At 40.0% G+C, this 971,712-nt stretch overlaps 9 protein-coding genes and 1 long non-coding RNA gene across 44 annotated transcripts; 5 read left to right on the forward strand and 5 right to left on the reverse strand.

Annotated features, from left to right (window-relative positions):
* Window positions 1-231: 231 nt before the first annotated feature.
* ACTR3 (actin related protein 3) lies at window positions 232-30,027 on the reverse strand. Its single transcript, XM_040562268.1, has 12 exons — window positions 29,846-30,027; window positions 15,026-15,081; window positions 10,947-11,071; window positions 10,292-10,402; window positions 8,725-8,820; window positions 7,046-7,153; window positions 5,274-5,417; window positions 4,422-4,595; window positions 3,790-3,882; window positions 3,195-3,320; window positions 1,478-1,561; window positions 232-1,109 (listed from the first exon to the last, which is right to left on the reverse strand). The coding sequence occupies exons 1-12, from the start codon at window positions 29,887-29,889 to the stop codon at window positions 1,014-1,016; spliced, it is 1,257 nt and encodes a 418-aa protein (XP_040418202.1). The 5' UTR covers window positions 29,890-30,027; the 3' UTR covers window positions 232-1,013.
* A 12,237-nt stretch (window positions 30,028-42,264) lies between these two features.
* On the forward strand, window positions 42,265-73,409 carry SLC35F5 (solute carrier family 35 member F5). 2 transcript variants are annotated; one of them, XM_040562269.1, is made up of 17 exons: window positions 42,265-43,266; window positions 45,736-45,806; window positions 47,943-48,019; window positions 51,858-51,999; window positions 53,151-53,294; window positions 55,457-55,519; window positions 57,058-57,139; window positions 58,458-58,648; window positions 60,100-60,181; window positions 60,955-61,042; window positions 61,319-61,383; window positions 61,719-61,823; window positions 62,237-62,396; window positions 64,850-64,940; window positions 69,279-69,433; window positions 69,883-69,971; window positions 70,677-73,409. In XM_040562269.1, the coding sequence occupies exons 4-16, from the start codon at window positions 51,865-51,867 to the stop codon at window positions 69,962-69,964; spliced, it is 1,443 nt and encodes a 480-aa protein (XP_040418203.1). In that variant the 5' UTR covers window positions 42,265-43,266; window positions 45,736-45,806; window positions 47,943-48,019; window positions 51,858-51,864; the 3' UTR covers window positions 69,965-69,971; window positions 70,677-73,409. The 2 variants fall into 2 exon arrangements, with proteins under 2 accessions (XP_040418203.1, XP_040418204.1); XM_040562270.1 differs by lacking the exons at window positions 42,265-43,266; window positions 45,736-45,806; window positions 47,943-48,019 and adding an exon at window positions 48,091-48,162.
* Window positions 73,410-104,450: 31,041 nt separating this feature from the next.
* On the forward strand, window positions 104,451-177,829 carry GPR39 (G protein-coupled receptor 39). Its single transcript, XM_040561582.1, has 4 exons — window positions 104,451-105,315; window positions 105,528-105,532; window positions 112,454-112,598; window positions 177,315-177,829. Exons 1-4 carry the CDS (start codon window positions 104,451-104,453, stop codon window positions 177,827-177,829), a joined length of 1,530 nt encoding a protein of 509 aa, XP_040417516.1.
* On the reverse strand, window positions 175,555-195,842 carry LYPD1 (LY6/PLAUR domain containing 1). Of its 2 annotated transcripts, XR_005821318.1 has the most exons (4): window positions 195,178-195,842; window positions 194,421-194,558; window positions 176,182-178,412; window positions 175,555-176,078 (listed from the first exon to the last, which is right to left on the reverse strand). XR_005821318.1 is itself a non-coding variant. In XM_040562271.1 (3 exons), the coding sequence occupies exons 1-3, from the start codon at window positions 195,227-195,229 to the stop codon at window positions 178,177-178,179; spliced, it is 426 nt and encodes a 141-aa protein (XP_040418205.1). In that variant the 5' UTR covers window positions 195,230-195,842; the 3' UTR covers window positions 175,555-178,176. The 2 variants fall into 2 exon arrangements, 1 of the variants encoding a protein (XP_040418205.1); XM_040562271.1 differs by having other exon boundaries at window positions 175,555-178,412.
* Window positions 195,843-196,045: 203 nt separating this feature from the next.
* Window positions 196,046-632,673, reverse strand: NCKAP5 (NCK associated protein 5). Of its 15 annotated transcripts, XM_040560984.1 has the most exons (21): window positions 632,546-632,673; window positions 632,357-632,447; window positions 543,154-543,282; window positions 442,774-442,847; window positions 406,683-406,746; window positions 382,015-382,148; window positions 332,092-332,182; window positions 316,568-316,717; window positions 293,748-293,816; window positions 289,036-289,074; window positions 282,707-282,826; window positions 262,420-262,524; window positions 259,107-259,298; window positions 254,796-258,628; window positions 253,936-254,113; window positions 249,583-249,661; window positions 228,771-229,085; window positions 226,440-226,576; window positions 224,696-224,825; window positions 221,801-221,988; window positions 196,046-197,824 (listed from the first exon to the last, which is right to left on the reverse strand). In XM_040560984.1, exons 3-21 carry the CDS (start codon window positions 543,220-543,222, stop codon window positions 197,543-197,545), a joined length of 6,249 nt encoding a protein of 2,082 aa, XP_040416918.1. In that variant the 5' UTR covers window positions 543,223-543,282; window positions 632,357-632,447; window positions 632,546-632,673; the 3' UTR covers window positions 196,046-197,542. The 15 variants fall into 15 exon arrangements, with proteins under 15 accessions (XP_040416918.1, XP_040416920.1, XP_040416919.1 ...); XM_040560986.1 differs by lacking the exon at window positions 632,546-632,673 and having other exon boundaries at window positions 632,357-632,493; XM_040560985.1 differs by lacking the exons at window positions 632,357-632,447; window positions 632,546-632,673 and adding an exon at window positions 591,339-591,487.
* Window positions 632,674-672,943: 40,270 nt separating this feature from the next.
* On the forward strand, window positions 672,944-792,321 carry MGAT5 (alpha-1,6-mannosylglycoprotein 6-beta-N-acetylglucosaminyltransferase). 4 transcript variants are annotated; one of them, XM_040562511.1, is made up of 17 exons: window positions 672,944-673,218; window positions 715,751-716,141; window positions 720,868-721,038; window positions 734,287-734,363; window positions 735,992-736,081; window positions 747,939-748,010; window positions 749,423-749,584; window positions 751,324-751,493; window positions 752,389-752,523; window positions 758,582-758,715; window positions 762,203-762,336; window positions 769,991-770,140; window positions 776,491-776,637; window positions 779,832-779,948; window positions 780,779-780,853; window positions 784,301-784,458; window positions 785,075-792,321. In XM_040562511.1, exons 2-17 carry the CDS (start codon window positions 715,904-715,906, stop codon window positions 785,271-785,273), a joined length of 2,229 nt encoding a protein of 742 aa, XP_040418445.1. In that variant the 5' UTR covers window positions 672,944-673,218; window positions 715,751-715,903; the 3' UTR covers window positions 785,274-792,321. The 4 variants fall into 4 exon arrangements, with proteins under 4 accessions (XP_040418445.1, XP_040418448.1, XP_040418446.1 ...); XM_040562514.1 differs by lacking the exon at window positions 672,944-673,218 and adding an exon at window positions 705,115-705,133; XM_040562512.1 differs by lacking the exon at window positions 672,944-673,218 and adding an exon at window positions 712,830-712,931.
* Window positions 792,322-796,002: 3,681 nt separating this feature from the next.
* On the reverse strand, window positions 796,003-895,920 carry TMEM163 (transmembrane protein 163). 4 transcript variants are annotated; one of them, XR_005821356.1, is made up of 10 exons: window positions 895,553-895,906; window positions 890,623-890,742; window positions 836,943-836,986; window positions 836,150-836,241; window positions 819,093-819,189; window positions 804,302-804,413; window positions 800,861-801,002; window positions 799,292-799,406; window positions 798,145-798,244; window positions 796,003-797,220 (listed from the first exon to the last, which is right to left on the reverse strand). XR_005821356.1 is itself a non-coding variant. In XM_040562525.1 (8 exons), exons 1-8 carry the CDS (start codon window positions 895,719-895,721, stop codon window positions 799,346-799,348), a joined length of 837 nt encoding a protein of 278 aa, XP_040418459.1. In that variant the 5' UTR covers window positions 895,722-895,920; the 3' UTR covers window positions 798,262-799,345. The 4 variants fall into 4 exon arrangements, 2 of the variants coding, with proteins under 2 accessions (XP_040418459.1, XP_040418460.1); XR_005821355.1 differs by having other exon boundaries at window positions 796,003-798,244; XM_040562525.1 differs by lacking the exons at window positions 796,003-797,220; window positions 798,145-798,244 and having other exon boundaries at window positions 798,262-799,406; window positions 895,553-895,920.
* ACMSD (aminocarboxymuconate semialdehyde decarboxylase) lies at window positions 894,969-943,491 on the forward strand. Of its 9 annotated transcripts, XM_040562519.1 has the most exons (15): window positions 894,969-895,093; window positions 896,933-896,979; window positions 898,143-898,234; window positions 900,417-900,587; window positions 901,321-901,377; window positions 907,472-907,579; window positions 918,665-918,709; window positions 923,721-923,817; window positions 926,773-926,822; window positions 928,141-928,377; window positions 931,001-931,094; window positions 932,425-932,520; window positions 932,990-933,162; window positions 941,565-941,663; window positions 942,377-943,461. In XM_040562519.1, the coding sequence occupies exons 6-15, from the start codon at window positions 907,541-907,543 to the stop codon at window positions 942,491-942,493; spliced, it is 1,047 nt and encodes a 348-aa protein (XP_040418453.1). In that variant the 5' UTR covers window positions 894,969-895,093; window positions 896,933-896,979; window positions 898,143-898,234; window positions 900,417-900,587; window positions 901,321-901,377; window positions 907,472-907,540; the 3' UTR covers window positions 942,494-943,461. The 9 variants fall into 9 exon arrangements, with proteins under 9 accessions (XP_040418453.1, XP_040418457.1, XP_040418452.1 ...); XM_040562523.1 differs by lacking the exon at window positions 894,969-895,093 and having other exon boundaries at window positions 895,923-896,979; window positions 941,962-943,491; XM_040562518.1 differs by lacking the exon at window positions 894,969-895,093 and having other exon boundaries at window positions 895,923-896,983.
* Window positions 943,492-945,199: 1,708 nt separating this feature from the next.
* Window positions 945,200-945,590, reverse strand: LOC121072187. Its single transcript, XR_005821051.1, has 2 exons — window positions 945,424-945,590; window positions 945,200-945,325 (listed from the first exon to the last, which is right to left on the reverse strand). It is a non-coding gene; the product is annotated as an uncharacterized LOC121072187 (long non-coding RNA).
* A 14-nt stretch (window positions 945,591-945,604) lies between these two features.
* CCNT2 (cyclin T2) lies at window positions 945,605-971,002 on the forward strand. 5 transcript variants are annotated; one of them, XM_040561568.1, is made up of 10 exons: window positions 945,607-945,860; window positions 946,371-946,452; window positions 953,890-954,018; window positions 955,101-955,161; window positions 956,289-956,351; window positions 962,558-962,603; window positions 963,941-964,104; window positions 966,029-966,099; window positions 966,324-967,473; window positions 967,572-971,002. In XM_040561568.1, exons 1-10 carry the CDS (start codon window positions 945,637-945,639, stop codon window positions 967,634-967,636), a joined length of 2,055 nt encoding a protein of 684 aa, XP_040417502.1. In that variant the 5' UTR covers window positions 945,607-945,636; the 3' UTR covers window positions 967,637-971,002. The 5 variants fall into 5 exon arrangements, with proteins under 5 accessions (XP_040417506.1, XP_040417502.1, XP_040417501.1 ...); XM_040561572.1 differs by having other exon boundaries at window positions 945,605-945,860; window positions 966,324-971,002; XM_040561567.1 differs by lacking the exon at window positions 945,607-945,860 and adding an exon at window positions 945,891-946,217 and having other exon boundaries at window positions 966,324-968,562.
* Window positions 971,003-971,712: the final 710 nt, after the last annotated feature.

Raw genomic sequence — 971,712 nt, forward strand, 5'->3', positions numbered from 1 at the left:
ATGAACAAACCTAACAACGCAGATGATGTTAGGTTTATATAGATAAGTGCTATCTAGATGAACATATAAACTGTAGTTCTAAGAAGCTCACACTTCAGCTTATACAATGCACATAATGATCTCTATCTTACAAGCCAATCTTACTCATTAGAAACAACAGCGGATATGTAGGAATAGGAACCCATGCTCACAACTTCCCATGTAATGATATGAACAAGTCTGACACAAACATAAAAAGAAATTTTGTGCCTTTATTGGAATGGTGTTAGGCTTTAAATACACCAATTTTGATAACCTGATTATTTGGTTTTAATTAGAAATGACACTACAGAACTGCAATACTGGTCCAACAGTCTTGTCTTTTTTTTTTTTTCAAAGCAAGAGATAGAATGAAAATGCACCGAGTAATCAGAAAGCACTAGCAGGCATCAGTTAATCCAAGATACTAGCTTCTTAGTTCCAAAAGCACTCGCATCGTGTGGAACAGGATTTAGACTGGTCATGATTTTCAAGAATTAGTTGCATGAGTCTCCATGACTTCTCTTTAACTTACTTTAAAGATGGTCACTGGTAATTTTTCTCTCAAATATTACAGTTTCTTTAATTCATATTTTTCCTCAAAGTATAAAAAAAGTAAGAAATATAAACAAGCTCCTGCATTGTACCCATTAAAGGGTACAACTGAAGCATTAGAGAGCTGACTATCTACACACCGTCAAATCCCATCAAATCTTGGATAATTCTTTAATATACAAAATATCAGGGCACAGAAAGAACTAAAACCCACTTTGTTTGTTACGCACAAGTTCAAATAATCTAAAGAAAAAACGTGATCATTTTGGCTTTCCACTACATCCGCATGTTCAGACACTTAAAGTAATCCTGTTTAATTGTGTTTGGTCTTTTTCTTATTGTCAAGGCATGTTTGTTATCTTAATACCAGCCATCAGACAAACGAGTGATCAGAAAAACTCCTCCCCACCTCCCTATCCCTGACCCCTGCAAGGTCAGCTTTAAGACATGACTCCAAACACTGGGTTGTGACGACAGATGCTAGGACCAATTTCTTCATAATCTTTTTTGGTATGGCATACTTGGTAGAATTCAGGCTGTAAAGAGGAAGAGAAAAAGAAATAGTCAACAATACTGCAATTTACATAGCAAATGGGAAAAAGCACATACAGATGATTTGGAAGACCTAAAAGAAACACTATTTGTCACACAGTGAAACACCAGTGGCAAACAACATGTTCTACCACCAAACCAAAATGTACTATTTAAAATACAGTAATTCAGCTTTCATTTGCTCTTTTAGATTTTCCAAATCTAATACAAAAGCTTTGAAGGAGAGAGTAGCGTTTCTTACCCAAAAGCTATCAGAAATCCCCCAACTGCATTTGATATGAACTAAAGGGGCGATGAGAAATCCAAGAACATACCCAGGCCTAAAATATGTTTAGCTTTATAGCTAACTTACTGTGGAAGCCAGCATTGATCCTCCAAACCAAACAGCGTATCTTTGCATATGGTGTGTAATGACTTGTACATCAATGGGCTTAGGCTATAAAATAATAATAAAAAAGAATATATTAAAGTTTGCTTCTGTTAGTTAAAAAAATCATTTAAAGGACTATATTCCAAGCTTACTAATCACAGATTAGTTTTTCTTAAACGCTTGATATGTAAACACACAATTATACTATCAGATTTTCATTTGTACAACCCAGACTAACAAATAAGTGGTAATTTATTAGTAAGAGCTATCTACTTTTCAGATATTTAAAGATATTTGCATTCATGCCACTTTTCTCAACAGCTCCACTACCCTCGTTCCTCTCAGATTATCCACCTTCAATTTTCTGAATAATTTCCTTCAGGGAATAGCTATGCAATCGCAAGAATAGATCCGTACTACTTACCCCTTTCCAAAAAAGGCTTCAGAAACTTAATTTTTAAATTTCATGTAATTATTTTAACAAAGCATTAGTTGCAGATCAATCAAAATTTAGCTATGATCAATACACAGCTCTGCTTTTCTAACCTATAACGTAAAAGTGTATCTCACAGAGAACTGAAAATAAGTTAAGTTACTTGAGCTAAGGAACTGTTTATAACATACTTCAGAGTTGCCTCCACGACATATGAAGATGCACTTTTTTTTTTTTAAGTATTGTTTGAGCTTGTCTAGCTACATTACTACTTAAAAATAAGTGAGAAAATAATTTAATTCTCACCTTAAAAGAAAAAAAATTAACCTGCTAATGTCTTATGTATTCAGAGTCAACAAAAAAATGCAAAAATTAGATCAGAGGTCAAAGTAGAATGCAGGTAAATTAAGAATCATGCAGTTCGGTGCAAATGAAGTCATTTCACAGTACCATAGGATAATTTAGATGGGAACAGAACTCAATGCCTCTAGTTCAATCTCCTGGAGGTCTGAGGAAATTATTCAGAATTTTATCCAACCAAATCTTGAAAGGATGATGACTGCACAACCTCTCTGCTCAGCTTGTTCCAATACCTGATCATCCCCATGGAGATTTTTCTTACATCCAAGCTCAGACGCTGCTGTCCTTCACGTGGTCACCATGCAGCACTATCAAGGGCCTGGTTCCACCTTGATAACGTCTCCACAGAAACCAAGGGGGCTGCTGTTAGGACCCCACAAGGATTCGACTTCTCCAAATAAGCCAGTTCTTTTTAGCTTTTCTTCACAGGGCAAATGCTCTAGTCCTTTTGCTACCACTGCTACTAATGGCTTTGCACTGAGCCTGCACCACACCATTCAGTGTCTTTATGAAATACAAACCACTGAAGACAATTATTTGCATCTAATCAGTAACCACTACGCACAGAAAACAAATTGAAGAGTGGTCAACCGTTTTTACATAACAGGTTTAAGTCCCATCCTTTTATTAGGTGAGACCGATTCATATCGGTAACAGTGGATGGGCAGCACAAGTTCACACCTGTAGAAACAGTACTGTAGCTTCCTACAGTGTTATACAAACGGCCTCCAGTAACTGTCTGTAACTCTCTACAATATATCAATCTCTGAAAAGCCTGTAGGAGAACCTTAAATGAAGATGAGGAAATTTCAAACAAGACTGTCATTTCAGTATGTTATTTTCGCGTTTTCCAGGTAACAAGGGATAAGAAGATGCTAGTTAAATGCATTGGCAACAACAACTAACCTTCAGTCTGCCACCACTAAGTTCTTCACTAAGTTTCAGTCTTGCATCAACTGTCCTCTTCAAGTCTCGCTGCAAACGGCGACCAAAGTCCCTGAACATGGTTGAACCTCCAGAGAGGACAATATTCTGTTTAAGGAAATAAAAAAAAAATAGAGTAATTAAAAAATTAACTGTAGGTCTCCACCTTTATCTACTCCATTTTTTTCTATTTTTTAACACAGTTAACTTAAAACAGGGTAAAAGCATACCTGTTAATACTTAAACATGACAGAATATGAATTCAAAGAGGCTGTGACATTAAAATTGACTACGCTTTAAAATCCATTTATATCTTAGCGTGTCTCACTTCTTTCACTTAGATTTGCACTTCCCTTTTTTCTTTCCTTTGCATATAACTTGAGTAATGAAACATCCCATTCTGAAAAAAGTAAATATAAAGCCTTCTGCGTGTTGGACTCGCTTCCAGAAAAAGTTTCTGCTTTTGAAATTGCTGTTTTTTTGTTTTTTTTTTTTTTAAACTGAGTTTCCAGTACATATTTCAATATAAACCACAATCCTTCTAAAACAAGTATTAAAAAACATTTTAGCTTCATACCTTATAGAGAGGACGTCTAACATCAATGGGACAATTCTGAATAACTTCATCTACTACTTCTGAGATTGGTTGTGTAAAGTCAGGATTAGCAAACTACAAGCAAAAAAAAAACAGTAAGTCAACATGCAGGACCATATACTGCAAAGAAAAAGGGGCTAAAAATAAAAAGGGGAAAGAAAGAACCATCCCATTATACTAGGGATACAGTGAAAGTGAAAAAGCTAATGGAATATATTCATTAGCTATATTTACTGCCATTTAGAAAAGTTTTGAAAGAACAATAAACCTAAACTATCTATTTTGCTAGCTATTCTCCTATACAGCTTTTGTTAACCACAACGGGTCAAAGAATACATGCCCTTCTCAGATGCCGAGCACTGAAGCAAAACACCCTAACATGACACAAAAGGTTTCACAGGAGAACACAGAGGAATCCAAGGAAAACAAAAACAAAGATTTATTCCCAGTTAATTTTTACCTACACTGGAAAAAGAACTTACAATAACTGGTATCTATTTACCAACACAAATTTAGTTAGAATTACCACTTCAACAATTTACAAATACTATTTGTAGGATACCATCTAAAAACGCACCTAAAACAAAAGGTGAAGACAATTCAAATCAACTTACCTCAGGATGGAAGAAAATCTCTGGCCCCAGGAATCTCTCATAACCAACATCTATGGTAAATTCTTTCTTTGAGATAGCATTAATTCCAGTATATTGTTTAATCCACTTTGTACCATCTGTGTCATACTTGTTAAACTCTTTTACTAAGTCAGGGCAAACATAACTAAAACGTTCCTGAAAATTAAATATATCCAGTTATAAGTTTCTTTTTAAGTAGAGCGGAAAACATGGTATTAACTTTTTAAAGGTGTAGTGATTTGAACCTTTAAGAATAAGGCTTTGAAATTGGCAAATAATCTTCCTCAAAAACAGCTGAACTGACATTTACTGCATATAGTAATGGCTCTGCTACTAGAAATCATTTCTGTGCAGTACTGAAAGCAGCACATCTTGCTGGGTTAAATCACTTTTCTTCTATTTTTTCCTCTAAACTTCTATCACAATGAGAAATGAGGTCTAAATTATACTGAAGAATTGCCATAGAAACAATGTTAAAGCATACTTTAAGCTGAGTGTCTTTCAAAATAGCTTTGTACTGTAAAAAAACATATCAACATTCAGAAAGAATGAAAGAGTGATTACAGCTCTATACATTACACATCCCACCAAGAACATTTTCTACTAAGTATCACAATAATAAAGGGGAGGGACAAGTGAAGATTGAAATTCTAGGCCACAGTGCGTACAACCCAACAATACATCTTAAACGCAATATATTTAATGTTTAGACATTTTAATATTTAGAAACAGAGCAACGTTACTTGGAAGGCAACGATTGAGAGAATTTATTTTTTAAAATGGGTATCAAACTCTACTCTCTAACAACCTGAACATTTACAATGTTCAAATTACCTTCACTGCTTTAGCTGTTTCCAAGGATTGTTCAGGAGGAATTCCTACTTCTCGTTCTCTCAGCAGCTGCTGAATGAAGTATGTTATATCTCGCCCTGCAATTGGAATGTGTTTGATACAGCTGCCAATCACGTATCCTTCAGCCTATAAATAAAAATGAAAGAAAGACATTGACAAGAATTCAACAAAGCTTAAAATGGTGGAAGAAAGAGTCTAAACACCAATTCACTACATGTGATTGCAAAACTGAAGCATTTTAAGACCAGCTCTTAATTAGCGGAAGTGCACTTCTTCAGTTGCCTGATTTTACAGTGTTTTGCTTTGTGTTTGATTCCCAATTATTACAAGGTTAGGAGAAACAGAAAGGCCACTAGCATGTAAGGCAAACAGTAGCTATACTCGCTATTCCTTGGCCTCCATTCTTTAAAACGAGGTTACTCTTACCAAAAAGATTAAAAGGTACCTTGTACTGTACAACATTTTAGAATAAATGATTTAACTCTACAGTCACAGCCATGTTACAATCCACAAGAAACAAAATTAATTTTCTGAAAGCAGAGAGAAAATGGATCATTTCAGCACATTAACTGAGATGGCTTAGAAAGTAAGGTTGGCACACGCTCATCCATCAGTCTACCCTTACAAGTCATACTCATACTGGGGGACAGTATCGGGGCATTTAAAATATCTGTTCTAAATGCAGAAACCAAAAATGTTAAAAAAAACAAGACATGAAACTGTTTTAAACTGCAATTTGCACTACTAAGTTCACTTAAAAATAGCTTAGCTAAACAAGGTTTGAAATCCCAACTGTTTTGTCAAGCCTTATTAAAAATATGCCATCTCAGCTGAACAGTCTGAACAAATAATTGTCGCTATATTCCACCATGGTTAATAAGAAAATTCTACAATACAGCATGGTTTTGCTCACAACCAATGCTACTGTCTGGCATAACCAATAAAATAACACCTGAGGTTAGTGTGGCAGGATAAAGCTTTATATAGATTTTAGTCTGTAAAAATTGTAATCTAAATTCTTTTTTAAAAAAAATGTTTATGATGCCTAGACATACATTTATCTCCTCAGTGAAAGAGGGGCAGAGGCATGTTAGCTGCCATTTGAAATAAAGAACGTTATTGAATGCTCCAATTTTAAGTATGTAGTTTTGTAAAACTAGATACATGCCCACTGTGAGAACAGCAATTTGACAGTTAAGAAACTGTAATTTTAAGTGTTAACTATTTAATAAAATATATGACCATACCAGTTTTTGCTTTTAAAAACAATATAAGGGAACAGATATTCAACATCAACTAACCTTAGATTTTTAGTCAGGTTGGAACTTCTGTTTTTGCTTGTATCACTGACGCACTAGTATACTACTAAACATTAAGCACAGATTGAGAAAAAACTGTAAACAATGCTACATCTGCCTTTAAATATTTTGCATCATTTTCTAGCAAGACAAACCGGAAATACGATAACGCAGTAAAATTTCACTGATCACTTAGCACGACCTTGCAAATCTTCATTTAGGAGAAATCACTGAAAGCCAATATGCCCTGACAAACTCAGGGTGCAGAAAAGTTCTTCCAAAAGTTTCTGCACTACCAAATAAACAAAAAGCCCCACACCGACCACCCTGGCAATTATCTGACATTTTTGAAGAATCCTAGCTATACTTCGGTCTGCATGAATGAAGACTTCAGAGAAGCTGCAGGACAAACTGTTCTCCAGTTAAGTTGTTTCTATAGCTTTGATGTACACTTACCACAGGAATGACATGAGTGACACCATCGCCACTGTCTATGACTGTGCCGGTCAGCGTCCGTTCTCCTACTTGTCTTGACGTCCAAGATGCAGCTAAGGCAAGGACAGCCTTGTAAAAGAATACACATGAAAGATTCATCTTACTAAATGCATTGCAAATCCCACCTTCCACTACTGCTTCCAGCAATACCTGACCTGACATCGCTTTACAGACAACTAAGTTCAAATATAATTGCAAAATCTGGATTTTTAAAGTTGTATACACAGAAAATAACATACAATTTCCTTAACTAGGAAAGCAAGAAAATCTGAGTGTAAGAAGAAAACAGTACCATGCACAATACATTCCATTTATTATACAAACGTACTGGCAACAGAAAGGAAGATTTCCTGTGCTGTAAGCAAAGATAATAAGACCATTGGAGCTTACTAGCATTCAGTCTACTTCTACAGACAAGCACCAGTTTTACAGGCTAAGGAGAGCATCACAACGTGACAGGGCCATAAAATCCATTATTTCCATTAGATGAGCATACAACTACTGCAATTTTTACCCAATCCAAATCTTCTTTGGCGTCTAAGCATTCTCTCAACAGTAGAAATAAAACTGAATTGCAAGCTGAATACGATAATTTGAGAGCAACATATTACAGAAGACCAACACAAAGTTTTATGAAGGAACTGGAGTTAAAAATTCCATGCTGAAGGTGAAACAGTATTTGTCTTTTTCCACAAAACAGGAGGCAAAAAAGGACATTGTCAAAAGTGAGGTATTTCTTGCAGTTACTTTAGTATTATAGCTTGGTAAACAGAATGGGGAAAAGCAAATTCACAAGCCATCTTGCAAAGTAATCAGAGATCCTTCCCTGAAGGAATCAGGAAAGAACGATGGGTCTGAGTTTGCAGAGGGAAGAACCAAATAAAAACTTGAAGAATTGAGGGCATCTTCTAGTGGGCTCCTGCTAATCGGCATTCTAGGTATTTTTAAATGTTTTATTTTATTAAGTAATACTTTCACCTTATCTCCAAGTTACAAATTTCCAGTGGAAATGTGATTCTGTGCTATTTCAGAAGTTATGAACAGAAGTCATCAAGAAGTATGTAATGCTCTTAAAACCGAAGTCCAGTTGAACAAAATTAAGTGTCTCCTTATGCTAAAATACTTTAGTCTACCTACATGTAAACAAGAAAAACCTTTGTCTTAAATCCTGCTTACAAAAAAAGTTTCATTAGTCTGCTTCAGTATTTTTCTCCCCTATTGACAGAAATATCCTCTTAGAAGTTGCTAATGAAAAGAAGCTTGTGGTCATTTATGGCACAGAAACTGATTTAATAACGTGTACCCAAGAGTTTACAAACAAAAAAGGCTGCATAAATGAGTTTTTGCCTTCTGATGCTTTCTAAGCACGTTCAAATAAACATCCTTTTTGCTACCTCATATTAAGATAGATATAGTTCTTGGCCCACTACCATAATTATCATGATTTTCGTTTATGATGCAGCAAGATTTTATACTGTCTAGAGCCCTTCTATACCCAGGCAGGAGGAACATATCTAGACAGACATCTAGCGGTGGAACTGGTGACCTAGACTACATAGAAGTATTCCAAGCATCACTCATACAATTTTCTCAGTGAATTAGAGAACCGTAGCCCTAACATTCAATAGCCCTGCTCTTACCTGAACAGCAATATATAGCCCTGGAACATTGAAAGATTCAAACATGATTTCAGCAGTATATTCTCTATTTTCTGGAGTATTTAATGGAGGCTCAGTCTGTGGGACAAAAAAGAAAATTTTACTTACTTTGAAATCAAACACTTCTTTCAAAAATCACCTGTAACTAAATTTTGAGAGATGAGCCATTCAACAACAATACCATGTAAAAATAGTAATGTGCAAATGGTCCTATTAAATGCCAATGGTGTAATGAAGAAAATCTAGAAACTCCCTTGACAATAATAGAATTTTTGCAAATCACACTGCAAAAGTACGATCTGAGTGAAAACAGATAAAACCTATGTGAGATACAAACATTAGGCTAATTACTGTTTAAGCATTCACATCAACAGTCCCTTCTGTGGCTTGGTCGGCTCATTTTAACTTCTCTTTCAAAAAGAAAGAAGGACTATCAACCTAAACATGTCAATAGCTACATTTTACCACATGAAGTACAGCAATTAAGAGAAAACAATTCGTTGAACAAATTTTTCTTCAAGAAGCAATCATTATAAAAGAAGAGTTTATACGATCAGCTGTAGAAACACACTTAACAGAGGAACTAGCAACAGTGTAAACCGCTATGAAAGCATACTGTAAGCTTCATAAAAGTACTATGCATACAATTAAGTCTCTCCTCTAAGAGAGCATTTTGAATAGTGGCACAGGGTGTTTCAGAAGAAGTATCTATCTTTTATTACATTAACCATGTAAGGGTAAAGACACCAAGGAGTTTGACTTAATGAATGTGATATAAGATGTCATAGAGACCAACAGCAACACGGGAAAGCCTAATTATTTATTCAGAGGAAAAAAAGAGTAGCATGAGGGTTGGTAAAATAGTGGAAGAGGTGTCCAATTAGCACCGCAACCTTTGGAGATATTCAAAGTTTGGCTGGACAGTCCTAAGCAACCAGACCCAATTACACCTGCTTCAAGGACACAGTTGTATTAGATGTCCTTTAACAAGGATGGCCAACGCATCCAATTCCCAATTGCTCTATAAAATCCACGCAAACATATTGCTCATTTTGATGGCTTTAAAGGAAATGCTAAGGAATAGCACAGTCTTCAGAATAACATTTGATCCCAATTCAAATTTGATACACCCAAATGTGACAATCAATCCTTCTGAATTCTACAAAGAAAGGAGACAAAATTTTACTCTAGACACACCATACAGATGACATTTCTGTAAAAACAAAACTGTTGCAATTTCACCAAGTCGAAACACACAGGTACTTTTTTGCCTCAAATTTAAACATCATTATTGAACTTGGTAGATAAGTAATAAAAGAGGGAGGAGGCAGAGGTGTGTTGGGTAGAATCAAGAAGGGAAAAAATTTTGTACTTCAGACAATGGCTTTTAACATCTTTAGAACTTGGATGTGATAAACCAAGCCAGGAAAGCGTCACAGAAATTGTATTCACTTTAGTTTTCAAGGTAAGCATATTCATATTTAAGAATTATTCCATGAATCAGCATAGAATTATTATTAGTCGTATACTACTTCATAGTTTTACTTACCAAAAGAAAATAATGATCCTCAGGTTCTGCCCTTAGATACTTAAAGATTACTTGCTCCATAAACCTCTCCATCAGGTCCCAGTCTTCAACTATACCATGGCGGATGGGCCACTGTTATAGAATAATACCAAAATTAAAAATAATAATAATAATAATAATAATAATCTGTTTTCAATTGTGTTAGAAGCACATGATCTACATCTGAAAACCCTGCATAAGGTTTTCCTTGTCCCAACCTGACACCTATTCGAAATTCTGACCTTGAACAGTAAATACAACATATTAAGCATTTCTTATTAGCAGAGAACAATGGTACTAGGATGGTACAGAGGTTCCCACAGGCCAGTATCCTGACTCTGATGTGGCTTATAGAAGATACCAAGGAACAAGAAAGAATGTCCTGTCTCCCCTTACCACTCTCCCAGCTCCCCTTCACTTCAAAATAAACATGTATTCACTTTATTTTATTTTTTTCCAAAATTCCCAAAATCTCCCGAAGATCGGCAAAACTGATATAATACCAAACCTTATCTTCCATTAAAATAGTTAATAAGAAAATAAGATTAGCCATCCAAGAAACATTCATAAGCTATTTACCGTGTACATGATTTTCTTCTAAAGAACATTAGAAAATTAGTTTAAATGTCTCTAATACCTTGGTTGCATAAGTTGGTTTTTCTATTGCTTCATCCCCGATAAAGAAGTCTAAATCATCAACACCTTTCAAGACCCTCCTCTGTGCTTGATCCACCACTTTTGCTGATTCTTTGATAGCAATACCTTTAACAAAGAACATAAACAATGCTGTTGATTATACATCCCACACTTTGAAAGAAACGAGAGGAAACTCGACATTCAGAAATAGGAAAACACCAATTGCATTCATCCTTCAGTTCAGGCATAAACACAGAAAAATAAAACAAATAATTTGAATTCCTGTGACAGACAGAACTAGGTTTTATACAGTAACACAATACAGATCTAAATCAGATTTAATTGTTGGGCACTCAACATGCAATCAGGGAGATAAAATACAAAAAGAATCAGTCAGGGTAACCCTAAAGATCTCATTTTATTCAACAAGTGGGCTAGTTTTCTCCACAGTCAGCTGTTAACACCCAAAAGAAAGGAATGCAGTGGTAGGAGTTGTGCAAAGAGCAAGACAGAAGACACATTACTATTATATAAATCAATATCCCATTTCACTTGCTCCAATTTGATTTCTGGACATATTATGAAAATGAGATACAGTACACACAAAAGGAACTGAAAAGCAACTTAAAAACACAAATGCAGAAATGCACAAAAAGGAAGGACAGGACATAAGACAGGAAAAAAAAGTTGGAAGGAAATAAAAGAAATATTTTGAAAAGAAAAGAATAGGAATTTATATGGCTGTATCATGCATCTTTAGACACTTTAAAACAGATTTTCGAAGCCTTTAATTTCTTCCTTTTAATCCTACTCCTATCTTATCATTAAGAACAGGATGGAGAGTTTCACTTAAGACTATAAATCTCTCCCTTGCTTCAAGGAATAATTGGCAGAAGTTAAGAGCTTTTATCTTGGTAATTTATTCCTTCCAGGATAATTACTCATCATAAATAAAGAAAAAAATTAGAGAAATACCGGCTAAGGCTAAACACAGGATCCAGGAAAGATGGATCAGTGATGAGATATCACAGGAACACAGATGTTCCCTCCCCTCCTCTTTTGCATCAGCCCCCAGGCTACCAGGGTTACAGTGCCAGCAAAAAAACTTTTGTATTTTTTCAAGTCTTCCTGACTGCCTTTAAACACTAGCCTTTACACAAGTGAAAAAATTCATAGAAAAAAAACTAAGTATTAATACCAAGCTCTGTTATTCAAAGGCTGTGAACCAAACGCTTGCTCAAATACAGAATTATTTCGCTAATCCTCACCTTCAGCCAGGAAGTGCTGTTTGCTCAGAACCAAGAGAAATGTCATGAAAATAGCTGCTGCAGCCTCAAGGCCGCAGGGTAAGGGGCTGCACAGCCTCAGGGCTGGGAAAGGTACAGCACCCTAGGCTAAAGCACCGCCAGCTCAGCAGTGGCCCCATCCTTCTCCCTTCTCTTCCCACAAACAGCAACAGAAGAGCTGCGCAGCCACAGAAACTAAGAAGTGTTGTGAAAGACCGAACAGAGTAAGGCAGAAGATATTTTGAGCTCTTCAAGAGGAAAACCGAATCATACCACAACTTCTGTAGCGGCTTACAGGAGGGGAGAGGAAGCAAAAGGCTGGAAGCCAAAAAGCAGAGAGGTAGGTAAGAAGCAGAAGCTGAAGTTGGGCGGAAGGAGATGTTGCAAGGCCAGCGCTTGCTGCAAGTGAAGAGAAGCATCTTGCCAAATACTTTTCAGGTCAGCAACACAGCTTGCAGACTTTGGGGAAGTTTTGCTGTCCAGATGCGTGTTATCAGCACAACGTTTCAAGTGAGACGCCAGCACTTGCCACAGCAGTCAGAAGCTTTCGAGTCCGAGTGACTGAACCCTGCTACAAGCCGCCAGCGAGACGAGAGCTCTCCACACACTGCTGGCGGTCGGTGTCAGAAACGGGGAGAAGGAAACAAGCAGAATCAAGAACTGCAGCCCGAACACACAAACGGGAACATTCATCTTGCTAAAACCAGAGCTCGGCTACCACGGCGCTGAAGATGGGCAGCGCTCCAGCAGTATCACAGGGCTTTGGCTTTGGTTTGCTTGGCACAAGAATAAGAGCTTTTAGGAAAAAAAAAAAAATCAATTTTTCTGCTTAACCACTCCCATGGCCTTTTTTTTTTTCCTTTTAAATGCAAGTAAAAGGTCATCTAATATGTAAATTATTATAGATATTTTGAAACAAATCTGGAGAACTCCTGGGTTACAGAAATAAATTGACTCCTATCTTAATACACAGTACGAAAACAGGATTGAGTGAATGAAAAAAAATCAAGCAATGATCAGCTGTATTTTAAAAGCAGACAGGGATGAGAACAGCAAACAAGTCTCTTCAAAGAATTAACCCAACATAATTTCATTTCACTTTTCGCGCAAGCATTTGTCATCTCTACACAAGCAGAAGCCAGAATTAAGCCAAGACAACAATATAAAAGAGTGAGAAATAAAAATTTGTTAATCCTAGGAGTGAGTAAGATAAGCAGAAAGTGAACAAGGGAGAAGGAATGCTGCTCCAACCTGTTCCTCAGCAAGCTTTTTTTTTTTTTTTTAAGAAACTTCGAATTGATAAAATGCAACAACAATTCCTGGAAATCAAAAGTAGAAACCAAAATATTTCTTAACTGTGAATATTATGAATAAATAAAGATACCAAAGTACCTTGAAAAGACCCACAGGTTTTTTTTAGTAAGATTTTACTTTGAAACTAACTGCTACCATAATCTGTTTTCAGTTTCAGCTGTAGGAGAATTTAGACTCAAGTGCCTTTTTTTAAATACATCCTATATAAAAAGCTATCAGGAAATCTCATATTCCTCTTCTCTTCTATTTTAAAAACTTCCCTGTTGTATAAATTTCTCTGCTGAATGATCTGACAGCTGACTTCGTTTCAAGCGTCAGAATACCTCTTTGCTTTTGTAACAAGAAAGTAATTTTCAACTGAAATAAACCAAGTCTGAATATGCAGAAAAAAGTATGCAAACCCTGATTATATGAAATTAATAATTTGTCTATTTTTAAAATTAAACTTGGCTAGGAAGCAGAAAGAGCAATGTGAGGTTTTTTCATATAGATCAGTAAATCTAATGTTAAGATAAAGTTTGCATGTGAAAGATTAAATTAAAGTTATATTTTATATGCCAGAGTTAACCACATGATATTTGGAAAAACAAATGAATTGAGAAGTACCTATTAGAAGTCAATCTAGAAGAGATTGCAAGGATTCTCTCATGTATAAAAACAGGAGAACGCATTAAGCGATTTAACGCTAGCTTCCCATGAAAATGGCTTTCTGACGCACATTTTGTACCCCGAAAAAACAAACAAACAACAAAAAAACAGAGCCTGAACTACCAGAAGTTCTTTTCTACAGCGACTAAGCATTGTTACTTCCAGCTCTTTTCCTGTTGTATTTACAAGGAAAACTGGGTGTACTAATTACTCCTTTCTACCAGGATGCAATAGTTGATTACTTTGGCCCCGGTGCACATGAACACTGACAAAACACCAAGTGGTGCAGAAGGTGAAGTATTTTGAAGGGAAGCTGACTGAGCTCCACTCTCCAGACGAAAGCCACATCCCTTCATGCGGCAGAAACATTTCAGAAGGCAAGGAGTGAATAAATAAGCAGTTTTACATTTGAAAGCATGTGTTTCTTAATTTAATGTTTTGCAAGTAAAATAAGTAGCACAAGCTGTAATACCGAAAAATACCTGGGAAGGGTAATATTTATTGGTTTTTTATTATTTTTTTCTATTTACAATCACCTGAAGTTTTACCTAATCTATTAACTAACAGAAGAAGAACCTCCTAAAAAGCAAACATAGCCATGCTATTATTTAATATTTGAAGTTAATTTCTTGGAAATTGAAGCCATCATAGTATGCTATTTTAATGAATTTATCTTTCTGAACTGAGCATCCAGAGCAAAAAAAAGTCATGCAACCACTCTGTCATCAGGCACATGTCTTTTCTATTTGCTTGGTTTTAACTGCCCTTTTACATAGCACATGCCCAGAACTTCAATGGATCATAGCAACTCTTACATCTAACAAATACTTACATGAGGGAATAATGAACTGTGGTTCAGTGTTACCGGCATATCCGAGCTTCGTATACCTATTAAAGCAAAAAAAAAAAAAAAAAAAGCTTAGGTTATAGTATTTCTTGTAATAAATATTAAAGATGTATTAAAGATTTTTTTTTTTTAAAAGAGGGGAAAATTAGTCTTTTTTGATGTGGGAGGAGAGGTGTGTCCATTAAAAAATACTAAGCCCTTTTAAAAGAGATGAACCTATGCCTCCTGCTACAAAGGAAGTATTGTTGCTCATTTATACTCAAGTGAAATGGCACTACCAAGCACTAAGTAATTCAGTTTATCAATATTTAGGAGTAAAATTCAGAGTTGCGGCAGTTGTTCTTCCCCGCTCAGCAATCAGCAGGAATCCTATAGTGTATTTTCCATAATAAATGTTAGTGGTGGAAGTATTTTTGCAACTGCTAACCATAGAGGAAAAAATTCCCTTGGCCATGGGCTGCCAGCCAGACTTGAGGCAGGACTGACAACCACAAGCCTCTCCTGCCACTCCTGCCATAGGTGCTACCAGTGACAGTGGTTTAACAAAAGTTAATGAATGGAAAATATTCTTAAGGTGTTTAATAAGACTAAGGAGAACAAGAGGAAGAGAACTACACACCTATGCCCACCTGATTTCCAGAACATGCTACGGATATCACTCACCGTGATGAAATAAGAAATCTGACAAAGTTACCAAGGCGTTCATGGAAAAAAGTCAATGAAATCCACAGCAGCAAATCTATGCTGCTGCGAGAAGCGTTATGAAAGAACAGCACAGGCAAATCCTAATGTGTGTGAACCAACACACACACTGCATTTTGGGTTACAGCCTACAGCCCAGGTTAACACACACAGATCTAACAGAGACTGCATTTTCTCCATGCAGCCCCACAGCTGCCCCAAGTGCCCTAGCACCAGCAGCAGGAGCTGGAGGCCCTGCAGCAGCACCGCCACAACTTTCAGCGGTGCCATACAAACCTGGCACACCTTAGGCACCACGAGGCAGCGCTAACTTTAATAACCCATAAATCCGTGTCAACAACACAGCAAAATGCCAGGCAACGCATACAGTAACAGGCTAGAGGAGTGTTTTGCTGCGATGCTGATGACACAGTGGCTCCCGGGCTGCTCACGTGTTCACCACCACCTACACAACTCCTGCTGCTGACATCAACTGGGCACGTTAGCACTGGGCCAGAAGTGTTATCCTAATGAAAAGGAAGATAAGTTTCCCTTTAACTAAGAGCTTAGCACAGGACCTCATCTAAAACCAAAAATGCTTTGCAAGAGCGTTTTAAAAGCTATAAAGCCCATCCTGTCTATAACCCACTGCAACAGAGGTAACCGTGCAGAAATCTTGACTTCATATTGACCAGCTGCAATGTTTACTGAAGAAAAAAGGCTAAATAAAATACTTAACAGAAGAGAAAAGAAGTTAAACACCAGAAAGAAATGTACACTTCACGCAGAGACCAGCATTACATACTGTAACTCAGGACAGGCAACTCAGATTTTGCAGACTCAAGTTATGTGAAAAGTTTTGCTTTTTTCCCTTAGATATCTACTTCCTAAGAAATCTCAAGTAAGAATCCCACAAGTTGATGCCTCTATAACCAGCTAATGCAGAACACAGCTTTCAGTTCCAAATGAAAATTAATTATAAACCTAGCAAATATTGACTCACTCTCTCCACCTTCCCATGCAAATCAGAAGCTGTGGCACGTAGGATTTTAAAGCCGAACCTACAGAGGAACTTTGGACCCTGACAGCTACATAAGCCACTAGATCAGAAGTGCCTTCTCAAGCAATAGTCCAGCTTAGCTTTCTCTAAGTGACACATTTGAAAGAAAACAGAAGTTAAACTGTTGCAGGTAACATGCTGTTTAGTTGCTTGTGGTGTTGGAAACTGCCTGGTATGCAGGCATCCAGCGGACAGGAAGAAAACCAGCCAAATGAAAGACGTGAAAGACGTATTTTAAATAAAAAGACTGTATTCAGACATAAAAGCAGCATATCTAAAAATACTATGGCCTACTCAGCAGAGAAAAGTCTCCTGACTCATGGAAAAAAAGCCCAGTTTTTAGGTTTCTGAAAGAGGACAAAGAAAAATCCACGTGGCTTCTGGTGTCGGAACATTAAAGCCTTAAAGCAGCTCTCCAACGTGGTATGCGATGCAATGCTTCGTATTTCTAGTATATCCAAGCTTCCCAGCCAGGCTCTGCTCCGCATGGGGAGTACCACCATGCCCAGCTGTGGGGCGGGGAAATAACCCACCCTCCTCACCTCCTGCAGCTTCCCCTGGCACCATCCCACAGCCTGCGCCTGGGGCTGCTGGGGACTGAGTGGCGGACTTCCTTTTCCTAGCCAAGAGGCAAAAGACGCTCTTGAATGAAAACAGAGTGTGAAACTGGTTAAGTTAAAACTATAAAAGTTAATACAAAACTGCAGTTCTCCAAGCGTACAGTCTAATAAAAGCTTTTTTAATGACTGACTTTTGCAAAGAGTACTGTTCAGATTGGTGAGTTCTGTTCTACCAGCCACTTGAAGTAAATTGCTCAAATCTTCTGAAAAAAACGATACCTTGGGCAAGCTGGATTTTCCAAGTCTCTGATTTCCACAGAGCAATTCACACAGAGCAGAGCGTGCCTGACTAATGGATGATTCATGGGGGAATGAGGCACGCCCTGCCTTATTCAGGGTAGCAATCCAGTGTCTTCTGGCACTCCTGAAAAACCTCCTGACATTAAGATATCACAAGGCAGCACCAACGCTGGATCGCACTTCCCCTGTAAACCATGGCTTCGTTTGCTTGCTGCACGCACTGAGAGGTGACAGGAATGACATCCGTGGAAAAGGCAGGCACACATCACTTGACGAGACACGAACTCAGCTTTCCCACACCGAATTTGAGGCACTTGGCAGTAAAAGAGCAAAGCGCGGTACAGACAAGGACGAACATTAGCTACACGGACTTCTATTGAAAGCTGCAAGACAGAACTGATTTACAAGACCCCAAAGGTGGAAACCTGCACTCAGCCTCCATCCCGCAGATGACCTTCAGCTACCTGAGGTGTTTCTGCTGCCCTATTAGCTCGCTTAAGGAAAAAGGAGAAAAAAAGATTAAAAGATGTTGGATAATGACATTCAGGCTGCCTTTAGAAGATGAACTACAAAATACCCAACCCCAGTCCACAAAGCCATGTGGACACGTGCGCATACAGACACCACCCCCCCATACAGCCCATCCACGTGCACGTACGCTGCTCTGACATTCCCCGGGGACTTCCCTGCTACTCCTCCAGAAGCCCGGCGGGGCCTCACGCAGCACCCGCTGGCCTGGGTGGATGCTGTGACAACACGAGCGTGCCATTGGGGGGGACATTCAGAAGCTACTGGCAGTTCCTTCTCACTTGACCCTACTCATCTACACCTTAACCATCAAAGCAGGAGCATCGCTTGGGTCCCACCCACCTCGAACTCACACCCTGAAATTAAGAAGTAGTTCTGCGCTACTCCGCATGAGAGATTTCCGCAAGGACAGCCGAAAGGCTCTTCACAAAGCTCTCAACTGCACTAATGGGATTTCTTCTGTGTACTCTCTCACCTAGAATGGATGTTTCTAAGGCTAGGACATGAAAGCAGTAAGTTCACTGGAAGGTTACTTGCATATCAGTCACGCAGACGATTTTAGAGCTAAGAGGAAACAGCACTTAGAGCAAGAACTTCTAATGAGCACGTCATTAAAAACCTCCATCTGCAAACCACAAACCCTGACCACGTGCCTTTCCTCCATTTCTCTTCTGTCCACAATGAGTGTCATTCTGCTTATATTCACCCAAATTACACACCCAAATTCTAACCCAACTGCAATTTTAGCAGAAGCCTGAGGAATAGGGGGACAGCTGTTTCTCGGATAACACCTTTAACTACCGAGAAACAGATGAGAAATGGGGTGGCCCCATACAAGCTGAACCCTACACCTTCCGCTGCCAGTGCTGTGCAAAGACACAAGGAGTTTGCCAAGTGCGAGCAGAGCGGAGGCACGGGTAGAGTTCCGATCCCTGCTGCAAAGGCTGCTGAAGTATTTTATTCTGTGACAGTAGAGATATGGATACCTCAAAGACATCACACATTGCTTCCTGCAAGAAACTGAATTTTGCAAGTTACACTGCCAATGGGAGTCAAAACGATCACGTGCTCCCAAGTGCACTTTCTCAATTAAAATCCGACCTAACAAACTTCTCCCAGGACCCCACAGAAGTAAACTCTCCATGCATGCTACCTGAACACCAGCAAGGAGCATTTTAATATCTGCACACCAATCTGCTGGCTGAAATAAGCTTTGTTTATGCAGATATCCTCCATCGTAGCTTGACACACTTCGCTGCGTAACTAATTTTTACAGAAAAATAGATAAAACAACTGCACAAAACAGTGCTTTCCTTTCATATTCTAACTTATTAGGTTCCAGGCATTACTGATTTTCACACTTACATTAGCATTATTAAGTAAGTGGCACCATTATGAATGGCTCAAGATGTAAAAAAAGGGTTATGTTGTGATTTCATAGTTTCACAGCAGGCCTCTGTTGAAGTATGCAGGATAGCACAGATGCCACTTCAGGTCCCCGAAGTGCGTAAATCCTTTCTTGCAGGTGTGCACACAACAGCAAAATTCTCTTCTGGCAAAATTACCCTCATTCTAGGAAAAGAGTAATTACATGAGCAGGTTGAAGAAGGCACTACAGAAAAGCTGAGAACGTGACCCAGTTCTATGGGACATACAGGCAGGCATGTGCTAAAATATTCCAAAGGGCATGAAATACATCAAGTGACAAAAACGGCAATTTTTTTTTAACCAGAAAGGAAAGGGATCCCACCCATCAGCCTCCAACTCCTTACAGACAGTCTGTCCATGCCACCAGATAAGCTGCTGTTGGAGAAAAACACAAGGGGTCCCACTTCACTTGAGCGGAGAGACTGCACAACCTCAAAAAATAGAGTAAAAAAAACTAGAGAAGTAACAAACTTCAAAGGGAATGATATCCTTTCCTGTTTTAACTGGTGAATTCTGCACTGACATAATTTATAAGACAGATATGGAGGTTTTACTGTCTCATCTTTTGATAACAAAACTGCCTTAAAAAGAAGTGGAAAACTTTTCCAACATGGATAAACCCATAGCTTTTAGATGTGGAGCCTCACCTGACTGAAAAGCCTGAACAAGCCGGTACATTTTTATTTGCTGTTTTTCTTCATTCAGACTTCTCAAAAAAACAGATGAGACTGGGGAGAGAAAAAAAACACCTAGGGAACATTTGCTTCTTAAATTTCCCATAAAGAGAAATAATGGGAAATTGATGGTGAAACAGAGGAAATCCATCCCGCCCCCTTAAAAAGAGGTCCCATGCTCCAGCAGGTGTAAATTGCTTAAGCAGCAGCAGATCATCAGAAGCCCCTGAAGGAACTGATTATATTAGGAAAATGGGGCTTCCTTTAATGAATTAGTTTACTAACTCTTTTCAGATGTCCTTGATAAAACACAAGATAACAGAAGACTTTGGAATGAGTCATGCCCTTCATATTATTTTATATCTTTAGCTAATACGGATCATCTTTCACACATCATTAGTTTTTTTGTTTTGTTTTGTTTTTTTAAATAGCAGCTGCTTAGATGAAAAGTTTTTAAAACACCCGTTGATCAAAAACGTTTCAAGCACTCAACATTGAAAGCCAAAGAGTTAGCTCTACAAATGGAAAAAGCACACAGGATTAGAAATGCTCTTAGATCCTGGTTAGTACATAAAGGAGACGCATCAAGTGATGGTAAAAGTACTCTCAAGTACGTACGGGACCCCTGGGCACCAGAGACGGATTTGGCAGTTTGCAACCTTGGCCTTGGAATTAACAGCATTAGCACGTATTTGAAGCCATTTCCTTACTTCTCAGGTGGAATATTTCATCAAGGCACTTGAAGAAAAAAAGTCACCTTGACAACTGATACTTCTTTGCCATATGCTGTAACCGACACAGTAAAACAGAACAGAAGCAGATTGAAGTGGTATGCAATTTGAAAGGTAATGTCAAAAATTAAAGAAGCGCAATGTCAAAAGCAGCTTGAAATAAATGTTTGTTAGAAGCATTTCTGTTTCCTGAAAAGGAAAAAAAAAACTAAGAAAGGTTTACATCTTTTAAAGTATCTGAATAAAGAATCTTCGACAAAAACACAGCTCTGCTTTTTCTTAGCAGCTACACCTGCAACTCAAAGTACACATACCATTGCAACGCTCACCAGTAAAATCTAGCTTAAAGCACGATAAAAACTGCCAAGTCATGGCCACAAATGGACACAAGCCTGCAGGTGTGTAAGAGGAGCGCAGGCAGCAGCAGGCACTACAGAATACTCACAATAAGGTCAGCTGCATTTGAAAACTGGCACCTGGAGAATCTTATTAACAGCGGCCTGGGGAGAAGACAAAAGCTCAAGAAGCTCAAAGCTACCACATTGCACAGCTCCTATTTTCCTAACGTTTGGGCAGAATTTTCCTAATGCTTGGGCAGAGCAGAAGAGAATCTACATTCAAGATTGCTCTATGTTTACTTGCATCTTCAATTTAAATTAAAAAACCCAACAGCACTGAGAGCTCGACTCTAAAAGTTCTCCCCTCCTGAAGTCAGCAGGAAGATAAGGCGCATTTATTAGCGAGAGACCTTAGGTTACGAGTGAGTCACGAGCAGCATACCTGAAAGCCATCCCTGTTTAAATGTCTAAGGCTAACAAAATCCAAGGTCAGGCACTCCGATGTTAATAACATCTAAACTTGTAGTCCTAGTCAATTTTATTTCTATTTGTAAAATCCCTTTCAGATATTTAATGCTGACATGTCCTTTAGCACAGAACGGAGTTAGCTTTGCTTTGAATACATTTTCCTCAAAGTCAGAGAGGCAAATGGCCTTGGATATTATCTTTGCATAATGAAAGCAGTTTGTGTTGGCAAAAGCAGAATGCTCTCTTTTTCCTCGCTGCTTCCTTCGAGACTTTTATATTAAATCATTTTAACAAGCATTTTAACAGTGCCTCTGTGTTACACCACACCCCCACAATACTAACCTATACAGATTTCTTTTTAATTTATATTTAATTTGCTCTCTGAGCACTTGCTATAGAGTCTGACTCCTCCATGTAGGATGTCCAAGTAAGAGGAAACAATACCCCAAGTCCGGAAGTCATCACGACTGATTCCTTACACTGTAAATTACTTTTTATGAGAGGGAGATTAACTTGGCAACTTTCTACACCCTTTGTCCAAAATAAGCTGAACACCACGCAGACGTACTGAAAGAATAGAATAGATTAGTATACCTAATATTTGACAGCTGAAACAAAAGGGGACCAATTTGATCAACAAAGACACGATTTCCCAGCAAACAAAACCTCACGCTGGGGATGCTGGTGACCAACACACCACAGCAGCAGGCTCATGGATATGGAACTGGCAAAACCTTCGAGCCGTGATCCAGATGGAGCCACAGCTTGCATAAACCTGAGTGAACTTGATGTTTTTTTCCCAAGCAAACGCAATGCATTGGCTAAGTGTAGAGAGTTACTCCAAATTAAAAGAGAGAAGATCACTTCTGCTTGCTATTGGCACTACAGCTGTACCTGAGAGCTGCAGCCCTGAACGGACAGCTGCGTGCTGTCACCCCAGCTGCAGCGGTGATATCTCAGCAGAGGGCAAGATGAGCCCAAAAGGACTGGCAAACCATGGAGAGGAGACAAGGAGCCCTGCTGGCAGCCCACGCTTCCCACCTGCCCAGTACTGGCCACCTCTTCAGCAGGTGGATGAGCGCTTTCTGAAAAGGATACGCTTGTATAAAATTACCAGTTTACATACTTACCTTGTCACACCACACATATTAAAAGATGACTTCAAATTAGAAAGAGTTGCTTGTAGAAAAATGTGCCCTACTAAGCTGGGGCTGAAAATCTATCACTGAATTTTGGTGTAATAAAAGAAGATCTCATTTAGCAAGTCATATTGTGAGAGTTCTTGCAGACGATAAACAGCACGAGAAATCTAAGGCAAGTCATGACAGAAAAGCGGATTTTGAAAAATTGATGAGATACTGCATCAACTAAATTACTACAACTTGGATTCATTCACTGACAGCAGGGCACCATCAAAACAGAGCGGACAGCCTCCTGCCTGCATCTTGTTCTCTACAGACTGATCACAACATAACACATCCAGCGCACAGCTGCGGACACTGGCAGCGACCACAAGAGAATTATGCAGAGAAAAACGATATCTAGATTTACCTAGTTTTTCCACATCTAGGCTTAAACAAGCAAAGTCACGCTCAGGTCAAAAAGAAGAGGGAGGGAAAAAAAAGACTGACATTGTGACCTACAGAAAGCCAGTGGATGAAACGATGAACTTGTTCAACTTGGATATAATCCTCCTTGGCAACTCATTCCTTTGCAGAAAGTTAAGGCGACATCAGCAGTAGCACTTGGAAAGGACAGATGCTTCATTTTGATGGTTAAAATAACCCTGATATGGGCACTTCTAAGTCTGCATTCAAAGTGGTATTTTTAAGGACCTACCCAAGGATCTATTAGGTCTGCACACCTACATATATTTTAGTTCAACGATTAAAAAAATGAAGTTGTAAAGATTCCTTTTTCTAAGCAAAGCAGGAAGGAGGTCAAGATTTCATTGGGAACCAACTATGACCTTAGTTATTTTACCTGTAGATTTATGATTTTCTCCTTAAAGTCTTTAAATGAAGAACGCCCAAAATTAAAAAGAAGTTTTGTTGGAAATCAAAGCCTTTTTGCATTTTTTTCCAAAGAAAGTCAGCAACGATGAAACATTGAAACTTTTACACTGCATGAACTAAACGAGAAACTTTGCAGCTGGTCTTGTGCCTATGAAATAATACAGAAGATGCATTGCTGCTCAGGAACTAGTACAGCATTTCTGAATTCACTGAATCTGTATTTTCAACTAATTTAGATGCTCAAACATGCATCACAGAAACGCAATCAACATCCTTTCTGGGCAAAGCATTCACACCAGGTAATAATAAGCAACCAAGAAGGGAGCAGAGAGCCTTCCCACACCTTCCCCAAAGCCGCCGCCACCCCCAGGGCCGTGCTCTGCTCTCAATTGCTGCGCGAGCTTCCCACGCACGCCCGACCAGGAGCTGTGCTGTACATAAAAGGGGGCTCATTTATCAGCAGCTTCACAGATCTGGCCCATGGATGCAAGCAGTTTTGTCCTCTGCTCAGAAACGTATTCCTTCCCCCCTCCCTTTTTTTTTTTTTTAAATATCAAGCTTAAGTGGGAAGCAGGGCAAGGAAAGCAAAAAGAAGGACCAAAAGGTGTCACGAATCTTGAATGGCTTCTGATATGCCTTCAAATAACATGTAAACTGACTCCTATAATGGCATTCCTACAGAGAGAGAGGAATATACAGCCATCTGTGTGTGTAAAGACATACAGATGTAATGGACGTAACGTGTGTTTATAGCGTTACAACATGGACTGTGATGTACTAGAATTACTTAAGAAACCTGGCCAATCATAGGTCCACAGGACCTTTTCTCAATTATTGAAGATATATATTTTTAAGCCACAAAACTCAATCTAGCACAACACCTTTTTTCATGTTAAGGATGAAGCATTTCCTCCTCTGTCCCTGACCACTCATTTACTGGCAAGCAAAAGATATTCTGAAAATCCTGGAAGAATGTTTTTCCATATTCCATTAAGGAATGATTTCATTCATGCTTTCCGTTCTGAAAAATTTCTTCTTGGATAACAAAATAGAGAAAATTCATCCCAATACCAACAGTTTTCACGAAGACTAGAACCCATGAACAATCACAACAAGACATCTGATGGAAACGTTAACTGTTATAAAATCACAGTGCTGAAACAATTCATACTCTGTAGAAGCTAGGATTTGAAAATCTGTGGAAATAGCCCACACCCGGAACGTTAGGAAAGAAAAATCTTCTCAAGGCGCAGCATAAAATAAACTTTAAAGAAATTTATGTTAAGTAACTAAGAGTAGAACTACAAAAGTTGCAAATCAAACAAAACACAGGCTGTTACTTCCCCTTACATTGGTTTTCTAGCACTTGATTCCTTGTCTCATGTATGTTTGCTGTCTACTGAAGATTAGATTCTCATGGACCTCATACTCCTTTACACCACCAGGTCAAAACCCAGAAGAGAAACAGAACAACACAATCCTGTTGTAACTTTTCACACTCAACCTATAAATACTTTTGTCTACTTAAGACCATGAAGGTTTACAAGTGTTGCACGAAGATTAACTAGAAGTAAGATTCGTTGAGAAGTTCCCCCCAAAGCTTGCTCTGCTGCACGCACCAGACAAGCCCCAGCCCCAGCATCTCTGAGGTTTCATACACTGAAGCCTTCCTCCATTTTTGGCAAAACTGGTTATAGAAACTCCCCAGGAAACTCTCAGGGAGACAACTGATTCCAAAGAAAAGTTTGCAGCTTTAAAACAAGACTTGGAAATCCTGAGCAGCCTCAACTTTCCCAGCTCTCAGCTGAGAGGCTCTAGGGACACTCGCGCTCCCACCGCGAACAGCACAGCTTTCTCAAGTCTGATCCAAAACCTTTAATTCTCCCCTAGTATTCAGGAAAAAAAAATAAATGAAGAAAAAAACACGCACCTATTTTTGTAACCTGTATAAGGGAAATAAAAAAGGTGCCTAGCTTGGCATGTAAAAGGAGATACCAAAAAATCGACAAGGGAGACCAACCTTTTTTCCTTCACAATCATGTAAGCCAATTTACCCAGAGGGATCACAATCATCCGTGACCCTACTGATGCAAAAGAATTTGGGGTACACTAGAACAAAGCTTCTCACTGATGACAGTCAAGTATTGGTTAGCAACAGATCCACCTGGGAGCCACAGAAAACTGCATGAAAGCCTATAACAATGTAAAGTTGAAGTATGGAAAACACAAACACTTTCCTTCAAATCATTTTCCTTGCTAAAATTAAGTTCTCGTTGTGGAACTGCAGTAGGTTACACAGCCACTTACTTCAGCTCACCTGAAGAGCCATTAATTTGAACACTTGCAATTATCTGCCATCCCGAATGAGCTAATTCAGTGTTGTGCAAGTTCATACTAAGAAAAAAAACACGTTCACAACGATTACAGAAATACAGCTAACATCTAGATGTCAACCTAATCAAGCTAAATTCTGAAGTGGCGTAGGAAGAGCTTTTAATCGTGACTTTCAGGCTGTTCTATGTTCACCCATAGAAGAGAACAGCAAGAACTATTCAAATGCCCAAAAGACACGCAGTAAGAGACTCCAGCCTACTGAGATTAAAAAATGACTAAGAAGCTTTTTCTTTCTTTGGTGTGTCGTTCATATACCTGAAATAAATAATACGGACTTATTTCCTTTTTGTATTTTAAAATGCACATAGTCCCTATACGCCCCTCAATATGAAGTATCATTCACAGAATGCATACAGAGTCAGTGAACATCATAAAAATCTACCAGTGTTTGAAGGATGTGAAAAGAACAGCACGCAGGTACTACCTCACGGCTCCGAAGAGAAGAGAAAGGGGTTCACATTAGCCAAGTTAAATCCCATTCAACATTACCATGGACAACTACTTCCTGACACTAGCACCCACAATATTGTTCTACAGATTTCCCAACGAAGCAGCAATATACTTAAAACTAAGCCAGACAACACTATCGATTACAGAAAGAAAGAATCCTGGTTTTAACAGCTGTGCTAAACTGACTGAGCTCTTCAGATATTTCATTTCCGCATCTGTAACCTTATTACGTAATAAAGAAGAAACTGCTTCAAATAAGTAGGTTTTTTTAACTGCAATTAGGTATTTTACCTGCTCTTACTAGGCCCTCATTACCCTATTTTCTAGATAGCAGGTTTGGTCAAGCAAAGAACGCACGAGAACTTCTGAGGAATGCATCACTCAAAATAAGAAGTGTAATTCTGGAAGAATTTTTGCTGCGCCCATAATCTGATTGCCATGTCACTGACTTCACCCATTTGCCAGCTCCTGCTATACGACATATACTTGGACTATCCGTAAAGCATTTGACTAACTGTTAAAACATCAAATGACAGGTATTACATGATCTTCCTAACCTCCTCTGTGCTTTGTTCCCTTTATGCTTTAAAAGCGGTTCTTAAAATGCGCCTAAGCTGTGCAGGAGGGTGCTGAAAAGCACAACTCAGCCATCTCACCCATCTCTCCCTCCCCATCCTTCTCCTTCCCCTTGATGCGAGCTGGCCAAAATACACACGTACACCACTCAGGTCAACAAACTGAACCCAGCTGAATCCGTAGCTACATGCATAAAACATGGAGGAAGACACCCTTGATATCTCTTCTACATCTGCCCTTTTGCTGATTAAGGTTATTAATTTACAATCCAAGGACTGTCTCTTCCCTGTAAAAAAAACTTGGATAACTTGTGCACTTTTCAAGTCTTGCCTATTCTAAACAAGAGAGCTTCTTTCAACCTTACTGTATTGGTTATGCTTTCTAAACCTCTTTTCCTGCTTTCAGTGGCTCTAACTTGTCTCGTTCACCAAAATTAAAGCAAGCACACAGTAACGTAGCTGAAACCTCAGCTGGTCTGCACAGAGCACAAGACTTACATCATTTGTGTGCAGTGATCTTGCTCATACACAGAAAACGTGATGGGGTTTGCACTGAAAAAAAAAAGGTGTGATTATGCTACCACATCCCATCCCACTACAGCACCTGTTTCCTAATTGTCTCAGGCATCAGATTTTTCCTTTATTAATTCACTACTTCACGCCTTTATCTACTTAAATCAATGAAATCCAACAAGCCGAACTCTCTGGTGTGCTTTCAACACTAAACATCTTTGCCCACAATTTTATGGAGCAGAACGTCAGGGAAGAAAGAAGAACCTCACTCTATCAAGTGCTTAAGAAACAGAAGTGAGAGCAGAACTGTTTGGGTTGTTTTCAAATAAACATGGACTGACAATAAAACACTACCTTAGAGAGATCTACAATGACTGGAAAAAAGGATAAGTAAATAAAACAGGCAGAAGATTTGGTCAGCATCATATAAAAGAATGCTAGAGTATGCCCTGTGCAATTAAGTTGATTAATGGTGTACTTATGTACCGATCCTCTCCAGGAAGATTTGTTTTTAACTCTAAGGTCCCTCGGTATACCTCTCCCATTAAAAAGACAACACGGTTTCTTACACAGCTATATTCTAGCATGCTGTTTCTGCTTGGCATCACTGAAAGCTCTGAGCGAATCTCTAGACTCCAGTGCTCACGACCTGTATTTTGCAAGCCCAGAAAGACAGAATTACTAAAATGGGACTACCTGTAATGCACAAACACGCAAGATGGAAAGAAGCTTCTACTGGCACGTGGCAGAGTGCATTACAAATCTTGGCTCTGGAAGATAAATAGTGCATACAGACATCATATTACACTCTTGTATATTTCTATTACTTGCAACTACACACTCTCAGTCCTGCTGCGCTCACCGTCCTTCCATCCCACTGAATTCAAGGTTTTAATTCCTGCTCTAACTACAGGTATGACTTGAACATCTGTACATTTAACATTTGTATGGAACAGACATATATGCCTGCTCTTCTTAAACACCGATTTGTTAACATCCTACACCAAATGGATTAGCTTGAAGGGAAGACAGGGATGTGCTTTCAAAAAGCAAGTGCCTGGATTTCAAATGAACACGCCCTTTCAGAAGGGTAGTGTAAATATGCATACCTACACTGCATTCACTAAGAAACTTCTTCCATTATTTTCAGGAAGACGGATGAGAAGTGAAACAGAAAGATAAGCCTAGAAACTCGCAGTGGTAGCTGAAGAGCAAGAGCTTTGAAAAGACACTACTGTTTCTCATCACAGTAAAACCCCAATGCATAGCAGCTAAAATAAAACACTCCATCTTTAAAACCATATGCAGGGAGCAGCTCGCAGAGCGGTTTTCACTTCCTGAGTGCTCTGCTGTAAGCGGCACGGCGTGACCCTTCCCACAGACACCTCCGAGGCTTTGCTACCGAGGTCTCCAGAGACACCAAAAGCCGTGCCACGGCGGAAAAGGAGGCTGAATCCCAAGGGCTTCCTCCCGAAAACAGGTTTTAGTCTATATATCACTGACAATTCATCCTCTTCACCTCCTGGCTGCTGCTAGATAAAAAGAAGAGTTTCTAAAACGGATTTGGTTCAGGTTTGACACTGAAAACTGCCTTATAAGGTATAAAAGCCTGAAAGCAGGAAGAGGCTTTGACAAAACTAAGGAAGTTCCTCTGCGCTTGCTCACTAGCGGGGGAGGCTTTTTTTTTTTTTATCCCCTTCCACAGAGAGAAGTAACAGAGAATAAATGACCCAGACAGCGGCGACAATAACGGGGGGGCCCCCGAGTTAAAGCTACCGAGGGGGGACGGCTGCAGGCAGGCCCCTGAGCCCAGGTTGCCCCTCCAGGAGGGCTTGGGGCTGCTGCCCGGCTCCTGCCCGGCTCCTGCCGGCACAGCGCGGCCAGGCAGGGCCGGCGGAGGCCTCCCCGCTGCCGGGCACCGTGAGGGAACCGCGGGTGGACGTGCTCCCCAGCCCGGCCCGGCTCAGCCCGGCTCAGCCCAGCCCAGCCCAGCCCGGCCCGGCCCGGCCCCGCATCCCCGGCGCCCCCCGCGGCAGCACGGGGGGAACGCGCCCGCCTCTCCCCCGAGCTGTCAGCAGCCGCCCGCTCACCCCGTGCCGCAGTCCACCACGCAGGCGGGAAGCCGCCCGGCCATGCTCCTCGGTAGCGGCGGTGCTGGGGACGGCGGGCAGCCCTGGGCGCGCTCCGGCTCGGCTCGGCTCGGCTCCGGGGGGCGAGGGCACTTCCGCAGGGCGGCCGCGCCTCCTCCTCCTCCCCCTCCTCCTCCTCCCCCTCCCCGCCCGGCCCGGCGAGCCCAAGATGGCCGACCCGCCCCTCCCTCCTCCCGCGGCGGCAGCGGCGGGCGCGACAACCCCAGCCCTCCCGCTCTGACGTCTGATCTCGCGGCCTCGCCGTTGCGCGGCGAGGAGAAGTGGAGCGGGCGGGAGGTGTTTTGTTTGTTTGTTTGTTTTTTTTTTCATTCTATCTCTCTTTTTTAAAATATATATTTTTTTAATTTATTTTTTTTGTACAGTCACCCACCCCCCGGCCGTCTGAAGGTTCTCCTCAAAGGACAGCATAAGGCCTCCTGTTGAGTCCCCAGCGGAAATAGTATTTTAACACCGAAACCCTGACAAAAGGCAGCATGGTGTTAAAAATGATGAGGGGATGGCTTCCTGCAGGCACTGCTACTGAGGGCCATGGGTGGCTGTCCCTGCAGCAGCACTGACAGACTTCTCCAGGAAAACCGCCACCAAAGGGCAAATACAGAAGTCGATGCTACTTGTTCTGCTTTTTGGTGTTTCCAGAGGCACCACAGAAGATACTAGGTGGCTGCCTGCAGCCCTGTTAGCACGCAAACCTCTCCCTTGGGAAGGTACCAGATGCCTCTCACCCTGCAGCCTGTTTCCCCTCCGCCATCTTGAAGCCCTCGAGCGTCTTCTCAGCCACAGACGTCCATGGGAGTGTTGACCTGAGGTCTCATTCCTGCTCTGCTGCCCACCTTTAAGACCTCTGTGCTACAATCTCACGTAATCAGAGCCAGAAGCATAGATTCTGCCGCAGATATTTGTCCCAGAAAAAAATCCAATGGGATCAATGGTGTCCATTGCTTCTTGGGTTTGACCATAACCCCTTTGCCTGGGACACTGTAGCTTTGAACAGGCCAGGAGGCCATTTCTGATTTAGGATAATAAATTGCTCACAGTTCCTTATATGAGAGGCACCATGCTGCTATTTTCTGCTGAGCATAACTATAGTACGTGGCTTATTAGCATTACCCCTCCCAGCCTTTCATACACAGCAACGTGGGAAGCCATGCTCTTCCCACTTCTGTTACCCTCTCTTTCCTGTAGCAAAAGCACGTAAACCTTCAAATAAGAACAGGTCATACCCTTGCCCACAACAGAGCAAATGAGATGACAGAAAAGAGATGAATAGGTAAATCAAATCAATGTACACTCGAACTACAAGACTAAAAATTAGCTGTCAGCTGGAAATGACGATAAATAATGAGGGTTGGCTGTGCAGTTGACCCTACTCCCACACTCCTTTTGAAGAATTTTTAATCCCAAAAGGGGCAAGGATGCACCCTGTTGGGGTTTTGGTTTCAGATGGAAAAAAATAAAAACTGTTCAAGGGGTCACTATTTTCCTTCTCTTCCCACCTTTCACAGTCCTTCAGGCTTTGAAGAAGACTGCTGTGTCTACCAGATCTGGCCCAATTCTTGCCCCATGGTATACTGTAGCCACACATTTTTTGTTTGCTGTCAAAGTATTTTAATATTTTTGCTATTCTTGTATTGTGGCTTTCAGGTATTTTTAGCTTGCTGCTACAGCCGTGGCAATGTGGAGATGTGGGTTTGATGTTGTAATCTGATGTCACAACCAAGACATATTTGGTTGCCCATCCAGAGGAGTAGTGTCAGGGCTCAGAGTGCACTAATTGGCCTTAATGGCATTAATCTGCCTCACCTGGGGTTTCTACTCCACACTCCCTGCCCTGAGCACAGGAGCCACATTGAAGCCCTGGGCTCTTAGCCCTTGTTTGAGTTATGGTGCAATGTGTGTGGTTCCAGTCTGACTTCCTGGCCCAGTCTTGGGCCTACTTCATCCCTACAGACCTCCCTGTTGGTCACCGGGCTGTGTCTGATGTTGTTTTCCGTTATTGTCACCGTTTCCTGGTTTGCAGTCTGATCTTCTGGATTGACTTTGGACCTGTTTCACCCTGTCTCGTGAACTTGTCTGATGATGTGGACTCTTGTTTCAACCTGGTCACTATCTTTGGTTCTGCCCAACTCGCCTCACTTAGGTGCTGCAGGACGTGCTCTAGCTGTTACTGCACCTGGCTCCATGTCCCTCAGGGAAATCACCAACCCTCAGTGCATTCTTTTAGTGGTCTTGCTTCCTTGTTCAAGCATTGGTACTTCTCACTTTGATGAGTTATCTTTGAATAAGGACAGCCTTGTTTCTTGAGTTGGCTCTGTTGTAGGGTTAGACAAAGGTCAGGGCCAGTGCAAAGGGAAGGGCTAAGTACATGCCCTTCAGGTTGAGATTGGAGGGCACAAAAACATCCCTTCATGTAGCAGCTAGACCAGTTCAGTTGTGAAGTCAAGCTACCATCTGGCTTCTGTGGGCTGCTAGAGTTTCCTGAGGAACACAGGCAAGGAATGGAGATACTCAGAACATTAACATTTTTATTTTAATATCAAAGTAAATTATGAATAGAACATAATGAGTCAGTTTGCAGATAATGAAAGGGATTTCTGAAGAATATTCTGTGGGCTGTGAGCTATCCTCTGCTAGAATGTGAAAGATGAATATCTGACAGATTTTCAGAGAAAGTGCAAATAGTCCCTTTCTAATGCATATGCCCATGTATGTGTACATAAGTACATATTTATCTAAAATAAATACAGCTAGTATATAAAGTACCATGTGGACTTTTCACTTTCTTCTTGGTTTTATCACCTGGTATTCAGGGTTATACATGCACTAATACAACTGCTACATCTGACAGCTGGAGCCCTGGAGTGAGAGAGCAGCTGAGTGCTCCAGTTGCAGGAGTTCACGTAACCCCAAAAAGGAGAATGAGACAGGGGCCAAAAAGATGTGACATGTAGAAAGCATAGAGATGGCAGTTCTTGTCTTTGTTGTACAGCTTGAGACCAAGGCACAGAAGGGCTGAGCACTGCCTAGTTAGCATGCCTAGCTGTAGTTTTGGTTTTGGACTGTGTAATTGTTAGTGTGCCATGGCTGACTATAATTTATTACCTAATATTTCCAAATGATACTCTAGCTAAACTTTGATAGTAAAGTCAGAAGACAGAGGTAGTAGAACTGCTCTAAAAGTATGCTGATGACTTTTTGCTGACAGAAGAACCTATATTCATACTATATCTATATTCGTCACTATAAAACTTTAAATCAAACACACAAGCACTCACTGTAATGCACTTTACCAAAAATATCCCATGGCTGGATTTTTTTTCACCTTGTCAATATGAGCATTTTCTCTGAACTTGCAGGACACAGGGTGAAAAAAAAAAATACTACAGTTCATACAGAAAGTGAAACAAATCTGGTAGCTCCATTAGTGATCTCTTGTTATCAGTTGTGCTCTTCCTGAGTCTGTTTTAAGAATGATATTGAAAAAGAGCATGGCTGTTGCTTTTTTTTTTTTTTTTTTTTTTTTTTTTTTTTTTTTTTACTAAATTACTGTGGCATTTACAATTGAGAAAACAAAGACTAGGACTTTTTTCAATATTGAGGTGCCAAGCCAATCGATGTTTTGCAAGGGAAGGAGTTGAAAGACTAAAGTCTCTGGCCATGAGCTCTCAAGTTTCATTTTATTAGTCTTTCCAGATGTGGCTCTTCAGGTGGCTGTGGACCAAGACCCCAGTCCAATAAACTAAAGGTGCAAGATTTCTCTCTAAGTAATATTATCCCACCTCATTGTACCACAAACATTTTTGCTGTACCGCTCATCAAAATTCAAATACATCAATTTAAATTTCAATACTGATTCCTTTACAGACCCTTTGTAGTTTCATGCATTGGTACCTCAATTATCTTTGTAGATATTTTTACTGTAGGAGTCTTGTGCTCAAATTACAAAACTGAGCCTATAAAGCTAAAACTCAGCTAGACCCAGCAGGATTGCAGTGATGAATAATATACTTCAAAACTTTCTTGCATTTAAATGTTTTCCAGCCCTTATTTATTTCTTCAGTACAGGAGCAGTAGGAAAGGACATTTTGTCTCTTTGCATGCTATAATTTTCTGAATCTTTTCATCCTATTTTGGCCAAAAGTCCGTTCCAAACATATGCAAAGCTTTTAGCTGTTTCAGGGTGTACCACAAATAGATTTTTTTAATGTGTAGAGGCAATGTCTTAGTATGTTCTCAATCTCTCCAAAGGAATTGGAGTAAAACCCCAAATTGTTTTTATCTGGCACTGTCCTGTATAGCAGCCTTAATTCAGCAGTATCATCATCCTATGATGCACAATTGTTCAGCTTTTATAAGCACGGTTGGATTGCATGTGACCTTTTCTTGAATATCCATGATAAGAGAAATAATTATAATTGGAGAGCATACTCCTTGTGTTGCTTTTAGGCAGTTTACAATGTAAATAGAGAACAAGAGAATGCAGATGAATACAAATGCATAAGGAATGAAAAGAGAAAAGTTGAGAAGTAAATTGTTCCTATTAGTCAACAAGTAAACACAGGAACAATCTAACAGTTTGACTCGGAGGTAATTTTCAGACAACCTTCTGCAATTTTATATTACACACACAAAAAAAAAAAAAGTCTTTGGACCCCAATCTTTTGCATGAAGTGGGTACGACTTAGTAGCTCTGGCAGCATTAGATATTGAAATTTTGCAAGTCCTTCAGCTTGGAGAAATGCAGACCTAGACAAAAGCAGTACAGATCACGTACTGAACTTAGTGGGAAGCTTTTCAGCATCCTGCTCATTCTGGATCATTTTCATGCAGGTAATGGCCTGCCCTTGTGCATGCAGAAAGAGCAACTCTGTGATTTCACATATAGATTAAGGCCCAGGAAGCACACTGAAGTGCAAGGAACAAGAAGAAACAAAAGGAACTAAAGTCGCAGGGGTGCAGCAATTTTGGAAATGCCCAGGAGAGTATGATTAAAACAAGCTGAGAATCTGAGCTTGCCCAGGTCAGCGTGTTGCCACTTAAACTGGTATAAATTGAACTTAAAAGGTGGGTTAATTTCCAGTACATCACACTGAACATACCTTAAGGCCAGGAATGACTGACAATAAAAGCTAGAGAAACAACCAAGGTAAATCAGGTCTCAGTTGTCCATTAGACAATATTCACTTTATTGCATGCATTTCTTATGAAGTACATTGCTTAATAATTTATCCATCATGTTCTGAATATTTTAATATACGTAAGTTTTAGCAATTGTTGGTGGACTAATACAGAGAGCTAAACAAGAAAACTCTTTACCGTGATATTTGACATATGTAGATCTCTTCCAGGAAGGGCCACAAGCAAAATTACAATGTTACTGGTTGATTTTGGCATAGCTATAGTAGCAGCCATATGGGAGACATGTAATTTCATGGAGCTGCACATGGTGAAGTCATGGCAAATTATCAGGATCTCATTTGGTGTGGCTGCTCTCCAAGATTTCTGACTTAGATGAACTAAAAACATTAACTTTCAAAATATATTTAGTCCAATGATATTTTTTCAAAATAATGAACAGGAAAAAAAGCCTATGGTCCTTTATACACTGAAACAAGTAAGGAGTGAGAGAAACTTACAAACAGGAGCCTGTTTATACCCCTTGATTATTATGGTGATGACACCACTACTGCCTATTGTATTTGCTAGGAATAGCAACAAAATGTGCATCAAAAAATAAACCAGAAAATACAAAGGAAGAAGTAGACTGAAAATGTGATGACTTAAATAGAAACTCAGTTTTCTGGACAGAGCCAAAATCTGCAAAAGTCACGCTATCTGGAGAAACACTGAATTCCTGTTAAACCTTGCTTTTGCATTCAGAAATACTTGTCTGTATGCTACTATTCTGTGATTTCTCGTAACAAGTATGTCTTGTTCCTTTACAAAAGTTTGTGTGAGGGCATTAGCGGAGTGATGCAGCAGTATTCCCAGCCCAGCCAAATGCCATCTGATTCTCTGTCTTTGTATTGTACCCGTACTGCACAGACTCCACACGCTCACACCTGGGAGATGAGGAATAAAAGCACATAGCTTGGCCATGGTCAGGAAATCTGTGCTTTCTTATGTAATAGAGCTGTTCTTACATGTTCCGAGTTGTATCTACTTTCTTGGCTGGAACAAATTTGCATTACTACCTTCTTCATAAGACTTCTAGATAGTACACACTTAAGAGAAAACTTCAAGCAATCACAGTTGAAGAATCCACTTGCCTTAGTGGATGTATGGAAGGCATCAACTTCCATGTTCACCATGTCATGAAAAATTGATTCAACTAAAACTCATAACTTGCAAACATGTAAAACACCGTTTTTAACTTAGTGTTTTTTCTTATTATTTAAAAATGTCAGTCATGCTAAATCACACCAGTAAGTCTGAAGTTTAGCAGGCACTGCAGGTATCTGTAACCACTGAGATTTCCAGCAAAGCAAAGAAGCTCACTGGAGTAAAACCAAGCCTTGAAGAAGTGACAAGTACAATTGCAAGAGAAGTGCCAGATCACAGATTCTTAGAACACAGGAAATAAATATCCAAGAGAACCACCTCAGAAATGCAGGAGCATGATGATTCATAGAGCATGCAATGATGCCATGGCTTTTTGAGCAAAAGCCCTGCTGTGACAAGCCTTTAGAGTTACTCAAACATTTGAAGCTGCAAGCAATTGAATCTATGATAGGTAAACAAGTTAGTCTCTGTTCTGAAACACTTGTTCAGACTTTAAGAGATGTTCACCAACTTTTGAGAAGGTTTTGCTGCCAATATTTGACCTCCCATTCTAAATTGCTTTTCATAAGAGGATGCTTTAGAAACACTCACATTGTACCTTTTGGGCATTTTTCCTTGTTTTGTGGCTTTTGAAAAAAAATATGCTCTTCAGTTGATCCAAACTACTGACCCGTCAGATTAGCTTTTAGAAGAAAAAAAAATTAAAGACCACAAATATCCTTGTAGTGTCATGTTATTCATTTTGTATTTAGTTCAAGAAACTAGGGGAGGAGACTTTGGAGCTCACATAGACAGATGCCCTTCTCTGGATCAAGCAGAGTGCTAGTGAAAAATGGTACCAGCCTTTCCAATCGGCTGGATATTATAGCATCCACAGTTCTATTGGCTAAGCCATGAATAAGTACTCCCTAATTTGCTTCAGACAAAATGAGACGTAACTAAAAATATCCTCTCTGATGGGTTAAATAATGTGTCTGCTTCCTCTCTAGCAGAATAGGGAATGCTCTCTCCAACAGAGCTGGGGGCATGCAGCATCTTTTTCAATTATCACAACTATGTGGAGCCCAAGTTTGACTATTAGTCAAGTAGGTCAACAGTGGAAACCTTTCAAAAACACTGTGTTCCTTACAAAATAAATCTATTTCTAGTGACAATGCTGCATGCGTAAAAGTGGAAAAAATTTCAAGGCACTATTTCTGAATGCTCAGTACCTCTACAATAGGTTTATTCAGTCTATTTGGTAATACATAGAGAAAGAAACTCTTAACACACTTCTGTGAACTTGACATTTCTTGCTTGTCCTGCTGAAAGACTGCAGGAAATTTTCCAAAAATAATACTTTAATCAAACATAAAAAATAATAAAAGTTGATTTGCAGTTCTACAATGTTGTGTTAGATATCATCAGGATTTTAAGGATGTCTTTGAAGAAGACCACAGAAAATTTGTGAGAATGTGCTCGTGTGTAGTATCTTAAACATAACAAAACCAACAAGCATTTTATCCAAGTGTTTCACTCACTCTGCTGCTTTTGAAAAACTGTATTAAGCAAATACTGTGGCAAATGTTATTAATGAATGTGTTAAGTGAATGTGAAATTATAATGAATGTGTTAAGTTGGGCAACATTTTATAGACAAACAGGTAACATGAATTGTGTTAGCCCTTACTGCAAGAACGAGGACATTAGAATGGTTATTTGGAGCACTGCATGCTTTTTCAAGTTGGTGTGCTAGCTTGAAAGCCTGACAACTTGAAAGCCAGCTAGCTTAACCTTTAATGACAAAATGTTTTGAAACCTTACTATCTGAAGACAATGCACTGGCAAAGCCCAAAATCCATAGCACTGTCAGTGCAGTTTTTCATCTGATAAACTTTTGGTTTTGGTGTAACTTAAGAGTCTGCACTGAAAAGACTATAGCTACTTTTTACTTTATAGGATGTGAAAAACAGAAACTTTCCTGGATTTCCCTGTGGAATAACTTCCAGTTTAATCCCTTTGCATGTTCTACATACAGAACCTACATACACAGTATGCCTCCCATGGCAATACTGCGAGAATCAGTACAGAACATTTGTTCCTTTGCTTTAGGCCCTTTTTATGAGAATGCCTGACTTATCTTGAATATCATGCATGCCCAGCAAGGGATCAGTTAACTATTAGCATATTGGGCAATACTTCAATTCACTTTCAATCGTACCTTATGTTGCAATTAGCCTCAGTGAATCACTGTGATTATTCATACAGGAATGTACAAAAACACAAATATCAAAATCTGTTCTATGTTCTCTTCAACATACAGGGTTAGATTATATGCAAACCACATAGCATTGTGCTAAGGAAACGGCCTGGCTTGACTTTTAGAAAGTTGCTTTTCTGGGAATATTCAGTGTAAGAAAAAATCACATTCAACTCCCCATCAAGAAACACTTTTTTTTTCTGTTTGAATCTCCAGACAGAGCAGGTACCCACACATGCACTTCAGCTCGCTTTTGGTATTCTTGCCAACACGTGTGAAGGTTACGCATGCAGTCCCTTCCTACGCTTTTTTATTTTTCTCAATAGCATGGTGAATGTGGGATTCAGAGCACTTCTGAAGGCTTACTTTCCATTTACTTTTTGTTTTGCTTGGATAGGCTTCCAAATGGTCTTTTAAATTGCCTTTTCTAACAAATTAATTATGATCACAATTTATCAACTGAAAATAATTGAGTAATAGCAATTTAGTAGTATTTCCAGTTTGGGAAATCCCATTACCAAAAATAATAACAATAATAATAAGCCTGTAAGAGTAAAGAGACTCAAGTAAGTGACAACAACTATGCCAGGCAAGTTGTTTTACTAGTCTGTAATCTCATTAGTAGATAATATTTGCAAGTGATGTTCAGTAGGAAGCAGAAAAGGCTCTGGAGTCCAGTTCATTTTCTAAAGCTATTAAAAGCAATACCTGATAAAAAGCTACATTGCAAAAATATTTGTGGGTTTTGCTTCCAAGACATCTGCAGCATAACATTTTTCCTTTAAGTACTGGTAGTTTTCATACTAATGAGCATACATTTTATTGCAAATAATACATTTCTAAGCACTGAAGTCTTACAGCTTTGTCATATGATGGAACAGGTAATAGTAACCATATAACAGCTCAGCAAGGGTCAAAAATATGAAACGTTAGTAAATATATAAAAGAAGACTGAGAGCAAAGTGGAAATCATAATTATCATAGTCTAACACAAAATATGCCCTGAATTTGATGTTTTAATTTCAGTATCTCAGAAATTGGATCAGAAGTCTGGGAAGGCAGCAAAGGTAGTTGAGCAATAGAACCATTGCCTCAAGCAGTGGTGGTTTCATGCAAAGCGAGACTTGGGATGTGAGGACACATCAAGGACAGCTGAGGATGACTATGATGACTTTAAAACACAAATGGTGCAAAGAAGGTGAAGTGGAACAACTAGTAGAAGCTATGCAATAAGATTATTAACCAGTGGGCTAAGAAAGCAAAACAAAGCGTTTTCTTTTACACTGAGAAACTACCTAAATAAATCCTTAGCAGTTAATGTTTTACAGTACAACTGGGTTTAACAAAGGAATTAGACAAGTTCATAGGTCCATCAGGGGCTATTAAATATGTTGGCTGAATTACAGACTTCCAGATAAGGATGCTGTAAACCATTTATTTCTAAAACCCACAAGGATGTTCCATAGAAACAACAACTGTGTAATTGCCCCATTTCCAATACCCTTTTCCCAGGTATCCATTACCAGTTGTCATAGAGACCTGATTCTGAGGTAGATGGATTTTTGGTCTAACCCAATAGAATAGTGCAAACACTCTGCTGTGTTCTCTACCAAGTCTAGCCCTGCACACCTGGACTGCGTCCTTCCCCCAGGGAGAAAAGAAATTGATCGAAACTAAGTTTTTCAGTTTAAATTTTAATATAATTTCTTCTGCTGCTTAGTCCTTTACATCTTATTCATCAAAGATCTGATCCAAATCCTTCTGAAGAAAGCATTTATCTAAAATAAACAGATAAAATTTCTTTTGTAAAGTTCTAATGTGAGACTTACTGAAGTATTTTATTTCCTTTTTGGGATCTGATCAATTTCATCCAAATCAGCTATTACGTTCTTGTAAGTAGAACATGCAAGAGCAGAAACTAAATTCTAATTCTCTTTATAAATGCAATTTAGCAGGTCTGTAAAATAAAATCGAAGATATTTTCTCTTATGAAAATATTACAGTGCAGCTGGGAAGTAGATATAATTTTGCCTTGCCTATAAATGTGCTATTTATGTAACTGTAAAATATTCACCACAACAGATATAAATATGCAATATATGTATACTGGCAATATACTTAGAGTTTTATTACATGGGATTACTCAAACTAATTCTAAAAGGAACAGTAAAAAAAGGGGAAATCATAGTAGTTTCTTTCGGAGAAGACACAAGATCATCATGTGTACTTGTACAATAGGAAGCAAATTACTTAGTCAAGAGCTAAAAATATGAGTCCTGTGATATTTCTAAGTGTAAAAAATGCACGCCTGTGGGTTTCTTACAATGTTGACCCATTTTTATTCAAATGCCTCAAGAACCACAGCCTAAGTGCCTCATCATGTGATGAAGAAATGTCTGGCACTCCACCTTAAGATCTGCAGTTTGCTTGCCTCAGTCAAAATGTTTAAAACCAAAACAATACCAGCTTGGATTTAGCTGTGTTGCTGCCCTGAGGTGCGAACTCCATAGCCTCATAAAGAAGAAAACTAGCATACAAGGGAGGACATATGAAGCTACGCTCAGAAAGACAGTTTCAATTCATCATTGGGATTTCATATCCTTTCCACTAAGAGACTGAGAAGAAAATACATAAAATTGGTGCATCTCCAGATATTTTGCCGTCCCTTGCACCAGTCCCTCCACTTTCCAGGTACAACAAACTGAGCTGAGCTTTATTATGCTAGGCCTTCCTTCAAAGGTGAGGTCACTTTTTCCAGAGTTTTTCTTCCACTGCATGATCAGGTAGGACAGAAAACATTGGGAATCTGCACTTTTTGTGTTGCTGTGGGTGCTCTCTCTGTTCACATCAACGTATGCAGCTTGATTTTAGTAAATTATAGAACAATTAGTTCATTTTAATATGTTGTGCATAAAAATTTCAAATTTTTTTTTAGTGAAAGCACCATTAGTTATAAAAAGTTGTTATGTGTAGTCTCTCTGTCAGTGCTGTAGTCATAACTTCTTGGCTGTCTTCTCAGGTTTTGCCACATATTAACTAGGTGACCTTGGATAAGCCATGGAAGTTTACCAAGTTCCAGTATAAATACTTAGAGGAAGGATGTGCAAGATCAAAATAAAATTAGATGCTGTGAGATGCGTACACACTTTCATAATTACATTTTATATTATTTTCAGCTCCTCCAAATTCCACAGAAAGCACTATTTCTAGAGAACTGTTTTTTTTTTTTTTCCCTACAGCTTTAACTAATTAATTTTATCTATAATCTCTTTTGAAAGTTGTGAAGTCAAAATTTAATAATGAAAGCACCATTCTGCATATTTTGTCTTGAAGGCAGAAGACAGTAAGGACTGAAGCACAACATATCAATACAGTATCAGTTATATATTCAATATTTTTTTTTTGAAATAAAAAGTTTAAACCAAGAGCATAATTCACTGCATTCCCTGTATTGTTTAAGCTATAAATGCTTCAAGGCAGGTACTGTTTACCATACTACTTCTAACAGTTTTATGTGGCATCAAACTTGTTGGATGTCTCTTAGTGCTACCACATGCAAATAAAAATACAGCTATATTAAGAAATGAAGACTCACTAAAAGAAAAAAAAGTTTAATTAGGACTATAATTTCTTAGTTCTTTTCCTATTAAGAAGCAGCTTTTCTTTGCATCATCAACAGCTTATGCATCTCAAATGTAACGTAACACTTTGTCTATCCAGTTTCACTTTTTTATTCTGTTAAAACTGTGTTGATAGCAAAGTAGCAATCTATTTTGAGAATTTAATTAGTTGCCGCTACTTCCTTGTCCTCTGAGATTTTGTATCGCAGGCTGCAGAGATCTATGTCTTCATGAAACAAAGCTTCTGCCACCTCAGTGTATTTCAGGACATTTCTCAAGGGCCTCGCTCACTGTTTTTTTTTTTCTTTCTTTCTTTCCTCTTTTTGACGTACTAGTTTCAAGCTCCCTCCCACTTCTCCAATCTAGTTCTTTAGCTTGTGCTGTTCCTGCGTGCGTTGCTTTGGTTTTGACCTGCTTATCTCCCTCCGGTACCTCACTGTTTGGAAGAGACCGCATAAATGCTGGACGATGACTTCTAACCGAAGGAAATTCTCTTCCATCGAGGCTGTTCTGTCCCATTTTTGTTCTGGGAGCAGGCTGTATGGTTCTGCTGAAGCCCGCAGCCGCCGTGCTCTGCACAACCTGGCACGGCGCTTCCCAGCCACAGGGGGGTGACCGATGCTTCTGAAGAAACAACTAAAACCCCCGTTCTACCACCCCTCCTCCCAAGCCCAAGAAATCTGGGTGTAGCGAAACGGCAAGGTTTCAAAGCTGTTTATTTATAATTATTTAGCATGCTAATGGAGCTAGCCCGGCCGGCGAGGCAGGGCTCTGCTGAGCACCTCGCAGCCCCTTCCTCCTCCAGACGCCTGCTGAAGGCCTAATGCAGCCCTAGGGCGGCAGTGGGGAGAAAAGGCCCGCAGAGGGCCGCATCGAGAAGCGACAAACCCCCTCGGGCTGCGGGGTGCGAGGGGGAGCCCCGGCGCCGCCATTTCGGGCTGAAGGGCGCTGCTCCCGCCGAGGGGCGCCCGGGCAGGGCTGGCGGGCGGCTGGACGGGGCCGGGAGGCTCGATGGGGTCGGGTAGCTGGACGGGGCCGGGCGGCTGGACGCGGCTGAGAGGCTCGATGCGACCGGGAAGCTCGATGGGGCGGGACGGGGCGGTCGCTCCCGTGCTCGGGGCTGGGCTCGCTCCGCGCCTCCATCTTGAGAGGGAGGGCAGGGGGAGGGCAGCGGGCGGCGCCGCCGCCGCCGGTCGTAGCTGCGGGCCCCCCGGCGGCGCTCAGGTACCTCCGCCGAGGCGGGCAGGGGGCTGCGGCGAGCCCCCCCGAGCGGCTGCGGGCGGTGGGTGGTGAGGGGAGGCGGGCAGCGGAGCCCCCCCGCCCGCTCGGCCCCGCCGCCGGGGGGGTGCCGCGGGCCGGAGGCCTCGCCCGCCCCGTGCCCGAGCCGAGGGGGCCGAGCGGGCGGTGCGCGGCCGTGCCCCGCCGGGAGCCGCCGTTCGTCGCCCCGGGGCTGCTAGGGGCGTCCGGCGGGGGTCGGCCCGGCGGGAGAGGCCCCCTCGGTGGGCTGTAGGGCCGCCTCCGTCCCCGGGTCGTGCGGCCCCTGCTCGGCCCGGCCCGGCCCGGCCGCTGCTGCCGGTGTCCCCGCGGTCTGCGGTGTTTGCTTTGGGAGGGCAGGAAGAGCCCGTCCTTCCTCCTCCGTGAGCCCCAGGCTGTGTTTCTCCCCCCTCGGCTTGCTCAGGGGCTGACTCGCTTCCCGCTCCTCGTTCCTGCGGCTTTCCCGAGAGATAAGCGGGAAGGAAGGGAGGAGAAGCCCCCGTCCGGGCTGTGCACGCCTGTGTCTGGTTTTGGTGGTTTTCCCCGCTTGCCTGGAAGGCTCAGCTTTCAGGTGGCGGTGACATGCGATTCTGAAGGCTGCTGTGCTTGTTCTTATCAGAGGTCTGCGGCTGTTTATCCCGTGACAAAGTGCGATATGTTTAGATCTGGCAGGATTACACGGGTAACCTGTGAAGTAGATGTCACTTGTAATTCTTTGCTGATACTAAATGTATAACTACAGGTGTTTAACAGATGTGTGCTGCTCTGTACATGATAACAGTTAAAGAGCTCTGGCAGCTTGACATTATTTTTTTCATCTCTTTTTATTGGAAGGAAGGAAGAAGCAAGGCAATGTCAGTTTCACTTGTCAGCTTTCACTGCCAACCTGAAGCTACTCGGTAATTCCTGTGGTACTAGCTGCGTGTCCAACAGGGTACAGTCATGCTGGGATGCTGGCAGACTGGACCTGGAGCTCTGTGGTTACGTGCTGGAACAGCTGATAGACACTGCTACGTAGGCAATAGATTAGTATAACGCATTATTCAAAATTCGTGAAAAAAGTTTGCATAAGCTTAGTTTTCATATATAGAAATAGTAAGTACAGAATTAGGAAACATTTTGAAGTGTTCACATTATACCTTAGGTACCAGGATCCAGCTGTACCATAACAGTTTGAAATATTACGTATATTTTCCAGTATGGTCCACTAGCAGATTCCCAAAGTATCTCTTTATGTGAAGTTAAACTCTTTTTTTTTTTTTTTTGGTAGCAAACTTGGTGTGTTCTCTGTGCCTATTTTGGGCTTGTATAACTTTTCATTTAGCTAAGAATGGTGATCTTTACCTGCAGTACCCGATACTGGCATGAAAAACTTGGTTCAGTTTCCTGTTTTTCAGTACTTTGCTTCATTATATTCTGCAGGAAGCTTGCCCTGTGTGAAGATTACAGGGCTTTAAGGGAGCACGATTGTCGTGTTGCATAAGTCTCACCTTACCATCTCTTTTGAAGATTTTTGCTTTTACTATCATCCAGTAATACCTCTTGAAAGTTCAGCGGAGGTCAAACTTGTGTTAGTTGAACATTGCTTTAATGTATATTTCCAGATTTAGAAGGAGGGAATGTCAGCCACTTTACCTTCAGTTTTTTTTTTTTCTGATTAGTCAAAGCAGTGTCTCTGTCTTATCTTGAAAGTAATCAAACACAAAGTGAGAATCACCTGACGGTGACAGTACACATTCAAGGAGGGGGTTGTATCCCAGAACATGTATGATTGGAGCAGCCAGTATAACTGGAAAAACTAAAACTGTTTCTTCTGTGTGCAAGCCCTATCTTGGTATGTTGTCTCTTATATTGTATGTGAAATAATCTTGAGTAAATACAAGGAGGAATTTCAAGTTGACTTGCCCGCACTATAGCTTGTGACTGAGCTTCTCTTCTGGGTCTCTTGTTATTCTTGTTATCAAGTACTTCTTCAGAGGTTTTGTTTTCTTTGTAAAACAGCTTGGGGCAATAATCTTGTGCTGCAATGATTTTTTCAGTTCTTGTAATGATCTCTTCCCTAACCATCAGTAAATCAAGAGTGATTTCATACTTTGTGAACTTCATGTAGTTTTCCTTTTTAGGGTTGAACTTTTGATGTGGAAAAAACGTGATAGTGTGCTCAAGGAAATATTTAGTGCTATAGAAACAAGATTGCACATTAAGTACCAGTAGTGGAGTTATACGTGCTGTCCTAGACATCGCTACTTGCATTTTCAACGTACTAAGAGTTGGACAGGCCTGTTGTGGATTATGTTTGAGAGACCGTTTAAAAACTTTCTTTTTGAGCATCATAAATTAAAGTGGTGGTGACTCAAGTGATCTAGGATACGGTATGTTAAAAAACAAAATACAGCGACGTGACAAGGAATGTTAAGTACTTTCTTTTTTCTTCTGCAGAAGACCTTCATGTAACTGGCTGAAAAATGGTTCTACAAGATGACAACCCCAACTCTAACACTATTGAAATGGTAAATAAAATTAAAAAGACTTTAAAAGATAGCCGTGCTGTTTGCTGAAAATTGTAATGGTATCAAGAAATGCATTTGAAATGAATATTCCCTCAAATGTCTCATTTCAACCAGTATCTTTAAAATTATACCGTGTGGAAACGACATTTTCCTATAACGGAAACAGAAGGTAAACGTAGACTAAAGTGTCTACTAGATTTAATAGGGTGGAATATTTTATTTACTTCTAAACCATCATTTCTATTTCATCCTATATGTCATCTGGTAGCTTAAATTTATCATGGGTTTATGCACTTCATGAATTTAAGTGTTTCATAATGGGGAAGCCATGTTCTTCAAGAGAAAGACCCTTCTCTTGCATGGTTCTCAGTTTAGGTCTCAGATGTAATATTAGTATGCTAAACTATTATCCTGAAATGAACTTATTCTTGCTAATAATCATTGAAAGAAGTTCTGTGCGACCAGCTTCACAAGGTCTACAGCCCACAGCATATCTTGAGGACTGGTAGGGGGTAACATACAGTTCTTGCATGATAACTAAATTTGGGCGTAAATTCTGAACATGGTTACTTGAGTATAGCTAATATGGATTAAGTAGGGATGGAAAATATGCAGCTGAATGGTATCCTTAGCTTAGTGATATTTCGTTTAGTGTGCATGGAGAAAAGAATTTTTAAGCAGCGTTTTTTTCTTTCTGTTTATTTCTGTTAATGTTATATACAATTACTTCTTTTGGGACATAAATTAGGCCTGAACAAACTGCTTGAACTTTTTCTGGATAAATATTTTCTGGTTTAAGTCCTGATTATCTGAGATGCTGATTGTAATCTCCAGTTACATTGATAGCATAAGGAAAATATGACCAGCAGCTGTTTGCATGTGAGGGCACTGAACTAGACAGGCATCAGAATGTACAGTGTGCACATTGTGTATGTGGTATATGAAACAGATAAGCACGTGCCTGTGTCTTCAAAGTGCATCTTCAAAACTGTTTTGACTTGTTTTAGTCATTCAGAAGACTGTATGGTGAAGGGATTGAATTTGCTGGATGCTAAGCAGTGTGTAAATCTTGATGAGTTCAGTGGGGGCTGAATTATAAACTTACGTGATCTATCTTTATAGTCTCCCTCTTAATCTAATTTAAAATAAATGAGAAGCATCAGTTAAACTCTTGTAGGAGGTAAAAGTTAATAAACTTAAGCTTGGCAAGCTTGAGAGGTAATCAAAGGCAAAATTTCAGCTAAACATTTAGTGCTGCCCTTACTGCTACCTCTTCTTATACACAGTAATTTGTTACTTACTAATATGGGGTGTACATATATATATATATAGGGTATATGATACCGAGCATCCCTATATAATGATGAGCAACATATAAAATTATGTTTCCGTGAATAAGAAAAGAAAAAACTTTCCAGCACTTCCGAGCAATAAAACTTGCAGCTTTATTATTCTTGTTTGTCAGTTCCAGTTTGGTTGTGCATCCTTTTGTTGCGCATCATATATTTGCTAATGTCTGGATTTGCATATGGTTAGATATTAGATGGGCTCCTGGTTTGTATAGTATAACGCTTTCCCTCAATCCCTAACATATTATGGTTCTTTTTCTATATAACAATTAAAAAAAAAAGTGTTAATAATAATACTGTATCAAAGCAAGGAAAGATGATGCACTTACACCAGAAATAATGTGGAAGTGTGCCATCTGTCTAGGTTTTTTAAAAGGCTGAAAAGCCTATATGCTCTTCCACTGCTTTCCTAATTCTAACACTTCAATTTTTGCTTAGGAACGTAGGCTTGAGAAACAAGATCTTTCACTGCCTTGCTTATAAAATTAGAACTAAATATTGTCATCTTCTTCCTTCTCATGTGAGCCTCTTGCATTCAGTTAATAAGGAAGGGACAATGTTCTTTGAAATAAAGATGGTAAATGATCCTGTTTTCATGCAATTCAGTGTTGTCCTCCCAGCATTTTTTATGCGGACCAATTGTTGAGGTTCTATATTTGTATATCTCTAATATCTAGGACTTGAGCTGCAGTAGATGCTTGTTGAACTTGCAATTTTAGAAAATATTTTGTGAAGCTAATTGTATAATATATGCACACATTTTTCAAAATTTTGTCTTTCTTTTTAGGAGACTATCTTCACTGTGACGTGATGTGTGAAGTTTGTTAGCATTTTTTTGTTTGTTTTTTACACTTATTGTGGAAGGTATGTATGCGAAAAGTAAAGCTTATTCTTTCTATGTTCTTTTTTTATTGTAGTTTATTGCTCTCAATGTGCAGAAGCCAAATATAAAGAAATGTGTGGAATTGTTATTTCATTGCAAGTTTGGAAATACCAGTGATTTGTCAGTAAGTTGGATAATGTGGCTGTCTAAAAATTCCCAAAATACTAGTTTCTATCTGTCTTTGCATTCTGTGTGACGTTTTGCAGGTTTTAATTCTATCCTAAAACTTTTTATGTAACATTCAGTAGGGTTCTGCTGTTCTTTTTTATTTGTCTTTTGATAAATTGTGGGTGAGGTATGAAAAATCAGGTACTAAAAAGGACATTGTCCTAATGAAAGAAATGCAAATTATAAAACAATGTTATAGACACTTTAGTACTGTCACTTAACCATTTTTTAGTCATCTAGTAGCTTGAAGATGCATCTTGCTACATGATCAAGAGTTGGTAGTCACCTTTTCTTGTTAAGCTTTTTTTTCTTGTTATGGGAGAATGATGCAGAGTGATTTATTAGGCACCCAAAAATGTTAAACAGATACCTTGCAAATCAGATGAGCAGGCAGTAGCTGCTATTGCTTAACATATTAAACCCCTCAATTTTGAGGTGTAAATATGTGCTTTTTAATTTGAATTTTAAAATCTACGTATAGGTAGAAAAGAAATGGTGTAACATGTACTTATGCTCCGAATAGCTTCATATGTAACCTCTAATCTGCAGAGTACAAGGAATTTTATTGTCCTTTACTTCACTCCCACTGAAGGATCCTCATGCTAGGAATTTGTAGGAGTCTAACGCAGCCAGGTTGGATACGATGTTCAGCAGCTACAGAATACACAGTCTCTGCACAGACTATACGTGCTGTATGCTTTGATGCAGTTTGTGGTGCAAACAGAAGAGCTAGTTGTGCAAGCACGTCATGTAGAGATTTCAAGTCCACTAGGCAACTGTTGTTCCTTCCTGTTTCCAGCTACCTCTCCCCTTCCTACCCACAGCACATAAGCGGTGAAGGGCTGGAGTAGTTTCCACTTCTGCTATACCTTACCACTGTTATTTTGTCACCTGGTAGCCTGACAAGGAATGAGACTTTTCTTCTAGCTCCTTTGGAACTTCTTTATGCTCAGCTTCCATTTTGGCTGCATGTTATGAAAACGTGGGTGATCTGTAGGCTGCATATAATAAAATGTAATACAATGCCTTGTAGGCTATTAGTCATAATAAAATGGAGGCAAAGTTGGTAGAGCTTAGTACATAGTATCTATTAAACTAATTCTTAACTCAAAAAACTCACAAGCTTTCAGGTACCAAAATGTTTCTGTTCAGTTACTTGGGTTTAAAATAATATACCTATTTATTTTCTCTCTGAAAACAAATGTTTTCTTCTTTATTCTGTATTGCATAAAAACTGCAGTTCCTTGCTGAATCTTTCATAATGTTGCTCCTATCTACTTACAGACTTTTGCTTTCTTTTGTCAACCCCACCATTTTATCAGAAAAGCAGAATAATTATCCAGAAGTAATGCCCACACATGGAATATATGAGCATAGAACTAGTGGTGTAATTATACTTCAGGAACTCTGATGATTTTTTTTTTCTTTGGAAAGAAGCCGTTTGAGAAATGGAGAAAGAAAAAGTGTCTAGATTTGAATGTGGCAGAGAGTATGTAGCAAAGGAGAGGCATGAGGCAAACAAAGGTGAGAAACAGTGCAGCGGTCTGAAAAGCACTTGTGCACATGTAAACATGTAAATAATTAATCTGAAGAATAGGCTAGTCTGAAGGAAAAACCCTGTAGCTTCCTTGCTGAAGATATTGTGGCACTGTCTCCTTCATAAAAAAATGTTCAAGTAATGAAAAGGCAGTGAGTGAGGATATGTTGACATGTGGAATAAACAAAGTGTAGTGTAGTTTAAAGTCATATAACTTTATTAGCAAAGCAGTTCACCTCTCTTTATTGGAAGAGTCAGGATTTGCTCCATAAAGGTGAATTAGTTCTCAGTTCCTTGAGTTCTTTCAAAGATAGTGAGTTAGGTTTTTATGTTGATAAATAGCAGGGTATGCTATATATTCTGTAGCAAATCAACTCTTAATGCATTTTCTTAAAATAGACCTAAAATAAGATAATGTTAATCATAGGACTACCATGTGCGTATCTCACAGAGTTTCATTAGGAAGTATTTGAAAGAGTCTACTATAAGTGGACAGAGGTATGGGATGTCCATCTCTGACACATACCTGAACTTGTGTTTGAAGCTTTTAATCATAAAGTTGAAGGTTTTCCGAAGTTTGGGTCTTATAATCAGCAGTCATTAAGCTGTATCTCAAATCTGAATCTTCTACTAGCATTAGTGAACATAAGAGTGCATGTAGGTCTGGCGTGTTCATGATTAGCACTTGAGTTACAACACAACCATTGTTTTTAAAAGCTCCTCTGTCTTTGTTTTTATTTTTTATTTTTATTATTTTTTTGGAAGTACTTTATTGATCTCCTAATGTTTACTGAAAATACTGAAATTAATACTTAATTTAATGCAAGTTGTACAAAGTCAAGCCTTCTAAAGTCAGGATGTGCCACTTCTTTGGCCAACCCAAACAAAAGCACTTCTGTTCTCATGTTTATTCTGTGATTTGAATAAAACAGAAGTACTCTGCCTACTGAGAGAAAAGGAGAGCAGGTTGGTCTACGCACTGCTATAGTGCTCATCTCCTGCATACATTTTCTCTTCAGAATTTTCTGTTGAGCAGGAGTAGGAGTATACTCCTAATCTTTCAGTACAAAAAAAAAAAAAAAAAAAAAAAGCAGTTGAGTAAAACATTTAAACTGAGCTGGGCTTTTCTGGTAACTCACTAGAATTGCTTTAATTGAGACCTTTCTATTAATACCTTGGACAAAGATTTCTAAGGTCCATGAAAAGGCTAATAGGCTTGTGTCTGTCAAAATCTGAACTTTTTATGTTGTGATTTCTGGGAAGTCTGTATGGCTTTCATAAAGCTGTACTAGATGACAAGCCTAAACTTTGTGGCTGTAGTTTTGACTTCTCAGCATATGAAGTGTTTATAAGTGATTATTCCTATGTGTAACATAGCAGGGGCACGGTCAAAATCATAATCAAAATGTTTGTGCTTTTTTATCTTAACCAGGCAAATCTTTCTGTTGTGTATATGCTTACTGTTAGTTTGAAAGTTTTTCACTAGAATTGGTGCATGCCTGTACCTCATGAATTATGTATATATATATTAAAAACAAGTTATAAAATAATATATAAAAACAGTTCAAGTACATGTGTAATCTGTTTTTTTAAGCTTAAAAGTAGGTATTTTTTTCACATTTTACATGTGGAGGGATCATAATTTACTAAAATGTGTTGCCATATCTTCAGAAATGTTTGAAGAATCCTAAAGTTTCTGACTACTGTTAGTTGAATTGTATTTGACATAACATGCCAAACTAATTCCTACTGTAAGCTTAGAGTATCTGAATTTACAGAAGTGCAGTGGTTTGAAATTTTGCAGATCTCTCAGCATAAAAATTCCAGACATTTTATGCTTTATCTACTTTTACTTGTTTCAGTGGTAGAATGGTAAATAAATTCTTGAAAAGCCTAGACTGACATTTTAATTGTCTCTTTCACTGAAAGTCTCACGCCGGATATGTCAAGGATACCCTTTCTAACAAGCATACGCATCTGCTTCCTGGCATATTGGATCTATTTTATATATGCAGCATTTGGTCTTTCCTACCCTCACTGTGATTTGTTTTTGTATGTTTTTACATTCTTGCTTGTAATATTTTGGGTTTTATTTCTTTATTAATACTGAACAGGTTACAAATGGTGTGGGTTTTTATCATGAATCGAATGAGCTCCCAGAGCAGTTCATCCTCTCAGCGCAGGCGAATGGCTCTAGGAATTGTCATTCTTCTCCTTGTTGATGTGATATGGGTTGCCTCTTCGGAACTCACTTCTGTAAGTATTGTTCTGTGAACCTTAAAAGAAAATAAAATAAAAGCCTATTTAAGAGAAAAATCCAGGGGGAACATGGTCACTCACGCTCAGTAGGCATTCTAGTGTAAGGTCTGACATTGTTTTCAGTACGGGAAGACAGTGTCCTCCTTTACTGAATTACTTTTACTGGAATTACTTTACTGGATTACTGAAATAACCTGTATACATTAAATGTTATGAGCACGCACAGCTCAGTGACTACTGCTTTCAGTATAGAAGGTATTGGCAATTTTAAAATGAAATAACATAAATTCATAAATGTGTACAGTAACTTGGGAATTCATTTTGTTTATTGCCATATTGATTAAAATAATGCCTCAACTTTTCCTGAGAAGTAGTAAGCGAGTTGTAGCATTACAAGTTAGGTAGTATGGTAGATTTTGGTATGGACCATCTAGAAGCCTTGGATTAAAGGACTCATGGGTCATGGAGTTGAGCCCTGTAATTGCAGACAAGCTTGTTGTAATCTAGTTGATATATTCACCATCTTAAAACTGGTCTGGTATTTACTTCATGTTAAGTTTTAGGACCTAAAGCAGAGCTTTAGCAATGGAAATTGAATTTTTAATAAATTCTTCTTAAATTCAGGTTTCTGAATAGTTATATTTTGTGACAGTCTGAAACTAAGCATTTACAAATATTTGTGCTTTAACGTGCTATTATTAATGTAACTTTTTTTCCAATGACCTGGTGGAAACACTATTGATTCTGAAATATTACTTAGAATAATGTTCTCTAGTTTGTGAATACTATGTTATTGGTTATAAAAGTCATTTTTCGTTTAGGAAATGTTTGTATATGAGTGTATCTTTGGTCCTATTTGAGTTGTATAGCATATATCACTATGTTGCTTGATAAGTAAAAAAAGTAAAAAGTAGCTTTCCTCTGCTGGCACAGTGTCTTAAAAGATGGCATTTAAGATGCTTTGAGAGAGGATATCTCCAGAATAGGTGGGACCACTTGTCTTTTGGTTATAGTTGCCAATACTTGCAACGTTATGACCTTGGAAACCAGACTATCCTGGACTATATATACCTGAAACTGTTCATTCATTTTTATGAATTCGTACCTAACTGGTAATTTTGGATACTGCAATTATTTTCTTTCCACAGTATGTTTTTACAAAGTACAACAAACCTTTTTTCAGTACGTTTGCAAAAACATCTATGTTTGTTCTATATCTCTTGGGATTTATTGTTTGGAAACCGTGGAGGCAACAGTGTACTCGTGGGTTTCGTGGAAGGCATGCAGCTTTTGTAAGTACTTTAACTTATATAACCGTTTCGATGTCTGTAGAAATTTGTACAGAATTATTTAAAATAAGGAATAAAAAAAGGTGGAATTTATATACTTGCTAAATAGTGCTTTAACAAAAGCAGTTATAAACTGAATCACGGCACAGGCTGAGGTGGCAATCATTACAGTAATAGTCTTGTGAGGAAAAGAAAATGAAGGAAAAAGCAGTATGAAATATGTGAGGAATCATAAGAAATCCTCTACTAAGCCAGGCCATGTGCCCATTTATCCTGGAGTTTTACCTTGGGCAGTTGCAGAGGATGATTCTTTTCAAGAAGAGCTTACCTGTTTCACTGTTGTTGGTTTCCTTTTACTTCCCCAGCATTTATAACCAATAGAATTAGTATTTGAACGTAGTAGTTGATTTTTAGACTTTTTCAAAGAGGTTTTGAGGTTTTTGGCATCATATTTAGGAAAGGTAGTAGAATTGTGACTTTTTTGCTGTTAATGCTCACCAAAAGTAAGTATTGGCAACCTTTTATGCATGTGAATGGCCTTCTGTTGTCCATCTTAGAACTGGGCACAGTTTGTTCTAGAGTCTAAAATTATGACAGAAATAGAGGCATTTTCCAAGGAATTGAGAGATGTTGGGAAGAGGTCTTGTTCTGTGCCAGTGTTTCAGAATGCTGAACAGCAGGACTCAGGAAGCAGTAAGACATATAGCCTTATACTAATCTCACATTAAAATAACAGAAAAGGTGATCCAAGAACATGCTGTTAATCAACATGTCTCGATAGAAAAGAGCTTGTATGAAAGGAATATATTGGATATATATGGATATATTGGGTGTCACTGATAGTGATATTTTAGGTGTAACATACTTAAAAGTCACTGGGCTTAATGTCATGTAAAACATTGCAGTTAAAACAAACTTGTTTTTAAAAACTGTGTTAAACAAATGGAAATCATTTAGAGTTGGATGATATCTTGAAATATTTTTTGGTAGGCCTTATGCTGTTTAGAATCTTCACAAGGTAACTGGGAAATAAACAGAATTTACAGGTTCTTTACTGGCAGAAATGACAAGGATGTGATGAGAGCACTGAAGGATGATTAGTTGTACAGAGCAGTTGAACTGATCAAGTTTACTAATCTGAGCAGATGAGTAGAATGAGTGTCTCTCTCCTATAATGAATAGTAGTGGTTATATTGACCACCTGAAGCCAGTGCAGTGCTATGTCAAAGAAAGAGATAGTACTTAATTCTCATATGAACTGGGCAGCAACGAGTAAGATTGCTGATTCTGTCCCGTTTTGTGTGTGGCACTCATGGGACTGCTTCTGGAATCCTGTAATTTTCCTTTTATTTTACCTTATAATGTTAATTTTTAATAACTTGTAGGAAATAACCATTGCTTTTGATGTTTAGATACTTTGAAAGAACAACACAAAGGACTGTAGAGTGCAGTTAGAAGTAAGATTTTTTTTTCAGAGACTTTTGAAGAAATTAGTTAGATATTCAACTGCGTAATTACTATAAGTGCCTTTAAAATGCCTTGTGTTTATCAGCCTGGAACAAAAACAATGTATTTATGAATTTTTATTTCAACAGTGATTGTTTAGGCAAACACGCTTTACTTTAAGCCCTCTTGCACATTAGAGGCTTTGTAGATTTATTACCAAAGTGGTAGAACAGCTCAGCTGCAAGTCAGGGAACAGGGGGTAGCCGTGCTTGTAAGGATGTAGAAAGGAAGAGGAAAAAGGATAGCTGACCTTATCCTGACTTAAGTCTTGTTAAAACTGAGGCAGAGTTCTCTGTTTTTACACAGAGGAACTTTGCCCAAATAAAATGGCGAAACAAGAGGATTATTGTAATGTCTGCACAATAACTTAGTGCAACATCTCACACTGACTGAACTTTGTAGGTTTTGGCTTTCTAACAGCTTGATCTTGCAGTGACACATGGGTAGTTGAATTCAGTGGGATTCTCCAAGAGGTAAAGGGAATTACCAAAATGGAGTTCCTTACTCAACTTCTAAGCCCTCTTGGTTTTGGGGTGAGGGTGTGTGTGTGGGGAGAAATGTGACAGAAATATGGAAAAAGGCATTAAAAAACGTGTTCTCAAAAAAACCACCCACAGATTGTCTTCATAAATTGTTACATTTAAGGTTCTTTTAATTAGTTTGCAGATGCTGAAGGTTACTTTGCTGCTTGCACAACAGATAATGCTGTAAACAGTTCTCTGGTAAGTTCCTTAATTTTTGAAGCTCAATGCTTTGTAGTAACATGACACCATTATCCTGACTTCTTGCCTTTAAAATATCTATGTACACGTAATAGTTCTTGGCAAAGGGGCTTGGTAACTCAAGTATTTCTTAACAGCATTATTTGCAGTGCTTACTTATTATGAGAAATAGAGGTTCTCAACTTGATAAAACATTTACTTAAATGTTTCTGTAGTAGTTTGTGAAAGAAGTATTTGTCATAAAAAGGAAACCTTACTGTATTCAGCTCAGTAGCTACCAAAGCAAAATGTGGAGAGCTAGTGGTAAAACCGATCATCTTCCAAGACAAACACACAAGAGCATCATTCAGTTGGTTGAGTATCTTGTGTGCTGTGATCCTGCATTGAAGTTTGGAAGAGAAATGGACTGCCTTCTTCCATCCAGTGGATGAAGTGATTACAGTTTACTAAATCAAATGTCATTGCTGATAATTCTGCTGATAAGCCAGATGTTATTTTTGCAATGATTTTCATCATCAACAAATGATGTTTTTTTTATGCTCCCGATGCTCACAGACTGCTGGGTAATCTGCATGTTTAAATTGGAGACAACATCCAGAAATGGATCCAAAACATAGAACATTATTAAAGCTTGCACTGCTTCTGTAATAAAGTAGGGGAAGACAATTGAGTGTTGACAAACTATGATACGTAACTTATATTTTCTACTGAATGAGAAGTTGGGGAGTTTTTTTTTTTCAGAAGTATTCTTCAATATTTCTTTTTCAACTTAATTTATCTCATTTAAAAATAATCATGTTAGTCTACTTGGTGCGTAAAGATCATCTGACCTTAGAAGAAAGATTCACTGTCAACCTTGAACAATTTTTGCATTAATATAAACACCCACAAAAATTCTAGTCCTAAGGAAGGAGCCTAATAAAAATGCAGCTACCAGATTTTCTTTTTTTTATTATTTCACTCTTACAGCTTATTAATTTAATTTAAATAAGCAGCTTAACTCTTGCCTTGTTGGAAATATTTTAAACAATTAAAACTTCTGCAAAGTGTCTTGTATACTGGAAGTCTTTTCCCATTTTTTTTTGACGTTTAGTTCTAGTTCATCAGTTTTTGGGAAATGAGTATGTATTCAATTTTTTATGGGTATTCTGTATTTTATGTTTCTAGTTTAGCATTTGGACAGAGGCTATAGATCTACTGACACTTATGTGATTTTTTTATGATTTTTTTAAAATTTTTAATTAGTAGGTTTGAATTGTGGGGGGACGACCTTGGTGACCTTTGTGTTCATGAGGATTTACACAAACGCACACAGTTATTTGCATGCTGCATTTTACCAGTATGTTTAATGTAAAATACAGAAAACGTATGAGCATTCTTGACAAGCCTATCTGCTCCATGTAAAAACATTCAATTAAATTTGATTCTCAATATTCACCAAACTTTTATTTTGTATTTATTTTCTAATAAATTAATTCTATTGCTTATAATTTAAATATCCTGCTTAACTTTATTTTACATATACTGATTCATTTCAGAGTGAACCTTTATATGTTCCTGTAAAGTTTCATGATTTGCCAACTGAAAAAAGTGGCAGTAATAATAGTGATGCAGAGAAAAGTGAGTAAAGATTCTTTGGAATGCTGAAATGCTAGTTCCTTTTTTTTTTTTTTTTTTTTTTTTTCCCCGTTTGTTGGTAAAACTGCTGTCGTGTTGCAGGACTGACTTTTTTTTTCCTCCCCATCCCCTCCCCTTAAATCTCATGTTGCATGAATTGCAGTCTCATATTTGCTTTCAGGTAGAGAAAACATAGGCCTATCGTTCAGTTTACCTTTCTTGGTCACTACAGATCCAGCCTATGTTTATCTCAAGGGACCAGCTGGGTTCAGTACTTGTGATTCTTTCCTTCTGGGCTTGTATGACCAGCAGCAATGAGTCAGCCTCTGGAAAAACAAGCTATTGTCCTTTTTAGAGCAGGAGCAAAGCAGTCAAAGTAAGAATTTTAAGTCTATGTGCGTTCTAATTTTATTTAAGCCTCACTATCTTGTGATAGTAGCTGAAATGGGCCTAACTCGCCCAGATAATTAAAGAAAGGTTGGCTGTTGAGAGTCCAGTTACCTGATCCTCAGCAAAAGTCCCTGCTTATAAAGGGGAAAGTCTCTCTTAATTTCTAGATGAGAGATGTTTGGAACCACTTTAGTAGGTTCTACTGTCCTGTGACAACAGGCACCAATCATGTGGTAATTGAGCTAGAGCTTTTACCCCCCCTTTTTTTTTTCTAATTTAGGAAATGAGGTATTGTTTCATATCAAATCAAGTTAATATTTGTATGTAGCACGTACTGTTTTCTTTCCATAGGAAAATAATACTACAATAATCTTACAAGTAAAATCTGAAACTGTCTAGTCTTGATACTCGGATTAGTTAGGGGGTGAATTTCAAATGAGAAAGTGACCTTATGATCTCTGCTAAACTTTGAGGTCTGCTGGATGCTGTCATCCTCTGAATAGAACACTGTCCTTGCAGTTAGGTGTAGATGTGTGTAGAGTTTTTGGTTAATTTTCTTTAGCTGATTAATAGTCAATCTTATATGTAATATTTACCAATACAGAATAGTTCCTACCCAAAAATTCATTGTTGCCTTCTGGGATTTTTTTTTTTTTTTGAAAGGGAGAAGGGATGATTTTTTTTTTTGTGAATGGATGGACAACTGTACTGATTTAAAACAAAAAATGTGCTTTGTCTTGGTAGCAGCCTGCCAAATAGCAAAAAACTGCTGTAAGAAATGAAAACGGTGGCAAGTCTTCTATTTGGATAAAAAATTGTTATTATTTATGAATTATTTAGAATCATAATTTTTATTGCTTGTTGTGTTTTTTTTTTTTTTTTTTGAACGGTTAAATGATCATGTACAACTTTTTTTCTTTTTGTCCTTAAGCTCCCAAAAAGCCTCGTGTAAGGTTCAGTAATATTATGGAGATTCGACAACTCCCATCAAGCCATGCACTGGAAGCAAAGTTATCTCGCATGTCATATCCAACGGTTAAGGAGCAGGAATCAATATTAAAAACTGTAGGAAAGCTCACTGCAACTCAAGTAGCAAAAATTAGCTTTTTCTTTTGCTTCGTGGTACGTGCTCCATTGTTTTTAGAAAACTACGGATGTAATTAAAGCTTATATAATAATAGTGAAAATTATCTGTACGGTATCGAGATGACTTGTATTCTTTCTGCCTTTTTTTGTAAAAATACTGTAACTAGTAAAACCTGTCTTGTGCTAGACATAAAGGTGGAACTTCTTAAAGGATGGGTAACAAAAAGAGATCTAGGGTGTGTAGTTAACTGTAAGGTCGGTTGTAAGATACACCATGCTTTCATGCCCTGTTGTCCAACGCTGGACACGTTTGATACAGCAAAATCTGGGGCTACGTGTATAAGGGTTGGTCGTACCTCCAGTGAGACTGCATGAAATGGTTAAATGTTACTGTGGCTTCTTTCTGTGGACCATCGCAGAAAGAGTGCCATCTTATGTGGCATTGTGCTCTTTGATAGCATGAAGAGAAGATGGTTAACTGTACTTCAGCTCCACTGAGGGCTGCAGGTTTTTCTTAGGAGTCTGTTGGTCATTGGTGTCTCTGCATCATGCCTCAGTGCCAGAGGGAGAGAGCTAACGGTGGCAGGATTTTTAAGAGACAGTAAAAATGTATAGAGCAGAGCAGTGAGCTTTTCTAGGAGTGAGTAGCTTCACTGAAGGTTACACATAGCGTGGACCTGCCAGAGCTTTTCTTCAGCGAGTGGTACTAAGTAAACATTAAAAACCAGTAATTAGTACTGTTGATGCATGGGCCAGAAAACAGTGATAAAACTTGCTGTGTATACATAAAGAATGTGCTTACAGCAGCAAGAGAAAAATTAGCCTCTTGTGAATGATTTTTTGGATGGTTGAAATACTTTTTCTTAGAAGTTATTTAGAATTGTGTGTCTGAATAAATTTCCATATATACACACATGCAAAATTTTCTAGAGTAAAGTCATTATGTTCAAAACAATCTTTTTATGCCATTCATGGCTGCTGTTATTACTAGAATATGTATGTATTTATTGGACAGTATAAATATTCCTCTCCAAGATTTTAGAGAGTGGTAACTTCTCTGAGAATATACCTGAAATTTTCTTAATAAGATATTAATCAAGAATTTTATTTTTTAAACAAGCAAACTTGCTGCTACTTATATTTATGAAGGAATTGACAGACATGAATCTTTCCAAAATGTTTTTGTATTAAATGTGATGCTTGTTTTTTATACTGGAGATTAGGCTGACTAAAGTCCCATGCATCACCAGAAATTTCTTCACAGCCCTTGTGTGCTAATCATCTCGAAGCACTTACAAAACATGATAAATGTAGCTTTAGATACCACAGAATAACTGTTATCATTTCATTTGAATTATTCAATTATGCTTAATTTTTGAAGTATGTTATTTCAGTGTCACGCACATGTTGAATGTGGTCAGTTTATTTTTGTTCTACTCTTGCCTGCCATTTAATGTAATCACTGAACTATTTTTCTCATCCTCCAGTGGTTCTTGGCAAATTTCTCTTACCAAGAAGCCCTATCAGATACTCAAGTTGCTATAGTTAATATCTTGTCTTCAACCTCTGGTAGGTTTTATTTATAAGATCATACTTGTGTTATAAGGCTGTTTAAAATTCTTTTTGGTTACAGTATGCTCGTGTAATGTTTTAGCTGTGGTTTTGGGGGATTTAAACCATTGAATGCATGTATTTAAAAATGTCACTATGTAATTGCAAGGTTTTAGGCTTTCTTTATGATTCCCTTGCTTTTTGCATTTCAAGGTGTGTGTGTAAATATAAAGTCTATATATTAAATAACTATGCTTAGTTAGTATGCTTAAATAACTAGTGGAATAGGTTTGAAGGAAGGGTGGTATAACTTTTTGTCAAAACAGGTACAATTCAGAGTAAAGTCCTCTTGCTAATTATTAGTTTAAAAAAATGGGGTTTGAGTGTATAGAACTTAAACCGCCTAGATATTGTACATATCACTTGTTTCTTTGAAAGGCTCAAATATGAGCTTTAAAACCAGCAAATTATGTTCATGTTTTGAGGTGTAACTTTTGCTTTATGAAATCAGTTTTAAAGGCACAATTACGCATTTTTGACTGACTTTTTAAGCTTACTGCAGTTTTTGTTAGTAATTCAGCCCTTCTCAGAGTTGAGTGTGTATTTGTTCATCTGAGGATTCAGACCATGATGTTTTAGTTTTATAACAGTTCTGTTTTAAAAGTATGGATGCTAAAATCCCATAGTTAACACAAGTGTGTGAAATGCAAAGAATAAAATGTCAATGCAGCTTTCTGAGCAAACTAGTAGCAAAACTTAATTGTATAAACTGTTCTTATTTTCTCTTGCAGGGCTTTTTACTTTAATCTTAGCTGCGGTCTTTCCCAGTAACAGTGGAGATAGATTTACTCTTTCCAAATTATTAGCTGTTATTTTAAGGTAAGATAATGGAATGGAACATTTGATCAAAAACTCCCTGATGCAGTGTGAGGACAAATACAATTACGGTATCTGTGATGATATAATGATATGCTTCTAAATCCTTGCTTCATGAATAAATTGAGGAAACAAATTAAGAAGTCTTTTTACCAAATCTCATGCTCATATAGAAAATAAGATTAATCCAATTTCAGTTGGAAATACGTGGGTTTATTTTCTTTTTGTTTAACGTTTTTGTGTTTTAAGCAGCATTTTGTATTTCTTCTTTTTTCTTAGCATTGGTGGTGTGGTACTCGTTAACCTTTCTGGATCTGAAAAATCTCCTGGAAGAGATACAATAGGTATTCATTTACTTTTTTTTAACCCTAGAATATGCAGTGATGAGTACCATCTTTTGTCAATTATCAGTACATTGTACGGCAAGTTATGTTTCTTTGTGTAACACAACTAAAAGCCTGGCTTTGTAGTTTCAACTTCTGAAACTAGTTTATAGCTTAATTGAGTCAGTATTTACATTATTGAGCTTTCTACATTTTCCCTACTTTTCACGTACTAATGGATTCCTTAATAAACAATTTCTATCTCTGTTTGACAGCTTTATAATAGGTGTGTGTTTTGAAGAGCTGATCCTAGCAACACTTGGCATGACTTAAATCAGTGTTTTTCATCTTTACAGGCTCCCTTTGGTCTCTTGTAGGAGCAATGCTGTATGCTGTGTACATAGTGATGATCAAAAGGAAAGTAGATAGGGAAGATAAACTCGATATACCAATGTTCTTTGGTAAGAATAAAAACAATGCTATTGAAAGTTTTAATTCAATGTGTGACTCAGTTGTTTGCTTTCATGCACTTAACTGTATGTGAGTGGTTAAGGGGCTTAGAAGAGCCAAAGAAAGAGCTTATTGTTCCCGTAATTATCAGTACTTCAGAGACTAGTTGTACGAGATGTTTCTTGTTTATAGTCTCAACAAGGAAGGATTGTTGTCCTACTACCTGAAGGAATGTGGACAGCCCCTTTTGATTCAGTGGATTTTTTTTTTCCATTTCTAAACCTGTAAATATATGACGTAACTGTTTGTCAGTGTCCTTTCCTATGTGTATGCATATTGTCAGAATAGCAGAGTTTGAGATTTTAATTATGTTGAAGCTGAAGAACATTTATTGTGATTTACTTAATATTGTTTTTATACTCAGGTTTTGTAGGGCTGTTCAATCTGTTGCTGCTTTGGCCAGGGTTTTTCCTGCTTCACTATACTGGCTTTGAAGCATTTGAGTTTCCCAGCAAACTGATATGGATGTGCATTGTCATTAATGGCCTTATTGGAACAGTTCTGTCAGAGTTCCTCTGGTTGTGGTATGTACTACTTGCTTCACGTATATTTCACAGTATAAACTGTCTTATATGGGTTACCAAATGTTGAAAATGGTAGAAATGGTAGAAATTGTGGAAATAAGGGGAGTCAGAATCCAGCAAAAAATATTCTACAGTTTATGTTCAAGTCTTCAGAGACATACTTCACTGTATCTCATTAGAATGTGTTAATCACCAAGGTATGGCAATTCATACATTAGCCTAACTTTTGTTAATTTAATGGTGTGATAGTCTGGATAGGTTGGCAACAGAGGATCAAACAGGAGATTACTAGCAGAACAGCTCAAAAGCTGTAGCAGGGTTGAAAACTTGTGTATAACTGTTAAAAGGACAGTGTTCATAGAGCAGTGGTTAATAAGGTGGAGCTTCCAGCCTGCAAGAATTCAGGCAGCCAAGGTTTCTTATGGACTAGCATTAGGTTAAAATAGACAATTCTGCAAGTTGGAAAGTCATATTTTATTCTGGAAACACTAAGAAAGAGTTTCCAAAAAGAGAGATGTGCCCTATGCCATACAGTTGCTCAGTGAGCTAGAAGTCTGTTTCAATGCTATGTTTGCAATATGTATGGCAGTTTCTGTTGCGTGACAACCCTTGGCTTTCAGTCTCTTCTTTGTGGTAGAGAGGGTGGAAGAACTCATGGGTTAGATAGGATCAGAAATATGTCAGTATAAGACCTAGGATCCTGAGTTCTTGGACAGTCCTACAACAAAAAAACTCAACAGAACCCCCCTTTTTGTGAGTGTATGTTCAGGTGAAGTTTAACTTTTAGGAAATTTAATCATGATTTTTTTTTTTTGTTTATTGGCAAACTTTTAGCTAGTCCTGGGCATAAATCTATTTCAAAATGTGCTTTTGTAATTTAATTTAGTTTATATATTCATTGAATACTTTTGTTATGCTAATGGCATTCTGTAAGAATAGTTCAGTGTTGGTGGGTAAAAAGGTTAAATGCAATTTCAACATAGACAAAATAAAAACAAACAAACAACAACAAAAAAAATAAACTCAGCCGTTGTCCCAAAATCAAGAACCAGCTTAGAAGTAAGTACCTGGGTGGGCACAGACGATTCTTTGGACTTTTGGACTAGGACTAACCTCAGTTCATGCTGACTTCATTTTTTACATGTATAGTGTGGAGCTAGTACGGCCCTTTATTCTTTCTTTGGATGTAAATAATACCATTTAATGCACTTCTTCACTCTACCCAACCACATGCTGCCAAGTAAATAATGTTGTGATAGATGTGACCCTTTCGTTTTTTTTTTTTTTTAACCTGCTGATAAATTTGGATTGGATTCTATGCTGTTTATTCATTTATGATGTTGTAGTGGTAAGGTTCGTTCTAATTCAGTAACAGCAGTCAGTGTTGCATTAAAGAAGTACTCTGTAATGATGCAGAAGGGGATTTAGAATATTGGGATGGAAATTTGCAAAAGTTCAGAGCATGCAAAATGCTTTGTTTCAGTTCTGTTTCTTTCTCATCTGCATACATTTTTCTTTCTTTTAAAGACACAGAACAAACCAAAGTGATTACAAATATTAAAACTGGTCACTTTTGTTTGTTTAAAAGTCAGTCTTATGGAAGGACCTAATGGCTTGGTATAGGAGTAGTCGTTTAGTTTAATTGGAGAAACGTGTGCATGAAATTATATTCTGGAAAATGTTTTCCAAATACTTGTTCAGTTCTTTGTGTTTAAAAGCTGTTAATAAATTCAACTGCTTCTGTGAGGTGAAAATAGTATTTTCTTTAGTGAATCACATTTAACGATTATAGTTTCAGTGGTGATGCATCTGTTTAATATTACAGAAGCCAGAGTAAAGATTGTGTAAGTTTTAAAAAAAAATAAAAATTACAACTAAAGATTTTTCTTTAAAATTAGTTATTGGCAGAACAGATAGCAGTTCCCCCCAAAAAAAAGCACAGCTAGCACTGTTTTCAGTACTTCTTAAAGATGAGGAAAAATGGCTTTATTTAAAAAAAAAATAATTAAAAAATCCAGATGTCTTTGAAATAAGAGATAACAACTCACTAATAAACATTATTGATTTGGATTGGGTAAATACCATTTTGTTGTTACTTTCTTCATATGGTAGAATAGACCATTTCATTGCTAACGAGACTCACTTTATGCTTGGGAATTTTTGACTTGGTCAATCATAATATGGTAGTTGCAGTTTTTATTTTGGATTTTATGATGTTCACTTTATCAAAATGGCTCAGACTAGTCAAATTTTATTTATAGAGCCTTTGGTTTGTATCAAAGTGCAGAAGATCTCAGGAGCTGTTTTACAAATGAGTGACTGTGGATATTACATTTTATTAAAGATGACTGAAAGTTGAGCTTAATCATATGCCTCCTGCAGTTTGATGTATTACTTTAGTTGTCTCTAAACTTTTATATAAGACTTCTTTTTTAATTATTATTATTTTTTAGGGGCTGCTTTCTTACCTCATCACTGATAGGCACACTTGCGCTAAGCCTTACAATACCTCTGTCCATAATAGCTGACATGTGCATGCAAAAGGTAATGTACTACTAAGGTTTGAGCATTGTTAACAGACTGGAGCTGATGGTTCCTTTTTTTTTTTTTTTCCTTCCCCACCTCAAATCAGTGGCAGTGTTATTTTTCACAATGTATACATTGAATAGTATTCACTTATTTTAATTATTGAACTGCATTGTAATTAATCCTCTCTTTATATTGACAGTTATAGTAATTTTGTACTTGCAGGTGATCACTTGTGTACTTTAATTTAGATCTGATTGAGATGCTGCTTGGATGAAAAGTACCCCAAGTCATCAATAACGCCTGTCAAATGCTTTACCTTAACAGGCACTTTTCAGAATTAAAGAACAGCTGCAAGTGCAGCCCATCTTAAGTTACAACCTTTACGATTACAGAATTGCTGTAGATTGCCTATCTTCCAAATGCCCAATTAGTAACGAAATGAAAATTGTATGGGTTTATGACATAGGCATGTAGAAGCTACAAGGCTTAATTACACATTGTGAGGTTAATGTGGATATTAGCCTTCCATTTAACTGTCCTGCTATAAGTTAGAATAGTTTCATTGTTACTGAGCTAATAACTGTGGGAAAAACCCTGCATATAAGGAAAAAAAAAAGAAACAGGCAATCAGTTTAGAACAGAAACTATATGAAGTTAGTTTGTATTACTTGTCAAGCTGTATAGCTACTTCTCTTCTCATGCTGATCGGGTAGAACTTCCAGATTTTACTTATGCATGAATTTCAACTCTGCCTTTGAATATTTATTTGAATTTAATATTTAATCAGTGGCAAGGAATATCAAATTCTTAATTTAATGTGAATTACGATTATTTAGCATATTCCGCAAGCATACAGTTACTGTCTTTTTTGTTTAAGTTGAGGTCATGCAACTGTTTCTGTTTTCTGAAGGCAAGATCACTTTTTTCCTGATCTTTATTTTGGATTTAAGTAATCCCTAGTGTTAAAATTTTTATTTGAGAAGTTAAGTTTTAATTTGAAAGTTAAACCACCTGTTTAACTTTTTTTTTTTTCTGAGCGACTTTAGGCCCGATTTTCTCATGCATCTGTGTGAGTTTAATCTTTCTTACAGTGATAATGCCTTTTTCTGGGGACAGGACATCCCCTACCTAGTCCAGTATGGCTATAACTTTTGGTGTTTCTCATTATAGACACAAGCGTATCTGTAACATGGCTAAACTGTAAGCATTTGCCATCACATGCTTGTTTGCTTTCTGACCATTGGTAACCTGCGTTACGCCGATGTTAGATGCTCGTATAGTTGAGTGGTATGGAGAGGCTGCAGGAGTTGGTGCCTAGTATGTGCTTTCTGGGATGAAAAGGGTGAATTGGTCAGCCTTTGAGCAACTTGGCCTAGCTACAATTTATAATTGAAATGCATGGAGTTAAAGAACTGGGATGCTAAATTTTGTGAATTAGGAAGCAGATTAGTCATGGAATAGCTTAGCTGAAGGTGATAGAAATTAAAATGGCAAAACTGTCCGAACTTAGAACGGTTTAGTGGGTGACATTGGTAGTAGGGGGATGGTTGGACCAGGTGATCTTGAAGGTCTTTTCCAACCTTAATGATTCAGTAATTCTAACCACAGAATACTGCCACTGAAAGTTCAGAGTAGACTGGTGGTCACACTCTGCCAACTACTGCTTGCTTACACTGCTTTGATGCTCTCTTGAGTTCTTTAGCAAATACAGCTCTGTTGAGTTTGTAAGCTCTGTACACATAGAAATGTGGAAGAACTTCTTTACTGAAGGGGTTGTTAGGCATCGGAATGGGCTGCCCAGGGAAGTGGTTGAGTCACCATCCCTGGAGGTCTTTAAAAGACGTTGAGATGTAGAGCTTAGTGATATGGTTTAGTGGAGGACTTGTTAGTGTTAGGTCAGAGGTTGGACTAGGTGATCTTGGAGGTCTCTTCCAACCTAGATGATTCTGTGATTCTATTTCTAAAAAAAATCTGACTATGCCTGGAATGTAACTTAAACTGAGCATTTTCTGAGTAGTGTCTTCCTTGAAGCAGATGTGGTTCATGCAGTATCTGTGGTGGTACAATCTGTGACTTGTATTCAGTCGCTACATTTGAATTTTCTTCTGTTTCTTTTGAGGTTTGTGTTTGTTTGTACAAGACTTACTTACAAGAAATGAGGCGATAAGTCTTGCACTTAGAATGGTTCCTGCCAAAAAGAAGCTATACTGAGAAATGTTTCTACAAGCAAAGTGTCAATTCTAATGAAAACTTTCTGACTTCAGAAATTTTCTGGCAGACATGTAAATTGTGGGGGAGGACCACCACAGAACTTGTATTTCACCCTTGCTTAATGTCAGGGGGGATTTGGGGGAAATAAAGCAGAAAAATAAAAGGATAAAAATGAAGGGAAATTCAAACTGGAAAATAAAAGGGGAGACAGGTCCGGAATAAATAGGCTTGTAACAAATGTGAGATAAAGTATGTTTCATATTAGTATTACCTGAGTCTTTCAACATGGAAATACAGCAAAACCTTATAGCGATTCCACCTATAATAAAGCAGTCACTGGTAAGATAACTGCATTCCTTTTGCGGTTCAAGTGTCTGCAATATACACTCGGGACATAAAATGTAGCAAGAATGTAAATACTTCATGGTAGGTATTAAGGAAACAAGGAGAAAAAAACAATACATTTCTTACAAAAAAAATCACTTCAGTGAGGTGGAATTAGGTTTATATGTGAACTAGTTTTAATAGCAAATTTTTTTTTGAAAAGTGTTCATTGTTACTTATTTTTTATCTAGCTGTGTGTGCAGATAAATTTTTAGATCATATATATATAGTTACATATTGATATATGAAAAGCTTAGGCTGTCTTCTGAAGTGATTCATCTAAACTTTCTTCTGGAGTACAGTGAAAACTGGAATGTGGTTTTTCTAACTCTTTGTAAATAATTTCTTCTCTAAGCTATTTAATCTGAGTAAACACAGAGTCCGGATCTTTAAAACAAATTTCTTCGTCGTGTACACATGCAATATTGAGTTAGCTGAAGTAGCAGAATCATCTTTAAAGCTCTGTTGGATGTCTTTCAGTTGATATTGGTAGCACAGGGGCAACTCAATTTTTTTAGCTCATTTTTATAGTTATCACTGTTTTCACTGCTAGAGTTGCTCCATGTGATATGTATTTGGTATTTATTTTAAAAAAAAAAAAATAGTTAACTCTTAATCTGACTTCTGGTACACCTTGTTCTCATTTGCTCTTTTCACATTCCTTATCTTAAATCTTCACCTTCCTGTATTGTCTCAGCTTATGTGCTGGCGACATCTTTCATAATCTGAATATTCATGCCTTTTTCATTCCCTCCACCATTGTTTTCATTTGCCTACACCTGGTTCTTTCTGGAGGTTCTGATTCAGATATTTGCTACCTTCCGTTTTTCTTAATTTTACTTGCCTTGTGTAAAAAGGCTGCTTTGTCTTCCTTGGGGTAGATACAAAACCTGATTATTTTTAGGCATTTGTCCATCCGGTGATGCCTCTTTCTTCATCTAACAATTGCAATTTGTTAGATTTTGAGAGTGAGCGTCAGTACTTGGTATCAAAACTGTACCTTTTATTTTCTTCCTCTGAAATCTTCAATTTTGGACTTTTTTTTCCACAAGGGGGAGCTGTGCTTATGTTTCATTGCTCTGTAATCCTTAAAGATGTTTCAAACAAGATTATAATTCTTACACCCTTGATTTATGTAACTTTCTACAATTTTAAGTTTAAAACCGTTTCAGATGATCAATTCTGAGTACTAATAGAAGTATAGGTACAAGTAGAATTTAGTTTAAATTGGGCAAGTATTGTGCCATGCTATTTTTTTTTTTAATGAAAAAAATTACTGTAAGTTTCCAGTGGGGTAGTCTTATCTCTGCACATTGATTTCATCAGTGACTGCTCAGTGACAGGATGTTCAGAGTAAATAATCAGGTGTACAAATCTTTCAGGTGAGGTTTTTTTTGTCCAATGTTTTGGAAGTGTTATGAGGACTTCCTCATTTATAACCAACAGATGACTACAACCTAAAAATGAGAGCATCTGTAAATAGCCGATTTCATCTACACCACAGCACAAACAAAATGCTTTGTTGTACAGAACAGAAGTGTTGTTCACTTACTAGAAGTAGTGGCGACTGTAGAAATTATACCAAATCACTTGCAGAAATATTTGTAATATTTCACCCCATTCAAAAGAATCGTGCATCTTAAAATTGTAAATAGTTTTATAATAACTACTTCTAATATACAGTATATTTAAAAAAAAACAAACACAAAAAAAAACACACCACGTTTTGAGTGATTGATGTCTGTGTTTTAATTCCAGGTGCAGTTTTCGTGGTTATTTTTTGCAGGGGCAATCCCTGTATTTTTTTCTTTTTTCATTGCAACTCTTTTATGTCACTATAACAACTGGGATCCAGTGATGGTGGGAATCAGAAGAGTTTTTGCCTTTATTTGTAGAAAACATCGAATTCAGAGGTAGGGCAGTCACAAAATATAATCTTATGTTTCCTTTCTGGTATCCTGTAATCTTTTGTAAGCCATAGTACACATGCTGTATTAATTTTCATCTAATTTTGTATCAAGATCACCTCCATGGTTGACTTTTTAATTGTAGTAGTTGGCAATCCATTTATTAACCTATGTAATGTTCAGAAAAGGGAAAGATTTTAAGTCTGTTTATTTTTTTTAAATAAGTTTCCTACTGGCTATCACACTTGTTTATTTTTTTCTTAATGCTATTATAATAGTTACTGTATCCAAAGCATGCAGTGAAAAAGTGCTAACTTTTTGAAGTGAGGGAGGTTTTGTATATTTTTGATGGTGTAGTTCAAACCTCTATAGCACATTTAGTACTTACGAAATGAGTTGCTTTGATGCCAACATATTACTGTGTAATTTAAATAAATAAATCTCTTTCTTTTAAGAATGCCGGAAGAAAGCGAGCAGTGTGAAAGTCTCATTCCTATGCATAGTGTTTCACAAGATGGAGATAGTTGCTGTTCATAGACAAAAGGTATGCTAATAAACAGACTTGAAACAATACAGTGAAAGGTGAGGATTCTGTTTCATGATGGCATTTGTTACATAAGTACACATTTTTAGAGAGCATATAGTTAATCTTGTTTTGAGTTAATGGATAGAGTTTTAAAGAATATCTTCAAAATCCGTATTATTCTATACCAAACATTATTCTTACCTTAATGTACTTCTTGGCCAATGGTTTTGAAATGGAAAGTAGATTTTACTTTAATGTTTACATTTTCTTAACATGGGTTTGGGGTGGGGGGTAAGACAGACACAGTGGGGACAGGAGCAGGAAGAGGTGGGAGGACTTAGGTAATGTAAAAAGAAAGCACCTGTACCTTTGAAAAGTCTCATAGAAACTTAATTACTCAGTAGACGATAATTGTCTGCCCAGTACTGTAACCTTAATGAATAAATTTTACTTGAAACTTTAAATTAAAAAAAAAAAGTAATATTCATAATGATGGGGAAAAAAGAAAACTGCCTTCAGCGGGCACAGATGCAGTATATTACAACGAGGAATAACTATGGAGTTTGCAAAATAACCCTCTAAGAACGGGTTACACAAATCTCTAACAGGATTATTACAGATGGTTTGCTGATACTGTCTTGGAGCATGGAGATGGACTTAGTTTTGGACTTTGGATCTTTAATTATGTAGCACTAGTAACGTTTTTTTTCTTTTCCTTCTTAGTTTAAAAACGGAATGATGCCTAGCGAAGAGACAATCTCTGGAAAAGTCCCTAAGGAATCATGTTTCAGTGCCTATTCTGAATTTTTAGTAAAAATAAGAAGTTTTGGTTCTTGTGAAACGTTAATGTTTTCCTCTTTCTTGCTTTCATCTGGTTTTATAAATGAACAAATTTACTACATGCATATCACTGTAGGGAGTCTTAGTCCATCTGAGCAACCAAACCTGCCTTACAACACTGAGCTGGTGAAGTTACTTGACAAAATCAAGAAAATGAATGCTGTTAAGTGATTTCTTTCTCTTTTTAACTCACAGTTTTGTTAAATGCTGGACAACATTGTTTTTAAAAATACTTTCAAATGCGTTATGTAAATAAGTTTGCAGGTTATCACGTCTTACAGGCTTTTTGATGAAAAGCTAAATAGATATGTTACCTGTAGTAGGTACAAATTAACTTTTTTATGTTGTATAGACTATTTGCATATTAATAGAAGAAAATAGTAAAGTAATTTATTAAGTGAATTCTTGTAATTATTGAGGCAGGATCTTTGTACGGTCCTGGAACACTACATATATATTGTCTTACCCCATTTTGAGAAGCCTTGTAATGGCAACGGGTGCCGATGTTTAAAAATCTTGTATTACCTAATGTTCTGGAATGTTTACAATTTTAGTGAATGATAAAATATTTCTAATGACAGTACATTTGGGAGTACATTCTCAAAATCAATGTTTGTTTTAAACAGACCGATTCTGTAACCCGTCATTCCGAATGATCTCATAGAGAAAACTGAATTTGAAAATTTTCGTTAGTACAGCTGCCAGCTAAGAAACAGATCAAATTAATTGTTAAAGTTTTCAGTCAGTGGGTTGCACTATGAAAGATAAAGATAATTATATTGATTTCTTTTTTTTTCCGATTGCATTAATAAATTTATTCTAAAATTGATCGTTTTCCTTATAACCTGTATCTTCCTTCTACTGCGGCATTTTTCCTATTTGATTCTGAGAAGTTAGGAATAATTAAGTTCAGGGATATTTGACAAAAATCAGTAACTTTTTCCAACTTCTGGTTATAAGACACTTATATTTTAAAAAATAATAATAATTTTGGCTTTTGTATGATTTTATTTTCTTATAATGAATATAGGACAGATTTTTAGCCGATAGTACTGTTTTCCACATAAGAAGTCTGTTAATAACATAGGGTATTCCCATGATCCTTCCAAGAGCAGTTTTGGTGATTTGGTGACACAACTACTAGACTAGAGGGAATGCAAGAAAGCGACACGTTTAGTGATACAGTTAGAAGGATTGACTCAACCAGCAGCTAGAATGTAGAATTCTTTATGTAGAGAATGGAAAAGATACTGAGGAGAAATAAGTGAATCTGGGGACTGATCTTGTTGAGTATTGCACCTTAATAAAATTTTCCCTTCTGGTTCTTAATAGTGGATGTCATTAAAAGTTGCAATTATCTGAGGCATCTCTTTAAGATGATGTAATAAGTCTTTGGATACCTGAGATGGGATTTTTTTTTTATTTTAATAAGTTAATAAGATTATTAAATTTTCCGTGGCATTTTCAGAAACTTTCTATTTCAATTCCAAAGCCCAGTAGTAGAGGGGTTGAAAATACAGTATGTAAAACTAATTTTATATTTTACTTAGTTAGAATTTTCAGAGATTTCTTTGGTAAGAGGAGTTTACAGTAGGATTTTTTTTCCTAAATTAGGACAAATTAGAGAATGTTACTTTCAGCTTTTTCAATAAGTGTTGTTAAGGCTTAGTGGCAATAAAAAGCTAATGTCCGTTTTCTTCTGATTTTAACGTTTCAATGAGATCATGCCATACACTCAATACCAGCCATTAACTACAAATTTAGGTCTGTTCCTTTACAACATCTAATCAGTTACAGCTTCAGCAAACTAACCTTAGGAAAACTGAGTTTGCTTTCAAATGGGCAATTACAGTATTTTTAGCAGGGTATTTTAATAATGTCTTCTGAAATTGGTCACTGATAGGATTGGAGTGATAACACATGGTGGGCAATTGCTATTCGTATTTGTTCATGACTTAAAAGTGAAAGATCGTCATGGTCTCATATGTATATGACTTTTGTGAAGTGGCATTATTATGTTAGAGAGGTTTAGAAACTAAGTACTAGGAGAGTGTTCTTCTATCTCTGACCCAGTCATCTTTCTGTTCAGCAGACTCAATGTTAGGGCCTTCCCACTGCTTCTGTTTTTAACAAGAGATGTATTAATCTTTTTTTAAAGATACTTAATATTTTAATCTTATGTCACTAAGTAGCTTGAGCAGTCTTTTTGCATTAAATTACAGTTCTTTACAGAAGAAAAAAAGCAAACTATCCTTCCTGAAATGCCATGGATTTTTAAACAGTGGTGCCCCTGTGGTTACAAGAAATATACTGCAGTTTTATTTACTGAAGTTATGACATGTAACATTGTTCCTGCATTTAATAGAATGTGATGAGATTTTTCTATAAAATCTTGTGATTTTTAGTACAATAATATTTTATAAATATATCGTCTTATTTGAAATGTAAATTGCATAGTTCTCTAATGGGTGCTTGGTAAATGCACAAGAGATTTAGCTTTGATTCTCAGGTACCTCTGATGTAATGGTGACATGCTGTTTTTTTTTTTCCTCATGACACAACTGGAATGTGAAGGCGCTCCCGTAAATGCTTTAACACTGTGTGCTAGCATAAATTGTCATTGTTCCTACTGTTTCATTTGGGAATGTCTTTATTCTGACTTATTTCTCATAGGAAGTACATACTTCAGATGCTTAAAGAATGATGATTTCCCATGCCTACAAAACGGAAAATGGGTACTGCGTGTATTGTTCTGTCAGACAGTTTAAGTAATTCCTACAGTCCTATGAGATAACCAAGAATTTCTTCCGTGTGTGATTTGAGCTTTTGAGTTGTTCAGTTTTTATATCTGGTGGAGGAAATGACGATAATTTGCCAAATGCCATGTAGCATGTCTTAGCTTTTAGGGTTCTGGTGAGTCTTGCATAGTTCAGTGTACTGTGTACTGCAACCCAGAAAAAAGGAGAAAAACATTATATAGAGATCACTTTTTTTTCTAGCTGCTTTCGCTTAGGTTTCGGTCATGCCGAAAATGTCCTGACTAAGAGGGGCTGCTGTAGATGGAATACTAATTCAGCAAAGGTGTGAAATACATGTGACATCACTACTCAGCAGTTAATTAGAAAGCATGGGGCACAAGAATGCCACTGAAGTCACCAGAGGCCCCATATTCCTGTTGTCAAGCGTGCGCTGCATCTAGCTTAGGCATTGCCTTTTTGCCCATGGAAAATCGCTGTGGGGGATGTGACTGATTCAGCTGAGAAGCTGCAAGGCTAAGGCACAGCCTGGTTATCTTACTGGGGGGGAGCAAAGGCTGAAGTATTTTGCCACAGTAGGGAGTTAAGCAGTGGTATTCTTGAACTGAGAAACCATGGTGCTGCATGTGAGAGCTGAGCCAGTATGCTGCTCTACGCATTGCGTACTGCCATGTATCATAAAAGAGCCTGTGAGTTGCTTTTCTTGCTGTGTGCCGTTGGAATTATTCTCTTTCACTATCCCCATTGTGCCTAGGTACTCCTATTTACTAATACAATTGCCTTAAATAAGGTGGTGACTTTGTTGTTGTTGTAAATTTTAGTACCGTCTCTCCTTTTGGGGTGAAAGTCATTCCTATTCCCTACTAAAAGATCCTTCTATTTTAAGGAAACTAACTTACCGAACTTAAACTAAGGCAATCAGAGGAGGGGAAAAGTAGTTAAACTCAGTGTCTGAAATTTATGGTCATACTTTCAAATTTCACATGAAGATAGGCCTCATTAAGGCAGATTGTTTGTGTGTTTGTAAATGAAGTTGTAGGAAGTGGTGTGCTCAAAATTCAAGAAACGAACTAGTGTTTAAAAGCAATGTTGAATTATATGGCTAACTATAGGGTAGTGATTTTTAATCAGTTTTCTGTATCTGGTCTAAGTTTTTAGTTAGTTACAGTATCTGTTAGGATTGTCATATGTAGTGTCTGCAATTTAATAGCTATCTGCAATAGCATGGAAGTGTTGATGGCTCACTGACAGTTGCTATGCATGATTTTTTTTTTCTTTTGAATCTAGGATTGCATTAATGGTGTGTTTTGTTTTATATGGTTATTGCATGGCATGATTTCTCAGGGAAATATGGATGATACCATGCATCGTATGAGCTGATAACTAATTCCTGCTTTTAAAATTGTTCCAAATTTTCAGATTTCACTCAGACATTTCACATCACATGACTTTCATGTTGAATTTCCTCTTGTTTGTTAGGTGAATCACGATGAGGGTGTTAATAGCATCTAAAGGTGTCTGTAAAATGCACAGTGCACAATACTTCGTTAGCTTTTGGACACACATCCATTCTAAATTGATTTTGCATTTTTTTTTTCCTATTTTATTGCACCATGTAAGATTTGCACTGTGGATTTCAGCGCTGCACCTGAGGCATTAGAGTGACATTAACTTTCAGGGTTAGACAATGCTGTAGTACTGTTAGACAATGCTTGTACTACAAGGTCTGATTATGGGGTAGAGTACCAGTATAAGTCTTCTAACGTAAATATATTTATCATTAATTTTTTACAAAGTGTGTTCACTTTGGGGATTTTTTGTTTGCTTTTCCAGTAAAGTTACTTTGGCTAGGCTGGGATTTGATCCAAAGCCCACCAGTATCATAGGCAGCATTAATAAACTAAAACTTTATTGAAATACTCTGCAGTCAGGTTGACCTTTTATGCCTTTGCAGTATTTCTGTCTGCAGCATACATCTTAAGTAGTTTGCTCTAGGACTTCAGTAATATAAAATTGAGGGATTTTGTGCTGGGAAAAATGGTAAACATACTGTAACTGATCACAGACTATATTTCTCTATGGCTGGCATGCAGCTTAATTATTTAGAAGGTGAATTTGTCTTGCTATCTGATTTTTCTTTAAAATCATCAGTATAAGAGATGTTAACCACTTCACTTAGTCGTATACTTCCAGGAGAATATTTTTTGTCGATAGTGAGAATGTGAGCATAGTGATCGTAGCCTTGAGGATCAGCTTCCCCTTGATGATTTCTGATTTGACATTTCCATTTACTTTGCAAAGAATATAACAGGACATTTCCCAGCTAGTTGAAACTTCTGTAATTATATTTTGATTATCCTGATTCTCTCTACTGCTATAAACCTAACATAAAACACATAATTCTAACAGAAATGTAACTGGTCAGCTTTCTGTCTTCTCGCTCCCTCCCAGTTGAGGTATTGCATCATTACATCTGGTGTTTGCAGGTAACTGGACTTTTTCAGGAATGCCTGCCATGATGAGGAGTACATCCAGGCTTTTATCTAGTTGTCACTTCCTACTTTTAAAAGCGTAAAAGGCTTTTCTCTGAGGATTCGGTAGAAAGCAGCTCTTTAGTTGAGCTACAGTTAATAGTTAAAAAAGTTGCATCCAGTTTTCTTTTTTTTAATGAACTTTTGCCTGTTTTGTCAGGAAAGGTGCATGATTTTTTCACATGTTCCACAAAAGATATATCGGAATGGCCTCAGAAATAATAGTGTGGGGATATTTGTATGGTTCTTGACATATGGTTCTGAAGTTTTTCCATAGTTTATTTTAGGAAAAAAAAAATCAAGCTGAGGGGAAAGTAGCCATATAGCAAAGAGCTAAATTTATGATATGCAAATTACCGTGCTTTCATTAAATATCCTTCAGTGTATTACTGATGTTGTCAGCCCACAAGTCTGCTCTTCCTTGTCTGTTACAGATGATGCTTCTCTTCTATATAAATCTGACCTTTTGCAAGTCAATTAAACTAGATCCCTTATCACAATGAGTGATTTCTAAAATATTTTAGAATCTCCCCCTTTTAGCCTTTAGCTAGAAGAACAACAGGGGATTTCCAGTATCCCCTTCCTACGGGAGAAGGAAAAGAAAAAAAGAGTAAAAATAATAATTTTCATTGAAAAGAAATAAAACTTACTGGGCAGCATATGGGATCAGCTGTAAAACCATCGAGGTAATCGCTTACATAGCACAACTAAGTACAGGATGTGTTTAGGCAATAATTGTGCATTAGATTGATCTCTCTGATCTTGATTTACTATAGAATGTACATATTTTAAGTTTATTAATTTTGTATTGAAGCTGAATGTTTAAGCCCTGTGACTGTAAGAATCATGGAAAAAATATTTAGAGAGGTAGTGTAAATGATAAGGATTTTCTTGATTGCATTTTGGGGTTCTTAAGGTTTTTTTTGTGTGTGTGTGAGGTGTTAAAAGTCTCACGATCCAGTTACAAATGAATGATCTGCCTATTAATCAAAAATCTTGAAACTGTTCACACAAAGCTATTGTGAATGCTTATCCCCTTGTTCAAGTTGATGTTATCTCAATGGAATTAGAGTAGTGCAAGAGATGTGCACTATGGACTTCAGCATTGTACAATCGATCGAATCCTTGTAATGATTTAACTTACTCAGGTTGTCTAGGAATGAATATCAGTAAAACAAAACTGTACCTGAAACTTTTTGTTTAGATGTTTATACTGACTGATTTGTTAAACATCTAAAACTTCTGTATTAAAAGATGCACAAACCCAATAGTTAGTAGCTTTGGTCTTTTTGGCATTAAATTCTGTACTAAATTTCAGCTCTCTGTAATTTGAAGAGAATTCTGAATATTGTTAAAGCAGAAGCTGCTTTAACTGAAGAACTTTAAACTGACAAAAACTTCTTTTTGCGTGAAGTTTGTACAGTTTGCTGATAATTCAGATGTTCTGAGAGCACAGATACTTCCAGGTATACTTCCTTTGTGAAATACCTTATGCATAACAGTTTAACCATTTTCCTTAGTGAGATCAGAACATGAATTGCTGATGAGTATTGCATTTGCACTTAAATACCTGATTTCAGAGTGTGTTAAACCTTGTCTATTTCTGACAAAAAACACAGCATTTTCATCTTATTTCCATTTAATGATAAGTATATTCATGCAGAGAAAAACATATAATCATGGCTTGATGCAGTGATTTATGCCAAGAAAACAGCAGGATAGCAGTAGTAACTCTGAAATGAAGATGCACATCTCTTAAGAAACTCTAGCTTCTTGTTCTTTGCTTCCCTCTGTTCTAAACAGGTGTCTCCATTATTCCCGATTTGTACAGCTGAAGCAAGGACCAGAACTTTTACCCTTTGTTTTTTAAAAGTGAACGTTGACTTTTGCCTGGAGTGTCTTTGTCCAATCACTTCATTTTCTGAGGGGATTCAGTTAAATGAGAAGTATAAAATAAGTATTTTTTATTAAAATCAGATTTAAGCTATTAATTATTTTGAAATTCTCAATATGAATAGAGATCTAATGAATGGAAATTATAGGCCTATACTGCAAATACCAAATACTGCTTATATATTTTTAACAAAATCAATATATATGTGATTATTTGAAACATGTATAAAGGTGAAAATGGGAAAATCATTCTTGTGTTGATAGATTTATAAATTGAAATTCTTAATATCCAATACCAAAACCCTATGAAAGGGCTAGTGAAAAGAAAATGTAATGTATTCTGATAAACAGCCTGTGTAATACAATCGATGGGTGTGATGTTTTTGTTCTGTATTATATTTATTATATGTAAGTAAACAATAAAGATTGTAAATCATATTTTCTTAACAGGAGTTAGTATTTGGTTGGGGTTAATGCTTAATGTACTTTATAACATCAGTTAAAGCCTGAATGACCGCTAAGGGTTGCTACCTTGAGAGAGAAACATAGTGGTGAAAAGGTCTTGAATTGGCCCCCTTAATTCCCCTCTTCCACTGCTAGAGGTGAGTCTCAGGATGTCTCATCTTACCTGAAGTCAGCTAGGATGCCAAAAGGTTACAGTTTGGTCTCAGATCGGTCTGGTAATTAAGCAGTGAAATATCCATTTTTAATCCATTTTCATGACTGTAGGTGGTTTTGCGTGCTAATATATGAATTATAAAATACTCTGGAAGACTGTGTTTCATCAGCAGGGGGAGCTACTGTAGTAGCTATCCATCGCGTTCCTGAACTCCAGTGACAGAAATGCCATAAACAGTAAAATATACTTAACATAGCTGTTTGTCATCCTTGATCCTTAACCGGTTAGAGTTAACCAGGACTAGATACCGGCCTTCTTTCACACAGTTGAACTTTCAGTGTCTTTAATTATTACAAAACTCTTGGGGATCATAGACACCTAAATACTCACTAGAAAAATTAGAGAAAATATTTTGCTACTATAAGCTTTTCTGAGTTTTCTGGAATTTAGCTGAATTCTGTGCACTGATACAATCCGTGTTGCTGCACAGGTGTAGCAAGAAGCAGGTTTTGACATTAAAACAAGAGGATACTTACTGTGCCATATCAAAATCTGCAAAAATTTAATATGACGCTACTGACAATGCAGATACCAAATAAATGGCTCCAAGTTTTATACCAGGGTTTCTTAGAAAAATGGTAAATGTAGGTACAAACACACGCCAAATACAACTCCCGATGTGGAGAAGGAAAAGAGTGTCACTGCTGTGTACTGATTTCTAAAATCTAATTACCTGTAATAAGCAAGCATGATGTAATCAAAACAATTATTTTATGGAAGCTGCAATTACAGTGACTGCACTGTCTTGTGAGTGTTTCAATACCAGGAAGAACTATTAACGTTTAAGAATAGTTGGCCTTTTTTTCCTTTCTTTTCTTTCTTTTTTTTTTTTTAATAGACTAATGAATTGTGGTGAGAAACATCTCCAAGTTAAAAAGGGCTTATAAAAATCGATTGGCATTTTCACTTATGCAACAATTTATCCTTGATATCAAAAGGACCAGTATAATATGTCTTTTTTTTTGGGGGGGGGGGGGCGGGGGGGGTGGGAAGTCTTGTGTCTTTCAGCATTTGGCAAACAACTTTGAGAGAGAGCAAATGTAGCAAAATTTCTTAGTCGGGACTTAGTGCACTTCAGTACTTCAGGTTGGTGGTGTTTTTTTTTTGTTTTGTTTTGTTTTTAAAGCTAATTAATGTAGTTCATCTGATTGATGCCTGGCAAACAACAGGAATTCTGGAGCTCAGGTTAAGAACCTGAAGCGAATTTGTATTAAAATTTTCTATATACTTGCAAGGGGAACTTGGCGATTATATGCCTTGTTCTTACTAGTATCCTAACTGATGAATCAATGTATTTTTATCCCACTAGGCTAGCAAGATCTAAACTGTTTTCTGTGGTGTCTTGGCACCTCATACTTTTCTGTGGACAGTGGGATAAGCTAGCACAGGCTCACTGGGTTGCTTTTCACTCTCTGGGACATAACCTGTGGGCATATTCTCTTAATCTACTCTATATTCTCTTCAGTTTTAGGAGATGCATTTCATGAAGCAGCCTTTTGCCAGAAGCTTAATGTCACTGCTAGGGGAGGTTTAAAGCTTCTGAGATGTTTTATACCTTACTTCAAAGTTTTTTTCTTTTACTATCAGTAGTATGTATGTGGGAGACATTTTTCTTGGTTTTTATTTATGTCTGCAAACCAAGTATATCACATTTATATTGATTTAAAAAAAAAAAAAAGAAAAGAAAAGAAAAAAGGCCAGAATGTAAGTTTTCCAAAGAACCCATGGTTTATGATTTCAATGTGAACTCTCCTTCCTTTCTGCTCCTCCTTCACCCTCCTTCCTGTCCCTAGTGCAAGCTTATGCAGAAGAAAATCCATTTCTAGTTCGTGGAATTGCAAGCTCTCAGGACTTATTTTTTGGTAGGGTTATCCACTGTTTTAGAATTCACTGCAACATGAAGGCGTTCATATCATAAAGATTCCTTAATTACCGAAATTGGCTATTCTTTGTGGGAACCTTACAGTGCTGTATCATTTACTAGGCTTTGATTTAACTACTAGGATCGTGCTGCCAATAATGATAACCCCATGCTTCCCCTACAAGTGGGTGTTTACACAAGGCAAGGTAAAGACGTATTCTGTCTGTAACAGTGTTCACATTCAGAAAGTATTCCCAGAAGCTCACATGCCAGTAGATTTTTTTTTTTATTTCTTAATCCAGTTTGGAAACGAAAGACTTCAAATTATGTGCAGATAGCTTCTGTAGCTGTGAACGTCAGTTTGTGGTGGTACAGGCAAGCTGTGGTGGTGCCCCAGGGCAGGTTTCTGGCCACGGGACTTGTGGTGGCCTGAGAGGAACGGAAGATGAGGAGGAGGTTTGATGCGAGAACCACTGAAAAATGGAGTTTTCTTATGCACACCTTTCCCTAAGTCCTTCTTGCCTTTTTATGCATTTCCTTACTCACAAAGTAATGTATGGAACACGCTTTTCACCAACTGAGATGACATCATTAGTTTATAACATACATATAAAATATTATGACGGTGTATTGGTAATTTAACAAATGTATTTTGTTAAAAACATTTTGACACAAGTGCTGACTTTGCCTCCCTTCATTGTTGGGTAAAAGCTGATACGTCTGTCACTCTTCTGCATATGACTTTTTCCCAGTATTTGCATATAATCAACCACCCGTGAATGGAAATGTGCCTCAACTTCCATAGGTAGTCCTATTTAATTGCAAGTGGCTCATTCTTGTATGCAAAACTGCTTAAAAATGAGGCTGGAATCATTCTTCCTCATACAGGAGTGTGTCACCCACAGTGAATTTCACGTGTAGGAAAAGAACTTTCTGAATAATGTGTTCATAGAAGAAGGTAAAAGAAAAAGTCTCAAAGTATTTTTTGTGAGGAAGTGGTCATGGACTAAGCCAGGCTCCAGTCTGAGTTACTAGTGTGCTGTTGGGACCAGCCTAAGATGGAGAAGAAAAAGAATAAAAGCAATGATCTACCACGAGCTGATGGAGAGACGTGGGAAGGGAAAAAAGACTCCTTTAGAACCAAGAAGAGTTCCAGTATGTGGGGTACAGCTGAGCTCTCGCAGAAGGAGACAGCCTGAGATGAAGTTATTTCTAGCCTTATCCATTCCTCTTGTACTTGAGGGTAGGCTAAGGATTGGAGCTCACGGTAAAGCTCTAAGACAACACAATTTTGTGAGAATCTCGGCTGTTACATGAATAGCGGATAAATAAGCTTCAAATTCTTATGCATGAAAAATTTCAAACCACCAAAAAACTTAAATGGCAGAAATAATTCATATTGAAACTAAAAATTTTTTTTAATCGCTTTGAGCGGTCTAACTGCTACAGAGGTTTGATGACACGGATTCAGTCAGGAAATAATGCTAATATTGTATTGGTTCTTTGCCAAAGTAATTCCTCAAAATGCCTCGTCAATGCTTTTAATGATGTGTCTGTGCTTTCTGGTTCTGGTCTGCCAATCCATATCCTCCCTTTGCAGATGATTTTTAAAATTGCCACATTTATGTCTCCCTTTATAAATTCTTCGTTTTTCCTTTTTTTTTTTTCCCCTCATAGCTTAAAAAAAAAAAAATGCTAAATTGTTTGCAAGATTGGCACCAGAGGCATGCTAGCAGCATAATACAGAAGCACAAGTACAGAGGATTTGAGAATACTAGCTTTGACTATTTCTCCTGACAACATAACCGTACAAGGCATACGTTAGCCTTGAACTGTATCTTCAGGAAAGCTCTGAACAAAGCCTCTTGTTTTCACATAATAGTTGGAGCTCGTTGTTTTACGTTTAAAGAACGTTTTGCATAGCTTTGTTTTCAGGGGGTAATAGTTTTGACGTAGAGGTTCTGTGTAAATGCAACACAAAATGGACTCCAAGGAAACTTTATAATCTTAAAGTAAACTTCTTGGCGTTCCCTCTGATTTGGCATGTACCAAAGGCTGGATCTTACATTGGGATGCTTTGAATATTGAGGGTGGACACGGTACTACTTCTTCCCCTTCCTCATCATTGCGGGTCATACTTGGGAAAGTCCCTTTGCTTTTCTGTGGTTTCAGTTTCTTCAGTTTCCCTTCCCTTAGATGTTGGTGATTATAGTTTTTTCTCTGTGAGGTGAGAACACGGTAACAGGGTGTTATCATGAGGCGTTCTTAAGGAAGTAAGAACTACAGCTTTCAGCCCAAGCCCAGCAGCAGCATTGCTATGCTCACTCTCATATTCCCTTAAATCTCCTCAATTCCTCTTGCCTTGCCTTACCTCGGCTACTTGGGCAATCAGTCCACTTCCAAAAGTCCTTAATCAGCCCTGCTGATTGTGTACCTGTACCATGCAATGTTGTACCTGTACCATGCAACGCCGTTGCTGCAATGGTGTTGCTGTACCAATGGCCTTATCCTAGTAGGAGTCCACCTACTTAGGTATTTTCATAATCAGGAGAGAACTCACAAAGAACATGACAAAACTGGGCCTATACATAATTATACTGTGAGCTATTTTTTTTTAAAGTACTGAAATAATTTTTATGTTCACTGTCCCTTAGTCCAGACACAACTTGCAGCAGCAAAACACTCAACAATGTCTGCGTATTTTTCTGTTCTAGAAAAATCTGCATATAATAATAATTAAAAAAAATCCTGATAGCAATATTATTTCATCATTCTACACCCACAATCTACTGAGATGAGATTTTTGCTTCCTCTGAGCCACCTCACTGCCTCTAAACCCATTCATGTGCCTCTAAAAATGCTTCTGCTGCACTCTGCAAATCAGCAAGCTCAGGTTAGGTAGGAGAAATTCCTCCGCTGGTAAATGGACTGATTATAGTAGTACCCTGGTGTGGTTTTTGTCTGTTTTTTAATCACGTGTTAGTCCCACAAACCTACTGCATTTTTCTTCTCCTCATCTTTGTATGCACAAACATAGCCCTTGGAGATGGTCTAGCTTCCAGAAGTCTGAAATGTGTGCCTGTTACAGAAGGGATAATTGCCAACATGTAAATTGTGGTTCTCTGAAGATACATCTCAAAAATAAACCCTTGCCCATGTACTCACCTTCCCACTGAGCTGAGATTTCTCTGCACTTTATGGACTTTAAAAATAGGGTGTTCTTCCTTCTGTTTTTAATTTGCTGCTGTATTGGGAGATATTTTAAAATTTTTGTAAAAAACTTTCTTTTGCAGACAAAGTGGGCTTTTGGAGAATTCAGGATAGCTGAAATATCTCAGCAGGTGCAGTTTGAAACTATGCTTGCTGTGAACATTGACTTACAACTTTGAGCTCAGCAGCATCCCCCTGAGTCTCTGTTCAGGTGAACAAAATCCCACTTTTTCCAAGAATGTTATGGGTTAGATCATCAGCTGGGACAAAAAAAGCATTGCCCCATTTTTTTGAATGGAGCTGTGCTAATTTACATCAAATAAAAACCTGATTTTGAAGGATAACCTGCAGCTGAGTCCCACAGTGGGTAAGTATCTGTCTAACAGGAGCTGCACCTGGGCTTCATGATGCTGGGAGGGTCGGGCAGGCTCTGAGGGCTCCTGTCACAGACCCACACGTGTGGGTAAGGGGCTGTTACAGTGCCATGACGAATGAACTGGTAAAGCTGCCCAACAGGAGGCTGCCTTTGAGAGTTTATTCTTTCCCCGTGAGGAAATGGCCTTCCCCATGCCGCTCCACAAGGGTGTCCTTCTCTGGCCTTGTCGTCGCAGCTGTATGCCCACGGGCTCTTGCAGACGACGTGTTTTGCTTGTTGACATTAAAGTGGTTCTCAAGGACTGGTCAAAACATGACCTTGAAATTGTAATCTTATTAACAGAAGCTTGTATTGGTGGTGTTTCATTTGATCTACTTACACGTCTCTACAGACTTGCTTCGACATTGCCTTTGTCTCATCTGGACGTTACAGCATGGCCTGCATAATGCCTACTAAATTTATTTTACCACTGGCTTTAGCATAATACCATCCCACAGAGCAGACATGCTGTGATCATCAACGTGACTGTGGAAATAAGCAGACATGATTGGAAAAACCTTTCTGAAATGGCTAGCTCATATCCAGTGCATGTGCACTCTCACAGGCCTGTGGCCTGTGGCTTGGCTCGGCCTTGTGCCCTCATGGCTGCAGGTACATGCCCTCCTTGCAAGGTCTGCACCCACTGCCAGGTCTGGGGCACCACGTCTTTGCTCGGGTGCTCAGCTGGCTGAGAGATGTTCCCCGAGTCCAGCTTGGCTCCGTGCTGAAGGATTTTAAAGCTCAGGCTGACAGCTGAAGGTAGAGAGGCTGCCGCTGTGCCCAAACCTGTGAGTCTGAACCTGGGTTCAGTCACGTCATCTGTTGTGTTCTCTGGTGTGAAATTTAATTTATAAATGTATATTCAATTTTAAAATTCAAAACCTCTTTCTGCAGGATGTGATGTTGTTTTGCAAGCCAGACCTGAGGTGACTGAACCTGACTGCATTTTGTAAATTTTGATCAAATAAGTAGACTCTGAAAGAAAGCTAATGGCTCCAATTAAATATGGATCATATTTTTTTTTTCTGAGGAGAGACCTTGACTTCCTTGTCCAAAAGCAACAACAGCTACTTTAGTAAAAGGTTTTAAAGTTATAAAAGGAGGAGCTAAAGGATCACAGATATAAAGTATTATATACAAAATAATCTAGCAATAGCATACATTTTTTTTTCTTTATTTCTGTAGTCCTTTTTCCAAAGAAAGAATGTGTCCGTCACATATGGTAGTATTAGCATTGGTGTAAACAGTATAAAATGTTCTGCATAAAAAGTGGAAGTGAATTCAAATGGGCCAAACCTGCTGTTGCTCCAGAAATGATCTTTCTTCAAAGCTAAATAAAACAGACATACAGAATGGAACAGCAAAATAGAAATATCTTGTCTAGAGTTAATTCTTGCTTGCAATCTCACAGCTGGAGAATTACAGGGCAGCATACAGCTTTACCAGCCTCTCAGAGACTGCAAGTTTGTGAGAGAGCCAGGCTACCTTAAACAGCTGCTTTTTAAAGCTTCTCTCCTGGCCCACAGCTGCCAAAGGCACCGGCTTAGCAGCTTAAGCTGGACTCTCATTAGAGAAAAGGGATAACAGTAAGAGGAGTAGTCTCCAGAAAGAGAAGGATACACATCAGGGACAGGACAATACTAGAAATTCAAAGTCCACCTTCCTGGTTGTTTGTGGGTTGCTCAGGCTGCTGGAGGTAATATTTCTGATGGTTTCATCTTTCCTTCCATGCCTGGTCCGGGCTTCTTCAAATACCAGGGCTGTGACATGGCGTCATACCATCTGAGGAGCTCTTCAGGTTGGGAAGTCAGGAGAAGGAGCAAAATTTTTTTGAGTTCATCTTTACAGGTGTGCCCAATAGAAATCTTGCATAGCTGCTCCAAAAGGACTAGCAAATGACTACCACTGCTGCATTTTTTGAAGAATTTATCTTTAACCTTGGCACATCACCTTTGTTCCACTGATTTTCATTATTCTTTTGCTTTCTACTTATAATCACAGCACAGTTCTTGGTATTTCTTTGGACAAATTTAGTTGTAGTAATCTTTCTGTACTAAATGTTTTGACAACATTCATCATGACTGGTAACTGGTGCTTCATAGGCCTTTATCTGTGAACCAGATAAAGCTTAGGACCCCATAGGCCCCAGCTGTGAAAGTGTACAAAGAAAGGAATTATAACCTGATTGAAGCTACTGAGAAAACACCTTATTCAAAGGCAGGGATAAAAGAACAGTATTTTGGGAAATGCTGGACATCCATAAATATAAGTGTATATATTAAGTCTTTTTATACATCACCTTCAGAACTAAGATGTTATCTATTAAACGAGGCTACCGTACCTGTTAAGTCCTCATGGGATTTATCCCCTCTTAGCTCCCATTACAGTGCCTATTAGAAAATTTTGGAATCTGGGTAAATTTCTTATTCCTAGAAACTGTAATGCGTTCTGCAAAGGAACCTTATTCAGCTGGCCTCTGTGGTAATGTTACTCCAGGTAAATGTGTGAGCCAAATGAATTGTCAGGCATCAAGTAATGGGCATAAGCATGTTCATTCTCATACAGTGTGAACATAGCTTTTCTGTATTTTTAAGATTTTGTACTAAATATCATGATGGTCTTAATTGTTCAGTAGCTATTACGAGCCATCAAGATGAACGAGAAGTACATTTCCTACAAATGACACATGCAAGGATTCTCTAGGCTATTTTAATGCTAATTCTTTACACTTCTTCGGAGCTTGAGCTTTAGGCACCACAACCGTGAAAAGATTGGACCAAATTGAGAAATGCATTTGGGCCATCGAAATGAAATTGTGAATTGGCATTTAATTGTGGAAAGTGATTCTGTAACAGGTCGTTTCAGATTTTTCAATTGGTGTGAGTCAGTGAGCTTTTATGGTAACAAAATTGCACAGTAGGCTTTAATTGTGCATAATTATTGCACTGCATGGTGCATAGTGCTATATTCCAGGCATTCAACTGCATTCTGTTAATTTTTTTATTGAACTCTGTGAAGAAGTATACCTGATGGTATTTGATACACCCTTGTTTAATCTGCTCATGTTTTTGTCTTAGGAAAATGAAAATAGTTATAATAGATATATTTTTTCCCCAGTTTTCAGATGACTAATTATACTGCATGGGCTACCTGTGAGCTTCTGCTAAAGTTAACTGGAGTTTTATTTCTGATTTCAGCTGCAAGAATCTTATAAGAGGTCTTTGGGGTTTAGGAGCATAACTTTAAATAATACAATGTTTGGGGGGTGGGGAGGGAAGGGCTGTTTTTGTTTTGTTTTACATTCATCTGTGCATTCTTCAGGCTGAGTGATACTTGGTGGACTTTCAGCTTGTTACTTCAGTAATCTGTAGCTTTTTTCAATTCAATTGTTTTTCATTCCTGATCCATTTGCTGGATCTGACCAGTACATCCAGCTAGAACACAGCCTGTGGTTCAGAATTAGGAAAATTTTATTACCTCCTCTATAAGTAAAACATTTTCATCGCTGTGGACCCAGTGATTACAAAATCCTGTTGTACTGTTTTTTTTCTTCTTCCTGCTAAGCTTTCAGTCATGGGGACTGATCTGTTTTTTCCCCATCTTTTCACTAAAAACAGAGCCCAGACCAGTACTCTGTTGTTGTCATGAATTTAGTATTACAGCTCTCATTCATCAAGAGGCCTAATTATGATGCTTGTGGGATGTGACATTTCTGTGGCAAAACAGCTTTGGATTTGGGGCTTGAGTTTTTTGGGGGGATGAAAAAATAGTCTGACATTTATTGTAATTACTCAACCAAAAGATTCTGTAGTTCTCTTTCCCTGCCAGGGATGAAAGTACTGTATAACAAACAGCAGCTCTTGCAGATCTTTTTCCTATCTGTATTGATGAAGGAGCTGTTGTTATAATGTAGATAACAAATCTTACAATAGTCCTCTTTCTTGTTAGCATCATCCAGCATGGCAACTTCTGTAGCTGGTCTCAAAGAACAAGCCACAGGAAGAATGAATTTTGATTGCACTGCTGCAAAGCCTTTTTTGTTCTTCTTGTAAAAATGAAGAAGCAGGAAGAGGCTTTTTTTTTTTTTAATCATCTATTTTGTATTCCTCCAAGACATTCAGAAAAATATCGTTACAGATGGGGGTAAGCCAGGCAGGACTTTTTTTTTTTTTTCCCCTTCCAGCCTAGTTACACATTATACCTGGTGGTTCCTGTAATTCAAAGGGAACAAGTGAAAAATTTTCTAATTACTTTACCGTTCTTTCCCTAAGAATGCATGCATTCAGGAACAATGCAGGATTGTTGGCACCCCACCCTACTCCAAATTGTTGAATTTTACCAGGGAGATGAGCTGTGCTCCTAGCTTTTATTATTTCTGCTTCACTGCTTATATCAATGGGAAGTAACTGTGCAAACACCAAGTCCTGTCTGACGCCTGCCTTCTGTGGTGCTCTCAGGCAGGAGCGCAGAGAGAACAGACACCTCTGTGGGAGGGTGAGGAGGGATAGCTGCTCACAGGAACTGTGAAAGGAAACATTTAAACACTTTTTAAGACCCTTCTTTTTTTATAGGCACTAACTGTTAAGTGGGGTATGATCCGCAGTTAAATAAGGTCATTTTACAATATGGCAGGTTTAAATATTTATTTACTTCAAAAGCCATTGCACTTCAATCAAGTGCAATTATAATCTAGTCGAGATGATCAAGTCTTTGACAATGTGCCATAGAACTGCATCAATTGTAATGCTTCACTCAAATCTTTTTTTTTTTTTTTAATAGGTTCTTGTTTTACTTTTATTTTTCTTGCTTTAGTTTTTAGTGGCAGGAGGAGGAATGAGCAAGAAAAGAAAAGGAAGAAAATCTTACTGATTATCTTATTGCCTTAGAAGAGAATCTGGATGCAGTCCCAGATTATACATCTGCCCCTCTAATGTACATCTCAAATAATATTAATATCAAATGAGACATCTGTGCACTAGATGTGTTCAGCTGCTTCCATGTGTGGTGGTGCTGCTGCATCTGCAGAGAACAGCCTGAGCTTCCTCCGGTGCTTAGCAAGGAATGGCGAGAGGAAAGAGCAGCTTCCATGCTCGGGCTCGCCGCCTGATTCAGAAAGGTCTGTTTGGCATTTCACTCTTCGTTTTTCATCCTTCTTGCTCTGACAGACATAATATTCTGTAGTTCACGTCTGCAGTCAGGTTATGCTTCAGAATTACAAAAGCAATTAAAATAAAATGGGTTTCTCAGCATATCGCTAACTGGACAGAAGCCGGCACCAAGGTGATAGGTGATCAGGGCAGTCTTTCCATACTGAATTGAAGCTTGAAACGGAGAAAATAGCAATTGTCTGGCATGCACCAGCTACTCAGGCTTACTCCTCTAAACGTTCTTAGCCAGTTCTGATAAATTAATTAAATTTACTTACACATTTGCAGCCTTTGAAAGAGAAGTGAAACTTTTTTGTAGTTCGGCTGAAGGGGCAGGCAGGGGCAGGATAGTGAAACCATCCTTATTTATTCATATAAATATATTTATATTTTTGTATTTTTCTAATATTTCTAACTATAAACTAGTTACAGAGTGGAAAGATCTTTTGTGAAATAGCTGCATTTACAATGTAGAAAGAACACTGATATTCAACAAGTCCCTCCTTTCAGGTTCCTTTTCCAAAAGACTTCATTTACAGGTTGCCAGGTAACCAGAAGTCTTTGACTTTTAAATAATACTTTATACAGGTACAAAAAGTGAGATTTTTCCAGAGCTGAAATGGCAAGGGCTATCTGAAATGAGCAGTAGTCTAAGCAAATGCCTACAGAGCTGACCACTGCTATGCGCGCACACAAAAGTAAAAGAAGCAATTTGCTAAACTCTTCAGTGGCTGCATGGATCCAATTTCAAGTACAGACAGCATGTATTTTCCTAGTTGATTATTAAATTCAATTTGTGTATTCTTACTTAAAGTCACATTGCTGTTCAACATGTAAATCATATTCTTCATCTCCTCCAGGAAACCAGGTGTGTGCTGCTCCCAGTCCACTTTTGCTTCTCCACCAAGTTGGTTGGGGTTTCTGCAGTGTGGAAGAGAGGGATCAAAAAGATAAGGTAAATAAAATTGTCTGTGTTATCACGACCAGCCAAATGTCCACAGAGGACAAGGGCAGCTCTTCTTCTGCCTTCATCTTAGAAGAAGGAGCCCACTGCTGTGGATGATGCAGATTCACCCACTGGGCTGAAAGGAACGCAGAGTGCCCCAAACAGAGCTTGGCCAGGAGTCTGCCAGTGTCTCAGCCATCTGCAAGACTGTGGCTCAGTTACCTCTTAGTTAGCTCCCTTCTTTTATGGATCTAATCCAATATAAGACAAACATGCTTAATTACTGTCCTATAAAGGCATCACTGAGAGGATGCAGTTAATTTTAGCTGTAATTCCATGTAACTAAAGCCCCCCAGCCCTGACTGTGGGCAGGGGCAGAAGAGGCCAGGCTGGGACTACAGTTTGGGGAGCAGGATCATTATGGGTCTCAAAAGTTGTTGATGCAGCCCAAGAGAGAGAAGTTTTTGGTCTGCATCTTGCTGTGGTGAGTCCAAAAGGCAGATCACCTGCCTCGGAGCGATCTCTAATGACTGCCTCTCTCTGATGCTTAGCACCAGGGCAGCAGTTGTGCAGCCCTGCCAGCGGGGAGCTCCCTGAGACCACCACCTTGTTTCACACCCTGAGAGTCCCAGAGTGGCAGTGAGTTTCTGTTCTTTGACCAGCTTTGAGTTTAAGCTCTCCCCACTACAACGTCCCCTTTCCCTTTAAAGTCTGCGTTTTGAAAGTCATCGTCATGTACCAGCATTTTTACTGTGGATATATAGTGGAGGTCATTGTGAGATATCTTGAACGTTCAAGCCAAATCAATTATACTTCCAGAGCTTTGTCATGGCAGCAATGAGCAATGTAGTGGAGCAACTTAATGAAATGTTTATGGCAATGATTGAAGTTCACGGTAATCTGAGAGTGTGCAAAGACAGCTGTAGGATAAGTTATACAGCTCAGCATTGAAACATGACCATGGTACAAAGTATATTGTTTGGAAATCTATTGTAGGACATGAAATCTACTTCTGCAATTTTTGCTTGAGAATGTACACTGACAACTTCTTTATCGTAGATGAGACACTTAAAGCCATCCTTTGGGCATTCTGGTCCAATCTGAGTACTTCAGGATCAAAACTGGTGCAGAAAACACAGCCTGTGTATCATTAAAAACAGACAGACTTTTTCTAGCAGAGTGTTTGTGTTGGCTATTCAGACAAGGTAAAACTGGTAACACATTTATTGTGTGTTTTGCTACATCTGTGCTCTGGAATTACAGCGTGAAGACTGCAGGTTTATTTCAGCTGAATCCCAAAGGCTTAATTCTTTCCTGTTGCAAAAGCAGACAACTGTACTTATAAGCAGCCTAAAACAGGACAACGCAGAGAAGAGTCCTTCCACACAGTCACTGCAGTTCTTGGGTGGTAAGTTACCTATTTGTAACTCAAAATACAATTATTTAGTTATGTCAAATTACAAGATGTTCAGCAACATAAAGTAGAAATCCAGCCTCCTCAGCCTGCCTTTCTCTTCATTTCTACAAAAAAAAAAAAAAAAAACAAAAAAAAACAAAAAAAAAGAAAAAAAAAAACACACATACCTCCCAAAAGTACAAAAAAGCCTACATCAAACCTGATACATCAATTTGCTAAAATTGCAAATGGAAGTGATTCATCTCTTTCAGATACTGACTACCTCCTATTAATTCAGAAACAGTGAAGAGGTGTGGGGGAGCTGGAAAAGCTCATTACAGTGGCTTTTTTCATTCATAATTCAGTTGGGGTTGGACCCAAACCTGTCAAAGAATTATTGCAGTTGATTGCAATAGGATTGTACTATCCATCCCTGTACTACACATGCAGAGAAAAGAAGAGCATAGAAACGATATACAGCCACTCAGTGCAATAGCATATCCCAGTCAAATTATAGCCAAATCCTTCAGAGACTGCTCAAGCAAAATTTTTTGTAGTTATCCAGAAATATTCAATGCAGTTTCTTGTTTGATACCACAGAAGGATGACTAAAACAAGTTTAAATTGGCAGATTTGGATGTCTTGCGCTCCACAAAACTGTTTAGAAGTTTTTTTAAATGTCATCTTGTGATGCTGTTTTTTTTTTCCCATTTATTTGTTTGTTTTTTTTGTTTGTTTTGTTCTGTTTTGATTGGTTGATTGTTTTGTTTTGTTTTAAACCATGAAGCGTGGGGTAGAGTAGCTAATGTAATAGCATATTTCAAAAGCTTAAAAAAACTGACATGGGTAAAGAACCATACTCTTAGCCTTATGTCATTCCTGGGCAAAATAATGGGAAAGTTAATAAGGGATTAAAATGAGAGAGATTCAAAGGACAGAAATATAACAAATGCTAATCAGCATAGTTTTTCTGAAAAATACAGCTTATCGAGCAAACCTGATTTCAAGTGAGATTATAAATGTGTTGATAATAGTGGCTGTGTAATGTTGATAATATTTTCTTCATATCCTGATGAAAAATTGTACATTCTACAGCTTCAGTGAAACGTGCATTAAAAGTAAGCTAATGGATCAAAAATGAGATATCAATGGCAATTATTACAGAACTCTTACAGTGCTCTAGGGAGGTTGGTTCAGGAAATCATACAAAATGTGGCAGACAGACTGAGCAGCTAGGGCTAATCAAAGGTCTGGAGTCAGGCATCCCAGATGGGAATCAGAAAAGCTTGGATGTATTTCAAACAACATCCGAAACTACTGGACGTTTTCATCACTAATCCAGCTGCAAATACATGAAATAAAGGCAGGGGCATGATGTAGGATTGGGGTGGGGTACCCCAGTTTGCTGTATAGGTCATTTAATAATCTGGGCCCACTCACAAACGCAACCAATGCAAAAAGACAAGGCGTAAAGTCCACATCTGCAGCAGAAATAATTTTCTGGAAAACTCTAAAGATGTTTTAGGAGGTCAAATGAAATTCAAGGCAACTTGTTGACAGGATGCTGCAGCAGAAAAGAGGAGGAAGAAAGGCACACGAACTGAGGAACAGCTGACAGGACTAAGAAGGTGAGGCCCTGACTTAAAAGATGTAAAAAGTTGAACACCATGAAACAAGCAAACAAACAAACAAGCAAATAAATGTGACTAGAGGGATGGAGGTAGCACCTTGATATAAATGGAAAAAATAATCAGAAAGACCACACACAGATGATTGATTTATATAGGTGACTGGAATAGATGATAGGTAGTTTTTTTTTGTGTGCTGTTTAACTTGAATTAGAGTCACAACAAGAACTAGTGTCTGGAGGCAAAATCAAACAAGTTCAAATGTGAAACCGGACTTCCATTTTTAAGAAACTACAAAGAGAAATGTTGGTGTCTTCATCTCTTGAGGTCTGCAGGTTAAGATGGGAATATATATTTTAGCCAAAGAGAAGCTAATGTACTTACTGCAGGGGAACTGGTGATTGTCATGGGATCCAACTAACCTGTTCACTTCTGACCTTAAATTTAATGAACCTATGAATGAAAAAGCAGAACTTTCATTGAAGACGGTTAAATTTTGCCTACAGAAGTAGTGCAGCGTAATTCCCATTTTTGGAAAATTGAACAAAGTTCTTGGTTCTGAATACAAATCCTGCCTTACAGTCTTGCTGTTCACACACATCACAAATTCTAGAGTTATTTAATCCTCATTAGCACGGCATTATTAATTCACAGCACTAAAGGACAGGAGGTGTAATTTAGAGAAATCCTTACGGGAAGGATCTCACAGGAGATAAAAAGGAATTGCAGTCTTTTGGTAGACTAGTAAGACAAATCATGGCATTCTAACGCAGTTATTTTTTTTAATGTTGCAGATACAAAACTCTGCAGGAGAGTTTCGATTTCCAATGGGTGCTGTAGGGTTAGGGAGTAATTTTGATTTTTAACTTGTATGATATCTAACCTGGTCTATGCGATTTTTGTCTTTTCCGTTCCGTAAGTCTTTGTAATACTGTAACATGTTAGAGAATCACTGAACTGTTCAGCTCACTGTCTTGGGATTCTTTTCTTTTATGCTTACTAGCAGTTTAACCTGTCAAAAACAATTATTAAGCAATTTGTAATATAGTAGACACATAAATGGTCTCAAAAAGCTTATGACAGAAGAAAGAAGAATGACAACAACAACAAAAAATAGCAACAACTTGCTAGAATTCCCATATTTGTAAAAATCCGTAATAATTTGTTTCCCAAAGGTTAGAATTAATGAAAAATATTTGGAAGGCTAGAATATTTTGAAATTATCCATCTGGATTTTTGAGGATCTCTCTGCTGAGATAAATGTTGCCGTCTCGTGCAATGGCCCGCTCTTCGCTGTAGAGCAGGAGCAGCCTTGCTCAGACAGCAGTCCTTGCAAAGAGCAGCACCTTCAGCTGTGCGAACTGGGATCAAGTGGGGTTGTTGCTCCTGGTCAGCTCGTGGCCGTATCAGACAGGAGTGCTCTTAACAAAAACCCTCAATTTTGTAGTGACTGAGCCAGACTCACCGCGGAGAAGTACAGGGCCACACCAGTATGGTGCTGATGTTGCAGAGGCAGGGCTTTCTTCCCCACTTCTCAGCATTTAAAAACTGAGCCAACCCTGCTGTCCACCCCATAGCATGTACCAGGAGAAAGACAAAGAGCTTTATGGCTCAGGGAGAGAGGGAAATCCCTCTGCCCATATGAGTCATTTTCTACATTTCTGGTAGGGATTGTGGAGAGCGCATTTCTCAAGGATGCATCCCAAGTCCCCAGGGAAGGACGTGCCTCCCCTCCATTTGAGAAGCTGGATCTGTCATCTCTCACAGCTTAGAAGGAAGAGATGTAATGCCTTGGAAACAGCAGCCTCCATGAGCGATGCTGCAGTCAAAGTGGAAATGAAACAATGGTGCTTTACACAGCACAATCAGAAAAAGGGTACAGGCGTGATACTATACTCCAAAATGTTTCAGTGTGGGAGGCAAATTATCTCAGTCAGTAACAGCAAAGTGAACAAATAAAAGAGCTTGTATTTTCACTTAACAAAAGGAAATGGTTGTTTTGACCACATTTAGCACTTCCTCAGCTCCTTCTCACTGGGTTCATCCCATAGTGGTGCTAAAGACAAAATACTTACATTTAATGCACTTGCAGAGCAGCAGCATTCAGTCTGGGGCTTCCTACAACCCCTGCCATCAGCCCAAAGCAGGAGAGAAACCTCAGCATTGCCTGCCAAGGGTGCCAGGCCTACAGCCAGAGAGGTAAGGGCCATGTTTAGGAGTCTCTTACTGCAAGTCTGTTGAGCATGGTCTAAAATGGAAGATACCAATTATTCTCTGACACCCACCAGAGAACCCTGTTTCTTTCTTGTTTTGCTTATTTCTTTTTGAGATTGTATGTACACCTCACCCAGGAGAGGAGAAGGTTCATGAAATGCAGCATCCTTCCCACTGACGGAACCATGGAGTTGTACAATGGTTTGGGTTGGAAGGGACCTTAAAGACCATCTAGTTCCAACCCGCCTCCGCGGGCAGGGATCCTTCAGGTTTTCCGTGTGAAAAAGCAGTCTTTGGCTCTGCCTCTCTAAGCAGTCTTGTGTACAGATCCTCTACCAAGCATTTCTCCTGGAGAAAATTGGAGTGCAGTTTGTTCTAAATCCTGCATGGCCTCCAGAGCTGCACTGCAGCTGCAAAATTCCCGAGTCAACCATTCATTTGGAGACTCCTGTACAAGTTTCACGCAGATTTTGCAAATGCATTTTTAAATATAACTTACACATAGACAAAACCCTAGACAGACTCTAAAACTTGCAACCACCTACATATAAAACACTTCCTAGGAGACCTTCCTGACTTAGCACCCTTTTAGGATTTTGATTCATGTTTTGCAGCCCCAGGAATCTCTCTTCCTAGACTGTCTTTTCTTCCTCTAGGTGGCACAGAAATCTGAGTAAAGACTTTGTATTTTTACAAACTCCAGTTCCTTCTATCTAGGTACTATCTGGAGCTAACATCTGGAGAGACTGTTTCTAGGCTAGTGTCTTCTGATAATTTCTGCTCCTTATCAAATGTTTATTTAGGACCAAACCAGGCAAAGTCCACCCTGGAAGAATTATTTCCTTTGGTCTGGAGCCAAATCTTTTATCTGTTTGAATGGATGTCCTGTAAAACTAATGACTCTTAAGCAGTCTGTATTGCTAGCTCTTTTCTGCATTCAATGATTCTTCCTGATAGCTCTTAGGTCAAATTGAAGTTGAGACCGCATGCCACAATTACAAATAAATGTCACCCAACAGTTGGGCAATCGAAGTAATGTTCACAAAGTGTGGAATTTATCAGCTGATGTATACACAAAGATTGTATTTGTCTCACTTCCCTTCACACGCTCTCTCTACAGAGGGCTGTGGATATTGCAGCTGTTATTTGTGTTGTAGCATCACAGCATGGTTTTGGTTAGAAGGGACCTTGAAGATCATGTAGTCCCAACCCCCTGCCATGGACAGGGACTCACAGGGAGCCCTTTTGTTGACAGAGGGAAATAGGTACTCATAGGGCTGCAGGAATATTTTGCACATCTTCCTAAGGATGGCATTAATCAGGTTGTGGTTCCTCTGAGGAAGATCTTCATTGAAACGAGGCAATCCTGGGGTGACAGTGTTGGATGTCAGAGTGGGCCTTGTGGCAGCAGGTTGGCATTTACAGCTGTTGGAAGCACGTATTTCCCTAGTAGGTATAGTACATCAAAGAACAAGAATAAAATATATTGCCGAGAGGGGAGGAAATGAGGGGGAGAGAATTACAGATCCAGAAAGCAAAGAGAAAAAAGTGATAACTAAAATATTTTCACATTAACTTTATATAATTCATGCTTCAAAAACTGCATAATAGCAGTTGGTTTGCTCCAGACAAAGGAGTTTCTGTATTTTTCCAAAATAGAAGATCTCTGCTTACCCAGTATGGGAAGTCACCACAATTTATTGATCATATATTTGTACTGCGAGTTAGTTCTGGTTGTACCTGGACAACCACTTGGACAGAATATGGTACCACATAAACACAGGTGAAAACACCATTAAAAAAAAACACTTTGGGATCCCATTTCCTATTTATTTCCATGTTCAGTTTCAGGATTTAGGTCTGTAGGACAGTGACAAGCCACTTCCAGTGTCAATCTTTAGTAGAAGAATTTCAGAAGTCAAGGAAGTTACACAGATGAAATAACACTGCCAACATGTCCAAAGCAAGTGAGGAACACCCCCCACAGCCACTGTGCAGGGATACAGTAAATAAGCATGGCAAGCATCACAAATGCCTACTCCTATGTAAAGTCTGTGCTCTAAATTTAGAACAGCTCACTTTCACATTTGTTTTAGATCTTTGCTTGACTTAGAGCTACCAATATAGTGCTAAATTGCCAAACAGTCCCGTTACACTGTTTATATTTGCTTCTGCATCTCAATGACAGCTAAAACGCAGTGAAGAAAAAGTGCAATCCTCCCATGAGTCAATACCGGGCGGGTGTGGAAGTGCGTCGCTGCCACGGAGCTAATTTGGGACACTGCTCAGTGCTGGTGGAGGGTGGCAGCAGCGCTGAGCTGCTGGGGACCAACGGGGAGCAGGGCACTGTGCCAACAGCCCCGACATGAGGCGGTGAGCCTCGATGAGCCTTCACTGCCTGTTGCTCCTGGGCCAGTGCCTCCACATTCAAGCACATGCTGTCCTCCAAAGCTTTCTCACATTTTCCTGGCTGCTGTGAGCCCGGTGGAGGAGCAGTCCGGCATGCAGCAGCACAGATCTCCTGCCCCAGGAAGCCCCGGTGATACACACCAGCATGCGGAGGGCACAGATGAGAGCAGAAGCAACTGGAGTCTGGCATTTCGGCCGGATAAATGGGGGCTCAGTGCTTCACAGACTCTGCAGTGATGGCATATCAGGGAGCTAAAACTCCTGAAATTCGCTTAGTGCTTTCTCTGAGAACAAAAACTGAAGCCCATGTTCTGGCCAAATTGCAGCTCTGATGGATTCTGCGTGTTTTACTTAGAAGCCCAGATGAGGCATCCCCTAAACCTACAAATTGCTATGTAATGTTAATTGCCTGCTCTACCCAGAGGTAGCTGCATCATTTCAGCAATAGGTGAAGCAGTCCACTTTTTCTTACAAGCTATTTAGAATTGATTTGGTTGAAATTCCTGCAAGAGAAGGAGCTATATAATGATAAAACACAATTTCCTTAAAGCGAAGTGTTGGTTATTTTGAGCTTTGGCATCACGTATGTGTTGTTAATGAGAAAGAACAAGGTGACAGAAGTACTCTTGCCATGGTGACATGCTGCTAGGATTCTTTAGATGCAGGTCAAAAAGCCGTCATTAGCTTGCTTCAGGCTAAACCCCATCAGCTGAGTTTTGAAGAGAGGCAAAATGGTTCTGTAATAGCTCGGCTGGGCATAGGAGTGCAAGTGCTGATGATGACAAGGTGGCAAGCACAAGAAGGGAGAAAGAAACCATTTCTTTTGCTTCTCCTTGCAATAGTAGAGCTTAATATGGTTATAAAGAGAATTTTCAGGAGACCAAGAGTGAACCATCAGCATTTTTTAGAAGATTCCTAGTTGGTTTGTTAGCAAACAAAGAAGAGAGTGTACTCTGAGTTGCAGAGGTTTTTTATTTGCATGTGATGGCCATCTCCATAGATTATTGACCTTGCAGATTCATAACAAAAGTTACGGTGAATTCAGGTTATCAGAAGGTGCATTTCTGCAGAAGTCCTTTCTATCTGGTACATTTAGGCAACAAGCTACATTCAGAGAGGTCTGAAGTTTTTCCTAGTGCAATGGCACAAGATCCAAAAGGATGAGCCTCTATTAAAAGATGGGTTGGAAGAATGCACTGTGCATAAGAATTTTTATTTGTCAGCTTAAAAATATGGCATGAAGAACTAAGTACACTCTTAAAAAGGAGCTTTGACATGTATTTGGAAGTCATTGCCACCTATTTGGACAAGGCATTTCAGAAGTTACACAGAGAAAAATGAGATTTCATTCAGCATGCTGGGGATTGTACCCCAAGGCTCACAGCGGTAATTTCTTGAACCAGATGTTGTGTTGTGGTGCCACTGTGCTGCAGACAAAGGGGAGTCCAAATGGGTTATTTCAGGAAATGTGTTCAATATGGTCGATTCATGATTGTTGAGACCTGGGCTTAGTCTATACGTGTAGTTTATTTTTAAGTTACAGCTCTTTTGTCAATCCTGGGATATAAATAAACTCAGTTCCTCTGGTGCCTCACTCCCAAAGGATGCAAAAAGGACCATCTAACTCCAGTAGGAAACTTGCTTTTCCCAGCCCTTCTAATCAGCTTCTCTCCATATGGGGCCACAGCTGCTGGCCTTTTTTTTTTTTTTTTCCTTCTAACAGCTACAGCAGTGTCAAGGGAGGGAGAGGAGCATACCTCTTACCTTACTCCAAAAGTGAAAAATTAACCCTTTCACTTTCTTGCCAGAGAAATGCACTTCCACCTAATCACAGCAATCCACAGACATCCTAGTGCATTTGGTTTACTTCAGACAGTGACATATTTGAGGGAAGGCTTTGAACATCTTGAATGTCTTTGATTTACCAAGGTGATTGGAAAGCAGGTGGTGTATTGTTCAACAATTTCAGATATGACTAAGTACAATAATTACGTGTTTTGGTGCTGTAAATGTATTTTAATTATTTTGAATTAACATCAGTTAAAACCACGAGGGCAACTAGTTAAGAGCTGTGTTGATAGATTTATTGCTTTGTAGACTGTTAGCTGCAGGTCAGGTGAGAAATTTAGCTGAAATCCAGGTATCGGTGAGGAGGCTCAGGCATTGCACAGATTTTCTGTGTCTTGCATAAACCATTTAGTCTCACTGTCACCACTTTCTTTTCTTGTTGCTTGCCAATTTGTAAAATACACCATAAGAAGTGAAGTGCTTTGATCTATTTATTTATATAGAGTGATTTGGAGCAGAGATCACTTTTACAGTGTATCCTGGAAGCGTATTTGCAAACCCATTCTCTCCTCCAGATGAGCAAACACTCACAATATGATCTTCCAAGAGGATGGCACTGCAGCAGATAACTCTGTACATAGCTAAATAAAAGATGGCAGCTTTCCATATGTCACCTTTCTAGAGGTAATCTAATTAGACTAGAATTAATTATGGATATGCAGGTTACACAGCGCATCCATTGCCCTGATTGCATAACCCAGTCTCTAAAGTTGTCAGAAGAAAAGGAGCCGAGCAGTTAACAGCATGGCAATTGTTAAGACCGTGTTGCCCAAGAATGAACTCTTAAGGAAATTAAAAAGTAATGCATTTCACAAATGACTTGTACTTACTTATATTAGTAAGTACATCATAGATTTCCAAAGAAGGAGAATAGCATTCAAGAATAACTTACCAGAAGCATACAAAGGGATCTTAACAGTAAAGAAGAAGTTTGTTAGATCTTGAGAAAACAGCAAGAAACCTTGAGTTAGTTGAATGCAGTCTTTAATTATTTATATTTTTAATGAAATATAATTTAAAACCAGACCTGTCTCTGGCAAATTGATTTTTTAAAACATTTAATATCATTCGGGCTCCTCACTTTTGTCTGTGTTATTTCTTCCTTTTATTGCTGCAACACTTTCCCCTCTGTCTGTGCAGATCAGAGTAGCTGTCTTCTGCAGAACAGCAATCTCATTTTGTTTACCTTGTGTTTCCAAGAGAATTGAACAAGCCCAGGATTCACCTCCTCTAAACAAATACTTGCAAGACAAAGGTATCTCAGCTATTCTAAGGACAAGAGGTTTGTTGAGATGGAGAACAGTAAAGACTGGCAAGGAAAAAAAGTCAATGTGTTTTTATCTGAAAAAAAAGTTAATCCTTTGAGCAGCCTCATTTTCTTTGCTTTTGAGATAGCTCTCCTTTTTCATTTAAGTTTTAGAGTTTTTCATCCAAAGGACGCAAGAAGCCGAGGTATTTTCTTTGTTGCTGTCAAGTAGCTCGAACAGTTTGAGAACAGATACCAGTCAGAGCACTGTGATTAGCGTAGCCAATTAGGGTGGATTTGCATATTCACAACATGGCTATCGAGAAATAATTCTGCAGAGATAATGCAAGCGTGGCAGCGCCTGTCTGCCAATCAGAGCACCCTGGCTCCCGTGCTGTATGGTAATTGAGAAATAACCATGGAGCGATCCTGCAGATTGGGCACCCCGCGCCAATCCACATGCTGGCACTGCGCAGCTGAGGAAGAAAGTGCATTTGCAAGGCAGTCGCTGTACGATACCCCTGCATGCTGGAAAAGGTTAATCTACACTCCATTTGCATAAAATGCAATGGCATCGGTCAAATGAGTTGGCTCTTCTAAGATTATTTCCAGCTACAACTTATGCTAGCTGCCACTTTTGGGGGCCAAACCTCACCAGGAGTCTGGGGGATGTGGCTTTTAATGAGGTGGCAGGTGTCCGAGCCCTGAGTGTCCCGTGGCTCCTCCATCCCTCAGCTCAGCCAGGCACAGGGTACGAGGTGTAGGTGAGCTTTGCCCAGTGGCCTAAAGGGCAGGCCATAAAACCCTGCTTGTTTTTGCCCCATCATCGGGGTGTTATCCAACAAGCAGGCAAGAAAGCAAACAGGCCTTCAGGAAACCTCATAGGCTCTGCTGGAAAACAGACTGGGGTGGCTGATCACAGCAGCTTTATTATCTCTGAACGTGAAAAATCACCTTATATACTATAGTGACAACGATCTCTGCTCCCTCTCTGCATTCCTCTCGCTCCCGCTGCTCTTCATCTCATACCAGCAAACACGTTGCTGCAGGCATGTGGGCGAGCACAGGGCAGAGCCCCCTGCTGCCCCGTGCCCACATAATCTGCATTTTTAGGACACCGTTTGCTTATCCAGGGGCTGACAAGTCACTCCCTGCAGTGTGCAGCATCCATGTGTGCTGATTTTAGAAAGACTGATGGTGATGTCTGTCCGCAGTACTCCTGACTTCTCTGGTGCAGGGGCTGAGGCCCTGGTGTCCAGTCATGGCGGATCAGGTCAGGAGGGGCACTGCGGGGCCTTTGCTCAGGTACAGCTCCACAGGCCACGGGCACTTTCAGAGCTGCTAAGGGAGAGACAACACCACAAAAAATGAGCTTGTGGGTACTCAGGACTATGAGATATCAAGGAAAACTTAAAAAAATCCCTAAAATTAGGCCACTGCACAAATCATAAGATTATAACCTGGTATCATATCTACCAGGATGAAGACTATGAGCTCTCAACCTCTGTGCCACTAAGAGACATTAGGCACATTTAGTTGGGTAGAAATGTCTCCCTCAAGGAAGATATATATTTCATAATAACCCATGATAGGGATTTTATACCCATCTCTAGAATACTCACCACTGGTTTATCTACTCCACTAACTTAAGTAAGTTTTTTTTTTTTTTGTAATGGCCTCCCTTTATGAATAACCACAATCATCTCTTTCCTTCCTATCCCCTTTGTGGCACAAGCTTTTTATTAGAAAGTTAATAAACTTTGTGTATGTTCTAAAGATAATATTGAAAACTGCAAAACTGTGTTCTGCATTTTATAATTGGTGTGGAAAAAAGGGGGAGATCTAATCCAATTGGGTCTTCTTTGCTCTCTTTTGCTCTCTCTCTCCCTTTTTCCCCTTTGATGGTAAGCAGCAAATTTTAATTAGCTTCATTTCCACAATTCAGTCATGCATATGTAATCTTTGTTCACACTTTTATAAAGTAAAATTAAGTGAAAAAAATTGGGTAATAATAGAAAGCTTGTCTGAGCAGAACAAATGTGAATTATCAAACATAAGGAAAGATGACTGGGACTACAGGGCTTGAAGTTGTGCAAGGTTTGAGGTGGTTTTTCTGAAATACGACTGCATAAATAATGCATAGGAACAGGTGCTGATTATCCTGTTTTGGGCATCTTTTGTTCATTATGTACTTGGGCTGCTGAGGTACAGTGATAACCAGTGAATGTGAGCAGACTGCTTAATAACAGCTTTCTAATGTTTCTCTTTTATCACAAGCTGAAAGTGTCACATGAGCTTGTCTAGTTAATAAAAATCATTTTGCGAACCCACTGTTCTTAGATTTGGTATTAGAACAGATCACTGTATTGGGCCTCTCTCTTGATTATAGCTGCAAAAGCTGTTCTGCCATTTTGCATTGTAATTTAAAGGTTTCCTAATCCATATACGCACCCTCTAATTAAATGTTTCCAGGGGTTACCTTGGGAGCCTTCAGTGCTATGGTTTGAAACTAAAACTAAAGAATGCATTAAATTCATTCTCCCTGGGGTGAGACACAGGAGAGGGAAGTACATTTTCATCCCCTGCTACTCCTGATTATTAGAAAGCACGAGCATGATTGGGACTGCTAACTTCACTATTTTTGTTATCTAACATGAGAAGATGGAAATCTAAAGGGAGACAATCAATATGTTTATATCTTGTTCAGCTTATCACTTCTGAAGAGATTCATGAAAAAACAGAACCTCCTGTTGACGTAAATGGGTCCATGGCCACGGAAGCTGCACAACAAACACCGCTGCACCAGATGCTGAGATCTTCACTAAAGGAAATGTAAAGTAGTGAAGCATGTTGGTGTCACCACATAGAGAAGTAAAGTATGAACCCTGGTTAATGTTAAACTCATGAGCAGATACTTTCTCTTCAGCGCCTGTGCACACACTCAGCCTCACCCCACCAACCTAACAGGTCTCGGGGAAACACCTCTTTTTGTCCCTGAGAAGGAGCTCTTATTACAGGAAGTGTTTCAGACTTGGGAGTTTCTTTTTTCTTTTCTCTCTAAACGTGCTTTGCTATCAGTACATAGGGATAACCAAGATTTAGGTTAATGGTTAACAGACCAGTGATAACCACATAGAAACTCTGACTTCCTCCTGCTGTGGTCAGGACAGAAAACTGCCTTCACACACAGAAGAGGCAAGAGCTGAAAGGAGTGCAGTTCACAGCACAAAGGACTGGAGTACGGCAGCTTTGCTACAGATTGGTAAGAGCTAAGACTTTCTCTCCCACTCAGATTACTGACTCAGCTGCTGTTGCTTACAAAACCCACAGGTGTGTCTAGTTCAGACACTTTCGTTGTACCTGACTGCTCTGACCTCTGCGTCTTGGTGAAGGGGGCAAAGCGAGAAAGGATCTATTTTCTGTGATTTTGGACATCAGAGAGGCTCTTCTTCCCTCTTCCTCCTCCCAGGGGCTGCTCATGGAAGGACAGACATCCTCTTCAGACTGTTTTCATCTCATTAACCACACTCATATCCCAGAGTTTGAGGTGTCTCATTGGATCAAGATCACTTTGGCCTCTCTCGACATCTGCATCTTTGTAGCAGGCATCTTGGGCAACAGCATCACCATCAAGGCCACCAAGATCCTGCAGAAGAAAGGCTACCTGCAGAAGGAGGTCACGAACCACATGGTGAGCTTGGCCTGCTCAGACCTGCTGGTCATCCTGCTTGGCATGCCTGTGGAGTTCTTCAGCGCCATCTGGAGTCCTTTTGCCACCCCAAATGGCAATGTGGCTTGCAAGCTCTACTGTTTTCTTTTTGAAGCCTGCAGTTACGCCACCGTGCTGCATGTGGCCACCCTTAGCTTTGAGAGGTACGTGGCTATCTGCCACCCCTTCAAGTTCAAGGCACTCTCCGGACCCCGCACGGTGAAGCTGCTCATCGCCTTTGTTTGGGTGACATCTGTCATCGTGGCTCTGCCCCTGCTCTTTGCCATGGGCACAGAATATCCCCTGGAAATCATCGAGGGCTACCAAAGTACGATGGGCTGCGTGAAGCCGACTCCCAGGCACCTATTACCCCCTATGGACAACATGACCATCTGTACCAGCCTCTCCTCCAAGTGGCCTGTTTTTCAGGCCAGCATCTTCACTGCCTTTGCTGTGTACATCATAGTGCTGGGGTCTGTCACCTTCATGTGCCGCAGCATGATGAAGACCCTGAAGATCCACAAGAAAGGAACTGTGGCGGTGAAGGGTGAACTAGGACACCAGGAGCAGTACCTAAGGAAAAGTGAGAGCTCAGAGGGCAAGAGCTCCAGGAGACAGATCACTCTATTCCTGGGTAAGAGCCCTGTTCTACTCTGCCTCTCCTCCCCTGCCCCCTTCCCACAAAGGTAGGAAAACCAGAGGCCTGTGTCTTGCCTCACCAAGTTCCCCCAAATGGGGGACGTGTGGTTTGAAACTGGTCCGAGATGGAGAGGCATACTTCTGGTTGCAATGACATATTTAAGAAACCTGATTTCTCTGCATGTTTCTGTCTATTTTTGTTGTTAGAACAGGTGGGAGGGAAGAGAGAAGAAAAAATCCATTTACTGTCTAATATTTATGTTGCCTGATTATACTGCATGTCTACATGCAGCAATAGTGGTAACAGGATGTTACTGCTTGACCTTTGTGGTAGCAATAGCCACAGCTGCCTGGATATAAAGTAGCTCTACTTGCATGTCTTCCCATTAAATACGTGCATATTTAGTAAGGCACTTAATAAGAGGGCACACTGTCTTGCAAGATCTAAAGCTTGTCCCACTCTGAAGGCATGTCCCTGTCAACTCGGGATGCTCCCTGAAGTGCACTGATTTAGCTTTGCCGTGGCTGTATTGCATCCGAGCATTAAGGAAGCTGGGCTGGGCAGCTGATCTGGTCTTGCAAATTGCTGTTGCCCTTTTTGATTTTTTTCCTGGTTTTATTTGAAGGCCTATAACCTTGGAATTATGTTTGATTCTGATCTCTCTCGCCACATTTGTCAGACAAAAACTAATCAAGCTGTCATTTTACCAACTTGGACTCTTTCCAGGCAGTGATCCATGCGGTCTCCACATTTGTTGATGCTCTTAGAGGTACCCTTAATCATGTCCTGGCTGAATTACAGCTAGTTCTTGTTTTGTTGGGTTGCTTGATACGATACTGGGTATAATAAATGAACCATCTTGTGTAGGAATGAACAACAGACCTAGGATTCCTGTGTTGATTTTTGATGCTCTGCTTGATACTGCAGAGGGGGAGCTGAAACTCGTGGATCTGCCCACTTCTAGAGCTTTATGTAGATGGTGGTGACTTGAGAATCCCTTGCTTCCTAAGCTAGTCCTGCTTCTGCCCTGGTCTGGGGCTGGGAAGGGTGCAGGGCAAGGAGTCCAAGGGTGCAACCAGCACCTTTTCTGCTGCAGGCGTGGTGGAAACCTGTCAGACGAGGCCTGTGACTCAGGCGTGGGGACAGGCTGGAGCCGTGAGCTGTGCCCGCCGTCACCCTCCAGATGGGAGACGTGACGCTGCAGGCTGCGCACGGCTCTTCCACATGCCCAGGGTGCACATCTGAAGAAGAAATTGTCTCCTCGCACAAGGCATCTATTAGTCAGGGATGAGAGCCCCCGTATCAGGATGATTAAAAGGGCTCTTGATACCTGAGTTCACCAAAAGTACTGACTTCTGGGCTGGAAGCTTAACAGCTGAAGCTAAATGCAGCATGTTGCACAGAGCTGAAAAAGGGATAAGGCTTTGCTCTTTAAGTTAAGTGCTACTGTGGGATCCTTAAATGTCTGTGGATCTCGCTCTCCTTGTAAATTATCACCCACAGCTACATTAAAGTCCAGTCTAAGATCCAAATCCTGTAGCAAGTTCTAGTCAGGTTGAGAGGTGAAGGTAAATTACTGCGGCTTTTCTTCCCCTCCTTGATTATTTTTCTTGTTTGCTGATAGTCTATTGTGGAATAGGGTAGACCCGTTGCTGCTTGCAGAAGTGTTAAAAAATAAATAAATGAACGGACAAGCGAGTTGCTTTATCTTACGGGAATTTGCCACCGGTATCTGACGCTTTCTCTGCTCTCAGCTTTCTGGAGCCCGTAGACGCTTCTGTGAATCCCCTGAAATGATTTCCGTGGCATATTTTAAATGGCTCTTAATATGAGTCTTGCTAATTAACTTGGGTTGGGAAATAAATTAATAAACTGAAGAGGAAGAAACGGTGGCTTGCATCCCTGAGAACAATGCAAAGCAATTTAATTTGGAGGTTTCATAAGAGTGATGCTTTAGGGCAGTTTTAACCCAGAAGAAATGAACATATAAATTGTTTACAAATTGCTGAATTTAAATATAGTGATTTAGAAGTCCTCTTTGTTTTTCGTTTAACAGATGGGTCAAATTAAAACAAATATTTGCTCATTTACAACATATTTCACTTTTAATGTGAAATGTAAATGACAGCATATAGCAAGATGTCTTCAAACATCTAACAGCAATAAAAACAATTTAGCATTTTCTTCTTCTTCTAGTTGTTAAAAGTGATAAGTTCTCCAAAACGGAGATTAAATTCATAAATCTCTTGACGATGAGGAAAAGCTAAGTGGAAAGAGACACAAGAAGGAACTGGTGCTTTTTTAGTGTCACGTTATTGTGAGGCACTCGAGAAAATTCATGAAAACAAATTGTAAATGCTGAAAGCGAAAGACTGTGTGCTGTGGGAGGCACTGGTGCTTGCAGGGTGAGCCCTGGCCAGGCTTACACCACAGCTGGGGTGGAGGAGGAGGGGGACGAGGGGCTAAAAGAGGGGAGCACCATGGTGCTGGGCAGGCTGAGCTCACGAGGGGAAGGGCTTTCTTCCAAGGGGGTGGCTGCAAGGGTCCAGTCCTTTGGTTTAAAGCCTAGAGAGGCTGGCTGGGGGTTTGAGGTCTGTGGTCTGCTCCTCCTGTCTCTGCTGCCCTCACCATGCCCATGGTGGAGAGGAGGGGCTGGTGCAGCAGTCGCTGTAATTCTGCACCTGGTGATGGAGAGGGAGCACTTCCAGGGGCTGTTCGGCTCAAATTTTGGTAGATTTGCCCCAGTGGGGGAATGCAGATTTGTCCCAGTGTTTTGGAGAAAATCAGTTCTGTTTTTTAAACTAGGCTGCGCAGTGCTGCTCTTTCCAGCTTCTTTCCCATTATTGCTGTTGGTTTCAAGGAAGATATGATAGTACATGTAAGGCTTTGCTTAATGCTCCTGCTCCTGAAATTGGGCATTTGGGGCTTCGGGTAGCCTGGGGCATGCTTCCTGCAATCTCTGTGCATGTGATTTGTTTGATCATCTTCTGAGTGAGGTGGTAAAACTCCAGTGCCTCCAGTGGATCGGCCCATCCACACGAGCAGGGCAGATGAGGCTGGGTGACACTGTGTGGGTTTTCCATAGCTGTTAAAGCAGCTTTGCTCATGTTGGGACAGCAGATCTTTCTTCTAGTGAAGGGCAACATGGGTCTGGTTGAGTATGGGCTCTCCTCAACAGCAAGGAAAATATAGCTGAACTTAATTTTTGAGTGGCTCATGGCAGCACTTGATTATAGAAGTTTCTCCACCCCCAGCAGCAGAAACTGAATAGTTACTGTGCTTATGAAAACACTGGGTGGATGGCACTTTGATGAAATGCAACCTTTTAATAGTATTTAAAGCCTCCTAATCCTCAGCCCACCATGACGCTTTTGTCTTTCTGCTGGGACTGTGAAGGGCTAGACGGTGATGAGAGAGATACCTAAATGGTCACGGGGTGCTACTGGGGCCCTCTGGCTGCTCTGGCACCCGAGCTGAGGCACCTGCCACCCCATCAGGGAGCTCTTGACAAAGGGTGGGTTCGGGGACTTCGGCTGGGTCATGGCAAAGAAAGGGAGGGAATATAACAGAAGGGTCCTGCAAAAGGGAGAGCCAGCTAGTGCAGTAGTACACTAGTGCTGAAACTATGTAGTTAAAAATCTTCAGGAATCATTAACTTCATCGTTAATCTCCAGCAGCCATTAAGGGGAGCGGTGCGGGACAAGGCCCTGTGCAAGCCGCTGGCGGGGCGCACCTCAGCGGCAGCAGGCCCGGGCCAGCCATGTGGGCCTCGGCTACTTCCCTCCTAGTCTGGTCACTAATATAAGACTGCTTTTATGCAAAAGCACCTGCATGGTTTGTCATCAGGCTAGATCTGACTGGCCTGAACTTGTACTCAAAGACGAAGTGAGTTTTGACTGTCCCAGATGGAAAATTTATCACTTCTGAAGCTTCTGTGGTATTTCCCTTGCCAGCTTCAGTTTTGTGCTTCTGCTGAAGGCTTTAATTATTTTGTATAAAGCAGCCTCAGGACTACCACAGTAAATACATTGAGCTTGAAAAGTCCTTTTGTGTTAATATATGAACTGCTTTTCTTTGTTATGTGTTTCCAGCCTGCCCTTTTGGAGCAGCAGATGGGTCTGCAGCGTGGGGCTGCAAGGCACTGCAGGTGCTTTGTCACCTGCCTGCCGGCATCCAGGCACGCTCTTCTGTCTCCTGACCACCACGAGATGTCCAGCCATCCCACCTCTCTCTTTCATAAGAGGGAAGTATCAGAGTAATCCAGCTGCTATGAAACTGTTGCACAGATCATAACCTGTGGCAGTGCCTCCATCTGAGAAAGGCAGTGTGGTGGCTTTATTTAAATTTTCCTTTTATCTAATGCTTTAGTATGTTTGTCAGGTACACAGAGTATCAGCTTGAAGATGGTAGCAGTGTTGGTTTCATGTGTTGTGGTATGGTACAGGTAGTTTCTGGTCTGTTTTATGGAGTAAGAGAAATTAGAGGCTTTGCTGAGACTCTGGTGAGTGCCATTGAAGGAAAGGCAGTCCCTCCCTCTAAATCCAAACAAAATGAGCAAAAGGGAAGGGCTGGAAAAGCAGAGGTGGTGGCTGTTAAAATGATGGTAGGCTATTCTATAACAACCCCAAATGCCACTATAAACACCATGGACACAACTGAACCTGGCCATAAGCTAAAGGTAGATAAAACATTGAGTCAGAAATTAAAAAGATCTCTTGGAACTTGAGCTGGAGCACTGTTTTCTCCCCCCGATATACTACTGCTGGCAGATTAATATTTTGCTCAGAATAAAGGTATTGTGTGTAGAAATAGCCTTTCCAAAGATCACTAAGGAAATGTATTTCGCAAGGCGCTTGGCAATCGGATTTTCAGGAGGACAAATTACTTCAAGTACTCTGCAAAAAATACATGGTTGTCATCTAGAGATGACTCAGGCACTGCATAGCTTGACAGTGGTAGGACTTCTGTTACAGGAAAATTAGATGCTTCTTCGTAGGCTAGAAATTGGCTTGGTTTTTTTCCTTACTGAAAAAGGTAAAACTTGGTAGAACAAAAATTGAAAGAATAACCTAATTGATTGGATTCCAGAAGAACACAGCTCCAGCCCGTGTTCTTTAAACTCAGCTTCATCGACTCCTCTCAGTTCATTTCTTTAATCATTCCACTCAGCTGCCTTTCTTCAGAGACTTTGTTGGAGAGGTGCCTGAAGATAAATATATTGTAGGCTGGATATGATTTTCATCTATGTGTTTTATATGGTGTCTTCATCTATATATTTCCCTGAGCAGGGCTTCGAAGTACACAAGACAAGCAGGAGACTGCATGCTCTGAAATGAGTAGCAGGGGCTGAGCAGGGGGCATCAAACACCTGGACCCAGAGACCAGGGGCTGACTATTCAGCCGAATGAGACACCCACCCCTGCCACCAGTAAGATTTTTCCTTTAGGTGTTGCTTTCTGGAAAAGAGATCAAAGCAAGGGATTTACTTGGTGGTGTTCAGGAAATTTTGCTTTCCTCTTTTCTGCAGAAGTATTAACCTGGTGTCAACAGCAAAACTAATCAATGCTAGCAAACACTGGTAGCACAAAACCGAAGCTCAGCAATTCAGCAGGTGACAATGGAAAGACTGCATTCAGGGATCTCAGCTTCTCGGGGCAATTGTGTACAGCCAGCCTCCTCTGATGAGCTATGGGACTTTTGTTGTTGTTGTTGTTGTTGTTGTTTTTTTTTTTTTTTAAACAACAACAACAAAACATAGCCACAGTAAAATACACTCAAGGCAAACTTCCAAAGTCCAGCTATCTAGGTATTTTCTGTTTTTCCACAATGCAATTTAAAAATGAACATGAGCAAAAACAGCATAATTTTCCTCCCTATTGTAGAGAAAGCAATTTATCTACTGCTGCTTTTAACTGGACTCATGTACTAGGAGATTGTGCTTTTGGCTTAAATAGACGGTCTTCCTTTCCTCCTACTCAGAGGGATGGCAAAATGGTGCAGAGAGAAAAAGAATGTAAGAATAGGGACTAACTGAGGCCAGTACCCCCAGGGTATTTAAGACTTTTGTAGTTTTAATGGAAAAATCAATGTGTGATTACACTTTGCATTAGAGTACTCAAAAATTGCTTGAAAGTGAAGTCTGCAGCTTTAAAAACAACCTAACCCTGAAAATACTATATTTGGAGAACCAAATTCACTACCGGTGTAATCCACATCATTCTTCATGTGTGCTGTCCTCGCAGATGCGGTCTCTGTGCACACACAGCTACTGTCTTTGCTTCTGTGCACAAGTAGCGGTGAGGACGATGAATGCTTCACTGGTGCTTAGTGAAAATCGCAGCCATGCTTCTGACTCCCAGCTGATCCTTGCAAGGAAACGGGTATTTCACCTGGTCTGATGGTGAGCTAGGTGTTGGCATGTTGCTTCAGCCTAGCTCATCCCGTGGCGCACACAGCACGAGCATCTTTCCGCCTCTTTATACTTTATTTCCATCAAAGTGGAGAAATATAGATGTTGCTCCAGGTATGAAATGAATTGAGGGAGATTGTTCTCAGCTAAAAATCAGCACCCGTACTTTGGGAAACCCTGTCCTATTGATTCTGGTTGACTGCCCTCATTCTTTGGTCAAGAGACTATTTTCTTAAGCATTAATTTTCCACTTTCTGTTTTCTTGCTATCTCTTCTGAGCCAGACACCATCTCAAACACAGATTGCTCTTCAAACTTCCCAGTTTCAGTAAATGAGACTCATTTGTGGCAAGTTCACACATGATTTGTTGAAGTCTTCACCTGTGAAAATTAAATGCATTATCTATTCCTCTATTGTTTCATATTCCAATTATACCACATTTCGCAAAATTAAATCTTTTGTTTTCCTAGCTGATGTTAAGACCATTATCTTTAAACAATGATTGCTAGCCTGTGAATTTTAATAGAAGACAACTTTAATATCTGAGCATTTATTAGTAATGTGAAGCTTTCAATTTTATCCTACATAACTTCTTGATTTCCTAAAGGCAAAACTTGTATTAGAAACTGAGAACCAACGAACTGCCATCCAACAGGTTAAAGATTATTTTTGTCTCTTTCATTGTTATAAGTGAGTTCCTAAGCCTATAATTTCACTGGATAGGTAGAACAGTTGAAAAACGAATACGATGGAATTTCCACAGCAGATAAACAGTTAAGATTTCGACTGATGATTGGCACACGTTGTAGCACCTTCTTCACCTTTTTTGAGGGCATTGTAAGCAAGTTTGTGCTGCTAGATGTCAGATGTAAGTGAGAAAGCAGTTATCTTCTGAACTCCGTTGCAGATGTATGAGTAATATCAACGTCAAACCATTATGGATTAAATGAGTTTGCCAAAAGCCTCTTAATTGTATAAATACTAACTTGTAAGGAATGGTGAAACTGAGAAAGAGGTCCAGTATTGTTATGAGCTAACTTTCCCTTGCTTCTCCTTAAGCTGTTTCCATGCCCGTGGTTGTTATGTTTAATTGTCTCTTAAAAGCACTTAGCATATTTGTTTCTATGAATTTTTAAAGAAGGTATTCAGGTTGGAAGTGCAGTTTATGGGGTTAGAGTTGAGGGTCTCTCTGAAACCAGCTGTCTGCTTGTTAGGGAGACGTACAGAGGGAGAGAGAGTTGTATGAGCACTCAAAAAACACTTGACATCCACCTGCAAACAGGTGCACATACATAATAATTACCAGGAAACTCAATTATACTCATGTGTGTAAAGAACCCCAGACACAGAGGTGTATTAGAGAAGACAAAATTGCTTAGCTATCTATACTGGTCCTCACCCAGCGTAAATGGCTTTCTCTCCTCGTGTTTTATTAGGTAGCATCTGCACAGGTATTCAGGCAGCCCTTCTGCTCCAATCTCTCGTTGAACCCCGCAAAAGAGCTTCTCAGATATAGCCCTTTTCAGAGGAGAGACTAAATATTTTGTCCCTATTCATATAATATTTCTGCAAGGCTGCTTTGTTTTTACTCTTCCATATAATATTGCCAGGTTGCTTTTTGTTGAATGCAATGATTGTCTTGCGTAGCTCAAGGACGGGCTGCCTTCGGCTCACTCTTGTTTTGGTGCTATATCTAACAGGGTGCTGCTGAAGGTGATTTTGATTTGAAGGAATGTTAGGAGACTCTCCTGATTGCTCCTTCCTAGAAAAATCCATGGAGTTCAGTATATGTGTACCCCTTAAAGTACAGCAACTACAATTATTCTAGCACTTCGTCCATGAAGGGTAAAATCTGAATTGTGGAATTAACTGTCGTGGAGACCAAATGTAAAAGTGGGCTCCAAAATGGATTAAATATAACCTTGAAGGATAGTGCTGTCAAGAACAAGATACAGTCTCTACTTTGGAAGGTCCTCGTGGTGGTGAGTGCCAGAAACTTGGTGTGAATAGTACAGGAAAATCCCTCTTGCTTGTTCCTTCTCCCACAGGTGCCAATGTGGGATTATCACAAAGAGAAAGGAGTTGCCAGATGACTGCTAGGTCTGTCCAAGTATGACTGCTCTGAACTTTCTGTGTATGTCAAAATAGGCAATTAATCAGGGGCTGCCTTCAGACAGGAAGAAGAACATACGCTTTTTAAGATGGTGGAAAAAGGTGTTTGGTTGAACAAGAAAAAATTAAAACGCTCTCTCTAAAACTTTGGTTATTGAAAGGTCATTTTCCCTATACACTCCTAAACCATAAACCTGTAAAGAAAAAAATTTATACATTACTGGGGTGCATTTATTTTTAATCTAGAGGAGTCAAAATGTGTCTCTTTTGATCAGCTCCAGTATTTGATGAATTTTTTCTTCCTGTGCCTCACATTATGTCTCTGCAGTAAAGAAAACTTTTGGGCTCTCCTGATTTCGAAAAGAAAATGAACTTAAATTTTTCCCTTAAAGGCATTAAGAATGAAGGTGTTCAAGAACCAAATCTCAAGGGAATGCTTAAGATATAGCTATAGAAGAAAAGCTCTTGAAGCTGCTATAACTGGGCCAACGATCAGAATTAAGCCTTTAAGGTAACGAAAGATTGCAGTACCTCAGCAATAACGTACAGAGAGATTCAAACAGTGTTTGTTGTGGGTGCAGCTTCAACATGCCACATTTCTGACCATTAGATAAGAACTAACGTCGTATGGTGAAGGACAAAGTCAAAAGAGAGCCTGCTGGTCAAGTGGAATTGTTTGCCCTTGCCCTGTCGATAGTGACAGCCTTCTGACTCCCTGTCACGAGCTCATTCAACAGGTCAGAAACTCAGGTCTGAAATGGCTGGATTGGGTTGTGTCAGAGGTGTTCAAAAGATGGTATCTGAGTAATCTTTTTGTCATGAAAGCCTGAATACTTAAATTCTAGTGGTAATAACAATGATACCAACTCCTGCCTAGATTTGTAAAGGCTTCTGTTGGTATTTGCAGGCCTACACATACCTTTGAAAACTCGGACATTGATTCTAGGGCAGGAACTTTGCTACTGAGGTGTAATGGGTTAAAATATATTCTTGTTTAAACTTGAACTTTTGACAAAACGTGATGTCTAACTACCCGCATCGAGGCTGGAGAATAGGGCTACTAAGGTGACTGGGGAATGTGGAGATGAACCTTAATGGAAGCTAAAATTAGGTTATCTTGTTTAATGTAGCAAAACTAAGAATATGTCTGGCTTTGAGTTGTCTGTAAGAACATTGGGGCAGTGAGTACTGAGGAAAGAGGAAAATCTGTTTTGTACCCTGATCTGAAAATCTTGCAAAACTGACTCAGGAACAGCCATCAGTGGAGTTACTCCAGGACAATCAGTCTGATCTCATGGTGCAACCAGTTAAGCGTAGCAGTCTTGCTGTGCACCTTCAGAAACAGCTCAGGGCTGCCCGGCCTGTTAAAGTTAGACCTTATGTCAAGGAGTTTGCAGTCACCCTTGTCTCAGCTGTGGAGCCAGGGACCTTCCCTCCAGCATGCACGAGTCTTCCCCTCCAGCTTAGAGACTGTCTCAAAGTCATAGTACCCTTGATTAACTTTGAATTTATAGAGCTTTAAAGCCATGCTGAGTATGGATTTGCTAATTTGGTCTATAAGGAGAATAACCTGCAATAGAACGGCTGGAAGAGAGAGTTCTGAAACTGCAGTCTGCTCGTCTGGTGAGTACGAGGGACCATTGGAGCTGCCTCTGAGCAAAGCCAGAGCAGATCTCACCTCTCTGTCCCTGTGGAGGTTTGGGACTGTGTACCTCGTCTCTCTTTCAATGCTTCTCTTGTGCCCTTTCTTAAAGGACTTTCCCCACCTAGTGTACTTGGAGGCAGCCGTGGGAGTTCACTGTTAAAAGTGAATGTCTGGAGACAGGAACTTTCCATTGTTGTGATTCCCTTCACTTTTCCTATTCCCACTTATATGCACGTCTGCTGAATTCTAAGAAGCTTTTTGATAGCAACTTGAAATTCAAATGTCCCTTTTCTTTTTGTCTTCTGGTCCAAGCCAACATTTAAATGCATTCCTTTCTATTATAAAGAGCATATTGACAATTTAGGAAACATTGTCCTGCAGTACAAATGCTCTGATATTACAAAATATTACCATGTTCTCTGCATTGATCTAAATGATGGCGTTGGCACAAGAACTAATAGGTCTACAGGGGCCATGAATGAGTACAGACAGAAATGAGAAAATTTCTAATCATGAGAAGGACATGTTCAGGGACAACCTTCCAACTGGAGAGCTGGACCAAACTAGTTCAGTTTCTGGGGCAGAGAACGTGCTGATTTCTGCAAGTCTGTGGTTTGGATGCCCATGCCAGGAGTTAAGGGATGTCTGGTCGTGAAGCCCAGGCCTCCGGTGGGTTGGAAGGAGGAGGTTATGTTTGTCACTCCTTGGTGTGGCACTGCGTGACTCAGCATCCTGCTTTAGGAGGGTGCTGAACTTGGAAAGGTGCAGCAAGCAAATGTTCATAAGGTAAACATTTTCTTGGCAAATACCTGCTGGCAAAAGCAGACTTTCAGAAATCTGGCCTGGGACCACACAGCCTGGTGCACACACGGGTTTCTGTTGTAAATGAAGGATCCATTTCCTGCGTGTTGGGGTTTCTGAGTATCAGGACATCACCTTTGCTTTCCTTCCCTGGCTGCCCGCAGGCCCTCTGTACCAGCCTGCCTCAATACCCTCCTCCACCACCAGCGTGCCCATTAGTCCCTGTGTGCCTGATGACTGGCATTCGAAAACCTGCCTCTGAGTGCCTTTCTCTGAGAGAGAATTGCTTTAACCTTATCAAATGGAAGTGAAATTTAAAATGACTTCACGTTTATTTACTGACAGGCAGGAATGTCCTCTAAATTGACTGTCACAGCACGAACGCAGTGCTGCAGGACCGAATCATAACCTCTTGTTGGCCTTCAATCAGTGTTAAATTTGGGGAGTGGGGATATTATTTCGGCCTCCCTGGATGTATGGATAGCATTCTCATTTTGAAGTTTTATACAACGAAGTTATATTTGATATTTGCATAATTCAGATAGATGAAATCCTCAAACAGGCACAGAAGACTTGATTTCATTAACTTGGGATGCAGCCATTCCCATCTCTCATGCATATGGCAAATACCTTTCCTGTAAGTATACTTTAAAGATTCATTTCTTTCTCTAATCAAGTGGTGAAATCCTACCCACGGGAACCAGAATTGATTTCTTTTCCCTTCAGACTGAATGGCACAGACCTTATTTGGGTTAACTTCTGTCGTGAAAGGTAAGGTTAACCCTTCTGTGTGCCGAGAATCAGCCAATTGAGTTCCCGTTTGCTGCTCCAACACCCTGCAAATGTACACGGTGCAGTTGTCCTGCAAATGTAGCTGTCAGCTCTGCTAAGCTCAGAGATGCTCTGCCTATTCTCGGCAAGGGCCTATTTTCACTGAAAGCCTGGCCATGTAAGCTGGTTTTTAAATTTCCTCCTGGGCTTCGAATGCTGTAATTGATCACGTTTATTTTGGTTTTAGCCTTTAACGATCAAGGTGAGGAATTGCTCCCAAATCAGCTAAGATGTTAGGAGGAAGGCAGCTTCTCCGTGCCACATGGATGGTGCCAAGGAATCACAACAGGCTCTTGCAAGCCTTCCTCAAAGCATGATGTTTTCTGGTAGGAAATGGAAATCGGGCAGAAATGCTCCTTTCTTGGAGCTGGCACCTGTGCCTTGCTGTCTGTGGGGGACCTGCTGGGGCATGGGAGAGCTCCACCGCATTAATGCAATTTAATAGACGTCGGTGGAGAATTAAAGCAATTTCACTTTAGGTATCTGATGTTGCTCCAAGTAGTCTTGAGGAATGGTCCTGCACGCTGTGTAGTCTGAGCACATGGCTGGGACTCCTATTCGTAGCAGCACCGAGGTGAATTTCCCTTCTCTTTACTACTGAGTTGCCCAAATACATTTGTATGCTGTTTTCTTGTTCACCTTCTTGGTAATGGAGTTCTGCATTTTGTCTTCTATCTTTCAGATACATCACTTTTCACTTCAATTGTCTTATATTAGTTGAAACTGATAACCTGACCCTTTGGCTGCTCTGCTTCTCTGAAACATTTCCCAGTGCTTTCACTGAAATGGGGATGCTCTGCTACACTCTTACAGGGAGCTGCTTAAAAAAAAATAGGGGGAGGGGGAGATGAGGAAAAATATATTCTTTCTTGGTAATTTGGGAGGCTTAATTTTCTACTTCTCGTCTTAGAAAACAAAGTAGTCACTGGGGAGGGTTTTCTTTCCTGTGTTATTAGTGAATTTATTGTGTGCTTTCTGCCTCTCCTGCCTGCCAGCCTGCCATGTAAAAGACAGCAGTAGGTCAGCTGCATTGAACACCTCAAGAAAAGCCAGGATGCCCTGGGTTTCCCTCCTGTATTAAAGGAAGAATTTATGCTGTAATTGATAGTAATCGGTAAACTCTCCATCAAATGTATACACACTTTGGTATTTGAGCTCTAAAATTCCTGTTGTGGGGATGCAGAGTGGTCAGGAAGCACTGACCCTGCTCTGGTGTTTCAGTTCCCACATCAGGTGTCAGCTGCCTTTCACAAACAAGTTTATAAGCTCAGCACTGTTGTTCCTGAGCAGTTTTGATCGGTCTGGCTTTACTGCTTTACTGCTTTGTTCAGTGAAACTTTGCACTGCTGGGCACACAAGGGCCAACGTGCAGAGATTTGCAGCTCAGCCTAAGGAAGCAGTGCCCTGTTTCTGCTTTTCTGGGGGTTCCTGTGGCACCGAAAGTGGGCCTTTTTGACAGCAGGGAATGCTGAAATGGTCTAACCATTCTCACCAAAAGATTCATCCTGTCTCAAGGCATGTTCCTCATGCCGGGCACTTAGGAGGTAGCAGCCCAGAGCCCCTCGGTTGGCACCATGTTGCATTTTGCAAGAAAAGCAGCCCGAAATAACAGGGCCTGACACAATGTCTTCCCCTTCTTGTATCTGGAATTTCTGGTAGTTTTGTTTGATTTTTGTGGGGCTCTTTTTGGATTGTTGGTTTGTTTGTTGTAATCTTTGAGCAGGCTGAGCTCAAGGGGACCCAGCTCCCACCCTGAGTAGCCACATTTTGGAAAAAGCCTCATTCAGCAGAAGCCCCAGGAGCCTAGACAGGCACATGTCGTGTGTTGGGGTGCACAGGAGATCAATGCACTGAATTCAGGAGGACCTAGAAGCACTTTCGACCTTTGGTATCAAAAATCTTGTTGACGAGCCCCTGAACTCTGACTTTAAAATCATTTCAGATCAGGAATCATTGCCACTTTACACCACAGTTTTCAAATCCTTTGTCTTTTGAAGTAACACTGAGAAAGTCAGTGTCCCCAAGGTTCAAACCTTATTTATTTAATTTTCCTATTATTTCAGTACATCAACGGTTAAGATTTTTGCTCAATATGTTTTTGGGGAGAATATTTAGAAGCCTAAAAAAATATATTTAAAGCGAAACATAATGCTTTTGATCCAAGGACTGGTGTTCTGTAGGAGAAATTAAAAAAAAAAATATCTCATGATAACCCCTCTGCTTTCCTAAAATAGAAAACCTGCATAGTTAATGAATATAAATGAATGTACATTCACTTCCTTTTTTTTGAGGTTACTAAAGCTGATTAACATTAGGTACCACAATTTATTTAAAGCAGTTGAGTAATTATTCTGCTTCCTATCCCATGAACACGCAACTTATTTATTACTGAGGTTGTTTTTTTTTCTTTAAGTGTATCCTTGAAATCACATTGGGGACATATCTTTGTCATCATCAGAGTTTTAAAATAAGTATTCTACAGTAAGTAATTTTTGGTACACAAGCAAAGAAGAAAAATTGGGCAATGCATTGAAATTCAATGAACTGTGATGAATTGTCTTACAGGAAAGGACCTGAAAGGCTTAGGAATGAAATAATATATTGACAATTTGGGGTTACACAAGTAGAATTCAATATTCATCATAATTAAATTAGAAATTGATAGCTTCAGCAAAACAAAGCAGTTCTTCATATAGAATCCAAAAGAGGTGAAGCATCTCTGCTTTATTGCTACACTGTGTGGGTCAAGGTGCTTTGGCTGAGAGCTGTTTTCCAGCAGATCATTGTGAAGCGACTTCTATGTGTTGGCCCTTCCTGTTATCTCAGCCAAATGTCGATTTCTTCTCTGCTTTCTAGAATGCCATAGGTTCTCCTGTGTTGCTAGTTATGCCAAGCAGGTTAAGTCCCTCTGTCTAGGTCGATCTTTCCTAAAACTGCATGCATCCATCCTTGGGACCAAGAAAGAGAGAGAAGCGAGCAGATGCCAGATGCATTTGGAGGTGGCCAGGAGCTGTGCAGTTGTGGAGATTTTGCAGGTTTTTTCCTTGTTGCCCCTTTTGTTAACTTTTAGAAGTTGGCCGTTGAACAAAAATGCCTTTAACCTGGTTAAAAGTTGCTCTCTAATTTGCCACGCTTGGTAATTGTCTGTAAGAACATATAAAATTGTGCACGAAGGAAAAGAAATACCAAGATTCTTAAATACAATATTACTGTTTTAAACATAATAACAGCACTTCATAGTAACTATCACTTCAGTATGAAAACTGAAAGTATTTGAGGTTTAATGACTAATCACAGACACCTCTAGCCAAAATAAAATCAATGTGAGCACTGTAACAGAACGGAGAGTTTCAGTATTAGGTCTGGGTCCCGCAGGAACACATGCATAGCTCTCTTAATATTTGCAAGTTCTGTGCATGCGCCTGTGGAGGAGCATACACCACGCTAAAACAAGCTGGGGAAAAATCAAAAATAATCTGCTCTGGAAGTCTCCCCACCAAAGCACTTGAACCTCATCTAAGGAGAATTAGGGGACAGAGATAAGTTCTGCAGCTGGTGAACTTTATGGCAAAGTTGCATTTCATCCTCAGATCAGTTGTAAAAAAACAATTTAAAATAAATCTTCCACGTTCTGCAGATGTACAGTCAATTCATGAATAAAACGTAATTCTGCGAGTAACCTATTTATGGCCATAATACAAGTTTTAAAAATCCAGAGCAACTGGATGCTGCTCACTTAAAGTCACCAGCTTATGCTGAAAGCAATGATATCGAGTAACCTATCGTGGCTTAGCAGAGGCAGTACTGATCTATACAAACGCAGGCACTTCAGTGACATATCTTGTAATTTCTCTCTTACATGGTAGTATTTTGGAGCCCGATGTGAGACCAGGGGCCCATTGTATTATGCAGTGTACAGATAAGAATGCTTATATATATATAAGGATGCTTTCGCAAGCATCCCTGCCTATGAAAACATATAAAATCTATGTACTTAAAACTGGAAAGAATGGTGAAAAGGAAACTGCACGTCCAGTTGATCTGCTCTAACTTTTAACAATACAATTATTGTATTAAGGGCATGTATTAAATATTTTGAAACTAAATGATAAATGTTTATTTACTGAAGAAACGTGGCCCAGCTTCTTCTGAGAAGTAGAGATGATGTGCTACAACTGTGTAGCATGTTCAGTTTTTGTTCTGTATTGCATTTTCTGTGGCTGCAGATGCAAGAACCTGTTTTAAAAACAATTATTTTTCTTTGGAGAGTTCACCATTATCAGGTGCTCTGACAAGTATTGCATTTTTCAGGATATTCATCAGTAGATGCAAATAGGCTTTGTTTCCATGAAGAAACCTCCTTAATTTGCAGTGAGGCTCTGAAATGCAGCCTGGTTGTATTTCTCTCATGGCAGTGTTTGAAAAGCTCATCTCTCCCTGGGCTGCATTTGAACCCTCTTTGTTTTGCCCTCCCAGAAAACCTGCTTTCAACAATTCCTCTCTCTCCCTCTCATTTGAGCATGGAGATGTTGGGAGGGTTTTTATTAATTCATTTTGAGCCAGGTCCAACGCAATGGCTTTATAGTGTCTCTGGTTTGTCCTTGATAGGCAGCTGTATTTCCAAATGGACTGACTGCAGCTCTCGTGGGTGTCTCTTTTGTCTGACGGCATCTTGGGGTAACCCTGGGAGAAGCCTGGGGGCTTGTTTGTTCCTAGCCCTGGGCACTCAGACACGTTGGAGCATTAAATGTCTGTGCTTTATGCGTTTAGGATGGCAGGCTTCCCATGATGCGTAGGGGGTAGGCTTATAATTTCTAATAAATTTCCAGTTTGATGTGCAAAAGAATTATATGGAGTGTAGAAAAATTAAGAGAGCAGTGAAACCGTACAGTTTAATTCCGGCGAACATCACTCCGCGGGAACAGCCATTTGTGTGAGTGATGCGGGTGTCACCGTAACGCTCGCTGTGCAACCAGATATTTTGGACTTTTCAGAAGAGCAGCATTTGATGGTAATAGTGCAGGTTTTCCAGGCCAGTAATATCAAGATGTGAAGAAATGAAGCTGAAACCTCTCCTTCCTTTCCCCTTCTGCCCTCCACCACTATGCCTGCTGTTGGTCAATCAGCAATGAACAAACGTGCAGGATCTCTGAAATGGAGAAATGTGTGCAGTTTACTACCAGCACTTGATTTGAGACCGCATGTGAGTAATTAACCAGTTTTTTGGAGACTGATCTTCCTTTTGCCCTACCAGCAATCCCTTTCTCCTCAGCTGGCTCAACAGCAGCTTGTGAAGAAATTGCTTTGAAGCCTTCTTTCCCCGAGTCTCTCTCCCGCCTTTAATTTGGTAGTTTATATGTGGAAAATATGATTATATAGGCTGTGATTTGACAGAGGATGTTTTCCCCTTGAATGCCCGTAAGACCAGAAGTGATTGTGAAGTGACTACTGCTTTATGCTTCGAAGACAACTTCCTCTTTGTAGCTTATAAAATCCTATAAGCCAGGAATGTCTTATGTTCATAAAATCTATAGCTCCCTCTTGCATCCTAGCCATAATAGGTTTTTTACGGCTCTTGTGCTCTTCCTCAAGTGGACAGGACAGTCGCCCAAAAACAAGCACCGAATCTGCATAGCCTGATTGAGGAAGAACTAATAATTGTCTTGTTCTGGAACCTGGCCTAGTAGGGCTTTTTAATTCTCTGGTTGGAGAAGGCAGTGGCAGCTTCATAAAGCCATATTACTTGCTAACTGTTACAGATGAAGATAATCTAAAACACAGGAACTATTAATAACGGAAAGCACTGGGCAGAAGAAGTTTTTCTATATGGGAAATTGCTCATCTGCAGCATACTAAGGATTTTATTCCTTCCATAAGTCAGGATTCTGACTTCACCCAAAAGCTTTTATGACTTTAAGCTTTTCTTTTTTTTTTTTCCTACTGTCCAGCTGCTTGTTCTTTTATTTTGGGGAACCACTTAAAGCTTTTCTTTTTAAAACACCAGTTCCTGGCCTCAACACCTGATACTTTGCCTACAGCCTGGCCAGGGTTATTTATTATTTAACCTGCTTGCAATTAGGGTTCTCAAAATGAAACTAGTTAACCCCCTCAGAGAGCAAACAGCAATTTCCTCAGTGCTCAGTTGTAGCAGTCTCTCTCCCTCCACTCCGTTTCCCAAATCAAAAGTAAATAGGTCTTAATTTCATTCCCCCAGCCCCTGCCTTAAATTGTTCTGGCTCAACGGTGCCATCACTGTGACTTTATTTAACAAGCTTTTGTATTTACACCTTTAGAAATAAACATGTTTACTGACAATAGCTTTGCTAAATTTGTAACCCTTGCACTCAGGGGCTTTGCCCTTGGGTCCTCTGTGGTTTTGCTGTGGAAAAATTGGACAAGGACTTCCAATGTTGTAGCTATTTTACAACCTTCCCAGTCAGTATCTTTTGCTTTTCTTTTAAAAAGCAGCACAAATTATTTCAACGATGAACAAAGATTTGTGTTGCAGAATAGCTGGAAAGAGGGTTTCCCTCTGTTTGTATTCATGACAGCTTCTACATATCCAACTATCAAAACCTATTATGAAGAGTCGTACTGTGGTGCAGATAGATTTGTATGCTTGTCATAATACAGATCTATAGGTAAACTTGTCAGTGATGAATCCACTGTCATATTGCTGTATTTCTTATGGAAAATACTCCTAGTGATGAATACCCAGTTGAATATCCTTACTGTGTAGGTCTGTCTGACTTAATTTGGTTGCTTGGTTTTAGGAAGAATGTATTAAATTATCTTTTTTTTTTTTTTCAGTTTGGAGCAAATTTAGAAATCCAATATTTAAACCAAAAGTAATTTACTGAGCTAGTTACTTTCTACATCCTGTTTTGTAATAAGGTATGCACGGTCCAACAAACCTCTTTCTACGACTTGCAGTGAGGTTTTTCCTTCTCCCCAGTTAGATGTGACTTGTCCAGCCCTTGTTAACAGCTTACTCTAGAATAAATTTTGACAGGTTGATGAAAAATCAGCCCTCCTTGATTCCCATTTTGAAGCTAGGGATTCTTTGAGCTCTAGGGCTGTGTTTAAAACGTAAAAAAGACGAATTCTCTGTGTGATTTTGTTACAAAATCTCCCAATGAAAAGACTAATGTCCTCTTTCTCTCCAATGTGTTAGTTCTTGTCCTGTCCTCCCTCTTGTTTCTCCGTTCCCTGTTTTCAGCTGAACTGTGGGTGACAGTGGAGTGACCATGCGGTTCTGAAACGTGGGGAAAAAAGATCACCCACTTGTTCCAGAACTGAAACTCTGTTTTTTTTTTTCTTTTCCTCAGGAAGCTGGAGATATTTAGAGTGAAAATTTATTGTGAACGAATCTCTTTTTTCTCATAAAAAAAAAAGTTGTTGACATCTTTAGCTTGGCTTTTATGAATATGAAGGCCCTGATAGACCAAGATTTTATATCGAAAGGTATTGCCTTGATGGTTTGGTCTGATCTGCAAAATCAAGAGTTGAAGCATCGCCAGTTCCTCCCACCCCCCTGACAGCAAACTCATCTGGGGCAGGGGAAGTGGAAGAACTGAGGGCAGAGCCTGGTTTTGGTGGCTCTCCAGACTGTGTTGCATGCATGGCGACACTTCCCAATTCCTTCTCATGCACACTGACATTGCTTCTCGTGTGTGCAAGCCCAGAGGTGCGTGCCTGCTGGGACCAGCGATTGCTGTTATCCTTGAGCTATGACTAATTCCCTTTGCAAATGTAAAAATATCATCAGCCATGGACTGAATGATAAACTAGGTGGTGCCAAGAGGAAAAAGACATCAGAGCTAAAAGATGCTGGGAGCAGTGCTGGGGTCAGCAGCGCCACGAAAGCTCGGGACATGAACTTGGGACAGCTCTGCCAGCACAGTCCATCTCTGCATGTTGACGGGAGCCACCCAAAGGTGCCTTTGTGTGAGGTGTGAGACAAAGGACAGCTGCTGGTCCCTCCCCATGGTGGAGTCAGGAGCTGGACGGCGTGACCTTCCACCACAGTGATTTTCCAAGGCCTGGTTTTCCAGTCCATGCCTATTTGCTACAAAGCCAGGTTTATGTACGGGCATCGCACAGCGTTTGTACAGGCAGCGAGGTTCCTACTCAAAATGCTTTGGCAGCACTGAGTTGGATACGCCTGCTGCTTGTGAGATTTCTCTGAGATCTCTGCATCTGTTTCTGGGTTCGTTCGTCTTCCCCAAACACTCCCTGTCTTTGCAGGCTCTGTCTTTGCTTCTGGTTTGGGTTGTGAGTGCATGCAAAAACATGCAAATTAGCTAATTTCCAAAACACAACGTGTGGTTTCCCTAATGGGGGGCTTGCACTCTGAGAAACAGGTATACATCCAGTCACAGGAGCCTTTCTGCCTCCATTTTACTGAGATTCTTAAGTGTTTTCTTTTTTTTTCTTTTTTTTTTTTTTCCTTCCCAAATTGCCCCGCAGGTTAAACTGCCAGTCCATATTCCCTATCATTCAGCCCAAAATAGAGTACATACCACAGCAATAGCATTCAAGCTTTTAAAGGAGAATAACGATGAACCCAAATTAGGTCTGTGTCTGTGAGGGAGACAAAATAAAAGCACAAACTAGTTTAACTACTCCCCATTCAGATGTAATTCAGTTGTATTACACTAAGAAAAATAAATGCTGCTGGGATGTTATGAGACAATTAGTAAGATAATGGAAAATAGTTAATGCCCCTCGTGCCTGTGGAAAGAAGCTCTCCCCACTGCTTCAACGTAGTCTTGAAAGGGTTTTCTGAATTGTATTTCCAAGCAAGAATATCTTTTCCCTTTAGAAATATAACAAAATCCTCTCAGTCTGAAATGGTTATTTAAAGTTCGGAAATGGTGTGGTTCAAAGAAATCACCTTGGTCCTGATCCAGCCCCAGGGCACAGGTCCAGGCGCTGTGTGGATGCTCGTGCTTGGGGAAGGAGCGACAGAAGTGGTTCTGACTGTGCCGTGCTCCTCGCAGGCACATCTAAGTGCGTCGTGGGCCTTTCCTGGTAGTCATCCCAAACATTTCACCAATATCTCAGGCACTCAAAATGCATCCCAAGTATCTTCATTTGTTATATTCAAGGTGGAGGACTTCTTCCTCTTGCAGAGTAACAAAATTAGCACAGCAAACTTGCCTGCTGCTTCTCAGCTCATCTTCCCAGTGCCTGTAGGCCCTAAAAACTGTGCACTAAAAGTCTCTTGGCTGTGGGTCCGAGACCCAGCCCCTTGTCCCTGCTTCTCTGTAGTTCTGCTGGGTGACCTTGTTCAAGCTGTACAGTCTTGCTGTACCTCGGACACTTATGTGCCACAAGGATAATGGTTTCTGACCCATTTCTGTTGCGTGTTTTATTTACTAGAGTAGAGTCCAATTATCCTGGCTGTTGTCACTGCATGAATTACTGGCTTCCAGCACCCATGGGCACAGCAGGGTCAACTTGAGCACGTGTGGCATTGACACAGGTTTCCTCAATTCTCCTGTTTTGAAGTTGTTTCTTCGGGGTAAAGAGTTTCTGATTTTTTTTTTCCTGTGTGTTAGTCCCTCAGCTGCACAACTCCCATTAAAAGTCAACCTCTCCGTGCAACTTGATCAAAAAACAAAAATCCTGTTTAATGTGAGATTAGTTTAGGCTTTTGTACTTGGTTTCCTTGGGACTCTAATGGCAGTCTGAAAAAGAAAATCACCCTGAGAATGTCTAGCACTTTGGGTTTCACATAAATGTAATCCAATTACCCCAGTCTAGGCCATGCAGAACTATTTGGTCTGAGGTATACATCAATCTAGGGGAAGTACAATATACTGCGCTGAAAAGAAGGCAGATTGGGCATATTTCTTAATAGCATAACACAATGCAATTGCCAAAGGAAAGGCATATGCTTCGGTCCTGCATTAGTCAGTGTCTGAACTGAGTAATTTGGGGGGGAGAGGGAGCGAAGTCCTCGCAGGGAGGGATTTTAGAGGTATCTTCCCTGGAGGCCAGTTTTGTAAAGGCACACCATCTGGTGCATTCAAAATGCAAAAAGATTTGTTCTTCAGAAGTCTGAGCCAGGGATAAAAGTCCATCCCTGCCAGGGATGGCTTAGCAGTATCCAGAGAGAGGGATGAGTTTTATCACAAACAGCGAAACTCTCCTTTCCCTCCGCCCTTCACCTCAAATTCAGACATCAAATAAGCTGATCGTACTGTGGCTGCTGCTTTCTGTAATGGAGGTTTCTGTGAACTGAGCAACGAACTCTTTCAGTGCTGTTTCTGCTTTGCTTCCAGGCACCTTCTTTATTCAGAGAGGTCAGAAGGGGGTTAAACACAAACGCTGATTGTACCCCAAGCAAAGCCTCCGCTGGGACTCGATCTGTCTGCTCCTCTCGTGCCTGCCTTGCGCGGTAGTCAGAGGCCTCAATATCGGTGTCTTTTAGGCCCGAGCTGTAATGATTGCGTCTTTTTGCAGAATTAAGCATTTATTTTACCCTGTACCTTGAAGGGTAGATTTCAAATTGCATTTTAAAAGAACACTTGGATGTTTAGCTTGCCCCAGAGACACCGCGGGCTCTGGTGGTGGAAGTCCTCAATGCATCACTGCCCCAACTGAAGCTCTCTGCAGAGGCTGGAGGCCTGCGGGAGGTGGCTCCTTGTTTATGCTGCCTCCGATTTGGGGCCTACCATGTGCTTAATACTTTTATCAGGTGGGCTCAGGCTATTCACAAACTGGCCAACAGGACATGGTATCAAAGCACAAGTTAAGATTTTACAACAAAAGTTGGTAAAAACACTAGGTGAAAAAAGGGAGGTAAAAACACATTGCTGCATCGTGCCTGAATGCTGAGTGTGATCAGAGCCTTGTGGCATTGCTCATGACTACAAGGTGAGCTTCCCTCTGAAAGCTGGCCACAGACTGCTCTGCCATAGACTGGTAGCCCTGGTAGCCCTGATCCTCACTGTTCACATCCACAGAGCTTCAGTCTTGTCCTTATCTTGTTAATTTAAACTTCTTAACGTGCAGCAATTGATGCACTAGTGAGGTATGAGTGCTGTAAAACCTCTTTTGGATGCGTCTTTCCTGGTCTAAGCAGTTAGAAAAGAAAATGTAACCTTAATAAATTACTTTACGTAAAAACAAATCTTACACTGCCTTTTCTCATACTAGGAAAAAAATGTCTGTGTGTGAAGTAGAAGCCTGTGTCACCTCATCTTCCACAGGTATTTCTGCAAGTAAGAAACTTGTAGAAAATAACTTCTGCTTCACTCCTTTTAATTTCTGCTGCTCTTCTTCCAGATTTGTGGATAGATTTTCATGTGTCTTTGGAGCCTCGTAGCCTTAATCTCATTCCAGCCTGTCCTCAGTCTGGACACATAATGTGTAACACTGAGGACCTCAGAGGGTAATAACTCACTGAAGTGTCAGGCATCTTCCTGGCACCCTGTAAGTAAAGGATGCTCCAGTCCTGAAGAAGCAAGCTGGGTCCTGGTGGTGGTGCTTTGCTTTGTGATCCCTTTGTCTGTTCCTTATTCATCTTTGAAATCTATTTGATGCAATATTATTGAGTTCTAACAACTCCCACATGAAATCTTTGTCACTAATTTTGTGACATTTGTTCAATGAAGTGCTTACCTGGGTGTAACTAAACCTGTGAACATCAGCCACAGCTTCTGTCCTGCCCATCTTATTCCTGGCAATTGAAGGAGAAGAGGAATGCAAGAGAAAAATCTGTTTCCCTATTACGATAAATCATGTCATCAGGCAAATTCATGCAAAATAATTGTGTTGTGGAGGAACAATGCTAACAGAGCCCTTGCATTTTCCTTTGTGTGGCTCTTCTAGGGCTGGCTATTAGAAACAAATCAAATTATTTAAACTGTGCCTTTTTTCTGGTAAGTCATGTTTTCTTACCTGCTCTGTCTGGCCTTTTTTTTTTTTTTAGGAGGATTGTTGTGGATTGACAGAGCTCAAGAGAGCTGAGGAAAGCTTATTCAAATGTAATCTGTATGGGATGGTTAAACACTGCTCTTTGCTTTGCTCATGCATATGTCCCCCTCCATGCCTACCTCAAGTCTCACAGCACCACATCAGTGGGGCCAAAGGAGCATAGTCATTGTCAAACTTGGGAGAATGCATTAAAGCCCTCCGAAAACCTGTGGAAGGTGAAGTAAGAAGCAGTGTTATTCTTCATTCACCTGTCCCTTTTAAGCTCTTTCCTATCATCCATGTGGTAAATATCTCTGACCCAGAAGAGCAAGCATTTTAGGGTGGAAGCCACAGCAAAACAAAAAGTGTGGCTTAATTTAAGTCTCCCTGAGGAAAAATGTGTTGGCCATTACAGCAAAATGCCAGAGTCATTAAGTGCTGTAAATACCCTATTAATACAACACAGTTATTTAGGGTGGTTAGCCCTAATTTGCCAAACTGCACAAAGGATGTGTGATTCAGAACTTCTTTCCCCTGTCATCTTGAGGAGGGAGGATCTTGCTGATTAATGGTGAGATGGTGAAGGGGAGAAGTGGTGAGAGAGGCTGTTGTTAGCATAAATTACCCTGAACTTTCCACTTTAAAAGTCAGTACTGCTGCTCTTCCCTTTTCTCTTGCGGCACCTTTTCTCCCCAGCACTAAGAAACCCTCCAGAGGCTCGCGAGGGCTCAACCAGAAGGGTTGCTTTTTGCTGCTTTTTGTTCTTCATGTGCCTGGGCTCCTTTTGCACGATATGTGGGCCTTGAGTCATTTCAGCTGTGAGGGTCAAGTTTCCCTTTTGTCTCCGGGCATATAACACTTCTAGAAGTCACTGAACTGTTGTTGGCAATGAGCAGGAAAGGTGTGTGATGTTGACAGGAGTAAATGCCAAGGCTATAATGATACAGCTTTCCGTCTGTCTCGTTCCTCCCTGGAAATGCTCAAGACAAGCAAGACATTTCAAGCGTCTGTAATTGAAGGCATTAAGGTTTTCCTCGACTCTGCTTAAATCGGTGGTCTCAAGCATACAGTCCGCTGCAATTATATATTGCTCCATGCTTGGTTTTTATGGATCTGCACACAAACTTCTGCTGGAGCTTTTTCAGGCATAAGTAAATCTGAAACGTACAGATCATTAGAGGAAGTATTGAACCATTTATTTGTAGAATAGACATAGATTAACTGGGAATGGATCAGCGCACTTTTATCACATAGCATCAATAGTAAGACTGAAAATCTCTTTGGGATAAAACCAGAATTGTTGGCAGTTACAAGGAGATGAGCGACAGCTTGAGAGAGCACGGTGTGAGATGCTCTGCAGCTTGCGGCCTCTAAATGGAAATAAATATTTGTAAAGCAGACCTCAGTCCTAGTTTAAGTGAAATCTAAGAAGTGAAAACAAACCACTGAGGGGATACAGAGGGAGACGAGGCTGGCACCGAGCCACACATTCTCCTGCCACCCACCTGGGCACTGGTGACTCTCCTGTGTCTCAGCCTGGCACCGCGGTGCGGGAAGGCGTTGCTCTCCCCTCCCTCCTCCGTGCTGCTGCTGCAGCGGGGATCGATTTGGCAGCAAGGTCCTATGGCCCGCGTTATTGAGCGGGTCGGACTAGGAGATTATGGTGGTTCATTCTGCCTTTCTAATCTAATAACCTGCTTTTATCCGGTTACCCTCTGGACTTTAATTTGAGATACTATTCCATCAGAGCAGAAGCAAATGATAGAAACCTTCAATGACAGCATGCCAGAGGAAATGCTACAAAAACAGAATTAATTGAAAATATATATTCCGAGAGTGAGATATGGACCCTTTTTCTAATAGACTTAGACTTGGATATTATTACTGAAATACTGGCAAATTCACACATCAATGTAAATTGTCTTGCAGCATCTGTCAACAGGCACCTAAAGCAGTAATAAAGGCAGAATAGCACCTCATAAATATCCAATATCCTAATTATCAGAGCTTGACTTAACCAATGGCAGGATAATAAAAAGTGAGCTTTTTTTGATCTTTTGCCATGAAAAATGCATACTTTATTCTTTGAAGACTGACTGCAGTGTCACAACTTTTGTGGCAAATAGAGCGTGAAGCATATTGTCAAAAATATGGTTAGGGAATATGAAGCCACTAAATATTTTATCTTCCTGGCAATGTACTAGGAGAAAAGTATAAACCTTAAATCTATCAGGTCCTTCCTCCCACCTCCCAAACTGTTTTAATAATATAGAAATTCAAGTTCCTGAGAGAAAAGCAAGGCATCCATTTTCCACCGTGCCTTGATATAGTGAATATCATGAATTATGTAGTGTTTGCATTGGGGTTTAAAATGTCATCAGTGTATATCTCTAAGAATTGTTTAGCAGTTGTGTGTTATGAACTTCCTTTTTTTTTTTTTTTTTAAACTGATGACTGATGAATCAAGATGCACTGGTTGGATGCAAACTTCTTCTGACAGGGCACCTCGAGGGTGGTGGGAGACCAGGGGACAGGAGGGACACCAAGGAGGGACAGGAGGTCACGTACGCTGTCAGAAAGCCTCATCCCTCCTGGCAGAGTGATTCCTCTGCGTGCCATCCCTCTCACAGAGCCTCTTCCACCTGCTTTGTCACTGAATCCTGCTGCTGAGAACCCGGCAGGATGTGCTGCCTGCCTGGGCGCTGGCTGTGGGTCAGGTAAGCTGATGGCACAACACAGGCCTGCGGTGCTCCTCCTGGGGTTTGGCATGGAGCCTGCTTGTGCTCCAAGCTGAATTTCAACTGAGAAGTTATCTCTGTGGCATAAACAAGCCACATTCCTCTCTGTAACTTGCATCCCACAAAAATTACGTGTGGCTAAATTAACCTTCCTCCTCTCTCATCACCCTCTTGTGAAAATCAAGCGTCTACAATGTATTACTGCTGTCGGTTTTGGGATATGGTGCAAGAATTTTCTTTTAGAGACCCTGTCTTTGATTGCCAACATGGCCTTCGACTTCTCAGGAACAAGGAGATGATCTGTTCTGCCTCATTCCTCATTAGTAACACTGTCTTATCTTGGGCTGACACATGATTTTGTCATTAATGAGTATTTGTCTCCAGGTGCTGGTAGGGAGGGGGTAGGAACTGTGACACCAGTGGAAGCAGCAGTCCTCCGGCTTTCTGCTCAAAGATCCTTCCAGCAAAACAGCTGGGTAAATAGAATTATGCTTTGAAGGGAGAAGTATGCAGAGGAGCAATGGGATCCATCCCATTTTTTTCCTCCCTGTGGCCATTTCTGCAGTTGGGAACACATGGCTTGCTCAGTGAATTGGTAAAAAGCAGTACTGAAAACATGAAGTTCATACCAAGCACCCGGATAGATGCAGTAGTTCACGTTTTAATTTATTAAATCAGAGCAGCTTTTCCCAGTGTACGAGGACGTATTACCTTTGTGGCAAGGATATACAGGGGCCCTGACTGACTGCTGACATTCACCTGACCCTCGTGAAAAAGGTACGTGGATGCAGAAAGTTTGTGCCTCATAGAAGAGGAAAGTTAAATTGGGAGGGACTTTCAAAGATCCTTGAGTCCACCTGCGTGACCACGTCAGGGCTAACCAGAACTTAAAGCATGTTGCTGAGGGCATTGTCTGAATGCTTCTTGACCACTGATAGACACAGGGTATCAACCACCTCGCTAGGAAGCCTGGGCCAGTGTTTGCCCACCCTCATGGTAAAAATTTTTTTCCTTGTGTCCAGTCTGAACCTAGTCTGCTGCTCATCGCTATGTGAAGTAAAAGAGCATGTGTGTGCAGAGTTGGGTGACGTGAGGACTTTGGTTACGCAGCCAAATAACTCAGCTTTCGGCTGTCCAAGAGGTTGGCTTTTCTGTTATATCACTGATAGGGGGCCAAATGATTTCAGAGTGAGCAATCAATTCCTGCTTTATAAGTAGGAGTCTATAGATGTAAAGGCTGTCTTTTTTCTCCTTGGATTCCTTGAAAGCACCAAGCGGTGGTTTCCCATCGGCGAGCTGGCTCGCACCCCCATTGCCAGCTGGGTGGAGATGCTGGCGTTAGTGCTCAGTGCCAAGATCCCACACATCAAATTATTTGTTGAGGCACATTTGGTACAGGTCTTGGGGAACTCTGCTCTTCTGGTGTAGGAATTTCGGCGCTCTGTACAGTGGCACCGGCATAAAAATACTGCATTCACTACATGCCACAGTGTTTGAGATAAAAAGGACTTTGAGCATGTAGTAATGTTTTGACAACAGTGCTTTTTGGGAAGCTTTATAACAGGGACTGTTGCTTTTTCGGTGACAAAAGCTTACAGATGAATGTGCATAAAGCAGAGGACTCCAATTTTTCACAACCTGGGAGGAAAATAAAAGCTCTTTTTCGTGACACACCGCTCATGCTACAAGTGTGTTTGCCTCTCTATTTTAAAGCATGAGAATGCTTAACAGCCAGGACGGCGCTGAGTACATCCTTTAGAAAGGATAGTCTATCATCTCGTCTCTGGCTTTATATTCCCTGTTGAACAAATCTGCCAACATGACACTGGATACTGATGAGCAATTTGTATGGTTATAAAAATATTGGCAGAACTCCATTGTTTTGCTACTTAATTCTTAATTTACATTTTTAATGTGCTGTGTCCTCATTCATATTACAGGTTTTACTCTTCTGTGTACATCTATAATAGAATGACTTTTTTTTTCTAAAAAATAATTATGAATACTAAAGAGCTGTTACAATTGCACTGTGTTTAAATTAAGAACTGTGCCTGTCTTTTAAGATACGCTTCCTTAGGAAGGGAGTATGTTTGCAGGGGACAGGGGAAAATAGAGCAAGTATTTGATTAAGGTTAAAAATCCTGAAGTGTTCTGCTTAAACTACGGATTGCCTTCAGTAATCAGGCTGGCGAAAAAAAAAAAAAATCAGGCTGACGCAGTAAACGATGGGCTCTGGAGACCCAGCCTCTGGAAGGCCAGTCTCAATGTGTTTATTAGTCTTTCCTCTCTCTCTCTCTCTCTTTCCTGTCAGTATTTTTTGTAGAAAAAGATGACGGCCCAAGGAAATAAGGGCTTAGCAACAGTACCCTCGCTCTCTGCATCCAAAGCTGTGTTTTTGAATTGCCGTGTCCAGTAAAACTTTTTTCAACCAGGCTGTGATTTGCACAAGAACTAAACTGCTGGCAGTCGCCTTGTTTCTTACAGCCGGCTTTCTGCTGGCCTGCAGGGTGCTGGCCGTGGCTGAGCGGCAAGGGGAAGGGGCTAGGGAAGGGGCCGAGCAGTAGGAGCGAGCTGCGGCTGCCCAGGTCCTGCTCGGTCCCACCTGGGGAGCTGGAGGCGAGCAGCCCTGCCCCGGGCTGGCTGCAGCTGGCACCACCTCCTGCATGGAGAAACCAGAGGCACCAGGTGCTGTGGAGAGCGCTGTCTGCAAGCATTTCATTGTCTGTCCGTCCCAGTGATTATGACTTGGGGAACAGCAAGGCGGTGAAAGCACTGGTGGTGGGTTTAAAGCATGACTTTAGGACTCTGAACCCAGAGAACTAACAGTGCTTTGCACAGCGCAGGCTTGTGAATTTTCTGCTGTGAGAAACTCGTGCAGGACATGAGAAACTCGTGCAGGACAAAAGAAAAGAAAACGTGTGTTTTCCTGAGAGGGGCATGTCCGCAGGACACCACAGTGCCACTGGAGCAGGGCTGCAGCTCCTGCGCCCTGCAAGTACACTGAGGAGGGCTTCTCGTTTACAAGGCTTTGCTCCAGCAGAGAGCTTTGAAGTTGCCATGAAAGTTGCAACTTTGGGGCTCCTTTCCCTAGTGCAGGCTTTCCCCCAGCTGGGACCACGTGTGTGCCCATGCCGAGAGCGGGCGGCAGCACGGGAGGGTGCAGCAGGAGCAATTTCTGCTGCGTGGTCACGGAGGGACTTGCGGGAAGACTCGAAGCAATTCACCGAGCGGAGGAATTAGACTGGAAACAAGTTTTTACATACGCATGCAGACCCATGCATTTTTATGAGGACTCGTTAAGTCGTGGTGGAGATAAAAGGGCTTTGGGGAATGGGAACCTGGTTGTTCAATGGAAGAAATAGGATATCGATTTGATCTGGGATGTATAATGAACAGTGTTGAACCGACCAACTCCTCTTCGGGAGCTGCTCCTGGGAGAGCTTTCTTGAGGTTTTAAAGCTCGGATTGTGTTCAGGGAACCTGGAAAATATGGAAATAGTTTTAGCGAGCTCCTCACTGTGCTGCAGAGGAGCTGGAGCCCACGGGGCACCAGCAGAGGAAGAAGAGGGGAGCAGAGGGGGATTTTGGAGAGAGTGGCCCAGAGCCAGATGCAGGAGACTGCGGGGCTTTGTTCTTGCTGCTGTCAAAGCGCAGCTCCTGGGGCAGGCTGAGCGCTCCCAAGTACCTGGGGGGGGAGAAATGCCCAGTAGGGCTTGGTCATCTTGGAACCAAATCTGATTGACCTCTTGTCTGGCACTTACTCTCTAAAGTCAGACCAAGCCGTGCAAGGCCGGAGGGATGCCCAGATGTGCTTCGAGGAAGTACGGGCGTTAAGGAGAGCTCCGTTGTGAACACGGTGAGTAATCTGTGCAGTCAACGAAGCACACCTGCACCCAGTACATTAACTTACCTCGCACTGAGCTTTCAAGGGAGAAGAATGGCTGCAGAAACATGTATGACCCCTGGCTTATTCTGTATTTTAACGTAATATGTTATCATCACAAAAGTCTGCGATGAGCTAGTGCACTCCGTGGGCTTGTTTCACAGGCCTTTTTCTCAAACAAGCTGGAGTTTGGAAGGAAGCGTTGCTGTCTCATTCGGGGGCTTTTTGCTGCTGAATGTTGTGTATGTGGGAATTGTAAAGTAAAGCTCTTGTTAAGTCCCCTGTTCTGAAAAAAATACTAAAAGCTGAAGTGCGATTTAGGAGCCCAGGCAACTGGTTTCTGTTGCTGAAAGATGCCGATGCTGGGTATCTGCAAACTGGAACAATGCTTCCTCTTCAGAATAGTCCCACCGGTTGCTTAACCGGAGGCTCTCTGTGGGGCACTGAGCGTTTTCTGGGATGGAGATCTCACCAAGCAGCTCTTTGAAATGAGACTGCTGTCTTTACATCTGTCTCTTGGTTACCCATGCTGTTCTTAAGCTCATGTGTTTACCTGAGAGACATGTTAAAGTGAAAAAACCACACTAATTAATCTACTCAGTTTTGAATTCATAAGACCCTGTGCATCCTAGACTATTTTGCTTGGATCATTGGAGATCTGTGATGTATATCTTGGACTCTAAGTGCTCATTATATGGATTTGTATTTTTAACTAATAATTTAATGCATTACTTTCCTTTACAATGAGCAGCCACAATGCTGCTAAAAATACATTTTTTTACTTTTTACCTCCAGATTTGGATTTCTCTTGTATCTAGCAGCTTTTCAGAGGCATTGGTGAGGAAGGAACTGGGGCATCCTCTAACTTGCAAGTGAGAGGAGTTTGCCATCTTGGTGGCACTTGAAAAATTTTTTTTACTTTGCTCTAACACTTTTGAAATGATTATCAAAAGAAAAATCATTACTCAAGAGAAATTATACAAGCTCTGGTGAGCATCTCTTCTCCCTTACGTGATTTCAAATAGTCACGGTTTCTTCAGAAAAATTGTTGGGTAATTAAAAAAACAGAAGTCTCTTGCAATGGCTTTACCCTTAACAGCAGAGTAAGAGCCGGAGGCACTGCCTGCCAGGATTTCAGGTGCGATGCTGGAGAAGAGCTCCCCGAAGACCTGCTGCTTTGCAGCATCCCCGGCTTTATTAGCTGGGGTCTTCAAGTGGGTTTGACACATCCACCTAATGGCCCTGGCACAGCTTTATTAGCACGGCTCCTTCCAGCTTGCTGCACCTCGCTTTTCCTGCTGCAGATTTTCTAAAGCGTCGGGCAGGTAACAAAGCACATCCCCTGCAAAAGCAGGGCCTCTGTTAGCTGAGGAACAGGAAAGGGTGGCCCTCTGCGCCACGGGGCCAGGCGTCACCAGCAGCCGTGCACAGGGGCCTCAGGAGCTCGTGTGCCACTCATCAGCTGGGACGGTGGCCAGGGAGGGAGGGAGGATGCTCAGGGAAGGGTTTATACCTGCTGCTGGTCCCTTCTCCGAGGAAATATATTGGAAATGCCACCCTCGGCTCCCTGGACAAACATTCTTTGCTTCCTCAGAAGCTGCATAGGGTGTAATAAACTGTTACTGCAGGGAGTCTACTGAGCGCTTTAGTTTTAATTCAAAAGATGTCTTTAATCTTCCTGTTGCTTTGTGTAAGTTGTAAATTACACAACCCTGCAGAAAATTATATGTAAAGTAGGATTATGATCCTTATTTTTATTATGGAACTGGCTCTGCATGGTAAAAACCGATTCTCATGATCACTTAATTTTTCATTTGCACTCTGATTTACTTTTCACATATTGAATTCCTTAAAATCTGGGTGGATTATTGTAATTGGGATATTCCAAAGGTATTTATAAACAAACTAGCCAAGAAGATGCTGTAGAGATGTCAGGCCTCCTGTAAACGACCCCAGACATCCCAAAAGCCCTATAGTTGGGGCTGATGTGTCCAAGCAGCAGCCTCAGCTGCTCAGGTACTGCAGCCGGAGAATGGGGCTCAGGGGAGGTTACAGGTCCAGCCTTGAAGCAGCTCTGAAGGCTTTTTTGGGATATATTGAGTGAAGAGGCACAGCGTTGGAGAGAGCACCTGAGAAGCTTGAGGTAACGCCTGCTGGTGGTGACAATTCTGGTGTAGGGACAGCGGTGTGTAAACATTTACACTAAATTATTTCTTAGAGTTTTGCATCTCTCTGCACTTATTGCTTTGGGGATTGTGGTGGCTCCAACAGGGTGAGGAGGGCACAATGGGGCAAAGGGCTTTCCTGGGGGAGAAAACAAAGCTGGGGGCGAAAACAAAGCTGGGGGCAGTAACAAAGCAACCTGATGGTCCAGATCACTGCAGGTGGTTCGGGTAGCACAGACAGTGCACCTGCAGGCACGTCCCTCTGGGAAGCCCACCCTCTCCCTGCTGCGGATTTCCAGCTAGCATTGGAGTTGTGGCACTATTTGGACTTCTGGTTTTAAATGAGAGTAAGGAAAACACCTCCAAGTACTGCACGGTGCTGGTGGCTTGCCAGCTTCATGGGACTACAAACAGTGCCGTGGTGCTGCAGAAAAGAGCGAGGAGGCTCAGTAGGACGGGAGAGAAAGGGGGGGAGATGAGGAGGAAAGAATGAAATGCAAGAATTGGAGATGATTTAGTATAGCACATTAGGCACTAGCTCAAGTAATGTGAAGATTCCCAATGAGTTTCTTAGATTTTAGTCCTAAAATAAAATGATATAAAGTGGTGCATTATTTCACTGCTGATGTTGAGTGCTCCTTGAATGTTTCCTGACTGGTAGGGAATTCTTTTTTTTTTTTTTTTTTCCCCCCTACAGGTTAAAGTTTTTGTACTTAGTCTTTCCCTTCTTTCCTCTCCTTTTCTTCCTTCTTTCCTCACTTCTTTCCTTTCTCTCTCTCTCTTTCTCTCATTTACGCAAAATTGGTTCAGCTGGTTTTAATTTATGCAAGCACGGGGAAAATGTGTTTTTCCCATATCTTCAGAATAAAATATGTGCAAACTCATAAGTCTAAGCTGGCTGGAAATAGCGATGTCAAATTAGCTTGTTTATAGCCCTCACTGGGGAGTTCCAAGTTCTGGAGAAAATTGGTTCCATGTTTTTAAGTTCTGAATGCGCTGGAAGTCAGCGTTTTTATGTACACACATTAGGTGGGGTTTGTTTTTTGTTTTTGTTTTTTTCTCCCTCCCCTAATGCTTTTAACCTGAATCAGCTTTGAGCATTTAAGGATGCATTGCTAGGAGACTTTTACATGCAGTTCAAGTTGTCTTGCTAAAGCACTTTGGTCACACATGGGTGCAGAGAGTAGCACACTTTCCTTCCTTTTACATAAATGCGTACGAGAACCAAAATGCAATGGGGAATCTTGAATAATGCAAGCCTAGTGCTCCTAATGCAATGTTAACCATGGGAAATACTGACTTTTCAGAATGATCGGATTGTTTCAAAGACCTCTACCACAATGTTTATGGCAGCTGCTGAACGACACGCTCTGTAGCCCATGGCACCAGGCAGGTGTACAGTCATCTAGAAGTGCTTTAAATGCACCGGTGCGTACCACCCTGTCGTGCCTGGGTGTTCTTGGTGAACCCCCAAGGTGCCAGCCCTGTACCTCTGTCTGGGGCTGAATTTGTCTGTTCGGTCCCAGCCGTGGCCTCAGCAGCCGGCCAGAGCTCAGACCCCAGCTCAGGAGCTGGCCTCACTGTTAGTACGGATCCTGTTTTAGACAAGTATTGGCTGGTGTTAACTCTGGAAATAGAGTGCCGAGAGGCAAGGACTAAAGATAACGGGTGAATTAATCTAGCTACAAGGTCTGTACCTGCCTTTTGGCAGCTGCTGGCCTTCCTTGCTCGGAAAGATGCCCCAGCTCCCTTCTGCGGCCCAGGCGCTAACGCTGCTGCCCCTCGCAGCAGTGGGGCCTGGGCCTTCGGGCCACAACACTTTGAATGTGAGCACTTCCTCAGTCTTGTCTGTATACCTTTTTTTTCCCTTTTTTCCCCTCCTGTTTATGCTGCTCCCCAGCTGCCTTTGAGTGCCAGCAGGTGGTAGTGCAAAATTAACAGGGATCCCTGTTTGCACCAAGTAATTCACACCTCAGAGCTGTTCTTGTTGGGGAGAAGGAAAAAAAAAGGAGTCGGAGGCCCTCTCTCTCTTCCCCACCTCATTACTCTTCTGTAACCAGTGTGTGGAGTTCCTGGTGCCTCCCCTGTCCCCGTCCCTCCACTGGCAGAGAAAAGCAGGGGGGAACCTGGTGAACCTTCTTTAAGGCACTTCTTTAAGTCCTGGTGGATGTATTTGACTATTAGACATTACAGGGCTTATTGGTAGCCTTTCAGCATAACCTGCTTCTGTGCTAATGTATCCGAAATCCCTCTCTATCATCGTTAACATTTATCATTGTTAATGAAATTACTTACTTAATCATCTTAACCTTGATGCTACCCTGGATAAAAGACCTATGATATATCTTGTAAAGGAATAACTACACATTTGATACAGATGAAAAGATAGCAGTAATTTATTTTAGCCTGATTTATGATTAGTGCTGCACAGCATGAAGCACTCAGTGCTGCTCTGTACATCACTTAGGGTCCATAGGGTAAATAATTGCTGTACTCACCGTCCCAGAAGCTGTGTGTGTGGAGCTGTTTTTAGGAGGGTTGGTGACACCAGGCCCACTGCCAGGCATCGGGGCGGCGTTCCTCGGTTATTAGCTCTGGAAAGCTTCATGATTTTAGTTTCCAAAAATATATGTATGTGTTTCAGCAACAAAAAGGCAGCTACGTTTGCAGCAGTAGGTGTTTGAGTTATTGCCCCGGCTGCATGTGCACACATCAGTAATACCTGCTGTGGGTGGCAGTGTCAAAGCCCAGGGCACCCAGGGTGCCCACCACGGGGAGATGCCAAGCCAAGAGCAGGGCAGGAGGAACACCAAGGGGCTTCCAGAGCTCCAGGAATCGACTCCATTGGCACCACGGAAAAGACTTTTGTGGGGTCGTACACGCTCCTTTTAAAGAAGTCACCTCCAAAGTCTTTCCCATTTAGCCAACAGGCTGGCTGTGGAGGGACCAGCTTTTCCAAGTAAAGATGCCCAGATCTACAAGCCACCCTTGTAGTTGTGCCAGGCAGTCTGACAGTGAAGCTTATTATTTTTGGTTCTTAATTTTAATGTAAGATGACTTTTTTAGCCATACCTTAATCACGTAGTACATCTCCAATCTACAGAGAGGACTGGAACATTAGGATAATTAGAAGCCATTAAGTGTATCGGATAATATCACTACAAAGCTGTACAGATGTTCTGCATTCTTCAGGTCTCTGTCAATGGAGGAAATTTAACATATGTCAAGTCCTGTCGATGATGTCTACTTTATTCCTGTAGCGTATAGGAGGCTTGGAGGCATTCATCATGCCAGACTCAGAATATTTTTTCCTTCCTTGTTTTCCAATAAAAAAGTGCTTTCTTCTTAAAATCAGCAAAGATACTTTTCTGTTGCTCCATTACCCCTCCCAGTAGTTGGATTCAGAGGTATAAAACCAGGAGCTCCTGCCAGTTATTTCTCTCTGAATTCCAGCTTGCTTTTTTGTCTCTTACATTTATTCAGTCAGTAATCATCAGTTCTGCATTACATGAACCTGTCTAACCTGTCACATTTTACTACAGTAAATGGAAGGGGTGGCTCCATCCCATCTGTGATGGCACTGGGATTGGATCTCGTACATCCACACATCCAGGCTTGAACAACTGACCCCACAATATGGCCACACTTTGACTTAGACTGATACCTGGGTGGCCACTGATTTTTCTGTGGATAAATCCAGGTCTTGGAGTTTTTATATTCTGTTTTAAAATGTGTAATTGCTTCTTTGTTGTTGTTGTTGTTGTTGTTGTTGTTTTTAATAAACAGCGGTTGCTTTCTCATTTCCCCCATACCTAACTGGAGACTGCACTATTTAGATTTTTGCCTCCCTCTCTCAAATGCATATTTTGAGGTTGTTGTCATTTTAGATAGCATCTCTGAAATAGATTTCCAGATTATTTGAATGGATACCAAAAGGTATTTTAAGTCTTAATGTTAGACATATTTCATGTCTTTTACGTGGTCTCTCTTGGTTGAAAGAAGCTTTCAAAATGCTGAGCTCTCGTCCTATATCTGAATGATTGGCACAAAGATTTAATAATCTCTTTTGTCTTTATGGCAGTTCCATTTGTAGCAATTTAAGCATCCATCTCCAGCGAGCCTGAGTCAAAAACTTTATTTAATATGAGCCAGCTAAATATCATTTCCCATTTCTTTGATCTCCTCTATTTTAATTTGCTTCTTATCAGGTACCTGTAGGGCTAACAAATACAGTTTATGGTTTGCTGCTTATGGAAAGATCTAGTTTAAGCTGCATGGATTATTGTTGGTGAGATATTGCCACATTCTTCTCATTAGGGATATGGTAGAATAGGTTATAGATGTTATTGCTGACAAACACCCTGCGGCTGTTGTGGGTAAGGGCTTTGCTTCCTGAATCTCTTACCAGAAACTTCAGCAAAATGTCAGGAAGGGATCTGAAGAGCAGCAGCTGAAGTAAGTTTGCTGCGTTAGGATCAGGATCAGGTCGCCCCAGCTCCCATGTCCCTGCCAGGCCCGGGGTGCATGAACTGATGTTTGCGGTCCGTGGCCTTAGCTGTGAGGTTGCAGAGCGAGCACCTCTTCTTGAGTAGCTTCCAGTTCAGGTTTAAGCAAGGCAAGGGTAAAAGAAATGCAAACAAGAGCTGAGCATGGCCATCCTGGCTGCTTGTACTCACCAGCGTGTCCCCTCAGCCCAGGCCACCCTGTGCAAGCAGATTGCATGCTGAAATGCCTGTCATGGAGGCAGCAGAGAGGAACATCCAAGCTCTCAATATTTCTTTGGCTGCATCACTCGTTGCTTGGTACAGCAAGAGGCAAACTGCTCCAAAATCCCTGGAGGAAAGCATCTCGGGAACAAGTGTGAAATGCAGGGAGGAAGAGCCAGGCTCGAGTGATGCTTTGTGCTACTGCCTCCACCCACTGGAGATTTAACCTGCTGTTTGCATCTCTCCTGGCCTGAAGATGCGTGTTGAAAATTGGTGAGGGTAGGTAGCTCAGTCCCTGCGTCCTCCTCACCTGTGGAGATCACCTGAGCACGTATTTCTAGGAGAAAAAGGCAGCCCGCCTTTTATATGGGTTGTGGCACTTCTGTTCAGCAGTCCGATAGGGACCTCGGTGCTTGTGAAGCAGAGATCAGGTGTGCGCATGCACACACAGGCACAGTCTCCTAATTAGAGGCAATTTGAAAACCAAACTCTTCTGCACTATTTAAAACACAATAAACAGCTTTGCTCCCTAAGTGTTAATCATCTCCTGCTGTTCACTCTCTGAAGCTAAAACCCTCTCCTCACTTCAAAACACTCTCTCAGTAACCAAGTGTGACATCGCAAAAAGGATTTTGAGGACTTCAGTCTGGGAAAAAGCAGATGTGTTCAGGAGAATAAAATCACCAAGGTCTTTGGATCTACAAAGAAACTCCAGGCAAGGGAAGGAGAAGAAAGGAGAAAAAACAACCCAGTCAGCACAAGTGGAAATGCTTTAAAATTCGGTCTCTCGAGCCTCCCTGGAAGGTAGCACGGGTGCCGTGTGATGCCCACGTGGCAGAGCAGGGAGAGGAGCCATCGGTCTGCGTGCTCCTCGGGGAGCCCCAGCCACCTGTGTGGGGTCACACCCCACAAGGGCACGGCTGTTGCTTTTCCTCCAAGTCCTGACATCGCGTTGTGGGCCAATTTGGTGACAGCAGCACGCAGCCAGCACCCTTTGCTGTTAGGAGGCAGTGAGTTGCCGGCCCTGAGGAAATCTGGCCCCACCGGCGCCTGCTTCTCAGCTCCTGGCAGATGAGATGAGATCCTGCCACGCCATCACCGCTGCGAGACGGAGTGTGTTATTAAGCTGAGCCTAGAAATAAAGAAAGGGTTGAGAAATTGCTACAATCACTGATCCATGCATTTATTATAATTGAGTCCATTAGCCTTAATTTTATAATTTCTAAATTAACTTTGCACATTTACAAATGGCCTTAATTGCTTGATGGAGGGAGTTAGGCTTTAACAATGCTAAATGCATAAAAACTGTATCAGTTACATCAGTATGAGTGGATTCATTTGTAATATAATGCTGCCAATTAGATCAAGCAAATTGTTTAGAAAACACATTGTTGAAACATCAAAATTACTTTAAGTCATTGAAGCTGGTAAGAGAAAAACAACCCTCAACTCGATGTTTCCACATGCAGGTTCCTCCCTATGCTGAAGCCCTTGTACATATTAAGCACTTAAAAACAGTGCAGCTATGAAAGGTGTTTGCATGCAAACATCAAACCTGAAATTATGTTCCTTGACTGGCTATTGCCACTCCATATCAAAGTCCTCATCCAGAATTTGAGGTCATCACCTGGCATGCTGACAGCAGTCTGTGAAGGAAGTTCAGCTTTTATTTTATGATCTGAAATGTGGCTTTCCTTTGGACCTTCTCGAAGGACACTCCAGTTTCTAGTCCTACAGCCTGCTGGGGGAAAGACTTCTAGACAGGAACTGTTTAATCTACAGATGCATATCTGCAGATGCATATCTGCATATCCACAGACGCATATCTACAGATGCAATCTGTAGATGCATCTACACATGCAAGAAACAAAGTCCTTAGGGGACACTCTTGGAGAGTAATCAAATCCCCAATCTTTATTTATCGGTAACAAATCTAGTGATTAGAAGAAGGTTCCTCCAGTCTATTAAGAGATGTGAAGCGATGAGTGGTTTCAGAGGGCTTACAAGCTCTGCCTGATGGAGACAAGCTGTAAGGAAGTTGATGATAAGAAATCTGTTGCCTTTCAACTTTTTTTTTTCCCCCTAAAATTCACATAATTGAAAAAAAAAATTAAAACCTGACTTCTGTTTTGAGTATGATGCTGAGACTTGAATTCAGACCAACTGGCATGTTACCCCAAACTGCTGTTCCCGATGTGAAGCTTTTCAGATTGTTTTCCTCACTACTGAGAAATGCCAGACTCTAACACTGAAATGTCTTTGTTGTCATTGACTGCAAGGTGAATATTTTAGTGGTTTTCTGGAACTTTGATGTTTGGCCCTCTTCACAGGTAGCATTTCCTGAAGGCACTGTGAAGTGTAACCAACTATTTGAAGGATCAGTCTATGCAGTATGGCCACAAAATTGCTGCTGTACTAAACTTTTTATAGCAAGATGTTAAGGCTGAAATTTTCCTTTTGAATTCTTTTACTCAAAGCCAGAAGGGGTATGAATTAGAAGTTGTAGTTCTCTGATCTTTATCTAGAGGGAGTGAATAGGGGGGAGCAGAAAAACAAGGGCTGGAAAGTAATTTGTTCAAGAGGAAAGAGAATTTTATATATTTGGGATTATTAATATGCAGCAGTGACATCTGTGCTGGAGAAGAAAGTGAACATAGAGGCTTCAGCAGACAGCCCTGGTACAACATGTGACATTATGGTATGTTTGATTGTCAGTAGTGTTGCATGACTGACAGCGAGTTGGGGTGTGCAAGACCAATTTACCCATGTTTGTATTTGAAGATGGGAGATGTTTCTTTGCGGATGCGGATGCTTTGATTGAAGCTCAGAAATCGAAGACTCTTAATAAAGTAGGGAGCAACAAGAGTTATAGCTAGATTAAATACTTTACTTCCTTCTATCTTCCATTTCAAAATATCAGGGCATTTCTTTTCTGCACAGGGATGAACTGCTTCTATCTTTTTTCCCCCTTACTTCTTCAAAAGAAAACCCTCTCTTCCAGTAATTTGATGGTAGGGGCATTCTTGAAGGTAAACAGCAGATCCAGGGTGATGACCTAGTCTGAACATCCAGGTTATTGGCTATTTTGATGTTGAGTCTCTGTTATTACATAAGCTGTTTCCCCTATGACTGGAGGCTCTTTTCCTGGGGAAATTTTTGTTTAAAACTTTACATATATTCCTATAAAAATGTAGGTTTAATAACTATTTTTTTCCAGGATTGGGAGTGGAAAATAAACCCCTGACAGAGAATCATCTGGAATTCTGGTCCCAGTGGGGCCTGAGTTATTTTCTGAAAAGATGGACCTGTTCAACGTCATTTTTATTATTTCATTTTAAACAACTTATTTTGTTGCTTGTTTAATTGGTTATGAATCTGAAGTACCCCTGAGAAAAAGGGAAAAATTAAAAAAAAAAAACAAACACAACTGAAAGAACCTATGTTTGGGAACGGCTGTTATTTCAGATGGTAGTGATTTTAAAGACATCACCCATGAATTGTAGCATTCAGGTGTAGGTTAGCTCTGGTGCCCTTCACATTTATGGTGCTACGTTACTAATAACAGGAGTCAGAGAGGCAGCTGAAGAAATCTTTACAGAAGTAGCTCGCTCTTCTGTCACTGTACCAATTTTCCCTGTCTAATCTTTCACCTCCAAGGCCTCCACTAAATGCTGTGGTCCTCTTAAGTGCAGAATAGCAAATATTTCCCAGCGTGCAAGGATGTATCCCAAACCCATTAAATCTTTCTGCTCGATTCTTTTGTTGGAGTGCTTGGCCTGGAGGTTATAGTGTGAATTCTTTCTGGGGCCACTGAAGGCCTCTTCAGTTCCCCGGATGGGAAGGAGTCTAAGAGTGCATTTGAACTGTGCACGACCCTTTTGTCTTGACCGCTGTCTGGCTCGATTTGACCTGTTTTTTGTGCTATTATCGTTAAAGGTTGCAATGTTAAAGGCTACATATGTTAAAAGTTCAGAGAAAAGGGAAAGTGACAGGATGCAAAGAGATGTTGATGATCTATATAATCCAGAAAGGCAGTTTATTCCTATTTTTTTTCTTTCTCAGTAGTAAGTGAACAATAAGAGAGAAATCAGATGGACTCCTTAAAGCTTTATCGTACTCATCCACTGAGCAAAAAGCACGTGCAGAGTTATAGGAGTCCAGGTGCTTTGAACAAGACCTATTGAGGGTATGAAGATGGTATAGAAATAAATAAAGGTACAGTCATGACCTAACTGAAAGCTACCTTTTTGATTTGCAGGAGGTTGCAGTACGGATTATAATGTTCAGATTGGAGGCTTTAATGGGATGATTTGTACTGCATCCTTTGATGTTTGATAACAATCAACATCCTTTAATGTTTAATAGTACAGAAACAGCAGCCACGAGCTGTGCTTGAAGCCCTGGTGAGGCCTGAGCCAGAGGCCTGGGCCTCCTCCTCCCTGGCACTGGTGTCAGCTGGAAACCCCACAAGTAAATGAGGTAGTTTTGTACCCCAGCCAGGCCTCTACACACACTGTGCAGAGAAGAAATGCCTTTCTCTTCTGTGAGGCTTGGAAAAAGCTGGCACTATGTTTTGTGGGGCACAGGAGGTGAGCTGCTCTCTGGAACTGACCTCCGTAGGGAAAAGGAAAGGCCCTCTTGGATGCCCATGGGACTGAATCTAGGGGTATGACCCCAGTTCCTTTCAGACAGGGGGTCTGTGGAGCCCCATGGAGCCCCAGGTTCTCCCATGGCCATGACACCCCCTGGCCCACCACGCTAGGGTTGGGCCCGTGAGCTTGGAGGGGCTTTGCAGCTCCCATGTGACACTGGCATGGAGTGTCCCAGGTGGGAGAGGCCTCCACAACTTTCACCCATCCCAGGTCTTTTCATATGTGTCTGTCCACCATCATTGTTGAGATTTATAATTTTGGATTTACGTAGAGCTAAGGCACTTGGTTCTCATACCGAGAAAACAGTGAGGACCATGACAAGTACACCTGCTGTAACCTCATCACTTGCAAAGCAGAACTACTTAATCTGTAGGGTTTCCTCAGGCTTTGTAGCAGTGAGGCAAGTGTGATCCAAGACCAGCATTCTTGTGAAGCTGGGGAAAATGGATGCTTCTGGCAGTGGGGTTTCCTCTGGAATACCTTGGAATACATTCAAGAAAGAGACTGCAATGGAAAGGATGTCAGGATGAACACAAGGATGGCGTCATTTGGTTGCACGAAGATGTCAGAATAGGCTCCTATTTATCCCAGCATAATGAGATTGGAGAGGGGATGTGAATTGCTGTCTATAAATACATCAGAGTAGTAAACACCAGGGAGAGAAAGGAGCTAGTTCAGCTAAAGGACAGTGCTGGCACAGGAGCAAATTGATAATAAACTGTCTGTGAATAAATTTCAGATGGAAATTAGCAGAAGCTTTTTAATCAGTAAAAAGGTGAGGTTCTGGAACAGCCTTTCTCTGGGATTTTGGGGGCAAAACCCTAACTAGTTTGCAGATGGATCTTAATCAGTTTATTAAAGGGATTCTGTGTTGTGGTTGTCTCCAATATCTGGACTCCGTGGCCTGTATGTCCTTTTAGTGCTGTGTTCCTACATATTTAGCTAGTAATACTCTCTGAATTGCAGTGGGGACAAAGACATGCTGTATTCTTCTGACACAATTTATTTTTTTCCAAAAAGCATACGAAACCACAAATGCACAGGATGTGGATAGTGCTGGGGCACCTTTTTATTTAACCTACTTTAAAATGAAACCTGTGGACTAAATGGCTTTAGTGACTAAGAGGACATTGGCCATATCTCTCCCCCCTCCATAAGTAATTTCATTTCTGAAACTTGTACTTCCAAAAATATTGGCTGCTTGGAATTGGAAGCGTTGGAGGATATATAGTATTCAAGGTTACTGTGTGATTAAGGACAGCAAGCTGCCATCACATGCACTAGGTGTTAGCATAGCCTTGTCCACAAAAAGACCAGAAACTAATCATTACTGCTTGCAACTTCCCATAGTGGTAGACACTTCAAGCAACAGAGAAAGCAATTTCTTACTTAGAAATTGTTTTACCCTTTTTCCTTTGAACATCTAGAACCATCACTCTCAGGTCCCTCCCTTCTGATCGATTGATTGACAGTTTCAATAGAAAAAGCAGTTGGCTGCTAAAAAAAAAAACACCGAAACCCTCTCTCTAGTTTTATACATGGGTATGTGAGCTTTGAAATGAATCCTGTGAGACTAATTGAATGTGATTGGCATCTGCCACTGGTACAGCGAGGAGAGGAAAGACCTAAATTCCTGACAGGGAGAAAACAGGCACCTTGCAAAAAGCTATTCTTTTTCCTTCATTCATCATCTCTCAGGGTTCACAACAATAGCTAAATAGCACAAAAACAAATTCTAGATTCTGAGTCTGCTGTTTGAAATGCTAAAAAGCAAATCAACAGCCTGGTTCTTCCTGGGCTAAGAGGTCTCAGAAATTAAGTCAAACTATGATGAATGTACCATAATGCTGAGTTTCCAGCGATGATTACTGTGTAAACATTATAAACAGCTAGTCTGAGGGAATAATTTATTTTACATTGAACAGAGTGCACTACTTGTGACTGTCAGCAGAATCTAATACTGGTCCCAAAACTCATTTTTATTTTAAAAAAGGTGTAATAAGTGGATCAAAGAAAGTATGAGAAGAAAGAAATCTAAATATGACATACAAATTTAGAAAATATCCTCTGCACAGAGGATGTGCGTTCATAACATGCAATTTGTTTATGTAGGTTTTAGGAGATTTTGTGCACTTTGCTGACTGTTTGTTGTGTGTAACAAAGCTTTTTGCATTTGGGCACTGAATTCTGCTTTGCACCCTGCTGCCGGGGGGAAGCACGATGTGGTGCAGAGCTGCTTGTGTTGGCAGGTGTAAAAGCGGAGGGTCCTGCTCATGAGCATCAGATCTACTTTATTTCCCCGGTCGATAATTGCCTCAAATTTGGACAGAGCTCTGATACATCAGATTTGTGACATGTGCAGGCTGCCTCTGCAACACGTACATGCGAGTGCCCTGCGCCTGCAGACAGGTTGTTGGTGCGGGGCTGCAGTTGAGGCTTGCTCAGGGCTCTCTGAATTAGCTGTTCAATTACAGGGAAGAAAACAGGAATCTACTGTCAAAGTACATCACACTGGCAGCTCTCCTGCAATGACTGGAGAACAGCCCCACTTTTCCTAAATGTTGTCGTCCTTTTAACCGAATTATTATTTATTATTACTTGAGGCTGTTTTCCTGCTAGCTGAGGGGAAGTGTTAGGAGGGGACTTGACCTTTGGAGTGCTTTTCTATCTGATCCTCTGTTGTCTTAACTGGATGGCCAAATTCTCCTCCAAGTTTATTTTGTTGAGCATGAAATGCAAATAAAGAATAAAGTACTTATTTTTAATAGCCATGTTTCCAGGGGAAGAAAGTAAATATGGCCCAGTGCTCCTTAGGACTCAAACAGGAAAGTAATATCTCAAATGGTAAACATTTTTTTAATGTAGATACAACTCATTTTCATCACCTAGTGGAGGAAGCTCACGCATATTGAGCATTTCTGTTTGGTGATGCTACCTACCCTGTATCCTTTCCAGCCTGACCATTCAGTAACAGTAAACTGTACATGTATAAGAGTCCAGCTGAGGGTTTTTGACATGAGAAATTATTTCTGAAAAACATGATATTGGACTAGTCTACCATGGAACTATCTCCTGCTGCAGTGGATTTACCCTGTCCTCTGGCAGAGGCTTGTTAGGAAGCGGGACTGAGTGGGTTTCAAAGGGTTGCTTTCAGGGCTCTGGGGAAGAGGCACTGCTCTGGGAGGGATGGAGAGAGGGCAGGGAGAGACCACGGCTCCCACTACGTCAACTGCTCTGCTCCCAAATCACGAGTTAATCCTGGAAAACCATGAATGATGATTGAGGCTTTATGGCCCTTTCAATTTTTGGAGTGAAAATCAAGGGACAAAGGCCCCTGGAAATGAATGCTCGAGGAAGGGCAGCACATGCTGTGAAGCTCACTGCCCTTGGAGGCTCTGGGTCCCTGTTGCTCCAGTTAAACCCCACCTTCTTGAAATAAGTTTATTCTGTTTTCATTTCAGTGGGAAAGAGGGGCGGTATTACTAACATGCAGCATTGAGCCTTGCTGCAGCCCTCATCAGGTAACCAGGTGCCACATTGTAGGTACAACAATGAATATTAAAAAGGCATGTAAGAAAAAATTACTATAGGGATCTGAAAGGAGGAGGCTGAGATCAGTTTTGCAGGTGTTCACTGTGTGGGGATACACCTGGGACAGAGCGCAAGCTGCTAATTAAAACCAAGGAGCAGATAAGAAGGCTTGGTGCCACGGGCAGAGGAGACATGGACACCAGTGTTTTATCTGCAGCTGGGGAGTCAACGTTGAGTAGAAACATCTAGTAGAATCTCTTCTTTTGTTTGAGGCAAGGGAGAAGCAGAAGGGAGAGGGGTGTGGTGTCCCCATCAGCCACCGGGGATAAAAGGCCTCTCAAGCACTTTGAATGGATGCGAATGAAGCAGAGCAACATTGCTAAGGCTGAAGAAGAAATGAGTGCAGCGTGGGTCCAATGTGATTGTTCAGGTCCATCCCAGGCACTTGGAGAGGACAAAACCCAGGCTGGCCATCTCTGCCAGAGGCAGGACAGGATCTGCAGCTATGGGATGACATGATGGGCCTGGAGAAGATCTGTGAAAGAGGTTGTGGTGGTGGGGATTCAATCCTTGCTTGAGCCAGACCGATGGCGAGCGGACAGCTGAACATCCAGGGGTATGCCAGGGAGACAGGCTGAGCCCCTCGCTGGGACACATCGAGACAGGCCTTTTGGGGAGAGGTAGATCAGAGTTGGCAGCATGGAAATGGCAGCAGAATCAGTGCTGGCAGCAGAGACCCAGGACTGATCTGTGTGGTCCTGCAGGAAGGAGAATCAGGAATTAATTGTTCTGTGGAATATTTTCCATCTTGCAAAACTCTCTAAGATTAAAAATACAAATTTTGCATTTTTAGAAGTTAATTGGGAAACAGACGTCCCGGATAACCTACAGCCTCACGCTTGCTAGAAGGACATAGCATGCAAAGGAGCACCGTGACCTGAAAATCCATGCTGTGACGGAAGAGCTCTTTCCTCTCATATTGGCAGTAAAACCAAAATGGCACAGCTAGAAGTGCTTTGGACAAAACTTGAGAACACAACTGCAAAACGAATGCCTTTGACAAGCCGAGTTGTTGGGACCAGCTCTGATGCAGTGAGCTGGGGGGGGCTGCTGATGCCCTTGCAGTAGCGGCGATTTCCTTTTCATACAGAGGGAGCTAGAAAGATGGAAAAGAGAAAAATAGCATGATTGGTACAACAAACAGCTGTCGCTCACCTGTGAGCGCTGAAGTCAAACATCAAAGCCTGTGGACGCATTAATGGGTAGGCAAAGATCAAGGAGCGCCGGCGGAACAAACAGCGCAGTGGCAGCTCTGCGCGGGCAGGCAGGCTGCTCCTCCCAGAGCAGTAATCTAAAGCCACCAGAGAAGTGCCCCTGCCTTGGCAGGAGGTGTATTTGTCGCTGTTCAGCAGCGGGACGTGGCTTTTAGCAGCGGCATGCTGTGCTCACAGCTCTTGGAAATCCCATGCCTCGTCTTGTCTGAGGCTGTCCCTCCCCGTGCCGGTGCCCGCAGAGCCCTGCCACATCTGGCAGGTGGAACGATGGCCTCACTGATCCACGTGCGTCTTGTGCCTCCCTGTGCCACTTTGCTTTGGATTTTTTTTAACTTTTTGAGTAAGTTACAATAGCTGTGTAAATAATTGAAGCTGATTTATGTGGAGGGCTTGCTGGCAAGGAGGTAGCCTGGTGCTCTGTGGCAGCAGCGGTGTAGTAAGAGGTGAGATGCTTGCTGTGTCCCCCTCTTTCTGGCACTAAGAGCTGTCTTTGGCTTCTGTCTTGTGAAACGAACCACGGAGGAGGGGATAACTGAGCAGAGAGCAATCTGTCCCCTAAACCTGCCGGGTTGGAAACTCCATCAAAGGTGGAGCAGCTGAGACTGAGAGCAGGCATGGAAAGCCAATGAGTTTTGGGGACAAATCCTACGACTTTGGAAGGTTCACTATCTTTTCAAATCTATTTCTTGGAAGAAGCAATTCACAGAAACCCAGATGTTCACATGCAAATCAGTCTGTCAGAGGAAATCAACAGGAAATAAAATACTTGTTTAGCATTTTCCCCTCTGATCCTCTTCTTCCCTCCTGACGTGGTCGCTCGGAAGGGCTGTGGGGCGCTGAGGTCTTCCTTGCCCCACAACCCTGCACAGTTGCCATACAGTCAAACAGAAGTGCAGCAAAAGTCTTGCCAAACTAACTTGTGATCTTTTGGTTGACTGAGCGGAGAACAGAGAAAAACCTGCAAAAAGTAGTGACTTCATCACTGGCAAGAACTGTGCACACAGAAAAGGGATGAAACTGTGATTATTAACCTAATGGTTGCATTGCTGGAAGATTGCAGGGCTTTTTTTTTCTGTAGCAGTGCCAACTGCTGTTTTTATTTACACTGTCTTATTTTTTCCTGTACCTCTTGTAATGTTCTCTTTCATAAAGACACATATGAGGCTCCCAGCAGCATTATCTCAGGGACTGTCTTTTCATATTTCCCATGTGCAGCTGCAAACTGCCATGGAAACAATTCCTGGTCCAATTGGAAGACTTTTCTTCTTTTTCTTTTTCTTTTTTTTAAATAAAAAAAAAAACTTTCTCCTGGGTCTTCAGTTATTTTTATTTTTAAATATTTTGATGTGTGGGAGAAGTTTTTATAAAAAGAGGCAGCAATTGATTTCTGGAATGTAGTTTTAATTAAATTGCAGAAACAATATCTGCTGCAGTACTAACAAACTATGTTATTAAAGTAATAAAAGTGAAAGAAACAATTTATTGAGGACAAAGTAGAGGAAAGCAAGAGGAGAGAGAGCTGATGAAAGGCAAGTAAGGGTTTGGCAGCCCTCTACAGGGCAGAGTGGAGCTGGCAAAGGTCCAGCTGGAATATGTTTCCTAATTAACTTTAATTCTCCACTTTTGCATTCAGAATAGATTGCAATATTGTCATTTCTCTGTCACGTGCGCTTCTCTTGCCGAATTTTCCTTCTGAGCAGGAATTGTACACTGAATGGCGAACGAGTAAATAAATAAATAAAGTCAATTGCCACGAACCATTCCAGTTTTGAAGACTACAGGATATGCTTTTAATGCTCCTCTCGGAGCTCCACGTTCGACTGCGGGAACTTCATTAACACGCTCATTAGTGCTATCTGATTCACTGCTGCAGCCTCTCACTGGGAGCTGCGAGCAGCAGCTGGGAGAGCGGATCAGCTCGAGCTAATGCATATGTTAATAACACTAATGTTGTAGCATTTGGTGTTGCTGGAAGAGAGAGACAGTAAAATATCTGCGCTGCCTCCTGCAACACTTAAAAAGAAGAAAAAAAAAAAAAGACCAGCGCAACGTAAAATAAAGCTATCTGCTAGGAATGTTTATAGTCAGTATTTAGAGATTAGTGCGCTATGCTGGAAAGTCACACAGCACAATGCACACACGGAGACCCATTCAATGAATTATTCAGGGAGATCTATTGTAAAGTGCTCCGCTGACAGGGAAAGCAAACTAATGTTTGGGTGAGAACTGAACCCAACACCCCTGACCCGCCACCTCGCCCAGCAGGAGAGCTCCGCGGGCGTAAATTCGGCTTTCCACCGGCTCTCCACACATTGCTGGTGGTGGCGTGATGGAGGTGCCGCTGCACTCGGGGTCGTGCTGGAGGTCCTGCCAGGATCCAGGGAAACCAGCAACATCTCCACGGCCAGCAAGATGTGATGTGGGTTGCTCCGCTCCAGAACACACCGTGTGGTCCTGTAGTTGTCAATTTGAGAATTGTTTGGACCCACAATGTGTGTGCGCTCTGCTTGCTGAAGTGATCGAAGTAGGCAGAAAAAGCAACTGTGGCATTGAAGGCTTTGCAGGTCTGTGGAGGCGTGTTGGCCTGTTTGCATCCCGTTTGCTCTGAATTTCAGTGTATCCACCATGAAAGGTGAAGGTGGGAGCCAAGGTGATGAGTTTTTTTTTGATTTACACCTTCTGGGCTTCTTGACTTGTGTCCTTTTCTTGTGTCCTTGGAAGGTCGACACATGGGTCAAGGACCGGTGTCTGCTGCCAGGAGAGTTCTCTGCTCCTGTTTCCCCCTCCCTAAAATCACATCCATGTTGTGTTAGCAAAGTGTGCCTTTGGACAGTGTGGGAGAGCTCTGCCGATAGTGAACACTTATGAACACGGACAGAGATGGGATTAACCACAATGAATAGTTTAAAAAGGTGCAATGACTTTTTAATAAAAAGATCCTCTACATGCTTCCTTGCAAAAGCATCTTAATTCTGGTGTGAAAGGTGGTCTGAGTGCCCCTGGACACTCCACAGGGCTGAGATACTGTGTAACGTGCACCTCTCAACTCAGAAATAAGTGAAATATTAATTTTGCATGAACTGCTTACAGCTAAAACAGATTTTCAAGCTTCCTTGCCTGGTTGCAGGATTGCAACCTGGTTCCTCTTATTCACATGGGGTAAATCTTCACTTCTGGTGTTGAGTGTGTGCTTAAACTTGTGCATTTGTCACACTATTTGCTGTGGTTTTGTTTTCCTGTACATAGTCTCTGTTAAATACTGATACATTCTCAATTATTTTTTTTTAATCTGATAAAGCTTTCAGCTAATTTTATTTCAGTTAATAAGCAATTCACCCTTCCAAACTGTGTTTTCAGATCTTTTATCTGAAATCCCAATCTCCGTTGCAGGCGCTGCTTTCTGCTCACCCGCTGAGGCTTTGCACACCAAAATGATGTGCAGCACACTTCAGCAACTCCCTATGAGTAGACTTGAAAAGTATTTGGTCCACCACTGGGTGTTTTTTTCCCCTCCATATCTTCATATTCCACATTTGAATGTATCATAGTGCTGCATTGATGTTACAGTGAGAATGCCTTCATGTCCCACAAAGTCTTTTATTGCTGCGAACAAAGCGTGCTGTCCAAGTTGTGGTGTGGTGACAAGATCGCGATAATCTGTAGAGCTGCGGTGTGTGAAGGGATGTGGAGAGCCTCAGCTCCTTCCCTGCAGCGAGTGCACGCCTGGTCTGGGTATCACTGTGTTGTAACCTGCCGGGAGAAGGCCTAGCCAGCAGCAATGCTGTCGGAGTCAACAGCAAATTCCCCAGGGGCCTGGATATGTTTTTACTGGTATTGGGGGAATGAGTTGAGCTTAGTGGTAATTATGAAGGCCTTCCTATTTACTTTATGAGGTAAAGTTCTCTGATCTTCCTCATCGGTCTCATGCGTCCCACTTGCCTCGTGCGGGCCCAGTTTGTGTGCCAGATGGATGTCCCTGATGTACCAGGATCTCCCCAACACACTGGGATGTCCCCAACACACCGGGATGTCCCTGATATGCTGGGATGTCACCACCACGGCAAACCCCATGACCGAAGCACTGAGCTGGGCTTTGTTCTCTGTGCTTTTTCTTGTGCCCCCATGCTGCACGTACAGTGCCGCTATCAAAGCGGCGTGACTGTGGTGTGCTATGAATCACCTCCTGTTTCTGACATGTATGGGGACCTTGCATACAAAGTATCATCGTGGAGCCAATTTTTACTGTTGAATCAAATCCCATAGAAACTACTTTCTAATGGAAATGATAATGAAACTTTAATTATAACTGTGCTACTTGGTTCCCTGAGCATACACATCCCATTAGATGGTTTCTGCTAAGATAGTGACATCTTTCAAGCTCATTTCTATGCATATTAAAAAAGAAAAAAAAAAAAAAAGAGGATGATATTTTACCTGTGATGTGTTATAACTGTTGGTATTTTTTCTGGGTTCATCAAAATCTCGTTAGCATTAATCAAAGACATGACCAGAGAATAATATAGTTCCTTGGGTTGTAGACTGAACAGAAATATTTGCACAAGCCAGAAACAGAATTTTTGATCAAGTTTTAGATTTTTAATTTTTTTTTTTTGCTCACAGAAATTAGCAGCATGCCATAAGGGCTTGTAGAGATAGACGCACACAGTCAGGTCTTGCAGAGGATTCGTCTCCTCAGCCTCAGTGCCCTGGGGTAAAACCATCGCCACTGGCAGCAGTAAGTGGTTTTGGGGCAGGCACCCCTACGTCGTGGTGCCAAGGTGACCCAAGGCACAGCCTGCTCCCTGGCACTATGTGACTGAACTCCCCCGTCCAGGATAGCAGATTTTGGGTTTTAGAACCAATGTTTTTGTCCTTTTCTATGAGCACCTGAAAAAAGAAGAAGAAAAAAAGGTAGTGTAGTCTCCCTGATACTGCTGGCTAATGGGGACATGAGGGCCTTTGCAGCATTACAGCACTGGAAAGTTAGCAGAGATTTTTCACAGCTGATTTTGAAGAAGGGGAAGAAAAGAGGCAGCTGCTCCAGTGCAGAAAAGTGTAAGGAAGGCCAATGTTCTTAGTTTAAAATAGCCCCAGAAAGCAATTACTTTTCTTGTGGGAAGTGCAGGATTTCTGGGCACTTCTTAAGCCTTTCCTGCAGGTACAAATGTGCCTTTTAAAGTTTAACCTGCTCTGTGATTCCTGCTGGGAGCTCTGTTTTCTCTCCCAGGCTTTGTGCTGTATCTCCAGCTTGTCTGTGCGAGCAACGCCAGATTGCAGTAAAGAAAAGTTGACATTACAACTTGGAATAAAGCCTTCTTCCCTCTGCGACACGAGGGGCTTGCTTTTTACAGATAAGGTTAACACCTTTGGCTCCAGCAGTACCCTCGAGATAATGATTATCATATCCCAGGCGCAGAACTGAGGGGGTGATGATGGTGCCCGCAAAGGGAAAGCCACTGAGGGGATGCGCTGCCTTTGACGTGACAGCATATATCAGTGGTGAGCTGTGGGCCTGATCTCTCCTTTAGTGCCTACAGAAACCTGGCTGTTACTTGAGTTCTTTCCCTCAGCCTTCGGTTCGGCTTTGTATTCCTGCTATTAATTTTTCAAAGATGCCAGGATCAGGAGGAGCGAGGGAAAATGGTTCATCCCAAGTACCTTGCTGCAGAGCCAGACCTTTGCACCTTGCTGCTAACAGAGTGACTGAGGAGCTTGGGCGTGAGCTGCAGGGCCGGGCTGCTGCAGTGTTTCCAGGTGGGTGCTACCAGCAGTACATGGACCAAAGCCAGGCAGTGAACGGTCCTGGCCTTCCATCTTTGTAAAAAAAGAAAACAGAGAGGAAAAAAAAATGTGTTTGCTGCTCAGGAGAATATTTTTCACATCTGGAATAACCGACCTGTGTAGATCCAGTTCATCATCTCCCTGACGGGCACTTCCCTTAATGAGCCGACTGCTTGTGACACAAACTGCTGCACAGTGGCTGTGTGAGCACCATTTAAACTGTCATGTGGGCTGGGTGCAGATTTTGAGAGTTTTGGGGCCCCATCTGCTCCCCCTGGCCCCAAGGGTCACGGGGTGTCCCACAGCAGGGCAGGAGAAGTGCAGAGCAGATCTGCACCCAGCGGCTGCCTTCCTGCATGGCTTGCACAGAGCCAAACCCTGCGCACTGCAGCACAGGAACAGGGACTGAGCTGGATGGAAGTGCTTTGATATTTTATATATACTGGAGGATTTCTCATTTAATAAGTTGGTCCTTAACGTGGTACCATTCTTCTCTACCTCATGATCTCCTGATTTCGAACAAACACACCGTACGGAGCACCAGTTTGCATGGAAATCTTTACAAATGTGGGGAAGTGCTCTTCGTGTCAGCAGTTTGACTTTCTACTCTGGAAACTTCTTTCAAATGTAAATCAGTACAACTCCATTAAAAAAAATAAAATACAGCTACTACAACATGTGGATTTTGTTTTAAATTAGACTCTAAGGTCCAATCTTTAGAACTGAGTCTGGCCAAGACCTGTAGGATCTCTACCTGATGTTACAAGCCTAAATCCATATTGACAAATGTAACGCTGCAAACTGCCCCCCGTGTCTCTCGCTGTCCCACACACCAGCACCAGCCGCCTCCCTCGTCCTCGGGGATACAGAAGCCTGGGATACAGAAAACCTCTGCAAAGCAAAGAGTGCACTTTATCATACAACATCTAGATTAGAAAACAAAATGAAGGCCAGCTTTCTTTTTTTTTTTTTCTTTTCCTCCCTCCCTAAGGCTATTGTGAAGAGAGATATAATTTATTTTACCAAAATATCTAATCTTATCCGCAACATCCCTCTGTTTTTAATTGCTGTGATCGTATGGGAATAAGGGAGAAGAAGAGCGATCTGGAGGTAGGCAGGAGCCAGGACGAACCCACCCAGCTTCCCAGGCAGGCTCCCTGGGGGCTGCAGAAGCAGTTTTCAGAAGTGCTGTGAAAGTGAAACCTGATTAGGGAAGGACAAACAGATTACAGCGCAGGCAGCACCAGGAGTTTGAATGAGGAGAGAAGTGTGTACTGGTGTACAAGCAGATACAAACAATCAAAGCCTTTTCATTTGAGAGCTTGCAGAGGAATACCTTGCTAAGGTACACTTTTGTAAGCATGAAACAATTTTTGGCACTCGTGATAATCACAAGGTCCAAAAAAAACGAAGGTAGAAAATTGCCTTTTTCTGGGAAAGCGCACAATTAATATTGAAATCATTAAAGCAGCCAAACTGTGTGAAGGGCATCTTTATTCCCCTTTGGCACATCATGACTACGCCTCGATCAATGCAAGATACATCCCCACAGTTTTCTTTGTCTAAACCCGCTTTGATCAACTCAATTGCACAAATTTCTTCAGGCTGCATCTGTAGTAAGGATGTGCGCACCAGGCTGGTTGCAGGCGACCTGTCCTTATCCATGTGACCCTTCTGATGAAGAAACAAGATTTAGAAATCAGATTTTTAGATGAAGAAATAACATTGAGGGCTCAGCAGATTCAGCAAAAGGACACAGCTGCGCATTGCTGCTTCACTGGAGCCGCTGGGATTTATTCCAGCCAGCGGCATGGGGCGCCCGCTCCTTCGTGTTTTGACAAAATATGAAAACGCCATCCCTTTTCAGGAGGAGAGCCATAAACGAAAGGCTGATGGCTAAAAGCAGTCCCTCCTGCAGTTGTGGGCTGTGCAGGTGGTGTCCGGCCAGGTCTGGCAGCCGGGGGCAGGAGGGGAGGCTTTGGGGCTGCAGCTCTGGCAGGAGCAGCATGAAAGGGGCATAAGGGGGGACTCAACAGGCAGAAAACAACACCTGGTTTTAACGATGGGTAGAGGGGAGGTTCTGCTGATGAAATGCTTTTGGTGTTAATCTCCCGCCTGAACTGACGGCTCCTCTTTTCTTGCCATCTGTTGCTCTCCTGGCAGGAGCAGGGGGCCTCGCGGCTGGGATGCCGCCCAGGCAGAGCAGAGAAGAAGCAGGGAAGGACACGGGGGACACGCAACACTCCGGCATGCACGGAGAGTAGATCGGGGTGTTAAACAAAACCTCTGCTCTCAGCTGGCTAATGTTTCAAAGGAAAACATTTCAAACGCTGAGAGAGATTGTGCAGTTAGCCGGTGATGCAATTACACGGCTGTAAGCTGTAGAAACTCTTTCAATGTGGCACATATTAAACCTTTCAGAGGTAGTGCTTTGATTTTTAATTTTACGCTGTTGGCAGGCAATCAGGGTCTTTAATAGTATGGGGGCCAGAGGGAAAATGTTTCAAAACAGCAAGGATCTTATCATAGTGTGCAATTAATGAATAATTATTAAAAACCAGAAATAGCTGGAAGAGCAGGCAAGAGCTGGCAGTGCAGTTCTCTGGTTTCAGGCCTATAATGAAATCTCAAGAGAGGGAAGTATGATATGCAGCTCCGTGCAATTAAAGCTGGGATTTTTTCCCCCTAGTTGAAAGATCAGTGATCTTGAAAAAATATACCTGTCACTTGGTTTAGTTTTCAAGTCATTTAATTGTCATGGTAAAGCATTTAATGTTTAACAAGAGTGGAGACATTCTTCTGTGAATTAGGGAGTTTTGGGGTTATTTTGTATTAAATGGTGAGGTTTGTTTTTTGTTTGTAAGATGAGACTTTGTAAGATAAACTCCTCAATGGGGGAGGCCTTCATCAGGAGTGGTGGGTAACATCACATTTAAGGCTTTATGTTATCTTTCTTTCTTTCTTTCTTTCTTTCTTTCTTTCTTTCTTTCTTTCTTTCTTTCTTTCTTTCTTTCTTTCTTTCTTTTCTTTCTTAAAATGCAGCTAGATACAACATGGCTGTGTGTTACCTCTGGTCTCATTTTCCTAATCCGAAGTGAACTTACGTTTTGCATTTCCACTTGGCGAGGATAGGAACTTCCTGCCTGGAGGTGTGATCAGCCTCCTTTTTTGCTTTTAGAGCTGCATAACAAATCTGATAATTAGAGTTGTAACATGTGTTTTGTCACTGAAATGCATTCGTCTGTGTCACAGTGAGTGTCTCTGGCATGTGAACTTTGAAAACGCATTTGCTTGAGCATCCTCTTCCTTTGAGTACCGAACTGCATTTGCTCACAGCCTTTTCATTATATATGAGCTAAACACAGAAAAAGTTATTTACAACTATCAGGCATTTTGACGTGCAATATTAAGAGAGGTTTTCCATTAGCTTCAAGAGAGTACAGCTTAAATTGTGTGTGTATGTTTTCGTGTCCCTGGTGCTAATCCTGTCGCATTTGCATGCAGCAGTAGTGTAACACCTTGCACCCCCTGTGCCTGCAGTGGGCTCTGGTTCATGACTGGCATTGACAGAAGAAATTGTGAACTACTTGGATCTGCACTGAATGGGGAAGAAAAGTCTATTGGTTTCTTAGAAGGTTTTCTGGCTTGAGTGCACTTCTGTGTATTTATTTAGACACTTTGATTGCCACGGAGCACAGCAGCTTTAAAGAATTTCACGAGCGAGAAAGTGCTTCAAGAAACAATTAGACTTCCCAGACACATTACATTGAAACCCAACAGCACGCTATCGGGGAGGAGGCCAAATTGCCTGGCAGGGGCACGCAAAACCCAGATTGGATCAGCATAAGCGAGCTACAGCGGTTTCTGGAAGCTGTTTCTAGGAGACAGACACAACCTTCGCCACCGCGCCTGGGCTCTCTGTGCCGCTGTTCTGCTTTCTGGCCTCGGGGTCTTTTCTGTCTTCCCTTGCTCCCGGCTCCTCTGCCCCCTTGCTCTGAGGCTCTGGGGACGAGTAGGCCTGTGCTGGGGCCTGTGCTGGGGCCTGGGCTTCCCAAGGAGATGTGGTAGCGCAGAGCCTCCCCTCACATGGAAGCTGCCCCTCTGCACGGATGACGGCACAGGCCGTACAAATCTCACGTCCCATTTCAGAAGGGTTTTGCTGCTCTGGCCCTGTTCCCATCGCTGTCACACACCTGTGGGTGCTGTGGTAGTGAATAGGTGTGGGGTGCTCCCGTCTGCCCATCTCACTTGCTTCAGGAAATTCGGCTGCTGTTTCTTCGGCAGCTGGAAGGTCAGCCCGCGCTGGTGTGGCAACATGGGGCACTTCTGCCTTTGGCACAGCATTCGGGGACATGCCGAGCCATGCTGGCTGGCGTTAGCACCGTGGACGTGCCGTGAGATGTTTTCAGTTCTTGCCAAGCAGTGGGGATGGGGGCCATTGCTCTTCTCTGGGGATTTCTCCACATACCTGAGAGGTACCTGCGGCTCTTGGGCTCACAAGGGACCTTCACTGCGAGGTGTGCTCAGTGCTCCTGGAAAACAGGTCGCTAACGCACATTTGTTCCTGAAGCAAGGCAGTGCCTTTTTTCTCTCTTCTCCCTTCAAAACGTAGCACGCACACCGGTGAAGTTCATTACAGGGTGGTAGCTGGCCTCAGCCCCTGCCATTAATTCATAATCTTACCGCGTCTGCTGTAAGGCAGTGCCAGCTCAGCAAGCTCCGAGGAACTCTTGGGTAAAGTGCTCTCCATTTTGAGACCGTCGTCGGCAGCTTATCATTTGATTTATCTCTGATTTCCAGGTGTGGAACTAGAAGTAAACTGACATTGTAAATCACTAATTCAAGCAGAGTGCGAGAACAGCGCACAGTCTGCATATTTCAATACTGCTTAATTAGAAAAGAAAAAAAAAAAAAACTTGTTCCATAGACACGTGCAGTGCAAATTCTTTTTCTTAAAGCTTTGGGTGGGTTAGATGTCCTTTTGAGTCCCACATGTCTAATGCTGCTGCTTATCTTGTTACATCAGTCTTTCAGTTTTGCCCCCAGGCCCTGGTGGAGAGCAGCCTGCTGAAACACCCAAACCCACCCAGTAAGTGTCTCGGTTGGGGAGCAGCCCCTGCCTGCTGCTGCCACGTACACCAGCACCAACGCCAGCCTCTCATCCCAGCCCTGAGCCTGCTGACCTTTTTCTTCTTAATTAAAAAAATCCTTTTCTGCTTGCTAATTGCGTAACTGCCATTTTGTGTCCTAGCAGTCCTGGACGAGGTTGAGCTCTGCGCCCTCCCTAAAGGTGTTCTCATCTGACTCTTGTTCACAATCAGCTTCCAGTTGCAATTGTGCTTTCGCATGACCGGAGCTTCTTCTCTCCCAGCCCCTCATTTCCTTGAAACCACCGCCACGGAAAACAGAATCATTTGCTGGATCAGTGGGAATAACATGCTCCTGTGGCACGCCGCTTCAGAAAAAGAAGTGATTCTTGATACGATCACTGCCTTCGACTCTCCCTTCATGCTGTCCCCCTCTTCCATTACCCTTTACACTCCTGCTGCACTGCTGGATGACTGCACCTGCAGCATTTGCATCTTGTCACTCCTGCTCTTCCTCTTGGTGGTGTAAATTGCTCCAGCAGCCTCGTCATTTTGATCTGTGGCCATTTTGCTCCACTAGTTACACTGCTCACTTCTACACCAGGGTGGCTGCTGCATTCTGGTCCCAGTGTCTGCGGAGCTGAGACGTTCGTGAGGTGCCACGTGCACCAAGAGGTGGAGTAAAAGTAAAGCAAGGAGAAAGAGCTCCCCTTTTAATAAAACATCCCACTTTTTGGTTCCTGCTTTTTTCCTTTCTGCTCTTACCCACCGTCCCATTATAAAGTTAAATATGCTGCTTTAGAAAAATGAACAAACAATAACACCATCTTCTGATTTATTGGCATTTTTTTTTCCAAAGGTGATCTCTAACAGGCTTTTCTATTGTTGCTAAAAACGTAGCATTGTACATAAGATTTTCTTGTTGAGATCAATTTGCTAAATTTTCATTTAGTTTCAAAGTGGTTCATTTTGTTGAGGCTTCATTTTGTTCAGGCTAGCAACTCAAGAGGTTTCCTGTAGCTTAGAGAGATTGCTTTTGAATTGGCACATTATTTAGTCATGAATTGTTTCTTTAGTATATGAACAGCTGAGTGGGGTTTTTATTACAAATATGAGTTTGAGTGCAGAACTACAACTATTTTGGCCAAATAAAGAACGTAAAATTAAGCGTGAGTCTTCGTAGTATACTGTGATGCTTTTCTATACTGGGCCTGTATTTTTTTTTTTTTCCAAGTACTTAGTGAAACCCTCCTGTAGGGCACAGTAATATGATCGACTGCACATAGAATTAAAAGAAATAATACAGGATTTTGTAGAAATGTGGCTGTGCTAGTAAGAAATGAAATCATTTTCCTATTATTGAAAGCTAAAAATGAGTAATTTTAGTCTTTCTGATCAGCTGCTAATTAAATACATCTTGAGCTGTGTTCAGCATCTGATCCTATTGTGCTGCTCCAGGTGGGGGCAGCAGGATTGCTGCAGTCCCGGAGGTAATGAGGTGTCACAGGGCAGCAGCACAAGTGCAATTCCAGTGTTATGCAGCAGCCTTTTTAAATATGGTTTTCCTCTGTGCTGTTTCTTGTTGTTTACCTGCGTACGTGATTGCTCCTACCTAACTTGAATTAGTTTCCACCTCCGCAGGTTTTTTTTTTTTTTTTTGTCCAGTAAAGTTAACTTGGGTAAATGGAAAGCAGTAGGAGAGAAATATCTGTTTCCTGAAGATGCTGGCTCCGGGCTGCAGGTGGACGATTCTTGTAGCAGATCAGCTGGCATTTTTTGCCAGGTGCGTGGAACTGAATTAAAGGACCGTGTGTACGCCAGCTGCCTGAAGTGATCGAGGATCCTGCCTGTGCCCCAGAGCAGATCTCCTGCCTTGTTTTGCTGCCATAGGCTTTACCACCAAAAATCAGGTTCCCCGATTTCCTTTAGGAGGAAGGCTGTGCGTAAGGGCAGCTGCCCAGGGTCTCTGCAGCACCAAGTCTCAGCCCTTTGCTCTCTTCCTTCAAGAAGTAAGAGGTGATTTTTGCTCAGAGATCCTGGGAGAGAGCCGCTTGTCCTTTGCTCTGTGACTTAGCAGTTGAAGAAGTTTATTGCCAGAGGAGAAGAGAATTTAGACTTTTTATTTTAATCTCATAATCTTGACTATTTTAAGATTTTTTTTTCTATTAGCTCTTGGGAGTAAGCATTTCATTCTTTAGTAGGTGAAAACCCTACAAAGCTCAAGAAGAAGGACTCTAAGAATCTTTCTTACCAAGATGGCTTAGTTGATAGGTCTGATAGAAGTTATTTCAGAATAAGATATCACAGGAAAGGGGATGAGCAATGAAAGTCTAGTGGCTCTAGCTATGTTAATGGGGGCAGAGCAGCTACTGCATTATGTGGCAATGTCAGAAGCAGTAGGAGTATTTATTTCTGTCATGGAACGGGTCAAACTAAAGACCAGCAGTTGAATATAAGGTGCATAGGGAAGTCCTTCAATGCTTATGATTGCTGTGAATGCTGATATTTAGTCATCTTTCTTTCTTTCATATTCATATATTTATTATATGTGGGAGGGTAATTGGAAAAGTCTTCATCACCGTGGTCCTGTGTGCCCAAAGCTGGAGCCAGCTGCATGAGGCTAGAAGAGGAAAAGTGCTTGGTAACTCACAGTCAGGTAGATTTGGTCCTCGTTAAAATCCCCTGCATCTGCACTGTGCTCCAGAAATCATCACATTTATCGCCAGATTCCAGAATTTCCATTAAAAACGGCATAATTGAATCACACGCATTGTCACATTGTGGTTCCTATTTCTTATTTACAGGATTTCCTCCAAAACACATGCTCTCGTCCCTGTAGTTTTTAGGAGAAAGGGAGAGAGCAAGCTGTCGGGTAGTCGGAGCTCCGGTTTAATTAGTTTTCTCAGGTCTGCAGTAAATATCTGCTAGTTCGTAGTGTTTCTTGGAAAGGTGCTACAAAAGATAGAGAAAGCTGCGTGCTCCAATTCCACCTGGAATACTCTGGTTAGCTCTGGGTTCTCCTCAAGGAAATAAAAGAGAGCTAAATGGACAGCAAAAACATACCCTGTAAGGCTTGGGTAAAGAAAGGAACATCACTGTTTGTTTTTTTCTATAGTTAAAAATGATTATAAGGGGGTTTACTTCCTGTACGTTATAGGAAAATGAGCTGCATCTTTCGGTAATACAAGACGGAGCGTGCACCTGGGAGGGAGGACGAACGGCAGCCTCACGTGTGCTGTGAGCTCTCGCTGCGTGCCGGCTGGCTGAGGCGCTCTGCGAGCCCCCAACAGCTCCCAAAGCAAAGAGCAAATATCACAGCACAAGCACAGGGCTCCCAAACCAAACGGTGCTCGCATTCGATGAGCGCATTCGCCTCCTCACCCGACACGGGGAGGCTTTAGTCTCATGGGCTTTGAATTAGGCTGCCTGCAAGGTGGTGCCGGGGGGAGGAATGCTCTTTGTCTTGTACACATACTCCTCGAAAAGGATTGAGAAAGGTGGTTTTGACATGTTTGCACTCATTATGATTCTCTGGACAGCTCTGAAATGTGAATAAAGGGAGATACAGGTGTTGGCAGAGGGGAAGCTTTGCTGAATGGAAATGGCTCTGTGCCCTGGAGAAGGCTCCAGGAGGGGAGCCGGGGACCGGGGGCATCTTCCTTGGTGTGAGCGCGGAGCTTCACTGCTACCCAAGGCTTTGATCTGAGTTATCAAAGCGTGGGCTAGTTTAAAGACTAAAACTGCCTTGCCGTGCCACGGTTACTTCATGTTTCCTCCATTAACACACCTGCCAGGGCACGCTTCGAGGACTCGGACTGGAATTCAGTCTCTGTGCACCTGTGGCTTTGAAATCGCCCCTGTAACTGTACTGGGGGTGCCTGAAGCAGATGTTCCCCTTCTCCCCACTCGTTCCAAAAGACAGTGGTCTTTCACCCCAAAATATCTTTCATTTCTCACGACACACTTTCCAGGCAAGAAAGTCTTCGTAGCTCTCCTGCTGATTATGGTCTTCCTTAAGCCTTAAAGCAAATTGGTTCTGAGGACACGCGAAACTTTGGCTGTCGTTCTGACCGCGTTTGTTTATTGTTTCCCATCTGAAAAAAAGAGGAATCCATTCACAGCAGAAAAATACTCTCCATTGTCAGAAAGGGAAGCTTGTCGGCATGCTTAGAAGAATGTGGGGTCCTTCGGGCTGCCCCTCACCTGCCCACGTCAGGCCTTTAGTGGGCAAAAAGAATGATGTGGCTCACCGGGCACCCCTCCCACAGCCAGGGGTACCTCTGGGCGATGCAGGCGGCCTCGGCAGGAGGAATAAGCCTGTACAGTGTGCTGCTATACACGAGCAGCAAAGGCAAGCCATGTGCAGCAGGGGTTAGCTCCAGAAAGGATCTGGGATGCCCACGTAAGCATTGTGGCCAGATTGTGAACCAGAGGTGGGGAAAGAAACAGGAGGACCAGTCCGATGCAGCCCTGGAACTCTTCCTCCCACCAAGGGTGATGGAGGTACCGGCGTCTCACAGGGCTGTCTCAGCCGCCTTCCTCAGGGACAGAAGAGGACAAACATGTTGCCCTTGATCCCAAGGTGCAGCCCCCGAGCTGCCAGCCTCTGTGCCACTGCCACCACCTCTGCCTCCGTGTGTTCCCGCTCGTCTGCCCCCAGGATGCTGCTTCCTATCTCGGGTTTTGCTGTAGAATTTGAGTAGCTGCACGTAATTTCTATGGCGATTTGCTTTGGTTTCTTCTCTCAGTTAGGCTGCTGAGCATAAGCTCCAATTGTGTTTGTTTTTTAAAGCAGCTGGCAGTCCTGATCTCACTACCATTTGTGCATCAATAATGCCATTTTCATCTTGCTAGCTACGAAGCCTTCAAGTTTTCTTCATTTGAGGGGTTTTGGTACAACGATCTGACTCGGAGATTGGTTATACCTCTCTCATTTAGGAAGAACTTTAGTGATTCCCCCTAAGACGATTGGTTCCATATAGCATGTAGCTCAAGCTTGTCTTTCTGGCAAAGCTCACGGGCATCTCATGTGTCTGCTGAGCTAATATTTTGTTTGTCTGTATTTGTATTCTGCAGTTGATTGTTCAATGATTTCTCCTGCTGAATTGCAATAGATGAGCTGTTTAATGTTGCAATGGCTGATTTTGTAATGTAAAAACAAAAAACCTCTCCATTCCAAATTGTGTTTGCTAGTTAGAACACTGAATTTAAATGAGATTTGTATGGAAAATGTATTTTTCCATTGTTTTGCCAATGCAGAAAGAAAACGAGACTTCAGTCTTTCTAAAAGGAAATCAAAGCAACCATGGCAAAAATTTGTTTTGCAAGGAAGAAGCATCAATTAAAAACTAAACTTGTTCCCTTCTACACATTTGTGTCCATACTGGCATTTTAAAAAAATATTTTCTCGATGCAGAAATAACCATTTCCAATAAGCATGTCTTTTCTGACAACTGGAATATTAAAATTTCTGAAGAAGAGTTTAAAATATATTTATTATACCACAGTACATCTTCAGGTGGTGATTCTGTCTATTTCCACAATATTCTTCATCTTCTTTCCCCCTGAAGTAGCCCTGATTTAAAATGTCATGTTTTTACTGGAGAATTGCTGCCACGAATGGAAATGAATGACCCGAAAGCTGATGCTGGATTCTGTAGCTCTTATCGATAAACCACATGAGATGGGCACCTGAACGACACGGAGCAGTCGATCACTGCTTCAAATGCCACGTTGGTATTTACCGTCAGGCGTAACGATCGCATGACTCTTTACCCGCCCACACGAAGGAAAGTGACAAAGTGGAGAAGGGACTCTCCGAAATCCTCCTGTCAGCTCCTGCCCTTCCTGGTCTCTGGCTGTGCAGGGGGAACAAACATCTGGCTTTGGCCACAGCACTGCGGCGCCTCGTCGGAGCGAGCCGGGAGCTCGAGGCGCTGCGGGATGCGCGTGCTGCTCCATTCGGGAGGATGCTGCTGGGTACAGCAGCATAGACAGAATCATCCTTGGTGCATAAAGCTGTGCGCATTTAAGGCTGAATTGTAGCTGATGACAAGCTCTAAGATGAAATTTTCAATTGAAAGACTGAAGCCAAGGAGCGAGATAAACTCATATTTGAAGTACAGGTCTTAATATAAAGAACGGAAGAAATAACTCCATTAAAGGCAGGAACTCATGTGGGGAAGATTTTCAGAGGTGCTTTTGTCGCTGCGTAATGGTGGCTGTGAATGTGCTACCGTCTCCATCATCATTTTTAAGTATTAACGCTAACATGATTTCCTCTCGTAATGTATGAGCATGTATGTCTTGTAAAAGCACATCGTGACTTTAATCGCCGCTTTGCAGAAAGGATGCTCGTGTTCAGTAACGATAATTTGCTCATGAAACTTCCTGGAGTATTTGCACTTTTTACTGGTGTTTGCACTGCGAAATGACAGTATTTAAAAATATTTGAGAAGCAAAACTTGACCTTGCTAAGAACTGAAGATAATTGTCAGATATTTTAAATTGCAAAGAAGCAAAACCGTTAACACTTGTGTCCTGACTAATTATATTCTGTATAGCTGCGTTCCCCTGACAACTTCAGATGCACCCAGTATCACTCCACCTAACTGCTGGGGGCTGGTAAGTGACAGTGCAACGCAAAATCAGCTTATTGCTCTGAACACTGCTGGTTGCCATTGCTTGCGGAGTGCGTGCGAAGGGATCCCCAGAAGCTCTCGTGTTTTAACATTGCAGTCAGAAAAGGTTTTACCATTGTGCTCTGCAAGTCCCAGATGTGGGGACTGACAAATGCACATACTGGAAACGGACTTGAAGCTTGGGTTTGGCTCCGTGGAAGCCTCTCGTTATGTTATCCTTGTTTAACGGGGACATCGGTGTTTCTCAACCAATGTGCAGTTTGTCAGCTCTAAAGAATGAAGTCCAACAGATGCGTCTCTGCTCCAAAGCGCAGATGTTCTGGGCAGGTTCCTTTGGGGTTAACTCCCTTTGGAGGGGATCCTGGTAGCACACATCAGAGCCTGTCCCGTGGCTGCAGAGCTGCCAACGTGCTGTCCATGGTGCTCCTTCGTCGCCAGGCTCAGGTGGAACAGGACCCCAGTGGGCACATGGCTGGGTGGCCAGGGCTTCAGCTGCAGCAAGGCCTCGTGGGCCTTTTATTTCATTTATTGTACCAAGAGACTGCTTGCTGCTTCTCAGTGCCTTCCGTTTATTGCACCATTTTGTGGGGTTGCACTGTCCTGACCAGCAAACAGAGCTCGCTAATGGGACATATCGTTGTCGTAGGCCACCCGTGAGGCTGGGAGGAGCACAGTGAGCACGAGGTGGACCAGATCCCTCTGAAAGCTACGGGAATTCCTGGCCCATTGTTTTTTTGCTGCCAGCTGTTAGTAGGACATGGTTTTTGACTGTTTGGCCCAGGCCATATACTCAATTATTCCAGCAGCATTTATAAAGATTAGTTGGTTGCTGACTTCTGTTCAGTTTAAACCCATTCTGAGAAGGGCAGAGTTTTCTTTGCCAGAGCTGCTCCTTGAGTGCTTGAGATTTGTCTGCTTGTGCTGGCAACAAAAATGTCTTGCTAACTCTGTTGTCCTTGTTATCCTTGCATTCCCAGCACAGGCGGAGAAGGGGCTGGATTTTATCACTGTGAGCTACCCACTGGCCATACCTTCTCAAAGCTACCCTGTAGTTACTGCTTGGATAGGGATAGTTTACATATTACCTCCTTCACTTGCAGGGAAGCATTTTTGAAAGACAAATCCATGATTCTGAAAGTTGAGGATAAAAGGAGCAGAGTTACTGAATAATTTGAGCTCATAAAAAATGTATGTAGCAATGCATGTATTGACTTGTTTCAGTGAATATCAAAATTTATTGTCACTTGAACTAAATATTGACACAGACAAAGCAGCGTCAATATTTATCTCTCAGGTTAATACATTTTTATATTCACCTCAGCATACATCAATATGTGGTTATTATTATGATGATGTTTGTCCTTCAGCAGAGGGAAGTTGCATGTGGGTGATCAAGGGAAAAAGGAGTTTTATATTAAAATTCTTTTCCTGTTTCAATCTTCATGAGATGCTTTGTCCTGTACACGGAGCACACTGCAGGCCTCATTCAAACAAAACTCTTATTGATGGTTGTGACACTGCACTGAGTACAGGATCGAGCCATTGATTTTTAGGAAATGTGAAGCTAGCTGTCACTAGCAGAGGGGGCAGCAGAACCATCATTTTTGTTTTTACAGTGTTTTTTTTGGTGGTGCTTCCCCTAGTGACTCTGTAACTAAGTGAGATCTGCTTTACAGAAAGCGAGAGGTAGAGCCGAGCGCGGGGCACAACCTGACAAGAGTCTGGGAGCCACATGGGAACCGCCACCTACGAAATGATGCTCTTAAAGCATAACGGGGACATCTGCAAGTCTGTTAGGACCCTTGTGTTAAGTTTATCTCATGCCTGTGCTACGTGTGGCACTCTGAGTGCCAGCTGAAATGTTATTTCTGGGCATTCGTTAATACCGTGGAGAATAGTGGCATATTTGGGCCACCTGCATCTCTTCCAAGAAGAAAGTGTGTGTGGGCAAGAAGACATTTAAAGTGCCTGAGGGCTTATCCTTCCCATCTGCCCCGTCTCTCCTTTTTGGTCCCAATTCTGGGGCTTCGAGAACAAGAGGACGGAGGTTTCCTGGGTAGAAGACGAGGGTGAGCAGCACAAAAAGGATGCGAGCGTGGTGGCACTGAGTGTCAGTTCAGGGCTCGGCCTCAGGGACACAAAGGCCGTCAGCACATGCTTCAGGCTGTAGCGACACATTTATCAAGTAGTGCCTCTGTTCCTCTCCGGACTGTGCTTTTAAACCTCCTGACCTCAAACAGAGGGGAGATGGAGAGGTGGGAAATAAACAGAGTGGGTGTCGCAGGCAAGGCGCCTTCCTCTCTGCCAGCCCACACAGGGTGGAGAGGGGCTTGCTTCACACATCGGGCTGAGCGTCAGCTGCTCGCCAGAGGCTGCTCAAAGCTGCAAGTTTGGGTCTGGCGCTCAGCCCAGCTGCCGGCAGAGCCCAGACCTTCCCCAAACACCTGCCTGCCGGGAGCAGCAATGCCAGGAAGGCACCGAGGCGAAGGCCGCCCGGACAGGCCCCGCTCCTGCTGCCCGCAGCACTGCCAGGCCGCACCTGCCACCGCTCGCTGCCGTGCCGGCTGGTTTCCTTGCTGTGCTGGCAATTCAGAGCTGCAGCAGCGAAAGCAACAGCAGTTTGTAAACTGGCAATTGTCAGTAGACAGTCGGCATACGGCAGGCGACTTGTCACAGGCAGACTACTGCAGCAGCAGGGGTGCACAGCAGCGGCAGGCGCTGGAAGACGGCGCTGCGTTGAGCTGCGTCTGGAAGGTCACCTCAGCACCCAAAACCACGGTGCGTTTTGTGGCTTTTTGTTTTCTTCATGAAAGCTAGAAAGACAACAGACTGATGACTTATGACCGTATTTGTAATGGAAAACAATGGTTTTGAGTCCTGGTTAAAATAATGCACATGACATGCCCCAAACCCACCTCCTGAGAGCAACATCCTTAATTAGTGCTAGAGTTTTTTTCTTCTTCTCCAGAGTTTAGCAGTGATGGCGCTTACAACCCTCAAGAACCTGATTAGAGAGGTGTGTTTGCTCCTATTTTCAAAGCCACGGTTGGCAGAGTCAAACAGGGGCCAAGTGCTTTCCTCCTGACTAAAATTTTGCTTGGTGATGGCAAACTTAATGGTAAGGGATGCTCTCAGTATCTTCATCTTTTAGAAGTTGATAACTCTGTGGTAGGAAGACTTTGTGGCTAAGGCATGGGGCAAATGTCACGCTATACCTTTGAGTATAAAGCTGGGCCAAGTACGCACGTGCAAAATGAGTGCTCAAACAGAAAACCTCCCCCTGAACCAGCGGCACCGCAGCCTGCACTCGAGTCATAACTCAGTAACCATATGCTTATATTCCACTGGCAATTGCCATTTAAATGTCAGTTTACAAGCAGATGTTGAGAAGCCTCCTTTGTGCCATTACTCACAGAAAAACAAAGTTTGAGGCTTAACCCTGTTTGAGCTCGCTGTGATTAGGGTAGCAGCGGTCCTGCAGACCTTGACTCACCAGGCCTCAGTTACAACAGCCTTGGTTAATGGCGATGGCAGCCAGATACAGGATTGTGTTGGCATTTCCTAAGGACGATTACAATTTTGTAGATGATTCCAAGTTTTGTGGTTGGTTGGCAGTGGCCAAGATAGAGGGGAAATGTGGGAATACAGACAGGGAAAGATTTAAGTGCCCAGGTCCAGAAAAAAAAAAAAAAAAAAAAAAAAAAAAGAATCTGTTAACAGAAGAACAATCAAAACCTGGGAAGGCAGTGAAGGAAGCCCTCTCTGCTCTACCAGACATTTGCATGTATTTAAAATCCTTCCCAATAAAGTTCATAATGAATTTAATTCAGTCCCCTATGGCCCAGAGGAATGTTCTGAGTAATAAAAAGTATTGCTAAGGGAGAGATGACTGCCAAACTCGTATTCCGTGCCAGCGACGCATATTTATATTATTGGCACTTAAACGCTAGGTTTATTTTACTACTTAAATGATCCTTTGTCACGTATTAAGAATTAATACTATAAGATCTACTTTTGGGAAGTTACAATAACAATTGCCAAATTTAAATTATTGTTAAATTTGTATGCTTTACTTTTTAAGAGGCTTAGTGTTTGTTTGTTGTTGGTTTATTTTTTTTTTTTTCAGACTAAAATAGTAATTGAACGTGGCAGTTCTTATTTATGGCTTAGCTTTTTAAAATGGTTTTAGTCAAGGATCTTTTCATGTCTGCTTTTTGTTGTTGTTACATTGAAATATGCACATCAATGTTAAACGAATTATAGGCTCAAACACTTACTTAAAAGGTGGTGTATTCACTTACACATAGTCAATTAGGTAACACAAGGTCTCCTGGCTTCTGGTGGCACAGTCTGATGCACTTCTGAAGATTAAACCCAGTGATTCAAACCTGTGTGGGAAATGTCAGGCACCAGGGGTGGAGGTCACTGGACCACAGCATCACTCTGTTTATAAACGTCGTTATTCCATGGGAGATAAATCTCTGCTCTCACCTAGCATGTCACTTCAGTGCAGTAGGCAGGAAAACAGAAAAATAAAATAAAATAAAATAAAATAAAATAAAATAAAATAAAATAAAATAAAATAAATGGAGCTACTAATTGTTTTCACTTTAATAAGAAGGATTGGAAAGGGAAGCTCAATATGAGATGAAATGTGAAGGAGTTTAATTCCTAGCAGGCAGCAAGTGCTAGGGAAAAAGTGCATGAGTACTGATATAAGATGCAGTTTGTTTTACATTTGAGTTGATATTAAGTTATTTAAGCACCTTCTGCACATTACGTTACAAGATTAAAATCTATATAGCCTGTGTACACGTTCAAATTGCAGCAATAATTCAGTCAAAATATTTAATCTGTTAAGGTCTGAACATAAAGCTTTTTCTTTTGATGCACTTAGGCTTACTTCATACTTTTAAGTGTGAACAGTTGGAAAAAATACTGTGAATTTGTCAGGATGCTTATTTCTATGGTGCAGCTCCTTTGAACCAATATGCCTTTTTTTTTTTTTTTTTTTTTTTTGTCCAAGTGTAAAAATTCAGTTACTTATCAGTGGCAAATGAGGAAGTTTTACAGACATTTCCTCCCAACCCAAAAAAGTCTAACCTCCTCCATACTATGCAAGGGCACGAGCAGCTCATTTTTCACTGGCTGTACAGACAACGAAATATTCAATTGCCCAGAACAAAAGTCTCTGAAGGATATAAGGGGGAATCTCAAGCATTTGGCAGTTTGGCCTTAAAAGAAAGGTCAATGGCAAAGAATTCAGATACAAGTGAAAAATTAGACTTCTCAGTGCACTGCATATGAGCTTTAAAACTGAATGCACGCAGTGTTTGCCCAGTTTTTCACAGCATCATTCATAATTTAGGAAACTATTAATCAGGATGATGAAATATCCTTTTTGTAACTAATAACACAAATTTTACACAATAGAGCTTATTTTCTTTCCCCTTGAAAGAGATCATATGGTAAAATTTGGCAAGAACTTTGCAGGCTCTGGTTTGTGGGCTTTGTGTTTAAGCTGCACAGGAGAAGAAATCACCACAGAAGAGCGGCAGCATCCCACTGCGATCTTTTTATAAGGCTCAGCAAAAGTCACTGCTTGGGGCTCCTTGTTTTCTGTCAGTTCGTGCCAGGACCACTATCCCTGTATTTGTTATGCTGACAGCAGATAAAAAATACATAAATTTGCAGGACTAATAAAAAAATGCAGATCAGTTTATGCCAGAGACACTCCAGGAACTGAAACAAATGAGGCAAGAAGTCGGGGAAAGAGTCGGGCAGCCAAGCAGGGGCACGGGACTGTGTAAGAACAGGGATGAGAATAAAGAGCCTGTCACTAATGGAAGTAAGGGGAGTTAAAAACAGAAAATGGCAAAGACGTCCGCTTTTATCACTTGCCTACTAAAAATAGGCTTCCTAGTCGTCCTTCCCCCCAACCCTGTTAATCTATTGCTGTATTTTTCAGCTAGGCTACTTCCCCATCCTTCCAAAATTACCATGACATTAAGTGACTACTTTTGCTGTGACATTATGTGATTAGGGAAGCACATGAGCAAAAAGACGACTTTTATTTGGTATCTGTCATTCAGTGAGATCATAATTATGGCTTTCATTAAGAAAATCAACTTCTTTAAGAAAACGTGACGTTTCATGCCTTTTCTTTGATGGAGATGGTGGTGGAGGGAATGGGGAAATACCCTGTTTAAGTTCTGGCAGTTTCAAAGTAAAAAAACTTTATTTTCTTCCACCCTTCCCCTTACATTCATGTCTTCTCACTAGTAAAATACCACTTTTCTGGCTTGAAAACAGTGGGAATGTACTGTTTCAGAATTGCATTCCTACAGTGATCTGTTTAATGGGGGCATCTGCCATTCTAGACAGGTAAGAATTAAAACCTTTCTGTGCTTCTGCTGGGAAAGGAGGCACGGCATTGCAGGAAATAAAAACCACAAGTGTCTCTGGAAAGGCAAACCACGCACCAGCAAGATACTCTCTACTACTTTGTGCACTTGCAGCAGGGAAGGCAGCCTGCAGCTTGCACTCCCTCTGAAGCATTCACATAAGGCACGCTTCCTGCAAAGAGAAAAACGAAGTGGAAACAGTAAACTTGTGGCTCTATTTCGTTTCAGAAGTAAAGCTTTGAGGGGGAGCACTGAGGAGGAATTATCTCCTGTACCTCACAGCTCATGTAAGATGCCAGCACATCCAGCGCCTGTGCGTGCTGGAAGCGGTGGGTGCCAGTGAGGACTGGGGTGCCCTTCGTGGGGTGCCCGTCCTGGGTGCCCTTCCCCTGCTCCATCTCCTGGTGGGAGCAGAGCTCGCCCGTCACCGATACGTTTCTCCAGGACTGCACTTCTGAGGACGGCATCGCTGCTGCAGCTCCGCTGAATGCCAGTCCACAGAGGCAGCACTTTCAGACATCCACCACTTAAGCCACCCCCTTTTTAATGCCATTAGTGATGCAGCAACGTGTATTTATACCTACATATAAATACAGAATGGTCGGATACCACATTTTTAAACATAATTTATAATCTGAAACTGTTTACACTTTCATGATTAGGCTCGGGTTTTTCTCATTTACATTCATAATTTAATTCCACTGGAATTCGATTTTAAGAAAGCCCAACAAATCTTAATTACCATAAAAAGATCCATACATATTTTACTTAAAAATATCTTCTGTAAGAGGAAATTTACCAAAAATAACACCAAATATATTATTATGCATACAGTTTCTTCTTTTTTTGTAAAGTACAAACAAGAATCTGATCTCTTTTGGGTATTGCCTGATCTTATATGGCTATAGGTTCTATTTATTTTGTTCATTTGTTTTTCAAAATAAAGGGAAAAACATAAAAAGTGTAAGAACACAGACCAAAACAAAGATCCATTCTTTCCAAAGATATAGGCATCGATGGAAGAACACCTCGAAAACTAATAAATGGCAATAGGTACAAAGAAACACTATCCAAGCACTGTGCGATCTTTTGTCCGTAGCGTATGCTGCAATGACCTCGTAACAGTTATTAAAACAAACAAACAAACAAAAAATGCTACTGGCAGAAAAAGCTGTTAAGCAAAACACTGAAAAACTGGTACTATTTCCTAACCAGTAAGTGCAGAACTGATACTAGGTCCTTTCTGTTTTTTGTTTTCCCACATACGCACACTTCTCCCTCTGAGACAACGCTCTCAGACACATGGTCTGATTTTTGGGTGGTCCTTTGGGGATCCAGGCGTTGATCCTCATGGATCCCTTCCAGCTCGGGATATTCTGTGACTCTATGCTTCTCTTTTTGTTCACAGGGCTGATTGTTGCAACTCTGGCAATATGCTGGATGCCAAACCAGGTTAGAAGGATCATGGCTGCTGCGAAACCAAAGCAGGACTGGACTGTCCCCTACTTCAGAGCGTACATCACTCTTCTTCCCATTGCGGACATCTTCTTCTACCTCAGCTCCGTGGTGAACCCCCTGCTGTACAACATCTCCTCTCAGCAGTTCCGCAGCGTGTTTCTGCAGGTCCTCCGCTGCCACCTGACCATACAGCACGCCAACAAAGAGAAGTTCCTCAGAGCCAACCTGAGCTCCAGAGCAAGGAGCAGACGGTCCCTGCGCCCACTGTTCTTTTCTTCTGTGCGTAATTCTTCTACAAAGAGCAGCAAGAAAGTTTTTTTAAGTACTTTTCAGAATGAGACCAACTGCAGTCCACAGAAACCAGGTCCTGAATCGCTGGAGCCCTGCTCGGAAGTAGTGCCACTGGAGATGAGCTCAGAGCCCACTCCAGACACACAAACCAGCCTTTGTGAAAATGAAGTATGACTTTATAAGGCAAAGTTAATGATCAGCAATGAACTTAAAAACATGTGAGTTAAAGTGGCTGAGGAACTGACTACATCTTAAATGCAATAACACAGATGGATTTGTTTCCAGTTATGCAAAAAGAGCAGGATTTTTGGATCCTGCTGTTTAGATTTTTAACTGCACACTGGAAATTCAATCTGCTAACTGAGTTCATTAGCTGCCAAAAATGTCAGCCTCTTCCTCCCCACAGCCACTGAACTTTCCTCACTGTTGATAGGGATTTGGAAACAAATAGAAAATAATTGCTGTGTCTTTGAAGAAAGGAGACAGGACAAACTGTGCAGAGCAAAAAACTTGCTCGAAGTTTAGCAATACAAAGACAAGAGAGACAATTTAAGGAGCAGAGCAGTGGTTATCACGTGTGCCCTCGGCACCACACCAGAATTCCCTCTTTTCTTCGGCCGGGGTCCATTGCAGAGCGGAGTGTTGCAGCAGCTGATACAAACAGAGTTCACTTTCCCAGGAGAGCAAAAAGACTGATATCCGGCAGAGGCTATCAGACAGGCTGCTGAAGATGCGCAGGATTTGCGATACATGATTCCTGTGACACAGAACAAAGGTTACTCAGCTTGGCATGAACCTAGTTTTCCTTTATAACATGATTCACGCTTGAAAACCGTTGCAAAACCAGTTAAATCTCCAAAGCAATGCTGGTGATTAAGCCACAAACCTGAGCTGGGACATGACTACCAGCTCCGCACTGCAAGAAAATCACAGCCACCCTTTCTGGGATTTTTTGTTTTATTTAATTCTGGTTGGACCCAACAATACCACAAACTTGATTCACCTAATGTACAGCAAAACGTATTTTATAACCAGAATGTTCCATGTTTTCTAATGCATTGTTTGAATAGCTACAACTGGAACGCAGTTTGAAAATTACTTTTGATGCTGAACGTGTCTGAATTAAGGTGTCTACATAGCTACTGTTTTATATGCTGTTAATATGGCTCTTAATGTTTTTTTTTTTCCCTTTCTTGTTGCTTTGTCACACAGACACAAGTAACCAAGAGTAAAAGGAGAATGACTATCAGCAAAACTTTTTCTTCCCTTCCCCCACCTTTTTATTTTAAAGAAAAACTAGAAGTACTTTTCCAAGTAATCGCAGTTCTTGGTCTCTTTGAAGTTTAACACTTCAACAAATAATTTCCATTTGGACAGAAATGGGTTTTCTGAAAGTCTTTTATTTATAAATACAGGTAAATTTAATCTATTTTAATTAGTTAATTTAATTAAATTTATGATTTCTTAAATTCTTCGTATCTGAAAAAAACATGTACATTCTGATGCACATAGTTGTTATTTTAAAATGTTCCATAAAGGCTATAAAATAAAAAGTTGTATTCCCCCTCCCATCCACTCCCAAACACAGCAGGAACCAGTTGTGGCACTTCTACCTCTCACTGCTCTAAAATTTTCCCACAAGTGATACAGTAGAAATTGTGCTGGAGAAAAGCGTGCAACATCTACATACTGGGGGGTTTGCTTGTATTGTCTTGCAGTTGCAGAAAGAGGTGAACATTTCTAAGGCTAACAAAATCATGATTCCTTCAGAATATGGGATTGTCAAAAGGATTTTTCTTTTCCCCCTCTGAAGGACGTGGGACCAGGATTCCCTCAAACAGTGCCTCCAAACCCCAAAGCACTGTTCCATAAAGTTTTCCAAATACACGTTGATTAAGATTTTTTTTTTTTAAAGACATTTGGCAGGAAAATAACCTGTAGGTTTTGAACTTACAGCACCTGCAGGTACTTGTTAAATCCCCAGGAGCTTCAGAAACAAGCATTGCAGCACCCACACAGTTCAGTGATACTTCTGCAGTAGCAACTGGCACCACGCTACTAAGTGCTGTGTACAGCAGCAAAATACTGTTTATTTGGGCTATGTTCAGAAAGAAGGATTTCCTGCCTTCAGAGGATCTTAATTAAAGCAATTCTTTAGATGTAGAGCTTAGCGATATGGTTTAGTGGAGTGCTTAGTGTTAGGTCGAAGGTTGGACTCGATGATCTTGAGGTCTCTTCCAACCTAGAAATCTGTGTCTGTGTCTGTCACTACCTCGCTGCCATTCAAACAACGTGGGGACTTCTCTGGTTTGTGTTGTCCCTCCCACTCCAAATCTAAACTCTGAGATGTGTTTTAAGGCTGTCAGGTTAAACTTATGAAGAGAAGCCCTCAAGACAGTGTTAAATCTTCCTCTGTCTCCAGTGAGCTTCAATCAATCAACACAGCAGGTAGAGTCTTTTCTCAAGAAGGAAGAGGAGCTACAGACGGCTCTAACCATAACAGCAAAGGCACACTGATCAAGAGGCACAGTATTAATATAGTTCACAAAAAGAAGACCTCTGTCCCTGCTGACAAACCATTGCCAAGGGGCCTCAACTATGCTGCCACTGATAGGCTTGTGATACTGAAATTTCAGTAGACGTCTCCCACAAAGATCTGGTATTTTGTCTGAAGTCTTCCTACAGCTGAGGCAGACGTGACCCTTCCCATACCTGCAGTTAACTTTTTTCCTTCCCTTTCTCTCCTGAAAAAAGAAGTCTTGCATTCAGTGGAACTAAGCACAGTGATTGCTTCCCCCTCTAATCCAGCACCTCTTCATCATCTATTCCTTCCCTACAGCTACAGCCACCTACCTAACTCGGCCATTCCTCAGTCTTCATACACACAGCGGCAAATCTCAGTTTTCTCCTCAAAGCCCATGCCTGCCAAAAGCTTTTGACATTGGCAGATTTGCTACTCCCATTGTTTTATAGATCACTGTCAGTCTGCCATTTCTTTTTCACAGGATTCCTGCAAGGCCCTGTTCGCAACAGTAAATGACTTAGGAAAGTCCCTGAAAATATCCTATACCTTGCAATATTCCTGTAGACTAGGAGACGAGAGCTGTACAGTGCTATGAACAATTAGGTAATGTGCTCTGATGCATGTTTTTCACCTGACAACTCTAGGAGACCTCTCCTGCAGAAATCGAAGTCCTGCAGCGTAACTCCAGGCATTTACAATTCCACAGAATAATCCTGAACTCTTTTTGAAGTCAAACCCCAATATTCCTGCACAGACCAGAATTTTACAACTTCAGCATTGGAGTTTCACACACAGATGGACCATGTTCATGCATAAACAGAGAGAATAATCTCGCAAGTAATAAAATCCCATTGCAGTGCTTCTCCTGTGTCTTTTCTGTAAGTATTTTTTTCTAGTTGGGAATTCCACTCCCAAATGATTGTTTACTCCTATTTCCAGCTATAATCTGAATTGTAACAAGATTCTTGACATAATTAAAAAAAAGTCATCACTTCCATCAGTTTTTCAATAGATACTTAGCTAAGACGTGTCCTCCATGTCCAACCTTTTTTTTTCTTTAAGTACTTATGGATCCTTTTCAGCTCACAAATTAGATGTTATTTACACTAATTAAGCTTCCAAGAATTTATGAAGCATCAAGCGTGAACTAAACTTGATCAGGATAAAATGGCTGTCCCTTTTCTGTAGTTCTGTAGTATAAGATACGGCAAGATATAATGAAAACAGGTATAGAAGATTAATGGAAAAAGAAAGAACATTGCTACTACAAGAGTGGCATTTTTAGAACATTTCAGCCACGAATTCACTTTTTTTTTTTTTTTTTTTTAACCTTGAGTGTCAAAGAGGAATGACACTTTTAACTATATGATTTAAAGGCGGGAAAATACTCTTAAACATTCTTCACACCGTATTGTGATTCCAGTGAAATAAATTGTGGTAGAAAATAAATTAGCACAACTGACTTCCATGATTCAATGCCAGAAACACAACTCCCCTTGCTCCAGCAACAGCTTAATATACCACAGCTACTGCAGTTCACCACTGGCTTAGAAAGCCTAAAGGCCCAGGAGCAGGCTGTCCCCACATGCCGAAAGACAAGTCAGTGCAGAAGAGACCAGCCTGGTTGACCAGAGAGCTGTGGCTAGAGCTCAGGGAGAGAAAGAGGGTTTATGGCCTTTGGAAGAAGAGGCAGGCCACTCAGGAGGACTACAAAGACGTCGTGAGTCTGTGCATGGAGAAAATTAGAAGGGCCAAAGCCCAGCTGGAGCTCAATCTGGCTATTACTGTCAAAGACAATAAAAAATGTTTTATAAACACATAAAGAAAAAAAGGAGGACTAAAGAGAATCTCCATCCTTTACTGGATGTTGGGGAGGCAGTGACAAGGGATGAGGAAAAGGCTGAGGTACTTAATGCCTTTTTTTCCTCAGTCTTTAGCAGCTAGACCAGTTGTTGCCCCCTGAGCTGGTAGATGGGGACAGGGAGCAGAATGCAGACCTCATAATCCACAAGGAAATGTTTAGCGACCTGCTATCCACTTAAATGTGCGCAAGTCTATAGGGTCAGGTGGGATCCACCTGAGGGTACTGAGGGAGCTGAGGGAAGTGCTTCCCAGGCCGATTCCCATCATTTATCAGCAGCCCTGGCTGTCAGGGGAGGGCCCAGTCAACTGGTGGCTAGCAAATGTGACGCCCATCTACAAGAAGGGCTGGAAGGAGGATCCAGGAAACTACAGGCCTGTCAGTCTGACCTCAGAGCTGGGGAAGCCCCTGGAGCAGATATCTTGAGTGCCATCACACAGCACTTACAGGGCAACCAGGTGATCAGGCCCAGTCAGCATGGGTTTATGAAAGGCAGGTCCTGCTTGACGAACGTGATCTCCTTCTACAACAAGGTGACGCACTCAGTGGACGAGGGAAAGGCTGTGGACGTGATCTACCCAGACTTCAGTAAGGCTTTTGACACCATTTCCTATCGCATTCTCCTGAAAAAACAGGCTGCTCATGGCTTGGATGGGTGTATGCTTCGTTGGGTAAAAAACCAGCTGGGAGGCCGGGCCCAAAGAGTTGTGGTGAATGGAGCTAAATCCAGCTGGAGGCCGGTCACTGGTGGTGTCTCCCAGGGCTCAGTACTGAGGCCAGTTCTCTTCAGTATCTTGATCGATGATCTGGATGAGGGGATCGAGCGCATCCTCACTAAATTTGCTGGTGACACCAAGTAGGCCAGGAGTCTGCTCAAGGGTAGAGGGGCACTGCAGAGGGATCTGGATAGGCTGGACCGATGGGCCGAGGCCAACTGTACGAAGTTCAGCAAGGCCAAGTGCTGGGTCCTGCACCTGGGGCACAACAACCTGTGAAGCACCTCTCCTGTGAAGACAGGCTGAGGGCGTTGGGGTTGTTCAGCCCGGAGAAGAGAAGGCTTTGGGGAGACCTTGTAGTAGCCTTTCAGTACCTAAAGGAGGCCTACAGGAAAGCTGGGGAGGGACTCGTTGTCAGGGGGTGTAGTGATAGGACAAGGGGTAATGGCTTTAATCTGAAAGAGGGTCGATGTAGATCAGACATTAGGAAGAAGTTCTTTACTCAGAGAGTGGTGAGGCCCTGGCACAGGCTGCCCAGAGAAGCTGTGGCTGTCCCATCCCTGGCAGTGATCAAGGCCAGGCTGGATGGGGCTTTGGGCAGCCTGGGCTGGTGGGAGGTGTCCTTGTTTATGGCAGGGGGGCCGGAATTATATATTTAAGGTCCTTTCCAACCCAAACTATTCTGTGATTCTGTGAAACGCTACTCTCCTTGCTCCAGCTAATATACCACAGATACTGCTATTCACCCACTGAGCTCAGGTAGGACAGCAGCATCCTTTCCGCATTATCTGTAGAAGATGAATTGCTTTTTTATCTCAAGGATGTCCTTCCTCACACTCAACTCTTGCAGTGGTTTATTTTAGCGTTGAGCCAGTTCTGAGATCTTCCGGCACCATCTGCCACCAGCAGTCTGAACAGCAGACGGTGCTTCAGAGTGGTTATCTGCCTCATAAGGCTCATACCACAGACAAGTGCTAATTACTGGATATTCTTGCTTGAGCAATCAGCCTGATACTGTCATTAACGCATCACATAGAAATATAATTGCCAAACTTTTGGGGAGCTTTTCTACCTCCGAATGTTCTGAGTTGCTGGCTAGGTAAGGAGACTTCACATTTTGTACTCTGCTTTTATTGGGACAGGGTCGTTCCCAGCTACCTACCCTCAACAGTTTACACTAGTGCTCAATTACTGTATGTACTGTGCGATCTCTTGATAGCTGAGTACTGAGTAATTCAGCCTTTTTCACTGATTCAGCAGGGCACTGTGGGCTATGCATATGCATAGGTACTATAAAGATGTTTTACTATAAAGTATCTATTGCTGACAGATTGATTTTCCTTCATTTTAGCCTCAAGGTCTGTGTGGTTGGCTGAAGATGCACTTTACTAGTACTTTTATGAAGAGAGGGGAGTAGACAAGGCTGGAGTACCTGTGTGACAATGCAGTAATATTCCACCCCCTCTTCTTCCACATGCACCTACTACACATTAAAACAAACAAAAGACACCAACAAATAAACAAATCTAACACTCTGAGGTAAAACCAAACATTGACAATTTACTCCTGGACTGAGCAACCTGCCAACCTTATGCTTCTCTCTGCCCCACGTGATCATACATTTAGAGAGTGTGAAGGCCCAGAACTATTTCTGCAGGATTTCTGCCCTATTCCATGCAACTAAGTGATGAAGATAGAGGTCCTGAAGGCTGTTCTATAGCTCCTGCTTGCAATACCAATTTTCTCATGAAGATCCACACTACACACACACCCACATCCGCCCCAGAACTGCGATGCAATGCTCAAACACCCTGCTTAGCTGCTGGTTAGCTCCACACATCCACACCCTGGTACTCTGTTTCGGTCGCATGCAGATGCATTCAGTCGTGATAGCAACAAACAATTGATGCTACAATTTATTCAAATTTAAAACATGACAGTTCTCCCACCTACCCTGTCTGCAAAGCTCAGTGCATGTTATCTGCATGTTGAGTAGCAACTAAACATGTTTCTGGGACAACAAAAAGGTGACATCATACCTACCTACTTCTTACACTGTATATAAAGGACACCAGAATATCCAAACATTTTTTCTTACTGCTTGAAAAGGGCCTTATTAGGCACCTCACATTCTTCTGTTATAGAAGGTACAGGGAAAGAAGAGCAGATCTGACACTCCAACCTTAGAGCCAACCATAATCCTAAAAATAGGTAACTTTGCTTTGCACATGTACGCTCAAGACCATCCCTTAGTAAAACAGTCTTTGAAGCCAAACTAGGCAACTAAGATACCACCCCCAAGATCCATGACCTCATTTCCAAAAAAGACAGCCACCTTCCCACTTGATGACCCAACTACTCTTAACCTGTTTCCTGCAAAGATACACCTCAGCAAGAAACTGCAGCACTCTGCTCTACCCCAGAACTGGCTATGGCCTCATGGCCACAGAACTGGTAGCTGTAAGTTTAACTCACACCAAACACACAACGTTGTTTAGACAATGCCAACTCTTCCAAGCCAAACATTCTATCTAATGGGCTATGACTGACAAACCCCCATTAAAAACAAACAAAACCCCACACTTGCTCCAGTGTTTTGTACATATCCAACTTTGTAGGCATAAAGTCGTATTTGTCTTCTGCAATTCCTTCCACAAATACTGCTTTAGTGAAATCTCCTCTGTGTACTCCAAGAATGCCGGTATCAAATCTTCTGCAGTGCTGGAAGAAACTCAGCTCAGCGAGGGTTCAGAAACAAGTCATCCTTGAGCAGTCACAAAATCCCCTTGTCCAGCTTGGAGTAGGAGGTGTGGATATACACACAGGCACAGCTTCAAGCACATAGAGAAGTTCTATATTTTAGGATAAGTAACTTAAAAAGTTAGCAGGTGGGCAAACATGAATTTTGAGGTGCACCATTAACAGACTTTGGCAAAATTTATCCCCTTGAGTCTTTTATCTTTGTCTGTCTCCTCCAAACAAGAGGCAGAAAACTGGCCAACAGTGGGCACTTCATGTTACAGCACACACAACCCCTGTGAAACCTGTAATAGTTGTCTAGTATTAGCACGTTTTTATGATTTGTATGCCATTTGAGTGTTATTTTTATGTTCATTAAGACAAGCCCGAGGACCATGCGTATGAACTGATACTCCCCCTCTCTTACAGTATTCCAAATAGCTCCAACTATCTTATTTCACAACAGTCAATGTTCAGGTCCTGGTAAGTCTCCAAGTTTTCATTTTTGTTGTGCTTAGACTTGTTGTCTTGTCTGCCTAGCCACACTTTGACTTTGGTTTCAGTTATATATCAACCTTTATTTCTTGTCCTGAACTGTCAACCCTCCAGTTGAGTGAAATTCAGCACCCAGTAGGAGTTATAAAAGTTCTGCGATGTATGCTGAAATCTAAAATGAGAACTTACTCTACAGCAACACGTAAACATCTAATATCCTTTTCTGAGGTACATAAAATATACAATGTGACTATTTCTGGATTTTACTGTACCAGTAAAGTTCAAAATTGTGTTCAAAATACATACAAATACATTTCTAAGTTCCAGTTTTCATATTAGGTTTTATGACAATCTTTTTATGACATCAGTGGTTTTGCCATTGTAACTGTCTGCTCCTTAGCTAGAACCTGTTTGCATACTTCATACAGTGATGGATGCAACAGTTCCCATTGTGATTTTCTCTCTGTCTTCTAGAGAAAGAGATTATAAATGCTTCATCTAATAAGATCCTAAATATCTTAGAAAACAACTGAATGTTGGAAAGGTAACAGTCTTCCAACATTGTTCTTCCACAGACAGTCATGGTTTCAGTTGGATCATGTTTATATTGGTTTAAAACAGGATTTATGTTGGGGAAGCTTAATTTATTTCCTTTATGATTGTAAATGCAGTTAGGAAGAGAAAGTTTAAAGTATAACCACTGTAAAGTATAACCATATCCAACCACATCCTCTGTGTTTCATTTTGCACTAACTCTTTCTATCCCATCTTCTCAACCTTCTGGAGCTCATGAGTGGTTCAAATAATTTGCACCTTGCTAGAAATTCTCATGAAATTTACTAAATGCCTTATAAACAACTAATTAAATACTATAAGCAATGATAATCAGTGTTCTTTAGTTGAAGAAACTCAGGCACTGAAATTAGGTGACCTGAAATCTTTTACAAAGCTGGGACACATACTTCCCAATTTTTAATCCTGTTTTAGGACCACAGCTATTTCATCCCTATCTCCTCCCTTTGATGTGTTCAGTAGGCAAGATAAAAGCATATCCATGCGATTAGACTCTTATGGAGTGTATAATTCTGAAAGAAAAAAAGCAAACCAAAACCCACCTGGTTAGCATATTTTCATCATAATTTTCAATGAAAACTCACAAATCCTCCTATAGGATCACAAACCCGCCTATATTTGGTGTATTTTAAAAATTGCACTTTTTTGTGGAAAATAATAGGAGGCTTTTGAAAATGAAAGAATGGCCTCCTCATTCTCCTTCTGACCTGAACTTCCACATCATCCTGCAAAAATTAAAGTATTTTAGAAGAAAACTGGATAATCGTTGACCAACAGATGACAACAGTCTGGATTACCGTGCTCTCTCTTCATAAATCATGCCTTCTACTTCTGGTACTGGAAGTCTGAATCAAAACCGCACTGTTAATAATGTAAATAACAGCACAAAGTAGCCTTTGTTACTGCTTGCAGCATCACAAAGCAGAAGCAAAGCATTCAACGACTTAAAAATGCATAGACGGAGAAAGTTAAGTACAGCTGCTAATGCTGGTATTACCAAGTATTGTTTAAAGCCACTGGAGGCTACGAACCAAAAGGCAAAGCTCAACTTTCACTTGCATGTCTAATTCTTTTGTTTTCTACCTTCCTTATTAATTTCTCTGCTCACTAATGAGGACTTAGAGCCAAGCATTAACACATACATTCTTTCAAGCAAAGCTGGTTCACAGTTCTCCATCATCTGTATGTTCCTGTTACAACAACAACAACAAAAGGAAACGCCTTGGATATCAAGACCAAAATATACTTTATCTTCTAGCAAGAGAGCTGAACTTGGACTTCACTTTCAGGATTGTGTGTTGGCATTTTTCTTGACACAATCCTTGTCTGCTGAAATGAAGTGGGAAGCCACAGTTCTTTATGCCTTTACAAACGTTAAAATGATATACTTTTGTGGTAAGTCCCATATCCCATAAATAGTTTTACATGCAAAAAGTCTTGATGCATCTTACTCATTGATGATCTTGCCAATTTCACTGGAATGTCTCACATGTTTATATTGGTGTGCCGCTATCGTTAAAATCCATTCAGCTTTTATAGCTTTAGTTATTTTATACTTACAGTTTCATAACCTGTTCAACTTCAGAACAGGATTGGCCTGTTTATTTGTTTATATATTTTTCCCCACATTCAAAGCATCATTGCTAATTTGGCAAAGTAAGCTCCATCAAGCCTTCCAATACATGTCCAGACTAAAAATGAAAAATGGAGATGAAAAGAGTTTGGATCTAATAAAAATATATTTGCCTACATTTTGATAAAGTCACTGGAAACTAAGAGAAGTGATAGGGTCAGACCACAGCGAAGGTTTTGGAAATGCAGATCACTTGTGTGTGAAGTGCAGTAGTCTTCAAGGAGGTTTAAAAGATACCAGGCTGTGTGCACTGTATCCTCCCAAAATTCAATTGTATACCTTTCATACAAGTCTGAGAAACAGAAAAACATAAAAAGCTATTGTCCATGTCCGGTGAAAAATGGAATTCACTGGACCAGTTACCACAACTTCTTTAAAATAATACAGCCCTTCATCACTTTTGCACTTGGATATTTGTCATGACTTTTGAGTCATAAACTACTTGAACTGTTAACTCCACCATTACTCTTGTGTATTTAAAGACAGTCAAAACAGCAATCTATTAAGTACTGTCCATAATTTCTCCTTAGCTGATGCACTTAGTTCAGTTCATCATGTGTGTTTGGAAGTTTTCCAAGCAACTCAAAGATTGGAAACAATTTCCTAAGAAAAGCTTTGGCATCTGGAAAGTGTTTCTGAATGGAAGTATATCCACAGCTCTAAGTTTTCAGCATTCAGTACAAATTAACAACATATACTGTATGCTTTTTATTCACACCAGCATCAAAACCAAATGTCATGCTTTCAATATTACTGTGTCTTCATTTCATCGGGTACCCAACAGTATGAGGTATGATGCAAGAACTGTCACATGCTAAATTTGTTTTTAATTCTCAATAAAAATTGTATTACACTTTAATTTTAAAAATATATCAAAAGTTGAATTGTTTTGATAAGCCGTGGCCAAAAGGGAAAGCATGGAAGGAAAAAAAGATCCACTGCCAGCTCAGTAGATGTTCCTTACTGTTTCTAAACGGATACTGGAGATACAGCTATTACCTGAAAAACTTTAATGTCTTCAGAATTGCTATAGGCATTAAACTGTGTTTGCTATTTTAATCATTTAGTCAATACATGTGCACCAGAGTATAATTTCCTCTTGATACAAATGTGCAGTTAGTATTAGTACTAATGGATGCTACGCATGAAAATAGAGAAGAGTATGTGCTTCTGTAACCCTGAACAGCCACACACAAAGCAACTTAAGCATGGCAGCAACACGGTAAGATTAAAAAAATAAATAAATCACAGGTAGAAAACTTAACGTTGGCCAAATCATGGCACAACTTAAGACACTGCTTTCCTCTGCTGGATAAATCAAATAACTTGGAAACCAATACTGAAGAAAGTAAAGAAAAAAAAAATTTTAAAAATTGCAATTCAACGGTGAGATGATCATCTTGTTCCTGAGGTTCCCATGCACTACTCTTAAGCATACAATTACAGTAATTGCTTTAATTACATTGCAGGATGATTATCTACAATGTAAATACATTAGAAAGGTCATTGTAAACCAAACAAATAAGAAGTTTCTTATTGCAGATTAATAGAAGCAATGAGCTTGTTTTCCAATTCACTTGCAAAGGAAAATTCATAAACAATCTTAGTTTTATAGATACAGACATTTTAAAATATCAGTCTCGTTAGTGCAGATCCTTCCCCCCCCATAGTAAGAAAGATATTTTGTAAAAGTATGTTCACTGCTACATTACAGCACAAAGTATATTGTTCAAAACATTTACACAGGCAGGTTTACTTACAGTAAGGTCTGTGAAATTTGCATTTGCTGCCTGCTGGGTTGATGGTCTCATCCTTCAAGCTCAATTCCTTTCTGAGCTATTCATATTGCAAGTTTCATTTTGCCCTAAGTAGTTTTTAGATCAGCTTTAATGCTCAAAGGCTGAGCTCTAGCCTTCAGTAAAAGGTAAACATTATGTTTTCTATGACATATGTATAAAAGCACATATATATTATAGACTCATGTAAATATCATCAAGATGTTTCATCTGATCCCAGTACACCATGGGATTTCTTTGTCCCTACTTATATTCTAAAATGCAGCAGCATGGAAATTTCTGAGTTGAAAGCCCATGAAGGGAAAGGACAGAGGCATGCAGGATGAGGGAATCTGCCATGGGTATTTCCACAAAGTATCTGCACGTGGAATTATTATAAGCAAGAGCTCTGATCCTTTGTCAAACATTTCATTTATGCTGTTTTCAAACACCTGCATATCCAGCTAAATGCACTGGAAACTTATCCCTTATGTTAATTTCTATGGGACAAAAATTACTTGGTGTAGTCTTCAGTGCCACATCCCATGTTCACCATTCTTCCCTCTAAAAGTAAAAAGCACCGATAATTTAATCTCTAAAACAAAATAAATTAACAAACTAATTTGTAAGATTCTGCTTCACAGGCAAAATACTGTCCTTCTGTCTATCCCACTGCAACAGAATGTTAGCACAACTGCATAACACTTATTTCAGCAAAAATTTAGATAAAACTTTGCTTAAAGTGAGAAAAATACTTTGTCATTTACTTGACAAAGTCTCCAATTCCGTGCACTGATGGATCCCCAAGTGCAACTAAATATAAATTGCCATAGCAAAGCGCATCTTTGCAGAGGAGACAGAGTTATCCTAGTTCCACATTATCACTCAGGTACATGCTTAATTACTTCTCGATTCTCAATTCATTTTAAGTTGTGCACTGAAGCAAGTTTCTTCCTAATAATACCAACAGCTGGGATACCATGCCCGCCTATCTGATTCAAAACATGAGTGACAAATACCTGCATTCTGAGCTGCTCCCATCAGAGGCTGTCACAATAATAGTTGCTTTTTGAAGCTCTGGCTTAGAAATGTGTCTAAGCTGCTGTTACTTCTCTCTCACCTGAAGCTGAAATACACTTTGTGAGATTGGTTCTCCAGAAATTGGGAAAATGTTCTGAGACAACATAGTAATATTTGAAGCACTAACCCTAATTTTATAGCAATTGAAGAGGAGTGGTTTGTTTAACTACAATCAGGCGTAAGGAATAATTTACAACATAAATGGAAAAAAACTGCATAGTCAAAGTTCTCCACAGTGTTGCTTACAGGAAGTTTAATACAGAAATGAGGCTGAACCCTCCAAGTGTTGCTGCGTAACTAACTAAGCACTAACAAGTACCCCAGGAAAAAGTCACTGGCTACAAGCTGGGGACTATGTTGTTGGCACACCACAAAATGTAAGTGGGTGACCCCCTTCACTGCGAAGGCTGGGTGACTGGATCAGTAGGTTACTGATTCAGACCATGAACTCTACCTCAATATATTGCATTCAACTTTTAAATATGGTTTAGAAGAACTTAACATTTTGCCTACTGACACAGCTATATTTTACTAAGGACAAAAGTGGGTTAGTCTATAAAAATTAAATTATACTCCTTTGGCTGTATCTAGTCAAGAGGAAAAACTCTAATTATGAGATTGCATTGTCAAATAAATGCAAATTCACATCTTTCATATTCTGGGTTAGAAACTCGAACTCAAATCTATTATAAATTAAAATCAATATTTGAAACACTTCAGCTTTCAGTGATAAGCAACAACTAAAAAAACCCACAAAGTTATGAGATGTACTGGTAGAAGTAGAATGAATTATTAAATAAAACTTGTGAGAATAAGGCATTTATATTGCACACATTTAAATATCAATTAGGAATAAAAACAATAAAGGATGATGAACTGAATCATATCAGTTTTACAACCCATTCTCTCTAGAATTGACTGAGAATAACAAACTATGCTCGCAATGTAGATTTCACTCAATTTGAAATACTTAGGTTAAAAATTGTAAATTTCAGCTAGTGAATAAATTTAAATCTCACAGCTTCAAATGAACAAGAACTGCATTTACAGAAGTAAATTAAATAAAACAGAACAGTAATACCTGCTATGCACAGCATGCTAGTTACCTCCTAAAGGGAAAATCCAAGTACCAGCCCAGAGATGGTACAAAATTGCACAGAAAAGAGAAAAAACAAGTTGCAAATCAATTTCTTCATAGGAGTAAGGTCAAGTTATGCATCTCTGGATGTCTAAAATCTATTAAAACCATTCCAACTCGCATTTTCAGTGTGTCACAGCCACACTAGCCAGACTGCAGTTGTTTGCTACTCAGTGAGAAGGAGCATGACTGCCTACCCCATGGTACATCTGGCACACAAGAGGCTGTCTCCCAACATACCCGCAGGTGTGTGCACGCACATGTGCAGCACGCTTATCCAGAAGCCCTGCGCTTCAACATGTGAGCGATTGCCCTGACTGAAAACACTCCTCTAACATTCACCTGAAGACATCACAGAAATGTTCCTGGAAGGCTGACACACTCTGAGGTAGCACTGAATTGAAACATGAAAGACCCCAGGAAGATATTTAAAAATATAAACACACGCACACAAATGTTAAGAATTAACTGAGAACAAGTGACTATTGTTAAGGAGAGGTATTTTTACATTTGTCTACATACCATATTGACAGCACTTCAAACCTCCACAGCATCAGCTCAGACTGATTAAAATTATTATTGAATCTTTGGTATGCAGATAGCAAAACCTTCAAATATTCATTTAGAGATGCTCAGACTTTCAAAGTACCTAGCAAGCCATAACTATCTCACATCATCACCATCTTTTACAAGTAAACTTGAAATAAAATACTCCAATAAAATACAGCTTGAAGGAGACTAATCTTCCTTTAAACACGCATCTTTTTCTCTACACTGGAGAGCTTCTGAATACTGTACAGAAACAGGCACTGTGGATGATGTTACCCAGGATGAAACAAAGTGCCAGCAGCTCAGCTACTGCTGACAGTTAACAGCAACTGCTAGGATTTTCACATTGCTCTTAATGCAGTGATCTGCAGCTACCAGCCCAAGCAGCACTAGCTAATTGGTAAGCATCTTGAAAATACTGATGAATGGTTTCCTAATGCAAAAGAACCAGTTACAATTCAAGACAGAGGCTGCACACATTTGCTAGGAAGAGAGGGACTCCCCTGTCCCTGAAGGACTCGCTGAGGAAGGACATACTTCAGCTGGATTTATATGAACAGCGTAACAGTCCTTTACATCAGTAATCTCCGTGCTATAAAGCATTACTCTCAGCTGCAAGCTGTTCTGCCACAGGGAGCAAGTTCCCCTTAAATCATGGTTAAGTCCAGTTCTGCCTTTTGCTCCATAAGCATACCACTTGGTACAGGGGGTCACATCTACATGGAGACATACCGGTGGTATTGCTCTCTTACCCTTCTAACGCCGGAAAACACCTTAATCTCTGTTTGCAGTAAGAGCAGGATGCTACATAAACTCCAGCAAACACATTTCCTCATCATCTGCCCACCCCGAAGTCCCTAATAAAGCTGTAGTCTTCTACTCATGCAGAAAGCTACAGAGCAACATGGTGTTCTGAGAGTCAAGGCAGCCCTCTAAAAATCTCAGATTTCTTCCATGAGGATGAATAAAAAAGCACTTTCTAGCACAGCTCAAAAGCCAATAGGGTTGAAAAGCAGAATCACAGCTAGTTTGTGAACACATTTAACTCCAAATATGCTAACTCAATATTAATTACAGTAAGGGAAAAACCTCCTTAGACTTAGGAAATGAGCATAGCAAATACATCCATTTATGCCTTCCCACTCTGCTCTGAACTCAAAAAAATAAATAAAAAAATTGTTCAGTATATACTTCTCTCCCTTTTGCTTGATGTTTTCTTTTATGGATGAAAGCAAAGATGACTAAACTTTCCTTCCCTTAAGATAAACCTTCAGAGTATATGAATTGCTAGAGTAAATAAAAGAAAGGAGGGAATTATTAATTTAATGCTCTTTCCTTACGTCTCTCAGGGAAAAAAGCCATGTAATTAACTGTAATGAGATTAAACTAACTTGTTGTTATTAATTTCCCAGTGCTGGGAAACTAAATCTGAGACCTATAAGACTGTGTATTAACAGATTTATCAACATTTGGCTTATGTCCTTCAGTTTTGACACCAGTTTTAAAGGGAAATGATTAACTCTATTGAGTTGCAAAGTCAGTCTGAAGCATAAGAAATTGAATCAGAAGTCTCTCCATGGGAATACCACATTTATTTGCAGCTGAAGACTGAAAGGGTGAAGCAAGAAGCAACAAATCCTGCCCAACGCTAATAAACAGAAGCATAATCATTACATTCTTACCAAAACTTTTCTCCATTACTTCTTTCTGACACATATCTTGAACGTTCACTGTACAATTCACAATAAACTCTGGAGAAGAGCAGTCATTGTTCAGCTGGAACTCCTCACACTGGTAGCACTGTATTTGCAAACCAAAACCTGGAACGGACAGAGTTTTGCTCAGAATAGTAATAACATTTAAGGAAACCCAATGTGTGGCAGAAGTCCTGCTTATCCTTCCCTCTCTGCGTTTCACCGATCTTAACAGCTCTGCAGCTCGAAGGGGGACTTCGGCAAAACCAAAACGCACCCAACGCGTCGCCGGTTTCCCCGAGGCGATGCCCGGTGCGCTCAGCACCCCGTTACGAGACGGCTCCGTTCCGGGGGGCTCCGGGGAGGGCAGGCAGGTGTGTGCCCCGTTCCGCCGGGCGGCAGCCGCCAGCAGGCGGCGGGGACCCAGCACAGCTCCGCACCGCTCCGCACCGCCCGGCTCCGGACCCGGCCGTGCCCTGAGCGTACGGTGGGCTCGGAACCGCCCCGCTCCAGGCAGAGCGACCCGGCCCGCCTCTGATCCGCGCCGCCGGGTTTCCTTCCCCACTAGTCCAGTACAAACGGTTTAATTACTGTTTTGCCACGCGCAATTACAGCCGCAGAGCATCCTTCACCTCCCGCTTTCGGCATGCAAGCGAGGAGCTCCGCGCGGCTCCGTCGGGGTGCCTCGCCTGGCAGCCGGGGCGCCTCCGTGTGTGTGTGTGCGTGTGGGGGGGCAGCCCCTTACCTGCACCCAGGCACAATCCCCAGAAAGTTGCGGCGAGGAGGAAGAGCCGCATCCTCCCGGAGCCGCGGCCGCCGGGCTGGCGTGCAGCGGTCGCGAAGGGGCATCAGCAGGAGGGAGGCGCCCCGGGAGCGCTGGTGCCGCTTCCCCGCCGCCTTGCGCCGCGGTCAGGAGCCCCGGGAGCGTCCCTGCCTGCCTGCTCCAGCCCCGCCGGAGTTGAGCGCCGAGGCTGGCAGCAGCCGTACGAGAGGCGAGGGCTGGGGGGCGGCTCCCCCCCTTCCTCAGCACCATGTGATGCCGCCGAGCGGGGCGGGGAGCGCCGACGGGGAAAGTTGAGAGAGGGAGGAGAAAGCCCCGCTGCCGCCGAGCCCCTCAGCCCCCCTCCTCTTCATCCTCCTCCACGGGTGGCGGAGCGGGGGCTGGAGCCCCCCGGGCCCCGCCGAGTGCCGGGGCGTGAGGGGAGGCGCGGCCCCACGCGTGTCCCGGTCCTCGCGGCACACCGCCCCTCAGGCGGGCGCCTCCCGCCGCACCCTGACTGGGGGGGGATCAGAGCGTGACGGGCGAGAAAACGGCCGCTGGTGGCCGCGGGCTGCCGAGCGGTGCGGAGCCGGCCGCCGCTGCCCCCGCCCGGCCGCGTTGACGCCTCTCTGCCGGCGGGGCGGGGCGGCCGGGATGGATGGAGGGATGGAAGGAGGGATGGATGGAGGGAGGGAGGGAGGGAGGCACGGATGGAGGGAGATGCGGGGAGCCGCGGGGCTGGCAGCCGTTGGCGGGGCGAGGCGGCTGAGGCGGCGCGAGCGGCCGGAGCCGTTGGCGGGAGCCGTTACGGGGCACGGCTGAGGCGGCGCGAGCCGTTGGCGGGCCGGGCTGAGGCAGCGCGAGCGGCCGCAGCCGTTACGGGACCGGGCTGAGGCGGCCCCCGGCGGGCACTGCACAGCCCCGGCCAACCCCCCCCGTGCCCCTTCCAACCCCCCCAGCAGACATTATACATACATCACCAGACGTACTTATACAAGAGAAGGTTTTATTTAAGAAAGACGCTTCGATGAAAATTTCTTAAAAGTCGAAAAGGACAATGCGAGTTTACGGCCGCAATTACTTAAAATATAGCAAATTGCACAAAATATTAACACTGATGATACAATATCATTTCAAAGATTAACAGGCGTGTGCTAGAGAAACTGTAGAGTCTAGAAATATCCCAAATATATCTAGTTTACAGATCGCTGTACAAAAAGCAGTTATAAATACTTCACATCTAGAAAAAATACACGGAACCTTTGAAATAGACTTTCCCTTACATATAAACAGCCTCTGTAGAAAAACAAAAACCAAGACACACCAATCCCCCTGCTCCGAGATATGTTTGAACTAGCGCTGGCTAGCACCCACATCCTCCCTACACGTATCACAAACAGGAGTTGAGTTCCAATTTTTAAAAATTATTTTAGCATTTACGATTTAATTAAGACCGAATGGGGACTACAAAGGATAGCACAATATGCTACATTCAGAAATTGATAGGAAATAATTACAGAGGAGGCAGAAGTAGAGAAACTTTGTTGCTGTCAGAATTAAAGACGTTTGTGTAGTTCCCATTCAACAAGACTCCCATTTGTGTCAGCAGTGAATTACTCTGGCCCTGATCTTTCAAACTGTTACGCACATGATTTATGAAGTCAGTGCCAGCAGTATCGGGCCTTTTAATCTATTCATTTTCTTGCCACGTCAAAAGTCAAAAACCTTTTGAAATAAGACATCTGTTGTGACATTGTAGTAACTGAAATGCACATTTCCCCAGAACACGAGTATGGAATTGCACTAAAAATGAAAAATAAAAAATGTTTCATAAAAGGGACTCCTAGGAAGTTTATTACAGACGATTTGGCAGGCTCAGGTTTATGGTCACGCAGTGTTTCTACATACAGTTTTAAGACTAGAACAATTATAAATCTTTTTAAAAAAATCTACCAACTTTTCTTGTTAATATTAACATCAAGTTCTTTAAGTTAGTAATCTGCCATTACAAGAGCATAGCACCAATTTAATATTTATTGCTGTCATTTCTCCCTACAAATATTTTTTCCCCAAATATTTACATCTATACAAATATTCATAAAAGTGCAAAATTAAGACTTTTTTTTTGTGTGTAACCATTTGTTGTGTTCAGTGTTGAGTCTCCTGCATCACGACGAATGCAGTCCTGCCTTTCTTATTGCTGTGTCATGAGAAAAAAAGTCAGGAATACCCTGCTGTGAGTACAGCGATCTGGAGTGAGGATTTTCAACAACTGTCTCTTCTCCCCCCTCTCTCCCCACTTGCCTTTTGCTCCGTAAGTGCTCCATTCACAGCCCACTGGAAGGTGTCTTTATACATCATTAGAGCCTTGGCTGGCACAAGAGGAGAAGCTATCATACAAAGAATCACTCAAGGATTCTAAATTGTCCACGTCGTGCCTATCGGAGCTATTTAAGGAGGCTTCTTCTTTTTTTCCATTTTCTTCCTTTTGTCCTTCAACCTTACTCAGACAGTTCTTCTCTTTTTCTAATAAAAGTACGGTATTGCTGTTAAATTTATTGAGAGACTCCAGGGAAATTTTAGATAATCTAGTCTGAGAATCTTCTTTTGTTTCTTCAGTTTGCTTCAATTTCTGTAATAAATGAGGAAAATATTAGAAACATATTTCTTATAAAGTTATCATACTATACACCATTAACTACCTTCTTTCCAAAGTTCACAAGGTTAAAGGAAATAGATTAGGAGATGCTTAAATCTCTATTATAATTAAATAGAACATGAATGTCCATTTTAGGATAAATCATAGCTTCGGTGATTCTGCTGAGACAAATAGGACTCCACGTAAAAAACACGTAAGTGCTATTAAAAATTTAACTAGCAGATCCTATATTTGTTAAGCATCTTCGGCTTCTTCACAGATAGTAATTTACATCTTCTCCTTCAAGAGTACTTTGGGGGTATGTTTAAATGGGTAGTTGTCTTAGTGGAATCGAGTCTGCCAAAAAAAAACATGCTTAGACGCATTCAGAGGAGAAAATAGCATTTTCTATAAATTACAGACGACAATGAAAGTTGCTAGAAGATAACCTCACATTTTGCATGTGTAAACCTATTGATTTCCAAGAACCCACACCCTCTCTAATAGAAAAGAAAGCAACAAGACAGGAAATTATACTGAACCGGGCCAATCCTTACAGACCAGAATCAATCAGATATTGGCCAGGCCTACTCTGAGAAGTGCTGTAATTCTGCTGGAACACCGGACAAGGTATTAGCACTTTATATTAAAAACTCACAGTAGGATTATACAAGAGTAATTTTATCCCTTTGTTGCCTACTGATATCTTCAGAGATCTGACCAAAGGAATAGTTAGGGAACAGCTTAGGGAGCAGTTCAATAAAAATGGCCTGCCTTCCATATACAGGGTGTTTCAAAACCTGTGTAACTAACTGCTCTTACAGATGATGTTATCACAGAAATACGAGATAACGTTCAACGTTTCATAGGACTCTCGGAGAGGCAAGATGCAAGAATTTTGAGATACGCTGTCAGAGTGCAAGCCGTTGCTCATTTTCAGTGTTACCACCAGATAGTATAGATTGAATCAGTAAATTACTGTCAATCTAGGACATTAGTATTTTGGTTTAGATAGAAAATGAGATGGTATTTTAAGCACACTGAAAACATAGCATGGCTAGGTGTATGGATGATGTGGATCACTAAATATGCAGTTATAAATGGTCATTAGAACTTCTGGAAAAATTCAAGTTCCAAGTCACTTCATGCGTGCTGGGCTGCTCACCCTTGGAAGTCTTGGGCAAGAAGATGACATTGCTACACGGTTTGATTGCTTCTTTTTATGGCTAGTTAGATAAAAATGGAAATGCCAAAATGCCTGTTGATGTTGTGATCCTGTCATTTTTCATAAGCTAACAATGCCTGGATTGGGTTGGTATTTTTATCAAATGTTTCAAGCAAGTGTAAACAAAGCAACAGAAGGTGCTGAAGTCTTAGTAACTGAGGGTCTGCCATTTGGTTCTTTAGTCCAAAAGTTTTAGGGGATGTTAAGTTAGATTCTGGTTTTAGATGACAGTTAAACCTAAGGTCTTCACTGTCTGGAATGACAATATTTTCTGAAACAGAGGAATGTAACGCTTCATAACAGGAACAAACACAAATTTAAACCCTTAATAGAAATTTCCTACAATTTCAGCTCAAAAAGTTCTTCTCTTTGCTCTCATTTAAAATATTATATGCTATTATCAGAACGGTTGTTTCACTTCTGTGTAGGTCAGATGAGAAAATTCTGAGACATAGCATCAATAAAATACATATTAGCACTTTTTGCTTGTCAGACTACTAAACCTGAAATACTTTATTATATGAACGACTAAACGGTTTTTCTTTGTATATATTTTTCCCACTTCACAGCTTTTCTTTGGATAAATTGAATGTGTCTGCTTAGCACAGACTTGGGCCTGCCAGAAGTCAATACTGGTGTTAATAAAGTCTGTGATAAAACTTTTATTGATTCAAATAGAGGCCAATTTCAACTGTTGAGTAGGAGGAACTAGAGAGACCTAGAGTGTTTGCTGTGCAGAGCAGCCCAGATGAAGTACCAAAATAAGAGCAGGATATTTGGCTGGCTGAAGGATAGATGTAAATCACAGGACAGAATGGAACAAACTCATCAGGATATTCTACATATATGTGGTATCAGTAATTTATTACATATCAGTAATTTATTATATTTAGTACTTTATTATATTTATTAGACTAAAACCCTACTTTAATCACACCCTAGTTTGTCATTTAATATAGGGGTAACAGTTAATAAAATATATTAGAGAAACTGCAGGGAACAAAAGTATTCTCTACAAATTTTAAGTAAAATCATTGAACCAAATGAAATTGAAGTGAACGGAAGTGAAGCCCATCATGAAACCCATTCACAAAAGATACACAGAGTAGTGAACAGTATAAGAGGCATAAATTTGATGCCTATAAGTGCTACTAGTATAGTAGACCCTACTACCATTCATGAGGAAACAAAGGAAAAAAATAGATAAAAGTTGTAGCAAAATTTATTACTAAAATAGAGACAATATTTGTATCCAGAAATAAGTTATGGATAATTTAGGATGTACAGCTGTCCTTTTTCCACATCTTAATCCCCAGTTATACCCTTTTGTCAAAATAAATAAATAAATAAAATTTTCCTTTCTTTAACACATTATTGCTATAGTATGCAAGTATGTAAAGGTAATGCTCGTGATCTGGAAAGTAATACATAGGGGTTTTTCACTTGATGTAGAATGAAATCTGTTTGGATACGATACACTTTCAGGCGTAGTATTACTCTAGCAACACCTATTGCTGATTTTATAATTAAACAAGAATGAGAGGTCATCTAGATTGGACTTTGGGGTAGGGAATATTAATATGCTAGAACTGTACTAAGATATCAGATGTACAATAAGAGTGATCTTATCTCACAGCTTTATTACTACAGATACACTTTAATAATCTGTTAAATTTTCCGTTAAAACTTATTTGAAATACAGTCATATAATATAATTGCAGTTAGAAAGTTAAAATATGATATTCCAGTCCTTGGCACACAGAAGAAAACACGTTCACATCCTGTGCTCTATGAGAAAAACTAAAATGTTTGCACAAAGATATTAATACCAGGATCCCTATAACCAGCAAATAATTTTTTCCCACAGTACCAAAATTATGTTCCTAGGGGTTGAAAAGCCACTGATAATTTCTGTAAACTTGGCATCTTGGAACAAATGTTACCCCAAGTTCTTCTTTAAGAATCTTCTCTCTAGTCACTATAGATACAACCTGGAAAAAACTATCAGATTATTCATTTAGATCCATCCTTAAATTAAGTTTCCTATTTTTCAGGGCAGCCACAACAGCTGCTAGATGAGACAAAAGGCAAAACCAAACCAACTACTAGAATCTCTTGCTAAACCATGTAAGTATGTGGTTAAATGTGTCCATAGTTCTGTCGATGTACATTTTTATGACTTCAGCAGAGACATAGATATCACAAAGAACAAGGGTTAGCCTGAAGATGCTACTGTTGTGCATTTGAAAGTAGTTAGTTTACTAATGCATTTGAGAGTCACGCGAATGAGACTCGGTAGCTTTTCCTGCAGATAAGGAACATCTGGCAGCAGATCAGATGCATTTTGTATCCATGAGAGCTGGGTGAGATCTAGTAATAGTGTGCAGAGCACCTAGCCTCGAGGTCCTGGGCTCCAATCAAACCTTTCCCATATTTATAGCGGCTTTCTGCATGATGAACAGATGCTTTTATCACCATAGAAAAGAAAAGCACTTAGCTATTTTCTTGAGTGTTGCTAGAAGAGCTAAGATGGGCCCAACAGTACGTTCTCGCTCTCAGACATGGTTCTTCTGAGGGGTAATACTGAAAGCCATTTCCTCCCGGAGGTGTTGATTTTGCTGCTGACTATTCTGCACCTGTCCTATGAATAAATAAAGTGCCTACTACATTCAGTGTAGTCATTTATGTTTTCCTGAATATTAGCTTCAGGGAAAAGATAAGAAGATGCAGTCACAGATTTTGGCCCAAGCCAAAATAGGCTCAGTGCAGGAAAGGACTAATTCTCACCGTGCCTTTGTAAAAGCAATGGCCCGGTATCCTAAAGCAGATCAGTTTATAGCTTATTTTACTTTTATTAACTAGTTTCAGAGTTTCGGAGCTGGTCAGTTATGGGGTGCCTTACACTACCTGTGAGCAGCGGCTGGTCGTTACAAGAGGAGAAACTCTACCTGACATAACACAGACATTCACCACGAGCCACATCACTTTGAAATAAACTCACGAGTCATGAATCAGAATAATGTTTCCTTGTTGGCATCATCCTAAAGAGAATAACTAAAAGCCATTAATGATATAATAAAATTTGGCATGTTGCTTCAAGCACAGCAAATTAGGAAAACACAACTAGCCCGCAGCTACACTGATGCATTATAAATAGGTGCTATTTCTACATTAATACATCAAAATAGATTTTTTCAAACTTTAAAAACGGGAGGTTACATGTGGGTAGAATGCATGTTCAGTGCCGTGTGGTCATGGACTAGCCAGAGCTGCTCTGAATGTCAGGAAGGTTTTGCACGTGTAGCAGAAAGGTGGGCAGAAGGACGGGCTACTTCACAGGTACAAAGGGCTCAGAGTTGGCATGCAGAAAGGAGTGCAACAGCAAGTCCATTTCTTCTTCTATGTAGTAACATGCAGAAGCTCTGATTGCCTTGAGGTCAGGCAATGCTTATAAGGCATGCCAGAGTCCAGAATTAGCAATGAACCATTCTGCAAGATGGACGTATTTTCCAGGTGTCTAAGTTTAGTTAACCAGCAGTTTAAGGGGCTCAGAGTCATTTACACACAAGAATAAAATGAACGTTATTTATGTCTCTCATGCACTGGGCAATTTAGTTTTTAGATTAACACAAAAGCAAAAAGGGCACTGCTTCAAGTGCAGTATAACTGCAAAACACTATTGGGTAAAAACAACTAAATTGCTATGAGAATTAAATATAGATCAACAGAATCAATACTTAATTGTATAACTCAAGGTCTTTCATTTCAGATCTGATCTCTAATAGGAGGTACATAGTATGTTCACTTTTTTTTTAGTTATTTAAAACTTTATTGTGAGTGAGAACAATTTTCTAGGTTTTTACCTTTTTAAAAATTCTGTTAGTTACTTTGTCTGCATATATTCAAGGTAAACTTGAACCCACAATGCCACTGTTTATTATTTTAAATATTTAAATATTTAAATATTATTTTAAATTTAGAGTTTTACAAATTTAGATATCCCATAGTCCAGTACTTTGTGTTTATGACACAATGCGTCTGAGTGGTATATGCAGTTGCAGCATTACATAGATTGCTCATATATAAAGTGTAGTAGGACATTTTTAACATGTTCATAGCTTCTTGTAAAATAGATGCACTATTGCAGAGCAATATTAGGGGTATATAGGGATATATTGTTGTAATGGGAAGTAATGTCTCACTGAATGGTGTTTCACTACTGGTTTGAAGGTTTTGCGTTGAGTAAAAAGGTGTAACATAAAAAGAGCTACCTTTGAGAGCTATTGTGGAGTAGTTTTCTATCAGCTAGCCAGGACAGAACGCAATGGTAGGCTACCTGTGGAAAGTGAACAGTCTCCAGACCTCATTTAACCAAACTGATGAGAACATCAGGTGGACAGGTAACACTCCACAGTGAAAATAGTCGTACAGACACATCCAGGAAAACTACAAAGGTGAAAGCTGTAACTGCATGACCTCCGCTGTATTACAGCTGAGCTAAAAATGTGATGTTTGAACTTCTTTCCCTTTAAAGCATAACCTTAAATAATAAGTTAAGCCTTGCTCTCCACTGTATATTGTCAGAAGCTTTCATCCATTTTCTGGACTGACAGTAAAATAATTTTTGAAATAATGAATCACTTTTCTTTTTCCTACTTGAGCAGAAATCCCATGACTATTTTACAGAAAATGACATTCTCAAGGCAACACCATCAAAGTTTCAAGATAAACAATAATTGATGATGTCTTTTCTTGGGAAGAGATGTATTGATACGAAGTATTCCTAAGTTCATGAGTCTGCTCAGCAGTTTATGAGATAGCCACATATGCATAGGGAAATATCAACCACATTTGGCATTATGGTAATATAACAATGACAACAGAACCAAAGCTTGCCTGCTCTATTTAGGAGTGTAACAATCTACAAATACATTTAAGTTTTAGTACCACAAAGACAGCATTTCTGATGCTCCTGAATTGTAAGTAAATTACCTTAGAGGAAATAAAGCTGATTAGCATGTATTGTGCATGATTCATAACTGCAGATCTGGACAAAACAGTTGTTGCTTAATGAATAGGTGACTGAGGAATTGAGACTTACGTTGCCTGGCTTGAATCCTCATGCAGTTTAGAAGATAAAAGATATTTCAGTGAACTGCAACTTACAGTTTTAAAAGCACAGTTTTCACAAAATGATGAGATGACAAGGTGCAATCAGCAGTCTAATGCCAAGAATCTCATTTTCACAATTTACAAAGTAGATGATTTTTTTGTTGTTGATGATAGGACAAAATTGTTTGACCTGATTAGGTATATACCAAACCTCTTTGAGCTTTTGGATAATTTAATAAACCTGAACTTTCAGGACCCAATTTCAAGGTCAGGTAAATCTCACCTTTTACCTTCTGCTCAATTAAGAACTGAATGTCACAAATATGATTGTTTTCTTGTAGCGCGTCAGGATGGTCACTGATGGATGTGTGGGCAAGTTCATTTAAAACTGAATAAGAAAATATAATACTAATACCTTGGAAAATGGTGACCATGTAATACACATGTGCTCAGTCAAGTGTGTTGAGAAGAGATATTAAAAAGAAAATCAATTAAATATGTACTTTTCCAGAAGATGATGAGGCCTGACTGTTCACACTGGTGGAATGACCAATTTTGCTTCTCACAGAAGGAACCTGACCACTAAAAGCAATGCTTACTGCAATCAGAGGCCCATCACAAGGCATTAAGGAAGAAATACCCATGGTGAAAAAGGAAGCTGATGCTCAGCTTTTAGAACTTAAGAGACTGAAAATGAACAAGACATGCATAGGACACACTTTACTTTTCAGAGATCCTTTTAGCTTTACTGATGGAGGGAGTTCAATAACAAAATTGTTCTGATTTTTTAGTGATGAGAAAAAATCACGGTAAAAAAAAATCACACTGATAGGTGACAAAGTTATTGAACTTGACTAAACCATCTGAAGTCCGATACCATTCCTTAACAAAATCAGGTTTAAGGTCATTTTGTCAGTGATGACCTACTGAATGTTACTGGAACTATGTGGTCCTAAAGAACTTCACTGTTTCAGTTGTCAGATTACATTTTACCGAGGAATATTTAAGTATAAAGAGGTTATGTCCTACTGAGGAGTTACCTTGACGAAAGCATGGATGCTTGTTTCAATAGAGGAGAGGCTTTATAAACAATGGGCTACAATTTTATTCTAGACCAGAAATTTGGAGGATTTTTTCTACATATTGAGATACTCACTTAGAACTGAATCAAGAAAGGGGCAAAAAGCACAGCTCAAGAAAGATTTTTGAAAGCTAATGCAAAGTGCAGCTCCTAAAGAGACAGATTCTATCCCACATTAGACTGTAGCAAAAAAAATCATCTCAAATCCTGTAAACGCAGGATCACACTCATACGACGTATAATCTCACTGACATTTTCAGTAATCGGGGGCATTTTTCTGTATGGCTGAACTCTTCTCAGACTACTGTTCCTAAGTATTAGCTGTGTTCTTACCTGTCTTCATCTTCCACCTTTGGCTTTTTTGAACAAGACTATTTTATTTTGGTAATTACAAGGGCACTTATCCTCTCACTCTCTAGTGATGTCTGAGTTCCTGGCCTGTGATGTCTGTATGTCAGTCACCCAGCATACTGATGGAAAGCGGAATTGCACTTCAAGACTGTACCGCAAGTGGCAGTTGGTAGTGGGTAATGACTTTCCCCACTAGTAATCCTCTCTTCTGAGTACTGGACTAGATTCCCTCCAGGTTAGCCTCTGAGTACCCTAGGCACATCAGCTAACCTAATGACAAAAAGACAGAAGGAGCAGGTAGAGAGGGAGCAATGTTAAGTGGCAGGATCAAGAGCAAATCAGCAGTATGAAGACACCACACAGTAATAATTTCCAGCTATGAGAACTGGCTTGTATGCACTAATAGGACCAAGTTGTCTGCAGGTATGTTCAGAGAGTACAAATCTCTGCTGGGAGATCTGCAGAGGACAGAAGGGTAATGTCCCCTCTTATAAGTTCTAGAGATGATTCACAGAGGTCATTTAAAAACAGGAGTGAGCTCCACAGCCAGTAGTTTTCTCATTTTTAGCCTCTGAGGACAGCTGGGAAGAGAAAAGCAATCTTTCCAGACCCATCGGTCCACCTCTGCATGACTGCACATTTAGCTACTGTGGAGGGAGCCTCCACGGTGTGTGTACTTGGTGCACACACATCAGAATGACACCTCTCCCAAGCTCTCACCAGGCGGAAATACAGGTTTTCTTTATTCTTAAAAAAAAGTCCGAATTAACATGCTTAGCCACCAACCCCATCCCAACAAAACCGATTATTTTAGGAGCTGTCATTTTCCTTACCATTCCAGACTTTAATCAACTCTCTAAATATTGGAGGCCTTTTTTACTTCTAATGAATTTAACCCAAACCATTGCCCTCTCCCCTTCTGTGACACCTGGCCTCTGGAAACCAGTACCGAAAGCCCCCAGGTGCTCTGTTAGGTACAGGATAGGGCCCTCCCTAAAGGAGGGATGTGGGTTGGAGGGTGCAGCTGGGCAATCCCATCACACGTTGCACTGGCGAGTGCTCCTGGAGGCAGTGGAGGAAGAAGCTGTAGAGCTGGCTGCCTTCTCTGTAGACCTGTTGCAGCCTGAACTGCTCATGGTCTGTTTCCTGATCCCATGCAGTGAGACTGCAAAAGCTCCCTTGTAATCAGGGCGCACTGGGACAGGAGAGGTGCAAATAATGCTGGTTACGTGACTGCACTCGCTGCCTCTTCAGCTGGCATTATGATCTGCACAATTTTCAGTACTTATTCAAGCAAAGTATGAATTGCAGAGTGGAAACCTGTGTTTAAGTTCATCTGCCATCAAATCCTACCTAACAGAACAGTTACTTACAAGTACTTTCTAAATCTATGCAAACAATTTAACTTTGCTGCAGGGCAGAACATTTTGAGGGACAGAGGCACAACATGCACAGAAAATTTGAGCAAGAGTTTCAGATAAAGGCTGCAGAACCAAATTAAAGTAGAAGAAAAAATCCTCTTGCAATATTTAGTTCATTTCAGTACATCCAGTCATATCAATAAAAAGCCCATAGTATAAGTCAGCTAGGAAATAAATGCTATGAAGGATGTTCCATTTTATGTGGTTGGAATTTGATTAGTGATTAGTCTTGGCGGTTAAACCACATGGGAACAGTAATCAAGGTTTCTCTGCTGCAGTTCTGTAACAACTGGAAACCACTGTTGGCTCATGTCCCATCCCATGATGGGATATTAACCTAAAATCTAATTAATCTATGAATGAATTACGGTTCTAGAAATATACTATATTATAATCAATTTTAAGTGAGTTCCTAACAGAAGATAAGATGAGGAAAAAGCTGTAAAATTACCAGGGGTTGATAAATTCTGTTTACTATGACTGATGATTTTTAGGGGGGATAATTTTACAATCCATCAACCTTTTGTCAGTTCAAGAATCATGCTGCCAAACGTATGCAGTAAATTAATTTTTAAATTTACATATTTATTAAAAATCTTATTGAAAACAGCAGGAAGTAAGCCCTGTTTGAATAATAAAATAACTTGTTATTCTACTGGAAAGAAAACAACAACAAAAAAAAACAACCAACCTTCTATTAAGATGATTTTATAGTAAGGCAATAATTACAAACAGCTACATGAATTAGTTAACCAAACAATGTATTAAATAGCCAACCAAAAATTAATCAAGAATTAGAAAAAACTGTTGGAAGATAATCAAGTAAAAAAAAGCAATTTAAAAGCTGAGAAATTCACGGCTGAGTTTCAGATGTGCTCGAGGCCATGTTTGTTAACTCAGAGGCCCGCTGGCACAGGCTGCCAGATCCCCAGCGAAGGCGTAGAGATCTGCAGGTGTCTGCTACACGGCTTCCCCGCTCGAGGTGCTTCCCTAGTCTCACCTCCATCATTATTCCAGATTTGTTTGACCACCGTTGGCGCTATGTGCTCACACTCGTAGAGTGCCTGCCTCTCCCCAAATGCTACTTTGCACACACGTAAGCCGTCCTGCCTGCGTCCATCAGGCAGCAGAAGTGCACGGCTCTAGCAGCTGTGCTTCCTTGCTCAGCCCTCCCGCTTGTCCTCTGCTCGACTGGTGTCAGGGAACGGGCCTCTTCACCTGGTTTGTGGAGTACCTGGTGCACTCTGAGCCCTGCCGTACGCCTGACTGCCGAGGATCTGGGAGCATCTGACGCAGCCGTCAGTCACCGGAGGAAAGGAGGATGCCTGCGCTGGTGGTGACAATGCCAAGAATAGAAACGGGCTAAAACTAGATGTGATAATTTAGTCAGTGGACTAAAATGTATCTTGATGGAAAAAATATAGGTTGCAACTAATCTCATGTTTATCAGACAACTCAAGGATAGGGTCCTGGGCTGTGACCCAGTAACCCTAGGGATTAATCCAAAAGGAAATGAGACAGACAGGGCTGCATGCAGGGAATAGGCAATTCTGGTCATAAATGCAGGTTGTAGATGGTATTCCTTAGCCCAGCTCTAAAGGATGATCAAAAAGAAACATCGTGAATAAGCGGAATAATGCTGGGCATCAAGACGACTACTGCTGGAGATGCAGATGGAAGTTCCCACAGCCGGGAGATTTCGTAAGTGTTCAGCTCGCCTCCTCATAAAATTAAAGCACTGATGCACATTTTGATTAATAAACATATCACTTGGGTGTGACCTGGGGGAATTGTAGTTAATTTATGTTTTTAAGTTTGTTTGTTTCATCCTTTAGATACAAGCACATCTGTTTAAGGTCAAGAGAACCTCTACCCTACTTGTGTTTCAACCAGGCACAGAAGATGTCCCTCACCTGGAGCTGGTAGGAGGCACTGGTGGCTGCAGACTCTCTGGGAGGGGCACAGCCTCCAAACTGCAAGAACTGAAAGCCACGTGTGCTGGACAGACCTTCGTCTTACCACCTTTGCCTCCCCCAGATGTCAGCAAGGTTCAGGCTAAGCAGCTAACAGGATCTGCAAGGCTGGTAGTTTGTGCTGAGTCCATCCAGGCTATAAAAATCTCTTTGAATGTGAGATGTTTTTCTGACAAGGCTTTTTATTTATTTATTTATTTTTTATTTTTCCAGAGAACTGAAGCCCAGTGGAAGCACGTGTTGGGAACCACAGTTCTGCGGGGTCCGATTCCCTATTTGGCTGTGAGAAAATCTTTGTCAGGAATGAGCAAAGAAGGAATTCCGTGTGAAGACATGGATTCAGTCTCCTGTTCCCACTGTGGGCTTCCCTGCAGTGACAGAATAATGTAATATTTTTGTATTGATTTTGCTACAGTTTGTGTATAAATACAGAAATGTGTAAGTGAAGTGATAGCCAGCCACATGAGTGGATTTGTTGGACAAATGCTGTGGAAGATTTATTGCCCTTAGCAATACATAAGTGTTACTGCAGTATTTACACTGCAAACTGTTGTGAGATACTGGTAGTGCAGAACGTGTTCTTATGCCTAAAATAAAGATGATCATATTGTTAATATAATAGGCCACTAGGAGGACTAAAATACAACTGGAATTCATGCAGACACATTGTAGAGGTAATGTGCACTCATTTTGTGAATGACCAATGATGACACAAGCAGGAAACTTAGAGAAAAACAAAGCAGTTCCCAGCCTTATTAGCAAATTAGTAACTTGAAAATTGTTGTTGAAAATGAACAGGCATTTGGTATTTATTGGAGTACAAACCAAATCTTTAAAATGTTGATTTCTTCAATGTTTTAGATTATTCAGGATTCAAATACTTGTAAGAATGGAATACAAATTTCCGCCATGCCAATACAGTGAGGAGCTCTGCACGGACAGTACGACCTCTGAAGGTGGCACAGTTCTGCTCACGCAAAACTCAGGGCAGGGTCAGGGTGTAAACTGGCTTCTGATATTCTGAAGATTCCTTAGCAAAGGGGCAACGTGTTTGTGGTGAGCCCTTGTGGTGCAAGATCCTCTCGTAAGAGTGCTTGATGAGAAGTGACACCGATTACTTGCTTAGCGTTGCAATAGGGCCTTCAAAGCCCTCAAAGCAGTCATATTACATTCCAAATGCAGCTGGAAGGTATTATTTATATTCTTTATTTAAAAATGGGAAATTTAATATCAAGAGAAGTTTGGTAGTTTGGACAGTCAGCCAGACCATTACCCTAATCTCCACAGCCCTGCATTTTTAACTGCTGAGCACTTTGTCACTATTTGAACAATTATTTTTTTCTTTGCATGCAGAAAATTCTCTGTGGAAAAAACTGATGCAGAGGCCTCTGTTGTTCTCCTCACTACAGTGCATCTGAAATGCTCCTCACCATACAGGACCTGGCATTTGATCCAGTGTATGTGGTAGTTAATCAAATGTTTTGCAGTGACTTCAGTAGACTTTGGATCAGACTCTTAATGCATTAGAGAGATAAATTATTTAACTTACTGAGTTCCCCTAGAAACAAAATATTGAGCTGCAAACAAAGCTAACAAACACCAAATGGGATACCATCTGCTGCAATGAACAGACCACAACCAGTTTCCCCCATGCTTGAGATTCTTCCAAAATGCAATCTGAAAGAGGTTTGTTAAACTCCCAACTGTCTCACAAAATTGGCTTAGCACAGGTTAGCAAATGCTAATGCCATGAGCAACAGCAAGCCAGACTCTGATATATCAATTGGAGTTGTCTGTAATTTTATTTCTATTGGACTGCCCTGTCTGAAAGCTTGGGGGATTTCTGCTATTCAGAGCCTCTGGAGCCTACGGAGAAGTTTCTCTTCATGCTCTGTGTCCTAGGGCCTATGGACACTGAGTAGCTTCTACCCCTGAGTAAATATGCATGGTAAATATCTACATAATGCTAAGCATATTGTTATAAATCTGGACTTTGACATACAGACTCCACATCAAATGACCTTCTGGGGAACAGGACATGGAGGCAAAAGAGGCTCCATTTCTCACAGGAATGGCAGGAGCTACCTGAAATCCCCAGTCCAGAGCATTCCCCAGTCAGTATCAAAGCTTTTGGCTGTGGTAGAGAACATGCAGGCTCCCAAACACTTTCACAAGGACAGAAGGACATTGCTAAGCTAAATGGAGAGCATGTGGCACTAGTGGGTGCCATCAACATCCACCATATTTGCCCTGTAGAACAAGACGACAAGAAGATAAATGTCTTTATACCTAGATTTCCTACACAGCCAGACAACTTCATCTTCTAGTATCACCTCTGCAAGTGATGAAACTACCGCGAGCAAACAGAAACTCCGAAGACTATTCAGTCTTTATCTGATAATGAGGAAGGCTACATCTCTCCTCATTACTCAGCTGTTTTAGATGGTGACTGCTGTTCTTTGGCTTGCTCTGCTTCCTCTGTTTTCATCACTGTGCTACTAATGATGGCATAATACAGATTCCATTTTTTACAAACTAATATATTTATAGAAATACTGCATTATAAATGTTGAACTTTTTGGTGTCCTGGCTTGTTATAGTGGTTCTCAGAAACAATGGACTCTATTCCAAAAACAGTGATGATAAAAATATTCTGTAAAATGATATAGATGATAGAGTTTTGGCATTTTACAGTCGGTCATATTCTAATGGTATGGAAAATGCAATAAAGAAATAGGTATAGAAGTACAAACAGTTTCATTATGATATGATCTTAGTCATAACATTGTAGGAGCAGATTAAAAAATACCCAGCATTTGGCCTTCCCTTTAACTCACGGGAAATTGCCTGCCGAGGTTCCCTGACATTGCCCACGAGCCAACGCACAGCAGTAGGATGCTACAGGTGTAAATTCTGCCAGACAGAGGGAGAATATCTAAACCAGGTTTTGAGCACCTATGTAAACACCATGATTTTTACAGGATCCAATATGAGAACCTGTCACAGACATCAGCAAAAGCTGAAATTTTCTAGCACCCTTGAAAACAAGGCAGCTGAAGTGTCTAAACATGAATTTAGGTACCACCATTAGGAAATGAAGCTTGGAAAAACTGGCCTCTATTTTTACTGATCAGTGCCCACAAGTAAGGCTGCAGTTGGCAGTTAGGCTATGCAAGACAAAATAATCCTTGCAAGAGTGATCAGAAAGCATGCTGGCTGCTTAGCTACTTTTATTCACCATTTTCAGGCATTGTCTGAAAAGCTCTTGCATTTCAAATCTGCTTTGCATCTTAGTACATGTGTTATGCAACAGGTTTCCCGGTCTGGCAACTCTTCTGCATATACAGTATCTTGGTGAATTTTAGACACTTCTGTTATAAGAAATATCACAGAGTATTAATATATGATTAACATTTGAATTTTAAAAGACTTAGCCATATAATATATTCATATTTAATTTCTTCATTCCCACCCACTTCTGCTTTATTCTTCATCCTCCCAAATCCATTTGATGTATTTTTTTTTACAGTATGCTATGTCAAGTATTCAGTAACACACGGGATATTTGCATGTGCAAAAAATCACTTTTAAATGTTTAACTGTTAATTATTCAGATATTAATCACTTGGGATTTTATTTACTGAGAATAAAACTAGAGTAGTTAAGGAAAGTTCTTAAGGCTACAGTTTTTATAGCATCTAGACATTTTAGTGACCTCTTTTAATGATCAGGCAAAGGATGGAGTAATCCAGAGAAGAAGGCAGTAATGGGAGCTGAGCCATCAGGATGTGCCTCAGTCTTGAATGGAAGGCAGCTCAGGCTGGGGGGACTCTGATGTGCTACAAAAACTTATATCACTCTTCTTATCTTTTGTGAAAGGTAATTAGGTATTTAAATTACATAGCTGTATCTTATAAACTTCCCAAACTTTCCTGTGTCAGTTACTGCTAATAAGTCTGCTCAATTCCATGTTTATTTGTCCTACCAAATACAAATCTTGCAATTCAGATGATGCACAAGGCCTGGAATTCAAGTAACGGGGCCTAAAAACCCAGCAAAAAATAAAATATTTTACTTTGGGACTCACCATAAATGAGAGTGTTTAGGCTCACAAAAAATACTTAACCAATATTTTTCTTCGCGATGCAAACAATCTGTGTGCCATACTGCATAAAATCCAATATGCTTTCTCATTTAAATGAAAGGTGAATCACTTTGGGGAGATGAAAGTAGATGGTGGAACAAACTATGAACACCTTCAAATTATTTCAGTATGATTTTTGCAAACATTTGATATTAAAATTTGCCTTCTTTTCAAATAGTATGCTGATTAGGATATTATTTCTTGTGTTCATATGAAAAGAGAAGGCATCCTCTTAAAAAATTGTTTACTAACATATTTCCAGTGTACTGCCACAGTTGCTGCTAGCATCAGCTGTGTAACTTGTTCCTCATGTATTCTGCTCAGAACAGAGCTCTCATACTGAAAGATCTGTCATTCCCCTTCCCTGCGTGATGTTTGAGTGCTTTATGCAAAACATATCACTGTTATAGATGGAGAAGGCAAGTTTCAGCTGGAAACACAATTCACAAAAATATTACAGCATTATTCATCTCATTTAACTCTGCTAATCAGATGCTCCTCTTGAGTGAAAATATTTTCCAGTTTCAGACAACAAACAGCTCACTGAATACCTCTCTGCCCTACTGCTCTTGATTGACTCAATCCAGTGTTTATTATATCCAATTTATTTTTTAGCTTTTTCTTTTATTACTAATATCATTTCTACCATTACAACAATTACACTATCTTGCAAGCTTACTAATATTCATCATTTGTTGCTGTTAATGTGCCCTGAATTCCATTTTGGCCTACGGTATTATTATAATATTCCAAGTCAACACGGAGAAATGAAACTAACGCATTATTTCCAAAGATGGATGGCCAAAGGGTGGCTGGTTACCAATGGCAGAAACATTAGTGCACTTTGAGCCATGCTGCAAATCACAATAGCTCCATCTGTCAAACCTTTGAAAAACAGCTCAGAATACTTTCCACTCAGGGAAATCAGCTAGCAAATGATACTTCTACTCAATATCTACTTTTGGTTCTTAGTAGACTAAAGCATCTACCTACTTACGCTCAGGAGCCGCAGTGTCAATTAAATCCTGATGTAATCTTCAGTTGCATAGGCAAATAGACATTGACGGTGCTCAGGGCGCATCTGCACGGCAGAGGTGTGAAGGTAGGGGTTGGTGGGCTGGGACCGAGCATGGTGGATGGAGTCTTACCAGCGCCCCGTTATCGCGGGCACTCAGCCCTGCTGAGACACCGAGCGGTGCTAATGCTGCGCCTGAGCGGGCTCACTGTAAATTAGCTCAGGACGGTTCTGCTTTGCTCTAGGCGTCCGTACGCTCGCCGTGTTGGATTGCTCCTCCAGAGACTCCAGCACACGAGCTGCAGGCCTTTCTGTGACAGGTGGGCCAGCGTGCTGTGTGGTTATGGGCTCCTACACTCATTTCTTGAAAAGAAAAGGGTCTCTCTGTAATTCGAAATTACTCGCTGAGATGGTGGGGCATGGTGTTTCTGCTCCGGTTATCATGCAAAGGACAAAGTTCTCCCTGCTTACAGCTCCAAAGGGTCACAGTCAGCGGCACGCCGCCCCAGCGTGGCCGCAGGACAGCTCGGTGTGCTGCCTTCAGTCAGCCAAGCTCACACACCTGCATCTGGCAGCTGGCAAACCAGAGGCACACTGCTGTCGGTGCTGTGAGTTATTTGGGGATTTAGCGTTACATGACACCGTGCCATAGGCAAAAGAACCGCACCTACGTGCCAGTGATGCCTCAAGTCTTTAACTTTCCTACAGTGTCTACAGCTTTTCACTTCCTCCGCATCTTTCTCAGACTCACATCCAAACTATTCTCCTGCTAGCCTTGCACACCATGTGTTTTAAATGCCACACAGCCTGCTGCACTATGCCAAATACTTCATGTCCCCCACCAATATCCAAATACTCTTTTAAAACCCTATGCTAAAAGATACAGAGTTAAAATGTCGCCACCTACCCATCCCCATAAATACACTAAACAATCATAAAATAGAGAGAACTTTTACATCAGCTGGAGGGCTAGCCAGAATGGGATTTGGTGGCACAGTACTAAAATTAGAGAGTTCGTTAGAGTTAGAAACAGAACTGCATCAGCAGATTACAACTTCCATTTTTGTAGGGTATAAATGTCCTTTGCATACTATTTTAAAAGTTTTTTCTCCGGTGGACCCTGCCTTACATATGTCCTTTTGCCTTGCCAGAGCCTTTTAAAAGCTTAATCAAGTTATGGGGAATGTTATCATCCTGTTATCATCCTCGTTGCTAAACCACTCTCCATTGCATGATTTTTCTAAAACGCTCAGCAGCGTAAGAAGCCTCACTTGTTTCGCCTAGAAGGCAGAGGGAGAGAAATGAGTCTCTGTATAACTGCAGCTTTTTATTGTTGCCAGGCTAGTTCCTCAGGCTAACTCTAGGAATGTTCTTCCACACTACACAACATTTCTTTTAAGTGATACACGTCAAGTGAGACTTTGGTCCCAGGAGACTGCCTAGCAGTCTTCAAATTGCTTGTTTAGCTGTCTCTTCACTTTACTTTTTGGAGGCAACTTTGATGGCAAGATACTAGAAACAATGAGACCTGATTAGGTATATAAGACTCAGTAGCAGATCTTCGAATGTGAACTTGCCCTATGGAGGGGAAAAAACATGCAGAGACGTAGGATTTGTTGATGTCTGGAGACATCCTAGCCTATTTCTGATTCCGTATTTCCCCACACTGTGTTGAATCAGACTTGAGGCTAGGAAAAATATTTTTAATTCTGTAATACTCCCATGGGTGATAATGTAAAATCTGTTTTCTTATCAGATCATGCTCCTGTGGTTTTTGTCACTTATGTTGTCAAATACTCCTATGAAATTCCCCTGACAATAGATCTTACATCAACTTGGGTAATTACTCAGACAGTCTTTGCTTTGGCGGAACAAGCATTGCATCATTCATCTGAGGATCAAAACCCTTCGGCTAAACACAAAGGAAGTCTCGCAGCCCCAAGCCTGTCAGGAGGCAAACACTGCTGAGGCAATTTTGGTAAGAGGAGGCGCACACAGTTAAAGACCCCCTCACAGACCACACCTGGGGGACATGGGGGCTGTGGGGCCGGCATCTGCTAGGCAAGGCCTGGTGTGCGCTGACAGGGCCGTCCTACAGTGGCGGCATCTCCGTGAGACCCTGTGCTGACACGCACGAGGCTGGTGAGCTCAGGGACAGCCCAGCTGTGCTGCTGCCAGGACGAGACAGCTCGAGCCGAGCAGGTAAGTCTGCCTGGCTTTATGCCTCCATGAGCCTACTGGTTGGGGTCCCAGGCAATTCAAGCACAGTGCTCAGAACCAGGGCCCTCTCCTCCGGGTGAGGTAGGTCTCTGCTTGCAGGGCTGATGTGCCACATCTTAAACGGGCACACGAGTCTGCCAGGCAGTTCGCTTTCCTTTCATAACACTGCCCTTCTTAGAACTGCTGCTGGATCTTCTCTGCACACCCTGCACTAACGTGATCTCAATTTTGAAGATGACATACAACAGCATAAATACAGTACAGGTCATTTTCACTTTTTGTGACAGGGAGGATGAAAAGATACCTGATCCTGACTGAATTACAATGTGTGGTGCCAGACTGGCCTCACCTAACGTTTACACCAACAAACCACCTCCCTAAATATATGCGATGATTTGATATACCGATTCCCTACATGGAAGAAAAGCATTGATGTGACAACACAAAAGCCAGGTGAATGACTGCAGACTTATTCCCTATCTGCAAATTTTGTAATGGCAGTATCTTTAGTCTCATCAGGTCTAGGAAAGGAAATATAACTGATTCCCTCCTCACCTGATCATCTTCCTCTGTCTTAAGGAAGGCAAGGAAAATAGCAAAAAGGAGGTGAGGTTTCTGTGCTTGATACCTCATAATTGAATTTCGCTCTCTAAAATATGAATGGTATCTACAATCGCTGCTTTTTATCACCTTCCCACACAGACAAGCTTGGGGCAAAGTTTATCTTCCTATCTTTGGGTAAGAAGTTTGGTACCCAGTATAAGCTAGTTGTGCAGGCTCCCTGTCTCTGGTCAAGGCAAGGAAACAAGTAGTTCCACCGGTAAATACCTCTCTACCACTTTAAAGTCTTTGGTTGCAGCTCTTCCCAACTAATAATTGGTCCCAAATCATTATCTTAGTGGTTTTTCTTTTTTCTTTTCTTTTTTTTTTTTTTTCTCACATGTGATAGGCAGAATCCTTCCCTAAGCACATCCGATAACGTGGAAAAGATTAGTTCTCTGTGAAAGCACAGTGCAGAGTCTCCCTTAAGCTACTTTAGACATTTAAGTACAGACAGTCTCTTTTAAGAGAGGCTCCATTTAAAAGCCCACATAATTAAGATAGAACAAAGCAACTACAGAAAATGATTCAAAGAACCCAAATCAGGCACCTAAACTTCGCTGGTGTGTTCTCCAAGAGCTGCCTAAATAGCTGAACAGTGTCAAGCGCCCAGTGTGCAGCCAATTCATACCCTAGCTCACCACTTACTGATCTCCGTAGGAGACAAGCCACAAGCAGAACTAGCTCATGCCTTTCTTTGTTTTCCTCTTTCTTGCGTTTAGTGCAGCCTGCAGAGGTGACTTTAACTATTGCTGTAATTCAGGGATGCTGGAACATCCTCCATAGTATCAGCTTACTACTCTGGGATCCTAGAGGATGGCAAATGGTGTGCAATTACCAAACTTTCTTATTGCTGTTACTAGCCCATTTGTGGATATTCCACTCTCTTTAATATGATGCATTTGAAGGCTTGTGAGCACAATGAGATAATCATATAGCATTAACTCCCAATCAGCTTACTCATCTGTAAAAAACCTTCAAATTTATCTGGGAATGCCGCCATGCCAGTCCCAAATGTAAGTACGGCCAAAACAGTAGCAACTTCTCTAATTTTTCCTTTTCCTGTATTTGCCAACAAGCTCTAATATCTACTTGAATTGCAAGACACGGTGATTTGAGCACTGCATCTCCTTCATCAATCATCCGTACAATGCATGCAAACTCTGCTGTTTTGAGTAAGACCATAACGTCATGTTGCACCTACAAGCCTCTTCAGTTACTTGAGCTGCTTAGTTAAATTGTTGATGTAGTTAACATAGTAGTTGTGATAGAAATGTCAGATTTCTCATGTATGTCATCACAACTGAGGGAAAGCAAGAGAATTTAGAAACTTGTGATGGGTACCAGCCCCTTTCATGAATGATCTTTTCTTTAAAAGTGCTCCTCAAGTTATTCCTTCAGATACAACCAAGACGTATCACAGAAAAAATGTGTGTGATGGTTGGTTACGGACAGAAAAGAAAACACATTTTTCATGATGCTTTGGGATCATAAGGATGATTAAGTAATAAAGTCTCTGAACAATGCCATTACTTCTCCAAGTGAACAAAGAAGGCAAAAAAAAAGACTTGTATTGCTTCTCATTTGATCATAAAATAAGTCAATAAACAATAGGCTTGGGTGAGAGAAATTCATCTTGTTTTCTGGATTCTTATAAGAAAAAAAAACGAGCTTTTAAAATCTGAGCAGTAAATTAATTGAAATATGAAATATTTTTTTCATTGAGAAAATACGGTAGCAATCACGATGTCAGAAAACTGCTCAAGGTGCTAGCAGGTAACTGCCACTAGCAGGAGAAGCAGCTGTGCAATGTAGGTCTCTCTGAAGTTTCACTGAATTGGTGTCTTTCCCACGCTGTGACTGCAGTGGACTTTGGCACTGCATATGTTTTATTAAATCAGAGAAGTTCCTGTTTAATTAAAATTAATTTAATTGATACATATAAAAATAATTGTTTCTAGTTCTGAAAATCCTACATGAGGAAAATACACCATGGCTGTTAATTTAACTGAAAGTTTTGTCCACGACTCAATGTATTTTATTCCTTTCTTTGACACTATGATTTGCTTTTCTTGTCCAAGATACTGCAGTGTACAAAAGAATGACATTATTCTGGAATATGTTTCCCAGGTCAAAATAAATGTAACATCAAATTGGTTTTAGGGCCAAGAGAATTTAACCAGGATGCTGTTTAAGACTTTGCAGATAAGGAACTGGAACAATAAATACTTCTTCTTTCAACGTGTAGAAGCGTTTTTGATTTCTCAAACTGTCCATTCAGTGTCCCTTTATTATAGGAATTGCCCACTGATCGTTTCCCCTCTGAAACTCCTTCTGTGCAATACTTTTTGCTGATAAAACTTGTGTGTATACTCTGGGGGTAACACTGGTGAATAAGTTCGGTGAGAAGGAGACAACTCAAATGAGATAAGTCCACGCTAACAGAGCTCCCTGCCAGAATGACTCATTAGAGCACCCAGTCTGAAGCCACTATCTTACTGGTGCTGTACAGTCCAATTTAATTGGACTAAGAGACTGATACAGCACACTGCTCTTTCGACAAGCAGAGTAAACTCATTCTGTCCATCACGACACTTGTGTTTTTTTTTTTCTTAAGGCTTCACACACACCATTTGGGAAGGAAATTCAAAGCACATAACATTTCCTTTTTCAAAATGTCAAATATTCCGCATGAAAGCTGCATTTCCCCCCCCCTCAAAATGTATCTGTTGTTTTTTTTTTTTTTTTTTAAGAGTTGCTGGCTGTCAGTGTCTTGGTAACTGGTGTCCCCCCTCTTTGTGGGTAAAGTTCCAGATCACACAGTTCTAATTTAAACAGGCTGTGGATCTTCTCAGATTGGACAAATTACAGCTGAGAAAAATTTGCCGTTCTGGTTCAAACAAGGAGTTCGGGGCAACCTACTTTTCATGGTTACCGCTTCTCATTTGTCATTTTGAAAAGTTTAATACTAATAGGCAAATCTCTAGCACTTTATTGAGCTTCCACTGCTCACTGAGAGGCAATGCTGTTTTGAGAGCTATTTCAGATCCTCAAAAGTAATCTCAAAACCCCCCCACCATAATGCATGAAAAAAGTTAATGCTGAGTTATACCTGTTGCCTGCCAGTTTAATGATGGATTTTCACAAGGACCCTAAGGCTATTTTAATGAGTTTTGTTTAAGCCTTGGTGCTGATTGGGTGCATTGCAGAGATTTGTCGTGTACAACAAATGCACAAGAAGAATGAATTAAAAGCAGACACAACTCTGAGCAACTTTTCTGTAGTGGAACCAAATCTAATTGCTCCATTAATAGCAAAATACCTTGGCCTTCAGAAGGCAGAACTCATTTTATGTATATATCTACACATATATATACTTATATAATTCATCTCATCTACATAATTAAGCTATGAATCTGTAAAAGTTCAAGGTGAGGAATTAAGTGGATGCTCATATTATTTTCCTTCATCTATCCTTCTTAATGCTCTTCTCCTACTTTTTTTTCCCCTTTTCTTCTTCCCAACTATGAAAATAGATTCTTTAAAAATATTCTTTCTAATATGGCTCAAATATATTCAGATTGAATCATATTCTGGGTACCAGTAAAATCTGGTTGATCGGGAAATGAGGCTGATACAGATTTCAGAAGTTTGTGAGTCAATTTAATATTCAGTTAAGCGGGGTTTTTATGCCAGCAGAGCTGGCATAAACAGGGGCACTGCCAGTTTGTTCCACACATTCCTTCTGCACACTTGGCCCAAATTCCTGAAAGCTCTAAGACTCTAACTTTGGTTAGAGTTAATCACCTCTGAAGTTGCAATGCACTGTGATTCTCTGAAACCGAAAACTGGGGTCTGGGAAGAGATAAAAATTCTTTTCACTTCATGAACTACATCAGTATGCTACAAACGGCAGCTCATTCATTATTTTCTGCTACCACCTTTGTTTATACTGTAAGGTACCCAAAATTGCTTAGGCATGGAAATAAAAGAGCTTGCATTTAAAAAGAAGAAAAAGAGCTGGGGAAAGAGCTGGATAATATGGAGGCAAAATGATAACAGTGGATCATGGCTGGGTGTCTGTGCTTTCAGACAAGTAGGCTTGTTAAAGCCAAGGAGAGACCAAGTGAGAAAAAAGTGTGAGAACGAGAGGAGAAGGCATGAGAAAAAAGAACAGGTTGAAGGGGTGCTTTTCAGGAATGTTGAGACTGCATGATACCAGGTTCAGCATTTTTATGAGATAGAAATAAGAAGTGGGTTCACATAAAATAATGGGAGAAAACTAATTTGGTTTTGTTTAGCATCAAGATCCACCGATCAGATTAGGACTGATCACAAAAATAATGTTTAAAACTCTCAAGTCAGGAGTACCAGAGCTACCATCAAGTACATTGCACCAGAGCCCAGAAGGTAGCTGCCTTCCATAGCACAGTCTCATTCATATTTTCAGGAATACTACTTCAGATGTTGAAGTCATTTACTGCATGTTGTGCTACACATATTAGCTAACTATGTATGAAAGAGCAGCTTTAAAAGATAAATTCTGCGTTTTCTTGCTAGCCTTAAATGTCAACTCCTCTTTAATGGCAGAGTGCTAGCTCTAGACTGTCTCTAATTGTCAATTTTGGAAGTCTAATTCTATGACAGACAAACATCACAATGTAACATCCCGTTCTAAAAATATTTAGATCTTTACTCTTCTGGATGTCAAGCTGGTTTTTTAGGTCTGCCTGGTTTCAGTAACTAACCAACACATTGAGGAGAAAACAAGCAGCAAGTAAAAATCATGAAGAAAATGAGAAGTAATATAAAAATCATAGCAACTCACACTTGGGCTCTCTTTGCCCCTGCTGTCTTTACTGGAAGGTCCACTCAGCTGCTCAATTAAACTGTAATGTGCTAATTGTTCAGGTCCATCCTCTCCAAAATGGCCATAGAGACTGTGCTGGTATAAATCCAAGATTGACATCGGGTTCCCCAGATTTGACTTTCTCTGCTTCTGTTTTTCCTGCTCAGCTGTAAGAGTTATTAAAAATAATGTTATTATGGCTTATTTACTTGATGAAACACAGTCTAAATATACTGTAATGTAATTTTACAATTTCAAAATGTATTTCAAGTATTTTAAGGTATCTGGAATTCAGTGGTAATAAAAAACATTAGAATACTAGCTGCTAATTCCCCAATCAATACACATACACAGGACTGTTCATATTTAACATTCAAGGTGAAAGAGATGGTATGAGAAAGCCAAAATTAATTTCCTTTCTTTTCTAAATGTGGACAAGATGGTTAATTTGGGAGGATTGTTCCATTTATTTATTTGCTGTAAGTTTTCATTCTCCTCTCTTAATAGCTTTCCAGGGCAGATATGCTAAGCTGCTTTAGCATGTCTTTCAGTTTGAAGTTTGACTATTTCTGATAATTCTTTCATTGTAATTGCATTTTAGCTAATGAAAACAACAGTATAAAAATATATTAGCAAGGTTAAAAAACAGGCTCTGTTCATTTGTTATAGATCCTATTGTAATACAAGAATATGAGGAGTAGAACCTCAGTTTCCAAAGTCCAAAGCTCAAAACTCATACTGAAGATCAAAAACAAAGAAATTTTCTGCAGCTTCAATAAAAAGCAGAGGGGATAGAGGCTTGACTGATCATTAGCTTCTTTCCTCACACTTCTTGTTACACAAACTTCAACTCTATCTTATAACCTATAACATTAGAAGAGCCTCTGCCTCCAGAGCCTAAAGAATCTCATCAGAATAAAACCTCTATGAAACTGGAATCAAAACATTCTCATGGTTGAAACAGAAGAAACTGGAATATTTGGACGATTCCCTGCTATTCTACTGACTTTCTCCGTAACACTGGGCAAAGTACAGGGAGTCTCATCCAAAGCCCACCAAATCAATGAAGGTCTTATCACTGACTTTTAATAGTCTTTGCATTAGGCAGTCAGTCTCTCAATCTTTCAATTTCCTGCTCATATATGGAAAATGAAAATCACTCTAACATTATAATACTGCTACAAGGAAAGTTCATTAATGTTTTGAGGACTCGTCTAATAAACATAATTATCTATGCATATTAAAATATACTCAGTGACTTGGTTTGCTGCAGCCCCTGCCCCTGTCTCATGCGGATGTTTTGAGGCCATATCACTTGTGTGCACAAAGAAGTCAAGATCTTTGAACACAGCATGGAATAAAGTATTGTTAATAATCTGATGTGGCAATTGCATTTATAGAGCACAGAGCAGAAACCCTGTTCAGAAAGAATGACCATGGCAGAAATAATTTTGCAATAATGCTTTGTAATTTTCTTTTCTATTTGTCTCAGTCACAACTATGAATTTTAATTCTCTTACTAGACAAAAATTTGGACGTATACACAAAATTAATGGTTTGCTGTGTAAAACGGTGATTTTAAGTCATGCTTATGTATCACTAAACTTGGAATCTGCTGTCATTTAACGCAATTGCTTACACATGATAAAATCCTTTCTTTTTCAAACTGTGATCAATACTGAAAGAATTCCTTATATACCCCTTTGGAAAAAAAAAAAAAGCAAGAGAATGTGATTTGTAAAAAGCAATTCAGTAACAAGAAGTGTTTATTGGCTGAGTTAAATTACTTCCAATGTTTCATACAGATTAAATATAGAACGTTACAGGAATAATGTAAATAAATGGTCCTAGCTTCCTACTTTGCTCTTTCTGTGGTGGAATCACACAAAATGGATTATTTCTGAAAATGCCAAATGTTTAAGTCCAACTCCCAGCAGACACTAAAGAGCACAGTATGCCTGTCTACAGTATCTAACAGTCCACGGCATTTTTAATGCATTCATCGCTGCAGTATCTACTGTAGGTGCTAATCTCTGCTAGGTCAGGCTCACTGCTGTGCTGAGAGCCGGCACAAATCCTCTGTATCGCTGAAGTGCTGCTTAAGCTCTCAGGGCTTCAGTGGTAGCTGAGACCTTGCACTGGCCTTTGCACTTGCCAGAATTCATCACCAGCAGGGAAGCCATCAGCTGCATAGGATATCAGCCACTGTCTCCTCCCGCTCCCAGGGGACACCCATCTGCACTGAAAGGTGGCTGGCAGCATGGCAAGCTGGTGGTCATGACAAGACAGCAATTTCCCGGGTTATTAAACACACAGAAAACTATTATCTCAAGAACTTTGCTTAAGGTGCTTTCATCTACTGGAATTCAGTAAATTCCAAATTGCTATCAGTTGCTGCAAAAAGGTTTGATACTTGAAAATGGCAATATATACATGGGGGACATTGAGGGAAACCTCACTATGGCATCACAACCAACATCATTTTGATGTAGAGGCTGGAAAACTATGGCCTTGATCATTGGGTTATTACAACCAGCTAATAAAATTAAAAAAAATAAGGGGGAAGGTATCTTTATAGTCACCTTTTAAATTCTGTAATAATGTAACAGAAGACTTTTTACCTACACTGAAGCATTTTATGCATAAAAACCTACAAGTTAAGCCCTTGCCAGCAAAAACAGTGGAAGAGGGGAAAAAAAGATACACAAATAGAATAAAAAGCAAAAAGCAATAAAAAGTTAATAGAAAATTAGACTGAAGTAAGATCTGGGGTTAGAAAGTGAAAATTAGAGACTCCAATGAAGGACATTATCTGTTGCTGAGTCAGTGTGGAGATGAGAGATACACATTTCTTATTTACAAATTTTCAATTACCTTGTTTGTTGCCCTTTGTTAACTCTACTAATGTCTCCTCTGTGGTTCGAAAATAATTTGTTTCATACTCTGGCTCCGGCTCAGTGTCACTGCTGCTGGCAGAATAAGTGCACACTCTCAGAGCTGTGTCCTGTACAAATAAGGGTATTGCAATCACTCAGATGATGCCAATCATCCATATTATATATTCATATATACATCAGAATAAATTAAATAAATTAATAAATTAATAAATATACCACAATAAATAAATTAATAAATTAAATAAATAAAAATTAAAAAACAAAGATATATATAAATCAGATACCAAAATAATGCAGAAGATGGAATGAGGAGTGGAACAGTTTATATTCTTCATGCAATGGAAATGGATAATTCAATTGGTAAAATGTCTGCTTTACCAGTTTAACTAGCCACTTATCCTTCAGGTAAGTAATCAGCTACCACCTACTGTCCTAACTTCAACTGCCTATCCATGGCTCACTGTGTTTTTCAAACAGCAATATTAATTTCCCCATCTTCCCAGCCATGGTGCAGCTTTTAACTGATGCAGAAGGCCATTCACTTGAGAGGAAGTACATAGCTGTGAAGTGGGTACCAGACCTGAGGATACCTGCATGCAGCCAGATATGCCCAGCACTACTCTACTACTAAAACTGGGAGGGTGCAAGTCAGCTGCAGTCCCAGAACCATTTAGATGCAGCCACGCTGCTACACACACACTAAGCTCCTGACTCTGAAGCAGACTAATTACCCATGCATCATGTTAACGCGTTTTTGGGTCTCGTCTGTCGCAACTGAGGCAGGGCGAATATGACAGTAATGTGGTTGTGACTTGGAAGCCAGCATGTTGCACCACGGAGGGTTCACTGCCAGTTTACCAATAATAGACAAGACAAGCCATGGTTTTCACTCTATTTCTGTCCTAGATATCCAGAGCATGGGCTATATAAAAATGGGAGATACTCCAGTCAGTAAATAAATGGATGAAGCAGACATGCAAAAACGTCGAGCAACAAAAGGTTTTTAGCCGCTTACAATGCAAGTCTTATTAGCTAAAAGTCTGACAGCTTCCTTGCCTTAATGCCCTCTTTCTTGAGAGGGTTGTTCTCTTTACTTGCTAACCTGCTGACCCTGTGCTTCTCACAGGACTTGGCAGCCTGGTGTTCCTGAATATGAATAACAACCATCAGCAGTAGCTTTTACACAGGTATGTGTATTTGCCCGTTCTTTCTGCAGTTTTCTTGAAAATGTCAAAGGACAGACAGATCACTGCAGGGATTAACCAAAACCCCACAGAAACACGTAAGAAGACTATTTTCTCTTTCACAATACTTTCTCAGCACAGCTGCTCAAACACTCATACTACACAGCCAAACAGAAAAGGAAACCTAGACCTGGGAAATAAAACCAAAACACAACAGATCTGAATCTCCAAAGGAAAGCAAACAAGCAAGATCAAGTTCCTAGAAGAGAAAAACAGGGTAAAAAGGTCTCGATTTCCTTGCCTATAAAATGGCTGTGCATTTTAATTAATCATGGTTTGCAAACCATGAGGACAAAGTACCTTTTGGTGCTGTATTATTATTAATAATAAATAATGAGATTGCTAATGAAGGTCAAGAAAATAAATGTAGCTATTAGATTGTTAGTTCTCTCCACTGTATTAATAACATTCACCATTTCTGACTCTTTATACCACAATACCTATCTCATTTAAGAGATGACACTTCTTAAGTTATACCTTTGTTTTAGTAGTTTTCTTGGTGGTCCAGCCTGGAAGAACTTTTCTATTTTCCACAGTTTCTTCGGTAAGCTGTAATGAGGCAGAGGTCACAGAACTTGGTTCTTGTTCACCTTGCTTTGCAAGGTTAATTATTCCTGAATTAAGAGAGACATTATTTAAACTGTAGGCCTCATCAGCATCTTGAGTGTTTCAATTATAATTTGGTAAAAAATGGGAACTAATCATGATACTTTTATTGTGTCAAATAGTATCTTACTATTCAAAGGAACTACTTACCTTTTTACTGAAATAATTCTAACAATGATAGTGGCAGAATTTGATCCAAAGCCTTTTCCAGTTAACGAGAGAAGAGGAAGGCATGGACTTAAATCCCTCTTTTAGTTTTACAATATATGTTCTTTCAAATAAGAAAAAACATTCAATAACTACTTCCAGGCATTGTAGGATCTGCTTTGCTATTTTATGTTCTCAGAGAGAGAACAGCATGTTAACATAAATATAATTAGAAGTACCTTTCTAGCAGAAATTCTCAATCAGCTAGCCTTTTTATTTGCTATATTTGCACTATGCAAAATCAGAACATCGAAGAAGATCTATGGTGCACATGGAATCAAGTGATAATTGTAATTTGGAAGAAAAAATGAGGGAGAGGAGAAGATTCAATTGAAAATATTCTAGTAAAGAATGAGTTGACTTCACTGTCTGGTGTATACTACTTTTTTTTAACATCTCTTCATGACAATTTAATTAAGATACAAACCTTGCAAGGTTGGTGCAGTGAATATTAGCATTAAGATCAGAACAATCTTACTGCTACTGACTTCTTATGAAGCAATTCAGTGCTTGCAGTTTCTATTCAATTTGTTATAATGACAGTGTTTAATCATGGAGTCTACTCTATAGCACAATGCTGAACTGAGGTCACACATGTGGCTATTCAAGCATGTAGCATATAATCTATAACTAAGATTTCTCTTCTGAATCCTTCTTAGCCGTACCATTAATTAACAGTACATTTATTTAAAAAATTCTAAGTATTAAAATATCTTTTATTTAGCTTTGATTTGAGATGAGCAGGGGAGACTGCAATGAAGCATACCATGTGTGTTTGCAGTCTATTATACCATTACAATACTGCACTGGGAATATTGCTAAAACAACCAGTTCTAAGACGTTTAATTAGAATTCTTCTGTTATGCATCTTATGAACATATTAAAGAGCCTTCTTTCCTCCTAGGCTCAATATGCATCAACTCATTAGCAGAACATATTTGATGGTCTTAAACTAAGCTTAAACTTTATACTTAACCTTACATGTTAATTCTATGGAATCTTTCTTGGAGCAATACAGATTTATGGAAGTTAAGCATTTACAAGTTGTTATATGGGCAAAAAATACTTATGTTGACAGTGTTAACAACCATAACACCAGTGACATTGCATTTGATCAAGATTTAAAAAAAAACACTCTTCCCCATTAAACCAATTACATTTGCCGAGTTTTGTTCCATACCTATCATACATGAAAAATTGTTTTATGAAGCTAAATGCTATAAGTAATGATTTCTAACATTATTGGCATATATATTAGTTGCTCAAAAACCTTCAAAAATTTATACAAATTGTCAGTGTGCATTTATAAGGAATTGCACAAAGTTAAATAGAACTATTTACTAATACGAAGTTATTTGTTGATGTTTTGCTGAATTGTTATTCCGTTTATTCCTTTGTCAGCTTTTGTTTTATACTTTATAGTAAACATCTACTTGGCTGATAAGTTAAAGTGAAGTACTTTATGTTCATATACATAAATATTTGTATAATGTAGTAAAATAACAGGAGTCCTCTTTGAGGTCAAGGCCATATATTCAGTGGGATAGAATTTATGCACTGAGGCCAAATGAATATTTATCCTTACTCTGGTTTCAAAAGCAAGTCTTTATGAATGTGTCTTTTCTATGTCACAGCACAGCTATGCATTGTACTTTGCTACAAAGTCTGATCCTGAATACTGCTGAACATCTGCATTCTTATTCAATTCAAATTCCAAAGCTGGCATATGTTTTTTCGTCAAGTACTGTTTCTTGAGAAAAGGATTTAAGTACTTAACGCATTTTTCTTCCTCAGTTACAGATAAGCATTATGTGTAGCAAAATTTCCATATGGCTCAGGTCACAAACTTGTTAACCTTATGCATTCACAGAAAGAATATTTTCTGCTCTGCATTTAACATTTCTGTTATCAATCGTCATTATTGTAGGATTTCTGCTAATCAAAACAGACATCAGGACAGAAATAATGTGATTTTCAGTGTAATTGACATTTTACCTGAGGAAGCTGGTTTTGGAAGGCGACTTTGAAAAGGTCGTATACCTTTGGCAGTCATGGCCGGATCAGATGTTGAGTGACTAATTATGCTTTCCACAGACTCCTGACTCTTAGCTGTTGAAGGCACTTCTCGCTCAAGAGTTTTGGCTCTTACTGAAGGAGCTGAAAGAAGAACTTGCTCAGACGGTGCAAGGGCTTCTGTTTCCAAGGTCGATTCTTGCTTAGAAATGTGTCGCCCTGCAGATCGGTTCCCTGAGTCAGGGAGGGGGAAGGTTCCGATCCCGCTGTCCAGTGTCCTCATCTGGCAGCAAGACTCTAAGACACAGGAAAATTGTGTGACAGGGTGGAGCTAAAGGAGTCGCTGGTTCTTAAAGACAGTGAAAGGGTCTACGGGAAAAAAGGGCATCTTCAAGGGAAGGTTTCAAGGGGAAAAAAACATTTTGCATTTTGTGAGTACACTGTTACCTGTCATTTGCATGCTTTTGACACAATACATCTATTTAAGTGTGTGCAATGAAATACCATTTTCAGGTGCAATGAATCTAACATGCCAAGACACTGAAACTGGCCTGCTGAAGACTTATGATGTGATAATGAATAGGAAGGGCATTGTCCTAGAAAGTGATTACAGCTGGAATTTTAAATGACTTAGTTTGAAGACCCACAGAAAGTCTGGAGACCACCAACGTGAGGGATTAAATAGGGTAACATACCCCTTGCTAAATTGAACTACACCGCGCAAAGGCTTGGCTTCTCCTTATTTCTGTTTACTTCATTGTTTCTCTTAAAAGAAGAAATGTGTTCACCAAAATCTGTCATTTATTCTTACCAAAAATTAATTTATATATTTCCTAGAGATACTGGTCTCTCAGAGCTTCCTCATATACTTGGATAGCAACAGTTATGCCTTTGTTCACCTTGTCACACTCTGGATCGGCACATCCCACTTTGGGTAAGTGTACATCTTACAACACAGTGCCAGGCAGGGATACCTTGAGAACTTGGTTTGGAAGCAGGATGGTCACACACAGCTCTTCAGCTAATTCACCCTACTGGAAACATATGCTGCTAAACAAGGAATAGCAGAAGATGCAAGCGCAGATACATGCCCATTGCTTTTCCAGCACCTAGTATGTAACATCACCATCCTGCCCTGACATTTTCTGCTCATTCCCAGTGACTTGCCTTCTGTTTGTAAATTGAACAAACAATGTTGAAGAGACCATGATGGCAAAGTCCTTTTGAGATGTATAAACATCAAGAAGGGAACTTCAGCACTAATGGTTGGAAAATGAGCATAATGTAGGTTAAACATCTGGAAACATCCCTTGACAGCAAGATCTTCAGTCTGTGGCAGACACTCCCAAAGGAAGTAGAAGAATTTCCTTTGCTTGAACAATTTAAGGCTACACTGGATAAAAGACATACTGCAGTGAACAACTGTACTCTAGCAGGAGATGCAAAATATGACCCAATACATCTTTTCCATCTCTGCTTCCTGTGTTCCTGAGTATTGATTTTTTTTTTAATGATATCCCCATTTGTTATGTAAGTCTGTTGTAGTTAGCAGCCCTATGTCAAATCATTTTTGTGATTTTTTTCCTCTGTAGTGTTTCTAATACTCTGAGAAATTTGGAAATATTTCTCTTCTACAGTTTTTCCTATTTCTTTTCTAAAAAAGAACATTACCATGGTCATTTTCCATTAATATCTTAGTCTCAATGGGCCTTATATGATAGCACGTAAGGAATTACTTACAAATAAATGCTTATTTATGTTTCTTGGTTCTTGTCAAAAGAGGAGCAATTTATACTTTCATGGTGCTCATTATCTTATCCTAGTAATTCTTAGTCTCTTGAATGCAGTTTTCCTGATAACATTTTAAAGAAGTGAAGTATCTTCTCCACTCATATTAAAAATGAAGGATTTAGAATCATAGAAAGATTGGAAGTCATATTGAGCACTTTTACCTTACAAGGCCTAGTTGAGCTGCATCAACAAAACCAACAACTATGCCCTGTTTTAAAAGGGTAACAAGTGACTCTGATTTCTCTCACAGAATTCCTACACCACAATTAGTTCTTCCCACTGGTAAAATGAGATAAGGTGTGGAAGCCGTGGCCAGCTGGCAACTACATTTTCCATCACATTTTTGAGCTAATGTGCCATAATGATTTTAGAAGTTTCTGAAGGTTGTCCAGGAAATGTGACAAAGAAGAGAATTATATTTGGATCTGCTAAGTCACGGGGAGGTTTCCAACTACTGAAACCTTGTACAGTATTAGTCCTTACCCTAAGATATTTTTTTGTTTCTTTTCGCATAGTCAAACACCTAGCTGGAAGTGGGTGAACTGTTCCTCTTAGGATAAAACAGAGTACAGAAAAGTAAGTTAAAACGTTAGGTGTCTGTCCTTGCCATTTACACTGTAGATAAATAAACTTAAAAAATGCATTAGCTCATGGACTGGCAGCGCTTTAACTAATGATTATCAGTGACAAAGTCTGCAAGTAAAGAAAAATATAAGATAAGAAAGGACCTCCAGCAGTTTCTTCTTGACCAGAAAGAAGACATTCATGCAACACTGGTTTATTGGAGATGCAGAGCTCTTCAGCAGACCTGGAGTAAACTAGAAGCACCACAGAAAAGAACATCCTGAAGGCAAAAATCAGAAGAGAGATCCCTTTGCTGTCTGTATGGCTAATGCCAGACCCGATTCCACAACTCAGTTTCACAGGACTTTGAAAGATTTTGTAGCATTGTTTCCTTCCCAAGCATTCTCTAACAAACTAATAAGGCAGTCCAGTCCTTCCTGCTTACTGCAAGAAAACTGAGTAGACTCAAAATCTGAACAGCAAAGCTATGTCCTTCGCTCAGGGCAAACTGGAAGATGAACTCTGTTTTATCTTCTAAGGTCATGTTTCTTAAATTTGCATAATCTATGTACAAAAGATCTTGTCCTGCCCACGGTTACCTTTTGTATGTCTACGAATGGACCATGAAAACACACAGAGCATAAAATCAAGAGACATGAATCATACTTCCAAGAAAATATGGTCTGCCATTTTAAAAATAATTGTGAGCGTGATAGAGGAACACACCAAAAGCATATCATTTAATTAAAAGGAAAAATAGTTTAAATCAATTCTGCCTTCACTTTATCCACAAGAAAGGAAATACACCATGTGGAAAACAGATTTTTAAAACATCTCACTAATTTTTAACTCTCAACTACAAAGTGCTCTGGCTTTCAAACTGCTCAAAGCTCAGCAGCTCCCACTGTGACACTTAAAGACAAATTTTTGAAAAATCCTAACTGGACTACGCCGAGTAATCCTGAAAAACCTAGTCCTAAATCTACAGAGTACACCACAAAATTCTGTACTAATGTCAACTGTTCACTAACGGAAGTAACTAATCACCCCTTCTCGTTTTATATTCAACAAACAAAGAAGTATCTGTGAGAACAATTTGCATTACTGAATGAATGAACATGCAACATTATCTTGTGTTGTTTTTAAACTTTTATGAAGCAACTGCAAATTCAAAAAGAATATGTTACACATCTCAGTGACAGCTTTCAAACCAATCAGTTCATGGCCCATCTGATTTCATCAGTCGTGCTGACACTTCAAATGGCTGTTATCAGCGAGAGCTGCACAAGACTACATAATGAAAATTTGTAAAAGTAAAATCTCTGATGCTGCAACAGTACTACTTGATAGATAAAAAGTGTTTCTGCAGAACATTAAAGTCTGAAAAAAAAGTGGTATTTGAGCTTAATTGATTTTGCTTGTGAATCTTTCCTGGCAAACAAGGCAAATTCCTTGCCTGATTTTGTTTTGTTTTGCCTCTTTCCCTGTCAAGGAAGAAAGAAGCTCACACAATAGCATTAGCTTTTGTAGTAGGCACAGATAGACTTACCATCTGTCATTTACTGAACAGTCAGACTAGAATCAGAAGACTGAAATATTGAAATAGCCCTTCCCTCCCATCACAGGGATTTGATTCTAGGCAGAAAACAAAGTGCCTGGAAGTCCTACAGTAGAGGAACATATAACTGAAAATGGAAATTAGGAAAGCGTTTAGAGATATTTCTAGGAGATCACGAAATTCCTTACTGCATGGGAATCTTTTGACGACAGGCTGTTGTAAGCGGGATGTGGACAATCTGAGGAAGACCTTCAATGTTGAGAAGCTTTTTCCCACTAAGCGTTTAGAGAAAACATCAGCCAAGAAATTAACACTGAGCAGGAAGTTTTCTGAAAGTTTGCTGAACACCCTACTCCTGAATAAATTTGAGGTTTAATATTTTCATAGGCAAAACAATCATTCAATCATTCAGTCCATGTTCTGCATCAGCTGGACACCATGGGAGTTTGTGCAGTTGGACAGGCTTTGGCACACTGTAACATCACTGGTGTTCCACCAGAATTTTCTGGTATCAATAGACCACCAAACCATCTTCCATATGGAGACAGCACCCAAATTAAATGGAATAAAAAATATCTTTGAAAACTGTGCACTAGTCCAAGGGTATGGGCAAGAGGAGAATAGAAATGGGACATACACTTAGGCTGGTAGGTATCGGTAATTCTGAGAATGACATTTTTTTCAACAGGGAAAAATTACAATAGCAACTCCCTCTGTAGGTTTCTTATGTCTTCCTCCAAAATGCAAAAATTAGAAGTTTGAAATAAACACAGCCTGCTGACAGGAACTGACAACCTAGAATGTATTAGTCACATTCTCCTGAGCATATATCAGTTAAAAATACATCTTAAATACCAGCAACAGATCATTAAACCTAATTATTTTCAAACTTTGTTATTGTTTCTAAAGACACTATCTCTAGCTCAGGACCTATCCTCATTACAAATCATTGTGCTGGCTTGGAGAAAATACCCAGGGAAGCCAACTGCTGGCCTCATTTTTGTGTTCCTCCTGAAGCCTCTGTATTGGTCACTCTAAGGTCAGTGAACAAGAGGAGCTCTCAGTCTCTTACAAAGCACCCTTCTGTGTTCCTCTTTTTACACAACACATGTGAAAGGAAAATCAATTTGGGGGAAAAAATACGAGAAAACACAGAACAGCTACTATGAAGGGAATTGCTTCCAGCACAACACAAGAGACGTGGGTCCAGCCTCCCTCAGGCTAAGCTCTATACTGATACTTAAAAATAGGATATAATTCAAAATACACAATGGACCAAAACCTCTCTCACATTAGGTACATATAAGTATTTCTAGTGTTGAACTTCTGTAAACTTGTATCGAGTCCCAGCACATATCCAAGAGATTTCATGAAGTTCATACAAAAGAAAACACAAAAAATGGTAACACAGCTTTTAAACACAGCTTCTTATACACACCTCTTCTTATACATACCTCTTCAAGATACTTTTACTAAGGGGGATGTAATGCCACATATAATTGTATACAAACTCTTAACTGAATGACTGGAGAGTATTTCAAAATATTTACTCAGATAAAGATTCACATCCTAATAAAGTCCTATCTTAAAAGGGGTTTCAGAAATTATTAGTCTATTCACAAATCACGTCAGTCTTCCTTTCCATAGGGACCGTTATAATTTCCAGAAGTTCATGTATTTACCCACTGTTATTTTGAGCACTTAGTTAAAAGAATATGAGTGTTCTTATTTTGCTTAAATCAAGTGTAAAAATCTTTACAGAAACCACAAGATCCAAAGGTTTATCCATAAAACTAAAGTAATAAGGCCTCGATCAGCAATTGTATTAAGCAGGTATATTGTCTTATGGACACACATAACCTTATTCAAAATGATCGGGCAATTGACCCACTTTGAATTAAACGTAATAATAGTAGACATTTTTGGATGCAGGCACACAGGAAAAGATTTACAGGTCCCACAAGTAGGTCCTACTGTGCTGTAAGTCAAGTTTTGCCTCTTCACCAACTCGTGCTATGACTGACAAAGCCACCTCTCAGCGCTGCTTGAGGGGTCAGGATTTCCAGAAGCAGTTCAGTAACTTCAGCCATCCCCTGTCACTTGGAGTCAGGAGGATACTAATAAAACATATTGACGGATTCCAAGATGCAATTACTGCAAACAGACATAATCTCTACTTCAAACAGTTTCTATTTTAAGGTAGCAAAGCTACAGAAGCGTGTATGTCACTTAACTGTGATGGCCGATCTATCTTAACATCAAAAACGCATTGAACCGCAACAAGCAGGACAATTGTATTTCGGGTCAAAAAAAAAAAAAAAAGATTAAAAAAAAAATCACAGGTCGTTCTGCTTAAACCAGTCTTCCTGTATAATGCTTGTGGCATAGGGACACATTTTCTACTGAAGAAGCATCCCACCTCAGGAAAAGTGTGGAGTTCTCCTCTGTGCTCACCACTACAGCTGGTTGGATATCTTCCTCACATAAATTTTCAAGTTCTGGCCTCCTAAACTGCATATGATTGACACAAATTTCAGCTGAAACTTTTGAATAACAACCAGAATTTTCCACAGAAAGCAGACTTTCAAGAAAAAAATATCAGTCATAAATAGCTCTGTATCAAGAACAGTTTCACTGGGAAATTTCCAGCAAGCTGTTTTCAGAAGTACAGACTCACTTAAGCCTTGAAAGAAGGTTTTGAGAGATATCTAACACCAAGTGGGCTTTCTACAAGGAGTACCTACACCACTAAAAATGAAAGGGCATTAATCCCATCAGTACACAAATTCTAACGAATTATCTTTCTCTGCATTAGAAAGATCAAGACTTCTATTAAGCTGACACGGGGAACCAGAGAATATGTAATTTTTTTTCCTGACACACAAAGGGAGTATCATTTTTCTAGTATTATGAAACACGCCAAATTATTAATTAATACTTTTTATTTTTTTTCATAATAAAATCTCAAATGTAAATAGGTCTCTGCAAAATTGCTTTATCAGTTAATAAACATCTTTAAGCTACATGTGGCATTGGCAGGAAGAACTTAAACTACAGATGGGAAAACAGATCTCTTTATTTGCACATCCTTCTCTTCATCTGCAATGCTAAAGCAACCACAAAAAAAATGAATGTATTTCTGCCAAATCAATGTCAATTTTAAGCAAATTATTCCTTCTGGGTTTACGCCATCATTTGATCCAACAAAGATGAATGCATTAGTGTTTTCTATCTGGATCTGAATGTAACCATTATGCAAACCTACAAAAAACTGAAGGCTATCCTAAGTAAAACTATATAAACCACAAGTTTTCACAGCCCTGACACTCCCCTGGGCGCTGCACTGGTGAAACGTAATTATTTCTAATGTATACTAAGAAAGGGTAAATGGGAGGAGGACTGTGCAGCAGATTTTCAAATAATGAATCTGTAAGTAGACTTGAACTAAATTCATGGCTGTTTGAATCTGGGATTAGAGCTTATGCCTATTTATAAAAGCAATAATAATAATAATAATAAACACTAAATACAGACTTTACCAACTTTACCAATTTAGTATTTCTTCTACTGCTTCTTCCTAAAGTTCTTTGCAAAAATCACTAACCTCAATATGTCATTTGTCCAGCAGTTTGACAGTTGTCTTCACAGTTTTCCATGCCCATAATTGCATCTTTGAAATATATTTCCTAAGTTGAAACATGCAATTGCTGCCTCATTTCAATTCAAGTCCCGTTTTAAAATACAATTCAAAATAAGTCAAAAGATTAGTTTTAATTATTAGTGAGTACCGATAATCCTGTTCACCAGTTTAACAGTTACATATGGATTTTTTTTGCAATAAGCACTTCCAATCTCCCTCCAGCCATTTAGATCCCTTCCTTGCATACTTGGAAAAACTGGTGGTAAGCTATTTTGAGCAGGGTTGTTACACAGAACAAAACTTTAAATAAGTTGTAACAAGAACTCAGATAATGCTTGAAATTTTGTGTTCCACTTCTCTCAGTGTCTGCTAAATACATAGGTGTACCTGCAGCTTCCACATGGTCCTACAACAGACAACTGCTGGAATAATCTCTCCATATTATGTTAGAGTACTTTCTTTTTAAAAATCTATTCACTGTTCTCAGGAGCCAGGATATTAGAAAGAGATATGGTTTTAGTCCTTTAGAAACGACTTTGGAATCTTTAGAATAGAAATACTGAGACCTCCAATTCATGTGAACAGCAACTTTAAGCTCCGTGTAAAAGGTAATTAACTGCAGTCCAATGCAGCCTGGCTGCCAATGAGGCCAGCCTACAAATAACTTGGGGAGCTATCCTTATTCTTAATGGCTGTATGTCCCTTTAGTTTTACCTCTGCAGCTGCCAATCAGCCTTACAGATCTGCAACTATCTTTAAGAAATCCTGATAGATGAGTAATAGTTGACAAAAAAAAAGGAAGTCCTCACACCTGATGCAAGGGGTGAGTCCCAGATAAGCAGCAGATCTGCAGAAATGCAGAAATTTGGCTTTTCCATGAACTTTCATGAAGAAAGAGTGTCTTTATGTTTCCCTTAGTACCCTGAAATGCAAAGGTCAGAAGCCAATAATTGCATGCTGTCTTAAGGAACATCTCAACATGGAAATACTAATTCAAGGCATGGATGGATGCTTCCCTTCATTTCCTGCTGTCTAATAGAAGAGACCCAGAAGAGACTCATCCCCACACTCTGAAATTGTACGTAATAAATCAGCAAAACATAAGAGGCAACCTAAAAGGGCTGCCTCAGCCATGCCTTTTCCATGTAACCACAGGCCTCTCTCTTTTTCTCTTTATGCTTCAGTTCTTCATATTAAAACACCGAGCTAATTGCACCTCCCCATTACATAGTGATGGTGTAAGGATAAAGAACCTCAGAGCTTCGCAGGCAGTGTACAACCACCCTGCAGTCACTTCAATCTGTAATGCTTGTGTGGAAATACCCAAACTCAGTTTAATGCAGCTGTTTTGGAGGCTGTTCAGGAACTGTGCTGCAAAAGACTTCCAAGAAGCATTATGATTATTATTTTTGCTCTTACTATTAGAGGTAGCTGGATTGACTTTAGTTGGGAGCATCTCCATTAGACCACATTTACAGAAGAGCCGAGGGCACACGTAGCATCCCATACACGGGCTGCACAGTGCCCAAGGGAACATTTGCTGCTGGTATTATTTGGCTGGTCCCTCGAGGGCTTGAGTTCACTGACTGGTGCATTTGAAGCCCTTAAGGACAAAGGCATGGAATCGCTGATTTACTTGCACTTAAACATCTCTTATAAACTGGAGTTTGGTTTCACTCATGTTGAGAGACTTTCTTTGATGTTCTATTCCCAACGCACAGGACTAGTGATAGTGTGCAACCATAAATACTCTCGCTGGTAACAGCGACCAATTAATAAGTGCACAGAAAGCTCTGGGTTTTGCAGATACACAGGAGAACATGCTATATTTATTTTAGTAACATCGCTGCTTTTTGTTTATTAATAGAAAACAAGACTGTAATTAAAGCCACATAAATATTAAATGAGGCTTTAAATAATTTATTTTTAGTTCTGCCCTGCAGATGGCTTTACTTAAGGGTACTAGTAATAAACAGTTAAATATATACATGCACACCTGAAACAGCCTGATTTTATTTCTTAATTAATGAAGTGAAAACTCATTAACACAGTGAGCAGAGAGAGCTCTGAGTGACTTTTAGGTGAACTATAATCTTTTAATTTCAGTACTCAAGTTCAGCTCCTCCAAACCAGCTGAATCACTGTGAAAGTAGCTGCAAGGAAGTAGGGGTTGGTGAGAAACCATCATGATTTAAAGCCAGAAGAACGAACAGTGATTTTTTTCAGGAAGTCTGTTTTTTTTTGAAAAAAAAGAAAAAAGAAAAAAGTATGTGATGTTAAATGGTGTTTCAAAAACACCATTAGAATGAGCAGTTTGAAACAACATACTAGATCTCTGCATGTTAAAGACAGTAAGTAAGGAAATAATTTACTATATTTTTTGCTTTTTCTTTTTCTCACAGTGCATTATCCAAACACTGAGAAATTCTCAAGATCATCTAGAATTAAAAACAATGCACTAATTGTATAATTATTATTTCTCTATATTTATTTTTGAAGAGCCTGCTTTTCTATGAGATGCCATAATTACTAATTGCATAATTAAATGTCAACAGTTCAGTCTCTGACTTAAGATACAGATCAAAGCTCCTCAAACGCCATTAAAAATGGCAAAGACAGCATCAAATTAGGAATTGGTATCTCACCCTCAGACTGCAGATTTAGAAAGACATATGCTGATAGAGCTTAAATATAATTGATAATTCAGGTGAAAATGTGTTTCCAATGAAAATTCTCCTAAATGTCATTTTAGAAAAGGAACACAGAGCCCATATGAGCACAGCTGAAACAAATGCTTAAAGTAACTGAACACATACTCAGAATGTTTTTCAGTTTGCTCAGTTGTATTTCAGGTGTATGAATTAGAGTTAATAGGAAATGCATGACTGAAGCTCCGTACAAATGCCTACAGATGGTCCTAGCCAGGAGCAAAAACCATGCAAAATAGAAAAGCTTCAAATAGAGGGACTTAAACTAACACAGAGAATACTGGCATATACTAGTCTGTATTAAGTATGATAATCAGGTACAGTCCTGATATGAGTGATAAAAACAAATATAGATTTGGTCAGACTGTAAGCCAGTGAAAACCAACACAGCAGCATTAACTTCTGAGCTGAAGAACCAGACTATCCTGTTTAATTGACATTTTAAGCCTGAATGAGACTAGCAGATTCTCAGTATCTTGAATAATAATTAGACTGCATCCTATATATAATGTATAAAGAGCCACACTTTTACTCATTCTAGTGATAAAAAATAGTATTTCTGGGTGAATAACCATAACGACAAAAGAATGAAATTAACAGAAAATCATTGTGGCTAATAAGGAAGTGTTGATCCAAAATATGAATACTCTGCACCAAAGGAAGACAAGCTAGACAGTAAGCTGCAGCACCGCTGCAGAACTGGCAATTAGACAAGTGCTCTGTGTACTGTCTGTTAAAGTACAAAGAAATGATTTGTCTCTGCCAGACTGTGACGAAGGTAAGCTGACATAAATTAGAAGACACTAATGGATGTTAGTTTCTTATTATTTACATTGGCAAGGTTCTCCATCATCTTCAGCCTACATAAGTAACAATTACAAAAATACACAGAAAGTTTCACTCTATTATAATAGACTCCTTCAGACCGTCATTTCAAACTTAATCCCTGCAGAAATACCCAAATGCCAAAGAAGAGTGAAGAACACAGTACAGCAGACAGTCCCATTTCCAGTGGCCCAAACCAACATAATGCCCTTCCTCTTGCAGCTCTCTCCATTCTGCAGAGTAGCCTATTCCCCTCCTATCTTGCCCCCAAACTAATAAATCCCCACTGAAAAGATGCAGAGCAACTCAGAAGAAGAAGAGGATATTTAATCAGCTTTATGCACCAGTGTATGGGCTGTTTCTGATGAGTAAGCCCTGGGGCAGTAAATGAGGCACTGCAGAAGGCTGCTCCGCGCTGACTTGGAAGGCCACTCAACAGCATGACCACACCGATTGTCAGTAACAAGAATAATGCAGCATAAAAACACAGGACTGCTAAATGTTATGTAAAAGCTCCCAAAGCAATGGCGCATTGGCCACGGACAGATTTAGAACAATATCCTTGAAGACATTCAAACCTGAACTGATAAGTCCCTGAACAAGAGGAGTCTGGACCTCTGGGGGTCCCTTCTGCCCTATATGCTCCTAGGGGTATGTTGCTACACACAAGAAAGTCAGTTCTTGCAATGCTGAGTGGTTACTAAACAAGGTTTCTCTTTAAAGATGTCCTATTTCAGCTACTTGAGCTCAGAAGAGTAAGTAAACCACAGATACAGGTCATTTCAGTAGCACTGAAGGAACAAAGAAGGAAGATTTTGAAGTACAAAAAGGGGTAGAACAGTGCTTGATAATTGCATTCAAGTGTGAGCGATTTGGGGAAATTAGATGGAGGCATGAAATGCCACAGACTTTGAACCCAGGGAATAAAACAACCAATTCTGCACTGAAGTGGAAGAAGGAAAGAAGGAGAAAATTTTAATTCTAGTGGAGACACTGCCCCTCTATATTCATGATTTAGATGTATGACTAATATCTGTATAAAGCTTCTGTGCACATGACAACATGGCAGCTCCTCCTCTGAGCACACTGCCAGTATCCTGTGTCTTGGGCACACCAAGACTAGAGGAACTGACAGACATTTAAGTGAGTGAAAGTACAAATATAACTGCTTTTTACCCAGCTGAGCTCAGTTCTGCTTGTGCACTTTCACACATACCTCTTGTCTGAAAAATCCTGAGGATAGCAAGATGATGATAGGTAAGGAGGTTGTGAGGGTCTGCCTGGTATCTTCCAGGCCACTTATGGGACTGGATGTTGAAATTTTTTGTTTGTTTTTTAAGCCACTGCTGTCATGGATGAATTCATAGAGGTAAGCAGCTTATTTCGGTGTTTATTAGTTCAGCGTTGTTTTAGCAATTGAGAACGAGTCCTTTGGATTAACACCCAAGTTGGCTAAATATAGTAAGAGCGCATGTCATTAAGTTGTCTGCTACACTGAAGTCCCATTTCAATGCTGCAGCCCAGGAAGTACACTTATTAAAGCAATCTAGTCAGCATCTACAGATTTAATACTTACCTCTCAGCCAGCACATGTACACAGGGCTTTAGAAAATGGCTTTGTTATTGAAGAACAAATAAATGCACACATACTTGTACCATTGCCCATATATAAAGAATTAATGAAAAATCTCACACTTTATCACAACTTGTATCAAGCCATAAAACTTTTGAGTATGCAGATTCCAAATAACAACAGCCCCATGCTGGAAACTTATTCAGTGATAACTGGTTTTGTTTGATGGCTTTTACAGACAGCAACCTCACACTCACTTGTAGAGACTTCGAGATATTCCACAGCTTTACTGGGTGGTGATGGGGAAGATAAAACAAACATTTTTCCTTTATCTGATCATGTGTAAATGAACGAATCAACTCCTGTATCAGTGATAAGATGATTGCTAAATGGTTCTTCTCAACTTCTATCAATGGCCTGATGAAAGGAATTAACACTGACAGGGATAAGTTGTTTTCTCAGGCATTGAGACTTCATGACAAAGGAGGATTTCTTTTGTGGTCAAAAGACATTTTATCAGTTGAATATTCTTCTTCATTAAATGCATTAGAGGCGTCCAAGGATTTGCCTGACATTTAAACAACTTCTGGATTATTCTTTTGCCTCTCTGATGTGGATCGCCTCTCTTTACTGAACGCACAGGCTGTAATTCAGATCAATTTGTTCACCATCTTTCCTCTGTCACTTATTCTGTTACATTTATCTCAGTAATTCATTACAGACCTCACCTAATCTGCCTCCAGGTTTTGAGGGTTCTTTAACGTGAATGTGTTTGCTCAAATATGTCAGGCTTAATGGACATGTTTTAGGATGATGCATGTCAGACTTAATGTATTTACCACATTAATCAAGCTCGCTTCCTTCACATCTATTTCCATTCCCTTAGAATGAGAAAACATGAATTAAATAATTATTTACTTAGCAGTCCAGTAAAAATAACCTAAGTTTTGGCAGTCTACAAAATAGTGAATGAAACCAAGTCTTTTGTTTAGTGGAGGAGGTTGTCTGGTATCTTTTGTTCTCCTATGGGAAGCTTGGTGCAAGCTTATTAAATAAGCAGATGAACTGCTATTGTTTACATCAAGCTTTGGAATAGGCCATTGAATAACTTATAAATTAAGCATTTTGAGTATGTACATGAAATGACGCATTTAGAAATAAAACCTGAAACATATTTTTTCAGCTCCAGTGTACATCAGATCTAGATTTCAGGAAGAAACCTAGGCCTATCCAATAGACAAAGGCAGATGATACTGGAGTTGAGGATCCACTGATTACGAGTGGTATCAGTATGGAAACAAAAAGGCAGGCCCTGTGTCATGGTCTAGATTTGTGGAGAGTCAGATAAGCAGCAACACTGGGACAGCAGACATCAGTAAAGTTTAGAACGACTATGACTTTTAAGCAATGCAGGTGAACAGGCATGAGGGGAAAGGTGAAAAATAATGCCTTGGCAGTGAATGAATGTATCTGTGGGAAAATCATACAGAAGAATCAGAAAGAAAAGAAGAGTCAGAGACAAATTAATTTACTTGGGATACTACAGAGAATGTAGGACCTTTTCCTCATAGAAAAAACTGCTTAGGAAGTATGGTTTTTTTTCTTATCATTTCTATAGCTTTTGGTATAGCTACTGGATGCTGGACAAAACATTATCAGAAAGCACAGATAAGGCTATCATCTTCACTATTTTGATACCTTGATACAAATAATTATAACACTGACATTTCATTTGATGTCGAACCTACTCACATATACATTTTATATGTCCTATGTTTGCTATCATTATATCTTCAAAATTGCTATCAAGTTGCTAGCAACTTCTCTATAAAACTTGCTGTCAAGGACATTCCTGTTTTCTGTTGAAAATGTAGTCTGATCACTTTTCTGCATACAAAACTTAGAGTGGTGGACTTTAAAACACAATACAACATGCAAAAATGGCAACAACAACCGACAAATGTTCCTTTCTGGAACATCAGGAATACACAGAATTCAACCAAATGTTCTATGAAGAAGACAAAACCTTCTAGAAGTTGCTTAAAAGACAGATTTTTTTTTTATTTTCTGACCAGATTGCCTTTAAATTACACTGCAAAACCCTTCTGCAGGGTTGTTCTTGGAAAGTAGAAAAAAAAGATGATAAAGCCTGCTATAAGGCAGATGATTATCAAGAACTTTTAATGGAATTGAGCGCTGGGATACAGCACAACTACAAAAGAATCCCTTGACCTCAATGTGTGGTTTTGTTCTAGCACAAAGCAGCACAGTCTACAATGCACTTTTAATGTTGCTTTGATAGTGTGGATGCCCAACCCTCCATCTAGCTTGAGTCTTTTCAAAACCCTTTTAAGTATCTGCAGGCCTTTTCTCTGTATTATAGAAATGCCAGTATCTACAATGTTCCATTTAATGCCGGATGAATCAATTTTGAGCAAATGACCTGGACCTCTAATGAAAATTTGACAGAAATTAGACACGAGTCTTTCTTTAAAGTTTGAAAAATTCTGCCTACACTTATCTTTATAATCTTTACTTGGTTCTGAATTTCACCTGACATAGTCAAAACAAACAATATGGGTCAATGCCACAGACAGATAATTTATTTCCAAGAGCTGTGAATCTTTCTGCTGTGGATTCTAACTCCAGACAGCTTCAGTGAATTAACTCCCCATACAGCTTCAGTACATAATATCCTGTACTTCTAGTGGACCAGATAGTACCACCAACAACTGGATAGATTTTGGATTGCTACTACCAATTCTTGCATTATCAAGTATTTGCTCTGTACAGTACCCACAATGCTAATGCAAATTGCAGGTCTGTTCAGAATTACTGTTTTTTAGATTTATTTTTACCTGTAATGTCATTCCAAGTACCCAGAGGACAAAACCAGTCTCTCTCTCTCAACAGGCTTTCCTTAAAGAATGAAATTGGCCCTTTAGTTCAATCAGTGGCATATTAAAGTTAACATTTCAAACCAAAAAGTTTCCAGTTCAATAAAACAATTCCTCTAGATGAATTTTCCATGCTTTCACATCCCTGAGCTTCAGTGCCTTTGACCAGAATTGCTTGTTTGATACATTTAGGGACTGCTGAGGATTGAATGACCACTGGAAGTCCTCTAGGGTGAATAAAGATATTTACACACAGAAATATCTGGGACAAGAAAAAAAAAATCTTTCTTTGTGTTGAACCCTGAATATAGATTTAAGAATAGACTTGAAACCTTCTCAGAAACCTCTTATCAGCCTGTTCAGGTTGGTGAGGACATACTGAGATCGTGTGTTTTGTGCAGCTCAAGTATATCATTTTCAATGCTGATTTGTTCCTCTAGTGAATTTGTCATCCACTTGCGGTAACAAAGAGAAAAGGAAACTGGATCCAAAGAAATGATTATCATGCAGCTTTCAAACAGGGTGTTTGGTAAATTACCAAAGTGTTGATTACTGAGAAAAGGTCACACTCAGTCTTTCCTCCTTCAGCACCAGCATAGTTTACATGAACACTGAAGAATGATACAGTCAATTACTACTAACTTACCTCTTCATTACAGATATACATATATTTCTAAAAAAAACACGATAAGGTCAGAAATCTTTCCATTTGTGTAGGGACCTTATATGTAACTGAAAATACTGTTGCTCCTTCATTCAGACCTTACAGAAGACTTCCAGTACGTTCCAGGGCCTACAAGACAGCTGGAGAGGGACTCTTTATTAGGGAGTGCAGTGACAGGACAATGGGAAATGATTTTAAACTAAAAGAGGGGAGATTTAGATTAGATGTAATGAAGAAATTCTTTACTCTGAGGGTGGTGAGGCATGGGAAAAGGTTGCCCAGAGAAGCTGTGGATGCCCCATCCCTGGAGGTGCTCAAGGCAAGGCTGGATGGGGCTTTGGGCAACCTGGGCTGGTGGGAGGTGTCCCTGCCCGTGGCAGGGAGTTGGAACTGGATGGGCTTTAAGGTCCCTTCCAACCCAACCCGTTCTGTGATTCTATGTTGACTGTATTTTAGATGTAACAGATGAATATTATGATCAAAGAAACTCTGTCTTTGGTATGACTATTACTGTATACCACAGTATTCTCACGTGAAGTTGTCTGTAAGAATGAATTCTTCAGGAACTAGCATTTGTTTGCTTGTGCCATGGATTTTCGTCTTTTCCCTGTTTATCAGTGAAAACTCTTAATACATTATAATTAGTACAATCACACTTTTCCAGGAGTGGTTGCTAATAGGAACATTAAACTTTGTAAATGCTTTTTTTTCTTCTCAACATGTCCACTTATTTGTCTCTATGTGTAAAGGTGTCATTTGTAACTGTCTTGTAATGTTTTTGGCCATTGTGACATTGGGGAAATTCAAGACAGGAAGCAAACACTGAATATTCTATTCTATTGAGAGAATTCTCTTCCTTTGTAAAGTGAAGGCTTTTTTATGTTTACTTGGGAGCAATACTGTCAGAAGCTTGACACATTGTATTCAATAAAAGAATTTATTGATAAGAATGTCTTGCGACCCCACTGCACCTGTCTGAGCTGGGGAGTCTCTCATGACATGAAGGGAAAGGCAACCTTTTTATCATGTCATTTCTGCTATTATGTACTTTAGCATTTCCCTCTTCACCACTCCTTTAAAACCCAACTACTTCATTGCAAAGGGCATGAGGAACGAGCTCTGAGGATAGCTGGACCTGAAAGCAATACTCCTGGATTTTCAGGTTTCTTATTTGGGGGAAGAGAGAGTACAGGTAGCACCTCTGCTGGGGCCACATTTGGCATCCTCACCCACAACACAGCAAAAACATCCAGGGTGTAACACAGTTATCTTTTAAAAAGATTAAAACTGTTTTAAATATGTGCTTAAGCACAATACAACAATATAAATGACTGCTACATAGGGAAATGATGTGTACCTGAGATATAAGTACACTAGACAAGTAATTTTGTATTACCATGCTTTCTTGAATTCTTTCAATGCAGCAAAACCAAAGAATCAGCAAAGTACTTAAATTTGTTCAGATCACCAAATGGCAATAAATTAAAAACCTAGCAACTGGCAATTTACAACCACAACAACGCTTATCTTTTCTATTATTTTCTTTACCACAGTAAAGAACATCTTTCCTACTTAATCATAGCTTCTCTACATCTTCTGTACATTCAGCTCTGTTTTGTTAACATTTCAGAACTAGTAGAATGAAGTCCTTAAAGTACAGCTACAAAACCACGATGAACTTTGTTTCTAAAAATGACTGTTTATGGTGGTGAAGAATGGAGACCAGTAAAAAATTAATTTACTACCCACCAAAATTTTCAAGATTTCAAAGAAGTTCCTGTTCTTCAAGAACCCTGCAATCTGTGAAACTGTTCCATGAAAATAACAGACCAGAAGCTTCCACCAGGACAGGAACTGCTGAGGGGACAGAGCAACTGCCCTCTTTGATCACACCAAGGACCTGGGTCACTATTGTGTGCTTGATGGCAGTGAGGCGGAGCATTGTAGAGCCATCCTTCCTCTGCTTCTGACAACCAGAAGCTTAGTTCATAACAAAGAAAGCTGAATTTGCCTCTATCACATCTCAAGTAATCCTCCTTACCAACAGGTTCTTTATAATCTTCACAAGTTGCGTATGGTTCTAAGAATACCAGGATGACGTGGGAGGTATTCCAACTAAAGTTTCTCAAAGCTACACAGAGATCAGTTTGGAAAAGAAAAAGCAAGCAAGCAAGCAAACAAACAAGCAAAACAACAACAACAAAAAAAACCACATTTGTTCTATGTAAACCAGAAAAATGTGGTATGTATCAGAAAAATGTATGTATCAGAAAAATCCAAGAACATCTAGCAAGGAATTTGGTAAAAGAATCTGAACCAGAGCTAGGAAAGTTTGCTGTCTACCAAAGAGCAATGTGGACATACAGAAGCAAAAATTCCAGTGTGGTATAAAACATAGCCTGATGAGAGGGGCGTAAAACACAGCAAGATATTGATTTAGGAGTATTCAGGAAGCTCACTTAGATCCACGCTTCCAATTTCCCAGCCTTGTTCTCATCCTGCTGAAGTAAGTAATTACTAGGACATCCTGCATTAGGACTCTGTGTGCTAGCGCCAAAAACTTTGCTCAGACTTCGATTATTTTTACCACGCCAAAACTATCTACTGCATGTCTCTCATCATCAAGGAGTTTCCTCACATCAACAACTAGATCCTCAGAGCAAAATACTTGAGTTATTCTAGACGCTTTAAAAAGGCAGAACAGGGGTAGTTGCCATACTGTGTTGAGCCTTAAAGAGATGTAACTGTCTAGGGTAAAGACGTGTCTTTTGTAATTAGTATAATTCAGATGATGGAAAGTTCTTGTACAAGCTATACGAGTTTCCCAAGAACAGCACTGCCTGGCTACTCTGCAGTGCCACATATGGTGGACTTCTGCAGACCTGGGCCACAGACCTACCTGTCACTCCATCCATGTGATCAGCCCTGCAAAATGGCAAAGAAAAGGAGCTTTTTGTTGAGAAAAGGGGCTTTGGTGCACAGGAGAGTTAGATCCACATTGACGACGTCTCCCAGCTAACTGAGGGCCTCATGAACTTAAGGCACAACAGAAGTCTGGCTTTCGGGTGCGCCAGCCACCCTACTCCACAACTACTCTGTCCTGTCAGAGACTCAGACTTGGTGTACGTGGGAGGAGTAGAATATTAGCATCCTCAACCCCTCCCACCATGACATATTTATTACAGGACCCGCTGACACAGTAATATATGAAAATACATAGTGATTAGGTGTCAGCCACAACCACCAATTACACTGATGAACACCAAGGAAGCACTGCAGTCTTTTCAGGACAACACTTTACCAATAGCTGTTTCTTCTTCTTCAGTAACTGGATTAAAAAAATAAATAAACCCGAATATTTCACATCAATTCAAAGTAAAAGCTTTCAGAACTTTGGGGTTGGGGGTGAGGGCAAAATAATTCTGAACAATCTTAAGTGAGTTATTCTCTTTTGGGCAATTTCTAGTAATAGAAAGAAAGGCCTTTATTCTTAGAGTGAGCAGCAAGTATTTCACTTTTCAGGGCTTGCACCTATCCAGCTGCAGAGCCCCATCATAGTCTTACAGTGCATTGTTCAAAGTTCCTGTTATTTAGTTACTGTAACAGAGCCAAGTTTTGGATGGGTTGCTAGAGACTGAAGAATTTAGGGATCTCTGCTGCAAGGAAGACAGAGTTCTTTTACTTGATATTAGGACTGAAAACGTAGGACAAGTCAATATAGGCACGCAAACATTATCCTGAAGAGAAATGTGTTTCAACATGATACCTCTGGTTCAGCCCCACTTTCTGAACTGAGTGCATTAGTGAAATGAAAGAGTTACTGACAGTGTCCTGTAAACACAGAATCAGATTTTAACTACTGCTGCAGACTATGCCTGAAAAGGGAAGTTGCTAAAGATTTTTTTTTTTAATTCAGAATCAGTTTCTTATATTGGTGACACGTTGCTCTATTATAGATCTCAAACAAACTTCTGTTTCATCCTCCATTGTCTGTTAGATATTTTATAAAAAGTATTGAAAGTTCATCTTCAGTTAAAGATTAGTACCTGCCAATCAAGAAGGGCTGATGGTGCCACTCTCCTGAAAAGTGTATAGCAAAGGCAGCTATATTTGCAATTACAACTTCAATGTTTTCTGAACAGACACCTGGTTTGCTACACACTCTGGGATAGTTTATCACAGTTATTCTGCTATTTGGAATTTTACTCTGAATTTTACAGACTCAAGGATAGACTGCAGAGTCAAAAATCAGTATTATTTCCACAGAAAGTATCATGCACAACATCCCTTGAGTTAGGCCACCATATGTAGCCCCCATGTTTTGGAGACTGAAATGGTATTTCATAGTCAGATTCCAAAGCTCTTCTATCAAACACTGCTTTGATCCACAATCAGTAATGTATGTACTGATCTTTTATATAGTTGGTGAAATCTGACTGGTGGTGAACACAGAGCTAAATGAATGCTAAAACTGACATTAGGTGGGCAAACAAATAAAGTAATGAGAATTAAACATGTTTTCTTCCATGAACGGAGACAGCAATAAAATCCAGTGTAAAACATAATATTTGTACCTATCACATGACTCTGACATGTAGTCCTTGTCATGGTGTCCTCCTCTTCTTCTTGCAGGTTTTCTGTCACTACTTTAGCCTGTACATAGTACAACAATGACAAAAGTGAGGAACATCTGTGACTCTGCTTATGTTGCTTTATGATAACTACAGAATATCTTTTCAGAAGTAAACCAGAGTAAAGTTACAGGGCAGCTAAGAGTGGAAGTATATAGCCTATCCCATTCTATTCATGATATCACAGGACAACAACTTTAACTTCATTAAAAGTCACAATATGCAGTAGTCAAAAAATACCCTTGGAAAATGCAATTCCTCTAAAGAAAAAATATTTTTATTCATTTTAGAAAACTAAGAATCAAGAATTACACTCGGGACTGCTGACATACTCGTTTTTCTCTAGAAATACCATGTTTCAGTTTCTATACTAAAAAGAAAAAAAAAAGTGAACTTAATAGATGATATGTTACTTAATCCAGTTTCCAAGCACTTAACTTTGGCATTTTTGTTTCTGCATCTCTTTAAAAGCATTTTATTAGCTAAACAGAGAGAAAATCTAAATTTATGAATGCACTAAGAGCTCTTACATTGAGCTCTTTAAACCTGTTCTAAGTATGTGTTATTCAGATCCCCTAGATTGCCCTGTTCTTCTGCATGAGTATTTCCAAAGCGTTTAAGTAAGGTCAGTATCTTCCTACAATACAGTGAAAACCCCCTCAATTACATGTCATGAGTGGCCATAATTCAGATTCCAGGGACATATTTTTCTGCTATGGTATATAAATCAAACAGGAATGAAGATACTTGTAGAGTGCTGAGAAGAAAGCCAGCCCTGCAGAAAAAATTACTGTCAGTATCTCACAGATCTTAAATAGTTTGCTAATCACTATCTGCCATTTAAACCACTTATAGCGCATTACAGAAACATTAGATATGTTCTGTAATCTAAAACAGCAGAATTTATCATTATTTGCATGACATATCTTTGATCATTGTATGTATTTTGCTTGTCTGGCTTAAAGTAGTAGCCCTATTGATCTCTTGTGACTAGCCTAAGTAAAACATGAAAGATTTACTCTCTATATTTATAAAAGTGCATTTATAATCTCTTAATCCCAGGTATTTAATTACTTTTTTTTTTTCTTCTGAAATGAGGCTCTTCAGGCTATGGAAAATGAAGAGGAGGGTACATAACTATTTGGCATCAAAATACAGGTAAAACCATCTCTCACGCGTGTGGACTGTATGGCAGTCTGTGGCTTGCTAGTGCTGGGACAGCTCTCAATATTAGGATAGATCTTGGGTGTTCCCCAAACACTCAGACTACAGACTGACAGTGCTATACAAAACTGGTGTCTTGATTTTGGTGCCACACTTCCACCTCACAAAGTAAAGCTCATGGCTTTTCTAAATTACACAGGGCTGTAATAAAATCACAAGGGTGAAATGAAGCAGTGCAGCACAAAAATGATGGTATCTCACCTTAAGGTTCAGCCAAGGACATGAAAAAGTATTCAGGAACATGGAATATCCTTGGTGTAGGCTAAAGGATTATGTATTTCTGTTGGCTGGCCTTTAGAGCAAAGTGCTTTTCTGATGAACACTAACGGGAAGCATATCCCTTTGAAGGTGAATGCACAAGGCTGCCATTGGTGGAACATTGCTTTTTCCATAAATTCAGTGGCAGTCAAGCAATCGTGTTCTTTGTATGAACAGAAATCAGATGTAATTGGTGCATATGTTATGGCATAATAGTGCCCTAAGTCTTTTCCTGGCACATCATAAGAGAAGAAATTTAATTGTCAAAAATTAAATGGGCTTTAAAGGAAAAACTTTCTATAAAATTAATATTACAAATGTTATGGTTAGACTTAAATAAGAGGTATATATGATATGCAGTTTCTGCACTGTACCTGTATCACTGAATGCACTTTGCGTTGTTCAAAGAAGAAAAAAAATGCTCTTAGTTTAGGGCTTTGCAAAAGATTTATGCTGTTTTCTCCAAAAGTATTCATTTTGTCTTCATACAAGCAAAAAAATGCACAATAGGCCGTTCTACCACACGCGACTGTTTTCAGTCTCAGCTATCTCCCAGTCCTTTGCAATCTGCTTCAAAGGAAGCTGACACCAAAAAATAACTGAAAATGATAGTAATAAGATGCATGAACTTTGAATTTACAGACTTTCTATTGTTTTTCTTGTGCAAGTTTGGAGGACAAGATGAAATCTCACATACTTTGGAGTCTTATGGTATATTTCTTTCAGAAGTAAGCATTAACAACTGCAAGCATGTTTTTATTCTCTTTATTCGAGATGTCTTCAGCCTTTTAGCACTAGATATTTCATTCGGGAATTGAATGCCGCAAAAACAAAACATGAAACTCACAGAGATGAAGCATATAATGCAACTCAATCTCCCAAAACAATATTAAAAATACTTTGATTCTCAGAGAACAAAAGAGTGCATAGTATAGGATAGGTAATGCCTTTTCTCTGTGACTAATGTGTCCTTAAAAGCTAAACAGAATAATTAGGATTCCTCCATTATTTATATATATTAAGGGCCATCTTGTAGTTCCTTAATAAATTGAAGTGTGTTTCCTGAAGATATACTTAAAGTCCTAAACGACTATTATTGCTGCATTTAGAAAGACTTCACAAAGTGACAGACAAAAAGCACAGCAAATTATTACAGCATTAGCAAATAATAAGTTAGAAAGAAATTGTAGAAGCGATGTGCAGAGTTTTTTGTACTTCTGTACAGTGAAGATATACCCTAAGCTGTCAGGACCATATTAAATGGGGCATAGTTAAACTGAGTGGCTCTGATAAGGGGCTCTGCTTTGCTATCAAAGTTCTAGATCAGTTGGATTGAATTTCCTGCATATTGCACATTTCCAGACTTTCATTCTCTCTCTTTCCTTTCTGTGACACTACAAGGACAGCCTTAGATACGCTTATAATTTGTGGTTTTATAATGCAGGAGACATCTACATTTTCAAAGAAGAGATGATACCACAATAGTCAGGAGAAAAAAGTTTTCCAACACACGCATTCTGCGCATATTCCCTTTAAGTTTTAAAAAATGACCTTGTGTATATTCTTAGGAAAGACATTTGCACTGAAGTAAAAAAATCTTTTGCCTGAAGTTGAAACCATGTGTGTTCATACTTCAACCTTAACCATCTGAAACAACAACAAAGAGTTTCTCCAGTTCCCATTATGAAGCTTTTTGAAATGTTTTAACCTTGAAACACATCCCCCCACAAAATGTATTTCAAATTCTCTAAAATGAAATAGTTGCGTGTGCTGTACTTCAATAATTCAGTTTTATCAGAACAACAGAAGTAGTAGCTTCATGTTCAGTATATATATTTGGCATAAGTTTTCAGACTATTTTGTGAAAATAGTTATTATTTTTAATAACAATCATAATAATATGGTCAAGACAGCTACAAAGAATGAGAAAAGAATGCTTATGAAGTTCAATTACATAAGATCAAGTTAAAGTATCTCTATTCTCATTGTGCTTGGACTTTAAAACATCATGGGAAAGGCCCTTTCTGAGCAAGAAATTACTCACTAAATTCCAAGGTTAATTATTAAAAGCTTCACAAGGAAGGGCACCCATTCAGTTTCACTTTAGGCTACAATCCTAGGCTGTGCTTACACTATTCAAGGTAAAGAAAAGTTAGCCACTCACATAACCTTTAAAGAATCAGAATCTAGCAGCTAACAGAAAATAAAATTATTTTTCTTCTAAATCACAACATTGCTATTTGCTAGGTAAATTAAAGAATCGTGTATAGTTAGTACTTTATTAAAATGTAAAACTTACTACAAGGATTAACAGGGAGATTTTCTGTGGTACAGTCATGGGTGAAATATATGCTTTTGCTTTTGAAAGACTCCCTCTTAAGTGACAAATATTCCCAAATGTGGTCAAATGCTTTGCCTTTTCCCCACCAGCATTGCACTTTTTGGGCTTAATGTTTTCTATAACATTCAGAGTAATGTTCAACACTGGCAGGCATGCAATTTTCAGGGAAAGGGGAAAAAATGGAAAAAAAGAAAATGGTCCTATTATTACACTGTACTGCAGTATGATTATAACATCGCTGTGCATATATCTCCACTGAAATTGAATTGCCAGCAGAAGCAGTAGGACCTTCATGACTAGCTGTATAATCTGGCCTATAGTCAAGCTGCCAACTTCTGTATTAATTCATAATTCTCTCGCTGCACAAAATCATATATAAACAGTTATTATCCTGTTTGTCTGTACTGGCAATAAGGAACACATCCAGAAGTTAAAAAGAAGGTAATAACGTTTTCATGTTCTAAAGCACTTACCAGGGTCTGATTCTGCATTTCCATATCAGCTTTTGTGTTGCTGTTTTTCTTGTGGTTTCCTTGAGAGCTGATAGAGTTGCTGTGAAGAGAGGAGCCCTGGGAGCTGCCCTTCGACACACTCCTGTAGGAAACATTATTTGATCCACTTTCTGTCTGCTGAGCTGCTTTCTTATCAACTCTGCAGGTAGAGAGTGATTCCTCTGATAAATTACATTGCCCTTCTTCAATCACTCTACTTTTCCATTCCTTTAATGTTTAAAGTAACCTCTCCATATCTTTCTGTCTCTAGACCTTTGAGTGATAAATGTTTCTAACTAGCCTTGATCAAATCTGTCACTTGCAATTTCAGGTAGTATATCAATTTAGTCTTTCACATGTAATGATTTATTTTATATTTGTGACTGCTGTGGGGCAAACGTGAAAACACAGTATAGCAATTGCTAAGTTCTTCTGTGACCAAAGGTTATGGTAGCTAGAAATGTAACTAATTCTGACTACTTTCCAAACATGTTTACTGGTTAGAATACATGGAAATGGAACACATTAACACACGTACCTAAGTATCCTCTATATTTACACATCGACTGCCTACATTCTTGATTTCTGGAATCATTTTTTATTTCTATCAACTTGGATGTAACTTCCCATTCTTTAATTTCAAAGACCATTGGTTTGGTTAACAAAAAAAAAATCAACAGAATTATCATCTCATTATTAATGCTTTTTTCCTTTAAAGACAAAAGTCCTGATGGTTTACAAACTGATTGCTCCCATGCATTCTTAGTCTAAGAGGAACATACATTGAACTTAGCATCTGAGGATGCCAGCAAAGTTACAGTGCACAACAAAACATCCCATACCTGTTTAAAAGCTCTTTCATAAAACTGTCTTTTGGTGAGTATGCTGCTGAGGTGGAACCTCTGACTTGTTCACACCCAATCTGGCAGGACGTGTTTTGTGATGGTTTCAAAATTTTACTCTCCATAGTATCACCTAAAATGTCACTGTTGCCTGGTTTCCTGTTAATTTCATTTTCCATTTCACAGTGTTGTTCAGTTTGCTTTTTTTCCTTTCTTCTCTCTAATTTTGCCTGCTTAATTCCAAATCCTGAAACTTTTGCTTCTTTTTTTTCTACCTTTGTTTTAGGAACATCAGGTTTCCTGCTACTCAGTGCTGGGAGCTTACTCTTTCGAAAGCCAAACCAATTAGCTATAGAGGGCCCAGTCTTTTGTTTAGTCTCCACAGTGGGAGATTTGTTTTGTTCCTGACCCTTCTGGACATTTTCTTGGATGCATAACATGACCTTCTCCTCTATTGTAGGTTGTAGAGCAGGTGAGCTAAAAACATCAGTAACCTCAGAGGCTTCTGCTAACTTTAAAGACATCTGGTGTCTTTGTGATTTTGTTGCTTCCAGTTTATGAGGACACTTCATTCCATCCAAGCTTTGAAATGATGAAATCTGTTTGGAAGATGCAGTAGCTGATGCTTCTAACTCCAATTCTGCAGACAAAATGCTTTTTTTATTTAGAGCTTCATGTTTTAAATTTTCACTGTTTTTCTCACTCTGGACAGATGGACTGTGTGTATCTTTTTGAGAAAATGCTTTGTTTCCATCATATTTTGAAGTGCTGTGAAACAAGTCCACTTTTGGAGATGATCTGAATGGCAGTTTGCTTGGGCTTCCATGCTGGCTATTGCAATTACTCTTATTTCCAAGAGAACCTTGTCTAGAGTATGAATTTTCTGTGGTTTTTGAAGCATTTGAAGGAGTCTCTTGTGTCACTGCTGACCCAGGAATGGCCTTGATTTGAAGTCCTTCCATGGCTGAGTTCTGCCTTGTTAGAGAATTTCCTCTGTCAGAAGTATTTGTAATAATCTGAGTCCGTACTTTTCCAAGACCTTCTGTAACAAGAGCAGATGGCTTTTCCCCTGTATGAATGCTAAAACTCTGACTACGAGCTTTCGCTCCATTCATGCCCAGAGCTGGTTTCAAGTGTGACTTGTTGCTAGAAGAAGCAGATCTCTTAGCTAATTTGCTTTCTAACCCATCTACTCTGTCTACCACCAAGCTGCAGTTTTCATGTGGCTGAGGTGATGCTGTATCCATACTAAGTCCCACAGTAAAATTATCTTTTATATCGGTATCAGACTTGGAGTCTTTTAATTCAGCATCCATTGCACCTCTGGTGGTTAGACATTCATTTTGCTTGTACTTACTGGAACTCACATTGCTTTTGGAAGCTGCATTTATACTGTCTTTTTCCTGGTTCCCTGGGACAGTAGAGCTCTTTCGGAGAAGTTGAGGAGATTTGACAAATAATTTCAGTCCTACAGGGAGACGGGTTTTCATTCCTTTCTCATTAGAGTTTTGCGTAGCATTTGCAGTGTCACTACCATGAAAGGATGACAATGGGGAATTGTTTACCTGAGATAGTAAGGGCTCACCTGTGCTTGTGGCATGACATTGAGGAGTTGCGGGGAGAATGTTTGGCTTCATTTGAGGCTGATCAACCCCACTGTCACTGGAAATATCTTTTTTGCTGGAATATGCTTCTTGTGAAGAAGTTGTTTCCAATGACGGACAGCCCAGGGGAAAGGACCTGTCTGTTTGAAAATTTGTGTTCAGGAGCTCACGATTCCTGTGGAGACCTGGCTGATTAGGGTTTTTTGGGCAGACTTGCTTTGTGAAAACTTTGGAAAGTCCTTGGCATGCACTATGGGGTTGCTGAGATACACATTTATTTTGCATAATTGCTTCTGCATTTTCCTGAAGGTAAGATAACTCAATTTTGGCCCCAGAAGATACAGCTTTTGCTTGCAGTTCATGACTAGATTGATTATGAAAGCCGGAGTTCACAGCTCCTTTTAATGGTGATGATTTCAGTATATTTTTTGCTGTTTCACTGGGACCAGTTCCTCCTAACTTTACAGCTACAGGTGATGAATGAGCATACTCAGGCCGAATCAACAGGGATGTTGACCTGCCTGGAGGAAGGGGTGGGGATGGCGATTGGGCTTCTACAGTTGCTAAATCGCAATGAAAGTCTCTGGTTGGAGGTTCTCTGTAGTCACTGGGCTCTATAAGGTGCTGAGGCAACAGTGGTGATGCTGGGCTCTGACTCTTTGGATACTTTGTCCCATTGCCCCTGCCTGGACGCTTTGAGCTGGGCAGGAGGTGGGCAGGGGCCTTTGGAACCTGGAAGTCGATTTTTGAGTCAAAATTATGAGGTGGACTTTGGGCCTTTTTGAATCTGGAAAGCTTTACAGGTGGCAGAGCAGGTGATTTTTCAAGGGTTGCATGGCTCACTGATGTAGCTACAGGTGTCTCCTGGCTCTCTATTATCATAGTTTTTTGTGGAGAAAATTTCCCTCTGCTGGGTATTTTAGTCAAGTTTGGCTTTTGATTGATTCCTGTGTGAACAGTGAAGCTTGAATTGGCCTTGTATGATACATCATTCACTGGCTTCACTATTTTTTGTCGTTGAGCATTTTGCAATATTACTCTTCCACAGTGTGAAGCTTCACTGCAGGTCAGGGGGACAACCGTATTTTTATTACCTGTATTATCTTCAAAAGTGTTCTTGGTTTTATCTTCAGATCCTTCTAAAGCGGTGTAGTTTCTAGCATTGCGTCCTGTCTGCAAATTAGTTATTCCCTGAGGTATAAGTTCAGTATATTCAGCACTGGACCTAGTTTGTGGCTGGTTGATTGAAATTTCATTTCTTGTTACAGTGACAACTCCAGTTTGATGAGAGCTGAATTCAATAGGCTCACCATCCTCGGCATCAAATATTACGGTAATGCACTCTTCAGAAGAGGTCTTTTTTACGACCTTTTGTTGTTTAATGAAATTACATGTCTTTGGCCTAATATCTAACTGAGCAGATATCTGTTTTTCCTCTTTGTCAGTAAACTGAGAATTCTCTGTGACTACGAGCACGTCAGAGTTCTTTGTGTACTTCTCAGAAAAAGGACTTGATAATAGATCTGATGGACTCTTCTCATCACTGCTTTCTATACGCAATTCATCCAAGACTTCATTGTCATCAGTATCTGAAAGCTGAAAATTAAGGTCCTTCCAGCCCGTATTAGCATGGCTTTGATCTAACTGTAACTCAGGCAGCTTTGCTCTGGTGCACAGTTTTACTTCTGCCTGAAATCCACTGACAAAACTAGTTAATTTTTCAGGTCTTTCCTTTGAATTAAAATATGAACTTCTTTCTGGCAAATGTTTCTTATTAGGGTCCCAGTCAAAGAGACTGTCAGAAACACTATGAGTTAATTTGTTACAATAGATCCTGCAGTCTTTGCTTGGTACTTCCTGCAGCAATAATAAGGATGAAGAATCATCATCTGCATCATCATGTGAATCTGAATCGTAAGAGAAAGTTTTGTTATGTTCAATGCAAATACTTCCCATCTCCATTGGCTTACAATGAGCCTGTTCATTATGGCTGCCACATTTAACACCAGGGGAATATATTCCTTCATTGGAGTTCATGCAGTCTTTGTAACCCCATTTTGATATTACTGAAGGTGATTCAAGTAATATTTTTTGCTTCTGTAATTTCTTCAACCCTTCTAGGATATGGTTTTCCTTGATACGAGTTGGAGGTAGATCATCTGCAGGACTTGAGAGGTTGCTTGGGAGTGAAGAACCAATGCTTATTCTTTTATCCCAGCTCACGGATGACTGTCAAAACAAAATAGAACTCACATATTACTCACAAGTGCCGTTAATAAAAACGTTACTGTTTTATTAAAGAGATTTAGGAGTGCATAGGGCATTACGTTTCATCCATTGCTATTAATAGCAATGTTCTTTTTTAATACAGGATTTCATACTGATGTGAAAGCTGCAGTGGATTTAAAACCTGTAGGAAGAACAATATGAATGGAAGGATTAAGATAAAGAAGGAGAAGAACAATTTGGATTGTGAAAAGACAGAATAAATGTCAGAATAAATGAGGAAACTGTGAGCAAATTGGAGTGATAAAGGAATTGTTAAAAAAAATAAATGAAGGAGAGTGAGAGGGAGGGAAACGGCAGGGAGAGAACTCCTGAGTTTAGTGACAACTGTTTTAAATACAAAAGAAGGAAGAAAATGAAAAAAAATAATAATCTGAAAGTCAGCTTAAGCTAACAAATGAAGCAAATTAATTTCATTCACCCTTTTGCTGCATGTCTTCCCATCATTCCAAGTGTAGGAGGAACCACTGGAATATTCACTGCAAGCACTTGAGAGGGAGAGTTCACTGCTACTGCAGCTGCTCCGGGGATATAGGTGGCTAGGACCTGTCGTATTTAATTGACTCTGGCATTTCAAGACAGGTATACTGGATTTCACATTCTGCTGGCATTCCTAAAACACGAGAAGAAATAGAAATATCTTATGGCTGGAAAAAGATCATTTAATTTCCCCCTGATTAAGAAGGACAAAGAAAAGCAAGTAAGCTACTTACACCTTCCTATTATGCCATTAGCGTCTGGTGATTTTCATACAGAGAACTAAGTTAAAAATTGCTAATATTTTCATTTGTCAGGGGAAAAAGCCACAATCCTCCATGTTTTTTTCTTTATTCTTGAACAAGTATTGTGCTCTTCTTTTGCTAAAGATTATTCTGAGTCTACTTGAATTATGCTTTGTACATAAGCAGCATGCTCCAGTAAGATACAGAAAACAAAGTTATAAGAATACAAGTACATCTTGACAACCGTATTATAGCCCTGGAATGTAACAGATGAGGCTGTACACCCTAGACAAGGTAAATTAATTTAGTATCCCAAGCAGAATGTCCACTGAGAATGGAATCTCTCCATTACAGTCTAATTTTGGTTTCCTATCTAGTTCAAAGCTTTGTCTAAGAAACTCTCTGACGTAGGACAATCCATCTTTGTGTCACTTGCAGACAGCTGAAGCCTCTTGCTTATGCAATTTATTGACACTTTATGGCTGCCTTTAGTACTTGTGTAGTTATCGCCCCTCTCCAAATGCAATTTCAGCTGACTGTGACTAAGTGCCAGCTTTGAGGAAGAGAGTAATGAAGAGCAGATAGCACTTTAGGTAAAATATTAAACCTCCGTAGGAGTATCTAGGATTACTTTAATTTGTTTCTAAACTAATACTCTTGTGCCTAACAATGTTAGAGCTTCTTTAACGTTAAGTGCCTGCACCATTCTGTTAGGCAATTCTCCAGTTTCCTTACCAAATCTGACATCTTTTTAATTACCAGTAACACCAGAAAGAATGACACGACTCTATTTCATAAAACTTTGGTTTGAATTTCATTAAGGCAGAGTATGATTGTGCAACCTCAAATATTTATTGCTTTTTGAACATGGATATAGGTTCCAATTAATTTTGCATAGATGAAAAATTTACCTTTATATTCAGGAAGTCATAAGAAATCTGAAGTTATAGGATCCACAAAACAAGTATCAAAACTGTACATGCAACAGACGCAGCTGCTTCATGCAAATCTCTGGAAAAACGTTCAGTTTGTGCTCACTTCTCATACACTAGCATGTTTATTGGACTTCTGCTCATTTCTTTCACTTATTCCTCCACAACTTCCCATTTATTATTACTAGGGCTGAACCGCTTTTGGTTAAATGGGAGAGCAGAATTTTTACTGCTGAGGAGTTCATCAGTACAGCTGTTCATTGCTCAGCTGACATAATAATGTTCTGTTTTTGACAAACGTAACTACAGGGCAACTCATTATTCTCTGTCACAGGCCAAACTTATGAATGGGAAAATCATTTAGAGGTAGCAAGAGCACATTTCACCTCTGGGAGTTATTGGTACATGTCCTCCTAGGAAGTCAAATGGATGCAGGAGGAATAGCCTTTAAATCTGTGAACTCGAGGAGGAATACGTTTCAGCATCAGAGGCAGGACGATGCCTTTGTTTTTAGCTCTGAAACAGACTTTTTGCTTTGTGGACACAAATTACACTTTATTTCTGACATCGTGTTTCCCATGGGAGACCCTCTCATCAGCTGCCACAGCCATGACGGCGTCGTTCCCTGTAAGGTTGTCTGAACAGAGGCCAATGGCAGCATATGCCCGCTCTGGCTATTTCAGTGCCTTTCAGCTGTGGCACTGGAAAAAGATGTCATGTCAAATTTCTGCCCTTTATACTAAGCTATGTCCCAGCCATCACAGTGTTGAAGGGAAGGATGCCTGGATAATCCTTTCCTATAAGAATATCCTGTAAGAGAAAAGAAGAGATCGGAGCACAGTGAAAAGTACTGCCTTCCCTTCCTATCACCTTGGCTAGTGTGTGGGCCTGTCCATCCCCTCACTTCGTTTCCTTTGAGCCAAAAGAGAAGAAAGGTCCTGTAGTTTTAACAATATGAAAAGAGGATATACAAGCGAAGCAAAAGAACACTATATTACTGTAATCATCTTTACTGTTGAAGAGATAAGAAAACGTGCAAAAAATATCATGCCATTAGAGATTCTGAGTTAGGATGTCTACCCAACATCCAGATTGCATTCAGATATTCTCTGGCAATTTGCCTTTATTCTCTAAGTTCTCTCAGAAAGTACTTTAAATTGTATGTTTATGATGCATTAATTAAATACATTTAACGTGTATATGGGTTTATTAACTGACATGGTGAAATGTTAATTTTTTGTAATCATGACTTTTAAATCATTACCTTTAACGAAATTGGAGTACAAAGGCCCGAATGTAATATTACAATTTAAATACCTAATTTTTGCTAGACATCACAGAGAACTGAATCAGACTATAAAAGAGACAAAACTATATACTTAGAAAAACCTAACCTGAAGGCTTAATTACATATCATACAAAGGGTTGTTAGCATTTTTGTGAACCTTTGAAACAATGCCTTTTCATTATAATACGTACTACAAAGGAGATTACATTTTTGTTGACACTACTACACTTCGAGATCAAAGGCACACACAGGTTCAATGTTCTGTTCTTGTCCTCTTTATTCCTCTCTATCTTCATGTGACTTTTGTTTTTTAAGCTACTTTTCTCTTTGACAATGAAACATGAAAGCCACAATGGCTAAGATTTTGCCAAATAAGCACAAAGCTAACTCTATCTGAAAAAAAAAAAAAAAAAAAAAGCAGAGCCCATGAATTTTTAAAAGTTCATACATAATATATCATAAAAGTGGATGAATAATATGGTGTATGGGCTTTAATAAAAAGCTCCTTGACCATTTCTCAGAGATTCTGAGATGTAATCAATACCCAGAAAGGTATCTTGGGGACATTGCTATGATTTATGCTTTTTTGCACAGAGTGACACTATCTGCTTACTATATCAACCGAGGACACAATATTGAATTTCAGACAACAGAAGGAAGAAGAAGTATTGTTATCTGCCTCAACAGTGTTTCAATTCAGAGATCAGCTTTATGCCTCATCCCTGACATCAGACTTCAGAGGTGAAAAGGAAGGTGCCGAACGAGGAATACAAGGACAGCACAAAAACTCACGTGGATCTGAGCATCAGCAGTTCGTGATTGCATCAAGCTTCTGTTTCTTTCTACTTCTGAAAGCAAATCCCCAGACGAGAGGTCTAAGATGCGTGAATGGAGTTTCTGGGTGGTGGGGAGGTTAGAAGGGAATGAGCAAAGCATAAGCATTTGTCAAGTATGCAACAGATCAGCATTTTTAAAATTCCAAACTCTGGGGTTAAATTTCAAGGGAAATGGAGACCCCGAGGTAAAAGAGGATTTGATCTAATTCGAAGTGTTGCTGTTCGTGCTTGTTTTGTTCCAGACGTCCTGTCTGAAGAACAGGTTGTTCTTCATCTAAAACAAACCATACTTTTTCTTCCAGTCTCTGTTTTGCAACTTATCATTATTTAATATGCAACAATGACAAATGAACACGAGTTCCACCACTATCCATAGAGTTTGACAGGTTTCAGGGAAAAAGCATAAAAATGAACTACAAAATTAACATTTATAAATCAATCAACATGTTAATGTTGTTTTATTTACGAGCTGCTACACCTTGAATGAATGATTGCAAAACTGACCCAATTTTTAAACAGCATTGATCTGCTGAAGGCCTCCCTTGCACACATTTTAACTCAAAGTCATTAATGTCATCTGTTAGGAACAATTAATGTGAATAGAAAATAATTGCATCAGGGAACTAGGGACTCAGAGGTTTTTGTGCATTAATATTCAGATGCTGTTTGATTATATACACTGTTCTTTCCTTCGGTTTTGCTTGGAAGAACGACTAAGCTGGTGCCACTTCCTCCATATTCACCTGTATACCAATTACTAAGGCTTTCAGTGTGCATTAAACCTGATTTGTTTTAATTGCAGTTTCAATAAAATCCATGATTTATGTGAATGCCTTGGCCAATGACTTCAACAGAAGAAATACCTGCAGTCTTGTCAGTCACTGGACCAACATATCATGGAACAGGCAGTATAGATCTTATTCACAGTCCACCAAGATCAATGAAAAAGGACTTTAAAAGAAAAAAAAACAACTAAAAAACTACCCAAAAACACCTTCCACCTGGAGGAATCAGCAGCACAGCCCCTACCCTGGCATGGCTCCAGCTGCCCTTACTTGCAAAGGATGTAAACCAGTGGGGAGACTTGTCGAGGCTGCATGCGTGGCCCTTCACTCTGCCCATCCAAAAAACTTGGTGAAAGAGGGAAGGAGAACCTGTACCCACTGAAGTCCTTCCCCACAGCACAGAAGTAACAGTGACAAGGCAGCTCTTTGCAGGGTCCTGAAACATCAGTAACGTGGTACCTTACCCTGCCTGCTCTCCTGGTACCCGCTGCAGAAATTCATCTGCTGGAAGCCAAACAGGCAGAGCCACAGGGCCACTGCTACAGCCTCTGGATCTGCGTGCCGTGCTTCAGGTGCATTTCAGATATGCTAGCAAATCTTTTTTTTCTAACCAGTAATTAGTAATTTGGGAATCATTTCTCAAGAGTTACATATTCATACAGGTTTTATGCGCTGGCTCTTCAGGAGGTGCTGTCCTGCTGCAGATTATGGCAAATAGCTTCAGTGATCAGTGCTCTGTAGAATCATATTTTGTCCAACATATTGTTGAGTAGATTAAAATGCTACAGGCACTCAGTATCCAATATACATTTTATTATAAATATTAAGTACATCCAGGCTATGTGTTTTTTAACACCAGGGATGCCTATTCCCTAGTTATTCAGCGTGTACCTTTTAAAACGTTATTAGTAGAGTTACCGTTGGGTGTTTGCTCAAGATTTAAGCTCCAGGTAAAATGCTTTCCCAAGCTCACAGATTTACTGACTTAGTACACGTGTTATTCTTGACAATAATTCCAAGTGCATCGTTGAACCACCAGAAAATTCCACTGTTTTCTGAAACAGGAGAACCTGATGTTATGAACAAGTGTTGTGCTTGCTCTTAGCAGAGGAATCACTTTCTCCGATGAAATCAGCCATATGATTTTTGCTTCCAGAGATTTTTAGTGTGAGTTACTATAGCCAGATCTGTGCATTAGAACTGATGACAGTGGACATCTGAGATGGATGAACATTTACACCTGAGCATCTATTTTCCCCAAAGTATTCTAGGAATAGTGCTATAGGAGTTTTACAGTTGTAAAATTGTCTTCCCATTTTTCCAGCAAAGCATTTTAAGTAGCTCATTACTTAAATGGGAACATGTATGCATCTCAGTAAGGGAAACAAAATACACCCTACAATGTCATCCAGTGGGACTTAGTGCGCTGTTGTTATTGTCTATGTCAGACTTGAGAGCAGAGGTCAGCCCGCTTGGATCTAACACCTCTGAATAGGCAGAAAAAAACAAACATTTCTGGCCTGAGAGCTGGCTGGTGAAAAGACACGGCCCAGCAGAGCACGCTGCAAATGGCCTGGGGCTGTGGGGCTTCGACCACACCGGCTCCATCACTGGGCGGGCCGGGCTGTGCACGTTTCATGCTATGTTTCAGTGGTCTTTGCCAGCATTCAGCTTTCTGACTCCATAATAACAAAGGTGAACCAGCAGACTGAAATGGAGGAAAATGCTTTCAAGACGTGCAATGTGATTATATTTCTGCATCAAATGAAAGACCGTCACGTTGGAAATATCCCCCCCCCCCAATGCATATGCAAAGACACCAACAGACACACGGCCAGCACAATGACTAGCATTAACAAACAGCAGAGCAAAGTTTGAGATCATTAATTAAATACAGTCGCACAGCACTGAAGCAAGTCATCCAATTACAGAAGAAAAATGATAAGAAAATTGTTTTTCTTTCAATTATTTGTTTTTCTTCCTTCTCCATTTTCCAAATCAAAAATAGGAAAAACTCTATTGTTAAAAAAATCTCATTAATGATCCATTTAAAATCAAGTAGCAGATTGTGCTAACTATGTAACTTGATGCTGATTTCTTCTCAGACAAGCAAAATGTATCGTGTCCTTTGTGGTTATTTTCGGATGGTCACATACCCAGATCAAGGAGTCACTGCTGCCTTGAAAACCGCACAATGGGAAAATCACTGTTGATGCTATCGCAGTGCAGTGCAACGGAAGGCTGACCACAGCACAGAGTGCCTTTCACAGAAAAGACCACATCAGTTTAAACGGATATTTAAATACAAACCAAAGAGTTATAACTATAAATTCACTTCATCTGCCCCATTTGGAGTGCATTAAGGTAGTTGGTGGCCTACGGGGATAAGGGGAAACTGGGCAGTATTTGTGCATGGGACATCTCGGCCCCTCTGAAAACAGGAAAGCATCAGGAGCACTGGACTGCAGAACCGAAAACCTTTATGGGAGTGAACACGGCATGGGCTGGACCCATTTGCTTAGAAATTATCTTGTGCTGAGCAGTGCTGGGGCAGGTGCAGACAAAAATGTTCCCAGCATTGTGGCTGGGCTGCAGCCACGTCTCTGGGGCTGGTGGGGAGGAACAGGCCAGGCAGAGCAGAAAGGGCATCTCTGTGGCTGCCTGTGAGCAGTGGCAGAAAAGCTCCACCTTCGACTGCAAGATCGTGGTGTTTCCCAGGCTTTATTGCCATGGGCTCTCTCCCGGCTTGCCTGTATTTTCAGCCAAGGTGGAGCAATATGGCTCAAAGTCAAGAATAACTCCCGTAACCCACATAAAAAATAAAAACAAAGTAATTGATAATTTAGGTGGAAACCTATTATATCAAGTGCAATAGGAAATACAATTATCTGGCAGGCAGATAACCAATCCATCAGACAGAAGGCCAGCCCCCCTCCCCACAGCGACATCCTTATTAAGGCTTTCTAGGAAGATAAAAGAAGGCTCTGGCCTCCTGGCATGAGGCAGTATTACAGGGAGACTCCACAGTGCCTCGTGACTGGATCTGTACAGAATATCTATCAGTTCCCATCTCCTTTTTAAAATGTCTAATGGCCTGCAGCATTGCCAGAACAATTTTCAATGAATTATGCCAAACTGTGTATGACTCTCCAATATCGGATGAGTTAATTGCTATTAAATCAATTGGCTTTGTTTTTCTCACATGAGCCAAAGCCCATCATTCACAAGAAAGAAATTCTCGAGGTTCTGAGAGAGACATTTTCATCCCGGTGCTCCGAGCCAGAGCTGCAAATGTTTGTTTGGTGCATCCCCTCACTTCTGCTGCTATCCGGGGCATCACAACCCTGAAAAGGCAAACTCTGGACTTCTCTCCCATATAGAGCAGCTGCTGCAACAGGACTGGCAGGGAATACCTTTCTGCAGCCTTCACACCACCCCATTTTTAATACTTCTCTGCACAAAGATTCCTCTCAAATCCACAGGCAGCAACACACGTGGTTCTACCCCAGCTGTACTAAATAAGCAAGCCTTAGTAACTCTACCAAAAACATGCAAAAACGTACAACACGAGAAGAGTGCTGATACAGCTGTGACAGAGGCTCAAGAACTCTTGCTAGGTGACTTTGTCACTCCTGATCCCTTGCTCATCTTTAACTGCTATATCCATCCAAAGCAGAGTCCAGTTATGAATTAATCCCACCTAGGATGAGATTTAGTTTCAAAGGTCTTACAGAAATAGCACTCCATACTGAATCTCCATTGCACCCTGGAAGATAGCAGACCAAATATATATATATATGATTAGGTATGCAATTCACTTAATACCAGTTTATGCAGAAATAACATCTGTCTTGAAACTGAATGCCGATTTTTTCAGTCCCTAAGTGCATTTTCGTCCCTAGATGCATTGCAGGGGGATTCAGATGGAGAGAGAATAACTTTCACCTATTCCATCAGAGGTTAGCTAGATTAAGAACACACACTATTCAAAGCATGAAGTGTGAACTTCTCATACACTAGATACTCTGAAATAAAGAAGAATGTTAAGTGTATGGAAAAATAATAAAATGAAGTTCAACTTCTGAAAGCAGAAATAGATTTTGCCTTTAGACAATCAGAGACTGCGATACATGTGCTTCTGGCATATGGTAAATCTGCTTTTTAAAGTGAGCAGAACAAGTTGTTGTCAACAGAAAACAGCCAACTGAAGCAAAAGTGAATGTAATATAAAGGTGCTTCCATTGTATTTAATTCTAATAATCACTAACATGGGAAATACACTTGAAATTCTACACTGTGTGCATGCAGCAATGCCTGATGTTTCATCGTATGTAACTGATGCAATGAAAATAAAATGATAAATATTTCAACTCTCAGAAGTTATATATTTAATAGAAAATTCAGAATTATGTCTTACTTTCCTACTGCTCACTTCCTATAAACAGAACATTTCACAGTTTATAATGGCAATAGCAGTTGGCATACTGAGCACTTTACATGAGTAAATCAGCTTGGTTAAGAACTTGCCTTCATCCTTCCAGCTGTCTATTGAACATGAAGACAGGCAGCTTCCTAGCAGAGTTCTTGTGCATCATTTATACCACCTCATACTCCTTTTTATACCTGTATCCTTTAGGTTAATTTCAAGGACATTTCACTGTGGAAATATCCATTCTTTTTTCCTTCTAATTCCCTAATAATCTGCTTTGCAATCATTTACCCTAACAGCATGACATTACCTCTGACTGTTTCTCTCTGATAAATATTTTAGACTAAAATGAAGTCCAGCATTATGGTGCTTCAGCTGAAGAATTCAGTGTGTCTTTAAGAAGCATTTATGTCCTCTTTTACCACTTTTCAGGAGTGCCTTTACATCAAATAAGGTCCCCTATTCACAATTGTGTTCTTGTATTTCTTCACAGAAATAGGCAGTTAATAAAACGGATTTTTCCACCCGTTCTGAAAATAAAACACAGCCTTATCTTATAAGTTGCACAGAATAGTGCAATGCAATACAAACCATATAAGGGTATGCTTTTCTATATTTTTAACAAGTGCTAGAAAGTTTTATAGGACTACGTGAGAGTATTTTGACACAAATACTTAGACTCGTATTTTCACTTGTACCTATAGCAAAAGTGACCAACCAATCTGTACCTGTGCATTTCCTTAAGCAACAAAATACTGCACCAACAAGCACCCAGGAAAAAGAAAAGGGCAAGGTATGGGTGAAGCACAGGAGCAACGAGAGGTTCGCCATAGCTCTGCTCTGGCCTGTTGTGCTGCTGCAAAGCATCCCCTGGAGAAAGTGAATATAGCTCTGCAGTATGGGCAATGGGAGCTAGTCACAGGAGACAGCTGGGAGAACACGCACCGTGCAGCCAACTTGTCAGGGAGCTCCCTTCTCCAGCCAAACCTTGTACAGGACTGGGGCTAAACGTGGAGTGGGAAACTAACAGCCTCAGTCTGTTCCAAATGCTCCTCCCTGCCCCAAATTATTCTACGCTCATCACTTCTTAGACATCAAGAAGCTGTCAATACACAAGTTTGCCTCTGCACCGGCAGGCACACACAACTTCTCATCGTAAAGCTAACGCATCAGACAAAACTCTTTTTACTCTTTCCTTGTTGTTACAGGCTCCATTTCTAATAGATCAGGCACTCAGCAAAGATACTTGATATTTGGCAAAAGCACACAACATGAAACATTATACAGCTCTGTCTGGAATAGACAAAGCAACTCAGAAATCTTACACCCCGTGGTAATTAGCACCAGCAAATACGCTGGCTTTCATACTTAGTACTCTGTTCTGTTTTAATGTCTGTCTGACGGATTATCTGAAATTCATTGCCCTGTATGATGCAGCTAGGGTTCTCAGCTCTTGTACCGTGGGAGACCTGCCACTATAGCTGGTTGGATTTATTTTTGGTAGGAGGAGGGGGTTAATCTGCAGCGAGTGAACCCCAGGATAACTCTCACAGTGCTAGGAGCAAGCAGCGAGAGACTGGTATTTATTGCCCTTATTTATTGGCTGTGTAAAATACAGGAAACAATCACAAACTTACAGTATTGCCCAGCGTTAACAGGGGAAAGAGTTATAGAAAATATGAATATTAAAGGATAAACTATAAAACACATTTCAGTAAGCAAAAGCATTTCTTGGTACAAAAAAGGCAGCCTCCAGTTATTCCAGAAATTTCAAGTCAAGCAGATTTGAATTTTCTATTAATCCATTTGTTTCTGTTGTCTCCCCCACTACTAGGTGGACGTTGCTAAAAAACTTGATGTCTGGGGATACAGCAGATGCTAGACTTTAAATTCATACCCAGTATAACAGCAGTTTGTCAGTTTTGCTGGCAAATCCTCCAGGCAAGTTCACTGAGACTTAACTGACAACGTCCAAGACAAAGTACATGGGTACGATATTACAAACATTTGTATAGAAGATTAGGGTGCTAAAACTACATCGGAAAATCCTGTTAACAAGGCAAATCCAGCACACACAAAAAAAAGAACAAAACAAAGGCTTCACTTGCATCTACTTGAGGTTTTCCAGGCTTGCTGCTCTCTGTTACTATCAAACCATTCAGAGAGAGAAAAAAACAGTCAATTAGATTCCAAAGAACTCAGAAGGTTGAAAACTTATATCCTAGGGTATAAATTGGGAGGTATTAAGCAGACATTTGATGCATAAACATAAATAACATAATCTCTCTGAATTCTTCACAGAGTTGGCAATATTATTGTAAGCCTAAAATTACTCCTCTTCCAAATGCCTTAGTTTCATTAATTTTCATAAACTGTTTTAAATAAAAGTTACATTGAAAGACACAAAGTAATCCTCCCTGATCCTAGTTTTGTTTTTATAACTCTATCAGTGTTCTCAAGCTCTGAGACTCCAATGTGTTTTTAATAGCACTACAGTAGGAGCCTGTAAATATTGCAGTAATAATAAAAGGAGCTAATTTAATTTCTTAGGAAAATGTAGGTATAAAGTTCCCTGTGGTTTGTAATTACTGTAAAGTCAACAGTTTACATCAATGACCTGGTAATCAGCTACTCAGAATGTAAACAATTAATGAAATAAATGTTTTCAACAAGCTTTCTCATGGAAGACTCCTTGGAGTATGGTAAAACAGCAGTTTTGCAAGTATAGCATTGTAGAAGAGTCAGGCCTTTTATTAAGTTTATATTTTTACTTTTTCTCATTAATTTGGTACAGAGCAGTACATGCTTTTTTGTAAATACCTTTCTATTGATCTGATAGCAATCCATATGTTAATTCCACTTTGCTAAATGGATGCCAGCCTCATGCTGGTGCTATGAATTATAGGAACATCCGAGCATGGAGGCAGAAATCTGCACGTTCTGATGCCTTCCCTTCCTGCATTGCTCACAAACAACACCAGTTTTCCTTCACATCTCAGCGTGGTCAAAATCAGTCTAGAAAACAGCTTTGTACTAAACTTCTGTGACAAGGAAGAACAATGCCATTAATCTTTTATGGCATGCCTTTCACATGCTATCTATGCTTTAACAGTGAAAAGGTGGAGTGTTATTATTTCACTGTATTTAAGAAACGTTTTAACATGAAAATACAGATGGAAGTTGTTGATGGTTTAGTATCACTTAGACAATTGCAATTGCGTTATCAATAATAATCTGATTAAATTACTCACTAATTTCAACATGCTGCTAAATTGATACTGATCACTGATACTATGACAGCCGGAGATATTCCTGGTAGCACAAAATAATTTTGGTCTTTGAATTTGTGATTCTTACAGTTTAAAACTCGTTTTCACATTCACTTTCTGACTATGCCCCAAAATCATCTAAAGGAATTAGGCAGACCTCAATACGATCTTGTTATTGACATTTATGTTGATCGATGTTGGCTCTTACAGAATTGGAATCTACAGATCAATTCCCTTATTAGATTCGTTCTCAGTGCTGCCATGATCATTTTATCACAGAAGCTGCTGCTATCAAATGCTGCTTTATCACTTTATAATAGGATACGCTGAAGCTTTCCTCTGGCATATAGTTGGAAATGAAAACTGTCTGAGCTCTAAGAATTGTTTTCACAGATTTTCAAAATTATCCTTATTAACAGCATATGACTATTTTTAAAAGCTATTTTAAACTCAATTTACCTAACTAGTAAAAATTTTCCCCACGAGAAAATACCAGTTCTCAGGGTGGTAAAAAAATAAAATAAAAAAGGTTAACACTGGACACTGCCCTGGATTTATTAATCACCTTCTTTCTGCTGACTCTAAGAGCAAAGAGATGTTAGACAAAAATGAGTGTAAGAATGTAGATATGATAGAAGAAACAACATGGTTTCAGGAATGGCATTATGTGAACACAAACACATGTATGAGCACTCAAAAGCACACAGAACAAAAATATACTCGAGGTTTGTTGCAGAGGTTTTTATCTGGTTTTGAAAATATGGAGGGCAATGGTATTTTTGTAAGAGTGGTGTTACAGCCCCTGTTGAGAGAGGAGTTCATCACATTAATTTAAATCTACAATAAAATAAATTAGCTTTTTTATTGCCAGGTTGAACTACGGGGCTATGATTGTTATGTATTGCTACAATCTAAGTCTTAATGGCATTTTAGCCCTGTGGTGGTCAAACAGAAACCATTTCAAACCTTCTAAAGGCTATTAAAACATGTGCAGATGTCTGGAAAATTAATACTATTATCTAACTCTAACCTTTTGCCTGTAGGAGGAAAAGGAGAGAGAAGGCTCGGGGAAGATGTTTTAGATCAATACATGGCAACAGAGGAGGGTGAACGCTGCTTCACATGGAAGTTCATTGGCTGTGAACAGGTGATTCAAGTGAGCAGATTCATCCTTATTTGGTTTGCACTGAAATGATTCATTTACTCAGAAAAAATAATTTAAGAGAGATGAGCATCATTTTTACAGTCCTTCCTCACTGCTGTTTCTCAAGGTCCAGCAAGCTAGACATTGGAAAGGTTCATTCATTTAAATGACAGGAGCACGAATTTGTCAAGGTTAATGTTGAACAAGTCGCATTTTCCTTGCTTCAAAATTATGCGTTTGAAAGGTTTCTCCATCCCTCCACCCCTTCTTTTTTTTTTTTTTGGTGAAACTGTTGAAATGTCAGCTGGACTGAAAAGAGTGTAAAAGTAGTAGGAGGATTTAAGGAAATAATGTTATTGTTAGTTTGAGGCTTTTACATACATATTTTCTCTCCAACACTAATGCATTGTTTTCGGCTCTGACAGAATAATTTCAAATAAGGAGAGCCTTTTTACAGTGGTTTTCTTGGATGCCTGGATACAAGGTACTTATGGAAATGGAAAGTAAAAGCCATCAGCCATTGCTCCTGGGCCAAACTGTGCTCTTGCGAGCACAGTGCCCTCTAAGTGTTGTGCAGGACCTGGACCAGCCCTGCAAGTGCCAAGCCCTGGCACATGATGACATTAAAGAGAGTCCCTGTCCCACCCTGCTGCCAGAATGTCCCCGGAGGCAGCCTGCCCCAGGCTTGAAGCAGCCATGAACTTTACCTCTACCATGGGAAAGCTGAGAGCTGCAGACCCCTTCGGCAGCTGTATGTGTTCGGAAGAAGCGGTGCCAACTTTTGATTAGGAATCTGTGACCTTGTGAATTGATCATTATTTCCCCGCAGATAAAAGCAGGGCTTAGAAGGTATTATATAGGAATTTCAAAAAGGGTCAGCCCCGCTTCAGCACCAGATAAGTAGCCAGATTTTTAAAAAAGCTCAGCGAAATGCCTGAACACTTGAAAGTCTGGGCCTGTGTACGCGAAGGACCTAAAGACCTACATTAAAGGTTAATTCCATTTGTTATTCCCCCATGAACTGGTAAAGACCGGTAGCAGAGCTGAGTACCCATATGTCTAATTATTGTCAAGAACCTCCTAAGGACCATTTAATGGAATGAATTTAAGCAAACCTCTAAAATACAATGCTAATATCTGATTCATGTTCACACTCACACTGCCTATAATCCATAATAACTTTACCTAGACATATACGTATACCGAACAGGAAGAGGATGCAATGCTTATTTAGAGAAAAAAAAGGGGGGAGGGACTAAGAGTAAGTAAAAGGAAACTTAAAAACATTAAATGAAGTATTTCTGCTTTTAAAATATGACTGACTATATAAATTTAGAATCAAAACACTACAAAATGAAGTAATTCATCTCAGAAGGTGCATACCAGAAGAAGGAACTGAAAAGTGGTATCTGTTTGAGTTTTTAAAGCACTGGTATTAATTCCAGATGTCATTACTTTGACACTCTGGTTTTCATACTTTTAACCCAGTCAGATGGAGTTTAATTCATAATGTTCAAGATGCCCTTGTAATGCATACAGGACACAGACAAATCACTGCTCCTCCCTGCATCCAGACATCTGTTAGTGACTAATGAAACAGGGCTTGCTCACATCCAGGCAGAAATGAGCAGGAATGCAATCTAAAAATGCTAAAAATACAGTTAGACTCAAGTTTGTCAATATCACATTATTAAAGATTTAATGACAAAGGTAACTTTTCCTTTTAGCTTGCCCTTATCAAGAGATACCCAGATGGTAATACAAGAGTTAAGGCACTAATGGACTCTTCAGTTTCACTAAGCATCTGTGTGCTGATTTTATCTTGCAATACAGTATTTCACATTCTCAGCGAAGTCAACAGAGACGTAGTCGATAGTGTCACAGCCTCTGGATGAGGATCTGAATCTTACCAGTATCCAAACCATCATTAAAGAAGATAGGTCATTTGGGAAACAAAGGAGAGCGTTAGTAAAATTCAATACTAAAAGATGGGGTTGATTCAGTAGGTGTTTTATGATTCATTATGAATAACATTTCATTTTAATTACCAACCCTTTCTTCCATGCACAGTATACATAAAAGTACACAAAACATACAGAGTACATGCCAGGGAAATGATTTCTTTTCATAACAGATGGCAACAGAAAATACTTATTGAGTAATTTTATGTGCTGAAAACCACTTAGCATGATGTTGGATTCATCTGATTGAATGTGTAATATAAAATGACTAGCAAATTACACTGACCTTATACAATCTGAAATGCTTAGATGTTACCAAGTAGAGCACTTACTGGCACACCACTTTTTAAGTAAAGGAGACATAGTTCTAGATTGATTCATGTCCTTAAACTCTGCCACTATGCTTAAACAGTAACAGAAACACAGTTATGACTGAAGTACACTTTAAATGAAATTCCACACATATTAAGTGCAGTAAAATTACAAATGAAATTAATCATTTACTTATTGTTATTTATTTCATATATGCATACTTTTGAGTAGTTGTCCTTCATTTAAGTTTCAAAGTCTTTTAGGAAAACAAACTACAGCTCCACTAGAGCAATAGGAGAACCATGACACGTCTGTAATAATAATGGTTATGCTTTATACTGCCTTAGAATTTCAATAGATTTCCACTTTGCCACAAGAAGAAGGCCTCAAAATCTTCGAATCATTTAATTTTATGCATTCTTTTGGTAATTCATTTGGGAGTTATGGAGTGTGAAATATGCACCATGATGAAACAACAATTATCTAGCACACCTGTTGTTTATCCACACAGTATTTAAGAAGGGCCTGCAGTGGCTACTATTTTATTCCACTGTGCAATTCAAAATCAGGAAGCTTTAAGAAATGACCTGATGACACAAAATTACACTTCCGTATGTAACACATGGCTTGTACTGTGCGTATCGTACACTGTGATAGCATTAGAACAAATACATGCTAATTTCTGCTATCAGAATTTCAATGAGAAAGATTTTTCCATTTAGAAAGGAAACCAGAATGAATGATTTTTGATTAAATACACCTAACATAACAAAAACATTGTAAATTTAATCAAAACCTGAAATATATCAGTCAAAAAAGAAAAGGATGCTGGTCATACAAAATTCAAAGGCATGAATAACGCAAAGAGTTTTCACGAAGTTCCCAATCTACAATAAGCATTCCTTGTAACCAGCCTCTATACTTACACTTTGACCATTCATGCAACGATTAACACGGTAAGTTGCCAATACAGTCTGCAAATAGCACAGGTTGAAACAACTGCATCCAGTGGGTTATTCTCTCTAAGTTAAGCATTGGGATAGGTTAAATGTAACCACAGAAAATTAAAAAAAAAAAAAAAGTGTCATCTTTTTCATTATTACTGTAAGTTTGAAGCACAGGGCAAGTTTGGAATATGGAAATACTGTTTTGTACTGCGGGACTCTTACCTTTTGTCTTAGATTTATTCTCTTACTGAATGTACACAATGGTAGGAAAAGCCTTGAAAAACACTGTTGTACTTAATGACTCTGCTTACATACTCGCTCAGGGTTTCAAATGCCATATTGGATTCCTGCCATCATGTGTATCATCACTGATAATAAAAATCTATGCATAAAATAAAGAGAAATCTACAGTTCACTCAGCATCAGTTGCATGTTTGTCTAAAAAAATAGGCAGTAAAATCTTACTTCTTTTGTTCAGGCCTGTCACATCAGTACAGCCCCACTGTTTCCTTGACATATGCTTACTCTGAAAGACCGTCTCTGCTCTTCAGCACATGGTGAGCTTTAGTTATTATTTTCTTTTTGCTTACGAGCACATCGGTGAAGAGTTTAGGTACTGAAATAAGGATTAACAGTCTGACAAGAAGGGAGGTCACCAAGACACAAATTACAGATGGGGCAGACCTATCAGATAAGTTGATCTAAGTCCCTGATAATAAAAATACCCTTCTCCACTCAACACCTAGCTGTGCTTTGCTTGCTTTAGTTTTAAATGCTGTGAAGGATAATACCCTCTCTCTCCTTTCATATATCATGCCACAGTCCATAACTTCTTTGTGTGTGTGTGTGTGTGTGTGTGCATGTGTGTGTGTGATGTTCCTTTATCAGCCTGAATTAGATTTAGATCCAGCAAAGCATTTTGGCAAATGTTCTATTTTCAGAATGAGAGTTTTACAGTTTCCCTAGTTAGAAAAGAGCATGACAGGTTTCTCCTGTGTTACAGACCAGCACTCTTGAGGGACAAGAAAGGCCTCCTCAGCCATTTGGTTCAAGGGATCTATCTCACAAAGCTTTCTGAAAGTCTGCACAACACAGCCATGATTTTCACACTCTGATCTTCCTGGTAATCAGTGATATAACACAAAGAAAAGGCACAAAGCTGCCTCAGGGGAGGTTCAGACTGGACATGAGGAAAAATTTGTCTGCCACGAGAGTGGGCAAGCACTGGCACAGGCTTCCTAGTGAGGTGGTTGGTGCCCCAAACCTGTCGGTGGTCAGGACGCATTGGGATAATGCCCTCACTAACATGCTCGAGCTTTTGGTTATCCCTGAAGTGGTCAGGCAGTTGGACTTGAGGATCTTTGTAAGGTCCCTTTCTACTGAACTATTTGATAAGTCTGTTTCTGTCAGCTTACATCCTTGTGACTAGAGACGGCCTGTAGGGAGCCACTGTTGCGGATGACATCCAGCGATGCCAGGTGCTCTCCCAAAAATCTGCTCATCTCAGAGCCTTTTTCTAGAGCTGTCAGGTTATCAGATACCTAGCCTAATTCTTCCAAGCATTCTCCTATCACTGTTCCTTCAAAACTAGAGGTCATGCAGCTTAATTTAGGGAGGTTAGATGGACTTGCTTTGGAGGATGATATTTTCTTTCCTTCTCTCATCACTGACTTTGGTCACCCGTTCATTTAAACAGCAGGCTCTCAGGCATACTTTATTTCTCTAACATTTCTTCAGCATGTATGTGGAGCTGTAAAAAGGGCAAGAAATATGGTTTCAATAATATATTCTGATATATGGAATATATTATTCCATGTTGGTGATTTAAGCTGAGATGAAATACAGAGTATTATGTATCACTACAGAGGCTGTTAGGCCTTATTTTTATTTTAATATTTTCTGAGAAAAAAAGCCATTTGCCAGTCTGTTCTGGAGTCAGAGTTTCAGAAGATTTGCAAATACGAGTGCCCTGACAATCTGATGGATACCAAGGAAGAGAAATGAAGTAAGAAAATAAGCAGGTCAACTGCAGGAGTTTCCAAACTTCACACACAAATTTGCTGATCTCGGTCTCAAGTCTGCATGCTCTCTGAAGAGCCCAGAGGCAGCAGGCAGGACGAGTGGCTGGCTTCTGTCAGACGGGAATTATGCTGCTGCTCAGCGTGTAACGATCCAGTTATTTAAATAGATTTGGACTGCTGACAAACTGTTTTCTAACAATGTGTGATGATCTTTAGCTTTAATTTCAAACCCTCCGATACTTTCTTTCTGAAATACTTAACCATTTCATATATCTAATTGCTGGAAGGTGATGCAACTTCAATTTTAACCTTCCACATTCAGACATCATCATGTCTAACGACGTCTGAACTAGAGGTCAGGCTCCGAGGCCAGACACTCCATCTCCTTTTGTCAGGTGTTAGGGCAATTAATTGCCCTTTTTCCTTCTCATATATAATAATGTCGTCAGTGTAATTTACCCCTTCCTGCTAAGTTGCACAACTGTTTCCATCTAAGTGTGTACAGTTACAGTCTATCTCATATGTCTCGCAGTTGTCAGGTTATTACAAGAGCTAATGTCAATGCAGTTACAACAAAGTAGTTATTATTTGAATCTAAGGATTCAGCAGACTGTGCTGGAGCACTCTGAACAAAATCCTAGACATGAAATTAAACAATGTGGATGGTCCGTGAGTAATAAATGAAACTAATCTAGCCAGAGAAACGCAATGAGAAAATGGATGCTTCAGGAGTTTTCCCTACCTTGTTCTGGAGTTGGTAAAGTAGCATTTTTATTATGGGAATAAAAAGACAATGAAAATACAGTTTGGGATCAGAGATACTGTAAATCTTGTGATTAGTAATATCATTTTATGCTTTCCCAACTATGAAAATTTTATTACTTATTTAATCAAGTAAATCAATTCAATAAATGTTGCTACTCTGCACTTTTTAACACCTTTCACTGTAAGTTCCCTGCCTGCTTTATAAACAGAAACCTCCTGGGTGAAAAGTGAAAACAAGAATTTTATCCACAAGAAGAGTTCAGCTAACAAACATTTTCCTTTTAATGTAAACAGAGATACATTATATAAATGACTGCAGTATCTATCAGAAGGCAAACCGTGACCCCTTTTTTCCTCTCAAAAACTCTATAAATGTCATCCTTGTTGCAAAGGAAAAACATGCAATATTAGAATCAGGTTTGATAGCAATCATTATTTTGTCAGGTATGAGTAGAAAAGGAGGGCTAACTAGAAAAAAAAGGCCTGTGAAAGATCTGTCTCAAGAGCGAGCAGTCTATACCCAATAAAGTCAAACAACTGTATGAGAAGCCACAGCTAAAAAGTGAAAAAGTCTGTAATTTAGTTATTTTAATAGTTTTAAGTTTCTCTGAACAAAACACTGCACCATGTATTAAAAAAAAAAAAAGGCAAAGACAGAAATACAGTGATACTAACATTTACATTTAAACCTATTTCATATACGCTATACATGATCATGGGCAAATCAGAAGTGGTAGGCTTCACCTAAGGCTGCTTCTTTTTCCTACCATTACCCTTTTTCTTACCCTCACCCTCTATTTAGATATACCTCAACCCTTCATCAATCTTCTGTGCATCACCTGCACAAATCTGCCTTTTCACTTCCAACCAGTTCCACTCTACCTGATTTTAAATCTTAGTCTGTCATTCCCACCTATTTCTCCCACTGCCAGATGAAATACAAGGCAGCTCACCAAAATGGAGTTCCTGTTTTTCTTTCCCAAACCTTTTTTGCCATGACAGGCAGAATTTCACCTCCTTTTAGCAACCATATCAACTGAGGAAAATGAAGGCTGTCTTGGCAGAAGCTACTCCTCTGTGATAGTTTCTAACTAAAGCTATTCCTCTTCTTCAGATGGTGCTGAGACAGAGGCACTTTTCCAAGGCTTCTAAATTTTCAGAAAGCCATTTCAGAGAGATTTGTTGAATAACATAAAACAAAAATAAAAACAAAAAACCCACGGGTGATCAGATTCCTCCTTATTTACCTACCCTAATAACCCTAATACTGGCTTTGTAAATCACACCATTCAGTTAGAAAGAATGTCCCTAGAAAGACAGGGTAGCTCTTAAAATCATCCACAAAAGAAGTGATGGAAAAAAAAAAAAAAGCTTGAGTTATCTCTTTCTCCTCCTTAGATTTTGCATCAGAGCCTGTGTTATTTAATCTTTTCATGACAGGAATGAAATGTCCTCTGTATCACAGTCACTACAAGCAGTAAGTACACCAGAATTTCTAGCAGCAAAGAAGTTATATGGCAATCTACTTAATCACATACCTCAAGAAAACACATGTATTTCTTTAAAATATTATTAGGCCCTTCAATTTCATGAGTACTTACTTTTCTTGTAAATGCATGAGAGTGTAATACTTTCCATAATAGTTTTACAGTGAAGGATTCCTGAAGCAGTCATGAAAACCTTCACTACATGATTTTGTTTTTAAATTGGAAGCAATCAGTTTTTCCTTTGATCTGTGTGAGAAGCACGAGGAAAGACAACACAGTGCAATCAGTACTGTACACAGGCTACTATTCTGCAGTCAAGTTCAAAACATTTAAATCAATTTGTTTATCGGGAAAAAAAGTGAACAAACTGATTTCTAAGAAGACAAATTGTGCATTATTTGCTTAAAATGAAATAAAGAAACTTAGGGTAATGGTGAAATCTATTTTACTTTATTTAAGAAATCTATATTTCTGTTGAAATCTGATATACTCAGAATGTTTATGATTTAAAAATAAGCTTAGTCTTTTGTACAAGAGTTTCCTAGTGCCAATCACAGGACGAATTGATGGTAATATACAACTAAATCACAGATGATACGCAGACAAAGTAACTAATATTACTTATTTTTAGCTTAGACCTGGCTCTGCAGCATTATTGAAAACTTGTGATTGTAGTGAGTATAAATACTCGTAGGATGAGATCAATATGTAAATAAGATTAAACTTCATTGTATCGGACAGTACAGGAAAGTTAAAAGTAACACCACCACCACCCCCCAACAGTATTTGTCTATTCACTTTGATCAGGTCTATGAATTAACAGTGATGTCCTTAAGCACATACTTAGTACTCTGCTGTAGAGTGAGAGATTTAAACAAATATTTAGTTCTTGCTCTAAACCTGCGGTTTATGCATTTCCAAAAAGACATAATCCAAACTTTTCTTCCTTTTTTTTTTTTTTTTTGCAGGCACACAATGATATTTGCTTAATTTCAGTCCAGTCTTCTTTAGATTTTACATCTCAGTCTACAAGATCACAGATGACACACCACTAATTCAAGTCTAGAGTAAAATTAGAGAATAAATAGATTTCTGGAAACTCACTAATTGACTGGTGTTTTGGTTTTTTTTGGTGTTTTTTTTGTTTGTTTGTTTTTTCCTGTAAAAATGACATATGAAGTGGTTTAACAGAAGTTCTTCATTTTCTCCTGTACACTGCAACTTGTCCGCTGCTTTTTCTTTTTTTCCCCAGAGGGGGTTAAAATCTGTTGATAGCAAATATGGGGGCATAACAACACATTTTGCTGTCATCTGTGCAACATGGACCTTAAGAATGATCTTAATTCTCTTTCTTCTTTGGCAAAAAAGACAAAGCAGTGAAAAGAGGGCAGGGGTGAGGGGCGTGGGGGGAATCTACACACATTATCTGCCTGCCAAAGTGTGCAGGGACAAGAATGTAAAACAGTTTGAATCCCTCTCTAAAACCTACTACATCATTTAGTCCTTTCTTCTACTTGGTGCAGGTTCATCCCTTTCAACTTCTTTTGCAGCAGTGACACGATCCAGTTTCAAGGAACTGAAGTCAAACCATCGATCCCACTTGCTTTTCAGAAGTTATCTTACACTTCTGTAACACTCCCAAAATAACTTGGCCTTATTGTTGCCACATAACTAGGTAGTAAGGAATGTGCAATGTGTGACTTCTGTGCAATTTAACCCGATACATTGGGTTAACCCAATTGGGTTATTGGGTTAACCCAGTAACATTGACTAGAGTTAGGTACTTTGGAAACAGAAAGAAAGAAGAAAACGGGAAGAAGGAGCAAGTGATGGGACTGTCAAAACCAGAAGTGAGCAATAAACGTGCATGCTGCAGTGGATGCATTAAAGACTGAATAAATACAGAGGTATCAGTCCTACACAACAACCAGGAGTCTACAAAGGATGAACAAACAGTCAGGAAAGCAGGGGGCAGGAGAGAAGAAAACAAAAGAACGAAGGTCCTGACCTAGCAATACCCAAATCAACACAAAATGAGGAATCTGAGGACAATGCAAGAACCCAGATCCCTGTGATGGTGACCTAGCACCACTCTGCCCGTGCTTTAGAGTTTCACAGCTATTTGCTCTCACGGTGGGGATTCCTTGCCCTTAAGCACCAGTTGGTGAGCAGACCAATGTCTCCTCAATAAAGAACCCAAAGTGATGAGAGTTAGCAGCTGTCAGGTGTTGAGCAACAGTGCAAAGGCTAAATTTTACTTCAAAATATACATGCATAGCATCAGAGGATTTTAATAAGACACACATTTAATATCATTTAACTAGGTGAGTTGCCCACATTTCTCCCGTCAAATTTATGATTTTTTTTTTTCTCTAATAATAAGTAACATGTATTGCCAAAGCCAGACTTTGCCCCATTGTTTGAAACTTGCAAAATCTAGTTAGTCTTCATTTACTTTTCTTCTAGCTCATGGTCAGATTTGTTGGAAGTTCTGCAAAGCAATTCTACTTCTACAAAAGGATGTCAAAAAGATTGATTAATTCATAATAATGGACTTTGCCAAATCGAAAGGGATACTGAAACATCTCTTACTATTCCAGAATGGCCAAGGAGTGGGAGATGGGTCAATTGGTTCCTCAGCTATATCCTTCCATGAAAGGTTAAAAAAAAAATCTCTGTGAGCTTGTGAAGATGTACTTAAGTCCTCGTAACACATATGGCAGAAGTTAAATAAATGGGCTGTCTTCTTGCAGGAAATTACACTGTTCACCATCAAGCAGAATGTTAAGGAATCTGAGTTTCTCTCCTGCAGAGGGATAATGAACCCATATAATTCCATTTATCATAGTGAAGAAGCACTGAAAAAGTAAGTCACTCCACAGGTATACTCCTTTTTCCACATTTGCACATAATATATAATCATAACTCATTGGTGTACACTTTCAGTTTCAATGGTATTAGATTATAGATAACTGACATTCTTCTAATATATTAGATCTACCAACTGTCATTTCCTGCTTATTGACATAACCTTAAGAAAAAGAGAAGAAGAGAAGAAGAGAATTTTATAATCGTGAGAAATAAAAAGCTCATAGCTTTCCTTCTGCAAAGGCCATTTCCTACCTGAAGGAGGAGGTCAGAAGCTGGTTTGACTCTCTGCTGGAAAAGCACACTTAGCGTTCGATTCTGTTGTTCCAAATCAAAAACTCTCGTTTTCAGTTTTATACATTCTTCCCTCAGATCCTGCAGCACAAGAGAAGACAGAAAGATTAGAAAGCAGGTAACAGAAGCAATTTTAAAAGCTCTATGTAATGTCAGATACTAAGAAGGAATTTAGAATTTAGAATAGTGTAGTCCTACTGGGGACAAGGGACCTACAAAGATCATCAAATCCAACTGCCTGACCACTTCAGGCACTGAATAACTGATAACAAAAACTTAAAGCATGTTATTGAGGGCATTATCAAAATGCCTCTTGAACACTGACAGGCATGGAGCATCAACTTGTATATATATGAACAACATATACAGCTTTTAAAATAGTACAGATCAGAAAAATTTGGTACTTCATTTTCTCTGGTTGTTCGATCATCACATGATAACATCAAAGAAATCTTGTAATGAAAAATAGTAGTTACATGCTACATCCTTTTGGAGTTTTCTGTTAGTATAAAAAGTGACTGCTAGCAACGTGTTTCATTTTGCACCCTACTCAAAGCACAAAACAGCAATTAAGATATGAATATTGTAATAAGCATACGCTAAGGAAAAAGCTTCAGCCACACCATACCAGAAAGAAGTTCAAAGAGGCACTGTGCCTTCAAGGTACTCTTCTCAAGTTGTATCCCCTCCCCGCTTTTTCTGGAATAACCAAGTCAGCAATGCTGGCTGCATGTTGTGGATGGTCTGTATCTTTCCCACTGTAACTAGTCACTGTAGAGGAGGCCAGGTCTTAGTTAGATGTTGATTCACCAGACACACTTGTGAACACGATCCTGCCTGCCATTTCCAATATGAGGTACCAAAAAGCCTTCAGATAGGCCATTAGAGCAGAGGTAATGCATAAAGACCATTAGAAGCAGAGGCAGAGTGTGAAACCTCTGCATCGTAAGGCACAGGATGTTACTGCCACAACTGAAAGATGCAGGTCTTTTAGCCAAGGCTATGGCAGGTTCATCACGAACAAGCCATTAGTGGCTTCCCTATAGAGCAAATTATCTATCTATCTATCTATCTATCTATCTAATTTCTAATGTCAATACAAGACCTGCTTTTCCTGGCCACGTGGAGGAATAAAGGATTCTATCTAGAGGATTTTGATTTTGGAAAGAAAGCTGAATCCGACATTCCACCTTCCCCCATAATTTCTGCAGCTGTCTACTTTGAGCTATGGGAGCTTCTTAAATTAGGAAGAGCTGTTTGCTAACAAAGATCACATATAAAAGTAATAAGCTGCAGCCACGTCTAGTTTTATTAAAAAAAATAATAAAAAATGAACCCCCCCAAACGCCTTGCCTTACGCTTTTAAATTTAGGACAGTTGCTGCCCTGTGGTATTGCCTAACTGATTTTACTTCCCACCATACGAAGGTGGAGAAACAGGCCTCTGGATCCCCATATGCTGTCCTGTCAATACCATTATCAACATAATGACCTACCCTCATGAGAAAACAACACAGAGGAGGAAACTGCAGTCAGATGTAGCCTAAATTCTTGCCTACAGTAGCTCGTCTCCACTGCAGCCAGCACTGAGGTTATAAGAGGTGAACATACAATAAAGTAAGCTCATCTTGAGACTTTCAGAAAATTGTAAACATCTTTTTATGCATATAGTATGCATCAGATTTTATGATGCTACCGGATGAGTGCAGTTATTTTCTCTTGATATTTTCTCAGCTTAATATTTGTTTTAAGTGGCCATCAGGCTGTAAGTAAAATTGTTAGAGCCTTTTAACATAACCCCCCAAAATCTTGAATTCGATGTTATATAAAAAATCTAAAGCTTTGATTTCTGACAGTGAGACCTATTTTATCTCTGGTCTCACACAAAGCAATCACTAATAGGAAATTGCAAGCATCAAGACTCATCATTATCTGCCTTTCACAAATAATCAGAGAATTTAAAACAAAGCCTAAGTTGTTACAACATTGTTTAACATTTCAACACTACTAAGTGTACTGAAAGGGAAAAATGATTCACAGAAACTGACACTGTAGAAAGAAATTAAATCTTAGCAATGCCTCTGCTCAAAACTTTCTTATCTTACAGTCCTAAAACCGTAAGATTTATGTTTGAAACTTTAGACTTCCTGTAAAAAGTGAAATATAAGATAGTAGATTACCCACCCAGATGCTATAAACTGTGCCAATGGCAATGCCACTTATAGTACAGAGAAGAAATGAAGCACATTAAGGTAGCAGTATTCTGGTAAAATAAAGACTCAGTTTAGAAAGTTGAAGTCTTAAAATTACCAATTAATACAACTATCAAATGTCTGAAACAACTATTTCCTCTCCTGTGTGCAAAACGACCAGCTATTAAGATCACAATCTCCCAAATATGTAAGGTATTCCTACGGTCTCACTATAGCAATAACTGAGCATCTATCTATTCCTGCTTTTCTGTTCAGTATGAGACTCATCTTCTCCAAAATGGCATTCAGTGCCCATTTCTAGAGGTTCCAGAAATGTGCTGCTCTTCCTCTGAATGTGCTTCTTCTGTTTGAATAATCCAGTTCATTTTATTTCTCTGATGAAAAAGAAGGAGAAATAACTTTCCTACAAAACCCTGAAAAAACAATATTCCCTCAATATACTAACGAAGAAGAAGGTAATATGCAAAGAGCAAAAACGTAGATCAGAAGATAATTTAATTAAGTGGTATAACTCAAATTTCAAACTGCTGATCTAGGTTTTACATGAAGAAAATACAATAAAATATACAGTCCCCAGCACTCTTACCATCTCATGTGATATGAGGAGTCCTTGAATAGAAGGAGAAAGAATAGATGCTTCCAGTAAGTATCATAGCACACACGTTTGTCTCAAATCATTTTTTTTTCTGACTTTTTAAATTTCCCAGAGGTAAAATTTTCTATTAGTTAGTGGTAGAAAATCTATATAATTTTGCTACATAGAATTGTGATTTTTTGCTGTTTGGCTAATTCAGCACAAACCTCAACTTAATATAGTTTTTCCATAGTCCACAGCAAAAAAAAAAAAAACTCCCACATTAGAGAAATTCTATATGTGTTGTAACAACCGACAAACTTGAAACGTGCACATTTAAGACTGTAATTCCATTTCAAGGTTTCAGTGACATTGATAAATCACTCAAGCTTTGCTCACTCAATTTGTGTCACCAGAATCTCTCGGTGGAATCACAGTCCTTCCACATACTGGTGAGTACACAGTACTTTATTCGTTACATTACAGCATGTACTTAATTTAAACAAAAATTAGTCCTTGAGGGACAATTTCAAACTCACAGCAAAGCCTACGCAGTGTGCGTTACTGTACAAAATCACTCCTCTCCATTTTCTGAAAGCTCCCGGCTTTTCTTCATGTCTCACTATGCCCCAGAGGTGTGTTATCTCACTGTGGCATGACTGGCTCTGTCTTACTGCTTAGCTGCACTACCCTAGATTTATCTGTTTACTAGTTACTATTTGGATTCAGATATCCACTTATTTGGGACTGGTGTGAGGAGCCCTGGTTCCTCTTTATTGCATGCTATTGTGTTCCTGTCTTTTCTTATAAAAGGACTTGTATGAATGGTGTCAGGAGAACCCTAACAGTTAAATATTCATTAGCATTTAGAAAAATACCCTCTTTCCTCTTTCTATGGATATTAAATTAGCTGTTATTACTCAGTAATAGGTAAGCAGCTGTTACTTCCCATCAATACTAAGTAAATCACTTTATTAAAATGTATTCAGATCTGGTTTTATTGTATCCATATGAACTCGTTGGTTCCTATGGGCTTGGGAGGATTCATTACTGAGAAAGTACGTAGTCATCAAAATGTCTGACACCTTTGAAATGGGATTCAGGAAACTCCTCTCTTCAGTGGAAAACAACCACATTATTCCCAAACTAGAAATTAATATATTGAGATTAACCCTCTGGTAAATATTTAATCACATATGGTTTTATTTTACAAAATGTGGATCAGGTTTTTGTGTGTGTTAATATATAAGAAAATGCCTCCATCTTTATTTAAACTGTATTGAAATGCAGGTTTGGGATTTTTAAAAAATAGCTGATGTTTCTAAGAGGTCTTACAGCAATAGCTCTGTAGGCTGCAGTCCTCTGATGATACACAGACCATACAGCATATGTGTATACAGAGTATAGGCAGAGTAATACAAGGCAGACAGCAGCCGTGCAAACTTGCCCATATGTTGTGGTTCACAAAGATCACCTCCAAGTTATAATACTTCCAAGAGCTGAAAGGAAATATCCCTCTTCTAGAGCAAAAGGCTTTGTCATGCTTCAGTAAGTCATGGGATGATACATGAATGATACATGAATCCCCAACCTGTGGAAACAGCTGTTTTGTGGCCACAATTCTTGGGGGAAGAGATTTAGGGAATATTCTTACTTCTGGATTTCTGATTCCAGGAACATGTGGCCCAAACTGGCAATGGCACCCTCCAGAGTCTTGCATCACTCACCTACAAGTCACCTCTGCCCATCTCTGCCTCCACAGCAGGGTACCCAAAAGCAGACTTACTGGGGGCAGAACATCTCCCTGAACATCTCCTAATCTGTGCAGAAGGTCATAAAATTGGTTCACAAAAAATTGGCCCAACAAGGCGCTGAGCAGGGTCTCCATCCTTTTCCCCGCTGACCAGATGAACAAATGCAATAATCTGCATGTACTTAGTATTCACTGACGTGCAGATGTTTAGGGCTGTAGATGTTTGTCTCACCTGCTGCCAGGGCACGCTCTCTTCTGTTAATTTAGTTGGCGGAGCTCAAGGTCATCTCGTTCATGCCAAAGCAGCACAGCAGCCAACCTGCAGCCACACCTGTGCCCAGCCTCCTACCTCCTCGGTCCTGAGCTGTGTCCTGACCCCTGGCTCAGCTTCCCTTGGATGCCTGCTCTGAGCAATGAACCTAACAGAGGCTTTGGAGCCTCTCCCCTAAAACTATTCCCATATGTTGCTATATCTGCATCTGCAAAGTTTTTGGGTGCATGGAGGAGTTTTTGATTATCTTAACTTGGTGCTTCTTGCTGCATTTTAAGAACATTATTTCTTGTCCTGTCATTCAGTGTAGACAAAACAGTTTATATTCTTCCTTGCACTATCTGCACTAAAAGACTGTATTTATGTTCCTTTCAGACTTGTCTTTTTAAAGCTAAATGATCCAAAACATTTTAATAATTGCACATTCATCAAGTGTTCTAGATCTTACAAAGGATCATTTCATGAATACTGCAGTGTTTATAGCTTATTATAAATCTTTATATCTTGTTTTTTTTTTCTTTTTTTTTTTTCTTTTTCCCCTAAGACAATGACATCATGGAATTGGGTTCAACTTAAAGACCACTTTTTTGTATAATTGTTTGTCCTACCAGTTAATCCCTGCTCTCTCTGGGCAGCTGATTATTTCTGCTTATATGTAATTACCTTGCTTTTTTCTCTGTTGAATTCCATCTTACTTTTTTCCCAGAAAACTTTTTCATTTTGCCAAGATCTTTTTTTAATTTTACTTGTCCCCCTAGGTTCTATTTGAAACTACCACACTTCATATTCAACAATTTGGAGTGTGAATGGAAACTTCAGACATGACTTGATCCAGAGCAGACCGTTACACAATCTGCAGTGAATGTTTTCTTTTTGACAGGTTTGCAACAACGCCACAAGAATTTTGTTTATACAGTACTTCCCTTGCTTATCCAGAAGAATGGAGCGTGACGCCATCAAAAGACAAAATACATGATCTCTACTGCTGGTCCCCAGCCCATAAGTAGAGTAGCTGAATTGCCATTCTAGACTCAGTGCCCTCTCTTTTACCCGGGGAAGCACAAGCTGACACCAGGAAGTCTTTCCTTTCCCTGAATGTGAGTGAAAGTGCCAACTACTGACTTGCACTGTAATTTTTTTGTATTTTATTTCACACAGGAACAGTCTGTGGGAGAGCCATAGCTAATTATGGATAAGGAATGGAGAAGTCACCATCTGGGGATGATTTTCAGACACTGTTGTCTCGGTGTAGGTAAAGACTGTAGGCTCCTGTTTGACTGAACCTTGAAGACGTACAGTTTCATGGACTTTTATTGACCTGGATTACAGAAAGCCTTTGAATTTGGGCCTGACATGTTGCAGCATTGGTAATTAAGTGTGCGAACACCATTTAAAAAAATGTACCCTATATAAGAATACATATATCTCAAATGGCCAATGAACTTCTGTAAGCTTTAAGTTAAACCAAAATACAACTTACCTTTTGAGTAAGTAAAGCCTGAACAACCTGATTAGCTACCTGAAAGAAATAGATAATATAGTTTAAGTACACGATCACATGTGTTTTTGCATAACATTACCTTCTTTTGGGGCTTTATACTCCATTTTCCATCTACAACCACCATGAAAACTACTATTTTCATTATTTACTAGCATTTTCATCAGGTTATACTAGCAAGAATATATAAAATGCCAGTCATTACTTCTATGCTAGTCCTCTTTATACAAACATCTATCAATTTTAGTGTGACATGATGGACATTTCCTTAACTTCTGTCATCTCTTCTTTAAACTAGATTAAAACTTCACAGGTTTATATGCAGCTGTTGTGCATCAGCATGGATTGACTTGCATTCACTAGAGCTGATTTTTACCAGCTGAGGAGTCCTGAATGTTTTCATGAAGTTTAATTGCTTCTTGATTCAATATTGACAAAATGGTACATCTATCATGACAAGCAGAAACCATAAAGAGCCACAGAAAATTAAAGTACCTACTGTCATCAAAATGTGGTTGGAAGGCATTCACACCACACAGCATAATTGACTTGAATGACATTACACACCATTGATTAGCGGAACTATATATTCAATGGGGAATTGTTGAAGTTATTTATATTATACACCCTTTCTAATTTATATTTACCAGCAGGCATGGGGGGAAAAAGGAGGAATGGAAAGAAGGGCCGAGGTAAGATTTTCTGTTGATGATGTCTAACTTGCAAGTTACATTTTCAATGTAATATAAGAGTTGAAGCTAATTCATTTCTGCAAAAGATTCAGTTCTGTTGGACCTAAAAGTTACCTTTGATTTGTACTATGGCAAAATTGCCTAGTATCAGTCTTTTCCTCCGAGTTGGTCCCTAACTTAAGGCAGCCTGTGGAACAATGGTCCCACAAAATTGCTCTATACATGATTTAACAGAAGACACAGGCTAATATTAGAACAGTAATAAGCAACAGAAGTAAATATGTTGCAGTTTTGAAAAACCATGTGCCTTGCCCTATGGGCTTTCAGAATCTACATCCAACAGCGTTCCTTCTGGCATATTCTTTCAACGTCTGTTTGCTCTACCTGAAAATTGAACAAACCATGTCTAATACATTATTTCTTTACTTTCTGACATGGAGTTACTTTACCAAGAAGAACTGAAAGGTTCTTTGAAGTGTGTACAAGTCTCTTGCAACAGAATTGCCTACAGAATTACACCTATACCTTTATATATTGAGTGTAAATGGCATGATCCTCCAAATGAGAAAAAAAACTGAATTTGCCAATGCATATGGGACAAATTTTCTAACTCTGAGTGTATGAAGTTAGGTACCTAAATGGAAGTACTTGCCAGTGATCCATAGCTCCCCCACATCTCAGTAAGAAAGATATGGAGCTAGTTTCTTAACAAAATTAGGCTATTTCATTCTAGTACCTAGCAACATGGAAAAATGTGTTGCTATTACTATTCCAAGATTTTTAGGTCTGTATGCTTGGTGGGAACTGTGGTGGGAAGCCTCCAGTGAAATGTTCTGCAGCATCTACAGTTAATTTAGCAGTCTGTAAGTGGAATCGTGTCCAAACTTTTGCATTTCAAATGAGGTTGTCATTCTAGTCCTACAACAGGGTTAGTGTCCAGATGGAAATACACTGCTAAGCTAGAAGATCATTTTTACTTATAGGTATCAAGAGACACCATGGATATGAACAACGTCAGCCAGCACTACAAAACTTATAGTCACAACTACCAAAAGCTGAGACCACTGAAGGCAGAGGGACTGGTATCTGAGATGCAGAGTATGTGAAATTCCCACTGATATGAGACAGAACTGTGCCTCAATCCCTGCAAGAAAGAGGCTGTAAAATGACTTGACCTGTGACTCATCAAGTTAACAGGGCAAAACAAGGCATAGAACAGACGTGGCTGGTTCCTCAGTCTGCTGTTATGCAGCATAAGACACCACTTGCCTTCACACTGCCTGCCTTTCCTTTTGGCTTAATAGCCAAGATTTTTTGGTGAGGATTCTTTTTGTGGACTGCAATAAAAGAGATAAAAGATCAAGCTTCACTTTTTCCTTACACGATTATGTTTACATATACATGTTATAAAGTGGTCTTAATAGAAAAGGTAAAACAGAATGAATCAGAGAAAAGAGACCCTAGTGTAACATCTATTATACCTTTTACAAGTACTCAGATTTTACATGGCTGCCTTTAATGTATTTTTTCATATGCACAAAGACATTTCAACTGTACTAAAATGAAAGGTGTTATATTTTATTCAAACTTCAGAATGAGTTTTTACGATGACTTTGTATTTTTTTATTAGCTAAGTGGATATGTATTCAATAACGTTACAGTTTAATTCTTAAAACATCAGCAAACATATTATCTAAGCTAAGTTACTCAATTTCCTGCTTATAAGTATAGTGAAGCTTGACAGAAATCTCAGCTGGCACTGTAAAGTGAATAAACATGACATTACCACTTGCCAATAAACTGAGAGCTGAATTCTAGGATAGGAAGCTAGGATTTGGCTTGCTAACCTCAAACACTGAAGGTACAGGAAGACAATCCTGGTTTTAGCATTAAATTTTTCAGAGATGGAAAGATACGTATATGTGGTATTTCTGAAATTAAATGAGCTCTTTTAAGTATTAAGTACTGGAACTATTCAATAACACTTTCTTCCAGATATTTTTCTAAAGTTGTTTATATACATTCAAAAATGAACAATTGCTTTCAAAATCTGTGAGTATTTATTAAAATTCATGAAAAGATTTTGCTGCCTAAGCCAACGGTAACAACTTCTTCACCTCAGTGCTCAGAAAGGAGTAGGTCCAAGTCTGTGCCAGCTAAAACAATGCTGGCTGCAGTGTCCCTGCCAAAGCACCATGGGAGCTCAAAGGGGAAGGAGGAGAAAAAAGTGATACCAAACAATGGAAAGGACAAGAAAGGGCATTGCACACACACAAAAAGATAAGCAAACAAAACAAATAAAAAGTAGGGAAGCACAAAACCACAGGTGACAAGAAGCATCCTCTCCTGAAAAAAGTTGACACAGTGGGAGAAGATGGATACAGCTGTGATAATATCGAAGAACTGTAAACAACCAGCCTAATGTTGAAAATAATAAAGTTCAGAGCATAGTTTGATATAATTATTCATTCTTCGAACTGCAACAGCATGTAAAAAATACAGCCTTGGATCAGAAATCCATCATGTTACTGCAAACACAGAATAAATACATATCATCTGTACTTGTAGTGTGCCTGCAGTGTTTTTTCTGGGAGGGGCAGTTATGGTGCTTTACACATCTCCAAAATGTAGACAGATGTAGACAGATTTTGTCCAAGACAATCTAAAAAATAATTTTAAGATCTGTAATTTAAACTAAAGTAAGTAACTATATGATAATTTCATCCCCATCACCAAGACTGCACTGAATAGTGTGACTCAGGCCAATGCAGACCAAGGCTCTGCAGCTGGCCCACAGCCACAGAACAGACAGCACGCAGCCTGGTGGGAAAGTGGATCTGCAAATATACTACACTGGTGAAAGTGTGGATTTGCTGAATGAAAGTCAACCTAAATTGGAAGTTTGTTGTACCACAGCTATATTGATCATGACAGTAAAACTTCAGCAAATGCTAATTAAAAATTTAAAAAGCTGGTATGAATGCATGAATTGTTAGCTGTTATGTGTGGTTTAGACACTCATGCACTCTTTTTTCAAAGGTAGAGCTAAGAAGCCAGAGTAGGTTTTGGTGTGTTTTTTTTTTTTTTTTTTGGTTGCATGTTAGCTAAGTACTTACACTACTATGCATTCCCATTCCAGAACGAACAAATGATTTCCGCTAAGTAACACTTTAAGCTACTGAAAGTCTTGGACTTATTTTAAGTTCTTGCACATCCTGAAGAGCATTATTTCAGGAAAATGAGAGGAATGAGTAAACATCAGTAAACTTCTCATCATACAGAGAAAACTGTAAACTATAGAAGACACTGCCCAAAATCTTGTATGTCCTAAGGCAGACATTTCTGGAATAGTAAGCATTGATGGAGTGCTCAGGCAGTAACTGATGGGTGAATTATATAGCTGTAAATGGGAGGTCTGATCAGAAGATGAGCCATGCAGTAGAAGTCAGCCAACAGATAGGAAAAAACAAAACAAAACAAAACAAAAAAACAGCATAAAGACCCAGGTATGTAAACATGAGGGGAACAGAGAGACAATTCCTATTACATAGGAAAGCTGGGGGATTTCTGACAGAAGAAGTCATTGCCACCTGTGTTCCACGCTACAGACAAGCAAGAACACACAAAACCAAACAGGTAAATGTTAATTTTCTGCTCTTATAATAATTTACTGGGAGTAGGCATCCCTGCAAAAGGACATCTGCCTGACAGTTTAATTCCAGAATAACAACATCTTTGGTGGCAAAGCCAGTACACCAGTCAAGTTCCAAATATTGGTCACAGAGATACCAACTTTTTGGTGAAGAGGTGCAATCACAACAACAATTTACAGCAGATGTCATGGAGTATTTATGACTGACAGACACATGTTCTTGGAATTACATAGACTGAGGTAGTACGAGGAAATTGCAGAACAATGTCAACCTTGTATGAGAGGATAAATTCGTTTCTATTCATTTCATTGCAGTACCAGGTAGGAACACCCCTTTTTAGCTACCTTACCTCATCAAGACATCTCTCATACTGTTCTCTCTGATTTTCATTTTCCAGAGCCAGTGCTGAATTCTCTGCCTACAATAAAATACAATAAACAAATAAATACGTATATTAGTCAATGGGTATCTTGAATTACAGGATAATTCATAAATTTTCTTAAGGTGATTACTTTGTGTGCTTCTTCAAGATCCAAAATAAAAAGCACCATACAATTTGAGTAAAAATAGTTTATGAAATAATTCACACCATTCATTACAATTCATAACAATATACCAGCAGACATTCAAAGTATGTCTACAGTCTCATCTTGCCAGGTGCAACAGAGTCTGCAATGAAACACTATAAAAGATCTTGGTATATCTTTTTTTCTCCCTCTTTTACTCTTAGAGTGAACTTCCTGTCTGAGAAAGCCACTTGGAAGCGAACAGAAGCAGCTACTATCAAAAGGTAATGACAGGCAATCTTATGTAAACATTTACTTGTGGCAGCTTTTCATAAGCCAGGTTTCTGCATCGAGTAACTCCAGATGCACTGACATGTAATAGATAATTGGTAAATTACACCCTTTATCAAAACTAGAGAAATTTATTAATCTTTACCTTAAAAACAGCTACCATCACTTCAAGAATACGAGTGGTATTTTCCTACCTCTAAATGCAAAGTCAGAAATTTTTTCTCTAGTGCATGTCAGTTCAAATAACATAAAGTTTCCTGTACAGTAGTGCCTTTTATCTATCTTTAATTTCCATTACACTCATATTTTTGCATAGTGCAAACTTCAGAATGGCAGAATCTGGTACATAAATTAAAGGAAATCAATGCATTTTTCTATATATTATGACTTGGACTTTAGGAATACTGTCAGTGTTAGAAAAGGAAAATCTCTTAAGTGTGATGTATACAGCTGCATCAGAACAAGTTTCAACCAGTTTTCTTTTAAAGACTGAGAAACTAAAACAATATATAAAAAGCTATGAGTTAAAGTAGGCTCCAGAAAGCTCTTTGCCTCCCATGTATAACTTCTCATCACGTAACCATAACACCACAATCACTGCATTCAGATAATTACAACTATTATACAATTTACATTACTCGCTTCACTTTAACTGTTCTGTCAATCTGTAAAAGTTTAACAAGTGCTGTTTCAAAAGAGTCATGGTTATATAATACAACACTCATAAATGTTGTTAATGTATAATTTTAGAGGAAAAATTAATGCAATGTACTATATGGAAAGAGTCTACAGAAAGATGCACAGTTATCACTTCTGTGTTAAGAATGGTCAATGATTCAGCAAAATGAAAATCCCTAAGTCCAATAAATTGATTTAGTAACAATAATTTAAAATTCAGATAAATCCTAAAAATAGTATTAGGAAGGAAAAGTAAATGCACATAATTATCCAATACATTGAGTAATGAATAAAAGAGAGGTAAGAAAGAAAGGTATATAGAGTTTACTTATTTAAGAGTATAAATAAATAAGTGTATGGAATTAGCACTTTATCTTGTGGGTACAGTCCAAGCTAGCAAAGGTGGTAAAATGCTCAGCATAATATTTTCACAGTGCTTCCTCCCAATGGATTCAACATATGGCTATAAAAAGTCTATGGGTGATCCTGCAGGGAGCAATGTAAGACGAGGGAACAAAAAATACAGATGCAGAAGTAGCAAGGTAGAAGCAGAAGCCACAAAAGCAAGAGCAGCAGTAAGAAATCAGGAGCTGGAGGGTAAATAGTGCTCCTCCACATCGAAGACGCTATCACATACAGTTATCAGTTTGCTTTTACAGATGCATTCCAGCAGATTGACTGATAAAATAAAGAGACGATTGCTACATAAAAAGGTATTTCTATGAGTTAAAGATCTTCAGATGTTTCCTCTATGACTATCACCTTAAAATGTCATCCAGGATAAATTCTTACTGTTTTGAAGCTCTCATTAAAGGATTAGTCTGCACGGCCGTTTAACTCACTCATGTGGTGTACCTATGGGTTTAATTTTTTGAATTTTCATTTTCCATAATGTGAAAATATACTGTGTGATTTTATCCTAGAATAGTTTGAGCAGATTGCTTCCATATAGAGATGTCTAAAAGACCTACTACCTATAGTTGTACTATACAAAATACTCAGAGAAGTCCCCATTATTTCTTAGTCTTTTTTTTCCTTTGAATGCTGTGAGGTTTTAAAATGAAAGCTAAGCCTTCCTGGATCTGTTAGCTGAATCTCTGATTTCAGTGAGCTATCCCTTTACAAACAGGCTACCAAAATTAGGAAATCTGAACTTGACAGCATTATAAATAAATGGTACATTTTTCCTCTTATCAAGCCATAGTGGAAACATCTGTATAATAAAACCCTTTTCACACCAGTGGCTCTGAAAGTGCAGAGAAAGGATGTAATGCAGCCAATGTTAGCTTGACTTCTGTGCTTCTTGATTGCCAGGCAAATCATGCCCATTTATTTGGCATTTTTGTAATGAGGACTGGACTAGAAGGCAACACTTGACCGACTTTGCTTAAGATTCTGCGCCAGTTCCCACAACTTGGGAAAACCAGGACTTGATACACTAAATCACTCTATTCAGCAACTGAATACTTGATAACAATCCACAATCCCCCAAAAGTATTCATTTAGAAAATCTGTAATAGCACTTGTGGTCTCAAAACCCTGCCTCCTAATCCAAACCTTCATTTATTTAGCAGAAACCACTGGGCTTTGTTGTTGCCATATGTCTGCTCTTTCTTGCTCAGAGGGACCTGCCCACCTCCAGTATTGCTCATTCTGGGCATCTTCTGCCCATTAAGCAAAGTAGGTCTCATTGGAGGAAATCACTATTACATTTTATTTTCATATTTATTTTCAGGCCGTGCTTTCAGTAGGCTAAGCCGCAACAAGAAGCCCACACTTCTCTCAGCATGAAGGCTATTGCACACTTGCAGGCACCCAGAGGCAGTGGAAGAAAAGTACTGACCCCTCTGCCAGTCACTTCTCCCACACACAGATAGCCTAGCAGGGCAGCAAAATCGAGACTGCTGAGATACCCTCTGAGATACCACCTGATTTCTACGGTGATTTCTAGTTTTAGGTATAGCTATCATCTAGGTATTTATATGCGTTTTGTTACAGATGGAAATAAAACATCTCTGCCCTTCAGCCTCACAGACTAAAAGTGAAGCCTAGCAGACTGCTGCAGGCACACGACATTCAGCCACCTGTCACCAGCGCCCATAGGCAAGCTTGTGTTTTCTTGGCGGTCAGCTCCCAAAGCATGGTATCATTCTTACAGCCAGAAGTAACTGTGGCAGAACTGACCACTAAATGAAACATTGCATATGGTTTTTGGATCGTCATAGATTCAAGGATCCTACAGATGTCACAACAGAGGGACTTCCTAGTTCTGATTTAGAAACATTATTGCCCACAAAAGTCTCTCCAAACATTGGAAAATTTAAATATTTCTATCAAGACTCGGGTAACGCTAAACAGCCGTCGACTGCCTTAATTAGAGACAGCTTTGCTATGAACGGTGAGAGTGAGTTTATGGAAAGTCAATTTGAAATCGAAAACTTCATATTACTTTGCATAAACCAGAAGTAACACTGCTAAGATACAGTCGTTACAGAAGACTTTGTCAACTCTAAGTTTAATCCTTTTCTTGGGGTGGAAAACATAGCCATAGCAACAATGATTATCTTCAGGTCAACTAAGAGCCTTTCTCTCTCTTTCACAGATGCTGAAGAAAACTACTTTCACCTACGGGGCAGCTGCTCACTGTTTCATTTGAGACCAGTAACAGTCAGACTACAGGGCTGATACTCTGAGTTCCAGTCCTGTTCGTGCTGAAGTCAATACAAACTGACATTTATTTCCTATGAATGAAGATCTAAGCCCGATGCAAAGAAATAAACTATATTTGTTTTCACATTACACAATGTTTCCTTAAAACTATTTTTTTTCTCTGGGATAGCAGGAAGCTCCTTGGTTCACAATGATTTGTTGCTCTTGATGCTATAGAAGAAACAAGGAGACAGAAAGCAGCCTTGGGATTTTTCATGTTACCAAAAAAGTGTTACTATACTCGATCAGTAAAGGCAGGCCAATTAATTACAATTAAAAAAAATAATAATTGTAAAATGGTAATGATCATTAGGATACCCTTAACACTGAAGCACAAGGAGCATCCATTCAAGCACTATAATCACCTAACCTTCAAATTATTGTGAAAATCATCATCACCTGAAGTCTAAAATGCATGTCATATATGCATGTCAGACTTATTTTTTTGTTAATGGACAACAAAAGGCACTACATACTTTTGCCTCATAGGCAAAAAGAAATATCCCCATAATATTCCCAAAAGAGAGAGAAGTGCTATCTCCCCCAAAGTAGTCATTACCAGTAGGCTCTGAGACAAAAAGTGCTCTGCTGCCTTCCATTTTTTTCTGAGTTTTTATATCCTCAAGATATCCTCACCCACACTGATAGAGCCTGGCACCTTTCAGCTAAATAGTATCAGACTATAAATAGCTGAAATCAATATGTTCATCATAAATATACTCTTACATCGATACACACATTTAGGATGATTTCTTCATTCTCTCCTCTTCCCTCTTAACTGTCTTAGAGAGGATTATTAGAACCGGTTAAGGACTGCCTACTAGCTATACTTCGTTCAGCACTTACCCATGTTTGGTAGAAGTGGCAGACATTCTCGCATCTGAGAACGCCATGAGACATCCATGTCTCCTCCAGATTTGCCTCTCTAAGTGGCACTTGAGAGGACATCTTTCACTTAACATCTTGCAAAAGCCCTTTCTGTGTGCTTCTTGAAAGAGGAGTGAAATGCTTAAATCATGTTTGAAATGAGATTTGGATTTCAGTCCCTAAAGTGCTTTTCAAAAAGTTTAATCTTAACCTTTATGTGCCTTGATTTATTAAGTCAGGAGAACAGGAACAACATTTTGTTATTTAGCTAGCCTATTTCAATGCGATATGAATGAGGATATGCTGGGTGCGCTGGGGTCTTTAAGTGAAGAATTACTTAATGTACCTATTAGGGAATCTTCAACAGGCAGTCCTCTACACCTTTAGCACCATGCTGAAAAGAATTAAAACAATGAAGTTTCTACTAGAAGACATGAATAAAAGAGAAGCACATAAAAACAGTTTTCCTTATTCAACCATTGTAGAGTTGAAACAACATAAAAGAATGGGTAGAAGAAGGGAGAAGAAAGGGAAGGATAGAAAGCATTTACTGTGCACTGAGGGAAAAGCAGATGAAGGTCTAAAGGTTGTGTGTCAAGTTAGCAGCTCAACATGCTTTGAAGGTATCATCAATAAAGGTCAAGAGGAACAAAGTTATGACAGTGAACTTTAAAATCCCTGACAGAATGCTACAACAGTGGTTACCATGTGCACTTCTTTGCTATTCATACTAAACCATTAGTGCATTTATAGAAAGGTTTATCGATTTACACAGACACTCATTTGTCATGCCCCGCGCAGTATATTAATAGCTGTCCAAGCACTTCAGAAGTGCTCAGCAATTTTTTCATGCTTTCAGCCTCTGATTTTGTATACTTCTGCGGTCACAGCTGCATACAGCACACTATTAGAGAGATCAAAGCCTGTTACTGGTAAAAGTAAGTAACAACATTGTTGTAATCTTCCCCTAGGTCCTTATGGCATTTTTTTTTTTGCTAAGCTGCCACCCTAGGAGGAGTTTACCACTTGAACCACCTCCATATATTTGGTTGCAGGAAACTTGGTATTATTCTGCCCACCTTACACAGAAAATTTGTCCTTTGAGATCTAACCCAGTAATCACACTTCCTTTTCAATTAAACAAGTTGTCAGACAAAGTTTAACAGCAGAGTTATGCCGGCTAGAAGCAGATAAAATGACATCTTTGCTTTAAAATCAACGTAACGATAGGAACAACAGCCTAAATTTATTTCTAGCAGTACAGAAGCATCGCCACTGGCCACTTGCCAGCGTTTCTTACGTTGCTACAGACGCCTCCTTGCTAGGAGTAAGCTGGGAACTGCTCCCCACAGCCTGTCAGCACTGGGCTGCCCCCCGATCCTGTCCCACAGCTCCCACAGCAGGGCAATGCCGGAGAGCCCCGGAGCCTCCCTGCCGAGCTGTCCCCCCCCAGGGCAGCGAGCGAGACTGGGGAACGCCACGTGCTGATGGAGTAACGGGGCGCTGGGCAGGCTAGTACTTAACTGAACATTACCAGATGCTTTTTCAACTGTTCCAGTCTCATCTGTTTCTTCCGCCTCGTGGAGATGGGAAAAAAAAAAGCAAAAAGGACAAATTATTGATACGACAGCCAAGCTTCTCAGCCTTGCTTGGGAACACAGGGGCCCCTTCTCAACTGCAGCATTTTCAGATTTCTTTTCAGCCTTTCCTCTTCAGCCATACTTACAAGATTTGACATATTTTATCTGAAATATTCAGTCAACGCTCAGCTCAATTTAAATAAAACACAGGATGAAAGCAACATGTGCAATTTTAAATTACAAAATACAGAACCATAAAAGAGTTAACCATAATTCTGTCTGTAAGAAGGCCACAATAAAGCTCTCTGGGAGGGATCATTCTTGAAATTAAAAATTTTAGTATTGTTTTTTAGTTCTTTACTGACACAAAAATCCCATGAGATTAGAAGAAGCCACCACCAGTTCCCACAAGCAGCCTATCTCACAGCCGTGCTAAATTATAGCTGTGCTGCCAGCAAAATAGGGTTGTAGCCTCACAGAGAGCAGCATAACCTTCTTGTTTTAATGTATGCTAGAAATCAGAAGATTATTCAACATCAAAAGGCTAACCACTTAAGACTATGTAAGAACTTGGCTTTAAATGTTTTTAAGAAAAAGCAGCCCAAGGTCTCTGCAGCTGCATATGGTGCTTTACAAATAATTGATGAGCTGATTCGTGTATTTAAACATGAATTTACACTGGAGATTATATTAGCTTTAAAAATCATACAGATTTCATGCTGCCAGAGATCAGAAAACAGAACTTGCCCGTTTTATGCCCAGATCTGCAGCAGATGGCTGGGAGACCCAACCCTGGGTCCTGGACAGGGCTCATAGGCAGGGAGCTCCTCTCCTGCCCACTGAGTGTCTCCCACTTCCCATGGGAAGACAAAACTGGTTCTCGGCTTAAATGGCAAAGCCTCCTTTTTGAAAGGGGACAGCTATAACCTAGTCCTTCAAATCTACTTATGATGGAGGAACGTACGAACTTCAGCAGATGAACCAAACAAACCCAAATCAAATGATTCATACACATCTGATGAGACTGCCTCCTAAAATGTGCTAAAAATGAACCTCACATTCCTGGGAATTCCTCTGTGATTTTTTTTTTCCCCGTTATTATTTCCAGAAGTTGCGGCTAGAAATTTTTAACTGTTTCAAGCATGGTAATATTTGTCTTTTTTTTTTTTTTGGTTGTCTCTAATGTGTTTAAGAATGACAAGCCTTTAAAACCTTCAACATTTTCCCTCCTGACACCACAGAAATGTCTAGAGTTGACATTTTAAAGAGAAGGTTAGGAACAGATCTAGCAAAACAGACTGCCCAGGCTTATCTTCCAGCAAATAAATATCTAGGCTACCAACAGATCTATCAATAATAGCTTTGTCTGTTTCCTTGCATACAAATTGTAGCAAATGGCAAATTCTAGCATTATTTACAGAGACTATAATAGACTTACAATATGCCCACTGGCAATGCACTGTCAATACAGGCCTTTGAACAAATAGGTTAAAATTGTGAAGTATGACTTTTTTTTTCTCCAAAAATTATTCCAAATGATCACCAATAAAACATTTTTGAGAACAAGAAATAAAATAGAATCAAAGATATATAGAAATATATATATAGATATATATATATCTATCACATATATGTGATAGATATATATATCATAGATATATAGATAGATATCTAAAAAAAATCATATATATATATAGAGAAAAATAGACACAAATAAGCAAAGACAAGCAGCATAAAGCTGTGTTTTTTTTCTGAAGTTGAAGATACACGTACAGAGGTGATAGTACACGTACTGTACACACACTTGATGAAGCACAGAAGTACGAGCACGGAGACCCAGAAGCCCCAGCAGAACTCCTGCTTTTCACCACTTGCCCTCTGCACAAAGGCCTTAACCTTGTTTTCTTCAAAGGTGAAATTTAGCTATTTTTTTAAGCAATTTTATTGCAGCTTTTCAAAATTTGGCAGGTCATACTAAAATATTCAATTCAGGAATATAATCCAATTTTAGAATCTAATTTAAAAAATAATGATGATGTACTTTTCCTTTAAAAACTACAATTAAAATGATAGTCAATGGAATGAAATAGAAAACCTTAAAATAAAGCAGAAGAAGGCCAAGGAATTTAAATATCTATATATAGGAATATTTTTTTTAGATTTCTAGAAATTCTATCTACCAAGAGCAGCTTTTCTCTTTTAAAATGGCTCTTATCTATTTTTTCTAATATCACTGGAATGAACATGGGATATAATTTCATAGGTTAACGCAAGCAATGGCCCTCAAGCAATAATCCCAGAGTGCTCCTTGCACCCAAATGGAAAGAGTATTAATAAATGATAGTAACCTGCAAATTTGGATCTAAAGTTGGCACTGTCTTCATGGAACACCAACGCACCCCACGCTCCCTGTTCCCCAGGAAACTAAGGAACTGAGCATGTTTGGGGCTGATACTAGAAAAAGAACATGCAAAACTTTAAAGCATTCCTGCCTTTTTTCCCTGTGTACCTTTTAACGTACAATCAATGATACTATTCACTGTCTCCCATTAACTGGTTATTTTAGTTCTCACTGAAAGGTGAAACAACAGATGTTTTGCCCTGTCTCGGTGAATGAGGATGGTGAATTTTTATCAAGAAATCATTTTTATCCCGATTATTTATTCAAAGCTTTTGCATGTAGTTAAAAATAATTCTATGTAATACAGTAATTGAAACTGACAGCCTGGCAGACACAGATCCCCCTGTGCTGAAATGTCACATCCATTGCCTGTGTGATGTGAAACTCGTATTAGTTCCCTGGTATCCAATGATTCTTTAAGTGGGAAAACCTGATTTTTCTTCTCCAAGTAAACATGTGTGATTTCTGATGCAATGGAAGAAAATACACAAGTAGTTCTCCTTTATAAAAATATCCCGTGAGCTTATTTTGATTTGAACTGTGAGAAAAAAGAATGATTTTTCTTTGCTACACTATGCAATAGATTTAAAGTATTACACAATATAATAATTGATATTGTCAGAAAATTTCTTTTAAACATAACAAAATATAAAATATGTTGTTTTCCTCCTTCTATGATGAATCATTTTATTCTACTCCTTTAAAGACTCAGAGTTAAAAGGTTTCCACCACAATAAGCTATTAATGTCAACCATTTCACAAGGCATAACGTAAATTTATAACAAGTTTCCCTGTTCTTAACTACACAGGAGCATTGAGTTATTTCTGAAGGCAATGTTTCCTGCAATTTCACTTTCTTCATCCAAGTCACCCATAAGTCAACAGCCCCAGGTACTTAAAAATGAACTTCTTTTGATGGTTTCAGTTATGTCTCTCCCTTCCAGGTAAGGAGTCGAGAAGCAAAGCAAAGCAGAACAAGGTAGTGGTTTGCTGTGCTACGAATAGCATCAAATGCTATATAATGTGCAGGAATTGTTTTGTAGCCAATAGCTAGCTTCTCATAACTGAATCACAAAATTACTGTTTCATTTCTTGCTAACTGAAATAAAACTCAATTTGTAATCAGTCTGCATCTCCTGAAAGCTTTTTATATAATATATATATTTTTAAGAGACAGAGCAAGTACAATGCCCCTCACTCCACACAGCAACACGTGGTGGGCTGACTTCTGTATGGACATTTGTTAAATGATTAATTTTATTTTTAATCTTTGAGAGCAGAATAGTGAATTTACAAAGTAATTGCATTTTGCTCGACAGATAAACAGCTCAGGCCTCAAATTCTGTCTATTTAAAGTTTCAACAGTTTGGAGTTCCGTCTGTTCTTTCTGCCCTGTGGACTGCGTTCACGTTAAGGAAGACAGATGTAGAGGAATGAGAATCCCTTAGAAGCTGTCTGATGTGACAGTACCTGACTGCTACCCTAATTTCTCACAGGAAATTTCCCCCATTGGGCTGGCTGATGTCAGGTGCACCTACATCAGCTTTTTGGCTTGGATAAGCAGTGAGCATCTTTCTCAAGTATTTTTCTGATCATCCCCCTGACCAGGCTATGGTTCACACTTTGGTATGGCTTTGGGGCCAACAGACTGTTTCTTTCAGACAGAACTGAAGGAGGAACTCCTACCATTCCTGGGCTTGACTAGAGCTAGGCCAAAGGACTGCACCTCCCTGCACCAAAGGGAAAGGCAGGCCTGTTGGGAAGGCTTTCTCCTACATGAAACAGAGATGTGCCAGAGGCATTTTTTTTACTTGGATAATTTTACAACTTGGTATTTCATGAAAATATAAAATATGAAACTGTACAGAAACATAAACATTAAAGTTAGCTACACAGAAAAAGAAACACCAACAACTTTATTTTAATTAAATATTATGAAGTGTTACAGTGAAATACTGAATACTTTCCTAAGATTTATTCAACCTTGCTTTTCAGTATATAAAATTTTTCTCAGAGCTTATCCTTTGTACTTTCATTTACTGGTAAACTATACCTGTAAGAGGTCCAAGAAAAGCCTTACATTACGCACTATGGGAGCACGTAGCAAATTGCAAAAATTCTCAAAAAAAACAAGCTTTGGATAACAGTAACAGTTTCATATGGATTTTTTTAAGACAGGAAACACTCAGTTATTTCTTAAATGTTGTGTGCATTACAGAAAGTGCATTCATTAACATATTGTATTGAGTCATTTGCTATTAAAAAAAATAAGAATAGAACATATATTAAGTCAAATTTGATGGGATTCAGAGGTGTTCCAGTAAGAAACTCAGGCATGAAAAGTGCAGCAGCAGCAGCCCAACAGCCCGGCTCGGATCTACAGAATGAGCCAAAGTGGCATCACACATAAGTAAGCACAACTCTAGTAGAGCCACTGGAACTGCACCCACCTGCACACGTCCCAGTTTGACACAAGATAGCCAAATACACTACTGCTAGGATCAAACATGAGGATATGTTGCTGTTATCTTATTCCAAGTTGCTGTTCAAGAGCAGTATTAATCTGTGATTAATTGATTGGCCTAAAGGGAAAATGTGGAAAAAAGAACAAAAATAAATCAATGTGTGAAATACTATGCGATGTAATATATACCTAGGATCGATCATATTACTGCTCTGTCAGTACAGGCTGCAGTTGGGAAATATCCCTGCCTGGCAGAGGTCACCAGCAGGGCAAATCAGTTGCTTAAAAACATCAGAAGTTCTCATCTCTTATTTCTATTCAATTTCTCTGTGAAAAATAGATTTTTCTCCTAATATTAGCAAGTCCTTTGTTACAATGAACTAAGAATGCCTAGTTTTACCAACCTAATTCGGTAAAATTTTGAATAGATACCCTTGGGTCACTGTGAAGGACAAAACATTTGATAAAAAGAGTACAAAAAATACCAGCACTGTTATGCAAAAAATATATATATATATATACTGCCCCACAAAGAGGAACCAAGAGGAAGACACTAGCTCTTTCCCTAGCTTTGAAGACAAGTCAACACTCACCAAGCAGCTCTGCAAAGATCCCCCAAAGCTAGCTCAGGTTGCTAACATCCTGTTCTAGCAGGGCTAAGGCCCTGGGTTTCCAGAGGAGTTAATTAGTCCCAACGAAAATGACGCTTCTGCTACCTGAAGTATCTTGCTTGGCAGTGTGGAATGCACGACAGCCTCCACAGCCCAACAAACTTTGGATCCACTTCTTCGGCTGACCCGAAACTGTTGTTACGATAACTTTACAGAGGACATTGGCTAACAAAATAACCATTTTTTAGTATTTTAGTCTTAGATTTGTTAACGAATGATTTACTGAAAAGGTGAATGAAAAACCTTGGTCTTACTTGCTTCCTCTTTTTTCTTTTTCTTAAGAACTTGAATATTAAGACCAAGGTCATTAAAATCAGAAAGATTATTCTGGAAGAACGTCATTTGATTGTTGGAAGACAATAAGGAAGCATGAAAACTTATAAATGGGAAGAGTTGTAATTACAAAAGGAACTTTTTGTCTTCTAAATAATATCCGTATCTTGGCCAGCCTTGCATGCATCTATACTAACCAGAACAGGAATAGAAAGTCCATGAATTGCAAAGATGAATAGGCTCTGTCACCACACGTAATGGAAGGCTAGTAGTTATCTCAGGTATTCCTGTGGGAAGAGAAGAAACTCTGCCCTCTAGATGGCATTATGCACCTGCATATCCCAGATGCATGCAGAGCCCTGCCAGGCAATTTAATCATTTCTCCACCTGCACAGGAAACACGAGCACATACGTCAAGGAGATCAGATGGCAGTTCTTGGTCTCAACGGAAAGGTGATAGCTGCACATTGCTAAAAGGCAGTGCAGAGGCTACCCAGGACTGAGACCCTGTCTGAGCCATTTGACGTGGGAAGCAGAGGAAAGGTGCTCATCCTAAGAAGCAGCAGAACGGAGGCTCTCCCCGACACCATATGGGGAAAGGGAACTTAGAGCAGGCAGTGATGGGCAGTATGTGAAAACAAATAATTCAGAAACACTTGCAGGAAAAAAAGAGTAAGATTGTCCTTACGAAAAAAACAAACCTATACTTGGCATTTAATAGTATTATATATTTGAATCAGACAAATGTGTACTAAAGCATGGATATATACATGCAGGCATGTAAGTCAGTGGACGTAAGGTTACATCATATCCATGTATAGCAATTTTGATGAAAAACTTAAATTAAATATTTGCTTAGTGGTTACCAAGCATCTATGGAACCATCGAGAAAAATCACAGTCCTGCATAATGGACCAAAGTGAGACTATTCCACGTTTGATTTATCTATTCTTTTTATATTTATTACTAATCTTAAGATCTGGGCTTATAGACATGATAGATTAAGTAGATTTAAAAATAATTGTTTGAGTATTTTCTGCTGTAGATTTTTGAAGTGTCTGCATAATAATGCCAGTGAATATTGAATTCTACAGCTATGTTCACTGTATAGATTTCACATGTGTAGTTAAACATACAGCCAACACAGGAGCCCAAATCCACATCATGACAAGCACTTACATGATGCCAGTCAGCATAGCTCTGGTAATTCTAGTAATTTGAGTGTAACTACACCTGCCCAGAGTCTCAGCTGTAACCTTTAATTTTGTGTTCCTGCAAGACGGAAATCACTGTCAAACTACTAAAAAGCGCATCACCATGTGGACCTCATTATTGTTTCATTTTCCAAGGCCAGTGAAAAGAAATGAAAAGAGTAATTATTTTTGCTATGTAGGAGTTGTAAGGGATTCAATCCAACAGTTGAGGTAAATTAATCGGGATTTCCTGCGCAGCCAGTAGAGAATGCCCACAGAATACAGGGATTTTCTTGATAATGCTACTTTGACATGAACTGCAGCTATTTATTTAGTTTATGAACTATATGACTCCCATTACTGTCAGCCAAATTGCATGCATTAGTATGCAAATTAAAAATATAAGGCATGATTCTAAAATCCGTTATGCAGAATCTTTCCTCTGAAATAAGTGCCGCTGTGAGGAATGAGAAAGCTCACAAAAGGGGCTTTTGCAGAGCCTGGCCCAGCCTGGCACACCTGATAGAGACTGTTTTAAAAAACTTCTGAGTCTCGCTCTTCGAAATGATATATGTGTTGGGATAAACACAGCCACCTAGATCTGTAACATACTATTGGAAAATCTCATTTCACTCAGCGAGGAGAGTGAATTTTCAATTGTATCACATGCCTGATTGCTATAAAAGGTAAGTCGCATTATCTACTGATTACGTGCAAGAAGGCACTATACATGGAGAGAAGGGCACTGAAAAACTACCCTTACTTAAATTATAAAAGTCAGACCAAAATATCAGATTCCTTCAGTGCAACCTAGCAAAGACTCTTTGCAGAACATGGTTAACATTTATTTCAATAGAGAAAATTTGACAGGTTTAATAAAACCAAGATGATTTTCCTTCACTTCTGTAACTTACCTTTTCTCCACTACCTAGACCTATTTCTCAGACCTTCTGGCACCAAATCATTATTCTTGTTGCTATATTCAGTATTTTGAACTTCTTACAGAGTGGTTGTTACATCAGCCAAGTAAGTACCACAGAAAAAGAACTATAAGAAAAAAGCCACTGTAAAAAATTAGAATATCATAAAAAAATCTGCCCTTACAATAAATACAAGCAATTACAATTAGCTGTGCTAAAGCAAACATTGAAATGTTTCTCTCTGTTTTTTGTAAAAATTCTAGAGCTCAATATAACATCTTGATTATCCTAAAGTATTCCTGTAATTTTCAAGTGTGCACACACCGTAATTTGGGCAGAAAATGAACAGTACGGGTAAACTAAATACATTTCTAAACAGTATCCTGACCCAAATATGAATGTAAATTAAAAATTGTACAGAAGAGATGTTTCTTCCACATGGAAGATGTTGGATTTACTGTCATGGAAAATGACACCTTTTGTCAATCTACCCTGAGAAGGTACAAATCAGGAATAACATAAGTTATTTACTCTGCCTTTCTACCTCTCTCAGGCAGAGGTGCTTTGTACCTCACTCAGACTGATGTGTGTGGTAAGAGCATATCTGAAATATCTGACTCTACTTTAGAAAGCTACCAACTTTTACTAAAACCTAAATTCATTCCATGAGCAGGCTAATGAAGAAAAACTCTGATATGCACCAAAATTCCTGGTGACGGCGTATGACACAGAATTAAATGCAGTTTTAAAACTTCATAGAACAGGAATGCTAATCAGCACGTATTCTGTGGATCAAGGAATTAGCACATTTTGAAAGATTACTGCTACATGTGAATCTCATAGCAGAAAGCAGAGAATCAATCTGAAAGCTTTTACCTTCTCACCACATGCCAAAAATTCAGAAGCCCTGCATGTTTTGACCAAGCCCAAAACATTTAACTTCTGAACCACTGCTGTGTTGCTTTGTGGGAGACGCAATTGAATATTCTTTTTTTTTTTTTCTTCTTCCCTATTTTTTTTTCTAGACTTAGTTAGAAAAGAAAACAATACCATCTGTCATTTGGAGTAAAAATCCCAGGAGGCACCATGGTTGATTTTAGAAACTAAGTACTTTAAGCTCTCATTGAACTGGATAGTCAGAAAAATTCAGATATGTACGACCTCCCCCACCAGTCATGGATGCAATGACTTACCGTGCAGACTTATTTATATGAACGCTGTGTCCTAGCTCAGGAGATGGAGCTGTTTTGGTGGAACAGAGGATCAGCAGTCTCTCTCTAATGATATCATCAAATGGTTACAGCAACAAGAAAGAGAGCAAATCTCAACAGTTCTTCCAGTGGGCTATTTTCAACCTCCCTGTGTAAATTTATATCCACAGTATATCTTCTTGATTTTTGCATGCCAGAAAAGAAATTGCCATGAACTTTGTCTGGCTTAGATAAAAAATCGTAAAGGGAGTGAGAAAATAAGAAAGCCCATTTAGATCCTCAATATTTTAAATGTCTGTGAGAACTATATTCTCTTTTCTTAAATACTTATCACCTACTAACTGAATTAAATTAGTCTGCTCAGAAGAGTTTTCTTAGTATTCACCTTCTGTATGAATATATAATTTCTATTAATATCCAAACTGATAAGGTGCATTGACAGTGAAAGCAATTCAGGGTGCGTGCGATCTATGAAGAACGCAGCTTCATGCATTCATCTGCAGCGTGTAGGATGGGATGGAGAAACCACAGTGGAAGATCTGATGGGCAGGAAGGCCTGTGTTGGCAAAAGGGAAGGTACAAGCATGTGGCAAAGATGTGCATTTAAAGACTGCAGCAGGAAAGGGACAGATGGCAAAGAGGAACTCATCCTAGAGCACAAAGGCAATCAGACACAGGTAGAAGCCACGAAATTTGTTTCTCAAAGACTAGGAACAACTGAGCCACTGAAGATCTACAATAAAAGAGTTCAAGCATCAACAGATTATAGCATACGTTCCGCATGATAGTACTTGTTTGTTTTTCATTTAAAAATTTATTCGTTTCTTAGGAAGCCAAAGCGATTTGACAGTACTGTTACCAGCACAGAGCTGGAATAAACTGGGCTGTATTCGAAACCAGTGATGTGAGTCAATGCTGATTATCAGCCTTTGTGTAACTTTGGAAATAAAACTTTTCCAGCCTCATCTTCTGATCCCTGGCTATTAAAAAAAAAAAAAAAAAAAAGACTTCCTAGGCACAGTTCAGGAAACAAATTATAAAAGTCTCCTACAAGGAGAGATTTAAAAGGAAGGAGGATTTAAAAGTAAAATAATCCAATAATTAGGATTAACTAGGTTGGCCTTTGGTGATCAGCATATTGAATCTATTTAAGTGGATTGTCAAGGCACTGGGCTAAGAAGAGGCCTCTGGCTGAATCAGTTTAAATGCACTTAGATATTGCATGTTTCTTTTCACATAAAATGATACAATTATTAATTTTCTTAACAATTGACATTGTAGTACATGGAAAATGAGAAAAAAAAATAGGAAAACCATGTAAAAGCAAAACAAAAATCACACAATCCCAAAATAAAGCTCTCTTCTCAACACGCCCAAAGGAATTAAGTCACCTTCTCATCTCTCTTTTTTATCTCACAGTTTGTTAAAACCATGTGTCTCTTCTTCTACAGGGTAATAAAAGCATAATATGGGAAATACTTGACATACTTTCTCATTTGTTTAATGGTGATGATACAAGGAAAATTACCCCTCTAATATATTTGAACATTTAGCTTATTATCCTGAGTCAGTTTTGTCCCCAAAGCTCTATTTATTAAAACAAAACACATCTTTCTATGATGAACTGCAAAAGGACAAGAGGGCAAAATTTGTAATTAAAATTAGAGTATTTCCTTGACTCTTCCCTAGCGGACATTGGTTCTACTGCAGCTTAGTTTGCTGAAACTTTCATTGAGTCTCACTCACCCGCAAGCAATGAGATTTTCACACATGAATTAGGCTTTTCATTTGATAACTTCAACGTTACAATTTAATGCTACTCCAGTGGCTTGCAATTTGGTGCCAAGTTGCAAGGTTGTGAGCAGCCTTCAATCATTAGTTTTTGAGGCCAACAGAATTTGTTCCCATTGCAGAAGGTCTGGAAGGGAAGTGAGGGCACTCAGCGAACCAGGGCAACCACCTCCTTCTTGGCAGTGCTTGTTTTAATTGTAATGTATATGCTGTGTGTTTAGCAAGGTGTTAGTCGTGCCCCATCATAGGCTAAAGTGGGCAAATAATCTCTTCTGAACAGTGGAAACTGTCCCCACATAACTAAAACTTACGAATTCCCCCTTCAGAAATGCAGCTAGGGAGTCAGTCCTGTGCCTACCTTCACAGAGAACCAGCAAACAAAGAAGGTCAGAATGAGGAGGGGAAATTCAGATATTTTATTTTATTTTTTTTCCTGCAGAATGGATCTAGGATCTATAGTTTAGATGTTCCTTGTATGCGGTAATGGCTGGATAGACACATCCAGACTTGAAACCTTAATTCTGCCTCTTCTGTTGTCCATTTTCCTCTTTGTTTCATGTGTAAAACGTTACCCTACCAGACTAAATCCGGGTATTATGGCCTGAGTTGTTTCCAGTTCCATGTCTTTAAGTAAAAGAGTATGTTCAGACAGAAGAAGCTAGACAAAACCAACCAGCTTCCCAAGGTATTTGACTGCAAGCCCCATTCTAGCTCTTTGCCTGTCTCCAGGTGTAGCACCAAGGTAGAAATAAAATAGTGTATACAGGATGCAGGAAATCTGGAGCTGAAACAGGAACTGAATTCAGTCTTCTTGAGTTTTCATCCCATCTCAACTCACAATCCCCTTTCTTTTTGAAGAAGTGAGGGGACATGCACTGTGTGAAAGGTCATACTATCAAGAACAAAAATTTTTACTGGCAAAGGAGCATCTCTCATATGAGGAAAGGCTGAGGGATCTGGGCCTGCTCAGCCTGGATAAGAGAAGACTCGGGAGGGATCGATCTGATCAACGTGAATAAGTATCTGGAGGGAGGGTGTCAAGAGGGTGGGGCCAGACTCTTCTCAGTGGCGCCCGGTGACAGGACAAAAGGCAATGGGCACAAACTGCAACATAGAAATTCTGTCTGAGCATAAGCAAAAACTGTACTGTGGGGATGACTGAGCCCTCAGGTTGATTTGTGATAGTAAAATCAAAAGCAAATACTGTGAAAAGAAAGTTGCTTCGAAAAGAAAGTTGCAGTACCGCAATGGCAAAGAAGGAAGTCTGGAAGAGCTCAAACATTTCATACAGTTAGACATAGTTAATTCATGCTGAATTATCGTCACCGCATAAATGTCTGTGCAAATGACAGACTTTAATAAGCCTTCAAAGCTGACACACTATTTATCACTGATTAAATTTTTTAAATCAAAGTAACTATGGCTTGTACAGACATGTTTAGATTAAGACTGACACTAACTCGGTATATCAGTTTACGTCACTTGCAATTATGCAGGTGCTTGGGCAGCCTGTAGTTCTGTCATTTAAGGCTAAATTGGGGCAAAAAGCCCGTATCCATGTTGGATAATGAAGCCCTTGTCTCAGGAGACAGATAATGATTTTCAAACGTAGAATATTCCCAAAGTTTTCCTCTGTGCACTGTGACTGTGTAATCTGTTCTTGCTGGAAAAAGGCTGTCACAGGGAAAGTAATAGTATAAAATCTTGCACTTTGAGTCTGTGTAGTACCTACTGTACCCGGGAGGTCAAATAAAGGCTTTGTGAAAAACTCTCAACCTATATGCATATGACTTTGGAAAAGCAACAATATTACTTTAATGTAATTTTATATATACCTATATAGACCTGAAATCATTATACAAGGGTTGATGCATGTCCAGAATAAATTACATTTTTTGTACATTGCTGGCCACCAGTTTCAAAAACAAAACATAAAAGAATGCAATCCTTCTGCTGATGAAAGCAGATTAAAAAATGAAATTCCACCAAGGAGTTGATGTTATTCCCTGTACTTCGTTAACATTTCATTTTTTGCAGCACTCCAAATACAAAGAGTTATCAAGGATTTTTTTTTTTTTTTTTTGCTTTGTAAGAGTTTTAAGGCATTTGATCATAACTGCTGAAGTAAATTAAGTGGCATTTCATGAGCAGCCAACTAAAAATGCTGAAGGCACAAAGCATTTTTGATATCCAGGAAATCACAATTAATTTCAACTACATAAAACGGAATACAGGACTGTACGAACCATTTGTTATTTGTCACCTGTTTCATTTGATTAGAAACGTATGGTATTTATCAGTCAGTAGAGTGGAAATAGAATTTGCTGTAAACGATAAAGAATGTAAGAAGATTACAGGTAAAAGGAGCAATGGGGGAATATGTATATATATTTCTTATCGAAGTATATGATAGCTTTCACTTGGGCTGACTACAAAGACACTGTATTATACTGATTTTTATTGTTCGGTGAGAAAATTTCTAGGTTAAACAGAATTTAATAAAACCTAAAACGTATTACAGACATTTATTTGGCAATACATTTGACAGCACCCAAGTATAAGAAAAGAAAAGAAATGTTAAATACAACCCCACTGATAAGGAAGTCATTTAAAGAAAGTTTTCTCTGAAAATGAAGCCTAAGCCCTTTTTTCCACTTAAAGTCGATAATTTGCTGGTCAATATCTGACAGTCCAAGATGACTACAGTTCTCCTCACCCTGCCAGAACTTCCTGAAGAAAACCACCACTCACCTCATATCTACCATAGCAGTAATTGACAAAGGACAGGATAAAAACTATTTCATGCATGGAACAGGAGCTTTTTTTTTTCCCCCATGTAGATATTAAAAACAAAAACAAAACAAAACAACAACAACAAAAAACAATCTATTATCTTGTATATGTACTGGCTGAACTGTCCATTTATTCCTGTGCTGGTGGATTGCGTTTCTCTTTTTCTCTTCATCCACTCAAAAATCAGCTTGGACTTACCCAACTTTTTTTGTTTGAATATGGCCAGTAAAGAGAAGGTATTAACCAGGAAAAAACTTAACTACTGAATAAAAACCTTTCTATAACAAAAACATTACTTCTTCCCACTTTTCCCCACATGAGCGTTGTAACATCCCTTTATATATACATACATACACACAGGCCCTCACTTCAAGAGAAGCACATCCCAGCAGTAGGACAGGTAAGGAGGAACGATGGAATGTTCTAGAAGACCAGGCTACATCCTGGTATGGGTTAAACTGGTAAAATGGACAGGAAAACCAAACTAACTAAATAAAATACAAAGTTATATGAAGACATATTAATAGATTTTTAGAAGTGCTGATATTCATGAAATTATAGTAAGAGGTATTAATGAGTTAGGCCCCACATTTTCAGTAGTTCTGTTTATATGCAGTGTTCAGATTCCACAGTGCACAGATGGAGGACCAACTTTACTAAGTATTTTACTAGCCTTGCTGATTTTATTAATTGTGTATCATACTGTAACATCTAATAATGTAAAGTAAGATTAAAGATTCTGACACCCACTGCACAGGAACTAGCAAACAGCAATTTTTCGTTCCTTTTTATATAGACTAATAAAATATTTAGAGTAATTACTTTGCAAATAGTAAAGGATTAGAACTGCTAATTGCATCTAACTAAAAAAAAAAGTATGTCTCAATTAATAAACCATAGAGTCTTTGACATTACAATTTATATTCTTCACAAGAAAAAACAAGTGCAAGAATATATGCCATTAAACAACACACAATTAACAACACTTTGTTTTAATTATCTTGGGCCACAATTAATGATGGTCCTACAGTTCATCCTTCAACTTTGATAGGTACTTAGACTACTTATGTAGATTAATTATTGAAGTATTGGCATTCACTAATAAGTGTTTTTTTAACAAGCCACTGCACAGCACTGACATCAGTGAGGGGACCTGTTCACTCACGTTCCAGGCCTAGAGTCTGTCTGTCCATTATGTTATGTTACATATCTGGGCAGTTTGCCACAACTGATAAAGGCCGTGACATTGCTGAACAACTTCCTATTAACAGGGGACATAAAGAACTGAAACTGTCATGCAAACTGATTAAGATTCTGGCCAAATAAACACACGTCATGCGTATTTGAAAATTAAAGACCACAAAGAACATACAGTCATCCTCCACTGACAGATAAAGCAAGACTATAGTAAACTGTACATTTATCGGTGGTTTATGGACCTTACAAATTTCCTATTGCACAGTTGGTTTCTGTGCAGAGTTAAGGTTAATTAATATTCATAGATTCACAGAATGGTTTGGGTCGGAAAGGACCTCAAAGGTCATATAGTTCCAACACCCTGCCATAGGCAGGGATGCCACCCACTAGATCAGGTTGGCAAAGGCCCCATCCAGCCTTGCCTTGAACACCTCCAGGGATGGGACATCCACAGCTTCTCTGGGCACATATTAAATGTGTTTACTTTACAAATTGCTCATTATTTTAAAGGAAAGAAAAACTACAGAGACCTTCTGTACCTTTCAGATTTCAGAATCTGTATTTAGATCCAAACAGGGTTATAACTGACCATGTTTTACTTTTAACAAAGTCCTCAAGAACAAAAATCCAGAGTTTTATTTTGATGAGAGTATAACTCAAAAATAGAAACTGTGATGCAAAAGAGCCATCACTTTGAACTGAAAATGTATACGGCCCAGTGATGAAGACCTTGTTTACCAAGAGCCTGCTTAGCCAAAAGGCCGCTACAATCACTGTAATGCATTCATTTATAAATACACAGAATACAACATAGATAGCGTGAACAGAAGAGAATGAAGCAAATGCTTGGTAAGTTCAAAATGTCTTATTACTAGTTTTAATTTATATTAAACTCTGCATAGTCTTAATGTTTTATACACATTGAAATCCACGTTTCTATCAGGGAGAACAAAGTAAGTTCATATATGTAAGCATACATATATAAATATATAGTGGTTACAATCCTACCTGCACCTTCTTCATGGTTGCCTAACAAAACTAGAACTTTTTCTTCAGGAATTTTTAACCATCTTGAATTCTAGTGATTATGATTAGTAAGTACCACAAGATGCAGTACTTTGCATGTCCTGATTTTCCACTGGACTGAAAATGTGAAGAGTGCAGTTTTCCTTGTGGTCTACAAAGAAATAGATTTTCCACAGTCCAGCAGTAAAAAGACCTAAGCCGAGTCTTCGAGCACGTTGAGCAATAAACTACAATGAAGCGGCATTGGTTTTATGACAGTTGTTAAATCATCTGTATTTGTCTGAAAATATTAATAATTGAAATAAAAACAGTAAAAAAAAATCTCTTTAAATGATCTCAGTTGAATTAAAATCAACTATGAAGACTTTTATAAAGATACATGATGCTCAACATTAGAGAAAAATCCTTTCAGTGATTCTAAGAATGAGTTTCTTATTCATCCCTGGTAAATGAATTATAAAAAAGAAATATCCCATAATATGAGTATAGGTGAACTGTGAAAGATTAGATTTATACTACAGGGGAGATTCAGTGACAATAAAAGAATGAGGCAGGGGACAAGGTGGGCTTTTATGTGTGAAACTGTTGTATTCCTTACCTCCAGAGCCTTCAAACGCTCTAATAGCAATTTTGTCTTTTCTCTTTCCTCTTCAGTGCTGCTGCTTTCACTTCTTGAATCTTCATCTACTACTGTGTGAATTTTTTCCATGCCTTCTTTACATTTCCTACTGTCTTCTGACAGCTTTTCCTGAAACGATTTTTTAAAATGTCATTACTCACAGGTGGAAATGAAGTTAACTATGCAAGTATCTTCAAATCTTCCTTGTATATGAATGAAAAAAAGACAGAGCAAATTGTGACTTACAGAACTAAATAAATGGAGTCATGAAGGGTTTATTAAACATGCTGCTATGCCAGTTCCACAAAAGTGTATGCACAAATGAACTGCTACATCTACTTAAGATTTTTAAAATTTGGAACTTATCATTTTTAAATAGAGTAACTTGCATTTTCTTCTTTTAAGGTTGCAATGAAAATTGAGTGTATCTTCTTTCAATGGAAACATTCTGCCACTGAGATATAAAGCAGTTTATTAAGGAAAAGCTAACATATGTTCATGCCTGATGTATTTCACCTTTCTTCATCTTGAGCTAATATTTGAATTACTAAATAATGGGCTGAGAACCAAGCTACTACCTGAATACTGATTTAAGACCCACACTAACAGACAACTAGAGAGAATCAACCTGACAGCAAAATTTTCCGAAGTGCCCCAGTCTATTACAAGTCAGTCAAACTGGGTATTATTAGCTGCTGCTGTTTTACGGCTGTTCGGTTTTACAAGATGTCTATAAAAATGCTAGATTTGAACACTGAATGCTACTAACACCATTAATTATGTGCCCGAGTTCTCTGTTGAGAGAATGAGATAGAGCAAGCAAAACATCCAGACTACAAAAACAGCCAACAGAAACTCTAGACATAAAAATATGTATTTTCATGAAGAACTGTCCAGCCTGAATAACTGCAAATATCTGATAACTCTTCAAAGACTTAACAGCAAAACATTATCTTAATTAAAACCCATAAACACAACTGAATTAAAAATCAGCACTGTGAATCACAATTCTAACAATGCCTTTTTTAAAAATTAGCTAGCTCAGTAATGGACTATTACCATGTTAAAACTTTAATCAAGAATCAATTTTATAAGCTATGGGCTTAATCATTACACACTCTTACACAAACCATGAGGCACAAAGCCTCAAAACATTGACTTCAAAGAGCCATTCCATCAGGTTTCCAGCATTAGTGTTATCCTGATCACATGGGAACCTTAACTATAGTTCTTTTTTTTTCTTGCTTGCTACTCGCTGATACAATGATCAAGCATCTATAGAAAAGCCATTAAACACCTTCCCCTTCAAGTTACCCTGAAAAGTACATTCACATAAAGTATTTCAATGAACTCAGAAAAAAAATTGACAAAGGTACCTCTGATGTAATTCAAACACAAACAATTATTTTTAGGAGAGAGACTGACATGTAATAGATGTGGCTAACAATGGTAGAACAGATAGGAGAAAGCACAGGCTGTGAGATTTCGTCACAGAACGGGAGTAATGCAACTTCAATCAGAGTAAATCCCAGACGTCCATCACCTAAAGAAGTAACCAATTCATCTTCTAATTACAAAACCTGGTGAACTTTGCACACCAGTGGCATAAACAAGACTACACATCCTGCTTTGCTATGATGTGCACTTAACACTGTACCTTGCTTGAGTGTTTAAATACAGCTCATATATTTAATAATCTAGTTTCAGTGTTTCATGGGCTAAAAAGGCCCCGATATATCACATACCCTACCTGGAAAAGGTGCAGGATAAATACTATTTGTGCTTAAAATCAAGTCAAGTAAGGGGGAGGATGACAAAGGCTTTTGGTATGACAGAATCCTCTTAAAAGTGATAAGCCTGCTAATGTCAAAGGCAGCTGCCTGCAAGGGAGAGACAGGGAGGGGCAGAGACAGAGAGACTGTTTTGCAAGAGGAAATATGCATCTCCTACATGATGTTGATCAAATCTTACAGAAAGCTCTGGAGTGAGCATACTGAAGGCAGCAAACAATGGCATGGAACAGCTTTCTTTTTTTTTCTTTTCCCTTAGATTCCTGTACTGCTGGAGTTACCTGGAACAAAGACCATATTTTGAATCTTCTACAATGTCTCTGTTCTGCACCCCATGCATTGCACAACTAAAGGCAGGCTGGATTTGCAAGCTGAACAGCAAAATACTTTGGGTCGGAAGTCCTGCAAAGGCAGAATAAGTGTCGTCCTTCTGATCAATGCTGCTTCATTTCATTTAAAAGGTAACAGATGGAAACTGTATTCTTGAAGTAAGCTGGACACCGAAAAATAAGTAACAGCCCAGCTTGGTCTCCCCAGAGCACTAAGAGTTTAAGACACTTGCCTGTACCATAAGAGGATGCAAGCACAGCAGCCTGATGAGAATTGTACAGTAAAGACTCATCCACATCTCTAATGCTCTGTGTTAACAAAGAGACAATAAGAACATTAAATATTCAAATCTTACTAAAAGGAAACTAGGATTGTGCTGCTCACTGTGGACCCGTTCCCACTGAAACTAACGAGAGACTTGCTATCAAGTCCCACCTCGTGGAAGCTTCTCAAACTGGTTTGAACTGTCATTGCTTCTTTGAAGCCAACATTACTTTTCAAATCTAAAATGACAACCTAGCCTGATCATTATTTCTATGCATTGTTTGCTCTATAAATCAAACAAATAGTACACTGATGATGAACCTTTTGATCAAACACTGTAGGCCCTACAGCCAATAGAAAACAAGCGATGAAAACACAGCCGGCAGCCTGGAAATGGCAAGCTTTCTAGAATCAATGGGAAGGTATAAATCACTGAAGACATTGATCTATGAAGCTGTACAATACAGCGACCTCACTGAGACTCATCAAAAAGTTGGTTTTCAGTTAGATCAAGTAGAAAAGAACAGTATAATACTTCCTCTTTCTACTAATAAATATAAGTGAGAAGAATAAATTAAGAGAGCAGGAAAGCCAATTGAAATTCCAAATAATAATTTTCCTGGAATATGTAGGAATATAAATAAGCATTTTAAGCCAGTCTTCCCCCTTCTGCCCACCTCTGAGAACACTGAGCAAGGAAGTGTTTCTGCTGTTTATAAATAAAGGAGGGTAACTGAAGTGATAGGAAAGATCACGTGGAAGATTGCAAGAAGATGAAAGACACCAAACTGCTTGCTTGAGGAATTGCCTCCTCCTTCATCCTGAGGAAGGCAACAGGCTGACCTTCTGGACACAGCGTTAGTGGCTGGGAGCCGTGGTCAATGCCTGTCCTCTGAGTCTGGCCACCTTTCCAGGGAACAGCCAAATGTCAAAGGGATGCTTAGCCAGCTATTTCTTAACCACTGCAATCTCACAAATGAATGTACTTTTGAAGTTTTATTGGCAATACCATGGCTTGTCATTCCATGGCCTTTCATCTTTCTTAAGATGCTTTCTAGGAATTACACTACACACACACACGCGCGCAAAAACTGGAATAAAAAATGAATACAATTTAAAATATTTCAATCTGTAACTACAAAATTTCAAAACAAGAAGGCTAAAAGTCAGATGATGCAAAGAATAATAATAAAAAAAGGTAGCTCCAAAAAATCTATTCTAGATTTTCTTTTTTTTATAATGAAAAAAATGAATAGGCACTAATTGGAATCAGGACTCTTCTCTAGTAGTAAGGACAAATACGTTATACAAAATGATCATATAGTTCCTCGGGTACCTTATGTTCCAATTTTTCCTATTTTGAGATGTTACCATTCAGGAACTGCCTACGCAAATGAGAAACCTTTAAGAAAACAGAAGTCATTAACACCATTAATGCAGCAGACAGGCTTCCACAGGAGGAGCTCTCACCAAACATGAAACAAAAAGAACCAGCAGCAGCACAGCACATGCCATAGCTGTCAGCATGGCAAATGCAAAGTCCTGCACTGGGGGAGAGTGGTCATATGGTCACTGGAACAGGTTACCCAGCTTCTCCTGAATCAGAGATATTCCAGAGTTCACCAGACAAGTGGCTATAATATAGCATAATTTTATCCTGATCTAACTGGATCTGTACTCTACAGTACTGATTATAAACAGCAATCTCACAAGGACACGTGACAAAATCCTGCTTGAACCAAACAAGAATTAAAAAAAGATCAAGATATTTGAGATGTTGATTTTCTCAATGAGCATTTGATGATGAATTGCTTGTCTGGAAACTGATAAGTAATAATTATAAATGACATCTTTACTTACAGGAGCTAGAGATCATGCTCAGGTGATTAACCCAAGCCCTCCACAGAAGTGAAGTGTTTCCGATGCAACACAGTAAAAATCCCTCAAATACAAACTATCCCTTTTTCCATTTGGGGTGTCAGATTGTGATGCTAGCATTCTTTTTTTTTTTTTCCCTTTTAATTCTTCAACCTCTGGAATTTATTAGACAAAGGTTTTATAAGAGTTACAAATTCAAATTCTTTGGAGATTCGTGGCTGTATTTTTCCAAATAAAACACTTCAATCACAGAGGAAAAAAAAATATGTAAGACATATAATTAAATAGTGTTTATAAATGGCTATAAAGACTGATTTGAGAAGAAACGTAGCATCTTTCACAATGTAAATCTCTACTAGCAGATTGTACTTGGAGGTGCCCAAGAATCCAGTCAATACTGAACCCAAGCTATCTGGCTAGCTCAGCATCTCAAACCAGTTAGCACTTCTCATGAGCATGTCTCAGGAGCTTCTGCAGTACTTTCTAAGTAAGATAGGTACTGAGCTGTCAGTAACTCAGTTTGGTAATTCAGGTAAATTCCTTTAGTTCTACACTTTTAACGCTCTCTTGTGCTATCATAAAGACAGACTCTTAACCTACAAACCTGAACTGCAATTTATAAAACCATACACAGCATTGTGTCTGTAATAATAAATTCTGAATGCTGCTTCTTGCAAGGCCATTCTACAGTCTTGATGTATTCTTAGATTATGTACTTTCAGTGTTATTTCCACTGCAGACCTCCTAGTGTTCAGCACTATTCTTCACTGCAAGTGAGCAATATGAAACGAGAATTTTTAGACTGTTAGTGTAGATAAAAACAGTAGATGAGGGTTTCTTTGTACTTTCACGAAAAAACAGCCCCAAGCTATGCACAACTAGCTCCAGCAATTTGACTGCAGCAGCTGAAAAAGACAGCATTTGCTCCAAGGACTACTGACTTAACATCCCAACAAGTTTAAAATTGTTTTTCAGTGGCACCTTGCTCCTCTTTTTCGTCCCACCATAATCTTTTTTTCCTTTATCATAATTAACACTTGTTTACTGGGGCTCAATCCCTCTTAAATACGCAATTTGACATATTTGCAGTTTCTTCTGATAGGCTTTTGGGCCAATTTCATTTGGAAAAACCTGAAGTGCATAAAGGACGCTTGTACATTAAGTCAATGCAATATGAAATAGGACCGATGAATTCACTAAGTGCTTCCTGCAAGATGCCCTGTACACGAGTAGTTACTGATGTCACTGTGACATGAATATGTCTGTTCTAGCTGCAACTTTTTTCTTTTATTATTATTTGCTCTATTTGCTAATGGCAATCCAATTTAGCACCATGACTCAGGTCTAAAAAAAAAGTAACCAAACAATCAAGTTAGAATGAAAAAAAATTACACGCAACGAGATTGTGCAATTTAAATGATCTCTCAATATAAGGCTACAAACACGACTACTGTTTTACCCCGCTTACTTGTATCTATGTATTCAGCTGTCTTCCCTTCTTTCACTTCTTCCCAGTGGAAGGATAGACTAAAATATAGCTTTGTTTTAGATAGCGCATCAGCAAATGCAATAATAATATATTTTTGTTTAGCCAACAGCTTTTGTTCCGAACAAGCTGACAAAATTGAAGAAAAAGAAAGGGATGCACATATATCACAACATTTTACACAAACATCCCAAATTGTTCACAGGTTAACATTATATGTTTTTCCTGACAACAGTAAAGTTCTTCTTTTTCATCTCTGGTTTTGACTTGCAGAGTGAACAGAGTGAGCAGTAACATTCCCTAGATTAAATATGGGTGATGGATAAGAGAACAAAGTACTTTCTTTATGTTTCTGATACGAGCCTCCTACTGCTCACATATCAATCTCAATGTACTAGATATTATTCTTCACTCAAAACTCTCTTCAGCAGTGCAGGTTACCACCCCTATGAGCAGTTCTGCAGTCACATTAATAAACTTCCTGATGATGCTTTTATTGGCTGCTCCACGCATCAGAAACAAGTAGTTTTGAAAAAGTTCTGATCAAAAAGGACTCTAAGAGAAGAAAACCTTCACACTGAAGTTCACTGGCAAGTGAACTTAGAAAATCAGAAAGATTAGATGGAACTTTTTGTCTTGAGGTCCCCAGATTAAAGTCCGTCCTGGGTGCCAAAGGGAACTGCACCAACCTGTGACCAAATACTGCTGTCGACACCATCCTGACTTTAGTAAATGGGCATTCACAGGATCAGCAGCACCCTCACCTCTGGCACTTCAGCTGTCAGAAGCGAAATCAGAAAGTGACAATTTTGGAGGTGACCCTTGCACGCCAGGTCTCAGGCACGGTGATGGCAGGGCAAGGTGGCAGCACGTCTGCATGTTGTGTCACTGCCTTTTCAAAATGGAAGGCTTCAGCAACATTCAACAGCAATTGGCAGAAAGAAGGTATTCAAGAGCTAAGCTGTTTCTTCTTCATATGTTTCTTCTTCATACGGCTTTATGAGAAGAATCTGCAGCATGATTTTTCATGCAGATATTCTCCTACTAATTGGTTCGTTAGTACCACGCTTGAAGTAACCATCTTTCTTCACAGGAAACCTACATGCAGCATTTCAACTTTCCCGAATGAGTTTGTAAGTGTTGAAGTGACTACACTTGACTGAAGTGACAGTACTAAAATATCTACCTTTGACTGAAGTACAAACAAACCAAACTATTATGAAAATTAAATTGGGTAAATTTTATGTGATGACAATTAAGGCAACAGATTTACTCTGGATTTAAATTGCTAGAAACAGGCCTATTTTTCTTCCCTTTGCAACCCTTTCACATTTTTAAAAATAATATCTTTTTACTACTTGGATGAAGGCCAAATTGCTCTTTTTAATGAAATGAAAAACTTTGAGTGCAATTTTTTTTTTTTTAACCACAAGAAAGTCTCCTGAGAACTTACACTTGTTGATCCAGTTTTCTGTACATGGTTTCTCTTGGGAATACCACAAAGAAGCTCTAAAGAACAAACCTGAAGACGAGTATTAACTAGTATTTTGGAATGAAAGCAATACATTAACTGACTTGTTCCCACCATAAGCACAAACGCTGAAGCTGACCTAAGAAGCTACCTGTGTGATTTGGACAAAAAATAAACGTGTATTATTACATAACTAGGCAATTTTTGCAAATTGCAGGACGAAGTTGGTTTGTCTCACAATCTTGTCAGGACAACTCCTGAAACAAACATCTTCACAAAAGCATCTTCACAAAAAAATATAATACAGGAAAAACCATCATCGATCTCATGAAAACTCCACCTTTTCAAATCTGTTATTATAGTTTGTATCAAATACATTAAACTGAATTAAAAAAATATATATATGCTTTTCTTGATCAGTACTGTAAATTATTTCCAGAACAGATATACCTGTACTGGTATACTTGTAAGTGCATTATTATGTTTAAATTATTTTTGAAGAGAGTTTCTTTGAATATAAAGTTCCTTTTTTCTCAGAGAACAAGGAAAATTTTGACTAGATTTTTTTTCAATCTTTTAGAATTTAAAAGATAGCATTACCTACTGGTGTTTTGCAAACATAAATGAATCACAGTTCAAAATGCAAAGGGAGCAATATCTTTAACTGAGATGTGGAAATAGAGAGCAAGTGACTTGGAAATGTACAAGACCCATCCTTGGAATACCAAGGAACACAAACTGGAATTCAACTTCTCTGTCACTAGGCAGCTGATTGCAGTCTCTATTTCTAATTTCTTATTTCTAATTTTCTTTCTGGACTCTATTTATTATTTCCTATTCATTTTTTTTTTCTCAGAAACTACAAAAGGATTAGAGAGATAAAGATGCTTCTTATTTACTCGCTCATCCCTCCTGCCCAACTAGAAGCTCTTCAATAGCAGCCCAGGACGCACAATGCTGTGTAGGTCAAAAAAGCACTTCTGGATCCCAACAGGGATCCAGCCTGTCCCTAGCCTATAAAAATCTTCTGGTCAAGAGCCAGGAGACACCCTACAGTCCTGGGAGTTCAGAAAGCAGTCGCCAGATGGGAGATGACAACAACTCCCTGGGGATCTCACTGCTCTGCTGAGAATCGGAGCGCGGCTGCAAGTGGTGCTGGTCCCACAGCGAGTGCGCTGCAGTAGGCTTGCTTCCTCCCGCTGCCGAAGCATAGGCCACCCTCAGCCCCTGCGCCAGCACAGCTGCTGCTGGCAGCTCGGAGTTAACCTGCTTAAGGAAGACATGCAGATAAGGAGCAACAAATTGGCCTTCGCATTCCAAGATACTGGCATCTCTCCAAGCAGCAGATAGATTATCTGAAAACTGATAGGTGCTATAAACTCCTGGAGGTTACTGCAGTCTCTTAGGACTACCAGGCAGAGGCATGTTAGAGCCATGCAGAAGATACTGCAAAAGACAAATTCTATATTGTAGAGAAAAATCTAAGCAGAGAGTTACAATCAGTACAATATATAACAGTATCATCTTCACCGCTTGTTACTAAAGGTATATAGAAAATCCCAGGAAGGAAAGAGCAGCTTGTTTTCTGAAAAACACAGACACACAAATTGCAAATTTCAGTTATGAGACTTCATTATGTTAAACATAACTCCACTGCTTCGCTACTGTACTACAAACAAACAATCAAAAAGGAAAAACTATTTGCACACAACTTCCTTGCAGCAACGTTGTCGTTTTGAGCAGTGTCTGAGAAGCACCATTCGCTCCCCTTTGGGGGCAAGAATCCAACCTCGATTTAGATAAATGGGGAACAAATATCTAACAGAGCACTGTTAGAGCCCTGCACACTGGTGGAAGGCTACCAGAAGAAAAGCTGTAAGGAATTAGTTGTTACAGAGCTAGCTCTGAATTTCTCAGTGTGGAAAAGCGGTCCGAGAGCAGATGCTGGTGTAGCTGACCGCCCAGGATTTCCGGTGGAGGTCCCAGGAGTGTGGGTGGCTGCTCTTCAGTCCTTCTCTGGAAGACACAAAGCTGCCAGCCTTTGCCTAGTGATATTCTCCTCAGTAGCCGAGGGGACCCGGCTGATGCAGTCTCCTGTGTGTCCTTCCAATCCAGAGATGTAAGTTTAATTTTAAGCATATATTTCCTCTCTCTGTAACAGCAGTTAGCATTAAAAATCCTATGTGGATTTCAGCTAGGGAATTCAACTACTGCCTTTTTTTCAATTCATGACCATGCCCCTTCTATAAAATGTTACGTAGCAGCGGCCTGAACATCAAACTTGCGTAATTTTGTGTTACGATAAAATTATATTGCCAAAAGATAAAATTTTTCTTCTCCTGAAAGACCTGTTGACACCAATGGCTGTGCAAATTACAAGTGCCAGCCACAACAACTGTTCCACACAACACAGACAAAAAATTGGGCTGATCTGCCCAACAATGCCACCTGAAACGTGCCTGCATCACCCATGCAGTCACACCTTGCTGACACCTGCTTCAGAAAGCAATTGGCAAAACACTGCAGCCTTCATGACCGAGAGCTGAAGGTCTTGCAGAATTGGCACTGTTTTATCTTCATATTGAAGTTATCAGTATTAACACTCTTGACAAATCTTCATCTATCTCCTTTCCTACTTTTCATTAAAGCAGGAGCATGTACACATATTTATACCAGCAAGAGGGCAGGAAAAGGAACTGAACTTTCTTATGTTCAAAGCTACTGCAGCGAAGCAGATGACTGTGCTGGTGGTGATGTCCTGCAATCCTGACAGACCTCCCCCGTGGGACTGCGTGCCATTCTTCTCGTGGTGCACACGGAAATCTAAGAAGACTCTTTGGAAGTCACTCCTTCCCAAAATCTTGTCATCCCTCTGACTGACGAGAAGACCAGAGCTGAACCACTATCACCCAGCCAGCTCTTACTCGGCAAGAAGAGCCCATCCAAATGCCCAGGCTGCAATTGCTCAGACTGTCTGCTACCACTTTGATGTCGCTTTGGGTGCAGAAGTGGGCAGAGGAACAGAAATGAGACAGGACACATACCTCTACCAGAAAGAACTGGAAGGAATCACACTGCTGTTCTCTGTTGCACCCAGGGCTAAAGAAACCTGAAGCATCCCACTACAAAGCATCCCACTACAGTCTCTCAACCAGACTTCGTTTGGTGATGACTCAACAGCACTGACCACAGCGTGGGAATTTTCTTCCCAACAAATTTCCTAGCACAGAAGTTCAGGGATGACAGGGCATGTGATGTTAGACTGGTATGGGCTTCGGGCTGTGTAAAACCCAGGTTTTCAGATCCCACTGAGCAAAAGACTGTGCCTGCTCCTCACAACAGTGTTCTTTTGGAGACCAAATCTCAAAGAAGCACAATGGGGCTCAGAAAAGGTTGCAATGGCTTTAGTCACAAGTGCTCATTTCCATAAAACGAGCAAATCTCACTTCCACATTTTTAAATAAGTCACAACTCTACTCAAAGACCATCCAAGCTCCACTTCAAAATTGACTCCTTTCCTATCAGAAGTATTTGTATGCCAAGCAAACTCTTTGGGAGAAATATGCCTTTTTTCAAGATTACCAAAAAATATCGAAAGTCTGTTTTTCTTTTTCTATTCATTATCTGGCTCAGTACTTATAAGAGTTCCTGTTATCAGAAATAGCAGTTCATACACACTGATGACATTTTAAACATACCTGAGATTAAATAGCATGTTGTTACCATCTTTTTATAGACAAAATATAAGATGGACAGATAAAGTGTATTTGTCCAAGGAAATGGAGACATTTGTGGCAAACGAAGGAATCAAAACCTAGTCTCCCAAATGCAGTGCTTTAAACAGCAGATTGTTGTCCCTCCTCTCCTCCCTGATGTGACTGTGCCACGTCTGTTCTGAGCTTCAGTGCATATATTGACGGTTCCTGAATTGAAACAAATCATAAACTCACAACAAACACTCTTCCTCATCTATTTTGATTACTATGCGGTGACAGATAAAGTCAAAAGGAGTTCAAAGAAAACTTGAAAGACTTTGTTTGCGTGATTTGTAATCAGGTAAGAGTCTAGATATCCAGTAATGCGACCCGGCAGGGAACAGACTAGTTTTTGATATCCAGAAGACAAGGACAACGCTAAGAAGAAAAGTCTGCAGTGGTGCACGTTTTAACTTCTTGGCTTCAGGTACTGCTCACAATTATTTCTGGGGATCATTTTCCCTCTTAGATAAAGTATTAGCATGTTGAATGACAATAAAAGTACTACATAAGGTATTGGTTTGGCCTTTCATGGTCTTAATGTAGGTGGATAATGCCCCTTGGAAGCAACCTAAAAGCTCTTATATACCAGAGCCTTTTAGTCAAGTAAACTATAAGAAGTGAAAGAAGCACGATGCTTCACATCAATTCAAACCACACATATTCTTCTCTACGTTTATGTGAGCATTCATTATAAATTTTCCATCAGATATTACTATGCAGAATGATAACAACGAATTTTATTTACAATCCTGCTTCTGAAGTCATTTACCCTAAAGAAATCACATCGTCCATCTGTAAGTCCAGCAAATTAAATTCCCATAGGACAGCTACCTCTACAGAAGGGGTTAGAATATTTTGCTTCAAGTAAGAATCCTGACAAGACCTAACATAATATTGCAATAATACTGCACGCTCTGGGCTCTATCTTATTATTATTCTTATAACACGAACACTATGCAACATTTAATGTTCATTAGCAACAATATTTATTCTGGAGTCAGACTTATTGATATTATAATAAGAACTCAATTTCATACATCCCAGAACAATAATTAGATTTGTAAAAAACAAATATGTAGACAACGGTCAATAGATCAACAGCGTTTATTGCACAGAGGTATCTTTTATGACTATTCAGATATTAATTTGAACAGGCTTCACACACTAAAACTAGCTTACCATGGTGTCAAAGAATATGGGACATATGTTGATATGTCACGCTGGAGATCTCCTAGTACATGTCCTCATTTGTTACGAAATACGTGGCTGTGAAACAGCAGTAAAATCTGATCCTCTAGTGCACTGAGCACAGAACATATCATACTAATTACAAAGAACAGTTGCCAATACATTCTATAAGGTAGCTGCTTGACTGTAAAGGATAGCTTTCAAAACAATGGTAATATTTATATATCCAATACGTTTTTAAATATATATATATATATATCACTTGCCATTCATGTCATAAAAATCTTTTTTCACGTGTTAGCTCACATCTATAGTTCACTCCCCAATACAGGATGACAATATGGTTGTCATGTTCCCAAAAAGCTGAATACATCAGGGTATAAAGAAACATTACCTAGGTTGTAATTTCAAGTTCTACCTCCATTTGTGAATTACCCTTATAAATATACCAAAAACCTGTCTGAGCACATTTGAAAAAAGATATAAATGAAATGTTTCTATCACAATATTGGTGCCTCTTGCCAAACCTGGACTTACTATTTGCAATACAATTCATCATACATTTCAATGATATGTTTGTCCATGATTTCCACAGTTTGTTTCAGGAACATATCCATTATTCATACAATACTTTATTAATATGTTTCTCAATGCTAAAATACTTTATGAACATTTTAGATTGCAGATTTGTTGCCAACTGTTTGTTTCAATGAGTCTTTCAAGTATTAACTTTCGTTATTACATGTGATCGTTGCCGAAATCACTGCATAGCTTTTACCTGGTGACTGAGTAACAAACACACAAGGGAATCCACCTCTAGCCTACACAACAGTAGGAGGGTAGAAATGCTCTCTTTTGCATGTGAATAGAGCCATTTGTTAATATTTTCAGTAAACAAACTGTTCAAAAGTTTGGCATAAAACATGAACAAAAGGTACGTCAGGAAGAATAAACCACAACATTCATGGAAATGTTCCATGTTTATACCTATTTTACTCATCACAGACTGGTATATGATGCAGTAGACTTTCCTTCAGGAAAGGAAAAACCATTGCTTTTGAGTCACAAATTGGGAAAAGAAATTCATAAGCAAGGCAAACAACATATTGGCAATAAGAAGGAGATGAAAATTGCTGAACTGCAAGCTGACTTGCATACCATGAGCCAAATTAAAACAAACAGTAAAACTTCCCCAAGAACAAGAAGAGAGCAGGAAGAGAAGGAAGCTGCTATGCAATGTGGAGCACACAATTAAAAACAATTCCAGAATAACAGGCATATGGGTCCTTGAAGGTCCTGGGATGGAGGTGGCTTCACTCTAGGTTAACAGTCAATGGTTGGACTTGATAATCTTAGAAGTCTTTTCCAACCTAAATAATTCTATGATTCTAAAAGAGAGCTAGGCTCTGTCTGGGGAATAAACCTGGACTACTACCTAGCAGATTCAAAGAAAAGCCCACGTCCAGAAAGAAGGGAAAAAAGTGTTAGAGAGCACTTTGCTAGGTGGAGGATGCTGTTTGCTAGAGCTGAAAGGAAATAAGAATCGTTCTTGTTACTAACTGGGCAGAACTTTTTCTTTTGTTGGACTGAAAATAAGCGCATGAGACTGACTGCACATCAAACACACCATGGTACCCATTCTTCTGGCTGGCAGGAGACAACAAATGTCTATGCCCCAAAGAAAGGAAAAAAAAATAAACACAACAAATTCTTTCTCTTTTCAAAAATTATAATGCAAATAAAACACAAAGGAAAAAAAATATATAAAAGTACTGAAATGGGAATGATGAGTTTATCTCTGCTCTAGGACAGCAGCACATGAAATTTCAGATCTCAGAAGACCACATGGCTAGTATTTTTCTGGTTTAGTTCCCAAAAGAAACCTAGAAAACACCCAAACCCTCAGTTTGACTGAAACAAAAATACTTTCCTACTTTTCTTCAAAGTTCAAAAAAAAACCAAACACAACACAAAACGTCAAAGAAGTTAAAAACAAATTGTGGTACCACCTTAGTGCGGTTTCCAAGGTAAAACAGTACACAGAAAAGCAGGTAATAAAGTCATTCCAGCATCTGTTATAAACAGACAAACATGTAATCCACCCAAGGCAGAGACGGAAGCCAAGCCCACTTCAGAATGCCTACTGTATGGCGGCAGGAGTGAGCAGGAAACATTGATTTAAACTCTGTACCAAGAGGAGGGAACTGAGCTTCATTTTCACATCCCAAAGGGCAGTGAGTAAAATACAGATGCTTTTATAACCAGTTTCTGAAAGCACAATGGTTCTATCATGAGTTCAACAAAAAGTTTAATTCATCCTGAGATTAAATTTTACAGGCTATCATTTTAACAAGAAAAATTGATTATTTTGGAAGGTTAACCTAGAAGGTTCTTTTCCCCTCAATTCCAACTTAAAATGAAAATCCAATTACAGTGATAAATACTCTCCAGTATACATTTCTGTTTAGCTGTATGGCTGTATATTTGATCCATCGGTTATTAGAAAGGACTAAGGTAACTACGATTTTATGAAAAATCTCTTATCAGAAGGATTGCTACCTGGTGACAGACTTTAACATATTATTTCAGCATTTCCTACCCTTTAAAAATGCTTATTCTATTTTAAAATAAGAAAACACAGGACTGACCTTCATTAGGTGCTTTTTTTAAGAACTAACGTGCAGAAAATCTGGTTAACTGGGATGTATATCTTCCCATTTCCAGAGACTAAAAAAAGGCTTTCTACCACCTCATGTTCCCTGCTTCCAGAACACAGCAGTACATTAGGAAAGTGTTATTTCTCATAAACAGCATAAACAGACCTAGTTCCTTTGAAAACCTCTACAATCATTGCCCTCTTATAATCTGTCGTGAGACTCTCCCTTTACAGCAGGTGAGTAAAATGCACCTACTACAAGCAGTAAGAAGAGATTATGCAGATTCGTAAGGAAATCTCAAACCCAGTAAGAATATGTGTTGATAAATATTATCCATCACAGTCTGAAGGTCAAGTTGCCAAAAACATCTATGTCTTTTAGGGATGCCAGAATATATGACTTTATTAAAATAATAAACACTGTAATAAAGCCTTCAAAACTAGTTTCACTGTCCCCTGCAAACTGTGAGTGAGAAGCAACAACTGCAAATAACAATGTCAACAAAAACGGAAAACCTGTAACTGAGGTGAGAAAACACCTAGAAAAATGTAGCTGGTACCAACAGCCATTTACACACATTCATAACTAATATAACAAATAGAGGAAACAATGCGACTCATTTATCTCAGCAGTGAGATTTTTGTTTCTAACACAAGAAAACAGGCAGTAAGTCACTAATACCTGATATACCTTCATGATATTGACAGTTCCTTCTCCATTCTGGCCTGGGGATCCTTGGCTCTGTAGTAGATTTCTTACTGTCTCCTCCATTCTAGAGAATGAAAACATTTATGTAAGTCAACCATATGGAAGAAAATTTTAGAGTTGCATTCAGTGTTTTTTTCTTTAGAAGAGCCTAATGCATCCATGGCTACCATGAAATTAATATTTAAAGGAAATCCTGGCCTTATAATGTTCTCATACTCCATGTTATGAATAACACATTAAGGGCACTCTTTTATCTTTTGAATATGCACAGTAATTAGGTGCATTGTTAAAATCCTACTGTAGCTCAGTTACAAAAATTAAAAACAAGTGTTAGCTAAAAACCTCACCATGTCAACACTGTAACCAAACACCATCAAAAAATTACCATCATTTAGGAACAAAATCAGTCAGATTCCAAAATAAACTGTTGTATTGCCAGCCAATTGTCAGTTTTGTGCAATTTAGGCAAGCTGTCAAATACATTACCAGTATTTACTCTCTATGTTATAGGTGCAGCAGCGTGTGCCAGTACATTTGTTTATAGATGCACAGCTGCTTGAATACATTCACCCCTCTTTGCCCTTTCAAAGGGATGTAAAAGCAAGTGTAGGCTACAATCTGGCATAACCATCTCATGAAAACGTAATCAACTTCAGTTCCATCAGTGAAAGAAGGAAGGTTTGTACTTTCATTTTACAAAGTATTAATGGCTACCATCAAAGGTTGCCTTTGCTCTTCACACATTCATCCAGCACATCAGGACTGAGAATAACGTTAACTGCTACCCCTCCTGGATGGCGGCAGAACAGAGCAGAGAATTCTGCCTCTCCGCACAGGAGGACCACTGCAGGTGCCTGTGAAACACAGGGGCCCATTCCAGGTAGATCACAAATTAAATCCTGTGGGCTATGGGGATGTCACTGAGACCAACTACACATCAAGCAAGTGGGACTACAGCTGGTTTCACCTCTGCGAGTATGGGTAAGAAGCTGAAAGGGATCACAAACAGAGAAGCAGCAATGGCCAAGCCATAAAGAGGCTGGGTTTCAGGACAAAGATTGCGGAGTGCCATCCACACACAGCTCCTTGCGCGTCTCCCCTTCACCCGAGTTCTCACCCCTGTGCAGCTTCTTAGCTGTGCGGATGCAAGTTTTTCTGACGCTCACTTTTGTTTTCTGTTCTTCTCCTTTTAAGCTGTCTAGGTCTGGAAGACACAGCTGGAAGAGCAGCCCAGCTGGAAGAGGGGCTGGAGAAAGGAAAAATGCTGTGGCATAGGTGTGAGGGTGACATGAAGGCAGGAGAGGAGGAGGAATACCTTATGCCATATTGCCAGATAAGCTGTACATCAAAACTGCAACCTTGAAAAAAGAGCCAATATTCCTAGGAATGTCAGGCTAGAAAATGTCTGTTGCTCATTCCTACTGTGTTTAGGGAAACACGACTTTTGTGTACCATTCTTTGCAAATGCAATTGAGCAGAATTATTCACAGCATATCTTTTTTTATTATTATTTTATTTTATTTCTAAGGTAACAATCTAGTGAGACAGCAAATATTAGCTAACTGCTCTGGCCAGAGGCCAATAACATTATCTTTTATATAAGCTATGTCTGCCTCGTAGCCTTTTTGTTCTTTCAGTCTTATCAGAGTGAATGGTATTGGCTAACGTAGCAATAATACGAGGTTTTACTAGGTTTTCTCCTTTCAAGTCAGCCAGCTAGGCTACTTTTCAAGAAGCTGACCCTGTGAGGTATTCATTCTACCAAGGTGCCCACTGACATTTTACTTAGATGTATGATTGGTTTTTTTGTCATTGATGTGCAGACTTCTACATTGCCAGAATGCCCACAGAATAGTTGGACCATCTGTTGACCAAATGTGAATAAAAATAAGCCAGCTCTAATCTCTCGTGCAGACAGTGGTGCAGTTTTTCACTTGCAGATTGGAACCATTTCTGTTCACAGGCTGACCTTAATCAGATTCATTTTACACAAAAGAACAAATCTTTTTGTGGTTCACAACACAAGTATCCTTGTATTTCCTTTCCTAACGTGCTTACTATTTCATTTTTTAAATTAACAATGTAGTACAGTTCTTATTTTAATTACCAGGTTTATATATTCATATGCAATTCCAGCTCTAGTCCTATAGAAAGTTAAAAAATAATAATAAACAACTACAAATAGGAGAAAGGATAGAGATTCAACTTTCACTAAAATCAGAGTTCTTCAATTTAGGCCTAATAGTATTAATGAGAATAAAGTCGAGCTGCATATTAGCATCACCAATAAACCGCTCCAAAAAATTAAGCAGAATTATTGAACTCAGTAGGTCGTTTCCCCTTCAAAGTCAGGTATTTTGGATAACAGGCCTATCTCATCCAAAAACCTTACAGGGACTGGCTGGCACACTGTTTCATGTGGCAATTAGAAACACCTCCCAGCGGGACATAAATTTCTAAGCAACATAATAATATTTGCAACCTGACAAAGAGCTCAGCTAAACGCAGGGGAAACTTGTTGTTTTCCTTGCAGCTATTAGAAAAGTTTGTAGAAGTCAACAGCCATGAAGCTGAAGGACAGGGATAGCAGAGACATCGCCTGAGCTGTAACATCACTGCAAAACCAGCACGGAGAGGAGCTCAGAAGCTTTATGTACCCGTGGCATCTCCAAAAATGGAAAGAGCAAACTTGTTTCTGTCAAACGAGGAGGTGAAATATGTTTTTGGTCAGATTTACTGCAGAGCTCCGATGGCCAGCGCTCCTGCAGCTTATAAGCTGCTGCTTCTTCACTAGTATCCCAGTTTGCTACATTTTTTAGGAAGGATTGTTTAACCAAATGTGGCATGGGGTAATAATTCAGACTTTTTACCCATAAATTAGACTCTTTGAAGCCTGAATTAATGGCGCAGTAATTAAAAAGCGATTGTTATATCACAATCTGTAACGCTCCCCACAGTGACATTATATGCCAGAAAGATTTAGTATAAATTCTTTTAAAGAATGCAAGAACAGTTGAGCCTCTGTAAATTTAATGCGAAATACCATGTTTTATTCCCTGAACAAGGCTTCCAGAGGACATGCAAATTTTGGAAGTGAAGCAGAAAAATAAAGCGCTTTATGAAAGGCTATTTCTACACATCAAACCGTGCCTTTGCCCCTTCTGGTAACCACGAAAGGTTATCTACTCTCAGTTACGATTTGACTATCCTAGATGGACCCACTCCAACATCAAGCACTTGCCGATTACATCTAGAATAGCTATCCCCCACGCATATATTCTGGCTGCTTGCTGGCCGATGCTAAAAAACCTGTTTTTCAAGGATTCTGTGTATCTTACATAACTATCAAGCTGTTACAATCTGCAAAAATGGTCTCTAAATCTCTCCATTCCCAAGTCTACATTTTCCAATCACTTTAAGAACATTTCTTTTCCCTTTTCTTTTAGTGTGGTGTTTAGTGTCGACTCATCTGAAGCATCTTAGTTTGTATCGTTAAAATTCTTGTTACATCCATTATTTGAACAGAAAATTGAAGTTTCTTAAACTGCAGTGTTCCTTTCAATTTATATATATTAAAAAAAAAAAAAAGAAAGAAAGAAAAAAGAAAATGGATTTTCTCTTCAGGAGAAAAATAAATGAAACCTGTGTTTGATAGAAGCTTTTTAAAGTTTCTTGACAAAATGTCAGAGTAAGAAAACAGTCCTCCACCAGCCCTGAACTAAGGATAAATTTCTCAGAGCATTAAGCAGAAAAAGAAATGAGGCACTCTGAAACCAGAATCTGTTCAAGGAATATAGGAGTTTAAGGAACATAAAATATTAATGTTACTGTGGAAAGCACTGTCAAGATTTCATCTGGAATATTATCTGCAATTGCGATTACCAGTGTTCAGGAGCAGCTCACTCACAGAGGATTCAGTGAAGAGGCAGCTCAGAGGTTGTTTAGAGGAATGGAGAATCTGTGTCATGAGCAGAGGCTGAACAACTTATCTTCCTGAGCCGAAGAGAACAGGCTCACAGAGGTATGACTTCCCCAAATGAACCAGTGAGAAAAAGTAACATGGAGAAGAAAACAACATCAAGCTAAGGTCAATGACTGATAAAACAAAATGGAAATGCAGTGGCTACAAATATATTTGAGCTGAAATTAGAATGTTTTTAATCACTTAAAAAGTGAGACTCCGAAACAGCCTGCCAGGAAGCATAACGGGATGGGAAACCTGGACAGCTTTAAGCCAGTTGAGCAGTTTATGAAATTAATTAGATAACAGGGTCTGAGGACTTGAATTTATGACCCGCGGGTCCTTGCATCCTGAAACAAAATCAGTCATTCCTACATTTTTAAAATGTAATTTGCCCAGTGCTGGTGCAAGAATACCAGGAAATCAACCCAACTGCAATGTACATTATTTATTTTGGCTTTTTTTCTGTGTGTGTTTCTGGCGAGACAGGCCCTGCTGGGGTAGACAGCTCCCTGAAAGGCCGGCAAGTTCCTGACTGTCCTCTCACTTTTCTTAGGGCCATCACCCTCACAAATCGGCAGCTCCATTTTCTGTCCCCCAGCAATGCTGGGACATGGTCAGAAAACTCGCCCATTTTGTGCCTGTCCCAGTTCTGCCTATTCAAGTGCACCAAAGCCATACACTATTTTACTGGGGTCCTCCCCAAGAACAGAATTTAATTCCATACAGGAATTAAAGTTCCCTCACATACACCATTCCAGGAGGCACGGATGTCCGGTTTTCTCATCCCTCCAACTCTGCAGAACCTTCCCCGTACATATCCTTCCCCAAAAGGGCTTTCAGACCCTGTTCAGTGAGGTTTACGGATTTCCTTCCTTGACAGACGTCTATCTCACAGTTCACCACTGCGGTTTCACATAAAGAGGGGATTTTCTCCGACCAGCTCCCCACTGTACCGCACACGCCTTTATGCCCTGTCTCACTGCAGAGGAAACTCCTTTTCTCTTGTGGTCCTCTGCGGCGTATCGCTTAGAGGTGTTTGATCTCCCCAGACCGAAAACCTTTTTGTGACAGAGCAAGCTCTCCTTGAGAAAAAAAAAAAAAAAGCCTTTCCATAAATCCTGATCTTCGATTCCCCTTCCAGCACAGGGGATATACACTCTGTGTAGCCTTCACTATGCTCAGCCGCATCCCCACAGCCCAGTTTATGACTCTCCCCCCAAGGGACAGGTAGCACGTAGTCACTGCAGCTCTGGAAGGTGCACGACAGTTCCAGCCCCTTCTCCCGTGACCTATTTCCTTCAATGTTTCCACAGGCTGGCTGCTACCTTTTGCTAGGTGCCATCACCCTCCCTCTTCATCACCCTCAAGCTGAGGTGACGGTACTCGGTGGTTATTTCAAAGGCATGTCACAACGATTCCTGCAGCTTTATCCTGACTTACAGCCTTGTACACCTCTGTAGAGGTGTTTCTACAGAGCCTTACTGAAGCAGTTGAAGTTTGTATTTCATTTTTTCCATTTTCCCATGCCATGCAACAGGCACGGGACTCTTTTTAAAGCCGTAGACAAAAGTATCGATAGCAGATCCTTCTGCATCTTTAGCTTAACTTCCTCTGTGTATTCTGAACTCTCAGGTGGGTATTTTATTCCAGCTCCTCTCTGTGAGACAGTGGAGCTTCTTGTCTCTCCCCGGGCAGTCTCCAGCTCAGGTTTGCTCATTGCTATTTCTAGTTACAGCCTCCCTGGAGATGTGGCCTAGGTTTCAGGTCCTTGAGCTGTCTTGACCCTTCCCTACAGACCGATTGTGGACCAAGGAACATGTTCCCATGTGGTGGAGTCTCAGCTCCTTCAGCCTCTGCCCGCTCTGCCCAGGCACTCCTGTGAAGCACCATGACTAAATATCGCTCACTCAAACTTCACGTTTTGGGCTACCTGCACCTCACGTCCCTCACCACTCCGACAGGACCCAGCGATGTTCAAAGATGAGACTTCTTCCTTACGGTGAGTTCCTCAGGCTACCAAAAGGCTTCAGAATAAACAAGCATACCTCCCCCTCACAAACAACGAATCCAGATTTTAGATTAAACGCTGGACTTTTTAAACAGAGAAAATATCAAAGGGGCTTTACAGGCCACGTCAGAAACACAAAGAGCTCAGCAAACAACTGCTCCTGTTCGCTGCATCCTTGTACCTGGTATCAGTTCATTCAGCAGCTCTCCAAAGGGCTGGCTCTGCCCAGCCCCTGTGCCCTTCCCAGGGCTCGCTGCAGCCCTGTCGCTCCTGTGAACCAGAGCACGGCCTCGAATGGTAGGCAGCCCGGTGACGGACGCAAGCTTCTTCAAATAATTCAGATATTGAAAATGGATTTTAAAAAAGCAAAGACAGAAGTGAAAACAGATACGTGGTAAACTTTAAAGAGAAGTGACAGATGGGCAATGTTGAGGCTCTAAACCCCAAGGGGTTTTCTCGGCGTTTTCAGTTCTGCTTAGGATATGACACCGGTACGTGCCTTATAGCAGCGCGCTGGGCAAAGCCTACAGATTGCACAAAATCCAGCCTTAGCATTTCAGCTGGAAAAGAAAGTACTAACACCCTCTACAACACCAACAGAAAGACGCCCATGTAACCTGTGAGGTACGTTTAACTCATTCTTTTTGCCAGCCCCGGCTCACCACCGCAGGAATACCAAGGCAAAGCCTCCCACGGCAGCCCCAGTGCGGCCCCGTCCCCACCGCAGGCTCGGAGCAGCCCGCTCAGCCCCGGGGCTTTTGCTGGTGGCAAAGCCAAACTGCGCCAGCCGTGCTCTGCTCACACGCTGATGCTAAGCCATTCTTCCGAAAGCACTCGGAACCTGCTCAAACTTTTGCCTGCAGGGCAAGCTATCTACCCAACAGCGGCACATAAAACAAACAAAGCATCTTGTGCAAGATGAGGGCAATTATTGTGAGGCCATGCCAAAATAAATCAGGTCTCAAGCCCTATTAACACGAGTGGAGAAGGACCCTTCCTTCAAGTGGAGAACCAAGCCATATGCTCTCTCCACTAGCCCTACCACCACTTGCAAATTACACAGGGTTGAAGCACTGAGTACAACATGTACTTAGTTGAATCGCTGGTGATTGAACCCACTGGAAATTTTCAAGGTATCCTGAAAATAATGTACATGTCACAAGCCTGTGATAAGTGGGGTGGGATTTTGGAAGACCTCAGCATTGGCACATCACTGCACCCACGCAAGCCTGAACTCTGTCATCGTGCAATGGCAGACCTGACATTTCTCTGAAACTGCTCTAACTACCGTTGGAGCCAGGAAAAGTTGGAAACGTTTCCATCGTCTCTTTCAGCCATACAGATTTCAATCATCAAACTTATACCTACAGCAAAAAGTTTCTGAGCTGCAATAGAAACCAGTGGTAATGTTTATTTCTGTGTTGACAGATAGACAAATGCCATATGGACTGTATGGGTGTCTTCCATCACCAGCCCCATGTAAGATTTTGTAAGTTACAGGCATGGAGGAGGATTAAACAAAATATAGTCCAAGACTAAGCCTCACAGAAAAGCTGCTTACAGGCTACGGAAAGGATTTTTCAAATGCTAAGACTGTCCCTCCTACAACTCCCCAGTAACACATTCGGGACCTTATGAAAGGAGATATTTTCATTAGCTATAAATGGATAGAAGCAGACACATAGCGAAAGCTAATTCTCATGTCAGCTTAAACATATGCTCATAAATTCAAACTTTATTCATGCTGGAGGCACCAGAAATAGTTGCAGTGTTTCAGCATATCTAAAAGATATCGGAAAGATTACAGACAACTATATGACCAGACTGCAAATATTTCCAATTTCAAGCAATGATTTTTTACTCCTCCCTCCCTGTTTTCTATATTTTAAACAAATACTTGTTTTTCCATATTTGCAAACACCCAGATAGGTGAATAGATGCATCTACCAGCTCCCCCAAACACATATTTAATTTTGTATGTATAAGCATCCTGATACAGACAAACCACTGTTGCTTTCAAGTACTTACGGGAATGTAATGCCACCCAAAACTGAAAGTTTGTGTTCCCACTTGGAGTCACAGCTTCAACCTGTATGTGCTGACATGGCTACATGAATTTCTCTGTTTGCCATGAACGGAGGCAGCTTTTGTGGGGTTGAAGAGATACAGAGAAGCACAAGCTGAAAGCCATGTCTGTCATCTGTGAGCATTTGCCCACTGCCCACAATGCAAACTAGTGGTTCTCCTGCATTTTCACACTAGGCAGCCCATCAGGAAACTCTCAGGCTCAGACCGCAAAGCACTGTAGTAGACACCCACCTGTACTGTCCAGCGTGCAGACAGCAGCTGAAAGAAAGCTAAAAAGAGGAGGATTTTTTTTTTCTACTACAGAAATTATCATGATGTTTTCAGCCTCTCCAGTGAAGGCTTTTTTAGGCCATCAGATTCTGGATTCCAATCTCAAACTCTACATAATATGAAGTTATTTCACTCTCTTCATAGCTCCACCTCTTTGCATATCTTATAGGAGATTTGAGACAGTTCCAGGGCTGTGACAAATATCTGGAAAGCCCCTGGGAAGATGGGTGGATAAGGTTTTCTGTAAGTAAAATGCCAACTTAATGGAACCAATAAATAACAGTATTTTCTTTACCGTAACATTTTCACCTATAAATTTAGATTCTCCCTAGGTGTGTTCATGTTTGGTGACAGTTTCACTATTAGTTACCTTTCACAACACACGTAGTAGCAGTACCTTTCCAATTCACACATCTGGGAAATCCATTGAAAGTATAGACATTTTCCCAGTAGTGAACAACAGCAATAAAAATCCAAGGATGATTTATCACAAAGTGGAGTTTGTTCTTCTAACTGACAGATCAGATTAGCTTTAGTTATCATAACTCACCCTGTGCTAGCAAATATGGTTATTCCCTCCGAAAGATCAGTGATGTGAGTCCTCATCCCAGAACGTACTTGTGAGAGGTCTGAGGTTCACAGCTTTTGTGCTGTGATTATGCACGTTAACACAATATACTATATTTTTATCTTACAGGTGAATAAAAAGACACAGCAGGGTTAAATAACATGGCCAATATCAGTGTTAGAAGCCAGGATGCCAACCGTTCACTGTGCTGGGTCTAAGCAGCAGATGAGGTCCTCTCTACTTCGTATCTTTCTGCTGATATGACAACAAATCTTAAGGTCCTTTCATCAGTGATTTGCGCTCTGTATCTCAGAAAATATTTGAGTAACTTCAAATAAACTGGTAGTTTTTCTGTCTCTTTACTGACATGTTAATGTTTCACACATTTCAATGAATAGCTTATGCTCGTGCTCACATAACCTTAAACAAGCCGTTCGATCTGGAATGAGGTATGGTATCAAAAACTTCATTCTGTCTTTTTATCATTCTGACATTTCTACCATTCTGCATTAAAATGAAACCTGGAGGACTTGTGAAATGATATAAAAAGATATTTATCTCTCACCATTCTACAATTGTTTAGCAACAAAAAGAATGAAAAACATTTAAAATATATAATTATTTTGATTAAGCGGCTAGTGAGGATGCATATTATTGCTGTACAGAAAGATACATAATTCTTTTGATTACGTGACCACTAAATATATAAATCATTAAAGTTTTTTCGGAAAGTTTCATTATATTTAACTCTGTGCAACATGCCCCAGTGCCTTGAGAGACAAAGACTGGGAAGTTTTTCTAGCGTATTTTTCTCTTAAAATGCTATTTGTGAATTTAATGTCTATAAAAAAATAAGTACTAATGGGAGCTAATGGGAGTCTAACTAAACAACATTAAACCACTCCTGGTTTAGTTCAGTAAACTATACCTTACATTAAAAATCAAATTCGAAAGAGAGCACCAGCCTTTTCCTGATACCGTACCACCTACTGCAAAGGCACAAAGGCCAAACTCCTGCAGATGTAACTACACAGGACTCAAGTATGTCAGGAAAGATTTACACTTTGAACTCAGATGCCCCCCAAAACGAATTACCTCAGATGTTCACAAATACAAAGAACAGCAAGAATCAACAGAACAGCATGAAAAAGACAAGTTCCCAACCTTGCGAGTTGCTTAGAAATACTTTTAAAGACAACATGGAGTCTTAATAAATATAATTTCTCTTAACCTGTTCAACTTAGCCTTTCCAAATTACAGCTCATAAAGAGCAGAATAAGACCAGAAAAAAACTTGAGATTTTCAATTCAGCTATTGCTTTCTGAAAGCCTCTACATATGAGACCAGCAAAGGTGGATGAAATGTGTAGGAATATTCCAAGTGATTTCTGTGTTTCATATAATGATACATTAACATTTTAATTCCTAAGGGGGACAGTGTGCTATTGTAGGTGTATCTAGAATATGTCATTCCGTTTTTCTCCTCAGCAGAAAGCTTGCTCTGAATGTTCAAATAGACCTTTACAAACAGGGAGTATGAGACAGTTCTTGACTGATCAACTACGATCAAGGGTTTTCCTGGTACACTTCATGAACTGCTGATGCCCTCTCTGTGTGACTAGGACCTCCTCACGTAACTCTGCTGGTCAGGGAGACTGTGCAGGCACACAGGGATGGCCTACCATGACATTAGCTAAACCCCGGTGAAGTTTTTTAACATGGAAAACGTGCATAGGATTTTATTTCCCAAGGCTGAAATCTTCCTGAAAGAAACTTTTTTTTTTATGAATGATCTAGATGCAGGACTCGAACGCATACTAATTAAATTTGTGGATGATACTAAATTAGGAGGAACTGTTGACTCCCTTGAGGGTGGAGAGGCCTTGCAGAGAAATCCTGACAAATTAGAGGGCTGGGCAATCACCAATCACATGAAATTAAAAACGAGAGCTGGATTCTGCACCCAGGGTGGGGCAACCCTGGATATATGTACAGACTGGGGGATGAGAGGCTGCAAAAAGGGATGTGGGGACTCTGGATGGCAAGCTGAACATGAGCCAGCAGGGTGCCCTGGTAGCCAGGAGGGCCAACTGCACCCTGGGGTGCATCAACAATGGCACTGCTGGCTGGTCAAAGGAAGGGATCGTCCCACTTTGCTCTGCCTGGTGCGGCCTCACCTCGAGCACTGTGTGCAGTTTGGGGTGATCCAATACCAGAAGGACATAAAACTGTTAGAGAGTGTCCAAAGCAAGGTTACAAAGATAGGGAAGAGTCTAAAGAAGAAGACGTATGAGGAGTGGCTGAGGTCCATGGGTTTGTTTGGCCCAGAGCAGAGCAGAGCAGGCTGAGGGGAGGCCTCACGGCGGCCTGCAGCTCCCTCACAAGGGGAGCGGAGGGGCAGGCGCTGAGCTCTGCTCTCTGGGGACAGCGACAGGACCCGAGGGAACGGCGTGGAGCTGGGACAGGGGAGGGTCAGGCTGGGGGTTAGGGAAAGGTTCTGCACCCAGAGGGTGGTCGGGCACTGGGACAGGCTCCCCAGAGCAGTGGTCAAAGCACTGAACCTGCCGGAGTTCAAGCAGAGTTTGGACACTGCTCTCAGATATGGGGTCTGGTTTTGGGTGGTCCTATGTGGAGACAAGAGTTGGACTCGAGGATCCTTGTGGGTCCCTTCCAACCTGGGATGTTCTGTGATTCTACAAACAGTGGCATTCTGACACCTTTCCAACACTGTGTCTAGATTTTCAAATGACCAACTTAAAATAATAAGTAATTTAAACGAAATATTTATATGTTTTTCCCCCAAAGTAGATGGGGAATGACTGCCAGGATAATGAATGCCAAATGCCTTCTCCTGAGCCTGAAGAATGCCTCCTCCAGCACGGGTTTCCTGCCGCAGTGCCCTGGAACAAGGCAGTTTTCTATTCTAATGGTGCCCAGCTCAAAAGGAGTTTGATTCTTGTGGAGGCCAGATTCAGTTAACAGCAACACATACCTACTACCAAAGAAACCTGAGACATAGAAGTAATTACTCCCCCAGTTTCAAATTTCAGGTGGTTAGAAAACAACCATGAAAACAAATCATGTTGGAGACATAAGAACAAAAACTTCCTGGTTATAGATTTCCAAACCCTAGTAACATAGCAAAAGGGCCTAAAGAAGTAATACATGGTTAGAATAATGGTCTCCAAGGGCTTAATTGGCTGTATCATTAGATAGTGGTAATCTCTCTTAAAACTGTATTGACAGCTCTTCTACAACTAAGCCGTTGATAATGAGGCAATAAAAATACAGGACAATGCACAGAGAAGAGGGCTGGAATGGCGTCACATAAAGCATCATCATCCTTGATGCCAATGAACAAGAAGAGCTGAATTAAATTATTTGTGATCTGGTCACAAGAGAATCAGAAAGTACCCGATATGAAACATTTTGCCATCAATCACTTTTAGTGTTCTCCCTTTCTAGGCGTGCAACCCTAATAGAAGGGGAAAAAAAAGGAAGGGAAGAATATCAAGGTGCAAGTAAGATTCAAGCAGAAGATTTAACAGCTGCATTAAAAAAAAAAAAAGAAAAAAAACATTTTTGTGATTCTGTTAAGTGGCATAAAGCACTCCCCATACCTTTCATATCTTTCCAAACACATTACTTGGTCACAACCATTATCCGTTGTATGACACAACAACAGGAAACAAAAACCTGATCACATCAGCTCAAAATGCCAAATTCTACACTATTGAAGCTCACCTTTTTTAATTGCATTATCTTGGAGATTAATTGAATAAAGACAGGATGAAAACATTTGTGTTTCTCTGTGTATGATTTACACTAAAATATACAGAAGAAGCTTTGTGTATGTATGTGTATGTTCCACTGCAGCATGTTCCCACTTTTCCCCTGCTGAACTTACTGCCCCTGTATCAGACGCAGTGTCTGAAATCTTCCTTGCCTTGTAGGTTCAGGATGTAGGTTGTCTGATGACAGTAATTGGGTTAGAAGAGGAAAGGACACTTCAGAGGGCTGGGCAGCTGTCAATATGGAAGAAGAAAAAAAAAAGAACAAGAAGAGAAGGTAAAGGGGTGTAGAACAACTAGACAAACTAAGATTTGGATTAGGAGAAGAGAGAAGAAGGAAATACTTATAAACAAAGAGGGAAAAGAGAGGGAAAAGTTTTGAGAAAGCTTTTTAAGGAGTGAATGGAGAGAAAGAGAAAAGAGCATGGCATGAGAATCAGAAATAAAGAAAACGGCATAAAAGATCTAAGAGAACTTTAAGGAAAAGAAGATAAAAGGATATGCAAATGTAAGCAAGACATAAGAAAACAAAAAGACTAGAGCAGATCAACATCAAGAACAAAAAGGTAAATGTAAAGACAAAAGAAGAGAGAGGACATCTAGACATCTAGGCATCTCAAAGATGCAAATGTATGATTATTTGCATAGTATTGGAATTTCATTTTCAGAAACAAGAGAGCTATTAGCTTGGACTTCCAACAGAACATCATTTATGAAGGGTTTAGAGAAGGATTTTTAGTCTAACTATAGCCCTAAATGGAGAATCACAACATCGCTCTCTCCTTCCTTTTCAAGCACTCATTCTTTAATCATCTATCTTCAGCACAGCACGGGATACATTTTAAAACTGCTTTGCAGGATTTTAGCCATACAGCTCCCATTGTGTTTAATGGGAATCCTGTGAACAAAGCTCTGTATGAGGCTTTCAAAATGTACTCAAAAAATCTCTAAATAATGCACTAGTTGAACATTACCCTGTTTACTTCTCACAGTACACAACTAAAATGAAACAAAGGTTAGGCCTTTTATAAAAGTAGTATTTATTGGGAAGCTCATCAGTGTTTCCTATAAAGTTATTTTTCCTATTAATATTTAACATGACTATTTAGAATTTACTTTTTTTCCATAATATCTAAACAAGAGGACAAACTTGAAATCAACCGCATTTGCTTCAGAAAGGAAGATCTGACAGTTAACACATCAGCCTGAGATTTGAGAAGCCCTTCTTCAAGACTTCACACTGTGACAGGATACCTCTGTGGTTTTGTTTCAGATTTTCCTCTGAAAATTGATTTAACAGTTTCTATTTCATAATGGCTTTACGATGATAATAAATACCAGTGAAGTATTAATCAAAGATTCACCAGAGACAGAAGAATGCTCCCGTATTCATTCTCTCTCTCCCTTCAAGATGAGGACTGTCTCCATGATCAGGTCTGAGATAACATGAAAGTTTTGAGAAATGTAAATTCTTGCCACCTGTGCTCTATAAAGAAAATACCATGCTTTCTGTGCTTCCACATTTCAGAAGCAGCCTTCAAAATAAATCCACAAAGATGCAATTTTAATCAGCTTTCTTGCAGCCAGACAGTGGATCATATTCCATCATGTTTTGCAATATGATCCAAATAGCCTCAGCTCCATAAAAAACTTCAGGTATTTCAATTTCAGAGGACAGATTCTCAACCTCTGCAAAGCAGAATAGAGTTACTGTAGAGAAGAGAGGGCTGGCACATTTGTTAAGCAAAAGTTTATCCAGGGAACAGCAAAGAGATAACATACAGAGCTTACATTTCTGGCTTCAGAAATGAACATTAGATGTAATGTTAATTTCAACAGCTCACTATAAACTTATGCTTATGCTCACGCATGAGATTTGTGCTACCATGTAAGTGGGAGATCACTCAGGAATACGTGTACTTATGTTAAGATAACTCAAAGAATTAGGCTCAGCAAATAAAATTCTTCAGTCATGAACCAATTAGGCACTTTTTTCCTAGTCTTACAGAACAGATACTGAACATAAAGGTCTGCCATTACAGCCTAGGGAAATATCTGTAACACATGAAATTCAACCTTTTGCAAGATTCTGAGTTTGTCAGTGGAATGCAGAAAAATTAGATGACTAGAAAGTACTGTGTCTACCAGCTTCAACATGTACCCACATGAATTACTGCAAAATTGAATAGCTTTGGTCAGAAGTCATTTCATCGAATTACCAGTTCATTTCACAGAATCAGGGTCTTTGTGATTTAAGTGAAGTGAGAACATGTATTTTAGCTAATCTGGCTGAAACAAAGCTTCATAAGCCCGCTGTACTAAGAAATAATTTAGTAGTTCTCCTGAGGGAACTTGTTTCCCCCCTCAAAGCAAGAATCAACACAGAGAAAAAGATCCTTTTGAATACTTAATTAATACAAAAAGTTGAAAGAAAACAATCATTATCTTATAAGTACACCCTTACAATGCAGGAGACCAACTTCTGAAAACCCAATTTAGATAGCAGTGTTCATAAGCAGAAAGGGCAATACCAACAAAAAAGCCATAGAGATATATGGAAGAGATGGGAGAGAGGCTGGGCTGGATATATGGGAAAAATGCTGAACAGCAGCTCACAGCGCGACAGCCTTAAAAATTCTGTTTGTTCTTCAGAAAGGAAGGACAGCTTACCTTCCTCGTGAGCAAAAACACTACATAGGGCAGGAAACTGTGTGTGACAGGATTCTGGTAACGTGAGAAGAAGGTACATCAAGTCCTTTTATATCCATAGCTGGACAGGGGGAAGGGCAGGACTCTCCAGTCCTTAAACAAATGTAATGTAACCTGTGGGTATAGGAGGCAACTTAGACTCCTGCTCACTCAGTTACAACGCAAAGTTTTATGACAATTATAGTAATTCACTCAGGTTTTAATGTTGTGGTCATAAGGAACAAATACCATGCTCATTACAGATGTGAACAGGAGAGGCCAGGTCAGCGCTGTGCCCTCAATCTGCTGCAGATCAGGGGCAGGGTGATGGTTGGCTAAAAATCACCAGGCTGCAGGTCCCCTGGAAGACAAAGCTCTTCCCAGCACAGCTAGCCTTAGAGAGATGGCAGGGAATAGGAGGTAGAAGGAACAATAAAGCAAGAGGACAAACGTCATAACTCTGCTAAAAGACTGCATCCAGACCAGTGGAGTGCTGATGGTGTAGGTCTCCCTGCTCGCTGTCTTCACAGCCAAGGCAATCCGAGCTGACACAAATGCAAGTAATGTCATCTTGCAGAAAATCTAATGCTAGGACTGACTGCAAAATGGAACTAAAATGAAATAGAATTATTTTAGATTGTCCACGATCACTTTATTTTTAAAATAACTGCCATAATAGTAATTTGTAAATTATCCATATTTGCCTGTTTTATCAGTATCTTCTAAACAGCGCTTTTATTTCAAGATTATTATAAAATAAAGACAATGACAGTATTTTTATCAAGATAGTGCTAGCACCATAATAATTTTTTTTACCCTTGTTAAGCTCATCATTAATGAGTCATTTCAAAATAAATTCAGATTACCAAAAGGAAGCGTAATATATTTCCCTTAACCTTCATTTTCCTACACCCTCATTCGCTGTTCATGCCACCAAGCAAACTGCATGTTTTGAGAAATCCCTTGGTCTACAACCTACATAAACTAAATCTGCTAAAAAAATAAAGGTATTGTTTACAATTGTAAAAATTATAAATCCCACAGTGTTTGAATTGCTGAAGGAATATGGTAACTCCTTTTGCAATAAAGGCCACATTCTTCTGTAAAACATGGTCATTTTTTTTGTTTTGATATTTACACTGATGCATCATCAAGTGGGTAATAGTCTAGTGGGAGGAAGGGAGCCAAATCTGTATCTGGCAGGTTGATCACTTCTGGTGTTTGACTCCTAACACTCTTTGCTAAAGACAAATCTTTTAAAACTTGAGCAAATATATCTTGATTTTATAGATTATATCTTCACCTCTTTGAGCAAGTGGAAAGCTTCGGGGTTTTAAACTCATTTGGGAACAAATCTTTCAGTTTATCACTGATGACAAACAACAGAGAAAAAAGCTATTGTTAACTTAAAATGTAACCAATCGTACTCATTTTATTATTGGTATCCCATGCTGCTGTTAAAAAAGTTCTTTTAAGGACCTGCTTCCAAACTATATAAAGACAAATACAAACTTTAGAGGAACCTGGGTTAGTTAACCATTAAGGCCTGGAGAATGGCTTATAAACCTAAAAGACTGCATATTATTAGTAGGTCTAAAAGAATGTATCTGTAGGACAAACTTGGCTTGTAATAACCAGCACAGTCTTCAATTATGGATATAAAATTCAGATATTTCTATGTTCGGTAGAATACCTGATGATATAAAGATATCTGATATTTCGTTACTCATGTAACTTAATTCATTATTATGACAATGTGAAAAAGTCAAACACAATTTCGAGCTGTTCTAGGAGCCAAGACCTAATGATGGGAACGGTACCTCGAACAGTACCTTACACTTACACCACCATACATCCATCGCAATAGTTTGTCAGAACTAGCGAGTGGATCACATCTGCTGTTGTTTGAGTCTGCCTTAAACAGGCATAGATTCCACAGGCAAAATTCTATCCTGGGAAACCAAAGACGTTTTGAACAAGCCTCATGTTGGGCAACCAAGAACCAAGACATCCACAGTCATGCCGCACTTCTTACATCCTGTATTTTGTCCTAAAAGTTTTCACATTTTTAATAGGAGTAAAAGGCATGGTAAAAGCTAGGTAGCTTGCCTAGAGCCAGTCACTCAGAAGGGCTCAAACTCCCTTTCAGATTTCAGTGACAGCAGTGTCTGACTGGGTTAGTAATTTAGTCAAGAGCAAAACACAGCAGCCTAGCTTCATCCTTTATTACCAAACTGCACCAATTATACTTTGCTCCCGTTTTCTGTAATAATTTAAAGGCATTCTTTTACATCTTAGTCCTTTGTGTAGACACAATACGAACTCTGTGGTTTGGTTTAATCTTTGCTCTGATATGCTAATATTTAAAGAGCAATGCAAAGCTGAAGTATTAGCTATATTTGTCTAAGAATTTATTTTTTTCTATGACCTTCTCTAGCATGTGAACAGCACATGCAGAACAGAACCAGAAATAATAACCAAATGAAAGTTAATTGTTTGTATTGTCTTAGTAGAGCCAAAGATAAAATCACAGCATGAGGGAAATGTACAGTAAGAACTACAGGGAAGCTAACAAAAAGGAAGCTTTTTTCTGAAGTTTGAGGATTTTTTTTTGTTACCTGTTAAATTTGCAAGTATTTGTGACAAACATAATAATGCCAGGTATGTGACTGACTGGCTATTCACCAGGCTAAGATTTACTTATAATATTATATAATATTTGCCAGAGCACCCAGCCCATCGTTACACAGAGGGAAGAAAAGCTGCGGATGGATACGAGCTGCACCAGCAGCTTTAACTGCTGGAATATTCCCAAAGCTATTGTACCTGTCATAATCTGCATTCAACATTTATGGCTGAATTTACTGTTTTTAGCTGAGAAATCACTCAGATACCATGAAGGACAGCAACATAAAACCAGGACAAGCAGGTAGTATCCACCAAAAGGGTGCCTGGTGTTTAACATGAAGTCAGACAGATAGCATCACTCCTTACATAGAGCTACTCACGGTGTCTGCCTTGGATACAAAATCAGAGCACTTAAAACTTGCACTCACTGCATTGCTGGTGGATTTTGCTGGATCACTGCGAGTCCAAGCACCAGCACTGGAGCTGTACCGTGAGCACCTCCGTGCTCCGCTCACTGGCAGTGCCCAGTGCAGCCATCACCGGCACAGCTGCACTTCGCGCACTGTAGGTGAAGCTGGCGCCAACCCTACCATGCAGCTGAATTCAGACTGCAGTTGGCATCCTCAGTTCAGGCTCCTTACTGAACAGATTTTTTTCAAAGGCAGTGTTATTTACAGCAGGTCAAAACCATTAAAGTAGGCTGCAGGCTTACAGTCACTGGAGAAGGAAATGGAGATATGAAACAGCCTGTTTCAGATCTTAAAAATGCAATAAATAAATAAATAAAAAGACGACAAAACCTCAAGATCTTGAGGTATAAGGTGATAGAAGGTGCAGATGGCACCTGGTAGGAAAAAAGTTTGAATCCAGCTAAAATTTCACAGGATTACTACATACATACAGGGCAACGGAAAGGCTGTTTTCTTCCAAAAGTCAGAAACCAGAGCTTACACATCCCTTTCCACTACGCACTTGAGGAAGAACAAGTAGAAATCCTGACTTGAAATTTGCTTTGATACTGGCAGTCTGCTCAGATGGGATTTTCACATAAATTCCAGCCAGGTCTTTTAACACAATTTTCAATATCACTTGCATACATGATCTGGTAATACAAAAAAACCACAAGACTTTGCTTTAACCTAATGGTGGCCATTTTTCTTGCGTCTCTTTTTTTCAGGAGCTGTCTTCAACACCACATCACGGCATGCCTTGCTTTGGCAGCATATAGCAATTCTGTCCTGTCTTGTTTGTATAAATATCAGATAGGAAAATACTTTCAGAAAAATGTTTATTTAGAGTATTGTACTTTAAATAGACATGCACATTTAACGTCAATTTAATTGCATTAAATATATTTAATTTCTTGCTTAAGGTTTTGTTTGGTGAGTGTGCCTGCATTTAGGTCCTTGTATTTCATGACGTAACAGGAAGAGTGAACAGAGGAAGCCACTCATGTTTTTAAAACAATTCCTTAATTCAGATGATCTCCTAGAAGACAAACCTTAGCAACAGATCTCCAACTGTCTTCAGTGAGAAAAAATTCAAAGCCAAACTTCAGGCGCTGCTGGAAAAAAGACAACGTTTGCCAATATACATCACCTGCAGGCTTAAAGTTCTGCCTAACTCTATACTTGTGAAAGGCGCAGAAGTGATGCAAAGATACTACTTGGTTCAACCTTTGTGGTTGAGAAATGCCATGTCTTTTTTTTAAAGAATCTTTTAACCTTACCTTTGTTACTTCAGAGTTTCATTGTCATTTTGATTGAACACTATTTACACCATTACATGTGCACTTTATCAGTTTGGCTCCAGGGCTACCATCTTCATGCCTTACTTTAAATTTTTATAAAAGCTCAGTCCATGCACTAAAATGTTGTGCCCTAGTGCTGATACTGCCACAGACATGACTGCTGTGAATGTGATAGGCAGATTTAGTTTACCCAAATACTGAGCTAAATTTAGGATGAACTTATTATTTAATTAAAGGGAAAATGGTGAAGAAGAAAGAACTCACATGAACATCATTTTAAAATTTTTGCTGGACAGATATCCTTAAATATTTTGACTGCTTTTATTTCTATAGTTAAGAAAAAGGTTCTTAGTGAATTAGCATTACTTTCAGGAGCTTATGATCACACTTGCATTTTATCTGAGAGTTACTGAGTATATCCACTTGAAAAGCAAGTTTGGGAATTAATGCAGGATTTTTCTAACTTCTGAACTAGATAATAAACGCATGCTGTACTTAGGAACACTTTAAAATCTATTCATAAACTCTAATAGCATTCTCCAGGAGACACACCTACAGTCTGTTCTGCATTATCCAAAAGATTTACTTTGATTATCGCTTTGTTGAACAATGTATTATTACAGGCCTAGTCCAACAAACATTGGACTAAAAATTTTTGAAGTTTACAGACACACGTCAATTTAATGAATAATTCACACAGTTTAACAGCAATTTATAACTTTTTAAACAGAGAACTTTTCTTCTTCTCTTCCATTATGAACAGAAACACAGATAATACTGTAAGAGCTGCACCGAAGTGATCACCAACCACAAATGCCCTAGGAGACCGCTACCTTCTTTTCTACATTCAGCTTTTACTTTTATAAATATTGATTTATTGAATATTGAGGAAAAAAAAACACACTACTAAACAAGTTTTAAGATCTTGAATACAAGAGGAAAATCCCACCCCTGTTTTGGTCCTCTCTCAGTCAGTGACCAGAGGGTGCAATCTGACCTTCCTCAAGCCCACTGCACACAACCATCCCTAGAAAAGTATAAATCCAAGCTGGAATTAAAGGGGTATTGCTGAAAACTACGATAAAAGGTGACCATAAGCATATGAAATATTTCCAATTCCATTAACTCCTCCAAACTGACAACAGAGACATATTATCTACAAACTGCAACAAGCTTTAAAATGACTGAATCCCTTTGTATCTACCCTCCTTATGGGAAGCATAATCAAATAAATTCAGTTGTAATTACATGGGACTCAGATTCAATTTAATTTTAATTATTTGCAATGTGTACACACTCCAGAAAAAACTTATTAAGATGGCTCAGCCAGTTTGTTTTCAAATGGGACCTGTAAGTCAACATTTATGACTATCCATCATAACTGCCAACCATTAGCTCTACCAGTTCAGATTAATCAGTTACTATGGTCGATTCATATCTGTAAGTAATAATGAATAAAATTGTTCTCCAGTTGTATAAGGAAGATCTGATCTTCCAAACAAGAGAAAGGCTCTTACTGCTGGAAAGTTTTGTTTCCCTTGCTGCTTCCTACTCTTCCTGTAAATTATGTTGTAGGGATGTGACCTCCATGGGTTTTCTCACACAAAATGGCCTTTAGGTTCTTTGGATTCCTACTAGAAGCAGAGTGCTGCCATAAAGAAGAAAAAGATGTTTTGACCTCGAGTTCAGCACCAATAGGCTGATTTTTAGTATACTGCCTATCTGCAATACATTAAACAGCGCTATCTTCCTATTTTGCTGTAAGCAAAGAGTACAATCAAATGTTGTTCAGAAAAAAATCCTTCATGCAGGGCTGTTCTATTTATCCTTTTCTCACATTCTACTTCTCCATCTCCCCATCTTAAACACTGTGTTTCTCTCTTTCTCTGAGTAATTCTTGCAATGCAAGACTAAACTGCTGCCGAATAAACAGCGTTTGTGACACAGTAGTATGTTTAAGGAAAATTTTTGAGTAATAAAAAAGACTTTTCTTTTAATCTTGGCATCTGAAGAGGCAGCATATGCTTCTTTTCCCACTACCTGGGAATTTTTTGTAGCACCAAAATCATTAGCATATTAGATCCATTGGTTTGAAGACAGCAAATGCAACAAGACCTCCGGCATGAATAGGAGCCTATTGTACAAAAGCACTTCTGTGAAGTCAGCCAAAGCTAAATCCTGGAGTTCAGCACTAGGTCAGTACATAGCTCTTTCCAGTCCAAGTAAACAGCTGAAAAAGAAATCAGTGGTATCGGAAAACCGTGTTTGAAATCCTATTTAAAACATAGTGTTAGTAAGCCCAACCCTTTTTTCATGGCAACCTAAGAAGAATCACCATACTGTCCATGTATTATGCCTTACCTTATTAGTAGCAATAGACACTTGGAAAATGTTATTCAAATATTAATTTCCCTAATTACTATATATATATATATTATTATTCTCAATCTAATATTCACAGAGCATGGAGGTGGAACAGTCATAAAAGATGTCACTCTTGAGAGTTGGTCATTACCTTCACCAGATCATCAACAACCAAATGTTTTATAACCCAGTTCCTACACTGGTCACTTTGGCCAGTTCTTGTCTGGAACCTCTCAGTGCATTTTTCTATCCTCAATTTTCACTTTTTATTAATAGGGCCATTACAAAAGTAGGGTTTATTTGTTTGTTTGTTTGTTTTGCCATTCGCTGCAGTGTCTGGGAGGTTGTTCAGTTTCTGCAAGAGTAACTGCCCAGCTTTGAAATGATGCTGATAACAGGTGAAGGAACGGTGGAGGGTCGGACTGAATTCAGTGGAATGCATTGAGAATGAGGTTGATACTTTGGGTGATGTACCTTTACTACTAAGGCAAGTATCTTGCAACAGCAGAAACTTCTATGTAAAAGAAGAGAAAAGCAAAATGAGTTTATGCCTTCCAACTTAAAAGAATCCAATAAAGTATTTTAGAACGACAAAGGATTTACAGCTTTTTTTTCCAATGACTATACTTAGAATTCAAACATTGCATCTTCCCTGGATATAGAACGACACCAGACAATATGTTCAATAAATATTCACGCATCTGCACTACTGATAAACATGAAAAGTCCGCAGCACTTTCAGAAAGCAACATACTGTAAAGTAGGAACAGAATAGCTTTAATTTTATTCCATGACTAAGCGTGCCCAAAGAATGTTTTTATGAAGCACTAACATTACCCCACAGTAAGGAACTGATAGAAAATAAATGGTTGTTAACCAAATACTTGAACTAAATAAAGTGTAACATATACCGTTATTAAGGTTCAGCGGTTAAGCAAGAATACTCATCTCTTCACTGCACCTATCCTCTCTTGTTACTGTTCATGTCATTATTTAGCCATAGGTCACTCAAATTCATTTTCACAGGGTAATATTATAACCTTGCAGGTATTTGAAGCAGGCACAATAAAACAAAAAGGTTAATTGTGCATTCTGTCAGGACCATGCGGCATCAGGCCATGACCATCATTTGTCTGGTAAATCTTATCTTGGTTTCTTTGTTATTTAAACTGTCCTAGGATGAATGATATTTTTGTCATTTTCTAAGTTGCCTAAAGGATAGGTTTCAAAATACAGTTCCAGTTTCAGGTTCTTTTGCTTATACCTTGGTTTTACTTACTAAAATCCCCAATGTTGGCTATGTTTACTATATTCTTACAGCTCTCACCTCCTAATTAATCATTATATTATTTGTCGTTTAAATTATTATGAAACTTGTCCTCTTAGTACATAGCTACTAGGCATAAAATATCTCAATTATATGTACCTAACAAATTGTATTCCCTGCTATCAGCAAACAGGACACAATAAGCTTTGTGCACAATGTAAAGAAGGCTGAAATATTAAGAGCTATAGTGAATTTTGATTCTTTTGGCCAAATTCAGTTCAAATAGGAGAAAGCCAAGCCCCGCCAAGGATAATTCTGGATTTCATCAGTAAGATCACTGCGAGTTGAACCCCTAAGAGAGCTGGTGTGTGCCAGAATGCTGAGTCTTAAGGAATCAGGAATGAGGCAGAGCAGAATTAGTCTTCAAAGGCCACCAGATTTGGTGCACAGGCTCTCAGCACAGCACTGCTTACACCAAGGACTGGAACTCTCATAAAATGTAGTCATGATAACCCTGTTTTGGGGGACAGAAGGGTGATGTTGACCTTTTACGGCATAGCTCCAGAGTTAGAACATACACTCAACCCACGATGGCCACTGGGAAAAAGACGTGTGAAGGGTCCCTCAATTAGTAGATGGAACACTCAGGGAGATGTGGACAATTTTTATCCAGTGACTTCATGGATACGTGAGTCCATGTAAAATGAGCTAATTCTAGATGAAGCCCAGCTTTAAGGGGAGAACAGCAGAGTACTTCCATGAGGCCACCCCTGTGCTGGTGAGGGAACACCCTCCTGAAAGATGGGAGAAAGCAGCTAGATTCACTTGGTTGAAGCAGTGCGTAGACACTACGTCTTCCAATTCTGGCGCAAGTGCTGCCTTCATTAAGTGGTCAGAAAAGAGGATCCCCTACACCATCATTTATACTCCCAACCAGTTTAAAGACCAATTCTGAGCAGCTTGCCTCCAGCACCAGCTTGTGCATGAGCTCTGTGATGGGACATACACTTTCCAACAGCCCTAGCTGGCTTCTCACTTAGCATGAAGGCTTTAAGAGTCACCTTCAGAGGTGCCTTTTGCTGTGCATTATAAATGGAACCTAGGTGTCTAATTTTGACTTTTTTATTCCCTCTACAGGTGTGTTTTTATTTCACTTAAAAAAATAAAAATTAAAAATCGAAACAAAACTTGTCCACAGCATATTCCAACTATACAACAGACAAACACAGTTGAGAGAAGGGAGAACTAATTTGCTTCTTAAAGACAAGTGAACACTGTCTTACTCCATTTAACAGCATACTGTGTACTCACAGGAGCAGCTGGGCAAGGATATTAATATTATCACTCTGTTCCAGTAATTAATAGCAACGCCTCTCATAGCACTGATAAGCTAGGAAACACATTTCATTCTTTGTCCTTTTGTGCTTGTGAAACACTAATGGAAGAGAAATGGGTGCAATATTCATGCAATGACCTTGTATCGGGACCACAACTCCTTTAAACTAACTGAGAATCAGTATGGAGCCATTACAAGTCTCCAGCAGTAAATGGTATGGGACACCCAGTAAAGTTTTTGAGAGCACACACCTCAATAAGGCATTTCAATTCCATCACAACACACTATTAATGCCAATTACAGCATGAAAGATGCTAATGCAAGGTACTTCAGAGACTAAGCAAAACTGCTCAGTTTTGAAGATAGCCTGTCTTACTTTCCCCTCCCAAACACAGATGTATCTACTGAAATTTTACAGCCTGCTTCTTTCCCGTCGCTTTCAGAGGTACCTAGAGACACAGAAATGTAAAGTTAGGGACAAGTTCCCCTCTCCAGATGATGGTATGACTTATAAATAGGACAAAGATTTAATGTTACTGTTGTAACTGTATTTTCTGAATCACAGAATCGTAGTTCTATGAGTTAATGTCCATAAAGTTTCCTCTTCCCCTCTTATTCTACATGGAGTAGTGAAACATACATCCATGTGTAGCTCACAGAGGGAGAGGAAGAAAACTAAAAACAAGACACACATCACCTCAGTTACATACGGTTAATGCCACATGCTTTGAGAGTACTGGCTGGAGAGATGATAATATAGTTTCATCAACCAGAAATACAGTAGTATATCTTGAAAGCAAAGTATATCTATGACAGCAAAAGGCAAAAATGCTCTCTTTGGACTCTGCCAAAGTTTATAGAAAGAAAAATACATGTTGAATGCTAGACCTTAAGATCCTCAGAAGACGGCATATGAAATTTGTGAGGTATTTTAAGAAATTGTCATTGGCCCAGTACACATAAAAATCCTATACTAAACTAACAAGCATGTTCATTAGTAAAAACAAGTTAATAAAGAAGCAGAATTCTGTTTTATGGTTCCAGTGGGCTATTACTAAACAGCATCAAACAAAATGATGAGTTTAAAATTAAAGACCTCCCAGGAGTATCTTTTTTTTTTCTTTTTTTTTCTTTTTTTAGTTAGAATTAACATCATAAAGATGCTGATCACCAGCATGCAACTTAAAGATGAATTAAAAGTCCACAGAAAAAGATGGGGATTAAAAAAAAAAAGTTAAATAAGCCTTTCAAGAAAAAAAATCAGGATATTACCAAAGAACGTGCTGAGTGAAAATATATTGGACTACCAAACGTTCCCTTGGTATTTCTTTTGCTTGCTGTTAGTGATTTCTGCTGTGTGAGTGCCATCACTTGTAAATCAACAGGATTTCTAAAGGGAATAAAGTGGCTTCTTCCAAAAAAAAAAAAGCAAACATATATAAAAAAAAAAAGCTCACTGTATATAACTCCCCTAGCCAGTGCCTGCCACCCCATGAAGCAAGCTTAATGGCACAGACATCACTGAGCAAATCCAGGTAACTGGAAGAGATCTTCCTTACCATCAGCATCTCAGCAATTGTAAGGGACATGAGATCAACAAGCTGCTGAAAAACATTTAAATGGACCAATAGCATTTGAGTAAAGTTATTGGATTCCAACAGCATTTATGCTACAAGTGTAACTAACTGTGGGGAAAAACTTGCATCACAGAACTACAAAGCTCTCCTGAAATCAATGGCCAGTTCTTCTCAATGGAATAAAAATTTTCTAAGTATTTTGGGTATGTAGTAAGGATACCAGGCTCATGCAAATACACAAGAAGTATTCATTCTTGGTATCACTTTTAGATACATGGCAAGGCTTTTGCTTAATGATTTTTAACAAAGATGACAATGAGCAACAAATTAAATTCTAACCATGAATTAACATAACTTACTCCAACACCAGCCAGCACATTCACCCTCTGCTGGAAGACATTTGCTTTCCTCACTTGCAACTTCCTCTCTTTAGCAATAGTCACAGGGAATATTACAATCTATATTCACATATATATTCCAGTACAAAGACAGGATTCTGAAGTATTACAAAAAGCTGCTTTATGTACATGTTAATACGTGCCGATGAATTATGTAAGTGCAAGGAGAGCCAAAGAAATATATCATATAGTATCTACTTACCTCCATTCACATAAAGTCTAACAGTATGTCTTCACAGAAGAAAGGTGACAGCCACAGTTCACAGATTTTAGGTTTTGAATTTGTTAAGTCATTTCACCTCTTTCTAATTCTACATGCCTGTTGGTAGAAGAGGTCTGTACTCCCCAGTAGGGGGATTTTCCAATCTAAATTAATTACATATCAGATTTGTAAGACAAAAGCGCCAAAAAGAAAGCTGCTACATGATACGTGGGAAAACAGTATTTCTTCTTTTTTATTAAGTATCTTGGATTATTATTCTTCAGATGCCCACAGCAGTGCCCAACCTCTTTAGCATCAAATATCTTCCCTATGTATTTCTTCTGCATATACTGAGATAAATTCTGTGAAATTGTAAATGAAACTAATTCCATTTTTACTCTCATGTACACTTAATATCAGATGTAAGCGTGTATCTGTCCATGGACAAGGTGATGATCCTCTACAAAATCTCAGTAGGGAATTCCATTAGGACTTTGCTCATCTATACTGTACTGGCCTTCAACTTCACAGTGTACAATCACTGCTAGATATATTAAACTGCAGAATGTTGCAACAAAGACTTTCTATCGTTCTTTACTACGTTTTATACAATCAAACAACTTTATAGCAGTTGCATAAAATGTTTTCATACGGCACTTGCAAGGAAACTTGTGAATTATATGAACAAATATTGTCATGCTTTCTCCTTTTTTCTCATGTGCATATTTCAGCAATTACAAGTTACAGGTGGGTTATTAACTAGATAAACCCTCATATACCCCTCTATGGACAAACTATGTGAAGTTTTCTTTTGGTTTGTGGGTTTTACCCTTTCGATTAAAATAGTTCTGTAAAAATGTCTCAACTTGCTGTGCTCTATATAGACATAAAAGTAGATTTCCTGATTAACAGGAAAAGAATTCAAGTGACTAATAGTACAAATTTGGATTCCCCCTATATAGTCTCTCCATTTTGGGAGCCAAATGCCACCAGTTTTGTTTTGAGCAAAGCTTGTGGTCAACGAAGGATCTCCTGAGTGCAGCACTGCAGTATGGAATGCTTAGAGAGCCAGCTTTATACCAAGAAACCTCCCTACAAGAACAAAAGGTATTCGGGATATTTAAGCACATGAAAATTCATCACTGATACAATTTGGTTTAACAAATGAGAACCTTTGAGTCAGGCTTAAATTATGATTCAAAAGACGATGAAAAGCAAAATGCAAACTTATACCCCTCAAGAACAGAAAAATCATAAAGCAATCTTCCAGTGGTGACATCAACAGCTGTCCTGTTTATAATTCTTTGAGTTGTAAATACAGATAAGTTCTTGCAAGTCCAACATGTGAAAGCTTAACACATGAAAGCTCAAGCTGAAGAAAACAAGCCTACATAGTGATTCCTGTCAGAAACCATTAACTTTACCTGCCCAAAAAACCACTGTCGTAGCTGAAACGATTCCCCAGATTACAGGTCACCAGTGGGAAAGAAAGGCTGCACACTTAACACAGAATTCCTCTGTTAGGATTTTATGCACTGCTGAGACATACAGAAATGCCTATAGACAAATTTTCACATTTTATTGCTGTATTACACCAAGTGGGTGGAACATACCCATGGTAAGCAGCACCGTTAGAGCTGCTGGATGATTGTAATTGCCATTTGCATTAATGTAACTGCAGGATTTGAACTTAAAGGGATTGATGGAGAAGAATGTATTTCCTGGAATTAGAATGTCATATATTTGTACATAAAAAAACTGAGTAGCAGAAGGAAAGAGCATCCCAGGTGTAAAGAGCCTGTTAGTCTAAACAAACCTCTCACCATCTCACCCCATTTATATTTGTATAGGATAACGCAGTAGATAGATACTGTAGATAGCAGAAGACAGTACAAGTAGCCAAACATTTTATTTTATTTTATATTATTTTATTTTTATTACTAGCACCTTCTCAGAGAGGTACCTATGCTACCTAGAAAAAGAAATAAAATACCCTAAACCTCTACAGCAATCTTGTGCTCCAATTCAGTACCATGCAAGAAGGACAGAGAGATTGTTTTCCCACAAACATGCAGAAAACAGATGCCTGATGCTGCCACTAGGAAATGTATACATCCACTAAAAGGCAGATTTGTGTCTTCAGCTGGCTGATATAACCAAAAAGAAATTTCATCTTAGTGCAAGACTCATTGCAATCAAGCTGATCTACACAAAAAAAGAAGTCTACAAAACACTAGATTGGCTTAAAAATTAATTACACTCAGCAGGAAGAATTTGATTTATCCAGATTAGCTACTAAAATGCCTGCAGGGGGTAGATATAATCTTTCCTTAGAAAAGAAATGAAGATATGATTCCAAATGTCATGCTTTGAACATATAATCAATACTCCAATTACCAAAATTTCCACGCTAAACCTTCTTAAAATAGTATCAGCCAATTTTGTGAGGTGTCTGGAGGAAGACAATTATGAAAACCTGCTTTTATACATGACAAAGGTACTCAATTAACCTGGATGGGTATGACAAATCTCATTACAGTACGCACACGTTCTCCAGTGACTTATTAGGAGTTATAGGCTATGAAAATATACTAAAAACATCAACAGACTTAGCAAGGTTTGCCATCTATAAATGAGGACACTTATACCTAACAATGTACAATAAAAAGTGCCCACAAGAAGTATTCAAAGATGTTCAAGCTACTACTTTTACAGTAGCAACATGAAGGGACAAATAATTTGATTCATAAACCAAAAAACACAATCCACCACTTTCAATTCTTGTCTTTCAATTCTTTTTTGAAATTTAGACACTCTTGTCTCTTTCATGAGGCATCAATCTAAAAGACAATAGGAGAGCCAGACAAGGGAAACGACAGTGATAATTTCAATGCCTAATCCTGGCTACGGTTGCAATTTATCTTGAAATGTAAGTTTTCCGGTATATAGAGGCTGGAAAATTAAGTTTTTAATCCTTGAAAAATAAAAGACAAAAATAACAAACTGACAATTTTTCTACTTCTTACAAGGACTGCACAGTACTGTATCAAAAACTTCATTCTCTGGGAAATCCTTCCATACAATTTATAATTTTGCTGTAGCTGTTCCTAGACACCAAGGGTCTTTCTTGATATCAAAGCATAAAACCTCAGGGACTGAACAGCAAAGAAACAATCCTCCATTTTTATTCTACACCTTTGATGATTAAAACTGAGCAACTTCAGACAGTAGAAGCAAGAAAGTGAACAAAGAAAGAAAAAGACACCTAGTATTGGGTTTATCAGTGTTTAAAAAAACAACACCTATTTACAAATAAAGTCTGTCTTTGATCATATTTCTAACAACTATCTCTTAGAAGAGCAGTATCTTATCAAGGAGCAAAATCTACAAAACATGAATATTAACTATAAGAGTGAAAAAAGAATTAGAAATAGGATGAATGCACAATGACAACTGTAAGTTTATCTATAAAGAAAGCAATACTTCTACAGATCCACAGAGATGCAAATGAGACTGAGCTGGTCTATATGCAGTTGGTTCTCTGAAGTCATAGTCATGACAGTTCTTTAAATATTCGGAATTGTAAAAGTCAATCTAAAAATGGAGAGGGGAGAGAAGACAGACTAAAATGTGGAAGTTCATTTCTTAGCCAAAAATATCATTATCACAACTTGCAAATGAGATTAAGTGTGCTTTTAAAACATTTTTGCCGCAATGGAACTAGTTTATGATAAATCTATGAAACTACCACAAGTACAATAAAAGTATCTAAACCACGGGTGAATGACACATAAATTTGTGGCTTGCTAAAATCACACACTGCTACACATCAGAGTTATATGCTTTCCATGGCATGAGAAATGATGAGATTTCAGATGAAACACTGAAAGAAGAAACAGTTCTTCAGACCAACATTTAAAGTGCTGTCAAAGGACAGTGCTCCACTTCTTAAGACCTCTTCAAATTGATTGCACACAAGTGTGAACTCTAACTCTTCGTATACAATCAACTTTGTGAATTTCACTGTATCATTCATCTTAAATTCTCTCAGACTTAACACAATCAATAAGAAAAGTTTCTCCAGAAAGATGCAGTACCTGCAAACAGCCTCTCTTAGCATGAAATTAAAGTCAGGCTCCTGTGAATAAGCTCTCCCAGGGACACTCCTCCTGTGCACGTTCCGGGACATTGCCAGTTCCTTTTTCTGACTTGGACAAATGACTTCTCACAAAAGGCTACTCAGGAACTGAGCTGCTTTTTAAAAAAGCATTAACGTGGCCCCACACTGTGCAGTCAGAGAGTCTTCTGCATGAGGCCTTCATTACTCATACATTTCAAAACTGTTGCACAGCACACAGGACATCAAAACTAATCACTCTGTCTGGTCTTCTCTTTCAAAGTCCACAGAGCTACTGTTTCCACCACTTGCTACTGGGGAAAACAGGCTTTTTCTCCACCACATGTTTGCTAGTGTCTGACCTACATCACGAAGAAGAATGATCTTCCACTAATCCACATCCTAATAGCCAGACTTTCTTAAACCTCAAACAGGAAAGCCAGGAATGTGACAGGAAGCATTACTCCTGCCCCCACCTTTTATTTAATATTCCTGCTCCTCAACTTTTTTCATATCCTCTTGTTCTCTTTGCAAATGATTTCAGAGTGAATCAATTACATTTATAATAATCTACTATGTTCATAAATTTCAAAGATATGATCTGCTGGTACTCCATTTATCAGAAAGCTAGGTATCTCAGTTGTAGTTTTTAATACAATAAACCTTTTAAATCAGCTTTAACAGAACTCAATCAGAATGTGCTTACAGTAAGCAATATTCTGTACTGGACCTGCAACTTGTTTATTGAAATAGACTCATCTATGCTACATCAAACCACGAAATTCAAAATTATGCAGTGTTTTTTCTTTTTCCTTCCAAAGATTTTATCGTTAAACTGATTTGGAAGCCTACAGACCAACAGCACTGGATAACTGGGGCTTTCATGGTCTGAATTAGCAAGAGGACTGGCACTTACTGAAAATTTCATTTCACTGGACAGGCACCTTTAGAAATGTCTATCAGGTATTTTTCAAGCTAGGGTCCCCAGTGCCCTCCTATAGGAAAAAAAAAAAAAAAATCTTGTATTATCAGCAGCATACTGGTGGTTAGACCATGCAGTTTGGAAATTCAGGTAGGAAAACAGTTTCCTGACATCCAGCAATACTGTTCTCTCCCATTTACCCCATTTTTCTTGTGTAATTTTAATCTTTTTAGAATTTTTTAAATCATTTCAATGCTGCTTACTAGCCTTGATTTACTATTACCCCACTATGCTTTTCAACTAAGATTCAACATGTGATGAAGAACTCAATTCTACTACATGCTTTATGAAATTCAACACGACGTCAAGACCTGGACTTTTATTCTCAGGCATGCCAGTGTTTTACCAAATAAACAAAGATTTACTGTGCAAAACACTATGAACTCTGTAGGTAAGAAGTCCCGCATATAGAAGTTTACATACAAAATTACTTTATTCTCATTGTGTTTTCTTCTGTTGTTTTCACAGAGTGCATGAAGTGGGGGGAATGAAATCCACAACTCAGATGTGCTGGGTTATTCAGCCCTCGACTCCCCCAGCTGAGGTCTGAGCCCAGAATAGTTCCTGATGATGTCCCGGGGCACACCTGCTGCATCTGAAGCCCATGCAAGGGAGGGCTCAAAACTCATATAAATTTATCATGAGGTAAGTGCAGCCTTTTTAACGAGGTTAAGGGAGAGATGATTCAGACCCTTTTCCATGTACATCCCACTGGGGAATTTAATTTTATTGTTTTAAAACTCTTGGGGAAGGTCTTGTGTCCATGTTCTAACACCCTATGTCTTAAAGAACTGTCACCAGACCAAAAAGTTTGTGACAAGCATTATTCTCACATGTGCTTTTCGAAATTTTATTGAAAAATCTTGACAAGAAGCTTTTCAGTATTTGCTTCCTTAGTAAGCACAAATTACCTGGATTTACCTTTCCTGGTTTTGGAAAGGGAGACAAGACCTAGAAAGCTTCTTTCCTTTTCCTGCTTGGTTCCCTCAGAAGTGGCTGTTCTGGATCCTTGTGAAAGGGAGTTAGCTGGCTGAGTCTCAGCAGAGGGGTACATTTTCCATAGCACAATCACCATATTTGCCCACTTCATGACACAACTACGTGATTTTGATCAATCTTACTTGATTCAAGTGGACATGCTCTTTGGCTCTGGTTCATTAGGAACACAATACCAAACACCACACTGGATTACATACACACAAGGCTCTCTTCAGCGGTCCGCAAGACAGACTTTTTATGAGCATACACATACAACCACTTTCCAAGACATCAAGGCTGACTGATGTCCTGCCACTGAGTATGGAGTTAGAAACGATGGGATCAGCAGGCACTTGAAACACCGACATGGCTTCCATTAAAAGCAATCTGCCTGTGAAAAACTTGACATTCAGTTAGAGTTCATTTGTGTCTTTTCATTTGCACACATTTTTTTTTTTTTTTTTTTAACCAGGTAGGCGGATTAGATTTGCAATTACCAAAGTTTTCTTTCAGTGTTTAAATATCTCCCTTTCTACTTCTTGATGCTATGTATAATTTCACAGCAATATTAGTAAATAGTTCAGAATTGCTCTGCTTGCTTAGCTGTAAAGCATCATTATTTTCATTTAGGAGCCAACAAAGGAAAAAAAATCCCAAGAAATCTGGAGTCAGTTTTATAATCTTTTTGTAAAGCCAACTGATTTAGATACTGAAAAACAAAGAGCAAAACATGTTTACACAAGTGTTCCTTCAGCAAAAAAAATATTAAAAAATTAAAAAAAAATTCAAGCTAAGTACTGGCTGAATTATTAGCAAGAGATAATATTGTTTATTAGGCTTGTATCGGCTTCTTTACAAATATCTCTATTTCCATAGACCAGGAAGGCAATGACACAGTTACTACCACCAGATAATTCCTTCCTCCATTTTGTAAATTAATGTATTTTTCAAATGTAGATTTTAAATTTCTGAAAGTGTGATTATTTCTCCTCTAAGGCACAGCTTATCTTCCTAACATAATTTGCTGAATGTTATTTCTGCAAGAGGTGCATGCTCTTCATCAAAACCAGTGCTGCAGCTCAAATAACCAAGCTAACTTTAAATGAGCTGGCTCACCTCCTGATCAACAGCACTACATCAAGGAGCTTGGTGCAGGGCAGTCAACAGAATATTCATCTGTGGAACAGGAAAGCTTAGAGAATACACTGCTAAATACGCTATGTGGGGGGCTGCATTACTCACTGAATGCCAGCTCAAACACCTGCGTGTTAGATACCATCCCAATTCGGATTTATCCGAAGTGTTCTGGCGTGGGGAGGAATGCTATTTTGCTTTTTAATTGATCTGTGTAGCTTTACAGGTTATTAGTTAACTGTAAAAGCAACATGTTTCTTGGAAAATCATTATAGAGCAGGTAAATCAAGTATGCTGTCAGAATGCCTACAGTGGGATTTTTGCATTCTTTCTAGCTTGAGCAAAAATAAGTACACACAACACATAGTGGCACATGCACTTAGAGACTTTACCGAGAAGTGTTAATATAAATCATTAAGAAGTAAGTGGTACAGGATAGGATACTCATATCCTTTATTTACTCCCAATGCATTTACAAAATTGATGGTGATATCATTTACAAAAAAAAAAAAATCAGCAATGTTTTGTTCTTGTCTACATAGCAGAAATAAGCACTATCAGCACAACAAGTGGCTAGCACTTTTAGAATGTTAAATTAATCTCAATGCTGCAGACATAAATTTATGTTAGAATTGCACAAAAATATATGGGGGCTAAACAAGATGCTGGAAATAAAATATATTCTCATCTACTATATTTACGGGATCACAAAATCTCTGGTCCACTTCAATTTAAGCAAGACAGAATGAAATCACATCCTCAAAAGAATTAGTTAAACAGTCCTAATCCTTCATCTTCTAAATCCAGCCCTACCTCTCAGCCTTCATATTGTTTAATCTGAAGAAGAGAGGACTGTCATCTAGTTCTCTGAATGCCGTGGTGATTAACCCTTCCAAATGAGAACGTGGGGCACAGAGGGAAGATTCAAAGTGATTAATATTCCACATCTGACTCAGATGATATTTTTAACTAAAAATGTGCCTAACCATTTTAGATATGCTAAACAGTAGCAAATGCAGAGCAAATGGCAAAGTCTCTCCTGGAAGCAAGAATAATAATACTGGCCATCCAGAAACTCAGCTGGGTGTTTTAACTGAAGGAGAAGATCCACGTAACCAGAGGACTGAAGGATGAACAAGTAAGAGAAGACAGACAAGAAAGGCTTCAAGCACTGTGCAAGACATTGGTAAGACCCTTCTGAAATATATGTTCAGACCACCTACTTCTGGGAAAAATTAATGCATATTTGAAAAGGCACAGGAAAAAGGCTGAAAGAGCCTAAATTAAGTTTTGGTAAAGCAAAGCTTCAGTGGGGACAGCATTAGTCAACGTGTATTTATTTAAATGAAGGTGATACAAGAACAAACAGGCCTGCATCGAGCAGTACTGTATGTCCAACAAATCTGAGCAGCTGAGGCCAGACCAGTCGTGCCATAGCAGCAGAGGAACAGAACAACTGCTCGGCAGGGCGTGCGATCAGATTGCAGAAGGATTATGGGCCAGGACTGCTTTGACAAGGTGGGGGATGAACCTCTTGGCCCAATTTTAGACCCAAAAGTTTCTGGGCATTAAATACCTGTCAAATAAGTACAGCAAGTCAAGAAAACAGTCAGCTAAACTACCTGGTTATGTTATGAATTACAAATTATTCTCCAATACATGCATATTGTTTTATATTTGTAACTAGATTAATATCCATATGAAAATGCCAGATTATTTTAAATATAGACCCCATGCATTTTAGATTTAAAATGTTATTAACTACTCAATTTCCTTCACAAATTGGAAGGTAAGATTCTGAAGAACCTAGACAAAATCATGACACAGAGCTTTTCTCAGCACAGAGTACTTCATTTCATCAGAATTTTGCCAACCCCAATACTGCTCCAGTAGCACACACCAACCTAATGATAAAAGGTTATTTCACATTTTTACATACTGCAGACGCCAACGATTCAGAAAGAACCCCCCTCCTTAATTCAGCAGGATTAGGGAACCTCTTAAATAACCTCAATCACATTTCTCATCCTGCCAGCACCACAAGGCATCACGATGCATGTGTTTCACGTTGTGCTTGCCAGTATAATTGTCCTATTACAAACACACTGATTGAGAAAATACATACAGAGCTCCAATAAGCACCAAGTATGTCACAAAATATGCAACAGAGGGCTCACAATGAAACGTGGTCAAGTCTGGAATGGGAAAAAATTGCTTGTTAGTTTGCAATACTACAAATTTCAGCAGTTCTGTACAGGACTCCTACAGCTGAACAAAATCCAGAATATTTCAGGTATTTTTACAGAAAGAATACTGACTGAAGTATGAAACTAGTGAAACCTGTGACCCATTTTACTTCCTTGTATCCACTTCTGCAACAAACATTTCAGAAACAAATCGAAATGGCCTCTGTGAAACTCAACTATGTTAAAAAAAATCAAGTATTCCTCATTCTTCCTCTAACAAGTTCTACAGTAAATTCACACCAATATAACATACTCTCCCACTATTCACTACTGCATAGTCGAAGACAAAATGAGCTCTTTTCTCTGGGAAGGGTTGAGATTAAAATATAAGAACAGAATTTGAGACACATTTTGCCTTGCATTGACAGTTGGGTTGGTTCTTGATACCTTTTTCTCTGCAATTTAAGAACACATGCCTTTGTAGCAGCAGCACTGTACAGTGCTTGAGAGGTTAAGAAACACTTTGTCCTGTAGCAGAATTCATATTCTGAGCTATGTTTGCATTCAACAAGCAAGGGGAGGGATTTCCACAGTACACCGTTTTTAACACAGATTCATTTTGATATACCATAATCTAAAGGCAACTTTGAAGTCCCTGGATTTTTAAGCTACTGTTTGCCTCTGCTCTGCCTTACCTACCTTTCAGAAAGTAGTACAGGTGGTCAGAATTTTCTGTTTTCTTATTTAGTTTTAGTTTTTCTGGTAAAAAGGAATATACACAAAGGCTTACAGTGATTTGCTCATTATCAGTGCATGATATATACACAATTAGCTTTCTCCTGTTTAGTAGGTACAAACTGGAAGGAATCTGAGCACAACTTAAGACAAAGAGAACACAGCAATAAAACCCGAATCAACTCCGTGCCTCTAAAAAGGCATTACGATGATGGATGAAACCCATAGCTAAAGACAGAAAAAGGTTACCTTCTGATTAGGTGAGGTGGTATATCAACCCATGCCACATTCATTCAATTAATAGACTCTGCAGGTTGCAAACGCTGATAAGGGCACTACAACTTAATGATCTAATCTGCGCTCCTAGAGAATGAAAACTTAGTTCAAAACAGACAGCATACTTGGATTTCCAATGCAGTCACAATGTATAGCAAGATGTACTTTCTCTGCTAGGTCTGCAGTGCACTAGCATAGGTAAAAATAAAGAAATAAATCTCACAAATACAGAAGAAGAAAAGGGAGGATTAAAAAAGCTTGCAGGAAAAGGTATGTCAAGTTCTGAAGTGCAGCCCAACACCTTGCTCAAAACCAGGAGACTGCAGAGATGTCTGTTCCCTTCCAGCATTAAGCCTCATTGTCTGACACCTCGAAACCACCTTTCTCATGACAAACCCAACTCCCTCAGCATGCCACTTCTTCCTTTAAGAAGAGCAAGAAGAAGAGGACCTTTAACCGAGATCTGCATCCAGGGAGGATAATGGATGATTTCTGAAATATATGTTTACCTAATGCTATTTAATACATAATTGTACTGAAGGGTAGCACTGCCCAATTAGCAAAATTTCAGATTATGAGGCAGACTTTACAAATGGAATTAAAACCAAGTTACACTGAAACAATCATTCATATCAATCTACATTTTATTACAGTATCTGCAAACTGAAGCATACATTATGACTAAAGATAATCACATTAAGATTTTTGGCAATGCTTTACAATGAAAGCTATCTGCAATAGCAGACAGTAATTATTACTAAACTGTAGCAGACTCCCTATGGAGTTAGGTATTATAACCATATTAGTCGTACAGGTTCAGCATGATTAATGACACTGAAAAAAAAAAAGATTTAAAGCAACAAATGCCTTACAAGAAAAGCCCATGGCAAGTACCCAGGTCCAATCCTGCCACAAACTAGACACAGTTAACTCTTGTCTTGCATTCCTAGGGCAGTCATCTAGCATCCTTCAGGAGTTGGTGAGGATCTGGCCCACCAATTTTCCTTGCCTGGTTGAATAGCTTGAATCATGTTATAAGATTTAAAACTGCACTGTTTGTCCTTTAATGTTTTCTTCATCCTTAAGAAGGGAAATGTCCATTCCTCTCCAGGAGTTATTCCCTCTGCTAGGTCTAGATCCAAATTCAGTGACAATCCTAAAACTTTTCCTCAAACAGGACTGAATAAAGACCTCATAGCTGTCCTTCCTGATACTGACTGACTATAAACAAGCTTTTTTTCGCCCTTTTTTTTTTCAGTCACATTTTCCCTCTAAGCAAATTCCATGACAGACCTCAGGAAAATGAACAATCTACATCCACGCAGTTGAAACAAACTTATTCTGCCTTCAGGGCACAAATCCCCGAGGATACATCTGTAAAGTACCTAGCAAAATGCAGTACCAGAGTTAAGAGATAAACAGTTAGAAGAACTAAACCTATAAGCCTATACAAGAGCAGCACATCCCATCGTGTTCTCTTCATGTTTGTCATACACCTGGAGAAGCAAAACTCTGAAACAGAGGGTTTGTGCCTTACAGCTTTTCAGCGTTAAATATACTCGCTGCAACTTTTAATAATCATATTTGAAAGTTGCTCATAGCGGAAAACACACACCCAAAACATTTTGATAAAAGGAAAAGATTGTAACTAAATTTTTAAGTTGCCCTGTCCAGTTCTGAGCACTGACAACAAATTAACTGCTGCATGGCCTGTTACATTAGAACAACATTGTAGAATAATTACAAGTTCTAAGATAAAATTACCATAATAATTCTCCTGTGAAACAATCCAATCTACACAGGCTACAAATTGCTGCTAGGTTGAAAAAATATATTACCACTTCAAGTCAGGCAGAAAAAATATTCTGTTTCCATTAGTTAATATAGCTACTTAAGAGGTTATGCAGAGCAAGATGACAAACTGATTATATTTACAAATTCCGTACTGGTCACGTTCAGAGACCAGCTGCTTACTTGCACACCAGCAGTAGTAATTGGCTGAGCAAAATGTGAGTAAAAATTCTACAACGGGTTGTCACTGACTAGAGCGAATAGCCCAGCCTACAGGGCCCACCTTTGGGTAGAACAGGCAACGTGATGCTGGGCAGGTCTTTGTGCACGTTTCTCAATTATTCTGCCACCTGGGCCATTTCCATGCTCCTTGGAGAAAGCACTTTTCTCCTCTAGGCCTCGTACACACATGAGAAAACTTGTTTTGAGATCCCTACAAGACAAAGCATTCACCTATTATTCTACGCTGAGAGGTAACATCCAGGATTTCATGTACCTATCCCTTGCAACACAAATCTGCACATCTGTACTATGTAAGGCAACAAACTCCTCAAGGGTACCTGAAGTACTTTTTTCCTCCTGATTTTAATAAGAGCAGAATGCACACTAGTACCTTAAAAAGGCTGAGCACTTTTCTGGATCTGATTTATATCTGCTTGCAATTAGAAAGGAAGTGTAAGCTTCTTCTTAGTTTGTTGTAAGATTGTAAAGGTAAAATTTGGACTCAGTCAACCAACGGTCCGTTGAAGAACTCCAATCACACTCATAAAAGAGAAGCATCACTATCAAGATCATTTAGTTTTATGTCAGCTTTTTAATCATAATATTCCCTCATAATTTAATTTGTACTGTACCTAACACCATCAATCTGAATATGCTCCACTGCCCATTAATGATATATTTACAGTTTACAACTCAAATTTTATAGGACAGGAGAATTATTAATACAAGCCACCTCAAGCACCTACCAGAAAAACAACCACCACAAAAATCCTGATCATAAACTCACATTTCTCTGTGAAGCATTAGTAAAGAAAAACAGTCTATAAGCTGTTGCACATCAGTTATCTCTATCAAGTATAGGTTTGCTATCAAGTGACAAAAGGAACCACAAGTGTGACAGGATCAGTAAATTAAAACGGGATAAATCCATGTTATCTGAGCAGTGAACTTAAATCTAATCATGCAATCAGAAGATCAGTCTCAACTAGCATTCCACATATTGATTTTTGGAATGCTTGTCTTTTTGACTCTCCAGGAGAACTGCCCACTCTCAAGAAATGAGTCTCAAAGAGTAGGTGGCACACGTACACATGGCAAAAAGTAAGTGTAAGTACGCGTGAAGAGTGTAAGACAGCCCGTTGTGAAATGCACAGGCAATGGAAGTTTCAAAACAGTCCTGTGCTTTCCATTTTGTGTTTTCTTCCTTCCTAGGAAAAGGGTATCTAATAAAAGGTAGCACTGGACAGCACTGTAAGGCAACAGAGGACCTTAAGGACAGACTGAGTCATCGTGTTGGTGTAGAAAACAACTCCGGGAGACAATCCTGCAGCTCAAACCAGACTGATGCTTTTAAAAAAACATCCTTACCGCAATCATCCGTGACAGACCCTAAAGTAACATCTGCTCTCTGCCTGCTTTCTTCTCGCTGTTTGCTTTGTTTAGTTTAACTTCTCTAATCATTTTACTGGGACATGATCTTCATTTAAACAGATCTCTTTGAATTACTGAATTAAAAAATGTCAATGAATGCTGCCTCAAAGGTGACTGTAATATATTCTATTGTAAGGATTCAAGATCTTTATCGCTACATTGTCTTTCTCTCACAGGTATTCAGTCCATTTCCTTTTTAATATTCTTTTGTTATACAGGTAGTATGAAATGAAGATAATCTTTTTCAAGGACAGAGGTACACACATAATCTGAAGTAGGGATTTTTTCGACTTTTAGGTTCAGAAAAGTGGATCTGGCTTTTACATGCTGAGCAAAACAGACTGTTGACTTCCATCCCACTGCAGCGTCACACTCACTGTTTTGGTAGGGTAGGGATCATGGTGGAAAGCATTATTGACATTTAAAAAAGCTTTTTATTATAGGAAAGGCCTTCTTTTTTGAACCCTAGGAACTTTATATGAAGCCATTCTTTACTATGCACTTCTTTAAAGCATATAAATAGTAAAGTCCATTAACAAAGAGAAAGATAGCATACAGAATTAAGAGTTATATACTCAATACACAAAATCAAATATACACAATATACAAATATATAAGCCAAGGCAATCTCCCATTTTGATATTTTTAAAGCACACCTGAACTTTTAACAAATGCACACAGGTGATTTATAGTTTTATAACTGCAATCTAGACAGAAGCTTGTCACCTGTAAATATATTGCTTATGATCTCTTCTACAAACAATGAAAAATTATTCTAATACATTGGGTTGGCAGGAGTTCCTAATGAGACAAGGAAGGGATTGACCTCACATCTCAGGACATGGGAACATCACAATTTTTTCCGTCATGAAAAAGCTTTCCCACAGCAGATCATCTGTTGCCACCACTAAGGATTTAGCGCCTGATTCTAGCCATGTTCTAACTTCAAAAGTGATGCGAGAGACACACTACAGAGCATTGCTAACCACAGCACTTCCTGTATGAGTACATTTAAGTCAAAAAAAATATTATCCTAGAAGAGTTTCTCCAAACCTACTTATTAGAGCACAAGCAACTGAACTGAGCACTGTGACCATAATTGTTTTGTCTTCTTTATGAATATTATTGTGGAATCATATCTGAATTTTATAAACTGCAAATCAGTCTAATCTTCTGTGCACAATTCCTTATTTATATACAATTAAATAACACTCCTTTGGGACTTCACTCATTCTCCAGACTGCCTACACACATAATTGTCAGTGGTGGTTTGGGTATGGTTGATGCCTGTGAGTACAATCAAGAAATCCTGGCTCAACGGAACCCACTTACGTTATCTTAATTCATTAACTGGTTTTCTTCCACATTCCATCTTGCAATCTCAGATCATCCTTGTTGGTCTTTACTGGTGTATTTATGCTATTACTTTCCTTCAGGGAAGACTAAGACAGAACAGCTGCTAAGCATTCCTGCTTTCCCATCTATTATATGCTCTTCTGTCTCATATCTTGCACATGCTTTTCTGTTTATAATCACTTTTAATCCTTTTATAATCTTTGCAAAAATGCCTTAGCTGTATATGCAAATATAAATATATACATGTATATATATGTCCATATATATCAATCATACTTCCAAATAAGAAAGAGATGTCAAGTATGAAGGAGTTTAGTCTTTTGTGTAAGGGGGTAATCATGCACGGGCACACCAAGGCAAGGTATGAATAAAAAGTGATGCCAATCTTCCAGCTTAATTAGGGCAGGTTCTTTCCTGAAAAATGGCTCTGAATTTACAATATAATGTTAAAAGAAAGCATTTTAAGAGATCTTCTTTTAAGAAGATACTTTCTAGTATCAAATGGCTTGACTTAAAGGAAAAATTAAACCTAAGGAAAACAAATCATTTTCTGCTGATCTTTGCAGATCTTTTCCTCGCAGATGTGCTGATCTTTCTGCTGGTCCTTGGAATTAAAGTATCTATCGTGTCTAGCACAGGAATCTTTTTATTAAATATGTGAAGGAGTGTGTTGGTTTGAATAGTTCTTTTATATTACATCAAGGAACTGCAGAATAACATGTACGGTAACTGTGACTTTCCTGCTTTCACAAGCTCAAAAGAAACCAAACTGATGACAAGATCCACAGTAAACAAGCAGTCAGTACTTGTGCTTGCATGTTCCAATGCAACTGTAAAAATACATTCATAAGAACAGCAAACCAGTACTAAGTAATTAGAAGCTCTCTTGACAGCCACAGGTCCTACCTACCTTTGGAAACATCCTACCATCCACGACTGCACAGCATTTAAGCAGCAGCATTACTCCATAACAGTACTTAGCTCCTATATCAGCACTTTCCTTTCACAAATGTAAACATGTTTTACAACCGAGAATTATCTGTAGCTAGGAATATCTACAAGAAATATACCTATTATCGTGCAAAATAAAATGCACAGAGCCGTGAACTTCAACAGGTAGAGGATTTTACAGTACATAAACACCAAACATGAACCTTAATCTCTTTAAACAGCAGTAACAAGGGAGTCTGCAATTTCACCCAAAAGAGGTTTTCTCTGTCCTCTGACATAAAAGGGTCTGTAAACCCAATCACATAATCCACACACGAATCCCTGCTCTTACTTTTGAGCACAATATTATTTGGAATATGCTTCCAGGAGTTTTCTTTAGCATAAGTGAGGATCTCACTTTGGGAATGAAACAGCCACATAAAGAGAGATTATGGATACAAACCACTCACTGTCTAACATGGATAGGTTCTGCTTTATTGATGACCATGGTACGGGGAATGAGGAGAATATTCAAACCAGCTTTCTGTCACAAAAAAGCAAGGAGTAGAGTAGATAACATGCTGTGTGTGGACCCATGTATGGTAACCTACTGTTAACTTGGAGTGAAAATTTTAATGTCTTACATTTTTGCTAGGTTTTTCTTTACCTGTCATTACCCTAGACGGGGTAAACCATCTACTACTACTATGGTGCTAATCTACTACATTATGCAAAGGAAAAAAAAAAACAACACAACGCAATGTCCTATTAAATTGTAGTGCTACACAGGAGAACAGAGGAAACAGAACCATTTCATGCTCTGATAAATCTAATATCAGGCAATAGATGCAACTGTCCATAAATACAAGTATGATGCATACTGTCAGCATACAAATACAGACCAAAACTAGGATTTTCTGAGCACACAGATAACCATCTTTTTTTTCTGTGAAGACAAAGATTACCTAGTTACCTGGAACCCTTGAGAGAAGCTTTCATCAACTATGAGCTGTCATGAAACTCCACCACATGATTTACTACTGTGTTGGGGTACTAAAATAAAGCTTCCCCTTAACGTAGCTTCAGTGCCTGAAGAGTCCACAGAAGTTCAGGATCTCCACATACCTCTCCATGTGTTTACAATAATGTCTGAAGCAAAGCAATCCATAGCTCTCTAAAGGTGTTACGTATGTCAATGTATGTTGCACAATATAGTCTCTTAGAACTTTTGCTCCTTGTCTGACTTCTGTGTTTTGAGTTTACAGATTCTTCAGTATTCCACGGTCACTCTGACCTCACAGCTTGTTTTCCTTCGCAACTTCATTATGAAAATATGTATAGCTCATCCAGATGGTTTCTAACATCAGAATGAGAATTTGAAGCAAACTGAGGTAACAAACTCTTTGAAGATATTTCTCATGAGTATGTACCTTCAAAACTACAGTATTTAGATAAAAAAAATGAAAAAATGAAGCTTGATAAGTTATAAAATTCCTTTTTTTCTTCCTGTTGGTAAAACAACATGACACTACAATGTTTAGTCCAGTCTAGCCTGTGAAATGGGACTAAAACTCCCATACAACTTGAGGTGAGCTCCTCTTCTGGCTTAAGTGCAGGGGTTTGGTAAAACCATTCTTTTATTTTCTGCCACGTAAGAACTATTCACACAAAAGCTCCTTGATCTTACTTAAAACAGTGCTTGACACTTCTGAGCAAGGATTAGGGATGAAATATGTACCCGAGTGTTGTACATGCACATAAATAAAAATACGAATATGCTCCCCCCATCGGTGTTAATCTAAAAGAAACTTCATCCTTTTACTCTGTCAATTCTAATCAAAAGCCCAGATCGATATCCTAAGCATTAGGTCAAAGCCCCAGTAAAATGCTATTCATGCCACGTCCTGAGGCTTAGCAAGGCGAGCCAAGAGCTGAGCGTCCCTCCAGTGAAAGCACCCTGCCCTAGTGTAGGAGTGAGACACACATCCGGCATGGAACACTTTCAAGTCCCTAAGTTTAGTTTCATATTTATTCACTAGTTTTCTATGTGACATTTCACACAGGCACATCTAGTGAAATCCAGAGGTACCTAAAAGCCTCTGGGTTTTGTGAGGCAGTATGACAACGCCAGCCTTTGATACAAACGCTATCTTTGTGACCACCCGCCCCCCAACAACCTTATGCTCAGGCCGCTTGGGGAGGACAAGAGATTTCTGCAGAACTATACAAACAAGAAGAGGAAAACTGTAGACAGCTCCTTCTGTGATACTTCTCGTAGAAAAGGAACGAATTTCTACACAGTATTTTGTTCATCCCTGCTATGAGAAAATCAGAGGAATATCATAAATTGCTGCCAGGAGAGCATTTTAATCACCCAGAAATGATACTGAAATGCTATTAATGGTTTAAATCGGCATTCAATGGACATTAGACAAACTGACCGACCACAGGAGCTACAGATACATCCTGCTGGTTTATACTTTCAGAAATGATCTCTGCTCTGTATGGACCACCAGTCATGGCAGTAAGGCCTCTCTGAAGTGCAAGCAGGTGGCGACCTCTCGCACTCTCACATCAAGCAGATGTGACAGGGTTAGAAATGATGATGTGATGATGTTGGAAATGGGAAAGATCTCTTTGTCACAATTGCTAGGAAAACAGTTATCATCTCCACTCACCTGTGGACAAGCCCGAATAGAGCAAGAGGAATTAAAAATAGTTGGAGAAAAGCACGTAGGCTATGCTCAAAATAATGGACACACAGTCCTTTCACACAAAGCGCCATCAGATTTGTAGGAGTCACGTTTCCCCTCGTCAGAACTGACAGGCTTAACCCTACGGTCAACACTAATGTGAGGGGAATGCTGAAATACAGTCTAATGAGAATTACACTCATCCCATTTGCAGGACCCTGGCAGACCAAACAAGGATCATTTCCTACTATTCCAGTAACATCTCTTCCTAAAAGCCTGAGGCAGCTTTCCAGTCACAGGCATTGATACCTATAAACAACATCGTCTTAACTGAAAGAATTTTTTAAATTTACCCAAAGGGGATTTTAAGGATTTGATACCAGTCTCCTCAATTATTGTTTAAAGATACACTTTGCAATGGGGTGCTCTATTAAAGTGGTTCCATTTAGACCAAAACACTAATCAAAATAACTTAAGTAAAGCTACTGCTTTTACTGCTTTAACATTTAATCCCAGTTTGGAGTCACATGTACTGTATGCGCTCAACAAAAAACAATTTGTATTACTTACTGATATACAGCAGAGAAATGTAATCAATTTATATTGCGTACATCAGTGTGCTTTTTAGAGTGAAACTATAAATCACACCTACTGCTTCGGGCAGGGTTGCTGTGTTTCTGCTCCTACTGCTGTAGGAAGATGCTGAAATGAGGAAAAGCACAGTTGAATCTAAGAACAAGGAGATACACAAGACACAGTGGTTGTATTTTCTTCTCTAATGTCAAAAATGGAACATGTCCAAGGAGGAGCTAATGTTAAACTGTGAGCCATCAAAAATAAATAAGTAAAAATAAAAATAAAAATAAATCCAGAAGAATTGACCCAATTTCTTCCAGAGCTGGATAAAGAGACAGCAGGTATAATACTAACCTGAATGCTAACCTGTCAGTATACGCATGAGAGATGCCAACAATCAAAATGGAGAAGTCGGACTGCATGACACTATCTTGGAAGAAACTGGGTGATAGGTATTTATAGGGTTAGTCACTGTGCATTTAAGCAACATTCATCTGTACACTGCCGTGCCAAAAAGGGCCTTATATAATAACAGAGTAGCTGTAGTAAAGCAACAGATCTCTATGGTTTTAAGACAGAAACCTTCAAAGATTTCATCTCAAGGTGAGATTATACTAAGGTAATGAAAAAATAACTGCATTCAACTACAATGTAAAATCCTAGTTTTAGCATTAAATGCTTTTTTTTCAGGATCTTTGCACACACCTCCAATAAAATTAGAAAACGAATTTAAAACAGCATGGATACACCACTATGGAATTCTGGAAAAGAAGTTTGGTTTTAAAAGCTCTTCTGTGTAACTGTCACATATTCATCAAACTAACCACTGTGTCATTTTAAGGCTCTGGCAGATTTATATAGATGTTAAGAAAGAGAACTTCGATTTACTTCAGACTCTTAGCCTGGAATATTGCTTACTTGGTAAGAACAGAAACGTCAATCAATTAAAAAAAACAACACAAAAAATCAAACAAAAAACCCTTGTGTTCTGAAGTCCTCAATCTCAAACTAGATGCTTATTTGATAGACTGCAGTCTTCACACAATTTCAGCATGGAACAGACAGCTTTCCTTGCCTGATTAGAAAGGTCAACTTACAGCTTTCATAGAATCGTGGAATCATGGAATCACAGAATGGTTTGGGTTGGAAGGGACCTAGAAGATCACCTAATTCCAACTCCCCTACTATCCACAAACCATTATGTTTCACTCTTTCAAAGAAAATATTTGAGATGCGAAGAAACACCCTCCAAATCACAGCTTAACCAACTGTACTACATGTAAATGAACTCAGTTCAGGAATTACACAGACTTAAAAGATCTATGCTATAATACATGTTCTTACTTTGGTCTATCTTCATTTGAAATCCAGAACGTTTGGGCCCAGAGTACTCTGGCCAGTTTCTTCTAAAGTACTTCTTATTTGCTTAATTTTAACATTTCCTATCACCACCTGTCTTTTCCCATTTAACTATGCTCAAACTGGAGAAAAAAGCCTCAAATCCTTCAAACAATACAGAATCTCCAAGGAACACAAGATTATCCTGTTGCCATTACTTGCTCAAACAGGGTGAGAAAAATACGCTCATTTAGGGAGAAGGTCTGTACCTTAATATTCTACTAAATATTAGAAAAAGTAACCTCTAATATTCATAATGACAAACACACGGTTTTAAAAGCAACTGAAGTATGTTTAAGTGAGGCATTCTCTTCCTAGCACTGGTCTACACTAAAATAAAATCATAGCACAACGAAGCCCATGGCAGTTTTCATCACTGGCAATAACAGGGCCAGCCTCAGGTTGCTATTAATGAAAAGTGGTATTTAAGTTTGTCTTCAGTTAGTATAGCTAACGTGCAGACAGTCTTGTAAGGAACATAATGCTGATTTAGACTGTATTCACTTTTATCTAAATCAGAGATACAAAAATAAAGAGACAAACAGCTTTAATCCAAAGAGCTTGTATCCCTCTGCTTCTTTATAGATAGAGCAAGCTAGACTGCAAATAAAATAATAGAAGAAAAAGAATGGATTAATTTGAAGATAGTGGACTTCAGGGATCCTAACTAATAATACAGTCATTCTTTTCAGAAATACTGTAGAAAAGAATCAGGCTACCACAGTTTCATAGGAATAATGAAGCTTTATCCTGAAAAGATCCGAATACGCAAGAGATAAAATTTTACCAAGTTACTGGACATGTTATTCTGGAGACTGTTTGTTTCCTCTCACCTCTTCTTTCCTTTTTTTCTTAATCAGGACTGCACCAAGTTAAAAAGTTTATTTCAAAGGCTTCTAGTTATTGTAACTAGAATTATTGTTCTAAAATCAGCACCTCAGGAAATTCATCCATAAACAAAGATTAATATATAACACAATTTTCTAAACAAGAGCACAGGGTGTATTTAATTTGTGAATATTATGCAGAGACTCTGATCAGAATAAATAAAAATTGAAAACAAAAATCATAGAAAAACAGCAACAAAAAAAGGAAAAAAGAAAAAAGAAAATTAATATCTTTAACATTTTCAGAGAAAGAATTTCAGACTTCTCTGAACACTTTTATAGTTTTTTGAAATCTAAAGAACATTAATGTAATTTTTCCAAAAACAAAATAACAGATCAGAAAAAATTTTATTATTGCCATTAACTGCTTTTTCATCGTTGCCTAGAAACCCAATCTCAGATAGAGGAGCAGCATGGCAGACACTGAGCAAAAAAAACCCAAGAACTAAAAAAAAAAAATAAAAATGAAAACCTTAAAAAAAAAAAACAACCAAAGGAAAAAACACATCCCACAGCTTGTTTTCATCATATGAAACTGAACTTGAACTTTTCAATGATTTGGGGGCCTAAGGGAATGAGACCTGAGGGACTGAGTTAAAATACTGGATCTTGATGGAAAATACACAACATAAAATTCCATTGTCTCTTTCAATTCTGGTTTGATTGTTTTGTTTCTGTTCACGTGACAAAAACAATAAAAAAAATCTATTTGATGTACAAGATCTCATCATGCCTCATAAAACCAATAAAGAACTCCAATCCTTAATGTGGCCATCTGAATTAATAGTTTGTCTTCAATCCCCCTTTCAAGGCTGGCTCCCTTGTAAGCGGAGCTCTGCTCTAGCACAACGCTCTGCTCCAGTAAATGCAGGATGAGACACTAAGCTTGTCCAAGAAGAATGATTACCTACCTGGTAAAAGGCATCACTTTTTTTGTCATTATTGAGATTGATCAAAACCACTGCTGTTGGTTAACAGAAAAGCAACCAAACATTGACTTATTTTTGAGAAGTGAAGACCTGTACATCTTAGAATATTACCGGGAATTCTAACCAATACAAAATCCTGGAAATTAAAACGTTCACCATTATAGTGAATAATGGCATAAGCCTTTTAAATTTTACCTCATGTAGAACAGTCACAACAGTCATTCAGCCAAAACCCTGCTATGTTTAGAGAACTTCAGAGGGAAAGCAGTTTTTGCCTTAGATTCCACCCATTCAAGCTATGAAGAGGTTTGATCAGTCTTTTTGAACCAAAGTTTGTTCTTCCCTTATTTTGAACGTAATTTATTTATGCAACATACCTGGAAAACTGTTCTTGCAGCCCACGCATCTGAGCTCTGCTACGCTCTGACTCCAGTGTTACCTCCCGTAATCTTTTTTCACTCTCAAGTCTTAAATGTCGTTCTTCCTCCAACTCATGTATCAGTTTCTCACGCTGAAAGACCATAGAAAGTGATTTATTAATTGTACATGTAAAACACTTCTAGGAAAAATTTTATATTTAATTTGGGAAAAATCACCAGTTAATCAACTATGCAGTCCAATCATTTTATTTTATTTTTGGAATGGCAATGATACACAGAATACCAAACGAGGGATTGAGAGCCTTTTATAATATCCCCATCACATTGAGCTACGCTTACATAGCTCAGACTTACTGAAGTCAGCTTAAAAGCTATTTAAAACCAAACACTGTCCTCTCCTTCCAAGTGCCTTTTCTTCACGTCAACTCAAAATAAATTTTGCAAAAATATTTAAGATCTTTGATCTATCTTGCTTAGTGATAGATACAGGAAGCCTGAATCAAGTCATGATGGCAACTTGCACCCATCCCTTAATGATTCAGTCTCAAGAACAGAAAAGGACACGATTCTGCAGCCCTGGTTTTGCTGTAAACAAAACCAGAAAAATAAGACAAAACACAAACAAATTAAACAAAACCAAAAAATAAGGGGCAGGATTCTTGTCAGTAGCACAGAGTCTATTTGAGTCTATATAAAGAAATACTATGTCAAACATATGAATATGTTTGTAAGCACTGCGAATCCAATCAAACAATTAGAGGAATAAAAATGCCATTAATTTTACTACTAGTTCTCAAAGGCAAATAGATTATGCTTGTTGCTAATTCTTAAACTACAGGACCAAATATATCGTGCTACCCGGATATATTGACATATGTCATGGAGTATCTGGTTTTTTTTTTTAAACTTCAGGTCCAGATACAAAAACATCACAGAAAATCATCCTAATGATTTCAAAACTTTATTTAAAAAGTAGTAAAATGTGATTTAGGAAGAGTAGAATGAACTGAAAAGTTATAAAAAATGCTAATTTAATAAAAAAACAAATGTATGCACAGCCTTTTCCATGTGACCTTGTTACACAGAAATTAAATTAAATTAAATTTATCCTTGTGCATTTAAATGGGATAAAAAGTCAATAATAATAATAAAAAAGCAATTAACATGGTACTGCATTATACTCCTCCAATGAAGGCGTTAGTTGCCTAAGGAAAGGTTAAGTTACTGTAAAGCTATACTGGGTGCACCACCTCTATGCTTTGAAAAATTTCTGTGTGCTTGGTGAATTGCGATTTGTAGCCTGTCAGACAGTCTGATGGAGTTCCATTGCTGACCTAAATTTTCATGACATGCCTGCAAAAAACTATCTAGAAATTATACATACAATTTCATTAGAAAATAACAAAGGCATCTTAGTGTTAAGCCATTAAATGGGAGAGATATATTATTTGTACAAGTCTTACAGCTATAAATCTTACTGGATAATAATTTATAATAGTGGTAACCAAGGGACCAAAAATAAGAACACTACCAAGCGGAAAAGGGATCTTAAAGACAGTGATAAATAAGCACATGCCACAAAGGGAGGCTGCACAGAATTAAATGAAATATCTACATACTTGTGCAAAAATATGGGAAATTACTCAGAGAATAGACGGGGGTTGTCTAGTAAGTCACACACAATATCTGGGAAATGTAACACTGCAAAACAAGAAACAAATTACTGGAAAATAAAGATATTGTTCTAACAAAACTATCTAATTTCTGTTCTTACTGTTACATAACCACATTTTGACAGGTGCTGAGTAATCCTTTGTTCCTGCTAAAACGAAAAAAGCAGAGTGCTCAGCACCAAGAAGAAGACACACAGCACCTTCGGGAAAGAGAATCTGTCCCATGAACATTAACTCGGGCCAGTGATATGAGAATAATATTAAAAACAGAATTTCTTGAGATTTGATCCCATCAACACCAACTTTTAAGATGATGTTGTTCCGGTGACCCTTGCTGAACACTCTTCTACAGATGCACTTCACTGCTGCTAAGGAGACACCTAGAGCTTGCGGGGAGTCAGAGGATAGCATAGAAAATGACACAGTAGAAAGGCATGGTTACTAATCAGTGCTTAAGACAAGTTTACAAGACTACAGAAATTGGACTTAAACCCCAATTACTGTCCCCACAGTAACTGATAAGCCACCTTGGAGGAACTGCTCTGAACCCCGCAGTGCCCAAGCTAATTCAAAGGACCAGGCTGTGCCTGAGCCTCGTGGTACAGTAACAGCTCCACTGCGGTAGCACGCTGAAGAACAGAGATTCGGCCATGCCTTCAGCACTCATCCAGCATCATTACTGCCACAATGATCTTACTCTGGTACAGCACCAACCTCTGTGTGTCTGCTACACTGGCCATGCTCTGGTCCTCAGATAAACCTTCCTTCTATATTAGGTACAAAGCCACATCTCCACAGGGAGGACTACAGAGAACTACAGTTGTTGTGAATATTTTGGGTACTTCACAGCATTTCTTACCAAAACATAACACTTCAAAAAGCAGATGAATGTCCTTTCTTCCATCTCAATGATCTTTGTTAGGTTGTGAACAGCTCCGCTGATGCTGCCCAGCAGAATGACTGTGCTGCATCTCTGTGTACAGCCATGTTGCCACTAACCACAAACCTACATTTTCTAGCAGAGCATAGAATATACAGCGGAGATTCACAAATTCAAACTGTCCCCTACAGGTCGAAGGGCAGCATAAGCTATCTCGAGGTTTCGTTTACCTCTTGCTAGTAGGTCACAGAATGCTGTTGCTACCACTTACTTTGTATTTTCATGTGGGAAAGTCTGCATTATCATCCTAAATGAAAAGATCAGCACATCCACAGGATTTTTTTTTTTTTGAAGAGTAAGAAGAGAAAAGGATGTGGGAGTTACCTTAAGAACTGTAACTGTAACTATCTGTAACGCAGCAACAAATGCACTTATCAAGAACAATAATATTATAGGAATTAAATGTTTTAGCATAAGGAACTTCTGGACTGAGTTAAATGTCCAGTCTTTATTCAGTCACCTCAAGGGCAAGCATCATGACACAGTATTAGCTATATGAGCAACTTGCTGTAAAAAGCTTACGCTTCTTTCAGGGTATGAGATAAATAACAGGCAAATCACAAGACTCCCTACAAGACCAGAAACAAAAGTACTAACCTATGGCCCTGAAATTATGGGTTCTCTTCTCAGCTACCAGAAATTTCCCATATGAATGAGGGGAAGACTAAAGAGTCCAAAGGGAGAAAAAGGGAATAAGATACCACCCACACTTGGAGAGTTTTCCGTCTCTAGGACACAACACACTCACACGTACTACGTACAGTAAGCAGCTCCCAGCAGCAGCGATCTTATCTACAAGGAAAGATAACTACATTTTTATTCAACCACAGAAAAGCCATAACGAAGAGTCAACAGAGAGAAGTGAACCTTATGTACTGAAAGGCCAGGATTAAACAGATTTTTTTTGTCCCCGGAAGTAGATTACATCCCTGAATTCCCCAGAAACTGTGTTGTCATAACACCCTTTATAAGCTCGTCTGTGCAAAATAAAGGTGTATGAAAAAAAATGAACTAGCCAGAAGTGGTTGCTGTTTTTATACTGAATGTATGCTTACTGGAAAGGGATACAATTAGCATGCAACATGAAGAAAAGGTTAAATAAAAAAAGAAAGTGTTGTGAAACATCAATATGTTTTAACACCAGAAACATCATTGCTATCTTCAAATGAAGTGATATGTATTCCCACTTGCCAATTCTTCTTTAATTGCAATCGCCATGAGCTCTGCTCAAACTTTTCCCTGCTGCCTCTCCTCGCACAGCTATAACCTTCTCCTCTTAGAAGTATAACCCTTACCTCACTCTTGTTTCCCCTTTTTCAGCCTCTCCAGATAGCCTCACTTTCATCACATCTCCCTGTCAAATCTCTGGTAACTTTCCAAATATGCAAAAATTTCAAGTGAACAAACTAGACTGAAAGTCAGGGTTAGCAAGCTCAACCAATACTTTTGTGTTACGTACTAGAATATTTTAACACTTGAACAAGTACTGTTTGTAATTACTTTTTCATGAACGTTTGAGCAATTTGAGTTTCACTAGCTGCTCATTATGCTCGTGAGCAAGTATTTGCACGTCAACAAGTTCCTTTTTGTGTAGATGTAGAAATGTTCATGTCAAAATGTTTCCTTTCTCATCCAGTCAGGGACATGTACCACACATTAATTCGTCTTCTCAAAGTTAAGCAAGAAATCAGAGCGAGATCAAAACAAAATGCATGAAAACTATTTATGGCTCAACTGAAATTAGGACATGTATTTGACAGAAAGATCCAAATTGCTCCTCAGCACTCCATGAAGAGGCAAACAGACAAAGCTTATTTTCAGAGTCCCTGGTTAATAGCCGTGCTCTTGGTCTCAGGACTGACCCCACGCAGCCATGCGATGAGTGTCTCCTAAGAGGTGCTCAACCATTTAAATCTCCTGTAATTCACCAGGACTGCGTCGCAAATGTCAGGACCTGGTTCCTTCACATTACACCCAAGTGTGAACATCTCCGCTCTGGAGCTCTTGAATGACCCCTAATGCTGCAACACCCAGTGGAAAACACAAAAGTGACAAAAAATAAAAGTACACAGTACGAGTGGCAGCCACAAAAGGCAGACCAAGGTGCACATTGTACAGGGCAGGGGTTGTACGATCAGGGTTTCATTTCTGGTGAGAGGTTTACACCCATTGTGACTCAAACACGTAGTAGGTTAAGGTTTTGTATGGAAAGGCTACCTTCTTAACCATTTTTTTTTTCCTCTCAGGGCTATTTCACTGTCAACCCTATATTTGTATGTGGACAACAGTCAAGCCTTTGCATGTGGAGACTTGCAGTTAAACTCCTTCAATTGTTGTTGCAAATAAAACAAGCAGATGCCTAGTTTGAGTGACAGGACTGGCTACATGACAAAAACTTACCAGAGTACTCTCTCCACTGGGGTCAAGTGTTTGCCTAACTCAAGCAGGTTTCTTATTTCAAAATCCCCTAGTCTCATCCTACTTTTTTGCTGGACGTGCTTGATGGCCCTCCCAAGTACTGATGATTTCATATCCTCTGCATTCAAAAAAACATCTAAAAACATTTTCCCCTTCCCCACCCTAATGTGCCATGCCAACAGCCTCACTTTTTCTAAAAGTCTGTAGGCGAGATGTGCTGGGTCTGCATGGCTGGGTGCGGGCAGCGGGTTCTGTGAGGAGAGGCTGGGGCTGCCCTGTGAGGACACGGCTGGCTCCAGCTGCTTCCAGCTGGTTCCAAACAGTTCCAGCTGGTTCCAGGCAGTTCCAGCTGGTTCCAGATGATTTCATCTGGTTCCAGCCAGTTCCAGCCCTACCACAGGGCCCGGCTGAGCCCCTCAGCCACACTGGTGGTGTCTCAGGGACAGTGTAGTTGAGAAAGGACAAAACTCTGCAGGGCAGCAAGGTGTTGGATTAAATTTGTTTCTCACTATCCAGATCTACTTTAATTGGCAATAAATTAAATTGATCTTCCCTGAGTCAAGTCTGTTTTGCCTGTGACAGTAATTGGCATGTGATCTCCCTGTCCTAACCTCAGCCCAGGAGCTTTTCCATCTTGTTTTCTCCCCAGTCCTCTTGAGGGACCAAGGTCACCCCACCACACCAGAATATTTTGTTTTTAACTTTTTTATTTATCTTTCACATAAAAATCATGCTACTCCATTGATCAATAATGTTATCTCTATGTTAAAAACATGGCTGTGCATCAAGATTTAAAACTATAGACACCTGCAAGTGAAATATTCAAGGGATTCAGTGTACACACACCACAGGTGCTGTACAAGTTGTGGCTGCTCAGAAGGGAGTCAGCTACACAGAAAGCGGTCCCTCCTTTTTCTGTTTAGCCCGTCTTACAAACTACTGTTCTTACAAACAGACGGGTATTACAGGACTGCTCAGCTCAAATACGAAAAATGTCTTATATGAGACACAAATGTAACCTCCCCTCATATTTAAGATTAATTCATAAGTAGTAAAATGGGCTACTGTTTACACAGAAGTAAAATTCCTCTTTATTCTTGAATTTGTTCATTGCTTTCCCAGTGTATCATAAGATGGTACTACTATGACACTACTAATCATGTTAACATCAGAGAACAATTTTGTCAAAAAAAGTCGACATCAGGATACTTAACACGGGCTTAATGTTGCTCTAAATCAGGCTATTAACCTGCACATTAATTTTTTAACAACTATTTTTAAGCATTTGCTAAAGAGGGCTACAATTTCTGTATAATTAATATTGATTTCAAACAGTTACTTTGCACTGAATTTAAATGAGAGGGAGAAAATAATACAGTTTTTTGTTATTGTTGTATGCAGTCTGAAGCACCACTAAGTTGCTAACCTGAAGTGAGTCTTTCTGTAAATTCTTATACAATTTCTGATGATACGCATCTGATACCTTGCAGTAAGAGTAATAATTTAATAGAATCACAGCCTGGTCTGGAAAAAAACATGGTACCAGCCTGAGGATCAACTGGCAGAAGCAGACAACAAAAACAAAATCAAGCAAACAAATAGCTACTACTAGAAGCACATTAAAATTCTGCAAATCAGTTTCTGTAGCAAGTCAATGCCCAATACTGTTATGAATAAATACATATATTCAAAGTACTCAAAACCACTATTTTGCTATAATACTGGGGACTATCTGTACCAACACAGTAGTGTTGGGGGCGTTCAGTGTGCTGCATACTGCAATCACTGTCATATCAGCATTCAGTAACTCTGGAGCCTCTTAACCAAATTAGTGGATTCCAGCTCACTGGGCAGGATACAAACATAAGGACATTCATCAACATAAAGGCTGTGCTGCAACATATACGAGGGCTTGGAAAATTACTGTCAGGAAGGCGTGTACAGAAATATAAATTGCCTGTTCAAGATGACGTGCAAGAAGCCTGGGACAGGTCGCCTCAGTCTAAACCCACATGTGGACCCTCTGCCCCAAGACCTTCCACCTCTGCCTCCAGTCCCTACGCACACACAGGCAAATGGCCTGGGAAGCGTGGGGAGATGGTGGTAGCTCCATACCAGGTGAAAAGCATACTCAAAATGTAAAGATATACTCATAAAGATATGGAAGAAAAAGCTTTTAAGTTTTTCTTCTGCCTGAGAGGAGCTAGACACTTACGCTCCACTTTTGAAAGCCTGCTGCAGGCAGCAGCCATGGAACAGCAGGAATGAGGAGGGCTAACCCTCATCCCCTCGCTGGTGGAACAGTTCTGTTTTCCAAGAATTAAGTGTGAAATATTAATTGAAATGGGAACTGGAATTTGTGACTTCATCTCTTAGTTGGTTACTTTAACAGGGTAACTTTTCCTGATGCAGTGAGTATTTAATTCCCCCAATATAAAACATAGTAATCAAACAGTATTTGATCAAGTGCCTCTTGTCCACAGAAGAGACTTGAACCCCCATTACCCAGAGCCCGGGGCTCCCATGCGAGGCGGGACCTTTCCATCAAATTCTCCTTGTGCAACCTGGTCCCAAACCCAGCACACAGGAGACTAAGGTCCTCTGCCTAAACTTACTTCACTCACAGATGACAGGAAAGAATCATGATTATAAGAATAGAGAGAGCAGATACCATTTGTTACTCCATCATAAATTGTACCAGGTACTGTATTTTTGTTCAAATTAAAATGAGTGAAACTTCAGTGTCCTTTGTTTGCTCCTCATTGATTGCTGTTAAACCAAATGTTTCTCATTCTGTAATCAATACTTCTCTGCAAAAATAAACCAAGGCACTGACAAACAACTTTGCAGCACACTGCAGCTTTCCTTGTAGCGGACTTTGACAGTATGAAAAAACACTACCCCAACGAACAGAAAAAAAGAAGTGCATTGCTTATTGTACTTATTACAATTTTAACAGGCTGCTTACAGCTGAATCATTTTACTGTAACAAGACTTTATTAAATCAGCCAGCTATTGAAGCCAGAACTTTCCAACAGTGGCAGTTAATATGCCTTTGTCCTTTATTAATGTTTCCAGCTATACTGGGAAAACTGACAAATACTCTTAAACACTCAAAGCTTTCCCAGTGATGAAGTTATAGGTGTTTTTAAACCACTGTGAAGCATTAAGATATAAACAGTAATAACTTAAGCACTTGGAGGGTTCATGGAGGGAGAGAGAGCTTTATTTCCACGTCTCTTCAAAATAAACTTAAGGGTAAAATTATGTCGTTGCTTTGTAATCAAAATGAATTACCCTTTCATCTGATACAGGCTTTTACCACAGAGACAGTTCCTTGAATTATAATACAGCTCTAATTTTTTCCCCAATTATTTCATGATGTAATCATTTTTTCCTAACCTTATTCCCACTAAAGCTCTGCAACAGCAAGATATAAGTAGTATAAAAAGCATCTCCTAATTTTAGGCTGGTATCTTCTAGCTCTTTCATTCCAGTAAGAAAAAATGATGACTCTCTGGAATAGGATTCTGCTCCCAAAATGACAAGCTGCCCCGAATAAGTCAGGAAAATCTAATTGGCACTAAATAATTTGTATTAGCATTTTCTAAAACTGCCTTATAAACAGTTAAAGTGAGTAATTTCAAGCAAATAATTTATTTTTCACTATTAAGTTTTAATATGCTGATAGATCTCTCCCTTTTGCCTCATAACAGACTAGTGCGTGTATTCCATGACTACCAGATGTAAACTTCAGGCTTTGCTTGGCTCTGAGATGAATAGCAGGATAGGAAACATTTATTATTACTAGTGATATTTTAGTGACAGTAGTTTACAGACTTTATATTCTTGGGTGATAACACTGCTCCAGAGCAATTCAAGTAAATTAGAAACACTTTCTTGGTATGGTTACTACTTCCGAATAAAATAACACTGGCTTTCATTGTGCAGTAGCTCAAAATTGCCACCATGTGGCAGGACAGCAACTTAATTTAGCATTATTTATGCTGCACTGATATGGTTTTAATTGCATCTGTACAACAGAATAACTGCTGTGCTGAAGCTCCTTTATCATTGCAAGCCTACAATTAATCTGAATTAGGCAGGCTATTACATGAGCAACGCTGTATATATAGTTGGAGTTGTAACATTTATTTTACAGTTTTTTTTTCACAGAATAATTCATAAAGCCTTTCAACACAGAGCTAGATGGCTAGCACTACTGTCTGCCCATCTCCTTTGACAACTATGGTTCATGGCCACCCCTTGGAAAGGAAGCTCTTATTGCCAACAACTCTTTAATTCTGTGAAACATGCAACAAAGGCCACAGAAAATTGGAATTGCCATTAAAAATAAAGTAAATGAAAACAAACACCAACAACAACACCAAAACCCACTCCTAGTCTTCCAGAATCAACCGAAGGCAAGTATGTTGTTGACTTTTCTTTTACCACCTTTCCTGGAGACACACCTGTAGATGTCTATTGGGTTACACCCAATCCACCACAGCGACACGCACCATTTGCAGACATGCTTTATGCAGGCAAACCACCTGCATCCCCAGTAGCCACCATTACCTAGAACTTCTTAAAGATCATCTCCATATCATGTTTTCAAAGTTGAACACAGGCAAGGATTTTTTTTATTTTTTTTTAATCCTGTCTCCCTCATACAACAACTACTGTTCATTCAAATTCACAACTGATAGCCCAATTTCCAAGACTGGTATTGATCCTCAGTTCTCAGCCTAATTCTTTTTCCATTTTGGATATATTATTTCCTCACAGGGGATGAGTGTAAAGAGAATAGTCTTAGTGAACAAGGAAGTCCCACACAGATCAAGGTGGTTTTTTTTCATTATTAATCTTAAAATGATAATGCTTTTCAAAAATGAATTTGCAAATGTAATTGAGCTTTTAATAGCTTCAACAGACAGTAATTAAAGAAATTTCATTTCCCTAAATTAAACATAATGAAATGTTTTTCAAGATCAAGTAAAAACTTGGAAACAATATTAAGACAGAGATAATTCATATGAACACCTAGTATTCAGAATTGTGCAGAACAAACTTCTGTCAATACCAAAATGAGAACCAGTGGAAGTAATACGTAATGTAATGGAATTTTTTTTCTCCCCTAACACATGTTAAATTTTAATAGCTGATTGTAATTCCAAGCTCTTTGCTACACAGTTTTTTGATAAGGTGACATGATTATATTAAGACGTCTAACTAAGCACAGACATGGGATTTTTTGGTTTTTATGCTGTTTTAACTTGCAGTGCAGGCACAACACTGACCAAAGTTCTCTCAAGCGCTTTACACGTTCTTTGTTTTGTGCCCTACAGCAATGCTTTCAAAACAACTATCTGGGAAAAAAAAAAAAAGTAATGGAAGTTTGTAAATAAAGAAATCTCTCACTTAGAGAAGAGTGCTTTGGCAAGAAAGCCAGTAGGCCAGCAAAACATTTAATTAAAACGTTGATGTTTCTTTACTGTTACCGTTCTACAACCAACAGAGACAAACATGAACTCTTCTTCCATATTTTCCTCTGCTGCTCAAAAACATGGCTGCAGAGAGTTACCCGTCCCTTCTGGAGGCAGAGGAAGGAACTGAAGAATGAATACCAGCCATTTTCACTGTTCTCGTTGACCACGTCCCTGAGAAGGCCAGCAGAACCTGAAGGAAGACTCATTGTGGGGTTGGTATTGCTTGGGGCTGGAGCTGCCAGCAGCAGACGGGTCTCTGCTTTACACTTGCTTTCTACTGCTGCTGTGCTGGGCAAAGGGCAAACAAAGCAGAAGAGTAAAGAGCAAGACAGGAACAAAAAACAAGAGTACCATGGCCTTCCGACGTTCCTTGTCCTGGTGGAAGAAGGTACCTTTCCTCACAGGACCTGACGGGGGCAGAACTACCACTGAACACTACGGGTCCGGGCCGTATGACAAAGGGTTGTTTCCACAGTTGCACATGCTCAGATTACATTTAATTTTTGATATGGCGCAGTTGTGTTTTATAGTTAAGTAGTAGATAATTGCTGTCAGTTTAGATGAAGTTCCAGCCTAAGCACTATTGTTATTTCATATAAATAAAAAATAAAGTCCCATAAAGAACAAAGGAGAACCTTATTACAGTACTGTGCTATTTTGTTCATTGCTATTTTCATTAACTTGTGATTAGCACCAGGACTTATCGGCCATCAGAAACCAATCAACTTCTCCAAGCTGATTAATCCCCAAGATTAATTACAGTACAATCCACATAGCTGTGCACGATGTCTTCATCACTTAACGAGCACCGTGTGGCTTACACTTCACCACTGCAGGCACGACCCAGAGCAGCACCTCTCTGGGCTAGGTCAAACCGCAGGTAACGGTGGCTGCCGTTCCCAGCAGCTATGGATACCAGCCCAAATATAAAAATCCTTACACTTATAATTCACTCTTGGAAGTGCTAATAGAGGTATAACAGTGTATTGCTCAGAACGTGAACTGTGACGGACTGACACCTCCGTGGCAGCCAGCCCACCGCCAAACGAGCTTTGAAGTCCCCTGGGCGCAGAGGCAGGCGATGGAGCACTGCCGTGACCCTCGCCACCTCTGCCGTGGTCAGCATCCCCCTGCTGGGGGTTACTGTCACAGCGTAAATTACTTCTGCTTATCTGAAATGAACGTGAACCTATGCCCAAAGCAAATGTTTTTTTCCCCCCGTAAATGACCAACGTGTTCGTTAGATGATATGAACGACTTCTTTTCTAAATGGCTGAGTGCTCACAGAACAAATGGGCACGTGGCTGAACCAAGCATTTCGCACTTGGATCTGTCTTAGAGAGATAGGAGGTAGGCAGCAGAGCACACACAGGAAAAGCATTAAAAAAAATAAGTAATAACTTCTAAGAGTTTTATTTGGTGTAACAGGATAGGCCAGTGGAACTGTGCTTCACCACTCCAGGGACCTCTGGTATTTACTCAGAAGCTAGGAGTAGCACGCATTTCCTGCCCCGATGCTAGGGACAGCGAACATTTCGTCACTGTCTGGACTTCTTATGAATGTATTCGTATTTTCTGCTAATAAATAGGATATCAAGACGTTACCTGAAATAGATGCCAGGCTAAACAAGAATGAGGACAGGAGATACAGAACTGATCACGATGATTGTCAGAAGTGGTTCAGAAACATCTGCAGTGCCACCATGCCCCCACGCATCTGAGATATGCTGATATTTTAGCTTCCACACACACTTCTTTTTGCCTTTCTCAGCTGACACACTCAACACCTCCGGCATCACTGTTTTGCTGCTAGCTACCTTTCCATCTAGCATTTCTATTTCCCAGGCTCTTTACAGCATTGCTCATGAACATGTCAGATCTTATTACAATTTTTTCTGTGTTCACTTGAAGAGTCCATTTATGGCTGGTAAGTAACTGCAAAAAAAGGCACCTTATTTACTCAGCTGTTTCATGCACGTATTCCAGAGGCCTATTGCTTTAGTTTTCTGACGAATGGACCTCTATCATTTTCACTCCTTAAGCACTGCAGGCACCGCTGTAAGCAGTGGGGAAATATGGTGCGTTTTTTGTTGGCTGGCACATCTTAAATGGTATTTTTAACAGAGCTGCCACTGCAAAATCTTTATGAGGGCTGATGATGCACTCATCCAGAAGAACTGACATCACTTGCAGAGGCCAGACTGAGTTTGCAAGCCTGGTAGATGGAAGAACTTGAAAGAAAAAAAAAAAAAAAAAAGAGAAAAAAAATTTACATCGTGTTTTACATTTGTTCACTGGTCCAACCGGAGTAATTGGAAGACTGTATCACAACCTGATAGCATTTTGCAGAGTCCCTTTTCAGTAATAGGTTCACTTCAATGTCTATTCGAGTTTCTACAGACCAATTTCAGCTCAACTCTAAGCACCAGCCAGGCTCTACCCCTTTAGTCTCCTTTCCTTACTAGAACAGGTGGGCTAGGTATACTTCTACAGGAGAAGATCAAAAACAGGTACAAAGCCTCTGACATCGAGCTCTCTGGTTTTCATTTCCACGTTTATCTATTTACATAGGATATAACTTTTATTGCATCTAACCACAGTTTATCCTAATTTGTTAATTGCACTTAGTCATGTACTCATCTCTCATTTAAGACACGACTAAGAAGTCTGCTATTTTCCAACCTAACAGCAAATGTTGACAATTACAGCTGCTTGATTTTCTTGAAGAAAAATAGAAAATATGTTTCTTTCTTTACAGAAAGTGCCAACTACTGAAACCAAAGAGTGCAACTTTCTTCTCTGCTGCCTCTTCCACCTTCACACTGGTTGAAAATATCATAGAGAAGGAGGTGCAGCTATTAGGCTGAGAGAAGATCTGTCCCTGAACAATAAAACACTTAACCACATAATTAACATGCTGTGTTCTTTCCAGTCGAGACCTTCCACGTGCATTTTCTATTGTGTAGAGCACTAGAATAGGAGTCAGGGGAATCGTGCTAAATTTTTGGTACGTTTTGGCCAGCACACCAAGGCTTCCCGTCGCTTCCACACAAGGTTCCCTTACAGATGCTTGTAAAAGCAACAGAGCGACCACCCCCGAATCACGAGTGCTCAGCAATGCTTTCGAGATTGCCTGGTTCACAGCCACACCCGGTCTGTCTGTCCACTGGGTGTAAGAAGCATCAGGAGCAAACTACTTGTAATTATGTAGTGCTTAAGCTGTGGCGAGAAAGAAATTTTGCTGTTTATCTCCAAAACAGGAAATTTGCTGTTCACTAATGCTTCTGTGGACTGCTGGAATATATTACTACAGCAAACAACTTCCTATAACTCACTCAAGGCATCAGGCTTGATATCAATTTCCATACAGGTGAAATATGAACAATCTTTATCTAAATAGGGCTGAAAAGAAAGAACTCAGCTGCACTGACCACAGAGGCAAAGTCAAACAGAGCTGGGCTCACTGGAACAAGGGTGCACAAGAGTTTTGGTCAATTATTCAGCTGTTGTGGGGACAGGGGGATGAATCCCAGCTAGTACTGGGGGCTCTGCCCCTGCCCTGGCATCCAGAACCAAGTCAAGAGCTACATGGGAAGAACAAAGCTGAGAGAAGTTTCTTCATCCCATTTGCATTAAATTTCCAGAAACTTGATGTTCTTGCTTCCTCAGGGCTCACACGGATATTTCTGCAAACCTGTTTATGTCCCATATAAAGCTCTTCCTTCTGTAATGCGTTTTACACTCCTCCTTCACACCCTAACTTTCATTCACCTCTTCCTACTTGTTCCAGTTTGTGAGCTGGCTTCCCTTACCAGCTGATGTAACATACAGCTGCTGAATGCAAACAACAACTCTGAAAAGCCAGTTTTAGCATGAAAATACTTTTCAGCTTCTGATTTAAGGCACATCTTTTCGTACAGTATCTCCCGCATCACAAGTTTTCCATCTGAGGGGGTAACATCACCTCAGCAACATCTGTTGGGCAATTGTACGTAGCACAAGATTTCCAACAACGGCCTGTGAATCCTGACCTGCTCCTCCAGCGACAGCCATGGGGAAAGTTTTTTGACTGGAAAACTCTGCCAGTCAGTGCTCCAGGGCGCTTGTTAATGGATACTACCAGAAACAGGATGTTCCCAAGAGATAACAATTTTTCTCTGGCACTCGGAAATCATTTCTAAATAAGCAGTGTCACCATGGATGCCAATCACAAATCTGCAGTGTAAAGATGTAATTACAAAATGCCTGCTGCACGGCCTGCGCATACTGAGCCAAATTCCCTCTCGGTATTCATCCCAAGTGGCTGGGCTGTGATTATCCACAGCACATCAGTACCGCCGGGCTCCAAACGGCTCTCAGCACTACTTACAAGCGTAGTAAGATCCTGCCTCTTCCCCAACAAGTTCACTACCTACGCTGGCAATCACACAGCCAGCAGAAGAGTCAGAATAGAGGCAGTTTGACAAATAAGCTATTTGGATCAGACATTAAGCATTTTCCAAGATTATAAAAGAATTAGGTGGCGGAGGTAGTATTCTGCCTTGTACAATGCTAAAGCTAAAGAAGAATATGACCTTTAATGAGAACAGTGAGTAGGGATTTTATCCACCTGGTTATCTGAAGTCCACAGCAGTTATTGGAAAGAAAGCGCGACTTATCAGCACAGTTTGGAGAATGAGTGAAAGCCGCTTCACAGCCAGGTAAGGCCCTGTATCAGGCCTGGTACTTTTATTTGTATTAGTTTCCAGAATAACTGCAGAGTGCATCATGCCAAGTGGTATGAAAATAACACAGTCCAAACATCACAGTCATTCCCACAGTCTAGACAGTCTCCTCTCGCAGGACATTTAAGCAAGTCTGATCACCAATTCCAGACTTGGAAAACTATGTCATGAGATCTTCGTTATGAAAGATCCCATAGAATATCAAAAGATGCTTTATCACAATGCAATGAGCATAGAGCCAAAACAAACATAAAGTATGTAAAAGCAAATTCCTGACAAAGCAAAAACTGAATTAAAGATTATGAGACTGAAGTAGGGCGGAAAAGAGAGGAAGAATCATAGTTGATAGCTCAAGCCATACGGATCTATGCAAAGCTATGTAAGCTTAATATACAATTTCCTCATTCTATTTTAATATTTCTTTTAAACCTTGAACCAAAGTTGCAGAGAGTAAGGTGATTATGAAATGCCAAGAGGAAAAAGCAACAAACAAACAAAAACAACAAAGCAAACCTTTGCTTAATGGCATAAAGAACAGTCACAAGTTCAAGTCTTGCTCTGGCTGCTGTGACTAGTTTTCACATCTACTCCAAAAGTGCTCCGTGCTCTGAAACAAGCAAATAGTTTTTTCCAGTTTCTCCTATCTCTGTTTCACTCATCTCCAATAGACTATTTTCTGTCTATATATGTTCTAGGAACTGGACAAGACACTGATACATTTTGATGTTACCTTGGTGCTGCAGAACTCAAGTATGGAACAGGACTCCATTGCACGAGATGCTGAACAGAGCTGGTGCAGTAAAGTTTTACTCTAATATGATGCAATCTAAAGCAGTGTTTGAGCTGACTCATTCTAAGGGTCAGCACCAACTTAATGGTACAAGCTCCAAGAGCACTGCATTCATTTAAATAAATGGGCATTTAATGGAATCACAACTGAGCAATACTCTTGGTACATAAACTTTGTCCTTCCTCATGCAGAAACTTTGTTTCTCTCTCTCCTGATAACCTTTTCTTCCACATTTGAAAAATAAGGTCATTCTGCTGGACCCAGACAAAAAAGCGCCTTGGTTTGTGTATTACCTAGTGCCACATACCAAAAAAAAAAATAAAGAAGATATATTTAAGTTCACATTTCTATGATAACAACAATGAAGAAATTAAAACCTTACTTTCTCCATCTCTCCAGCAGTGAAAATGCTCACTGACATTGGTTGGCTTGATTAGACAGAGGCAAATTTAGGGAATCAGTATTGCTGCATGGCCGCACCCTCTCTGCCTTGTTTTAGCCATGTTCTATGCAACAAATCAGTAACCAGCTCCAATTGCCACGAGGGCAACTGCAATGCAACAACCCAGAGAACCACTGGAAGAATTGATACAGATGCTGTAACGGGAAAAAGTTGGAATTTTTCAGAGGGATATTGTGACCAGAGCTGCATCAATGGACTGAAACCAGTAAGACAACAGTTCTTCTTTGGTCTCACAAGAGGGCCTACAAGACTTGAGAACAAAACCTAAAAATACTAACAAAGAGGTTTATTTAAAACAAACAAACAAAAAAAAAACAACACCAAGTATATCACAGGGGTTTTGCTCCCATTAATCTGTATAAATTTACCTTCCCAGTTTGCAGGAAATTCCAACTGTTGGCCCACTTTATCCATTCACCTTTCCTCTTCAGACCCTCAGACGCTGCGACTAATTCAGCGCTAGCCGAGATTGCTTTCCGGCATTAGAGAAAAGCTGACCGTAAACGCTCTGCCTGTTCAGGCTGCAGAACGACGGCTCTATTCAGGTCATCCTTGCAAGAATATTAATCCAGTGAGTGTGCAGCTTCCCAGAGTCAACTCATGCCATTGCCTGGAGGAGTTCAGGATTGCAGAGCTTAACCTTTGATATGAAAATGGCTGCAATTCACTGTTATTAGTGCATGTGCGCATCACTCCTGTTAGGCAGTGAGGTATTGCCTAGAGCGGGGTACAGCTGTTTTGAGTCATAAAGTGGGATTTGCTTCACGTTGAAGCCAACTGCCTCTCTGATAGCAAATATATCCACAGATACTATGAGACTGCACGTGCTTTTTCTGTGCTGCCTTCAACATCCCCTGCCTTTGTTATCTAATGTATAAATGGCAATTCCCACTTGAGGGCAATTTAGTTTATGACATACTTTCTACAGATTGCCTCTTCCAGACCTTATATAAATGCATTTTGTATATGTATATATTCTCTGTTCAATGATTCTTATATAATGCTATTTCTCTCTTTTTTTATGTTGACTAAATGCTTCCAGAGACTTGTTGGAGAGACACACCACTTTTGGTAGATTCCAGCAGGAGAGGCAAAATTTATTTCTGGTCCTTTGGATTTAACAATGGTCTTCCTCAGTGCTGGCACCTACAGCAGCATCCCAGACAAGAGCAGCAAGAGAATACCAAAACTGAGGACAGCGTATCACTGCCTCTACAGTGCCAAATACCAAGAGTCCCTACAAAGCTCAGCTTGTTTTCAAATACCGTACCTAATATTTTCCAACTCAGAAACAAAACAAACAAAAACCCATAAATTCCAGCGAACCAAAAATGACTGGGTTTGTATTCTGCTTTTACAGTAAGTCGCATATCTGCGCTTGAACAGATGGTTTGTTTGTTAACAGGGCTTTGGACATAGGTGTTATTTTAAGTGAACGTAGCTCCCTCTCCTGGTTGAAAGCCAGATTCAGAAAGGCCACTAACTGGGGCAGGGGGAATTGTCTAGCATCTTTTTATCCCTGTATATGCTCACACGATTTCTATTACGTTTTAAACGACAAGACTGAAAGTAAAATATATATATACACACACATACATACATGCACGCACACACTTAGGATGTGTAAGGATCTAAAAAGAACTAAAATACTTTCCTGGATTACAAATTCTAAAACAACTGAAGATGAAACTGCTAAGTTGTGGATGAGGACATTTGGCCTAATGAGGTATGGACAATTAATGAGGTCCAGGAGCATTAAAGCAGGTTTGCAGAGAATTTCAATAGCCATTATTGATGTTAACTACTACTAATGCCACCTAGTTTCTCTGACGTCTGTATGACAAAGTTTCTAAGAAAAAGGAGCTAGACAGCATGGCTGGTTGTATAAATACACAGCTTCACGGAGAAGGCACGACGGTCAGACTGCTCCTTTCTGGCTTAGGATGTTGAATATTCAAAGAGACATTTTACAACAGCAGCTTTGCCTCTCTCTCTCTCTGCTACTTTCTAATTAGAGCACAGACAGATGATTTCATAGATGTAAGGACCCAGAAGTTGGGAAAGATAATTTAGCCTTTTGTACCTCATCTTTAACACTTCATTTATTACTAAATATCATCTATTTTTGCATGACCCGGGTGCTTCTGCAGCTCTCCCGGCTGCCCCTGGCCATGGTGCAGACCCATCACGCCGATGACAGCAAGTGCCCCCCAGCCGCGGCATCGCATCGCGCTGCCATCCATCAGGCTGGAGCTCACGCACAACCTCATGATTCCCTCTCGGGCGTAAGGGCAAGGTGCCTGGTGCAGATGTGAGGGGCCGGGCCTCTGGAAATGCTGCCTGTGCTCCTTTTAAGAAGGCTCCCTGCTTGATGATTAGTGAGGCAGCGTGAGTATCAGCTTCGGCACTGAGCGCACAGCGGGAACATGGCACAAGACAGGGTGCCTGACCAGCGCTGGGAGCCAAGAGAGGTACACGCAGCTTTCTGGAGGGGAAACAGGTGCAGAAAAAGGGCAACTTCCTATAATCTTGGCCTGCCTCTATAAATGCGCATTTCCATCTTCGTGCAAAAAAAGACGGAGATTTAGCTTTCTATTTCCAACTTCATTTCACTTCAGCTCAACACAGCATCGTCAGGCAGGGCTCTGATCTCCTCTTTCTTCTCACCAAAACCTTATACCTACGTTAAAGTGAAAGAGGAAACAACTGAAATTACACACAAAACAACCTGGAGCTCGGAAAAGTAGAGAATACGGTCAGAGTCTCTACTGATTTTAATAAGATTTCAATCAAGACCTTTTCTGCACTCTAGCACATCCATGTGAATGCTCCAGTTCAGCAGCCCATGATGAGAAGAGGGAGCAAGAGAGAGATCTTATCACAGCTGATTACATTAGAAGTTCAGCTTCAATCTGGGAAAAAGATTGGTTTGCATTTCAATCCCAGCGGTTTTGCAAGAGGCTGTTATGTATATCTAAAAAATTACATTTAAAAAAGTTGTAACAAGCAAAAGTGACTCCGTTCCTAGTAATAATGGGGTATCTTACTGCAGGGAGACTTTTCCTGCCTTTCCCTTTCACTTCTTCCACTCTTTATTTTAAGACTTGCAGTCTCTAGTATTTTATAGCAAAAACTGTTTGTAAAGCAAGAATTGTGCTGATCGCATCAGAACTCATTAATATAACTTGTTTTTCCATTATTAGCACCATCTGAGCCTGTTGAAAGCCTTAACCAGGGCTTTAATTTTTCCACAGAGAGCTTTAAATTAATTAGTGGTTTACATGCTAACAAAGAATCTGATACATTCATAAATCAATCTAATGCAGAAGGATTACCAGAGGGTGGAAACCTATTCAGTGGGGACCTCACATTCAGTTAACATGGTGGTTTTTAACAAAAGGGTGCAGGTGTGGAATAGACAGACACCGGGAAGAGCCCACGATAATCACTTTGCATCACTTAAATTCGCAGCGGGACACATGGTAAATCAGAGCCTAGGGCCCACCCTAAGTGAAAGCCATGTACACATAAAAGGCACCATCATCCCACTTTAACCTTCACAGCTAAATTGCCAAAGTGGCACAATTTCTTTTGTGTAGGTTACAGGCCACTGAACTAATGGAAAATAGAGTAGATTTAAAGTACTTGGATGCAGAAGTACAAACTAATGAAGCAACCCTGTAACATGTACGCATATAAAAGGATCGAATAAATAAAATATCGAACTTTTTCTAGGTAATTATTAATTGAAGTTATTAAAACATGATGTATTTCTGTGTATATTTGGTTCACTCAAGGTATTTAATCTAGATGTCTGCTAACACAACACTTGATCTATCACAAGGACTCTTCTATGTAACTATGGAATAGTTTTTCTTGTATTTTTCCTAACCCGGCATTGTTCACTGTTAATAAAATCTCACAAGAATGAACGCTTTTCCTGGTATTGTTCTGTGTCCTAAAGGTCCAAAGTCCCCAAAGTCGGGCACTTAAAGTTTGGTAAAAACATTTGTATTTAATGAGTCAAAAAAAAAAAGAAAAAAAGAGGACCGACTAAAACAGTTTCTAGTTTTTATGATCTTTTGAAATAAACACTTCATCTATTTTGAAAGCTGTTAATTTTAATAATGGAGACACGTGCACAGTCTCCATCAAATTCATACACACTGTACACATGAAGAGATCATATTCTTTTCCTTTACAGAAAGGTAAAATACCTTTGATGAGTCAGAAGTAACATGACTAAGAAAATTTCTAAAATGCACATTAAAGAACTGAAGGCCACAAGCAAAAGAGCCACACCACAGCTAGGCTCACTGCTGCTTGTGCTTCCAGTAGCTTGACTGGCAGCAGAGCAGATGTGCCTTCTGGTAATGACTAATCATTAATATTTACTGATGAGAAACTTGAGCAAATGTCAGGTATTCACAGTCTAAATTTATTTGGTTCTCCTCATTCAAACAATTTATAAATACACGCTCATGCAATCTTATGTATGAGGTATCAGATTTCCATACAACCACAAGGAAAAAACAGGATCTCAGAGTCAACTCATATATTTTTGGTGATGAACACTAGTCTTGAAATGCAAGACTTTCACTTATTCTCTTCTTTAGAGTATCTTCTGGTACATATCTACTTCCAATAATCCAGTCATGAAAAATACAACTCCAGGACATATGAAAAAATACATTTCTACAGGGACTGTTGTGGAGCAGACACACTGGTATCGCACACAGTACAGCAAGCCTGATCTTTTAGCCTTAGCTTTATAAAAGATCTCCTCATAAAAACCACATTCCATCATCGCTCACCGTGTTATTTACACAGATGTGCAAATCCATTCTTGAGCAAAGATATCACAGCTTAACTAGGTTCTACAGCACGTGCTTAGTGTTGATTGTTTGATGCTGTTTCTGTGTCCGAGCAGGCCTTGCCACAGCGGTTCCTGTGCTGGTGGGTGAGGGCGAGCACAAGCCTCCCCTGCCTCGGCTTCCAGGGACCGCATGTGAAACGCAGCAGCTGGCTGCAGGTACCGCAAATACTAACTGATGGCCCCCCGCACAGGGAAGCAAGTCATAAATAGCATATTCTCCACAGGATTCCTGCAGGGAAGGCAATAGTGAAGTCTACGCAGAGCTTTCTCACACAGCGATCAAACAGGCGCCAGACGGAAAGCAGGCAGGACAGGCCAAACCTGACGGCACCATGCGCTGTCCTGCAGCCACGCGGTGCCACGGACAAACGCCTCTGGCCCTCTGACTCTGCGCATCCTAGAAGTGGCTGTGGGTTGGTGTAATGCCACTGCTTCTTACCCTCATGACCCTTCTGTATCACAAAACCCAAATTAAATGTATTTTTTTTGAAGTAAGGAAGGAGCACTGGCACGGTACTAAACTAGGTGCCCCCTGCAGAAAGGTTTGGTGATGTTTCGTGCGGTTTGCAGAGGCAGGAGAGGCAGCACGGCTCTTCCTGCAGGCTGCTTTCCGCCTACCCCACAGCGTGTACAAATAATGCTCCATGCGAGACAGCACCGCGCTAATGGCAGCAACTGCCGTCACCCCTGCCCTTCCCAAATGAAAGCGTTAGCTCACTGAAAGGCTAAAGCCAAAGGCTTGCTCTGCCCGAAATCCCCCTCCAAAATTTCTCTCTGAATCTTTCCTAAGAACGTGCCCTGAGACCGGCCTGTGGCGCAGGCTCCGTGCTCCGTGCCCCAGGAATACAGCCTACCTGAGTTACTTGGTCCACAGCCTTGCCTGCATTCAGATACTCCATCTCCTGGACCCATACTGCTTCCACACTGCTCACAGCTGAGTTCATTAATGTTAATTAATGACTGCTGTGTTTCATATTAAAATTACCGGCTCTGAGCTCTGAGACACAGGCAAGTTTCCATACATCAGCTGCTTCAAAGCAATTGTCTCTACAGGCGCACTCTGCCTCAGCAGTAGTTGCAGGATAATTGTGGAAATGACCCCTCGGGGAAGAGCAGGAAAACAGTCTGATATTTACCTTGGGGAGAGACTGCACCCCTGGGGAGCTACCTGTCAGCTCGTAATGGGTTACAGCACTCAGCCTCACAACCAATTATCCAAAATCACACTCTGCTTAGCAGTGCCACGTGAGGAATCTCACAAGCCCGCAGTAAAAGGCACCCGGAGTGCCTGACCCCTAGGAGATGAAACCACCAGGTGGGTGCAACACCAAGGCCAGAAGCCCAAGCCTGGGGCTTTTCCAGGGCCCCACTGCTTCCCTGCTCCGCTGCAGCCCCATGCTGCCCTCTCCCAAAGGCATGTTATCGTCTCCAAGCTGCTGAGAGCTGCTAGGACAGAGGAAGCTCAATTCCCGTTATTCTGTGCAGTTCCTTGAGTCCAAGAAGTATGTAAGCAAAAGTTATTGAACAGTAAATAAAAGGAATTGTAATGGTCTTTGAATCTGAGTGTCATTTGTCAGGCAGTGAGGTCTTGCAGCAGTTCACTTGTTATGACAACTGTTCTTCCACCATAAATTACTTCAGGACAGTGACAACCTACAAATTATAGGTTTTCTACTGAAAATAGGGGGCCTCTGGAATCACATATACCAAAAGCATTACCAGGTCTAGAAGGTTAATCACTGTTGCTTATTTCATGAAGTCTTGAATTATCCCGCTAAGAGTATTTTACATGCAATATATTATATTAGTTTTATGCCTCCAAGGGAAAGATAGTTTAAAAAAATTAAAGGAAACACTTCAAATACAGTAAACAGCTCTTTTTCAGATTTTGAAAATTGTTTATGCTGGAAACTAAAATGCAATTCTAAACCCCATGCCTGATCTTTGCCATCCTTCCTGAGGCAAAATCCCGTCTGAAGTCAGCAGGAGTTACATCGTGGTTATAGACTGCTGGATTATGGCTCAACGTGACAGAAGTTTGCTTCTCAGTTCCTAGAGAACTTCTGCCCCAACACACACACCATAACCAAGTGCCCAATCTGCCTGACTGCTTAACTCTCAAAACTTTCTGGTGGCCAAATCAGCCATAGTGCAGACCCAAGGGGGCTGTCTTGGGGCAGTGCTTGCACCATGCCTGGCACACAGCAGGGGCTCGGTGCAAATCCCACTGCCCTCCTTCCCCTCACTACAAACTGTGGGAATTGCCAAGGCTCCTGTCCCTGCAGAGTCCCGTCAGCCACCCCGACTCTGTTCTGGAGCTGCACGTGGCTATCGTCATATGGTTCATGGCAGGTTTCTCCTACCTGTCACCCACATCCCTCCAAATCTTGTTGCATTGCATTCATCACTAATAATGATTTATAAAATGCACTCACTGGAGGCAGCTGGGATTTTAAGGACCTTGAATCACACGGCTAACTGAGTATACAGACCCTCTACAGCTTCTCTCCACCAGGTTAAACAAGCTTTGCCCCCAAATTATTTCACAGCCAACTACGAGATTCACTCAGATCAACAGCAGCTTCCTGAGTACGTCTGAGGGAGCTCATTTGGGTTTTGAATTTGTCTGCTTTATTATCCCGTGGAAGCCTACGACATCTTACCCAAAGACAGGGACAAACAAACTTCTTAACAGATGGGAAGAGTTCCTCAGATATTAAGTAATTAAGCACATTCTGTACATGTTGGCTCCAAAAGAAAATTGTTTTGAAGAGATAAGGCACTCTATTAATTGAGAGCTCTGGTTAACCAAAAATCAGTCACTTCAACTTTTGCTCACAAGCCTAATCTCAAACTGCTGTGTGAAAAATGAAGATATAAAGAGCATTACATGATTTACAAATTGATTGGATTGACTCTTTTTTTTAAAGCTTCCATGTTTGCATTCTTCCATTTTTCTGCAGTTGGCCAAGATTTAACAGGCAACTAAATCTACGGCATTTTGATCTGAAATTGCCCTTCTGTGCTCATGGTCTTGCTTGCCTTGCTTCCCAATCCAGTAAGCACCATCAGCAGGGAAATGGAAACAGCTTTTCGCTACCATAGCTTTCCCCAGAAGACAAGGTAGAGCCTTGAGTTTCCTCAGAGGTATGAATGCATGGTTTGCACCCATTGTTACAGCCACGACTGCCTTACTACTCGGGTGTTCATCTTCAGCAAGACAAAATGGACCTAAGGCCTGAACAGAAGCAGTAAAGTAAGAATCGCAAAGCAGACGGTTGCCGCAGCTTACCATGGTTCCTTCACTCTTACTTTGTGCAACTTCTCGCTGCAGCCGAGCCACAGACAGCTTCTCCCTATGGAAAGAAAAGCGTGTGAATAGCATTTCATTTGTCACTGGCAGAGAGGACGCACCACGTCCACGTTACGGTGGCGTTCCTACACGTCGCTTGGGTAACCCTCCTGGCAGAGCTCTGCCATATTTCTTTGAGGTATTTAGCGGCTGTGTTATTGTTTCATTTTGTGGCAGTCTGACAGAACTGACAATAAATCAACAGCATCTCATCATCATTTGCTCTGCTCAAACACCAAAACAGCTCATCACGCCGCTGGTATGGAAGCACACCATGCAAATCAGGCCGTGTGATTTGTTTTCCTGCAGCCTTGCACATCAGCCTTTTCTGCACTACATTACCACAAGCTAGAAGACTGATAAATTATCAGTAAATGTATGCATAAAATTATATAAAAAAAAAAGTTCAATTCCTAAACATACTGTACATATTTTGCAATTTTATTCTTTTTATTAACCTTTTTTTGGTATAAGGCCCTTACCCAAATCTTCCTCTTGACTCATATAGCAACTAACTTGCTTAATTAAGAATTTGGCAATCACAACGCAATTTCTTCTGAAAAGTTGTAAGAAAAGAATGGAATTATGTTTTTAGTATATGTAGAAAGGGAGAGATTTTCACAGTGTATGGACTGGGAGAATGCAGCACGTACCAAGTATGTGAACTACAAAACCCAGACACTGCAAAGCGGCGCAGAACCTGCCACTGCAGGGGGGGGAAAGGAGGAGAGGAATTTACTTTGGAAGCTCAGCAAAACAGAAAATACCTTGTGGAACAGCTGGGACTTAAGCAACCTCTCACAATTTAAAATGGATTTAAGAAAAACGAAGACACTTTTCCAAGCTGGCTATTTTTAAAGAACACCTATTTTTGAAAGAAAAGCACCCTGCAGAAATGTCAGAGGAATTTACTAGCATGTGAAGAATTTATCAGAACACAACGAAACATAAAATTTGCAGATGAATAAATTCTTTACGAAGACCAGCTTTGAAAACTTCTGGCAAAAGGATTTGTAAAATGGAATATAACCATTACCAAGATAGAAATTTTCCATTTAAATGGAAAATGTACTACCAGCAGGATGCCGGGCTGGGAGCACCCGGCTCTGCCCCATGGCGTGGGAGACCCACCAGGAAGGAAATCCCTCCTTGTTCAGGAGGTCCCAAACAGTCAGAGTAATAGTAGGCATGGGTAATATTGTGATCTGTAAATGCATACAATGCTGAAAAAAATGAATATTGGCAAAACCTAAACACAACGCAGCCACCACCCTGTGGAAGCTACATTTGTGTTAGTGCAGAATGATATTTAGATGCTTTTTTGAACATGTGAAAAATGACTGAAAGTGGAGGAGTGGCACGAATATGACAGATAGCCTTAACGCAAGTATCCTACAAACTGCTTCTAAAACATGTAACCCTCCCTCTTCCCTGCTTGGTCAGTGTTGCACTATCACATAGTATCACAAATTACAAAATTGGTTAAACCTATTTTAAGAATGCAGTCCATCTGCTAGAAATAGCCAGTTGCCTTTTTTGCGCTGGTTCAGTGCCCTAATGTGTTTTAGTGGAAAAAGCTAGTATACCCTTTGAGGGGGAGTTGACTTTTTAATTGCAAAACAAATGCCTGAAGATATTTTATGAGAAAAGACGTAGGGAAACAAACAAACAAAAAAAACCCGCAAACCAGTCTTCCATGTACTTCCAATCTGCATAGGTTTAGTTATTCCTCCTGAATGAGGACAACTGCTTTTCCGTCTCCGTTTTTTACCTCTAACAGAGATTTATTTACACATTTCTGGAATTCTGTAGCTTTTATAAAGCTAAATTCTATTCAAGCTCCATCAGCAAAGAGAGCTGCTCTTAATGAGATCCAATTTTCACCATTCTTACAGGGTAAGAGTCAGAGAGGGCTTCCTGAACAATTTTCCCAGCAAAGGAGGGCAGAGCCAGGCGTTCCCATACTGCACCTACAACACCCCTACTATTGGGAACGACTTTTCAACAACAGAAAGCAACAAATAAACCAGATTATCATGTACGGAATAACCTGCAACAGGGGATGCAGAAGAGCTATCTGTTGCAGCAGCATCTGAAAATAAGCAAACAGAGACAGGCAAGCTCCATGCTCCCTGTTCAAAGGAGTCCCAGTGCGCCTTCTCCCTTCCTCCGGGTGAAGGAGCTGGGCATGGGCCACCAGCCCCACGCAGATGGTTGTCCTCATCTACACAGGATGCTCCGAGCGCCCCCAGACCACGGTAATCCCTTGGGTAACCCCATCCAGTTTCATTTGGGACATTGCCCGCAGTGAGCCGCTTCCCATTACCTCTGTGTAAATACGCACCAGTACCATGGGTGAGAAATGTGGTCGAAATCCTGCCGTGAGCCAACAGCGTTTAGCACCAATTTGCAGCACTGGAAGTTTTTGTGTAAGCTACGAGACAGGGAGAAGAAGTGGGACCTTCGTGTGCAAGCACGACCAAGTCACCCAGCTCGTCCTCAGCACAGTGAGAGTTTTCATTTCCTTTTTTTTTTTAACCAGCGTTACAATTGGACAAGCACTTTTACTATGACTGAGCTGCAAAAATAAGCTTTCAGCTACTTTAGCCTTTCGGATGCAAAGAACATTTGACATGCAGCTTCAACGTTAATCTTGTTTTTTTAATCTTTGCTTCTAAATAGGAAAAAAATCTGTAGTGTTGCTTTGTGGCTATATGGCTTTATTTATTTTTAATCAAGCATGTTTCATCCCTATAGCATGATTAATTAACAAAGTTAATTAGCAACTACAGCCAACCTACAAGAAAACAGAATCCTTCTGAGGATTTAAAAAATCTAAAACATGTTCATTGAGAACTTCTCATGTTTGCTTTGGATAAACTACCAAATGATAAAAGGTTTACAAAAATGTTCTTTGAAAGTAGTTTATGCTCTTAAGTTTGAATACTTGCATTGTAAGTGGCAAAACTCCCAGCCGAGGCCTTTGCAAAGAGATAATTAAAGGAGCCAAACAAGGATGCAATTATATCCTTTCCAGATGGAAGCAAGCACGCGAGTGTTCAGTGTGTGGATGTAAGAAAGATACATTTCAAGTCTCGGTATCACCACTAGATTTTGCAGTAGCTTGTTCTAAAAAAACAACAGTTTGAGGAAAGCCCATTTAGTCCAAGAAAAACATGAGCGTTTTAAATAATCCTGCACATGCTAAACTCTCCTCAAACCGACGTTTCTCCTTCTCTCTTCCCCACCAGCGAGACTCCATCAGCCACCAGACAAAAGCGCTGTCTCCTACCACCAGTGGCAGCCACCCGGCCCAGCTCAGGTTTTTACTGCAGAACTGCGTCCTTTGAACTTCTCGAAGGTCCACAGGGATAAAGAAAGACAAGATGCAATTGCAGACCCCCACCTACCACGTAAATTTGACCAAATGCTGAGCCAGTTCCTCATCTGGTAACCGATATCCTCAGATCCAACAAGGCGATAAAAGCGGTACTGGATGCAGGAAAGACTGCCTTGTTCTTTCAGTTCTTCTTTGTGTGTGTTTTACATTGCTGAGACAAACAAAAACCTCTAGCAGCAAAGTTCAACTTCCCAAATGTTAGAGTAAGATTTTCATTCGTATTTTGAAACCTCAAAGTCAGCAGCTCATAGATATATATGGTGTTGCTTCTCCATCTCACACAGGAAAGGTATTTCTTAAAATAGCTTCTTGATAAAGGCATAAACTAAAGGCTCCATTATGACGTGCTGAATTAGAACTATTTGCCAAGACCTCAGCCCTACAGACTCAGAATAGATTTTCAGTGGTAGATAATGATTCTACAGTTTTAATGAAGAAAAATAATTTTACAGTGTTAATAATGAAAAAGAACAAATTCAAAGCTCTACAAGAATGCAGAATTTCCTCATGACATCACCTGAAACTCAAGTTAATGCTTCACTGAATCTTAATTGCCAAGATCCACTGAGAAGAGGATGGTTACACCAAACCCTGATGTTGTTCATCCGTGCTTTAATCACACATCAGCAAGGCCACTACACACCAGCACGTATCATCATCTTGCATTTTCAACATTAACGCAGGCAGATTTTTCACCTTATGCCTTATAAATTATTACATTCCTACACATGGAGTGAAGGAGGACAAGATTTAATAGGTATGACAGTTCCCAAGTTACTAACTTAATTGTTTCTTTATTCTCCGATTTATTTCATGAACAGGAAAGTGTTTTCTTCATGTTTCATCCTTTCTTGGAAACTTTCACTCAGCAGCAATTTCCCTTAGAAGTGGTCAGTTCTGCACCAGAAAATAAACCCTGGCTTCTCCTTTCATCTCACAGCTTTCACTATTTGCAAAGATGGAAAACAATCGCTTGACCTACGGAAAAAGTCAAGCTTGAAAATGTTGCTCTTACAATTTGTTTTATTTTTAGCGCTCGTGTCCAACCACAGTGACCGCGCTATATTCCAGTGAGTGCTTTGGTGACTTCTGCAGACCACTTTGGAGCAGAGAAATTACCAAGAGTTTCCTACTCTACACTATGGAGATTCAGAAAGTGAATAAACACTTAGTTCACAATAGGAAAAAATATATTTCATCATACAAAAGTCAGCAAAACGAGAAAAACTCAGAAGCTGAATTGTAAAGTGTCCCTAATCATTACACCCTGAAATGACTCCCTATTTATCACCTAGAATTAGTTCTCAGTAATTTTCTCCCCCAAGCAGCCAGTCGTAGCCATGACCCTGGTTTCCCAAGGCACCAGAAACCCCAGCACCAAGCCCACCAAGTCCCACTCCGGCACGGTGCTGTCCGGTCTTGAGTCCCTTGCCTGGTGGGACCTGACAAGGGGACAGCCGTGGGTGGCATGGAGAGCTGCCGTGCCTCCTCCAGTGCTTGGCGATGCCACAAACGTCCTTGCTGCTGAAGATCAGGCATAAAGGGTGTATTTGGCCTGCTCTAAATGTCAGCGCTGTGTTCTTTTTGAAGCTGTTTAGCATCACAACAGTTTAGCTAGATCTGGCAATAAAAAGTCGTCTTGCAAAGAACTATTAATTGAGAATTTAACGCTGAGCAAAGTACGAGCTTTATTTAATTATTTTTATAATAATTGCAGACTGTGGTTACTACAACAGACAGAGCAATGCTGTCAAGGAGAAGCAGAATAGATAGGATGAGCCACCAGCAAGGCACAGCCTCCCATTTATTGCTCATTTATTTCTCAGTAAGAGATAAGCATACAGAAAACATCATTTACATTAAAGCTCTCTTCCACGGGACAGGTTACTGCCAAATCCAGACAAGCCGAACAGGCAGCAACTTACTTAAAGTGTATTTCCTTTGGGATGAGACAGCGTGTGTTGGGGGGAACACAGGGTGTACAACTGTGATCTAAAATATAGATCAGTCACCCCCTGCGGCTCTCACCAATTTCCAGTAGATCTGAATGTATGTGAAATCTGGAGCAACAGGTTCAAAGACCGTCTAATTACCTCCAGAAGCATCCAAGAGACCACATACAACAAAATCCCATGGGAGACCAGGGGGTGCCATGGGGCTCAGTCACGCACCTGGGTTAGCAGTGAGAAGCAAAGAGCACCATGAGAAGCAGATACACCAGGAGGAGGCAGGGCTGTGGTAAGAGCCAAAAGGCCCCCTTTGCTAGGCAATAAGGAAAGGAAAGGTTATCAGCAGTCCATGTCGAGTAACGACGGGCTGGTTTTCGTGACAAATTCCTCTCCCAGTCCAGCAGCAGAGGCCAGCCAGGCACGGTCACATCGCTGGTGCTGAGCTCACGTGTGGGGCTGGCAGTGCTGCGCTTGCAGCAGAACTATCTTCTCTCAAACGGACAATCCTTATTACTGCTCTGGCGTTCATTGCTTTCAACAGGGGAATCCTGGGTGCAAGCCTGCACGCGTTAATTATTCACTGTTATCTCAGTCAACATTTCAAACAGCTTTTTTTTTTTTTTTTAATGCTGGGGGAAGTCTCCTTCCACTGTCAGTGCTGACCCCACAGCACTGCCATCTCTCAAATCCTGTAAGCGTTTGGGCCAGCAGCATCAGACAGCCAGGGACACCTACACACGGACTTCGAAGTGCCTTTTTTTTTTTTTCCCCCTCTCAAGTTTTGAGCTTTTTTTTTTGTTTGTTTGTTTTAAAACTTTGGTGTTGTAGAAAAGCCCGGAAGCAAAGGGTAAAAGCTTTTTAAATAGCAGTCTCTAACACTCATTAGTAACCTGCTGCTAATGAGAATGACAACAAACAGAGCCACCAGTACCTGGTCACTGCCCGGACACACAGACAGTAGCAGCCACAATTAATGAAGTTTCTGGATTAAGAAAAGGCGAGCAGGTGATTCCTTCCTCATGGCACACACGCTTACTCATAGGATGAGAGACTGATGTCTGGGTGGCGTGATGCCAAACCAGCGGGGTGATTACGCATTACACCAAGCGATCATTTCACAGATCTCCTGGAGCATCTCACTTGTGACCATCATGTAAGAGAGAATGCATTTGTCTGCATTTTTTTCAGATGTATTCCTCTGACACCTTCCACCTGGAATCCCAGACCAAAAGGAGGAGGAAAACGGGGGGGAAAACTCAGAATTTATTTATGAAACAAAAAAAAATGAGAAAAAAATTCCTAATCATTTCTGAAGTCCAGGGACAGCAGTGAGAGATACTTAAAGATTTGTTTTTAAAAGGCAGCTCAAACATAAACCAGTAAACTGCAGCAGGCAAGGGAATTACACACTGTTACTTTAACGCACCATCAAGTATGACGCTTCAAACACCCAAGTTTCAAGAAGAAATAAACAGCAGTACAGTATTGAACCCTGACATACTTCTAACATACAGTTTTTCACATTATAAGTAAAATATTCCAAGCATTATGAAAACCTCACATTTCTCAAAAAGCACATGAAGATTTTAGCAGGGCCAGAGTCTGCCCAGATTTGTTCCCCGTTTAAACCTGCTGATTTAGTATATCCCACAAACTACAAAAACACACTACTACAAATAAATGAGCACAGCATCTGTCCCACGGTTATTTTTTTCTTATAAGAAGTGATATGTTAACCATAAACCTCATCATCTCTCTTCTATAATCCTTGCCACACAATAGATAGCAAAGCAATTTAGCAAAATTCAACAGCGTGGCTACAACTTTGGAATGTCTTGACATAAGTGATTGATTTATCAATTTTAATGTTACATTAACAGTAATACTCACATTTAATGCTGTATTATTTCTGCCCATAAGTTGCAATCCAAGAAGCATACAGAGCGAATTTGTATGATTAGGCAAGCTGCCAAGTTCTCAAAGACTTATCGTGGAAAAGCTCAGTGTTCAGGCAGATAGGAAAAGAGATGAAAAGGACTAATAGAAGTCAGTTTGGAATATTAATTTAGCCACAGAAACTTTAAAGTGTAATATTGGAAGCAGTTGCATATAGATCCCCACACTTCACTTTGAGAATAACTGCTTGTTCTTCTTTCCAGGTGATGGTTTAAATTGTTATGCAAATGAAAGCATCTGTTTAATGAAAGCCCTGAAACACTCTAAAATTGTACACAAATTCTTCCTGAGACTTCTTTCACAGTACAAGGGCTGCAGTTAGCACTTTTTCATAATAAAAAGAAAATAACGGTGTATATCATCTTTCTGACAGCCTGCTCAGAGTCCCTGCATCATCCTTATAACCTTATCCAGCACGGGGCAGTGTGAAAAGCATGTTTTACGCTACCCCTTCTGCATCACTAACCCAGCTCATCGTTCTGCAGCAGTTCGTGGTCCAGCAGCTCCATTTCTTTAAATGGGAGGATGAGACAATAAGACAGGCTGCTAGAAGTCTCCAGTTTTAGCTTTACGCTGCAGGCAGGCAGAGAGGGCAATGAAAGAGGCACTGGGCCAGAGCTGAGTGCTGGCTTAGCTGCTGCCTTTTACCTCTTTGTATCTTGCACCATTATTTGTAAAGGTACTTTTTGCATCTTGCCTCTCCTCAGCATCTCATTCACACTGCTCTAGATTTAAAACTGAGCACACCAGCAGGGAACCTGGAGCTGCTTCTCCCCAGCTTAACTGCTCCTCGTGGCGTGTTTCATCCTGTGAGCACGTAACTTTTTACTTCCCATGTTGTTGACTGCTTTTAAGTTGGACGAAGCTGTTCTCTAGCTAAGATGGATTCTCAGCTCTTGTGTTTCTGGGTGGGGGACTCGGTATGGCTTGAAGTACTAGATCCTTAGAGCATATGGAACTATCTATCTATATTCCTTCTTTTTACACTTTTTACTGGTGTTAATTGTTTCAAAAATTAAACATTTGGAAGTCAGAAGCTGTCTCCTGACACACGAGGAACTCTCCGGGTTGTTACTCAGACAGAACTGGCTGTGAGACCTGACCCGGTTCAGCCATTCCCAGTGAAAGAAAAGTATTTCTTTCTCTTTTTTAAAAATAAGCCTGCTCCCAAGTAGACCTTGAAAACAAGAAAAATAAAGGCATAAACAATCAAGAAATACTTTCTTCCTGCAAAAGACTTGAAAGTTAAGCTAACAAATCCCCCAATCATGGGTTGTTCGTACACGTTTTTTCCTCCAGAGATTTGTCACATGGACATGATGTGCTGTGGAAATTCTTCTGAAAGGATATGCGTTTCCCTAAAGGATTTTTAATGAGAATTTATTGCTCATGAAAGATTCAGGATTGGCAGCACTTCTGTCTTCAGCTAATGATCTTTGTTTATTAATATAAAATGCATCGTGCTCAACAGTACTTTTACTTTCCCAACCAATGCATCAAAGCATGAAAGAATTCTCACTCCTTCCATCTCATTCCCCGAGGCTCTCTGCGAGGGTGCTAACTGATATTTATATGATGGTCCCCTCACAGGATGAAGCCAGAACCCTTGTTTCACATAACGCTGAAAACAGGGGAAACATTTCTTCATAACCAGTATTACTCAGCCGTAAACTAACAGCAGCAAAGAGCAGCAGACTGCCATTGCTTCTAGTGTCTGTTCCTTCTATGTATGCCTTTCACAAGTATCAGATCTTTCCTTAGCCCTAATCGCTCTTAAATTCCACGATTAACATTCATACAAATTGCTCCTTCCACATGCTGTTAGTGAACTAGCAACTTCTGAAACTTAATTTCACTGAATGTGCTAAAGAGTGATGAAGGCTGTAGACAACTGGGCCTGCAAACCAGAGATCCTATAAACGAACCACTAAGCCTTCTCTTGTATTTCTATGGAAATAAAATCAAAGGAGTATATACATTTCTTCAGAAAAAAAGGACCAAATGCACAACTGAAGAAAAATAGGGGTGTAAAGCTCAAAAAAATCAAATACACTAATATGACAACAAGCCAAGCTCTTAGATCCTACTGCTTTCTTCATTACTAGCTTCCCGTCTGCTATGTCTCAGTGATGCACTCATCTCTCTGGTTGGCTGTGGCAACGTTTAGAAAGATTTTCTCCTCGTTCTCTACAAAGCTTCTCAGTTTTACACTTACAAATCAAAGAGGATATCTGATTTTGCTTCATTACTGGTTGACCTCTTACCTCTGTTTTCCACTCCTTTGTTCCCAGATCATCATAACACATTCCTGGTGTTCTTTGTAATCACTTTTTTTAGGGTGTTATATAGTGTGATGTTTTTAATCCATCCAGAAAGCCCACAGCGTCAGAACTTCTGTTTTGCTTACCAGACTGCACTTACAAATACCATGTCTTTTCTCTCTGAGTGTCACTTACTGCATGCTCTGTAACCTTCCTGCTGTCTTCAAGTCCTGTTCTAATTAAGCACTGGAATATACCTTGGAAAAATCATCCTTTTTTTTTTCTTGGTGGACAAGAAATAAGTGATTTCATTCTGTTTGACTCACTTTTTTTCTCCTGACTTTTTCCATTTATGTAGTAGTTCAATGCTTTCAAGTATTCTGCCACACACGCTAGCAAATCTACAATGACCCTCTGCTCAAAGAGAATCAAAATTGTTCAGAAAGATTCCCTTTCTTTACTCTTTAAACTGCTCTTGTTGCTTCCTGTCATTCCCTTTAGCACCCTCAAGACTACCAGTATCCTTTTATTAAGGCTCATGAATAATGCTCAGTCATGCAGGCTGGGGACCGGCTCCGTTTCGAGACCAGAGGCAGCTCACACTTGGATCAGGTCCCTGCAGCAGAGTTTTGTCCCGCATCCCATCTTCGCTTTCCTCTACCAAGTAAGCTGATAGAATTTCTTCTCACATCGTTTTACAGGAAAGCAAACAAACTGAATAGTGACATGCTGTATGCATCCGTGGGTGCAGCAGGACAGTAGCACCGCCAACTCCCACGGGTATTAACTGCGTGCATCAACACCCAGCACCAGGCACTTTGATTGCAGAGCAGTACTGCCAAGTGCTTTATACCCAGGAAACAATCAGAATAGGTCAAAATATACAGCAAACCACCAGGTACATATTGATGCTTTCTGTATGAGGGAAAACATACATGTGTAAGCCACATATTTCCTGTATTTGTGCCTCCAAATTTCCATTCTGGGATACCGTGCACAGAAACCCCACACACAAGTCTGTGGGTGCCCAACAAGAAAAAGTCTCAAAGTGAGAGCAGTAAAACTAAGCTAACCTTACAAGACAGGTAACGCTTTCTTAAATGCATTTTGAAGAAAGGTCCAATAGAAGGAACTGAAAAGGCTACTAAAAGGACAGAAATATGGTTTGCAGCGCAGAACTTAATAATTGATCGATACTGAGCATATATGCTGAAAGATGAGCAATACCTGTAATACTTGCAACACTGCTGTGAAATCAGCTACTCCACTTTACATGTGTATATCCTTGATCTCTTATTAAAAGCTCTTGTGCACCTATTCAATCACATTAGCTTACATTGCAGCAGTGAAAAATAAACCAATTATGAAAGTAATTTCAGATGAACATCCATTTTTCATAATTCTGGAAGGAAAAAGCCTATTTCATAGTTAAAGGACACATTAGATAAAGTCTGCCAAGGTCATCTTTGTACAAAAGATGTGCCTGCAGTACAAGGTAAAGCGGATGATGTGTACTTACAGAGCAACAGGTCGCTCAGTGGCGTGCAACAGTTGGCTCTCGAGCCACCTGCAAATAGCCAGCAGCAAGAGCTGCCCGCTCCTGGCAGATGCCGAGCATCAATGCAAGCCCCGCAGGGGCCTTCTGCTTGGACTCCCAGCAAGAGACAGATAAAAGAAATGCATTCTTCCCTACACACGTTCTCAAATGTCGACATAAAAATGGTCTGGATTTACTGATAGACAATAATCACCACTTAGATTTTAGATTTCAGAAACGTGAGTCCCTGTAAACTTCAGCGTACCTACTAGTTTTGTTAAGAGGAGAGAAGCAGGGAAGGAAGTAACAGAGAATTCCTTGTTTATTTAAAGAAAAAAGTGATACCATAACAATTTTCTTGGAAAAATTATAAACTGTTGGACTTTTCCCAGCACTCTCCCACTTCAGGAATGTGCTTTGCCATGCCTTAAACAAAATAATGTGGTCTAAACCATGTCTCATTATGCCAGAAAACAAAAAAAGGCATGCTGAAAACCACTTTGAAGTATCCTTCAGTAACCCAATCCATGAATTCATATTTATGCAGCCTTACAGCAATAAAATCAGTTACATGCTAATGATATAATTGTTTCTTCTATCACTCTGTCTATAAAAGACAACTAGATAAAGTCAAAGCCAGCGGCCTCTGGCTGATTGTGTGTTTTGACAAATTAGATGATTAACTGGAACCTCAAACTCAAGCTTCGCAATCTCAGTAGACCCAAAAGAGAAGAAAAGACTGGCTTTGAGAAGGACACGGCTCTACAGGGACCCTCACCCAGACCGAGGAGAGCTTCTCAAAGAGCAGTATTTGCATTGGATCAAACAGTGGCTGGCACGCACACAGGCCAATTTTAATACAGAAATTACCCTTGTCACTTTAATGGGCACAGCATATGCTAATATATGCAAAATGCTTTCAAACATGGTCAAGTAAAGAGAGAGAAACTAAGTTCTCAATGACAGTTCTGCCAATGTAACACTTAATGACAGTGAAAATTAAATCCAAAACACATCACAATTATTACTGGAGCAATGAAAGTATTTGTGTGTATTTATGAAGTCGTTCAAATTCACACAGTCAAATCACAGCTTTGGTAATTTTCTGGGGATGATGCAAGAGCTGAACAGCAACTGGCACGAGATCCACCTGCTTTACTCAAGCTGTTTTACTGAGCGCAGTTATACGGTGACCAGAATTTGCTTCAATACAGAATCTTTAAACATTGATCTCTTCATGTTAAATTAAAAACTTTCAGATAAGCTCAGGCACATCCTGAGCTGTCCTTTCAGCTAGTACAGCTCAACAAGGCTGGGACAAAACTGTAATTTAAAACTTTTCTAATTACTCATGACGTGTCTGAAAATTCTAACAAAATTATGAAAATTTGTACTCCTGTCATTTACAAGGAAACACTACCTGGAGAAAGAAAAAGAAAGCTTTCTGTTTAAAACCTGAACCAGGGAAGCAAGACACCTTCAAGAAACCCCAGGCAACTTAAACCCTCTTAGGGCATCTTAAATGATTTTCCCCAAGGACATCAGCAAGATCTGCTCTGTGAATGAGGCCAGCTTCTCAAAGCTCAAATAGCGTCAACTTCAATGGAATTTTAATTTCAGCAAACAAAATAAATAATTTAAAAGGTAAGGTGAATCACGATTAAGCTGTGTTAGCATTCAGGCATTTCCAAACAAACATTAAGTGTATCTTAAAAATGACTTAAATATTAACTGTCTGAAGTAATAACACAGATTTTCTGATGTTCAACTGTCAACCAGATGCTTAGGCAAATCTGCGTTTCTCCAGTTTCAACTAAGAATAACATTTTGAAGCCAATTTGATGTTTGAACAGAGCTCCTTGCCATTATTTCACAGCAGAAAAAAATCCAGTATTTTATCTACGAGGCCGAGTAATAAATTGTGGTCTGAAATGACTTATTGCTGTCATTGCCACTAACCAGATACATCACCTTTCTAGGAAGCAAAATCAAAACCACAAACAGTGGTCACGTAACATCACCTCAAGAATTATCTCATTTACAGAATCAGGAAAACATCAGTCTGAAATCAAGGTATTGATTATTTCAAAATTTAATTCCCCAGGCAAAAGCCAGACTGACAAATAAATCCAGTAAAGGGCATCTGCCTATTACCTAGGTGAGCCTAATCTTGAGCTTAAGTTGAACTACACTTAAAGTACTAATGTTAGTGAAGAAGACAAACAGCCATACATGAAATTGGTGATCAACTTTGCAGGTAAACTCCATGACACTACATGGTCATGTCTTCAGTTTATGAGGTCAAGACAGCTGACAGAAAGCACACATGGACATCTTGAATATTTGCTGCTTAAACCAAAGGCATGCATTTACCTGGAATTCAGAGGATCGGTATGAGGCTGCAATAAGCATCCGCTTTAACATCCAGCCCCACCAGTAACTGGCAAATGTCTGTGAGAAAGGCAGCTGAAGCAATCTTCTCAAGAACCAGGGTTCACGAGGAAAATTTTGTCAGTGGCTCTTAGTATTTTACAAGAGTGTTAAAAGAATTGAACATCCTCTTCAATACAAAATGTATGCTATTAGTGTTCTGAGTTAGTAATATGGGTGTTCAGAGCTCTTCCAAACTCAGAGGATCAGTATCTAGGGGATGCTTGCATTCACCTTCCTTTCTTAAAGTCCCCAAAGCAGAATACCTTCTCCTGTTTAATCATGCTGCAAAAACAATATTTTGATATACTAAGATTACTTCCATGCTGACATATTTTTCTTAACAAGCTACTGTCTTAATTAGTTTTGTCTGTCATTAAAAGGTTATCTATAGGACAAGTTAAGGATTTTATTTTTACTGAAGCAGAAAAACCCATGCTTTTAGATTATTCCTTACCAGTACATGCTCTTTGCTGCACTTCCCATTAAAAACATGTTTCATAGTGAAAGCTATTAATATCTAATTTCACATGGAGGCAAAGTGTTAGGATTTTGTTCTGCACTCTGCATCCATATTCATCTCTTCAGAAGCTCGGTCATTGAGAATCCGTGGCCAAAACACAAGGGTCTTGCGTTGCCCTACAACCACAGGCTCAGTTTGTGAGGTTAAGGCTTTCCATCAGCACCTCTTACGATGTCCTCTTTCAGACAAGTTCTTACCCTGCATCAGTGCAATGGCCTAGCACACAATAGTTATACAGCTACCTGCTAAACTTACAGTTACTGCAGTCAGCTTACTCATGCCTTTTTTCCAAATCTTAGATGCAGGAAGAAAGAAATTCTCAAGACACATGAGGTCACGTTACCATTCAGCAGGCATCTTCCCCCCAGTACTATCTTGTGAAAACGTTATGAAAAACTTTACCTCCTTATAGACAGTGTTTCTATATTTGTCTATAAAAAACACAGTTTTACTCAAAAATACAGAGCTGTCAACCTCTCAGAAGTGCAAATGACAAAGAGAAAACTATTTTCTAGATAGGTACTAAATAATTCCTATTTTCCCCAATACACAGGTCATGTCTTACAGCTTTCCCAAAGCCGTATTTTCTTTAAAATTAGTGGCATCTTGCATTACAAAGACTGCAAAACATTTAACAAAACATCAGTCAGCAGTCTTTGTACGAGGAAAATGTTTGTAAGTAAATGCACACAAGCATCTCGTAATGCCAAAGGTATTAATGAAGAGAAGCATAAAAAATACCCTAGGAAGTTACACTCATGATACCAAGCAGTAATGTAAGACTTCAGGCAAGCTGCCCGTCCCACTGACATATACTTCACCAGCTGATTTGACCCAGACAAACACCTAGCTGGATTTTCAACAGGCAGACCACCACGGAGCTGGAGCTAGCAGGGCTCAGGACCCACCAAACGCTGCAAATTGGGAAGAAAAAGCTCTGGCTGCCCCGCGGACCCTTCGGATGTTACACAGCCCAGCCCAACACTTCATACAGAGAGAATGAGAAGAGGTGTCAAATTTACACAAGCCGCTCTAATATTACAGTCTGTGTACTCACATACTTCGGCCTCAGCCCCTAGGGGAAGCATGGGGTGTAGGCTGGTAATTTGATGGCACGCCAACGGCTCCCAGAACCAGCCCCGGCAAGGAGGTGGCGTTGCCTGCAGCCTCACTGAGGAGCAAAATCAAGGCTTCGTCAGCCCTACTTGCCTCGGGAATGAAGCTCATGCTCAATGCCTTTTTTTTTTAATTTATTAAAAAAAAAAACACACAACATACTGCCATAATCTTCACTGCCTTTTTTATCCTCTTCTATACATATGAAACACAAAACAGTTTTTATTTTAAACTTTTGAAAGTTAGTGAGCTTTTCTGACAGGTAGGTTTGTTTGTTTTTTTAAGTTTCATTTTTAAAAGGCATGAAAAAATCTAAATCCCAACATCCAACACCAAACAGCAGTGAAAATCAGTGACAGGTCGCTTATTCTCAGAAATAAAGTTGAGCAATTTCAGGACCTTGTCTTTTGAGCGTAGATTGCATTCTGGCATATCAGATGCTGCGGTAATGGGATTTTGTAAATCTGAAACATGTTCATATTGTGGACATAAAGAAATCTCTTGATATTTTAAATAGTTTAATGCTTTTTTCATCATATATACCTTCCCATGCCCCCTTGCTTTCAACAGCTAATAACCGATACATCTGATGAAAATTAATTGTCTTGACAGCTTGCATAAAACCTATAAAGGTCCAAAGGAAAAATGCTGTAACAGCAGTTTCATTCCGTGTAGGACAGTAGCTATGGAAACTATCTTTAGAGGCCAACTGGCCTTCATCCCAGCACAACATTAAAAGAAAAAATCAAAACACTACTTTCACTGGGACAGCCAGAGGCACCAGTCTTAATTGTCAACCTTTACAACTTGGCAGCATGTTAGCTAAAGCAAAGTATTCATTGATGTTATTGGGAGCACAGCTAGTAGGACATTACAGTAATATTACAGAGTTAGATAATATACACCTTACGAACTGTGCCCATATTGATAATTATTATGATAACCTGTTACAAAGAACCTATAAAATGTGGAAAACTAGACAGATACCTCAAATATCAGTGTGTAGATTCAGTTCCTTATATAGAAAATATTTTATTAATTGTTACAGTATAAATAATTTTGTCTTATCTTTAGGTAGATATTGCAGCTAAAGAAGAAACCTCTAATCTGATTTAACTCTGTCACACTGTATCAGCTGAAACACCTATCTTTTGGAAGGGATTTATCTCATACAGTGAGCCTGAACAAAAGCTACGATTTCTAATACAGCCTGACAAAATCATTTTTTATGAATGCTGATAGTTTATGCAAGGTTTTTCCCTCAAATGGTAAGACACAAACAAGCCAGAGATCAACTACTGCAAACGCATGTGCCAACTTCCACCACCAGCCACAAAATCGTTCCACAGAGCAGCAACCACAGGCTGGTAACAGGGCTCCTAAACTATCTGAAATACAGTTTTCTTCAAGAATGGCATTCAGAAAGTAGTGAAAGATTTAATTCATACATAAACGTACCTGTATGAAAGGAAGCAGCATATATACACCTCAAGTACACGTGCAGAGCTCAGTTCTTCACAGAGCGACACCATTTTGTCCCACTGCGGTACCCTGTTACAGCAGCACTTCTAGAGAACACTTGCTAAGTCTCCTTTGAAGCTTCTGCCCACGCCAGTAATTCTCACTTAAATGGCTTTTGGGGACTACCCAGGCAGGTCAGAACTACACAGACCTGGTTTGGGTTTAATCAAGAGCCAAGTGCTCCCAGCTGCCAAGTGACCCTACCTGGATGTTGGGCTACTCAGGTAAGGAAACGCAACACCCCGAAGGACACTTGAAACACTGGTAATTTAGTGCACCAGCTCATAAAAAAGATGCATGTATGATTTTGGTAAATGTACCAAAAGAGGCACTAGGCTAACAGCTAGTAGCTCATTATTCAGATAACCAGCAAGCATCCATAAATGTGGTTGCATTTAAAAGTATCTACGCCTGTTGGCAGAAGACAACTAAAAGCAGGGTGTAGGCCTAAACTACAGAACACCTATCAAACTTTAACACTGGATTTGGCTCACAGATTACAATCATGGGGTTCATGAGAGCTCACCAATTTACCTGTTATCTTCAAACAGATTTATCAGTGTAAGATTGCAGCAGAATGAAGCAAAACTATTTATTACACGCTTCACACTGAGCTCTGATCCAACTACTACTAAACAAGCCAGGTACATTTTAACTCCACTTGGATTTCACTCAAAAATACTTGGGCTGTGCCACCATCATTAAAAAGAGGAGATTAACAGAACTAAAAAGGCAGACAATAGGGCTTATGTGCCAAAAGCTTGACTTCCTTTTCCATGTTAATCTCTTAAGAGACACCCATGAGTGAAAACTTCGTCTTGCTTACCCATCCTTAAGCCTATCACAGCTACACCACTGCTGAGTGAAGATGTTAAGGAGATTAATCCACACTCTAATAATATTTATCTAAGTATTGCCATAAATATCTCTTTTTAAAAAAGCCTTTCCATGCCAAGGGAAAGAGAAGCTCACATACTGATACATCCCAACCTACCCTACCTCCACCCTAGCACAAAACCTAAAATCAGCCAACAAAATACATGCTAAATACCCAAGTATCTGTTCATTACTCTATGAAGTAAACCCATCAGGGAGTACTGCCATCATCTTTTTTAAGTTAAGTGCATTCATACTACAGTGATGAGTGCCAGCATTAGCTTTTATTAAAATAATTTAACAACTTATAAAAAGATTGACCCTTTGTTTGATATAAGTATCTCCACCCCAGAAAAATCCCAGTGAAAACAAAGGACTGCTAACAGCTGTTAATAGCACATTTCCTTTCCTCCAGTTTTACAACGTGGTTTCACACTTCATAACATCTGTATCACAAATCTCAAGACCCGACAGACTGTCCTGCTACATTTTTTTTATTCCCTAGTTCTCACCATTTCCTGGTACTACTTTTCAAACTTAACAGAACATACCTCTGCAGCTAAGTATTTTCTACCTTTGATTCACTCCTCCAAACCTGCAGTTCTCTTTCTGAACACGATTTCATCACTTTCTTTCAAGAGGAAGTAAACCAAGATCCAACATGGCCATTTTCTTCCTCCTCACCTGAGAAGACAAAGCTCGTCATTTGACCTCCCGATCCCTTCTCTCACCCGTTCACAATGCCTGCCCTGCTCTTCCTCAGGATTTTGCTGCCTGTGGGTCCTGTTCCTTGCCATACAGATCTATTAGTCTTCCCCAGCTTAAAACAACAGTCATCCTACTTGCCCCATGTTTTTCTTCCTTCTGTGGGATCATTGAACATTGTGGTGAGGATGGGTGGCTGCCTAGACTTGTCACCCATGCCTTTCCTAGCCAAGCACCCGGAGCAGTCTTCCTCGGCAGGAATGATTATGACTCCACCTCATTTTCAGCAGCCCCCAGGAACCACTTCATTGCCCATGCAAAGAAGGCCAAAACATGACACATATTGAGTATGGCTCAACTGGTAGCTCTGGACTTCACCCCAAATTAAGAGGAAGATGAGTTTATTACACTGGTTTGGTCTACATTCCCTATTTATTGCATCTTGCATACTTATTACAGACACAGCTGCCCCTCGGGTTGCAAGTCAGTTGGGTCAGCATCTTACAGAGTGCACTTCGGCTTCTGTATCTGAGACTAGTAACATATGCTAGAATGCAGACATACATGGTGGATGTGGAGAAGAGGTATACAAGCAATTAATGCAAAGGAGAAAAGGAAAAAAACACAGATCCACTTCTCTTTCCACAGAAAGAACTGCACACATGGCAATGATGTGACAACAAAAACTGGACCGATCATTCTAAGGACACCAAGCACCTTCGGAAAAATAGAATCACTCATTGTAAGGAATTGGTACACGCAGTCGGTCACAAGAAATTTTCTTATTAGCAAATATACAATGGGATAAAGATTTTAGCTTCCTGTAGTGGATTAGAGCAACAACATGGGCAAAATCTTGGCACGGAGAAGAACTGAAAAGCCTTAAGGATCCAAGTGAATGTAATGAGAGAACAGCTGCATTGTCTATTTAGAACAACACAGGCCATGAGGAGCCAGGAGTCTATTTAAAGGGGGTTATACACAATGCAAGGAAAGTTATTAGAAAATGGAACAAAGATGTATATGGAAAGCAACTGGTAAATGTTTGGCTCAGATCCCCATAACAGCACAGATTTAAGGGAGATCCTAAGAAGGGAGATGGGAAAAATAAAAGTATTTCTTTTTGTTCTTTCACAACATACAGCAGTAGTGAAAATTGTTTCTGCGATACATCAAATTTTTTTCCATACCTTGTTTTTTCCCTGATCTTACTTTCATTCTGATTATTCTGAGGAATAATTTATGTTTCAGATGTGAACTGTCAGTGCATACGCCACAGCAAGAGGAAGAAGTACTTGACTCTCCTTTATGAGCCATTAGTTTCTGTATTTTAAAGCTTTTTCTCCTTTTGAAAAAAATAAATCATATTTTCATTTCAAGGAATAAGTACAGAAGAAAAATCAGTTATCAAAGAAGTAGAGAACTGCAGGGTCTCTGGCTTTTAGAAGAATTTTGCATATCGAGTCTTGCTGGCGGAACACCCAGTCTCTCTCAATGTTTAAATCATTTGAATATATTAAGAAAAGAAGAAGAATTTCCCTTATTTTTTATTTTTAATTCTATCCATATCAGCTTAGGTCTGTATCCACTAACTAATATCCTAATTCTGTTAATTCTTTGGTCATTCCTAAGAGTTTCCATTACACAATTTAAATGAGTTCTAAATATGACAGAGTTAGAAACAATAAAGAGAACTCTGCTGTAGTAATTCCTCTGGACCTTCTTCAAAATGGAAACAAACATAAAACCTACCAGGCTCCTGGTCGATTTTCTCAGACAAGTATTATTACAATTGCCTATCCATTGTCTGACTTCTGAGCAGTGGCAGTTCTGCAACAGCGCTCTGACAATCTCAACTTTATCACTGTGCAGATTCAGTAGGAAAAAGTGGCTCCAACCCTCGCACACAAGCAGAAACAATTCCTGCTGCTTCATACCAGTTCCAAGACAGCTCCATCCCCCTATGTGAATACATTTTAACTAAATAAACTGATAGCAACTACCAACCATGATTCTTGAGGATAAGAGCAAAGCAAAAGGGATTGTTTTTTGTTGTTGTTTTTAAGTCTTCTACATTTTTTGTGCAGCACATCTTTGCAAGCCTTAATCCTGCAAATACCTCCACACGCACCTGACACCCAGTCACCTATCTATTTCGATGCTGTAACTCTCAGATTAAGCAGGTGTTCAACTGGTTGCAAAATCAGGGTTGTAAATGGAAAATTAATCAGTGTGAGAAGTGGATTTATACATAACACCTGGTTTCTGCTACTCAGCATCTCTGCATAAGGGTTCATCTGACAGAGTGACACAGCTCTGCAAGAGCTGGAACCAACCTGACCTGGCACAGGAGTGGAGAAGTTCACCACGACAGAATTAGTACAGAAAGGGAGGTTCTTTGCTTAAGAAAGAAGGCATCACCAAATATCTATTAAAACATACAGTTAGACTTCACTCCAGCAACAAATCCTGCCAGTAATTAAGAGCTGCATGCGATTAACAGGAAAGACACAAATGAGAAAAAGCAGAGGCAGGAATAACTTTGAGGAAACTCTCTAAAAACGCCAAGACAAAGAGACCAGACTGAAAATGCCAAGAAATACAACTGATTATATTTGAGCTAAGGGATGTAACGCTCCTATCAGAACTATTTAACAATGTGCAGTGAGAGAGGAAACTGTACAAGAGATGCCAAAACCATCCTGAAGTTTTGTTCTTTCCCATTTTCCTGCCAGAGATCCGCACCAAGCTTCCAACCCATCCTTAACTGTCAGCACACTGCTGAGCTGGGCACGGGGGGGCCATATGCTTCACTTTAAGCACGTAAATTGTATGGCATGACATGAATGGAGCTGCTCCGCGCACACAGTTAATCACAAGTCTCAAGTATTTGGCAGAATACTTGAAATTTGTGTTTGTGACTGCACCATGCACTGCAGCTACCGGAGGAGTCCAACCTGGGCTTCTGTGACACACCGCTGGCACCCACTGGTTCACGAGCAAGTTCTGGGATGCTTTAATTCAGAAGACTCAGGATTTTGTCAGAGTATTTTTTAAGCAATGGCAATTTAACAATATACTTCTCCATACTGTTTCCTTGCACAGCACGGTAATTTTCACATTTTAAAGGAACATGTAAATCTGCAGTAGCGGGGACCTGATGACGTTGTTATTCTTGCTACTGGCAAGCCTCAACCAATGCCAGCGGCATTACTCCCAGTGATCACTGGCAAAAGGAAGCAAGTCTTGGTAAATTCAGCTAGGGCTACTGGCCACTTGATCCTGAAAGGGCATACTGCGTTTGGCTTATATAGCTTGTTCCCTGTATTAACAAAAAAATGGAAAAACATTCTCAGTATTCAAGGCAAAACAAGTATTTTTGGTTCATCACCACTAACAAGCATCAAAACCCACAGAAAAAAATTCCTTAGAGTTCCGCCTGCTGCATAGTTATTCCCCAACCACATTTAAAAATCCAGCCTGTCAATTCCAGCATTTCAGCACAATTTTTATTGACCTACTAACCTGTAACTCTGGGAAGCCTGGAGCTAAGAATGCAATAATGGCTAGCAAATACGAGTCTCCAAACAGAGTGTAATAACCTTAAGTAAACTACTGCCAAGCAAAAGTCCTGCAGATCAAACAGTTCCCACGAAGCCTCATGCTATTAACTGGCAAAGAAGTCCCATGATATCTCCATAGCCACGCACAATAACAGAGCGCTGCGCTCCTGTTTACTTACACAGCTTATCTGCAATCCCGTAATGTATACAGTCAACCCCGCCGATGTAAATCACTTGTCTATTTAATGTTACTTCACTTGTTAAAAACTTCGCTAGCTTTCCACGGGTAAACAAGGGTTTTATCTGAAATACCCACTTTTAAGGGAAGTGAAAATTTGCACTGGACATTTATGGGTCCGAGACTGAGATGGTTTAAATTTGTTTATTGTTATGTTGAGAAAAAGGGTCTTATGTACAGAAGGTTAGCAATGCTGTTATTTATGAGGTTCTTTTATTCTTATGGGGAAACTGCAAGGCCCAGTCACACTTCTTCAAGCTTATTTAGGGTATTTTCAGGTCAAACCCACCTCAGAAAACGGATAGCAGACCTAACACCTGCGTAAAGCCAACCAAGTGACAACCAGCAACCTCTCCACCAGCGCTGGGTGACCCCACACTGCCTTCCCTTACACCCCATCGCTCCGACTCATTTTGGGGCTCCTTCCCGCTCCACTTCTCCCCCCAGCACCACCCCCTTTTTCCATGGGTGCAGGGGAGCCGAACAGAAACCCCAAATCAAACAAGGACGAACAAAAATACCCCCGTAACAACCCCCAAGGGCTCGTTAGGGTGCTCCTGCCAGAAGCAAACCCGCTGCCTCTGGAGCAACAGGGCCCGGAGGCCCCGCGTTAAGGCGGAGGGTTGGGGGGGGGGGGGAGAAAGCTCCGCGGGGCGGAGGCAGCCGGGAGGGAGGGAAGGAGGGAGGGAGGGCGGCCGGGGCCTCCGGGGCTCCCGGGCCCCGACCAGGCGGGCCCGGCGCTGCCCGGCGGCGGGGAGCGGGGCGGGAGCAGGTGCCGGGGCCGGGGCCCGCCTCCTGCCGCGCCCTGCCGGGAGCAGGCGAAGGAGGAAGCGGGCGGCTGAGGGGAGCGGCGAGGCCGGCGCTTACCTGCCGGGGGCAGCCCGTGCCCCGCTCCGCGAGCCGCCCCCCGCCGCTTAATATCGCTCTCCGGTGGCGGTGGCCGCGTCCCAGTCCCCCGGCTCGGTCCCCGGCCGTTTAAGGCGCGGGGGCGGCTCCTCCCGCCGGGCGGCCGTGCCCCGTCCCCGTCGCCGGGAGTCAGCGGCGGGCTGTCAGCTGCAGCCCATCTGCCGCCATCAGCCGCGGCTCAATGGCTCCGGCAGCTCGGCGGCGGCGGCGGAGGGGGCTCCCCGCGGCGGGGGGGCGGCCCGGGGCGGGAGGTGAAGCCCCCCCGGTTTGGGGGGGACAGCGCCGGGGGGAGCCGCGAGAAGCGGCCTGAAGGGGAAGGGCTGCGGGGCAGAAGTGCGCCGAGTCGGTGTGTGGGTGCTGGTTTGGGGTGGGAGCCTGGGCACGGCACGCTAAGGGGAGCCTAAGTGTGGAGACGGACAGAGCTCGGGCAGGATTTCGGGTTAATTAGTGAATTTCGGGATTAATTAGCGAAAGTGCAAGGTAGAGGCCTCGGGAAGTGAGAACCTGAGGCACTCTGTAGTAACACAAGCGCAGGGCGCTCGGGGTGCTGAGTGGATCCACCCCGTTACACTGAGACCCAGGGACAGTAAGGGCCAGGGCTGCATCTGGGAATCAGATATAAAAAGTCCTGGAGACATAAGGTCGTAAAAATGACGTTAGTTTTCCTAGGTTTTGAATTTGGAGGTGGCCAAGCAGAGGAGCAATGGGCTTTCCAGAATGACTGCATCATTGAAATTAAATGTGCCATCAGAGATAATATTCGGATTTTACTGGCTGTAAAGGTAGTGTGTTTTGCAGAAGGAACCTCTTCCTGTAGTGGTGCAGCCTGGCTGTTGTGTCTTAGAACAACAGCCAGCTTTGTTAATGCAGATTTTCTTCCGCGTTGGGAATCCCTTTCTTCAGTGTGAATGGGAACCTCAAGCATTGCTTGAATCTGTCAAAGCGAAAATGACTTCTCCAGGACAGCAGCCTATGCTGGCACCTCGGTCTCTCCTGGCGAGATGCAGCTGCTGTTTTCTGAGGGCCGATGGCGAGTCCTGGGCTAACCAAAGTCATTGGGTTTCATTCAGTATAACTGGGTAAAGTATAAAGCCTGTACTCCACTGAGAATCAGAGTAGATGATTTAGTCATGACTCCTGTTCGAAATACTACAAAACTCTACAAAAGTAAGTTGCAAAGAAACATGAGAAGGGAGCTAGGTAGAATGGTAGCTAAAAAGTCCTTAAATCCAGTCAATTTGGGGTTCTCCAAATGGATTCTGATTTCTCATTCATTCTCGTGGCTTAAACCAGGATCCTGCAGCAGTCACACACTACTGGAGTAATGTCAATTGATGTGTTTAATTGCTTTGTTGTGCAGGGAAACACCTTGAGCAACTCTCCTAAGAGCTAGGTTTTAATTACTGAGTTTAAAATATGTTAATGTTCTGTTTAAGTAGAAATAACAACATTCCAATAAAATGTAATCACATTGTAATGCCTGTTGCTTGCACAATCAATCTAAATCACCTGTTCAGATTCCTTTATAATTAGTGATTCAAACTGCAAGTGCTGAATGTTTCTGAGGCTTGGGTAGCATCGGAGCAGCAGCACCGGATCCGACTGAAGCGTCTGTGTAGCTCAGCATCATTTCTATGACAATGGCAAAAACTGAATGTCCAGAGAAGGACAAAATGCTTTTCTGCTCCCCCACCATCTGGGAGCTCGGGGACTTCCAGAGCCAAGCTTGCCCTCTCTGCCTTCAGTACCTCTCACTGTGTGCCATGATTTTGTCCGGTCTCCAGCTGAACCCATGCACACCTTTAAAGACCGCAATATCCTGCTGCAGAGGCTCTGAAGCCTGATTACTTACTGCATGAAAAATCTCTTCCTTTCATTTGTTTTTTGGCATGCCACCTGTTAGTTTCATCTGATACCGTGTATTCCGTGTATGGAAAGAAGCAGCAGACAATCTGCTCCTCTCCATGCAGCTCACATTCTCAGATCTGTTGCTCCCCTGCCTAAATTCCTGCTTCTTCAGACTGAGGAGTCTGGGTAGTTCCATAAATGAGAGCCATCATCTCGTGCTTCTACGTGCCCTTCTCTGCCCTCCTCTGAACCTTTCCAGTTCTTTTGCACCTTTTCCAAGGCGGGGAACTCGAACTGGAGCCAATATTCAACGTGCAGGAAAATCACTGGCATAATGATGAGCCTTTCCTAAGTCTGATGCAGCAGATTTTAAAATACAGTTCTAGTCCAGTCAACAAATCTCTCAGTCAGCTGTAAATTACTGAATAGAAAACATTTACTTAAAAAACACGTCTATCTTTCCACAATTCTGGTTACCTCAAATACCTAGTGAAATCTGCAGGTGTTAGGTCATTGAGTGATCTTACCAAGTATGCTAGATAAGCTGGGACTCCGAGAATTAAAAAAAAAATAATAATAATATTGCCAGTTCCTTAATTATTTTCAGGCGTGAGCTTACATCCACTGAAATCAAGAACAATGGAGTCGGTCTCCTATTCTATAACTAGAAGTGTTTTAGAATTAAAAAGAACCAGTATTCATCTACAACTTAAAACTATAATTACATTTTTAAACTATTTTTATGCATATCGAGCTTCTGGTCCTGACAGCTGAGATACTGTTCTTTGTGTCTCTTTAAGATTAATTGTATCTCGGATTCATACACACCAGTAAGTACGTACATGACCCAAATCGTTAATTATTCCTTGACCCCAGGTTTGTGCAGTTTTATCTAGCATTTTTAAGACAATACACTGGTCCTCAAACCAAATTCATGACTTTGCTTACTGTTGCTTTGGAGTGATACTAGAAATACAAGGCTCATATTTCAGAACACTGAAATGAAGTAGATACACTAATGGTAGCCATAGTTTAAATATAGAACCTAGCAGCTGGCATATTCTGAAATTGCCCAGTATAGGAATTTTATCGTTTTCTCAGAGATACCTAGCAACTGTGAAAGACAGGACAGACAGTTCCTTTGACTGGCTTCTGTGTCTTAACTGGGATAACAAAAACGTGGAGGTGATTTACCTCTGCCTACTGCTGCTGCTTTCTGCAGCTCTTCCAAACGGGAGGTACTTGGGAAAGAGGAGACACGTTGACAGGCTGGAAGTAATCTGTGTGCACTGGCATCAGGGATACCAAAATGACCGCGTCATCTTCAAGAGGGGTCTGTGCTTCAGGGAGAAAATTGCTATTTGGAAATCTGGGGAAAAAAAGCCTTCAGAAAGGCACAGTTACTAACTCACTTCTCTGTACTGGATAATGATTTACATTGGACTGACACTATACGCAAGCGCTGTACTACTAGATTTTCAGGCGTTATACCCGAAGGTTACCGGCACTTAATGCACGCTGTCCCAAAACTATAAAACACAAGTAGGGCAGAAATCGCATGGCTGGCATCACTTGCCGCCGCAGTTGCTCTTTCAGCCCACCGCCAAACACCGTGCTGTGAGGCCTGAGGCAGCTCTGCACTTTTGGGGGCTTCAGTTCAGCTATAGAGATGATTGCCTGCAGATCTGGGAAGCCTGCCAGGTGAAGCCGCTTCACCCTGAGCTCTGCAACAACAGATAGCTGGCACTCGCTGAGCTCCCCGTGCTGAGATAAAGCATCACTGCACAGAGCAGCACCCGAGCACTCCAGTCCTTAAGAAGCAGGTTTCCAAGGTGGTAAGAAGGGCTACGGGAAGAGTTGTGGTCCCGCTGCTGCCTTGGGTTGGCTTCCTTGGCTGTCAGCTCCTGCTGCGGGCTGTTGGGTTCAGCCTCAGTCAGATGCCACGTGAGTTTTCTGTCAAAGTCAATGGCAATTCAGAATTCAGACTCTACATGGGAATTCTGTGTATATTTTGAAACGTCTGAAGAAAGGCGCGAGTGCTGCTATTTGCATGTTTCCACGCTGCAGCAGAGAAGTGCAAGGAAATCCTGCTGCTGCTAGCGCTGCCAGCAGAGCAGCACTTAGCCGGTTCTGCAAGCGTTTATACCAGCGTTATTAGAGAAAAGGAGCAGACAGATTCAGAGTGCTTACAGCTTTGATCTGCGTTTCTGGATCGATCTCTCTCTCAGGGCTTTGCAGGAAGGTAGGTCCTTCCTTTGCATTTGATCTCTCTTCCTCAACCAGGAAGAGAGGAAGATCATAAAAATACAGGCGGCCTAACAGGAACCACGCTGTACGTGCTTACTGCTCAAAAGGGCTTAAAAGGCTCCCAAATTGCCTGGTGGAGGACTGAGAATCTGCTTCCACTGAAGTGAATGAAAAACAGTATTTGTTTTATTATGGCTTTATCATGAACGTGCCTGAACTGGGAAGAATTTGAGAGTAGCATCAAACTAGCATCGAGCCTCCTCCGGGACTGGGCATGAGCCTCGCCGGGCAGCACGGGGAAGCAGACAGGGTCATTCATTCCTCTGCCGTCCTCAGAGGTGCTACATAAACTGCAGCACATATCCTGCCAAAGCTGGTATCTCCTGACTACTAAGCTGTGCTGGAAATTAATCTGGGGTTTCTGTTTTTTGCATATTTACGTTACACTTTCTAGACTCAGCTTAGCTAATCAGGTGGTAATGAAACCATGAGGACTGTATTTTGCAAGATTTTATTCATTTTCCAAAATCTCTGGGGAATGTCTACATAAGCAAGAGTTTGCAAATTCTGAGCCGTGCTGATTTAAATAAGAAAAAATATGCTCAGGTCTTTAATATCTAATGAATACTGCCTTATACTTGAAACCTTGTCCCTAGTGGAACCCATTACGATAATGTTTATACAGGCTTATGCTGTAATGCATGATATTTTCCCTACAGCAGAATATGTTGGAATTTATTCCTGATTAAAGAAAAAAAAAAGTGCAAATGGGCCGCATCCCAGAACATGGGCTGCTACTGTCATAGTGATGCCCTCTTATTAACAAATAAAGCAATAAAAAATTAATTTGTTAATATAAGAAGGCAGGCAGCATTCACAGAAGTGCACTCTGGGTCCCGTGCAATGTGTGCGAACAGGAGGGCAGCCAAATCCTGCAGAATTAAAGGAGACTTTCAGAAAGTAGTGACGTGATCTAAATTTCACTTCCGCGATAACACCCTCCAGTGGATCTGGAGCTGTGCAGTGCTTGCAAAGCCTGGAGGGGTGCTGAATCTTGGGGGGACAGCAGGAAGGTAGCAGTCAGAAGGTCAGAGCTCGCTTCACCTGCTAGGTAACAGGAAGAGACAATGTCACAGGGATATTTGTGTTGCCCAGGTGTCCTGTGCTCAGCTGAAGTGGTATTTGTCCTTTAAGAGCCCCAGTCGGATCCATGGTTTTGTCTGCAGTAAAAATCCTTTGCACCAGCACAGCAACATCAGTGTACGTTAAAATGAACTGTCTTAAGAGAAAAGGGTAGGACTCTTCTCTCCTTCTGCCCTCGTGAATGCCCACCTCCTGACAAAGATCATTTGCAATGGACTTCTGCACTGTGGAGCGGGGCCACGGACAAGAGCTGGAGGGGACGCTTCCTCAGACGGGGCTCCTCTTCCACACCTCACCACGCTGTGAGCTGCACACACAGGAAAATGCTCTCCGGTTGCAGAGCGCAGGATAAGGTTGTCACCGAGCCTGCTTTAAGCAGCAAAACCTTTTAAAGATTCAGGCAGTGCTGCAGGAACTTCGTTCCCCGGATAGCAGCGGCAGGCTGACAAGCGGTACCGTGACATGGGAAATACAATCTTATTATTCATGCACCAAACTCGAACACTGAACAACTCGGCTCAGCTCCTGGCTTAGACACAGATCTCTTCTATAAGCTCCATCACTTAGTATATTCACAACTTTACTTTCCTCTGTAAGAAGGGAATTACGTTATTTCTGGTTTCATCCTTGGGGCTGAGGGGATGAAAATCATTTCTCACTTTGTGTAGGGACTGGAACAATGAGGCCTTGTTCTTACGTGGGGTCTTAAAGCCTTGCTTTAATGTAATTTAGAAGAAATAAAAACGGTAGAGCGTTACAGAATGAAGTAGAAATGCTAAACGTGATTATTTAACTTTACTTCCACAAGTGGGACTGATTTACGGGGAAAGCTGCTAACGTGACTCGCATGACTTCATGTGCAGTTCCTCCCGGGCCTCGGCTAACGCTGCCGTCAGCGCTGCTATCCAAATACTTCATTAGTGAAATACATCAGTGACGCGGCATTCCTTTAAAAATTACGGATTCATAAATTGCCCATTTCTCTGTGCTCAAGCCCACCCACCCCTCAACCACCCCTCCAAAACCCCCTGGAAGACCCTCTCGACAAGGTTCCCCTATCACAGCCTGTGTCTGCACGCCACTCCTTCCTAAAATATCTTTTCAAATCCTGGTTTTATAACAGCACAAATTGTCATTTTGTTACCTTGATGTAAATCTATGGGTTTTCCTCTACCAAATAGGAAACAGCACCACAGCGTACAGATGCTGCTGCTGTTGGGTCACCGAGAAGACTTCAGGTCAATGTCACCGTCACGCGTACAAATTATCCCTTGCTCTATGAATAATTCCAGTGAAATCATTGGAATTATCTGAGGAATTAAATATGATTCAACACAGTAAGTGTGGCTGTGTCTAGCCACCAGTGGGATCAGAAGACTATATTCGGTACGAAATAATAAAAGCAGACCACACATAATTTTACATGTGGAACTGTGTGATTTTTAAACACGGCCGAGATAAACTGGAGATAAACAGCTAATTGCTATTCATTTCTTGTAGTCGGGTGTTTTGATCTGTTACTTGGATTCATAGCACAGAGCAGGGTGGCAGTTTCAGACTGGAGCACGGCCGCGTGCCTGTGCTGGAGCAGGGTGCTGGGCAGGGTCAGACAACAGCAGCCCCAAGCATCCCGTTTCTTCCTGACCTACAGAGCCACCAAGGTAATATGTGTATCTGCATACACAAAAGAGTTCATTTTTATAGAAATGTAAAACAAACAGAGAGCCGTGCCAAGATTATACATTTCATTTCCCAGCATACAAATGAGGATCTAATTTACTCTGGGCCGTTCATGCATTTTGCTTTTAACAAACATCCATATGTCAGATAGACCTTCTTTATACTTCCCTGCTGGAGGATTTTTTTTTCTTTTTTCCTTTCAACTTGGTATGGAACATTTGTGATCCTTATTCTACCAAATATATCTAAAGAATATATTTTGCTCAAGGCCTTCTGTTTTTTTAATTTAAAAGAAACAAATCAATTCCTGGTTCAGGCAGTCTTGCTATTAAGACAAGCATACATCTGTGCAAAAATAGCCCAGTCCCTAATTAATTACAGAATGTTATTAACATTTTAACTCTGGTTAATTTATTTCATTTCATAAACCGAGTTACTTTTTAAAGAACATTTTTCCATCTTTTGTCTGCAGTCTTACAATTTGGGTAGTTTATCATAGGTATGGAGATATTTGCTCGCACCGTGATGATTTTATATTCGGATGGTTCCAGACCCTTTCTGTAATGACTTCAGGAACTGAGGCTTGATGCTTCACCCCCGACTCCCGCGGCACTGATGGGCAGTGCCAATGGCAGTTTTCTCCGATTAAAGAAAATGGGCTGAGATGCATTCTTCAGAATTAATACTTTTCATGAATTTATTATACCAAAACCATCCCAGGTCCTGTTTCTCATATAGCACAGCACATCAATTCGTCCTTATTTTAAGCCAACTTAGTAAATACTCCACAAAAGCAGGCCCAGTTAGTGTTACAATGACTTGCTGTCAGAGTAGATTTACTTATTGATCAGGCAGATTGCACATAAAGTGACTATTAACTTTAGTCAGTTGTGGACAATTGTGTTATTTGACTGATTGGTGCACCTGATAAAATCTTTTGAACAGGTGTAAGCTTTAGTAAGGCATCTATCTATTTGACTTGTTATTTGTTCAAAAGGCAGTGATCAGTCTTGATCTGAACACGGAGCTAAATTATGCTCCCTTAAACGCGCAGTTTTCCCTGCAACTTGCAACAAGTGCTCTAGCTTCCAGCCAACCTTTTCCCTTTGTTAGGAGGTTAGTATTTAGAGGGGACTGATGCACTTTGTAAGGTTCACTTGTGATCTTTAACCTACTACCTCTTACTTTTCTGCGATCCTATTAGAAATATGATTTATATGGCTAAATGGCAATCACAGTAAAATGGCTGCTTTTCTATGTCCCGGTTATTTACGTTACTCTCATCCAGCTCAGTCATGGAAAAGTATCTTTAACAGCCATGGGGTGACACAGGCACTGTAGCAGGGATTCAAAGGAAGAGAGTCTTTTTCATTCACTGCTCATACAATGGCAGTGCTTTCTGTGACCTGGTAGCTACACATGCACTGCTCACTGAACCATCCAAATTTACACTCGTCTAAAGAAAAGCACATTTGGCCAAAAATCAGATACATTATTAACTGGTAGTCTCCTAATGCGCATATTCAAACACCAATCTTTGGTAGAAATGTAGCCTTATGTATTTCCTAGCCATATATTGTGTGATTTGTTTTGTTTTATTTTTAAACATTGAAGGCACAAATCAGAAGCCCCAGCTTCGGAGAGACAAATACATGATATTGTAATTTTAGTTGGAAACATCTGAGTAACTGTGATGACTTCAAAGTGCCAAAATAAATTGTGCTCTGCCCCTGCCAGCCTCACCTCCTAACTCGAAGGATTTCCTGAAAGAAATACATCAGTGTTTGAGGGAACTTCACAAATTTAACATTATGCTAAATTCTCCAGTGTTCTAGGGTTGTAACAAAATCAAAACTCACCAACAACCACCCAAAACGCCGACAAAAAGATGATAGGCAGGTGCTAATGGGTTATAGCACAAAACACCTTTTCCTGGCTTTATCCACTGGCTAGATGGTGGGATAAGGCAGGGGGACTGAATAACAAGAAGCAAAGGGGAAGAAAACCTCCTGCTCTTACAAACCAAACCAATCCAAACCAATCCCAGCTGGTCATGGGCTACAACAGCATTTTGGCAAGATCCTGCATACGGTCTGTAACTCAGGTTAGCATCATAGACCAGAGGCGACTTTTGTTATTAAGAAGCTTCCAGAAAGGGTTAAACTGGGGTTGCAGCCCCAAGATCTGGCTGCTTTGACCTTAGTTCCACTCAGACCAAGTTACTAAGCCCCTGACAAGAAAAAGATATTTGTGCAGAGCATGACCTTACGTAGCTGGGGTAGCATTTGGTTTTTTTCATAGCCTTCATTACTGTAATGTCATACATTGGGTTTTCATTTGTTTGCCATGCAACTTATTCCCCCAAGATTAGTCCTTTTCTAGTCAAGCAGTTTAAAGCTAATCACAGTTGTTATTTTAATCTGTGCTTACCATTAAGAATTCTTGCAGAGCTATTTTGCTTGTTAGCAATTATGGTCTCCCAATGGAAGTTTGTGATTACAGCAAAAGCAACCTGTTTAATGCTTGGCACCTCTTTAGTATACAGGCATTAAACCCAGGAGCATAGAAGCATGCTAATGCTGGAGATGAAAGTAGAGCAAATCTATTTAGTAAACTCTGTTTTTAAAACATGAAGTCAGTGAGATGCCATCTGGTCCTTACAAATTTTGTGGTGCTCCCCCTCTGTGTTTTTCCTTACTTTTACAAGGTAATAAGGTGTTGTTGCTCCACGGTTTGTTTTATGATTGTCAAGTCTGAAAAGCAGACATGCTTTATATGCAGTATATCCTAACGCGTTCACCAAGACAGACTGAAGGTTTGGTCCCGGTTCCAGGAGCACTAATAATAAAATTCCCGTGAAAGTCCTTAAGAACAGGACCTGACCCTTGCATATTTCAACGAGCATCCTGTGCTGAAATTCTTCCTTCTGTTAAGGGAACTAGTAATTGCTGTCATTGACCTAAGTGTCAAGAATAAAAAATTATGATCTATTGTCAAGGTCAATTAGCAAAGACTGGAGGAGCAAATTTCTGCCTTTCACATTGTTTCTTCATGTGATTCTGCCATAAAGGATGCTACATAGTAATACAGGTCAGCCAGATTAGAAAGAGAATTAAATGAGTATCTGAGAAATGCCACTGCAGGAGCATCCCTCGCCCATGACCCCTTTCTGTCCTATTTAAAGTTATTTCCAGACACGATAGGGCAGAGAAATCTAAAGTAAAGCAGTGCTCTGGCTCAAGCTGGTACACTGATACACGTTATTCATGTAACTCCACTGATAAATGTCAGCAATGGGAGCTGAATTTGTCTCACATCAAATAAGTTTATTTTATTCGAACAAGCTAGAGAAACGGGGGGAACCGCTGACCACTCGAGCATGCTGCCATATTCATCATTCTTCAGGTGAAAATAATTATTGGAAGATCCTCAGTGCCAGAAAAGACATGTTAAGAAAGCCCTCGTGTCCATGTGCTAGTGGGGTACCTCTGCTCATTGCAAAGGTCTTTAAGAACAGGAACTCCGAAGCTGGGCTAAAGGCCTACTTTAGTAGAAAGCTATAAAACGTGACCTAACCACAGCCAGTTCTCCGGGGACTGCAATTACAGCAATAAATGTTCGACAGCAGATGCTTAAGCCATGTATAAACAGTAGTCCTCTAAAATGAAAAGAAATTTTTGCCCCCACATGTCTTTTAGGGTCCCATTGTACATGTGGAAATGTAAAGGAAATGTAAAATTGATATGCGCACCATGACATCGGCTTTAGTCTCCTCAGTCTTAGCCCAGCTGCTATAAATCTGTCCGGCTGTAAGCAACACTGAAGGAGCTAAGCGCTGAGGATTTGTGTCTGCCCTTTTTATTAGCTTGCCTAGAGTAAAGTAGGGGTTATCGGTCAGTGTCAGGTTCAGCGCCCAGTGACCCACCAGGTTAAAACTGTGGTAGTCACAAATCAAGAGCATAATGAAGTCTGAGAAGAGGTCCATGCTGATTTATTAGGACATCTGTCTGCCTATAGACAGTCTAGTCCTGCCCTTGTGTCTTGTGAGCTATTAGCATAATCTTCACATGAAACATATTACAGATTTAAAAGAGAGAAACGAAGTGTTCAAAGACGACTGGCAAACCAGAAGGGTTTACCTTCTAGGGCTCATTTTAAGTCTTTACCTTTTGTGACAATACACCATAAAAATAATATTAAACATAAATTAATATCAAAAACAAAAATTAGTCTTGAGTTTTCCAAAACCACTGATTTTTCATACCACATCTAAATGTCTGTTCTTAATAAAATAATGTTGCTCTCTGACACTTTTCAGACTTATTCATCTCTTAATTTTTTTACTTTTCATTTATATTTAACCACTACATTGTCTTCCGCATACATTGTTACTACCTTCACACAATTTCCCAGATGCTGTGATCTTCAAGGTAAATTTATGGTTTTGGTACCAATTACTTTTTTTTTTAAAAAAAAAAAAAAAGCAGGAATTACACACAAACTTTCAGAGTTTTGAAATCCCAAATGCCATGCGCTGTAAATGCTGTAACACTACTTTTATATCCTCCAGGACAGGAAGTTTGTGAGATGCATGCTAACTAGTACTGTCATGTGCAAAGCTACTTTTTCTGTGCATGATAGGCATTCAACTGAAAAATCAGACAGATCATTACGTCTTCCCTTGATCAGAACTAAGGAGAATCAGGTTTTAGTCTATAAAGATTAAATTAATCTATAAAGATTAATTTACAGTTGAATGTGTATTAATAGATTGTCATCTCTTCTATGCCTTTAGAAAAAAAAAAGTTAAATCAAATATTGCATTTAAAAATATATGGATTGAGAATGTTGAATTAGTTTCATCACTGGTATTATTCCATTTCCTCTGTATTAAAAGTTATTCCAGATATGAATCTAGCTATTGACTATAAAAATATGAGATACTGAGCAGTTAATAATGAGATACTGCATACTTAAGTAAATATAAGTACAAGGAAATACTGCAAACTGCTGTCATACAGATCTCTTTATATCAGCTTGATAACAACTCTCTATAAAATAAAATTCTGCAAGAATTAATTTAAAAGTGATCCAGAGATAATTAACTCATTAAGAGCATGAGCTTCTGAAGATTAAGTAGTTTCTCAGCTATCTTTATCATTTTACATCAGAACAGCCCTGAAATACAGCAGGAGAACAGTACTGCAGAAATACCTAAAGAATCTTCAGTATTTGTGCCAACGTGTCACAGTTAGAAATGACACTTGATAAATTTTGTGAAGATGCAAACAATGCACAACTGTTTGTCCTACCCAATGAAGACATCAACAGTAAAACAGCAGCAAAACTACTGAAGTAAATTATGTAATAAAATGGTTGTTGTAAAGAGGAAACTGTGTCTGCAATGAGGCAAGCACCTTTTTGCAAGAGAGCGGATGACCTACCCCTATGAGTAAATGACATTTACTAGATTGGACGAATGCCCAGAGATTTGCAAGGTCCTATAGCCATCGTACCAGAGGAACACAAATTTTGAGATCTTCAGAAGTGCTGGTACAGTTACCACAGTTGCTGTATGGCAGAGTAGAAATGACCACTAGTTTTACATTAGCATATGGAAATTGCTGCTTTGCTTAAACTGGAGTTAAATCTGGGCAACCTGCACTGAGCAATATGAACGTAGAAGAAAGAGAAAATTCTGGACTATCGAAAGTACTGCAAAATTTTAAAACCTTGTTTATTTCAGTTTTGAAACTCTCAAATTTTGTTACACTATCTAAAATGCTGTTATGCTGGGTTTTGTGCCAAAACGCTTATACTCAAGAATATCACAGCATTTATTAAATTCAGTCCAATTAAAAGAATCTGAAATAGAGTTAGCATCCACTGCTTCGAAAATAGAACGGGAAAACTGTGCATGTATTTAACGGCCCTGAGTATCAAAGTTCAACTGGTGTGTGATGCCTTACTGAGTTATTTCATTTAGGTAAGACTCGGTAAAGAGACAGTCCGCAAAACATTACAAGTGCAGAAACTCAATACCCAACCATTTATTTGAAATCAAGAACTATGGAGTGGAGTATTTCTTCCAACAGAACAACATAAATAAAGATGTATGTCTATTGTACTTGCCTCCATAAATTCCAGCGTTGTTCCTCCAGCTGAGTCACTAGATGCTCTATGTATTTGTTTGAGTCCATATATTCCTAAAAGAAAAAGGATCAAAAGTTATTTCTTCAATGTTCAAAGCATTTGTAAATGTTTGAGTGAAAGACACAGTCATAGTTTGTGGAGTCCACCTTCATTTTACACCCAAGGTTATCCCACGTACACACAAGTCCCAGTGATGAAAAATCTAGATTAAAATCAAATTTCTATTCATTCCAAATGAGTAAGGTAGTAGCCCAACACACTCCTCAGCGATTATCTGAGGGGAAGATGAAAGTCAGTGAGGATATGCAAGCAGCTCAAATAAATTAGAGTACATATAAATACATATCCATATTCTAAGCCCAGAATTATATACCTTGGATTTGGACTGAAAAATAACTTTTCATCAGTGTTCTGGTGCTGTCATTATTTTAGTGTACATTTTGTTTACTTCAGGTACATATCCAAGTGAACTGAATATTTGACTCAAATATTTATTTTGTGCCTGGTATAAAAAATATTATACTATGTACCCTATTTGAAAATGGAGCTATAATTCAACTCCTATATCATTTTCCAGTTCAACTTTTGCAGATGCTATAACTTGCAATATCAGCTATATGAAAGATACTGTATTTGTGTCTAGACCAAACTTCTGATAAATAATCATGATCAGATGAACAATTTGTACTTCTTAAAATTGAAGCCTATTCTTTAAACTCAATGCAAAGAGATGATCATCAGAGAAATATTTCAGTAATAGAAATACACCACTTAATTTCCAGGAGGAAGGCAACTTGAGTGCTATATATATATAACATATTTCAGAATGAGCCCACAGAATAACATGTGATATAATATGATATATTCATATGACATTGGTAACAACACAGCAACATTACTATTATTCTGAAAACCTATCAGTAATAACGTAACTCTCTTGAAATAGCTCACAAAAAATATATGTTTCCAACCTCATACTTCAGAAAATAACAAGTACTGGAGTGCCATCTGGGAAAGAATCCATCTACAGTTTCTGGAGACAAAAGGTCCGGTTTTATAGCTCCGATTTTATAGCTTTGGACTTATCACAAAACCACTTTGTGGGGTTCCTGTTTGTATTAGGGGTTGTTTCGCTAGTATTATTATTTATTCTGTGTACAAATATGTTTTTTCGTTGCAAAGCAGCTGGTTCTTCTTAGCCGTTTATCTTTATAATCAGCAATATGAGACAGCTACCGCAGGGACAGTACATCATCATGTCTTCTCAGGCTGGAGATAAATGTTAGCTGATTCTAATGATCATAATTTATATAGAAATGTACATTTTCATTTCTCGGGACTGAAACTGTTCTAAGTGATTGGGTAATAGTACAAGGCAGTCATACAATATTTCTTGAAATCTTATTAAACTTTTAATACTCTGTATAAAGTAGAGAAATACGTAAGATACATACAATCAATGGCAAATATTTTCCTGTGCATAAATGCAAGCATGCCCGCCAATGGGTGCCCATCATTGCTGAGCGGTACAGCTCTGCCCCGAGGCAGAAGATAGCCAGGCTAAGGTAGTGAGGGGCTTGTGCCATCCCTCACAGGAGCTGTGCTTGCACTAGGGCTGCACCTTTGGGTGCCAGTGGGTGCTCCCAGCCGTGGGGGATCCACGGATAGGGCATCACGCACTGTGTTTCTGCTCACAGGCTAGTCTGGCTGAGAGAGATCCTCCCTGAAGGTACCACAGTACAAAACAGTGCTACCTGGCATGGGCAAGAGTTCTCTGAAGAAAGTGAGAGCAGGACCTTGCTCCTGGGAAGCTGTGCAATGCATCTGCTGCCGTCTGTTACAAGGCAGCCTTGCTTGAAAACCTCCGCATATCGTGAAACTTCGCATTAAACTCTGTGCTTGCCCCAAGCTTAAATTTTAACCTAACCGCTGTAGGTAGACATATTTTGTAACGTTACTTTCAGAAAACACTCAAAATGTAAGTACTGAGAAATGCCATGAACTTCATAATACAGCTTTTATACCAGTGCTGTTTAGATCAGACACTGGCTCGAGCATGGGCTGCGGCTCTCCCTGTTAATCAGGTGAGCTGCATTTCACTCGGAGTACACCACATAAACTAGGCAGCAAGCTTCTTCTAAGCCAAAACAAGTAAAGTCATTCTGTAACACACACACATCATAGTTTAGAAAAATTGTGCCATACGTATGTATAATGATGGTTAGTTGCAGAACCAAGTTCTTTAAAACAGGCTTTTTTTTTTTTTGCTTATTATTTTTTACCACATTGAACCTGTTGTAAATTATTATTAATACCTTTATGTTTTTAATGTAATATTAAACAATATTCCTGATTTATTCATCAGTGCACTTTGCCCCACAGGCAAGGATAGGATCAGCAGTTTTCTTCTGCATAATTCTATCATGATAATATAAAAAACTCATTCTGAAGCAATTTTCTGAAAAATATGGACAAGAAAATGAAGACAATGGGGAAAAAGAAAGCCATGTGTTTATACTGTATGATTCCTGCCTTAATGTCAGGTTTTTCCTGTGGCAAATCAGAATATTATTTTATTTCTCTTTGAAGACCTGCAGCTCAGAAGTATGTACGCTGTCTGCAAAAGTGTAAAAAAATCAGCCGTGATTTGATATAAATACCACGACTGGAAGTGCCTCCGTTCTTCTGCACCTCTCTAGCACCTTAATGTGCCAGCTGTGTCCAAAGCGAGCCATCTGCTTAAGGCAAGGTCTGTTCCCAAGGCCAGGTTTCTGTTCTTTTCTGTTATCAGCTATCCCAATAAGCCAAATTCTGTGAATTCTGGACCAGAAGCCAGTATTATCATTTTGTCTACATGAAGCACACAGTGCTTTGAGATTTAGAGCAACTTTGTGATTTAAAATAACTTGGCATGTTTAGTGAAAACATAAAATCTGGAAAAAAAAATAGTACTCACACTTTTTCACAAAGACTGTATATACAGTTTAGAGAAGTACCAACGTGTTTCAGTTCCCAACAGATCACATCGAGAGGGGCATTACAAGTGTTTTGTAGCTTCCTTGCTCTGTTGTGTGCATGCTTGCACTGTGTAGGGTTTGGGCAGCATGGCTGACTCAAATATGCAAAATTACACAAAGTGTCATTTTCTGGTGCAAGTACATGACTTCAGGAGTTTGCATTATTGAAAGGAGGATCCAAGAGACCCACACGTAATTAAGAAGAATACCACTTCCATATGAAAACAAAACCAAGATCCCATAACGGAGCAGGGATAAGAACCACTGAAGGAGACAAAACAGGTACTATTACTAGATACTGATAAAACAGTCCCATCAACTGGTAGAGAAGGCCTGGGGAGCACAGTGGCACCAGGTTTGCACAAGAGGCGCACACGTTCCTAACAAAGACTGCCGGGTAGGAGGGCTGAGCGCTCAGCACCTGGGAAGCGACAGGTCTATGTAAGGCCAAGACAACATTTCTGAAACTATCTGAAGCTGCAGAGTCCACACCCAGGCCCGTTATGAATCTGATGGTATCACACGGTGATTCTGCAGGCCGCGGAACCAGTCGGCCTTTTCTCACAGGTAACTAGTGACAGGACTAGAGGGAACGGCCTCAAGTTGTGCCAGGGGAGGTTCAGGTTGGAAATCAGGAGAGACATTTCTTCTCAGAAAGAGTGGTCAGGCATTGGGAGGGGTTGCCCAGGGAAGTGGTGGAGTCACCATCCCTGGGGGTGTTCAAGGAAAGGTTGGACGTGGTGCTTGGGGACATGGTTTAGAGGGTGACAGTGGTGGTAGAGGGGTGGTCGGACCAGATGATCTTGGAGGCCTTTTCCAACCCTAATGATTCTGTGATTCTGTGATCCCTGCCAGACTGGAGCAGAGCAAGGCCCCGCGCCGAGCCCCGCTCCCACCTCCGGCGGCTCCCCCGGTCTGCAGGACCAGCAGGAGGCCTGGCCTTAAGTCATTTCTCTTATATCCTTCAAATAAAAAGGGGGGAAACCTGCCCCCTTTCTTCCCAGTGGCAAAACTAAGTTGTTTGCTTTCCAGCCAGGATTTCACCACTCCATCTCTCCTCCTGTGATGGCATATAACTACACTGTTTTAAGGAAGAACCTTCTGTAACGTGCTTAACTAGGGCAGGAAATCTTTCTAGCAGCTGCATAGATTCTGGCATCCAGGAGGAGCTGCTATGCAAATGTCACTTAACGGCTCATCTAATTTAGAAAAATTTTGAGAGAATCAGAGAATCACTTTACCGAAATTGTCACTGAGCTGAGGCACGAGCCTACCTACGTAGGCTTATTGACAGGACTAAATATCAAGCTTTGTAATGCTTAGTTGCCTTTTTTCTTTTTCCTTTGTTAGCTGGACAAAAGTCAGGAAAGTCTGCTAGTCAGGAAAAAAGGGAAGAGAAAGGAAATGAAGCGCCTCCACAGAGGCCTGGGATGCACCGCTCAATATTTGGGTTGGTTCTGTGGGTATTTGTTCTGGCATCTGCACGCTGTTGTGCTGGGCAGGGTATCAACAATTGTGCAGCACACAGAGAATTTTCCCATCCACTGTTACAGAGCAAACCCGGGGGCAACCTCAGGCTCCTAACACCAGGTTCCCTCACTGGAAGGTTACAAATTCAAGTTAAGGAAATAACACATATTCTCTGCCTCTCGTAAGGAACTTGCACAGCTTGGTATCAAAGAGAGTTTAATGAGCTTAGCAATATGTGAAAAGGATTAAGGATACAGTCGCTGATCCAGCAAATCACTTGATTACATACTTAATTCAATAGGACCACTTGTGCTCAAAGTTCAGCGTGTGCCCACAAGCTTTGGCTGGGCAGTGGGTGGCTGAAGTGCTGCTGTGGGACTGGGGCACCCAAGTCTGGATCTGGCCCCTCAATGCTTACCCCTAAACCCACACGTGTGCCCCGTCTGCCACTGCTCTCCTGCTCTGAAGCAGCTCCCAGCATACACCCTGGGCACACAGCTGAGGTGCCTGAGTTGCAGAAAATGGGGAAATTTGGTTAGTTTTGGCCAGCACTCCTCCTCCTGCAGGGCTGGAAGGTAAATGTCACACGCAGCCCTGCAGAGCCCCAAACCTCCCATTCTCCTTCTGGTTCATCTAACACTGCTCCCGATGGGGTTGGGACACCGAGCTTGCAGCCCTCATGCCGCAGCACCCAGTTCCTCCTCAGATATTTGCATCTGAAACCAGACAGGAAAACACCAGCGTGGGTTCAGGCTTCTCAAGGGAAGGCGTTTGTCATCCAGGGGGTTGAGAAAAACAGGGAATGAGCACGGTGGTAAAAGCACAGACAAGTTGCAGCAAGCGTCTGGAGCCATCCGGCCCTGGGGACATGGAGCTGCCCTGGGGAGCCCCGGTCATCTGCCCCAACAGGGGAAGTCATGTTTTCACAGGGAAAGGTTATTAGCAATCGAACAACAACAAAGCTGTCTGCAGCCCAAAGCAGACTGTTGCAATTAGGAACTGATGTTAGCAAAGCACAGAGTGGATGCGATTGACCTGGGAGGGGGAGATGGGAGCTGTTACACCAATGTGGAGACACAACTCATCTTTGAAGGATCTTGGAAGGGTGCCCTGGGGTAAGGCTTTAGACCTAGGGAGAGTGCCTTCAGAGAATATTGTACATTTTGTAAAATATTTATTTTTGTTATCATCCTGCCGCATAAACCTTTGATGGAAAATGGGCTTTTTTTCCAGCAGCCCGAGAGGATATATATACATATTCTTGTCTGGACTATGTTTTTCACATGTCTGAAAGCGTTATAATTGAGGATTTGAGTGAGCTGTCTGTTATACAACATTACTCAGCTATGCACTAAAAATAAATCACATATTAAAAAAGATAAAAACCTCTTTGCATTAGATATTTTTCTGTCGCTTCCTTCAATACCACACCTGGCCAGACTGCTCACTGTCTGTGCTCAACAGCAACAAAAGCTGAACTGTGCAGCTTAAGCAAATCAGATCTTTTTAAGCTGCCATTATTGCTAATTTATTATTTTCTTACCTGATTTCAACATGTCATTTTCATTGTCAGTTTTATTAATGCCCGAACAAAATGTGTACGTTCAGAGTGTCTGCAATGGAGCAGAAGGCTGGCAAGAGCCCTTGTGCACGTACTGTGGAATTACACCATTATGGTAAAAACAGTAATGATTATTTTAATAAATGTGTTGAGCAAATTTCTTAATTGTTTAAAATCACTCAAGCCTCAGTGAACAGTTCATATTACATCTCAGCTGCAGTGATTAAAACTGATTTACCGACTCATCTGAAGCCAGTTGTTTTCATCAGAATCAGCTGGGTTTTCCTCCTGCTGCTGCCTGGTTTCCGCTCAGCACCCTATTAAATGTCACCAACCACAGAGGACAGCAGAGTTTAATAAAGCTTGAAATAGCACAAGCTTGTTAGCTAATGGACAGATCCTGCACCCTGTGCCTGCTGCAGGCAGGGATGCGGAGATGAGACGTCCCCCAGGAGCAATGTCCAGACTCACAGAGCCCCACTGCATTTGGGTTTTTGCCAGTTTGTCCCCAAAGAAGCACAAGCTCTGGAACAACAACATGGGTGCTCTGCTGATCAGTGAGGCCTGAGAATGCTGTAATTTTTACATTTTTGTACAAAACCTTCTCTTTTCCAACAAGATGCTTTCTACGTGCAACTCCCAGGCGATTACATACAGGAGAGATGTTGGGACCAGTATTCTGAGTGAGCTCTCCCCCAGCTTAGCAAACCACAGCTGGGAAGTGAACAAGGGATTTGACAGGAACCACCAGCACCACCCAGACTTCCAGATGCTGGCTGGTTTGGTTTGCTCACCCTTGTGGATTTACAGTGATTTCTCATGTCACTTATACAACATATGTGGGCTTGGACAGGGGCAATAAATCCTAACAGGTAGGTGGATAGCAATGGTACTGAGAAAGAAAAAGCTCAAATGTTGACCTATCTGAGGTTAATTGCATTAAAGCAGATCTACAACAAATTGATGTGTGATGGGTGAAGGCAAGAAGAATGAAGGGAAGAGTCCCAGCACCCCAGCTCCTGTGACACTAAGGAGTGAAGCTGGAAAGACAAAAAATAGCTTCAGCTTTCCAAAGGGAAGCCTGATGAAAGACTCAGACAGAAAAATAGCACAGCAGTTTTCAGACAGACAGGATCAGTACGGCTTTGCTGAATTCAGCCCTTTTTGTTAAAAGTGAGCACTACCCTGTCATAATTCATTGCAGTACAATGCTGCATCTCCCCTGTAGGAGATGCACGTATCTCCCCTTCCTTCTAAGGCATACCTGCTGTCTTCTGTAAGGACAGGACTGTTCTCAGTGTCCTGAGAAAACACCAAACTTCCCTCACCAAAACCAGATGGCTAAGCAGGGGCCACAGAAATTATTGCAACATCACCCGGACATCACAGTGCTTGCAACCCAAGCCATTAAGATCAAGATAAAAATAACGCAGAAGGTCCAGCTGATGCCCGGGCTTCCCATGGCCTGGAAGATCTCTGGCAGTGGTAACACCACTGTGCTGCATCCTGTGTCAGCGTAATCCTCTGGCCCCTCATTTTCAAAGCAGTTAATGGTTTTAGAAACAGCTGTGTTAAAGGGCAAATGCCAATTTATAAAGCAGTATGACAGCTTTCTTCTCTCAGGGCAATGAAACACAGCCCAAGATAAAGTAGGTGAGTGGTAGGAAAAATTCCTGAGATCAAACAGATAGATGAAAATAATATTTTACAGAAAATAGGCGCTTGGGCAGACAATTTCAAACTGGGATCCATTAACAAAAAAGTGCTTATTTGACAGAATGGAATATTTTGCAAAATGAGATATGATATAAAATAAGATAGTGGGAAGTGAAGTCAGAAACCAAGAAGATGGATGAAATACAAGAGGGAGGGATAACTAAAAACAGAAAAAAAGGAGAATGGGAATGAGTAAGTACAGAGAATGTGTCTAGAACCTGATAGATTTTTTTTCTACCAAGATCTTTTACTCCAAAAATTTTATTGTTCCTTTGTCCCCAAAGGCTCTATGCAAATATGCAAATAATAGGGATGAGAAGTTTTGTCATTTCTACTAAATATCGAGCTAATTCTTCTGTTTGGCTGTATAAGAAACCAGACATTTTGTCCAACAGACAAATCCACACTATTTTTGGTTGTTTTTCTTTCCTTGAAAGAAAATAAATCAGCCAGAGCAAAGACAAAGCATTAACTGGAATTTACTATAATTTTTGTGAAATAGGAAAGGATACTATCATACCAGAAAAATGTGGATTTATTAGACACCCTCTAAGTCACAGAGCTTTTAACACCAGTTAACAGCTCCAGTGAGCAATACATCAGAGGTACACACCACTACTGCAGGAACAAAACCCAAGGTTGTAAAGCTTTGTGTCCCTACAGCATCACCAGGGGTGCTTCCGAAACAGAAGTGGATGCCCTCGATTTGTGTTTGGGGTAATCCCTCAATCTCCAGTGAAACCCATCTATTTTGGAGTGTAGCTCCCTGTGAGTGCCATTCAAGAGGACTGCATAGGGCCTGATCCTGGCCAGCAGGCAGGGAGCATGAGACGCAGCAGAGGCAGGTGATGAAGGAGCACAAGGCAGCCCTGTGGGCTGTGCTCACCCTCGCCAAGAGCTGAGAGCTCTTCAAGCTTGGAAAGCTTCAAAAAACAAATCAACATGGCCATTGTAGCAGGCAAGGATTTTAGGGGGAGATGGGAAAAGCAGGCTTTTTTTCAGGGAAGGAAGAGATGGGGATGAGCAGGTTGCACCACTGTGCCCTGACCACATCTCCTGGGCAGGCTTGGAAGCTGCTCTCCCCATTTCCTCGAGTACGGGAAGCTCTTGTCCCCAGACAGCATGAAACCTCTCTATACAGAGAAATGCAAAGCCAGAAGGCGAAGCGAGGCTTAGTGGAGTGGTATATCTGACAGTTCCCGGTTGTTCGAGGTTATTAATGACTGTGTGCAAGTTAAGAAAGTGTCAGAGTGACAGAAAAGCTTGTGTCTCAGAAATTCCACATATGAGAAGGCATCAGTGTTATTTAGGGCAGTAGGAACTTAAAAAACAGACATTCAGAGTAAAAAAACCTGAGTGCAAGAAGATGTGCAGACTTTATGAGTTCTGAATGTGTATATGTACGTGAAATAATTAGCTGTAGTCTTGTTTATGTCAAATCCAATTTACATTAATAAACTTCACACAGCAAAGACACTGATGCTGTAAGAAATTGCCCAGAAATGTTAGCAGTCATAACGATGCAGGGTAAACACTGGAGTATTTAATTAATCAATTTCTGACATTACCAGGTAATTATGATTTCTGAATCGCTTCTTGGTGTTTTTTAGGAATACAAACCAAGCAGAACACACAGCATAAGTGCTGGTTGCAGGCATCTGACATACGTAGACATATGGGACTCACGTGTGACTCACATTGACTGAAGACAGGGAGTTATATCAAGGAGAGAAAAACATTCCTGGGATCTATTGCAGAGGTGGGGAAATCTCATTCTAATGTTATTACAGACACTCGGTAGTCACAAACAAAGACCTTCTTCATTCTCTGCATGTGTCAGATGTGTTAACTCATCTGGAATAACCGCTATCATCTATCCTAGCAAATACATCGGGACCTTAAGTTTTCTACCATTTCCTCTCACTGCTTCATTATTGCTGTCTTCACATATATTCTGGCAACTTCTGACAAGGAACAAGGTACATACTCAAAAATCAAGTGCATCTTCACGTTTGTATCTCTTCTTAAAAACAACTATACACGAAACCCAGCTACGCTGAGTTCAATCATTCACTTATTAAAAGTCCATAGTAAAATATATTAAAATACTTAACAGTCCAACACAGTGTTACAAGGGTATCGATCTGATCATCCCAAAATGCTTCCAAGCATTACTGGGCAAAAGAGAGCGAGGGCAAAACCCAGCTCCACCCCCTGCTCTGAGCACCATGGTGACCTGGCGTTTGTCTAAAGCCCAATTACCAACCTGTTAGGGATTGTATGGAAGGAAAAAAGAAAAAAAAAATGGAGATGAGCAGAGAGAGGGCAATATTCTGAGACCTGCCTCCCAGACAGGTCTCTCCTGCGGCCATGCCTTTTCCTGCTGCCCCTCTTTTGCCATGCTCTTTTGCCACGCTCCACATTTTGGAAATTAATATTTGTGTCAACGGCTCTGCTTGCAATGCCTTGCATGCAAATAATTATAGTCAAGAAAAATTCATCTGGGAGTTAGAAAGGTAGCAAAGCCCCTTTCCTCAGAAGCTGCTTCTGGCACTGCCTCCTCCTGGCCAGCTGTGTTCAGCAGCATGCCTCTGGCTGACACCCATCCATCCATAACCTGTACGACGCAGACACAGACACGCAGATAAATGACAGAACATGCACATAAATAAGCTCCTGAACACCTCTTACTGCTTTGCTTTTTCACTCTGTGTACAGAGGAATGAATCAAAAGCTACCACGCAAACAGACCTTTGCATGTCTGTACTCTTACTACAACCAGAGCCAGCAGCCTCGCTGCAGGGAGCTGCGTGAGCTCACGTACGTCCTGGGGCACATCCATTGCCCGCTGTCATTGCTGGGCTTGGCTTTGCACTGTTCAGCGTGGGTGTTGACTGAGCATTGAGCACCGCTGAGCCTAAGGCATGTGTCAGTTGTAAGCTGGGGCCCAAATCACACCGTTTATCCAGCTGAAATCCCCACTAATTTCCATGAGATATTCAAGAAAACAAAAACATTCGTAAATGTAACAGGATTGGCTCCGGTTTTTGCGTTTACATGCGCAAATGGGAATAGACAGAATTGAAGCCCTCGCTGTATTTTCTTGCAGGTAACAATTAAATGAGGTGTGTGTAAGGAAGCTAACCTTCCCCGAGAGCTCTGCAGCCCTGTGTCCCACGCCGAGCTCCGATCCCAGCCACCGCACATCTCCAGCAGCCTCCCTTCGTAACTGGGGCTCGTGACAAGATTAGAGCCTACACGGACTAGATGAGATGCAAAATGATATAACTGAGGACTGCTCAGGCACACACATGGATTTTTACATGGGCACATCGCTTTAGCTCCTCAGTTGGCCTCAGTGATGGAGACATTTTGCAAGCGTCCATGCAGCACGTCCTTTGCACAGCCAGGAGATAGCTGTGCACCTAAGGCAAGCATTAAAGGTTGCTCTGATGGAAAGGTGAGAGCCAGACGCATGCTCACAAACAGAGCAGCTGCAATGCATGGAGAGGGCAGCCTGGGAGACTGCCTGGAGCCAGATGTGGAGCAGGGAGATGCTGTACCGGAGAGAACAGGGATGCACACTGCTAGATGTAATGTGTAGGAGTAACAGAATATAACATAAAGGTTGTCATAAAGCAGAAATTAGTAGTTTTTCCTCCTCACTTGTGTTCCAGACAAAGCAAAGAACTCCCCCTTCAATTCTTGCATGTAACAATTGTATTAATAATCATTATTATCTTGTGCTTCTATAAGTGGTCTAATGCATTGTTAATGTTTTGTCTTCTGAACACTTGTAACTTCAGTGTTGCCATATATACAGTAGATGCTAAACAAATATAATGACATTTCTCAATTTAAAGATAATCTATGTCCTTTTCATAAAAACTAAAGTGAACCTTTAATTTTGTTCAGTATTTTAGAATTCACAGGTACAATGCGGTATTGGTGAAATCAAAGCGGTAATTTAGCTCCCAGTAACACTAATAATTTTTCTGCCATTGAGTATTGCTGCACTGAATTGCAGATCTGTCTCAAATGTTATGTGCCTAGAGATATTAGTTACAGCTATTGCAAAACATTATATTTATTCAAATAAGACCAAAACAAATATAAACTGTAAAATGAAAGGCTTGAAAACACTCGTTTAAATAAATATTCATTGTCGGCTTCTTTGTAGGATATATAGTGAAAATTCAGATTACATGATGGCGTTCTGTTTTATACCCTGTCTTGCTAGTTAGCATTCAAAAGTGTATCTTTAAAAATGTCCTTAATTTAATGTGTGAAATAGCAAGAGAAATACTTAGCTTTCCATGTTTCTTAAACATGAATCTTTCAATCCACATCAAACTTAATGTGAATTAACAGTGAGGACAGAAGCATAACCTTTATATTTTTGCAAATCTAATTCTTGTCATTAACTGTGGTTTACTGGAAAAGTTCTTTACAACATTTAACTGAATTACATTTTAAAGATCTTTCTCATCATCGGCTGGAAAATCTATGGCAACAAGTGATGAGTCATGTTAGTGTACCTTCTGCTCTACTGCAGACTTTGTGATATTTAGATACCACGTCTCTCTCTTGGGAAAGAGACACACATAATTTCCTGCAGAAGCCTTGGTTCCCAGACACAAAGACACAAAGGATAAATTAAAACAAAATACATATTAACCCTGTACCTAAAAGAATTAGTTTCACACAAAGGTGACATCACATTTCCTGTGGTTAAGGGTGATATAGGTCAACTTCAGCTGGAATCACGCCAACCTTGATGGAATTAACTGAGGGCATGGCAGTCCAAAATGAAGACAGACAAGAGAGTCACAAAGTGACCAGCTTTTCTTCTCTATAATTAATGGGTGATTTTTAGAGTAATTGGACAAAAAGAGTTTGAAATACATTTCTTTAAAAAAAAAAAAGATCTCACAGTTGTTAAGCATCTCATGTTTTTAAGTACTCAAAAATAGTGGCAATAATTTATATAAAAAAGGAGAGTTGGAATGTTGTATCTCAACTGAGTATGTGCTCCATGCATGACTCACAGACTACTGCATGATTGTTGCAAGGGCTGATGATGGAATTAACTTACCTAAGACTCCAGACGTTTGCATGCATGCTCTAAATCAGAAATATTAAATCACAGGAGGAAAAAAAAAAAAAAAGAAAAAAACTTTAAAAGAGAGATTCAAGTCCAGACAGTGCTAAAGAACTAGGTACGTGTTCCTTCACAAATCTTGTTCATCTACACTACCATGCATTTCATACATATTATTATGGGAAAGGTTGGTAAGTCTTAAAAGCTCTGCCCTGCCTCATGGCTTATGCAGTTGCAGAGCCTCCAGCTGGAAATGGGACAGGTCTCTGGTGCCCAGCTCCCACTAAAAGTCTGCAGAAATGCTCTCACCTCTGCCTTAAAGATAAGCCTACCACATACCTATGGTTTTAGGGTGTTGCAGACATCAAGGCAGCCATAAAACTGAGCCATTTTACCTGCTCAGCCATACTCATATAATCTTGCACGGCTTCATTGTGAAAAGTGCTAAGCATCTGCAAGTCTCATTGATATCACAGAATTAAACTTATTCAGGGGAGGAAAAGCAATTTTCAAACTTTAGATACAGTCCTTAATCATTCATTTAAAAAGAATTTCCATAGCCATCAACTTGACAGTGTTTAAATGAAAAGACTCTGAAAACCTCTTGTTTTCCAACAGGAAATGTTTTCGGGGACTGGCATTTCACATGTATAGAGAAATTTACAGTAATCATATCCTGATGACAAGTCTAGGAGAGGATTTACATCTAATGGGAACGATCTAATTTATCTTTCATACAGTAATACCCAGTGGCTATTGTGAACATTTCATTATCAAGGAATTAAAGACAACACAAGAAAATTAATGTTTTAAGAGAAACTCATATGGTCCATTTAACTCTTCTTTTGACTGTCCACATAATGTAATAAGATAATTTGCTTCCTTTCATATGCCTGAGTAATAGAAGTAACACTTTTCATAAATCATCCACAAAAGCTTTAAGAACAAATGCATGCTATTCAGTGTAAAGCTTTCAAATTACTTCTATATAAATGCATATCATGCATATTTCAGAAACTCCCCTCTCAAAGAAAAAGCCCTTGCGCTGAGTAATAACCTACCTCTTCTTCTCCTTCCCAACTGTTTCTGTCTGGGTATCAGACATCCTCTCTGCATGACAGGACTATCCCCCGCTCTGACGGGACTCAAAGGAGATTTTGTCACAAACTCAGGCTCTACTTGGATGTGGAAGCGGTGACACGCTGTGAAAGCACGGCGTGCCTTCCCAGCAGGGAAATGCCTCATAGCGCTTTATGGGCTGAGACTTGGAGGGAAGCGCTCAGAAGTTTTGCTGCTGAGCAGAGCCATTTCTCTTGCCTCACTTCCAAGTACCCTTAAAAACCCAGCTTCTCGTAAAACAAAACCGTTCGTCCAGAGGCATTTGGCAGTAGTGGGGAAGGAACAGGGCCTGAAAGATACCACCTGGCTCGGACCTTAATCCTCTTTCTTGCCCCGGGGACATGGCTACAACAGCACCCCTGTAGAAAAGGCCCTGATGAGGGCATCCCGACGAGCTCTCTTGTTGTGACCTCTCCTGAGGACGCTCACGGAGGCCTCCAGGTTACGCTGGACCCTGCAGCCCTCACACAAGCGCACCTCAGAGCTCCGAGTGGCCTGGGGCCATGCTCCGGCCTGCGCCACTTCTCTTGCCGAAAGGAGAAGCACAAATCACACAGGAATCAAACCAGCACAGGGTTAGATGAGGGATTTCAACATCTAAAGATGCAAATAGGCACCTAATGAGATTTTCAGGAGAATGTGCACATTCTGCCCCCTTGGAGATTGCTGAAATTGCTCTGGACCTGTGGTAAATTTTCAGATCTGTCTCCCAGTTCCTTCCCATGAATCAAACAGCTTTGCTTTTCTTTGAGTGGGGAGGGCAAGGAAGCACAGTGTATAAATTCCTTTCCTTTGATACTCGCATTCATACTGCATAAGGTGAAATACAGTCTCCTCTGTACGTATTTGAAAAACACAATCACTTTTGTGGATGGCTGAATTTCCCCTTCTATTAGTTTGCACTCACACACCACATGCCTGGGGCTAGAAGGGCAGCTGAATGTGAGAGTGTCTGTCTAGCCACAAAGTAAATATGGGGCAAGGGGAGGATTAGAATGAGGCAAATGAGTCTGTCATTTCAGACAGACTTTGCAGGCTCTCCTGCAATGCCATAAGAGTGACAAATTTCACAGAGATGATTGGATTTATCTCCAAGCCCGGGGGAAACTGAGCCACAGAACAAGTCACTGTCACTGAGTCATTCTGGCAATGAAATCTAGATGTGGCTGAAATCTAGACATCCTCAGTCCTTCCATCCATCTCCATAGCCTGTTACCAGAAACACACCAAGCATGGATGTGCTTTATATGTGTGGACACACACATATACAAAAATAAGCCTCTTTGAAACATGTACATAGTTAGGATGCAATGACTTCATCTTATGGTCTTGAAAATTGGAGAGGTCCTTTGCAAAAGAGAGTTATTCAGTCAGCTCTAGGGATGTCTCAGGAACAATTGATTTTTCTGCTTTGACAGATTGCACTGCCGATGCTAAAATGCATCAGCTAATAGATCTCAAGCCATATTGCATTGTTTTATCTTCTAATTTTTGATGAAAAAGACCTTTGGATTATTTGTCTCCTAAAACGCTCCTGATTAGAGCTTGTTCTTTCAAATCTAATATTAAGTTATTAATCAAGGCAGAGTTTTCTGCTTTCCACAGACTGGTAATTATCCATTTAGCTATGTGCTACACTGTGAAACCTTAGTTTTAGAAAAGGCAGCATTCAACCTTTAACAGTGCATCAAAACCTCAGCTTGGAAGTTAGGATAGTGTAGAGGTGCACAGTTCTGCTGGGAGGTCTGAGGATTTGCTTCTCATCTAATTTTAATTTACAGCGTTGTTATGCTATAACTGTTTTATCTGAAAAATAACCTGTGGTTAAACCCACCAAAGATATGAGACACATACTAATACTCGCCACAAGAAATTCATAAGCATGATTGCAAAGTAGTTACTAACTTACAGTCTGTATGGGGACACTGATTAGTTGCATGACCACATCCAATTATTTGCATCCTCTAAAAGCTTTGGGAAAGTTTGTGAAGCAGGCTGCTTTCCCATGGGAGAGCACTGCAATTCCAGTGACACAGTAGCACAATATTAGGCTAGATTTCACTATTTCTGCTACCAATTAATATTATGATTTTCATCAGCATATATTAATTTGCAGAACCAGTCAAACATGGAGCCCAGCTCTACTGGTTTACAAAGGTGCTGCTCCTGCCTTGGTCACCTCAAGGTTTTAAGGTTAATCATTTAAACTAATGATTAAATAACATCATTTGGATTATAAACTATAACTTAGACCTGATAACATTTGTGTACTTTCAGGGCTCAGTCATGGCTGCAAATGGCATTTCCAAGACACGGCTGGTGACATTTCCCACTTCCTCGTCTATTTTTCTCCTGTTGCTCCTGTCATGACTAAAAGCAGCAGGATTATGTTTTTCTCAGTGGGAAATGTGTCACCTGCTGGTGAAAGGAAAGCAATTATTGTGTCCTAGCTAAATCTTGGGCCTATTTGTGTAGGCTTTAGAGCTTAAAAATATAAACGTGCCTCCCTGTGCCAGTGGCAGCGGGGAGGCACTTTGGGACCCAGCTGGGATCCCCTGGATGTCACCTTCGGCGCCTGTTAAGCACGGGGAGAGGTGCCAAACCCGAGTGCCTTTCCCGTAACTGTGTCTAATCAATAGAAAGTAAATGTGAATGATGGGCTCGGAGTTCCTTCACAGGACACCTCAAGTGCTAAAAATTAGGTTTTCCCTCTCCCCTCTTATTCCAGGAGCCAGATTATACTTTTCAGCTTCACAAACAACATTTCTGTCTGCCTTGCATCTGTGTGCTTGTTTTCACTCCTTCTGTGTGTTTTTATGTGACTGTAAACCTGTCTGACAAAGGCACAGGTATTTTATTTGCACACTCTAAGATGCTATTTTTTTGTGCAATCCCAGTTATCAAGCTAAAGAAGTCTTATAATCAAAAGGGGAAGTAAAGCAACTGGAATTTTACATTTGCAGTTGGCAAAAAGCAACAAAAAACAAACTCACAAAATGTGTGTGTGTATATATATATAAGAAAGGATATACAGATGTATGCTAAGAGATGGTAGATTTTAACACACAAAATTTGTTTCTAGTGAGTCTATTGTTATTTATATATTTTTTATTTCCCATGTATATTCAGCGAAGAAAACACGTATAGATACTGGAAAGGGAAAGAGCATAAGCATGATTAAATTTAAGAAAAAGTAATATTGGACTAATTATGAAAGGAAGTTTCTAACACTGCCAATCACTTCCCTGGGATCTAGGGAAGTAGATCTAGGATGCTTCTAGGGGAATGATCAGCAGGGTCAGTATCAGGCATCATTTTAGGTAATAAAAGAAAAGTATTTCCAATTTTTACTTCCATATGATCCCAATCAAATATAACAATCATCAAAAGATCTATTTTCCTTAACATAAATTAAACACTTATGTAATACTTAAATACAAGTAGTCTATGAACATATTTAGGAGGTCTTGTGGTACTTCAGAAGAAAATACACCTTTACATATATTCCCATTTCTAACAAAGTATGCAAATGCAAGCTAGAAAACTGTTTTTTCATATGAAGCACTATGTGCAGTGACCATGTTTGTAGGCAACTGTCTATGGGCATTTTTATAGTATCTATCTTATGTTAACCATGTTGAATGGACGGACCACCAAGGCCTAGTATCTGTTTACTCAGCTAATCATTACACTGATACTTTTGCTGTCTTCTGTATGTTCATAAAAATGGGTTGACAATTACTGAACCCAATTCATCTACTCCATTAGTCCTGATAACAGCTAGGCCCCTAAATCTGGATGTCTAAACCCTAAATCTACATAACTGCTGATATCTATGGTATCATGTATTCAAACATACACTGTTTACAGCAGATTTTCTATCACATTTTTATAAATCTTGGATAGAGCCAGTTGTCATCAAAACAGGCAATTTTATTTATTTATTTATTTATTTATTTTTTATGAATACACATGTGGGAGATTTTACCCCTGGACAAACTAGTAGAAACGCCAGATTTTGGTTGTTTGATTTAAAAAATATCCCAATTCTATTCGCAGTGGTTTGATTAATTGACAACCTTTTCTCCGTGCTTGTTTTATTACAAATATGCATGGTGCTCCATCTTTGAAAACTGGCCCAGAACAAGAAAATTATGGTTTTACATACAATTTATACTTTCTCAAAAGCCCTCTAAAGACACCAATTCTTGCTGGCAAAGAATTAATTTCACGTGAAGAAGGAACATTGTATTATAGAGTATATACAATATTGCCCCAGCTTTCCCCTCTCTGTACCACCAAACATTTTTCTAAGAGAATTCTATTACAAAATTAAATATTGTGCTTTAATGTAGTTTGTTATTAGGAAAGACAGTGGAAAATTGCCATGCTGAAGAGCAACCTTCTGTTCATTTCGCTTCAATGATCCTTATCTGTTTTGTTACAGAATTTCTGATCAGAAGTCCAGAAACAGACCAGCAAAAATCAGAGGGCTACACATCACAGAGCACGTTTTCCTTCACATGATCTGCTAGAAACAAGGGCTTTTAGCATTTGGCCAAATTCAACCACTCTGGCATATTCATAGGTGACTGTTCAAAATTGCAGTCCATGAAATAAACCAGTATTTAACAGTTTGACCTATAAAATCTTTCCTAAATTGTGACTATGAAAATAAATAGAGCATATGGTCTTTGCTGAGACATACCAAAAGATTCAGTGATAATATAAACAAAACAAGACCAGGTACTTCCTTTCCAAATCATTTTGTATATAAGAGTTGCCAAAAGCTATAGCATATGGATGTTTTATTTTATTTCAGTTCAGTTCTCTTCCGTTTCTCTTAAAATACTCCGGCTACACAGACTTTTAATTCCAGATTCATTGTTAGTTCACCTTTGATCAGGGAATTGCCATCTCAGTATGCAGTGTGAAAGGTTTACGAGTTTCACAATTGCTGTTTTAATACCGCTTTGTATCCTCTGCTTTCTAACTTCATATGGTCTTCTTATGTCGAGTCACAACCAATATCACAGTAATGTCTACAAAAGATTTGGACTGTAGACTACAGAGGAAGAATACTGTATTTCTCTTCTTTTCTTAGCTGCGGATGAAAGTGGTACAAGGCCACTAATCCCTTCTGTATGGGCAGATGGCCATTTGTTGTATGTACTCATTTACAAATGAAATTCAGAAATTCATCTGGCTTTATCTGCATTCACTATGTATTATTGGCCTCTCTTCATTTAACATCAAAAGTGCAAGTAAGAGGAATGCCATTCTTTATGGCAATTGTTCAGTTGGTTCTGCATGAATAACACTTAGCATTTATAGCATTCTTTACATCTCTCAGTTATAAATTTATAATTCTTAGTTCATCAAAAAGTCTTAGATTTCTTACCAGAACTTACTTTCTAGAAATAATGACTAACCAAAAGAAGAAGAAGAAAAAAAAAGTGTCATAGTGCTATTTGTTAAATATTTAGTGGTTTAAGGTACCAAAGCAACTGAGTGCATGAGCATTGAAAAGGGGTTGTGTTTCAGTCTTATGTCAAAATTCTTCTCACTTGCTTACATGGAAGCAAGCATGCTAGAAAGGGATGAGAAACAAGAGCGAGTAGGGAAGCATTACGCCACTGAAAATGAACTAACTGAAGGATTTTATACCATAGCTACTGCTATCTGACTGCCCAGTACAGGTCAAAAAATCAGAACTTACCCCACTAACTTCATCCACTTTTGAGGTCTGTGCCAGGCAGCTGAACACTAGTCATAGATAAATTGCATCCCTGTGCCTGTGGCTCTCCATACCGCTTGCTCAGAACTTGTTGCTGCTTTTTGGCAGGATTTTGTTAGCAGATTCAGGGTGGTAATCTTACAAATCAATACCCCTCCATCCCTCCACTGCCCAAGCTTATAAAGCTGCCCCTTGCACAAGTTTTCCTTGTACATGGCTGTCAAACAACGCAGTATAATGGCCAGAAGTAACAAGACCAGTGACTCAAGTGAATACACTCACAAAAGCAGAGAAGTCAACAGAATGCCCTTGTAATAAGAGGCACATCAATGTAAGTTTTGATCAGGAAGAACCAGAGCAGAACAGTGAGGTAACGTAACTCGGCGGCCATGCAGTCCAACACAGTGTCACTAGCTGGGTGCAGGCCTGCAGCTGAGCCTGGGTGCCTGTTGTGCCTGGCACTGGGTGTCCAGAACCTTCTCTTTACATTATTTCAATTAAACAGAAAAGAGAAGAGAAGGGACTGACATGACATTTATATATATTCAGTATATTCTATAGGAAACATGGAGTTTATCCAAGATGCTTACATGCTACAAAACAACTTTCTATCTAAAACAGCCTATTCTCCTCTAGACAGAGCAAAATAAATACAGATTGTGTGTCTGTCCATACAAATGGAAGGCAGTTTACATACAGATTTGTATGAGAATAGATATTGCTGAAAAAAAGAGGACTATCCCACAAGTGGCCACCATCTCACAGAGCACTGCATGGAAATGAGTTCATAAAATAATTGTATTCCTTTTTGTGGGGAACTAAACACATCTTCTTGCCAAGAACAGATGCACCAAGAACAGATGCAGAAAGGGGTCAAGGCCTTTTTTGGTTGCTGGCCCACCACAGTCACTAGGGCTGCCTTTAGGTGTATGTTGGTAGCTCTGTGCTGTTTTTACAAATGCAAGGACCAGCTGTGCTCTTTGCCAGCTCGCATTAAATATGAAGTGACTCTGCAGCTGTTCAGTACCTCTGCACTACATAAAAAACCTTATTATTAAAGTTGGTCTTCCATGGGACAGATTACTTGAGTGTTACTTAAAGTTCAAGCATTTGCTGGGCTGAAAATTCAACTGCAAAAAAAGAAATCGTTTTTTGATATTAGTTGTGCTACCAATTCTTTAACAATCATGAAAACAATTGCAGGCTTCAAAATGTGCTATTTAAGTGAGACGATTAAAACCAATGGTCCAGTGTCAACGATAGCTGCTAGGGGTTGAACAAAATAAAGGCACCTTTTAAAATAAGTGAATGCTCAACCTCTACTCATCACAAGATGTTGAATATCATTTAGAGGATTTTTGTTAGCTTGTAAATGACAATGTCATCACAGTGTAATTTTTGTCATTTACTGTCCAGAAGTCAAGAAGTCTCCACTGAGGAAAGGCAAAATGCAGCCTCATACCTGTAAGAGGAGTTAGCTCTATGCCAGCATCTTTCCTAGCCTAGGCTGCAGCTGCCTGATTTTATACAGCCTTCCAACCAATGAATCTGGTTAGAGTTTGAATTAAATGCAGATGCCACGGTGTCATCACAGCACTTTGGCCCATGGTTTTTGGGCCATTTTTACTCTGTGCAGGCAGATTCTTGCCCCATGTTGGAAGAAACCCACGTATGTGCAATCATTTTTAAGATTCAGACTCAGCACCGTTTTCTAAAGGAGTACTTGATTTCCTAAAACTCTGACTCATTCAGTTTCAGATATATTTCTGATCCTCTTTGTTTTAAACAGGTCTTATTGCCACCATAGTTAGAGATGTAAGTCATCTTGTGAATTTCTAAAGCACATTAGCCAAAAGCTGAGTACTGTGAATGTCTCATTTCATCCTGGTGGTTGTTAGTGTTATGTTAACTATTAACATGCAATAAACCCCCATGTTTAAAACAAATTATAATGGTTTAATTGACAAGAAATAATTCAAGTGTCTAATTTCTGCTTTGCTTGATGTAAAATTTGGTCGTTGACTCCACTTACAGTAAAATGGTTGAAACATCAAGAACAGTAGCAATAGTCATGCAATCCATCTGGACCATAAACACTTCAAAAATCTACTTCACCAAAAGCATTTTGATTAATGAAAAGTGGTTTCTTCTTTTTAATAACTATGCAATTCATCCTTATTAGTGTTAAAGTGAATGTATTGGATCCTTAACTACACAAGAAAGGATATAAATGAATTAACAGGCCATTTTAGCCATCTTGACACGATTATTTTGTAACATCAATTGTGCAATGTATCAATTGCATTATGACTTTCTGGAGAGTCTTGCACATTACAAAAATGATAGATATTTAGGTTCCTGTGCATTTTTTAGTTTCATTTTAAAACCAGTCTCATGTGCTTCTGCTTAATAAAAAGCAAATGCATCGCTCTAGCTGTAAGTCCCAAGTAAGCCTGGGCTTGGGCCAGGGCTCGTACAGGGATCCCGAACTTCACAGGCAAAGAGAAAGTGCCTACGACATTTGGCATCCTGGAGATGTTGTGCATGACTTCATGGGGATGGGCAGCTGGGTTGGTTTGATTGCAAACATTTGCACAAATTTCACTGAGAGCCCTAGGAGCTTCATAGGAGGTAAGAAAGTACAGGCATTCAGAGAGAAACACTGGAGGCAGATCCTTAAGATCTCAGGAGGAACCTCAAGAGAACCCCATTACAGTTGAGTGCACCCTTCCAAACTGAACTCTCCCCAGATTTCCAGAAGGGTTAACCTGACAGCTTTCCGTCTTCCTATATGCCATGAGTGTATGTGCCAGATGGTCATTTCTCATTTTCTGAACTGAGTTCCACAAAAGATCAGGATGAAGAGAGGACAGAGCTGGTGAAGTCCAGGTCCTCCGTTTTCAGTCCTGACTTTCAGAAGAACAGGTAAGCTTTAGTAAAGGAATTAGGCAATAGCTGAGGAATGAGGTGTGATGTGGGGCTGAATCTCCTCCTCAGACAGGGAGAAGGATCCCAGCCCCACATCTGCCCCAGGACAGGAACAGGAAGCTCAGTTTGGCTCCCAGGACCCCTGCAATCCCACTGACTCTCAGAGGCCAGCAGAGTGCCATGGTTTCATAGTGATCACCAAGTGAAATGATTTCAAAACAACAACAAAAAATTATTAGCACCTTGAAAGATTCAAATATATGCCATCCTCACAGCAATTTCCAAATTGCCCTTCATAATCCGGGCACCATCCCATCGAATGAAAGGTTTCTTGGTTAATTAGAAAGAACAAAAGCAAGCAGCTCGTGAGCAAGCGTGTCCCAGCCCGGGGCCCCAGCGACTGGGTCTGCCTGTGGTGCTCTCACCGAGGGAGGGCAGTGGGGGTTTCGGCAAGCCCCCCTTTCCACGAGCACTGTTGCTGGCAGTGGTGTGGGGTGGGTTTGGGCTGTAGGCAGGAGGTGGCAGCACTCCTGAGCTCTGGGTCTGGCAGCCCTTCCACTGCAGGCACAAGATTTCAAGAAACCCAAAAAGGCCTCAGGTTTCAGGGAAGAAATATGACCTTTCATAAAACAGGGGGGAAATCCAGGGAACAGTGTTTGCCTGAGGATTACCTCAATAACCTGCTGTCAGTTCCAGAAGCAAAGTCCATTATTACACTTCTACTGCTGCCTTGAACAAGTTTCTGCAGTGTAAATGAAATGATTCTTATTATCTGCCCGCGATAGTGATAAGTTTGCACTTTACAGAAACAGCTCACTGCTCTCAACTGCCTCACCATTGATTTTCTCCAGGCCATGCCTCTCCTGTCATGCCACAGACAGAAAGCCCCCTTCTGTGAGGTTTGTCAAGATGCAATGAATTTTACCACTGCCAAAACTCACTTTATGCCAGGGAAAATTTGTGGAGACGGAGCTAATGGAAAATCCCCTTACCTTGTCCTCGCTAGCCCTGCCATTTGCCTCCTGCAATCCACCCCATGTGTTCCCACCAAGGCACATCCAGGGCTCGATTTTTGATCAGGAATGTGAAAACCCATGGCAGAGGACAGAGAGAAGGAGAGGATGAAGCGGTGTCGTCCCTACCACCGGCAGGGGAAAGGCCGTATCGTATCTGCACACCTGCTCGATGAGACACGCTGAGCAGAGATCCCTCTGGCTCTAGTGAGATAGGTGCACAGGTCTCAGGAGAAAATTAAGAGTGAGAGAACCTCAAGAGCTCACAGGATAAATGGGATTACATTTTTTAAAGCTGCTAAAACTCAAGACCCTGAACCTATATATATAGATAGATATGTGTATGTATGAAGTTAACCATTTCTCTCCATCCAGCTTAGGCTCGGAATTTTCCCCCGCTGATACGCCAAAATTAGAAACACATTTTCAGAGAAGGCCCAAGTCACAAATAGATGCATGGCTTTCAGAACGGCAGCTCTGTCCCTAAAGCCTTCTATTTTTTCTCTCAGCAGCCCCTTGTTTGGCCAATTAGATATTAAAAATCCAGTCAGAAAGAAAAGGGTATAATTCACACAGGGCAGCTACAGACTTTGTCTCCCTCACACACAGCACTAGCAGCAGTCTGTCCGTCCGCCTGGCGACACGGCACGCAGCCGCCAGCTCCTCTGTCTGCCAAGCTCCGGCCAAACGCTGCTTCCCTCCAAGTCAAAGCACACTGATAATAAGAGCATGACAAATTGATCTGCTTCTCTGGCGAGTCCTTTGACGCTGCTCTAAGAGCTGCTTGAATTTGTGGGGAACACAAGATCAAAGCAAAGACAAAGTTTAAGGATGGGATTCAATCGCTTACTGCATCTGCGATACCTGAGCGGTGTCTGATGGGGAAACGTGGGCCGTTGTTTTCTCCAGCTACTTCCACAAAATATTTAAAATAGATTACAAAGATGATAAAATCATATAATGAGCTATAGTTAATCAACGTATGAAAGGTGTGAATTGTACCATGATCCAGTAATTACCAGTTATTTCAGGTTCACCCTTGTGAGTTACTTGTCTGTGATTTCTCTACGTGTGGTAAGTCATTGTCACAAGGCAATAGTGATGCCTCAGAAGAGGCTGAGTCTACTCACTTTCTGGGCTTAAACGTTACCTGTTGGTCCTTCCATGCCTAAGAAAATATAGTGAATACTTAAAAAATATTGTCAGATATAACATTTTGTTTCATAGGGCTCCACAAACAACTTGCATTGGCATTAAAAGAAAGTGTGTTCATAACCTGGAGTCCATCCCGCAGCAATACAGAGGTTTAAGCAAACGTTTTGTTGACTAAGGGCTTTTGTGACTAAGCGGTTTTTCCTTTTTTATTTATTTATTTTTAATTTGTATTATGTCAAAACACCTACACATATAAGTTCAAGCCCCTGTGTTTTCTCACACCCCCTCTGCCAACCTACCCATTTATCACCCCCAGGTACCTGTGTGCTCCTTGGCACTGTGGCATTGCCTCTTGGAAAGTGAACAGCCAACATTTTGGAAGCTTCAACAACAGCAAAACTGAGCTGAGGTGATTTCTGTGAAATTCTGAAAGGTCACGCACAGCGAGTGGCAGCAGACTGTACTGAACTTTGGGAGACCTCCATGGAAAAGGACATGGGTTGAGCCCTTTTTCTCACGGCTGCTAGAAACTAACCGCTCTAGAGAGAGGATGTGCTCAGCCTGCAAAGGGAGAGACAACAGTCTTCCAGCTCGGAGTGTGAGTGCACAGGGTGAACTATGGATATTCTGACCCTTCCTCCTGGAATATAAATGAGTTTATGACTATAAGATATGGGGCCAGAGTTAGGGAAATGGGCCAGAAGGTTTAAATGACATCCCAGTGCATAACAATGCTCTCCAGAGCCAATGTGGTAACTGGGGTATGGGAAAAATTACATAGATTTGGATCTCATTTGTGCCCATACAAATCTGTTTCTATGTACTGATTCCTACAGACTGAATTTGCAATCAATATGTACCCTCCTCACACCTTAATCTTCGATCTAGGTAACTTTTGAAAAATATTGAAATAGTTAAAATTTATAAAACAACGTGTCCAGACCCCCAAGACAAAGCAGCATGAAAATGTATTTGGAAAATGCTTTCTCTTTTGGCAGACCTGCTGAAAACCTTTTATCATAATTAGAACTACTAAGTAGCTTTATAATTCATTTCCATATAAGGCAGTCATAATATTTGAAAAACAGCAAAATTCCTGTATGCTTTTTGAGCTACAGCATAAAACGATGAGAAACATAATACATACATCGTTTAAGCGCACTACGGAAGAGAATGCAGCATCAACACAGTCAAACATAAAAAAACACAGAGCAATTTTTTCTTCAGATAACTCTCAAAATGCTACATAAGACAAACATAAATAATTCCTTGGAATAAAATGACAATGTTTTGTCTATCTTCAGCTTTGCGAGCTCATTCTAAAGTATTTTAGTAATGGGCATGAATGATTATGAAGGTTGTCATAGATGGTTGCCCGTTGCCCTGAAGAAAATGTTTATGACCTGAATAGATTAATTATATTCTCCTCTTAAATATCATTCCTTCAGGACTAGTTATTGTTGAGTGTAAATGTGCCACTTTATATGCAAATAAAATAGACTGAGAGTGGAATAAAAGTTCGGCATATATCTACTGACAAATCGTCTTATTATGTTTTATATTAGCAAGTGGAACATCTTGTGGTATGAAATGTTAATAGAGTTCAACAGGATGCAGTACTTGCTTCCTGGTTTCTAAAAAATCTTAGTCAAACTTTCATTTATTTCATGTTAGTCACGTTTGCTTCACTTTAACTGAACGGTAAGAAAAAGTTATACATTGAATACAAGAAAAATATCTAAAGTTCATTAATACCCAATATTAGTAAACCTATTTAACAGAAGTGCTGTAAATTAAAAATAGGAGCTAATGTGATCTTGAACATTCTACAAGAGATGATTCAAACCAACAACTAATTTAGCACTACACTCTTTGGTCACGCAAAAATTTAGATATTCAAGAGAAGAAGGAATCTCAAAACACAGACTTCAATTTTCATCCTTAGTTGCAGTTGCTTGTCTGAGTATCAAAAACCATCAGGTTACACAGTAACTGAGCTTTGGTAGTAAATTTCGGATATTTTAAACAAAAAAGGAAGTTGCTTGCACCTGCATTCATGGTAAGGAACTCTTTCGTTCCTACCTATCTATAATACTTGGTTAGATTGTTACTCATTTTTATAGAAAAAGATGCTGTGGAGTTTGGCATACCAGGACATTTATTTCTGAGGTGCCCAAAGCAACAGTCCACTACCTGCCATCAGCCATAAGGAAAGTGAAGATGTTCACCAGCTCTTCAGAAGACATGACCTTTGTTTTTTAAATAAAGGAAACATCCAGGAGACCTGAAGAGGAAAGGATGCTGTCTCTAGAAAACTGCAAGTCATAAGGGCAAAAAAATGTCTTGGCTTGATTCTCACTTGGGAGTTTCACAAGGGATGCAAGGTTATTCAAATTAAGAATTATTAATTGTTCATAACCAGGAAAAACATGGAATAGGAATCATGAGGTTTAACTTCTCTCGTCTCCTGAGAACTAAACTGAGAGTCTTCTATAAAACAAATTAGCAATGTGAATGTGGTAATAGGGTAGCATACTAAAACCACCTCTGCTAACCCTAAGATCTGCTGTAAGAGAAAGACAAGTTTGGAATGAAGTGGTTCAGTCACATACAGCATTAAAATGTAAGGTTATCCATTCCTATTGCAGTCTAAATCAGTTCTAGACTGAAATAAATCTTTGAATTTAAATAAGGCACTATTTCATTCGTTGAATGATAATAGCTGAATGTAATTTTATGGATAAATATATTATATATTCTCCCATATTTTTAGCTAAAATGTTAATTAAAGTGATTATACTTTTTTTTACATTATGATAGCCAAAAGTCAGTGTCAAAGTACCTGACTGAGTTCAGAGAAGCCAGGTTAATTGTAGAGCTCTGCATCAGGCCATGGCAATTAAAAGAAAATCATAATCATAATGATGTAATCACAGATGTCTTGACATAGGATTATTGCCTTTGAAGTGTGAACTTAATTATCGAACCAGCTGCTGGGAATCCTCAAATACTACTGAAGCTGAAGGTACCTAGGGGCCTCTGAGATGCCCCCACTTCTGTGATGGATCAGCACCAACAACGGGATCATTGAGTTCATCTGCACAGTGATATATAAGCAGGATATACAATCTTACCTGCTGCATTTACACTGCTAATGTGTTTGATAATGATACAGAATGATTGCATCGGCAAGTGGGTTAACTGTTAATCTAGGATGCCATACAAAGTGCTATGAGCACAGTAAGATAAAAAAAATACTAAAGCATTTCTCATGCATAAAAAATTAATTTCCCTTATTTTCTCATTCTCTCCCAATTCCATGTGCACTTTTGAAAAGAAGAACTATCCTTCTTTCCCATGTGGAAATCTGCTCATGTGGAAGGTAAAAACAATCTTTGAATTCCACAGAACAGATAGATAATAAGGATGACAGCAAAATCCACATATTACTTTTAAGATCCCATTAGTCAAAACTGTTCAAACAGATCGAAACAAAATTTGGAAAAAAAAAAAAACAAAACTGCTGCATTTAGGTCTTGAATGCCAAGTTCCTACTCAGAAATCTTTTTACAGCTATAATAATCCTGTGAAATTGGGGTAAAACTGCTGACATTCTTTAAACTGTGTGGCACTATCAGGAAACTCTACATTATTAGGAGATATTTGAGCCCCTCGTCTCCAATTTCCAGATAATGTACTGACTTAATCACCACTCTCCACAATACAAAGCAGGCAATCTTTCTGTCTTTTGTTCATTTTTTACATCTTAGAACAGTTGCTTTTCAGTCTTCTATACACCATCTACTCCCACATCTGTCTCGCCCTACGTAGCTGTTCTTTACAATTCCTGCCATGCTTATTTTTGTTGCTACATTGAAATCTTATGCATAATTATGGGAGGTTGCTATGGAGATTGTGTGATTTGTCATGAGGAAAATCTATTGTGTTTGAGATAATTCTGCGCACTAATGACCGCCAAATCTTTCTTCTTCCCCACCAGGGATTAGGAGAAGCTACCTGCATGGGTGTCACCAGCTGCAAACCAAGCAGACTTCATGAACAGGACAGGGTGTGTTCTGCACAGAGGACAAAAACTTTCTCTTTTTTAGAAAGATAGATATGAACTTGTACAGGATGGTGGTTTCACAAAAGGTAGGTGTCAGTGATTTTGAAGTTAATTTTTTCCTTTGGTGAAAATCCCTTACTCAATGTGTACAACTTCACAGGAAGAAGATAAGGCACAGATAAGGTCCCAAACTAGACACGATTTAGGAACTTTGTAAATGATCTTTCTAACAGTACTTTGAAACATTAAGACCTCTGTTCCTAGTTCTGCATCCTTTTTAGAGCCGGGAAAACTTATGGTGTGATTGATTACGGCACATCAGTCATGAGCAATTCAGGCCATCCAGTTTGGGCTGAACAATAGCTAGAGGCTCTAATGCAGCTTTCAAGCAAGGTCATGGGTTAGTTCTTCCTCACCCCATCTAACAACTTCCCTCCTTCCTCAGGCTGGGACTATCTAGGAAAGCATACCTATTTGCATATCAAGCGGACAGAGAGGCACAGGAACGCACCAAATGTTTCCACCATGGAGGAGCCGCCAGAAGAATTCACAGGGACTTGATAGGAAAATGCCCCCACGCCAGGCAGGGGAGGTGGAGCACAAAGACAGCAAACTCCTGGAAGTGAGGGAATGTGCTCATAGAAACACAGATTTCATAATGAAAGTGCAATTCAAGGAGCTCTTAAAAAAACAAACAAACAAACAAAAAAAAAACTGTTAATGAGACAAGTCCAAAGTCAAAACTAAACCCTCTAACAGTCACAGGCTTCATTCAGTTTGGGTCATCATCATGAGGTTAGCACAGGCGTGATACGCTCTACCACCCAAAAATGCTGGGGAAGGGAAGGGGCAAGCCATATACACAACAAAATAATAGCAAAATCTTTAAGAACTTCAAAATATTCATCATCATCTACCATCCGTTCACTCCCTGTAAGTGACCCTCTTCATTTTTACTGCCCTCCTACAGATCACCTTGTAATTTTTACTTTTATTCAATTAGTTATGGGCGTTTGCTGGTCTAAGCAATCTTCAAACGAGCAATAACAGAAACATTCAGACAGAGCTTGTAACAGAAGGACAAACACACCCTGAGGTGTATGTATTTTTATGCAGAGCGCTGTATTGCCGCATAATCTTGCATTAACCTACTGTTCAGTACTGCTGACTACGAGCACAGGAATACATCTGAAAGGGACAGACTCCTTAATTAAAATCTGACTTTGATAAAAAATATAACCACTATGGCCAATTCTTTGATTCACTGATTTAGACTTCAGAAGCAACAGGACTTTGAACAATTCTTTTGTGTCTTCCATGCCCTACACTGTGCACTTACCATGCAGCCTGGCTGATGCTTGCAGCACTTTGATTGCTGCCCTGCCATGCTCTGGAGGGGCAATCTGCTTCAAAAGCTGCGTAAATTGATTGGCCTGACTTTGGTGACATAAAAAAAAAATAGAGTTTGCTCTGGTGGTTCACAATGTTGCCAGAACCCTTAAATGAATTTACAACCTCATTATGCACAAATGGGAATACGTTATTCTATATACTGCTAATGTTACAATTGGTTGAATAATAGAACTTTTTAGTATTTAAAAAGCTCCTCTACATCACTTTTGAAGGTAGTTGATAAAATATGGTCAGGTAAAGCCAATTATTGACTTTAACAAAGCACTACTCCGTGCATTTTTAAACCCCTTTAATTTTTGACAGTTAGAACTAACATAAAGAAGTCAGAAGAGTTGTTTGGTTTGGTTTGGTTTTTAATCAGAATAAATGAGAGAAAGGAAGGAATGGTGGTCTGATAATCAATTGCGTGCCTTTTTTATACTCTGAGGCATACTGGTCTTGAACGCTGCGTACAAAAAATTGTGCAATTCATTCTGTCCCTGATATACACCAAGATGTTCTCCCAAAGAAAGGGTGAGTAGAGGTGATCTGGAAAGGGCTTTAATCTGTGTGATAAATGGCCAAATGCCATTACATTTAATGAGTCCCATCAATGCAGTGCTGGAATAGCACAGATAAATAAATAAATAAATAAATAAAGCCCAATCAAAAACTCATATAAACAATTACATGAATTAATAATAAGAATCCTATTAATGTCTACATAATTTAGAGAAGTTAATGAAGCCAATTTTTACTAATGTATTTGGTGCTCTGAAGTCTAATTTTCTAAACAGATCTTAATACTCCTTTTCCCTATTCATCCCTCACCACCACCAGCCACTTAAGAAATGAGCTTTTCTGGAAAAAAGCATGAAATTTAATGGAAAATTGTATTTTCTGCAGGATTTTAGAACTGTATTGTGAATCTCTCTTTGCTGTAGAATAGCCAGTGGCTCGAATAAACAAAGCTACAAGACACACACAACCATCATTTACAACTGTAACAATTGAGAATAACGTCCATACAACCCTTGGAAGCCTGGTAGAAGACTCTGTTGTTCTCAGTTTTCAGATCCTATTACTGTCATCTTATTAAATTAAATAAATAAATAAATAAGTGTTAAGGAAATGTTTCAAAGGGGAACCATCATGTATATACACATTTTCAGAAGATTTTTACACCTCATCACCTGCACATAGGAAACAGACCCATCTTGACCTGCAATGAAGAAATGAGCTTCTGAATTTAAATCCCCCCACGCTTCTTTCTAAGGAGCTGATATTATTTATGCTTTTCCAAGAAACAATTCTTGGTCACTTGATGGTTAAAAAAAATTAAAGATTAAATTGTGATCACAAATCAAAGCCATGAACAAGAAGCATACACAAATCATTCGGTATAATGAAACCTGATTTGGCTAGTTCTACATTAGAGAAATGAGAAAAAAAATGTGTTGTTTGGCATCAACAATGGCCTGCAGAAAATAATTTTTATGATTTTCAGGTACTGGCTGTGGCAAATCCACTTTTGCCCGAGCTCCAGAAATGACTTCTGTGCTCAGCGATTGGGAATTACCGGGAGTTTAGCACTGCTCACAGCAGGGCCTGGGACTGAATCTCGATCCCTGCAGGGATCAGAGTCCAAAGCTCCCATCGGCCTCAGCAAGGCCACGAGGCTGTGCCCTGTCCTCGCTTCCCACTAACAGGGTTTATTGGACCGGTCATAGGGTCCCTCTGTAAAGCCTTTAGTGAAGCAGTTTCCCAATTGCACCGAAAGGCACAGTCTCACCCCCTGCTTCCCCCAGCTGTGCTGAGATCCAGGTGCCTAACTTTGTTCCGCATCCAGTGAGGGCAGGCTAAAACAGAAACCTGCAGTTAGGTAACGCGCAGTTAGGTAATGTGGGGACCTTGCCCACACCTTTGCTGGGAGAAGTGTTCACCTGCTGTCTGTATACAATTCTTCAAAGCTGGCTGCTACAGCTGACACCAGTTGGCAGAAACTAGAGGGCTGGCTTCAGCTCCAGGAGCAAGTTGGCTTTTTATTAAGGAACCTCACTGGGAGTCAGCCTGGGAGATGTTCCTGCACATCACCTTTAATCATCCTGCTACTTAGTGTATTTATAACCTCAGTTCTTCACCTCATCCTCGAAAAGGGGAATTCAGATTTTTTTAGGCCATCCTCTTGGCAAGGGGTCGCTTTTGTTTTGCCCAAGTAGTTTTGGGCACTTCTACCTCAGAAAATCCTTGCATATGGCATATACTTCTTTTACTTACCATGTCTTAAGTAAACCACAGCCTGAAAAAAAAAAAGGGGGGGGGGGGGGGGGGGGGGGGGGGCGGGCGGGGTTGAACTGCCAAAGATTTACAATAGCTACACTGGAAGAGTTGCAGAAAGGAAGAGAGCAACATGTTATCTGTAAGGCACTGGGCTTCATGAGATGACTCTGCAGAAGTAAAATGACATTTTAAAGGTCCTGGTGATGTCTGTTTCAAGTTGCAGTGCAACAGAAAGTGATTGTTACCAGCTGACATCAGTCATATATACTTTTTAACAAGGAAGGAGTTCACAGATACATATTCTCTTAACTGCAGTGATATTGTTTTCTACTATTTTATCCTAAGTTATGCTTTGAAATCCTTATCTTCCATTTGGTAAGCATACCAGATCCCTTCTGTCTTGCTGGGCAGCAAATATTGATTCTTTATTTATCTGTTAGAGAATGTATTTAAAAATAAATATTTTATGAGAGGTAAATTTAAATGTACATTTACACTTCGAGCTAAAACTAACAAAAATAAGTAATTGAAAGTATGGTAGCATCTGGTTTATGTGCCCAATGCGTTGGACACAACAGAGCTGAAACTCACCTAAAAAGCTGTACATCATGTTCAGTCCAATCACGCACAAAGCAGTAAACATATTAGGTTTAAGTGATTTTCATCAAAGATAATAATACTACAGCATTTTTTCTGGAATATTTCAATGAAACTTATTTGCAACCTTCTGTCCTGTGAGGCCAATGAAGAGAAAGAAAGGTTGTAGCACAAAAGCTGCTGTAAGAGAGCATGGAGCAGCAGGTACCTTAAGAAGTTGGCTCTGCAGCTGGGTATCTTTCAAGGGTATTAACCATGCACACCAATGTCCTCCACATCATCTGTGCCAGTCTCCCAGCACCTCCAACAAGACAAATGACTTAACTTCCAAAGGAAAATAAAAGAAATAATAATGAAATTATAAATTTGGGAAGGTCATAGGCCAGCTCTCTGTCATGTAGGGCCAGAATAAGCACCTGGAAAGTGATGGAGAGGATTTGGTTTCCCAAATCCTGGCCACTCGAATGGTGATTAGGAAGGGTAAACAGGAAGGAAGTAATGAGGCTGAAAGCAATCTCTAAAATAAATGAGACTGGGTGTTGTAAAGCAATAAGGGTATGCAAAAGCCATCCTTATGTGCATAGTGGGCTCAGCATGAAGAGTCTAGCTAGTCTGAGAGTGTCTGTCTCCACAGCCCATGAAACGAAGAAAAGAGCCGGTCCCACAGAATCAGTAGGCTGAAATTTCAAACAGTGGTGTGGATTTCCACAGGAGAAGGGCTGGACATCCAAGGAGGATCTTGTAAGAACAACAAGTGAGTGATGGTGTTGTCCATTCTGCACCGTGAGTACATTTACACCCTTAATGAAGCATTGACTCTCTTGCTTAGAGTCTTGGACTCCAAACAATAACTGGGTGAGACATTGCCATTGTCATTAGGGTGTCATACATGTATTTGTTCTAGAAGAACAAATTAAAAAAAAAAAAAAAAGTTGCTTAGAGATGTTGGTCTCTATGGTTCTTCCACCTCACGGGAAAGCTGATGGCCTCAGAAACACTTGGCACATCTCAGCAGGCTCCAGAAGTATGGCATTATGTACTCTCTGCAGCTCTGCCTCATCACCCTAGTCAGCCTCAGCCCCTAAAAACTGAATAGAATATACCTTCCCAAAGGGTCACAACACTAGTTACCTTGTTCAACTGCAAGCCAGATACTAGAGTTACACACATCCTCTAAAGTCAGAAACGTATTTCAAAAGGATTCTGACTCATCCCAAATCTCCTTCATTTCAACAATATTTTTTCTCACTCAGTTACTTGCAAAAGTGTAAGCTCATTATGCGCTGTCCAACACTCATCAGAAGATTATCATGTATTAATTTTAAAACCTAATATTGCATTTCTTCCTTGTGATAAAGTTTCTCAGAACAGAGAGCTAGAAATTACTTTAGAGTGGCAATTTGTAAAGAAGATTAGTCTGGCAAAGTGGATCTGAAGAGTTTGTTTCTAATTATTTCCATAAATGAGCTTTACAGGAATTCTAATAGCGAGTTCCAATAATCAAGCAATTTATGCCAAAGTAAGCTGTAGTATTCTTCACTTTCAGATACTGCATTCATTCCATTAAGATCTATAGACGTTTGAGAATAACACTTGAGTTCTAAAGTAACAACGAACATTTATTTCATTATGAATTTTACAAAGTACTCACATCTTGTGCTTGCATTTGAGTTCTGTGTAATTGTGCCTTATACCAAAAGGAATTTTATCACATTAGGTGGGCTGTGTCATGCATCTATGATCAACTCGAATCATTATTTCACAGCTCAGTGCTTTGAGCACAGTAAGAGGAAGCTAAAGGCTTTGGCTATCATTTTGCATATGCATTAATGTCAACCTGGTAAAGAGCACAGCCTTTAATAACATCATGCAACTTTTAGGTTGCTCACAATGGAATAAACACTGTGGGATGCATCATTTTGCCTCAGTATCAGCCTTCCAAACCTCAATTACAAGATCAAAGTGACAGCAAAGAAAACTGCATGTGTACCCTCAGCTACACAGGTACCCTGCTTTCAGAGTGTATGGGCACTCACTCCCTCCATTTGGACGTGAATTATGTAAAGCTGTAACAAAGTGAACAAGAAACAAATATTTGAACATCAGTGAACCCATCACATACTTGATATATCATCTCCAACGTTGTTTTTTGAGACCATCTGTTTGTGTTTCAATTGTACACAGATATATACATCCTATATGGAAAGATCTCTGTGAGCAGCTACCCTGCCAGTCTTCAACAAGACCTTATCCCAAAGCAGATGAGCTGCAAGACTGACATTTCTGAAGCAGGGTTCATGTTGAAATGCCTGCAGCATGGCACTAAGCACCTGGTGGCAGGCAGTGCTGGGATCCTGGCAGTGACAGCCTCGCTGCTTCCTGCCTGGTGCTTCCCAGACGTGAAGATCTGAGGGGACTCATCTCACTGAGGAGAGCATGTCAAATTTTTTTTAACTAAACATGAGATTTTTTGCCAGTCAGAACGGTAGACACATTCATAGTTCCGTATCACCAGGAGAGAAAGTATTTCCACATTTCAGTCTTCTGTGTTAGTTAATAAAAATTGGTGATTACATCTATTATTCTCTTGCAAGGCTTAATATTTCTGTCTTCGGCTCAGTGATGCAGCCCAGATAGCTTTAAATGAAAAAAGCATAAAAGAGAAAAAGAAAGAACAAACTGCTGAGACTCTGTTACATTTCTTCCCTCACACCCCGTACACGCTCACTACAGGGGGAATCATGGAAAAAATACCCAACTGCAGCTCTTTCTAGCTATTTCATAAGTCTTCCCTAAACTTCAGTCTATTTACATGGTTCCCTTCACCAGCTTACCCAAGAAATTCAGGACATGTGGAAAGAGAAATAATGAACCATCCACTTCATCTTTCCCTTCTCATTCTACAAGAGGAATGTTCACTTTGACAGAGTGAACTCTCTGTCAAAGCACAGGGACACTGAGAGTCAGCACAGGGAATGGCAAACCAGGACGTATGTTGCTCCATGAACTGGCACTCTGCTTGTAGAGTTGTCAGGATACACAGCTCTGCATATTCTGCTCTGTCGTAATCAATATTATGATCATGAATGTGGTCATCATGTTGACTGGGTGCGTGCCCCATAGCCTGGGTTGCAACCTACTGACTGGCTGCACACGACGCTTAAAAATCAGCTGCCTGAGAGCACTTCCCACAAGTGCACAAATCAGCTCCGCTCAGTAAAGTGCAATTAAAAGAAGAGGCCATCATGCTGCTGCAGAAAGCATCAATTGTGCATTCATCAGTCCTCCAGAGGAGTCCCCTTCGCCCCTGCCAAGGCTCCCCCTGTGCCCCTCTGTCTGTTTGGATTGCCAGGCAGGACTGTAAGTCGGCTAACAAACAGCAAATTTACGGGCTAACGAGCAGTGCTTTGTTGAATGCTCCTTTGATATAAGTTCAACCATGATCAAATTTGCTGGCAAACAAAGCTGAAGGGCTAGCAAACACACTGGAGAGGAGAACAAAACTGTAAACTGACCTATAATATCAGGACACACTGGGACTTGCAATTATCGCACGCTTTGGAGTGAATGAGGAGAGAGAAAATTAGTGTAAAAGGGCACCTAGGAAATTGCGAGATACTACACAAACTTCTGGTGGTGCTGTTCTGACACTTCTGGGTTGGGCTTAGGCAACAGGGGTTTGGTAGCGTGGGGCTGCAGGGGCGGCCATGTCAGATCAGAGCCAGCTCCAGCCAGCTCCAAAAGGGACCTGCCGCTGGCCAGAGCCGGGCCATGAGCCACAATGGTTGTGAGAACACATTGAAGGAAGGGAAAAAAACACTGTGCAGCAGCAGCTGGGAGGGAGGAGTGACAAAATATGAGAGAGAAGCAGCCCTGCAGCCCCCAAGGTCTGAAGAAGGGCAGGAGGAGCCTGAGGCACGGAGCAGAAGTTCCCCTGTGGCCTGTGGGGAGGCCCCTGGTGGATGAGGCCTGAAGGAAGCTGCACCACCACTGCAACAGTACCTCAGCTCCAAGGGGGAACAGTCCGTACGTATCTGGGATGTTACTTTATGTTAATGCCATATGGCAGCCATCGCCACAACTGAGGGGTGCAATACATACAGCAAGCAGCTTTTAAAGCACTGCAAGGAGCTAAAATTCTGCACCATGCCTCCTGAGGGTAGACAAGAACTCTGCAGGAAGCTGAGGAACTGTACAATCTTCATTTTATGTAGTTCAAAGGGAAGTTTGGTTTGTTTTTTATCACTGAAGCGTCTTGTAATAAATTCTACCTTACACTGCTGAAAGGGTGTTAAATCTTGGGTTTTCGGCAGGAATTCCAGAACCAGCTACTGGCCACTTGTTTTATTTATTTAACCTTCACAGGAAGATACACAGGGCTGAAGCCATTGCAACTGTGCCTACAAAGGTACATCATTCATGAGTTTTCTGTATGTGGCACTAACACAATGGTACAGGGAGTCCAGAGTATTGTGGATGTCAGTGATAGTGAGGAAAAGGACTGAGCTATTTTAAAATTACATATTTATTTCTCTCAGTTTCACCATGCAGACAAAGAAATCATTTTCTTTCCCTTTCCTGTACTGAAAATAACTTTTCATAAGATTTTTTTATCAGCTAATCCACATTTTATTGCTCTCTTTACTAACTCCGAGGAAATATGTAGCTTATTTTAGCAAAAAATTCACTGCAGATTATGGTAGCTTGAAAGTTATGTGATGAAACCCAAAACCAGACTCAACGCTGGAGATTTTCCACTTCATTTCAAATGAAAGGTGTGCCAAGCTCACAAATACTCCTCTGAAGGCAGCCAAGCAAGTGCAGGCTAACACAGCATCTGAGTTTTGGTTGTTACAAGTAAGTAAAGTCCCAAGCCAAGCAAACTTTTGTTCCTCTTAAAAGCCAAATAGCAGTTGGAAAACAGCTCTCAAAACCTCTGTTACAGTTCAGATTTGACTACCAGCTTTCTGGAAGCACCTTTCAGGGTACAAAAAATAGCAGAAGTAATGTACCTTCCCCATCCTACACTGAAAGGAGGTGCACACAAGGCACACACAGCACCTTAAATACCATGAAATGCATCTTCAGCAACACTGCATACTTGGTCACAGTCATTCAGACTAAATAAGAAAAACGTAACATAAGTAAAGCTGCTGTAGTCCTCTGGAGATTTCATATTCTGTGTAGGCTGCGACACACTTCAGAAGAAATTTGTTGTAGCATTTGCTTAAGACTGACCCCGCTATGACAATTCCGCTGCAGAGCGGTTTAGTCTAATTTATTTACTCTGGCAAATAATGTACCATGTCTGACCCGACAATACAGATTACAGCCATTTACACGTGTTTGAAATACTGCTTAAAAAGGTAAAGAGAGAACTCCCCGAGTCTCTCTATAGCATGTAATCAGTAAGCGTTTACTGATAGAGATACTCTGCACTGAGACTCTCCTGATGCTTAGTAGTATCTGCTCATCAGGGAGCAGATCGTTATTTATAAAAACCAGCCTAATTCTGTAACCTCTCATTGCCCAGGTTAGAACAGTGATGAACTGATAAACATGGCAGGGAATCCAGATGTGCCTTTCTCCACCAGCTTTCTCCTCAGCAATATTGTTAAGCCACTTCTTGAATGAAGACAAGCTCAACAGATGTAGAGAAGCTACCGATCATGTTTTAGGGCCTTTGGTAGTATTTAAAGGTGCAGACTTCAAAGTTAGATTGATGTATTCCCAGCTATACTAAGATGCTATAATGAATTAATGTAGTAATCATGTAAATGAACATCCCAAACAGTCTGTGGTACAAAAGAGTTCCTTCATCATTACCTAAATACTCTGGTGTCCTTTATGAGCTTGAAACCGCCTAGAGTTTGATTCCATAGACTTTTAAAATGCAAGGGTTCTCTTGGAAAAAAACAAAACAAACCCACAAGTTTCTCTACAGCATGCAGGGATCAGAGTTCCAAGGGCTCAGAGCTTCTCGCTGGATGGCTGGGGACGAAGGACGAGCGGGACACAGGGCGCCCATCCCACCCTCACCCTTCTCACCATGGGAACTCATCCCATGACACCCTTCACTCCTCTGCCCCCTCTCCATCCCTTTCCCCTTTCATCATTCTTTAGAAATACCATCATTTCCTGGCTACTCGCAGTGCTATTTGTGCTGTTTTTACTATCTTGTTTACATTGAAACTTCCTCTCCTTTACAATTCCCTGGCCATATTTATGTTCCCATTGAAGGCTAACCCCCTGGGCACAGAGCAGGCACTGGGGAGCTCTGCAGGGCTTCCTGCCCGGGGGAGCAGCTCATTGCCGTTCTATTTTAAACTTGATGTTTGTTAGTTATCTCCAAGATAACATCGGATGCTGACTTACATGGATCAAGGAGAAAAATCCAGCTCTCCTTCATTAAAAGCATTTGTCCTATTCTGCCTGAAGCCAGCGTATGGTAGCCATAAATTTCAGAGCTAATGAATGGTATCTCAAGGAGCCGAGCTTTAGCAGGCAGTATTACTTGAGTTCTGTCATGAAAGTCATTTCTGTACTTGCTGAATCCTGGATAAACAGAGGTTTTAAATGCTGGAACAGTGTCAAGGGTTTTACAAGGCTGTCACCATTTATTTACTTGTGCAGCAGAGTCTGAAGAAGCATATGCTTGTAAGTTACTTTGCCTAGTGGGGGAACCAGAAGATGGGTGACCGTCTTGTGTAATTAAGAGGGAAACAAGGAAGCTATCAGTAATATATAAGAGCTGTGTTATTAATAACCCATGTCATTAGGGTGTCAAACATGCAGTATCTTTAACTTCACATCTTCATCTCCCTAGATCCATTCGTGGCCTTAGCTCTGCTTGTCTCTGAGCAGATCCCGTGGCCTCCCACCCAGAGACAGTAACTGCTGCATGTCTGCCAGAAGGAGTTCTGATTTTTAAATATACTTGGTTTGCCTCATCTAATTCCAAGTTGGCAGCACAAAAACTAACTGGAAACTTATAATGAGAGTGTAAAGAAAGCACAGATTAATGTCAGGTGAGAAGAGAAAAATCCTGGTGACACAAGCCAGATTTTCTAGTCCCAGTCAATCTTTGCACAAATATATAGCTGACTATGTAAAATGTCTAAAACACAGAGATTTGGCAAATACAAGACTTTCCACTTGTAATTTTCCCACTCTCCATTCTCCTTGTAGTCATATATCCTATAAAAAGATTTATTGGGAGGCTCCAATAAATGCTGTATATTAGCTGTAGCTATATATACCCTTAACATGTCAATCCTCGAAGTTCTGCACTTCACACATTCTTTATTAACGGAGCCCCACTCCACAGTTCTTACACTAATTGTTCCCTCACTGCAATCCATGAAGCATTCGCCAGGGTTAAAACTTGGAGGTAAAACCACAAACTATCAATCTCTGTGGGAGCTTCACTCAGGCAAGAGGCAGAAAATGAGGTATGCGATACGGTCTTCTTGGCAGGCCCCTTGCCAGAGGATGCTCTGCTGCAGAGGATAAGCCAGAGCCACGCATGCTCTGCTAAGAGGGATGAGCTGGAGCCTTTGCTTAGGTAACCACTGAATTTTTAAAAAGTAATGCTAAAGCAGAACCACAGTGTACCTATCTATTTCTGTACTGGCAACGCCTGGTAAGTATTTAGCCAAACAGATGTTTGTTTGATTATCGTTGTAGGGGAAACAGCCCTCCAGAGAGCTCTGGACTCCTGATGATGTGTGTCTGGATGGTGCTTGCCTCCCAGTCGGCACCCGACAGCAGAGTGAGGGACCGCTGCTGTGTGGCCCCATTTCAGGCACCCCCTGTTTCATTCCCCAGGGCTCCAAACCTCCCCAAACTCATCCGGGAACAGAGAGAACATCGTACATCAGCCACGTGCTGGTCACAGGAGTGCTGAGAGCCAGCAACAGGGTATGACTCCAGCCTCATCTCCTATTCCTCCTGGTCCAGCAAGCACTGAGGAGCAACGCACTTCTTATCTCAACATTGTCACAGGCTGGCGAGTTCAGAGAACTCAAAAAAATAAAAAACAAAACAGTTACCTGATAGATTTTCCTCAGGATTACAAAATTCTAATTAAGATTTTCAATGGAGTTATAAAAATTATGGGTTAAGCTGAAGCCACTGTCACCAAACGTGACAGAGTATTAAAACATTACACAATGAAGCATAAACAATGTGCTTCATTTGTCCATTTGCTTTACAGCCAGCTGAGAGAGTATTTAGGTCATTACATCTAAAATGCCATTGCATTAAGTCATCTCTCGAAGAGCACCACATCCAGGTATTAGCAGATCTGCAGGTTCCCTAGTGCCTCCCCAGAAAGATAAAAAAGCTACAATTACTACATCAGAGTATTTCACGGAAAAGGTGTCCAAGGCTAGTTTTGTGGCTTCTACATAAATGTTTGTCATGTCAACAGCTTCAGGTGATGTCAGGAAAGTGATTTCAGGATGTTAAATTTGAAAAAAAAAAAAATAAATCCCATAAGAAACACAAGGAAGGCCTGGAATAAGAGAGGAAAGATTGCGGAAAAGCATGATTGATTGCCAATAGCAGAGGACAAGCATGCAAGGGAGAGAGGTCCTTGCACAGAGCCTCTCCAGCACGAGCTGCAAATGCCGGGAGCCACACTCAGGAGCTGAGCTGTGTGCACAGACAGCACTTAGCACTGACCCCACATCTGCAAGTTAGACCAAGAAGGGGAAAAATAATAATAATAATAATAAAATTCTTGAAAACCAGAGACAATCCAGGATTTTAGATATATGTCAGGATTGGAATGAAAAATAATTCAGAAGGGATTTCACTGTCTGTATTACATGTCTACTTTTGAGTATTGCTCCATCAAACACGCCATCAAGGACTCACTCCTGTTCAAAAACGGTGTGGGTTTCTTTGCCTAGCTCAGGTCTCTCTACCAGCCCTGTTTCTGCAGGTCTCCCAGGCTTCTGCAGAATAGACTTGTACCTCACACTACTGCAGTTTTATAGTGTGCATAAGTGAAAATAACTGCTGCTGGTAAATGGAGTGAGAAAATTAATAATATTGGCGCCAACTTCCACAAATACAAGTACACGTAGTATGTGAAGCAAAATCTCAGTTTTGAGAAAAAAGATGTAAGATACTTTACTGCAGGTAGAGGTGAGCATACACTAAGCATGGAGCTGTGCTGCCTTTGAGGTCCCCAGGCACCAGCCAAGTCCATCAGCCCAGCCAAGCTCTCAAGTTAATGCTTGCTAGCTACCAAAACATCTTTAAATCATGTTGCCAACCACCAGTAGCAGTTACAGGGAATATCCACCTTTTAGCAGCTGCATTCAAGGCGTGTCTTCTTCAGTCCTGTTTTACCTTGAATTCGCTCAATCAGTTTGCTGTACGTGCCTTATTAGGTGCTGGCCTTGACTAGTAAATATTTTGCCAAACAGATGTTTGTTTGATTAAAATTTTACAGGAAATAGATTGATTTCTGTGCCTGTGAATATGTACTGCAAATAACTTCTCAGCTTTTGAATACCTATGAATTGAAAACAGGAGATATGCAGAGATCTGTTGACAAGGCCAGAAATGTCTCCAGCGATTCACCTGACAAACCACGTACAAACATGACATGGAGAGAAGCAAGCCCTTTGAGCCAACCGGACCCTACGCAGAATATCTGTGGGTTTTAGCCAGCCTGTCACTGTATGCGCAACCCAAGCCTTCCCTTTCCCATGTGTCTGGCAGCCTGCGGTGGGACCATATGGGATCGCAGCAAAGCGGGATAAGGAAAGCACCACCACTATCTAGGCTGATATGCTGATGGGTCGGTCAGAGAGGCTCTGCTCTCTATTTGTAACGACAGAGTTTTACCTGGTGCTGCTTGACTGTTTTCCATAAAACAGGCAATAATTCACAAAGTTGTTGTTTACCCTCACATTAAGTATAAAGACTCTCTAGTAAGAGCTAAGATTTACTTACAATTTGAGTAATATTGTCAAATCTTCCATTCGTTTTATTTTGAGGAGTAAATTTCTTTTACTATACGCTGCTGACACACTGCGTTTCTCTTCTTGCCTCTAAAAACACACAGCTATTTCCAGGGTTTATTCTCCTGCTAAGCTTTGAAGACATTCACTATATTCCATATAATACATCTTTTAAAATATCATTTTATGTCATATTTTGGAGCCTGAAGAGTGGATTACATAGGAGAAATGAACACAGTAGACGGTGAAGTTTGAGAAGAATTCGAGTCACATTTCAAAATGAAAATCCCCAAATTGGATTTTAAAGCTCCAATCTCAGGGAGGAGTTTCCATGCAATTTGATTTCTGTCCGAGGCAGGGCCAAGGATCAGAACACAATCCAAAGAAAATACAAGTTGCAAAGATTCTTTCCTCAAAACTCAGCCTGCACTAAAACTACATCCTACTCAAAGGTATTATGATTAGGGAGAACTACTCCGTACCAGAATATCAAGAAAGTGCAGCGACTGGACCACTGTTTTATTACTGCCACCAAACCAGAAGCGTCGCTGTTTATTTATGGGAAGGTGGCTAGTTCTGTACAAGGATAACATACTGCATTAATGGACAAATCCCTCTTTCTTTCCAGGGCAAAATTCCTTTCAATGCTAGAGAAACACAAACTGTAACTAACAAATAACTGTTTTCTGTAGCATTTGTAGGGAGAGCCTGATGAACCCCTTGTGCCTTACCCAAATGTGATTACATTCTATCGCCTGCTTGTGTTGAGTGCTTATTAATCACTTTTAAAGCCAATTTATGAACTTGGCTTGGAATCCTGTTCTTACAACATCTTTGCTGTTCTCCTTGGCTTTGTTTTTAAAATGATAAAAAGTACAATGAAAAACATTGCCTGAACAGATGTTGTGTTCTTTTACAAACCAGCATGAAAACTCAGATTACCAGTCTTGCTTCGTTATAGGAAATCTTACACACAATTTTATTTTCACCCGTTTAATTACAAAGTAAAATTTCGCTCCTCTGAAGCTTCTGTTTCCATAGTTAAACAAAACCAGACACCAAAAGGAGCATCTTCTAATTTTGAAAGTCCCCAGTCCTCTGCCAAACATTTGGTTTAGCTTAATCACACAGAACAGCTCCAGAGTTTTCACTGCATAAATAGGAGCATAATATTAAGTGACAACTGAACAAAAATTTATGTTAAGTCTGATCATTCACAGTTAAGTTTCCCCTGAACTACAGTACTTTCTTATAAGTTTCTGAGATGCATAGTAAAAATGTTTCTGGATTTGTTCAGAATGTTTCCTGTGCCTACATAAGCAAACATTTTCTCTGAGTACAGTGAAACAAACAGGAGAATCGAATCAACTCCATTATATTTATTTTACTTCATAACTTCTGGGCCAGATTCTATAAAAGCTCTATCTGATTTTAGTCTGTGTGACAGAACATTAAAAAGACAGGGTATTTATTTGATTTAGCACTGACTACTTTTTGAGCAACAAATGATAATTTCCTGCTGATCCTTGTTTACCATGACTTATGCATGGGAATGATGCTTTAAATAGCCAAAGTCCATAGGATGTCAATATCTGGAGCTCGGACTGGAATGCACACAGATCTTATTAATTAAAAAGGCCTGGGAAAATAAATGGGATAGAGAAAATGTATTTGGGCTCTGGATTCAGCATGAGAACAGAGTCAGCATTCAGATTCGAAGCCAAATCAGAGCAAGCATTCAAATATGCATGGAATGAGGCTCCTAGCAGCGGTTATTGTGAGATTCCAACGCTGTGACAGAAATCTCCTGACATTTCCCTCATTTCTAGCCAACTCAAGCAACTTCCTTGATTTCCTTATTCCTTTACTCAGCTGGCTTTGGGCCCGTGGATTGATATCCCAATCCTGCAAATTTTCACTGTATGCCTAAGGTGATCAGGCCCTTGTTGGATAGAAAGTTAGTAGGGAAAACAGGTGCTGTTTTAAGCTGCCTGCACATCAGTAAGCACCATGCTTCTCTCGGAACTAGGCACGATGTATGGGCTCACGATAAGCAGCTCTCTGCTGCTTGAGCTCTGTTTTCATATGAGAGGTAGAACCGAACACGCTCTGTCCACTTGCAGCAATGAAAACTGAGAAAGGCTCAAATCTCGTCTTGTCCCAACTTCATCTTAAATTGTGTTTTGCACACCTGCGTAAGTACTTCCTCCTAATTAATACTTATTGCAACATGCTGGCAGAACTGCCAACCTAATGAATAAAGGATAAATTACGTTCATGTCTGAGCGTTGTTTGCAAGAGACTATTTGTTACTGACTGTCCTCCTAGGCCTTCATGATTTATCCCTGCAGAATGGGCAGAGAAAGACCTCTGTGGGTGTTTTAAATCAGATTTCAAAATTATTTGTACAGCTCTGATGCATGGGAATGTACATGGGAGCCCTGTGCATTGCTTTCAGGAGAGACTGCTCTATGCCCACATTTCTCCCGGTAATTTACCTTTCTGAATTTTGGTTTGTGCTCTGCCAAAGAACATGCAGTTCAGCCTCAACGTCCACCTACACATTTTTTTTTTTCCCCCAGCTTCTCTCAATCCCAAAGTATGAGGGATTTTTATTTTCTTTGCTCTTCTACGTGAAGCTTTTGTTTGAGGAAAAGCGCTGTCCTTTTGAAGGCTTTTAGGTGCATGAAAGCAGCCTCCCTAGCTTAAGAAACTCTCATGGGAAACCGATAGTCTCTTTACCTTCTGCATCAGCACCAGGAAAATCAGGAACACGAGGCCACCAACTACAGCACAGAGCCGATACAGCCCATAGTCAAACATTTGCCCCAGGTGGGTCAAATTCAACCCAGGTGATCGCAACAAACACTTTGAATGCAAAAGTTCCATGAAGATTTGCAGAGTATCTTCGAGTTTTTTTCTTTGAATCACAAGAAATTAAAGGCTTCAAGAATAAGTTTTAAAGATCTCTTGCAAGTTCTCAAAAATATTTTTGAGTTCATCAGTATCTGACCTTCGCCACACACATTTATATTGTTGCATCTTTTTGTTTTAATATTCTTTTGTATTCTTAATCATTCTTGGAAGTGGGTTGTTTGAACAGTATCACAAAATTGTTTGTAGAAAAAATACCATTGCTTTATTAATATACATACTAATGCCAGTTCCTTGTACTGGTTGGATTCCTAGCCCCATTTTTCCTTTCCGAAAAACTATGTTCAGCTTGGAAGTCTTTCCATATGCAGAATTCCCTCCTGGCTTAACAAGGCTGATGTCACCACTGTGCAATTCTGGGTTAAGCCGCAGTAACTCCCCTGATCTCCATAAAGCTGTAACAGCAGAAAACTGGAGTAACACAGCAGTGAGTCACACCCAGGCAGCTCTACATGTGGAAGGGTTCTGGATGTGTCCAAAGAGTAATCAATGAGTGCTTCTCGTTTTTACCGTGTGCTGGCTGCATTACACTGTGAAACGTGCTCAGTGTGCCAAAGTACACATTAAAAACTTACACAAAACAAAGAAACTAAGAGTTGATTTTGATGTTTGTGATCTGCACACATCAGTGACCTGAAGCTATTTGAGATACCAAAGGTTATCATGTTATGAGACAGCAAATTTAATTAAATGGTCCTGATGACATAAAGTCACAGCTTATTAAGCCTTTGTAAAAGTGTCACACATGGCTTTCTTCTCAGGTTGGTGCCTGAGCTGTAGCACTGTGAGACAAGCTCCATGTTTTTATCAAGCAGAAAGGTTGGGAGTTTGGCCTAGGAACAAGGCAGGCATTCAGTTCTGCGGCCCGCGTTTGCAGAATCAGGCGATGTAGATTGCACATTTGCATATGTGTTAGACTTCCTTCTTTCCATAATCTGCTTCTTCTATAACAATTCATACCGAGGGACTGATAACAAAAAACAGTTCGGGGAATTTCCCAGCTTTAGAAGCAACAAACATCAAATGTAACGTGCACAGCATCGTTCTATTTAAAGCACTGGTAAATGAGCCAACAAACTACTGTCCATGAGCATTACATCACACGTTGCCACGTTTCTCTGAGGCTATATAAAGCTGTAATATGCTCACTAATGAATTGGATGGTATGTTCAGGCCATATGGCACACCGGAATTGTACAGTACAATGCTCTGTTTGTGGGGGTAAATAACAATCCATATCTGACATGTATATCATCGCCAGTTTATGAAATGTCTCCCAAGGAGACTAAATGTTAAAATAAACAGTAAATATTTTACTGCTCGCTCTCTTGAGTGCTTGTTACCATTTTGTTTCTATATTATTTGTTTATAAAATCATTTGTGCTAATAACCAAAAACACCAACATATTTTTTATTTTCTGCTATGTCCTAATTTCATTGCTGTTGCGGGAATAGAGAAAAGGTGATTGGCTACCGTTAGTTAGTTTCAAAAGCTCCAGCTGCTGACTAATTACCCTTTGGAAAAGCAAACATGGCTGTTTCCCGTATCTCCACTACACTTTCTTATTTCTAAATATGAAACTACAGGAATGCAAGGCAGTTAATATGTCAGGTTTTATTTACATAGCTCTTCAGTTATCATGTGGAGCAGCATATATGCCCAACCTTTTGGATTATAAAAGGATTTTGTTGAAAGATAAAATGCTAGGGAATGGGTTAAAGTATGTAAATAAATTTAAACAAACACATAAACAAAAAGCAGAACCCTCAGACTATCTCTGTGCATTATGGCAAATGAAGCAGTAATCTCATAATACCCTTTGACGATGAGGTCTCTCCATTAGCTAATAGCCGGTTTTAAACACAGTCTTATAATAATTCTAGCAACTAAATACACATTTTTAAATGAACAGACACACATGTGCATAATTGCTCTGATTTATAAGGTAAAAAATGTACAACATAATGTTGTACTAAAAAAACATGATTATTTTTCTTCATTAGATTTTGAACAGCGCACGCCCGTATGCAGCCGAGCAGCCCATGATAAAAATATCTCCTGAAGTTAAACCAACTCGGAGATATTCACACAGGTTTCTGACAAGGCGCTGCACCCACAGGAGCAGCCCTGCTGGGAGGGCAGCCCTACCTTGAGCAGGAGAGATGGCAAGCCATGCAGGTCACTGGACGGGGGTGGGCCACTCATTCTGGGTGCACAAGTCCTGGTCGTGCTCAATCAGAAAAGCAAGACTCTTCTCCTCAGCCCGAGCGCGGCTGCTCTTCCGCTTCTTGTCAATATTTAACTAGTTTGTCGAGCTGGATTATATCACCTGTCCTAAATCATACTCCTTTCATTCCAACTCAGCGGGTGTGCTTCCGACGCAGCCTCTTAGGCAAATATTGATACCTTATCAAAGCCATTTGCTTGACCTAAAAGGTACCCAGATTTCTTCCCGAGTGCATTATCATACGTAGGCAATATGGTTACCAAACCAATGCACCGAAGAGAAACTGATGGGGTAAAAAAAAACAGTAATGATTTCTGTGTTCGATAGCAACACACCCAGAAAGCAAGGATTTCTTCAGGATTATTTGCCACAGAATGAAGCATATATAAAAGTGTCATTCACAACAACAGGAAGAATTCCAATCCACCCATCCTTTTCAACAGACTAGTACCAAATGACATGCTTTTCAGACTTTTCTCTGAGGGCTAGGACGTGGCCGGCAGCTGCCCGCTCCCTGTATGGACCCCGCAATGACTGAAGCTGTTCCTGGGCCTACAAACAGGCCTCTTCTCTTTGATTCACTGAAGATGCAACTACGCAGTACTACAGACTACAGGACAGGCTGGCGTGGCTTTGCTTTTTGCTCTACTTATGCACATTTATTTGCAGGCTAAGTGAGTCTCTCAGGCACAGGCAATTTGCCGACACAGGCCTCAATGGAACAAAATTTTGCTCTGCAAATTTAAAGGCATCAAGCAGGAAAAACAATGATGCAAAACCCATATGGTGCTTCAAGCTATGGTAGTTAACACTAAAAAGTCAATTATCACCATCCCACTGGAATATTTTCTCTCAGGAGGTACAATTTTTTCAAGAAATATTACAACGTCTCAGTTATTTGTTGAGGGAAAATAGTGATTTTCAACAACAAACTTCACTTATTGCAAAAAAAAATCCAGTTTTGCTCTCTTAGTAGGTTATCAGGGCAGAATCACTACAACTGGGCCTGACCCTGAGGCCACTGAAGCGTCTGGAAGTTTTCCTGCTCCCTTCTCAGGGCTCAGGGCCGGGCTAGGCCGTGCCAGCACCTGCACTGGGGCCTGAGGGAGGATTGCCTCCGTGCCCCTACCTCTGCCTCTTGAGACCAAAAATTGCACAAGATGGTTCGAGGTTGATCTCTATACAGTCTTGTCCCACATGATGTGATTTCAGACCACCAGAAACTGACAGAAGCTCACATTTGCCATTCAGATAGATGGCCACGAACCTTGAGATTCATTGCCAGTCAGTGAAATCGTATATGCAATAGTCGGTTACTTGAGATAAAAAGGGATTCTTAACCTGCACCCGATCTCTTGAGCAATCTAATTCCCCTCCCCTTCCCTGCTGCTGCGCTGAAACCCACAGCCTGTACCGAAATAGATGCTGAGCCTCAAACAGTCAAAAGCTATTTTGTAGTTCTACATCCAAACCATGTACAACTGGTCTCTGAAACCAGGGGAACAAATGCTACTCTTCCGCAACAAGACATTTTCATCTCTGATAAATATTAACTGACGTGCAATAGTCACAGCAAAAGCAGCTGACCCATATTTCCTAACTGGTGGAGCTATGAAATGGGGAAGTTTTCCACGACGCTGCCTTTGGAAGCATTGAGCTGCTGGGGGCTGCTCTCAGACCACGGAGTACAGCATCACCACGTGCGGCAGCGACGGGAGGAATCGCATTGGCAATCACTCGATATAAGATTTTCATGTGGTTCTTTATATCTTGCAATTGGTTAAAAAAAAAAAAAAAAAAGTGAAGGCTTTCCAGTTATGCCTTATTAAATGTTATTTTTCACTGGGGACATATCTCTGTGGACTCATCACTGTCAGCGAATGCAGTCACTGGTAGGAGGAGGCAGACACTGCTGGGGGAGGTTTTTCCCAAGGGTATTGGGGACAGAGCTCACCTAGCTACTGGGGCTAGGAGACAGCACACATCACCTCATCATGAAGCCATTTGCAAAGTAACTGAATAGTTATTTTCAAAAAACTATCACTGAATTTAACTTTGGTGAGAATTATCTCTGATACCTAAAATCTGCAGACCCAAAAAGGAATTTTTAGTAATCTCAGTTTTTATAAAATTTGAGAAAATGCCAAAAATGCTGGACATCAGAAGCCTTTAGAAAAGACAACACTCTTGAGCCTAGAATGTTTTTTACTATGAAAGTGAAACACTGCTAATGTTTTCAGGTGCTTTGTGCTTTTTTTTTGCAAATAAATAATTGGATTCAAAGTTTCCAAACCAAAAGGGAATGCAGAAAAACTGAAAACACTCAAACTACGCCGAATATCGTAAGCAATACAAAGCATCTCAGAAGAATTCACTACAAATTAGGTACAGCAGAATCTTTGTTTACTGAATGCAATTCTGACTGTTTATTTATTTATTTATCGAAGCATTGCGTGAGCTTCCCCAGCCAAGCTGTTAGGGATGCCAGCATGAATAGCTTTCCACATCTGCTGCCAGCTGATGTCTCCCCTGACAGTATTCAGAGTTGAAGACCAAAATTTCACGTAGAGCAGAATTAGCTCTTTAATAAGTGAGTCTGTGGACCAGTTCAGCCTAGTATAAAGCAGCTATTTCAGTGGTTATATGGCTTTTGGCAATTGTCTCCAAAATTTGCCTTTACCACAGGACCCACATCGAAGAGTTACATGTTTCTTCCATCACAAATACCCATTATTGCATTCGTAAAAAATATTTTAAGTGAACTGGGCACCTGGAAGCATATTATTATGTTGTGAAATTCTCTGTGTTGTTTGGAGAACAAGAGTAAATTCTTTCCTTCAGATCTGACTCAAGATTATTTATCCTTTTCTTGAAAGCCATTTATGCTTGTTTATTGGTTTTGCACTTGCATAAAGGCAACGTTTTCCTGGTACACACCGCAACAATTTTAACTCGCAGATTCACTTAAGCATCTCAGACATACCAACTGAGGTCGTACTGTCTTCCAATGAGTGCTGAATGTATTCTGTCAAACTCCCATGGACGGCCCCCAGTGGAAATTCGTCCAAAATGAAATGAAAAAAAAATAAAAAATAAAAATAATAATAATAAAAAAAGCCACCACCACCACCAACAACAAAAACTGGATCATGCTTTGTGTTTGGGAGAAAAATGAACTGTCTTGGTAGCTGCCACATTTGTGTGCCAGAAATTGTTGTGTGAGATTTTAAAAGGTGCTTACTTTTGGCCTCTGTTCCCAGTGAAATCAGTCAGTGATTAAACTTCCAGTGACCTCAGTGGGAACAGATTTAAACTAACATTAAGCATTTTAAAATTCAAGTGTGCAAGTTTTACGTACTAGACAACATACCTTTCAAAACACTATTTTATTAAACCTTTTTCTCCATCAAATCTATTGGCAATGAATCTTTTGCAGTAGATGTTGGAAGAGGCTGAATAAGTGCAATTGTTTTTCAATGTCACTTAAATAAATTGCTTATAATGCCACAGGCTAAATAAGAAGAGCCAATTCCTGGTAAGCTCATAATGTTTTTCTTTGTCTTAGAATGTGCTCATTAAACTTTGAATAGCGTACATCACACAGCATCCAACATAACTGTGGTCCTAACACTGCCATGTCAGCCCCATCACACAACAAACTGAACATGACTTTTTCATGAGAAACAATAAAAAATGTTCATCAATTATTAAAGTTTTCTTTTCAGTACTTATGGTTGAAAAAACATATAAATGAAAATAAAATATCTCTTTCCACATGTCAGTTATGCACACACTAAATACTTTGGATCTCTGATATTAGGCCCAGCCACCCTAATACCCTGTTTAGGGCATTGCCTAGCATCTGAATTTCACCATTTTAAACACAAAGGCATTCAGGACCCTCACTGCTATCCTATATATAACTATGGCCTCGGGCTAAAAAATAAATACCTGCCTTCCACAGAATGCAGTAGGCAGTTCAGCATTTCTGGAAATAAAACTGTACCTTCACCATACTCTGTCTTGATCTTTTTAGAACAAGTCAATTGATAAGAAATCTCTGAAACACTAAATATTTCCAAATGCAGCCAGGATGATAACCCCGACGGCTCACACAGTCTGGCAAAGGTGATTAGTCCTGCAGTCCAGAATTCCCCTGCAGGAGTGGGAACACTGCCCGGGCAGCTTCCAGTGACCTGAGGGTCATTCTTTTGTATATGGACATTTGTCTACAGTGAGGTCATTATGTTTCTTTTTTTTTTTTTTAAACCAACAGGGAAAATAAGGAGACTGCTTTCCTCCTCCATCAGCTTCTCTGCGGAGCATCACCACCTTTCTTCCAAATTTCTGCTGCCTTCTGCCCCCATACTACACCTGAGCAAAGGACACTTTTTCTTTTTTATTCCTTTATTTATTTATTTTGTCCTTCATTGCCTTTCCCTGAAAAAACATCTTATGTTTCCTAAGACAGAAAAGACCTTCCTTTGACCTCATTCACCTTGTTTTGTTTTGTTTTTTTTTTCTGTACTCATGGATGCCAAAGGAGAATAATGAGGAAAGTGTTTGTTTCCTTTCTTCCCACTGCCACTCATTTCTCCCTGTTTCCTGAAAGTGGCCACAGTAAGACTAGTAAAAGATCATCTTCTCTTGGCTTCACCCTATACATCCCACAGTTTCTTTATCCCATCTAACTGTTAGCACCTTAGCAAGTACAATGAGTATCAGCAGGTTCCAAGGAATTGGTTCAGTAGTGGATGGGAGGTGAGTGTGGCATCCAAGAAAGACAGTTTCCCATGGCATCCATATTTCAAAAGGCTACGAAACCTAACATCCAGATGTTGGCCAGCCAAACTTTGCTTAATGTGAGATTGAAAGAGATCACAGCCCAGGGAAGGATGGCTGCAGGCCATAAATGCAAATAGCTGTGAGATTAACAACATGTTGTACCCATAAAATTTAAATCAAATGTTGGTCAGCTGAAGGTCATTAACTGAAGCAAGTCCCTTAGTTCTCCTTCCCTCTGCTCTGCAAGGCTGATACCAATGGGACTTATAGCGAACTGAGAGGAAACCACACAGATTTAAGAGGTTTTGTTTCAAGAAAAAAAAAGAAAAGAAAAGAAAATGGATTTGCTGACTCTTGTGGTGAGCCTAATCAGTGCAAGGAAAGCAGCAATAAACTATAAATTACAAGGAAAAATGAAAAAAAATAAAAATTGTTGTTGATTTGAGTGACTATTGCCAATAAGTATCACTTACATAGCACCAAGAGAGAGCACTCACAGCACAAATTATAAAAAGAACAGAGTGCTCTGGATACTTTGCCAGCTTTTGCAAGCAGAGTTCAAGAAATGTGAAAACACTTACTGCCAAATGGCTGCCTGCTGCCTGCAGTCACCTTTTACAAGAGGTACAGGGGATCTGGACGTTTTCTACAAGACATTAACTCAGAGCTCCTCAAAGCAGCAGAGGAGGCTTTGGAGTCCTAACAGCAGGTACAATCAGCTGTGCATCCCATCATGCCACTCTAGTATGAAATAACTTCTGAATAAACAGGATCTGCAGAACTGGTTCACTGTCTCCTGTATGAATCAAACTGCTTGCTGGCAGTACGAATGACAGACTTTTTTTTATCTCCACTACTAGACTGAGCAGAAATTTACTGGATTTAAACAAAAGGGAAGAAAAAACTTGTAATCCAGATGAAAATCTCTACAACCAAAGCACAACTTCTGTAACTACGGTAAGATAAAAGATTTAAAACAAAGTGGATATTTTAACTCATAAATCCATTTTAAAATTACAAGCTACTGATACAAACTCAGGTAAGTGTAACCTTTTGGTCAGCGTTCCACATCACCAGGGTAACTACAGATAACGAAATGTTGATGTACCCCTGAATAGCTGGAGGACAAATTAATGTCTTTGGGAGATCTTCGAGCCTGTGACTCTTTTGAACCTGGAATATTTTGATCCATGCAAAATCAAGGGATTAGTTTTCCTTAGCAGCTTCCAAACAACAGAAAAGATCAGTAGGATTTGGCCAGTTGGGAAGCCAGTTTTACACCTGGCCAGGTATACAGCGGCAGTGTTAGAAAACAATGCAAAGAGCAACGAGCCTCTACATTAAAGTTGTCAAACTGAATGTTCACATAAACACTAATTTAAGTATGTTTACAGCAGTTTCAATTTATGAACATATTACTATTACATTATTTTCCTTGGCTTCTTTGTAAAGTTAAAAGGAAAAAAAAATCATTCTGGTCTTCGTCTGGGAAGTTTTTCAGATGCTGACTTTATTTATTTGTTTATTGCCAAATAGAAGCCTTAAGGAAGTGTAAAGTATCTGTTGTGACACACAGCACTTTCTTACTAGATCAAACCTATGTCTCTATAGACAGCAGATAATAGTACAAAAGGGGAAATGTAAGATGAACTCACACTAGAATTAGAAAAAGAAAGGATTTAAGGCTGAAGGATTTGAGGGAAAACATCCATTATGATACACTTCACATTCACCATTAGGCTGCCCTTGGGAGGGAGAGAATCAAGAAACTGTAAACCAGGGTTTAAAATGGGCTTCCCGGGACTTGTGTCAGAAACCGGCAACCTTACATTAGGCAGACTTTTGACAGGTCTCTAACTTAGGATATTCTATACATAAAAATAAATACGGCTCTAGCTGACAGCCTATTGTTCCTACCGTGGTGTAGATCACGACCAGTCAGAGCTCTTAGGAGACTCTGAAACCAAACTATTTTCTAAAAACACAGCCAGTACCCTGTGCAGATCACACATTGCTGCTAGCCTCGAGCTCCCCAGTGACAGCAGCTGCCTGCCCACAGCTCCTGCTGCCTGTCTGCTCTGCTGGGAGGTGTGGGAGGCTCCAGAACACAGCAAACACCAAGAAATCCATGCCCAAAGCAAAAGGACCGAGCTAACAAGGCAAACGGGACAAATTTCAAATTTACCTTTACAGTCTCCTGTTTTGTACATCAATTTGTTCTTTTTCCTTTTTTTTTTTTTTCCTTTTTTTTTTTTTTTCAGTCTTGGTAATGTTGATTACTGCATTTCCTCATTCTCACCATGTAGATGCTGAGTAGAAAACTGTTGAATCCATTCAGTTCTGCTAAATTTGAACCCCATTTTTTCGGTTAGTTCAGGTTCTATTGTTCTCTTCCCTTCGGGGAAGACTCTCAGCTCTCATTTTTTCAGGTCTCTAGAGACCACTTGTGGCAGGACAGCTTCCACTAGGTGAAGAAATGTGTATTAGGATATTGCCCTGTAAAGCCAGGAGAAGAGGAAGGCAAAGAAAAGGACTGATTTGCAAATGTTAGAGACTAAGAGCTAGAAAAGATTTCAGGATGGAGTACATTGTTTTACACAAAACAGTTGCTTGTTCAGGTTGCTTTACCAGATTACAAAGGGCTTTTACCAACTGGAGACAAAAGCGGAAGGGAGGGATTGAGCTCAGGCACTGGTTTCACATGAGGCTGTGTTCTCTTAATCTCTTATCTCTAGAAGAAAATCCAGCAGAAGAGAGAGAAATCCATGGCAATGAAAATATATGCATTATAGCAGTCTTGGTAAAGTGTATATTTATTTGGGGATGCTTCCAGCAAGCTTAATATGAACCTACTGAATTTAATAAAAGAAATCATATTTCATTTCTTGTTGATCATTCTTGCATATACCTGAATCCTTTGCTCTCCATGTTCCAATCTAAGAATCTAATCAGAAATACAGGTTTTTCTACTCAATGTTTTTTAAAGGGAAGGTTATTTGCAACACCCAAGTTAAACAGCAGAACACAGCCACACAAGGCAAAGCTGGAAAATACACAGTATTCCCCAGTGGGTCCTACCAGTAACTCGCAAACGTATGAGATAAGACAAAGCACCTGAGGCCAGCAGTGTGTTGATTCTTGCAGCACCCAGGTCTCAGGTAGGTAATTCACAGAACTGCGTGGAGCATATGCCTACTTTCACTGTAGGTCCCAGAACACCTACAAGATGGAACGGGCTTGAAGGAGGGAATGGGAACGGAGCAGAACATTTCACGAGCAGTGGGAAGCAGGGCTTCAGTTAACTGGCTGCCTCTTGGCCTCCGAGTTGTAGAAAGCTTCAGGAACATCCTCTGAGTTCGGGAAAAACATTTCAGTACATTTACAAGCTGTCAGGATGGTACCATGGGGTTTAAATAGGCGGACTGCTTTGTAAGTACATTCTTCTCCCTCTACTACAGCTGTGTCAAAGCTTATGCCAAGCGGCACTTGAAGCTGTTCTACTGCCAAAATTTGCTGTCTCCAAAGTAAATGGGAAAGAGTCAATGTCCTGCAGATCTCAGCTGTAAGGAGCCATCTACGACAATATAAGATGAACTTGCAGAAGAAACAAGCAATCTCCATAGGAACGATTGACTCAGAGACAGAAACGGGGAGGCTATGTATATTGGATAAACAGTTCATTTTTGTCTCCTGACTAATATTTAGGATCACATTCTCCACTGGGATAAATTAGAGCATCTTTAGCCATATGTTTGCAAAAATCTTGACATCATTGTATAAACCATATTATTTGAGATGATCAGTCTGGGGTCTGCTTTCTTTGCCTTATAGTTTGAGGGCCTCCAGGCCTATTGTTTTCAAGACACTTTCTAAAAATCGGACAAGCAAGACACTTGGTCACACATTGTCTTCATGCAAATTGAGACTTTGGGTAATGCCCCAAATCTGGGTGTCAGGGAATGAAAGACAAACCTGGAACCAAATACCATAAAACAAGCAACAAAACCATGAGAGCTTGTGGCTGCAAAATCTGTCCAGTTCCAGCTCCCCTCAGTGGAACTTTGTGATTTTCTGCCAGCTGAGGACCCAGCCCCCAGTCTAAATATTGACTCACTGTTTGGTCTTGTGGACTAAACAAGAAGTTTTGGAAAGCATTTCCCAACCCAGTTGAGTATGCCTGAAAGCCTCCACTTCAGCTTTTCTGTGATCAAAGTTAAGAGCTCTATTTTACTTTGCTCCTGAATGCAGTCAAAAGATTTTCAGCTGCTTAAAGATTTATATATATATATGCTAGCTGCAGCACCTACAATATACAAATTATATGCCACAAATTCAAGAAAAAATATTTCCTGCCCCTGCAGTCATAGTTAAAGGTGGACAAAATATTTAAGAACAATCTTTCCCCTCCAAAATAAGTGATTTATTTATTTCAGAAGGAAATCGATATTTACTGCTATGCCTGTAGTGAAAATTATCTTCTACCTACTGAGAGCTTTGTGTTTTATTTGGCCAACTAAGTATATTCTGTGGTAATGTAGGAAAAAAGGCAAATTACAAGCATTTCAACATTTATCAAATTCTTTAAAGAAGACAGCACTGCTTGCAAGATTTGCATTGTTCAAACCTTAAAACAGTTAAAGGATTTTTTCTGTAACCAAGGAAAAGACATCACATTTCATCTTCTGCATAGGACATGTAAGTTCATTGTCACCCCAGGACTAACAGCACAGCCATGTACATACCTTTGCTCAAGAATCTCATTTCTTCAACTCATTTACATCTCTATGACCACTAGAAATCTGATTTTTTGTTTGACACGTGTTCTTTCTTGAGCCCGATTCTGTACTCTCAGCATACTGACTGTACTGCAAATTGCATGAAAAAAAAAAAAAGAACGAATCCTTATCCTGAGCAATTGGCTTCGATGCTGAGTTAATTGGCTCTGAATTTCTATTAACTGTTTTTCCAGGTTCAGTCTTTTAAAGACTCTGTCAGCGACATGCTGCCACATACACTGAAGTAAATCTAATTGTACCATCCTCTGTTCTCATCACATTTTGGTATAACTGGCATAATCAAGGTAGATGGTCTGGGTTAACTATTTTCTTCCTTAAAGGCTTATTGGAAGATTATGGAAAGACGACAGGTATGTTATCATTAGCTGTAATAGCACTGCCTCACTCAAAGGCCATCAAAACCTCTTTCATATCAAAATTCCTTATTGAGAATTTATGCTGTGCCCAGATCCTGACAAGCTGGGATAGCAGACTGGGATTGTGAGTCCTCGGGGCTCAAAGACGGAAACCACCTTTTCTTACCTGTAACCATTTGGTGTGGCTGCTTTCCTTGACTGCTTAACTCTGGCCTTAAGTGCTCTTGTACATCACGCTCCAGCCTCCACTTAGAAAGCAGTCACCAGAGCAAAGGGACAAAAGCTACATTACCCTCAGCTTTGAGAGCAGTCAGCCACACCAGGAATATTTTCCAAGAGAAGATATAAATCCTTTTTGCTACTCACATTCTCAGTTTGCCACATTGGCCTCAGATGGGATCCTTTCTGTTCACCTAACAATGACAACAGCGAGAGCAGCGTGTGTCCAGCCCCCATCCACTGCCCAATTCCCTGACACAGTTTAAGGGACATCGCCGGTGGGGACATACTCTGGTGACTTCGATCTGTGCCGAGGGATATTGCCTAAATACAAAGAGGGCAAAATGCACCCCGTGAAGAAGAGAAGACCGTTTTATTTGTTTTGAAAGGCTATCAAGGATTTCAATAAAAGGCAGTAGATGCATTGCCTCTGATTAGCTAATAAAACCCTGTACTGCCATTACGGAGAAATAAAGCTCTACTTAACACACTCTGCTCCTTCTCATAGAGATGGATGGAATTTATCTCTGATGGCTCTGAACTGAAAACGAGTCATTATTATATATTTCAAGAAATACTAGAATAATGAAAACAAATACAGATATTTTTTTCTTATTGGAAGAATTTCTTTTTTGAAGAATTATCAGGACATTCTGAGAGGTTTGTAAATCAAGGCAGAATCTCCTTAAACAATTTATTTATGTGTATTAATGCTCATTGTTTTCAGAGACTGGAAAAACAAGCCCATTCCTACCCAAAAGCCCCCTAAACCAGGCAATCCCACCAACACTGGCAGACTCTCTAGTTCAGCCTCACAAGTGTGTGAGCATCCCAGGTCTCTAAATATGAGACATGCTTTCTGTGTTTCCAGTTAAATGATACAAAACAGCAGTAAGTGTTTACGAGGGATTCAGCTAAAGGTCTTTAATTCATAATATCTGTGCCCTTTTAAGCCATTTAGTCTTAGGACATGTTACCTTCTACAGAAACACACAATGGCAGCAGACCCACTGGAGAAGACCCACATCACAAGCAAAGGCTGAAGCCTTCTTAGTAGCAGGGATCAGAGAAGCAAACACTTAAAATAAACAGAGAAATCTGCAGCCTTCAACTGATTCCCTGCCTCCCTGCAGCTCATCCTGCTTGCAGACCTGTGCCCCGTGACAGTGGGGGAAAGAAGCTCTAGGAGCAAGTTGCCACCTTTCCCTCTCCATCAAGGGACACGAGATGCCTCCCATGCAGGCGTGCAGAGATGCAGTTCACACACTCGTGAACCAGTTCTAAAGGACATGGCCTAACAATTTCACAGGGAGTTTAGTTGGAGGAGGCCCACAGGGCTCATTCACTTAGGAAAAAAAAAAAAAAAAAGAAAAAGAGCAGGCCTGACTTTTGAAATTCATTTACACAGCCAGATCATAAATTCAGTAGTCTCAGCTGATCAGTCAAGGAGAATGGCTTGGGAAGGCCAGAACAAAAAAACAACACTTGGGAAGAGCTTAATTTCGTTGCCTAAAGGTTTCTCTGCTGAGTTCAACCAGCCCTGCCCTCCGCTTGTTTAGGCAGCTTTTCTGAGAAACAAAGGCCGTTCACACTCCAGCATACACAAGCAATACAATTTCCAGAGGCACTGACATGACACGGACTTGGCGCAGGCCGCGGCCTGCGCGTACCGAATGTAATTGGGTCGTGGTCACTGGTCTGTGGGCAAGCACCAGCTTCCAGTCCATTGATCAATTCATCTTCAGCCAGCATGCTGACGTCCAAAATGGACTCGCTTCACACTCGCAGAGGGGATATTTGGAGGTTAGAAAATTGGACGTTATGATTTTTAGAAACTCTTGTGGTAAAATATTGGATGCCACAAATACACACAACGTGCACCCCAAAGTGAGGTCCCACAGAAAAGCACCATTCTACTCTTTGTATGGTACCAACACGTGTATAAAGAGTAACTCACCCTATTTTGAGGTTTGTCAGTCATCTCTCACTTCCCTCTATCCCTATCTCTGCTGGCACCACTTCCTGAGTTTTGCTAATTAGTGCATTGAACCATATACATGGATATATAAATATAGATTAGATATAAAGACCTTGCGTTTCTGACTTCCAAAAATAACCCTAAAAATAGAAGATAATTGTGTCCAATACAAAGCACTGTCCTCCATATTTCCTTCCTCACCTCCATTTTGTGAGCACAGTATAAACAATGATTTTATCATCATAAATAATTCAAGTCATTCTACAAGATATCAGCAATGCCAATTACACATATTTCTTCCCATCAGTGAAAACTTCCTGTTTTCTACTGCCTTTTGGGAAAAACACTCTTAGCCTTGATGCAAAAGCAATTGAAAAAATGTCCTTTGTTTCTCATTCACTGCCATCAGTGTTCATTGTGTACTCAGTGAGCCCAGATTCAGGTTTGTGCTTGCTGAAGTTCGTATCCTCACTTCAAAGTGCCGTCCTGCAATTCACGCAGGGCTGGACAACTTATGGTACTTGATATGAAAGTACCATAATGCAAGTTTATTGCGCCCATAATTAGCACGTGTCCTCACAACATCTGCCCTGAAAATCATGTAACATATTAAATAAAACTCAAACCATTTTCAATAACATTTGCTCAGTTTTAAAAGGTTGTTAGAAGGTGAGCAAAGGTTGAGGGGGATCTTTATGCAGTGGATAAGAATAACATAGCACAGATGTAATCTTGCTTGGTGGATGATCCACCAGGTCTTTACAAACATTAATTAAGCCTCACATTTTCCATATGAGGTAGGTAAACACCGTCACTCCCTTGCTCTCAGATCTGTAAAACAAAGCCAGTAAAAGACCTGTGACTCATAAGATATCAGAAGAGCCAAGAGCAAAATTAAAACAGCCTTAGCAGCCAGCCCACATTCAAGCAACTTGAATTAATTCAGCTGGTGATAGGACCCTTGTACAGGCTCAGATACTGTTTCCACTGCCAATGACAGCACATTTCTGGCTGTACTCAACTTCCAGTTTTGTACAATGATAAACAATCTGTTAGATTTCATTATTCCAGAGTCCAGTCATCTATAATTTCTAACACGATTTCTTTCCTCCTGCTCCTCCTCCTCTACTCCATTCCTTTGATACTTAACTCCTCAGTTCTTTTCTATGCAGCATGGTATTACAAGAAACCTCTGCAGAAAGGGAAGCTGTGAACCAAATGATGAACATGTTCAGCAGAGCCCACAGCTGTGAGAAATTCAATGTTAACAAAAGCCAGCAGGAAAGTGTTTAAATTTCCCCTTCTGTCCTCAGACGTGAGTAACAGCAGGGTGTAAGTGGTTCACGGACATTGTACCTCTCATCTTCACCATGGGATGAATTTCACTTCAACACCGCAGTCATATCTCACAGTTTTGGTCTCCATTCCTACCTATTTTCAGTTCTGCGATATATCCAACTGAAACTATATCTAAAAATAAATACTAAACCACACTTGTGCTAACTTTAAAACGCAGTTTTATACCTGTAAGTGCTGCACCAGGCACATGGAATCAGAGATGCCACAAGGATCAAGATGAATACATCAGCAAAAGAAGAAGCAAGATCATTCATTCCTAATGCAAATTTTCTACACTGCTGGGCTTTATATATTATATAAAATAGATAACCAAATTTTCTCTTTCTTTAGTTGGTCAAAGATGTCCAAAATTCTGTGCCCTCAAGAGGGCTTTTGAAACGAATTCACCAGCAAGTTGCTTAGGACAGAAGTTTTGACTAAGACTTGCAGGTCCGTAATCAGAATTAGGATACTGTAAGGGTAATTGTATGTCCAGTTATTTAAGATGAGGTCACATTTGCCTATGTTATTGAGAAAAACATATTTTATTATTTTTAACTCTTTGAGCCAACAAGCCTACAGGAAGAGCTTCACTATGTGCTCTTCTGAACATTAACAAAACGATTGCCAGAAATTTTTTAACCGTAGCATTCATCCGTGCTGCAAGCACACATATTTTTAAGCTCTGAAATTAGATAAATTGTGCTGGTACTCAAAAGAATCAAAATGATGGTGAAGAATGGTGATGAAATAGATACAGATCCTTTAGCTGATTCAGGGCACGGTGGGCTCTAGAAACACCACTGTTTTAATTTCTCAACCAGATGCATGAAAACTAGCAAGTCATTTTGGGTCATTTTTTGAAATATTGCATTAGTATCTACATTCTAACGTGAAGTTCCCATTTAACTCTGTGTAAATTCAGTGTGCACTGCTAAGAGCAAAAGAGGGTCAAGTCACCTCTTTACCTGTGCATTAAAGTCCTACATCACTAATGAGAGGAAAAAACCCTAAATGGAAGGACTGCATTTGGACCTCTGGAGGACAGCTGACCCAGCAGAGTAAATTTGTTGAGCTGGAACCACCTAGTGAATCCTACTGCATTAATATTTCAAATGCAGCAGGTTCAGAGGAATATATACTTGCCAAAAACAACAGTTTGGCTTAAAGTCAAGACCTGTAAACTGCAGTGTATTAAGTGCCAATACTCTTGAAATACTTCCTGTTCTTATAAATAGAACCTGCAAGTCAAGTGCTATCACGTAACCAGTGTAAGAAGACATATGAAAACAAAGGTGTGAAATGCAGCATACCAGAATGGCTGTGGCTTAAAAACACAAATATACAGGGAGTCACGGCATGGCTCACAAAGTACCATTTCAATATTCGGAGGGAATGAACTCCACAAAGAGATGGCTTGTATGTGGTGCTAAAGATGCTACTATTCTAAAAGCTCACAAGCTCCTTTAAGACTGACAGTGTTGGAAATCCTGGGCTATTCCATGCCAAAGGGAGTTCTGTTTATTCATATATGCCAAGTTCTAGTATCTGAACAGGTGTGTTTGGTCTTCTGGTAGTGTTGACCATGCCTAACTTATTTATTTTTTAGTTGAATATGCACAGAATTTTTATATACCTTTTTATACCTTTAATACCTTTTATTCAGGCTCTTCTTGTACTGGTGTGATAGTGCATTGCAGTTGCCCACCACAGTAGGCATCTCATTCCTCTAATAGTCAGAAGACAAATTCGTTTCAATGCCCGGAGAAAAAATAATTGAAAGCTTAAGACTTGGAATGCTGGATACCTCCCGTGCTTGGGACCAAAGCGCGGTCTGGACAAAAATGATGAACTGTGGGGATGCAACTGGAACTGAGTATTTAAGTGAGGTGGAGATAAATGATTCTTGAATGTGTCTCACCCTCTATTTGTGTTAAAGCTTCCCCACTTTGCACAGAATACTTAATTAGCCAGAGTTTCTTGTTCTGTAGTGGGAGATTTGGATTCCTATTGCTGCACTAGTGGATCATCAATTATTTATACAAAGTAGAAGAAAGTCAACAGGAGGGACTGTGAATGCCCCATGCAACATAATGACCTATCGCTCAGAGGCTGTGATGCTCCTGAGGCAGAGGAGAGAACTGAACCTTATAAAAATAAAAGCAGGACAAAATCATCTCCATCTCCCCGGATAATATAGCTCTTTACCTTTTTTTTTTTTTTTTCCTGAAATGAGAAGGAAAATTTGACCCAAATTCACAAGCAGTTTCCAGGCAACTGAACTTTGCCAGAGTGCATAACAAAGCTCTAGTCCTCCCTGAAATGCTCTTTGCCATCCTGCTGTAAAACAGAATGGAAACAAGGGACCACGAGGTAAACTAAGGACAGCCACCTACTTCAGAAAAGCAGGGAGGAGAATTTACTGTCACTGAGGAAATATTAAATACTTATCACCAGGATGTATTTTCAGCTCCATAGGATAATGATCCAGATCTTGAAAGTGATAGGAATCCTTCCTCCCGCACCACTAAGAATCTTGTTACCAGTTCTGCTGTATGAAGTTACTATTAATACCTTATGCTATATTAGGATCTAAAAGGCCCATTTCTTATCCAGAAACCCCACTGGTTCAGTGCTGTAGAAGCTGTGGATTTGGGGCAGCAGAATAAGAAGGGAATAGAAGCCACCCTAACCTCACCATTTTTTCCAATATATGGGGCAGGAAAGTGTTTTAAAGGCTTTTGAAGGAGGGCAGTGAGGCATTTTTTGGCTTTTATTGGAGCATTTTCCCGAAGCGTGAAGAAGAGGCTGGGAAGCAGTCTGAATGCCTTCAGTGCCTCTTCAAGCAAAGCGGGGAGTCGAGCCTGACACTAGCAGCTGGTCAGGGAGCCCAGCCGACCCTTCACAAGAGGCCACAAGAGGTAAGTTAGTGCCAAGTGTGCTTAGGGAAAGGAGAGCTAGTGAAGGACCACAAAGAGAGAGATGATCTGACTGAGTAGATAGGAAAGTGAGTCCCTCCCTCTGACAATAGAGTTTTTCATCTCAAACCTGGCTAACAAATCACTGAAGGAAAACCAGCCTGCCCTCTGACCAGCCCAGAGAAAGCTGTGTTCCAGTCAAGTTCACACATTGCGCTTGCTCATGTTGGGGTTGGCAGACCTCTGGTGACAGTCTGCTGTCATCACTCAGCCCTGAGGACTGGTACGGACCCTCAGGACTTCCAGTGGCACTGTTCCTGTTGGGAGACCCACAGACAGCTGACAAGTGAATGCTGGGATTATCTTCTGGAGACAAACCATGCAGTGTTTCAACAGAAGGTTAAACATCACAGCAGCAAGTAAAAGTGGTCTGAAATCTTAATAACTTAAACTTGAACCAATTTATTTGCAACTGGCTTGTATTCTCTTCTAATTCTAGATTAAGCCACGTTAATTAGCTCTTGAGTTAAACGATACATCTAACAGTACCAGCTGTCTTTTCCCTATTCTTCCTCGATATGTGTGTATGGAGACAGAGATACTTAAGAGAATAACTGCACCCCGGGTCTGGGAATGTTCACAGGAGAAATCCCATTTGAGCTTGTGCTTCCTCTTGCATCAAGAAACCCAACAGAGCAGCTCGCTGCAGACCTGGCTAGGAGCATAAATAATGTATGCAATTTAATTTGTTTGCCTCACTGTGTTTTCAATTATTGCTAGTAGCCCAGTCCCTAAACTGTATTCTTTGTCTTGGAGAGCCATGCATTTTGAGAGATGCACTAATCAGTCCTCTTCCACTGTGTGACTGTGCCCACAGACAAGATATTTTAATGACTCAGGTTACCAGTCATATTATTCCAATCATAAATCAAATCAAGGGGGAAAAAAAAAAAAGAACTGCATATGCTGATCAGAGTCAGAGAGTAGCCAGGCAAGAGAATGATACTTTTTCTCTCATTTTGGCCAATAAATACAGATTTTATCTTTCAGTAAAACATCCAAAAATAAGATGATATATCATTTTTACAATGAAAACACTCCAGAAAAAATATTTCCCCAGGTTTTGACTTTATGATTTAAGTGAGCACTTTCCATACTAATATAATTTTACACTCACTTTAATTCCAGTTCTTCTACTGGCAGTGGTAAATTGCATCACTCTTAAGATGAATATTGTTTACCCCTGTGTAAGTTTTATACTTTTGTTGCCCACACCCATTCAGCATGAAGGGCACAGGAGAAGAGGAGATCTCTCTGCAGTTAAATATAGGGCTATTTATTTTTCTGCAGTCAGTATTTTCTTTATGGTCTCTCAGATAAAGATGTGGGAAATGGTTAACATCCAGATTTGCAAGGCAAAACAAAACACAATATGACTACTGCCAAGTATTGCATTCTTCTGTATGTCACAGTGAGTGAACTTAATCATGGTTCATTAACCCCAAATCCAGTTTCTCATTCATGTACCCAGTAGTGTGCTATCAGACCATCTCTCATAACTTCAGCATGATGTTCTTAAATCAGTGTGGGCTTTTTATATACATATATATATATATATATATATCAACATATCCTATAGCCCTTACATTTTCATAATATTTATAAATGGAAACACAGCACATTATAATTAATCATTTCAAAAGCTAGTTTTGAAGGAAATAAACTGGGATTACCAAATCTCTTCCCTGAGGACAGAGACAGCCTGATTAAGTGCTTCAAAAAGTTCCTTTTTGATATCTTTTGCAGAAAATGCCCCTGCTGTGTCTGCCCTCTGGTTATTAGTTTCACCTGTAAACAGTTCATTGCCACTGCTGACTCCACTAAACATCTTCTTTGTACTTCAATCTGCATTTTATGTGAACTCTGGAGCTATTAGCCACTAATATCAACAGCATTGCACAGTCTAGGAACATTTATTGCTCCCCTGCTTAGTTTAATGTTTCTGCCTTAGTACCGTAATATTATTAATAGTCACCAAGTACAATAAAAGAAAATTAAGTGTTTATTTTGTTTAGGCTTTCGCCACTTTACCTGCAGCCTTTTTCCATTACATTTGCACATAAATGAGCATACACTACATTTTTTAGATGCAAATCAGGGTTTAACTCCCCTAATCATATTGTTCTATTTTCAGTCATCTTCCAGGCCACTTTATTTGTTATTGCAAATGCAAGTATATTATGGTAAATTTATACATATATATATATTATATAAATGCATAGCATGCATTTGGTAGCTATTTGCCTAGCTAATAGACTTCATTTGTGTATTTTACGTCTTTTAAAGCAAATATTTTGTAAAAAGATGGTCTTCAGTAGAGTTATGACATAGCTTGCAGAACATGCTCACATCACATGCATGCCAAAATAGCCTGTTTGCTCTTTGAGATGCTGCTTTATTTTTCCCCTCAGTTTCACAGATATAAAACCAAAAGTAGGGTTTTAATGCCTATTAAGACAGGCATCGATTCAGACATGTTTCAGACTGGTGTGACTGAGATCTGAAGACAGATGCCTTTAAACTGACAATGAAATTCTGAAGTGCCCACTCTCTAGAGAAGTGCTGGCCTCGGTCGGCAACGTGTTGTTAGAGAGCGAGCCAAATAATATCTGGCCACAAGAATATAAACCAAAGTGCTTCCCATGGACACACACAATTACACGTTAAGAATAGCATTAACCGCATTCTTTCCGAAGACCAGCTCAAGTTCATAGTGCTGTTCAAGAAACTAGACAGTAGATAAAATTAAAGATTACATGGTTAATGAGTATGTAAAATTGCAGCTGCGAGAGGCCTCTCTCTGCGAGGCGCTGCCTGCGTGTGTGCCACCGTGGTGGGTCCAGCCCAGGCGGCTTCTCTGCTGCTGCCTGCATTGGAGCCGCCTGAGAGGTACCTGTAGGGACACGGGGTATAAACTAGTCCATTCTGGGGCCTGCACACTACCAGAGTTAACATTTAACCAGGCCCATATTCTCTTCAGCAGAGAGAAGCTAGTCATTTTCCCTGCCTAGATAATTTAGCTACACGCGTGTCCCAGTTAGCGCTGCCAAACTTGCACACTCTTGTGCATTTGCAGCACGAATTACCTAAACTAAATGTGATTTGAGCTTTGGAAGTGCAGGTTCAAAGCAGCCTGATGGGCCCTGATTTCCCAAACGCTCCTCAGACTGGCCTCCTGCCAGCCTGGCACAGGGACCAAGGATTTTTGGATCCCATCTCCGATTCAACTCTCTCTGGTTAAAGCAGCTTGCTGAAAAACAGTGGGTAGCTCACATTTTTTTTCTGAACCGTCTCTAATTTGACAGCATTTTTGCAGTATTCATGGGCTTAGATTATATGCCAGGAGTCCTGGCCCCAAAGGAAGGATATTAGATTTTGTATTCTTTTGCTCTGAATCTAGATTAATAGCCCTAAATTCCTACTCCCAGTGGACTGAAAAGAGATGCTTTGAAATCTATGCATTTGTTGGGCTATATTCATTTGTACATGTAACTAATTACAAAGTAATTAGTATTATCTCAATACATCTAAACACAGACAAGAAAGGGAAGACACAACCATTTATTATAGTGACAAAGGAAATCAGCATTTTCTTATCATAAAACTCCGCGTAATCTTGTTTTCTTGTACATCAGTGTAATTAATCACTGTATTTAGCATTCATAGATAATAACACCTAGTATCTGCTTTGATGAGATAGAAACAAGCATATTATGAATCACTTCACAACCAGACCATCTTAATTGCTAAAATTACTGTCTTCATGCCTGCCTTTTCTGTAACAGCGTTAGCTCAATGAAATGACTGAAATACCTGCATGCCTTGGCAACCAGTTCAGCTGCTGTGCTAATATGGCATTTGTCATTCCTATTACAGAGCCATACTCTTCCCTCATTTACAATTGCATTAAGCCAGAGAAGTCAATGGGGTGATGCAGGGCACAAACAAGGGCATAATCAGACTCATTACAGTGGATGACTGAAGGAGTGAAAAACGCTTTTAAATTCAGTAATCCCATCTAACTAAACCTCTCAACTGGATGGAACACAAAGTGAAACCCTACTTTTGTCTTTAACCAAGTAATAAAACAAAATTTGAAATTAAAAAAAACTTATCAGTTAATTGAGATTGTCTTCCATTATATAAATACAACTGACTAACCTTTAGGGCTTTTCATTAACCAAGGTTCATCAATTCTAATCATCTGACGCTCAAATACTCCAATGGCCATGCCACTGCAATTAAAGTTGCCAGCTCTGCTAACAAAGTTCTTAGGTTACGCGCACAATTATCAGTGTAAGATAAGCAATCCCTTACCACGCTGATTTCACAGATACAGTCGTATCCCATTAATGTCTTAACTGATGACAGAATTTATTAATGAAATTAATCTTCAAATATGTACTCATTCTTTACTTTCTGTTCAGAACCAAAAGTAGTCATGAGTCCATAATCCCATGTGATATTTTATCGCAGTTAATAAACACAATAGGAGTCCTAGTAGGATTAATAATCATCTTTAAGCAAAATAATTAAGGCTTTAATCTTCTAAGGGTAATTTGTTTGACCTCATCCTACCAAATACATTCTCAACCCATTCTGTTGTATGGATTGTGACTGTGGGCAGGAGGTGAGTCAAAGTGCAAGAAAACAGCCCAACAGCTGCTTTAGAAGGTCTTTCATATTGTAAGATTATCCACATGACAAATACAAAGATTTCTCATGGCTACCATATGACTTTCCAGTTAAATTGCTGCCCCTAAATATGCATAAATTAACTTAAACAGCACGTAATACTATCAATCAGAAGAATCAAAAAGCATTTGACAAGCTACTATGCAGCTGCAGACTTTCAAGCAATTGCCAGACATAACATGCAGGAATAGTTTCATTGACTTCCATTGGCTGACCACATGAGTAAAATTAACTCCACTTAATTTTAAGTGTTAAAATAAGTGTTGCAGACCATACAACCAGATCCTGAGATTCTTGCTCCTAAAACTCTGCCCAAGCAATACACTTTGTGATGGAAGGAACAGGCATGTGACTTGATGGAAGGAAAAACACAGCTGTGGGAGACATTTTGTTCTCTTTGTGTTTTTCCTCTTCCAGAATTATTACAGGATGTTTAGGATTGCATTTCCAAGAAGATGTATCATCTTTCTTGCTTACATTCACCATTGTTTGATTTGTCTTTTCTGTATAGATCACGAAGAAAAGAATCAGAGGAAATCTTAGAGCATATGATAAACACAACTTATAGTAGTAATATGACAAAACGTAGCGTGACTTTCAAGCATTAGGTAAAGAAAGAACAGCCAAACTAGTCAGAGCAAGGGTTCTGAGAGGCCAGCAGAAGACGTCAAGGGAAGAACATAAGAGGATGGCAAGCATAAAGTCTTACATCCATGGGACACTTTCAGACAGTTCTGGTCTCAATGGTTTCTCTAATAATGCCTAAATTCAATTTTCTTTCTTGACTGCTACTGAATATTGGGATGACATTTTCATTGAACTATCTATAGTAACTACCACACCTCATTCATGAACAGTAGCACTTAGTTCACATCCTGAATATATTGAGTATTTTCATTTAGTCACCAGTCCCTATAGCAATCATAATTTTTAAAAATGAAGATACATTTGTGGACTATGCCTGAATAATAAATACATCCAATAGCTTCTTAGATGTTTTCAGACATTCAGAAACAGAAACCAAGAGATGTTCTAAGCACTTTGAGGGTTTGTTTTTGGTCTCTTGGGTTGCTTTTTCCACCAAAATCATACAGAGGGTTTTAGAATTATTATTAATTCACAAGTATGTCCTGATGTGCTCATTCAAGCAACCCCTGGCTTTCTGTATGTATACCATAAGCAGTTTTGAGACAACCAAAAGAAAAGTAAAAAAATAAAAATAAAAATTAAAAAATGACTTGCTAAATATTGTTGCTCATGAGTCAGTGAAAGTTGTAGGTCACTGTCTCACTGCTCTGCTTCCAGAATTTCTTCTGGCAAAATGGCAGGACTGTGCCCATATTAAAAGCAATGATACTACTACTAATTTGCTAATATCTTAGAATTGTTGCTGAGCGGTCAAACTTAAACTGAAAATTTGCATCAGTACTTGATCTAGCCAAGAGTAAACAGAAAGCTGAAAGCAGGCATTTGGTTTTGTTGGTTTTTTGTATTATTTTTTTCTCAAATAAATTACTTCATTTACTACAAAGACATCTACCTACACTAGCTTGGGGCTGCATCAGTTTAGGGTTTAGCTTACAATGAATTACTTTGTGTGTTCTTTGACAGAGAGCCAATTTTGTTCAGAATAATATCTGTACAACTATGCTGGAGTCAGTAAAGCCTTGAACTTGCAGACTTACGCCCATGTTTTTTTATGTACTGCAAACAGGCTGGCTGATGTCAATGAGAAAAGGCACAATGGATAAGAAGTGAAACATATATAAGAGTTCGTAGGAGGAGAACCTACAAAAACGTCATTCAACTCGTAGATTTTTGGTGTTTGCTACAAAAGTACATTCCCACAAGCATTTCAAGAGTATCTGACACTTTGTAAACCTCCTTTATCAAAAAGAAAGTGCAAAAGCTACCCTTTAGCTTAAGTTTATGGTACAACTGCATCACATTATTAACTATATGCCCTACAGCATTTGGACTCGATGATCCTTGTGGGTCCTTTCCAACTTGGGATATTCTATGATTCTCTGTGATACAGTAGAGCAACGGGCCTCATTTCACCATGCATAGTTTCAAGACACACACTCCCACAAAGGGTATATGAAAGAGCTGTCTCTATTCAGCCTGAACGCTGGGGGAAGAGGTACCCGTGAAATGCAGTGATGTCTCACAGAAGTGACTAAGATGTTCAGCGAGCTACATGAAGAAGCATATGGAAAAGCCAAGAATGGAAGACTGATATCAAAATACAGCCTCACTTTTTTCCACAAGACCACCAAGTTGATGCACATTTCAAACACAGTGGAAAACACTTGGGAGTCATCCTGTTTCCTTGAATTTCCATCATTCTTAGCTGGGCTGTCAAAACGTGCTTGGTAGCAATGCTATGCATGGAATTTGCCAACAGTGGTAAGAAAATTAGGAGCAATTAGAGAGCAATACTAGTTAAAGTAATCTCAATTCTCACAACCATTTCTTCCCACAACCCATATTTGAAGTCGAATTCTGGAAACTCCATTTGATCCTTATTCATCCAAACATGCACTCACCCTCTGAAGTGCCTGCCTGGAAAAGCGCTGAACAACAATGTCAATTGTTGGCCCAAAGTCAGCTGGAAACAAGCCACAACCTAGACACAGTTGGCCCTCAGGATATGCTTCCAAAGACCTTGACAAACTTAGAATTAAATTTTAATTATCCCTGTTCAGTTTGATTTATACTAATTGTCAATATATGTGGTTTGAAATAACACATTTTACAACACGATCAGTCAGACAAAATATTTTCCTAATGACTAAAGGGAGGAAGAGTCTGCAGTAAGTCCAAGAATTATATTATCAATCTTATTTATTATTTTTTTAAACCATAAAACACAAACATTTTAGGAGACATTGATCTGAAATTGGGGTGAAAAGCTGAAAAATACTGTTTTTCTGGTTTTGCAGCAGTCAGATTTAGGAGTCTAATCCTGCAGACACGTTAGCAGTTGAGGTCCCAAGAGTTCACAGAGATAATTAATGCTGTTAGAAACACTCAGAAATTTTGAAGAGTCCATAAAAATTTTACTTGCCAACTATTTTTCTTTAAATAATTCTGGTGTGCTAAGAGTTGGTAATTTATTCATTTGGACAAAGAATCTTGTGACGTTCTTGTGACAGCAAGTAAGCCCACAACCCGTCTGTACCCATGACAAGTCCATTAAAGTATTCAACTCATTTCGTTCCTATAGAATTGCACAGAAAAGGTCACTTTTAACACTGGACTTTTGGGTTTGTCAGGTTCTGGGCAATACTTCTGAAATAAATGACTGCCATGACTTAAAGGATACCAGGCAGAACAACAAACAAACTCTTTCTGAAGCGGTGTCAGCATTTCTTGCCTTCCAGCAGTGGCCACTAGCAGAACTACAGGCTCAAGCTGTGGCTGTGCCATGAATTTTTTAAATCGATACTTCAAGTTGCTCAGAAATGATCTGCTTTCCTGCTTTGAATCATTTACAACAAAATTACTCCATATGGTGGTAAAAATCAAAAGCAGAGGGGTAGATTAAAAATCTAAGAGCAACTCAATTCACGTGAAATAAGAACTGCTAAGCTTCTGTGAAAAATAGATCCCAATAACGTTAGCAGAGGAGCATTTGGAGGCCATAAACCACAGCAATATTGCAGTTACTGTCCCTGCGCCGAGCAAACAGCTCGCCAGAAACAAATCACATCATTTGCAACCACTGTATCAGTAGGTCACGATAACAGATGATGTACATAGACCTCTATCCTCAACGATCCTTTTTTTTCCCCCTGTATAAAATGGATAAAACTTATATACTTTTCCATTTGTTTCTTTATTTATTTATTTTTGCGACTGGGCTCTGAAATTGCTTCTGCCATGGGTCTGTGAATTCCCGGCTGTTACTTGATTCATTCTTACCAGCAGTCACTTAAGCTGAAAAGTCATTATAAGCTTTTGTGATTTTGTTTGCTTTTTAAAGGTAGTCTGCTGTAACAACTCCTTTCTAATAAGCTACTTGTTTTTCGTAATATCAATTGGATGAAACATTTCGCTTCATGCCTCAAATCTTGCCTCATTTACACCCGTCATTCACTTGGGCTATAAATAAAATTATCATCGCCTTTCTTTTAAATAACTCATGTGAGTAAAACTTGCCCATCCTGAATCCCATAGACAATGCAAAAAAGGGGGGACTTCCTAGCTTTTCTGCACTTTACCCTTGGAAACACACAGCTGGTAAGCCAATGGACTTGCTCACACAAGATCATTGCTCATTCACAAAGACAAGCTCAGAAACTCCACGTATCTGGGAATATTGTATATTAATCTTCTTGAACAACTCCTACCCTGCCCTAAAGCAAAATTTGTCCTTTAAGAATTACAGCACATTATTCTATAACAATATTTTTCTTCTCATCTCACCCAGGCAGCAGAAATATGAGAAGGTGAAGGAAACCTCTGTGGCAGCTCCCCCAGAGGAGGCTGAAGTCTCCATCTCAGCCCAGCTACAGACCTAGTCGGAGTCTGATTCTCTGCCTCTGAGAGTAACACAACCTTAAAATGTTTCTGACAGCCTCTTCTAAAGTTAGACCATCAGTTGCCATCCATCTACATGTAACATTGGCAGCTGTGATGGGCTCCACAGAGGCCTCAAGTAATTCTGCGCAGAACCTGTCCTCCCGAGTAGAGGGGAAGAATTTATGCCCAAGACTACTAATTTTGAGCACAGACACTTCTAAATCCTCACAAACCATAAAAATCTAGGCTGCTAGCCAAATCAGTGTTTAGCAGGATGAACAGTGAAGACTTAAACAGCAATTCAAGGGAACACAAACAACTGTCGCTCCTGAGGAAGACAGCTGGAATAGCAAAAAGTATCAAAATATCACTGAATGTTGAAATTCCACTAGGTATTTTGGGGAAAGGATCAGTGGGGCTTTAGGGGAATGTAGGCAGGGGAAGATACACTCAGTCTGTGTCCCCCATCCTGTGTGATCTTATGCTAGGATAAGGAAGGCCGGGTCCTACCCCCAAATAAACTTCGCTGAAGGCCATGGTGTTTGCCACTTCTGCAGTTACCTGGAGGCAAAGCCTCTTTGTTGCCTCTTCCAGGGCTGACGGATCTCATCACTGCCAAAGCTCTGCCCAGTGCAGTGCTGGGGTGCAGGAGCAGAGGGAAAAGCACAGGCTTTCCGGAGCAGACACACAGGTAGCATCCCCCAGTTCTGGGACAGGCCATCTGTGCAGGCCTGGATTACCAGCTCTGCAAGGCTAGCAATGTGGATAACACAATGCCACGGTAGGATTAACACCTAATAATTTTGCTGTCATTTGCTATTGCATATTTCTAGAACTGTGATAATACCCTGAAAGCTGCATATCAGCCATTATTACAGGGAAGGCTTTGTGAGAATTATCTCTTAAAGTAGAAGGTTTCTATAGAATTGTTGTGTCTTTAACTGTATGTGCTCACAGTCCAAGGTTCATTAATTCAACAGACAATTTATTCTTTTGCAGAAATGATACTCCAGAAGCTACTATTTGAACAGAAATAACATTTCATATGAAGCAGACTCCACAGGGAAGAGACTAACTACCAGATGTTTTATGTTCATTTAATAAATTTATGAAATTGTAAGCTTGACTGAAAAGAAATCTAAGAGAAAAAAAAAAATCTGTTTGGAGAACAAATGTTGCCTTCATATAGCTGTTTATCAATACCAACAAGACAGCTATACAGCACAGAGTTTAAATCTTTAACTGCTTAACATCTCCCAAGCAAAGATGGTGTTGTAATAGAGCAATGATCTCAGGATCTGTCCCCAGAGTTGAGAACGAATTAGAAAAAAACACAGGTTTGTCAACATAAGTTTGTCTGCAAGTTAAAAGAGTCTTCTAAGCAAATCTTTATTCATCTCCCTTGGGCAATAATGAGCTTTTTCCACCACAAGTTTTCTAGTGTAACAGTAAGAGGTAGATTTACTGAATTTAGCTTTCAACTCTGTACCACAAATAGTAAAAAAAATGATAAAACTTATATCAGAAAAGACCACAGCACAGCAGCCTTCTTCAATACAGACCCTGGACCGAAGCTAGGAGTGGCATCCCCAACACAGAATTCACCCAAATTGCCTCTGAGGTGCAGAATCTTTTAACAGGATGGGAGTAAAAATCTTCATGAAGAAAAAAGATCTAAAACCAATTGAGTCAAAAGGAGCAGAACGATTTTTGATCATTTGAACAGCGAAGGTGAGCTGTGTCTTGTGGAAGTCCATGCAATGTGTGCCATGCCGACACCATGTTTATTTATACGGAGTTTAAATGCCATAGGGGCTGGGGGCTCAGGGGACTGCTTCACCCTAACGTACAGCATCCATGCTCCATTCCTTTCCATTTCATCAAGAAAGTACCTCTCCATGGGATATGGGTTTTCCTATCTGTAGAGAACATGCAGAGTTCTCATACACCCCACTGCAAAGCCTTCAACAGCATTTAAGGGCTGATGTGGGGGTCCGGGGGGAACAACCTTCATAGAAAGGGTCAACATTATGACTCCAGCCATCAGCCTGTGAATCACTCAGACAACTTCTTAGCACAGAGAAAGGCAGCGTGCCATTGCAACAGCATGTCCGCATGCACACACCCATGAATAAGACTTCTTTTGGCCCAAAATGTCTAGTCCAGATTTCAACTCCCAGGCTATTGGCTTGGCATCAGGCTGTCAGTCGTACAGCCTCGGATGGCAGCCTTTGTTCTGCTAACTCAGTGCCTTCTGTTTCTAAGCAATGGGCAGTGGCTCTTTGCGGGAGTTAGGAATTACTGGATGCACATCAGGAACCCTTCAAAGGAACTTCAGGAGAGGGGTGGGAAGGAGTCATAAGAAATCATAAAAAATAAATTAGATGGATTTAAGTTTGATTCAAAAAAACAGCTTTTCTAAGTCCCAGTGGCTCCTGACTCACCGTTCCAGCCTGTATAGATATGAAAGGTGGGATGCCCAAACACAGATGGGGTGTTGTACACTATATTGGGACTATAACTAGTACAGGGCACTGGATAGCTGAAGCTGAAGCTATCCAGTCCCACAGAGACCAAGATTTCCTTTGGTTTGCTTCCATTTCCCCCCTCTGTATCCCTTCCTTCATTGCAACTGAAAGTGGGAAACCCACAGGGATGTGAGGAACCCAGCAGCCACACAGATACATCCCACAGGCTTGGGATGCCATCCCTATATGAGCACAGAGATTGTAAAAGCTGAGAGAACTTTCCCATCTGTCATTTCCAAGCCCTCTTTTACTACAGACTGTAACACACGGTGCATGAAGGATACCAGCAATGACACCGCTGCGTATTTTCCTCAGTATGCAGCGTGCAGAGAATCATGCTTATAACACACACAGGAACAGATCAGTAGGGTGGCACCACGTACCACACGTTCATTTGATTTTCATTTCGCTGTTAGACACTCAATATTTAAGCATTACCAGTCTAACGCATAAACTTTATGGATGGGTTCTCTTCAAATGAGACATTGTCAAAGATATGGTGCCAAAACTACTATTTTCTCCAGTAAAATTAAGTCCTTTACACTTTCATGCATGCCTTTTATGTATATGAGACCTTTAACCAAAACATATGCTTCTCTTTTGCAGAGTAATTTCTTCCTTTGTCAACAGTACATGCACTGACTGCTGAGTGGAGGAGAATCCAAAAACTTTAACTTCAGCTTTCAGCTTTCCTAACCTTATACAATCACTACAGTCATGTCTCACTTGCCAGCAGTTGACTCTAAATGTTTCTGCTTACCTAGAGAGAAAAAATAAGGGGGGGGGTGGGGGGGGGGTGGGGGAAGAAACAGAAGACAGAATATAGCATTTCAAAAGAAATATTATAGCCATTACTTCCACAAACACACTGTACCTAACTCAGAACCAAAATCTGCCCTCAAAAAATCATGTGTCACTTACAATTATGTGTGTGTGTATGCACACAGAAAGTGATGGGGACAGGCAGAATGAGAGGACAGCCTAGCCCCTGAATTTTATAAAGCAACCTATGCCTCAGGTGTATGAGTGTTGTGGATATCCATTGTACTGTTATCTTTGTTTAACAAGACTTTGTGTGTTTTTCAAATGGAGTTCATCAACAAAATGAACTAATTTTTTCATAGAAAATTTGGTGGAGGGTGCATTGCCTTTTAATTTTAATTCAGATTGCTTCTACCAGCTTTAGCTGTCAACACCGGTTAAAATAAAACAGGCAAGCAGGAGATCTGGACCATTTTTAGCATACTTCATATGATAAAATATGTATAACTTCAAAATAGCTAATAGAAATCAAGCACAATATTCATACATTGCAATTTCATTCGAATATGATTCACAGATATCCTTGTGGGTTAAGTATTACTATTTCTGTTATATGAGAAGAATTGCTAGAAAGTCAGTGGCAGAATAAACTCCTAGATTGTATTTTGGTGCCCACCCCACTCGTGTCCTATTGCTCTTCTTTAAAGGAATTTCAACATAAATTCATAACATTTATACCAGTTCTTCTGGGAAAAAGCAATTTTCATGTTATGTGTCAGTGGCACAACCTAAGATGTCCCACTGTGGATACAAATATTTAAAAGAGAGGTGGACAAGAAATGTCTAAGCACACACTTTATAACTTTTCCATGCTGAAGTGGGAAACGACAGAGACCTTTCAACAGATTTCATAGTAGATGAAGGAAGTAGATGGTTTGGGTATTCACATGAAACATAAAAAAAGCATGACTAAGCAGGTGCTGGTGTAGTCTGTCTCATTTCAGTCCAGGTTCTTTATCTCTGTCTTATAAATTCCACTCTGAGAGATTTATCAGTTTAAAAAATAAAAATCGGACACATTTCAGCAAGATATGTCATAATTTTAAAGCGGGCATGTTACTATGAAAAGTTAAAGAAAAAATAATGATTATCCCTTTTATTTTTCCTGGCTGCAATACGAAGTGATAAAGCACCTAGCTTTGACTCATCCCATGATCTGCATTGGTTGGGACAGTCCTGGAAAACAATTTTTTGTCCAGTTCCCCAGGACTGGACTTATTCGGAATGCTTCTCTGTCTTGGAAAATCCATAGCTAAAAAGCAAACTGAGGACCAAGATCATCTTGGTCTTTGACAGATCAATTTCAGATTTCCACTGGAATCTAAAAGCAAAAGCATACTCAACGCATGGCAAAGATAAAACAAATAGCTCTAAAAATTGCTGGAGGATCAGCACAGTGCTGATAGAGTAGTGAATCAAAAGGCACACATCCTTTAAGGCTTCATTGTGACAGTCCTGCACTGAAGGCACAAGACAACTCAGATGAGTCACACTGTGTTATAGCGTTTATCATAAACCAATGCTATTAATGCAAGCAGACAAGATAAGTCACTATCTGATGTGTTAGTCGAGAAAGAACAGGAAGGGACAGATTTTGTACAAACCAGTTGAACACAAAATAAATACAAAAACATTTCTTTTCTTTGAAACAGCCCTCTTACTGGTGAAAAAAAAAAATCACTTGCTACCCACATATCGTTAGAAATTCTTGTTTTGAAATTAACATTTTGAATGTTATTTTCCTCCAGCCTAAAGGTCAAAGGGATTGTATGGGTTGCACATTTCTATTACAACAACCACTCTTCCCTCTGCCCCAAAGTCAGGGGAAGGAGAGGAGCTCAAGTCAATGCATTAGGAGAGGGTGAGACACTTATGCCAGGGCTGCTTTCTTACCTACTCATGCCTCCCTTCACACATCTTCCCTTGCAACTTTTCCACACTGCTTCCAGCAACTCTTCATGCATTGCTTCCACGGGGGATGATGAAAGTTTGCCCGTGTGTCGAGTTATCGGTAGTCACTTCTGCCCATAAAGTCAGTGACATACCATAATGACACCCTGTCCTCCAGAGCACTCAAGCAAGACTGCAAAGCGCTTCAGGAAAGGTAGCAACTATTAGCCTCAAGTTACTGGTGAAGGAATTGAGACACAGCATTAGCCACTGTGAAAACGGAGCCATGAAGTGGAAGCAGCCACTAATTACCGGTTTTTCTTTTCCACCGCCATTTTGTCCATCATCATTGAAAAGTTAGTTATGCCAGACCTTGCCTTCCCCGGTTGTTTGCTTACACAGAAGAATAAACTGCAGCAAATCTCTTTTCCCTCTGAGAACCAAACCAGTGATATAGTTGCTTCATAGCATCACTGAGCTGAATAACCAGAAAAGAAACTATGAGGGCATGACACCGAAATCTGGTTCCTGATCCTTACCCCTCTCGAACTGCACTAGTACTGGATTGCATAGGCAGCAGGGCCATCATTATCCCCAGTCTGACCTCCTGCATAATGAAGGCCACAGAATTTCATTCGGTAACTGGGCGGTGGAGGGAATTAATACGGGGAGTTTGATTCTGCCTGCTGCAGGAGCTCTTGAGGCAGCTGAGGCAGTAGGAGGTTACCAGGAGGGTAAGGTTATCCCTTCCATGCTCCTTCCAGGCAGTAAAAGCTCCGTTAACTCTGTACTGTCCAAACATAAAACTTCCAAGTATGAAAATACAGATAAGCCTTTATCTTCATTTACCTACTCATTTATCAACCTTTCCAAGCTGTATCTACCAGGACAGACCTATCACCCCAAACTACTGTCAGCCACACAGCAGACCTTGCTGAAATGTAGCCTAAACTCTGTGTTACTCACAGTTACAGAAAGTGGAAAAGTTCAAAAAATTGCTGGGGATGCACCACATACTGCCTTTTCTTACTGCTTTTTTCCAGTTCTGTAGTGCCCAGAAATCTCAGAAGGGAAGGGAAAAAAATGGAAGAAAACCATCTTTGAAAAGAAGTTTAGCAAGGCATTTGTATCTCAAATACTAGAAAAACATCACACTAGAAAAATATTGTACAAACCGTGCTTCTGGGATTTCTTTTGTCCTTATTTTACAGGGATAAAACTATGGTGAATGAGAGTGAAAAACTAGAACACACTAATAGCATTAAATTTACAAGAGGGAAATCCCAGTAAAAATCCCAGCAGTATCTCCTCCCTTCAAGCAAATTCAGAGACAGAAGTTTCTACGCAATACAGCCCAGAACGTGGCCAATCCATCAAATGATGAGATTTGGCACGAGCTGTAGAGCAACTTTTAAGCAAGTGAACAGTAACCCACTGCAACAGGGAGTACCCTCTGTTTCAGTCCCGTCCTGTGGAGCTTCCCCAGTTCTCACCTGAGGAGTTTCTTCTGAATCACTTCTCTGTGGCCAGGCTGGGGACTTTTGCTCCAGGAACAGGAGGAGAGGTCACTGCCCAGACAACCTGCATGTCCCAAAGCTGCACTGCACATCCAGAAGAAGACAAGTCCCTCCCACCACCCTGACCTTCCCTTTTCTGCCAGGGCAGTGAAGATCCTAAAAAGCACTTTACCTGCAACCCATGCCACAACCACCATCACCCTGTGATGTCAGTAGTTCCTCTGACAGCCCTACGTTTTTAGAGGGTTCCTGAGAACACCCAGATTTGTTGCCCTTCAAAGAGGCTTTGATGATAACCGGTCATGTCCCAGGCCTTCTAACTTGACCAGATATCACATTCTACCACATCGAATGTGCCTTCTGTGCGACTCGTAGGCTTGTACCTGCCTGGAAAATTGTAACCTAATCATATATAAAATACTGCCATCACTTTTTTCCATATACATACGGAAACGCTGCAACTTTACGAAGGTTCAGAATGGCTCCTTTCCTCCACCCCTGCCGTGACGTGTGGGAGGTATCCTGGGGATGCCCATTTGGCAGGAACCGCCTTGGGTCAGTGGTTTATTAGCCATTTGTTTGCCATCTGAAAGCCCACACACGGCTGTTGGATGTTTTGTTTTCTTTTCCTGATTGCTTTCACACATGAAGCTGCAAGGATGTGTCAATTGATCAGATGAAGCTATTGCACACTTAAACTCACAGCGAGCGTGCCAGTTGAGGAGTCTGTGTAATCGGCTGCTGGGGTCAGTGCTGCTGCTGGCAACCTGTCGTCTCCTGGAAAACAGCTCTACCATTTAAAGGCTCCAATCCCACCCCATCTGTGCACCCAAAATAAAGCTCCCTCTCCAGGCTGCCCCTCAACTTATATTTTGAAAAATTTCAGGATGACAGACAGAATTCGCAATACAAGAAGTTTTCTCGCATGAACCAATAGTGGAATTAAAGTAAATAAGCAACACTCTGTCTCCTGTCTCCTCTGTTGTAGCCATTCTGTCCTCATTTGGGCAACAGCAGGTTCCTCTACTGACAGCATGACAAAAGTCTCCATTGACCTTACCAGTTTTGGTTCAACTGCAGGTATTCTAAATTGAAAGGCTCCAAGCTGGCATTCCATTATGCCATCTATAATACATTAATATATACACAATTAATTGTAAAAACTTTCCAATTTTTAACCTAACTCATATACTTAGGCATTTTATCATTAGCGAAAAATTCTTCTAAAGTGTTGCACTTGTTACATACGCTTTGCCATTAGGTTTAAAATACAAGTGCTTACAGAATCGAGCTATGGCTGCAATTTCTCTTTCTGCATTTTCATCTTCCGTGAAGCTGAAGGGACAGCTTTTGTAGCAAGGACAGTCATTACATTTTTGAACAAACGGAGTTCATTCAGTGACAGGTTTATTGCTTGTTTGTCTCAGAAATATTTGCTACAATGGACATCATAGAAAATTGCAAGAAACTGAAATATTGAATGTATTTTGAATTGCATTATATGGAATTCTACAGCTAGAATGGTATTTGATAAAACAATATTCTCAACTCAAATCACTGCACCCAAGAAGGATGCTTGGGTCACTAACAAAAGCTGGATCTTATTTGTTTTCTGCCAATATTTTTGCTTGACTAAAGAAAGGCTTGAATCTTCTTGACATCATAATTTCATTGTATCCCAGGATCTGCACAGAACTGAATAACTCTGCTTGCTTGAGCTGCCAATGTTATTACTTTAAAAGTTTACAGAAGCAAGGAGTGCACTGTAAATTTGACATTCCTGTAGGATATAGAAATGTCGCATTTAAACATATCCCTCAAAATGCTTTTTCAAAATGGCAGGAGTAGGGACAAAGGTCATGTTTTTGACATTATTTATAGTCAAGTTGCTCAGATTACTTATGGAAAAAGCAGCCACGAGACTTATTATACCCACAACCACCCATCACTCAGATATATGTTATGGTGAAAAGATAAGACCAGCTCCGCTGGGGGGAATGAACTGAGATGAGAAATGCTGGGTACCGCATGTGGCAGCATTTCAACCTGCAAACTCCCCAAACATGGAGAGTTAAGAGTCAGCCTAAGGTCTCTCCCTAAGTACTGTGTTCTCCTCCCCAAAGCAGGAGACGAACTGCAGCTTGTGGGAGAACTAAGTCAGGGAAGAGAGAATACAAACTTTAAACGAACAGGAGATTTCAAGAGATGTGAGAGAAGTTAATTCTGTTTCCCACTAGAACATGAAATTTCTTACCTGACTCTGAAGTATGAAAAAGGAAAACTCTGAACGCTCTGTCCCTGTCCTTTAATTCAGTATAATTTACCTTATCATTTCTACAGCATTCCTTAAAACTGATTTTAATGGGTACCTAAGCAGCACTGCTACATAAGCTCTTGAGAAGTAACAACAGAGCATGTTAATTTAATGCTACACTAACCAGCGTAATGTCAAAGCTCCTGGTTCAAATTTAAATATGCTTTCCCTCCTCTGGATCCTTCCTTACCACTCATCAAAGACGAGCCTCAGTAAACGAACGTGTTATGTAAATTCCTCAGACAATCACCTGCATTTACAAGTTACAGATGAGCAAATCCTCTCCCCCATCCCCTCACCCCCACGAGAGAGCCCCAGGCCCAAAGGCAGCACAGGGTGCTCAGCAGCGGCACGGCTGCAGAGAAGAGCTGAAGGAAATGCTGAGGTACAAAGACCAGCCTGAGCCGGGGATGTTTAGGGAAGGCAAGTCAAACTCCATTCAAAACCACAAAATAACAAATTGTAACAGTATCTGACTTGAAAGGATTTTTTTCCCCATTATTTTGTTCTGGAACTTGTAATAAACTGACATTTCTTAAAATACCAAAATCGAAGTACAAAGAGTCCAATTAAGTAATGCCGAGATTATGAAACAAGCCAGGTGCAGCACAAAAATTCAAATTAACGCTCATCGCAGGCTTCAAATCAAGTGTAGGTTTGCTCCTTTTTATTTTAATTTATTGTAGTCAACATTAGTTAAAGCTGGAGACATTTGTTCTCTTGCTAATGATACACACACAACTCCCACTTCCATCCCCCTGCTCCTTCCAATTAAGAACTTCTTCAGAACATTTCAGCTAGGAGGCTTATCTGGCACAGATTATTCACTGCATCATATGGATCCAGGTTCTTATGTCTGCAAGCTCTTTAGAGCAGCAATTTGTTCTTTGTTTAGCATATTTTGCAGTGCGCAGTGCTAAATAAGCTTAGGGAGCTCTAGTCACTGAGGCATGTTTGTGCTCAGTGCATTCGGCGTTGCCTCGTGCTTTGTTGTTGGAGTCTGTGCAAAACCCTGCCTCGGTGCCATGAATAAAATCCTGGCTGCCTCTAAGTGGATCTGTTTCTTGAGGAAACCTTCAGACTAAACACACAGAAATTTGTGGATCTGAGAAGCTCTGTAGGTGGAAACAGCACACATTATATTACCTCGCTGTTCTCTAAGTATACGAAATGAGCACCAGCTCACTGCTTACCTCCCTGCACAGCTAATTACCTTCCTTACCCATGCTTTTGACACCTCTTGCATGCACCCTGGGTACATTTAACACCAACTGAGTAACAAAACAACACCAGTTCCTTCACTTGGGAAATTCAACACAGCTCACCCAAGTTAACCCTATCACTTTTGCATTAGCTCCTTACTTTTCGGCCTCGTCGAAATAAACTTTGAGAAGTAGAAAGACCTGGCATGGTTCCTCTGAGGAGTATGGAACAGGTTTCTGCCACTGATGCTGAGCATGGAACATGCAGTATTTTTATAAAAGCCTTACATCTGTTAGCATGGACACCAGAGGGGCTGGACAGACCCAGTAGCTGCAGCTCCTGGTCTTGAAATTCATTTCCAATAGAGTGACAAACGTTTTGGTGTTTGAAAGCCTTATGTCCTCCATGAGAAATGCCTTCCTCCCAAAAAATACAGGGTATGTCTTCAGTTTTGTTTAAATAAAGCTTTCTCACCGTTATTGTTAAGGGAACTGGAAATGGGCAATCAGTACTTTGCACTCTTATAGGCTTTCCCCGAAGGAAAGGGAAATCCAACAAAACACTATCTTCCATCTCATGCGACTCTCATCCTCCCAGCTCACACATCGGAGACTGAGCAAGGGGTGTTTAGATAAGACACCATAAGTGGTTACAGGGACTGTGTTGCCAATATTTCTGCTCTCAGCTGACAGGAGATGACTTGTAATACCTGCAGGTTATAAGACATCTGAACCCAGGCTGAATCCCTCCGATGGCAGGAAGGATACTTAAAGTGAACACTTGATTTCCGAAGCTGCTACACAACCTAAGCAATCAGTTCAAACACTGAAAAAGGCTTAAGTGCTTAAGCTATCAGCACTTCTTTCTCTGACAGAGACACATGAAAAACAGAGACAAGAGTATGCTGATGAGATTTCCACTGAGGGAAAAAAGCAATCTCACCAAGCTACAGGGCCAGGCTCCTGCTTTCACTCAGACCAGCATAAATCTGTAGAAACTTCACCAGACTGTCCTTCACCAAACAACAGCAAGCCTTAAGCAGCCTTAGCCAAAGGAAATATTTCAGGTTTCTGGTCTCTTGACCTGATTTTAGTCACATTTGCTTGATTGCTAAGCTCTTAATTCCAGCTGATACCAGGTTAGTATAAACTGAAATAGTTTGATTAGCATCGATGCCGATTTATACCACATAAGGGCTCAGTCCGCTAGCTTTCTTAAAAGGCTTCTCAATTTACTCCAAAGCTTATGGGGGCGAAATCTTTACATTGGAGTTTCAAACTGCAAGCTTAATTTTGAAAAGGAGGTTGACAGAAAAGTTCTTCTGTAATATACAGATTAGAGAGGCAGAAAGTGTGCCAGTTAGCATTAAACTTCACTGTCCTCCCCTCCCTCTGCCTGTCTTAATCTACCAGAACATTTAGCTTAGCCTTTAAATAAACAAGAACCGGTTCAGGTTGCATATTTTATCTCACAATTGCATTTGGTGCTCCAAAAGCACATTAGAAGTGATTTTAAACATATATATTTTATATGTTTATATGTTCTCTATCTTGCCTGTAGGGATTGATACTTTCCTAAAATTTTACATATTATTATATATGAATGAAAATAAGAGCAAGTTCAAAGCCCAACTAGTGTACTTAGGACTTTGTATTTTAATAAGCATAACAGGCAATGGTAAAAATACCTATCAGTCTCCAGTCCTAAAGGAAGAAAAGGATAGAAATTGCAAACTCAAACAGTCAAAACAAGGTAAACAAGAGTTAGAAGGCTTCCCCTTGTTTATTTTCAATGATATTTAATATTTTTTCTACTTTCAAATATTTCAATATTTCAAACACTTGTTTTGAAATTGGAAACCAGTAACCCCAAACTTCTAGATATTAACACAGCTCCCAAAACATACATTAGGTTTTAACTTTAATGAGAAAAATCAACCTAATATTCATTTTAGTATTAAACTTAGTTCTAAATCATACATATTAAAACACTGAACACTTTCTTGAATATTTGTTCATATTTTAATCCTATTGGAATGACAAAATATAGATCAAAGAAGCTGCCTGTTTAGCCAACTACCTTAGTGAAAGGTAGGAAGCAGAAAAGTACAAACTCTCTCCCAGTTTTACAGGAGACCACGCTATTCCCTGCAGCAAGAGATGCAATTATGGTCACCACCATTATCCAAGGTCAGAAAATTATTGAATACTATTAAAAGTTCATCCAAAGTACTTATACCTCGGTGACCTCCAGCAATCTTGAATCCCACTGGGTGACAACATATTGGCTTACTTATTGCCTCTTATTTGAGACAGGCCCCAAGCTAAACTTATTAAGAAGTGTTTGGATCCAAGGATTTGGGTCAACACAGTTTTAATTCACAGCAGTTCTTTCATTTCAGAAAGTGTCTTATTTCCTTCTCTCAGGCATCTGGGCGCACACAAAGCACGGGGAGCACACTTTGCTAAAAGCCCAGGGAACAGCATCATTAACCTTGATGCTGATTACACCTCCCGCCTTTGGACTGCGGGCTGCCACTGCAATAAATACCAGCAGCTAGTTCTACAAACAGAGCAGACACATTTACAATCGTTAATAATATCTGGAGCTCTGCAAGGTAGGTTGAGGCCTCCAAACTCCTCACTGAGTTGGGTGCAACAGGCACGTTGAAACCTGTACGCTGAGTCAGTGCCAGCCGACGGGGCACCCCAGCACCATGCCTCCCGCCGCAGCTGCACCGACTGAGCTTCGCACGTGGGAGCCGATCTGACGGCACGGCTGCACAGAGCCACACAGCCACGCCAACAAAATTCTCAGTGCAAAAGGTCTAAAAGTAGCGCTGACGCTATCAGCAGAAAATTATTTTTCTGTATTTGTTTATTTTCATTTTTAAAACCTCACCTCTTTCTGGTCGCATCATGTTATTAAAGCACAGGGATTGTGAATGCACCAAGACTACCCTGAATCCAGGCTCAAGTTGGTAAAACTCCCTTCAACAGAAGCCCACATTTGTGGGTGACACAGGGGACATGGTGGGTAAGAAAACCACAGCCTGTGTTGGACTTCCCATTCCATCGCCTGAAACTGCTCCTGACCAGCAGTATGGAGTTGGCCCAGATAGCAGCATCACATCATCAACGATGGGCAGACAAGTCAGCATCCTTCTTACAAAGAGCTGATGTGGTTACTGATGAGGTGGGCCAATACTATATAAATTATGCCTTAACAGCCGTAGGAGTGCTGTAACTGACCTTCTGTCTTGTCCATCTTTCACAAGTAGCTATGGCAGAGTGCATATGGAGCAGCAGCGAGCATCTTTTCAGTCCTGTCCCATCCCAACACGATGCCTTCCCATGCCTTCCACTTTAGGCAAATGGAAAAACATCGAGAATGTATTTACCATTTGGAAGGAAGGATATTGCACATTTCTCTTCTGAAGAAGGAACTTTCAGATACAAAGAAGAGTGAAAAAGTTTTAACTGTACTTACTGCAAGTTTTTAATTAGTTCTGACTTTTTTTGAAAGTTTAGAGTTAGTGCTTTTCCTTTATTCATAAAATGTTTAAAATTATCTCAGTTCTGAAATACTTAAAGGATTTATTTTTTAATTAATCTTAATGTATAAATGAATTAACTAATATAATTGCTCATTTCAGAAAGTTAATTCTGTACTCAAAGAGTAGATGCTGTAATATTGGTGCCACATAAACTATTCTTTACAGATATTAAAGTAGCTGAATCCCTGTTTTAATTGTCAAATCCGGATTAGGAAAGTTTTTGGCCATGGAGAATTCTTTGATCTGTGTATAATTACAAATCTTTACGTTGGCATGGTTTGCACTTCTGCAGCTAGCATTTCCCTGCCTAACATGTCTTTGTAAAAGTAACGTCTGGGTAGGTGGAGGTTTAATGGCTGAGACCGTCAGAGGAACTTACGGAGTCTGAAAGTTTCCAGTGTCCCACTTGATGGGATCTGTTTCAGATTTCCAACATTTCTGTAATCAAGGTACCCAAAGTTGAATGCCCGAAAGTTTAAACAAAGTTTAAACAAAGCCCCATTCAGAAATAATCCCGTGCCTTGCATAGGCGTAGTGTGTCGATATCTCGCCACATTTAATTGTGTGTCCTTTAGTTGCTGAATTTTGCACAAACTTACCAATACCGCATAGCAGCCAATCTGGGAGGCTGTGAGGCAGCTACTGCAATAATTCAACTTGTGCTGTTATCCAGACATAAATCAAACCTTCTGTATCCTGCTGAGACAGCAAGACCCAAGCTTTGCTGAATTCCTACACTGATAAAAAAAAAAAAAAAAAAAAAAAAAAAAAGCCCTGACAATGTAGTTGATGTGGTACTCAAAGGAGAGCTTGAAGTCGCAGATGAAACCAAGATTACAAGATGGTTGGAAAGTAAATAACAATCCCATCAAACAGAACCATACATGGAAGGGGGTTAGGAGGAACCTGCTGCTTAGCCAGTGACAGCCCGTGTGATTCAGTATCACAAGAGAATCCAATTTACAAAGACAAAAAATGAAAGAAAAGTCCTATCCAATCCTCGGGAACAGCAGGAGAAACAGATATGAGATACGAATTGAGAACTGAAAATGTTTGAGTCAAAATAGTTACAGAACAAATATAGGACGTTGCCTTTGTTATTGTCTAATTTAGACAAATGTACATGAGGAACAAGTCCGTTGACGTTCCTAGAGTTTAAAGGGTGTAAAAGACACACAAGTGAAATAAAGAAGCAGACACTTGCAACATCAGATTCTGTCACCTTAGAGTATGCATTTTTCTGTCTGATGTATCTGTCTAATCAGTGCCACTGAAATTTCTACTTTGTGGAATAATGCAATATATAGACTGCAATGTATATAATATATATCATCATCTTGTATATCTTTAGTAAAGCTGGTCAGGATTTTTGTATCTGGATACTCTACAGGAGACTACAGTTTCTTCAAGAAAAATCTGAATTTTTGAAAGAAAATGCCAACGTCATTCTTAAAAATCAGATTTCCTTTAAGATAACAGAAAATGTTTAATTTCTGGGGGCAATCTACATGAATTAACCCACACACATCTACACACACCCTTCCTTAAAATGAGTCAAAAGGTTTAGGGTTGGTTTCCCTCCAGACAGAGCACCTCAGCAGATGACAGCTGCGTAACCTGAGGCTGCGTGCGTGCCACGGGGTAGCTGTGCAGCAGGGGAGCACAAGGCGTGTAAATGGTAACTCTCTGAAGCCAGTACAGCAAGACTGGGAAGAAAGTAAAAAGATTTCAAAATTCATTTTAAGAGAAGACGTATTAAGAATTTCTAAGTAAAAAAACAGTTCTAGCTGAAAAGAAAAATGTCAAAATAATTAATTAAATTTCCCAGGATGGAAATACTCATTCTAATTTCTAATTTCTGCTTTCTCCTTTCCAATTTCTAATTTCCAATTTCTAATGCTGTCCAGGTCTGATGCATACCTCTCAGAGGAATTTTGCATTGCACCTAGTGGAGTCTCTTGATTAAAGCTCTTGTCTTCCAGTACAGATCTTGACAAACGGGGATATTTGAACCTTCTTACAAAGCAGTGGAAACAAAAGTATTTTCATTAAGAGTCAAATCTTGCTCTTTTTTGACTAAGACTACAATTTATGCTTTGAAGGAAAACAAGACGTAATTACTACTTCAAAAAAACTGTTCCATTACACCAGTGAATAATATGCAGGAGGCAAAAACAGACTTGTGGGATTTTGGAGGGCCATGTACCATGTGCATACATCACCAAAGATGCATAGGAGCCTTACGAGCAGTTATACTTTGGTTTTGGATTCAATGAGAGAAACCGCTACCCTGAAACATGATCACATTGTGAGTTATCTTTGCCAAAACTCATAAATTCAAGCAAAGGGAAAACATATTGGGTGTCTGGAAACGGTGGAGGTAATTTTTCCCCTCGGACCTAGCAGAGATTTTCACTATAATGAAAAACTCTGAGGCGTAATTACAGAAATACGTTTTCTAGAAATGAACTGAGAAAGTGTTTCCCAGCCCAAATTATTTGGGTCTGCTTTGTATGCTAGAAAAAATACCCATTGACATCACACAAACTCTCTGGATTTACACTGTCACCTCCTCATAATGCCAGATGTTGATACCCAGAGTTACTCTAAATGCTTCACGATGTTCCTAGATCACTTCTTATCTGGGTTAAATGAGGCCCTAAAAACAAAAAGCAGAGAGGCAAGCTCTGAGATACAAGAGCAGAAGTAACTAGAAACCAGCAGCAAAGCCAATCACAGCAATTAGAGCTTGAGGAGCACTTACAGAGTACCTAGAAAAGCGAAATGTCTGGTTTCAGAGCACCTATCCCTGAATGTCCCTGCCTCCAGGGGTGCTGAGCAAAAGCCATATTCAAGTCACACTGCACAGTTCTATGTAGCTCTGTTTACAATATAAAGCAGAATACTTTCAATTTGAAAATTTAGCCAGTTCTTTGGAATGTTGGTTATTAGTCAGAAAATATTTATCCCATAAAAGCAAAACATACAGCACTTTAATTCAAATTTTCAGTAGGAAACACTTCATGTAAACATCAAAGCTGAAGACTCTCTGAGCAAAATCATTGGTTTAATAAGCACCAAAAAAATAGCTAGAGAATTAAATGGGCAAAAAAGCCAAAAGAATAGATATATTTTTTTAGAACAAAACCCAAGATATTCTAACTGGGACTAAACCAAGCATCAAAATCTCTGAATTTCCCACATAGGATGGAAATTCTGGTTCTGCAGACTGTTCAAAATCATAGTTTTGATCCAAGGCTATCCCACAATCATTGCAAGTAACTGGACTAAATGCACAAAACTTGAGAACAATAGGGAAACTTTTTTTTCATTAACCATAACATTTGTAAAATAAATCTACCTGGACCTAAGATTTCTATCCCTTTTGCCCTTTTTACAGTTGCATGGACACAACTCCATGAGAGAAATGCAGATCCTCCCAGGGATGTAACAATATTGAAAATAGGACATTTGAGAGGATGTCAGGCCATGACTGAGCCCACAGGAGGTAGATTCACTGCTCATACTCAGTCTTACAGGGCAGGGAATTATATCAACACTATAAAACAACACAGGACATAATTCCTCTCTCTCTTCTCACCAGGATTGTATTCAAGCAAAATCAGGCAACTGTGAGAGACAGAGGAGACCTGTCCTTCTCAGGGTGTTATGTTTAATTGCTGAAGGCAAGAAGCATTTTTAAAGGTTTGTCAATAAAATCCCTATTTAGCTAACCCCAGTCTCCTCAGATCTCTTGTTACAGACAGCCTTCTGCTCTCAACATCTGGGCAGGCAAAGCTTCCAATTACGCTGCTGGATTTGGTAGCTTAATAGACCCAGATAAGGGCCCCTGGTATATCCATTTCCCTTGGTAACAGCTTATCTGCAGCCAGCCCAATGATACGCAACCTTTATGCCCCGGCGCGGCACGCAGTCATGCGGCAGGCCGCGCAGCGCGTGAATATTCACGTGAAACCTAAAGCTCTCCGCGACCTTTCCTCTTCTGTGGCTGGGCCTGCATCTGCCACAGTCACACCGTAATTTATGGGGAAGGGGCAGGGGGCAAGGAGAGAGAGGCCCGGCAGCACAGCCGGAGCAGACCCGCACCACTCAGGCTCTTCCCTCCTTGCCCTGAGGGGCAGCTGAGCTGGGGGCCTGGTGGCAGCCACCCCCAGGGCCCAAACACCAGACCTGCAGGCTGCAAATCGCCCCAATGCCTCAAAATCCTGGACCTTAATCCAAACCTTAACACGTCCTTGGCTGAAGGATGCTGAGAAATCCTGCAGAAGTCAGCTCAAGGCACACAATGTCTCTTCCACGCTGAGGTGAATCCATGACCGTTTTCTTCTAAGCATTGCTATGAGCTTCCTTCCTCCCTTCCCTCAAAATATATGCAGACATTTGTCTTGTCTTCTCCTTTATTTTCATTTTCAGTTCCTCCTCTGCAATCAAAACAATTTCTTTAAAAGGTTTTTTTTTTTAAAGTTGTCTAGGATTTAATATTTTCATGTTGAAAGTTTGACAGAGAATTTGCTGAGACCCTGTCGTAACACAGTCTGATTTTTCCTGCTTCTCTTAAAGGCCACAGAATTTCATTGCCCTCTGTTTTTCTCAGCCCATCTGTCAGCTAATTTGCAGGAACTCATTAAATCACCTCTTCTCCATACTTCTTTCTCAGTTTTCCTCCACTTTTGCATTGAGTTCTGTGACAATGAACAAGGGCAGATCAGCTACAGAAATTTCTCTTCAAGCTTTCATTTTAACCTTCAAGTCTCATGTTTGTCACTTGAAGTTTGTGCCAAAGACAGGAGAAAGCACAAGCCAGCAGTTTGTCAAAGCATGCTCTCTCGGGATTTGTGTTCTGTTTCAGCTGTCACCATGTCGCCATATATATGTACTGATGCAACTTCTGATGTGCAGCAACAAATGGTAAATAATTCCCTTCTCCAAGTGCACTTCTGTCTGTTGTTGGTGTCAGTGCTTTTGATCAATAAACCACTGAGGCATCTTCCAGCAGGAGTATTGTTCCAACTGTTGCTCGGGAACAACAGGCTCCATGCACTATTTCCTTGGTTTGAATGCAATATATAAGGCTTTTACTTTTCCTCTCTCTTCAGGAAACATCATATCTGACTTGCTATGCAAGTACTCCTCACTGTTTATCCACATCTCCAGCTCCTGAAAAGGCTCACTGGTTTCTATTGGTATAAACTAGTTTTAATTGAAGTAAGAGGTCACTACCTGTATCACTCCAAGCAGGGATTTCAGTTCTTCCTGGGGTGCTGGCAGATAACACAGCTGTTTCTTCATATTAGGCCTGACACTTCTTTCTCCTCAGAAAATTCCAAATGCGCTGAGTCCCTATGAACTTGCAGCCCCCGTATTTTTTGACTTACCTTATTAGGTTCCTCCAGACTCCAAGACAGGCACTTACTGTAACTGCCTGCCACTGGGACACCCACTGCTTTACACGTTTGGGTTTTGAACCTCTTCCTCAATGAAATCCAAAACAGACATCACCACTGATATACCATCTTCCATCTTACTTGGTGATACTGGTCACTTTACGCTGTCTTTATCCAAGCTGGTGTAGATTTTCTTCTAGTACCTTGGATGTACTGCCGTGCTCATAAATGATGTCCTTAAACTACCCATGCAGACCACAGCGTTTCCCACACCAGTGCTAGTGATACGCTGCTGTCAGTAAAGGCATTCCTGCCCTATTGGTGGTTTCTCCTTTCTCGCCAGCTGCTGCTGTGAACTGCACCATTCAGATGGTTCTTTTTGTTTGTATTTTCTAGTCCCTGACATTCTGGAATTCTTCTTCTGATTGAAATTAATTAAAAATGCAAATGCAGAGAAATATATGCTACTGGCAATACATTTAGACAGCTCGGTTTTTGCAAAATCCTGGTGCGTGCCCAGTGCCATTAAACACAACAATCTGTTCTTACTCTCTTCTTCTGTCTTTACACATTCTATAGACACTAGGATTTTCTTTTTATATGATGTTTCAAGCAAATTACACGGCTGTATATTATATAGACAGCTAATAGCACTTCAGTTTATGCCTTTAAGGCTGCATTTGCCCAGTCTGTGGAGTGATGTCCTTACTGGCAGATTTGCAGAACAATGCAGGCGTCACTAACGTTGCCATAAGGAATAGACTTTTCCAATATTGCCTTGGTAATTTAGTTTACCGAGTCCTTATGTCAGTTCTAATTTTTAAGGTTTTCCCTATGAATGTGCAAACATTAATCTATTAAGTTAGTACCACTTCATGGACTTCATTGCTGTTCTCTTCTGCCTTCTACCCCCAAACAACACTCTTCTTGACTTTACATTAAACTGTTCTCTTTGACATATGCTCTTGCTGTATGCACTGAATGTTATGGATATTTTAGCTTGCTTCTCCAACACACAGTGAAAACTGCGTGCTTGAGGCTCACATTCTACATGTCTTTTCCAGTGCTGCACCACGCTTTTGCAGTGGCTGACTGCCCTTGGTGGATGCTTTTCTTCTGATGCTGTATGCAAGCAGAACTGAATAAAACTTTAATTCACATATACAAAAAAATCCAAGTTTAGAGAGTACAAAGTATTTGCAGATTCATATGGAATTTGGCAGCAGTTTTAGGTGGAAAAAATGTAATTAGGGTGCAAACATTAAAACATTAGTGAGCATATGACCAGTAAATATTTTTAGCGACACCTTTCATTTCAAAATGCTGGAATATGTTATGCTATATAGTAATGCTAGACAAATTGTGAGTGTCACAGTCAACTAGTAAAAAGGTCAGGGCTATTCTCTTCAGTGGGTTTAATTCCTACACATGAAGAGTCCCCTCCATGCATTGCTGGTGCAGCATTCTTCACAGCTTTGCTATACTGTTGTTCTCTCTGTGGCACATTTCATCTGAAGAAACTGAAGCAAGCTGCAGACACATGCTAATAACAGAGCACTCCCAGAATACTTACAAGGTAAAAAATTGTTATAATCTCCAGTTTATTGATTAGCAAACTGGGTTAGCAATTTGTTGGTGATGACAGATTTGGGATTTACACCCCAAATAGGTGGCTCCCAGCCCCAGGCATTACTCACAGATAACATGTGCACGCTTCTCAGCAAAGGTCTCCGATACAACTAAAGGATCTTGCACATGATGCTAACGCAACCGTGGGCAGGCTGGATACAGGTAGTACTCCCATCCCCATGTACGATTCATTACATTACACTGCTGCCCTTATTACAACCAAGTGCTGTCATTAAAGCTAATGCTACAGAGACCCACGGGAGCGTGTGACCAGAATGAAAGAAGCAGGGCACAGTTCATGAGCCACCAGAGAGGCACTTTCCTGCAGCTTGCTTTCAGAAGTAAAACCCTCATTTTAAATAAAACAAAAACTTTTACTTTGATAAATGCTGGCTGCTTCTAAAAGATATTCTGTTCTCAAATCTCCCCGGCTAAATGCCACCACAGTTGTAAGGGCCAACCACGTGTGTAGTCAGGCTGGGAATTACCCACACAAATAAAGAGCACAGCTTGAAACATTGACTTTTTCCTGATCAAAAGGGTCTTGGAGACAACTGGACAGTTTGGATCAGGCAAAGGATAGGGCTTTTATTATTTTCAAAGAGTGCCCCAGTGAACAGAGTAGCCAATGTGGCCCTGGTGGCAGTGATATGTTCTAACACTCTCCTTCTCCCACACAAGTTATTGAAAGCTTGGCTTTGGATCTGTTTGTTGGTATTTTTTTGCCTTTTTTTTTTAATTATTTATTTTTGTTGAAGAAATTCTGTAAGGAAAATGTGATATACAATCAAGCCTTTCATTAGCTTTTTTAATAGCATTCCCTGTCTAAGCTGCTTCCCCCCTACATACCAAGTAATAAATTGCAAATATTACCAAAGAAGCATTGTCACCCAAAAAATGTCTTCATTATACCAGTACAAAGGAACTATGTGCTGTGATCTTATTAAAATCAAAATTTAAAATAGCATTAAATGTACTTTTCTGTGTTCTCATGTCTATTTTCTTTATGTACTTTAGTCTAAAGTGAAAAAACAATGCATATCCCTTTCCGTCTTGTTTTTACCTAGTTTCATTCATTAGAGTTTTTCAACTATATATGCTGAAATGAAAGATTTAACATGGAAAAATTATTTATGAAAAATTTTACAATCATGAAATATTCAAACTAGTTAACTTTGTAAAGCTGTTCCTTTTAACAAAACCTAAAGAATTTAGGGATTTTAGCTGCATGATAAGGTAGAATGTTCTTCAGAAAGATCTGTTTCTCTTTTACTAGTTATATATTGATTCTAAATAAAAAACAATCCAGCACTGTGGTAGGTGACAGCTAAGCAATATGTTGCAAATAAACATATTTTACCACCATTACAATTTTTGTGATTTATTTTAATTCCAATAGGATGTACTTCAGCAATCATTGTAAAGGCTTTGGCCTCAATATCTATACACAGCAATCCACGAGAACATAAGCTTCCACCCTGTTCTCTGATTGTTGTCTATCTGTTCATCTTATAACTGGTTCACGTAGGGTAAAATATATTTACTAATGCCATAATGTGTTATGGGACAGAGATCTATTACATGGAATTCAAACAGAATCAAAGATCTTTAGTCCTCCGTGTTTATGGTGTTTTGTTTGTAAGCAATTTGCATAAGACAATTTGTAAAACTAAAACATAGTAGAATCACTTTAACAACAGATGAAACAAAAAGCTATTATAAAGTTATTTTGAAACTGTAAAAAGTATATCCTTCTTGTACAGTGTGTTTCCACTTAAAAATATCAGCCAGAAATTGCAAAGATATGATTTTCTATAATTGATCTTATAGGATTACCTGTATGAATTGTTAAGTTAAAATGTGTAATTGCTTCATCGAAATATAAAGCTACAAAACATCATTGTCTCTGCAGACTTAACTTCTTTGTCTGCGAATGTAAATGAGCATCTTTGTGTATAAAGGTTCTCCAATACTGGAATCCTACAGAGCAATAACAGCCATTAGCTATACTTGGGATTTCAGGAGTAATAGCTGTGATATTATGACTAAATGCTCACAGGAATCTAATTCCATCGGAGCGAACAGAAAGTCTCCCCTTTGACCTGAATGGTAGTTGAGGTAGTTGAATTGATTCTTCTGTTGGATGATATGAAAAGTCAGATCAAAGGTAGGATTCTGGATCTTGTTAAAATATGTGGCTTCAAACTACTTACTTCCTGCGAAGCATTAAAGAAAATATCCATTGGGCCCATAATCAATCATTGAAAGAATATGTCCTATGATGCTCATTCTATGAGCACATATGTGCATTTATATTTTTTGCTTTTTAAAAGGTTTATCTGCCCTCATTTTAAAGCTTATTTCCCCAAGACACAAGCGGGAAAGAGGTACACTAGTACACGAAACAACTGTGAACTCTTCTCCTTTATCTGAGGTGATCAAAAAGCAGTTACTGTGCATGTGTTGTAAGGAAGAGTGTTCTAATGTCTATGAAATTTCTCACTGGTATGTCATTTGAAGAATCTGGTTTCTGAAATTGATCCGCATCATTTGAAGCCTGACACTTGCTGTTTGATGGGATAGACCTGAATACAGAACACTCTGATGAGATTCATATTCATATCTTGAAGGCCCAGATACATATTCTAAGCAGGTTGAGGCCATCTCTATTGTCTAGAAACATCTCTTTCCTCTTCTCCCACTTCTTTCAAATAGCATCATAGCCTATATACTCAGAATCTAAGAGATAAGGGAGGCAGAGGGAATTTTTTGGCTTTAAGTATCTCTAAACAATTCTTGTAGATTACATCATGGCAAAAACATTCGAGAAGAAGACTACAGTCTGATGCAGATGGGAAAAGCAGCATAGCCAAGCAGGGTGGGGAATGTTATCAAAAACGCCTATTTGTAACTCATGGTCCAGAATACAAAAGCAGAAATGTGTTTCATTTAAACACACAGAAATCAGAATTCTTTCAAAGATACGAGAATGCTGGAAGACTCCACCAAACAAGGGCAAGCCATAGTTTACAAGCAAATCAGAACCAAGTTTTCCAAGCAAAGTGTCCAGCCCTGAATGCCTGAGAGGTTAAACACAACACCTTTGGGAAAAGACACAAGAAGAAAGAGATGTAAAGACTTGAGTGGGCAGGAGCAGGAGTAAAACATGGCGCTTGGATGGAATTTGGCAACAGGAGTAATGAAGACAGACATAAGATACGAAGGCAACAATTAAGAAGTTACAGACAAAGGTAGGATAGAACAGGAAATTGGGGAAAATGAGAGGAGTGCTTTGTTTTGCCTGGTTGAATTTCATGGGACAGGACATGCAGTGTGAATTACTAACGTGCTGCTGAAGGCACTCAAATCTCAAAATGTCTCTGTCGGTTTGTTAAGAAATAATAGCTGGCAGTTAACTGTGAACAATGGTCACATGTTTCTAATTAAATTTATGGATGACACTCTTTAATCTAGTTATATATATTCTATTCAATACAAACTTTCAATGGACACTGACCTGTAATATATAAGTACTGAAAATGCAAGTTTGCACTGACAAACTATGCAGGCAAGTTCCCTCATACATTTCCTTCAACACCTTATCACCAATATGGTCTAGTTGAAGACAAATCTTCAGCTGGCACACACTGGCATAAATGCATTGACCTCAAGCCAGTGCCTGAATGCTGGTTTTAATCTGTGCACAGTTTCCCACCCTACTTACCGCTTGCCAAAGAGTGGGGAGGAAACACCACCTTTTCTTAGAGCCACAGGTTCATTTTTTTTCCTCCACAAGGAGCATTTTAATATGCCGACAGCATTAATTATTACACAAAGCACTTTTCATGGTGCTACACCCACAATATTCCCTATGACAACAATAAATGTCTCTCTCTACTCCCCCCTTACTGATGCAAAAGGGTAAGAATTAAGCATGGGGCACTAACCTGGCTGTAAATTAAGCCCAGATTAGCACTAGAGGGGTTTGGAAGCCAGAAATACCTAGTTCCTTGTTCCCATCCAGACAGCAGACCATGCTGTCACCTCAGGGAAAAGATAATTCCTGTCTTAATACATGAAGGAAAGGCTGAATCTAGTCCATCACCCCAGTGAAAATAGTACTGATTTGCCATACTAACCATCATCTTTGTGCAAAATTCACAACTGCTAGCATTTCCGCTAGCGTTCACTACCCAGTTTCCATAAGCATTTTTCTTTTCTCTGTATAAATATTGATAGTTCATGGCCTGCGTTGGGACTGCTGAGGGCAGGTCCTGCCATGGGCCTAGCTCCGCCGTGGTGAGGCCTTGCTGCCCAGCGTGGCAGGCAGGGCCCGGCAGTCCATTACTGGATGCGAGCGGTGTTACGGGAGATGAGAAACCTCAAGAAATCAACAGAGATGAGGGCTTCACATGACCGCTGGAACACTCTGGGAAAGGAGTGCTTGATTATTCTCTATTGACCTGTTACCTTGCTGCTGTCATTCCTCCGTTTAATCAAGTACTGTTTCGTGAATCATTTGGCTCATAACTCATGAGTGAAGAAGGACTGTTCGTTAAGCAGTTTTATATTGTGTGGCTTTTGTGTGAGGAGCCAAACTATCACTCATTGGTGACCCCCAGAAACCGAACGCAACTCTTGCTGCTCCCAGTGCCAAACCTACCAGCTCCCAGCACTACCAAGCATCAGCCCAGCAGTATGAACACTCAAAAAAAGAGACAGCTCTGTTAACAAAAGCTAAGGACACACTTCTTCCGCAGAAGACACTGTCTATGGAAGTCAAAGAGACGGCATGGGCTTCCTCAGAGCTCTTAGCTTTGCTTGTTTCAGTGTTTGTTCCATTAATAGTTCCACTAGCACGCTGAGTACTTGACTTTGGCATGTTTATCCTCTCACACAACTGTTCAACATCTTTGAGCATTTTCCGGTCATGTATCCGTAGTACAGCTATAAAAACTCCTTGTTAATCTCAGTCATCATTTGAAAACATTACCTAAATATAAATCTAGAATATAATCCCAATAAATTCAAATCCTATATATATCAAAAACAATCACTTTACAGCATGTGGCATTTACATTTCTCTTTCAGGTGATATTAGAGTAGTTTATACATTCACTATGGTGAACAAGTTTTTCCTGGTATCCTCAACAGTAAAACAAGCATTTCTGATTAGATGACCTCAGCTACCTACAGCTCTCATACACTCAGTATAAAGCAACAGAGTGATCCTACATAGGCTTACAGAGGTAAGATTTTAATTACAAGTTTGGTAACTCGTCTGGATTCTTTCCTAGAATCCAGTGAATTCAAGGAGGCTCTTCTATATGATGACATGTTTCTATTTAGGATGCTTTAAAATTCCTCCACCACTTTTGCTCTGGAGAATCTTAAAAATCAGGGAAGGTTGTGATACTGTGATGAATAGATAAACATCTTCAAAATGTACATCATTATGAGTACTGCTTCTTAACAACTGTATCTTTATGACATAAGATTTATTTAGTAAATACGGTAAATATTAATTCTTACCACAAGACTGCTGTCCAGAGAAAGTCTTTTCCCAAATTCCCTTTTCTGCAGCTGTCTTTTTCTCTCCATAGCTGAGGTTATTTTTTTTCCTTTTCATCTACTAGAAATGTCAGACTCTTTCCAGCATTACTGCAAAAAAAAATAAAAAATAAAAAATAAATGCACATTTCAATATTCTACTTAACAGTTTCTGTCTTTCATCATTAACTTTGTAATAACCCAGCAGCTAATGACTTTGTGTCCATAGTAGGCTGTGTTCCAGGAATGAATTTTCTGTGCCAGAAAAGCTAAACTCTCCAGACAGAAATATCACAAAAAAAAAAAAAAAAAAAAAAAAAAGGAAAGAAAATCTACTACTACTACTGTCTTTATCAATACACCCTGTGTTTTAATAGTCTCTGTTTAACCGGGCTGGGAAATGGATTTGCAGAGCCAGCAAACTACCTGGGGTTTGCGGGAGGGAAACAGTTCGTTTCATGTTAATTGCGCTCCTCAGTAAGCCCTGCTTGTTGGCACATCTGTGCTGCTACTGTGATGTACAAATTTTGGAACTAATCCTGACAAGTTCTAAAAGCTTTCAACTCCTATTATCCTTAATGAGACACTAATGCCCTCAGCACTTTCCTTATATTTTTAAGGTCAAATATTTGGCTGTGATAATCAAAGAGTCCCACTGACTGTGCAGAATGGCCAGGGAACTTCACCTAAAGCATGGAGGGAAATAGTCTTACTGATTTGGTAGGATTCGTTTATTCCACTGATGATTTCTACTAAAATCAAGGCATAATTTACACATAGCTACTACCAAGTCTCTCTTTTACTACATGGTTCTAGTGAAACATGTATTTGAAAGTTTTAGCTTCTATATTGAGGTAGTATTTGTTGTGCGTGATTTGGCAGCATTGGCAAAGCTAAAGAAGTTATTCAGGATTTACAGAAAATAGTAAAAGAAATTAGAGTTTAAATTGAAGTGGGCAGATAGCCCATAAATGCTGAACCAAATAGAGGAATTTTCTTCTGCACCTTGCAGTGACTGAATTTACTGTATCAGAAGGAACATCCTATCTCTTACTCTGGGATAACTCTCATTAAAGACTAAGAACTTTCACCATAAGATTTTGTCCACTTTTTTTAGTCAAGACTTGATATGGAAGCCTATTTAAAATCATAATTCTAGCAAGGTTGCGATATTCATACAGCACTACTTAATTCTAAACCTAGAGCAGTTCATTTCATTTAACTGACAAAGAAGATGAAAAATACAAATCTATATGTTTCTGATCCCTTGTGCTCATTGTGAACAGCAACATCAGTTACCAAGAGACAGGTGACTACAACAGGCACGAATACCACTGGGCTTGGCTGCAGGGTAATGCAGCTGGCGTTCCCAAAAGAAGCCTTGCATTTGGCCTCCAGATGTGCTTACATGCCTGTGGATAGCCTCGGCTTCTCATGCACCTGTGAACTAGACCATCTGTCACTGCGGTGATATCAAGCAGATAAATCCACCCCAACTCTTCCCCCAAATTGCCCCCGAATGCTCTGCCACAAGGGCACAGGGGACTCAGCACGTGGGCCGAGCACGAGCTGCCTGCAAGGAGATCAGGATGCTCTGGGCTAAGCCCCAGAAGGCAGCTGGAATTCAGAGGGCTCCCAGAGGCACGCAAATTGTGATAATCAGTCAGGTACAACGTGGACATCACAACTGGGACTGCTCTTGTAAAGCATTTCCCATGGGGGATCCGTAATTGGTCCAGCTAGCAAGAGATCGAATGGTAAATCAGTGGTCTAAGAAACAGCACCTGGTCTCTCTTACACTTTGTATTTCTGGTTTGCACTTCCACAAGGCCAGTATTCAGCCCTTTTTCTCCAAAATGGACAAAAATCAGCTTCTATAACATTAATCTAAATAACACACATGATGGTAAGAATATCTGTTATAGCACTGTGATCATTCTTTATGTGTATTTTGTTCCAGTTTTACCTGCAAGCTCCTGCTTCCCATCTATAGCACCAATCCTAAAGCTACACCCACTACTTAATTCAGCTAATAAGGAAGAACAATGGCATGCTATCACACAATTACCATTGCTTCCTGATTAGCTATCATGTCTCAGAAGACATACCACAATCCTTACAAACACATAGGCAACGTATTACACTGTTCTTGCGATCATGACAGAAATCAGCGAAAGAAAAAACTTAATGTAATCTTTGTGTCATTTTTCTGTGCATTTGTCATGCCTGGAGAGCACGATTTCCACCAAGGCAGTCTTTGTTGATCAGTAAGCACAGCACTACAGATGAGTGAGCTGGTGACAGCTACAGTTGGAGCCAATTATCCCGGCAGAAGGTCAAGTATTTAACTTCAGTGCCTGAAGTGCCTGTCTGCAGGTATTTGGCAGAACAACCCCAAATCCTAGTTCAGAAGGAAAAGGAGAAAGGATTATTAGTTATTCCAACAGCTTATACACTGAGCTGCCTTGGGCACTTCAGAGAGTGGATTTACTGTCCCTTTGTAGCCCTGGCAGGTACAGCTCACCTACCTATGTGAGCAATGGTGAAGCTGCCTCAGACCTGCAGACTCCTTCCCCGTGTACACCACAGGAGCTCAAATCTCTGGGCACGTTACTATTAGCAGGCTGCCAGGGATCTCTCCTGAAAAGTTATCAACCTAAGGCTGAACCCACCCAAACTTCTGAATCAAAGGTAATTACCTTACGAGATAATACATCGCCTGTATCAACATATGCTGGTGGCTCAGGGCACCCAACTCGGGAGGTCTTAAAAAAAAAAAACGATCATCAAAGCGAAGTACTTCACAAAACTAGAACAAGTTTCCATGTGGAATGGTCATTTTTGTGCAGCATGCTTCTTGTTACAAAGAAAAATGACCTTCCTAGGTAAATCTGTCTTCCTCTGAGACCAACCCAGAGACTAAAATGAATTCAAACTGGAAGTAATGCATCTCCCAGGAAGCTCAGCACAGGAGAACGGCCATCCAGACAAAGCAGTCTTGAAATGTAAAAACGCTGAGAATCAGTTTGCCCAACCATCAAATACACTATTTTTGTGCCATCAAGAGAACAGGCTGTAGAAATTTTTCAGCCTTCCTTGACCGTTTGTTTGTTGATATCTCTCAGATCATGTCTTCACAGCAGAGACCCCAGTGATCAGCATTCAGACCCTGACGATCCCTTTTGGCTTGGCTGAAGTGGGACCTACACTGCAAACGCATTTCTGATTTCTGGTGTCTTCACTGATACTGCACTCACATTGGGAGCTGAGTATTGGGGGGCATACCTTTGTGCTGCAGGAAGCTTGCCCACTGTAGGACTCTTCCCTGTGGGACTACAGAGTTCATCTATGCTGAGCATACCAGGGGAGGCACTGAAGTTAAAGGCACTCAGTGATTACGCCCGTATCCTGAAGAGGTACGTGGGGATCAGTCTGTGAGAATACAGTTCCTAGATGTTTGCCTACTGCCTGCTCAGTTTTGCACTGAGCTCAGAGAAGTAGGTTTTGTGTGGATGCAGAAAAAATGTCCCATGGGAAGCCCTAAGTGGGATCTTGCGTCAATACGGTGTACCCTCACCGTTCATAAAGCCAGCAAGCCAGAGGCATCAGCTTGATTACGTATCTTAAAGTGCAGCAATTTTAGTACTCAATACAAGCACGTTCATTACTTCGGGAGATGGCTCTAAACCTATGCCCTGGAGAAATGGTGTGATTAACATAGAAAAGCACTCTCGATAATCTATGCAAGAAATTCCTTGGATTATAATACCTTCTTCATTTCCAGTAGTAACAAAGCATGATTGATGCCTATTGCTTTAGCTGATGAAAACGGGTAATATTACATCCCTTAGATAAGCAGCCAAGATATTTTCAGACACTTTGAAACTGTGCAGTTACATTTCAACAGAGCTATGCCAACACATACCAGCTAGGAACTAACACGTAGTAAATCTTTTTGGTAACTGGAAATGGACTGTATTTATTTTTCCGTCTCACAAATTAGTATGAATTTAGCAGTTATGACAAGTGACACAAATGACAGCTCTGGAAACTAGCATCCTTTTGTTTAAATTCAGCGTAGATGTAATTCAGCCTCCCCACCCTCTGCTTACCGTAGCTTACCACTGCCAGAAAGCACAATACCTGGCGGGCACTAACACATTCTCCCTCTGCAATTTGTTTGTCTGTCTGAGCATTAATGAGAGGACAACTTCTGTGATGTGGACATCAAACTCTCAGGTAATGGAACGAGGCCAAAGTTACACAGTGATCGCCTTTAAGCCCTTTTTTCTGCTTGGCCAGTTGTACTTGTTCAACAGCCATACCAGAAAACTGAAAGGTAATAACCAGAACCAGTATTATCCTTTAGCAAGGAAAGGAAAATGAAAATAATATCACTAGCATAGGTCAGGAGGCGGCTATGAGAAAGTACAAATTTTCATCAATGCAAATGTTAGTTAGAATGAACAGGTGACCTAAAGGTGAAAGATTTTATAGCTCATTACCAGCCTCTGGAGTGATTCCGTTTCCTGAGAACCTAATTGAATTGAATTGAGTCTTTCACTATACAGCTGGGTTCTTTTGCCAACTCTGGTGCTAACACCGGTGTCTGAATGCCTGCTTTTGTTGTGGTCTTTGTAGGAAAAGGAGCAGAAGTAAGTACAGCAGAGCTTGTCCAGGCCTTCTCAGAACTGGAATAACAAAAGGCTCCAGGATTATGAACTTGATGTACATTCGATGGATCAAAAATTGTTCAGTCCTACAAAATCACTACATTTATTCCTCCTAGGCCTAAAACGCTAGGTCTGTACTAAGTTTTTGAGTGTTTCCTGTTCTTTTTTAAATGGCAGAGTGTTAAAATCACCAGAGCAGTTAACAGCAGAGAACTTCACCTTTGCGAGAGATGAGAAAATTCTGCCTAGTGACTAAAAGTGAGCCATGAAACCAGTTTCATTACCACACCCCTATCTCTCCCCGTCATAGTATTCAGCCTGGTCATGACTTTAAGTGGTGAAGTGGAAAAAAATAATTCCCAAATTCTCTTATGAGCTGATGTTTCTAACTTCAACACTTGGGAACTAGAAAGCTACAGCGACATCTGCATTTATGCAACCTGAAACCTAGCTAAATGGTTTTTATTTTGCCCGCAGTGCATTTCAGAGCAACACCATGAGCATGGCCTGCCTAATGCTCAATACACTCAGGTATTTGCTGAGGTTGGTCAGCAGTTTGTTAGTACTAATGTATGCATTGTACATGCACACCCACTGGATTAGGCTGCTATTTAGATATGCAAGCTGCATTTTTGCAGAGAGGGAAGGAGAATATGCCATGTGCCAGCATTAATGAGTTAATTAAATTAGAAAAATTCCAATGCAAGACCCTAAAATGCTTAGATAGGTGGAATACTATGGGAATTGCAAAGCAGCAAACACTGCTGTACCATTCTGCCTGCAGACCCAGGTATTCTGACCGGCTTCAGAAAGCTGTGTTAAAACAAAATACATAGAGCCAGTCAGAAAATATCCAGATAGAAAAAGGCTCCTTGCTAGTCTTCTTCGCAGGACACTGATGCATGGCAGTCTACAAAGAAACTAAAGGTTGACTTATTTGAGAGCCAAATTACGTGGATCCCTCTTGCTCTGATCCCAGCTCTTGAAAGGGAATCAGCAGAGTACATAGGATTGTCCAAAGCAAATTTTTAATGGTGATCACTTGCCAACACTGAACAGACTCAGAGCACGGTGTCCTAGAAATACAGCGTTTAAAACAAAGCATCTCAGCTGCTAAATTCCACATTTGAATCTGTCTGAACCACAGTTTTCAATATACATTTATGCTTTCTCCACGCAAGATAATCTTCCATTTATTTGGCAAACTAAACAGGCAGTAAAGCTTTCTATAGCATTGCCTCTAGGATTTAAACAAGTTAAGATTAGGGGCTTAAATCTAGCAGACCTATCAGTGTGCTCAAAATAACACCAGGAATTTCAATAAATCAGAAAATAAAGAATATGGCATTAAAGATGTTATTACTCTGACAGCTGTCAAGATGAATTGCATGAGAAGCATTTAAAAGATTTATATCTCCGAATCTCACCAGGTTAATTAAATGGATGCATGCATTCATTTAAGAGGATAAGGTGGGTTGCAGTGACATAAAATGAGAGGGCATAAGATTACGTTCTTTCAGCATTAACAAGAATGGGTTGAACCGATATCATTTCCGTATTCTGTAATAAGCATGATTCATCCACTGCCATTTTCAGCTCTCATTTTCTTTCTGGCAGCAAAAAAAGACTATGAACATTTATAGACTAACATAATCAAAGCCTTAACCTTTTCAGCGTTTTGTGTTTGCATTGGCTGTCCATTTTTATCACAGAGCTCCACAGGCCATGCTGCAGGGAGGAGAAGAATCGCCAGTAAATTACCCCAAAGAATGCTGGAAAGGTCAAAGGATTACCTTTTGCTGATTTTGCTGATTACCTGTTTGCTTTTATGGAACATATGAAGCATTCATATCATGCAATAAAATTACCGAGACAAAAATGATGAAAGATAAGCAGACAGAAAGCATGAATCTGTTGTCAGGACAGCAACTGGTAAGGATGGAAAAAAGGATTTATTACAGCGTTATCATCAATAAGAAATAGGCTATGACAATGATGGTTATATATCCCTGGTTCCTGCACTGAAATCAAATCCTTCTGCATGCCCTAAGACCTATAACCAAGAACGGGATACCCAAGTAAGATCCAAGAAGCTATTCAGGCTGAAGGCAACACTAGGCTCAGAGCTTCCATTCCTTGGGTGCATTTCTAACCACTCATTATCATACATTATTTATTACCATATACTACTATAAATTACATAATATAGCTTATTATATGGTAAAAATGGATTCCCTCAGCCATTGAAACTCCTCCAGCAATGTTTTGCAATACAGGCTGTTAATCTGCAGAAGGCACGCTCTGCAGACAGCTACAGCGACAGGCACCTCTGTAGGCTTCAGCGCAGATTTGTCTCCTTTGTGAAGCACTGCCAAACTTGGGGAACTGTTGTTATGCACCCACCTAAAGGGCTATGTGGAGATTGTGAGGTTCAAAAACAAATGTCCCTTTTATATGCCAATAAAGATGCCTCTGGCATTCTGTGGTTTCAGGCTGGTAAGTATGAAATGCTGGAAACAACTTCCCTAACTTACTAAATCATTCTTAGGGCTTGTTGTTTCTCATGGCTAAATATTTTGATTTTATCAAAATTTACATGCTGTAAACGAATGGGAAGGTCTTAGCATGCAGCATTATAATGTGGGTACATCAGGGGATAAAGTGGGGAAATCACATTGAAACTCAGCATTTAAATAACATTTGTTTAAGAAGTTCAAGAACAAGTTTCAAACTAATAGAGCAAATATCCCAAACCTGGCATATCATATATAATGGCCAGGTATGGGAAACTCATGAAGAAGTCACAGTCATTTTTGACTCTTTGCGTGCCAGCAAAGAAATCAAAAAGAATCTTTTCTTTTCACTACATTTTTAATATAGAAGACAAATCCATCAGGCATAGGCTTCTTCATAGGACATCTTCAACAGAGGAAGTAGCATCTGGTTGAGGAGGCCAGTGAATTTAACATACCAAATTCACACGTGTTCATATATGTTGCAAGGTTCAGAACACTGCATGCAATTAAATCCAAAACCTGAACTTTTCTGACAAAGTGGAAGGAAGAATTTAAAACATACAGTCAAGATTCCTAGAGTTTGCTCAGATTTTTTCGTTTCCTTTGTGTTTTTCTTTCATTAATGTAAATCAGGACACTACTCAAGAAAGCCCAAGAGTTGCAAACCTACCCATAAGACCTCAGCTGGAAGCAAACTGCTGGATTAAAAGCTCAATGTTTGAAACTAGACCTAGGAGCTTGTGAAACATGCTTAAATACGGCTTCTTCCCTGGAACAGATGCATTTCAGCCGGCATCTCTTCTGCCTACCCATCTGCCCTAATTGTATTCCAGAGGGACCACTAAAAATCGCAGTCCTTTGTGCACGTTCCACCCCTTCCACCTGCACCGCTGAGAGGGACGATGGCAGCAGTGGTCGCGGGATGGCTAGCGACCTGAGCGCCAGCCCGACAGACACCAGTGAGCCAACATAGCTAGGAGCCTTTTTCATAATTACCTCTCATTCACTCATTTTCCACACCCTGAATAAAATATTTTGCTACAAAACATTTTCTAATAGTCCATTTCTGGCGAACGAATGCAGTTTTATGAAATTAAGTGTCCCAAATAAATGCTACTTGATTTGGTCCTTCCCAGCCACGGAGGTGAAGGGAATCAAAGACCATTTCCTTACTGAGCCACTCCAACCCATTAAAATGAGGAATTATTAAAATTATCTTAGTGATAATGCCCAGACCACTGGCTTCACTCCACAGAGCACTGGGTAACACTTTGAAATGTTCATTTGACTCCATGTAAAACTCTCAATATTAAACAAGTATTGTAGAAATATTTCTGCGGCTATTAGTAACATCTTCAGCACCCGGCTGTGCGTGTCCTCCTTAGATAACGAAAGGTATTTGCAGCAGAAGGAATATTTCAACATCTAGACTGCAGAATTTGTGTCTAATGAACGTGGGTTGCAATGTGCTGTCTCACATCTCACCTTGCTGTACAGACACTCCCGGAGGGCCAGGGCCTAACCTTACATTAAAGGTAATATCTTCATAATGAAGATACTCACTCAGTAACAGCCCAGAAAAGAAGTTGAATCAAACTCATAATCCCTTTTTGTCCTATGAAAAATAAGGGAGGATAAGGTACAATGAAACGTGTGTGATCCCTGCGTCATCTAGGAACAGAGTAACTAAGAAGAGGTTCAACTTGGCTATCTGCAGGACCTGAAAATAGCTCCTTCACACCACCATGAGGAAAGGCAGCCCCGGGGAGGAACAAGAGAGGAAAGACGGTGACAATCTCTTTCAGTGCCAGGAAAACCAAAACCAAGCCTATGGCTTGAAAGAAAGGACTGTAGCACGGGATTGAAGCAGGAACTTGCAGCCTTATTATGCTGTGCAGCTCCAGCTGCTTCCCACACAGGCCGCCATACACATTTTTATCTGAAGAATTCTCTATACATTCCTTATTTTGCTGTGCTCCTCCACTGAGTCCTGTAAATGCGTACAGTTAGGCCAGCCATAACTCCAGCAGCAGCCCCTTGCAGTCACCTCTGCTCAGTGATACAGACACGAACCAAAAGCCAGGCAGTACCTGAGCTGAATTTGGAGGTGCCTGCACTAACAGTAAACCCACTAGCTCTAGTCCTTTGCTCATCTAAGTGTGGGCACTAAAATCCTTCAGCTGGCTCCCCAGCTGTTCAGCCTGCAGATGTTAGACCAAGTCTACATTAATTTCAGGCGACATACCTTCATCCAGGGATCAGACCAAAGAAATTCATCTCCGTTGTTCCCAAACACACTTTGGGGACGTCTCTTCTTTCCTTCATGCTCACAACAGAAAGATAACAGGGTACAACTCAGCTCTACCTCTTCCAGTTTTGTAGGGGGATGTACGCTCCATAAATCAATGGACACAAATTAAGAAAAGGCACAGAGAGATTTGCCCAGCCAATTCAAATTCACTTTATTCTTGTTACACAACAGAGCATGTAGGACTGTGGGACATCAAGGCTGTAAAATTAAAAGGAACAGATACACATTGATTAAGCTCCATCTTCAGCTTATAGCCAAGAAAACTATTGTGAAAACATTAAAAATGGAAGATGTTATGTCCTCATCCATATATCCTCAGACAGTGACACAGCACTGAACAGCACCGGCATACTGAACAGCCCTGCAACTTTTTTCTCTGCAACTCTGGAGAGATCTCATCTCAAACACTGACTTCAGTTCTGGGCCAAAAGGATATAGATAAACTTGATGGAATTCAGACAATAGCTGTAAAGACGATTAAGATATTGATTTGGTGGGAAAACGATTAACAAGTCTGTTCATAGTAGTTTCAAACAATGTCAAGAGGACTCTAAGATAGGAAGGAACGACCATATCTACACGGGTTTGAGGGACATGTACTAACAGCAGAGACAGGGAGGAATTGATTAGGTTATTGACAATAGGCTGAAAAGAAATAAAGCCAGGGAAATGATGCTGAGTATCTGAAGAAATTACCTAAAGTGAAATCCAATACAGTGATTCCCAGAGAATCAGAGCAACGCTTGTCATATAAAAAAATAAGGCGGGATAAAGTACAATGAAATGTACTGACAGTGAGGATGCTGCCCGGAATGAGTTGTCTGAAGATCCTGATGGACAAAAAAAAAAAAAAAAAAAAGAGTTCTCCCTTTCTTCTCAGAGCCTATACATTGCCATGGTTGCTCCACACTAGAAACTATTGGAGTGGAAGGTTTTCCTTTGGGGAGAAAATGAAAAAAAGAGCCACTTCATGCTTCCCCCACGCAGTCAGCTGCCTGCAGTGCTTACTTCAGTTTCTCACTGTGAAGACTGGCTGTCACACACTGGCTTCAGATTTTTCCATCTGTCAGAAACTTAATAAAAATGTAAATTAAAAACATTCACAAATTTCCTACTTAAAAGGTTCATAACTCTCCTATGTTTTATGTCATCCTACCGATCTTTAACTCATCTGCACTCAGTTCTACCAAGCGAAATGGAAAAGAACATATAGTCTGCCATCACAGATAATAATCCAACACATTCGGGTTATGGATACAGTAATATCCAGAAAATATTAGAAAGAGAGGAAGCATACTATTAAAACCCTATAGTATTTCTCTCTCTCAAGTGCCTACCTGTTTAGAATGCAAAGTAAAAGTCAAAAAGTGACACAAAAGAAAAAAAGCACTCCACTGATGTTTCAGAAGTTCATAATTCATTAAAATCTGAATTATATTTTTGCTTGTGGTAGCAACAGTTTGTTAGGTTTATTTTTTACTTGTAGAATTCGTGTTAATTACTCAAACAGGATTGTCTTCCTTGAGTTGTTTCTTGAAAGCAATGCCATGCAGGCAGGTTCAGATAAATTTTTTTTTTAAGATTATAGTTTATGGACTTGCAGCATTGGAATAACTGAAGTCATTCAAAGTTATTGCTTTGCCTCTATTCTGGCTGGGGAAAATAACAACAGAAAAAAAAAAAGAAAAAAAATAGTACTTTTAGTGGGGATGGGGAAAGAGTTAATACACTCATACATTTGAAAGGAAGCACTTTGAATTTTAAAGTTTATTTTGAGCCCAAATATAACTTTTTTAAGTACTTTCCTCAGCATGAGTTTTTTTTTATTGTTTTCTTGGAGGGGAACAGCCTAGGACATAGGCAGTGAGGAAAGAAAGCATACTTGGCTCATTTCGAGGAAGTGCTAATCGCTGACCCATATTTTGAGTCAGATCCTGGCTCAAAAGGGTGGTTTAGGTTGGTACCACAGGACTTCTCGCCCCAAGGGTGTGCCCTAAAGCCGCATGAAACTGTCGCATCCTCCCTCTCTTCCCAGGTGAGGAACCTCTGAGTTAGAGTTTCAGCTCTGCCCCACCTCATCCCTGGGTGAGCCACCCCATCTAAGATGAGTGCAGTGGCAGCTCAGGGGATCCAGCCTCCTAGGCCACCAGAGTGGGTATCTACGGAGCCGAGCTCAGCATCCCCCTGTAACACACAGGATCCAAACCTGGAGCTCAGGTAGAGAGGAATAAGTAAAATGAGGAAAGAAAAACTTGCTTCCACAACTGACAATAGCCAGTGGGGGAAAGCGAGACTGTGTGCGTGCTTTACGAGCGAGACAGAAGCCATCAGTAAAATGACCTCCCTGCCAAGAGCAAGGAATAGTGGCTAGGAGCGGTGGTACCTGCCTCTGCATCGTCATGCTGTCTGGGGCTGTGCGTGGTCATCTCGTGAGCCGTTTCCCTCCCAGGGCTGTGTCAAAAACCATAATCTCATCGCTAAATTCTCATCAATGTCTGTTTAAAGCTTTTTCTTGGGACAGAGATTTTTGTGGTAATCGAGAAGAAAAGCAATTCACTTGATTAAAGATTGGTAAATACAAGTGACAGAAATGGTTTCCTACGAACATCATGATGTATTCCCAATCAATAACCCCATGACAGACCTGGAGCTTAAGGGAAGGAAGTTATTAGTTTTAGTAAAGGCTCATATAATTAAATGTAAGCCTACAGATTCCCAAGCAGAGAAGCAAGGAGAATGGCCAGGCAAGACTTTTCAGATTGTTCTACTTTTTTCTCTTCCTTTCAGTTGATTTGGTGCTTTCATTTAATTGTGCAATTTGAAGACAAAGGCGAAGATCTTAGTCTCACATGTTAGGGCAAACAGCCAGTGACATAACAGAGAACTGTTTATTAAAATGTTAGGCCAGGTTTCACCCTAAAAGTGTCCTTCAGTAGCAGCCAACAGTGGATGTTAAAAATCCTTAATGATTTAGCTGAACTTTTAGTAAGTCATTAATTTCTAAATGTTTCTCATGTGTAACTGGAAAGAGCAACTAAGACTTAGCACCAGGTTTATCCAATCCCCATATTGGGCTGATTTCTGGTAATTGGGACTTTAGCCTTTCACCTCTGGATCAGTGTTTCAAACTCATACCAGGTTGGTATTGAATAAAAGTCATTTCCATCAGCAGGCTGTTCAGAAACCTCTGTGAAATATTGCAAGTTGGTAGTGGACAGGTGTCTATATAATTTAAATACACTTTGCAAGCACAGTTGGCACCCTGGAATTTTCTTATTATGACTCTATAATTTGCTCCCCCCTGCTCATAAATGGGAAGCATTCAGGAGCACTGATATGTCATTTGAAAACAAGGAGGATACAGTGTTCTTCATTAATCCCGCAAACAAAGTACCTCTGTTTCTAGAACAGTTTTGAATCCCCAGACAAATGCTTTTGTGCACTGCAAAGATTATTATTCAGTCTAGTAAAACTCATGAACCATAAGTAAAAGATCAGCTTTAAAAAGTGATAAAACCCCAGAACCCTATAGGTGTGTGACAAGATCTCCCAGTTGGTGTTCTGTCCAGCATTCACTGCGAAGATGCTGTGTTTCCACGCTGTCAACAAAGCAGAATAACGCAGCATATCCCATATATCTGTGAATCTGCATTAACTGAGTTAGCACGCCCAGATATCCACACTGAATCAGAGTACCTTTTGTAGCAAATAATACAATGAGGGTCTCGACAGGAAAAGATATGCCGAATCTCAACTTGAGGCGGTTTTGCTGACTAGGAATCAAGGCAACAGTTTTATGCATTATCAAGATTTGGAGGACAGGCAGAGGAACAGCACAACATTTTTTGACTTTTGACTAACCAAGCCATAATTCAAGCCTCAAGCCTTTACCCTGTTTCTCTTCTTTAGCCTCTTTAAGCAGAGGTTTTGTCGGAAAACACGACATACTGATCTCCTCGTGTAGTAACGAAGAGCTAAGCAAGGCAGAGCGCTTCAGGCTGAGGCCGTGCGACAGATGCAGCTGCACAGAACTGGGGGATGTTTAGAGGCTGTTGTGGGGATCTTTGTGGATTTACCAGCGACTCACATCTGTGCCAATGAAAGAAATAAGGAGAACGTTATCTGGAATCCAACCACCAACGAAGGATAGCTAAGCACAATACATGTACATGATGTTTCACACCTCTGAAAAGAAACATCATTTGTTCTGACCTCGTTTGAGACGTTAAAAGATTTATAAGAACACCGTTATGCATGGACTAAGGACCCACCTGAAAAAAAGACCCCCCATCTCAGGGTGGGAACAAAACAGAAGAGATTACTTAGCTCAAGAACTGAGTAACTTTAATTTTGTGAGAAGGTGAAATGAATGCATACACCCACTCCCACACCCCCACTGCCCCCAAAAAGCAAAGCCAAGGCGTTACAGTGGTCCTACTGGGGACCTCTCTGGGGTTCTACTTAAAAAGTTCTCTAAAAATTTTCTCCTACTAGGAAGTTTCTCCTTAAATTGTTTTCCTTAGTCACTCATTTCCTCTCCACTTGGCAACTGAAATACAGAGGCAAACACACTGCCAAACAAATCTCAGCATTCACCCCTCGTTCCCCAATTTATATTCATTAAAACTAGTCTGCTTTTTACATACATTTCAGAAGGAATGGTTAAGAGGAGGAAGAAAACAGAAATACGTAACCAAAGCAAGTATCACACACCCATTTCAACACATTTCCATCACGTTGTCCAGAAGAACATATATAGCCTGCTCAGACTGAAACACAAAACCCAAAAGTTACAAACTGTGAAGATGGCCACTGTTAACAAACTGCAGATGCATGAGACCTATCCAGAAAGACCTCACAAATCAGCAATGAGGGAGAAGAGAGAGCAAATCATGCAGAAACTATTTAATCAATGAGTAAAGACAATTATAACATCTGTTAATCTTTTGTGTAGGTTATAATTAGATGCTGCGGAGGAGTAGCCTTTAAGGGGGGAGGCAGGGAATCCTTTAACATCTGCTAGAAGGGCAAACACTGTGCAATAAATGACTTTAAATGCAATCAGCAAAATGAGAGCTGTGCAGAGTTCACAAAAGGCCTGTATAAAAGATTGAGGATAACAAAATATTTTGCCAAAGGTCAACTCCTGCAGCACAAGAGCCTGAATAATGACAGCTAGTTTAGAGGCCACATCAAAAACAAACGTGATTGTACCCCTGAAAAACAATTCTTTTCTCATTTGTGTCATTATAGGAAAAGCACATGCTGCTGCTGTATATCACGTCAGCTTAATGACTTATTAGAGCTGTATCTATCAACCTTGAACAGTTGCGAATAAACAGGTAGCTATGATGCATTTCAAAGATCAGAATTCATTCTAATTAGACTGACACGGAACTGTGGTGTGCTGTAAAAGTGATGTGAGTCTTATTTTAAATAATTAATCATTCGGTAGCTTCTAAAAAATCTAATTATTTACTCATTTTGCCCTTGAAAACAACCATATGCTTTAAGCTGCTACTCACTGAAAATGTGAGCCCAAGAGGGAGTTACTTTATCCAGTTTAACATGGCCCTCTACTGGCAAAATAACCCCCAAAATCTTATCACTATGAACCATTTTGTCAGATCCAGGGAGCTAAGCAGCTGAAAAGATCCTACATTTTAAAGCAAAGTTACCCCATGTTTTAGAAAACAGCAACGCGGGGCAGAGCTTTTGGAACATGTAGAAATTAAGCCATTGTTAGTGTCCTCTCGAGTTCCCCACTACTCCTTTTACCCAGCAGATGCAGCTCTGGTCATCACCAGAGCACTGGAGAAAAAAAGCCAAGAGAGCATGTCTGGTGGGGTAAGTCATTTTAGAAGCAAATGCAATCCTCTTACTCGTGTGTCAAGTTGCGCTGTATTCCTCAAGGAGCGCTGCTGATTCCAAAGAGGATCAAATCACACATGAGTTCAGTTTGCACGATTAGCTAATACTTAGTACTAGGAAAGTAAGCATGATACAACCCAGCTGCAAAAAGAAGAATAGCATTCAAAATACAAATGGTAACCACCACCAAAAAGCAAATCCACTGCACAAGGAGCCCTGCTTCTTTTTTTTTTTTCCCCACCATTACTGACAACCCACAGTGGTGATTCAACACAGCTTCAATCAAAGTGAAGCAGACAATGAAATTCGCCTCTGTTGTTGCCTGCAGTAATTAACTCTTCCTGTTTGCATTATGTCTGAGCAACAAAGAAACAAAAGGATACCGTAAACTGTTGAATTTAACAATTTAGATAACAATGAATTATAATAATCAATTAGCACTGTCAAAGACCAGAATTTATGGCATATTTGCTTCTGCACAGACCTATTGTGTGCATGCTATCCAAGGCTAGTTTGGCTCTGGAAAACAAACACTGTCGTCTTGTGGGCAGGTTATCAACCCCGTGGTTTACCAGTACCATTTGTTCTGTGTCAATACCAGTAGTCCATTTTTTAGCAACATAATTTTTTATCCACCGTTTTATAATCTAAGCTACTATTCAGGGCCTACATCATTCACAGCCCAGTGTTGGTGCCAGCTTCCAGAACCTGCTGCTGCAGCCCAGACCCCATCCCTGGGATTCACCCCAGCTCTGGATGCCAGTCCAGGGAATCATACAAGATTTCTAAGTATTTTTCAGATAATAACAATCTAACTTTCCATCCCCAAAACACCGTGACCAATGTATGCAACCATCAGGGAATACTTAATGCACTTCAGGTTTCTGCATGGTATATGGGAAGTATCATCAGGCAGCACGGAACAGTACAAGTGTTAATGGTTCGTGTTTTAGTTACACTGTACATTTATCCTACTTTATTACTAAAACTTCACTTCAGATGCTAAAGCTTCCAAAGGTGTATTAGCAGTTTTGGTAGGGATTTTTGGGAAGCATAACTCCCGTCCTGCCAGGAGCTGAACACGGCAGAGCACCTCACCGTGCCTGGCCCTGGAGAAGTGGCGCTAAGCTCGGCAGCCAGCGGTGCTCCCCTTGGCACCTGTGTTCCGTGGCTTTTATCCCAACCTCAGTCCCACTTGTCGGCTGATGACAGGCTGGAGTCTGCACTCATTCTGCTTCTTTTCAGACGGCCAGAAAGCCCGAAGAATTGCCATTCTGCTGGCAATTGTCCCCTTTAATGCCATCCCATAATGTTATCAGATAATATGCGGTGTCCTTGGGCTTATTTCACAGACCTGTAGCCTCTACCCAGGGAAAATCCAACCAGGGGATCGCTCGACTGAAAACCAAGCTTGCTCTGTAGCCTAATTTGCTACATTGAAATATAGAAAAGAAAATGTAAATGTGAGAAGGGAAATGTAAGAAAGAAAAATGAAAATCAAATGGCCTCAAGCTCATCAGGTTTTGAGAGTCTGCTCCTGCTCTTAAAGCAATTATCTGAAAATTTGCTCTTGACTGAAGTGGAAGGGGAATTGTACCTTACCACAGTGTATTTAATGGGGCAAGATTTCTACTTGTTTAAATCTAAGCCTCAAAACACTTGTATGCAACTCACGCGATGCACAAGAACGAGAGCAGAAAAGTCCATGAAGTTTTCTTAAAACAGGAGTGAGATCCACATTTGTAAGACCGAGACTTGCACGTAAAATTAATTTAAGTGGGAAAGCTAAGTGGGCCCTGATTTTTTTTTTTTAATCTCAGTTTTTGTTATGAAGGTCCTGTAGGCATTTGCCACCATGATGCCCGAACTTTGCAAATGTAAATACACTTATCAGCTCACAGCAGTAGATCATCATTACTGACCACAGGCTGACAGAGGGAAGGAAAGACTGGCCACAGGAGTCAGCGTGGTAGGGCTCAAACCACCTCGCCTTCAGCCTGTTCCCTCTCCCCAGCGAAAGGCTCTATCATGATGCCCTGTTCTTCACTTCTAAATTCAGTGGCAGCTTCTACAAAAAGGTCTTTTAAAGGAAAAACTCTTTCAAGGAACATATAAACTTTTTTATTTATACTATTTCTGAAGGAAGAGGATGAATACACAGAATAAAACTCTATGCCCTCACTTAAGCCCCTATTTAAAGCCCCCAGAACCTTTGCCATTCTCATGGCATGGCATCAATGCAGAGCTAAATTTAGGGCTCTTTTTTTTTTTTTTTTTCCCTTCCAAGAGAATACACGTCAATTCCAAAGACAGAACAACGGGTCCTAAGTTGCACATCTTACATGCCAAGCCACATTAAAACATCAAAAGAAAAGACAGACAGGTTTTGATCTGCTATAGAAACAAGGTCACTTGAGAGAGGCATCTGCAGTTGCAGCCACCCAAGCCTTAGAGTGAAGCCCCAGTAATCTGTTGCTGTGTGTGACTGAGAGGCCTGGTAAACAGTCAGTGGCAGGAGAGGCAAAAAAAAATAAATAAAAAAAGTCAGTGCTAATAATTAAGGAGGAATCCTCCTGTTTGATTGATTTGTGCTGGCTTAGCCTCATATACTTGCCCATCAGAGTCATAGATTTCTGATTTCATTCTTTAGAAATGTGCTTTGTCTCCTCAAAGATCATTAAACAGAGGTAAACAGTAATAAAAGAGATCCTCATACACGGTCCTGTGATCAGGTTACTTTCTGGAAGAGCCACTGCAATTGAAATTGCAGTAATTTAGAACGGGCTCCTGTGAAGGGCTGAAATGCGAAGCAGGAGAGCTGTGGTTTGTTACCAGCTTTTGAAGAAGGTAAACTAAGTTTTAATAAATCACTGCTCTGGGTCAGTTTCCCCCTCTGTAAAATGGGAATAACAACATGACAATCTCACCTGGTTGTCACGAAAATGAGTTAATTGGTGGCTATAAACATAGCTCTGTCCTCAAACAGCAGGCAGTGCAGAAAAAGTTTATTTCACAGCAGTTACCAAAGTAGCAGTGTTTCTGTCCTGATGTGTCAGGATTTGTTGGATTTCTAACATAAATACTCAAAACAAAATAAAAATGACTGTTTCTCATATAATTGACAATTCATTTAATCCAAAAGGCGTCAGATTTCAAAGCAGTGTATGACTCTTTCTTTTAAACTAACTACCTCCGGAACTTGAACAAGGGAAAAGAGTAGAAATAGCCAAGTTCTACTTTAAATCTCTGCCTGCATAAGCAGCAAAACAGTTTTAAAAGAAAATGTATTAAAAACTATAAGGAAATGATATTAAAAATCCACACTAATTTTGAGTATTCAAATAAATGCCATGAACTGATAAAAGAACAATCTTTAAAAGACAGCCTGCTTTGTTTGATTAATGACAATATGATATTTTAAGAACCTTAGAGTTTCACCAATTATATTAAGAGAGTCACTTCAGTGCAGTCTCATGCAAACAAAAGCTAGATTCAAGTTTTCATTTGTCCTTTATCCTATTACAGATACATGGCTGCAATTACTAACTACATACTTGCTGCTCTTTTAATTAAACTACAAACAGCAATGCTGACAAATTCCTAGAGAAAAATAAGCTTTACAGAGATGATAAAAACACTAAAACAGCAAAAGTCTTACTTGCAGCAGTTCAGTCAAAACATGCCAGCCCTGGAGAACTCAGAACCGTAAGAAGTCTTTGCAGTCCAGAAATTCTCTCGAGTTTATCCAGTGTTTATTTACCAAGCTTTAAAAGTCTGTGGTTAGAAGAACAGAGTTAGCTTTCTGCACCATCCACAGCACTACAGAAGTCCTCCAGTAACAGCAGACATGAAGTTTGCTGATAGTTGGGTTTTCTGCTGCTATGTAGTTGCTCAGTACTTGTAAATACAAGCTCTGTGGACAAAGTCCCAAATGACATCACAGGCAGCTGCTTATTGTTGAGTCTTTATTAACTGACTGTCAAAAAAAGAAAAGAGAAGAGGAAAGAAAAGCACAAACTATCTTCCCTGCAGCACAATTTGCATCTTAGTAGGAGTTGCAGTGCTACACACATAAATACTTCTGTTTACCCAACTGATGTTTTCTTAGAATGAATAAACAGTGTTTGCAGGGAAAGCACAAAATTAAGAACAACCTAACCAGAGCTGCAAAATGCAAAGAGTGCAGGGAGAAAAAGAAAAATTAAAAGTGTCAGCAGTGCCTTTTTCAGAATTTACCCCTGCATTCTCCTAATTCTTTTGTTTATTTTAAAGATATGCAACTAGGGGTGCAAATCTGCATGGATTTAAAAGCACAAAGCACAGAGTTTTAGTAAGCTGAAATGAGTATTTCAACTAATTCCTAATTTTAAAAGTTACACAATTACAGACTTCTATCTTTACAAGATTTAAGCCAGTTCAGTGTCAGTTACAGTGTGTTCTGAAGAAACTCTCCTCACTTTCCAAGGGTGAAAATATAAGAAAACAAGAAACAGCCTCAAACGTTGTTTTTCACCCGGTGATGAGGGTGTAAATACTGACCTTTCCTCCTCTGAGTTGGAGGTCCAGGACTAGGAGGTGTTTTGGAGCTGAAACGCCCACTCAGCACCTGGGGGGCAGGGGGTACTCACCTGAGCACTGGCACAGGCACTCATCTCAATCTATCCCCTGTCATTGAGAGCTCCTGCCGAAAGAAAGGGGCTGGGAGCCTGTGCCTTGGTTTCTCAGAAGTCTGTGCTTTCAAGTCAGAACTTCAAACGCTGGAAGGGCACCACCAAGGGCTGTGACAGACAGAGCTCTCTCTTATCTGCACGCTCTTCCACACGAAGAGCTTCAATATTGGGAAACGCCTCGCCACTCGCATCCAAACACCCTTGATTGCACGTTCCACACACAACAAAACAGAAACCTGAGCTCAGAGATGAGCTGAAGCCAAGTTTTTACAATGTTCTCGACTGCTACACATAAGAGTAGTAACCCACATTTCTGCCTGGATTTACAGCGAGCAAATCAACCTGGGGCCAGATCCTTAGCTGATGTATGATCCTTAGCCATATCATGCTAGTTGCAATGACACAGCTGAACGACAGCGGTTAGCACTGGCTGAAGATCTTACTCTTGCCTGCAAGAGCATCATTAAAGATATTTTGCGGCCTTGATGACAAACTGCCTGATTTCCCCGGTGCTTGCCCCGAGTGGCAGCGATGCCCTGCTGCCACAGAGCCACGGAGCTCGCTGGAACCGCTCGCACCAGCACGCGCTGCCTCTAAACCTAAGCTTGTGCCTTGAAGGAGCTGTGCTGTAATTCCCCTACCTTCGCTCCTGTGGCTCATCAGCCCAAGCACACCAGGAACAACAGCAGGCTGTGCCACCAGGAGCTGCATTCACCACCCTGCCTCATAGGGCTGTGCTCCATCTTCTGTCACAGTCAGCAAGGGTTTGTGTCTTCTCCTTAAACCCTGGTCCAGGAAACCTTCCAAATACTTTGAAGATGACATGGGCCATGGGAGTAGTGAGTACTAACACGTAACATGCAATAACGTGCGCTTCAACACATGCAGCTTTAGGCCCAGCTGTGCAAGTGCTGTGCTGCAGCTACTCCTTTTAAAAAAAGAAAAAAACACAAAAGAGACTGCATGCTCACATGTACGGCTCCACAAGACATCAGCGGGAACAGGCCCATCCGTAAGATCAGTAGAAGGGCCATGTTCTGTTTAAATTCAATGCCAGCTTGCAGTGCACCATCTCGAGCCAAGGATAAGATTTGTTTTTTCACCTGCCATTACAAGTACTGATGAACGTTAAATAACTGCAAAACACAGATTACGCTCCAGCTCTCTTGACAACAAAACTGTTTTGTAGCATGATGCTCATGCAGGCACACACTTGTAGAAGAAAGCAAGATTCATAAAACAAGGAAAACCCTGATTTAATAGAAAAAGCCACATACTTCATGAAATGAAAAAGGACAACCCTTAAGAGAAAATGCAGCCTGTTACCAGGAAGTATTTGTAGTATTTAGCAAAATTTATCATTTACTCAACTTCCTAAAGAACTGTGATGTGTTTCCAGGCTAACTACACCCAGCTGCAGAGGATCCGGAGAGCAGACACCAGGCAGACCTCTCTGGTCAGGGAGCTCTGCAGGGCAGTGGCATCAATTCCCTGAAACCAGTTTTTTGGAGACTTCCACCAAAATAAGTTCTCTCTTAATCCTTTTCAGAACTGGTAGATCTTGCAAAAATAAACGCGCAAAGAAACCAGTATTGAGGCTTGTGGGGTTAAGCAGTAGGTTATTCTTCCCAAGATGAGAATTCCCATGCGGGGGCACAAACAGATTCTGCATTCTTCACATTACAGCCCTTATTACGGGAGTGGCCATTAGCTCACCCTCCAAGTGCATTTATCCATCTAACTTCTATTCTAGGTCATCGTAAGATACAGTTACTGGCTGCGCAGATACAGCTTATTTTTGGCAGGAATGCCATGGCTTTTGTTAGAACAAAACTCACAACAGAAGCCTGTCCTTGACGAGCTACAGGTTGACTGCAAAGATAAATGAGTGGAAGTCCTGAGCTACAGCAGTCGCTCCCGGGCTGAACATCTGAGGACTGCATCAAGGGACTAACTCCGCTTCACGCTGCCACATTTTCAATGGGCAGACAGCTCAGATGAGACATAATGAAGTGACCTAAGTACACGCAGACATTAGTAAAGCTTGTCAATTCACCTACCCCAGTGTAGGCAGGATCTGTTAAAAACCCAGTGTCTCATGCCAATACAAATCCATACTATCTCCAATACCGCTGTTTGCTTCTCACCAGAACAAGATCAGGAAACAGCTGGGATCCTGGATGCTTACAGTCCCTTCTCCACAACAGAGCCATAAAGCCGTGGTGTGAGCTGCTCGGCTCCCATCAGTTGAACAGGAGGTGGGTAGAGCTGAGAGGATTTCCAGCCAGGGCCACCTAACAACAGCGCAGGGAGTTCTGCGTGCTTCAGCACAGCTTCACGCGGTGAGCCCGCGGGCCGTGCAAAAGCCTTTTTGTACCCGATGCCTGGGGCAAGGGCAGGCAAGCTGGCAGACTGAAGAACAGCATAACCTAGAAAGACTAAACTGCAGGACACTCCCATCCCAACAAATTGCAATACAATACAATACGAGGTTATGTAGCATAATGTAATACAATAGCTCATATTATATAGAATACAATAATCCCAATATGTTATATTATTATTCCACAATAAATACTCAGATCACTGGAGGGCAAATTTGAAAAATAGTAAAATAAATCACAGGCTGCAGAATTTGCCCTCCTTGGAGTTGCACACGGTTGGAAGTCTTGGGCTGATCCTTAAAATATCACAGAAATTTCCCCAGAATGGCACCAGGGAACTGGAAGCAAAATGTTCTTTGGAAATTAAAATTATTCTCTCTTTTACCATCACAATTAAGTACCAGTTTCATAAAACAAATACCTAAAAGCATGTGGGATCATCACATGTTAGCACAGTAAACACTTTTCTAAGCCTGGGGTAGCTGGCAGAGAGGATAAACAACAGAACCAAGTAAAAATATGTGGAGAGAATAAAAGGAAATGTGTGGAGGCGGTGTATGAATCTCCTCAAATACTCACTGTCAAAAAAGGGTCTTCAGCTGAAGCAGTTTGATCAGGCTGGTAAGCTTTTGATCACAGAAACAGTTTGGGTTTTAACCTTACTAGGTGATTTTTCAAAGCTTTTTACCTCCCCTGCTTGTCAAGAATAGGGGAAAGGTCCTTAGCAAAGCAAGGTTTTATTGCCGGAACAAACAATAGATCTCTCCTTTGTCACATTTACGAATTTAAGCTTCAGAGAAAGCAGCAAGTAAGATGTAACAACAGTAAGTGTGCCCAGTTGGCCATTCTGCCCCATCTGGGGTCACGGGACGTTATCCATCTGGTTTGTCCTTCCCAGCCCTGCTCTGCGCACATACTGCCGCACGCTCCCCACCACCTCGCAGACAGCTCTGTGTAATGGGCCGCGTGCTCCCCTGTACCTAGCACTCCGGCACCTAAAAAGACGATATTCCACCTCCTGGAAGAGGACAGTTACACAGAAACATTTCCTCTACCTCACATCCTACGCTACAGGAATCCTGTCCTTAAGTGCCAGGATAAACTTGACTCCATATACTGACAGATTAGAAAAAGAATGGCTAAAATGAAATGTTTTATCTAACCTTTCTAGATGAACTGAGAACTAAAATGAGCACCTACCATTTTTCCAGCTGTAACAGTGATTTGAAATCAATTCCTAAGTCTTTTTCGGTTCCATGCTTCAACAGAATTCCAAAAAAGCATTCACAGGTGAAAATTGATGTGATGACTTCAAAGGACATTGACTTTCACTATAAATTGCCTCATTGTAAAATACATTTTTAAGCAAATCATACCAAATCTATTTTGAGTGTTGCCACTTGAGCCAGGAAAGGGGAGGCAGAAGCTGGATTTTTAACTTGCAAAGGAACTCAGAAACATTTTAAATGTGATTACTAAATACAAGTACCTTTGACTGGCTTTCATTAATTTCCTGATTTAAGCCATTATTCTTTCTTTGCCTTTCCTGTTGTTTCTGGAGTTGTGAGACTGATTAAGCCACCAGTGACCTTAGCCAGAGTTAATTGAAATCAATGGCATTAGTGCATTCTGGAGCAGGCCCAAAATCAACCTGCGTTCAAGGGCTTTTGTATATCCTTAATCACACGGGTAAGTCTCTGAAAATTTAGATTCCAATGGGTCCAATCATTAAATCAGTTATGCAGTGTTTGATTTCACATAGGGACAGTGGTCCCTCTCTGGTTATCAAAAGCGGTCTATACTAAGAGGAGAAGGTTATTTTCATAATTTCTTTCCGATGAAAATACATATTTCTGCAGGTGTTGGTGTTCCAGCAAGGCTGGCAGCTAATGGGAAAGCTGACTAATTTGCACTTTCCTCCTGCCTTTTCGGACGTGTCCCTGTGTGTCAGGAAGCAGAGGTATCAGCTTGTGAAACACACATTCCTCTGATGCGAGCATCTGGCCTCTTGGCAGCCAAGTCGTGACAGGTTCTGCAGCAGCTGTGATGGCTCCATGCTCTTTCAGATGTTTAAACAGCCTTGTTTTCTAGCCTAGCTGTTTGTTTTCTGCTGCACTCCTGGACGAAAGCCCGTTTGCCCTTTTAATCAATGAACTGGCCGTTGGATTGGAGCAATCAGTTACATTTTTGTACATGTCAGAGCAGAGATTCTTGCCCGGGAAATGCCAGCTACACAGCCCTGAGCTCTCGACTCGATGGTTGCACTCCTCTGGCTGCACCCTGACACCTTCACCCACCAAAGGAAGGGCCAGTCGTCTTCCCAAAGCGAGGGCGAGTGCTAGCATATCGCCCTCCGGCCCTCAGTCACAGAATTGCCTCGCTCCTGTTCTATTACAGGACCTGGTAATCAGACTGAACAGAGGAAATAAGGAATACAATTTATACATTTCAGATGGCTTTATAAACCGTCCTCCCACGTGCACGCACCAGATGGAGATAAGGATCTGGCTGGAAGCTGTACCCTTACGCTGTGCGGCACAGAGGTAGCAGCACATCGACATACTAAGGGGAAAACTTCCTCAGAGAAGATTACATAAATCAGAACTAAATTTTATGTAAATTGCTTTCAAACACGTAATGCAAATCCATAATATAGCAAACAGCTCCAAACAGTTCCCTTGAACGAACGAGCACTCGCACTCCTAACAGCTGGGATGGTGTTAGGGATAACACAGCATCTTTTGAAAGCTCTCACAGAGACCTCCTGAACGCTGGGAGCTGGCAGCCAGCTCTCGGCCATTTGTAAGCCTCTCTCTTCCCTCTCACTCCCAGTGATAGCCCATGTCTCTCTGTAACAGATGCCCTCTTTTCCCCTTGTGCATTACTGCTTGTGGAGGAAAACTAAGTAATGAACTGACTGGGGCAGCCTACTTTCTCCCTTGCCAGGCTTTTACTCCAAGTTCTTCTTGTACTCGACATAGGAAGCTCTTTTTGTGAGGTACCACTGCTCCTACTTCTGCCTTTCTGTCATGAAGAGGCCAATTCCTGCTCCTGCCCCAGCAGGGTGAGCTTGAGGCGGGAACAAAGCTGCCCACTATCTACCTGCATGTGTTTCATCGATCCCTTGATGAGGACTTAGTAACCATCTGATGGGCCCTATCACCCCCTCTATTTGCCAAAGGGCACACACAAAGTTAATCAGTACCCACGAGCAGCTGTGGTCACTGGCCAAAGCGCTGCCGTGAGAGCAAGGCAGCGGCGTCCCCACAGGGCCCAGCCACACCAGGGCCTGTGAGGCCCAACACGGTGACTAAAACGGGGCCCTCAGCTCCGCTCTCTCCCAAAGGCTGCAAGAAAACAGCAATCCTGGGACTGTTTGAGAAACATTTATATCATTTAAAGCTCTCTTTGGGCGTTTCAAATTCTGTCTTCAGAGCAGGATGGGGAGGAGCCACTACCAGCATATGACTTGTCAAATCAGAGCCACAACAACACGCCTTGTTTTAATACCACATAATTCCATACTGTGACACATCGCTGGGCTGATAAAAGCATCCTGCTTTCCTGACTGACTATTATAAACAACAGTCTACCTGAAACACCCTGCAAGTACGCTGCTCCCACAGCACCTCTGGGACCCACAGAAAGCTGATCCAATGGCACAGGTAAAACCCCAGGGGGTAAGCTGCCTGCTTAAAGCCAAAATGGAGTCACCAACACATTAAAGTCTGGGAGTTACTGCTCTCTGTACTGCCAACAGGCCCCTGAACAACAACATTAATTCTTACCAAAAAGCACCTCAATTCAAGGCCTCTGGCCTCCCTCCGCTGCCCTCTTGAAAAATCCTGGGTTGTTGTAGAAGACGGCGATAAATTGCACACCCACTTTCAACACACAGGATTTCAACAATATGCTATGATTACCTTAAATCTGTGAAATATAACAATTCGTAACAGCCAGCTAAACAGTTTTCAGGGAAGGGGACCAAGTGTGGCTTTGCAAAAGGAATGAAGAAACAGCCAGAGATTATTTTTGTGACAAGAAAAGTTTCTCAGTATTCCTGCAAAATAAAGCCCTCCTTTCTGTTTGTCTGGCTCGAAAGGGGCAGGTATATCAAATGAAGGCTGTTCTGGTTTATCACACTGCCTTCTCTACTACAGTACTGAAGATTTTATGGCATGCTATAAAGAGAGGAAAAACTCATCTTGTAATCATATAAACACTGTGAACAACACAGAATAAGTATCAATTACTTTTCAAGTTTCAGTGATAGCCTCAGCCCCTGAGGATAATTTCAAATGGTATGATAAAGACTTCAGTTAGATTAAAAGCATCAAAAGCAAGCTAGCGTTCAAAAACAAACAATTCACTCTCAGCTACCTAAGTTACAATAAATTTCCTGAACTGGCAGATTTCCCTCCTAGCTGTTCAGCTGTTCCTTCCCCACAGGTAAAACAAGTCAATCTGCTTGAGAAGACAATTTGCCACCCAGCTTACTTAACGCTACACGTTAAAATAAAATGAATAATTTTGATGTCAAAGTGCTGTTTTAATGTGAACCCATGGTTAGAAGAAACAACCACAACAGAGAAATGCAATCAGCTGCTGCTGACTTCCATACAGATTAGATCTAAATGAAATAACTGTCCGGCTTTTGGTCTCATATTTTACACCGAACTTTCCTCAATTCCTGCAGCAGGTCGCTGCAGATATGTTATTCTCTGTTTGCTTTAATCTCACGATCCACGTTTTTCTCAGTGACATTAGTATAAACACAAATGTGACTAACAGAGAGCAGTAGATCTGTGATAAATTTTTATTCATCTGGAACCAAACCAATGATCAAGTCGTGTAACACGCTAGCGACTCATCATAGCTATTGACTTTGTGCCAGCGTATATGACGGGAAAGTGCACAATAGTGTAGAAGTGCAGAAAAGCAGTACTAGGTGATATTCACACAGTGCAACGCAGTGACCTGCAGAGGGGCTTGAAGTGTCTTTCAACAAGCTACCTGGGTTATGGGAAGCAGCCCTGCAACGTCAGCTCCCTGCACTGAGCAGAAGGAAGGGAGGACTTCTCAGCATCGCTGCGGTCACGGTCCTCCACACACACACAGCCTACCCGTGGATACATGATTAATGAAATGGGCTATCGCCAGCCAGAACCACTTGCTTAGTGTGTTTGGCACATCCTAAAAATAGAAACCCTTTACAGTTTTAACTCGGAGATTCTAGCTCTAATTTGGGTTCTAGGCTGCATTACCATACTACTTGGATCAAGTCTTGTGTACTGACTGAGAGGTCGGTCATCACAGACACATGGGACAGCTTCTCAGGCATCTCCCCTTCCTTCTTGCTGCTTCCTTACCCCTCGAACAGGATGGATACAGCAGCCCCCAGAACGCATAAGTGTGTCTCACTCTGCACAAGTTAGCATTACCGGTTGGTATTGCTCATACCATACCACAGGTTTATGGACAATGTCTAAGAATTTTAACTAAGGCCCCAAACATTTCATTCACTGCCCATAATATTGACAATTTCCTTTCAGAGCTCTTCCAAACATCCCAGAAGCTTGGACGTGAATAATTTCTCCAGTGCTCTAAGTTTGGCACATGTCTTTAAACAGATGGAAATTACTGTTATGCAGCCTTAGGACATATCAAGATCTCTTTTTGTTTCCATAATGAGGCCCAATTAATACCTACGACTTTCTGCCACTCAAATGATTTCAAAATATCAGGATTTCAGCCAGAACAGCCATGCTGATGTGCGCTTTCATGATTTAATCTAACTGTAATTATCTAAACCGATATCAACGTCAGTAATGATAGTCATTCTTATTCTACAGGAAACTTAGGTATTCTGCTATATTCAAAATATACCTACTATAAAAGACTTCCCCTTCCCGTTGCAGAGACAACATTACACCTTAGTGAGGCTTCAAATTAGAGTAATATTATTGAGCTAGATAATCTTTGGGGAAGCCTCCATGGAAGTTTTGCTGCAAAATATGATGGGACAGAGCAGTTGTCACTGTGTGCAATCTTACCACATGGCAGGCATTAGAAACATCTGCACAGAGAATCAGTGTGGAATAGCTGTTTTGTAGTGTGATTCACTGCTAATGTTGCAGTAACTTTTCTGTGTAGACAAAGCCCTAAAACTAGGTTTCTATTTTTAAGACTTACAAATTTCAAAAGCTTTTACAGAAAATGATAGCCATGAAGATGCAGTATTTATAAAACATCGGAAATGAATAACTTAATTATAGCTTATTTACCCATCAGGACCAGGGTTACCACTCCCCCCTTAAAAAGTCAGTTTATGAATGCTTGAAATGCTCATGGCAATTCTGGAACTTTGTCCTGTTCTTGAAAAGTTTGCTGTGATTACTTACTATTTTAAAACCAGGCAACTCTAGGCAAATAATAAGATGACACTTCTTCCTAATTAACTATACAGCTGATATGTTTTTCCCCACCTGCAGCGCACTAGAAACCCTTTGAATTAATTTTCAGCAGCTTTGCTTGATCCACTAGGACTGTTCATTCACTGTGGTTTCCAGCTGCTACCTAACATACCTGAAAATTTCCACCAACCTCAGAATCCTGGCTGTCATATTCAAAACAGATTGAGAAATATTTTATTAGTATACCCAGATACATTACAAAACAGAAATGCTTTTCAACCAGGACAAGGCTGAACCAACGTTATTAAAATATAGGTAAACTGAACATAAGCAAACTTCTTTCTTCTCTCCTTCTTTCCTTAGAAAGATTCAATGACAAGACAGTTGACAAGATAAACAATAAATGCCACTGTGTCTTCATGGGCACTATGTACATACAAAGCAGAAATGGTAAATATCGTGGCAGGAGTTGGTTTAATATTATATGCTATGATTTTTAAAAATATATTTAATTACTACTGTCAGAAGCTGTGCTAAAAATAGGTTATTGAGCCGCATTTTTTCTAAATGACAGATAACTGTAGGAATGCAGCATTCACAAGGAACTGTTTGTACTAGGCACTGTATTTCTCCTCCACCCAACAGCACTTCCAGCAGAAGATCATATGAATTCTGCAAATATATCAAGGAGAGAATAGACACCAAAGGCTGTAAAAACCAGAAGATCATAGACATGCAAGTATATGCAGGTGTTATAAGCAAACTACATTTTTGTCCTGCCAAAAAGGCCTCTCTAATCTCAAGTCAGTGAGAATGTCCTCATTGCTCCAATATTTTCCCCCTAGCCACAACAATTATTTAAAATACATGTATGCAGCCATTTGATTTTTTCACCTAGAACGATAACCTCATGTACACGTTGAAAATCAGCCTACATATTCGGGCTATCTGTACAGTTATTAAAATACTACCATCAGTCTTCAAGAAGGAGAAGAGCTTGGAATCCAGCTCTTCCTGTAGCCCTGACTCAAGCTAATTCTCCCGAAGCTGAGTGGAGAAGTCAGACCCTACAGGGAGGTTAACTGACGCCAAATCTCTGCTCCACTGGCCCAGACCTACAGAGCTGGTTTGTTTCGGAAGGGTTTGGTGCTAATGGCTAAAACCACAGCTGCCTGCTATCCAAGCAGCTGCGTAGGATGTGCTGCCCTGTGCTGCACCAGGCTGCTGGCGTTGCCAGTGGCCGCTGGAGCTGGGCTCTTGCTTGTGGTCCGCTCCTGAGGCAGAGCCATAAATCAAGGTATCTGAGTCAGCACAGCTTTAATTTACTCAAAATAAAGGCATTATGAACCTATATAAATGCCCCCGCTTCCACTGGGAACAGCACTGTCCACCAGTGCTAGGAACTGGAAACCCAGCTTCCCAAACCGATGCCAAAGCAGGGGAGAAGCACGGCAGCGCCTGCGCTACACTGCCTGCTGGTGGCCCCGCTGATCTGGGCAGCAGGTAACGCTGCCAGGCCCCCTGAAGTGACGAATCCCATGCCTTCCAATTATCAAGTATTCGTTTTCTATGGACACCTGGGGAAGATAATTGCCCTCCCTCAAGATGGCATGTTCTGGAAGTGTTTGTGAGGAAAGTAACACCGGTGTTGGGAGCAAGGGGCACTGCTCAGAGACAGATGTTTATCCAGAATGTTTTCCCCTAGAGTTCCAATGAATGCTGGAGAAGTCTCCCTGGCCACCTCAGGTGTGGAACACCTTTACCGCGATCTCTTCTTGCTGCCTGCAGTTACCCCACTACCGGTGTCTGCGCCTTACCACAGCGTTTACCCCTTGCTCTAGAATGTGAGCTTTAATTAAACGTTTCTACACCTTATGCCTGGAAGGAAGATTTATCAAAACAGGAACAGAACATAAACCTTGAGCCTATATAAAGCCTGAGACAACAGCTCTGAAATTCTGCTAGTCTTTTTCAGCATGATGCTGAGGTGAAATAACAGTACTTCATAGAGGCAGCTTCACTGAAAACACCAACTTATTAAATAAAAATTAACGAACAACTCTTGCTGTTTTTTGCCACTGTTTTCAAGGTGGTCTAACAGATTTTACCTTCAAGTCTTACTGCTTTCCTCCCAATGACCCCAAATGGAAACCTGTATTGTTTTTCCTATTCAAAACTTTAAGCATGTTTAGAAACAAGCTATTAAAAGACTATAATAAATTGAACAACAATATAATGGACTTATTTAGTAGAACTTTCCTAATAATATATATTTAGATGTTTAATTAGGCAAAAGCACCCTCCTTTCGAAAACAGCTGGGCTGCTGACCTGGAATTTCAGAAAACGATGGGAGCCAGGGGAAGGCCTCCACAAAGGCCTCCACAAAGCCTGCTGTGTTGCTGTGGGTGTCACGGGCGCTCAGAAACTGGCTCTCATCTGCATGTTTAGCATCCTGATAAAAAACCCAGCTGTGGGTCTGCTGGTGGCCACTGGGAGCCCGTGGGTTGCCCTGGGCTCTGGGCAGGCGGAGAGGCGAGCTGCAGGGCGGCTCCACAGCGCGCATTGCCAGCAGGAGCAGAAGCCGCAGGGGCACGTCCCGCCCCGCTTGGGCTGATCCCCGTCCCGCAGCCCTGCCTCAGACAGCAAATCTTTCAGCCTCGGGGGAACGGCAGGCAAACATTTTAGTCACGGCACACCGCTGCGGGCATACAAAACCAGTTTTGTTTCGGGACAGAACCACAGAAACAACGAGGCATGGGACTGGGGTCACAGATGCTGGGTCCTGCCCGCTGCTGGCCAGGAGGGCCGGGGCACTTCCCTCAGCTCCCAGGTGGAAACCACCCAAACCTTCCCCGGCTGGGCGCATGGCACCCGTTTGGCCACAGAGACACGCTTCAACTGAGCTGAGCCGCCCCACGGCCAGACCGTTCCCACACAGGAAGGACTGGAACGCTGTGTGGGTATGGCAGGGCCAGGCGAAGATGGAGTGACGTCCAGGTGGGCTACCAGGTAAAAGGCCGCAATGTGGTTGCCCTCCATGCATCATTCAGCTCAGAGAGACGTGACATACTTGCACAAAATACCCCCAGATGATTGCATTCTGGTTTTCTTCCCTACCGTAATGAAAGAGATGAAGCTATTAAACTTTCCCCATGCAAAAATCTAATTTATCATCCATACCAAGCTCAGCTTTGCAACCACACCGATGTTCAGTGATGAGTGCTATAGCAGGCAGTCCTTTTGTACAGATTAGCTTTAAAGTCTTCCGCACCCGTGCACCATCTCAAATCTATACAGCCTTACAGCTTACAGACACTCACCCAATTAATACATAAGTGCCTTTGCAGGATTATATGGGGGGAAAAAAGGAAAAGAAGAGGGAACCCAATGTACCATCCCCTCTCCTTAACTGAATGCCAGAGGTTGCCCCTTATTCCCATTTCTCTTTCTTTGCTCCTGCTAAGTATGAATGACAGCACCCAATGGACACGCTTCTGGCAAGAATGGAGCTTCCTTCCACGCAGAAGCGCTGCTCTTTTGAAGAACACACTTCAAGCTGCTAAGTGTTCTTCTAACACACAGCTTTCCAGTGTGAGTGACAGCTCCTCTCCCCCCACAGCACTCGGCAACCACACTTGCGCTAGGAAGATGGATTAAGCTCAGCTCTACCTGCACACTGTGCCACAGAAAACAGACCAGAAAGACAGAGGTCTTCAAGCCTTTTGAAGGTGTAAACACATTTTCTGACCTCACTTTCCCAATCACACTTCCATAGGTCGGTTGCACGCAGGGTCTGATAAATACCGAGCAAGTTTAAGGTTAATGTACACTGCTAAAAGATTGGACCACAAAAGTGAAAAGCTCGGACAAGTGGAAGCAAATGCAGTGTGCTGGCAGGATGGTGCTTTGTTGCACCACACAGACCGGAGCAGCTCCAGGACCAAAGCTGGTGCAAAGATGGGAATTTAGCTGAAAGCTGATGAAGCTCTTCCCAGTGCCACTGGCACTCAGGTAGCTGCGATCAAAGAAGGCATCTCACCTGAATTTTGTGAAAGCACAAAAATGAATTACCATAGGAGTCACCATTTCTAAGTTTCTTACTGAACTAGAGCACATGCAAAAATTTTACAAACCTCTTTGTGCAACACAATTTTCAGCACATTGCTGAAGACCTGAATTACTAAAAGAGACCGCATGCCTGTGTGACAGTGTGCGGCAGGGAAATGTCCGTGTTTTGAGCCCTACAAATCCTATTTGCCAAGAGATAGAATTGGAACTACTGGACACCACAGGGGATTAAACAGTTAACAGAAACATAAGAAAATGCACAATTACATAAAATACAATCTGTCAATCAGCTGTTGGGAATGGACTACGAGGATGCCAGTGTAAGTGCATGTACTTATACCCAGAGACCACTTTAAACAGTCAAGCATGATTTACACGTACTGCAGCTGTCACGCACACTATTTTTGACATTCAAGAGCCTATGCATACTGTCACTTGAAGAAATTTCTAGTTATTTGCTATTTTGTAGATCTGTAAATCATATAAATGCTCATATTATTACCATGTGCTCTGACAGAGCACATGCATCAGCAGACCATCTCGGAAGAACTACAGTGATGAATTATTGATAGTATCTCACATAGCTGGCAAACATTTATTTGAAAATCAGACTCCTGTGATACAGAACCTGCTTCTTTCCAATCTTGAGATCGACCCTAATGTAAACTATAGCATACAACAGATTAAAAAATATATAGCCTAGCTCTCAATTCATGTTCTCATTTTTATCATTTGATGGTTCCCATAAAGATTGTTTATTATTGATGTGAAATGTTGGAACCAAAATATCCTGTAGCTGGAAACTGGAAGTCTCAGTGACTGAGTCAGTGTGACTCTTTTGGCCTCCTCTCAATATGCTTTATTTCTTCTGTTGAATAAACAAGCAGTCCCATTCTGTAATGACAAAGCAAACCCGAATTTTCCCATATTGTTTTGACAGATGTTGTCAGGGACTGATTACAAAAACCTGTATACCTAGCAGATATTTACTACTATGATTTTCCATAGCGTAACTGAACTACATGCAGAATAAACTCATGTCATAAGAAGCTGTGCTAATGAAAAGCCTCTGACTATGGAAATTAAACTGCAAAATAACTTTTCCAACTGCAGTAAAATCTATTTTTAAAGGCACTGCAGGAAAAAAAAAAAAAAAAAAAAAACTGTGTTATTTGTTAAGTTGTACTAACAGGGCACAAACGACCAATGGACATGAAAGGACCAATTATCAAAACACCTCAGTGTCTGGCTCTGGCACCTTACAGGAGAAGATCAGATCTTTCTCTAAAGGTCTCCTTCCTCAAAAGCTCTCCGTGAGAACAGCAAGACCAACCTTTAGCTGACTGCTGCTTAGCTCAATGCATTTAGTCAGCATTTAGTCTGTTAATAATGGTTTTGAACTCTGTTTTTACAGTTAGTTGGAAAATGCATCAAAGCTGCTGGGCTTCAATTATAGCCAATTATTTTAAAGGGGTTTTGGGGTTTTCTGTTCCAGGATGGTTGGAGGAGGATACTGTTTAACTGACCACATCAGGGCATTATTTTAACAAACAATAAATACAAGTGGAATGGTGCTACATTACAATTATATGCAGAATTGAGAAATGGAATAGAAAATCATTCTCAGGTGTTAATGTGCCATTTGTAACTGCCAAAAGGACGATCCAAGACACCGCCACATCAAGGGACTTCCTTTTGAATATTATTTTCCAGGTCTGTAGCCCCCACTGGCTCTGACATTTACTTGTTAGATAAGAGAATACGAGTGAGTACCAAGAGGACAATAATCTTTTGAAGTTAAGGGAAAATGAGACCTACTGGATAAGGAGCATCGCTGCGAGGATATTTTCATCACAGCAAGGGTATTTAGACCAGCAGGTTTACACAGGCAACAGGTGTTTTTGCAAGCCCAGGTGACTAATAATTCTGGAAATTAAAAACATGTCACTCTGTATGACTGCCAAAAGAGATATTTCATCACGTCATTTCGTCTGGGCAGAATGAAGCAATACAATTCGTATTTAAAAGCACGTTTCCCCAGTATTTCTCTAGGTTCTGTACAGCCACCAAGATAAATGTGTGTGTATGTATGCGTACACATTACAGATAGGTTCAAATGAATAAATATAAATAAAAGGGCATCAACAGCACAATGCACTTGGTTGGAGTGGGATCCTAACATAACACGAGTCAAAAGGTCTAAAAAGTTTCAGTGATTTGAAGTTTTCACTGCTCTCTCTGATAAAAGACTTCCTTCAGTGAAAAAAGAGAAAGGTTTTAATTATCTGCGGAAATGTATCATTTGATGGCTTTTCTTTGGTTGTTTGTCTTCAGGTAATTGCATGTTAAACAAGCCCAAACCTGAGGATTTTGCAGTTTTTCTATTTAGAAGTAAATGGAAACTGCAACTGGAAAAAAAAAAAAAAAAAAGTGCTTAATTCTTCACCAGTGTGGAGTAAAACTTCAAATATATTAACGTAATTAGCATACAGGAGGAAAAGTATTTCAGTGAGAGTTAGGATATCTTAGTCTCTACAAGGATATGGGCCGAAGTGACTTAAGGTTTCCTGGATAGGAAGAATAAAAGCTAAATACTATTTTAAAAAACATTAATTTTTCCAGTGATTTACTTTATCATTAGAGTACGGATCTGATAGAAACCTCACAAAAATAGAAACTACTTTCTAAGTTACTGTGTCCTTTTCCTAAAACATTTACTCTCTTCACATGAAAAACATATTAAAATCTGCTGCCATGCTCGGGAAGGATTCTGACCTAGCCACCGTCCCTCCGTGTCATAAGAGTCATCCATATGGCACTCCTTCCATGCAGAAAATTATGTCAGAAATTACAAAGGAGCCCTACTAAAGATGATTTTCATTTCATATATTAATTGCCCAGGAACAGCAAGGTAAAAAGAACGTGTTGTACCAGTGGGAATTTAAGGAGCACCACTGAGCAAGCTGCATGTACGGTAACAGTTCACACAAGCACTCCGACCTCCCTGACACTACAGAGCCTTTCCCAATTTCCACAAGTTTCCAAGAAGCAGCACATGGAGTCATCTCAGTCCACCTGATGATATTCACCTCAGTGACATCTCACTGAGGGGATAGCTCACTGGGATTTGCGCACCTGAAACTGCCCCCGGGAGGCTTGCGAAAACCCTCAGCCCAACGTACCTTCAGGACCCAGAGGAGTAATTCCACTCCAAGCGCTGCCTAACGAAGGGCTGCTGCTGCCAGTGGGAAGGTGCTTGGGTGCCAGAGGGATGCGATTCAGCTCAGCCCCCTGGGGCCAGGTATGGCCTAAAAGCCACTCACACGAATGAAACACCCCAGTGAGGTTATTTAAAATCAAGGCCTGGTTTAAAGAAAAAGGCAAATTCTTTGGGGGGCAACATTATTAAACTAACAGAAAAACAAAAACTGTGGCAAATGTGCGCACAGATGAGAATCAAGCAAAACTTTTATTCAACAAAACAAAAAACTTGAAGTAACATTCATCCTCCAATACCTTTGAAATCAGTCATGCCTTCAGCTAAAAAAACTGTCCTTGCGAGCTGTGATGATACTGATAATATCTCTAGCTGTAGGGAGTATTAGGTATTTGGAAAAACAGAGTCAGGCTAAATCTGGTCTGCTTGTCATTGCCTGAGCTGCAGATGTGAAGCGGACGTGGCAGAGCAGAGGGTGCTGTCACCACACTCCCAGACCCTCCCACAGTACTTTAATGATGCCCCCGCAGATAGTGCAAGCTGTGGGCATTTCCTCCCCCCCCCTTAATTTTTTTTTTTTTTTTAATCTTCTCTAACCCTGGAGAGTCCCCCAGGCTATACAACATAGTACTTTTCCAGGCCAACAGCTTATTTCACTGTGCCCCTGAACACAATTAAACTTCAAACTTGAGTTGATTGAAGGGGGATGATGCTTAGCGTCTCCGTGATAAAAATGAAGGTGGTTAAACACATCAGCAAGTGATTAATTTTTCAAATGAAATGAGCACCATCAGAAAATAGTAGAATGCAACAGACAACGGAGAAACCAAACAGGTAGGCACAATCTTTAATTTAATATGATAATTTACACTGTTCTGGTCACCTTCAGCAATCATTACTGCATGCAGTAAGGGCAATGTAAACCATAACTGGAGTGTGAAGAAAAGACGCCAAGGAATCAGATTGAAAAACAAAAAAGGAAGTGGAATTTCAGCCAGACTGACACGCACAAGCATTTTCTTGAGCGATACATGGCTAGAGTGAGAGAGAGGCTGAGCTGTCATTGATTTCCTTTCAATTATACAAGCAAAGCCAAGAGGGCACAGCATTATTCGTTATACCACCATCCTCCCGGTGGACTGTATGCAAATAGGGACTAGCACAGCAAAGTTGGATTGTCTCTGAAAGAGCACTTTCAGCAGATGCACACACAGTGGTTACGTGCGCTTCACCCAAAGGGTGACCGTGGAAGTGCCAATTCCAACCCCAAAGCCACCTGCCTTGCCACCAGCAGACCCCTCAGCTCTGTGTCACCCAGCCCAACACATTTCACAGAGCAGGCCACGTTGCAGGTCCCACCTCTCCCTCTTTCCACCTGACCAGGCTCTATACAACGGGGTGACCGCAGGACGGCAGCAGAACCCATAGCAGCCATCTCCCCATGCTGCGTGGAAGCCACCACGGCCGTGGCTAACCACGGTCCCCCCGCCACGAGATGCGCAGAGCCCAAGAGCTCACCATTCGAGCAGGAGGCAGTGGGCCTGGCTGCGGTCTCATGGCCGGCAAAGGGTGCAGCAGCATGGGGAGGCTTTGCTGAGACTTGGATCCTCGCTCTGTGAGAAAAGAAATTCCCAAGACGCTGTATTTGCAAAGCATGAAAGTGCTGTTGGCCACATCCACTGCAATCTCATCGATCTGAACAAGAAATACTTGTAACTATCCAAGGCTGTCAATAATTTGAGAACAAGTTTTGCTTAGTTGAATCTCCGCAGCTGACGCCTCTGCCATTAAAGTCTCCTGTGCTTCATGCACAGAGCTCTACAGATTTATTTCATATCCATGCTATGTTGCTCATATAAAGTTGTCATTCGAAATTATTTTAAGCATAATATTCACAAAATTAATTCAATAAGAAAGCTTACTGCTGAGGGATTCCAATTTTGACTGCTGAAATCACTTGGTCCAATCGTTTATGGTAGTAAATAAATGTTATGAAACCTCATGGAGAAACTATTATCTAAATTACTGAACAAAAACAAAAAAAGCATTTTTTATGTTCCAGGAATGCATTTCTGGCAGAGAAAATAACATTCATATACAATGTCTTTTTATAGATTAGTCAGGGGAAAAAATGACTGCATTGATGTACTGCAAACTGTAAGGATTTTTTCTTTCCTGAGGAATTAGAAGTGACATCAGTTTTCATAATATCCAAGAAGAATAGAATAGACTTTGTTGAAAGAATTCCAGCTTTTTTATTCTGCTAAGTTATGTTACTGAGACAAAAATTCCCATTGTTTATTGTTTGGCCACTTGTGGATGTGGTATACAAAAAGGAAAAGTGTTTCAAGCTCTAAAATATTTTTTTCTCAATAATTATTTTATTGTTTTCTCTCGAGCCAGGCAGCAAAATGACCCTACTGAGATCTATGACAGCATTTGCCAGGGGATTCAAGCCTCCACCTCCAGTGCACAGAATAAAATTGTCCGTGCGGCCGCGGCAGGGCGTTCTCAGAACAGTTATTCCTGCATCGGGTGGGTTCAAACAATCCTCAGCAACAGCCAAAAGCTTTGCTCAAAAAAAGGAAGCAGTAAGTACCGGGGTTCTGCAGAGGAAAACAGTCTATGAGATCTTCCCAAACTGCTAAGCAAAAGGCAAAGTGTAGTGGGGGTAAAAAAAAGTGTCCATGTGGTAGGATTTTAGAGTGAAGTTCTAAGGAAATGCACTTGTTCTCTTCTTCATCACTGTACAACAGGCAGAGCTTTGGACTATACCAGTGACTGTCTCTGATCCATCAAACAACTGTTTTTTCCCAAATACACCTGACTATGTACGGGATGTGTTGTCTATCCTAGAACAAGACTCTTTATGAAATGTTTCTTTCCCCATAGAAAGTGGAAGGATGAGCTTTTACTCCACCAGTTAAAATTTTCCTATAAATGGTTCATTATGCCATACTTTCATTAGCAAGGAAATCAACAGATTGACCATGCTGCTGACTCCGACTTCAACAGTTCAGGAACTTTTTTTGTCCATCTCGATGGGAAAAGGATAAAAATCGCACGTGTCGAGTTGGTGAGCTACTGCCACTTGTCACAAGTTACCAGAGTCATCCAGGTCCACATCAGAAAAGCCTCTTACACAACTTGACTCAAGTCCTCTGGCAAAAGTAGACAGCACCCATTTATGCCAGTTATAATTTGTCCTCTATTTCTTTACTGCATCCCAATATTCCATTCAAGATTATTTCCTTTTTTTTTCCCCATTCACAAAACTTTGTTTGCAGAATCAATTTTAGTATGGCATACTTTCCCTCAGAATGAGTGACCCCCAAAGGTTTGTTGTGTCCATTATGTGTAGTCTCAGCATGTCTTGGCATCTCTGTTCTGCAAAAGACATACGTAGTGGGGTACAGTGACTGTCCCATATGCCAAAAGCACGAGCTCTCAAACTGGTTTTGGTTCAGGGCTAAATGGAGAGATCAGGCCAAACGTCTGGCTTTGCACAGCTGTCCTTTCAGGTTTCTGGTGGTCTTCTGCTTGTGGCACAATCCTGTTCTCACAAAAGTCAGCAGAAGGATCCTTACTATTGTCCTCTAAAATTAAAAACTCTACCAATGAACACAGTCCCCCTCCAGAAGTCATTTTAGGCCTTTAAGACCAAATGCATAACCTAAGTACCCACTGTGGAGTAGCTGAGGATTTCACAGCAGAATGCACTATGCAGCTGCGTGCCTAGTGAGCAGTGTCACACAAAATGAATTTTTCTTCCCTTTCCTGCATTAAAAGGAACACTTGACAAGAGACAAACTACGCTGTTGACTCAAACTGCAGCAGACATTCCACAAGCCACTGCTTTATGTGAGGCAGAGACCAGCAGCTCTGTACAATCATCATTCATTTCGGGAAGTTCTTCTGCAAAGCCAAGATTATAACAGTTCAAAGAAAATAACTTTGCAACTGTCAAAAGGCAAGAACACGCTCATCTTTTGAAGAAGTCCTATAACAATGACTGTCATTGCGAGGAGCAAAATTATTTAAGAGCTTCATAGTCAGAGAAGGGGTGATGTTGTGGTTGTTAAAGCAGAAGCGCTTAACCAAGATGATTTGGGACTTTTTTGTTTGTTTTAAACTTTGCCACTGTCACCTGGGGGACTTTGGGCCAACCCCTTGTCCATCTTCATTTCTGCCCCACTCTACACCTCTCTTGCTTTGAGGTAGCCTTTTTTTTCCCCCCACTCAGTTGATTCTGGCTGTTAAGATCTGGGTGCCAGCAGCAGGACAGCAGTGGCAGGGTGAAGCTGGAGTGACGGGAATGCCCTGGGGAGTAAGGCACTGCCAACCTGGAGCACCACCTCCAGCATTCCTGTGCTGTCCTGCACCTGGTGCACGAAGCTGGATCCCGTCAGTATTAAAGTCCAAACGAAGCTGCATCTGTATTCCAAAGTCTTAAATCTTACTGAAGAATACGTTGTTCTCCAACAACACCTGAATTGGTCAGTAAAGCATATTCCTGGGTGACGCCAATTGTCACAGGTTCCAGTTGTGCACTGAGATTCAGCAAGTAAGTTCAGTGCAGCAATGACAATAAACCCCACCTTAAGATCAATTCCAGTGATCTGGGGCAAAGATAAAGTATTTCCTAATGTAAGGTGGACTTCAGCTGGAAAGTAGTAAATGGTGATTTGAGATGCATGTTTGCTCAGCTCTCTTTTCCCTTACCCCTATCCTCCTCAGACAGTCCCCCACACACACACCTTTTTTGTTGTTGTTGTTGTTTTCCTCCTGTGCATGAAGGAAATAGCTTTGTAGGAATAAAAAAATAAACAACAAATCACAAAAAAACTCCACTTCGGTGTCCTGTCACATAGATAGCCTGCTGCTTTGCAGAAAGATCAATGCTTTTACTATTCAAGAAGATGTGTCTTTGCTTACAGTACCACTTGTGTGAAACGCTTAGTAATCAATGAAAAAAACACGTTATCAATGGATCCTCCATGGCAGAGGAAAGGTTAGCTCAGAAGAAGAGATGGAAGGCAATCTCAAAGAGCTAATACCAAATATATACTCTGTGCTGGAGAAACTGTAGCATATGCCTCCCAGTGCTAGGAAGAATCTTGCCAGAGGTACCCACACCTTGAACAACAAAGCCATGACATTCTGGGGAAAGCCTCCATACTTCTCCCCTCTAGGAACCTTCAAATGCACAAAAAAAAAATCCATTTACTGATACTTAGCTTCAAAATTACTGTTTCAGCAACCCCTGACAGCCTCCTGAGGTGACCAAGTACAGTACAGGTGGAGCTGCTTTCTGTTCTCATAAAGCTCCATCGTCAAGAGCTAGACAATAAAATATTCTTCCAGTCTTTACTCTCACTAGTGATGAACTGTTTGCAGCACGTGCTTCATGCCAGGCAATCACAAAGCACTTTAAAATACCTCATTTTGCAGAACAGCTGTAATCACACATCCCACCTGCACAAAGAGCCATGCACGCCGAGGCCAAGCAGGGATTGCAGTGCCTGATCACCGCCCCTGATGCCTGTGTGCCCAGGCCAGCCTTCAGACCTCTCCCTGAGTACCTGTCCTGCAAAAGGGAGCAGGGCGACATTACCCTCTGCAGGGTTTTGTGAGAGATGAAATTTCACACCTGGGTATTCCCTGCAACACGTATTTCTAAGTTACAAGAGCGTATAACAACTCACATCACAAAAACCTGCATCACATTATTGAAAATAAGGAGTTAGCAACAAAAACGGCAAAAAAAAAATTCTGCTGTGTTTCTCCACAGGAGTGTCAAGAAAGTATAAAATAATTTTAAAAGCTAACCCGCACTAATAGGCATAATAATACTTGTTCCTTGGACATTGCAATGTCAGAGCATGCTGCTCAAGTTGCGTTGCTCTGAAAGTGAACATAGCTCCAGGAATACATTCTGTTCCCCATTACAACAGCCTCCTATACACAATCCTTTGCAGTGGGTCAGTTTCTTTCTTAGCTGTACACAGCCTTTCTAGACTGAAAAAAAGAGAAAGACTCTAAATACAGGTGTTACTTTGATAGTGTCCCCACATATATCCCCTACAGGCACAGAGGAGATGGAAAGAAAAGAGTAGGAACTACACAGCTACTGTTATTTTCTCTGGAAGGGTGACTTGGAAAGAATAATGAATTGGCTTTTCCTTTAGGACTAGCCACAAAAAGCCAGTGTGGGTGAAAGGCTGGAAAATAGAAGCAAATTACTTCTCTTCCAACAAATTAAGGAAATAAAGGCAGTTCCTTCCTTGGAGCAGTTGCATTTATACAAATCGGTGTCTAGAGACACAGCCTAACCCTACAGGAACAAAGCTCTGCGTAATGAGCCCAACTGCCTGAGAAATTCTCCTGGGCTGATGCGACAAAGACAACATTCATGTGGGCTGCTGCAGAAGTAGTCTCATAAAAATTACCCTCAATTCCTGTTTAGTCTCTCCTACCACAGAAGAAAGGAAGGGGAGAACTCCTTTGGACTCCTTTTGACTTTGGACAGGAAAAAATGACTTTGGTCCTGTAGGCAGGATGCATGTTTGAAGGAACAATTTCATTAAGGCCCAGGATCCAGTTTGTGCAGCACAGCTACACACACTGATCACCGAGGCCTTAAAACCTCATTTAACTGGGATGCCCTCATTTATCAGCTTTAATTACTGCTACAAGACTAAAGTTCCAGGCTACTGCATTGAACTGTGCAACTCTGGGTAACTAAAATACTGTTTGCATTAGAATAGTTTTCTGGAGAGGAAAGGATGATCAGCAACTTAATTGTATGCGGGATGATTTCATTGCTTTGGTGAGAAGCCGGGGAATTGCCTCTTCTGCCACCGAAGTACATAAGCAGCTTTGAGAAGGTCTGTCTTCTCAGGTTATCCATAGGATCTCAGGCAAATAGTGTGAGATTTGAAATAATCACTTACTTTAAAGACTATAGATTAAGAGTTAGATTCATCACCGGGGTGAAGTTCTGCAGAGAGAAGGCTACCAGAGCTCTTACAATGTCCGGATTTTAAAGGACAACCTGAACCAGCCTTGACAATCCCATGATTTGGGTAATTAAAGGATAGCTCTACGTTTTGTCATGAGTATTGATCACTCTTCACCCTTATGACATAAAACTGTATCAGGAAGAACTTTACATAAGAACTAGCTCCACAAAAAATAACAACAAGTACTCACACAGTAAGTCCCACTAAGAGATTTCCTGCAGCACGTTCTGATTTGCCCTGCTTGCCTTTTACTATTTCTTACTGGAAATCAATCCTACCAAAGACGTAGTTCTTGTTATACACGTATCTGGTATACATGACTCTTTCCTTTAAGCTTTCCAATAACCATGTCAGAGAGTTTAACAATTTATGTTAGCTTAGTATTTCTTCTCTTCCTTTACACGTTGCACAACCTCTGTGTTTGGAAATAATTACCCATCCTTCCAACAGCTTGCCCCCAACTTTGCTATGTGGGATCCTAAGTAAATAGGAACCAAACCAATGACTGACCAAACAAAATAAGAAAATTATTTTTAAGAATCCCACAGAACCAGAAATCCCGGAACTGAAGCCCCAGTAGAAATTTTTTTGCAACAGCAAGCATGCCTGAAATGAACAGAAATCCATGTTTTTGCTTTAAGACACCCCTAGAAAGGGATATGAAATGTTTTAATTATCCTTTACAAGTAAACTACTAGTATGAGATGAATGAGAAAAGAATGGATCACCACACTGAGGACCAGAACCCACTGTCTGACGAAACTGAAGAAACATGAGTGCTACTCTAGTTTCTTCCAGCAGTTTCTCTATAAGCACACAGGTGCAGTAGTTGTGCTTGCTTTCAATTTTCACTTCACAGGTCCCAAGGTTATGAGGAAACTCTCAGGCACAGCTTTGGTGTAAATGAAAAAAACTACTTTGTAATTGCCGTTGAATTCTCACTTTTAATCTAGAAAACAAGCAACATCCTTTTGGCCCTTTTTTTGAAAAAAGATATCCCATTCCAAATTGTTCATACTCTAAACATGACTCTCAACTCCCTCTTGAGACTTGAAAGTTATGAGATCTCTCCACCCCTGTGCTGCACATTGCTGCTGAGATATTTATCTGGTTAAGTTTGATCAACAGAGGACACGTACTGATCCAGAGATTTGCATGGAACATGACCCAAGCCAGCCCATGCAATTACTTTTTATGGTTCAGTGGAAAATATCAACAAAACTGGCCCTACCAGAGCTTTTCAGGTCTCTGGAACAGTCATGGAAATTTAACCTTCACCATGCTTATTAGGACAGGCTGTCCTCATGGCTAACAATTACTCCTAAGTTATTCTTACTGCACTCAGGTTCCGGTAAGGGTAAAATGAAGAATTCTTTTACTAAATGCAAAGTACAAGCAATGCTATTCCACAGCTAACAAAAATGAACTCAAAAATCAAATACAGAGGTACTTATTTCTCCTTTATCTTTCTGACGCTGCACAATCCAGGTAACGGCCTGCCAGATATTCAGCTGAAGATCCATTTTATACAGAAACAGTTTTGTTCTTGCACTGACTGCATTTATGGAAGAGGATCTAGACTTAAGGCTCTCATTTCCCTTTCCTCTCTACCACTCTTTGAAAGAGCCACACTCACATTTTCAACCCTGTCTCTCCTTCTTCCCCCAGGATTTCCTAATTTCTAACTGGCTTGGGAATAGGGTTTGATCCTCTACTGGCACCAGTTCTGCCATCAGCATGATGAGATGTGATTATCACATGCTCAGCGTGGAGTCAGCTCAAGAGAGTTCGAGCACCTGCAAAGCCCCAAAGAGACCCGTAGGCCACTGCCTGCGGAGGCAAAATGGAAGCCAAGCCCAGCTCACTGGGCGCAGTGTGCTACTGCCTTGCGTTTGGGGAGGGACATGGTGGTATACAGTCACACTGGAGGGATAATGAGTATTAGAAGAAACTATGAAAGGTGCACCAAGCTGTCTTCTCACAGTCCCCCATTATCAACAGCCTCTTCTTGGCTGTACGCCACCAGACTGTGGACCTCAGGACCAGATCCAATGACCATGGCAGAAGACAGTTGTGGCACAGAGAGAAGCATGTGCCATGCAGTGCCCGTCACAGAAACCAACCACCAAAATTTTCAAGGCTGACACAGAGCAACAGTTCCCCTTAGGCCAACGCCTTCATCACTTGTACATCATCTCCTGCACATCCTACATGAGTCCTCATCAAGGATATGAAGGCAGACCCAATGTAAGAGGCATCTATTCACAGAACTACAGGAAAATACCACGCGCACAGAAGTCATCTCCCCCTCTGCCAGGTAAAAGGCCTTTTGCTACTAGCTAGAGTTCAGGCTGCATGAGACTCATCTTCATCCACTAATTAGCTTTCCCTCTGCTGCCGTTCCACGTACTCTGAGGTTGGGGACAGGTTCTGTCCTCTGGAGTTCTCTAGAGCATCAGCAACATGACAAGGGAATGAATAGTAAATCCTAAGTAAAATGAATAGATGCTTTAATGCAGAAACCAAAGAGCACTTTGATTTTCAGGAAAGCAGCAGAATAGCCATTCTCTAGTCCTGTGGACAGTATAATCATTATGGACTCCTTACAAGCCTTTTAATAAAGAAGGGTATATGTTCAGATACCCAAAGATTTCAGAGTTCGACCTGCCAGAGACACGAAGTAGTAGTGGCTATAGCCGTACCAGAATCACTAAGTAATACTGCCCAGGGGAATACTGCAGGAAAGTTCTCATCTGTTTGCCATTATAAATTATGCCGACCCTTCAGTTGGACTCATGTAATTTTCCCTGTGGAGTCACACCAGAGCCATACAACTTTTCAGCAAGTCATTCTGGGGGAAAAGCCCAATAGAAATCTGCCCGTGTTTTGGCAGAATTTAAGGACTAATATACAAGGGGAGAAAAAAAAAAGCAAGCTTTACAAAGGATATTTAACCTTGGGGAGGCCTAAAAAGCTTTTTAGCATTCCCAAACTATTTCCTTAACACCTGTGTAAGAGCACACTGTAGTTTGGAAAGTTTCACATGTAGCTCCACCTAAGCTCCAGAGACCAGGCAGCAGCGTGCCCGTAGGTCAGCAAGCTCCCTGGAGAGATGCTTGCTCCATGTTTAATTGTGCAAAGGAGGCTCTGATGTGCAAACAGCTGAAGCCCAGTCAAATGCTGGTATGAGAAGAAGGAAATACAGAAGTACTAATATGTCCTCTTCACCTGTTTGCATACTTTCTAAGCACCTCTCGTTTTCCTTGAGGTAAACGGTGTATTAGCTGAATCACTGGACTTAGGAGATACATCCATCATTGTGTACAGGAAAAGTACACGAAATGCAAAATGTCATTATGCAGGAGGACGTAGATTCATCTTTTGATTTATCCTGAGTCAGCCAAGCCGGTTTAAGATGGAGACTTAATTTGAAACAAGTTTCACCATTGCTGGTCCTGAATGCCCATCAAAAAGGCTAACAGCCCACTTTTTGGTGAGTCTTTACTCATGTATTGGCTTCCTCATCTCCCACCTCATGTTTAGAAAGGAGTCATTTGGTATTCTGTAACAAAAAAATACTCATATAGCCCTGTTCACCAGCAGATCCCCCAAAACACCCTAAAACATACCGTTTATTGAAAGTCAGATAGCATACAAAAATAACTACTGTCAGTGTTAACTCGTTATTGCAGCCATAGCTGGTTTGCTCTAGCCCATTTCTTTAAGATCAGCTAACTTCTTCACACTCCCTTCTGTACTCCTACCGCCTTTGGGCTTGGATCAGATCTTTAATGCTATAATAGACCAGGTGCTGCTAAAACTTACATGCATGATTCATGTCACTTACGTCAAAAATCAACAATTTGATATTTATTTTATCCTATGTATTTCATATACATACATAGTTTACATAATACAAAACTGGGGTCAATGCTTATTTAATTGCAATAAGTAACAGTGACTGGTGATGAGTAGGACTTACCCAAACAAAATAGTTCCTACTCTATCAAAAGATTTCCCTTTGTGAATACTTGCAGTTTAAAAAGGGTATTTTAACAAGAAAATCAACCCCTCAATTTAGAGATTTTTAAATGTTTATTCTCTTGAATTTTATTGTTTTAACTACATTAATTTTCATAGTATAAGTGTACTCATATTTAAGTTTCTTAAGTGTTTTTAAAATTTTATAATTTGACATTTATTTTGGCAATAAGCTTATTTTTTATGAGCCTCCCTTTGGCACACTCTCCGTGCTACTCACATATCAGCAATTAACAAGGCACTTTTAAATGAACCCCTACTGCTGCAATATGATCTGTCACCATGAAATTTGCCGGAAACTTTACTCACAGTTAAATAAATGAAGCCATGACTGACTGACCATTATATACTGGAATAGGAAGGAATTAGGAATTTCATATGATTTTGTACGAATTTCATATGATAAGACATAACAATAGGTAGGAACAAATACTTGTTAGTTCTGGAAGACGTTCTCTGAATTCTTTATTATTTCCTGATGTAACTAAAAAAAAGAGAGACAACATAGGAAAAAAAAATTCATTCCCCTAATTTCAACTGCTTTTTGAATACCAAATGTGTAAAGAGAGTATTCTCTGACACAATCTTAGATAGAAAAAAAACACTCTGAACCATTTATAATAATCATTTCATTTGCATTTTAAAAATCAGCACAATGATCTGTAAAACAGCAAAAGTAAACTTTACACAGGCACATTACAAGCAGCAAATTTTGAAGGCTCACTTCTAACCTAGCAGGGCAGCATGACCATTCAAACCTAGACGTGCATTTGTTTGCGCACCTATCGCACACGGTATCATCAGTGACTGCATACAGCTACTTCTGGTAAGGTCTTTCACCTCTTTACATTGTCGCTTCCTCCCAAAACACGAGGTTAAATCAAAAGCATTAATGGCTTCTTTCAGAGCTACCAACTGTAAACCTCCTTCAGAGCAACATTTAAAACATTAAACAAAAAAAAAAATCTCTCCTTACTTACAAGGCAAAGCAGAAAAGGAAGGTCATTCATGACACCCCATTCACTATTTTCTGTTTCTTTCTGTAAATATTACAGTGCTACTGAAAAAAATATCAAGTCTGAGGTTCTCAGATCTTCCTTCAGAGTTTTTATCATTCGTTTCCCAAGAAGGGGTTTAACAAATACCACAGTGTTCTGTCAATATTTGTATGCAGCACCACACAGGGCAAGCTGCCAAACTTGCATGGTTTAAAGAGCCAAGGGTGGAAAACTGACACCCTAACAAACACACTCCCTGCTTTGTCCCAGTTAAGGTGGTGCTAAAAGTGTCATCTTTGCTGCCAGACTGCGGTTGAGGACAGCTTTGTTCGACTGCCGTGCTTCTGCAGAAATGCAGCATTTAATAATCGCGTTCACCAAACTTCAGGGATTTGTTTCATGTCCAAACGGTTCTTAGGCAATTACGAGCCTTTTGCTTTCCACCAGCTGCACTTTAAATGTATTTTAATTGGCTGGAATTTCGAAGGAATCCATTTGGCAGTCATTTACATTTGAAGCACGCCCCTAGCAGCTGAAACAGGCCCCAGAAGCAGCCCGATTACTTCATCAAAAGAAACTGTTTGAATACCGTTGACTCCTACATAACTACACTGAACTCCATTATATAGGTGTGGTGATGCAATTAATAATTCCTCGCTACATTTTTGCTTATCCTGGGAGCACAAAGCCTTACGAACTGGGAAATTGAGAGTGGTCTGCAGACTTACGGAGCTCAGCGTTAGTTTTCCAACATCGCCGTGCTTCCAGAGAGAGGCCTTTCTTTTGCATTTTCTCTATCTGATCTGAGCTACTACGTGGAAATAACAATAGTATTATTGTTTCTATACTTGCAACACATCAAGAATGTTACCAGTTGGATTTCTGTATATAAAATTATTTTAAAAACTAATGTGCTAGTTATTCGAGGATCAAAGTATAAAGCAAATTTAGTCCATTACATTAGGGAAAAATGAGCCATTACTTTCTCTTTATTTTTGGGCTCCTAATGTGCACTGCAAGCCAACTTTGCAGGGCCTTAGTTTAATGCAGTGAGTTCATCCTGCTCTGCAGTTTGTAGTGCAGAGGTTTAAGAGCTGACAGCATTAGGGAGAGCTACCAACAGCTGCTCAGAGAAAAGAATGAGAAGACATTAATGAAAGAACCACAAGAATTCACACTGCAAAACGCAATATTTAGGCTGAATGTAGCAACATTAAGAAGTCAGATTTAAAAACAGAGAGACATTCCAAGCGATGCTGATTGAACGCGTGGTATCTGAAAAACCCAGAGCTCTGCAGCCCATGAAAGCTCGTGTGAAATTGTAACTGCTTGAGAGTTCACTTATCATCAGTGTGCCACGGAGGATGAAGGCGCAAAAGAAAAGGGATTATTCTCTAGCTGAAGTACAATGAGAACTGTTTTTTACATTTAAAAGGTGAATAGTTCTTGAAGTGAAGTTATGACAATACTTGCCGCCTACAGAGAAAAGCAGCATTTCAAGTGCATTGTATGAAAAGGAGAAGGATTAATGCCACAGAGAGAGACCATTATACTGCAGAAGGATTGCATATTTTAATAATTTGACTCCATCCAGCTCTGGAAATTTCCATAGTTAACTGGCTTGTGCTCCTAAGAAGTACAAACCCTCAACGTACTAAGGTCTTGAGGGAACTTACTGGAAGTACCACTTGGGAGGAAGAAAAAAAAAAAAAAAAGACATGAAGAAGCAGCCAAAGCAGATAAGTGATGAGAAGCCCAAAGATTTGTTAGCTTTTAACTACTTCGTGGTACTTCACTGAGAGAGGGTCAAGCAGCCATCCAGAGTCTGTCCGCATTCTTACGGTAGGTAACCCAGCGTATCACAATCGCTTCATGTATTTTATCCTCAAATATATTCATGACATACAGAAATATTCTTGTCTACCCACTTTTGAAGACACGATACCTCTGACCAAGCTAGGACATGAACCCAGCACCTCAATGCCTTCCTTCTTTCCTTACGCATCTATAGTTGTCCCATGCAGACACACTTGCAGCTACAGCACAGGTTAGAGCTGACCCAGGTGAACAGCTGGAAAGCACTAGGAAGCATTGTAGATCTTTGAAAGCCAAAGGGAACAGAAGTGGAGGCTTAAATCCAGACTTTCCATCCTCATCCAAGTGGAAACAGATGATTATAGAGCACCAGTCACCTTTATCTCATCTGTAGCCTACCAAAACTGATGACAAAACTCCCAGCAAGTTCAAAAGGTGATATGGGTGAAAGAAAGAGAATTGCAGTGACCTCAGCCATTAACGAAGATCATTTCCTAGATCATTTCCAGCAATTACAACTCACCATATTTCAATCCTTAACCACATTACCTATACAACTTCATGTATTTATTTAAAAAATAAAAGCCTTCCTGATAAATCTGCTATAGTGCAAGTATCTGAGAACGTATCAGCACAAACCACGTGGTGGAGGAGGAGGAGGTCTAGGCGGGATGGCTAAGGGCAGCACGCAGGACAGCCTGCCCCGTCCCGCTGCCTCTGCCGAGCCCTGATCTTCAGAGAAAGGTCGGAGCTCTATTCATGCTGTCGCTCTGGGAATCCCATGCGTTGTCATGGGCTGCGTGATGACAGCCATGAAGCCTTGATGTGGCACTGATTGTTATAGGACACTGAAGACAATTGGCCATTATTTAGCTTCAATATCTATCTTTGCTATTATTTAAATCGGAGACACTGGCCAGTGTTTCCAAAGAAACAGTGCTGGTGTGATTTTCAAAAGAAGGAGACTGATTTATTTTCAAGACTCATGTGGGATTCAAGTCACAGTCACAATAAGCCTCAGAAAAGCTGTACACTAAACTGATTTTCTGGTAACAGTTACACAAGAAAACCCATGCATTGACAAAAACTTAAGCATCTGAAACATTTACTATTAAGACAGTTAATAGCCCTTAACACAGTGAAAAGGAAAAGCATTACTTTGAAATTTCAGAAACTATTAAAAAAAAGGACATTGAGAGAAATATGGCTGCTATCAAAGGGAAGATAATCAATCCTTCAAAAGCAGGGACATCAAGCAGTAAAGAATACTTCCACCATGCCTAATGGCAATTCTCTGCTGCCTTCCTGCTCTAACTGCTGTTGGCATTCAGCTGGACGAGAGGAAAAAAACATTACAGTACTACACACAAGCACGAATGAACTATGGCGAAGGAGAAACCCCATAGTGAATGAAAAGCTGATTTTCCCTTATGCAAATGCTACGCATCAATGAAATGGTTTCCAGTCAAACAGAACCATCTTGAGGAAATATCTAAAGGCTATTAGTGTAACTGATACCTGGTTAAAAACGAAGGAGGTGAGGCAGATGAGAATGCAAGCATGGAGGATTTATTAAAACACCAGCAGAGTCCTAGCGAAACACATGACAAAATACAAGAAGAAAGATGTCTCTGAAAAGGACATTAAAAAGAATATGGCCTCTGACCAGCATGCTAGAAACCAGGAGGTAGAACCATTAAAATAAGGGTTATTACAGACTTTTAAAAATTAGGTGAGAATACCAACCAGTCAGATATTTCTCCTGAATCCAGAGACTGCTCACCTGAAATGCTGTGAAGGCAAGTAATTAGATGATCAGACTCTCCCTGGCCCTAACTGAGGTGGATAGGCAAAAGGAAAGCAGAGGACAAATCACAGCCCTTGTGCTCACAACAATAGACCATACCTTCTGTACATTTCTTATCACTTTCTGCCTGCCCATCTTCCTTCTGCACACTTCAAGGTTTCCAGACCTGGGCAGGCAAGAACAGGGTAACAGCAGACTTAATCTCCACTGGCCTACAATATTCTCCTAAGCATCGCCACAAAGGTTGTCGTAGCACACCCACAACTCCACCATGCTGTGGGGTATGGGGAAGGATGCATATTTATGAAAATACACTTCCTTCTGTGACCTATTTAAATCTGGTTCTGCATCCCTTGCTCATGACGAAATTATTATGCTCCACTATGCCACTCCTGCTGCATTGCACTACTGACTAATGTTGATATATCCCTATTGGAAGCCCCCTAGGGGCTGAACAAAAGCAAGATGGCCAATTATTAACATCTTATGCTTCTGAATAGTAAAGTCAAGGCTTTGTAAACAAAAGAATGCACAGAAAAGATACCTGATTTTTTTATTATTATTATTTTGGATGGCCGAACAGGTGAGAAAGACAGTCTCCTTCCTTGTGCACCTTGACTTCTTGACAGCAACAGCAAAGGGAGCTGGGGATGTCAGAAAGCAGCCCCATCCTTCACAGTAGGCAGCCCTGAGAAGTGTTTCCATGTTGTCAGCCTCCTGGGATTTCAAATGTCATCTGTCTGTACCAACTTGGAAGGAAAAAAAAATCTCTGATACTGGAACACAGGGCATGCTGCTGAAATACCAAGAGCTGAGATGACAGGCAACCTTTGACAGACCAATTCCCTAAAGCTAAGATACATGTGTTGTTGGTCCATTATCTGCTACACACACTCCTGTGACTTGCTATTTGCTGCATTTCTGCATTCTTCAAAGTAGGCCCAAAGAGTGTTAATGTGGAAAAGATTTCTCAAAAAATAACAAATTGTGTTCAAGACCAAATTCATACTCTTACCAAATATGGCTAGGCACAAAGTCATATTACTTAGCATTAACATCAGTTTGGAAGTTTAATGTATATTAAAACCCATGCACTCCTTAGCATCACTTCTTAATTTTTCCCTTCAAAATATCATACCCACAAACTCATATTGTTATTACTTTGGTGTTCCCTTTTATCACTTGAAAATGAAAAAGATATTTTAAACATCAGCTAGTATTCAGAAATGCTGCAATCATATGCCCTGCAAATTGCTGCTACCAGATAAAGTAATCTGCTCCTAAAGAGAAGCATACGACCAAGCAGGGTGGATATGGCAAAACTTCAGACCACCCATTTGCAAGGGCATGGTCTGAAAGTTCACGTTTTCAAGGCAGAAGACAGGCGTGTGCAGAAGACAGTAAAGGTTGTGGGAGAATGCAGTTGACTACAAACAGGTCTGGACAACATAACTGACTGCAGGGCAAAAGTAAACAGGCGTGGAGCAAAAACAATCCAAATTATGCATCTTGTGTGGATGCACATTCACCTCCAGGGTAGTCAGTCTGCTGCCCTGGAGAGATGCGTCATCTTCAGGTGAACAATATTTCCTTTGGTGCGTTAAGGCAAATGCCATTTTCAGTTGTTCCATGCTGGTTTACCTTACAACCAAGCAGAGTCACATGCCAAACTGTGACAACTTGAAAAAGAAATAGAAAAAACATACATAGAGAAAAAAGAATTGCTGTGTCACACCCCATTGTAGATATTTAAAAATATTTACAACATCATCTGCTATTCTAATAGGTCATCTCACTGGGGATTAAATTAAGAATCAAGAGTGCTTACAGATAGAGAAGTCAGGGGAGACAAGTCCACGGCTGCTCTTTCTTATTACCTCTGTTAGCTTAAATTTCTATTAAGCAAACAGGTAAAGGAAGACCAATGGATACTCAGCATAGGAGACTATAGACACCCAGAAAAGCTTAACGTTTTGTTTACACATTCCTATCAAAGCCTTGGTCATAAGGACTCACAGCTTGTAATAAAATAATGCCTGGAAAGTTATTTCAAGGAAAGCATTTTCAATAAATATAAGAAGCTATGACATTTGCACTAGCTTTGTTACAGTAAGACAACCTGCAAAGATTTTATTATTAAAATATTAATTGAAACAGCACAGAACAATAACGCACGGTGTTACCAGTGAAAGTGGTCAAACACAGAGTTTTATGAGTAGCGCTGTGGCCCAGGGTACCAGCCATACTAGCAGATTATCGGTGCCTGCATGGAGTCCCACTGGCGCTGGGGAAGTTATTTCAGCAGAAAGTACCATATCACACTTTAATCACTCAGGTTTTCAACACTACTTAGCAATTACCATAACAATGCATATATTAAGAATTTTATTTCACATATTCTTTTAATAATGGTACTTGGAACTCTATACAGTATCAGAGAATTCAGCATCTAAACCTTCCCAGAAGGCAGGCAAAAAGCAAATGTCATACTTTCATAATGCATTTAGGTACTGCATAGATAGGACGTAATTAAAGCAAGATTTAATTAAAGCTTTTCTTCTCCAGAGACGGACAGGTAAAACATCACTTACTGTATTCCTGAGTACAAAAGAGTCTAAAATTGTCTCTCCTGTTACACAATTGTAGTCTCTGTGCAGCAAAAGAGGAAAAACAGTAACAGTCGGGAGTAAGTTTTGCTTCCACCTGTACCCTTCTCAGCCTGGACTAGTTTATAATACCTTGAAACAAAATAGTCAGGATTTGTTCTGCTTAGGATAGAAAACTTGGCCTTTGTAGCATGCTGCTGAAAGATTGTATGGGTGATCCCTTCTGCTCACTCTAAACTGAAAAATTGAAACTGAATTGAAAACTGAAACACCATGAAAAATTAAGCAGGGTGGAACTAGCCACTTGAAAGTGTGTCCTTGGGCAAGTTACTTAACTTTCTCGGTTAGCAATGGGGTTTCTTTACAGCGGTACTCACCACTCACTATCTGCAGGCATAGAAAGTACATCCACAAAGGGAGCATCACTTGTTGGCACCACATTACTGAGCACTATATAAACTTAGTGTTGGCTGCTTTGTGTTTGGAGAGAGATCTCCCAGATGGTGGCTGGCCACAGTATCCAGTATGGTGCATGGGGAGAGATTTAGAAAAAAAAAAACAGCAGCATGTGCTGAAGTCAAGCGCATGTTAAACCTCAGTCCCTCTTGTACTTCAAGCACCTTTTCAGAGCTGGACAGAAATCTTTCCGCCCATTTCTATTCTAACCTGTGGGTCCCTCTCTAAAAGGAACTGAGCAATAGAAGTTCTCTGGCAAAACTTATACCTAAGGATACCATAGGAAGGAAGCTACTACTTTGTGTTCCTAAATAGCAGCTAGAGGTAAAACGTGTCGAGGAAAGCTGCCACCAGACTGTTTTCAGCACCAGCAGTGAGCCAGCAACAGACATTTACCTAAACAGCATGACTCCTACTGTAGAGACCCTCTGATGAGCCACATCAGGCACGAGTCCCTCCTAACAGCTAATTTTTTTTGCCATGGTATTATACACAGGAAGGCTGGGCTGCACTAATGCTGGGAGCTGCTTAATTTATGTCTTCTTTTGGGCTGCCGTAGAATTACTTCCTTGGACTAAGGAAAGGCCTACAACAAGGGGTGGGGAGAACTCCTTTTGAAAGTCAGCCTACTTGCATTAAAATGTTAACCTAAATAGCAAAGTTGGAGGCTTGGCTGCTAAGGTCTGAATAGGTGTAACAGGCATTGCATGAAGGTGGGTGAGTGGGCCTCTGCAGTGGGGACTTGTGTGTGGCCACTGACTTCAGTCTGAGGGTGACGCAGAGGCAAAGCATGGATTGGAAAGACAGAGCTGGGCCAGGAAGAGGCATGCGAAAGAAAGGGGGACAAAGAGTTACAGCATGACTAGTAAAAAAGTCCATGTTTTCTAGGGTCATAAAAATAAAGCAAGACAGTTCTGTATATTAGCTGTAAGATCTTCCAATTACCTCACTCTTCCTCCAAAAGCAAATAAAGCTCTGACCATATCATTCTCTGCTGAGTTCATTCATCCTCCACCAAGTAACTCTGTGGGTGAATTCTGAACAAACAGAACTGTAGGATAGGGGTATTTACGATTACTCAAGTGGACATGAGCACATATAAACAATCAAACCAGAATTAAAGCATTTTGGTCAATGAACCAGCAGAGACAGAAAGAAAGGTAATAGAGTTGACAAAGAAGAACAAGAGAATAAAACAGCCAGTCTGGGAAGAGGTAGCAAGTTCAGCATTTCAGTTTCCCAGATCTGATATTCACTTTTAAGGATTTTTTCCCCCCTCCCCACATCACACCTAAGATTTCTGAGGCCTTAAGGTGCTATAGTATGGGCAGCTGAATCTTCTGTCCTGTTTCCATTTCCAAGACAACAACAAACATTCACCAGATCAAAGGAGATTTGTGCCAGGACATTTTTTCCCCAGTGAACTAGAATTTTTCTCCTTGACCACACAGCCCACAGACAACTTCTCACAAATGCATTTTAAGTTCAAAATATTTCAATGGGTTACTTAAAACATCTTCTGATGACAGAGCACTGTTAATCATATTCCATAGTGCAGGACCAAGAAAGGACAGCTGGATGTCTGCAAGAACAAATGTGAATTCTGTTTGTAGTTGGAGTTTCCAGAGCCTCAGTAGTGATGCTCTGAATTAATGCATCCTCTAGCTACCCAGACCTGTACCACGTATTTTGAGATCACATTATCCCTTCTCCAGTTGCAACAGAGATTCAAACACAGTATGTTTCTACAAATGATTGCTTACGCCAGCTTTCCACTCCAGGAATCCTATTCAAGGGTCTTGTGTTGATACACACCAAAGTAAATAAGGCCCTGGGTATTTTGACAATAGAACAGCACTTAACTTCTAAACATATTGCCCAGCTGTAGTCTTGTTAAATCTAAATAAACTGCATGTCTGAAGCAATTTTCTTCCTTGCACGATAAGCCTAGTTTGCTTTTGTTCTGATCCCTAAATAGACCTCTCCCATTTGTATTTAGCCAAATATTTTGCTGTAAAACTTTAACAAGGGGGATGATGATTCACCTGAATTATAGCTATACATCTGCAGCAACTGTTTGTAAGGATGCTTGGATGCCCAACACACCCATGAGATGGCTTGCAAAATAATCCACAGGAATGTACATGAGAAAAAACAGCCATAAACACACCAAGATGAAGGTCTGACTGGGATTTAGTCAGTTAAGACAAATATTTTTGCACTAAGCAATTAGAGTCACAATTAGGAGGTGTTCTCTTTACTATGTAGTATGTGCATATGGTTCAAATAAAAGAAATTGTTAGCGCTTTGGTCAGTAAGCGCATTCTTAAAAATTGCGAGCAGAAGGGGTGGATAAAGAGCCCCAGACCAGGTTGGCCTTGGATCATGCATGAAGATTGATTGAGCCAGAGCAGTTGCAATAACAAGCATTTCAATCATGCCCTAGGCTTCCCTAGGAAAGCGCTTTTAAAAGGCAACAATAGAGACACTACTGCTGATACAGGAAAACTACAGTGTGTGTATCATCTGGATCTCCCAGATGCTAGGCTGTGCACCCGTGATGGATTGACTTGTCTACACGACGGCAGCACGTGGGGAGTGTTTCATTGTTCTTTTCTTCTGCAGCTATTCTTTGGACTGACTCTTCACAGCAACGGGGCACTGGGCTGCATGGGGCCTCAATGGCATAACATTACTTTTCCTCAGCTACCATCGCTAACTATATTCTGGTCGGTACTCTTCAATAAAAAGTACAAGTTCAGCTTTTGATTGTGCAGCAAGCAGTTGGAAACGCAGACCCAGACTTTAAGCCTTAATAACCCTAGCACACAGAACATATTTCATGTTCTATTTTTATGCTACTTCCATGCTGTAATTAAAAGGAAAGATTACCACCTCTCTCTTCCCAATTAAAAAACTCCAGATGGAAGTAGATTGGGCGTGGCAGATAGCAATCCAAAAAGAAAGACAATCAAGTGATACAAAGAGGGAATTTATCTTATTTCCCTAAAAATTGTTGATAAAACTAAGGAGTTACGTTAAGAAAAACAGCAATACTGTCTGCAGCACCAATGCAGTAGTCTGCAGCTGCACAGTGGGAATTTACAGGGATTCAGTAACCCTTTTACATGAAAAGGGACTTCTTCCATCCCATGTGAGGAATGAATAGAATAGGATACGTTCATTTGGCCCATGATCAGAGAAAACCCAGGACTACAAATCACTGTACAAATGACACCACAGCTTTGCAGCTCAGGCGCTATATTGGTCTTTGAGGAATTCCAGGTAGTCCAAATTGTTCCTAATGTGCTGGGGGACGGATTCTGTCATTCTGTCCCTGGTATCTGATGGCAGGACACATGGGAATGGGACACAGCTGTGCCAGGGGACATTCAGACTGGACACGAGGAAAAGTTTCTTTACCATGAGGGTTGGCAGGCACTGGCACGGGCTTCCTAGCGAGGTGGTTGATGCCCCAAGCCTGTCAGTGGTCAATTTTTGTAGGTCTGTCCCAACTGCACTATTCTATTCTAATCTGCCATGGAGTTCCTGGAATAATACCTATTTATTCCAACTGTGCAAGAAGAAAACACGAGACATTTGTTGGTGTTGTGTCATAGATGAAAAAGATACCAAAAAGCTGACCAAGCCATAGAACAGTAAAGCTGATTTGGGAGGGGAGAGAGGATGAAAAAGTAATGTTTTATGGGAAAAGATCTGGGAACACTGGAATACTGTCTTGCCAAGAAACAGTCTGATGGACTCTGGGCTGAGTGGTGATTAGACCTTTGTTAGACAAACAAGAGGGAAGACAGACTCCTTGGAGCTGCATGATAAAGAGTCCTGCTCCATCAGCATCTCGCAGTGCAGAAAGGAGAGTCTCAGAGCTGCTGCTTATTTAAAGATAGATCTGCTAATCTGTGGTTTAATAATTATAAGCAAAGAGCATACAATTTGTTAAGTTTCAGGCCAAGTTTAGTCATATTTCCCCAGCACAGCAAATCCACCTACCCCTCTGGCAAGAAAATGAAAGATGTAAGAATCAAGAATAAACATGTACTACTGGAGGACACACAGTGCATTTTTAAGCTCAGACGCTTAGAAGCTTTCACTATAAAGCAGTTAATGATAGGCCAAAACCCCAAAGCTTTTTTATTCACCTTAACCATCTGTCAGCTTCAATTGCAGATACAATAGGATCCTGATTTAAGTTTCATAGATAAACCCAGCAAAACATCCAAAATTTAGATCATCCCCATGAACTTGTAAGCAGTAAGTACCTTACAAGCAGCACCACGGTGCTTCTCAGGGGATGTTTTTCTTCTGTTTTACAAGTGGCAAAAACATCACTTTTATATTTTTGTGTTTGGAAAATTCAGTTGTGTCCCCAACCCTCTGAACCTGACCCAAGTCAAAGACCTTCAAATAACTGCGGCAAACTGGGACAGAAGTTCTGGTGCATGTCTGGTCGATGTAAAGCAGTACCAAACAAACAGAGAAGTACCACTAGGGATCATTCCAGAAAGCAGACCGGTGTCATTTCCTTCTACTGACTTCATTACCCCCTTGATTTCAATCAATGTTATAATTCAGCTCTGCATGCAAAATGCTTGAATTCAGATTGACAGCGCCTATGGAATCTGTGGAAACAAGGATTTTTAACTAAAAAACAGAAGAAAAAAATCCTGACCTCCTCAAATCATGAGGTTTACACAAAAAGCAGTATAAAATAATCTGCAGTTATTTTATGGTCTGGTAGCTGATTTCCTGATAAGTGCTGAGGGAGCATACATATAGAGGAAAATCTCAACATAAATACGAGTTACAAACAGAACTCATCAGTCTAACATTTCTCTGAAATGAGCATGGTTCCTCCTAAAGTACTTCTCAGTACTCTTACTTCCTTAGATTTGGAAAATAATCTGATAAAACTTTTGTTGTTGTTGTTTTTATATATAATATAAACTAAATAGGGAAAGCATTATTCAATATGATTATTCCTTAAGCACAAACATGTAGTCATTTTTTAAAAATGTGGCTCAGGATGAGAACTTTAACATTTCCTTTATAGATCTGGAACGTGCAAAAGGAAAAATGTAGTTTTAGATATCCACTGAAACCAGAGTACTCCTAAGATCTACATCTATATAAATATTAGTGTTCCTCATATCTGAAAAAAGAAATTCTGCAAAACCAAAAACCAGGATATTAAGATATTAAGTAGCTTAAATCACAGTAAACTAGAACTGACTCAACAGCCAGCTGTGAAAAGAGACAGATTCTAGGTGAAATGGACTGTAACATATTTACAAAAGAAAGCAAGGAACATAACCTTCAACTTTCCCTGAGGCTTCATAAAAGAGATTCAGCTGTGATTTAAGACACCTGAGGCAGGAAGGAGTCTTCAGTATCCTGTGATGCATCTGTTTTTTTTTTTAAAAAATTACTCAAATCATTTCAGCCAAGATAATATGCAATTAACTATATATATATACACACATTTTTTTTTTTATATATCTTTCATCCTCTCTTCTTCTCCCATCCCATAAGACAGTAAAAAATCTATTGCTATATTGATGTGCTTCCATGCGAAGTATTCCTAAGGAAGAAAAAAAAAATTAAAGTCCTCTTTGCAGGACAGTAAGATTAAAGTAACAGCAGCTAAATAGGAACAAGTTTTGCCCTATCCCTTTTCCAGCAAAATGAAGTTCAGACCTGCTCCAAAACCCTAACCTTCCAGTAAGACATTTTCTCACTACAGTGAGAATTAGAAGGGATTCCAGAATTTAATGATATTTTACCTTCTTCATTTTCCTGTAGCATGTACCACCATCCTAGTGCCTTATGTGTGCAGGCTTCAGTCAAGTGCCACTGAAGCCTTTCCTTTACAGGAAAAAAAGCTGCTGCTTGCCTTCCCATCTCATAATGCAGTTTCATTTCAGGTGAACCTTGTGTAACTGTAATTCAGTTTACGTTAACCTGGTGTCACCTCCTCCATTTCTCCTCCACTTCTCCATTTGAGCAGACATGCTGCTCAAGGAATCCTGCCCCTGTGCTTCCAGTTTATCAGACACCAAAACAAGTTTTCTGGTAAACCTGTGCTGTAATACCAGTCAGATCCATAATTAGAGGAAATAAAAATGTCTTATGGAATATATATCTAATGAGGAAGAAAAAAACTGAGAAGTAAAAAAAAAAATCAGGTGCTCTATGAATCATTATGTGGCTTGTGGACTAAATTCTTTAATAATTAGATTTTTTGCTGACACGTTGTTTGTATTTGCCTTCATAACTATCTGTATTAATAATGAGTAATTTCATTTGGAAAATATTTACATAAAAGTATTTATTCTCACATCATGGGCATAGATAATGGATTTTTTTTTTTTTTTAAAGGGGAAGAGCAGCCAGAAAATGACTAATACTGCAACCAATCTTAATGTGCTGCTCTGGGATATCCCACTAGAAGTCTATACATACACAAGGGATGTGACTCCAACCTCAGTTACCACCACTTGGAAGAAACAAGGCTCCACTGGCCCTCAGGTTTTGGGATATTCTGTGATTCTGTAGTGTCTGAGTTGGAAGGGACCCACAAGGGTCATCGAGTCCAACTCCTGGCTCCACACAGGACCACCCAAAACCAGGCCCTATGTCTGAGAGCGTCGTCCAAACACTTCATGAACTCCGGCAGGCTCAGTGCCATGAACACATCCTTGGGAAGTGCCCGACCACCCTCTGGGTGCAGAACCTTTCCATAACCCCCAGCCTGACCCTCCCCTGTCCCAGCTCCATGCCGTTCCCTCGGGTTCTGTCACTGTCCCCAGAGAGCAGAGCTCAGCGCCTGCCCCTCCGCTCCCCTCGTGAGGGAGCTGCAGGCCGCCATGAGGCCTCCCCTCGGCCTGCTCTGGGCTAAACAAACCAAGGGACCTCAGCCGCTCCTCAGACGTCTTCCTCTCTAGACCCTTCACCATCTTCATAGCCCTCCTTGGGATGCTCTAATAGTTTTATGTCCTTCTTATATTGCAGTGCACAAAACCACACATGGTACTCAAGGTGAGACCACAACAACACACATTATGCTACATTCTGCTAGTCAGACAAAATTCAGAAGTTTCCACTAGTGCAAAGGCCTTCAAAGCCACCCCAGTGTGGTCTGCAACCCCAGTTTAGATTCACAGGTATAACGTTTGCAGGAGTAATTAAAATGGCAGGTGTAGAAATATTTGTCATATTTCACTATGGCCACACCATTTCCCTCTACTAATTCTAAACTCAGTCTACACGGACATTTTCATTTGGAAATAGAAGAAACACAAAGCACTGTAGAGTAGATAGAAGGCATTAATGCTCTCGCCTGACAAGACAGTCTGTGGAGAACAAAAAGAAGGATACAGGACTATGCTGATAGATTTTAGATGCAAGGCAATAAGGATCACGGTGACTCTGAACTTTGAACTGCCGAGACAGCAAAGCTGAGGAAAAAGGCTGAACTGGACATCAGCTATTAATAATTCAACCATCCTCCTCCTTCAGGAACAGCTGAGTTTTGAATCCAAAAATCAGGTTTTCAGACTAACTTTTACACCCAAAAAGGAAACCATCTGAGAGAGCAGGACAATGAAGAGAAAACAGAATCCTTACAGAATGCTATTCCTGCTAATTCTATCTGCAGCTACCACTAAGCAATGCATATCTGTTCACACTTTTCAACACTTTGCATTTGCATTAAAGAGTTTGTAAATTTGTAGTACAGCTAAGATTAGAAATGATGTTATTAACATTTTTGTTTTAAACGATGGGGCTAATTTTACTTTGCGTCATTTTTAAAGCTATTCAGTTGCAGATAAGAAATAAACCTAAACCAAACACAAGCTGCTATAACCTAAAATTTAAATGGTCTACTGTGGTTTCAAAGCTGCCAATTGTAATCGAATATATCCTTCTGAAAGCAAAGCTGTTGTCCTGTAAAAAGCCTTGCCCAGGAATATTTCCCCACTTGGTGCTCGCTGTAAAAGCCCTGCCCAGTTCAGGCAAAAGCAGCCTCTACTGAGAGGGTGGGAAATTGTAGTTAAAATGAAATATCAAGGAGTGGACTGGAAAGGAACTTCCCATTGGCAAAAAAAGGGAGCAAAGATGATGCAAAGTGCTGCTCAGTGCCAAAATCAAAAGGTTTTCCCAAAGTTGTCAATGTAGGCTAGAGGTGAACAACCACACCAGAGTGAGATGTAGAGCGTGTCTATGCCTCCAATACTCATCGTAAGCCGAGAAAGGAGAAAATAAAACTAAAAGGAACACAATAAAACATTACACACATCATGTGTTTTTCTTCACAGCTGTATCCATAGCTGAACATCCAAGGAATTCTGCAGATGTCTTCCTTACATGCCTCGCAAAAGATAAACATCTGCTGGGCAATGAAACAGAACCGAGTGAATAAATATCTCAGGTTGAAAATACCCAAAGGACTTTGCGTGTCTTCAGTATCTTTTTGGACTGTTTGACTGTGGGAGTAATGCAATACAGTGTAAAGCTAAGCCATTTAACAGACCCACAATTAAGATATACCCTAGTCGTTACAGCTTCTTGCTTCCAAACTCAGCAGGTTCTCTGTTTGCTTTGCATGACTGAGGAAGAAAATCCAAACATGATACATTACTTTCCCTTTTGAACTTGCACTTTTAAACATTTCCAACAGCCTGTGCAGGAGGCAACCAAGAAACTAATGAGATCACTACATATGGCCTTTGGATGTTGCAGCTATTGTAAGCCCACAAGCCACACTGCCCGCTGCATATCAGTCATCAGTGACATCTGTCTCCTCGGAGGACAATCCACCCCAGCAGCACCTACACCCAGAGAGCCAGTTGTCTCTGTCCCTGGCCACAACAAAAGGCTCACTTGGGCATTATTCATGCAGCTCAGTGACAGATTGTGCCACACAGCATGGCTCTGTGCACCGTCCTCTGCTCTAAGCATCATACTGAATGCAGCGGGTCATAAGCAAAGTATTTTCCCCAAAAGCTGTTATCATTTCTAAATTATAAATGGCTAAACTGTGCAAAAGGCTTGCAAACATTTTGTCAGTGTTCCCACCCACAAGCCGTCCTAAGTTTTCCAGATTGCTTTGCAGCCACAAAGCCAGCTGGCGACTGTGCATAACCTGTACAATGGACTGCCTAATACCTTGCTTGTCTGGCAGGTTGGATATTTGATGACTTATCCGTGGTTACAAATCACACTATTACATTGTGCTACTTTTATAAATGTAGCAAGGCCTGCTTTTAGGTAAAGGCTATGATTTCCAAAAGGGAGCCCACAGTCCTCTTAGGTGAACCAGAGCTAACAAAAGCACAACTCTGATTCTCTAAATCTCTGACAGTTTGCTCAAGAGATGGATGAATTTAGCAAAGCTGGAAAGCATTGCTTCCAAGAAAGGTGACATGAGACAGATGCTAGTCACATCCCTCTATTTTTTTCCTGAGACTTACAAATACGAGTTGAAATTTACCTCTGCCATGAAATAATATGTGCACTCTTGTTTCTCTGCCTTGGAGAATAAAAAAGAAAACAAGAAAAAAGCTACTTTTTTTTTTCCCAGAGCTAAATATACAAAGACATGCCTGAGTATTGCCATAGGCACCTTTAATGAAAATTTAAAAGACATTTCAAATGAAAACCTTGGCAAACCTCCCCTTCTCCTCCCCGCCCCCCCCCCCCAAAAAAAAAAAAAAACCTGCCAACAGCAAATATTTCCACTGGCGAACACTTTTCTGCTCTATAAAGTTCTTCCCCATTAGGAACCTCCTTCCCCAAAGGCCTGGTAAAAAACGTTTGAGCAAGCTCCACAAATATTGTCAAGGGGAGACTACACTTAGCCAGAGGGCCAGAAGGGACCATTAGATCATCTCATCTAACACCTGCATTAAAAATAATAATAACAACAAACATGATTTCACTCTCTCAATTCTGCGTACAGTCAGCAAACTACATTTGGTTGGGGAGTATCTTCCAGACAGTCAGTCTTTACCTTTGCTCACCAAGAAATTGAGAGTCCACTCCGCAGTTCACACATTTTTATCTCTTTGGAAATATCACATTATGCATCTCAAGAAAAACTTCCTTGGAAAGAGCTACCCTTGTTTTTTTTACTAGTATCTGTGTTTGTATTTCTGACACGCCTCTTTCTAAATGCAGATTCTACATCTCACTGAGATGTGTTTAAACATGAGTTGACCTTGGTTGTGCAATATCGAATTTATCAGTGATTTTGGAGCCGCATGATTATAAAAGTGTACAGTAAAAAGTATACCTATCAGTAACAGTAGTGTGCCAAATGTATACGACAGACACATGTACTAGTGGCACTGAGTCCTCTAGAGAGTGGATTTGGAGATGGATCCTGATTGACACTGAACTACGTTGATTTACCGACATCTGTAAAGTAAAAGGGCTCCATCTATGATGGCTGCCTGATTTGGTTTCTCTGCATATCAATTCAGCTGCTTATGTAGAAGTCTTGCATTTTTAATACCCTCCCCCCCTCCCCCCCAAAAAAAAGATAAAACCAAATTAAAACATTTGACCACATTTTGTTTTTTAAAGTATAAAACATTAAGTTTCTAATCAGTTCTCATCTTCCCGTACCCATAATAGAATCATGGCACTTGCATACGCATTTTAAAGAACCTTCATGTTTATATATTTCCTATTTAATTTTATAGCACATAACTGAGTGGTTTACTAGCACTTCACATTTATAATTCATCACATGATTTTTGCCTGGTCTCACTTGCAGGAACATTTCCCATTTGGGGGAAGAAATCCAGACTGGAGTTATTTGTCCATGAACTAGTGTAGGTTTCTATTTATCAGCATATGATTGTTTTGGCTCTGGTTTTGTAGAACTATGTTAGCTTCCCGCAGTATAAAGATGACATTTCTGCCTTTTTGACAGAAAGTGTAAGTGATGGCACAAAATTAAATCCATTTCTTCATAAAAAGATAAGATAATGAAGTAGAAAATAAATAGAGAAACAGAAGTTTAACCGGCAATAAATCCAACAAAACATGGAGGGATGTGAGCTTCTGAAATAGGAGACATTGTGCCATAGATTTCAGCACAAATAAAGCATGTTTCTGTGTATATATACAGGTGACATAGACCCGGGTCACTGGCCAGTCAGAATTACTGGGAAGTATTATGCTTGATAGTAATGGTTTGCAGGATTGGCCTTAACGTGGTCAGATCTGACACCTAGGAAACAGCTTTAATGTGCAGTCTGTTTTGCCTTCTGCAAGTGGTTTTGCCAAGACAAGAATAAAGTTATGGCATCATCTGAAAAAAATCTAAATTACACTCTTACCTGAGCAATAGGCTGACTTGCTGTTTTATGCAGTTTGCATGCAATAGCTGTGCGTAAGCATTCCAAAGCAATCATTGTCAGTACTCCAAATTTGCATCCTTGCCCATCCAAAGATAATGAAGTTCTTTGCAAACACTGGCTCTTAATCATTTGGGAAAATACGTTCATCCTCAAACACCACCCTTCAGAGGCATGTATGGAAAAGTGCTTTCTCCAACACTGATGCATGCAGACTTTCTTAAGAAGAAATATAAAGCTGTGTGGTATAAAACTACTTCTATCTCTGCACAGCATCATCATAAGCTTCCTCCTGTGTCAAAAACTATGCTAGCCATCTGCAATAGGCACTCTCTGTGAGGGGGGGGGGGGGGGGGGAAGGAAAGATTTACTGTTTTATTATAATTTATGGAAGAAACTTCATCATTATAGTAGAGACTTCATCCTTCACAGAAAGAAAAAAAAGCATCATGTTCTGTTTTCAGATGCCTCCACTGGGAGGCATCCCTCAAATGATAGATAACATTGGCAGATGTAAGACTAGAACTCTGCTCTCCTCCAGGAATGGAAGTGGAATTGAAGCTCCGACATGAGCATTTATAAAGTTGCTCGAGGAAAGCAACTACAATTAGAAGATATATATTTAAAATGAATCTTAAAATGTGTGAAAATCTGCAGGACTGAGGCACCTACCTACAGCTAAATACATGCTTGAGTACTTTCCTGACCTAGGGCCACAGCTGGGAGTTAGGAGTTTCTCACTGGCTTCAGCTCAGGCTCCCAGGTGTCTGTCAATGGTGAAATTAGAAAGCAGATATCTATTTGCACTCATTCGGTTTCTGTCCTAAATAACCTGCACTGTCTTGAGGGCTACACCAAATCTTGCTCAAAATCATGCACTAGGCTGGGGAAAGAACGAAGTCACAAGCGTAACAATCAAGGAGTCAACATAATGAACACATCTGCAAAAACCTATAGGGAGACACTGGGTTCTTATAAGACGAGCAGATCATTTCAGTAGCTCCTGTGTAATAACTCTGCACAGAAATATCAGTGGTTTATACACAGCATAATTCCACACAAACAGCTACAAGATAAAATAGGTCACACTAATTCATTTACACACAAAGATTAAATCTCTATGGATCTCAACGCATTCAGTAAGCTACAGCCTGTGATAAGCAGCCAGAATAGGTGGTCAACTGCATTGTCTGCAGCCTCCAGGAACCCCCAATCCCTTTCTTCCCCTCCTATAGCCTCTGCTAGGAAGGGAAAATAGCAGGTAGGTAGGTAGAGTTAATCCCCTGCAGTACAGTACCAGTTACTTACCCAAACTAATGAACAACGATGTTATTATCAGCCCTGCTGCAAGCGTACACACTTGGATCACCAACATGAAGTTGTTTCCAGGTTGCAGAATGGTAATCGATTATTTGATATTGTATACCGAAAGCACCTGTCCACAAGGGCTCTGTTCCACTAAAGAATTAAGATCAGACTGTCTTCATTCTGTCTTTGCTTCTTAGGTTTTCTCATAGGGTCCTCTTAGAAAAGCCGTGCTTCAAGCAGAGGGATCAGAACCCACTGAGCACAGATCAGCTACGGATTAAAGACAAATTAAAGACTTAATTTAATTAAAGGCTAATTAAAGACCGTGTATAAAGAAACCTGCAGAGCAAGCGCCTGTCTTCTTATCTAAGCATGGCTACTAAAGCAATTTCTACGGATGTACTTGCAAATCTGTACATGTAACATCAATATTGCAACTCCTCACCAAGTCTTTTCAAGCTGCCAATCGGCTTTTCCCGTTTGTCTCCATTTCCAGATTTGTCAGACTGAATTCATTCCTTATGAATTAATGCTAGCTGGCTTTTGTCAGCTGATACTTCTCCAGATGTTGTGTGATCTCATGTCTTATAAATGCCTCCAGGATACTGCCTGCCAGTAAGGTTAGGCACATAAACCTGTAATTGTTTGTCTCGTGCTCTTCCAAAGGGCTCCCAAGCCAACTAGCAGGTCTCCTCAGCAAGGTCAGCCAGAGACAGCCACACACAGAAAGCACGCTTAGAGCTGTTCACAGGGAGCGCTCGGCATATTTTTCATTCATTTAGCGGCCAAGACATTTGCAACGGCATACATCTAAAATATACATCTACTAGCACAGAGCCCACAGATCCAATGGTGGGAATTAAATGGTTATAAATAAAAGAGAAAGGGAGATGTTTCCCACACCTATCATTTGAAAACTTATCATTCAAAGAAAATCCCTCTCCTCCGTCTTACAAATACTCTTTTGTGCCTGGCGTGTTTCAAGTCACTACTAGTCTTCAGGTTATGCCCTGAGAAGAGCCCTAACGCTAGAGAAAGCAAGATGTGACAAGAGAGCTGGCAGGAGTCCAGCAGATACAATTTGCACAGCACAGATTTGAGGCAGCCTTAATTTGAGGTATAAACTACTGGGGGCTTCTATGGTGAAGTATTGGACACTCGTCTTAGAGATAACATGGGTATAGCAGGAAGTACAACATGAATGACCACCTTATAAAAGGATTGCTCGCACCGGAGAGCTACATAAAATCTTCTATCTGCTTCTACTGCTATTCCAAATTCAGGTTTGCCTCCATGTCATTAAATAGTTTTCTTTCAAAATCCGAGACTTTGCATAGTTTTAGAGTTCAGAACAGCATGCCTATGCTTGTGTAGATGCTTCCCTTCTTTCCTTTCTGAATGTCTGTGAACTCCAGGCAGAGACATCTCCCTATTTACACATTGATTAAACACCCTTCTTACCGGCCATACAATTTCATTTGGTAGTTCGTTCTGTATGATACAGTAAAGATTATTTAGATCATCCTAAAGAATGCCATCAACATTTTTTAAAACTGTGTCAAATGGTCATTCAGAATTGGACTTATACAGATTTTTCTTGAGCTACTGTACACGACAGGGCCTCTTAGCTCTTTGTGATTATGCCTCTGTACCACAGCTGACTGTGCAAGATCCATCGCAGCCAGGTTTACAGCCCTTCTCCTTTCTCTGCTTACTCCTAATGCCCTGCTTTAAGTTCTCACTCATTAAGAGGAACTGGTCTCATTTCCCAGCACTTTCTTTACATCTGCCTAGAACTAAAGTTTCAGCATGTGTCTATTTTCAGTCTCCACACTCAGATCTTTGTGCTCCTCAGTTTTGTAAACAGCACTAAAACCATAGGCATCCCAGCACTTGTCTTTCTCAAATCCCAGCCTCAGTTTTATGCCCACCTTTGCCTGCCTTACAACTGAACAAAACTCATTTGTGATTACTCCGTGCAGGCTGATCTCCAAAATTTGTACCTCTTGTTGGTTCACCAACGATTTGATATCAAGACCGAATTCCCATCACGTCCAGGAGCATCTCAGCTCTGCCTTTTGTTTTTCTGAAATATTTCTGAGAAATTAAACACTTCCATTATTGCACAACTAGAAATTGTACTTATTTTCCTTACAAGTTAATAGGTTATTACACCACTTGACACTACATCCGACTCCACCATCCTCTCTGGTATCTTTCACAAACATTTCCTCCCAGAAATCCCCTCATTCCTTCCTCTGTTTGCCTCAAGACTGACTGGCTGTTCCTCACTGAGGCTCCATCATCTACTACTGGTAGTCTTTCCCCCTTACATGCCATTTAGCTCTATTTTCCTGCACTGGCTGATTTCTCCATCCCCCTTCCTCACATTCACATTCTATTTATTAACCTCCTCATAAAAGGGTCTCCAATTTAGAGATGACGCTCCTCTTGAGCATCAGCTATCTGCAACTTGCCAGACTTATGACGAGCCTCAGTCTCCTCAATAATCTCTCAAAATTCAATTGGAAACCCCAGGACTTTCTTTGATTGTGTTTCTACTCAGTAGAGTTTTCTGTCCACGAGGTTTATTAAGTGCTCTTCCATACCAGCTGCACAATTTGATAAATCCTATACCCTGTAGGCTTGTTTGCCCATGACATGTTTTCATATTCAGTATTCAGCTGCAATTTCAATCTTCCTTATCCCCACCAGAAAAAGAGAGGGAGATGCCCCCCTGTTACTTACACAGGCACTAAAAAACTCATATAAACTCTTGCGTACAAATATTTGCCGTCTTGTACTACTTGTTGGACTTCCAGCGAACACAGTCTGGTGAGTTTTTAAAGCTCTGCCCCTCAGCCAGCTCCCTAACAAATATAACCCAGGACTGTGGGCAGGAAAGGAAATTTTGCCTGCCAGCAAAAAGACTCCTACAATGTACCCGGGAAATACCCCCCAGACTACCAACTGCTACAGGTTAATGTCACCGTGCTACATAAAAATTCTGCTGCACACACAGCCTCTGTGCAAAGCCTCCTTCCTAATGCTCTGCTCCCTGTTTTCCGCTGGGTAGTTGGATTGAAACATCTTTCCGCTCCTTCTGTTAAAGCATTCTGGATTTTTGGGGAAGGATCATGACCCAAGGTGAGACCTTGGTGTCAGCCATGCCCAGTGGCCATTAACACGACAGGGGGGAAGACTTGGCCTAAAGATTCCAGTGCCCTAAGGAACCAGCACCGTTGTCTTGACAAGTCTCTGCACGCAGAGCTGGATTAACTCTGGAGATTAACACACTCGATCATCTCCTGAATATTTACACTTTATTTCATCTAATACCAAGTATGAATTTTGTAACTAGCTATTGCATATTAGCCTGTTCCATTTTCGTGATTTATGGTGCTCGTCTCTTGGCATCCACCTCAGAACATAAATCTCATTTCTTTTTGGCAATGATTTTTATATGCTGGTTGATTTATGTGCAACTCAGTGGTCATGCAGCATCTCTAACTGTAAAAGATGTTCTCTAATCAATTTAAGACGCATCATCTTTCTCATCTCAGAGCTTTAAAAATATATAATATATTGAAAACCTATTCACAGTAGTCCTCAAAGACTGCACTTTAAACCCTTGTTTTCCGTAGCCCAATAATACAGGAGCACATCTTGCAGAAATACACCTTACAAACAGTCAAATGCAATCGTCAGACTCCTAGTGTTAAAAGTAGAACCATTTTTGTCCTAATTTTTAGCACAAAGAATTACTACTAATGAAATTCAGTGTTCCTGAGGCACAAATGAAAGGTAACACCTAATGGCAACTATTTCCATCATCCCTTAGTTATTCAGAATGTTTTTATCTGTTGCCATTGTTGTTATTCCACGAACACAATTACTTTTAGAATTACAGTTGTTAGTGAAGTCTGTAAGACAAAATGAACCATACCTATCAAAGATTATTATGATAGTCAGTGCTGCTATCTAAAATTTTTCACAAAAGAATTGGATACCATAAAAAGTAAACTTACCTTCACTAAGTGTTTTTAATTTTGAAAGTATTACTTATCAAATTTCCAGAATATATCATTACAACATTAATTTTTGACAAGCTTTATCTTTTTTTTTTTTTAAGTTTCTTTAAAAGTGTTGTAAAACCAAAAAAAATCTGTTAAAAAATGCAACTTCTTAGGTAACAAGTTTTTAAGTTATGGTATTTGTGGAAATATAAAAAAAAGCTCAGAAATTAGGATGCAGTAACATATACAAGATCAACAGTTTTCACAGAATCATCTTTCTTTTAAAGAAGTTTTATATCCCCAAAGAAATAGAGTTACAAATATTATTTGTCAGTCCTGTCAACTAATACATGGATGGAAACTCTCTGCAAATTCCTTCTAGATACATCAGTGCTATTAAAAACCTAAATCAACAAGCATAAAAGCCCAAGGAAAATAAGGATAAAGTCAGTTCTCCCATTTATTATTACCATTAATTAGAATAAAAGTAATTGCATTCATATTGATCTGTAGCTACTGGATGAGAAATACAGATTCGTTGACACAAATGATCCCCTCAGATCATTAAAAGCCCTCTTCCAGGCCAGGAGAAGAAACGACAGCCACTACCCCACGTAACACCATCTCAATTTAGCATAATGCTGCTACATATAATTATAAGTCTCTTGGGGGTTTTGTCTGCATCACTTCGGTTCACAAACCTTCCCCTGCTTCAGGCCAAACCATCACAGAGATGTCTCCTCCTTGGGCTCACTGTTCTGCCTGGACCCAGACCCAGCCAGAGCAGAGCACTTGCTCCCCTGCCTGGGACCAGGACCAGAGGCAAACGCCGAGAGCCGAGCACAGAAGCAGAGCCCAACCTGGGCAATAACTCCTGCACCTGGAAGCTGCAGCCCAGCCATAACCCCTTTAGCACCACGCACAGATTGTCTGCTTGGAAAAGCCCAGGAAACCCCAGCCCCTGAGCTCAGAGAGTTAATATCCTTCACCTACATGAACCTACCTCTCCCTCCCACAAGTAATTTTAACGGTGTGGCTCTCAGCTTAGTCAGGGCACCTTAAAAAGCCAAACCCTCCAGTCCAACCCAAGTATCTTGCGAGCCAGTGTGTGGTTCCCCATGCACTGCTTTGTGCAGCTTGCTGAAGGCCTCCAGGGCCAAGGACTGAGCAGGGCTCTCTCTCCAGCTCATTTTCAGCTCTTGTTCCCACATAAATGTCTGGCGGTTTTAAAAATAAGATACTCACGTTTTATGGCCGTGACCAGGCATTTGATTTTCACAAGGGAAATAATACAGAAATGATGATAAATTGTCCAATAATTCCTCCAGTAGGAATACAAGGAGAGAAGACACTGAAGAATTTAAAACTGGAAGCAGGAGATACAATTTAACAGGACAATGGTTTTGTTCTGGAAGAGTGTGTATGAAATGTTACTGCTCCCTTTTTTTTTTTTTAGGGTTCATTCTGCTGGGAATATTTGTTCACTGTGACCATGATTTGTGAAATTCTTTGTGAACACTGCTGTAGTTTTCTATTGCTCAGTGTGGCGTGCTAGGGAAAACATGGATTGCAAGCTTGCAGTGCAACTGTGGAATTAAATATTTGCTTATTTACCGTGCCCTTTAATCACCCTGTGAATCTTAGCAGTCTGCTACAGTACTTGCCAAGGGTCATACTCTGAGAAATCATCACACAAGTGATGGAAGAATAGAAAAGGTGTACCATACCCTCTTACGTCTTTGCGTTCAGGATACAACAATTATCCCAGCTCCTCCGTACCTTGTTAACAGCTCACACAGGTGGTAAAGCTGTCTGTGTGTACACATATTGCAGAACATGCATAACGCCATAGTCATGGCTTTCCTTGTAAAGGAAACAAATAGTAAGCCCTCAACTGAAACATTATTTTCCTTCTTGGTTTGAGAACAAAACACTACTAAACTCCAGCTGAACTGAACTTTCTTAGCTGGCATCTGACTGTGCCTCATGGCATTTAAGTATAATGAGAGAAGGACAGTCATAAAACACTATATGAAAATTTTGGATATAATGACATTAAAGTCAAAGCTCCCACTTAACTTCAGAAGGGCCAGAATTTTATCCTGAATCTAGAGATGCTGACACAAACACAATGTCGTCCTCCCCCCCCCCCCCCAAAACAAAAATAAAAAATACAGATAACTAGAACTAGTTGATTTATAGTCCTCAAAATGAATATAATCAATGCCTCCAGATGAAAGCAGAATGATTTATACCAAAATATCCAATAGAGACAAGACACAGATGTCAGGAAAGCTTCAGAAAAGTTCAGCAATCATCTTTACAACACTGCTTTTTATTCCTGTTGTGCTGCTTAAAGGTACATAGAAGTTTGCTGCTTTGCAAACACAGGTTTCAATTCCTGCATTCATAACCAGTTTGAAACATCCCAGTAAGAGCTGTTTTCCATGGTTCTGCATACTGCTAAGAGAATGAATTTAAAGAAATACTGCAAATGGCTTAAGTTGGCATTAATTTCACCCCATCGTATATGTGCAAACAGCCCCAAAACAAATACAACAAATAAAAAACTGGACAGAACTGGAACATCATTTGTCCACAAGGCAAGACTCATTTCAAGATAAAGGAAATAAGGTACTGCGGCATCAGGAGAAAGACTGCTCATCCTTTAAGTCACCCAAACATTTAATTCCTTACATTCTCATCTGCCTTAACGGAGGACACACAAAAGATGTTGACTGCACTCTCACAAATTCTTCGTCCCCAAATGCTGAATGCCACCCCCCACACACACACACACTGAAATACAGTTTTGTTTTAAACCTGTTCTTGCATATGCAACATGGAAAGGGGGCTGGGGAACTCACATTTCATTGAAGCTGAAGAGAAATTGAGGATGAGTAGCCTGTTTGAGCCATGTTAAAGAAAAAACACCCTCTGATCTTTTGTATTCTTATAGTTATGCAAGTTCTTCAGGAATATTCTAAATTGTTACTCAAATTTAATGTCTTGGTGCAATTTAGCACCAAACACGCCTCCATTATACATGCAGAGCCCATAGTTCATTACTGAAAGAACTCATTTATCTCAGAAATAGAGACACTACAACAACTTACTACCTGGTGTGAACTTTTCTGCCAGGTACTTACCTGCACAAAACCAAGCAGACATTCCTTAGTGGCCCTTCTCTTAATCACTTACACACGGTAGTTTAGGCTTTTGTAGGTGGACACTATGCCTCTCTGCCATGTGTCACAAATACATCATGAGTAACGCTGCAGTGATGCTATGAAAACAGGTGTAAGAAACTATTACTGACACCTTAACTCTTGATTTTGTCTTGGGTCCAAGAGATATTACTCTAAGTAAAAATCCTGACATTTCATATTTACAATGTAAAGTGGCGAATCAGTTCTTCTGTGTTGTCATTAACATGCAATATCATTTCATTATAAGTTACAAGTATAAAAGAGACCAAAATGAGGCTGCTGCTAGAAATACCTATTGAATGATTGATGTTCTTGCTGGTTTTTCGGGTCCATTGTCTGGTGTTTTGGTGCACTGCAGTGCAGTCATTTCTAACTCAAAAGCTCTGTGCAGGGGATTTAGGAAGATAGGACAGACTGCAAACGGTCTAAAAAACCCTGAGAAATTTGGGACAACTTCATTGTGAACAAACTTCTATTCATCCACCGAGTGTAATGCAGTGAGTGACAGCTTATACAGAACTTGGCAGGCTTCACAGAATGAGAAATAAAAGCAAACTTTTAGCCTGTGATAAGCTTTATGACAGGGCAGTAAAATCTTAATTGAGATACACTGAACCATACAAAGAAGCTTCTATAATACAATACAGGTTTAAATGAATAGGCATAGTCAGAAGAAGATGAAAGAAACTTCATTTAATGATATATCCTCTGATATTTTTATAGTATTATTCTAATTCTTGCATTTGCTGTTTATCTTACCTATTCTTGGCATTTATACTATGCATAAGCAGATAAACTCTCATATTTCCTCTTATTCTTGTAATTACTTTGACAAGCTTTAATTGCACTAGTCATTTTTAATTCCCCTTTTCAGAGGAACACATAGTACAGCCTTAAAACTTGTATCATCTTGCCCATAAAGTTGTGCCACCCCAAACACAATTCTAAGCCTACTGAAATCTAGCAGATGTTTAGCTCATTACATCACACCAAGTGTGGGAATAGCTCTTAACATAGTTCTGTCTCATTGCACTCTCGCTACAGGATTTGGTATGACAGGATGATTTTTGCAGAAATTAAGTCAGCTGTAACTGTAGAACCAGAGATATTCAAGGTGAAATCAATAGACTTCAGGGCAGCTCACGTGTTCACGCAGGCCTACCACCAGAAAGTCACGTTGCAATTAAAGGATTCATAAAGGAAGCAGAAATAAATATCTGATGGCAGAGATTTATTTTATATTCTTTTTTGCACCATCATGACAAGGCAGTTGAGAAGACATGAATGGTCTGTTGAACTTCAGTCTCTCTCAATAGGCTCCACATGATTTGGACTGCATGAAATATTACCCACATAAAAGGCTGCATGAGGTAAAGGTTTTTAACTCAAACTAGCAGCCTTTCTGTACCTAAAAACCCTACCTCCAATCCCAAATCCAGCCCAAGCTTTGCATTTGTCTAGAAAGTCTTTATAACACAGATCTAAACCTGTGGTCCAGATTGACAAGCAACAGCCCTACAGTCGGACCAGATCCCCATCCCTGACCGCCAGCAATGCTTGTCACAGCCCAAGAACCCTAGAAGCACTAGGTTCCTTTTACTAGAAGCCCTAGCTCCCTTTTAGACCCATCAGTATATTCATCTCAGACTCTGCCAGTTCGTATCCCGTCCTTACTCCTAACCCACCAATTCTGCCAACCACAGAAACCTAAACAATTCTGGAAGGCACCTGCCCTATATCTATCCCAACAATCTCTGGTCCTTCAGCACTTTTGATCTTCAACTCTGTCCTCTGCTCTTAAATCATTTTTTCTTATGCATATTCCTGACCATGTTCCATACTTTGAGCCCATATTTGTATTAGCCACCCATTTCACAAGTGCTAGATTTTTTTCTGAGACAAAAGGAAATTCAGTCAAGGTTGTTCGTGGTGTCTCACTGTCTGTTAAGTCATGTTAATAGTTGCATGAAGTACTATTTTAGAATCACATTGATACAGTACCTGGTCACCATTTGAAACAAATAGAGCAACCACTATATTCTAAAAGCTACCTGTCAGGCTACCACTGCCTAATCAGTAAGCCTAAGGCAAGGATATTGGTCCTCCCGAGACTGACCACAGCCTGGACTGATGCCCGTCATTCTGTTTGGTTACCTTGACTACAGCCCCTTTCTGTCAAATAGTCCGTAAAGTCAGGAGTTCACTTTGCAAACACATAATCCCAACCTTTTGCTGGGGGTATTGCTGAGCCTCTTTCATCAGACACTGATAACAGTTCACATGAATAGAAGCTTTCTTGATTCTTTCATTGTAGCTCCGATTTCTCCATTGAAATTTGAGCTTTAAGAATAAGACAAGCCACTTCCTCCTCACTGTGTTTTGCTGTATATGATTACTTTGACATCTACAAATTATAAAACCCCCACATTTCTGATACATTTTTCAATTCGGTGAATGACCTTTGTAGCTGGTTGCCATGTGGTGCACGCACACACACCAGTACTTAAATAGGGTCCAAGTGGAACATCTTTCTCTTGAAGACTTCACTGAAGACTCTTCAAAATTTAAAATCATTAATACTTTCTCTCGGTTATGTTCATGTAAACCACTGACATTACCCAGGGACAGCAATAAGGTGAAGATGTACCTACCATGGATGAAAAGAGCCCATTCATCGCTTGAAAAACTTCTGACTTCCAAATATCTGCCTTTGACCTCAAAGTAGTTTTGTATTTAATTTTGGAAGGAAAAGAGAAGAGGAAGGATTGAAAACCCAGAGACATGGTCTCACCTTTTCATCTGAAACTGTTTCATTGATTTCAACAGATTTATTGCACTCAGTGTCACCTGGTAACAGCGGTATTTAATTCTTAGTGTTTTACTTCCATTTTAGCATGGCCATAGTTTTAAAGAGATGAATACTGGCTAAGAGAAACAGACTGAAAAGGAAGGAGAGTGTAAAACTGTTTCCATGGCAACTCCTCAGATAACAGTAACAGTCTACCTAGCCTAGAGGGATAGGTAAGCAAGACTAAAATATGTATGTAAAATAAATACTGTCAAGGTTCTTCTTCAGTTTAAAAAGATAGATTTGAATTCAGGTACTGCCTGAAAAATCACAGATATTATGAACCCTATATGTCCAATTTCAACAGTAAGAGAACATGTTTTACACTGTACAGAACAATTTAGGTGAGAAAACCCTAAGATCTTTCCATGGAAAAAAACCACCACTGTATCTTCCCTAGGCAAGTTACACAGGCTTTGGCTAATTTAAAAGTCCACTAAAGTGTCAATGAAATGGATCTCCATATATCTTGCATTCTGTTTCATCATGTAAATGGTTGACCTAAAAGGTCTAGACAATTACTTCACCATTGCCAGTAAGAAAACAGATGCTGGCTTCACACACTGACACCCTTTGCCCTAGGGCTGTGAGAAAGCCCTCTGGTGGTTGCAAGAAATTGCACAGCAGAAGAGGACCAGTGGCACAGCTGACAAAGCCAGGCCAAGCAAAAAAAAAAACTTGGAAAACACTGAGGAAAGAAAGGTGTTAGAGGAGAGAGTCAGATAGCATTAGAAGGACATTTTAAAAAAATAGGGAATGCTTGTGGGAAAAAAAACTCAGAAGTCATAGCAGCTAGCACCAGGAGAATACCATTCCCATCCTCAGGGACTGCTCAAGGTCCCACGCCCAGAGATGGGAACCCTGGAGTAGAGGCAACTGCCCCATCTGCACAGCAGGATGGCTCAGGAAACAGATTCTGGACTGCAGAAACTTTAGTCCAATGTGTGCAGGCAAAGTAACACCAATCAGTTTTCTTACCACATGTTGCAAGTTACTCCATGAGCAGCCTGGCTGTTCTGCAGCAAGACTGTGGCTACAACTCCATCTCTGCCTAAAACACTCCTCTGCTCAGGCAGCAATTAGGAATCCAATTAGAACACTGAAATCCTCTACAAGTCTTTGCTGCAACTTAAGTGATTCCTTTTGTCTTCGAGGGGGAAGGAATAATAGTCATTTATCTCCCATCTCATGTCTTGAGAACCACCTGCTGTTCTCATTACTCTTCTCTCATTTCTTTCAAACTCTTTCTTGAAGCATGGTGCCTAGAGCTGAAGGCAAGATTCCAACTGAGCCTTCACCAGCACCGAGGTGAGCAGAATAATTACATCTGACACTCCTCCTACAACCTTCTGCAATGATATTTGCCTTTTTGCAACTGCGTCATGTAGCTGGCGCACACCTGAGTAGCCAAAGACTTGTGATACATACATATTTGATTTCCAAAAATAGAGTAACTTTCTTTCCAGTTTAGCCTCTGTTCTGATGCCATCCTTCAGAGTGTTTGATAACCCTCTTCTTCATTTTGAGCCATAACAAATATTGTTGTAACTGCATTTGCTGCTCCATTAGCCAAGTTGCTAAAGGAAAATGCTGTCCAGAACTGAGTACACGACAGATCTGGTCTGCCCCAACTCCAGAAGCCCTCCCACCACTTTCACAGTAAGCCACTGCACACCACTCAGGCTCATGAACAACTTAAAAAACCATCTTTTTAGTGTGTGTGTGAGCACGTGTTAAGGCAATAACCTCCAGGCCTGCTCACCTATCTGGCTTATGGCATTTGGGAGTGGTAGAAAAAAAACTTTACCTAAAAATACTTCAAAGCTCTCAGCTATACCAAAGGTACTGCTTCCACCCTGTTGGGAGTTCAGCTGATGTACTACATTTACATTGTGTGTCAAGGTAAGGCTCCTGATTGTCTTAAGCTCAGAATCTTTCAGAAATCAAAATTTGACTGACTGTTCTACTGTGCACTAGTTCTTCCACAGTTTTTCACTGTAAAGGTAATTGCTGCGCTCTTTTCTCCCCTCCTTTGGGATATCATTCATGAAATCTTGTGGATAGCCTCAAATAGTTGAGAGATCACTTCAGTTGACTCCTTACTTACTCTAAACCAAGCCTTTTAACTAGAAAACACAGAACTTATTCTTTCCCTCCATTGGCCTACACATCTATCCCCTTATTAAAATTAATTTCAGTAAGCGTTCAGATCACAATTAACTGTTTGGTGAAGACAGAAACAAAGGCGGCATTGACTACTCCAGTCCTGTTTCATCCATTATTCTCTCATTTTCTCTCTTCCCCCATTCAGCAGGGAATCTGTGTTTTCCTTTTTTTTCCTCTCCCCTCCTTATTCCTAATTCATAAAACTCACTTGGGTTGTCTTTTACATCCCTTGCCAAGCAAAACACACAGGACTCGTCCCAGTAACATGACTGAGACACATAACTGGGTAGTTCTCATTTTAATCCATAAAACCTCGAGACACATCCCGAATGCTCATTCTCTGTTATGCTATTGATATCAGCTGTGGATCAGCTCGACTCAAGTAGATTCCAAAGGAAGAACAGTTCATCAGATACCAAATTCCCCCCCACACACACGGAATCCACTGCAGAGAGCTGTCAAAGGAGACATTTGCACCACGTGCCCAGTGTCACTCCAACCTGCACCTTGTTTGTAAAAAGTCAAAGCTCAGACTTAACCATTCCCTTCCTTGCACTTCAAAACCCACCATGGTCTCTAGAATAAGTGCGGTGAGTGACTCTACCACAACTCTTCACGGACTGAAAGAGTACTTAAACAGCTATTTCAGGGTTAGTCTTTTAAGTTCTTGCCTAGGACAACAGTGAACTTCCTTCAAGTTTTTCCACCACTTATCTACTACCACAGGGCTTCTTATTTGTATGCAGCTCCCTCTTCGTGAATTGTCAAATAACTGCTTAAACAGTTTTAAAAGAATAGTTAGTTCTCTGCAGAGTTGTAAATAAATTATCATTGGCAAGCATCTGGAAATTAATCTATACCTGTCCATCCAAGAGATAGAGACGTAACATTTACTGGCAGCTAGAGAAAGGCTGATGGTATTAAAGTGGGAGCTACTTAAAGTAATGCAAGGGGAAAAAAATATATATATTTTTTTGCTCTTTTCCTCCTCCTCCTTTCCTCACCTTGCTCCCCTGGTGACTTAGTGTAATTTGCTAGCAGCCCATCTTCTCCAACCCGGCTGCAGAACTGGTGCCCTTTTGAACTCAGCCAGCAATCTCATCTGAAACACCTGCAGCAGGAAGCGTGACAAACGCCGAGTAGCAGAACGCTAACAGCGCTTATCAAATACTTACATCTCCCCCTGTAAACTTCTGTCATGGGCATTCTGCATTCCGTGTCTGTTCAAACGGACAACCTGAAACGGTGATGCGATTCCTCATAGAAAAAGCCCTTTTTGGCAGATCCTGCAGACAAGATTTAAAGGCTATGAAGGTGTCTCATTTGAAATGTGAATGCTCTCAAAGATCACCCCTCTATTCAAGGCCAGGCTGGATGGGGCTTTGGGCAACCTGGTCTGGTGGGAGGTGTCCCTGCCCATGGCAGGGGGTTGGAATGAGATGGTTTTTAAGGTCTCTTCCAACCCAAACCATTCTGTGATATTCATGCCTGAAGTAGGTTTTAAGGGTGTAGAGGAACACTACTAAAAAGAGTAATTAAATTTGTACAATTTTGATTTTTTTTTTCATATTAACATATACCTAGAAATTCTTTGGCAATAAAATATTGTGCAGTCAAGAATACAAATAATGCTCTTCTTTATGGAGGCCTCATTTTGCCTCCATTTGTGCCTTGCTCACTCTGATTCTTCCACGCTTCACAAGCGGTAATTACTAGACTACAGAAGAATTACACTTGAAAGCTTTGTTCTAGTAGCATTAAGCCTGATTTAGTATTCCAGAAACAAAAACCAACCTCAAAATGAACAGAAAAGTAGGCAGGATATTACCTTTTTATACTAGTAAATAGTAACTGAACACAACGTGCTATGAAAAGTCTTATACGTAAATCCTGTGCAACAAGATGCAGGAGTCTATCAGTGTGTACACCTGAACTACTTCTGAATCGTCTCACACAAGCCTGAGTTGGCAGCACAGCTATGTTAGCATGATGCCCTGCCTGCGTTATTTATCCCAAGTCAAACTATCATATGCAACTGCAATCCAGGCAGCTACATTGCTTCTGGAATCAAGCTAGCTCAAAAGCTACACTGCGCCATGTAGACATACACAGAGCGGTGGCAAAAGTGCAGTTTGAATGAATAAACTGTGCCATTTTTCAGCTAAGTGACTTAATGGATGCAGCACTTCAAATCTGTTCCCATGGCAATGTAGAGACAGCAATGGAAATACAGGCAAGTTTCCTCTTATACTCCCAGTACAAGGAGCAGAACAAAAACCTTTTCTCCATTTGAATGAACAAAAGCAGGAGCATTTTCCAGTGCAAACATGTAAGCCAAAATCTTTCCCATGTCCCAGCCACAGTAAAATTCATGAATAAACAGAAAAGACTTGCCAACAAGGTCAAAAAACTTGGGTTTTGCTTTGTCAGACCAACAGGGGTTAGGGTTGATTCACAGAGAACATCCTGCCCCCATTCCTCCTGAGCTAAAAATCAAAGCACTTTTGGAAGAAGAGTCCCAGATGTTCTTTCAAGAGGGTGAATAAAGGCAGAGACAGCCTGTAAGGTAGCCTCGGCTTTGCTGATTAGTCATCAGTTTCCATTGTGTTTGGAAACAGACAACTAGTGCAGTACAGGAAGCAAAGAGAGACACCACACACACACAGCAGAGATCACCCGGAGTATCTTTGTGGTGTATGTCAAAAAACAGCAAACTTCAAACAGTTCTCCTGGTTACCCCTGCTACCTTAGAAGTCTGCAGCCTCCCATCATTCCCAAACAGAAGGTACCTCTCGGGCTGCTAACTTCATTAACAAAGGGGATTTATGATATATCCCTTTCACCACATTGTCCTGCTCTCTTGCATCATCTCAGTGTAGTCTGGCAATCTTCAGAAACTCTGGTTTTCAGGCAGGCGCTGAGAAAGCCCAGAGGCTGAACCATTGCACTGTGACTCAATTGAAAAATCATGGATCTGTGTACCAAGCTCATGGTCTGTCGGTCTATCGTTACCACCTATTAATGGTATTTGCATTCTAATTGTACCTAAAGACACCAGTCAGCACCAACAACTCCGTTCTGACAGACATTTTGTACTTAAATCTGACTCGTCAGATTTAACACAGATCTGATACACAGCGCACACAAGCAGCACAACAAACGCTCCCGCATACTGAAGAACTAAGCAAGAAAGCAATCCCTTTGCACACTTTCTAAGCCCAAACACATGAAAAACTAACACAGAGAGAACCTCACTAAAGGGCTTGTAGCAGTAATGATACGTTTGCAGGAAAATACCGTAACTTCTTCCGCTGAAACTCCTGTACTCTGGCCTTTTTCAGATCCTGAGTTTATCAGGAACCTGACCAAAGAACACAGACATTTTATTGCATTTTCCTGAAGGAAATACAGAGATTCAAACAGAAACAGGCCAAGTCTCAGAATAAGCATCCTGACCCTTAATGCTATGAAAAAATATTGTCATAGCATCCATCATTTACTGCCTATCCGAAAGGCCTAGGCCAAGTTCTCCTGTTTTCATTGTAGAGTCCAGGTAAACAGTTTCTCCCCTGACCCCTCCTCATGTGGTCCTAATGGATTTGTCATTAGGAGCTTAGTTTAGGCTGCACAGCGTAAATCTGGAAAAGGAAAGTGAGAGCAGAGACTTCTGAGAGCAGCCCTCCGGTATAAATACCGTTCTCATTACATTGTCTGTCCACTGAAAAGTCCTTTGTCTGCCATCCTTCTTTTCTCCTCCTGAGCACTAGTAATGAAGCACCAATACGCAGTAACACAGATCCTCTCCGTGAACACAGCATTGTCCCTGTGCCCTGAAATCCAGGACACTGACTGGCAGCTGTGTTCCACCTCGTACCTCACGATACGGAGCTGAGCACTAAGAAGTGCAGGGCTCCACCAGAGGAGATGCAGGCTTCCCACTACCCTGCCTTTTAATTAAATAATAAACAGGATTAAATGGAACTCAATTCCCTGGGAAACTCCCACCCACTCCACGGGAGCGCATCACTTGCCAGCAGCCAGCACTGTACGCACATCTCTTTTTATTAATAAACGCTCCTCCACTGCAGACTGCGTGCTTCTGCCTCTGTCTCCCTGTCACTCTCAACATGTGGCTCTTCTAATCTCTTGCCTTTAAACACTCCAAAGCCCATCATCAGGGTATTCTGGAAGAATTAGGATGGGATGTCTTTGCACATGTAAGCTGCGATATATTCGAACATTCACAATACAGTCTTGAATTTAACCCGATGGATGTGGCACAGCACTTGTTGTTAATATTAATGAGAATTATTTTCTTTATAGAGGGCTCAGGGGCAGCTTCTCTTTGCTGAGTGCAGCGTGCCAGTCCGCACTCCTCAGCCACAAGGAGTGCTCTTTGTACCCACAGTGCACCCTGAGCATTGAGCGATTGGGATGTTAATTTTGCATCTCATCCAGTGGTATGAGATGAACGCAGTCTGGAGACACATTTTATTTGGTTTCTCGCAAAAAGTCCTGATAGCTTGTGCCACCTCACCCCTGGTGTAATGTTAGCTGAGTCAGTGGAACTTAGCTGGCCCGGCTCTGATTTATATATATGCTGTACAGCCTGCTGCAGTAATTTCAGAACAAGAATATCACAGTGACCTTGACATGCCTTCTGTTCGCTGTTGTTTTTAGCAGTTTTAATGAATACATCTTTCCTGAGCAAAGGATCAAGATGTGGTCCCTCAGATTACCCACATGGATGATGGCTTCCAAATTCATTTTAAAATCGCAGTGAAAGGATTTAAGAGTTATTACAAACAATTCAGAGATGGTGCCTGCTGAAAGCCTGATTATGCTCCCAGCCATCATTTTTCAGACAGAGGGAAATCTGTTAAAGTAAATCTCCAATTAGGATTCTCGTGTTCTTTTAAATTAATGTTTCATTTCAATTTTGTTGCCTAGTTCCTCCTGTCATTTTCTAAGGAATACATGTGCTGAAATCATCCCTTTGATGAGGCTTGGACAAGAAGCTTAGTGTGCTTTGATGTGGAAAAGGAAAATGGGCCCTCTTTTTCTATGGAACTAGCTTGCAGATCAGCTTGCTGTAGTTAATGCAGGGTGAGCCCAATTTTTATTTTTATTTTTTTTCAACCAGTAAAGCAGGCAGGAAGAAGCAGCTTATTCAAACACTAATGAGCAATCAGGTGAGGACAAGAACTTCCATAGTTACCCAAGTTTCCATTATTCTCCTTATCCTTCAGAGCACCACGAAGCAGCGGAGGAACCACATTTAGACCAGGAACTCCTCAGGACAAAGCCGTGCCACATGGACATCAGAACTACGCACTTGTAGCATCGCTCCTTGTATGTGCAACCTTTGCACCTCTTGGCCAGTAAGAAGCAGAACTGAATCAGAGCAAGAAACCCATTTTTGGATTTGTTATTCTCACTACTGTGCTCCCACAAGAAAAGGAGGACATCCAGAGGCACTCATAACCTAACGTGCCCCAACTATACGGACATAGGGAGCAGCGTTTGACCACAGAAGAAATGCAGCCAAGTAAGGCTGTAAATGGACTTTGGTGTGTGAACAGAAGAGGTTCAATGGTACGGCCACAATCTTCCCCTATAAATACATGTCTCTTGGTTTCATCTTTAGAAGACGCAGAAGCAGGGATACAAATTGCCCCAAAGCCAAGAATAGAAGTACTGTTGATGTGAGCGTAAGATGGGTCAAGCCTAGACTCTGCTGATGGACGAGACACCCTGCTTTCGTAAACTGAAAGTGTGAATATGTCAAACTACATTAGCATGCTGAAAACTAAAACAAGTTTGTCTACCTTGTTACCTTCTATAACTGTTAATCAAGAATAAAAGCAGGTAGTTGCTATGAGACCCATGGCTTTGTATATTGCAACCTCCCTGCATCTAAAATATTAGCAATAACATCACGCTGCCGTAGCTGATTTCCTATACAGCAAGATGCTTCAATGTGAAAGTCACATTAAAAATGGATTGGATTAGATTAGACGTGCTAAGTGCCTTGTGCAAAGTGCATGCCTTCAGCTTTCCTTTGTCTTTGAGAAGTCCATGAGAGCACCAAGCACTTCACAAGAGCTGGTCAGTGACGACAGGCACGTCTCCTCTGCATTTCAGCACTTTCCCACATACATACCATATCAGTGAAAGGAATAACTTCTCTTGAAGCTATTATGTGCTAAATCATACATAACACTTAAAAGGTTTTTTACGCTGTTAATTTTAGAATGAGAAATACCCAGTTCTGCTAAGTTTTATGACTCCCTTGTACTAAATGACGTGCAGCAGAGAGAAGGCTGCCATTTCAGCTTATGCTGTTGGGAAATTTTTGATTCTTTTTGAGCAAGTTTCTTGCAGGTCAGTTCCATGTATGAAGGAGGTTGAGAATTAACAATGTTAATAGAAATGTGCATTAATCAACCAATTCATTTTAAAAAAGATGCTCTTAGTCAGCAAAGAGTGTCATAGTGAAGGATATATTGCCAACCTGATTCCACAAGCCACCTGCAGCTCATCAGGAAGCCATAAAGTAAATTCTTCAAAGAGAAACTAACAATCTTCTGACCCAAAAATAATGGAGAAGAAAAAAAAAAGAACTGCAAAAAGAAAAACAAAAATCCATTCCCTCCATTGTGAGTCAGCTCTGGTGAAAAGAAAAAAAAAAACTGTAGCAGTTACATTTTGGGAGATGTCATGTTCCTACTTCTATATTCCTTTCCATTTCTTTGATCTAAAGAATCTCAGCCGCTGGGGGCTGAACCAATCCAGGAGATTTACATGGCTTCTCTGTTCACTCCTGGGTGCTTATCACATTTTCTACTGCAGGCACTTTTTAACAATTCTTTTTAATTTGCATTTGGAAAATACAGACGCTATTACAGCACATAAGACTGTCTTTCTTATACCTCCACTGACCTCAGGATTAGGGAACGGTGAAGCTGTTCCCAGCTGTGCCGCCTGCGCTCATGCAAATCACTTGGGTACCGTACACCTCTCTCACACAAGCGAACATCACTTCTTATGCCATATTTCATTGCTGAAAATGTTCCAAGTTGCTAATGCCACGCTTTGATTAGCCAAACTCTGTGCTGAAGACAGCTCCTTTTCTGACAGAAGCATCACTGCTCCTACCCAGAGACTGACACGCTGTCACCGCAACGCACGTAATTCCTCTGCAGCAGGAAAGATACAGTGACCTGCAAAAAGAGAGAGCCTGCACCACTAACAGAGGGCTAAAATCTGAGTTCTTTGCCTATCATTAAATGCTGCTCCCTGGGCAAACACTCCTAGGCAAGTAGCAAGAGGGCAGTAGCTGCCGTGCAGGAAACTCAGCCCCGCAGCCATGCCCTGTCCTTCCTTGCCAAGCAACCCATGAAGGAACATCTTAAATCCCGGGGAAGCAAATCATGACATGACAATCTTTTATGTGCTGGTAGATGCATAATGCAGAGACGTGCGAGGGAAAGCTGTCAGTAGGAGGAAGCCTAAGCGTACGTGCAGCACAAAGCCTGTATTTTACCTATCTGGAATCTAAAAATCCATTCCAAAGCACTATCAGACACAACTTCTGAATGTGACAAATGAGTTCTGGTACACATTTTAGCCTGACATTTTGCTGCTTCCTACATGTACACAGAGACCCCTAGCTGCAATTCAGCTTAGGACAAGTACATGCCTAACACCATTTATTATGATTTTAAGTGAATAGTCGCATTTCATTTCCAGCAACCATCACACTAAGCTGCACAACTAAACAGCGTCACTTACCCTATACAGCATACCTGGCAAGTGCTCACAGATTTCCAGTGGCAAAATTGGTCAGTCATATCTGCAGTTTCCCACCAAAACTTCTTGGTGGAAGGGTAGCTAAAACATATGTTATTCCCTACAGAAGTAACCAGAACAGCCTGTCTCTGAGCACTACAAGATCTACCTCAAAACCCTGTGAAAACTGATGCGTCATCTGATGTTTTTTGGTTCTGACAAGACACACCAGGAAGCCCTTTAAAAGCTGGTCAGAGGACCTTTTATGCTTAGACAAAGTGCTGACTCCCCCTGCTTTCACGTTACCCCCTTACAAGCAGACCCCCAGGACGGCCGCACGTAGCTCTGAGAGTGCAGCAGGCACCGACCTGAGGCCAGGACTCCGCGCGGAGCTGCCAGACAAGCCCGACCGTGCAGGAGCCCAGCTGCGTGCACCAGCTGCCAGCTCAAACACCAGATGTGCCCGGGCACACAGGTCCCGACGTGCTCTAACCACCCGCCTCCAGAGGGCTGCCCCGACACTAGACCCCAAAAGTGCCAGATGTGGCCAGAGCTGGGCCAGGTCTGGTTTGGGGACAGATGGCTCATCTGCCTCTTGTTCCAGCTTAACTCTGCGTTCACACCTCAAAGCACCGCTAAGATTCCCCCTTTTCTCTGTGCTCTCGGAATAACATCTGATGCTGTCCCTCTTCCCCCGACACAAACAGGTACTGTAACTGATTCAGCAAGGAAGCAAAGTACTTGTTTTTACACTTCCATTTGCATAAACAGATTTGTGTAAAGCCCAAGGAATATGTGATCCCACAGAGGTGATACGCGCTTCCTTATTTCTCCAGCTGAAAGAAAAGAAGATTTAAAACCACTTACAGCTTCACAGGATCAGCACATTTAGCAGGAGAACTGCTTCCATCTGCTGACTCACATAACAACAATGAGCTTTTGGCCAGGTGTGCTGAACCCTACTGGATCGATGCAGAGGGGAAAAAGGCAAACTTGTTTGAGTACTCCATCCTCTAATGTACACAGAGAGATGCCAAGACAACCTGTGTACGTTCTACAAGGGGAAGTCAAACTAATTGTATGTTATGTTGCCTCTTCCTATCTATCCTGCTTTCTCTCATATACGCTCAAGCTATTAGGATGCTAGCAAATAAAACTTGAGGGAGAAACAAAAGGCTGAGACCCCTTACACCTTGCTTCCAGGTTTTCTGCCACTTCAATCAGTTAAATTCAATCAACTCGGTAAAATAACTTTTGGAGAAGATCAATCAAATGATCAGCTAAAGTAGTAGCTCCCTGTTTGAATGCAAGTATTGACAAGCAGAGTTCTTAAGCAAAAAAATATTGAAAAACATGTAGAAAAGGTAAATGAGATTTTCCTTGAGCGGGCTACTGAAGTGAAAGAGATGCAGAAAACAGACAGGGAATGGGAGACTGTGGCCCTTTTCCTGCACCCTAAAGGTGATCATATTCATTTTTTGCCCTAACATAAGATTAACACACACAGATCTCAGTATCACAGCAAACTCTGCCGCATTTCCCACAGTAAGCAGGGCCTGTGGGGAGGGCGGCAGCCCCTGGACAAGACACATACCTGCTGCGTATCCCACGCGACTGCTCTTGCTGCCTCGAGTCACCTTCTGCTTAGAGAGGCGCAGCTCTCTACCACCCACATATAAGGACAACTGAGGAGCCAGGAGGAAAACAGCAACACCTTGTAAGGCCCAAAAGCCACACTAGGTTCTCCCACACCACTCCAGTTAGGGGAAGGAGGAATACCTACCTCTCCCAAGGCAGCTCTGAGCTAACCCTAAACGAGCTAGTGCTGGGACATGAAGAGCCGCAGCTGCAGCCAGCTTGTGTTCAGGCTGATGAGCCTCCTGATCCCTGCCCACCAACTCTGTGCAGAAACCAGCTGGGCTGCGTAGATATGCCTTCAAGACAGATGTGAGTTGGAATGGGATGGTACACCAAGAAGGTCTTGCCATATATTGCTACCAAAAAACATTCAGAAACACGTTGCGGTATAACACAGTACCAAAGAGCTCTGCTTTGGACATTCGTGGCTGGGAAATGCTCTCCTAAAAACAAATAAATGCCACAGTAAAGGCTGACTCACCTGGTTCACGTGCATCCCACAGCCATTTCTGTGGCCCACAGCTTGCCATACACCACTTGGGGCTGATTAACAACCTCATGTACATGGGAACAACCCGACCCAATCATCTCCAGTAAAGTTTTCTAATTATGCCAGTTAGCAAGCAGCTAACTCCTCCTGCTGCTCGTTGAAAAGAAAGGAATTTTCCTGTATGGGAACACATTCGAAGAAGAAATGCCCCATTAAGGGCAATGGTAAGATGCATTTGCATTTCAAAGGAGGCAAATTTGGCTTCCTAAACTCTAGAGTATCATGAGAGAGATTTCTTACTAGCTCTGTTGGTCATTAACAAGAAGTAACTCATCTGACACACCTGTCTATAAAAGAGAAGGATCGTGGAAGTGCCTGAGTCACTGAAAACAAAGCATTTTCAGATCTGCAAATGATAAGTGCTTTGGCACAAAAGTAGATATGCAGGACAGAGTTATTCATCATTCCTGCCTGCTAATAAGACAGCTTCCTAGACACCTAGGCAATTTCTGAAAACAGTTTCAACAATTTTGATTAATACCTGTTGGGTGGCATTATTGCTTTCCTTGCTAAAAAGAAAAAAATACTTTTTAAAACCATTTGTGATTGAGCTGTATTAGAACAGCTCTTAAAACAAGGCATTTCTTAGTTTCAATCCAGCCTCCAAAACAAAAGCTCTCATCAGATCAGATAAAGTGGGTGGGCATGTTTAGGCTAATGCATAACTTTGCATGTAACTTGAAAAACACACGGGCTGATATATAAGGATGAGAGGGCTGTGAGACAGCACATCTTCCCCCACGGCTAACAGAGAGAGACTTGGAGCTCTCGTAAATTCTTTAATGCAGAAGTTAAATATGAAAATCACGTGTAAGCAGAGTGACACGAGGTCTGGGGAAGCAGCTGACAATTGCTAGAAATTCATTGCAGAGCATATGAATTTTGACCTTCCCTTTACAACCAAACAGGTTATGAGCAAAGGCCAAGTACTTGCCATTCTACTTTTTTTCTCCTTTTAGGTTACAAATCTTAATGTTATCTCAATACGCGTTACAAAATCATGCACCTCATTAGGAATAACAAGGCAGGCAAACACTGAACAGCCACTTTTAAGACCTTGCAGTGTTGCTTACACTGCGAGGAAGAGCACCAGGACACAGGTACAAACGAGCTCCGAAGTAAGGGTGCAGTCACTATGGAGATGCAGCTTATTAGCACGTGATCTGTAGAATATTAAAATGTATGTGAAGAACTAATAAACAAATATGACAATTCTTTACGCCGCAGTTTTGCGCTGATGCTGTCTTCCCTCTTAACTCCCCGGCCTTTTGCTGCCACCTCCCGGGCTGCTGCTCGTCCGCGGCGGGGTCCCGCACAGCCCCAGGGTCCAGCTCTGTTCAGCAGGCTGGCCCTTTTTGATAACTTCATGTGATTGTGCACATCCTGGGGTACTGCATGATACAGACCATATTATATTGCAGTAGGAAGTATAAATATCACTCCCACGCGGCAGGGCTCATTAGGGAGCGTAAAGCCTGTTGTGACATCATTTATCTTCTAGCTTTACTCGCAGAGAGTGCGTGTTTGCGGAGGAGCTGTCCTGTAACAGCTGAGACGGCAGCACGAAGCCAGGCCTACCTTGTACTTCCAGACGCCCCAGTCTTGCTCTAAGTAGAGCCTGAGGTATGCACGCTCCCAAGCAGGTCTGCGTACCTGTGCTGGGAGCATGACCCAGCCGCCTGCCAGGAGCAGAGATCCTCACATTCAGATGTTCCAGGGCTGCCTGCTGCCATAAATGAAACTGGAACAGTTTAGGTGCAGGAAGACACGGGGCCTAATCCAGCTGGGAGAGCAGCGCCAAAATCCCTCAGGTAGAAATACACTGACAATGAATCGCTCTCTTATCCTTCGTCTGGATTATTTAACAAGTGAAGAATGGGCACTACAGGCTATTTTTCACCCAGCCAGTGCTTTTTCTCATGCATGCAAATCAGCACACAGGAGATTTTGTGCCCATTTTTCACTTAGAAGGGAGCTAGAAGAGTATAAATTCATCTCAGTCCTTCACGCTTCCCCTGTTCACAACTGGTCATAACTTTCATTTATTGTTTGTGCTATCCTTTAAAACTAATCACACTTTGCTTTTTCATCTTGCCACTCCAGTGTGTTCTGCTATTGCATGAGGAATGACAGCAGTTTTCTAAGAGGCTCACAAGCAACTCGGGGGAATAATGTCCTTAGGCGCCCTCTGACTGGCTTGCAGCCCTGGCACCCTGCACCTCTACATTAACCCCATGTAAGCAAACAGGAGCTCTGACAGTTTCAGGGTAAGGCAAAGGAGACTTGTCTTCAGTTTCCGTTATCTTTAGGTGTATACTAAACCAAAGAAGCAAAGGATTTTCCTAGACACCAAAAGAATAGAAATATAAAAATCTGGGATTTGGGGGATTGAAAGAGTTTGGGATTGAGAGAGCTAAAATAAAAGAATGCAAATTTATTACAAAGAGCAGCAAAACACTGAGAAGTTTCTATTGGACTAATTTTCAAGTTTCTAACAGTAAATTTTTATTTCATTAAAAGAAAATTGCTCCAAACCACTTTTTTTTTTTTTTTCAGACTATCCTTACATATTTCAGATCAGACCAGAGCTGCAGCACCACCCTGACGGCACTTCGAGGGATCAGTACTTTCAGCATCCACCCTCCTCTCTGGGCGAGATTCCTGCGAAACTGCAGCTCCCACAGCTTGCCTGAGAAAAATCTCATGGATACGGCGGCCGTGAGCATGGTGGGAAGAGAGATCTGCCATCTGCTTCTAGGAACAGCAGATGAGGTGGATGTGCAGAGGCTGATGACAGACCACAGTCCTGGTCAGTCTGTCCCTGCACTCTCACCGCTTGTCTGATGCCCTCTGACTGCAGCCATGGCCAACACCCTCACCTCACGCATCTTTGATGTCACAGAGCCTTGCTGTCTCCTTTTTTGTAGGCTGACTGGGCTCCTAATGGCAATTTTGCTAGGGTAAGGCACAGATCAGGGCTGAAATGAAGCATTTTGCAACATTCAGAACAACAACAAGGAAAAAAAGAGAAGAGACAAAGGAGGAGTTCCAACTTTTTAAATTCAATTTATAGAAGAGCAGAAAGGGTTAAAACGAGAGGTTCTCTCCTGTGCATCTCATTGGTGAAAGAGGGATTCAGAACTAAGTGAACGCTCTCTAGAAAGATTTTAAAAGGCATTTTCTGTCAAAAGAAATGTTTGATGTGTTCCATCTTTTGCTGTTAGGGCACACATAAAGGAAAGGCTTGGATAAAATTGTGTCAGAATTGCAATGCTGGAACAAAGGAAGGGCTCTCTGTAAAGAAAAATAAACAGCACCTGCACTGTTAGAAAAGTCTCTATTGCTTCCTGGTGCTGTACTGGGGCATGACTGGCCAACCAGCCTGGAAGGTGGCATCATCTCCTTACACAAGGCACCAGGACTGACCTCAGTTAGGTGACTCAGCTGAGGTTTCCAGTTAGCCGTGGGACCTGCCACCTTGGTGTGAGTTCAGGTGGCTTTGTACCCAAGAAACAAAAAGGTGATAGTAGTCCCCTTGCAGTAAGGTCTGTGTTAATTTTTGGCACTTCATCAGAGACACCTTCAAAATTAGTCCAAACAAGCTCATAGAGAATCACCAGACTCCTGTGGCTAGGCCAGCTGGTCATGCTCACTACGAAGTGCATTGCTCATTTTAGGGCTCTAGTTCCTGAGCTGCCACACAAATTTTGCACCCCTCTTATTGCTGTGAATATTCTTAACATCCAAAAGAGTCAATATGGAAGTGCTGGAACACAAGTACTAGATAGCTGAGAAGAGCAAAGAGACGTGTTTAAGAGTACACGAGCTCCCATAGGTTAGCATTCTGTCAGTTTTGTTTGAGATATTCAGAGAAGCCAAATGCAAAGTCTGAATCAGTTTCACGATGATTTCCCTGCCAGAAGAGGTGGAATTCACTGTGAATGCATTACCAAAAAAGAAGCACAATTGTTTCAAATGCCAGATTTTTCAAATAATATGTAACTTCTGAAGCCTCATCTGAAGTGAATAACTCAAGCTGAGCCAGGTCATGCCCAGAGGATCCCAGTATTTTGCCATAAGGAACAGCACGCGTCACAATCATTTTATTTCCTGCAAATCCACGTGCTAGCAGAAAATTAAATCAAAAGACCTCTGTACATAATGGATCTTTTTACTTATTTTACCCACAGTGTTCTCTATTGCATCTCTGCTCTCTACTTACCCAAGGAGTACAGCATGTTCACATGGCACAGAGCAGAACAACACCTTCTCCAGAAGCCAGCACACTCTCAGAGGCAGAGGACCAAGGCAATACCAAAACTGGGCTACCCACCATAACGCAGCGCCTCACCTGCAGCTTTTAAGAGGTGCACGCACCTATGCCTGAACATGGAGAAACAAGCTTTGTCGTAGGCCTTGGACAGCTTCACAGCTCTTTGGTCAGGCTTGCAAAAAGAGGCACCTGGTTCTACAACGTGCCCCAGGGGCTAGCTATTGTCTGCTCTTGCATTACAGCTTCTCCACAAAAGCCTCAGTCCACCAAAGTTGCCTTCAAGTTTTGCCAGGGATGTTCCGAGGGCAAAAAGCTCCCTTTTTTTTTTGCAACACTTCTAGACTGAGACTCGTCCCTTCTGCTGGATGAACAGCCTCACTTGGGAGTGAACTGGCTGGGGAGCCTCAGGAAGGAGAGAACCTTGCAGCTGCATTCAATAAAGGGGTTACGGCTGGGAACTTCAGCCTGATTTGGAACAGAATGCATTTGTCTTTAATCCAAAACCACCGGTGTGGTGTCACCTAGCATGTCCACACAAGGTTTTTCTGCCGCAGAGTGATTTAACAGATCTATCTTAGAGCCTGTCCATTAGGTAGGAAACCTGGACCAGCTAACTGCTCTCTGGAATACTGCCTCTCCTTGCATTTCATTTAGCTAGAAGAAAACTAGATACGATGACAAAAAAGTTTTAGAATAACTGAAGAAATCCTAAAATTATCATTCAGTGGCTGTATGGTGTCTCACGTTATTTTAAATCAGGACTGACTGGGGTTGATCCTGCTAAAAACTAAACATTCAGATCTAAGTATAGTTTTTGTTAAGCCTAGCCCAGTACACGAGTGAACAGGAGCCACTGCTCTAATCTGTGCTTCCTTCAAGCTAGGTGGCAACTGGCTCCAAGCTTCTCCTACAACTCCCTAACGTTGGATGGGGTCTCCAGAGCGAGGAACTGATTTCAGAACCAGCAAAGCATTCCTGGGAGTGGAATCTCTTTAGGCATTGATGTGACTTCATAACATTTATATTGAAATACTGTGATGAAAGAGAAGAGGAAGAGTTAAATTGGCACCTTGTTGGGAAAGGCACCCATAAATTCCCCAGTGATTGCTCTCACAGCTGAACTAAACAGGGAAAGACAATTAATTGGCAAGGGGCACAAGGTGACAGCAAGATTATGACTAATGTGACAGACAGACAGTTACAGCAGCTCCAGCACTCAGAAAGACTCCAGGTTTCCAGATAATATTGTGAAAAAACTCTTCAGAAAGCACAGAGGTACTGAGCACTGGAATAAGAATGCGTATACTGATAACATGCCTCTACAATACCTGTCTCCATCGAAAAATTGACCATTTCTAATAGTCACATCTAATAGTCACATAATAGAAGAATCTGAGGTCCTGGGGCATCACATTTGTCATGTTTTCCTATCACAGGGGCAAGTGATTGCTGCTTCTGGCAAGAAACCCCTGCATTATTTGTGGTCTCTTCCTCTTCTCTGTTTTAGTACAGACTACAAATGGTTAAAAGGAACCAGCTTTTCTTTGAACTGGAAGAGAACAGTGGTTCATAGATTCAGAAGCAACAGAGGGGTATTTAAAGAAATGACAGACTTTGATCTGAGAGCACTTCCTGACTAATACCGCAGACAGACTAATACACATTACCATCAAACACATAGGTATGCTGATAAGTATGTGTGACTGAGCTTGCAATCACTACATCTTTTGTGTAATCGTGCAAGCATACCCCAGTGCTATTCCACAGATAAATTTTCAATGGAGGAAACACAGTCTAATGATATATGTTTGGCATAAAAGAAGCTAGATCAAAGACGGGTGTCAAAGCTGCAATCTTTTCATGACTGGAGGGAGGAAATGTCAGGATGGCCTGAACAGTGCACAGTTTTCAGTCCTGTACATCCTCCTGCTCCAAACCTAGATGGACAATAGTAGTCCTTCTGGAGTCTCTTGCTCCAAAACAAACCCAACATCCCAAAGCATTCAAATTAGTGTTTCACAAAACTCTGAGAAGCACGTCAACACAGCAGCATTACAGACAACTGAGGCCCACAGAGATCCTGGCCATGCCTGGACCAGGATATTCTGATATTCTCTGTTCTCATTTTCTTATTAGAGAGCTGGCAAGTGATGTCATCTAGATTTGCAGGGATTTATTGCCTGTTTCCAATCTTATCAAAATGAATAACCCCAAAGAAATTTCGCAGACAAGTTTGCAGGCAGAGCAATACCTCGGCTGTTGAGATCAGCGTTTTTCGGTGGCAGAAGATTACAATGTAAGGAATGTCCAACCAGCGCTAAGTCACTGCATTAGCGCTGATACCAAACTATGATAAGATCAGTATTGCTGGCAACTCGTGCTCTGCACTGGAACCTCAATTTGAGGAAATGAGTTATCTGATTTGAACCAGCACCAGTTACAGAGGTGCTCCTCTTCAGCATCTGCCGACCCCAGAAGCTACTGAGGGAGGTATCTATGGGTTGTTTACCTTCCAGAGAGGTGGCAGCACCAGTTAGACCCTTATTCTGGAACACAGGAAATTTAGGCTCAAATCCCTGTTTAATCACAGGTTCTTGAATGACCTAGTAAAATCCATTTAGTTCCTCAGTGCCTTGGTTCTGCTACCAGGCAATGTCCTGTCACAGAAGAGGTGTTCGGGTACGCAGAACATAGGTGTGGTGGAATGAGATGGGTGACACAGGCAGCCAGGATGAGCAGTGATATTCCTCCAACATGCATTTCTGCAGAGTACAGGCTGTTGAGTTTTTTCCTCTCAGATTTTACCAGCACTAAAGCCTTTTATGACATCGAGCTCTTCACTGTATATGAAGCAGATCATGTGAAACAAGCACCCCTTGCGAGGCAGCCCATCCTTCAAACGCTCTGCAGAGGCATCCAGCCCCATCTGCAAATGTATTTTCCCAATGAACAACCGCAGGGTGATAAGGATTAGCAAAGAAATGGTTCCCTTCCAGTAGCTTTCAACCCCATGCACTGTTTTGGCCGCATACTAGCATCATTTAATTGGGAAAACAACAGACAAGCCTGGCCATTTTAAGCCAGCCATGTCTGCTGCAGTGTGTCACCAGTAGCCTCAGTCAAGCTAAGACCAAGACTTAAAAACCAACTAAAACCAAGACTGGGTTTTCCATTGGTCTAATGCTACAGTCATTATACAAAGCCACCTCTTGTCTGCGTATACTGGTTTCCACATTTTAAATGAACAAGATGTCAAAAAGTGCCAGCTACTGCATAGAAAATGAGATTGGGGGATATATCACAGCTGCTTCTCTCGTTATCTAATGCACCCAAGATTTGAGTTTGATTCTGGTGCACTGAAATATAGATATAATAGGCATCAGATTTTTTTAGTAGGGGTGATACCCTTCAAAATATTTTAAAGTATACAAATAGAAAGCAAATGGAAAGCAAATGGGCATCTTTTTCTACTCAGAAAGAAAAGCTTACTGCAACACTGTTAGAAGGAAGAGTACCCAAGAGAGTTCATTTCCTCCTTCCTCCCACTCTTCATAAGTGGTTCCTAAAATAGATTTTCCTTCCTATAAGCAATCTGGAACTTTAATGGAAGATACTTTAACAGAAGGTAACGCTTTCATTCATGCATTACTGGGAGATTGTAAACCCAGGACACCTTTGCTCCGTGCCTCAAATATTAGCATGCCACTTCAGAAACAGCAAAACACAGACAGATCAAACAGTAGGCTGTTCAGTCACCCAAAACCAAAGGGCTGTTGCCCACAACATCTAGGATTTTGTACTCCTAGCAACTAAACAACTGTTAGTTTTTGCTGTTATAAAACAGAAAGCTTCCAAATGCAACAATATTTAAGAACTCATTTAAAAACAATGCAACTCCATCAGTACGGCCAGACCTCTCCAAAGGCTACATACAAAGACAGAACTCCTTTTCAAAATCTTCAGCTAACGAATCCATCTGGAAAGTCCAGCTTTTCTTTGGCTCTGAGTTTGGCTGGCCATTTCAAAAAGAGGTGACTGAAAGAATCTCATTACTGTAAGAAATCCCCAACGCTGGAGCACATCTGATTTGTTTGATATTCCACATACTGCACTAATGAGCTGAAGACACGTCGTAAGCTTCTACCCTTGCTAAAGTGTAAGAGGTTTGCTTCAACAAAGAGCACGCTGCATTCTCTTGCATGATAAGTAGCATCTTTCTTTTAATCTTCTTTAATTAATATCTGTCAGCTAATTTTTAATTTGCCTGTATAATATGACCAATGGGCAGATGATTCATGAACTGATACAGCATTTCAAAAACTCTTTCATCAGTAGTCTGCATTCTTAATTATTTTGAAACTTCTGTGTTTGTCAAAACCCACAGTGCATTATCCTAATTTGTATTATGCCTGGAGGTTTCAGTGAAGTAAGAGCCCAGAGAAAGTAAATGAAGTTTTGATGGAGCCTGAGAAATTGTTGTGAATACATCTTTCTCTTTCACTTGCTTTGCTCTCTTGTGTTTCACAAACATATCTATCTAAAGAAACATGGATTTGGCATCGTGCCTATGGATTGAACTTGTGTGGATAACCCTAAGTGGCTGGAAATGTAATTGGACAGAATCTATATATACCTTTTATATACCTTAAATAAGGCAAGATTTTAGTTTACTAAAGAGGGATTTTACTTGCTGAAATACAGAAAAGCTTTCTCAAGAATGAGGAGCACAACATCCCTTTTTTCAAGCACTAATTCATGAAATGTCTAGGGCTCTCTGCAAAGCAAACACTCAGGGCTCCCCTGCCCTACGCAGCTCAGCACTGAGCTTGTGCAAGAGGGCTAACTGCAAGGTAGACAGAACATGACTTTCATTTGATGCTAGTCCCAGGTCTCAATTCTGCACACACAATTTACATTAAACAAGTATTAGATAAAAAATAAATAAGCCTCAGAGCAGAGACCAGGCACAGGAGCTTCCCGTTCCAGCCAAGCACCTTGAACACCAGGCACCACAATTATTTTCATCTCTGTTTGATCTCCTCTTGGCCCCAGGAATGCTGCACAATGACCCACTTTTAGACTGGGCACAAGAGATTTCTCCCTCCATTTACATCCCCATGCTGGGAGGCTCTTTGGTGAAAAAGAAAAGGGAATTCGCAGCCATTCAGGTCACCGGCAGCTACACTCGGGAGCAGGCTGTGTACTTTGGAGCATCAGCTCTCAAAGTGTCTGCCTCAGATGCCATAATCTCCCTAAGCAAGGGGAAATATCTGAGATATAGATAGCACTTAGCATTTCCCTTGAACTAATCCATTCAGCACACATCTGAGATACCACGCTGAATTACACCTTTGTTTTGGCAGCCATCCCCGTCTCCCTTGTTTTTCATAACACTTCTCATTCCCAAACATGCAGTATGCCTCCAGATCATTATGCTGCTTCCATAGCTTTGAAAGGCTGTAAGCCAGTCCTCAGGAGCTGTAACATCCACAGGGCATGAGATCCAAAGGGGAAGAGGCCTGCACAGATCTGTGTGTTGCCCCTGACCTGAATATCCAAATTATGAAACCTACTTCCAATAAAGAATGAACTGACAAAGCACAACTGAAAAGCACTCTCAGGACAATGGTTCTGTTTTCAGGTGCATCTGTATTCTCTTAAAATGGAGCAATCACAAGCTGCTTCAATCCATTTTAATCCTTCTTTTGTCCCCGAAATAGAAACGTTGAGAAACCAAGGAAACTAGCTAGCAAGGTTGTCCAGACGGAGTAACTCAAGTATGTAAATGACCAAAAAAAAAAAAAAAAAGAGTCTCAAGAGAAAGCAAAACTTGGCTAAATAGACATCCCAATGTAAAACGTGTCTAAGTAGAGAGTTTGTAAAGGGTTGGGAAGGGCGTTCATTTGCAAAGAGCAAATTCATAGCAAATTCAGTTCACCTTCATAGGTGAAAGGTACAGAAATATACCCAGAAGGGTTTAGCTGAACCTTACAACGAAAATTGAGCCGACTCTTTAGTTCCTGAGTAGAGAAAGGCTAAAGAGGCAAGAAGTGAGGTCTTTAGCCACTCAAAATGTTGTGGAGTCAAAAGATAACTTAGGTCTGGCCTAGCAGTTAAATACAGATTTTCTTCTGTTTTTAACAGAGATGATTACATTTGTGGGGATAATAGTAGGGCACCTCATAGCAGTGAAGCATTAACCACACCCTAGGAACTACCAAATTTTGGAAAATCACAACAAAACCGAAAATAAAGGGTAAATAGCCTCCATCCAAAGAGGTACAAAGATCACCAGTCTGTCAGATAGCGTATCTGTCTTTTAATTTGACGGTGATATGCTATGATCCAGAGCAAAAAACACTGTGTGTATTTTTAAAAGTAGGGAGTGGTAAAAGAGAAATAACATTTTGCAAGGCTTTAGTACCATTAGTGGAGAAATAAGCAAACCTAGGAGCGGGAGGTAAATTAAAACTGTGATGAAATGCCACATGGTTTTATCAAGCTAGATGGTGGCAGCCTGTAGCATCTCTGTTCAATAAGAGAATTGTTTCCTTATACAAATTCAACGATTGGAACTAATCTCTATAGACTTAAACCAGGCATTTCCTTCAGTGCCTCTAGGCAGATTATGAAAGTGGAAAAAGTGGAGATTAAGAGAATAACTATTAAGTAGGTAAGAAGTGGAGATTGTAATTGCTTATACCACAGGGAGAAAAAGGAGCATCCTCCTGGTATCAGTGCTGTGCTCAGCCCTGCTTATATTTTAATAAAAATCTTGGTCCAAGAAAAAGGTGATCCAAAAAGGTGTGTGGTCCTAAAGCTGCAGGTAACACAGAATAGGAAGGCAGTGCTAATTACTCAGAATGCGTCCTCACGCATGCCGAAAGAATTGCACAGCCTCATGAGTCTGAGATGGGCAGAAATTCAACACTGCAATTCCCCAGCCTGCTGCATCCACCCTGCCGGGCATCCAGCCAGGGACAGCGGGAGAAGGGGGCATCGAGAGTCCAGAAACGGGGAGCAGCTGTGCTCGGGCCAAGTCCTTGGCTCCAGGTCACGGACCTCTTGCCACAGTGGCACGAAGTGGAGCTGGCTGGAGGCCCGAAATGAGGCCAGAAGTGCACACCTGCATTTAACTAACTAGTCACTAGATGTCGCTGAAAAATGTCTCAAAAGGCAGAGAGGGAAAAATACCTGTCTGTAAGCATGGCCAACACCTTTACCAGCTCCCAAGTATGACCATGCTCCCTCCGTGCCGAGCAGCAGGCCACCCCGAAGCCTTGGCCAGAAGGGAGAATCAGTTCCCGTGTCTGAGCATCACTGACAAGTTTCGGCGCTGAGCACCACGGGTGCTGATGCAGATCTCGGGCTTGGCAGAAGTTCAGCGCCCTCGATAGGGCCAGTGGGACCCAAAGCGGCCTGGCCAAGGTGGTTTGTGGGTGTTGTATGAAATGCTGGAGTTTATACGGGCTGTACTAACTGTTCCTTTTCACTCTCCACTTACAGCATTTCCTTCTCGGCCCTTTTGCCAAGGCCATCTCCTTTTAAGCACAAAAAAGGCACTGTTGGTACTGGGTGGTTTAAAACACCAAGTCGGTGCCCCACCACAGACACTCGGTAGCTGGTACAAGGCAGCCATCTGTGCCATGTGGCCCTCAGGGGACGTACAGCAATTCAACTTTCTTGCTCCCCGACAGCATGCTGGATAACCCGTAGTGCAAAAAAAGCAAAATGTTATTGCTACCATGTTTACAGCTCTATCTACTGCTTTTACTCTACATTACAAGACAGAAGGTTTGGTTTCTATCTTGATTCTGAATGTGACTCCCATGCTATTCTCTTTTTAAATTTGTGTGTGTGTGTGTGTGTCTGTGTGGAACTGATCCGGTGGGAGAGGGCAATAATTTGTTGTGGTTTGGTCTTTTGTTGTTGTTGCTCTTTGTTTTCACTCTAAGAGAGCTAAAAGGAAGCTTGCGTTTTTATTTTTTTGTTGATTTTTTTTTTCTGATAAAAAGAAAAAATGATCAGACTTTGGCTCCCTTACTTTATATGAAATAGTCATCGATGGCTTGCTGATGTAAACGCATACCAGACAGAAATTCAGTCCTCCATGGCTCTATCCCCCACAGAGCATTTAACCACTGTCTGTGTAACACCAGAGCCACTTATCTGTCTTTTTTTGCTTCTAATGAATTTATAACATACAATGCCTTCCTGTACATCACTCCCCTTTCTGTAGAGGCTATGAATTACTGCTTGTTCTTCCTCACAAACCTGTTCTTCCTCTGCTCCTACCTACAGAGGCAGAGGCTCGGTCCTTATGAAAATCCATCTATTTCTCCCTCCCATCTCATGCATGCCATCCACTAAATGTAACAGCTGCTAGTTTCTCTGCCAGTCTTTCCTCCTTGTTGAGTGCTCTCATCCAGCTGCTGAAGTTCCCAGAAATACTCCACTCACCGCTGTCGGCACGAGTCCAACACCTGGATACACTGAGGCTGATGCTCCTTTCGCAGCAGCAAGACCTCGGGGTAAACCTGCAGCCTGACTGTGAAATTCCCACTGGTCTCAAGAAGACTAGGGTTTCTTCCAGACTTATATCATTGGAGAAGAGAGGAACTAGGGATTCCTTTTGTGGATCTAGCTGTCTATATCACTATAAAAAAAAAAAAAAAAAAAAAAAAAAAAAAAAAAAAAAAAACTTATTTTTGACTAGTTAATTTTGATCTAGCTGCTCATTCATAACAGTTGTAATGAATGAAAGACTTTGTGATTCCTGCTCTATAACTGTTTTTGACAAGTCTCATGATGTTATGAAACCCAGTTTATTTATTTCTATGATCCTCTTCTCTATATAAATTCAAATGTAATGACTTGAACTTTAAGCACTTTTATGCAATTTTAATTTTTAATGTACATCTTAATATCATTTTCCCCTGCTCTTTCCTAACTCATTTAAAAATACCATTAAAAATCACATGAGCTTGCAGTGGCGGTATCAAGCAGAACAGTGGGAAAGGTGGCATTATGTCTCTCAAAAAATGAATTAGATTTGTACTGGAGGAACATTTTACCTTCAGTGAAATTGAATTCCAACATATGAACGGAAACTGTGAGAAGTCTGCCTGTGTAAGGGCCTCAGAACTGATCCCAACACTTGAAAAAAATAAGTGACAACTCACAAAGTGTTTCTTAGTTCCTATTATATATGCAAAAAATGTTTAAAAAATACATTTTAGAAGACTTCACAAACAATCTGAATTGCAAACCTTTTGATTGAGTTCAGCGGGTTGTGCCTTTGCAATTCATAGGCATTAAGAGATACAGTCTCCAAAATACAAATAAAATTTACAGGAAGTATATTTGTCTCCAGTACATAGATAGGGAGATCAGACATAAGACTGGAGTGCCTAATTTAAGCACCGTGGCTGGTGGCTTAGTTTTGGTGTCAGGACACACCACAGATTGTACAGAAAGTCTGACTGACAGCTGAGGAAAACTGGCAGCCTAAAACACTTGTTCTTTTGAACTGTATGTCACAACACCCCATGCAGCCTTGTATGTTAAGCAGAATTCCAGTCTTCAGCGCTGTCCCTCCACAGAAGCTTGTGAACAGTTACCTTTAGGACCAGAGTCCTACCTTTTTGCCAGCAACATTCATCAGATCTTCAGGGCTAGCACAGCAAGCTAAATTCTGTTTTGCCTTACATATTTTCAGTAGAATCACCGATGGTGCTTGAGTTAGGGAAAAAAAAAGTGTGACAGTTTTCAATCCTGCGGTGAGTAGGCAGTGCTCATTGTCGAGGGGAGAGTAGAGAAGGAGCACATAACTATCTACAGAAGAAACCTTCAGATTGTAAGACAGAGGGATCGTAATGGGACAACTTTCATGGGGTCACTGATCAGCATTTGGTCCCCTGGAACTAAATCAATTAGATTGTTTAAAGGGAAGCATGTTACGGCACTGGAAAAAAAAAATCATAAGCATTTAATTAAATATCTACAGAAAGAAATCTATGGTTAGTTTGGAGGATGCAACTGATTTACTAATGGGAGGTTTTAAGACCTAAGCAGTGCAGCTGTATTTCCTCCCAAAGCAGAAAACAGAGCAGGTTGAAAAAGAAAGGTTCTGTTACCCACAAACTTTTAGGATGAATTTGTTTTCTGAAACACGATTGCAGTCCCCTGGGACTAAAATCAAGAGTTTTCAAGGATGGATATTTGGCAGTAACTTTGTTTAAGAAATAATACAAAACACATTTCAGATGTGAAATATGCTATCTGCTGCCAGTAGCATTGTGTTACTGGCTACTTAGAACTGGGTTCTCAAGCTTCCCAATGCAAATCCGGAGATGTCTGGAAAAACTGTCTGCTCGGATTCTCAGGGTTGCCAGGCCTGAAGTAGTTTAGCTGGCAAGTTTGCCTGAGAGCTACCGATCTTGGACAATGTAGGGCTCACTGTCATTGTGCCAGTAAACTTCACTGTGATTTGGTGGAATGAAAACTCTTGCCATCTATTAAGCAGAGGAAGAGGTAAACAAGAATCTGTAAGGAAGGGTTACATGTGGTGTCAAAACATATGAAAATGAATACTTGTTCTCTCAGGGTAACCTGAGGGCAGAAGGGAGGGATCACTTATGGTTCCCGTCTGAATATAAACCATTGGAAAGAGACAGACAGAAGAGGGGGGGGAAAAGAAGGAAGAAACAAAAGAGAATTTTAATTTCTTCCTTTACTGGTCTAAAGACCAAACTTTTCAAGTCTCTTACCATACCGTTTAAAAAAGACTGGAGTGGTTACAAGTAGCAGAGCATATCCCTGTGGGTTCAGCCCTGCTGCGATGGAAGGTGACAGATGTAACAGCACATGATCTGTGAACACGCAGCATGTCTGTGCAGACACGTGCACATAGTGAAGGACTAGGGCTGACTATGTACATCAAATTGTATGAATTTAAAAGAGATGGAGGGCTTTGTATTTTTCATCTGACCAGGGCCTGAACTTGCTGTTTGTAACATGCAGAGCTTTTATGGAAACTTACCTGCAATTAAACCTGTTGTTGAAAGGCTTAGAAAAATCTGGAGAATACTAATAAAATAAACAAACAAACAAAAAAAAACACACAATTGTCTAAATTAGCTGAGAGTCTAACATAAAAAAATAAATTTTGTCCTGTTGGTAGGTGAAAAGCAAAGAATATCTTCTCTTTTTCATATTTTTAGCTTTCCAGTCAGGATTCCAAATGGAAATATTTATTTGTGCCTTACATTCTTATTTTTAATTAACAACTATTATTATCTACCTCGGTCTATAGCTTCAGGATGTACATGGCTTCCACAAGAACTTCTTAGTAAATCTGCAGTGAAACACTCAAATTCAGGTCTTTGTGTAGCAGCCTCCTATTACAACTACAGTCTAGCACTTAACAATTACAAGTGGAGCAAAGCAGAAAAAAAAGAAAAAAAGAAAAAAAAGAAAAAAGAAAAAAAGAAAAAAAGAAAAAAAAAAGCCAAGATGTCTGTAAGAGGTGTAGACTCCTCCTTCTAGACACCATTCCAGCAGCTGATCCTCCCTGCCTTGCCACATTGCAGGAAATCTCTGCAGCAAACTGCATATACTGACTCTCCAACAGAAGCTGCTACATACCCCTGAGTAAGATGCTGCTACAATTGTCGTTAATGTGTCAGTGATAAATATATAATCTTATGCCAATGTTTGTTTTAATAAAAGATAATAATAATACGCAGCTGCCATCCAATCTACAAATATGGAAAGGACTGGAAATAGCTCCTGAGTCACGATGAGCTTGTTTGTCATGAGAGGGGACTGGGTATCACTTAATTTCTTTGATTCATGTCTCCCACAACACACACGTGTACATGCAGACGTACTCTTACCTCGCTCCTCTTACTATTAACAACTTTCTTCTAAAGGTATTACACTTGGGTGACTTACAACACTGAATTCACAGGTCAGATTGACACACGTAAGAGCTAAGGATAGATCAGTGTTAGCCAGAAGGATCTAGCTTTGAATATTGTGAAGGAGATTAGATAATTTCAGAGTCCAGGCATCCTTACAGAAGATGGCAAGGCAAGCTTACCTTTAAATAAGTCCACCCATGACAAGAACAATTCACAATACTGACCATTCCCTGCTTCCCAGACACAAACACTTGTACAGCATGGGGCAACTAAGCTGGGAGTGAGCGGGGAAGGAAATACATTTTCCTTAGAAGTCTACAGTAAAGCCCGTACACAAAAATGAAATGATTAAAACCTGACAGTAAAATCATATCCTGCATTAATTTCCCAAGCAGAATTTTGGTCCTGAAAAAGGGAAAAATAGGATGATACCATGCCATCCATTCAGAGACATTTTGTGCTGGGTAAATTACATGATATTCAGAGCCCAAAGTGGTCAGGGGCAACCTGGAACTCCAAGGTATGCAGCCAGGGATTACTTACCTCAACTTATTATGAAGATGTAGCAATATGGGTACGCTGTTTTCTGACAACTTGAGCCACAGATGTCTTTCATACTTGGACGTATGTATTGATTTTAGCTACACAGGTGTTCCCCAAGGACTTCTGACAGGTGATTTAACATCAGGAACATTGTGAAGGTATGCTGCTCCTCTCTGAATCAATTCTTAGTCTTGATAAGCTGATAAATGCATTTTGTTGCTTTTTGTGTTTTGTTACTAGTGCTTTCTCATAACTGGTTCTCAAAGCTTACTTTTTTCAGACTGCTCCTTTGATATTCTGTAATGCCATAGACTGTCTTTGAAGAGTGAGCAATAATTGAGAGCTTAAAAAGACAGGTAAAAGTTATAAAGTCATAAAACTCTATTTGATTCCTCCTTCAGTCTGTTTTCTGAAAGTGTGCTGAATTTTAATGGTGAAGAGATCTTGTGGGTTTTGAATGAAAGATTCTTCTTCCTCTCAAGCCATGGTTTCTACTGCACTATCCTCATTGATATTTCATTGCCTTCAGGATGGCAGGATGTCTATAGAATTTTTTTCCAAGTCTCTTATCAACAGTGTTTTGTGACATTTGGCCCAAAAAACGTGTACCTACTCTCCCGGGTTTCCTTTTCAAATGCATTGTGTAAATCAATTCTACATGGAGCTACAGTCATTGTGATACAAAAGGTACACCAAGACACATTTTTTGCAAATAGGCATTGTATTCTTTTTCATTTCACTTCTTGTTCCTGGCAGTTGCATATAGGAGCTTCCCATAAACTGAGTACATTTCTCTTCTTCTTTTCCCAAGGTGTGACTGAGCCATGAATAATTGATGCTTCTGTGAAGAAAAATGGTGAGAAGAAAATGAAAAGAACTTTCTTAATCATGGTGCACAGTTTCAAGTTCCACCAGCCCATTAACTCAAAATAAACTACTATGCATGCTGTCTGCTCACTGTCTGCACAGTGACATTTACCAGGAGAGAGGCAGACAAGAAATAGTCAGTGATGAGATTTTTACAGACCAAAATAGTGACACTGTAATCTTGCTCTTTCCCACCTTGTCCCCATTGCCCCCTTTTCCAACCTCTATGTCCTTTTCAAGACACATCTAAAATGACTCTCAGAAGTGCCCATGTGTTCAAAACCAAAATACAGGTATTAGATTTCACTTGACATTAGAAGAGGAAGATAAAGGGGAAGAGAGAAAAGGAAAAGGAGAGAAGGGGAAGAGGAAAAAAAAAAAAGAAAAAGAAAAATAGAAATAGAAAAAGAGAAAAAGAAAAAAAAAAGAGAAAAAGAGAAAGAGAAAGAGAAAAAGAGAAAAAGAGAAAAAGAGAAAAAGAGAAAGAAAAAGAAATAGAGAAAGAAATAGAGAAAGGAAAAGGAAAAGGAAAAGGAAAAGGAAAAGGAAAAGGAAAAGGAAAAGGAAAAGGAAAAGGAAAAGGAAAAGGAAAAGGAAAAGGAAAAGGAAAAGGAGTTTAAGCATTTTCTAGTTCCAGGACATGTGGCAGAAAAAACATTACTGTTACTAAGCTCATTTCTGTAGTCAACAGATGGTCTTGGAAATTGTTTTGCTGTTTTTCGTTTGTTACAGAAGAAAAAAAAAAACTGGAAGTAGTTTCAAAAGATTGTATCCAAAAGGCATTGTGCCAATTTAAACTTAAAGCAGCATTTCTGACGTAGCTGAAAACAACTTTTACAGTTGTGAGTAGGTGTAAATATTACAGGACATTTGTAAGTACACATGAGCTCTGCCTCCAAATGAGAAGCAACAAGAAAACATCTGATGTTATCACCCCAGTATACCTCATGCAGCCAATCAGTGACAGCAGCCCACATGTGCTGAGGCCAGAGATGCTTTGATAAATCAAAAAATTTGCAGCATCGTAGGAGCCATCAGCACAGCAAAATAGACTTCTTGGAGGCATGTGGTTATACCTCTTCCTGAATGGAAAAAAAAAAAAAAAAAAGTGAAAAGCAGAAAAAAACTTGCCTGGAAAAGCTGATTAACAACTGCTAGTTATGTATCATACAAATGGAAGCAAGAGCTCTTTAAATGGAAACTTAGAGAGTTACCACAGCATTTGAGTAATTACTGTCATGCCCTTTTATCAACTACTGTTATGGTTTGGGCTGGAACAGAGATAATTTTCTTTGTAGAGGCTCACACAATGCTGCATTTTGAATTTTTGATGAAAACAGCAGTGATAACATGGCAATGTTTCAGTCGCTGCAGAGCAGGGCTCACCCAGAGCCAAGGACTGCTCAGCTCCTCGTGCTGCCCTGCCAGCCAGGGGCTCGGGGTGCCCCAGGGGCTGGGAGGGGACACGGCCAGGACAGCTGGCCCAGGCTGCCCAAAGGGACATCCCATAACATGGGGTGTCATGCTCAGCGATAACACTGGGGTAAAGAAGGAGGAATGGAGGAATGTTTGGAGTGAGGGCGTTTGTCTTCCCAAGGAACCATTCCATGTAATGAGTTCCTGGGGGTGGCTGAATGTGGCTGCTGATGGGACGCGGTGAATGGGCTCCTTGTTTTGCATTGCTTGCACACGCAGCTTTTGCCTTACCAACCATCTGTATCTCGCCCCATGAGCTCTTGCACTTTTACCTTTCTGACTCTCTTCCCCATCCCACCTGGGGAGAGTGAGCGAGTGGCTGGGTGGTGCTGAGCTGCCTGCTGGGCTGTGTCACAACAACTCTCTTGGTGTCTTGTTTTAGGAAAACGATCCATATTTAACACTGCTTCTGACCCTGGTCACATCCAGACCTACCTAGTAACTGCTGATTCATTCACAGTAGCTCCTTGCAATTATCACGACAGAGACTGGGAAAAGATAGGTATAAATGGCACTAAAACTAAATAACCACAGAGTATTTCATCCATGCATTCTCCATCTGCTGCCTCCATTTATGGATAATAATGCCATTTGCAGACAACAGCAGCAAAACTTTTCTCCAGGGATTTATTTATATCCCTATATTTCCTGGATTATGTATTTCCTGGATTATGGTTTGTACTTTCTAGTGTAATAAGTGCCCCAGAGAAACACTAAGTGCAGCAATTAAGAGGAGAGTTCATTTTCCTGCCCAAGTAATCCCTGCCTCCTAAGCCATCAATAGAAGGAATGCCTTAATACCACACTGCACTGGGAGCTGAACTCATGCTTCTCAAGCCACCACTACTAACAGAGGATAGCAGAACTGCAGGCTTGTTTACTCAAATGAAAACATTTAAGTAACTCACCTGATCTATGCCCACAGGCTGGTGAAAGGGAGGGCATTGCTTCTGTGTTTTAGTAGCTTTGATAATTTCAAATTATGCCCCGAGGCTATTAAGGTGTACTAACAGAAAGAGATGGTGAGTTGAAAGGTGAGGTTATTGACGTGCCTTCCCTGGGAAAAAACTTGAGGCAAAACTGAAATGGTAGTCTGCTTCTTTGTAATTTTTCCTGTATTATTTAGCATAGATAGAATACACTCGGTGATGGCCTGTGCTTCTCATGTAGATTATCCATCTTCCACTGTCATGTGTCCTAACTTACAAGTCCCCACTGCCTAGGCTGAATAATAAGATACTTACAACAGCAGCTGAAGCAAAATAAAAGCAAGCAACAAACAAGAGAGCTTTTATCTCCTTTCATGCTTATTTTTCCCTCTCCTTTTAACATCCAGCAGGCCACAAAATGAATGACAAGGATTAAATTATTTGGCTGCCAGATTATCTCAGTGGCAGTTCTTAGCCGAATATCCATGCGAGTCATTGAGAGGTCATGATATGAGCGAGTGAACCAGACTCTGCAGGGTCACTGCACATCTCCCCGTGTTACCTGCTCTCTGATAGAAAAAAGATTCAAAAAGAAAGATAACTCATCTAAATGAATTCTAAATATTGAATGAAATAAAAGCCAATAGATGGGGATTTTGGTTCTCTAACAAATCCAAACTCAAAGGAACAGGAATTCTGCAGATGGCCTACATAAAAACTCCCAACATGCTTACACCTGCCCATCCTTTAAGGTACATTTACTTTCTGTAAAACAAAGGCGTATCTCACCAACGGGAAATATGAAATCCTAATGTGCACAAATTAAAATTCCAAAGCTACCATGTTGTCCTCAGAAACAATGATTTAAATTTTCAATGATTTAAAATTGTTCATTTTTCTGATGAGATCCCATGGTTTCTTTGTTGCATTTATTTCCTCATTAGATTAAAAGGTGTTTGGGAAGGAGAATGTGTTTTACCTGCACAGTGCTTTGCACAATGAAATATTTATCTCCAAATGGAGATTCCAGGCTTTATTACTACATGAATAATATATGTAACTTGAGTTATGACCTCCCAAAGACCCGTTTACAAGTCAATCTTTCTGTCTGTTCACCATTGTGTTTCATGGCTATGGCCACTGATAATATTTTATTTTAGGATGAAGCCTGTACTTTTAATAACCTCACCTTGTCTACATATCTGTTAACCAATCTATAACCCCTTGCAAAAGTACACCACTTATTTAAACTAAACTACTTCTTTTAAAACAAACAAACAAACAAAAACCTTCTCTGTTTGCTCAAGAAAAGCAGGCACTAGCAGCTTAACCTAATAAGCAAGTTACCCCAGTGGATGACTCATTGACATCCATATGTCTGACTTCATATAACAGCAGAAGAATTTGCTTTCATCGTAGGCAATTGCCTGGTGGGGAAAGCCAGCAGATGAGAAATTGCAGATTCCCATGACAAGGACATGCAAAGACACCACCTCCTATATTCCTCAGACACAAACTCTATCTTCTACAAGCATCTTAATAGAAGAGGAAAAGGTTCTGTTAAAATCTGCCTTGCTAAATTTATAGAGAGGAGAAAGAACTGAGACGACAAACACCATTTGCTTGCCTAGTCACTCCTAAGTATTCCCTGATTCCTCCATACAGCTGAAGAGCAGATCATTTCTAAAGATATTCGAAGTGCTACTTGGCTATGACCTTAGCCCAGACACGCTGCCCGTTCCGCAACGCTCGCTCTCATGCTGAAGATGTGTAGCATCGACTGCCCTCTTAAAGGCATTCAGCAAAAATAACTGAACTTCGTACACAGATGTAATGCAGTAAGTCAAGAGCATTTGTGTTTAGTCACCTTGGATTTTTAAGTATTTTTAGGTTAATGCCTCTCTATACTTGTGTGTATGGCGCTTTCAGGAAATTACTAAGCAGTGGTGCTACGGGGAAAAGCCTACTACATAAAAATAAATAAATAAATAAATAAGTTCTTCAGGCACGGTGCACTTGTCTTGTGCTTTCTAAGATGGACTGCACCTTCCAAGGAAAGCTGTGACTGAAACACTTCATGGAAAAGCTGCAGGTACCTTCTGAGTAACACGGACCTCGCATCTCCCCGTGTGTCTCAGACTCTTTTATTTAAGCCTGTTGATTAGGCTAAAAGTTTCCAAATGCCAAGTTCTAAAGGTACGGCTCACTTCCCAGCAGTGAAAAATTGAATGTTGAGTTACAACAATCACAATTGCCATTTCTAGGACTGGTGAGTGATGAGTGGTTTCATTACAGATAAAACATTGACAGCGCGACAGCGCTCTGTGAGACAGTATAAATACCTTCCCTACAGCTGATACGGTGTGCTCACCTGCTCCTGGCAGCCGGAAGAAACTATCAATACCCTTGACAAGATACTAGAACGGACTTCCCAAATTAACAAATTCAGTCCCTGCTATCAGCCAGCTATGGCACACAGTCCCCTTCATAAACTGATTGAAGAATATCCCCAAAACTAGCTGGGAAGAGCTCAGTCATATGGCTACTATTACTGGAGTCTTCTCAGCTGTTGTCATTGTGAACAGGTAACCTCTCGGTTCGTAGCAGACATTTTTGTCTTATCTGCCTAAATTAGGACTTTGCATTCTGCAACACTAAATTGAAACCCATTTCTACAAGCAAGGTAAGATAGCTCTTCTCAACCGTTTGTAAGTCTCTTAGGGGAGTGCAATCTTTTCCATCCTTGGGGAATCACATTATCCTTCAGTTCTTAGCAAAAATCTGAAATAAAAGTGGTTGCCACCTCAACTGAGGAGCTTTCTTATTATTCCTTCTCCTTTCTTCCTTTAGCATAACCTCCCTTTAATACTAATTGTACTCCTTCAAGCCATTCCTAAAGTGTATTTATAATTCCTATATTAATACCAGTTCTAAAATTATCTAAAAGGTAAGCTTCAATGGTATGTAAGAGGTACATAAATATACTGTGCATTTGCTCAAGCTTCTTCCTTGTTGGCAACAATTTATTATTATTTTCTTATTATACAGTAATACTGCTTTTTCCAGAAGACAATGCCAGAACCCAAATGATAAAAATGATGGTTTCACCATATGGGCTGCTATGAAGAAAATTAACCGTGTCACAGCCAGACCCAGCACACTTCCAAATCCACAACCAAAGCTTTCAAACTGCAAAGAGAAGGAACTCCGTTTGCTTTCATTTGGCTAAAAGAATCTTGCTTTCCAGAGCAGTTGTCATACTAATTTGTATGCTGTGTATGCCTTCAAGGACAGCACATCAGCGCTGCCAGCATGTAAAGGAAAAACAGGACAGTTTGTCAAGGGTTAATTAATCAAAGAGTTTTTATAAATCAAAAGTACATTTTGCAAGATTCACAATGGTCAGGATGAGTCTCAGAAACATAGAAAGCAAAACAAATTGTGGCTGTCAAGCAAAATTTAATCTTCTATATTTCGAAGAGACATTGCTTGGCTTACAAAACCAAGACAGATAATGACCAGCAGGGACATGGCAGTCCATGGATGCGGGGCCTAATGAAACCATTAACCCGCACAGAATAGTGCCACGCTGATCCAGCAGTACTTCCCAGATTTATCATGGCTTGGGGGAATCTTTCACAAGATAAATACTTTTTTTAAAATTGTATTTATTTTTTTTTGTATGGCCAACAGGGCTGCTCAGTTAGAAGGAGCTAATGGCAGTAATATGATTTTAGAGAACCCCCAGGAGCTCAGGAAGTTGTTTCATATCTTAGTTAATGCCAGACGGCTGAGTAGTAAGGGAACAAACCAGGGATCCCAAATAAGCAGCAATTAAGGGTTTGGTCTAGACTGTAAGACTGGAAATATAACCTGCATCAGTGTTATCTTTTAGTATAACTGATTCATTAGCAGAAGATGGATTTTTAAAATAAAATTACCATAGTAAGTCATATTCTGGCACGTACATCTTTATACATAGAGCCTAAAAGACATAGAGGCAGAGGGCTTGCTGCTGTCTTCTCTGAGCAAGGTACCTATCGGCATAGTGCAGTCTGGGGAGAATGATGCAGTCTTCCCGCTACTTCGTTTTTTTCCTATTTTTTACTTTTCTTCTTTACTCTGTCTTGTACCATTTATTTCTATAGATTACTCAGTTCAGGCACTTAAAAAATATGTTTTCACAAGCTTAAACCCGGTATTTTTTACAAAAGAAACTCTGCCTATAAATTGTTTTTTAATGAAGTTAGGAGAGCTTATGCTTTCAAGTCTACTTGATACACAATTTCAAAAAAAGAATAGGAAGGATTTTCTTCTCAAAACTTTCCGTGAAGCATTAAGTTTGAAAGCAGGTGTTTCAATCCACTTTCTTTCTCCACTTAGAACTGTTTTTGTTTAAAGCAAAAGCATTCATGACACAGACGTACAGCAGTTCGTGGAGGAGTATTCACACTCTGCTGCTCAAACCCAGCTGTAGGAAGACTCACTCACTTTCCCCACCTTTCCCCGCAGGATGCTTACTTCGGCACAGCCCCCCCAGCAGCACTCCCCTGTCCCTACCCACCTGGCACAGTGCTCACCTGCCTCACGGCACCAGTGGAACCAATTTATGCAAGGGAGCTTCCCTCTGCAGAAGGGAGAAGAGTGGTTTGAGAAAGCAGCTGTCCAGGTACAGACCCAGCTACAACGGGGCCCAGACAAGGGCATGGAACTGGACTGCAGAAAGGCAAGCTTGTTGCTGAGGTATAAAGAATTTGTTTCTTGTTTTCACCTAGTCTAATTTCATGCATTTTTTTTTTGTCTATTCTTACAGATATAAATACAGAAAATGCACATGCATCTGCATGTGTGTATGTGTATTAATCATTTTTACTAATAGGTACTTTAAAATGGGACAAACTCTTGCTATAGAAGATGACCGCACAAAATTTAGGCGTTACACAGGTTTTTAGTAAAAATAGTTTAAAAAAATAGAAACCATTAACAGAATTCAGATTAGTAAACACAAATTGTCAATGTTTAATTGACAACTTGTACCATCTCTCCTCTTAACAGAGCTTGAAACAGGTTTATACTGCTTGATTTTTCCTTCGTTTTTACATTTACAAAAATACTTCATAGCATATCTATAACATTTTATAGCATATACTCAGACAAGATATTCACTCATTCTTTTATAACTGATAATTTAAGATTTATGGAAATGTGAGTGCCACATACCCCCATAACACAAGAAAACACTAAAACAATGTATTTGTTGAGATAATGAGGCAGGATAACAAACAAACAAACAAAGAAGACACTACTGCTGTAGCTGGTTTTACTTTTAAAGCACTCCACTAGATGTCTTTGGGCAAATTACTTTTACAGTTGTTTAACCCAGTGGACAGCTCAGGGAATTGTTTCTCGTGGCTTCTAACAGAACTCTACATTTCTTTATTTGACTTCTGCTATTGCCATGGGTTGCATTAGACATCTGGGGAAAACAGTTAACTACCCCACCCCACCACACCAAAAAAAAAAATTAATAAATAAATAAATAAATAAAAGCTCTTTGACACTGAGGTCAGGGAATAAAAAGCTACACTGACGGATCAAACCTACCACAATGAAGAAGGCGTATCTGGAAAGTAAAAAGGAGGAGCCACTCATTCTTCCCAGTGCAGTATCATTTTCCTGTGTGAATACTTACGCAGAGCTCACATTATTCATGCAAACATGTCCATGAGGGTCAATGGGAGCACAGCGAGCAGGATGTGTAATGGCATTTCCTTGGAACCAACAGGGACCAGGAACTCTGCTGTGCTAGATATTGTTCATACACATTGAAAGGTCTTCTGGCTTCTACTGTCTAAACTATAAAAAGCTAAGGTAAGAGGAAGAGAGGAACAGAGGCACAGTGCAATTAACGCTGTGGTGAGCAGGATGCGTAAAACACCCGACTTCAGGTGTATGAACATAAGTTTCTGACTGCCCAAGTGTCCAAGTTTTTTGCTGGACCAGGGTCAAACTAATTTGACAAAGGTCACGTATAGAGCTTCAGTGGAAGAGTTAAGCATTAAATTCCATTATTCTACAATCCAAGCTACATCAGTATTCAGCCCCAGCCAATTAATCCTGTTATCCCAAATCCAGGCAATAACATGCTATGCACATTTACTTCTGTAACAGCGGTTTTACTGTATTGTGGTAAAGTGATAAAACAGATTAGGAATAATGAAAAGACCTAATAACACAATAAAAGACTTTTTTTTCCCCTAAATTTAAATGACGGAAAAATCCTCGAAAGAATAAAAGCAATTAGGTCAGATTCCTTGATAGTAGTAAGATATTATTCATGTACCTACACCACTTATGGTGTGTAAAGCCATCCATTTAAAAATAAATATTGTATTACCACCTCACCTCATTTACTATCATTTTAAATGTACTTGCTTGTAAAGAATATGATAATATTCTTCATGTCAGAAGAGAGCTATATATTTTTTTTTCTTTAATCAAGCCAAATATCTGCCAGAACAAGTTTAAATCAAATCCTCCTCCTTCAGCACTATTTCAGTACGTACTCTCTCCCAGAACAGGCAGTTGCATGTTGCGTTTATGAAGTCACTGAAGTCGTGGTTGGACGTGACAGGAAGTAGCATGAACTATTTGATCAAAGCAACTAAAATGCAAGAGGAAATAACGGACTGCCACATCAGACAGGAGGTATCTGATGGAAACCTCTTGTAACAAATTAAAACACCTTTGGTCTCTGAAAAGTGAGTAGCAGGTAATGCCCTAAATAAGATTCACTATTCATCAGTCCTTGTATTCACAACGTGTTTCAGGCATTTATTTTTCTGGTTGAAGAGACTCTCTTCATTCCTTCTCAAATCAAGGAGTTAGCACGAGCTGTGAATCCTTAAGGAATGCGGTATCTGATGCTAGATTTATTTTGCTCTGTTTAAAATTCAAATGGATCACTTTTGAAGTAAAATCAGCTACAACAGTGATGTCTTTTGTTTCGATTAATTTGCTCGATTTGAAATGCTGGAGCTGGATTTGACTCCACACTATCAGTGTAAGTAGGAAATCAGACACCCAAACAAGGATGCGGAGTCTTTCGCTTTTTGTTGGAGGGGAGACTATTACACAAAATGTATGTTTTTATCCAGATAGTACAATACAGCTGATGCAAATCCTATGGAGCCCTTGCTAAACTCTCTTCTGAGAGCTGACAGGACCTTACCGCATCCAGCATCCCACAGAAGAGCTCAGCTCTTCAAACAGAGAAGTCACCGACAAGTACATTTTTGCAAACAATTGTATTCCAACTGCACAGACCCTTACCAGTTCTTCCTCAGAGAAAAGCAGCCATGTCCACCAGACTCTGCCTACGTGGCCAATTTTCACACTTAGCTACACGCATTTTCCTCAGGAAATACATGATTAAGGACATGCCGATCAATATTTCTGTATTCTAAATTTGTTTTTCTATGAAGAACAGACAATTGTTACCAACTGCACAACCGCAGCTCATCTGTGAATTACTCCAACCCCAAACAGTTTCTCAGTTTAAATTTTGTCTCCCTATAATAGCTGCCTTATCTTTATTTCATATAGCAGTGCTTTTAGTATAACTAAGCAAATAAAAATAAATAACAGAACCCCAGCGGTTCTGGTAAATTGTTCTCCGTAAATGGCTGCCACGCATTGCTTCAGCTCCACAGTGGTGGCTCACTGCATCCCAACAGCTGAAAACTGCTCCTTTAGAAATCTCTTTCCACATGCCTTAGCCTTCACTCACCAATAGCTTCATTTTTTATCTTTTCAATATAGACACTGACAGGTCACATGTACCAGAACACAAAGAGTTGTCATGGCAGATCAGACTACTGGTCCATCAGGCTTCCTATTCTGTCTTTACTATATCTCAGAGGAAGGTGCAAATCCTCCTAATGTAATAAGCAATTATGGAATGGTACCCATAAGGGCAACATTTCTTTTCCACTTTGACAATCAGCTTATACCCAGAAGCAAAAGATGCTATTATCCTTTAAATAGTTTCCTAGGTTGTGCATAACAGATTCCCTTCCCTTATGATTGATACTCAACAGGACATGGTCGCAGTTAATAGGCTCAAAATCTAATTTGGCCAAAAAAAGAACGAGACTAAAAAGCCAGATTAACAGTACAACTGTTTTTCAAAATTAAGATTGAAAAAAAAAAATAGAGAAGAAGCTGGATTCTGTGGCATTATCTTTCTTAAAGTTTTGTGTGCAAGCTGTCCAATGATTGTAGATTCACATGTGACTCACGAGGAAGACAAAACAAATTTTAGCATCATGTGTCAGGAGCCATTTGGAACAGTCACGGAGTTCGTGACCTGGATTTATTTGCTGTCCTGCAGTAAACTCTGAATGCTAGCCTTTAATGACAGCAATTGTTTATATAGAGATACTGCTTTTATTCATGTTTCCTGGTGGTATTTTGCATGTCAGTAATTGCTCCCCTGAAAAGGACCATCCAAAAGAGTAGCAGTAATGTATTATTGAAAGGAATCAAAGCCTATAATCCCATTATTCTGTGATTCCAGTACTTCTGGACCTACTGCTCAACAATCTGTTGAACTTGGAAAAACTCAGTTTCCGCAATTTCCAGTCTACTTTGTAATTACTCTTCATAATTTGTAACAGATTATGCAGAATGTCCCACAGAGATCAGCAAACCATCTGAACTCTGTAACTCTGACAAAAATCATTGAGATGTGAGTCAGATGACTGTGAGTTCAGATTTCCTTTCTATTAATGGGTAGTCATTTTTCCATTCTTCAGAACCCTTATTTTAATCCCAAATCTGACATCTTTTCCCATGAAGGGAGTCAGCTATTAACCCTGGCTGGTGTTTAGACTCAATCAGCAGGAAGGAAGACCGGCAGAACTAGAAAAATGAGAAAGAATATCCAGAAAACAGTTAGGAAAAAAGTAATTTGTACAGAGTGAGAAAGAAAAAAGAACTGTGCTTTCAGAGACAAACTAGCAGCCTACTGAAAGCTATTAGTTTTGTAATTTATACTAAAACATGTTATTTCCCAAAACATTTGAAAGATCAAAAAATACAGGAGAGGAATTGTTTTGAATTCTGTAAATGGAAACAACTGGAATTACATGAAGCTAAGAAAAGAAGGACTTAATGAGAAAACAGTAAATACAGCTGTTAGATTCCCTAGTATCAGTTAGATATGAAGAGAGTGTAGGAATTTGGAAAGTTCTTAAAAACAGCTTAAAAAAAATAATCAGCAAATACACTGTGTGGGAGAAGGTGATTCCACATTCGCAGCAGGACAGACAAGCCCTGACTGGTCTTTTCTGTGTATAACTGTTGTAAGTCTGTACATGCAAGGAACAGAACAGGAGAATGAAACAGTTTCTGACTTTTTTGAATAAGCACGTATAAATGAGTACATCTATATGCGCGTACATAAACGAGTACATATAATTTCTAGGGAAGCAAATATAAAATAAACATTTGAAATATGTTCATTGGGTTCTCTGTGGTACGTATGTAATTTTAAAACAAAAATGCCATCTAAAAGGGAAATATCCACAGGCTTCTACATTTACAGGAGTACATATTATTTGTCTAGGGTTTGCCATTAAATTAGTCTCTATTTTAGCAGCTGTTTTCATTTTTGCCGGAAGGGTTTCTGGGGCAATTTGCAGTGATAGGGAAATCTAGGAATGTTGGTATAAAACAGACAATTAAAAGTTGTGTGGGTGGTTTCAGAAGTGACTCCAGTTTTTAAGCATCTTTACAGTGAAAGGGCAACGTGGAGCTTTCCAGAAAATAGCCAAGCACCTAAGCCTATGGGCTAGAACTGTGGTCGCTTCCCAAGTTCTTTCTGAAGGAAAAGTGGTTTGAACCTTGCTTTGCACCTGCCCCAGGCATCTGCAGTTCCACTTGCTGATCTGACAGGATAGCTCTGGTGATTCCTACACTATTGGTACCATCCTCACTCATCAACCCCAGCTTCAGCAGGCTGGTTAGATTTTACCAAAGTAAACATTTGACCTACCTGATTTGACATACTCAGCCTGCAATGTTTTTTAGGGGATAATTAATGGTAAATCACCAGTATATGCAAAAAACTTTCTTTCCTGCTAGCATCTTATACCTCATTAATCTACCTCCTGTAATATTTATATACATAAAAAGATGACATTTCTCTGAACTCTGACTCTCCTGATTGAATGCTTGCCTGTGTCACTTGTCAACAACTCTAATTCCTAGTGACTTTGAAAAGCAAGTCTTCAAACTACTAACTTTTATATTACTTAGCCAGATTTATTTAAACTGCAGGAACGTCCTAAATCACCTGCTACTCCATAAACTACATAGGCAACCCATAGATAGACACATTTTCCTGCTTGCTAAGATCTAAATGCTTGCTAAGATCTCTTGGTCTTCTACCATGTACAAATGTGAGACTGCTGAGGGTCAGTGGGTGATAACCTGCAACTCTGTCGCCTCTCCCCAGCTTGGGCTGATGGAGTCTATATCAAAAGACTCTGTCTGATGGTCTTTCTCTTGCAACAAATCACAAAAGATGTTTAGAAATTTGACGCTGAAATGATATCTCAGTTATAAATCTGGCTAGAATTCAGTTCTGCAGTTCTTTTAGATGAAGCCACCCAATCTTTCCTTGTGTCTCATGCCTCTCAGGCATATTGCGTCTAAGGACATAAAATTGCCTATGAGAAATATATTTTAGAATGCCTAAGGAAGGAAACCAGAGAGTAGAGAGTCATTTGAAGCCAGGGACCCAACTTGATTACGAATACATTAAAATTCCAGAATCTCAGTCATACGAGAAAACTCAAAAGCTGGGCTGCATCTAGCAATGGGCTGTATCTCCAGGGATAACCAAGTATGTCTAAATGCTTCCTATCCATGGGAACTGGTGTAGGTCAAAGACCAGAGTGACATGAGAACTGGATTTGGAGATTCTTCCTGAATTTTGCTTGTGACTGTTGATTTTTCTATAATAATGGCAAAGAGTAAGAAAAAGAAATAGAGATACAGGCCTATTTCAGTATCTGGACAATCCACAGAACACCTGAAATCCAGGAAAAAAAAAGTTTCCCATCTTCTAGTATATTTTTCATGTAGAAATAATGTCCATTACAGTGGACAAGCTGCTGTAAGTTCATTGCATTGCTTTCCCAGATTCCTTCTGGCTGCAGTTGCTTTTATCACATTTATAAGTCCTGAATGGCCTGGGAGCTTATTACATTAGAAAGCTAAGTAAAAACTTCCACTTGATGACTGGTTTTATTGGCCATCTACAACACAGAATTTCTTCCAAAGGTGGCAGCTCCCAGCAACAGCAGAAGTGATGGTTGAGGACAGAACACAGAAGGAAACTGAGTTTTTTGAATGATTTAAAGTTGGAGGATACAGACAAAGAAAAGTTTTAGAAAACTGGAAATTTCTGGATACTGTCTTGTTCTTGGAAGATGAAGTTAGACTCGTTACTTAAAGAAGAGCTTCCCCCACTTCTTGTGTCCCAATTGATACTCACCCCTGAGATTTTTCCTGTTAAAGCATCTCTCTTATCAAATAAGTAGCAATTCACTCTTTTGTGATCCAGAATAATGTGAATTTTACAGCTGCAGAAAGCAAACATAACTGATTCCAGCTTTGAATTTTGAACTGTCTATCTCACAATGTCTATATATTGCTATAGAGCAGACCTGGGTGAAATAGTGAAGATGTATTGTTATTTTCCAGCCCCCTCCCCCCTTTTTTTTTAGAAAAGGAATACATTTTTGAGTAAGTAAAAACTCTCCCAGGTTCCAGCTAGAGTCCTTTCTATTCAAATGGACTGTCTGACAAAGGAATATTTTCCCTTAATGGATGGAAGCCTCTGCTTTCTGACTCCATACTGCAAGACTTCTCTTATGCTGGCATATACATAAGGTCAAATGACTTGGTGCATGTCTAGTGGCTGCATTTACCATTAAGTAGCTTATTATTTTAAGAGACCTTGTACAGAATTCTTCCTTTCTCGTAATAATTTCACTTTTAATATATTTTTTGTCATGCATGACATGTCCTTGTTCAAGAAAAGTATCTCAGAGAAAGCAGTCTGTCTGTTAAGGTTAAGATACTTTACAGTCAGCATAATCCATTTCCATAAAGTCCACTGTATTATGCAAAAAAGTCCATAAAGTCCACTCTCTGCAAAAAAGAAACGATCCTTTTTTAAAAGATCTTCAGCCTCAGTATCGTAATAACACATAAAAATGACGAGTCTTGGGAGCCTAAGGTAAGAGATGGAAGGACAGAGAAGATGTGATATTTCTGCTAGTAAGTAGTGAAGACAATTTTAATTTGATAGAATTTATCAAATTCTTGCAAGAGCCAGTTTAGGAACTCCGTTGTATTTTGTCAATTCTAAATACACTGAGTGAATATTGACGTTGGGCTAAACTTTGCGTAGTCAAGCACCACATTCAGAAAACTGTAAAAGTAAGGGTGTTTTTTCTCTTTTTGCAATGGGAATCCTTTGCATAGACTTTCAATTTCCAGAAGCGTCCAGTAACTGCACGAGGAGACTCAGAGGTCACTGACATTCCAGGTGGATGAGCACTCCTCCAAGACTTTTGCAGTGCTTGAAAGACTGTGCCTATATTTTCTGTTGTACAAACTTGGTGGGACCACAGATCGCATAATGTCAGCATTCCAGAGAACTGCAAGCATCTAAAAGATTCTCACTGATGTCAGATGAAAATTTTCAAGCTGAAACTTTAAATCACCTTTAAGGAGATGCCATTTAGGATAACCTACAGAACTGAGTTATTATTTAGGAACTAAACTCCACAAATGCTTTCATTTAGCACCAACGACTGCAAGTATATGCTCGGTATTGTCCAGACCTTAGCCAACCTGAATGTTTTTGTTATTAATAACACCAAATAACAACATAAATATACCTCAGCTTGGTATTCATAGACCACAGGACTCTTAACCTTTCAGATTTCCAAAGTAAAGCAAAGAGTACCTACCAGATCCACTTCACTAGCAGAAACCCTACAGGTAAGCTCTCACATGTGGCAGTTCTCCAGTCAAGAATTCTGTCTTTTTTGACCATCTCAAAATTAACAGACAAGACCTACTGTAAATAATTTCCTGGTGCTTAAAAATATTCCAGGATTTCAGACGTGGGGTGAATTACAGTGAATCAGTACCCTACATAAAATTTCCTTTTTTTGGGGGGCTGACAGGAAGAGTGTTCAAAGCTGTTGATCTAAATCTCACAGTTTGAGTTTGTTTCTAATAATAACAGAAGCTTCATCTATCTCCTGTTGAGTCTGTTTTGTCACAGTTCATAAATTGTTGAAAACTGTTTCCTTTTTGTGAAGTTTTAGAATCAGTTCTTTCTCGGCTTTATAAAGCAGTCTCCAGTTTAATGTTTTCTATAAATCAAATGCCTCCCACTTTCAAACTTTAATTACCAAAATAGTGACAACAGCTCCCTTTTAAGTAGATAGAAAGAAAACTAAATCTATTTTTAACACCCTGGTTTAACAGTTCCCATAAGTGAAATGTCACCTGGCTACTTGAGAGAGAAAAGATGCCAATTTCAGTGACTGCCTACGTGATCTGTTTTCTTCACCCCTGTGTGGTAGAGCATTTAGCATTAGTGAAAAGTGAACTTTTAAGGTATGTTTCTGAATCTGTATATCCTTTTGAGTTTCAAATAAACAAGTTAATAAAATATTTTAAAGAAAAAAATCACTTAAGAACAACCTCACATATGTACAACAGTACTACCCAGATTGTGAAATTTATAGGAAATATGACATTTCCTGTACATGTCTTTTAAAGTAGTAGGCCTGATTCTGAAATCTCAAATAGCATCCTAGTTCATATTGTAAAACCAGAATCAAAATTAAGGTTTATTTGGCTCCTAGTATTTGTTTTGGATATGAACAACATCAGAAATGCAGAAACAATTAATAATGTAAGGCTGAAAACCAATCAGTTTCATGATTTTGTTTTGGCATTGACCCAGAGTCCTTGGTTACACTAGCAATAATGCAGCAGAGATGCAATTAGATTGTCTGTATTCCAAATTCATCTCTCCAATACACTGCTTGCAACCACACCAAGGGTGCACATTAGTTTAAAAATAAATAAATAAATTTGTACATGAGACAGTTCTATGAGATGCAGTACTATATCACCAAATTATTGGGGCTATACTGGGGATAAAGAGGTGTGGATATATAAAAAGTTCAGCTGGGACACAGCACCATAACAATGCCAGAATATTCGTTACAACCATTATCTTGAAATTGCTCCAGTTCACCATTCAAAATAAGACAGGTGCTGCATGGGAACTGAGGAAAGCATGAAAGAGACATCAAATCTACAGGTTGTTATGACTTACTGAGTTAGAGGCATTCTGCACCTTGAGGAGATTGAATTTCAGTGTAAAGGCAAAGCATTCTGCCCTGTTCAGGTCGTTTCTGTTAAGGTGAAGCAAACAGTCCTTAGAAAAGATTCCGCAGATCAGTCAGCAAATAAGAATGTAGCAGCAGCTGCGCTCAGCCAGATGAAGGCCCATCTGCTCCCTGTCACAAAGAAGGAACAGGAGGAGACACTTTGGTAGGCAGAGGAAGGGACAGGACAAATACAGAATGATGCCCCCCAGGGAACATCTTCACGGCTTCCTAACAGTCGCAGATTTAGAGGCTTCTTTGAAGTCATTACCTAATTAGCAGCAGCTAAAGGATCTCTTATCCTTGAACTATGCAATACTTTTTTGAACCTATTTAAATTTTTGGCCTCCAGAAAATCCTGCAGATTCTACAATTTAACTTGTATTTTGCCTGGACGAGAATTTCATGTTGTTTGCTTGAAATCCACTACTAAAAATTTTACGGGTATCACAGGTTCCTTTGCTGTGGAAAACACTGAACAATTCTGCCCCATTCATGTATGTATGATTTGTGATTTCATAATCTTGTTGTATTTAATCTCTATGACCTCTTTCTCAAGTCTCTAGTCAGCTTAGTCTCTTCTCATATGATGTAATTCAAAGTCTCTGATCACTCTTACCATCCTTTCCTGCTTTACTGTATCCTTTTTGAGGTAGGGGAAGAGAACTGCCAGGGGGAAACAAATATGAGTGTACCATGGATCTGTACAGACATAGGAGTGTTTTATTTTGTTTACAGATCTTTTCTTAATAATTCCCCAAATTCTGTTCTTTTGATCACTTGAACACGAGCTGATATTTTCTGAGACTCTTCAAAATAATCTCATAATCTCATTCCTGTTTAGCAACATCAAACATCCATTTGGTTATATAGGCTGTCACTTTTCTGTGTAACTTTGCATTTATCATGCAAAGCAATATCAACACTAAATTATATCTGCTGTTCTATTTTCTTGTCACGTAGTATCACTGTATCCTTCTGCAACATTTTGCAATCAGCTTTAGATTTTATTATCATGAGCAATTTTATATCATCTGCAGTTGTCACCTCGATATTCCTTCCCTTTTCAGATCACTTACAAACATGCTAAAAAAGCAAGGTCACAAAACAAGGTACTGAGGGATTCCAAAGATAAATTCCCTCCACAGTGACAAATGACCCTATATTCCTAATTCTATTTTTATTTTCTTTTTTTTTTTTCTCTACTCCTATTTTTTAAGCCTCCTACGACAAATCCCATGACAATTTAATTTCTTTAAGTCAGTACGCATTTGGCTTAAGATTTTGTTTAAAAGTTGGCTGATACCTGAACAGATATCACCCCAATCAGAGAGATGGTTACCGACTCCTTAAAATAGCAAACAAACCTGGGAGCTTATTGTTTACCTCCAAAGAAGAGCATCATGTATAGATATTAATCTATTATACATATGCCATCTGTATATATCCTATGCATACTTCCAGCCAATCCATCAGGGACAGAAGTCAGGCTAAGCCATCCATTTCCAATTTTCAGAGTAACTACAGCGCTCTCTGAAACTGGTGCCTCTGATAATTATGAAAAGAAGCTGCTTAGGCAATGTACCAGAGATAAATGCTCAGAAACTTCCTACCTTAATTCCTTTAAAACACTTGGATGAATACCATCTAGCCCTAGTACTGTTAATTTCATTAATTCAATCTAAAAACTTTTGCATTGATTTTTTTCAGTTTGAGACGATTGCTCCACAAAGATGATACTGGAATGAAAATTTCCCAAATGACTGCCTTGGTAGCAAACACCAATACAAATAACCCACCCAAGTTTTCTACTGTGTCCTTACCGCCTTTGTTCTTTCTCAGTTTTACTCCATTTCTGCCTTGACCGTGTATCTGTCGCACAGTCCCTCTGGCAAATCTCCTTGAGCGGCCAGTGACTTGTTTGCTCAGTAAAATCTTTAATTCCTCCGGGTCCAATGAAGTCTCTAAAATAAATCACGGTGCAATTTCAGTTTGCATTCAAATGAGAACACAGAGTATCTCTTGCACCTTGAGAAGTCATTCAGACCTGTGCAAGGTGGATGTAAAATATGATCATTCTTACTAATTACTATGAAGAGCACAAGACACCGGAGAATCAATCAGATCTATCAGATTTAGACTGTGCCTATGAATATTTTCAATTACATGCCACTTTGCACTGAAATGCCACTGTGATCTCTGAAAAAAAATCTCAATTTTCCTGCAAACACGGAGCTGCTTAATATACTTTTTGCACACATTACATACCGATGGGAAACGTCTGTTTTGGTACCTAAAAGCACTGGTTTATTTCCTGTTTGATGACTTAATGCAAAGTTAATGGAAATGTTTGTACAAATACAATTTATATTTACAATGCCTGTGGTAATGGGAAGATCTGTTGGAATACTGATCAGTTTTCTGGTGACAGAACATCATATAACCTAGTTATTACATTTATGAACGAGGGACAGAAGAAAACCTTAAAAGGCGAGGGTCAAATAATAATTAATGGGTTTGGTCTTTTGTGATGGGCAGAGTTTATAATACCTTTAAAAATATGATTTTTTCATATCCATAAAAATTTGGTGGGAGGATACAGCTCAAATCTAACTGCAAAATCTTAACTGCTTTAAAAACAGGGGCTTTACCTGAATGTGGGCAAAGGACAGGAACATTTCCCATTTCCTACTCTTTCGATATTTAATCAGAGTTAAATCGAGGTTATCCTTTAGCAACCTTGAATTGTGAATGAGGAATGAAAGAGAGGGTGATTCTTCAAGATTTCAGTTTGTGATCAGAATACTAGTTGTGTTGAATACGAAAAATACAGAGCTCCAGAATTATTTTGCATTGTACTTCAAAAAAAAGTCTGAAACATAGATGAGGCCCTAAGAAAGGTGCAATCAGACAAAAAAAGCAAGATACATTCTTGAATAAGACCACACAAGTTTTCTGATCTCCAGCATAGAGGTTGGAGTTATTTTGTGGTAAATGCATTTGTATGAGTAAAGCTGAGGGAGACCTCAGAAAGCTTTAAAAGCTTATGTTGGAAGCCTCAGGACACAGCTACTGTGCTTGACAATGAAGAGAGAAACATGCTTTTCAGGAAGGTCTTTCATTTTCTCTTTGTTTCAAACTTCAGTCAGTTTTTCCTTCTTCTTTCTCCTCTTCTTTTTCATTCTATTGAAGTCACATTCAACATTATTAACACAGCACTTGGCCTACCAGCAGAGCCCACCTGGTATCTGCAAAACTAACAGCTAACGTGTGGGGTTTATAAAAGAAGGCAAGAAACCCTGCACAGAAGGTATGGAGACCTTCCAGATTCCAAACAATAGGACTCTGAAGGAGATGCAGATCATAATGTAGGTTCTCTCTAGTTCCATCCCAAGTGCTTTATTGCTTTGTTCATCCCAGAAATATAAAGTGATGTAACGCTATGCCCATCTACCTGAAACACGCATGGGCTTTCAACCAGAACCAAGGCAGGAACATTAGAGATAGTCAACCTCAGAAGAAAGATTTCTATATAGGAACATATTTTGTATATGTATATTCTCTAATAATAGGTATTTTATAATTTTGCTATTAGGAAAGGAAAACCAAATTTTACAATGACATATATGCGTTGCAATATTGTTATACCTTGCCTCTTGTTATACTTTATACTCTTGTATAAAATGCTGACTTGAAGCAATTCTGGAGTTAGCACTGGTAAATTCTGTGCATTTACATTTTAGGTTATCAACCACTGCTGTTCCATAATCAGAATTTCCCAAAAATCAGTATAGAGAAGTGCAAAAGAATTGGTCTCATAATGTAAACATTCCTTAAATTGTCCCTTCAATGTCTTTTAAGGATTACTTCTGTCCTTTTGTGTTGAGTTCACAGTTAACAAGCAGAACTTCATAAATATGTGACTTTTTAACATAGAATGAGCCCTCTGCCAATCTGGGGCTGTGACACGGCCTACAATCACACAAGGGACTTTTAAAGTTATCTACTTCTGGCATAGCTATACCCGCGACTTTCAGACACAAAATCAAGCGGGAGAACAGCGTCAGTAGGTGATATATAGAACACCTCTACCAGAACATCGTTTTTTCCTGTATTAATGGGACAGGCCTCAGAGTAAGATGAAAGACCTCCATGAACAAGAGGTATAGCCAAGACCCTCAATCCCAGCCTTATGCAAAGTTCCCGCACACGCAACAGACTTACAGATTTATCTTCTTCAACCACCAAATGTGGCCTCCCAGGATGTGCTGCAGATGTACTTGTGGTGACACTGAGGAAGCACGTGCAGTTATGTGGCTGAGTGTGACAGCCCCTGGGAAGCATGTTTCCTGGCTAATCCTTGAACACGTAGGTGCCCTTCGGAGGCACCCTAAATTCCCACGTAGCACTTCCACGTGGTTCCTCCCAGCACCCAGAGGTGGTGGGAGATTAGCAGGCAGCATTCTGGAGGTGGAGAGAACTTCTGACTCAGTGATGCAAACAGGCAAAATGAGATGCCAGCATCAGGGCCCTGATTGCATTAATTGGCCCTAATGGTCCTAATCAGCCTCTCCTTGTGCTTTCACCCCCACAAACACACACACTCTTCTATAGGCAAAGAGTGAGCAAGCGTATGGGCGAAGATTTAACCGCGACTTTCTTGCTGAGTGTAGAACAGGCCTGAGAGAGCTAAATCTCCATAAGCGGTGACCTACTTGTTACACACTGTAATGAGGAATAAACAGGTAAATGCCAGCTTATGGCTGGGTTCTCTTAACGCTTTAATGCTGCAGGGATCTCTGCTCTGTCTTCCCTTGGCCTCTTGTCCGCTGTGCTCCGAGGAGCCGTCCTTTCCTCGGAGCACGTTCCCTGGACAGGGAGCACCCTCAGCTGTGCAGTTCTCACTTCCTTAATGGATGTGCTTGGCTTGCTCATCCCTGCCAGGTTTCTCCATTTAGCCGTGTCAGACACAAACGCTGTAAAATCGCCGTAACTTCCTAACCTTGTATGCGGGATCACTTCAGCGAGCTATTAGCTAATAACTCCTACTTCTGCCTTTGGACAGGGCTCTGCTGAGAGACTTGTGTTGTTATTTTCTGGGTATGTCACTTCAGCAATAGATCACATCAAACTCAAAAGTGACTGATGAGCGTTACATCACCTCCTTTGTGTGCGCATCCGAAACCACAAGCCTCAGATGAGCGGAAAACAACCGAGGCGCGGTTGCCAGCGCCCTCCCAGCCGCTTTGCCCCCCTGTGCCAGCAGCCTGCCCACTACCTCCGCCCCTCACGGCGGACCCGTGAGGATTCCTCCCCCCGGGGCAGGAGGGCGGCTGGAGGAGCGGGGACGCCCGCCAGGGGTCCCCCGCCGCCCGCAGCCGCCCCTGACGGAGCGCCGGGCGCTGAGGGGCGGCGCGTTCCCGCCCTCCTCCTCCTCCTCCTCCCTGCCGCCTCCCAGCCGGGCTCGCACTTTGCACACGCTCCCTTGCCGTGCCTTCAGCCTGTCATAGGCGCGGGCGGGCGTGCGCGCGCGCATTCCCCCCCCCCCCCCTCGTTTCCCTCCCGTCTCCTTAGGGCCGCGCCGCTCTCCTCCTCCTCCTCCTCCTCCTCCTCCTCCTCCTCCCCCCCCCCCTCTCCCTCCGCGCGCGGCACTTTGCAGACGCTCCCTGCGCCCTCCTGCAGGCGGCCCGGCCGCCCCTCAGGCCGCGGGCCCATGGGCGCCGCGCCCCGCCCGCCCCGGGGGGCTGCGCTCGGGCGAGGCGGTGAGGTGAGGCGAGGCGAGACGGGAGGGGGGACGCCTCACGGCTCCCCCGCCGGGGCCTTGGGGGGCGGCGGGGCCCGGCTGGGAGAGCTGGGGGGGGGGGCGCGGGGGTCGTGGGGTGTGGGGGGGGGAACGGGGGAAGATGGCCCCCGGGGGCGGCGGTGACGCCCGGTTCTTCTCCTCAGGGTGCCCGCTGCTTCTCCTCAGGGCGCCTGCTGCTCCTCGCCCGCGGCCGGTGAAGTTTGGGGGCGGCGCTGGGTCGGGGCTGGGCACATCAGCCCCTCAGAGCCGCGGTGAGGCGGGTACGTGGTATGTCCTTTATGCTGAAGGCTCGCTGCTGGGATCCGTGCCGTTGGGGTACCCGCTCCTGTTTCCCTCAACGGCTCTGCCGCCCGTCCCCGTGAAGTAGTGCGGTGGCTTTCCCCACAGCGTGACTCGCTGCCCTCGCTGCGGGCACGGAGGGTGGTTTGGTGCGAGCTCTGTACCCCTGCGAGCAGCCTCCTGTGTGGCAAACCCAGCGGGGCGGAGGGGATGGCGGCCGCCGTGCCGGCCCCGCGTCCTCCTGGGCAGCTGGCTGCAGGGGCAGGAAGGCTGCGCCTCCGCTCCCGGATCGATGGGCTGCTCGCGGCTCTTCCCAAATAGTTTTGCCGTTTCGTAAAGGACTGACGATCTCCCTTAATAGGAGGAACCGGTTAGTTCTTGCTGTTTGTTATTGGAGCCATTTTGCCTGGGGACACTCGGTCCAATTTAGTCTGAATGGGTGATTTACCTTTCTCTTTCTTCATCTCGTGTAATGACTGGGTTCTTCATGAGAAATTTTGCTTACTGCGGGACCCACGGTTCACATAGTTACTGGTGGCTGTGCCAAGCCTAATAGTCGTAAAAAACCTATCACGTTTTTTTCTTCTGGTGTTTTTATTGCATATAAGGCAACTTGCAGTACTGCCTTCTGCTCTGTACCTGTACAGGAGAATATAGAGAATAGTTTAGTCTTTAGCAGAGCAGTATGTGCATTGAAAGGACTGTCTACTCACCTTAATTTAAGGTATATAGACTGTTTTCTCTTTCTCCTATGTAGAATATGGATTTATTTTCTATGAGCAAATAAGGATTAAACAATATAGGCGTCCCTTTTCTGGGTGGTAAATCCGTCTTGCTGTCTAAGAAGAAGCCAGCTTGTACAGCCTGGACTGAAAAGATGCTAAAAAACCAAGTGGCTGAATACCGAGTGTAAGAAGATCAGGCTGCTTAAGCTCCAGGAACTAAACTGCCTAAAACTTAGGAAGCGGCCAGCAACACTGAGTGCAGATCATCTAAAATCCTTAATCTGCTTCGTGATGTAGAATCTGGCAAAATAATGAGGTGCTCTGGATTCCTGAAATGATTTAGATTAACAACAATTGCTCTCCAGTTTGTCATCTCCTTCCAACCATTTTCCCTTCCCTTGATTTAAACAAAAAAACAAACAAAAAGTTATACCATCAACTTCTATACTTGAGGTAATATGAAGAATTTTAGTAGCACCGTTCATTTCAGTCTGAATTTATTTATTTTTACAAGGTTATGTTTCTGGCATTATATTCTGCTGTCATCTAACAAGTTCGCTTCACTATTTTAATAGAACTTGCTTATTGTGCAAGTTTCCTCCCCATCTTGGCTTTCAAATTTTATTAAAATTCAGAGGTGGTTGACATTAAGTGCCCTGCACTGATGTAGTAACTTGATTATTAGCTGTGTGGTAGGTGTTTTGAAGGCTTTTGTGAACACGGCGTTCATATTTTGAGCAGGTTGAATTCTAAAGAAGATTGCCTTGGTGTTTCATGAGAGAATTTGGTTTTATTGATATGAGAAGGGACTGATAAGGGAGATAGAGCAGCAAACGTTACTTTATGGTTACTTGCTGACATTGACATAGTCTATTGAACAGATGGGGGAAAGAAATCTGATATGATAAATATCAAAAAAGCCAGGTTCTGGTAGTATTTTCATTTACGTCATGTTATTCCAAAAGTGCCTGCTGAACTCACTTGCTTAGCCGCGTTTGGAACCAGAGCAGTGCTCCTGCAGTCACTTGGTAATGAAACGCAGGAGTAGCTGCTGAAGGAGATGCTGCACAGTGCTAATTAGCTGCGAATCTGATGAGGGGAAACTCTTCCACGAACCAAGCAGTTTTGCTATTACTGTGTCTTCAATTTAAGAAATTTCTTAAGTGGTTGGAGTGGTATAATACCATCCTTTAATCTCTGCTTTTGCAGAGTTAGTATTTAGACGTCTCTGCATTTCATATACCGTAGGCACTTAAACAAAAAGCAAAAAACCTTTTTGTCTGCAATGCTTCAGAAGGAAAAGTAGACTTTTGTATTTGCCTCTGTGTGTATGTGCACACATACTCAAACCCCTCTGATTTTCTTGTTTTAGCCTCCTGTTACCGGTGTACATTATTGAATCTGTGAAGGTTTCACTGTGTCTCACTTGAATTTCTTGAACAGCCCGGATGAATATGACGGCATGTAACTTCTGTGAGAACTAAGTTTTTGTTCAGATCGCGTTCTGGTAGTGGCTTGGTTTCCCTCACTTGTGACTCCATCTTCTTTTGTCAGTTTCTTGTGGTTTTTTTTTTTTTCATGTGCATTGGTAACAGTTACTGTGATCCAGAGCTACAGAAGGAAGGTGAGTAAGGTTTTCTAGGAACTTTTATTAGGTCTGTGAAGGGTTTTGGTTATTGACATAGGAGCTCTAGTTGGACAGTGTTTGAGGAGGAACAGCCGTGATTAGAACTAGTGACACAAGTGCTAGCACCACCTCTCGGATGTGTGGCAGCTGCTTTTTGTGACCATGCAAGCTTTCATCAAGGTGGATAGCCTCACTCTTCTGGTCAAGCTGGGATGATAGTTGAGCTGTCTTGAGACAAATTGGCAGGGTTTTGTTCTCGCCTTGCAACAAAAAGAAGTCTTGTTGGTTTTAATCAGGTGGTTCCTTCAAGCCCACGATGCATGCACTCAAGCCAGGATGTTGCTTCTGCCAGGAACTTCTGCTAAAAATGTGGCGCTTTTGTGTGTCTGTGGCAGCTTGTGTACTAGGGAGACCCAAAGGAAAGAATGGAGAAGACAAAATTAGTTCGGGGGACAAGGATTTCCTCTTTGAATGCTTCAAGTAGCAAAGTCTATGATTCAAAGTAGCAAAGTCCTTTTCATGAGGAAAGCTTAAGTCAATGGTGTGATTCATTTGATTTATTATTTATGGTTTGTATGAGCTAAGAATCCTGTGATCCTTGCCCTTCTTTGAGTCTCACAAGGTCCTGTTATTCCTATTAGCTAAGCATATTTCTTCATACATCCCACAGGCATTCCAAACTGTTTAACCTTGATTATTAGTCCAGCTCACTGGTGTTTGTCTTACTGCTTTTTCTTTCCTGATAGAAGACTGTAGTATTTGAAAGTTATCAACCACTTCTTTTGACCTCATCCTTTAGACAAAAGGGTTTACGTAGGTTACAAGTAGTAGGCAGATTGTTTTAGTGACTGTTGTTATATTTTTCCTTACAAAAAAAGGAAGAAGATTTATACTGTTAGGAAAAAAACTGATTTCACTTTTATCAATTGCTGGTCTTGTATCACGGAGTTTGTTGCATTTCTTAGTGTCCAAGTTTTTTGTTTCATTTTCCCCATACAATATATTCCTTTTGGTTACATTTCCTGAGAACAGTTTTGTAACTAGAATGTCTTAAGTCAGAGATGGGGGTGAGGAAGGTGGTTGCTGCTTGCTTTCTGTTGCCTGTTAAGGTTGTATTCCCTGCTTCCCAAAGAATCAGGTGAGCCACGTGAGCGCTCTTGACTGTTGCACAGCAGTTTACATAACCTCTTTTGAGGTCCTATCAAAACATTTTCAGAAAGCTACTAATGAAGTGGTCATTGAAGGTACAAGCTGCAGCGAATTACAAATCCTGCTGTATTCTGTGATCTGGAGGTTTATTGGATGTGTTACGTGTCAAGATATGAACGCTTTGGATTCCAGCACGTTATGTGATAGTCGTCTGTAACGTGTGAGTGGAGTGGAGTCACCCACTCCTACAGAAGACCTCCAACAGTGCAAAGCTGTATGTGTGGATTCACTCAGGCAGTGGTTCTCTTGGGCTTAAAATGCTCTCTCTTATCCTTCTCCTCTTTGTCACCTCCCCGCTCTCTCCATATGTCTGTTCCCTTGCTGCAAAGATCTGTTCTGTTCTCCTTCTCTCCCCACCGCTATGTCTGACAGAATGAAAACAAATCTCTATTAGTTACTTCGTGGCCGTTGTTGGAAGTTGCCCTTGAACTCTGCAGAGTGTGGCTGTAATACGCATTTGGTATACCTGGAAGATGATCCCAAGTATTAGGGACCCAATGTAGTCAAACTTCAATATTTCTCTGCTGTTATGACCTATTTTGTAAAAAGAACTTTGTGGCTTGACTGTAGATGGTCTATTTGAAACGTTTCATTGGTGATGTAAAACTTGCCAAGGTGGGATGCATGAAGGAGTTAGGCATGTTTTTTTTAACTTGTTTAATAAATTTGCACCTGATATGGTATTCGTAGCAAAAATCTTTGAACAAATCATTTACTTCTTAAAATGCTTTCATGTAATTTCAATGAGTCTGTCTTGATAGGTCCTGTTCAAGACAGTGTGTGCATTGATTTAATTTCCCATGTTGTAGACTAAGAAGAGTGAAAATGCTAGCCTGAAGTTCCTGTTAATAAAGTTTTTGCCACCCCATTACTCCTCTTGTTCTATTCTGAAACACGGTGACGTGACTGCCTTAAATGCAGAGTGACGCTGTTTGCATGACCAAACTGTAGAGCCCAAGTCCCACACTGCTGCAGTCCGCTGTTGTGTGAAGGCTATTTCTGCGTAACAGAAATGCTTCCACTACTAGGGCTTCTCGAGCGTTACCCCAAGTAATGGGAACCATCAAATAGTTTTATTTTCCTGAAGTTGGTTTGAATCGCCCATTTCTACCTAGATTCAGTTAAAGATTTCTGGTTTTAATAACTAAAATACCAATAAATATAGAGAACTTAGAATCTGTTGAGGAGCATTAAGCAAACATCAGCATCCATATCTTCATCTTGTCAGGATGAGTTTTCTTTCTGTTTTGCTTTTGGTATGAATTGCACATTAAAATGAGCACACATACGCACACCTTTCCTAAAAAGAACAGAGCATTATCTTGCTGTGTCTTTGTTTGTCTACCTGATCTTGGAATTTGAGCCACCTGGCAAGGAGTCTTCTCCTTGGGGGAAAAAAAAAAAAGAGGAATGAAGCAGCCATGTATTTCATGTCTAGAAAAATCCAGAAATACTCTTAACACTGAAATTTTCATACTTATTTTGCAAACACCTGTGATAAAGGAGCTTGGCAGCAGTGTTCTCCGTACATGATAATTTACTGGATGTGGATACAAACTTTTCTATCCGATTAACACACTGTAAAACCAAAATCAAGCGAAGAAACAGCTCTGAAACCCCCTCCTGAAACACAGAGTCCTGACAAAAATGTATGTGGCTAGTGGTAGGCACCCGGTGCATTCTGCGATGATTCTGGCAGGAGGAGGAGCTGCAAAATGAGCGGGCTGTTCCTTGGGCAGCAAGGAGATGTTTAAAACACAAGTAGGCAAGCAGGCCAAGCAAGGTACCTTTTTGGTGCTTGGAGAGGGGAGGTCTTAGAGATACAAGTTCACTTACAAGTAAAGGACAGGAGCAGAAAAGTGACTTTCTCAGTCTCTGTGTGTTGGTGGAATTTCAGGTGGGAAGTTAAAATATGTACCTCTGTTGGAGGGGTGGTGGAAACAGGTCTAGAGAGCTGAGGAAAGAGTCTGGAAAAAAAGATTTAGAGGACTGAACAAAATGACTTGTTTGAGAGAGGCTTTTGAAGGGCTCAAACTGTCTGAAAGTTTAGTTTCTAGGCTTAGAAATCGGGTGTGAACTTTAAACAGACATAAAGATAAATTAGAAAAGGGGGTTCTTTCTCCTTAGGGTTTAATTAAGAGTTGTCACTCCTGTATTTTGGTAGGATTTTGTCACTAAGATCAGTATCTGCATTTCCTGATCTGGCAGAACAGGAAAATGATGTAGAACGCTCTGTATAGGAAAAGGAATAATAATAATAATAATAAAAAGATTTCTCAGTCTGTACCTCTCAGACTTCAGCATGGGTTGTACTGGATATTTGACCAGATTATTACAGCTGCATCATTTCAATCAGTTTCTCGGCACATTGTTTTGCTTTGCAAGATCTTAAGATGAACAGTTTCCCTCCCTGTATTTTCCTTCATGAAATGCAGTTTCTCAACCAACACTATTGATCCTCCAGGAGCACGGAGAAATGTAGCATCGCTCTGCTGATACTTAAGATCTATACATGTTAGGCAGCTACTTTTCTTTTTACTACAGTGGAAAATAAAAGCATACAGGAGGAGAAAGCTTAAGTAGAAAAATAAAGTGAAAGCATTTGCAGCTATTTTACTATATATAAAATCAACCAGTTCTGAATATTTAGACAAATTTTAAGAGCCTGTGATCAAATTAAATGATTTTTATGGTTTTACTTTAAAACAGTAGGTTTTTATTTCTAATAGCCATTTTCTTAGATACTAATTGAGTTTATTGGTAAACCAGTTCCAGAAATAATCTTTGCCTCAATATTGTACCTCCTCTTGAAAGAGGAATACAAACTGTCCTCCTTCCTGCTAGGTAGTAGTAGTTCTTGTTGGAATACTTTTCCAGACTTTTTTGAGTAGTTTGGCAGTTACGTTTGAGAAATGGGATGATCAGTAAAACGAGAACTTCTGCGTTCCTTGTAATGATGTAAAAAATGAAACTGGGTCGCACACGTAACAAAGCAAATTGACATGTTAATTCTGAGCCTAGATCTCAGTGCTTTGAGACTTCTGGGGATGCTTACTGCCCCCGCTTTATGGCACTAGTTGTTAAATATTGTGAAATTTTTGTTTGAATCTCTTCGCTGCCTCTCCTTAGGGCTGTCTGGAGAACCTGATAGGACTATGCATGATTCCTTTGAGCAGCAGGCTGCAGTGACTCTCACCTGACCAGTTTTAGCCAAATTCTCACCAGGTAAGTTAAGGAGGGAGCGAGGAAGATTTTCAGACTGGAAGATGACTGAGGTTTTGGCTTCCCTGCTGGCTTCCATCGAGGCTTGCTAGCAGCTGAGATGGAGCTCCCTGGAAGTAGTGCTCACCTACTGATGGTCTGGAAGTTCAGCACGATCTGTGCAGGATCTGTTGCCACTGGTGGGTCACCAGCGGTGATTCATTGTGCCCCTGGCCTGGACGAAGGGATTTTCATCACGCTGTAGCGAGAGACCAAGTGCAGCGGGTGAAGCGCTATCCTGATGTAAAAGGCGTGTTGCCGCTTACTTTAGCTCTTGAGTAGATGCTATTTAAACCTCTGGCTTTGTTTATTGAAACTAGGACAACGAGGCCCGAGTGTGCTCTTAAAGTTTCCTTTGAGGTCTGTAGTGGCTGATTTAAAAATAAAAATCAGCTTGTAACAGGTTTAGCTTCTGTTCAGCTTGTATTAAAGTCCTTGTACCTTGATACGTTTCCTGCCATAGTAGCTTTCGTGTGTCCCAGTTCCATGGCTTGCACGCTGTGTAATGGTACAGAAGAATGGCAATATTGTGTAAGCTACTTAAAACATGTCTAAGAGCACTACCTTGCGTGCTGAGACCTTGGTATGCGTGTGGCCACATCTACAGCAAAGAAAGCAGCGAGCCTTATCGAGCAAAAAATAGTCTTTTAAGAAAGCTGCACCAGCCGTTCCCTGTCTGTCTTCGCCTTTTACCTGTGTCAGCTGGGGAAGGAGCTCCGGAGGTGGTAAAGCTGCTGCTGCTTTCAGTGGCAGTGCTGGCTTCGGCTGTTTGAACATCAGCCTAATTTAGAAAAGTGTGGTTTTATTCCTTAAAATGCTGTGTTAATGGGGGTTAATATGGGTTAAAGCTCCCTCCAGTAGGCCAGGTGGCCCCAGTTTTATTTAACAAAGTAACGGCCTTTTCCCTTTCCCGAAATGCTCTGTGGAAGTACTATCAATGTACGTGTTTGTGCTTATTCTAATTAGGACAAAAATATCCTGCTCACTACATAAACTTCTGATATTCAAATCAGATTTCATGCTATTGGTTTTGGATGTGTGTTATGCGAAGAGGATTTTTTTTTTTTTTAACAAAGGCAGACTCTTGCCCTTCCACAAGCTACAGAGTATTTTTAAATATGCCACCCACCTCACTCTTTAAATAACTAAAATTTGGCATTTTATTAGAAAGGCTGCTGATGCAACATTGTAGTTTGGCAGAAATTACTCCAGGAACCCGACAGCGCTCAGTATTTCCACCTTGCGTATTGTAGGGGGATCAGGCCTAATTGCTAAGGATAAAAATGTAACCTGTCTATAAAAATACAGGTGAAGAACATTTTCATTGTTTATTCTGTACTGACCTCCTCTGTCATCCTCGCATTTGACAAATGGAAGAAGAAATTTGTCAAATGGTATTACCAAACTGTCTTCCTTTTTTTCCCCTTCTGCTGTTTTCTCATTTGGCTTGCCTGTGTGGCTGACTGTACTGCTGATGGTTGTCCAGCTGTTATTGTGTTAAGGTTTTCATTTCCTTATTTGATATTTAAGAAATTTTTAGACAGTACACCAGTGTTTGAGCTGTAAAACTGATTTAGGAAAAAAATGAACAGGGAGAAGTGTTAGAAATTCTTCAGAACATTGTGTAAGAGGTTTCAGGGTTGTGGTCATACCTTCCTTTTCATCTGGGCTTGTGTCTTTCTCCTTCCTTCCCTGTTTTGTGTAATTTGAAGCATGTTTTCTTTGTCACTGCTACTGATCTGTTGCTATTAGCACTGCCTCTTGTGTGTGTTCCACACCTTAAAGAGACTGAGCGGCTAATGGTGTTGTGCTCTCTTTTCATTTGGCATTCAGAAGAAATGCGGGCAACATATGTATTTCTGGCTGCTCAGCCTGGCTGCTTCTCCACTGGCAGCAGCCTTCAGCTAGAGTGTGAAGATCTTAGTGAATATAACTTCTTATTCAGCACGTGTCAAAATTCAGCTATTTCTCAATGTTAAGTCAAAACAATCGTGCATGTTGTTTTTTGTTGTCTTTTTGCTTGGTTGCGTTTTTTTTTGTTAAGCTGGATTTCTGTTGTGTGTGAGAAGTGTTTGAGTGTCCTCTGCAGTGCTCTGAAAGAGGCAAAATCTCTTTTTCAGTACAGACTTCTGATGGCTTTTGCCTCTTTTCCCCAAACATCATATCTTCAAGGCTGAGGTTTCACCCTATGACTTGACATACTTTCATACACTCAACGTTTAAGCTTTACTTTGCACGTTCCTTCCCATCTTCCAGTTCTTTATCATGTCTGTGTAACCTGTTTCCTTATTAAATACTTTAAAAAATATTTACTGAACTGGGCTAAAACAGATCTCGTCCTTCCCCATCCTATCAATAAACCTGGATGGATTCTTCATCTGTAAAATTCAGTAGAAGTTCATGAAGTCTGAGAGGTATGGTTGTAGCTACGCTGAATCTTTGTTATAGTCAGCTGATAATAGATATGAGACAAACGTTTCTATTAGATTGCCTACCAACTAATTCTCAAGCCAGCTGATTTCAAAGATGGCTTGTATGTCTTCAGAAGGCCAGTTGATCTTTTATCTTTGTCACATCGATAACTCTTTCACGCAGTTCCTCTTCCTTTTTTTTCTGATGTGGCTTTTTTCAACTGACCTCAAGCAACTGTCTGAAATGAGTCATTTTACTGAAGATCAGACTCTGCCCATGTTGCACAAGCTTCGAATCTACAGAAAATCAATGTAGCATGTTGAAGAGGTGAGTGATCGCTAAGTGTCCCGTAGTTTGTCAGGATGTGCAGATTTTTTTTCCCTGGGGGGTTACTGGCACCAGAATTGATTTCCATATTTTGCTGTTGTAATCACATCCCGGGCTTTGTTATTGCATGGTCAGGCATGGGGATGGGTTGCCCAGGGAAGTGGTGGAGTCACTGTCCTGGGGGTGTTCAAGGAGAGGTTGGACGTGGTGCTTAGGGACACGTCTTAGTGGGTGACATTGGTAGTAGGGCGATGGTTGGACCAGATGATCCTGGAGGTCTTTTCCAACCTTAATGATTCTGTGATTCTATTCTAAATGTCTATATAAGCATCTCTTCTAAGCCTGTCATTGTATCTTAAAAAAAAAAAAAAAAAAAAAAAAAAAGCTGGCTGAGCAGGAGAAACAAATGCGATGTTATGCATATTATAGAGAAAATGTGACCTTACTACTTCAGGTTGCCTCAGCGGCCTGTTAGAACATTGGAAAGCTGAGCCAAGCAAGACATCAAATGAATCTAAATTTCTGAACTTAGCTTTTTTAATATTATCTTCTGAAATTTCTGTGTAAGTCTGTTAGCTTTCCACAGAAAGCTTACGCTTCTGTTATACTTCTGCAAGTGGGCTTTTTTGAGACCCACTTTGCAGTGATTCTCTCCATTTCATTGTATGCAGATTTTAGATACATGATGTGGAATTGAGTGTCATAGCAGCTAGATGCCTATAGCCATGAAGCGGTGTTGTATTTATTTATTTTCATTTTTTAGCTAAGCAAAAGAAAAATACTTCTAGTTCTAAAGAATCTTACAGAACGATAGGCGGAGAGTCTGGTGGTGGTGAAGCTGTTGTTAAGGAATTGTTAAAAAAAACTGGTAGAGTTCTTCTTTAAGGTAAAACAAACTTGCATATGGAGAGCAGGAGCAGTGCAGTTAATGGAGGAGAGGTTAGGGGTTAAATGAAACCTTACCTATGGGAAAACAAGTTTAGTTGCTTGACTACCTTGAAAATAAGATATTTTCTGAGGTTTAAAGAATAAATAAAAAACACTCAAAAGCCATATGCCAAAATAACTGTTCCACTTCTTAGTATTAAATAATAATTGGGGATTTAAATAATGCTACAAGACTATAGAGATGACTTCCAAAGCACTCTTCACGCTTAAGCCTCAAGTCATGTGTTGGGTCCAAATCGTGGGGTGCATCTTTTCCCAGCATTAGAACAGCAGCCTAATAGCTGCTGGAATAAAGCCTGGAAGCTCTTGACTGATACAAAGCTGTAGGAAGGAATATCGTAACCTCCTGAAGCACGGAGGGAAATGATACTGAATAAATATAGTATAAAATAAATAATAAATATAGCCTGTCTTTTTGTCAGGCTGTTAGTATGATCAGTTCTTCTCTTTAAGACCATCCCTAATGAACATGAGCAACTGACTTCTGCGGGGTTTCGTTTTGCTGCCCCTGATCAGAGGTACTGTTACACCCTGCACTCACGTGGCTCGACTATAGGTTTATCTGCCTTCTGCAGTGGGACGCAGGTGTGAGTCAGTAGGCTAAGGTACAACTTGGTGGTAGGATAGCCTGTCTTGGGTCCTTGTGCTTGTAGCTTACAAAGCAAATGGATTGCTCTGGATGTTAAAAATGTGCTAAAATGTATTAAATAGTTTTCTGCAAGTTCTGTCAAATCCTGGCAGTTACTAAGGTAAATCTATATAGCCTAGTTATACAGGGTTTAAAAGAGTAAGGCTTCCTGTACCCACTTAGCCTTTAAAGATGCATTTGGCAGCATATTCCCCCAGCGAGTAGAAAGGAATGAATATTTTCATAATATTAGAAAATATGTTCCTCTGTGTCTCTGCCTTATTATCTTCGCTAGCTATGACTAACCAGTAAAGAAATTCATTCAGCTGTGGTTGCGTCAGCGAAGTGGCCTCTTCCCCTCTGCCACTACTACAGGACTGTTTGAAGACCATTTAAATTCTGCTCAGAGCTCTAGGTGATCTTTTTTGGCAGCCTTATGTATGCTTTTACATTAAGTGCTAGGTTGCAATAATTTTTAAAAGGGTTGTCTGAAAGTGGATGTTTTTGTGTGTATTTATAGATGGTATTTGTCTTAGAGATGCGGATTTATTCCGTACCCTGTGCTCATTAACAGGACCTTGGTTCTAGGAAGGTATGTCATACTTGGATTTTACAACAGGCTGAGAGAATGGATGCTGAACCTGCCCCTGAGGTCCAGAAGAAGATCAGCAAGTAGAAGTAATTCCAGTGGGTTTGCATCTTTGATACTGGGTGCCTTTAAGAGTTCATTCCCATATTCTCCACCTAATGTTTAATTAGATACATGGCAAATAAATGTTGTCCTTGCTGCTAATGAAAGTTCCTTTTGAGGCAAGCCTACTACCACCATATTTGTCCTGGAAAGTCTCCTAGCTTTCTCTTGTTACGTCAAAATACACTCCCCACCCCCGCCACCCACTGTGACTATTCTAGAGTTGAACATTACTGCCTCTTGAATTTCCTTTTGGACTCTGGAAGCAGTTTGGTTTAGGACGGTGAAGAGGTTTGTAGAAGTAACATGTCCTGCTGTAGATGTTGCCAGGAGTTTAGAAAGCAGCCACAGTGGAAAAATGTTTTCTACATTATATCCACAGCAGCTCATCTGCTGTTGATAGCTCCACTTGTCGTAACCAGAGATATTTTTAGAGCATTTTTTAAGGTTCTGCTAGTTGTGTGTTGTTTTTTTTTAAAGCAGTTTCATTTGATAATAATGCTGTAGTTCACAGAAAAGTGTTCTCTAAGAACTGACTTGTGTTCTAAGCACTGGAGGGAGAAAAGCTCAATTTGCCTGCCTGAGAGCACGCCAAAGAGCTCGCATGGTGGAATTCCTGGTCTGGCGAAATCAAAGAGGAGGGCAACAGGTATAAAACACGCCCGTAGATCATACAATCTTCGTATGGTTCAGCCAAGTGCAAAATTACCTCACCAGATTTGTTTCAGTTGCTTTGAACTGATTTGAAAAGGTGGAGAGGGGCAGAATTCCTTAAACTGAAATTGTTCAAGATAACTGCGGTGGGCAGGAGAGGAAAATAACCCTCTGGTGTCACTCAGGGTGAAAAGCATAAGCTTAAATTCATGTCAAGGCAAATGTAATGCTATTTTATAGTTGTATAAGGCTGTTTAAAATGGTTATCAGTGTAGGGGAAAACGTCTTCATTTTCTAGGCTCTTTTTTTTAACGTGCCAAATAAGTGTGTTTTTTTTCGTCCTACCCTTCCCACACTAGAAGGAACACTTTTTCCTCTGGGGACAGAGATAGGATGAAGCTAAATATATCACTTGTCGGCTGTGTTCTCCATCACGTTGCTTCAGTGGTTATTATTTGTTTGAGTTTTACCTTCAGAGATTCTGCCTGATATTTGGTGACATGCATAATGAATAGAGACACAGCAATTTAAAATTCATTCTTTATTACACTTTGGTTTTAGTTTACAAAGTGCTATAAAAATGAAAGGGATTTTGTAAGCATTAATCCAGGCACTTGGGGAAATTTCACCTCAATTTGTGTGACGAGGAAAGAAAACAGCATAAGTCTCTGCTTGCAAGTTGTTGGTCTTTTTGTTGCTGTTTTGTTTTCTAGTTTCAAATGCTATGTAGGAAGGTTACTTTTCTTTTCTTTCAAAGCATCACCCTTTCCGTGAGGGTGAGGAAGCTGGCTGGGTTTGAGGGCCATGACCTGTGGCCTAGCTGTGCATTTTCGGTCGGTGTTCGTTCTTTCTGAAGCACCAGCTCGAAGAGCCTAAAGGCCAGGCTGAGGAGAACAATGCACGTCTCCGCAGAAGGAAGCCTGGGAGACAGCAGTTGGAGAAGAGATTTCAGATAGAAAGAGAGTGGCTTCTTCAGCAGTCCATTAGTGCTCAGAGGTACAAAACAAAGTCTGTGTGTACCTAGGTGTGCTTTAAACATCTAAAAATGTAGACATCAAAAACTCGTTCCTTAAAGTCTTTTTATATACTGTGTTTACTGTGTTTTGGCTAACTGGGGAAAGGACTGAAACACTCCCTTTCTCATTCATGGTGGGAACCAAGCAACGATGAGGAATAAGTTTCATACTGCTGTAAACGGTATTCTAACTCTGGCTTTTCTTTTGATACTCCTGACTCAGAATCGGCATAACCAGTTGCCAGCAACGGCAGCTTTGTCCTGAAAGCCAAGCTTGGAAGTTCTACTGGTTGCGATCATTTACTCCGACTTTCCAGTCTGCACCTAAATCCTGTTAATCCAGCTCCTAGTTCATCCAGTATTTTATCCTTTGTAGGAGCTGACAGTAGAAATTGTTAGTTCATGCTGTAAATGCATGTTGGCAAATAAACAGGTAGCTGTTACAACACACATCACAGGAGCATCTCCTCAAGCTTTATGCAGAGCCTTTGATCAAGAACTTGCTAGGGAGACACGGTGGCAGTATGCTGACCCGGAGAGGACAACAGAGTGGTGGCAGAAGGTATTCTTGCGATCTCGATTGAAGGGCCAATTCATACTCTCTGAGCTATTGTAATCAAAATAGCCAGACCAGCTTTGTAGTTCAAATAGCAAATGACTTCTTACCCACTTTATTTTGACTGAAATGTCTAGGGGATGCTCATTCAGGTTAATTCCTTGGGCAGATGTGAGGAGGCAACGACTCTTGCTTGGAGAGAAAGTAGGGTTTCTGCTGGCAGGGGTGGATCTGGCAGAGGTCACGCCTCCCTGGCCTCGGCCTGTCACATCCAGAAATGTAAGCAGGGCATACTGAATTCCATGGTCCTCGTGATTTCCATTCAGCAAATCCTGTAACCATTTTCCTCTTCACTCTCTCCACTGCTTCAACTTCACTGTGATAGCTTCTGTTGCCAAAAAGGGCTGCTGGTAAGCACGTGAGCGTGCTTTCTATTTTCTAAATTATTTTTCCTGATGTTCAGGAAGAGATTAAAAAGTTGCTCATTCTATATTGGGAAGCAGCATTAGGAAGTAAGAACAAAAGATACGAAATCTTGAATGAGTTGCAAGCAGTAATGGTTCCTGAATATTTGCTGTGTTGTAGGATACTGGTGGGCATGGAGAGAGAGGAAGAGGAAGGGATAAAAGCAGGGACTGGTCTGAGCTCAGGAGGGCCGGCTCCCTTTGTGGTCAGCACAGAGCGCGATGCTTTTGAGGCTGCTGCTTGGAATCATTCCCCCAAAGGCGAAGAGTGGCCAAGCTGAACAGCTCTTCATTATGAAAATATACAATTTCTCCTTTTTGTTTTCACTAGCACCTGACCCATCTGTCGGACAGCTTGGTTTGCACAACAAGCCGAAAGCTTGTGTAAGAGAGAGGCTCCTTTTGTTTTCGTGATCTGAACAGCTCATCAAGGGATCTGTTGATTTGGCACCCCTCATCCAAAGGAGGGTGAGGAAGTGAGCGTCTGGAGCAGTGGGATGAGGGGCGTGAAGCAGGGCTGCCCCTTCTTCCTCCTCTTTTGCCCCATGTGCGCTTGATGTTCATTTGAAAACAGCAGACACGGTAGTCTTGGTAAACCTTTATACCTTGCTAGGTATAAAGGCAGTAACTAAACAGTAAGGGGGTTCTGTGGCAAAAAAATTTCTCAGTTGTTTCGGTAATGTCACCGCAGCCCCACTCCTGATGCTGCAGAATGTTTGTATAAAAATGCTTCAAACATAAGGAATAGCCAGCATTTTTGTTTTGAGGCTGTTCTCAAGAAGAATGCACTTAAAAAGGACTTCTGACTGAGAATGCCCTGCCACACCTGGGGCAGTGTCAGAGTTCAGTGCCAAGCCTATTGACGCTTCTTTTCGTGGGTCACATCTGGGTGCTTTGTGTTTTGGCACGCAGTCAAAAAACGATTTAGCCCTTTACAGGGATTAAGCATTGCTCTCAGACATTGTAACTCAAAAGACTGTGTCCAGTGTATGGTGTGAAATTAATCAAAAGGAAAGAAAATTAATGACCTGCTGTGGTGCCATCCATCAGGATATCACTCAGCAGGTGTGAAATTAACTTGCCTTGACTGTGGATTAAATTTAACGGCATGACGTGAAGCTACAGAAACCGTTTCTGTTATTACTAGGAAGCAAGTAAGCTTTTTTTTTAAAGATTCCAGATTAATGAACTGCTTACGCCATACAGTGGATAGTCCTGTGATCATTTAACAGCATGAATTTAGATTATGTTCCCTAAGAAGATCACGTATTACTGTATCAGTAAAAATTGTTAAAGGCAGGCCACAGAAATGCGTTTTTAATTTCTATAATTACTGTGCGCCAGATGGTGGGTGCATACTTGTTTCCAGTGTACTATTCCGGCTCAAATATAAGCAGTTGTGATCTTTATTTACAATTAATCAGATTTTAACCTAGGTGATTTGAAATTGTATTGTGACTACGACGAGTTCCAAAGAAACACACAGAAGAAATGTCTCTACTGCTTGTTATAGTTGCAAAAAAAGCCTTTCTTTTTTTCCAGATCCTAATTCTGAGGATAGCAAAACTACTCACTAACTTTAACTGTCTGCCAACTATTTTGGAATGAATATCTAATATTAAATTATCTACTTAAAGGATTTGATAAATCCTAGTTAGTTTGTTACATATATATGTAGTTCTTTGAGAAGTGATAATGAACTGCAGTTCCCCTACCGAAGGTCCCAACCCTCAGAATATACCCCTGCTGCTGAGGCTTGACTTTTTATCAGTTGCTCTGAAAGAGCAGTACTACAGAGATGTAAAATACATTACAGTTTATTAACTGCTCAAGATGAATGACGAAGATGAAGGAAATGTGCTTCCCAGTTTAAAGATCCTGCCAGCTATTTTCTTTATCTGTCCCTTCCTGCTTCCTTACATGTGTGCACTTTTTCTCTGCAGTTGCCCTGTATTTTTAATGTGGCATTTATTACCAGTGTGAAGGCTCCCTTTGACTTCTGCATTCTTCATGGATTTTTGTTGAAAATGCCTTGAACATCCTCCTTTAAAAAGGTTCAGTCACCTCACCTCTTTCAGAACTCCTGATGTTTGTGCCCTCGGCAGAAAAGTAGTCATTTATGTGTTTTTATGTGTTTTTTTCATTCCTTCACACCCTCCTCACCCCTCCCCAAATGAGTTCTGACTCCCCATTTCCAAGAATTAAGGAAGTTGCATATTTGTGATTAGAAAGACTGAGTTGGGACTTGCATGGTATTTTTCTTGGAGGTATATCAGCCCCACTTCTATGGGGGCTCCACTTTATCTTCAGGTTGGAAGTTCACAGTATATGACCATGTGCTCGACTATTTGGTCTTTATAAGTTGACTTGTTGGACCTCTTATTAAAGAACATCTGTGGTTCATAAAAACACAACATTTTTGTTTAAATATTATTGATCAGAGAGCTGTTGGAATAGTGAAGGTCTAGGTAGAGCTTCACCGTTGTGGTGCCAGAGCTCTGTGGGTAGTGTGTCAAAAGACAAGGCAAGTCTGACGTTAGCATTAGTAACAAGATTTTGGTTCATAACAAGCATGATATAACCACAAAAAAAACATTAGGGTTGTCCAAGTCGGTGGTTGTGTCACTGGCAGCCCTTTCTTCAAGGGTAAATCACGAGCAGTACCTGCAGGATCTGTGCTGTCCTGCAACCTGAACAAAGAGCTCTGTAAAAAAAAAAAAAAAAAAAAAATCCTTTTGTTGAACGTTAATTTGGGTTGAACTGCCAAGATATTTTATGAGTATCTTGTCCTGTTTGAAGAGAAACGTCAGTCTTGGTACCCGTTTCAGAATGAGTTGAACAAGTGATGGAGGCCTAATCTTTATAAGCATTAACAATTCAGGTCAAGCGTTTAACCGAGAATAAAGGCTAGATGATTACTAGAACAGTTATTTCAGCTGGACCTTTGGGCTGTTTTCTTTCTTGCATTAGAGAGTGAAAATCTTGATATGCATGCCTAAAGAGACTTGCTCTGTAGGCCGAGATTGTAACGTGGTGCTCTTGCAAACTTGCTTGTGTTGAAGGAAACGCTGGAATATTGTGCCCAACTGCTGCCTGCAGTCTGGCATTTAGATTACCGGGTTTGTTTAATGTACTCCTGCCCTTCTCTTGCTGATGGCTTTTATAGCTGCCTAAGCTTTTATGATGAATTTGTAGCCCCTGGGGAGGTAGGGAGAGGAGAACAGACAAGTTTAACTCTTTCTGTGGGACTTGTTTAGGTTTTGAAGGCAAGTGGAAGGTAAAGCAGGAGTCCTCTTCGCAGCTAGGGCAGCAAGGCAGTTGGTTTGTTTTTGTCCTGGGAAACTGTGCTTGCCAGCAAGAAGTCCTCACATGTCTGTTTTCCACAATAGGCTGTGTGAGTTGGGTCTGTGGAAGCTCTTTATTGTGTTTTGCCTTCAAGCTGAGCTTGTGTTGGCTGCTTTTGCTATTTGCTTTATCTCTGCATATCTATTACATCCCATCAGGAGGGAGCATATGAAGCTAATGGAGCTATTAGGGTGTCTTCACAGCAGTGCTTTTTTTTAAAATGCAGCTCTACTAGATTTTGGGATGAAGAGAACTCAGTAGATTTTTCTGTATTGTCTATTACAGAAATATGCAAAACTGTTTTGTCAGCATGCTTGGAGTTGAGCAGTGTGATGCTATCTGCCTGTGAGCATGGGCTCCTGAGAACGTATTCCCATTTCTCTGATTTACTGAGGAGTGCTGTTGAAATGAGTAGACATCGTCCCCTGCATGCAAGCAGAACCAATGGAGGAGAAAAAAATAATAAATAAACCCACAAACCTGCTGTTGAATGTGGTTTGCACAATATTGACCCAACTAGGGGAAGGGGGCCTGTCTCTTTGGGTTGCACCCAGTGTCTCCAGGGCATTTGTTCATCTCCCAGGTTATGCTGACAATGCTCTTGAGTTTCTGGTGGGCTCAGAGCACGTGAGTGAAGGGAGCTTTTGTCTGCTAGCGAAGACAAAGTTGGCTGTAGCCAGTGGTTGAATCATTGGGTAGGGTTTTTTGTGGATCTGTGTGAGGAGTGAACGCTTTGTTTGGCTTTTCTCATGACATTCTCTGTATTTTCTCAAGCTGCAGTCAATAAATGTCCCTTCCCAAAGGAACTGCCAGTCTGTAGACTTGTGATTGTTATTCTAAGTCAGCCATGGAAACTTGTTTTGTAACAAGTCAAAAATATGATATTTAACAAGATACTAATTCTTCATGGCAAAAATATAGAGTTGTTTAATCAGCACTCAGACCACTTCTTTAGCCCTCTAGTTCATTATGTCTCAAGTAGGTTTATGCCACTGATTCATATAGCTCATTACTGCTCATAAATGTCACTGTAAAATTACTTAAAATAAGAGTGTTAGTGTCTTGCTGTCATTAGTTCTACAGCTGGTTTGGTTGTGGTGACAAGTTGGTAGATAAAGTGTGAATTTTATAGTTGAAGATGTCAGGACTTGGAGAGCTTGCTGCTCCTCGTCACGGAAAGAGACACGCCTGCAGAGCTAAAAGCTGCAGTTGAAACTTCTTTCTGGACGTATCTACTGCCTACCTCTTTTGTCAGCCATATGAGTCAATGTCCTGCACAAAGTTTAAAAGCAATAAATGCAATGGTAAAAACTATAAATTAAGTCACTATACTTCTGGGAACATGGTATCAATGAGAGGCTTTCACTGAACCTGTGTGTTCTCCGAGTAAATGGCAGGCAGTCAAGGTCTGGAGGATAACAGCATAGGCTGAAGTGGCCACTTCTTGAATAGTGCAGGTGATGATTTCCAGGTGCAAATTATAATAATTTGCTCAAATACTTTACACATAGGTGAGATCCTGTAATCTGCATCTCAGAAGGCTGTTGACATTGTGAGAAGGAAACTAGAAGCAGTACAGGAAAAGGTTGTGTCAATCACTTGACCAATTGATAAGATGATAAAAGGTCTCAATAGCAAGTTGTGATAAGAAACAGGTAACGTGTCTGTTGGTGACACTTGAAGATTTTGTTGTTCTTTTTGATGATGTTGGCAAATTTCAATTCAGCTGAGCAGGACAAGTCCTGAGGGCTAGAAGTTCAAATTGATTTATTTTAATAGATTCAGGGGCCAAATATGTTGATATCTACAGTATCATGAGCTCTACTTGTGACAGCTGTCAGTAATTTTTGTGTGGCTTCATATGAACAGATTTCAAAGATTGGAGGTTATGATGATGTTTGTTTTATTGTGTATGTAGTAAATAAATTACAGGGCTGTACAGGAATAGCAGGCCAGTGCTAGAGTCAAACTACATAATATGTCTCATGTTCCAGGGTGCAGTTCATCAGTGGGAAGAGATTATAGATGTGCAGAATTAAAATGGGAACATCCCTGGTATTACTGGAACTGACGTGGGTAGGGTGTGTCAATCTGCTAGAAACTAGTGAGGCACTGAATTTGGCCAGGAAGGGACTTGTATTGTCAGACTGCAGTGGCACAAGTACTGCAACCTGAGCCCAGATCATTTTCTGGAAACCCTAAAGCAGTCTGCTAGATATCTTTGTTTGCTTGACAGGGATGTGCACGTAGATATAGAGGAATATGTCTCAAGTGACTGAAGATGAACTTCTTTTTATGCTTTTTTTAATGAACTGTAACGTTAACCAAAAGCGACATTCCAGTTTAGTCTCTGTTCAAAGAAAGATCTGGTTTTAATAATTTATGTGGAAGCTCTATGAAAGATTTAAAACGTGACAGCTCTGAAATAAGGAGATTGATGCTGCTCCGGTGTAATCTGATTTGGATTCTGGCCTAATTTCTTTTAGTTAGTGACTGGTATAAAACTTGGTGGGGTACATGAGCTTATGACTTTGGGAGGTTACTGGCTGATATTTTTAGGCTACCAGCTAATCCTGTTTAGGAGTAGGATTCTCATCTGAAAACTGACAGGTCTTTAAATTCTTCCTATTTTGCTTTATGATGACAAATGGAAAGAGTACAGAAAAAGCAAAGGATTGATTGCCTATTTCAAAGCGCCTTGTGCTGTGGCGCTCTCATCTAGATAAGGATTCTCTGCGTGCATGTGTTTAAGAAGTGATGTTTTTCTTTTATGATTGAACAGAATGAAAATCTTGTATCGAAGCTGTTAATTTTGTACATACTCCAGAGGGGGTATGGAAAAGCATTGCACACACACTGAAGATGTTTTGAGCCTTTCCTTCTGGATTTTTCTCATGTTGCCTTGTAGCTGTTTGCATAGCAGCCATACTGTAGATAAACTAACAAATGCAAATTCCCTGTTCTGTTTGCTTAGTCAGAAGCTGTGTTCCATATATAAACACATCTTCCAGATGTTTTCTTCTTGTTAGCAGTTGCTTTCTTGCGCTTGTTGCCTATGGCAGAGGCAACCTTGCTCTTTAATTCCAGTCTTAGGGTGGGGTTGTCATCTGCTATGTCTGTTAATTTGATAAGTTAGTATATGAAGCATTTTGTCACTAGTTTCTACAGATCGAGTCCACAGTGCTTACTATGGAATCCTATAGATGAGTCCACCCATGTGATTTTTTTATTAAACATCATAAAAATTGAGAAGAAGCAGGAAAAGAAAGGGCATCTCAGATGCTGGAGTGTTATGTCCAGGTTTGTATTGTCTTGTAGCTCTTCTGTTTCCTTTTAGTTGTACGCATTGACGGGAAGGGAAGTCAAAGTTAAGTGGAAAAATGGGAATTTGGACTGAAAATAGAATGTGTATGAATAGTACTAGGTTGTACTGAAAATATTGTAACTCGCTATATTGCTGCTATCCCAGTTAGAACCGAAGGTGTTACTTACAGAGAGTGGGCCCAGCTGGAAGGCTTTATGGAGTGCCACAGCTTCCGACTGAGTATCTGTGTGCTCTACCGCATGTAGAGTCGTGCATGTAAGTAATGAAGTGAGGGTCCGACAGTTTTGACGAGGTAACGTGATTTTTATGTGGAGAAGGATTGTTCAGTTAGAGCTAAGAAAGTGAGCAAGGCTTTCAGGATCGCCTACAGGTGAGGTTCTTGCTGTGAGCTACTTTTGAGCCTGTATTTCATGGCAGTGGCTCTTGCTGACAGTGTCCTGCTTTTTGACTGCCTCGAGTTGTTAAAGGATAATTAAAGCGTATTCAACACCTGTTTAATACTGTTATTGTCATATGAGCAATAGCTGTGCCATAATTTAATTTGGAATTGTTGGCTCAAATTGAACTGTGGTGCTTTTGTTGCCAGTTGAACTTGCTGATATAAATGAGTCCTGCCCTTTTTAGTGAAAGGGGAAACATTGGACCAATCTTGATTTAGTTAATTTTCAACTACCACCACCCCTCGCTCTGAACTGCTGCCTGTCAAGGACCCTTGCAATACATACTTTGTATACTGAAACCTCTTGTATTGCCACAGAAAACTCCCATCGTGGCTTGGTGAGGCCTTCATTTCAGTGGCAATGGGGGTTGAAGTGAAAGGGAGGGGAGTAGGAGGGTGTCGCATCTATATGGGCGATGCCATGCCTTGCAAGACATCCCTGAGTCCTAGCACACACAGCTATAGCCAAGCCTGTGTCTCCGCGGAGCAGAGAAGGCTGCAGTTCTGTGGGGTGTTAACAGTGAAAGAGAGCAGCTAACTCTCGAGAGGTCTCCCACGCAAGTCAAGACAAATTCTGCAGTTCTGCAGCACAATGTAGTTCTTATCATTTTTTTCTTTCCTTCTTTTGCCTTCCATACCAACTTTCGAGAGTTATTTTGGTGCTTTCAGGGAAGAAACTGATTCAGCTACCACTCATCAACCAGATGTTTGGGTGTATGAAACACTTCTCACTGAGGCTTTCTACGCTTCCTTCAGAACTACCTTAAATATTGTCCTTCCTCCATTTGTACTTCCCCGTCTTCTTTTTACCTCCTCTTTCCTCTGCAGTTTCTGTATATCACTCGTGGTTTTTATTTGCCTCCACAATATGTAAATAATGTAAATTATTTACAGAGTAAATAATATCAGGTATTTGCAAACTTGATTAATTTATGAAACTAAGGCTGCTTTTTGTTTGTTGTGTTCAGTGCAGATGTTGAACCCCATCTTACCTGCTAGGCAAGGGCTGATTGTGCACGTGGTGTGGAGGAGCGTTCGGTCTAAAGAGAAAAAGCACAAGGTGTGGTGTGGAGACACAGTATGTCCAAAGCTCGAAAGAGCCACTGAAAGTGTCACACGTTCCCAGCTAACCGTGGGAATGGCTCGCAGGTGACGGGAACAAACATCAGTTCCAGTCTGAAGGGGGCCTCAAGTTGTCTGGCCACAGAATCCACCCCATAACAACTCTTCTGAGTGCAATGAAGTGACATAGTCATTAAAAAGCTAACCAACAAGTTATGGTAATACTAAAAGGGAGGGATTGTGCTGAGAATTGGTCTGCTTTGCTTAGAATTTTTGCTGGCAAGTGGCATTGACACAGCAAGATGTTAAGGTGAGTTGGAAAGATGGGAAAATGAGGATGGAAGTAGCTTGGACTATCCCATTTTAAAAGATACCATAAAGAGCATCCAGTGCTATAAGTGCTTTTTGTACGTTCAGTACATACCAGTATGTTTGACTGCTGTTACAAACCTTGTAGTATTTATGTGCACCGTTTGATGGCCTTAACTCCTAAAATAATTAAATTAATCCCTTTCTAAGCCAAATAAAAACTGTACAGCAGTGGACAAAAACATGTGATACAAATCTAAACTCAGAACACAGATTTGTTTTATTTGGTGTAATGACTGTGTGTCCTGTGGGATTTATGTAATGATTTTTAAGTGGCTCGCTGTATCAGGAGACCAAGGCAATTAGGTACTTAGAAGGGGCAAAGGGAGAAATGTCAATTGCTCTTTTAAAGACTGGGCAGCAACTCCTACGCTGTCAAGAAATGATCTTGCTTTTACATAAATTGCCACTGAACAGCTGTCTGTGTTCAGTGGGATGAATGAGCTTTAAAGAAGTTTAAGAGAGTTAATTTCTTATTCTTTCGAATACAATAAAAGAAAATTCAAGACTTGCTCAGTCACTTTGCAAGGATATAATGATAGGTGAGAAGCAGGCATGGCAGTAGGGGTTGAAGATGCTGTACGTATCAAGCATAATGCTGTAAACAAACAGAAAGCAAGTGCTGCTGTATTGGGGTCATGCTTTTTCTTCTCCTGCTGCAGGAAAGTACATTGCTAATGATCTTGTATAAACTGAGCCTGAAGTGCATTCAGTGGTGGGCTTTTCATCTCAAGTGGTGTCAGTGTAATCATGCCACGTATTGTTTTTATTTTGCTAAATGAAACGCTCTATTTTCATTACTTAACTAAAAAAGAAACAAGAATGCATGAGTAGAGATGGCTTTTATAGTAGTCTTTATTTTCTCAGTACTGTAAGCAAATGCACTTTAAGTTGAGAAGCATCATTAAGCTGGATTTCTGAATGATGGAAATTATTCCTTAAGTTGTCCAGTGCTGTGATTTATTTATTTTTTTTAATGGTGCAGTTCTTTTCCTTAGACCAACCTCAAACCGTATGGGACTGAGTCTGTTACTTGATACCAGCTGTGTGTTTCCTTTTTCTTTCCTCCTGTCCCTGAACACCCAGCATTGATAATTCCCCCTATTCAAGATCAAGTGGAATACTGGAAAAGTAACATTCATTTTGGATGCTATAGGAATCAACTGTGTATATACATAATTCCTTGTAAGTAATCCAAAATAAATCTGTATGCCTTCAAAATAAGGTTTTGCTCTTCTGGGCAGCCTTCTAGTTTTGCTTTCTCTCCTTTGGTGGAATGCACGGAAGGAGTTGAGGATAACTTTGGTACAGCAGGGTTATAGGAAGCCACGCTACTGATGTCACGGCCCAGCAGAGTAAGGCTGGCTCGCTGTGCTCACAGTGCGTTGGCTGAAGCTCAGAGGAGAGCGCCCGTGTGCTCTGACTGCTCGTGCTGGCCTGTAGGGCTGCACTGCCCTACTCGTCGGGGCCGATGGCAGCGAGGAGTGCCCTGCCACTGCCTACCAATACATCATTGCTAGTTAGTGCTCTGAGCACGCAGCCTGGAGCCATGTCGAAACAATGTGGGTAGCACTGTCCTCTTAGAGTAATTGGGAGCTCTCGCATTTATGTTGAAGTGAAAATAGCCTCCTCCACCTGGCATGCCAGGCAATCCTTGTCCTACTCAAACCATCTCTGTTTGTTGGCATCTCTGAAGAAAGCCAATCTCTGCACAGCTCCGCTGAGGCTCACTGGAACACGCAGCCCCAGCCCTCAGAGGTAAACCAGTCAGAGCACTTCCCAGGAGCAGGAAACATTCTCCTGCTTCCACCACTCACAATATCTGCTTCAGTTTACAAAGCATAATGTTTTTTTTTTTCTTTTCAAGTTTGTCCTTGAATCTTTTTCTTCCTACCTTCACTGCAACCTGTGTTTGTCAGATCCCTTGGGGCTGTCATTGTCATTGTGTGGCATCAGCTGTGCAATGCTAATGAGCTTCAAGAAAACAGAACAGCAGTCTGTGCCTGGTGCAACCCCTGCAAGATCTCTATCAGTCTTGTCATGTTTTCAGGAAGGCCATGTTTCTTGATAATGTTAACTTTGTGAAAACAGCAACAATTTCTACAGCAGAGGCAGCTTACCAGCATTTTGGCGAAGAAGTCCTGGCTATGTGTTACTGAATTCACTTAGAGTCTGCAGCTCTTGAAGTTATAGCACAATTAGGTCTTCAGGTTTGAGTGAATGACCCCCACAAACTTTAACTGGTGACAGAAATCTGCAGCGTCTCTGAAATGTGCTGCCCCATCTGCCCTTGCGTTAAATGAATCCTGTCCTAAAAGGTGGATCCGGCCTACCTATGAGCCACAGTTTTATTCCATCTGTTACTATGAATGTTCTGGAGACGATGCCAAGAAAGAATTTACTAAATATAAGTACTCTTTCTGGGACTGTCCAGTCCTTGAACTGATCAAATTTTTCCCAAATACCAAAATTAACCAGCTTTTGACTACCCTCTCAAAAGATAAGGGGTAGGAAATGTCTTCCTTTGACCTTCATCACCTATATATTTCCTTTGTTCTTATTCTTTTTCACTCATCTGGAATGTCTGTATTAGAGCTATTCTTGTATTCATGTGCATTCATATGTATATATTGAACATGCTATGAAGGTATTTAAATTCATAACTTAAGATATTTTTATAGTCACATAAATTATACTTAATCTGCTATAAAACTGATACAACATAAACAGTGTGGCAGTAAACTATAATTTCTCATTATCGGGCTAATTGGTAAAATATAGGTCACCTTAATTTTCCATTATTTAAGCAAATCATGAGAAGTAGATGAAAACTTTTCATTCTCAGTTCTCAAATTTCCAGAAAAGGTTTCTTATTTTTGTGAATTCTTGATTTCCAGTTGTGATTTAGGTTGACTTTCAAACAGTAGCAAATATATACCAAATCCTGAATAAATTTTTTCTTTTTTCTTTTTTTTAATATTGAAAAAACCTGAAAAGAAGTCCTTCTGGAACAAAATAAAAAGAAAAAGCTGGTGGTGAAAAATTCAGCCCTCCCTCCTACCCTTCTATAAATTGCTGTTAGTATTCCTGTCTCCACGTGTGAGCCCTAGGTCCAGGCTTGTGGTTTAAACTATAAACAGAGATGAGATACTTTTATACAAGAATAAAAGTGCACAGATGGAGATAATCAGAAGTGACTTAAATGTGTAGGCATTTCCCGAGGTGCCAAAAGCCCACAATGCCGAGATGATGTTGATGAGAGCTACAGGTGCGAAGTGTGCTCAGACACATCCTTAGAGGCTGGTTTCTAAAAGGTGTGCAGATACCTTTGGGAGCCTCATTAAGTGCAGTGGAAATTGTGCTTTTGGGTGTGTTCTTAAATCTCTTAGATGCCTCTTTGCATCTTTGAGATGTCTTTAACATTCTTGATTTTTGCTCTGCTGTTGACAGTAGCCGTAATTAAGGGGAGTTCTGTAGGGCTTGCCTTATAATTATTGGTTAATTATAAGAAATCCTGATGGTGTGGGCTAAAGAGTAGAGACAGAAACTTTCAAGGACAATACTTTGCATAAAACAAAGGATTTCTGTGGGATAATTGAACCTACATGATACATTAAAATTCAGGCAAAGAACTTTCTCTGCTTTAAAAGTTCTTAATAAATGAAAACTTCTTTTTCTTTAAAAGACAACAAACTTCCATAGTTACACCTCTTTGAGACAAAAAATTCTTTGTAACAGGAAAAAAAAGTAGAATCTGTTAACAAATTCTTGGCGTTTTTAGTGACAGTCACCTGGCATGACTGTCTGACAAAAATGCTTATTTTTCTGCATGTGTGTTACTTGCACTTTCATACTTTTATAGTAATGGAAAACGTTGGCCTTGACAGAGATTCAGAATTTATTCTCATTTGTTAATAGTCATAATGATTAAATGTGGAGAATAACATGGCTTTTGTATTTAATAATAAAAACTGTAAATGAGTATTTTGGGGGTAATGATATATTCTTACTTGTAATTCCTGTATTGAACAGTAAGCCTCCATTAAACTAAGAAGTCAGATTTCATGTTCTTGAAACCACGTTCTTCTCCCAAGCTGAATGTGGACACTACTTATTTATTTTTATCTCCCCCATACTCTACTTTGCTGTGATGTCTACAGAAAAAAAACACAATAAGACCGCCCGTCTCATTGGCATGACTGCTTCCTGCTCGTTCCTTGTATTGCCAGTCCATCCGCTTGCACCCTCTGCATTTACACGGCTTGGCTGCTGGGGACAGGACCTGTCTTGTCCTTGGTGCTGTCAGATGACAAACCCAAGGCTCCTAATCCATATGGAGGATTTGCTGTAATGCGGTAACACTAGTCTGGAGGGGTGAGGCTAATGCTAAAAACCTTGCATGTACAATATGACACATTCACCGGTGTATTCTGGTGAAATCCAGCCAGTTCTTGGCTAGGAAATAACAGTTGTGCGTCTTTCCTTTCTTTCCCTTCCACCTTTCGTTATGCTCTACAAGCTACACTGTTGTACAGTTTGATCCATTTACATATCTCAAATTTAGCTTTCCAGACAGAAATACACAGATGTGAATTACAACTTGACATGAAAAATGTGGTCAAGCTCGTGGGGTTTTTGTGTTTCAGAGGAATTGGGACTTTTCACGACTTCAGAAATTTTCTTCTAAGAAAATGTTTGCACGTTCTTCATGCTTACAGCTACAAATAGCGCTATCGCCAGCAGATGGTAGGTGGTAGGATCAACCTGGTTATTGTCTCACCTAATCATTTCCACCCTCTTAGGTGACATTTCAGTATTTATTCATCCTGCAAGCTGCCAATTTGTAAGATTTGAAATGTAATAGGGGAGAGCAGTGTGGTGGTTAGATAACTGTTTCTACTTGTCTCTCCGTTGTGTATACATATAGGGAGTTTTGTGCTGTGTCCTTTATCTTGTATGTTTGCTCCAAACCTCTTCAGTACCACATCTTTAACAATGCTGTTAGGCAAGCTGATTTCTCCCTTCTGCTTCCATCGGATGTTTAGATCAGGCGAATGGATTATCTGTTCCAACGCAACTTGTAACCAGCCGTATCTTCCTACAGCCTTTATTATTCCTTTAGTTTCTTTTAATTCTTTTTTTTTTCATTGGGAGTGGTACATAAGATTACACGGTCCACTGAAACCTTGGTGTTGCCGCTTCTCCACACGGCCTCAGTCAGCTCCTTTTGTTCATTGGTTGTGTTTTAGGCAGTCCCGTTTGATTTGCTCCTCTTGAAAAATTGCACAACAGGCACTTCATTTATCTTTCCAAACCTGATCGTCTGGAATTTGCTTGCCATGTTGAAATCGAACGATTTCAGTGGAGGAGGAGAAGTAAGGAATGTTAGGGAATACATTTTTATTTAAAATAAATGGAATGCAGTGGGTGACCCTTTTTGTAGTTATGCAAATGTTCGCTTCAAAAATGAATTCTTGTCAAGGTTCTTGGGGGAAAAAAAGTGGGATGTTGTGGTCCCTTTCTCTTTTATGAAAACTATTTGTTCTTGTTCTCTCAAAACTCTTTCCTTGGAGTTGGCTACAGTGTGGAGAGCTTTTTGTTACTGTTTTTGCTGACACTTTCCTAAGGCTTGCTGGTTTGCATTTCAAATCTCCCTGATGTTTATTTGCTTGCAGTGTTTGCAATGTCACTTCAGTTACGCTCATGAATTTTTTTTAGGCATTTATCCTTCACCCACTGCTAACGTTAGATCTTGGGTAGTTTTGGTTCCTACCTTTGTCCTTCAAACTCATCTTTTTTTCTCCCTATTCACTAAAAAGACTGAATTACCAACTGAAGTGGGGAAAATGCTATCTAACAGGTTATCTTTTCATTATCGTGCAGTCTTGAATGTGGTTTGCTTCTGTACTTTTGCAAAACGCATTTTACAAAAAGTCCTGTGTGGTTTTTTAGATCTCTGTGCACTTAGGTGAAAATTACTTCTCATGTTGTGCATGTTTGTCAAAATACTCCTCATGCTTCCCCCCCCCCCCCCCCCCACTAAACTTCTTTTTCCAAAATGATGAAAATGGTTCTGTTTGCTTGTTGATAGTTGCCTCAGAGAGAGCCTACCTTCGGTGGAGAATGAGATGCTTTTAGTTTTATATCTAGTGCATTATAATGCTTAAAAGCTAAATGATGAGAAATACCATTATGACTCTTTTTTAAAGAAACTGGTGTTATATTGGATTTTGTCTTTGTTTTGAGAGTGTAGAAAATTGGAGTAATAATTCTCTCCATCTCCTCAAAAGACTGAAATGTCTATTAAATTGGGAGAAAAAGCTTATCTGCTAGGTTATTTTTTCATTATCATGCAGAAAAACTGGGTTTTCATTCTGTTTTAATTGAAAACATCAAGGACCTAGGCCATAATGCGAGGGAAGCATGGTGCAGTTAGTAATAGGAAATAATTGAAGGGGTGCTGTGTGCAGACTGGTACTTGGAGGAAATCAGCAGGAGGAAATTTCAGGGCATCGGTTCCAAATTTTCCCATCGATGATATTTGCAATGTTTGCCTTCAACACTTTCTGTGCTTCCCTGTCCCTTTTGTGCCAACCTACAGCCAAGGGAAGGGGGCGGTGGGGAAGGTGGTCTAAGGCTGGAGGATTTCCTCCTTGTGGACGGGGGGAGAGATCACGAAGGAGCACGGGACGTGCTAGGAGAAGGATGGATGTGGTGCTCTTGAAGCACCCTGCCATGGAAATGCCCAGCTTCAGGGGGTTTCTGTGTAATTTGTCCCCTAGCTGTTGAACCTGAGTGGAGCTGCAAGGGGATTTTTGTGGGCTTTTGTGTTTTGCATAACGTGTATGTCTTCCTCCTAGCACTGGGAAATCCAAGCCAATCAGGCTTGGTGGTCCACATTTTCTGCTCTACTGCAAAGTGAGGGAGGCCAACAAAGGACACTCTGCCTTTCTGTATTACCTAGATTGACACCGAGGTACAGAAAATATTTATTTGGGTGCACATACAGTCAGTTGCTCTGTTACTGACTGGGGCAGCTTATTGCAAGTGAAACTCTACCCGTGTGAGGGCCCAACAAGCCCTTCCTTCTTAACTTCAGTGACCTCTGCGTCGTGGTCATAAATCCCGAGGAGCTGCTGCAGTCAGTACCGGGCACGCTGCAAGCCAGCTGCAAGGATTGAGTTTGTATGCTGGAAAACAACTTCGGCTAATGACACACACATGTTTGGATAGAATATTTTCTCCTGGTCAAGCGGATGGAAGCTATCTCTGGTTTATAATCCTCTGTGTGCTTCCATTTGTTGATGAAGAAATGGCACAAGGAGACAGCTTTTGCCGCTTTGGGTTCCAAAGCAGAGCTGTGGCTGAAGGTCTGTGGGCAGCAGCCCTAACAAACAAGCCTTGTACTTTCAGCTGGTCCCACAAAACTTGTTGCATCTCTAAGCCAGGTGTTTGGTGGGTTGCTTTTTTGTTGGGTTTGGAGTTTGAAGTTCAGATGCAAAGGGGAAGAGGCAAGGGTGAGATATGTAAATCGTACTTGATAAAGAAATCGGAACAATCTGATACGCGCCAAAATGATCCTTTTCTCTAACAGGATGTGCTTCTTGGTTTGTGCTTATATAAAAGTGCAGAAAGGATGTTATGCAAATAAGTGTTTCTCAGCTTGACACTCACTACGCAGCCACCTGTTAAAACATAATGGTATGGATGAGTCCCAGTACGAGATATGAAAGCTTTGCTGCTTGTGGTGAAATATGTTTACTAACCAGAAAGCAGATTTTGTTAAAATGGATGTATATGAACATTGAGAGTCGTGCATAGGATGGTGGTGTTCTAGTAACTGAAACAGCCCAGCCAGCTGACTCCTGTAGAAAATTTCGCTTTGTACTTCTAAACCGCAAATGCGGGCAAGGCTGGGTTTAAAAGCACGTTATTTTTTGACTGTATTTAGATTTAACAGTATCAGAAGAACTCTTGACACTCTTGTGAGAACCCTTGACTAGTAGTCTGCACTCAGTATCACTAGACGTACCAAATTATGTGTTGTCAGACCGGTGAGAGGGGTTCCTTCTCAGAAACCGTGGGGAACAGCTACTGGCAGTTGCTGAAGTCTCTAAAGGATGTTCAGTAGTGCCTCTTCTGTCACCTGTGGTTAGATGTGTGGATATGCAGCGTTTCTGAGCATCTCTGCCTGCATAAGTCTGTGCATAAAGTGTTTTGAAGAGAGTGGCTGCTTTGGAACATTTGGAAGCACTGCTTACAGTTTTGAAAAACGTAAGTTTAGAGGAACTCTAAATTGTTACTTGACTGCATGGAAGGAGGTCATGTTCACCAATTTAATTAATTACTGTGACACTAAACCTTGTGGTTTCTGAGATGTAAATGCTAATATGCAATTTGTACTAATTTTTTCATAATCCTGCATGTAAATCTTGAATATGTTCTTGCAGTGCCTCTAGCTCTATTTCCTACTGTTTGCATCCAGCATCACCTTGCTACCTGGGCAGCAACCTTAATGCAGACCCATGATGTCTCGTGAGAAGGTAATGTTGTGTCTTGGCCCTGGTGGCCATGGAGAGCTGTAGAAATACTTACACTTGTGAACGTACATACATGTAATGGAGCAGACCTTATTTACACACTAAGGACCAGATCCTCATGGTGTAAACTGACATCTGACCATATGAAATTTTTTTTTGTTAAGTTGATCCATCAATACAGGTAGCAGTACCGAGGAACATTAATACTGAGGGAGTATCCCCTTATGTTGGAGAATTTATTTACAGAAGGTAATTGCTGGCTGTGGTTTTCTCAGAAATGAGCAGGTCTGCCTATTCCTCGCGCAAGGTGAAAGCTCTGCCAACTTTTAAGTGTATCAGGAAGCACCGGTAACACCGTGAGCAAACTGTTTCCTTCATTGGTATTTACCGACCCGTTTGTGTGTGGGACTTTATTAGTTATACATCAGTAGTTGCCCCTGTAATCTCCTTTTCATCTGTTGGCATCTCAGTCATAACGTTGATTTAATAACACTTAGTGGTTTGCTGTGTTTGCTTTTGTTGGTTTTGTTTTCTCCTGCGTCACCCAGTGTGTTCAATTTGTTAAGCCCTTGTCTTTTCAGGTCACTTCTGCTAGTGCCTTTTCATCTGCTTATGGTATGTTTGGTTTACTTTGACTTGCACTGAAGTGTTTTGTTGCCTCATCTCCTCATTTGGAGCGTTTGTTTTCCTTCTCCCTGTGTCACCTTTCACTTTCTTGACTAGCTTAATACTTCAGTCTTTATTGTAGTGATTTTTTTCTCAGATTTTCAAGGTTTTTTCCCTTTCTTACTCATGTTCTCTCTTTCTCCCTGTATCCGTTACTCTGTAATTGCATCGATTGCTGTGTCAATGAATTGCTGATGATATTTTCAAAGTCTTACTCATAATTAAAAGGAACGTCTCACCTTCTCTTCTATTGCTCATATTATTATCTCTGACCTGTTATACTGAAAATGGGAATACAAAATTTATGCCCCTTTGATTTTTCTACTCTAATTTTCCACTGAAACAAGGCTCTTCCAGTCATCTAATTTTTCTCCCTCATAACTTCAGAATCAAATGGAATGACTGTGGGACTGCTTGTTACACTTGGTGCAAGTTTGTGTAAATTAGCAGCAGGCTCAGAAGACCCTTGCTAGCACCGCAAGGGAAGACATGGAATCCAAAGAGATGATGAAAAATACAGAAAACTTAAACTGCAACTTCATTTTTGAAGTATTTGCATGTTGTTAGAATGGTTACCTGGCTGTAAAATGGCCAGTGTGTGATCTGGGCAGCTTCAGCATGCTGCAGGAATTCAGGTAACCCTTTTGATACAGTTGCAGCTCATTCAATCATAAGCTGAATTCTGGTTTGAAGCAGGTTCTGCCTTAGTAAATCTGCAGCTATGAGCCATTTTGTAACCAAAATGTATCTGAGTAAAGTCATAGCTTTTTGTATCCCTTTTTTGGCCTTTAAAGTTACTAAGTGTTTTGTTACTTGAGGGAGTAATTGCAGCTAATTGATTCATGAGTTTATTTTCTTGGCAATTCCTGTGGTGAATATCTATGGTATGAATGAGTTTGGTAGTTGAGAGTAGTTCAGGTTGTTTCCAAACAGGTTTGAACGAGAAGCTTTTAGAAGTGAAGTAATAACCCTGCTAAGAACACTGTGGCTTGTATCGTGGAGTACTCTGAGATTACAAATGGGATTCCCCTTTAGTGAAGATATTCCAGGAATGCACCAAATGTCCTCGAGCTGTTAGCGATTCCTCATTAAGAGGACTAGGTACAACCCACAGCACTGCCCCCCCCCAATATTAACACACACACGTGGTGTGGATGTCAGATCCTCTAAACCTATCGCTTTATTTTGCAGATCCACTCCTGTTCTGTTGTGGTACTTGCTAACGTAAATCGAGATTTTGACACCTGAGGTGTGATTTTGTCTGGTAAAGGCAGGCTTCAGGCTTTGCTTCCTGGTTCATTTAAGGATAACTTCAGTGAGGAAATGCCTTGTGTAAGTTCTAACTACGTTCTTTGAGGAGGAAGAGCAAATCCATGATGACTCTGAAATGAAAGCATTTGACACTGTAAATAATTAAATTTGCCAAGATATTAACGTTTGCTTTGGAACTGCGCTGCAGAAGGAATAAAGGTTTGCTTTCAGCACTGCAAATGAAGCTACTCTTGCTACCAAACTTTGAATGAGGGTATTGACAACAGCCTCAGCAAAACATGCTTTGGAAAGGATGCCTTTCCAGTAAGTTAGATGATTTATAAAAAGCATTGAGGCTTTGAAGAAAGTTCATTACCCAAAGCATCATCGTGCTGTGGACCAGAACCATCAGGCAAAATAGCTTTCTCAAGTAATAATAGATGGTCACTGTCCAAAGGACCTGAAAACTTGGGAGTGAGAGAGGCGAAAAAAGATGCATTGTTAACGATGGCCTCTAAGCAACAAAGAGCCTTTCGGGTTCTGCATCTGTCCTTACGTACCAGGAGGTTCCCAAAATGCTCTGTTATGCAGAATAGCAGCTTAGAAACCTGTGTTGCTTGCTAGGACTTCTTAAAATTATTTCCTCGGTGTGTGCACGCGTATGTGTGTCCTCTCCCTCCCCCTCTCCCTGCCTGGCAGTAGTCTAAATTTGAGAGAGCAACAAAGCGATAATACAGATTTACTTGCCTTATGCTGCTTGACTGCGCTGGCTGTTTTCTACATTTAATTTTTTTTTCACTTAGTTCTGTAAGGGCCACAGCTGAAATATTCCTGAGTTTGCCAGTACAAGCTGTTCTACAGCTGTCTAGGGATGTTGGAAAAAGGGAGGCTGTTTTCCACCTACTTAAAATAGTTCCTAAGTTTTGTGCCCTACACAATACGAAGTAGAGCTCGTATTTTTGCAGAGGAAGCTTGTATAGTTCATTACATCTCACAGATAACTGGAAAACTGTCTTGTGTGACTGTAGGTTTCTAACTGGGCTTTTGGGATGTGTGCAGCCCTACACGTACGCCCCTTTAAACATTTTGATAGTGGGATTGCAATGTTTCTGGTATGACATTACAGTTTAACAAAAAAACAAGCTTTGTAGCCCTGGTGCTGTTGCTGACTGAGCAACACTACAGTCCCTCATCAGCTAGGATGGGATAGACTGCCTTTTAGTGCTAAGCACAGCTGATCCCTCTGCTCCAAATTGTTGTTACTTAGAAAGAGAAATAAGAACCATTAGCAGCTTTAATTTTGAGTGCTCATCTAATTGTGTCAGCAGTTGGTAAATACCAATGCTTATAAACAGGATATACACAGGAGGTATGGGGTATGTGTTCGAATGTTTTGCTGTTTTACTAACTTTGAAATGAGATTGCAGTTTGTGTCATATCTAATCTTTTCCCATAATAAAGGTCTTAAATACAGAAACCAGAGCAACGGAATAATCAACAGCACTGTTGCTTCCAAATGGGTGACTGTTAAAACTTTAATTCCATTAAATTCTGTGCTTTGGAGATGCAGCTCGTATTTTCAACCATTTGTCTAACCACATAAATTGGAATGTGTTCAAAATGCTTGCCAAGAACAAATCTGTAGGAAGAGATGTTATACTTTGACCCAGGTTCAACGTGTTCTAAAGCAACAAGAAATAAATATTTCTGAAGACTTATTTAATGTTCAGCTAGGGGAAAAAAAACAATCTATGGTCTGATACGCACTTGCTCAATAGCACGCACATTAATTTCCTATGCGTTTCTTTCTACTTTTTCTCTATTTTAACTTGATTCTCCTGTCTTTTTGTCTTGGTGTGACCTTTATGGAAAGCTTGAATGTATAATCCTGTAGCTGCAATTTATTGAAACCCAATTTAATAAGAATGTCTTTCATGTTTTGATTATCCAGCATCCCCAGCCAATGATAAGAAATTGAAGTAAGTTAATTTTCTTACAGAGATGTATTAATTCTTTAAGCATCTTCTGTAGTCTAAAACTTTTCCAATAAGATGTAGGAAGCATGAACATGTTTGGATCTTTCCTTAAATCTTGAGCTTTCTCAGCTGTCTGCATGGGGTCCAGCACAATTGCCAGAGTGTGTTGGCCATCAAGTTGACGAGAGATGGTAGTTGGGCATCCACATCGATGAGAGCTTTCTTGCTGAATACAAAGCACTTTTTGACTTTCCTCTGTGAGCTGGACAGGGCTGCTGTTGAGAGCTGCTTGTTTTTCTCTTGGACAGACCGCAAGAAGTGATGTAACAGGCTGAGTTGTGGTTAATAGCGGTGGGAGAGACTGGGGCCTGGAGTATCTGCCTGATGCGTGAAATGAGCTAACGGATTCAGTTTTTCTGTAATAAACATTAGTTCCCAGAGTGCGAAGTAATTTGGGTGCTTTGATTATCAGCTGAATTCAATTCCATTTTTCATTTAAAATATTTTCTGAATAAGTTCAAAGCAATTTTTGTTAGCTCCTCCAGCTTTAGTTGTACTCTCTAACTTAGGGAGGCAGGAGAGAATTCCCCGAGCCCAAGCTGCACACACAGGATTGCTGTGTAATAACCAAAGGCATTTTGCTCATAGTCTTGGAGAATTTCCAGGTGATCTAAAAAGTGTGAGACCGTGTTTCTCAGCAAGTGCCAGCGTTCTGCCTCTCAGCAGTCATAATTCAACTGTAAGTTCGAGAATGGCGTACGAGGACGTCGCGTGTTAGGCTTGGACTGAGTTGGATGTCACCTTTGGGTAGATGCAAAGAGGGGAAGACAAAAAGGTATGTACTTGTGTCCACATTAGAAAATTTCTGATCTGTGATTCCTTTTCCTTAAATTCATTAAAATTAATGAAGTGACTTAAGGTTCATCTGTTGAGTTATGAGGGACTCTTGAAGGCAAGAACATGTGACTCATGCATACTTTTTTGTTGATTTTAGGGATGTTTTCTAGGTCTTAAAATGACTGGGGCTCTCAGTCTCTTTTTTTAAGTTACTTCCTTCTAAATATAACAAAAAATAACTATTTCCTAATCTCTTGATCACTATGCTGACATCCCAAAATGTCATTTTTCAGTGAGAAAATTATATTTTGGGAATCTTGTTTTAATGCAATGACAAGATAAATGTTATTAATATACCCTGCAATTTGCCTGTAAATGGCTGCAAACATTTAAATTTATTTTGTTCAAGGTCAGGGATATTTCTGGTTTTCTGAAGTTTGAGGAAGTCTTCCTATTCCTAATCCTAAAATTAATTCAGGTTTTTGATCTCTAAGCACTGTTATTAAAAGTTTGGGATAGGTTTTGGTTATGACCTTAAATTCATTGTCTGGAATGTCTTTAGTCCATAAGAATTATTTGAACCATAAGAATTTCAATCTGTAAGGATTTTCTTGTAGCCTTTTTTCCCTTTTTTAATCCATGTGGGTTAAAAACAATGGGATCACACAAAATTCCTTGTCACATCTTTCTTCCATGTAAACGCTTCAGTTCTGAGCTTCTTTGGTATTGATACTAAAGAAATTTTGATCTGTAGGTCAACTGTCCGAGCGGCATTTTTTCATTGGTTTGTTTATCAACTGTATTTTGGTGTAGTTCTCTTTGCTCTAGCCAGTCCATGCTCCAAACATGCCTAAACTGGTGTGCATCTTCACGTAAAACAAAAATGTTCTCTGATCTATTAAAAGTCCTTTGAGTTCTTTAAAGCCACAGCAGGTACAGTAAAATGTTGAATTAAGCAGTATAAGAAGATACGAAGTGCGTCTTATTTATCAGAAAACGTTTGGAAAATCGTTTGTGCAATATAAAATATTTGTATAACTAGTTCTGAGAGGGTTTTAGGTAGGGTACTGGAGGATGGTACTTAGCAGTGAGTGCTAAATGTGAAACAGTAAAGAGTAATGGTTGTGATAGTATGCATGCTGGCTGAAGCACATAGATTGATCCTTCCACACAGTTTTGGGGAAAACAGACTTCTTGCATCCTGGAGAAAGTGTCCTGTATCCTTCTCTTCTATCTTGGCTCTGGTTTACTATGTGTATGCGGGGAGATTTGCCATTGTAATCACTTCTGTGTAAACATTCCTCTTTTTTTGTCTTTCCTCCCTGAAATACCAAGGTAAGCAAGCAACATGAGAAGAATGACAATTTATATTATGTAGGACTAAACTGCAGAAAATGATGTGCTTGGTAGAAAATTGGAAACATTTTGGAGTGCTCTGTGAAATCACAGGCCCACATGGGGAAATGCTGGTTGAGTTGCCACCCAAACTGTTTCTAAGTGGAGAAATTTATTTTTGAAAGTGCAGGCAAGCTGCTTGCTCAAGATGCAAATTTACTTTTTTATGGCATCTTATCAATTCCTCTCCTTCAACTTTCTGCCCACCACCTCCTGCCAATTTCTACTACACACACACATATATATGCGTGAAAGCAAACATGCCCCCCCAGTCTAAAAAACAAACTCAGTATTTATACTCTTACTCTCCCTCAGTCCATCTGGCCTGCTTCTCCTGTTGTGCCCCGGTGTTGTTCTGCTTTTCTCACTTCGTGGTGTTGCATCCCAAATTGCCGCTTCAGGAGCAGCGTGCGCTGCCCTTTCAGCTGTGGATGGTGGTGAGAGAGGAGAAGCAGTGACATCTGTCAGCTAGAAGGAAAGAACCAGCTGGCAGGAGCATTGCTGAAAATAAAGTTGAGCAGTAGGAAGACGAGCAAAACTCAGGCTCCATAGTTCAGACGAGGAAATGTTTTTGTGCATTCTTTTATATACTAAGGAACTTAAATTGTACCCCTACTAAAAGCATGCGTAAACATTGGTTACTAGACAAGGCTGGGATAGTTGCATGAATTTTCAGCTACCTTTCCTTCCATGACATGTGGCGTCCTCTTTGAGGTATGTAGAGGATGTGTGCAACTTCAGTGAGCTGGAAACATTGCCTGGACCTTGCGTTTGCCTACTTGGGTTAACATTGCAGGCTTTGCTAGCATGCTTCTGCTCCTTTCAGGTCTTGTGAATCTTGTCTGTTACAGGACTGATCCCAGCTGAATGAGGAGGATTTATTTTTGAGGTGGTTTAAATGTATGACCTTAACAGTTGAAATAAATTAAGTGATTAGTTGTTGGAATCAGCGGACTAAATGATCTGGCTATATCTGTCCTCTCGTCAGGGAAACCACCAGGTTGGTGCTGGGAGTTACTCTGATATCGGGTTTCTCCTGAAGTCTTGTGAAATGTTTTATTGCGGAACTTACCTCTTGGAAGAGCAAACAAAAAGCAGCCAGTGGAAGCTCTCAGTGGGTCCTGAGGCTGCAGCTTTCTTCCTGTGCTTCTATGACCCCGCCAGGCTACGAGGGCAGCGTGCCGCCCTTAGCGGCGAAGCAGATGTGGAGTGAGCCTTTCGCTGTGCCTGCTGTCTGGCCCCTGCTTGGTGCCCTGAAGATGGTCAGCAACTAAAAGGGAAAAAAAAGAACATAAAAAAGTATGTGTGTGTGGATTCAGTTGTGGTGAGATTTGACTGGCTGGAGTTGAATATGAGGAAGAACAAAACAAAGCCATTCTTTATTAGTGTTGTGGGTTTTTTTGTTTTGATTTGCCTGGTATGTTTTTTCACTTTCACCCTGTTTTTCACACTTGACTTTTAGTTTTGGTACAGTAGGTGCTCTCAGGAAGTCAGGAGGAGTCATCTTCCTAACAGTTTCCCATACAACTTCACAACTATGACATAGCCAGTTCCCAGAGGGCTGCTGGAAGTATTTCAAGAGTCGTCTTAGAGTGAGAGCACCTCTTTCTAAGGAAGGGGGTGCAGTCCCACGTTCTGCAGAGGCATGTACAAAACTGTTTCCAGATCCTCTTCAGGTACTGCCTACTGTTGTGCACTTTGGAGAACAGGCTAGGTCGGAGTAGTTAAGAGCATCAGCTCCTTTCAGGAAACTTTTAAAGGGGAGGTGGGGAATAGGGAAATAAGCTGCCACCTTAAGCTTGGCATTGGCTTACTTGATATGGGCAGAGAGATAACTAGTCAGCAGGCACGGCCAAAGTCCATGAGCAATTATGATGGGCACACGTGCATTTATAACTTCACCTGTGGCTCACTTCAGTCACTCATTAATTTCCTGCCAGAACAGCAGCGTGGGAACATCTCTGTGATATTTGTCTTTATGCGCTTCACCTATCCCTTGATGTCTTCTGACCGTTGTCTGTTTAGACGCCATATAATGCGTCGTTATAAGTATGTGGCAGTCACTGCCCGTGTTGTAGTCATCAGCATCTATCAAAGCTAGGATTAAATGTACACCAAAGCCAGTGCAGGCGTGCAGCCCAGCCACGGAAGGAGCCTGACACCCAGAGTCTTGTCCTGTGTGCTCTGAAAGCCTTCCTGCCCACCAGCAGTGCTGTAACTTGATGAGCTGTGCAAATACTGCCTGATCATCTCGGTGCTACTCACTGGAATCGCTTTAAGGGCAGGAAAAATAGGGCTGGATGTGGGGAGTAGTTTCTCTGTTTTACTGGTGTCGTAAGAGCTGATTTTTTTCTTTTATCACTTGAAATCGCGGAGACCGTTCTTCCAGCTGCCAATGTACGGTCATTCTTTCTTATGGAAAAGCTTTCATATTTCCTGACTGCCTTCTTACAATCTGGGGTATGTTTAAGGCTCTTTTTCTGTTTGTTGATGAACAGAATAAAGAAGTCAACAGCTGTATTTAAGTAGGTAATGCTCATAGGTTAGACACATATTTATAATCATCCTTGGTTTTCTTCTAGAACTTAAACAAAATTGTGGGATACCTGCATTTTTTTGTAATTGCTATTTTTAATGTTCTGTGTGTTTTTCCTAAACAACTGTTCAAAAAATATTTTTAGCACTTGTCTGTTAAAACAAGGGTGGTGGTAGCTTTACCTTCGTGTTCAATATTTCCTTCGTGGCATAAAACTGATAATTGGGAACAAAATATCGACTGTTATAGCCACAGATCTTATTGCTATAGAGGACGCTGTCAATTCTTATCTGAAATTAAGTCACTGAGGGAATTCATGTTGGATATTAGATATTTCATTTTAAAATTGCAATGTTGTTTTAAACAACAATTCTCTGTATTTTTTTCACACCAGATATTGCAAGAGAATTAATAAAGCATTCAATTTTTAGTGAAATAACAGTATTCTACTTTTCAGTCAGCCCAAGAGTATCCCAAGACTATAGCTAAATAAACCAGAAGAAGTGAAACTTCCCTCTGCTGTTTCTTGAAAAATTCACTTAAGTTTATGAAGAGCAGCATTAATCCTTTGTAATCTTTTTCCGTGAACTCGTGATTCATTTTTCTGCACCATTCTTCCTTAAGCAACAGATGGCTTCAAATTGTTCTTTTAGCAGCAAAGACGCACGGTACGGTTACTCCTCTTCTGCTTCTAGTTCTGTGTAACGCACTTCCACAGGCAGTGGTAATCAATAAACGCACGCAGAAGTCGTGGTGGAAGTCAGGTAGTCCAAGGGTATTTCTGTCCCTCTGCAGAGCTGCTAGCTGAACTGAAAGGGCAAGATCTAAAGGGAATTTTCACAAAAGCAGAGTACTGCTAGCAGGCATCTGTGTAATTATCCTATTAAATGAGAGTAACATCTGCATTATCTGTGCAAGTGCAGAATGGAAGGGAACATTGTTTTCTAATCCTGTCTGGGAGCATTATGAAGTTAAAAGGATCGCATTTTACCAAATCCATGTTTTAACACGATAGCTTACACTTAATTACCTTTTAATTACCTTTCTTCTCTTGTAGGGTTTTATGCTAAGGACCCTGCCTCTAGCCCTCATCACAGAGCTGTTCTTGCCTTTGGATAGCTTATGCCAGGTTTTATTTTTGAGTTTACCATGAAAAGATGGTCCTACTGTTTGTCTTGAAGGCAGTTAGCCAACTTTTTTCCTTAGTGTGGGAAAGGCTCTGAGAATATTAATTTTTATATACAAAAGACATGTTGTAGCATTCAGAGGGACGTGTGTTGAATGTAGTTGCAAAGTGCAAACTCATCGGACTACGTTTTATGAATAGGGAGTAATGATGCATGGCAGAGGCCACACAGGAGCAAGAAGAGATTATTCCAGCCTTCTGACTCCTTGCAATGTAAGCCAGGAGAGTGGATTGGTTTAAATAATGTAGACTTCTTTTTTTTTGCTCTTTACCCCTGAGGGAGTCTGATTTCCTGATCATCTATCTAGCCATATGCCATAGCTCTTGCCAGGAACTTCTAACAGTGTCAGTGCCAGCTAAAATTACTTGTTTTCTGAGAACTGAATTATGTTAAGAATTGTCTTAAATTGCTGCATTGGCAACATCACAAAGGTTTGTGTACACACACGGGGGGAAAAAAATAAAAAAATGTTAAAGCGGCCTTACCTTGAAATTCAGCTTGGAAACAGCTTCAAGCATTGAGTTTGATCCAGGTACTGAGAGGTGTTCTCCACCTGCTCAGGCGTATCACTTTCGTTGTTCTTTTTCCAGTGCTTTCCTTGGCTTGCTTGTGCTCTAATATAGTGCAATATTGATATGTACAAACTAAACGTTTACCGGAAAAAGCATGTTGTGTACTCTCATTTTGTACTAGTTACAATGTAGACCTAATAAAGCTGGTAAAAATTTCTAATATTTTGTGTTAACCTTGCTACTTTTCTTTCATCTTGCAGGATGGAACTGAGATACAGATATACGTTGACTAAGGAGTCGGAATAAGATTGAGTCCTGCTCTGTGATCTGTATATACCCGGACCATGAACTTGCTCTTTGGCTTCATGCTTTAGGAACCTTTGTAGTAACTCTGTGAGAAGCTGTTGGGAATCATGGCATTCTCTCCATGGAAGCTGTCCTCTCAGAAACTTGGCTTTTTTCTGGTGACTTTTGGTTTTATTTGGGGAATGATGCTTCTGCATTTTACTATTCAGCAGCAAACACAGCACGAAAGCAGTTCAGTCCTGCGTGAGCAAATTTTGGATCTCAGCAAAAGATACATCAAAGCATTAGCTGAAGAAAATAAAAATGTGGTTGATGGGCCTTATGTCGGAACAGTGACAGCATACGGTAAGCATGTGTCCTAGATTATGTGATAATCTGATAAAGGGTTTTTCTAAGTTGTCCAAACATTGTACTTCCTAATGCTGCTCAGTTGACAGTACTTCATACTGTAGGTTTTCTGCACAGATGGAGAGAACGTTCTTTACTTGCAAGTTATGAAATGGGACAAAATTTAAATTTCCACTCACTTGGAAACGAAGTTATCAGCTAATTTTTTATTATTTTTTTTTTACTACATCCATCTAGTAACAGTGTCTGTTATGCCTCAGGTTATTTGTTAGAACTTGCTTTAAAAAAATGTGTGGTTTTGCTGTTCTTGAGAACCTTGGGAAGCTTTTCAGTTTACATGTCAGTGATATAAAAAAATCCTTTTGGAAAAATAACTTGCCTCAGCGATAAAGCGGAGACCTGCAATGTTTATTTTTCCTCTTTTCCATTGCACTTCTGTGTCCAGTCAATTTACCTAACGTTTAAGATTATGTATTAAGATTATGTATGTGGTCCAAGCTTAAATTTAAGCTTGAATATGTCATATTTACCTCAGGGTAGAGAACTTTCTTTCATGAGTTTCAGTGCTTTGTCTGGCAGTTATTTCTGCATGGTGGGTTGTAATGCTTCCCCTCCTCCATTTCATACTACATAGCAATTCAGTTTGTGTATGTGTGAAAGCATGAAAGAAAGAAATTCATGGTGCGTGTTACCAGAAAACGTTACGAAAAAAAAATATAATTTAATTTCAAGTGAGGTGAGGTCCCTTTTCAATCTGATACAGTCAGATTGATTTTTAAGCTCACTTTCTTTCCTACTTACCTGTGCGCTTTCAGACTGTCTGGATACTTAATTGCTAGTTAGTCCATTTGTTTCTTTTTATATTTGTCTTAATATTCTGCTGTAGAAAATCATCTGTTTTTTGTAGGATTAAAAAAGAATGAAGGTTAGGGTGCAGCAGATCAAAGCTGCACTTTTTTTCTCTTTGGTGCATATAATGAAAATATCATGCTGGGATGTCTTCTTGTTTCTGTCACCACTTTTCCTCTTTAAAAAAAAAAAGGGGGGGGGGGAGTTTGTAAGACAGTGCTTTTCTGTAAGGCTGATATTGTCATCCCTGACACAGCTAACAATTATATTGCTTTGGTGCTTAAATAACAAGCATTCCCTATTCTTCGGTTCCTCAGTAACTTCTACTCATCTGTGACTTCACTTTGATCCACACTGCTATTGTAATCTTATAGAGCAATACAAGCAAAATAGAGTGGTGCTAGATAAATATTTGGATTGAATATCTCCAAGCACATAGAGGTCCCTAAAGGATTCACAGAATCACGGAACAGATGAGGTTGGAAGGGACCTCTGGAGGTCACCTGGTCCTAGCCCCCTGTAGGGACCATCCAGCACCATATCCAGGTGGCTTCTGAAGACCTCCAAGGAGGGAAACTCCACAACCTCTCTGGGCAACCTCTGCCAGCGCTCTGTCACCTGCACAGTGCAGAAGTTCTTCCTGATGGAAGCTCTTGTGTTCTGGGTGGTGCCCGTTGCCTCTTGTCCAGGTGGGGCCTCACCAATGTTGACCAGAGGGGTAGGGTTGCCTCTTTTGACCTGCTGTTGAATTGTTTGCATAGGTTTTTTTTTTTTAATAAAGCCCTCTAATATATAACCATTATCAATGTCCCCTTATCTTGTAAGGTTGCTTGATTTTAGGTGAACTGAAGAAAATAAATAAATAAAGCAAAACAATATATTTCTCCAGAAGTTGAAGGGTAACTGCATGAATCTGTGCCCTAGCTAGGATATCCTTAAGCTAAGTTCCCCCTGCAATTTTTTGCCTGTGACTTTCATTTCCTGCTCCAAGTCCTGCTGTGGAATACATTGACTTGCTGCCAAATAGTGGTCAAGTTCCCCAGGAGAAGTTAACAGCATTTGAAGGTGGGAGAAATAACTCTCTAACACTTTTGTAAGTTACAGCTAAATCTTGTGGAGAAATTTCAAGGTCTACAGCTAAGAAGAACTTGCAGTTTAAAGACAAGTGTAGACAAGCGTTTTCAAATTAAGGAGCTTTGAAGGATGTAAAGTAATGGTAATACATGTATTTAAAATGCTAGTGGGAAAGGCGCAATGGTGAGCGAATGGCACCATATTAAATAATGCTACATTAAACTGAGTTAGATCGTTAGTCTGTCTTCCCTGGCGTACCAAACGATTTGTTGATAGCAACTTATCAGGTTAGCTCTTCAGAAATAAACCCATTAATGTCTAATGTTAGTGACAGTGGGTAGAAGTTGGTTCATTATTCCATGACAACTGCTCTTGCTGTTTGGCCTTTTTATTTCTTTTAATCCTCTGATTGCTATTAGCGAGCAGACTTTGTGATTCCTGTGATCAGGCTCTGTTTGCTTGATTTGGCCGCTTTTACCCACTCAAAATGTTTTCAGTCACTCATTAATTTTGATTGCATAGCTTGTGTTCTTTCTTTCTTTTTCTTTCTACTGTATTACCGACTTGTCGGGTGGATCAAACGCTTTCTTTTAAAAAGTCGTATTCCAAATATAAATGAGTATTAGATTTTTATAACAGTAAACAGTTGTTTTACACAAATTATTTTGAATCTCTGCTTCCACCCTCCCCTTCTCAAACTGGCCTTCAATTGCTTTTTTGTTCTAGGAAGCAGTCTCTTATCTCCATGTTTCAGTATTAGGGTTAAAAGGGTTCAGTAGCAGGGTTAAAAGATTACAAGGTTTAGCTGTTCTTTGTCTTGATGCTCTGTATGTGCCTTTGTGTACTATGTTTCTTCCTCATTGTTTCCTGAATTTTTTGTACTACAATTTTTTCCTAGATTTTCCTTCTCTATACCATGTTTTTGTGGATGTTAAGTTCCTGCTCTACTTTCCCTTTCTTCTGCACACTATCCCATTAAGTGACTTCTGGACTCTCACTGTGAATCATTTGATTTTCATAAATGCTTCTTTTATCCATTGCACTGCATCTATACTTAAAATTATAATAAGGCATGCTATTATTAGCACTTAAGATTCCATATTCTGATCTTTAGACTAAAGAAAACACAAAATCACAAAGAAAAATATATTCTTTATGGCTTCATGGAAGAAATATAACTCCTTTATATTAGAAGAGAAAAAAATATAAGCTTTCTAAATGCAGTAGCCTTCTCTTATTTACTCTCACATTTGCACAAGAATTGAGCTGTCCCTAAGAAAAACAATAAGGAACACAAAATCTCTTAAGGCAAAACTGCAGCTGGTACTAGGGCAGATGAATCCCTTCAGGTGTATGGAGGAATTTTCTATTGCAGATCGGAAAGCTGTTTGATTTTAAATTTGTGGAAAGCAGAAAGTGTATTGTACAATGTGCATGTAATTATTTTATGTAATTAAATGGGAAAATAATGTAAATTCATCACACCAAATTCTTTAATCATGAGACAAGTAAACGAACAAAGAACAGTACTTTTTCTTTCATCTTATTTGGCTTGTTGCCACTTTAATTATAGAGTGTAGTCTAATAGCGGTCTATTCCCCCCCCCCCCCGTTGCCCACAGTTCTTTTAGCTTACAAACATGTCTGTGTTGCTTTAAGAAAACTGAACAAAAGAACTAGAAAAGAAAAAATAAATCAGGAAACATTTCCTTGGCCTTGGTTGTCGTATGATATGCAAACTCCTTCTGCTGTTTGTTGCTTTCCATGCAAAGTGAATTGCCATTTTTGATCCAACAGATAATGCAAACAGATAAGTAGAGACAATCGCCAACAGACTGAAGAAAAGAAATGGGTGATTTTTTTTTTGTGTGTGTTTTGGGTATACAACGGAAAGGTTGGACTTCAACACTGTGTGCCAGTGCAGAACCTGATGGTGGCGGAATAGATGCAGGAGAAGGTTTTTATACTGGCCCAAAGCCGTCCCCTCTTTGGGGAGTGGAATTGTGGTTTCCAAGTGACTGAGAATCTAACAGAGTGTTAAATTCTGTTCCTCTGATGGCACTTGAATATGGATTAAGGTCTTGCTATTGGAGTAGTCGGGGAATATGGCAAGGACTTCCCTGCCAGATATCTCAATCAAGTCTAATGCCTGCTTTGCTTTTAAATTAAAGTACTTTGTCCTTGATTTCTCCTTTTTTCCTTTCTACTTGATGCTTGATAGCTCCAGCTGATTCTGGTAGATTGAATGAGCAGTTTTGCAAAATTGAAATGGTTTGTGCCCCATGTGTTTGTGCTGGAGTCAAGCTCTTCTGTTTTGCTTAAGGCATCCCAAAACCCACCAGCAGTTTGCAGGTACTGAATTAGAGGTGGGCAGCACGTGTTTGTGTGTCTGTGCAAAGTTCCACCATAGTACCTGGAGGCAAGTGGTAGGTGCTTATAAGATGCAGCCATTCATTGTTATTTGAACAACTTACTATTACTTGAGCTATTACAAAGCAAGTGTATATATATTTTTTTGCTCCTGTGTATATACCCACATGGGTGCACATTTCCCCCTTGAGTGTAGGATGCGTATATGAGTTGCACTGTGCTTTATAAAACGCATAGGAAGGCCAGTTCCACATCCAGGGAAATTTACACCTGAGGCTCAACAAAGTAGGGAACATTAGTGTACAGAACTACTAATGATAAAGACTTGCACTGACTGTGTGTGTATTTCAGTCTCATTCTTGTCTCTATTTTTTGGTTCTGATAGTGTGCATTGCGTTATTAAACAATATAACTTCCATTTTCGTTCATAGATTTGAAGAAAACGCTTGCTGTCTTGTTGGATAATATCTTGCAGCGCATTGGGAAGCTAGAGTCCAAGGTGGAAAATCTTGTACTGAATGGAACAGGAGCAAACTCTACCAACAATACTAGTACCACTCCTGCTCCCAGCTTAGGAGCAGTCGAAAAGCTTAATGTAGCAGGTGGGTATGGCAATGTATGTGGGCTGTTTAATCTGTATTTTCTCTCTCTATGCAATAATATGTTTTTTCAGTTACAGAAATTTGAAGTGTCTTAAACAAAATTCAAAAGTCTAGCCCATTTCAATAGCACTCTTAAGTCCACTGATCTTTTACAGGCTCAGAGGAAGACTTTCAGTGGTAACTTGGACACACCAAGGAAAATAATATTCTCTGCCAAAGGGGTATAAGCTACTTTATTCACAGTAAATGTTTCATACTTTTAAATGTTTGTGCATTAGGAAGATGAAACTGGGCATATATTTTCTCGCTAAGCCTTATTACTTGGGTTGGTGCAAATATGTTCTGCATTTCTACCATATGCACTTGACTGGATGTTAATTAGAAGAAAACATGTGCGTTACTGGTTATGATGTAAAAATGTAATTCCCTGCTCTGGCTAATAGCTCTTATGATTTGACACACAGAGATGACCTACCCTGGTCCCTTCAGCTTTTATATTTTAAAAAGTCATTTGAAATCATTAGTTTTGTCTTCTGTCATAACTGCACGCTTAAATCTTGCCTGTGCTTGGTTTTCCTAGCAAAATAAATACTTCTGTTGAGAGGGTGTTTAAATATGGCAAAATGGAGCAGATGCAAGCTTTGTTAGGGTAGTGCCTTTGACAAGAAGTCTGGGAGAGTGGTTGTGCAAGTGACGACACAGTTGCAGCATGCCAGCAGAGTTAGCGTCAGCTGCTCTGTCCCACCAGCATTTGCCCATACTAAGATGTTCAAGTCATCGTATCTCATGGTGAGAGATGTCTTCTGTGTCTCATTTGCCACAAAATAAAAGCATGCTCATAGGCATGTAGTAAAGCCCTGTGCGTGCATTTTATACTACTGCTTATCTTGCACCAACTTTTTTTCTCCCGTGTCTCTGGTCTTGGTTAGACTGAAGACAGATTAGAAACAAGCAACTAAAGAGGTATGGCACTTGCAGACTAGTGACAGGGTGAACCATATCACTACCCCAAGGAATACAACACAACATCTTAGTCGCAGATGGAATGTGAGATAGGACAGGATTGGTACAGGTTCTGAGTTATATATAAAATGAAAAACGGACTTGTATATTTTGCTTTTGTAGTTGGACAAAAGAGAGACTTGATGCGGTTATTTTCAATAGATTTGCAGATAACTTGAAGAAGCAAACTTATGTTGTTGCTTACACGTTTGTAGGCAAAGGACCATTGTTCCTGCTTGACTATGATACATGACTAATCAGTGCTCAGGGTGAATGAATTTTGTTGTTGTTGGAGTTGGCCAGAGTTGCAGTGTTAGTACTCGCAAGCAACCTTTAAGGAGCTTGGTAGTTTTCAGTTTGCTGAATCTATCTTGCTTTTTGCTGCCTGGGGCTTGATCTGTGGCAAAGAACACTATTTGTCTTATTAGAGCTTCAGGCTGTTTTTTTTTTTTTTATCTTTGACTCTTGATGCATTAAGTTTAAAATACATCCCCGAAGCAATTATAGTAAATAGCGATGATAGAAAAAACTTTAAGAAACAATATCTTAAGGTGTGATTAATATATTGTTCTGGTGTCTGTTTGGATGATGTTACTGCTCAGGTATCTCCAGGCTGGATAGAACCAATGGCTAGAATAGAGCTTGGGACTAACCCATGTGTATCTGCTGGTTAAAGTGTTTACTATTTGTCCATTTGAAGCAGTGAGTGGAATTCATTTCATCGGAGGCATTTCCAAATGGAAATGAAAAGTTTGTTTCTACTTCTGTCTTCATAGTAGTTTCCTGACAGTAACAGACTCTAGAAGCCATAGAGTTACTGCTTTGAGGTCAAATATAAGTGTATTTTATGTTAGGAGTGAGTTGTTCAGAAAATAAGCTGGGTAAGTAAATGCTGTGATTACAATACCAGACACAGGGGTGGTTTTTTTGCTGTTGTGATTCAAGTGTGTCTTTTTTTCTCGTTATAGAGCAACTGAGATAGTCTGCAAATTGTTGTAGAGAAGGGATTTTGTTACCCAATGGTTTGTCAGTTTATTGAAACTGAAACATGTATGCATACAAATACGTGTGGTATTTCCATTGCTTTCTTTGTAATAGTTTATTCAGCTCTTAGCTGATGAAGTGATCACAAAATGCAGACACGATAGGATTACCATTTCTCTCTATCAGCTGTAATATTTTAATGCTGACTTTAGAGGAATTATGTTATTTGCTACTAGTAATTTCAACTCTTTCCATGTGGACAACCATGCTAGGATGTTCCATAAATAACAAATTTGTGTTTAATATTGCTATTAATATTTTTAAAAGAGCACTTAAATTTGTTTTTGCAAACGTCTTTTTTTTTTTTTTTTTTTACCTCAGTCACCACTTAAAACTCTGCAGTAAATTAAGCCTTTAAAGCCTCATTCATCAGCATAACAGTGCAGGCTTCTACCAGATTTTCCTAGAAGAGTGCTGCTTCCAGTAGAGCTACTTGATGCGTTTATGATTTTTGTCACAATACGCTGAGACCTATAATCTGTGTAACCATGCCCCTTTACCTATGGTAAGGCTTCCTGGAATAAATGAAGCTTCATGCTCGCTTAAGCTGCACTTCTGTTCACAGTGACTGTAAAATCTTACTTTTGTCCTCCCTGACCTTTTACGAAGTTTCTTGTGTGTTATGTACTATCTGGTTAGCTACCTGTGATAAAATAAGATGCAATAGAAAGACAAGAAGCTGATTACATTGTAAATATTTGTCTGTTTTCATTGCTGATTATTACTGGTCACAAGCTCAAGAACAAAACATTTTTTTCTTATGAATTTAAGACTGACTACCATGGCAGACTAGACTTGTCAGTCTGAGCGCCTTGAGCTTTTCTTCATTACATATTTTATGTAATGCTAACACTTTCATTAAGGAAAAAAAAGGGTACTTTTTATCTGCATACTAGGAAGAACAAAAAAATGATTAGTCAACATTTCTTCTCTCGAAGTCTGCCTGTAAGTGGAGTCTCTGTATCAGTTACATTGCTGTAAACAGACAGCAGTTGTAAAAACAGTATCTATATGCTACAGGTAGTGGATGGTAATAATGCAGGAATCCTGGTTTAGTTCCAGAGTCCAATTACTGGAATAAATCCAGTTTGGTTTTATGATTTTTTTCCGTCTGTAATAAACAGAACTGGCATGTGGCTGTGACTCAGATTTACGGATTGCAAAATTCCCTTTTGTGAGATAAAAACACTGACACTTGGACCAGATCAGGATTTCTTTTTTTTTAATTTTTCGCATCTATTGACATTGTATGAACAACCAGAATAATAGTATAGAAGAGAATATTTACCATATTAAAATGTGTGAGTGTTTTCCTCCTGTTCATATGCACGTTGGTTTTTAGCTCAGATGTGAGTTTGTGTCTGAGTATGCAAGTAATCCAGGTAGCAGTGAAGTTAATGTGTTTTGAGAAATGGCTGGCTGTTACACTTGCTGAACAAGTGGTTGGGAAATCAATTTGTTAAGAAAATGCTGATGTGTTTCTCAATGAGCTGAGGTCAGGGGATATTTAGTTTTGCCCAGTATACACGGTGATGGTAAAATATCTGCTGGTCCAGGAAAGCTCTTATGTATAATTAATGAACTTGCAAGGATACTTCTTCTAATGCACTACACATAAGCTAACACCACCTCTAGCTACTGCATTCGCTTGGTACTGAATCTATCATCCGTCCTTCTAAGGAAGAAAAATAATAACCTTACGTACTTCTTGATATTTTCTTATTCTTTTGTGGATATACGTATCCAGACTTTGAGAGTGGTCATTGCAGCTGCCTGAACAGACCTGCTGTGTGTTTGCTGGTGGGCAGCAGGTGCCTATAATTCTGTCAGCGTTCAGAAAGGGATCCACAACCTTTACAGCCTTGAAGGTATAGAAACAAATGAAAAATTTACTCTGAATCCTATGAATGAGGAAAAGACCTAATAATCAGTTTTGTAGCTGCTTTGAAAACAACTGTAACTACTGTTTGTTGTCAGAAAGTCATTTAAAGGGCTACCAAAGGTCATCTTAAACTTTTATCAGTAACTTCTGTAGGTTATCTTGATAAGTAAAACAAAAAAGATGAAGTAAGACAGTTCGAGGAAAAGAAAATACATCGGGAGAGTACCTGGATATCAGAGTTTAAAACCCCCAAGCCCCACAGCACAATGTCCAACAAACAGAATGGAGTCTGCCCTTGGAAAGCGTGAGCTATGAGCCACCGAGTCTTGGGATGTCCAGATGGGTGTTGGACTGCGCGGTTTTACAACCTGGGGTATTGTGCAATAAAGGAATGAGCAATGCCTTCTGTGAAAGAGCCTGTCAGTGAAGGAAAAAGAAGGCACCGGCCTGGCAAATAGCAAAACTGCTTGGCAGATTTGACAAATGATCTATCTTTATTTTAGTAATAATACAGCCAGAAGTTGAATTAAGTCTGGCTAAACAGCACCCATCGTGGCTATTTCGCTCTTGTAACAGCCTAATAGAAATGTTTGTGGCTTCCTAAAAACAGTTTTGATCAATCCTTCAGCCTGTGCTTTGACCACAGTAGCATGAACAAGCAATTTATGTGATGGATATTACTTGGTACGGAGCCCATGACTTTTTCTTTCAGTAGAGTAGCCGCCTCGTTATCATAATGAAACCCACGATACGCTGCTGTTGGGAGATTACCTAACATAAGTAAAATGTAGTCTTTGAACAATATTTATAATTGTACTTTTGGGCAGAGGTGCAAACATCGTAGGAACATGACTCAGTGTTTGGAATTTAGAGGCTGTGTCAAATTAGTTATTCATTACTTTCCAAAAGTCTGTTTATCGGTTGTGCTTCTTATTTGGCAAGCCATGGAGAAATTTAGCTTTTTTTTTTTGTTCCTCCACCTCTGTCTGTCAGGCCTGCTGTACAGCTGAGACAGCAGTGGTGAAATCTGCAGCAGTAGATATTAGAGTGGTGTGCACAGTTTTTGGCACATTAAATGATCTGAAGAAAATCCATCTGGGTTATGCTCGTTCATGTTAAGAAGGTGATAACAGTTGGTAGGAGGAAATGTTGAGGATTTAGCAAGGACTGGAGCTCGGCTGTCTCTGTAGTAGGTAAACTCAAACTTGTCTTTGATTCATTTTTCAGTTCACATTTAGAGACTAGAAATATCTTCCTCCTCAGACTCTCAGACAAATTACGTTGTTGATTTAGACGTAGAAATGTACAGTTTGTTCGTGTCCATATTTTGTTTAGGTTTAGTATTTGTACTGTGTTACTACACCTGGTTTCTTCCACTGAATTTAGTTTTTCAGAATCATTCATTGAGAAGTGTAAGAACAAAAAAGCTTCTCTTTTTGTTTGGTTTGCATGAAAGGATAATGGAGTGCAAGATTTCTTTGTCACAAATACCTTTAATCCTGATCCCAAAGGAGTTGAGGATTGGACCTCTGCTAGAGGATAAGGTGAGCTGATGCACTGCCTAGGCGAGGTTGGAAAGCAAAGCTGTGAGGTCCCTTGGATAGCTTGAGTGGGTGCTCCTTTTTTTCCTCCCTGTTTAGATCCATGTGTAAAATTATAAGCATGCTCTTCTCTTCCTTCTCCCCTCCTCAAAAGCATCAAACAAGCTTGTTGATTTGATACTGACAATTTTCAAGTGCTTTTCCAGAACCTCCATTTGATTTATGAAAGAGTAAATTGTTAATAGTGATGCTTACAGGGCTTTAGCTGATTGGTTTCAGATGCAATGAAGTCCTTTTTTTCCTTCTGTCTCTCTCCCCTCTGTTTTCATTTGTCCAAGTTGTATTTGATGAAAAGCTTTTAAGAGTTTTCGTAGCAATCTTCTCTGGCTTTGTGGGAAGTAGTATTTTCTCGTATGCATAATAACATATTAATCTACACCTGGGGTGCAAAGCAGATAAGAGTTTTTGTCAGTCGTAAAACAGGATGCTCCGGGCCACTGCCAATAACAACATACTAGGTAAACCTTAAATTGCTGGTTTTAAGGTGATAAAATAAAAATGGGAAAATGTGAAACCGCGGCACCTTCAGGCAGAGCTTCTCTACAGCACAGCTTCTGTTGCAGCTGAATTGTTGGATCCTTGTTACAGGCACAAGATGAGTTTCATTTAGGCAGTTTAGCTTCTAACACTAGGGCTTTTCTAAGATAAACCATTTATTTGTTTCCTGGTTGTATGGAACAGTATTCCACTAAGCATATTTCATCCAATAGGACAATCTCCTTGAACAAAAATGATCAAAGCGTGTATCCTGTTTCCTTTGAGTTTTTATTTTCTGATAAGCAGGGTGTGTGGGTTTTGTGTTGCAGGTTTTGTTTTTTTGGTTGGTTGGGCTTTTCTTTGCTTATTTTTGCCTGAAATCTTGCTGTGTACTTCAGGCAGCCATGGGAAAAAATTGATTTAAGTAAATTGAAGGAAACTTTCAGTACCTTGTTCTTTAAAACACTGCTAAACAATAGTGGTGTTAATTATGAATATACTTGTTACAAAACATTTTTTTAAAGTAAAGATGTTGATTTTAAGGTAAGGACGAAGGTGCTCTGAGGCCATTGCCTTCACTGTATTTCAGTGCGTGTTCAGTAAAACTAGCATTGTGGTAAGTGTCACAGTCTTAACGTTTTAGATAGTATAATTGCACTGAAAGCTGTACCAGTGCGATTGTTAGCAGTGTCATTTGCATTGAAAAATGTGACTTTGGAAGATTTTGTGTGCCTTTGATCTCATAAAAATGAGCAAATGACGGTTCATGTTCAATTTCCCCCCCTTGTATGTAGGTGCTACTTGGAGGACTCCTTCTGAGCCTGAGCCCAGTTCAGTACCAGCATGCTGCACGTAGCGCTGCTCAGGGAGGGAGAGACTCTTGGTGTATCTGTTCTTAGCTTCCAGAGCATTTCTAGCTTATGCATTAGCATGTTCTGGTGTATAGGCTGATGAGATCTCTTTAAAGATGTTAAGACTAAAGTTGTTCAAGTCACTCATTTGGATGCAGACTTCAGTATTTACTTGTCATCCAAAAGATGTTGCGTGGATGCCTGTCAGCTAGCTGGCATCAACCGCGAATATGTAGCAAGGCATTTTTATTTAATGTTGCTATGGTGAGAAGAACATTTGTCTTTGTATTCCCGTGTACTTCTTCCTGCAGAGTTTGGGGTGACATGCTGAAGACTTCGAGGTGGGAAGGAAGACTCAGGTAACTTCGTGATAAGTTGATTTGTTTCCATGGCTCTTTCCAGTGAACTTTGTCCTGCGCAGGACAGACTTGTTGGTTTAACAGTCTGTGACGATGGTTTATCCTATAGTTCTGTGCTTGCAGAGACAAACTTGATAAAAAGCTAAAGTATTGCATATTTTGAATTTCCAAAGCTGTCCTCCTGTCTTAAGAGGACTACAGTAGGTTTCTCTTCAGTTAAAGTAGTACAAATGATATTAGCTACGGCCATGCCTTAAAAAAAAAAACCAAACTAGTCCTCATAAAACATCTGTGTATACTGGATGTTATAGGATGTGGGCTCTGCTGATACCAGGAGTCAAGATTACAGCTTGCTCAGGGCAACGCTTTGATTTGTATTTATTGTGTCTTCTCCATTGTATTCTTTTTCCACACTATATATAATAGCAAGTGTTTTTTCCCATTTTCCTGTCAGTTTGCCTCCTGCAAAGGCAATAGCTTGGAGCTGTAGAGAGCTGTGTGTTTTCAAGCCTCGCTGTTCCAGCACAGCATTATGACCATGCAGAAGACCACACGTGAATATTTTCCACTGCAGTGCTAAGCTGTATTAGTAATGCTGAAAGGGGCTGTTAGTGGTCCCCTGGGCTGCATTCTGATTAACCACTTGACTACTACTTGAATTCTCCTAACATCGCATTGATTTCAGTAGCATTAATGGAACACAGCAGCACAGCTGGTGTGAGGATGGACTAGCAGTAGAAAAGTTAATTTTCTCTAAATCATACCAATGCTTTGCTCCTAAAGTTTCTAAAATGTTAGTAGAAAGCGGTTTGTGCTCTGCATTTACAATCTTGTAACCTCAAGTTTATTTCTTTGAAAGTATTGATACTGCTTTCAGCTCACGCTGCAAATTCTCTCTTTAAAGAAACCTTCCCAGCTGGAGAAGAAAATGTGAATTAACTTGAGAATGTGTTAATTAGTAGGAGAAGGGAAGGGAGATCTTATACAAATGAAAATTGCCTTAACTAGAGTATTGCGTCTAACCTTGGATTCGAGATTTCAGAACAGAAATAGAAGCAGAAAGGGAAGGATTCCATAAATTAAAGTAAGAATAGTAAATTTATTTAATGGTCAAAACCAGAAAGAGAGCAGGTAGAGAGAAAACGGGTGAATAGACTGATCAGATGATTACTCTGTCCTTTTAATATTAAGGAGGTTTCTGCTTTTATGAGATTTCCTGATAGGAAACACTGAGTTGAGCTATTATTTGTGCTGTACGTCTTCATGTCTTCTAATATGCTTCTTCACACTAGTCTGAAAATGGTCTTAGGGTATTTCTGCTCTTGTAAGAACAAAGAGTTGGTCCTTACCCAGCTAGATAGGCCCCTGGTGTCACAGTTTGCAGTTCAATGGGATTGGGGCGTCTTCATTTGCTTTAACCAAGAGTGCTATTTTAGAACTTTGGTAGGTATTCTGTTTGTCGTAAAACAACAATCATTATTAAATAACTATGGAATTGCATCTTTTTTTTCTATTACTATTATTCAGCTTACTGTCTTTGTGGATTATTTCTAGACTTCCAAACCGTACTGAGAAAAACAAGCACAATTTTTGAGCCTATCACGAAGCACGTAATTTATTATACGGATATTTATTATTATAAGACATGCATATAGCAAAGGGACAAAATACATACGCAGCAGTTACTAAGCCTTATTTCTACTGTTTTGTTAGTGAGTAACTAGAGAGCAAACAAAAAATGAATGCCTCATCACAGATTATTCTTTGAGCCACACAGCTCGCTCTTGAGATTGTAGAGCTTCAGTAAAACAAACAAAACCCCTGATACAGAGTCTGATTGCGTGAGCATTAAAGACCTGTACTTGCAAACTGGTGTTTCAAGAGTTCAGTGTCAAAGGCAGGTGACTGGTACCAATCCGTCCTTAGTTGTACACAGCAACAAAGGAGAAGCATCCTTTGTAGTGCAAGGTCAGGTGGCTCAGCTTCAAGCCGCCACGTCATTCATGCTAATGCGCCAGACTTTGCACTGAAATAACTGCTAGTTGTTCACAAGTTCAGTTCTGCCTGCTGTGCACTAGTGATCTCTGATGCAGAGCTGTTAGTCGTCAAACAGCCACAGACGTTGGTGAAGTGAACATATGGCCGCTTTCTGAGTGCCGAGATGGAGGTTTAGTTACATACCGAATGGCCCAGGACTGCACAAACAAAGCACTGCATTAAAAAAACATTTGTGTACTCCTAGGTTTATAACGTGCTCACATCCATGTTTTCAATCTGTCAATGTAATATCGTATTAGGTAAATGTTTAATCTGTGCGTAATAGCAATCAAGAGGAAATAAATTGTGCTTGATGTCAAAAACACTTGGGCGTCTGTAGAATAGAAACTAATATCATGGACCTAACTTAAGAGAAAAAAGTGTTATCTGGTGTTCTGTGCTGACTTGACAGTTTGCATTTTTAACTGTTGGCATCAAGTTCTAAGTTTTGGCTGGAAGAAGATCTCAGAACTTGTATTTTAATTGCTATAAATCCTAATTAAGGATAAAAATCTGTATGGTTTCTTAAATACTTTTTTCTCACGAAAGCAGCATTAAAAATGTCTGGCTTAATGAAGTATTTTAGGTTTGGGGTTTTTCATCATCTCCCTACCAGGAAGAAGCTCTGTGCTCTTGACTTGTATTTTAAACTTGCTTTTTCACACTGGAAGACCAAGATGTGTAGGTCAGCGTCCCCAGGTTTCCGTTTGCTTCATGTGCTCTTTGTAAACCATATAAAAGGGTACGTTGCTAGTGTCTGTCTGAGGTGGTCGTGGCTGTCCGTGGGATACATATGATTTGTTCACCTCTGGACTTCTGTTGAAGGAGAGCGTGCTCTTGGTTAGCAAGGATGGCAGCACCCTGGGAACAAAACAGTGAGCTGCTTCGGCAGTGCAGGCACATTCTGAGCTAGACGTGCATGAGGAAATGCTGTCCAGCCCATGCTTCCTCCACTGCTAGAGCTGCACAGCAGGGTGTGATGAGGGCAAACTGGGCTGTTAATTTGTAGCTATCAGCTCAGAGTTAAAGAGGCTGGCCACAGTGCCCTTGACTTTCAATATTTTCCAAGGCTGTTTCCTCTGTCTTTGACTATGGTTCAGAGTAGATAATGCAGTAAGGGTGGGGAAAGGAGCCTTTCTGCTGCCCACAGGTTAAAGCTGTGCCAGGCAGGCTCCAGCACACTCCTCACGCCTAGCTGGTAGTGAACTGGTTGAAATGTAATTCTTCACACAGGTTCTGATCGAGGAAGAAGGAGAAGTTGTGCGGGATGGTTCTCAATCTAGAACTCACACTAACAATGGCCAAGATGGAAGGGTACTGCTTTGGGGCAAACAGTGGTTGCCCAGATCCACCACCATTTTTCATAAGTGAATTCAGACTTGTGCATTTATTTCTCACGCTAATGTATGGAGACCAGTATGTTCAAGACAGGAAAAGTGATAATGTGCCCATCTATAAAAACTTGAGTGCAGAGATTGAGTTGATGCATGACAAAAGTGAACTATCTAGTCTACCGATGTTTATGTACCAGGAAAGAGTTCATTCTCTCTGTCTTGTGTTTTTTCTCCTTCCTCCCATTCTCAGAAGTGTCACAAGATACCAATGCAAATCTAATACGGTGCGACAGACTTGGCACACTAAACCTTTTTTGCTGAAAAATAAGGGATAATAGTTGTGTTTATTTACTACCCTGTGCTTAAAGAGACTTTAGAAGAAGAGATGGTTTGTTGCCTAGACGTTCAGTATTTTCAACCCTGAGTTCAGTACGATGTTGAAAGTTGAATTTTTCCTGCAGTTGAACTATATATCTGATATATCATAGATTTAAAGTGTCTCTTATGTTTAGGGAAGATCTGGATTTAACATGTCTTATAAAAAGCTCAGTACTTATTTTGTATTCAGGCTTATGAGTTCCTAATTTAGTAATGGATAGCATATCTAGCATAGAATACATTTGATTTCTTGAAATTCTCACAGAATTAGTTGACAAGTGAGGAGAGAACTTAAATCTAAGATCTAGGTGGTAGCTTTGTAAAAGTGCTTAGAATATCAACTACTTCCCTCAAACTGCTAAAGACAGAACCTGAATACTGGTGTGATGGATTACTTTGTATTCATGCAACACTGTTCTTTTGCAGTAGTGGAATTTTAATTTTCAGAATCCCTTTAAAAAAGATTTATTCTGTAATTGTTCATTGTTACAAAGGATATGAATTGTTAAAACTAGAACAGTCCTTTTTGAAAGAGGAACTCTTCTGTAAACAGAAATTAAAAAAAAAAACAACTCAATGCTGTTTTCTACCACCTGAAAAGGGAACAAAATAAGGGCCAGAGTTTAGACCACAAGCTAATGTTTACCTAATGCCATTATACTAATTATCAATAACTGCCACAATTTTATCCATGCCTTTTTTTCGTTTAAGGTGCGTACTATTTGATCTTGAGTGCTTTCAGCGCGATACGGGTAGGAGGTCTGACTCCTGAACAGCAGAAAGTCCCAGTGTTATTTACCTTTACTGAGGCAATGTAGAACATGCGTTCAAGTTGTTGACGTCTGTTTGCATGATCTGTACGTTTCTCCTTGGAGCAGAAATCAGAGCCATAGATGTCAGCAGTCTGGTCCGCAAGAATCCCATACGGATAGGAACATCAGAGTATTTTGAAAGTGCTTATTGATTTGAAATTATAAAGTCATCTGAAAAACTGCTTAGCTTCAGTGTTATTGTCGGTGGCAGTACAGCTCGGTTTGTCAAATTGCTGCTGCTGCGGAGACTGCCAAATACATCATCTTCCAGGCATAATTCTTCTTTTCCCGTCCAATCCATTTTGTAACACTTCACTTGCATTTCAAGTTTTATCTTTAAAAGAAACTATTTCCAAAAAAACTAAATAAATAAAAAGCAAAATATTCAGATAAATCATGAAAAGGCTTTTTTTGTATACAGTAAAACCACAAAAGTATTCTAGCTTTTTTTGACGGATTTTGTCCATACTTTATCCTAATGCTGCAGCCTTTTTTTATTTTTTAACTGAGATTTCTAATTAGCATATTCTGGGTGAGGTTGTGCAATATAACTACTAAAATGCCATGGTGTGAAGTGTTGCTATGTTGATGGATGGTTGGCTTTAATGATCTTGGTTCTAGTCCATGGGAAAAGCCAGAAATGATGCAGGTATAATTTAGATAACTCCGGGAGGAACTAGCTAAATTAAAAAACTTATCCTCCACTGACTTTAGTGAGAATCTCTCCACCACATTAATCATTTTTCTTGCCTCAAAGGCCTGTGTTACTGGGTTCTTAGAAGAAAGTCCCATCCTGGAACAGGTGTGATAATGTCCTTTAAAGACTGTTCATTTTTCCTTGGCTTATGGTCTAGAAGAGTTTCTCTGTCTTACGTTCTTTAACATGCTGCAAAAGTTGAGAATTACAAGATACTAAAATAGTTAAATGTATATACATTAGGAGACCATAATAGTTTTTTATGATGCAGTGTTACTCAGTTGTAAATTTAGATCATATTGCAATATTTAATTGGGTCAAGTATCTGGTGCCAAGCCTGCTGATCATGAGTATTTTATGAAATGATAACAGAATTGGAAAATCTAGAGTTCATTTCTAGAGTAATGTACATCTTACAAATGTTTGACAATTATAAACAAATTATTGCAGTTTAGTAGCTTTAAGCATGCTTTGATTAGGAAGCTGTTTTGCTTTTTATTATTTTCAGTATGGGTTAGCTTAATTTTTATTTAAGTCTTCATAGACTGCTTTGTGTATAATTCAGCACTTACTGCAAGTCAAAGTTGAAAGCTATGCAACCTTTTTCTATAATCAAAAAAGAGCACACTGAGTTTTAATGATATAACAAATGTTACACAGTAGGACTCTTCAGTCAGTCTGGATGCGGATTCATAAAAATAAAAGGAAGGATTCATTAGGCTGTCTGTCAGAACTGTAAAACAAAATTCAGTTATGGTCTCTGTTTCTCTTTAGATCTCATAAATGGAGCCCAAGAACAGTGTGAATTGCCTCCTATGGATGGTTTTCCTCACTGTGAAGGGAAAATAAAGGTAACTGTAAGCCGTTCTTAATCTTATTATGTGTGTTCTGTTAAAAACTGAACATATGTTGCAAGAAGTCACTACTCAGTGGTGTAATATAAGAGCAACTGGGTCAAAAAAGAGGGTATTTAGTGTCACTACAAAACTCCTCACCTTACCCTTTAATACTCCTGCAGAGAAACAAAGTGTCATCATATTAAGACAGACATAAAATGCCACCTTATATTAAAATGCCACGTTATTTAATGAAATGCGTTACTATTTGAATGCCATTTGGTTATTTAGACACCTTCTCCTTTTTAAAAAGCCCTTTGTTTTCTTCCCCATCATGAGTCATTGGACGTCCCCCCACCCAGGGCTGGGATTTTGTGTGCACCTCACTCCAGCCCTTTCTCTCTTTCAGCAAGACATTTATTTATACTTCTTTCCCCTCTTTGCCAACAGCTTTGTCCAGTTTTTCCCTTTCACCTTTTCTGTTTTAATGGATTCTGCCTCTTCTACTCACCAGCTAGGCACTTTATATTCCCTTCCTTCTTAGCATTGTTCTTTCAGCCCTGGGTGAGAACATAGGCTCCCTACAGAGGAGCTGGTCTGTTTCCAAGCAGAAGACTGTTGTCTTGCTCAGGGTGACTTCGGTCAATTTACCCAATAACTTCATTTGGATGGAAAGCTTTAAAAAAAAAAAAAATGAAATGATCAAGATCATTTGGTTTTTCTAAACCTGCTTCTATGAATAATCCTACTGCACTAAGTTTGCCACCAAAACTTTGGTTTTGGGGGTTCACAATTCGTTTTCTGTAAATCCTGCATTTCACTAATAACGTAGTTGGAAAGACCAAATATTGAAAGTCATCAGACTTTGGTTGGAAAGGAAAAAGTAATAAACTTGCAGAGATAGTTTGTTTTTGTTTTTGTTTTTTTCTCCAAACTACATTTCAAATGTAAGGAAACTGTATTAGTAGTTGGGATAAAAGTAAAATTGTTGAGTACTTTCATATAATTATCAAATACTAGGATTTATTTCTGAAAGTGAAGCTGGCGAAGTATATGTGAAATTTCCTTACCTTTTTTTCTCTAAATAAAATTCTAACACTATATTATTTAAAATAAATACGATTGTATATAAATCTGTTTTGATCCATTTTGACAAATGGGCTGTGTGGTGGCTATGTAGTACATCATTTGTATGTTAAAATAAGAAGTTAAATGAATTATTTATTTCTGCAGAATTGGTCGGTTCTTGGCAGAGTCAGATTACTGTCTTGGTAACTAAAATGGCCAGTTAAATTGCGGAGCGTGTGTAATGGGGTGCAATGAAAATCAGCTCCAGCCACACCCATACATATGAATCCTGATTATATTCTCCTTTTGGTATTTGCCTCTGCTTGCCTGGCTTACAGTTTGTGCAAACTGTACCCACACCTGGTATGTAGTTACTTCCCCAGCGGAGTTGAATGCTGAGATGTAGCGTGCTGCAAAATATTCATAAAACTCCCTTTTTGTTATTTGAGAGTTTTATCAGTTTGGATATAGTGGCTTGCAGCTTTCCGTTGTTATTCCTGACTTCAGTGTGAAATAGTGTGTTTCAGAGATATTCTGTGAGGCTTAAACGTAACCCTGTTTTTGTTCTGTTTCAGTGGATGAAAGATATGTGGCGATCGGATCCCTGTTACGCAAGTTACGGTGTAGATGGGTCCACGTGCTCCTTTTTTATTTACCTCAGTGAGGTCAGTAATCTTTTTATCTGCATAAGGGGAACATCATAGTGCCTCCCTAGCTTTTGGTAACTGTTCATGAAAAATGTGAACATTTTTCAAAACAAATAACGTTCTTCAGAAAAAATCTAGAGAGAGGAAAACATTATTAAAACAGAATTATTGAGAAGTGTTTTACTGCTTTTCTTCAGTCCACCAGGTGTTACTAGCATGGAGAATTCTAATGTTTGTAACTGAAGTGATGTAAACAGCAACTGCTCAGTGAGTCCACACGAGATACCCTATAAAAATGAAGTGTGGAGTTCAGTCATAGACCCTTGCCTCTGAATGCTTGCTGTTGTCTCCTGTGTAGCTCCTAAGGTAGCAGTAGATAGGAAATTTAGGGGGAGGTGTTTGGAGTGTGAAATTTAGAAAGTGGAATGCGGTAGTACGTCCTCCTAGGAAGCATGCTCACTTCCTGCTTAAAGCCCGGTTTTGTACATGGCTGAATAAGGTGCTTGCCCTGGTGTTTTTGTAGTTTTTTTCCACAGATCTCCCACTTCCTAAGTAATGTTTGTTTTCCAAGAAGAAATTCTGTCAAACAAGATTTAGTGCGAACTCCTAGTCACTAGTCACTCTGTGTCACTAGCTTGTGGTGTGTATGCCAGAAATAAATAGTCAAATGTATTTGATGACTTGACCTCTTTCTTAATAGTAAAATTCTGATAACTTGTGGCAACTGATTTGGGCACAAGTTTTGATACCTAGTGGCTTCCTACTTGTAAAGAACTGAGAGAGCCAATGTGGCTGCGGAATTGTGAACTAATATTAATTACACAGTTTCTGCAGGATTCCAGGAGGAAGGGATGGGTTTTTAAGTATCAGAGATGAAAACAGTAAGTCTATTATATGAGTAACTCAGTTATAATGAAAGCAGATTCTGTTAAGTTACTCAGCTTGCTGTAGCTGAACTTTTCAGAGCACTGCTTTAAGCAGCATTAATAGTTAAATGTGTGTCCAAAACACACATCTGAAGAAATAAAAAATGCTGGGTTTTATCACAAATCTGACTCACTACATTGCTAGCGCTTCGCGTTGATTTATTTATGGGCTATAAAGCTGGTGTAGGAAAAGATCCAGTATGACTGTATTATTTATCCTGTTGTTTTTCATAAAAGCTGAAGGTACAGTTTCATAATCATCTGAAGTTGATCGAAGTTTCTACTAAAAGATTGTTTTAGCATTAGTGGATTTATATTAGTGCCGTAGTACACTGTCAGCCAGCTGGTGCTTCATGTCTTTAATGCAAATGTATCTTAGAAATGAGAATACCTGTCAACTGAATGTGAGAATCTCTGGTATTCTTAAATGACATATTTATTATTTTGTGTTCCTGTTGAGTCACAGTATTTTCTGTGACAATCTTCTGTTTAATCATCAGCTTTGAAGACTCAGTTGATGCTGTTAGTTTTTTCATAATTGATCTTTCAGCTCAACCCCGTGGCAAAATGCGACTAGCTCTTGCTCCTAATGTGTCATATGTTTCAGAATGCAGATGTTCCTCATGCGGTTATACAGATAACCACTTTTTACATGCATCAGTTACAGTACTGTGTTCTCCCGCTCCAAAACAGTGTGCTTCAGCTTGCCAGGAAGGCTGTTTATGAAATACTCCTGTGTTGACAAAAACAAACAACTTTCTTTTGTCTTTGAGGAGGGGATCCAGTTTTAAAGTGTAGTGATATATAAAGAATGTTAAGTACAGAATCTTTTTATAAAATAATTTTTGAGGACTTTTGTTAGGTTCCTTATCAAATACTATTCCTAGTTAGTGAAATGCTATTTAGTGTAGTGTATCTTTTAAGAACATAAGTGTATGTAGGAAGATGTCTTTGTAGGCACATAAACACTTGTTCCTTCACGTACAAATGAAGTTTACGAAGGTGTAGTGCCAGTTGTGGATTCTTACTGGCCCCAACCCTTCTTTCCTCACTACTTATTGCATGTGGTAGCTATTCAGCTGCAACAGTTAGGACCTGTAGTCTTGGATCAGGACCATATTGTATTATACTCGTATACAGTGCTGAATAGTACCTTCCTCAAATGAACTACTGAGCCTACAGGAACTAGTATAAAGGCGTTCTGATTTGCACCTGGAACTCTGTTACAGAAGCAGAAGTTGTATTTGAATTATTTTGTTCAGCTAAAACTTCAAGGCTTTTAGGGAAATTTTGAATCAAACTTTCAGGAGCAGGGAAAAGTTACCACTTACAACTACTCACTGCAGAGCTTTATTACTTGATAGCTTTAAATATTGTATCATGTAGTTAGTAAACATTAAACCTTCTGGATAAAAATATATGAATAAGTAACAGTTCAGTTATTCTTCTATGAGTTCTTGACTTCTTGCTTTTAAGGTCACAGCTAGAAAGAAGTAGTATGAGAACTTTTTATCTTGGTGGTGGACAAAATGTATCTTGTAATTGTTAAATGGTGTAAGAGGATTCATTCAGCTTGAGTTTTCAGAATGTTGTGAAATAAGCTAGTCTATTTGAAATAACTTTTAAGTTGCAAAAACTGCCTACCATGTGCATAAGAATGTATCAAATACTTTTATAAATATTATAGTTGTAAGACCTTTTACATTTTTCTGTCCATTCTTACAGTCTGGTCTGCTACCTGTAATATTTTGGAAGATTAGTAGTATTTCTCTAAAATTTAAGCCAAGATAACATAGATACATTAATTAAAGGACATGTTTTTCCAATATAAGGGTTGTGTCACTTCACAGAGGGCAAATGGTTGTTTTTTCAAGGGTGCAGGAAGTTGATTTTTTCTTTAGGAAGAAATGTAGAATTTGGGCAACTTCTTGTTTCCTCATGGAACAAAGATACAATTAGCACCATTGTCTGTGGGTATATTTGGGAACTTCAGACTAAGATCTTACACGTTTTTTTGGAAGTTTTGTCCCCATGGCAGGATGTAAAACTAATATTGGCTGAGCATGTTGTTAACCTTGAGTTTAAATTTGGCATTCTTAATCCTATGATTAATTCCATGATTAATGCCCAGCAGCAGAGGTTGAAAGCTTAAACGTTCGCGAATGCAAGCATGAAATGAAATTCTAATAACACTACAATGATGTGGATTTATGAGGTGTGTTGGCTGCTAAGGATAACTGGAAATGCTATTGCAAGAGTAATTTGTCAAAGTGGACAGGGATGAAGAGTTGACAGTTTATAGTATGGTTGCACAGCTGAATGATAAATGTGCCTACAGAGCTCTCAAGTAAAATCTGCTGGTTTAAAACATCAAAATGTGTTAGGGTTCTGGCAGGATATTGCTGTTAAGATTTTTTTTCACTTTAAGGTAACAATCTAGGAATAAAATGGTTATGTAAACATCTTCTGTTTGAAAAGGCAATATTAAATTACATGTAGAATCACAGAATGGTTTGGCCTGGAAGGGACCTTAAAGCTCCTCCAGTTACATCCCTCTGCCATGGGCAGGGACACCTCCCACCAGCCCAGGTTGCCCAAAGCCCCATCCAGCCTGGCCTTGGGCACTGCCGGGGATGGGGCAGCCACAGCTTCTCTGGGCAGCCTGTGCCAGGGCCTCACCACCCTTATAGTGAAGAATTTCTTCCTGATATCCAGTGTAAGTCTCCACTCTTTCAACTTAAAGTTTCATGGCCCCTCGTCCTATCACTACACCCCCTGACAACGAGTCCCTCCCCAGCTTTCCTGCAGGCCCCATGTAGGTACTGGCAGGCCACTGTAAGGTCTCCCTGGAGCCTTCTCTTCTCCAGGCTGAACAACTCCACCTCCCTCAGCCTGTCTCCATAGGAGAGGTGCTGTAGCCCTTGGACCATCCTTGTGTGTGTCTACTTTTGCTCGTAAAATCATCTCTGCAGTCTAGTGTGACAAGAACACATGCTCTTTCATACTTTTTCGGGATCTGATTTTTTCTCCTAAAGCAATTCTATTAGGATATTATACGTTAAACTCACCTCTCTCTTGTAAAGTGGTTTCAAACCTATAAACAGAGGAGCCCAGAATGTTACTTTTCATTGTGTAATATGGGTCAGAACCACAGAGAGAGACAGTAATTTGCCCATGGTTTATGCAAAGCCTTAGAAACACAGCTAGGAATAAAACTGTCCTACGCCCTGGTTATGTAGTCACTGTGTATCTGCAAAATAGAAACAGCACAGTGAAAATCCAAGTCGTCTTTTCTGCAGAGCCTGCACAAATGCAAGTATTAGCAGCTCTGCCTCCTCTGGTTTGCTTTTGACGGCGCTCCCGTAGGAGTACGAGTCATCGACAGCTAGCTTAACAGCTCTTCTCCGCTCCTCTTCTGGTGTCTTGGCTGCTTGAGCAGACTGGGAGGTGAGCATGGCAGCAGAGGGAAAGCAAGAAGGTGTCCAACGCGTTCAGGTTTAGTTTTTTAATTTAAAGCTGTATCCTGTACACACTTGCAGATAAAGCTGCAAGGATTTTGCACTTCTAACCAGCTGCTTTGCTGGAGGCACCAGGTCACTCCAGGTGGACGATGCACAACCGTGCAGTACTCTAATTGTGCTGGAGCCTTTGAAAGACTGGAGGAGAAATAAATGTCCTGAATAGCAAAACCAGACTTGTGTTTTCTGGAAGGACAGAGGCAGGCAGGGATTAGAAATGGCAAAAGTTGAAAAGGAAGTTAAGCTAACTCTAAGGTTTCTGAATAACTGTGGCCTGGTTTCCTTTTAACTGTGATACAAACTTATCCATTGAGAAGAGTTTTTCCTTTTAACCTTTTTTAGTTATGAAAAAGTCAGTTGGTTAACACTATGTCATTGGCACACTTAAAACTTTCATGGATGGCATTGCTTCTGGTGAGAAATGAGAGAGAATGAATTCTAGACAGCACAAAAACATGCTTCACTGCAAAATGCTAGTTTGCAGCTGACAAATGAAACCTCAGAAAATATCTTCTAGAAAATAAATTTGGCACAGTTTCGCAGCTTAATAACAACAAAAGGTGGAGGGATCTATTTGTTCCTTTTTTTCATCTAGACATTTGTTTCCTCAGAGGACTGCCTGTCACCCAGGAGCAGGACTGCTGCTGTGCCGGCTGGTGAGACAGTGGCTGTGGTGCAAGTTACTGCAGTCCAGGGAAGCTCCCTCTGTTTTGCTCTCTTGTGCTCCCTTGAGACTTGATGCTGGAGCTGGGCAGCTACCATGAAGATCCCAGGCTATGGATCCCAAACTCACCTTTCAGGTGCAAGTGTAATGTTTGGTATTCTTCTTCAAAGTGGATCCAACGCTTCAAAAGACCAAAAAGCTGTTTCAGCAACACAGTCTTTGAAACTTCTGTAGTTTTTCATGTTTCCTAGAATACCACTGGAGAGAATTCTTATTTTTAGTTCTTTAGACTGATAGAAACAACGCTTTTTTTTACAGTAATATTTTTCTTTACTCTGTGAAGGAACTGAGCAGAACAATACAGACTGAAGGTGATTTTCAATGTGGATTTGTTCCCAGAATGCAGGCTCTAGTCTAAGGCGTGTTTTAGTGAAATAGTGAAAACATCTGGTAATTACAGTTATGCAGGTTCCTCAAATCCTTGTGGTTTTGCTAGTTTACTGCAGTTTGCTAGCTTCTGTGTGGAAGTCCCATTTCCCCAACTGCTGCTGCATGTGTTAGATAATCTCTAACAATGAGGTGAGTTAGCGATTTCCATTTCTTCAGCATAACGTAACATTGAACCAACTTCCTTAAATACCACACTATTACTTAAAAGAAAAAAAAAAAGACAAAAATAGCATTCTTGTCTGAAGTGTAAATTAGCAAAAGCTTGCACTAAACTTCTACAGTTCCTAAGAAATTAAAATGCTAATGATGTTCAGTACTTTGTCCCCAAATCATCCAGTAGCATATTGGCCTGGATTTGGGAGACTGGAGCTCAGTTATCTTTTCTACCTTGGGCACTTTTTAAACAGGGATTAGTATTCTTCTGTCTTGTTGGAGGATGCCAATGTAAGAGAGGAATAAAATTGAGCGCACGTTACTGAAGTTAGATAAGAGACCGTTTGGGATTGCCTGTGGAAACAAACTCTCAACGCTACCTGTACGCGCTTCTCAATTTCACTGAACAAGCACGCAGTCATCTTACACACCACAGATTTTGTCCCATCTTCAAAATGATTACGTATCACTGAGCAAATGCTAAACAACATGTAGATGTTACAGCTTCTGGAGGAGCGGAGAAAGTCACCTTCCCAAAGGTAGCATTTCATTTGCCTCAAATGCCTAAATGGGTTTTCTAAGTGAACGTTGAGTTACCTTCTCTGCCTACCTGCATACTGTCCAATAAATTTCAAGATGCACTGTCTTTCACCAGGTATTGCAGTGTTGTTTATTTCCTGTTCTTATTGACAGAAGATTCTTAATAGCAGCACTTCACTGTGGATTGAATTACACTGAGCAATAACTCTGCTCACCTGAATTGCAAACTGGCTTTAGTTTCCCTGTAGACGTGCCGCACCTTTCCTTCAGAAGAGTCCAAAATGAAGTTTATGCCAGGTGTTCAGCGAGTATCCTTCAGCTCCTGCTTTGTCCAGCTCCCACTAGTACTCTTTGAAAATATAATGGACTTCCTGAAGTTGTGGCTGTGGAGAGCCTCTGGCAGAGTACACTTGCATTCAGTTTGGAAGGTGCTCAGACTGGCCTGTGCTACAGAGATTTGCTGGCTTTTTAGGAGTGTAATCAAGGTCCTTGCTCTGTAATATAGCTGAGCACTGCAATCCTAACATCTCTCCAGTCTCATTGCATTTCCAAGGAAGAATTATTGGAACAGATAAAAGCTGCAAAGCCTCTGAGATACTTTTCTGATTGTCTAGGTTTGTTTGGGGTTTTTGTTCTTTTTTTCCGTGTTAACTCATTTTTCAGTAAGCTACGTAAAGGTAAATTCTCACTGTGAAAGGGGATTGTCTGGGACTAGAGGAGCTCTGTAATTCAGTTTAAGCAGCTCAGAGCACTTCCCACTAATATCTGGAATTGCGTAACAATTTTGGGCTTCTAAAGTAGCATGTAACCTAACCTTACGGAGCTATCTACATATGCTCTAGACAGTGCTGTGTCTACTGTGATTCAGAACCAGGCAGGAGACGCTAGGCTTCTCAGGTGGACTTAGTCTCTTGAGAATGATCAGAGGCTACCCAATACATTTGATTTGCATTGAATTCGACACTAGTTACAGGAGGCACAGCTGTTCTTATTCAGAAATATGACAGGAGAAAGATAAATATAGTCTGTTCTGAAAAACAGCTTAGCATTTATATTGCTCATCCAAAAAATGGGCAGTCTTCAAATCTGCACTTGCTGCTTCCCAACAATCTCCTGTAACTGCTGTTCTGTACTTTATCACATCCTTCCTACCCAATCATGCAGAACAGCAGAGCACTCAGTTGCTATGGAGAGAAGAAGCTAGAGGAGGAACTGATGCTAACCCAGGGAGAGAGAGGCTGTCCTGGAAAGCACGGAGAGACGTCCCAATTCCTTCTTCAGGGATGAGCTTATGTATTTTTTCTTAAATGATCAAGTAAAATGCATAAAAATGTCCAAGGGCAAGATCTGAACAAACATTGCTGCCGTCCTTCCTTTTGTTCAGACTTGTGGCTTTTGGCCATGTGGTTATCTGTAGCTAAACAAATACAAAGCTGCAGTGTCTGTACATTTCTGACAGATTTCATCTAGACACGCTTTAGTGATAAAATAATCGTTTGTCATTATTTCCCATGACAAGGAAAACATCCGTAACAGTAGGCAACAATACCATATTTGTAACTTCATACTTCAGCCTTATGCATGTGCTGTGTAGTCTTGCTACTTACAATCATATACATGTATGCATATGTGTGTATGTATGAGTATCCACATCAATTTTTTTCTGTTGTACATGCCACTTGATCATAAAGATTCCTGGCCCAGGATGAGGTACACTTTTATGCTGTTGCATTTCCTGCACACTTTTTTTCATTAGTTAGGTGGTACAGTCTAAAATTAACCAAGGCATTATTTTTCTTTTCATGTCCCACTGCAGCAGCTTCCAGAAGACGTTTTGCAACACACATCCTTAATTCAGCCCCTCACATTCCCCACCACCTTGCTGTCTCATCCCTCATAGCTTCAATGAAAGCTGTTGGGTCCCACAGAAAAACTTCCTTTGGGCACCGTGAGAGCAAGGGGAGAGAAGGAAGCTCCAAGCATCAGGTCTTTTCCCAGAGCAGGCAGTGCTGTTGGTGCTTCTGTATCGCATAAGGCCAAGGAGATTAAAGGCTTTCACTCAAACCAGTCTGAATGGTTTTAGTCCTTGCTCACCTTTCTTTATCACCACATTTATAGTTGGAGGTTACTGCTCCCTGAGGTAAAACACAAGTTCTGAGATAAAGATCCTTTCATAGTTACTGAAATGCGGAAGGATGCTCAGAGCACCTCCCTTTGTTTTCGGAGAAGTTGGCTTGGCAGTGGTTACTGGTCTGAAGCTGAGACGAACGACTGTGAGGCTTGCTCAGAAGTGATGAGTACAGTAGCTGTCTGTTCCAGACCGTATTTGGTCACACGAGGCAACCAAGGAAACTACCGAACCCTTTGAGGTTTCATTTTTAGTGAGAGGAATCCTTGTGCTATTCTTTGCGAACCCTGGGCAACCTGTTCCAGTGCCCCACCAACCTTATAGTAAAGAATTTATTCCCAATGTCTGATCTAAACCTACCCTTTTTCACTTTGAAGCCATTACCCCTTGTCCTATCACTACACCCCTGACAAAGAGTCCCTCCCCAGCTTTCCTGAAGACCCCCTGTAGGTACTAGAAGGCTGCTATAAGGTCTCCCTGGAGCCTTCTCTTCTTTAGACTGAACAACCCCAACTCTTCCAGCCTTCCATTTCCTAGGAGGGGAGCTGCAGCCCTCTGATCATCCTCATGGCCCTTGTCTGGACTCGCTCTGACAGATCCTATTTCTTTACAAGATATTTGAGCAGTCTTTACTGAGGACTTTTGCCTCTATTACATTGCTGTAGACCTTAATTTTACACTGTGCCATCCAAAGTCATGGCTAACTGGAAGCTTTTTACTTGAAATGCACATGAAAATACAATTGGCATGTTTCCTGAGTAAAGCTGCAATTAAAATTTAGCAGCCTGATAGTTCTTGTGTAGGTAACGTCACATCAACAGGCTGTTAAATTCTGCAGTCTAAGCCTGTCAGTGCTATTGTTCCCCTTTCCAGTAGTTTGACAAAGGCTGCCTCTCAAGTCTTAGATAACTTGTGTAGTTGCCTAGGCTGAAATCCCCCTCTCTTCTGCCAAAGAGCATAAATCATTGATCATCCGTTGCTCGCACTGAACAGGGAAGCAAAAACCCGAAACAGAGAAATCTCTCTGTTCCCTCTGAAAACCTCGTCTTCGTTAGAAGTGTGATATTTCATGAGTACTGGGCACCTTTATAAGCGCAGGTATTACGACTTGCGTAGGTTTCTCTACTACAGCTTTTCACTTCTGCTTTCTTCGTTCTGCGTCTGATGATATCTCTGTGTTCTGAAAGTAACTTCTGAGTAAGCTGCAGTGTGCGAGTGTTAAACCCTGCCGTGACTCTGATCACCTTCTGATTTCCCTCTCGCTTTCTCTTTGAACCACGACACAGTAATTCCAGTTCTTTCTTTAATTGCCTGCAAAATTCACTTTTGTTTTGATCAACACAACAGCATTTTGGCTGTTTTGGTCATCATAATGCGTTCTTCCTGGAGGCGTGTGTGTGCCTCTGATGGTTATTGCTCAAAAGTACCTGAAATTCGCTATTAGGTTGCACATGGCTTAGTGAGTGTGTCAGTCAGTACGTTGCTTCTCCATCCCCGCTTCCCCATGAGTCAAGTTAATACAGTGATTATCTTCTTTCCCCTCCCCCTGTATATCACGTTTTTGGTCTTAATCTTTGCTTTCTGGGTGCTCCTGTTAATTAATATCCCACATCTAACAGGTCTCACTTGCGAGCCACTGGCTTATCAAAATCAGCAAATCCTTTCCTTTTTCTATAAGAGAATGCCTCTGCATTCTTCCTACTGCATTCACGTACCAGTCCTGAAAATAACGAGACAACCATCATACTTTGAAGAGTATGTGTTTAAAAATCTTCTGGTGAGCCAAGTTGTGGGTTTTTTTTGTAGCTCTTGGTTTTTTGTTACTGTTTTCAGATTGAATTGACTAAACACCAACACGGAAAAAATGACTGTTAGACAAGTTGTGATATATCTTTGAGTCTACTCCTGCAATGTTTATCTGTGAGCTGTATTTCAGTAATTTGATTTAAATTAGAAGGAAAATGGAATATTACTAAAAGCACGAAGGTACTGTATTGTTCAGCATGATGCCCCATGGTGTGGGACGTCCCTCTGGGCAGCCTGGGCCAGCTGTCCTGGCTGTGTCCCCTCCCAGCCCCTGGGGCACCCCCAGTCCGAGCTGGCAGGGCAGCACCAGGAGCTGAGCAGTCCTTGGCTCTGGGTGAGCCCTGCTCTGCAGCAACTGAAACATTGCTGTGTTATTGCTGCTATTTTCATCAAAAATCCAAAACACAGCATTGTGTGAGCCTCTATGAAGAAAATTAGCTCTGTCCCAGCTAAAACCCTGACAGAAGGAGAGAGAAATTGAGACTGTGCGCAATTTTTAATACAACTCTTTTCTAGTAGCAATTCCACAGCTAAAGTTAAGACTGTTAATTGCTACAATTTCTAGTATCCTTCCAGAGCTGGAGTTCAATGAATAATCAGGTATTTCAAATAAGGTTGTTCATGTCATGGCTTTCAAACGTTGCATTAAATATGTTGGGTAGATGAATTCATAGCATTCAAATTAAGGCTTTTATGTAATTTGTCAGAGAAAACTACGCTTGATACATTTCTTCTATTTAATGAGGTTGTGATATTTGGTAATTTATTATTTTCATGTGATTGGTCTTCTAGGCAATCATTCAGTACAGCCTTAAGGTATCAATCTCTAATGCTTCAGGCTTACAGGTCTGCGACTGGAGGGACCCTCCCTTTTTGCAATGCAGTTATGTTTCTGTTGTGCTTTCGTGGGTTTGCCTCCAACAGTGAAATTCCTTCTTCACAACAGTGAATGGGCTAATTATTTCACATGAGTTATACAGATTCCACAGGACAAGTGAGATTCCTATGGAAAGCACAGGCAGTTTCAGTGACTTGTATCCATTTGCTGTTTCTTCCCTACCTACTAGCCGTTGTTGTTTTTCTAGTAGACAATAGTAGAAGTAGTGTATTTGCATGGATTGTTTCTCTCAGAATTATGGCTATTAGTACTTGTGGATGCCGTTACCTAAGTTATTATCCTATTACTTATCAAATAAGATTTTTTGTTAAATTCATCTTTCTTTCAATTTTTTGTCTAGATTTCTACAAGGTAGAACTCTGATCCTTGTTTTTTCTCAGTCTTTTTACAGAGATAGCCTAGGCAGATGGGAAATGTGTATATATAGAATATATGTTTTGTAAGGTCTAGAAGCATAGAAAATTCACTGCTTTTTGAAAATATTTAGGAACTGCTCAGAAAAAGCATTTAGCAGCTGACCTCTGACTTGAAAGGGGTTTCTATCATGTATTCATTATCATGAATGAATATCTAAATGCTACTTTTAGTTGCAAATTTGCAAGGTTAAAGGAGAATTGAATTGCAAAAAGTCGTCTTAAGCTTTTCTTAGAAGGCAGGTTTTGCCTTGCAGTGACTTACTAATCAGCTGATGTCTTATTCAAACCATAGGAAAGTGCAATATAAAGGCAGTCAGAGTTTGGTAGGGCAGCTGAAAGTAAAATAATGATTTGTTTTAATTTGATTGTTTTGCAGGTTGAAAATTGGTGTCCTCGTTTACCTTGGAGAGCAAAAAATCCTAATGAAGAAACCGATCAAAGAGCAGTGGTAAGAAAAGCATTAAAACATGAGTGTTCAGTAATTGTTCAATCAAAAGACCCTGGAAGCCTGTGCCGCATAAATGCTAGTAAGACTAGAATTTACTATTGTTATTCCTCAGCTCCTCAAAACTGAAGGACAGTATCCTTGACTATGTATATGTAGCTCATCACATATTTTCTCCAGTCATACTGCTGTCTTGGTGGCAGATTTCCACTAAAAACATTTAAGTGTTTTAGTTTATGTAATATTGTACACGGATACTGAGAAAATTTGCAAATCCATAGACTTTTCACCAGTATTAAGTGACCATATGTGAAACTATCTATTTTTATTATCCCATAAGTCTGGGCTTTATATAAAACAATGCTGTAACAGAAGAGGCCTATATACGTTTCAGTTTTGTAAGGTTTTGATTTTTTCCTTTAGAAATAACTCAGTATGCAGTAGAGTTTTTAAACTGTTACAGCCTAATTATGTAGCACTTAGGTATTTTAAGATAATTATTGGGCCGCAAATGAACATCGCCTATAGAATTTTGGTGTAGAATGTCATACTTTGTAAAACCAATTGTTTTGCATTAGTCTGGCTTTAAAATGAATATTTCTTTTTAAAGGAATACTGTAGCAATGTTTCTGCCTTAATGTTATTATTATAAGAGACTTCCTTGTATTTTGAAGATTCATGATGATATCTGAATCCCCGGTGTAATTTTCTGAATTTATATCATGTCCTAGAGATACTTTAGCCTCCTTTTGCAAACACATGAACAAAACTAAATCTTCTACTGCAGAAATAAATACATTGTGAAACATTGCAAACTTACTCTGGTGCTACCAAGTACTACTAATAAAAAGAACAGTAATTTATATGGCTTAGAAATGTCTATTTAAATAAAGAGATCTTAAATGCTTGAACTAAAATCATAGAATCATTCAGGTTGGAAAAGACCTCTAAGATCATATAGTCCAGCCTTTAACCTAGTACTAAAGTCTACCTCTAAACCACGCTATTAAGTTCTACATCTACACATAGCTTGGAAACCCTCAGGAAAGGTGATTCAAGCACTTCTCTGGGCAGCCTATTCCAACGCCACCCAACCCTTTCAATATAGAAATTTCCCCTAATATCCAAATATCCAACCTAAACCTCCCCTGGCACAACTTGATGCCATTTCCCCTCATCTTATCACTTGATGCATGGGAGAGGAGCCCAGTCCCCACCTCGCTACAACCTCTTTTAAGGTAATTGTAAAGTAAAATCTTGACTTTAGGATAAGAAGCATTATCTTTTTTTTTTTTTTTTTTTTTAACAACAAATAATGTACGGAACAATTCATGTTTGGGTAGTTTCATCACTTCTGGAAGGTACACAGTTTGAACAATAACATTTTTTTGTTTGTTTTAATGACTTAATTGAAGGCTGAAATTCGTATCAACTTTGATCCTCTCTACAAAATGATGTCAAGGCATGAGGAATTCAGGTGGATGATGTTACGCATTAGACGAATGGCTGATACCTGGATTGAAGCAATTAAATCACTTGCAGAAAAACAAAATTTGGAGAAGAGAAAACGAAAGAAGGTAAGTTAAAACACTTTTTACTCTTGCCACTTGCAATCATTTAGCCTTATTTAAGCTAAATTTTCCAAACGTAACTTTGGAGCAGAAATACCAATATATGTGTAAAAGGCTCACGTTTGTACATTTGTCTCTTTTCAAGGAGTATTTTGTTGTTTGAAATTATTTGTAAAATGTTTTTTTGCTTTACACATAGTTTTTATACATTCAGTAAGTCAGTCTTTGAATAAGTTTTCTAACATCTTTAATTTTGGATAAAAGAGAAGTTATGTAGAAGGTTCTAAAGAAACAAACTGTAAATTTACCACAAACTGATTACACTGGAATGTTTTACATAGTTGTAGAAAACAACAGTTGTATATCTCATTTGTCCACAATTAAAATCTTACGTGCCATCTTTCTGGTTTGGATTGGAGTAGACTTGAAGTTGATCGCCACTTTTGATTGGGTCTCTTTTGACTTGTAGTGAGTCCAGTTTAAAGTCTGTGAGACTCTTGAAATCAAAAATTCTGTTTAATTTGAATTCTTATTTTTTTTAATTACCTCAGCCAGTTAAGATAAAACTGAAACTCTTAAACACAAAGGTTTCCCTTCCTGCCTTGTGCTTACTGGAGCCAATCCTGAGCAACAGTCACAGTTGTGTTCCTACCCCCTCTGAAGGCTGCCTGTCTGCAGCTCAGCTCCTTGCTTGCGATTCTCAGTCCCTGCAGGAGACCTGGGCTCCATATTGTGGCTCTCATGTTTGTCACCTATCACAGTCCTTGTGGAGGCTCACTCTGTCAAGGAGCAATGCTTTTCTTTCAAGCAGCATTGCAGGCTGTTTTATTAAAGAAATATAACATCTGAGAATACATAAACTCAAAAATAAACAGCAGCAGCACTGCCCTGTACAGTCAGTTTTGATGGAATGCTCTAGATTCTTTGCTTTTAAAAGTCCTTTAAGGTTGCTCTGCAAACATATGGTGATTTCATTTTAATGTGTCCAGTTCTCTTCTGGGAGCAGAGATTAGAACAAGATGTTTTTATGAATGTTGCTCCTTTTTTAAAGAGTGAAGGATAAGGTTTTCTAGTGTTTGGGGGTTTTATGCTTGGCACTATATGTATCAACACTCAAAGAGCGGTCCAGATATGTAATGAAGTGTTTGGAACTCAGCTTCTGTGCTTCATTAGAAAGGCAAGCACGGATTTCAAGGAACTTGAACAGAGAAAACTCTCCTCCAGTGGCAGTGCAGAGAAGAGGTTGATAAAGCATCCTGTCATTCTTACGCAATCTTTCCAAGTTCCTTAATGGCTCGTCCAAAAGAGCATACCCTTCCTGAACTAAACTGTCCTGTTGCATAAGCAAGTATATCCTACTTGAGAATATAAGTGGTTATTCAAACAAAAGAAATTAATGTGAACCACAACTTACTTTCTGTGCAGAATTACATGTTTTGTGAATAACACTTATTTAGGTGTTTTGTTACTGATCTGGTGGCATATCACAGTGCAAAAGAATATGGTAACATTCTTACGGTTACTGTTCTAGAGATTTATTACAGAATTAAATTATTTACAGGGTCTCCAATTAGGGTGGAGGTGTTAGAGTTTTTGTTGTTGATGATTGTTTTTGTTTGTTTGGGCTTCCTAGTTTGGTTGGGTTTTTATGTGTGTCCGTAGTTGGAATTTGGGAGAGAGAAAATGCTGTGAAGAATACTAGTTGCACGTTTAATGTTTAACTAACATATAACTTTTCTTTTCAGATTCTTGTTCATCTGGGGCTTTTGACGAAGGAATCTGGATTCAAGATTGCTGAGAATGCATTTAGTGGTGGCCCACTTGGTGAATTAGTCCAGTGGAGTGATTTAATTACATCTCTCTACTTACTGGGCCATGACATCAGGATTTCAGCTTCTCTGGCAGAGCTCAAGGAGTAAGGAGATTACTTTCAATTTTGAAACTGGAATACAAAAAAAATAATAAAAATTGGAAATTGTAAACTCTTGAAGCTTCTATTAACAAAGTGTATAATTTCTTGAAGCATAAAATGAAAGTGATAATTCACTAAACAGACAATAAGATTATTTTCATGAGCTAAATATGTGCTATAAAAGGATAATGTGTTTTCATTGTAGCTTCAGGCTCCTGAGACTTCATAAATGAATGTTGTAAAATTCAGACTAAGCAGCTTATTCTTTAACATTCCAGGTGCTTTAACCAGCTGCAGTAAAAAGTTTTACGGATTATCCTAATTCTGTGTCCTCTTCAGTTTCTACTATTCTTCACTCAGTATCTGATTTTAAAATAGAGGTTTTAATCCTTTAAACAGATTACTTTTGATGTAGTTAATTGCTTATGTTAGGTCACATTGCTGCTTCACTCATCTTTGTCTTGCTTTGCATGAGATGTTCAGCATTAGGCATAATACAGCTATTTTAAGGTTGGGAACATACACCTTTTCTGTAGCTTTCATTTTTTTTATAACATGACAGCATCGTTTTGTAGAGAGCTCTTGTGTCATCAAGCTGCCAATAGAAGAAATTATTTCCAATCATTTCAAAACACTATTTTTAAACATTCAGACCGTATTATTTTTTTAAAGTGGATGGGATTTTTAGTAAAATTAGCATTTCACTGCATATGCAGCTCTTTAATAAATGCTGAGGATCTTTAACATTTGAATGTTTTTACATGGTTACTGATTTGGAAGAGATAAAACTAAGGCTTTTTTGGAAAGGTGAATTATTGGTATTAACTAATATTATAGCATGAATTTCAAGGTAGATCGGAAAGTCATGCTTTTCTATGATCCTTCTTTTTCCATTTAGGATTATGAAGAAGGTTGTAGGTAACAGATCTGGCTGTCCTACCCAGGGAGATAAAGTTGTAGAACTCATTTACATTGATATTGTGGGACTCACTCAGTTTAAGAAAACCCTTGGTCCATCGTGGGTACATTACCAGTAAGTATAATACTCATTTGACCTCTAAACTGCTTTGTTGAAGAGCTTTTGTGGAATAACACACAAAAATACTAAAGTGGGTACATTTACATGAATTGGAATTTATTTAAAAGTAAAAATACAGTTATCTGTTCTCCTTAAGAATAAAGGAGCTATTACCTCTTTGTTGCATACCAAATGTAAGGCCCTCCCCAAATACGTATGGAATACTTGTTGCAGATTGAAGTGTTTTTAATCTTAATGAATTATATTGCTGAGTCATCATCTTTGTCTTTCTTTTCTTCTTTTCTTTATCCCCTCTCCCCCCCTCCCAAGTTTTGTTCTTTACATCTATTTGTAAATTAGTAGGTGGGCTGAAAGATTATTGAATTTTGCTGTTTAGTAGGAACAGAACATGCGTGTTTTGCTTGTCTGTGTTTGTCTCTGTACTGGATTGATGGTTGTAGGGATTTATCTATTTAAATTTTATTGTTTAACAACGTCATATTTTCTGTCCCATCCCTAAAGATGCTGGGGGCATAATTGTCTTCATGAGTAAGTCTAAAGAATAAACCTGCTGGTAATTGCAGTTGCTGTTGCTTCTGTTATCTATAAACATTTTTCCGTCAGGGATGGAAGATGGTTGTCACAAGAAATTACTTGGAATGGCCTTCTTATTGTCTGCGGTTTTAGAACCGGATTTCTTTTTGTCAATATCTTTAAATGAGCAAGCCTCACACATGTTGCATTGATATATATCAGCATGAAATAAAACCAAATCTAAATTACTGACTTTGATTTTTCTAGACCTAATCAAATCAGTTGTGTTTCATGATCTGTAAAGTCCAGTAAATCCTAGCTGAGGAAAGAAATTGAAAGGTTCTCTGAAGGCAGAAGACTTGTGTTTTTTTCTACTTCAGGATTGATGGAACATTGCATCTTTTCAGCATAATTTTAAATAAAAGTTCTGTGATTAACATTGCATATTAGATTACTCTTAATCTCTTTTTTAAAGTAGAGTAGTAAACAGATACTCTGGTTTTTAGGAGCCTGCTAATAAAGCTAATCCCATTTTCCACTGAGTTAGAGTTGGCTGTCTGTCTGCCAGATGTAACTGTCATTAGGCGATCACATACGGTATTGTGGTCGGGATAGAAAACCATACTTAGGAAATTACAACCAAAAGGGAAGTGTTTTAAATTTCTATTTGGCATATTCTGTAGCAAAGATGGTGGAAATACACCATGACATTGAGTTTATTAGATCAGCTCTTCAATTTTTCTTGCTTGTTTCATGAATCATTAAATCTTAAGCTGCCAATCTGTTTTTCATTGATTCCTAATTTGTAGTAATGACTGACTTTTTATGTTTAAGGAGAGAAGAATTAAATTTCATTGTAAATACATCTGTTAGGTAGTATGAGATGTTTTTTAGCTATGGTTTTGAAGAAGAAAAAAAATCGCTAGTTCTCTTCCACAGCCAGCACTGTGTATCTGGGGATTGAACAGGACCTCATCAGGTCCATACTGTTGCAGATCAGATGTATTTATCTTTGTTGAGAGATTTTTGCCTAGTCTCTTAGAGAATACTCCAAAAGATGCCATAGTATTTCATACTATTAAACTTTTCTTTAAGGTATCTTTCTTGGCTTGGTTTCTTGCAACCTGCATGTTCCTGCTTATCCCCCATGGTTTTGGAAAATAAATTATTTCCTCCCTCTCTCTGCCAGCTCGTAGAATATTTTATATACTGTGCTTCCTTCAATTTGCCTTCTCCCCCCTGCCCCCCAATAAATAAATAAATTCAGGGGTTTGGATCACTCCTTATAATTCAGGTTTTCATTGTATTTGCTGGGGATCTCTGTAGTTACTTGATACTGTTCTTCAAGGTCAGTGCAGAAAACAGGGTCCGGAGCCTAGCAGAGACTACCAGAGGAGAAGAATTAATTCATAGTTTCAAGCAAGCTATCTCCTGTTCAACGATCCTGTTGCAACCTTTTTTCTTTCAGCATCATGATTTACCTCATAAAGTTTGTCATAATAATAATATTTTTAAGTTAAGAGAGTAAGCCTGGTATAAAAGACCATATTTACATATTCTTGTTGAATTAATTCCAGTAAAACAAGCATATAGGTGATATATAAAGCTACCTCGTAGACCTTGTTCTTCGCAAACTTTGCTTCCTCGCTCATTAGTATCTAATGTCAGCAGGAATGAAAAATATCCTTTGTCTTGAAAGAGGTGTTTTGTTTTCTGCCGTATAGTTCAGCAGACGTGTGCTGGTCAGCTTTGTCTGTTTTGTGCAGACCAGACTCAAATATAAATAAAGTGTGTTTATTGACTTCGGATTGAAATAGAGCGGTAGAATTAACCTGTGCCTTCAGAAGAGTGTCTTCATAAGAGTGTGGTATGTAATCTTTGTGAGTGAACTTGGGCCCTGAGGAAGGTTTTGGCAATCTCAAATCAGGTTTCTAGGACTGGTAGCTCACAAGAACGACCTGCTGCGAGAGGTGAGTGCTTCTCAGCAGCTGAAATAGCGCTTTGTCCTTCTGAGGTCTGTAGCACCAATGACTCCTGGTAGTACGTGTTTGATCTGGGTTATAACTGCGCTGTAAATAGCTGGAATATATCAAAACAGATTTCATTTGTTGTGGGCACCTTATTGTCAAGCAGAATGCCTGGACAAGCTGCATTTTTCAGTTCTGAAGTTTGGGTATTTGAATGCAGTTTACATGCAATGATCAACATAAAAATTAGTGGCTTAATATAGATTGAGGGGTGCAGCTCATTGCTTTTCTTATCACCCGCATCCTCTGTACAGTGCAGATGAATCTGGTATTTTTTCATTTTTCTCCAGCCTCTCTAGCAATGACTCATTCCCATATGCCTAAAATCTAAATGGCTTTATTCTTGAAACAAATGAGCATGACAGGTATCCTGAAAAATGAGCAACATTCCTGCTGTTTACATGTTTTCTAGAATATATCTGTTTTAGGACGGATATTTTCTGACTAAGTTTTTACATTTTGAATTCAAGTACTGAGGAGCCTGAAAAATACATGTATCTGCAGAGCTTGCTGTAGGCAGACATGAGCTTGGCTGGGCATGAGCCAAAGCAGTCTGGAGTCTGTGTATGCATGCAGGCACGTTGCTGTGCCTGAGCTCAGTGCACCTACAGAGCTTCCGCACCAGAAATGGTGGGGTTTTGACCAGCTTGCTCCAAGGAAAATGTCTGCTGTCTGTCTGCAGCAACGTGCCCTTCATTTAGCAGTGCCTGCTGGCATCGGTGTTTGTTGCTGACAGTGATGGGTGCTGCTGGACAGCACTGCTCACCCAGACAAAGAGGATGTACAAGGAGAGAACAACTATAACCTCAGGTGGGAGAATGACCTGAATAAATACGTATAAATACTCCCACCAGGGCAGCCCAGTTAAGATTGTGCATATGCCCAATATTTATGGAAAAATGCTGACTTGAAAAATGGTGATAATTCTGGGTTACTTTTATCCTTTTTTTTGTAAACACAACATTTGTCACTTCTAATATATCAGAAGAAAGAAAACATCGATGTGGATGTTTCTATAGGCAGTTTGCTACCCACCAATCCTCATTTTAGAAGAACTCGTCTATGGTTTGTGGAAATCTTCTGTAGATGGGAAGAGTGCTTTCTGGCACACTCAATGTAAAATATACAGTGGTATCACACTAGTGTGTCAAAGGACAGTGCTCTATTCTATGGGAGTGATGTACCCCTTGTTTTTTCTCCTTTCGGTGTGAGAGAGATTTCAGACATAATTTATTTTAAATACCGTCAGCTTCAGTGAGTTACAAATACATATATAATCACTAGTTTTCAGTAGTTCCATTAGCTTCATAAAATTAGAAAAAGAAATGTTCAGTTCCTCATTTTAAAGAGGAGATATGTCTGTTTCATTTTTAATTTAACGTCTCGTGAGTCAACCAACCGTGTCAATGAATAGGCAAATCAGTCTCAGACCAATTCTTTCTGCTGTGATCTTCTCTTGTCTTTCTGACTTTCTTCATGCCCTAATACTATAAACACAGGTTTTGTTTTCCCTGCTTCATTGCTTCACTTACTTTCCATTGCATCATGTTTCCCGTACTACTGCTTCAGAGACCCTGTGTAAGTTGGACTTAGTGACACGATATCACTATAAATAATTGGTGCTTCCATACCTTACGTCTGAATACAGGAAAACGAGAGGTAATGAAGCACATTGAGACATTTGCATGCAATGCACTGCTCCTTACATGTGTGATTTGACAAACTCCAGTAGTGTTGCAGGTTTTCAGTAGCTTTCACCCATTTTCTCATTCCCCTGCATTCGTGTACCTGGCCAAAAGCCGTACATTTGCTAAGAATCCTGTTTTAAGGCCTGCCAAGAAGTAAGAGGGCTTTTATTACTCAGTGATTCATCAGTGCAGAAGTTGTTTTGGTCTTGCTGGAGTATTTTGTATGATGCAGAGATAATTGCTACTGTTGTAAAATATTTTCATTGAGAACAGTTGACATAAAACACTGCACAGAAACTGATCTGTCAGCTTTGTTGTTTGGTGAATCACAATGTGTTGTATATTTTGACTTTTTTGCTTGAAAGATCTCTATGAAGATTGAAAAACAAAGTAAATTTGCCCCTTTTGTACTCTGAAATACAAAAGTGGCATTTCATGTTGTTTTGTTTGGTTTTGTTTTTTGCTTTTTCACAATTTAATGAATACTTCAGTGAAAAGAGTGACATATAAGTATGTAAGTGTGGTTTGGGGACTAAATATTTTCACTTTTTAATGGTGAACTATATTTGGAGCTAAGTTCTGTTACCGTTTAAAGCCAAAAACTTGATGTTTTACTCATGAGAATGTATATGGGCTTGAGGCATGGGAAATTTTTTGAAGAGTGGGAAATACATTTTTAATAGTAACTTTCACCAGCTACCTCTGTTCTGTGCCACCTGTGAGGTCGTGTTTCTTTCTTAGTGACAAAGTGGGCCATGATAAGAGTTCTTCACGTCTTTACATCACAACCTAATGTGGCACATGGCCCTGCACGGCCTATATCAATCTTTTCCTCAGATTTTTTTGTGGAGGGCTGAAGAACAGAAGGGTCAGCAGCTGTAGAGCCTTGTAACACAATTCATTTGCAGTAGAGCTAACGGTCAGTGTGACCACTACAAATAAAGTTCCTGTCCAAGCCATATCAAAATTTTACAAGGCTGCATTTTGGAAACACAAATCCTTGATCCTGTATGTCAGAATATGCCCCATCTTATATTGAGGGTGTTTTTTTTCAGCCTTTCATGTGCTGTGAATTCTTTTTTAAAATAATACAACTCATAATTTAAGTAGTTTTTATTTTTTCAAGGAGTTAATAGGACTTTTCAATAAAGAACCGTGTGAATCTCTTCTCCAGACTCTTTGTAATCCAATGCCAAGGTTTCTCTTAGTTGCAGAGCAGTTGTTGCAGACATTTGACTTTTGTATTATTTTTTCAAATGTCTCTAACAAAAAGTTTTACAAACAAACGGCCTGTCTGACTGCAAGTCTGCAAATTAAACTGTCTTCAGTGCTTCTCCAGTAGGTCTAACTGACCCAAAAGTCGGAATCTGGAGACTAAATAGAGTTGTCTAAAGACAAAATACTATTCTGCTCTGATCTTGGTATGTAGCCTTTGGCTGTTGCACTGGTTTTGTAGTAGTGGGTAAGAACATTAGGAAATAGATGAAGAATCCTCTCTTCTTCTGCCTAAATCCTACTTCAGCGCCCCAGGAATGTAGGTGACCGCAGTAGTGTTCCCATAAGCTGTACTTGGATGTTGAAGCATGAATTCATTTTCTGAGAACAAGGAAACCAAAACCAAGCTCCAGGGTTTCTATTTGAATGTCTGAAATGTCCTTCAACTTGCTGATTGTAATGCCTTTGAAATTGAAATGTACCTTCAGTTTATAAATCATTCACAGTTGCAAATACAAACAAAGCACATCTTAATTATAACTATGTACACATGCTTATATATACATATGCTTGTGTACCTGCAGTAAGTCTTTATTTTTTTTCTTTTAGGTGTATGCTAAGAGTTCTGGATTCCTTTGGAACTGAACCAGAGTTTAACCATGCCCATTATGCCCAGTCTAAAGGCCACAAGACACCATGGGGAAAGTGGAACCTTAATCCCCAGCAGTTCTATACGATGTTCCGTAAGTATCCCTGGGTTTATAAAGAAGTTGGGGTTTTAAAAAAGAATGCTGTTATTGAGAAGAATTTTTGTATTATTTAAAACAAGTTCATGGCTTAATAAAATGCATGTAAAAGGGCAGAATCATAAGTGTAGAGTATGCAAATACTCTATCATACTGTCATACACAGGAAAAAAAGCACAATAGCAATGTAAGTAATGATAGGGAACCTTTTTCTTAGTGTACCTGTGGAAAGTGGTGGCTGGCATTTCCTACAAAAAAATTTTTGTCTCAGTTTTTGGAATGGATTTCTCAAGATTTTCACCGAACTTATTGTTACGTTGTGAGCATTTATCCTGAGATGAACTGATTCTCACTTTTCTCCCAGCAGAGTACAAAGCTATTGAAAAACAAGTAGTAGATGTCAGTATTGTTATAAATCTTTGAGGAGTCTTTAAATATTCCCCACCATCACCCCACAAAAAGGAATTCTCTATAAATTTTATCATATTAAATAATTACAGTGACCTATTCTAGCGCTAGTCTTTGACTTTATGGAACTCAGTTCTAGAATCAAAGGATCATTCTTTTGCATGTTGTAATATTTCAAGTTTGTTATCTCTGAAAAGCACAAAAAGATTCGCCGCTGCCAGCTAGCTTGAGGGTATGCGAGGCTTAGGAAAGAGGAAAGTGTATGCTGTTACTTGCAGGAGCTTCTCAGCTCAAGTCCATAAGGAAGTTCTGGGCAGTGACCAGCCTGACCTCTGAAGTTTGGTGATGGTTCTTCTCTGAGGCCAAGACCAGGGACGTACGCTTTTTGTTCTAATCAGACTTTGTAGTCATGTCTTTCAAACTTTCCTGCTCTTCACAGCAGAAGTATGCATACTGCTGTCTAGCTGACACGCTTTTGAATTTGGTTGCCTTGTAAAATTCTTTGAAGAGGCATATTTTGTCTGTTAACATTTACTGTGCAAGTTTTTTCCATTCCCAGTTATGTAGAAGCAAGCAACCGAAGGCGTGGTGGGGAAATGGGACTTGGGAGTGGCTGCAGAGTTAGTGCTTGGACTTCAGCGAGCAGAGCTTGTTCCCTGTCCACATGACTTGCTAACATTTTTTGGTTTGTCATACATGGAAAACGAGCCAAGGGCTCAATTGTGCTGTATTTAAGTAAAACAGCTATTAGGAAATTTGGTTGTGAGATCCTGCTCAAGATAGCACCAAGGGTGACGGTACACTTGAGGAAAGTAGTTGCATGAATACTTGTGGTACAGCTGTGTTTACTCCTCGATCCCACTCCAAGAAATGCAGAAAAAAGTAAATCTTCCCTATAGGGAAGATCTCTGTTATCTATGGCAGTACAGACTAATGTTGCATTCTATTGTTTGGAGCACGTCACTTCATAATACATTTTTGGAAGAGTGTTACTGTATTGGTATTTCAGTAGGTAACCATTTCTGGGTTTTAATACTGGAAACAACTGCTGTTTTGCTTTTGCAGGGAAAGTGCTAAAGAGATTGCAAGCAAACTCGTTCTGAGGCATGAGTGATTACAATGCTATAGATTGTTTGAGGATTTTGTTTCTTTTTGTACTAGGTGCTGAAGCATCAGCATGTTTGGATATCTGAAGTTTATTTTTGTATTTTGTCCTCTGCTGCAGAGAGAGCAGCATCTTTATTGGGTTATGGTTGAAAGTGCCTGTTATGAATCAGAAAAATTTTTACACCAGATTGGAACCCTGGACACCTTCCCAAGATCCCCAGACTCTATTATGTTTTGAGAACTCTGATTATAAGGGCAGAAAATTATTACTGAGCAAAAAGAAAGCCATATTCAAACCTGTGGCATATTACCAAATGCTTGAGCTTTCCAGAAGCATGAGTTTTTTTCCCTTTTTATGTTCTTTTTAAATTCTTTTATGCAAAATAGCAGCATTGGTACTTTTAAAAACTGCATGATCTTGCTTAAAAATCCATCTGAGTGCTTCCTGTCAATGATATTTAAGGCACTGAATTCCACCAGTTCTAAAACTTCAAAAAAGGTTTATTTTTCAAGTGTGTACTGCCTTGCCTCTCCTTTGAATGCAGTCTCTTATCCAAAAATATGAAAGGATAGAAAAATGCCCCTTTTCAGGAATATTTGCAACATGCCATTCACTATGCTAAATGTTAAAAAGTCCTCGGGTTTAAGTGAGTGCCTAACTGTTGCTGAGACATTTTTTTGTGAAAGAAGAATAATTGTCACTTGAAAGATTAAATATAACAACAAAGGGAACCGTGTACTGCGTATGGTTTCTGTTCTGTTGTGTTTTCCTATTTGCTGGGTTTGAGGAATCCAAAGTAAAGCCTCATAATGGCAATAGAATTATTTTGTAGAACTCTGACTATGGGTTTAGCATTGTATGTCATGTGTCTGGGGGGGTCTTTTTATCCTCCCTCTTTTCCTCCTTTTTTCCGCATTTTTCCCCCTTTTCTTTGCAAAACGCACTTACTAACAAGTTGTCAACTTGAACGAACAGAATTTAAAAGGTGAGACTTACAGAGAAGATCCAGGTTTTCATTGCAGTGCAGTTTTGTGTAGACATGTGGCGCTGTGCCACTTTTTAGGTAAGGTCCAAACCCCTTACATATTGCAGTATTTTTTATACAATAGGGATGAATTTTTACCTGAAGCCGTGAATATTGTAGTCCATCCATGCAATTAAATACCTTTTCACCAAACAAGCAAACAAAAGCAATAACTTAGCTGTAATGAGCCTACAGCTCTGTGCCTTTAAAGGAGGAGAGCAGTGCCTAGTATTGCTGGATGTCAGTGCTGAAGAAAGACCAACAGAGGCTAAAACTAATATAGAAAATTAAGACCAAATTTCATATCCTTTGCAATTAACACAACAGTTTTGATCATTTCAGTTGTCACTTTTCAATATTTAAACATAGATATATGTAGTGAATTAGGCAGTGAAATTTCTATTCTGATTTGTGTGGTGTGACTTTGTAGGCTAATACTTAATACAGATACGTAATAGGCAGCAAGCTGGATGGAGTGTTAGCTCTCCAACTATAAGAGGTGAGCCCAGGAAATTCACTAAAATTTATCACATTGAGAAACATACAGCTTTGTTAACCAGCATAAATCCAGTGTTCTTTCAAATTGTTGGTGTTGCGTCTCTGGGATTGTCAAGCTCGATTCCTTCTGGTTCTCTTATCTCTAATAGTAAAGTAAAGCTGAACACACAAAGAATCGTTATCATTGGCCTAGGTCCAGCTGCAGAGTTTCATTGCAGGAAATGAGCCAGAAAATAACTGCTTACTTCAGTAAGCATATGCAGCAGGACTTAAAATTAATAAGAACTCTTCTCAATAATAAAGTAAGCAAATGTATGTGTGTGAACATAAAGAAGTGATGTGTTGTATATCATGTTCCTTATACCTACTTTTTTTTGTCAATACTTACACTTTTGTAATGTTAATTAATGCTTTAAAGTTTTTTGAATATTCTCCATTTCTTACAGCTCACACTCCAGATAACAGCTTCCTTGGATTTGTGGTAGAGCAGCATCTGAATTCCAGTGACATCAAACACATTAACGACATCAAAAGGCAAAATCAATCTCTCGTTTATGGCAAAGTGGATAATTTCTGGAAGGTGAGTTTTCCATACCTGATATGCTTGAGCAAATTTATTTTGATCAATATAACAATGCATAATTCTAAACTTAAATATTCCTTTTCTGTAAATCTGTTAAGTTCTTTTTTCTGAAAATAATCAAAGAATTCAGTTGAACAATTTGAAGTCTTTCTGATGAACAAGATTGTATCAATCTAGACTGAGATGGATCATTGTTATTTATGCACACTTTCCCAGTATAATAATTTTTTTATAGTCTTGATATCACAATAATTTTAGAAAATGCAGAAGCTATTACAAGTAATGTGAAATTGAAGGTGTCAGAGGCTTTGTAGACTTTAATCGTTTTCATAAACAAATGTCTTTCAATGATTTATTTTCATATAACTACAAACAAAAATGTGCTGTATTTTGCGCTAGAAGCTGTGTTGCACTGAAAACCGTAGAAGTGTGAAATCTCATTTTATCTCCTTGTAATAGTATCAGATTTGTGTTTCTTTAATACTGCAATTGCTGCAATATCTCTTCCATCTGCAGAGGAGAGCTCCAGAATAACAGCGCTGAGGTTTGGTCATATTTTCACCAAGTATCATATGTTTGACTGTTAAGCTCACAGTGCCCTCTGCTTTTTGTCCACTGTCCTTTTCTGGAGCTCTTTTTTTCTAGGCTCACATACCTGGGAGTGTAAATTTTATGCAGCTTTCAAAGAAAAAGGATTACTCATTAATAACAGTATTTCTTTTGACTCACCTCTGTGTCCATATCCCCTGTATGCCTTAAGATCTTATATTTTAAGCTTCTTGTCAATTGAAAATGGCACTCATCAGTACGTGCTGTGTCATGCATAGGACCAAATGATACAACAGTGTGAGAGCATCTGTTTCTCACGTTTTCCTTCCTTTTCTCTTTCTTGGCATAAGAATGTCAATCTTACAGTTTTCTGACCCATAGGAACAATATTGTCTGGTAACTGTGACTATACAGAATATGTTCTTGAAAACATAGCTACAAGTGGTCCATCTGTGAGACAGCAAAAACAAGGGAAATGGGAGAATGTTAACAGGTTTTGTGCTAGGGAAAAGGTAGAGCTGAATGCTTCTTGGCTCCTCTGCTGAGAAAAATATGTACATTAGTTATGCTTGTTCAATTTCAATCTCTCAGGTTTAAATTTGATCTTACTGCCCTAAGCTATGTAATCTGTGTCTTAAAAGGAAATTTTGCTTAGCATCGTACTAAATACTGTGGCAGTTACACTTTTTGAGCTCATGGAATAGAATGGCTTGGTTTGTCCCCATTTGCCCTCTGTTCTTCTGCCTGCAGAATGCTGGTGCAGAGCTGGGTTCCTTTAATTCATGTCTCTTCTAGCTGAGGCTCATGTACTTTTAGTTCCTGATCTCATTATCAGTCTCTCAGGAACAGTTGCATGTAATAATCGTCTATACTTCCTGACCTGATTTGTACTGCCTGTCAGTACAACAACCTGTTGAGTACTGGTTGGATTTAAGGAACAAGGTATTGGCATAGTCACCAGCATTTGTTTTTTTCCCACAGATATATATATCTTCTTCAGTTTATTCAGCCTGCATTAATTCAGAAATATGTATTAATAGATTACATGCCCAGAGGGAAGACTTGTGATTGTGTAGTCTGAGATTTGGTGTGACACAGAGGATATTCATGAGCTGATTAAGACAAGAATAGGACTTTTTTGGAAAAGAACATCCAATCTTGATTTTTAAGTAGCACACAGTGGAAACCCCACTACCTCCTCTAGTAAATTCCTTAATTGCCTTCTCCCTCAAGACTATGCATTATTTCTAGTACAGATTTCCAAACTAATTTCCAGTTTTAATAGCAGGTATAGACTTTGTCTACTGGACTGATGTTTGTTCTGTTTCCCTGTAGAAATACATAGGTTGAGGTTAAAGCAACCCATAGTCATCTTCTGAAAAGCCTGTATGTGCTGAGCCACTGAGAACTTTGTGCTTTCTAATCCGTAAGTGTTCTCGCATGTCCCTTTTCGCTGAACCTTTTCAAGATTGTTCACATTCCTCTTGAAATGTGAGTGTTGGCAAAGGGTGTGTGGGCCATAAGAGCCTTGAAGTCAGAAAGAAATACTACATGCATTATTATGCGCATACCCTTTTCACCATTGGGAACTCATGTTTAGATGACTTCTCAGCCAAAACCCTTGTATCTCTTACTTTAGAATTGCTTTTTCCAAGTCAGTGCTCCATTTCTGTAAGTAATGCCTGTCTTGTTTCTTCCAAGAGGTATAACTTAATATTTGGCCGTATTAAAATGCTTACTGAGTGCTTGTTACATGAAGCGCATCTTAACTGTAACTTGCAGACTGTAACAGCAGTCATGCCTATATGCACCAGTACGTGAAGTGCAGTCACCGCAGATAGGCTTTGAATTGGTGACAATATGGGACGTCTTACATGGAGAGAGAAAATCCGGTTCTCGTCATCACCAAAAGGCCTGAACTAATCTTGTATCTGTAATTTATCTCATGTTTTCTTCGTTTTCCCTGTGCAATGTTCTTTTCATCTGCCATCATGGCATATACTGAACCAGGCTAATCTATTTGTCCTGCTACCTTTCTTTATATTGAACATGGCCAATTAACAAAAAGTATAGTTTCCACTGAACACACGTCACTGCTGGTTCTGGTCAGTCATTGGAGAAGCACGGCGTGAAGGGGAGGGTGCTCTGATTCCCAGACTAAAGTGCTTTTTCAGAATATTGGTTGCAGATAACTTGTTAAATTTTAAACCAAAAATTGTTGAAAAGTTGAAATGGAACTGAGGACATCACATTGTCAGTTCAGAGTGAATTCTTTTCTTTTTTCTTCCGTGGGAGTGGGACTAGAATAGCTAACTGCCATCGTGGTTTCCTATAGCCGTGGACAAGGGTCCTTCTCTGCATCTAGCTAAGCATGTAGAAGAAAGATCCCAAATTATTTGTCACTTCATATTTGCTAGAAATCCCCATACACCCATCACTGCTGCATGACTAGACAGAGTTGGAGAGGCTAGCTCAGACCACCTGCTTAAACTGTTGAACTAACCAGGTTATTGTAGCTAAAGAGAATTAGGGATTGCTTACAGACAACAGTCTGACTTGCCACCTCATTCAATGGGGTTAAACTCTGATATGAACATGATGAGTGGTGAAGGGAAAGAATACCATGATCTGTTCTGTCAGCTCTGCTGGATACAGAGAAATACATGAGCCCATGGCCTGAGACCAGTGGCGTTAGTCCCGTGTTGCAGTGGGGAAGTCTGGATATGTCTTGCTGGACGTCAAGAAGGATGCATGCTGCAGAGACTGTAAGAAATGTCTTCTTGTTTGCTTTCTTCTGACAAATAAATCAGTTTTAAGTGGATTGAGGATTACAAATAGATGGCTGTAAAGAATTTCACTACATTTCTAAATATTATTCTTAGAGGTAAGTTATCAAGTGCAACACTTACAAATTTTGAATGTTTGCAATCAACAGTTAGTGGTTTTGTGTGGACCTGGCAACACTATGGAGTAAAGAGAGACCTCTCTCTTCCTAAGTGTAAAAGAAGGAATAAAATGTGAGTGAAACCTCTAATTCTCTCCATTATGAGAATGTGATTTACAGAACATTTCAATTCAATTCAAAGGGCATGTTTGAAGCCTTTCATGTTGCCTTAGCTCCTTTTTAGGTCTAAGTCTCTTTGTTCTTCTTTCTGCAACTTCCCGTCATGCTATTCCAATACTTCTGCCTTCAATCCTAGAAAGAAGAGTCAAGATTCATGATTCATGCGTCTTATGCTTGTATCAGTCTCAGTTACATACTGCATAATCACTGGATTTTGGCTTATCTTGGGATTGACACTTGGGCGAATAAGCACCCAAATGTTTGGACCTCTAGACGTAACAGTATGCACTTAGGAAATATGTAAAGACCTGTCCCAGTAGTTCTTTCTTACCTGAATTGCATTTGTCAAATTTTATAAAAGCATTGCGTTCCGATTTTTTTCAGTGTTTGAAGGTGTGGAAAGGTTATACGAGCTGTTTTACATGCGTTTTGCAGCTTCAACTTTTGGCCTCTTAATCCACTTTGGGACTCTGAATCAAGATCTTGTGTAACGTAATGAGCCTGTAGCTCTGCATATGTGATGGCTAGTTTCATTCCTTGCGGAATTTACCATGTTCTGTGAGGTTACCCAAGTGGTCTAAAATTGTAAAGAATAATAATAATCTGTGATAACCCCAGACTGACAAAGTCATAGTAAAACTTCATGCCCTCTATCTACCCCGTCAAGAAAGTGAAAGGAGTTCAGTTCTTCATGCATCGTATTTCTACTATGATTTTTTTGTCACATTAATAGTTCTTACATTTTCATCAACAAACTTAAAATTTCAGCCCTTCAGGACTGAAATTGCTATGTCTTGCTGTCAACATTGTCTTAGGGAAAGACTTATCAGACAGTTGTCATTTGATTTCTTTGATGAGAAGGGCTTTATGATGCTTTTAAAAGTAGGTGGAAATAATTGATGTACAGTAATAACAGTTCTGCACTCAGTGATCAACAAAAATGTCTTTCCTGAATGGCAAGTTTATTTTAGCTGCTAAAAACTTGTTTCAGAAAAGGCTTGTATGACTCTTAGTCACCGCTACTCTTACATTTTGGTTCTGAGGAGAAATAATTGCCTCTTTTGTGATGTGATTATCTTTCATGCTGTAGGTCTAGATTTGTACTGCAGACACCAGACGTACAGTGAATAATGCAATCTGACCCAAACTGCAGAGAATGCTGATTTTGCATTACTAGCCAGCAGCCCATGATCTGTTCTCTTTAAATTACCTTTGGAAAAGTAAAAATCTGCAGTTTATTTTTATTCTTTAAGATAAAAGAACACTTGAATCCGCACTCAAGCAAGCAAACTCAGGAAATGGATTAACAGCAGAAGGAATGTTGGTATTTTGTTTGTTTGCAAATCGCATTCCTTGATTTATTTACTTATAGCCCTTGTATCTATAAATGCCATATTTATGCTCTCTCACTTTCTAAATATTAAAAACATGGAATTAGAATGTTTTGCTCACTTAAACCATACCTTTGTCCCCCAGAAGTGCTACTGTAAAATACAGCGTAGAAACCTATTCATTTCATCCTATACTGCTTTTCTTTCTTTTGCTATATTGCCTGTTTTGTAACAAGCAGGTGCTGGTATTTATATAGAGGACAGTACATAAATACAGTAGGAAGATTCACTTTGTTATAGATGATTTGGGAAATATTTTGGGATACACTCAAGGTCCATTATGTGTATCAAAGAATGTTTCCAGCAGAATTTAAGTGATGAATGTCACAGATGCTTCTCAGAATCCCACTGGATTTATATTGGCGGCATATACAAGCAGGAGACGTGAAAATGTAATAATTGCGTCAGTCCATGTTATGTTCATCTTTGAAAATGAGATAACGGGTAAGATAATAAAATGGCAGCATGGCCAGTTGAGATCAAAGATTTATCTAGTTTGGTATTCTGACTCCAGAAATAGCCAAGTCTTGATGTGTAAGAAAGAATGCAAACTCAAAAAACATTGCACAGCAACCCAAGACAAGTGCTTCATGGACTCCCTGGGCCAGAAGTTGTCTCTGTTCAAAAAGGAGAACCTTCAACAACCTTGGAGCCAAAAGTGCAGTTCCTCAGGAACTTTACAATCATTATATTGTAAAGACTAAATAATTTTAATGGCAAGTATTTTATTTTAGAACAACTAAATATTACATAACAGAGGTTTGCAAATTTTGTCATTGCATTCATTGAAATAAGTGTAATTTTAGATAATTCTGGTTTTGTTTGTTCCAGTTGTTTGCTTCTCTTATTTTTCTTGAATTACTTAGAGTGCATTCATGTTACCAGTTCGTGTGACATGAGATAAGATGTGCAGCAAGTGCGTCACTGTTCTGACTGTTCATGCAGTGCGCAGGAAGGTCGTGTTGTCATTAATGCCTGTGCTTCATGGCTTTTTCTTTGCATTCAGAACACTGAAGCCAAACTCGCAGGCTTTGTTTGTAGTAAGCTCTAGACAGGCAGGATTTAGTTCTGCCTCTGACAACAGGCTGGTGCTTCGTCCTGGGAAGAAGAGGAGGCTACACCATTTATATTTCTCCTAAATATTTGCAAAGTTCCAAAATGGATTTTCTCTTAACAAAATACATGAGCTTCTCTACAGTTTCTAACTTTGTTACTTTATTTTACAAATAAAGGGAGAAACATCTCTTTCAGAGTAATTCAAACTTGAAGTAGAAGTGAAATAAAAGTAATCTTTTTTTTTTTAATAGTTTGTGTTAATTAACAATAAGAGCAACTGTGTCAAACAAGAAAGCACATTTGTCTCCATTTGTTGGCTATTTTATATAATACTTAGCCCGGGACATTGAATGGTGTGATCTTGGCATAGCCACCAGACCAGATCAGTTCAGTAATGAGGCAGGCAGTTTATTTCTTCACAAACAGAATGCCAGCAGAGGAAGGTACAGCTAGAAGCCAGTCCTTATGTGACATTGAATAACCTGTGTATTTGAATGTGTATCACCAGTTCATTTGGTAAGGAAGTTTCAGGAAGCCATGATGTTCATTCTTTTAGGCCTGATGCCTTATTGTTCCTCCATGATTTGAAAAGACAGGGTTTTCCCAGTGTACTTGCCCTCTGAATGAACTTCAGTCAAATTGTTGGCCAGCTTTCACATGCATCTGTAGAAGAACAGTGTACAGAATTTACATGACAAAAATAGTGATTTGAAGTAGAGTTCTTAAAAACTCCCTTGCTGCCAAGAAGTACAGAAACTTGTTGCCTGATTTCAGAGTTATTACTAAGACAATGTGCAAATATTGAGGGAAAGTCTCTGATCTGTGCTGCATACTGGCTGTAAATACAGTCTTTAGCTAATTGCTTTTGGAATGGTAGTAGTCTTTAAAACTCAAAAACATATGGCATTGAAAATTAAAGTAATTCTTGTTTGCAAACTACGGTGGTGTACTGTTTTCTTGTGGGTTTTTTGTTTTGATTATTGCAACAATATAGAACTGTTACTCTGGGTCTTTTCCAAAATGCTTTTAAAACTTTAGGTAATTGGGATATTTGGAGATATCTTGTGATTCAGATCCCACGTACTTAGATAAGAATGTGTTTTCACTTGGCAAGAATGCAGCTTACCAGGTGAAATTCACCCTTTTCTTCACAAAGATGATGAACAATAATGAATTTTGTTGCATCTGTGACTAAAGCAGAATGACAATTTGATATTTCTCTTTTTTTCCTCCTTTTAGGACGAGTATTGTTTAGGCAGTGCTAAGAATGCAGCTATGTGGTGACCTATTTTTGGTCCAGTTGGAAATTAATAGGACCTTCATATTTATTCATACATATACTATGAAACAAAAAAGCTGCAGTTTTCTTCCAAACTAGTAACAAAGAAAATTAATGATGTATGAAATATCAGATATTGTAGGACCCATGTAAAAAAAATATAAGAACCATCATGTAAGGAATCATGTAAAAAAAAATACAAGAATAAGAAGCTTCTTCCCTTTCTAGCTTCTGTGGTTCAAGAGACAAAACCAGCTCTGACTGAAGACTTATGCTTGAAATGTGTAAAATATTTTATTGTTGCTGTTGCAGGATAAGAAGGCTTATCTGGACGTCATTCACACCTATATGGAAGTCCATGGAACTGTTCATGGGACAAGCACAATGTATATTCCTGGCTACGTAAAAAACCACGGTATACTCAGTGGGCGGGATTTGCAGTTTCTGCTGAGAGAAACCAAGGTAAGTTTGTAAAGAAGGAGAAATGGCAAAAATAGCTAAAGATAGACAGTATCTGAAATACATGCATCTCACCTCCTACGATTGCGCTCCTAATTTTAAAGTACTGGAAAAATAAATGACCAATAAAAAGGAGATTTAACTGTCTTCTGTATGCTAAGAATACATTTTTCATAATGTCCATGTTTTGTGGATTGACAGCTGTTCCTAGAAAATTGGGACCACAACCTACAGTCTAAGAGAGATGCTTAACCAACCAGCTTGAAAAACATGGATAAACGCATTTTTCATTTTCCTAAATGTGGTATTCAGCTCAAGATTATCAGCTGAGAGTATAGTTTTAGATCTGTAATGTGAAAGTTAAGCATTATCCAAAAGACATGCAATAGAAATGGTTGCTCTGCCCTACCAATGACTTTAACCTAGACTAATCCTACTCTCTAGGGCAGAAAAGAAAAAAGGCAAGCGCTTCATACTTGATTCAGTTCCTTCCTCTGTCTTCCTCTGTTCCAGTTGTGCAGAGACAGAAAGAGAGAAAAAAAAGTGTGTGCTTTTTGTGGTATGCTTTGCCTGTGGCCCTGTAGTCAAGGGAGCTCAAGATAAAGGACAGTGTATACATTTAAATAAATAATTTTTTGTCCAGGAAATCAGAATGCTTTGTTGGATTTTCAGTGCCATTCCCATAATCTTTGTGGAACACTTTACAACGTTAAAATGCTTTAGTAGACTACCTTTAAGTAGAATGTTTAACTTTCAGTTGCTGAAATAAATGGGTCGTGTTTAAAATTAGCAAAAATATATGGAACTTACACTCCATTGCTGATGGTTTCTTGCTGTGCACTTTTACTGAAAGAATCTATTAAATAAGAAAAGAAAAAGCAAGTACTTCTCCAGTCTTCCCACACAACTGTAGAGATCTCCTTTTTGAAATATTTGGGAAAATGATGGTAATTTGACATCTCTGCATGACAGCTGTTGGCAAATTATGACTTTTTAAAGGCAACCACTGGGTGTATGTACTTGATGCATACAGATACACATAATGTTGCAGATTAAAAAGTCAACATTTACTTTCATCATAGATAATACTGAGATTACACAGCTTTCACCTTCATGGAGTCTGAAATCACTGTGTTAATCATAGTACTAACGTGGGTAGAATATTGACATAGTAATAACCCCAAGTACAAACAATGACTTCTTTCTGGAAAAAACTGCACTCTATTCACCAAAATAGTTAAATAAGCTAATGAGCTTCTTATTTAGTTGCTGAAGTCCAAATTTACAAAGAACAGTTCGTAATACTAGTTATATTTGAGTACACTAGGATGCAACATAAAGACAATTTAGGACAAATCGAAGTTAATGCATGCTTTGCAGTTCACACAGGGTTTTATGACAGGAAGTGATGAGACTAGCTTTACTCCATGGTTTGACTAGTAATTGCAAGACTGAATGGAAGATACTAGCTTGTGACAGTGAAGTACTCCTGTGCTCAGTAAGTTCCTTATTCTTCACAAACTATATTTCTGTGAGAAGTGTGGATCCAAGCTGTAGTGTTTTCAGAGCCCTACAGGCATTTTAATGATTTTCTATACAATTGTTGTGTTGTTGGATTTTTTTTTCTCCTAACATTGAGGAAAATTCTTTGAAAAATTACTGTTCTTTTTCTTTTAAACAAGTCACCCAGCTCAAGGAAGTTGCACCTGTCAACTTACTTTCCACTGCCTCATTTTGCCCTTAGACAGCAAAATACCAATAGGTAACAGTCATGATTCTTGATCGGAGTTTTGCAATCCCCAAATTTGGTCCCTAAAGTAGTTGGTACAGGACACAGTTATTCTCAAAAACATGCAGCTGCCGTTTTCTTCTAGAGTACGTTACAAAGCAATGTATTTCAGAATAAGTATGCTTTTCAAGCAGGAGGGGGCTGTTTGAGATTCATCATGGCTAGCTCAGCTGTGCAGTGCGTGACAAAAAGTGGAGATGCCAACAGTTCCTGATGAGAAGGTGGAGAGCCATTCATCACGTCAGAGGAAAATAGGGTAGGCAAGCTGGCAGCCTTCCTGCCAACTTAGCTGACTTCCAGCCAAGTGGGCAGCTGGAGGAGTTGGACCAGGCTGTCTTGGAAGAACCAGTACTGAATTGAAGAACGCTCCTCCTTTAGAGAAAGTTTCAGATGCAACTTTCTGCTTCCAGTCACTGTGAATTTTTGAGGGAATCCAGATTCTTCTATTAAATGAATTTTACATTTTCTGAATGGTGATTCATAAAAGCGGGACCAGTACCCTGTTGAGGCAGTTTGGGAAAATTCCTGCTGCGATGTTGGATAAGCTTAAATAGGAAAATGAACTTTTACTTTTTTTTATATTGCCTTTTAGGATGTAATATACTTTCTACTTTCACACGCTTCACAAAAACAGTTGCATAGACGTTTAACTAGTGAATCTATTCTAAAGGAGTTTCAATGTCAAAAGGATCGACTTTTTCAGAAAGCATTTTATATTCTTGAGGAAAATATATTAAGGTAGTTAACAATAGTCTTTGTTGCCCTTCTCTTTCTGTTGTTAGGACGAAAATATATAAAGTAGTTCAGTAAGGAGGCATACAAAAGTGATGATAAACCCGCCAGCCCAACAGAATAAATTAAATGAAGTACACTAAAATTAAAAAGGGGAGAGGAAAAGATAAACACTCCTGTTTATGGAAGTATAGCACTCAGTCTCTGGAATATGAAATATTTCTCTTAAATATTGAGCTATTCAGGCCTATACAGTTGCAACATCCATTCCTCATTTTATTCTTTTGCCCGTAAATGAGAGACTATTTCTTCAAGTACTCATTTTAATAATGGTCCAATCCGTTGCTGTAAATTTCGTGGATAAATTGCTTAGTGTCAACTGAAAGTCATTGGTTCAAAAGAATACAGATTTTTTTTAAATCTGCTTTTTCATGGGAGTGGTTGTAAAGCACTTGTCAAGTTGGATGTCATGTCAGGGAAGTTTCCATTGAGCTACTACACCATGAAGAGAATGCCAACATTGTAATCGGACAACTGGCACCTCGGCCGATGTGGTGCTTGCTGGCCAGCTCCAGAGCCTGAGATTTCCTAACATGGATTCAGTTCACTGCAAAGGCAGAAAAGGTTCCTGAGGAGCCTTTCTTAAGAAAACCAAGGTACTCCTGCTGAAAGGTTTCAACACCTGCTTTATTTATTTCACTTGGGCAAGTGAGACCCTGGTTTTGATTTATGCAGCCCTACAGTATGGCTGGGTAGCAGACCTTGCAGACAGGGAAGTGGTTTTAAAACATACACACAGAAGGCAAAAAAACAAAACCACCCTGATGCTAATGATCTTTTTACATCTGTATTTTTCTGCTGTTATCTCCCATAGATATACTTTTATAAACTCCTCCTGACAACCATCTTGTTATGTGGCATAAGCATACACCACCTGCTGTGGCATGTGCCCACTGAAAGCGCTGTGTTAATAATAACAGCGTGGCTTTCAAAAACATTTTAAAGTTCAGAAAAATGCTCACACAGAATGAAATGCTTTCAAGAACCAACCTACCACTGGAGTACAAAGGAATTCCACTCTGCCTAGTAATTTGGCTCCAGCTAATAAAGCAAGGTGAGGGCTGTTTCTGAACGTCGTGTACCCACAGTTACATTATCAACCTGGATTGGAATTTTTGCGTTATGGATCTCCAGGTGCGGGGTGAAGGTGCCTGTCCTCTGTAGGCTGTGTTATCGGGCGCAGCACCTGGTAAGAGAGCACCCTGGAAGCTGTGGTCAGGAGCCTTATGTAGAGGGATCCTTATGTGGAGGCAGCAGAGGGCATTTATGTCACAAAACAGTGGAAACGCAGTCTGTTCCTAATCTGCCATTTCTAGGGGAGGGAGCCTTCTCTTCCACCCGGCCTTATCTGTACTGAGGATGGATGGTATTTCGCTGGTAGCTGAAAGTAGTTGTCCATTTTTAGTCTTTGTTGTTTCTACTGTATTTTTTTCCTTCTTTTTCAATTAGCGACTTGCAGCATTTCTATTACATACCTTTAGGAAGTACCTTGAGGGATTGTTTTAGCCTTTCGGGAAGTAACAAGTTGCATATAATTCAAAGGATTAGCAAATTAGAGCGTCATGCCAATGAGCTATAGAAAGGACCCGAGTTCTCTAATGCTTGCCTTTTGAATCCTAATGAATGTGGCTTTCTTGGGGCAATTAAGATAGTCCTCAGTTTTGATCTTTATCCCGTACAACAATACTTACCAGGGAACTTTAATAAGGCCAGTTTTCAGGAGCAGGGAGGAGATTCAGTTTGGGGATCTCAGCTGAGCTGATGAAGGTGATGTGATGGAGAATAATAGAAGACGTTGGAGGGCTGCAAGTAGGAGCTGGGGACTGCGAGCAGCAGCAACCTTGGACTCGGGGCCGGCAGGCAGCACACACAGACCCAGCATCCTAGCCATGAGGAGCATCCTTCTTTATTTCTTCAAAGGTGTGGTGCTGCTTAGAAGTAAGGTTTGAAAATGGATGTGAAACAGGTGGTAGGCTATTTATTATAGATTAAGTGTTGACAGTGTGCTCTATGCTGTCAAAACATAAAAACATGTTTCTTTTCCCATGGAGCTTCCTCCTAAATAAACGGACCAGTCAGACACAAAACTGTTCAGCAGAGCACAGCAGTGGTTTATTAAAAAAGTGGAAGACGAAGCAAACAAACCAGCCTTCTCTACATAACAGGCAAACACAGGATCATGGGAGAATTGATGCTTCAGGTGGTTTTAATTGCTGGTTCTCATCTGGTTGTCTGCTTGAACTAGGGAGTAGTTAAAAATAATAATAATAATAATAATGATGACAATAATAACATCCTGTGTGCAGATTGTATGAAATGGTTTCATGTCTGTAATTCATTATTTTCAGGAAACTGGAATTCCTTTAAATTAAGCCTCTTGAGCTGAAAGTCAGTATGTAACTTTTTTTTCTGACGGAAAGGTAATATATCTTATGCCATATATAAAACCCAAATTTACATAATCTAGCTTTAGTGGAGCTAGGCTTTCAGATCTGTTTTTATCAGCCACTGGAGAGTTTCCTGCAAGATTTCTCAGCAAGATAGCTGAGAAACATTTTGCAAGTGGGTGACTTTTTTTTAACCTGAAAATTGGAAACTGAAAGACCAGTATTCAGTTCTGTGCAGTGAAAATTGCATGTTCTCAAACGAGGCGAGAGGTGTTACCTTTTTTTTAAGCCAGCCAACTTGGAATTTGAACTGTTGTCATGGGTCAGAAGAGTGAGGCTGCAGTGCCTGTGCCCAGCCTGACGTGCATCAATGCCACGGTTAGCTCCTGGAAGGGGCCTTCAGTTGTGAATATCCTGTTACTCGGATTCACTGCCGTGTTGCAGAAAACTTCATGTAGAATAGTATAATTTGAATGGTTCTAAGTTATGAATACTTGATTCTAATAGTTACGAAGATTCCCTTTTGTTTTGAAAAAATGGGCCGCTATATAAGTACATGCATGTACGTGAAGTCATTCAGCGGTGCTGAGAACTTGCTGATACCAGAGCTTTTCATCTCCCATTATCCGCAGACTTCCAAATAAAAATATTTAATTCAGGGGGTTTAATTATGCTAGGCCAAGAACAGGGTCAAGATCTTAATAAATGCTGTGCCACTGACAAAATATTACATTTCTTTGCGTTGAGGAAAAACACTGCCTTTTTGGAGCGCCTGTGATCTCAGCTGACAACAAGAAGAGCTTTGCGGTGCATTTTTTCTCCTTCCATTTGCCTTGGGGGCACTGAATCCATTTAAGCCTATGCAAGCCCTTGCTGACTAGTTACAGCGTCTTCAGCTGCTGTTTGCTGCCATCTACCGTTTTAATTAGACTTAATCAGTCTGGCAGGAGCATGGTCGTACTGGCAAAGCCAGCAAGTTGGCTGATGTGGGGGAGAGGGGGAAGACAGTAGTGTAGCTGTTCAGGGAGGTTAGTGCTGTAAAACCTGGACCTGCAAGAGAGCCCAGCAGCTTCGTGTGAACACTGATCAAACCACCAAAGGACTTTTTTCCACACAAAAAAATGAAAAGGTCTGTTGTTGCCTCAGCCACGTGAAAAAACACATCAGCTCATTACAGAAGATTTTGGTCAGATGTTTGACAAGACATTCCAGTACTGCTTGGGTATGAGGGAGTGAGCCACTGGATCCCTCACGTTTTCTTCTTAATGTTACATTTTTTAGGCTTGTACATTTTGAATGTGTTATTGTTTCTTTTATGTTAGTTCTTAGCTTTTGATTTTTGTAAAGAACAAAGATTAAGATGGTCTATGTTTTCTTTTTTTCAGCTCTTTGTTGGTCTTGGATTTCCGTATGAAGGGCCTGCTCCTTTAGAGGCTATTGCTAATGGATGTGCTTTTCTGAACTTAAGATTTAATCCACCAAAAAGTAGCAAAAACACAGAATTTTTCAAAGGCAAGCCTACACTCCGAGAGGTAAGCTTTGTTAATATTGGTAATTTCTTTGTGGAAAATTATTGTGGATTTCTTTTTAATACATAGTATAGGAAAAGTCACATACATGTTCACCACTCATCACAAAAAGTGTACAACTGTCACTTTCCTTAGCCAACGATGGGATTGTCAGTCCTTATTTTTAAAGCATAATCAAAAATTTTTATTCACGTACTGTTAAGCTTTACCTCTGTGTCTGTCTGTGCATTCTGCTAATGTTTGTTGAGAGACCATAAACAGGAATTTCATTAGGACACCTGATCTTCTGACCTGAACAGGTCACCATCTCTGGAGGCATTTGGAAGAGGTGTAGATGTGGTGCTTAGGGACATGGCCCAGTGGTAGACTTGGCAGTGCTAGGTTAATGGTTGGGCTTGGTCTTAGAGCAAGGGCTTTTCCAACCTAGGTGGTTCTATGATTCTGTGTCCTGTGATGCTGATGCATCATTTGAAAGTTCTTTGTTTAGCTGAGAAAACATTACTGTATACTTTTCAGGAATTGAATCGGTGTTTAAGTAAATTATAAAATAGCATTTCTGGGTTGTTGTATGTGTGGTTTTTTCCTTCAGAAAAGATCTGCTCAAGGCACTGTTGAGCGCTGGTATTAATGCTAACAACTCACTGCGTTTGTAGTTGAACACTGAATAAATTTGGAGAACTGACTCTTCAAGAGAACAGGAAAACCAAACCTCAAGGTTTCAAAACAGCCAGGGTGTTAAGACTCTGTTAAGGGAAAAACAATGCTAAGGAAGCCAGCCCCTCATCCTGGCAGGGATGTTCAGCATCAGATTTTTCTTCTTTGGTGTAGGTAAAATTCAGCCTACAACACAGAAATATTTACTAGTCATGTAGCCCTTTCTGACATGAACACTTTTACTTGTGGCCGTTCTTCAACAGTGTGTGTATGTATTTCCTTTCTGTGCCTGTCTAAAGGACAGCTCTGTGGTAACACTTGGGTGATGTGAAGCATGCACAGCAGTGTTCCCCAGGTGAAGTTGCACTTTGGCTTTATAAACTGTGCACTTAGCAGCACCAGCTATCTGATGAGCATAAGACAGCTTGCCATTTAAAACCATGAACATAGGTTGCTTACGATTTTGTGTGCCAGAGCTGTGGTTATCATTCATCTCATTACACACTCAGCAGGTACAGGACACTGAGTCCAAACTGACCCCTGCTCACAGTTCCCATTGCTAACGAAGGAGATCGCAGTAAGGAGAAGTCCTTTTAAACCTTCTCTTTCTCCTTGGCACCTTTCGAAGCTTTCCTTCCCTGAGTTGCTCAGCGGTGTGTCTCTTTTTCCAGTTGTTGTGTGCCCAGACACTGGAACCTGCCAGCCCCAGTAAATCATCAGGACCCACCCAGCCCAGCAGGAATCCTAGCGCAGGGAGCGCCGTGCTAAATCCTGCTGGCTTCTGTCGGCTCAAACAGAAATGCCGTGCGCCTGACCACACAGAAAAGTAATCCCTGTTGGCAGCTCTAGTGCAAAACAATATAATGAACGTTCACCACAAACGTGGCTCCGTTCACGTGCGTAGCTGATCTGTCGTAAGCGCAGCCTTCGCTGGAACTGGTTTCCACGGCTGCCTTTAGATCCTATCGCCTCTTACCCTGGTGCTGGTTCCAAGGAATTAAGGAAGTCCTTACAATACAATACCTCTGCCAGTGTTTTTAGGTATTAAAGGAAAACAGAAGCTTGTGTAATTCTGCAAATTAATTGATTATTCATAGACCAATTTGAAGATAAAGTCTGTATTTAGCACAGTGCAGGAACCATTGCGAGTCACTGTATCTCTTGTTCAGGTAGGATTTATTCAGTGGGTCTGGGGCAGGAGGCGGCCTGGTTCCCTTCTGCTCCCGAGATGGGGTCCTCTAGTGAAAACTCTGTATGAAAGCTGGGAAGGACCAAAAAAGGGGGAAATAAAACACTGTATGCTAAATCTAGTCGAAATATGTTTGGTGGGTGTGGTTTCTTTCCCTAGAGAAATCATTTTCTGCTTTTAGGAAGAAAAGAGACTTTCAGTTAGAAATTCCAAATGCATTTATGAGAACTCTTAGGCGCTTTTGCCATAGCCAGGAGAAGAATCTCCTGAACACACTAAATATTACGCCTCAGCTCATTAAATCATTTCAGTATTAGGAAATAATACTTTCTGAGAGAGTAGGTGCAGAGTAACTCGTGCAATAGAACCTGTTGCTGGCTGTTCTCAGTACGTGAGCAGTGACTGGCCTGAGAAGCGCGGCTCTTCGTCGTCCAGGTCAGGTCTGGCTGAGGTGGTAGAGAAAGGGTGGTCTGAAGCCTAATGCCGAAAGCTTTGTGGAATTTACAATGCTGTCTGTATTCATATTTTTAAAGGCACAATGGAGATGTTTCTTGTGATCCCGTGTATGATTGTAAGACTGGTTTCTTTTGTCCACAAACTAAATGCAATGGGCAAATTTGCAAATTTAGTTCCTTGCATTCACTAAAGCAAGAGAGCAAGCATGGTGTATTTTTTTTTTAGCATCGTGCATAAAGAGGCAGGTGTACAAAATTGTCTATGACTAATCTATCCTGCAGTTTTCTCTTTGTGTTTATTTTAAAAATACTTCTCTTCTGAGGCCAGTGTGAAACGTTCCCCTCTCTTCTGCAGCTTTTATTTCCCTTCAACGTGTTCACTTATGTGTTCATTTTATTTGCGTGAACCTGTCACAAAATTTACTCAGTGCCGTCCTGCTAGTTCTGAAGTATCCAACAAGCAATCTCTGATAGCGCTTTTGGCAGTTACCTACTTGAGTATGTATTGAAATTGTTTTCTGACAAAGGGGTGAGCAAAAGGCAGTTAACACTTATTGAGGTCAGATCACGCTTGCAGTAGCAGCAGCGAGAGTCAGAGCTCATCCGAAGCGATAGAAATGGTCGTTTATACGCTGTTACTCATGCAAGCTTGCAATTGCTTGAAATTTGGGGAGATGGAGCAAGGATACAGTCTGAAGGTGGGACAGGACAGGAATGACAGCTCTGGGAGGCAGTCACAGGCCACAAAAAAATCTGAAAGATAACTCAGAAGGAATGAAGTTGACTGCTCAGTTCTAGCAGAACCCTTGGGTTAGTCTAGCACATCTTATCTGTTAAGTCTGGTGAAGGGAGAGAGGGCAGGATATGTAATTTTTACCAATGTCATTTCTTCCTTTCAGTTAACATCTCAGCATCCCTATGCGGAAGTTTACATTGGGAAGCCCCATGTCTGGACTGTGGACATCAATGATCTTTCTGAAGTTGAGAGGGCTGTGAAATCAATTTTGAATCAAAAGGTGAGAAATATATTCTCGATTTGTAATCAACACCTGAGAGTGTATCATGGAACATACGTAGACTGCTTTGTAATGTTAGTCTAATTAGGGTGGTGCGCTTTGTAGGTTATTGGGGAAAAAATGTTGTCATTCCAACCCTACGGTATCTGGTTATCATGATTTTGTACTAGATAAGTCGGGTTTTAAAAAAAAAAAAAAAGTGAATTTGGAAAGAAATATGAATTTTGTATGTAATTTGTAAAGCAATACATATTTTCTGTGCATTCAGTGAGGTTTCCTTGTTGATTCTTAGAGCAGTGCAGGCTCTCCAAGTACATGCTTAACTATTTTGACTGATTCTGTAGCAATAACATAACTGCCACTGAAGTGCCTACGTACTTGCAGCATGGGATTCTAATCAGGGCACTTTCAAAAGAAAAAAAGTTTGAAAAAATGTTGACAGCATGTTCAAAGGTATCACATTCTTTTTTGTCTCAATGTTTTGGTTTTTCACTTCAACTCTAGAGCTGAAAATTAGTTAAAACAGGAGCTCTAGTGTATCCAGAAGGATCTCAGGGTAGTTTTATATCTATTACTTTGCAATAAACCCTGAAGTTCCAGCATTTGACATCTCCTTAAAGATAGTCACTGAGCAACTTTATAGCCATTACAACAGAGCAAAAATCAGCTCAAGCTGCTGATGACACTGTCCAATTGTGGTTTGTTAAGGAGTATAGTTTCATTTCTTTTTGCTTCTATAATGTAGTATGTGGAATATGAGCTGCTACCACAGTGCAACATGAAGTTGATTTGAACAAAAAATCTCTAACCTTAACACACTGTTTCAACAGATTGACCCCTATTTGCCCTACGAATTTACGTGTGAGGGAATGCTTCAGAGGATGAACGCATTTATTGAAAGACAGGTATGAACTTCTATACTTTTATTGTGGGCGAATCTTGATGTTGGAAAGGGAAGACCCCCTCAGTCCTAAAGCTTCTTAATGCTGCTGCTGTCAAGTTGAAATGAACTTAACTGTGCAGTCTTTGGCTGGGCAGTTGCTTGCTCAGTTGAGGTTCCACTGGAGGTCTGCCGGTATGGGGACATTCACTTCTGTGGACTTGGCTTGTAAAGCTCCTACCAGGCACCACACCACTGGGATTTTTCATGTATGCAGAGGATGTCGAGCAATTAAGACAAAGTGCTGGCTACTAAAATATTCATTCTGCATTTCGGTTTGGCACTGGGTTCTGATTCGTCCATGAATGTCTGACTTGCCATATGCCATTGCAAAAACTGGATATACTTGTTTGTATTTCAGGATTTACAGGAGCTTTTAAAATTATTATATAACTGTATATACACATTTATACAAAGAACCTTCCTTCTTCTGGTATTGTATAGAAGCAGACATGCAAAGTAACTTTTCAGCATGTATGTGGCCGCTTTTACAGCTGGCATTGTTGGTGTGTACACACAAAAATACCTCTGGATCATGAAGCGTCACATAAATATAGAGATAATTTTGTGGTGTGTTTGCTTGGTCTCCTGCCAAAACCAGATCTGTTGCCAATGCCAACTTTTCCCTTTTGTCCTGGCTGCTGCAGGAGAGTGATAAGAATAACCTATATCTCTATTATGCCAATTAACTTCCAGAGTTTCTTTCAAAAGCACTGGATGGGCTCCCGTTACCTTTATTTCTGAAGATGACAGTGTTACAGGCAGTAGTAAAGAATAACATGGCTTCAGATCAGAAGTTCAGTTAACATAACGTAGCTACTTCCAACTTCCTGCTGATAAACACTTTGATGCTTTTTGCTGCTGTGCTGATGCCATAGCCTGTAGAAATACCTCTGCTGCTGTTGATTCTTCGGAGTTAGCTGTAAATGAGATTTTTCGTCAATAAAGAAGAAATGGAGCACCATACAATGAAGACAGAGTCAATTTAGAGAGAGCATCTTTGGGGCAAAACTGTTTCTTTCCCCTCTACACTTCTTCTGAGGACTAAGCCCTGGCCTTTACTGCAAGGCCCTCAGAAATAAATACAGCAGTATCATTTTGTTCGTTGCTTTGACTAATTGTCAAAAACTGTTATTATTTCACAGCCACCAGGATACTCAAGTACCATTACTAGCTGTATGTACTTAGCACTGTGCCTGCCATGTCAGATGAAGCAAAAAAAAGTTAAGACTTTGTTTTAAAGAGTTTGGGGTTGAAGGCAGGCAGAACAGCATCCTCCTTCGTCAGCAGCAACTTATTAAGCGGGCTAAGTGCCTCACCTTAAAATTGTGGTTATAGGTGGAACGAGTATAAACCCAACCTGTGGTGAACCTTAACCTCTGGTTTTGCATAGCATCTTTTCTTAATTTAACCCTTATGTGTGTAGGATTGCAGGGCAAGATAGACTGGGGTGAAGTTACCAGACTTAGGTTGCCTGCAGTGGCTGATAAGGAAACCAGACAGTGATAGCGAAGTGCAGCACAGCCGTGTGTGTGCTGCTACCTGCAGAGGCCATGTCCTGAGATGTGCTTACAGGCAGCGTGTGCTGGGGAAGCCTTCCCACCAAGCTACGGACCAGAAATGGGAGGCTTGGCGTTTTCGCTAAGAAATATTAAAAACTGAAGTCCACAGCAAACGGTGAAGCCTCACAAGTGATTTCTCTGTCTGAATAACTTTGTCTTCTGCCCACAATAGCTGGTAATCCCATCCAGTGTTACAGTATTGGGTTGGATTTGGAACCCAGATAGATTCCTCCTGCATCTAATATTTAAATGTTGATTTATAAAAGTGCAGACTAAGCAGAGCACCGAAGTCCAAATAACAAAGCAACCTTCATGAGCAGCTTCATTAAAAAATACCATTGACCATCTGTTGTGAACCTGCTTTCTGTAGATGCTGTTAATATTATTCTGCCACAAGTACCCTCTAAAATTACTCGTTTTTTTCAAATATGAAAGTTTATTCCTTTGCTATAGAATGCACTAAACCAAATAGATCAATGACACCTAATAATGAAAATGTGTATGACTAAAGAATTAATTCATTTGCAGTGTGACTTCATGAAAAATCAGTGTTTTCTCTGATCTTTTCCTTCTCAATTTATGCCTGAAGCATAAACTGACGCTTATATTTAGATGGTATACACACGTATCATACTACTTTGCTTCATCAAAATGCTATTGTGCAGATAAAGCAGCTGTACAACCTAGTGGTTCACTTGTTGTGGTTATACGGAGTGTTTATGAGAATAATATTCACAGAATGTAGACGGATAAGGTCTAACTGTGAACATCTGCTACGTGCTATCAAATGTTTGACAAATGATTTAGGATATTAAATTTATGGTCAGACCTAGGGGTACAAAAGCCTCCGGCTTCAGCAGAGGAAATCTAAATGGAGAAAAATCAAAGAACTGATCTTGAGGATTGGTAGGTGTTTGGGGGTCTTAGCTCCATTCAAATTTCAAGTAGCCTAGCCTTTCTAAGCCTTGGGTTGCAGTCTGGGCCCTGTTCCTAGTTTTGTCAGGAGAAAGCAAACCCTGATGGAATGGGCCCAAACCTTTCGATGTCCTTTTGATGAGAGCTGCCAAACGCTAAAGTGATGGCTGAGTATAAAGGAATGTTACATAAGGCCAGTGATTAATTTTTTATCTTTACTTTTTCACACTTTAAATGTCAAGACTGTAAAAACTTGTACTAGTTTTTGCTGGCAGGTGTGTTTAGGTACTGTTTCTTCCTTCCCTCTTCTGCTGCACATGACGCTTGACTGCACGCATTAACTCACAGCCAGTTTTTCTCATTGCTGGGAGAGCACCTCGACCAGCACTTCCACCCAGAAGAGCAAACGGACTCTTTGAACCCTGGCTGCTTTATAGAAACCTTCAGTCTCTATGAGTTCAGCTTACTCAGTGCTGTGAGTCCCCTGACCCTTTCCAGAGCAGTTGCCACTTGAGGCATTTCCCACCTGCGGGGTAGCTGGCCTCTGCAACTTCCTCGTGGTGCTGGTGCTGCTGCCAGAACAGTTGTGCTAGCACTAGGCTAGTGAAACAGGAGTCACTGGGAGAGCCAAAATGGGTTGGATTTGTGAAATTAAAGAGAGGATCTACAATTGCTTATGATTAATTAAGCAAGTTACAGATGGAAAGAAGCTTCTTTGGGAAGCATGACCCCACCCTACCCCATTTCAACGAGCAATCAGAGGTGGTAATTCCCTCATGCTAAAAATTCTTTTTGTTATGTTTCTTAGTGATTTTAGTACAACCAAGATAAACTGCAAAATGAGTGTTTGGGATAACAATTGCTTATTTTACTAATGGGGAAATTGCTACCAAGGGACTGGATGCATCATAACAAGATATTGTCCGTCGCTGCAGGATTTCTGTCACGGGCAGGTGATGTGGCCCCCGTTAAGTGCCCTTCAAGTGAAAATCGCTGAACCTGGAAAATCCTGTAAGCAAGTTTGTCAGGAAAGCCAGCTCATCTGTGAGCCTTCCTTCTTCCAGCATCTTAACAAGGACAAAGCTCTGCTTAAGTAAGTACTTAAAGTACAAATACATTATTTGGTCTCTTTATGTTGCTCTGTTTTTTTGCCACATACGCTGCTTGGTGTATGAGTTCTGTGAGAAGGGCAAGTGGGGGGAGAAGCGCTGTTGGTTTTGGCAGCAGCAACTTGTGAGGTCAGCAGTCAGTCCTTCACAGCAGTGGATGGATGGCAGAAGTTACTGCTGTGCTGCAAGCTGTTTCACCTAGCGTGTGTTTTTGCAGTGAGGAGTACAGCCCCGAGACAAGCATAGAGCCAAAAATTTACGTCTTTGCCTTCCTCCCTCCACCTCCTACCTGCATGCTCAGTACAGTGCCCTTCGACATTGGGTTGCCTGCATTAAGCAAAGGTGCTTGTGCTGCAGTATCACGGATGCTAAAAATGTGATTGTGTTTCAAGGGACTTGTAAAACCTGGGGTCCACTGCAGCCCTGGCTGAGCAGGTGCAAAGTTCCACAGCTTTGGCTGTAATAAGTAGTATCTGAAAAAACACAGTTCTAAAGGTACTTGATTTAGTCTGTAATAGAGTATTTTACTTTATTTTTAGTGAGTTTAGTACTGAACTCCCATAAAGTCCACTGACTTTGAACATGTGCTTCACTTTTTAGGCATAACATCGAGTGTCTCACCATTGAGTCTGTGAATGATATTCTGGTCCCCTCCTTTGATGGCAGAAGGAAGCACTGCGTTTTCCAAGGTGACCTCTTACTGTTCAGCTGTGCTGGATCCCACCCAACCCATAGAAGAATCTGCCCGTGCAGGGACTATATTAAGGGACAGGTTGCGCTTTGTAAAGACTGCCTATAGCAGCAGAAGAGCTTCTTTTGAGTTGAGGACAAAATGTAAGTAGTTTTGAGAGGAGCTACTTATTACTTCCTGCACTTTTGTCCAGGTTTTTGGCCGCAGGCAGAGCTATCATTGCTGGGCAGAATTATCTACTAAGAGAGGAAGGATTCATAACAAACAGCTAACTGATCTTTTTTTTCTTATAAGAACATTTGCAGTGTAACTCTTCAAATTGCTTCATCTGTTTGCGAAGAGAAATGAGTTTCGTGTCCTACAGTGATTTGAAGATGACTGCACAGAATAGTTTGTAGAAAATTCCCACACCCATCAAACTTCCTTTTTGGTTCTTTGGGTGACGTGTTTTCTATTTTTTTTTTTAATGAGTTAGAACATCCCCGACCATGGTTAGCTAAAGGATGTCAACATCATTCCAGTAGAAAATTGAAAAAAAAGTGTGCTTGGGGGGTGGGTGCAGGGGAGGGAGGACTACAATTTATTATTAGGTGCACTGTTTTGGGTCCTGCTTTATCTCGAATGGCTATAAAGTGGCTTACTTCACAAGAATTTGGAATCACAAGATAGCTCTGTATCTGTTATTGGGTTATCTGGGCCCAGTTCTTTGGTTTTTTGTTTGTTCATTTATTTTTAACGTTGTATTCAACAAGGTATTGTCTGCACCACGGCTGCTGCACCACAGCAGTCTGAACAGCAAGCATCACGAGTGAGCAAACAGGCAGTTGCCAGAGCGTGACACATCTCGGTGACGCGACAACTGGCTAGGGTGGTGGCGTTCCTCGGTGTGGAACAGCTACAAGAACGTGCTGCCGTGTTACGAACGGACTCGTCCCAGTTTACTGGTCCCTTTTAGAGAGTGACCCTTGGAATTTGCCCACGCTTCTGTTGTAGTCTGTCTACTAGAAATACTGTGTGAAGCAAAAAGTATTCAGCATCTTTGGAGCAATATTATCGTTAGAGCCTCAGTTTGCTGCGCCTTCCAGTAGTTAAAGTGTCGCTGAATGACATAGAAAGGTTAAACTAAGCTAACTATAATTATTGTATGGTAGAAATGTAAAATGTTGTCATAACTAGCTAGGTTTTTAAACACAAACTTCTGAAGAACAAGAGGAGAACAACTGGTAAGAAAAGTACTGATCAATCTTGGGGGTTCTTTGATCATTTTTCTCTTTAGAGGGGAAGGTTTTCTTCTGCTTTTTGGTCTTTTGTTTTTAACAGGCACACCAGTTACAAAATGAGAAAAAAACAGTTCAAGAGTTTGAATTAAAATCAAACTTGATTTGAAGCAGCGGGTTAAATCTTCTTTTCATAGAGGTGATTTTTTGTTATTTTCAGCAGAAGGTGGCATGCCTGACAGCACCATTTGTAGTCAGGAAGTGATACGCTAAGGTTAGTGAGAAACAACTCTGCAGTATGTTTCAAAAGCAGCCATAGTCTGCATGTTCAAAATTCGGATGTGCTCTCATCATATTGGAAAAAATCAAACCAGCATGATGGTCTTTTCATAAAGGTTAATATTAGCAGGTAATCGTGAAAAGCACTAATGAAAAGCATAGAAACCTTAATTTTTCCTTTTCTGGATATATCTGGTCAGATTTTTCATGTAACTGGCATTCATTATCTGTGTGAGCATTCATGTATCTCCTCACCTACCAAAGACCAATCAAGGGAAACGCCATGTAAGCTTGGATAAATTCTTCAGAGAAGTACCAACTGAAAGTTTCAGTCTGCAAGCAGTGTTAGCCTTCTTAAGTTTGTTTCCTGCCTCAGCACTCCTGAGGGTGTCACGCTCTACCACCCCTAACACTGCTGTGGACTACGGAGGACCTAAATCCTGAGCTTGCTGAGCATCCACAAAGCATCCCTGGGAGATGGTGAGCAGCAGCAATACCCCTGACTGGGTTGTGATGATGATAAAATCTGCTGTATTTTAGGGTAGTTTTCCAAACCCAGAGCAATGGGGTCCTTTAAGGGGAGGCAAACATTTTGTATGAAAAGAAAACAAACACAAACTAGTCTGAAAAGTCATAACTGCTAGCATATCCCAGCACTTGCTGCAGTCAGCACAAATGTAGCCTGCAGTTGTTTTAATGCCCTCGCAAAGCTGGGGGAGGAGGATTAGAAATGCCTCTGAGCAGGTGCAACAGTTCACTTTGTATTTGTATAAAATATTCCCCAAATAACTGTGCATATTTGTGCAACTGGAAAATCCTGCGTATTAAAGGAAGTCCATGCTTCTACCTGGTGCTGAAAGTCCAGGCGACAGCTGAATTGGTCTTTTAGTTCAGACCGAGGTTCTTCAGGCAGGCATTTAATTCAGAAGGACATATCACAGAATCACATCAGAAACAAAGATGTGTGTGTGTGCACTTACGAATGCAAACCGCGTAGTTCTGGCTGTAGTGTAATTCCTTGCTGTAAATACCGATGTGCTTGATGCCCACTGCTGTATGGCCCACGTGGCATTCTGCTTTTTATTTTGCCTCTAAACTTTTATAGATGGGGAAGGTTTTGTTGTTATAAGATTTTCTGGTCTAGTGCTTTGCTCAATGGTAAGTCTGCATTTACCACAGCAGGGAGAGTCTATTATAAGCTCTGTTTTTTGTTGTTGTTGTTTTTTTACATGCTGTAGCACTATTTCTTTCTAATCTACTGAACTGAATAACTGCATACTGGCAAAAATGAAACAGCAAACACCAATGCCGCTTGCATTTCAGCCAGGGACAAAGTCTCTGAACTGGCTTGAGGATCAGTTGGGTCTGATCCTATTTCCACTGAAACCTATAGGGAATGAGTCCTTAATCCTAAAGAAAAAAGAATCGAGGCTTGTAATTTCATAGGCCCATATTATTCATTTTGAACGTAGTAGCTGGACCTCTATTTTCAGAAGAAATATTACTTTCATGAAATACAGCTTCAGTCTAAATTTCTGTAAAAGGAAAACGTCATACAAGAACTGTAAGTGGATAAACTTTGAAGTGCTGATACTGCACTGCCCCGTCCCCGAGCAGCGTTTGTTCGTGCAGTGGTCCATAAGGGAATCCACCCACAGACAGGCACTCGGCAAATCCACGTGGGACTATTTAAAAGTTTGAATGATTTAGTAAAATGTGTAAAAAAAAATAAAATAAAATAAATCCACGTTTCAGGATAGAGGTCGGCCTTCTGTCCGCATTCCAGAACTATTTTCCTTCCTAACTAAAAGCTAAAGATGTAGTCCGAGTATTGCACTTAAGGGTATTAGAGCTGGGGCTGTGCTACTGGCTTCAGTCTGAGAGCTGAGCTTACAGCTTCCTTTGCTCCGAAATCAGGTTTTTGCATGACTTGCGTTTGAATATGTTGACCAGTGATCGATGGGAAAAAATGTCAAAAGTTGCATAGAAAAACATTTTACAAGCTTTTAAACATATCTCTCATATCAAGACATTCTTTGTTTTAAAATTTTGTATTTTTGTATGTGACCTAGTTTTTTCAAAAGATCTTGTTCCTACAAGATTAGAAAACTTGAGAGACGCATTTACATATTTATTAAAATTAACATAAAATTATGGCTTGCCTTTGAAAGGTGAAGTTGGTAAATACACACTGTTTAAAAATGCCAATATAAACCTCATTTATTTCATATATGCAAGTTGATTTGCACATGTATAAATAGAGTTGCTTTTTGCATTTTTTGCTTAGTTTCTTGGTTTCTTTTTGTACTTTATAGTTGCAGCTCTGTGTTTGTTTATATCAGATTGTTTCTCCTACAAATATTTAATGTTTATGTGCCTTTTTTTTTTTTAACTTTGGGGTTTGGATATGTGTTTTGAATGTGGACACTGTCTGAACAAGTATAGTGGAACACTAATTGCAGGTAAAAGTGGTGCTTGATGAGCATATACCTGTTAGCAGGATGAATTTTGAATGTTTTTACATAGCAGGGAAATTCGTTCTAAAAAAAATACAAGGCAAGGGTTAGTAAGATAAAAGAAACTGTAACATATTAATGATTCTTGCAAAAAGTTGGTTCTGAAAGCAAAATACCCGTTACTGAATACCTGTAATTTGCCAGGCGTGCTCCTGCTAGGATGGGATGTCTGTCTAATGGCCGGAGAGCAGACTACGGCTGTTATATTCCCCAGGGAGACAATGCTAACAGAAAATACCTAGTAGGCAAATCTGATTTGATCAACAGGAAGAGCTAAGATCTGAGTTCAAATTTGTGAGGAGTTTGGTTTTTCAGATAAGGATGTCTGTAGGTGGAAATGCACAGGGTGAGCCAGGTGCCCCTACAGTCCTCTATGATACCTGAATTTATGAGTCTCAGTGGAGAGGGAGCTCCTTCTGGCTGTTCATCTTACTGCAGATGATTTTCCTTTTAATGCTACTGCTTTGCTGTCAGAAAGGCATTTTGCCTAAGAGCTGCTGCCCAGGTCTCGGCAGAATGGGTCTGTTTGTGGACAGAGCCAGGATTCTGCATGTTCCCCGTCCAGCTCTGCTCCCAAACACTTGTACCAGATCTCAAAATGTGCTTATTGACAACATTCAGCCTTGTTCAAAGTTTCTGTCAGCTGCAAATGAGGTTGTTAGGTACATCTTCTCTCCTTACCTGGTCACGCTGTTGCTGTCCTTTAAATCCTACTCGATGTCCTTGGTTTACCCTTTGAATGAAAGATGCTCTCCCCTCTGAAAAGCGAGTGGCCCCTCTGCGTTACAAAGATGATTTACAAGTTTGCTGCTCTCAACATAAACAAAATTCAAATTGCTTTCTTAAGTATATATTTTGCTCAAGGTACATTTCAGGACCAGATTTTGCTCCTAGGAAAATAAATTAAAGGGGATGAATCAGGCTGGGTGCAATCTCATCCAAGTCTAATTAACTTCATGACTCCCACTGGCTTCAGTGATAGTAGAACTCCTCCTTTAATTTCTCTGCAAATTAAAAAAAAGCAGCTCTCCCTTTTTAATAAAGCACTCTGTCCTACAGCACAGAGACCAGACGCTCGCAGGTTACGCTGCACGCATTATCAGCAACCGGTTCTGCCTGTGCTGTGGCACCTGCCTTCGCCGGCTGGGTTGGTGTTACTTGTTCAGGAGTGTCACTTCAGAACTTGGCTGACTGTCTGTCCAGTCAATGTTTTGAAGTGCTGGGGGCAGTGGGGGCTGTTTTTTTGTTGTTGCTGTTTTTAAAGAGTATTAGTTATCCATTTCCAGTTTTACAGTCTTTTTTTCCAGGGGTGCTAACTTTTTTGGCATGGCTGTTCATTTGTGATGTTTGCCCTACGGCTGCTATGCCTTCAGCTTTTGACTTGTGATTTCCATTTGTAGTTCTCCGTTGATCCCATCGTTTTAGGGACCACCGTAAAGTCAAGGAGAACAATGCACTGACAGATGTATGTTTCTCTTCAGGCTGAAAAGGCCTGGGACAGATACGGTTTCCTTTAGATATGCTTTAATACTGCTGTAAGTGTAACATCAAAACCTACTGTTTTACGGGCAGTGACTTAGATCTTGTCTTCACATTTTTAAACAGCTCTATAGTTTTTTTAAAGTTAGTTTGTAACTTCCAGATACTATATTTAAATGGAACATGTAAACAGCAAGCTCTGCGTATCGAGTGTGAAATGTTTACTGTAGGAATGTGTTGAAAATACCAGAGGCTGAACCTCAGATTTGAGGCATTGTTTGTGGCCTTTTTCCAGGGAAAAACAAAGTGCAATCATTGTCGAAGCATCTTGCTCTCATGGGAGTAATCCTTCACGTATTCTCCTCATGAAAACCAGTAGTACGTTTTGATTCAGCAAGCCTCGCAACAGCACTAAGCCACCTGCTTATTAAAAGGGTAAATAAATCAGGCCCTCGAAGTATTGATAAAATGAGTCATAACCCCACGTCCCACACACACAGCGCTTAAAACGTGATCAGCTGTAACCAAATCAGAAGCACCTTTCTCTGCTGGGCACTGGGGCGGGCATCTTGCACTGAGAGTGCGTGTCCCTTTATCGAAGGCAGGTTTTGCATGGGAACAACATCCCCCATGGTGCACGAGGGCTTGCAGAACCGATGCATCGTGGACCCTGCTGTCTCCACGTTTCTCAGCAGGGGTGAAATGCACTGCTGCCTCCCTGTACCAGGAAAAGATGCCTGGATCCCAGTGTGCTGAGGTGCCTGCAGGAACCAGCCAGCCCTCGGGTGGCACAGCCTGCCTCGATCCCAGCAGCTGCAAAGGAGTTCGAAGTATCACGTAGGTACACGATAAATCGAGTTAATCTGATCAATTGCTGTCTGAAGGCAGTTCATTTTAAGAGGGTTATGCCCACAGCTAATTTGTTACAGTCATTAACAAGGCTGTAGCGATACAATGACAGTGAAAACCATTTTTAAGAAGCCCCGGTTTTATTTGGTTTTCACAAAGAAGTACAGCAGAGGAGGAGGAAATGGCAGTTTTACCAAAGGAAAAAAAAGAGTAAATATTTTGAGAAGGGTTACCCTGAAGATTCTAAGAGAGAGAAATGACAAAAATAGGGGAATATTCGCAAAGCTAATTTGAGCTTAGAGAGGTTTGTCTCCTGCAGCTTGCTCGGCTGGCCACTGCAGGGTCAGCCTCCGGAGGGTATTGTGGGGCAGCTCTCTGGGCTCTGGTCTGATTCATCCCCTGGAGGAGTCTCTCCATGGGCAAAGGCTGTAAAATTCTGACTAATCCCTGTAGCACCATAAATGGGAGAAAACAAAAAAAAAAAAACAAAAACCTACTGAAATCTGTAAAAATACAAAGCTGCTTTTTTCAGACAGTAATTTGGAATCAGTGAGAGTTTTTAGGTGTCCGTGAGCTGGCTGGTACCACGTGTTCGGTTGGAATTCTCTCCTAAAATCTTGATTCTTTGTTGTATTTAAATGGTTGTGTTCCACTATATTATGTTCAAGCAGTTCGATTCCGAAAGAACAGAACACAGTGGTTCGCATACTGTCAAGTTACTGGGGTTCAGTAGGATGGGATTATTTTATTATTTTTTTTTAGAAAAGTAAATGTCTGTACTTTAATGGCATAGAAAAATGCTTTGTTTTCACTGTTGTAGAAAAAAAACTAGGGAGAACTTTATTTTTCAATAAACTTTTTTCTTGTGTGATTTGGACTTAAGACGATTGTTTTGTGCTTAAATGGGGAGCCCACGAGCTGCTTATTTCTGAAATGGCACCTGTGTATCCTGTTGTGGCCTGGCAATTCTGCTGCTGGTGCTGGCCTACCTCCTGAGAAGCCAGCCATCGCGTGAGCCGTCCCACCTACCCACGTCCTGGTGATCGGAACAGGCAAGTAACCATCTTCTGGGTTTGGTTTGTTTAAATCTGTGTTGGATTTAAAAAGGCATAATATCAGGCTTCATTTCAGGAGGCAGGTCTGCCACTGCACTAGTTAGGCATTCTCAGTTTCCTAGAAATTTCAAGCACAAAAGGAAGATTTGGGAATTGCACGGTGAGACACTGACATGCAGTATGTACTTGCGTAGTACATTATTTCTTTCAAAAATAAAGGCTGTGTTGTGCTAACATGGCCTTACGGAGCGTTGTCTGTCAAGATCCAAGTTCAAACGCAAAGAGCTTGTGCTGCTTAAGAAACGCTTGCATATGGAACAAGCGATCAAGCAGGAAACTTCAGACCAGGCACCTGCATCACTTCAGTTCGCATCGCTCTGACGGCTGGGCTGGAGTTGCTGCAGCGGAGAGCAGCTGGTGGGTGCTGCAGCGACCTCCTGAGAGGTGCCAGGACTGTGTACGAGACGTAACTTGTGTCGTCAGGGACTGGGGCGTGCAGCCCATGCACTTGATAGGTGCTGTAATAAAACGCCTGGGAGGTTATGAGCTGATATATATATCAAAAAAGACATGCAATATAAATGTCTACAAAGTGAAATTTCTTATGCTAAACTGTCAGTTTATTTCAGTTGCATCCGTTCTGTTTCTGTCCAATTCGGTTTTTGTTCTCCCCGGTGAGCCTGAGTGAAAGGTCATCTCTTGTCAGCTTCTGCTGGGAACATTGAGAGGTTTCAGTGGAGCCATCCAGGCCTAATAGAAGAGTCTAAGAGGGGAGCACAGATTGTATTTGGTAGTAAAATGAATGGGGGGGGGAAAAAAGTAAAAAATGACGAGCTCTTTATGTTATAGGAATATCCATTTGTAAGACAATTGCTTCGTACTTTTTAAAACTACACTGGAGGGAAGCAACTGCTTACTTGGCTACAACCGCTACCTTTTTCCAAGTTTGTATGTTTTGGACTTTTTTTTAATCTGGTCACACAACTGAGTAATTGAAAGTTAGAATAGTACAGAAAGCTGTGACTATCACCTTGGGCTTGTCTTTTTCCCCTTTTTTCCTATTCTGATTAATGACACACACTAATAGTAATCAATAGCATTAATCAAGATGTCAAGCTGAAGCAAGAACGTGAAATGCCTGCAAGCTGGGAGAAGGCTTGTGACTTGGTTTTGGATATCCAGCTGCAGATCTTTTTGAGAGCTGGAATGAGGGATCTTAGTGCATCGTGACTAAATGTGATGGTTTTCTGCAGCAGGTTGCTAGCTGTGCTTCTGAAACAGCCTTACAGCACTCTTTCTGTGGGGTGAGGTATCTGAAGCTGGTGAGTGGCTCACCAGCCACTCCGTCCTATGGACATTTTCTTGGCCTACTTCACCTTAGGTTAAAATAGTTTAAAAAAAATGGTTCTGTGTTGCTGTTCAACATACCTCAATTCCCAAATGTTTGTTAACATCAGAATCAATTAGCAGAGGACACTCCTCAGTTTTGGTTATTTTGGAGAATGTTTTCTTTCCTGCTTCATGACCCTAATTGTTGTTCAGCTTTGACGTTATAAGGAGACATCTGTAAGATGGCAGTCAGATGTGTTGCAGTCACGTAACAGAAAAAAATGTATGAGCGCTGGAACTTGGAATAAAACCCACACGTGTTGCGCAGCTGTACTGGAAAGAAGATCAGTGGGGGAGATTAAATGCTAAGTGCTTTAACTCTTGCACATTTAGACTGGTTTCAGTCAAACTCCAGCTGGTAGAGAGCCCACAGATGGAAACATTTGCAGTGACTGCTCCCCTCATGCTGCTACTTTCCACTTCAGCATGCAGCAGGCCAGCTGACTGCCTAATGATGCTCCTAATTTATGGTTGTGCTTGTCGGGACTTGCACATTTTATTACTGTACTGATTAGGGGGGATTGTATTTCACTGAACTCCTCATAGTAAATCTTTGTTGCCAAAAACTTGGGGATGTTTGCACTGAGCAGGCTCCGGGTGTGAAGTCTCACTTCACCGGAGCCCTCGGCCTGGGGGACCAAAGTTGTTGCTTTGTGCACAGCTGTGACGAGGGAACCTTCAAAGCAAAGTGTGCCGGACACAGACACTGGAATGGTAGCACCATCTCTTAAAGAAACTGTACCACGGTGTGAGGCTTTGCTGTTCCAGCCCGTAATGTCTGGTGCGCACGATGTGATCAGTGCAGCAGAGCTCTGAAGCACTCAGTCGGAGAAGCCCCCTCTCAGTTTTGATTTCCCCCTTCCAGAGCAGGCAGGAGGCAACGTGACTTGCTCAGGACTGTGATGTGGGGTCGGATTCTGCTTGATGGCTCCCTTACTCCTTGCAGTGCCCTGAGGTGAAGGGTGACGGTCCCGTGGGGCCCAGTCCCGTAAGGCCCGTGTCATTAAGACGTGTGAGTTCTGAAAAATATTAGAGTTGGTGGCAAGAGCATTAGCTGACAAAACGGGATGTGTCCTTGTTACTGGTGAATCAGACTTTAAACATCGTAGCCCTTCTGTAAAGGCTTTGTATAAAATGCCTTCTGCATCTGCTTTCCGTCGTGGTGCCGCCACTTCTGGGTGTGCGCGTGGTGTTAGGGTCTTCTCCTCTCGCATGCTGCTGGAGCAGCAAACGTGCTGCCCCAGTGGGCAGCCTGCAGTACCAAACAGGTAAGAGTCCTGAACTGCGCAGGGCTTCCTCAAACGCTCGGCTTGTGGCTGAACGGCAGAGGCCAGCATCCAGCTCCCGAGCGAGGGAGGAACAGCAGGCGACGTCCCTTGGCTGTCTGCTGCATGGTTTGAATATGCTCCAGCTGCGTGACCCAGGCCCCCAGGAACGAGTTTCGGTGCGCTTCTCCAGCACAGTCACGGGTACTCGGTGAGCACGGTGGCAGGCTGGCTGGTGTGTGTGTGGTCACAGCACCGCTTGGTGGCAGGGCTCCCGCCAGAGCAGCAGCAGCCTCCTGGAAGCAGTGCTGAGAAACGAAGGGTGCTGCGAGCACAGCGAACCCACTCTCCTACTTGCACGTCCTGGACGGGGCAGCTGCAGAAATGCACCCCGGGGACACCTCTGGGCAGCAGCTCCGGTGCTTTCTTGCCTCTGTGGCTGCAGCAGGAGCTTGCTCATTTATGGCTTCCCTACAAAGCTGAAAGTGGACTAAATCAGTACAGGATGCTAACTTGGTGATTTCTGAGTTCCAAAAAAAAAAAAAAAGTAACTTGTAACTACAAAGGGAATGGGATCAATTTCCATTATCTAACAAGGGAGGTAGTCAAAAATGTACCGCGTCCCTACCTGGCGTATGCAAGGCATGGCTTGGGGCTCAAGGCTGCAGCTGCTGTAATCCTTGCCGTGAGAGTTTTTGATAGCTTCCTTCTCTGCTGAACTACAAGGCCAAATTCAAAGCCTCTGCTCAGATTCGTAGTCACTTTCAGGGATTAATTTGCAGCTCTGAGTTTGGGCAGGCTTTAGTGAGCATCAGTTTGCACTCCCTGTACTGGCCAGCGCTGTGTTTTGTCTGAACGCAACCGTCTTCCTCACGTCCTTTGCACAACAGAGAGCATCTGGAAGTGCTGACAAGCTTCTGCAGCTTGTGATCACCAAGTGAAATACTATGTTGGGCAGTGCCGAGGTCCAGGTGATTCGTCCTGAGCTACCTCAGCTTTTGAAAAGTCCACCTTCAGTTAGCACAGCTGAGCACTTGTTATATCATTAGCAAGAAAACAACTGGTGCAGACATTTACTAAAGAAAACTAATACAGAAAGTGTTACCTTCAGGTGCCCAGCTAGGTCAGGACATTTCAGTAAACTGGAGGAGCAGTGATTGTTGTTCCTTACGTAATGTACCAAAAGAAGTGGGTTTGATACTAGCTGGCTTCATCAGCATGTATTTGTTCTTATCTCTGAGTATTGCTATTTCCTGCTCTTTTTCCTTTGAAGTCACAGAAGTGTTTCAGTTATTTTCTTGTATTTACCTGCTAATATCAGAAGTGCTTTGAAGCACCTGAAAAGTTTCTGCAGTTGTGGATAGGATAGGATAGGATAGGATAGGATAGGATAGGATAGTTAGAAGGGACTTTCAAAGAGCCTCGAGTCCAACTGCCTGACCACTTTCTCACCAAAAGCATGTTACTGAGGGCATTACCCAGATGCCTCCTGACCACTGGCTGCTTTGGGACATTAACCTCACTAAGAAGCCTGTGTCACCGTCTGCCCACCCTCACGGTAAAGTTAATCTGGTAAGAAAAAAGATGAAGTTGTTTAACCTCACCTTTTCCAAGGCTATGTAGCTGGAGTCTGTACTTACAAAACATCCTCTAAGTAAGAGGCGTGAAACTTCATTTACTCAGCCTTTACCTTTGCTTCATGCGGGAACACAGCTGCATCGTCCTGTGCTCAGCATTTTAATAAAAAAAACATTAACATTTGTGCTGGACACTAGTTTGAATGTCCTACATGCTTTCAATGGTCTAGGACCATGTTGCCAAGCTTATATGAGTTAAGTATCTTGCCACAACCAATTTTACCTTCTTGCTTCTCTTCTGAAGCAGTTGGCGCTGGGCTCTGCTAGAAACCAGCTGCTGTAGTGCACAGCCCTGTGGGGCAGCACTGTTAGTAGTTCCCAAGTGTCGTTCTAGTGACTAGCAGTGGGACTGGAGAAGTAACAAAGCCCCTGGAGAGGTGGAAAAGGGTAAACAGTGCAGATAGAACTAAAAAAAAAAAAAAAAACACAACACACAAAATGTGTAATACAGGTATGTTCAGGCTATGGGTCTGTGATACTGATGCTGAAGATGCTTGACACAAGCGAGTTCATCAGCAGGGAAGTACCCGTTTCATGGCTCTCTTCAGGCAACTTGGAGTTAGAGAAGAAACACAATGGGAAAACATCAGGACTAAGCAAAAGCATAACAAATTAAGACCTTGTGCATGAAGAAAGGCCTTTGGTATGTGCCATTTAGAAGTCCACCTTTTGTACAGTGACAAATCCTCTACACTAGGTCCTTCTGGAGCTCTTGCTGAATGCATTTATAAAGGACCTCCTCTGTCCTGTCAAGTGTTGTACTTCCCGCTTACACTGAGTGACACGTGATGATGTCTAACATCACCCAGTGACAGCCGGGCATAAGCAGCACCAGAATACTGGTACTAACAATAGTATAAAGTTTGTTTACAAGCATTTATACAAACTTGATCGATCCAAGATACATGTAAACCAGCTATAGCAGCAAAACAAATTCATTTTGCAGTAAAGCATTTTCTGTTGTGTTTCAAAAGGAAGGGAGTGTCACCTTCCCAGCGCTGCACACCTTATGTAGGCACTGTCAGGTCAGTGAAACCTCGGGGGTCTCTCCCTACACGTATCATTTGGCGTTTGCTTTTAATAAAGATCCTTGAGAACCTGGCTAAGGACTTGCTAAGTGACATATGATGGGAAATAACGGTTTTAGATAACACAAGGTGCCAGTAAACAGAGTCCCCACTTTACTTCAGTCACTAAACAGACACTGAACTACTAATTGTAGGTCTACTGTCATTTACATAACCTATTGTAGAGTAGCTAGAAATGGGAATTTCTAGCTACTTGGCTACTTACCGTAGTCCTATTTCAACCTCTACAGTGGACTTTCTGCTATTTTTTATCCACCTTTGATAAACAGAAGCAACAATACTGTCTCTGTGTTGTGAAAGCCAACCTGAAATATATAAAATAAAGAGAAAATGGATATAGCCAGAGAATCCAGTTTAATAGGCTGCTATACAGGAAGACTTTGCTCTATGATACATTCTGGAAATAGTTTTCAAATGTTACTTACAGGTACTGTATAAAATAGATACCAGTTTTATTGACTATACATCAAGATTCTTTGATAATTTAACCTGTTATTAAGTAATACATAAGACGTGTGATGGAAGGTGAGCAACACTTTACGGAACAATCTAAGTCTAATAAATAGATCTCTATCTCACCACCAGGTTGAGCCATTGCTGTGTCATTGTCAGACTACAGAGCAACCACAAAGTCACACACGCTGACACACCTGTGCAAAGTACAATAGAAGATGAGAATCCCATTCCTCAAGCAGCTCCTCTTCCTTGCAGGACTTTTTGGCTTTGGTCTGTACAGTAATACTGCGTGTGCTTGTTTGGTCCATGCAAAGCAATGGATGGTGTCTTGTTAGGAAGAAATAGAATTTAAATTGAGGAGGGATAGTTTCAGTTAGTTTAGGATTAAAATGAAGTACCTCTCTGCTCACAGAAAGGTTTGCAACTGCTCTTTCTGTGGGTCTATTTAAAAAGGGGTGGAAGAAGTAGCTACTTAAGTGTTTCAAGCAACACAGCTCTTGGTGTCCACTCTCTACACGGGGTACTCTGTTAGCCAAAGAGGTTAGCAAGGCTTGCACTTCTGTTACAGCACATGTTGAGGAAAATACAGGCTGGGGGAAAAAAACAGGATCTGAAACTGGCACTTCTTTACCCACAGGTTTATCACATCATTAAGAACACTTTCACTCTAGAATATACAACATGGCAGCTGGGTTAAAACTGCAAACTGCATGTTTTCTATTTTCACAGGAATCGATAGCATACTTGACAGAAAAATGCTGCTGTTTCGCTGAATTGCAAGCAGTGTGCACATATGCCGGTTTTACAGAGAGATTTCCCATTAAAACAAACTTTAACAAAAACAGACCACGGGAAACAAACCGCATAGTTAATAAAATACCATTGGCACCACTTGCCAAAATGCATGATGCTGTAGGTCTACAGTCCTTACAAAGAAGAGGGTGTGATCTTCACTCAAACATTTCGTAGTGGCGCGTTTGCCTTACGCGGGGTACCATGTCAATGAGCAGCCTGCAGGGGAGAGCACAGGAGCAGTTATGTAGAGACACAAAGGAAGGCCCTAGAACTGGGGGGCTTTATTTAATTATAAACACAATTTTATTTTATAAATAAAAGAGAACTCACACGTAGTAACCCTTATCTTGCTTTCTCCTGATCAGAATTAATTCCACCCCAAAACTGATTCTGCCCAAAAGGGAGTCTAAAACTTTATGGAGATGGTGTTGACTTTAGAAAGCTTGGACACACAGCTGCATTTGGAAACTGAAATGCACAGCAGCAGTCACTTCTGGCTAGGGAAGATGGGGCGTTAGTGGAAGAAGGCATGTTGTAGCTACCTGATTGCCACACGGCTGCTGTAAGGAGGTCTCTAACCACACAGAACTGCAGCAGTTTCAGCAACTGGAAAAAACAGGTCAGCTGCTAAAACAGAATTCAGTTTTATCCTTTGTTTACTTCATTATCCCTTACTGTGTCTTGGTGACACAATGGCTGAGCTGACTGTCGGGCAGAACGATGGCACGGATGTAGCATGAATTTTAGAGGCTGTACGAAAGGTTTCCAATGCTGTTTGGTACATTTAAATATTTTGGTACTGATTTGCCACTGCAGTTTTCCAGAATAGCTAGCTTTGCAACTGAAGTAACAGCAATTATAGTGCTTTTCCAAGAATGGTATTTCCCATTAAAATGTTAATTAACTTTTTCCAAGTTTAAGGGGAAAAAAAGCACACAGCTTCCAGAGGGCTTACTGCAGCCTAGGGCTAGTTCTCAACAGTGGTGACTCCAATTAAATAGGTTGCTGCATCTCCCCCTTTGTCTTATGGCAGAAAGAGAGATGAAACACAAAACCCTTAGATTCCATGCTGTCAAGGGAAATTGTGGCAGTAAAGGAGCATGTGGCAGAGCTTCACTTGATCTTACTTCATTTCTGATGTCACGAATCAAGAAATCATCTTACAATTTAGTGGAAACAATATTATTCGAAATACAACTGGCTAACCTTCAGTTCAGAAGTTGCTACAGGGTCAGACTAAGAAACAAATCAGAGGTAGATCATTCTTTAAGCTTAGGCATCTTACCTTAAAGCTATGGTTTCTCTGGAAAAAATAGTGCTTAGAAGTGTCTGTAAGAGTAGCATAGAGTGATCTTACCAAGGATTTTTTTGTTTTGTTTTCTTTTTAATATTTCAAGGCCAAATCTCTAAATTCAGGTATAGAAAAGTCTCCCAAAATTACTCCAGTTTCTCTTTAGGTTCTCTTCCTTCCTACTGAAGAGAGACAGACAGACAGACAGCCTTTTGTCCTTTTTCCTGCCCTGTGCTTCAAAATTGGCAGCTAGTCTAACAAAATCCAGTGACAGATTTTACAGGAATTATGTTGACATTTAAGAGCTATAGCTTTTTCCATTAAAAAGACAGCCCACCTGCAGTATATAGTGAAATACCTACTAGCAGGAGATACTCACTTGATCCCATAGGCAAATATTGTTAGTCCAATTAAAACTCCTATACTGCCATCCAGAAACCAGACAGAAGAATTGTGTTTAAAAACTTCTGCGCTAAGAAGGATGGAAAATCCCATTATTCCACCTACAAGAGAGTTGAAACCTAGACAGGAAGGGAAAAAAAGAGAGAATCAAATCTCAACAACCTCACATAAGGAGACGAGGTCACCTGTAGGGAGAAAAGCTGTGGTTGTAGTGGTACCACCAGATAGGGCGAGGACCCATGCATGAGGTGACCTGGGCATTTCTACACACCAAACTTTGAATATTTGGTGTCTGACCAGCGTTTTGTAAGACCTCTGTCACTTGTCAGTTCTGATTTAAAATATTTTACATTAATTTCCCCATACTGTGTCTTGATTTAGTCGGTCCCAAACGTTCTTTGTTGGGTTCCAAATGCTAGATACCTTGATGACAAATGAAAAAAACTAACTTGAAATAGTCTATGTTGTGTCATGAGTTAACTCCAGTCAGCTGCTGCTTATACTACTTACCCATTTTTTTCCAGTTCTCCATGTCTGCCAAGAACCACATGCATGGCACTTACTCCTGAATGTCTCCTTTGATCCAGGCCTCCCATATCCCATCCCTACCTAAGTTGTGTTAACTTTTTTCTGAAAGATGTAGCTAAGACTTGACCTTCTATAGCTGACATACTTGTGTAATCCATCCATATTTTGATTAAGATGCACCAGATTCCTGTCAAGGGTATTTAAGTGCAAAGGAAACCCTGGCATGGAAAAGCACGTGTTACCTAGCAAGTCTGTGACAGAATGGGGAGAGAAAGGTTTCAGGCTCCCTGACCTGTGAGAAAAGGGTTTGGGGCTGTGTTTTCTGTTTGTTTGTTTGTTTTCCAACTGTGGTAGTGCATTCTGCAATAGGAATCTCGAAACTTGCACGTAAATGCTTGATTACTGAATTAATTATACCAGTCTAGCTAAACCAATATTGACACAAAGCACTCGAATGAGATCCTGATCTTTTTTATTCCCAAGCAATATAACTTGTACTGCTTATACTTGTCAATGAAATATGGTGTGTGTAAATATATTAAGTATAAATTAATTAACTATATATTTAAACCAGTGTTACTTCCCCTGCTCCAGCTTAAGTCAGATCCCATCAACATGATATGCAAAAGGCAGGAAATAGTAAGATATTTTCTTGCTATTATTGGCTGATGGTTCCAAATGATCTAAAAGCTACTTACAAAGGAAATTGTCCTCTCTTCCTGACTGTCATTCAGTCAAACCTTTCTTTGCTGGGGCGGCAGGAAATCAGGCTGCAGGTATGAGTCCCACGTTCTGTGCACAAAGCTTACTAGCACAGGACACAACAGGTGGCTAAATCTGGGAGGGAAATGGGTATCTAAAGCCTACAGGAAAGTTGGGTGACACTGCCTGTCTGTCTCATTTCTGCACTTGTCCTTTGAGATGGTACAAAATTCAAGATAGGAAAGGGCTGCAGTAATTATCCAAAAGGCCATGAACTTTTGCTATACACAAACTGTACAAATAACATTTTGCCTTATCAGGACTAAAATATTAAGGCTTTAAAGAGCTAATCTTGTAAAGCCCTATTCTAAAACATTTTTTTTTCTAAGAATATATATCCTCAATAGAGGTTAACATATATGACAGAGAATCTAAAGCTTTGGAAATAATCCTGTTTTTCAGGAAGAAGAATGTGTGCTCGGCTTACTCAAAACAGTTTGTGCTATACAGCCAGCGATCACAGGAGGTAAAATAGCAGGAAACAGAAAACACTAATAAAAGAAATGCAAGGGAGTGTTAAATCTGTCTCAGACACTGAATCACACCGTCTCCTCCTGATTGTTAATAAACCAAGTATACATGTAAATATTTTTCGTGAAAGAAGATATCTAACTACACATGGTAAGATCAGCCTCCTACATTTTCTAAAATAGTTGTAGAAAGAAGAAAATGGAGATAAAAAGCAGAATGATTCAATTGTATACTTCATTCCCTAATTTTTTAATCAAAGGATGAGCATGCTCCAGCTCAGAAACAATATAATTAGCACAAGGATGTAATTATGGGCAAAGTGATTTCTGTGTTATACAGGAGACCAATTCAGAGCTAAAGTTATACAGGAGTTTTTCAGCTAATGTTTTGTCTAAAAAAAAAGTTGATTGTTTAAAAAACAGGGCACCTTTTTTAAAGGGAGGGTTAGTCATTTGCCTGCTTAGAAATAGTTCTAAAACAGTCAACACATCTCACTTACACTCTGACAGCAAAGGAAGCCAGACTCACTGGTCTAGTTCCCAGGATCCTTTCCATAATCCTTTTTGCAGGTTGCTAATCTTTTTGTTTCAAACAAAAAGGGGGTCTGTAGTAAGGAATAGGATCACTGAACAACACAGTCTATTGGGAGAGAATTACACATGCAGGGAGGCAGTAACTTACTCCTACCACCCTGCACTGCTGTTTTGATTTTTTTTTTTGCTTCTTTTGTATTTATAATATAGGTACTCACAAAGTATTTATATAAGCAGGACAACATAAATTATAAATACTCGTGTTATCCCACATCACAAAAAAAAAAATTAAGTAGATTTAAATTACTTGTACTAAAGCAATTATATGTATCCATAGAAAAAACTCAAAATTGAGTTTCCTTAAAGTGAAATCTTAGCGGAGGAAAACAATTTATATCTTACAATCCCTGAATCACTAACACTACTGTGTATCCTTATGGAGCATTTCAGGCTGCTGCTGTCAAAACAGCAACAGTTGGGCACTACAAAGCTGCACCAACAGGCCAGTAGCAGTGAGGTCTTCCCAGCAGTGTCTGAGTTTCACCTCGTGACAAACTGGCAGGGGGTGGGACAAGAGGCAAAGGCATTGTTTTCCATGTGATACCTTACAGGCTCTACAGAGCAAGTGGCAGGTAAAGAACCAGGGTGGCAAATTACATCTACAGGGGCAGTGTGCATGAAGGCTGATTGCTGCTGAAGGCAGGAAGGCGTTTTCTGCTACATACGCACTGTAGGCGTGAGTTTGTTCACCAGGTGTAGGCAGCAAGGATGGATGTGACTTCACCAAAGCTATATAAATTGGTGTCGTAGCCCCACGCTGCAATCTAACCTCTGACACACACCTAATTAATAATATGCTCTCTCTATATATATTATTGCTTATTATCTATCCATTAACTGTTTGACTTCCATCAGACAAACCCATTTCAGCTATGTCTTTACGTAAGATTCCAGTGGTACCACAGATTGTTCTGGTTTGGTTTTGTTTTTTTTTTTTCCCAGTGGCTTTCTCATTTTAATACTCTTCCAGAGTTGCCCTTGTGCGGGGGGTCACTAGTATCCCCCGTGTCTACAGCATTCCCTGGGGGAGTCTGTAAGTGCAACAGGATCATCTCCACACTCACCGTCAGTTATCAGCGCTCTGCTTGTAAGGACCTTTCCCAGCATAAATTTGATTACTGCCAAAACAGTGCAAAGGATGCCACTTAAAACGGAGACGCTATACAGAAAATCATCCTGAAAGAAAAGACATCAGGCATTAGTATATCTTCTGGTCCTGTCCTACATACTAAATGACAAATAGTACTAGTTAATATGCAATTACTTGCGCCACTGAAGTATACAACCTGAGAAAAAGATTTCCTGAGTTATGACTTTCATGACAGCCGGTGCTTATTCTGTTTATACTACTGTCAGTAATTGCTCTTGCAAACATAATTAATGATGGTCCCAAGCAACACAATTTGAATGGACCCAAACTCCTCAGATTCAGATTCTATGCCTGCTAGGCTGACTGCAAACTGCCTAGTAATCTGACGTCTAATGCAATCAAACACAAAGGCTCTGCATGCAGGATAAAAGACTGAGAGCAAAATCCCACTTACCGGATCTTTGTTGATTTTTTTTAATGTGAGAAATAATAATTTAATTCATTTCTGAGTCTGCAATTGCTTTGGTTATGTTTGGTTTCCCTCTTTCCTAAGGTAAAGTCTGGTCCAAGCTACAGCCATAGTATGAGTTTTGCTACTGATGTGCAAAATTGGGTTTAGCTCTTAGAAAACAAATTTTCACTGGGCTTTCATTTCAAAGCTACAGAAATATCCACATTACTTAATTTGAATACATAACATGAGCTCCCTAGGCTCCCCTGATGGAAAGCTGAGTGCCTATGTAGGGCAAATTTAATTATTGTTTAACATACATTCTCTAAGAGGTCGTCTGCAGGCGCCTACCTCTTTCCCCTGACTATTTTGTGTTCAGCTGGGGTGAGCAGAGCCACTCCTGGGTGCTGAAACAGCGGCGCCACAGCCAGATGCCCAAAAGGGGTCCCTGTGCTTCCTCCCCAGTGAGGTCCATCAGCCCAGGGGCAATGCAGAAGCACTACCATGCCTGCCTGCCATCTAACCACAAAGCTTTGGAATAGATTAATTTATTACTCTTAATAGAAGCTTTAATTTAAGCTGTTGCAACATCAGTAGAAATAAAGAAAATAGCAAGAATATATTTTTTTTTATCTGCAGGTCTAAGTGGACCAGTGCCACTGGGACCCTGTTACCGATTAAAATACCCTGGCAAAAATCCCCGTTGATAGTAAACACTGTCATAATGATTCATCATCACCTCCATCCATTTTTGTTATTTCAGCAGCAATTCAACACCCAAAGAAATCAAAAAAGAGTTTTGAAAGCTGCTTAGGAAGATACTGGGAACTGGATTACTAATGTAATGTGCTCACATCCCCCAAAATAATTTATTCCGTATGTTTTCCTACAATTTTTTTAAGTTGTATTTTCCAAGTCTACTTCATTCTCTGTCAGCCATGAGCTCATTCTCTCTAGTCCTGGCACAGTATTGAACAGCAAGATGAAATGCACCAAGGGAAGGAGCACAAAACAGAAGAGGTTAAAACAAAGAACTAAAGCAACTGGGTAACAGTAAGAAAAAAGGCATTTGTGAAATTATTTTACCAAAATGACTGGAAGATATCCAGTCAGTTTTGGAGGGCTAAGGAAATACTGGGAATGTTTGCTTGGTGTCAGCCTCGCGAGTAAAGCTGGAAGCTTCCAGAAGATCTGAAACAACAACAAAGCTTCCAAGGGCTGGGTAAACTTTGCAAGAAACTCCTGTCAAGTTCATGCTTCTAAATGTTGTGCTTCTTTCTCAAAAATGTATATTTACCATGCCCAAAGATTTAATTTTGATAGTTTAACAAATTCTGATTAGTCTTGGGATTGTAATCTCATCTAAAATTTTATTAAATAGTTCATCTGATACTGCGTATGTGTAAGACTTCAGAATAACCTGAAGCAGAATGACATGCTCCCTCAACATAATGACCACAGAGTCTCTACCCTGAGCTAGCAGTCAGAGTACTGTTCTCATGCCATTAGGCAGAATACAACTTTTCTACAGATGAACAAGTTTGTTTTCACTTTCTTTGCAATAGTAAGCATGGCAAGCAAACCTGCTCATGATCCCCTCGAGTTTGAAGGACCTTTTTTTTTTTTTCCCTACAGAATTTCAACCCAGCTGGTCACCAACTGATAGGAACTGCCTTTTATCAGTTATTGACCCTGAAAAATAATAGTATATACTGTCATCAAAATCAGTCTAACAAACAGATTTAGTGACAGCCAAGGCAACTTATATGTGATACAGGTTTCTGAATAAACTCATGGAGTGAATTTATGAATAGGCTTTTTATCAAGGTTTCAGGAACTAAAAAGTCTTCGTAAGTTTTTTTTTTTTTTTTTTTTTTTAATAACAGAACACAAGCTCATTTTGTTGCTAATACTAAAGCGACTGGATCAATCATAGCTCCTTTGCAATCACAATGGACATAGAAAGGGAAGAAGGTAGAAAACCCTGCTCTTAATGTGAACACCTCAGTAATTTCTTGCTTTAGACTGTGCAGAATAGACTTTCAGAAGATTCTGTTATCTCTTTTCGTCTCTCTTAAGCAGTATTTAAATGATCGTCGCAGTTTTACACAACAGCCACAAGGAGGCGACGGATACTTCAGTACAAGGCGAGGAGACAAAACTGAAGGGAAAAAAAAAAAAAAAAACCACCTACGTTCACTTTCCTCAGTCCTTTTCCACGCTTGCTGGATCTCCAGGCACCCAGCTGGAAGAAGCAGCGTGAGGCTACATGCTGCTAGCAAGAAGGTTTTGTAGATGTAAAAGATCAGCTCAAAATCCACGGTGAAGCCCAGCAGCTTGGCCGGCACCTACGGCACGCAGGCCGAGCAGGTGAGGCAGCAAAAGGGCAGAAATCGGCTCAAAATGCTCCTTGGGGGCTACATACAGGATCAGAAGCTGGAAGCAGTTTAGGAGAGCATCTGGCTGTGCTGGTACACCACCAGCCTGCAGGATGTGACCGCTACAAGGGGCTCCACAGATTACCTGATCCCTCAGGGCCGCCGGGTGACAGGACTTGGGGCTGGCGCACCCCCCCTGCTGCAGCACCGCAGGGCCTGAAGAGTTAAGCACGTCATACTGTGGCTGTGAAATGCTTCCCATTAAACTAACCATCATTTGGAGAAACGAAGACTAGAGAAGCCATAACGGAGAGCCAAATTAATAAAATAAGCCTGGCCATCTGGCACCGTCTCCCTCAGGATCTTCCTTCAGTCATGCCCTCTCTGTAGCCCTTGCCTTAGCATCTGACGGTCATCAAGAGCACAAAGCAAATCTAGCCAGACTCACTACACACATTCCTGGTGTTATTTTAATTAAAGCAGCAGCAGCAAATTGGGACAGATGATAAAAATTTAAATTCTGATCATTTCCATATGATAAAGGCTTCTCAGCCTTGTAAATAAAGCTCTTTCCTTTTCCATTTCTTTTCATCATATTCCCTCATTACTATTACACTGTACATGAGACCTCAATTAATAGGCACACATTATCTGGCTAGATGGCTTCATGTATAAAACAGCAGTGTACATAAAGCTAGGCGCTCATCCTGGGCCGCCATCTCATTACACAGCACTCTAACAGCTGCAATGTCCCAATTTAAGACTTTTTTTTAATGCAAGATTTTATGCCATGATAGTTTCCCAAAAAAGAAAGCTTTCCTAGGATGCTTTCTTTGCTCCTAAAAAAGGAATAATAGCAGTCCGCAGGCAGCTTTCCTGCACTTTATCCAAATGCATTGTCCCCAACAGTGCAGATGAGAACAGAGATCTTCAAAAACGTGACAACATTTCTGTCCCTGCTTTCAAGGATCTCACCAAAAGCAGCAGTCATCTTATGGCTTAAGGGAAATTTGTTGATGATGATGTTGCGACTTTGATCTCTTTCTGAACCTACTGTAAAAACTACAAAAAAAGCTGCAGGGGATGCTTCAGTGCTTGGCTTAGTAGGTGGAGATATTTTAACACAATTCCCAGCCTAGTAACTGAATTTTAGCTGATCTGTGCTCCTAGCCTTTTCCTAGAATGTCTTACTTGTTCTGACCCTAATAATTTACTCATATTTCATACCACATTATTTCTACCATTTTTTTTCCATCTGTCCTTCATTTACAAACCTTTCATTTCCTCTTTTGGGATGTAGAAATGTTCTCATTTCACTCTAAGTTTACAGCATTGAGTAAAAAGGTATTTATTGGCATGGGAGGAAGAAGGCCTTTCCAGTGTTCCTCACCAGTGGTGAGCCTCCTTCCTCTGAGCCTCTACCATCAGCCCCCCACCATCGCAGCCGGGAGCTGCTGGTACCACTTCTTTGTCCCGCTCTGCCCTTCCCACAGAAGGCGACCTCTCACCATGTCCCACCTCTTCTCTGCTGAGTCTTGCCCAGGAAAGAAGGGTTTGAAATAAAATGAGACATCTTGGCTGAGAAGGTAGGGACGTATTTCTGGAATGCTACAACTGCTGTTGGCAGAAGTGATGTTGTGACTAGCCCAAACCACGCTGGATTTGTGCTGCTAAATACTGATTTTCCCCATCCCTGCTGTTTCTCATATCCCCACGACGACCCTTTTTCAGTCCAGGACAGGTCACTATCCCCTCCAGTGCCCACCAGGGCCTGCTGCCACCCTGTTCCCCTTCCCCACCTCCATGTACCCGTGGCTGCCGCCCGCCTTCACCTCACCTGGGCATGCTGGCTGGCAGGGAGCACCTTACTTAACCGGATTTTGGTTTCCTCCCCTTAGAGATCTTCCCAATACAAACATTTTGTAAAAAAAGTCCAAATCTCTACCGCACTTTCTCACAAGTAATAAATAGTTTATGTAATCAGTCTACAGGGAGCTTCTGGGAAGCCAGAGGGCCTACCTCACCAGCTAGCTTCAAAAGGGACAAGAGCTTTAATTGCTTTTCACTGTCAGAAAACAAACCGACAGCCCAGCGTCTGACTCAAGTTGCAGACTCTTCGCATGGAGATACAAAGATCTATTATTAGCTCCAAAACAAAATTCTTATGAATGTTTAAACTTGTATCCTTAGTGCTGAGGCACTGTGACAAAGCAATTCCACAGAGCAGAGCGCTGCTTCAGGACATGAATAAGGAAGGCACCGTGTGGTGAGAGCAGCTCGCAGGGGCACCGTGGCCCAGGACCGAGGGACTCTGAACACCAGGGCATTACCTAAGGCAACGCTGGGACTCCTGCAACAGGCCCTTGGGCCTCACAGATCACCCTCGCTTCACACTTTCCCAGAATTCCTCTATTTTGTTTTAGCACCAATCAGCTAGGAAACATAATTAAATGGTGTTTGTCCCCACACTCAGAAACGTCTCTTTAGTGAGACTGTCACTTCTCCAGGTAGGGGGAGATTGAGGCCAGCAATCCCTGTCACATAACCTACCGCATGGCTAGCGGTCACCAACACTCACTTCATATCACCACAGCAAGACCTGAAAACAAGACTTCATCAATCACTTCAATTACCTAGTAAGCCACAATTTAGGAAAAAAGGTATCAACTACACATTTTTTCGTTGTATCTGCAACATTCTCACCAACATGTAACAACATGTGTGTTTTAGGGTTAAATTCATTGTTAAAGGCCAAAAAAAAAAAAAAGCTATCAAACTATACCTACTATTACTGTAACAATAACAAAACAGGATTCTGACATATAATTAATATATACAGTACTTTGATTTGAAATTATACACAATAAATTGTACGTATGTGAGAGACTAGAAGTTTATAGAGAAGTATGTATAAGGACACGTACATATAAACACAAGTAATTGCTATATTGCTATTGACCTATAATTCAGCTGTTGATGTTGTTAAATATAATATGTATTTATTATAAATGATTGAATTTGCAATTAAACAAACTCAAAATGCTACACTGTGTCACTCCAAGCTCCCTCTTCAACTTTAATCAATAATATATGATAGAATTACACGCGGCCTAATCTTACAAGGGATTTCATTTATAAAAGCATTGGAGGCACCACATCAGATGTGCATCACGTCTTTTGTATACAAACTGATTACATTTTCCTTTTTGTTCTGCAGGAAATGTCAGAAATATGGCATGACGCTTGCTTACTCTTGCAAAAAAGTGTCCTTTGCCATACTAATGAGGACAAATGCCAAACTGCATTGACATTACATGTGTTATACTATTATCTAGGGAAACGCACGCAGTAACTGAATAGTAAATGGATATTGATTTACAACCCCAGGTGAAATTAAGAGAGTCACTCTCAGTGTTGCTGGGTTGGGCTTTTTTAGCCTTCTTAATAAACAAGAAATTGTCTGCAAATTCTTTTTTGGCAACAGCCAAGCTAAATCTCACCATTTTACACAACTTATATTTATTTTATTCAAGAATATATGGTGATTGACATGAGGAAGGTAAATAGGCAAATGAAAAAAGGTTGTTACCAGAGAGATGTCAAGAGTTAACACTAGTAAATCCAAACACAAAACAATGCTTGAAAACTATGCCTAATTTGAGTTTTAAATCCATTTCCCAATATACTAACAAAACATCAAGAAATTACTAAAATTTACCCAGAAATCTAAGCATAATGTCATCAATGTCATGGAATATGACATAACTCCTCCTTATTTGTAATGAAACGCGTGCATCAAATCCTCAGGGTTGGTACTGGGTATGGATATAGCTCTCTGAAACATCAATAAAGGAATGGCAATTCCTTTTCCTACTGGGAATTACCTTATTATGGCCAACACTGGCTGGAGAACAAATGCTGTGAAGAACAATACGGGTAATATTCTGAATCTGATAGCTATAAAAAAAATAGTAAATCACTTCTGAGCCATTAAGAAGTGATTCTATTTTAGCTTCAATACTCAACATTGTAGGAAAAAATATATAAATGAAATTATACAATCTGAGAATGATTCATTTAAAATTAAGTGGAAGGGTAAACAGAATGAAGGTTTTATATTCCAAATGCCAAATGTTGATTAACTTAATACGTTGGATGTAATGAAGAATTGCTAAAATTATCAGCAAGCTTAGTTCCAAATAAACCAGAAAGGAAGAGCAGCTGGCCTACTTCTTCTAACAGTTCCAGCATGTGTATTAGGAACAAAGAAAAAGAGAAGAAAAAAAAAAAGAAGAAAAAAAAAGGAACTGATGAGTGAAAACAAATTTCCTTAGGAGTCAAGGATATGAAACTGAAATAACAACTTAACAACTTTGGCATGTCATGCTGAAACAGACCCTACAAAAATAAAGCTTCACAGCTACATAAGAAATAAGGAAAGAAAAAAAAAATGGAATTTGTAGCTGTAATGTCACATCACTCTTTCCTGTGAAAAAAGTTTTTCAAGGATTTTGTGACCCTTCTGTATTTTTTCAAGTTTTCCAAGCGTACAGTAACTTGCACATAGCTATCCCTCATGACAACGATATTCACAGTGTTTGGGCAGATGCACTGTATAACCCCCACCCCGGAAGTTCAAGACAGTGTTACACACTTAAGTGAGAGCTGAAGGCACTGCACAGGTTCTGTACAGCACATCTATACCCACTATTTTTCAGGAAATCTTAACCGAATATTGAAGCATCCTAGCAATATGATAAGAATAGGAGAGGAACAGTATGATTTCTTTCAAAAACAACATGTTCCAAAACAAGTGTAAAATGTCATCACATCTCTAAATTCATAAAATATAAAAGCTTTAATTAAAAACATTTTCAGACAAATGAGAAAGGAGGTCACAGCTTGATAAAGAAAATGACTTGCGCATATGTGTTGATGCATGCACAAACTGCGTCTACATAGACACCCACGCAGATTTGTCTCCAAAGGAAAAGGAAGCATCTCTGCAAACTCAAGGCAAGGTTAGATGTCAGTCAGATCCTCCCTGGAAGGTACACAAAAGCTGTATGCTCATCATTTACAGCCCTGGCTAACCGGGAAGGTCCCAGTTGATCACAGGTTAGCAAATGTGACTGCAATCTACAAGAAAGGCAGGAAGGAGGATCCAGGGAGTTACAGGCCTGTCCATCTGACCTCAGTACAAAGGAAGGCTATGGAGCAGATCACCTGGAATGCCATCTCATGGCACACACGGGACAATCGAGTGATTGGATACAGTTGGCATGGCTTTATGAAAGGTAGGCCCTGCCTGACTAACCCGATCTCCTGTGACAAGATGATCTGCTTAGCCTTCAACAAGGCTAGGGACGGGTGCTGCACTTGGGGCACACAACCTCATGCAGCCATGCAAGCTCAGGGAAGAGTGGCTGGGAAGCTGCCCAGCAGAAAAGGACCTGGAGGTGCCGGTCGGCCAACGTCTGAACATGAGCCAGAGGTATGCCAGATGGCCAAGAAGGCCGATGCCATGCAGGCCTGCATCAGAAAAAGGGTGGCCAGCAGGACCAGGGAAGGGATTGTCCCTCTGTACTCGGCCCTGGTGACACTGCACCTTGAATAGTGGGGCAACAAGAATTTCTTCACAGAGAAGAAATTTCTTCGAGCATTGCAATGGGCTATCCAGAGAGGTGGTAAAGTGGCCATCCCTGGAGAGACACATGGATGTGGCACTGAGGGACATGGTTTAGTGATGGGACTTGGAAGGTCAGGTTGACAGTTGGACCTGATGATCTTGAAGCTCACTTTCAACCTAGATGGCTCTATGGTTCTGTCCTCTGGTGCTCAGTAAAAGTAGATTCCAAAGCTTTCAAAATGTGATTGCCCTATATAGAGAGAATTTTTAGTTTCAGAGTATTTGTCACAATAATTGTAGAAACACAGGAGGAATTGTACATCCATCCCCCACCAGGGCAGTACTTGCAATAAGTATGAAGGGAAATTCACCTGCAGGCACTTTTTGTTGTTCCTAAAATCATGTGTGAGAGAAAAACAATCCATTATGCTTCTCACTGCATCTATTCAATTTTAATGCTTTCCAGACCCTTTGGACAAACAGATCCCTTTAGCTGCAGTACTTCTCCTACATCTACATTTTTATCATCTACCCCCTAATTCATGACTTCACGGATTAATTAATTTAAAAACACAATAAACAGTACAATTCTATGGACCAGTTGTTAGAAAACACTGCTCTATGTCACAAATGCTGAAAACACCAGCGGAAGGGATTATATTTCAAACCTCGAGGATTAATATATATCTCATTTACTTCAAAAGGAACTTTTTCCCATGATAGTAAAAAGTATATAATTAATACAAGTACAGAATTACATAGTACGTGAAAAAATTAATTCACTGGCCAACTCTCCTGATACAGGATGTCATTTTTCAGGGCAGGCTTCTTTTTAATTATTATATAAAGTAATATGCATAGGGAAAATCCTAAGCTTATCTAACAGCAACAATTCCTGAACTTGCTATTAACCGCAGCAGTTGGAATCTACAATTATGAAAGTTCTGCAAAAATATCAGTTCAGTGCTCAACAGTAATTTAGTAAAATGAACACATTCTGTCAGTCTCTGGTGACTCCTAAACCCTGAATCCTGTAGGCTCTAGAGGCCTCCCCATCTAGAAATGGAGACAAAACTAAAAAGGAAGTCATGAAGAAAGTCAGTGGTGACCAAAGATAATGAACACCTCCCACATGAGGAAGGATTAAACAGAAAAGGATTCTACTGCTGTCAGAAGAGACTGGTGGAGCATACAATGGAGGAAGACTTACGACTGGGGTGGAGATGATTAACAGGGAAATGCTGTAACCATCATTTACCTCTTCCAGTAAAGGAACTATGGAGGCAACAAATGAAGTCACAATGTGGTAAATTCAAAAAAACACAATGGGAATATTTCTTCCTACAGTACCTAATTACAGCATCATGTGATGTTTTCAATACTAAAAACCTAAAGAGCTTTAAAAAGTGCTAATAGAAATTCCTAGAAGAACAAAGGCATCAGAAGCTAGCATCCCCATGACCATGGGGCTTGCTGAGATGCAGATGGCCAGAACCAGGACCACCAGGCACCTGCTGCTGTCAGGAACAGGACCAGGAGCCACGGCCACAGGGCCTTCAGCCCAACTCAGCATGGCCACTGTTGTGGTTGCATATAGAAAACACATGCATTACCAGCAGTCAAAATTCCAGACAAGCATGTATTATTAAAATGGACCATATTTTAAACCAATTAATCTATCTAGTCATTTATATCCTACCTTACAGGTGATTTCAAAGGCAAATAGACTCGTTGGTATATCAAGCAAAGGAACTAAAAATAGAAATAGAGCATTTCTGTGTTTCCCAGGGTTTTGAAGTATTTGAAAAATTGCAAAAAACATTGTCTGTGCTGAAAGCATATACACTACATATTATTTGTAATTACTTAACACAGAGGAAAAGGTAAAACAAATAAAAGCAGAAAAGAAAGGGAGAACCAGTATTAAAAAATGCAGAAAGTCAGTAGCTCTAATTGTCCTCTCTTCTATGCCAATGTACATTGGGAGTGTTGTAATTCAGTGTGTTTCAATGAAGCTACATTCAGCATGGAATAAAAGAGAATTCAGCTAGGTGAGTGAAAAATGCCTGACAGAGCTAAACCAGTCCTGCAAACTGAGCTGGAAATGCCATGAATATGTAAGCCTGTCATTCTCCTTTTGGTTGTCTGAATCCTGGTGAGGATTAGCAGACCTGCAACTGAAATCATCATATGAAATGACAAAAATATCACAGACTTCTGTTTCTAAATGTCCACATAAATAAAATAAAAGCTGTGTTCCAAACACTTGAAAAAGCATTCAAATGATTTCTTAGTCATGTGAATTCTTCATCCTTTCTAGCTAGCAGTATTTCCATGAAAGCCACTTGTTTGAGATCCATCCACTTCAAGGACAAAAGAATCTCTATTCTAAAGATCTCATAAATTCTTTTTAAGGAAATATCTTTCTCTCTGCATGCATATTAAGAACCGACAGAGAAGTAACCCATGTATTTTATATCCAACAAGAAATACAATGAACTTTGTGTAAGTGATCCAGAATGATTCAGAAGTGAGTAACTACACTTTTAGGTCTTTAATCATAGCATGTTACAATTCATTAATGGATACTTGATTGCTTGATCTGTTTCATTTGTTAAATTAAATTTGTCCACATTATATACTATTTTCTCCAAAATCTGCACAAATCAAGATGAACTCAGAAGTTATAACTGCTCCCAATTTGTAGCTTTGACAAAGTCACCAAAGTTTACCACAAATTAAGATGTAAAAACCAGACTTTAAAACCACACTTCTGGCTGTGATGCAGCCAGCCATGCTGCTCTGCACTAACGTTCTTGTTAATCTGGAATCCTACACAAATGGTAGAGCAACACATTCAAAACCATTTCTGTCTTCAAGGCTGACATAATTCGTTTTGTGTTCAGCACCTGAACACCAAGTCAACATTTTCCAGTTGAGCTAAACCACATTATCCCCTCAGACTGAAGTCACACATCTAAAATTTCACACGATGCTCTGAAAAGTACCCACACCTTCGATGACCTTTGCTTCAAGAAAGACAAATTAAGACAAACTGTATGAAAACATCGTGCAATTATGACTCAGATGTGAACACTTACACTGTAACCTACATCTTCTTAATCTGGTGAGGAGCTCTTCATGCTACTTTTGTATCAGTTTGGGATACTGGTGGAGTTACACTGATCTTTCCTTCATCTTGATGTTCTATTCTTGCTCATACCACTAGGATAACATCCCTGGCATCAGAATAGCATGCTAATATGAAATCCCAATGATACAGAAATCGCCACCAGAAAATAGTTCATGTCATTATTTGATGCAGAACAGGTTAGTTCATTACTAAACAAAATGCCATAGCAGAAAATGTTATTTTTCCATACATGTCTAAGTTATATGATGTTACAGAAATTGGTTTTATTAGTGGTTAATTCACTGGTAGTCCAAGAACTAGAAGATATCAGCCTGGATAAAAGTAGATGAAGAAACTTCTTCCACTACTCATTTCATTTGAGCAGATTTCTGCTGTTCTAAGAAGCTAATGCCTGGGCAGCTGCAGATGAGCTGAGAACTCCCTTGATCAGCAAAGACCCAAACAACCGGGAGGAATGACTACTTCTACTGAGACAGAGAGCACTGCATAATGCTAAGGGACAAAATCAGGGTCGGAGTTGGGCACAGCTGGAGCAAATCAAAAGGTTTCATTTGGAGGCAACATCCTTCTGCCCAAGTAGTTTTAATGTAGCAACTCTTAATACCTCACTGGCCATTACTTGCAGCAGTATCTTCGCTACAGTGCTGTTCTCTCAGTCCCCCCTTTTTTCATTGTTATTCCTTGTTTATACAGAGATCTTTCACCTGTCAAGCAACCCTTACCTGCACCAGTTTCACAGTGACATGTACTGGCAGACTTTGAAAAGAGAATCCTTGCCATGTCATTTAGGAGACACTGAACAGAAGTATCATCTTTTTTCATCCCTTGTTCTAACCTACTTTCCAGGGAGAATCTCAAGGTATGCAAAACCCTTTGTGTGCGCATGTGGCATTTACCCTGCCACTAGTCAGCCACAGTCTGTGCCCTGCCAGACACATCTTTCAAACTCCTGATATTACTGGAGCACATGCATGAGTGAGAGCAGTCGGTCGGATGTCACAAGAACAAAACTGTCCACTTATTCTGATATTGGGTCAAACGTAATCAGTATCCACCCTAACTTGTGCCTACTCAACATGGCTTTTAGGCCATCAAAGTCTGAATCCAAAATAGGCTGTGACATAAGGGATCTGTACAAATTATTCCTACAGGACACTTGAAACATAGTGGGATTTGCTCTCTGAGATCACCTTTCTCTAGAGTTCATATTTTATTCCTGCTGTAAATACATTTCAAAAATTAGAAGTTAAAATGTGAGGGAGTACTACGTGTCTGAAATTCATACGTAACTTTAATGGTGCAAATAAGAGACATTTCTTCCTGTGTAAGAAACAGAACCCTCACCTGTAGATGACACCTGTAATGATGGAAGAGTGAGATATAGATGCCATACCTTTTAAACTTTTGTTCCTACTGCTGAAATTACTAGGGCATTTACCCACAATGAATTAGACTGAGCCATCTAAATTAATCTGATCTACATTACCACCAAGTCACCAAATGGGTCTTTTATTTTTTATCAAGGCTTCCCTTCTTATTTCTGCTTCACACAGTCAAGAGTATGTATTTATATTGAATTTTCTCACCAAATAGGAGTCAAACTGTAGCCAGATGCACTGTTTGGGTCGAGTCGAGTTAAGAGGTTGGCCTTCTTCAACTGGCTTTCGCTGCAGGGTCTTCCCTCACCCTTACCAACATCTCCTTCAGCCTTATTGGCACAATGGCTCACTCTCTAACCCACTTCTGTCAAAATGTTTTGGTTGAATTGGAGAACTGACTAACAAAAGCATTTAAGCTAACCTACATCATTTTGACAGAACCAGGCTGGGGAGCAACTACATGTGCTGTTATGCTGGCAGAGCTGAAGAGGCAGTAAATTATGAAGAGTGGAAAAGAGGGAAAGTGAAATGAAAAGAAAACATGAATCACCTGTAGCCAAACGATGCACCTGGCTGCAATTCAGTAATGCATTAATTCATGGGCTGGGCTTTTGCAGTGCTACTCATGGCTGCCCAAACTTCACTAAACTACTGAAAATAACTTTCTGTAGTTGCCCAGCTTCTACTTAGAAGTTTCCATGAGCGTACCGTACCCAGTAGTCATCTGCAGTACTATCAGTGGGTAACAGGTTCAAATTCCATTTTGGCTCTTTTTCCAGCTCTGCCTCCATCTCCAGTCAAAAGCAAGGAGTTGAGGCTTCCCTCCAATGATATGTAAATAACAGTACTTGTTGGGGAGAAGCCAAAAGACTGTATACAGACCAAATTTAATACGTATACAGACCAAACTTCATGAAGGCTGAATACAAAAGGTCCAAGTCAGGTTGTATATGCAATACCTGAACCAAAGCCTAATTGTGTTTGGGCACATTAGGAAGAGTCTTCTGGGAGTGGAACCGTTGCCAAATGGCTCTTCCAGTGATTTGGATGAGTAGAGCTCAGGGAAGTTAATAACCACTACTGGAAGGAAGCAAGCAGGACAGGACAGAGCAGAACTGAGAGAAAGGCTGCTGCAGAGAACTGCTTTATCGGTGGGCTGGCTTTCATAACCAAAAGAAAGTAGAGAGCAGGAGAAAAGCCCTTTGTGATGCTCCATGGTGAGCCAGTTGAAAAGCCAGCTCTTTCACCCAGCATGCTCCCCTCACCTGTTTCATTCTTGCTACTCGTACATGGCTCTGGAATTGGAGGCAAGAGCTGGAAAACAAAAAAAATACAATCCAAAAATACATTTTTCCACATTAAAAATAAAATACTGAAGCTATTGGAGTACTAAACTGTGGAAAGATTCTCCTCTCAAAATTCTACATTTTTCTTTAAGCCCCGAGAGACTGCCTCACTTTAAGTGAACTCCTATTCCTGTATAAAAACCTGAATAAAAGTTTTAAGTGATTATGCTGAGAAAGATTTGGCCTGTAAAGGTAAATATGAAGAAGAGAAGATGGAGTCAAGCCTGTAAAAACCTATAATGACTAGACTCCGTCACATAAGAAGAAAATACTGCTCGAAGACCAGGACCTGTACATGCAGCCAGGCAGGATCTGCACCTGCTACAGCTTCACCAAGTTCAACAGGGCTTGTTAAAAGGAGATGTTGGCCTTTCTCAGTTTCACTGGCAGTGTAAAGAGAACTTTTTAAAGAACATGAATCACCTTACCACTTCTGGAAGCACCTTCTTCGCTAGATCGTGGATGGCTTTGATCACAATACATATAGATGATAGGAGGAATATGACACCCAAGATAACACAAGCTCTGTGGAGAAAAAAAAAAAAAAAAGGTTAAAAATTTGCTAAGAATATATTTGGAGTTTTCAACTCTCCTTCTGCTGATGGGTAACACACAACTAAATTTTAGTGATAAAAAATCTTATGTAGTTAGAGACTTGGATTAAAGAAGAGGAAAAAAAAAAAAAAAAAGAGGCATCTGGATCCTTCCCAGTTCTTAAAACTTGGATTGTATGTGAGAAGACAGAGTAGACCAGATGATGTTTCAGAGTATGAGTGAGGCAGAAAGACATGCCTCTTCTGCTCCTGATGACTTACCACACAGTCCTCTAGAGGTCTGTTTCTCTGTTCGTTTTTTTTGTTGTTGTTGTTGTTATTGTTTTGTATAGCATTAGAAATAAGCAAGGGAACTTCATCCTCTTTACCAAACCAGGGAAGATGTTTGGTAACAGTGGCGTAACTGGATGTGAAATCTCTGTTTACTCCCCAAATCTCCATAAATTAATTAATTAATTAAACGCAACTATTAAAAAAATCCAGCAGGTTAGGTCACTAGGATCACTTCACAGGCTGTCCAGGGGTCTCTCGATACCTAAATGTCAGAAATAAGGAACAGAGCCTCACCAAATTAGGTGCTGTGTGGAATTAGACTTTTTAAACCTGCCCCACAATCTGGTTTTAGAAAAAGCAAACAAATGGGCCATGAAAGAGACAATGAAGTAACAGAATAATTGTTTTGGATGGGACACGGGCACAATGAGGGCTTACAAAGCAGGTAATGCAGACCCAGAACTTCACAGTCACAGAGAAAATTCTTTGTTTTGTTCATAGGCTAATATTACTTTGAGATGGAGTTCCTCTCGCTTAGAAATACTACAGGACTTAAGGCTTTGATTTTCTCTACACAAACAGTAATGGCCAGTCTATTACAGTATTGATATATCCATAACTCCACTTTACAAGTAGCTCTTCATATACAATTCTATTAGAAAATAGTAAAATACCATAAACAGATACACAGCAAGAGCAATTTTACTGTTTGAAGCATTAAATATTTAAGAATTGAGTTCTATATGTACATTTTTTTTCTCCAGAAGTTCTATTTCCTTTCTGTGGTATTCATCGCTTGGTATCTAGCTGTTAGCTTGGTCTACGGGTGCTATAATTATTCCAGTAGCATGCTACTATTTTTACCAACTCAGACATCAGGCCATCTGGTGGTTGGCAGCATACGCAATGTTCACATCGAGCTCAATCTAGGGACTGCGGTTGGGCTGGTACTGCTGTGCCTACAACAGAAGATGCAGCTGCAGCAGTGGCACGGGCGAGGAGCTGGTCATTTAATTCCCTAACACAAGGAACACAGAACCACACCGTGGACAATCCACATAATCCTGCAGGCAAGATCTCAGTGAAGAGGTTGCTCTCATGCAGAGGAGTACAGACAACAGAGGCCAGCATCCTTCCCAGCACCAGGGTGGTACGCTCGACAAGGTACTGTGTCAGGTAGGCACAGCTCTGCTCCATCTATTTTAGGACAGATGCTCAGCTCCTTATAGTCTTTGCAATAAACTGCAGCACAGCCCTCAGTCTTGTCCAACACAATGTGCTGCAAAAAGCCTGAAGAAAAGTTTTGAGACAGTTGTTACCCCATAGTCCTACCCCTAGATTTCAACAGGAGAACAAAAATTTGGTCCACAACCTGTGGCACAGAAAGAAACGTGCATTATGGATTCTCTGCAAACCTGCAACAATCATTAAATAGTCAAAGGGAAGGGAGGAAAGTTCATCTCCCCAAAAGAATGAGCAAAATAAAAAAATTAGAGGGCTTTCAGTTTTCCACAGTGTATTTGCAAGCAGATCCCAGTTCTGCAGTTGATTCCTTCTGAGATTTGCAGTTTCACCCTGTCCAAATGGATCACTGCAGACATCTGTCCAGAGCCTCTTGACCTAGTTTGGTCCAACTCAGAAATTTCCAGTACCACCTTTTACTACTTCTGTAATATTTAGCACTGTTGTAACCTACAAAGTTAATTAATTAATTCCTTCACTTGCTTAGCCAGTGACAGACAGAAACAAGATACATACACTTCATGCAAGAATTGCTGACATTTCATCTGAAAGCAACACCAAAAGAAAAACTTTTCTGTCGTTCCCAGCGGGCTTAAACCAACACAGCCACAGATCCATCAGCTGGAAAGAATGGATAGAACTTGTTTGTGCCAATATTTTTTAATGCCAAGGGAATAGGCAAGAGAAGACAGTGAAACATCATCACCTCCCCTTGGCACATCTCCTATTCCCCGTACATATCTTCTGAGGAAGACAGGCAAGCAAACAGCAGACTAGCTGGCACAAGCTTCATATGTCCAGGGAATCAGCACTTGCCCTGGCCATTGCCTGATTTGGTTCTCACTCCTGTTGAACTGTTTGTGCTTACCCTGATCTCTGTAAACTCTCCCACCACAAGCCTAACAGCAAACATTTTGCATCTTTGCTAATGCCAGCAGACAAATAATGACTTCAGCAATCTTGAGCTGCTTATCTTATTCTCCAGATCAGTTTTACTGTGTCAAAAGAAATCCCACGTACCTACTTAGCCAAAAATAGTTAAAAGAAGAAAGAAAAGAGAAATACATTAATAACAGTGACACGAGTATTAATAGCAGAGAGAAATGCAGTCTGAGGCTTGAATCAGCATTCAGTCATCATATTTAGCAAGCCTAGCATCTCCTTTACATTCTGGCTTTTGGAATCCACAGCCATGCAAAATTCATGAGCAATGGCATAGTACTTTAAGTGCTAAAATACATGTTTCTTGTCCTCTTGAGTGTATCAATTCATCTGCAAAACCACTAGAGCAAAACACTGCATTACTACTGAGCCTACTGAAGTAGCTTCTTTCAATCTCATTTGCCAGAAAAATAATTTCTATCTAGACTGCAAACTATGCAAAACACAAATAAAAATGCAGAATAAGAAACCTCCAAAATTAATTGAAATTTTAACTGTAGTAAATAATAAAAATTATAATTGGCTAGTATAAACTTGCTTTCTTTTCAAGCCATTAGACAACAAAAACTTTAATAGAAGCCTGCTAACTTTCACCTGCTAACAATTATTCAACAGCTTTGTAACCAAATAAAATGTTTTCAGCTGCACATGAAGGGTGTTAGTGCCAAGGTTGTAGGTAAATGCAATTTCATTAATAACATTCAATTAAATTGGATGAGCCAACTGGCATTTCTAAACAAGTTCACTTAGAAGTGACTATAAAAATTAATGAAAGAGGAGTTAGATAGAAGTGAGGTTTGACTGGAAGCCCCATAAAGATTTTCCAGATATCATGGGTTTCGAATCATAACGCTCTTCAAAGTATCTCCCTACTTGATTTTAAAAACCTAAAATATTACAAGTACCATATTGAGTAGAAACAGAAAATAACGAGTGCATTGCCTGCAAAATTCACCATTAGCTATCAAAGAAATCTGTTCTTCAAATTTACGTGAATACCCTACTCTTACTTAAAAAGAAACATAAGTAGAAATTAAAAAAAAAAGGTACTTATTTACAGCCATTTCTACCTAAGTTAAAATATGATCTTCCCACTGTATAATTACTACATCATCAGAGATATGCTATATCTATAATGCAAAATAATCGATTGCTACAGGTTTGGCAGGCTACAGAAAAGATCTAATAAAGAATGCATGAATCTGAAATTTCCTTCATTTCCGTGTAATATATTATTTCTAATGGCTTCTAAACAGAAAGAAATACAGAGAAAATTTAGTCAAAACATTTTAAAACCTAATGGAAAATCATGATTGGATTTCCAGAAACAATAAGCTTTCTGGAATTGTTCAGAGTGCAGAATATAAAGAATCAGAGACTAATTCGGAAAGGACGAGGTGAGGGCATCTCTCTGATATGCAAGCAATAATCAACTTTTAGGACAACTACAGCTGAAGCCTACAAAGTTTTTTTCTTAGTGCAATAGCACCGGGAAGGTAAGAGCGATTAAAATTTTGTGCTACATAGTCAGTAGAAAGAATTTAATACTATAATTTTAACAGTGAAACCATCAGGTCTTCTTTAGTTTGCTGTAGGAACTGGTGACATATGGTGATCTGCAGAATATATTTCTTGATGCATTTTTGATGCCATATTTCTATATGAAAAGTCAGAAGACAATATAAAGTATAATTCATTGTATTAAAAAATGAACTCATAATTTTTGTCAGCTTTTCTATCTAACTTTGTCACAGATGAAACTTACTGTTAAATTAGTCATACCACTGCCTTGGGCATTAAGTATGAAACTATTTGGACTTTAAAAAGAATTTATATGGCTTTCAAGCTTTGATTACTCTTAGTCTACCTGTAGTGGAATTCAGAAATTTGATTATGTCTGAATTCTAAAAATTAAACTTGTGTCTCTAAGTAAAGCTTGTTTCTGGGTGTGCTACAACCTGACAATTTCCCAAAGACCTTTTTCTGAAAGCAGTGCTACAACCCATTACAGTAGCAGCACAACTCAGATACAATCCATGTATATTTATACAGCCCTATAAATACCCATTTTGATTTACACCAGTCCTGGATATTTCCACTAAAACCAATCACTATGAGGATAACTGTAATTGTATTTCACGACATACAGCTGCTGCTTCATCTGCCATAGCACATTCCCCCTGTGGAGCTCAAACAGACAAAATTCTTCATTTTGAGGACAAAGTCTCATAACTCAAAAGGAAACCAGAAGAGGAAATCCAGCAAAATAGGCAGCTGATAGTCTTTCCCTTAATCAACAGTTTGTTATTTTGCATACGTTAATGGCTTTTATGCAAGTAGCTATGAAAAGTAGTGAGATTCAGGGGGTTCCAACTCCACAAACTGAATTTTCAGGCTGCTATTAATAAGTTATCTCGTTATCTTTTTGTTTTATTTTTCTTTCATGCCACAAATTTAATTTGGAAGAAAATGTCCAACTATTCAATACATTTGCATCTAGCAGACACAGCAAAATAGCCTACTAATTCACAGATTTATCTGTAATTCTGTCTTACGTTTGGAATTATTTGTTAGGATTTCCTACAGGTAGTGATAAGAGAAAAATTCTGTGATATTTCAGTCATGGAAGTGAAGTCCAATCTCACTCAGATTTCTATGGCGATTATTTTTCAATGTAATAGAACAATTTTACCTTTTGTAAGGCTATTGCCACCTGACTACTCTTTACAAGAGTCAGTCCATTACTTGCTCTTCTGTGTAAGCAGCAGCCAAGCTGAATTAAGATTGCAGATTTAGACACTCAGCTACATGTTTCTGTAACAATTCGTAAAGAAAAATAAGTAAATAGATAAATATAATTTAAAAGTTACGAATACACCCCCAGAAACAAGCTCTGCTGTATATTACCTCAAGAGGGATCTGGACTAAGCTACACAAGGATGACTGACAGCAGAGGTTTCCTCGTATCAATTGACTGCTATAAAATACCCACTGGAAGGTGCTTTGCTTCTTAATTATCATCCTTCTATCCTTCTATCTTTCTGGCAAGTGGAATACAGTGACACAGTACCAGCAAGGGTTTGTAATGAAGCTCTTGGTAATTACTCCTCTCAAGTCAATCTGCTCTAATATGCAGCAGAGGTGGTGCAGCAGAATTAAGGATTCAGAAAAAATTTAAGGATGCATATGAACACAACCTGCAAATATGTGCTAGCTTTCTCTTAGCAGCTCACAGCTACCATTGTTTTGGGGCAGTGGAGAGGGAAAAGATTCTCACGTACTTGATAGTTTGTCTGATACATCCTGGAACCAATTTTACCAGCACACTTCAAATTCATTAAAATAGTCCCTGCAACGTGATGACACCATGTGGGATAATACAAGATTGCCAGTAGCAGTCTAATTACTTCCCAGTTCTGTTAACTTGATACATCTAAAATGCAATATTAAAAACCTGGCCTCCCTCCTCACTTAGCCATTATATCTGTCACTAAATATCTTGCTATTTTGGTTCTCTGGCGCTGCATACTGAATCAGAGCAAAACAAGACTTCAATGCACAACTGTATTCAAGTTTTTAAAAGCTTTCAGTTCTACTGGTAATACAGCTACAGTAACATCTTGAGCAGAAAACAAACTATCTACAGGTACTATTTTTTGGTGAGGGTTTCAAAGGTGTAGTTTGTGAGGACCAGGGGTAACAAATCAACACCTGCAGTAAAAGACTCCACGATTTCAGACTGGCTCAGCTCTAACCCACATCTACGCATCCCCGTGACATTTTTACTAGGCTAAATCTGGAAGTTAAACTTTCCCATAACAACAGAACTTCTAGTGGAATGAATCTCTCTGACAACATAGGTACATATAGAGGTAGCTCTCTTTATTGCATTAGGTGTTCGTACAGATTCCCAGTTTCACCACAAAGCAATACCAAAGAGATTTTGGTCAGTTGTGCTTCATCCTTCCTGGCCCCTCCTTAACTCTTGTAACTCAGATTACATTACACTGTATAACATGCATTCAGTTTATCCACATTTCATGCACTCATTCAATTTACCATTTTTCCAAGTCAGTGAGCATCCTTCAATATCCACAAGTTAGATTTTATTGCTCTCTCTCCTCATTTTTCTCTTCCCCAGTAATACCGAGTTTCACCAGGCTGTATCATTAGTTTAAGCACCTGCACTTTTTGGTCTTAGCTTGTGGTACTAATATGTATACTAATAACTCCAGGTGTTCCTTAGTGAAAACATACACCCTCGAGCTGAATTAGGCCCCAAACTTTCCTTAGCCTGCAGGTAGAGGTGGCTAACAGTAATTTAGTTTAATTCTGGACTTTTTGGTTGTTAAGAACCTTACCGTGATGTATTTTTCTAAGAGAAATGGACTTTCCACCCTGAGAACTGATTGCCCATAGAGGTTGTGCAGCCTCCATCCTTGGAAGTTTTCAAGACCGCCTGGATAAAGCTCTGGGCAACCTGTTCTGATCCCAGGGCTGACTGCTTTGAGCAGGAGGTTGGACTACAGATCTTCAAAGGGCCCTTCCAACCTGAATTATCCTATGATCTCATGGATCTTTACCCACAAAATCTTTATCTCTGAAGGCTCTGTCAAGGTCTTCTAGCACTAATAGGTCCTAATAGGCCACAGAAAAGGCAATGTTACAGTCTCTACAGGCTGTTTTCACTGCTGGAGTGAAGAGAGAGTGAGAAACTTTGCAAGGAATTTTAAGTTAGCATTAAAATGTGCTGCTGCAGGCCAATAAGTGCAATATGATTTCTAAACCCAGGAGTAATATGAGATTTTTCAGCAAAGCTGAACAAATCAGTTTTGTGATGGATATGTGATTTAATCTCTGAATAAACCCACTAATGAATCCTCTGGAGTTTAAGCGAGAAACAAAATTAAAATGATAAAACCAATTAATTTAATAAAGAACAGAAATGTGCTAATTCCTGTTTCCATGCGATTTGAAAGGACTTTAATATTAGTGGGTGACAGCATGAGTATCATGTATGTAATTACTCAGGGGAAGTCATATGGCACAACACTGCAAGGCAACTGCCTAAGAGGTTTTTGCCACAACAGGAGTTATGGAAGTATTTCTGAGCATACAAAATTCATTTGCTTTCTAATTCTGTAACCATTTCTATATTTTTCCCAATTATCTTCTGTGCCTAGTCATATTTTTTCTCTCTTCATTTTGCTGGTATTCGTTTGCTTTCTTTCTTCTTGTAACCAAATACAAATTACATTCTGTGAATGCCCTTTCATCAGTAACTTGGAGCTGGCAATAACCTGCACCACACTTCTAGACGAGAAGCAGTCAGCCTGCTTAAACAGAGCTAGGCTACTTTCATTTAACTTTTGTATTATGGCAGCTCTTATAGTCTGATGACAGTAGCCAAGTATGTAGTTCCACTCACAGCCAGACTAAGATTTAAGCATAGGCAAAACCGAATGTCGATACTCCAAAGGTGATAACTCAGAGGAACAAACCCAATCCTTTGGTCACCAACAAGCTATTCTGTGGGGGCAAACCAGTGGCTTCTGGCTTATGGGAACAATGTACAGCAGGGTAGAGAAGCCAAAGTCAGAAAAAGCAGTGGACAAAGAACAGGTAATGGAAGAAATCAGAGGACATTTTGGAGAGAAGGTGCTAAAAATGCTCATTTTGGTTTACAGGCGTCTGGGGAGACAAGGGAAGTTCCTGCTTCTTCATCATACTCTGCTGTTGGATATTAAGGTTCTTTGTGTCCAATCAGACAGTTGTACTGGTTGTTTATGTTTGTTGTGTGGCTTATTTATTATCAGGTTTAGTTACTGATGAAGGCTTGGACACCAAACTGTACATAATCACAGCTGTTCTGTCTTTACACCTGCCTGTTGCTGGGTGAAGACAGTCACTTCAAAATGCACAGCAACAAAGTGAGCTCGATGTTCATTGCACATGTTCCAATCCACCTCCAACTGCCAGAATCCAGATCAGCAGCATTACACCTACTCCTTTTCCTCACCACAAAAAAAAAATAAAACAAAACAAACAACACAAAAAATCACCAGATTACAAACAAAAGGGACTTCAAGTCATATTCCAAACTATCATTGAAAGCACTTTCCTCACTTACTATATTAAAAAATATACAGTGTTATCACATGGCCTAACCTCTCCTTCCACAACATGCAGGAAAATGCTGTTTATATCTGAGACCCAGGTTAGCTATGCTAGGGATCCATTTCATGCAAAAAATGTTATAGGCCTTCTAAAACTTTTAATTACCTTCACAAATTCAACCAGTTGCTGAAGAACAGGGTATTAACATCCTTCAAAATCATGCAGCTGAAATGGGGCATCATTCCCACAAATAATTTGATTCCCCAGGTCTCACACATCTGTCAATATCTGCTTGTGTCTTAAATGATATCTTAAATATCTGCTTTTAGGCTAAAAGACTTTTCTACAGCTTAGAGATTTTGAAAACTTTTAGGACCAACTTTGTAGCTTCTGGTCTGTATGGACTGTACAATTGCTCTCAGAGCAAGACCTTCGTCACAGCTCGTGAAGAGCTGATCACCGCTCCTAGCCTCGGTAGCCACACAGCAGGTGAGCAGAGATCCTGTCCTTCCACTGAAGCTGGAAATTAAAGCCTTCTGAGAATTTCTGTAATACTCATTTTCAGGGGGATTATCAAATTGCAGTACAGAACAACATTATATCCCTGATTTTACATAATAAGTATGTGTGTGCATACTAGGCAATAACCACAAATACTACCTAATCAACTACTAGTGAAGTAAAAGGAAAGGCTTTCACAAACTAAATAGATTTTGGATCTAGCTCGAGCAAAATCATTGCCAAGTCTACAGATGCCACACTTTTTGAAACAGATTTTAGAATGTATAAATATATACATTTGCTATTTCGTATTTAATATAAATTCTATGTGTGAGAATTTTGTGTGTGTGTGTGCATAAATGTATGCATACATGCATTCCTGCCTGGATAAGAGCAAAGTTTACGAATGCTTCACTTTTTTGCCTGAATAGGGGATAATGGATTTCCGAAGAAACGATGCAGCCTTGCAAATTAGTCTAATGAAGCACCTCTGAAACTTGTATCCAGCACTGTACCTGGATGCAGTATTTGCAGACTAAATATTTTAGAAGAAAAATGGTTTAGAAATTTTCAGTATGATGAAAAAAAAAAAAAGAAAAAAAAATTTCTCCTCCTATAAAGTAGACATTCAAGCGTAGCCACATTTCTTTTACAAACTCTGCTCTGTGCTCCACCAGGTAGCAGAAACACACACATGCCACAGGAGGACCAACTCATGGGAGCTGAGGACTGCACAAGATCTGCGGTTAGATTCTCAACTCTTTGCAGTTTGTAGGCTATCTCCATGCATTTAATATTTTTCCAGATCACTTAGCTATTCCTATCACTCATCACAACAGAGTTTTTCCTCCAGCCACAGAGGTTTGCCCTTAACTGTGGGCAGGTGTGGATTCTGCCATCTGTGCATCTCTTTCTTACATACAGCATAGACAAAATTATTCACGGTTCTTTCAGATGTGGCTGATACTGTTGGGTCTGCATTGAGAGGATTATTTTCATTCAACACTACCTACATTGACAGCACTCATTTAGTAGGGCTAGCCAGTACACTGGAGCCAATCTGCACGTGACATTTTAAATAAAGTACAAATACTGAAAAAGTTCAGTTTTTTGTTTTGTTTACTTATTTTGTATCATGAGAGAACACACCCTGTGACAATGCAGATCAGCATGTTCTCTTCCTGTGAATCAAAGGAAAAGAAAGACGAGGCTGAGCTCACCTGGCAGTATGACAGTCATTTCCTCTCATTACAGACAGTTTCTAACTCTCTTAAGCTTTGAGGGCAAAAGGAGGTTACATCATGATGCCCATACTGCATGCCCAAATGTAATACACATATACTCGATACAACTTCATGCTCACCCCTCACATCCCCGGCTTCCAAAAATGAGATGCACCAGAAAGTAATGAGCAGGAGAAAAAGATGTCAAAGGAGAATCTATATCCATAAGATACCCACGCTGACAAAGGGAACATTACAGCAAAGGACTCTTCCTTCAGGTATTTTCAGGGTGGATGTCTACTTACTATATGGACATTTACAGATGATTTTATTATTGCTGTTTACTTAGCTCTAAATTCCAGAGAGAAGGTAACTAAGCAACTGTTAAGGGTTTCTGATCACTTGACTAGGCTTCTTCAAAGGTCACATGCCTAAGAAGATGTATGACTATTAAAAAAAAAAAAAAAAAAAAGTACAAAGCTGTATCTTTCTCCTAGAAAAAAACATTCACTAGTCCCTGGCAGTATTTGAAGCACTTACATGACCAGTTTCTGCCCTGCCCCATCTACCTGAAAAGGCTATTCGTAATCAGGAACTGGAAGTAAGGCATGTTCTGTGAGAAGGTAACATACCTGGGAGGCTATAAAGAAACCAAGGAAAAGTATTAGTACCTTGTTGAGTTTGTACTCATGGAGTATTCTAAAAAGGCTTTTTATATCATTAATGTGCTCCATAAAATGTTTTTAGATATCCTAATTCCCATGTCATAGTGTCACATAGCCCTAAATTTCACATCTACTGCATGAAGTCCTACGAAAGGGTCAGAACATCCTTCTTTCCTTCCTACCTTCCTCCTTCCTTCCTTCCTTTGTTCCTTCTTTTTCTTCCTCCCTCCCTCCCTCCCTCCCTCCCTTCCTCTCTCCCTTCCTTCCTTCCTTCTTTTCATTACATACCCGTATGTGGTGGATAATCCAGGTGTACGGATATCCATACAGCATATTTCTAGAGAAGTTCTCTGACATACATGCCTGTGTATATATGTAAGACACACTGATTAGAAATAAGGTGTACATCTTTACCAGCAAGCTTAATTAAACATAGGGGCAGGGTAGTGAAGGACAGAGTTGAGAGTTTTTCTAATTGTTGCATCTAGCATGTTCATTATGAGTCAGGTTTCCTATTTACTGCATCCCTGAGGAACAGTCAAATATCATGCTTAGAGATATTTTTGATTGAGTGTGTCAGACTATTCTTACCTTTATTACTGTAATAAGAAAATTAAATTGTATTATGGGCAAATAATTCCTAATGAACTCGTAGCGCTCTGTGTTGCCATGACATAACACTTGAGTGCACCTGTAGCTGCACTACTACAGGTAACTCCAACTAAGTTAGATATTCTTGGATTTCTTACAGATGTGCTTCTCTGGATGTAAAAATAGATGAGAATAGATGAGAATCCTGGTTCATTCTCCCCATAATTTAAGAACCTATTAAGAATCAAATCCTCAGGGCAGGCATTTTTCACTTGGCCAATGAGTTCAGCACTCTGACAGTATCAAATCTGGCTGAAAAAGCTGAGATATAATGTACAGAGATGAAAGTTAAGTTACTGACACATGGCGAAGTTTTTAGACAATGCCTAATAGCAAGGCTGGAAAGACTGCAAGACCTTCCCAGTTCTTGATCCACTGTTTTTAAATCTTGTGTAAGGTGAGAAAAGATATGCAAAATAGGTACAGGAACGGAGATAATTTAAGCCACCTACTCTTCCACGTGTCATCTTAGCCACAAAGAACAAGCACTCCAGACTAATACGCTGCTCCATTGCAGACAGGAATGCCTATTTTCACCCGGCAAAAAGCTCTCTCAGCAGCAGGCAGAGGTGTGACAGATATCTGCAGCCTCGTCTGACACACAGCAGACTCCATCTAATTCCTGTTATTTTAATTCTACAGCCTATGTTTTGGATGACAGTTTCACCAATATCAGAATAAAAGACACATCTGCATTCATTATGTATCATGTCATGGCAACACGGAGTACTACGAGTTCATTAGGAATTATTTGCCCATGATACAACTTAATTTTCTTATTACAGTAATAAAGGTAGGAATAGCTGGAGTCTGACATACACAATCAAAAAAACTGTGAAAGAAATGTGAGCATTTTGCTCTTGGCTTTATCCAGCATGCTCATTAAAAGTAAGGTTTTTTATTTACTCTGGCACTGGGTTAAGAAAGATGTTGACAGACTGGTTCTTGGGAAACACAGAATTTAAGCTGGCACCATCAACAAAATAATATATAATAAACACCAGCTGCAACTGCCACAAATCACCATGTTAAATATGCTGCACAGTTAGTTTCTGCAATACCGAACACACAAGCTCAAAAAACAAAATAAAATAAAATAAAATAAAATAAAATAAAATAGCCCCCCCCAAAATTCCTAGGAGCGATGGACCCTAAGGACATAAGCAGATACTCAGCCCCTGCACTGCAGAGAAATGCAATTGTAGCTCTGTAATATAGCAGGTTTGTTGCTTTATAACCTAAAAAGTAGCATTGCTACTTGACCCAAGTAGGCTGCCAACAGCATTAATTTAGGGAGAGCAAAGTCCTGTTTCCCTGAACAGACCAGAATCAAACAGGAGATGTTTCCTTTGTTCACAGTTTTGAGACTTTTCCAACTACCTACACATAAAAAGCTCCATCTTTTACAGATTTTTCATGAGGCTGTGTGCCCAAAGTTTGTTATTCTGTTTTCTCAGTCTCCTTTTTTAGTGGTAGTTCTCACCGTCTCCTCCTCACCCCCATTTCCATCACTCCAGCCCAATCCTTCATCCCTGAGTTTCCCCGATCAAAGCGCTGCCCTTTGGCTGTACAGCTAGTTACTATTTCAACCTTGCATGAGACATTTCCCAGGTCCCTAATGACTCAGTCTTCTATTAAGAAATGGCATCTACTGCTATTTACTGAGTTTACATACATGAAAAACCACTGCTACCACATCAATTTCAATGAATTTCTCCCTTCAACAAAATTTAGGTTTGCTTCAGCAACCCAAGAAACTATTATGTTGCTAAAGACTAACTGGAGGGTAGAATATACAAGAGTATCTGTACACCGGTTATGGCCAGCAGGAAAGCGAACTGATTGCAAGGTTTTGCCCTCTTGTATTTGACTGCCAAAACAGAAAGATAGTGAGAAACTATCCCAAAAGTACCAGTCACAAACATATCAAATGTCCACCCCGCTCCTACACACACCTCTATTAATGAGCCGGCTAGACAGACTCAAGCAGCATCTCATGTGCCTTACAATCTTACAGGGGCTTATACCTGATCCTTGTGAATATTCACTCTATTTTCAAAGCCACTTGGTATATCTAAAAATAAAGCATAAAAATTTCATCATAATTAAAGCTAGAACTTGAACCTAACCAGATATATCTTTTCATGAAAAATTCTCCATCAACAAAATACTTGAAAAGCCTGCAAGCCTCAGCTCCTCAGGCCATCAATAGCAAGGAGTTTTCAAGCAAAGTGAATCCCAAAGGTGAGTTATAATATATTTTAGATTATTATAGTTGAACTACCAAGAGAATTAGCAAAGATGTATGTTGTATAACTTTGGTCACGTGTACACCAAGAAAGTTCTCTTCTTGCCCCAGAAAAGGAGAGGAATCAAACAAACTAGCAAAAATGGAACAAGTTAAACTCAGCGGGACAAATTTTTATGGTAGTTACAAAACTACAGCCCCCTGAAGTCAAATGGAAATGCATCAGTTCAACTTAACAGAAATTGGCACAGCAAGCGCTTTTCTACTGCTCCTTCCCGTACCAGCTCACAAAATGCTGCATCTCACTTCCATATGGCTACATCTTAGCAAGATTACGCAGTTCTTTTCTATCCTAGCATTTTATTGTAAGTATTTAATTCATCATATATCATGAGTCAGACTGTATTCCCCCTATCTTTTTCTGGGGTTTCGTTTTTCATTTTACATTTATGCCCTCTCTCCGCAAAGTCTAACAGTTAGGACTGGATCTAACTTTGCCCTTCCAGGAAAGGCTTCCCACTGATATCAGCAGGTTCTGGATCAATCTTCAGCTGTCAAGATTATAAAACAGGAAATTTTATACATTTGCAACATGTAATTTATTGGCAATTTCATTTGACTCCTGGTAAAGAACTTAAGAATATGGATTATTTTCAGGTACATTAGGATACACATAAATATAATATTTAAATGACTAAAAGACCTATAGATAAAAAACTAAACTGCACACACCGTGGCACACCTTTCTCTGTTAAACAGTAATAATGTGTTTACAGAAACACTGAGTTTTGCACAGGCATGTAGCTTCTCCACTAAGGCAAAGCATGGCTAGGCACACAGAAACACGAATAGCGCACAGCATGACAGCAGCACCTGCAGGAATTACAACCAAACTGTCCAGGGGGCTGAAAGCAGACTTTCCCACTGAGGAACTGGCACACAGAAAACAAGGACTGTGAAAGAACAGGTGTAGTTATAGCACACGTGATACACAAATTATTTACAAGTTAAGAAAGCAGCCAGAAGGAGCCATGCAACATTTTCTCAGCGTAGAGGAAAAAATAATTGCATGTGGGGTTTCAAGCAAGAGGCTGATTAAACACAACAGGAAATTAGAAATGTGCTTCCCCTAAAAATCTGACCCAGTAGGAACTGCCTTAAGAGATAAGAGATCTCTTTTTTTGTCCATTCAATGATGATTCTCTTGTCAAATCTAGAAACTGAGCAATAACCAGACTGCCTAACCAGTGATTAATATTCCCAGCATATGGTAATATTCTTTCACTCCATACTGATCTCATCATGTAACCTTAGCTGTCTTCAACTAGAGGGCATGGCAAGTAATTCATTGACTTAATTTAGCTTTATGTAAAGCAGAGGGATTCTATGAAAGCAATTAAAAATGAGCATAAAAAGCAGGAAAATATGTTTGCCACTTTGCTTGTTCACTTTGCTGGCTTAGCCATAGGGATATGTTGATTCTTCTTTTGTATTGGGATTTATTTTCTCTATAAAGTACTTTACAGTGTTCACTTGAAAAAGCTCAGCAGAAGGAGATTTCAAAAATATGTTAATTAAATGTTGACAGGAATCTCTGTGGACGCCCACAAAAGCAAGATACTCAGGAAATGTCTGTTAAGATCTCCAAATTTGTGCAGGAAGACTAATTTTAATCACACATTTCTGGATTTATTTTTATGAATCAATGCCACATCAATCTTCTATGGCCTTTTATTCCAAACCGTTCTGTATGGAACCCTGCCAGAAAGGGATTCACAGCACTGGCAAGCTGTTGCATGAGCCTGAGTTAATGCATTTAAAAATACTGCTTACTGTTTTCTTAGTTTTTAGGAAACAAGTTATGAAGACAAGTTATAGTCCCCCTCTGTGCATTTTTCCTTGATTCTACCAGTCATATAAAAGGCCAGTTTCATCAGGCACCACCTTTTGTAGAAGGGACTTCATTAGACGTGTTTCAGGACAAAAACTACCTTATCCCCCTACATCATGTAATTGCAGTCCTTTCCAGGGGATAATTGAATTATCTTCAGACAAGCCAGATGGGGGACTGCTAGCAATGGCAGCACTGAACAGAAACAAGGTAGATAAATGCAATACAGTTTTTCACCTTGATGTACCATAAATATAGAGTAGGAGACAAAAGTTGTCCTCATGCACTAGCTGGAATAATTCTCCAGCCAATCTCCATCTGATCTTCTCAGCTACCACACGTATTGCCAGCAGAAATGCTACACAATGAAATGATGCAGAGTACAATCTCCATTGTGATCAATGCTGCACTGCAAACTAAAGAAGATTTTTTTCCCCACAGGATTCATATAACAATACTTAAATATTCCTCCTTTGCCAGCATACCCCTTTTTCCATAAAGAGGACATATAAATATTGTTAAACTCTTACTTACTCAAACAGCAGTAGTTCAACAATAAAAAGGGAATTTGTGTGTGTTTCCCTCTCTTTGTACAGTAGCACAAATAAACTACGTCACCCTACTATCATGTCACTAAAAGAGGCTTGATCTTATCAGATGTTAACCTCGACTTCTAATAATATCTCCAGCAGTTGAAGTAATCTACATTCAAAGAGAAGGGGTTCAACATCAAAATGTGAATTCAAGTTTTGTTAAGAGAAGTACACATATAATACAAGCACCAATTTCAAAGGGATATGATAAGAATGGTAACAATAATGGAGAAAAATGCAAAATAAGAGATTTACATATCCGTTACAGACTGCAAATACAGCTCATCTGATACAGATGCTGCAAGGAAAAAAAAAAAAAGAAAGAAAACAACAACAACAACAACAACAACAAACAAAGCTCTAACAATTACTATATTGGCTGCAAAGAAAATCCCAGTCACAGGGAGGTCTGCCCAAGTACAGGCTGCATGTTTGGGTGCAAGCAGTAAATGGGCACAAGGAATGAATACTTGCTGAAATGACAAAAAAAAATTTTGCCAAAGCTCTGGAATTTGTAACATCACAGCCTGACAGCAAAAGCTCTGCAGGCCTTCATCAAAGCCAAAAGTAATTAAGTGTACTTACATGTACTCCCTGTGTGCAGAATGTACAGCAGCTGCGTTGCTGTAACGCCACAAAACTATCGCTGATGACAAAACATCCAGGGTAGCATCAAACTGAAAGAGATACAGAGTCAATTGGTTAGTGGGCCATTAATACGCCCTGTACTAGGAGTAATGCATTTACCATCCTGCTGCACAGGCACAAAGCAGCTTCAAATAAATCATTTTAATGAAAGTAGGATTTACATTCATTAAATTGATCTTCACATTTTTGCCATGTGTTATTGCACAATGATACACTTCAGAGCTCATTAAGTCACCAAAGGATTAAGAACATTTATTTGTAATCCATCACCTGTGGAGGAGTTCAAAAAAACTGCCACTGTGGCACCACAAGAGTTAAATTATTAATATATTCATATGCAAGGACTCTAAAAGTGATTGAAATTGCCTGTCAAACATTGCTTTTCCCTGGAAATTCACTAATTTTCTTCAGTAGAAAGTTTGGTTTCAAAGCAAGGAAATGTTAACTTTTTTTCAAAATCCCATTTTATCAAGATTTCATATTATTTTATATCATCAGCAAGACAGAGAACATTTCTATTTCCAGCAAATGAAGACATGATTTTAGGTAACACATAAAAATTGCAAAAAAACATGCTTGCCCCACCAGAAGAACTTTCATTCCCAAGTCAAACTTTCTACAGCATTCATCTAACCTTCACATTTAAAGGCTAAAATGTTTGAAATCAGGCATTTCATGTTCAGAAAGATGAAAAAAAAAAAGAGAATATTTAAGTTGTATCTCTACTTACAGCAAATCCAAATGATGATGCACTGTATCTCATTACGGAGACAGCTAAAGAAAAGAAAACATTATTTAGAATCAATTAATTTTTTTATCCTTTCTTTTTATCTCAGCTGGAAGCTCCAAAATTAGTTTCAACACATGGGCTTAGTTTCACCCAGCTGCCACTAGAATGACCTGACCCAAACTTACAGAAGGTCTACAAGGAAGACCTAGCGCTCCAGGACATGGTTAGGTCACTCAAGAGATGCTTTTCTTTCTTCCAAAACAGTAATGGGACAGAGTTTACCAAAGCATTCAGAAATTGTGATTTTATGAAGTATGCTGCCTTCTGGATGAGGTTTTGGGTAAAAATACGTTGAAACCACCATTTGAAACTCTCAGAAACTTCACATCTCAGAGTGATTTTTGCTCCACCAGGGCACAGAAGTCCACCTCTTTGACAATGAACTTGCTGCCAGAAAATTATGGAGGTCCATCCAGGCACCTTGACTGCCATCTTTCTGACAAAATCTTTTTTCAGTAATGGCAAACTAGAGTTCTGTGGCACTTATTGGGTAATCAGTGATTAAAATCTTGGAATAAATATCCCTTTTCTTATTCACCTAAGACATAGCTCTGGCTACCAGCACGCCAGATACCACAAATATTTGGACCTTCTCCTTACAGCTGACCAAAACGAAAAGAAAAGTCATCAAGTTCCTTTCCAGATATGTTTTTTTTATTATTATTATTCTCAAAGTTGAGACGTATTCAAGCAGTAAGTACGGATTTACAGCTCCCTCTTATTACTAAATCATCATTTCCCACACTTCAGCTTGTAGGTGCAAAAAGAAGCTGTACTCCTTGGTTAGATACACCGGGCAAGAGCTCCACTTGACAAGCTGACACCAGCTTGCCGTGTTCCAGCTGCAAAATTGAACACTTCACTGCATAAAAATATGTTTCCTATCAGATTCCCAATGCATACCTCCTTAGAGTCGTACAGTTCCCAGAACTGCATAGGCTGCAGCAACAACAATATGGGCATTCACAGGCACACACGTGCCTGCCCTGTGCCAGTAGTTATTGTTTTCATGTGATGCCATTCAAAGCCACTTTCTTCCTACTGTATCTCTAGACTGCCTCTGAAGTGGAATTCTCTCCCCAGTTTTGACTAATTTTCCAGCTTTTTTTCCCCTACCCTAATCCAGATTTAAAACATTAACTCTGTGTTTCCCTTAAAAATGAGTACTAAAATGAGTTTCTATGGGAGTTACATCTTAAGAATGCTTCAGGAGACATATTTAGTGTCTTTAAAGTGTAACTTTATTTTTATGTATTCTACCACAGTGCATACCCACAGCGCTAACGCACAATCTGCTTGGCCTGAGCTATCTGAAACAGGAACTAAAAACAAGAATTAATCATTGGTTAATCATTGGACCAACAGTGTCACAAGTCTGCTCAAACCTTCTTGCTAGCCAGTGAATAAGATCAGTAGAAAAGACTTTCCAAAGACTGTTATCCTTGGATATCCTTTCAGTACTAACTTCTGGTGGTAAAAGGCCATAATAAAAGTAGGAATGACCATTTAAGCAAGGGGAAGATGTATTTTTGTATTATTTAATTACATACTGGTTTTAACAACCCATTTGTCATTCATTCCATGTCAAATAACAATGTTAAAGTACCTTCAACACTGATTTAAGCACATTAATCCTTCCAGCTGACAAGTACAGTAATAAAGTTCACCAGTAAATCACTCCAGCTTACACGGGATTTCTGGCCATGAGTCTAGGCTCTGTGGCAAAGAAATCAACTGCAGTAGTTGCATACAGGGCATTGACTACTGGATGTGGCCAGTCTGACTACCTCCCACAAAGACAACCACCAGCTCCCATCCTATGCCCTGAAGAAAGGACTTTTGGGGAAGTTCTTATTACCATCCAAGCACTTGAGACCCTGGGGCGAAGGTCTGAGGACCACCAGTGGTCCTCATGCCCGCAGCATCACCGCCGTGCACAGCATCACAGGACCACGAGGCGAGGGTTTCGCCCCCTTTCTCCTTGATATACATTCTCAGTTATTCTCAGATGACTCTCTGATATTAAAACAAAACAAACAGATTCCTAATCTCCTTGAATCAGGATGATGGTAGGAAACAAGCAATGAGGAAAGAGCAGAGTGGGTAGCTTAAAAATCCTTTGGAGTCACTGTATGCGTTTAGCAGCTATGGCGACATGACTGGGGGAGCCAGCTTTTAGCTATTCAATTGGCTGAATTGGGCAGCATTTTATTACCTCAAAAGCAAAGGAGATAATCCTAATGCATTTCCCTGACATTTGTAAACAGAACTTGCAAGCAGCCAGAACCTAAAAATAGAGGCAGCACAGTGAGCCACAAATCTACCACTGTCTCCACCTGTATAGTGACATCAATCTGTGAAGTCTGCCAAGATCAATTTGACTACAGCTCCTTCACCCCCCCCCAAAGTAATTCCAAATAAAGAAAAATACCCCCTTTTCCCACAAATTCTGCCCTCAGAAAAAATATTTTCCCCCATTCATGTTCCCATGTGCCTCAGAAAAACCATACTGTGGCCCTAACAATACCACGCCAATTTAACTCTTCAGCTGCCCAGTCTCTTGCCAGCCTTCGCCAGGTCTAACCCATCTAAAATGTGTTCCTGGAGAACCCAGACCCGCAGGTACCTGGGACTGGGGAGAACACTGGCACCCTTCTGCACAACCAGATGAGGCAAGAAATAGGACAGAGAATTAACTCTGCCTCCTGTTCTCCCAGCCAGAAATCGCTGGGTCTGGGTTATCAGAAGGATGGTACATAAAAGTGCCTCCTCCATCCGTCCCAAAATCTCCTATTACCTATTTAGAGAGGGAAAAGTGTTTTTAGGAAGTTTCTTGATGGGACAATCCATCTAGTGTGTTCACTTTAAAGGTAGCCTTTTGAAAGGCACACCTGAGTGTCGGCATATAAATGATCGGGCTTCAATGCACACGACCTGCACTTGGCAGATATCAGGCAGGCAATTTAAGCATCACTCGAAGTGTTGGGTTTATTTCTGTGTGTATTACCATGCACATCTTGCAGGTTGCGCAGAGTCATGAGCAAGAGGGCTGGGAGCTGCACTGAATCCCAAGCGAAACTGAAGTGCTGTGTTTTCATCTCCCGGTGTTGGCACAACATCAAAAACTAGTATTACAATAAATATTTCAAAGTAAATCCAAGCACAGAAAACCAAAGGAGAAATACTTTTTGAAAAATCCACGAAAAGTCCCTCACAACAACCAAACACAAAGAACAGACACAGCTCGAATACCACAAGTACTTGTTCTGAACCCTACTAATTGCACATGAGGGCCAGCAGGTACACATGCCTTTCCCCAGGTACCAGTTTTTCCCCACACAGAAATTTTAGGAGAGCAAAATTTACAGATGTTTATGCACATGCCTGCAGTATCTGCAATAAGCAGGGTAGCTACAAATAGCTGCTAAACACCTGGTATCTCGGAGCTGACTCTGCCAGACATCGAATCTGCATGGGCAGTCCATCAGCATCGTGTTCCTACACCTGTGTTTCTGTCTGAAAGTTAAAAAGACAAAACTATACCAACCCTATCTGTACAAAATGTGAAGATTTTGCCAGTTTTATAATGATATCCCCATGGTAAAGACCCTTAATTCTGGTTAATACCATTGTACCAGTATGGTTTCAAGTGAAAGCATAACTTTGACCTTGAGCCCAAGAGAGTTACGATATTAAACCTGGCCCTTGATCTCAGTCGAGTTATGACAGATTTGTAGGAGTGCTGATTTTTCTGCCTGTCTGGAAGTCTCTGTGCAGAATGACGTGCAGAAGGGCATTCGGAGACTTCTATCCCAGGGGAAGAAGCTGCAGGATGGGCAGTGCGATTTGGGGACCTTCCCTCAGCTCTGCCACTGGCCAGGGTACGGCTGTAAGGCCAAGAAACCACTCTGCTCTAAGTTGTTCTCTTCCGGTTTCTGAATTTGTTTTCTGCACACATCCTACACACTTCAGAGGAGCACTGCATCATCCAGCCTATTTCTACTGTTCCTTGGACTGCAGGCAGAGCTGGACCTTAATGTGCACTAAAGCAGTAAAACTAAGGAACCTAGGATTTACAACTCCTTCCCTTCAAAAAGAAAGGTGCAATCCCACCAAAAGTATTAATCAGCTTTACCTTTTCCTTTGTTTTTTTTAAAGGATTGAGGTCCTTGATGTAAATGAGTAACTCTATTTGATGTTACTTTTCTTTACTGCTTCCATAGTAAAACAAAACAAAACAAAAAAAGCTCAAGGTATCCCAAACATCTTTGCAGATTCAGCCTGGTGACAAATGCTGCCATTGGTAGTGGTAACATTTTCCAGGAATATCTTTCATTCCTTGCCTTGTTCTCAGCTAATACTTTTTTGTTTCACTCCTTTGCAATAATCGAATCTTTAACAGCTACAAATTTCCATAACTTTATTTACTTCATTGAACTACAACAGTGTGTATCAGGAGAAGATTTGTTGGAGCTTAATCCAAACAATCCTTTTCAATTTGCTGATATTGTAACAAAAAATACTAATTATTATCACCTCTGACTCCAGGATTTTTTTTAACTGAAATCACTCATTTTTCAATGTTTCAATGTCATAATTTTAAAAAAGATATATTTTTTTCATGGTTCTTGAAAATAACTAAAGACCAGTTCTCCCTTAATTCCCTTTGTTTATGTGTTTTCTGATGATATTTTTCTCGTCACTGCATCACTGCCTTATGGCAAAGGACCAGAGGAGGTCCATTTCAGGGGCTACATATTCACAGGACTGGGTTTCAAGCAGGCAGCATGGATGCCATTTTCCCAAAGGGACTAATGAGTAGTCACTCATTATACTCATCTTTACTACCAAAAGAGCATCCCTGCCTCCACTGGCGGGTCCCACCAATGAGCAGAACAGCCCTGGCAGCTGAGCAGGACTGAACTATGCTCTCTGGTTGTTAGATCTTGAATTATGAAATATTCCTACTGGAAAAACCAAGCTATTACTTTCAGAAGATGAAAAAAAATATCCATGTGGAGAAAACAATGAATAATTTTCTCTGCAATACACAGTAAACAGCCCCCAAGAGCATACCAGTAGTGTAAAAAAACAAGCAAACGTAGACTAATAAAGAGACACAGACCGAGGATAAATCAGTTCCTGATTTCAGAAAAAAATAATGTCTCTTTTAACAGCTGCTGAGATAACTTCCATAAACAACGAGCCTTCACTGACGCACTTTGGTAGATGTAACGCTAAGAAATGGTAAATCAAATACACCAGAGCAGCCAGTGGTGCATGACACACTTTCCAGCACAGCTAGGCTAAAAACTATTCATTCAGGGAAAGCTTTTAGAAAAAAATAAACAAAAGAACAACAGAAATCAGGCAACTCCAGTAAGGCAGAGTTACCAACAATTTCCAGGGATGCTCCAAAGTCCGTGCAGTGGCAATCGTGCAGCACGTCCAAGCCCTGCGCAGAGCAGGGAGGAAGCAGGAGCCCTCCTGTCCAGCATCCCACTGTTTCACACACTCCCATGCTTCCTTTGTCATATGCCAACCTTCTGTTTTCAAACTGGATGACCTCAACAATAAACAAATAAATAAATAAAAGCATGCAAAAAAAATAGGCAGACAGAGAGAGAAGAAAGCACTATTTTGGTTTAGTTTTGGCTTTGCAGGGGGCAGGAACAAGAAGAGAGTCCATATGTTAATACTCCAGTTTTCTCAGGTTGAGCTTTATTGGGATGTTAAATGCATACATTTGCATTTAAGTATAGGAATATTAACACTTGAAGGCATGTAAGAGATGCTACTTTTCCTTCCATGCACACGGTGCTAAATCTATGCCACTGAACATACAGGTGTATAGGCTGCTGTATTTCAAACAGGGTCACTTGAATCACCCAAAATAACTCCGTGCGGTGACATTAAAGCACATTGTCTTTTAATGACACGTATTATTGAAGCTTCAGTGCCAAAGACAGCAACTGAAGAAGTCTGTGATGTTGCATATGCCCCAGCTTCACGTTTACTAGGGCAGCTTCTGCAGTTTATACGCACAACCCGCAGGCTTTGCTTTTTGGAGTCTGATGTTAGCTTCCAAACCCAAAGGAAGCAGTTTGGCCCTGTTCACAGACAAGGAATGGGTGGTGCTTTGGCTAAAAACCCCACAAATGACCAGAAATGTTGAGCGATGCTAGACATACTCAACAGCCCTTTCTAAAGCCCTGGGGCCAAGATGTGTAACTCTCTGTATCCAAATGAAGGTTATTCGACATTTAATGACCTAGGAGACTCTACAGAGGTAAAATTTCTTCCATCTTGTTGTGTTTTACTGACCGGAGGTAAAGCTAGCAGAGAAGTGTTGAGATCCTTCGCAGCATAAGAAGTTTATTCTCAGGCGCTTGGCCAGTTGCTTTGAGCAGATTTTACCTAAGTTAACAGAATAAGCCAGAAAAACATGGTGAAGGTTTGGAAATGTTTATCTGACTTAACTGGGTTTCTGGAAGCTTCACAGAGATCCACTGAACTCGTATTTTATACCTGTACCCCCAAACCCTGGACGCAGGCTGAACGTCTTTTACCAGTCCCTGAAGATCCGTCAGCCCCAGGCAGAGCCATCCAGCCTTTAGCTTATGGGAACATCCAGCCTGGATGCTGCCGGCAGGGCTTTGAATTGTTAATAAAAGAGTTGAAATATTGCCATCTTCCTCATGGTCTGGTAAGTTCATGTCCTGGGGTCACACTAGAAAGACTGAGAGACCCTCTCAAAAGCATACATAAAGAACAATAGCATACACGAGCTACAGCTCGGATGTGTAGAATTCAAATGCTACACATTTGCTACACATAAAATGCCTGAATTTAAATTATATTTAAATTAAATTTAAATTCAGGCTAGCTCACAGCCCAACCAACAATAAATGTCTCTATATAAAAAATGAGACTGTTTATTAGCTTTTATTTAGAACATAAGCACATTAAAAAGAACATAACCACTGCAAACTGCATCCCCCCACCCTGGACAAGGTTACTGGGTTCCATTACTGCGAGGAAGCCTAGAGGTTTCACTTGAAGTTTGCCAAATTTAGACTGAAGGAAATGGATCAGAAAACTCCAAATTCCAGACCTCTAGATTCAGAAATTATTTTTTAATTTGATCCTATTTTTATCCTAATATTTCAAGTTTGGCTTGATTGTGAACTGTATTTTCCACAGTTGTGGTATATTAGGCACCAAGAACAATTAAAGAATCATCAATGCTGCTATTAAAATAATAAGTAGGACCAGTTTAAAAATGTTGCAAAGAAACTTAAATAATTGTCCAGTATTGTAAAACCTAATTCTCAACCTGTCAGCATGGTACAAAGATTCAAAACACAAGCCTTACAGTGCATCCAGACAGCATTTCATAGCTTGGTATTCCAGGTTCAAAATCCTCACACCAGCAGACAAACCCAGCCCAGCCTTAAATACCTGGAATAACACTCTAGAGAAACCTCTGCTCCATATAAATTGTCTGACCGAAGTGCAGCATGGAGGATTTAGATCAAGTGAGGATTTAGTTAGCTTTGCCATACATCATATTCCTTTCTAGAAGTATTCCATCTATCCCTTACCTGACATACAGTTCTTAAATAACATCAGAAAAAATATGGCTGTGCTTTAAATCTACTCAAGTTGAATTCCTTCTGAAATTCCATAAATTTTCAGAATAGAAACATTTTAGCCATGGTAAGCATTTAAAAACAGCCCACAAAAACATCTGTGCATTGGCTAAGTTCCCATACTAACCGCAGGAGCCCCTTCTCACTGTCTGCTCTCCACAACACAACACACGTGCGTTTTCTGGTTATAAATAAATACAGACCTGCCAGATCATATTTTCACTGTAAACTTCAATATACACATTTTTGATGAAAGATCTTTTTTTTCTTCTCGAATTTCAGTACAATTTTAAGCAGTTAATGTGCTGTAACAATAAATTGCACTATTTTGTGTTTACCCTACAACGTTTTCCAAACAAATGGGAATCTATTTTTTCTTTATTTTTCCTCTTTGCTTTTTTATCCTGAAGGATAAACGTAGTCCTAGCTACGTTCACCACTGGTAAATATTAAACCATTATATACTCATTTTTACTTTGTAATGTCGTTGATTTGCTTTACATGAGTAGCAGCACTACTTCCACTGCAGTTATTTGCCCCTCTGGAGTCAGAGTTCCTGCAGGTGCCCATGGCTCTGTTCCACTCTGATGTGACCACCCAAGACTGCATCACCACAATACAATCATTCCCAAACCACAGCCAGCAAAGGACATAACTAACAGGAATGCCTTGCCAGTGCTCTTCTAGACACTGGCTTCTAATTAGGACAGTTTAAAGTAAGGAATTTCTCTTTCTCTTGCAGTAAATGTCTTCAGATTGCCTGTAGACTCCTCTGACCCGCTCCCTGGCAGAAGAGAACATGCCTTTGGTTTAAAGACAGTGGAAGCTAAGGTAGCAAAATCTCTACCTAAGGGCCCTCCTTGCTCTGGCAAAGTCCTGGTCATGGTGATCTTTATGTTTGGTCACAGAGGCACACACCTACTTACCTGGCCTGAAATGGTTCAGGAACCTGGAATTGCAGCTGGATGTAACACGTAAAAGGGCTTAACTCGACCCGAAGTGAAATGGTTGATTTGGGGGGAAACAGACAAGTTTTTAGTTGATGAATTTTAACTTCTTAATTCTGTATGTGTGTGGACAGAGTTATGAGGTCGTTAGAGACATACAGGTATATTTACAATAAACCCAAATTACAGAGGTTTCCCCAGTTCACAGATAAGGACACAGACCTGGATCAAGGATCATAAGAGATCTGAAGATGATGGGAGCAGAACTGACTCTGAAGAGAAATTGTAAATGTTGGAAAAGGCAGCCAGGTCCAGGTGGTCGTCACGTGTTCACACCTCATACTGCCTTACTAAGTTACTTTTGGAAAACCCTTAAATCTTCCCTTTTTTAGAGTTTTTAACTATACAATGACACTACAGTACTTCAACGCTTCAGGATGGTACACAAACGAAAAATAGTTTTACCATATGGAAGCATCTAGCAATTCTGCAAGGAGTGACAGCAGGCTCCATGAATATCTTATCTATCTGAATAAGTTGTTTAGCATGATAATTTGCCTTTTGTGATATTTCACACTCAAAGCACTGCCTCAACTTTTGGAAATGCAAACATTAACTACTGAAAATGGTAACCCAATTAGAAATGATTTGCGTGATCTTTATGGCATTCCCATAGCCTAACAGTTTTAAGATATTCTATTTTTATACTAGAAGTATTTCAACAGACTTCTGAAAATCAAAGCAGACTTGCTTTTAGACAGAAATATAGCAGCACTTGAGAAGCGTATCAGGTGTTGAATAAAACACATAGTGAACAGAATTTTATACTGCCCTTTATCTTACGTTAGTGTAATGTAATTATATATTTTTTAATTAATTGTCCTAATATTTCACGAGACTAATGCAACCCCCTTTGCTGGGTTATTATAAGCACCTTTTCTTCTCGCTGCAACCCATGTAACACAAATGCATTGAGAACTCTGAATACAAAAGTGGCTATTTTAAGCATCCTTGGTTTTAGATAGCTTTCAAAGCTTTTGAAATTGAAGTACAGAAAAATGAGTTCACACAGAATTGACAGCTGGACACCCAGTAACGAAGATACCCCAAATAATTGTGTGAAAGAGCTGTTAAAGACAAATTCAGGTAAATGAGAATAGATAGGCTGGTCAGTTTGTTTGTTTTAAGCAATTTCTAGCATAATGATTTATCTGTGCTCTATTTTTGGCCAAAAAAATCACATAAATTCAACAGGAAATCTGTCAGAAGGACTGAAGGTAAACTAAGATATTTGCTTGACACCTTCCTGAGTATTTTTGTCTGGTTCCTCCCTCAGCTAACAGGTGGTAAGTCCCGCAATGCTGTTCTTGAGGAAGATAAACAAAATTAGAATAATTTCTCTGCAAATATGCATTTGGGATTTAGAAATCTGAGCCTGCTACCCTGACTGGAGTCCATCTGTGACTGGCCCTGGCTCATAAAGGATCCTGGGACAGGGATCTAACCTGGAAGCTGGAGGGAACGGAGCACGATCCGACGCAGATCTGCCCCACGCAGCAGTGCAGCAGGCTTGTTCTCTAGAGCGACTGTTCTTGTCGCCACGTGGATCGGTGCCTTCCACAGCACTTCCTACACCAGCCAGTCACTAACGTCACCACTGCTTCCCTCCATCGTCAGCGGGAGATGTGCGAGAGAGGAGCCTAATAATGCAAAGGTTGAAAGCTTTTTCTCATCGCCATTTAAAGGTAAAAAAAGAGGGCTTGTATTTATTTCTCTACGCGCTGCTTTCATGAACGTGTGAAGAATGGAGCATGGTGTGTAAGACAAGACCAGAAGAAATTCACATTTATGGCATTCAGTCTTATATTAGATGTTTGTTCTCTGAGCATTTTAATGACCTGAGAATATGAAAAACAAGGAAGATTCAAACTGGAAAGCTTTGGTTGTTGAAAAATAAATTTGTTTTCCTTCTATCTTTTTTCGCCATCCCTATAAATTTAAGAGACAAGCCACATATCACAGTAACCTCCATTTTAATTAGATGGCTAGCAAGCTGCCCAAGAACCAAAACAAGCTGCCAAATACAATTAAGCAGGTTGTCAGAATATAGCACAACATTACAGAGATTTTCTTTTTACAGATCGAATAAGAATGCAAACCCTACCAGACACCTGCATGAACTAGTAGAGAAACTTTAAGCCTGGCTTCAGATAAAATTGGAATAAGGATTTTTAAATATGTAAGTTGCTTTTTGGTGTAGAGTTTTAGCTACTCCTCCTGACTGTGGGAGAGGACATCCATTCAAACTTCTCTGCCCGTGGGTGCAGCCAGCTTTGGCGTGTAGACATTTCACATCTCAGACTTGGAGAACTCTGACAGGGGAGTTCCCACACTCCAAGAATCTGCATTTTTTAAAATGCAACATCACTTGCAATCCTTTTGCTGGTTTTAATGTTCAAGAACTCATCTACATTGGGTATTTGACAAAACACTGAAATTCAGACATGAATTTCAATTCAGACATGGAAAAATTACATTGGAATAAAATCACATTTATTTTGGAACTGAGTGTAAGTTGGGAAAACTGTCATGATTTTGCACAATATTTTTACTGGTCAATTTTGCTAATATGAGTAAAAATTACCCAACCAACTACAGTAGTTCTGAATAAGCAACTATTTTTATCATTTAATTTTATTTTGATACTGTCTTATCAACATTTATGTACATTTACTGTATCGTTGGATATCTTGCGGCACAATAGCACCTAGAATCTTACCCTATAAACTCATTTCTATGATCAAATGACTGGAAAGCAAGAGATGACCATAAATGTTACCTTGCTGTTCATTCTGACCAGCTGGCTGATTTTGGCACATACATCGACAGGCAATCACAGCTTCCGACCAAAGTCACACTTCTCTTACATTTCTATCTCTGTTAGCAAAGATCATCTTATTTGCACAGATTAGTTAAATAGTCCAGCTAACTGCAAGTAAAATGTATTGATAAAGAAGGGAGGGAATTGCAGGCTTATATAAATTGCTGCTCGTTGGGTGTAAGCAAACTGTTGAACATAGTGACTTCCACCCGTCAGCTGGACTCTGAGGAACAAAAGAGGTTTGCTCATGAAATAAATGGTGAAATTAGGATATAATATCTATGAAGTTATTTATCTGAATTCTCTAAGCGCAGAGGAAATGGTGCTTGCTGATTGCTTCGTAGTGAAGGCAATTTTGTAAGCCTAGAAGAGAAGGTAGTAAGCCATCCAAGAAGAAATGTTCAAGACAGAAACTCCCTACAGCTCTTACTGTAAAAAATAAAAAATAAAACACTCTTAGCTTTATTTTAGCTTTGCCTTCAATGGAAGGCATGTTAGTTCATTACTGTATAATAATTTTACTCTTTTCTATTCCCAAAAACACTTTAAAGTGCGCAAGTCCAGAAGACTTTTACTTGGCTGGACCTTCTTTGCCCATGCATTTTTAACTAAAACACATTTTCTTTTGTTAGCATGATTTCAGCTCAACAAAGATTGCAAACTCTTGCTTTATTTCTCATATGGCTGCTGGAATGTAAAGACAAAGTTTCAGCTGGGTTATTAATTCTTCTTCTGTACGGATCACCAAACAATGAAAACTCATCCTCCTTAGGCAGATGTAATTAAAAATGCAAGTTCTGAACACGGACATTCCTGCTAAATAAATCAAAAGTCAGGAAGAAGAAAAGGAAATCCCATGTTATCTTTTTTATCTTTCTAGGCTGAAATATAAACACACCTGTCAGGGACAGAAGCAGCTGTCTGATAGCTCTCTGTTTACTATAACCGTAGGAAGGAATTGAAAGCCCTTCAGACAAATCTCTTTCTCAGGCAGCATGCTAATCTTAGCAATCTATTGCTAAGGGCCACAATAAAGAAGCCTGTCATCAATCCTACTTCAGTGTCGTAATATGGAGATGTTCTGCTAGCAAGGATGGCACAGAGAGAGCAGACACATGGGACACAGAGAATAGCACTGCAGTCAGGCTCGGTATAGAAACCCCATATATTAAGTTAGCTGTGGGCTCTAAGCCATTCAGTAAAAATTACAAGGAAATGTGAGCCTTAGGAACAAATTTCCTTTGTTCTGTGTTTTTAAGGCAGCTTTGTTAGCTGCTTTTTCATATTTATTTTTTTTTTCTGGAAACACATAATGCTGATTTTTCTAACAAAAACATTTTTAAACTATTACTGCTTTCTTCTAGTTGCTCAATCTGGACAAAAGGTAGGAAATGCCACTCAGTAAGTCACAAAATCAGGAAGATCACAACAGCATCCACAAGGACACAGAGATCTAAAACTAAAAGAAAAAAGAGCAAATGACTGACATACCACTCTACTTTGCATGTCTCCAATTTTGGAGTAATTGCCTTGACACATCTACTGCTAATTCTGATCAAAGTAACAGAAAAATCTCATTCCTGTCTGTACTAGATGAGCCTAATTTATTTGGAGAAAAAATAGTCCAGGTAACATCAGATAAAATGTGATGATAAGGCAGAAGGACATCAAAAAGCTGTATATTGCTATTTACAACATGTAATCATACTAATAAAACTCAAAGTGCATCAGTTATTTTTTGTTTTCCATGTACGACTGCTCCAAGGAGCAAGCTCCTGAAAAATGTCAGAAACGTATTCCCAGGACATATCCCTTTATGTCAAACAGCATGCACCTCTTCTTTTAGCACACAAAGGGGTTTTGTTGCCTTTTGTGTGTGTGTGTGTCTGTGTGTGATATAAAGGCTTCTTATTAGAATGAAACTAAAAGGAAATGTTCCACATTTCAGTATACTGGGATTGTTGAAAGCAGAATTGAGATGTAAGTGACCTGCAGCTACAATGACTTTTCAATGAAAGACCAAAAACACCAACAATCAGTGGAGTCACCTAAAATATTCCAACTTAATTTTTCCAAAATGATAAGTGCAGTCTGAAAAACAGCTGTTTCCTGCCAAGAGCACTTCTGAAAAGAGCAAACTTACAAAGGGTTAACATGTCTTCTACAATTATAATGGATTTGTATTTAAAAAGTCCAGTGCTCTGAATTTGTAGTCTCAAATCCTATCCCTGAGCCTGAGATTAATTCCCTAGAAGCGTTAGGTTTTCAGTGGCTGAGAATCGTAATGGCACTGTAGCGTTTTATACCAGCCAAAGCTAAAGCTGTCTTGCTCACTATTCCTGCTGTGCCAGACTTGCTGCTCTCCTTTCCTGGTGATGAAAGGCTTCGAGATGCACCGGGAAGGCTTCAGCCTGACTCCCCCTGTGACATGAGCACCACTGCCCCGAGCGAGCTCAGCTGCCCGCTGCAGGAAAGATGCTCCTCCTACAAAGCCCTCCATGCCAAAACAGGTGTCCATATTCAGTCACAGCTCTCATCACATTCACGTACTCACTATTTTTCATGATCCCTCAGCCTCCCTCCCAGGTAAGACATTCTTTAAAGTCCACAAGTTATTGAATTGTTTTCCCTGCATTGCTCTTATTCATCTTTTCTTTCCCGCTGCCCTATGGTCAGAGCCAGACACTGGGTATGCCCTGCAGCAACGTACAAGAGAAATTGCAGAAAGTTCCTTCAGCCTAGTTTTCACCACACTTAAGAGAAAATAAGAAAAAATCAGCACTGCAAAGCTAATGTAAATTATCTGAAGTTAATGTGTACAAGCATAGAATTCAAACAACTTTCCAGCTACATATGAGAAGAATCTTAACAAATATTTTCCTTCTACCACCCCAAGAAGGTCAACTTCTGTTAGCTCAGCAGATACTGTTGCCAAGATTCAAACAAGTAGCCTATATTACTGCATTAAATACTATTTTCAAAAAAAGTTTTAAAAAAAAAAGGATTATATGAGAAAAATAGCTTACTTTTGAAACGTAGAAAGAGCAAGCTACATGTTATTCGCTGTGCAAAGAAAATGACTGTGAGTTCAGTTCTGGAGTAATGTATAGTTACCTCCCAGTACATTTCACAGTAACTTGACTGTAATATAAGAGAGAAGCACAATATAAGAAGAGAGTCCCAGACTGTATAAATCTACATCATGCTCTTTAGGTATTCTTATTATATTGCTTGATCATCCAGCTTTCATATAATTGACTGCTTATAACTATCAGCCTAAATTTACAAATTTCCCATTTTGACCAAAATGTGATGAATGATATAAATATTTCCATGGAAATTATTGAGAGAACTTGATCAATGGTACTGCTGGATAAAAAGAGTATTTACAATTGAAAACTTTCTTCTAGAAATATATTTTTTAATGCCAGAAAGATAATACCTTTGGAAAGATAATATCCTTTCTTCAAAATTTGTAATGGCTTCTCAAATACCTTAGCAGTCTAACTTCCTTCTGCATAACACCTTTTCAAAAACAGCCCAATACATGTTTTCATTCTACCAAAGATTAAAATGTAGAATAGGCAACTGAAAGGAATGGCCAGGGGGGAAAAGATGAATTTGGAGCATGAGTTGAGGTTTCCCCATGGCAGGATGCAGGAATGCCATGTCTACTTCTGATGGAAAGCATGAGATTAGTCACAGCACACAGGTGAAGTCTTGACAAGGTTTTTAGGACAATTCTAAAACTCCTTCAGCAGGAGTGTACATCTTTGTACATGAATGGAGGTGATCACCCTCTACATAAGGAGTATGGATAGTTAACAATAGCATGTGTAAAATGAATTTGCAATATGCTAAGTCATATAAAATCCCCTCTGTGCCAGAAAGTCCTTATGACACAGAAGCCAATCTTTATGCTATATGTGTACTTGCCCTGTATACAGCCTGCCCCTCCGCTCCCCTCGTGAAGAGGGACCTTGGGGTTCAAATCTCGCAGTCGTGTTTTCCAAAGGTCTGGCATACAAATTACCTCTTGGAACAATGCTACATTTCCTACAGACATTCCAAACTAATGTAACAGAAACCCTGTAAGTGATCTCAGTTGTAAAAGGAAAAATTGAGAGGGAGGAAGTGATCAAAAGCCTAAATAATAAATCTGAAGACTCCATTTATATAAGGCTGTCAATATGGTTTCTTCACATGCATAACTTTTGCACGAATACGTAACAAAAGTATCTGCTCTTTTCTATACAAGACCTGTTTGGAATCTCCTTTTGTCATAAACCATAACAGAAACAAAATGACAAGCTGTTATTTGGACTGCTATACATTAAATATAATAGTAATGCTGATTCTTACTTGATTGCACAGTAGGAGATATGCTTCAATTTAAATAGATCAACAAGTTTCAAACCTTACAGTCTGAGCTATGAGCAAACCTGTTTGCCTGCATGGCTTTTAATACTCTTCTGATTTCCAGACTAGAGGAAATCCCTGTGTTTATTTGTTCTTGTACTTCTGAGTGATCTTAACCATTAACTTAAACACCTCCTCCTCTCCATGACTGTGGATTGCATCCACACTGCTCAAGATTAGCTCCTCCACGGTGGACTGGCTTCAGTCACACTGGCTTTTATCTCATCTCATCTCATCATGATACTGCATCAACCCAAAACAGGGACGTCCATGTAGTTTAAAACAATTTCAAGATATGATTCTCAATAGATAATGGCTTGTTGGGGAATGAATACTGGTAAACTAGGGGTCCAAAAAAACCCACTTCATTAATAATTTGGTAACTACTTCTGGCAAGCTGTTGCTTTTGTTGAAAACGGGATTTTTTTCTCAACAGCAAATACAGTCAGAGAGTAAAAGTTGTTCATCAGGAATTAGTAAGTTAACAAAATGGCAAGAACTTTAAATAAAATAGGGAATGATTTTTGTTGATGCTGTACATTATTCGATGGAAATGATTTTCTCAACTGTTTCTGCTAACCTTCTGTCATGGAGCAAATGCAGCAGTGATTGTTTGATCCATATCTTTGTCGTTCTCTAATAAATTCTGGACTGGGTTTGTAGCTGCAGGATTGTTAACGTCTGCTGTTACAGAAATTGTAAAAACAGGTGTTGGCATTTGGGATCTGTACTACTGAAATCAGACCAGATGATCAATACCATGACAGGTATCCCAAAATGCAATCCTAAAGAGAAAGATTCATTGAGATAGAAATACAGCTAGAAGAATATATGCATTAAAAAATAATTAATACTTGGTAAAATTACTTATTTAAAATTAATTCAAGTTGGCTGTATGTGCCATTCCAGTTTCCCTTTTTAATTCAGGTTACTTCAATCTAAAAATATGCAGTCTTTATCATTTACTGATACAATTAGTCTGTCAGATTTGGAGAGGAGTCTGAATTAGCATTCAGCAATCCCATTTCTGATTTTTATGCCTTACGAAAACATTAACTGCAATTTTGGTTATTTGCAGTTTTGGATCTGACACTAGGGACAGTAAAATACCTAGGCCTTCAGCGCTGCATGATGTTCAGGAAGGCTCTCAGAAAAGCCCTTTTGCTGGTGCTGTTGTTTGAATTTCTGTCTTGCAGTTGACCTGAAGTGGATATATGGTATGTTTCCTCGCAACATCACTTTTGACTTGGACAGTTCCATACAAAAGATAGACTTCATGTTGAAAAAATCTCCCTGTAAAAACAGATTTGAGCAAAAAACTCAAATAATACCTAATTACTTTTATATGACCATTTATATGGCCCTTGTAAAGAAAAAAAATTATTTCTGTGTACAATGAGACAAATTGTCTGTTTTTTAAAACTAAAATACTCCCAAGCCCTTTTGAAAGCCAAGCCAATGACAATGACAAAGACTGATCACTCTGTGTTAGTCACCTTCTTCTGTACCACGGCATTTACAAAACCTCGCTGACGTGCAGTGACTCACGGTACTTGTACACAGCTCCTGTGCTTTGAGAAAGATTAACATAACCTTGCCACTGGTTACACAAGAAGAGAACTGAAAAACAAACACAAAATGTAAATGCAGTTATATACCTATTTATTCCAGCTCATTTTAATACAGAGCCTGTTGCTAAACTCAGGTCTCACCCAGTGCCCAGGAAAATCAATGGAATTACTTCAATTGATCCGAGTATACACTGGACCAGATCTACAACATCATTTTATTGTTACTCAATTTCAGTGGAAAAGTAGGCATACTTACATAAGTGTATTTTTGACCTTTTATACAAACACATTAAAACCTATTCAAAAGTGAACCAGTGTCCTAATCCACTCTTGAAGGTACTACAAAGCTCTGTACTTATGAGATCTTACTTTTAAAGCTAATCAACTCTAACAAAATGGAAGCACTTATGTTCTTTCAGTGGTACCCTGTGCCTGAATTCCGGTGGTTCAGTAGGTTTTTGTGACTTGAAAACATTTTCAGTTCTTCTTAGAATGAATTTTACATGGAAATTCTGATCCATAGGCAAAAAACTGTTAAACCAAAGTGCATCAATAAGGTGTTGGTTCATCCTTAGACATGTGAAAGGAAATATGCGAGTTCACATAAATGTTCATTACAAAGAGGATAGTATGTCCTTTCTTTCCTAAAGAAAATTAATGTAGCCTAAAGAACAAGATGTAACAACCATTTATTTTAGAAATTTCTAAATAAAAACATCTAGAAACAGCATCAAAGAAAACCCTCTATAATCTTATTACTAAGGTTTGTATAGATTATTTAAAATGTTACAAGACAAACAAAAATCCGCATAGCAAGTCCTGCAGAGGAGATGAGCTGATTTCCTAAAGAATGTGGTCAACTAACTATAGAACCTCTTACGGTGCTTTAAAGATGCAGGTCCTCTCTTTAGTACAGATTTTAGTGTAACGTGTTCTTATGACACAACTACATAATTAGAGAGATACCGTACACAAAAGAACGTATTCTTATTTTTCCCTTGAGGTTTGGAACTACTGCTGCACCAGCATCATCTCCAAAGCTGTGCAAGTAATGGAAAACATAGTAAAGTAAAAACAAGTGTCCAAAACAAATCCCACAGCCTCTACACTTGACTAAGAATTCGAGAAGCTGCAATAGCGTACAACAAGGCACACTTCACATCAAACCAAAACAAATGTGAAGTAGTCACTTGTGCACATCTGCCAACTGAATAAAGTTTAGCACTGCAAAGCAAAATATCCTTCTGTGTGTTTTCAAGTAGACGTAGGCAACACAAACACTGGGAGGAAAGCAAGCCAAACTATGCTGACAGATGTGGCAATATCCCGCATTTGTAGAAACCCAGAACAGTGCTAACACAGGGAGGTTCAGGTTGAAAAGTAGGAGACATTTCTTCTCAGAAAGAGCCGTCAGGCATTGGGACAGGTTGCCCAGGGAGGTGGTGGTATCACATTCCTGGGGGTGTTCAAAGAAAAGCTGGATTTATGCTTAGGGACATGGTTTAGTGGGTGACATTGGTAGTAGGAGGGTGGTTGGACCAGATGATCTTGGAGGTCTTTTCCAACCTGAATGGTTCTGTGATCAGCTAGGAGAAGCAGAGCTCCCCCGTGACACCAAAGAGCCCGAAAGAGCTGTGCTTATCGACAGCCAGCAGCAACAGATCGCTCCTCACATCCCAGCTTCGTGCCATCAGCAGAAAATGCTTCAGGTGAGGGAAAGGAAAGACAACTGCATATGGGCTTAAACAGTCTTCAAGCTCAACCATTCAACGGTAGCTACTCCTTTTGCTACTTTTCTAACACAATACCTGCTGCCACAGCAAAAGGAGAGAAGCAAGCGGATGGCGTGTGGGTTTCCTGGCACTCTTCTGGCACTGGCTTTCCTATTTTTTTTCAGCAGAGGAGCCTTCAGTTCTAAATGAAGAAACCAGCAGGGAAAGCAGCTGTGGCTCCTGCTCCTTTAAAACACAGACCCAAAAAGCGACAGCTGAGCTGCTGGCCTCGGCTTGGGCAAAGCCAAGACTTGGGCTTTGTCCATCCCCAACACATCTTCAGCTGTTGCCGTGACAACGCCGACATCGCCACATGCTGCGAGAGGCTTTTAGTTTAAATATTGTATAAATGAACATAAATCTTTCATATTCCTCAGGCAGCTATTGTTTGTGAAGTGGGAGCTGTATTCCTCTTCTCAGCTTGACCAGAGGAAGAAATATTTTTAAAAATTTACTGGAGGAAAAAGCAGGGATTGTTACGCACTGAGCACGGAAAAATCTGACAGCCCAACCTGGCATAATTTTATTTTATGTTTTTGTTTTATTTAATGAAAAACAGGGCAGTAAGACTGTATCCTGAATGCAAGAAAGGTCGATTTCAACAAATTTTCTCTCTTGAAAAATTCAGGTGTGTTGGAAAACTGGGGACCTCCACTGTAACTAATTTTCCAAATAGAACCTTAAAATAGCTCAAGTAAAAGATTTTTTTTTTAATGTTTTAGTATTCAAAGTGAACATTTGAGGGAGATTTTCAATTAGTAGTATTTGGGATTTTATTTTTTAATTCCTTTTGGATTATATCTATAAACACTGAAGAATTTCCTCTCCCACCTGTCCCTAGCAGAGTTGCAAAGCCCAAAGGTGACCCCATGCCTTCCTTTGGGGCTTTCTGCACTTGAGGATCTGTAAAAAGAACTTCAATACAGAGTATGGCTTCTATTACCATGGGCACATAGATCCATAATGATGATTCCATTATTTTCAGTCCTACATTCAGACAAGTATTGGTGATAACCCTACAAAGAAATTAGATCTTCAGAGTTTTATATTTGATTAAAGACTTTTTTGAATGAGCATACAAAAACATACGGAAAAAAGGAAAAGAACAGTCAACCTTTTGAAAAAAAAAATAAAAAAGCAAACCAGGACTTTTCCACCACAAAGGCCTAGGAAGACACTCACATAGGTATTACAAGGCAAAACTGGCATGCAGTTGATATGCTGATGGCACTTTCACATCTCCAGCTTTGACACCACTTGCTCTTTCAGTGGGGCATCTTCTAGGGGCTGGGCCTCTGAGGCCAGCACCTCACAGAGAGAGCTGATAATTTCCGTCTGCGTTGGCACAAAACCTGGATGAGTTTTTTTAGGACCGAGCATAGCTCGCAGGATCAGCAGTGCACGTGATGTAATGCGCACCATTAACATCAGAGGCAGTGTGTTTAGACTACCCTAATAATCCCCACCCTTGAGGTTCTTTGCCCTCGATGGTATCAGCCTCTTGTGTGAGCTACTTCACGGCCGCTTCTTCCCATGCAAAGAACATGGAGCTTCTCCTAAGGTCTCCTGACATAAATGTAAATCTGCTATGACTTCTGCTCCAGAATAAAGTGACACCGGGGAGCAGGGTATTCTTGTCTGCACATACACAGCAATGCTGTAATGACCTACAAGGAAATGTATGAGATGAGATCAGGCTCATCTTAATTAGTCCCTGAATTTTCTTTATAGAGAGATAAAACATGTTATATTAGATAATAATAGATAATAATAATAATAGTAGTCGATAATAATAATAATAATAGTAGATAATAATAGGTGAAGTATTTCATCTCATTTTTTCTTTTAGGCTCCCTTTTCTGCTGTAGCATTTAAATGGAGATAATCAGTTCCCTCTGGAGCAAAGGCAAGGACCACGAACAGAACTGCACGGCTCAAGGGATGTTCAGCAACTGCATTCAATCAACACTTGCTCCTTCTGGAATAAAGAGGATGTGCCTCTGCATCAGGTTTAGCCATTGTCTACTGTTTGAACTGTGAGGCAGTCTCTGTCTATGCCATAATATGATTTGGGCTGAGGGGAAAAGGGCAAAGGATTATTTTAAAACTGTACTGCAACGTCCATCCTTCGTCTAATGAGGATTATCTAATTTACATCTGAAAACCTATACCTACTGCAAATGTGGAAGTCAAAAAGGGACACGTGTGCAGGGCTGAGGCTGATGGGGGGAAGGCAGATTTAAATTTACCGTGCCAAGCTTCCTATTCTACAAGAGCGTGCTAATTATTATCGGTAGAACAAAGGTTTTATTAAGCAAATGAATAAAACCTTTAATCACAATATTACCCTTCTTTCTGATGAATGTACACATCTAAAAGTTAATTAGAACTGAAAATAGCAGGCTTATGAGCATAGCATTTGCTGGCACATGGGCTGGTGTGTCGTGTTAAAAGGTGATAGTGCCAGATAAGTCGTTTAGCCATAACGTGCATTAAAGAAAGGATGAAAGTAACGAATAAATGAATGGAATCAATAAATAGGCATTAATTAGTGGTCTTGATTTTGTAAACCCCAACAGAAACTGGCAAATTTCTGCCACATTAATATCTCATTTAAACTGGTAGCGTTGCCCAAACTCTCATAAGTAACTCTATCTCCCTCGTTATTTCAGTAGATTGTAGGTTAATTATGAGAAGATTTGGAGCCTTCCCGACCTATCACTTTACACCCCTGAAATCCATTAAGGAAAGATAACACAGGGCCATCCGTGCATGCAGACACATGGGTTCCTTTCATCTCTAGAGCCAAACTGTACAACTCCAATTTCCCATTAATTAGATAATCTTTCAGAGGTTTATTTGCTAATTATCCTCAGTAGGATTTCAGCAGATGAAAAACATATACAGTGAAAAAAAAAATCACAAAGAGAAACTTCTCTAAGAAACAGGGCATGCAAATATGGAGGGAAGAATGGGCATACCCCACAGATTCTTCCTTCCACCCTGAAACCCCAGGAATAACACCCTGGTTGTGCCAACTTCTACTTGGGGCACAGAGTAGCCAGGGTCCATTACGCTTTGAAAATCATCCAACTTGAGGCAGGACTTTAAAATAAGATTATTTTACTACAAAAGCTTATTTAAGCAACTATTTGTCAGATGTGGGAAGAGGCACAAAAAGTGTGATATCTAAGGGCTACGTGTCATTTATTAGCTCTGCGAATTTCCTTCTTTTCCATTCTAGTTCAGGGTTTTGAGTTACTACGTGCCCACCAAATGCTCCAGAGATTGCATCTACAGCCAGTAAATCTCTCCCGAACTGATACTCCGCTGACAAGCTAGACATCTGGAACCAGAAAGGATGAGACAGGAAGAGAGAACTGTCAGACTTATCCTAGCAGCAGCAGAGCTTTATTCTTTCACCTTCTCCCAGCTAACCAAAATACGGCGCACAGTCTGGGCTGCTGCTGTTCTTGGCTGCCGTGCTGCCATCTCCTCCTCCATTTCCTCCAAGCCATAGCAATGCGGGTTTAGTTCCAGGACCTCCTACGCCCAAAATCTGAGCAGCAGTGTGCAATGACTGGGTACATCTGAGACGGGCAAAATGATGCCTCAGCCACCTATCCAGCAACCAGAAAAATGACGGCTCAGCACTGGCAGCTGCGGACCAGTCTCGTTTGCCACCAATCTGGCCATTTGCAGCACGTATGACAGCAGCAGACACAGCCAGGTGTGTTTAAGCTCCAGCAGCACGAAAGCCAGCCTAGAGCCACAAAAATCCTAACAGCCTCCAATTACTTACTGCTTGTGAACTTTGGTCACCGAAGCTGCAAGCTGTTTTGAGAAAGTCAAGCACTGGGTATGTGGTTGTGGATCTTGGGTGTCTGGGGTGTATATCAGAAACTTGAAAAATAAAACCAATGTTGTGTACATGTCTATATGTGACAAACTGTCTGCCTGTTTTGGTGACTTAAAGGAAAGGTGCAAATCCTTGCCTATAATAGATTCTTGAATATTTCATATGCTAAATTTCTGGTGTAAAGTGTTGATGTCTTGAGTTACTATAGATTGACCATGCTCAAGACATATTACTGTTCTTTAGCACTTGTCTACAGCACTCTCCAGCTGAGATACCAGGAATATTTTTCAGCTTGATGGAAAGAAAAAAAAAAAAAAGGAAGAGAAGAAAAAGAACCACTCAACAAGAGATGATGGTTTACCAGTAAAGCAGACTTTCTCAGAGCACTTGAGAAACATCTGGATCAGATGTGTACCCCACAGTGCTCCCTATATTTCTTGAGAGAATGCTTTTGTAAAGAAGTAACGCATGGTTTTGAAGTTAAAATTATGAAATAAAAGATACTCCAGTTTTATATTCTTTTAATTATTAAGGAAGTCCTGGCTGTCAAGGTACATTATTTTTCAGTCCTGTTTTTAAAATTATCTACTATTTACAAACCCACAGCTGAAGAGTCATACATATTATTCAACGTTTCAATCCTTGTGATAAGAATGTTGAGAAATCTAAAGGGTATTTTGTTATTGTTAAAAATGTCATGGCCATAAAGATACTGTAGATTATTCTCATTTAAGTTTCAAAATTTTACGAAGGATTAAAAGGAACTGCACTCTCAATAGTGTAACTTCCAAAAGACAACTTAATAAAAATTGGAAATTGCCTGTTCTGCATCTCACTGAAGATTTCTGAGCACAGAAATCTTATTTACGTGTACCAAAAGGTAAAGAATTCAGGCTTTGTGCAATGAAAAATAATGCCCATTACATTCATTTAATACATATCTGATGGCCTGACTTCAAAAACTGGCAATAGCTCTTTCCTCTGTAAATGCTTTTTTATTTCTCTAACCATATTCTTGTCACCCACGCGATCGGAAAACAGGCTGGTCAAACATGTTACTGAACCCATGTAAAAACCTTCCGATGAGGGTACACACATTTTGTTCAGAAATAGGAAAGAAATTATATTACATGATATAAAATTCTCACATTGTGGCATATAAATGAAAGGTCCATGAAGAAATACGGTGGGTATTCTGTGTGTGCTGCAGATGTGGTCAGCATATTGTCATGTTTACAGAATTCCCAGAGCAAGCCAAGCAAACAGGGAAAGCGATATTCAAAACAAAGCCATCTGGACAGTCTGTTTAAGCAAAACAATGTCCCACCTCAATGAATGTGCAGCTAAGTGTTAAGCTATTCTTCTCTATTAGTACAGGTCAAGGTCTTGATTAAGGTAAAAGAGGAGAATATATCACTGATTTCAGCTTTACCATTACAGGAATCATTTTTAACTGAAATTCTCTGGTATACGCATTTGCTGCCAAAATCAGCTTCCCTTATATCTGCTCACTTGGAGTAAAAACGTAGTGATGCTCCAGACTCACTTCTGGACAATGTAAAGGACTGCACCTAGCATGCACTTATACATAATTATTGCATTTCTACTGGCATCAAACTGCATCACCATTTTGAGTTCCTTAGTTATACACACAGGGATTGCCTGTATTAAAACTTGAGAGTATTTTGCATTTTTATTTTCTCTTTCCAGTCTTCTGTAATACAATCTAAAAGGCCTTGCATCACATCCAATATGCATACTGAAAAAAAAAAATATGTTTGATCTCTGGTTTTAAAATAACTAGGCTAAAACAATGGGTACAAAGTGTCATATGTACAGTGAGTCTGGAACAGACTTCTCTATTTTCACCACCAAAATTCCTATTCCAAATGCAGGCCTGGAAACACAAATATTAATGACAACAATAAAAATAATTTGTATTTGTATCTATCTGAGAAACGAATGTATGCATTTAATGATACTACACTCTACCATATCAATAACACATTTTAGAAAATTATATGAATACTCAATAAGTCGGTTGTTTTATTTGGAAAGACCCATTTCAAATATACCTTGTAAATATGGGATGTTCTAATGTTTTTACATCCCCTGTATTGTCGTTGTTAATTCTTTCCCAAAGACAAGGCTTAAAACTGCAATATATAGTAAGAAATTGATCAAATCAAAGATTTAGTTAATCAGAATTTAGACTGAAACTCTACACTTACACAATGCCAGTTTTGTTTATCCAGGCAAAATGAGCAACTATATATGTTGCTCAAACAGATCACATTTTATTTTACAATAAAAAAATAAAATAAAATCATAACAGACCAGAGTAAGAAAATATTTCTCAAGTATGGTGAAATATCAATTCTGCTGCTGAAAATGCTTCTGCACATAGCAGGTTCCTAGAAACAAATTTTTCAGCTCTCCTTGTGGACTCAGATGCAAACCTTTATACGAGGAGCAACTTGCAATCTAACGTCATCCTGGTGACAACTAACACAATTGGGCTGAACATAAAAACAGATTTCAATCATGCATCAATTTCAATTCAAGTTCTAACAAACGCACTGAGGCAATTCCGTTTACGTCAAATGGTACCAGAATTTTAAAAATTCAAATAAATAAATATTGATATATAATGTATAGAATATTGCTACCTATTCTGTAACTTTCCTTTCTCTCAGTCTCTTCCTTTCCACCCACCCTTCTGATACACTAGGAATATATGCCAGGAAATCATGAACTAGCCAAAAAAATAAAAACCTGTTACGAATAAGGCTGCCTTTCTTTCCCCCACTATACCTAATTTTCATGATCCCCATACAAATATGATTATATACGTTCTTTTCTCTGTTTTTATAGGCATTTACTTCATAATATTATGGAGTGATGAAGCACAGGACTGACAACTCCCATAATACAGAAGTTTTCCTAAGGTAAATTATTTTTAAGACTGTTTTGCAGTAAGCCATACCTCTCCTGGGTAGTTCAAATTCAGCATCTCTCCTATACCTGATATTCAGCTGCTGAAATTCTGAGTTTGGCAGGTGGTTGCTGTTGCACTTTATTCTACAGAATCAGGTGTTACACAGACACCCAGCCTATGAAAAACCTAAACCTAGGAATAAAACTACCTCCTGGCACTTACAGGATTAACATTTGTTAAGTTTTTACCATTATATTGGCAATCCATTAGTATTTCACTTCTTCAGATACCTTTAGCCCTGGATGATACAGTTAAACTTCACCTATTCAAATATGGAAAAAGTACAGGAAATCAAAGCAACAGCAGTTCGCTACTCTTTTGCCAAAACAGAACCTCAAAGGATTTCCAAAACCAAAAATTTGAAAAACAGGTGAGAAAAAAAATAATTAACTTGGAACTCTCAGTCTTCAATAAAGGATTTTCACCGGTCAAGACACGGCAGTTGATAACAGTAGTAGGTAATGTACGACAAATTGAAGATGAAATCCTGGCTCCAAAGTCAATGCCAAATTCCAACAGTACTTTTGAGCAATTCTTAGCCCTTCTGACTCAGTTTTTGAACTGTCAGTTGAGTGGGAGGTGTGAATTGAGGAAATGTTTTCATGCGTTTCCTCATTTAGCCATTTCTCCATAACATACATTGGCAGAGCTCAGAGAAAAAACACACCAGACTGTTCACTGTTTTCCAAGTGAATTACTCGGCTTTTTAGCTAAGCCAGCATTTACACCTCCCAAGGCTTCCAAAAATGCTGAAGGCTGCAATTCTAACTCCTCAACGCAAAGACCCGAAGCCCAGGAGCAATTCTCTGCCATATTTTCACTGTCCTTTTTTGCAGGTCATTCATCATATAGATATATACACCTATTAAATTTCAAGTTACTACTGAAAGGAAAAAAATGTTTGGAGATTTTGTAATGTAAAGGAACATGTATGCATGCTAAACCAAATACGAATTATCTTCATACCTTAAATGTTTATCATAGTTTAAACTTCAGAAAAACTTAAACAGGCTGGAGTAGGCAAGAACTGCTGAGCAAAAAGGCAGAGTTGTCTCTGATGACTGCTTAGGCCAGGAGTTAGCAGTCTGATCTCTGGGGTCCTATTTCCAGCTCTGCTATTGACCAATTCTGTGGCTTCAGAGAGTATGATATAAAATGTAAAATGTAAAGATCCCTGTAGGGCTCAATCAGGTAGGTACGTTTTGGCCTTGTTTTATGAATTCACAACAGACAGAATAGGAAACATCCATCACTCTTTGAAATGCTCACTTAAAAGGGGATAAACCTTCAGCATTCCTTGTCTGAGAACAAAATGTTCTGATTCGAGCAATCACTACAAGATCAGCCTGGTGAGAAGGTGGCAAATGGAAGCAAAGGACATAAAGCTGCCAGGTGAAGTGTAGTGTGTGGAATAGATACGTAGGAATTCAATTCCATTCAGTGAAAGCCTTTTAATGGGTGGAGACATAAAAGCATGGAGGAACCCATTACTAAATCTAAACCCTATCATTTCAGTTCTCATGGTATGGCATCTTTCAACACTTCAATGGTTTCTTGGGCTACGTAGAATAAAAAAGGTGTTGGGGCAGAAAGTCAGATCTATAGTATTCAATGGTAGGACTCTCCAGGTTTCAATTGCTCAATGGTTTCAGGACTTACAAGACTTGAGAAAGTATTTCAAGCATTTGCAGAGGCCTCGGCAAAATGGCCTTAATAAGAACAGCTGTTAAGATATGGATGCTAGTGCAAATAGTGCGTGTGAATGCAACACTCAAAAACAACATAGAAAGCGTCCACCCGGCACTGATTACGCTAAAGACAAGGACAATAACCACCCACGCGATTACAGAGTAACAAGAAAAGCATAAAAAAGCTTTTAAAACAAAGCAATACTAACATCTGTATCAGTAGGGAAGAGTGGTAAAAACAGCAGTGGGCAAAACCTGGCCTCATTAGCATCCACTGGCATGAATCGCCATGTCCCCAACTGGAGGTGTGCAAACGTGCCCAGCAAGATGTGTCCCTATAACCTGTCTGTCCGTGAGGAGGGATGGGGATGCACATATAGCCTTAGGTGAGCTATAAAAGAGCGTTTAGAAATTCACAGTTACATTTAAATAGTTTGTAAGCATCTAATATTGTGGGTTATCCATTGTATTGCTGATATCGAGCCTTCATGTACAATTTACTGATTGCCAGTTACATGTCATTAATAAATCAACAAGCCACTTTGATCCTTGTTTGATTTAATCCACATTAACTGAGTAGTTTTTCCTGCAACAAGCATTCAAATCCAGTGCTACTGCAGGAAGAAACCCCAAAGTCACTACTGCCTAAATAATTACCTGGATCTCCACATCTACAAAGTCTCCTCGTAGGCTAAAATATCTATGGAGAGCTCTAGGGCATGCAGCATCTCCAGTCAGATCAGTGCTCCCCAGACACACTGCAGCTGCCTACGCACATAAATCCAGGCTATCCCTGTGTTGCCATATGTCATTTTGCATGCAAACTATTTGAGAGCTTTTGTATTTCTGTGCTCTATTCATAGCGTACCTTGTGGTGCTTGGGAAAGGGCCCATTGTAATATATAAAAGATAAACTTTGTTAAGGTCATCAATGGGAACGTGCCTTTTAAGTACAATGCACCGTCAAGAGTCTTTGGGATATCCTGTTGGAGATAAAAATGGTTTACAAAACAATAGCCATTTTGTATGGACTCTGCAGAAATGTATTTAAATGGACCTGTAAGCCTATTACAGCTGATTTTATTTAAAAGGTAAGGATGACGAAATTAGCAGGGAGATATATTAAAAAAAAGTAGAAAAACATAAAATCCAAATACATTTCAGATGTAATCCCTTCCAGTGGGTCAAATTACTTTGGCTTTTTCATGTCTGCCATTACAACAGCAGGATTTCGTTATTCTGGTATATTAATTGCCAGTCTCCATGCAAAACGTTGACAAAACAAAACCAAAAATAACAAACAGAACACACAGCACTGGTTTCTCAAGGGACCCATATACATGTTGATGCATGACTGCAAGATGAATAATTCAGGATCTTCCTATCTGAAAATGGTTTTTACACAACTAAGGTCTAAAAGCCCCTACATTCATTAAGAAAGATTAACAGCAACAACTGCGTATTCTTGGATTTCTTATTGTCATTAGGCTCAACGGTTAGAGTGTGAGCTTTATACAGGCAAGGGACAAGGATCTGTCCGTGCTCTGCATTTTCTGGATAAATCATTCAATAGCTTTTCCTTGAAATGCATTTTAAAGATATTGATCGCTCAGGTGTGTCACATTAAGAATGCAACACTTAAGATACTGCTAGGGGAAACAGCTAACTAAAAAGCTAAAAGGGAGCTTCTAGCAAACAACAGCATGAAGTCTGTCAGCCGGACAACGACATGCCATTTTGTGTCACATCACCAATGAGTCTGAGCAAATGAGGTATATACCGTGTGGTTCTCAGGGACTCACCCTGATGCAGAAGGAAATCAGTGGCAGGAGGGAGGAAAGGCAGGGATTCCTGTGACAGTCAGCTTCTGCTAGCAAGAGGCATTCCAGTTCTCTGCTTTTTGAGACATTAGCAGGTGCCACAGTGACTTATTTATGCCAGGACACTCAGAAGTATCACGAGGATGCTGAACTTGGGATGGGGGTAGGGAGAAAAGCACGAGAGAAAACGCTCTGAGCTACCCTTTGTGTGGTGCCCTGAGCCCAGATAACTGTGTTAAATCCCATTCAAACAGACACCAGCTAAGTCCTACAAAATTCGTTACTATATTCTCAGATGAGTGTTAGCAAAGGATGACGTCCAATTATAGCTTTGCTTTAAACATTTTTTTAGCAGAAAATGTATTTATGCTTCCAAATAGCGGCCTTTTCCAAGAAAAACAGTCAAAGCACCAAACCGTAAATGAAGTATCCCATAATCTTTGGTAAGTGATCTCTCTAATATTAAATAAAGTTAAATGAGCCTCCCTGAATGATTCCATTGACATATTTATGTCTTGTGTTTGTGGCTTTTGTGCTCATCTGCAGAGCTAACTAATAATGGGGCAATTCAATATGCATGCACGACATGGTACTATTCCATTAGCAAAAACATAAAGCCCCGCTATCAAATAGCAGCTGATGGTTGTTATTCTTAAATGGCAAACCAGTGATCTGGGGGCTGCCCATGTAACTCTATCAGATTTTTGAGGATTTTGAGACTCGGGATGGATATTCAGACAAGGTTCTTCACCAAGAGGGTGGTCAGGCACTGGGAGAGGCTCCCCTGGGCAATGGTCACGGCACCGAGCTGCTGGAGTTCAGGAAGCATTTGGACACCGCTCTCAGACGCAGAGTCTGGTTTTGGGTGGTCCTGTGTGGAGCTAGGAGTTGGACTGGATGATCCTTGTGGGTCCCTTCCAACTCGGGATGTTTTATGATTCAAAATGCATTTACAAGAGCATACACTGAAAAGTACGCAGGTTCCTCAGGTTCCAGATTGATTGATATCAGACATCCAGGTCCACAGCCTACGTTTTAATTCATAGCCACTTCAGAAGTGCAGCATGGACTGATCAAAAACTATATGTCTTTCTCCAAAGTAGGACATTATTCATTAAAAAAACAAGAACTTTTGATGTTGCCACTTACTAATTTCAGGGTTTTGCTGAAAACATGTCTGGAGAACCACTTTTGCCCTAACGGCACAAAAACCAAGTCAAAAATCTTTGTCTGTGCATGTATACTGAGAACCACACAAGCATGTACCTGTCAAGGAGTCGAAATTCACTTGCATGTAAACCTAATAAAACATGTGATCCACTGAATAGATGCAACGGGAAAAAAGTGTCTTTTTCCAAAGCAGCTTCAAACCTTCTCTTTTGCAGGTAAGGTGACCGGTTCAACGGCTGGACCTGAGGAGTGCAGGAACCCTGGCCACAGCCACCCAGCGGGGAGAAGGTCCCCTCTTTCAGTGCGACGAATGAATGGTGACAGCAGCTCCCCTTGGTCCGGGCCGGTACCAAGCTAGCCCACAGGCCAGGCGTGTCATGCAGCCACCAGTAGGACTATACGGTATTGTGTTATAAATGGTATTTCAAGAACACTGAATAATTTATATCAAATAGCACTTGTACTTCCAAATGCTAAGACATCAGAAGGCACTATTCCAGGATAGGAAATAAACACTGCATAAGTTGGAAGGAGCTGTTCCCCTTAGGCAAAATATTAGCTACCAAAAATATAAGCGAGATTTTCAAGTTCCTCCTAATGTTTCTGACTTTCAAAATCAGCACCAGCAGAGTTCATGCTATGATGCCACCAGTGCAGCAAAGCACATAGCCCAGCCGTTCCCTTCAAGGACAAGTATTCAATTGGTCTGAAAGACAGCAGGAATAGCACATGTGTATTTCTGAACATAATTTTACCTTTTTAAAAGACTCCTGAAATTACCTATGTGTTACCTACGTGTGTGTATATATATGTATGAAGACAAAATGTCAGTATTAAGAAATAAAAATATTAAAAACTTGTGCTAACTTAAAATTATACGGAAAAAAAAATGCATTTGTGAGACAAAACAGACAGGATTCATTAAGGAGGGAAACATTCTCCCATTGCAGGAGAAGAAACGGGGCCTAGTCTTGGATATATAGGTTTTCCACAGCATCCAACCAGTGTTAAGATCATAAAATAACCTCTAATAAGGAAGATCCCTTGCACATTGGATCCTTTAAGTCCAATAATTCTGCAGGGAAAAAAAAGTTTCAGACCCTTTACTTGATATGAATACCCACAATGGGATTTTGATTTATTTCAGAAAACATCTCCTCTCTAATGCAATGAAATATTTGAAAGAACGGAGTTTTTAAAGGAAATTTTATAGTGGAAAGTCCTATGCCAGACATCTGAGTCACTGATGACAGCATGACAGTTTTAAGTTTCTCTAAAATCCTCTCATGGAGTTTCATGGCACTTCAGAAATTGCCACACCATTTCTTTAAGTGGACTTTCTTAGTCTAGGTCCATGAACATCTTCTTGTTGATACATATTTTCAGGCATCAAGAAGATAATCAGTACTCCCAAAGAAGTCCCTATTTCTACACATACTCACCATTTCCAACATTGCCTCAACTAAACCTTTTCATAAGAACGATTTGTTGCATAATTACCATTTAATTATCAGTTGAAATAGATCAGACACCTCAAAGGCACTTCCTTTGATATTTTTGCTGTTTTAATAGCACTGCATCCTACCCAGCTGACATGTGATGTGTGAAAGCCGATGGTGTAGAATTCCACAGTGATAGCACCTTCAGGTTCCGACACAAACACAGATCTAATCTATTCATTTATACAGCACTCTGCCTGTTAAAATAGCCTGGTGGTTTGAGTTTGTATAAATTTAACTCCTGGTGTAATTTTTTAAATTACAATTTCCCCCACTAGATTGCTTCAAAGCGGAACTGCAAATTTATAAGATGCCTTCTGAACCCTTGCACCAACAAAATAAGCATTGCTTTGGAAATAACTTTACTATTTTTTCATCTTTTCAAAAAATCTATCCACATTTAGGACTACTATTCGCTGAACTTAAATATATTCATCATTGGAAGTACCCAGTACCAGGGTACTATTACTATCCTTCGCTTTCTTTCTGGTAATTATAGTGTTGTTACACATGGAAAAACAACACGTGCCCAAATCACAGTGCAGATCAAATGCTAACTATACATAATATCTGTTAGTAATTCATTAATATATTTCTCAGTTACACAAGGTTTTCATCTTTGATTGTGAAATGAAACATGCTTCAACTAATATATTGTGTTTCTGAAAGGTAATTACTGCAAAAACAAGCCTCACAAACAGTTATTAAACAATCTTTTCATTAATGCTTACAGGCTTCCTACTGAAATTTGGCTTACAGAGCAGTGACTCAAATTTCAAAACTTCATATGCTTCAAAACCTGACTTCACAAATTCCAACACCCTGCTATCACAGGGCACACAATGTCAAACAATGTTAAACTTCACTGTTTGGAGATCCTGAGCTGCCAATCCCACCAAGTGATGTATTAGATTTTGAAAACAAATAGGTTATGTTTTCAAAATAACAAACATGATAAAAAACGAGTGTCCTGGCCTGCAAGTCCTCTGGAATTAATATTTTCAAAATTGTCTTTATATCAGATGAACTTCCCTTAAAATAAAGATGGTATGGAAAAAAAAAAAAAAAAAAAAAAAAAAAAAAAAAAAAACACTTATATAATAACCCATCTCCAACAATTCATGAAAAAAAATCATGTAAGGCAAAACTGCCCCTTGGGAGAAGATACTAAGAGGTGATCAGGGGTACTAAGAGTCAATGTTAGGCCTCTGAAGTCAGTATTCAAATGATTCTTTTTCTAATGTACCCTTCGCAGTAGCACTGAACAGTAAATATGATCTGATTCGTTGGCATTTAGTTGCTAGTGATAAACTATAAACCAAACACATAACTTACTGCAACTCAGCAGATACAATGGATCTGGAATTGTAGTTCCAAGACATGACCAAGACAAGAGCAGAGTTAGACCCAGGGAAAGCACAGAAACAAAAAGGACCTGGTTAACACCCCCTGGGAAACCACATGGCAAGGTTACCAATGCTAATCAAGGTAATCAGTGCTATCAGTGCTCATCAGCCTGTCTAAGAACAGGTGCTTGACCCCAAAGTAACATTGTATATGTAACCTAGAGAGCAGACTTTCAACCAAGAATTGTAAAAGTGTAATGAAAAAACCAGCGTTCAGTGATCAGAACGGTATAAAGTGTGCTGTTTAAGCACTTGACTCAAACAGGTTCGGGTCCAAAACAAATGGGCACTTTCAAAGAAAAAAAAATAGGAAGAGGAAAAAAAGGGAGGGAAGAAGTGAGCAAAAGGCAATATGCAGTTCTTTCAGTTTTATAACGTCTAAAATAGTATCTTAAATTATTAAACATGTAATTTGATTCTAATGGAATTTTTATTCTAAAGGCCATTTCTTCACAAAAGAAAGATTTTCCCCTACTTTTCAGAAGATTCATGCCCACAGCAGAAAGAGAAAATGTAAAGCACAGTGACCAGAGGGGACAAATTATCTGCTGCTTGGTGTCCCCACAACCCACCACCCTGCCAGACCTGACTCTCAATTTGTCCTCATCTTCCTTTAAGAATAAGTAGAGCAACACCAGAAAACTGGCACGTGGACTGCACCTGCTTTCTCGTTCTCCCCTGCCGGGAGACGCTGCCCACAGAAGAGCAGAAGCAGAGGGCTTGTGCAGTCCTCCAGAGGCTGCACTTGGTGCAAACACTGCTCCTGCCTGGCTCAGCGCTCAGCCTCTCGCCCAACAAACGGCAGCCAGGGTAACATGCGCTTCCAGCACGAGATTGCTTCTCCTTCTCCGACCTTTCTTTTTCCATTTTACACCTCAAATACAAAACCATGGCTTTCTCGAGTACTACTGGAAAACCTAATTTAATTTTTTAAGATGGCAAGCTATTCATTTGCTGGGGACAGAAAACCATTCAAACAAATGTCAACTGTTCTGACGTCCACTACTTGCAACGCTGTGACCCGATGCCAGCTAAAGGCAATTAACCGTATGAACTAAATAGGTTTATATTGTGGAACTGCAGAAATACCATGTCATTACTTGTACAGCGAGCACAGAAGAGAGGAAGTTGCTTAACATTCCTAATCTACTAGATAAATCATTTTTCTTTCCATTAAAATCCAAGCTAAGAAACTTTGCTGAGTTGAGTCAGAGTTTCATCTGATAGATAAGAGTGCATATGCATAAAGAATTCACGTCTCCAGGTTCTGCTGCTTTCACACCAAGCTAAATTCTGCCTTTCTATAATCCAAGCAAATCAGGGGAGAAAGAAAAAAAAATTGTCAATTAATTTTGGCGTCGCAAACTTGACAGTTGTTCAAAGCAGCTACCCTTGCTATTTTTACTAATCTTAAAATTCAACATGAGCTGTGTGCAGCATTATGAATCACTATGTTATTTTCTAAACCGGCTCAGATTTAATCATCATTTCACCAAACAGAAAAGTAACACGATGTTCTGGATCCTTCACCAGTAACTGGGGAAGGGGGCACGGCAGTAGAAGCAGACACTGTGAGCTGTGTGATGCAGGGTCATAGCCTACAGAAAATCAAAACGGAGCATGGTAATCCTTGCAAACAAGCAGGTGAACAAAAAATTAAGACTAATAATTGCCAAAAGCCAGAATACATCATCTTTCCATTTGCCAAGTAGAGAAAAGTTTGTACCTGCGTGGAACAAGAAGGGGACCAGGCTTGCCACACCTGGGTACTGCCTGTGAGCCACTGACAGCAGCGCCCAGCAGTGTTGGGAGCTTGGATTTTCAAACCACCGATGTCAGTGGATCCAGGGAGCAGTGAGGCACATACGGTGAGACAGCCTGTCCTTCCAGAAATGTACAGGGAAATGGGTACTTAACCTTCTTAATGCCAAATTACATGAAAGGGATGCCCCCTGTACTCCTAAATGCTACAACTAAACCTGTATACCAGTAAATGCCATAACCAAAGCATTGCAATTTCCTTCATCTGTACATAAAAACTCACATTTTCTGTGCACTGATCCACAACACACTGTACTGTTTTAATGGCAATTTGCCTGAATAGCTGTAGTGCTGGAGGCAGGAGAAAAGATAAAACGAGGCAATGCAGCCTTCTCCCTTAGCCTGTGATCCGAAGCACGGTTTCTACTGGGCAGTGCTAATGTGCTTAATAAGTTGGTCTTTCTGAAACAGAAATAAAGTGTTGTTATTTCCATTTACCACCGGGAAAAGGGCAACAGAGGGTGTAAACACTTGGCCTAGAAAGTAGAGCACACAAGTGTGCAGTATAGGATTGAAACATAATACTTGTTCCTAAACATAAGAAAGTCAGCCTTACTGTACACACGCACAAAAAAAGAAAAGGGGCTTGTTTTTGTTATTCTCTACATAATAAAAAATTTAAACCGAATAGCTACATTTCTGATGGCGGTTACTGCTTCTTCTCTGGTTCTCAGTGAACTCCATTATATGTCAAAGAGTATAAGCCTTTCATAACAGGCTTAAAATTGCACTTAAAATCGCAGAAACTAAAGTCAGAGGCTATTTTTCTCATCGTTTTCTCAACATTCCTCACTGCCTCACAGACAGCATTCCATTCTCTCATTAGCACTCCAATGAAAAATTAATATAAATTTAATTTTTAGACATTCCCTAAACTCACAGCCCATTTTAAGCCACATGAATTCACTTGAATTTCAGAGTTAGAATTTGTGTTTCGGTGACTTTTAATACCCTTGCTTCCAGATGCTGTAACACAATAGAATTGCTTCTGTACTAATGTACAATCCCTCTTTGCTCTAAGCCTTTGTCCTTCCAGAGAGCAAGAAACAAGAAAACAATGTTTTTCTAAGTGGCCATTAGATTCCTCCTAAAATAAGCATGGGAACAGATGAGGCAACAGAGACAGAAAGCATTGTTAAATACAGGTGTGGGACGGGAAGGGTTAGGTTTTGTTCTTCCACTCTGAGTTGAACACCGTGAATCTCACTGAGGGTTCTCATCCCCACCTCAAACTCCCCAGTGCTACACACCTGTAGGTGACACGGGAGCATGAAATTTTGATCTTCTCCCATCCAACCACAGAAGGAAGAACTGAAGATTAAAAAGAGACGATCAGAATTCAAAATGATCTTGACTTTTTTTTTTTTAATAGGTAGAGCTAAGAAAAGAGAATCAAAACCATATGCAGCCACATTAGAACCTCTTTCAAAGTCCTAAGTACCTTATTTTGTATTTCTGTGATTTCTATCACTATACCACCACTGTCACTTTTATCAAAAAGTGGTAGACTCCTGCATTATATTCTACACTATACCAACACTTAGAAACAGATCTTCTCTGCAGAACTCAAAGCCCAAGACCACGATCCTACTAAGTGTATGAAGAGGATGTGAATAATCTCAATGAAAACAAAACAAATAATTACATCTGTCATTCAAATTTCTCATCTCTAATTCCCTTCTAATTCTTTATCTTAAATTAAAATGTCTAGACCTGGGTGCAGCCTTCAAAATCCAAGTGCAACGTAGTGACAGAAAAATGGAGTTACAGCATCAGAACTGGAAACTGAATACAGATTTTCTGGAGCCTATCATTTGCCTAAAGCTAAAATAAATAACTTATATTAAAACAAATCTGGACTTTATAAGGTAGCAAACAAAGCTAGAGGCAAAGGCACTCAGGAGACATTTAAGGACAGTTTAGTGATTTCTTAAACTGCGGTAGTAGGGTTTACAGACCTTGATTGCTTCAGTCAAAATCCTATCTTGGAAGCATGAACAAGTGCTCCCTGGCAATATCTTCAGACTGAAAATGTCTTTCTTTGAAGTAAACTGATTCCTAGGTTCATTAGGCTGCTCTTTGCAGACAGCTGTAGTACTGCGGGCATATTGCATGGCTTACCTTGTATGCTTATCGGTTTCATTTTATGTCACAACTAGGTAACAGTGAATTGGAAAACGTAACCTAAATAGTTCTTTTATGTACTTTTTTATTCTTTGTATTTTGTGCTTTCTTTTTACAAAGTCAAATCTTCTCAGCTATTGACCTCCCCCTACGTCAAAGAACTTTTATTGATTGCAGTGAAGATAATGAATACCAAGTACCTCCCAAACAGAGCCCCTTTATTAACATCTTCTGCTGACCCAGGATGTTGACTCTCCTTATCTCAATTTTTTTCTGTATCACAAGACACATGCCATAGGGTATGAAAGTCTAGATCAATTCTGATTAAAGTCACACAAGTGAAATCAAGGGTGATGCATTACTGTGAGTGTAAGAGCTATGCATCATCATTAATGGGATACATTTCATTAATTTCCATGCTTCTTACCTAACCTCCTAGTGTAATCGTTGTATGTGCACACAGAAAGTTAGAGTGTGGAAAACAAGACTGTAAATGCTTAGGTCTAAAAGGAGTTCTTGCACTATATAGTAGTAACTGATACTTTTTGCACATTCACCTTGTTCCAAATGTGAAGCCTAGGTCACTGTGAAAGGAAAAACACACCATGTGCATTCATTCCTATCTCGCCCCCAGAGATGGACACATTCAAATTGAGGATCAAATCTGCTGCTTTTCAAAATACAAGCGGCTGTGAAACTGGCTGTAAAACTCAGGTAATATCACTTCTAAACTACAGTTGACTGTGAAATACATCACTTGGATGATAGTTAAATAGATTCATTACGAGCAAAGGTCAGGTCTTCATGTGTCCACTACTTCTGATAAATGACCTATTTATACTTGCATGAGAAACTCTAAAAAAAAAAAAAAAAAAAAGACATGGGTGAACACGACAAGAATCAGCAAATACAATTCTTTACCTTCAAAAGCTCCTTTTCTCCTAAGATATGCGAGTGTTTCAAAAACGGACAGCATGGGACACTCTTTTTGAATTAAATCAATAAATCAATTTGAATTAAATTTGTATCACTATCAGCTATAAGCAACCTTTCTCACTCTGCCAAGCAGCATGTAGCACAAAGGAGCGTAGGCCTGGTTCTATAACCCCTGACCCCTTGCTGTCCCAGCTTGCTGGAGAACTTAGTTTGTCTGAAACTGAGACTGCATTTTGAGAAACACTGCATCCACACAACTTAATTCCTTATCACATTGTACTTAGCAAGGTACCAGTTTGTGCTCCTGCTTTAATTCACAGTATCTGCATGCTTATATTTATACATTAAATTGTCCAACCAATTTATCAGTCCTGCAGCTTCTTTGCAACCCAGTCACACAATCTGTTTTCCTGTGTGCCCTCTGCTACGTAGAACAGGATGACTGAGTATCACTACCCTCTTTGTAAAGTGGTATGCAGCCAAGTTCAGTGGGTCGTCATCAGGATAATCCACTGACAAGTCCAATTCCACCTCAGTTTAGCATAGCCATAGCTGGGTTCCAGCCTTCCTTTCCAGCTGAAAGCATGCCTGCTCTCTTGAATGATGGGAATGCCATGGAAATCTGCAGGTCCACCTACCATTCACAGTTTTGAGGCTGATCACGCTCGAAGCTGTGTAATATATCAGTAATACCAAGATTACAGAAGTCCCCTGGAGAAAAGCAAAAATCAGAAACCTCTCATCTTTAAAAGCACTCAAGTCGCCTGCCCAGGTGATCAGACAAGACTTTGGCTTTTCTCATTCCAGGGACACAGAGCACGAGAACGGTGAAGGTGCTGTGAAGGCCGCTCTGTAAGCAGTCTGATACAAACAAAGACTTGACAGCCACAAACGTGTGACACCCAAGACAGGGAAACCTTCTCAATGCTGACCTGCAGACACAGTAGATTCCCTATTAGTATTTAATATTCTTTCCTTAAGAATTCCTCCATACGTCTTCCCTAATTCCCATCAACATTTTCAAACACTTCCTACGCCACCTGAGGCTGCAATACTCTCCTGTGCACTGACTAGACCAGACAGTAACTCTTTTGTAGGTGGTTCAAGCCATCTACCTGAAGCTCCTCTCCCCACCAGGCACTGAAATGACAAGTATAACAGGCTCAAAAAAGAAAGCAATATCAAGGAAACATACATCCTGTATGCTCAATAAGTGAACTGCATCAGAACACAAAATATTTATGTCAATAGTGATAAGCATTTTCTGACTTTAATTTAAAACAAATTCACCACAATTTTGGGGGTGCTTTCTTTTGTTTTCTTTTAAATCAGCACCATATTTAGGAAACCTTTTTTCCCTATACTACAGAATTTTGCACATAATTTTGGCTTGCTTTTTGTAAGATGAAAATTTAGCAAGGGTTTTTTTTCCCACTCAGCAGAAAGCTGCATTGCAGCAGTAAGCCTATTTAGAAAATACATACAGTACATAGCAAGAACAACTCATCACTAACTCCACTAAATTTCAGCGTGCCCAACTGTCATTGCAAAATAGCATCTATTTCACAACAAACTCTAAGCATACCAGCAGGAAATACAGAGTAAAACTTCATGTGCAGAAAGTCCTAAGATGGCAGGGCATGGCCATCCTCTACATTCTCAAAAAAGGCAAATACAAACTTTCAGCCACCTAGGAAAACCAGTCAGGAACACCATTCTGGTTGACAGCATGAATGTTCACGCTGATAGACCTCCTTAGTCTTCAGAAACATCCTTGCTTAGTTTTTCAACCCCTTGGACCCAGGACAAATCCTTCTCCACCACAGCAACCTTCAGGGACCTACACGACTCAACTAGTCTGACCCATTAGACTCCAGTTTCACATCTCTGTATCAAGCCCTGAAAAACACTCACAGCTCAGTAACAAACTATCAGCAGATTCCTGCAGCAGCAAATGCAGTTAAGTCCACACCCTCTGTGAAAGATACAGCTAATTTAGTTCTACCAGGGCACACCTGAGCCAGCCAAACCCTGAAAGAAATAGAAGAGTAGCAGTAGGAGAGGACCTACAAAGACCACCAAGTCCAACCATCCCACCACTCCAGGGCTGACACAAAGTTAAAACAGATCATTAAGAGCATTATCCAAATGCCTCTTAAAAATGCCTGTTCAACCCCTGGAGAAAAAAAATGAAGAAAGAATAAAGGACAAACCATTTTGTTACCTCGCGGAATCCAACCGCACTTTCGATGCAGTTTTCAAACCTCACTTTTGAACTGCGGAGTTTTCCTACAAAAGCCTCCCTGTCTTCAGGCTCAGTTTTTCTCACCCAAAAAGGTAAAAGTAGCAAACATAGCACAGCCCTGCAAAAGAGTAACGTCAGACTTGTGCTGAAAAGACAAGTTACACAGAACATCAGGTCAAACAGAGTTTAAAAAAAAAAAAAGTTATTTCCTGGAAGTAAATATTCAAGGCCTCGCTAATGCGTTCCTGTCAATGGACTAAAGGCACCTTACTTGCTGCTCAAAGAGACTTAAGAAGTTTTTAAGCTGCCAACCTCTATCAGATCTCTTCCTTGCTGTCAAAAACTTTGTACACACAGAATTCAAGGCAAGTATTTCCCAGCATTCTCCCATCTTCCTTTATTTCTCTACAGTACTCATTTGTTAGCAGGTTTAAGTCGTAAAAAGTTCTTTCCAAAAATCGATCTGACTAATTAAAACTGTTACAAAACTAGTAATGAGAGTGACAGAAGAAACGCGGTTCTCCCAGCACTAAAAAAGTCATATTAATAAGACTTACATCTCTCTACTGTCTAACAAAGCTAGGGGAGAGGCAGAGATAGAAAGTCCAAGCCCCTAAGTAAATAGTTTGGTACAGCGATTTTCACATGCTGTCTCATATTCTTGCACTTCTCTCTAGCTAGCCAGCCTTGGCGCACATCAGAAATTCACACTTTCCCTTCTCTGTTCTCCAAGTCCAGGTGCCTTAATGAACAGCGGGATTTTATCAAGCAACGCTTCCCTCCTGGTAGCAGCACACAGCTCCAGCAGATCAGGCGTAACATTCACTGTTGCTGGTGACAAACTGCTCAGCAGCCACAAATGCTGGAAACCACGCCAACAACAAGTTTTACACTCTGAACACATCAGGCAGCTCTAATAGCAGTGTGATCCCTCTCCAAGTTTGGGGCAAAACCACGCGCTTCTCCATAAAAACGTCGCTCGGCTGTGTGGTGGCTGCCCTGCGTGCGAGTCGCATACATCTAAACCACTGCAGCCTAACAAATTCTGTCACTTTGAAATATCCCACAAATCAGTAGGTCCAGGGCTGAGACAAAAAAGCCTGCAATGCCTGCCCAGAGCTCAAAATACAAAATTCAGAGCCAGTTTTCACTATAGAAGACTCACGATGCACATAAACACATCAACTACTATACAGCACAACACTCCGGTTTGGGGCAGAAAATTCATTTACTTTTTTATGGATCAAAACCTGATGTGTGCAGATGGAGAAGAAGCTTACAGCAGCAAAATCATTTTCCCAAGGCTACGAAGAAAGCCTGGGCTATGACCAGAATCAGAATAGTCCCTGAAGCAAAATCTCGGCCAAATCCCTGTGAACCCGGCAGGATCTGAGTTAGTGTTAATTCACCTTTCTTCCTCAGCCTTTAAAAACACTTGTGGAAGTTTAAGCGGGCTGTCTTAAGCAAATATTCTCTCACCAAAAAATAAAGGATGAAAAGCAAGTCTAACCACTAAAAGAACAAGAAAATGCCAGAAGGATAAGTAAGTTTGAAAACACGTCACCTAAAATAAGTTCATCCTATCATTTGCCATACGCTTTAGTGTTGGATGCTTATCTATTTCAGACTGACATAAAGCCATGCAAGTCAAATCTATGCGTATTTTCTCCAGCTGAAGATCTGCCCCTGTAAATTATATTTTGGAGATTTGAAGCTCAAAGATCCCGTAAGCCATTAAACATTACTTGCCACATTATTCCTTAAATCCAAGCCTTATTTTCATCCACCAGATGCTTCTCAGCAGGGAAATGTACATATGATAACCCAACGAGCATCCTTTGGTGGGAGAATGGCAGGGAAACTCCCTTTGAGTACTGTTCACCCGAGCATTCACCAGGATTCAAAAATCACCAGATTGGATCATTTTGCTGCCCACATCTCAAAGGCAGATTTTTTTTATTTGTAAAACCACACGCACCAGCAGTAACAAAGGTCTTCACGCAATCTGAACTCACACAGTAAAAGGGACATAATGAATTTTACCTCTTTAACTAACAATCTATAAAAATTAATTTGCTGTCCTATTTTTTCACATCTAGCGAGAGGATTGTTAAATAATCTCTCCTTCTCCTGTTGCAGTTAATTACACACGGAAATACCAAGTCATGCTAAGTAAAAAGGATGCGCAGTTTATTATCAGTTTCTAACGTGCCACAAAGAAGAACAAGCAAATGGGCCCTTTTGGGTACGATTAGTTCCACACAGTTAGGCATTATAGCCTGCTATATGTTAACAGCGGGGTCTGTCAAGTGGGGAGGCAGACAGCGGTCCTGCAGGCTACATCCAGCCCTCGCTCACTGGCTTACAGAACAAGCTGAGACCGATGCCTTTGGTCTGCCTTCCTGTATCCCCAGCAGCATGCACTTACGCACATACAAACGGATCAACATCAAACCCTGCTAGTTCGGGCTGCCCGTGCTGCTTAGCAGTTTGCTCGTGACTCCTCAGCCAAGCAGTTAGGAAGCGATCTTCTACCCCGCCAATCATTAGCCATGGAGTTAGGAACCACCACTTTTACCACCGAAATCACTAGCAGTTTTGCCACTGGCTTCCCTAGCGCTAGTCAGGCCTGATGCTGGTTACTCGGCTCTGCCCGATGTTTTCCATGGATCAGTTAGAAACGCTTTTCTGTGACTAACTCCATTTACACTAAATGTGAATTTTACTGCGCCAAGCACCAACCTGCTATTAAATATCCGAACCCATTCATTGCTTTGAGAGTGTATTCGTACCATGGCAGGATCACGAATCTTTCTTTCAATCACAGTAAAAGAGGCAATTTCCACAAAATACTACTTCTGAGTAACTCCTTTCTAATTTGGACTTCAGTATTTCCATTCCATCTCAACCAAAGCTGTCTATCAGGCCTACCAGAGCAGGAACTCAAGGAACTACTTTTATTTCGCCCAGCTACAGATCCTAGCTGAAAATGCAGGCTGCATTTGCACCCTATTAAATCTCCCACTGACTGATAATAGATCTTGTCTGTAAAATTTGAGAGTATTCCTTTTCAGAGCCTGGGGAAATACTGTTATCTTTTGGTCACTGATACATTTCTTTAAAAAATGTGATCTGAGGACAATGTACTGAAAGTTACATTTCCTTCACCTTGACATATTGAAAAGATACATTATACGTAACAGTTCCCTGATGCATAATCTTTAACAGCAGAAGATACAGAGACTTCAGACCTGATGAGAAAACTTCATTTAGGATTCAGCTGAGGATCCAGTTCTGCAGTAGGTCTTACGTTCTCAGCATTGCACCTAGCTTGAAAATGGCCCAGAGATCTCTCCAGAAAGGCAGAGTGTGTGATGGTACCAAAAGCCAGTTATTTTGCAGCAGTTCCTGGAAGGCACAGTGCCTCTTGACTAACTATTTTTATGTTACTTGTCAGACTATCCCCCTTCCTCTGCAGTTTTTATGTCTAGCAAAATACCAGCTGGTTATTTCTGGTCACTCTTCTTTGACTTAGCACTGACTAATCAGCTTCTTCTCACTCCGAAGTTGAGCATTTCTTTCCCTTTTTCTGCACGTGCAGAGAAAACAAGACGGTAACAGGTCATACAGGAAAGTCAGAAGAGATACACAGGAGCCCTTTATGCTTTTTTTTTTTCCCCAGAGAATGCTAATTTGCAAATGAAGGTTAGTGTTTTAATAAAAGTTATCTTGCCTTACCTTATCTCCAGACATTAGGCTTCAATCTTTACTGAAGATTTAAGATAATCCTTATTTGAACAAAACTAATTTGACCCAGTAGTACTGCCCTTTTAATGCAAAGCATCAAAGTCTATCCAGCTTTCAACCTGAGCTATTTGACCAACTGACACTGCAGTTGCTTGACAGGCTATCAAAATCTGGGAATGTAAAACAGAGATCAGAACTGTAGACCCTTACCCCTCAAAGCAACATTACCTCAATAGAAGAGAAAAAAAAATGTATTTTTGCCTATTTTTATTTTAGAGTAATGTTTGTGTAACATTTTCTATAAGGTATGACAATAGTTGGACCAAACCACACATGGATTGTTTGCAACGTGCCAGAAATGCATCTACTACTACACTGAAATAGCCCAGCAGTTTAACAGAGCATAGTGGGGCTCAATTACAGTTTATCACCTACAATGATAAATAATAGGTTTGGTGGTTTTTTTTCAAATGAAATACTAGATTAATTTATCAAAGTGGATTTTTCACAAGATTAGTATTAACTTGCCTTTCCTTAAAAAGTGTCATAGCAGGTAACAAACAGGAGTACCTCGGACATTAGTTTTATGCTCTTGCTGGTATTTTCAGAAACAAAAGTGTCCTGAACTTAATCCTGGGTAATTAACCCCAGGAGGGGCACACCACCCTTTGCTATAAGCGAGTTTCTCCACCACCACCACCCAGCCCACCCGAGGCACCCGTTTCCCCCCAGTGCTGGCACTGGAAGCACGTTTGTCAGCCAGCCCGCGGGGTTTCTGCCGGGACGTGGTAAATAGAGCTGCTGGGAGCGACGCTGCATTGTAAAGCAGCAGACATTATTTATGTGATTATTTCACTGGTATTAAGCTCCTCCTACACTGCAGGCATATCAAAATGAGGTGAGTCATCTGGAAATGAAAATCTGTCCTGAAAAGTATTAAAATCTAACAGGCTCCAGACCTTCAGCAAAAGGACCTCAAACACTTACTGAAAAATCCCAGCGAGCGGGTGCCAAGAAGTAAACACCACGCGCTACCAACCTCCCCAGTAAAGCAAACCAGTTGTTATTTAACAGTTCAAATCCTGTACAAGTTTTACATTTTGTTGTCTACCAAGTTAAAATATCTCTTTTTTAAAAATTTCTGGCAGAAGTAAAGAAATCCTAAAGAAAAGAAAGCCATGCTACTCATCCCTTTCCCTGCTGCCCAAGCAGTTTGTCATACCTCAGTAGTGACTTACAACCTCACAGACATCAAACAATGAAGTGATAACGCACAATGAATATTAAACACCTGTTTTCTTTCATTACTCTTGATTTTCAGTTCCAGATACAAAGAGTTACATTGACAAAGAGTCATCATTGTCAATAAGCAAAGCAGGTTTTTAATTGAGGGGGGCAGAGAAGAATCCTCATGATTTATGAAAAGCAAGTTCTGCTGGTACATCAGGTGTTCATAAAGCAGTCTGCTAACACATTCATGCCCTTGCACAATGGCTAAGTGTGTGATAACCGAGTTACTACTGTGGGGAACCGATACTACGTCGATTGATTGAAAATACAGTTGACTTTTAAGACTGCAGTCATGTTTCTTCAAGGGCAGGTACATAACCACTTGTCTACGTGATGTGCCGAAAAAAAGCCAGAGCAGCAATTCAGACTTGTACTAGAGGATCGTTTAAACTACATTTTACACAAAAAAAAAAAAGTCAAAGAGGTTTTTATATACAATGGTTAATACTGATCACATGCAATAAACCTAATATCCATTCTTTTTCTAAATATTTTTGTAAATATTTTTTCTAAATATTTTTGTCTACATTTTTCTTCTGCTGCAGGCTAGGGATGGCTGTAGGGCACATCATTCCCACACTGGCCAGCCTTCACCAACTGGTGAGCCTACAACCCACCCCATTAAGCATTCAGTTAATCCCTTCCCATACACAAAACAGTCTCCATCTACACCTACCTCTAACAGCACAGAATAATTCTCTGAGGGCTATGAGCAGGATGCCCGACACCAGCCCAATTACTTACCACCGCCTTGTTATTTACCTTACTCATCTGTACATTGTACCTTGCCACCCAGCTGCATTCACCTAATTGGAAACTCTGTATCATCAAACACAAAGCTGCCTGTAATGGAAACCCAGCAGAACTCCGACAGCAGAACTCAGGGCTGAATTTCAATTTCACAATATAAAAATATATTCACAATATTATATAAAAATATAGAATCACAGAATGGTTTGGGTTGGAAGGGGCCTTAAAGCCCATCCAGTTCCAACCCCTGCCATAGGCAGGGACACCTCCCACCAGACCAGGTTGCCCAAAGCCCCATCCAGCCTGGCCTTGAACACTTCCAGTGATGGGGCAGTCACAGCTTCTCTGGGCAACCTGGTCCAGGGCCTCACAACCATCACAGTAAATAATCTCTTCCAAACATCTAACCTAAATCTACCCTTTTTCAGTTTAAAACCATTATTCCTTGTCCTATCACTACACTCCCTGACAAGAGTCCCTCTCCTGCTTTCCCACAGGCCTCCTTTAGGTACTAGGAGGGAATATTATATAGGGAATATAAGGGAATAATATATATTAGAATATGTATATTATATATAAAGGTATTTTGTATGGTATAAGCTTTATATAATATAATAGATGTTAATAACTATTATAGTTCTTACAGGACCAGATATTGCCCAGACTTACTTCAGAGTCTTGCACAACAAAACTCTGAATCTCATCAAGGAAAAATAAAAGGATAGGGAACAGAATTGTGATTATGACTTTTACACTACATAGCTTAGATTTAACATACCTGAGGATTTCTATTCTATAAGAAATGATGTTATAGTGCTAGCTTTCCCTTTTCCACCACCCGATTTTAATTTCAAAATTCTTTGGGATCACCTTCTCTCATCAGGAAGGAATCACCATATAGACCAAGGAATGATTAAGCTTCAGTATTATAATACAAAAATACAACAGGCTCTCATATTTTAAAGGTCAGCATTTAAAAATGAATTCAGTTGTTTTAATAAACTTCCACCACAGCAACGATTTTTAACTTTTCTTTACTGTTTAAATATATAGATACAGATCATCTACTGTCTCTATGCTACTCTAGATTTCACAGACTTCTGTCATCATTTAGCCCGTCAGCTCAGTAAAAGATTTCATGACGTGTGAAGCACTGCAGATTTTAGACCCATACTTCTGTTCAGCAGTCATCAGTCTTGAACTTGACACCCATATGCTATTTTCTCCTACCAAGAAAGTCACTTAGAGTTTTGTATGCCTAAAAAAAGACAGGCCCTTACTGGCTTTTCATTTCATTTTCAGTGAATGAAAATTGTATTTTGCCGTTACTAAGTACAGACTGACCTATACAAGACTCTCTTCTGCCAGTGCTGCACAGGCAATTTGGTTTTTGTCCTTTAGATCTTAGGTATAATATGATATAAGGCCAAGCTCTGTTTTCAACTGTAGTGATACAGTCATAAGGAGGACAATAGGGCTGCACAAATGTCACCAATATCAGAATTCTACCTTGGGAATTTAAATCCTGTATTTCATTAACGCTTCTGTGAGACTACAACCCTGAAGCAGCTGTCTTTTTGTAAATGATGTAATTAAATGCCCTGAGAAGTATGCAAAATGAGGGATCTGCATACTATCACACAGCGGTTCTATTTTGTACTTAGCCTTTACTTCATTTTAAGTTTCCGCGTGGCATTGTGACTTAAAATGGAACTTTCTGAATACACACAACAAATGTTCTGCTGGAAAAAAAAAAAAAAAAAAAAAAAACATTCAGATTTTTAGGACTGAGAAATGCAGTGCTTTATAGCTCCCAGAAGAGAAAACACAAAGACCAAGACTTTCCATGTGGTCTGGTCCTGGAGAATTCTGTTTAGGTGCCCAGCTGAGATGCTCTTAAACCAACCTGAGTTCTGAATGCCCAGCATTTTTCTGAAATTCAATGACCTTTAAAGACTGTTGAATTGGATATCCAAAGTAAAGAGGCCCAGAATCATGAGCCTTCAGCTACATTCATTATTAGTATTATTATTCACAGCTGCGGCCAGAGTATACTAAGTATTGTGCAAACGAGGCAAAGTCTGCATATATTTAATTTTTCAAGCAACAATAGGAATGGATCACTGGGAAAATTATATATTCATTAATAAATTAATACAGTCATTCCCCAACTCAGTTGTATGTGTAGTATGCCTGAGATGAGGAGTGACAGATGACATCAATATCTCCACATCCAAGCATCCAGAGGACAACATCTTCACTTGTTCAGTGTTTGTCCCATGTAACTCCATTTGAACTGCACTGGAGTAGTGTAATAGGGGAGAAGAATCAGCATCCATGTCCTACAGCTAGCCAAAACAAGATTTTCTGGCTCAGTTTAGTCATTTGAATGAGGAAAGTGAACCTGGATCCAGACTTTCTAAGGTCTCTTGGCATTTGAATGTCTGTAGAGTCTAAGTTAGCATGAACCTCCTGTCTGAGAGCAAGCTCTATCCTAAAACTTCATTTTCCCTCCACTTCAAACAAAATGCCTCTCTAATCCCAGTATGTGAAAGTTTGCTTTAATAAACAATTTTTCAGGAATTCATGTTTAAACACAAATGATTTTGCATACAAAATCAGAACATCAGTTTCTCTGCATTTTCTTGCAATATCTTATCCATGGACCAATAGTTAATTCTATAAAATACTTCCACTTACAGAATTATAGCTACCAAGTTTGCAACTGAAACACTAAACAAATTAATAGAATTCACCTTCTTAAAATAACAGTGCATATTTATTACACCAGGCTAAACAGTTACCGGGGTAAAACTTCAAATCATAAACATATCACTTGCACTAAAGTTTTCAGTTATTTCTACAAAGCTCAACCCTCAAGTGTATCTACAGTGGTCTAAAACAAGTAGTCCATCAAGCAATCGGGACAGATTCCACAACCTGCTGCTATTTCCCCAGCATTTTGCAAATAGCCCTGTGTCAACTTTTCCCGTGGTACATTAATATGCAGAGCCTATTCAGGCATGCTCTGACCACACTGGGACTCAAGTCCCACCTTGACCACTGCCCTTTACAAAGCTGACATACAATCTGAATTAATCTGTGGCTAAAAAAGAGAGCTTGCAGCACAGAATTTGGTCTATGTGTTGTTTTGACATATTGATATGACCACTCAATTCATTATGAAACAATTTTAGCTAATCAAATCAAAAAGATGAATGAACAGAACGCGTTCTGTGAATCACAAGTCTAAACGGGACAAGAAGTACCAGGCAGAATGAGTTTGTTTTCTGCTTTGGTAATATGATCAGAGATTAGCTCGTTGGGTAGAAAATAAACTATAACAACAGAAGACGTATTTGTATTTTTTTCAGAATTAGGTTTTAGTAACATAAATGTCAAGAAACTAAGAACAATGAGTTGCAAAACACAAAAGTTCCATTCCACCTGTAATAATCCCTCATCCTCTATTATGACAATGAAACGAGGCTCACGATGAACCTACAACACTGCAGCTACAGGAAGGAGAAGTTATCGTTGTTATTACAAAATGATTTAGATCACACCATTATACTACACGTACATATATTACAGAAATGTTTTACTATGCTATGATTCTTTTCTTGTATTATTGTGAAGCAGAAAGAAAGAATTATGTTAACGTGATTATTCCAGCACTTACGTGGGGTGCTGAGCAGCAACCTAATGCTGATTTTAGTAACTTTCATCATGCCCAGTCTCAGTTTATGACTATGTTTTTATAAAAATGAAAATACACTCATGATGAGAACTCTACAAGCATGCATGTTTCAGGCAATATAGAAAGGAAAAGGGAAATTAACTTATCTGTCAGGCATTGCTTAGTATCTGAATATAGATGTGTTGCACAAAACCCACAAATGTCAGAATACAAAGAGCTGATCCTAAGCAAGCCTAACTTACAGCCACTGAAACAGCACCATAGGGCTCTGCTAACATCAAGGATTTTACAAAGTGAAGTCTATAAAGACTTTATAGAAGCCTTGCGCAACCATGTGCTGACAAGCAATGCCTTCAACAGCACCCAGAGCTAGGGAGACCACGACGATTACCGCACAGTGCTTCTGCAGACAGGAAGTGGTATTTACAGACAGCAGCTCAAGCTGCCAAAAGGTCTGTTAAGAGCACAGCGTTTCTGCAGTAAAATTAAGCATATTAAATACCTGACAGTAAGAAAGAATGGATCTTTCCAGAAAGTTTGACCAGATGTCCTTTTTAACGATAAGACTAACACATAAAGTTCAGCACAGCTCTAGCCTCAAGTGCCACGGATCATTACCTAAATAAGGAACTTCTTTATGCATTCAGATCAACTTGAGATTTACCAGTCTCTTTCAGTATTACCAAGCAAAAGATCAGGGTTCAGCTGGGGCACTGTAATCCCACTGGAAGGAAACGTCTCACACCAGTGAAGAGCGGCCATTCCAACATACTCTAATGCTGCAAAAAATAGCTTGGGAAGCAACTTTGGTCTTTGAAAAGCTGGACATAATCAAGCTGCAGCACACAAGTGACAGAACAGGCCATAAAAAAAAGGGAAGGAAGTCTAGTTACAAATCCTTGGTTGGACAAGGAGGCTTGGGAACCACCTCCCCACTCTGCACACAGTCCGTGCAACAAGTATCACTTTCCTTAGTACTTTTCCTGTCCTCCAGGTGCCCCATTCCTTCAACTGCAGTTACCAAGCAATGCCAATTCCCTGGCCCAGTATCTTTACCATATCCAGCGCAGCTGCAAAGCAGCATTGTAACGTACATTCAGAAGAAAGGATTTTGAGGCCTGTAAGAGTATAAGCCAGAAATTTGCATAAAGACCTTATGAGGAAATCAGAAAGAGTAGTGAGAGTACGTCAGTGTAGCCTGACAATTACCACAGCAGGTTCCCATTTCTCACTGAACATCACAGCCATGTTGCTAACACCTTACCATTACAGACAAGAGGTAAAAAGGAAACAGGATACTTTAAATAGCAGGTGTTTGCGAAGAATTGGCAGTGTCAGACACCCCAGGGTGACAACCAGTCATTTATATAAAACAGGCAGCAAACTCTGGGAACCTGACATGTCTCTCAGATCACAGATTGGCTAGAAAAACCCACTAAAAGGACAGCAAAAGAGATGTGAGACAATAAACTGAACACAACTGCAAAATTACATGGGGGAGCAAAATGATTCTAGAACCACTGCATTTTCCTCAAAGATTAAAAAGTTTTAATATTAAGCATACCAAAAGCCCTGACAATACTTCAGTGGCACTGAAGTTAACTGTCAATTGTTTATTAAGAGATCCCCTACAAATTGAATATGTATGTGTGCTGCTTCCTCTTTTGTTCTTCACAAATTTAACCCCTTCAGGCCAAGAGGAAAAATTCCATAAACATAGCTGATTTCAGTCTTTCAGTGACCATCCATTCCACCTGAGTCACAATATACATGCAGGCAGGGACTACTGTATCTGCCTTTTGTTGTTGTTGTTAGGATTTCTAAACACTACCAGAATGCCACTAATAAGGAGAAAAAAAAAAAAAAAGCTAGCAGATAACCTAACAAAACTACAAAATTTTAAAAGAGACCCTTTTAAAAGAAATAGGGTGGTTTAATTGCTGTTTTTGTACTTATATCTTATAAATCTGACATAAGCTTAAAATACAATAAAGCTATGTCTCAATATTTCCTAAAATTATATTGTTAATAGGAAATGAATTAAATTTATTCTAAAACACAGTTTTATGTTGCTGCAGTACAAAAGACAGACTATTGCATTTTCATGAAGCAGAACAAAATGGAAACTCTGATGCCCTGCTTTCTTGTTAATGCTCAAATTCTTTAGTGTTAGACTCTGCTTTTAAGTGTTCCTGCTCTTTTCTCTGCTTTTTGAATCAAGCTGTTGTACCAATGTTTCCATAAAAACTGCTCCAAGTAATGTATTTTGGGTTTCAGAGACCATTTGGTCAGATTCTAATAATCTCTCCTGGGAGCTGACACCAACTTCCAGCAGCGGGTCGAACACTGCAGATTAGAATAATAAAACACATGCTGCTGCAGCTTCCAAAAAAAATGCAAGTGTCTTTTTCAAGCTGAAGAATGATGTTTTTAAACATCTTAGATGCCTTGTTTCCTAGACAGAGCTTTCCTTTTGCTTATACAAACATATACATGCAATAATTCTTGCTTTTTCCTCTTTTAAACAAAGAATGTGCCATTGCAAAGATTTTGATCCAGACTCCACATTTCTTTTTGTCCTTATGAGAATGTAGTGTTCCTCAACTGACTACGTTAAGAATGCTGGTGGTTTAAGATTTTGCACTGAACTGAAATATATCTTTATTTACACAATGCGGCATTTTTTCCTGCTTTGAAATAAAAGAAATATATTTCACTTTTCCAAATAGAGTTTTTTTTGTTTGTTTTTCAAATTCTTTGTGTAGAGGTAAAATAGACAAATGTCTTGAAACTTACGGAAAAACGCTGGCTTAAAAACAGGCTGGTATTTCTCTTTCACATTAACACGGTGTTAGGTTATCTGCTAGTGTAAGAAAAATGATATATTTCCCCCTTATAATTCACTACTGTTTATTATAGTGTTCCAACTATGAATCCCAGGTGGATTAAGACTTGTCATATTTGACCTCTTTGGTTAAAGGCAATCCACTCCATAATGATTTTTTTACGCTATTCTGTAAAACGAACAGTTCCACATGCATAAATGCTAACAGGAATCAACATCTCCTGTTTCTTTCTCCAACCTTCAACAACCCTATTCTCTGCAGAAAAAAAACAACAGTTTTACTAATTTATAAGCACCATGCAGACACAGGCAGTCTAGAGAGAAACCTCTTTAGCAGTTGCAAAGAAAAAACATGAGAAAGCTTCCACAAAGATTATGAGAAATTCTGAGAATCCAACAGAATAAAGGAGGAAAAAAAGAAGGGAAAAAAAAAAAAAGAAAGAAAGAGGTGTGAAGATTTAAAATATTCCCAATACTCACTGAAAGCAGCCACTGCAAGAGCCAGTGTGACAATAATGGAGACCCAGGAAACCCACAATGCCTTCTTTCTGTAGCTTTGAGCTTCATGAGGTTTTAGCCTTGTACTGCTTTCTAGTAAACCTGATAAGCAATAAGCAAAGAGGGTATGAACAATACATTGCTCTTTTTAAAAACACAGCTGTGTTAGTTCAGACCTAGATCGCATATTTACATTCTATATTACATATCGAATCAATACAGAATCAAATCCTCCTCACATTAGCAAGGTTATCATGGTTAGGTGAATAAAGCCATCAGAAATGTATGAGTAAGCAAGCACAACACACACAAGCTGGTTTGATTCCACACGGAAGGTAAGGCCCACACCTCAGCCACTTACAAGAGCACTGCGATTGTGCGGCAGTTAACAGAAATTCACATCACTTGTGTTTTCCACCTGTACATCTACACAAGGAAGTGCCCCGTCCTACACTCACTGAGATCAAAAACCATTTCTGCAATTCAGGATCCTGAACGTAATTAACATAGGAGAAAAACTTGTGTCCGCCAGCCTCTGAGAAATAACCTACTGATGCACGGGAATACACTGCACATGTTGAGCATCAAAGTAGAAGCAGGCACACTTTAGAATCAAAGCTAGCACAGTTGAAAAGAACTCTTGAAGCGTAATGTCCTTCCCCAAAGGTAAGAATACATCCCCGGCTAGAAGCTGCACCAGGAACTGTCTGAAGAACAATTCGGGCCTTACTCTAATCAGCGCAAAGGTCTGCTAACAAAAGGGAACAGGACTGCTTTCTCTCTTCTTTGATGCTTTCAATTTGTGCAGATCTTTTGTCCACTCGTCTTAAATTGCAGAAAAGAACCCAAGTTAAAAATACATTCTTTGGTTTTTGTTCTCTCAGTCTGAGTCTTAAGCCACTTTTCTGATGCGTTCATAATTAAACATATTTGCCATTTGTTTATCCCATCCAGATTCTTTTCTGCATATGATATTCATTTAATTTGAAACATGCAGATACATTTTTTTCACCAGCAAGTTCCAACTCAAATCTGCTTAGCTGGTGACAGAAGGCCTGATGACTTTTAACTTTCTTAATGAATTACTCCAGAAATTGTGGGTGGTCCTTCTCAGGTGATGATCCCTTTTCAGAGGGACTTGCCTGACCACAGCGTGCAGAACTAGGGTGCTGTGTGTAGAAATGTTGTCAAAATGTGTGTAGAAATAGTGAAATCTTTCAGTAGCCAGTCCAATGTCTTAGGCAAAGGGTAGGGAAGAGGAGTGCTGGCAGACAAAGCAGCAGATTAAAACCTAACAGCTGAAGCTGTCACTGTCCTCGCCTCCCCCAGTTTTACCTCCAACCTTTCTGATGGCTACTGCAACCCTGGAGGTAGGGACACCTGATCTGGTTATGAGCGTACCCCTGAACCCACACCACGCTTAGCCCAGTTTATTAATGCTAGCAGATATTAACTTCAACTGGCTGTAATGCGCTGGCTCAACACTGCAGTGATTTTGGAATCAACGCAGAAGTGAATCAGACATCTCTGCCTCAGGGGCAGCAATGTGTCAGCAGCAGGGTAGGCATCCAGGGGTGGTAGCAGTTTGAGCCACCAGATTTTATTCTGCCACTTCGAGCCTGTCAGAATTCTAATCCCAGAATAGTTGGTGGAATTCGTCTTCTCTTGGAAAAATGCCTTACGCTTTTTCCCGTCAATTACTTTGCGTGGAAAGCAGAGAGTTTCTCTATTAGAGAGTTCAGAAAGGCACTGGGAGAATTTAAATTAATGCTGTGTTTTCAGACAACTTCAAATATTTCCTCCCTTCTGTGCTACACTCTGCCCTCTTCATGAATGAAAAAGAATTCGCAAACTCACGCACAAGAGAATTACTAGGCCCAACAGAAAACAATGTCTGTGTCTTAATATGCAAATTCTTTGTCTAACACTTGAAAATTACCAGATGACAACTCAGAAAGGTCTGAGTCCTTTACCTACAGCACTGCACTGCCATTTCTCACTTAGCCTGCCTTCATTTGTGTGAAGGAATACGTATTTTTTGCAATGTTTCACCTATCTTCTGACAGTACACATAACAATCCACAGTTTAATTGCTATCTGATATGAGGTCAATAACAACAGATTTTGAAATAAAGGATTAACTTCTACTAATAAAACCACACAGAAAAAATCTCATGTTTTTGTGATTCCCCCTTCTTGCCCCCTCCCCAGTACAGACATTTTAAATTAAGGCCCTAATCTTGCTGGACTATAAAGCAAAGTAGGTTTCCTTAGCCAATTTTGATTCTCAAGACTTCAAACATGAAATAAACATAAAACAGAATAAGAAACATCCTTCACCTGGTTCTTTCTTTAAAGACATCCTATAGTTCATGGCTACTGCTCACTATTACCTGGGAAGACCAACATATACAGCTGATAATTACAAATCAAATAATATCCTAATTAAGTTGAGAAGTGAATAATAAGCCCCAGAGCTAGCAAAGCACTGCTAATTAGTATTCACATGTCAAGCACGTGTCCAGTATGACAGAGACTGCAATCCTTATAAAACTGAGCCACTTCTGCCGTGCGTGTGTGTGTGTGTGTCTTTCTCTCTCTCCCTCTCTCTTTCAAAATGGCTGGCATATTCTAGCTATCAGATATGATCCCTTCCGTCCTAAAGTCATATTTTCTGTAATTAAAATTCTCTTCCCTGAAAAGATCGTATTTTTCTCAGGAGTGTCCCAAGGGATAGCACACAAAAATACAAACTCATTCACATGACTACCAAACCCATAGCATGGAAATTATTGAGAATCAACACCTGCTCATTAATTTACACACAACAACACGATTCACATGGTAAACCTCCACATTTTGCCTCTGACCATAAGAAAACAAATTTTAAGCATCTATTGGAGGCAGGCTGAACGATACTTTCAGTATAACCTGCATTGCAACAAAAATGAAAAGCTAGTATCTACTGATAAAATTCCTCCACCCTGATGTTAACATACTGAATAATTTTACTGCCAATTATTTATTTAACACATAGATAACCCTACATTAAAGAAGTGATGATGAGCTGGTTAAATCCACTGGATTTTTACTTTATCTTTTAGTACCTTCATATATTAGCTGATTTTCTTCCAAAAAAAATTCAGAAGAAAAAAAACCTGCCTAACAGTTGCAGAACACAAGCTTGGCATATTTGTGAAGTGATTCTAGGATATTCTTTACCATATGCTGGCTTACCAGAAGTACTTTTCTATTTGGCTAAAGGATCATTTTAAAATGTCAAGTTAGAATTTGTGAAAGAGATAAGGCAAGTAGAAAAATTGTTCACATAAGATGTCAATTTAAGGACCCCATCAAAAAAAAAAAAAATACCGCTGAATTTGGGTATAGATCTTAAAGAGCAAATATCTTCTTCTAAAATTTGAGGTTATTTTTTATTTTTAGCAAACATGGAAGTATCATCTCTATAACTGGATCAGCTATGATTCATAGGAAAAGAGCATAAGAAAAAGTACAATCTAAAAGGACAGACTGTAACAATTCCAATGGGGACAACCTGCAAAAAGCAGACCAGAATATCCTCTATGATGACTGGGAATTAAGCTGGGAGATGGAATTGGTGACTTTCCTACGTAGGACTATGAGAAAAAGCTACCACGAGGGCCATTGAAAGTGTGAATGCAAAGAAAGAAATAATCAGCAGCTTTAGTCTCTTCTCCCTCCTAGAAAAAAAGGTTAGGTACATCGCACTCTCTCTCTTTTCGGAACTACCCTTAGTACCAAAACACCCAGCTTTCATCTTTAGCTCTGTCACACTGGGCACAAATGGAAAATTTCTGCTAACTTCCACGTTTGAACCCTAACCAAAATTTCTGATTCCTACTACTTAAAACAGAACTGAAGCCTCAAATTGCCCTCAGTCGAGATGCCTGCCACCTGCCATTGGCTGTGACAGTAAGGGCACCCGTGGGAAAAGGGTCGTCCCCAGTCCCAACGTGACCGAAAGCATGCAGGGAAGATGGTGATTGCTCTTCCTCGGTATATCTCTATTTCATGGCTAGGATAAGCAAGCAAGCACAGGAGTTTGGAAAGCCAGAGAGAGACCAGGGGATACAGGGGTTACATGTAGGATGGGGTGAAGACTGGGAACACAAAAGGGACTTTGGGATGCGCAAAGAAAAAAAAAAAGAGAGAGAAACGGGACAAAATGGAACAGAGATACTAAGGAAAACCCAACACGTGAATTAAAAAATGGAGACAAATTGTGTGGAACAGGAGCCTGGAGGCGTTATGGAGGCTGGGGCAAGGCGGAGGGTTAAAATGGCAGCTGCCTGTATTCCCAGCCGGGCAGCAGGTAAGCCGAGTGCCTTGCACACCGCCAACAGACATCCAAAAATTAACGTGTTTGAGGCTAACACGGCTGGGAAGCAGGCAGCTTTCCACCCCTGGTCAGGTACTTCGGTAAAGAATAAAATACCAGTCAGGGGACGGGGACTAAGGGAGGGCCCTGACTGACCTGGCCGCCCGGGGCCCCGCTGACAGGAGCCCAGCGGCGCCATGTGCGCCCGCTGCCCCGGCAGGCAGGCAAGTTTTCGGTGGGAGCAGCCCCTACTGGAGTTTGTGAGGAGATTTTAAAGCTGGGAAACGAAAAGGGAAAGGTTCGGGGAGCGGGGTGTTATAAGGGAGTGCCCGCGGGGTCCGGGCAGAGCTGGTGTGGGGCTGCCAGGGGTGGGAAGGGCTGCTGTGGAGGCGTGAGGAGGTAGGGCTGCGGCCGTCAGGGGGCTGCAGGGGAAGACGGAGGGGAAAAGATTAAAAATAAAAAACTGCCGGGGGTGGGCGTCGGGCGGCTGGGGCCGGAGATAGGCTGCCCCGGGGGAAGGCGGGTGCGGGGTGAGGGACGCCGGGCGCTCACCTCGGTCCTCCAGCCCCTCGCTGAACTGCCCGCTCTCCCCGATCCGCAGCTGCTCCTGCTGGTGCTGCTGCTGCTGCTGCTCCCGGGGGGGCAGCGACGGGCTGCTCCCGGGGGGCTGCACGATGGCGGGGTCCGGGGTGCTGTCCAGGGAGGCTGCGGACGGCTCCATAGCTGGCGAGGAGGCGGCTGGCGAGCGGAGCGGCGAGGCGAGGAGCGAGCGGGAGCATCCAGCCCGGGTGCGAGCCCGGGGAGAGGAGGAGACAGACTCCGGCTCAGAGCATCAGGGAGCCGGGGCCAGGCGGCGAACAAACTCCTCCGGCTGCTCCCCGCGGCCGCCTCATCGCGAACCTCGGCGCCGCCGCCGCCGGGGGGCAGGTGGGAGAGCGGTGCCGCCTCCCGGCGCTGCCCTTCCCTTCCCCTCCCCTCCCCGGGGAGCGCCTTCGGCGGCGGCAGCAGCGCCCGGCTGCGGGGACGGGACCGGGGATGGGACCGGGACCGGAGGGCAGCTCTGCCCCGTGCGGAGCGGCCTGTGAGGGGCCGCCGTCCCGCCGCGGTGCTGGGGAGGGGAGAGGTGGCGGCGCTCCCTCCCCTCAGGGCCGCCGGGGCTGGCTGAGGCTGAGGGAAGGGCTATGGGGAGCCGCTGGAAGCGGCCGCCCTGAGGGGCTGCCCGCCCTCCAGAGCCCACAGGGACCTCGGGCTTGAGGTGCTTGGCCGAGGAAGCGGGAGCCCTGTCAGGCGCCCCTCGCCATGGTGGGCTCTGCCTTCCCCCTGCGGGGTTTGGGGTGTTTTTAGAGGGGGGAGCCCCCCGTGGCCCCCCCAGGGTGAGGGGCAAGCGCTGCCCCCCGCTCCCGAGGTGCTGGTCCAGCAGGGGAGGAAGGCCCCATCTGCCCCTCCTGCCAAATTTTCTGGTGAATTTGCTCTCTCTCCATCTGCTATTGCCATTTTTCAGGACCGCACACACCCCTCTCAGACCCCGCAGAGGTGAAATTTGGTCATGTTTACAGCTATTTTTTAATATTAGGCTAAAATCTGTCCCAAAACATACAGCGGTGTCATGGGGGTGCATGGGATTAGAGCTGGAGACTTGCTGGTGTCCATGGACATGCACAGTTCACTCACTTGGCCTTCCTAGGGCCACAGAAAAGCACAGGGAAAAAAAATAAAAACCTTAGGAGAACAGAAGTGGGAAAAAAATAGAAAATTTTACTGATAGATCTGTGCCAGAGCTGTTAGCTTCTTCCTCTCTGCTGGTTTCTAATGACTAAATAGAGAAGTGCAAATAAGCAAAAGCATTTTCCGTGCTAGCACAGGCTCCCAGTTGCGTGCTCACTGGCATGCAGATAAATGTTGAAACTGCATTGTGCTCTGACTTGCATCTAGGAAAATACCAGAAGACAATTCGACATTGCAGCCCAGGTCCTCAGTTGGTATGTAAGTGTATAATCTCCATTTATGTTATATAAAGTTCAGGTTGCCTTTCTCTTTTGACAGGTTAGCAAATCTGGGGAGTATGGAAAGGCCAGTGGGAAAGCAATATTTATGCAAACCGAGGAACATGATTTTGTATGCTGTCAATCTTGCCTTAAAAAAGTTTTGTGACGCTTTAGGAATACCTGTTTGGAAACAGTGAACTACTGAAATGACTTAGTTTCAAACAAATGCTTCTTAATGCTGTATGATAAGCATTTCAGCTGTATTTTAAAACATGGATTATTTTAAAAAGTAAATATAAGTAAATGTTAAGGAAAGGGATATAAACTGTAATTTTAGAAATTGGTTGAGGTTCAGGCCTTATAGAATGGAGATGGAATTCAACCTTATAGAATTGAGTTGGCTATCATGGCGAGAGGGACTGCTGTTTGCTTTTTACCTAATCTCGTGATTCCTTCATGCAGAGTCTGCTGTATATACTAAATGAAATATTTTTGAAGTCTTCTGCCTCTCACTTAAATTTGATCTTCACCCTTATCTATCTTACTGTGCTTGGTGATCTCAGGGCTCTCGCTCTTCTAGTTGGATTGACATAAACATGAATATAAACAATGCCTAAAGTATTTTTATTTTTCTTCATGTAATGGATGCAATATTGCAAAGTGTCTATTTGATGTTAATTTCAAAAGACATTCTCACTTGCATAAGCTAACACAAGTGAGTTATTCTAAGGGAAATGCTTTTTGGGGTTTGGGCTTAGCTGGGAGAGATTGGAAACTAGTAACTCCTGCAAATACTATTTTTTTTCTTTATGGGCTCTTCATAGATATGAGTTATATGAATGAAAAGTAGAAAATACCTTTTGTTATTTGCTCAAAGTATTCGATTGCCACATCTCTGTAGCACTTATAATGTGTTTGTAAAGAAATGAGAATCCTTACCTTTGAGTAGAACCAATTTTGTAACCTGATGAGAGACAAGGGATTGGGGCCAAATCACTTTTCAGCACCTGGCAGGGATACAAAACCTCTGAGTCAGATTTGGGAGTCATGCTCCCATGCAGAGTTTATCCAGTGCAAGCCATGAAGAGTCTCTTGAAATTGCTGCAACAGATTTAATGCTCCCTAACGCAACTACTGCAAGATTCTTTCTCTTCTAGGGAGATCTGTCCATACCGGATGGATTCCAGCAGGATTCCTTGCATAAATGGAAAATAGACCAGTGACTCGTGTCGGACACTGCCTCCTTTCTGTAAGTCTCTCTAAGTTACTTTAGCATTCTTATAACTTCCAGAAATCATCCCAAGAGGAAAGTTCCTGGAGATTCCTAATTCTATTTCTTTAAAAGGAGGTGAAAGAGGTAGGTTTCCAAATGACTTGGAAATAAATAATAATAATAATAAATTAAAAAAAAAAAAAAAACAGAAGCTAGGAAGACCTAACCACAAATGTTCAACTTTAATATGTTCCTTTTTTTAGATGTTCTCAATTGCTGTTCTTACATGAAACTGTCTGGTAGGGGCTGCAGCTGTCTCTATTTGTATAAATGCTATAGTGTTCAGGCTATAGAAAAGAATATGAGGCTTGCAAAGAATATTAGTGTTTCTTTTAAATTACGCTTTTCATTGCTTTCAAACATGGCCTCGTGAGAAGGGACGTACTCTGCCTTTAAGTAAATATAAATTCAAAACATTAAGCAGCTCCACAATGCAGAGTCTTTCAGATCAGACCATTATTTATATAAGCTAGCTATTGAGAAGCAGAAAGACTGCAACATCATAGAAGCTAGAAGCTGCTTTCTTTTCCAGCATTGCCTTTTATTTCTCGTGACACTTCTTTCACCCAATGTATATTACATTGGATAAAGGAGGTAGGGTTAGGGGCTTAAAGACCCGGGTCCTGTTTTCCAGCCCTGTTGGACTTTTTGCGTAGCAAGTCTGTACGCAAAGTCAACAGAGAGAAAAAGAACTGGCCATAATCATTGTGTTATTATATGATATTATTGCTTGGCTTCTCAAACCTCCCTTTGTTGGATAGGAACCAGGAGAACCCCAAATCAATTAAAAACAAACGAAAACCAAAAATCAATGAGAAACCACTTCCCTGGGTTCAATCTAAATCAGCTGATGCCATCCCATGTTCTGTGGTTGCTGCAAGATTAATATGCACTTGCAGAACTTTCTTCCCTGCTGAAACTGCCTGTAATTTCCATAACATTTTGGCTTCCATAGAAAAGGTGGTTCCAAACTGGATGGAGGTCTCTTGCACCCCGGCAACCAGTGATAACGAAGAGAACCTTGTTTTTCTTCATCTGGATTTTCTGTGTTCTGATTTTGCTGAGGTTATATGTGGTGGTGGTGGTTCATTTGTTCCTTCTTTCTGCCCCTCCTCCTTCCTTCTACTAAATAAATGAAAAATACCTATCAGATTTGTGATGCTTCCTTCAGGCCCACTCTAACTCTTAGCAGTCACAGAAAAAAACTTCAATTATATTTGACAAAGTTTGGACGAGGTCCATCATTTTACTCATTTCCAAGGTAGACATTCTCCTGGGGAAATAGCATTCTCTTGGCAGTAGAGTAAGCTGTTGTCCTGTTACAGTCCCCTTGTTTCACTTAAACATTGTCATACTACCGTCAGCACCCGCTATGGCATGATAGAAAGTACCAGGGTGCAAAAAGGCAAAAAGAACGTGATATTACTGCATTCTGTAGAGTGGAACCAATGAGTGGCAATAGGAAAACAGGTCCCGGTCCTTCTGTCAGACAGTGGTCACTGTGCGAGTGTAGAACATTTGTTATTCCTCGTCAGTCTGTATGGAGTTGAAATAAATCCATTTTCATTATAAGCACAGTTGGATGTGTTAGTATAATATGCTCATTTGTCATTCTGAAAATGAGAGGTACATCTATTCTAGACTTCTATATTTCCTTTCTTTTTAGCACTACTGACAGGAACATTTTCACCTGAATTATCAGAACACTGTGGTGCATTCAGAGGCTCCTGAGAAGGAAGTTTGCTTGTTTTGATTGACATTAACTAGTCAATATTCCATATTGACCAGCATCTTGAGTGCAGCACTTAAGTTGAGAGCACTCTTGCATATTTGGAAAGAGTTTGTCAGCTGGCCCAGTGATTATGTTTTAGTATGTTTAAAGGCATAAGAGCAATACAGTACTGTCACCATTAGCCAACTTGTTTGCAGGGTTGTGTTTCATACACATCTTAAACAGAAAAACTGCCTTTTTCTGGCAGCAAAATACTGTATTTGTCACTGACATTTTATTGCAGTATCAGGAGTGCTAGTGTAGGCCAGGATGGTTTATTAGTTTGGTCAGAGGCCTTATGACATTCAAAAGAAAACATTCGCTTCTTACTTTCATCAGTTGGTATTTCATTGAAGTACAGCAGGAGGTAATAGCATCCCCATTCAGTTCCACAGGAGACACATCTGAAACAAAAACTTAGTACCAATCCAATTCCAAGTGGATGGGCAGACAACCATCCTGTAAAGGTCATCGCTATAGATAATCTTCACTGTTACTCCTCTAAGGCCAAGCTCTGAGACTGATTTATCCAAATACTTCTAAAGGCAAAGCCTTCAAGTGTTTTTATTTTTTAAACACTCACTGTGTGCAATACAACTACCAGTTTGTGCCCATTGTGTGGGTGAGACAGTATGATTCTTTGCCATTTAGACATTTTCTCTAGTGAAACTAATACATGAAATACATCTCTAAAGTGATGAAATCCTCTAGATTCTGTATTTCACAGCCTTCTTATAACAAACCTAATCTTTTATTTTTATAGACTCTTGACCATCTTGTGCAGTATTGGCTTCCATAGTTTTCTTTTATGAGCAAATACAAATTAGGCTAAATTTTGTGGGATGTTTTTTACTTTTTTGTTTGGTTGGCTAATTTTTTGCGTGTAGGCAGAGGAGGATACTTATTTTCCTATTGTTTTGTAGATCACTTGTAGTCCCACAGCATGTTCCATGGTCTACAGGATGAGAAATTCTACACTAGGTTCTCTTAACTCTGTATATATACCTCTGAGCCTAGTATTAGTCACCTTATTTTTTAATTTAAAATAAAGCAATAATAATGATATTAGTACAACAATGCTACATTAATTTTTAAACTGCACAGCAGACTTAAATTATTACCCAATGTATGTAGGTCATTTAGTGTTTTTCTCTTACAATGGGTTAAATAGAGTTTAAATTGAACTAATCTCTCTTCTTGGCATTTTTAGACTGAATATTAACTTGGGTCAAAAATAATCAGTTTGTTATTTTGAGAAAAGAATATGATAATTCGGTACCTTTTCCTTCAGGCTATGAAAGAGTGCATATAATACTATTCCCAGGGAATACAGCTTGCAGTGACCTTGGTAAGTAATTGATGACACCTCACATAAGCACCTACTCTTCCTCTATATGATGTTGCAGGATCATATTTGCAAAAAATGCCCAAGTGAGCTGGAGCCATGAGCATTAATAAATGCTATTGTGGCTTCAAAAGAGGAGTGAAACACTGTGCAAAATATGTCATCCTTAAGTGAGCAGAAGATCTTGAAAAAGATTCTGCACAATGGGCATTTTCCATCTTGAAACTTTTTTAAAGCTGGTTTGGAGTTAAAATTTAAATATAAATATGAGAAAGCAAAGGTTTACCCACGAAAACTAAACTTACTATTTCGTTCAGAGAAACGTACAATCATGCAAGATTGCATGCCTCTATTCTAAACAAATGTATTTAACCTTATGCATTAAAAATATATATAAAAAAAGAGTCATAATGACTACCTTGAATGTAAGGATTTCATGAGAAAAAGGGGCTAGTTACATTTATTTATGGGATTTGCCTGTGTCAGAAGGAAGATGTGATGGGATTTATGCGTAATGTTGTCCAACCCATATCTATTTGCTTCTCCAATCTTTTAAACTCTCTAAACTGTGACTTGGATTAAAATCTTATTCCTTGGCAAGTAACATCATCAACAAAAGAGCGATGTTCTTTTGTCTTGCTGTATATTTATTTTTTTATCAGGAGATGATGTATAAGTGTTTGAGGAAATACATTTTTGTTAACCTGTAGTAAGCTAACTATACTCATATTCCTTCCACTCTACTGGTAAGTGAAGACTCCACACTTATGCTGTGAATTGTCTGATAAACTGTATATGACAATATTTTTATATTGTTTTGAATAGCTAATCCACATTGTTAAGAGAGTTGGAAAAGAATATCTTATCCTTTTCTTATGCCAAGAGAATTGTAACCAGGGTTCTGTGCATTTCCACTTGAGTATTTAGCCAGGATGATTATAGAAAGTGTTTGAAAGTAGAATGTTAGCCACAGCCAACATGAATGTTTTGTAAAAACATGTTCTTCATAACCAGGAAACTACATTCATTCTATCATGCGCCAGTTTTTTGTGGTTTTTTTGTTGTTGTTGTTGTTGTTTTTTTTATCTTTTCAGAGAGAGGCTTGACTGTTTAAATCATCTCACTCTTCTAGGTTTTGATGGAGATCAAATTCCCAGGTACTTAGTCAACCTGTTGCCAGCTTACATTTTTTTGTTTGGTTTTGTTTCTGCTTTTTTTTTTTTTTTCTTGAGAGGAAGAAAAATTACTTTTCTGACTCCTGGCATGCAATCTGAGTTTGAATATTTCATTTCTATAAGACACTGTAGGTAAAATCATGAAATTCTTCAGATACTAATTTTAGGAATATTACTGGGTAAAGCAAAGATAATGTTGGCAGCATGTAGAGCAAATCTAATAGGTCGCTGCATCCTTGATTTTCTGGATATATTCAATATTTCTCATCCTCTTAGGTAAAAGGTTCAGTGGGCAATGGGAAAAATAGGAGACAGTGATTAAAATCCCCTTTGTGATTTTAAGAACATGAATCACATAACTCACTGTATTCTTCTAGTGAGAAGAAGCAGGAGCCAGTGTTTTGTGGAATTCAAGACCAAAATTTTCTATTGTATTGTAGCTAAGCCATTTTTCATGTGCAGCAGTAGCAAAAGAGATGGATCTGTTTGATCTAGAATGATGAAATGTGCTGTGAATATTGACATTTATCTATCCATACTGAATATCATCTGAATTTGTATAAAGTGACAGGGTAATTGGTTAATAAGCATACTAAAACATTTATATTACATTTAGCAGTGACATGGAGTTATGCATGGCTACCAGCACTTGCTAATTTTACAGGGAAGAGTAGCATCTTTAATAAGCTGAGTTTTAGTCACATTTTTCATTTTCTTCAAAGCTGTCAACGGTGCCCTAAAAATAATTGAGAGATGGTCGATCATACAGTAATACAGACAGCTTCTTCTCCACCACCAAGACTACATGTATCTTCAATATCAGGGTTCAGCAACACTTCAACAGCCACAGATATTTCACTTAGTTTTCACATGGTTGTGTTAGAAAATTTGTATTTTAGAGTGTTTACATATAAAGTTTATGTACTTGGTTTCATTTTAATTTATCTATTGACTATCACAGGTGTATGTGGGCTGTACAGATTAGGTGTTTTACTTATAATTTTAGTCAATTTGAGGCAATATTTGTAAAAAAAATTAAAAAAAATAAAAAAAGTAATAGATTTTCCTAAACCAGTTGGTATAATTCATTTCCAAGTGATACACTCAGAAAGTGTAGCTAGGCAGACAGTCCTCGTGACTTCAAGAAGGGTTTGCATGTGCAACAGTGCCTGCTTTTTTCACCTGTTGGTTTAATTAAAAAAAATTTTTGATTTCTTTGTACCAGGGTGTCTATTTCTTATAATCTGTTTTTTTGTTGTTGGTGGTAGTTTTTTACATATTTAGGATCTAAGTGTGTAATTTGTTATCAGGAGGTGCTAAGGTACAGCCCTTTTTATAGAATAACTTTTCAGGTTACATCAGCTTTGAACCTTACTTGGGTCGGAAATGATGACTTGTGTCACGTGGAAAACAATTTCTTTGCCAAAAGTTTGAAATTCTGAAAAGATCAGCTCGCAGAAGGAAAAAAATAGCAAGGGCACTCGATTTCATTTTTTATTTCAGTGCCCAAAAGAACCTCGGTTTCCCTTTAAGTTCTATAAATGTAATTATTCATTTGAGACTCAACTCATTGCTTACAAAAAAAATATGTAATTGCTGTCTTGCTAATGCAATGTATCAGCACTGTGTCTTGTCCCACTGGCTGGTGAATCACAGATTGGGCTGATAAGCTGCGTTTAGCAGGTACAACTCCCAAAGAGGCAATTAACAATGGCAGGATGCTGCAAGTTCAGGAAATGCAGTCTTGGCTGTAGGGCAGCATTGGTAAGGAGGGCATTTGTCTGAGGTTCATACCCAGTGTATGAGGCTTGACTGTTCTGCGTGGCACTGTAGGCAGATGTCTACATCACTTGTGGTGGTTGGGGCTCCAAAATGTGCTGTACTTCTTCAGTAGAACTGCTTCTTTGTCATCGTATCCTTAAAAACCTTTATCTTGGTATTCTTTTCAAAACTAAAGGGGAAAAATAAGCAGAATCATCAGAATAGATAGCCTGGGACAATGGTCACAAGCTGTGGCTTGAGAGGTTTAGACAGAACATTAAAAATCTTCACTATGATGTTAGAGCAGCACTCAGCTTACTGAGAGAGGTGGTGGAATCTTCCTCCCTGGAGAATTTCTAAATTCAACTGGGAAAAAAGCCACAGGTAACCACATCTGACTTGGTATAGGCGTGCTAATAGTCCTCAAAGATGTGAGTTGAAGTGAATGATCCCATTGGGTCCCTCATGTCCGAATTTGTAGGATTCAGCCAATATAAACATCAGGGGCTATTTAACTGTAAGATTTTAACTAGTAAATGATAAATTAAGCAATATCAAAATAGGTTGACACAACATGTGCAGAGGATAAGAGACAGTGTTAACTCAGGCCTCTGAGCAGGTTAATTCACCAACAAATGGCAGGTGCTATGTTTTTATGAAGGAAGGAAAAGAGTCTAATGGCTTTCTTCCCTTGGATTGTTCCTTTCCTGTTGGCTTTGGAAAGGCCATTAATAGAGCATATTACTTATCTGGTACAAATAGCCTCTCTTGACCACTTAGTCTGCTCTGATCTTTTTATGACAAGCCTATTTCCTTTAGATTGTATAAATTTGATTTTTAGGCTCTTTTTTCACTGTCTTCTTTCTGACTTGTATCTGTTTATGGGCACAGAAAAGTGACCTCATAGTTCTAAAGACGAAGATCTTCATTCTAAAACTCTCCAGAATTACAGGTTGTTTTGGCTGATGTATCAGTAAACTTCTTTGAATTGTCTCCTTTACCAGCTTGAATTGGGTGTCATTCTGTTGATCAAAAAAAAATCAACCCCTAAGTAAAATTAAAATGGAAAAGAAGAACAAGAGACTTCCAAGGTCTATTTCATATCCTACAATCATTGTAAATACAAGTTCACTGGGATTAAGATTTGTGTATTGTGCCTTCAGGGATAAAATGTCTTCTGCTAAAATAGTTCTTCTGCTCTAAGTTTAATTCAGTATTAAAACTGCCAAGTAGTTGCAACACTAATTATATTTCATGGGCTATCTAGACAGACTTGTTGCCTCTATACTTGTTGATTTTTCCACTAGATGGCATTATGCATTAACTGCAAGTTAATTTATAAACTTCCCTATAATTGAACGTGCTAAAGACTTTAAAAACAAGAAATGATCTATAGTGCTTACTCCTATCCTATGCAAGAGGGAAAGAACTGTGGCTTAAAAATCACTTGACCTACTTCTACCTAAGAGTAAGCCAATCCATCCTTAATGCATCAAATATGGATTTGCTCAAAGCAATAAAGGAAGTCAGCCATGGCAACAATATCTGATCCTGTGTGCTATGCACTTTTTAGAATAAAACTCTTCCAACCTTTTCTGCATTTAACATTTGAAGAGTGACTTCAGTGCTGCAAATTGCTTCCTTTCTGACTACATGGCTTCAGCTGAAGTAATAGGAAGAGTCCTAAGTAAAGGCAGAAGATTGCTTTTAAATAAAGAGCCTTATAAGAGACTTTTTTTTTCTATTTAGTAGGTAATTCAGGCAAACTTGTCAGAACAATTTATCACTGCAAGTGTAAATATAGGTAAGCTGTTGTTGCCTCTACCTAGGTAAAATGAACTATTAATGACCCCTTACCCTGCACAATTGTATGGTGCTCAAGAGCAAGGTTTCTAAAACACAAGGTCCTAACTAGTGAAGCACCATCTGCTGTGGAGCAAAGGTCTAACACCTTCAAAAGAAGATTTTTGTTTTAATCCTAAAATTTGTGGTGATTAGGCAAGGAGCAAGCAGCATTCCTAGCAGCAAGAAGAAGGCAAGGGCAAGGATTTGGTGTGTGAGAAGCAAGGAAGCAGCACTAGTGGTGCAGGGAGGGAAGAGAGAGGAAATGAAGCAGGCAGGTAGCAAAGCCAGTGGTGCAGGAAAAAAGGAACCATGGCGGTGAAGAATGTGGTGACAAGAAGGCCCAAATTTTTCATGCCAAGCTTACTAATTTTTTGTGTGTGTCAGTGTGTGTAGGCACATGGGTATTAGTTTTAAATCCATGTTATGGGGGAAAAGAAAATGTAGATAGGTGGTCCTTTGGTTTTAACTTGTCTTCCATAACTAGAGATGGGATTCTCAAAAGAGTGCTTATCAAATTGCTGATCAGATATGTATTGTCTAGGGTGCAGTTCTCTGTATTCTGAGATTATTTATATCTTGATTCTTTATGTAGAATATGAGAGACTCCAGGCTGGAAATGGGCAGGTGATTTAATTGTGATGGTGCATCAGTTACTGTCTATGAAATCTTAAATAATATGTAAAAAGGGGTCTAGAATACAAGATGAGATGAACCAGTTTAGTTGGCCTGGGCCAAAAATTGAAAACATCCAAGGCCAAGAGAACCCTAAATATTAGCTTAGTATTAAACAGGTCTCTTAAATTTTCCAGGTAATCAAGCACAGAATAGGAAAGTATTTTTTAACTTTTTTTTTTTTTTAAGCTACTTGTGCTTAAGGTTGTCTCTGAATTGGGCTTCTGTGAAGAGGACCTACCAATGCCTGTTGTAAAAAAAAAAAAAAAAAAAAAATCAGAATAATTGCCCTAAGTTGAGACTGTTAAACTATTTCTGTTTTCTACTCAAAGCTTTATTTTACTTGTGGTAGCCCCTGAGCTTTAATAAAGTATAGTTTTAATTGCCATATGCAGTGCATGGTGTAGGTAATGCAATTTATGATTCTTTGCCTTAGCAGTATTTATAGTTTGTACTTGCCCATGATAGTCAATGTGGTTCAACGCTTCAGTGAAAGTGATGTAAAACATATGTCATGGTACCTGCTTTCTACCACACTGTTATTAAGCCTTTGGAAGCTCAGGTCGGCAGGTTGGGCACCAGGAGGTTTTGTATAGGCATCCATCTTTTTCCCAGCACTAACCTTTTCTTCCTTCATCCTCCAGCTCATGTTGCAGAAGCCAGGATCTGCTGACAGATACACTGCTGTATGATGGAGACTGTAGCGCAAGTGAATGCTGCTGGTAGTGTCTGTCATCTGCTGTCATACCAAGGTAGGGGGCCATTTATTTATTTCAACTGGTTCAGGCTTACTCTCTGCTCTTCTGAGATACATTTACATGGGGGCTTGGCTCTTCTACAGTTCTTTGCTATGAAGAGAGGGAGGCACCACCAGCTAGCAGGGAGGAGTGCAACCCAGCTCAAGCCCTCCAATTCCCCGCTGTTGGAGCAGAGATGTTAAAGGATTGCCTTGCTCTAAAGGCAGAGACGCAAGGACACCAGCAGTGCAGGGAGGGGACGAGGCTAGTATAGCAGGTCTCAGAAATGCCACGGTACTAATGCTGCCTAATTTTGGTTTGCTTGCTTTTGCATACATTTGGAATCACCATAGCATCCTGCAAAAGTATCTGTACTTTTAGTCAGTGACCAACAGCCAGGCTGTGAAAAAGGAAAGAAAAGGCAGGCTAGCACCCTGGTAAATAGGTGAGCCCCTTTGAAAATGGCAGTATGCACAAAATACAGTAATACAGCTGCAAATGAAAAATATAAATATATATTTGATTTTGAGTGAACTGCAGAGAATCACAGAAAAGCAGACTAACTTAAGAAGTAATCTAACTGTATTTCAGCTATATTGTTGAAGCACCTATAAACTGCAACTATGGATTAGAAAATAGTTCCACTGAATTGGTGTAACTGTTTTCCTTTTGTCATTTGAGATGAAGAGTTTGAATGTAGGTTTTTGTTTGTTAGTAGTATCAGAAATTAATTATTTTTAAATTTTATTATTGGTTATTTTTTGTAAGCACACCTATTTTGTTACTAGGATCTGAAACTTGAGAGCTTCACAAATAGTATCAAATCTTATTACTAATAAGCAGATTTTCATACGAAAAAGATTAGTGCAAGGCCTTCCTTTACTGTGTGGTAAGTGGTGAGCATTTATTGAAAATCAACATATAAAACCTTGTATTTAAAATGCATATTCTACACTGTGATCCAAATGGTAGTGCTCCAAACCCCTTGGGGATTTTAATGCATCCACTTGTTTAAGAACATATCACAGAGCTGAGTAAATGTGCCAGAAGAGTGAATATTTGGAAGCATGTACTTTTCTGTTCCTTCGTTTCTAGTAAAACAGCATTTTTAGGAAATTTAAAACAACCATTCACCAAACAATAAATTGTATGAATGTGTAAAACATTCATTACAAATTCCCAGTACTTAGCAGCAGGAGCTCAACCCAATTGTACTTTGACATTGAAGCCTCAGCCACAAAATTAGACAGCAGCAACTTGCGTCACTTACCACAGGCAAAATCCATTTCAATCAATATTAAATAAGTGTTCTATGTATATATTGCAATCACTAGTTGGTGCTCCACTTAATGCACTACAAATTGCGACCAGTAGTATTTGGAGTGAGCTGCACAAATATTGTTCAAATTTATGATGTGTAATGCAATAATATTATAACGCAATTTTCTACTCTGGGGCACCATACTGACATGGGCAATCAGACATAATCCAAAAACTCTAAACTGCTTTTGCATTTAACTACTGAACTCTGGGAAAAGTTTACTTCTAATTTCTCATTTAAATCGGTCTATCTTTGCAGTGGTCCAAAACTACTTTTTGGTCTGAAATCATCTCTTACTAGATCTCTTCTGAAAAGACTGGTAATAGTTTTATTGTGTTGAGCAATTACTAGTATTCTATTAGGAGTTCATTGCATTGCAATAACATTAAGAACTGCTAATAGGATATTCTGTAAAGCTTTACTCAATCACAGCCTGTGGAGCAGCTTCTGATTCAACTGTAAAATTGCTCATCACCAGACAACAGAGCAATACTTCCAGCAGTATTCGTATTATATTTGATAGAAGTAATTCTAACCATCAGATAACCCTCCACAGTGCTAGGATTCACTCAGGGTCAACACCAGTGGGAGAGTATGAGTGTCATGACTATATTCTTATAGTCATCTGTTAACAACTGGTTGTTTTTTCCAACTGAACAGCATTTTCTGTGATATATAGACATGAAAGTGGTAAACATTGGGCCAAATTTTTACTTTGATTGCTGATTTGACTTCTGTAGAAGAACTGGAATGAGTAAAACTGAGTGAAAGCTTCAATATTTGGAGTTTTCTTAATCCTTATGATAATCTGAACTGTATTCTCATTCTGTTAAATAATTGTAATATCTTGTGGATTTCAAAAGAAATCATTCTGAAGCATAAATCCTATTTTGGAATTATTGTATGGGGAAAAATAAATCCTGAAACTTAAAAAGAAAAAAAATACTCGTATTTGAACTCAGCAAGTGAAAGTAGGCTCCAGAAATCCTCTATGGAGGCATTCCTCTGCTGAACGTCTTCCAGATGAATGAATAAGTGCACCTGCAGTATGAAACCCCAAACATTTACGTTGTAAATATCTGTGTAGTTGAAAAGATCTTTGCTCTGGCACTCATTGCTGTAGGTCTACAGATATCAATATTCCTGTCTCTCAGAGACTTAGTAAATGCATCGTTTAAAATCACTGAATCTGGGATTAACGATTTGCACAACACTTTCTGGAAACCAGGCTTTCATCTTAGTCCTTTGCAGAAGATCTCCTCGGTGAGTGGGATTCCCAGCCACTCAGAAATAATGGAACATACAACTTCATGTTCAAGCAGACCTTGAGGACCCAGGAAGAAGCCTGTTTCTTCAGCCCAGGCTTAGTAGCAGAGGAGACATAAGCACGCTTCTGCAGTGTTCTAGAGGCAGGTGTAGGAATTTTTTGAAGCAGTAGTACAAATTCAGATACTATTTTGAATAGTTGGTTACTCGTCTGTCTTTCTGAAGCAACAAAAGCTTCGAGAAGACCATTCTTATCCCCAAACAATGGCACAGAGAGACCTGTGAAAGGAGAGAAAGGTGGGGATGTGAGTGTCTAGCATGCAGGAAAAAAAGTTGTAAGACATCATTTGGCACCAAATATTCATTTATTTATTTTAGACACCGACCTTCTAAATGATTGCATCAATCTCAGATGTTACCGTGGGGTATTAACTTGAAAATTATGTTTTTAATATCAGTAGCTGTAAGCTTCGATCCATCTGTTCTTTCTGGCCCACACTACTGGTATCTGTCTGGTTGGTCTCACTGCACAAGAGTGACACTTGGCCTGATATGTTCTTAAGAAGAATCTCTTTTATTTGTTTGTGTCTAAAAATGAAAAAAAAAAAAAAAAAGAAAATTCTATTTTACTTGTACCGAAATTCTGGAAAATATCTATTTAATTATATTTGGTAGAACATTTCTATGCAAGATAAATGCATGGTAAGCATAAATCGCAGAACTGCAGTTGTGGTGTATTAAGAAAATTGTATTATTTGAAGGACAGTAATATGTTTTTATTTTGATTCAGAATGCCATTTGAGTTTCAAAAAATTATCAATTTTTAGAAACCTGAAAATAAATGAGAATTTATTAAGGCTTAGCTTACATGGCAGAGCATACAGTAGTGGCCAGGAATTTGGCACGGGACGGATTGTTTGCTTTCACCGCTGTGTGATTCATGTGCTGCCAAAGGCATCAGCAACCTTGGCCACATCTACACTATAAATTTTAGTGACATCCTGTGCTGGCTGTGGCAGGTCTAATAGTCAGACCACCTGGTGAGCTCATCCTGAGCTTGTGCGACCATGAAGCTTCACCAGGCAAGTTTGATAGCTTGGATTGTGGAAGTGTCAGAGGTGCATCAGCACAGTGACATCTGAGCTAAAAAGCTCAATTTCTCTGCAAGACTGAACTGACTCAGACACAGACCGGCATCAGCTCTGATGTTTGTCTAAACAGAAGCTCTTTCAGTTGTTCATTTCCGCAGAGGGTTTTGAGTAAAACGAAAAGCCTAGTTTACTTGTCCTCAGAGTTTGGGAAATAAAGTATTTTATGATCGGCACACCAGTACTGCTGTCGTCTTGAGCTGATGCTGTGGCATCCAGACTGGAGATGTGTGTACCTCTGCTCTTGCGCTCTGCAGACACTTCTAAAGGAACCGCAGACATCGCAGCCCAGCGAGCTAGGCAAGCCCTCGTGCGTTCAGCCAGTCCGGTCAGAGTGTTTGGTAGATGGTGTTTAAGAAGGGAGAATCGTAATGCCACCCACTCTCTGGGATACAGCTTTGTAAAGGGTTTTATGGGTGTAACTGTAGCTGGACGTGTCCTGGTGTAGCTGTACTATGTACACTGATGTTTTCCTAACAAAAATAACATCTGTTGTATAGTATTTTGAGATCTACCTATGGAAACTGCTGCATAGGAACTGCATATCATTATTCCTCGTGAGAACAGAAACCACAACCATTGCTGTTGTTCCCCACAGAAGGGAAGCCTTACCACTTCACTAAATTCTGGGCTCTCTGGAGTCCCAGAAGACGATTTAAGTTCTGCAAGTGATCTAAAAGACACTAGTGCCATACATAAATGTCCTGAGGCAGGTGGGGCATGTCATCTTTATGTATGTTCCCTCTTAATGTATGTAGGAGGCTCCTTTTGGCTAGGAAGATGTCTGTGTCCACTTTAGTTCACCTCTCCAGCGGGTGTTGTGAGTACATTCATTGACTGATTTATGTACTTTTTTTTTTCCCACTTTGTGTACTGGGCCTGGCTGGGCTGGAGCTAACTTTCCACTGTGTTTTTTCCACTGCTGAACAGTGCGGGCACAGCATCAAGGCTGCCTCTCTGAAGGCCAGTAGGCTGGGCAAAAGTTTCATAACTTTTTTGTTAAAAAGGCATTGGTCTTCCCGAGTAACTGCTACACTTATTGAGGCCCTACTTCCCACGATGTGCCTGAGCATCACTTCCTGGTGGGAAGTAGAGGTTTTCTTCTCTTTTAGCTTCCACACAGCTTTTTTTTTTTTTCCTTTCATTAAACTGCAAGGTTTGGTTTGTGGTTTGTTTTTTTTTTTTTTTTTTGCTTTTCCTTCCTTTTCATTTTCTCCCCGTTCCCCATCCTGCTGAGGAGGGGGAGTGATAGAGCAGCTGTGTGGGACTTCGCTGCCTATCAGTGTTAAACCACAGCACTTTGCCATCACATCCAAATGCTCTAGGATGTATATTCTCTGTGGGTAGTCCGAGAGTGGGTACAGGTCAGAGGCTGATACCTAACAGGTCTTTTATATGTCCACAAATGGTAGGATGTATCTTTCTGTTGCCCCAGTCATTCTGCATGTGAAAGCTTCCATGTGGTCAGAACCTGTCAGAGCCTGACAGAGAGCACAGTGAGTTTCAGCTCCTCTTCCTCTCTCTAGGGCAGCCTGATAAAGTTGCACGTCTTCCTGGCTACCATTGACAGTTCCTGCACCTCTGTGTCACACTCCAGAGATTCACAACCAGATGGAGACAGATAGCAAGGGCCATGCTAAAAGCCGTCACGTTGCATTGGAGCACAAACTCAGCATAGAGACTGAGGCACGTTAGTCACTCAGCTGGTAAAAGGCAGGTTGTCCAAAACATTAGTCAAGGTGTCCTGTTTTTCAAACCTATGCACTCGAAGCGGGGTGCAAGGATAACTGGAGATGCTCTTGTTTGTAGCCACTGCCAGTCTTTCTGCTGTTGATCCAATGGACCATGATGGATACAGACAGATGTGTTACTGTCACTAAGATCAAGTTGAAATGGATACAAATTTTCCCTTTGGTATGGTTTCCAAGTGATGCTTGCTGTTAAATGAAATGCAGTGTGGGAGTACACACTGTTTGCAAGCTAAGCTGTGTCTTAGGAGCAGCAACTAACAACTCCATCTTTTTTTAGAGCTGAGAAAATTAAAGCACAGTTTTGAAGAAATGCTGATCTCTGCAGCCATGGTGATTTAAGAGGAGAAACTTTTGGACTACTGTTGTGTATCTTGGACTATCTAGACACACAAACCTCTCATGGTCCTCTCCTTCACTAGTACTTCTGCTTTCTATGCTTAAATGGGGAGTTGTCTTCCAGAGATCTCTTCATTGAAGACAATGAACCAATACTTCTTCCTTATCTCTGCTCTTCTATGTACAAGGATGTTTCTTGCCAGCTGGCTAACACTCTAGTACTGGATTGTTTAACATACCTGTCACATCTGGGAGCAAGAGAGCAAATTTGTTGCTTGACCTGTCAGCCTGGTCAAGAACAGACTGGTTTGGATTTTGAGATGGAAATAATTGCTATTTTCAATCCCATTTTTCTGACGTGCAAAAGTGAATTATTTGCTGTCCTGCTTAATGTAGGGAATACTCTCCCAAAGCTGCTGCTTCCTATTTAACATTCAGTCTTCATTTATCTCAGGTTGCAGAGAAGCACACTGTCAAGCAAACAACCAACCACATTACAAGCAGTTAACTTCAAGAACAGGCAGGTTAACTGACCACATCAAAAGCAGACTTGCTGAATGAGTGAACAAGCAGGGAAATCCAACAGTCATTAAAAAAAAAAAAAAAAAAGCCCAAACAAAATAGCAAACTCAGAGAAAGGTTGAAACAAAATGGACCACTTGTTTTTCAAGTTCCTTGATTCCAGGTTGAAAGATTCACGGCAAAATTTAGTTTTAAAAAATCTGCATTTTTTCATTAGAAACAATTTAATCAAGAAATGGTTAACCAGCTTTGGCAAGAAGACACCATGTGAGTAGCTTGTGTTGAAATAATTTATATAAATTATTTTTATTAAATTATTAATTAGAAATAAATTATAGAAAGAACAATACGACACAAAAGACAAGGGTATTTGGAGGAAAGAATTGTAATACTAAATTGAGTAAAGGGTGAACCATGAGATGTAGTTACACAGAAAATCTGAGGTAGCTCCAGTTAAGGTTCACTTAGGATGCAGAAACCATTTGCCATATTAGCTAGTGCACTCCACTGGCTTTAATTAGTAAGGTAATCTCAGCCATTTTCTCCTCCCTGATCTTGAGCCAATTCAAGAGGCTCTGAGCACCAATATGCAGTAGCATGTGTAAATATCCTCAGAAAACCAATAATCAGAGGGAGGAAATGAAGTGCAGAGCATAGATTTGGCTATGATTCAGTATTTCTGTGAAATTTTTAAAGTATCTTTTAAGAAAATGCATAGGAATGAAAAGAGAGTAGATGAGGAGGTATGACTGTCTACCGAGAGTATATTATACACTCGCTACAAATCATTTCAGAATCTAAGAGGGAGAAATGAGGAAATTCAAATCAACCTGTTTAATGCATTTATTCTGATTCAATTTCATTCAGCGGTTTTCAGTTTCTAATGCTGAGCTTGTAAATGAGCTTGCATTTTAGATCTTAGGTAACATAAACCCCTTCATACTGCCAATATAAACATGCATGCTTCCCTTTGCCCTCAGCCAGCTGTAGTTTATGCATTAACAGGGACTTTCTGCTAGAAGCCTTTGTTCTTTCACAGAGCCACTCCTCTGGGATCTAGGCTCCCTGGTTGGTTACTGTATTTAGTTCTCATGACCTGCAGCAGGTGGATCTGAAGCGCAGCCGAAGTCAATAACTTCTGAACCAGGGACAGGAAGGATAGTAGCAATTACACAGAAAATATTTTCTGAGAAAGAGTATTTCTCCTTTGATACTTCAAAAATGAAAATTGATATTCATAGCCACATTCTACCTAAGGAATGGCCTGACCTAGAAAAGGTAATAAGAGTTTAGATATTCAGTGCCTTATGTTATCAGCAACCATTGGTACCAATGTAATTCTTGAAAAATCAGTGAATGAAAGGTTCTCTTAGAAATTCCTGTTTTCAGTAGGTTTTTGTCTGATTTGATTTTTTTGCAGATGTAAGATATCTGTATTACATTACTATGCAAAACAAGTGTCCTAGTAAGAAAAATGAGCTGTTTCCCACTCTCTATTTAGACTCATGTCATTTTTTTTGTTTTTTATGAGACCTACAATTGTCGAATGATGAGGCATAAATTCCATTTTCTTGATGAAAGTAGAGCTGTCAAGCTCCCAAATGTTATTCACTTTTGTTTTAAATAGGAGAAATAAGCAAATGTTTGACAAGATTAATGTTACCTAAGGCAAAAGTCATTCATTCACATCTTACGCCCACGGGCATGAGAGTCATTCGTTTCACTAGGTATGGGGTAACTCTAAGTGTGGTTAACTGATGATTATGATTGTTTTACTAATATCTGTTATTTGTTTCAGTTACTGGGAAGGAGTTGCATATCGTATTACAAATACAAAATTTCTGTTGTCACAACACTGAAGCTATAAGTCAACTTGTCTTAACTTTGCATTTTTGCTTGGTATTATTAGTAGTATTTAACAACACAAATTTATTCTTGTCAGTAACGATTTTATGACTGTGAAAAGCATTTGAGAATGGAAAGTGTCATTTCGGTTTTTATGTAATAATTCTACTCCTTTTCTTACTTCAGATTATCAAAAGCAATGTAGTCATCTGGTTCTGAATTAGGTTTTAGAGTTGTTGCCTGAATAATTATAATCACAACTGAATACAGAGGTGGCTGATCTAAGGATCTTGGATTCATAAGGGATCACATCTTCAGTGCTACAAAGGGTACTGGAAAAGATCACATGGTAAAACTGTATTTATATATTGGTTATTCACACAAACAAAATTGCTTGCAATTTACAAATTGTTTCCAGAATTCCATGATAGCTATTTTTTATAACTCGTGGTAGAAAAATCAGACTAGAAAAAAATGCATTGTAGCTTCTTCTCTTACTGTAATTCTGTGTTGGTAGCAGTTTGAATGAGCATTGCCTGTGTCTGCCAGTGGTATGGAACCACTTGATTTCATTGTGCCTGCCTTTGACAACAAAAGAATGCCATTGTTTCAGCCATGCTATTAGGCCTCGGGCACACTAACTGACACTCTGTTTGACATTGTACATCTCTTTCACTTTACTCTTTTGAGGTTGATGATGGCAAACTCTCAGGTAAGCATTTTGTATGCATTAGCTCCATGTTTCTGGGACTTTAACCATGACAGTCCAGTATCAGTTAGATGTTAGCCAGAGAGCAGCTGCAAATTATAAGCAGCAAGTTAGAAAAAAGTTGTGAGAAAAACTGTTGTTAAGAACATATATGGCATTATTTCTTAATTAGTAGTGAAGAGTAACATTATTATGAATAAAACCTCCTGGAAAGGAATTCTTATTTCCTCTTATACCTAGGAAGGGCTTTTTAAACATCTATTTAAGCTTCCTATTTGTAGTTATATGAGCTCTTCGATGACAAACACATACACACAGGATAATGTAGGTGAGATGACAGGTATATCTGAGAACAAATATTTTTGTATTAAGTGGATAGGAGTTTAAATATCCAGTCTACAAAAAAAGACTACTCTTGTTTGTTTCAGATTTTATAGTCCTTGTCTGTGCAAAATCCCTATAAAAATCCCTATAAAAATTCTTTATTCTGATTTTGAATTATTTACATATTTTTGTCTATCTATAATTTAAAAGGACAATAAGTTCATTGAGATAAAATCACCTCAAGAGTCCCTTGATGTTCATGGATGTATGTCAAAGATGAATTCATTGCTGTTAGTCCCTGAGGTCAGCTGTAGGCCAGTGTTGCATTTATTTAAATACTGATTAAAGAGGTTAATACATTTTTTTTAAAGTTAATTTCCACCTGCTAGTTTTTGTTTCCTCTTTTCCAAAGTTTGAGCATGTCAAAGGTTTGTTAATAGACCCAGAATAGAAAACAACCCTCAGAATTACCTAGAGCCATCTGAAAATTCAAGCCATTAACATGGCCTTCTACATCTCACGCATGGAAGAGCAATTAGGCAATCCTAGCATGCACACGTAGTGTTAAACTTCTTTCTTTTTTTCCGTCTTATAAATGCTGAATCTTGAATCTATGACTAGAACATTCTATTATCAAGATAATTATTAAGAGCTTAGGAACCCATAATAAGTACAAAAATGCATATAAATTAATGAAATCCTTCAGTAAGGACTATCAATGCATCCAATTAATAACTAATAGCTAAAAAGAAGATCAGAAGTTCAAAAACAGACCAGTGAGTTTCTCTCCATGAGCACCTTTAAGGTACTCATTTTTTGCACAGCTTCTAACTGCAATTAGCATGGAGCTAGAAAAAACTAAAGTTCTCATTAGATGTCATGCATTTTTCCTTAACTGTAAATGTCTTCTGTGTATAAATACATATATATATAAAATAAAAGTTTGAATTTAAATAAAATTTACCTAGCTGCATAGCTAAAAGTAAATAATTGACTAAAATATTCTTAGCCGTGGAAATTACCATCTCTGATTGACTGAAGTCAGGAGGCTTGGCTCTACATGCCTACCGAGGGAAAGCTGGCAGCGGCATTTCGTAATGATGTGTTATCACAGGAAATTCAAGATTGTATTCAAATTGTTTACACTTCAGTGAAAGAAATCCCTGCTTTTACTCAGTTTCCTTTTAAACATTTCGTAATAGGAAAAAAAGGAATTTTGAGCATTGTTTTCAGTCTACTATGTTATTTTGAGATTTCTAATCTGATAAGTTATGAAAATGCAATCAGCTTCTTTTGTGTTATGTTTTGGTGTGTTTTTTTTTTTTTAAACAATTTTGAATCTCTCTAAAAGATTCAATGAGCATCTAAGCTTCTCCTTTAAGCTTCTCTTGGCTGTTTAAATATTAATAGAGAGAGACTGACCTTCAGTACTGCTGATGAATCATGAAAGCTGAAAAGTGGAATCGATACATCTTTGTGCTAATGATTAACTGATTACAATTTGTTAGAATTGGAAGATTGTCAGCTCAATTTTCATATTGCCAAGTGCTTGATTCAATTTTTGCTGTGTTAAAATACTATTCCCATTAGAACCTCAATATATATTATGCAACTTTAAGCACTTTGAAATCAGTTTTCAGGCTTATTTTAAAATGTTGTTGAACTTGGAGCTAAAAGTTCAGATTTACAAACACCACTAGTACAGTCTGGTTAAACTTTGGCACTTTTGTTGAAGTTTGGGGCTACTCGTAGGCTCAATGCTGAGTATATGCTTCAGTATTTCTCCTGAATAAGGTACTGCTGGGTTGTAAGAAGGAAATTTTGATTATTATTGCAGAGTGCTAACTAGTTACTGGCTTTTTCTTCTTTCTTTTACAGAGATATGGATATGGTGGATGGGTACAGCTGGATCATCACTGCAAGGTGTGGGCTGTTCGGTTCGTTTTGTGTTGTCATTAGGAATAAAAAATCCTGTGAAATCCATTAAGAAGCAAAGTGGCAATAAGATTAGAAAAATATGTATCAAAGACTCAGCCAGAGGTTTATCTTTTCTGAAGTAATATCACTCAAAGTCCAAATATACCTCAGCAGAACTTTTTGCTGAAGATGTGAAACTCAGTATAGTCATTTCACATACTCTTGTATGAGCCATTTTCCATTATCCTTTTTTTTTGTCATAATATCATCTAAACACTTGGAACGCATAGCTCTTAGGAATTGTTTTCAATAAGACAAGTCAGCCGAAAGCAGATAACATATTGACTGCTTTTAACTAAAAGAATTCTTCTGTATGAGAAGCAAAACCAAAAGGAACTGGTATTTTAATAAAAGTTAACTCAGTCATGAAAATATCTTCAAAGGGAAGGAGTAACTTCTGTAATGTTATGACAAGGAGAACGAACAGCAGTTTCAGTATCCAAGAACAGTAGGAAAAATACATAGATTCAGGGATCGTTACACACAAAAGTAGGAGCCTGAGGTTTCTTGGCAAGTAGAAGGCAGACAGTCTGATTATACTTCATCCTTCACCCACTCCATTAACTTCACAAAGGCACTTCTAAGCTACATAAATAGAACAGGAACATGTCTCCACATGCTATGAGTCTGTGCTAATGGTCTATCTGCATTCAGAATCCATTCTTCTTGTAGTGAATTTAGCAAAATACGTGTATTTACTTTGATGGAGACAGGACTGTGTTTTTAAAGGCTTGATTCTGATCTCACTCACAGTAGAGCAAATTGGAAGGAATTTCAGTGACATCCACAGTGACACAGCAATGTAAAACTTCTGAAAGCAAGATCAAAATGTTGCAGTATATCTTTTGGTAAGAGCATTAAAAAATAGTAGAGTAAGTTAATTTTCTATTTTTTTTTTTACACGAAGGCATAATGACCTGAGACAGGCAAGGCTGATAAGGCAAAGTAACAGTCTTTATACATTACTATATAGGTTAACTGTACCAGCTCATTTTAAAGATGTTCCCTCTATTACCGTATAATTGCTTTGGCAGTCAGATATCCCTGTGTATCTCAAACACTGTCATGGGAAGCCAGCTTCCTCCTGTGACCTGTCAGCTCCCTGCTTCTAGGAATCTTTCAGAGAGCCCGTCACTGCAAATGTCATTGACCTCTGGAAGCAGGAAGATTGGAAAGATGGTATAAGAAAGAGGTCTCAGGAGACCCCAGTTCACTTCCAACCCCACTTCATATGTACCTGTCCTAACCTGAGAAATGCCATCTGTAACTGCCTACCACAGGAATGTTGTGAGTTGTACAGATGCTGAAGGGATAAAGACAATGCAAGGTATTAGCAGGATAAATAAGGAAAAGATATGAAGGTAACAGAAGATGGGTAGGTAAGAGCAGAAAGAACAGTTTGGGTATAGTAAGCTGTAAGACAGAAAATACTAAGTTAGTATCATGAGGAGCTCAACAGTGTCAACATATGACCCACATAAATCATGTGAAGAGTGCAAATAACTGGCTAAATCCAGTTGTATACTGTGTTAATTTCAGTGAAACTAGACATTCCACTAGTCACTTTGCAAAATCATACTTCTTTGTGATTCTATACATATACACACAGTAACTTTTTTTTAAAAAGCTGGTAAGATGGATATGATAGTGCCTATTTATTGCGACCTAATGATACATGCTGCTGTCATGCTATAGTATGCAAGGGTATGCTGTCAAGTTCCTAACAATTATTTCTGAAAGAGGGCCACAGAATAGGAAGGCTGGGACTAAGAATGAGGAGGAAACAGATATTATGCTGAAATTTCGGATATGAGTCTAAGCAGGCATGGGAGGAGAGAACAAGCCACCTGCTGAACCAAAGTGTGGATGGCACAGCTGCTGAGATTCTGGTAGGTGCAGGAAGGGGAGACTTGGAGACATTTTTAGCAGCTTAACTGTTTTTATAGGCCTGATGCTAACACTCCTTCCTAAAAATAGTTTGCAAGGGAACTTTGTGGCAAGTTAATAGCCTGATACACTCTGCAGAGAATTCTGTCTAGCCTACTTCTGTCTGAAAATGTTGCAAGAAAAAAAATCATGGCAAAAGAAAATCCTGTTCAGATCTGTTTGGCTGGGGAAGTTAACTCTTGAGATTTTTAAAAAAGGTAAAACTTCAGATACCATTCTATGAGGAAGCAGCAGGGTCAAATTGGAAGAAAATAATTACATGCATTTATAAAGAAGTGCAATTTGGGGTGTAACTGAGTAGTTTAGCAATGCAGTAATTTAAATGCAGATTGCTGAACCAAATCAGCCTCCTAGACTTCATTCTTAAATATCTCTCTCTTAATTTCCACATAAATTAATTAAAGTCTTAAATATTAGATAATATTAAGAATAGAGTAGAATAGGTGATAGAATTCTTCAATTTTTCCTTTAGAAAATTGTGTTAACCTGTCAAATGAGGATCTAATGTCTTTTCTGAAATTTTCATAAAAGCATCCATTGCTTTGGAACCTGAAAAATTTCTGTCATCCGTGTTTCATTCTCATTGCTGCAAAAAATTCTCACCAGTTGAGGTGTCTGAGTAATTTCTTGTTTAAAAAATATCAGGTGCAGATTAGTGACAGCGTCTAGAGACAATAGCAGTATGACTGAATTTCCAGTTATAGCGTTGCTGGGGTAGATCTTTCAATTCTGACAGACATGAGCATGAATTCAGATGATGATGTTTTGCTTTCCTGCATAATCAAATCAGTTGTTCCTCACACACAATGCTGTGAGTTTAGCCTTGACCTGGAGCATGTTTTCGTTCACAAAGAATCAGTTAATACACATGAAAATAGGAAGCTGTTCAATGAAGTCTTCAATGAGAACAACACATGGCTTATTAGAAACCCTTCTTATTTTGCAAACCCTGCTGCAGCATGCAGAAAACCACTGTTCATCTCAGCATTTATGTATAAGCACTGTCAAGGTTGCAGGTGAAATTACAATTTTCACTGTTTTCAGTGGTAGCAGAAGGAAATATATATAGAGAGAGAGAGCAGTTATATATATATATATATATGAGCAGTTCAGCTGCTGTGCCTTAGCTGTGTCTGAGTGAAGAATTAAAATTCGCCTGTGTTCACAGAAATGCTCCCAGCAGTAAACCAATAAAGGCCACACAATCTATTTGTATGTGGTACAATGCTCAGTTCTACTCTGTTTTCTCTGCTCACACCCTGAATATTTTTCCATTTATTAGGCAATCTGCTGCAATGGGCTGATCTTTTTTTAATGTATCGGAGTATATGGCTAGAGTAAAACTTTTTGTCAGGTTGGAAAATCAATTTTACAAGAACCTGAAGTATTTTACCAGAGGATCAGGACTATGTGGTTGTTATTACTGACTGTAATATTTCAAGTAATTTTCACAAACTGTGTTACAGCTATCAAGTACCTTGACACTTTGCCAAGGCAGCACAGTTAGATTTGTTGAGGAGAGCTGTAAAATATTCATTAGGGCAGTGTATTTGTGAATGATGCTTGAAGTTAATAACAAATTCAAGGTTAAGAAGTCTGACTTCCCTGAAGGAGGTGATAGAAACCCAGCTCTTCTCTGAATAGTGAAATTTGGTAGGTTATTTCTGTTTTAACGTAATAGCAGGGAATATTCTGATTTATCAGATTTTTATTTAGCAACATAGACAGGTGTCTTGAGGATCCTAAATAAAATGATTTTGTGGGGAAAAATAAAGTGGCCTTTAGAGAGAGAGAATTTCCTTTCCAGAAGCGTCAGAAGACTGCCCTACACTTAGCTTGTGTTTACTGTGAAGGTGAAAGAATAACTGCTGTGCTTTCTCACAATTTATCTGGTTTTCAATTTTCAACTGCAAATTCAGTGTCCCTTCTGTCCAGTACATTTCCCGCATGACGATGCTCACCTATTCCGTATCCTCAGATCCAAGATGGGGATCTTCTGACTTCAGCTATTTCCACTTACACCCAAAATAGCTACAAGCAACCAAATAACTCTCAGGCCTTGCAACTATTGGTGAATTATAGCTAATCAGTTAAGGCTAAGCCACCAGAAATACTGTCAGGTCTGTCTTTACAAGATCATAGGAGCACGGTTATGTACAACTCTGACAAACGTTTTCCTTTGCTTAATGTGACATCATTGTCCTACTCGTCATCTTTGGGCAGTTGACATATCAACCAAAAAATAAGTTTGAAAAGGAAGTTTCCATGTTCACAGTTAAAGGAACAGTATTAAATTTCCTGATCTTGATAATATTTTGAACTTTGTAAGTTTGGGAATTGGTGGTGGAGGAATGGGGAAGGTATTACAGTAATTCAGGTCATGGTTTATACTGTGTTCAGCTTTGTGCTTTGGTTGGGTTTTTGTTTGTTTGCTTGCTTTTTCCAAATACAGTTTTTCAGTAATTCTGTTCCTAAGGAGAAAATGTAATCTGAAGACAACATAATTGGTCTGCTTTGGTCTCAGTATGACTGGTGATCTGAAACAACTGGCTGGAATTTAAGAGAGTTGCACAATTATTTCTGTAGTTACTGGAACCATTTTATGGTGTTGATTTTAAAAGAACACACGCATACCCAAGGGGAAAATTTAGCACAGATTTAATTAGCGTGTTATCTGGAGGTCAGCATTTGATTTGGAGATAAACTTTGGTTAAGACAGCTTATATCTTTTCCAAACATATGGAGTGATATGCACTGCAATATAAAGGGATTTTTTTTTTCATTTTAAGGAATTAATTCATGTCATCTGAACTATAAGTGACTATTTTTATAGTCTTTTATTAATTACTGTTTTAAAATAGTCTTTGATTTAAAAATACCTGCTGAATAAAAATAAAAGAACAAAAATCTGTCTCTGAATTTCTGTAAAGCACAATATACTCAAGTCACTATATAAATTATCATGTGCTACTTTGTCACATTTATAATATATGAAAATGTCATTTTACAGGGACAGGCAAGGATGATGAAGGATGGAAAGGTTTTTAGAGTTATTCAAGAGAACTGCTGGGATCCAGAAGTACGGATTAAGGAGATGGACCTCTCAGGTACCTCTGTTAAGGAACTGAAATGATTGTGTCTCATTCAGGAGAACAACGTCTCTGTTAGTGCATCTGAAAGTGGTTAATAACCATATCAAAACCAAAAGGTTTAGCAAACTACTTCCTTAATTTAAATCCACTAAAAGTCACAGAAAACTGTTATGTTTTATATTCAGACTCAAATGGGACATGTTCCAATAACTTTTCTCATTTTCAGTAGCAATTCATTCCCCAGATGGACTCACTGGTTTCACTGGGATTGTTAGTGCAGTAAGGAACTAGTAGTTGACATAAATAAGGATGGCAGAATCTGGACTTGAAAAGACATTCCAGGTATACAAGTGATGCACAAAAAAGAGGACACCCCCCCACACCCCACCCCACCTCTTTTTTCCCAACTGTTAAGAGTCTGCTTTTCTTGTAGAATTTTTTAATATAATTTTTTTCCTTTTGTAATATTTTTTCTGTTTAGGTGATGCAATTTCATTCCGTATTTTTGCTAGAGGATTCCGAACTTAGAGAACTGCTATCATTACTCTTTCAGGAAAGAGTTTTCCTAATTTAGAAATAAACTACATACCAAATTTTCAAATTTATTTTCCACCAGGTTCCTTCATGCCACTAAATAAGATTTGCAAGATGTGAGACTGAGAATGAGCAAAGAAATTTTTAGTCTGATCAGTGATTTTTGGTTTTGTAATGGCAGAAAAGAAAATGTATCATAAAACCAGCACCACAGTATTTCTTCATAAACTAAACAGTGCTTGCTTACTTGTGTTTTTTTTAAAAAAAAAAAAAAAAAAAAAAAAAAAAAAACTCTAAAACTGTGTGTTACAGCACCATCTGGTGACTTGTGCTCTAAAAATGTCCCCTTTTATTATTGCACTCCAAAGGCACAGGCATCAGCTAAATAAGTGTAAAAAATAATAATAAAAAAAAAAGGTTCTTAGTGTTTTTCATTCTTTTAATAATAAAGATTGTGGTCTATGTTTATTCCTGTCTGTTTACAAAGCTTGTAGCTACTTAGTTCAATGACAACTTTATGTAGCACAGACCAAGATGGATCATACTGAAAAAATAAACATCCAAATATGGCATAACTCCACGCTGAACAAAGCTAGTATCAGCCTTTGTAAGGTGTTATTAATTCAGAGAAATAAATTACAGCGTGGTTGCTAAAAGGCTTTGTTTGTGCAGTGCCCTAGAAATCTTTCAGTGATAAGAAGTGGTAGCCAACGTACCAAAGAGACTGAATTAGTTCTCATAATCATAAGGCCTAGGTCTAATCCATGTACAAACCTGTGTCTTGATCTACTCAATAAGACAAACTATAAAGGTAATTCAATAAAACAAGCTGTAAAGGTAATTAACATCACAGTTCTCTGATACAAATCATCACAGTTTTGTTGGATAAAATTTTTCAGTTAATCCTAACTGCCCTCCCTCATTATTTTCACCTTGTAAAACCCTCTGAAGAGGTCCTTCCTGCCTCCACAATCAAACCAAACATGCACTGGTCTGTGTCATTGCAGTGGTATGGTAAGCAATGACATGCCTGCCATTATGGTATATCATTTGCTAATCACATTGCACCAAGAGGATTCAGAAAGCTAAGAGAAATTATATTTGGAATATAAAGTAGAGAGTCTTTTTTTTTTTTCTTCATACTGATTCATCTTCTTACTAAATCTAGTGTTTGGGATTGTTTAGCATAGAAATCTACCTTTAAGGCTTATGTTAAATTTGCTTGGTAATGTAAAAATGGATTGGAACCAGACACAAAGCATTTTGTGGAAAACATGGAGAAGGTTCTCAAACATACCAATCAAGTGTCCAGTAGCATATTGGTGGGCAATACAACTTAGGCTGTACTTAGATGAATATGTCATTGTAGACGTAATCCTTAACCTCCAAACCATGGTTACTGCACATAATATTAATCAGATCTTGCAAGAGAGATGCCTGAGTCAGCTTTTCCTCTTGTTTCTTACTCAAAATAAAGAGAAGGTTATAAAGCATGTTGCTAAAAATTTGAGTGCTTTTTCAAGGTCATTGTCTTAAATTCTCATAGGGTTTTTCTGCCATTTTTTGGATTAGTATTTTTATTACTAACAGCCACATTAAATTTTTTAAAGCATGATAAAATTCATGCATAACTTTTACAATATGAGATGGTGCTACAATCAGACTAAAAATTAAAGAAAAATACATTTTTGCATGTAACTATTTAGTGAAGTCCTAATTACTGTTTGTTGTTTGTTCTGTTGTCAATTTGTAAAGTTCATTCCTTTAAACACACGTGAAGGTATAGACTTGTCTTTGAACAGAAACCAAACAACGTAGAGTTAATTCTCTACTGCTATCATCAAAGTTATTTCTAACAGCAGATAGACTTTCTTATACTTAAAACCTCAGTAGTACAGCCACAGGATGAATAAAACCTAACACAACACAGCTTTGGGAAACATTTAGGAAAACGTTGTTTCACAACCATTGTTAACATAACATTGTTTAACTTTGATCTAATTTACATATTTATTTATTAATTATATATAAGAAATGTGACCCCAAAGTGAATAAGATATTGTATACTGTTTGTTTAACAAAGCTTCATTCATTTTTGTAATATCAAATAGCCATTTTATTAAATTTTAAGCACGCATATCAAACACTGCTAAAATCAAAATACTTAATTTCACAAAATGATCTGCTGTGTGAAAGTTTTTTTAATTCTCCTTAGCTAAAACATTCCAATCCTAATAAGCTGACACACCACAAGATTTATTACCATGACCATCAGCTAGCAAAAAACAGATTCTGTCCATACCAAAGTTAGAACATTCTTGCTTTCCATTTTAGTAGTTACCTTCTAGGCCTCTGCCTTTCAAACCAAAGTGCTTTCTTATTTTCAACATTTTATCAAAAGAATGAAATATTAATAACTGTTTTTTTCTTTCTCAGGAGTCACTGTCCAAGTCCTTTCCACAGTCCCTGTAATGTTCAGCTACTGGGTAGGTTCCTACTAGCATATTTTGTAATTCATATGTTACAATTTTTTTGAAAAATAAAATGCAACCTCCTGTAAATTAGGTGACTGAAATAGGCACTAGAGCACTGAAGTAAATGGGGAATTGTTCTGCTGAGAAAAAACAAAAGAAAAAATAGTCCAGGAATTGGAAGAGCCAGCAGGGTGTCCTGGCAAAGCTCCACTCTGGAGTACACAGTGTAATTAAAAATAACCCAGCAACAGAATTTTTGCTGGGGATCTTATCAGGGGGTAGCTGGAAACATGGAGGGAACATTTACTTAGCACAAGTCCCTGGTTAGCAGGAAGGTGTGTGTGGACTGATTCCATGAAAGTTAGGCATCAATCAGTATCTTCTCAAGAACTAAAAAATCAAAGATATTTTTGTGACTTCAGTCCACTTTCTTTTAAAGGTAGCATGGGAGGAGCACTCGTTGACCTAGAATCCTTTGAAACTTAAAATTCAGTTGCAAATTAAAGTTAAGTTCCGTGCATAGCTTGATCCTGAATGCATCAAAGAAGTTAAAATAGTCAGAGAAGATAAATCATAGCAATATGATGTTCTCAATACATTCTTAATTTGATTGTTTAGCTATGTGTAGAAGTGGCATGTAAACAGACATGCTACATAAAAGTCATTGTGTTAAGCCCATGTATAAGTAGTGCCACTGAATTTCAGAATTTCTTGTTGCATGACATAACTTTAAAATTTCACTCTGATATTTATGGGAATTTTTCACTCTAGGAATATATTAGGGGGAAAACAGGTAACTAATTGGGTGGATATTGCAGTTCCTTCACTAGATATTGCAGTTCCCTTACTTGAATCATAACTTATCCTTTTCTAAATTTTAGAGAGCTTTGCTCAAGTTTTCTCTGTAAAATTCTCATGCTCCATCATCCCACATTTATTATATTTCTCTCTTCAACTCCAATATTCATTGCTGTGTTTGAAAATGGTTTGCTCAGGTTTTTGCATTTGGATAAACAAAAACAAAGGACTGGTTTACACAATAGACCAGATGCTTTAGTGCATCAGCAACCTGGACCTTCTTACGTCCTTCCTGAGCACTAAAGGCAACCACAGTTGATATAATATTTGAGACAAGAAGGAGAACTTTACCCAGAGGATTTAAAACAAGGCAAAATTTAGCCCTACTGATTTCCGGCCATTCAGAACTGTAAATTTCAAATTCAAACACTGTCTCTGAATTGTTTGCAGTGACATTTATCCAGTATCTTCCAAAGGTGATAACATTTGAGAACTATATTTTAATGTACTATTCTGCTTAATATCTTATCAGGCCAAACCTCAGGATACTTTAGATCTATCCCAGATATTAAATAATGACTTAGCTGCTACAGTAAAAAAGTACCCCAAGAGGTTTATTGGCTTGGGTACGTTACCTTTGCAAGCTCCAGACCTGGCTGTGAAGGAAATGCATCGGTGTGTGAATGAACTTGGCTTTCCTGGAGTACAAATAGGATCTCATGTCAACAATTGGGACCTGAATGCACCAGAACTGTATGATATTTATGCTGTGAGTAAATGTTTCTTTCTTTATTTGATGGAATTCTGTGACTTGGAATTTTGTCTAAAAATATCTTGGGATGTGTTCAATCATCAGCTAAATTTATAGATACATTAAAACAATTGACCTTCCTATTCTGCTTAGTGTAAAAGAAGGAGCATTTACAGAAGACTGTCAGTAATTTTCTTTACTGACTGGGAAATCAAGATACTAAGAATATTCATTTAAAATTTCACAACCTTTCTTAAATAAAGTGTGCACCTCAAATGTTCTTTATTTGTGGATTCATTTATCCAGCCTGCTTAAACCTGTGAAATAACACTGAGGTCTGAGCATTGTGTTAGTGCTTGATACCAGGTTTCTTATTCACCCAAGTGAAATCAACTCAATCCCACTTTCACACCATGCAGTTACATCTGACTAATCAACAGTGGTTAGAGAGCTTCAGCTTTAATTATACATGATAATTGATCGTATGATGTAATGACAAGAATATGATATAAAGCATTCTGAAACATACTTCATAATAATGATTAATGAAATCTTTTTATGATATGAATTCTTACCGCAGAGTTGCCTTCTTGGTTTGTGAAGAGAAGTGCAGCATGAAGTAAAGCATATCTGCGCTGTTTGCCTTTGGGTTCAAGTTACTATATCCAATCCTATTGAGATAATTGATAAACTTTCTGAGATTTTCAGAGATTTCAAAGTGAGATACGTATAGAGCCAAAGTATCCTATACGCAAATGGGACCAAAAATTCCAAACTGGAATATAATATTATCAATATTATATAATATAATATTTGGTTATAAAATGAGCTTATAGATCATATTTCTTAAATAGTCTGAGGTCCATTTAGGGATGGCCATTTTTCCAACTTACAGAGTTTCATCAATGTACATTCTTTATCTGTTTCACAGGTTATTATATCTTTAAATTGATCCATAGAGGTGGTTTTTCAGAATTCTCTATTTATTCAATAATGCTATTAGCACAGCATCTGGGCTATTTGTTTTTGTGGTCACAAGCAGTCTGCTATCAATTTCTGCTCTTGGAGTTGCACACACTCTCAGACTTGCAGAATGGTTGAGGTTGGAAGGGATGTCTGGAAGTAATCTGATCCAGGGCCCCTGCTCTAGCAGAGCCACCTACAGCAGTTTGTCCAGGACCACGTCCAGGCAAATTTTGAAGACCTCCAAGGAGGGAGATTCCAGAACCTCTCTGGGCAACCTCTGCCAGTGCTCCATCACCTGAATAGTGCAGGAGTGCTTTCTGTTGTTTAGATGGAACCTCCTGTGTTCCAGTTGGTGCCCCCATCTCTTGTCCTGGCACTGGGCATCACTGTAAAGAGCTTGGCTCCATCGTTTTTGTACCTTCCGTTCAGGTATTTATATGCATTGATAAGATCCCCCTGAGCCTCCTCTCCTCTGGGCTGAATACTCCCAACTCTCTCAGCCTTTCTTCATGGGAGAGCTGATCCAGTCCCTTAGGGAGTCTTCACTAACTTTCTGCAGTAGCTCCATATTTCCCCTGTACTGGGATCCCTCTAATGTACTGTGTGTTCTTCAGCTTATGTTTAGCACGTGTAGGAAGAAACTTCTATCATTTTTAGAAATGTTCCTGGATAATAAAGATTGTGAAATTAAGCCATATTTGATACTGAAATTTATCAATCTGCCAAGCCAGTTAGTGAATTGCTATTTTCAATTTGCAAATGTATATGACAATTACTCTGTACAATCCAAAAGTTGCAGCTTTATTTATGTATGTGTGGGTAAATAAACCAAAATTCTTCAAATGTGTGATAGTCTCCTTAGCAACAAGAGGAGGTTCAGAAATACAACTGACAACATGAACCTGTTAAATCCCAGTTAAGGATATGAATGACTCTGATGAGCGTATACTTAAAATTAAGCACATAGTTAAGCACATAGCACATAGCATTAAGCACATAGTCACAGTTGGGATCAGCATCCTATATTGTTTCTCTGCTTTCCTTTCCAGAGGTATGAGTAATTGGAAACATTAATGTATCTGAGTGGACGTGGGTTCTTTCTTGATCAGAATGCAGCTAGATTTCTAACTCAGGGTGGATTAGGAACAGTTTTAACATTTTTTAAGCCAAGCAGAGAGCCAAAGGGGACAAATGTAGTGCAACAGCTATAAAAACTCCTGAATGAAGCAGGAACAATTCTATAAAACCATCCTAAAATGGTTCTATAAAACATTCTGAGAAGTAATCCTTATATGTGAAATGAAACCAAAAGAATCCTAATTTGAACTGAATTTTATACTGCAGGATGACTAATGTAAACGCAGATAAAAAAGTGGTTTTGTACCACATTAATGTGAGAAACACTTGGCTTACAAGAAAGACACTATCATCAGTGTTTCTGATCCTGTAGTCTCTAAAAGAACTTTGAGTCTGACTGAGGACTTCAGGAGACGTACCAGAGGACTAAATAAAACAAACTATTGCTTATAGTTCTTACTTATAATTCTGGGCCTGTTTATATTACTAGTACTAATATTTGGTCCAATTTTGTAGGAAACCTTTAAAGCATGGCTAAAAACTAAGATGCATTTTGGTAGGATTAAGGCAAGATTTAGATGTTTTGTATTTGCTGCAGGCTGCTGAACAATTAAATTGCTGTCTTTTTGTACATCCCTGGGACATGCAACTAGATGGAAGGATGTCCAAGTACTGGTTTCCGTGGCTGATAGGTAAGTGTATGTTTACTTTGGTTAGTTTTTGTTTACAAAGTGTCACTGGATTAAGTAAAAAGAGTAAGCAAAACCAAACACTGTTTCTTACAATTTCTTTGAACTATTTCCTAGTAATAGGTTGATTGGAGAGGAAATACTGAATCTAAGTTCACATCAGCTATAGCTGAAACAACGTACTTCAGAAGCTCCCCAGAGATGGAGGGAATTCATCTAGTTTCTGTTTTATTCCCCATCCACTAGGTAAATGAGGATGACACTGAATAGCCAAAAGTGGGTTTTATTGCTCCTTAGAAATGGAAATGTTTAAGACTGATTCCACCCTCACTCTTTTTTGTGGTTTTTTTTTTTTCGTTTTTCATTGATTTGCTCTGCCTCCAGTAGAGGTGTTCTGAACAATATATGCAATATGCATATAATACATGTTTTGCAAAACACACTTGAAAATCATAGTGTCCCAATCAACAGTGCATTATTTTAGAACAATATCAGTTAGCCTTAATCAGAGCAGGCTCTACAACATAGACTTAAAAAGAGATTAAAATTGCTACATTTACCTAACAAAGCATAATAATCTGAAAGATTTTCCAAATAATTTTAGAAGGCTTTGCATCTGGGCGTATAGAACAAACATGAATTTAAGACACCCTTTTGTGTTGGATAGGTATTGTTTCCCCCCAAAAGAGGGAAACTCCGACAGTTCCTGATTTCCAAGCTGGGTATCTAAAGTTATGTACATAAATGACATGATATTCTAAATATAATAGGTGTGCTCAGAAACGGAGGGTTGACATAGGAACCTAATCTGCTGTTAGATTCCTAACACTGGGCATCCAAGTTACTCAATGGCAAAGAGAGATATCAGTTATTTCTAAACTGTAGGAATTGGCACCATGTCATAACTAAACCCCAATTCCATGTTGGAATATGCACCAACGTATCTGCTCCACTTTCCACACAAAGGAAACCCAGAAGCACAGGTGAGAAGAGAACATGGCAGATTCCAGACTTGCCGTTGAGCTAGGGTAGCTGTGGAGCTAAGCATGTACTATGCTGTTCAGGACATAACCAGTTCACCAGCCAGCTGTCCTTGTGGCGTAGGATAAAAAGTGGGTTTAGGATTCAGAAGATCCTAGCTTCTAGTCCCGTGTCCTCATTTCAGTTAATTAGCATGGAGGGCTATGTTCCTCCAACAGGGAAAATGCATAACCCTTGGCAGCTGTTCTGTAACTCATTTTTTCAGTAGGCCCAAGGCTTATTGAAGAAAATGAAGATAACATCTAAAATTCAAGGTTTGGCCATATATGATGAAGCTTTATCTTGTTCTTAGGCATGCCAGCAGAAACAACCATGGCAATTTGCTCCATGATTATGGGAGGAATTTTTGAAAAATTTCCTAAGCTGAAAGTTTGCTTTGCACATGGAGGTAAGTAATATACTTCTTTAGTTGAGTGTGGTACAATTGTATTTTCTGGTATGCCAGCTAATGGGGTTACCACTGTAAGCCTGCCACCTGCTGAGCCCTCTTGGCCCAGTGAGGATATCTGCCAGATGGGTTGCTCACACTAATATTCTCTAGCATGTTTCACTCAGTGTTTGAGCTGCTATAGGTAGCCTTTAAGAAAATTGAGGAGTGAGGGGAGACAGGAGTCAGTTATGGGCTTAGGGAAAGGGAGGAGTAGGGAGCAGTAGGAATTTGGGCGTTAACTGTCATGAAGAAGTGGGGAAAACAGAGAAAGAAAGTAATGAAGGGGAAGGAATAAAAAAAATTGCCAGTGCAGTGCACTTTCATTCTAAATAGTTAACAATAAAACTTATGTATCTCTTTGTTGATAATGTCGCTTTTTCCCTCCTTCGTATTTTCAATTTCTGTTGCTAAAAATTTGTCCTTTTAGGTGGAGCTTTTCCGTACACAGTGGGGCGAATCTCCCATGGATTCAACATGCGCCCTGATTTGTGTGCAGTGGATAATAAGGTGGATCCAAGAAAATACCTTGGTTCATTTTACACAGACTCTCTTGTCCATGATAGTGGTGCACTAAGGCTTCTAACAAGTGTAATAGGAGAGGTGAGTTTTAATGCTTCCAGAAGTAGGTAAGTCATTCTGGAATTATTTCTCTCTATGAAATAGCAAAAGGAGAGAAAAGGAAGAAAGCAGGAAAAAGACAGCATATTCACCCAGTGAAATCAGAACCTGAGCTATTATAAACTGACGTGCTTCTGCAGTGTTGATAACGTTCCTTACTACAGCAGGGAGTTCTTGAAGTGCTGGTTTTAATCCAGGAAATCATCCACTGTGAACCCTAGTTCACAGAGGCTAGTTCCTTACATAAGGTTAACCAGGATTTAGGACTGAGGGAATGGCAAGACCATCAGGGAAGGGATGGATATTGGGAAAAGGTTCTTCACTGAGAGGATGGTAAGACACTGAAACGGGCTCTTCAGGGAAGTGGTCATGGCACCCAGCCTCACGGAGTTTAAGAACCATTTGGACAATGCTCTCAGACATCGGGTCTGATTTTTGGGTGGTCCTGTGTGGAGCTGGGAGTTGGACTTGATGATCCTCGTGGGTCCCTTCTGACTCAGGATATTCTGTGATTCTAGGATGGGACTGCAAGCAAAGGGGGACTGCCTCATTTGGAGCCTTCCTTTTAAATGCCTTAAGTGCGTACTTCTTCAAGTGCATACCTGAAGAAATCAATTGAGTATTTCTGCTTGGGAAGTTGTAGGCATTAAAAAGTCGGTAATAAAGATGATTTTTGTGGGCATCCTGGATAGCACATTAAATATCATGGCTTGCAAAAACATTTTAAATGTTAGAGTAGAAAGTAAAGAAATCTTTGTACTTTATCAGCCTGTTTAAATCACATACAGTGTGTGTCAGAAAAATCCAAGACCATTTAAGTAATTCCCTCTTATTAATTCAAATGATTCCTTCTTATTATTAAATGCTCAGGAAGGAGGGGAGGACAGCATAACTCTTGCCAACTTCTAATGGATAGCTACAAATCAACAAGAGGCTTGCATTTGTGTCCTGATCTCTTGAACTCACCAGATAACAAATACAGAAATGCAAACTGTTGACATTGGCTTTCTTGTGTCGACAACTGTATTCATCTTCCCGTACATTAGTTTCTAGGCTCACTTAGTACTTTCTCAGGTATGAGGCTGTTGTCACCAGGGCCTCTTGTATGACCAAAGTTCAGAAAACCAGCTAAGTCAGATGTTTTCATTCCTTCTAGAGAAAAGTTACTGTTGATTTCCCATTTTCATCCGTAACAGTTTGAATGGGTTGCTGCAATAAGTCTGTACAAAAACTGATACAGAAATGACTTGCCTAGGCCAACCAAAAATAATAAAGTAGAATAAACTATTTCTTTTCCTTATCTTGGTACTGTGTACCCAGATCACATCCGTTTGAAATCCATGGGTTTTCAGTCTGTGCTGCACAGGAAATTTTGTATCTTTGAGATTGGACTCAGCTTCCCTACAGTACTTTTATTTTTTAGGAAAACTGTATTTGAAGATTCACGAAAAATTCAACAGTGACAGCACATGCACAACTTGAAACAATGCTGTCACAAGTTTTTGTAAAGTATATATACACAATGTATTTATATATGTATACAATACCACTACAGCTATAAGAACAGGAGGGATAGTATTTCTCTCTTAAATCCATCATGAATCAAAAATAGATTTGTAGGAGAAGCCCCATAAAATGTGCAAAGAAACTGCCATGAAGCTTTAGTTCCATTATCAGCAAGAAAGATAAAGCCTAGTTTGATTTACTTGTCAAAAGATCTGCTAATGAGCTCTTAGTATTGGCAAGTTCTTATAACGTCAGTGGGTATTAACTCAGGTGGCATTTGCCAAGTTCTTTCCAGACATATTAGAGCATTTTTTTGGCAATGTTAGTCCTCCTGAGCACTGATGGAGAGATCTGTGTCAGGGATGAAGTTTTAGGCACCAAACTGGTTATTAACAAAATTCTAGAGCTCCAGCCCAATATTGATTTCTGTTAATTTCTGTTACTGACCTTTAAACTGTAAATATATCATGGTCAACAGTCCAGGACTTTTTATGATGTATTATTACCTTTTGAATGTAACTGTAATTTACAGTATCCAATGGTATTAAGTAATTTTGAGAAAAGATTTTAAAATGTTACTATATGTGATGCGCACTTCAATTTTATAAGATACCCAAAAGCTTATAGAATAACAGTTTGGCACTTGCCTTCTGTTATCTCATTTTCCAAGAAGTCTCCCCACATCCAGGCCATGTTTGTCATAAGTATATTCTCATTATACATAGAGGTATAGTATAGCAGGCATGAGTCTAGCTCTTGAATTTTAAATTGCCATGTATAGGTGCTCAGATTCCTTTGCTGTTGTTGTTATTATTATTTATTATTATTGCCAAGGAGACAAAACCACTCACTTGTTTTGTTGTTTGCATTTTTAAATGTTGGGAGACATATTTTGCCATCATTTGAAAGACCTTGGTAAACTAGAAGCTGTGGGATTCAGCATAGCTGAAACCCACACATTCTTTTTTCTGGTCTGATATTGTTTTTAAGTTAAACTATTGAATTCAAGAGCAAAGCAGGAAAGAAAGTACAACAGGATGCTTAACACATTACTGAAGAGCTTAACTTTTTTTCTTTTTTTTTTTAGCATGCATAGAATTCAAGTCTCAGAGCAGTTCTGCTTTAGAGTAGCAAGTTAGCTTTGCACCTCAAGGCTGCTCTGAGCTATGGCAATTGTGGGAAAGCTGCTGTCTGTGCATCATGCTTAAACTGTAACTTCCATACCTTTCCTCCTAAGAAGCAACACATAGCCTACGGCCCTTAATCATTATGCCTTCAAAAATAACATTTAGTTGTCTGAGGAGAGAGAGGTTGTGGATTGCAATTGGCTAATCTAAAAGTTACTTGGCGTTGTTAAAAATCATGTGCAGTAGCCTCTCTGGTGTCTCTTACTTTGCCAACAGATTTCTGAAATTAAGTTTCTTGATGCAATACATTAGCTCAGTGTACTACTTGGGATGTTGGTATCTTTAATTCTCCTCTGCCTGTTTGAGCTCAGCAATATGACATGAGGTGGAAAGGTCTGGAAGAGGTTACTGGCTGAAGAGAATGGAATAGGGCTTCTGCAACTGATTCTATTCTTTAAATTCAATCTGAGAAACTGGCTTTGCTGTCTTTTGTTTTCTATCTGATGGGAGGTAAGTCATCCTCTTCCCACTTTATTGTTCTGCTTATGACATATCAGTGTTGTCATTTAATTATCTGTACTTGTACTTGGCTTTTAACGAACACAGTTGTGAAGTCCAGACAATAATAAATGTCCCTGATGATAACAGCAGTAGAATTTTTCCCGGTATAAAAACAGTGCCAGAAACAAGGAATTATTGAAGGAAAATGAAAGATTTAAAAATCCAAATAAAAATTCTGCTTCATACAGTCATTTTATATGAAGTCTGTTTTTGCAGGTATACATGTTACCTTTGCACTCTTGTTTTCAACAGCCTCACTGATCCTTTGCCTCTTAATCATATTCTTATCTTTGCGATAAGATGGCACTTTTCTTAGAACAACAGAATACCCTCCTCTTCCTTCACTGAAGCGTTTTAGTTGTGCCTGTTATTCTTTCTATAAATATAAACAGTATCATCCACTACTTGTAGTTTTACAGAATAGCAAATCACATATTCTACATACAATTCTTTTGCAACCATTGCCCTTTTGTTTAGCCTGTGGTTTGGGGAAGACTCCTTAGGTATATTCAATTTGTGTTGGGTTCAAACATCTCTCTAGTCCCCTGCTGTATGCCAGAGAACATTCCTGCTTAACTGGTCATTAGAAGATATCTCTCATGGGGTAGCAAGCCTTCACTGGACCTCTGCAGCCCCTCTGGGACCAGATTTAGTTACCCTTTGAACACTGTGGAGAAAGCACTGCAGGGCTGGGCATTTGTGAAAGCACAGGGATTCCCTTTCAGACTGCTGTTTTTTAGTAAAACCTTTTATTGGTGGAGCATGCTAACTTTTATAGCCAATTTCTTTTTTAAAAGTCTTACAGAGGTTTAGGTGAATGTAATCTTTCTTCCTAGTACCTCTTTCTTTCCAGTTTAGGAGGCAGTCCTGCTTTGTTCACTAAAATAATTACCGTTTCATGAGATGCAGCTTTGTTTGCCAGGTTGGGTATAATCTGTGCTTGACCGACCAGTGGATAACTTTAGTGAGGAGTAAATCTACTTTTTCAGTGTGCGTCTTCATTTGCAGTGTTTCCTTTGCAGAATGCTGTGGTTTATATCAATTTTTCACATTAACAAGCATAAACAGAATACAGATAGCTAAACAGAATAAATGCAGCCATCCTGTCTTGGAGGGGGGAAAATACTTGGGTGGTATTGGGTGGTTGGCCTCAGGGCCAGAAAACAATCTACGGCCTGCTTTATCTACAAGTGCGTACATAGTCTTTGACATGACTATATCTGAATGGGCCATGTGCTGGTAATATAATTAGCCATGCCTGTGTTACATCGTTTTAAAATTCCCCTACTCAAAGGATTCCTTATCCAGAATAGCACTGATAGGATGGAGTGAGCTCTGTTATCTTTTGGAATTCTGAGGGGAGAAGGTGGGGAGAGAAATTGAACAGGTTGAAATCTAAGCTTTATTTTGCAGAGGCTCAGAGAAATATGAAGTCCATTGAATTAGTGAAATACATCACCTATAGAAATTATTTGAGGTAGGACGAGCTTTGAGTCAAGCATATATAATGAGTAGCTATTTATTTTCCTGGCAAAAGATTAGGCTGCCAAGAAGAAGCACTTGATGGAGATAGCACTGTATTTATGGCAGATATTTGCAAGAAAAGTCTCGGTCCAGTGAAACTACTCATAGAGCAAGATTTCTTTCAAAATAAAGGAGCCGTTTAATTAAAATGAGACTTCCTTCTTTCTTAATGTGAAACATGCTAAGAGAGTTACGTGCATTTAACTAAGCAGCAGATTTGGCTTCTTGTTGCAATATTTGGCAACCATGGTACTGAAAGGTCAGGAGTCAGATCCCAAAAACTCTAATGCTTTTAAGAATTAGGAGAACCTGGAAAGCAGTACATTTTCTTTCTCTTTTTCAAAGCTAGGGTGTCTTATCCTTGAAGAAACATTCACATCATATTTTCAAGCTTCGCTTTATAACCATGAAGATTCCCTCATTTTCCCATTAAAGTTGACATTATCACATAATACCATTCCAAAAGTCAAATCATGTGTTGGCAGAATAACAAGGATAAGAAGAATAAATGCCGGGCTAAAAACATTGTGATTGGGTCTCCAGCATGATGTGTGACTTTATAAACCAAAGATTTGAAATAGGACAGCTCTCGGGAGCATAGCTAAGAGCTGTGCAGGAAGGGCATCAGTGTGTGTAAAGATCTGCATGCACATGGCTTCAGGTCCTCAGGGAACAGCCATTACGTGGCATCGGAATGTCACGTGTGGGCCTTGAGCTTATGAATATTAAAATCCAGTGATAGCTCTGAGTCACGTACACTTAACTTCAGCCCTTCGTAGTTTGGGATGCAGGTTAATTGGAGCCTAACACAGTTAAAAGAGGCAGGAGTAAACATTTCTGAGAAATACTTTTGTAAGGCTGCAGATTTGCTGCAGTCCTTTGCTCTCCCCATGATGAGGTAGCATGAAGTGAACAAAGCTAAACAAAAAATCCCTAATGATATTGGCTATAAAAAGTGAAGAACCGGGTTGGCAGACGATTAAATGATTCAGTGCATCTCTGCATAAACCTCATGGCGATTCCTCAAGGTACATCACCAGCAGGTAAAACGTTCTCATGCCAGAAGCTGGAGCTGAACTGGCTGTAACAATCTGGCCTTTTCTTGAGATGTATTCTGGTAGCAGGAAAGAAGGTGAGATTCAGGACAAATACAGTTTTTCTCTAACGTAAGAGGAAGAAACTATGCTTGACTTTCTTTGAGATACATTTTAAGATTCAGGTCTGTACTACTGTGAAAAAAATTCTCTTGAGCAGAAGGGTCCGTTGAGGCAAATTGTCAGCCATATTTACCTTTCTGAAAGGCAAGATGCTTTATTAAGGTATTGAACCTTAAGGTCTACTATGGAAAATGAACTTTGCTGTTATTTTTTGGCATAATATGATGATAGATAATACGCTAGGAGTGTTGTCTATCTACAGAGACTTCACAGGACTTCTCGGAGGCCAGTTGATAAATACAGGGGTTGCAAACCCCATTTTATAGATGGGTACAAACTGAAGCTCAAAGATTATAAATAAATAGCCTAATAAATAGCTGCAATAACTCCACTTCTAGATTTTCTCATTAATTTACAGCTCTTAATTTTTCTGCTTATGAACAGATCCCATGATTAGCTGTGAAACACTTTAAACTAGAGGAAAATAAAAAGATAATTGAAATAACATATACAGATTATTCCAATGATGGGGTGAGATTTTTTTCTGCTCTGGTATACAGGAAACTTAAAGAAGAATGTACAAACCTTCCTGACCTTCTTAAACTTCAGTAATAAGCAGCTGGGAAGGTACTTTCTCCTTTACTAAGAAATCCATTTTCCAATATAAAGTTAGTATGCCAATTGGTATGGTTGTGTGATTTTTTTTTTTATTTAGTTGTTGTATTTTGTGGCATACATTTGTTTTTTATATATGCAGAAAATGCTTTGGTACCAGACTGAACTTTATAATGAATAAAAGAATGTATTTAGCTGTTTAATCATACACATATCCAAATATATTTTGTTTAATCTGCACTCAGAAATTGATGCAGTAGACAGAGGAATATAAATTGTAGACAGGGGAATATAAATTCTCCTGTTCTAATCATATGGCAGGACTTCTGTAATAAATTATAATACAATAATATAGGACAGAACAATAGAATTTGTATCCTGTTTGGATCTCCTGTAAGGTTTCACTTAGACTCTTTCACAGACTCTCTGGTGACATCTACTGGAGATAAAATAAATAAGCAGCATTTGACAAGAAAAAGGATAATTTCATAAAATAACTGAAATATGTTTTCTTTGTCCTATTTCAGTATTGGCAACTGAATTTAAATACTACAACAAGTTCCCCAAAATTCATGAGCTTGACTTCAAATTTATGAGACATTTCAAAACATACATTTTTAATGAAAATGGTGGTTTTCAAATATTCATGTCTCCAGGAGATGAAGCTGGAACGAAAATAGGCTTTTGATAAAATCAAGTGAGTTGGCAATATTCACTCTCCAGGGTAGATGATAATATGAGAAATATCATTGCGGTGTGGAAATGAACGTATAACAATGTGGACCCATTGCGGATCTGCCTATTCGTTTCCGTCTCTGATAACAGGAGTGATGCATGCAGATTCTTACTGAATTTTCTATTCCCTGACTGTTGCTTTCAGAAACAAATCGGATCATGTCACTCATATTCTCAGATATGGGTTTCCAGCTCACAGTTAATACCCAATCCCAGTCAAAGACAATGACATTTTAAGGAAATCATAGACTTCCAAAAAATATATGAAATTCGCAAATGAGATTTTGGTTTTGTTATCTGAAGCTGAATACCAGTTAAATTAAATATATTCTCTTGAATTTAAATATTTGTAATAGTTCTACATTTTACCACACTTTAAGTAGTATCACGTTGCATGTATTACAGCTTTTAAAGTACTGCACAAAAGATAATTTTGATTGCTTTGTATATTTTTATTACACATTCCTTTCAAGTATATATAAATTCAAGTTTGTGTGAGTGAGTGCATTTATGTGTGTGTATACTCAAGAATTTCAAATTCAAGAATCCAAATCCAAGCATCTTTTGTGAGTTTGGTGGAGAACTTCCTGAGATCCTTCAAGAAATCTGCCAAAAGATTTCATGGTCTTTTTGGACAGCAGTGCAGAGCATGCAAGTAACTTCCTTGAATGTGAAAAATAATTCAGAAGTAGAAACAGTACTAGTAGGGCAGGAGATGAGCAATAAATGCCATTTTGTAACATTTCAAAGCAGCACCACAATAAAGAAAATCGATCTCCATAGGAAATTACCATTTGTACTTGTACCATACTCATCTGAGCAGCATACACTCATTTCCACATGTCTGGGTTTTACATTTTGAATTTTCTGTATATCAGAATAAAAGTACACCACACTTTAGTTAGGCATCACAAAAACAATTAAGAAACAACCAATACTTTTTTTCAAATTTAAATTCCCCAATAAACTCGAATACTTGTTTTTAAGCTTTTTTTTAAATGTAAATAGGAATCCAGAGACTATCTTCACATTCACTTTCATAATTAATCAGTTCAATATATATGTGTAACTTCCTGTGATTTATTATAAATTCCAGAAAGCATGTGAAATTATATTCTTTGATGTTACTACAGAATGTACAATGTTTCTTTATTACTAGGACAAAGTTATTTTAGGGACAGATTACCCTTTTCCACTGGGGGAACTGGAACCTGGAAAACTGATTGACTCAATGGAAGATTTTGACCATAAACTGAAGGTATAATTTGGGTGGATTTTGTTTGTTTGTTTGTTTTGTTTGTTTGTTGGGGGGGAGACGGGAGCGGGGAGGGATCATTTTTAAGGTTTTCCAGGTTTTAGACCTGGAAAAAAAAAAAAACTACAGAAAAATCAGTGGAGTACAGTAATTCCTGCAAAGATTGGAAGAGGCCCTTCAGTCTTTTTAAAGCAGTTCATGAGAGCATTTCAAAGCAAGAGTGAAAGCATCTGAGTAAAAACAATTGACTAAAACGTGACTTAAACACACACAAACATATGTAAATGTTTTGTTTTTACAGGATAAACTCAAGGCTGGCAATGCTCTGGAATTTTTGGGTCTTAGCCGAAAACAGTTTGAATGATTATGAAGATATTAAAAAGACCAAACTTCAGATAAAACATTGACTCCTTAGGAATACTTCAACTTTGCATGTGCAATTGTACTGTGAAAAATAAATTTGACAAGTACATTTCAGTCTACTGCTATTTCCAAAGCAGGGGTACTGGAAATGCATACTCACTGATATTTCTGAGCATTTGAGGATTTAGGTTCTCTAAAAAATTCTGAAATCCCTACTTTCATACAGAACGAAAGATTTCATCTTTTGCAGCCTTAATAAGAATCTCTGAAAGACAATAATGCCATGTCATTAGGAATTGATCCCCAGGAAGAAAGAACTGTGAAAATGATGACTTGTATCTGTTGCATTTCAGTCTATGTCATCTTTGATGCCCAATACACAGAATTTGAAAGATGTCTTTTGCCTTTATCCACTGACTGAAACTGCAGCATACAGCATGTCAGCCCAGCACTTTGAGCATGTGCGCTGACACTTTGTAGATGTGGTAGGCAGAAAAAGATCTATGCAGGGATGTGTGCTTTTTAGCTGCTGCCTATGCCACTGGCAATTAACTGATCAGGAACAATTGGAACAAAATGACCGTAAGTGCAAAAATGATGTATTTATGTGGATAATACTTTATGCATCACTGTTAGTGTCAAAATAAATAATACTGTTTAACAATGGCATGGTTTAATGTTATATGCCTTAAAAACACTTCTAATGGTAAGGTTGGATATTTTAACTGTTGAGCTGTTAATGCTCTTTCTAGTTTCAGTGCTGCTGTAGGTGTGGAAAGACGGTTTGCTTTGTAGACTACTGAAGGGTAGACTCAAATGGGTTTTCATGATGCCTCAGGAGGGCATCCTCCTCCTGAGAAGCTTTTATGCTAGTCAGAACAATGCTGTTGTCCACTGAGACTCTCCATCCTCATGTGTTCATTTGTTTGCTGCATCAGGTGTCACCATTTTTCTGTTTAGTCTCTAGACATTCCAGGAAAAATAATATTAGGCAGATTTTTGTTTGCAGCTGTGTCTGTAACTGTCCTTGTAGCACAGAATAAACCTGAAGGATTCAGCAGTTCCTGCTGATAACAGTCTCTGTTGGACTACTGAGAAGGCTTTGTCCTTCTTTATAGAGTCAAAAAAAAAATGTGCGTAGTTTAATTATATGTTTGCCCAGTTTTTGCATTTGGATCTTTCCTTTATTGCTTCTCCAAATTTATGCCATTAATGACTAATGGACATCAGAGGCAACTCAGTAGTAGTCAGCAGCTCAGAGGTTTGGGCCCTGTGAATATCAGGTTTTCATATAAGAGGAAAAAAAGAACCTAAATAAAACATCTTTAACGATATTAATTGTCCTCAGGTTTGCAAGATTTCTGTTGATCTTTTCTTTTTATTTATTTAAATATTTACATGCAGGTATTGAGTTAACTGACTGTACGATTTTTCAACCAGATTGTTTTAATTAAATTTCAAAGTAGAGAAAAAGCAACTTTCTTCTACCTTCAGCATATTTGATTTTCACAGGTATTGAATTGGATTTAAGAGGAAAACACGTTATGATTCCTCCAATACATTTTAATTGGATTAATTAATTAATTCTTCAGTTTTTAATGATCAAAACCTGTTAAGTAGGTGAGAATGCACTGTTGCATCTTCCGGGACAGAGGTCAGAAGCTTACCCAATAGCAAGCCCAGTATTTAATTACCTTAACCTATGACTGAAGGGGTGATTGTAGCACTCTGCATGACATGTAAGTAGTGCATGCCCTGCATAAATCATATTCATTATGTACTGTCATTATTCAGTGATGTTCTACTTATTCTTGATGTATTAAGATTTTTAAGCCAGGGATATAATTCTCCCTGTCTTCCTTTTTTTTTTTTCTTTCCCATCATCAATGCTGATTGATGTAAGCGTAAATTACACAGACAAGAACATTCCTAATACTCTTCCATGAGTTTTTAAGGGAATTAAAAATATACACGGAACACTCGAGCTCCAAAAGTTTTACCTAATGATTTAAACAATGAGGTAAAACATTGCACTTCTTTAATATTGCGAAGGGCCCAAAAATATGATGGCAAAGATAAGCTCCTAATAACAGAAGCCTTTGTAGTTGAATTTAATGTGAACATGCAAAATCTTAAAGATGTTCTGCAATTGGAAAGATCAGGCAAGTAATTCCATGCTGCATGATACTCCTGTATGTATCATTAGGGTTCTGTCATGTCTGGTTATAAAATCATAACTGCTTATATAAAATTAGCACTGAAGTTGTAGAAGAACTAGCTGTGACCCCACTGTAGGTGACCAAAGCTGCTGTACAGTCCTAGTGGCACATGCTACATGAGAAGAAGCTCTCATTTTGAACCATGATGACCAGCACTTTAAATACAGACACCTTTCGGTACCTTTGGACCACTGAATGCAGTTGTCTCAAACTGCTACTGAAAATCAGTATCTATCCTGTGTGAGCACCCAGTGAGAAATATCTACAATTAGCTGGTGATAAAATAGATTTAAATGAATTTAAATGAACCCAGCTCCCTGGGTACCTCACAAAACATTACACAGTGCCTATTTTTTTTGTCAGGAGGAGGAAGGGGATGCTAAAATACTAAACTCAAATCTGTCAAAGCTCTTTAAAGTTATCTTCTCCCACCCCTGCTGCGTATTCCCATTTGACAGCTTCTGCCTCCTTCTTCGTGCCATTGTGTACTATTTGTGAGGCAATAAATAGGATCACTGAAATAACCGAGGTCTGAAGAAATCTGTGAGCCTTTATTCAAACAAGGAAGTTCAGTGAAGTAAGAGGCAAGTTATGCCAAGTTGCCAGTATCCCCAGCTGATAACAGTCCAAGAAGATACAACAGCACCTGGCAATACCTCAGAGCAAGACCTGCTCCACCAAGCTTCCTGCGTGTGTGTGAAGACCCTGAGACATGCAGTAAGTGATTTTTTTAACCTGGTCCCAGCAAAATAACCAATTCCTGGTGCTGAGCAAGCCTCGACAGCTCGGAGCTCCCAGGCAGCAGCAGGAGAGCCGCTCCTCGCACACCCACACCCACTTCTGAGGCAGCTACACCAAGTTGGGACAGCAAAGCTCCACTCGTGGCTGCTCCTACTTCAGGGAGATATTGTTTTTTAAACTTTAAAAGGAAGAAAGGAAAGCACGCAAACATTAGGAGAGATTATTCGTTTATTAGTAAATCATCAGACTGAGTTCAGCGGGAAGCACGGCTCAGCAGAGGAGCCAGGTGAATCTGAGCTCGGAGACCCCGCCCGCTCAGCCTCTCGTCAATCCCAGCTGGGGCTGTAAAAAATTAAAACAAAACAAAAACAAAACACTTTTTTGCGGCTGGTTTCGGCTCGCCCACGCCCCCCACACACCAGAGGAGCCGCCTGACAGACCCCGAGCCCGCCAACGGAGCGCCGCCGCTCACGTCATTTCCGTATTCCAGACGGTAGGCGGCTCCTTTACGCAGCCGGAGAGGGGCCGGGCCACGCAGCCGGCGTATCCCCTCACGGAGGCGCGGCCGCTCTCGCGAGAGGCGCCGCGGAGGGTGGGGGGGCGGTGGCGGCGGCGGGCGGGGCCGCGGGGGGGGGGGAGGGGGTGGCGGCGTCATGGCGGCGGCGGCGGGCTCAGGCGCGGGCTCCTCAGCGCGGGGCTGTGGCGGCGGCGGAGGAGGCGGAGGCGGCGGCTCGGCGGCGGCGTCGCGGTGGTTCTTCAGCCGCGAGCAGCTGGACAACACGCCCTCCCGGCGCTGCGGCGTGGAGGCCGACAAGGAGCTCTCGTACCGGCAGCAGGCGGCCAACCTCATCCAGGACATGGGCCAGCGCCTCAACGTGTATCCCGGCGGGGCTGGGGCGGGCGGGGGCCGGTCGCCGTCGGTAACCCTCATTAACCGTCATTAACCGTCCGTAACCCTCATTAACCGCCGTTAGCCGCCGGGCGGGAGGAGGCCGAAGCCCCCTCCTCGGAGGCTTTGTGGGCGGGCGGGCCCCGCGCCGCCGGCTGGGGGCTTGCGGCGGCCCTCGGGCTCCCTCCGAACCCGGCCAAAAAATGTTTAAATTGGGGTCAAACGCAAATACTCGAGCCCGTATCGCAGCGCGTGTCATCAGGCGGGGAGGGCTCGCGTAATGAATGAGGGGGCCAGCCTGCTACCGCCACGCTGCCTGTGGAGATCCGTGCTAGTACCAGCTAAGTACGCCGTAATGCCACTCAGCATCGCCTTCTCAGGTTGTTTCCAGTTGGAGATGCTATGTTGGATGCCAGGGTTGGTGTAGAAGGAGCAACGCTTTCGTTAGTTGCAAACAGTTTTCGTAATATCTGCTCTTTCCTTAATTTGGTCCTCCAGATCTCAGCTGACAATAAATACTGCAATTGTTTACATGCACAGGTTTTATATGCACCATTCCTTCACAAAATTTAATCGAAACGTAAGTATGATTTTATGCGTTGTAATAATGTGCCCGTATTTTTGGCAGCATAGCTAACAAGGGTCATGTTCCTCTGCTGGATTGGAAAGTTCAGTGTGTTTATAGGCCTTCCAGCTTCTTGCCAATGGTTTACTAGTGGTAACGATACTTTCTCTTCAACTTTGAATTATTTTATTTTGTTTTCTGCCGTCTAAACAAATTGAAAATAGGCACCATCAGCAAACACATCTTAGATGCGTGACGAAGGCATTTAGATGTTTTGAATCTGGCTGGTGCTTATGTGCTGTAGTTGGGAAGGCTGATGTGCAGGAACACACATTTTTCTTAATGAAGGCAGCGGCAGAGCTAGCATGGTGTGTCTGACAATTCTAATGTGGGTAGATGTGTATCCATATGGATTATGTATCTCTTCTTGAAAACCAGTATAAATCCATTTTACTACTCCTGTCTTAAGTAGCTTGACAATAAGTCATGTTAGACAAGAAAAATCTGCTGAGAAAACGCTGGCCATCCTGTTTCATCTAATGAAATGAGCATGCTGGATTTGATTAATGTGTTACGAAGAGCAGAGTTCTTCAGTAAAACTATTCTTTGTAATTAAGTGTTGTTTTGTAAGCGAGGAACTTAAGATACCAACTTCAAGAGTTCAAGCTTTTTATTTTATGTCCATAGTACTGGATGTAATAGAAAAAAACAGTAAAATAATATTCTAGGTATCCTTTGTATTTTTTTTTTTTAAGTACTTCATGCTAACTTTGCAAGAGCAGTGATGATGACATTATGTTATAAAGTGGCGAGGATGACTTTTTTTCAGACCTTGGCTTTTTATGACAAAATAAATTAGATGCGTGAAAGATGTTATGATCTCGACCAGAGTAGGCCGTGGTCTACCAAGGGGTGGAGTGTTGCAAACCTTGGTCGGAAATTTGGGTGGACAGTGATTGCAGTTGGTCACAGCATTACCCAACTCTTGTGTCTGGTGTTGAATTTATTGTTGTTGGCTGAACAAATGGGCATCTTATTTGGTGTTCGCTGGGGAGGGAATACATAGTAGCTTGTAGACAGATTTCAGAGGTGTATCTAATTATTTTTGTGCATAATCTGAGATAAATTCAAACTCAAGCAGCAAGCTTGTTACCAAGACTGTAGTTCTTCGTGTCTCTGAGATAAAAGCTAAGCCTATAAATACAACCAGAGTCAAACGTGCATCAGTCTGAAACACTCAAGAGGAAGAAATGTATAACGTGGGTTTTATGTAGTGTTAGAGAGCTGTGTGTTGAACCGGTGGACGTATAAACCAGAAGGTGCTCCCCTAAAACAGTTCTCTGGTTGTAGAGCAAGAATAGCACACACGAGAATCAAGTTCCAACAAGCTTTGTAATGAAATACGTCTTTTAGAAGCACTTCTGTACTATATCAAGCGAAGGCAGTAAAACACTTGTTCCATCTTCTCCCCCTCCGTGCGCTGTGCCACCAGTGCAGAAGTAACCTGGAGCTGCTGAGGCACCTGGAGCTTTCCAGGGCTCTTTGTGGGTGGTTTGTGGACTTGATGAACTAGGAATGGAGAGGTCGCTCCGTGCAAAGGTACCTGAGCAAGGGCTTGTGATGTGATGCATCACCTGCTAGATTACTGTTTGTCCTCTTAACTGGTAATCGAGGATAGATTTAGGTAGCAAGAAGCTTTAGCTGCTGTGTTCTGGTTTTTGCCAGATGCTAGAAATTGCTGGGTCACTTGGAACTGGAAGCACAGCGGTACGTGGATACATAGTGCCCTTGTTACGAAAACTAAGCTTTCAATTATGTTTGTGAATCTTAACATTTACAAGTTAGCTATGAGATGGCTGAATGCCATGGAAACTCCAACTGTTAAAGCAGGATAAAGTGCATTGTTACATTAAATCTCAGGTAATTATATTCAACTAAAAGTTGAAAGGAAGTGCGCTGCAAGTTTGCACTTGGTAATATTGATTCATGCTGAATAACTTCCAGTAGTTCTTAATAAGGCCAGGCAGTAGCTTTCTGTGTGTACTGATGGAGAAAATACTTATTTTCCTATTCTTCTATAGTGAATGGGGGACCTCTTTCAGAATTCTTACTCCCAAACCATCTGGCAGGTTCTGTGTTGAGAAACAAAAAGCAGAGGACTGTAATAAATACTTAATATCAAATCTCCAGAGTACTTGGCCAGCTGAAAAAAACTAACAGTGTTCATCCACTGCAAGAAGAAACTAGCAGTTGAAAATTAAGTAATAAGGTACTGCTAGACGGGAGACCTAGCTAAAAAGATTTACAGTATATACAGCATATCAATTAACGTGTGTGTGCGTGTGGTGATGTGTATCCATGGAAAGAAGGGAGCTGAAGGCTGGAGTAGAAATTTAGACAGCCTTTAGCTGGAATTCTTCATGATCTCTAATTGAAGAAAAATCAGCCTTTATTTTCTTGGCTTACTGGTAGGTTAATGTTTTCAGTTGAGTAACACACAGTTGGGTATTTGTGCTCCTGTATGGTTGCTGGGTTATGCAAATACACGTGTGTGTCTTACATATAAGTCACGTGCACTTCATTGCTGTTAGTCAACAGGTCTTCTAGTGGAAGCTTATTTACTGAATAACTGTTGGCTTAATGCTCTTCTTTTTATCTTAATATAATTTTATTCCTGAACAATTTTACAGGCTGTCAAGATTTTGAGGATCAGCTGTGAATAGGGACCAGAACTCACAACCGTATGTTCAATCTGTAGAGCCACAGGGGTGGGACACGACAGTTAATGTGGCCAGTGTGTTTTGATTGTGTTGCGTTTACTGCTCTAAAGACCCAATATCCATATTTTTACTAAATTACTGTGGTTTAGCATTTTGAAATACTATGGTTTATTTATAAAGTACTTCCAGTCGCAAAGAAGAGCGTGTTTATTTGATGCCACAGTCAAAGCGCAGTTGCAGTGCTCCAGTATGGTGGAAACTTGCTTAAAGCTGGTAAGGAGAATTGGATGCCCTGACTACTAATCTCCCCTAGCCATTCAAATTGTGTTTCAGTGTGAATCACCTCAGCAGTAGTACAAGTCATTACTTCTATTTTTGCAGCTGACCAGGGCACAGTAACTTTGGTTTGCTGCGCACAAACTTAGTGCTAAGATCAGGGAGTGGGAGAGCTTGCTGACTTTTCATAGGAAATACTAGCCTGTAACAGTAATACTTCAAAACATCTCAAAAATTAAAATTCTTCTGAAAATACTACTTCTGTGATACTTTGTCAGTTACTACTGTATAGGAATACAGCTTGTAGAAGTGTACTCTTCAGTACGCTGATTTCAAGAACAGGAGGGGGAAGAATTTGTGGTATGTTGGAAACAAGAGGTAAGGCATCCAAACGGTAGCTGTATTTTTAAATCTAACACTTAGAAGTGCTGTGTGGAATACCAAACAACTAGTTGAAAATATACTTGATGACGGCCAGTTTTTTTTTGTGACATGCAGTGGGACATAGTAAAGTGCCTAAAGAGAGGCTGCAGGAGGAATTTTTCCTGAGGTACAAGGTAGGTGAGTTGAGAGTGCAGGGTTTGGGGGTGTTCTTTTGTTTCCTGTTTTTCTGTTACTTCCCTGTCTTCCACACCCCATCCAAATTGCAATATTAAAGAATTGACTTTGCAGCTGTGCGAGTTCTCAAAACTTTCATAATACGCACCACGCTTCAGAGAGGCTGGTTGTAGACACTTCAGGTCTGTTTTCAATCTTGCAGTTTAACATATTTGCTGTTTTTATGCAATATAAGCTGCTGGTAATAATTACTTTTTAAAAAAAACAACTTGCAGTTCTTTGTTGCTCCATCATAGAGTGGCACTTGCAGCTCCGTCGTAGACTGAAACCACTTAATGTCTTGAGCTGCTGCATATCAAGCCTAAAAACATACTACTAGTGGCATTAAAAGGGAGAGGGAGTTCTCAGAAAGCTGTGTGCATGCTGGAGATGCATTCTGAGGTTATTCCAAATGTCTTCATTGCAGCAAGACTTTGTACAAGATGTCTTGTACTTTTGGTGTCGAAAAGGACTTGTACCACTTCTACCAATAAAATTTGCCCTCTGACTATCATAATAATAAGGATTGTATGTTTTGTATTTTTATTTCGTTGGAACTTGGTTTCTGATATTCTTAGCTAGTAGGAAAGTGGAATTTAACTTCATAAATCACACGTGTTCTTCTGCAGATATTTCTCAAGTCTAAAATATTTTGGGTGTGTAATAATTCACTTTAATTATTTCTTTTTATATCAAATGAGGATGCTTGTGTAGCAGAAAGCTTACAGCTTTGCCAAGTCTGTCTTTAATACTGCTTTTTTTCTACCTTGCTTTTTCTGCCATTTTTGAGAATTGGAAGTGGTTGAAGCCTTTATGAGTAACTTTGCAGTTACACACTTAGCAGGCGATGCATTCTTCACTGAAGACTATGCATGAAATGTTGTTAGGATGTCTATTTTCCTCAAATACCAAGGGAGGCAAAAGTACTGACCTACTCTAAACTGGAAAAGCGAACCCTAGTTCTAGGCAAGACAAAGACCTGAAATTCTTTGGCCTGAAGCCAACGCTTTGTTAAGTAAGTAGATAATTGTGGTGTATGTAGGTTTCTGATGAACCAGAGTTAAATGCCAGTTAATCACTTTGACTTGTATAAGCATACAGAACTGTTTCATGTAAGGTCTTGGAGGTCAGGAATTATGTGGAGACTTCTTGGCAAGATCTCAGCCTTTTCAGTATGTTAGGAAATATCCAGAAGTCAGCCTGGTGAAGGCTGTGCGTTTTTGGAATGAAGTAAAACCTTGGTGCGGTCAGACGTAGAATAATAGAGAGTGAGAATTTGCTGGTAATTGAGTTGTGCAGCTCTCGGTTGCTTGGTTCCAGAAGAATGTCTTTGTGAATTGTAAATATTTTCATGGTAATAGTTGGATGTTGCTTTTTTCAGAAAAGAAAATGGTGAAAATGCCATGTATGGAATTTGGAACAGAACCACAGACTGGGTAGAAATAGGCCTTGTATTCGGATGTATTTGACTTAAATTTCTATGTGAAGGTAGGAGAACTAAGGTCTGAATGCAGTAACCTGAATGGTGGGATGGCAGGGCAGGAGGGAGAGAGAGAGCAGTGGAGTTGGGTTTGCTGCATAGAGGAAAACAGCTTTTGTTGTGTTCAGTCCCCAGCTGTGACTGCTGAGTGTCTTGTTTAAATACAAAAACAACAAATAAAAACTGAGTGGTCATGAGGGCACGGAAAGGATCACTTTATCTTCAAATGAAGCTGCTTCCCACTCTCTAGGCTGTTCCTGATTCCGTCCACTTCATGACTCAGTTTTCCTCCCTCAGTGACTCCACTGTGCTGAGTCCTTTGTATGCTAGGTTCAGGCTTCAGTCCATCACGGTCTATTTACTGCAGCTCTTTCTTGGGTAAAAAGTGGAGCCGGCTCTCGTTAGTTAACACCTCCTTGTGTCTGTCCAATCTCTTGTCAAACTCATTTCTCTAAAACTGTTGATTCTTAACTATTGCCAATTTCCTTTCTTCTCAGTAGTTCGTGTTTCTTTGGCTTCCCAGCCCTGTCTGCTAATGTGGGTTTTCCCAGAAGCTCAGGATTATGTCAGAGAATGTAATCCTTAGCATCAGGTGTCAGCTTTGGAGATGACTGCCCTTGCATGTGTGTACTACTGTACTTCTCCTCAAACCTGTTGATATTTTAGCTTTCAGAACTCCAGAAAGTCTTTCCTTCACATGTAATATTTAGAAATTTGTCTCCTGGCTTAAGTGAGGCATATTTTAAGTAGTACAACCCTAGGAAAGGGAATTTATTCCAGAACTTCATGTCTTTACTTCAAACAATGTGGGTATGAACTTCTCAAAAATCGTCAGGATCTTAAATGTCAGTGCTAATATGGCCTTGTTCAGCACCACTTGGCTTTGATTTCACTCGTTTGTAAGGGTCAAGTTACAAATTCCTTGAAAAGGAAGGAGTTTTTTGTCTCAGTTGTGAGAATTTGCTGCCTGTGACACAGTGGTGGTGGTTTGGTTTTTGTTTTACAGTACTGGGTTTCTTAACAGCACGTTTCTGTGCATCAAAGGGTATCACCTTCCCAGGGTGTCAATTTTCCTCAAGTCTGCCAGCTTACAAGTTCTCCTTAAGATCTAAGTGGACATTTCAAAGTGATTTGAGGAGCCTTTAAATGTATCAAGGGAGCACTTGTTGCCTCTTTAAATATAATGGGTAGTCATTAAATGTTCAGTTCTAATTAGCTTATTGCAGTTTTTCATATATTGGGAATTTCATACCAAATGTTTAATTTCGGCATAACAAAGGGCTACTTAAAAAAAAGTCTAGGGGGGAGTATGACTGCTGTTCAACTCATTCAGTCTAATTCTGTGTGGGCACTGAATGAAAAATCCAATACCTGCACTATTTGCACTGTGCATCACTTAAATACTCAACAAGCATCTATTTAAATTCCTGAAAAAATACTTAATTTTAACCAATTCAACCTGCTGATATTTACGTGAACATTTCTGCTGTTATCTTAATTCGTGTTTAACACGGGCAACTTCTGTGTACAAAGAGGGCTCTGATTCTTTTCAGTCATGTGTGGTTAACCATGTTCCACGTGTAGATAAATCAGTTATTCTAGCTGACAGCTAGGCATCAAAACTATTTAATTGCAAAATTCTAGGTGATACAGCACTGAGTAGGTGCTTTGCTGCCAGCTTATGACAGCTAGAGTTTTATTTTTTTAATTTTCTTTAAATGTAACTTGTAGTCTTTACTAACATCTGATATAACTGGTGTTTTGTGAATCTTTGTGCTTTGCTCTCCAGGTACTACTGGGTGTATAGTAAAGTTTCTAGGAATAAACTTCTGTTCCATCAGTGGCTGTGCTAAGATGTTACACTTACTATGATTATACTTCTATAACCTATGTTTATGTAACAAACTATTTTCCTTAAAGTTCTCTGCCAAGTTGCTTGCTTTTTAGGAGAACCACATGCTAGCAGAACCTGAGATCAGCTTTTTTGACTCGTGCTGAAAAGGTGGTGTAACGGCCCGCTACTGTGCTAGGACTTGGACGAGCTTTCTCATCAAGTGTTTTTAACTTGAAAAGTCACTTCTGGTGTGGCTAAATTTTCTTGACCGAGTCTGTGCTTTTTGTGTTGAACTAGAATTAGCTTGACCTCAGACATCTCACTCAGTGTAACGTAGCATTTATGTTACTCTTTCCACATGGTGCTGGGAGGATTGCATTACTTATAAAATAAAACATGATTGGTTATTTTTACCATCTTGCATGATTTCAGAACTGTTTAAAAAAATTAAACCTCTAAACCTTTTCTAATTACTAGTTTGTGTTGTCCATAAAAAATAAAGTCCTACTTGTAAAAAGTTAAATATGTGTGTTTTTCTTCTTCAGATAATATCTCCTACGGCATTGTTCTTGGCTGCAAAAGTGGAAGAACAGCCACGGAAACTCGAACATGTTATTAAAGTAGCACATGCCTGTCTTCACCCTCAAGAGCCACTACTGGATACAAAGAGTGATGTAGGTGGAAGTCATGGTTTTAGAGATAATCAAATGACGCTTCATCTGACGAGTTGTTACATTGTCTTGACTGGATTATTGCTGTCTGCATACTAGAAAAAACACCTGTGTTTAAACCATTCAGATCTTTTGTATTACTTAATGTAACTAGTTGAGAACTCAGATATCTGTATTACAACACTTGGAGAGGTTGCTTCACCTTAAACTTGCATTATTTTTAAGACTGCCACACGTGAAATCTTGACGAGACATTCAATGAGAGGTTTCACGCGTGGTTCTGTAAGTTCTGCACATTGTGTAGAGAGTTCAGGACACTGAGTATTCCCCTCTCTCAGCCAGAGGCTGACTGTGTGCTGTTGTCTACCTTCTGTTTTAAAGGATGCCATACAGGCAGTCAGCTACTGTCTCTGCTGTACATTGGTCTTCCTTTCATTTGCCAGACTTTGTACAGCTTCCACTTACTTCTCAGTTTCCATTTTCTTTCCTGTCATGAAGCTTCCTGGAACCAACTATGAGGAAGTATGGTGGAAATGCACCAGAGTTGCTCTGCTTGAAAGTCAGGCTGAGCCAGTTATACCCTGCTGGACCTGAACTGACATACAAAACTATTTGCTGTGCTCCCAGTTCTTGGAATGACACATGGAGGTGGATTATATATACATTGGAGCCCAGAACACAGGGCAACTGGGTATCTCCAGCTGTATTTTAAAGTACTTCTGAAATGGATAACCTGCTTAGAGATAGTTAGGTTTGCACTGGCAGGCCTCCATAATGCATATTGCATTCCCCATTTTCCCAACAATGCTTTGCTGGAATAACTCTGTAAGATTGGAACTAAGTAAGTCTTACTGTGAAGGATGGTTAGGCTGGTGTAACTGAGGTATAACCGAATTTACAGTAAGGCTTATACAAGTAGAAGGAAGTCTTAGTGCACTAAAGTATTCTGAATGCTCAGTGCTAACTAGCATGGTTAGTGGTCTTTAATTTATGTTGATAATGCCAGTGTTCAAGTAGGAAGTGTGTAATTAAAATTTTGAGACGATGGATGCCTACGTCTTGACGTGTTTGCTTATTTGTTTCAGGCATACCTTCAGCAAGCTCAAGAGCTGGTTATACTTGAAACAATAATGCTTCAAACTTTAGGTATGTCTTTCTAAATGCCTGTTGTGCAGCCAATTTACCATGAGACAGTCATGGGACCCAGGTAGCTGGATTTTTGATGTGCCTTTGGTATACTAGAATTTTACTATTTTCTTGTATGCAACTTCTGACCTGTGAGTCTAGTTTTATATCACCAGTTGCTGTTGTGTTCACTCTGGAGAAAAAAGGCATACCAATACTTGTCAGATAAATGTTTCTGACAGTTTGATGGAGTAGAAATGTATACCCTTCCAAATAGATGTTATTCCAAGGTAGTAATCATGTTGGTATTTCTTTACACAACGTAGCATGTGCTAGGTCAGCTGTATGTGTTCTGAAGCACTTGGCAACAGCTTTATATACCAAGTACTCTTCCCCGTTTTGCCTTTCAATAGCAAAATACTATCTAGTTGAGTAGAGTTGCTACCTCTGAACATAGCAATTTGTAGCGTAACCATTTAATGGATTCAGGTAATTCCAAAATCAACAATACAGTGTTCTGATAAGAAACTGTTCTGGCTTTAAACTAACATAAATAGAGACAACTATAGCTGGCAGCCCTGAGAACACTGACTTACTAAATACTGCTTTGAGTGTATTGCTTTAAAAAAAAAGGGAAGAAAATAGTAGTGACCTGCTTCTTAAAATAGCTTCATAAACAAAGATAGGCTTCTGAAGTGACTGACCTACAAATTGACTTAATTGGTAATCTCATAGATGGAATATGTTCAAGCCCCAGAAATGATTGAATAAAGCAGACGTGTGCATACATACACGTTTCAGTGTCTGTGATACAGCTCGTACTGATACGTATATTAGAAACTGTTCATGCATCTTCAACCTGAAAAATGCAGTAACTTCACAGATTCTATGTAGGACTTGAGAGTAATGCAGGGATGTTTTACTAATTGATCTGGAAATGGCTCTATCATTCAGAAATATAAAATGGCAGAATAAGAGGCAGTTAAATAGTGTTACATGCTTAAATAGTGTTAAATACATGTTAAATAGTGTTACATACTGCAGTGCAAAGGTTTAGCAGGTATTAGGTCTCTGGGGGAAGGAAAAGGTCTCTTTTTTATTGTACAGATGGAAATGTATAGTTCTAAAACATATTCTTAACTCTTCAGGTTTTGAGATTACCATTGAACATCCGCACACAGATGTTGTGAAATGTACGCAATTAGTGAGAGGTCAGTGGCTTTTATCCCCTTCCGTAAGCCCTTTTTTTTTTTTACATTTCTAGTAAAATTTATAGGTGATGTTATTTGTGCAGTATGATCAATTATGTTGTCCAAAGAGTTTGTTTAAGACTAACTACTAAAAGCTTGATCTTAACCATTACAGTCTGACGAAGAGTCCAGTTCTTTGTCCCTCATGAATTTTTCTTTTGCTTGCTTATTAGCTTTGATTGAATAATCTGTTCCATGTTCTTTCAAATGACAGAAGCAATTAGTAGTTGAGAACTAAATTCTGGGTTGATTACTTTCACTCTGAAGTAGTTTTACAAAATAAAGTTTAGTCTTTGTGCTGCTTGATAGCTAACAGTAGCTTTCTACCTTAATTTTTTTTAGGTAATGAGCTGTGGGATATAAAGAGTGCATAGCAGGTCTGCTATTGCATGCAAATACTTAAAGATGTGACTAATTATCCTTCTAGAGAAGGATGTACTTAATTTGGATTGGGTGGTAGCAAACCTCCAACCTTTGGTGTTTCATATCCTCTAACTTATATGCAGTTCATTAACGTGACTCTAGCTAGAAATCTGTTTTGCTCTTCAGTATTTTTTTGTAGAGTGTTGGTACACCTTCTTTAACTCTTAAATCAGTTTCCTTTAGAGTTCTAAAGAACTTTTCATAAGATGGAGGATGAAAAATTGGGGATCAATTGAAAAAGCACTTAAAATCAGCTTTTTCACTTTGATCGTGTTCTTTAATTGAAAATTGGAAATTATTAGACTGTAGTTGTTGATCTTTAGTCATTAGTTGTTTGCATTCTTGTTTGCATTGAAAAATGCAAAGTTAAATGCTTCAAAGTTGTTTTTCTCCCCCCTTATAAAATATAAGAAAGGTAGGCGTAACATTATCATGTTAACTAGGTCTGTTTTCTAGTAACTCTAGAATGAAAGCTGTTCTGTGAGGGAAAAATATTTCTTCTTTCTCATTTTGAAGTAGCTTAGTGGTGTAGTGTCTTCAGAGTTTGAGGAGAGCTGGTGCCATTTGTAGCTTATTTGCATTTAAAGTAGCTTTATTGCAATTCTTTAAGAAGATTCTTTGCTTTCTGTCCAGATTTGATTGTGAGTCAGTGCATAAGTCTGATTGCACCTAGCATCTCAGAGTGAATCAGCAGCTGTAAAGTTTTGTCATGTGTTGTGTTTTTTTTTTTTTTTTTTAGCTCTTGGTCAATATAAAAGCACACTTTTTGTTGATTTTGTGTGAGCCCCTGCACTTAAGCTCTGTGTTTTGGGGGAGTGGGGAGGGGTGATAAGCAGTATTGTAGCTACTCCAGGATTTCCCCATTAGCAAGTGTGTTTTACTGGAGCTTACAAGAAGAAAGGCATATGTTATGTAAACTTCATTTCCTTTAGTCAAGGGTACATAACCATCTAAGACAGTTCAGCTCTTTCCTGTGCATTTTGTGTGCTGCTTTTGTGTAGTAACGCAGTTCGTACGCTGAAGGTACGTGCTACTTTTAATGCTACTTTTAAAACTTGGAATTTTAAAGCTAGTAGTTAATGTCAGTGCAGTTTAACAAAATACATAAAATTAAAAATTATATGAAGTCCTGAAATCTGAAGACTCCACTGAGGGCTGAAAATCTACATACCTCAAGAACTGGTGCAAAGTGAATTTAATACTACAGGTGCTTGAAAACCTCCTGACTGGAGTAGGCATGCTTCCTGGTGTAGGTACATGCAAGTAGGATTCTTGACAGCATATCCCCCTCCTAAGGGTGGTATGGGCTATGAACACAAGGCTTGAATAACTCATTTAAAAAGCATGGAGGGAAAAAATAGATTAAAAATGTAGAGTATGAAATCTATAATCACACTCACAAGTAAAGCAAGTAGAGAATAATTTCCACAGAATTGTATGTATTGAGTAAAGAGATGGACTTTGGGGCACAGTGATACTGTGGCATGATTTTAGTTCTCAAAATCTACTTCTTGGACATTGTTGTTTTAATGTGAGTGCTACACTTGGATATCCAGTCCTGAAGCTTTCCACATATATCGAAAACTGTTGTCAGTGTTGATCCCTTTAGCCCTAAGGGCTTGACTGAGAAGCTGAAGAAATTTAAGGTTTCTTCATCCAGTTCTGGTAATATGCTGTCTTGGACATGAAGTATTATTCTAGAAGGCAAAGTGATCCCTTCTTATATTAAAGGGGATTAACTTATCTATTATGATTAAAACCTTAAACTCTGTGTTTGAGAGGAGAAGGAAGGGAAGAAGATAATTTGGCTGACTGCTCAACTGTCAAAAGAGAGGCTACAAGTTAGCTGAGGTATGCGGCTGTGCTTAACAAGGCTGTGGCTCAGCACCTGTGTGTTGAATTGCTGTGTGGTGAGAAGGTGCCCTGGTCCCTCAAAGAAACTGGCTAAAACTTAAGTTTAATGAAGTTGCTAAGAAAAAGGCTGATTCCTATATTACTACTTATCTTGCATCCAGGATGGTGTGCTTTATGCTCTCGCCTGTATTAATCTGTAATTCCCTTTAAGAAATACAAAAAATGGGTTCTGTTGCTGAGGCTCAGAAGTTCCAGCCAAGTCCTTTGTCAGATGACCCAGTGACTAGTAGAGGCATACCGGAACAAATTCCTGGAAGCTGAACTAGTGGGGGGGACTTGGTGCAAATCAATATAATCTGCTTCAACATACAACTAAAGGAAAAGTTGAACTCTTCACATCTGGTTGAAAGCCTGTCTGAAAGTAGTATTAGACAAGACAGATTATTGTCAGTAAGGGGTGATTGGGTAGGTCCGTAATGACTCATGATGTTCAGGCATAAGGTGTATCTAATTATTCATTCTGATCTTCAGAGATCCGTGGGTTTGTTAAATTGTTCTATCTGTACAGTTTAGTCAGGGTAGTAGACAAGGAAAGGTGTGGGCTCAGTCTTTTTTCTGCACCATTCTTCCTCAGTGTCAAGAGACTGAGAAGAGGAAACAGGACCATAGTTCCTTAGGTCCTCTAAGGAATCTGGGGCAGTGGATCTGTAAAGGCCCATCGGCAAGCTTCAGTGCCCATTCCAAGGATGCTCCAGTGCTGAAGAGGAGAAGAGGGGGAAAAAAAAAAAAAACTGTTCCTGGTGCCAAACTACCTTTACTGGCTTGCGTGCTAGTTCAGCAGTGAAGCTGCCCTAGTGCTGAGACCATCACAATGTCCTCTTAAAGCTCGGGTGCAAAATCAGTCTGTTCTCAGCCTGGTTCTGGTGGAGCTGGAAGGGGAAGAATCTATATTCTCATCCACATCTTGGGAAGTCTTCAGTCATTCCTTTTTCTGTGTTGGTACATGACACTCTCCTGGAACCGAGGATTGGATCACAAGGATTTCTAGGATTGTTCTCGCTGCTCTGCAGGTTATCAGGTATCTTGAACACCCATGATCCTTACTAATCTTTTGGAAGGTCACTAGCAAATTCTTCAAACATACCGCAGTATCTGTGTGCACAGCTGCTGTTGGTTAAGTCAGGCTGATAAAGTCTGCAAAAGAGGAGGTGAATCTGAATGAATCGGCTTTTTCAGAGGGTGCTCTAAGGAAAACTTAAATCTCAGTGGTGTGGAAGGATCTTAGATGCCAGCTGTACTCCAGCCATACCACCGGCAGCCTTCACATTCTGACCTTTCACCTTAGGCTTTCACAGGCCTGTTCCCACTGTTTAAAAGCTTCCAAGAGAGAAGCCGCCAGGACTGCTCAGACCTGAACACCTGCACCGTGGCCACCTCCAGTCCTTTCCAGATACACCAGGTGTCTGCCTACATAGCTCCATTCGGAGCCTGTGGCTTTGGTTTTCTTTTTGCTCAGAAGGATTTTGGCAACCTTTCTGTCTTTTAATATTGACTGGCTTATCTGCAGCCTCCTCTTTCTGGGGATACTTGCCTACATTCTCAGGGTCCTAGGCACAGCAAGCCTCCATGCTCCTAAGGGTGACTTGCCAATCGCATTTTCATGATTATCTCAAGATCAAAGATAGTTAGTGTGAAGAAAAGATTCAGAATATCTTGGAATTGCATCAGTTGAACTGTGTGGCCATGTCCAATAAGAAGTATTTTGGCTTCATATTGGTAACTTCTTGAACTCAGTAGTTTTTTTGGGATGTGTATTGAGACAGCAAGTCCTGTTTGAAAATCTTAATTACTAATTAAGTAATTCCCTGCCTTACGGTCGCTTCTGCAGCGGTGAGACAGGTTAGGTGTTTTTAAATCACTCCTGAATGATATAATATAAAACTGATTGTTAATGGCTGATGTCAGTCATCTGAACTGAGGCTTGTGAGTTGTAACAGATGAGCTGTGCTGGCTTGTTTTAACCTCTGTACTTCCAGATGATTGTAGTTTGGAGATGCACCTTCCACGAAAGGAAATAACAAAATACAGGAACCAAGATTGATTAGCTTTTAGTGGATAGATTCTACTAAACCAAAGCTGCCCCAAATGTAAGAGAAGAGTTTGGGACGGTTGTTCTCAGTGGTGCGTGGTTTTGGCAATGTTGAGAATTTAGCTGTAATTACACTGAAACGTGTACGATACTGTCTAGAGGATAGGTTAAGGTATTTATCACATTAACTTTTTGTTGAGGCTAAAACGTGTGTTTCAAGATGTGATTCTTTTCTTCCAGGTATGTGTTTTGATTTACTCAACTTTCAAGCTGATGTTAAATAGAAGTTTTCTGGCATCTGCTTTTCCTCCTTTTTCAGATGTGCCATTTCAGTGAGAGTAGAGATGCTTCTTGGTCTGGTCCCGTAATTCAAACGTGTTGTAACTGTACAGAACGTAGATATGATTGAAGAGCCTTTAAACATTACTTTGATGAAAAATGAAGAGCAAGATATCAATTTCAGTCTTATTAAAGCATTCTATATTTTCATTTGTTTTAATAGTCTCGTTTCACATTCTTTGTTAATACTGCCTTGTACTTTGGATGGGAGGGAGAAGAAATTGAACATACCTATCTGACATAAAATTACCATTATAGTTCGGAAACTAAATATTATAGTATAATACTGTCACATAGCTCACCTTTTGGTTATTATGGATTAGCAGGATCTATGTAGCAGTGGTTCCTGTTACCTTGCTACTTCTGTATTCTTTTCAGATTATGGCACTGCCCAGCTGTGTAGCGTGAAGACGAACCTGATTTATACCCTCTGGCAATCATCCCATTTTTAATACATGTTCCTTAAATTAAATTTGAAAGGCCATTGTAGTATTTCTCAAATTTAATGGAAAGATCACTTTTAAAATAAAGATTTGTGACAGTGTACCCTTTGACATAAAATTCAACAATACCCTTTCTGCAGGTAGCACTGCTTTCAAGTGATAGTGTCAAAGTAAGAATTCAATGAAGGCTGCATTCAATCCTTGGTTTAAGCCATTGTGCCCAGCTATCCCATTATGTATGCGTTACAGTAGGTCCTTTACTTGAGTGAGGATCACGGGGGCTTCCCTGGTAGGGGCAGTGCTAGATGTTGTAGCAGTGGAAGTCATTGGCTTGTCCTTTTTGGTATGTTGAGGTCCTGGGTTGGTTTTCTTTCTGGCTAAAATGCAGTCATTTAATTCATATCAGAAGCTTCAATGGAGATATAACAGAAATGTGGAACAAAATGTTGTGAGTGCTGTGCTCTTGATCGGGGGAGCAGAAAACTTGTTTAGTTTTGTTAACCATCTGTCTTGGGAGCTTGCTGTGTTCTGAGGTGCTGGGGGAGAGACGTGGTTGTGTTTTGGGGGTGGGGTGGGTTCTCCAGCTATCCCACTGTGTTCTCAAAGGGCAGAACTTGCACTGTTGTAGGAACTGGCTTTTATTGACTGCCTTGCTGCAGTCTGCAGGTGGGGCAGGGTTACGCTGGGGGGCAGCTGTAGGTGAGAGTGGGGAAGCAGCTATGGCTAGAAGAGTGCTGTCACGTATGAGGCTTTTGTGGGGTAGATAAGCAAAGGGAAACTTTGGTCTGTGGGTTGTCTCGGGGTCAGAGTCAGGGAACTGAAGGACTGGTCCATCTCCACTTGCTGAATATGATGGGCACTTCCGTATCTTGGAGAGATCTTAAAGGCTAGCTAGTTAAATTCAAATCAGTTCTGTGAAAATAGGAAATGGTGCTTTTGGAAGGCAAAATTGCTTCAGTTTAGAAATGAACACAAGTTAGAGTAGATGCTTAATCTCTCTGTTTTTCTTTTTCTTACAGCAAGCAAGGATTTGGCACAGACATCCTATTTCATGGCTACCAACAGGTTGTTATCCTGAACCTCTTTGTTGCACTGTTGTAGCACACTATAGCTTCCTTTACTGCAGGGCCCCCTACATGTGTCTTACCCTTGTTGCAACAGGAGACTGGGCCATCTACAGTGGTGGTACCTTTCTGTTTGCAGTGCGGTGTATTGTACAAGGGCCTGATGGCACAAAGGGGTTAAATGCACAATGAGAAGTGTAGTGGTGCTTTCTGATGACATTTTCTCGATTGTGAGTGCATAAGTCTAAAATTGGTAGCCTGAATAGCAGCTAAAGATTACAAAGAGATAAACTTAACCTAGAAATTCGAGCATCTTGGTAAGTACAAAACTATTTCTAGTTTACACTTGTAATTAATGGCAGTTTTCTCTTAACTTTAAATATATTGATCCAATCTTAACTTATAAAATTGTAGTGGGCCTAAGATCTCTTCAACCAGTTGATTTTTCTTTTCCAATATACTAGTAGTAGTCCAATGTTCTTCCTTTTAGAAACAGCTCTTTAAACTTAATACACAGTTTTAAAACTTAAGTACTTGTATTAAATTTAACGGATTCCAGATGGGGATTGTATATGGGTAGCCTGTTGTAGAAACATAAAATTTGAGAGCAGACTTCGGTCTTTATTTCTTGATTACTCCAATTTATTTCTTGCAAGACAACTTTGAGCTTTACTTATCAGAATTCAACTGTGTGTAGCTAAGTTTTAAGTAATACCTACTACTGGTTGGTTAGAATTCTTCCAACCAAGCATTTCCTGGGGGTTCCGTAGTGGGCAGTGTTCTGTATTGAAGCAGCTCTTAAGATAAGCTGTGATAAAGTGGTGATACTGAACCAATGTTTTTGTGCTGGTGCCAGCTGGAAGCTGAAGTTGAGTTTACAAATATCCCAGGTTCAGGCCTAGTGAAAGCTAAGCTGACAAGTAATTCATTGGCCTCTGTTGAACTTGTGTGTACCTCCATCTGCTAGTCTAATTTGGAGACTGCATAATGAGCTGTATGGTTTTTTACTGTAGGTAGAATTTTAATTGACCATATTATACTAATTTCTTTCTTAGTGCTTAAGTACAGTAGAGTAATTGGTAAATTTCTTTACTGTTAATCGCACCTTTTTATAGAAGAAGCAAATTAAACTTTCTGCCAGATAAATGCCCTATCCTTTGTTTTATTAAGGTAGTAAGATATATTTAGAACTTAATTCAAAGTATGTTCCTTGAATTAATGTTTATCTGCTGTTACTTGACAAATGATCTTATGCTGTGTGTTAATGGTTGATTTGTTTGTTTTTTATTTTACATGTTTGATTTCCTTTGGTTCCTCATTATGAAATTTATGCAACAGTCTTCACCTTACTACATTCTGTCTTCAATACAAGCCTACGGTGATAGCATGTGTGTGCATTCACTTGGCCTGCAAGTGGTCTAACTGGGAGATTCCAGTATCAACTGATGGAAAACACTGGTGGGAATATGTGGATCCTTCGGTTACTCTGGAATTGCTGGACGGTAAGTAGTGCTGCCTTTCCACATCTTGAGTTTCAAGTGCTTATTAATAATGTCTGTAAGAATAGGAGCACAGTACAGTAAGAGCTTTAAGCCTAAAATAAGTTTCACTGGCTTCGTGCAGAGGGTCCTCAGATAAGAGGAAGGTATAGGACAGGGAAAGGCTTAGGAGGATAGTTTTGAGACCCTTCTGATTTCAGTTTGTGAGCTGGGATACGCACAGACCTTTTGTTAGGTACAGGTTAGAGTTTGGCTTTTAAGGGCTTTCCAGAACAGGGAAAACATCTAGAGGAACATCTGTGCAAATCCATGGAATCCAGATAATTTTATGTACACAGGTGTTCAAATGTATGGTGTCACTGAGACAGCTGTTCTTAAAACTCTACATAAAACTAACATCAACAAACGTAATTCTGTATTAACGTAAGCAGAGCCTATGATACCTCAAACTCCTGCAAAAATAGTTTTCTCTTGTTAAATGGCTTCTTTCAGGAAGAAAACACACTTAGAAGACCATATGCCTAGAAGTTTTACCATCTTTTGTTCTGATCCTGCTTTGCATGTTATCCAGTAGTACCTGGGTGCTATCCTGTTACTTTGTGGATTGTAAGGTTTAGAAGGCAGAAATGGCACTTAGCACAGTGGGGCCTGAACTTGAGGCCTTTGTACTTGACTTATGTAGGTGGTGGTTTTTGGGGGGTTCACATCCATTGGGCTTTGCTTGTAGTTCTAGAACAAAGAATTATTTCAGAGAGGTGATGATGGAAGCCTCCAGGTGTGGTATGGCCCAGCATAGCTCCCCGTGACCTGCTCTTCGTGTCTGCTGAGCTTTCATTTCTTACTGGCCTGATTATATTTTGAAAATGCAAACCGGAGTGGATGCCACGTGAAGCATAGCACCTGAGTGAGCTTGAAATTGCAAGCTCAAATGGCTCTGTCTTAGGATTCTTTTAAGCTGTACCTGTAGCTTCAAATTCAGCCACTACACTGCCTTTTCAGCTGTCTGTTGCCTGTGCGTGTTTGGTAAGCGTGCATCCTTGTGATTCTTGAAATCCTGTGAGATGTGTGCTGCGAGCCTGCAGTGACCGCTGCTTAATTCTTTAGGCGTCTGTGGAGCTGGTGTGTGAAACAAAGACTTGGGAGCAGACTGAAGTGGTGAGGTGCTTTTGCACTTGGGAGCAACTTAGTTCGTAACTTGCTGTGGAGTTCTGGAGGAGCCAGTTCTTCCAGACCTGCAGTAGGGCTACTCCTGCATTTGAGTTCTGACTGTACCTAATTTATTTTTAGCTTACAAGTAACATGAAATTTCAGTTGAAAGTATTTTTGTTGCAGCTGACAAGTGCAGAGCCCTAGGTTTCCTTGTGGGCCTATTAATTGCAAGGACTTCTTTAAACTCAGCCAGCTGCTTTGCCTTGAACACAAATTAACTGAAACCTGTTGTTTAAAATAGTGCTTCCTAGGGTCCCATGGCTGATGTTTTGCCCAGAACTGTTACTGGTTGCTCTTGAAGTTCAGTGAAATGACTGAAACGGTGACTTAGAGGTTTAGATTTTAAAGGAAATTTAACGTCACACAAGAAATGCTTAAGCTGGATAGCAAATGTGTTATTTTAAGAGCTGCTGTTTGTACAGTTTCCTCTAGAAACTTTTTGGTCTAATAAATATAGACTCCGTAAGAGTATGAATAAAATCTTAAATGCGGAATCTGCTTTTCAGAATGCATGTAGTGGCTAAAGTCTGTTGTGGTGAAATACTGCAGCCATTTTTGTTCAGCACTTATCAAACAAGATTTTCGATTAAATATCTATTCAAGTCATGTGTAACCTGTACTGCTAAAGCAGTATTCTGTTAGCCTAGAAAACCGATTAAAGGTAAACCTGCTTGTTACAGAATCAGATGTAAAACATGTGTTTTTTTTTTCTACCCAGAACTAACTCACGAGTTTCTGCAAATACTGGAAAAAACACCTAGCAGGCTGAAGAGAATTAGAAATTGGCGGGTAAGAAATTTTCCTGTAACAATTCAGCAAAAAGAAGTGAACTTGTAGGAGAACTATGAATCAAGGGAAAAACTGGAGCTTTATCCTATTTATTCTTTATTCCTGTAGCTGGGCTGGGGGACGAAACCTTGAGTCAGCTTTTATCCTCACCTTTGGGCTAAATTGGATGTTCTTCACAAGTATTCTAAGCTGTGCATTTTCTCACTTCTTTGCTTTTTGCATAGGCAACTCAGGCTGCTAGGAAACCTAAAGGTGATGGACAGGTATCAGAGAACTCGCTTCTTGGTTCGTCTTTGGTCCAGAATTCCATTTTGGTGGATACAGTTACTGGTGTGGCTGCGAATACAAGTTTCCAAAAACCATCGACATCATTTCCTGCACCAGTACCTCTGACCTCAGGAAGTATTTCTGTTCCAGATAGTCATGCACCTGAAAATTTGGCAATACTAGCAACCGGGATGCCAAGTACCTCATACAATTTGGCATCCCACCAGGAATGGCCTCAGCATCAAGAACAAAGCAGGACAGAACAAATATACTCTCAAAAACAGGAGACGTTACCTCCTAGTCAGTATAATATGAACTTCCAGCCAGGGACGTCTGTACAGCTGCACTCGGGAGTACATCACAGACCCGACAAACTTGCCGAGCATTCTGCTGTCAAACAAGAGTATTCTCATAAGTCAGGAAACAAACACCACGGACAAGTTGCTGCTCCCGTAATAATTCCTCAAAAAATGTCTCTGGATAAATACAGAGAGAAACGCAAACTAGAAACCCTTGAACTGGATGTGAGAGAACACTACGTAGCAACCCCAGGCGAACAGCCACACAAAAAACACATGCCGGCGCAGACAGCCAGTGGTGCTTCCGTTACATCTCCTATTAAAATGAAAATTCCCATCGCGAACGCAGAGAAGCCTGAAAAACACTTGTCTGATAAAAAAGAAAAGGGAGGCTCGCTCAAACTCCGCATACCCATCCCGCCCACAGAAAAGGGTGCCAGTAAGGAGGAGCTGAAAATGAAAATTAAAGTTTCCTCCTCAGAAAGACATAGCTCATCAGATGAGGGTAGTGGAAAAAGTAAGCACTCAAGTCCACACGTTAGCAAGGAACACAAGGAAAAGCACAAAGAACACTCTTTAAATCGCCACCACAGTATGGGTCACAAGCACTCCCATTCGCACAGTGGCAGCAGTAGTGGCGGCAGTAAGCATAGTGCTGACGGCTTAACACCGACTGTTTTGAGGAGTCCCGTTGGTCTGAGTAGTGACGGCAATTCCTCTAGTTCCGGCTCGTCAAGGAAGAAGTTGCACAGCAACGATGCTTCTCACAACCACCACTCCAAAATGAGCAAAAGTTCCAAAAGTTCAGGTAGTTCATCTAGTTCTTCCTCTGTTAAGCAGTATGTATCCTCTCACAGCTCTGTTTTTAACCTTCCCTTACCCCCTCCTCCCCCTGTCACATACCAGGTGGGCTACGGACATCTCAGCACCCTCGTGAAACTGGACAAGAAGCCAGTGGAGAACGGTCCTGATGCCCATCACCAGTACAGTACAAACAGCCAGCATATGGACTACAAAGACACATTCGACATGCTGGATTCGCTGTTAAGTGCCCAAGGAATGAACATGTAGTCAATTCTTAGGTGGTTTTTCTTTCCTTTTTTTTAATTTAAGAATTGTTAGAACGGAAAACTTCCTACTCTAGCAGTAGCAACACCAGCTGTTGCTGCCATGGTTTCAGTATATGTAAGTGCTGCTTTATCCTTCACTCTGAAAAGAAGAGGTATAGTAAACGAGTCTTTATCTCCACATATGATAGTGTTATAAATACTGTAATAGCATGGAAGGTGCAAAAATCTCAGTATTTCTACAACTGCAGCTAAGAACAGTAGAATGAACGTCTGCTTTTAGGTGCATAGGATGCCTCGAGCATTGATTATTTATAATTTTGAATACTGCAGCCACAACTTTTTGTTGCTTAGTTTTTGAATGAGTGTAATTGTTTTCTTGTGTATTTATACTGTATGTATGATTTGCATGTTTTGAAGATAAAGGGATTAAAACAGTATACTGACAACTGTTTACAAGAAAGTGGAGAAAAATGTACATACATTTTTGTATGTTTAGATATACCATAAATACTCAGGATTGGAGCTGCTTGTAAGTATAACAAAATACACATAACTTTATTTTATCTTGTCAGAGTCCATCAGTTATCCAAACCAAGATGGCACTTTGTCTTGTTTATCTTTATAAACTGTAGGCCTTATTGGAAGCCACTTAAAAGGGACACTTCACTAGAGAAGGCATCCAGTACCACGTAGGGTCTCCACCGCACAGTATTACCCACGAGGCAGAAAACAGGGTGGGCCCCTGCTTGCTGACTGTGGCCAGAGCTTTGAAATGTCCCTAATTTCTTGAAGGAAAAAGGAATTAAAATAAAAGTTTACATAATCTCTTGATGTGAAGTGCATTTAAATGTTTATTGGCTTGATGCAGTAAAATAGACACAGAGCTGTTAATAATGGTTATGTAGATTTAATGTGACTTAACTGCAATTAATAACTGTCATGGTGGGAAAATCATCTTTTTTTAAGAAGTCATAATTTATTTTAATAGTAAACAAGGGTCACTGTTTCCATTACCATTTCAGAATAATATCCATGTTCTGAAATCCAAAAAGTGTACTTGTGTGTGATGCCATATTTCTTTTACAGGTGAATGCAGTCTTCACAGTAAATAAGAATAAAACTATTGATATCCCAACTTTATATTCCAACAATAAAATAGTATTAATTGATTCTGTGCATTGTACTTGTCATTAGTTACCAAATTGGAAGATACTTGTTCTGTTTTTTCAGCTCTGTGGGGAAAAAAAATCAGTCTCCCAGTTAAACCACTAGCATACATTTTTATCTGCCTGCAAGTGTCAGTGTTACAGCTCGTGTGCTCTTTCCACAGTGTTTTGCTCTTAAAAAAAAAAAAAAAAAAATGACAGGTGTGAATGTTCATGTGTTCTCAAAGCCAATACTACAGCTCAGCCTGGATAAGTGAACCAACTTTCTGGGTTCTTACTCAAAACTATTCATAAGCTATGAAGTACCTCAACACAAACTCAGTATATAGTAGCAACAGACAGTTCTTAGTCACTTATTTTAACTCAGAAGCAAACAGGATGTGAAGTAGGCTTTTGCTAATTTTGCCAAGCCACCTCCTTCACTTAGTGCTTGTGTAATTCTGTCATCTCAGGTGTCAGACCTGATGCCTAGCCCTTCCAGTTGTGTTACTAAAGCGTGCTTTAAATGGTAAAACTGCTCAAAACCTACCCAGATGGTAGTTGCTGTATGATGTAACTACAGGTATATCAATTACTATGTAATACTCTCTTTCCAGTAATGCAAACACTTGTAATTACTTGAATAAGTTTTATTTGAACTATGGATACTTTTTTTTTACACTAAGGAATATTTAAATGGAAACCTGATGGCATCTTCTGCTAAATCTAACCTGAAATCTTGGCCCATGTACAAAATGCAAAGCTGTCTTAGCCGTACTGTGGTTGTTTTTCTCTGTTCAGAATGTATTTAAACCCTTTGTTACATTTCTGCATTGTTGAGTATTTTATATCCTTATGTCGTCTGTTTCCTTTCTGTCTCAGCTCTAATCTTAGGTCTGGCTTTTAGCAAATGTAATCTGCATTAGATACTGTCCTAGGCTATAGCATGGGCAGGTGGATGAAAAAGCAGTAAGTTGTCTTAATTTTGTCTTTAAAGCACTACACTGCTCTTCTTTTCAAGTCTATTTAAATAGTTGTGCCATGAAATGCATCTTATACAGCCACTTTGGATAAGCAATATATTGTACTGTAAATATAGCAATTAATGTCGTAAGTTGGAGTTGAAATGTCTGGATGATAACTAGTGCCTGTCTAATATAAATTGGAAAAGAGCATAGGTCTTCATCTTAAGGTGCTGTTTCAAAATAACTATTTCCTATTTTGATTCTAGGAAATTGTGAAATCTTGTGGACAAAAATGTTGCTATGCTACCTTGAGATCCAAACTGATTTTTGGTTTCTCTGTAAAGAATATCCATAAAACCCATTGGTTTTGGTTTTCAATGTGACTGTAAATATGTGAAACTGTACTTGTCTTTGTGTGCGGAACTAAATTCAGTGTGGTGGGAGTAGGGGGTGAGAGGGAGGGAGAGGACATGCAGTGAGATGCCACTGATGTTCCCTGACTGAAACCCACTGCCAATTAGTGAATCGTGTGAATTGGGGCCTGGCTGAGGTGTGTGAAATGAGTGAAAATTCATTCACTGATCAGCCTCAACCTCCCAAGTGAATGACTGAATAAATGCAATAAAAGGCTAACAGACGACACTATTACTCTGTTCATCACTGATTACAGGTTTTTTGTTGTAAATCTGAGTACATACATTATGTAATTTTGTAAAATTAAGCTTTAGTGCAGACCTTGCTATGACACTATTAAAAATATTCCCTTTTTGTGAGATACAAGGTTTGTAGAATAGTGAGATTCTTTTGTACATTGAACCTTAATTCTGTTCCTAATGGTGGAAGTGCTGAAGTAATGTATCTCACTGTGATCTGGTACTTCGGTATTTGCATAAAACAGCAGTTCTGTATATTCTTTTGGCAAATTGTAAATATAAATGTTTCATATTAGCATAGTTGAATTTTTGAGGTACAGCCATTTGTGTGAGATTAGAAAGACTTTATTTCTAAGAAATTGTAAAAAAAAAAAAAAAAAAAAGTATTTTCAATAAAATTCCCTACCTCACCTCTATTGTGCAGAAATTATCCCATTTCCTATGTTTAATTTTCCAACTTCAGTTGTAGATCCCTGTTTAATTATTGGCAAAAACAATGATTTCCATCAAAACAATCAACTAGTAAATTATTTCTAAGTTCCATGTATAACTTGTTTCCCTTGCTTCCTTCATGTTATGGTGCTCAGGCTTAGGAACACACTGTAAATTCTGTTTGCATGCCAGAAAAGCAAAACCTAGACACTTTACAGCATCTTAAGAGATGCACGTATGTTTTCTTATCCAACGTGGGTGTATGAGCCTGTACCACGTAACTTCAGTGTACAGTGGCTGGCCATGCTTGATAGCTCTTCCTTTTAATGGCTGGGAGGGGAAGGAGGGAAGAGGGTGGTGACAAGAGCTTTGTCTCTGTAAGACCACAGGGAAAAGGTTCCCAGTCAGTTTTGCATAAAGGGGATTTAGCAAACAAGTTGTTTGCTTTCTTTAATTGCAATGTAAACACATGTTCCAGAAATGAATTCTAAAAATAAATCTTAAAAGACTTGAAAATTATGCCAAGCTGAATGAGCTAATTCATTCATTCTTTCCCTGAAACACTTAATTCCTTACCCTTTAATTTAAAAAAAAAAATAACACCAGGAGTTTTCTCTCACATTGCTGTGGAGAATGACTGTTTCGCTGAGTCCTCCAGAGGAGGATATAGCAAACCCAAATCAACTCTCTAAACTCAAAAGCTGGAAGTACTTGGTTTTGATTCCTATGTGTTCCTGTACTCAAAACTGCACCCTTATTCTATGGTAATAGTTCAGAAGTTT

The sequence above is a fragment of the Cygnus olor genome, chromosome 6 (genome assembly GCF_009769625.2).
Source record: "Cygnus olor isolate bCygOlo1 chromosome 6, bCygOlo1.pri.v2, whole genome shotgun sequence".
Lineage (NCBI taxonomy): Eukaryota > Metazoa > Chordata > Aves > Anseriformes > Anatidae > Cygnus > Cygnus olor.

Coding starts and splice junctions, on each gene's coding strand:
- CCNT2 (XM_040561572.1), top strand. CDS start 945,637: ATGGCGGCGGCGGCGGGCTCAGGCGCGGGCTCCTCAGCGCGGGGCTGT. Junction 945,861..946,370: donor ATGGGCCAGCGCCTCAACGT/GTATCCCGGCGG, acceptor TTGGTCCTCCAG/ATCTCAGCTGACAATAAATA. Junction 956,352..962,557: donor ATGTACGCAATTAGTGAGAG/GTCAGTGGCTTT, acceptor TTTTTCTTACAG/CAAGCAAGGATTTGGCACAG.
- GPR39 (XM_040561582.1), top strand. CDS start 104,451: ATGGAAGGACAGACATCCTCTTCAGACTGTTTTCATCTCATTAACCAC. Junction 112,599..177,314: donor TGTGCTGCTAGATGTCAGAT/GTAAGTGAGAAA, acceptor TTTTGTTCACAG/GGCTGATTGTTGCAACTCTG.
- SLC35F5 (XM_040562269.1), top strand. CDS start 51,865: ATGGTGTGGGTTTTTATCATGAATCGAATGAGCTCCCAGAGCAGTTCA. Junction 60,182..60,954: donor TATCTTGTCTTCAACCTCTG/GTAGGTTTTATT, acceptor TTTCTCTTGCAG/GGCTTTTTACTTTAATCTTA. Junction 69,434..69,882: donor AGAAAACATCGAATTCAGAG/GTAGGGCAGTCA, acceptor CTTTCTTTTAAG/AATGCCGGAAGAAAGCGAGC.
- ACMSD (XM_040562519.1), top strand. CDS start 907,541: ATGCTGCTGGTAGTGTCTGTCATCTGCTGTCATACCAAG. Junction 932,521..932,989: donor AGTTTGCTTTGCACATGGAG/GTAAGTAATATA, acceptor TTGTCCTTTTAG/GTGGAGCTTTTCCGTACACA. Junction 933,163..941,564: donor TAACAAGTGTAATAGGAGAG/GTGAGTTTTAAT, acceptor CTTTATTACTAG/GACAAAGTTATTTTAGGGAC.
- TMEM163 (XM_040562525.1), bottom strand. CDS start 895,721: ATGGAGCCGTCCGCAGCCTCCCTGGACAGCACCCCGGACCCCGCCATC. Junction 890,743..895,552: donor CGAGGGGCTGGAGGACCGAG/GTGAGCGCCCGG, acceptor ATTGCTTATCAG/GTTTACTAGAAAGCAGTACA. Junction 799,407..800,860: donor ATATTTGCCTATGGGATCAA/GTGAGTATCTCC, acceptor TCTCCCCTGCAG/GCTGCTCATTGACATGGTAC.
- ACTR3 (XM_040562268.1), bottom strand. CDS start 29,889: ATGGCCGGGCGGCTTCCCGCCTGCGTGGTGGACTGCGGCACGGG. Junction 10,403..10,946: donor AACCAACTTATGCAACCAAG/GTATTAGAGACA, acceptor ATTCTATAACAG/TGGCCCATCCGCCATGGTAT. Junction 1,562..3,194: donor TTAGTGGTGGCAGACTGAAG/GTTAGTTGTTGT, acceptor ATTATTTTATAG/CCTAAGCCCATTGATGTACA.
- NCKAP5 (XM_040560984.1), bottom strand. CDS start 543,222: ATGGAGAGAAAAAGACAGCTGCAGAAAAGGGAATTTGGGAAAAGACTT. Junction 262,525..282,706: donor CTTCTGACCTCCTCCTTCAG/GTAGGAAATGGC, acceptor CCCACCACCCAG/AAACTCCATTCACGCATCTT. Junction 259,299..262,419: donor CTGCTGATGCTCAGATCCAC/GTGAGTTTTTGT, acceptor CTCGTGTTTTAG/GAATGCCAGCAGAATGTGAA.
- MGAT5 (XM_040562511.1), top strand. CDS start 715,904: ATGGCATTCTCTCCATGGAAGCTGTCCTCTCAGAAACTTGGCTTTTTT. Junction 748,011..749,422: donor AAACCGATCAAAGAGCAGTG/GTAAGAAAAGCA, acceptor ACTTAATTGAAG/GCTGAAATTCGTATCAACTT. Junction 779,949..780,778: donor AATCAATTTTGAATCAAAAG/GTGAGAAATATA, acceptor CTGTTTCAACAG/ATTGACCCCTATTTGCCCTA.
- LYPD1 (XM_040562271.1), bottom strand. CDS start 195,229: ATGCGGCTCTTCCTCCTCGCCGCAACTTTCTGGGGATTGTGCCTGGGT. Junction 194,559..195,177: donor GGGATTGTGCCTGGGTGCAG/GTAAGGGGCTGC, acceptor TGTCCGTTCCAG/GTTTTGGTTTGCAAATACAG. Junction 178,413..194,420: donor AGTAATGGAGAAAAGTTTTG/GTAAGAATGTAA, acceptor TCTGTGTCACAG/GAATCATGTATCGCAAATCC.